Source organism: Ambystoma mexicanum, chromosome 3p, assembly GCF_040938575.1.
Source record: "Ambystoma mexicanum isolate Mex_15411 chromosome 3p, UKY_AmexF1_1, whole genome shotgun sequence".
NCBI lineage: Eukaryota > Metazoa > Chordata > Amphibia > Caudata > Ambystomatidae > Ambystoma > Ambystoma mexicanum.
The window spans coordinates 280,335,654-281,489,086 of NC_090925.1; the positions used below are offsets into that span (position 1 = coordinate 280,335,654).

Genomic DNA, 1,153,433 nt, shown 5'->3' on the forward strand with positions numbered 1-1,153,433 from the left:
CTCACACACCACTATAGCCATTACATTGAAGGCCCTAGCAGGACTCGGGAACCTCCAGGAAGCCCAATCCAGGGCTTCTGCTCCCAGGGAAGCTTTGGTCAAAATTCCACCCAACGTTAAAGGTGCCCATATTGCCTTCCAACTTTCCCATCTATAAAACCTGGCTGCTCATAGAGAAAGTAGAAGGGCTCTGCACACTTCATTTTCTTGGGCATGGTTTCTTCACCGCGATACTGAGGGAAGCTCAAAGGCTGATCACTCCTGAGCCAAAGACAGGCTTTGTGTCCTTAAGCACTTTGCAGAGAAGCACAAACCCAGGGGTTTGGTCTAAAAATCAGTTTGGTAACCAAGAAACACACACACAAAAATCAAGGTTGTTTTTCCATGCTTTTCAGGGAGCTTTGTTTAAACTTGGCAAATTCGGATGTCTGACATGCTACCCATCTGAAATGCTGTTTAGGGCCTAGGTAAGTAAGTAGAAGGGCTTTGCTCTCTGTGCTTTCTTGGGCCTGGCCTCAACATACCCTGGCCCAGGCATGAGATGAGTACATTCCAGACATGCGCCCTTGGCGCAGCAAACACCTCTCTCCAGTTGTCTCTCCTTTCGACGCTGTGCTCCATAAAATACAGTTGAGTCCCATGATCAATTCAGTCCAATTGTACGCATAGCTCCTCCCACCTTTTCCTTCAAATGCCTTTCTGAGCCTTTTAATTATCCCCCCTCATCCCAATGACCTACCTGACTTTGCTCCTCCCTACCACTACTGCATGTTCTATCATACTCCTCGTTTGTCTCTCTGACTACAAAGCACTTTGAGGACATAACCCATGGCAGAAGGCACTCAAATGCAAGATAACCTAACATAACTTGCTGACTATGGGTGCACTGAGAAGCTAGCTGCACCCTCTCTACTGTTCTATGTTTGTTCATTGACTGTTGTTTTTACAGTGTTTTTTTGACAATTGGATTTTTCTCGAGACAACCCATCAAATGGTATTCTTTATTTTTGGGGGGTTCCCCCAAACGCTGTTGCTTATTATTTTTACTCAATTTCTACCCCCCCCCCGACACCCTTACATAGCCTTACCTCCCGCCCCATATATTTTTTGATGGTGTTTTTCCAGGGGGGTGGAGGGGTATCAGCAAATAACCCATCGAAAAAACAACTGTTGATGAATAAACCTTGTACCCTCTTTACTAACCACATAAGGCACTGCTGCCTTGTTACTTGGGACAGATGAAATAGATGTGAAAGTTTTATAACAGGAATCTGCAACCTTTGGCTCGCCGATGTTTTGGACTGCAACTCCTGCATAGCAGGAATAATCAACAGTGTGGGATTATGTGTATTGTAGTTAAAATCCTCTGTAGAGCTTCAGGTTGCAGATCACTCTTATGGAGTAGGCTCATTAGGGCTCTGTATGATACTCTGGCTGCACGGCTCTGTTTGGGTGCCTCCATCTCTCATAGCCCAGGTGCTCCACGGCAGATTCTGAACCGGCCTAGGCAGGGAGGCCTGGGTTGGGGAATATGCGTGCTAGGCGTATCTGTGGTGTACTGTGCTATACAGTTCAATGCATGCAAGGAGTAGAGGTCTTTTTCATGAGGCATTATTGGTCAGTCACCAGTGAATGGGATTATTGATCTATTCTAGACTCAGAAAGCACTCAGCTAAAGCTGAGGTCAAATCAGACTGGCGTGAGTGTGACTCAGAGGGAGCAATGGCTGCGAGAGGAGAGGACCACTCTTGCTCTCTGTTTTAGAGCAGGTTGAGTGCACATCTACTCTTGCAATTTGATTGGCAGGCGAAATTAAATAACCAATCCAGTACAGTAAATAATCAATGTCCAGACAATTACATTAAAGCAAAGTTCAAAGCATCATTACACTAACATATAAAGAAATATTGTGTTCTACCAGCATGCAGGCTGCGGCACCCCAAAGACAAACGACACAAAAAAATACTATTGTGTTCCCACATAGCACTTCATGCCAGCCTCGTCCAGCGTCTAAACTCTGCGATGCCCAGTCTTATTTGTACCCCTCGTTGAATGGTACTTGATGTATTGTCCTCAGAAGGACTCAAGGCTACGTTGCCCCTGCCATGGCATGCAGACTTGCGAAATGCAGGCTGCTCTTACCGCAGAGACCAATGCTTCACTCATGGAACCAAGATCAAGCCAGAGTATTTTACTTATTGTATTTCTTTTATATGGTTGCATATCATTCTACTCCACCTCTGAGGTATTAGAGGGATTTTCAGGGAACTCACGTGGACAGCATTATCTTTACGGTACCTTTATAGATGTGTGAGGCGGCTTCCCCGGTGGAGAAATGTATGCTGGGCTTATTCACTAAAGAACTCATTTTGCAGAAACCTTGCTATGGAGGCTTGACACTTCTGCTCCTCTTCTTCTAAGAAACCCTTGAAGACAGTCCTTCAATTGGAACTTCTTGATCCCTATTCAGGGACCTGTTCAGCATTTATTGGTGGGCGGGGGTTAGATTCCCAGAAGTCTGTGAAGACTCCATTCACAGTCACGTGCCCTATAGAACAGCCACAAATTACAAAACCGGAAATGACATCACTGATGTCAAAACATCTTAAATAGGCATACTAAAGTACACAAAAGACTACTTAAGTTAGCAACCAACTCTTATTCCAATTATAGCCTCACATGTCAGATACAGCCATTAGACATAAGGAACAGAGTAATATACCCAGATGCTGCCATCATATGTAAAGTGCAGCCTCCAATTCCCCAGCAACACAAGTTTATGCCCACTAAAGAAACATATATCTTGTATACTCACAATACGCATAATACAACCCCGCATCTAAGGGTGGTACCATAATATGCCAAGTGCATCCTCAAATGCCTCAGGTATGCCAGTCAGTCTCGCCTCCAATGGCCAGATACTGCCACATTCAGCCTCATTGATGCCAGGTCATGCCTCATGTGCCTGGTGGAGTTGCCAAATCTAAGGTAAATCCTCAGATATCCAGGAGCTGCCATCATATGCCAAGTCCAGCCTGAAATGCCTAGTTAATGACTCTCATGCCTTGTATATCCACAACATCTATTGTTACCTGCCTCGGATACCAGGTGTTGCCATCACATACTAAGTACATAATCATGATCCCAGAAGAGGCCTTTAATGCAAGTTACTAATTTATATGCCTGGTATTGTGAACATATTTAATGCTCTGCCTCATGTGTGTATGTGCTGTAATCTTATGCCAACTGCAACCCCAAAACCCTCAGCAATGTCATGCAGTCACAGTTAATTAGGCACCCTATGCCTTCCACAGCCAATATATGTAAGGCACAGCCTTGCAGGAAGCTTCACAGCATTTCTATACCATTAATCGCTACATCATCTATATTCATAAAGCATAGGGCGTTTGTTAAGTTTTAACAGTGATTAAACTGTCATTTCATCAGCTTTTCCAGTTTCACTGCTTTGGTCAACTTGACACTGATCTAAGCGCTCATTGACACAACCTCTGAATCAATCCTTTCATCAGAACCTCTCACATCTAAGGTTATTAGGACTGCTATGTGTGCTGGAATTAAAATCATACCAGCGCGCCCTACCCTCTTATCGTCCCCCTTCATTTACCTTACATACAGTCTGTTGTTCACTGGTTCCCACTTGGCCCCTTGGCTTAGCTTTTCCAGAATTACTTTTCCAGAGTTGCCATATGAAAAAAAATGTATAGGTAATCTCAGGCAAAAAGCCACCAAAAGATAAGGTTCTGCTTGAGCACATCTTCAGCCCATTTTTCAGCCAATCACTATTGGTTATTTAATTATTAATTGCTAACGAAGCTGCCTCACTTAGACTGCGCGGTTGAGGTGAAACATGTTAGAATATACCCCCTAACGTTCGGAGCTTTATAGCACTGCAATGGGCTACTCACATGACTCAAAGAGACCAAGCCGCCTTCAAGCGCAACTGGGAGGGCATACTGGGTTACCTTCAAAGTGACTATATCCTGCAATGATGCCCTCACAAAATACGGATTTTGGATATTATGCGACCGCTTACAGAGTATAAGAATTGAACCAACAGAGGAACTCCCGCTGGGTTGAGGAGGAGGACGGAGGGCGGGGTTGAAATGTTAAAGTTTATTTTTTCTCTGATGTGCACATTTATGGAACAATTGTTAAAAAATAAAAATAAAAAAAAAGAATATGCTCCCTTTCAGCAAACCTGATCTATGGTCCACTTACTTCAACTGTACCTACATGCACCCAAGCTGTCACGGAACACGCCTTCCCCATATGCATTCTCCCTTCTCCCCAGGGGAAGAAGCCTAAGTGTTAGACTGCAATATGTAGGTACGCACGAGTTCCAGAATTACCTATGTTTGGCTATATCCAAAGTTATTTTAAAACCAGCACAGCAGATACATTGCTAGGTGTAAATATACAGAGGGTGCCTAGGAGGTAGCGGAGTCTTCTGCAGGAATTGAACTTGCTCAAGTGAACTCGTGTGTTGCTTTCTTAAGCTCCATTACTGAATTCCAATACACATCTTACCACAGTATAGATTGTGATAGAAATCTAAAATATAAGGGTAATGCTCAATGCTTACTGGAGGCATTTGGGTTTGTGCTCTTGCGGATGCCAGAAAATGCAATCTGGTCACAAAACTATTGAACGTTAAAACCTTAAATAAGTCATAACATGTATAGGTTGTGATGTTTAAGAGAGCTAACAAAGGAAGACTTAGCCACTAGTTAAACCCTGGACTACAAATGACAATATGTAAATGCCACATTTATATTATCTGGGGTTGTTGTAGGGAAGCTTTGGGGTACCTATGAATGTTCCCATGAGCCTCTCCTGTTCATCCAAGATTCAGAATTTTTGTGTTTTTAAAAAAACATACAATTCCCCCTTAACCAAGAGAACGGTTGGGGATAGATCGACAATGAAAGGTGCTACCAGAGAGTGGTCTTTTTGGCCTATTGTGTACTCTACAATTAGGTTCAGAAATAGAATGTCAAGAAGCCGTCAATGTTATAGCTTCATAGTACATGCTAAGGACTTCACTAAGAGGCCTACAGGAGTTTCTACTACAGACCATTATGCACATGTTTCTAACATACACCCTAGTTGCTGGGAAATAAATTATTATATTCAACATGTACATTCAACAAACACAGGGCTCCTATAGCCACGAAGATTACATGCCACAACGTCCAATTTTAATGTACGCTGTGTGAGGGGTCAGTAATGCAAGGCAGACAACTGCTTGTATTTTTCTCACAATTAAACACGTTATTAAAGAAAAAGGTTTCAAATAAATACCTGCTAATCCTACTCTATCAGTGAATTCCGTACCTAGTCTAAAGGATAAGGGAATTACTCCTAGCATAAACAAACTGGCCCTCACACTGTTCAAAAAGAAAATAAAGTCTTGAGCTAGTTCTTGTAAGTTCCAAGTAAAACCAAAAGTTCATCAAACAAAAATCCACTGGTAACAGTTCTCTAGCTTTCAGTTGAAAAGACCCCCTTCCAATTCCAGCCAAGAAAATAGCACCAATGTTAATACTGGGTATGCTCTTCCGAAGATTGTTTGGCCACAACTCAAAGAATAGATAAACAACTTCTTCTACAAATGTACAAGTGGTAATGACTTATGCAGTGTACTTGGTATCGTTGTCAGGATGCTTCTTCTTGGGTTGTTGCTTTCCTCTTGACAACCACCCTTACACTGCTGTTACTTTGGGAACAGATTACCTTGTTCCACAGTATGCCACTTCAACCAACTTCAATGTAACAACCACAGTTCAGGTATTTCTGCTTCAACTTTATATTTCCGGATTGTTAGGAATATAAAGACAAGACTCTTTGACATCTACAGGTAGGCAAGGCACTCTTGTTTCCTATGCTCCGAGAAAAGGGAAGCCTCTTAGCCCCTTCTGTCTGTCTGAATGCCACAAGTATAACGTGCCTCTGCTTGAAGACTGACTTTCACCTTCAGCATTACAGATATGTGCTCAATCTTCTTACAATCACCCAGCTCTCTTCCCCAGCTTTATTCACACCTTCCTGGTTCCAGTAGCTACCCTGAAGCTGTATTGCTACATTTCCAACTTTGGGTAACAATCTCACAGTTGTATCAGAGGACACTGGATCTTTAACAACTCCACAGATCAAGTGGATAGGTCTAAACTGGGCTTGTTTTACCATAGAAAGGGTTGATTTCTTGGCTTGGGTAATGCTTGTTATCATTAATATAACAACTTCTAAGTTTAAAGAATATTTGTTCTTAATGTTACATGGTTCCGTCTTCAAAGGAAAAACAGATTTGGGCACATGTGACCACTTTTTAAGGTAGATCTTTAACCTTAAATAACTGCAAGTGCTTGCATTCCTACATAATATCAAAGAGATACTTCCTAACTTCTGTTGGGAATCGTAATTGGCCAAATGTGACCTTCCTTTGATGCTCTTTGTACTTGTAACAATTGTGAAAGTCAACATTGGGGTTTTTGGAATGCTTTCACTTGAGTTCCTTCTTTAATTAGGGACATGCGACCACTCCGGCAACAGTAATAGTATAATAATGGAAAATTATGCTTTTCTTCTTATGCAAGCACTACTGTTTTCACTAGACATGCGTGTGATACATTTCCATTGTTAATAATACTTTTCACAATGACGAGCAGTTTATACTCGCTTCTACTCTTACGCAAGTCATTTTAGAGGTGGTGACAGTTACCGGCAAGGTTTTCGGAGTGAACCTGAACACTGAGCTTCACTCACTAGCTCCAGGATCATTGTGGTCTGCTTCACCTTCTCGACTTCTTTCACTTCTACTACGGCTTTGGGCACACTTGGGACCCACGGCCCTCTGTAGCCAGGGTGTCTCAGGTCCAGCCAGGCCAACTGGGAGTCTCCTTCAATCCTGTGTCCCTCTGCTTGCTTTCTGCTACGGGGCTCAGGATTCAGCATGGTAACGGCACTGCAATTACAGCCACTAGGTGCACCTGGGAAAATCTTCACTCTCAGCATGTTTTTCTCACTGCAGCCATGGCAAAGCAGGGTTTGTGAACACGGGACCTCTCAGAACTTGCCGATGAAATCTGCTGTCTCCACGTCCCAACGTTCCTTCTGTGAGCACACTTCCTCGTAAATTGCCAGCCTTGTGCTTTTCTACTTCTGCTACTACTGACAGCTTACTAGCTCCTGCTCCAGCTCCCACCTTCTTCCCTCTTCCGCTTCTGTCTTTTATGCCTCATAGATGGGGCAATTGGAGTCAGGTGTGAGCCATTGGTTCCAATTACCTATCCCTTGCAAAGGCTGTTAGGCCTAATTGCCTATCCTCTACATCTACATGCTTCTTCAGGCCTCTTCTTCATCTCAATCCCTATCGGATTCTGGAACATGTAGTTTAGTTTCTCAAAGTCAGGTTTTTCTACTTCTTGTGTATTTCTAGGGGTAGATTTAATTCCCTTAACACTTTTAACAGAGGAGCTGTAGGTTTTAGCTTTGTTAGAGAATGTTGGTGTAGAGAAGACAACACTTTCGCTATTTCTTGTAGTGTACCCTTGGTATTTAGGAAGACATTTGCTTTTAGGGACCAACAGATTTCTTTCTTTTAGAGCAATATGTTTGGGTGTTACAACATTAGGTTTTACTACCTGAGATTTTACAGGAGGTAGATAATAAAGTGACAATAAGCTAGAACCTCCTCTGACATAGTGGTAAGAATCTCCCTGTCAGAGGAAAAATACTGTGGGTCTAATTCAGAGAGCGCTTTCCGATGGGTTTGCACTATTAGAAAACGCTTCTGTGAATCGGGCCCTGTGTCTCATCCCATGGAATCTCCTCACTTTCCTGGGCCTTGGCACCTCCCAGGTGATCCTCCTGCAGTACACCACCCCCAGGGTTGGGATCAGGAAGCATCTGCCTTCCCCTGTCCACCTGGGAGGAGACTTTAAGCAGGGTTTCACTGAGGGATCCGCAGGATTCTTCAGAGCTGACAACACTCAACAAAATATAATATCACATGAAGAGCTATTCAACCAAAAACATCAAGTACAAGCAAGGAAGCCCCATTGCAAACTGCCTAAACTCAGGGATGTAATTTCGCCAAAATGTCACGGGTAGCGGAAGTGTCATCACACGACCCTTATGCTCTGATGACATCACGTTAAGTGACGTAATTTGACACCACGCCGGTTAAACTGTATTTGTATAATACCGCCTTGTTATGAATATCGGCCTAAGCCCATTCGCTTTGCACAGAAAACCGCATCTGAAAAATTCTGATTTCTGATCAACTTCGCCGCCATTTTAAGAATCATCCGCCATTTTGATTTCAACTCTTGCTTGTGTCCTAAAATGGGGGACTATGTTTTCAACTACAGCCGAGCCGAAAGACCTTTGAGTTGTGTCAACATTTAGGCTGACAGAGAGCAGACTGTTTGTTCTATGCAAAGAAACCTTGTGACTCGAATGAACTGCAATCCAAGTGTTCTCTGCGCTCACAAACCTCATCCTCATCTAAACAGCAGAACAATGTAGAGCAAACTCAAACTGTGTGCTTTGGTTGTAATATATTGTGTTCTTTCTTGAAACTAGGCTTACTATGAGCCGGAGACCCAATTCTGCCATTGAATCTTCATGGACATGCCAACTTGTTAAATCCGTTGAACAGTATTGTAATATTTGTCATGTGAACTGGGCACGAACCCTAGCATGTAAATTATTAGTTTGGAGAGGGGTTGGGCAATGATTGGAGAAATATATAAAAAAGCCTGTGTTAAGATGTCCAGCACTCTCACCGCTCACTGTGTCTGCTGGTACACACTGCGAGGTGTTGGGAGCCAGATAGCTATCTGTTTGCTTTGAATTCTGTACAGAAAATATAGATACTTGTATCTTTCGACCCATGATTGGCGTATTTCATTTTTTGGTACTAACCCTCAATATTTCTTTGGTCTTTCACCCCGAAGTCACATCACGGGAAGTGACGGAACACAACCTTTCACCCCTTGACCAAACAGGAAGTGGTACCACATAGCATTGTTCTTAAGTACACTACGGAAAATAGGGTTATGATATCACTCTGATGTGATATACATTAATACAAGAATGGAAAACCATATTTATCATTAATATCAGTGTGTATAGGCCCATATAACCAAATTGCTGGGAATGCAAGCAGGCGTCCAATGTCAAATGATAAGTTATTATATATCACTTACGCTTAAGAGCTTTATATAAAACAAATATACAAACAATATTACACTTCCTGTGTTGGTTCTCATTTATCAACCTCAAAAAGAATGAAAAGCTGAGTTGGCCTTCCTGCGAATCGCAGTCTTCCATGAATCACCATGTAAATGCTTGGTAGGCCTCAAGCCTGTACCATCTGTGTAAGAGATACTGAAATAATTTAGTTGAATGAATCCAATAATTGCATTTATCTTTCTTGGACTATATTCTAAAATACAAGTCATTGGTATGCTTTAAAAAATACCTTTGAGTAAAGTACTGACAGTACAACTGTTTTCAAGTAAGGGTGATATAGAAATGTAAATGCCCTTTTGAGCAATAAAAGTTTGGAAAATAGGGAAATCATTTTTTAGCTTTAAAGTAAAAGTCATTCTATTGTGAGGTTGTTAAATAGAATGTTGAATACTTTGGCTTCAGGTAATAACTATACATTTTTTCAAATATAAGAAAATGTATATCGTCAGTGAACCATCGAAGTTACAATTTAGTAGGACAACAACATAAATGGCTAGCATTCTAGGTTGTCACAAATACAATGTATAACCAGGTAACATACTCATTACGTGGATTACGAGGGTTAATTGCTGCTCTAAGTTCGTGCATCAGGACCATCATGATTCTCAACACAGATTTTGTAAGGTAGGCTGCCCTGAAGTTATGCAGCTGGGTAACGCATGGTGGTGGAGGCTCTCCTTTGGAAATATAGTCCAAGCAGCCAGAGTTTTCTCTGCAACAGCAGTTCTCCATCAAGGTTGGCATGACCTCACATTGATGGCAGGTACATCATGTGGAAACATCTTCCAAGTGACTAGGATCGGGATCCGGTGATTGATCGTCACAACTTTCATTAGATTCCCCATCATTTCAGCTTCTTTCTCTCTCAGCCATTTCCTCTTCTTTATACCCCGGCTCGTACAGGTAGGGCTACATTGTTGCCAAAATTCTTGAGTATTGAAGAAGTATAAAATCAACTTTGGGAGAAAAATAAATAAAGTTGTTGTTTGCATAAAGAAAAAAAATTAGGCTTTATTTCAAAATGCAATATAAAGGAAAATTAAGAGAAGAAACAGACATGTTACAAAAACCCATAGTGCAAAGACAAAAGGAATAGGCCCAAACTTTGAAATTTTGCATTGGCACATGCAAAACAGAAGTCATGTGAATATAAAATGTTAATATGGTTTGTTAAAGTCATTTGTAAAGTAGATAAAAAACTGTTTATACAAAAAGCGCTTGCACAGTTAAATAATTTGGGGTAGTGTAAGTAGCTGTTCTCAGTTTGTCGTACTTGGTAGATGGCTGAACAAAGCAAAAAGAAGACGTGGAGTTTTGAAATTAAATATACTGACACTTAGGAAGTAGAACCTCTAATGTTGTCTGATCAGAATGGGTTCATTGATAGTTATCGAGGAAAGAAGCGCCTTGACATTTCCATGGAGACACGTCAAAAGAATGCTCACGGAGGACACTGACATGAGACATGCACTGGCGTTGTGATAAGGGGCGTAAGCGTCTAATGATGTCAGCTTGAGGGGCAGGTGTTCAGATGCACTGCCTCAAGGGCACTTGAATTTAGGGCGATGGATCAACAAATATGATTGGCACAAGTTGGTGGTTTCCGACCCGTGTGTTTCGCATGTGTAAATGTGAAAAAACCAAAGGTAAGCTGCATTGGAACAACAATTGTGATCAATCGATGCATGCTAAAAAATACATGCCCGATCCATTGTGCCAATACAATTCCTGAGAGACCTGACCCTTTAACCAAATGTTTAGTTCACTGTATCAGTAAATCATGTATTTCAATGCACACAGGGACAATAACATTGGTCCAAACCACCAGCTGCATGGCACGGTCCATGCACCAACTTATCAAACTGTCCCACACCAGTTGGTTGGGCTGGCCCATCCTGCATAGCCTTATTTTTTTCTTAAGGCTATTTGGTGTAGCGCTACATGAATGACATTTGCTACAGGGTGCACGAGGATGTAGAGTGTAAAGTATGGAGAAGAACATATTGGCTGGGGTAAATTTGTTTCTGCGGGTGTGACAAGAGAGGAAAGGTAGCAGTGGTATTCTGCATTTCACTACAATCAAGTGGTGCCCATCAGAGACTGTGTCCAAGGAATGCCCAATGTGAAAATCTAGCTGGAGGAGATATTATAATTGTTTTGTTTTAAACAATTTGGATTAAGAGTTACCATTGGCCAATCTGAATTTGGTGGTCCTCCCCACTTGTCATTCGGTCTGTGCTTTACCTAACTAAAACCTTGGATAAACCTTCAACCTTGCCATGCCAGACCTCTTGGCATTTTGTCTTCCAAATGACCTATTTGTTGTGATTTAAGGCCCCTCCCAAGGCTCATGCAATGTCACATGCTGGGCACACACTTTACACCACGTGTCAGTGCCGGTAATAGGGGTGCGCAGCTTCCTGTGCGCAAGTTATCAATTTATTTATTTTGTATTTTTTTATATATGTTTATATAGCGTGGAAAGCCCGCAGGCTTCAGGGCGCATAACAAAATATACATATCACATACAAAACAAATATAAAACATCGAAGAACAACACAAGTGCTTTACAATCATCAGCAATGACAAGAAGTACAAAGAATGGCACAATATAGCCAATGCTTAGAGTATGAGGCTATGGTGTAATGAAGAATGCTACAAAAATTAGCTAATTCATTCAAAGGAGGAAAAAGAAACATTTCTAAAAGTAAGAGTGGAAGTACATATACTTCAAAGATTCAAATGTTGATCAAGTACAGAAAGCCCACTGCATAGCCCATAACCCTTGGTAATATAATCCGATGGATAATTTAAGGAGGCAAGCAATAGTCAGCGGAGACGGGCAAAACTTATACCTAGAACATTTTAGTTCATAACAATGTTCAACCTAGACGATGGTGGTACGTGTCCCAGATTGGCTATTCTATGCAGCAACAGGGGGAAACTACTGGAACCACAGCCTATGACAACACAATCTGTGTTGTCTGAGCTGCACCAGTTCTCAATCTTAGTTCAGGAGTACCTTCAAGTCCTGTGATCTGATGCAATTAGGCGCCACCTTCATGTTGAACCAAGCTAGGATTTTATTTTTGAGGGCCTCCCTAGACTCGAACTGGCCAGGTTTCTCCACATTCGTGATAATGATATTACGGGGGTCCAGCTCAAAGCTCCTTAGATTGAGATCGGAAATAGTCGGCATAGCTGATTTCTAGAGGCGTAAGTCTTTGTATAGTGTAGAGGCTGATAAAGGAACATACTTAAATGGAGGCCCTTTAAAAGACCTTCGACCTCAGTTTTATGGACAGAAACAACTGCTTTCACCTGCAGAGCCACATCCGGCTGGACAAAGTCAACAGGCTCTGTTTGGCATTCCTGGATAAATCCGCGACAGCAAGGCGAGGTGTGAAAGAGTGTATCCATTTTAGTTGGTTCAGGTTTCAATAACTTTTGCGGTGTTGGAGAGGGTAGTACAGGAAGAGTGTGGCTGATGGACGTCAACCAGGACCATAAATCCTCAAAATGTTGGCAAGCTGCTAGGTCCTGCATCAACTTATCCTTATATGGCAACCAATTGTCGGGTGCCTTAAGTGTACCCAGCTCCTCAATAAGGTGATCTGAAATCTTGGTTCCCAAATGCTCCCCCGTTTTTATTAGCTGAGTTGTAGCTGTTCGAACCCCCATTCGATCAAGTTCTTTCACACCATCTTCTACCCTAATCTCTGGTGAATGAAGCTGTTCGTTTATAGGTGAAGGGAAGTAAGAGCATACAACCCTTGCACCCTTCTCTATATCACAATTGATATTTTTATTTTTGCCCAGAAGTTCAGAAATTAGGCGCTGTTCTGCCTGTAATTTCTCCTTTTTGAATTTAGGGCTAACACCTCAGAGAGGCGACAACCTTTCCCATGATAATCTGGTTGAGGCGAGTGTGATAATTGAGCCAGGGAAACCTCCCTGCCGCCCCCTTCTTTCTGGGCAGGGGGCACTGGAGTAGAGACCAAATCTGCTTCAAGGGACCGGACAATGTCCATATCCAGGCCAAGTAGAGCTTGTAGCCTTGAAGTGGACATGATTACTTTAAGCACTGTGAGCACACGCACAGAGCGTGTTCCCAGGGCCTCTCTCTATGCTAGACCTCAGACCGTCATCCACAAGCAGGTGGCGTCGGATGGTGGGTGTACGGCGGAAGAGTCAGGGGCTAAAGGCTCCGAAATAGCTTAATGAGTTGTGAGGCGCTGCACTCCTCATGGCCGGCAGCTCGAAAAACGTGGTCGAGATTGCATGGCTCACCGGCACCAGCTACTCTGTCGCTGAGGAGTTAGAGGAAAGCACCCTACACCGGAATCCAAAGTCAGGCCGCACCACCTAACACGGTCGCCTCAGACGTTCCCTCTTGGTTTTTTGAGTCCGTAATGAAAATAATTGATGAGATGATGTGTGAATGGGAGAAATATGCAACTAAAAGGCTCCTGTCATCACTTCCAAGAATGCATGCAGTGGGGGTGCTGGCCTTACATGCCCCCATAACAACTAGTGATGAGTAATTGACAACACGCGCAGCCCCGCAATGCCGGAGAATGCTGTTGGGAGTATCCACCATGTGGAGTTGTTGCATCCTGCATTGGATCTGTTCTGACGACTGTCAGCACCGCTGACGAGGTCACGTGGTGCACGGGCACCCACACTGGAGTCCCCATTGCGGGCTACAGAAGGACGAGCTGCAGCCTGAGGCAGCATCCTGGTGTGTCCTTCGCATGCTGCTGGAGAACCCGGAGCATGTGTGCAGCTACATGAAGAAAAATATAATTGAAAAACCCTGCCTCGGGGGAGAAGCACTGCACAGCAAGGACAGCCACCACTTTGACTTTTGCGACTCCCGCCCAGGGGTAAGCGTGGCACGGCAAGGACCTCTGCCGCATTGACTTTGATATCTCCCACCCGGGGGAAAGGGACAGTGCAGCAAGGACCACCGCATCACAGGATTATTTTGCTTCCCGCCTTGTGAAGAGAGATGTGGCGCGGCATTTGCCTCTGGGAGGAATACAAAAAATGGCTCCCACCGGTGGGAGAGGAAGAGGAGTGGTAAGCCTCTGCATCGAAAGCTGCAGAACTACCACCCAGGGGAGAGAAGAGGCGGCCTGTGGTGCGGCTTGGTCTGACGCTGCATCAAACTAATTCTCTCCCGCTGGGGGGAGGGGAGAAGGGGCAGTATGACATCTGCTGCAATGATGAAACGCAGCATGCATTGGAGCCTGCAACACTCCTGCATGCAGGAACAGAGTGGCGCGGCCTCTGCTGCTGCCACACTGAAAACAATGAAAGATCTCCTGACGGGGTGAGAATGGAAGTGGCATGCTGCCGGGTTAAGCGAAGTAACTCCCGCCTGCGGGATTGCTTAGGTGGCACGGTGCAGAGATCTTGCGACCAGTGTATCACTGTGTCCTGCCCCACCAGCAGGATTGCAGCCGATGTGGCCCTCGACATCTCAGGTGTGGCTTTGTCGGCTAAGTAAATTAGATCTCAACTATCCTGGACTAATAAAAGTGTGTGGTCTCCCAACCCCATGACTCGGCCTATCCTTGTAGCCATGCTATCCCCAAAGTGTGTGCCATGAGCCGGTCATTCCCCTGCTCCCACACAGACGATGGTGGGTGATGTTAAACTGGTTGCCTCCATCTCCACAATTGCCTAAAGAGGATTTAGGAAAGATATACATTTGATGCTATGAGCCCACATGTCATTGATGTTCTTAAAGTGGTCCTAGTAATTATGTGTGTGTGAAGCTGTGATCCCGCAGATTGTCAGCATGCTCAAATGGGTTCCAGTTACTGACCATGGGGTCATCCATCGGTTTGAGTTCCCTCTGCCCCTGTTTAATAAAGTTTCCCTTACGATGTATTTAAAACCATGAAAGGCCCTTTTAAATCAGTAACACATCATACAAGGATGGGGATGCAGAATAACTCTGCCACCAAATAAGAAGACCGACTCTGCAAGGTGGCAAAATGTCTCACCCTACTGTTTCATTTTCAATTGTCTAAAACAGGGAGTTACAACAGACATCAACGGACATCGCACAGCATAAGTCTTGAATTATTTAATAAAAATTTCTTTTATAGCAAAAACTCATCATTCGTGACGTCATAATACGTGGCAAACTAAGAAAACCTACAGGAAATTGTGATTGGCTTAAAGGAAACATCTAAGTATACTTTCTATAGAGGGACTGTTGTGATTTTCTTTACAGTCAGGTGAACAACTTATGACCACCCCTAGTGCAAGTCATCTTCAACAGTTATTAAGTACACAGTACATCATTGGCTCTCAAACTATAAGGCCCTTCGTTATATGGCATTCTACAATTGGTTGGCCCTCTTGTAGTATGTCTGGAACATTTGGCTCACTAGCAGCACATAAGATGGTACCCCAGTTGTCAATGAGTGGACTTGACCGTGTCTCCCCACCCAATTAGCCCAATATCTCTCATCACTCATGCCTTCTGCCATTCATATTGTCTTTGAACTTGGCCTTGCAAAGTATCATTGATCCTGAGAATAAAAGGGAGTATAGGCACATTCTTATCACAGCTCAGGCCTGCAAATCCAACTCCTATTTCCATCCTGGACTCATATGACAGGAGACAGTATTTTGGCTTGTTTTGCAGTATTTCATTGTTTTGAATTAATAAACCTGACACTCATGGTGTTCTTTCTTGCACCTTAACAAGGGCTGATTCAGCTTCTCACATCCAATGTTCTGCAAGGCTAGATAACTGGTTCTTAGCTGTTCCATCCTTTGATACCAGGCCAGACAGCTATTTCAGGCCTCTCCTCGATCTTCTGCTGTTTTCTTACTGCAACACACAGCCCTCCAATCCTTCTTACTTCACGCATCTGAGCTTACTAAATATGTGACAACGATGTCAGAATTTTATATGATGGTGGCACCCCCCGCAGTCTATTCACTACGTATAGCCAGTCTTTACAATTACTTAGTCTATTTGTGTTACAGCATCTGTACAGTTATAAAATGGCTTGCATTTTCTGCAGTGCTCTTCACACGTGCAATCTTCATTCCGCATATGAAAGTTCACTCAATTTTTTTACTTCTTCATGAGGTTCTATAAGGTCTATGCATTCTCTTCTTCAGCTACTCTTCTCAGTGTGTCACACTTGCTTCTTGTGACATCACCAGCCTCTTTCTTTTGTCTTCATAATCCTTCTGGGATCTCCCCTGAGAGACTGCCATCTCTAGGGGGATACATCATACATCTTCTGAACGGATACCTTGTCTTAAAGGCTCTTCGTGGAATAGGCACCATCACTGGTGTTGTGCATGTTGCAAATGCCCATCTTCCAATATATAGACAGAATGGGGGCGGGACTTCCTGCAGAGGCAAACAGCTGGTCCTCTACACTCCCCCCACTGGTTGATTCATCAACCACTCCCCCATCAGTCTTCCCATCTTGGTATCCTATCTTAAAGAAGTGCTTCATCGGAGTCCAGATCTATACTATTCTCCAGCATTGGATCTTTCATGGATTCACATGCTTAGAATATTCCCCGTCGTCAGACTGGGAACCCTCGGTACACATATATATAGTCATTTCCAATAGGAAAAACTTCTGCCCTATCCCCGTCTGCGTCCTCTACGGGGCCGCCCACGTACGCCCCGTTGGACGTGATGGTATATAAGCCCCGCCCCCGCGGGTCCCTTCAGATTTCAACCGTCTCCAAAGATAGTGGGATCTCCTCGTGTATTTTCTTCAAATACTTATCGATTGTTTCTAACTCCTGCGAGTTTGTCTGTTTGGTCCGCTTCCAACTCCTACGAGTTTTGTTAGTTGGTCTGGCAATAATGTCGGGTAAGCCTCTTTTCCGCCCGTGTGCCACGTGCGGTCTAAAGAAGGTTTATGAAGGGGATGGCCATCTTGACTGCATCTACTGCCTTCACCCCCACCACTCGGCGGACCAATGTGATATCTGCAAGGGGTTTTCCCAAAAAACCCTGAAGGACCGGAATCGGCGACTGGTCTCGTGGCTGAACGACGGCGCTGGAGCGTACCCTCAGTCGGAGGTAGGATCGGTGCGCAGTATCGCCTCAGCGAAAACATCAGAAGCCTCCCGACGCTCACATCCGTCGGAACCTCCGGCCAAAAAATCACGACCTACGGAGAAGGACGTGCCTCGAAGTCATTCCTCTAAGGCCTCATCGAAAGAATCGACGAAGAAATCATCTTCCTCTTCTTCTTCGTCGAAGAAAGATAAGGACAGGCCAAAATCCTCCTCGAGCGATCAGAAAAGATCAGCTACGAGTAGAGAGGCGGATAAACGCAGGGAGAGCTCCGCGAAGGCGGGACCGCCTAAGCCACCTGCAGGCCCTCCGTCGACGACGACGACGGCGACGATCCAAGTGCCCACTCCGTCACAGTCCCCCGCCTTTCAAACGGGCTCATCGTCGACGACGATTCCCTCGTCGACGGAGTTCCAGGCCTGGAGGCCAGAAACGTTCGACATGGGGCTACCCGACACACTGCTACAAGAACAGGCAGTTTCGATCGCCTCCAAAGAAGACGACGGCTTCAGAATAGTGAGCCCGGAAGACCTGGGGCTACGGCCCAGATTTCCTTCTGGTGCAACCTGCTCTCAAGTTTTCACCCAGCCTCCAAACGCCCAGGCTACTCTCTCCATGGAGGTACTTTCCTCCTTACACTCGCTCTTGAAGTCCCTGGACGAAAGGCTCCCGCCTGTTCCGACGACTCCCCTCGTCGACGAGCCCGGACCTTCACACCGCCCGACTAGATCGGTCGTGGGCCCAACTGCTCCAACAGTCCAGGAAGAAGGTGAGCTCTCGGACTCCCTCTCTGAACAGGGGTCAGCTTCTGATATCTCCCTCTCGCCGTCGAGAGACCCGTCATGGGTTTCGGATGTGGAGGTGGATCCTCCGAAAAGTCCCATTCACCCATCTCCACCGGATGACATAGGGGCCTTCCATTCCATGATGGAAAAAGCCTGCAAGGAGTTCGGTTTGACCCAACAAGAAGAAAAGAAGGACTGCTTCCTCTTTGACCACATGGGCAAGAATAGGCGTTCCGTTTTTTCGATACCGATACTGGACCACGTATGGAAAGAGGGCGTCCAAACCATGCGGCATCCATTCTCGGAACCTGCAGTCAAAGGCCGCGTAGAGAAAAAATTTAAAGTTCCAGATTCGACGCCAAAATGCCTCTCTGCGCAACCCACGCCTGACTCGGTGGTATCAGCGGCGGCGACGAGAAAGGCAAAGGCCCAGCATAAGTGCTCTACCCCGCCGGACTCCGAAGCTAGACGCCAAGACGCTTTCGGTAAGAAGATCCTGTCAGTGGGAGCGTCAACAGTGAAGGCAGCGAACTCCCTGGCAATCATGGCCAGGTATGACAGGGAGATGTGGCACAGACTGGCACCCATTTTGGACCACCTCCCAGAAGAACACAGAAAATCAGCCATGTCCCTGGTTCGTGAAGGAGAAGAAGCCTCGAACCACGCTATCAATATAGCGGTGGACCTGGCAGACTCGGGGTTCAAACAAATTAACAACGGAGTGGTTCTACGACGCCAGGCCTGGCTCAAGTGCACCAACTTCAGACCCGAGGTGCAATATAAGGTCGTCGACATGCCTTTCGAAGGTGACCACCTGTTTGGCGAAAAGGTGGATGAGGCCTTGAAAGGAATGAAGGAGGACTCTGAGACGGCGCGCTCGCTGGGCTCTCTCCAAAGCGGTAAGCCCTTTCGTTCCTTTCGCCCCTTTAGAGGAGCTACGGGAAACGCACGATTTGCGGGATCCAGGGATAGAGCATTCGGGAGGTCTTCATATCCGTCCCAAGGCTATAGACGCGCCTCACAGTCCTCGACCCGACGCAGAAATTTCCAGGCCTCTAAGAGACGTCCCACTTACTCGTCGTCGACGGGAAAACAAAAAGATCAACAATGACGTTCTAGGAGGGAGAGTGTCAAGTTGCGTCGAGGAATGGGAGTCAATTACGACAGATCGGTGGGTTCTGGACACGGTGAGACTGGGACATTCCCTAAGATTCAAATCCAGACCTCCAAGACGTCCACCGATACGCCTGTCTCAACCACACCTAAGCGTCTTGCGTCGAGAGGTTGCGCTCATGCTAAAAAAAGGCGCCATCGAGTTAGTCCCTGCTTCACAGAGAGGCTTAGGGGTTTACTCACGCTGCTTCGTAGTAAAGAAACCAAACGGGAAGTGGCGCCCCATCCTCGACCTACGGGACCTCAACAAAACCCTGCTGAGTCAAAAGTTCAAGATGCTTACTCTACAGGAGGTAATCAGATCGGTCCAAAAGAACGATTTCCTGGCGTCTCTGGACCTCCAAGATGCGTATTTTCACATTCCGGTGCGCACTCACCACAGGAGGTTCCTGAGGTTCCTAGTCGGCCAAACACACTACCAATTTACTGTGCTCCCTTTCGGCCTGAAGTCCTCCCCAAGAACCTTTACAAAGTGCCTAGCACCCGTAGCAGCCTGGCTGCGGAAGGAAGGGCATCACGTTTACCCGTACCTCGACGACTGGCTCGTGAGGGGATCCTCCCCAGCGTCGACCAACGACAGCCTATTGACCACCTTGCGACTGCTACAGCGTCTGGGATTTGCAGTGAACTACGAAAAGTCTTCACTAAAGCCCTCGAAGAGCTTGAAGTTCCTAGGTGCTCAATTCGACACCCACACGGGACTAGTGAAACCATCCCTGGAAAGGTTGTTGAAGATCAAACACCTGACAAGCCAACTTCGTTTACAGAGAAGGTTGTCAGTAAGAAAATATGCGGCTCTCCTCGGCTCCATGGCATCGTGCATCCACCTAGTCGCGAACTGCCGGTTGTTCATGAGACCTCTACAGGAGTTCCTATCAGACAGATGGAAGCAGGCCACAGGCCGCTGGTCGGACAAGATAATAGTCGACGACGAACGAGTTATCAAAGCCATCCGATGGTGGAAAGTGGCGCGCAACCTGGACAGAGGGGTCCCCCTGCAGGAGCCGGAATTTCAGAACACCATCATTACAGACGCCTCTCTGTCGGGCTGGGGAGCACACATGTCACGCCACCAAACCCAAGGCAGGTGGTCGTCGACCGAATCTCGCCTACATATCAACGTCCTGGAGCTAAGGGCGGTGAGATGGGCCCTGAAATCTTTCCTCCCACACATCAAGGGGTCAAAAGTAAGAGTGCTCACGGACAATACGACAGCTATGTTCTACCTGATAAAGCAGGGTGGCACCAGATCCAGGACCCTCTCGAAGGAAGCTCAAAAGATCTGGCATTGGGCTTTAAAACACCACATCTCCCTAGTGGCATACCACCTACCGGGAGCGAAGAACTTACAGGCGGATTCCCTGAGCAGGACTATGTCACAAATACACGAGTGGGAGCTGGACTCCACTCAACTCGGGGAAATCTTCGAAAGATGGGGGACCCCGTCGATCGATCTCTTCGCCACGGAAAGAAACCGAAAATGTGCTCAGTTCGCGAGCAGATGGCCCCAAACAGGCTCCCTGGGGGAAGCGTTCTCGTTTCCGTGGACAGGCAAGTTCCTCTACGCCTTCCCTCCATTTCCCCTCATACGGAGGACGATCCAGGGGATCCACAGGTACAATTGCCGGGTCATCCTAGTGGCCCCGCGCTGGCCGAGGCAACCATGGTTCTCAGACCTCCTTCATCTGTCGCTGGAACAGCCGATACCATTCAGGAAAGTACCGAACCTCCTGTCCAGGGACGAGGGGACCGTGTGGCACCACAATCCGGACAGCCTGAACTTAACTGCATGGCTCCTGACTTCTCGGAGTTCGGGAACCTAAAAGTCTCGACTGATTGCCGAAGGATTCTGCAGGCGGCCAGAGCCCCGTCCACTAACAAATCATATGTAAGCAAATGGAAAAGGTTCTGTATATGGTGTCAAACACAACAAAATATACAACCTTTGGAAGTAACTCCGGAGCAAATCCTCCCGTATCTTCTTCATCTTGCGGAAAGCGGACTGTCATCATCGTCAATCAAAGAACACCTGGCGGCTGTTTCGAGATTTACCAGAAGAAGACAGTCCCCTCCACTATTCAGTGACAGGCTAGTGAAGCATTTCATGAAGGGTCTGTTTAGAACCTTCCCTCCGGAAAAACGGTTCCCACCGTCGTGGAGTCTGAACACGGTTCTAGCTGCCTTAATGAAGCCTCCCTTTGAGCCAATGTCCTCCTCATCTCTACAATTTCTATCTTGGAAACTCGCGTTCCTAGTTGCCATCACTTCGGCTAGAAGAATGTCGGAACTACAGGCACTGGTCATAGACCCTCCATATCTGAGGTTCTTTAAGGACAAAGTTATTTTATCAACTAACCCTTCATTCATCCCAAAAGTACCGTCGGTCTATCATAAGCACTCGACCCTGGTACTCCCTACTTTCTTTGCATCTCCTTCGTCGACGGCGGAGAAGGCTCTTCACACTCTGGACGTCAAAAGGGCGCTAAAATTTTACCTGCAAAAAACGCAAGATATCAGAGCCACCAGACAGCTATTCGTCGCCTACGGCCCCTCGGCTAGGGGTAAGGCTATCTCCAAACAAGGTCTGGCTCGCTGGGTCTCCTCGGCGATTACCCTGTGTCATTCCAAGGCCGGGAGACCTCTACTACATCGTCCCAGAGCCCATTCCACGAGATCGACATCTTCCTCCGTGGCTCTATGGGCAGGAATTCCGCTGACGGACATCTGCCAGGCGGCGGCATGGTCTGTTCCGCACACGTTTACGCGCCACTACTGCCTGGAAAAGCAGCACGCGGATGAGGTACAAATGGGAAGGGCAGTGCTTCGCCACCTTTTTCAATGAGGTAAGCCAAAGTTTCAAGAAGAATGCTGCCTATTATTATTTGGCCTCAGCTGGTTTTTCAGAGTGTATACATGAATGTGCATAGTTATTGACCTAAACATAAGTGGTTGGGTAGATATGTGCGCAAGGGGTGCATACTGAGTCATATGACATAGCATTGTATGGCGGAAATCCGTTTCGTATCAGTATAATAAGTTGTTGCTTACATACATGGTGTAAACGGTAGTGTTTGGGGGTGTCTCTACGAATGTAAGTTACATTGCACTCTCACCTCCTTCTTAATGTTACTGCTTTACAATCTATTCTAAGCATGTGAATCCATGAAAGATCCAATGCTGGAGAAGGGAGTAGTTTCTTACCTGTAACTCCATTTCTCCAGCATTGGTATCTTTCATGGATTCACATGCGCCCTCCGGCCTCCCCGGACTGCAATGTGGAAGATTGGTATGTAAGCAAGTTTTCCCCCCGTTATCTTGGAGGGGTCGAAATCTGAAGGGACCCGCGGGGGCGGGGCTTATATACCATCACGTCCAACGGGGCGTACGTGGGCGGCCCCGTAGAGGACGCAGACGGGGATAGGGCAGAAGTTTTTCCTATTGGAAATGACTATATATATGTGTACCGAGGGTTCCCAGTCTGACGACGGGGAATATTCTAAGCATGTGAATCCATGAAAGATACCAATGCTGGAGAAATGGAGTTACAGGTAAGAAACTACTCCCTTCTCTTCAGAGATCCTGCTGATTTTACATGTTCATCAACACTCCAAGTCATGTGACTGCACTGTCGCTTTGGATTACAGTATATCCATCATGCCACCTACTTCCTGTGATGCCTTGGATGCAGGAACTTCGTTCCCTCAGGAGTAAGATGCTGGCCTCTACATATTTTCTGATTTCTTCATCCGTCAGCTCCTTGGGTCCAAACCCTGATTCGACATTGATCATAATCTTCATTCCTACTGCATTTATTGCTGTCTTCTAGCACTGTGTGATTATTATCCTGATCACACAGAATCCAAACATCTCCATCACCAATATTGCCCCCAGGAACTTGAAGGTATTCGCCATCCATTGTGGAACCCATGGGAAGATAAACGCAAACCAACTGTCATGTGCAATGTCTTCTGTCTCATCTTCCATCTTATCGTGCAGCTTCGTCAGCAATGTTAGGGCCTCTGTTGAGGTCCCATTCTCATTGTTATGGCTCAGAGGTCGACTATGCTTCGCAGGGTGCATACAGGCGCACATGCTGCTATCCGACTTAAAAACAAAGGGTCACGATATTCCTTCCAATGTGGATTGCAGGTCTTTTTATCCCAGTTCCTTAGGCATTGGAAATTGCCATGGAGATGGGCTATTGAGGCTGTCACCCATATCAACTTGTACTACAATTCCCATCATGCCCGGGTCAAGTGCCTGGAGAAGCCAATGGATGTCTAGAGCATTGTTTCCTTCATGTCAAAAACGTATGCGTAATGCAGAATGCTGATTCCATTTGATGTTGTTTTCGGCGTTCTGAAGTCTCGCCTTCAATCCTTCCTACTAATTCTGAATATTCTAGTGTACCGAAATTCTGCAATTGTTTCACTGACTGCTTTGGAATTATGTTCTGCTTCTGGTGAACTCCTGTGTATCGACTCATTTCCTGCTTTCCCGGACTGCCTTAAGGTTATGCTCTGCTTCTTGTGAACTCCTGTGTATCCACTCATTTCCTGTTTTACGGACCACCTACAGCTTACGTTCTGCTTCTTGTGAACTCCTGTGTACCGACTCATTGCCTGATTTACGGGCTGCCTACAGATCACATTCTGCTTTCTCTTCAGTCGCTGTTCAACAATCCTTTCCTCTGAGACACGGTTGCCTGCAAGAAATCTTTTGTTAACCTCCTATTTATAGCCCAACACTCAATCCCCATACCAAGATTACCTAAACTGATCCACAGCCCTTCTCTGGTGATTATTACGGACACTTCAAGACAACTGCAACCTTCTACCTCAAGCCTTTTTTCTGCACTACTGGAGGATTATTGGACTCCTGTGCACATTCGAACGTTCTGCTGCATGTGCACCTCCCCGGCACTAGTGTGATCCTCGTGCCGCCCGGGTCTAGTTTCCCTACTAACTTCCCTTGTTTATTATTTTGTCCTTTAGTTGTTGGGATTGTCCAAACACCTCAATACTTTAACTCCAGTGGACAAAACGGTAAGAACCCCTGTGCTTATTCTTGTTTATCTGATTCCTGTGTGCAGTTAGCTACATCTCTTCTTTCTTTTTTTTATAGAGAGAACCAAAGGGCTGTTTCTCCATATAGGGAATTGATGGCACAGGCATATCTCAATCCTATCCTTTGGTAAAAGTAATCTCACACACTTCCAGATATTAACCTGTTGATCATTTCTTTTCAGCTGGTTTCGTGGCAATGTGTGTGCCCTGCTCTTTTAGGTGATAGGCCCCTTTGTCTGTCTAAATTGGTCAGCAAAGGCACACATCATAGAAAATAGTCTGTCCTCGCAGAGAGGAGGCTCGGGTTTAGGCCTTAACCCGGGCTCTACAATCAAGTCAGGACAAAAGTACAATATGATTCCTGCAACACCATTCATCTTTCCGGTGAGTGACAGTATTGGAAGCCATGGAAAACACAGTCTCATTGGGTGCCCTGACGTTGGTGGCTGATCTCAGATCCAATATGATTGCGGCAAATGATGCCATGTGCAATAGGATGGATAGACTGCAGGAAATGTCGCGCGCCCGCTCCTTGGGGACTGACACTTCTGGGGGTACGGCCTCTAGTTCCGGCTTTTCATGTCCAAGTCAGGATTCGACACAAGTCCTTATGGCCACTCAATTCCCATTAGCCCCGCCGGAATGGTTTTCCAGTGACCCCAAACATACACTTCCTGTGTCGCCGACGGCTTTCCCTAATTGAACCACAAAGGTGGCATTTGTTCTCTCGCATCTGGGTGGCACCTCCGCAGCTTGGGCCAGCTATATGCTGTACGACTGTGAAGCACTTATCACAGCCATGAATAGGTTATTTGATACCCATTACAAGTCTCACGCGACAGATCTGGAATTTCTGAGTCTCCAACAGGGTACCTCTTTTTATTTACCTATCTGACTCGCTTTAACCAACTCGCAGCTGAGACAGACTGGCCTGAAGAAAATAAATCAGCTGTTTGTTACAAAGGGCTTTCAGATGAACTGAAGGACACACTTGCACTGTCACTGTGGTCCCCAGTGTTATGGATAACTACTGGATCTGGTTTCACAGATTGACGCCCGTAGAGCCGAACGCAAGGGGAAACGGAAGTACATACAACCGGCTCCTCCTATGCTTGATTCTTCAGGTCCTCTGTCTTCGGCACTGGAACCCATGCAGGTGGGGGCCATTTGTGGGACTTTGACACCCGCTCAACGTGAACATCATAGGTCGCACAATTTGTGCGGTTCAGCTGAGAAACAACTTAAGGATTGTCCTAAAAAAACCTGTGAAAAAGGTTGGAAACGCAAGAGCCCGGTAGTAGACGTAGTGCCTACGCCGGGTGTGTTTTCTTTGGACTCGTTGAACACCCAAGGTATATCTCCATCTGTGCCCATCAGTCTTATGGTGGTTCTTTCCCCTACTCCTGATGCGTCCTTCGCTGTATTGGCTATCATTGATTCTGGTGTCACTGGTAATTACATGGACTATGATTATGCTATTAGTAACAGAATACCGGTGTTGTCCAAAGACCAGCCAAGGCAGTTCATGCTGTGGATGGCACTTTCTTGGTTTCGGGTTTGGTTACAGAGCACAATTCTCTTCTTCACATGCAGACAGAAGAAAGGTATGCGGAAAAACTCTCCTTTGACCTGATCAAAGCACCCTAATTCAGGGATTCAGGGTTATTCTTGGCATACCCTGGTTACAACACCATAATCCGGCTATTGATTCATCAAAAGGGCAGTGCAATTCCCGTCACTGGTTTGTAACAAAACATGTTTCCATAATATGAGTGTGTGCCCTGATTCCTCCTTGCGTGCCATGGTGGCTTGCATGGCTTTCATTGGTGCCAGCACCTCCAACTTGGAGCATGGCATCCCTATGGAGTATTCCACATTCCAGGATGTATTTGACAAAGGAGTCGATGAGCACCTGCCTCCTCATAGGCCTTATGATTGCCCAATCAATTTGGTTCCTGGTGCCAAGATTCCGTCGGGAAGGGCATACTCTCTCACTATACCGGAAGATAAGGTATTGAAGGAATACATCGATAAGGCATTGACCATGGGGTTCATCAGACCATCCAAATCTCCTGTAGCTTCACCCATCTTCTGTGTACCTAAGAAGGAGGGTGACCTTCGTCCTTGTATTGATTATAGGGCATTGAACGCGGTCACTGTTAAAAACTAGTATCCTTTGCCACTTATTTCTGTCTTACTTGTCGAATTAGGATCTTCTGCTATCTATACTAAATTGGATCTACGCAGAGCTTACAACCTGGTGTACATGAGAAGTGAGGATGAGTGGAAGACCGCCTTTAAAACCCGAAATGGTCATTTCGAATACCAGGTCATGCCCTTTGGGTTGTGCACTGCCCCTGCCACCTTCCAGGCATTCATGAATGACGTGTTGCATGATTATCTGGATCAGTTTATGGTGGTCTACCTAGATGACATTCTTTTCTACTCTCCCTCGAGGGAGATGCACACAGAACACGTCTGTATGGTACTCCAAAGGTTGAGAGACAATCATCTTTTTTGCTAAAGCTGAAAAATGTGTATTTAATTCCACACAAGTGGAATTCCTGGGATATGATCTGACCAACCAAGGCATACGAATGAGCCATTTGAAAGTCAAGGCTATCCTCGAGTGGCCCATCCCACCTCGATCAAGACTCTCCAGTCTTTTCTGGGCTTTTCTAATTTCTATAGGCGCTTTATACATTCTTTTTCTTCCATTTCAGCTCCTCTTAATGGCTTTGTCTTGTTTCAAATGTCCCTATCTTTGGAACCTTGAGTCTCAGAGGGCCGTTGACACCTAGAAGGAGGCTTTTTGTTTGGCACCAGTGTTGCAGCATCCTAATCCTCTCTTGCCTTACCTGGTGGAGGCTGATGCTTCTGGTTCTGAGCTCGGGGCGGTATTATCTCAGCGCTGTCCTGATTCCAGATCGATACACCCCGTAGCTTTCTATTCGAGAAAATTAACCCCGCAAAAGAAAAACTATCCCATCACGGAGCGATAAATGATGCTGAGTGGCAGCATCATTTATTGGGTGCACATCATCCTGTGACTGTGTTTTCGGATCACTGCAGCCTCCTGGCATTTAAGTCGATGAAGTGCTTTACTGCTCGGCAAGCACACTGGGATCTTTTTTTCTCCCAGTTCAATTTCACAATCACATACCGTCTGGCTCGTCTCAACACTTATGCTGATGCATTGTCGCGCCTACCTTTGGAACCTTGCAACTCTGTGGAAGATCATTCCCTCCTGCTGCTGTGTCGGGTGGTGTGCGGGTGTACCCCGCAGTCTGCCCTACGATCAGTTATTTCCAAATGGGTTTCTGCACACGCTGATGAATGTGCGTCCCTTAATCTCGATGTTGAGCAGGGTGTGCCGTATATCCAAGGGCACTTGTTTGTTCCTCCTGGTGGCGCGTGTCTGAGCTCTTGCATGGTCTCATGATTCCCTGTTTGCTGCACATCCTGGGCAGCAGAAGACCTTGAACTCACTGCACTGTTGGCCTTCCATGTCCAAAGATGTCGTTGACTATCTGGCATCCTGTTCCATATGTGCTCAGTGCAAGTCTTCTCGTTGGATTTTATCATGGATCTTCCTCCTGTAGGTGAATTTGACACTGTTTGAGTAGTGGTTGACTACTTTACTAAAATGACCATCTTTGCACCCTGTGCTGGTCTCCCGCCTGCTTCTTCCCTGGCAGACTTTTTCCATAGGAACATGTTCCGATTCTTTGGACTACCGTCTATCATCGTATCTAACTGTGGCACGCAATTCACGGCACACTTCTGGAAAGCCTTGACTTCTGCTCTCCGTATTAATGACAGATACAGTTCAGCACATCATTTGCAGACCGATGGGCAGACTGAGAGGGTTAATGCCACCCTTGAACAGTTTCTAAGATACCTCTACCTGAAATAGTCTCTCCTTCATCCTGCGGAATTCACTTATAATAATTCAGTTAATTCTGCCGGGGTTTCCCTGTTTTTTGCCATGTCTGGTCAACATCCACATTCCCTGCCATTAGATCCTACTATTCCTATATACAATCCGGCTGCTTGTACATGTCTTTATGACATGGATTCCGTCCATCGGGATGTGCAGCTGCACTTGCTCCATGCCCAGAAAAACACTAAACTCTATGCCGACCGGCATCGTACTCTGACACCGGATTACAATGTGGGGTCTAAAGTCAGGCTCTCTACTCAGAATCTCAGGATACCGGGTAAGCGTTCCCTTCTCCCTTGATTTGTTGGCCCATTTTCTCACCCTAAATTACTAGGGGAATCCAGACGTGGACCCTTTGCTCACTATTCTTAGAGAGGCACAGCTCCTCCCTAATGATGAGGTCCAACCAGACCGAACCACGTGTCTGGGGATGCTGTTGGTACTCTTGTTCAGAGGAGAATTGCCTAGCATTTCGGTGCTGGACTGCCCCAGGGTAGGACAAAGACTGATATGTTTGGGATATTTCTTCTCTGTGAAAGATAGTGAGCTAAAGACTCTGGGTAAGTCTTTTGTAACCAGGACTAATGTCTGGCAGAGAGACTCCCAGGACCCCCCCTTGGCAATTTGCATATATAAGTAACTTAGGGTCTCACCCTAAGTTACTAGGGGAATCCAGACGTGGACCCCTTACTCACTGTTCTTAGAGAGGCACAGCTCCTCCCTACTGATGAGGTCCAACCAGACCGAAACACGTGTCTGGGGATGCTGTTGGTATTCTTGTTCAGAGGAGAATTGCCTAGCATCTTGGTGCTGGACTGCCCCAGGGTAGGACAAAGACTGATATGTTTGTGATATTTCTTCTCTGTGAAAGATAGTGAGCTAAAGACTCTGGGTAAGTCTCTTGTAACCAGGACTAAAGTCTGGCAGAGAGACTCCCAGGACCCCCCTTGTCAATTTGCATATATAAGTAACTTTGGGTCTCACCCTAAATTACTAGGGGAATCCAAACGTGGACCCCTTGCTCACTATTCTTAGAGAGGCACAGCTCCTCCTTACTGATGAGGTCCAACCAGACCGAAACACGTATCTGGGGATGCTGTAGGTAGTCTTGTTCAGAGGAGAATTGCCTAGCATTTCGGTGCTGGACTGCCCCAGGGTAGGACAAAGACTGATATGTTTGGGATATTTCTTCTCTGTGAAAGATAGTGAGCTAAAGACTCTGGGTAAGTGTCTTGTAACCAGGACTAATGTCTGGCAGAGAGACTCCCAGCACCCCCCTTGTCAATTTGCATATATAAGTAACTTTGGGTCTCACCCTAAATTACTAGGGGAATCCAGACATGGACCCCTTGCTCACTATTCTTTGAGAGGCACAGCTCCTCCCTACTGATGAGGTCCAACCAAACCGAAACACGTGTCTGGGGATGCTGTTGGTACTCTTGTTCAGAGGAGAATTGCCTAGCATTTCGGTGCTGGACTGCCCCAGGGTAGGACAAAGACTGATATGTTTGGGATATTTCTTCTCTGTGAAAGATAGTGAGCTAAAGACTCTGGGTAAGTCTCTTGTAACCAGGATTAATGTCTGGCAGAGAGACTCCCAGGACCCCCCTTGTCAATTTGCATATATAAGTAACTTAGGGTCTCACCCTAAGTTATTAGGGGAATCCAGACGTGGACCCCTTACTCACTGTTCTTAGAGAGGCACAGCTCCTCCCTACTGATGAGGTCCAACCAGACCGAAACACGTGTCTGGGGATGCTGTTGGTACTCTTGTTCAGAGGAGAATTGCCTAGCATCTCGGTGCTGGACTGCCCCAGGGTAGGACAAAGACTGATATGTTTGTGATATTTCTTCTCTGTGAAAGATAGTGAGCTAAAGACTCTGGGTAAGTCTCTTGTAACCAGGACTAATGTCTGGCAGAGAGACTCCCAGGACCCCCCTTGTCAATTTGCATATATAAGTAACTTTGGGTCTCACCCTAAATTACTAGGGGAATCCAGACGTGGACCCCTTGCTCACTATTCTTAGAGAGGCACAGCTCCTCCTTACTGATGAGGTCCAACCAGACCGAAACACGTATCTGGGGATGCTGTAGGTAGTCTTGTTCAGAGGAGAATTGCCTAGCATTTTGGTGCTGGACTGCCCCAGGGTAGGACAAAGACTGATATGTTTGGGATATTTCTTCTCTGTGAAAGATAGTGAGCTAAAGACTCTGGGTAAGTGTCTTGTAACCAGGACTAATGTCTGGCAGAGAGACCCCCAGCACCCCCCTTGTCAATTTGCATATATAAGTAACTTTGGGTCTCACCCTAAATTACTAGGGGAATCCAGACATGGACCCCTTGCTCACTATTCTTTGAGAGGCACAGCTCCTCCCTACTGATGAGGTCCAACCAGACCGAAACACGTGTCTGGGGATGCTGTTGGTACTCTTGTTCAGAGGAGAATTGCCTAGCATTTCGGTGTTGGACTGCCCCAGGGTAGGACAAAGACTGATATGTTTGGGATATTTCTTCTCTGTGAAAGATAGGGAGCTAAAGACTCTGGGTAAGTCTCTTGTAACCAGGACTAATGTCTGGCAGAGAGACTCCCAGGACCCCCCTTGTCAATTTGCAGAGTGTGAGATGCGTCAGGCAATGAGCTCTTTGTACTGGTACTTCATTAGCTATGAATATCTTAGAGGTTCCCATACCATACGGTAAGAGAGCGCAGACATAGAAACTCTCCTTAAACATTCTCTCTCTCACCTTTTTAATGTGTTGATACCACATGTTATTACCCAGGTGTGCTGTAATATCTAGATATGTGTTAATCCCATTATAGTCTTCCTCTGTATTTCTCATGTGTCTCTTTAACAAAATGTTTGCAGCCCATGGAAATAATTCTAAAGCAGCTCTATGCTGGGGAGACAACACAAGGGGCATTGGCTCACTGGTAATGGGCAAACCTACATGAGTTCCTGGAGTTGGGAGACTCAAATGGACTTCTGCTTTCTTTGGATCAATAAATTAAAAAATCAGTAGAAACAAAAAGGTGCACAGTATAATGGTACATATGTATATCGCAAATCAACATATTATTCACCACCACTTTTGCCATTCTGTTATGTCTTGGACTTGCGCATTCTCTGAAATTGTACCAGCTTCAACATTCCTCATTTTTACTTCAATTTAAGGATGGAAAAACACTTTGCTCAGGTAACTGTAGTAGAGTGGGCAATTGCAGTAACTCCACTAATATTGCTAAAAGTCGCCTCTTGATTATAGGGCCATTCTTAGGATCCTGTAAAAAAGTATGTATGTCCATGTCTCTCCAAACAAGAGCCGGATAAGCTTGAAGAATTAACACAAAAAAAGCAAGCACGGGACAATGTACATCAATTTCTGGTTGGGTGATAAATTCAGCCAAACAAATATTCAGTAAGGCACGAATCAGGGTACTGTTCACATTTCCAATTCTTTACCAAGTGTTGTTGTTCAGGCATAATAATGACATATTGGCAATTCTCTAAAGTTCATTTTCAAAGATTCATGTGACTCAAGCAAGAGATTATACAATATCTATAAGAAGTGTCCGAGGAAAGCCACAGTCCAACTGTAATTCTGCGTTTATTAGTTTGTTGGTTAATCCTCCTTCTTCTTTGTCATCGATCGAGTCTGCACATGCTGAAATTCTTCTTCTTGTCTTGCTTCTGGATCGATGGCTTGGGGCGCTGCATCTTGCTGGTGTATAGTTTGATGTTGTTCAGGTGGATCCACGCTCGTCTGACTTGAATTTCCATTGCTGAGGGGGTAATGTCGTCTACTACAAACGTGCTATTAAACCTTGACTCGTCCCACTTCCTAGTGAATTATTTAATCAACACAGTATCACCAGTAAAAGAGTTTTGGAGCAGATAGTAGTTCAGAAGATCCGGTTGCTGAATGGTTTTCATCTGTGTTCTGAGACCTACCCATCTGACACTTGAGTTCATCTGAAATGAGAGATACTAGCGGTCATACATGTCAAATAATCATATAATTAATATCCTAACATTTTTGCTGTACTCTGGGCATCACTTCTACTCCTTGATGGAGGAGTAAAAGGCGTTCTCATTCGTCTCACTGTCACTAGTTCATGAGGTGTGAGGTGGTGGTCCGAGCCAGGCTGATTCCTTAGAGCATATAAAGCTAAGGACACACAATTTAGCCATCCCTTTTTCACATTCATTTAAGATTGGCAATCCTTTCTATAAGGAGGCTGTTGAGTCTTTCACATATCCCCTTAACTTGCGGGTGATAAGCAGAAGAAAACTTGTGCTTAATGCTCAACAATAATACTATCTGTTTAAATACATCATTAACACAATGTGGCCCATTATCGGATCTCAGCACTTCACACACTCCCCATCTTGGAAAGACTCCTCGTACTAAAAACTTCGCTGAACAAGTGGCGTCAGGGTGTGTACATGGACATGATTTGATCCACCTGGAGAAGGGACACACTAGCTCTATCAGATACCTGAATCCACCACATACTTGCAGCATATCAACATAATCAATATTTAAATGCTGAAATTGCCCATTTGGTTGAGGAATTACTCCTCTAATCATTTGCAGTGTATGCCCAGCAGTAAACCTTTGACATACGATGCAGTTTACTTCATAAAATGCAACATGTTCTAAGAAATTTGGAATGAACCAGTCTTCCGCAATAGTTGGAGCAAGACTTTCCCTAGTTACATGCGCAGGGTAGTGCAGCTGTTGAAGCGCTACCCTTAACAAGGCCACTGGCATCCCCGGCTTTCCAGTGCTGTCCAGTCACCATAATGCTTCAGTGGGGGATAAAGAACACCCTCTTCGTTTCCATAATTCCTGCTCTTCCTGTGGTGCACTTCCTTGAATCTCTATTAATTGCATTTTCGGCAAATGATTAAATCCTTCTTTCACTACCATAATTGTGACCACTTTCTCTTTGACCTCTGGAGTATCACAACTTGAAATATCTGGTGAATATGCAACCCGTTTGGCTTCTGCGTCTGCGTTCCTGCAAGAAATAAAGTCAGTTTGCTTAGTATGCGCTGCACATATATACTATTGCTATGGCTACTGGGAGTTGCAGTGCCTTAATAAGCCTGTCCACTAAGGATGCGTGCTGCACTGGAGTGCCGTCCACCTGGAGGTAGCCCCTCCTTTTCCAATGTGCTAGCCGTGTTGATGTCACATAGTCGGAGTCACCGTACACCATCACTTCCTGCCCTGCATGACTCTCGAGCGCGACATTGAGCGCTACCAATTCTTCCACTTGTGCTGAAAAGTGAGATGGTGGTCTTGCATTTGCTACAACCTCAAACTCACCATTTGCTCTATGCCTCACTACAGCTAATAATAATAATAATGCACCAGAATGCCTTTCTCCACTTGGTTGATCAATTTTTGAAGACCCATCAATAAAGAGAATTTCCCCTCCTGACAGCACATTTTACTTTATGTGGTATTTCATCATAAAATTCTATATAATTTGCACAATCATGCACATGCTCGCCCTCTGCCACTGGCTCAGCTACAAATGTGGCAGGATTCACTATTTTACATCTGACAATTTTAATCGCTGGGTATGAGATCATTACTTCGTATGCCGAAGCTCTGTGGTATGTCAATGTACCCTTGGATTTCTCTAAAATGGCAAACAAAGAATGCTCCACAAAAAGCGTCATAGGGCAGCCCATTACAATACGTGTAGGTTTCTCAATTGCAAACGCAGTGGCTGCCAATGACTGTTCACAAGGAAAGTGCCTTTTCATTACTGGATCTAAAAATCCCACTTTAATATGCCAGAGGTCTGTACCCTAATGTAGTCCTCTGTGTAAACACTGCTGTCATAACTGTCCCCTTTGTGTGCCAAATCAAGAAAAACTCCTCAGCATGGTTGGTAGTTCTTAAAACAATAGTTGTACAAATTTCTTTCTTCAGCTCTTCAAATCCTCCCTCCATTTCCTCAGTCCATTCTATTTTCTCCTTGTTCACCTATGCTTTATTTAAGGCCTGCAAAAGGGGTCTTGTGTATGAACTATAGTGAAACACCCATGCTCTTACATAATTACATAGCCCCGAAAACTGTTGCATCTCCTTTACCGTGTGTGGTTTTGCAGTCTTCATGGTCACCTCAGCTCTTTCAGGTGTTACCCTCTTTCCCTCATGTGAAATCAACTGGCTTATGTACAACACCTCTTCTTGACAATACTGTAGCTTCTCCTTGTCTACTTTATATTCCCTGTCTGCTAGAATAGTCATCAATTGAATCGAATTTTGTCTGCACTCATCTTCTGTGGTGCTACAAATTAAAATGTCATCACAGGGCTCTTCAAATCAATATTGTCTAGCTCTATCTGTTGGACTCTGTTAAAGATTGATGGGGACTAACAGCACCCTTGAGGCAAACAAGTGTGTTTCAGACAATTTTGGCATAACTTAAATGAAGTCAAGTCTTGTGAGACTTTGTGCAACGGGATTGAGAAAAACGCATTTTTCAAATTGATCACCGTTAAATATGGAGCATCTAATGGGATACTGCATAGGTCGCTGGATTAGGAACTAAAGGAAACTTTGCCTCTACAATCTGGTTAATCTGCCTCATATCTTGTATAAATCTCCACAACCCTCCCTTGCATTTTTTCACAGGGTACACTGCAGTGTTGCACAATGATTCTGATGGCATCAGGATACCTTGTTCCATCAGTGCAGAAATAGTCTTAAAAATACCCTCATCCGCCTCTTGAGACATTGGGTACTGTCTTGCTCGAGATAAAATTTCTCCTGGCTTCAACGTTCTTTTAACTTCCCCTATCCCCTTCAATAGGCCTACATCATAAGAGCCTGTAGTCCATAAGGCTCTTGGCACCTTCTTTAAGTCTTCGTCACAAAATGCTGGACGATGCCACATTATCGCCAATTGCTGTGGGATTTCCCTTTTCTCTATTCTAATCCAATATGTAATGCTCATAAAGAACACTACTTCATCATCTGATGGATCAGCTTTAAACATGTCATTGTCAGTGACATCAGTCAACTTGTACCCTTCTCCAATAGCTATCACTGTTCTCCATGGCCTACCCTCATCATCTGTTCCTTCGAGCATTGCCATTTCCCCTTGTACTATGGCTGCATCTAATTCTATAGGGATTGTCTGTCCCCCCTCTTCGTCCATAGGTAGCTGTGGTCTAGACACACATTTATCAGGTAATCTCATAGTCCTCCCCACTAAGCCAGGTAGCCATGCCAACAGAATGCTCACCCCATAAAGTAAAACGTTGGGCTCCATTGGAACGCCTCGCAGAGCCATGTGCCCTGTGAATGCTAATATAAATTCACCCACATTCATTCATGTAATGTATTCCAGGAGTGGAACACAAGACCCCTTTGTCAGTAAAAGAAATCGCCATGTTAAGTTTTGTCATCAAGTCTCTTCCCAAAATGTCAACTAGTGTCTGCCATGAATATGGTGGAACAGACATGTCACACTCTCCTATAGAGTCTGGTAATTCAACAGTAAAAGGTACTCGACTCGTAGCTCCAGAGAACCCTTGAGCATTCATGGCAGTTCCACACATTGGAAATGTTCCCTCTCATATACATGAACGAGTAGCCCCAGTGACTACTAAAAACAAAAAATATTTGCCTCCTATTGTCACATCAACCCTCGGTTCCTCTTGTGGGTCTTGTGTCACTGATAGTACTGAACACCTCAAGTCGCCCTGTGAGCTGTCCTATTGTAGATACATACATACCTCTGTACTCATGAAAGGATTTCCTCCCACCACAGTGACACCCCCTGTTCTAGGTATCAATATTTGTCACGTGTTTGCATTCTGCTGTATCTGCATAGGGGCATGCTGTGATTGCCCTTGTGTTGAATTCATTTGTGCTTGCCGTGGCTGTTGTGCCTGTTGTATTTGCGGTGTCTGTGTCTGATACACTGTCTGATCTTGGGCGAACCCTTCCCTAGCCTGTGAGCTATATGCTGGAGGATAAGCTATCCCTCCTCTTGAGAATTAGCTATCATGTACATACCCTTGTCTTCCAGATACACGTGCAATGTGCGCTGTCATCCCAGAAGTCCAACATACAGGAGTAGCCCTTCTAATTAGTCCTCCTTGCACATCTTGATCCTCATTGTGTTTATTCTGAAACCCACCTTGATTGTTTTGGAATCCACTCCTTCCTCTATAGCCCATGCCTCAACCTCGTGGTGCAAACCCATTCCCTCCTTGGTCCATCGGGCATTGATTATTCGCCTGCGCTCTACCCACTGCTTGCTGTGCTCCCAGCCCTTCTCTACTTGTCAATACCGTCCCTTCTATGGAATACTTTGACAATTTCTTCTGAACTAATTTAGCTTCCTCAGGTTTCCTAGCCTCGTCTCTCTTCTTGTTTTTCACCTGTAACAGCTGACAATGATGCACTATTGTCAACTGTATTTCTGCCCATTGCTTTGCTTCCATTCCCACTTGCTTATTCATCTGCCGCTGTACTGGCTCGGGCAACACTTGACATAGAATGTGGTGAAATAATGCCACTGTTGTTTCCCACAGCTCGCGTATTTCATGTGTTCAGTGCACTTGAATGTCCTGAATATAAGTAAGAGGTTCCTCGTCTTCTTTCGTTTTACATGTCATGATTGCACACATGTCTGATGTGTCAGGATACTGTACCCTGAGAGCCCTCCAGACATCTGCTCTGCAATTATTAAACAGCACTCCATCGTGTGCTGTGTTCTGTGCTGTCACACTTGAATAGCATGCTCTCTTCCATATGTCATCGGCTCTTTCCCCAAGGATTGCTGCTAGGAGACCCTTAATGTCCACTATTGCCAAGGTATTTATTACTGTAATTTTTTTCTAATTCATAAATCCTTTTTACCGCACCTGATGTTAAACTTGGGAGTTTGCATCTTAAATTATCCTTATTCATCTGCGGCCATGGAATATACTGTGGTCTTGCTTGCCCTTTTTCCAGAAAGGAAAACTGAGTAAATCTTAACCCACAATTAGCTCCAAACCTCTGCATATACATGGTTGGGACAATGGTTCCTGACCGCCTCCTCCCTGGCAACGATCTTAACCTGCTCACATATAGCGGTGATTCTCCCTTCTCGCTATACGATCATCCTATGAGACGCTCTGGATATGCTATGGGATCTGGCATCTTATCCTTGGGTTGCTCCAGATCACACCATCTTACTTCATTGTATGCCTGCGGGCTTCCCTTGGGGGCACAGGCACCTCCTCCCTCTTCCCCAAGGAAGGGTTCCCTTTCCTCATCTGACATATCTAGTTCCCAACTAGTGTGACTCAAGTCCCTTTCACCCTTATGTAAGGTCAGTCTGCTTAAGGGTAAGGTTCTATGCTCGAAGCGCAATGGATTATTCTCTTCACTTCATGATTGGAAGACCAGTGTTTGATCTCCCTTTCCTCGGCTTCCAGATTTACTACCTTCTTGGCTTTATCGATCCTATCTCCGATGCTTCCTATATCAAAGTTCTCTTCTATGGCTACTCTAGATAACCCTAACGTTGCTCCCTGTAACGGGAGGAACTCCTCTATACTGCCCCATTGTATTGCTGGACTTGGCTCCCTTAACTCCTTTTGAATTATGTTAATATCGCGTTCCTCCTGTCTTTTCTTACATTCTAGTTCATCTAATTCTTGTTGCTTTCTCGCTCCCCATCTAACTCTTTCTTCTCCCTGTCTAATTTCTTCTCTCCTTTCTTCCTCTTCTTTTTGTCTCTGTATTCTTTTGTCCCTTAATTTCTGCACTTCCTCCTATACTCTTTTCTTTTCTTGCCTATCCCATACTCCTATGGCTCTCTTCCTATGGTCGTACTGTCTTTGCTCCTCAGCCCTTTCTTCTTTATTTTGTTGCTCCTCCTGATACATCTGTTCTTTCCACTGTTTGCTCTTTATTTTATGCTCATCTTCCTTCAGTCTTTTTTCACGTTCCCTGACCTTTCTCTCTTGTTTGCCCTGATCTTCCCTTTGCCTTACTTCCTTAATGCTTTCCCCATCTAGTTTGAGCAATATCTGTCCTCCCATCCATTTGTTCTGTACGAGTGTTACCTTTTGCGTTATCCTTCTCTCCTTTCCATCTCTTAATCTCTCGTTCTATGTCTGTTGGTGCATTTGATCACTCACTTTTCTCTTCCTTGTCCTGTAAGATCTTAAAGATCTCCTCTTTTCTCTTACTCTCTATGGACTATCGTCACTGCTATAAGCTTGCGGTTTGTATATGGTATTACTATATCCTGTCACCGCTTTCTGTTCCTTTAATGGATACAATCCTACGCCTTCGATAATATCACCTTTTCCTTCAGGCAGGGTAAGAAGGGTACATTGGTTAAGCATCTACTCTTCGGGTGGCGGATCTGCCCTCTCTTCTTGGTACATCTTCTAAAGCTCTGAAATAGCTAACTTCTTATCTAATTTCTTTCCGTGTATGCAGCGTGCAAGTATGTGGTCATGTGTTTCAATATCGCTTTTGACAGTGATCCCCTTGTGGCCATGGCATGAACATCTTATCTGCTGTTCCTTTGACCCATTCCGCACTATACACTTTGAGCTTGGGCATGTGCTTTGGCAATATCTTACATAAATGCACCAGAGGAATAATGTCACCCATTGTGATGAGTCTCAATTGACTGTCAATACTAACCAGCGTTTACAAAATACTTTTATGAAAACAACAAATATGAGCGCGCTCCAACAATCACTGCTCAAAAAACTCTATTTCTCCAACAATTTCTGCCTACCTCTGGATTGGTACTAACCACTTCCTAAAATAGACAGCACAGCTTCTTAGCTTTGTTTCAATTCTCACACAACAGTTTGTGTCACTCCTCGACACCTTTATTCAACACACATAAATAACAGATAAATCAGTCAACTCATTACATGAAAACCTTGGTGATCACCCTTACTCCTGCCCCTAATAATACTCTGATTTACAGAGTGTCACTTTATGCGGACCTGACAGCACATAGCCTAAATTACTCCCATTGGAATGTGAGACAATCTCTTCTAAAACCCCTTGGGTGAGGACTCTTGGGCAATATATCCCTCTCTTCACACAAAAGAAATCTCTCGTTACTCCCATTTGTCATGGTTTTATTACAAGGCACACGCCCACCAGGGAACTCCTTCCCCTACAATGAGTGTGGTGTACAATAAAATGCTTTTTATTTTGAATCTACTACGGATTCTTTTGAGTAGGGCTCCAACCCATCTCACGCCCAAACTCCACAAACACCCTATGTCACAATGGACTAGGAACCAGGCTAGTGTGTATCAATAAGATATTTATTAATTTATTATTTAATTATTTAATTTTAAAAAAGGAAGATCAAATAATTTCACAGCCCCCAATGTGGTGGCAACACAAAATGCAAACGTCTCTACAAAACAACCAGGTTAAGATATCCTATTACAGTTAATTCACGTTTTTAATGGCAAAACAGAAAAAGAATAATTTACCACAAAGTGATGGCTCCTACAGTTAAACATTCCCCCCTGCAACACTCACCCCCAAACATTAATTTGTACTTGATTCCTTTGAATGGAAGCCAGTGGCAAGGAGTAGGAATATAGAGGGAAAATTGGTTTTGGGGTGAAGTGAGTGATCTCCAGCCCTTTAAGATGAGTAGCAATACCAATGAGATGGATGGTGATGGAGACTTTATTCATACATCAATAATCGAAACGACTGAGGTAGTTGGCAAAAAGGATAACTGTTTTAATATCAATTATCTAAAACAGGGAGTACAACGGACATCAATGGACGTCTCATTGCAAATTCTCAAAATGCATTACAAAAAACCCTTTCTTTTATAGTAAAAAATTGTCATTGATGACGTTAACCTACATATTACTAACGTCATCCTATGTGGCAAACTACCAAAACCTATTGAAGAAAGTGATAGGGTCTAAGGGAATATCTAAGAATATGTTCTATACTAGTATGGGACAGTGAGTGAAAGTAATTGGTTTCTTAACATCAGGTTGGGCAACTAAGCCCTCCCTTCAAAATGGCCAATATGAACATCTCTAAATACACGACTTCCCATTGGTTCTACAAACTATAGGACCCTTAATTACGTGGTGCCCTACAATTGGTTGGCACTCTAACCTCCGTCAGTACTTTTCCACCTACGTCTAGCAGCATGCAGACTGGACTTCCAGGTGCTGGTGAGCTTGTCTCAAACAGAGCTTCCCACCAATTACGATATTCATCTATCATCACCTCGGAGGTCTGCTGGCAATTAAAACTTTGAACTTGTCCTTGGGAGTGTTCTTAGCTCTGGAGAATTCAGCGAAGTGAAGGCACACGCTGCCCTCAAGCGTAGGTGTGATAGTCATGTTCGTCCAACTTCATCCCTCCATCTGACTGAAGACCATGTTTTCCAGCTTCTGGTGTATTAAAAATACTATTTTCTAATAAGCCTCTGACGTCTTCCTTGTTTTGTTCATGCCTTCTGAACAGGAGTTTGTTCTTTCACGCGATTTTGTATCCAATGCCATCTCACCCCAGCCTGATAAGACCTTGGCTTCTTGGCTTGGCTTCATGGATCATCCAGCCTTGCCTTTGTGAGATTCATTTTGTAATTCATTTGTCCTCTTACTGCGACACACTGGAAAAGAGACATTTCCTTCTTAGTCTAGTGCAGCCTTTCCTTCTTAGTCCAGTTCTGCTATAACGGATAGTGGAAACATCCATCTTTTACTCACTTACGCATATATGTATATGGTGGCGCATGCCACAATCTAGTCACTGTAAAGCTAGCCTTAAGAATACTTTGTCTGCTTGTGTTTCTTTGCATCTGTACACGTGTAAACTGACTTGAGATGTTCATCCATTCTGTGGCATAAGTTTCCTCACCTTGATCACAAGATGTCACTTCTCCTTGATACTGTCTCTTGATGCCTTATAGAATTTCTCCATTCTCTTGTCTCTACATCCTTTCTATACCTGTCAGCTCGACTCTGTATGACGTCACCATTCATCTTGGCTATCCATTTGCTCTGCTTGTTCTGGAATTTCCTTCAAATGGCCATAATATTTTCTCGTATGAAGGTATGTTTTTCTCAATGGGAACCTTGCTTCCAGGATTCACTTTGGTATCAGTATTTCTACTGATAGCACACGTGTCTCACGTGGCTCCCAACATATAGGCAATATGGGTGACGTGGTAGAGGTGGAGGTACTTGGCTCCTTCTCTACACTCCCCACTCTGGGTGATTCATCAACAACTCTCCCATCATCCTTCACATCTAGACATCCTTGTCTCAAGAAATGATTCCATTGGATCCATATCTTTATGACTCCCTTCAGGCATCCAGCTGATTTCACATGCTCATCCTTGTTCCATGTCATGAGCATGCACTGTCCACTTGGGCTGCAATTGATCCATCTTCCCACATACTTCTTATGGTTATTTAGATACAGGAATTTCGTTCCCTCAGGTGCATGGATACTGGCCTTCACAAAGTCTCTGATTTCCTCATCTGTCAAGTCTCTGGCCTTCCATCCTGATTTGACTTAAATCATAATTTTCATCCCTATGGCTTTCGTTGCTGTCTTCTTGCATTGTGTAATTATTATCTTGATTACACAGAATCCAAGCAACACCAACACGATCAGGGCTCCAAGAAACTTGAACATATCTGCCATCCATTGTGGAACCCATGAAAAGAGCGATCCAAACCAGCTGTCACCAGCAATATCTTCTACTTCGTCTATCATCTGGACATGTAGCTTTTTTAGCATCTCCATGGCCTCTGTCAAGGTTCCATTCTCATCATCATGAGCAGGTATAATGTGCAGCATGATTCTCTGATTTCTGCACAAACACCTCCATCCATAATTGTGATCATGTCCAAGACGTATCTGTTCTGTAGAGTCATCAGTCGTATGGCTCTCATCTCCTCTCTGATTGAATCCCTTTATGGTTGTGTTGATCGTTTACAGCAATTCCCAGCTGGTAATCTGCAGTCATTTGGTATTTGCTCCAACCTGGATTCTCGGCATGAAGTTCAATGTGAATACTGACTAAGTCTGGCTGAACAGTCTGTGTTCATACGGGATAGAGACAAAAGTTTCTATTGACTTAGCAGAGAAATCATTTTCACTCTTCATTCAATTGATCAGCTCCACCGATCTCTTCTTCCTCAGGTGTGCATCTGCCTTTGGGAAACTGTCAAGACTCAGGTCAATGTTAGTAATCACCAACGCTGGAACATGAACATTCACAAGTGAACATCGTCCTCCCCAATCCGTGGGTAACCTGATTATGCTCTGGATCCACAAGCTCAATAGTGATCCATGATCACTGTTGTTCCAAGTTTCATTCCTGGTACATCAAAGATTCAACCACAGTTCTGGTTCTCTCAAACTTTTCTTGTTCCATTATTTCTGAAGCACAGCTTTGCACACTCCAAAGGCACTATTTGCAAGGGTCCTCCGCTATCTTCGATCCTGGTCAGTAGTTTAACAAGTCTTGGCCATAATGGCTTGCATCCATTTTGCACTATGTCAATGGTTGGTTGATAACAACCAATGACAACCCAGGCTGTGCAGATAACCACTCATTCTTCCCATCCATGAGGTGATAGCACTGATCCCCAAAACTGCACTGGCCTCTGGTTTTCCTTCTACAAATTTCTTCTTCAGATTTTCCTGGACTCTCAAGTCTTCTGCTTACTTCCCATCTGATTCCAGCTCCTTTCACTGCAGGTTTTTCATATCTGATCACATGATTCTTTGTATGCCCTATTTCTTGTCTTTGTGTCCTGGACATGGTCATCTACATCTGGATCTGTTCATTCAGTTGCCCATTTGAGAAAGGCATCTCGACCCATGAACTGGCTTTTAGTGCGGCAAAATGCTATGTGTGATAGACAATGTGCTGTCTGGAAGTCTATTTCAATAGCTATGAAGATTTTAGACTTCCCCATGCTATAAGGCAGGAGTGCACATACACATAATTCCTCCTTTGAGGTCCTTCTTCCCACTTCTTTCTTATGCTGATACCATATGTTATTCCCCAAATGTGCCTTACTGTCCAGGTAGTCATTTAGCTCATTCTCATCCTCCCCAGCACTTCTCTGAGGTCTGGTTCTCTTCTTACAAGCTTCTTTAACCATCTCATGTAACATGTCAGATTAGTTCTTCTTTAATAGACCAATTATCAACACATTCATCAGTGGAATGGGTGTGTTTACATGTGCTACCTGTGTAGGAGTAAGCTCCAGAAGTTTCATCCTATCAACATAAGATTTAGGCATAAAAATGTCTTGCATAATCTCCATATGTGACCCCTTCCTAAAAGATACCCCAGGTCTATTTATCACAGGACCAGGTGCTCTCGTGTGTACCTCTTAAGTAAGAATGATCACATAAGGTTTTGCTGCCTTGTAGTTGTCACATTGGTTTCCTTCTCTTGTACAGGAGGAGTGAGCTGGGTGTTCCCAAACAGCCGTTTACGATGAGTAGCGGTACCCTGGAGATAGATGGGGATGCAGATTTTATTCATACATCAATAATCAAGACGACACAAGTAGTTTGGAAAAGTTTGTCTGTTTTAATGTCCAGTATCTAAAACAGGGAGTACAATGAACATCAGCAATCGCTCGATACTCTGACTCTACTTACTTCATAAAAAAGATGGGTTCTTGTTCCCATAACTGGTCATTGCTGACATTTTGACCTGCGTAATTAACAAAGTCATCCTACGTGGCAAACTACAAAAACCTAACAGGAGGTGGGATTGGTCCTAAGTGAATAACTAAGCATAGGTTCCATATCTGTATTGAGTAACGGAAAGAGGTAATTGGCAACTAAGCCCTCCCTTCATAAGGCCACTATGAACGTCACTAAAAGTATGACGTCCCATTGGCTACACAAACTATAGGACCCCCCAACTACTTGGTCCTCTACAATTGCTTGGCTTCTAACCCCTGTCAGTATTTTTCCACCTACGTTAGCAGCACGCAGACTGAACAACCGGGTGTAGGTGAGCTTGTCTTAACACCAGCTTCCCACCAATTAGTCATGTCATCCGTCATCACCTCAATTGTCTAGTGTCAATTAGTGCTTTGAAGTTGGCCTTGAGTTTGTACTGTTCTCTGAGAATTTTTTAAGGCGTATGGGTGATTATCTTGTTCGTCCAACGTCCTTCTATCACGTGGCTGGACACCATGAAAGTGAGCCTTTTTGTGTATTTGATTTTATTCTTCAATAGTCCTCTGACGTCTTTTGTTTTGCTTGACCTCTCTGAACAGGAGCTTCTGTTCTTTCATGTTAATTGTATCCAATGTCTGCCAATTCCAGTTTGATAATACCTTGGCTTTCTTGGCTCAGTAATCTTCTTAGCTGAACTTTTATTCTGTTTAATTCAATTGCTTTTCTTAACTGCGACACTGAAATGAGGCCTTCTTGCTTTGTTCAGTACTGCTTATATACGTAGTGGAAACATTCTTCCTTTACTTGTCCATATGTATCGATAGAGGTATAAATGTGTATATATTTGGTGCTTGCTGCGGTCTGATCTATTTAAAAGCATGTGGCTAGCTTCATGATTACTTTGCTGCTTGTGTTTCATTGCATCTGTACACGTTTAAACTAACTAAGTATCTTCATCAAGTTTGTGGCATAAATCACTTCATCTTGATCCCAAGATGTCATTATCCTTGGTACTTCTTCATGGTTTATAAACACTCTGCCTCTCTGGTCCGGTTATCTTTCTATATAGGTGTTGATTCAACTTTGTATGACATCACCATTCATCTTTGTCATTTAGTTTCTCTTCTTCTTCAGGAATCTCATTTAAATGGCCATCATATTGTCTTGTATGCAAGTATGGTATCCTCAATGGGTACTTAACCTCCCATATTCTCTTAGGTATAGGTATTCTTATGGGTACTGCACAGAGCCCGTGCTCTTCTCTTTGCTGGTTTGACTGTTCAGTATACGTCGAATACTTTGGTTCATACTTCTCAGGTAATGTAGGCGGGGCAGTTGGAGTGGGGGTACTTGGCTGCTCCGCTACACTCCGCCTTCTGGGTGATTTATCGACCACTCTGACATCATCTTTTACATCTAGACATCCTGGTCTGAAGAAATGCTTCTTGGTGATCCATATTTTTATGACTCCCTTCAAGCATCCAGCTGATATCACATGCGTATCCTTGTTTCATGTCTTGAGCATACACTGTCCACTTGGACTGCAATTGATCTATCTTCCCACATACCTCTTATGGTCCTTTGGATACAGGAACTTTGTTCCCTCAGGTGCATGGATACTGGCCTTTACAAAGTCTCTGATTTCTTCATCAGTCAGATCTTAAGGCTTCCATCCTGGTTCAATATCACTCATAATTGTCATCCCTATGGCTTTCTTTGCTGTCTTCTTGCACTGTGAGATTATTATCTTATTCACACAGAATCCAAGCATCACTAATAATAACAAAGCTCCAAGATATGTGAACATATCTGCTATCCATTGTGGAACCCACGAGAAGAGTGATCCAAACCAGCAGTCATCAGCAATGTCTTCGACCTCTTCAATCATCTGGCCATGGAGTTTCGTAAGCATGTCTATTGCCTCTGTCAAGGTTCCATTCTCGTCATCATAAGAAGGCCTAAATGTGCAACATGATTCTCTGATTTTGGCACAAACACCTCCATCCATAGCTGTGATCATGTCCAGGACTTATCTGTTCTGGAGAGTCATCAGTCGTATGGCTCTCATCTCTTCTCTGATTGCATTGAATCCCTATATGGTAGTATTAATCATCTGCAGCAATTCCCATCTGGTGATATGAAGCCACTTGGTATTTGCTCCAACCTGGATCCTTGGCATGAAGATCAACGTAATCACTGAAGAAGTCTGGCTGAACAGTCTGTGTTCATATGGAATAGCATCAAAGGCTTCTATTGATTTGGCAGAGAAGTAGTTCTCCCTCTTCATTTGATTTATCAGCTCAACAGATCTCTTCTTCCTTAGATGAGCATCTGCTTTCGGGAAACTATTAATGTTCAGGTCACCTTTAGGAATCACCAATGCAGGAACATGGACATTCACCAATGTGCAGATCATTGTTCCCTCTAATTATTTTTCTCTAAGGGCGGAAATGATTTTTCTTAGAGCGCACATTATTTTCCCTGTGTCCAACTGAATAATGATGTAAGCCACTTTTTTGAGCATGCGTAGTTAGTGAGATAGCTGAAGAGTTTTGAAGGCAATTTCCCTTTCCCAACCACCAAAATTCTTTGCAAATCAGTGTAAAAGGAGCATCTTAAAACTCTTTTTCTGAAAATATGGGCTAAATAAAAATTATTTTATATGTGATTAAAAGGAGACCTTATCAACCGGTCCAAAACTTCAAGATATGCCATAGTACCTAACAAAAGTGCGCAGAGAGAAAAATGTGTATGCACAAAAAAAGCTTTGCATGCTCAGGATAAACAATAGGTTTAGTTGGGGCTATTCAATTGTCAACACTGCTCAGAGACAATACAGAAAGCGCTTAATGCCATTGGGAAACAACTCATGTTTATAACAAAAACAAGTATCGCTAATCACTAATCTATCAAAAAATCAGACATTATGCAATTTTTACAAATTGAATAATTGTAACTGAAAGAAATGTGTCCGAAAACATGCCAAAAAGAGTTCATGTGCCACTTTAATGGAGTAATTCAAGCGCTGTGAGAAAATGCCTTTCATAATTTGTGTAAGGACAATAATTGCATCAGAATTACTGCACCACAGAATATGATGATCAGAATTCCTCGACCTCTGCTCACTTTCCACATTATGTTGCTCTGTGAGTTGCGACAACATTTACTCAAAACCGGCTAGGAGGTACATACCCCATCTATTTTACTCCCTAAAAACAGGGCAATATGCCCAACAAAAAACAGGAAGCCATGAACATATAGGAATCTACCCCTGCTTCTACCCACAAAGTTCCACTGACATCTTTTGCAAATCAATGTCCAGCAGAGCAGTGGCATTGGTAGAAACTCAAATAATATTACTGCCCGATCTCAAGAGGAATTTTAAGGGGAAAGAACATATTTTAATAAGCATTAAATATCCCTACTGGAAAAGCCAACTACTTTCTTACTCCCTGAAAAATCTTTTGATTCCAAGTCTGGAGTAAAATGGTTTCCAAACCCTGCTTGTAGCCCTGATATAGGAAGTGCAGTTACAGGGCACATAATGCAGCTGAAGTTTTGCCCAACTTTGTTCACCACAGCCTAGACAAAAATCAACAAGGGCCTTACTGAGGTTTCTTCTGGCGCCCCATTGAAGAACATAACATATATTTGCCCTTTAAGTCAACAGTAGCAATGCTCACAGGTACAATATATTGAGTACATTCTTCTTTAACTAGGGACTCCTCCTCTGAAATGCACTGTTATCAGTTGAACAAGATGCATGGGGATGCTAGAGACAATAAATGCAAACCCATGATTATATTGAACATCCCTCAGTAGCTGAGCATAGACAGAAAGAGAAGGTGCAGTTTCCTAGTCTATTATTATAGTTTCCTATTCTTTAGCAAACAAACATTTCCTTCACTGTACTGTACTGCCAAAACATATGACTTTGTTCTTGAAAGTTGCTGATTTGTTCTTCACCCCAAGGGAGTGTTATCCTGTTCCCTTCCACCCTTTCCCCTCCCCGGCTCCTGTACTAGCCTCCAATATTAGTTGACAGTGAGGGATTGTAGCAGTAAAACACTAAAAGGGATATTTGCATACCTACAATACAATACAATGCAAGCAAACCCAATGTAAAGCCTCACAATAATATTATGTGGAGTTTAAGAAAATGTCATAAGTCTGCATGTGCACAATTACTATGAAGTACATACAACATTGTTTGCAACATACCCCACCTTTAAATTGTTGGGTAGGATTATACAAGTGCTCGGTGAAACCATTCTTGTATAGCAGCGAGTAAACATATTATTTGTTAAGGTCTATGGCTCCATGGAATTAATATTTGAGTTTTATAATGTGTTAACTTGCAAGGGGGGGCTTTTTAAAGGGCTTGTGTGACATATGTGCAATGAATAGGAAGCATGGGGTGAGGTTACACATCCTAGAAGCCTACTTACTTACAGTGAGTATCCAATATTTAAGTTGAAACTTGGGTTACATAGTGTGGGTAATGCTTTTGCTAAGGCATCATGAGTAACAGAAATTCTTGTGCTCGAACGTCATTCATATTATAACAAACATTAAACAAGACAAGTATCTAAGTCTGTTAACCTTTTGCAGAGCTAAGGTAGGCAGAGTCAAGGTTGTCTGGTAATATCTGAATGTGGCCGTGGTCGGAGTTCGAGTCATGTGGTAGAATCAAGTATAGGATTCATCAATGGGAAGGGACGATGATTTGGTTAATGTGTGCAGGCATATCTTAGTTATATGTTCTGTTCATGGAACCACTTTTTCATATTTGTTTTTAACCTCTTGTCAGTGTATTCTGTTTTTAGGGTTTTTAGGTTTTTAAGGTCAAGCTTGTATAGTAGGGTAATGTAAAAAGGTTAGACCAGAATATCAAGAACAGTTAGTATAATTTATCTTAATTTTGAGAAAAGCAAATGTTAGGTAGCTGCTGTGGCTTGTCCCTTATTACGTCTTTTTGAATAGGTGGGAATTGTCTGTGTGCGCTGCTGAAATTCTTCTGAGTGGCACCCAGAAGGAAGCTGGGAAAGTGCACATGCACACAGCTTAGAGGGAACATTGGTGCAGGTTCCTCCCCAATCTATAGGCAGTCTGATGTAGGCCTTGGATCCACAAGCCCAATAATGATCCATGATTACTGCTGTTCCGATATTCCTTCCTGGTGCATCAGCGATTCATCCACAGTTCTGATTCTCCCTCATTTTTCTTGTATAATTGTTCCTGAAGCAGAATTTAGAACTTTCCAATGGTATTATCTGCAGGTGTCCTCCTCTGTCTTCGACCCATGTCAGTAGTTTAGCAAGTTTTGGCCATAATGGTTTACACAACATTTATGCATTCCCGATTTCCCGATAGTTTTTTGGTATTGGCCCATTATTACCCAGTCTCTGCAGATTACTACTCCTTCTTCCCAGCCATCTGGTGATAGGACAGTTCCCCAAATCTGCATCTGGCCTCTGATTTTGCTTCTACGGATGTCTTCTGCAGATTTTCCTGGAACTTTCAGTTTTTTCTTTTAATTCTCTTCTTATTCCAGTTCCTTTTACTCCAGGTTTCTCGTATCTGATCACAATATTCTTTGTCTTGGCGTTGTTTCTTGTCTTTATATCTTGAACATAGTCATCTTCATTTGGATCTGTTCATTCAGTTGCCCATTTGAGAGAGGCTGTTCGACCCATGAACTGGCCTCTTACACTACAGAAAGCTAGGTGCACTATGCAGGATGCAGTTAGGACATCTACTTCAATATCTATGAAGATCTTTGACTTCGCCATGCTGTATGGCAGGAGTGCACATACGAAGCATCCTTCATCTAATGTCCTTCTTCCAACTTCTTTCATGTGTTGGTACCATATATTGTTTCCCAAATGTGCTGTGCTGTCCAGATACTCATTCAGCTCATAACTATCTTCTTGGGTGCTTCTTTTAGTTCTCAAACTCTTCATGTAGTTTTCTATGACTACATCTCTAAATGTATCCACATAGCTTCTTCTGGCTGGTTTGTTTGCTGGAACATCTGTCTGGGTTCCCTGTGTAGAAGAAAATTCAAAAGGTTTGTCTCTACCCATCTGTCTTTTTCTAGTGACAGCTAAAAACAGCCATAAAGATTCTGCTATAATCTCTGCACGTGACTTTTCTGTGGCACTTGTGCTTGGGCCTCTTGTCACTAGACCACGTGTGTCTGCATGCATCATCTGTGTAGGCCCAACCTTTATTAACCCCTTGCTTTGTCTGATCCGCTGGCCCTGTCTCTGGCATTTAAAAGCATTTTCTGAAACAAGTGCTGTGTGTGAATGATTACTAACAACATCCATTTCAAGATCGGGTATCTTCCCATCCTTTCGTGGCACAGGAATAACTATGTAGGGTGTAGGCTGCCTTGTAGTTGCCACGCTCACTTTTTCCTTCTGCTCAGAAACATATACAGGAGTCTTGGCCCCATGTGCTCCTATATAAAATGCAGTTCTCACTGTTAGTGAAAGCAATATGAGTATCAATACAATATATGTATAGATGACACAAACGTAGGTTACCTTGCAACATTAGCTTCTTGGACAATGTGTATGTCAGGTTCTCATGGGGCAACAAAATGTTGCTATTGAAATTACCCATCTCCATCATTTGATGCTAAGGAAGGAAAAACAAATTTTAATGGCTCTGCCTTTTAGATTGCTTTCTGGAAGCTGCAGTCTTCTTTCAGCATTCGTCCTCGATCAACTATCTGCTTTCTGGATAGAAATAACTTTATCTTTCTCTCTGGAACCAGTTTTTTCACCAGTCGGGATGCAAATGTTCCTTTATCGTGAAGAAAAATGACCTCTGAAGTCTGCTTCATATATCAGCTCCCAATCGATGCCTCAAATCTGCTTCAGTCCAGATGAAATGTAGCTTCCCTGTCAGCATGAACAAAATGTTTTGTCTTTTATTCACTTCCTCGATCTGTCCCTCGGAGGAACGGTTTCTAGACCGCTCCGTGATTTCTTTCAGAATAGATGCTCAACTGGATAATGATACCCTCCAGGGTTACATTCAAGTTTGCAGTGTTTATTAGATCTCTCAGAAAAGTTACCACATCTGTGTGTCTTCCAACAAGATGCAGATATTTTTCAATTAGATGAAAGAACACCACACTGACTAGTCTATGTGCTGCGTCGGCTGATAGGGGCATTTGTGTTTTCTTCACTGTACTCAGGTAACTTCAAGAATTCTTCAGTGATGATTATAAGCAATCTTCTTATGAGTTTCTCATTGTCAGGATCTCGAATGAAAGCTGGGATGTAACAAGTTCTCCCCACCAGTAACGGGTAAGAACGTAACACCAACGCAAAATACGTAAGTGTTTGCCTAGAAAAGTAATCACTGGGTAACACCATGAGTGGAACCAAAAAAGAACTCTGTCTGGAAAGAATCACGGTATTGAACCTGCTTCCAATTGCTGTATCCACGTTCAGAATCTGGCATATTCTTATTCTTATCAAGGCTTTAAGTATGCCTCAATCCAAAGTCAATAAGCTACTGTGGCTTTAAGAATGCAGATCTTCCCTTAATCTGCAACTAAGATGCACAGAGTGTTCAAATGTGTCCTTTTACCCTTTTATTTATAGCTCAAAAGAGAGTGTCCAAAATAAAGCCACAGTCCAACTAAGGGGTTCTTCATGCTTTCCACTTGTCAGGTTATGTGTCCTTTTTCTTCGCCATAGATCTCGTCTGCACGTGATGTGGTTCTTCCCCAATGATTGTAGATTCTTCGCAGAGGGGTGTAGGCAGAGGGGTTTCTCGAGAGAAAATTTCAATATCTCCCAAGAAGATCCAAGAGTGCCTACCCTGCAATTTGACAGCAGATGGCGTTAAGTCCTCAACGACAAAAGGACCGTTGAACGTGGGCTCGTCCTACCTTTTCCTTGTCTGGTTACAAACTAGGACTGCATCTCTGGGGTAAAGTTAGGGAAGTGGAAATTCCGGAGCTTGGTTTGTTGAAGCATCTCCTTCTGTGTTCTGTACTGCCCTACACCCTCGTCTCTGCAACTGTCCTGAAATTACAGAAAAACTGGAAGTCATACAGTTCAAATAGTTTTGCAATTCCAGTTGTAACATTTCTGACGTCGGCTGAGCATCACTTCTAACTCGAGATGAGGTATTAAGGGTGTTCTAATTTGCCTTCCTGTCACGATTTCATGAAGCGTAAGATGGTGGTCAGAACGTGGTTGGTTCCTCGATGCATATGCCAGTGGTACGCAATGCAACCACCCTTTCTTCAGAGTAAGCTTCAACTTGGCTATTCTTTCTTTTAACAGGCCGTTGAGCTTTTCACAGATCCCATTTCCTTGCAGATGATACGCCGAAGAAACCTTGTGCTTTATACCAAGTAACAAGCTGATTTGCTTGAAAACTGTATTAACAAAGTGAGGTCCTTTATTCGATCTCATTACCTCGCACACTCCCCATATAGGAAACACTTCTCGCACTAAAAATGTGGCTGCAGAGGTAGAGTCTGGGTGTGTGCATGGACCTGCCTCTATCCGTCTAGAAAAAGGACACACTACAACAAGCAAGTATCTATATCCGTTGCATACTTGTATCATGTCGACATAGTCAATATGCAAGTGCTGAAAAGGGCCATTGGGTCTTGGGATGACTCCCCTCACTATGTGCAGTGAATGCCCATCCATGAATTGTTGGCAAACAATACAATTCACCATAAAAATGCAACATGCTCCATTAGGTTTGGCATGAACCAATCCTTAGCAATAGTTACAGCATGTTTCTCCCTAGTTGTATGGGCTGGGAAGTGTAGCTGTTCCAGTGCCACCCTTAATAAGGCTATAGGCATCACTGGTTTACCAGTGCTGTCTTGTCACCACAATGCTTCAGAGGGGTTTAAAGAACACCTTCCACAAATTCTTTTACTCTTGCTGTGCCTCACCTTGAAGTTCCGCTATCTGTGTTTTAGGTATATGATGATATCCCTCACCCACAATCATCATCACATTCATCCTTTCATTCACATCAATGCTCTCAATATTCATCATCCCTGTATCTGTATTTGCTATGCGCTTGGCTTCAGTGTCTGCTGCTAGATTTCCGTGCGAGATAAAATCTGTCCCTTTTGTGTGAGCTGCGCATTTAATGACTACTATGCCCACTGGGAGTTGTAGTACCTTAATAAACCTGTCCAATAAGGCTTGCTTGCCATAGCGTGCCATCCACTTGGAGGAAGCCCCTCCTTTTCCAGCGCGCTAGTCTTGCGTGCACCGTCAATATCACAAAGGCGGAGTCGCTGTACACTGTTACTTCCTGGTCTGTGTGATTCTCGATCGCGAGTATCAACGCCAATAATTATGCAGCTTGTGCTTAATGATGAGGTGGCAATCGGGTACTCAAGACCACCCGAAATTCTTCATTTGCCAGATGTTTCACCACAGCGGCGCCTCTGTATCTTTGTCCATAATTTTGATTGATTCTAGAAGACCCATCAATGAAAACAATCTCTCCCCCTGCGAGTGCATTCTCTTTTATTCTAGGGATCTCATCACAGAACTCTTCATAGTTTGCACAATTGTGCATGGGCTCTCCTTCTGTGATTGGCTCAGCTACAAACATATCTGAGTTCACTATTTTACATTAAGCTATTTTAATCGCTGGATTTGATATGACTACCTCATAGGCAGAAGCCCTTTGAGAAGTAAACGTGCCTTTCGGTTTTTCCAAAATGGCAAAAAGTGCGTGTTCAACAATTAACATCATAGAACATCCCATTACTATGCTGGTAGCCTTTTCTATGGCAAACGCGGCAGCTGCCAAACTTTGTTCACATGGAAAGTGACCTCTCATTAACGGGTCCAAGATTCCACTGTAATATGCAAGGGGCTTGTACCACATTTTGGTTCTCTGTGTGAGTACTGTTGTCATAAAAGTACCATCTGTGTGCGAGAATAAAAATAATTCCACTGCGTAATTGGGATCCCTAAAACTGGGGCTGTACAGATCGCTTTTTTCAATTCATCAAACCCTTCTTCCATTGCCTCAGTCCACACAATTGTTTCTCGCATTGCCTGTGCTTTCTTCAAGGCCGTGTATATGAGCTATAGTCAAAGACCCATGCTTTGACGTAATTACAAAGTCCTAGAAAACTCTGCATCTGTTTTATAGTGTGTGGCTTAGCTGTTTTCAAACTCCTCAGCTCTTTCAGGGTTGACCTTCTTCCGTCATGTGAAATTAATTGGCCTATGTACAATACTTCATGTTGACAATATTGTTACTTTTCTTTGTCAACCATATATCCTTTGTCAGCAAGTATAATCATCAGCTGAACAGAACCGCGTCTGCACTCTTTATCTGTGGTGCTGCAAACTAAAATGTCATCTAGGTATTGCAGCACAACGCTTTCTAAAGCAATATTGCTCAAGTCCATCTGGAGGACTCTGTTGAAAATTGATGGGGACTCACAGTACCTTTGGGGCAGCCTTGTGCTTTTTAATTGCACTTGTCTTAAAGCAAACAATGTCAAATCTTGTGAGTGTGCAATGGGATTGAGAAAAACGCATTTTTCAAGTCAATCACTGTGAAATATCGTGCATCAACAGGTATATTACATAGAATTATAGACTGGTTTGAGACTAGAGAGAACTCACCCTCTACAATTTGGTTTATTGGGCAAAGGTCTTGGATTAGTCCCCACACACCCCCCTTACTTTTTTTCACATGGTACACAGACATAGTACATGGTGACTCTGACGTCACTAAGATACCCTGCTCCATCATGGCGGAAATCATCTTCAAAATGCCTTCATCTGCCTCTCGAGACATGGGATATTGTCGTGCTCAAGGTAAAATTGCTCCTGGTTTCATTTTAATCTTTACTTCCCCCACCCCTTTCAGTAAGCCTATGTCATAGGGGCCAGTGGTCCATAATGAAACTGGCACTTTCACCATATCTTCATCAAAATATTCAGGACACTTCTGTGCTATCATCATTCTCTGCAGAACTCCTCTCTTGAAAGCCTTTACCCAATAAGTAATGCACATTTCAAATATCACAAAATCATCAGCTAGGTCATCACCAAACAATTCCTCATCAGTGACATCTGTCACTCTGTAGCCTTCCTCAATGGCAATTATTGTGCTCCATAGTCTACCCTTATCATCAGTTGCATCACGTAAAGCCATATTTCCTCGGACTATAGCTGCTTCTGTGTCTAAGGGAAAAATGTGCCCCTCCTCTTCATCCATGGCTATCTGAGACCCAAATAGGTATTCATCTGGTATCCTCATGGTTCTACCTACTAGACCTGGTAGCCATGTTAACAGAATGCATATCCCATAAGGGAACACCTCGGGTACAAGCGGTATTGCCCTAGGGGCTATTTGTCCCGCGAATGCCATAATCATTCTGCACGCATTTAAATAATGCATTATGTTGAGCATATTATGCCTTTGTCTGTAAATGAAATGGTCATATTCATTTTTTTCATCAAATCTTGTCCTAATGTATTAACAGGTGTTTGCCTTGAATAAAGCAGTTATGTGCTTGAATAAAGCAGTTGCACCTTCATTTTGCATTCTCCTATGGCGACTGGTAATTCTTCTGCAAAAGGAAGTCGACTTGTTGCTCCTGTAAATACCTGAGTATTTATCACATTTCCAGACATAAAAAAGTGCCCTCCCGTATACACGAGCATGTTGCACCCTTATCCACTTAGAAGGAAAATGTTTTTCCGCCTATATTTACGTCTATCCTCGGTTCCTCATGAGGATTCGGCATTATAGATAGGACTGAACACATCAGGTCTCACAGTGAGCAGTTCTATTGCGGTTACAGTCTCATTCCATCACTCATGAATGGATTTCCTCCCTCAACAGTGACAGCTCCTGTTCTACGAGTCATTGGCGGTTCTGTGTTTGTGTTCTGCTGAAGTTGCATAGGAGATTGCTGCAATTGTCCTTGCAGTTGGTTACCTGCCATTTGCTGTGATTGCAAGCCTTGCTGCACTCTCAGCGCTTGCTGCTGCACTGTTTGATTTCGCGCAAATCCATTTCCGCTCTGCTGCGAATATGCAGGTGGATTTGGTATTCCCTGTCTCCAAAACTGATCATTCTGCACCACCCCTTGGCTTCTACACATACGAGCCATGTGCCCTGTCATTCCACATGTCCCACATATAGGCAGTGGTCTCCCCATAGTGCATATTCTGATTACTGTTTTGCATATTCTGAAAACCTCCCTGATTATTCTTCCTCGTGGAGCATATCCATTATTTGCCTGCTCAAAATGCCTTTGGTTATTTACTTGTGGCATGTTCACTGCCTGCTGCGAATTTGATCCACCTATGCTAGTTAACATTGCCCTTCAATGGTGTACTTGGCCAATTTTTACTGAACCAATTTTGCTTCCTCACCTTTTTGTGTATCGTCTTTTTTGCAATTTTTTTTTTTGCAAGAGTCTGCAGTAATGTGCAATGGTCAACTGGATTTCCGACCACGGTTTAGCTTCTATACCCACTAATTTCTTGAGCTGCTTCTGTACCTGTTCTGGTAGTCCTTGGCATAATATATGATAAAATACAGGTATAGATTTCCCCCAAGCCTCCCTAGTCTCGAGCGTCCAGGCGTCTTGGAAATTTTGAATGCAAACAAACGGATCATCTCCTTCATCCATTTTTTTTGTCATTATAGCTCCCATATCGGATGTATCCGGATATAGTAATCGTAGCGCTCTTCCAATTTCTGCTCTGCAGTTATTAAATGGCACTCCATCATGGGCAGTATTGACTGTAGTCACACCAGGGTAACCTGCCCGTGTTCATACGTCATCAGCTCTCTCACCAAGTATAGCGATTAGAAGACCTTTAATATATCCCCTATTGCTAATGAATTCCCTCCCGTCATTTTTTCCAATTCATGTATCCATTTTCCAGCACCGGAATTAAACTCAGGAGTTTGCACTTTAAATTATCTCTGTCCATCTGGGGCCACTGAATATAGTGCGGCCTGGCCCCTCCCTTTTCTAACAAGGGGAATTGTGACGCTCCAAACTCATTCTCATCTCTCATCATTTGTCTATCTACCGCCAGGGTAATATTCCCACATAGCCGTCTTCCTGTCAATGATCTTTACCTGCTTACATAAAGCGGGGACTCCCCCCTGTGACCGTGGGGTTGTCCCTTATGTCGGTCTGACTGTGCCAGTGGCTCTGGTGCCTTAGACATAGGTATTTTTAAATCAGACCATCTTACTCCCTTATCCATAGGTGAATAGCCCTCTGGATCACATACATCACTTCTCTCTTTCCTCTGGAAGGTTTCCCTTTCTTCGTCTGCTACTTCTTGTAACCAACTTGTGCGACTTCTCTCATCATCATCTCTATTCAATGTTAGTCTGTCTAAAGACAGCTCCTTGTGTCTCGCACTAAAGGAGGCTTTTTCCGTGTCATACAACTGAGTGCTTGCATTTCATGGTATACTTTGTTGATCGTTTTCCCAATACTCCGCGAGTCAAACTCGTCATCTAGATTTACTCCAGATGCACCTGGTAATTCCTCTATGTCTTCCCATGCTACCTGTGGATTGCGATTTCTTACTTCTCTTTCCAAATACTCAAGAACGCGTGCTCTCTGCCTTCTTTTGCGTTCCATGACGTCATCGATTTCTCTGTGCTTTCTTGCTTCCTCTCTTACTCTGTCTTCCTATTTCTTTTTCATATCATTTCATTCATATACCCTTTGTATCTCCTCATCCCTTCGCCTCTGTATTCTTTTCTCTCTTATCCTTCCCTGTTCATCTTCTTTTATTCTTTGTCTTTCTAGTCTTTCCTGTTCATTGGCTTTTCTTTGCCTATTGTCACGTTTTCTTTGCTCTTCTGCTCTCTCCTGTTTTTAACTTGATATAACTGTTCTCATCTTTGTCTATCTTTTCTTTTCACTCCCTCATCTTTCAATCATTCCTCCCTTTCTTTGCCTTTTCTGTCTTGTTCGTCTTGATCTCCCCTTTGTCTTACATCCTTGATAGCTTTACCATCGGTTTTAAGTAGAATCTGACCTCTCATCCATTCGTTCTGTAAAAGTGCTATCTCATCAGTTTTATCCTTGTCTCATTTCCATCTCTTTATTTCTCTCCTTATATCTAGAGATGTACTTGTTTTGCGTAGGTGACTCATATGACTGATTGCTATATCCTATTATTGCTTTAAGTTCCCTTAATGGGTGTAACCCTTCGTCATTCTTAGTTTCGTCTCTTATTTAAGATGGGGCGGGTGGAGCAGAAGGCTCTTCACCCCCCTCTTTGCATACATTGAATATCCAATCTAAAGGAGGCTCCTCCTCCTTTTCTTGTTCATACATTTTCCAAAGTTCTAGACTCGCTAGGCGCTTTTCTAACTTTTTTCATGCGTTCGTGGCATGCAAATATGTCGTCATATGCTGCAGAACTGCTTTTGATAATGATCCACCTTGTGGCCATGGCGTATACATCTTATCTGCGTTTCCTTGAACCCATTTTGCACTGTATTGTTTCAGTTTAAGCGCGTGCATCAGTAGCTTTTTGCAGAGAAGCACTAATGGAGTAACTTCTTCCATTTATAACCTTCACTTTTCTCTTTGCTAACACTCGCTTATGCTTGGATTACAGTTTCAAAATTACATCTCAATCAAAATACACTTATGAGCGAGCACCTATCATCGCAAGCTCCAATCCCGTCAAAACACATTTTTACTTTAATCTTGCTAAAAAACAATCATCAAAGTTCAATTTTAAAAGGATCAATTTTCGTGTCTCAACTTCACGCTTCTCTATTACATAAAAAATGTTCTTTCAACTCTGACGTCATCACACCTTTCAATCACATAAAACAAACAAACTTGACCGACCACATGTACTGCTCACGATCTTCCTCTTAAGACTCGTCTTGCCCTCTAAGATTGCTCCGATTGGAACATAAACCTATCTCTTTCTGGATCGCCTTTAATCGATCCCGTCTCCTACGTCATCCACTTTATGGGACTCTAGATAAAGGTTTCTGCTAGCACTCATTAAAGTCTAGGAATAAGGCGTACTCTCTTATCGTGGCCTCACTCACGACTATTCTTCTTTATATATTTCTCGGCCACACTCAAGTCAATATCTCTTTTCCAATATAGATATATATTACACTCTTACTCTAACTTGTGTTAAATGTTATCCTGCCTTCTCCGTTACTCTCTGTTATATACTATGCATGCATCCCTTTGCCACACTCTTCGGTCTATTTACTCACCGTTCACATATTTTTCTTCTTCGGACCCTCGGGATCACCGCCTTCGTTACCACTTCTTCGAGCCACTATTCGATCCACTTTGCGTGGGAGGGGTTTCTATCTGAAAATAGGGGTCCTGTCAAACCGTCCCTTGCAAAGAGTTGTCTATTCTAACCACTTCTATGGGGAGCTTCACGTCCTGTCAGCCGAATAGCAAAGTTTGTGCGATATTGCTGAGACTCTTAAGATACTTATGTCGATGGCCGATGGTAATTTTATTTAACCATTTTATCTCTGCTACCAAGTGAGCTGGGTGTTCCCAAAAAGCCCTTTAAGATGAGTAGCGCTATCCTGGAGATAGATGTTATTCCCCAAATGTGCCTTACTGTCCAGGTAGTCATTTAGCTCATTCTCATCCTCCCCAGCACTTCTCTTAGGTCTGGTTCTCTTCTTACAAGCTTCTTTAACCATCTCATGTAACATGTCAGCTTAGTTCTTCTTTAATAGACCAATTATCAACACATTCATCAGTGGAATGGGTGTGTTTACATGTGCTACCTGTGTAGGAGTAAGCCCCAGAAGTTTCATCCTATCAACATAAGATTTAGGCATAAAAATGTCTTGCATAATCTCCATATGTGACCCCTTCCTAAAAGATACCCCAGGTCTATTTATCACAGGACCAGGTGCTCTCGTGTGTACCTCTTAAGTAGGAATAATCACATAAGGTTTTGCTGCCTTGTATTTGTCACATTGGTTTCCTTCTCTTGTACAGGAGGAGTGAGCTGGGTGTTCCCAAACAGCCGTTTACGATGAGTAGCGGTACCCTGGAGATAGATGGGGATGCAGATTTTATTCATACATCAATAATCAAGACGACACAAGTAGTTTGGCAAAGTTTGTCTGTTTTAATGTCAAGTATCTAAAACAGGGAGTACAACGAACATCAGCAATCGCTCGATACACTGACTCTACTTACTTCATAAAAAAGCTGGGTTCTTATACCCATAACTGGTCATTGCTGGCGTGTTGACCTGCGTCATTACTTACGTCATCCAAAGTGGCAAACTACAAAAACCTAACAGGAGGTGGTATTGGTCCTAAGTGAATAACTAAGCATAGGTTCCATATCTGTATAGAGTAACAGAAAGAGGTAATTGGATAGTTAACATCAGGTGGGGCAACTAAGCCCTCCCTTCACAGTGGCCACTCTGAATGTCACTAAAAGTACGACATCCCATTGGCTACACAAACTATAGGGCTCCAACTACGTGGTCTCCTACAATTGGTTGGCTTCTAACCCTGTCAGTATTTTTCCACCTAAGTTAGCAGCATGCAGACTGAACAACTAGGTGCGGGTGAGCTCGTCTTAACACCAGCTTCCCACCAATTAGTCATATCATCCATCATCACCTCAATGGTCCAGTGTCAATTAGTGCTTTGAAGTTGGCCTTGAGTTTCTACTGTTCTCTGAGAATTTTTAACGAGTATGGGCACCAGCCGGCCTCTGTGCGTAGGTGTGATCATCTCCTTCATCCAACTTCCTTCTATCATGTGACTGGACACCATGAAATTGAGCCCTTTCGTGTATTTGATTTTATTCTTCAATAGTCGTCTGATGTCTTTTGTTTTGCTTGACCTCTCTGAATAGGAGCTTCTGTTATTTCTCGTTAATTGTATCCAATGTCAGCCAATTCCAATTTGATAAGACCTTGGATTTCTTGGCTCAGTAAACTCCTTAGCTGAACTTTTATTCTGTTTAATTCAATTGCTTTTCTTAACTGCGACACTGAAATGAGGCCTTCTTGCTTTATTCAGTACTGCTTATAAATGTAGTTGAAAAATGCATCCTTTACTTGTCCATATGTATCTATTGAGGTATATATGTATATATATTTGGCGCTTGCCAAGGTCTAATCTATTTAAAAACTTGTGGCTAGCTTCATGATTACTTTGCTGCTTGCATTTCATTGTATCTGTACACAGTAAGTGATTTCAATCAGGCACACACCCAAGTCTCACCCAGCATGTAGTGCGCAAATGAAACCCTTATTTATTTTTGTCTATAAATTCAATATTCTGAATGATATACCACTCATATCACGCCCTTCTCACAATACCCCCAGGTTACACTGAACCAGGAATCAGGCTAGTTGTCAAGGTAATTATTTGTTTATTTACTTAGAATTAAAAAAGCACAATATATTTTTAATAGGTACCAACGGGTGACAAGAACAATATCTTTAATGCACTGGGAATCAGGTAATGAACACAAAAAAGAATGCAGCACAGAAAATAATAGTTTTGGGTTAGTTTGGAACAGATAGCACTATGGTTAGGGGTTCCCCCTGCAACACCCCATAAGCCACCAATAGGCAATTTAAATAGATGTGAGGAGAGAGCAGGTATTCAGGAATAATGCAGACCAAACAGAATATCACTCCCACCTTCCCCCCTTAAACACAAGAAAAAAACGTATTTGACTTTTCAACTGTCAGAATGGCTTTGAAATTGGCTGAGCAAAAACACTAAGGGGCCGATTCATGGAACAAACGTGCGCCGAAAATCCCAGCGCAAGCAGGCGCAAGGTGGCGCAAGCGTGAGAAAGCAAGCGCATGCGCACGCTTGCGATTCAAGGAAGACGCTGCGCGTGTTTTCCACTGGTTGTGCGCCAAATCCGTGCATTGCGCACGCGAGCACACACCTCATCAAACGGCGTGCACTACGCGCACAGAGAAAGCGCACAGAGAAAGCGCACATAGCGCGGCGCACACAACAAAAGTGGGCATAACAGCGGGCGTAACACGCAGAATGGGGAATAACGCATGAAAAAGAAGGCGTAACTGGGGAAGTACTGCAGGGAACTACACGGAACGCCCACACGCACGCAAACAACCCGTATTCATGGATTCGAATACGGGAAACCCGCGCACGGCAAAAGACGCACATAGGCGTCAACGCGTCCACCACACGAAGGCAGGCGGAAGCGTCCCCGCGCACAGTATAAAAGTGCGTGCAAACAACAAACACGTATATACAGCTATGATGAATTCCCCATTTGTCGCAGCACTGATCGTGGGACACCGCACGAGGAGGAGAATAGCCAGGGCCCGCATTTTTTCACCCCGGACAAGCCTTTTTGGGATGCCTGACGACCAGGTCTACGGCAGGTATAGGTTTCCACCTCGTATCATCCTAGACCTGGTCAGGGAGTGGGAAGATGACCTTACATCCCCCACCCTCTGCTCCCAAGCATTGAGCCCCTTGGAGAAGGTGCTCAATGTCCTGCATTTTTTGGCCACTGGGTCATTTCAGCGGACTACTGCCATAGTGGGGGGGTCCCACAGGCCACGCAGTCACGCTGCCTACACCAGGTCTTCAAAATCATGACAGCGCGCCCCTCAGTCCGCAGGCACATATACATGCCCAGAACACCCACAGAAAGGCAAGCCGTTGTCCAGGACTTTTACAGGGTGGCACACTTCCCCAAAGTGCTTGGTGCCATAGATTGCACCCATGTGGCCCTACGTCCACCTAGGGCCACTGAGCACATCTACCGAAACCGCAAGCACTGGCATTCCATCAACGTGCAGGTGGTATGCGATGCAAAGGGAATCATCACCTCTGTCTATGCAAACTACCCTGGCTCCACCCATGACAGTTTCATATACAGAATGTCTGCCCTGAGCCGGGCCCTGGAAGCTGGGCAGCATGGTGACACATGGCTCCTAGGTGAGTACAAATGCCCGTGCACATGCATGCATGTCACACACACACAAATACACAAACCCCAATAATCACAACCATCATCACCTCTTCAGGGAACAGTGCCTACCCTCTGAGCAACCACATGATGACGCCAATCCGGAACCCCACCACACCACCCCAGGTAAGAAACAATGCGGCCCATATTGCAACCAGGGCCATAGTGGAGCACACATTCGGAGTGCTCAAGTCACGCTTCCGCTCCCTTGACCGCTCTGGCAGGCAGCTACTCTATGCACCCCCAGTAGTGTGCAGGATCATTGTGACAGCATGTGTTGCAACACGGCAGGGCGTACCTGGTGGTGCCCCCACATCCCCAACCACAGGCACAGGCACTGCCCATGGGAGGGGATAGGGCACGTGGCGACGAAGCCCGGACCCACATTTTTCACCTAAACTCCCACCCCTGCGGAGTGCACACAGGCCTGGCACATACCAGGTGACAATCGATGATGACAAAGAGACAGTCAACTGTCACAACCGTACCACCCGGAGGATGTTTCTCATGGAAGTGATACATTGTGTGCATCCCTAGCTACTTAAACATAAGAAATCCTGTTTGACCAAGGCACACATGCAAGGTGTGAATCACACAGACCTGCAAAACAGGCCATGACTATCACTGGTATGTCACCCAAACCCTCCCAAACCACAACAGGACATGGCAAGCAATAGCTATACACCAACACAGTACCAATAAGGTACACATGGACATGTGAAAAATATAAAGTGGCATCAGACAATGATGCCTGACATGGAATCAGATGAAATGACTGACCAACAACCTTCCACCCAAAAGAAGTCATACCCAAATGCATTCCAACAGTTGTAGTTGTAACATAACAATGAATGCCTGCCTACATGCACATTGTGCATTGCAAAATCAACACTACAGCTTCTGTGTGCTGTGTCCACCTCCTGCAACACACTGCTCAGCGCACATCATAGTGAACAGCCATTGTGTGTGACGAAGACCCTGAGCATAACATCTAAGCGACAAACCACATCAAACCACATCAAAAAGCAAAATACGCATGTACAGGATCCACAATTGGTCATAGATCATGTGCTGCAGGGACACAGTGGGCACCAGAAGGCAAACAGAGTGTACATGTGGACATGAAAGGGTGGTTGTACATGTAGTGGATCATAGTGCGAGTGTGTGGGTCAGTAGGGACATGCACTCAATATATGCATGTGCAATCAAGTGACCATCAGTTTCCTCTACACATCACATGTGAAGATTCACCATGTGTACACCCCAGCATGTCAAACCACAACTATTCCCTCACACCTGAAAGGTAAACACAACACATGAACAGGCATTGATCAGCAGAATACATCATGTACATAGGATACCGCAATTACAATGTCAGGGTGCGCATCACACTGTAGGGCAAGGCAACTGTCAACAACAAAACACCCCCCTCCCTCACAAATCACCATGACCCACTGAACAACTGCACCTGGGTTATGTAGCCTTCATCCTTGAAGTTCACCTGGCCACAGGATCACTCTTCCCCTTTGTCACCATCTCCCACCTTGTGTGAAAAAAGTGTCCAGCACCCTCAGAGGCCACCTTGACTTGCAAAAACACCAACTCAAAGAGAACTCAAAGCAGACCAACACAGAAGCCAAGCAAAAAGCCTGCAGTCAGCAAAACAAACCAGAAGAGCTTCCAGTAGATGACTTGAAGTAGCAGCACATCACAAAGCCCAAGTACTACCACAATGACGTAACAATCAAGGTAGCACAGTAAAACAATGTCACAACAGAATGTGTACCATGTGTGGTACATAACTCAGAATAATGCACCACAAACTGATGTGTACTGTCACAGCTCCCGTGTACAGGTGCAGGAGTGGCACGAACCAACCACCCCCACCATTGTCTGGGTGTCTGCAAGGTCAAACTCACACAGGCCTCTGGGACCTTGGTGGGGAAGGAGGGTCAGGGATATGCAGTTGGGACAGGCATTGCTATAATGGATAACCGGAATGAGGGGCAGGAGAGGGGAGTAGGATTGACACAGGAAAGTAGGAAATGCACAAAACTGTACTACTCACATTAACACATACACAAGTACACCAAACTTGATCATCATGCACATAGTAACAAATTACTCAAATGGAAGACAAAGAGAAACTTATCTCTGGGGTGAGTGCTGGCCTCCTGCCTGCGCACTCTAGGGTCTGGTAACAGGAGCAGATCAATGCTGCAAAGAGACAACTTTCCCAACAACTAGCCATTAGTCCACCAACGTATCTCAGCTGTATTGTGCGCTTCAACACCAATATTTGTCCAAGTTCAACATCAGTGCTGCTACTAAGCATGCATGTGCAACTGGCCTGGTGGGAGGTCTGCTGCGTTGTGGCCCCCCTGTGCTGCTCACCTTGCCTGGAGTCCCTTGAAACATGTCAGCTGTTTTCGGATGTATGAGCGCAATCCCGGTGCCTCTGCTTGCGCACACATGCGCATGTCGGTGCCACCAAACGTGTCCAGCTTCCAGACATCCAATGGCCCATGTCTGCTGGCAAAGGTGGTCTGGAGGCTCATCCCCTGCAGAAAGGGCATGAAACACATGATTAATGCTTTAAATTCGTCTGTGTGTGTCTCTTCAGGCATTTCATGACTGGACCATGTCAGAGACGTAAATCAGAAATCACACCATCAGTCCGTCTTTCACAGGCAAACTGTTGAACACACTATCTACAGCATGAATTGCAAGAAGCACATGTACAGTAAAGATAAGAAACATACTACACAATGCATAGCAATGAATGTACACATCAATCATGAAACACCCTTCTAGCAAATGAAGAAGAGTGGTCAATAACACCCCTATCACCCCCACTAGGGGTGTTAACACAAGTTTCACAGCAGCAGACATGCCACAGATATGACAGTCCAAAGCCCTTGTGTAATCGGCTGTTACACCGAACCATCCTTGCGAGCCCATGGATAAGGGAAGCAGGAGTGGCATATGTGAGTCAAGGACCCCAAGCTGCAAACACATACACAAGACAAGCTTGAAGGGCCCAGCTGGAACAGACAGTGGATGCTTTCAAAAGCCACAAAGCACCACACCGTCACATGAAAGCATAATAGACAAGCAATTTTAAACTATATTAACTAATTACACTAACTATGAAAAACCTATATTACCTATTTAAACTAACTATCAAATTGAAACTAAACTAACTAAACTAAAAGAAAAATCAAAGATGGCCACATACGACCCGGGGGGGGAGACACCCAGGAGGGGGGAGGTACAGGGTGCTGCTCAACACCCACATGCGATGATGTTGAGGAAAAAAGAAACCTCCATGGGCTCAACGCCTGCACAGCCCGACCTATGTGGGAGATACATTGTCGTCTGAGTCTGGCTCTTCCTGGAAAGGAGGACGTGACACAGGAGCCTGACCACGCCTAGCCGCAGCTTGCCCCTCATCGGCAGCAAGTCTGTCGGACGGGTGAGCCTGGTTCTGTGTGCCGATGACACGTAGGTCTGCATGCAGAACCTCCCATGATACACGTGCTTCCTCTTGCAAGGTAGCACGTGTAACACGGAGTTCCTCCTGCAAGGCCTGGGTGGACAACTGCTGCACCTCTCTGCAAAGCATGTAGCTCAGCCGGGATGGTACGCTCAAGCTGCGTAAACCTCTCCTCTGCTCGCTCCCTCTGGGACATCATAAGGACACCAAGAGTGGATCTGAGGGAAGCATACTCCTGCCTCAGGGCCTCCATGTGTGCCTCTGCGTGAGCAGCAATTGCTTTACGCAGAGACAACATTTCAGCCTGGCGTGCCCTGTCTGAGGCCGCCATGCCCAGCCTGAGCGAGTGGGCCGTGGACCCTGCCGCCTGCTGCTGGAGAAGCACCTGCCTAGTAGGGGGGAGCACGGATTGGGCCACACGCTCCATGCTCTCAGCGATGTTCTCCATTGCTGCCCCCTGCCATTCAGAATGGGCAGTTATGTCTTGCTCCCACTCAGTATACTGCAGATGCGTGCGGCGACCGCGTTGCTGGGCTTGACCCCTGCGGGACCCAAGGACCGGGTGTCCTCGTTGTGTTGGCACCGCCCGTGTCTGCACAACTAGATGCCCCCGTCGACGTGATGTCCCAAGCACATCGGTGACTGGTGTTGAGGGTGACCCTGTGTCCCGATCCACCACAGACGGAGGTTCCAACACTGTCTGACCCCTCAGTGCAGGTGTCGCGGACAGAGGAGTGCCCACATCAGAATCACTCACCCCTGACATATGGACCTGATGCTCATCCAACTCGACATGGTCGTCAGAGTGTTCATCATGGCTGGACTCATAGGCAGCCAGAGACAAGATGGACTGTAGCACATCTGGGTTTTCGTGGCCTAATACCCCACGACCCCCACTTGTGCCGGGTTGATGTAGTCATAACAACCCTGTGCCTGGCATGACAACACCATCCTCTGGCTCCATTGCGTCATCATCTGAAAAGTAGAGAGAATAAAGGTCACTACACATGTTAGAAGCACACAACACACACACACACAGACATCACACAGACACCAAACACATCAAGCAGACATGTCACACACAAAAGAGAACCTGCCATGCATGCTGGGTCAACTTGACACTGCTTATGTGATTAGGCATGTTGAATAGTGTAATTTTGCACAGAAGTGGGTCGATGCAGTGCAGCAATTTTGTACATTACTCACTGTCTACATGTACAGGTACTTCATGATGTGTATCTGAAAATGTGAAGGCAGTGCAAGGTCAACTTCAGCCATCACGTGCAATGTGCATTCAATGGCTGGCATGACTACAAGCAAACTACCCCTCCCCCCAGGTGCAAATGCAGAGATGCCTAGCATGGTATCAAAAGGCTGACCATAGACCTGTGTATCGACAGACAGTATAGACTAGCATCAACTGCATCATGTGAGTCAAGTGGCAACACAGCAAATGATGATGGGACAGTAAGCAGGACACATGATGAAACCTCCGGAGTACACCCACGTATGAGGAAGACACTACACCAGTTGGACAGAGTCATTGGCCATTAAACAGGCTGAGGCCTGTGACCCACACAGACTGTCACACCCTAAACATGTGTGCGACGCAGGACTGTGCCACAGTGGACATGGCAAGGCTGATGAAATGCCATGCAATGTAGGTCCCCCTGGACTCATACTACGATGATCATCCAGTCAAGTACACATAGGGGCATGAGTGGAATACACATGGAGCATGAATGGGCACTCATGTCCCTGCGGGGCATCTGACCTCTGCACAGTCCAAGGGAGACACCCTTCATCAAGTACAAAGGATGTACCACACAGCATATGTCTGGCAGATTGGCTGCTGGAAGTTAGCATGTACACAGGACGCATGAACAGGGAAGTATTCAACGGCAAAATTGAAGCATATCAGTGCTAAGGTGGAATTGGGGTGCAGAGGGGGGGTGGAGGGGCAAGGCAGCATGCCTACATGGAGTACCCGTATGCAGGCAGAGGACACATGCATGTCAGTCATGCTATGACATAGTCCCTGGGCTGAGAGGAAGGTCACCCCACACTACATGCAGAAGGGCCAGTGAGCTGTAACATGGACTTGAGGGGCATCCTGGTGACCAGCATGTGCGTAGGGTGCAATAGTGGTGATGCGGACGGTCCCCGTCCGCTCCACATGTCCACCATCCAGCAGAACAGACATGCATCAGGGAAGCATTGCATTACTTGCACATCAGAACCATGTACACGTGACATGTAGTGGCAATCATGCACAACACATCACACAAGTAAAACACACATGTCCACAACAAACACGCAGCAACACTCACTGGACTGGGCATCAAAGTCTGGCATCTCTCCCACTCCTTCAACCGATTAAGATGGTATGAACTCCACAACAAGTGGCTCATGCTGAGTGAGGTCTTCCTCCTCAGGTGCAGGCCAACTGTCAGTCACCAGAATCAAGTTGTAATTTGAGGCACGCTTAGCCTTAGGGCTGCGTTTGAGGTCATTCCAATGCTTTTTGCACTCTTGCGCCATGTGCACCTCATGGCCGAATGCACTCACATGTTCTGCAACTTGCTTCCAGTGGGTATCACGGTGGGCAGCCGTAGTCTGACAATTAGGACCGACTAGCATGTCACGGCTATGGCCCAGCACGTAGTCCACGAGGTAGTCCAGTTCCTGGTTGCAGAAAGACTTCTTCTTCAACGTGCTGGAGGCCGTGGCTGTGTGTGGGGTCCCAGCCTGTGCTGCAGGTGCAACCTTCCTCCTCTTGGATTGTGGCGCAGACCCTGGCTGGCAAATGCCGCCCTGATCACTATGGCCAGTAGCACCGGTGGATTGAGCCAAGGGAGTGGCAGGTTGAGGGACGACCAAAGGCCTGACTTTTGTCAGTGGCAGCTGGGTGCCCTCTAATGGACCCTGCGCAGCAACATCCACTGTGGCAGGGTCCTTGACCGCGACTGTCCTGGTTGGCAGACTCACAACCGGGGTGTTGTTGCCTGCATTTGCCCCTGCACTTGCCAACACCCGGCTGTTAGGGGCAGCAGATGACATTACTGCCCCAGGGACACGTGTCTTGGTCAGGGCAGCCCTGCGTTCACCTACGGTTTCCCTCCTGGCCTGTTGGAAATCTTCCAAGGGCTCTTCAAGCGCCAACGCAGCCTGCGCTGGCAGACCCTGAGCCTGGGTGGTGGTGTCCACAGCTGCACCTGCAGCTACCACTACCCTTGAGCCCATGGGAGTCGATGAAACAGACTGCCGGGTCACACGGGTGCCAGTGCCAGATGCAGAAGCTGCATCTCCCGGAACCACAGGGGGTGGTGGCGTGACTGCACCAACACATGGCACAACATCGTTCTCAAGTGGCGCACCCCTGCCTCTTCCTCCTCTACGGCCACCCTGGACACCCTGGAGTCCCCTTACTCCCTGGTCACCCCGGTCACGTCCCTGACCACGCCCACCACGAGGAGGAGGCCCAGCTGAGGCACCCCTCACCTTTGGTGGCCTCCCAACCATGGCACAGATGGAGTATTGCCGGCACAGATGGAGGAGTGCCAATGGGAGGTGTACACCACAATTGTCCTGGGCAATTGGGGTCAGGGGGGTGGGATGCAAGCTGTTAACAGCCCCCTGCACCTGCAAGGCTGTATGTGACCCCAGTGATGTAGTGACGGGTCACGCAACGCTCAGGCACCCCAACACTGCAGCAAAACCGTGCACGCAACCCTGCAGCCTATGTGCGTGGAATCAACCTCCAGCAGTACGCGGTGGCACCCAGTAACACAAAAAACACATATGCGTGGGACACGCAGGATACTATGACCTCGTAAACGGGTGCGATACATAGGGGCAGTGGGAAAAATAGCGTGCGCGACTCACTGTCTGACTAGCGTGATAATGAAAAACATGCGTAGCCAATACCCCCGCCAAAAGAAGAGATACGTCCTTGATCCGCTGTGAAGTTGTGATGGCGCACGAAACAACACGAAGTAGCAACACACGTCGGTCTCCACGAAAGGCTGGCCCCGCTCACCTTTAACCCTTGCTGAGGTAAACGCCTGCACGCGTCGCGTCACTTACACGAGTAGGCCCTTTCCTCGGATTACACGCATTCACAGGCGGATGTGCAGTTTTTTCACGTGCGCGCTGAACCACTATGGCCACGTTACGAGGGAACGCCCGCACGCGTTGCGTCACAGACGCGCTTACACGCTAAGGGCCTTTCCTCGAATTACACGCTGACATGCAATTTTTTCACGTGCCAAATCACTCCGCATCAAGCTGGCCACGCAACAACACACGGAAGACCACGCTCCTGCCCAGAAGGCCGAATTACTGCCCCCAGATCCCCGAGCACGCTCCCACCTGCCATCTGCTGCTGCCTGCCTGCCTGCTGCCCACGTGCCCTGCTATTTGGTGCCTGCACGTCAGCCAGGGGTGCAGTTGCTGTGACCACCCCTGCTGGAACTGAAGACTCCCGACTGGGATACCATCGCACCACAGCCCAGCAACCAGGACCCAGTTGCCCACCCACACCTGCCTCTGGGATTGCCATGTCAGGCACAACACCATATGGCACCACTGGCAACCCCCAGCCAGAGAGGCAGAGGGACACCAGCTTCAGTGCCAGGGAAGTTGGTGTCCTGGTGGAGCAAGTCCTGGGGCAGTATGATGCCCTCTTTGGAAGTTCACGCGCCGACAATGAAGGATGGACCAGGATCTGGATGGACATCATGACTGCCATCAACGAGGAGGGGGTGGCAGTCCGCGACATGAAACATGTCCGGAAGCGCTGGGAGGACTTCAGGTCCAGGACCCTCAACAAGGCCCGGCACCTCTTGAAGGCAGCAGATGCAGAGGGGCGCCGGGGCCACCTGTCGGACCACCAAATGAGGGTCCTGGAACGCATACGCCCAGCGCTCCACGTCCAGGTCCTTGAGAGGCAGACCCGTCTGGAGTCGAGCGGTAAGTGTACATGCATGCTGATTGGACGCTGTGCGTGTTGTGGTGTGCCAGTAGTGTGCATGATTCCACTGGTGCTAGTGGTGCAGTGCAGGGGCAGGGACAGGAGGCAGCACAGGCCGCCGCGGAGGTTCCTGTGTGTAATCGTGTCCCCGATCCTGTGACTGCATCATCCTGCACCAGCAGGGATGCCTACGTCCAGGCCCGTTTTTAGGGAGGGGATGAGCGCACAATAACTGGCCTTCCTCTCCCTGCGGACGTGGCAATCCAGGACCGGGTTGAGCCTGTCCTGACTGGGATAGCGTTGCTTCAACGGGGCATGCGAGGTGAACTGCAGTGTTTTCGTGAAGACACTGCACGTCATCTCGGATGCCTTGTTGACCGTGTTGGCCTACTGGGACGGGTCACCAGGGCTGGATTCCTCCGTATGCTGGACCTTGTTCCGACCCCCTCCTCACCTGAACCCCCTATGCGCCAGTCGTTCTACATGCCATCTTCCCACCCATGTATCACCTGGGTACCCTGTGGAGCTGCCTCTGACCCTGCAGCCAGGCTGGTGGAGGACACATCCCTGCCACAGTCGGGAGTCGGACGTCCATCAGGGGTGGCCACCTCAACAACTGCACCCCAGCCAGAGGAGGACGTGCAGGCAGCAAGAGCCAGGGCACAGGCACAGCAGCAGCAGCAACAAGGTGGGAGCCATGATGGCTCGGAGCCTTCAACATTGGAGGAGCAGGCATTGGCCATAGGGCAGGAGGACCCAGGATTGGAAGTGTCTTCCGTGTGGCAGCGGTTGGGCCAGGCCATAGGTGCGGAGTGGCGGCGTGCGGAAGAGGCACGGCTCACAATGGTCAGGGCGGAGAACTCCATGTGGAGGGCACTGAGGCGAGCCGAGTGCCTCGAGGCAATTCGCAGAGAGTTGGAGGTCAACATGTCATCGTCCCTGCGAACCCTCAGGGCCATGGAAGAGGACCACCTCCGGTACATTGAGCAGGAGTTCGATGATGCCCTGGCCCGGGAAATCGGGAAGTGAGCCGTCGGACTAGCCAGCCGCCATTGTATATAGTTTGTAGTTTTAGGTTTCCTTTATCTTTTTCATTCATTTGGGGCGCTTGGACTATGCCCTGCCTTTTTGTATATAGTTCTTTAGTAGGCCGTTTTTTTTCTAGGTTTCATTTCATTCGTTGGGCTCATCGACCCTGGATTACTTCTTTGTGCATAGTTGAACAGTGGATTTATCTATTATTTATTTTCTCACCATGGAGCAATGGATTTTACTGTTTCCGTTTCCTTTGGATTTGATTTGATGGCCGGAGACTTTGGACACATTTTCATTTTGATTTATTTGGATTCAGACTTTTTATTTTTGTGTTTTGGACATGCTGCATTTCATCTTTATTTCAAACATTTTTTTCATGTTTTCATTTGATTACATTCTATTTTAGTTCAATACATTTTGGTTTATTACTTTGTTGTGTGGTATTCTCTCATTGGTTTCATGCATGTCACGGTGTAGGTTTTCACAATCACCAGCACCCATTGTGTGTGTGTGACAGACATGTGTTGATGTACATTCTTGCCATTTGGGTTGTATAATGTAATGGGCATTTCAATGTGGGGTGGATGGGATACTTGGTTGGGTCTTTGCACAGGGGTGGCGTGCGGTGGGATTTGGGAGGCCATGAGGTGGGGGTGCTGGGGGGCAAGAGTCAGGGCCTGCTGGCAGGTGCCCGTCAATGCTGGGTGGGTGGGGGTGCTGGGGGACGTGAGTCGGGGCCTGCTGGCAGGTGCCCGTCAATGCTGGGGGGTGGGGGTGCTGGGGGACATGAGTCAGGGCCTGTGGCTCACTGCCAGGTGGATGGGGGTGCTGGGGGACATGAGTCGGGGCCTGCTGGCAGGTGCCCGTCAATGCTGGGTGGGTGGGGGTGTGGGGTCATGAGTCGGGGCCTGCTGGCAGGTGCCCGTCACTGCCGGGTGGGTGGGGGTGCTGGGGGACATGAGTCGGGGCCTGAGCCTCACTGGTGGGGGGTGGGGGTGCAGGGGGACATGAGTTGGTGATCACTAGTGCAAGGTGACATGTGGGCTGGCTGGGGGGCATGCCCATGGTGGATGGCCTGCGTGCGGGACATGACCAGGGGTGCTGGGTAGTCCCCTGTGGTGTGGGCTGTCTGCAGGGACCATGGAGGGGGTAGAGGACACACCTGGGAGGACCCACACTGCCAATTCACGTGTGGGACTCCCCGCACACAACTAACTTAGAGAGACCAGAGGTAATATTTTCAACGACCACTTGTGAACAGCCCTCTACCAAAACTTTTGTTTAACAATACACTATGTTCACAGAGTCACTTGCTTCCCCAAATCCATTCGTGGTTATTCCTTTTTATATATATGATTAGTAATCATTAAATTCTCATATACTACAGCGCTTTGTATCAAAAATAATTATTTTTTAATAGCATATCTTCAGTAAAAAAAAAAATTCTCTTTTCACATCTACAATTGTAGGGAATTTTTGCATAATTTATCAAACAATTTGTAAACAACAAACATTTTTTCAATAATTTTCAATTTATCTGTGCACATTCAATATCCTGTAGTACTCCATTATTTAACAATTTTAAGAATAGTAATTTCATAAGGATCTGCTGCTTGCTCTCCTCTTTCATAGAGAAGTACATACCAGTCCATAAAACATTTCACTTTGTGTTCATATCACCCATGCTTACTTTCATATTGCATTCATACCATACCCGACATGTTTCATTCCTTTCACACTTTCGTACTACTAACAATGAAATTCTTCAGGGGTAAAATTATACCACATTCCATTGACATGTACAATTATGTTTGTCTTCTTTTAGGGTTTTTCTAGGGATCGGCTTTCAATGGGGTCCCATTACTCTTTTCTTAAGGTCCAACCATCAGACGGATAGCTGTGGGAAGCAAGTGTGGGATAGTTGAATTTTAGTACTCAAAGACATCCCAGTTGACATTTTTATTTATTGTCTTAACACATTACCTTTATTATGTACAACCTGCTGCATCTAGTAGCAGCAGAAAGGAGTAATTATTTCTACTAGCTCCTTCTTCACATCTGTTTTGACATCATCTCTCTATCTTGCTAAGTGCAGGTTTCACATGAGTAGTTAATTCTTGGTAGATCTTATATCGCCCTTCATAAAATCAATCAAAATGCTGTGGCACTCACTATACTTGTATCTTGCTCCGTACAGGTTTCACATTAAAAATTCATTCTTGGTAGATCTTATATTACCCTTCATAAAATCAGTCAAACTGCTGTGACACTCACTATACATATATCATGCATTGTTGGATGTCTAAAATTTGTCTTAACGCATTACCTTTATTTCGCTCATTTCTTATTTCTTTTCGTCTTAGTGTAGCCCCTCTACTTCTGTGTCCACTTTTCCAGATTGCTCTGATGTCTCGAAGGGGATGCTCACCACTTTATGTTGTCTAAGGGACCATTTAGATCCGCCCCTAATAAGGAAACATTGATTATTTGCCATAGGTTTTTCTTGCCCATTTTTATCTTGTTAGTTACTGCCACCATGGATCAAGCCATTTCAACACTTATCATACTGACCTAGTAATTTTGTATATCCGGTCCCTGGTCTTGGTAATAATTGGCGGTGTGTATTTTTGCTGGCTGGACCGGGTCAAGTCTTCTAACAATATCTATGATGGAGGCCATCCACATATATTTTTCTAAAACAGAAAAACACAGTGGGCACAGCACTTTAATCTTTTGAGCATTCGAGCAATTTGGTAAAATTCTGGTTGCTCTATTAATTGAGCCACTCTTACCTTTGAATTCTCATTCTAATCCTGCTCTTTCCAATACTCGAAATTCGGTTTTCCCCGCTCTCTCTTCGGAACGTCCACCGTCTGCTCCGCCGGTAGCGTCTCTTTCTATCTTCGTTTTTCACCTGCTTTCTTTTGTGTTGTCCATTGTCACTTTTCATTGTGTCTAGCCAGCCATGTGACCTTCTTGTCACGTGATTCTAAGACGCAATTCCGGTTACTTGCTTTTTTATTTATTCCTGATTTGTCATTTCCTGCCTTCGGCCCCCTATTGCTTTCACTCGATGGCTCCGTTACACGGCCAGACCAACGCAGCGCGACCTCTTGCACCATTCGGGCGAAAAAACACCCGCGTTTGCTGGGGTCTCTTCAGAGGTTTCTCATGACTATACATTGGTTCATGTTTTGTTTGTCCATATGCGGAGATGTAAATAATTCTGGATTCTAGTCTAAAAATAGACAATCCATTTCCACGTGGTTTTTACATATTGACAGATTAGCACATCCATATCGGAATTATTTTAAATAACTAATTTCTGCCAATTTTAAAAGGTCATCAACATCATGTTGTTTAATCGCGGTTGCCAACACTATATGAGCTGGGCTATAAAAAACATTTTTTAACCCTAAATGTGGGTTTTCTTACCTACCTAATATTCGTCAAACTCACATCACTTGGGTCCCAATCTAAAGTGCCTACGTGCATATCTCCAATTGTGTTTAGTGTATCTAGTCTTAACGGCTGTTCTTCTATTCGACTTTGGGACACCTTTAAGTGATGGAATGCAGTCATGCCCAACTTAGTCTTGTTAGATAAACTGGTCCCTATTTTATTCCGGTTAGTTTCTTATGCCCTTCATACCGTTGTCATCTATGCCTCTTAACACGTGCTGATACCTTTTCTCCCCTTTGTCTCATTTATACCTCAAACTACTTAGCTGATCCTGAGTCTCGGTAGGGAAGAAGGTAACTTGTCATTCTGTTTTCTCATTCAGACCTAATTCTGTACTTTTAGTTAGAAAAATCAGTTCTTTCTCTTTCTGAGCTAGCTTTCTTCTGTCAAGACTTATATCATTCGTTGGCCTCACCAAATACACAATCGACCATCTCAAATCTTCCACTTTGTGTAACATCTCTATAAAGTGTCCAACTAAAGGGGCAGAATGCACTCTATTTTTTATGCAACTTTTATGTTCTGTGATACGCATTTTAATTTTTCTTTCCGTCTTCCCTATATATATCTTTTTACAGGGGCACCAGATCACGTAGACTACAAAACAAGAGTTGCAGTTCGTCAGAACTTTTTGTTTCCATGGACTTTTAAGACCTAGGTCTATTTCCGTTGTTTTTTCGGTTTGTTGACAACAAACACAGGATCCACACGGATAGTGTCCCTCTGGTGCCCGCATCCCCCATGTTTCTGTTAGGGTCAGTTGTGGTCTAATCTATTTAGTAATGTCATTTCGCATGATCTGATCTTTTATTGACCTACTCCTTCGAAATGCCATCAGAGGTCTCTGTAATGGTACTTTCCCTTTCTCAAGGATTCCCCAATTCCGATGGATAAGTTTTTGAATTCTATTTGAGAGATTGCTGTAATTATTAACAAACACTAGGTTATCTTTATTTTTCTCTCTGGGATTTTGTTTGAGAATTGCCTCTCTGTTATTGTTATCAGCTCTCTTCATGGCCTTTTTGGTCAGCTTTGTTGGATACCTCTTTTATGTAAATTGGTTCTCAGTTTCTGGGCTCCCTCTTTATAGTCTACATTGTTGGTACTGTTCTTTTTTAGCCGTAGGAACTGGCCAAAAGGTAAATTATTGCGTGTGTGGATCGGGTGAAAGCTTGTATAGTGTAACAAGGCATTGCGGTCAGTGGGTTTTTTATAAGGTTTTACATAAAGTTCTCCCTTCTGTGGGTCCACTTTGATGGTGACATCGAGATAATTGATCTCTACCTTATTTGAGTTCTCCGTGAATTTTAGATGTTGGTTTTGTTGATTAATCCAATCGAAAAACATGCTTGCGATATTTTCTTCTCCTCTCCAAATGATCAGCATGTCATCTATATACCTTTTCCATAACAGTATGTTCTTTTTATATGGATTGGTTTTCACTGTAGATGCAGTGTTTTTCAAAGGCCTCCATGTAGAGATTTGCAATGCTCGGAGCCAAAGTAGCACCCATGGCTGTGCCCTGTATTTGCTTGTAGAAAATACCATTAAAATGAAAATAGCTTTCCGTCAGTGCCATTTCGGCACACCACATAATGAAGGACACTGGGGTGTTGGTGATTATTGTTTCCGTAAGTAATCTTTCTTCCAACACTTCAAGTGATGCTCTCTGTGGTATATTCGGGTAGAGGGCTATTACGTCTAGACTGATCAAAATTTCGGTAGTATTGTCAAATGGTCTGCCTTCAATTTCTTTTATGATCTGCGTGGTATCTTTTACAAAAGAAGCCATTTCCCTGACCATCGGTTGCATAAAGTGGTCTGCGAATTTGGATAATGGCTCCAAAATTGAATCGCACCCAGACACTATTGGTCTTCCTGGTGGTCTACTAAGGGACTTATGTATTTTTGGAAGTATGTAGAATTGTGGAATCCTTGGTTTATCCACTATTGGGAAGGGACTCCCTGCACACCCCACTGGATACACGTACAGCGAAATCGCGTGCGAAACTCCCCATGAACCCCAGTAATACACGTACCCCGTTCGCACAGTGCCAATCGCGTGTGAAACTTCCTGCAAACCCCCGAAATACACGTATCCTGCTCCCACAGGGCCAATCGCGTGTGAAACTCCCTGCGAACCCCAGTAATACACGTACCCTGCTCGCACAGGCCCAATCGCGTGTGAAACTTCCTGCGAACCCCCGAAATACACGTACCCCGCTCGCAGAGGGCCAATTGCGTGTGAAACTCCCCGTGAACCCCAGTAATACACGTACCCCGCTCGCACAGGGCCAATCGCGTGTGAAACTTCCTGTGCACCCCAGAAATACACGTACCCTGCTCGCACAGGGCCAATCGCGTGTGAAACTTCCTGCGAACCCCCGAAATACATGTACCCCACTCGCACAGGGGCAATCGCGTGTGAAACTTCCCGCGAACCCCCGAAATACACGTCCCCCGCTCACACAAGGCCAATCGCATGTGAAACTTCCCGCGAACCCCCCGAAATACACATACCCCGCTAGCACAGGGCCAATCGCGTGTGAAACTCCACTCGAACCCCAGTAATACATGTACCCCGCTCGCACAGACCCAATTGCGTGTGAAAATCCCCACGCAGGGGTGTACATGTATTCGGATGGGTGCGCGGGGAGTTTTACAGGCGTTTTCGTCGTTGGGGGGCTGTATGCTGGTCCAATGGCCTGTGCGCCATGTACGGGATTTGTGTGCTGTGCATGGCACACGGAGAGGGGTTGGGGGCGTAACTGGCGCTGCTGCAGGGTCGCTGCGCCACTCTGCACCACGGCTGGTTTTGGATGTTAAAATCCATGAATACGGTGTGCGCGGAAATGGATTTTGGCACACACGGCTGGTGCAGACTGTCGCACGCGCACACACTTGTGCGCTGAATTCTATGAATTGCCCCTAAATATGTTAAAAAATGCTTACATTCTTATAAATTCCTACGGGAGCTGCTTTGAACAGATGCAGGCAAGCAACAGCAATGATTTAATCAAAAGAAAACAATTGGAATCTCAAAGTCAAAGCGGGAAATAATTTAAAGCTATTCACACATGTAAAACTTTTGCTAACTGTAAATTCATGGCAAACTTTTACTTATGCGATTTTTGATATAACGGATTTGCATAGCTGAGGATAGCTGAGGATGTTAGGTACAAGTGGGAGTTGAAATTTTGTTTCTATCTTAAAAACTGAGGGAGTTATGGAGGTTTTAGTGAACAGTCTTTTTCGAAAATAAAGACACGAATTTGGACAAGGACTTCAGTTTCAGTTTAGAATCAGAAAATATGGAGAATGCTTTCACTCAAGGCTAGTGCGTTCAGGCTAGGTAACCAAGTCGGGACGAAGTAAGCTCTGAGACTGATTCATGACTTCAATAACAGATCCCCATCACCTTCCCCGGCGGCACCAGTCCAAAGACTCAAAGTGGGATTTATGGATCAGAGTTACACAAATAAAGATGACTATACAAATGGCGCTTTAGGAACTAGACAGAATAAGATAGCACTAAAGATTTTGACACTGTTACTGGTTATGAAAGTAGGATAGTTCAGAGATTACAGAGGAACAAGATAATGCAAGGTATACAATAGTTCTCTATCATCCGATTAATACTCACAATCCACTGGGATTTAAGATTTTTGGACAGTCACAGTTCTGGTCAATGGATTGGTTCTATCAAGGAAAGACAGCATATCAGGAGAGGGAATGGATCAGGAAGGCTGGTCACCGGAACTGCACAGGGTCTGCCCTTCTTGTTTCTGGGTATTTCAAATCAGCGGGATGGTGAGTTCCTCAGGCAGGCATTGTGGTAGCAAGCCAGATAGTTTCAGGATGCTAGTTTCAGGATGCTTTCTCAGACCACAGCGCTACACTGGGTTGTGAGGATAAGTTTGAGGATTGAGGCCTTGCTAAAAATGGTTCTGCTACTGCTTGGCCTGGTCCTTGGCATCTGGATCTGGAAGGATGTTAAATGCTGGATGTTGAATACTGGATCGGAGTGCTTCGCTGGAATCAGAAGAGTGAGTGAGTGATTGTGTTGTCAGCTGTCTCTATTTATGCTTTTAAATGATATCACAAAAATGGGTGTATGGGCCAGCTTACTAAACTCGCCCCTGTGTAATGGGATTGGATCAGAGTCTCATCTCTGCCCTGCACACGAGTGATCGGATCCAAGACAGATGATGTCACATTTTTGGTGTGGTTTTTACCATCCTTAGAAACCTCCCCTAGCCACTAGTATCAAAATCGAATGTTGTCCTAAATACATATTTATACATTTGTAACCTCTGCAAAAATCACCTACAGGGATTACATATGTTATGGAGTATCTGTTCCTCAAATCCCTGCAGCGGTGAGATTTTGTTTTGCCTTTCTGCAGCATTTTGTCCATTTCATCATGAAAACATTATCCAAATGTTCTCAAAATTTCCACAATTATGTGTGTTTACCATAGGAATGTGTGTGCAAAGTTTAACAATTCTAGCATAAATACAGTTCACATAAAACAACATATATTGCCATTCCTGTTCCGAATATGCTCCACAGCTCCATCACATCTTGAAATGTAGCGCCAGAAATTAGACTAAATAATCTGCCCTTTTTATATTTTTCACCATTCCTGATAACAAGTTATGAGTCTCTAAAGATTGTTCATTATATGTTCTTAGCAGCAAATGGTGTGCCTTTTGTCTCTCCCTGGAGCTCAAGGAGTAGTCCCCACCTTTGGGAACCTTCTGCAAACCAAGTTTATGACCTCTTCACAACTCTTCACACATCCATTTCCTGGCCTGGAGAATCTGCCACTGTTCAGTCTCTGGCTGCAGACAAAAGTCTGTCCTACCCCAAAATTATCATATGTCAGTGAGTATCTGCTGAGAGGAAGGCCCTCCTCTTGGGTTGAAAAACCCGTTTGTCAACTTCTGGAAGGCCTAGCCAGCCAGGCTAATTTATTTATTCTTAGTTTCTTGACTTAAAATCCAGCAGAAAACAAACTTGTTGCATCAGATGACTTAGGTAAATTACATTCTTAGATTTAAACCTGTGGAATCAAAAATAACTGACATCTGTGTTTCTTTCATCAACAATCCTTTTATATTTGCTAATCCAGCAGGCTTTTAGTTTAGATAACTTTTAAGTCTACTCAGGGGAGCCCAGTGTGCTGCACTCAGATTTTTGACAGGAACTGTCATTCACAGGTAGCCCAGGGTAATGCACACAGATTTTTGACAGGAACTGTAATTCACAGGCAATCCAGTTTTGCTGGAAAATGTTTTGCTTTTAACCTTTCAGGACTTTGTACATTCACAATGCTTCCTTAGGTTAAATGAATTTTAGCGCCAAGCCAGATTTTGAGTGTTGAGAAGTGTTATGTACAGGCATTTTGGACTTTTAGCAGCAAAGTAAATGTCATGATAGGCATATTTTGGAGTTTCACATGCAAAGTGCTACTGCTCCCTCTGCACGCTATGTTTGTTTGTCATGGAGCCCACTGGCACTTTCTCTGCAGCATGTGCTCTCTTCCACCACACATGCACCATGGGTGGCAGGTTGTGCAGCCATCTTTTGTGTGTTGAAAACACAGTTTTGGAGGTTTTGGTGTGCACAAAGGTTTTGCCGCCATTTTTGCTGTTTCTTGCACCATAGATAGCAGAGTGATGCCGCATAGTATAGCAGAGTGGATCAATACATCCCACAACACGTTTAAAATAACTAAGAATCTTCATCAGGTTTGTTACATAAGTCTCTTCATCTTGATCCCAAGATATCATTTATCCTTGGTACTTCTTGATGGTTTATAAATCGTCTGCCTTTCTGGTCCAGTTATCTTTCTATATGAGTGTCGATTCAACTTTGTATGATGTCACCATTCATCTTTGCCATTTAGTTTCTCTGCTTCTTCAGGAATCTCGTTTAAATGGCCATCATATTGTCTTGCATGCATGTATGGTTTCCTCAATGGGTACTTTACCTCACAAATTCTCTTCAGTATAGGTATTCTTATGGGTACTGCACAGAGCCTGCGCTCTTCTCTTTGCTGGTTTAACTGTTCAGTATACGTCACATACTTTGGTTCATACTTCTCAGGTAATGTAGGCGGGGCAGTTGGAGTGGGGGTACTTGGCTCCTCCTCTACAGGATACACAGGAGTCTTTGCTCCACTTACATCTGTGTAATAAGACATTCACACTGTAAGTGAGAGCAATATCACTATGAAAAAAAGGCTAACATAAATCATACAAAGATATGTCCACTTGCAGCAATGGCTTTTTATACATCACGGATGTCTCTCAGGATCTGGCATGACGATATTGCTAACAATGCTGCCCATTTTTCTTTTAAAGGAAGGAAAAACATTTTTTAATGGGACAACATTATGCACTACTTCTGGAAGCTGTTGAATCGGCTCTGTAAATCTCCTCGATCAGCAGACTGCTTACTGGATGAGGAATACGAATTCCCAATGACTTGGCCATTCACCAGACAACATGATGATCCTTTTTCAGCATGAAACAAAAGTTCTTTAACTAGTAGACCTCGGATCTGTGCCTCGAAAGAAAGTCTCATTCAGTTCTTAATGTTCTCACAGAGTACCCGTTTACTTGTATGATAATGTCTTTCAAAATTTCATTACGCGCTGTATTGTTTCTCGGGTCTCTCAGGAACGTTCAGACGTTGGTTTGTCTTCCAACAAGATGCGGGCACTCCTCAATCAGGTAGTAGAATACTAAGCTGACCAGTCTGTGTGCATTATCCGGTGACAGGGGCATTTGCGTTCTCCCCACTGAACTCAGGAAGCTGGAGAATCTGCTCAACAATGGCTATGAGCAATCTCCTCACGATTGGACCATTCTTAGGATCGTGCAAGAAAACATGAACACTAGTAGTTCTCCCCACGAGTGCAGGGTAAGCGTGCACTATGAACACAAAAACTGCAAGAATGATCCAAGAAATGTTGTCATTGGGCACCACCATGCGTACCTCTGAACAGGAACTCAGTGAGAAATTAAGCTGGGTACTGCTCCCTCTTCCAGTTGTCAAATGGAACTCCGGATTTGGCATATCTTTTTCTTTTCTATTAAGGCTTAAGCATGCCTCAGTCCAATGTCAACAAACTCCTGTGGCTCAAGAAGACAATAACTTCGCTTAACTCATTTTTTAAATGACTGAAAAGAGTGTTCCAAAATAAGCCACAGTCCAATTAACTCTTTATCTTTATTCAACAGCTTCTGCATCCTTCTTCCTCACCATAGATCTAGTCGGCATGTGCTGTGGTTCTTCCCTGATGCTTGCTTCCGATGAGTGTGGTGGTGAAGGGGGTTCTCCAGCATAAACTTTTATGTCACCAAGGAAATTCCAAGCGCATCTGCCTTGCACTTTGACTGCAGACAGCTTGACGTCCTCCACTATGAAAGGGCCGGTGAATCGAGGTTCGCGCCACCTTCTAGTGAAATTACATATTAGGACTGCATCTCTGGGAAAAGTTTGGGAAGACATAACTCTTTAATTCCACTTGTTGAAGTATCTTCTGTGTTCTGCGCGGCCACACACCCTTTTTGCTTGAGCTGATCTGAAATGACAGAGATACTTGAAGTCATACAAATAAGTTAATCATGTAGCTCCTTTCCTAACAATTCTGCAGTTGACTGGACATCCCTTCTAACCCTAGCCGGAGGTGTGAGAGGTGTCGTCATTTGCTTCCCTGTCACTATTTTGTGTGGGGTAAGATGGTGGTCTGACCCTGGCTGATTTCTCAACAGGTACAATGCCAGTGGAAGGCAATGCAACCATCCTTTTTTCAAGGTAAGCTTCAATTTGGCTATTCTTTCGTTAAGCAAGCTGATAAGTCTCTCACAGACACCGTTCGCTATCGGGTGATAAGCCAATGAAATCTTGTGCTTTATGCCAAGCAACAAGCTTATTTGCTCAAAGACTCTGTTAACAAAATGCGGGTCATTATCTGATCGCAATATTTCACATACTCACCATCTGGGAAAGACTTCTTGTACTAGAAAGTTTGCTGCACAGGCGGAGTCTGGGTGTGTACACGGTCCAGCCTCAATCCACCTTGAAAAAGGATATATCACTACGATAATATATTTATATCCATTACATACTTACAGCATGTCGACATAGTCAATATGCAAGTGCTGACAGGGGGCAATAGGTCTAGGAATAACTCCCCTAATTGTGCACAATGTGTGCCAAGCAGTAAACTTTTGACATACAATACAATTTACTACATAAAATGCAACGTGTTCTACCAAATTTGGCACAAACCAATCCTCTGCAATAGTTGCAGCAATGTTCTCTCTAGTTGTGTGCACAGGGTAGTGTAGCTGGTCCAACGCCACCCTTAATAAGGCTACAGGCATCACTGGTTTACCAGTACTGTCTTGTCTCCACATCACTTCAGAGGGGTTTAAAGAACACCCTCTCCACGTCCATAAGTCCTTCTCATCTTGGGGTGCTTCCCTACGGCTCTCTATCAATTGAGTTCTAGACAGGTTATTATAACAGTCAGACACACTCATCATCACCACCATGCTTTCATTCACATTCGGTGTGTCAAATGACACAATGTCATCTGAACATGCAACAAGTTCATCTTCCTCGTCTTCTTTATGATTCCCACGTGAAATAAAATCTGCCCTTTTAGTGTGAACTGCCCATTTAATGACTGGGATGGCTACTGGGAATTGTAGTGTTTAATAAGCCTGTCCAATAGGGATGCATGCTGTACTGGGGTGCCGTCTGCTCAGAGGTAGCCCCTCCTTTTCCAACATGCTAGCCCTGCGTGCACCATCAATGTCACATAGGCAGAGTCACTGTACACCATTACTTCCTGGTCTGCGTGATTCTCAAGCGCGACAATCAGCGCCACTAATTCTGCAGCCTGTGCTGAAAAGTGAGATGGTAGTCGTGCACTTATCAGTACCTGAAACTCCCCATTGGCCATGCGCTTTTCCACAGCGGCACCTGTATATCTTTGTCTATCATTTTGATCGATTCTCGAAAAACCGTCAATAAAAAGGATCTCCCTAGCTGCTGCCAATGCATTTTTTTTACCCTCAGGATTTCATCATAGAACTCTTCATAGTTCAAGCAATAATGTGCATGTTCATCCTCTGCCAATGGTTCAGCTATAAACATGGCAGGACTGTTCTGCATCAGACAATTTTATCGCCAGATTTGATATGGCTACTTCATAGGCAGAAGCCCTTTGAGCTGTCAATGTGCCCTTAGGTTTCTCCAAAATGGCAAATAATGCATGTTCAACAAATAACGTCATGGATCATCCCATCACTATACTGGCAGCCTTCTCAATGGCAAACACACGCGGTTGCCAAAGACTGTTCGCAAAGAAAGTGACACCTCATCACTGGGTCTAGAATCCCACTGTAATATACAAGGGGCTTGTACCCCAAAGTAGTTATCTGCGTGAGGACTGCTGTCATAGCTGGAAAGATAGCTCAGCGAGTTGAGTGCTCACGTCTGCGATCTGAGCGTGATCTGCATGTCGCAGGTTTGAATCCCGGCAAGGCCAACTCAGCCTTTCATCCTTCTGAGGTCAATAAATGAGTAGCAATTTCAGTTGGGTGATATTGTATGTAAATATGTGCTCTGTACAGCGCTTTGGATTAAGGAGCTATATAAATAACACATCATTATCATTATAACAGTGCCATCTGTGTGCGAAAACAAAAATAATTCCTCAGCATAATTAGGAATCCCTAAAACTGGAGCTGTGCAAATTGCCCTTTTCAATTCATCAAACCCTTCTTCCATTTCCTCAGTCCAAAAATGTTCTCTTAAGTTGCCTGGGCTTTCTTCAGAGCTTGCAACGAGTGCCTTATCTATGAACTGTAATCAAAGACCCATGCTCGCACATAGTTACATAGCCCCAAAAATCTCTGCATATGCTTTATCGTCTGTGGCTTTACTTTTTTTCAAAAAAGCCTCAGCTCTCTCAGGATTAACCTTCTTTCCTTCATGCGAAATAAACTGCCCAAGTTACAACACTTCTTGATGACAATACAGTAACTTCTCTCTGTCGACTTTATATCCTTTGTCAACAAGAATAATCATTAGCTGAACAGAATTGTGTCTGCACCTTTCCTCTGAGAAGCTAAAGACAAATATATCATCTACGTATTGTAACACAACACTTTCTAAATTGATATTGCTTAAGTATATCTGCAGGACCCAGTTAAAAATCGGTGGAGACTCATAGTACCCCTGGGGTAGACGAGTGCTTTTCAGGCAGGTTTGTCTGAACGTAAATGACGTCAGATCTTGCGAGTCTTTATGCAATCGGATTGAGAAAAATGCATTTTTCAAGTCAATCACAGTGAAATATTGTGCCTTAACAGGTATACTATACAGGATTGTTGCAGGATTAGGGACTATAGGGAATTCGGCCTCTAAAATCTGGTTAATCAGGCAAAGATCTTGAATTAACGCCACAACCCCCTTTCCCTTTTTTCACAGGATAAATCACAGTATTACATGGTGACTCTGACGTCATTAGGATGCCTTGTTCTATCATAGCTGATATTGTCTTAAAAATACCTTAATCTGCCTCTTGAGACATAGGTTACTATCGTGCTCGAGGTAAAATTACTTCTCGTTTTAATTTAATCTTCATTTCTCCAACCCCCTTCAATAGGCTTACGTCATAGGGCCCTGTCGTCCATAATGTAGCTGGCACTTTCGCCATGTCTTTCACAAAATACTCAGGTTGTTTTTGTGCTACCATCATTTTCTGAGGAACCTCACATTTAATTGCTCTCCCCCAATAAGTAATACTCATCTCAAATATCACTTCGTCATCCGATGGGTGATCTCTAAACAGATCTTCATCGGTGATGGTGATGTTAGTCAATCTGTAACCTTCCCCAATGGCAGTTACTGTGCACCATTGTCTGCCCTCATGATCATTTCCATCAAGCAAAGCCATTTCTCCTCGCACTATGGCTGCTTGCAATTCCAAGAGAATGATTTGCCCTTCCTCTTCATCCATAGGTATATTTGGCCTAAATAAGAATTCATCAGGTATTCTCATAGTTCTGCCCACTAAGCCTGGCAGCCATGTTAACAAACTTCATACCCCATAGTGAAACACTTCTGGTTCTAACGGCATTCCTCATATGGCCACTTGGCCTGCAAATGCCATACTAAATTCACTCACATTTAAATAATGCATTCCTGGTGTTGAACACACTATGCCTTCATCAGTGAATGAAATTGTCATGTTTAACTTGGTCATTACATATAAACCCAATATATTAACAGGTGTCTGCTTTGAATATAGCAATGGCACCAACATGTCAAATTCTCCTCTAGAGACTGGTAGATATTTAGTAAAAGGAACTCTGCTTGTACCTCCTGTGAAACCTTGAGTATTCATGGCATTTCCAGACATTGAAAATTTCCCCTCTCATATACATGAGCGTGTTGCACCCATGTCTACTAAAAATGAAATATTCCTGCCTCCTATACTGATGTCAACTCTCAGTTCCTCTTGAGGATTGGGCGTCACTGATAGTATCGAACACATCAAGTCACCCAGTGAGATGTCCTATTGTGGATACAGTCTCATCCCTGTACCTGTGAACGGATTCCCTCCATCAACAGTGATACCCCCTATCCTAGGAATCATTAACTGTCCCATGCTCGTGTTTTGCTGTATCTGCATAGGCAAATGCTGTGACTGCCCTTGTGGCAGATTAATTGTTGTTGGTTGTGTCTATAAATCTTGCTGCACCCTCGGCACTTGTGTCTGATGCATGGTTAGATTCTAAGCAAACCCATCTCCATTTTGCTGAGAATATGCAGGTGGGTTTGAAGTCCCCCCTCTAGAAAATTGATTATTCTGTATGAATCCTTGACTTCTACATGTGAGAGCAAAATGACCTGTCATATCAGATGTCCAACATATAAGGCAGAGGTCTTCCCACCTGTCCTTCCTGCATGCCTTGATTATCATTCTGCATGTTCTGAAACCCACCTTGATTATTCTGGTAATTCCCTTGATTATTCTGAAAACCTCTTCCTCAAAAACCTCCCCTTCCCCGTGGTATAAACCCATTATTACCTTGGTCAAACTGCCTTTGGTTATTCATCTGTGGCATGTTTGCTGTTTGCTGCAAGCTCGATCCATCTCCACTAGTTAACATTGCCTCTTCAATGGCGTACTTGGAGAGCTTTTTCTGCACTAACTTTGCCTCTTCGCCTTTCCTAATATTGTCTTTTTTGCAATTCTTTTCTTGCAAGAGCCTGCAATAACGTGTGATGGTCAGCTGTATCTCGACCATGGTTTGGCTTCCATACCCACTAACTTCTTAAACTGCTTCTGTACTGGGTCTGGCAACCCCTGACATAATATTGATAAAATACAGGTATAGATTTCCCCCAAGCTTTGCGTGTCTCCAAGCTCCACTGCTCTTGGAAATTCTGAATGTAAACAAACGGATCGTCCCCTTCCTGCATCTTTTTCATCATTATAGCTCCCATATCTGACGTGTCCTGATACAGCACTCTAAGAGCTTTCCAAACTGCTGCTCTGCAATTATTGAATGGTGCTCCATCATGAGCAGTGTTCACCGTGGTAACACCAGAATATCCTACTCTTGACCAAACATTATCAGCCGTCTCCCTAAGGATAGCAATTAGGAGACCCTTAATGTCCCCTATAGCTAACGTGTTACCTCCTGTCATTTTCTCTAATTTGTGTATCCATTTCCCAGCACCAGAGTTGAACTCGGAAGTTTGCACCTCAAATTATCCTTGTCCATCTGCGGCCAAAGTATATGCTGTGGTCTGGCCCCTCGCCTTCTCTAACAAACAAAACTGTGAAACCCCAAACTCACTCGCCTCTCCCATTGTTTGTCTATCCAGAGCAGGGACAATGGTTTTGCGCCACCTTGTTCCTGGCAGTGACCTTAATCCCCCCTCTGACCATGGGACCGCCCTTTAGGTGGATCTAGCCGCATCAATGATTCTGACACCTGAGATATAGGTAGGTCTAAAACCGAACATCTTACTTCCTTATCCATTGTAAAACATCCCTCGGGTCCATATGAGATACCTCCCACCTCCCCACAGAAGGTTTCTCTGTCTTCATCTGACATCTCCTGTGTGCAACTCGTGTGACCTCTCTCCTCTTCGTCTCTATCCAGAGTCAGTCGATCTACAGACAGCTCTTTGGGCTCGACTACATGAGGCTCTCTCTTTCTCGTACAACTGTGTGCTTCTAGAGTCAAACTCATCCTCCAGATGTGCCTTAGATGGACCTGGTATTGGCTTGTGTTCTGGGAAGAACTCTTCTAAATCTTCCCATGGCACTACTGGATCAGGATCCATTACCTCCTACTCCAAGCGATCAAGATCGAGTGCTCTCTGCCTTCTCTTTCATTCTACTTCATCGTCAAACTCTCTTCCTTTCGTACCCTGTCTTCCTCTCTTCTTTTAATATCTCTTCTCTCATTTGGCCTTTGTATTTATTCATCTCTACGCCTATGCATTCTTTTATCCCTTAAATTCTGTTCTTATTCTTCTATTCTTTTCCTTTTTAGTCTTTCCTGCTCTTCAATTGATCTCTTTCTATTGTCATATTTTCTTTGCTCCTCTGCTCTCTCCTGTTTCTTTAATTGTTCATCTTGATACAATTGTTCCCATCTTTGTCTATCCTTTCCTTTTGCCCCATCGTCTTTCAATCTTTCTTCCCTTTCTTTCTTCCTTTTTATCCTGCTCATCTTGATGTTATCATTGCCTTACGTCCTCGATGCCTTTACCATCGAGTTTGAGAAAAATCTGACCACCCATCCATTCATTCTGTATAAGTGCTAACTCATCAGTCTTATCCGTTTCTCCTTTCCATCTCTTTATTTCTCGTCCTATGTCTAAATATGTACTTGGTCGATCGCTTTTCTCCTTATCACCTCTCTCTTTGTCCCTCAGGACCTTAGAGATGACATCTCTCTCTGTATTTTTCTCTGGGCCCTCGTCGCTGCTTTGCGCAGGCGACTCATATATCGGGTTGCTATACCGTGTTGCTGTCTTAAGCTCCCTCAATGGGTACAGCCCATCATCTTTCTTATTCTCGCCATCTGCTTCAGGCATAGCGGGTAGAGCAGAAGGCTCCTCACCCCCCTCTCTGCATACATTAAGTATCCAGTCTACAGGAGGTAGTTCATTTCTCTCCTCCTGGGATATTTTCCAGAGCTCTAGGCTCGCTAGTCGCTTATCTAGCTTTTTTCCCATATATGCAGCATGCAAATATGTCATCATATGCTGCAGAACTACCTTCGACAGTGGCCATGGCATGAACATTTTATCTGCGGTTCCTGTAACCCATTCTGCACTATACTGTCTAAGCTTAGGTGTGTGTTTCGGCAGCTGCTTGCAAAGGTGTATAAGCGGAGTAATATCCTCCATTTTGACATGTCACTCTTTGACCATCAAAACTCACTGAATACTCTTTGCAAATTTCAATAATACTTTTCAAGAAAACAAAACAATATGAGCATGCACCAATCGTCGCAGGCTCCAAACCCTCTATATCTTGTTTTTTACTTTAATGTGCTAAAAATATCATCAATTCAAGTTCATTAAATACACGCTTAATTCTTTAACTCTCGCGTTTCACCCCTTTATGTTTATCGGTCTCGTCTCTTATTTTGTCATCATTACACAATCACATAAAACAAAACAGACAGACAAACATACTCGGCCAACCTCATGTATCTTAGCCTTTTCCCTCAAGACTTCTCCTGCCTCTAAAAAAATTCTCCTACGGAGTTTGAACTGCCCTCTTTAAACCCGTCTTCAACCGGGTTTGTCTGCTATGTCATCCACTACTGGACTCTAGGTGCTGTTCCTTCTGTTCCGTTCTTTAAAAGGCAGGTAAACTAGGCATAATCTTTATTGTGGACTCTCCTCATGATACATCATAATTGCTTGGCCTCTCCTCTAGTAAATTGACTCAGTAACTCAACACTCATTGTTCTTAAATTCCTTTACCCCAACATCCTTCCATTACTCGTTTTCCCCTTATCACTTTCTTCATTTACTGCCCATACACAATTTTGCCGCCTTACTCAGTTTAACTCACCATTCGTATGTTCAGCTTTCAACTCTCGGGATCGTTATCGCCTCTTCAACTTTTCATTCATTCAGCTTCCTGTAGATGCCGGGAGGGGATTCTGTGGAAACCGGGTGACCCGTCACACCCTAGCTTGCAAGCTTAAAGTTTTTAACTAATACAGCTATCTACAGGGAGCTTCAAGTCCTTTCAGCCAAATGGCAGAGATCATGCGATTTTGCAGGGACCCCAAAGCTCACTTATCTCGATAGGTATCTAACCATCCTCTCTCTGTTAGCACGTGAACTGGGTGATCTCCAGCCCTTTAAGATGAGTAGCAATACCCTTGAGATGGGTCGGGATGCAGACTTTATTCATACATCAATAATCAAAATGACTGAGGTAGTTGGCAAAAGGGATAACTTTTAATATCAATTATCTAAAACAGGGAGTACAACAGACATCAACAGACGTCTCAGCGCAAATTCTTTCAATGCATTACAAAAAACCCTTTCTTTTATAGTTGAAAATCGTCATTGATGACATTAACGTACATAATACTAACATCACCCTATGTGCCAAACTACAAAAACCTATTGAAGAAAGTGATAGGGTCTAAGGTAATATCTAAGTATATGTTCTATACTAGTATGTAACAGTGAGTGAAAGTAATTGGTTTCTTAACATCAGGTGGGGCAACTAAGGCCTCCCTTCAAAATGGCCACTATGAATGTCACTAAATACACAACGTCCCATTGGTTCTACACACTATAGGACCCTTAATTACATGGTGCCCTACAATTGGTTGGTACTCTAACCTCCGTCAGTACTTTTCCACCTATGTCTAGCAGCACGCAGACTGGACTTCCAGGTGCTGGTGAGCTTGTCTCAAACAGAGCTTCTCACCAATTTGCATATACATCTATCATCACCTCAGTGGTCTGCTGGCAATTAAGACTTTGAACTTGTCCTTGGGAGTGTTCTTAGCTCTGGAGAATTCAGGGGAGTGAAGGCACACTCTGCCCTCATGCGTAGGTGTGATAGTCCTGTTCGTCCAACTTCATCCCTCCATGTGACTGAAACCCATGATTTCCAGCTTCTGGTGTATTAAAAATACAATTTTCTAATAAGCCTTTCATGTCTTCCTTGTTTTGTTCATGCCTTCTGAACAGGAGTTTGTTATTTCACACGACTTTGTATCCAATGTCAGCTACCCCAGCCTGATAAGACCTTGGCTTCTTGGCTTGGCTTCATGGCTTATCCAACCTCACCTTTCTGGGATTCACTTTGTAATGTATTTGTTTTCTTACTGCGACACACTGGACAAGAGGCCTTTCCTTCTTAGTCCAGTTCTGCTATAGCACGTAGTGGAAACATCCATCCTTTACTCACTTATGCATATATGTATATGTTGGTGCATGCCACAATCTATTCACTATAAAGCTAGCCTCAAGAATACTTCATCTGCTTGTGTTTTTTTGCACCTGTAAACGTGTAAACTGCCTTGATATCTTCATCCATTATGTGGCATAAATTTCCTCACCATGATCCCATGATGTCACTTATCCTTATAATATGATATGATAGTTTATTTATATAGCACCTATATACATTGTGTTTCAAAGCGCTTCAAGGCAAGGGAGGGAACAAGGTAAAATACAACAACATTCTTACAGGCCATGAACAGTAAGGATGTGAAATTAACTATTGTACTCGGCCTGACGACATTTCAGATAGTGAAAGTGCTAAGACATAGATAAGGAAGGGAGGAGGAGAGTGGGAAAGAAATGGAAATAGACAGGCGACTACCGTACTAGGACTGATGACATTTTTGGTAGAGCCGGAGGAAAACGAAAGGTAAGGGTGAGGGGTGCAGAAAGGGAGGGGAAGAACAAAACAAGCGACTATCGTACTAGGCCTGACAATGTTTCACATAGTGCTGGAGGGAGGGGGGGCAGTAAGGGGAAGAGGAAGCAACAGACAAAATTGCTATCATATTAGGTCCAGGGACAATTCTGATTGAATAAGTGCATAGAAGAAAGTAAGGGGAGGATGGGCGGAGATAGGAAAATGGGGAGGGGAGGAGAGAACAGAGAGTAAGCAGTCAAAAAGAGTGGAGAAGCAAGAGGGGAGGGCAATTACAATTGCAGACATCAGTAGTAACACATATTGTTGCAAGCCAGGATACAAGATGAAGATGGGAACAGCATGATTCAGGACCACCATGAGTACAAGATGCAAAGGAAGTCCAGCATGAGAGTTGGGAAAGGGTGATGCACCGTGAATCAATGAAGTCCATAAAAGTAAAATCCAGCATTGGCCACCTGTGTGCAGGAAGGGGGTGCATAAAGGAACAACACGGGGGGACCAGAGAGGGTGGGGATGGCCTTTGGGGACAGAGGGTGTAAACACATGTTGGTGCAATCTTACCTACTGTCTTAGCAGGGGGTCGGACTCTGGATCCTCCTGGTCCGAAAAGGTCCAAACAGGAATTGCCCTTTTCTTTGACTGCCCTTCACTTTAGACACCCTTCATTTAAGAGTTAAGAGTTGGAAGGAAGAGGCAGGGCTAAGAAGGTGGGCGGGGCTTAGGCCAGGTGACCTAGTTCCACTTACACCTGTTCCCCAGCTGAAAAGGAAAAGAGGCTGGAGGGATCCTTAAGTAGGGAAAAGAGCGGCAAGCAGGAAGGCACCCTGTGGGTGGGGCTTAGGCCAGGTGACCTATATCCACTTACACCTGCTCCCCAGCTGCAAAGGAAAAGAGGCTGGAGCGCTCCTTAGGTAGGGAAAAGAGCGGCAAGCAGGAAGGCACCAAGTGGTCATGGTTTAGGCCAGCTCCTCAGCTGCAAATGAAAAGAGGTTGGAGGGCTCCTTAAGTAGGGAAAAGAGCAGCAAGCAGGAAGGCACCGGGTGGGCGGGGCTTTCTAAGTGGTGGAAAAAGAGCAGCAACCAGGAAGGCACCAGGTAGGCCGGGCTTAGGCCAGGTGACCTAGATCCACTTACACCTGCTCCCCAGCTGCAAAGGAAAAGAGGCTGCAGGGCTCCTTAAATTGGGAAAAGAGCAGCAAGTAGGAAGGCACCAGGTGGGCGGGGCTTGCTAAGTGGTGAAAAAGAGCGGCAACCAGGAAGGCACCAGGTCGGCAGGGCTTAGGCCAGGTGACCTAGATCCACTTACACCTGCTCTCCAGCTCCTTCATACTCTCGCTTGATTCCTTATAGAATTTCTCACTTCTCTTGTCTCTGCATCATTTCTATGCCTGTCAGTTCAACTCTGTATGACCTCACCATTCATCTTGGCCATCCATGTGCTCTGCTTCTTCTGGGATTTAATTCAAATGGCCATCATATTTTCTCGTATGCAGGCATTGTTTTTTCGATGGGAACCTTGCTTCCAGGATTCTCTTTGGTATCAGTGTTTTTACTGGTACCGCACGTGTCACACAGTATGGCTCCCAACATATAGACAATATGGGTGAAGTGGTTGAGGTGGGGGTAGTTGGCTCCTTCTCTACAGGGGTAAAGCCCACCTCCACAAAATGGGGGGCCAGCAAAGAAAGGGAAACCCGTTTTTGGAGCAAAATGGAAGAATGGGATTTTGATTATTACTCACAACTGCTAGGGGACAGAATAGAAGGAAATTCGCATTGCTTACAGTTAGGAGATAGGGACTGTTTTAGAGAATACTCATCAGCACATTAGGACAAAATAGAAATGAAGTGGGAAAATCAGTTTTGGGAGAAAGCAAATACAAAGGGAAAATAGAGTGGCAAATGGAAATTCGTTTATACTGGGACTTACAATTATAGGCAGCTCAGGGAAGGGGTTTAGCTTACAATAGGAAAATCGGTTTTCAGTGACAAGGACAGAGGCACATAACAGGTAGACTTCTAGACAAAGGGATTGCTCACAATGGGAACAACGGTTTGGGTTTAATAGGACAGATGCAAATAGGAATTTGTTTGGTAATGCACACAATACACTGACAAATAGTTAGGAGAATAATTCTTTTGAGCCAACACTTTAATGACTATAACAATTACATAAAAATACCAGGAACAAGATGGTTGATTTTGAATTGCAACAATCTTGAACCCGTGAATTTCAATGGGGGAATTAATTGCTTTCCTAAAAAAAAATACTGAGGATTTACACAGACAACTGAGAGGTTTTTTCAAAGGAGATATTTTAATATACACAGGCAAACAAGAGATTCTTCTATGGGGAGATGACTGAATTGCACTGGCAATTTGGGGTTTTCAATGGGAAATATTGGCTGTGCTACTGCATAAATGAAGGGCTTATGCAATTTAGGGCTGGGGTTATATGCTACTTATGAAGCAAGCCATGGTTAAGGATTCAGGAAAGCCAGCTGGATCTCAGGACACTCTGGACAGATAGGGCAAGGGGTCTGGTCACTCCACTCTCAAATATGGTAAGGTTTCAGCACCCTTCTCTCCATCCTCCTTCTCCTGTGTGTAGAGTCCTAGTACAGTCCCCCTTCCACAGCAGAAATGACATCACTAATTTTACAATCTGGGGGGCGTACCCTGTAATTATTCCTGATGCTCGGATAGGACAGTTACCACCACCCTCTCCGACCCCTGTCAGGATTGGTTCAGAGGAGGAGAGCACCATCTGTCTGTTTCCATTTATTACCCTCCTTTGTTCTCATTACAACTTTTTGGAAAAAAACTAGTTGTGTATCATAACTTCATAATTATACTAGCCATTGCCATTTGAAACATATTTGGTTTTAGCTGGTCATAGGGAATTAGAGAAGCAGATCGCCAAATCTGTACGATGTAGCATGGCCATGTGGCACATTTTTGTTATTTTCATAAAATCTACAACAGTTATCAATCTGCAAATGATCAGAAATGTTCCTAATTTCATTTTACATCTTTTTGCCAACTATCACATTTGTTGCATGCTCAGATCAGCCAGAAAATGAGTCTAACTGGCCATTACAGTACCCAGAGTCCCAGGTTAATGCAATTTATATCCTTAAAACCACCTGGAAATCACATGAAAAATGGCATGAAAATGGAAATAAATCATTAGTCTGATGTCTGTACAAAATGCCTAAGAATGAAATTGGGCCTCATTACAAGTCTGCCGGTCCGGAATCAATGGTGCCAGTAGAACCCTACAGGCACCGTTTTCCGGACAGGCACATTCTGACCTGCAATGGTGAAAACAACATCTCCACAAAGCAACACCCACGTTGCTACTACACCTGGTAGTACAGTGACCGGAAACAGTTCATTGACTTGGCCGAGCTCTCCCAATTACCGGCAAGGCACAATACCGGGTACATTACGAGTACCACTTACATGGAAACACCACCACAAATATGACTGTAATACTGTGAACACCATGCTTGTAACACTGGCACCACATGCTAGGCATTAAACAGTGGCAGGTGAGCTGCAACAAGCCCCAGGTGTGCACAATTAGGTCAGCTGCACATCATAGGCCACTGGGAGCCTACGAAAGGGCCACACCCACACCCAAGCCACCTTCCAACACAACCATGCTGTCAGTCACCCTAGCAGCAATTGGGATTGGGAACCTGCAAGCAGCAGTGGAGATAGAAGCAGCACTGAGGCAGAGGAGGAGGCCGTGTAGGTGCAGGAGGCAAGTGAGGAACCCGGTGGCCATCCCAAACATCACTGTACAACAGTTACCACCCCACAGGCAGCCAGCAATACCCTGCATCAGAGCCTCATCCTGGAACCTGAGCCCAAGTCAAATACATACATTATACTGGCTTGACAGGGCCACAACATTATCAATTGTCACCCTCATTGAAGCAGACATCAGCAGCCTCATCAAAATCCGGACTGTAATCCCAACCCTGCTGAAGGTAGTCTCAGTATGGCACTTTCTTGGCACTGGAACCTATTAACACACTTTTCGGCAGCTGCACGGGCTGTCACAACCCTGTTTTTCCAGGATACTGTTCCAGGTACTGGATGCGCTGCTGCGCCATGTGTCAGACCACATTGCCCTACCCCGTACCCAAGCCCAGGTCTATGCCACCAAAGTGGCCTTCCATGCCTTTACCGGCATGCCCAATTGCATAGGCGCATTAGACTGTACACATTTGGAGTTGACTGTCAGAAATGTAAATGAGGCGGTGTATCGCAATTGCAAGCAATTTCACTCACTCAATGTGCAGATGGCCTGTGATGTCCAACAGATCATCACACATTACTGTGCACATTTCCTGGGGTCCACACATAACTCGATGGTATTGCAGAACTGCATGTTGCCAGGGTACGTGGCACGTTATGCGGGAAAAAGGACCTGGCTGTTGGGTGAGTACAACTGCCAATGCATGACCCCTGTGTAGTTGGGGGGATTAAGAAGCACCACAGTGTCCCAGGCTGTTGGGTGAGCAGAACTGCCAATGCATGACCCCTGTGTAGTTGGGTGGAGGGGATTAACAAGCACCACAGTGTCCCAGGCTGTTGGGTGAGCAGAAGTGCCAATGCAGAACCCCTGAGTAGTGAGGGGGGATTAACAAGCACCAAAGTGTCCAAGGCTGTTGGGTGAGAGGAACTGCCAATGCATGACCCCTGTGTAGTTGTGGGGGGGATAGACAAGCACCACAGGCTACCTAGCTTACTGCTGCAACTGTCAAATAGCAGTATGCCATGTCACCAGAACACATTCCCTGATTATCATTCAGAATACCATAGCCATGGAGTGGCACAACATGCAATGCAAGCATGTGGTTGCGAGTATCTCCCCCGGTGAATAAATAGTAGCTACAACCATGTGCACGATGGGTACACCTCATGCTGTGCACATAAGTCACCTCATTGGTGTGGTTTGCGCCTACCTGATGCAGATCTGCCCAGCACCTTACAATACATGAGCCAACTACCATATCTGAACACATTAACATTGCAATGATTGAGACATGTAGTTGCCTACCATCACTTCACGAATAGAGCCATCAGACAAAACTGTCTCTGTAGGAATGTGTGACCCAAGTGTGCAGAATAGAAATGTCCAACATAGGAATACCAGATAGGACATCTGTGGGTTGTAGTGATCACTGTGCTGATTTCATACAGAAAGTCAAGACATGCAATCTTATACAAACAGTAATACCACAAACACTAACTTGTCTCTTTACTGTTACACCCATGCAGGTGATGCTGGATATGCCCTCACGCCATGGCTCATGACGCCAATCTGACGGTCACGGAACAGGCATGAGGCGGCCTACAAACGGGCACATATTCGGACACATGGTGTGATAGAGCGGATGTTTGGACTGCTGAAGGCCAGGTTCTGCTGCATTGCAGTACAGCCCGCTGAAGGTAGGAAAAATTGTCCTGGCATGTGCCATCCTGCACAATCTGTGCATACGCAGGAACATTGCACTGCCCCCGGACATTGAGCAAGTAGATGAGGATGAAGATGATGATGATGATGGGATGGGATGGGTGTACAACCAGGTCAGGGTGCCATTGATGGCCTACATGTACGGGGAGCACTCATAGAAATCTTTTTCTGATCGACTTCCCATCCACATTAATTAACATATGGAACAGGTGTGATTAGGTATAATGTCCACACGTGACCTCCCACCTCCCCAACTTACCCACCCACCGACCAGGCCCCAACTAACAAACACCACTATGGACCACCCCCACCTCCCCAACGTACCCACCCACCGACCAGGCCCCAACTAACAAACCCCACTTTGGACCACCCCCGCCTCCCCAACGTACCCACCCACCTACAAGGACCACATCACGAAATGTGTGTAACGCTCACCTGACTGGTGCCAAGAAGATAATGCCGCCAAGCCTTAAAGGCAGACTTAATGGCTAATAATTCCTTGTCTGTGATTGCATAATTTACCTCAGGCGGCGAGAACTTTCTGGACCAAAATGCTACGGGGTGCAGTTGGTTGGTTTCAGGGTCTCTCTGAGACAGGACAGCTCCCATGGCTAAGCTGGACGCGTCGGTTTTGACTATATATGGGAGATCGGGATGCGGGTGCTTCAAAATAGGTGCGGACGTGAATTTAGCTTTCAATTCCTGAAAGGCCTGTTCGGCTTCCTCGGTCCATTCGAAGCGTTTATTTTTCCGCAAGAGTGCAGTGATGGGTTGTACCACACGTGAAAATTCCGGGATAAATCTGCGATAAAAATTGGCAAAACCAAGCATGCTTTGGACACCTTTCACCGAACTAGGTGATGGCCATTTGAGGATGGCATCCACTTTTCGTGAGTCCATTCGGACCCGTTTAGGTGTCAGGATGAATCCAAGAAACTCAACCTCGGTGGTATGGAAAACGCACTTTTCCAGCTTTGCAAACAGTTTGTGCTGGCGCAATTTCTCAAGGACGGCCCTGACATGCTTTTTGTGATCAGATTCCGAAGAGGAGTACACAAGAATGTCATCGATATATACGACAACACAAATATCGATGAGTTCCCGAAGGACATCGTTCATGAAGAATTGGAAGGCAGCAGGCGCGTTGCACAACCCGAAAGGCATCACCTGGTATTCGAATAATCCATATTTTGTACGGAAGGCCGTTTTCCATTCGTCGCCTTCTTTTACTCGCACCAGATGATAAGTCCCCCGGAGATCTAACTTGGTGTATACGCAAGCGTCCTTCAGCTGGTCAAGGAGTTCAGGGATCAGAGGCAGAGGGTAACGGTTTTTAACAGTTATCTGGTTCAATGCGCGGTAGTCGATACAAGTTCTAAGGTTGCCTTCTTTTTTGGGCACGAAGAACAAAGCCGAGGATGCCGGAGACTTTGACGGGCGAATGAAACCATTGGCTAGGTATTGATGTAAATATTGTCTCAAATGCAGATTCTCAGGTTCAGTAAGGGCATAAATCCTGCTACAAGGGGGTTGTGCAACGGGCACCAGATCGATTGGGCAATCGTACGATCTGTGGGGTGGTAACGTGTTGGCCTGTTCCTTTTGGAAGACGTCCTGAAAGTCTTGGTATTCCGGAGGTAGTTGCATGGAGACAGAGGTTACAGACGCTAGACTAATCTTCAGATTTTCTGGGTAGCAGGTTTGTGCACAATCCGGGAAGGTTATTCTCTTCGCTCGCCAATCAATTCGAGGATTATGTGTCTCTAACCAAGGGATTCCGAGAATAACCTGAAACTGTGGAGCCTTGATTACATCAAACACAACTGCCTCCCGATGGCCGTCCGGACCTATAAGTGTCACCTCAGCAGTGGAATGTGTTACCGGTCCTGAGGCAATTTCGGTTCCATCGACTGTGGTGATGACATCTTTGCTGGTTTTAGGACGCAGAGGGAGGTTAATCCTAGAGACCAATTCACGATCCACATAATTTCCTATAGCCCCACTATCAATGTATGCCTTTATTGCATGCAACCGCTTAGGCTGTTCCGGATCTACGAGGACCATTGGCACAATGAAATGCGAGGTCTGAGAGTTAGTTTTCAAGCTCGGCAAGCGGACCCCTACGCTTGTCGGGCGTGGTCGTTTCCCGAAACAGAGTCTTCATGGTTTTTATCAGCGGCTCCTACCACCTTCTTGGACGGTTCTGCCGGGCAATCTCGTAGAAAGTGTCCAGAGGACCCACAATAAAGACATAATTGCATCTGCCGTCTTCTTTCACGTTCTTTTTGAGTTAAAGGTCCTTTAACCCCTCCGATTTGCATAGGCACAGAGACATCAGCACCCTTGGGGTTAGCGTGGGTCTTGACCAACACCCAGGTCTCAAACTTGGACCGATCTGCTTTTCTGTTTTGAAGTCTGTGATCCAATTGGACCACTAAGTCTATATATTCTGTGCATTCTTGGGGCAGATTTACAACTTGGGCCAGGACATCTTTAAGTTCTCCGCGTAGACCTCGATAAAATAACGTGATTCTTTTATCCTCAGGCCACCCAGTTTCCACAATTAGTCTATTAAAGGATGCAATGTAGGATAGGAGGTCCTGATTGCCCTGTCGCAGGGATAGGAGTTCGTCATCCAGAGCCTGTCCCTGAGAGTGTCGAGCAAATAACCTTTCCATGCTTGCTTGAAATCCTTGAAAATCACGGAGAATCGGGTCATCTTGAGTAACCAGTGGAACTGACCAATCGGCAGCACAGCCGCTGAGATATGACAATACAAAGGCTACCTTAGTCTGGTCATTAGGGAAGGCCCCAGGTCTGCATAGGAAGTGCAAACAACACTGATTCATGAATACGGCGAATCGTTTGGGGTCCCCAGCAAAGCGTTCGGGTGGGGCCAGCGGCATGTTTCCAGGTAGATTAATCTGCATAGGGTTACTGGGAACCACAGGAGTGGGGTTCCCCCCGGAACCGGGTAGAGGAGTGTGTCCAGCTTGACCTTGCAAAAACTGTCTAGCCAGGTCATCAGTTCTTTCCTTTGATACAATCACTTCCCTCCTGAGAGCATTAGTCTCTTGACGAGCGGCGTGTACTTTGGCCCGTAATTCCCCCAGTAGTTGGGCCAACTGATCAGTCTCAGAAGTTTCCATAGCGCCTGGGTGGGAATTTGTAGGAAGGCTTCGCGTTCTGTAACGCTCACCTGACTCCCACGGAGGCGCTGGTCTAGTCTGGGTTGCTGTGGCCTCTTCGAGCGTGATGCGCAAAACTCGGAACACCGACTGAACAGGACCCTTAAATCTTGCTTGTCTGGTCCGTAGGAATATCCTTCTCATGGTTTGAAAGGATGAACTCTCCTCCTGCTTCTGGTGCAGGGGCGCGTGTTTGTCCAGTTACTTCACTGGTTTTCAGAATGGCACTGGCAAAATCCACTTGACTTTTCGGAGCGGAATGCCGTAAGTAAGAAGATTACAAAAGTTCAAGTGTTGAGCCTCCTTTTATGTTGCCTTCCTAACCTGTGATCCGTCCTTTATTTCAGGTGCAGAATGAAGGCGATGCGTTGAGGGATTGACTTGCCAATGGTAAACTCAGGTGAGTTAGCGATGGGGGCGATCCCTCTTAATGTCTTTATATTCCTCCAGTAATGTCTTTTGTCCTTTCCCCATAGGGGCCGGGGTGCGGTACCTGCCAACCTAGCGGCGCTGACCCGAAATGAGGAATGATCCACCAACAGTAGACCGGTAAGTGTTATGGCGGAAAATTAGGCTTTCCTCATATGTTCCTTCTGCTCACCTTTTGTCTCTTCTTCTCTCCCCTAGGCGCAGAGATGTGTCGACCAGTGCAGACAGTCGCGGTGGAGCCAGAAGAACTCCCGAGGACAGGTGAGTGAAGCGCGGCGCTGCAGCGAGCAACACAGTGCTTTTAAATGAAAGTCTTTTCTCAGGAACGCTGGCGTGAAGGTTCCGGATGCAGGTAAGAAGTTTGATAAAATTCTTGGTTTTCACCTTTCTCTTCTCTTCTTTCCTTACAGGTTTTCCAGGATCGAGGGGGGCGTGGCTGGAGACCAGATGCAGGAGCAGACACGGTGAGCGTTCAGCTGCTTGGATGCAGAACAACGCGAAGTGTGAGCTACTGTCTGGGCGTGGCTTAAATAGCCCCCAAAGTAGTTCCAGGTAAGTATCCTTCCCTGGCCACGCCCGAGTGGCAAAATAGTCCCAATGAAAAAATAGTCCCTTTCAGGTCTCAGGAAGTCCTGAATCTTGCAGCATGGTGTGCATCAGGAAGTGCACAAAACACCTTCCCTTATGAGCCTGGCGCCTATGGCGCCAGGACTGATGTCCAACACGAGCCTGGCGCCAACGGCGCCAGGACAGAGTCCAAAGAGCCCCTATAAGGGGCCGCTGGGCTTTTACCCGGGGGCATGATGCCTGCTCCCGGGGGTGCTGGGCCTGGCCTGGTGCTCCAGGGGTAGGCATCATGACAATGTGTGACTTCTGTGTCACACCGTACGCCCTATTTTTTCCCATGCTTGGGCCCATGATTGTCCTTTCCAGGTGCACCAGCTAGCTGCGATGACCTCCTCCTGGGGCTGCTGGTCACAAAGTTCATAGGAGTGCTTCTGGCGTAGGGCAAAGCGGGATTTAGTGGGTAAGGTGGCCCATGATGGCCTGCAGGGCCAGCGACTTCATCTCCACAATGTTGGATTGGATGTTGTTGCCCTTTCTGACCCTTCTCGACAACACCATGTTGGTAGTGGCAAAACGCCCTATTGCGCGTGATAGGTGTCACAAGGAGGTCACGTTGCTCTCCCGTTGCATACGAGCCTCGTCACGTTGGAGCCTTGACTCCTGAAGCTGTTGCTCCACGAGTCCATGAGTCCCGTCAGCATGTCCTGACACTCTTCAATGTGCTGCAACCGAATGGTATGTTCCTGAAGGGATGGTGTGGGTGAGCGCATTGGACTGTGCAGTTCATTTGGGCTGAATGTGCAGAGCTGCTCAGGTGTGGAGGTGCCCCCCTCATTCCCTGACTCTGGTGCTTCAGTGGCCTGTTGGTCATGCACACTTTCCATGTCAAAAGACTCTTCTTGGATTGGTGGTGCTGCAGCACTTGCAGGTGAAGTTGAAATTGCAGCAGGGGGATTTCCCTGTGTTGCATGCTGATCTACAGGTGGTGCTGGGATGGGGGTCTCCAGAGGGTGGTGCACCGGCACCGTAGTTGCAGCACGGGTGCCGGAGGTGCTAGCAGTGGCTTGCTATTGTGGTCTCTGACGACGGCCATGTGCAGTCCCCCTTGGCATCGACTGTTGACCCCTGTCATTGTCGGATGATGATCCTCGGGGGGATTGTAAGGCATGCCGTTAGTGGTGTCACAGGGTCTGTATGGAGCAATCACATGCAACACACTCCTCATGCTTCATCTAGTTGCAGGTACATGCATTGATGGGTGCTGTGCTCAGGTGTGTGATTCAGGGGTTGCACTCGGTTGCACGCCATCTGGCTGTCCGGGTGGTGGTGTCCAAGGGGGGTGCTGAGTGTGGTAGGGTTGATGGGGGCTGTGCTATGTGGCTCTGTGTGCCTTGCTGGGGGGTGTCATGGGGGTGCTGGATGTGGTAGGGTTGATGGGGACTATGCTGTGTGGCTCTGTGTGCCGTGCTGGGGGTCCATGGGGGTGCTGGGTGTGATAGAGTTGATGGGGACTGTGCTATGTGGCTCTGTGTGCCTTGCTGGGGGGGTCATTGGGGTGCTGGGTGTGGTAGGGTTGATGGGGACTGTGCTATGCGCTATGTGACTCTGGGCTCTGCTAGGGGGGAGATACACCTTCATTCACATTCATGTCTTTGCACTCTATGTACTTACCTGCCTCAACAGGTGTATCTGCTCCAGCCTTGGCTTCGCCTACCCCCTCAATTCCTTCAAGGTGCAGCACGCTGCTGCACCTCTCCTCCCACTGTTACAGCTTCAGTGGGGAATGTGGTCCCCCTACTGTGGCAAAGCTTTGCTGTCTGTGGGCTGACAGTAGGTTTCTGACCCACAGCCGCAGGTCGTCCCACCTCTTATGGCAGTCCTTTACTGTCCACCCAGTCACCCCCACAGCTGAGACCTTCTGGGCAGCCTCAGGCCATATGGACTTCCTTGTCTGCTGCGTGGAGTGCCTCTGGTCTGCGCTGAATAGTTCTGCAGCATTCTCCACTATGTACCCAACGAGCACTGTGAGTTCAGGCTCACTGAACCGGGGTTTCCGCTGCCAGCTGGCTGGGATCCTTGATGTCATCTTCCTGAAGGATTTTAGGCAGTCACAGGAACTGTGTGCCTTGTGGCTCCAGAGGATTGCAATGGATTGTGATTTATGTAATGGCCGCCACTCTCTTCCCGGTTTTCGCGATCACATTATTTCCGGTTCTGGTGCTTCCGCCTCCACTGATACCGGCATGGCTGTGGCGGATACGGATGGACCACTGGAATTTCTACCGGTGCATCCATCTCCGTGGGTGTTAAAGTCATGGCGGTGGCACCAATTCTACACTGTGATAGGTGGCGCAGGCTACCAACCCCGTAATTCTCCCTTGTTTCCACATGCATTCGGTTACGGAACCCGTGTCACTGCTATCACATTAAGACTGGATTCCGGACCGGCAAACTTGTAATGAGGGCCGTAGTCTTTTATATGAATGAGTGTGTCTGTCAGCAAATTGGCTGTCCGCTTCATTCCCCACAGCCATCTATTCCCCTGGGTCAGCCTGTGACCAGCGGGGTTTTTATGAGTCCCTTTGAAATTAACAGTTTGATCTTTGAAGTGGGTGCTACACTGACTCACACCTTCTTTTCATGCTTCAGCCACATTTTGCTTTCTTTGAATTCTTTGGGCACCTGCCATCATGTCTGCAGAATAGGGAATTTTGACACCCTCAGCACCATCACATTTTATTGCGTGATTATTAGAGGCTAGGTGTGATATCCAGCAGGATGTGGGGCTTGTCAGGGTGAAGATCCTGCCTTATCCCATTACGGTATTTCCTGAAGTGTCTCTTCAAAGGTGACTGGAGTTGTGTGGGTGAAACATAATAGACATTTGCTTTGGTCCTCCCCCACCTTCTGTTCTGCTTCCCTGCCATTTTCGGTGAGAGCAGTGATATCTTTCTCCATTGTGGCTTTTAAAGCCGTTTTCATTTGCAACTACATGTGCAGGACATTTTTGCTTTTAATGTTTAAAATCATGTCTTGCAGGTCACAGGATTCTTTTATTTCTCATTCTTGGGGGAATTTACCTTGCTGCGGATCCATTGATATTGATGGGTAGGTCCCCTTTGACCACGGTTCTTTAATTTGACATGAACAAAAAGAAAAAGCCAAGCCGTTTTTGGTTGCAGTGTTTAAATTCTTGCCACTCATGTGAACTAAAAGCAAAGCCAGGCCGTTTTTGGTTGCAGTATATAACTTCTTTCCATTCATGTGACAGGTAAAGTAAATCAAGGCCGTTTTTGGTTGCAGTGTTGAAATTCTTGCCACTCATGTGACAGGGAAAGCAAAGCCAGGCCGTTTTTGTTTGCAGTGTTTAAAAGCTGCTCTTTAGGTGAAAGGGACTTCTGTTTGGGGCCTTTAAATGCACCCCACATGTTACTTTTCCTTACTTTGTGTTACTTTTCCGTTACTTTACCATTACTTTCTAAATTACCACAACCCTGTAGCCTTAGTTTGCCATTCCCCTTAGTCTACTCATAATTTGCTTGTTTCGCTCGAAGCCTTTTGTATCGCTGTCCTCCTCCAATCGAACACGTTTGCCTTCCGTCTGCAAAGCACCTGTGAAAACCAGGAGGGATTTCATCAAAGAGGGACCCTTCCCACCATCTTGATTTTCTTGCAAGATTTCCATTTGCCCGCTCTCCACAGGGAGCCCTGCAATCTTCTGGCCAGATGGCGGAGGATGTTCGATCGTCTGAAATTTTTGAGTCAACAGGTCAATGGTTCTTCTGTGAAACCACCCAACATGCTACCACGTGAACCCACGAAGGGGCCCTTTTAAATCAGTAACACTTCATACAAGGATGGGGATGCAGAATAACTCTGAGACCAAATAATAAGACTGACTCAGGAAGTTGCCAAATTCTCTCCCGACTGTTTTATTTTTAATTGTCTAAAACAGGGAGTCACAACTGACATCAACAGATGTTGCACAGCATAAGTCTTGTAGCATTTCATAAAAACCATTTATTTTATAGCAAAACTCATCATTCATCACATCATAATACATGGCAAACTAGGATAACCTATGGGAGATTGTTGTTAGCTTAAAGGGAACATCTAAGTATAAATTCTATATAGGGACGGGTTGTGATTGGGTCTCTACAGTCAGGTGGACAACTTCTGCCCACCCCTAGTGCAAGTCACCTTTAACAGTTATTAAGTACACTGTACATCATTGGCTCTCAAACTATAAAGCCCTTCGCTATATGGCTTCTACAATTGGTTGGCACGCTTGTACCATGTCTGGAACATTCGGCTCACTAGCAGCACGTAAACTGGTACCCCAGGTGTCAATGGGTGGACTTGACCTTGTCTTCCACCCAATTAGCCCAACATCTTTCACCGCTCATGACTTCTGACATTCAGATTGTCTTTGAAGTTGGCCTTGCAAAGTATCTTTGACCTTCAAGGATAACCAGTTCTTGGCTGCTCCATCCTTTGATACCAGGCCAGACAGCTGTTCCAGGCCCCTCCTCGATCTTCAACTGTTTTCTTACTGTTACAATCTTTATTTCACTGGTCTGAGCTTACTAAATATGTGACACTGATGTCCAGAATCCTATATAATGGCGGCACCACCTACAGTCTATTCACTACGTATATCGTATATACTGGAGGGCTGCTTCCCTACTTTGTGCGGGGCTGGGAAAAAAATGGCAAAAAACAAGATATGTCCCTACAGGTAACAGTCTATGGGTAATGCGGTATATAAATTACCTGCACACACCACGTTTTCTCTGAACAAAAGAATTTGCATGTAAATGCAGAGCCAAGGATCATTCTTTTCTGAGTGCACTCATCAGTGGTCCCAGACGGTGTCCTAATGTTCTCTATGCGTTCAAAGATACATCACATGTGTATACGGAGCCAGAATTTATACCATTATCTGGGCCATTTCACTCAATTTTGTCTCTTGATTGAACATAAGATCTAACTAGAAACTGCAAAATACTGTTCATCATTTAATACAAAACATAAATCAATCTTCTATACAAAACCTCAGCAACATTTTGCAAAGAATGTAGCAATATTCTTTTAAAACAAGCTCAACTTCAAACATATTGCATAAAACAACCAAGCAAGAATCATCTAAATTAAACACAAACCATAAATAGCAATAGTGGTTAAATGTCAACAAACAAAGCAGAAAAAACAGCAAATGAAAAAAAGAGAGAAAAATAATAAAACGAAACAAAAGGCTTTCCATTAAGCAATTTCACCAAATATCACAAATGTTGGATGCATATCCTATAATGAGAAATATTGTTAAATAACTACATTTTAACTCGACTTCAATTTTAAGAGTCCAAAAATGTATGTTCCAAGAATGTCAAAGGGATATTCAATTGTTCTTTGTAGTAAGACTTGAGGTTAGTGGCTAGTGTGAGTTGGTTCATGTATGAACACTAGCCCACTATTTCTTACAATTCTGCTAGGGTCTACGTATAGTGCCTGTCCTTCCAAGCATATGCACATCGCCCACACCTTGGTGCTGCAAAAGTCAGCCAGGCGTGGTGAAAATACGTTTCGGCGTGTTGGTCTAAACCCGCCTTCCTCAGGACCTGAGGTCAGATATGTAAGAATACTGCCCCTGAGTTGGGGCTGAATGTAAGGCAAAGGACTGATGTTTCAACCAGAACCCATCAATCAATAGCTACGCTGGGGTCTAAGTGTGCTGAAAAAATGCAGAAATATACTGCAAAGAATGCAGCCAGCAACAAGCCACAGTAACTTATACTGCCGTAGTCTGCGGCACCATGTACAAATCCCTGCCGCCGTCTGTCCTAGCCTCCCGGTCACGTGTACATGGTGCCGCAGACTATAAAAGTATATGAACAGTAAAACATAATTTTAAAAAGTGGAGGAGCACCACTCCCAACCGCTCTCGCCCACTTCCATTTATCAATGCAACTCCAAGGCTCCTGGCATCACTTCCATGAATGCATGCAGGGGGTGTGCTGGACTGACCCGGCCCCATAACACTAGTGACATTTTCAAACGACCGACGCACTTCCCATCAGAATGTCTGCACAACCCACATTAACTTTCCACCGACCAGAAATATAATTTCCATAAGCAGGCTTTGGGGTTCTGGATAACTGGTTCGAGGAGGTGGACATTCCTAAATCTAGCTGATTGCTTTGAATTTTTGCTCCGATTCATCGCGATAACAAACGTGATGTCTGACCCCAAGCTCTGGAATTCCAGAATTCCTTCCCCAGTTTCCCTGGCGCGAGTCTACAGGTGAAGCGTTCTTTATCGCCCATCCGTCAGGCCCGCTCCCATCTGCCTCCTGTCCCCGCCATCCTCCTCCCCGCGCATTTCTATGGGTAATTATTGAGGTGAAATATTTCCAGGACTCCCACCCCCTAGAGGGTGGGGTCTGGAAACAGAGCACATCTCTCCCAGCCAGGATGTCAAACCGCGACTGGCGCTCCCAGGAGTTACAGCGGGAGAGATTTCCGGCCCGGCTAAGCAGAGCTCACTGAAACTTTCTAGAATCCCAGGAGCTTCCCGGGTCTTTGTAGAATCCTCAAAACAAGGTGGAACTTAGCCGGCTTTCCCCACGACAACGCAGAGCTCCTAGGACTTGCAAACGCGTATCGGAGCTTTCCACAGTTTCCCCGGAAATTCAAGAACTCCTCGGAACTTCCCAGGGCGCCAGAACTTTCTAGACATTTCTGGAGAACCCACCAGCTTCCAATACTTCCCGGATGAGTAACACCGGAGGACTCCTCGCTTTTTCCTGTTAGAATCCACCTGAGAGGGCCGCCCGAGTGGGCAGGTATGTGCATGGACGCCTTGTGAGGGGCAATGTCACGCCGTATGATGTTTGTATAGCGCTTACATAGCTCACAGCACTCTGAGCTTTGAACGGCACTCACATATTCGTTGTCGTAGTGCTGAGATGTGTTCTTCTAAAATACTTCTGGTGTAAGGTACTGGTCTGCATAGTGAGTCTCGGTCGGTTCCCAATGTCCCAGTCCAAAAAAGAGCTCAGCAGTTCCCAGGGACAGGGGCGGTTTAATATGCGGTGCGCGGCATAAATCAACATAACGTAACATGTCACATTGTCTGTACACCGAGAGCACATTCTTATAATCCTAGCTCCCACGACCCAAACTGTGCAGTGTGTGATCTTTGGGAAATCAAAGTTCTTCTTCAGTTTGCTTATTGTTCGAAACTGATAGTGCTTAAAATCTTTACTGTTAAGGGCTACAAAACTTAATAGGACGCAAGAAAATGGCGAGGGGCGCACTTTCCTCTTGGCCATCCTTTTCCAAAGCATCGAACGTGTGAATGGCAATCCGGCCTGCCTTTGCAATGCTGTATGAATAAGGCCATGTCCGCATCCATGTAGTCTGCTTTTACGCAACCACATGCTGCCCGCATGGGAACTGTCTGTTCGGGGATTGTCTGGACGGTGGAAACGGCAATAAATGGCAGGGTTCATTATCATAAAAGCTTTTACCAGAGCGCAGTCGGCAGCAGTGCTCGCTTCTCTCCGACCTACAGAACAGAGACCGCAGCATTGCACCTCTACAATAGAGACAGCAGGAGTGCGCGATCCTCCGGGTAGCAGAGACAGCAGCAGTGCACGGCTGCACGCTCCCCTCACACCCGCAGACCGCTGAGAGAGCACCTGGATAGCAGTGCAAGCTTGCCTCAGACACAGCATAGGTCTAGTACAGGAATCGGGAGTAAAAGCTTGCATAACACCCGAATAACACACTCAGCACGGCCAGCAGCAGAGCAAGCTTCCCTGTACCTTACACCCATCTGCAAGGTACAGAGGCATCAGCAGTCCAAGCTTCCTTCAGGCGGGGGACAGGTGGAAGCAAAGCAAGTTTAGCCCACACCCATGTCCAAGCTACAGCAGACGCGCCAGCAGTGCAAGCTTCCCGCGTACCCACGGGAATGGTATAATATGGCAATCAGCAGTGCAAGCTTCGCTCACACTGAACAGGTACAGCACAGGTGCAAGCAGTGTACGCTTCCCTTACACCAGTGTACTAGCTAGCTGCCTAACAGGCAGCCGCAGACAGCGTAAGCATCTCTCGCAGGCAGAACAGATACAGCGCGAGTGCGGACAGTAGGAGTGCAAGCTTCCCTCACACTGAACAGGTACAGCAAAGGTGCAAGTAGTATACGCTTCCCTTACACCAGTGTACTAGCTAGCTGCCTAACAAGCAGCCGCAGACAGCGTAAGCATCTCCTGCAGGCAGAACAGATACAGCGCGAGTGCGGACAGTAGGAGTGCAAGCTTCGCTCACACTGAACAGGTACAGCACAGGTGCAAGCAGTGTACGCTTCCCTTACACCAGTGTACCAGCTAGCTGCCTAACAAGCAGCCGCAGACAGCGTAAGCATCTCCTGCAGGCAGAACAGATACAGCGCGAGTGCGGACAGTAGGAGTGCAAGCTTCGCTCACACTGAACAGGTACAGCACAGGTGCAAGCAGTGTACGCTTCCCTTACACCAGTGTACTAGCTAGCTGCCTAACAGGCAGCCGCAGACAGCGTAAGCATCTCTCGCAGGCAGAACAGATACAGCGCGAGTGCGGACAGTAGGAGTGCAAGCTTCCCTCACACTGACCAGGTACAGCAAAGGTGCAAACAGTATACGCTTCCCTTACACCAGTGTACTAGCTAGCTGCGAACAGGCAGCCACAGACAGGTATTTCTCGCTCACATGCAGAACAGATACAGCACTCGTGCAGACAGTAGGAGTGCAAGCTTCCCTCACACTGAACAGGTACAGCACAGGTGCAAGCAGTAAACACTTCCCTTACACCAGTGTACTAGCTAGCTCCCTAATAGGCAGCCGCAGACAGCGTAAGCACCTCTCGCAGGCAGAACAGATACAGCATGAGTGTGGACAGTAGGAGTGCAAGCCTCCCTCACACTGAACAGGTACAGTACAGGTGCAAGCAGTATACACTTCCTTTACACCAGTGTACTAGCTAGCTGCCTAACAGGCAGCCGCAGACAGCGTAAGCATCTCTCGCAGGCAGAACAGATACAGCGCGAGTGCGGACAGTAGGAGTGCAAGCCTCCCTCACACTGAACAGGTACAGCACAGGTGCAAGCAGTATACGCCAGTGTACTAGCTAGCTGCGAACAGGTAGCCGCAGACAGTACGTGTCGCTTGCAGGCAGAACAGATACAGCGCAAGTGCAGAGAATAGGAGTGCAAGCCTCCCTCAGACTGAACAGGGACAGGACAGGTGCAAGCAGTCTGTGCTTCCCTTACTCCAGTGTACTAGCTAGCTGCCTAACAGGCAGCCGCAAACAGCGTAAGTGTCTCTCGCAGGCGGAACAGATACAGAGCGAGTGTGGACAGTAGGAGTGCAAGCCACCCTCACACTGAACAGGTACAGCACAGGTACAAGCAGAATACCCTTCCCGTACACCAGTGTACTAGCTAGCTGCGAACAGGCAGCCGCAGACAGGTATGTCTCGCTCGCAGGCAGAACAGATACAGCGCAAGTGTAGACAGTAGGAGTGCAAGCTTCCCTCATACTGAACAGGTACAGCACAGGTGCAAGCAGTAAACACTTCCCTTACACCAGTGTACTAGCTAGCTCCCTAATAGGCAGCCGCAGACACCGTAAGCATCTCCTGCAGGCAGAACAGATACATTGCGAGTGCGGACAGTAGGAGTGCAAGCCTCCTCACACTGAACAGGTACAGCACAGGTGCAAGCAGTATACGCATCCCTAACACCAGTGTACTAGCTAGCTGCCTAACAGGCAGCCGCAGACAGCGTAAGCACCTCTCGCAGGCAGAACAGATACAGCGTGAATGTGGACAGTAGGAGTGCAAGCCTCCCTCACACTGAACAGGTACAGTACAGGTGCAAGCAGTATACACTTCCCTTACACCAGTGTACTAGCTAGCTGCCTAACAGGCAGCCGCAGACAGCGTAAGCATCTCTCGCAGGCAGAACAGATACAGCGCGAGTGCGGACAGTACGAGTGCAAGCCTCCCTCACACTGAACAGGTACAGTACAGGTGCAAGCAGTATACACTTCCCTTACACCAGTGTACTAGCTAGCTGCCTAACAGGCAGCCGCAGACAGCGTAAGCGTCTCTCGCAGGCAGAACAGATACAGAGCGAGTGTGGACAGTAGGAGTGCAAGCCACCCTCACACTGAACAGGTACAGCACAGGTACAAGCAGAATACCCTTCCCGTACACCAGTCTACTAGCTAGCTGCGAACAGGCAGCCGCAGACAGGTATTTCTCGCTCGCAGGCAGAACAGATACAGCGCAAGTGTAGACAGTAGGAGTGCAAGCTTCCCTCATACTGAACAGGTACAGCACAGGTGCAAGCAGTAAACACTTCCCTTACACCAGTGTACTAGCTAGCTGCCTAACAGGCAGCCGCAGACAGCATAAGCACCTCTCGCAGGCAGAACAGATTCAGCGTGAGTGTGGACAGTAGGAGTGCTAGCCTCCCTCACACTGAACAGGTACACTACAGGTGCAAGCAGTATACACTTCCCTTACACCAGTGTAGTAGCTAGCTGCCTAACAGGCGGCAGCAGACAGCGTAAGTGTCTCTCGCAGGCAGAACAGATACAGAGCGAGTGTGGACAGTAGGACTGCAAGCCACCCTCACACTGAACAGGTACAGCACAGGGGCAAGCAGTACACGCTTCCCTTACACTAGTATACTAGCTAGCTGCGAAAAGGTAGTCGCAGACAGGTACGCATCACTCACAGGCAGAACAGATACAGCGCAAGTGCAGACAGTAGGAGTGCAAGCCTCCCTCACACTGAACAGGTACAGCACAGGTGCAAGCAGTATACGCTTCCCTTACACCAGTGTACTAGCTAGCTGCCTAACAGGCAGCTGCAGACAGCGTAAGCGTCTCTCGCAGGCCGAACAGATACAGCGTGAGTGCAGACAGTAGGAGTGCAAGCCTCCCTCACATTGAACAGGTAAAGCACAGGTGCAAGCTGTATACGCTTCCCTTACACCAGTGTACTAGCTAGCTGCGAAAAGGTAGCCGCAGACAGGTACACGTTGCTCGCAGGCAGAACAGAAACAGTGCAAGTGCAGACAATAGGAGTGCAAGCCTCCCTCAGACTGAACAGGTACAGCACAGGTGCAAGCAGTCTATGCTTCCCTTACTCCAGTGTACTAGCTAGCTGCCTAACAGGCAGCCGCAAACAGCGTAAGCGTCTCTCGCAGGCAGAACAGATACAGCGCGAGTGTGGACAGTAGGAGTGCAAGCCTCCCTCCCACTGAACAGGTGCAAGCATTATACGCTTCCCTTACACTAGTGTACTAGCTACCTGCCTAACAGACAGCTGCAGACAGCGTAAGCATCTCTCGCAGGCAGAACAGATACAGCGCGAGTGCGGACAGTAGGAGTGCAAGGGTTCCTCACACTGAGCAGGTACGGCACAGGTGCAAGCAGTATACGCTTCCCTTACACCAGTGCACTAGCTAGCTGCCTAACAGGCAGCGGCAGACAGGTACGCGTCGCTCGCAGGCAGAACAGATACAGCGCAAGTGCAGACAGTAGGAGTGCAAGCCTCCCTCACACTGAACAGGTACAGCACAGGTGCAAGCAGTATATGCTTCCCTTACACCAGTGTACTAGCTAGCTGCGAACAGGCAGCCGCAAGCAGCGTAAGCGTCTCTCGCAGGCAGAACAGATACAGCGCGAGTGTGGACAGTAGGAGTGCAAGCCTCCCTCCCACTGAACAGGTACAGCACAGGGGCAAGCAGTACACGCTTCCCTTACACCAGTGTACTAGCTAGCTGCCTAACAGGCAGCGGCAGACAGCTACGCGTCGCTCGCAGGCAGAACAGATACAGCGCAAGTGCAGACAGTAGGAGTGCAAGCCTCCCTCACACTGAACAGGTACAGCACAGGTGCAAGCAGTATATGCTTCCCTTACACCAGTGTACTAGCTAGCTGCGAACAGGCAGCCACAGACAGGTACACGTCTCTCGCAGGCAGCTGCACAGGTAGCAGCAGTGAAATCTTCCCCAACACCCATAGAACGTATATTGCAAAGGCATGACTAGTTTGGTATGTTTCTATCATGCACCGAGGGCCGGGTACACAAATGGGAAGCAGGAGCGCGTGCTTATCTCACCCACACCGGGTAGATAAGAGCAGGGCAAGCTCCATGCCACACGCAGGCTTTTCACTCACTCACCTCACTCTTTCTTCCCGCGTAGGAAACAGTAGTGCAAGCTTCCATACAAACATAGCAATGGCAGGGGTAGCATCTTTCACTCAAAGGTGCCTGGCAGGAGCAGTCTTCCCTACATATGAGTGAACACTCTCTTTCACTCTATATGGGCAATTCCTGGGTCCGATAGAAACAGAACAGACAGATTTAACGGTTAATTGAGAAGCCACCCTCAACACGGGGAGTTCCTTTCCTCCACACTCAAGTGGTTATGCAACAAAGTATTTAACAGATTTTTTTTTTTTAGCCCTTTCTCAGACACATATCATGCCCCATGGATCCCTTCCCATGGGCTAACAAAGAGCCAAGAACCAGGCTGGTGAACAAGAAATATATTGGTATTTATATAAATTAAAAGTAATAGAAATGAGCACACAAATATCAAAAACACTTTATCTGTGGCACAACACAATCAACCTCTCTCAGCTGGATAAAAAGGTTGGACTAATTTAAGAACAATAAATAAGGCAGCGTCAGATAGACAAGGATTTACCAATTACATGATAGGCTATAGTTTTCAGTGCACACTGGGAGGTGAGCTTTGTTAATTTCGAATTTTAACAAAATTCACCCCATAGTGTTCGGCGAAATGGAGAATTAATTAAATGAATATTTTTGGTTAAATAGGCTAAGGATCTATACAGTTTTGACCCCTCCCCCGCTCCCACACCCACTATAAAGGAAAGGGATTCAAAGCAAGCAGACTCCCCCATTTTTTGCTTTCCCAAGCATCCAAATTCCTATAAGCATCCCTTCCCACCCCCCCCCCCCGCACCCCTGAAAAAATGTTATGTTTTAGCAATGCCTTACTCCTCACTTGACTTTTTAGAATCAAAACACTCTCACGGTGTCACATCGAAAGATCTCACAGGGTGAAACGTGCCTGTGAATGTTGAACAATTCTGAGAGATGTGTATCTTTGACTAATGTGTCAGAGATGTTGCTTGAAACATAATGAAACTAAAGTGTTGGCGCTTCCCCTGTAGAGCATCACGAGAGAAGGGGGTCTTGGTGGGGATAAAACCAGGGTACTCATTTGACTAGCCCTCATTACTTGGGGCCCAGGTTTTTGAAGAATATCCTCTTTAAATCAAGAGAGAGAGGGCAATCAGTGAGCGGCCTCTGCGCCCAGCTATGCAGTAACTCACTAATGCTTTGAAGGGGGGAGGGAAGGGGCAGGGTGCGGGCGCTCCTTCTGTTGGAGTTGAATGACTGTTCTGGGAAATCACCCTGATTAGTACTTTTGCGAGGCAGTTCTGGATGGGGCAGTCTGTCTCTGCCCCATATTAGGATATTAGCCCAGTCCTAGCAGGGGTGTCTGACTGTAACAGCGTCGGATTTGAGAGTGATGATTAAGGCCAGGGGATGTCGCCTTTGAGGGCCTATAAAAGGCTGGGTCCAGCAAAGTTTGGTGCAATGCAGAACTGTGCGGTCACCAGAGGGTTGGCAGCCGCCAGCAGTTTTGGGGGTGCCTCCATAGCTAGGATGGTAACAATGCAATGGTGCTCATCATTTAGGGTGATAGGCAGCGGTCGAAGTGTACGAAAAGAAGGAGTGGAACTATGTTGCCTACTGGCCTGCCCCCGCACCCCACACACCACATCGCCACACCCCCTCCCACACACAATACAAACCCCCAAACATATGCACCTGCTGTTTAAGGGAACGTTCAGTGCAGTGCGCAGAAAGTGCAAGTTTCAACTTCTTCCTACACTTTTATTTTAAAATGAAACCATTCCGGAGCGGTTTATTTTTTTAATAAGAGTAAAACTTAATTAAACGAAGTAGAGGAGCACCGCTCCCGCCCACTTCGAGCACTGGTGATAAGGTATCTGAGTCTGGGAGGACATGCGGGTCGAGGGCTTACAGGGTTCTGGGGGAATGTAAACATTGACTGCCCCCAATGGACCGGAGGGGGAATAGGGTAAGCAGCTGAGACGGGTGGCCATCTGAGGTTTAGGGTCATGGGTGGTATGCAGGTTTGGGGTGCTGAGAAGGGGCTTGCAGGTGAAAGGAGGGAGCTTTAGAGACTGAGGACAGGCAGGGCTGGTTGTCGATGTAGGGTGAGGCAGCATACAGGGTTGGGGGAGTTTCAAGCTGACTGGCACCTAGGTATTGGGGCACGCATGGCTGTGGTAGGGATGTGTATGCAGAGGAGGGGGGCATTCGAGGAGGGAGTTTCTGGGCATTGGTAGCATTCAGGGTTGGAGGTCGTATGAAAGGCTGGGTGGGTCATGCAGGGATAGCGACCATTCAGGATGACATGTCATTGAGCCTGGGAGGGGTTTCTGGGCTTGGGGTCCTGCGGGGCATTAGGGTATTTCATTATTGGAGGCAGTCTGGAGAGAGGAGGGTCTGAGGCTGAGGGTACATCCAGGGGCATTTGAGACAGTACTGTTGTAAATGAGGGGTGGGCGGGCAACAGAAAATGCTTGTGGACATTGCTACTAGATTAACCCACCCCAACTGAACCCAGATTTCAGCCAGCAGGCCCCCATATTGTTAGATGTATTTAAATAAACACCAAATCATGTCAGCTTCGCAAACACACTCCCTTTCCGGTTGGACTCCAGTTTTTTGACTCGTTATTCAATCTGTAAGATTGTAAAAGCTGTTAGTCAATATCACTTTATTTGGAGTATCATTTTAGGCCACATTAAAGCAACCTAGTAACCCAATCATATATTATACAAACACACACAAAAATAGATACACATAAAATAATACCCTTCAGGGGATACCCAGCTTCATTTATTAAATCGTTAAACATTTCATCAGTAAGCTTCTTGCTGTAATGCAGGGCTCATCTTAAATACGACTGAAGTGCTCCATGTGCCTATTAAAGTATTTTCAGATAATTAAACCAATAAGGCATGCCAACAAGGTCTAAACCGATATACTTTCATGCCAGGCGTCAGGGAAGTCATTCGAACAGCACTGTATTTATGACAAAAGAAACATGCAAACTGCTTAACAGTTTCCAATTCCATCTTAGAAACAGAGCTACATGCAGCATTTGGCTGTGACAGTGTTAATCTGCACACAATTAAAACACATGTCCATGCTTCCTAGATTTTATTCTTTTACACAAGACGGCACAAAAATGCATCCTCGCCAACACCTCCTTCAATGTAATGTAATGTAAAGTTGTCTTGTGTAACGCACTTCTGCCATTTTGGCGACCTTGATGCCTGTGACCACACAAGAAAGTGTATGTGTGTGTGTGTGGGGGTGGGGGTTGTTAATGGGATAAATGGACAGGCAGCTGCAATTCCTGTGTTGTTGATGCTTGCAGCAAAACAAAGTAGGTGGCTGACTCCTGGAAGGTTTAGAATTCATCTTAACCACTGGCCTTTCTCTGGGTGATGTTCCAGACCATTGCACTCACCCAACAAGCCATTACAGGGAAGAAAGACTATATGCAAATCAGGGTTAGACACACCCCAAAAGTGACAGTCCAGCCAAAACTGCTGCTCACATCCCTTCTTCATGAGACCACAAGCAAACCCAGACATGTTTCGGCCTCACTAGGTGCCATCAGTGAGGAGTAGCTTGGGTCCAGACGGCCGCAGGCACGGGACCCCCACGTCTGGGCATACCAGTCCCAATCGGGTTGACAGCAGCAAAACAAAGACGGTGATTGCTGGAAGGTTTCGAATGAAATATTGTGTCTTGCATTCTGAAGGGAGACCCTACGATTGATCATTTGAAGTTTTCTAGGCACTTGGGCGGGCAAAGGGGTGTGATGGGGCCACAGATGTGAGTAGTGATGCTGCTACGTTGATGCAGGTTTTGTAGGCTGCTTGCTGCCCTGGCCAGGGGCTGGTTGTGTGAGTAGTGTCAGGTGTAGAGAGGTGGGCATGGGAGTCAGTTAGAGGGGGGGAAGAGGAATGTTTAAGTGAGGGTTCAATGTTGCTTCTCCAGTGTACTGGTGTATTTGGTTATCATATTTGTTGAGTAGGGTTCTTGCTGTTCCAATTTACTTTACAGGGCACGGGGAGACCGATCTAATGAGTCTGATCGTTTGGCTCCTGGTTGACACGCTATTTACATTTTCACAAGAGTATTGGTCCAATTCCATTTAAAGGTTGTGGGCGACTCACCTGAATGAGTCCAATCTCCTGTAGGTCTGTGCTAATGAGTTGTCTATAGGTATGTGACTTATTCATGTAAATAGGCAGAGGAGTTTCCGTCTTGCCGATGTTTCCATGAGTGAATGTCTGTTGGTTGAGGTTTCTGCGCAGTCTTGAGGAAGTGTCAGTTTAATAGCCAGGTTTTCAGGGATTTGCTGAAGGCCGAGTGGTTTTCCATTTGCCACAGATGGCTTTATCCTTTGGTGCAAGTATGAGGTCGCTGTCAGTCAAGATTGTGAGGTTTCTGAGCATTGTCATGGCCATGGCATTGGGCTGGGCCTCTGTAACGTGGTGCCTCAAATCATGAGTTCGGGTTTGGTTTGGCTGAGTTTCCATCTATTTGCCCTCATGTTGGAGTCAACGTGTGCGAGACCTACGCTAAGATCTGGCGCATTTGATGGGGAGTTTTTTGGGAACTTGTATATGGCTTGGGTATCATCTACGCAGTTGACACATGGCCTCATTTATTTATCATTTGCAGGAGTGGGATGATGTAGAGGGGATTTCATATGTTTTGTTTCTGTCCTGCTGGTGAGAGATTAAATGATCCTCGTCGTGTTCATTTTAATTCATTTTCCTCTGTTTTTAGCAGTGTCTCGTGGCTGGTATTCTCGAAAGCGCTGGTGATGTCCAGTGAGACAGAAGAGTGTGTTAGATGACTTTAGATCTGCATTGTTTTTTAGAATGTCCAATATAGACCATGGTGTGGATTCTGTTCCACTTGTCAGCCAGGATCCGTGTTGTTTTCAACCTGCTCCCGATGCTGTTGGTAAATAAAGTTCTGAAAGATTTTAGCAGTGAATGTTGCATTGGACATTGGTTGGTAGTTTTCTGGGTCGTTGGGACCAGCTGTGGGTTTTTTGAAGAGAGGTTGAAGGAAGGAAGCTGTTTTGAAGGTGCGAGGGATGATAGCTTTTCAGTGGAAGCCTCATCGAGCGCTAGTCTTGGTTGCTTTCTAGATGGTGGGACTGCACAGTTCTTCTGTTGAACATCCTTGATTCCTAGCGTTGACCATGGCTTGGAATTATTGAATGAGAATGGACAAAAGCCCATCAGTGCTGAAATGGGTGGCTCCCTTGTTTCTATTTATGATGATGTTGATGTTGCTCCTTAACTAACTATCTAGGAGGTACAGGATTTGTGGGATTATGTTTCTGAAATGGACTGCAATATCACTCTCATCCACGCAGAACATGGAGAGTGTGCGGATCATCCCTCGAGCTAAGTCTGAATACAACAAGTTAAAGGTAAATGGTAGGCAGGTTCATCTGTAAATTCTTCATAGAACCTAAAATGTCTCTCTGTGCCTCCTTGTGTGTCATTCTTACTAATCAGTCAATGTTGATAATTGACAGGGCATAAGACGGATAGACTGGGGGAGTAAGTTCCTGTGCAACTCCCTGAACCACATGTGCCATCTGAGGAGTGGGATCAACAATGGCGAGCACAGGGAAGAATCAGGAATTGGCGGCATTTAAGGGAAAGCGGTAACTGAGGATTGGTGCATTCAGGGGTGGGGATGCATGCAGAGTGTAGGGTATGCAGGTTTGGGTGCATTCGCGGCTGTTGGCTACCTGAGAATTGTAGACATACCGGGCTGGGGTTGTTGTACACTTTGGGGCTTCTAGGGCTTGAGTCCTGCAGTTTGGTGCATCTGATGTTCAGGGTTTACAAGCCTGTGGGTAATGGAAGCCAAGGTTTATGCAAGGTTGAAAGTCATGCAAGGCTCCACCTCGCCTGGCGCGTCCATCACTTCATATTGTTTCAGATTGCTTCCTAATGCACCCATCTCTGCTCGCTTAAGCAATCATAGCTGTCCCGTACTTTAAAATTAAATATATCCTGGGGGAGTGATGTGGCACTCCCATATTGGCCCCTTCTGAGCCAGAAACTGATCACTATGGGGATGCCGGGCCATTCCCCCTTGTTAGTGTCCATGCCGCGTGGGCTCTCTGTGCGGGAGCACCTCTGATCACAGAAGCACTGGTTTGGTTTGAGAACCTTGCTGTCATCGCCATTCCTCTCAGAACTCCAGGCGCTCTCTCACAAGAGCGCCATGCTGAGAGCCCTGCTGCCAGCTCTGTCACCCACCCAGAGCTCTTGGTACGGGACTCCCGTGATCAGGGGGAGCGCCGCGCTGTGAACCCTGAGAGGAGTGGTGCTCCTCCCCCAACCACACCCACAGACATGACCTGGGCACCAAGCCTCCCCACCCCCTTCTCCTTACTTTACAGAGGTGAAGAATGCCCCCCCCCGACAAGCCACGCCCCTCACTGGAAATCAATCTTTGGTGGGCCATAAATTGCAGATACTGCCCGCCACCTTGCCCATGACCCCCACCATCCACTCCAATACATTGCTGGGTGGCCCAGCTCCTTCGTAAGTCCTGCCCCTTGCCTCCTCATCACATTGGGTATGTCCCAGAAACCACTCCTAGCAGGTTTCTTTTTTTAAACACTCCTCTCACCCATTTGTGGACATAGTAGCTTTATAGACCACACCCTCGGGCCGTATTGGGAGTTCCGGGTCCCGAAGAACGAGTTAAAAGTCCTTGTGTGTGGCTTAATTGATTATTCTGATTGTGCTGTCCTCTGAGGAGGGGGGAGAGGGCTTAGGGGAGCGCAAGCGTGATAGCCTGTTTGTGACCTATGGAAAAGGCAGTGAAGAGAGGAAGGCCTCTGCGGCTACAGTGACTAAATGGATACATATCGGAAGGCTTGGAGGAGTTTGCAGGAGTGCCGCTCCCTCTGATTGTGCAGTAACCGATCGATCAGAAGTGGGGCAGCCTAATGGGCAGAGGCTCTTGGGGTTCCACTTGACATCTGCGAGCAGTGACGTGGGCTTTGCCCTCTGCCCTCATGTCTCTTATAAACTGCAACTGGGCGTGTTGCCAGAAAGAAATGTGGGTTCAGTGATCCTTGCAGATCAAAACCTTCCCTCTTAAATTATTCTTATTGGTAAAGTTAATGGGTGTTGCATTATTCTGATTTGTAATTCCATGTTATTGAGCTCTGGCGCCTGATAGATAGTATGTCATTCTTATTATAATATGTTTATTGGGCGTGGACCTAGCTTCGGGAAGCGAGGGATCACTTTACCAATCATAGAGGGAAGGACACAGTGAGAGAAGCAGAGATACAAGGGAGCAGGGAGGGGCAGGTTGGGTGATTTGGCAGCAAGGGATCTACAAGCAACCAGGGGAGGAGACAGTGGGGAGAACATCACCCAGTCAAAGGTGGGGTGGGGATCTGAGGTTGTGGATCTAGGTGTTAGGGAGGAGCCACTTCCTGAATGTAGATGAGGGAGGGCCAGTGTGGTGTTGATGGGAGGAGGTTCCAGAGACTTGGTGTGCTGTCAGAGAAGGCCTGATTTCTGGTTCTTTCCTTCCTGCACCAGCGGAGTACCAGGCTGAACATGTCCTTACTTCTGGTGGATCGTAGGCCAACGGAAACGCTCAGTGAGGCCGCTTTGAGACTTTTGGACGATAGCCTTGTAGATGATGCATCAGGATTTGAAGAGGAAACGTTCTTGCAGCGGGAGCAAGGGCAATTTGATGAGGATCGGGGAGATGTGGTCAAATTTGGGGAATCATGAGAAAGCAAGGAGACTATGAGGGTGTAAGGGGTAGTGGGGATGACCATACGTATGCTAGGCAACACCAGAGACCAAGCCTGCACCATATAGGCCACGGCTTGCACTAAGCACCCCACAGTTTACTGCAGCAACAATCTCGCAGAGCCTTGAACCTGTGAGCCACTACATACAGGAAAGACACCTTTTAGGAAACCATTCACCAGACCTAAACCGAGATCTATCAGGAGGCACCTGAGCGGTGCTGTGAATGCAACTTTCAGACAAAGAGACAGTGCTGCAAAGCCATACCAAGAGCAGTGGTGCGTTGCAAAGACGCTCGTGGCTTTTGACATATATAAACGTAAATGGAGATCTCTCACATACAAATAATAACCCGTTGGGGGCACAGCTAGGTCAGGAGGTACCTCCCCACAACAACATTTTACCAACACCCTTCAGCAAACACGCGACTGCTCGGTTCTCTCTCTCCTAACGTGGGCATCCCCCCAAATGATGCCTGTGCTTTGACTTTTAGGGGACGTCTGCTGCTCCTGCTGTACAAATAAAATTCCTCTCTTGCGTCACTAAGAGTACCGCGCTACCATATATATTGCCCTGCCCAATTCTAGCACACCCCCAAATGTAAAGCGTCCTCCTGCTCTTGAGCTATGTTTGCACTATAAGCAATGAAATAAAAATAAAATATAGTGCTACATGCGGGAGGTGAGTCGCGCAGAAGGTCGCGCAGCACGTTCCCACTGGTTATCTTGGCTTGTTAAGTGAAGTTGAAAACAGTAGAAAACAGAGCTCAGCTAATCCAGGGCATTATCAGTGGCTGCCAAAGCCACTGTTCTCAGATAGGTTGAGCAAAACACATAGAGTAAACGTGGAGTATGGATGAATTTGAGCGACTGGAAAAATACTGCAGAGCTGGGAGAGAGTCAGCCGAAACACAGCAGCTGAGGACACAGCATCAACTCTGCAAAGCCGAAAGAGCTGTACCGCCGCTAGTCACAGGCCGTGCATGCACCTGAAACAGCACGTGGGTAGCATCTAGTCAGCACAAAGTTAGGTAGGCCGTCAAAAGGTTGGTAGTGCCGGGGCAGGGTCTGTCACTTACTTGGCACACCGCACACCTCTGAAAGACTGCCAGGGGTTTTTGATTATTTCTTAACCTTCCAGCCATTATCTCTTTTGTTTTGCTGTACTCACCCTAAGTGGGACCGGTATGCCAAGACGTGAGTCCTGTGACTGCTGGTCCGAAAGACCCGAGCTGCTCCTCACTGATGGTGCCCAATGACGCTGAAACATGTTTGAGGGTGCTTGTGGTCTCGTACAAAAGGGATGTGGCGAAGCAGTTCGGGCTGGACTGCCCCTCTTGGGGTGGGTCCAAGCTTGGTTTGCATATTGTCTTCCACTTTTGTAATGGTTTGTCAGACGAAGAACGATGGTCTGGAGGGTGGCCCAGAGCAATGCCAGAAATTAAGAATAATTCTAAATCTTCCATCCATTACCTCTTTAGTTTTGTTGTAGTCACTCAGTGCTGGGATAGTGCCAGTCACAGGACAAGCGCTGAACTGAAAGGCCGGTCCACTAGTGTAGTGTCTAATCCATCCAATGCTGGATTTATGCCTCAGAGAAAATCGGTATTGTATAGGTGAGGGTCTGTGAGGGGCGTATATTTGAAAGGCCAGTAGGCAATAGCTTAAGTGGGATGAGAAATCGAAGGGGGGGCTCTAAAACTTCACAGCATTTCAACTGAGGGTGTGGCTAAATAATAATGGCCATGGCCTAGCAAATACCCTTGAATTAAAAATAAAATCCCAAAAATAGATGGTTCAAGATTACCTGCTATTTACATCAATGTATAAATATAACTAGAAAACGTTTTTGGTTTTGCTTGCACCTTTCTTTGCGCCAGTATTTCGTGCCTTCACTTATATGACTTTTTTATTTTTGTGATACTTCTAGGCCCTTTTGGACATCCAAAACGGCCTAGAATTATCACAAAAATAAAAAATCTACACACAGACGGACTTGAATGCTTTCATTTATTCGTTGGGAATAGCATAAGTCATATATGTGAAGACAGGAAATACTGGCGCAAAGAAAGGTGCAAGCAAAACCAAAAAGGTTTTCTATTTTTACTAATGGAGTTGAGGAGCTCATGGTCTCTGTGTATGCATACACCTGTGCCACAAACTGAAGGTTAACAAAACAGAATCTCTAATTCAAAAATTCCAATTTCCAAATAGATTTGGAGAAAAACTATCAGTCGCGAGAGTACAAATCTAAGGGTATTACCAAAAAGCACCTCAAATTGAACCACTATAAATGTAACTATCTAATCTAGCTGCCTAAAAAACACATTTTCCTGATATTTTTCAGACAGCGTTACAAATAACATGCATTTCTTTCCACTCACACCCCAACAGCAAAAAAAATACTTTTTACCTTACTAGTAGCTAGGGATTCAAACCCAGGCCCTGCTGGTGACCAGCAAGCATCACATTGCACTGTGCTAGTCAGTAGGTGTTGGCTTTCTTTTGTTTCATTCAATGAAGAAGTCTATTGAATGAACCAAAATAAATCCAGCACCTACGAAATGGCACAGCACTGTGATATTTAGTAGGATTGGCCGAGTGGATTCCTTTTGTTTCATTCGATAGCCTACTTGAAACATAAAGCCTGTAATGGGCTTTCAAGCAGTCTATTGAATGAAACAACCAAAGTCCAGCACCTACCAAATAGCACAGTGGATGTGACACTTGCTTCTCAGGGGCAGGGCTTGCTTTTGAATCCCGGCACTGAAGGGACCTGGCCCAGTAGATGGGACTGAGCCCAGGCCCATTTGAAGCCCTGCTAGTAGGTCGGGGAAACGCACACCTGAAAGGCCACTAAAACCGGGTTTAGTCCAATATTAGGTCTTTTGATCTGAGAGATCAGTAGTACGAGAAAGCACATATGGCATACGAGGCGCGCATCTGAAAGGCCAGTAGAACTGGCTCATTGTCAGTCATAAGGCATGCACCAAACACAGACTTGAGAAGGCAGTAGGCCCAGGAGTGTCAAGCAAGTCCTATCTGGGATTGCCCAGTGGCAATTGGATTGATGGACAATCATGCAGATGCCTTTGGAAGGCAAAGGTGTTGTGAGTCATCAGGACAGGAAGGCTGTCCAATCAAATTGTTATTGGGACAGGACCAGGGACTTGCTGGATTCGAATCTGAAATTCCGGTATGTCTGTACACAGCCAATCAGGTCGGATTTTTAGGAAACTATGAATCCTCGAAACACACGATTTCCGCTCAGGCTGGTCTGCCCATACAGCAGAGGCAGAACCGTTTGCAGAAGTCCCCGCTCTTCGTAGTATCAAAGAAAGAACAAAGGGTAGCCATCTCAAGAGGGACACACCTCTTCCAGGTATGCGAGACCCTCCAGTCCGATGGAACATTCCAGCAAGTTGGGGCGGGATGACCTCGCTCCAGGAGCTGCGCGCCCGAACATGCCCAAGATATCCCCACATAGCCAGCATAGCTGTCATGGCAGGAGGAATGCATACCTGGTAGTAAAACTGGAAGGAGAGGAGACGGGGAGGTGAAGACCCCGGGCGGCTTCCGTCCGAGACGGTGGTGATGTCATTGGCCAAAGAGTTACAACTGTGTGGGTTTAGGCCTCTGCTGCCGCTATGAATAGCGCACTCTCGGGAGGCCACATCAGTCATTCATTTCTGAGAAGCCGAGCTCCATTCGGTTGTGGTAGGAATCCCACCTGCCTGTTACAGTGTTTAGATGCTGCAGGCTAGGGAATTAAGCGCTAGATAGTACACTGAGAATGGTTATGTGAGCTTTGCCGTGGCAATGTCACAGGTAGTGGGTGGCAGCTGCATTTTGAAGAACAATTGGAAGGCCTGGCGGTTGTCGATGAGCCGGGTTTTAAATAAGAGACTGTGTTGGCGTGGAAGAGGCTTCCCTGTCACTGGCGGATTTATTGAGCTTCAGACATGGCCCAGTCAGGCATTGATTGAGCAGAGGGTTCTCGGTCTGGTGTTTCTCTGGATGAAAGTTGGTGACAGGGCCTGTCAACATGAAATGGGCCTCCATGCTGGGAGTCTTATCATAAAGCTTTAATTCAGTTTAGTACATCACATGTATGGTTTTCAGTGTGCACGCTGTGGGCTGCCTTTTCTCATCACTGAAGGCCTTCACCTCTCCCAGGCCTCATGCTATTCACAGCAGCGTTTGTATCATCTTGTCGACTTTTTGCTCAGATTTTGACTATATTATCATCTTTCAGTCTGATTCATTGACATTTTTGCACTGTGCAAAGAGGCTTTTCACTGGTGCAAAGTAACTTTGCACTGCCAACACAGAACTTTATAGCTTTGCAGAGGACATTTAGGGCCCGATTCAGGGAATTTCTTGCATGGTTCAAAATGACTTTGCACTGCTATAAAGTGACTTTGCACTGCCGACACTAACCCTGATTCATGGAACTGTGCAAAATGTATTTTTACAGTGCAAAGTCAGTGCAAAATCTTTTTGTACTCCAGAAATGACCACTTCCACCGACTTTGCTCTGCAAAAATAAACTTTGCACAGTACCATGAATCAGGGTTTGTGTCGGCTGTGCAAAGTCACTTTTCAGCAGTGCAAAGTCACTTTGAACCGTGCAAAAGATGTCATGAATCGGGCCCTTAGTCTTCCAGCTCCACACTGGTTGCCTGTTGCATGAAAATCTGCACTTAGAGACTGGTCTCCGGTATTAAGCATGTTACAAAAGATTCATTCAATTAAATTAAGTTAACCTGCAGCTATTTACCTCCTCCCTGCATTCCTTCATCTCGCCGTTATACATTGTTCAGCCCACAGGTGCCTCAGACTGTTGTGTCCCAGCTGTAGGGAGGGAAGGGCCGGCACGAAACATACATTTTAAAAAGGCACCCAGGAGTCCTGACCTATCCTGAGCCACCCACGTGAAAGGTGATGGTGCAATGAAGGGAGGGAGAGAGCTGGACTATGTATGGTCCTCCATGTGCAGTTAGTGCCAGGGGGTGCTTGTCCTCATCCATCCTGCTCTGTGTTATCTTAAAACAATTTTCCACTTCCTGCCACTCCTCATGAACAAAGTGGGTAGGGAGTAGGGCCTGATTTTGAGTGTTCGTGGCTTCCAGAGGCCTTCATAACGTTTCCACCCCATGCAACGTCATTCCCTTTGCTGGACAATTTAAGGTTGTAATATTTGTATCCATGCAATCAATACCTCACTACACATCCCTTTCCCTACATGCTCCCTTGCATAGTGTCTTCCTCCTGTATTGCCCGAAGGAAGCCTTTGCACTCCGTCAGGTAGCCATGCCTAAAATTGCTATGCATGGGCTGGATTTCACATAGCCGAAGCCAAGCTGTGAAGCAGCAGATCCCTGCTCAGCAAGAGGAAACAGTTTCAGGGATCAGAAGGATAAACTATTTAGGGTACACTAGAAAAGGCCATGGGGCGATGTGATGCAGTGGTTACAGGCCGGGGGCACAGATCAGGCAGAGGTTTTTGACACACCTTTTGTTAAGTACATAGCTGTGCTCCCATTGAAGCTATATTCTTCTGAGGTTCACATGATCTGACCTTCCTCAGGTCTGATTCCCTCCTTTGCCTCAGTGCTTAATTTGCAAGAAAATAAGTGCCAGGTCCCAAATATTATATTGATACTACAGACGGGCATTTCCCCACCATTGCTGCCACCCCCGACACTTCCTCCCTGCAGTGTCGACACATTTGGGGATAAACCTGCTCATTTGGGTTCTTGGATGCTCTGGCTATCATTACTTCATAATCAATCTCAGTCTGAGAAATAAGTGCTGGGGCTGAGCCCTGGCAAACACCCCTACACATTAAGCACTGCTTTGCCTTCTTCTGCTATGAAAGAGAACGCTAAGGGTGTTTCCTTGTAATCCCCCAAAGACCCCCGGGCGGCAAGTCATTAAGCACCTCCTCCCACATTACTTTTGCCTTTTTCATGCTAATCCCTCCGAAATAACCCCCCCGAAGGCCATGCCGTGCAGCAACACAGCTCACATTCTTCTCTTCCAGGGTTTACCAGCCTCAGAAAGCAGCTCTGAATGCATTTGAGTTTCTCTGCAGTTTTCCACACTTCTCTGATTGTAATTCATACATTCGATTTTTAATACAATTAGGTAGGATAGCACAGGGGCAACATGCCGGTCTTGGAATCAAGACCACGTAGAGCAACAGCAGTTCGAATCCCGGATCTGCACTTAGAAACCGAACTCAGGTATGGTATAAGGCGTGCTATAAAAAAAACAACTAAATACATAAATAAATATAGTGTACAATAAAATATACACCAAAAGGATAGGTTCCCAGTTGCAGTGCTAAAATGGTCCCTAGGAGCCTTACACGGCTGATTGGGTGGACGATACATTGAACTAAGAAGGCAATTCAAGGGGTGGACAAGAGGGAGGAGGAGGACAATGTGTAGACTTCAGGTGGGTATAGGATCTTAGTGTTGGGGTCTTCCACTGGGTTATGAAAGGGAAGATTCCCTCACATCTCAGGAAAGGTCTCAACCATGCCAGCACGGGCCTCAACAGTTGTGGTAATATGCAACACAAAGCCCAGCCAGTACAATCTCTCTAGACAGGCCTCGTAACATATATAAAGGCCCCCTGGAACAGGGCAGGCCACAACAGCAGTAGCACATGTCTCACAGTCGTGCAAAAGAGGGCGGGGCTTCATCCCCCATTTCCTAGTGCCAGGCAGCTACTTATGATGGGATTTCAGTGGTGGGGCCCCCATAGAATTTCATACAGCCCAGACATGAGAATTCTTGTCCCAATACCCGAGACTATCAGCCCCTCATACACAGTGACTACGCTCGTGGCTGCCTCCTTAACTGAAGGGTGCATGGCCTACTGGCATTTTGTAGATAATGCAGCCTGTTCCTTTCCCCAAAGCGTGCATTACCTGTCCACACGATATGATTTCCTAATAGCAAACACATGTGCTACAAAGTCACCGCCTCCGCCCAGTTTCAGAACCTCCCCCAGAGCAGCTAGGGAAACTTGCGTGAAGTTTTCAGTAAAGAGTGCAAGGGGATGGGAATGAGGTCAACTGGCACCACACTGCACCCAACTGCCACAGCATTCACACGAACATAGGAGTCCATAGAGACAGAATGCCATCTGCCAGGGTGTGCAGTCCTGAGATTATTGTTGCTTCTGCTAAGCAACATGATGTTGGTTTCCTCTCTAAGAAAGCAGGCCATGCTAAACAGGCCTCGCTTTCAAAATGCACCATGGTGTAAAGTATAGTGCACACATGTGTACTGTGCTGGGCTTGTCTACTGACACACCAGCAGCTGCAATGTGTTTGACAAGAGCCTGCTTTGCACGCATGTGTACTCTGCTAGCAGTTTCAGTGTTCATTGGCAATGTGGAATCTACAAAGTACCATGTGACTTCCTGAAACAGCATCCTGCAATCAAAGGTAATTCCAACAGCCAGAGGCTGCATTTAAAAGGGCTGGCACCCATGTTCAAAATCACTAGCTGCATACATAGCCTCATTTGTCTGGTGTCAGTATTTTGGTTAATTATGACTTTGTAGCTATATCTGGTTAGATATAGTGGTATTTGAAGAAGTTCTGTTAAAATTGCCAAAAACAATCCAATGTCATTACATTATCCAATTGGCTTCAAACGAGATCAGCCGCTGCAGAAATATGTGTGCATTGCTCCTGCCCTGGGAGTTCCACCCACAACAGATTGTGGCTTGCCCCTGAAGCAGTTTGTTCTTTGCTGGGACAGCTTTGACACCTTACCAGGAGAAGACAACATGGCGCCTCTAGTGTGGGGTGGGAGATGGGAGCTTCAAAAAAGCCTCTGCAACCTAATGAGGAAGGCACACGAGAGAAGACACGAGAACACTATTGAGGGCTTTTGACCTGAGGCAGGCAGGAGAGCGGTGATGGACAGTGTAGCTGGGAGAGGACGTTTACACTGGGGAAGGGGCTAGCCATCTTGAATTTGCGAGGCACCCACTTCCTTCCTGAGACCCCTCCCCATAGCCCCCTCCAGATAAGGCCCTCTTGAAGCTGACATTGCAAATAATAACCTTTGTAAAAACAGCAGGAAATGGCAGCTTGCAGAAGGCCTGCAATGGACCAGTCTGATTTGCCAAAGGGACTATGTAAGCGAGTGAGAATCCCTCTGGAATTGAGCCATCTTTGGGACCCCTTTGGGGGAGGATCTTTAAAGATCATCTACCTTGGAACCATCTTGGAACAATTGAAAAAGGATTTCACTGGAAACATTTGGGGGTAGAGGCTGCCCAATGTTCCCATCCATCGGGTGAGGACAAGGACCTACAAGAAGGGGGCAGACCCTCTCCCTAACTAACTCAGGGGGGATTTAAAGTTACCTGCTGCAGGAAAAGCCTGATTGATGCTGGATACAGGTACCCAGGAATCTGCCTCCTGAAGTGGCCAGACTTGCAAGTGTCCCTGCCAACCTTCTTGGGTGGGAAGGGCAAAAGACAGACTCACCTTTTCTAAGGGACCTGTTGAAGGGCTCCACAGCACCCCAAGGTACAACAGAAGCTGCCTTTGGTCCCCTATGCAATTTTGAAGCACTTCAAAACACTTTAAGAGTTCTGAAATCCATTGAACTGTTGCAGAGACCCGACAGAGCTGCCTTTGACACTCTCTAAACTTGGAGACTCTTTGAGCTACACTGCCCAGAAAACATTTGCCACCTGTATCAAGCTTCCTCGAGCCATGAGCCATTGCTGCTTGTCGAACCATGCAGCTTTGTTGGAGCCAGTTGATACCGAAGCTGAATACACCCTTTTCCTATATCAAGACCCACTCAAGCCTTCGATCTATGCCCTCTTGACATTGCCTTCCTGTCCTATGCTTTATTGAACCACAAACCATTGCCAATTGTCAAACCGCATCGCTTTGTTGAGTCCCGACGAGCCAGCTCGCCTAATTCAACCCATCTTGAATCACCAGAAAGCCTCCAGAAACCCATCTCGATGCTGTTGATGTCCTCAAAGAAGATACAAAAGGTATACATCAGTGATAATGTCCCCTTGCCCTTATTCTATGGGCCCTACAAACATTTAAGACCCCATGTTCTGCCTTAAAGACATATTATTTAACTTGTTTGACTATTCTGTAAGACTCTTTCCCTGCAGACCGCTGTTCCTCAATATCCAGAAGGGCACTTTTCTCAGAAAATCTGTATTCTTTGTGTATCTCATCACAGGGGTAGGCTGTCCTTTTAGTTTAATTAAAGATATATGTTTATAGAACCTGGATTGAACATTTCATTTATTTTTGCACCTACAATGATATTGATGTTTTGGAGGCTTCCTTGCTGGCTCAAACCCTCCAGAATAATGGAGCCTTCCCTAGGCTCATTCTACCTTAAAGTGGAGAAGGTGGTGTTCCTTACATGTTGTGCCAGTTTCACCTTTCTGATTGAGAGCACTGCTGTTCTACTATGGGGGCTGAGTAGGAGTTTAGAAGCCCTGCTTATGCCTGTAGTCCCGTGGGCCAGTCTCATCCGTTTAGCCAGGTTTTGAGATACCGTCAGTGGCCTCTCACACTTAGGGTGCCGCACTCATCTACATAGAGCAGTCACTGCTATGCCATTGTCATCCTAACACCATTTGCTCAAGATGTTTGGGTTCACTCATTCCCTGAGAGTCCGCATTTGAGGTGCCTCGTCATGTCGAACCAGGTTTGAGCAACTCTGGCCACCTTGTCATTTGGTGTTTGAAAACTTCTTCCTTCTTTCCTACCTCCAAATATATTGAATCAGATCTTTAGCAATACCCTTCCCTGATAAATGTGAAACTTTCACGGGCTGCATATGATAATGCTATATAATGCCCTATTATTAAAATGATATATAAGCAAGGAAGACTCATCCTCTAATAAAGGCTCTTGTACCAAACCAGGAGATCCGATCCCAACTGTTGAGTGATTTTCCGATGTCTTGAAAAGAACAGGGATCTTTAGCTTAATGAAATGTGCTGTTAACGCCCTTGACATGTACCCCAATATTCTGAAGGATGTATCCCACTGTTTCTTTTATTAGTATAAATTGTTCATATTTAAACATTGATACTTACAATTCATATACAAAATAAAAACAAATGTATACAAAATGTACACGTATCCCATTATTTAAATGGATAGAGCCGCTTAAGCAGAGCTACTGCTGCACTGTCTGATGTAGTATTGAGTGCATCCAATATGTCTGCATTAATTGTGAACTAGAGACCTCCCAGAATGTATCCAGTTCATTTGACAGGCACAGTATGCCTGCTTTTGGGTTGAGCATGATAATTGGGATGTCGCCATGAAGAAGAAGAGATGATATTCCGTATCCGCATATGTTTGTAATGCCATTGTTTGCCCCAATCTTGGCAATCAGAGCCTCCTGCCCTATCTTGTACTTCCACACAACTGTTCCCCAGCTTCCAAATATCTGTTGATCCTAATGTTCTATCCATGGAGTTGATAGTTAGCTATGTAATGTAATGTAATGTAATAGAATTTGTAAAGTGCAGCAACTACTGACTACTTTACTAACCTGGAGGGATATCGACTTATGCATCATAATTGCCACCCCCCGGGACTCTGTGGTAACCCGTGTGTTCCATCACTTCATATTGACCTCGCCCAAGGAATTTACATACTAAGCCCAGCAAGTGCGTTTCTTGAAGCAGGAGAATATCCGCCTTCTGTTCCCTCCCTTATGTGGCGCATTACCAGGCTTCTCTTTATCTTGTCTAGCATGCCATTGACATTCCACGTCAGGCATCGAAGCATTTACTGGCCATTCCCACTACCTGTAGTACCTTGGGACCCCAGGCTCACCAATACACTCTTCCTGATCCATGGGCATTCCAGATTGTGTTGTAAACTTAGAGCTCATCCGCCCCCCCTATCCCAACACCCCCCACTCCCTCCTCTCCAAAACCCAAACCAATTCCCATCCCACCCATACTTCTCCCAACTTGTAAGCATCTGTAGACCCACCAAATAAACACACTGAACAGTCCCTCTCCCAACCTTTGGAGATGGGATTCAGTTTGGGGGGGCCATGCGGAAGAGTTTCCCTGCCCCTTCTCCCACCCCCGGTCACAGTGGTTTCTGAAGGGCATTAACAATTATAAATTGAGTCCAGCCCTGCGATTGTACTTGTAGCCACGTTACTTGCCGTATGGCAGTTCAGTCTCCAGCCCTGAAGGAAATCATTGTTAACGCCACCTGTCATACGTACATGGCACGCAGCGCTCTCTATTTACAATGCAGACTGCAAATAGATAAGTTAAAGAGGCTTCCACCATCTCTTTACTCTCCCCAGTGCAAATCATGAAAATTGCCCAGAGGGGACCGGTTTGCACAGAAGTGCAAACGTAAGGCCTCCCTTCTGGGCAATTTATGGTTTTAACAACATGAGCTCCTATGTGGTTATCCGCATCCTTGAGAGCTGCCTGAACTGGAGGTGAAATTCCAGGGATTGCTATTGGGTGGTGCAGTGTCATACATGGTATGTTGGCTGAAATTGCCTTTTCTACTCATACATTTCAGGTACAAGTTTGTTTCATGCTTTTATGAACCCACCAAAACATTGATTGTGGTTGCTGGATAAAAAATACATTGGTTTTGCCATGTTGAGCATTGCATGTGGATAATTCACAATCATATTTGTTAATGTCGCAAGTGTCAGCTCAGTGGGCTCATGGGAGTGTGAAGGCATCACCCATTCTGGTAGCACTGATGTCACAACATATACCTCAGGTGTGGCACGCCACAACGTGGCAGCCACTTTAAACACAGGACAATTGCTCTGTGCTGCTCGTCAGACATGCCAGGATAGATTGAGATATTCTCAATTTCCTTTGAATGTTACAGCACCCTAAAGACTCGTAAGACACATCCCTGTTGACTGATGTTGTAATGCCATCAAGTTTTCGGCAGCCTATTCTTGGGGCACGTTCTTGAGGACACACTATCTACACTGAAGATTTGCTGTGTGAATCCACGTGGAGCACCAATCTGAGGGAAACACTCAGGACCTCATAAATAATGATAGCATCCTGATGAAGGCTCATTCTTGAATTAACACCCAGTGAGAGCCGAAACTGAAGTTCTTAAGTAGACGCAACAATATACATTCTTTTGGAAACTTTCACACTGTAAATTGAATACATTGTATTGTTCCCATTTCATGACTTATTGTTGAATTGTGCAATATGTAAAAACTGTGATAGCCTGTATCGCTCTTTGGGCCAGGGTCTGTTTTTGTCACATATCCCACATTAAAATGTTCAATGCACCATACATGTTTTTTAATGTGCTCCTGTGTTGTTGTTTTGATGCTTTTTAGCTCAGAATGCAAAACTCACAATGATATTGTCCTTTAACAAATGATCTGTAAATCATTTATGACTTTAACATTTAACTTTCCACAAAAATATTTTACAGTAACTGCATCAATGGTAAAGCAAACATAAGTGTTATTAGCTGATTAAACTGGTATGCACTCAATGTAGGCCAGTCTAGCCAGGTAATAACACTATTCGTGTTTGCTTTATCCTTGATACGCATTCACTGTAAAAGCAAATATGGCATGTGTTATTACCTCGCTGGACTGTCCTACATTGAATGTAGGCCAGTGTAGCTAGGTAATAGCACGTATGTTTACTTTACCCTTGATGCAACTGCATCAAGGCTAAAGCAAACTTGAGAAGTGTTATTATGTGTTTAGATAATTCTACATTAGTGGTGCCAGTATTTAAATACTTTCTTATTGTGGCATTGCATTTTTACTTAGTGTCAAGGGTAATGCAAACATGATAAGTGCTATTACCTCTCTATACTGGCCTATATTGAATGTTGGTCAGTCTAAACAAGTACTAACACTTATGTTTGTTTTACCTTTGATGCCAAGGAATGAAATCCATTCCACATTAAGAATGTATATGCAGACTGGCACTCATAGTGCCAGTCTGCATATACTTTCTTAATGTGGCATGGTATCTTTTTTACTTGGAATCAAGGGAAAAGCAAACATAAGTGTTATAATGTGGCTTCACTGAGCTAGATTAGTAACGCTTGTCTGAATTTACTTTATTAATGTGATAAGAAATGTTTTACTTGGTGTCAAGGATTAAGCTAATAATGTAAGTGATATTACATGTCTAGCTTGGCCTATGGTGTCAGTGTGCATTTACTTTCTTACTGTGGCTTGGCAATTGTTACTTTTTTGGGCATTAAGTGTAGTTTTGCATGTGGCTAGACTGGCTTCCATTGGTGGCTCCAGTCTAGCCATATATTCTTTGTGTGTCATGGCATTTTCGTACTTTGCATTAGGGGAAAAGCAAACATAAGTGTGATTACTTGGTACACTGGCCTATCTTAGTATACCAGTCTGAATATAGTTTCTTTCTGTGGCATGGCATTTTTTATGGGCTAGGAGTCCTTCAATGGTAATACTGACCAAAAACTGATGCAGCAAGTATGAAGATGTATGAGCATAGCCAAAATGGAAATGTTTCATACTGGTATATATTCTGGGCAAAGGAACAATGAAAAAATGAATTGGAAAATGGTCCTGTGCACTTTTGGTGACATATCTATTGCATTACGTGCCTTCCTATGTGCAACCATACAAAATTGATTGCAAACTGACTGTTATTTACCCAGCTTTTCACAGAAAGTGCTGTAAAGTGAACCATTTTAACCCACTATTTAAATGTTCTCTGGGGAGAACCCCCTCTGAAATAAATCTTGTTTGATTTGGGCTGGCTCGCTGCGCTCGGTTGCTCCTGCATGTTCGACACATACATTGATGCCACACCTGTTCAAACATTTACCAGCCAGCACTGTCTGATACTGTTGATCTTTTTGATTTTGTTCAATTAAACTAATTTTACATTTGATCAGTCGGATATATACTGGGTTTTTAAGAGGGGTTTTCTTTTAATGCTGAATTGATTTCCGTTTCTTTTTACCTATCTATTATATTCTCTTTCTTTAATGCATTGATTTTATGAAAGGTGCTGTTTTATGGATTTAGTAAATCCAAAATAAATAGAAGCGACTTGATTTATAATTGCATAATATTTTAGACAGTGTGAGTTGTTTACATTAAATGAAAAGGCATTCATTGCATGGAAATTTGGAAACATCTATGTGACACTAATACAAATTCATGATAATTACTTTTTTCATAGTATTTTGGACCTGTTTTAACCAACCTGTATTTAGCCAAACCTGTCAGACTAAATTCAAAGTGACCCCCTTGCAGAGAGGCAGATGTACACATTATCTATAGTGCCCACCCCCTCAACCTCCATCATATTGGAAGAACAGCAAGAAAGCACTGTGTTTGACACCTGGTATCATCCCAATACCACAGCGAAGGTATGAGAGACGTTATGCACTAAAACAACAGTATCAGATGTACCCTTGAACTGAGGTGGTAGACATGAGTCTGCAGATACCACCAGACATAGAAGAACTATAAGTAAAGTCTGACAGGTGCGAAGTGATGTCATGAAGAAGAGAAGATACGTGTATGCACTAAACCTGATGCATGGATATCTGGAGAATGAAGATGTGACTAAAGTAAACATTTGTGCGAATATGAAGGAAACCATATACACTTAGAAGATGAGTAACAAGAGATGCATGCTGTACATGTATATACGCAGAAACGCAAGGTGAATGAGACTGTAGAAGCTTGCTAAAGTAGGAAATATAGCGCGAGTAAAGCAGCCGCATTGGGGAAATTGATGTCAGCATCTTATAATAGTAAACGAGAAGCCAAGGCTGCAGAGCTGACAGGTGCTGAAATACAGATCTGTGCAAGAACAAAGGATATTTGCTTGGCTCAGAATCAAGGATGCTGTAGCGAGAAGCAAGGCACAAAAGGAGTCGAAGTGGATAAGCTACATACACAGGACATATTTCTGTTAGATTTAGTAAAGGAGGGAATAATTGTGAGTGCCAAGTATTGAACAATCAAAGATGCAGAAAGCACATACAGGACGGAGCAACAAAGTATCCAGCGGCCGAGAAGAGAAATAACATCCAATACAATTAAATCAAATAGCACTAAATAAAAGGACAGCATGGACAAAATCATGGTCTTCTCACATGTGGTACAAGAACAGAAGACAAGGCCTATTCATAAAGCTCCAGACAAAGATAGCAATATACCTTTAATCCCTTTAACATTCTGAGGAAGAGAACAGCCAGCGAGGTCAACTACAGAGAAGAAGCCTTGACTAAGGGCCTAACTGATGAGAGATGGTAGGCTTAATAGCTAAGGAGGGCAGTGTTCTGACATTGTTCCCTTGCACCCGGTTTTGTTGCATACATGCTGCTAACGAGCCGAATGTCCAAGGTTGGAAGAGAGTTCCAACCAATCATGAGGGCCTATGCGATGGTGGATGATACATTGTTGCAGAAGACTATGCTGTTGTTATGCTATTATCAGCATTTTACGTAGTTAGAGGTTGTTTAAGGCATGCCTACCAGATAAGGGGCAGCCAATGATGATACAAACACTTATATAAACTATAGGCATATATGTTTCCGTAACCAATCCCTCCACCCGATAGGATTTTACTCTTTGCTACATAGGGTGACAACATCTGTTAACACTATAAACATGTCCGGCCAATTGTATCCAGTATTTCCATTGGCATTCAAGTAGACATTCCCCATGCACTTCAGAGTGGTCAAGTTCTTTGAGAGAATGACATTGAAGTCCTAGCCCATAATTAATTCCCCCCACACCGCTCAAAGTCTGCATTTGCTGGTAAGGGTTTTTTGAAGAATGCCCTTGTCCCCTATTGGGGCCATATACATAGACAATCTAATTGGGGTCCCACATTCAATACCATGACCATGCAAATTTGCCTTGTGTGCATTCCATTTGGTCATTCGGTGTAATATGGGCATATTTGCCCACTACAATCCACTTCCCGCTGTTGTTCATTTGTATTAGATGCAAACAATCGTTTGCTGGAAGTGGTTAGAGGAGATTCTGCAAAGTTCTGAATTTTGAGACCATATCAACTTCATCCTCCCCTGCTCTTTTCCCAACGCCTCTCTGCTGGATATCACTCCATGCATCAAAGGTTCTACAAATCTATCCATTGGCAATGTAGCAGTGTACCTATATTATATTTTGTATATGCTTGCTGCACATTTCATAGATATCGAATAAAAGCTAAGATAGACTACTGCAACACGCTATTCCTAGGATCCTCTGAACAGAATCTCAACAGACTTCAGGTCCTACAAAACAACTCCTTAAGATCAGCACTAAACATTCCTAGATCCAGCCACATCTCGAGCCTTAGACAGAAATTTTACTGGCTCCCAGTGAGCGATAGAATAACACTACACGCTCTGACAATCACCCACAAATGTCTTTCAAATTCTGCTCCTAAATACTTGTCAACACAAGTTCTCCGAATACCAACCAGCCCAACCCATCAGATCTTCCCAAACTCACTTCCTCTCAGTTCCTAGGTTTGACCTAAAAACTGCAGGAGGAGCCCGCTTCTCTGTCCAAGCTGCCAAGTATTGGAACTGCTTGCCTCCCACCATTAGAACAGAACCTTCCTTCAGTGCTTTCAGAACCAGAGTAAAGATCTGGCTCACTGATAAGTCTAACAACTGAAACCTCAGGCTGTACTACTACTACAGCTGCTTCCAGTGGATCTGTATTTTTGCCTTCACCATCTGATTGCTATGCTCTTATCTGTATTTATTGACTGCCAGATCTACTTGTAACCTTGGTCGACCCACTTGTTGATGTCCTATGTATTTTTTGCCTGTAATATGCTTACATTTTCCAGCGCCCTGTTACCTCAGGGTTAGGTGCGCGATACAAATAATAAACAAATACAAAATACAAATACAAAAGCTGTCATTAACATCAAGCCTAAATAAGTGGTTTACCTTCTTTGTGGAAACATAGAAATAGACAAAATACTACTGTTTGCTAACAGTCCTACATAAGATGAAATGATTATCATTACCATAATTGTAGTGCATAGCTGTCATATTACATGTTTCATGTACTTACAAGAATGATGGTAATGTTTTGATTCTACAACCATTCATTATTTCATTAATAATTAGTTAATATAGATATTGACGAGTTACCAATGAATACACTGATAGCCCATTATTCCTATAGTGCCTGGGTTTATAACTACAGATGTCTTATAAAAAATATGTTTGATGTTTGTGTTCGTTATTCCGCCTTTTTTAATCAATACATATGAGTGATTTATTAACAAATACGTTAAGAGTCTGTATCTTGAACGTCACATGTTTCTTCGACAGCAGAGAGCTACTAAAAACGTTTGTAAATATGTAATCAAAGGTGTCTGGATTACTACAGGATAAATATGTCCTAAACATGATGAGCGGAAGTACTTGTTTCACATCCAACTGTTTTTTCAGTGTAGCCGTTATTCAATCAATGTTTAAAATGTTGTTTCTTGACGTTACTGACAACAGAGTGGTCGAATCAGTGTATTTAGCTGAATTTCAAATCAAAATTGCAATTATATGTTAATTTGTTCTACCTTGTTGTAATTAATGTCTGTATTGTTTTTGTAAAAAGTCGATAATTTGACTAGAACACAATAAAATAATATGTTAATTTGAATGGTTTGTCATATAAATAATCACAACATAAACAGAAAAAGAAAATTAATTTCCAAATGACATAATATGCACAGTGAAATCTGATTCTTCCATGTAAGCACTCCATAAAAGAAAAAAAAATATATGAATTCAATGACTGGTTCAGTATTATCACAATATACTCATTGCAAATGAAAAATATCATAATGATAGAATCTTAGTAATACAAGTATCAATAGTCAACATCTGTATTGAATGTTAACCAACAATGACGATATGTGATTGTTAAAGTTAATGTAACTCTTCCGACATTCTGTTGGGGAAGTACATTACATTAAATGTCCATTATCTGGTCCAAATTTCCTACACAACGTGCTTCTTTTTCATAAGTTCTGAAGTTCTAGCCCCTCCTCGTTTCTGAGTTAGTAGTAATTCCAGTCCACAGAATTGTATCTCCATGCCAACACAGGTTCGAACCCGGGTCCATGCTTAGAAACCTCTGGGTATTAAGCGCATTATAAATAACCAATTACAGTATCAGTGTAGATCCATCATGTAACATAAACACATAATTTTGCCTCTGGGGTTATTACACCACTCTACATTGGGTTCACCTACTCTCAGACAAGGTTCAAGGGTTTTTATTATAATTTTAAAGGGGTTCCATCTAAGGACAGTGGCTTTACCTCGTGTCTTTCTGTGGGCTTCCTCCACCATAGCACAGATGCCTCTTATCCCCAAGATGGTCACTAGAGATCGGTAACCCCTACTATCAAAAGTGTGCTTGGTTAGCGTTAAGGGCCTAAAGACACCAGCATTATCTATCTGACTCCTTTCGTGGTCATCTATGCGGATCCTAATCTTGGGTCTCACAGGAACTGTAATGGTTTCTTCCAACCTCCCAGGTCTCACTTATTTGTATCCTTCTCATGTCCTTGATTTCATCACCCTGATGTTCCTTCCTTTCCTTCTTTCTACTCGCCATTTTCTCTTCCCTCTACTCTATTCTCTTTCCCTCGCTCTTTCCCCCTCACTTAGTCCAATATCAGTCTGTCTCACCCTTACCCCTTACCTGTACTCTCTCCTACTCTCCTCTCCCACTACTCTCTTGTACTCTACCGTCTTACTACTCTCTACTGCTCCCCCATTGTAATACTCTCTACTACTCTCCCCTCTTTACACTACACCGCACCCCTCCTTCTCTCACAGTCACTCTCTTTCACGCTCCCAATGTGCTTGCTCACTTAATTTAACTTACTCTTCTACTCCCTCACTTAAATTACCCACCAAACATGCACTCTCAAATGCCAGTACACTTTCTCCCACCAACCAACACCTCACCTGTGCATCACCATCCTTCCACAACCTCGTTTCTTGGTCCACCCCCCCACCCCTTGACCTCACCCAAGCATCCCACACGCCGTCATCCTGTTTGTTCCTTTTTATCCTCCTCCTCCCCATCCATTGTTCTCGTTCTCACCTGGTTCACTGGGCAAATCTCTACATTGCTGTCCCCAGGTTTCGTGTTACAAAGGTGTGAACCCATAAAGCACCATCTAACCTCTGCCCGCTTTTTGAGCATAGGTCCTCTGGTGCTTGGCAATGGCAGCCCGGTATAGTAAATGTCAATGTCAGAGTTCGTAGTTTGTATGAAAATACACCTTCATTGCTGGTTCACAGCGAGCAAGGATCCGGTGGCTCTGTGCTCGCCGCATTATCTCTTGCCTGTGGGCAGCGTGTTTCATCCTATATGGCAAGGGCTATTGGGATTGGGAGTTCTGCAATAGAAGAGAGGAACCACTGACGAGCTTGTTGTGCAGCAGATCTGAGATGATAAAAAGTAGTATTTCCCACTTGCAATACAACAGATGATGGGGCAAAAGAGTCTTTGGCCCAACTCCCTCATTCCACCATTGGGGCAGAACGAGCTCTAGCAAACACCCATGAATGCATCCTGCAGGTTAAGAGGAGTCCCCATGCCCCTTTGACAATGCCAGGTCCCTGGTCCCCGACTCTGTCACAACAGCGCTTTATTTTGAATATTGCTTTTTCAGATCCTGTAAGAATTGTCTTCAATATATTCACCATCAATGTTTTTTTTTTATCTTGGTTAGGATTCCCTGTTCCATGTTTGCACTCCTGTCAGTATGCCCTGATATCCTCTTGAGTTACCTGCTTCTTGTAAGTTTGGATCTTCTTCTAGTGTTCACATAGCTGAGTCTGATTCCAAAGGATCTGCGAATGATACTTGCCTTGTTGTTGCACTCCTTTGACTCCTCCTATATAGTTTGAGTTAATGCTAAAGAACAATGTATTGGTTCCATTGTTACCACTTTCTTGAAATGTTCTATATCAGAGGTTGTAGGTGAGGAGCCTGGATTTTATTTTACTCCAGAAGGGCGTTGCAGGGTATTGTACTTTTTTAGGAAGGCATACACTATATTTTCCTTATTCTCCCTCTCATCTGTTTTGGATTTCTTTCGTTTTCTTTATTTGATGCATCAACACTTTTGGTTCCAATTTCATGTAACCTTTGATCATTTAAAAGAATTGACCGTGGGCCTTAAATCTCAGCTATTTGTTTAAAAAAAAATGTTTTTCAGCATGAATGACACATTTACCATGCTCTTCTTTGGCATAGTCCATTAGCCTCCTGGTGCCTATTAGCCAATGCCATGCCAAAATATAATTCCAATGCTTTCAGTATACCTTTATCAGTGACCTCAAATGCAGGGAACACACAAAACATAGACCTCTGGCTCCATTACCTGCTTTAATGTAGTTCTCTAATGTGGCCACTCCCACCATTTGGCAGTTTTACTTCTTGACAATCCTTCAAGCTTTATACATTATGGAGATTACTATTTTGTTGAGTGGAATTGTAGGTGGTCCCTTTTTGAGATGAAGATCCAGTTCTGAATACGGCAACTGCTTCCGACCATCTCACATCATTCATGTCAGACATTTGTCCAAACTGTATAAATAATACTTTCTTATCTGTGGACTGCAGTGGCAAAGGCACTGGGACACAAATAACAGAACGATTACAGTTCACAGCATGCGCTACAGCAACTTGCTGGTCACTCGTATTCTGCAAGCAGAAGGTATATGCCATGGTGCCACAAGCTCTTAGTCAAGTGACTTTCTGCAGTAGCAGCCAGACATTCAAGGCAGGTTCTTATTAATGTTTATCAAAACCTTGGTTCTCTTCCCAATAGATCACACACAGTACCATTTCCAGGTACAAACAGGTGAATTCACTAATTCAACACGTACTTCTGGCTTCTCCCTCCTTTTAAGACTTCTAAGAGTTAACAAATAGAAAATAAACAATACATGTCAATAGGGGGAAAAAACGTTCCAACTGTGGTCATTAGCTCTCAAGAAAGATGAGTGAGACAGTGAGAGCAACTAGTTAAAATAAATAACCTTTCCCTGCATGATTACTCTATATCACTAGGGTCCAGCATTCAAACTAAAACCTCATCAATTAGAAAAGTTAATTACAAAGTATAATATAGATCTAGACAATAAAAAACTGTCTTTAATATCGAATCACTCTTAAAAGTATTGTTACCCTTTTCAGAGATTCATAGAAATAGAAAGGATACTACACTTTTCTTTCAGTTTTCCTTTAAATACAGCATAGCAATGCTCCTCTTTTGACAGTCGGTTTACCATGTTCATAAATTCATATCATATATTCATGTCCTGGGAGGATAGCTCAGCGGTACGTGCTCACACAAGTTCGATCCCCGGATTCGCGCTTAGAAACCTCTGGGTATTAAGTGCGTTATAAATATGCAACTTACAGACATATTCCTGTACCAGTGCCTTGATGGACCCCGGGCTGTGTGAGTGCTTTAAAAATACAAAGTAATAAATAAACAAATAAAAATAGCTAAAATACTATTATTCGCTATGGTTTTCCATTAGAGCAGGTGCCGGGGTAAAGGATCGGCAGAAATAAGGTGGGTGGGAGGATGAGAAAAAACTATAAACAAGGGACAGAAGGTGGGGGGGAAGATGGCAGCGGGGGAAGCCGGATGTCAGGTGGAAGGTAGCGTGGGCTTTCACCGGCAGTTCAAGCCCACGTTCCTAGCCACATGATTCACTGGCTCCCCCCACCAGGGTGCTGATATGTTAATAAAGCCCTCTTTAAGCCAGCATTCTACTATCTCACTGACAGTAAAAGACTGAAAAGGGATATTTTGTTTTGATTTGCTCTAGTGCTAAAATTCCCTAATCCTCATCAAGTCATACAGAGCTGACAGGAGGCTGTAGGTCATCAGAAGCACCTTTATCCAGTCCTGACATTTTAATTAATGACACCTTTGCTGATGTTGATGTGGATTGAAAGCTCAACTACAAGTTCCAGCTTGCTAAGTGCAGACTACAAAGGCAGGATTGGATACATGTGACTCTAATACCACAGTGCATGTGTCATATCTGATTTAGGAAATCAAAGTGATAATGCAGTAGGTGTGCTGCACCAGGATTCTGTTTGGTGTGTGGCATTTGGAATAATTAAACATTGGAGAATGTACACCTAATTTGAATTGGGCAAAGGTGCACATTAGTTGGAAACCAATTTACGTGTCCTCGCTGTCTCGACAGACGATGTTGCAGGCCAGAGGAAAGCTTGCAAGTTGTTCTGTGGCATGTGATAGTAGGTCATCCAGTTCTGGTTTTATACTTTTCATCCTGGTTCTTTTACCAATGGTGTATGTTATATCTCCTGGTGCAGCATATACAATTGGTGTAATTATATCTCTTGGCAAAATATATAAAACTGGTGTAATTTCTTTTGGCATTTGATGTGTGATTGGCATGTTTCCCAGTGTGGTAGTGATACACAGTACCAGGTAGTGGTCTATTAGGCGGCACTACAAACCGAAACTATTTCATTAGAGTTGCAGGGGTGCAGAAGGAGACTGGCACATGGGTGGCATGATGTTAGTCATAGACTTGTGTTTTGTCAAACGTAAATGGTCCACCGTCGTGTTAGTCTCTTGGCTGTTTGCAGAGTGTTCACAACACACTAGGGGGTATGACTCACTTCTCCTGGTTTCAGAACTCTTAATGGGCCAACAGATTGACTTCCTTCTCTTGGCTGTTTGCAGAGTGTTCACAACACACAAGGGGGTATGACTCGGTTCCCCTGGTTTTAGACTTCCTATGCTGCCAAGAGATTGACCTCCTTCTCTTGGCTGCTTGCAGAGTGTTCACAACACACCAGGGGGTATGACTGGGTTCCTCTGGTTTTAGACTTCGTATGCTGCCACGAGAATTACTTCATTCTCTTGGCCTTGGCTGTTTTCAGAGTGTTTAAGAGGTATGACTGCCTTCCCCTGGTTTTAGGATTCTTATAGTGCCAATAGGTGACTCCCTTCTCTTGGCTGGTGCAGAGTGTTCACAAAATGGCAGGGGGTATGCCTCCTTTCCCCTGCTTTCAGGCTGTGTTTCACTACCAACCTTGTTTTTCACTTGGCCAAGTGTTACTATTTCAATGCTCCCAAAACTGTGTCACGGGTAACTCGTCCTTTCCCTTGCTTTGCTTCTGGACTCACAGTCAGCCTGACTCCCTTCCCTGTCAGGCACTGTGACTATTCAGATTGATGAGGATACTTCAGTGGGTGCAGGTCCCAGTCTTGCATGCACAATCCACCTGGTATACTCTCCTGCCAGGTACAATTATTATGAGGATCAACAAAGATTCTCTGTTGGGTAAGGGTCCCAGACTTGCATATACAGTCCAATCGCTATACACGCCTGCCAGGTACTGTGAATATGATGATTAACTTGGAGGCCTTGATCCCTCTATTGGTGTGTGTTTCTTCTTTCCACTTTCAGTACACCTGGTTCACTAGCCTGGCAGGTACTGAGACTATGATGATTATTCTGGAGGCCTGAATCGCCTTCACAACTTCTTATATTCTCAGGGTTGGGGTCCCAGACCCTGACTCTTGTTTCCCTGCAGGTTCCAAGCTTCTACACCATTGCTTTAGGCCCTTTAACCTCCCATCACGTACCGGTGCTCCCAGCGCTTCTGGGATAATTCTGGACCACCACTGTGTTTCCTCGCCAGTCAGCGATTCCCTGTTGCTTGCGGCAGCTCTGCGAGGAAAATTCCTTCCAGCGATCATGCTTCCTGCTCCAAAATGTTCGCCGTTCGAACTGTGAACCAGGAGCTGCTTCTTCCTCCTTCGTGGAGCGGTCCTTCCACATCGGATCCTCCTTGTGGTAGCATGCTCCCTTTGAGGTGTCCCGGTCTGCCTTCTCTCCAGTGCTTCCTTCTCTGGACAAAACTATGCTGCAAAATGTACCATATCAAACATTTGTTGTGGCAGGGCAGGGAGTACCTCCCCAATCCTACCTGGGTTCGTTGGGTTTTCTTTAGTGGTGCAGAAAATGTTTTGGGGGCTACCCTGTGAGCCATGTGGAGGAGCCCACCCCAAGTTCCTTAGCAAAACACTGGGCATGCAACACTCCGGGCTGGCCTGGACAACCACATGTGCACAATGCCCATGATGATCATGCCGCCACAGGGGACGCACTTCTCCAGATGAAAGATGTAAGTATGCTTTTGTAATCAAAGCTTAAATGTTTCACCTAGTATAGAAAGAAAGGGGCGGTGCCTAGCCGTCATATATACCAGTCAGCAGTTTTATAGAGGGTGTAAATATTTGCCATAAGTATTCAACAGGTTCGGGAGGATGCCCCCTATCTTTCCCCAAGACAATGTTTTGAATAACAGGTTAAAATGGAACATTATACAGCACACTTTCTGTGTATAATTGGGTAAAAGGCCAGACAGCTTGCAATCGGTTTTGTTGGGCAACTCATGAAAATATCCAGTAGATGCAAGTCACCAAAACAGCACAGGAGCATTTTCCAATGTCTTTCCATGCCTTTCACTGTAATATATGCCAGTATAAAAAACATCATGCTGGCTATGTCCATACATTTCCATACTGACTCCACCAATATATGCCAGTATTCCCATATAAAAGCATCCTCATGTTCACTTAGCATATAATGCCAGTAATGATCCTATTAAAATAACACATCAAGCTGTCTCTGCCAATATATACCCGTGCCCCTATGCAAGAACATACTCCTGTTGGATTGGCCATTAGAATAGCCATGACATAATAAGAAAATATGTCCAAACTGGTTCCAATGTAGGCCAGTCTAGACATGTAAGAACACGTATCACGCTTGCTTTATAATAAATGCTCAGTAAAAAAAAGTCATGCCACAGTAAGACATAGCTAGCTAGGCTGGCCTCCCCAAAATGCTAGTTTAGCAATGTAATACTACTTATCATGCTTGCTTTACCATAGATGCCCAGAAAAAAAATGTTCATGCTACTGTAAGCAATGGCTAGACTGGCTGCACCAAAGTGCCAGTCTAGCCATGTAATAACACACATATATTTGGCTTTGCACGTAAATGCCAATAAAACATGACATGTCACTTACGAAAATGTCAAATATGCTCCAGTGATCCCTGGCCTCTCAGAGCCTTGCAAATGCATATACTCACATTCATCCCCTTTCAGCCACCAGTCACTCACCCATACATCTTCTCTCACATTTACCCACGCTACATTTTCCACACAGGCACCCACCCACCAAGAACATTCACACTCACACACATACATTTATACCCATTCACTCACACATAACACCTTCTCTAACGCCCACTCACTGCATCCTCCACACAGACACCCACCCCCCAGAACCTTCACACACGCACACACACAATCACCTTCATGATCATTCACCCACCAGTCACTCAACCATATACATCCACTCACATTCACTTACATTGCATTCTCCATACAGGCACCTACCCACCCAGAACAGTAAAACACCCACATAATCACATTCATACTCATTCATCCACCAGTTACTGACGCATACCATCTACTTACATCTAACATGCACCCCACCCATGCAAAATACACATATCAGACTTTACACATACACACATTCAAAAAAGAAACACACTTTCTTACCTGTTTCCACTGTGCCGCTCCGGAAATCCAGTTCCTCTGGACTGCACACAGACAGGAAACAGGAAGCTGTGAGAGCTTCATGGTTTCTGTACGACACGACAAAAGGAAGCCAGCGGTGGAGCACCTCATTCCTGCTTCGAGAGCTGCTTTTGGCCCGGTCCCCCCTAGCCCTGCTATGGGGAGAACCCGCAGGTCCAAGCTACGCCATTGGCTTTCTTACTGTCCAGGTGGCAATTTAGAGCTGGAAAATCTGAAATTCAAACAGCTGGCACTGATGGGAACACTTTTTTTGTAACAATAAATGAAATGAGTGGGATCCAAAAAAATGCCTTTAGTAGGCTTTGTTAAGACAGATTTCTGAACTCTGTCGTGGTGGCGCAGAAGTTCAGAAGGCCAACCTAATTACTTGGAACAGGGTAACCTCTGGACGAGCCAGACCAATCAAGGTAGCGATTGCGGCGGTCAAGACTAGGTCTCAAGAGGGGTGAGGGTGACTGAAAGCCCGCAATGAGCACACAAAGCAAGAACACTTACAAACTACTCCAAACAGTTGTTATATTAAAAATATATACACATTTATTTCAAGGCCTTTAAAACAATGACCGTAGCGAGAAAATCACAATATAACGATAGTAAACCAACACATACCATATCAACACAATATATATACAAATACAACAAGTCTCAAGCGTTATATGCACAAAATGTGTAGTCCACCTAAAAGGGAGGGAAAACAGGCAGTGCGCAATAATGCTTAGACCCAGTTCGCCTTCAGAGGCACCTAACTAGATGGAAGTCCGAGCCCTGCGAAGAGTGGAGCCTTGTGCTAAAAAGTACTTGCACGCGCTGGTGCCAACGGGCAAAAGGAGAAGCTCTTCGAGGGAAATCAAGCAGTTCAGTTTAGTGCACAAAAGAAGAAGAACAAGTTCCGCGACTCAAGCGCAGCCTCCACAGTGGGCAGAAGCAGAGCGCGAGTACGGAAAAGGGTGCTGTTTGACACAGCGGGGAAAAGCAATGGGCTCCTGCAGGAGGGCAACCAGATCCTAGCTATGCTACTCACCGGTCCCCGATGCAAGCAGACCCAGGCTTCTCCGCGTCAGTTTCAGCAGCTGGCAGGTTCAGAAGAGCATGGAACGCCTCGTCGTAGTGTTGAGTAAAAAGACGTCCCAATCGAAGAAACCCGCACAGTTTGTTACCACAGCAGGGCAACGGAGTGGCCGTGTGTATCTGAGCCAAATGTACACTACTCACTTCAGACCTGGGAATGCCAAGTGTACGAAGCATGTGAGAGTGACAAGGACTCGAAAGATCGACCTGGTAGTGGTGTTTCCAGCCCCCTCTTATCCACGGTTCCCTTCGCGCCAAAACAGAGGGGACCCAATGGGAGATCCGCTCATCAACACTCACACCATTCGTGGACCAATCACGGACCACTGTGGTCCCAGGCATTCACACCACCCTAGAATCTCTGGCACCCAGGATGTGTATTGGGACCAGACACCCCAGCCCAGATCCTGGAGGCACACACAAGACATGTAGAAGCCCGCGAAAGCATCCGTGTTTCGCGGGAAAGTACATGCCCAAATAAGGAAGGCCCCGGGTCGGCTCGACCTGGGGAAGGTGAAGGGAGCAAGACGGTCAGCGGACAGGACAAAGGAGCCTTGTGGTCTGGCCATTTTGGGAGCCAGGCCACCATTTTGGGTTAAGCGCGAGAAACGCGCTTAGAACGCCAAAAGGAGCTCAGAACACAAGAAATGATCGCTGCCACCATTCCACCACCATTCCTGTCCCTGAATCACTTGCACCGATCAGATACAATCCTAAACGAGTATCTAGGGCCTGTAGAAGGCTAGAGACCCCAGAGAGCTGTAACTTAGCTTACAGTGCCCTCTTGTGTCATGTTGCACGAAAGCCGCAACATGATAAAAGAAACTAAGGGAAACAGCGTTCCCTGGTACTGACTGTCTTAAGGGCATGTCAGTTTCCCCGTAAGAAAGGAGCGAAAGCCCAGAGGAGTGCGGCAGAAGGCTGCACTTCTCTGGCAAAGTCGAGAACAAGGTGAAAAACAACAGCAACAAGTTTAGGGGTTGCCACATGGAAGGAACATTACCTACAATTACGAAATCTTTCCTAACACTCGCCCCTCCCAGACTATGGACAGGGGGAACTAATCCACCCCTGGATGAGTCTCTTGTTCAGGTCGGTTAAACATTCTGGACAACCCATCAGCATTGCTATGTTGGACACCTGGCCTATGCTCAATAGTGAAGTCGAAGCCTTGTAGACTTATGGACCACCTAAGCAACTTTGGATTCTCCCCCTTCATGTTCATTAGCCACTTTAAGGGCTTATAGTCAGTTTGCACAGTGAAGTGGGTCCCATAGAGGTAGGGCCTCAGCTTCCTTAGGGCCCACACAACAGAGAAACATTATTTCTCTACCGTGGACCATCTGAGCTCTCTGTCCTTAAGCTGGCGGCTAATAAAACCAATAGGGTGTTCCTTACCCTTCTCATCTACTTGTGATAGTACAGCTCCTATCCCAGTGTCAGAGGCGTCCGTCTGCACGATAAAAGGTCTTTGATAATCAGGGGCCCTGAGGACAGGGGCCTGGCACAAGGAGTCTTTTAAGCCATTGAAGGCCTTCTCACGCTCGTCGGTCCAAGTTACCTTCTTGGGTTTCTTCGGAGTTGTGAGGGCAGTCAGAGGGGCAGCTATGGTGCCATAATCTGCCTCGATCTTAATATAAGACCGTACTTTGTCTGACATCCTGTATCCCCTACTTTTGGTAGGTACACTGTCTCCTGTGTCTATGTTATGTTTGCACCAAGGTGTCAAACCAGGCGACTGTGAAAACAGGGGGGAAAACTGCCTAAGCAAACTTTTCACCTCAGCCTGCTGATCAGAAGTCAGGTGAGGGGCCACTCGGACACCCTCAAAGGAGCTATCTGAAGGACCGCTTTGGAACAGGTCGGGGAGAGGTTCAGACTCCTCTTCCTCAACATCTGAAGCCAGTAGCAGTGCTGCGATTTCGACTCTTGGGACGAAAGCCTTCAGCCTATTCACGTGAAACACTTTTGGAGCCTGTCCAGGCCTTCCAAGGTCCACTAAATAGTTAACCTCACCCAGGGGCTCCACCACTGTGTAAGGGCCTGACCATTTGTCCTGTAAAGCTCGAGGCCTTATGGGATTCATGATCAGGACTTGCTGACCAGGTGTAAAATTGATGAGGGAAGCTTTCTGGTCGTACCAATGTTTCACCAGCGCTTGTCCTGCCTTCAATTTATCACTAGCCAAGCCCATCAGATGTACCATCCGTTTTCTGATCCCTAGCACATAATCAACTACGTTGGTAGTAACAGGGGGAGTGGGCATCTCCCATCCCTCTTTGACGATGGCTAAGGGTCCCCGTACGGGATGACCGAACAGAAGTTCGAAGGGGCTGAAGCCAACACCCTCCTGTGGTACCTCTCGGTAGGCTAACAGTAAGCATGGTAAAAGAAGATCCCATTTTCTTCTCTGAGGTTCCTCCGGAGCCCCAATCATGCTCTTTAACGTTCTGTTGAAACGTTCCACCAGACCATTGGTCTGGGGGTGGTATGCAGAAGAGAACTTGTAGGTGACCCCACATTCTTTCCACATAGCCTGCATATACTTCGACATAAAGTTGCTGCCACGATCCGACACAACTTCTTTAGGGAAGCCAACCCTAGTAAATATGCCAAGTACAGCTTTTGCAACTGACTTGGCAGTTACAGTTTTCAATGGGATGGCCTCAGGATATCTGGTTGCATGGTCGACCAGCACCAGGATAAACCTATTTCCCGAGGATGTTTGCGGGTCAAGGGGACCAACAATGTCGATCCCTACCCTTTCAAATGGTACCCCCACAACTGGGAGCGGTACCAACGGAGCTTGGATTGTCGCGCCAACCTTACCAAGCATCTGGCAGGAGGCACAACTCCTGCAGTGACTTTCTACTTGCACCCCCATCTTGGGCCAGTAGAAGTGCATGGATAACCTTTGCTTGGTCCTCTTCATACCAAGGTGACCAGCAAGGGGCACTTCATGCGCCAACTGCAGGAGGAAGGGCCTAACAGCAAGGGGAACCACCAACCTCCTATGGTCTCATTCTGTAGACTCTGTGGGATCACTATACAGGAGTCCACCTTCCCAATAAATCCTATGCGTCCCAGGAGGTTCACCCTCAAGCTGGGAGCAGGCCTGTCTCCTTAGGCCTTCCAGAGATGGGCACTCACGTTGGCCTTTACTGAATTCGTCCCTATCAGGACCTCCTTCAACTAACAAGTCTTTTAGTTCAGGATGATCGTTGGGGTCAAATACTTCAGGCATCGCCACCTCCTCGTCAGGCCTGGGTGATTGACCAACTTCCTCCACCGCAGTGGTAGGCGAGCTCGGGGGAATATTCTCTTTCCCTCGTCTTGACTTGTCGACTCCTTTCGCCTTGGGTTTCCCCTTCGGCTGGGGCAGCGTATTGGTCTTGGCCAATGCTGCCCGTGCTTGAGACCGTGTGTAGGGTCTTTCGGCAGTGTCTCCAACGAGCCCTAAAGCTCTGAGATCATTACCTAACAAGACCTTTCCCGGGACGTTTCTCTGAATGCTCACTGGAATCCTGACTGCTGTACCATTTAAAGTAAGATTTACAGGTATTACTGGGAACATACGGAGTGGGCTGTCAGCCAACTTAGTGGGCATCAGAGTAGCTCTGGCAACTTCCTCTGAGTCTACCAACGTAGAATCCACTACAGTGCGACTGCACCCACTATCCCTAAGAGCTGGAGTATCTACTCCATTGATCAGCACACTGTCTTTAAAGTAGTGCTTGGTATTATCCGGAATCCTAGCATAAGCCTCTGCGACTTTAGGCTCCCAGGAACCCAGGGACACTAAAACTACCTCAGCCTCTATCCCGCTGGGAAATGAGTCTGAGGAGAAGGATGCTCCTGTAATCTCTTCTTCCTCGTAGGAGGAGAAGGCCAGATTAGCGGAGTGGACCCCCAAAGGTCTAACCTTACACCGGGGATCCCCCTTCACGTGGTCAGTTGCTCCACAAGCAAAACAAGATCCATTGGGTCTGTTTACATAGGGAGGCTTATTGTAACCAGAGTTCTGTTTCGGAGGCTGACCTCCACTACCCTGTGAGTTCTCTTGTGTCTTACCCTTATTTTTCTTTTTGTGGCCCTTATGAGAAGAAGATTTATCAGATTCTCCACCCTCCTTATCGTTGGACTTTTTCCCTTCCTCCTGCTTACCAGGATGAGTTTTGTCCTTATGGGACACTCGATGTGACACCCATAAGTCGGCTGCAATGGCCAGCTTCTTAGGATCTATCTCCTTCGAATCGGCCAAATGCTGCTTAAGCTCCGGGGAAGAAGATGCAAAAATGTGTTCCAGCATGACAAGATTTATCATGCCTTCGAAGGTAGAAACCTTATAACCTTCGACCCAGCCAGTTAAGTTTTTCAAGGATTCAGTGACATAAGATACCCAAGTACCACCTTCTTTTTTCTTATACTCTCTGAAACGTTTCAAATATTGGGCCGGAGTCTTCCCAAACTTTAAAATGAGAGTTTGCTTTAACATTGCGAAATCAGCTCGCTCAGCCTTCGACATTTCCATAATGGCACTACAGCCAGAATGGGGAAGTCTGCTGAGTAACCAGGCAATCTTATCAGCATTGTCAACTTGTTGAACTTCGCATGCATACTCAAACGCATTCAGCCAGTCCATAATGTCATTCCTTTCCTCATACACACTGAGCAGATCTTTCGGAAACCGTGGATGAGAGGAGGCCCCAGACTCATGTCCAGGACCCTTGGACCCATTTGCAACCTGAAGCTTGGCCAGTTCCAACAGGTGATCCCTGTCTTTTTGTTTTTCTGCCTGGTCGATTTTTAGTTTGGCTATGCTGAATTCAAGCTCCTGCTGCCTAACCCGCAGCTATTGCTTCTTGAATTCAAGCATAGCCTCTTCATCAGCACTGGCAGAGGAAACATTAGACATCTCGTCCTCCCTGTCCTCGTGGTCGCGATGGATCAGTGCAGCGGCAAAACCGTCGGTTCTACCAGTGAGAGCAGCCCCACCTCCTTCCGCACTGTCCTCAGAAGTTATAGCGTCAAGCTGCGCTTCTTGCCACGCCACGATTCTTTGGATCATTTCCAATTTCGTGCCTTGAGAGGAAACACCTCTCTCCGCACACATCTTTTTCAATGTTTCTGATTTGGAAGCATTTAAAGTTAACAAGGTATTTGTTTCCATACTGTTAGATAGGACTATGGCCTTTTTAAAGTTATACTACAACAATTCACTATGTGTCCTGGTTGGAATAACCTGAAATGCCTTAGTTCGTGCGCAACACTGGATACCTTCAGTCGTATCCCACCGCTGCCACCAATTTGTTAAAACGGATTTCTGAACTCTGTCCTGGTGGCGCAGAAGTTCAGAAGGCCAACCTAATTACTTGGAACAGGGTAACCTCTGGACGAGCCAGACCAATCAAGGTAGCGATCGCGGCGGTCAAGACTAGGTCTCAAGAGGGGTGAGGGTGACTGAAAGCCCGCAATGAGCACACAAAGCAAGAACACTTACAAACTACTCCAAACAGTTGTTATATTAAAAATATATACACATTTATTTCAAGGCCTTTAAAACAATGACCGTAGCGAGAAAATCACAATATAACGATAGTAAACCAACACATACCATATCAACACAATATATATACAAATACAACAAGTCTCAAGCGTTATATGCACGAAATGTGTAGTCCACCTAAAAGGGAGGGAAAACAGGCAGTGCGCAATAATGCTTAGACCCAGTTCGCCTTCAGAGGCACCTAACTAGATGGAAGTCCGAGCCCTGCGAAGAGTGGAGCCTTGTGCTCAAAAGTACCTGCACGCGCTGGTGCCAACGGGCAAAAGGAGAAGCTCTTCGAGGGAAATCAGGCAGTTCAGTTTAGTGCACAAAAGAAGAAGAACAAGTTCCGCGACTCAAGCGCAGCCTCCACAGTGGGCAGAAGCAGAGCGCGATTACGGAAAAGGGTGCTGTTTGACACAGCGGGGAAAAGCAATGGGCTCCTGCAGGAGGGCGACCAGATCCTAGCTATGCTACTCACCGGTCCCCGATGCAAGCAGACCCAGGCTTCTCCGCGTCAGTTTCAGCAGCTGGCAGGTTCAGAAGAGCAGGGAACGCCTCGTCGTCGTGTTGAGTAAAAAGACGTCCCAATCGAAGAAACCCGCACAGTTTGTTACCACAGCAGGGCAACGGAGCGGCCGTGTGTATCTGAGCCAAATGTACACTACTCACTTCAGACCTGGGAACGCCAAGTGTACGAAGCGTATGAGAGGGACAAGGACTCGAAATACTACACAACCTGGCGGCGGTTACAGAGCAAGACTCCCGTGTAAGCTGGTCAGTCAGCTGGATGGCCCAGAGACGCTTCCAAAGGCTTACTGGCAGGAGATGGTGAAGATGCCGAGAATAGCTGTTCCCGCTATTCCAAGGGCCGAAGTACCAGTACAGGCCTTCTGGTTCGATCAAAGGTGAAAAGGGTTTCACAAGGCGACAGCAGTGCAGAGGAGAAGTCCTTCAGCGGGTCACCAGCGATTCCTCGGTCCAGCCTCTTGGTTGCAGGATACTTGGCTCCTGTATTCCTTCCTTCGTGAGAACTCAGGAGATCGACCTGGTAGTGGTGTTTCCAGCCCCCTCTTATCCACGGTTCCCTTCGCGCCAAATCGGAGGGGACCCAAAGGGAGATCCGCTCATCAACACTCACACCATTCGTGGACCAATCACGGACCACGGTGGTCCCAGGCATTCACACCACCCTAGACTCTCTGGCACCCAGGATGTGTATTGGGACCAGACATCCCAGCCCACATCCTGGAGGCACACACAAGACATGTAGAAGCCCGCGAAAGCATCCGTGTTTTGCGGGAAAATACATGCCCAAATAAGGAAGGCCCCGGGTCGGCTCGACCTGGGGAAGGTGAAGGGAGCAAGACGGTCAGCGGACAGGACAAAGGAGCCTCGTGGTCTGGCCATTTTGGGAGCTAGGCCACCATTTTGGGTTAAGCGCGAGAAACGCGCTTAGAACACCAAAAGGAGCTCAGAACACAAGAAACGATCGCTGCCACCATTCCTGTCCCTGAATCACTTGCACCGATCAGATACAATCCTAAACGAGTATCTAGGGCCTGTAGAAGGCTAGAGACCCCAGAGAGCTGTAACTTAGCTTACAGTGCCCTCTTGTGTCATGTTGCACGAAAGCCGCAACATGATAAAAGAAACTACGGGAAACAGCGTTCCCTGGTACTGACTGTCTTAAGGGCATGTCAGTTTCCCCGTAAGAAAGGAGCGAAAGCCCAGAGGAGTGCGGCAGAAGGCTGCACTTCTCTGGCAAAGTCGAGAACAAGGTAAAAACAACAGCAAAAAGTTTAGGGGTTGCCACATGGAAGGAAAATTACCTACAATAACGAAATCTTTCCTAACAGGCTATTTCTCATAGTTCAATTTTTATTACAAACAAATTATTTTCTTTAAAAAACATATATTTCATGATGTCTATATTTCATATAATCAGACTTCAAAAACGGATGTGACACATCCTCACATACAATTAATGTCTCGTAAAACTCATCGCATAAACCAACATTTTCAAACAAATCTAATACTGCATGAAAATGTACAAAAGAACACCTCCTTAAAATACCACAAAGCATACATGAGTAGATGGTAGCAAAGAATACTTATATTGTTAAAATGTCATTCATTAAAATATTATATTACCACACTGCATTAGACAAGCGCCTCAATCACTTTTCCTATTCAAATTGTCAACATGTTTCGGTCATCTCTAATTTAATATTAACGTTCTTCAGGGACAAACTCACAAACTGTTGTATTTTTCTAAACCTGTATTTTTCAAAATCCTGTTTTTTCCTTTTTTGTCACATCATATATTTTACAGTCTATTTATAAAAATCCATAGAGGTACATCTTGCATCCTTCTCTATCTTGGAATAAAAACAAAGAGGCTGCCTGGACTTTACACACATTTGCATGGCCCTAGAAACAATAAAAAGAAGGTCTGGTTTAGTACCATGAAGAGCAAGCTTCTGCTTTGTAACATAAAGCAAATCTTAAAGGTTCTGCATTCATGTTGACAAACTCTATGCCTGGCACAGCTTCATAAATATGCTTTATCCTTGTAGTTTAGTTGACGTTGCCACTTCCTTTCACCGACCTGCCTGTAAACAAACAAAAACATCATTAGTTAAATGGTGATGTTCATTAATCCAGTGTAATTCTTAATAGTACACATTTGGCCAAATACGAAAGATTTGACTCACATTTATACATATATCTTCCTGTGTAGCCATCATTCTGCACTGATCTTGGCTCATTTATGCCTGTTAAAGAATGTAAATGGTGAGTTCTAACACATAATGCTATTTTACTGTGTGATGTGTTTAAAAATATCTGTGTTTTCCAACGCTTACTTGTTGGTGTATGTCATGAGGATAACTTTGACTTGACTTTCACCCCTGCACCGTGAATACACAGACAGCAAAACATGTGCTGTTAAAAAAGATATCAATCTCTTAGTCCAGGGTTATATACAACTTAAAGGGCCTAATGCAAAAGTACAGAACTGTCAGCTAGTTGTTAACAATAATGGAGACTACAGGTATCACATTCGCTCACCTCGATATTAAAGCTCCAACCACTAATTCCTCTGGACGGTAACATGTAGCATTTACTGCTATGGGAATCAGCATAGTATGTATTACTCCAGGTGCTCGCTTGTATTTCTAGCAACTGCACCGGAGCTCTCCTTCGCGTTATGCGTTCACTTGATTCCAAGAACGCTCCAAGAACGCTGTTGTCTTGTGAAGTCCCTACGGTGCTGGTATGGCATCGTAGCCTTGGCGGCCATTTTAAAGGGTGTAAAGTTTGAACGTATTCTAATTGTGCACGTTCGCACCTTCCACTATACTCCTTAATTGAAAGGGGTTTTAGATTACTATATACCCACCACATTTTTTATTAACAAATGTCATTTATTGTATATGGTCGCTCCTCATCCCAAAGTGTTAAATGTTTAACATAGTCCCTAATTTACTTTGGTCATGCGACTATTGAACTCCACATTGGAACATTCTGTTGACAGCTGTAGTTATCTGTGAGTGGTCACATAGTCGACCCTCTCCACCAATAAAGCTTATGCATTTTGTTACACTATTTTACCGAGATCCCCAGGCTTCACACTAGTAGAAATAAAAAAGAATGTATATAACTGATGCCATTCGATATTATCATTAAGGCCCTTTATATGACTACTACTATGGAAGATAAAACTTTGTTCTATTTGACTAGGTTTCTTCTCAATCTCCCTTTGGCTGTTGCCGCGTGCTTTATGAATGACCTTCCACTTCACTTAAGTTCATGAGAGTTTTCTACACAGTGTTTCACCAATGGTGCAGTCATGACATTATTTTTGATGCAGCTTCTGTGCTCAATAATTCTTGTTTTAACCTTACGTGTGGTCTTCCCGAAGTATTGGAGTCCACACAGACACAAGATTAGCTAAAGGTAAGATAAATCAAGTTCTTTGATTCACAATTCGTGAACTCCTTTCGTATCCACAGTTTTTTGTAATCTTGAAAACTATCTTTGTTACCCAGAGGCCACAGAAGGTCTCAATCCAACAAAGGCCCCAGAAGGAGACAAATAGGCTCCTTTATGCCCTGTTCCTTTAAAGCATGGGTGCACAACATACGGCCCGCGGGCCAGTTGCGGCCAGCCATGCCATTTTGTCCGGCCCGCTAGGCACAAAGTCTTTCCTAATGGAGGGCGGCTCGCAAGCAGCATCGGCCGCCCTCCATTAGGAAAGTCTTTGTTGTCTTCCAGGCCGGACAAAACACTGGCCTTCATTGGCTCAGCACAATCGCACCGCGCAGCTGCTACGAGCCACGTAATGCATGTGTGCTGCACCAATGTAGGGCCAGCATTACGGCTGGCATGGCCAGTAAGGCTTGATGTCGGAAGGCATTTCAGCCTTGCTTGCCACGCCAGCCGTAATACCACTCCACACGTCCGGTAAGTGGTCTGTTTGTTTGCGTTTATGTGTCGGGTCTGTTATGCTGTATGTTTGTGCTGTGTTTGGGAAGGGGGGTGTCGGGTGTGCATGAATGTTTGTTTTTGTATGTTTGTGTTGTGTTTGTTACAATGCGGGGGTAGGGGGGGTGTCGGGTGTACATTAATTTTTGTTTCTGTATGTTTGTGTTGTGTATGTTGAGATGCGGGGGTGGGGGGTTTCGGGTGTGCATGAATGTATTTTTTGTATGTTTGTGTTGTGTTTGTTGGATGCGGGGGTGGGGGGTTGTTGGGTGTGCATGAATTGTTTTTTTGTATGTTTGTGTTGTGTTTGTTGTGATGCGGGGGTGTGTCGGGTCTGTCGGGTCTGTATGGGTGTTTATATTTGTATGTCTGCTCAGTGTATGTTGAGATGCGGAGGTGGGGGGGTGTCAGGTCTGTATGGGTGTTTGTATGTCTGCGCAGTGTATGTTGAGATGTGGAGCTGGGGTGTGTGCATGTTTTTGGGCACCTGTGGGTGGCCTGCAGAGCAGGGTATGGGCTGGTGGCAGCTCCATGCTGAATTTGACAGGTGCACTGAGTATCCTCCATTTTGGGATACCCCGGCCCTGCCATTGGAGTCAGTTGATTCCTGATGGAAAACAAGATTGCCCCTGTGGCCTCTTGCTTTCTATTACCTGTTACCTTGTTTTCCCAAAGTCCTGGGAAACCCTGTCTCTCTCCCTTCCCCCTGACTGGCTGTTGGGTGGAAGTTCCATATATGGTGTTGTTGTGAAGTCCAGTCCAGACTGACTGGAGCCTTCCCAGTGACTGTATGTTGTGGGTACGCCCTGTGGGTGGGACTTGGGTGAATGGAGTGTGTGACCAATATGCACTTCTTGTTGTGGCTGTCTGGTTTCTGGTATGAGAGACAAAGACTGAGACAGCCCTGCCCGAAACTGGCCTGAATGCAGTGTCTAGTGTTGAATGGCTGGGTACTTGTCCCAATCCACATTCCTTGTTGTGAGTGTCTGAGAGGGAGGAGGATGGCCTGAATGCACTGTGAGCCTGATTGGCTGACTGACTGCATGAATGCCCTTCTGTATGATTGGCTGCTGAGTGTGACCCAGCAGTGTGGATGACAGACAAGATAGTGTATCTGGGGACCTCTCACCACTGGAAATTGTTCAGAAGCTGTGTCTGCACTTGAAGAGTAACTGGAACTGCTGATTCTCGACACCCAGCTGGAAGAAGAAGACTTGCTGTTGCATTTGTTTCGACCTGATCTGAAAGCTGCCAAATTCATCGAAGACTGATCCAAGAGAGGACCTGGTAAGGCGCCCTCTTCCCGTGCTCCGAGGGACCATTGAGCACCGCTAACCTTCGCCGAAGCTCCCTGGAAGTCAGACCCTCGAAAGGCTGCCGACCCGAGACGGGACGGCTGAGGAGAACGAAGCAAAGCACCCGGACTTCGCCGCTGTCGAAGTCTATTGCCGTCGACCAGGGTTCGCAGGTTTGTGTAACGGCTTGAGGCCCGTCGAAGTTATGTTGCCCAGCCGTGGGGACCACTTGACGCCGTGCCGCCGACGACTGGAGCCACCCGCTCCTTTGCCTAAGAACATTAGAATCCAAGGACTCCCTTGTCCGCAACGTCAACCGCTTTGTCCCGCCGGAGAAAGTCGAGGACGACCAACGCGCCGAAGAGAATCCGCCGGTGGGTTTCCCGCCACCTGAAGGCCACAAAGACTTCGACGACTTGACACCCTTGTTGGGCCACAGTTCTTCTGAAACTCTTTGCGGTCCTGGGCAATCCATCTGACGAGCACCGCCTGGATCAACATCGGGGTCTCGGCACCCTTGAACTTCTCATCGCCGCCGTCGACGACAAGTTCACCACCTTCGACGCCTCTCGACGATCCGTGGCTCCTGCTTTAAAGGGAGTCACTCAAGAAGGATCCTTCGACGCGTCTTCGAAGAACTCTACTCCACCAGGTACATTGGGGGGGTAAAACCTTGATAGGAGGAAATAAGGCTATTGAACAATATATGGACTGGGCTTGTGCTATATATCTTTATTTTACAGGTTGCCCAGGTGGGGGGATCTTCACACAGAACTGTACCTAGTGGTAGGGGCCAGTAGTCTGCCTACCGTGTCAACCATCTTGCTTTCCATCCTATCTCTATTGCTGGTTTCCACGTTATTGATCTGTGTGACATTTTAACCGTACAGTTGATGCCCTTTAATGAGATTCGATAACATTGATTGGTGGTACCACTTTAGAATTGTATATATTTATCATTGTTGATTTCCGAGTACAAAGTGCGTTATTGTGATCGTGTACATACCTTTAAATATTAATTATATAAAGACTGTGTTTTCAGTAATACAGTGTGTGGACATTCCTTTGTGGGGGTTCAGGGACTACACTGTACTTAAGAAGCAGCCTGCATCACCTCCTGAGAAGCTAGGCCTTGATTGCTCGACTACGTTACCAATAATAGAGAATCTTGGCTGGGGTCCTCTGTGCCTCTCCTCTACCATATAGAGAGCGAAAGTACAGACACCCCCTCCAGTCTTTACAGTCTGTGCAGTGCATGTTAAGATGGGGGGTGGGGTTGTATCGGGTCTGTATGGGTGTTTGTATTTGTATGTCTGTGCAGTATATGTTGAGATGGGGGTGGGGTGTTTATCGGGACTGTATGGGTGTTTGTATTTGTATGTCTGCACAGTGTATGTTGAGATGGAGGGGTGGGGGGTGTCAAGTCTGTATGGGTGTTTGTATTTGTATGTCTGTGCAGTGCATGTTGAGATGGGGGGTGGGGGTGTATCAGGTCTGTATGTTTGTTTGTATTTGTATGTTTGCGCAGTGTATGTTGAGATGGGGGGTGGGAGAGTCAGATCTGTATGGGTGTTTGTATGTCTGTGCAGTGCCTGTTGGGGTGGGGAGTGTATCGGGTCTGTATGGGTGTTTGTATTTGTATGTCTGTGCAGTGCATGTTGAGATGGGGGGTGGGGGTGTATCAGGTCTGTATGTTTGTTTGTATTTGTATGTTTGCGCAGTGTATGTTGAGATGGGGGGTGGGAGAGTCAGATCTGTATGGGTGTTTGTATGTCTGTGCAGTGCCTGTTGGGGTGGGGAGTGTATCGGGTCTGTATGGGTGTTTGTATTTGTATGTCTGTGCAGTGCATGTTGAGATGGGGGTTGGGGGGTGTATCAGGTCTGTATGGGTGTTTGTATTTGTATGTCTGCACAGTGTATGTTGAGATGGGGGTGTAGGGGTGTCAGGTCAGTATGGGTGTTTGTATTTGTATGTCTGTGCAGTGCAATTTGAGATGCAGGGCTGGGGGGTGTGTCAGGTCTGTATGGGTGTTTGTATTTGTATGTCCGTGCAGTGCAGTGCATGTTGAGATGGGGGTGGAGGGGTTGTGTCTGTATGGGTGCATAGTGTATTGGTGTATGCTTGTGAGTTTGTGTGCTGAGTTGGGGGATGGGGGTTCGGGTCGGTATGGGTGCATAGTGTATTGGTGTATGCTTGTGAGTTTGTGTGCTGAGTTGGGGGATGGGGGGTTCGGGTCGGTATGGGTGCATAGTGTATTGGTGTATGCTTGTGAGTTTGTGTGCTGAGTTGGGGTAGGGGTTCGGGTCGGTATGGGTGCATATTGTATTGGTGTATGCTTGTGAGTTTGTGTGCTGAGTTGGGGGATGGGGTTTGGGTCTGTATGGGTGCATGGGATGGGGGCCATGGGGCATAGTGTTTGGTTGGGGGTGGGAGCCATGGGGGCATAGTGTTTGGTTGGGGGCCATGGGGCATAGTGTTTGGCTGGGTGGTGGGGGCCATGGGGCATAGTGTTTGGTTGGTGAGTGGGGGCCATGGGGGATAGTGTTTGCTTGAGGGGTGGGGGCCATGGGGCTTAGTGTTTGGTTGGGGGTGGGAGCGATGGGGCATAGTGGTTGCTTGAGGGGTGGGTGCCATGGGGCATAGTGTTTGCTTGAGGGGTGGGGGCCATGGGGCATAGTGTTTGCTTGAGGGGTTGGGGCCATGGGGCATAGTGTTTGGTTGATGAGTGGGGGCCATGGGGAATAGTGTTTGGTTGAGGGGTGGGTGCCATGGGGCATAGTGTTTGCTTGAGGGGTGGGGGCCATGGGGCATAGTGTTTGCTTGAGGGGTTGGGGCCATGGGGCATAGTGTTTGGTTGGGGGTGGGAGCCATGGGGCATAGTGTTTGCTTGAGGGGTGGGGGTCATGGGGCATAGTGTTTTCTTGGGGGTTGGCGCCATGGGACATATTGATTTGGTGTATGCTTGTGAGTTTGTGTGCTGAGTTGGGGGGTGGGGGTTCGGTCGGTATGGGTGCATATTGTATTGGTGTATGCTTGTGAGTTTGTGTGCTGAGTTGGGGGATGGGGTTCGAGTCTGTATGGGTGCATGGGGTGGGGGCCATGGGGCATAGTGTTTGGTTGGGGGCTATGGGCATAGTGTTTGGTTGGGTGGTGGGGGCCATGGGGCATCGTGTTTGGTTGGTTAGTGGGGGCTATGGGTGATAGTGTTTGCTTGAGGGGTGGGGGCCATGGGGCATAGTGTTTGGTTGGGGTGGGAGCCATGGGGCATAGTAGTTGCTTGAAGGGTGGGTGCCATGGGGCATAGTGTTTGCTTGAGGGGTGGGGGCCATGGGGCATAGTGTTTGTTTTGTGGGTGGGGGCCATGGGGCATAGTGTTTGGTTGGTGAGTGGGGGCCATGGGGGATAGTGCTTGGTTGAGGGGTGGGTGCCATGGGGCATAATGTTTGCTTGAGGGTTGGGGGCCATGGGGCATAGTGTTTGGTTGGGGGTGGGAGCCATGGGGCATAGTGTCTGGCCTCAAGCGAGAACCCAATAATAAAGCTAAAACAGGCACAGTTAGGAGATGTACATCCTTTGCTTTTTGTGGTAACCTGACTCGACGAAGGCCATACTCCTCTCGGGCAACCCAAGCAGCAAAGTATAGCAGTCCAAAATAACGGAATGTCCAATCAAGGGTCAATAAAATATATATAATTAAACAGACGATATGCAATAACTAAATAGAAATAAATGACAACAATTGAAAATGTGTAGTACAAAATGTAAGTTTGAAATACAAATAAAAATCGTTACACCTCAAAAACCAATTCTTTTTCCATGTGTTTAATATAAATTGGGGGTTGAAAAAGCCTCCTGTCGTGCCACGCCCCGCCGCGCCTACCGCCCCACCCACATTTACTTTTCAGCCCACTATAGCCATCATGTAAGGTACTTTCGGCCCTCTGTCAAAATCAGTTTTGCACCTCTGCTTTAAAGCATTTCAATTCATTGTGAGTTTGGACACTGTACAGACTCTGCAGTTTCTCGCCGCCCTAATACCTGGAGTATCCTACCATTTCATTGCAGCCCATTTCTGCAAATTCGATTTCATCAAAACATTGTTTGCACATTTTGCTGCAGTATAGAGGGGTGGTGGGTTTGGGTATTTATTAAGTTGTGGGTGTGTGGAGGGTAGGCTGCTGGGGGTCTGCACCCGTATTTCTTTGCGATGAAATGCGCAAAAAACCTATTCCATGAAATCAAATTTGAAGTAATGGTTTCGATGTAATCACATAGATCCATAACTGCCACCCAATTCTCTTTCAAGCATACACACTGAATAATTACGCCCCCCTCCCCTGAACAATAATAGGTTGCACTAAGCAGGGACAAAATAAAACAGGGTATCTCAAAATACCCTCACATACAACCTCACCAGAAATAAGGTACATGGGGAGTCTTTAAGAATTAAAACTAAATCAGATTAACCAGATAAACAAAACATAAGACTCCTGAAATACCTGTCAAAGGATCTGGCTGAAATGACACAACATTCAGAACAAACAATCATTGCGGTAAAACACGCTAGCTGGGCCTATCCCAAGAACCAATCAATCAGCACACTACCAAAGACAACCACGAGACACTCACCAGTGGGAGCAGCCAAACGATCAGTGCCCAGCAGCACATCTCACGAACTCCCCTAGCCAGGATCCTACACAAAGCCCCACCATTATACACACAATGATTACCAACTGCTCCTCGCTACCATACCAAAAGGAAAAGTAAATCAGGCAGCGGCCCACAAGCCAAAGCAGGACACTCCATCTCAAAACGCAGCCCGGGGCCCATGAAATTCACAACTGTAGTTCCAAATGCACCACAAGCCCCTGATGCAATTCCGGAAGTATCTCATTCACATCTACTCACCTGTAATTTAGAAGCAATTAATAGACATACGCCCAGTCCGTCCACAGTAATGACAGCTAGGGAGAAAAGATATTACATACTTGGAGAGTACACCTTTAGAGTTAGTCGCAAAAAGGCAGCCATGAAATGACATGCAAATACAACAATGGCGATATCGCTGTTCTCGGTGCCACTGCATCTGGATGTTGCATTTTGATTGGCTGATGAGTCACTGTTTCTTACATACTTTCATAGTTGAAGTGTGCAATGCGGCACTACTTTCCCCCATGCATATCGTCAAGCAGGGACGTCATTTCATGAAAATGCCAGGGGTAGCGAAAGTGACATCACATGACCCTTGACCTCTGATGACATCACCGGAAGTGATGTGATTTGACCCCACCCAGAAGTGACATCACGGGAAGCTATGGAACACGACCTTTCACCCCTCGAAAAAACAGGAAGTGGCATCACATGGTGCAGGGGCAGAGAACAAGGGGATAGTGATGCTTGGGAGGGCGAGGGACAGCGCTGGTATTTTGGGAATGGCACAGGGGAGGGGGACAGGGAAAAGAGGATTGGCTCTTGGGAGGAGCTATTTTTAGAATGGGGGCGGAAAGGCTGGGGATACTCAAGATGCAAGGGGAACGAGCCAGAAGTCCGGTCCTAAAAGAACAAGTGGGGGGACTCATTAATATACCAAATGAATGTGGCGTCACCAGAAATTAGCATATCAAGATGCGGTCGGAAAAAAGTGCGGGGACTCCCACGTTTACCCTCGACTTGAGCCCTGGAACGAGCAGTGTAGCAACATAAAGAGGTGAGCGGCAGGCCCTTGACTTACCTTCAAACTTGCTGCCTGACACTGCACCACAAAGTACCAAGGTCCTGTCCCAGCCAATCAATTAGCTGGGACAGAACAGCAAGTCAGGCGACTGCGCGCCTCTACGTGCTGCCAGTACACCAGGAGCTTTATTTAAAAATGAAACCTTTTCTATTCTGGGTTACAGGGGCAACAGGTGGGACTTGTGGTCAGCCCCTGCTATGTGAAGGCACTGACTGAGAGGAGGGTCAGTCTACTGCCCCATTTTTGACCCGGACTGACTTGAGCCTCACCCGGCTCGCCCAGCTCTAATGATCACTGCGGACACTGCAGTGATCAGCTTTTGTTTTCTGCAATTAATTGATTGTTGTTCCCAGAGGAGTCTCTTGTGGCCTTCAGCTAGAGAGTGGGCCAACTCAAAACACATTAGTGCTCTGAAACTAAAATTAAAGGTTGTCCAAGTCTCTATAATAATTAAAAGTCCTTGCTGGTTGGGAAATCCAGCTCAAAGGACTTATTTTGCCCCTAAAGGCCCTGACCAGGATCCCTTAGCAAACCAAGAACCAAGGAACTGACAACTGCCTCAGCATTACCGAACTGCTTTGCCGGTTTTTCCATTTTCCGCGGCATCCAATCTGATGCAAGGAAACCAACAATCATTTTTGACCTTACACTTGACCGCCTCATGCATCTCGGCGTCTCATTCAACACTGAGGCCAAAGCTCTGCTGTCTCCATTTCCGAGACCCGCCTAGTCTTTTAGCGCCCCCAATTTGACACAGCGTGCCTGGTTCCCAGCTTCTTCAGGCCCCAAGCCATTGCTGATGTAGTACCATGATGCTATGCGGAGCCAGTTGAGCTGTTCATCACTGAAGGCAAGTCTTCAATTCTCCACATCCGAGGCCGCTGAGTCTTTCAGTACTGCTAACCCGATACCTGCTGTTCCCCAGTATCTTGGACCTGAAAGCCATCGCCACTGATGAAGCAAGCAGCGTTGTGAATCCCATTGACGCTGCTCCCTGACTCTACCCTGGCTGGATTCCCAAAGCACCAAGACTCCTGGTTTGATGCCAAGATGTCTGCAAAGCAAGAATAAAGATACCCCTTAAAGGGCTCTAGTGACATTTAATACCCTGCTTCTTTCCCTTTTTGGACAATACTGTGAACTGGAACATTTGCTGCAGAAACATTTTGCTGGGTTACCCTTTCCTTCAAACACAGACTGCTCCTTTATTTCAGTCTGCATGTTCTGTGTTTTCACTTACAGGGGTGAGTCACTAGGGTTTTGATTAGTTGTGTCTATTTTTAGTTCTAATTAAATATCCTATTTTTATAGAACCTTGGTTGGAGATTCTTTCATGTTGGTACCACATTACATTTGTTGTTTGATCTGTTTCTGTGCCATCTCACAGCTCTCCTGAAGAGTATACCCTGCCCTTGGCCCATGCCACCTTAAAGAGCTGAAGGTGCAATACCTGCTGGGCTGTGCCCGATTCATCCACATGATGGGAACCAATGCTGATTTAGTAGTAGAGTGAGGATGAGTGGGAATTGTATTCACTTCTGGCGGGATATGGAAGGTGGGAGAAGGTAGTTGCCACAAGACAGGTAGCGTTATGTCTCTAACATTCTACTAAGTGCATCCTGGGCAACTCATTCCCTGCTCCTGAGGTGAAGATGGTGGTTTCCAAACCACAGGCCCCATCTCAGGGTAGGCCTTAGGGGTCAGATCCTAACACTGTGAGCTGTGTGGACCACCAAACCAAGACGAAAAGGGGCAGTGGCGGCTGCTGAATTTTATAATGGGTGGGGGGGGGCAATTATTTATCCCATGTTAGCGCAAGCCCAAACCTTCCAAGTAGAGTTCCACTGGGAACATATTTTAAAATGATGGGTCAAAAATGAGCCTTTTACTGCACAATTTTTCAGGATAAGATGGTTAAAAAAACACACATGATTTACAGGCATTACTCCAAGTGGGACATGCAAGATAGTCCAATGCTTCAGATACCAGGTCACCAATCATACACGCAAACCTTTAGGAGAGGTGCATCATGCATGTGCCCAGCAGAACATTGTGCACCCGATATTTAATGCATCAAGCTAATACGTGGAGCCACTATCACACCTTCCAAAAAGCCAATCACATGCTAGTAGACATTACATTAGTTTTAAATATTTTGTACGGCGTATTAATGCATATCACTATAAGTGGCACACACATTAGCAACAAGAAGCAAGTGCCAACATGATTTACCAATCATACACATGAAAATAATGTAGTCAGGCAAAAACAGACAGTCACTCAATCAGGACTCCACTAGTGAGTTTAAAATCCATTATAGTCCTAATTCAGAGGCCATTTTACAGGATTCCACTGCTTTGAATTTTGGTATTTCTAATCTTTCATTCAACATAGGGAAAATAAAGTAAAAACCCTACTCTTTTTTTTTACATACTTATATGTTTGTTAGATTAGTTCGTTATGATATGCGATTCTATTCAAGTCATCGATATTAAATTACTTGAATACTTTAAAGTCACAAACAACACATACATTTGCCGAACAACTGGTCTCAAATAACTCATTTTAAACTTCACTGATTGACTTTAGTGTGTGATCCTGGGCAAATCATTTTATCTCACCGTGCTTTCTCTGTCAAATTAGATGTTCCTAGACGTGTTTAGATTCACACTCTCTGCTATTTGAAAAACTCACTTGTGTTATTGCTCCACATATAAAGTTCTACAGCTTATAGTGTACATAAGAGCATTTATTCGCCTCACTTGTGGCTACTCCTTGTAGTTTAACTTCCCATTATCTGCCTGAGTACCAGTGAATGATGTCATGTCCATCCCCAGCTGTGATGTCATTTTCTGCCATATGTCATAGTGGTGTCCTGAAGCAGGAGGTGAAGCCCGTCACTATTAATTAACCTGAACAAACACCCTTGCAGGACCCAGCTTATTAAAGGGAACCTCAACCAGTAATGATAATGGACACCTTTACTGCAGCAGTCTTTAAGTAGGCATGGCACTTAGAGCATGCTTGCATGATTGCCACTGCTGCCCTAGCTCACATGTATTATCTATTCTGCTAATCAAACATGTTTGCAAGGTTCTGGTGGACCTGAGACCCCCCAGCTTGGCTGTTGGACCGTGTTTGGCACTGGTCTGCCGTTTGTATCTAGCTCCAACACACCCACGGTGTCAGCAGCAGGCATGGGCGAGGTGCATGCCTTTCCCGGCAGTGGAGCCTCGTGGTGATTACAAACGAAAAGACACTGCGGAATCAGCTTCACCTTCAAACTCAATGCCTGCACCTAGCAGAGTATCTTGGTCACATTAAAAGACACAATCCAGTAGTCAATGTCCGGGGTCAGAAAGGGTGGACAATGGACCGAAGCTGCTCAGTTAGAAATAATGTAATAGTTAGGTGCCTTATGGCAAAATACCTGGTCGTGGAAACACTTGAATGGCAGTGTCTAGCATGCCAGCTTGTTGGGCCTCTGCACTCCCCCAATAAGAGACAGTAAAATAAGGGAACTTGCCAATTTCCTTGAGGGTTTGGGGTCATAATATCCAATAACAGTGACTGAACCTGCTGAGCTACCTTTTCAGCTTGGTGGCTCGTAACTTATCAACTCAATTTTCACATAATGCAAATTCGGATTTCGATCCCTTAATGCTCTCGGCAATGCTGGCAATCACAGTGCATTACCGATAGTAAAGCTACTGTAACTAGTTTCTCACCTTCAACAACATCAAAGGAGTGCAATGAGGACAAAAGTCGCAACCAAAAATGGCCAACATATTAATGTGGCAAACTGAGGTTCCAACGCCCCCCCCCCCCACTTTACCAAGCAATGAAGGTGACAGTTGGGTGCCACCTTTGCACCACCTAAAGGGCTGAACTTAAAAATGGTTGAAGGGAGCATGCATGCCCAGGACAATGCCTGCAAACCCAGCACATTCCCCCTCGACAGCCCCAGTTCCACTGCACAAAATGATTTATTAATCTCATTTTCATAAGAATTGCTTTGGAGCAATTACCCCAATTACACAAGCACAACATCTGACATCGCTATATTCTCTTTGAATGCAAACACATGTACAGAACTACTGTTTAACACTACTAATACCAAGATACGAGCAGAATACTTTAATTTGAACACGGATGCTGCACCACCCCTGCCAATCTCTGGAGCCCTTATGCTTTCATCTCCCAAGGAAGTCATGCATTCTATGACTGTCTAATTTTTGCAAAGCACCTGTTATCATGGAGGCCCATTTCCACCGGGCTCTGTGTGTGTGTTTTGCTTCTTTGATGATTCGAGGATTGCTGTAGCAGGCTCATGAAAACTTGGGCTAGAGCCCAGTATGTTCACTTGCTAGGGGATGGCGAGTTCCTGGTCCATGTAAACGTCCGTGTGTGTGTATGTGTGTGTCGGGTATTTGTGTGAGCCATTGCATAGGGTAATCAGTGACTCAAAGGCAATTAAAAAAAATCGAATGAAAACATGAACCAACTGTACACAAGTGTTTCTAGGCCCTACAAGTCATGGGTGGGAAGACAGAAAAACGTTCTAACTAGCCCTTGTCTCATTCAGATTGTTAAAGTGCGAGGTGCAAAGTGCAGGGAGAGGGGAAGTGGAAGGGGGAAGTGCAATCAGGGCAGCAATGCTTTGAGTAAGTGCAGATAGGGCAAGGGAAGCAGGGGATTGTAGGGTTCCAGATACAGACCCTAAGTGCACGGTAGGCCTGGAGGCAGTGCAGGGGCTACTGGTTAAGGTGGGGCCTGGTACCTGTGAGACTCTGAGGGTAGCCAGGCAGCACAGCAAACAGGTTGGACAGCAGGGGGGAGAGAGAGAGAGCGAGAGAGAAAGCAGAAACGAAGAGGAAGGTGTTGAGCTGCTTCCGGAACTTCAAGTTGTCTGGTTCAAGTTTGAGAGGGGCAGGGAGGCCATTCCAGAGGGAGGCACCTACAGAAGAGAGCAATCTACCCCCCCCCCATTCTCTGCCTGGCGAAGCGTTTGACCCTCAGAGAGTTGGTGGTGACTGAGTGAAGGTCTCAAGGAGGAAGGTGTTTAGGAAGAGAGAGTTGGATGTAGTGCAGGCCCCAGCCCCAGAAAGCCTTGCTGACAATGCAGAGGATCTTAAACTTGATCTTTGCAGTCACCAGGAGCCAGTGGAGAGATATGATCCCTGGGATTAAGGCCCCTCAGTATGCAAGACTGGATGCAGAAGCAGCCAAAGCCTCATAGCCTATTCACAAACTGTCCACATTGGTATATATTGCTTGCAATTTACAGACATGTTTTTGTTAGGGTGAATATTGTGACTAATGAAAAGAGCAGACTCAAATTTCCATTGCTCTCTTAAGAGTTTCCTGTTGAATCACAGACATGTTCCAAATTTAAAATTGTGACAATTCTTATGTTCCCATCAATGCTCTTTGCTTTTATGCCAATCGCCAGGCTTGGCTTCCATGAAGCGATACTGTGTTGCGTGACCTGGCCTGGAAACATGCACCTTGGCCCCACCCTCCGAGGAGGAGGGTGGCCCCAGAGTAAATCTTTTCCATTTCCAGCACTGCGCTTAGCTCAACATGAGCCCCATTGTGTTTGAGGGTGAAGAGGTGCCCTTCTGCAAAAGCAGTTCTTTCATGAAAAATTGGGGTTTCTTTCTTGAATGGCATGTCTTGGTTCTGAAATGGTTTGAGATTTGTGGGCTCTACCGGAACAAAGGGCCGTCCTTCCAAATTAATGACTCTCCCTTCCAGGAAGCCTATTCTTCCTGGGGAATGCTATGTCTCCCTGCAGAATGCCATATCTCCTTGCAGAATGCCACGTCTCCCTGCAGAATTCCACGTCTCCCTGCAGAATTCCATGTCTCCCTGCAGAATGCTATGTCTTCCTGCAGAATTCCATGTCTCCCTGCAGAATGTTGAACCTCCCTGGTGCAGGGGTGTGTCCTGGCAGAATAGCAAGCGACACGACAGTTTCTCAGTTGAGTCCAGAGATCTTTGTCAATGGGGTGCTTCCTCTCGGTATGTAATCTCCCTGTTTTTCTTTTGGCTCTAGGATGCTGCGTGCTCCCATGGCGGTGTACCGATATTTCCTCTTTGCCTGGATTGCTCTGGGAAGCCACACCTTGCATCAGGTCCATGGCCAAGGTAAGAAGTAGGAGTGGAGATGAGAGAAAGTTTGGCAGACAGTCAGTATGGGCATTGGCCCAGGTAGAGACTTCTACTTGCCTCATTTGATGTGTTACCAGTGTTCTTTGTTGACTCCTCAGCCTCAACAAAACGTGCCCTCTTTCTCCTCTGCACCATGGTATGATATGGAATTTATAACATGTATGTACAAAAGTATTTTTAGACATGAAATGTTCACTACATCAGCATTTTCCCTACAACGGCACCATTGCAATTGTCCTAGAAATGGTCTTCCCAATGGAAGCTTCTTAAGGCATGCCAATAATGGAACACTCATGGGGTTTGGATCCTCCTCTTCCTGTCCATTGTGTCTTCTAGGCAGGCGTATGGAGAGCCGGCGCGCAGCGTGAGGAGCACCCCAATGACACTGGTCGGCACTGGGCAGTGCGACAGGCTGGCACTGGGGGGGATTTGTCTTCTTTAGTACATTTTAGAACCCACACGCCTGGATCTGCCTTCTCTCCCTCTTCACCATTCCCGACCCGCCGCCGCACCACCCCCCGGTGGTATCAGAATGTGCTGCGCTCTTCCCGGTGCCTAGAGGCGAGTTAGTTTGCAAAATGTGCTGTTCAAAGGGAATAACCCGGAGTCATTAGGGATGCAGGAAACGTCTCATCTCACATATGAGTCTTGTACGGAGAGAAATTGTGTTTTCCCGCCTCGGGCACATACCTTAGCGCTTACATCGCAAACCCTGTCTACCCTGTCAGATAGATCCCTTATAAAGAACGCCTGGCTGTCTGCTCCCACTCACATTGGATCTAGGCCAACACACACGCACAATGCCTTGGCATCATTACGAGTGTGGCAGTAAAGGTAAACGGTGCCAGTAATGGATTTAGCGTCATGTTTACCGGTGCATCATATTCAATGTTCAGAGGGAAATCGGATAAATACCTGCAGCCAGGGGTCAAGTCCTAAAAATTAAAGTGGGGGGGCACATTAACATACACAATGCGATCTGACGTCACCAGAAATTAGCATATTAAGGTGAAATATGCACAGTTCGTTAAATTGGGTTTGCATAACTACCCAAATTCCTCAGGACGAACAGCATTTGCCTTTTATAAAATCAACACACACATAAAACTAAGTGAGGATATTTAATTCTAATAGGGTATTTTAAAAGGTTAAAAGGTGTGCATGTTTTAAACTCTGAGAACCAATACAAATGTTTTCCCTGGGACTTGCAGTACCAAAATGGGACACTTCGCCTTTAGTTGTTTGTTATTTTTCATCAGGTTTTATAGTGCAGTGGTGAAGTGTCCATTCTACAAACCTGACGACTGTGATTTGGGCTTTAATTCATAAATTCAAAAAGGACATTCAATGTTTCTCATTTTAGCTTGGGGGGGGGGCGGAGTACACCATCTGAATAAAGTGGGTGTACTCCGTCCCCCCCGTGTACCCTCGACTTGAGCCCTGCCTCCAGCGTTTCTTGAGTTGGGGGTATTTCCTCCAGAAAAATTGAGGGATTATCTATCGCTGGTGGGTAGACTGCCAGCTGTACGTCCACCAAAACCCAATGGATTTGTATGGGACTCTGCATAGTGCTGATGGAAACCGCAATCCAGTCACTCGTACACTGGCAGATTTTCCCGCGAAAATAAGTGGGGGGAACAGTGCATGGGTAATTCCAGCAAACTCGTAGTGAAGACCCTGAACTCGCAGAACGAGGAGTTGCGCGTGCAGTTCACTGCGCACACGTGCCTGCAGACATGCTAAAAAAAGGCTCAGAAAGGTGCAAACCATTTATTGTTGAACAATGAATACGTTTATTCAGTATAAAAAATGTGATCGTGAAACAAGGGTGCAATATTACAGAGCAGTGAATGGTAAAGGAGGGCATGATGGTAGGTACTGTGAGCCTTGGTTAGGCAGGGCATGGACATATGCAAAGGGTTAGGCCGTCCCTATCTGGAGGTCAGGCTGAAACAGGCGGTATTTAAAAAAAAAAAAAAAAAAACTCCTGCATCAGCTCCCACCTCATTGATATATAAGGCGCTATATAAATGCCAAGTAACATAATATAACATAACATTATAGATATGGCAGCAAACTCCATCGGAAATGCCACCTTGAACATCTTACCTCCACACGATGGTGGATTTAAGGATTGTAACCCCAACCCCTCCAGCCCCCCTGAACATTTTAAAAGAGTTTCCCTGTGCAGAATGGAAGCACACGTGCTTCTCTTCTAGAGAGGGGAAAACATGGCCATGGGTATTGGGGAAGGGGATGAAAGAATGGGTATATCCAATGACCACCTTCTCAGCCTCTTCATCATGTAATGTATTAAGGAGTGCATGGAGATAACCGTGTTTTAAAAAAATGTTACTTCACGTTGTACAGCATGTATATACTGCGTCCCACACCAGCGGGGTGGTCTTACACCTAGACCTGGACGACATTGAAGCGAATTGTGGCTGCAGAGGGGCGTTGCCAGACCTTTCACATAAGGGGTAGGGAAGGGTGGGTTACAGTAAACTGGGGGAGGGGCTAGGAGTAAGTGTGATTGGGTAAAAGGCGGTAGGAATGAGCATGAGAAGATTCAGGGCCTGATTTGCAAACATGTTGTAACATGGGAAAGTCCCATTGAGAACATGTGTGTAAATCCGGCGCTGAAACACAGGGACTCGGCTGGTGGGGCGGGGTGTGGTTTTGTGGGTGCTGAATGCATGCGCATTTACTGGAACTAATCCGCCACCGTTCCCACCTTAATGGTGGTAACGATGTAATGAGGGGCTGGCCCTCCGACTCCACCACCTGGCGGAAATCCTTACAAACAGTCCGCAGGCTCGTAATAGGGCTGCGCATGCCTCCAATCTAGAGGACTGGCGTTGCCCTGTCTGCCACCCTCGCTGCCATGGGCCGCGCAGCGCCTTAGCTTCCCGTTTGCAAGAGGTCAAGGGCGCCTCGGCCTCAGCAGCGCCTGGGGACAGGCCGGCCTTTGTGCGGCGAGCGCTCGCATTACCATGCGGATCTAAAAGTGTCTGTGCGGCACAAGGCGAGCCTCTGTCCCCTGCTCCGGTGGCTCGAGGGGGATCCGGGCCCGGTGCCAAGTACATGGGCAGGAAGACGCACCACATTCCAGCCTTTAACTCCTGGGAGCCTAGGGTGACATGGCCGGAGCGCGCGCCACGCGAGCTGTGGGCACAGCCCATTGCTTCATGTCGCACTGAATCTCCCCATTGTGTGGAGTGTGTATGCCAATCCTTCTCAGTGCATCCCCGGGGCTTGCCGAGCACAGCTGTGCCCTCGACATGCCCACCTGGTCCATCTTACTGGATGCGTCTGTTTAGCCATTTTAATATTCTTTCAGTACCCAGAGGAAGTCTCAATTACAGAAGGGCAAAGTTCAACTTTGGCCGCTATTGAGAGCCAAGAGGCAATCCTTATTTGGAAATCAGACACAAGCTTATCCATTGGACAATTCTTCATTGAACCAGGAAATGCATATTGTAAAATCAAACGAAAGTCAATGGTGATTTTTTAAAATTCTGTGTATTTTAATAATTCCATCCAATTTGAGTTTATGACCCTTGGGACGTGCATCTAAAGTCCAAATAACCAGACAAACTCCAGAAGAGGACAATTTGTTGTTTTATTAGCAATTATCTGAAACAGGGAGTTTACAACGAACATATTGTCTTTCTCTCAGTGATTTCCACAAACAATACAATTATATACTTCTTTATGCATCAGAATGATGTCATGCTACGTGGCAATAGTGAAAACCCTATCAAGGGTTGGGATTGTTTAAGGCACAAATCTAGATATACAATCATATAGGAGAAAGGTTTGTTATTGGCTGTCAGATATCAGGTGGACATCTCATGACTATGTATTCAGTCAGGTAATTTAAAGAAAAATCAGTTACACAGTATTTCATTGGTTCCTCAAGCTATCAGGTCCTTTGTTATACAGACTAATACAATTGATTTGGCATGCTTGTACCTTGTCTGGAACATTTGGTTCAATTAGCAGCACATAAACCAAAACCCAGATGCAAGTAGATAGGACATGAAGCTGCCCAACTACCCAACTAGCCTAACATATAATCACCCATGCCATCTGCCATGAAATTCTCTTTGTAGTTGGCCTTGCAGAGTATTCTTGTCCTAAGAATGCAACAGGAGTGAGTGCACTCGCTATCGTGTTTGGAACTCCAAGTGCAAGCCCTATTTTCAACCTCGACTCACGATGCACAAAACCACGATTCTGCTCATTCTGCAAGCTTTTAAATGTTTTAAATGAATTAAGATTTGGCAACTTCTGTGTTCTTTCTTGCACCTTAACGTGAGAGGATTCATTCTCCGCGCACATTTTGCTCTTCCGTGTAGATAGCTGACCTCGACTTCTCAGTTCTTGACTTCAGGCCAGACAGCCTCACAGCGCAGCTCCAATAACCTGCTATTCTAAAGCAAGACACAACCTTTCATTCTTTCTTCATGATTCTTTGGCTTATCATTCCATGATACCAATGTCCGGTTTCTGTACAATGGCGGCTCCACCTGCATTCTATTCACTACTTGTAGCTAGCCTATACAATGACGTGTTCTATGTTGCGTTTCAGCGTATGTACATTCATTATATTTCTGATTTCTGCAGCACATTTTACGGTCTAATGTTCTTCTTTTACATGTTTAAGGATCACACTTTAATCGTAATTTCTCCTGTAGTATTTATTCATTGTATTCATTCAGTATTTCAGGACTTTCGTATGATGTTATCAGTAAATGTTGTTAGCTCTTTCTCATATTCCTTCAGGGAGTTCCTCCTGCAGGCTGTCATCAACTCAAGGGTAAATTCAATATGGTTGGCTTAATGGATACCATCTTCCAAATACTCGCTGCAGTATTGGTACAATAGTTGGTGTTAGACCGTGCACAGTCTCATGTCTCCAATACAGGGGAGGCGGGGGTAGGATCTCCTGCAGATGTGCATGTCTGATCCTTTACAAATTAGTGAAGACTACCAAGCGTAGTGAGTGAGCCAAACCACATTGGGGAGTTTGGAGGCAATAGGGGTTCTCTTCACAATATTTATTTTTTAAACTATAGTTTGAATGTGTGCATTTTACAATAGATTTTATTTACAAGAAACTGGCATAAAACGTACAATTTACAATTGGTTGAGTAGGCTAAACCATGAACTAATCCAGTAGATGGGTTTCAGGTCGCAGAAATTAAACTGGAACATTGTCTTACATGTTCATATTGCCTGTGCCCAACGTCAGCATTGCCATTGTAAAACAATTCCTTTAAAGTGTTTATAATATTTGCCAGCACTCTCACTGTAAGGCACATGTTAAGGGTTCCAGTGTGAACAATATAGGGCAGCATTTGCCCTCTAAAATACTTTTTCGTGCTACTTGTGCCAAAAATGGTCACTTTAAAATACTTTCATGATGGTAGCCACTATATATGCAAGCACTTTCGCTGTAAGACACATGCTCGTAAGGCCACAGTCATAATATATGCCAACATGTTTTTCAAACAATTCGTCATGGTGGATGTGCCCACATATATGACAGTATTGCCCTGTAAAACACGCTTGTGATTGCCCCAAATGTTATGCCACCACTACTAAAGTAAAGCAACATGATGTCAGTGTCTAAAATACTTGGCAATGTGGCTCTGCAAAACACTTGGTTGTGTCCAAATGTATGCCATTATTGACATTGTAAAACATTTATGACGGTAACCGCATTATATACAGATAATATACGGCAGCATGGCTCTGTAACACTTGTTCATGCTGCCTATTATTAAATATATCCAGGTTGCCACTGTAAAACAGTTTCATGTTGATGTCCACATCATATGCCAGCATATACCCGTAGAACACATGTTCATAATGTCTTGCTCCACAATATAGGCCAGCACAATAGGGTAAAAACAAAAACGTTCATGCTTCGGCTGTATTCTTACCTCCCTGCAAAACGTAATCACACGAGACAGACACACACACAAAGACACACAGAGCTGAATGATTTCAACTCCCCTCCCCCACACACACACATAAACACATGCATATGTAGAGACATGGCCTCACACTTGTACACACTCATTTAAACTCCTACTCACATGCACAAACACTTGTTCAGACTCCACAAACCTACACACACACTACATAACATTAAAAAATACATGCAGGTATACAAACACATTTTATTGTAAACATGTACCTTTTAACTTCTTATATTCTCCTGATGTCTTTCACCAAGCTGGAGATCCATGCAGGTTTCAGAAAGAAGTAATGATAGAGAATATGTGCTGGGCCCAGGGATCCCACATTTTTAGCCAAGCAACCAGTGTGGCCTACCTCTAGTGCCATCTGCATCCCGATGCCACCCAGCTTATTCAATGAAGTCAATCAGTCAATTTAAAAGGCTACCTGCAGGCAAGCAGGTGCCAGGGGGCCTTCACCAGGATGAGACAGAGTTTTCGAAGGGGCTGGGGGGTGAACCCTAATCCTTTTTGGCTCTGCCACTGGTGTTGTGGTTTCAACCTAATAGAGCAACATTTTCATATATTACACCACATGTTAAACTTTCAGCATCTAGTCTTCCTACAAACTCCCATGCCACGTCCACCACAACCAGCACCACACGACCAGTAAGAGGAAGGGAAAGAGATTGAGAAAGAGAAAGAGAGCGAGCAGGAGAGAGACCGAGAAAGAGAAAGTGTGAGAGAAAGAGAGACATATGGTGGTGAAAAGAAGAAAAGATAGATGAAGTGGTACCAAGGAGGATGGGAGAGAGGGATACCGAGATTGACTGAGCGACTTTGTCTGGAAGACAATCTTATTAAGACAAATGGCTAGCACAAAGGAGAAGGATTAGATGAAGTTGAAAGACAAAGATAAAGGCAAACTACTAGGACTAAGACAACGGAATAAGACTAAAAGGAACAACTAGAACTAATGGCTAGGTTGATGGAGAAGGAATAGCATGAAGAAGGGCAAAGGTGAAAGACTAGGATGAAGAAGAAGCATTTGGAGAAAGGAGAAGGACTAGCATGAAGTAGAGGGACAGAGGAATAGGGGAAGGATAAAGAAGGATGAAGGGCTATGGCTAGCATGAAGAACTACTTTGAAAGACTAGGATGGAAGAGAAGGATTGGCATGATGACATACTAGGTTGATGTAGGATCAGAGTGAAAGACTAGGATGAAGTACTAGGATGAAGAGCATGGATAACAGAGTAGGGCACCTTTGTAGCACTTGGATGAAGGATTAGGATGAAGTGGGAGAACTAGTGTAAAGGTAAGGGTCTAGGGTGAAAGAGACAAACTAGGAATAATGACTAGGATGAAGGAGGACAGGGACAAAGGCCTAGGAATAAAGACTAGGATGACAAACTAAGATAATGGAAAACTAGGACAAAAGAAGGACTAGGTTGATGTATTACAGTGAAGTACGAAGGACATCGAACTGGGGCAAATTACTAGAATAAAGGAGAAGGGTGTGGATGAAGGGGAAGGACTAGGATAAATGATTAGGACAAAGGAAAAAGACTAAGATAAACCAGATCAATGGAGAAGAACTATGATGAGATAGACTGGGATGAAGGGGAGGTTCAGGACAAAGGGGAACAACTAGGAGAAAGGACTAGGGAAAGGACAAAGCGGAAGGACATGGATGAAGGAGAAATACAGGGATGAAGGACCAGGGTAAATGAATAGGTTAAAGAAGGACTAGGATGGAAGTGAAGGAGAAGGACTAGGTGGACGGAACAATACCAGGGCAAAGGAAAAGGATGACAAATGAAATATAGTGGCTAGGATGAAGGAGCAGAACCAGGACAATAACAGAGAAAGACTACCTTTAAGGAGAAGGACTAGGATGAAAAAAGCTCTAGCCGTAGGAGAAGGACTATAATGAAGGATTAGGACAAAGGAAAAGGACTAGGTTGAAGAAGTAGAACAAAGGAGAATGACTTGGCAGAAGGACAAAAGACTAGGCTTAAGGATAAGGACCAGGATGAAGGGAAACAACTAGGATAAAGAATTAGTGATAGGATGAAGGGGAATGGTTGGGATGAAGGAGAGGGACTAATGTGAATGAATAGGATATAATTGAAGGTCTAGGATAAAGGAGAAGGAGCTGAATGAAGGATGAGCAATGAAGGAGAGTGACTAAGATGAAGAACTAGTATGTAGGGGGAGGATTAAAATAAAGATGTACTAGGATGAAGTTGGAGGATTTAAATGACAGAAGATAAGGACTGCAATGATGGAGAAAGAATAGAATGATGGAAAAGGACTAGAATGAGACAGTGAGGCTAAAGTGAAAGACTGTGAAGAATGATGTCAAAGAGAATCTATGATGAAGCTCTATGCTGAATAATCTATTGGAGGAGAAGGAATAGGTGTAAGGGCTATGACGGATCAAGATTGGGAGGAAGGATTATGACAGAGAAGGACTAGGATGTAGGACTATGATTAAGAGGAAGGACAATGATAAGGGATTATGATGAATGACTATGACAAAGGAGAAAGAATAACATGAAGGACTAGGGTGAAGCAGAAGGATAATTAAGGACTATGACTGATGCCTATAATGAAGGACTAAGTGTAAGGACTATGATGAAGTAGAATGACTGGAGTGAACTATGATGAAGGAGGAGGATTTGGACAAAGCACCACAATGAAGGAATAGGACTAGTGCATAGGGCTATGATAAAGGTGAATGACCATAACTAAGGACTACAGCAAAGCAGAAGGACTATGAATCATACACATAGGGGAACAGCTATGAAGCAGGACTGTGAAGCTAGACTATGTTGAAGGAGTATGGTGAATGCCTATAATGAAGGAGTTCGATAAAGGAGAAGGAGTAAGACAAAATACTATCATGAAGGGGAAGGATTAGGATGAAGGGCTAAAATGAAGGAAAATGACAGATACACGGGAAGCAGTCTAAGAGAAGGACTAGGACCATTATGAAGGAGTATAAGAAAAGATTATGGCAAAGGACTATGAAGAAGGAAAAACACTATGACAAATAACTATGACTAAGGCGAAGGACTTTGATAGAGTATGATGAAGGACCATGAAAAGCATGAACGCAGCTTTATGACAAAAGACTTTTTGAAAGGAGAAGGATTATCAAAAGATGGACTATGATGATGGATTATTCTGCAGTAGGGCCTGGACAATGGAGGCTGGCTATGGCAAATGAATAAGGAAAAAGACTATGGTGAAAAGGGTCCAAACAAAGGAAAGGGACTATGAAGAAGGTTTTGATGATGGAGAAACGCTATGTTGAAGGACTATGATGAAGAAGGATTATGATGGACAAGGACTTGGACAAAGGACTATGATGAAGGACTCTGATGAAAGAATATAATGAAGGAGAAGGACTTGGACAAAGGAGAGAGTATGACAAAGGATTATGCTGAAGGAGAATGGCTATGATGAAGGTCTATGGCGATGACTAGGAGAAAGTCATTGAAGACAGAATGCTGAGTGGAAGGACACAAAAATACCAATCTGTGATGCTGCCAATGCATGCCACTAATATTGGCAGTTGCCATGCCAACTGCACATGCTGTTTATCAACACCCTCCCTCATATCTAGACTCGCTGTAGCAATACTTTCTGTCACAAATTGTTGCTAAGTGATACCATATTTAAAAAAAATAAAAAGATACTGCAGTCATCTTTAAACGGAAATAGAAAAGGGACTTCAGAGAATGTCTAGCACATAAGGAAGAAAGCCTAATGCTAAAAGATAATGAATGTTTACCTTAGGCTTTCCACAGAATGAAACTTCCTTTATTGAAGAACTGACAGTATTATTTACTCCTTAATTGTACCAGCAACACCCCTCTTCTAAGAAGCATGCAAACACAAAAGTAAAAACATACAAAATTTTATTTTGGATGTTCCAAAGTGCAATCGTCACCACAGGAGGCCTTGAAGACAGACCAAATGGCACTAACATCAAATCTAGTAGAAAAACCTACCTGAATCTCATGAAGATGAGAACGAGTTTTAGACCGTACAATTGGAGCTGTTCCATGAAACAGCTACAGAAAGCGATTCCAGGTTTTATGGGAAATAATCAGAAATGATGGGCCAGGTACTGAGGCAATGCTTTCGGTAGAGGGAGACACTATGTGAAAATCTTCAATTCAGAAGCTGAACAAAAAGCTGCACAGTAGAGTACCCTGCCGACATTAAATGCCAAAATAAAATAGACTGATGCCCCGATTTCCATCTTGGCTGATGCTGGGAACAGCACATTCAAAGATCTTGATCTTTTTCCAAGGCCTTCCGCCTGTTCTCTCAGGGGCCTCCACTCTGCATGCACCCTTCTGCCCACACATGCTGGAACACCCCATTCCCGTCCGCACAACACAGGTACCTAATGATTCCGGTGGGAATGGAATCACTGGACGTCCTGCTAAGCCTGACAAATGGTCATGTCAGGTTTCTGGACAGTGTTGATGTGGGCCATTGCTTCTTGATATGGCTTTTCAGCAGGCATTGTCTCAATGGATCGCTGTTCTGGGAGACAGCCAATACTTGTCAACTGCGGTCAAACATTCAAGAAAGGACCTCCTCGCACCAGATTCTCTTTGGCCTCTGCAAGCCTCCCCCTCACGGTCTTTGAAGAGAAGGGGCGTGGAGAATCACAGAGAAGGGTGGGCAGTAGAGGGCTCTGTTTGTGTTGCAATGAGAAAAAAACACAGTTGTGGGTTGGTGGGGCTGGCATTGTAGTCATTGTCAGACCTTTTGCATTGGCCTCCCAAGCTCTGTTATTACTATGATTGGGTCATTTATTTTCAGTAGGAAGCAGCAGAGCAATTTACAAGTCATAAGGGGAAGTTCACAGCAAGGGAAGCAGAGGTACAAGGGAGCGTGGATCTAACAGGGGACGGGGAGGATGGGCAATTTGGCAGCAAGAAATCTACAACCAATCAGGGGAGGAAACAGAGGGGAGCAGATCAATCAGTCTCAGATTCGGCGGGGAGTGTGTGTGGACGTAGGTGTTTTGGAGGAACTATTCCTTGAAAAGCAGGGTATTGAGTTCCTTCTGGAAATGTAGAAGCAAAGGGGAGAGTCTCCTGTTGACAGGGAGGAGGATCCATATTCCGAGGGCATAGACTGAGAAGGCCTGTCTTCTAGTTTGTTCCTCTTGCACCAGTAGAGTTCTATTCTGCACGTCTCTAAGGTGCTGTGCAGTGCCAGGAAGTAGCAACACAATGCAGAGGTGGGAGAAAGAGGCTGTTACATCGGCACTACATTGCTGGCCTTTCTGCCTTTATGTGTGGGGGCTTGGGGCAGAGTGTGAACACGAGGTAGCATAAAGAATGAGCCTGCCTCACTGCCAGAGGGGGAGCTGGGTAGACGAGCAGCACACACCACTCGCTTCCTGGGCACGACTGCCTTAAAGTTTGGGGAAACAGATATCACTGCTACCTATTCTACCTGCAAGGGGTTTCAGGCTATGGCTCCATATCTGGTGCGCCATCCTTACTACATAAAGGGCATGTTGGCTGTCCGCCCTGTCCCTGATTTGCCTATCACCTGACTGCTGTGAGTCCTCCTCTTGACCTGCCCTCGCCCAATCCACACCTTTACCCATGGTAGGTCCTCAGACCAACTGCTACCAATTTTCAGTTCTAGGTTTGGTTGTGACGTGGCACACAAAGTGGTGGAAGTGGGTTGACTGGAAGACTCCACAGCATTATCCATTGTTTAATTGCTTCTCTCTGCGATCTGCATGCCCTTCGCATCATGTACAAAGGGGAGGCTACAAGGGTTCTCCACATGTATCCTGTTTCCCTCAGGGATCTGCCATTTCTAGGGTACATTCTGCAAGTCTTTCCATGCATGCAGGGAATCCCAGATCTGTATCCACAGAGAGTGGATTCAAAGGTGAGTGCCCCGGAAATGGCCTGACTCAGGGATTCTGAAGCAGCCATTCTATTCTTGATCTCTTTTTTCTCATTCCAATGTTCTCTTTCTCTGTTGAACAGAAACCTGAATCACCCCTGATAATTCTGTAACTCCCACTTTTCTAACTTCCATTTCTAATACCCCGCCCACTTAGCCATGGGCAGGGCACTAGAATCCTCTTCAATTCCTTATGGACTCTTCAATCTTTCTGCCCTGATCTTCCACGTTTTTCCTCTTTTGAATACCATTTCCCTTCTTTTTCTAATCCTTTTCCTGTTTCGTTTCATGTTGTTTATTATCTCCCTGGCACATCTAGTGATTTTTTTGAACATCTTGATCTCCGTTTATCTCATCTCCTCCCGTATTTATCCCATTTTTTCCTTCTCAGAGATTTTAATCTTCCTGTCACTACTTCTTCATTCCCTCTTCTGCTCTGTTTTGCTGATTCTTATCATCTCCATTTCCTTCATTCTCCTTCTTCTCATCAGTCTGGCTCTTGCCTTGACTTCATTTTTTGTTCTTTTTCTCCTCTTTCTACTTCTCCCTTTTATGCTTCTGATCATTAACTTCTCACTTTTTCTCTCTCTCTCTCTTCTGCCCCCTCTCCGACTACTTTTCTGCATCTTCATTTTTCTTCCTTTGATTTCTCTTCCTTTCTTTCGTTATTAAGTTCTTGTTTCCCACGCATTTTGTTTTTTTCCTCTCTTTCCTCTGACTCAGCTGCTACTACATTACATTGTTCTGTACAATCTGTTTTTGACTCTACTTTCCCTCTACATTCCTTCTCTCCTACTAATAGAATTTCACAGCCTTGGCTCACTCCTAGTTTGTTTCCTGAGCAGCTTTGGAAACATTCTCCCTCTCACTCCCACCTTGCTATGCTTTCAATGTTGCATTCTTCATTTGACTCTGCCTTACTTACTGCTAAGAAATCTAAATTTTTCTGAACTGACTATTTCTCTATCTCATCATCTTTGTTGTCTTTTCATTATCTACACCAGTTTCTTTCTCCAAAAGCTCCTGATCCTCTGCCTTTTCATCTCTGTCGCCTTCTGACTTCGCAAACTACTTTACCTCTAAATTAGCTAAGCTCTGTCTTGCTTTCATTCCCTCTATGTCTCCTTCTGCCCCTCTTTTTTCCATTACCCTACTCTTTTTTATCGTTTTCTCCCCATAAGGACCTTGATACTTCTGCTCTCTTAATTCACGCTCATCCTACAGCTTCTCCTTCTGACCCTCTTCCTTCTTCTGTGATCCCCAGGTATATCCCTATTTTCCCTCTCTTATTAATTCTTCTCTTCCACAATATGGTTTTCCTGCAGCTTCTTAAGCATGTGCTTATTCTTCCTATTCTTAAAAAACCTTCTCTTGATCTGTCTTCCCCAGCTAACTTCCGTTTTATTTCCCTTCTACCATTTCTCTCTAAAAATCTTGAACAGGCCACCTATATTCAGGTACCCCGTTACCTGACTCTTTGTTCTCTTCTTCCCCCTTTGCAGTCTGGTTTCCACCTGTCTCATTCTACTGAAACTGCACTTCGTCATGTCTCTAATTCCTTACTCATAGCACGTCACTCTAAGCTGTCTTCTATTCTCATTCTTCGCATTCTTCTCGACATATCTGCAGAGTTTGACACTGTGGACCGCTCTCTTCTCATTTCTTCTCTTTCCACTTTGGGTATTTCAGGGTCTGCTCCATTTGGTTCCGCTCCTATCTTTCACAAAGGACTTATTCTGTCACTTGGGCTATAGACACTCTTCTTCCTCGCTCTCTCTTCTTTACAGTGTTCCCCAAGGCTCTGTACTTAGCCCTCATACGTTTTCCCTTTGTACTGCTCTTCTTTCTGCTCTTATCTCTTCCTTTGATCTTTCCTTTCACCTTTACGTTGATAACACCCAGATATTTTTTTCCTTTTCTTCCTTTGATTCCGTTTTGCATTGTACTGTTTCAAATTGTCTATTAGCTGTCCAGGCCTGGATGTCTTCTCACTTTCTTCGTTTTCATCCCTCAAAAACTGAGATCCTGTTTTTCTCTTCTACCATTTCTCCCAATCCACCCACGCACTGTCTCTCTTTTTTCCTCCATCTTTTCTTTCCTTCTCTCTAGCAGTGCATAATTTGGATGTTATCTTTGATCTTTCGCTCTCTTTTCCTCTCCATATTTCTTCTATTGCCCGTTCATGCCGTTATGCTTTGTTAAACATTCGTCGTGCTCGTGCTTATCTTTCCTTTCATGCTACTAAATCTCTTCTCTTTTTCCCTTATTTATTCCCACATCGACTACTGTTCATCTTTATTGCTTGGTCTCCCTGCCTGTCATCTCTTCCCTCTTTGTTCTATTTATAACTCTCCTGTTTGCCTTTTTTTACCCCGTCATGCCTCTAGCACATCTTTGCTACTTTCAATTTTATTACTTCCTTTAGAATCTCGTCTTTTGTATCACTTTCTTTCAGTTGTTTTCAAATGCACTCATGGCGTGGCCCCTCTTTACTTTTCCTCTTTACTCTTGTTCTATGTCCCGTCACGCTCTTTGCGATCTCAGAATGTATTTCTCGTAACTGTTCCTAAGCCCCCTTTTGCCTCATCTGGTTTCCGTTCCTTTTCTCATTTGGCCCCCAAACACTGGAACACTCTTCCTCTTTCAATTAGCTCCTCCTCATCTGTTCGTATTTTCCAGACTAATCTTAAACTGTATCTCCTTTCTTCCATACCTTATTAACACTGGGCTCGGCTGCTCTCGAACTAGGTCCATACTTTAAATAATACAATAAAAAAAAGGCAGAATGTTTGTTAAGCCGTCAATGTCAGACTGCATTCCGAGTATTCTGATTGGCCGAGAGGATGTCAATATTTCCATCTGTTAATATAAGCTATGCTATTAGAACATGTGGTGTGCATTGAGAAATTCAAATGGCACTTGGCACACTGGGTGAGGCAAGCAGCATTCATCTTCCGTGAGGCTGGATTAAGCCACTACACTTTTCTTAATTTTTTCCAATTTGGGGACAACATTCTGATACTTTGTTGATTCAACATGTTTTTATTTTGAATGTTAGAAAGTGCACAGATGCATTTGGGCTTGGAGCGCTATATAAGCAACAAAATAAATAAATAAATGCTCTGTTTCAAATATGTGCACGATATATCTTGTCAGTAGACAAGTCAATCTTGTCAAAACGCCTTAATGGGCTGAAAGCAGTTATTCAGAAGATGAGATACGATTTGTATACTAAATCAAAACATGTTGGAACTGACATGCTGGAACGCCTCACTGACACAATTGGGCTCGAATGGGAATGGGGAGCATTTTCTTCCGGCGCCCGGGAATGGCCAATTACCAGGTCCGCTGGGGCTGTAATGCCCCGGTAATTGCCCATTCCTGAGCGCTTGAGAAATAATTACTCCGGCGGCAGCCATGCCGGTTTTACCGGCACAGCTACCGCCAGAGTCATAATGAGGCCCATTGAATAAGCTCCCATCAAACCACACCAAAACAGAGCAATGGAAAACCAGAGAGGATCCAGTGAGCCTACAGTATTTGGGACATGCAATACCTGTCAAAGCACCCAGGGCATTTCTGCAGCTGAGATCTCAACCACATGAAAACAAGCAATTGTTGGCACTGAGTCCATGTAAGGTTCAACAAACTCCAATAAACAGAATTGTTAGGAACATTTTGAATGCAGTATCCTCTGGGAACACTACAAGCAACTCTGAACACAGGTATAGGCAACCCAACCTTTGGTATAAGCTTGTACAACACAGTTATGGTAGCATGTTGAACAGCCAGGCTGATCTCAAGAGGTGAAATGTGAGCAGTAGTGTTGTTACACAAAGATTCACAGTTACAGGTATTCAAATTAACTCTTACACTCAAGGTTTCTTGCATAAACAATTATTAATTTATTTATCAGTCAGTTATAAAGCCTTCTTTAAAAGGGAGCAATATAATAGTAACCGAGAATACACTTCAGTACTGTACACTCTGAGTTTCTGAATCAGACAAGACCCTATTGGGATGGCCCACAGACACAACCTACACCCACAGGTGACTTCAGTAACAAGGGTGCTGGGAACATTAATATCCTACTGTTGGCATTCAGAACACTCTTAACAGTTGGTAAAAGGCAAAGGTTATTAGAACAAAAGAGATCACCAATATTCTTAAGCAGGGCACTTTCAGATCCTTTTAGAAGAGTCATAGAATTAAATCCCACAGACACAACCTACACCCACAGGTGACTTCAGTAACAAGGGTGCTGGGGACATTAATATCTTACTGTTGGCATTCAGAACACTCTTAACAGTTGGTAAAAGGCAAAGGTTATTAGAACACAAGAGATCACCGATATTCTTAAGCAGGGCATATACTTTCAGATCCTCTTAGAAGAGTTATACAATTCAATAGGCTAAGCCAAAGTCAATAGGCAAAAGTCTTGTATAGGATGAAGCACTTCTGGGAAGTAAATGGAAAAGTATTTGCACAAGTTCTAAGGAGTCTTTGATAAAAAGAAGAATCAAATGTAGGGCCACAAGCTGATTAGACTTGCGAGTTGCAGAAGTTACAAGCACTTCCACAGTAAGAGGTAAGTTCTCTTAAACTTGTTTTACAGTACCTTAGCAATGAAGAAAAGATGCAGCTGATGACTTCTGTTCCTGTGCAGCACTGCAGATCTCGCTGTTCCAGGGCCTCATTCGTGGGGTCAATAGGGAGGAAGTCGGGGGACACCTGCACTGCACTGGGACGGTCAAAACCTGCAATCGGCAAACTTCAGTTTCAGTGGCTGTTTCACGTTTTAGCTTCTTGTGGCTACCGCAAATAGCAACAACGCGGTTCCTGGCTGTTGAGGTGGGCTTCCCTTCCTTTTGGGGTCCCACACTCTGTTGAGGGGGCTCAGGTTTGGTCAGTCCTTCTTCTTGGGAGTCCGGAGGGTCTTCCAAAAGCTCTAGGCCAGCTTAAAAGCAACGCACACAATCTGGCGTTCTTCTCCCTGGCTCTACGGTTTCCAGCAGAAACTCTGTGGAAATTCAACCAGCTCCGAGATGGATGTCCAGGTGGCTTACTTTGGAGTTGATTGGTCCCACCAACTCAAAGGGAGAAATCATTCTTGCAGGGGCTTCTCTGTCGATGTGAAATTGGCGATTCGGCACAGCAGCAGGTCTTCACCGGGCAAACCAAGGGTCCAGGAGTTGCAGCAGGTGTTCTCTTCAAGCTCTTCTTCAGTTCCTTTGTCCAGTGGTCTATTCTTCATTCCAAGCCAAAAGACTCACCTTTTATACAGTTCTCTCCCATTCATTCCAGCCTAGCTGTCACTCACCCAGCAGGGTGGCTGTCCTTGCCGGACAGTCAGCCAGCCAATTTCCACAGAGTGCATTTCGGTCTCCTAGGAGACTAAGCCCAGGGAGTTTCGGGCCGTTCCCTGACTTCCTGCCTACTGCAGACACTCTGGAGCCCGAGGAGGGCTTCACTCCTGAATCCTGCCAAAGGCGAAATGAACATAGAGACCAAACCTGGTTTGGCGTGCCGAGAAAATCTCTAGAACAACCTTTCCACAAAGACATGGCGAAAAAAGAAGACCAGGTACCGTTTTGTCAAAGATGGTTCTGCGCCATTTTGAAAAGGATGGCTCCCGCGGTTGCTTTACCAGAGCTGCGAACAGCCACAGTAAATGTAAGCCATGGCAGTTCAAAAATGAAACCACTGCCTCCAGCCATTCAGTGAGGAAAGGGTAACATAAAACATGTTACATAAGAAGCTAGAGAAAGGGGATATTAAGTAACCCTCCAGCACTCTATTGGAAGATAGGGTGTGCTGGGTCCAGACAGTTTCAATTGTAAGTAATGTCAATTTCACTTTACTGCTCTGGGAAATAGTAGTTTATCCCAGAGAAAGTTATTTAAACCTTGGGAAAATCTGGAAGACTTCCCTTTCACACTGCACTCAGTGTGACACAATGTAAAAGATGATGCCTATGAAGTTTGTGAGACACCATAACCAAAAGAAACACAGAGGTAAAATTCACCTTACAATACATGCGAGAGAGGGAAAAATGGTCTCACTCCCTCCAAGTCCTCGAAATCTAGCAAAGTTGCTGGGGGTCTCTAAGGTGGAGGGAATTGGCACATTCTCTCTAACACTCGTCCCACCCAGACTAAGGGACAGGAGGATTTAATCCACTCCTGGATGAATCTCCTTATTCCAGTCGGTCATACTTTGTGGAGAGACCATCAGCATTTTGGTGATTACACCCTGACCTGTGCTCAATGGTGAAATCAAACCCCTGTAGACTGATTGACCATCTTAACAATTTACGATTCTCCCCCTTCATCTGCATTAACCATTTCAAGGGTTGGTGGTCTGTTTGAATTACAAAAGTAGATCCATACAAGTATAGTCTAAACTTCTTCAAAGACCGCACAATGGCAAAACGTTCACGTTCTATGGTTGCCCACCTTCTCTCAGGTTCCTTCAGCTTCCTACTGATGAAGCAGATGGGGTGTTCCCTGCCTTTCTCATCCAGCTGGCTCAGAACTGCACCAATACTTGTATTGGAAGCATCTGTCTGTACAATAAAGGATTGGCTGTAGTCAGTGACTCCTAAGACTGGAGCTTTACAAAGGGCTTGCTTAAGTCCTTCAAATGCATTAGTGCACTCCTCATTCCACCTAAACTTCTTGGGGAATTTGAGTGAGGAGATAACATTCAAGGGAGAAGCTATGGACCCATAGTTCTCAATGAAGTTCCTATAGTAACTTGTGAGACCTAGAAAGGCTCTCACTTGGCTTTGAGTAGTAGTGGTCACCCAGTCTTGTACATCCTGTACTTTGCTAGGCAATGGCCTTATTTCACCTCCTCCTACCTCATGTCCAATGTAGACCACTTTACTCTGACCAATTTGACATTTACTTGCCTTTATGGTCAGATTGGCCCGCTCAGGAGCCTGCAATACATATCCTATGTGGTCAACATGCTCTTTCCAAGTAGGGCTGAACACGGCAATGTCATCTAAGGATGCCATGCAGAAGTCCTCCATCCCATTCAAAACATGATTCACCATCCTTTGGAATGTAGCAGGTGCATTCTTGAATCCAAAAGGCATTACCTTAAACTGGTCGAGGCCTCCATGGGTTGAAAATGCAGTTTTCTCCTTGACATGGTCTATCAGAGCTATTTGCCAATAGCCTGAGGTTAGGTCAAATGTACTGAGGTACTTGGGTGAACCAAGTTTGTCCACCAGCTCATCTTTCCTAGGTAAAGGATGGGCATCAGTCGTGGTGACTGCATTAAGGGCTCTATAGTCCACACAGAATCTCAACTCCTTGGATCCTGCCTTTGGTACTAGCACAACTGGACTAGACCAAGTACTTGTCCATGGCTCTATTATCCTGAGATCAAGCATCTTGTTGACCTCTTCCTTTATGTGGGTTCTTACATGGTCTGACATTCTGTAACCTCTGCTTTTAACAGGTAAACAGTCACCAGTGGGAATCTCATGCTGGCCCCAAGGGGTCAAGCCTGGTGAGAGTGAAAACAGAGGGGCAAACTGATTTAACAGAGCTTTGCACTCTTCTTGTTGTTCCAGTGTCAGATCAGAAGAGAGATGAACTCCTTCTATCTTTCCATCTAAAGGTTGTCCCCTGAAGAGTTCAGGTAGAGGTCCACTCTCCTACTCCTCCTGATCAGAGGCTAGAAGCAAAGCTCCCAAGTCTGGTCTAGAGACATAGGCCTTTAGGCGATTGGTGTGAAAGACCCTGGGGGCCTCCTTAGGATTGCCTAAGTCCACCAAATAATTGACCTCTTAAAGTTTTCCCACGACCTTGAAGGTTCCAATCCATTTGTCCTGTAAGGCCCTCTGCCTTGTAGGTACCATAACTAGAACTGGCTGGTCTTGAGTAAACTCAACCATGTTGACCTTCTGATCATGTCAATGCTTCACCAGAGCCTGGCCTGCTTTCACGTTTTCTGAAGCTTCTGTCATCAAGTGTGTCATTCTCCTTCAGGGACCTAACACATAGTCAGTGACCCTCACTGGCTTGTGGGAAGGAGCACTCTCCGACCCCTCCTTGATTAGGGCCAATGGACCTCTAACCGGATGACCATAGAAAAGGTCAAAGGGACTGAATCCAACCCCTTCCTGAGGGACCTCTCTATAAGCAAAAAGAAGGCATAGCACTAGAAGGTCCCACTTTCTTCTAAGGGGTTCTTCTAAAGCACATATCATGCTATTCATAGTTTATTGAACCTCTCTACCAACCCATTGGTCTGGCGATAGTAGGCTGTTGAGAATTTGTAGGACACTCCACAGTTTTTCCACATGGCCTGCATGTAGTGGGACATAAAATGTGATCCCCTGTCATAGATGACCTCCTTAGGAAAACCTACTCTGGTAAAAATACCAAGTAGGGCCTTGGCTACGGCCTGGGCTGTGACAGTCCTAGTAGGTATTGCTTCAGGATACCTGGTAGCATGGTCTACCACAACCAATATAAATCGATTGCCTGAAGATGTTGGAGGGTCTAAGGGAGCAACAATGTCAATTCCTACCGTCTCAAAAGGGACTCCTACCACTGGGAGAGGCACCAAAGGTGCCACATTCTTGGCTCCACTCTTGCCAGATGTCTGACAAGTGTGACAGCTTCTACAGAATTTATCTACATCAGACCCCATTTTAAGCCGGTAGAAATAAAGAGAAATCCTTTCCTTAGTCTTCTTAAACTTAAGTGACCAGCCAAATGAATCTCATGGGATAACTTCAGAAACTGAGGTCTTACCTCCTGGGGCACTACATGTTTCCTGTAGTCTCCTGGGATAGACTCAATAGGTTCACTGTCGAAGAGGCCATCTTCCCAGTATAACCCGTGCTTCCCTGGCTCTTGCCCTTCCAGCTGGGAAGCTGCCTGTTGGTGAAGTCCTTCAAAAGTAGGACACTCTTTGACCTCTGCTGAAGTCTACCCTACAAGGGACACCTTCTTCCAGTAAAGACTGGAGTTCAGGATGGTCTCTAGGATTCAGATCTCCAACAGGGGGAAGGTCTTCTTCCAGCAGCTCTGTGTACTCAGTAGCTGACTCAACCTCATCTGGTTGGATCTCACACTCAGCCTCAGCTGGTGGAGTAGTCACAGGTGTGACTTTGGACTGTCCTCTCTGGGATGCCCTGGTTTGATGCACAGGAGTGCTATCTTTCTTGTTTCCTGAGACCTTGGGTTTCCCCTTTGTCTATTTCTTCTTGGAAATAGATGTTGGCTCTTCCTATGGTCTGGGTGTTATAGGATCCTCTGTAACAACCCACTGAGAGTCATTTAAAGTGAGCTCTCTGGCCTTCCTAGTCTGCTCCTGCTTCCTTTTACTGGGAGGCCTGGCGGTGCTTGAAACAGCTCCACATGTTTTTTAAGTCATTCCCCACCCAACAGGACTCTCCCAGGCACCTCACTATGTACACTGACAGGTATTCTTACAGCCATATTGTTGCACTGGATGAGAGCTGGTAGTATTGGAACCATCTGGATAGGGCCTCCAGCAAGCTTAGTGGGACCTTTGGGTGCCATAGCAACATCCTCAGGTTTGAAAAAGGTTTCATCCACCACTGTGATGCTGGCCCCAGTGTCTCTAATGGAAGGGGTCACCTAATCATATACATGTAAACTGTCCTTGTAGTATTCATTTGTGTTATCTGGTATAGAGTTAATACACATCTACATTCTGCTGTTCCCACAGACCCAGGGACACTAAAGAAACACTGGCAGAGACTCCAATGGGGTCTTCAGCCAATAGGTGAAAGTTTCCACTTGCCGTATGTACTTCTCCGTCAGGGATGAAGGCTAAGGAGGCAGTGTGGACCCATGAAGGTTTACTCTTGCATCTGGGATCCCCTTTCACATGGTCAGTAGACCCACAAACATAACATTTTCCAATTGTTTCGACAAATGGGGGGCTTCTGCTGACCTCCCTCTGGTTTGGCACTAGAGGTTTCACTAGACTGACATGGTTTCCCATGTGGCTTACCCTTCTTATGTTGTGGCCCTCTTTTGGATTGGAGGTTTTAGAATTCTCTTTGTCATCTTTCTTGTGCTGCTTCCCCTCATCCTTTTTATGAGTGGCCCCAGAACCCTTGTGAGTAGCCCTGTTGGCAACCCACAAGTCAGCAGCTTGTGTTAGCTTCTTGGGATCAATCTCTTTAGAGTCAGCTAAGTGCTGTCTCAGCTCAGGAGAGCTGGCATCTAAAATAGATTCAAACAAAAATAGATGTCTCATTCCTTCAAAAGAGTTCACTCTGTAACCCTTAACACAGCCATCTAAGTTGTTCAAACATTCACACACCCAGGTAGCACAAGGGGTACCATCAGTCTTTTTGAGGGTCCTAAACCACTTAAGGTAGTGGGAAGGACTTTCCCAAATCTAGCTATCAAAGCTAGCTTCACGTTTCCATACTCCAATCTTTCAAGTTCCCCCACCTCCATTACAGCATCAGTTGCAACATGGGGGAGCCTAGACAAAAGCCAAGGAATCAACTGATTCCCTGTGAAACCCTGAATCCCATAGTTATATTCAAAAGCACCCAACCAATCCAAAATATCAAGTTTCACCTCATACATACTCACAGCTCCTTTAGGCATGCAAGGTCTCTTAGGACTGGAAGACCTAGAAGACTCTGGGATAGAAACATTTTCAAGAGACAATTTCTTCATTTCAAGAGCATGTTGTAATTCCATTTCCTTAGTATGAGATCCTGATGTTTGTTTTCACATTGGACTTGTAATCTTTTAAACTCTAACTAAAGTCTCATTTTTTCAAGAGAGACACATTTTGGACTCAGTACTGGACCTGGTAGGGTCCCTGTAGCTAAAGGTCGAGGCATAATGGCCTGTTGAGGTAAAGAGGGGCCCTCTTCCTGAGACTCCTCTAACTCTTCTGACTCTTCAACAATATTAGAGTTAGACTCTGAACTATCATCCTCATTATCATTTTCCACATTTCCTGGGATAGTAGGTGTGACAGGCCTACGACCCAGACTTTGATTATTCAAGAATCTTGCAAGTAGTTCATTTTTCTTTCCTTTAACAGAGAGATTCCTGACCTTACACATTTCTTTCAGTTGATCCACTGTTAAAATGATCAGGGCTTCCTGCCTGAAGTGATCCATATCTGGCATGTTACAATTGCTTTTCTAGTGGAGCTTAGACTTGTGAAGGTTTTTAGTTGAACAAAAGTAAAACAAAGTCTCAATGTAACAACTCTACAATATATCCTCACCGCCTGTCACCAGTGTTAGGCAAAGTTTGAATGCAGTACCCTCTGAGAACACTACAAAGTAACTCTGACTACAGGTATAGGCAACCCACCCTTTGGCATAAGCTTGCACTACACAGTTTTGGTAGCGTGTTGAGCATCCAGGCTCAAGAGGGGAAATGTGAGCAGAGGAGGAGTTACACACAGGTTCACAGTTACAGGTATTCAAATAAACTCTTTCACTCAAGGTTTCTTGCATAAACAATTATTAATTTATTTGTCAGTCAGTTATAGAGCCTTCTTTAGAAGGGAGTAATATGAAAGTAACACATAAATACACTTCAATACCGTACACTCTTCTGAATCAGACAAGATCCTTTTGGGATGGCCCACAGACACAACCTGCACCCACAGGTGACTTCAGTAACAATGGTGCTGGGGATATTAATATCTTACTGTTGGCGTTCAGAACACTCTTAAAAGTTGGTAAAAGGCAAAGGTTATTAGAACACAAGAGATCACCAATATTCGTAAGCAGGGCAAATACTTAGAAGAGTCATACAATTCCATAGGCTAAGCCAAAGTCAATGGGCAAAAGTCTTGTATAGGATGGAGCACTTCTGGTAAGTAAATGGAAAAGTCTTTGCACAAGTTCTAAGGAGTCTTTGATAAAAAGAAGAATCAAATGTAGGGCCACAAGCTGATTAGACTTGTGAGTTGCAGAAGATACAAGCACTTCCATGGTAAGAGGTAAGTTCTCTTAGACTTGTTTTACAGTACCTTAGCAATGAAGAAAAGAGGCAGCGGATGACTTCTGTTCCTGTGCAGCTCTGCAGATCTCACTGTTCCTGGGCCTTAGTCGTGGGGACAAGAGGGAGGACGTCGGGGGACTCGTGCACTGGGACGGTCAAAACTTGCAACCGGTAAACTTCACTTTCAGTGGCTGTTTCGTGTTTTAGCTTCTTGCGGCTACTGCAAATAGCCACAACATGGTTCCTGGTTGTTGTGGTGGGCTTTCCTTGCTTCTGGGGTCCCACACTCAGTTGAGGGGGCTCAGACCTGGTCAGTCCTGCTTTTTGAGAGTCCAGAGGGTCTTCCAAAAGCTCTAGGCCAGCTTAAAAGCAGCGTACACAATCTGGTGTTCCTCTCCCTGGCTCTACGTTTTCCAGCAGCAACTCTGTGGAAATTCAACCAGCTCCGAGATGGATGTCCAGATGGCTTACTTTGGAGTTGATTGGTCCCGCCAACTCAAAGGGAGAAGTCGTCCTTGCAGGGGCTTCTCTGTCGATGTGAAATTGGCATTTCGGCACTGCAGCAGGACTTCACCAGGCCAACCAAAAGTCCAGGAGTTGCAGCAGGCATCCTCTTCAAGCTCTTCTTCGGTTACTTCGTCCAGTGGTCGAGTCTGCCTTCAAGCCAAAAGACTCGCCTTTTATTCAGTTCCATCCCATTCATTCCAGCCTAGCTGTCACTCACCCAGCAGGGTGGCTGTCCTTGCCGGACAGTCAGCCAGCCAATCACCACAGAGTGCATTTGGGTCTCCTAAGAGACTAAGCACAGGGAGTTTCGTGCCCCTCCCTCACTTCCTGCCTACCCCAGACACTCTTGAGCCAGAGACGGGCTTCACTCCTGAATCCCGACACCGGTGAAATGAACAAAGAGACCAAACCTGGTTTGGCGCGCAGAGGAAATCTCTAGAAGGACCTTTCCACAAAGACATGGCGAAAAAAGAAGACCAGGGACCATTTTGTCAAAGATGGCTCTGGGCCATTTTGAAAAAGATGGCTCCCGTGGTTGCTTTACCAGAGCTGCGAACAGCCGTGGTAAATGCAAACAATGGTAGTTCAAAAACGAAACCGCTGCCACCAGCCATTCAGTGAGGAAAGGGTAACATAAAACATGTTACATAAGAAGCTAGGCAAAGGGGATACGAAGTAACCCCTGCAGCACTCTATTGGAAGATAGTGTGTGCTGGGTCTAGAAAGTTTTAATGATAAGTAAAGTCAGTTTCACTTTACTGCTCTGGGAAACAGTAGTTTATCTCAGAGAAAGGTATTTAAACCGTGGGGAAATCTAACAGACTTCCCTGTGCCACTGCAATGAAGGTGCTGTGTGATTTAATGTAAAAGATTATGCCTATGGCGTTTGTCAGACTCCATAACCAAAAGAAACACAGAGGTAAAATTCACCTTAAAATGCAAGAGAGAGTGGGAAAAAGGGTCTCACTCGCTCCAGGTTAAAAAAAATCAAGTCCTGAAAATCCAGCAAAGTTGCTGGGTTTCTCTACATTCGAGGGAATTGGCACATTTCTGAGAATTCTTCCTAACAAGAATCTTCCCTCTTATCGACCTGAGATGACCTAAAGATCAGTACCAACAAGACGTGCCTGATCACCCTACTCGATGGCATTCAACCCAATCTGGTGCGGTATCCTAAGAGAAAGACTGAAGGAATCTATTGAGACCCATGAAGAGCAAATTTGGACAATGGCCCTCATTAGGACCCTGGCGGAGTGGGTTTCCGCCAGCGCTAATCGCGGCGGACCCGTCCGCCGTACTACGAGTTCCCTTAGCGCCATGGAGGTTTTCTCCGCCTGGTTTTACCGGGCGGAGAAAACCATGGCGCTAAGGGACCTCGTTGTTAATTACGCCGCCGTACTTTACGGCGGCGTAATTAACTCCTTCCCCACTCCCATTATACCCTATGGGGCAAGAATGGGAATGGGGAAGGGTAAAATGGGGATTGGGGATTTACCGCTCCGCCAAGGTCGGCATGGGGTGGTAAATCCGCCAACCCCCATGGCGCTATCGGCGGCTTTCCGCCATGCTCCGCGGTGCATTTAGCACCGCGGATTCCGCCAGGGTCGTAATGAGGGCCAATGCCATTCTGCACCGAGAAAGAAGAAAGACCACATTCCAACCTGCTTTTTTCAATCGAACTTGTGTAATATTGCACAAGGCGCATTTCAGGGATCTACCATCTTGCTCCTCCATTTCAGAATTTCCATGACACCTATCATGAGAGAACATGGCTTTGCCTTGTACAGCTAAAGAAGGCACACACACATTTCTCAAACTCTGCATGGATGACTGCACAATTCACAAGATGTCACCAGGTGTCTGATCCTGGGGCACTCCTGGATGACCAAGTGGAGACCTGAACGTGATCCTAGCACATCAGAAGTCTTTGTGTGTCCCATTCAAGGAAGGAGCATTGCAAGAATTCACTCGCCAGAGGAGATGGGACCGTGCCCACACATGACAAAAGTGGGGAGCTCAGAGTCCTTATGGACATACCACAAATCAATGGCTAGGAAATGTCTCTTTTTGCTGAGATGCAACAGGCAAGGCACACCTTTCTGCTGTTTCACACAAAAAAAAAACAATGACACCTTTTAATTAAAAAAAAATATGAGTGATTTAAAGTAAAACCTTAGACAAAGGACATATTATGAAAATATTTTAAATCCTATTATATTTTATACACAAATATAAAAGGGGAGAAAAAGTAAAATCCAATTTCTAGAACATATTAAAAAAAGCATTATTTTTTTAACACTGTTCAAATGGAATATGAGTCTGTAATAATTCATACAATTCTTTTTAAAAGCAATGAATTGCAATTATCAAGGATATATGTTCTCCGTCCTCATTCTTATCCAGAATCACTCTCCTGCGTGGATGAAAATAGATTCGAAGAATCGTTCAACACACTTCTTTCTCAGTGTTATAGTTTGAGGGCAATATATGACTAAGGACCCAATTCATGGGACTTTTAGCGCGGAACAAAGTAACTGCACTGGTGCAAAGAGGCTTTGCACTGCCAACAAACACCCTGATTCACAAAGTGGTGTAAAGTGTATTTTTGCAGTGCAGTGTGACTTTGCACCACTTTTGCACTGGTGCAAAGCCACTTTGCACTGCAAAAATACACTTTGCACCCCTCTGTGAAGCAGGGTGTACGTTGGCAGTGCAAAACGTTGCACCAGTGCAAAGTCACTTTGCACCGTGCTAAAAGTTGCATGAATTGGGCCCTGCGTGTTTTATTGTCTCGTATTCCGCAGCTCCCCCACATAACCTGCACATTCTATCTTCCCTGCTTGAGCCCATTCTTGGCCCAAGACATTCAAGTGTAGGAGGAACCTGATTCAACTTGAATCCCATGTAATAAGCCCTCGCAAAATTACATGGAAATAGATGGATTTATTTCAATAGTTGTGTCCTCTTCCTAGGGAATTTTGAATATTCCGGATGCGGGCAGTAGGAGCTCAAATGCTCAACTGTGAGTCTCCAGTCTCTCTCATATAATTTCTTCTTGGTTTTGGTAGGGTTGTTGATCAACTCCCCCACAAACACTCACAGTCAATTCCCTGGTTCCGTGAAGCCAGGTCTGACGTAACCGCACCAACTCAGGCCCTCCAGATCGCGTCCTAAAGGCTCCAGACAGTGTGATATTCCGCTGTGACTAACCCTGAGAGAACACACAGAGCTGCAATTGCAAGTGTCGCTACACAGGCTGCCAGTAAGCCGCAGGCCTCAAGTTAGGGCACGCTGCATCACCCACCAGGCCTGGGCGTGAGCCACAATTCATCCACAGGGAAATCATGGCCGATAAGCCTAGAAAGATGGCAAGATCTGGTAACGCTACCATCCTGGTGGTGCCAGAAGACAGACACATGTCAGCGAGGCAGCCCACTCTCCATTCTGACCTCAACGTTGTGGAACTGCTTGTAGAAAGGAATCCAGGCATTGGTGCACAACCTTGTATCCAGAAAGCGTGCAAGACCTGACTTTTCACAAGGTGGTCAGAAAACCGGTGATTTTGTCACCTGCTCACTATGGCCAGGAGTTGCGCTGAAGCCTGTCTCAATTAAGTAAACCCACTCCCGGTCTCTCAGCGCTGCATGAGGACACAGCAGCATGTGGTGACATCGAAGGATGGACATGGAAAGAACCTTCTAGGTATCCTAGGATGGTAGAGGCCCGTCATGATCCATGATCCAAGGGGCCAGCGTGAATCACAGGTGGGGTCTTGGCTGAGGAGGATGGGCTCCGTAGATATGCCAAGCGGATGGAGCATGGCAGTGAATCATCTGATCAAAGCTCAGGTGGACTGAGTGCCCTCCACCATCCAGTGAACCTGGAGGGGCGGCTCGGCTATAGGTCACCGATCGGCGAGTCTGCTTGCAGCAGTGTTATAGTCTGTAAGGACGGTGATGACGGACTACTTCAGAAAGGAGTCATTAAATCCTGCTGAGATGTCTGGAGTGCCACACACTAGGACAAGGACACGCGCACAGGCTGGTGAATGTGTGCATTGGCAATGAAAGCAATCCCATCCCGCGGTGAGTTTGAGAGCTTGGTCCTTAGTGGTAGCATCGTCAATATAATGAGGCAGTGCCTTGGCCCGCTGGCCATGTTTTGAGAATAACCTTAAAACCAAGTTGATGAGGTCAGCGATAAATAGTTGGGAGATGTAACTCAATGTTACTGCTGTCAGGTAGGTCAGGGAGGCCAGATCTGTGCTGAGAAGTGATCCATCATGTGGAATTAGCAGCAGCACTGGGTGGGAAGGTGGGCCTTCAATGAGGCCATCTCTTGCAAGTGGCTGACAACTCCTGGTGGGATTACAGCCCTGCAGCTGCACACACTCCAGTCCCTCAAGGAACCCCGGCTCCGCTCCCAGCATGCACCAGTCAGGTGCCAGCATAAAAGAGCTCAAAGGAAGCCAGAACAATTTTATAGCAATCTGAAAAGCGTACTATACCGTTTAATGAAACACAATTATCCGAATAGTTCAGCAGTGTGCTTCTTTAACATGTCACAAACAGTCATCTGCTAGTGTGGGAATACAACCAGTTGCCCGTGTCAGCAGGTGGATAGCTCAGAGGTTAAGTGCTCATCTCAGACATGGGGCCAGCCTACACTTCAAAAGTTCGAAACCATGGCAGTATTGACTCACCTTTCACCCTTCTGCAATCACCGTTTAGAGAGCCATTACATTGGATAACCACAATGTCTATTATTTCAGTGCTCAGAACCAAGAGACCAACATAAAGCGCTATGTAACAACCTGATATTTTTGTCAGTGTATGTCGGAATGCCCATTCTATCATTGGTGCCCATCGATGAAATTCACATGTTAATTAGACTTTTTCTTCCATGGGCCCATTAAAAAAAAAAATCCAGTATGCTTTTGCAAACTAATGTGTACATCTCTTTATAATCATATAAGTACACTTCCCGTAAAACGTATACTTCTTATTTAGCACCATACACCAGTGCCGAAGCCTTGCAGGAAAACAAACCTCAATGATTTTAACTGCAATTCAATTTGGCCAGATGTAAATAATTATTATGGTTGGCAGTACATAAAATTGTTTTCCTTGTATGTAATCTTTGTATTAATTGGTTGGATCATTATTGTTTTTGGTAAGGTTGAAAATGTTTTTAACTTTTTGCACTTAAACAATATGTAGGCTTCAGTTCTCGTGGTTGCATATTGTGTGCATACAGGCTCAAACTGGCCTATAGGGCAATGCCCAATGTGCCAGCCCATGTTTCTAGTATGGCCCGGTCGGTTTGGCCAGAATGGACCACTTGTTTGCCAGAATGGACCACTTGTTTGCCAGAGTGGGCCATTTTTATAAGTTACTACACTAGTTTGAACCAATGTTACTGAGCAAATATATTTTCAAATGCATTATTTGGGATATATTTGACCAAAATACCTCCTTGGGTGGTACACGCAGTCTGTTCTGGATAGTAAGTATTTGTAATGTGTGATTTTGGGCCACTTATTTATTGGTGCTGAGTGATTGTATGTCCCAGGCCGACCCTGTGCGCTTATACACACCCTAGGGCACTTGTGTAATCAAATGCAGGAAGTGACCATCTCTGCTATCAAATGGGACCTGTTTTAATCAATCTTATTTATTGACTCTTCTTATTTTCAAAGAAACACTTAGGCCATCATCATAGCCCTCATTATAGCCTTGGAGTTCATGATAAAAACATGCAGTATTTCATCAACCCTTTTGTCTATTTGTCACACGCATGAATTTTAGAGTACCCGCACGCAGTCTGTCTGGAAATCTGCATGAGTGGTAAAGTTAAAGTTCGGTCGGGATGTCAATTCACCAAAATGCCAGGGGTAGCGGAAGTGACATCATACAACCCATGAGGTCTGGTGACATCACAGGACGTGATGTCATGTGGCCCCACCCCCAAGTTACATCAGAGGAACTGATGGAACACAACCTGTCACTCCTTGACAAAACAGGAAGTGGCATCACGTAGCAGTGTTCCTTAGTACACTAAGAAAAATATGGTTACGATATCACTGTAATATGATATACTTTTCATACTAGGATGGATCACCATATGTAGCATTAATATCAGTGTGTATAGTCCCACATTTCTTTAAATGTAAGCAAACATCCAAGGGCAAATGGTGCCATGCATTAGAAAGAAAATACATGTGGCAGTTGCATGAAATGAAAGAAGGTGTGTCAACAAATTCAAACCTTAGAAACCGAGCGAGAACCTAGCAAATCTACCGTCATCCCCTGTGGGGATATGAAGAAAGAAAAATAGATGACAGCAGGCTATATGTATTTAAAGGTGTTGGAAGTATTCTGAAGCATTTTCATTTGTTACACAGTTCTCACATATTGAGTGTTTCAAGGAACGCAGAGAGAGAGAGAGAGAGACCCTCATTTGTTTCCTCCCCATAGGCTCCAGGCCACATGGAGACTGAGCCAACCTAATGAGCCAAGGCCTGCCAGAAGCCCACATTCCTCGCTAGCAGTTGTGTGTGGGCCAGGGTGGCTGCAGGAATATGTGCCGTGTTCCATATAAGAACAAACTCATCTTGGCTTTTATGCAGCACTAACCTGTCAGTGATATCCATTCTTCATTTGCAATCACTTCAAGATAAATTCCATCAAGAACTGCAATATCCAAGATAATACTCTGATATTCCATTAGTGGGCGCAGAATCTGCTACTAACTGCCAACACAAAGGCTTTCTAACAGACACATGAATGCACGTTCTATTATGTTACAACAGTACCACGCTGTGTAGACAGACTGTGGGGGAAAAGAATGAAACCTTGTCAATACTCTAGACCAAACACGAATGCACGTTGATATGATATGATATGATAGGTTATTTATAACACGCTTAATACCCAGAGGTTTCTAAGCTCGGACCCGGGGATCCAACCTGTGTTGCTCCGTGTCGGAGCAGAAAAGACATGCGAGGAGGAATCAGACCCTGTCAGCCAACAAGTCAATACTTTTAACCAAACATAAGTTAACATTCCCACGTGTTATTAAATCAACCACTGGGTGGTTGGTCTGAAATAAAAATGCATCATCACAAGTATCTGTGTACAGGTCTTGCTGTGATCCCATGTCTTCAGCTGTAGCAATTAAGCTCCGAGACAGTTCAGACATGTACTGGGCGGATGACAGACGCCCTTGTGGGAATTTCGCAGTTTGAGCAACAAAATAAAAAAAGGACTCATTCCAACAAGCCATAGTGGTCCCTGCTCCGACCATAAGTGCCATCTTAGAAGCATGCGCCTTTACAACCATAGCGTTCGGTGTGTGTTGAAGCAGGATCCCCACAAAATAATTGCTGACCCCTCGCCGAGGGAGATAAAAACAACTTCCCTACCTGCGCATACAATAACGTGCTGAGATGTTTTGGGAGGTTTTGTTTTTGAAGAGATTTTTTGAAGATTTCTGGGATCCGTGTGAGGCTTTCGTTCAACAGAACAGGCTCAAATAGGATTGGGAACTGATTGTCTACCACAGCTGGCTCAAACTGCTTCCACCTCACCCTCCCATACCTACTTTTATCTGTGATCCAGCTACAGGGTGTTGCCACTGCCACTGGACAGAGAACAGTGAGACGTCTCGATACACAGTGGTGCTGCGCCCGCGCCCTGCCAGGCTTGTGCTTTTTAAAAATAGTTTGTTGTTCTCAACCGGGTCCAGTCCCCTGTTGAAAACAACAAACTATTTTTTAAAAAGCGCAAGCTCGAGGCAGGGATCGCAGAGGCCCTGCCAGGGGTTGCTGGGGACACAACAGGGGTAGCAGCAGCGACCCCTAGGACCCCACAAATGACGTCCCTGTTCAGTGGGGGAAATCAGATTTCATGCATTAATGATAAACCAAAGGAGAAATTCACAACATTCAAAATAAGGGCTTTACAATTGGTTATTCAGCCAAAGAATAATGCGTTTCCGGTCCCAGATTCAGCCCCCTGGTCCATACAGTTCAATCTAATTATTCATTTTGCCGCAGTCGGTTGTATCAGTGTTTTCCATACACCACTTCTGCTGTAAGATCAGTTTAAAGGATGATGTTCTGAAAGTGTTTGGTCATTAAATAAAACCTGTTTTTGACGTGTTTATTCTGCTGAAAAAGTTCTTGAATGCTTTAATGTGCAGATGTTACAGTGCAGGGGCGTAGGAGACACATAAAATCTGGAGGGGACACTTGGGGGACTTTGCTACAGACACAAACCACGGAGTAAAATGAACTGTCAATTTATTTATAGTGAGTGATGATCACGCAAAAAAACAAATTTTTTTGCGCTCTCTGTGCGCATGTTAAATTATGTTGCTATTGTTTGTATGTCAACCAGATCCATGATATCTTTGTGTAAATTGCGCACACAAACATGAATGAGTCTAATGTGTAATGTAAATATTGGCGAGGTGGCTCAAGACAGACACCCAGCTCATCTCTGCAATTTCGGATGCAAGCGATACAAAAGACAGACAAATGAGAGTTTTAACATGATAATACCCACAGCAGAAACACAGGTGTTTCGAGTGCCAAAGGTTGATCACGTTTGCAACAGTGATGTGTTTTTAATCAGAGCACATGTGAATTGCACATGGGATAAAGTATATTGCAGTCACCAACCGAGGAGAGCCATGACTACATACAGGAACAAAGCAGAAGCTCGAATCAAGGTCAAGAAATATACATTATACTATATTTTGTGTGTTGTAGCAGAGTAACGGCCGCTTAAAATGCATGGTCACCCCACTATCTGCTTTAATATTTGCAAGCAAATTGGAATGGTGGCAGAGAATCTGGCAGAGAGAGCCAGAGCACATTCGGGGGGGGGGGGGGATAAGGGCAGATCTGTCCTGCCTTGTTTAGTCCAGTCTACATGAACACCCAAAACTGTGAGAGGTAATATAGGAAGACAAAGGGAGAGCCTCAACAGCAATGCAGGGTAATCCACAGAGAGTGAATGTTACACAGCATGAGAACCTACCTATGTAGCCCCCAGAGGCAACTTCCCCACATCAAGGCACTCAGGTGAAAACTGTGCTTGTGGAAAAGGCTACAATGAGAGCACCCGAAGGTGCTTCATGTCATTACAGGAAATAGGAGCGTGTAATTAATGAACTATTGCGTTCAAGCAAAAACATATTCTTTCAGCAGAGGTGACAAACCCAGCACATGCTGAACCCCAAAAGCAGAGGAATGCCAGCGTTCTAAGGATTGGCTCAGTCTGGGCTGGATGTGGGTAGCATTGCCAGGGCACTCCTAGAATCTTCCATTCAGGCAAGGCATGGTTTAGTGCCACTGTCAGGGATTATTCCACGGAGCAATTCTTTACTACTGTCGAGAAAGTGTGGCATAGCCTGAGAAAGCTTCCATGCTACAGTGAAACATTGTCCTGTGTAGCGCGGTAAGCTTCGGATTAAGGGTGGCAGTTCTGCCAGGTTCCAGAACACACGTGCCTCTGCTCAATTTCCCCATTTAAGATTAAAAAGACCTAAGTCCTAGTCCTAAAACGTATTCTTTTCAACATCCCTCCAGCTAGAAGTTCCCTTCCACCAATGTGCTTTGATTACAAAGGTAGGTAACCTCCAATTCTCTCCCAAATTTCCATTGCCGATTCCCGTTGTTGACCATTAATGGTTAGAACAAGAGACATGGGCGGTTCTGATCCTTCGAATCCTAGACATTTTCTAGGCCCCCTTTATGCACGCACATCAGTAAGGGGCTGGCGGCAGCCTTTTGACAGGTGGTGCATGTGCACACCACAGAATGTAAGGGGTGCAAACCAGTTGGCTGCTGTAAGATTACCGGCAGGCCTCTTTGCCTTGGCAGTTTCACGGATGTTCAAAAGAGACACAGAGCACCTCTTAAACCAGTGGCCAGTGCTAAGCTTTTCAGTAATCATCTGAATACCACACCACCTCTAATGCCCGCACTGTGCTGCAGTTTCCCTATTGCGTTTCAGGGTAGCTACAGGGTGACCGGGTGACCGTGACCCAGTCCCTGATGTGGCATGGGGGCAGGGTGGGTTACGATACGAGTATGGCTGTTCTCCTTTCAGGCAGCCAACCCGACCCATAAGCAGAGGGGCATGAGAACAAGAGGCAGGATAGAAGAAAACTGGGACAGAGAAGGCCGGGAGACACATAAACAAACGTGGAAGAAATAAAAAGCAGTTTCTATATTTTTAAAGGTGGATCCAAATTAAACACTTGTCCACCTATGCAATGAACAACCACTGACCTCTGTCCACACTCAAATCCCTGCTACAGGCATACCTCTGCCCACACCAGAACTCCTGCTGGAGGGATACCTCTGTCCACACCAGAATCCCTGCTGCAGGGCTACCCCCGTCCACATCAGACAGCCCAGCAAGTGAAACTGCAACCACTTGAATTTCGCTGGTCGCTGCTGCAAAAGCAAATAGGATGTGACCGTCCCTGCCCAGCCTGAGACTCAACACACGGCATTGCTGCCTCAGACAGCCTGCTCAGTCATGGTACATGCTCGCTTCGACGGCACTAGTCAGCAGCACTGTGACTGGACTCCAGAGGCTGCACAGCAGTGCACTGCGCAGGGGGACGTGCAGTTTGTTTCTCACCCGGGATGTGCCTGGAGTCATGTGCGCAGGCGTGTGGCTGGGGCTGTGGCAAGCCACAAGCAGAACTTTCATCTTTGCATGCAAGTGAAGTTGCAAACAACTACCCGGCCAGGGCTGTCACAAGGTGTGGTGAGGCCCGGAGCAAAGAAATGGGTGAGGCCCGCTTACCATTTTTTGCTATGGGCCAGCGGCGGCACCGCCGGAGGAACCCAAATATGGGTAATTGTTACAACCGATAATCATCTACAGCAGTTAGATTTCTGTACTGAAGAAAGGTTTATGCCAGACTAACTTTTGTATCGTATGCATAAAGATATATAGGATGGTATGCCGGCGTGTGGTGCGTCATACCAGCATTATGGAGCATCCTGCCCCTGTGTGCACATTAAAACACACATCATAAACAATGACAGATAGATGAGGTCAAGTGGGGGCTGGTGAATTTCTGAACTAAAGAAGCTTAAATGTTTGCATCAATTATGCAGGATCGACAAAGCACAGTGAGGTAGACCAAACCAAACAAGGGGAGTTTGAGGGGTGTCTCACTCCCAAGAAAATGTTTGAAACATTAAAATGATGCATTTTACGGAACTTTCTTTGCAAAATTGGGTAGAAATCCATGCAGTTTGCAATTGGTTTTGTACGGAAGCACATGAAAAAACCCAATAGCTGCAAGTCACCAACCATGCACAGGAACATTTTCCAATACATGTCATGCTGTTTTTGCACACAACCTATGCTAATATAAAATATTTTCATGCTTGTTGTTCCCATGTATGTCCATTCAGGCTGCACCAATATATGCATTATTACCATATAAGGACTCCCAGCCAGTAAAATAAAGTATGTTCAGGCTGACTATGCACGATAAATGTTTTTACTAACTAGACCGGCCTATATTCAATGTGGTTCAGATTAGCCAAGTAGTATATTTGCTTTACCCTTGATGCATGGTCCTGTAAATCAAGGCAGTGCAAAACAAGCATTGGCAATGCTAACAGTTTGGGTGTTTGTGTAAGCATGGGAAAGGCACTGCTGTATTGGTTTTAACTGGCCGTTGATGGTAGCAGGTGCAAAATGGTTTGAGTACCTGAGCATCTAATAGAAGTGCCTGACAAATGCCTAATACTTATGCACAAGCCAAAACTGTTGGCTTTGCCATTGCTTGTTTTTAACAGGACTTCAGTGAAAGACACGTGGTGCTTTAAAATCAAGTGGCTGAAGGCAGACCTGATTGAGACATTTTTATTACGCCAGTAGCATGTTTACAACTTCAATTAGTAATTATCTCTCAGAGGACTTGTTTGAGAAACCACTTGCACACACTTTGAGGGCAAAGTTTGATGGTAAGCCTATATTGAAGTTAGCTCTAAGAGTTCCAATGAGAAGGTGTTTTGGGTGGGGGAAGGCAAGAACTGGGTGGGAATTGCCATAGCGATTAATAATGGCCATGTGAAGTTTTCTGCACTGTAGACCCCAGTGTGGGGGCAAGATGGCTCCCCCACTACTGGGCACATTAGGGCATTTCTCAAAGGGTCTGTGCTTCTGAGAGGTCAGCAGGGTTGGGATAGACTCTGCCAGTCTCACATCAGGCTCTGATTAACCACTGACAGACTCTGCAACAGCCTTATAAGTCTTTCAGAGGTATTGGGCTGTCAATATATTTATTCTTAGGCCAGTACATGTTTGATTGTTCTCAGAGTGGATCACTGGGTGAGATGCCTGGGAGGTTTGAAGTAGGCACTTTTTACATTTTCAGATTTGCTGCAAAGGAGGAAGGCTATAGATAATTTCAATATCTGGGTTCTTAATGCAATATGTGGATTCTTCCCTCTGTTTCAGAGTGGTAGGAGACACCCCTTATTAGTTTTGGTTATTAGGTGGTGCCTAAGCGCCACCTATGACCCAAAACTATTACAATGGATTACATATAGGAGAGATATAGGATATCAGGAGAGGCACACAGCTTGTGGGTGTTGTTTGTTTATTGACTCGCCCAATTGACTACCCCATACTAAAAATCCCTATCGCCATACCAACCCACTACCTGCATCTTCCCAACCAAAATATATCCTCATGAGAGCTCTTTGAGCAATCTCCATCAAACAGTAACACTAAACTTTATGCAGTAGAGGGCCTTACAGTGTTATTTCTGAGCAGTCTTCTGAGAGTTATTGGCTCAACTCTCCACCTATCCTGAGACTGGGGGATCTGCGCCCTCCTTTTTCAACCCCTGTTTGCTTGCATATCCATTTCTGCCAAACTGCCTAACCTCCCCTGCCCCCATTCTTCGCTCCCCGGTTCGTTGAATCTCTGCTTTCCTCAGTGTGTACTTTCTCCTAAGACTTGTAAAGTGCTTTGTTGCTTGCCGAAGCACGGTCTGAGCTCAATAAATACCCTAATAATAACAATAGAAATACAAATAATAATTGCAGCTGTAATTGTGCTACTTGTGTAATAGAACGTGCCTTGACCAAGTGTGCCGTCAGCCACTTGATTTATAAGTAGTGTGTGTGTGTCCTTGCATCTCTTCCTTGCACTGAAGTCATATGAAAAACAAGCATTCTCAAAGACAACAGTTTTTGATGGATTGTGTATAGGCATCATAGGCGTTTGCCTAGCACTGGTATCATTTGCCCAGGTGTTCACGCCATTTTGCAGCCTTTGTCGTATCATGGTCAAGTATCACCATTCAGGCAGTGCATGCCGAATGCCTATCACATGGCTACACAAAAGCCAAATCTGTTGGCTTTATCAATGCTTGTTTGTAGTGGTTTCATGCAGTACATATCATTCTTCCATGTTATTGTGGGTTCATGCAGAGCATATAATTCGTCCTTGTTGTAATGCATTCGAAGATGGAAAGTTTATATTTTATTTTAGTGTGCTTTATAAGAGGAGAAATGTGCCTTAAACTTGAGGGTGGTTTGGAAGGTTGGCAAGAGTACATGCCACCGTGTTAGAGTTTTGGAAGTTGTCAACACTCATTCTGAGCGTGGTGTGGAAGGCCAGCAGCAGTTATGTTTTTTTCTGGTTCTTTAGCTTAATAGGAGACGCTGTTCCTTCTGAAATTGATGTTCCGTAATCGATTAGTAAAATCTACGCCATCCTGCGGGTCTAACTCCCACAGCGTGTGTGTGTTTATGTGTGTGTGTTTTTGTGTGCGTTATGTGTCACCTCAGTCACAGTATACCAGCACTCAGAGTCTTTGACTTGCTACCACCTTAGTTATCATGGATATAAAGCAGTCAAGCCAAAAGATGGGTCACTGACCAATAGCGGCTAAGCCCGCTCAGCAGTGCCAGAGCTCCATGGGACCGTGTTCCCTGAGCCTCTATAGGCGTGAAATGACACTCTGTCGTTGAAAGCACAGCGATGACCCCCCCAAGTGCGAGGCCTGGGCAGTTTGCCCCTCCTGCACCCCCCTCATGACAGCCCTGTGCCCGGCACTGGCATCCATTCCTGGTTGAGCCAGGAATTATGTGCAGAAGCAAGAGATTCTGGGGGGACATATGCCATTATTTCCCCCCCACTTAACAATGTGGGGGGATTTGTCCACCCTGTCCTCCCCATGTCCTACGCCCATGTTAGAGTGGCTGCCACAAGGGTAGACTAAAGCAAAGAGCACCAACTATGTGTCACTATTTATAACATTTCTAAAAGTGAACACCTTAGTTCCCACTTTATTGTGAAAGGAGTGGTGTTTGTTCAAATAATAAAAGCAAAAGGGGCACTCAAAATGAAAACTGACATTGTTATTAAGACTTTCCGCCGGGTTCAAAACTCCAAATGAATATGCTCCAGGTTTCATTAATACATCCTTTCAGTGTGTCATTGGATACGTGAATTTCTTTGCATGTGCTGCAGACATTAGACCATGGCAATTGCTTATGTGCTTGCCAAGCGGGTGTGTACCTGCCACAGTGGCAGACCTCTTCCCTGTCACTTTACCTTTGAGTTCCCTATTGAGTGTATTTTTAATTTACTCTTGCGTGTCCACGTCTCATTTTATCATGAATCATGTTGTCTCTTGGTCCTGTGATGGTGGTGGGTTCAGGAACTTGGGGTAAAAAAGTGGTGGCTTGGTTTGGTACATACAGATGCTAATGGACACCTCCTGTAGAGCTGTTGCTGTGGGGAACCAGCGCTCGATATCACCGATAGTAATTGAATCATTGCAGGTGGAGTGGTGCAGACTTATTTGTGCAGGGAGAGCAACACTGGTCAATCTATGGAAATCGGTGTCCACAGAGCTGAACACTTAGTACAGTGTATCTAGGCAGCAGTGTTGGTGTTGTGAATTAGCGCAGAAGGCACACGCTCCTACTTGTGATCTGGGACCAGTCTTGTAGAGGTTGGCCCCACTCGGCTGGTGCCAGATACTGCAGGTTCTCTCTCTATATATATAGATAGGGTGTGGGTGTTAGGGAATACAAAAATCTTAAAAGGGATGGGTGCTTGGGTTGGAACGCCCCATAAAACAAAATTTGAGATTTCTGCTGAGAAAAACCCACCAAGGGTTAATCCCACATTGGGATGACATGGAACCCATGCATAGAATAATCCACCTGATTGAGAAAAATGGGGTAAAGCAAATTCCAGCAATATTAGTCTCGCTGGCTGCAAAAAAAGCATTTGACCAGGTAGAATGGCCTCTTCTGTTCCGCACTTTAGGACACATGGGATTTGGTGAACATTTTATTCACATGGTGCGAGCTAACTACAAAACACTAGGAATACGCATTGCCCTGAATAGAATTGTAATGGATAGGGTAACATTGGGATGGGGTATAAAACAAGGATGCCCCATATCGCTGTTGCTTTATGCAATCTATTTAGAACCCCTACTAATTAAAATTCGAGACTAAGAGCATTAGGATATTTGCCTTAGTTCTCCTCTAAACCGTTAGTAGAAATTCTGTATGTAATTACCAAAGATGGCAGGAGACTAATTTCCCATGTTGAGATCAGTGCAAATGGCTATTTCCTTGTAGGAGCTGCTCTAGCAGATACTCAAACGCTAACCCGCCATAAATCAACTCCTCTGCTCTCGTCTTTCACTGTTGTTTTACACTCATTATCAATATTGTGAGCGTCGAGAAAAACAGGAGACAAAAGCATGCAGATAAGAATACATTCTGACACTACAGCTTATTTGCTAGGGTAGGATTTGTCAGACTGAGTGAGGCCCAATGTTCCTGCCACTTGTGGACCTGATTCAGCCTTTATTCCCTATTGTACTTTCCTTCCAAACCTTCTGCGACAGTGCGGTGGTGATTTGGGAGTGCTAAATCCTTATTTTCCATGTTACTTTCCTTCTGGGTCCATTCTAGGTTTTTGTCAGCCAGTATTCTGCTTTAATGAAAAGACTATGCTTTCCCAGAATGCCTGGACCACTGCTTCACCCCCACCCTTGCAGGACAAGGTTGGGTGGAGGATAAGCAGCATCTGTGGCTGGCAGGTTCTAGCAAACAGCACACCTAAGGCGTGTGCTTGTTAGTCAGCTTGAAAAGCCTCCGTTTGGTTCAGTCCTGTACCGGTCATTGCTGCAGTGCTCCTGTTTGTGTCGGGTCCCTTTTTCCTGGTTCTTAGCTCAGTGCCTAGTTCCTAGTTTCTTATTTCATTTTCCTTGGAATTCGAATTTAGTGTGCTTGTTAGTATTTTCTGCTTCCTGGATTCCCTTTCTGTCTTCCTCTGTTTTTGCAGTCAGCACTGTCCAGAGCGTTCCTTTTCCTGTGCAGGCTAGTTTGTCTGTGTTCTTTATTCCTGATATTTTGCCCTATTCTCCAATGTAACCTTGATCCTTTAGTCACCCCTCATTTATAGATTTGGTATTGGTACCATTTGCCTTTCCTTCCCTGGGTGGTCGGGAGGGGTGTTAGGGGAGGGGGATACACTGTGTGATCTTGTGCAATTTTCCCTTGCCATATCCACCGCCTTTGTCCTCTCACGACAGGTAGGCCCATTGATCCAGATGCTTTGAGTGAGGTCCATTGAGCGAAGCCTATTGAGAAAAGCCCCGCGAGCAAAGCTATCAGGAATTGTTCCCTACTCACATTGGTGTTTCCTTTCTCTTTGCAGGAACCAATCGCCTGAAACTGACGGTTCTCTCGGAGGACAGACTACAGATGAAATGGAAGGAAACAGAAGGCATCACCAATGGCTACAAAGTCCGGGTTAAGCCAATGGCAGGTATGTTCCACAGCTAGAAGTCAGAAATGCATGCTGCAGCGCGCATGAACGGGGGAGAACATGCAGCGAGGGAGGGTGCATGCAGTTATGGAGACAGCGGTAGGAGAATGCATGCAAACTGGAAAGTATCTGCAGGGAGAAAGAAAGCAGGATGTACAGGTTGGCTAGTGGAGGCATAAGGGAAGGGTATGTGTGTACGTGCAGGGCTAGAAAGTGCATGCACAATGAAGAGTACATGCCGGATGGGGAGTACATGGAAGCGAGAGAGTACGTGTAAGCATGGGGCATCAAAGTACATGCTCAATGGCAGAGTGCATGCTGGGAGGAACCTCAAGTAATAAAGGCATTTACTTATTACCATATCTTGCTGTTGTCCTTTTGAAAGGAGAGTGCTGGCAATCAGCCCAATTTCATTTGTAAACAGGACTAGCGCCTTATCCAGTTTACCTATCAAACTCATGCTTACTATTTTAAGGTTTTGGGTAAACCTTTTTGGTCCCTGGGCTGCCAAAGTCCAATGATCACCAACAGTCACTCATAGACATAACAACCCAGACCACCGATAGGCGCAGAGTGAGCAGAATGCCCCAGAACGTTTATTTCGGCATGCTGGGAGTTAGGGTATATGCAGAGGGGAGAGAACATGGAAGGTGGGAGAGTGGGGGCAGCCATGGGATAAGCTCACAAGGGGAGAACAGCAAGTGTGGCAGAGTACATGTGCAGGGGAGGCTACACCTGGAGCAGTATAGAACATGCAGGGCGTGCGATTAAAGTCACAAAGGGCAGGGGGTAAAAGGATGCATGAAGAGGAGTGGCCGGGACTACCTGCAGTGTACCTGGTGCCACAGCGGCTGGGAGTGTGCGGTTCAGAATGTACATACAGCAGAGCAAATGCTATCACTGGCGGTGTATGAGAAAAACGAATGACACAGCAACATTTTCAAATAAACCAGACTGGCATAGGCAATAAACGCCCGTCAACTGAGCCCTAGCTCACAACATCACACAAAGACTCTCCGAGAATGGTACTCTCCTTTTGAAGTTGTGTAACCCGGTTTATGGTTAAAATCTTGAAAAAATAAATCTCGAAAAAATAAATCTCGAAAAAAAGGCCGAAAAAAAAGTCGCATTTTTTTTATGACGTTTTTTATTCAAAATGGGGGGGTTCCTTGGGGGTTTTTAATCCCGGACCACAAAATAAATATATAATTAAAAAAAGAGAAATTCGACTTTTTTTTTGTTCAACCTTATTGTTAGTCGAGATTTTTTTTTCAATATTTTGACTGACCACCGTGTAACCATTCCAACACGATGTTTAGACTAGTTTTCCAGATTAAACCGCTGCCCAATTTAAGTCGACAAACTTAATGAGATATCTTGGATTTTTCTCTTACTATTATGAGAAGAAAATGAGCTTGTGAGAAAGCCCATTCCCCTCCTTTGACCATAGTGCTGGAAAAAGGGGAAAAGCTAAGATCACCCCAAAAAGCAGCAAGGCTTTGTGAGTAGGACCTGTTGGGTGCCACTTGCAAACAGGGTCGGACTGGGACAAAACATCCGTCCAGGTACCAATGAAAAAGTGGCCCAGAATTGCACATTACAAGTCGTTACTTTTCAGATCAGACTGTCAGAGTGCTAACCACGGGGGTGTTTTTGATAAACATATCTTGCAAATAATGCATTTGAAAGAGTATTTGCAGAGTGGCATTGATTATTACTAGTGTAGTAACGTATGATACTAGCCCACTTTGGCCAAAAAAAGAGGCCCATTCTGGGCAAAATGAATGGCCCCTTCCAGAATCATGGGCAGGCATTGCCCTATTCGTCAATCCGAGCCTTCCTGCAGGACACTGACACTTCAAAGAAGTCAGCAGTGGTAGGTCCCGCCACTGACCTTAATATGAACCGACCTTGCTGGGGCGTGGGGGTCAGGACCCCTGGAGTTGCCTAAGATTTCACAATATTTGGTCACGGTTTCTAAGAAAGGTGCTTCATTACAGAATGACTACTGTCTGCCTACTTGTTTCTGCTAGGCTATATTGGGGAAGCAGGCATTTCTGCAGGAGGACCCCATTTCAACATGATGTTTGGGGGCTCCCCTTGCATTACAGCTGGAAAAAAAAAGTCAGAGGCACTGTAAGGTGCTTACATTATAATAACATAAAAAGAATGCAGTGAGGTCGTGAACAGCTGCAGATTATCACGTGACAAGCAGCCATCAGGGGGATGAACCCCTAAGGGCCCGATTCATGGAATATTTGCCCGGTTCAGTGAATTTGCACTGCTGAAAAGCTATTAATCCCTCTTTGACATCAGAGTGCTAATGTCACAGAAAGAGGAATGAAAAGGCAGCAAGGCGCTAAGAATGGTACTTGAGACTGCAAGGGGGAGTTGATGGTCCGAGGGCGCCAGCAAAGGCACCATTTAACGAGCTCTCTGAATGTGGCAGCTGCTAGGGGTCCCCCAGAGACCACGGCCCATTTCAACTAGAAAAAGTGGAAAGACCCTGACACCGTCCCTTTGGCTTTCGGTCTTAAGGTTACTTCTCAGCAGGGCAATACCCAACTTTCAGAGACTTTGTTCCATTATTTACCAACATTAGAGTGCTCAGGAAACAGGATAACCCATATTTGCTGCAATATATAAAGAGTTACAGCCCAATTCACCAAAAATGAAAAGTGCTGTGGATACACTGTTTTGAATTACTTCTAAGAAATGTACTCATGAAGGTGACTTTTTTTTTTTCCCAGAGCACAAATAAAGAAGTTGAAAGTACCCCGGCTCTGGTGATTATTACAATGACCTACTTATGAGTCAGAAGCGTTTTGCCAGTGCAAATGATCCATTGCCGGCTCGCCTTGTATACATTAGTGTCCGGCTCAGGCCCAACACGAATGTGCCACTGGCTCCAGGCACCCTCATGGGTGCTGGGAGCGATGTCATTGTGATTTGTTAAAAAAAGAAAAGGCATTCCTATCTGAGTTTCCGGGATAGAAATGACAATAGAGCTGCTGTCCCACTTATGAATAAATACACAGAAGGTTCTGAAATGACCCTTGCGTGCATTTCTGCCCTGCCCTCCCCTTTGTGCCTGTTGCAAACCCTAGTGAGGGCAACAATGTAAGTGCAATTGAATGCTGTTCTGATCTGCCCTTAGTGTTCATCTGCTAGTTCCTGTAGTGTGGCATCGTGCTGGTGCTCTGAAGATGGCAGCGGGACAGTCAGTTCCAGAGATTGAGTTCATGGGTAGAAGTGTCTCAATAGTCAGCATGTGCATTCGCCTTTTACTTGTTTTCCTGTAAATTAATTACCCCATTGTTTCAGCTGGGGGTTGGACGTGTGTTGTCAATTTCCAGGTTATAGTAATGTAGTCTAGGTGCCAACTTCACACATTTATTTGCGAAGACCTGGCAGTGACATGAAATCACAAAAATGGAAGGGAGTGCCAGGAGACCACATTTTATCCAAGCACTGCATGAACACAAGCCTTTTTTCCACATACGTAAGCCACATTTAAATCTCCTGTCCAGGGCATGGTGCCCGGTGCCCCATTTGTGGGCCTGCCCCCAGATCTCACCACCTCTTTCCCGCTCCTTCCCACCTGCCCTCTGCCCCCGCACCTCATCATTATCTACTCCCATGCCACACTCCGCAGGCCACACCTTCAATGTTTGGCCCTCGGCCTCTGCCTACTTCTGGACATTCATGCCATGGAAATGGAGAAGGGACTTTTGCTCTGATCTCGACTTCTATATTTATGCTGGTAATGTGTTTTTGTTTTGCTTTTTAATAAACCAAAAGCTTGCTTCGGCCCCGGTTGTATCCCTATTACCTCCACGTTAGCGCCCCAGGCATTTCCCTGTGGCACCAATAGTCATAATGCCCTTTTCTTCGGGCTATACCAGTTGGTAAGAGCCTGCGTATCATCTTAGGCGATAGATCACCCCGGTGAGGCCTTAGAACGCAACTTAAATAGACCACTTCCCCTCCTCCCTCACTCACGCTAGCCTTTTTCCAAGGCAATTTACAGATAATATGCCGCAGAGGGTGCCCCCTAGAGCAAACCCTGTTCTGCAACCCCACCCTAAAAGTATAAAATCGTTGCAGTATAAACATAAGCTACTTTTAATTGAAGTACCTACACGTGATATGTTGACACAGCGGAGTAGACTATCGTAGAATTTATTTTAAAAAGTAATTCACGTTAATAATCTGATGTACATTTTCATTGACTAAATCGCACTCTGCCAGATCTTGCAGGTGCAACATGTTTTGCTGCTGCTGCATTATCTCTTTTTTTCTATCATGTTACTCTAAATTGAAAGTACAGCTACAGCCAGTAACCTCCTTTTTAATGTATTGAAACACCTATCAACTATCAGCAGCAGCAACTGTAAACGAGACCCTACGGGCAACCTACATATTTGAAAACAACAAAATTACTTTGTATTTGAATACATGCAATAATTGTCCCTGTCGACTGGCCATCATTTTTGCCAATGCTACATTGTAGGTTTAATAAACAAGAATGTTTTTTTAATACCATAGTGATTTTTTTAATACCATAGTGAACTGAATAATTTCTAGGAAGTCAGTTATGTCAGATAGGGTACACTGAGATTAAATGATTGTCCAGGATCACACAGTTTGGTTAAGTGGGGCACATAACCATAAATCTGATTCCAGTTGGTACTGATATGTTTTAATGTTTGGCTTCCCAGGGTCAAGACAGTATTTCACTTTTTACAGATTACTTTAAAAGTATACCAATCACATAATAAACATACCTGTCAACATATAAATTGGTAGAGAGGCATGGTAACGAAAAGGTGTATGATTGTAACTTGATTCTCTCCATGCATAAAGGAAAGGCCAGACATCTGTGAATGGAGGGCAAGTAAAGTCAGGGATTGGGCCTGGAGCAAGTAGGCAGGTGTCCTTCGCGATATCCTGAGCAAGTTATCAGAGCAGCTGCAATCATAATTCGGGTGCCATGGTGCTGATATTTCACTCTGGCCTTTCAGTGTCTGGGGCAGGGGGGAACACTCAAGTAAGGGGCAGGTGACAGCCTGATAGTGTGAGGCACCCGCACCTTATACAAAATGAGATACCCACAGCCAACACCATGTAGCCAGCATAGGAAAGACTCTTCCTGAGGAGAACTTGCTTCTGCGGCTTTAAGGTAGTAGCAATCCTTCTAGCGTGGTTTCGTCCCATGTTCGTCCACATTTTCTTTTTCAAACAACCCTTTTCTGGTTTATGACGTTCATTCTACCCCCTTTCCCACGCCACACATATCAAAAACCGAGGAGTTGCTTCAGACCTCCACTACACCACCCATCTGCTTGAAAATGTAAAATGCAACAATTAATTATTTAAGATTCCTTCTTATTTCTAATGACAAGTTTGGCCATGGGTATAGCGTGCATGCTTTCTTTCATTGGAAATGAATCTTTGTGCTGCCCCCCCCCCGGGTCTGTTCTCTCACCCTTTCTGCACCATAGACTCTGGGCATGAGATATTCCATGGGAGCTAACAAGGTTGAACGGGGTCCTTGCCACGATCCTCCTAAAAACTTCTAAAGCTAGAAATACAGAAATCCCACTGCACACTTTTCTCACCTAATATAATGATTTCAGTCACACTCTTATTTCTCATATGTGCAGAAGCAGATCCCTTAAATCCTGCACTGTATGTCCTAGCCATCCCTGTGCATTTGCCCTTTTGCACATTGGAAAGTGGAGCATTAAAGTACCAGAGTGTGCAATCCCGCAAAAACCGGTTGCTTTCTTGTCAGCCAAGCAGACCCAGCACTGTACAGTCTGCATTTTTAGGTGTGAAACTGAGGGTTATGTCCTGAAGGTGTTTACTTTCCAGAAGCAGATTGAGAGGCTTTGAAATGTTAATTGATGCATCCAGTCAGCTGTGACTCGACCTAGCAGGGCTATCCCACTCCATGTTTCACACTTCCGACTAATGACCCGCAGCTTGTGAAGCCCCGCGAGCCCAGGGACATGACCGCAACCCTTAATTAGGAAATAACAGAGCAGACCTCTGTGGTCTACACTCAAACAAGAGGTGTTTTCAGTGTGTTCGCAGGCGCAAATGGATCCCACGCAGTAAAGCAATTGCCAGCCCATGGGAGTCGCGGCTGGCTGCCGCCGCCACACACGCCCCATAGCATTTGTTTTTAGTTTGGGCTATTAGGTGGCGCCACCTATAAGCCAAAACTATTGCATTGTAGTACAGGTAGGAGGGAGCAGGCATATGAGGAGGGATACACAGCTTGTGGGTTACCATGCTAATCCTTCTTGTACCCAAAGTGAGAAGATGTGAAGCCGGAGACTCTGGCTTCCCCTACCGTGCCGCTAAACTCTGGAATGAACCCCCCCCCCCCCTACCTCCCACTTCATCCTTGAGGGCTGAGAAATCCTACTAGTTCTTTTGGAAAGCCCTTAAAACCCAGCTTTTCTCCTAACGCTCCCCCACACTTACCACCAAGTCAGCCTCTTCAACACCTTATCTCACTATATATACAGCTCGACAGATATGTATGACAACACTCTGTGTCTATGTATCATAATACTCTGTCTATGTATGACGACATTCTGTGTCTATGTATGACGACACTCTGTCTCTATGTAACCAATGTAATCTTTACCTCTTTCCACCAAAATCTTTCTGTATGCCTAAGCGTGCCTACCTGACTTTTGTACCTGTGGCAGTGCCTCAATGCCTCCGGTTGTATGCACGCTTTATAAATGAAATAAATAAATAAATGGCCTTTACCATCAGCTCCTTGCCCAAAACACCCCCCCCCATCTATTTGAGCTCATGCTCTCAAGTAGTAAAATCACGCTTTAGCCTTCCAGTGCTTTTCTAAGCCATCTGCTGAGAGTTAGTGGCTTAATTGAAGCTGCTAATAGCTCCTGGTGCACTAAAAAAAGTCTTAATCAAGTGTTCCTTTAGTCACTTGATTTAATTCTGCGCTTTGCTAAAAACAAGCAGTGGCAAAGCCAGCAGTTGTGGCTTGAGATGTTAGCTAGGCATTTACCAGGGACTGAAATCATAAGCCCAGGTCATCACTCCGTTTTCGAGCAGTTGGGGATTTTATGGGCAGGTACTGCCTTTATATCAGTGCTTAGCAAATGCCTAGCCCACGCCTAGGCAAAAGCCCAAACTGTTGGCTTTTCCAATGCTTCTTTGTGGTACTTCAGGCCCAAGAGCTCATATAACCCTGTGCCTAGGGAGGCCACGCCAGAGGGTAAGACTGGCCTTACTGTTGGGTGTGGTCTATAGTGCATGTATGGGCAGAGGCATAGCCAGGAGTGCGGGCCTGAAGCTGATGTAGTTGGGCCCATCGCTGTGACATTCACTTCTGCAAAAGCTCACACAGTGCTGCAGAGTGGGCATTTACAGATTTTGGGTGGGCCATGCCTGCTCAGGTTCTACCTACCCTCTCTACGCCTCTGCGTATAGGGCTCGGAACCGCGGGGGCAAATCACAATAACTTTTTTAAATGTTTCTAAAACTGAAGTAAAAAGAGTAAATGGAACACGCTGGAGGTGTGTTAGTCTTGTCCTCCTAGATACTGGAGGAGGTGATTATTTACTTGTCCAGCTCCAGCCCTAGAACATTTGGGCACTGTTTTAGATTTTTATTCCAGTGGGTGGAGCAGCACAAAGTCCCAATTTTTTTTTAAGCGACTATTTGCGGCTATTAGGTGGTGTTTCTGCATATCCCAAATTCACAAACAGGATGCGCCTTTACATGCAGGTAAATGAGGGCCGCCATCCCCTGGTGCCTGTTGGGAACAGGCGCAGAGGGAGGCGCACATCGTGGCACGGTCTTTTCTGACCCTGTCATGATTTTTTATTTAAGTGTGACAGCCGCGATTTAATCCGCTATCACACTTGCATTTCCACCCCCCAAACGGGGATAGAATTGCTCCAAGCAAGTTGTTGCTGGGAGCCGATCATACATTAGTGTCAGGAGCGCATTCCCAGCACTAATGCATGCAATGGGGCTGGACAGCGCGCATTTGCTGTGCTGTCGAGCACCTCGGGACATGCCCAGGTCACCTTTGGGAATAAGGCCACCTGTGCATTTCAGCAATAAGAACATCTTCTGCCCTTTCTAATTTGACAATCTGGCCCTACATCTGCATGCATTTTGCCCCACATGGACACATGCAACATATATGAGAACACTGCAAGGTTCCACTTCAAGTTCTTTTGTTGCATGTTTAGTTGCACGGGGAAGCGTTGTTTCAGCAACATATGGGCCAGATTTGCAACAGCCTTTTCCATTGGCGCAATCATGACGTTGATCTCCTTAGTTGCCCAATACATGCGTGGGCTGCAGATCCAGATGGATTCGGGGGGATCTGTTCAAAATCGATTCTGATTTTTGTAAACCGGTTCATATGTCTTTAATACACACTGCAAACGAACTGAAATGTGCGAGGAGCCGAGCAAGCACCATTGCATACTTAGAGTCAATGTTGACATCAGAGCCACTTACCTTAGCAATATCATAGCGCACGGCAGAAAGCATCCTTGCTAGCGGGCAGAAGTCCTTTAGCATGCAAGTTGAGCTGCAGCACACACCCCGATCCCCAGACTAGCAGCCGGGCATCAGCACCTTTTATATGCCAGTACGCCAATATCACCCCCCCCATTCCTACCTAGGTATTCTGCCATTACATTGCAGATTATTTCAACAAAGCCCATTTTTCATAACACACATTTCGCCACAATATAGATGTGGGGTTGGGTTAGGGTATTAATTAAGGTGGGGTGGATCTAGTGTGGGGGGGGGTGCTGGTGGTTTCCCCTCACAAAGTGTTGCGGTACAATGTGTGATGGGCTTCGAGGAATTATTATCTAATGAATCATGTAGATCCCCATTCCTATGAACACAACCGCGCATGCCCAACAGAAGGTCAGGCAGGCAGGAGATCACAAGGAAAGTGCAATGGGCCAAGGCGTGTGTGCCAGACTGGGGGCCTCCTACTGACAGTGACGTCATCAAGAGCTTGTGGAGGCAGCAGACCTTTTCTTCGAGTGCTTCATCCGTAAGTCTAATTTAGGAGTTTGAGGAGTTCTCCAAATCTTAGCAATTACCCTTTTCCCTAACGCGAGATCCAGCAACATTAATTTGCGTCTGTCTTTGCTCCTTTTACTTTTAGCCGCTCGCCCCAATAGACACGTTTTGGGGTTGACAATGAGTGAGCAACTAGCGTGCCTCTTCAGATCCCCACCTACAAAATTTAGCAATCAGAGCACAACTTCGCCACATGTGGTATTCGCATCCTTCCCGCCTGCATCGCGGATATGCATCGTTCACTGCGGGATTTATCATGCCAAGTACATGCAGTGCAACATTTTACACTGTATACATCCGAAACCGAAATTTCAGACCACGTGCCATCTCCCATTGGGCCCCCCAAGTCTGCCTCCCATTTCCCCCTCACCTTGTCAACAGCTTTAGAGTGTTTGGGAAGGCATGCCCCATAGTGGACCTCATTAGGTCTTCCTCCAGGCCAAGCTGTCCAATACCAGACTGACTGCATGCAGGTGTGGGCTCTGAGAGAAACCTGACAAGGCCTCACTAGCTGATAGCAGCTTATTCAAGAAAGGTAAGTATCCCATTTCTGGCATATCTCATCAAAGCTCCAGTCTCTCGTTGCCGTCTAGTTGGCCTTCAGTGTCTCGGAGGATAGCTCAGCAACAACGTGCTTGCCTTGGAAGCAAGATGTCATGGAGCAACACAGGTTCGATCCCCAGGTCCGTGTTTAGTAACCTCTGGGTATTAAGCGCGTTATAAATAACCTATCATATATCAGTGGTGACTGTGAACTCGAAGCCCCAAACACCCAATTACCCCAAAGTGATAGCTTAGGGGAGTACACATCTCTGTAGCCCATTATTCTGGTAGATGTATGCCACAGATTCCACAGGACAAGTAAGGAAACAGGGAGGGGTCTACCGGACACCACCGGGACCGACATCAGCAGTGTCCGTAAACCAGGGTACCATATACTGCAGGTGCACCAACAGGGCACCCTTATGTGGCAGTGCTAATCTGGCTGTCTTGCTATCCAACAGAAGATGCTTGAGAAGTGTCTCCAAATGTGCACATTTTCTGGGATCCAAACAGCCATGACATGGAACACTTGCAAAAATCTGGCCAGTTCCATATTTTAAATGAGTTCTGCTCTTCCCATACCTGACATAGGGAACATAGCCAAACGCCCACGTTCCCACCAAGCGGCATCAAGTGTCTCCCCACATTAGCATTGTAAACCTCAGCCCACTTACCACTGAGCTGTAGACTCAAGATTCTAAAAGATACTGCACTGATGTAAGAGGAATATAGTGCAGCTGATGTGCATCCCTTACAAAAGAGCAAACTGCTCCATCACCTGCAGATGCTGTGGGAATACTACCAATGTGTCAGACATGTAGAGACATATGTCGCCTGCATAGAGCAAGACAGCATGGTGAATCAGGTATTCCTCGAGCTGCAGAGCCTCTGTGCATTAACTTCGCAAGTGCCTCCACAAGCGGGGCAGTAAAAGAGCTGGGAAAGCTGGTAGCCTTCTGTGTATGATATGATAGGTTATTTATGACGCGCGCAGACCCGGGGATCGAACCTGTGTTGCTCTGTGTCGCCTTGCTTCCAAAGCAAGCAGGTTGCCCCTGTGCTATCCTCACGGGCACCCTCTTGCACCCGTCTCCCATTAGACACAATCCTGCTCGTTTTCACAATAGGCAGAGGAGCTAAGTACATCAAATACACTCATCGACATGATTCCCGGAATCCAGTTTGTTAAGGCCAGCTAGCATTTGTGCCCAATGAATGCTATCAAAATCTGGGTGGGCATCTAGGCTGGCCAAGACCAGGCTTACATCAATGCCCTTCGAACAAAGCTGGCCATGGCCGGGACAATGCACTGTGAGCACTTGAAATCGAGAACAGTCTCAAATTCATGCCAGAATTGCCGAATAAACCCATATCAGCGAATACACACGAACCTGGAGAGAACCCTTGCCAGCCTTCCAGCAGGGCAGTCAGGAGGGGGCACATTGCCCCAGGCTTCGTGCTCAGGAGGGGTCTCCTGGCACCACCTGTGTGGCAGGCAGCACAGTTCACCTGTGGGGACAGCGCTGCCTGCCTCTGAGCATGGCCGCATCCACTGCTAAGTGTTTTTCGGTTTGTAGGCAGGGCCTTTTGTCTTTTTGCCCTGCAACAAATGTAGTGTGAGATAACGAGAGACAGCAGGGCACGGGAGTCTGGGCCTGCCACCCGCATTATTGCGGTTCATAGTGATAACATCGAAAACAAAAAAGTCGAAAGTCATAATTTCGAGAAAAAAAAGTCGAAAAATAAAAAGTCGAATTTCTTTTTTAATACGTTTTTTATTCGAAATGGGGGGTTCCCCCAACCCCCCCTTTTTTTTTGTTTTGACCTTTTTTTTATATACTAGAGCCAAAAAATAAACATAAATAAAAAAAAAAATAATTCGACTTTTTATTTTTTGACATTTTGTTTTCGACATTATTGTCTTTCGACATTTTGTTTTCGATATTTTGACTGACCGCCCATTATTGCACTAACCGTAAGGGCACGCTGACTGACTGACAGTGGAGGTGTATTCTCCTGTCTGTCAGCATGTTCACGTTACGGAATCGAGGGCCTTTCGATTCTCCTTGGTGTTACAGTGCCGTACGTGTGGAGGGTGTAATCGGGCAAGGGAAGTGTTTTATTAATGAATGTGTAGGTATGTGTGCGTGCATGTTGGTGTGTTTCTTTTTGTGTATGCCTGTTGTTTGAATGATGTGTGAATGCATGGGTGAGAGTGTTGTATGTGTGAGCATGTGTGTGCTAGAACCCACTCTTAAATTGAGCGGTGCCGCTGAGGGTGGGGGTGCTGGGGGCATGGCATTCTTTGCACAGTACTGTGCATCAAGGGTGAAGCAAACATAAGTGTTATTTTGTGGCTAGACTGGCCTGCATTGACACTGGTCCTGGTCCATTAAATCTGACCAGCATGGGACTGTAAAAAAGAGACTGATTGAGCTCATATAACCACCTCCTCATTTAACTGAGGGAAGTGAAAGAAGACATCTTCTCTTTCACATTCACTCAATTGTGCAGGCATGCATTTCTACCTTTCATTGCAAATAGGTCTCCCTCTCGTTTTTTACAAACATTTTATTTTGTGACTATCCCCTTGGGGGGATAGCTCAGGGGCAACGCAAGACAACGCAGCGTAACACAGGTTCAAATCCCGATCCCGGGCTCAGGAACCACTCCTGGTATTAACCGCATTATAAATGAACAATTACAATTATGATCTACAGGTTTGGGTCATGTACACACCACATATACATGCTGGCCCCTGAATAAGACCCCACAATAGCCATGGGATTGAAACATATCAGGCTTGGCTTTGGTGTCCCAAGAAATTATTGTACAATGTGAACTCTATACAGTGATGTGTCACTTGGCCAATTTGTGAACATTTAATGATGTCAGTGCAATATTGCTTTATGGTGTGACTTTGGATTTTATCACTATTGTTTATGACCTTGAAGCATTTTTTGAGTATGATGTGACTTTGTAATTTGTACTGTTGTTTTTTTTTTTAAATCGAATACTTGTCATTTTATGATCGCTACGTTTTGTGTCGGGAGAGTTATTTCGAATCAGTTAGAATAGTCCCACTTTGTGATGATTCATGAAAAAGCATGTATTCACAGATCCCACAGGCATGCTTTGTCTTTTTTTGTCTCTGATGTTCATGTTGGTTCATTTGAAATTCCTATCTTCATTGGACTCCCCTCTATTTGGTAAATTGTGACAGGTGGGGCTCCACCATGTGTACATATGGGCCCTATTAAGCAGCTTCATATCATTTGAAAATACCGCTCTAGTTGTACGTTTTGTTCAGCATTTACAGATATGTCCCTGATGAAGCATATTTTCTGAAATGCATCGGTCACGTGATTGCGCCTGTTCCTTATATTAAAGGACTTATGTGTCATACACGCCCTTGCATCATTTTTCAAGAACAAGTGTGCTCTTTTGAGGGAAGGGATGAAACAGAACATATGTTGCACTGTGAGCAACATGTTTTCAATTTGTCATGTATGTGTTTCCCGGGTTTTCTGCCAAGGTGTTACCAGGAAGGGTGTTCTAGGTGCGGTGGAGTTGTTGATGTGAACCATATACCTTATAGAAACGTGTGATATTTAACTATTGAAGTGGTGCAAGCTTTATTTTTTGTCCTGTTCAACACTATTCAGATGTCACCTTGATTACTGGGTGGCATCTGTTTCTGTGGAAAGAGACGGCAATGGCCAAAACTGAAACCCAAAGGACTCGTTTGGGACTTCAATCTTCTGATACGTTTCCAATAAGACATCTAGGATCTAATTTTTATTTAAAACAAAGTCTAATTTGGTGGCGGGGAGGCGTTATGCTTGGACAGCAACGTAAACGGCTCCCTGTCGGCAAATTGTCATTTGCACAGCGAGGTGCAAAAGTGCAGGGCAAAAAGGGGTGCATATTTGTGTGCGCTGCCCTTTTCCCTGCACTTTTGTACACCGCCGTGCAAAGTGAGTAAACACTGTCTGGTATGCTCGCATTTCAGGCTGCGTTTACTTTTCATTGCGAGTTTTACTTGCCATGCGAGCATGGTAAGCGGTGCTCATAATTACAATTAAACTCTCCCCGAAATGTTTGTACGTCAGAAAGAGTTTAAATGGGAAAGCTTTCCCAATTGAAATGTCAAATGTCGGCAGTGGTCGAAGTGGGCGGGAGCGGTGCTCCTCTTCTTCTTTTAATTAAGTTTGACTGTTCCAATACCTTTATTTTAAAAAGAAACCGTTCCGGAACGGTTTCGTTTTAAAACAAAAGTGTAGGAAGAAATGAAAACTTTCACTTTCAGCGCACTGCACTGAGCGTTCTCCTAAACAGCAGGAGAATGTTTTTTGGGGTTTGTATTGTGCGTGGCGATGGGGTTTGTGGGTAGTGGTACAGGCCAGCAGGGAACCTAATTCTACTACTTCTTTTTGTGCACTTCGACCACTGAATGTCGGGAAGGGTTTAATTGTAAATGCACATTCTGCGATGTCATGCAAGCATGGCAGGCAGTGTGCAGAGTGGATCCGTATGGGGTCAAGCTGGCGAAACCCATTGGGAGCTCCAGCATTTGCGCCGGCATGAAAATGGAGAGTATGGCCGAAAGTAAAGGGAGGTGGCGGAAACGCAAGTTGAGTTCTGCCCCTTCCCTCCGCCATCACATGTTTGAAAATGAGCCGTGGCGTGAATGGAAGGCGTTAAAGCCTTACTCAAGGCTTTAACATCTTCCATAGACGCAGGGTTACGTTGGGAGGACTGGAGGCACGCCATACCAATTACGAACAGACTGACCATTGGTAAATCCTTCCACCTTCATCTCAACTCTTGTCCTTCTGATATGGAAGTGAACTCCCATGCTGCAAAACTTGTGGGAAAGGGGGATACTCACCCCTTTATCATACCGTGCAGATGACGTGACGTAGAATCTCAAATGTCAATTGGCGGGCACCATCTATGGCCCATCCTTTGCGGCATTGCCACGAGAATAATATTGTGTAGCCTTCTTCGCAAAGGAGGTATTAGACCTGACACCTCGGATTGAGAAGCTGGTCACTCCATAATCAAGCCTAACTTACTCTGATATTTCTGCCTCACAGGTGACACCGAGCAGGAGGTAATGCTGAAGACCAAGACCCCAAAAGCAACTGTGGGGGGCCTCAGCCCCAGCAAGGAGTACACGCTGCAGATCTATGTCCTCAATGGCTCTCAGGAAGCGCTCTTTGCCAAGAGGAGGTTTGTGAGTAAGTATGCAGTCTTCAGGTCACACATGGAATGAGCGGGGACAGCAGTCAGTACACATTCCAGGGACACATGCTTTAGCTCAGGGGGGGCATCATGTATCAAGGGGCAGTGGTGCACTCCCTTTTATGAAACCCAACTCTGCACTTAATTCATTTGTAAACTTGTACTGGGCTCCTGGTTTGTGGATTCCTGCAGGAATGCCACGCATCTTCATGATGAGATTGTCTCCTGCACTGTGGAATCCTGCAGAAATGCCGCACAGCTGCATCAGATTGTGGTCTCCTGCAGTGGGGTCCTGCAGGAAGTCCCCCACCCACCTGATGACATTTTCTCCTGCACTGTGGAAACCTCCCGAAATGCCACCCACGTGCCTGACAGTGTGGTCTCATGCACCGGCGAATCCTGCATGACGTCTCCATATCCACATGATGCCATTGTCTCCTGCACTCTGGAATCCTGCAGAAATGCCACCCATCTGTGTTAGAGTGTCGTTTCCTGCACCTAGTCCTGCAGGAAGCCCCCATAGCTCCATGGTGACATTGTCTTCTGCTCTTGCACTGTGGAATCCATATGCATGAGAATGCAGCCTCCTGCAATGTGGATTCCTGCAAGAATGCCACGCATTTGTTAATTTATTTAGTAGTTGAAGATTTCTATTGTTAAAGCGTAACAGTCACTTCAGAGTGCAAGGCGACAAAAGGGAAGACAGACACAGGAACTATAGGATCGATATTGGAAGCTCTTAAAGCTACGGCAAGAAGTTTGCATTCCATTCCCATTCCTAAATTAGTCATGAAGGGGGTGGTCTAAGATGGTCTAAAAAAACATTCTCTTTATTTTGGTTATGGGGCTGCTTCAAGGAAGGTCCGGCGTGTTGAGGGCCTTCCTAAACTTCCAGTTGTCCTTTAGGAATCCGTGATCCTGTGGTAAATTGTTCCATGGCTTGAGAACAAGTGCTTCCAGACCTTTTCTCCATACTATTCTTTCCTGTGGAATGGGTGACATAACTGGCCTGCTGTGGGTGGCGTAGGGATTCTGGGGGGATGGCGTATTTAATGTGATGTATTTAGGGACAGTTCCCCCATATGAATTGGGCATGAGGCAGAACATTGAAACATTCTCTGTTGGACAGGCAGCCATTGGAGAGAGATCAACGCTGGGGTTATGCAATCTTGTCCTTCTAGGCCCCAATCATCCCAGATGCTCGGTGCTGACCCAGTGGTAGTTGTTTTATTATTACTATTATTATTATTACAGTATTTATTAAGCGTGGACCTAGCTTCGAGAAGCAACAGAGCGTTTTACAGAGGTTTACACCAATGCAGATACATAACACAACGCTTTACAGAGGTATACAACATTACAGATGCATAACGGAGTGCTTTTCAGTGGTAACAACCGAATAGATATACAGCCAGAGTTAGGATACAGAGGGGCACAGAGGAGGGGTACTGCTGTACCAGGTGGCGGGGAGGAGAGGTGCAGTCTTGCGAGCCAGGTGACATGAGGGGCGATGTGATGGCCTAGGTGTTGAGGAGGAGAGACTCCTTGAAGAGGTGGGTCCTGGTTTTTTTTATGAATTGAAGGAACGTGGGGGTGAGTCTGATGCCAACTCGGAGGAGTTTCCATAGTCTTGGGGCATAGGCAGAGAAGGCTTGTTTTCTGGTCCTTTACTTTTTGCAGTGGCAGATTTCAAGTCTGCACGTATCCTGGCTTCTGGTGGTGCACTGTGCACTGGATATGCAGAGTTTCTCCGCGAGGTAGCTGGGTGACTTGAGGGTGATTGCCTTAAAGATAATGCAGCAAGACTTGAAGGCGATTTGTATGTGCAGTAGGAGCCAGTGAAGGTCGATGAGGTTCTGTGGTGATGTGACCGTATTTATGTAGACCCTTGATGAAGTATGCAGCCCTCTGTAGGACACTTCTCAGGGGCACAAGGGAGGACAACAGGAGGCCTTCCAGGGGTGCATTGCCCCCATCCAGATGGGATAGGCCAGTGCTTGAACGGTGGATCTAAAGCTGTCCGTATGGAGAAAATGCTTGACTTTTTGCAGGAGGGAGAGCTGATACCAAGCTGCTCTGAGTTTTCTTAGCTATGTGTGTCTTGAAGGGGAGGTGTTTGTCGATGTGGACCCCGAGAGGCTTTTCACAGGAGGTAGGCTTGGGTGTGAAGCCCTCAGAGTTCATGGTTGATATCCAGGTCTGTCTGGGTGTTCTGTGTTGTTGGTGAGGAGTAGGAACTCGGTCTTGGATGGGTTGAGCTTCAAGTATGCACTGGGCATCCAAGACTGGATCAACGAGAGGCAGGTTTTGAGCCTATCGATGTCCTTGATGGAGTCAATCTTGAGGCATAGCCAGTGTTCAAGTCGAGGGTGCACACAGGTGGATGGACTCCACCCACTTTTTTCAGAGGTTGGACTCCACCCCCCCACCCCCCATAGCTAAAATGAGAAACATTGTATGTTCTCTTTGAATGTGTGAATTAAAGCCGACTGCGGGATCGAACCGCAGTAGTCAGGTTTGCAGGTCAGACACTTCATGACTGCACTAAATAAGCTGATGAAAAATAACAAATAACTAAAGGCGAAATGTCCCATTCTGGTATTGTAAGTTCCAGAGAAAACATTTGTATTTTCTCTTGGAATTTAAAACAGGAACATCTTTTAACGTTTTCAAAAACACTATTAGAAGAAAGTATCCTTGCTTGTTTGTGTGTGTGTTGATTTTATGAAAGGCAAATGCCATTCATCCTGTGCAATTTGGGTGGTTATGCAAAGCCAGTTGAATTTGTCTCTGCATATTTCACCCTGATATGCTAATTTCTGGGAACGCCACATCCCATTGCGTTTGTTGATGAGTCCCCCCACTTTTATTTTTAGGACTTGACCCCTCGGTATAGCTGTGTGTTGTTGTCGTATTGGAGGATATAGCTGTTGCATGTGGCTAGGAGGGCTCTCAGTGACTCCATGTATAGATTGAAGATCACTGGGGAGAGGGTGGAACCTTGCGGAACTCCACAGGTGATGGGTAGCATTGGCAATCTAGAGGAGTCCCTCTGAGCAAACTGCTTGTGGTTGGCGAGTTAGGACTTTAACAGGCATAGGACAAGGTTGCTGTGTAGAGCAGGTCCCAAATAAAACCTGCACTCCAATCATCCATTTTGAAGTTCCAGGAACGTTCACACCGAGATATGTGACGTATGATGAGCATATAAACCAGCAGAGAGCCGCAGAGGTTGCAGCTATCTCATCCTAAAGTACTCCTGAGCAAACGTCAGCTCTCTGGGCCGGCTGGGGGTCTCGGAGTACAGCTGATCCCCATTCACTGATGTAGGGTGTCCGCAACACCTGGTGGTCTAATGTGTCGAAAGGGGCCGAGAGGATGAGTAGAACCAGGAGGCAGGGGTGGCCACCATCAAGAATGCTGAGGATGTCGTTGACCAGCTGAATGTTTGCTGTCTCCGTGCTGCATCTGGTCCTGAATCCGGATTGGTAGGTTTGGAGGAGATTGTGGTGTCAATGTGTTGATGCCGTTGTGCTGCTTCTGCTTTCTCAATGATCTTACCTAGGAGGGGAATATGGGTGATGGGGCAATCGTTACCTAGGTTGTCGGGAGCCACTGTGGGTTTGTTTAGTAGAGAGAAGATTTGTCCTCTTTTTATGATCGATGGGAAGCTGCATTGAGTTAGGGAGCTGTTGATGATCTCCAGGTAGGGAGACCTTCTTTGGAAAGTCTCCATAATGGATGTTGTAGGAATCCGGTTCCATGGTGATTCGGACTCTAACCACCTCCACCTTATGTTATGCTATTTGTACAGCACAGGTACTGCCAGTTTAATTGTCTCGTGGCACTTTGAGATCTGCACAAGTAAAACGAGGTAGGGTATGGGTTAGTCAGAGCAGACAGAGCAGGGCAAGTTTCCTTTGCTGCTCTGTTAATGTTTGCAGATCAGAAGGAACCTTGCTCTGTGTGCAGCATGGCCTGCTAGATGTTTTGCACACTGTCCGGTGAGCCTTATTCTCTGTGTGTCTCAAGCTGGGAACACCAGTTGCTTTTTAGGCTGTCTGCAGTGCCTGGAATAGACTGATTGTTACAGAGTCTAGAGTGTAAGTTGGTGACTAATATAGGTGTGTGTGCTATTTCAGGAAATGTTTATTTGTGGTATCTATCTTGGTTGTGGTGGTCATGCTGGCATAGGTTAGCTGAGGGTTAGAGTTGTGTGTTGAGATGTGGTATAGGGTGGGAAGTTGGAGAATTACTAGAGGTTAGTATCTTTAGATGAGGTGCTATCGCTTGGGGTCCTCTAGTCATCCCTTATGATTCCTATGTAGTGATGGGTATATTTTTTCTACAGTGAGAGGCTGCTTTTGTCTGTGGCAGTGTTTTAAGTGAGGTAAGAAATTGAGGGGAAGGCTCATTTGGGTGTGTGGCTTGCATGATGAACGTGGTCTAAGACTTGATGGGTGTGGCCTAACAGCGAACATGTAAAAATTGTTTCACCTACATAACTAAGTGCATATCGCAACACAGTCTGCTTGCTACAGTCCTTAAACTACAACAAATCATACTCAAGGCCATAATGGCCGGCATGTGATGAGAAGAAGCTGGGATCAGCAGAGGACAGCTACGACCAACGTAAGGAAGGGAAAAGGCTGGGGGGCATGGGTGGGCAGTAAGGTTTTCGAGTCTAAAGATACTGGCCGGGGGAAGCCAGACAGGGAAACATGGGTGGGTGCGGGAGTGCACAGCACATTCGGAATGCGAGCTTGCAGTGTTAGCACCCGTCTGTGAACTGAACATGCTACCCCTCCCCCAAGGGTCCTCTGCCATCCCATAGAACTGGCAACAAAAATAACTTGTCCATATTCACCATCAACAACTCCCTGACGAACTGTGCTGGAAATGGAAACTATTTAATGGGAATCTGACGCCATCACCGGGCAGGGGTGTGCGGGTGTATTGCTCTTCCTACACCCCCACTCCCCACAATACACATTTGCCTCTGAGGAGATTAATCATTACCAGCTGGAAAATAGCCCAAGGTAGATCAGTTTCCCCTAATGGTTCTGCACACCTTTTAAACCTTCAAAGCTGTATTTCAATATTTCCTGCAGAGTAAAATCCTAATGAGTGATTTCACAGGCATAGTGATTAAACCTTAACGTTGTCTTGTGGGTAAGTGCATTGCCTCTGTATCTAACAACCTAGCTTGGAATTGCTGTTTAAAGCAATCCAAGCACTAAACCAATGGAAAGGGTGTACATGGATTTTTCTGGATCTTGGATCAGGGAAGACATTTTTTGCCAGATCCCGAATCCGGGAAAATCAGTCCATATTACAGAACTGCTTATGGATCAAACTGGGAAAAGCACTGGCTATCAAAACACTGCAAATAAAACACGAGTAGGAACAGAGCATTGAAGAGAGAGCAAAGGTCAGCGAGGGCCACGAGGAGAAGTGTCTATGCATTCTTCCACCCATACAGGCATATATATGCTATTGTTGTATCTGTCTGTATGCTGCTAGTCTTTCTGAGTCTGCAGTTCTGGTTCTCTCGCCCTCTGTTTCTTTAGTTCTGTTGACCGCTCTGCTTTCCCTCCCTCTTCTTGTAGTTTGTTGTTGGTCTCTCTCTGTCTACCCTCCTCATCTACTCCCCTTTTTCTTTGAAGTTCTGTCTGCTGGCCAATTTTCCTCCCTTTTGTTCTCTCTTTCGTCCTCTCTCTCTCCCTGCCCCCTTCCCTCAATCTGTAGTTCTCTCTGCTAGTCTTTTCTCTCTCTCTCTCTCTCTCTCTCTCTCTCTCTCTCTCTCTCTCTCTCTCTCTCTCTCTCTCTCTCTCTCTCTCTCCCTCCCTGTAGTTCCGACTGCTACTCTCACTGTCTCCCGCTTTCCATCTCGTCTTCTTTGGCCTTCTCTCTGAAGTTTTAGTCCCGCTTGCTCGCTTTCTCTCTCCCTCTTTCCTTCTCTTTGTAATTCTCTCTGGCAGCCTTCTTTCTCCCTTACTTCTCTCTCTCTCTTTCTTTGTATTTTGTCTCCTAGTCTCTCTCTTTTCATTTCATACATTTCTCCCGCTTTCTATCTTGTCTTCTTTGGCTTTCTGTCTGAGGTTTCAGGCCCTCTCTCTGTCTCTTGCTCGCTCTCTCTCTCCCTCTTTCCTTCTCTTTGTATTTCTGTCTGCGAGCCTCCTCCTCTCCACCCCTCTCTCTCTTTCTATTTTGTCTCCTAGTCACTCTCTTTTCCTTTCATACATTTTTAGGATGACTGTAGTCTGTTTCTCTCTTTCTCTGCCTCCCTTCCTCCTTCTTTCCTTTCCTCCAAGTCTGGTTCTTTGTCTTGCTGTCTGCAAACTGACCCTTCTCTCCTTTTAAAATAGTTTGCTTCCCCTTTCTCACAGCACCCTCTCTCTCTCTCCCTCTCATGTGGTCCTGTCTATTAGCCCCTATATCTCTTTCTATGTCTCCCTCCCCAAAGGCCTTTAGCTGCTTCATGTAAAGTAAACTTCTCACAGAGGGATCATCTTGGGCCGAATTACTCCAAAATTGTAGCGCACAAATGCATTTTGCCACTCGCAAAAATAGTGTGTGTGCATGTCGTTTGCGTTTGTGCAAACGTGCATTTGTGCTCCATGATTATCGAGTTATTTGGCCCAGATTCTTAGCGTGCCAATCAGAAAGTAGGATGTTTATTTAGCTGTGTGCACGCCAATGCAGAATATCATGATTTCATTGGAACATTCCTAAAGAAAGTGCCTGGCGGTTTCATTTGACTGGCCGGTGATGTTCTCCCATTATCGTCTGTGTTCCAGTGGCGTTTCTTTGTTTTCAGTGAGAATCGAAGGACGTTGGTTCCCTACCTTCAACTTAATGCAAATTGTCTTTTTCCCCTGTTGGAAACTCGCCTCATTATTCAAACTCCTGGGTAGCGATGATTGGAATATGAATGCGGGATTCAATACAAATTACCTATCTAATTGCTGCACTCTAGGCATTAATGTGGCCACGTGACTTTAATTAACACAATATATATATATATATATATATATATATATATATATATATATATATATATATATAGCGCCAAAACCCGCAGGCATAAGGCACACAAAAACACACAGGGAAATCAGAAGACAGGACAACAAAAAGCTCAGAAGGAAATCAACCAAGTCCAGTGTCCGGAGAACCAAGGGATCAGAATAGGAATGAGGAGTTATTCAAACAAAACAGGAATGTTTTTAATTGTTTTCTTAAGCGAAGATGGTGTTTTTCCAGTTGTAAATCAGTGGGGAGAATATTCCATACCTGTTCAGTGATACCGGGGAAGGAGCATCTGTAGCCTCACATTTGTTTGTATTTGGGTTGATCAGGAGTCCAATTGTACTAGAACAGAGCGCTCTGGAGGGAGCTTAACGTTTCAAGTGCTCTATGCGGAAACTGGGCAGTCTTAGTACAGACATTTATGATCTACTGAGAGGGCCTTAAATGACAGTAGAGGTTTGATGTTTCCTAATACTTTTAAATGTTAAGTCCGCCTGTGCCTCTGAATGCATAGATGCCTCCAGGTAGATCCCCAGAGTCTTGACTTTGTCCATGACTCCTATGCAATTCCCTTCGATGTTCATCTGTTTATAGTAAGAACTTAGTTTAGCTCTAGCTTGAGGAGAGCCGAAGAATAGTTAACTTTTTTTTTACTGTTCAGAAACATCCAACTGTTTGACATCCAATTTTTTATGGGTCATAGATATGCTCGAGTCTGGCTGAGTCAGTGTTATAACAACCACTCAGGTCCAGCAGAGCTGAGTGTCATCTGCGTAGTTGGTGAAGTGAATATTCATAGATGTTAGAATGTCACATAAGGGTCTAATGTACAGATTGAACAAGGTTGTCAACAGGCAAGATCCATGTGGAACTCTCCAGTGTATTGACTCCACTGTCGAACTGGCGGCTCCCCAGCCTACTGTGGCACTACAAAGCACCTGTGGTCCAACACGTCAAAGGTGGCCGATAAGTCCAGGAGAATCAGCAACCCCGACCTGCCTGTCTCCATGACTCCTAGCATAAGCATGTGAGTCTGGAGGTCCAGTAGTGCACTTTCTGTTCCATGATGAGTTCTGAAACCTAATTGTTTTGGATGAAAGACCCCTTTGTTTTCCAGATGTTGCTGAAGGTCTACGGTGGCTGTCTTCTCTACGATATTCAGGAGGAATGGAGTGTTGGTAATGGGGCCCCGGTTACCTAAGTCTCTTGGATTCAGGCTAGGCTTTTTCACAAAGGTGTCACAACCACATATTTGATGGACTCAGGTACAGAACTGGAAGTAAAAGATGTGTTTACAACGTGAACTAAGAAAGGAGTGAATAATTCTGGATTTTAAAAAATGAGTTTAGTTGGGACTATATCACCTAGACCGAGGTAGGGTACATACTCTTGAGAAGGCATCTCGAGCAACATTTTTGTTTGGTTTCCTGCTAATTCAATTTGGTTAGTGTAAAAATCCTTTTTAGCTCGGACGGTTTGATTTTTGTAGTGTTTTTGCCGTATTCTCCATAGTGCCTTATTCTCGTTGATTTGTTTTTTTTCTTCCCCAGACACGTTCTGCTCGCCTCTTTTTCTGTTTCTAACGGGAGAGGACGGAGTTAAAACAAGGTTGATGGCTTGTTTTGTCTCTCACTGTCTTAGACTTCAGAGTTGTGGACTTCCACCAGTACTTCAGGAGTATCATGATGAGAGGTGTCCTTCATAATCGAGTCTAAGCATAGCTCTAACTCTTCAGTTCTTATCTTGAGCAGATTCCTGCTGACTGTCCCTTTATGGAAGATTGTGCACTTTCCATGGACTTGCCACCTCGCCGCCTTACTGTATGTCAGCGTGAGAACAGGGGCTGTTTTAAGGGTTGAATTCCTTGTTCGGAGGACTTCTGCACTCACAACGGAGCCGTTACCAGGTTTATTCTTCAGAGCAGAAAGAGAACGCACATGATGTCCTCACACTTCCATTTTTTTCATCCGAAAACACAGCAAAAAATGTGTAAAGTGCTGATAGAAGACGGATGTTTCTACGCGTCTAGAAACAAAGGCCTCTTTAGAGGGTGAGTCAGTGAGTTGGGCAGTATTGGACCAGCATTTCACCCTGAAACACATTAGGCGAGACGAAGTTTGTTTGCCGACCGACACATTTCCGGCTCCAGCTCTGACTGAAAGAAGTGCCAGCCAGCCGCAGCGTTGCGCATACTGCTGTGGCTGACTGGCACTTCAGTCAGTTACAGCTGCCTGACTTGATAATGGCGGGTGCATCTCCCGCCGCGACTGCGGCCGTGGCAGGTGAATGTGTCCCGCTGTGGAGTGGTGGGACTGGGTGGGGGGGCAGAGCGCCCCGGCTGAGCCCCAGTTTTTGGAGACAGACAGGGCCCGGCCCTGGCCCACTGAAAGCACTGGTCTGAGGCATATTCACTCAGACAGGTTGAAAAAGGCCAGAACAAGGCCTCAAGGGTATCTTTTTCCATAGAAAACCAGATACTGTGTCAGTAATCACCAAACCTGAAGGGAATGCCGGAAGACATCATGTGTTGTAAGTACCTGTTAGGTTCCAGCCCTCGGCGTGCGTGCACGAGGGCTGGAGGAGTTAGGCAAGGCCGCGCGGCCTGTGGCGCAGCTCCGGCGGGAGCTCCAATAAGCGACACGCACACGGGTGGATGGTATGCCCCGGAGCTGCATCCCGAGCGCGGGGGCGGGGCTTTTATTCAGCGTGCCCTGCGTCACCGCGTAGCGGGACGCAGGGCGGAACATAACATTCCTCCTTTATTATAAAACAAACAAACATAACACTAACTTGTATAAACTGTGAGTGCAAGTATCTGCTCACGCTCCTAACCAATAAGTGCCAGGCCATAATGTCCGTGGTCCAGGTACTTTACACTACCACACATAGTCATTTAACTTGGCCGGCGGTCTCGTGGCCGCTCTCAGACCGTACCGCCCTTCTCAGGGCCTGCACCCCCCCGGCTCCTGATCTGGCTCACCTTCACTGGTCAAGTCCTCGAGGCCGGGGGCCTCAAGCGGTTCCCAGGTTCCATCCGACGCTCCTGTCTCATCCGGGATGGACCTGGGCTCGTCTTCGCTGGGCTGAGCGTCCTCCTCTTCCAGATGGCACTCACTGTCAGTCCACAGGTTGCGAGGCACTGCCTTGAACCACGACGAGTTCCTCGTCACTTGACGGTGTCCTCGGGTCACAGTCAACATGGTTCCGTGCCGATCGCTGACGATCCATGGCAGTTCCTCGTATCTGGTGTCGAGTTTTGATTTGGTGGGGTTTCGTAGCATGACGACTTGGTCCCCCACCTGGTGATCGGACTGCCTCGCTCTCCTCTTGCCACTCATGTGGGCATTGGCACTCCTTCTCCTCATTTCCGTGCGTCCTTCATTGACCTCGTCCGGGGTCCTGCTTGGATGATGCGGAATCGAGGATCGGATGATGGTGCCGAACATGAGATCCGCCGGCGGTATGCGGGTTGTGCTGTGGGGGGGTAACCCGATAGTTCCTGAGGAATCGGTAGAGGTCGACCTTCCATGGGCTGGCGTTCGCCTTGGATACCCTTAGCACCTTGTTAATGGTTCCCATGAGGAGTTCGGCGTCCCCGTTGGCCTGGGGCCACCTCGGCATGATGTGGTGATACTTTATATTAAGGTCCTGTAGATATTTTTGAATTCCTCCCCGGTGAACGGTGGCCCATTGTCACTTTTGATGGAGGTTGGTAGTCCGTGAGTTGCGAACATTTTTTCTATGGCTGGAATGACCACTTCCGCTGCTGTGGATTCGACTATTTCAACTTCCGGATATCGGGAGTGGTCATCAACGGCTACCAAGAGGTGGAGGCCTTCCCGTATCTTGTAGAAGTCAATACTGATGGCCTCCCACCGAGAGCGGCCGCGTGCCACCGATAGAATTGGTTCTGGTTCTGGCGGGGCTCCTGTTATCTGACAGGCTAGGCATGTACTGATGAGTGTCTCGACCCGTTCCTCGATCTGGGGAAACCATACCCTGTGCTGTATGTGGGCCTTTGTCCTTGCCAGCCCTTGTTGTCCTTCATGCGCTAGGGCCACTATCCTGTCTTGTATTCTGAGAGGGATTACGATGCGGTTACCCCTTAGTATCACTCCGCCTTCTGTGATTGACAAGTCTTGCCGGACGGTGAACATGCCGGACAGAAATCCTTTTGCCTCTGCTGTTCTGTTGTGTGTGTGTCTCATGAAGGTTTTCCAGTCCCCTGAGATTATGGCATCTTTCTCTAGATTGCAGCAGGGATCCTTGTTGGTTTCTGCCTCGATGTCTTCGATGCTCACCGCCTTTGGTCTCATTGCGCAAACCACTTGGCATATATGTTCCTCTGTCTCTTCGGCCACTTGGATCTCTTGTTGGGTTGCCGCTCGCGGGTGCCTCGAGAGGAAGTCCGCGGGGTTTCCACTGCCTGGTTGGTAGATGAGATCAAAGTCGTATTGCTGGAGATGTAGTAGCCATTTGGTGATCCGTGCCGGAGGGTGTGATGACGTTCCCATGAAGATGGGTAGTAGGGGTTTGTGGTCGGTGACTGCCGTGAATCGCCGCCCATATAGGTACAGATGAAAATGCCTGCACCCCCACAGCACTGCGATGGCCTCTTTCTCAATGTGGGAGTACCTCTGTTCGGTTTCCGTGAGGGCTCTCGAGGCGTATGCTATCGGTCTTTTCTCCCCTTCTCTCGTCACCTGCATTAGGATGGCACCGAGCCCAACGGGGCTTGCATCCATGAACAGTTCTGTGGGCAGTTCGGTGTTATAATACGCCATCTTGGTGTCGATGGACAAGGATTCTTTAATACTTTCAAACGAGTCTTGGCACTTCTGCCCCCAGTCCCACTTGACGTTTGCCTTCGTCAGTTCCCGTAGTGGCTCAGATAGGGTGGCCAGGTTTCGTATGAACCTCCCGCAGTAGGTTGCCATCCCTAGGAAACTGCGTACTTCTGTGGGGGTCATCGGTGGGCTTGCCGCCTGGATGTCTGCGACCTTCTGGGGATCAGGGGAGATGCCCGTGCTGCCAAACTTGTAGCCAAAAAAAGTGATTTCCGATCTGAGGAACTCACACTTCTCCCTGTGTATGGTCAGTCCAGCCTCTTGTAGTCTGCCCAGTAGGGTATGAAGCCTCTTGAGGTGCTCCTTCTTGTCGGGGGCGTGAATCAGAATGTCGTCGCTCACTTTGAGGACCCCAGGGATGCCCCTGATGACCTCCTGGATAGCTTGCTGGAACACTTCAGCATCAGACGAGATCCCGAAGCTCAGGCGTTTGTATCTCCTTAACCCCAAATGCGTCGAGAATGTTGTGATGTAGCGCGAGTCTCTGTGGAGTTTGAGTTGATGATACCCCGCTTTGAAGTCAACTTTCGAGAAAACACAAGAAGTGAGGTCTGCCACGATTTCGTCGATCGTTGGGGTGATGTGGCGTTCTCGTTTGATGCCAGTGTTAGGTAGACGCATATCAATGCAAATCCGGACCTTTCCGGGCTGTTTAGGCTTCCGCGTGACGACCATCGGGGAGACCCATGGTGTGGGCCCTGTCACCGCCTCTATGATGCCAGCTTCCTCCAGAGCCTTGAGTTCCTGCTCCACTTGTTCTCTCATGTGGAAAGGTGTCCTCCGATGCCGTACGGCCTTCGGCTGTACTGTTTCGTCAATGTGCAGCCGGATGGTTTTGCCCTTCAAGCAGCCTATTCCATCTTGCAGCTTAGGGTAATGACTTAGCATTTTCTCCACCTCTTCGGCCTCATCAATGTGGCAGATGAATTTGACCACTCCCAGATCTTCTGTGGCGTCCCCACTCAGGAGGCTTTCGATTCCTGCCTTCACGACATAGACTTTCGACCACAGTCTGTTTTCGCCGTACTCCAGCGTGGTGCGGAACCTGCCCATGACTGGTAGGGGCTTCCGGCTTCCGTAGGCATACAACAGCGTGTCTGTGCTTTTCAGGACTGGTTGAGGCTTTAGAGTCTGGAATATGCTTGTGGGCATCAAATTCGCCGAAGCGCCGGTGTCCATGGTCATGAGAATGCGCTGGTCTTGGACAGTGACCATGCACTTGCGCCTTCGGACAGATTTTCTTTGTGTTTCTTGACCTTGGCTTAATGCGGAGACCAGGTATATCTTTCTTCCTTTCCTTTCGTTGTCCTTGCCGGGATCCTGCTGACCTGTCGAGATATCATCCCCTTCTTCCTCCGTGGAAGAGTTGGCCACTGCGACTCTCCTTGCACTGGCCTGCTTCTTTTTCTTGGTCGCGTTTTTGTCTGAAATGTTCTGTGGGGGCTGCATGGAGGCGCCCGATGATCTGCACACCTTTGCATAATGATCCTTCCTGCCGCAGGCGCCGCAGGTGGTGCCTTGCGCTGGGCAGTTGCGGCGGCCATGTCGTGGGCCACCACACCAGCCACACTCTGTGGGCCCAGGAATGCGCGGTTGCCACCTGTTCTGGCCATAGCCCCCACTGTATTCATCCCTCGAGGATTGTTTGTTGGTGATCTGGGCGACCATGGCTGTGTTGAGGACAGGTTGCAGTCTGTGCAGAGCACACGGGTGGATGGTATGCCCCGGAACTGCCTCCAAAGGCGCGGGGGTGGGGCTTTTATTCAGCGCTCCCTGCGTCACCGCGTAGCGGGACGCAGGGCGGAACATAACAGTACCCAGTAAATCTGTCCCAGCCAATCACTTTGCTTGAATGGACACTTTAATTACAGATGGAAGAAGCTTCTTGCTGAGGCCTCGTCTCCCAGTGCCCCATTCGTAGGCCTGTCCCCTTCCCCACTCCCCTCCTACTTTCCCCCCGACCCCTCCCTGTACTTCCTAGTCCGTTCTCAACCCCACACTCAACAGGCCCTGTATGCAATGCCGAGCTCCCGGCCTCTTGTCGGCACCTCGACACCCATAATGCCCTGCTCTTCAGGCCATAATGGATGGATACGACCTGCGTTAAAGACCTGAGATAAACATGGGCTGTGGGACATTAACACCCTTTATGGCCTGAGGAACACAGCTTAAATACAACTCTTTCCCCTCCCCCTCGCTCACTCTCACCCTCTTTCCAGGGCAACCTCTAGATAACATAGCGCCATTGGTGAAACTCCAGAAGGCCAAGCTGTAATCTACTGAAGGTTGCATCTGAATAATAATGTATTGCTGCTGCATTATCCATTTCTTCTGTTATATTGTTCTCAATTGAAAGCATAGCTAGAGCCCAATAGCCTAATGTTTGATTTACTGAAACATCTATCAACTGCTGTCTAAATGTTCTATATCCTTTATATAACCAGCGCCTAGATGCCTGAGGGTTTGTTGCACTTAATACATGTAAAAATAAATAAATAAGCTACTGCAACTGTAACCAGTATCGTTAGGGCAACACACACATTTGGAAACAACAAATAGTTATTTTTATGATAAATACGTTTCAACAACAAAACACATTGTCCACAAGAGATAACATGTGACTTTGCCAATGTGACTCTGTAGTCTAACAAGTCATGAGTGAAGTTTTTGGAGTACACTGTAAATTGAATTACCTCTGTGGACTCCCAATGTTGTCACATAAGGCATAATAATAATACATGACTGGCCAAGATCACACAATTTGTGGATATGGCGAAGACAGGATTGTATACAGTCTGAAATGAAGGCACTCGGCCATATAGCTGACTGGCTCTTCTTCGACCAGTATACGTTAGCATTTGGCTTCCCATGGCTAAAATTTTTTTTTGCATTTTAGAGATTATTTTAAAATTATACAATATGCATAAAAAAGCTATCTGACAAAACACACATCATAAATGAAACATTAAGCAAAAGAAGTGTGATTGTAGGTTAATGTTCTTCATCTGTACATGAAAGGGAGCAGACAGGCCAGGCAGCAGCACATGGACGTCTGGTAAGGTCATGGTTTGAGGTTGTAGCAGGTAGGCAGGTGTCCTCTGTGTTCTCCGGAGCAAATTATCGAATTATGGTGATCCTTATGCTGGCCGCCCTCGAGCTGAGATTTCCCACTCTGCAAGTGGAGCGGGCAGCCTGATGATGTTATGTGCTGGCCGAGTGGCCCCATGTAGCACACAACACTGTTAGAAAACAGAGCACACAGCACTATGCTCCTCTGCTTGAGGAGAACTGGCTTCTGTGGCTTCAAGTCTGTGATGACCCTCGCAGTCTAAAGTGGTATCCATGTGCATGATCCTTTTGTGCAGCTCCGCCTGTCCTTGTTTCTGGCAATCCTTTCCTCTTTCCCTTAAATCCAAACCAAGGAGTTGTTAAAGCCCATCACACAACCCATATGCAGTTATCAGGAATCTGTGATCACTGCGCTGCCCATAATGTCGACAATGAAATTGCTGACTCTCATTATGGCGCGGTGCTCACATAGATCACTGTGCCCTGCATTCCCATAACCACCTCCCCCATTACCCACTTACCTGTCCATCTCTCCTCCGACCCTGCAGCGTCAGTTCTCACCCACTAACGTGGGTCTGAACTGGCATTGCAGGGGCCTTTTTTATTCTTTCTTTTTTTATGGTCCCCCGCTCCATCTAATGCAAGCGGGGGACACCCCTGCAACCACCAACCCCCACTACGCTGACTAATGGGAGTAGGGGGACACCCACGCAATGCCTGATTCCATTTGTCGGTGTAGTGGGGGGTCAGCATTTTATCACAGCACAATAAATCCAGTCAGGATATTCCACATTGGACATCCAGGTGATTATTGTAAAAAGTTTTTTCTCAAGAGTTAAATGACAGTTATACGTGAGAACCTAAAAATCTGATTACTGTATCATAAACCAAAGATTAACGGTAAAGAAGAGGGCTAACAAATCCTGAAGAAGGGGACACCCCGAAAAGTGTCGAGAAAACATTTATTATCACTTCCTATGGATATTACATGTGAAAAGTTAATTTTGTAGAAAGTGTGATGAACACATTGTATGCCCTTGAATTATATTATTGAATGTGACTTCAAAATGAATACGTTTATGTTATCATGTTCACTAAAACCGGATGATGAATGAATTGAAATTCATATCTATAACAGATAATTTAAAACTAAATTAAAATTGATGGTCTCCATCACTCTGTTTTACACTAACAGTGTTGAAAATTGGTTTTTCTCACAAATTTCTCTTTTCTTAAAGAAACTTACTACTACCATTGTGTAAAAATTTCGACTGTCTATACAGTTTAAAAGGGTGTGCAGGGGACGGGAGAGTTCCACAAGCTTGTGGACAATCTGTTGGTTTTAAAAGCTGGATGAATGGCAGCAGGCTGGCCTACACAGCAGCTCAGGGTCAGGAATCAGTGGTTCTGAAGCACTGGTCAAGATGTCTTGGATGTCTTTAATCGATGGAAGCTTGACAACGGTTAGCGTTGACATTGGTTGAGGATGGAGGAACTGGACTGGTTAAAAAATGTCCTTTAAGGCAGATGTTTGTAGATGCTCGTCGAGGCACGTCTCCCAGCTTCTTTAATGGGTTTGTGTCGTTCTTTACAGTGGACGTCCCACAGCTGTGGAGTGTGTTGCAAGCAGTTACCCCGTCCTTGGTTGTCGGTTCAGAGACCTTTTGGCAGTTCCTATTCAGGAAGCTTTCTAAAGAGCCTAGCAGGGCACGGTGTGAGCTGGCTGGGTACCGGTTCTGGAGCAGCTGCAGGGTTCTCTGAGTTCTTTATCTCCCTCTGTTCCCTGTAAGATGTTTAGGCGAGGGACTTTACTTCCCTCGTTGGATATCCTGGTCTTTTTTCACTGACGGAAGCTGTCAGGCAGACTGTACCTTCAGCCAGGGTCCAAGTATAAGTGTCACACCTTTGTTCCACCAGCGCTCCGTTTGGCACAGGTGGCGGAACATTAATGGTACTTTCATTTCCCTTCCGAAGACTGTGCCGCTTGTGCCATGCACAGCTCTAGTATACCCTTTGGTATTTCAAACGCCCAGCCATTTTTCAATGGTTCATGGAGTACCTTTTCTCTGATTTCCTGTTACACTCAGCCATTGTGTACCAGGATGTTATTTTGATATTCCCTCATGATCCGGCAGATCACGTTTTCCATGTCCAGACCATATTATCCAGGTTGAAGGAACATCATCTGTTTTGTAAACTCGAAAAGTGTGTATCTAACCAAACCTGTGTCACCTACCCTGGATATGTCCTGTTGGCTAAGGTTACGGCCATACATCCAGGGAAAGTGTCTGCCGTGTTGGACTGGCCATCATCTTCCACAGTCAAAGAACTACAACGGTTCCTGGGGTTTGGTCATTTTTACCATAAATGTATACTCAATTATTCACATGTGATACTTCCTTTGACTATGCGGTTGAGGAAAGGGGTGTCTTTTTTGTGGTCTGTCGAAATCCAACAAGCCTGTGTGTACCTTAAATCCCGGTTTTCTTCTGCCCCTATACTGAAGTCACCCAATCAAAATAAAGGTTTTATTGTTGAAACAGATGCCTCCCTTTATGCTTTGGGAGCTGCTTTGTTGCAAAACTTGCAGGACGGTCATGAAAGTTTGGTGGTTTACCTGTCCATGACCTTTTCTCCCTCTGAACTGAAATGTACTCTCTTGGAAAAGGAACTGTTGGCTGTTAAAAGGGCAATTCAGGCGTAGAGACATCTTTTGTTGGGTGAAAGATTTCCGGTGGTGGTCAGGACTGATCATCAGAATTTTAGGAGCCTTCAATATGCAAGACACGAAGTAGTCGTCAAGCCAAATGGGCTCACTTCTTTGCCCCCTATAATGTCACTTTCACTTTCATCCTGGGCACGGTTAATCTTCAGGCTGAAGCCTTGTCTAGAAAGGATACTCGCTCTTCTCCTCATTTCCAGTCTGAACGTCTTTTTCCTAAGGCTTTGTTTATCCATACAGTCTTGGCTTTCCTTGAAGTTGTGTCCATTGAAACAGCAGCCAAATGCAGCGTTGTTGCCCTCGATGGCCTTTTTACATGGTCTGGTCCAGGAAGAGGCATAATTCTTACATAGTGCTCAGGTCTTTCTTCTCACTCCAACTCTACACCATGATGCCCTGCGTATGTGCCATGACCCGACTGTAACTGGTCATTGGGGTGTTGCTGGAACCCTGGATCTTTTACAGAGATATTTCTGGTGGCCCACGATGGGCCAAGATGTACTACTTGTTTACATGCCAAGACTCCAAGGAACGCTCTTCTGGGACTTCTGGTGAACATCCTGATACCCACCAGACCTTGGCAGATAATTTCCATGGATTTTGTGGTGGACTTGCCCACTTCGGAGGGTGCTACTGCAATCATGGTGACCCTAGATTACTTCACAATGTTGCCTTACTTTCATTCTCTAACTAAGGTTCCATCCGTGCCTCAGATGGCAAGGATTTTAATTGATTCAATTTTTCCCTGTCATGGTTTACCTGATGTCATTGGTTCTGATCGCGGGACACAGTACACATCACGCTATCGGCAACATGTCTGCTCCATTCTTCAGATCGAGAGGGCCTTGAGCTCCGGTTTCCATCCTCAAACCAATGGCCAGATGAAACATCTAAATCAGAGGTTGGAGGGGTACTTGCATTGTTTTGTTTACACCACTCAGGACAACTGGTTGGAGCTGTTGTCTATCGCCGAATTCACCTACAACAACACAAGGCATTCTGCCCTAGGATCCAGTCCCTTTCTATGTACCTATGTTTATCATCCCTCCTATTTTTCAACTGTAACTCCATCTTCCACTTGCATCCCGGAGGTTGACTGGCATCGCTGTGAAGGAAGCACAGGACCGGGTAAAAGATCTGTTGATAGACACCGCACACCAGCTCCTGTTATCGCGATGGGCAATATGGTTTGGCTCGCCTCTACATTTGGTTCCCTCTAAATTGTCACCCAGGTACTTTGGTCCATTTAAGGTTATGGCTGCCAAGGGTCCAGCGGCTTATGCACTACAGCTTCCACCCTCTTGGTCCTGGATTCATCCGTGTTTCATGTGTCCCAACTGAAACCAGATGTTCCTGATTGATTCTGCCGGAATGATGCTTCTCGTCCCCCTCCAGTGGACATGGTATCAGGTCCCGAGTACTGTCCGGCATCTGTGACTCACGCTACCGACATGGTCGCCTTCAGTACTTGGCGGATTGTAAGGGGCACTACCCTGCCGACCGGAATTGGGAACCTGCCGCTTCTGTCCATGCTCTCAGGCTGGTTTGCCGGTTTCATAGGCGCCATCCGGGCAAACCAGGCCATTCTTCAATTGGAGGGGGGCATACTGTCACACCTTGGTTCAACCAGGGCTCCGTTTGGCACAGGTGGTGGAACATTAATGGTACTTTCATTTCCCTATACAAGATGGTACCCATTGTGCTCTAGTGTTGTGTTGTGCTTCTGATGGTATCAGTGACAGAACATGTTTTAATCAGTCTACATGAAATCTTCTGTGCAATGCTACTCTCCTTTCAGACGCTGTTAAGTATGTACCTTCTCTTACTATCAATCTACTAACACATCTTGTTCTATCTAACTCTGTTCTCTCTTTGACTCTCTTCAGATCCAATACGGAACTTATCCCTGAACCCTGCCTACCCCGTGCATGCAAGCTATTACTCTAGCTCTACCCAGTATATGCGGTTTCCTTGAGTTCTGAGCACTCGCTACTGCTTGCCGTATTTTACCCTTGTCACTCTCTCTCATAGTGTGGCATCAATAGGCAGCCTGCACTGAATTCCGCACTGCTGTCACTCCAGGAAAGGCTTAGAGGTCTTCACTATTGCACACATCATTTTTTTTTTTAAGTTTTTTATTGGCATTTATATGAATACAACACAACCATCAAACGGTAACACAACAAACAGACTAAAACAAATTAACTAACTAACTACCACAGTCTTCATAGGTGAATATATTGTTCGTGATTGTGGCGGCGGGCGAGGGGCTGGTGTGCGGCACACCCAAGTTCACGGGGGCTTGATCATCAGGTTGACCATTCTTGGGGTAAGTCACAAGCAAGTCTCTAGTGAGGGTGAAAGCTCAGGGGGGTTTGTGGTCGGAGGCAAATTGGATGTCACGCACCAGGGCCTTCCATGAGTCTAGGGTGTCGTTGGAGTCATCATCGTTTGAGCGGGTTCCATCCTGCCAGGCCCTAGTTTCTGCCTCCGTCCACTTTTCCAGGTCCATAAGCCAACGTCCGTGCCTTGGGCCCCTTGGGGATTTCCATGCCATTGCAATGGAACGTTTTGCAAGGATGCAGGCTAGGTCCATCAGTTTGACCAGGTGTTTGTATTTGCTAGGCCTGGGATGGGCTCCCAATAGGCATTCCTTTGGGTTCCACTCATATCTCGTGAGTCCCGCTGCGGTGCAGGTACGTTCCACCATGGACCAGAAATTTGCTGTTTTGGTGCAAGTCCAAAACATATGGACCATGTCCGCTTTGTCATTTCCGCACCAGGGGCAGTTCGGCGGTGCATGTTTGTTGAAAGTTGCAACTCTGAGTGGGGTCATGTATGTCCTGTACAGTACGTTCAATTGAACCTGTTTAAATCTAATGTTCCTCGACACCTCCTTGGGATATAGTAGTATTCGCTCCCAATCACTGTCGGTTAGCGCGATCCCTAGTTCGGATTCCCATTTCTGTCTCAGGGACGCGCTTTTCGGGTTGGGTCTATCGTTTAGTTTGGTGTACAAGCGGGAGACCGGTTTCCAACCATCTGCTAGATCGTACATCTCCTGGAGGAGGGGGTCCGGCGGGGGTTCTTCTGGCCAGTCAGGCCACTGTGCCTTTGCTGTCCGCTTGAGGCGGTGGTACCACAGGAACTGGGTGTTCGAGATGCCTTCGTTGGCCTGTAGCGATTCGAGCTCTCTGAACATGCCGTCTTCAAACAGATCTCCCCATGTATAGATTCCAGCTCTCTCCCACCTCCTGGCTGTCGCCAAGTCCGCCTGAGTTTTGCACACATCCACCAGGATGGGAGTATTGGGATTATAGGGGTGTTGCAGTTGTCGAAGGAAGCCGATTCTGGCCCATACCTGCCTGCCCAGGTTGACAATCATGGGGACTCCAGAAGTTTGTTTCGTCGGGTTCCAAAGCATTTCTTTAGGGAACAGTTTGGGAGTCGGATGTCGCAGGAGCCCTACTTCTGCTGAGAGGTCGTCGGAGAGCCATTTCGTTGTGTGGCTAAGCTGCGCGGCTAGGTAATACCTTTGCAAATCGGGTAGTTGTATCCCACCTTCTTTGTATGGAAGCGTGAGTGTGGGTAGGGAGATCTTGTGTCTAGACGACCCCCATATAAAGTCCTTGATCAAAGAGTCCAATTTTTTGAAGAAAGGAGGTCTGATGTAGAAGCATACGTTCGTGAAGTGGTATAAGAGACGGGGGAGAACTATCATCTTGACTATTGCCGCTCTACCCATAACTGCCAGTGGTAACTTCGACCAGAAGTTCATAGATTTACGGAGGGCTCTTACTGTTTTTTCGGTGTTGTGATCGTGCGTGAGCGCTGGGGTATGGCGCACCTCAATTCCCAGGTATTTGAACTGCTCTGGTTGCCATTGTATCCCGACACCTGGGAGGTCGGGCGCATCTAGACCCCTGAGTCTGGCCAGTGGAAACGCACACAACTTTAGTTTGCTGAATGTTATTCCAGAGTATCGAGCATAGTTGTCGAGGATGTCCAATGCGACTTGTGCATTGAGCTGGGGATTGTTCAGATATAGGAGGACGTCGTCTGCATACATGGATATTATGGCATAATCGCTGCCCAGTTCAATGCCCGCGTCGAAGTGTTGTGTCCTGAAATAAGCAGCCACTGGCTCCAGGCCCAGTATGTATAACATTGGGGATAGCGGGCATCCCTGCCGCGTGCCCCGCTGTATCGGCCAGGCTTCGGACAATATCTTACCAGTCTTCACTCTCGCTGTCGGTGTGTTATACAGTACCTCGACCCACTTTACAAAGCTCTCGCCAAAGCCGAATTCTTTTAGCACTTCGATCAGCCACTCCCAGTAGATTGAATCGAAGGCCTTCATGGCATCCAAGGAGAGCACCGCTAGGTCCTCGTCCCGATCATAGGTCTATTGCACACATCATGACTAACATCGAGACTACTGAACTTGCCCACTCAGGTTTTCTTCCCGAGAGGGTTTCCCTATGAATTTGGCTCCTCCCCTTTTTGTTTACTTTCGGAAGGACGGAGTGGTTGAGATTATTTGGCTGACTTTTCGCTACTACTCAGTGCAGCTTCTCTCCAGGTTAGTCGCTCCTTGCAATTGTTTCATATTTGAATCCTGCAACCTCTCACTAGCTCTAGAAAGCATAACAATAAGTTATTCTTGCTGCTTCTTGCAGAGTCTTCAGATAATCCCCTTAAAAAGGATCTCCAGCCCTCTTTTAAAGCAAAGCGGGACAAAGTAATTGGTGTAGGCTAAGCCTACCTTAATGAACCAATCCTGGGGCCCCTACCAACAATCTCATATATGTGTGAGGTCATAAACTGATTGCTTTGCAACAAGAAAGGTAAAGGGGTGAAAACAAGAACCAGGTGTGCCCCAGAACTAAAATGGCAGAACTCTTCTTTCAACAGAAAGAGCTCTGGCCATACTCCATTGTGATACTAAGTCCCACCCATTTTCCTTTCTGTTGTTTATCAAAGAGTCTCTCTGGTTAATGGATCTCTCTGTGATTACTGATTTAAGTGGCAGGTCTCCTTCAAAGCTGCAGTGAGACCAGACTCTCAGGCTCCTACAAACCACATTTTCATACCTTATGAATGGGCTCTCCCCTAATGGGGTGGCCTACTGTAAACACACAGTCCCAGACATGACAGCTCCCTATCATTGATACTGAGGGCAGGAGCTTGCTTAAGGTTGACACAGTTACATAAGAAAGGTTGGGTTTCCTGTCTACTTTGTTAACCTTTGCAGCCAAGCACAATGTGGGCCTGTTTGAAGTACCCACTATTGGTATTTTTTTTTTAAACTTAATTTTATTGGAGTTTATATCAAACAGATTACAGCTTATACAACCAAAGTTAACAATCATAACAAGAAAGCAGGTATTACAGTCAAATAGAGAGCGCGGTTGAGATTTAGTTTCATATATCAGCAAAATTCTTGCATTTCGTTCCATCAACAGTTAACTCCCCTTTACAATGTCAATAAGCATTGGTCGCTCTTCTCCCATTCCCCCCCCTCCACCCCACAAGAGTGTATAAGCTGCCGCCATGGGATGTATTTTCTAGCGTTTGGCGGATTGGTTGATAGGTTTGTCAGACCTTGAGGCCTACCTTGTTCGGGTGGTTATCATGATGTTTCACTACTCATGGCATTGGTCATTCGCTAGGCGTTAGTGGGCTGTTCCGGGCATATATTTGTTGACAAACTCTAACCATAAAATGTCGCATTGTGTGGCTTTCCCGTGTATAGATGGCATGATTTTTTCCATAATACACATATTGGAGGTCACATTAACCCATTCTTTTTCTGTGGGGGTTACAGGGGATTTCCATTTCGAGGTCAATAGAGCTCCCGCGGCTGGTAACCTTGGTGCAGCTATGTCTGTGACCCTTCTCAATTCATCCTCGATCCTCTCGAGACCAAATAAGATCAAGTAGGGGTCCGCTGTTCGTTGGATCCCATCTAGATCCTTAATCCAACCTAGGACTTCATTCCAGTATATTTTGACCTGAGGACAACCCCCCCACATGTGCCAGTAATCTGCCGCAGACCCACATCCCCGCCAGCACATTGGACTAGATGACTGATATATCTTGGAGAGCCTGTGCGGGTCATATTGCCACCTATTCAATAATTTAATCAAGTACAACTTATGTTGGCATGATATCGAGGCCTTGGGTGCTGTCCTACATATCTTATCCCATATATCTGGGTCGATGTCTTCGCCCATGTCCCTTTCCCATTTTAACCTAAGCGGTTCAGTTGAGCCCTTTCCCGCTTCCATTAGTGTTTTATACAAGGCAGATATTAACCCTTTCGTTTCCATCCTGGAGTCGAGTATGGTTTCAAACGGGGTAAGTTCCCTGCTCAGCTTTTCCCTCAATTCTGGTTTTGATAATACACACTTGATCTGCAGAAAGTGGAATGCAGACAGTGTGCCTATTCCGAGTGCCTCCTCAAGTTCCGGGAGTGCAATGAAGGAGTCCTTCTTTAGAAGTTGTCCCACCCTCTCCAGGCCTGCCTCATACCAAGCTTGAAACCTTTCCACATTGGGGATCTGGTCATTCATGCCCGGTGACCAGAGGTGACTTAATGGTGATGGCTATGTGGTAATCTTTTCCATATCCCTACTCTCTCGCCATATATCCCATATGGTTACAAACATCGGGTGTGTCTTAGATCTTTTCAGTACCCTCTTCCTAGGGGACCATAGCCATTCAGAGATTGTTGCCGGGGACAGATAGTGATTGTCCATAGCAATCCACTGGGGTGTTTTTTGGTTACGAAGATGGGGAATAAGAATACGTAATTGGGCTGCCTTGTAATATTTTTGGATGTCTGGGAGACCCACTCCACCCTTGTCTTTTGGTAATGTCGAATTGGAGTACGCAATTCTGGGCTTTTTCCCTTGCCATAGGAATTTTAATATCGCCTTCTTGACTTCTGCAAAGAATTGACGTGGCATCTGAATGGGGAGCATTTGAAAGGGGTATGAAAATCACGGGACACAGGTCATTTTTATTGCATTTAAACGCCCCAACCAGGATATGGTTAGGTTATCCCATCGGGCAAGGTCTGCATGAAATTTTTGGAGGAGCGCAGGGAAATTGGCTTCATATAAATCTTTTAGTGATCTTGTGACATGTATGCCTAAGTACTTCATTTTTTCGTGTTCAATCATGAGGCCCAGGGACTGGTATCTTTCCGTGTTTGTATCCATTGATCCCTGTAAGGGGAAAAGGATGGGCTTAGATTTGTTAACCTTGAACCCGGATACTTGGCCGTATTCGTCTAAGAGCCCTGGGAATCGATGTAGTGGGGTTCGTCACATGAAGGAGTAGGTCATCAGCTCCCTATTCCTCGTCCCCTAGACGCATGCCTGTTGGGTATCCTGTCGCATTTTTTGGGCCAGGGGTTCTACGGAGAGGGTGAAGAGGATGGCCGATAGGGGGCATCGCTGCCGGGTACCACGTTTCAGCTCGAACCATCTCGATTATTCCCCATTGACAGACACTGAGGCTTTTGGAGCGGTGTAGACTGCTTTTACCCCCCTTCTAAATTTCGGCCCTATTCCCATAGCACGGAGGACTGCAGCAAGGAAGCCCCATTCCACTCGATCGAAGGCTTTTTCAGCATCAATGGAGAATAAGGCGGGATCGTTGCACATAGTTTGGGAGGCTTCAACCAAATGGAGAGTCTTTCTCATGGTGTCTGCACCCTGTCGTCCAATTATGAACCCTACCTGGTCGGGATGGACGAGATGGGGCATATGTACCTCTAGCCTGGCTGCCAGGATTCTTGTGTAAAGTTTGGCATCAAGGTTGAGCAAGGATATGGGGCGGTATGATCCGCAACATTTGAGGTCTCTGCCTTCCTTGGGAATGACTGATATGAGTGCTCGGGCGAATGAGTCAGGGACAATCCCTGTGTCAAGGATTTCATTAAATAGAGTGGTCAGGAATGGAGCCAGGAGGGTACAAAAGGTTTTATAGAAGCCGGCAGTGAATCCGTCTTCACCAGGGGATTTGCCCAGTGTAAGTCGTTTGATTGCCTCGTGTAATTCGTCTTCAGTTATGGGGATTCAAGATGGGCCGAGTCAGCGCTTGCAACTTTCCGGAGAGCAATGCTAGCGAGGTAGTTGTCTATCTCTTGTGAGTGTGGGTCTACTTCTGAAGTGTATAGGGACTCGTAGAAATTTGCGAACAATTCTGGGATGGGGGCATAGGTTGTGCCTGGTCAGGGGTTGGGTCTGTAATCTCTTTCACCCTACGGTCTGCCCGCTGCATCCTGAGTCTAGCTGCTAGCAGTGCATCAGCCTTATCTCCCTTTTCATAACATTTCTGCTTCAGTAGGTGTAGCCTACATGCTATCTGACCATGTTCTAGGTGGCAGAGTTTGTCCCGTTTTTTCCTGGCCTCTTCGATCTTATCAGGGACCGTGGTGTCCCCCACCCTAGCATCTCCATCAAGATGACATATTTCACTCCGGAGCTTATTCTCAATAAGGGTTCTTTCCCTTTTCTTCCGAGCCCCCTCCCGTATGAGGATCCCTCTCCAGGTTACCTGGGCCGCCTCCCACACACTCTGTTTAGAGACCTCCCCGGTTTCGTTGGCTTTAAAGTATTCTTTGATCTCTGTTTCGAGTTCCTCTTTGAAGACGGGGTCTCTCCATAGGGCCTCATTACATCGCCACTTCCCGCCCTTAACTGGTAGATGTTCCTACTGTATATCGACTGTGACCATGTCGTGGTCGGACCACACTTTCGGGGTAATCCGTGAGTGTGAGGTGGTGTTGTTCAGTTCTCGTGAAAGGTAGATGTAATCTATTTGGGTGAAAGTACTGTGTGGAGGTGAATAAAATGTATGCCCTCTTTCATCAGGATGCATCATCCTCCATGCGTCTACTAGCGCATAGACCTGCATCATGTTTGCAAAATCATTGCATTCTCCTCTCCCAGAAACATTGACGTCTGGGCATCCTGCTTTCCGGTCTAAGTCGTGATCTGCCCATAGGTTGAAGTCTCCGCCTAGTATAATATGGCCGGTGGCTTCCAACATTATTTTGGGGACAGTTTTAGAGAGGAATCGGAGCTGTCCTACATTGGGAGAGTAGATTGTGGCAATCGTTACGTCCACCCTCCCAATAGTCCCCACAACTAGCAAAGCTCGCCCTTCCGCATCTGACCAGGTTTTGGAGAGATGGAAATCAAGTCCCTTTCTGATAAGGATTACCACTCCCCCTCTTCGCAATGCTCCCGAGCCCCAAAACTCCATGCCGAAACGTTTCCCCAGAATAGACCTCTCCTCCCCTTCATATACTTTGTTTCTTCTAAGAGTAGGATATCAATGTTAGCCCTTCGGAATTCCCGCAGGACTAACAACCTCTTAGTAGGTGAGTTAAGGCCTTTGACATTAAGCGTCCCAACTTTCAAGGGGCCTCGTATGCTTGCATCATAAGTGGCCATCAGTATATGACAATGCGATATTCACAACAATGGCTCGCCATATCTTGTGTTCCGTACCCACCAATCTTAGTGTCTTTCCCATCCCAGCAGCGAGTAAAAGTTCTGTAATAGTTGTACCCTGTCCCTTGTCTTATAGATCCCTCCCTCTCCCTCCCACGCACCCCCACCATACGTCGGCATCCGAGCAGGTCCAGTTGGATTCACTGAACTAGCAGCGAACCACCAATAGGGACCATCGTCGCGCGGTCCTTTAATTAACAATAAACACCACATAAATCTGAGCCCCCCTCCCAACTCCCCTCTCACCTCAACTTACAACTATTGAAAATAACTTTAGTGTTGGGCCGAAAGCGGCCTTTATCTCAAACATACTCATAGTGTCAAGGTAGCTGTCGCTGATCTTGCTCACTTGTCCCCCTCCGGGGTGTTGTTACCTCTCCGAAACTTTCTTAACCCTTTGACTCTCTGCCTCTTAGGTCTCCGGAGTTTCCAATCTCGCCCTTCGTTTCTTGGCGTGTTTTCATCCTCCCTTTGTTCACGGGGATCGACAAGATCAGAGATGCAGGCCTTTATTTCCCTCTTCGACTGTAATCTGATTCTCGTTCCATCATGTTCAAAAGAGAGCGAGAAGGGGTATCCCCACCGATATCGGGTATCCCGCTCTTTCAACCATTTTGTCAGGGGGCCACACATCCTTCTCAGCGCCAATGTCATGGCAGATAGGTCTTGATATATGGTGACCTGGGCACTGTTGAGATTGATCACGCCTCCACGCCTTGGCTTCTCGAGAATCTTTGCTTTGTCCTGGTATCTGTGGAGGCGGGCGAGGACCGATCTCGGGCCTCCAGGTGGGCCACCGCCTCTATTGATCCGTTCTGTTCTTGGTTCATCAATCTCATCATCCTGTTCCGGGATCCCAAAAAAGCGTAAATTGTTCCTCCTCTCCCGATTTTCCAGATCATCCATCTTAAGTCTGTATTCCTCTTCCCGCTGTTCGAGATCCGTGATCCTGTGTTCAAGTTGTGTTTCCAAAGTATCTATGGAGGCTTGATTGTTTTCTACCCCCTCCAACCTGTCCTCAATCTTATCTATGCGTCGGGTGATTTTGTCAATCTTGCCGCCCATGTTGGCCCCCATATTCTTTATCTCCGTCAGGAGGGCCTCTATGTCACCTTTCGTGGCTGCTGTCTCTCCGTGTGTCACGGGTTCCATTGCCATCTTGGGGGTGATGAGTGTGTGGGTGGAGGGAGCGTAAGCGTAACTAGCCAGTTTTATTTTGGCCTGCATATACTTGGGTGCCTCACCTCAAAGTCTCGGGTTCGGACAGGCGAGGGTATGAAGTGAGGGCTTACCCCTCAGACTGTGCTGCGACCCCACACAGTTCTTAGTCGTCTGTTAGCGGTGCTGTGCTCACCCTGCAGGAGGGACAAGTTGGCGACACGCTCCAGCAGATAACCTTCGTAATATGCAGGGTCCCTGGCGTAGGGGCAAGGTTGGAAGATGTCTCCTTGGTCTCAATTCCAATCAATACCAGGGATCCGAGGAGGCACACGCCCCTGCTCCGGGGCCCTACCCTCAGTCCGAAGGATCCTTGCCCTATGCATTAGGAAGAGCAGATGATCTGCGGGGCCGGGAGGCTATGTGTCCATAAGGAGGGGGGGCGGTAGAAGACTGTACGTTGTTGGGATTCACCTCGCCCCGTGCTTCTCCATTTTGCATGTGGTAACGTGTGTTGTAGGTGTTCAAAGAAGTTATGGTAGCCCTAGAGCGCGCCTCCCATTTAGTCCCTTTGAGGACCGGGGCCCTGCACGTAGGCCGCGGTGTTCGGATGTACCGCGGTCGCAGCGGACAGTGTGGGCTGCGTATAGTGGAAGGCGCAGCTAACCTCTCGGCGGGGCCTTCCTTATTTTCCGATGATCCGCGGGCCAGAGGGCGTGACTGGGTGGTCCACGCCGTGGATCGTTCGGGGGCACCTCAGGGGGGTAGCTCTGAGGGCCGAGGGGAGGCTCGCTGGTCAGCGTCTCACAGGGTGCGCGTCGCTCTCCCGCTGGGCCCGCTCGCTGGTCCGGCCAGTTTTCTTTCGATTTCATGCCGTCTCCGGCGAGGGACTTCACTTGAAGTTTACTTGGGCTTCACGGGTCCGATTTCGATTGGTTTTTCTCCAGGATGGTGCAGGTGTATTCTGATGCACGATTCTCTGCTGTTTTCGACGTGGGGGGGTCGCAGGGTGGGGGCTCAGGTCACCTCGCAGACCTACAGGGACAGAGCTCACACGGAGGAGGACACCATCCGTGCGCCCCCTGGTGGCCGATCCACTATTGGTATTTTAATCACTGCCTCCAGCTGCAGTACCTCAAAAAAGAGCAGGGTGGATCCATGGAGCCTTTGTTAGTTAATCAGGCTGGCCATGGCAGGGGGAAGCCTCATCTTCCTGGAGATGAATGAGTGCACACCTGACTGTCAAATTCCAAATAAATATGACAGCGTCTAGAAATAAATATGACAGCCTCTATACTGTGTCCACCTAGAGTAGAAGGGTCTATGCGTTTGTCATGATGTGAGCATAGGAAAATGTGTGTGGATTAGTCCCACACATTTTCCCCAAGTTGATCTATTATCATTTAATTTAATTAAAAATGTCAAGAAGCCCAGGCGCGTGCATGCCCACCATGCTCACGGTCGAATTCGACACAAAGTCCTATTTTCAGTTTTCCGGGTAAGTTTGCATTCTTGTATTTTTGCTGTTTTCGCCATTTTATGTGGGTTCTACAAGGACCAGACTGTTCAATCCCAGAAAAATGGTGCACCCTTTGTTTTCATGTCAACCAACATAGGCACTGCACAGAGTAGTGTTCATTGTTATGTGTAAAAGTGAGGTTTGTAATCTGAAGGTATTTACTTTGGAGTAGGTTGAGCATATGCCCTTTTGGATATCGTGCATGCAATGGATGGGGATGCAGAAAAACTCCAAGACCAAATAATCCAACCAACTCAGGAAGATGGCAAAAGTTGCTGTTTTAATAACAATTATATAAAACAGGGAGTTACAACGGACATCAATAGACGTTCGCTGGAGCTCTCAGTGAATTTCACATAAAAACAACCTTATATACAATAAATATGTCAAACGTGACATCATATTACATGGCAAATGAGAAAAACCTATGAGGGTTTGTGATAGGCTCAAGGGGAACACCTAAGTATACTTTCTATATGGGCTGGGATTGTGATTGGATATCTACTGTCAGGTGGACAAATTATGCCTACCTCTATAACATGTCGTCTTCACCCCTATTAAGTACACAGTATATCACTGGTCTTCAAACTATAAGGCCCTTCATTATACAGCCCTCTATAATTGCTTGGCATGCTCGTACCATGTCTCAGACATTCGGTTCACTTAGCAGCACGTAAACTCAGACCCAGGTGCCAGGAGGTGGACTTGACTTTACCTCCCCACCCAATTAGCCCATCATCCCTCATCACCTATGCCTTCTGCCATGAAGATTGTCTTTGAATTTGGCCTTGCAGTGTATTCTTGTCTCTGGGAATATAAGGGAGTGCATGCACGCACTATTGCTGTTCTAGGACTCCAAGCTTAACTCTATTTCTATCCTTAGCTCACGTGACAGGAGACCACGATTTGGACCTTTTTGCAGCATTTAAATGACTTAAATGAATAAAACTTAGCACGTATGGTGTTCTTTCTTTGCACCTTAACAAGGGATTTTTCAGCTTTGCATGTTCACTGCTTTTTAACCAGCCTTGGCTGCCTCAGCTTTGACACCAGGCTAGACACCCTCGCCACGATCTCAGCTTATTCTTGCTGCGACACAGTTCTCGGCCTTTCCTCTCCATGGGTCAGGGCTTACTAAATTCATGCCACTGATGTCCAGTTTCTATACAATGGCGGCTTTGCCTACAGTCTATTCACTACATATAGCCAGCTCCTATGATCACTTAGTCTACTTGCGTTACAGCATCTGTACAGTTATTGAATGGCTTGTATTTTCTCCAGTGCTTCGCACATGTGCAATCTTCATTTGTCATTTGAAAGCTTACTTAATTCTTAACATCATCATCAGTTTCTGCAAGATCCATACATTCTCTTCAGCCAGTATCCTCAGGGTATCACATTCATCTCTTGTGATGTCACTGGCTCTTCTTTCATTTTTTATCATATTCCTTCAGGGAGTTCCTCCCTCAGATTGTTACCTAGGTCTACTGTTTCCAGGAGTGTTCCTCTTGGAAACAGCAGAAGTAGCCAGACGAACAAAAGGTAGAACTCAAAGGAGTAGTGAGGATGGAATGATAGCAATAGATATAGTCAAATCATTTATACCATTCTTGTCCCAAATAGAATAATCCTACAATATAAAAAAACTGTCTAGAATATTAAAAAATACAATAGATTCAACAACGGATATTTTATTGAATATGACGTTAGAAGAAAAAGGAATAAGACTAATGGCACTACAAAACAGGATGGCTCTCGATATAATATTAGTTGATCGTGGGGGAGTTTGCAAACTCATAAAAACTGCATGCTGTGTGTATATAGATGATTACTCCCCTACGATATTTAAAGCAATCCGGAAATTACATGTCCTAAATTCCACACTCTCTACTGAAGAGGGGGTTTGGGGGATAGGATCCTGTTTGTGGGGACTGTTGCGGTCCTGGGGATGGAAGTTAATTTCGATACTAATGGTGGTACTTGGTATATTCATAACATGTTGCTGTTGCATACAATGCTTACCAATAGTTTGCACTGAAATAACTGATGGATGTACTAAGGGATGTATGCACATGGTGTCGAGAGGAAAACAAAAGCATGGCCAAAATAACAGAGACACTGATGAAACAAAAACAGTAAAACAATTCATGGCTATAGACATTGATGATGAAGATGATGCTCATGATAGCATGACAGGTTCAGACATAGATACCCCAGACTTATCCTCATCGGAGGGGGATGCAATGAATGAATAAGACGTTTGGCATACGGCCAAAAGGAGTGTTTGTCAATCTGGAAAAATGAATACCCTTCATTTGAATGACAGACGTAACTTGATGGCCGAAGGCCAACCGTCTTATGCACCGACTTATAGAAATACGGACTGCTATGCTTGACCAACAAGCGGCCATTTTAAACGTAGCAAGAATCGACATTTTGCTTGTTAACCATTGCTCAGTGCTTTCTGTCTAAAACTGCTTTGCAGCTTGCAATTCTTGCGGATTCTGCTTACTCTGCTCAACTGTTAAAGATTGTTGTCTGAATATGAAAGGACAAGATCGCGGGACTGAGGAGTTCGTTGAAACTCCTCATGAGTAGCCCAGAAAGGAATGCCCACGCTCCCTCTCTGTAGCCTTGAGGGAGAGCTGCAAGGCATTTAATCATTTCACAGCTGCCAGCCATTCTCATACTGTCGAAGAATATTTTAGAATAAAACAGCTAAAGGCTTGAATTATGCTCTTCTTACGGCCCCCCTTTGCAAAATCCTTTAGAGCGTGTCGGCTCCCAGGACACGAATAGTACCTCATAGATAGCAAAGCTTGGAATGTGGCACTTCCCCCGTGTGCAGCTTGCTTCCAAGAACAGAACCACTGTGTTCTGTTCAACAACTAATAGATGCCTCCGCACTTTCTAAATTGCACATTGTTACTAGAATAGACATTGAAAGTGTCATAATTGTCATACCCTTCGGAAATGTCCATCGTTATCCCGAGTTCAAAGAAGCTAACCAAAGGGGGGTGTTAAACATGACATTGCTGATTGTATGATATGCATTTTGTATATATGTAACTGATGTACGTAATTCTCTCTCTTGCGTCCCTCGAGGTCTAGGAAACTCACGTCGCAGGGCGTGATACCAGAATTGGCCAATTGGGACTATTTTTGCTTGCAATAAACCCTAGCATTGGGAATTTGAACCTCGTGTCTGGCGCATCTTTTCGTGTATGGTTATTGCCTTGTTTCCATTTCGCGAGGGACCCCTAGGGGCCCCTTTCAATCTCTTTGGGGTTGCAGTTGATAGGGTTTTCTCAGTGGGTATCTTCTTTCTAATATTCGCCGTGGTATTGTCTCAACAGCTGGTGTCAAGCATGGGATGATATCAGGCTTGCAACATATAGGAGGTAGGAGTTGGGATTTCCTGCAGAGGTGTGTAACTGCTCCTCTACAAGGTGCAGATTGGGGACTTTTGAAATGCCAATGAACCAATTAATTGAGCTGTGACTTGACAGAAACATGGATTATTCCCACTGCAAGTTTCACGCTTGTTTCTGCTGCAGCCTGTAATAAAATATATGCCAAATGTGCTACTTAAAAGAAATAATAGCTGAGGGGAAAACATACCTGCATTCTGTGAACCCTGCTGGGACATGACCATAAACATTTTTTAAAGTGCTTGACAAGTGCTACCTTGCAGCCCCTTAATTTGTAAGTCACAGAAGCAGACCACCACGATTCACACTTTTGAGAAACATTGTTTTCCATGTTTTCAGGGAAATGGATGGGTAGCACAGAATAGTAATTTCCACAAAAGTGCCATGAGGCAGGTGCCCCAAGGCAATCAACTGTGTTGCTCAAGCCCCAATCGGCCATATAAGCTGGCACCTAAGCTCATAAACTGTCTTCCCAGTCCCTGCCAGGTGTAGCCCCTCAACCTAGTTTCCATCTCTCCGTGTACTGGTAATCTTCTGGTGGTACCAATTTACCAACATGTACGGATTGGAGGGTGAGCCTTCTCCATAGCAGCTGCCATGCTGTGGAATGAGCTTCTGCTGGCCATTAAGAAATTACCTAACTATCTGACCTTTAGAAAAGCTGTTAAAACTATTTTATTTTAGGCTGAGTTATGCTTTGGTTCTGGCTGTGTGCCCCACCCTCTAGCGCCATGATACCTTGGGGTGACCGTGCGCTTTAGAAATGTGCTTAACATAACATGTCTACCTGAACAGTGTCTCTAAAGGGAAGAAAGTGATGAAGAATTGTAGGAACATCGATATTGAGGCTAACCAATGTCCCCCTTGTGCACCATTTTCACACTTTCCTTTGGTTATATCAAAGGATTTGCTTAGTCTCTATCTCTTTATTTTCACCACCCTTGTAAAAATAGTGATTAGGCCGGCCCTTCATCTTCTTGTTTTCACTTTTTCACTGACCTTTTTTGCTCTGACATGCCACAGATGACTCAAATAACACTCTGTAGACTACTAGAGAAGGTTCAAGGGTTTTTATTGATTTCTGTGGCAGGGTGCTCTGGCGCCGCATAACATTCATCTCGATATAGTATTTCCCACTCTAAACCAGGCATTTGTCCTCCCTGGGTTAATAGAGACTATTAAACCCAACTATCTCGCCCCTAGATGACTGCTAGTGATAACTTATAGGCATTTGCCTTCATTTTTCTAAGATCCCTCCTGGACTTTGTAAACTTGCCCTACACAATTGATGTTGTTAGTTCCTAAAATAGGTTAGAGAATGGGCCTTCCATATGCTCTGTCTGACTCAGTGTCCTTCCTCTCACACCCTGATGTTCCTCTCCCCGTCTCTGAAAGTGTTTCTTCCCTCGCTACTCCCCATCATCCAACTCCACACACCTCTTTCTCTTCTAAACATGAGTAGTATAGCTCAGAAGCAAGACGACACAGAGCAACAGAGGTTACGAAGCCCGGGTCCACGCTTAAGCATGTTTTAACTAACCAGTCATAAATTACCTATGTCTTCGCCCTCTATCCCTATGATGTCTCCTACTACCTGCCTCCACCCTTTCATGTAATAACTCCCTCCTCCATACTAGTACTTCCTCCTCCACACTGCTATTCCCTTCTGGATTTTCCACTACTCTGGTGCTGTGGTGAGGCTCGGTGCTGTGAGCACCGTAAGTATGTTTTTATAAAAGTACATTTTGGCCGCGCCATAGTCCGTTTGTTCCCCCTAAAGTTGAATCTGAGTGTTTTGCATTGTGCAGTGTTAAAACTGTGGGGAAGGTTGAATCTCAGAGTTTTGCATTCTGGTAACTGTTGCACTGCCACTGGGTTTCTTTAGGCTACCTCTCATTCTAGATCCCCCCGCAAGGCGTGCCGCTTACTGTTGTGTGTTACTTGTTCTCCCCATGTGTCTTCCTTTGTTGTGACCCCTCTGCCCCCACTGCACATCCCATCTCCTGTCCTACCCCTCTCACTACGCCTGGTAGAAAGAGGTTCAAAAGGGACATCCTGGTCTCCAACCCAGGCCTCCCTATCAGTGATACCTACACCAGCGCTTCCTCCAGACAGACCCTTACTGACATCCTCTTTGTCTTTCCCTCTCCAGGCCTGTGGACCCCTCATATGATTTCTGTTCTCTCCTCATTTTCCCTCTCTCCCATTAATGCCAGCACTCTGTGGGAGGTTCTCCTGGCCCCCTTCCACTCCTCCAAGACCATCATTAATGACTGAAACAATGGGTAATAGCAAGAGGCTTGGCAGGGAACAGGGTACACAGAGTACTACCTAAGGAAATACAATGCATTGGAAGAGCCATGGATAAGAACGGAAGGACAAAGCCAGGGCAGCCAGGGAAAAACAAGGAGAGAGAAAAGTGTTGGTGCAATCGGAGGGAGTAGATTGCGATGCACCGCTTACCTAATCTGGGTGTCCTTTGTAGTCCCAGTATCCTCGGGCTCGTAACGGCCATCGCAATCTTTAAGTCGTGATGTCAGGGCGACGTTGTGAATAGCACATCCCCTTCATCTTAGAATGGGCTGAAGGTCCTTCCATCACCGCCATAAGGATGCAGACGTGGAAGCTGCCAAGCCTGTCCGCGGCAGTGAGTATTCCTGACATCTAAGCCAAGTTTCAAGTGGCGCCAGAGCGACGGAAAGGTGATGATCAGGCCTGAATGCAGATTTTCCACATTGCAGTCTAAGAAAATCATGACAGTATAAAAGACATAGAGGATAACGTTATGAATGTCTTCCTTCTTTAGTCACTCACTCCCATCAGCATGAGGAGCATATATTATTATATTATATTTCAAAGGTCAGAGCTTTCAAAACATTGCTTTGAAATCCATGCAACCCTCTCTCTGTTTTGGAATCTTCAGCATTTTCCTTTCTCCTTTGGAACCCTTTTATCCATAAGATCTGAATCTCTGGCTTGTTATGGAATCTGCAAAAGTGATCTCCTCGCCTCCCCAGCTACACTTCTCTGGTTCCTCATCGTCCTTGAGCTAAAAATCACAAACCCAAAAGCACCGTGAGAAGGAGGGCAGACCATGGGCTGGATGATGTTGCTTCCTATGTCTTTTTTATAAAATCATGATTGGTGCTGTGCAGAATCTGCATGTTATGGCAAGCCACGTAGACCAGCAGTATGCAAGTTCACAGCCTTGGAATCGCATCATTTTCTATCGGCTTAAAGGAGTATCTTTTGAATGCAATGTATCTGCAGGTCTCGGGAGGACCTCTGCTCCCTGCTGATCCCCCACTGTGAATGCCTTGATGGTGCGGCCGCTCTCACTGAATGTGCAGCTAACACTTTCACATCAGTGCTGTATCTTTCAGAGCCACCGCAGTGCAGATCCGCATAATTAGAAGGTGGTGTTGGGGTCTGGGTGTCTACCATAGTTATCAAACTGTCCATCTTGCTATGGAAGACAAGGTTAGTGGTTTTTGGGGTGGTCTGACGGGATCAAAAACTGACCTTCGCTAATTCTGCCCAAGGGCAACATGCCTGGTCTAATACTCCCTGTAACATTTGACTATGCATGACTTCTCACGTTTCCGCAAGCCTGGCTAAAGAATTATAGCGGACATCTCCTACTAGCGTGAAAGCACACACCTCCCGACCAGGGTTCAAGTCGTGGGAACCTGCGGATGGACGGAGGCCCCCACTTTTTTTTAGGGGGCAACTTGAAATGCTAATTTCTGGTGATGCCACATTCAATTGGTATGTTAATGAGTCCCCCCACTTTTATTTTTAGGGCTTGACCCCTGCTCCCGACCTATCCACTTATGTATCCACATTCAACACTCCTAAAGACAAGAGCATGACAAGCTTTTAAATAAAACTCCTCATTATATGTCCACGGCATGTTCACAGCACTTCATCTTCCGGTAATGGAGAATATGTATGTTTTGCTCGTCTCCGGATTCTAATATCGACCACAAGCCTGCAAACTAAGCCAACTACCGCGAGTCCACTGATATTGCCGAGCAGGACACACTAATGGCAGTCATAAGCAGCTGGTGCTTTCCACTGCAGATACAATGGCTGTTTTATTATGGGCACATTTCCACACTGTGTCCACACAGGCTCTCTTTCTCTGAACATTGGAATCCCATAGTGGTTTCTTCTTAAAGGAGGTAACGACTAATGAACTGGAAGACTCCAGCCCTTTAAGATGAGGTAGCAATACCCTTGAGATGGATGGGGATGCAGAAGTTACTCAAACATCAATAATCGAAACGACTCAGGTAGTTGGCAAAAAGATAACTGTTATAATATCAATTATCTAAAACAGGGAGTAAAACAGACATCAATGGACGTCTCAGCGTATGATCTCTCAATGCATCTTAAAAAAAAAAGCATTCTTTTATTGCAAAAAATCGTCATTGATGATGTCAACCTACGTATTTACTATTGTCATCCTACGTGGCAAACTACAAAAACCTAGTGGCTATTGTGGTAGGTTCTTAAGGAACATCTAAGCATACAATCCATACTAGTCTAAGAGAGTGAAGAAAAGTAACATCAGATGGGGCAACTAACCCCTCCACTTAAACAGGTCACTATGAACATTACTAAATACACAACCTCCCATTTGTTACACAAACTATAGGACCCTTAATCATGCTGGCCCCTACAAGTGGTTGGCACTCTAACCTCCGTCAGTACTTTTCCACCTACGTTAGCAGCATGCAGGCTTGTCTTCCAGGTGCTCCTGAGCTAGTCTTAACCCTAGCTTGCCACCAATTAGATATTCATCTATCATTCATCTATCATCTTCTCAGTGGCCTGCTGTCAATTAAGGCTTTGAATTTGTCCTTGGGAGTGTTCTTTTGCTCTGGAAGATTCAGGGGAGAGAAGGCACGCTCTGCCCTCAGGCATAGGTGTGGTCATCATTTTCGTTCAACTTCATCCTTCCACATGACTGACGACCACAAAATCGAGCTCCAGTGCATTTAAAATACTATTTTCTAATAGACCTCTGACGTCTTCCTTGTTTTTGTCCATGTCTTCTGAACAGGAGTTTCGTTCTTTCACACGATTTGTATCCAATGTCTGCTCATCTCAGCCTGATAAGACCTTGGCTTCTTGGGGCTCGTCCAGCCTTGCCTCTCTGAGATTTGCTTCTGTAATTCAATTGCTTTTTCAACTGCGACACACTGGAAAAGAGGCCTTCCTTTTTCAGTCCTGCTCTGCTATAATACATAGTGGAAACATCCATTCTTTACTCACTTCAATGTATGTATTTGTTGGCGCATGCCACAATCGATTCACTAAAAAGATAGCCTCAAGAATACATTGTCTGCTCGCGTTTCATTGCATCTGTACACGTGTAAAATAACTTGATATCTTCATCGTTTCTGCAGCATAAGTTTCTTCATCTTGATCCCAAGATGTCACTCATCTTTGACCCTTTCTTGATGCCTTATAGAATATATTCACTTCTCTTGTCTCTGCATCTCTTCCATGTATGTCAGTCTGGCTTCACGGTGACGTCACCATTCTTCCCTTCCATTCATTGGTCCTGCTTCTTCTGGGATTTCATTCAAATGGCCATCATACTGTTGTGTATGCAGGTATGGCTTTCTCAATGGGAACCTTGCTTCAGGGATTCTCTACGGTATCATGATTTTCACTGGTACCACATGTGTCTCACATTCTGGTTCCCCACATATAGGCAATATGGGCGAAGTGGTTGAGGTGGGGGTACTTGGCTCCTTCTCTACACTAAAGTCATGTGTGCTTCCTAAGAAAACTGGCCCCGCTGACACTATGCATCATGTGTGACCTCCTAAAATTTAGGAAACACCCAAAAGCTCCCTAGCTACTAACTTACATATTCTCTGGTTGTTTTTTCCTGGTTTTCTTAGTCCCAAGATGACTACGCGAGTCAACGAACTGCATTGTAAGATGGTTATTTAATATTATGCAATACGTCAGACATCTGTAACATTTGGCTGATTAGATGTTTTGGACGCCAGCTCACATCAACCTAGGCAACATTGCCAATGGTGAGGAGTCGTGGGGGGGCGTAGTACAAAACATCTGGATAGCCTCATTTTGCAGACCCTTGAAATACAGTTTGACCCATAACATTGTCCTTGGCAGCATGTACACTGTTCTCAACCCTAGGGAACAAGTGCTGATAGGACACCTGTTGAAACTCCCACGCACGCACACACTCACACACGCACACACACACACACACGAGATGATACACAAGGCCAAATACAAAGGAACAGCTTTTTAATTGGAATTAGTGCAGACCATGGACTTCTCTCCCCTTACCCTATGTCTCGCTCATTTCTTGATGTACCCTCAAAGTGTCCAAGGTTGGTGAGCTAAGTGCCAACCAATAGAGATTCCCCTTGCCGCACCACCTATGATAAACAGTTCCCACCAATCATCAGTCACTGTAATGATGTATTGAGAATATTATTCATAATGGGATATGGGTCCAGGAGGACAATTCTTAGGGCAACCCATTGTCTTCTGTGATAAGGTGATAGGAAAATTACTAGAGTTGGCTGCTGTGTATTGTGGTGTTCAAGATGAAATGCCCTAACCTCTTAAGGAACCAATGTTCTTTTATTAGAATGTAATATTCAAGTGTCAATACAGTTCTCCAGTGCTACCAAAATCATGAAGTATCATGACTAAGCCAACACGTGTTTCAAACATATGGTCTTTTTTAAGGCTAATTGGTATCTTGTAAAAGTGCCAGGCATGTTTGAGCTGTCCTGAATTTGCTCCGTTTGGGTGTTAATTGGCAGCACATTGTGTTTAGTGCTAAGTAAGCATTTTGCAGAATAAAATGTAAAGCAGTATTCAGGATGTATTAGTTTTCCAATGATTGTAGGAAGTTTTTCAAATCTCTTAATTGAACAATCAGGGTGCCCTGTGTGTTGCATCCGGCCGTGTTCAGTGACTCTCAGTGAAGTCGAAATTCTGAAAAAGAACCTTAAGCTCAGCGCAGTATGATTGGGGTTCACACTAACCTTACACTGGGTCCAGGAGGAGCCATGAGATAGATATTGACGACCGAAGTAAATAGCCCCTATGCAATCCATATGTAGCTTAAAGTATGAACCAACCCCAATTCCCTGTAGGTTTTGTAAACTGATATTGCATTATGAAGTCATTGTGTATGTAAGTTTGGTACAAACCCTACATGCAATCATTGTAACAATAGAGAGCTACGGGAGTGAGATGCTTGTATGCTGTCGCAGCTGGGAATCATTGATGTGAATACAGCTGGGTTTTGCTGTGCACCTTGAGCACTCCATCATTGAGTATTGATTTGATTACGTGAGGTCCTGGGGCTACCTTTACACTATTATATGCTATCAGGGGCTGGCAGGATGTCCTTGAATGCGCATGCCACATATGCCTGGTGTGGCAAAGAGTTTGAGGCCCTTATAGGACAAACAGAAGACTCAGGCCACATGAGCGGGGCAGCCCGGGTGAAGCTGAATCCGCAGTCGTGTAAGGGAGACAGCCTGGGTGACCATCAGGAGTGCTGGGCCACCACCATTGAAGTCAGGAGTTGGGCAATGGTTGCGAGTAGCTGTGGTGTTCGGCCTGGCTAAGGTAACACAGCTCTGCCACCTGAGAGAAACCGGAAGCAGTGGTCGCTTGTGGGACGCTCCTCTGTCTCAAGGAGTGCTGCATTGAGGTTATTACCGGCAGGATTAACCAGGTGTTTGTGGGCAGACCAAACGGGCCTCCTTTTCTGTTTGTAGCACCAGCAGCACAGCCCTCTAGGACAGAGGGTCAGGAGCAAACAGATATAACGGTACTAGGTTCAAGAGCACTTTGTAAAGCACTAGTTTGTTTATTTTTGAAAAGGGATAATCTAGGTGGGTGCAGCCCAGGGGAGCCAGTATCTGTAAAAATATAAGTGCCGGGGCCCAAATATGTTCTAGCACACCTGGTACACATGGGGCGGGCAATTCTCAGCTCACTGTTGCCACCACCCATGGCTGCTCCCCACAGTGTCGGCTTGTGTAGGGTTTACGCTACAGCTTCCACTGGCTGTTGTGCCTGATGGATGCACTACCTATGTTAAGAGTTAAAATATTAAAATTGGCAAAACATCACATGATAATCAGACTGAGTCTGGGAAAATACGTACTGGAGCTCCTAAATAAGTGTCAGGGCTGAGCCCTGGCAAACACCCCCACACATTAGGCAGTGGCATTACAATTTAATAACCATGTGCTTGCTGCATTGTTATCATTTGCATACATGTGTGCTCAATATAAGTAACCACCATGGTTGGGAATGGGGGTTGCACGTGTGCGCCCGCGCCATTCTCTCCACGGATCTGTATGTCTGCGTACTGCCACTAATGGCAAACCACCAAAAAGGTTCCCACAGGAGCACCACAGTTTACCGCTCCTAAAAGTACAACCAGTGCAGTACCAACCCAGAAGGCCTTACTGTGGCAGAGCACAACGTGCATGCCAATAATTCTTGATGGGCACCACACGTGCACACACACACACACACACTCGCCCACATGCACACACAGAGGCACACACACGTCCACTGCCACCCAAGTGACCACCACACACCACTACAAGTCCCCCATTACTCGTTAAATTCTTTCATTCTCCTCTAAATCTCCCAACACCACATAAGCCCCCTTTCCCCTTCCAAAGAAGAGTGAAACTCTTGTCTCTGCCGGATCACCAAGAAAATAGGCTTTCGATTACAGGACAGAGGTTTGGCTCAAAAGAATGTTCTGGAAGTTGTCATTTCTTAAATACTGTTGTATTCTCGCTTCTGTGAGTGATTTAAAATAAGAAGGAAGATTTGCTGGATGCAAGCCTTCGTGGCGAGCTATACAATCAAATTTACGGCAGTAAAAGAGGGCCGCCAGACCCTTTCATTCTGTCTCTGTTCCCCTCCGCTGTCACAGCTGACCTCCTAGTCTTCAACTTTGTCATTACGCTCGCACTACTCAGTCTCGTGCGGTGATGACGTGTGATCTCAGTACCTCTGCCTCCCCGTGAGCTCGGGGTTGCTGTCTACCATATGGAAATAATGGCTCCCGCAGGAAGGCCCAGGGCACGTAATGTGCGTTCCCACGCAGCAAACAGCTGCACTATCGATGTGTGCTGCTGTGAAACCTCGGCCTGAGCAGGTCTCGTGAGAGCTCATCAAAGGATGGCCGTAATGCACACCTGACTCTCTTCCTGGACACTTTACCTAAACATACACATCATGATCCGGTCATATGTGCAAGTCTAGACAGAAGTCTGGCACTGGAGCATGCCAGTGTAATCGCGGGGTAAATTCCTGGAGCCTGAGAGTGAGTAGCTCTCCTTCCCTAGAACCCCTTCAGACGGGGACCTGCAGTCCTTTCAGAGGCAGAGCTGGAAGTGGCTGACCCTGTCCAGTCCTGCAATACCTTTAGAAGCCAAGCTGACATGTCCCTGACTCTTTCCAGCTCTGCAATACCTTTAGAAGCGAAGCTGACAAGTGCCTGAATCTGTCCAGCCATGCAATACCTTTACATGCAAAGCTGACATGTGCCTGAATCTGTCCAGCCCTGCTATAACTTTACATGCAAAGCTGACATGTGCCTGAATCTGTCCAGCCCTGCTATAACTTTACATGCAAAGCTGACATGTGCCTGACTCTGTCCTGCCCTGCAATACCTTTACAAGCGAAGCGGACATTTGCCTCATTCTAGCCACACTTCAATACCTTTAGAAGCGAATCTGACATTTGCCTCATTCTAGCCACACTTCAATACCTTTATAAGCGAAGCTGACATGTGCCTGACTCTGTCCAGTCCTGCATTACCTTTAGAAGCAAAGCTGACATGTGCCTGACTCTGTCCAGCTCTGCTATACTTTTAGAGCGAAGCTGACATGTGCCTGACTCTGTCCAGCCCTGCAATAACTTTACATGCAAAGCTGACATGTGCCTGACTCTTTCCAGCCCTGCTATAACTTTAGAAGCGAAGCTTACATGTGGCTGACTCTTTCCAGCCCTACAATACCGTTAGAAGCGAAGAGGACATGTGCTTGACTCTTTCCAGCCCTACAATACCTATAGAAGCGAAGCTGACATTTTCCTCATTCTAGCCACACTTCAATACCGTTAGAAGCGAAGCTGACATGTGCCTGACTCTGTCCAGACCTGCTATAACTTTAGAAGCGAAGCTTACATGTGGCTGACTCTTTCCAGCCCTACAATACCGTTAGAAGCGAAGAGGACATGTGCTTGACTCTTTCCAGCCCTACAATACCTATAGAAGCGAAGCTGACATTTTCCTCATTCTAGCCACACTTCAATACCATTAGAAGCGAAGCTGACATGTGCCTGACTCTGTCCAGCCCTGCAGTACCTTTAGAAGAAAAGCCGAAATTTACCTGACTCTGTCCAGCCCTGCAATACCTTTAGAAGCGAATCTGACATGTGCCTGACTCTGTCCAGCCCTGCAATACCTTTAGAAGCGAATCTGACATGTGCCTGACTCTGTCCAGCTCTGCTATACCTTTAGAAGCGAATCTGACATGTGCCTGACTCTGTCCAGCTCTGCTATACTTTTAGAGTGAAGCTGACATGTGCCTGACTCCGTCCAGCCCTGCAATACCTTTACATGCAAAGCTGACATGTGCCTGACTCTGTCCAGCCCTGCAATAACTTTACATGCAAAGCTGACATGCGCCTGACTCTTTCCAGCCCTGCTATAACTTTAGAAGCAAAGCTTACATGTGGCTGACTCTTTCCAGCCCTACAATACCTTTAGAAGCAAAGAGGATATGTGCTTGACTCTTTCCAGCCCTACAATACCTATAGAAGCGAAGCTGACATTTTCCTCATTCTAGCCACACTTCAATACCGTTAGAAGCGAAGCTGACATGTACCTGACTCTGTCCAGCCCTGCATTACCTTTAGAAGCGAATCTGACATGTGCCTGACTCTGTCCAGCATTGCAATACCTTTAGAAGCGAATCTGACATGTGCCTGACTCTTTCCAGCCCTACAATACCTATAGAAACGAAGCTGACATTTTCCTCATTCTAGCCACACTTCAATACCGTTAGAAGCGAAGCTGACATGTGCCTGACTCTGTCCAGCCCTGCAGTACCTTTAGAAGCAAAGCCTACATTTACCTGACTCTGTCCAGCCCTGCAATACCTTTAGATGCGAATCTGACATGTGCCTGACTCTGTCCAGCCCTGCAATACCTTTAGAAGCGAATCTGACATGTGCCTGACTCTGTCCAGCATTGCAATACCTTTAGAAGCGAATCTGACATGTGCCTGACTCTTTCCAGCCCTACAATACCTATAGAAACGAAGCTGACATTTTCCTCATTCTAGCCACACTTCAATACCGTTAGAAGCGAAGCTGACATGTGCCTGACTCTGTCCAGCCCTGTATTACCTTTAGAAGCAAAGATGACATGTGCCTTACTCTGTCCAGCCCTGCAGTACCTTTAGAAGCAAAGCCTACATTTACCTGACTCTGTCCAGCCCTGCAATACCTTTAGATGCGAATCTGACATGTGCCTGACTCTGTCCAGCCATGCAATACCTTTAGAAGCGAATCTGACATGTGCCTGACTCTGTCCAGCCATGCAATACCTTTAGAAGCGAATCTGACATGTGCCTGACTCTCTCCAGCCCTGCTATAGTTTTAAAAGCGAAGCTGACCTGTGGCAGACCTTTAGAAGCTGACCTGCTGACCTGTGGCAGACTCTGTCCAGCCTGCAGTACCTTTAGAGGTGAAACTGACATTTGCCTGATTCTAGCCGCCTGACTCTGTCCAGCCCTACAGTCCTTTTGGAGGAGGACAGAGCACGTGGCTGACTATTCCATAGCATTATGGCCTTTGAATGGCTCATGGTTAATGTGTGACTGCCCGTCCCAGCCCTACCAGCCTTTAATGCCTCTACCTCATTGTGTGATTGTCTCTGACACTACCAGCCGCTCAAAAGTGAGCTATACATGTAATTGGCTCTTCGCCTCGACTGACCTATTGGGCATTAGGCCAGTCACCTTGAGTCGGGGCCAACCGTACAGTTTGGGCTGGTGTCTGAGTTTGATGATGTATGAACTTTGTATAGGGTAGTTTCGACCAATGTCATTGTTTTAATGTGCAGTCAATCTCACAACCTGCCACACATTTCAGTCATAAGGTGCTTAAAGGTATTAGCCAAACACTTTGTAATGGAAAGCCATGACCTGCTATTCACGATGGGGGCATGGACGTCATTTAGGGGTTGCGATGGGTCGCAACTGCGACCTCTGAGGTCTCCCTTGCTTCCCCTGTTAAAACAAATCGAAAAATAAGTTTTGGTCTTTTTTTTTCATCTTTTTTTTTAAAAATTGAGGCTCATGGGCTGTGGCCAGCAGCATGTGGCTCTTTTTTTTTTGGAGTGGCCGGTTTTTGTGATAGCTATAGCCGGTAAGATAGCTCAGTGGGTTTAGCGTCGGCTGCTGCAATGTGTGTGTGATCTGCAGTTGCAGGTTTGACTCCCAGCAAGGTCAATTTAGCCTTTCATCCTACTGAGGTTGATAAATGAGTACCAGCACAGGTTGAGTGATATTATATGTGTATTTGTTCTATATGACGGCTTAAGCGTAAATGCTATATAATAACACATCATTATCTTTTGGCCTTGGACGTCTGCTTGCATTCACAGTGATTTGGTAATATGAGCCTATACGCACTGATATTAATGATGCATATGGTGATCCATTCTTGTATGAAATGTATATCACTTTACAGTGATAGCATAACCATATTTTTCGTAGTGTACTTAGAAACAATGCTATGTGATGCCACTTCCTGTTTTGTTGAGGGGTGAAAGGTCGTGTTCCATTGCTTCCCGTGATGTCACTTCTGGGTGGGGTCAAATTACATCACTTCCTGTGATGTCATCAGAGGTCAAGGGTCATGTGACATCACGTCCGCTACACCAGGCATTTTCATGAAATGACGTCCCTGATGGGGGAGAATTTTCTTTTTGTGCTCAGTCCTATTTTTCCTCATTGGCTCTTCCCAGACGGCCAATGCTCTGATGGAACAATGCCTCGGATGCCCCTAGACCAGCCTGCCTCAGTTTGGCCGCCTGATTTTTTCAGGAGGACGGATGCACACAGGCAACACAATCTACTGTTTCTCTTGTCCCACCTGGAGAAACGATTAGCATTTGCATCGGTGACTCTAAAGACCCAGGGGGAAAAGAGAAAACACTGCGAGCTGCAAAGGGGCTCATGAAAATAAGAAATCCCAGGTCTTGTTACCTAAGGCGTCAACATTAGCACCGTGGGCGAGTGCTTACTCAATCGGGTGTGAGAGAATGTGGTCTGTGTTCAGCAACACAAGCCCGCATTCTTTTGCCACTGTTTCACTCCCCACGTCACGTGTGTGGAGTCTGACGTATCTTTACCCGACTCCTCCCCTCAGCCAACTGTTTGTACACATTACCTCAGCATTTACCTGTCCTTCCAGCCCAACTACCAATCACCTCACTCATCAGGTTCAAATCCTGGTCCTGTGCTTAGAGACTGGTCTAGGGTAATATAGCGCCTTATAAAAGATCAATTAATTAATGAACTCACATTTCTAGCTACCTGAAGGCAATCTTATTTGTATTTTATTTTCTTTTTCTGTGGGACAATATTGCATGCAGCCAATGCCAAGCTGTGTATCCTGAAAGAAAAGGTACTCAGAGGGATGAAAGAAGTTAGCCCAGGGTGCTAACAGCAAGAATGCCAGGTTCTGTAGACCATACCCTCGGTAATGGCCCTTAACCATTCTAGCAAACCATCCTGTGCTGGTGCCTTCATTAGAAAATACACTTATTGCTTGAATAAACCTATATCATTATTTTTGTACAGATATCTATGCATCCTGTCTCTCCTCTCAGGTCCTTCTCTTCTAAAATGGTGGCTCACTTGGGTGCTCTGTGCCGCAAAGGAGTACTGAGTCTTCTTGTCTGGGGTTCATCGTTTCATTCAGAAATGGTAGATCGTCACTTTCGGAATCACCCACTTTATTCAGCAGTCTTAAGAATCGTCAAGACAACATGTGTACAACCTTTTTACTTACTCAACATTACTTACTCATCCTCGTCTTTCTGCCGACAGGATGCAGACAATCTTTCTTTCTTCCCCACCACTTGGTGGTTCCTGGAAGAGAAAAACTTCACAGGTTTTCCAAGTGTACATTACTCACTCATGCTCTTCGCTGTCGTCATCTGACCCGTCAATCTCGTAGTCCCTCAGGAGACTGTGGATCATCCGCCGACACGATTCGGGTTTCTGTCTTCCCCACCACTAGGTGGTTCCTGGAAAAGAGAAGCACATCTTTAAAACAGCACAGTTTTCTCCAGCAGGGCTGGATATCTTGCTGTGTGTGGGACCCCAGGACCAAACCATACAACACTGCCTTGGTGGTGATGTTCGTTGTAGGGATCAGGCTCACCAGGTCTGTGGACAGGTCCCTCATCAGGTCTCTGGCATAGGTGCAGTACCTGAAGAGGTGGTACTCTGTCTCATCTGCAGTGCATCCGCTCTGGCAGTTACTGAATTGGTTCAGTCCTCTGGCGCTCGTGAAGGCTCTCACGGGCAGACCCCCCCGGACAGCCATCCAGGTGAGGTTTTTGTGCTTGTTCGTCAGCCGCTCCAGTCTGTTGAAATGTTCTCCCACACATGCTCTGCCGTTGATGAGGGTAAGGCATATATCGGCTTGCAGACATCCCTCTCATGGATGCATGCATAGATTACATCTGTCTTCCACTGGTCCTGGTGTCACTGCCTCCAGCTGGAATACCTCACAAATCCCCCTGCTTTTGCGTAGTACCATGGCGCCATCCAGTTGTATGAGATCTTGGTGTTACACTCTTCCCACCCCAGTCTACGCCAGACTGGCAGGAGGAAGAAGCGGGCCATCAGGAATCCCACGTGCTTTTCGTCACTACTCTTCAGTGTGGTCCTTACACAGTTGCAGGTGAAGACGCTTTTCAGGATGGTGGGGATGTCTGGCACCCCTTCCCTCTTCTCACATGCTCCTTTTTCATTGTGTTCCTCTTCACTAGGTCCATCCTGTAGTTCCAGATGAAGTAGAACAGCATTCCGTGTGAGGGTTCTTGCTGTCCTCTTCTGTACACGCCAAACGTTGTTCCTCAGGGCCAGTGTCTTCCTTTAGATGGGCAGTTGCAATAGACTACAGATGTCACAGCTATTTTACATTCAAATATGAAAAATGGTTGTCCCAATGACTATATATGGATCATGACTGCAAACATTTTAATGTTAGGATGAGTATAATGAAAAATGAAATTTTCCACCAAACTAAGTGTGCATTATGCATTTAGTGATTCAACCATACATCACTTTTGTCAGAGACATATTTGTCAAATATAAAGGTTTGTGGTCATTCATATTTTCCCAAAATGCTCTTTGATTTTATACAAAAGTGCCAGCAAATAGTCATTGATGAGATATCCCCCCTTCTCCTTTCTCATTGGGGTATTTGCGTGTACTAGACTGTCCATCTTGGAATTATAACATTCTATCAAAAAATACTTTACATTGCTATTCTTGGTTTTGATAATGTGCTTTGCTCAGTTAGACAACTGTAACATTTTTATTATTACTACAAAATATAGTGAAGTGATCATTAGAAATTAACTTTGTGACGTTAACAAAACAATTTATAGTGTTAGTACAGTTATTATTTTTACTGGCTTCTTTTTCTGATATTAACACACTGCTTTGTTTCTCAAAATGTCTTTCCTTCTAGGTAAGACTGGTGCTCAGATTAAAACCAATGATCTGTTTCTCTGTCGAGCCGCACAGCATTTCTACATTTTGTGTGCTGGCCACTGATCTAGCATTTACACACCTGACAATGCAACTCTTGCCGCGAGAGAGGGAGAGAGACATAGAGACATACAGGGAGACAGTGAGGGAACTGTCTCCCTGTAGTCAACTTTTCCTTCAGGCTCCCCTCAGCCTCCTCTCCTCTCGTGCACATTCCTGACTATTTATCTGCAATTCAGGATTGGTGCGCCTCCAACGATCTCTGCCTTAATGCCAGTAAGACAGAGATCCTTCTCACTGAGACCCCTACCCCTGCTTTCCCTCTCTTGCCGCCCGCCTTGGGCCCTCTTCCTTCCACTTCCTGCGAGGCAAAACACATTGGTGTTATCTTCGACTCCACTCTCTCTTTCTCTCCTCACATCTCGGCCAGTGCCAAGAAGTCCCACTACCAGTTGCTCCTCCTCAAAGGGACTCTTCCCTTTCCCACTTTCTTTCTACCAGAAGTTCACTGTCTCCAGAGCCCTGGTTCTTTCTAGGCTGGACTACTGCAACAGCCTTTTTCTCAATCTGCCTCCCTTTACTCTTTGCCCTCTGCAACTAATCCAGAACAAAGCTGCGAGACTTATCCTTGGCATCACCCAGGGACTGTATCTTGCCAGCCCTGAAATCTGTCCACTGGCTCCTGGTGGCTGCAAGGATCAATTTCAAGACCCTTTGTGTTGTTCACAAGGCTTCCTGGGACCCATTGCTCTCTTTCACAATACCTTCCTTCTCGAGCCCTTCGCTGAGCTACCGGCAACTCTCTATGGGTTAAATGCTTCTCCAGGCGAGTGAGGGTTGAATCTCTCTCCTCTGAGGGTGCCTGCCTCTGGAATAGCCACCCTGCCCCTCTCAATCTTGAGCCAGACTACCTGAAGTTCCAGAAGCAGTTCAAAACGTTTCACTTCTCTGCTTTCTCTCTCTCTCTCCCCTGCTGACCTACCTAAACTACCTGTCTGCTGTACTAACTGGTTGCTTGGCTACCCTCAGAGTCTCACTGAGTCCAGGCTCTTTCTTGATCAATCACCCTTGCACTGCCTCCAGGGCTACCACACTCTTAGGGGCTGTAACTGTAACTCCACAGTCCCTTGTTCTCCTTGCACTACCCAGAGCCGCACTGCCCTGACTGCACTTACTCAGAGCATTGCTGCTCTGCTTTCCACTCCCCTCTCCCTTGCACTTCCCCCTCCCTTTCTCCTTGCACTTGTCGTTCTCGCGCTTGCACGATCTGAATGACACAAGGCCTAGTAAGATCGTTTGTCTTGTCCTCCCTCTGTCTTCCCTCCCTTGTCTTGTCGCGCCTAGAAACACTTGTGTACAGGTGAGTTATAAATGACTGATCATATCACATCATATCATATCATTTTTATCACAGATGCCCAGAAAAATATACAATGCAGCAGTAAGAAAGGGCTAGACTGGCAGCACCCAAATGCCAGTCTAGCTAGGCAAATACACTTCGCAGGACTGCTTTATCAGAAATGCCCAGTTGAAAAAAAGTCATACCAAACTGAGGAATGACTAGACTGGCTGCACAAAAATGCCTCTCTTGCCGCTAATCCTACATATCATGCCTGTTTAATCTTTACACGGATGGCCATTATGATTTATTGCACAATCCCGCCACCTCACTCATCCCCTCTCCCTTCCACACCTTACCCCAACCTCCAAAATCAGCTCATTGGGCCAGAATTACCTCCACGTCCCTCTTCCTTGTCCCAGAGTTTACGTATGAGGCTCCTTGCTTCATAAGTAAGTACTGGGATGAGGAGAACAGGAGTAATGAAGATTACAGGTAGTTAAGTCAGGCATTACCTCCATGTACCTCTACCTCATCCCAGTAATTGTGTATGAGGCAAGCTGCCTCATACACAATTCCTGCCTCATACACAAGTACTAGGACGAGGAATAATAGTGCTAGGAGTAATGAATATTACCAATAAGTACTCAAGGCATTGAACACAAGTAGTGGTGCAGCACCATTGAGATGACTGGGCTTCAGAACCCCCCACCCCCTGGAAATATTGGGCTATGTTGACTCGACCTGGCTGACCTTCAGAGTAGATGCCAGACGGAACATGACACAGATGTTAACGGCACCTGGGTGTCGCTGTTAACAAGGGCCCAGCAATTACTAATGTAAAGCATGTCACTGTTAGTACCTGCATTCAAATGCCACATTTTTTAGGCAACTGAAATCATGATGTGGGTTTAGTACTTGCATGCGAGGGGAGTGACTGGGTAGAGAGGTAACAGGAGACCGCTCATTCTCACAGCAGTCCATAAGTAGGTGCTTTCAGACTTAAAGGAGAGAGTTAACTGCGTGTAACATTGAAGTTGCACTAGAATAGTCTCATTAAAATGCGTAAATAAGTTAGATGCCCCCACACAAATAGGTCTACCCATCCCCCACCACCTGTGAATTTATTGCCTCTCTCAACATTTGAAGGGTTATCCCCCCAAAATGTAGGCTGTGTTCAGTCACCATTGACCATATACACATAATTGCGCACCCAGCCATCCATACATTTAAGTGTGCACCTTTTCACCATACAGGCACACTCTTTCACCATACAGGCACACCCTTTCAACATACAGGGCCACCCAGGAAGCCACCCATACATTTAATTGTGCACCCTTTCGCTGTGCACGCACTCTGCCACCCATACATTTGTGTGCACCCTTTCACCATACACTCATACAGGCAGCCACCTATGATAATAAGCAAATGTGCACACTTTCCCCATACACACACACACATCATGGGGTTGAGAGGAGCCTTATTACTTCAAAAAGAAATTGTTTCTTTTTGAAGTCACTCTGACTTCATCAAGAAATTATTTCCGTTAAGGACCGAACCATAACGGAAATAATTTCTTTATGAAGTCAGAGTAACTTAAAAAATAAACTATTTTGGCTTCCCCACACCCCATGACATGGAGGCCTCCATCCTAGGGTCTTCCACGTCATGCGGTGCGGAGAGCCCTCGGACTTCAGAAAGAAAGATTCTTTTTGTAGTCACTCTGCCTTCTTAAAGAAATTATTTCTGTTACAGAAATAATTTCTTTATGAATGCAGAGTGAATTCAAAAATGATTCTTTTTGTTGATTATTTTTTTGGGGGATTTTTTTTTTTGCATTTTCTTTACTCCAAGTCGAGACCCCTCCCAGGACATGTGGTGGCGGGCCCCCCACACCACAGGTGCTGTGGTGGTCCCCGTTATGCTGGTCAGAGGCCCTGACCAGCATCAGCAGTGGCGATTGGGCATATGCAGGAAATAAGCAAATGCACAGTGAAGGCCACAGCAGCACAAAACGTGCACGGGAGCTTAGAGGAGCAGCATATGAGAGAGTGCTTTTTGGGTTTGGGTGGCCATGAGGGTGTGCACGTCGCATATTTTGAAGGCTTAGTGTTGTCTAATCCAACCCCCATTCACTTTGTCGAACACTGCAGTAGCCTGGGGCGAGGGGGTAACTTTCGGAAGTTCCGGCCACGCCTTTCAGTCAGGCACGCTCCAGTGACTCAAACATTGTCTGGCGCAGTGGCGTCTATGATTCTTTCATAGACATGATACTAATCTGCGGAGGGTTCACAATGCAGCTGGTGTGACGTCATAGGCCTCTCAAGGAGACACCGGGATTAATTGGAGTATAATAAATACCTGGAGAAATGGGTAGCTCCAGGCAAGTTCATTTTTCTCATTTGTCAGTGATGGGAGTTCAAGTCCAGTAGTTCAGAACCACTATAGTTCCTCGAAGGAGTGTAACAGCAGATGACAGAGCTGGTTTTAGGAGGACCAGACTAAGGGACTCATGTAGACGTCGACTGAACGCAAATTCTACCGTTTTTGTCTTGTACTGAAAATTCAGTAACATTTAGAAAGATGGTCATGGGTAAAAGCAGTGGTCGAAGTGAGCGGGAACGGTTGGGAGCAGTGTTTCACTACTTTTTTTTATACTGTTCACAGCTCCACTTTTTGCAACCAGTTTCACCATTCCAGAGCTGTTCTTTATGAACTTAAAGCCTTCTCCACTTTACCACCGGATAGCAGTTACAGCTAAACAAATCTGTTGGAACTCAATTGGCTGTCAAAGCGCTTTGGTTTAAGGCGCTATAAAAGAACACATCATTAACCAGCATTACTGCAACCCTTGAAAAATGTGTTGCATGTTTCTCCCTTCCTTCCTACTCTGTCCCCTGCTGGATTCACAGTTCCACTACCTTTCTGGCACACTTCTGTACTGGGTGAAAGGCGTTTTAGTGAAAGGCTCAGCTCCGAGGGGTGTGTAAGCGAGCTAATAGCATCTCTGACATTAAAGGGTTACGGTGCTGAATGCATGCCTCGCATAACTAAGGTTAACTTGTCATAAACTCATGAACACGCCTAGTACAGAACACATGTTGCTAACTATGTCACGAAATGGCCGTATATGTAAGCAAGGTCTTAACGTGTTGCAGGACCTACTTTTATGTACGCATGCTACTAGATTGCAAAGCGAGGTCTTCTGGGTCCTCGTGCGCGCCGCATTAGCCACTGACCTTGCACTGCTGCTCAAGTTCTGCATCACGTTTTATTTCTGTCTGCAGTTGATGACCTGAAAGCCAGTGCCAATGAAAGGAAACAGCAAAGCAACGCCGCGAGTCATGTGACGGAATCCAGTCTCGGAAGGGGCCTCGTGCCAGAGGAGCAGACCATGCAGATCGAAGCCACTTCTGCCCTCCAAAGAGGAGATACCCCGCAGCCAGGTAAGGAATGGTGTAATGCACTGCACTACGTGCGATATTCCGCAGCCAGGTACTGTACTTTGGAACTAGGTGCCATGCTCCATGACCAGGCCTGACACAGTGCAGCCATCTTTGATAAATCCTAGCCATGCACGATACACCACAGAAGGTATGATACACCACAGCCAGGTAAGGGATTTTTCAATGCACTGCAGCAAGTATGTAAGGCCGCGGCCAGGTATGATACACCTTGTCATGGAGGTTGGTATCTCATAGGTAAGTAGTGGGATGAGGATTGGTGACATTGAGGTAATACCTCTTACCTGTCTGGGATATCACACTTATTGTGGATCTCAACGCTATTAGCATTGATTGCGTGCTCCTTGATGACATCACGGAGTCACTTAACAGAATCATGACCACTTGCACCACAACCTTAGTTTATCAACAGCGTATGCACTCAAACATAAACAGTTCTTTCAAACAAAAACACTGGTCAGTTTTGGTTACATGTATTTTTTTTTACTGGTTTGTCTCCACGTGTTTCAACCTTAAACCTAAGCTCTTCTTCAGGGCCTTTTTTAAAGATTGTACGTTATGGTTGACTGTCAACCAGAACAAACATAATTGTCTCTTGCTTCACTAATATACTTCAAAAAGCAAAGGTGGTTGGTGTTTTGCTCAAGCCCCTTTAATTCAGTGCCAAGAAGAATGCACCAATGCTATCTATTATAGTTGTTATTACAAGTTTCACCCTTCTAGATTCAATACCAGCTTGCAAGGTATCTTCTAACTGCAAGTTCTAGTCCAAATCTTGCATTTAACATATATGTTCCGCTACCAAATCAATTCTCAAAGGTCATTCTCAGTTCAAATAATCCATTACACAGGGTTTCTTAGGCCCATAAACCTGAATACGAACAAGCGCGGCTTTCCGCGTGGCGATATCGATATCCAATGCTAGCCAATTACCTACAACTATAATAAATCATCCTGGATTATAAGAGATTTACTCTCTAACCAAATGGTTGATAGCTCAATTGAGTATTAGCCCATAGCAGAAATACTTATCATCTGAGTCACGTTCATCCATGCAGAGTCTTCGGCAGCTTCCAAGCCCCACTGGCACACTTCTGTCTGACCTGGCGGCATTCAGAGCACTCTGACTGACATCCTGTGCCTGGGTGAACATGGACGCACCTTGGACTCTTCAGCAGGTTTGGGCGTCCAGTCCCATCCAAACCCTTTGATCCTTGGCGCAGATAAAAGAACAGTCTGATTGGCTTCTGACTGTTCACGTTAGACGTAAGGCGGGCGGATCCGAAGCTCATGAATCCGGTTGTTCAATGATCTTCGGATCACTAACTTTAGCTAAGCGCCGAAGCCAGGATTTGAGACCACTCTGCAAGGATCTTGATCAGATATCTTCTCAGGTCAAGTTAGTAGAAACATGTCTTAATGTCTGGCTTTAACACAATCACAACATTAAAGCTGATAGGTGGTATGCAATTGGACTCTATTTGGGCTTCTTTTCATTTACTGTTGGTGTATAAGTAGGCTTCTGTTTCTGGCAACCCTGGTCACAGGGGATGGGCTTTGGGCTAAAAAGAACTTGAAAAAGCTCTGGAGGCAAGTCAAACAACCCTCAACTGTGAGGCCTCTAACAAGAGTTCCAGAAGTAGGGGTAATGACACGACACGGCCAGGTGTGGCACACAGCAACAGCGTACAATCCGCCATTGCCAGATAAAACGCACATCAGCCATGTTAGTTACACCACACAGCAAGGTCTGACATGATGCAACCTTACAGGCTAGAACAAACTAGACCAGGCAGCCATGTATACTACAATGGGGCCGGGCACTGTACACGACAGCTAGCACGACAGACAACAGCCATTATGACATAAGCCAGGCAGGCATGATACGCCTGAAGTAGGCGCAACACACTACTGCCAGATATGACACACTACAGCCAGACGCAACACACGCCAGGCAGGTATGATGCAGCACAGCTAGGTATTTTATAACTAAGGCTTCCAGTGTTCCCTTTTTACTGATTTTACACATAAATACAGAGGGAAATCAATCTGTTGTCTTTCTATTTATTTATAAAAATGGAAAAACATGTCTTCTCTCCGGTTCTCTATGATGTCACTCACACATCGCAGACCAATCGCACTGCAGATTGGCAGCATGGAGAGTGTAAAAGTTGTACAAATATAGTATTGATGTTCCTTAAATTGCTGACAGCATATATCTTAAGGCAGTTGCAGTCACAGGAGCAAGAGTGTGTTGTTAATAGAGCTAGAATTTCTTTCCTGCATGGCTGCATGTGTGCTTTAATAAATGCATTTTTCCATTAGAATAAATGCAGAAAAATACTGGTTGCAAATTATTTTTTATATGACAAAAAATAAATGTGGATAAATACAGAAAAAAAGGCCCAACAATAAATATGGATACACACAGATGGAAATGGCAGAAAAATAAATAGCATAAAACCGGAAGCCTTAGTTATAACCAACGAGGTATGGCACAGAGCAACAAAGTTCAACAAACAGCTACCCAGGGAATACCATGCCAGGCCTGCGCCTCCACAGGCACAATACATCTTTATATGGTTATGCTTTGTATGTTTTATGTAATGTGCTTTGATGGTGCAAACACCGACTACAGCTTAATCAATCAATCAATCACAATATTTCTCAATGAGGCTCAACCAACCTTAAGCAAGTATGCCACCCCACGTGTGACCACCAGAGCCAGGTGCTGCCAGTCCATGGTAGGCCTCATGTTTCTTCCTTTTGCATTATAAATGGGCAGCGACTTTCACCAGCATGCAGAGGCGGATACGGGGCAGGGTGAGCCGACCTGGGACCGCTTGAGAGCCTTGCATAATGTGCACAGCTGATGCTAGTCCTGTCTTCTGGCTTTCGGTCAACTTCACTATTTGTACTAATACATTATGTGCACAGAACCCTTGCATACTTATTTTTTATTTTTTTTTATTTTTGCATTTATATACAGCGCACATAACCCATAGGTATAAGGCGCTAGTTTCATTGTGGAAGGGCAGGTTATTTATAGCACGCTTTTTTATTTTTTTAACAGACGGAATATTAGCATAGCCTGTGTACTCTGATTGTCCATGTAGTACACATTAATAACTAGTAATCAAGCATGGCCAAATAAACAAAGCCCGGAGCCCCTTAACTCCCCCCATTGTACAGACGACTTTACACTTATGAACCCAGCATTGGACAGTTACTGCGGTTTCTATTTCAAGCGCCTGGTGGGCAGAACAATTCACTTAAAAAGTACAATTAATGTGCAAGCACACGCTATGTTTCTTTATATTTCCGTGGTAACTGAATGTATTAATAGTTTTGTTTTGATTAAACTCATCTATACATATCTTTATTGTAAGTAGCCCAAGCTGGCCGCTCCACCTGCCCTTGTTAGTGAACCCTTCCAGGTGGCTTTGTATACGTTCAGGATGAAACATGTCTCTCCACCCGGAACAAAAGGAAATCCCTTTGCCACGCGGAAAGATACACATGTTCTCAACCAGCTCATTTTTCATTGGTTTAAAACGAGCCACGCCCGTGAAAGGGCGCGTCCTGGAAAATATCCATGCTATAATAAAACTGATAGAGGCTTGAGAGGTGACACTGGTTCGCTGCTGCAGATTCCAACCAGTGGCATTCCATCATTTTTAGTTTCATAAGGGGGGTGAAAGGAGTATGGTGTGCTGAGGTGTGGTGGGTCACACCTCGGCCATGAGGCCTTCCAGGACCGGGACATGTCAGGGGATGCCTGTGTTTCCATGCAGAAGGGGCGTGGCCTGTCAATCGGCCTGTTCTCTTTGGGGCAGGACCAAGAGCAGTTTGCCCTTGGGGGTTCCCCGTTTGTAATGACGCATATGACGCACACAAGCTAAGAATGCTGGAACTGAAGGCTGCCTGGGGACAATCCCAATGGTCATACTGTCTGGCCCAAGCATTTCAGTCTTGGCTTTTTACGTCTCCAAAGCCTTTGTGACATCCTATCAAAGATGGGCAGTTCTGGGGCATTGTTAAAATGGGGTCCTCACTATAGCATCAGTGAATGTACGGAATCTTTTTTTCACTTCCATATTTTATTCTTCTAAAGAGATACATGGTACAACAATATACGAGCAGAAATGAAAAACAGTGCCCCCGATATCGCCCCCTCCCCACCCCCATCCCATCTAATTACAGAGTTGCAGGCCAAGCAACAAGAAATGTACAAAACAACTTCAAAGAAATTAATTTTTTTACCAGATATGCAAACCACTCTCTCTATCAATGACATCCTTCTTAATTCCTGTGCCCACTACAATCTAGCTGGTGGTTTCACCGTTGTCCACCCTGTTAAAATAATTTTTTTGGCCACCCCAGTTGCTCTAAACAAGAAACAATTCTGAGTGAAGAACCAATCCCCCAGTTGTGCGTTCCCTCCTAGTATAACTGCATCAAAAGTGAAATTCTGGTCTGCGCGTAACACTGTATTGATTGACTCGGTTACCCCCTGCCAAAAATTGCTGATCCGGGAGCACTCCCAAAGCATGTGTTCTAATGCGCCTTTTGGATGTTTACAACCCCAGCACAATTCAGAGTCACACATAACCCCTTTCAAACATTCTTGCAGGTGTCCGAAAGACTCTTAAGAATGTTAATCTTGCAAACTCTATCCCCCAAATTCAAAGAGCTTAGTGCAGTATTCTCACGGAATTCAGACCTGTCACCCACGGTCATTTAACGACCCACCGCCTGAGACCATCGAGACAAAAATCCCATATTCCAGAGCTCTGGAAACTGGAGCAAAGTGTACACCATTGATGCAGTGTGACCTCCTGGACAAGTCTGTACAAGCGACCACACTTCCTGGATATAGCATTTTTTAACATTCTATACTGACCGAATGCACACTCATCCAGGCCTCTCAATTTCTTTAATGTCACAAAAAGAATCCACTTCCCATTCAAATTTAAATCTTCTCTCTGGCCAACTCCTGCTACTTGCCAGCATGGCCAGTGCAGAACGTTACCTTTATCAGATATTTTTGGATGAACCATAGAAACACCTTCCCTACTAGAACTGTGTCTATACCTAGTTTCCGTGACAAAGCTCCATCTCTGAAATTCTACTGCTTCAAAGGTATGTTATGTAATTTTATGTTACTTGGCATTTATATGGCGCTCTATATATCATTGGTATGACCTCAAAGCGCTGGTAGGTTGAACGCCCTTGGGAACCGTAGTTCTGGTCAGTCGAGAGACATGGTGTTGTAGGGTGCGTGGGTGCACCAGATATATGTGCAGCTGATGTAATTGCCGGGTCCTAGCTGCATCCTAGTGTTAGGTGTGGTGCTGGAGATATCAGTTGGATGTGTGCAGTCTCGTGGGTGGACACCCAGACTGGGCTTCTGGCTGCGTTATTCCTGAAGGACGCTTATGTGAGCAACATGGCCGGAATGTGCTCGGCTAGCTGCATTTTATTAGGGTGATGAGGTGTTCATGGGGTTGTATTCGTATGTGAACAGCTAGGCCGAATTAATCTGTGGTATAGCTGTGTTCTAGTTGAATGATGGTGTATAGTAGAGAGTAAGCATAGTGATGTGATATGATGGTTATCTTTAGAGCGCCCGAGACCAGGAACGTGAACAGGATGGCAGGGAACATCGCGACACACGGAAACATAGAGACAGGGGCTGGGCTTACAGCGATGAGGGGGATACAGATATATAGCAACAGCATGGGGAACAGGAAGGCAGGGTACACAGTGATACATGAGTGGGGCATGTTAGCATCAACATTTGTGTTTCTATCCAGATGCGAGTCAGGCTAATGATCACAACTCCACCCAAGTGTGGAGCATGCCAAAATTTGCATTTCTACAAGCGACTCTAGCTAACGTTCACAATCCTGTCAGGGTCTGGCGCAGGCTAATGTTCACAGTTCTACTTGAGTACTCCATTAATTCCATCTATTTTCATCAATTTCATCCAGTCAATCCTTTTCTTCCATTCCATCCATTCCATCCATTACATTCAGTCTATCCATTTCATCCATTCCATCCACTCAGTCCATTCCATCCCCCACTACATCCATCAATTCCATCCATCCATTCCATCCACCCATTCCACCCATTCCATCCATTTCATCCATTCTATCAATGTCATCCATACTATCCATTTCATCAATTCCATCCACCCCATTCACTCCATCCAGCCCATCACCCTATCGACTTCATCAATTCCATCCATTTAATCAATCCCATCCATTCCATCTGCCCCATTCATTCCGTCCACTCTGTCCATTCCATCCACTCCATCCATTTGATCTATTATGTCTATTCCATCTATCTCACCCATTCCATCCATCCACTCTATCCATTTTATCTATTCCGTCCATTCCATCTATCTCATCCATTCCATCCATCCACTCCATCCATTTGATCTATTCCGTCCATTGCATCCGTCCACTCTGTCCATTCCATCCATTCCAACCATTCCAACCATTCTATGCACCCCATCCACTCCATCTCTATCCATCTCATCCATTCCATCCACTCCACCTGGTTCATAAACTCCATCCATTCCATTTACTCCATCCACTACATTTATTCCATCCATTCTGTCCATTTCACCCACCCCATCCATTCCATCCACTCCACTCGACCCATTTACTCCACTCGGCCCACTCCATCCACCTCCACTCGGCCCACTCCATCCACCTCATCCACTACACCTATTCCATCCATTTAATTCATTCCATCCTTTTTATCCGTTCCATCCATCTGCCCCATCCATCCATTCCATCCACTCAGTCCACTCGTTCTACTCCATCCGTTCCATCAATCAATCGATCTCATATCCATATATTCCCTCCATTCTATCCACCCATCCATTTAATTCTTCTCTTCAATCCATTCCCTCTACTCCAACTGTTTCATCCATCCATTCTATCCACTCCGTCCACTCTGTCCGTTACATCAATCGATCGATTCCGCTCCATCCGCTCGATCTACTACAGCCGCTCAGTCTGTTCTACCCATTTCATTCGTTCCATCCATCCATCCGTATCATCCATCCATCCATTACATCTAATTCCACACACATCATCCAATTCCATCCCATCTATAAATTCCATATACACATATTCCGACCATTCCATCCATTGCATTCATCAATTCTCCCTACATAACTTCCAATCATTCCACATGCATCCACCCCATTCATTCCATCCTCTCATCCTACATGCGTCCATCCACTCCATATGTCATCCATCCCTTCTATCCGTCCGACTTTTTATTTGCGTCCATCCATTCATTCCAGCATCCATTCCATCGATCCCCTCCAACCATCTATCCATCCGCCCACTCCATCCACTCATTCCCCTCCATCCATTCCATCTATACATTCATCCACCGTTCCACTCGTCTGATCCATCCATCTACTCCATCCACCCATCCACTCAATCCATCATTTCTATTCATTTTGTCTATTCTCTCTAGTTCGTCCATTCTATCCACTCTATATACACACCCTCCATTCATTCCACAGGTATCCGTGCCATACATTCAATCCCTTCATTTCACATGCATCTATCTGTTCCATTCATTGGATCCTTTCCAGCTACTCCATCCGTTCGCTCCTTCCGTCACTAAATACATGCATCCACACCATCCATTCCCTCCATCATTCCATCCATCTATTCCCTCAATCCATTCCCTTCCATATCACTAACCTTTGCCACCGTTGTCCATTGGCACCACTTTATTGGACTCAGAGATTACCCATTCTTCAGGTGGATCATTCAGGAATGGCAATATATGAATTACGGAAAATGCCGAGTGATACAGTTCAGAGTTGTGGGCCTTCCGTCCTATACAAATTCCATCCTTTATTGCAGAAGAGAGGGATCATTGACAGCACACAACTAACTCTAGGGGAAGACGTAATTTTGATTGCGTTCTTCTTACACCATAAATATAGCTTCGGAACTGGCCACCACCCCAATCATCCGTAAACCTAGATAAACCCAGAGCCATATTAACCTTCATCATTTCCCTTAGATTCTGCGTGAGCCAAACCCCCAGATATTGTATCTTATTCGTACACCAACAGAACGCAAATTGTAGTACATCCTCTCCATGGCAGTATTCTGTAATCGGCATTGCATCGTTTTTTGTCCGATTAATCATCCTATACACAGAGTCCCGCTCAAGGCTGCCAATGTGTCCATTAGCGCTGATAATGAAACCTCCAGGTCCTGTAGCACTAACAGCAGGTCATCTGCATATAACACAAGATTTTGTTTGGATCCGCCAAAGGTAACTCCTTGGATACTCTTATCACCTCTAATACATTCTGCTAAAGGCTCAAGGTCAATCACAAAAAGCGATGGGGAAAGCGGAGAGCCCTGTCTGGTGCCTCATCCCAGGTGAAACGAGTTAGATTTAAGATTATTCATTGAAACAGATGCCGTGGGGATTCTGTACAGCAATTGCACCCATTTCAAGAAGTCTTGAGCAAAACAAAATGATTCCATTGTTCTTAAAAGAAAGCTCCAATCTATCCACTCAAATGCTTTTTCAGCTTCCAAAGGGAACACAGAGACCGCCGTCTTTATATTTTTTCCTCTCCGATAATGATAGTATTTACCTTTGCATTTTGTTGCTGAGTGTCTGTCTTTTACAAACCTTGCTTGGTTGTCGTTCATAATTCTCAGCAACATTCCTTCCAATCTTCTTGCTGGTTGTTTTGACAGCATTTTGCAAACTGTATTCATTAAACTGATAGGCCTTGAAATCCCCGGTGCAACAGCACCTTTTCCCTTTTTAGGGATCAGATTAATGTCGGCATGTCTCAGAGTAGCTGGCAGGTCATTCTTTTAGAGATATTTCCAGCATCTCTTTAAGTGCATCGAGCACCACTATAGGCTTCATTTTGTAAAATTCCAGAGGGAGGCCATCAGGGCCAGGTGATGTGCCCACAATCAAGCTGTTTATTGCTTTAATCAGTTCTTCAGTTGTGAGCTCCTTATTCAATTCCTCATTCGCCTTCTTCATTAGCTTAGGTTAGTTCAGGCCTTTAAAGAAATCATTCATACTGCTGTGCCCGACAAATACTCCACTGAATATAGCTCAAAGTAGGAAAACAATTCAGAATTGATGCTTTCTGGATTGTAGGTCATTTCCCCAGACTCCCTCCAGATTGCATCTTGTGTCACTTTTAAGAGTATAGGGTCAATGTCCTTGGAGTTCGGGATCTCATTCTCCAACATGTCTGGCTCTGATCCGTATTGCTTAGGCTTTTTAGGAATCGGCTTAGCTGCAGAATCAATCTTCATTTTGCTGTTCATTGAATTCATCTTATCTTTGTCTCATCTCATATAGGGAGAGCGGGAGCTCCTAGTTTAAGCTGCTGTATCTAATATAGGGAGAGCGGGAGCTCGTAGCTTAAGCTGCTGTATCTCATATAGGGAGAGCGGGAGCTCGTAGCTTAAGCTGCTGTATCTCATAAAGGGAGAGCGGGAGCTCCTAGTTTAAGCTGCTGTATCTCATATAGGGGGAGCGGGGGCTCGTAGGCTAAGCTGCTGTATCTCATATAGGGAGAGCGGGAGGTCCTAGCTTAAGCTGCTGCATCTCATATAGGGAGAGCTGGAGCTCGTAGCTTAAGCTGCTGTATCTCATATAGGGAGAGCGGGAGCTCCTAGCTTAAGCTGCTGTATCTCATATAGGGAGAGCGGGAGCTCGTAGCTTAAGCTGCTGTATCTCATATAGGGAGAGCGGGAGCTCGTAGCTTAAGCTGCTGTATCTCATATAGGGAGAGCGGGAGCTCCTAGCTTAAGCTGCTGTATCTCATATAGGGAGAGCGGGAGCTCCTAGCTTAAGCTGCTGTATCTCATATAGGGAGAGCGGGAGCTCGTAGCTTAAACTGCTGTTCTGCTTGCTACCATTCCTGGCATACAAACCTACATCACTTGTGTGCGATTCCCTGCCACCACCAATATGTTCACTTTTCGTGTCCCATGACATGAACTGAGAAGCTAACAGTTTGTTAATGTTTTAGTTGAAAAGTAACAACGTGTAGGTCACTACAGCGAGACAAAGTAAAGAGTTGTAGATAAGTGACTATCTACAACTGGGATATATTCCACCAAGGTGTTCCGAGCGACATTGGTCAGACAAAAGCAGCAACGCTCAAGTTGCTCCGATGTCACCAGGTATCCAAATTTCAATGAGTTCGGTTTTTGATAGGTCACTCCAAAAATTGTATATTGAGTATGGCCCACTTAAACTGAACTACAAAGGAAGTCCTTAGACAAAACAAGAACACATGGAAATACATTTTCTGTAATGAATTGTATGAAAGAGCACGGATTAAAAGTTTTATTGTTACAAACACGCCAATGCTAAACACCTTTCACGAGAAACATAAGGCAGCCATAAATTAGGCACAAAAGACTAAAACAATATACATAAATGAAACATGTACAGTAAACAATTCTAGACACCAAATAAATGTACACAGATTGCACAAATGTGTCAAAACCATTCATAACTAAACACAATGAGACCTGACACAAAATCTAAGAACAATCAAAAAACCTCAACTAAATGAAGAACAAGCAAAATATATCAACACCAAATAAAAAACTACCAACCCACACATGTGGGTTTCATCTGTATGGGCCTTGCCTTTTTCAGGACTGACTAAGATGTCACTATATGAAAGTCGTGAAACAATCTTTTTGGTCTTCAAGGTTCAAGCTGGTCCCAAAGGGGTACCCTGATGAAATGAGCAAACAATCACTATCCACAATGTGTCCTCTCACCCATCTACTGAAAGGCAAGTGTTCAGACGTTGTTGATGAAAACGGAGATATGGGCGAATAGTGAGTGGTCTGTCTCCCCTTTGAGTAATGAAACTCGGTGTACGCCTGGACATGAGTGACTAGCAGTGCTGCTCATTTAAATTCCACACCTCTGCGTTGAGGAGAAAAAGAACCTGCTGTACCTCTGACTTGATTCAGATCACGGTCGTGTTCACTTGTTTGTGCTAACTACAGTAGAGAGAGTCCTTATTCAACAAGTCATGATGCACAAGTCCAGCATATATTGGACCGCTGTTACCTTTGTTGATGTAACCTCAATGGAAAGGTTCACACTGTGCACCGTTCGGTTCTCTGTGAAAATAGAAGACAGACTTGGCATTCCTTTTCGCCCTTGCGCAAGCCTACTGGACCAGCAGTATATGTGGAGGGATGTGGAGGCGGAGTGGATGCATAGACAAATTGGGCCTAAAAAAATGTGTTGCCCTGAAATCCGCCCTCATTTCCCTTCATTGTTACTGTCCGTCCCACTCCACATCACCACAGGGCCAAGGAGGAGTAGAATATGCTCTTTACCCCGGTTATGAGGTCACGCCAGTCGAACATGACCTCCATATTCCACTGGCGAGAAGTCACAGCAGAGAAGACAACATACTTAGAAACCTCTTTATACGCTATAAGATCCCTATGTAAGCCATACACAACAAAACAAGTATTCAATTACTAATTTAAGAAATGTAAACGTCAGTTACTGAACAGTGGGGTGTACAACAGACCACCAAGGTAGTAGTAGTGTGTGAAATATCTAATAAAAAAACCTGATTTGATTGTTCATTTGAGTTCATACAGATGCAGCACAGGAGAAAGAGGAGAAGAAAGAAAAAGAGCAGATTAAGGAAAAAGAGGGGCGCAAAGAAAAGCATGGCAGCACCTCCAGGGAAGGTAGACGGAAGAAGAGTAAAACCAACTCAACGCTAACGCAGGTGCAGGGGACGACGACTCAGAGACCAAAAAGGCCACCTCCGACACAGACATCCAATGCAGGTCCCAAACCTACACCCAAACCAAGTCTTAAATCTACACCGAAACCCAGCCCAAAACCTGTACCAAAACCGAAACCTAAAGAGCCCACATCTTCTGCACCAGACCAGGAAGACCAGGACAACGCGGAAGAGACTCAGAAAGCTTCACGGAAAGGTGAGGGGACTCTCTTTGCTATTCAGTTCTGTTCTGAAATGTGTATCCTTGATGGTTTTGATGATTGTGTACAGTGGACGTAGTTGGGAAGGCATCCAGCCTGGGCTGTCACTCCTGCCCAGTGCAAACCCTGACTCAGTTCAGAAACACACACAATAAAGTGGACATCAAAATAACTGCATGTAAGGTCAAAGAAGATATTGAAACTTCTAAATTCTCACACCTACGTTCCCAGAGGCTTATGAGCGCAAAACAAAACAAAACAAAACAAAACAAAACAAAACGCAGCCTAAATATATCCGATATACATATAGCGAGTCAATTCAGAGTTCAGAGGTCAGGAATAAAGAGAGGCTTATCTGAAGAGCATTCTTCAGCTTCTTTTGAAAGATTTCTGTGACCTTAAACTCTCTAAGATCTGGAGGAATGGCATTCCACGATTTAGGAGCAGAAGGGAAAAAAGCACACTCAGTATCTTGTGTAAGTCTGCATCTAGGCTCCTTCCGCTGATGTGTTATTGGACCTAAGTGTTCTAGTATTCACTTTATCAAACAGTGCCTCACTCAGTTAGGTAGGACTGTAGGGTATTTTGTGGAGATTTGGGGCCTGACGGTATTTTATTACCGCCGAAAAATAACTTAGCAATAATCACTCTTTGTATTCAGATTTGGCCATGTGCAACAATAATACAATGGACATGCATTATTTCAGCACCCAGACCTGCATATTTGGTATACGTGGTTGGTGGTATTTTGGTGAGCATAATTCCCTTGTTTTATTTGTGGCCCCAATGTCCAGAATCCCTTATCTTTGCTTAGATTTTTCGTGTGATCACTAGAGAGACCTCAGACCTGCATTCTAGGAATACCACATTTCCAGTGATAGTGTTGGTGTGCCACCATGGGCGAACTCACTGACTTATTTACGACAGAGAGCTATATGTGGTAGTCTTGTGGTAATTTCCACTACCTTATATACGGTAGGGAGCTATGTTCAGAGAGTCTCTCTTCCCGTTGGCTCATGTACCTCCAACAAGCTATGCTACAGTCACTCACAATTATTCATACTGATTCTGACATGCACACATCTGTCTTAAAATGACCATTGCACTGTTTAAAAATCTCCCCACATCATCGGCATTGTAATGGTAAATAGAAAATAAAACACCCGTCTGTTTTCAAATATTTTCTGTATTATAAAAGCTGCATTTAGACACGATCTCATTCTTTACAGAAATAAATAAAATGGTACAGTCAAAGCATTGTCTATGACACACTGCAAAGAGCGTGGCGGAGAACAGAATTCAAATTGCAACATTGGTATTTGATTAAGACACGCACAGGAATCCTACACTGACTGCATATTACCGTACACACTCAGCTCCCACACTTCTCATTACCTTATCTTTTTAGTTGTTCTCTTTGTGAATGTGGCTCTCTTGGATTAACTCCAGCAAAAAGGAACGCTTGCCTTCTCAAGCCGGGTCATTGCCTGGAATTCTCAGCCAGTGGAAAGGTTTTTCTTTCAGCTCTCCCCAATCTCGACTGCAGCAGGACACAGGAATCTGCATTCAGTCAGGACCCCACAGCCAGGTCTTCTCCCCAGTAGTGCAGAAAGATGTCTGCCTGTCTTTTTCCCTGATACTGGCCACTAAAACTTTCCTCTCAGCCCTCTGTATGACGTGTCCCAATGAAATCCATCATCTCTCATCCTCCTACTCTTCAACAATAGCTTCGCTTATACATTTGCAATTGTTGCAAATCTGACTTCCTTCTTCCTGCAGTTACTGTGCACAAAAACACGGAGAATCAGGCAGAGAAGAGAAGAAAAAATCTGCACACGCATTTAAATGGTTTTCAGAGTATGCCTAATTCTGCAGTGGAGAACACATTTTATTAGTGGGTTATGTTAAATAAGGTTTTATTAGTCAGGTTAATTGTTAATAGGTTAGCTGTTCATTTTCAAATGTGTCTCTAGCAATATAGGCATTTCAGGTGAAAAATAGTGTGCATTTTTAAATGACCACGTGTGCTTTTAACTGTAAAAATAGATTTGCATCTTATATGTTAAAATCGTTTTTGACTGAATAGCCTGTCTTTCCTTGTTAATCTGGTAACCCATATAGCAATGCACCGCACCCTTGTGGTGGTGCTGCAAAAAAAAAATGTGCTACTTGTGCAGTATTACTGTACTCTGTAATGTAACACGCCAAATATCCTTACATATACCCTCCTTTTGTTTTTAGAACTTGGCTATAATCCAAGCCAATTCCTAAAAACAACTTGTTCTATTTTTTTTACAATATAGCAATCCAACAAAATGAATATTCATGTGCATCAATGAAAATTTGCAATCAACATTTCATCTGAGTCCATCAGTTCATAAAATGTTCCCCATTTGCCTTCTCAGTGGAAGTGGCATTACTTTAAGTTTAAATTTTCCAAGTCAATTAAAAACAATGAAATAAAACAACTAACTAAAACAAATAAGTAATATAACAAGTTAAAATAAATAATTAAAATAATAAATATGTGGAACTTCATATGCCGGAACTTTTGTTTTGTCTCTTTTGGTATGTCCCGACCAGCGATGTTATTCGGTTCATTCGAGTACTCTTTCATCTTGGCAATCTTGAATCCACAGTAGTCATCTCTTTTGGCATTCCGGTTATTTTGTCTTCACCTCCACCTGGAGGCAGGCATCTTTTGGTCTTCATCCAGGGGACTCCAGGACTCCATCGTCTCCCGTGGCCTCTGATCCCGGAACCTCCGACCAAATAATGTTAATTGTCTAAATCAAAATAGAAAATAAACAGATTAAGTACATAGCACAATACTAACTTCATCCTTTTGCCAAAAATAAAACATGCTTGGTAAAAATATTTCGTTTTTTTTTTTTCTTTCTTCTGAAATTAAACACAAGTTAAAAGAAAACAAACACATATAAAACAGCATTCAATATTTAATACACTTTCTCTCTGCACACCAACCATGAGCTTCCATTATATGTGCATTTATTTATTTATTTATTTATTTATTTATTTATTTATTTTATATTATATTTTACATATACTACAGTGTTTATGTGCCATCATAACAATCAACTTTTTAACTTCTTTGTCACTGCCTCCTGATTGTACCCATTTATTTTCTCTTTTTGTGTTCAAGTGATTTTATCTGTTTCTACATGCTCAAGCCGCCTGATCTCATGTCTGGGATGGCATGGTTTGATTTGATTTACATGGACAAACTGCTCTATTGCTGTTTCACCTTCATTTTTCAAAATTTTATACACTACAGGAGAAACCTTATCTATAATTCGAAATGGCCCCTGCCAGGCTGTTAGAAATTTAGAATTTTTCTGTTTACTTTTTCCAAAATGAAACTTGTACACCTGATCCCCTACATTGTATTCCTTTACTGATGTCTTTTTGTCATAATATGACTTAGCACTGTCAGCAGCTCTTTCCAGATTTCTCTGCACAAAAGCAAATGCATGTTGCAAATGTCTCCTCAGTTCATCAATATATTCATGAACTGTGGATGCACTCACTAGAGTTTGCTCATGTGTTCTGTATAGTAGGTGTTGTGGTAACACCATTTTCCTACCTGTTAAGACCTCATGGGGGCTAACACCTGTTGCTTTGGCAGGAGTCGACCTGATTGCCATCAAAACCAATGGTAAACGCAAATCCCAGCTGGAACCTGCTTCTGCCACAAATTTCTTTAAAATATCCACAACAGACCTATTGCTTCTTTCAACTGTACCTGAAGACGCCGCCCGATATGCGATATGTAGTTTCCTTTTCACACCTAGTATTTGCCATACCTTGCTCATTAGAGTACTTGTGAAATGACTTCCTCTGTCTGACTCAATTCTTTGCGGCAACCCAAACCTTGAGAACACATGGTTCACCAGCAATGTGGCTGCCGTTTGCGCACTACAATCTGGTGCAGGAATGCACTCAATCCACTTTGACATCAAACATACCACACTCAAAATATAACGGTGTCCCCTGCTCGACCTTTTTAAAGGACCTACATAGTCTATTTGCAAATCTGACCATGGGAGAGTTAGGCCTCTTTTCATCAATGGTGCTCTATGCATTGGTGAAGCAGGTTTAAATTGGGCGCATACTAGACATCCTCTAGTATATAATTCCACATCTTGGGACATATGAGGCCAGTAAGCATAATCTTTTAGTATTTCTAATGTTTTTTGTGAACCTCTATGGCCTGCAGTTATGGCATCATGTGCATGGTGTAGCATTAGTCCTCTGAATGAAAGGGGTACTACCCACTGTATTTGCCCTGTTATGGACTCTCTAATCATGAGCCCATCCTGTAATCTAATTCGTGTTTTGTTCTTTAATAACACCCTCAACTCTTCTTTTCCCATACAATCTTTTTCTGTTACAGGATTTTGTTCAGGATCTATCAAATGATTATAATAGATTCCCAAAATTTGATCATTCTTTTGTGCCTCAATCAAATCTTGGTCTGGCGTGTCATGACTCCACTGCACCACCGGTTGATCTACCTCCTTTGGTGCTTTAGAACGTGTGACTGCATCAATTTGTATTTCACCCATTAAATAATCAATAGGTAGCAATTCTCCCATCACAGCCCCAATCTTAGCCAGATGGTCTGCCTTATCATTTCCCTCCTTATCCTCTCCTGGTGTTTTTAAATGCCCACTAATCTTTCTCCAGTATATTGTTAAATTATTTTCTGACACCAATTTGTCTATGGCTTGTATCATTTTTCCATGTTTAAGTGGCTTTTTGTTGTATGTAACCATGCCTCTTGCTTTCCAACCAGGCAAATACTCCACAAAGCTATTCCGTGCATAGTCAGAATCAGTCACCAGGACAATTTCACTGAACTTTTTATCAACTGCAGTAGCAATTGCTTTATAGATGGCTGCCAATTCCGCCACCTGACTGCTCCTATCTCCAATCCTCATCCCTATACTAGGAACGCCTTCACATTTCAACCAGACATTTCCTATTCCTGCCACTAATTGTTTATTACTGTCATTTTCAATGTGAAAAGCACAACCATCCACATATACAGTTGGCAAATCCTTGCATGTTTTTTCATCAAAAGCTTTGTGTGGTGATTGTTCAAATTCCTGTAAACTAGCTTCCACTTCCATTTCATTTGGTATTTGTTCAGCTGCACAGTCATGTAAGTCAGCTAACCCTTGAGCAATTGGGCTCTTTTTATTTTGTCCATATCTCACTTCTACGGGAAAACCTTGTAATGCCAGCGTCCATGAAGTGATTCTGGATTGCGCTAGATTGCCTGATCTAATTCTTTTACTCTCTAAAAATTGCAACGGTTGATGATTTGTTTCAATAATCACCTTTTCTCCCTGAACAATGGGGCGGAAATGTTGTAGCGCCCACACAGTGGTTAATAGGGCCTTCTCACATTCATTAAATTTCATTTCAACTTGGGAAAATGCCTTACTTGCATATGCAATGGTTTTGTGATTCAAATCGTGTTTTTGTGATAACACTGCTGACATACAATGTTCAGAAAAGCCTATTTCTATAAAGAAATCCCTGTCCTTTATGGGGTATGCTAAACATGGTGCCTTTACAAGATATTCCTTCAATCTATCCACTGCATCAGACTGCTCTCTTTCCCATCTCCAGGGAGTATTTAGTTTAAGCAGTTTAGTTAATGGTTGAGTGATTTCTGCATAATTCTCAATGAACTTTCTGTTATAGCCTGTCATCCCTAATAAACTTTTTACTCCTTTCACATTTTTAGGATCTTTTAATCTTTGAATGGCCTCTATTTTCTTCCTTTGTGGATTTAGCCCATGTTCAGTCACTTCATGCCATAGAAAGTTCACTTTTTTCTTGCACCATTGTGCTTTTTGCAAAGATACTTTGGCGCCTGCTTTCTGCAATTGGCCAAGTATATGTCTTATTTCATCAAAATGGCTTTTAAGGCTTTCATTTTTTATCAGGACATCATCCACATAAACTATTGTTCCTCTTTCCGCTGCATCCGGCATGGCCTTTCTCAAAAATATGCCAAATTCACTCCCACTATTGATGTACCCGAACGGAGCTCTAAGCCAGGCATATTGAGTCCTGTCAAATGTAAAGGAAAATAAGTGTTGTATCTCCTCTGCCAATGGCACACACCAATATCCAGAGGTGAGATCTAATGTGGTAAATACCTTTGAACCATGTATCTGAGCTAGGCCCTGATCAATGAATGGTAGTGGCCATCTAGATACTGGTACTCTTTTATTTAACTCTCTTAAGTCTGCACACAGCCGCCATTGACCATTTGGCTTTAACACACCTAAAATAGGCGTATTGGATGTGCTATGAATGGGCCTGATTATTCCCCGTGATTCCAAATTTTTAATAATCTCTGCCAATGATTCTAAACATGCCAGCGGTAGTCTATACTGGCGTACAAACACTGGATTTCTGCTACAACCTTCTGGTAGTGTGGCCACATGTAAATCAGTTAAACCACAATCATAAGCATCTTTTGCAAATACATCCTTAAACTCCATAAATATTTCCCTCAGGTCGTCTCGATCCTCATCGCTGTCACATGCATCCGCTAAGGAGATCTGCTCTTCTACCATTCTGGAAAATTCTGGAAACTCTTCTGGTAAAGGAATCTCAGCGCTTTCCTCTAACTGTGTGGCTGTGTCTTTTTGTAGAGCTGCCACTTTTAAATATTTTGGCATATCAGCTTCCACTTCAATGGGCCCATTTCCTGTTTCATTTTCATTTAAATTAAATATTATGCAATCCTCTTGATGGCAGCACACTGTCTCATTTGAATCATAAGGATACACAGAATGAATTTTAAATATTCCTTTGGGCTGAGAGTCCAGGTGTTCTGGCAACTCGCCCTTGGCATCTACATATTTTTCAGGAATATTCCCAATCACCATGTTATTTAAATCTGCCGTATAATGTGATTTTTGTATGGCCATTCCTAATGGGGAGTTTTCCTCTAAATGAATATCCTGACAACCTTTATTATTTACCATGATTTTTACAGATCCCTCACCAATGTCTACCAATGGAATGTATTCATAATCCAGGCCTTGCTGTTTTATGGATTCATTCAGGCATACAAATGCATCAGAGCCTTTCATCTGCTGTCCATTTTTGCATTTCAGTGTTATTGCAAACTGTTTTGTAAATGCAGGAACAATAGTATTTTTCCTCATTTGTAATTCGACTGCATAAGGAACTAGTTGTGCACAATGATAAGCCCTTCTTTTGTCTTCAAATTCAGGTGCCGGACCACCTAGGCGTGACCATATTTTTTGATTAAGGAAATCTAACACCATACACATTCTGTGCATGATGTCATTGCCCATGTAAAATTAATTTTGTGCTCCACTCACTATCCATACATTATGGTAAATTATTTTCTGCCCAATGCTAATTTTAAGCATGCATCTGCCTGCAATTCGGTTTTCAAAGTCTGGACTGTCCAACCCAGAAACATATTGGTTTTTAATCCTAAATTTCGGGATTTCTTCCCTCTCCATAATTTTTTGCAACAATTTCTCATTAATGAAACTCCTTTCATGTTCAAGCGCTAAAGTGGCTTTTATTGTTTTAAGATAATCATTTATACCAACGTGAACCCATGGTTGCTCATCTTCCATGTGTATTTCTGCCAGAGTGGTAATGTGTTTTTCTGAATCTGTTTTAGGAACAATATTCTGTTTGCATGTATTCTCTTTTAAGTAAAAACGTAATGTGTGCTCATCTATAGCAGTCTGCCAATCTTTCCTTGGGTCCAAGTATATTTGTACAGGTAGTTTTTCATTGTCGCTCTGATCTTTGTCTTGACACATTAATATAACAGTGACACTAGGTATGCAGCTATTCTGGAGATATACCTCCACAGCATCATTTGTTTTGGCAACGGTGTGACATTCTTTTATATTGCTGTTTTGTGATTTTAGTTTCTTAGGCCTCAATGGTTTTTTGGTTAAGGACCACAGCACTCCATTCACCCCATCTATGAGAGGAGACAATCTTTTCAGGCAATCTGTCCCCATCAGAAATGGAATTTCACAAATAGATGTGATCAATACCTCTTGTTTCATTCTGTGCTTTCCTATTTTTATGTCAACCTCAGTTACACCTATGATGGGCACCTCCTCCCCATTAAAGTTATGCACTGGGCCTTGATTTTCCTTCACTGTGATCTGACTCTGTGGAGGCCTCCCTTCATTGATACTCTTTACCAGCTCCTTGGACATAATTGTGGCCTGTGCGCCAGTGTCAATCATAGCAAAGGTGTGGCACTTTTCTTCTACAGTGATGGGTGCATAATATCTGTCCTCAACTTCCTCTAATACACATAAGAAATGTGAATTCTTACTGATTTCAGGGCTCACCTTTCTCAGGTCTTTTTCACTTTTGGCTAAGCACATTGGTAAATGAAAAGACATTTTTCCCTCCTTTTTACCCATTTCTGTGCGAGATATTTTATTCATTTCTCCATGTTCAGAGGTTTTTTGGAGTGTGGCCACTGTTCGCCCATCCATCTGGGTAACATCAGAGACCACATTACAACCTTCCAACTGAACATGTGTAACAACATCATTCAGCAATTTGTCATTTTTTAATTCTGTGCATTTGTGATCATTTAGTGTAATACCAGCCCTTTCAGCCTCTTCAAGAATATGTGGCTCAAAGAATTCTTCAGGTGATTGACTTGTACCCTCCTTGTGAGTATTTCCTTTTTCTGTCTGTGTTTGGTCATTGTTTTGCTTGCCCAGGGAAGGAGCTATGGCATCCCCACTTACTCCCTGTTCACTGGTATTCCCCATGCATGAGTCATTTTTCTTAAATCTGTCCCTTTGTTCTTTTGGAATTCCTAATGTTTCTTTTTCATTTGTGCAAATCTTTACTGTTTTATTTAGCTCTAAGTTAAACCGTACCTCTTTGCACTTTCTATCACAATTTCATTTACTGGTACTTTCATTTTTAATCCATTAGTCACCTCAGAGTTGTCATGCAAAATTATATCAGAGCAATCTGTCATTTTGGCACTGCGATTATCATGAGTACTTAGTCACTTTTTTCGGAAGCCCCCCGGTCATTGCTATGGCCATCAGCCCCCTCTTTGGAAGGTTGTTTTTGCGCTGTATAGAGCTTTCCTATTTGCTCAGCTAACATTTTCACTTGGGCCTCAAGGCACTGGAACCTTTCCATCTCTCTAGGATCCTCTTTCTGTGGCCTAGGTCGATATTGGTTGTTTTCCCCCTGATTGGATCTATTCTGATACCTCTCAGGTGATTGATACCGGTTGGGATGGTTTCTGAACTCTTGATTCATTTGTGGAGGGGAGCGGGTTGCACCCATCCTTTGATTATAGTCCCCTGGTGGGGAATCATTGTACTGGCGTGGATTGTAGTTCACATTTTGCCTCATGTCCTGTCTCTCAGATTGTGGGTACTGGCCCCTATGTTGATTTCCATTATCAGTAAATCGATCCACATATCGGGGCCTATCCTGATTACCATATATCATGGTGTTGGGATCAAACCTACTCTGTGTCCCCAATGACTGGTAGGGACCATCATTTCTTTGATCTTGATTTTGTCTCTGGTTATTGTTCATACCTGCCATATCAGGCCGATATCTTACCCGGGGTCTATCCCCTAAATATCTAGGGCTGATGTAGCTCTCTCTATTACTAGGATCATGTGTTTGGAACATTGGTACAGATAATGGCGATCTTTGGTGATTACCCCTTTGTTCAGGTGTCACATTATTTTTACCTTGGCTTTGAGCAGACTCAAGGGACATTTTGGCTGACCTGATTTCCATTACTGTGGCTGAGGGTTCTTTAGATTTAGGCCTAGTATCTTTCATTTTATCACTTTCTCTACCCTGACAATAGAGTACCTCATATAGCTTGGTGCTTTGATGTACAATCCATTCAAGGGACTTGTCACGGTCAAATTCACGGACCAATTGGGATATGATGTCTTTCTGTAGCCCATAGAAGTATGCGGTTTTAAACTCATTGGAATTTGAGTCAAAAGATACATCAAAGCGAGAGAATGCTCTTTTTAAGTCTTGTAAAAATTGGCGAGGGGATGTATTAGGTCCAGCAGTAATAGTGTACGCGACTTTCTTTGCCTCCTGCAATGACTGAAAAGGAGAAAAATGACGCCTAATTTCTTTTTCAAACTCCAGCCATGTCATATTCTGCTGTTCATTTAATCCCCTTATGATGCTGGCCGTCGGGGCATCTAAAGTTAAATGAAAATATTGTCTGTACTGTTCCTTAGGTATCTGGAGTGCTTTAAAAATGTCATGTACCGCTTCTAAGTGATCCTCAATGCAGCATTCACCTCCCTTTTTAAATGGTTTGATCAGGGCTTTAATGGATTTCATTATTTTTATGGGGCTACTTGTTGCAATGCATGGAATTGCACTATTTTGTGATTCAATCCTGTTTTCAGGTGTATGAGATTGGTGGCTGCCCCCAATGGGAGTATCAAATCCCCCAAGGGCGCTGCAACCAAGTTCAGTCACCGGCCCAGTCACTGGGGCACTAGCTCTTTGGGCAGAGCTAGAATTCACCTCCACTCCATTGAATGTGGTACCCTGCCGCCTCTCCTGGGACCTGGGAATGCACATTTGCTGTTCTAAGTCCTTACACTTTTTAAGGAGTCTAGTTGCTTCATTCTGCAAATAATTATTTTCATCGCTCATTTTATTAATCGCCTCCTGCATGTCGCACATTTGCATTTGGCATTCATTGAACTCTTTATTTCTTTTGTCTCTTTCTTGAATCATTTTAATCATTTCTTGTTCTGCACTCTGGAGATCACCTTCTTTTTCACAATGTTCTTTTTGTAAAATCTGCATTTCTGAAACAACCTCATCTTTATCCTGCCTAATGTGATCCACTAAGGCTTTTAAGTGTGTCAATTCTTGCTCACTATCTTCAAATTGTTTCTTGCTTTTGGATAACTGAGAATCAAAGTCTCTGCATTTTAATTGCATGTCTTTTTGGCATACATCCAATTCTGCTCTCAACATTTCCTGATTTTTACTTGCCCCATCTAATTCAGTCTTTAACCTGTTAATTAGCTGAGTATCATTCTCTTGCATTCGCAGGGATTTGTTTAAAATAAACCATATTTTGCCGCATAGCCGTATTAAACAGTCTTTCTCTGCACTTTTATCGGCTGCATTCAATAATCTTGTAAGGCAGACCTGGATTATGCTGCCTTCTGCAAAAATATTGTCTAGTTTTTCTTTCTGCACCTCACCCTGAATGCGGTTACTCCATTCTAACGTGCTATTCGAAGACCAATTCCCATGTGCAAATAACTTTGCCTCTAAATATTGCACTAGATCTGAGAATGTGGTTTCCCTTTGTGACATTCTGAAATTCGTTTTTAGTGGCACACTGCTATTATAAAATGGGTTCCCTTTAATGTGCAAATGGCAGTGTGAGACACACTTGCCACGCCCAGTAGGTACTCTATGATCACTTTCCCGGCCTGCAACGCACCATAAATATGTAGGGTATTTTGTGGAGATTTGGGGCCTGACGGTATTTTATTACCGCCGAAAAATAACTTAGCAATAATCACTCTTTGTATTCAGATTTGGCCATGTGCAACAATAATACAATGGACATGCATTATTTCAGCACCCAGACCTGCATATTTGGTATACGTGGTTGGTGGTATTTTGGTGAGCATAATTCCCTTGTTTTATTTGTGGCCCCAATGTCCAGAATCCCTTATCTTTGCTTAGATTTTTCGTGTGATCACTAGAGAGACCTCAGAACTGCATTCTAGGAATACCACATTTCCAGTGATAGTGTTGGTGTGCCACCATGGGCGAACTCACTGACTTATTTACGACAGAGAGCTATATGTGGTAGTCTTGTGGTAATTTCCACTACCTTATATACGGTAGGGAGCTATGTTCAGAGAGTCTCTCTTCCCGTTGGCTCATGTACCTCCAACAAGCTATGCTACAGTCACTCACAATTATTCATACTGATTCTGACATGCACACATCTGTCTTAAAATGACCATTGCACTGTTTAAAAATCTCCCCACATCATCGGCATTGTAATGGTAAATAGAAAATAAAACACCCGTCTGTTTTCAAATATTTTCTGTATTATAAAAGCTGCATTTAGACACGATCTCATTCTTTACAGAAATAAATAAAATGGTACAGTCAAAGCATTGTCTATGACACACTGCAAAGAGCGTGGCGGAGAACAGAATTCAAATTGCAACATTGGTATTTGATTAAGACACGCACAGGAATCCTACACTGACTGCATATTACCGTACACACTCAGCTCCCACACTTCTCATTACCTTATCTTTTTAGTTGTTCTCTTTGTGAATGTGGCTCTCTTGGATTAACTCCAGCAAAAAGGAACGCTTGCCTTCTCAAGCCGGGGTCATTGCCTGGAATTCTCAGCTTTTTCAGATAGGAATGCCTCAGCCAGTGGAAAGGTTTTTCTTTCAGCTCTCCCCAATCTCGACTGCAGCAGGACACAGGAATCTGCATTCATTCAGGACCCCACAGCCAGGTCTTCTCCCCAGTAGTGCAGAAAGATGTCTGCCTGTCTTTTTCCCTGATACTGCCCACTAAAACTTTCCTCTCAGCCCTCTGTATGACGTGTCCCAATGAAATCCATCATCTCTCATCCTCCTACTCTTCAACAATAGCTTCGCTTATACATTTGCAATTGTTGCAAATCTGACTTCCTTCTTCCTGCAGTTACTGTGCACAAAAACACGGAGAATCAGGCAGAGAAGAGAAGAAAAAATCTGCACACGCATTTAAATGGTTTTCAGAGTATGCCTAATTCTGCAGTGGAGAACACATTTTATTAGTGGGTTATGTTAAATAAGGTTTTATTAGTCAGGTTAATTGTTAATAGGTTAGCTGTTAATTTTCAAATGTGTCTCTAGCAATATAGGCATTTCAGGTGAAAAATAGTGTGCATTTTTAAATGAGCACGTGTGCTTTTAACTGTAAAAATAGATTTGCATCTTATATGTTAAAATCGTTTTTGACTGAATAGCCTGTCTTTCCTTGTTAATCTGGTAACCCATATAGCAATGCACCGCACCCTTGTGGTGGTGCTGCAAAAAAAAAATGTGCTACTTGTGCAGTATTACTGTACTCTGTACTGTAACACGCCAAATATCCTTACAGGACCCTTACCAATTTGGCATTTGTGCGTGATTACGAGTAGACGAAACTCAATCTTGGCTTTAATGGACAACCAATGCAGTTCCCGCCTTGCTTTGGTTACATGATCTCTTCTTCCAAGTCCCACAATCATCCTTACAGCACCATTTTGAATCACCCAAATATTCCGTTTTATTAATGCCCACTAGCAGGCTACTACAATAGTCAATCTTAGACCCTATGATAGCTCTAGCCACTGTCTCACAATGCCCTTTAGATATGTATGGACGCATTTGAGCTAACAACTTAATGTAATAAGCAGAACTGGAAACCAGGCAATTCACTCAGGCATTTATATTTAAAATCTGGTCCAAGTGATTTCCCAAGGTCTTGACTTTCTTTTTTGTTTCTATGTCACAACCTGCCACCTGAAAAGACGTATAGTTAGATCAGAGTTTTGTTATATTCTGAGCAGTTCCTACAACCATCAGTTCAGTTTTTCCTAATTCAAGGCTAGGCCATTCTCCATCATCCATACTTGAATTATATCATAGACTTTATTCACCTTCTTTGTATCCTGCTCATACTCGCCAGATAGAGGGATGGCACATTGAGTATCATCAGCATAATTTGTGAATCCAATACCATTTTCCTCCAACAAATTAGAAAGTGGAATGGAAACGATATTGTACAGGGACAAACAAGCTCCTTGCAGAACTCCATATTGTAGAAGTGTTAGTGCTGCTTCAGCAATGTCACTACAAACTCCACAAAGTCTATTCTTGAGAAAATACCCTACCCACACAGCAGCCGCATTTGAAAAAGCAGCCACTTCCTTCAACCTAGTGATCAGCAACGCATGATCCACCAGGTCGAGGCCACGGACAGGCCCAATAGCAGAAGAAGGGCTGTTAGTCCATTATCAATGATACGTAGGAGACTAGACTTTAAATCCAACAGTGCAGTCTCAGTGCAATGTCCCTGTCTAAAACCAGATTGCCTTTTATGTCAAATGGTACGATTATTAGGAATTCTAAAATCTGTACGTATGCCATTCGTGATAGGTCTGTAATTCATTGGTTCAAAAGGCTGAGACTTACTTTTTTCAACAAGTGTGGTTTTCCACAAATGAAGCATTCATGAGTTTCGATAAATCCCCAATCAATATAGGCAAACAAGTTTTAATAACTTTTGCTGGACACAAATCCCCTTTACAACTAGTCGGCTTCAATTTTTTAATAATGCCAAGCAGTTCTACATCTGTTACTGCATGAACATCAAATTGAGACTCTAGGTGCATTTGTTTAATGCTTTAAACCACTGGCTTAACAGAGTCCCCCCCCCCCATTATCCTCTTAACTTCTATGTTCTGTTTAATTTTCAACACCTTATTCACCATGGCCTTGTGAATTGATGAACACCACTCTGCATCTTGGATGGGAACATCACGATTGCCTGGACACAGGTCTTCAAGTTCTTTCAGAATTTTAAAGAGTTCTGTAACGTCCTGCCGAGCTTCTAAAATTCTGACGCCAAACATCATTTTCTTAGCCTCAATGACGGCCTGTTTAAAGATTTTGGAGGCATTGGTATAAGCCTCCTTATGCTTATCATCCCTAGATGTTTTCCAAGCATACAAATATTCATTTTGACCAATTTGAGCTTCTGTGAATCCTGTGTAAACCACCTATTCAACTTTTTATACGTACCATCTTAGTTCTAAGTGACACTAAAGCATTTGTTGCCTTTTGCAGCGTCCTGTGAACACTTTTAACGATATCATCCACTGAAACTAGACTCTCCACCTCAAATAATGGCTGTGGATTTTAGTCTGGGCCCTATTACTGCAACCAGTCATCTATGAGACCTTCACCATTCCACGGTCCTTGTTTACTGGTGCCCTTAAGTTGGTACGTTATATCTGGAGAGCCAGCGCGTCTATTTCTTGATTGATATGAATGAACCTACAGGAATTCTTGGAAAATGGTGTTACCAGGTGTCTCAAAAGGATCTTCCTCAACTTACTGGCAGGGGACAACTGCATCAGCCAAAGGGCAATGGCTACAAGAGTAAAGTGTTGGTCTCTTGAAATTAAGACATCTGCACTTAGCAATTTTGAATCCCCCTATCATAATGCTCCATCCACAATAACATAGGGCAAATTGTGAGGAATTACCATCTGTCAAACGTGTAAAGCCCTGGCTTTCTTGATTTATTATAAACAAATAGAATGATGAGGGTAATGCAGTCGCAATTAGGGGTAATCATTCAACCAGATTCCCCTATCCCGTCAACTCCGTGCCAAAAGCATAGTACACCCGTGCCCTGACACATCAGTAGTTTGATGCGCAGCACCTGCTCTCCTCATGGCACAGAGCAGGTTTGAAGGTCACTTGATGGCCACTTGACAGCCACAGAGATGGCCAAGTCCCTGTGGCACAGAGGCAGCATTTAAGATATTCCCCCCTTTTTCCCAAAACTATGATGATCATGAGTCACCCATGCTGGTGGCAGGATAAACTCTAAATAAAAACATAACATGGTGCTACTTATTATCACAACCACCACATTCCAATTGATATTGAACATGTCAGTTCCTGTGAGTCAGCTCCACTATGGAAGGTGATGTTTATCCTGGTCAGCCAGGTGTAGATCACCAAATGGCAGGATGAGAATCTGAAGGGCCGGGCCTCCTCTTTGATCTTGTTGTGAGGGCAGGCAGCTGTCATGTGCTGTTTTTTGTAAAGATGGTGCTGACTGCCTGGAACAATCTGAAAGGTCCAAAAGATAGAACTGACCAGGACAGGGGCTGATAGGCCTCAAGACAGGGAAAGGGGTACCCTGGTACAAACATGACTCTGTAAATATCAGGGTGCCAGGGAGAGAGTCCCTCTGAACTCTGCCACACCACCTCTCGGGTACATCTGGCACAGGTAATGTCCTGGTAGGCTCCCTACCACAGGTTGAGGGGAATCCTTGGCTCCCCTTGTAAAGGTCAAACAAATATCCCTGCCACATACCTCCACCTTCCTTTTTGGCCCCCCTTCTCCTTGCATAACTTCCACTTCTACTTTTATCTTGACAGAAAAATCTACATTTGCCTGCCAATTTCCTTCCTGATGGTCTGATTAAATGTAAAATGGTTGTAGGCACAAAAACAAACACTTGATTAAGGGGTTGCTATCTTTATTACAGGAATTTACGGGGCATGATCAGTTAGCATCTTATCTGGTCTCCTGGATAATGTACTTTAGGCTGCCCTAGGCCCATTTGATAGCTAAACACTCCAATTCCACAATGGAATAGTTATGCTCTCTATTGAACCATTTCTGACTGATGAAACCAACAGCCTTTTCCTCCCCATCTTTCACCTGTTCTAACACTGTTCCAAGCCCTAACAGGCAAGCATCTATATGTAACACAAACTCTTTTCAACATTGAACTTGCTCAGGAATGGGGAATTACATAACTTAGTTTTCAGTGTGTCGAATCCATGGGACAGTTATGCAGAAGAAGCTTTCTCGAAGTCAAGCTTGATTAGGAATGGGGAATTATATCACAGATTTTCAGTATGTCAAAAACTGCTTGTGCACAGCTGTCCCATGAATTCACATTTGGTTGTTCCTTGGATAATTTATCTGCGAGAGGGACAGCAATCGTTGAAAAACTCAGGATAAACCTCCTGTAGTAACACTCTAATCCCAATGAGGTTTGAATATCTGTCTTAGTTTTTGGTCTCTGGAGCTTTTCTATGGCCTGTATTTGTTTTTCTTGGGACAGGACACACATTCCTAACTTGGAAACCCAATTACTTTACTGTCGATTGGCCTTCGTGGCACTTTGCTGGATTGACCATTTGTCACACCTCTCTTAGACGCTTTCAGACCAGGTACAGATGTCTCATATGTTCCTCCCAGGTTTTACTGAATACGACAATAACATTCAGATAAATCCTAGTAAAGATTTGTAACAGCTGTAGGAGCATATCCATCAGGAGTTGAAAGATAGTCGGGGCACCATATAATTCAAACTGGAGGACCATGAAATGGAAGAGGCTTTACGGCAAGGAAAATGCAGTCTTCTCATTTGAATCAGGTGTAAGGGGAACTGCCAATATTCATTCGTCAAAACGAGCATGGAGATTAACTTGGTAGTTCCAAGGGTTTTCATTAACTCATCAAGGTATGGCATCAGATTCACATCGAACACCTGGTAGGGATTTGTGTTGGGTAGGCATACGTGTATATAGTTAACTGTGCAACCATGAGTGCACAGCTCTGTACAAACAGGATGGCAACTATATAACGTAAACTCCATGTTAGTGTTCGATTTCTATCAGATGAGAGGCCAACCTATGTGTGAACACTGCAGTGTGCAAATGGCACAGCCCACGTCATAGTGTGCAGAGAGAGGGACACCAGGGTCTGCAGCGTGTCCCTCACTGCAGCGCTAAGGAACCAACAGGCTCCGCTTGGAGTGTGAAGGGTAGAAAACTGCAGTGAAAAAACAGGTGGTTGCTCAGCAACATCTCTTGATTTACGAAGTTGGCCATCTGAGGGACAGGCAGCTGAGAGACACTGTAAGTAAGCAAACAGGGGCGGACATTGCTGGGTCAGACACACCAATATACCCACAAAAATGAACATCCCAGGGCCGTTAATGTTCTCACCTCACCCTGGGCAACCAAGTATGAAATGAGATGACTGAAAAGAAGGTTTCACAAGATATATACATGGTGTATATGGTAGCAATTTTGCAAGCGATAGGAAAGACTCCCTATAACACCATTGGTTAGGGCAGTAAGGCCAGACTATGTTAACAAAATTACCGGAACTATCAGCACACAAAGAGGAAGGCTTAACCAGTTTTGAACAAAGCATAGGAAAATTAAACAAACATTTTATTGTGAAAGAAAATAGGTTCTTGGCAAGATACCTCTTCAAGATAAAAGGTCAAAAGACTGATGAAATCATTGAGGTGTTTGTGGCAGCGCTTCGGGGGTTGGCGATGAGATGCAAATATGATCACTGCAGAGATTAACATATCAGGGACCAACTAATGATAAGGTGCAGTGATCAAAAAGTTAGAGAAGCTCTGTGGCGTGAAGGAGGATGCGTTACAGTTATAACTCTATAAAGAGCTATTGAAATAGCAAAAGTAGTTGAACACATGGAAAAGTCGATTAGGGCACTGTATGTAGAAGCTGGAAAAAGAGCTCCCGGTATAAATGTATTGGAGAAGAAGCAACAAAGAAGTCTGCAAATGAAAAAAGATTAAGGGAAAACGGTGTCAATGAAAAGGATGGATGTAAAACAAACGTTTGAGGGAAAGACATTTAGCAAAAGATGTTATAGGTGCGGCAACCCGGACCATATTGCAAGTGATAGGCAGTGCTTTGCCCATCACATGGTATGCAGGGAGTGTGGGAGAAAGGGGCATGTCCCTCGATGTTGCAAACATTGGAGCAAGCCGGCAGGCATCGAACTGTTGAAGACAGTATGAGCTATTGGCAACATGGCGGTACCAGCGATAAGGATGAAATGTGCTTAGTGAATGCCATTGATGCAAGGCCAAGAAGAGTAAAACCCCATGGCAAAATTAGAGTAAATGATGTTCCCATTGAGTTGCTGATAGATAGCGGAGCAGACTACATGTTGGTGAATTTAGACAACCGGAAGGAGAAGTTTAATCTATGTGAACTGCATGAAGTGACTGTAAAAGCACATGCTTATGGAGGGGTGCCCATAAACATTGTGGGAGAATTGTTGGCACAATTAAAGCATGGGGAAAGCTGTGCCCAGGGAATAGTGAGAGAGACCACCAAGGGTGGAAACTTTCTATCATGGTATGCACAGGCGGATTTGGGTCTGAGATTGGATCCTAATAACCCAACCCAGGTGATGGTTATACAGAAGAATTCAAGGAAAGTGGAGTCAATAGAAGAGAAGATGAGTAACATTACTGATTGGTATCCCAAATTATTCGGAAAGGAAACAGGATGCTTGAAGGGATTCGTGCATCTGATATAACTGAAACCAGGTGCCTTGCCGGTGAGGTCCAAAGCATGCAGCATACCCTTAGCTCTGCGTGCTGATGTTGAAAAGGATTTCGAACAGATGATGGGCAAAGGAATTATCGAAGAAGCAGAGGCTGCAGAGTGGATAAGTCCAACAGTGGAAGTGCGCAAACCCAATGGTAGTTTGAGGCTATGTATGGAGCAAAAGGGGATTTAATAAAAGTGTGATGCCGGATAGATATCCCCTACCTAAAACTGACAGTCTGTTATCAGAAATTGAAGGAGGGAAGATATTCTCACTTTTAGACTTAAAGGCAGCTTATCATCAGGTGAAGTAACACCCATCCTCCATGGATTTGATGGCATCTATAACACAGTTCGGTTTGTATTGGTGCAAAAGGATGCTGTTTGGCTTAATTTCCACATCTAGCATGCTCCAGAGAGTCATGAACAAGCATCTTAAGAACATACAAGGGGTGGGCTGTTAACAAGACGATATCCTGGTTTGGGGGAAGGATGTGGGAGAGCATGATGAGCGGTTAAAAAGTGTTTTGAAGAGGATAAATGCAGCTAATTTAATGATTTCAGTAGAACATTGCAAGTTTAGAGTGAAGAGTGTACAATATCTTGAACAAGAATTGACTGCTGAAGGGATGAAGCCTAAGTTATCCACATTAGAAGCGATAAGGAAATAAATGACCCGAGAGATTAGAAAGAATTATCTTCTATCTGGGTCCATTGGAATGTTATAGTAAATGTGTAAAGAACCTGGCTGAAAGGACACAATCAATGAAGATTTTAATCAAGAAAGGGGTGAGCTTCAACTGGAGTCAAGAATGTGAGAAAGAGTTTGAGGGTGTGAGGGATTGTTTGGTAGGTGCCCCCATTTTGAAGGGATTCAAGGAAGATAGGGATGTGAATTTATTCACTGATGCCAGCGAGAATGGTTTAGGATGTGTTTTAATTCAGCAGAAGGGAAACAGATTAGAAACAGTGGCTTTTGCTTCAAGGGTGTTGAGGGATGCCATACGCTGGTATTCCGTGGTAGAAAAAGAGGCGTTGGTGTGTGTGTGTGAGGTGTGGAAAAGTTCAAGCAATTTTTGTGGGGGAGAAAATCTGAAATTGTTACGGACCATAAACCTTCGGTGAGTGTGTTTAACAAGAGGGCTTTGATGGCATTTCCAGGGGGATTGCAAGGTGGATCGGTTGGATGCAAGGATTGGATATGGAGGTGACACATGTGAAAGGAGGATTAAATGTATTAGTGGATGCGCTATCTCGCATTCCCATGGTAGGAGATGATTGGAAAGGATGTGATGAGGAAGGTGAAGTGTTTGTGAATTATAAAGTAGTGGAAGAGAAGGAGTGGCGGGACATTGTGGACAGTATATTCTGTATAACAGGTATGTACAGGAAGGATGGCCAGCAGATTCTGTCCATGAGATATTGGTAGTGTATGGAAGGATGAAAAATGAATTGAGTGTAGAAAGTGACATTTTAACTCAAAGAGAATGCATGATAGTGCCGGTAGGAATGAGGGAAGGTATAACTGGAATTGCCCATGAAGGACATCTTGGTGTGTGCAAGACAAAAGGTCTCATTCAGCAAGAAATTTGGTGGCCAGGGTTAGATGATGAGGTTGTGAAGTACTTGAAAGAATGTGACAGTTGTAGGAACAGCGATAACGTTCTTGTTGCCAGGGCACCTCCCATGAACGTGATTGAAATACCCAATTCGGTTTGGGATGTGGTTGCGGTGGACATATTGGGACTGATATCAGTGAGAGGACACCAAAGTGCCTATGTGATTGTGGCAGTGTTGTCCAAGTGGCCAGAGGTGTGTGTGGTAAAGGACATAAGTGCGCTCAAGGTGGTGAATTTTGTGTAGGCTTTGTTATGGAGGGAAGACTTTCCCAGAAAGTTGGTGTCAGATAACAGTGCCCAGTTTGTGTCTAGGGAAATGGAAGAATTCTTGAGGCAGAATCGGGTGGAACATATCACAACAGCATTGTATAACTCAAAAAGAAATGCTACAGTGGAGCGATTCAACAGGGCTTTGATGGAGGTTATATGCATTGCAATTGCAACAGGTAGGGATTGGACACGGGCAGTGATGGAGCAGTTAATCCAATATAGGATTGCTCTGCATCAGTTGATGGGCATTTTTCCATGTGAGGCTTTGAGAAGAAGATTGCCAAATTGAATGTTGAGACCAGGTTGGATGAGTACATTCGGTGGTGTTCGGGATATAGTAATGCAATAGATGATACGGGAATGGATCATGTGTGGACAAGTAAAATCCAAAGTGAGATATGATAGGAAGAATTGTGTGAAAGAGCGGGTGATGCAAGAATGGTTGGAAGTAAAGGTGAAAAGCGGAAAAAGAGTACAAACATGTCGTGAAAGATTTTGGGAATACGGTGCTGCTTAGAAATGGGGAAAAGTGGAGTAAGGAAAGGCTGGCGATATGCAGTCCACAACAGTAGGATTGCTTGGATTCATATGAGGTCCAACAGATACAAATAGTAATGTGTTAAAACATATATGCGAAGTGCTTATTTTGTTAATGTTCACAAAAGGGAAGGAGGTGTGTTGTATAGGCATGAGTGTATATACTTAGCTGTGCAACCATGGGTGCACAGCTCTGTACAAACAGGATGGCAGATATATAACATGGAGTAGAAAAAAGATTTGAGCAAATGAGATAATCCTCTTTTTTTTGTAAATGGGGGCTGTAATGTTAGAGGAATGAACGTTTAAAGGAGCTACCCACCTCTACCACACTATAGTTGTAGGGTTACCTACTCAAGCAGAAATAATTGATATCATCCAATTGCATGTTCAGCCAAAGCATAGTATCAAAAAAGCATATTTTAATTAAATATCACAAACAGTTTATATTCATCAAATATAAAAAACATACAAAACAACCAATGCGTACAAAAGTAATTCCAAAAGTGATACAGAGGACAAAGGAGGTGGAATACAATCCACCCTTTTAGCTGTTTCTGTAACAATTGCAAATATAGTTCCATGACCAGGTATTAAAGGAACATGGAGTAACAGCATCTACACTCTGGTGTGTTTCTGGGAAAAAGGAACAACACTATTATGATCTAAATTTCCTTAGTGGAGTGTCAAGACCCAGATGGTTTAGACAGAAAAATGGTCAGTAACACTCGATGCATGGAACCTGTGCATCAGTGTCGGAACTACAAATAAAAAATAAAATATCTTAAAAAGCTTTGTTGGCGGTCACATGTATAAGGTGAATTAGAGAGTAGGAGTCCTACTAACCTTTTTCTAATTTCTTTTGGGTGTGGAGGGCAAAGTACTTTTGGACATTCAATGGAGCCTATCAATAGATTAGGCATCTGGATAAATCCGCAGCTGTAAACAAAAATTGAGTACACTCGTGTAAGTATGGATGGTAAATATTCCATCTCTGTAAACAGCCTGGGCCTCATTACGAGGTGGGTGCAAAGGGATACCGGGCACCGTTAAGGACATTGGTGCCGGTAATCCCTTTGCGCCCTATTCCGAGGTCCCTTAGCAGGTCACTTCCTTAACACCTAGTTTTACCAGGTGAATTTGTCCCTCAAAAAACTGGAACAGAAATGGATATACGATCTAAAAACTGCCCATACCGGTTTAAATATATCAGTTGAATGGAATCTGTTTCTCCACTAAATTTCTGCTCTGTCCTTTCCATATATTCGGCATATTACGCAGAAGGTGGGACCATGCTATATGTTCTTACATACGTCATTGATGGGACACTGTAATAGTTGACACATGGCTGTAAATCACGGTGATATTCCAAGATGGCACATATTTGTTGGCTCATAATACCATTCAGTACATGAGCGCGATTGTGCGCCAGTCCGTTTTCTCTGTTCATTGCTCTGTGGTCACACACGGAAGCGAATGATCGTAATAGCCTGATCTGCAATATTTAGGCAGTCCATCATCGCTTTCCACACCTCGTTTGAAACGCGAGAATTACGATCGGTGTGTGAAGGTAAGCGTTTGATTTGTCCAGACTTGCACGTTTGACATTTTTCATCAGCATACACTGCCGATCGCTAATTTTAATCAAACAACGCTGTGAATCTTCATCTGATTGCACAGGTTTGACCAAAACATCGACTAGAGCAGGAGTGGTATAACGCCACAGAACCCAATTTACTTATTAAGAACACGCCGGCACGAAGCCCACACTGATTGAAGTAAGTGCACGCTGTCGTGATTTTTTTCAGTATGTTATTAGCCTGTGCAATACAAAATAGGATATGGTGCGAAATCGCAATACATACATTTTTACTGTGTCTCTGCTAGGACACTGTGATGTTGGGTGGGATACGTAGTCCATGGTCTGCTGCCCAGGCGAGATCTTTCAACGCAAGTCAGCACTCCCCTGCTTTTTTCATCTTTTGAAACAGTAATTAATTTAAGTTATCTGTTGATACACACCCTAATTGTATATACATGGTGTTTAAGATGGAATATTTACCATCCATACTTACACGAGTGTACTCAATTTTTGTTTACAGCTGCGGATTTATCCAGATGCCTAATCTATTGATAGGCTCCATTGAATGCCCAAAATTACTTTGCCCTCCACACCCAAAAGAAATTTAAAAAAGGTTAGTAGGACTCCTACTCTCTAATTCACCTTATACATGTGACCGCCAACAAAGCTTTTTATGATATTTTATTTTTTGTTTGTAGGTCCGACACTGATGCACAGGTTCCATGCATCGAGTGTTACTGACTATTTTTCTGTCTAAACCATCTGCGTCCTGAAGACGGGTCTTGGCACTGCACTAAAGAAATTTAGATCATAATAGTGTTGTTCCTTTTTCCCAGAAACACACCAGAGTGTAGACGCTGTTACTCCATGTTCCTTTAATACCTGGTCATGGTTGTATTCACTGTTACTAACATCACGTAACCAAACAATTCACATGAACTATATTTGCAATTGTTATAGAAACAGCTAAAAGGGTGGATTTTATTACACCTCCTTTGTCCTCTCTATCACTTTTGGAATTACTTTTGTACGCATTGGTTGTTTTGTATGTTTTTTATATTTGATGAATATAAACTGTTTGTGATATTTAATTAAAATATGCTTTTTTGACACTATGCTTTGGCTGAACATGCAATTGGATGATATAAATTATTTCTGCTTGAGTTGGTAACCCTACAACTATAGTGTGGTAGAGGTGGGTAGCTAGTGGTGATCTCCTGTTGCTTTAAAGACATATAACATGACAATGGATTATACAACCTAGCAATGATTTATTATAAAATGAGGCCAGCCAGGGAGTTGAAAAGAGAAGGTTGTTGTATGAAATAGTGGCGGTTGCTGGTTAGGAGAGCGGTTAGGGGCTACTGCATATGATTAGTCTGGAAGATGAAATGATAGCTGAAATAAACAAGCTTTGCTGTACTCAGTGTCCTGGTCCTTGATTATTAAAATCGATGTAGATCCGCTACGTATTATCAGGCTTAGTGTCACAAGCTTCTTTCTTTCCCACCTGTTTTTCCCTGCTTGTGGTCTTCTTGGAAGCGATTTCCTTCTTCCTCACTGTCCGAGACTTGTACAGGTTGGAGCGCGAGTCTTTGGGTTCCAGCGTGAGGTAGCCGGCTGCTTAAGCCGGAAAGCGTTCAGTATCCAGGAATGTTTAGCGATGGATCCAGGAAGGAGGAGGAGCAAGTATCCTATGCTCGGAGAGTGCCCGGGGGACTGCAGCACCGAGCACAAAACGGGATCTGGGATGAGGGGATATAGGCTAGCGGGTAAAATACAGGAATCAGGAGAGGGTTTCAGGAAGGAATAAAAAAGGGGTAAGGAACTGGAGATGGTACGGTATACGGACTCTAAACACACGCCTAACAACTCCAAGCAGTTGCGTTGAGACGCGCAGAGCTGCGGGGGCGTGCCTGTTTTCTAGGAAGCAGAGTGTTGCGTGCAAAGAATAGAGCACAGCCTTTCTGTGACGTCGGCCATGTTGGAAGAATCAGTGACCTCATGCCGCGGTGCATCATGGACCACGAAGTCCAGAAGGGCCGAAATCGGTGGTTCATGACAGTATGCCTCCTCTTAAACCCAGAACCACCACGTTTGCCTGGGTGGACTCGGTGAAACCTTTGTATTAGACGGGAGGCATTCATGTTTGAGACTGGTTCCCAGGTGCGCTCGCTGGGGGTATCCCTTCCATTCTACCAAATACTGGAGCTGACTCTGTCTGTATCTGGAATCACATATCCTGGAGACCTCAAACTCAATCTGGTCATTGATGAGCACAGGGTTAGGTCTAGGGGTAGTTCTGGTGGACCGAAGATATGGTTTCAATAAAGAAGTGTGCAAGACCGGATGTATCCTCTTCCATGATTCTGGAAGCTGGAGCCGGAAGGCCACTGGATTAATGATTTCCTTAATGGAGAAAGGTCCATAATACTTGGGAGCCAGTTTATTAGGCCGTAGATGTCGAGGAAGAAGTTTTGAAGATAGCCAAACCTTATCCCCGACTGCATATGAAGGGCTAGATCTCCGCTTGGTATCTGCATATCGTTTGACTTCTATCCTGGCTTTCTCCAGGCATTCCTTCACGTCCCTATGTACGTTTACCAGTGTTTCAATCCAGGAATCAACTGCAGGAACAGGGGTAGGATGTGGTAGGACAGATGGTAGAAACGAAGGATGAAATCCTTGACTGCAGAAGAATGGACTTGTCTTGATGGCCGAATGGTCAGAATTTTTGTAAGCGAATTCAGCTACGGGAATCAAAAGTGACCAATCATCCTGGACCTTGGTTTCAAAACAGCAGAGGTACTGTTCTAGGGTCTGATTTACTCGTTCTGTTACCCCATTAGTCTGAGGATGATATCCTGAAGATAATGCACGCTGGATGCCTAATATTTGGCATAGTTTTTTCCAGAACTGCGATATATACTGAGGTCCGCTGTCAGAGATGATCTTGGAAGGTAATCCATGAAGTCTAAATATGTGTTTTTAGGTAGATTCCAGCCAATTCAAATGAGGATGGTAGTTTGAACAAAGGTGTGAAGTGAGCCATATAGGTAAACAGATCGATGGTAACCATTATGGTTGTATATCCGCTGGATGGGGGTAATTCCACGATGAAGACTGTGGTGATGATTTCCCAAGGACGTGTTGGTAATGCGGGTTGATGTAAGAGACCTGCAGGTTTTCTGTTATCATGTTTGTTCTGGTTGCACTCTTCGCAAGATTGGATGTAGGTTCTTACGTCAGCAATCATCTTCGGCCACCAGAATTGTCTCTGTATGAGGCGGAGAGTGGTAGTGATGCCTCAGTGCCCCGAATGGAAGGTGTCATGGCAGAGATTCATGATTCTATCTCTCAGCTCTGGTGTGGGTATTGCTAGCCATTTGTCCTTGAAGAGATAACCATCTTTAGTTACTAAGTTCCATTGATTATTCCTGATGTATTCCTTCCAGAGATCGGAAGAAGGTGTTCTTGCTCGGACGTCTTCCAGGAGGGAATTTGCCTGTGCCACAAACACGGTATTAGGGAACATCTTCGGAAAGGCCAAAGCTTTGACAGACTCGTAGTCAGGACGCCTTGATAAGGCATCTGCGATAATGTTATTAGTTCCAGGAAAGTGATGAATATGGAATCGGTACTGGGCAAAAAAAAAGTCCCAACAATCTTGGCGACTGTTTCTGCATTCCAGGGACTGTAGGACTTGCAAGTTTCGATGATCTGTTCGTACTTGCACTGGATGTTTAGCACCCAAGAGTAGATGGCGCCAGTCGGTAAAGGCTTGTCGGATGTTCCATCTTGTCTTCGAATTCTTGTTTTAAGACCGCACCAATGGCATAGTCAGATGCGTCTATTTCCACCAGAAAGGGCTGATCTATGTCGGGTTGGGCCAGAATTGGACCTTGAGTAAATTGTTGTTTCAGTTGCTGAAAAAACGTCTCTTGAGCAGTATACCATTTAAATGGTGTATCCTTCTTTAGGAGTGCTACTATGGGATGCACTATGTCTGAAAATGTGGGAATGAGTTTTCTGTAGAAATGTGCAAGTCCCAGGAAGGACTGAATCTGTTTTACAGTGGTGGGTGCTGGCCAAGAAAGTATGGAGTTGACCTTGGCAGGATCCATTCCAATTCCCTTGGACCTTAGCACAAATCCAAGATAATGAATGGTTTGGACATGGAAGAGACATTTTGTCTGGATTGGCCAGAAGTTTGTGTTCACATAAATGTTGTAAGACTGCTTTTACATGTTCTTGATGGATCTGGGGGTCATTGGAGTAAATCAGTATATCATCTAGTCTTGATGGATCTGGGGGTCATTGGAGTAAATCAGTATATCATCTAGGTACACAATGACAAAATGGAACAGCATATCAGAGAAAACTCTATCCATGAACCGTTGAAAGACCGCAGGGGCGTTGGCGAGACCGAAGGGCATTACCAGATATTCAAAATGGCCAAAGGGAGTTCTGAAGGCCATCTTCCATTCATCACCTTTCTTTATTCGAATGAGATGATATGCACCCCTAAGATCGAGTTTAGTGAAGATGACAGCACATCGAACTGCCTCCAGGATGTCAGAAATGAGTGGTAGCGGATAGCGATCTTTGAGAGTACATTGGTTGAGACCACAATAGTCCAAACAGGGCCGAAGTTCTTTAGTGTCTTTCTTTGGAACGATGAATAGGGAAGCACCGGCTGGAGATTTTGAAGGACGGATGATCCCATTTGCCAGGTTGGTATCCAGGTATTCTCGTAGGGCCCTTTTTTCGGGTTCGGATAATATGAACATTCTCGTGAATGGAATTACTGCTCAAGGATCTGTGTCAATGGCGCAATCCTCAGGTCTGTGGGGTGGAAGAGCCTGAACAATGGCTGTTGAAAACACATCTGAGTATGTTTGATAGGTCTCAGGTACTTGGACAATGTTAGATACACTTAAGGATGATTGTTTGTGGTTCTGGGAGTTCACCGGAGGGTTTTGCAATGTGTCTTTTGACAAGCAATGGGACATACAAAATTAGCAACCTAGAAATAAGGATCTGGCTGCCCAGTTGATGTAAGGATTGTGTTTCTGAAGCCCGGGCATGCCTAGAACGATGGGATAGTGAGCGGCCTTTATGATGTCAAATCAGAGCCTTTCCTGATGGTTGTTTATCAAGAGCAGTTATTCCTTGGTTTGGTGAGTAATGGGTGCAGAAGACAATGGTCTGCCGTCAATTCCTTCAACGGGTTGTATTACCTCTTTGGGTTCTCGAGGGTTGTTGTGACTGACAGCCCATTCGTGGTCTATGAAAACACCCATGGCACCGCAGTCCACTAGAGCCAGGATGGGGAAAGATTCTTTCTCAGTAGATGACAAGAATGTCTGGATAATCACTAAGGTGTTCTGTCCTGGAGTATTCAAGGAATTAATGGGTGCGGAGCAGGCATCTTTCTCCCGAAGCTGTGCTCAACTTAGGATCGGGAGCTTGCATTTCCGAACGCCGGGGTGGCGCTATTGGGCATTCTCTCACAAGATCTTTATCAGAGGCACAGTACATACAAAGTCCGGTATTGATCCTACGGATCCTTTCTTGTGGTGAAATTGGTCCACGGAAGGCACCCAATTGCATAGGTTCTGGATCTGAGGCACGTGGAGTGGATGCTTCTTTGGGACAAGGATAATCTGCGGTTGTTCTTGGGATGTTGTCTTCGTCTTTATTTTCTCTGCCTTTCTCTCCTGGATTCTTCCCATAAGACCCAACACACCAGCACGAATACTTATCATATATGTTGTAATATACGTCCCAATGCAATATCTGTAACAACAGTATGATATCTTGTAGTATTCATAATGTGTTATCAATCGCTTTCATGCCTGTACCATGTAACTAAGTTATTGCAAGTAACAGCGCCTCAATGCCCCTGGGCTTCTTGCGCGCTATATAAATATAAATAAATAAATAAATAAATTCTGAAGTCTATCTGTAGGGAAAGGCCATCAGGGCCTGGAAGGAACGCGGACGGGCTACTCTGGCTAGCTCGTCCTTTACTTCATCATTCATTCCCCTTTGGAATAGTGAAACTGGCTTCTTGAGACCAATCAGCTTCTTTAGCCAGCTGTTTGAAGCGAGTCACATAAGTAAGCATATCCTGACTCCCTTGCTGGAATTCAAGAAGTCTTTCTTGTGCACTGTAGACAAATTCTGGCCAATCAAACATAGCCTTAAGGGCTTCGACAAACCCATCGTAATTATCCAAGAGTGGGTCTCCCGAATTGACTAGGGGAGTTGCCCATGTTAAGGCATTGCCCGTGAGGTGTGATATCATGAATCCAACCTTCGCTCGAGGCGTGAAGAAATAGTAGGGTTTGAAAGTGAAGTGCACTAGGCAGGAATCAAGGAAGGTACGCAGGGACTTAGAAGATCCATCATATTTGTCCACTACACCCCCTACCAGGGCGCTTTCTTTGACGGCGGAATCCCGGGACAAGACAAGCTGTTTTAATGCCGCATTTTTGGCCTTGAGGTTTTGAACCACTGTGGTTAATTCTTGCATACCTCTCATGAGGCTTCCATATCTACTTCTATATTAGGCTTTTGGCGTCTCAATCTGTCACAAGCTTCTTTCTTTCTCACCTCTTTTTCCTTGCTTGTGGTCTTCTTGGAAGCGCTTTCCTTCTTCCTCACTGTCCGAGACTTGTACATGTTGGAGCGCGAGTCTTCGGGTTCCAGCGCGAGGTAGCCGGCTGCTTAAGCCGGAGAGCATTCAGTATCCAGGAATGTTTAGCGATGAATCCAGGAAGGAGGAGGAGCAAGTGTCCTATGCTTGGAGAGTGCCCGGGGGACCGTGGCACCGAGCACAAAACGGGATCCGGGATGAGGGGATATAGGCTAGCGGGTAAAATACAGGAATCAGGAGAGGGTTTCAGGAAGGAAGAAAAAAAGGGGTAAGGAACTGGAGATGGTACGGTATACGGACTCGAAACACGCACCTAACAACTCCAAGCAGTTGCGTTGAGGCACGCAGAGCCACAGGGGCGTGCCTGTTTTCTAAGAAGCATAGTGTTGCATGCAAAGACTAGAGCACAGCATTTCTGGGCCGTCGGCCATGTTGGAAGAATCACTGACCTCATGCCGTGGTTCATCATGGACCACAAAGTCCAGAAGGGCCGAAATCGGTTGTTCATGACACTTAGGCACTAAGACGTTTTGAGCATGACTGTTCACTGTAGGATTTCTTGATTACCCCTAGTTCCAGTATCTTTCTTAGTTTTTCCTTCAACATGTTCTGGTAAGCCTCTAGGAGTTGGTATTGAGGAAATACGCCTTTTACCTTCCCAGTCTCAGTGGAAAAACACCAGGGAAGACATTCACAAAGTTCTCCAGATCTTTATGTTGTTCTGGGTTTAGTCCAGGTTGTATCATGATCCCACAAATCTCTAATTGGGAGAGTCTTCCATGTCCGGTTCTAATACAAGGATAGAAACAGGGGTTTACTGTTTTCCTTCCAGTCCTTCAGTTTGTTAAGATGGTAAACCTGGGGCATTTCTTTCCCAGTTATCTGCTATTCTGTTTATCTGTTTATGTCAGCAGTGAGAACATTTTAAGGACCACATAGGGACCATATCAGTGGACCAGGAGTTGTCATAGGTGATTGCTAACAACATCAACTTATCTCTGACAGAGAGTGATCTCAGCTGGCCCTTCCAGTTATAGCTCTTCCTTTGTCAGGCTTGGGTAGCTTACAAATAGGTAGCTTTCTGACCCGTTCCATTCTTTCTTTATTGTTCTGTATGAATGGGGGGCATGGGCCTGGGTATTCTCCTGGTCTTCCCAGCCCTCATTTAGGATATCTACCACATACCTGGGATTCCTGCTGTAGACTAGTTTGAACAGTGAAAACCGTGTGAATGGCTGAGGGGCATTCTGAACTGCGAACAGGTGCCAGGGAATAAGCTCACCCAAGTTTTGAATTTGTTCATCCACCAGCTTTTGGAACAACTGCTTCAGGGATTGATTAAAATGTTCTACCAATCCGTCTGTCAGAGGGTGGTAAACGGAGGTGTGCAGCATCTTAATGCCATGCATTCTCCTGCATCTTTGTTCTCTGGTTCTCTTTTATCCTCAGTAAGTCACTTTTCAGACAGGGTTTGAGGAAGGTTCCTTGGTCTCCCCCTTTTCCTGTGCGGTCTCTTGCTAGTTCCACTTCTGCTGCTGCTGCCTCTCTGCTCTCCTATTGCCAGTCTATGGTCAATGTGGTAAGTTTTGGGTCTCTCTTTTGGATGTTACACCATTTCCGTTAGAGCAACCAGTTCTGTCCTCCTGTTCTGGGCTGGGTCTTGGCCTTAAGGCCCAGGTGCACTGTGGTACTGTTGGTCATTTGTCTTTGGATGGCGCTGCTCCTGGGAACCACTTGATCGATCAGAAAGATAGACCTGGCTAGGGCAGAGGCTGTTAGGCACTGGAACATGGAAAGTGGTTACCAAGGTACATACATGACGCCATGTATACTGGGGAACCAGGGGCCGGGGTCCTTCTCAACTCACTCACAACACTTCTGGGGTTAGTCTGTTTCTGGCATTCCCCTTGCACACCGTCTACCCCAGGTTGTGAGGGGTCCATTGCTCCCCCTTCACAGGGGTGGTACCCATGATCCTGTCAGATACTACCCTGGAGAACTGCACATTAGTGGGGACCTGCAGCACCTCAAATGCAGGCTGCACGCCCCGGGCACTCAGAGAGAAATTGGATGGTTAAAATTCATAATAGTGAATTCCCCAGATGCAGGAAAAGCACATAGGTTCAGAGAAATGTTGGACTCTAGGCACTTGTTGGTGCTCATACTTTAATCCCTAGACTCGTCTGCTCCTTTCATTCATAACTCGCAAATTAGCCCACAATTACGGGCTTCAACCGCATTGGACACATTCTCACCCTCCCAACGCATTGCCTGTCTTCCTTAGATTTCAATGGATTCACTTGCACATTAAAACCTTTACCAACGGACAAAAATGCAATAGTTCTCAGTGCCTTCAATAGGGTCACTGACGAAGCACACCTGATTTCACCGCCTTGGAGAGACAATCCGTTGAGAGGTATGTTCATTGATGCTTCCAATGCTCTGATGACAGTGAGGGGCTCTTGTTCTTCAAATGCGTAATTTGACGGCGGGAAGCCATTACGTTTACACTGTTATGTAATTTGTGTCATTTGCAGTGCCGGGTGCAAATGTAAAGTTTAAAAGGTGGCCTGCATGCATGCTCACAAGGCAAAGAGAGTGTACAATGGATTCCTATGGGGACTGCCTACTTAATGGGGATCTCCAGCATTTGTGCTGTCATAAAAATCCATGCCGCACACATGCTGGAGCATTTGTATGGCAGAGAGGAAGGAGGTGTCTGAAATGCAAGTTTTGTTCTAGCCCTCCTCGCCACCATACAAATGCTTAAAAATGAGCTGCGGCGTGATTAGAAGGCGCTAAAGCCTTACTCAAGGCTTTTAAGCCTTTGAATCACACTACAGCTCTGATGAACATGAGATCCTGAGTGCATTGGAACAAGCCCCCCATGTCAATCGTGCAGCTATCTGCGGTCAGGGGCAGCTTGTCCATAATGGGCAAGGGGGCGTCAACTCACTGGGTCTTAGCCCCTCTTGCCCATTATGGAGAAGCCAGCCCAGTGAAACACTCATCGCCCCCTCGGCTGCTTTTTCCAACTGAGGGAGTGCTCCTGTGCTCTCGGAACTGTTTCCCTTTGACAGTTACAGTTCCCCAGCCGCGCAGCCTCAATGGAAATACTGGCTGGGGAACCGCATGTTTGGATGTGCAAGGGGGCACTCCTGTGCCACCTGGCACATTCAGACAGAGCAGGCTGAAGTGTGTTGTCTTTCTCACCCACGCTCAGGTCCCGGCACGCATGTGCAGGAACCAGTCTGGAAGCTTCCTGTTCATGCAAACAGGGGCAGTAGTGCTGGATAGGAAACTTCAGGACCTGTGGCAGAAGTACGTTTTTATTTAAATTATGTGTAGGGATGCGTGCATGCTTGTGTTGTTATGTGAATGTATGATGATGGGTGCTTGTGTGAATGAGAGTGCTAGCTGTGTGTATGGTGTGTAAATGTGTGTGTGTGTGTGTGCTTGTGCTAATCCGTGGAGCTGATTTTGGTGGTTGGGGGGAAACAGTCTAGTCATTTCTTATTGTGGTATGACATTTTGCATTGGTTATCTTTGGTAAAGCAAGCATGATAAGTGTTATTATGAAGCAAGACTGGCATTTTTTTATGCACCTAGTCTAGCCATTTCTTAATGACGCATGGCATTTTGTATTGGGCATCTTTGATAAAGCAATCAGGATCAGTGGTATTATTCTTATTGTGGCATGACATTTTGTATTGTTCATCGTTCATCTTGGATAAAACAAGCATAAGTGTTGTTATGTAGTTTGATGGACATTTCAATGCAATCAGTCTAGTCAGTTCTTATTGTGGTATGACATTTTTTATTGGGCATCTTTGCTAAAGCAAGCATGATGTGTGTTATTATGTAGCTCGAATGGCATTTTAGTGCAGCCAGTTTGGACATGTTTTAATACTTTGGCAAGCATGTTTTATGATAAAGTCAAATGGAGTATGTTCTTACGTGGGGATACTGCCAAATAGTAGCAGAAAAAAACATGGGCATGTTTTCTTATAGTATCATTACCTATATTATGCGCAAAGCAAGGGTATAATGGTGCCACCAGCATGGGAATGTATGTGCACAGCCAGTGTGAAAATGTTTTATACTGGCACATATTGTGGGAAAATGCCTCATGAAAATGTGTTTAAATGCTTCTGTTCGCTGTTGGTGACTAGCATCTAATGGACTTTTTCATGGGTTACCCTACAAAACCAATTGCAAACTGTTGGGCCTTTTATCCAATTTTTCTAAAAAGTGTGTTCTAAAATGCACCATTTTAACCCATTATTTAAAAAAAGTCTTGGGATAGAACACCGCCTAGCACCTTCCTTGATTGGTGCAGACTCCCTCACTATGCTCCGGTCGCTGTGGCATATCTGGGACCAATATTTGCACCCCTCCAGTTAAAAGATTCACCAGCCTCCACCGACCGGGGTATTGGCAGGGCGAGACCACAGGCTGGCCGGTTGGGCTGCGACTGGGAGGGGATTCCGTGCCAATGTCCTCGGCGAGGAACCGATCCAAAGGATGGAACACGCGCCAAGAAATGTGGAGCCTGTGGGCTGCCGAGCAGAAGGCACGCGCTCTACTGATATTAGCCCAGACTTGAAGAGCACCGGAATTCCCGCCCTCTGATGCCGTTGCTGGGCAACTCGAGCGTCATTTTATATTTTATTTTGATATGATCTCCCTCACTACCTCTTTACAGAAGCCAACAGCCCGAGGAAATAGGGTTGGGTTTGGGGTCAGCATTCTCCTCTCGCCCCCCCTACCGACGCCATGCCTACTTACATGAAATAGATCTTCTGCCCTCAGTACAGTGCAGTGCATTCGAGACATCCGCACATATCAGGCTCCAGTGAGGGCCGGCCTAAAAGCACATTCGATTTCACAGCAACCCACTGCCTAATAGAGGTTGGATGGCCTGGGGTAGAGTCAGTCCCACCGCAGGCATAATCCTGACACATGGCTGACGGACGAAGCCCTAACCCCATTTCAGAGACTGATCTGATCTTTCCCAGGCCTACCTCCTTTCCATAGGGAATATTATCATAACGAAAGCATTTGAATGACTCTACCCCAGCCACACTGGCCTTTCAGAGGTGAGCCTGGAATGTGAGTGGCCCTAACTCAGCCCTACCAGCTTTTCAATAGAATAGGTCCCCAGAGGCAGGTTCGACTGAGGTTGGCGTTCTTGTACCCTCCCCTCACATTTTACAGAGTATCTTGAAGAGGCATGGCAGAAAATGCTCCAGGGCTCCAGATGGTACGTCCCTGCAGATGGTACGTCCCAGCCAAGAGTCATCTAGTACTCAAGGCACGCACTGTGCGTAGTGCGTAGTTAGAGGGAAGCGGGCGCTGCTGTCAGTGGGAGGAGGCCTCGCTGGGCTTACAGAATGGAAACAAACACGACTCTGTCGTGATGACATCACGCGCATGGCTGCCAAGGGAGTTGTGAAATATGTGGGCCCCCCACCCACCCATCGCTTACATTTGCGTTGCCCGACGAGTCTTGTCCTGCATGAGCCATGACAAACTCCTTTTGAAATGCCAGCACCACACCGTCTCCAGAAATGCACATTTCTGTTCATTCTGCTCTCAAACAACAGAAACGAAATCCAAATATGCAAGATTCCAGCACAAAATAACTCAACGCACATCTTTTACGACTCCCCTTATTGTCATGGAGGCCTCTCTTATTTTCACCACTTAATTTTTTTCAATTTTTTGATCTATTTATGGACATAATTCCAACGCCAAATCGCCATGTTTGTAGTCGCCAGGTTGTTTGTTCACTACAGTTGCCAAGCTGCGCGCTATGGCAACAGGGCGAGTAATGGCAGAGCCTACGGCTTACCACTAAAGCCATGCTGGAGACAGTTTGGCTATCATTTTCTCCCTGCATTGGAGTGCACGTGTCACAGTCAGCATCGTAGATTGCTACTCCGATTGCAGACCAGCAATCTTCATTTCTCTGAGTCTTAATCTTCCTCGTCTGAGTCCTCATCAAAAAGGTGAGTGCACCTGTGATACAGAACGTGGTTGTCCACATAGGTTTTACAAACAAACTTTCCAACAGCAAGTACCCCCAAGAGCATAAAGCTTGATGTTACCCATACTCCTTTGGGTTCCATCTGCATGAGTAGGGTTTACTATTGGGTTTTACTTATTCTGGTCATCCCCTGATAGTGTGTGGGCTTGGAGTGTTGAATATGGAGTGTTGGCTGTGGAATGTTATTGTGTGAAGCTGCTCTGATTCCACAGGGAGTCAGTTGAGAACTGAAGCCTAAGAGAAGGGGGGCCGGTGGATGCTTCTATCCTATGAACTTATCCTGTATTATTCCTAATGTACTTACCTGTGTTCCTACAAACTCACTAAAGCTACCTAAACTAAACAAGGCTCCCGAGTGGTTATTTCAACCCTAAACCTACAACCTAACATTTACCATAAAAGTCTGTACAGAGAGGAGGCAGGGGAGCTGAGGACTGTGACGAGGAAGAGTATGGCCGAATACTGATGATTACTGGCATGTGGGGCATTCACTGATTGTCCCTCTGCTTTGTGTCCGTTTTCTTATCAATGAGGACATTGCTAGCTTGTTGGCACACATACCCTTATTGGGGTAACCAGAAAAAGCACTAACCTGGGTATTGGTGGAACAAGATTAATTTAAAAGCACCATATCATTGTGGCCCACAAAGAGTTCCCTGTAAACCTGCTGTTCCCAAAGACTCCACAGAATTCCCAGGAGCTTGTAGGGTTGGACAATATCCGACTGTGAAGCTCAAGTTGCGGCATACCGTTGAAAGAGAAACACAGTTGTGGGGTCCTTCTATAAACCCTCATACTGTAAAGTGAGGTGTAAATGCAAGGCGTACATTGTTTATGTCTTGTTTTGGCGCTCTGAGGGATGTTAATGCTGTTTGGAGGCGGAGTGGGGGCACGGAAAAGTGTGTATATTTCCTTTGAGCATTCACTGTCCACCATCAAAGAGCATCATGGTTTTCAACAGCACACATTTTCCTGCTAGCAGAAGAGGAATCTAGCCTTATGGAATTCTCCTGATTTTACCACCTAGGAGAAACAGGCGGATTCCATCGAACTGCATTGTAAATACCGACTGTAAAGCTTAGTTTGCAGGCACCATTTACACCTTTTTATGGAACAGATTAGAAAACTGAAAAGTAAAGACATGTTCACCTGTGTTTTACTCTTTGCACTTACACTCTGATTTGAAAATAAGTGACATGTCACAGATGGGCTTTTTTCTTCTTAAATGCAAGTGGACATGGTTCTCTCCATTACATTTTAGGAGTTGGGCCAATAAACTGCAATTCTTCTGGTCCCAGAACAGGAGCTATACAGGAAAACCTATTGAAACTCAAAAGTAAGGGTTATGAGATTTCTCAAATCCTTATGTTAACAGTAGGAGTTGAATGTTTTTTCCTGCCACAATTCGGGCCAAAGGACATACAAGGGCATTCCGTTTCACAGAATAAAGCAGTTTTATCAGGGCACATGCCATGGCCACATCCAGGAGGCGAAGAGCAGAATCCTCACGGGCAAAGGAAGGAGTGGCTCAGGTCTATGTTGAGATGAGAGAAGAAAAGATCTTGGGATAAAGTAAGAGTTACAGTGAATCGGAAAACCCTGAGGCACACATGCAAACCCACAACAAAGAATATTAGAGGGGTCCCTATTCAACCAGGTGAAGAGTGGTGGTCGAGGTAATTGCCACAAGCCACACTACTTTAAAGATTCAATGAAGCTCAGGTAGACTTGCAAAGGATGGATCCTGTAAAACTCGCAGAAGAATTGAAGATCCCACTGAGGAATGAGTGGAATGAGCAGGGGGGACCTCCCACCTGAAAGTGAAGAAGACTTCTGGTTCAATCCTTCTTAACCCTTTTAACATCTGGGCGCGTCCTTCTTAACCCTTTTAACATCTGGGCGCGAGGGATGTCGTGAATCACCTGGCACGGAGAGTCGGCACAGACGCGGTGCGAGAGCTCTCGTTCTTTCTGTGCTTTTGCTTGTGCGTCTTATGTTGCTGGGCTCGGGGGAAATGTGTCTTTTCGTGAGCTCTATTCTTCATGGGTGTTCCTGAATGACACAGCAGCAGCAAAAATGCATGACACAAAAACAGGAAGCACAGTATATATGGTGTAGCGTGCAGCGTGCCAATATATATCTGCTGCAAGCCTACTGTAACAGCACCACAATGCCTAAGGGTCGATTTGTGCGCTTGATAAATGTAAATAAATAACTAAGTATGGCCTCTGGCTAGCCAGAGATCACGTGCCGTGCATCTCAGGCCGAAAATCTGGTGCTCATTCGTTTGATGAATCTGTTGATGCTGCTGGTTCTCAGGCAAACCTTCGCTGGACATGGCATGGTGCCCGCTCCCACCGGATCTACTGTAGCTGTTACAATGCGGCAGGAAGTGGGCACCTTGCCAAATCCAGAGCAGGTGTGCCTGAGAACAGCCAGCATCCACAGGCAAACCAGGCAGTGGCATGGGTGGCCATGGTCCCCATGCTCCCTTCCCCATAGTGGGAAGGGCCTCTAAAGTTTCTAAACCTAGTTATAGACAACCAGGGGCCGTCTCATAAGTGGACTCAAATCATCGATAATGGCTCGGTCAAGGAAGAGGGACGATGAGTTAATGGCACGGGAAATCACTTGTCAGCTATCTTTACAAATCTGAAGTCCTTAACACCTTTCCAAGTGTAAGATGCCTGTCCAGTGCCATAGGGGTGCCCATGCATCACTTATCAAATGTGTTGGCATTTCAACAGATGCAATGGGCTGTGATGGCTTGATTTCATGTGTTTGTGTTGCTAAAGGTGGAATTCCTGTTTCCTGTTCTGAGCACTCATTTCACAGACTAAAGCATTCTGGGAGTTGTAGTCTTGGTACACTTCAACACAACCAATCAAATACAAGTACCAGAAAGATGGTTTGCAAAAGGAGATTCCAGGACTGCAAGAACGGTCTCCAAATGATATGAGGGTGCCTTGCAATCAAGAGTAGCTAGCTTGCGTCAGTGATGACAGATGACCCAACCTTACTCTGCTTTTGTCTTCTATCTCCTTTGTGCATCCAGGTAGCCAGATCCAGTGCGATGCTTCCACCAAGACGGACGTGGTCCTCCTTGTGGACGGCTCGTGGAGCATCGGGCGCAGCAACTTCAAGCTGGTGCGAGAGTTCCTGGCGGGCATCCTGACACCGCTTCCCATTGCACAGGACAAAATCAGGATAGGTATGTATACAATGTATTTGGTTCCTCTGCGCCTTCTTGTGCTGTCCTTTATCTCCCAGCCAGATCTCAGAATAGGTATTGACCACTGAGCTGGTGGGACCATGGGCTATTCATGGGTTGGTGATGTGCATGAAGTTGTTGCCTCCTCACACCACTTTCCATCGAGCAGATAAGAATATGGCTATGTGCCAACCACTGAGAGGGTAGGACCTTCTAAACATTGGTGGGTGTTGGGAATGTCTTATGAAATTGGCTGCCTGTGGGTTTATGTCACTAACCTCCAAGGAGAGATTCAGGGCAGGTAGAGAGTTTGTTCATCGAGCGTGTGACACATTGATGTCCATGGGTGGAAGGGGGCGACCTTGGAAGATGGGAGGGGCTCTTGCTGAACCTTCACAGAATCTCAGTGCATACCACAAGATCATTACCCTGACCGAGTGCAGGATTTCAGTTTAGAGAACAGGGTATTGCCAAGGTTTCTAGTGGCTCATAGAGGTGTAGGTCGATTATGGGCTCATTGTACAGTACAGCAGCGGGCACAATATAGGTTTGCAATTTAGGATTGGATAATGGCAGTGGACGTGGCCCAAGCTAGCATGCTGACAGTGAGCTGACCATGGGGGCTATACGACTGGAAGGGATAGGAGCCGGAGACAGGGCAAGGTTGGACACTACCAGTGTGCAATGCCATGTGGGAATGGAATACCTGCTGTAGACAGCGTCTTCAGTGTGGGTCTGCATTTCTGATGTGTAGAGAGTGCTAAAAACTATGACATAACATGTATACATTCATTTAATTGTTTGGATTGAAATCTGCCTGCTTGTTGTCGTATGGTTACTCCATATAAGGGCCATTGGAAAGTTGTATCGGTTGGACGAGACTGGGCTCCTACTGGGCTGACAGGGTCATTGTTTATCTGGTTTGTGCCTCCTTGTGAGTCTCCTCCATTCGCCCAGACCTTCCATGGGTCACATGGTGTGTGCCTAGATCTGCTATGGATTGGGTGTTACTGGCAATAGTTGACAGGGTATCAAAGGCCTTCTTAATCAAATTTGTTAAGGCCCTTCTTCTTGGAAAATCAGATAAGGGACTGCAAAGCAGCATTGTATTTCAATTGGACTTGCCCGATCAACTCAGCACTGCTTGATCTAGGATATCACCACACAATGTCAGGTGGTACAAGATGAATCAGATATTCCAAGCCAATAACTGGAAGAGTCTTTGTAGACGGAGCCCAGGGGCCTGAGCAACACAGCCTTGTCATCAACATGAGCATATCATTGGGTGCTGACAGTGATCCGAGTAAAAGACGATGGATTGACTGCTCGCAAGGAAGGACCACCTTGGATTATAACTGCATGGTCAAGCACTAGACCCATCGTTGGATGCCGATAGGATGCTTGCTCTACACGCAGCTATGTGATGTGGTAGTAATGAATTGACCCATGCCTGAGTCTACTGTGGCATGCTGGGATGGGCAGAGAACTATAAGAGAACTCTTTAGAGAGAACAGACTTGCATGCCACAGAACCATGAGGTCACAGTGGCTAGCACTTGGGTATGAAGAGGAGGCTCACAGCATTATATGCTTAACTCTTCTTTTGCCGCACTCCGTGAAGATATAAAGCCTCTTTCAGTTGCTACTATACTGTGGTTACCATGACGATTCGTAAACTCTTCTTCTTTTCTCCACAGCCTTGTCACAGTACAGTGGGGATCCACAGACAGTGTGGGACCTGAACACACACTCCACGAAGGATGAGGTGCTGGAGGCTGTGCGGAACCTACGCTATAAAGGGGGCAATACTTTCACGGGTAGGTTCTCTAAATCACTACCATGCAACTGGATCCCTCACAGGATGCTGGTACAGCACCCTGTCAGAGCATTGAGGCGTAGGCACCCCAAATGCTCTGCTGATCACCCCCTAGTATTCAGAGGTTGTTGCGATAAATCTATGCAGCACTATCAGCACATTAATGCAAAGATAGTCAACATAGTTACTGCCCGACCAACACTTTCATACAGTCCCCAGTGATTTTATTGCAGAATATTCAACAAACACATTGGTCATTGCAGAATTTCTATGGGCAAGTAATTCACCCACGACATATAAGTTACAGATAATACATTCAGGGAAGTGGATAATGTTTTTTAGGGATGGAGGTGGGCTTTGGGGTTATTGGGTGTTTTAAGGGGTGGGCATGGGGTTCCTCCACATTTTGCTGCTGCACTGAATTTAAAAATGGGAAAAATGCAAAAATGAAACATTTGGGGGTGAAAAAATGGGGGGGGGGGGTTAAAAAACACAGAACCCTTTCATGCTTGCCATCTCTACCACCATCTTCATGTGAAACAGAACTACAATATGTACAGCCCTGTTAGCCCTTTGGTACCCCACATTACACACAAAGTTGAAAGGTCTGGCGTGGCCATGTTGCACACGCAGAGTCAGCCATTTGGTTAAGTCAAGGTCTTGAGCACTGCAGTGGTGCAAGTGAGATGTAACCAGTGTTGCACACAATCAGAAGACTGGGGAAGAGCACATGGGCACGTCAATCAAGGATAGTCTGCAGGCTTTACGGTGGAAAGTGGAGGAGAATGCACAGGGTGTATGACTTCCAGTATGAAAACCTGCATTCCATTGGTGGGGGACAGCACATGTGGGAATCATTAGAGTTCAGTGCAGAGAAAGACATACATCTCCTCATAGTTCCTCCTTGCACAGCGCATAGCTTCTCTGATTTACGGGTGTGGACTTGTCACTTGCTGAACATGGCGTGTGCAGAACATGCTTTGAGGTACTCATTTTCCAGTGTACTTTGACCCATATGGAATTATGCGAGAGAATGCTGGAATGCTCTTGGGTTTTATATAGCTCACTGATGCCTCTGCACATGGTCTCTTGGCACTTCGTGACCTGCAGGGAAATAGGATGTTAGGTTGTTAGGAGCAGAATGAGGGGCTAGCTATGCAAGGGGCACAGCTGCATTGCTCTGCCTACTGCACCTACACATACATATGTAGTAAGCATGATGGGTATAATGAAGAATCCCATTGGATAAATTAGCAAACTTGCCAAACCAATTCTCTGAGAACGAATATGAGGTATTGACAATTGTGCCATGCACTATTTGCAGACCACACGTAAAAGCAACACACAAAAAACACAAAAGAATGCCCTAAAATGCAAACGGGCTGGACAATGCGTTCTTTTGTAATCACAGCCTGACAGACCAGTGTGAGAGAATGGATGATTTTGGCATCTACAATCTTTTAAGGTTCAAAAGAAAACATTTGCTCTAATGGGTTCAATAGCAAAAGAAATCCTTTTGTTGACATGTGCAGTTTCAGACTGTGGCGTAAAGCCCGGGTGCTTTGCTCTGCAGTGACAAAGCATCTTGGTGACTTAAAGCATCTCTGGTTTCAGTCTAGCAGGCACAGTGTGCAGTGACGCAAGCATTCTGTATCTTGTGAAGTAGGTGATGTAGTTCAGCGAGTTATGCACGCTATTTGGAAATCTGTGTGGAACCTACAGACAGGGGTTTGAACCCAGGCAGGGCTGACTCAGTCCTTCAGCCTTAAGAGGTGGTAACTTGTAGTACCAATGCAATGGGCAATATTGTGACTAAACACCTGGGGAAGGCACAGAATGCTATCCGCTTGCTCCAAACATAGACCGAAACTACTGTTCACAGCCTGCATTGGTGCGAGCTGTGAGCTCGCAGGCACCTACTCCCAAACATGATCCTCCATCCAGAACTCTCCCGCACCCGTCCTCTGCCCACAGCTGAGAAGTCAGTGGAACCAGAACTGAGGCAACATGTCACATATGTTTATTGGTATTCGGCTACCTGTAGGCACTGGCCCAATTTGGACTCAGTCAGGTAGGGCTACATGTTTGTCCCCTGAGGGAAATAAATAAATAAAGACATGGACACCAGGGTGGAGGAACACATATTTTATATAGTTTTTCTGTTTGGGTGTGTGTATTTAACAATACTCACTTGCCTCGGTTTTGGTGGACTGCACCATGGTGCAGGACGGAGCGCAGAAAAGAAAGAACGATAGACCAAGTTTCCATACCCAGGAGTGGGCTGGGCAGGGGAGAGAATGTGGAGAACGTTGGAAAAAACATCCATTAAAGGGGATGGTTGTGAGAGAGGAGGAAGGAGATACTGGCAGCTTTCTGGTGGCTCTGTGGTGGGATTGGGGGTACAAAGTGGTGCTAAGAACGACAACGAACACGGGACCAAGCAGTGGTGAGGAAATGTATTTCATGTATAACTAATACGAGTAGGTAAAGCATTCCTCTCCAATGACAGCTGCATTACCCTTGCCAGAGCACTTATTCTATCTAAGCTTGACTATTGTAATGCTATGTACATAGGAGCTAACATGCAAATAACCAAGAAAATCCAATTTTTGCAAAATAACGCTCTCAGGACCGCACTAGGAATTGCTAGGCGAGAACACATTTCTGAGTTGAGAAGAGTCAACAATTGGCTGTCCACAGCTGACAAAATCAAACTGAAGGTTGCCTCGATTGCTCATAAATGTATAAACAAGGCAGCTCCACTCTACCTTTCGGACAGAATTAGCACGAAAACCACAACAAGAACAACCAGACTCTCCAATACGAACTGCCTTCTGACTCCCAGATTTAAATTGTCCAGAGTGGGAGGCAGCAGCTTCCAGGTTAAGGCAGCCCAACTTTGGAACTCACTCCCCTCCTCCCTCAGACTGGAGCAGTCTTACCAAAAATTCCGACATGGTATAATAAAGTGGCTTAAAGACACTGACTGTTAGTGGTCCTGCTACACCTTGACTAGCTGGCCTACCCTGTCACCGCTCTATGTATACACTATCCTTACTACACTAATCTTTGCTTCCCTCTATAGACTACACATGCCTGCTATCACCCCAATCTGAATTTTTCTCCCTGTAAATTTACTGTATATTTGTAACCGTATTACTTCGATGTGTAACTACACTGTATGTATATCTTCTTTTTAGTTGTAACTAAGCTTCGAGTGATCTTGTGCAATGCGCCCTTATACCCTTTGGCCTGGTGGGCTATACAAATAATGAAACAAACAAACAAACACTATTCTAGGAGAAATATGTAAATATGTGTTTTAATGCAATATACAGCACACTTTCGGAGAAAATTTGGCTAAAAAGCCAGAGTGTTTGCAATTGTTTTGTAGGGTGACACCAATTCAACACATGCAAGTCACCAACAGTGCACAGGAACATTAACGTTTTGCTATTAGAAATGCCATGCCACATTGAAAACGTGTCCCACTGGCTGCACAATGTAGACCAGTGTAGACACATAATAACATTACAGTAAAGCATGTCAGGCCACATTTAGACATACCTAGACTGGTTGCACCAAAATGCCAGTCGAAGCAATAAGACTCATCAAGAAGAGAGCACACATTCAAGCCCGGGTCTCTTCTGCCTTTAACAACACGGCCAAACTCTTGAAACTCTGCAAGGAACTGGTCAATCCCTTTGCAGTCTCTACCTCTCCTGTTCCCTCACACACCCTCTGTATGGCTGTGGCCTCTCACTTCTCCGCTAAAACTCAGGACATCCTGTCCTCTATCTCCTCTTCTTCTCCCTCTTCCTCTCTCGGCCCCCCTTTGGCCATCTCTACCTCTCCTCCTCCTTTCTCCTCTTTCTCTCTGACAACACCTGACAAGGTTTCTAGACAAGTCTGATCAATGAATGTTTCGTCCAAACAGGTGCTCCCCTGCTCCTCCAGAACCATCAAGGACCATATTGACACCCTCACTCCAGCATTGGCTGATTACTGTAATCACTATTTTGCCACTGGAATGTTCCCCTCTCCCCTTAAGCACCCCCTTGTGCACCCACTCCTCAAGAAGCCACCTGCCGATCCTACCTGCCTGGCAAACTATTACCCAATCTCCATTACTCCTTTCCTGTGTAAACACTTGAAAATGCTTGCCATCTCCTAGCTTACTCTCCACACTGAATCTGTTGGTTGTCTCCATGACCGTCAGTCTGGCATCAAAGCTGCCAGAGGCATGGAAACTGCTCTCCTGAACACCTGTGAAGATCTGCTCTCTAACCTTCATTCGAGCATTCGTTCTGTCCTAATCCTCCTTGATCTTTCCTCTACTTTCGACACGTTCAAACATTCCATCCTGATCAATCGACTATGTGAGAACCTGGGCATCACAGATCAGGCCCTGGAGTGGTTGATCTCCTTCCTCTTGGACTGCCCCTCCCAGGTCAACTTGGTCCCTTTCTCTCTTCCCCCTCTCCCTCTACCTGTGCATTCCCCAGGGCTCTGTCCTCTATCCCTGGTTTTTCAACCTCTACTTGGCCTTTTTGGCCCACCTGATCTCTACCTTCTCCTTTAACTTTCAGTGTTATGCAGATGACACACAGTTTTCTTTCAGGCTCCTCTCTTCTCTCGCACATTCCTGACTGTCTATCCGTGATTCAGGTTTGGTGCACCTCCAACGATCTCTGCCTTAACGCCAGAAAGACAGAGATCCTTCTCATTGGGACCCCTGTCCCCGCTTTCCCTCTCTCACTCTGGCCACCCACCTTGGGCACTCTTCCTTCGCATTCTTTCGAGGCAATAAACCTTGGTGTCATCTTCCACTCCACTCTCTCTTTCTTACCTCACATCTCGGATGTCACCAAGAAGTCCCACTACCAGCTGGTCCTCCTCAAAGGGACTCTTCCCTTTCTCACTTTTCCCCCTGAAGCTCATTGTCTCCAGAGCCCTGTTTTTCTTTCGGCTGGACAAGTGCAACAACCTCTTTCTCAATTTGCCTTCCTCTACTCTCCGCCCTCTGCAACTAATTCAGAACAGGACTGCAAGATTTATCCTTGGCCTCAAGCCCAGGGAATCATATCTCTCCAGCCCTGAAATCTCTCCACTGGCTCCCGGTGACTGCAAGGATCAAGTTCAAGACCCTTTGCATTGTCCACAAGGCTTTCTGGGGTCGGGCCCACACTACATCCAATACTCTCTTCCAAAATACCTTCCTTCTCGAGCCCTTCCCCCCGCTACCGCCACCTTTCTATGGGTTAGATGCTTCTCCAGGCAGAGTGTCGGGGGTAGATCTCCATCCTCTGCAGATGCCTCCCTCTGGAATGGCCTCCCTGCCCCTCTCAAACTAGAGCGGACCACCTGAAGTTCTGGAAGCAGCTCAAAACTTTCCTCTTCTCCTCTGATTTCTCTCTCTCCCTCACCTGCTGACCTACCTGACCTACCTGTCTGCTGTACCGACTGGTTTCTTGGCTACCCTCAGAGTCTCACTGAGTCCAGGCTCTTTCTTGATCATTCACCTTTGCACTGCCTCCGGGCCTACCACGCACTTAGGGGCTATAACTGTAACCCTACAATCCCTTGTTCTCCTTGCACTACCCAGAGCCGTGCTGCTCTGGCTGCACTTACTCAGAGCATTACTGTCCTGTTTTCCCCTCCCCTCTTCCTTGCACTTCCCCCCTCCCTTTCCCCTTACATTTCTCATTCTCGCACTTGCACGATCTGAATGACACAAGACCTAGTAAGATAGTTTGTATTGTCCTCCCTCTATCTTCCCTCCCTTGTCTTGTCGTGCCTAGTAACACTTGATACCGGGCGTGTTAAAAATGACTTATATCATATATCATATCATTTTATCACAGATGCCCAGAAATGTATACAATGCCGCAGTAACAAATGGCTAGACTTGCAGCACCCAAATGCCAGTCTAGCCAGGTAATGACACTTAAGTCATACCAAACTGAGGAATGACTAGACTGGCTGCACCAAAATGTCTTCCTAGCCACTAATGCCACATATCATGCCTGCCTAGCATGGACATGGACAACAATTATGATTTATTTCACAATCCCGCCCCCACACATCCCCTCTCCAGAGTGCCTCATACACAAGTACTGCCTCATACACAAGTACAGGGACGAGGAAGAATAGGGCTGGGAGTAATGGCGATTACCAATAAGAAATCAAGGCTTTAAACACAAGTTGTGGTGTAACACCATTGAGTTGACTGGGCTTCAACACTCCCCCCCCCTGGAATTGTGGGCTATGTTGACTCAACCTGGCTGACCTTCAGAGCAGTTGCCGGACAGCACAGGACACAGATGTTAAACGGCACCTGAGTTTCGCTGTTAAAAAGGTCCAAGAAAGTACTAACGTGAAGCATTTAAATGTTAGTACTTGCATTCAAATGCCACATTTTTTTGGCAATTTAAATCGTGATGTGGGTTTAGTACTTGCATGCCAGGGGAGTGATTGGAAGTGTAGAGAGGGAACAGGAGACCACTAATTCTCACAGCAGTCCATAAGTGGGTGCTTTCAGACTTAAAGGAGAGAGTTAAATGCTTGTAACATTGAAGCTGCACTAGAATAGTCGAATTAAAATTCGCAAAGAAGTTAGATGCCCCTACAAAAATAAGTTTGCTCCTCCCCCACCACCTGTGAAGTTAATACCTTTCCCAACATTTGAAGGATTAGCCCCCCGAAATGTAGGTATTGTTGCGCCCCTGAACACAAGCAGACATACCATTCACCATATACACACACACACTCCCAGCCATCCATACATTTAAGTGTGCATTCTTTCACCATACAGGCACACCCAGGCAGCCATCCATACATTTAAATGTGCAGCCTTTCACCATAGAGGCACACAGACCCAGGCACCTACCAATACATAAGTGTGCACCCTTTCACCATACACTCACACAGGCAGCCACTTACACATTTAACTATGCACCCTTTCACCATGCAGGCACACTCAGGCAGCTCCCCATACATTTAAGTGTTCACCCTTTTAATGTACACACACACACATGCACATCCAGCGACCCATTCATTTGTGTGCACCCTTTCACCATACACTCACACAGGCAGCCATCTACACATTTAAGTGTACACCCTTTCAAAATACACTCACACACGCACACGTCATGGGGCTGAGGGGAGCCCTATTACTTCAAAAAGAAATTGTTTCTTTTTGAAGTCACTCTGACTTCATAAAGACATTATTGCTGTTAAGGACCAAACCATAACAGAAATAATTCATTTATGAAGGCAGAGTGAATTAAAAAAGACATTATTTCTTTTTGCAGTCATACGGCTCTCCTCACCCCATGATATGGAGGCCTCCAGGCTGGGGTCTTCCATGTTATGGGGTGGGGGGAGCCCTCAGACTTCAAAAAGAAAGTTTATCTTTGTAGTCACTCTGCCTTCATAAAGAAATGGTTTCTGTTACAGAAATAATTTCTTTATGAATGCAGAGTGAATTCGAAAAGAAACTTAAAAAGAAAAAGAAATGTAAAAACATATTTTTTCTTTTTTTTCTCCAAGTGGGACCCACCCTCAGAGCACATGCTAGCGGGGTCCCCCGCAACGTGAGGGCCACGGGGGGCCCCCATTACGCCAGTGGGTGGTGCCAGGTAGGGAAAGGGGTCTGGTCCATCAGTTCCACCCCAAGGGTTTACCTTCATCTCCTCTCAGAGAGGGTGAACTGATGGAGCAGAACCCTCAGACAGAAACGACACCAGGGTTATCGAGAAAAGAAGCGTTGTAAGGTTTTTAGAGTTAGTTGTTTATATTAAAGGTGTCCCTTTTGGGATCCCTTAAAAAAATCACCCTGGTGTCTGATTTGCATTGTGCAGACTAAGGTAAGAACTCAGGGCCAAACCCATCTCCTGTTTGATCAAGTATCTTTATTTTGCAAGTTGCATAGTGTCCCTTCCTGTCTCCCTGATCTGGGGCTGAGGCTGGTTCCAGTGGGGTCTAGCCTTCTCCTGGGATAAGGAATGCATGCTCTTGCCCGAGGCCAAGGCCTGAAAAAGCTATCTCCATTGTTTCCTATGGAGTGGATGGTACGATTTAACTGTTGCTAGTGCAATTTAAATGTTCATGTGTCACCCAATGTCTTTGACTGGTCGGGGTGCCCCCTTGATGGGCACTAGCAACTATTTCATACACACTGGATGGCAATCTGCTGGTCATGCCACAGCTGAGGGAGAATGTGCCATCCCATTTCAGTTCAGGCTGCTTAGCTGTGTGAGCTGCCTTCCTCTCACCAGAGGCTCATCACTGAACCACAAAGCTTCTCTCAGTAGACCTCTCATCCTTCAGCCTACACAGTTAGCAATTCCCTGCCTGTCTCTATAAGCCCTGCGCTAGGCAAAACAACAGGACGATGACTGGACGGTTTAGAAATAATCTTAAACCTCAGGCAATTGCTGTGGGCAACCCTCCAGACCATTTTTCTTCACCTGCCAAGCCAATAAATATATTGGAAGCACTGTATGCAAATCAGGTTTAGTCCCACCCCCTTCCACCCAGGCAGTGAACTACACAGCCTTAATTGCCATCAACACCAACACCAAGCTAGACATTTTCCCCTACCACCACAACCTCACACACTGTGTACACTTATCCACCACCCTCACTGCACCTAACCCTCTCATCCCTTGCATAGGCTCAGCCTCTCTACTTAGACTCCACTCCAGAACCCACAACCCCCCATCCACAATCCCAAACCACATCAGCATCCATCCTCCAAGAAGTACTTTATCAACCCCCTTCCAACATTCCTACTAGCCTCCCCATCCCCTAATATTCCCCTCTTCCAACATTCCTACTAGCCTCCCCATCCCCTATTATTCCCCCACTATTCCCCCTTCCCCACCCAACATGCTTCGCTGTGCCCTAATCAATGCGTGTTCTATCTGTGCCCTAATCAATGCGTGTTCTATCTGTGCCCATGCCCCTGATATTCATGACCGTCTTTTAGAACTCAACCTGGCCCAGCTGTAACAGAACCCTGGCTTCATGATGCAGCAAGCCCCCTCCTATCCCTCGCTATACTCACTGAATATTCCATCCTCTGTGTCGATCGTCTTGACCACACCTAGGAGGGGGTGTAGCCCTCATACACAAATCCTCCATCCCCATCAGAGCCTCACCTTTGAAGCCACTACCCAGTTGCAAAATCCTCCTGCCCAAACTTCTTACCTCCCCCATAACCACCATCAACCTTCTGCTCCTCTATCGCCAACCTTCCCACTCTGGCAATCCAGAGAATGACACTCCCCTCCTTATCTCCCCAAACCTTAAGCCCACTACCAAATTTATTCTCCTAGTAGACTTCATCCTGGGCTACAACGATCCCTCTGATTTCAAGGCTTCCACTCTCGTATCCACCATTGAAGAGATTAATTTCTCTCAACTAATCAACTCTCCAACCAGATTGGATTCTCCCATGTAACATCTCCCTCTAAGTATCCTCCTCTCTACCCCTCCCCTGGTCTGATCACTTATTGATCCCTTTCGCCCTCACCACCACCTCTAACAGCACCCCTGTCTCCAGTGAAACCAGTCTCATTTCCGGCAGGCATACCCGGAAGCTCACAGCCGAGCTGTTGGCCCCATCCATCCTGCCCTCCCACAAATCAGCCCCTAGCAACCCTGACCCGGAGACCATCCTCCCATCCTACAATTCCGCTTTGCTATCTGCACTTGATGTACATGTACTCTTCAAAACTACCTCCCGCAAAAAACCTAAAACCCATAATTGGTATACCGATGTCCTTGCCTCGCTCCGGAATATGAAATGTGCCTTGGAACATCTCTGGAGAAAAAACCCTACCCCCGCTAACAAAGCAACTTTCCAGCGCTCTGCCAACATCTATAAACTAGCCATCACTGACACTAAAGCCAACATCTTCAACACCAGAATCTCAAATGCAAGCTCCGACACCAAAGAACTCTTCAAAAATTCTCAGGGAGCGTGAATCCCCAGCACCCCCAGTGGACAATTTCACAAAAGATAAAGCCTGGTGCACCCTTATCCAATCCTCCTTGGACACTAAAACTAGGATGCTAGGGGATAAAGCCATTATCAAAAATCGCTTCTAACACCTCTGCTACTTCCACCCCCAGCCAGCAACCCCTCATCTACCAGCCCTATTGCCCCTTTTCAATTCTCAACGTCTCCCCTTCTGACGTCTTCACTACCATTCAGCACTTGAAAGCATCTAATTGTGCTCAAGACACTTGCCCAGCCCACATCGTCAAAATGTGCACAAAATCCCTGGCCCCTGTCATAGCTACCTTCATCAACTCCTCCTTCAAGTCCAATTCCATTCCCACTGCCATCAAAGCGGCATGGGTTACACCTCTCCTGAAGAAACCCACTTTAGATCCTAGCATCCTTACCAACTACTGTCCCATCACCACTGTGCCTTACCTCCTCAAGATCCTCGACCACACTGCTTACTCGCAATTGCAACTACATTGTGAAAGTTACAATCTACTAGGCACCCATCAATCAGGCTTCTGATCTAGACACAGCACCGAATCTGCCTTCCTCGACCTCAAGATCCAGCTCGATGACATTAGCGACAAGGGCGAGCTTGCCATCCTCCTACTGCTAGACCTATCTGCAGTTTTCAAACTGGTGGATCAGGAAATCCTCTGTAAACACCTTACCACCACCTTCCACCTTGCCCCAGAAGCCACCCTATGGATCCAATCCTTCCTATCCGGCAGATCCACTATGGTCTTTGCAGCCAGGAATCTGACCACCCCATACCTGTCTCCTATGGTCTCCCACTGGGTTCCTACCTCTCTCCCACCCTCTACAACATGTACACAAAACCCATCTTTGACCACCTAGACAGCCTTAACATCCCATGTACCAACTTCGATGATTATGCGCAGGTCCTCCTCAAAACCTGTACCAGAGGATTGCGTAGGGGTCTGCTTCAGGCCTTAAGGTTGGTGACTGGGACCAGGGCTGGCAGAGGTGATGTGTGGAGGGTCGATGAGGAATGGGCCCGCTATGGAGCATCGCGAGAGGAAAGGTCAATCCCTGGTTCAGTAAGGAGGACGGGTCACGGGAGAGTAAGTACTCAGCCTGTGCCTGGTGGAGGGGAAGTGTGATGAGCTGCCAAAGTCATGGAGATGCTGGCCCGTGGCGTATTCAGGACGGATAGAGGACTGTGGTGCTGGTAATCGGTGAGGGAGGTGCAGAGGGTGAAGATCGGGTGCTGTGCGAGGGGTCAGGTGTTTGGAGGTGGACTGTATCCGCAGAGGCAGAGAGAACTCCTGTGTCAAGAACTGAGGAAGATTGAGGGTTGCCGAGCAAAACGAAAGAGGTAGGGGGGATCTTCAGTGGGGATGTGGAATCAGAAAATACAATATTAAGGCTTTTACACCATGCAAATAGAAATACGCCGACACAGGCTTGTAAAGATTCCCAGAATCTTTATTGCAATTCTGTACAGTTTACAAACAAAGTACACAAATAGCTATTTGGCCGTCAGTACATCACAGAGGCCACCAGCAGGGTTCAATGTGAGCAGTGAACAGGATCTTACAAGTTAATCATGTACTGGGCTAGGGTCACGCCAGGTTCATTCCTAATTTACATATCTCGTGCATGCGGTTTACTTTTTAATACATTTACTAACAAACACTATTATTCTCTGAGTTTGACTTCACAAACTTTACACATTGCTTTAATACAGACCAAACAAATGTTTCGCATGTCGTGTTTAGATAGCGTTATTGTTCTTGTATACTTGTAGGTTAACATCGGCAATTCAAGTAATCCCCTGATCCGGAGGTCAACAAAGGACAAGGTCTACATGACCCTAACATATAGCCTGAAGGCAGGTTGGACATTAACTCTCCTCCAGAGGTTGAAGAGGTTAAAACAAGAACAAGAGAACACAAGATGGCAATTTTAAGCCACAGGGTGACTTTGTACAATAAACTAAAATGGCGGCTCTAACCTAAAATGGAGGCTTGATTCACTTAAGGTCACGACCTTGTAATACGGATTTCCTTGCAAAGCGACTGGGAATAGGCCAACATATACAATGAGGACGAAACAGTATTATATCATTTCAAACAGGGAGACCCGCATAGCCCCCACTGCACATACAACGGGGACAGCCTTGAATACGATCTGGATTGTGTGATTTTCCTCCACCCTCTATTGTGTCCCCGTAGTGGTACCTACATTGTCTGGAACACCGAGGACAAGCAGGGGCACTATCTCATCATAAAGAGTACTGGCCCGCATGGCAGAATGGACCGTTACCATCCGGGCATTCCCTTGCAGAGCGGGAGGCCCCTATTAAGGCCGATATCCTCACAATCCTACACGAGATAAAGGCAATTCGTACATACCCTCAGACGTCTCTCACTGATATCAGAAGTTCTATGGATAAGATGGAAGACCACCTGGAAGCTGTAGAGAATAATCAACTGTCCCTGGATGTCTTGGAGGTGCGCTTTGACTCTCGGATCAAGGAACTGGAGGTGAGAGATACGGTCTTGGTGAGGAGGGCGGAGGACATGCAAGATTGTGAGAGGTGCTATCACATAACGGTGTGGTGAATCTCACACTCGGATGGCGAGACACCATAGATCTTGGAGAGGAAATTGAGAGAAGTGCTGCAGCTTTTTCACGAGACAGCTGGAGGGAATGAAGTACTATTCAGCCGTGTCCACAGGGCGGGGGGGCTCTCCTACTAGTGCTAGCTAGAAGTCACTACTACTCTGACAAGATGGATATTCTCAGTAAAGCAAGGGCAAAGGCGGACCTGGTGTACAAGGGCTCAGAAATCGCAGTGTTTCAAGACTTGTCCGGCAGCACGCTGGTAAGACGTAAGCAGTGAAAGCCCCTAACACCCTGGCTGAATGAAACAGAAGTCTGATATAGATGGGGCTTCCCTTTTTCCCTGACCTTTAAATACAAGGATGTGGATTATAGACTGATTGACACGGATGATATTCCATCGTTGATGTCGGAACTGCAGGGAAAGGCGGACCTGGACACGATATTGGAGAACAAAGCACAGAGGGAGAAGATCTTGAAGGCATTTTCTGGGTGTGGGATGAGGAAAAAGATGACCGGCACAAGAAACTACAGGAAGGTTTCATCTCCAAAACATCTAAAGGGACATAGTTAGCTGAATGATTGTTTATGATGGATGATGGGCAAAGGGCCCATGAGGGGTCCGTGTTGGTTGAGCTTGGAGGGGTTCTAGACGTTTTGTTAATGGTGCACACATTTCTTATGAATTTCAACCAGAGGCAAACATAAGGGGGGAGGGAGGGGCGAAAATATTGGCCTGGAAATCGCCAGGTGTCTCATAAAGTACTCAAGCCTTGAACACGGACCTATGATTCTAGATCTTGTTTTGATTAGCTTAAGGGTTTCTATAATTCAAGGGGGGAACCAAGCTTGCAGTCTCTTTATGAAAATAATCTGGAATCCCCAAAAATGAAGGGGTCAATGTGGGTCCTCAATATGGTGATGCTTGCCGGCCAGTAGAAATATTTTCTCTCTGAGATGACGCGTAAGCTATGAATAGCCACCCTCAATTTTCAAGGCATTACCTCCCGACTAAGAGGTCTATGTTGGGTAGAAAAATGCGGCAGACAAATCTGTCGGTTCTATTTGTTCAAGAAACCCACTATAGGAAATGGGGGTGAATAAAATCCATAGTAGATGAGTGGGGAGCCAGTTCTGGTCCTCTTGTCACCTGAAAAAACGGGTGTGGGCATGATATTAGCATCTGAGATTCAGTTGGAAGACCTGGAAATAAGTCAGGTCGCTGTGTGTGAGGGGGAAGTTACGTGGAAGGACATATTACCTTGGTGGCAGTCTAAGCCCCGAATGCCACCACGCTTGTCTATCTTAAGGAAGCCTTCAAGTGGGCAGACGACTAGTCGGTGGGCACACTGGTATTGGGTGGAGATTTTAACATGGTGATGAACTGAATGCTTGGACAGGAAAAACTGGTCAGGATGGGAAGAATGTTTCATCTAAATTAACACGGCTTGCATCGTTTCGAGTCATAATTGCAAAACAGGACGTTCTGTTCGATACTGTAAGGGCATGATGAAAATACTGTTTGCCGAACTAGTCCCTAAAGCTGTAATGAATACATACAACATTACGAACATGCTATTGCATGAACTGTTTGCGAGTTGTATTTAAACAGCTGGCTGAAAGAACAGAGGCAGGCTGCAGCAAGAGACGATGTGTGCCATGTTGTTGCCTTGGCGATGCTAACAAATGCGATGACGTCATCTCTTACCCAGGATAACGCGTCTCCCTTGATGCTTTGACTGGTTTTATGTGTATGTGGCGCAGATAACAAGCAGGTTCCTTCATGAAGTACCATGCATTAATACCTGCAATCTGGTCCCAGGTCCAGTTTCTAATGCCTACCCTCTCTCCACCATCCTTTCCTCTACACAGAACACATTTTGTTCACTTAGGGACCACATGGACAATATAAATGCATTTATTATTATATCCCTGAGAACGTTGATGAAGTGCAGCCATTGGTCAAACCTGGAGCTGTACTACCTAATATGGCCCGAGACTGACAAGAGTGAATGACTCCCTCAACGTACTCCCCTGCAGTCAGCGCCAGGGCTACTAGAGGCTGGTGTGGCCCTGGACTTCCTTCAGGGCCAGCCCCCAACCTCAGGCCCGGCCCAATTTTTACCCAGGCCAACCCTAACAGATGCACCAAGGACTCTGTCTTGGCCGCTGCTCCTTTCCTCCACCCCGGGATGCTCCTATCAGATGTGGCCCTTGGCTTTGTCTTCATCTCTGCCCGACCGCTGCTATAGTCACACCTGGCAGAGGAGGCTCGGCCTCTTCTATAAAGCCCATATGTTCCTCAGGCGTTTTCACGTCAGGACACACCTTGGGTGTTCTGAAGACGATTCCCTGCAAATCCCCCAGGCAATTACCCCTTTCCATCGGTCTGTGTTTGCCTCTTTTTTTTTCAATGATCTCAAATTCAGGATATAAATGATTTATACACCACACTATCAGCCAAATCCTGGAGTTATATGCCTATAAACCTTGTTAAATGCCCTCACTATGCTTGGGCTTTTAACTCAGTTTTCAGGGCCCATAATTCACAGTACGGCTCTATTGCTAGGTCTGTAAAGCTTATAACTCGTGGTACGTTTGTTAAATGTTCTCATTGGACAATCTGTGAGCTGTCCAAACTGTTATAGTCCACATAATTATTCCTATCATCTGCAGATTGTTTAAAATGCTTATCATTAACCCTCCCATACTACCCCAAACACTGACCCTCAGTCCTCCCGCACTGCCCCCACTAACCACTAAACCTCAGACGGCCTCATACACTTGGCCTCAAAACTTGTACACTTTTTTAAGCACTGTTACTGAAACACCTCCCACTGCCCCACTCTTTCATGCTAAGACTTCACACACTGCCTCTCCCACTGACCTTAGGACTTGTACTCTGCTTCCCCCACTCACCCTCAAATCTCATACACTGACTCACACACACTACATCACAAGCTAAGATATTGCAGGCTACCTCGCCCTCTCAATTCTTACCTCACACTATATTCTCAGACATTATACAGTGCATCACCCACCTATGCCTAGAAATTGCACTCTGCTTCACCCACATGCTCTAAGACCTCTCACACTGCCTCACACCTCACCTTCACCTTGCATGTGGCCTTACTCTTTAGGACTCACACACTCACCCTCAAGATTTGCACACTGCCTTGCATACTCATGCGTAGATGGAGCTCACACACTGCATCAACCATTTACCCTAAGATCTTGCTCCCTGTTTCATTCACTTGCCTTCAGACCTCTCACACTGCCTTACCACACACTCAACAACAGACTCCACATATTGTCCTATCGCTTCACTCACCAATCTCTCACACTCATCCTCAGACCTCAAATACTGCCAATGGCTTACACCTGACCCTCTGATCTCACACAATAACCCTCCGTCCTTGCACACTGCATCATCCACTGACTGTCAGAGGTCAAACACTGATCCACTGACCTCACACATTGACACCCAGAACTCACACACTGCCTCACACTTCACACACTAACATAAACATTTTTTTGAACACTGAGCCCCAACCTCACACAGTGCCTCATAATGGACCTCTATCTGTCTTCAAGGCACTGCGTTCTGTTTTCCAGTACATCACATCAGCACCTGAGGCAAATAGTCAACAACATTAGAGAAGTTTGGATTAGAGAATCCTAGACCTTCCTAGGCCAATGCCAGTCACCAAAAATTGCTTTCCCCCTCCCTTGCAAGATGGCATCCCTGCCAACCATCTAGGTTGCCTGTTGCAAACACCGGCCTTGCTTGCACCCCTTTATTTCCCCCTATTTTCTCTCTTAATTCTCAGAAGTCACTGCTGTCCTTATTTTTCTAGTGTGTGGCATCTACCTCTTGTTTGACCAGGGAATTCCACTCTGGATTAACGCATTCCCAATTCTCTCAGCCAAATACATAGAATCAGAGCTGCATGGGGATCCAAGTACTTTCAACCAGCAGCCATCAACACCACAGCTTGTCATATCTGCCTCTTCGTGTATCCCACTAACCACCCACACGTCCCTCACCCGCATGCAGGGCCACGTGCAGTGGGGCCAACAAAGTGACAGGAGGGAACTAAACTACACCATTTTCCATTACATTACTTAGCAACTTTTCTAATTTAAGACTCATCTTTTCCTCTGATATACTATGTGGATATGGATTTGTGTTTTTAATGCCAAGGATGTGCAGCAAATGAGTGAAATGCGGAGCAGATTTCTTCTGCGCGCTGGACACAGGCTAGCAATCTGATGTGGGAGTGAAGATTCAGACAGTAAGGGCCTCATCACGAGTTGGGCGGTAGCCCTTAAATGTGGCGGCATTTACCTCCACCTTTAAGCTGGGGTAAATGCACCAGCATAACGGCCATTTTCGGGGCGCAATTAGCCCGGCGCTATTAGCGCACGCTAATTGCACCAAAAATGCCCCATTGGGTCCAATGGGGAATGGGCAATACCCATTACCGGCCAAGCCTTAATCTGGCGCTAATAGCGCAAGACCGGATGGCGGTAATGCTGTTAGCCTGGGCGGTATCCCAGCAGTAATACCGCTGGGATACCGCCCAACTTGTGATGAGGACCTAAATCTTTCTAGGTCCTCAAAGGATCCAGGACATAGGGGGTAATCACGAGTTGTGCTGCAGCCACATAAATGCGGCGGTAATGGTATTACTGCCACATTTAAGGGCTGGTCCTATCACGAGTTGCGCGCTAAATGTGTTTTTTCCTGGAGGTGAAAATCCCATTTAAGGCCCTGTTTTCAGTGGTTTTCAGCGGTATATGGGCATTTTCTCAGCGTGTTTACCCCCAGCTAGCAGCTGGGGGTAAACACGCTTGATAGGGTCAGCCCTTAAATGCAGCGGTAATACCTTTATCGCTGCATTTAAGGGCTACCGCCCAACTTGTGATATGGCCCTGACTATCTTACGAGGAATTTTAAAATGCTGCTTGCTAATGGGTGGTTGCCATTGGTCCCAAATCACCCAAAGAGGTTCTCTTACACACTCTACCTAAGCTTAAAGTGATTTATCTGATTTCAGATCCTTCCCGTGGCCCCTCTACCCCTCCAGAAATGGAAATCGTGCACTTTTTACCAAAAATTGAAAACACGTTTTCATTTTCAGGCCATGCCTGAATTGCCCTTTGGTAACTGCTCTAACCTATTTTTAAAGGAGGACATACGTTTTTTAAGTTGTTGTTGCTTTTAGTTCATGTTTTATCTACTGTCAATTTCCAAAGCAAAACCTCTCCCCAGCTATCTCATTTTATAACATTTTTAGACGCATTTGGCTTACTTTGTGTGTCTTCCATTTTCTGAACTGCTGCCATTCACTGAAAGCGGAAGTGACATCAATAGCACCGGAAGAACTGCCTGCAGTTCAATTATAAGTGAAAGGCTTCATTTGGTTTACTTTTCACAAAACGAACATATGTAGTGAATATGTAACATTAGCAGCACTATTAGAAATACCCAGAGTGGTACTAGTACCACCTGTAGTGGTCGTTCTACTAGTACTACAAACATTAGTAGTATCGATGCTATTCGGTGGTACTAACCCTACTACTATAATTATTGGTACTACTACACTACCACTACTACTACTAGAAATAGTCCATGTCATACTGTTAGTAATACTAGTACTGGTAGAAGTAGTACTGTTCCAACACCTAGTATCATTGGTAATACTAGTACTTTTACTACGAATGCCTTGATTTGTACTACTACTACTAGGATGGCTATTACTACTTCTGCTAGCGAGATTACTAGATATTTAAAAATTGGAGCACCTAAATAAAAATTCAGCCTTTTACTTTGCAATCTTGCTGCTAGCAACGATCGGTAAACTCCCCTTCCACTCTTCCTCTCGTCTCACTTCCTGTTTCACAGATTCAAGTATGTTTGGAAAATGGTGGACAACCTAAATAAAGATGCTTAGGAAAATGTTTCAAATGAGATGGATGTGAAGAAGATTTGGTTGGGAAATCCGCAAACGACAACACACTAACAATAAGGAACCACATTATATTTTTGTAACATTTTATCATCCCTTTAATATTACTGTTTATGATGATGTAGTGGCATGGCTGAATTTAATGTGTGGTCTTTATTGCTGATGATCAATACTGTGTGAGATATGACACCATTGGCCAAATAAGTTAGCTGATTAAATACATACAGTATATCTTTAAAAGATCTCAGAGTGCATAAGCATCGAACCCCGGATCACTTACTGTCTCTTCTATTTTTGAAGGTCTTGCCTTGACTCATGTGATGGAGGAAAATTTGAGGTCGCAAGCTGGAGCGCGGTCAGACGCGGAGAAAATTGTGATTCTGCTGACCGACGGGAAATCACAAGACGACGCCAACACCTCTGCGCAAATCTTGAAAAATACAGGCATTGATATCTTCGCTATCGGTGAGAAATATGTTATGTTATGTTATGTTACTCTGCTTGTGTGCAGCCCAAAATCACCTCCGCAGTTTCAGAGCACCTGATCCCTGGCCATGATGTACTGTGACCCTGCCCGTGTGCTCGAGAACTTAATCTGCTTGAGGAATTGTGAGCAAAATTTGAAATGCAAGAGTAAGAGTGGTTAGAGGAAAAGGACATTTGGGCAACTGGGCAAAGGGCAGTGCTTTATGTAAGGAAGGATGTGTGTCAGTCCATCTTAAATGAATTGTATTCTGGAGAAAGTTAGGGAATAGTCGGATGAATATTTGCATCACACCTGGGCAAGAGCGCTCAACCAAGCAGGTGAGAAAACACTGTGTACAGCCCCCATTTTCCTGCCACCCGAGGCCCTTCCCTGGGTGGTGCAATCTTGATTGTGGGGAGGCAACAGGGTGTTCTGCCTGTTGCCTCCCCATGTCACCACCCTCCTGCCCACACCCAAAAACATCCTGCAAACATTCCCTGCTCTGCCTTCCCACTTACCTGCCGGACCATTGATTTGTCCTACGGCCCGGCACTCCTCCTGCCCTCAGTCACCATGGACATAGAAAAGGGACTACGTCCCTTTTCCCATGACGGCGAACATCTTGTTTTTTTTTTAAAATTAAAAATAAACAATTTGCACCACAGACGAACCCCAGGATATGAATAGCAATCAACTCCTTGTTGGGGGGGCAACATGACCGGTAACAGCCCACAGACCTCGCTCAGGCCCTTGCGACCTATGCACGGGCTTGCAGGCCTTTACGGACATGTACACCAGGCTGACGCAGGAGTGATAGTTACATTGTTGTTGAGGGTGGCATAATGCAGAACTCATGGGAAGTTGACATGATGAATTTGAGAATGAGGCTGGAGCACAACAGCTCATTGGGAGACAAGGGGAGACAGTGGGTCTGTGTCTGTGTCTCCTAAAGGCAGTGAAAGAGTCAGGCATGCGACTGAAATGCACTGGACTGCCCACTGTAGTGCTTCTTAAACACACAGGGGTTGCTACTTAGCAAATCAAGTAATACACTATTTCAAGAGGTGATGACTTTTGTAAAGTCTTGGACTTCTGCGTCTGTCCCATGAAGCTAAAGAAATGAGTGGCCTTTTTATCCATTTGCGATAGTAAATGCTTACACACAGTTCACCAATGTGTGTTGAAGGTCACTCCAAGCTTGACTTTTCAATAGTCTATTTGACCCCCTCAACAGAGATTACAGACTCCAAAATTACCATATGGGGATATGTAACTGACATTTCCCGTATCCTGTGTGTTTTTGCAACCTCTGAATGACCTCCCAAGCATGTCTGAGGTGTTCTACCTATGAACCTGATAACACAACTGTAATTGAAAAACACACTTTTAGGTGTCTACAATAGCTGTGACAGGCTGTAAAACCAGGATTAGGTAGAACGAGTGGGTCGTCCACCATACGCCACACCCTTGCACCCGGCGAGACACAGCTGTCTTGTGACTGGGTGATTATGATTCGATCCTGCTTCTCAAGAAGAGCAGGAATTGCAACTGAATTCTGATGAAACTAAAACACGTCCTGCCCTGAAGATGGATTTTCACTAATCCGAAACGCGTAGGCATTGATTACCCAATAGGAGTGTCTTTAGGAACCCTGAGCAGAGTGAATGTAACTGCTCAGCAGCGGGGCAACACCAAAGTGGTGATTACCCTGCATATAAACTACCCTACCATCCTGTAAATGTATACTACATATGTGTGTTCTTTCCTTGACCAAACAGGTTTTGTTTGAGTATTTTGTCCAGCTCAAATTGAATTTTGTCCTTTGTTTTTTGAACTATTGACCGGTACAAACTTACCTGTGAATGCGATTAGTATTAACACACTCCAATGGAGTTGTATGTTATCAATTAAATTGATTATGTTCTGTTATATTGCCTACTGGGTCTACTTTATATCTGTCCACCCTCAGCTTGATGGTTTCTTGTCTGTAGATTGTCAGATTGACAGAGCCCCAGATATACTGTTAGTCTTTTTGAATATTAGACAAAACCAATTATAATTCTGTAACAATTTGATTTCCGTCCCTGTATAGTATATCTAACACTCCATACTTGGAGCCTTAAGTATATACAAGGTATAACTTTCACTTGGGACCAGTTCCCACTAGGAGTGCAGCAGAGGGTTACCGACTAGCAACAGTCGGTGTGTGTTTTCTGCTTTAATAATAGATATTATCACATGCAGGCTTTTATTGTCCTCCTCTCAGACAACCAGAATGTTACGTTGGAAGTCAATAACTACTGGAACTGACTGCATTCAAAGCATTTTCACTTTAGAAGAAACCAGAAAAACAACACAATGGGCCTCATTACGACCCTGGTGGTACAGGTTTAACGGTGCCGTAACAGGTGCCGGCGCTGTCAACCCCGTACCGCCTCATTACGAGTTCCCCTCGCGGGACACGGTAAGCACACCTGGGAAAACCAGGCGTTCTTATCGGGTCCCGCGAGGGGAAGCGGGAGCAAACAACGGGCCAACTCGTAATGGCCTGTTGTTTGCTCCTCTCCCATTCCCATTCAGCCCTACGGGGGCTGAAATGGGAATGGGGAAGGACCATGTCCGGGTCCTTGGAGGGAGAAATTACCGGACCTTCCGAACTGGGAATGGCCTGGTAATTCCTCATTCCGAGGACCCGGACCCGGACGCAATTTCGGCGGTAGCCATGCCGCCAGTAGCGGCATGGCTACCGCCAAACTCGTAATGAGGCCCAAGATCTTTTGCTACATTCAAGAGACAGCAATGCAATTTTCGAACAAGTTTTCTTTGAACAATACACTTCAATTGAACACACCAAAGTGAAAGCTAAATGATGGAACAATGTTTTCACTTTCATTTAGAGATATCATTCATTGTACATTACAACTAATGCATCCGCAGGCTGCAACTGTTCACAGTAGTCTGCCGCTCTCCAGATGTTTTGGACTACAACTCCAATGATCCTTAGGGATCATTGGAGTTGTAGTCCAAAACATCTGGAGAGGCACTAGTTGTAGACCCCCAAAAGGTAACTTTGTTATTTAAATATGAAATAATAAAACCACATTTAATTTACTAACAGATTTTGTGCGTTTACCTTACTCACTATCAAACTCATGTTTTTACTTCACCACTACTCCAAAACCTGTATTGCTATTACCATTATGTACTAATAGCTTAATAGACATCGAGTAGGGGTCATTATTGGTTGTAATAATGACCCTTCCCCAATTTATAGCCTGTGGCGAAGCAGTGTGGATCATTATCTCAGAGTTGATCTGATGGAAAATAAGAAAATAAATAAAAAGTAGCATGCAAGAACCCTTTACAGTGATGCTATTTTATTTCGTTGTAGTTGTATTTATTTTTTGAGAGATACAGACGATTTGGTCATAAACACGTACAAAAAAAAAACGGACATCGTAATAATCCTAAATCAGCTGTAGTTCAATACAATAGATTGATGAATGGACACCTCCCAGTCTGGCTTCCGTCTGAAGCATGGTACAGAAACTCATGGTGACCTTCTCGACTGGGCAGCTAAGGAGGAACTTGTCCTCTTGGTGATGCTGGACCTCTCCGCAGCATTTGATACAATACACTGCAGTATATTACTCTCCCATGTAAGGACATTAGGATGAGTTTCAGGGAAGGCCCTGGCACGGTTTAACTCTTTTCTGTCTAACCGATATCAACAAGTTAAATGCGATGGATACGTATCCGATTGCCTCCCATTGAGCTGTGGTGTGCCCCAGGGCTTGTATCTCTCTCTCATATTTAATTATTTATTTATTTATTTTACATTTATAAAGCGCTCACACAGCCCGCAGGCATCGAGGCGCTGTTCCAGGAATTGTTTGTTTTTCTTAGTTGCGTAATTGTGGTTTTTTTTTTGTCTTAGTTACGTATTTATAACGCGCTTAAACACCCAGAGGTTTCTAAGCGCGGACCCGGGGATCGAACCTGTTGTTGGTTCGTGTCGTCTTGCTTACAAGACGCGAACGCTGCCGCTGAGCTATCCTCCCGGGATATGCTTTTTAACTTGTATATGAAACCTCTGTCGAGCATCTTCAGGAAATGTAATTTAAGTTTCCACTCATGCTGATGATGTGCAGATATTTGAGAAGATCGCCAACAGTGAGGATTAATTTCAGAGATTAGACTGAATGAAGTCAATCTTTGGATGTCCTACAATATACTGCAATTGACGGCCAATAAAATGTAAGTGGCCCTGTTTGGCCCCCCCAAACATCCATTTAAGGACACTTCCAAACTCCCCCTGCCTCCTTGCCTTATGGGCTAGAGTCTGGTCTATGAGCCCAAAATAAAACACTCGGGTTGCAATTGGCTAGCAAGCCTTGGGAGTGAAAACTAGGTTGCTGCCAAGGTGCAGTAAGTTTTCTACTCTCTTTGACTCTTGCAGCTTTCCATCCTTTACATACCGCAAAAAGACCCTGCTACGGCAGTGGGTGCATGTGGTAACTGCAAAACCAAAAGTTGATGGGCAACCCTCCAGGCCATCATTTATTTCAGCCTGGGGAAGACCATATACAATTCAGGCTTTGTTCCACCCCAAAATGGGCAGTCCAGCCCGAACTGCTAGGTTACATCCCTTCTGCACGAGACCACAAACATCCCCAGACATGTTTTGGCGTTGTTGGGTGTCATCCGTGATGAGTTGCTTGGGTCTCTAGGTCCAGCAGGCTCATGACCCACATTTGGGCATACCTGTTCCACTCGGGGTGACTAAAGCAAAACCAAAAGTTGATGGCTGGAAGGTTTGAACAAATAATAACCACAAGCATAGCTCTGGACAACCCTCCGGAAAATCGTTTTTCAGCCTGGCAAGCCATTATAGAAGGTGAAAGACTATATACAAATCAGGCTTGGTCCTACCCCAAAAGGGGCAGTCCAGCCCGAACTGCCATGTCACATCCCTTCTGAACGAGACCACAAACATCCACAGACATGTTTCGGCCTTGTTGGGCGTCATCAGTGAGGAGTAGCTTGGGCCTCTAGGCCCAGCAGGCTCGGAACACATGTCTGGGCAAACCCGGGGTGACTAAAGCAAAACCAAACGTTGATGGCGGGAAGGTTTTGAACAAATCATAACCACAGGCACAGCTCTGGGCAACCCTCCAGGCCATGTCATCAACAGGGAGCACATCAAGCAGGGAGAATAGCGAAGAAGACAGGGTGATGAGGCTCAAGGTGTAAGTTGCATAGCAGGTCTTCTGGAGGCAAAGTGAAGGACACTGAGTCCTATGAGGAAAGGTGGAAAACTTGGAGGGCAAGATGAGTGGGATAAGCACAGGACATAGGTTCTAAGAAGGATGGAATTATCAGTAGGGTAGGGTGGAAAGCATGGTAAGAGGTGATGATAGCAAACAGATGTAACCAAGAAAGAGAACCGATCTTCGGTGACCAAAAAGCAGACCTAGATACATAACAGTCAGCATGGAGCATTCCAAGTAGGGGCCTAGGATTTTAGGCGACAAAAATACAAACATATAGGACACAACAAGCAATATATATAAATAACATGGCCTGCGGTAGCGGCCCTTTAGTTATGGTTAAGTTGCTCAACCCATAGGAAGAGCACTTTTTGGGCTGCTTATAACTTTGCCCCCGCCTCCCCCCCACCCCCCTGGACAAATCCTTATCAACTTTGCAGAAAAAGTATATGGCCCCATCAGATTGATTCTGCAAAGTTTGTTGAGGTTTCAACAAGGGTTGGGCAAAGTTATGGGGGGATCCCTAAATGTCTGTTCTTTCCATAGACACATTGGAACAAAATGTTTGCTCACGTCTACAGCCCAAACTGCTGGACGGATTTTCACTAAATTTCTGTCAGGAGCGGTGGCTGGATCCTGAAAGCGTGCTTTTGTAAATTCGGTGTAAATCTGTCCAGTAGTTCTTTTTTAAACTGCCCAATAGTAGGTCAAAATCAATTGGGGATATCTGCGTTCGGTCCCCGGACAGGCATTCAATTGGCTTAGGGGGCTAAGTTGTATGACTATTGTATGTAGATATATTTTGACAATTTTGGAAAAAATAAAACACGGGATGATTTCCAGCAAACTTGTGTAAGGAGCATTGGCAAGGACCTTAAACCATAGTTTTACAAATGTGCCTGTGTTTTATTTTTTGACAAGTGTTATAATGTAGGTACACAAAATAGTGATATACCTTTGGTAACTGAGGTATATATAGCCTGTGGCCATGGGCAGTGGCCAGATTGTCTGGGTCATGGCATAAGGTCATGACCCGGACAATCTGGTTACTGGCCATGACCACGAGAGACGACCAAAGTGGCCATGTCCATCTGGAACCGGCTATGTGATAAAGTTATTTGGAAGTGGGATAGGTTTGAAAGGGAAAAAAAAAATTGCTTGTGGTAATATGGCCATGGGGTTCTCCATTTGCCTTCTGCAGGCTGCCATGGAAAAAGTAAGAGGGGCTCTGTACGGAGTCCCGCCTTCCCTTTCCATGGTGGCCATCCTGAAAAATGATTTTAATTCCTACAGCGGGATGCCGCTCGGGTCCCGGTGTAGGAAGAAAATCAATGTTTTAGCACCCTGAGTTACCGCTTTGGGAGCCTGGGGTGCTAATGACCCTCATCCCCCATTGTAGGGGCTGGCATGGGGTATAATGGTCCAGAGCCCTTGTTATCTGCCCTCGCTTCGCTTGGGCCAATAACTTGGGCTGCCGTGCCCTTATCCCCCGTTTCAGTCCCTGGAATGGGGGATGAACGCCACAGTATTTATATTAGCATAACAGAAAATGCTAATGGAATGTTGGAAAATCTTATTAAGCCAATGTACTTTACTGAGAAATGTAACATTTGTATTTAGTTCTATTTGTTAACTGTGAAAGGTGGTTCCTAAAGGAACCTTTCTTTTGTTGTTTTTTTATTTTTTTTGCCAGATAGCCCATAAGCTGGTGAGGGAAATGAGGGAAGAGGCACCAAGCACTAATGTGGAGGGGCAGGTGGACAGGGGAAATATGTTGCGCGTGTGTTACTTCAAAGGTAGCGGGCAGTGTTTCTCATGCTCCTTGATAACAGCTTCAAAAGCACTTGGAAATTGCTCCCTCTGCACAGTGGTGTCTTGCAGTTTATACAGAGGACTGTTGTCTTCGAAATATGGATCAACATCCTCTTGTATTGCTTGCAAAGTAGCTGGTGGGATTTTGTGTCCCACAGAAGCAGGCTGTGTTATGTTATTTTATTTGTAGAGCGCCAAAGCCCTGGGGCGTCCAGGCGCTGAGCAGATAGGCAGAGAAGGTTAAGAAGCATCCGGCGGGTCCGGGCGATTGCATGAATAGTCTTGTTTTTAAGAATTTCCTGAAGGCAAGGTGGTTTTCCTCTTTTCTGAGTGATTCGGGCAGCTCGTTCCAAGCCTGTGCTGCCAGGATCGTGAAAAAACAGCCTCTTTCCCGTGCTCTTTTAACACGATCCACGCTAAGGAGAATCGCCTTAGCTGATCCGAGGTCTCTAGTAGGTTTGTAGATAACCAACCTATATTTGAGGTACTGGGGGCGGTCCCAAATACACATTTATGGCCAAGTGTCAGTATCTTAAACAAAACTCTGGCTGATACTGGTAGCCAGTGCAACTCTTTCCGAGCTGAGGACACTGGTTCTTTCCACGCCAATTTGTGGACAATGCACATGGCTGCATTCTGAATTTTCTGTAGTTTTTGGATGGCATCTTTACTGGCCCCGCCCAGGAGAGAATTACAATCGTCCAGTCGAGGAAGAATAACAGCCTGTGCAAGCTTTGTGCGGTTCCCCTTGGAGATCATGGGGCTGACTAGTCTTAAAACTCTAAGGTAGTAGTTTGTGTTTTTTACAATCAAATTCACATGGGCATCAGCATTTAAATTGACCTCCATGTAAACGCCAAGGGTCTTAACCTTAGTCACTACTACCATATGACTGTCCTCAATTAAGAAGCTAGGAAAAGCCTGATCCAACCCTGGGATGTTTGGAGCCATAGATCATTTGCTCGATCTTCCCAGCATTCAAACACAACCAGTTTAAGGACATCCAGTTATTTATAACCAGATGGATGTTTTTAAGCTTCTTTTGGTCCTCTGCATAGTTCCCACTGATTCCATAGACAACTGAAATATTTATAAACACAACCCCTTGTGGGGACTTTTTATCAAAATTAATTTCCCATGTGATGTCATCAATGACATTTGTGATGTCATCTTTGATGTCCTGGGAGTTAGTCTTAGCAGTGCACGGTGGTGGCGCGAGTTATGGTTGCTTAGTTTATCACAACTGGCTAATATCTGAGTTTTTTTGGTTTTATTTGTAACCATAACATCCCTTCAACAAAACAACGTTTTTTCAGTGAATTGTATAGGTTTTTATTAGTGCAACATCCCTTTAACAATGTTTTTTTTCAGTGACCACAGGAGTAGAAAAACTCTAAAAAAAATGATTGCCAATTTCAAGTAGCACTTCCTGCAGATGTAAGCACCACCTGCTGGAGACCTCTATTGGTGTGGAGGGTTCCACACTGGGGCAGCAGTCAGCACTTCCATCTTCGGCGCCAGATGAAGTTGATGGTAGTGGTCCAGCAGATGACACAGCTGGCGATAATTGTTCTGCTTCCTCCTGTGGTGCTGCAGGTCCGACGGTGGGTTGCAGGGCATTACAACCAAGGTGGATTGCCTGTTGCCGTAACCTGCTCCTGAAATGTTCATCCACTTGCTGCCAATGGTAACAGATCAGGTGGTTGACGAATGCTGTGATGCATAGGCTTTGTGCAGAAACCGTGGAAAATCCTCTTTCTGAACCTCCCAAAATGTGCACTGTCCCTTCTTTGTCTGATAGTGGAGTGTCTTTAGGCACCTTAAAGTACTGCCAGCACAGGAAAGGTGAGAAGCTTCTTGGGTGGAGCTGGCTGCTCTACCCACTCAACATCATCCGGTTCTTCTGAGAAGTCGATCTCTTCATTGCTGGAGGGTGCTTTGGGATGTTGTCGCCCTCTCCAGAAAATAATAAAAAAAAGAAAAACAAAATTTAGAAAAAAGCATGATAAAATCCTTAAAAAGGGAATAAAAAAACCGAATATAAAACCAAAAAAACAGACGGAAAACAATGTATAACAAAGAAAAAACACACAGGGAAAAGATTGGGTTAGAAAATGATGCCAATGAGCACATTTGGTAGACACACTGTTTAATGTGTCTATCTGAGTTTATTTCCAAAGCCATGAGGCCATTTAAGGAAATGTAAGGATTTCTGCAGTATATGTGATTTGCGATCTGTGTGTCTATGAACCAATCCGCTTTCGAATTTCATACAGTGCACGTGTCCTTAGGCCAATCCGTTGGCAGAATCTTTGAACCGCAAATCGGGGAGAAAGTAGTCTGTTATTTTCTCTGTTTTTATTGAACTCTTTCCAAAAGAGAGTGCAATGATCAATGTTTTGTAGTGTTTACATTCTCCCTTCACATAAATTAAAGTTATTGGAATGTTAAGATGCTGCTTTTATATCATTGGGTTTATACGTGGGTTGATGTATATGTGGTTCTCGATCTGCGTTGTTCAATGTACTGTTCCTCGTCTCAATATTGTCTGAATAATTTGTAACATTTTGACTTCTCGCTCCACGTAGTGTCTTCATATCTTTCCTTTTTTGTTAATTCTCTATCTCAATAGTCAAAGACATAGATATTGTTCATGAATCTAGATCTCATATCAATACGCATCTCTTCCTCGTATTATTTTTGATCGCTTTTTTTCATATTTATAGGTAGTCTTTAAAAGGTGTTATGTGTTTATATTGTCTATGTTATATTTGTGCACCAACTCAGTCTTCCTCGTGACAGCCCCCCTCTAATTGTGCCTTGCTATTCCTCATCACAGTGCCCAATTACCCCACCTTACTCTTCCTTATCACAGTTCCTAACTACCCACCTCACTATTCTTTGTCACAGTACCCAAATACACAACTTCAGTCTTCCACATCACAGTTCCCCACTAACCCCAGCTCGCTCTTCCTCATAACAGTACAACATTAATAATCCCATCTTATCTAGTGGACACAAAAAACATGAAATACTTGATGAACCAGATGTTGCATAGCTCAAGAATAGATATTGATAACCAGTGATATGACATAAGGTAGGCTTTCAGAATTACAGGTGGCACGAGGTATAACATAACAGAACCCATGAAATTCAATGAAAAAACTTTAGTTAGGGGACAGTTAAGGTGAATAAGTTCATTCCAATAAAACCATTTGCCTTGTAATTCAGTGAAAATCTTTAGTTGAAGTGATATTAAGGGAAAGAATCTGATGCAACGAAAGCCTTGAAATTCAGTGAAAAACCTTTCGTTGAAGTGACGTTAAGGCACTGATTTAACGCCAAAAAAAACCTGTAATTGGGCAGGTGCTGAAGCGTCACCACCTTAACTATGACACCCCCATTGCGTGACCCCTAAACACTGATGACATCACAAATGATATCACTGATGATATCTCATATGACATCATATTATGGCATAATGGGAGACATCACTGGTACAGTAGGTTACGTATGCAAAAAAGAGAGGTGCAACATTTGAAAAGCGTGTTCCTGCATATAAGGGTGGATTAAGCTTAGTTGGTTGGTTACCAGGGCCATGATGAGGCTCCAAACTAGCGCAAGCTCCCAAGTGGCTGTATCGAGTGGAACCATGCTCCTTCAAGTTCCAGGACCCGAATGAGAGATCCTAAAGGCACAGGCAGCAAAGGAGGATACACTTTTCTTGTAAAGGAGGAGGTAAGGACCTTCTGTTCAGCTCTCATTTGTTCTTACTCATTCCCCCATCCACTTCTCTTTCTCTTCTTTTGAATATCACTTTGCTCAATTTATTTCTCCATTCTCTTATTGTCTATTGCCCTGCTCGTCTTGTCTCTCTTCTCACTTCACTTCTTCCCCTTGACTATCCATTCTTTCTCCTGGGAGATTTCAATCTACATCTTTCTTCTACTCATCCAGCCTCACCTTTTCTCCCTCTACTTCACTCCTACCACCTTTTTCAATATTCATCTTTCATGTTTCAGGGTCTTTGCTTGATCTCATCTTCTCCTCTCACTCTTCTCAATCTTCTATTATTATTACGTCCTTCCTTTCCTCGGACCATTCACTTCTATATTTTACTTTTAGTCCTCCATCCATACCTTGCCCTCCAACACAGTCTGACTCAGTCCCCCACTTGTCCCCTGACTTTGTCCACTCAGTCATTTGCTCCCTCCCTTCCCTTACACATTTCTCCTAACTCTCTTTTGATTCCACCTTGACATTTCACATATTTGCTTTAACCTCCACTTTAGATCTAGTACATCCATCTCAACCTTTTCATCCTTTGCATAAACCTCCTCAACGCTGGCTCTGACCTGATCTTTTGTCTCGTCATAACTCACTTTGTCAGGCTGAAAGACTGGATAAAATCATCCCACTCTATTGCTGATCTTTGCTCACTTTCTGCTCTACACTCTGCCTATGTCTCTTCCCTGCCAGCTGCTAAAAACAGTACTATTCCAAACTAATTATTTCTCTTTCCTCTCATCCTTGCTATCTATTCCATATTATTAATCACATTCTTTCCCCCCCACCCCTGAGCCCTCCCTTCAAGTCCCCCTCCCTCCTGCAAATTTTGCTAATTTCTTTACTGAAAAAGTCTGTCTTTTTGTACGCTCTTGCTCATACCTTCCCACCTCTTTCTTCCACAGTTACTTCTTCTCTGTCCTCATTCTTCCTTCTTTCTGATTCAGACACTGCCCTCTTTATTGCCCACGCCAATTCCACTGCTTCCCCACTTAATCCACTCCCCCTAATACTGAAAGTCTGTCCTTCTCTTCTTCCTTTTCTCACCACTATTCTTAATCTTTCTTCCTGCTTTCCATCTTCTCTTAAGCATTCAGTTGTTCTATCCATTCTTAAAACTCCTTCCTCGACCCCTCTAGTCCTGCTAATTATTGACCCATAGCTCTTCTTCCTAGAATTCTTAAATGTGGGCTATATACCCAGCTCTATGCCCAGAGAAATTGCCAAAGAGCAGGAGCTGGGATGGAGATGATAGAAAGTAAATAGGTTGTAAAGAGTAAGTACAGGGTTTGGATGATCAAAAGGAGTGAAGTGGTTGGAGTGATAGCCAAACGAGTGGTCATAGGAGGAAGGACTACATAGGAGACTGACATTTTCAGAGAAGAGCGTGAGAATATTATGAAGGCAGCTGGAGGTGACACAAAGAGAGAGGCTAATGAGAGTGTTCAGTAGGAGGTGACCCAAAAGAGAAAAAGAGCTGAATGGTGTTAACAAGTATATTAGGGGGGATTTTGGCAAGAGAGTTAAGGAGGAGGAGTGTTTTCTAGAGAAGGTTGGAGGAGATGTTGGGGGGAGACAGAGGCGTAGGCAGGGTAGGGCCTGAGGGGCAAGGCCCACCCAAAATCTGTAAATGCCCACTCAGCAGCTCTGTGTGGGCATTTACAGATAACTGTCAGTGCAGTGGGCCCAACTACATTAGCTTCAGGCCCCATTTGCTAGACAATCCTGGCTACGCCTCTGGGTGGAGAAAGAGGATTGTGATAAGGAGGAGGTTGGAAGAAGAGTTAATGTGGAGGGGATTAGAGGATGCAGCTTAGAGGTCAAGTTCAGAGAAGTCTAGTGAGAGCATCACAGAGCAAATGTGGGGTGTCAAAAGGTTTGGTGATGGAACTCGCATGTGGCCCAGCATCAAGATGGTGCATAGGAGAAAGAGAGTTGAGGAGAGTCAAGAAATAGAAGAGGAGGACCCCATAGGCACAAGACCATTATGACTCTGCAAGGAGATACATGGGGTGGGGTGTTGCGGACTAGAGCCAGGACTCTAAAGCATGGAGGTGGAAAGTAGGAGCAGACCCAACCTGTAGAGCAGATGCTTATAGCTAACACCCTTCAATAAGATACTGTCCACTATCTGCTCCTGCTATTGACAAGACCTATCATGCAAGTGCATGAATGCCAGAGACACAGGTGAGGTGGTGCCCCAAGAGATCAGAAGTCAATGAGCTGACCGAGGAGCCAAGAAGGCAGAGTGTAAAGTGACTAATGGATAAGGAAGTATACTCAGGGAAGGGATCCTTAACTGAGAACTATACATGGCAGAAACTTTAAACCTTTGTTTGAGACCCATAGACTTCTGGTTGGAACTCAGAGATTTGTTGTGAACCCCAGCAACTTTTCTCTAACCCAGATACTTTTTGCTGGAAACCAAGAGACTATTGATTGTACCTGGGGAATTTGAATCAAGGGAAACTATTCTGTGCAATGTTGAAGAGGACACTGAAACCCCTACCCCATCTTGACATCTTGAACAAAGTATATGAAAATGACTTGGAGTTGTATGTCATCTGTAACATCTATTGAGCATACTCTAAACACGCGACACATTCTTCGTGCAGCAGCAGCAGCTATTTAACGGTGATACTTTTTTTTAAGGAGAGCTAAAATCTGGTTTTGATTTGGACAGTAAATAGAGTCAAATCATCTGTGTTTTGTTTTGTAAGTAATTTAATTCTGCTGGCTGTATTTATTCCACCAGCAGTAAATACTACTGGCGGTATTTACCACTGGAGGTAACACAAATGGAGTGGGCAGTTATTTTCACTGCTGTAATTGCAATATTGTTGCATCTGCCCAATATTCCCCTCTTCTTTAATCAGTTCATTGTTATGGCTTTACTTACCTGTGCCGTGTATTGATCCATGGAACTTTTATTTCCCCTATGTCCAGGTGTGAAGAATGCAGATGAAGCAGAGCTCCGGCAGATTGCCTCAGACCCCCTGGAGCTGACCGTATATAATGTTCTTGATTTTCCCCTGCTGAGTTCTCTGCTCGAGCGACTCAACCAGGTCCTGTGTTCAAGAATCAAAGAGAAGGGAAAACACGACGGCACAGGTCAGCTTATTTTACTGTCTCTAGACCCTCAATATGAGTTTTGCAGATTTTCCCAAATAATGACTACATGTGATTTTGGGAATTGTCCTCATTGTGAAACATCTGCTAGTACAAATGGGATTTTCAGAAATGCTGCAAGCAGTATTTTTGAAAATATTTATATATATATATATATTTCTGAGGCTTGCAGATTTGCTTAGAATCACATGCTGTGCATTGGCCGACATCTAGTGGAGTAAATTAATGACTTGTTTTCAGAATTCGAAAAGAGACGTTGACTGGGCACGTTTAAAATACTATCTCTTGTGTGATGTCTATTGTACTCATGGTTCTTCATGTGTCGAGGTCCCAAAGATTGTTTTTTTCCGCCATCATAGTTGGTCGTGTATTGCAGAGAATCCTGGTTAGCGCCATTATTACTATAACTTAATACTATTATAATAGCGTTCCAATATTTGTTCGCTCATCCCTTCTTCAACCAACCTTTGGCAATGTTCAATGGATGGCTCCAGTTACTATCTTCAACAGGAGATCCTCGACTCTCGACGAATGCTGACTTTGGCCTACACCTGCCCCTCACCAGTGGGGGGAGGCCATTTACTCTTATACTCAGAGGTTGCTTATTACTTTTACACCATGTCCCATTATTTATCATAATGCCTTTAATATTAAACATGGAAAATACTTCATTTAAATGTTGCCTGTCCTGCAACTGCAAATTACCCTGGAAAGACAAGCACCGGGTGGGCAATCACTGTCTTCCTCGAGACCATGCAGAAAAACAACATAAGTCTTGCAAACTCCGCAAACCTAAAATGTTAAAAGATCGCTGCCCTAAGGTTTTGGGCCGCACACCCCATGCAAGGCGAAGCATCTATCCAGGTAGCAGGTGCTGAAGAGTCTGACGAAGATAGCTATGGTGCACATAGTGACGCCGAAGATAGTAAAGTTTACACAGGTTCCCATGTGCTAGTCCCCGGCTCTGGCAAACAGGTCAGCGGCCCTGTGATGGAGACTACTCCCGGTGACAAAAGCACCCATAGCCATTACGACATAAAGCACACCACACAACTCGAGCCGTTCACCAACCATGTTGTAGGAGAAACATGGCCATGCAGTGTCGATAGAGAAAGAAAAAAGCAAGTGTCAATTGTGCTCTGAGTCGTCACATTCTCGATCACTGCACAACAACATTCCCAAACTGATGCTGAGGAAGCCCCTTAACGTCACCACTCCTAAAAAGCCCCTTCTTTTGAATGCAGAAGAACAAACACCAAAACCTAAACCCTTGGCTCAAAGGTCCCAGCATGTCAAGAATACAGCAATTCAGATTAAAAGACGTCCCGAAAATACTTCTTAAAAGCAAAACTTCGAAATCTTTAGGTATTTCGAGAAGCAGGTGACTGGAGAAACATTACACACCCTCCCAAGACACCTTAACAGGCACTTTACATAATTGAAAACATGCCTATTACCCAGAGCCCTCTCCCTCAGGGTCACCACACCTATTTCCAAAATTGACTGAGCGGACCACAGAAAAGTTTGAAATGTCATGACACAAATTTCATGCGTTGTGGATTTTATGGCTAGGCACTCAGAAGAATTCTTACAAGGGTAGTGGAGAACCACAGGGTAGTTGGGAACCACCTACTAAAGTACAAAGGCTGCACAACTCTCAACCAAGTAATTCCTCAAGTCAACCTATATTGGTCATAGTCAAGACACTTCAGATGACATATACATTATCGACCCCATAGAACAGGGTGATCAGTACTCACAGGATGACCAATACATCCAAGACCAATGTTATGATGATAGTGATGACCTATATATATATATATGTATATTTCTGAGGCTTGTGGAATCTGCTTAGATCACATGCTGTGCATAGGCCGACATCTAGTGGAAGCTGCGGAGTATTACAGTTTGTTTTTCGAAACTCGAAAATGGGCGTCGACACTGGGCGTGCCAGTAATACTATCCTTAGTGTGACGTCCACTGTACCCAAGATCCTTCACGCGTCTAGGATCCTCAGATTGTTTTTTTCCGCCATACTGGTCGGAAGCATTTTGCGGAGTCCCCTGGCCTTAGCCATACTTTTGCTAGAATTTAAAATAATAATCTATTGACATCCTTTCCCACCCCAACGTCGAACTTCGACACTCGACGCCGGCTGGAGAAGAAATCGACCGTTGGCTGCTGCACGACGGATTTGGGCCTCGGAAGGCCGCTGGCCTCGGCCCGGGCCTGGTAGGCCGCTGGCCTCGGCCCTGCAAGTAGGGAGAGTGGGGGGTGGTACATACTCTACACTCTTGGTATATAGGTACACCTTATACATTTCCTACACTTAACAGCCCGCTGCCTCAAGGTGCGTATGGAGGGTACCCCTTTTCAATTCTGCCCCAAGTGCAATCACAAATACCCTTGGGTCGACAGGCACGCCACGTGCAATCTCTGCTTGCCGAGGGACCACCCCGAAGCGAACTGCAGAGCGTGTAGTAGGTTTAAACCTAAGACACTTAAGGACCGTTTGACGAAGCGTTGGGCCCACCACGCCAGGCAGGCGGCCATGGCAGCGGAGGGCGCCTTCAGCGATGGCAGCGACGCCGTACTTTCGGAAGGCGAGGGCATTACGGTGTCGAAAGACAGCCGAGCGCAGGTCCCCGACCTCGGAAGGTCGTCCGGCCGGGCGGCTATGGGGAAGACCCCCAGCGACACAAGCGCTTCACATACTACACACACTAAACACACTAAGTCCAACCGAGACTCGACGACGTCGAGTTCTCGGAAAGAGGCACAGACAGAACGGTCCGATTCGGTGTCCTCTGGGCGCTCTCGATCAAGATCGCCGCATGACTACAGGCAATCATCCACTCTTGCCAAGAGTGCCTCGCTCCCTAGGCTAACAGAAGTTCGATCGTCGGAAGACGAAGAGGACTTCCACCCCCAGGCAGCGCTCCAGGAGTCGAAGCCCGCAATTAAAGCCAGCAAGGCCCCACGCTCGAAGGACAGGGACACCTCTACCGATCCTCGACACCAGGCGTCGAAAAACTTCGGAGCCACTAAGGGACAGGGAAAACATTTTTCTACGCACGGGGAGGGGGGAAAACAGCAGAAGAAACTACCTGTACATTCTTCCACACCTGTGAAACACTCCACCCCCCCTAAACAGACAGACAAGCCCAGGTCTGCTGATAGGTCCACAACCAGCAAAGCTACTCAAGATAAATCCCATAGACTTGCTGAGAGAGTCATTCCCAGTTCCAAAAAATGGTCCAGTGAAGACATAGATAGGGTCATGTCAAGAATGTCTTCTTTGGCTGATTTTTATGATAAAAATCCAGAACATTTCCTCTCGTATGATCCACAAGGGGCCACACCCTCAGGCTCTACTGATCCTATCCCCCCCGAGTAAGAAGGCCCGGTTTGAAACTCCAATGAGGTCCGAACCCTTCGAGGTACAACCTTACGCAAGACCATACTCACGGTATCAAGGAGAGGATTCCTTTTGTGAAGACCATGATTTTGGGTTGATAGAAGAGCAAACCGGGACAGCCTACTATGGGGATGATGAGGACCAGGAGGAAGAAGAGGATGAACCGGAAACATACAGAGTAGATTCCCCGGTAGAGAACGAAGCCCCGGTTTCCGACTCCCCGGTCGATAACCAACCCCTCCTAAATGAGGTTCTCGCTCGCGCAGCAGAACATTTCCACATTGACACCCACGGTGTACAGGAGGAAAGGGACTTCGCAGAAGAGTTAGTGGGAGAAAGGAGGCCTGTTGCCCAGACCATCCCTATCCTTAAATCCATTCAACGGAGAATAGATCCGTCCCTGGTGAACCCAAACCTCACCAGAGCAGTCAATCCCAGGGTTGAAAAACTTTTCAGGGCAGCTCAGTCTGACCCTCTCCATATAAGAGGACATCTGAAGCCAGACTCCCTAGTTGTCACCAACACTCGTAAGAGGGCTGGGACACCCTTGTCTTCGTCAGAAGCTCCTCCCGACAAGGAGAGCAAAAAACTATACGGTTTCGGCAGGAAGGTAGCCTCAACATCCGCCTATCAAGCAAGGATTGCTAACTCCACCACCCTGTTGGCCAGCTACAACTGCCATCAGTGGGAAGAAGTCGCGGCTCTCATAGCCTCTGCTCCTGAACCGTTAAAGGGCCAATTAGCTCGGATTTCCGCAGAGGGTAGAGCCGTGTCTGGTTGCATTTTGAAAGCAACCTTCGACGCCACGGACAACGCAGGCAGATTGATAGCAGAAGGTACTGTTATCAAGAGACATGCGTGGTTACGGCAGTCTGGTTTTAAGGCAGAAACACAGGCATCATTGTTAGACAAACCGGTGGAAGCCGATCTGTTGTTTGGTAAGGTGGTCGAAGACACACTGAAATATGCCAAGGACGAATACGAGACACTCAAATCCCTTGGTCAGTTAACCAATAAACCCCCTAACCAGAGAGGGAATAGTAATGTTCGTCGCCCACGCGGCCAAAATTCCCAGAGAGGATCTAACTATTCCCAGGGGCAGGGTACACAGTGGAACAACAACCAACAGTCTACCCAGGGTTACGGCAGAGGTAATAGGAGAGGTCGTGGTAAAGGCAGAGGCAGCCCCAGCAAGGGAGGCGGCACGCCTCCACCAAAGCAGTGACGCTCAGTTCAGGGTCCCTTCTCACGCAACCCCAGTAGGGGGACGCATTTCAAACTTCCCCAAGGCTTGGGAAGGGATCACATCAGAAAGATGGGTGCTGTCAACAGTATCCACGGGATATTGTATAGAGCTACTGCAGCGTCCCCAGAACTATCCTCCACGACAAAGAGTACACTCCTTAGAACATCAGAAGATTCTCCTCGAGGAGATCGCCATTCTTCTACAAAAGGACGCGATAGAACTCGTCCCGGGACACCAGGTAAACAAGGGTATTTATTCAACTTACTTCCTTGTGCCAAAGAAAGACTTGACAATGCGCCCAGTATTGGATTTACGGCCTGCCAACAAGTATGTCAAGCCCCAAAAATTTCGTATGACCACGCTACAAGAGGTAATCCCCCTCCTAAAAAAGGGGATTACATGGCAACCTTGGATATGAGAGATGCTTATTTTCATATTTCCATGTTCCCAGCGGACAGAAAGTACTTGCGCTTCAAGGTGGACAGTCGGCACTACCAATTCAAGGTACTGCCCTTCGGGATAGCTTCAGCACCAAGGGTATTCACCAAGGTACTGGCGGTGGCGGCTGCACACCTACGCAGGGAGGCAATCCCAGTGTACCCTTATCTGGACGACTGGCTCATAACAGGGGAAACCCCAGGAATTTGCAGGACAAACATTCAAAGGACTATCGACCTCCTCCACGAGTTAGGCTTCTCAATCAACGAGAAGAAGTCAAGCCTGGTGCCAAGCACCTCAAAACAATTCCTAGGAGCAATCCTGGATACCCAGGAGGTGTTGACCTTTCCTTCAGAAGAAAGCATTCGGAATATACTACTGCAAATTCCGCATTATCAGTCCGGTCAACAAATAACGGTACGCAAAGCAATGCGTTTACTGGGCATGATGGCGTCATGCATTTACCTGGTCCCCCACGCGCGCCTACGCATGCGTCCCATGCAGGAATGGTTGGCGAAACAGTGGTCTCAGGCATGTGGTCAGTGGGACGATCAAGTGGTCATTTCGCCAACACTGGTACAAAGCCTTCAGTGGTGGACAAGAGAAAATATCGCACAGGGGAAACCCTTTTACGATCCCGAAGTACAGGCAGTAGTCACTACAGATGCATGTCTGACGGGGTGGGGAGCTCACCATCTCCACCACACAGCTCAGGGTCTCTGGTCTCACTCAGTGGCCAAGAACCACATCAACCTACTAGAGCTTCTGGCAGTATTCAGAGCGCTTCAGGCGTTCGAGCCCCACCTACTAAACCTCTCAGTGCAAATCCGGACGGACAGCACTACAGCCATGTTCTACCTGAACAAGCAAGGAGGGACTCGCTCGCCAAATCTGTCCAAGCTTGCCCAGAAAATCTGGATATGGGCACTCATACGGAACATCTTCCTGTCATCACAACATGTTCCAGGGGAGCTCCATTCCCTAGCGGATGCTCTGAGCAGAGACTCCCTTCCAGAGGAACACGAATGAGTTCTTCACAGAGAGGTCGTAGAAGATCTCTTCTCTCAGTGGGGTTTCCCCACTATAGACTTATTCGCCACAAGCGAAAACAGACAATGCCCAGGATTTGCATCCAGGTTCCCCCAACCAGACTCCCAGGGGAACGCCCTGTGGATGAACTGGTCAGGGATGTTTGCGTACGCTTTTCCACCAACTCCTCTCATCAGGAAAGTGGTGAACAAGATGAACAGGGAGTCGATGACGCTCATCCTAGTTGCTCCCATGTGGGCAAGACAACCGTGGTTCCCACACCTACTCAGGATGGCGGTGTGCGAGCCCATCAAACTTCCAGCCTGGTACAACCTACTGTCCCACCACCAAGGTCAAACAGTGCACCAGCAACCCAACTCAATGAACCTGGCAGCATGGCTCCTGAGGTCATAGAGTTTGGACACCTCAATTTACCACAGAGGTGTATGGACATCCTAAAGGAATCTAGGAAACCAAACACAAGGTACTGTTACTTTGACAAGTGGAAGAGGTTCGTTATCTGGTGCCAGAGTAGACAAATCAACCCAGTTGGTTGCACTCCTTCCACTATTGTTGCATACATGCTCCACCTGCTAGATGCAGGATTGTTTTTTAACTCACTGAAAGTACACCCGGCAGCCCTCTCGGCTTACACCACTTCCCATAGCAAGGTTTCGTGGTGGAAAGTACCAGTAGTTAAAGCCTTCATGGAAGGAGTAAAGAGACTTCACCCTCCTATTTCAAACCCACCACCAGGGTGGGACCTTAATGTGGTGCTAGCGAAGCTCATGGGCCCCCCTTTCGAACCCATGCATAAAAGCAGTCTGAAACACCTGACTTATAAAACCGCCTTCTTAGTAGCTATTACTTCTATAAGAAGGGTCAGTGAAATTCAGGCTCTGTCAGTGCAGGATCCCTTCTTTACTGTCCATAAAGACAAACTGGTTTTACGCACACACCCTAGGTTCTCGCCTAAATTAATATCAAAATTCCATGTAAACCAGTCCATCGAGCTTCCGGGTTTCTTCCAGAACCCGCAAAGCTCGGCTGAGGTGAAACTACACAACCTAGATGTGCGTAGGGCGGTCCTCTACTATGTAAATAAAACCAGACCGCTAAGGAAGACAGATCCACTGTTTGTCTCCGTAGCTACAGGCAGAGAGGGGGATCGCGTCTCTAAAGGTGCCATCTCGAAGTGGATTATTAACTGTATCCAGCTGTGTTACTCACTCTCTGAAAAGACTCTGCCTTTTATGCCAGGGGCCCACTCTACTAGATGCATTGGGGCCACTCTGGCTTTCATTGCAAATGTACCCCTTGACACCATTTGCAAAGCAGCTACTTGGAGCTCTATTCACACTTTTACTCAGCATTACTGCATTGACACCCATTCCAAGGCAGATACACAAGTGGGACAAGCGGTTCTAAGACACTTATTTGCTCATGACCCTTCTCACATCCCACCTCCTTCTTCTGGTACTGCTCGCTAATCTATGCACAGCATGTGATCTAAGCAGATTCCACAAGCCTCAGAAGGGATACATAACTCACCGTAATCGTATTTCTGATGCTTGTATCTGCTTAGATTCACATGCGACCCACCCTTCCTCCCGTCCGAGAGAAGGCGCATGATTGCTTGTAGTCTTACCTTTCTGTCTATCTGCTTGGATTATCTGTACTCACGCTACTCCTCATGCTACCTCATGTCAGAAAAAATACAATCTGAGGATCCTAGACGCGTGAGGGATCTTGGGTACAGTGGACGTCACACTAGGGATAGTATTACTGGCACGCCCTGTGTCGACGCCCATTTTCGAGTTTCGAAAAACAAACTGTAATACTCCGCAGCTTCCACTAGATGTCGGCCTATGCACAGCATGTGAATCTAAGCAGATACAAGCATCAGAAATACGATTACGGTGAGTAATGTATCCCATATATATATATATATTTATATATATTGGTGAATCAGCAATTGGCTGGTGTTGGACCTCTGATGAAGGTATATGCTACCATCGACAGAGGTCCAACACCAGCCAATTGCTGTTTCACCAATAGATAATCAAATGCATTACTATTAACTGCTAATTAAGGCATCCCGACACATTACAATTGATACACAAGAAGCCCTGCAAGATATGGACTTTGTAGATGACATTTTGGGAGATAAAAAAGCGGTAGCACCGTTTTTTCCTTTACTCCAATCTGTGCAGAGACGAATCCAGCCATCTCTAATTAAACCAACATTAACCAGGGCAATTAATCTTCGAATTTAATTTTTTTTCAAACCTACTCCAACTCTAGAACATCACATTTTAACTACATCAGATGTTAAAACCAGACTCCTCAGTGTTAACAACCACAATATAAAGGTCAGGCGCCCCATTAGGGTCCTCGTAGGTGCCACCTGACAAGTAAAGTAAGAACATATATACAATGGACAGGAAAGGGGCAACATCGGCAGTGTACCAAACACGCATTGCCAATAAGATGACCCAACTAACCACTTGCAACTGTCATGTCGGCGACACTGTACAACAACATCTTGATACTGTTCCCGAGCCCCTGAAATCACAAATATTGAAAACAATGTCAGAGGGTTAATAGGTTGCCTGCTGCATCTTAAAGAATAACTTAGACACAGCAGATAATGCCGGACGCATTATAGTCAAAGGGACACTCATGGCTGCGTCAGTCAGGCTTCAAATTAGAAACCCTGGCTGCCGCTGTTAAATATGCCAATCAAACCCAATGGTCTCTTTGGTAAAGTGGTCAGTGATGCACTAAGGACTGCAAAAGAGGAACATGAGACATTGAAATCCTTGTGTCAGATCACCAACAAACAGTTTATACAACAGGGGTGTTTAACACACACTGCTCCTTTCACGGACAAGGATACCCACGATCGATGGGATACAGTCAGGGACAATTCTCTTCCTGGGGTAATCCACAAGGCCAATCCACCCTTTACCGATCCACATTTCTAAAAGGATATAAAAGATCTAGAGGTAGATCCTCCACTTCTGGAGGCTCCTCTGTCTCTAAACAATGACATCCCAATACAGGTTCCCTCCCATGCAACTCCAGTCGGAGTTCGCATTTTCCAATTCACCCATGAATGGGAGGGAGTCACATCCGATCAGTGGGTGTTATCCACAGTGGCAGGGTGATACTCCATCAAATTTTTAGAAAAGCCCCAGCATCATCAACCAAAAAACCAGAAGATGTCACCACAACACAAGAAGATTCTACTAGAAGAAATACATCAAATCTCTTCTCCATGTACTAACTAAAGAAGACTAAACCGCTAAGGAAAAGTAGAAAAAAAGACGTGTAATGCTGCACGCCAACCACCAGTGCACTCCAAGGGGAAATAGATCCCAATTATGTCAATGTGGCAGGTTAACAGTGTCTTACGCGTATCGTATTTCTTTTTGATCTCTTTTCAAGAGATAGTTGTATTTAGCTCGGGGAGGTCAAAGTGTACTCCCGGGCCTGGTTGTTCATTTGCTGGATGTTTTCCAGGATAACTGATTCTCATTAGATACATTCACAGTTTCAGGCGTTTTCACATTGGCGTGCAGCAATACACGTCTTTTTTTCTAGTTTTCCTACCAGTCCTGAGGGGCCTCGTGTCACTTGCCCCGGTGCACCTGAAGATTAATTTAGATTTATCATTTACAAATTTATTTCGATTATTCAAAGTGCTAAACAGTACAAATTGAAATTGTCAGTGCCTCCCTCTCTTCCCTCATATTTGTTGTTCTAACCTGCTAAGGAAAACAGATCAACTCTTTGTTTCGATAGCAGTTTGTAGAGAAGGTGGTCATGTCTCTAAGAATGCTGTCTCAAGGTGGATAGTCAAATGCATCCAGCTTTGCTACTCACTGTCATAAAAGACATGACCTTTTAGACCGAGAGCCTCCTCTTCTCGAGGCACAGGGGCTACTTTAGCATTCATTGCAAATGTTCCTTTAGATGCAATTTGCAAAGCGTCTACTTGGAGTTCCATTCATTCCTTTACTCAGCATTACTGCCTAGACACACACTCTATAGCAGATTTACAGGTGGGACAAGTGATATTAAAACATCTATTTGCCGCTGTATTTTTACACAACCCACCTCCTTCTCCAGGCACTGTTTGCTAATCTATGCATATCATGTGATTCAGAGCAAATACACAAGTCTCACAAGCCATAAATTACTCACCGTAGTCATATTTCTGATGCTTGTATGCTTAGATTCACGTGCAGCCACCCTTCCTCCCCCCATGGAGTTGAAGGTGTATAATTGTTTCTTTACCTTTCTATTTTATCTTTCGTGTACTCATGCAAACACTTCATGCACCCTCATGTCAGAAACAAAACAGTCTGAGGGGCCTTGAAGCATGGAGGACAATGTGTACAATAGACGTTGCACAAGGGATAGTATTACAAACATGCTCAGTCAGCGTTCCTTTTCGAATTTCGAAAACAAGTGATGCAATACTCCACAACAACCCCTGGATGTCAGCCTATACATAGCATGTGACTCTAAGCAGATATAAGCATCAGAAATACGATTACGGTGAGTAATGTATGGCATATATGCATACATAAAGTTCCAGCAACCGCATACTTTCAATTTGAAGTTGCCATTGTTTAAAACGAACCAAAATGACCCGGGCACTCATTGGTATAAACAAATCTATATGTGTGATTTACACACTATTTATTTATTAAATAGTTCAAAAACATTCTGACTAAAACCATGTAAGTTAAGTCATAGGCGGAAAGAACAAGAAGATCACCCATGTGGGTGTAAATATGTCACGCATTACCTCAGGCTAGTATGAAATGTTCTAAATTGCTTTGGTCCTATATCAGCATTTACGTTACTTCACTTACTGTTTATAATCCAAGCCAACCCAGGCTGTGTCGTCTTATATGTTTAGACTCACTGTGTCTATGTTAGTGCCCCAATGCCTGCGGGCTGCCAGTGCTTTATAAATACATAAATAAATGTGACTATGATATGTTTCTGTTTACAACCACCACCATATTGGAGTGGATATAGCAGCATAATCTTAAATTAAAAAACATGCAAAGCTATATGATAAATGCTATGAAAACGTAAGCAAATTACAAGTAGTGATGAATCTTAATACAGTACTTACAAATGCTAAAGCTAAAGTGCATTAAACTCTACAATATGTTGGGTAAATATAAATACATATTGTCAAATCCAGTAACAATAACCCACAGGTTTATTTGCAAAAATATAGAGAGGGGCTGCTACGCACTCAGCAAGTACCTGTGGCCAAACATTCAAGTTCCGCTTCCTAGTTCATCCGGTCAATTCTAAAGTGCTTTAATGTCAATTCTAGCAACTAGGTGGGAATGGATTCTGTAGTGCATAATAGAAAATCATGCTACTTGCCTGCATACAATTTTGAATAATTCGCAGAAAGGTCAGTATTGGTCTTCTCATCATGACATTGCTTAAAGGGTGAGAAGGTAAACATCTCAGATGCCCAATTTGTCACAATTCTCCTTTTGGGGCTCTCCTAAAAATTATTTTTTCATGAAATTACATTTGTAAACTTTTGGAGAAATAAAAGTCCGAAACTCCCAAGGGTGGGGAAGAGGAACTTATCATTTGTATACCCACCTCCTTGGTGGTGGTAAACAATGGAAAATGTTTGAGATATTTAATCTCATAGTTGGGTGGTGTTTACTGTGTGCATTATCCCTAATATTGAATGTGGTACACAGTATCGGGCAAATATTCAGGCAGGCAAAACACATTTTTATCATCACTGCCATCCTTAACATGAGTCTCTATGTTTTTCATTTCTGATTGCCTCACAACCGCCCTAATAGCCTACAGTTCCCCATCCTACTCACACCCACTTGTCTAATGCTTTGATGCATAGAGCACATAACGGTGCTTTACAAACTTGAAATCTTCCATGAGTGGCCAATGGCACCGGTTAGATCATATGATGGAGAATCCCTTTGCTACGTAAACCTCCCCGAGCAGACTGCTGCCATCCTGGTGGACTGCAAGCAATCTCTGGGGCAGGATCAGTGAAGAGTAATGTGATTACAATAGAGTCTGCTAAATCCCCTCAAGAATTGCAAATCTGATTACATAATTGCAGAGTGGATTAGGGACACTGAGGGCCTCTGAGAATTCCAGGTGTATTAACCAAATTCCCTTTCTCCCATTGGGATTCCCTGGAATCCCCTCTTATGGAGCCTATCCTTCATTCTGTCAGCTCCCGTGGCATTCCCAGATCAAATGCCTGGAAAAACGACACTATCATTGATAAAACCACACAAGCTCAACAAAACCACAAAATCCTTTGAAGGTTAGCGGTAGAGAATAGAGTGAAACACCCCTCTTACATAAGCACAAAAGATGGAACTGATTATCTTCAAGGAGAATGTGTATAATAATACTCCTAGTCGGGTGGGTATAGAGCTCCAATCTACAGTTCATGACAACGCCTAAGGATGCCAAAATCCGTCTTGGCTTGCTCGATGTCACAGGTAGAAGGGGTTCAATAGCCCGTTTTAGGCTGAGACAAAGCCTGATTTTCACCATGTCGTTCTCCTTCTATACTAGCCCAGGAGGTTTAAAAATGATGGTCTAGTGGCAGGGGCTTTGCCAGACCAATGCCAGTGGTTATTATTAATTGAACACCTTCTATCCATCAACCTGAAGTTTTGCTAATGGAACCCCTTTGGTAGCAGAGATGCTGCGAAGCTCCAGGGCACAGGAAGGTTTTGAGGGACCTGGGAAAATGTTACCAGACCACCTTATACTGTCAGTCCGGACTCATGGGGTTCAGCAAGTCAACACAGTCTAATGCCTCCCTCATAAGTGTTTTCAACTTTGGGATAGGAGGTAATATATCCTGGAAAAGATCTTTAATTATAAATAATGGGCCATATTACCTTTCTATGGGCCTCATTACGACCCTGGCGGAAATCGAAAAACGATGGCGGAAATGCAATACCGCCATCGAATAGCGCTCGGTGCGATTATGACCCGTCACCGCAAAGTACGATGCCATTAGCGACACCGTAGTGAACGCCAACGCTAACTGCACCAAGTACGCGCGCGCGCGCCATGCCAAACCGTAATTACCACCATGGCGCAACGGTACGCGAATTCTGACCCTAGCGGACATGCACCTAACGCCATCAAGCACGGCGGAAAGTACCATTCCGCCATGGTGAGAAGTACGGCATCGCGAACCAACCGTAAACGGCCCTACTGGGTGCCTGTACACCGCTCCCTGGCCACATCGTACAACTCCCCGTAGGTGCAATGAAGTCACACAATGCAACCAGTGAAATGTTCCAGTCATCCATGCCTGCCAACGAACAAATGAATCTCAAGAGGGGCCAATGGGAGCTGCAGGGCACAGATGGCACGAATACAGAAGCTATACAAATGGACATGACCTCAGTCTCCCACCAAGAAACGCACGCAAACACAGGCACCTGTGACCAGCCATATTCCGATAATCACATCATTCCACCAATCCAACTGGCTGACCGGCATCTGTTACACTAAAGCCAATCCCCCGCCCCTGAGCATGTCATCATCAAAACAGACATATTGGCAGCCCTTACCCCTGACCTCACTGGGCTTCGTAGGCAAACGCGCCCAGCACAGTACCACGCAACTATACTCCGAAGCTGGAACCCAATGCAGATCTCCACACAATACATCTCTCCCCAAATAGGAATATGCCACATCACTTGCAAAGAAGAACGCTACACGGTTCATATCAGAATAGAAATTTAATGCACAACAAATTCACCAAGCCCATACAGCCATTAGGCCATGAACTCCAAAATACATTTCACCATTGGGGGCTGCATCCGCAATAAATGACCAGCTTCTTCTTGTGTGACGCCCTGTTCCTTCATGGTACACAGGGGCTACATTCTCGTACGAAAAGGCAACATGGAAGCGCCTAGAACCGCAGGGCCGTCCCAATAGGGAGGCACTAGTCCAGCTGAAAGTCCGAAATGTTGCTCCTAGCCACTAGTACTGCGTAAGGGCATGTGGCCCATTGGCGATCGTCCCATAAGATCGTAATGCTGCTCCACTGATTAACACGAAGCAGCAGGTGTCGGGAGTAAAAGCCATCTGCAGGAGTGGCATACAGATGGCAGTGGCAAAAGGGGAGGAGATACCTGTCACCCAAATGAAATGAAAAAGAATAGTATGGCCATCAGAACTACATTTGAATTACTCACTTCAATGATCACACCAAATCCACAGCCATATGCATGCTAGCCCACTCCAAAGAATCATCATCACCCAAAAACCACTTGCGAATCATAACTATCTATATCGAGGTGAAAACACTATCACAAACGAGTGTACCTGTGCATGCGTCTGTTAAAACAGAATCCATCAGATGGGATTGGTAACGTGCATAGACACAAGTGTCTGAAGGCGCGCCGAGACAGGGAGGGCTCAACAAGGCCAGATAGACGATGGTCCCACTATGGCAGCCCTGCATCACATAGCGCAGGGGAGGCGGATAGATTCCAAGAAGCCCTGTACATGGCAAACTCTGTATCAAATCATCCGTCCATGCATCCATACATCATTCCCTCATCCCGTAATGAAATCGCCTGTTTCCATACTCACATAACATGTGAAATTTCCATTGAGTCTGTGCGTTATGCAGCCTGCAAAATCCACTGTGCCCCAGCCCGTAATTCCAGTGTTGTGCAGTAACATGTATTTGGGAACGTCCGGCCTTATCGCCCACTTCGCTATTGCGCATCCCAAACTATTCATATCAATCATTGCATCCTCGCCATGGCCCCTGTCCCAAGGACATTGAACAATAGAACGTTATATTTGCACTCAGACCTGTGGGCATCTCCTCGCCGCTAGCTGAAAACCGAAAGCGCCGACCTTCGAATTCCTCATTTGCAACATCACGTCGAAAAGGCATCTGTGGCCGCTTGAAATCACAAATTAATCCATCTAGTGCGGCTGTGCGTGAAAATGGCAACTGCCTTCACTCACAAATGGGACGCCACGCCCGTCGGTGAACCTCGGTACAGTGTTGCATGAGGGTCCACCGTTACTCGAGTACTACGTTCCACTGACCCTTCACAAGTCTGTTCGCGACTGCAAAGAAAGTATGTGAAACAATGGGACCATAGCAGAATGTACATATCAACCAATGTTACACTGCCATCGGGTACAAATACATGATTGCAATAGCAAGATGCCATTCGTCGAATTGCAGCGTTGTGTGCGGGACGTGCTCGCCCAAAGGGGAGAGCAGCTTGCACAGGTGGAATGAATCACCACAGGTGGAGGCCATACAGCCTGAAAACACATAAATTGCACACCCAGCCTCCTCCAACAACCACACCCACTCCGAAATGCTACCGGCAGGACTAGCTATGTTGGCCCTGGGGGACCTGATAGCACTGCAAGTACTCCAACTTCTAGAAGAAGACGACGAACACCAACTACATCCGGCCGCACAGAGGAGACGCAGGAGGAGGAGGAGGGCAAGGCAGGGCCAGCAAGGGCCGCCAGCACAGCCACTACCACCACGCAGGCAGCCCGCAATCCCACGCCTCCGAGCACATCCGTTCAACCTCACTGATGAGCAGATCCACACCCTCTACCGTTTGGACCGGGACACCATAACCGCCATTGTGGACATGACACAGGCTGACCTTGTCAGCATGATAGATAGCCCAACCGCCATCCCACCCCTACTGAAGGTGGTGTCTGTACTCCACTTCCTGGCCACAGGCACCTACCAGCACACAGTCGGACAGTTGCATGGCATATCACAGCCACTGTTCTCACGGACACTATTGCAAGTGCTCGATGCCCTCCTGCAGCACGCAGACGACTACATCTCCCTACCACGCTCGGAGCAGGAAATTACCAACACAAAAGTGGGATTCCATGCACTTGCCGGCATACCGGGTTGCATTGGTGCCATCGACTGCACCCATGTGGAATTGGTCGTCCCACATGCCATGGAGGCCCAGTACCGCAACCGAAAACAATTTCATTCTCTGAATGTACAAATGGTGTGTGACTCCAACAGGATCATTACACATTGTTGTGCCCGATTCCCTGGATCAACCCATGATTCTATGGTCTTGAGGAACTCTACAATACCACGCTACATGGAGCGACACGCAGGGAACAGATCCTGGCTACTCGGTGAGTCTCATTTCAAGCATGATGATGTGGGGTATGTGATGCGGCAATGACCTGGCAGGAAGGGGGGGGGTGCGTACGTAGCAATGGCATTCCTCAAAATCCCTTTATTGTCCACATACAGGTGATGCCGGGTATCCACTGAAGAGATGGCTCCTCACACCAGTCCGGAACCCACGGGACCAGCATGAGGAGGACTACAACCATGCCCACTCACGTACCCGTGTAGTCATAGAACAGGCATTCGGCCTACTGAAGACTCGTTTCCGCTGCCTCAGCAGGTCTGGCGGGGCACTCCTGTACCGCCATGTGAAGGTTGCAAAGATGGTCATGCTCCACAACATGTGCGTACGTAGAAATGTGCCCATGCCCCCTGACGCAGAACTGCAAGCACCTGAAGATGGTCATGATGAGGGTGGGGATGTGGCAGCACCTCAAGGAGTCTGCGAGGCACAGGAGGGCCGTGACATTCGTCAGCATCTCATAGATGCATGCTTCTAGCACTCACGCCTGGTGGCTGATACATGGACACGGGACTCGTGGCACTGTGTGTGTCTGGAACATGCACAATATGGACTGTACGCCTATAATGGCCTCGTACACAAAGATCAATGTCCACACATCTCATTGGATGATCGTGCATTGTTTATGGCATATGTGATATCATGTTAAACACCCTATCGACCCGCCACCCAAGTGAGCCCAACACACCCCCTCCACCCTCCTACCTCCCCCCCGAACACCAGTGTCCAAAGATGCTCATTGTCAGTGGGCAGTCGCTATTGCAAGCCCCCTCTCCGGGTATCAGGGGCACCCCTGCCTGTGGAGCGCAGGTTCCTCCCAGATCTACGTTGGGGGCTGCCCTGGACGGAACTTGCAACGGATGATGTCTCTGCCTGCTCACGTCCATGCATGTCCCTAAGGGTTTGTGAGAGCTCAGTGAGCACACGGCGCACTGCGGCAAGTTCGGCACATACGTCTTTGGACGTCGCATGCAGTTCCCCCCTCAGGCTCTCGGTGCTTCTCTCCATTTGTACTCTCAGGCTCTCGGTGCTTCTCTCCATTTCTGCTCTCAGGCTCTCGGTGCTACTCTCCATTTGTGCCCTTAGTGTCTCTGTACTTCTCTCCATTTCTGCCCTAAGTGTCTCAGTTGATGTTTCTATATCTGCCTTAGTGCCCCCACATTCATCGGCATGGTCCTTGAGGAGCGTGGCCAGTTGCTGCTGTTGCACGATTACCTGGTCGAGGGACTGTTGCCTCTGCTGGGCCATGGCCATTTGCGGTGGTGTCACAGAGTGGCTGGTCACCTCATGTTGCCTTGCCACAGGGCTTGTGGGGGATGGCCAGTCGTCGTCTTGTGGGTGCCCCTGCGTGGTATCCTCATGGTGTACGGGATGGAACAGACAAGGGGATTGAGACAGGTCATGGATGGATCTAACTTCGACATCCCCGTTTTCTGTGTCGGAGCATGCTGCCATTAATGCAGTGTCACCTATGGTGCTGCTGCCACCAGAAGCAGTGCCTACTGTGGCATCCATTGGGGGGACCTGTGGTGGTGCTGTTGTGGGCATGCTGGCTGCTGGGGTGCCTGTTGGAGTTCCCTCCTCTGTGCTGCCACTTGATTTGTGCTGCTTCCGTGTCTTGATGCGTGCAGCTGAGGTGGAGGGTCTTTGGCCGTTGGTCTTGGCCCTCTTTGCAGGTGTGCTGGTAGGGGTGTCCTGGAGCTCGTCGTTTGAATCAGACCCTGTGGTGGGGTAAAGGAGGGCGAGCGTTATTAATGGGTCTGTGGAAATTGGAATGGCAATGTATCACATGCATTTGGGTGGTACCTGAGGGTGATTTGGGTCGGGGCCTTGAAGGTGGTTTCATTTGTGTGTGGAGTGAGGGTGCAGTTGTTTTGCAGCCTGCAGTTAGGGTGTGCCTGCTGCACGTGTAGAGGGTGTTTTTAGGATTTTTAATTATTTATGTATTTGATGTGAGTTTTAAAGTGTGCTATCAGGCCTATGTATGTGGACGTTCTCCTGGACATGTGTTACTGTTGCACTATGTGGACACGTGGTACTTCACATGATTGGACATTGTGGTTTTAGCATTGTTTTATTTGGCCCACCTACCTGATTCTTCGGATGTCTGCACTCCTTTCTCCATCCCTCCGACTCCCTCTATACTCTCCATTCCAATGGTGGAGGCACAGATTTCTTCCCAGGGGGTCAACTTGATGGGTGATTCCGATCCTCCCCCGGTAGCTGTGGCAATGTTGCGGTTGGCAGAAAGTATGCTCCGGACGCGTATCCGCAGGTCGTCCCATCGCTTTCTGCATTGCTGTGGGTTGCGGGGTGCGGTCCCCACCGCACTTACCCGCTGTGCCACCAGGGCCCATATGGCCTTCTTGTTCGCAAGTGCCGTCCTGGTCATTTGCGTGGAGAAGACGACGGCAGCATTCTCCTGGAGGGTCTCTGTGAGCACGGTGAGTTCCTCACGGGAGAAGTGGACCTGCCGCTTGCGGTCGCACGCTTTCTTCGCTACTTTTCCCATTTTACTTGGTTTCACTAGGGTGTATGACGGGTTGGGATGTGTCTCAGGGTAGTATTTTTAATGGTTGTGTGGAATTTGTGGTTTTATAGGTGTACGGCGTGATGTTTCCCGTTCCGGGACCATGCTTTTACTTCCGTTTCCGTATATTTCCGGTCACCGTACTTTCCGGTTGGCGCTCACTGCGGTGTCCGCTAAGATGGGTGGCGGTATTGCACCTAGGGCGCCGTACGGCGGCGGTGTGGGCCGTTTTGGGGTCATTTCCGCCATCGCGGACTTTGCACTTCCGCCATGGCGTGGTGCTCGTGCCCGATGGGTCGGAATGAGCCGCACTTTGCTCCGTCGTGCAATGGCGGAAACGCTATTTACGCTATGGCGGTCCGGTCAGTCATGAGGGCCTATGTGAATTGGAAGAATATTCAGGCCCTTCTTTGATGGGACCAGGGCAGTCCTGTTCTGGACAATCAGGAATTTGTGCCTATTGGCTGATAACCCGTTGCTCTATCTAAGGTGCACCTGGATCTTTTCATGAATTATTGTCTACATGGGAAAATGGCCTAGGCAATCAGTGTAGATTAAGGTGTTATAAACTAAAGTGAATCTGTTTTTGGCGTATTATAGGAAAACAATGTGAGTATACACAGACATTTTAGAAAAAAGTACAATAGTTTTATTCTCTGTATTTGTAGAAATCGCTCGTTTCGGGTGACCAGCTTTTAAAAATCCAAAACCTGAACAGACCATCAACCTAGAATTAGGACTATCTTGCCAGTTTCTGGTGAATCAAAAGTAGGACTAAACTTTAGCAATCATAAACATAAATAAAGGACTACAATAACAGACAGTGAGATCGGGATGCAGGGGTTTATTTTGCAGCTAAGCATGACATGGAGAACTTCAAGTGGTCACTCAGTTCGCCACTATGCAGACCAGCACACTGGCTGTCTCGTGCTTTGCTGACCATGTGCTTCGCAGAAAAGTCTGTAGGGGAGAATGCACGACTGCTCTTGCTGCCAGTGACTGGCTGCTGTGCAAGGTCGTAGGACTCGCTCAGCTTCTCTGGGCAGAGCAATGAAGTCCAAGGAGATTGCAGAGCTGCTTCGGACAAGGCAAACACAGCCATCGACTGAGGATATAAGAGCCGGGAGGACTTCGAGCTTTGGTTCTCTAGCTATGCCCAGGGCTCTGAGATCATGCTCCCCTGCGTGGAAGAAAAGAGGGATTATTAACGGAAATACAGCAGCAGCAGGATGGCGCTCTGTTCTCATGTCACACCCCATTGTTACATGAGGGAAAGTCGAGTAGAAGTGTGAGTATAATACCTCTACTCACCTGACCCTTGTTTCATCCTCTCACCAAAACCCAGGACATGCTCTACAAAAGAATTGTTGGGAATCCGGGCCTTGCCATAACACGCCATAAACGTCTGGTCAAAACTGGGATATCTGATCAGGCGACCCATAACAGCAAAGTACATTGTGCCCAATTCTGCAAATATCATGCATCTAAAAATAGCACAGCGCACGCGCAGAGGATGTTCTTTTTTTCAGATATCCTGTGTTTGGAAATTAGCAAGTCATCTTCTTCACAAAGACTGTGTATCAGGGGAAAGGATGCACTGGACATTACCCTTGCATCCATTAGTGCCAAGACTGTGCTCTTGGCACTAATGTATGGCAGGCTCTGAGAAGCCATCTGGGAGCGTAATTCACAATGATCCTTAAAGGGCGGGTAATTGTGACATGTCCAATCAAGAAATGATTAAAGATTCCATACTTGAGTGATCGTGGAGCAAGCCGGCGGAGCTCTGGTCAAATAAATCCTTGATGGGATTAGAAATGACCCACTGATGCATTGCACACACCCCTGCACCTGTTCTGAACAGGCACAAGGGAATACTTTTCTATTCATTTTAAAGCACATCACATTTCTGAATTCAGGGTGCTCTTGGAAAAATACAGACATGTGCCATTCTCCCTTTGCTTTGGCAATTGAGCACTAGTGAAGAACAAGGGTATGTGTGCATCTATGATGCTCTTGATGAATTGGCCCAAAAATAATTCCGCGCAAGAATCCGGCCCAATCTGTGTACTGCATTCTGGGATAGTTTAGAAAAAGGAAGCGTTTTTTTAGGTAGGCATTATAGAAAAGGCAACATCCTTATAATGCAGCCTTATGGAAAGAAACAGTGCAGGCTAAAGAAGATATTTTTGAAACTTATAGTATCACTTTTTTATCTAGAATTTAAGTCACTGAGAAATCTTGCCTACTATCATATGGGACATTGTACACATCTGTATTCTCTACTGGAATTGTTGAACTGCATAATACATATTGGGCAATAGAGAGTTGGAGTGGGGCAGATTCTGGCATTGGGGTATATGAGTGCTATGTGTGTTTGGTGAGACTAACATGCTCTCTCAGTCTGGGCCAATAACAGACTAAGAGTGGGCTTATTGCGTGCTGGTAAGAGCAACACACAGGCACGGGCCAATATGCACTGATGTGGGGCACTGCTCTTTTGACTGATAACAGAGATCACTGGAGAATTGGCACCGATTGGTCATTATGGAACCCACTGTGGGTTGAGCCCATGCAACTATGCACCAGTTGAATATATTATCTGTCGATTAGGTTCAAGTCTACATTTGACAACAATATGTTGGCTTACAGCCAATGCCCCTCTGTAATTTGATTTTAATATGCAGTCATATTTTGTCCAGCTTTACTGAATCTATGCACTTTGAAATGCGACCTTTGGCTCTTCATTTACCGAAATGCCATTGGGATGAAACCCTGCCCATGTGCCTAGTGTTCATAAACGTCCAGGTCTTGGACAATGTTTCTGGCCATGTGTCCTTAAATCACACTATTTGCTATAGAATGTTCCCAAAAATCCCTTGGAGTAGAACCATAAACACCCTAAAGAGAACTTTGAGGCATATCAGACAATGATCAAAGCTTTTGACGAAAATCACTTCATGATGCATTGTTTGCTGTTCAGTTTCAAAATAATTCCATGCAGCAGACCCCAGAACTCCCATATAATATGACCTTTAAAGGTGCTCAGTTGGGCCCTTTGCTACTGATACAACGTTATTTAAAATGCACCATTTGACAATGTACTTTCCACATCCCCGAGGAAAAACCCACATTGTTGGTCCTTACTAAAATCATCACACTGCATTGAAATTCAAAACTTGGAACCCATGCCTGTAGGCCCTTAAAGCAGTGATTCTTGCTTATTGGTCAAGCCCTCTCTAAGAGTGGGTAACTATGGAGACCATGTGTCAAATAACCAATGGGAAGAATGCTGTGAGGGTAATAAAAAAACAAATAAACAGACAAGAGACAGGGAGAACACAGTCTGTCACATTATCTGTTTGCTGCATGCTATTTCACACCTTCTCTAGTGGCTAGCAGATGTTTGCTAAATACCTACTTTCCGATTCTGATGTAAGGTATGATCTGTGCCAAAGATTTATTTATTTACTTAAGGGTCATGTTGATCATAATTCAGGCCAATTCAGGCAATAAGAAGTCTTTAACCCCATCGGGCAATACTTTGGCAGATAAACCCCCTGCTCCCCTTGTTTTCCTTTCTCTCCCTTCTCTGGCTTCCTTGCCTCCCCCTTCTACCTCCTTCTTGGCTACCTTGCACTCTCCTCCTTCCTCTTCTGCCCCCCCTCTGCTCCTTCTACACCTCCGCAGGGCATACCGCTGATTTTTAACCCTCCCAGAAGACTTTCAAGGTTGGCAACCTTCTCCATTTTGCCACTCTCAACACTTGCTCAGCTGTCAAACACTCCTCTGACATCTGCCGCCTCCTGGAAGGACTTGATCTCGATGTCCTTGGTTCACAGCCAGCTCCGTCATGAGTTTTGACACTCTCCTCCTTGATGGCTACAAGATCCTCTCCCTGCAGAGATCGATCCGTTCCGGAAGGGGTGTAGCCTTCATCTTCCCAGAGTGGATTCCTGCCTCTGTCATTCCTATGCAGAACTACTCCTATTTCTAATGCCTTGTCTGCATGCTCTCTCTCTCCTGGCCACTCTCTTACCTTGGCTAATATCTATCGGTCACCTGGTCAGATCTCCTTCTTCCTCTCTGAGTGGGCGGACCACTCATCCTCTCTCCTGGCCTCGACCTCTCAACTCCGCCTTCTTGGAGTATTTACCATCCACCTGGATGTTTCCTGTTCCTCCTATGGACTTTTTCGCGACCTCTGAGACCCTCTTGCTCTTTCTATTCTCCCCTCTGGTCCGACTCACTCTGCAGGGCGCACTCCGGATATTCTGATCTCCTCAGACCTCCCCCTTACTATCCCCCTCACCACTCCTATCTCCTGGAGTGATCACTTTCTCCTTTCCTCCCATCTCTCCCTCTCTACTCCTCAGGCCAAGCCAACTCTAGCACTGCCACCTACCTTCTTGGTCATCCGACCCATGAAGCGTGTGTCAGTTGAGTCTTTCGCCGCCACTTTCTCCCCCCCCCTCTGGCTGACTAACATCCTGACACAGCACTTTCCATGCTCCACTCTGCTATCTCTGATGCTCTTGATGTTCTTGCCCCTGTCATGAGGATCTGCTTGAAGTCCTAAGCCAAGAGCAACTCCTGGTTTGACTTTGACCTCGTTACCCTTAAACGCAAGTGCAGGGTGGCTGAGAGGAAATGGCTAGCTTCTTGTGCATAGTCTGACAAACTGGCCTGCCGCCTGCTCCAAAAGGGAAAACTGGCTCTGTCCGCACTAAGAAGAGAGCCCACACCCAAGCCTGCATCTCTGTGGCGCCTAACAACTCAGCCAAACTCTTTAAAATCTGCAAGGAGCTGGCCAATCCTGCTGCAGTCTCTACCTCTCCTGTCCCCTCCCAGGCCCTCTGCATGGCCCTGGCTTCTCATTTCATCTCTAAAACCGAGGACATCCTGTCCACCCTCTTGTCCTCTGCTCCTCCCACTATTCTCTCCTCTACTTTGGCCCCCCTGTGGCAACATATCCTCCCTCTTTCTCTTCCTTTCTTTTGTTCTCCCCTGACAAGGTTTCTAGACATGTCCGATCTATGAAAGTCTCATCAATCAAGTTCTTCCCTGTTCTTCCAAAACCATCAAGCACCACATTGACACCCTCTCTCTTGCCCTGTCTGACTTATGCAACCACTCCTTTGCCACTGCAGCCTTCCCTTCCCCCCTGAAGCACTCTCTTGTGCACCCTCTTCTCAAGAAACCCTCAGCCAACCCCTCCTTCCCTGCTAACTCCTGGAAATTATGGCCATCTCCCAACTCAATCTTCACACTGAATCTGTCTGCATGACCACGCGTCTGGTTTCAGAGCAGCCCGAAGCACCAAAACTGCTCTCCCGAACATCCATGAAGACCTGCTCTCTAACCTTGATTCTAATCTCTGTCCTCATCTTACTCAATCTCTCTTCTGTTTTTGACATAGTCAACCATGCCACCCTGCTCAAACGTCTCTGTGATAACCTGGGTATCACTGATCAGGCCCTTGCCTGGCTGACCTTGTTCCTCTCTGATCGCCAGACCTGGGTATCACCCTCCCAGTCCAACTTGGGTCCTTCCTTTCCTCTATCTCACTCTCGACCTTTGGTGTTCCCCATGGGTCTAACCTCTCTCCCTGGCTGTTCAACCAATACCTGCCACTTCTCACCCACTGCATTGCTACTCTCTGCTCAAACTTTCCGTGCTATACGGATGACACTCAGCTCATTTTCAGGCACTTGCGCCATCTCAATGTCACTTGGCCTAGTAAGATCATTGTCTCTGTGCTCCCTCTGTTCTCCCTTCCTTGCCTTGTCTCGTCTTGAAACACTTGTGTATAGGCTCATTACAAATGCCATATTATATCATATCATATCACATGAAGATTCCAGAATTATGGCCCAGCCCTGGTAATCTCACACCTTAATAGAAGGAACACCCTCCTCATGGATGTCTCAGCAACATTCCTGACCATTCAACACACCACTGCACGCCTCATCACAGAAACCTAGACATTTCACCACATTACCCCATCTACTCCACGGAGAACAACATTGGCCATCCATATCAGCCAGGAAACTCCTCAAAACTGTCTGCTTGACACATAAGGCAATTACTGGACAAACACCAACCAACGAGTGGCAAACTTTACTGTTTAGGTGGGACGTGCATCTCTAGGAATCAGCCAAATGCTAGGCTCGAGATAAAACTGGTCTGCAAAGAGAAAACCAGGAAACAAGTCTTCTCTTCCTATACCAAGCGCACTGGAACACCGTCTGATTGCAATCAGGATTGTTCCAACACTCCTAGGATCTCAAGACCAAACTATTCAGAGACTACATAGGGGTCACTGACGACCTGCTACTCCTAGGCATATGTCACTCCTGTAAAGTGGGGGATCCAAGCTATGATAGCCTGCAACCTTCTCCTTCCATGACCTCTGTCCATCCCAAATTATTTGTACATCCCTCTGTTTTTTTCTTTGCTAGTTTTTTTCTGTGTAAACCCATAATGAAGTACGTGCACTGCATTGTGTAACAGGTGGTGTCCAGACATTTGGTCGACCGAAAACTGGTCGAAAGACATTTGGTCGACGCAATTTTGTCGAAAACCAAATGGTCGATTTTTTTATTTTTATTATATATTTATTTTTCGGGTTTTCGTTTTTTAAAAAAAAGGGTTTTTTTAGAAAAAAAAGGGGGTTGGAGGGACCCCCCCCCAAAAAAAGGGTGAAAATAAAAAAATACAATAATTCTACCATTTGGTTTTCGACCAAATTGGTTCGACCATTTGTCTGGTCAACCAATGTTTTTCGACCAAATGTCTGGTAACCGTAACAGGTGGGCTCCATTACAGGGAACAGAACATAGAGAAGTGATGCAGGATCCTAATAATGGTGGGTATACATTATCTATATGGAGCCCTGTGCAGTGGTAGATGGATACTATGCAGTCAGTTTAGCAAATATTATATTATATTATATTATATTATATTATATTATATTATATATTATATTATATTATATTGAGCTTAAATAATTTGGTTGACTCTATGCACTACATTCCCTTGCATTATGTATACTGTGCACAGAGATATACACTTACTAATATCAGTTAGAGAATTGCCTTTCTTCTTCTTGTTAACCTTAAATTGCAAATACAGTTTGAAAATCTGGAAAATGTGCTATTTTGCCTTCAACAGTTTTCCATTGAACTAAGCTAAAATGTTATCTTATGTTCAAAAATCAATTCGGTTTAGTCATCAATTGATTATTTTCTTTTTATAATTGATTTTTGTTCTTGAAACTTGTTTTAATCAAATTGATCAATTTGTGTAGGACTTAGATTGTTTTGTCTTTTACTTAAGCAGAACATGTTAGGTGACATATAAGTGATTTGCATTCACCTAAAAACTTATTTGATTCCAAACCAACCCAGTCTGCTTATGAGTGAATTAAATCCATCAATCCCTGCTTACAAATGTGCTATTATTTGTGTTAGTGAGGTGTAATTGTAAGCAAATACTGAATAGTACTATGCTGAATATTCATACTTTTTCAATTAAAAAGTATTATTGATTCTGGGCTGCATGTTACAGAATATCTTCACATTGTCAATAAAGATAGCAGCCGGCATTGTTTTGTCTTCAGTGTTCCACGAACCAATACCTTAATTAGCGCGCATTGCTGAAATTTGACTTCATTTTACACATGACTGATTTTATTCATTGTTAATCTGATTTTCTGTTATGATTGTATGGGTCATAGAAATTTCCAAAACAAATGTTTCAAGAATCTAAATGTGTTTACTTGACCTATCTAATGTTTGACTAGTCACTGGCTCTGATCCCACCATCATATTCCTGGTTCCCTGTAATCCAGTCCGCCTCTATCCTCAAGGGCAACAAAAAGCTTTTAGTGTTCGGCCGCATGGGGCCAGGGATGCAGAAGCTATCAGGTGACACCTCAATGCTTCTTTGCAAGGAGACTCACAGAGATCTCAAGTGTTGCCATTAGTGTTGTAAGCCAAAAACAGGAAAGCACTGCGGCCCCCAGAGATTTTACAGCCCCATGCAAAAATGCGCAAGTACACCCCATGAGGATCCACTATCTTTACTCCAAAGTGATGGGCGGTGGTGGAGTAACAGTGATTACCTAGAGGACCCAGAACAGGGCCAGTGGGAACCTTTTCCTTTCTATCTTTCCATACATCCACCCAAATTTATCTCCATTCCCTTCCTATCCTCATTTCCTGACGTGTCTCATAGTCTTCCACCTTCTTGCTCCTTCACTGTTTACCTTTGCCATTCATGCCTTTTCCATTTGTCTAGTTGGTACTTTTTCTTTAATTCTCTCTCTCGCGCTTTTCTCTCTTTGTCTCTTTTACTCGTTTTACTCTTGCATAGTCACCCCCATGCATCACACCCTGGCTGTAGTAGGCCACTTTTATATTACCCAAATGGTGGCCCGTAAAGCTGAGGTCAAATATTAGGGACTCAGAACATAGTTCAGAAGTTCAGTCAAGGTGTTGTGCAGTATTCTGGAGGGGCTTACACACCTACACATTTGCTGAGAACATTCTTCCAACCCCTTGCACCCACTCCCCTCTCTGCCTCCCGATCTGGTACCCCAGGTGAAGGTCTGAGTGTGCCTGGTGTCAGTGCTGGATCTGCAAGGCAAGAGATTAATTGAGAGGAATTAGAAGGAGCAGCATCGTCTAGGGTCCTTTCCATTGGTCTCTCCCTTTTGCATGAACACAATGTCTGCTATCTGTGGCTCAGTGAATTAATGCATCCACTACAGGGGCTTGTGTTTGACTTCATGGTCACAGGTTCAAATCCTGACAGGTCTACTCAGTCCTTCATCCTTCCGAGGTCGATAAAATGAGTACCATTAGGTTGGGTCACTAAATGCATCTGTTATCTGTCAATAGTGCCAAGATGACACTCTGGGGGTGAAAACAAACTCTACAAATACACCTGTTATGTTATGTTGATGCCATCTGAGTGAGTTACTGTGTCTCCTCCACAGGTGGACTTTTCAAAACGTCCTTAGCAGGTAGCGTACCCCAGACGAGCCCAGCCAACTTACTTGTCTCAGAGGTGAGCGCGAGGAGTATGAGGTTGACCTGGACACCACCTCCACAGGAAGTGAAGAAATACAGAATTGTTTACTATCCGTCCAAGGGAGGGACCCCAAAGGAGGTGAGGAACCCTTACTTCTAAAAACTGATATGGTGAGGCTACCTCGTTGGTTGACTAGGATAACAGCACTTCTGGCACAGTTAGAAATAGACAGGGAAGATATGTGACCATCGGAAAGAGCTGATGTCCATGGGACGAGGTGTGGTCTATCAAAGGGGATGGTCTTTGGGGAGGCGTGGTTTGCGATGGCTAGCACAGCGTTCGATAAGTGTGTGGTCTGCAGAAGGAGAGAGCTTACCTCCCAACACACAAGACTTTGCCGGGTGCAACCAGCGCTGGAGTCAGTTTATAAACAAACTCATACCTGTCCATAGATTTCAATGGGCAAGACTCTGGACAAAAATGATTTCACCCACCAGGGTGACTTAAAAGGTTGAGAGGTATGTGCAAAGTTGTGCATGTGTAGGGATGCACGAATGGGATGACAGCTCAGGGGCAATGCGCTTGTCTTGAAAACAAGAGAAAGCCGACCAGCACAGGTTTGAACCCTGGTCCCAAAGGCTGGACTATGGCATTGAGCATGTTATAAGAGCCCAGTGACATGCAGTGAACCTAGATAGCAAGCAATGGAGCTGCGAACAGGGTTAAACTGTAGGGTGGAGGGAAGTGAGCTGCAGACGTCACCTCCCAAAGAGGTGTCCAGTTTTCGACTAGATGTTGTGTGGAATGTGAGTGCTCTGGAAACAGTGGTGTGGCGTGTTGAATGGGGCTTGCCATGGTCGGTGTGAACCAGAGACAACTAATACATTTTTGTGGAGGGGCGCAAGTATTTTCCATGAATTGGTTTGAGCAAGTGAGCACAGTGAGTGAGATGGAATCACCCCCCAGAGAAGTTGTTTTAAATGATGGTTTGAAATGATGCATTTTGCAGCATGATTTTCAGAAAAAGAACAAGCCTAACAATGTACAAGTAACTCTGTAGGAGAACACACTAGAACTCTGGAGGCCAGGTCACCAGAGTAGATAACGATTTGCATTTAGGGGTGCAGTGATTAAGGAACAGGCCAAATTTGCGGGCCAAATACAGACTAGGGGACTGATTCACAGAGGGTTTTTCAATTGGATTGCACTATTATAAAACACTTCTGTGAATCAGGCGCTATGTGAGGTCTAACTTGAACGCAAACTCCAGGGAAGGAATGTGTGCTTACCTGTGTAAAGTAATCTGAGTAGGCGTGCCCAGTGTTGCGCTCATGCCTGAAAAATAAGGACTGCCATATGTGCAATGATGGGGGCATTAAATGCCAAGAGCATTTTGGGAACAACATAATGTCGACAATTTTAAATGGTACTTTAAGAAACCCTTTTAAGCGAATAATGGACTCTTCTGTTTTGATTGGACACAATAATCACCCATATAAAGAGATGTTTGTAAAATGCAGGACATATATGATATGATATGATATGATATGATATGGCATTTATAACGCGCCTATACACAAGTGTTTCAAGGCGCAACGAGGCCAGGGAGGGGGAACAGAGGGAAGACAGACACAACGATCTTACTAGGCCAGGTGACATTGAGATCACGCAAGTGGAAGGAAGAGGGAGGCGGAAAGTGCAGGGGGGGAGGGGTAGTGCAGTACATAGGAAAACAGTAAAGGATAAATAAACAATAAATAAAAATTGTGGCCAGCTGGTGACAAAAGTGCAAAGGTAAGTGCAGACATCGGGTGTCAAGTGTTGGTAGGGGCTGTAGGGATACAGAAAAACAGCCCTTGAGTGAATGGTTGCCAGGGGGGCAGTGCAGGTGTGCAGCTGGCGGGGAGGGGACCTGGGCCCGAGATCAGGGGGTGGCCAGGTAACCAATGCAGTTACAGTTTCAGCCAGGTGAGAGGAGGAGAGAAAGCAGAAGCAAAGAGGAAGGTCTTGAGGTGCTTCCGGAACCGGAGATGGTTCTCCTCAAGTTTCAGAGTGGCAGGGAGGCTGATCCAGAGGGAGGCCCCAGCCGAAGAAAGAGATCTACCACCAACTCGCTGCTTGGAGAAGCGACTATCCATGAGGGAGTTGGAGGCGGATGAGCAAAGAACTCAAGAAGGAAGATATTTAGAAAGAGAGATTTGAAGATATTGAGGCCCCAAGCCCCAAAAGGCCTTGTGGACAATGCAGAGGGTTTTGACCTTCATCCTCACAGCCGCAGGGAGCCAGTGCCGACTATGCCAGTTGAACAGGTGCAAATCTGCATGTGAGGCTTCAGCAGTTTCTGTAGGCAGACTACAGTTCTGCATGTTCTGAAAGCGCGTTGAGGAATGGTTTGGGAAGCAGGGAGCAGCCTGCACAGCAACGAACAAACTGCTTTTAGAAGACTCGGCACGAGCGCCAAGTCTTCTGAAAACACTCTGCTCTATGAAGCACAGGATTTGCGAGAGTCATGTGTGGGACCCCCTGGGTCTGGAGGACGGAGATGGGCTCTGGCAAGACATGTCTTGCCGGTGCTCCGCTACGTCCTGTCGGGCCTGTTTCCTGCACTGGATTGGAGACTTGAATAGCAAAGACAGGAACCACATTCAGGTTTGGTTAGTCATAGAAAAGGAAAGCCACGCAGAGCGCATGGTTTACCTTCTAGAAACATATGACATATTTGCAAACATAGAACCATGTTTTTCACAGTACAGCTGAAACAAAATAATGGGGTATTTACGCATGGAAGTTGGATCTGGTCAGCTACAAAGGATGTATGGAGTAATAATTTGGGAATCGCACCATGCAAGCCGGACTCCTGCATACATCGACCATGTGTGTGTTTCCTCCGTTACAGCTTTTAACAAATCCTTTCCATGAGCTGAATTCATGTTGCCACCCCCTTACTGGTTTCAAAGGTAATGCTCAGAAAAAAGAAATCAGAAAACAAAGAGGCTGAAACGATCCTGTTTTTTTTTTAGTAGAAATGTTGCTGATTTTTGCACATTTTTAATAAAAAAATGGATGGGGTGGAGTAGTTAGGGGAAAATGGGGGGGTATGAGGGGGGGGTGGAGGGTCCCCCTTCCACATTATAAAAAAAAAAAGTACAAAATACGCCAAAAACATTTTTGCAATTTGAACCCAAAAATCGGTCTTTACGCCCTTGTTATTTTTTTTCCCTTTTTTTCTTGTGGATCCGTTTCAAAGACCAACTCTAACTCAAAATGTTATTTTCCCTATTTCTCATTTAGTTTAGTTTAGTTTCGTTTATTCATTTATAAAGCACACCAAACCCTCAGGAATCTAAGCACATTAGGTTACAGGTGCTTTCAAACAGTTAACAGGGTACAGAACATACAAATAGGTACAGTAAAAGGTGCAATAATGGTACAGTAATGGTAATAGTATATACAATATACAATATATACAAGCTGGGTACAAATACAAAGGTACCGTAATGGTGAATATACAGTATGCACAAGATGGGAGCATAGGGGAGAGCTTTGTGTCATTTCCTAAGTTTAACACCAACGGGCTGAGTGCTGTGCCCTGGGACTTCTCATTCCATGTAATGTAGCCCTGTGCCCGAGGCATTGAATAAGACCCCAGGGTGCCGTACTACAACCCCATCACTGTCCTCCAGGGCTTGAAGAAAGCAGCTGGTCACGTGCTGGTCACGTGCTAGCACCAGCCACTTTCGTAGGACAAACAGGAGAGAGCAGGACTCTATTGAACGTGCACATATCCTCTGGTCGAAGCAATGAGGATTTGTTTAGCAAGGTTTGAAATGTAAATTAAAAAAGGCTATTTTTAAATGCAAAGGGCATCCAGCTTTGTGCCTCGGTTCGTCACGCAGAAGCTATGAACTTTGTTGGTTATGCTTTGCATTTAACACGTATCCCTGTCTGAAAGGCTTGCCTTGATTACTTCGGCTAAGCCTCATTGCTTTTCAACAACACACATCGTTATTTCCAATTCCAGGACGTGCTGAGATGCTGAAGTCTCTACGCCGAGGTGATGTCCGCCGGTACTTGCCTCCCAGTCCACTCGCTCCATTCCCTTTACTCCTCTTCCCGCACACACAGGCCCTGACACCCACAACTCCTCAACATGCGAGCCCACGCACACAGCCACACACGCACAAACATCTTACACACACTAGCTCTCTCTCGCTCACGAATACATGCCCACAACCAACTCAACTGACCATCTATCCCACACACGCACAATCACCAAGTAATGCATGTATGCACTTATCCGAAATGCGCCTTACCAGGGCCGCAACTGTGATATCTCCTCGCCTGCACTGCACAGATTCCAGGTGCAAGCACTGCTCCCACACAGCAAGCCAGGGGTTGGGATCCGCTCTTCACCCCGCCCTCTAGCTCCCCTAGAACCAGTCCAACGATCCATTCAGCATTCTGACCCCGCCCCGACCTGAGACAGCCAGGGAGAGGAAGGGGTGAGGGGGTTTGTCCCCCTAGGGCAGAGCTTCCAGCAGCCGAGGAGCAGAAACCAAGCTGCGATGCCCCACAGATCTTCCTAATGCCTCGCACAGCACTGTGCATGAGTGAGAACCTGGCCACTGATATCTTCCAACCTTACCCCATGCACGCGGCGCTCTCTGCCAAACATGAGGAACACCACACACTCTTTGTGTTCTCAAATAATCCAAATATCTTTAGATTCTTTGCAAATCCAAAGATCACATTTGCATTATGGAGTGAGCCAAAGGCTTCATAATGCAAAGGATGTTTGTGTGTGATTTTGGCGCAGCCATGTGATATGATATGATGTGGTGTGGCATTTATAACGCACCTGTAGACAAGTGTTTCTAGGAGCGACAAAAGAAGGAGGGGGAAACAAGGGAGGACAAAATAATGATCTTACTAGGCCTCGTGCCATTCAGATTGCGCAAGTGCAGGCAAGAGGCAAGGGGAAAAGTGCCAGGGGGGAGCGGAAGGTGGAAGTGCGGTTAACTCACAAGTGCAGCCAGCCGGTGTCTCATAAGTGCATAGAGAAGGTACTGTAGGGTTGCAAATACAGACCCTTAAGTGCTGGGGAGTCCGGAGGCAGTGCGAGGGAAACTGGACATGCAGGAGCTTGGGCCCGAGTTCAGCGGTTGACCAGATGACCAGTGCGCAGAGCAGTCGGGTGCATCAGCAGGGGAGAGGAAGAGAGAAAGCCGAAGCGAAAAGGAAGGTCTTGTGTTGCTTCTGGAACCAGAGGTGGTTCTGCTCAAGTTTGTGAAAGTCAGAGAGGCTGTTCCAGAGGGAGGCCCTAGGTGAGGAGATAGATCACCCCCAACTCTCTGCTTCGAGAAGTGTCTCGCCCTCAGAGAGTTGGAGGTGGATAAGCGGAGAGCTCGAGAAGGAAGATGTTTTAGAAGAGAAAGCTGAAGGTGGAGTGGTCCCAGGCCCAGAAAGCCTTGTGTGCGATGCAGAGGGTCTTGAACTTGATCCTTGATGCTACAGGGAGCCAGTGAATAGATTACAGAGCTGGAGAGATACGAAACTTGGCTTCAAGCCAAGGACATGTCTTGCGGTCCTGTTCTGTATAAGTTGTAAAGGTTAAAAAGTAGAGACAGGAAGATTTAGAAAGAGGCTGTTACAATAGTCCAGTCTAGTGAGGACCATAGCTCCGGAGACAGTGAGCTTCTAGGGGAAAGTGAGAAAAGGAATAATACCTCTGAGGAGGTGCAGCTGATAGTTTGACTTCTTAGAGACATCAGAGATGTGAGGAGAGAAGGAGAGGCTGGAGAAGAATATGACACCAAAGTCCTTAGCCTCACAAGAAGGAGCAGGAAGAGGGCCCAGAGTGGGCGGCTAGAGAGAGAGAGGAGAGGAGGGAGCAGGTGTCCAAATGAGGGGGATCTCAGTCTTACTGGCATTAAAGGCAGCGATCATTGGCGGCACACCATTCCTGAATTGCAGCCAGAGAGTCTGGTATGAGAGAAGAAGCAGAGATGGCTGAGCGGAGCCTGAAAGAGAGCTGAGTGTCATCTGCATAACATTGAAATTTGGAGCAGAAAGTAGCGATGCGGTGGGAAAGAGGTGCAAGGTAGTGGTTGAAGAGCTAGGGAGAGAGGATAGACCCCTGGGGAACACCACAAGTAGAGAGAGAGATAGAAGAGAGGAGAGATCCCAGTTGGACCTGAGAGGGTCAGTCAGTGAGTAAAGAAGTAAAGCAGGACAGGGCCTGATCAATAATACCAAGCTTGTCCCTGAGATGATTGAGCAGGATGGCATGGTTGACCGTGTCAAAAGCAGAGGAAAGATCAAGGATAATGAGGACAGAAGGGATGTGACACTCTTTGTATCCTAGGGAGCTCTGAATATATGAAGGAAGCGTTCAAGTAGCCCCCATTGACCTTCCACAACTGGTGGGAGCAGTCGTGGTGGGTAGAGCCTGTAAGAGTTGGTCTGATCAGAGATAGGAGGTCTGATCACACCTCACGTCCACTCAATCAAATGTGAACTGACATTTCCGGGGAAATCCACACGGAAAGGTGATCATGGACACTTCCCAAAGTTATCCAGAAACAAAACAAGTGCCAGACAGTATAGGGATCACACCAGATATGCTATCATAAGATTTCAAATATACTCACTGCCTCGCTTCTGAGGGGCTACATTCGGGGCATATGATGGCTTGCAGTAGAAGTGGTCTGGGGGGGACTAAATAATTGCAAAGTCTTGTTATCACTTCACAGTCCTAGCAAAGTGTGTCTTAGGCCACACTGGCGAATAAGACACATGTTGAGTATATATGAGACAATCACCTATCCCAGACATACAGTACATATAAAACACCCAGGACCCTTAGGAATGCAAGCAACACTAGAATGCTCACTATAGCTTCAGGGTTTCATGGATGGACCACACATGGCCGCGGTGCGGTGTGCAGTGACAGTGCCGGCAAAATGAAGCAACTTGAAGACCTGTGATGCCAATGCAAGCCGGGCCATAATGTCATAGCAAAGGCAAGCCCCTCCAAGGCACTGATCATTGCCACCTGGGCAGCAGTCTATGATCACCTACAACGCTTAAGGTCCAGTCACTGTTGTCTATAGCACAGTGTAGGGTGCGGCAATGGAGCTGTAGTATGTTAGAGGAGGTATGGACAGTGGAAGAGTTGTGCATTTATAGAAGAGAATTTGTCTATAAAAAATCTTTGGTTTCTAGTAGAAGGTGTGGGTTTGTAACTAGGTGACGTTTCTTGAAGGAGATGTGACTTTCCAAGAGAGGTGTGGTGTGTGCATGTAAGAAGGAATAGTTTGTGAAAAAGGTGTGTGTCATTTAAAGAGTTGTGGTTTGTGAAAGAAGGTGTTATTTTCGTCTGCATGTTGTGGATTCCTTAAGTGTTTGTGCTTTACAGAAAGCGGCAGTTAGCTGAAGGAGGTAGTTTGCAGAAAGAGGTGGTTTGCAGAGGGAGGTGGTTTGCAGAGGGAGGTGGTTTCCAGAGGGAGGTGGTTTGCAGAGGGAGGTTGTTTGCAGGGGGGGGTGGTTTGCTGACGGAGGTGGTTTGCTGACGGAGGTGGTTTGCAGAAAGAGGTGGTTTGCAGAAAGAGGTGGTTTGCAGAAGGAGGTGGTTTGCAGAAGGAGGTGGTTTGCAGAAAGAGGTGGTTTGCAGAAAGAAGTGGTTTGCAGAAGAAGGTGGTTTGTAGAAAAAGGTCGTTTGTTGAAGGAGGTGAAACTTATAGGGCGGGCAATTGTTTGGGGATGGGGTGGGGGGCTCTATCCTTCTTAAGTATTGCTAACCCCACTCTTTGCCTTCCATCAGGTAGTCTTGGATGGGACTGCATCCTCAACGCTCCTGCAGAACCTGACATCACATACAGAATACCTTGTTTCTGTGTTTCCTGTGTACATCAACGCTGTGGGGGATGGTCTCCGTGGCATCATTTCCACACGTATGTATTGATCAGCTGACTCTTGAATTCTCCTGCGAGTACATGTTTACCAGCCCAGTTAACGATCGCTGGCCCTAAAGCCAGACTATGGATTGGTTGGAATTCATATCATAGCGACCAGAGACTGTATGGAAAATGTAAAGGTCAAGGGTTACAACGTAGTGGCTCATTATGCTGACCACTGATGCGGAACAAGCTACTGGTGTCTGCAGCCTTTAGTTGAGTGCGCAGAGTCTGCTAATTGCTAACGAACATTCTGTGAGCTGCAGGTGGGGAAAGCACAGCTACACAGGCAAGCATGCAGTGCACATTCGCTTCTCCACATCTGCAAGGCATTGTGGGTCTCGTTCGAGAGAAGTAGTAATTATTTACAATCATGTGTGATAACTAGGGCTGGGCAAAGTTTTGAAACATTTCTTTTCTGAGTTAAAAATTTGGCCGAAAATGGGAAAATCTGCCGGTTCAACAGACAGCGAATTGTGGGAGAGTTGTCAGGCAGATTTTGGTGCCAGAATTGTGACTCAGTTCTTTTTTTAACTACTTTGTTTTTGGAACAACTATTTTCTTTTGACCATTTTTCATCAAAAATCTATTTTGTCTCCCAATATTTTTTTTTTAAAGAATTGTAAACTCAGAGACTAACAACAACAGACTCCAAATCTCCTCGACTATCAAACAGCATGGAAGTGGCTTAGAGGCAAAATTACTATGGTGGATTAGATCTGTCATCTTCCGATGGTGTAAAATGTTGATGTAATGAATTTATAGGCAATCAAGTCTGCCATCCACCACATAGTTTAAAACAGAAAGACCTAATTTTCCACAAAGACCATCCCTACCACATGGCGCTCTGTGAAAATGGAAGGAATTTGCTATCCTCCCATTTATTTGAAACCATTTCATCGCATTTGGATGCGTGGCATTTTACCACATTTTTCCCTGGTGTTTTTATGGAGTAGAAGAGCTGGGGTAGTAAAATAGGGAGTAACGGGGGCAGTTGAACGAGGTTGTGGGGCTGGCCATGGCATAGATAACTCGGGAGGATAGCTCAGGGACAACGTGCTTGCCTGTGAAGCAATAACACAGGTTCGATCCGCGAGTCCACGCTTAGAAACCTCTGGATATTAAGCGTGTTTATAAATAAACAATTACAATTACAATGCGCATGTGAAAAGTACTGGAGACATTTATTTTGCCCATACCGACCTGGGTGGATATAGCCAAAATGTTGCTTTGCTGTGAATGGGAAATCTCCCTGTACAGTTCACATAAAATGCTCGCCCTGAAAAAGGGCTAACACAAATCGATTTGTAACAAATAGAAATTGACTAGTGAAAAAAAGAGTGTTTGCGTTTGTTGACCACCTGTGTTTCTTTAGTCTATGTATTTGCTGAGACTCTGTGTGTGTTGGTGTTCATTAGTTGTTGTGGAGTGCTTTGTTGTGCTTTGTTGTGTATGTTGGGCAAATGCAAAGGGGGGAGATGTGTTGTGTATGGCTTGCCTGGGCAAGTAGGAATGTTGTGATGTCATGTGGAGTGTTGATGCTTGAGTGTTGGAATGCATGGGTGAAGGTTCTAGCCAGGTCAGTTGGTTAGCCCTCTGCCTGGGTGATGGGCCACCCACCAGTGTGTATTGTCCTATATTTATCTATCTTGTATGTAACCTAAGTAACTACTTGTATTGGTAGCTAAGAAGCATGTAATAAACCCACAAGTGTACCTAAGAAGGATGAAGGGTACTTTCATTTCATTAGTCTATGCATTTGTCGAGTACTTGCATTTGTTGAGTCTCCGTGTTTGTTTAATATCTGTGTTTGTTGAATCAGTGTGTTTGCTGAGTGAATGTATTTGTGCTCTTTATGTTTAAATTGCTGTGTTTATGTAGTCATTATATTTGTTCAGTTTCTGTGTTTGTTTATTCCAAATACAGGTTAAATTTGTATGTTTGTTGAGTGTACATCTTTGCGTTCTTTATATTTGTTGAGTTACTGATTTTGTTTAGTATTTATATTGTTTCAGTTTCTTTGTTGAGTAGCTGTATTTACTTTGACGCTGCAGAATTTCAGTTTTTGTCTTTGTTGAGTCTGATTGCTGGGCATCTGTTTTTTATTCTCTGTATATGTTGAGTCACTGTTTCTTGAGAGTTTGTGATTTTTGTGTTTGTGTAGTCTTTTTTTTAGTGTCTGCGTTTGTTGAGTTTCTTATTTAGTCACTGTATTTGCTGCTTTTCTGTGTTTTCTAAGCCTCTGTGTTTGTTAGTTCTCTTTATGCTACTTTAATGTATGCATTTTTTATGTGCTTTTATTTCCTGGGTCTCTGTGTTTGTTTAATGTCTGTATTTGTTGAAGTTGTGTGTTTGTTATGTGTTTTTGTAGTCTTTATTTTGTTGAGTCTCTCTGTTCCTGTATATTTTCATGTTATGTGTTCCTTGAATCTCTGTTTGCTGAGTCTGTGTTTGTTCTCTGTTTATGTTGACTCTGTGTGTTTGTTGAGTGTCTGTATTTGTTACCTTTGTGTTTCTTTATTCGCTGTGCTTGTTAAGTCTGTCTGTGTGCCATTTCTCTCTGTTTGTTTAGACTATTTCTTTGTCAAATCTATGTGCTGTTAATGCATCTGTTTGAATTTGCCCATGTTTGTTTTCAGTCTCATGTCCTGAACACACATTTTTTACAGCTTGAAGTACATCACTTCACATTGAAGATATTTTGTATAATGATTCTTAAAGTTTGCGTATTCTTGAATTGCTCAGATGATTCTTCTTTTTTCCTCCTCTTTCTGTTCACAGTGCCTCTTTCCCCACCGCGTGGTCTCAGAATCTATGATGTCACCCATCGCTCCTTGCGGGTGAACTGGCAACCCGATGATGGCGCCTCCCAGTACCTAGTTTTGTGCTCGCCAACGTCAGATGGTGTGGATGAAGATCCCAAGGAGGTAAGACTGCCCATCAGCAGACCCAAGACTATGAACTGGTTTATGCAAAGAAACATCCACAAATGTATGTGTTCAGACACAGAGTGGGGGCAACCGAGAACCTATGATGCAGATCATAGTGGTATTCTAATATGATGTAATACTGAAAGCTTACTCCTTCTGGAAGACCATGCAGATGTCATCATTATAAGTGCTCATCCCCATAACACTTGGTACTTGCTTCTTCGTCACAGTACTCCCTGATTGAGGCCTGTCAGACCCAACAACAGAGACGCATTCCACAAGACCAGAACCGTATCATAGAGCCCACCCCCGGGCCCCCTTCTGTAATCCCACTCATTTCCAGGGGACTTCTAGTGCCTAAGGAACCATGTTGCTCTTCATAATCACTTATTCTAAGTTGTTATAGTCATAACTTCAACTATAGGAAGACTTAGAGGGATGAGCTTACTGTGACGAGGAGGAAAATATTGAGTAAATTAGTGATAAGCATCCGTAAACATGACCTTATCCCAGTGTCTTTCTTTTTTTGTCACAGTCCTTAAAGAAGAGAAATTACAAAGGTTTCAGAACTGGCGGTGGCCCTAATAGTGACCCTAATACGTAAAACAAATCTAATCTCTGACTTTTCAGGAATATTTGTAAATAAACACCTGTGTTACATCAGGTCCCCACCCTGCTGTACCTCTAGATGGAATGGTTTGTTCATCTGTTGTCCTATTAGTCTATAGTGCGGAGATACCTTTGGGTGTGCTTTACAACCCCCTCCCCCGAATCCCCCATTCAATACAATATAGCACAGCAATGAACCACAGGAATACCAATGCCTGTTAGCATACATGCAGCAATCATGAAATGTCACAGAATGCAGAATAGAGGTGCCCCTAAAGTGCCTTAGGATACCTCTACTTGACCCTGACAAGGGAACTGGTGGAGGAGAATACTGTCAGACACACCACCTAAAGTACAGCCCAAAGGGCTATTATTCCTGAGTGGATCAGCCCTGAGCCAGTGGTGATATGGAGGTTCAAGCCTATGAAACAGTATTGTATAACCAATATCTAGCATTACAATCAATGGCTGCATTTTAATTGCTTTGTCCCTGTTTAGAAATTGAAACATAATTCAGAGATTCCCAGACACAAACCAACTCATAATACTGTCATTAAGAGTACAATTTCCTACTCATTACTAACATCTAGGTTTGCTTACCCTAAGCTTTACAGAGGAGTAAAATACAAAAAGAAAACACCTCTTGAGCCATCAAACCAATGCAGACAACCACAGACACCTGAAGCAAAACCAACACAGAGGGACTCGTATCTGCCCACAGCCCCCAACACCTGAAATCCCCAATCTGCAAATAGAAAGTATTGCCTCTAGCAAGGAAAGAAGAGAACATACTAGAATTTGCTTATTGTCAGTTCAAGACACCTATCTCTGGGCTGACCAGACAAGTCTATACCTCCAAAAGATCATACGTACAGAGAAACAAGTTATACGGAAGGAACCAACACAGAGAAAACACTTCAAAGTGTTATTGCAAAAATCTGTGGGTTACTATAAGGATCCTAGACTACTAAGAGTAGTAACAATGAAGTCCTTCAGCACCATAAGAGATTCACAAGTGAAAGCAACAACACCTTCCCAACGCAACTACCCTAAAACAATACATAAAGACCAATAACCCTGGAAAATGTGTTGGCCAGTGCCTGGGAACCTTGCCTTGCAACGCCCAAGCTGATGACCTGAGCTTAGAGAATTCTGAACCTGCCATTACTAAAGCCCAGAGGAGAAAGAAGGCCAAACCACAAACCCGTGCCACAGTTTTATCACCTCTGCCCAATCAACCTGTCCACATGCAGAGATCTTGGGATCAGTCCAAGAAGAAAAGACAAACAGCCGACCTGTTAGTCATGAAAATGGGAACACTAATGCAAACTCCCTAAAGATGAGCAATGTGCTCTCAGGCCTAATTGTCCACAGATCCCTATTCTGGATGTGCACTGCACCCGAAGACACTTCAGCCTCTGTCTTTCTGCTGGGGAAAAGCAACTGTTCAATAATCATCCAGGAAAACAGTCTGACAAAGACCAGACTACAAGTAGGCCCCTCCAAAAGCATCTTTGAAGAATATTAGAGAATGAGTCTTAAAGGCTCACATCCACTGGAATTTCCACTCTTAAGAGAGATCAAATATACGATCCAAGGATTCACAGTGTTGGGTTCTAGTCAGAGCTCGTGCTGGAACCCATAAGCCTGATTTTCAGAGCTGTATGTTCCAGCCATCAAACTACTCAGGCTCTTGCAACAGAAGAGGCTGAGACGGATGTTACTCATGATCGTCTAAAAAGGGTAAGAGCAAAAAAAAATCCATATTAAGGCGGCATGCCCCTGGATCCCTTGAATGTTCCAGCTTTGGTGACGAAGCTCAAACTGCAAAAGTAGATACGTCAGGAGAGCTGGATGAGAGAATGTAAAGGAGAACTGTATACAACGGTATCCAGTTAAATTGTCGAAAACTTTTTTTCAAATGCCATTTAGTCTAAAAAATGTTGCCGAAAATAAAATTTTGAATGTATTTTTTTATTTTATATATTGTTTTTGTTTAGCTAGTAAAAAAAGTGTAAATAAAAAAAAGAACAGGGGGTAGGGAGCACCCCCCATTAAAAAAAAAAAAAAAAAAATTCACATTTTTTTTTCTGGCATTTTTGGTTTGCCAAAATGGCATTAGGAAAAGTGACATTCGAAATAGTCACTATAAACCGTATACAACATGTGTTCACTGAAAAGGACAGGATGATGGTCAGTTGGTCAATAGCTCTATGCACAGTAGACTCTATCCAATGGCCTTTGCTAGACTCACCCATTGGGCCAGAAGAACCTCACACCTCAGGTGATATGATATGATATGGCATTGATAACGCGGCTATACACAAGTGTTTCAAGGCGTGACGAGGCAAGGGAGGGGGAACAGGGGAAGACAGACAACGTTCTTACTAAGCCAAGTGTCATTCAGATCGCGCAAGTGCCTGGGAAGGGGGAAAGGGAAAAGTGCGAGGGGGAAGGGAGAGGGAAAAGCGCAGTACATGAGATAGTGGAATAATAAGATCGTAAATGTATAGATGGTGCCAAGTGCAAGGTAAGTGCAGACAAAGTGCTGGTAGGGGGACTGTAGGGATACAGAAAATAGTCCCCAGGTGCAAGGGTTGCCAGGGAGGCAGTGCAGGTGTGCTACTGGCGGGGCCTGGGCCCGAGATCAGAAGGGTGGCCAGGTAACCAGTGCAGTATCAACCAGGAATTCAGCAGGGGAGAGGGGGAGAGAAAGCAGAAGCAAAGAGGAAGGTTTTGAGGTGCTTCCGGAACCAGAGATGGTTCTCCTCGAGTTTAAGGGAGGCAGGAAGGCTGTTCCAGAGGGAGGCCCCTGCTGACGACAGAGATCTACCACCAACTCGTTGCTTGGAGAAGCGACTGACCCTGAGGGAGTTGGAGGCGGATGAGCGAAGAGCTCGAGAAGGAAGATATTTAGGAAGACAGAGTTGAAGGTATTGCAGCCCCACGCCCCAGAAGGCCTTGTGGACAATGTAGAGGGTTTTGAACTTAATCCTCGCAGCCACTTGGAGCCAGTGCAGAGATTTCAGTGCTGGAGAGATATGATCCCTGGGCTTGAGGCCAAGGACAAGTCTCACAGCCCTGTTTTGGATAAGTTGCAGAGGGCAGGGAGTAGAGGCAGGCAGTTTTAGATAGAGGCTTTTACAGTAGTCCAGCCTAGAGAGAACCAGGGCTCTGGAGACAGTGAGCTTCTGTGGGAAGGAGAGGAAAGGAAGAATACCTCTGAGGAGGGGCAGCTGGTAGTGTGACTTAATAGAGACGACAGAGATGTGTGGAGAGAAGGCGAGTGTTGAGTCGAAGATGACCCCGAGGTTTTTAGCCTGGCAGGTGGCAGCAGGAGGAGGGCCAAGAGAGGCCGGCCAGAGAGCTGCAGGGAAGGAGGGAGTGGGTGTGCCGATGAGTAGAATCTCAGTCTTACTGGCATTAAGGCAGAGGTCATTGGTGGCACACCACTCCTGGATAGCAGACAGACATTCAAAGATGAGAGAGGGAGAGGAGGAGGCCGAGGGTAGCCTGAAAATGAGCTGGGTATCATCCGCATAGCACTGAACATTGGGACAGAGAGCGGTGATGCGGTGGGCAAGGAGTGCCAGGTATTGGTTGAAAAGCCGGGGGGACACTACAGGTAGAGAAAAAGATATCAGAGAGGAAGGACCCAAGTTGGACCTGGGAGGGTCGGTCGGAGAGGAAAGAAGTCAGCCATTCCAGAGCCTGACCAGTGATACCCAGGTTAAAACGGAGACGGTTGAGCAGGATGGCATGGTTGACAGTGTCAAAGGCAGAAGAGAGATCAAGCAGGATGAGGACGCAGGGGGTGTTAGAGTCAAGGTTGGAGAGCAGGTCTTCACAGATGTTCAGGAGAGAAGCTTCTGTGCTTCTGGCAGCTCTGAAGCCAGACAGATGGTCATGAAGACAACCAACAGATTCAGTGTGGAGATTAAGCTGAGAGATGGCTAGTTTCTCCAGGAGCTTGCCCAGAAAAGGAGTGACGGAGATTGGGCGTTAGTTAGTCGGGCAGGAGGGGTCGGCAGAGGGTTTCTTAAGCAGGGGGTGTACAAGGGAGTGCTTCATGGGGGAGGGGAAGACTCCAGTGGCGAAGGAGTGAGTGCAGAAATCGGCCAGGGAAGGAGCCAGGGAGTCAATGAGGTCCTTGATAGTTTTGGAGGAACAGGGGTGAACCTGTTTTGATGAGACTTTCATAGATCAGACTTGTCTAGAAACCTCGTCTGCGGAGAACAGGGGAAAGGCAGAGAAGGAGGGAGGAGGGGCGGCTGCAGGAAGGCCTGAGGAAAAGCAGGGAGTGGGGGGAGGGAGGGGATAGGAAGAGAGAGAGGACAGGATTTCCTGTGTTTTAGAGATGAAGTGAGAAGCCAGTGACGTGCAGAGGGCCTGGGAGGTAACAGGAGAGGTAGAGACTGCAGCACGATTGGCCAGTTCCTTACAGATTTTAAAGAGTTCAGACGAGTTGTTAGATGCCGCAGAGATGCAGGCTTGGATGTGAGCTCTCTTCTTGGTAAGGACAGAGAGCCGGTATTGCCTTTGCAGCAGGCAGCAGGCCAGTTTGTCAGAGGATGTAAATGAAGCACGACATTTCCTCTCGGCCACCCTACACTTGCGTTTTAGGGTGGCGAGGTCTGAGTCGTGGCTGAGAAATGTGACCCTTCAAATCACTTGATCCTGATAGAAAGATGGATTGGCTTCCCTATGGCTGGTCCAAGTCTACTGAAATCCGAGAAGAGATCCTGCAGTATGTAGAACTAAGGTTTGAAGAAATAATGATGCAACAAGACGGGTGGTCACATTATCTTCCACGATTGAAGACAGTTCTGCGCTTTGAAAAAGGAGAAGCAACTGTCATGTGAAGGGGTCTAGACCTCCCCTCAAGAAGGCATGGAAAAGGGAACCCAGCTTGGTTACATGGAGCAAAGCAGCTCATATTCAGGACTGCCCATCACAGCACTAGAGGAGAACCAGGGGCTGGGAAACAAACCTCTTTAATGTGGGACTCGGCCCACAGTCAAGAACCTCCTCCTCAGCTATGCACCATCTCTGCTGGACTGGACTTTAAAGATCATACCATTGCACAGTCCATGAAACCTCTGAACGACGAATGGACAAGACTGCCTGGCTGGGGCCTAAATCCATATCCCGTGATCAGAACCCAGGTGTCTGGAGCAGGCACCCACCCGCCTATCTGGGCTGACTTCTCTTAGCAGACACATTGCTGTACCTGAGAGCCACTTGAGTGAAAGGAAGCTTCCAACAAGAGATTACTTGTTATTGTTCCCTCTTTCTCCATTTAGGGATTGATTGCATGACATTAGGAATTATAGATTTGTGTTTCAGCATGGCTGGGCACTTGAACCCAGAGCTCTGTGGTTCAGATCACAATGCTCTACCAACTGAGTTAGAAAGAGACCATTTAATGCACACAATCATGATTCACACTCTTAAGTGACTGTGGAGTACCCTAAGGACAGAAGCTGTGCCACCAAGAAAAGAAAGCACAGCCCAACCCCCAGCCCTCTGGCCCCCAGAGCCCCTTGGTAACAACTTCAGCTCACATGAGAAATAGCGTCTTTTAGATGAGGGGCTTCACGCTAGGACAGAAACTGTTTCCCGTAGGCTGGATCTGTTTCCCATCTAGTACAAGAGACACTGCCACCTAGACGAGATATAGGGCCTCATTATGAGAACAGCGATGCAGAAGAATGTTGGTAAAGTGGCAGTAATTCTGTTACTGCTACTTTAGCTTCACATTAAGGCACCACCGTACTACGTATTTTGGCTGTAAAATGGAAGATATACCTCTTTGACAAAAGCAGTGATGGGCCACTCCCTCATTGGGCCAGTTGGGGATGGAAAGGGCCTAGAGCCAGTAACCCTGCTCCAGCCAGGACTTCAGTGAGCTCACATTTTACCTGACATCTTGTTCCACATATAGGGATCCTTTCACCCATTGACTATCCATTCATGGTGGACCATCTGTAACTTCACAGGGCCATGGAGAATTACTGTTTTTCTGCTTTTTTAACTGTCTTGATTACCTATAGACCCCTTTTAGCCCCAACTTCGAACTTACACCTCCTTCCCAGCCAACTTTCCACACCGTCCCTTTCTGCTCGTCCACTCACCCACCCTCTCTCTCTCTTGGGCTGCACCCTTTCTTCACTTGCCTATTCTCTTTTCTGCATCTTTATTTCATGCCATTCCTCCTTCTACTCACTCTTCTCCTTGCCTTCTCTCATAGATTTCAGCCTCTGCCCCATTTCCCTCCTTCCCCCTCCACCCGCACCCCTCAAACAAGACGCTCCATTCATCCAGGATCTTCAATCTCATCTGCCCTCTCAAGTACTGCATAACACCTGCTTCTCTCCACCACCTCTTATCCCTCTTCCACCTGGATCTCTCCTCATGACTCTGCTACACTAGTAGCTCTCCACACTGATTCTGCTACCTACTTTCACTCTCCCAAGCCTGTTGGGAAGGGTGGCGCTGTGGGGTTCCATTTCAATAAAGCCAACACTGCCTCCATCTCCCATCTGACATTACCAATTCCTTTTTTTAATATACCACTGTTACACTACTCCCTTCTTCTCTGGTTCTGTATTGACCACCTGGCCATTTCGCCTCCTCCTTCCTTGATCTAAGCCTTCACCTTGAGCCACTTACTACTGACAGCCCCATTGTCATGATGGAGTACTTTAGCCTTGGCAAGCCCTCTGCAGCCACCTGCCTTGAACTTAACTCCGTCCTATCCAACCAATCCCCTAGTCCCTCATGACCAGCCAACCCACTCTGGTGGGAACTCTCATGACCTTGTCTTTCTCTATTATTCACTCTCAGCCTCTGGCCTCTCCATTGACGCCTCTCCCTCTGATCTCTCCATTGTTCACTTTAAGATCTTGGTCCTTCCACCCTCCAATCCTCCTCTCCCCCCTTCAATGTCTGAGTGGAAATTCAGGCAGGACTCTCTTACCTTTTATCTTCATGATGTGAGGACCTCACCTCGGTCTCTGTCACCTATTCACGTGCTCTCTATTGACCAGGCTTTTCCAGACTTTCACTATCCCTCCTGAACTCTCCTTCTATCCACCATCTCTCCCATTTAGCTCCTTTACATTCAACCGCTTCTACGTCAACTCCCCTATTTATTTGGCACCCATCCTTTGCACTGCCAACACATCTTGCTCTCCCATTGACCCCTTTGATCTGCAAATGGTTAAAGATTTAAAGGGCCAGAGTCTCAAAAAGCAATGCAAATGAAAGGAGCATATGCACAGAATGTGCTTGTTTTATTTGGTCTGCTTTCAGAATTATTCACATCACCTTATTGTTCTGGATGACCTAAGTATTTCATGATGGGCTGGACAATAGAGCTAAGATGCGCTGCCCAACCCCCTTTTATATATTAGTTTTGAGAGTGCTCTCCCGCAATTAACGTATGACAAGCGAATTTCACTGAGACAGGGCATTAAAGGGCCGTCTCGGTGAAATGCCACAGAAAGAAAATGCATCTCCATCCCAGTTTGGGGGGGTGAAATTCAAGAGTCACCCTAAGTTTCTGAGGGTCATCCAGACATGGACCCCTAGCTCACTGTACTCAGAGAGGCGAACAGCTCCACCTCACCAACAAGGCTGAAACACGTGTATGGGGTTGCAGTTGGTAGTCTTGTTCAGAAGAGAATTGCCATAGCATTTCGGTGCTGGACTGCCCATGTAGGCGGGACAAAGACTGATATGCAAATGGACATTTCCCCTCTGTCAAAGGTATAGTGAGCTAAAGTGTGGCTGTGCATTCTCGAATGGGTACCTTCCCAAAGAACAGGTAATTTAGCCATGTTTATTCTCGCAGAGGGTCGCCTATGGACTATTTTTTGATTGTTTAAGGGACTTAGGTTTAGTCACCCTAAGTTTCCTAGGGTCATCCAGACATGGACCCTTTGCTCACGGTACTCAGAGAGGCACACCTCCACCTCACTGATGAGGCCCAACAAGGCTGAAACATGTGTATGAGGTTGCTGTTGGTACTCTTGTTCAGAAGAGAATTGCCATAGCATTTTGGTGCTGGACTGCCCATGTTGGCGGGACAAGGATTGATATGCAAATGGATATTTCCCTTATTTGAAAGGTACAGTGAGCTAAAGTGTGGCTGCAGAATCTCGAGTGGGTACCTTCCCAAAGAACAGGTCATTTAGCCGTGTTCGTTCTCACAGAGGGAAGCCTATGGACTATTTTTCATATTGAAAATGTACATTCATTCCATCACCTAAAACTCACATTAAAGACAGCTGACACTTGCCTTTAGTGTGAGTTTTCAGGAGATGTTAATTGTTTAATGTATGTATTGTGAATCTCATATGCTCTATGGACAGTTCATATTGAAGGAATACATTTATTCCATAAACTTAAAACTGGCATTAATGTCATCTCTGACTTGCCTTTGATATGAGTTTTTAGAAGATGTTAATTTTGTAATACACCAATGGTAAAACTCATACGCTCTGCGTATGTGATTGCAGCACATGTTGTAGGTTCCTCTGTGGTAGGAGTATGTGTTGTAAGAGTGTGTGTTGTAGGACCACGTGTTGTAGTTTATGCATGTTGTAGGATTGCATGTCATAGGAGTGCATGTCATAAGAACATATGTCATAGAAGTGTGTGTAGTAGGAGCATGTATAGTAGCTGCATGTGTCATAGGAGCATGTGCTTTAGGAGCGCATGTTGTAGGAGTGATTGTTTTAAGATTGTGTGGTAAGTGTGCATCATAAGAGTTTGTGTCATAAAAAGTGTGTGTGGTTGGAACATGTGTCATAAGAGCATATGTCATATGTCCACATGCTATATGTAGTAGATGCATGTGTAGTGTCATGTTATGGGAACATGTAACATAGGAGTGTGTATTGTAGTAACACGTATTATGGCAGCGCGTGTCATAGGAGCATGTGTCGTAGGAGTGTGTGTCATTAGATTGTGGGTTGTAGGAGTGTGTCATTTGAGTGTAGCATAAGATTGTGTGTTGTAGGATTATGTGTGGTATGTCCATGTATTGTAGGTAAATGTATCGTAGGTGCACGTGAGAGCATGTGACATACATCCACATGTTATCTGCAGTAGGCATATGTGTAGTAGATGTGCGTGTCACAGGAACACGTATTATAGGATTATGTGTTGTAGGAGCACATGTTATAGTAGTGTGTCATTAGTGTCTGTTGTAAGAGTGAGCAGTAATTGTGTGTTATAAGGGTGTGTGTGGTAGGAGCATGCAACATACGAACATGTGTCGTAGGTGCATGTGCCATAGGTGTACACTGTGTGTACAGTTCGTATGAAAGTGTAATAATAATAATAATTTGGCATTTATATAGCGCTACGAACCCTCAGGTATCTGAGCGCTGCTTATTATTACCCACGGTGTGTAGTGCTCATTTATCGACCTCGGAAGGATGAAAGGCTGAGTTTGGCCCTGCCAGGATTCGAACCTGCGTCAGAAGGCTCTGCACGGATGTCAAAGCGAGCACTTTACTCGCTGTGCCACTTGACCAGCTATGTACATTTATGCCATCAACTTAAAACTGGCATCAAAGTCAATTCATACACTCAGTGAACAGTTTGTATTGAAAGTGTACATTTATTCCATAACCTTAAAACTCAAATCAAAGTCAGCTGAGATGTATCTTTAATGTTAGTGTTTTGGAGATGTTAATAGTGTAATGTATGTGTTGTGAAACTAATACATTCTGTGGACAGTTCATATTGAAAATGTACATTTATTCCATTGCCTTAAAAATCACATTAAAGTCATCTGAGACTTGTAATTAATGTGAGTTTTTAGGAGATGTTAATTTTGTGTGTGTGGTTGGAGTGTGTGTGTGGTTGGTGCATGTGTCGTAGGTGCATGTTAGAGCATGTGCCTTATATCCACATGTTATGTGCAGTAGATGGCCGTGTCGTAGGAACGTGTATCATAGGAGTTTGTTACAGGAGCGCTTGTTATAAAAGCGTGTGTTGTAAAAGCATTTGTTGTATGTGCATGCTATGAATACAGTTTGTAGGAAAAGTGTACATTAATTCCATCTCCTTAAAACTGACATCAAAATTAATTGGCTCTGAGACCAGTTCGTATTGAAAGTGTACATTCATTCCATCACCTTAAAACTCACATTAAAGTCAGCGGAGACTTTCCTTTAATGTGAGTTTTTAGGCGATGTTAATTGTGTAATATGCATATTGTAAAACTCATATGCTATGAAGACACTTCACATTGAAAGTGTACATTTATTTCCATATGCTCTGTGTGTACAGTTTGCATGAAAAATGCACATTTATTCTGTGCATGCAGCATATAAATATACATTTCAAATGTTAATATCTCAAAATTGGCAAAGGGAATTTTCAAAATGTTCTTTCAGTGCACCAATTCCAGATACAATCTCCGTGCCTGCACTATATTAGAAAAATTGAATGTTAAAATCTGTTCACAATGCAATCAAAGTAAGCATTTTTTTAAACTATGAAGTCGCTAATGTAGAAAACTGACATTTAGCATTTACAGGCAGATGCCTCGAAATATTTTCAGACTTTTTCATGCAAGCATTCATAACTTATTAAGAAAAGTCATTTTCTGAAAAGCCATGGAGACCTCGTCTTAACCTTAACTATGCCTTGCTCTAGCGCAAAGGCGTAGTATCTATATATATATATATATGAGCTGCGTGAACAAGCACCAAGCATTTCGAAACACGTTGCTGCTCATTTTCTTGCTGCCTTCCTGAGGCTAGTCATTCATAATAAAGGATTTACTTTTTTCAATTTGGACTGTTTGCACGCATTTTATCTGAGATCCAGGAGTGCGGTCCTCCGACCTAGTGCAGGATTCTCTCTCTCTCTATGCAGTATATACAGAGTATTGTGTTTTCGAAAAGTTATGGATCAACAGTCTCTTTTATTGCCTGCAAGGTAGCTGGCAGGATTGTGTGTCCCACAGAAGTAGGCTTTGTGGTTACAGCACTGGTTGAGGAAGATGAGGTGGAGGAAGACAGCCTACTACTTCCTAAGAAAGGAACAGGATTTCTGAGAGCATTGCAGTGGTTGGATTTAGTGTGGCGGCGCATGGAGGTGGTGCAGTAGGAGTACTGCGTTGCACTCAGTGCATTTCACTTTGGTAGCTTTAGCCTTTGGTCCATTTCCAACAGTGGTAAAAAACTGTCACACCCTCTCTGGGTGCTAGAGAGGGGCACTTCTTCTACCTCATCTCCCTGGTTTTCTTGATTGTCTTTTGAAGTACTGCGCTTCTTTTGTTTTGTAGGTCCTCCAGCTGGTGGTGGCTCTTGAGAAGGAGGGATGGCAATAGCTCATGCCATTTTTAAGATAAATAGCAGTTTTCCTAATATTCTTCCAAGTATGTGCTGTGTGTTAGATTGTTAGTGGATAATGAGTAAGAGTAGGTGTAGGAGCTGTGCAAGGGTACATTTTGAGCTTTAAGGTTTCTAGACGAGTTGGAAAATGCATTTTCGAATGGTTCGAGAAGCATGGTCCCATTTGCGAAGTGCGGATGCGTTTGCGGACACCTTATAATGGCACGCGCGAGCACATGGTCACGTGACACTGTCCGGATAGTCTGCAATGACGTCAGACGTTCGTGAACATCGGCGAACACAAAAACGGTGGGAAAAATTGCAAAAAGTGTATAGAAGGGTTAGAATTAATGCTAGAGGGTGGGGAATGGTAGAGGTTTAAGGTGAAACTTTTTAAATTGGACAAAAAATGTTGCTATACTGGGGTAAGTATGATATTAGTAAGTTGTAGAAATGTTGGGTGCACTAATAAAAAACCATGAAATTCTACATTGGTTGGTAATATATATATATTCAGCGAAAAACTAAACTTTGTTAAAGGGACGTTATGGTTAAGTTGCACTAATAAAAACCTATGAAATTCTATGAAAACCCTTTGCTAAAGGGACGTTATGGTTACAAGTAAAACCGAAAACCCCCAGAAATTCACCAGTTATGGTAAGCTAAGCAACCATAACTCAAGCTACCACCGTGCACTGCTGAGACAAACACCCAGTACATGAAAGATGACATCACACATGTCATTGATGACATCATTTATCTGGTCCACTTTTTTTGTTCACTGACATGTGTAGGCTAGTTTTTCTTTTTACTGATAATGATAATGAGTATTTTAGAAATTGAGGCCCTCTTTAGGTGAAGAGCTGTAGCTCTCAGAACCGGGATATATACCTCTCGTATGAGGGACCAACGAAAGGGAACATGACTGGTGGGAAGGTGAGACTAGGAAAGGTGAGACTAGAAAAGGGAACATGACTGGTGGGAAGGTGAGACTAGGAAAGGTGAGACTAGGAAAGGGAACATGACTGGCGGGAAGGTGAGACTAGGAAAGGTGAGACTAGGGAAGGGAACATGACCGGTGGGAAGGTGAGACTAGGAAAGGTGAGACTAGGAAAGGGAACATGACCGGTGGGAAGGTGAGACTAGGAAAGGTGAGACTAGAAAAGGGAACATGACTGGTGGGAAGGTGAGACTAGGAAAGGTGAGACTAGAAAAGGGAACATGACCGGTGGGAAGGTGAGACTAGGAAAGGTGAGACTAGGAAAGGGAACATGACTGGCGGGAAGGTGAGACTAGGAAAGGTGAGACTAGGGAAGGGAACATGACCGGTGGGAAGGTGAGACTAGGAAAGGTGAGACTAGGAAAGGGAACATGACCGGTGGGAAGGTGAGACTAGGAAAGGTGAGACTAGAAAAGGGAACATGACTGGTGGGAAGGTGAGACTAGGAAAGGGAACATGACTGGTCGGAAGGTGAGACTAGGATGTACACACTGATATTACTGGTTCATTAGGTAAGGGAATTCCCTGACCACCAGGAAAGGGAGTGTCCTTCATTAAAATGTTTGTCACCTGATCTGATGACTTAATTCTGTAAAGTCTGTGATGAGAAAGAAGACATAGGGGTAATGTCTGTGTTTTGGTACAGAAGTGAATATGTCTGTTAATCTGGTGTTTGTTCTATTTCCAAATGCTCCCAATTTTGGCATGATTGAGGCTCTGGGGCTTAGGGGAACAGAATATTCTGCACAGAATCGCACATAGAGGATGGGGTCGAGATGGCAAGACAAGATTAGAGCAACGGGTATTGTTCCTCCGCAGATGAAAACTTTACCAACCGACCTCCGCCCCGAAGAGAGCTCTGGACTGACATCGAGTTGCCCATGAGGACATCAGTAGACCTCCATGGAGGTCATTCACTTTGAAAGACTTGTATGATTGTGGCAAAAGAAACTGGGAGACAAACACACTGAGCAAAATGATAGCTCGGAAATCAATTGGTCAAGAGCAGCCGTTTAAGTTTGTTCCTTTATCTGGACACGATGTGTCATCCTACAGAATGTACAACAGTAAGCTACTGCTTTTTCTCTGCCAATCTTAGAATTGAGCAGCAGGTAGCGGTGTTGGCTCAGTTATAAAATAATCTATTTTAACGATTAAAAAAAAAATGAATTGTGCTGGTTTAATAAATAATGGATTGAACATGTTTTCCCCAAATGATATTATCAAAACATGTTTTCACTAGAACAAAACGAAGCAGTCTAGTTTCGTTACTATGTTTGCTCCATAACATAAAATAAATGCACGAAAAACACTTCTTGTTAGTGTATTCAAAACACTCTGATTATGTTTTGTCCTATTGGAAAAGGTTTTAGATAATATGGGCTGAGAAAGAAAAAAAAACGTCTTTGCTCCTTTCTGTAATGCCTAAGCACCGCAACTGGTGCTAAGAACATTTGCACAGTTTTTAGCACTGGTGCAAATATCATATTTCCTGACACATGAAGTTAGAGGTTGGATGCGTTTATACATTAGCTCACCCATTAGCTCACCCATTAGCTCACCCATTTCTGTTTTGTGTGGAAAAAAGAAGAAAGCAAAAGGTACCAGCATGCGAGGAAAAAACACACACACGCGGAGTGTCAACCTGCGAGCACTGCAGGAAAGACACACGGAGGCCTCTGTGGCCTTTTATCAAGGACTTCCCTCCCGCATTGATCCCTCGAATGCTGCATCATGAAAAGCCCAAAGGACATTGCTCTGTTTTTCCGCCCTGCACAAGACTTCTTCCACAGCCTGGCCCACAGGGCTTGGTTCCCTCAGCCCACAGATAGTAAGTAGTAGTGCGGCTGCCAGCACCATTGCTGGCACCTTTGTCTGTTTGGAAATCCTGTTGAATAGACAGAGGTCACCTCACCGTGTTTCCAGAAATGTCTTCCATGCACTTCATGGGGTCCAAAAACTCAGATGCTACAGTGCCACTGCTGAAAGTGGCAGCTGGCGGCATTTTTCAGTGGAGTGACGTACATCTTTTCCATGGATTAGTGGGAGCCCAAACCAATTAAAAGAGAAGGGGTGTTCTCACCTAGGACATTTTTTTAAAATAATGGATTGAAACGGTGCAATGTTAGGAAATATACGAAAATGTCGCCAAAATAACTGTGACCAGGCAGTTACAGCGACTTTCACTCTACATATTATTCCGACTCCCAATATTACTGTGCCCAAGCAGAGAGGGAATTGCCGGGGTGTGCCCCGCTCTCCTTGGTCGCAGTAACGGGAGTCGGGTGTTGCTGGGTGTCGCCCGCTTACCATTATGGTGAGCGGCGGATACGAAATAAAAGAAATTTGAAAAACCAGCGGCTTAAGGACCGCCCCCCCCCCTAAGTGGGAGGAATTGACGCTGCAGGGGTACAAGGCAGTCGGCGGCGTACACGCAGTTAAGGTAATTGGGGGTGGATGCAGGTTGGAAGATTGCAGGCCGGGGCATGCAGGCAAAAGTGATCTGTAGTTATGGTGAAGACAGAGCTAAAGTGTAGATGCCACACATTTACAGGACTCCCAGAATCGGGAGACCACACAAGGACCAGTCGTTATTAAAAAGAGATAAACATCAAATTTAATAGGTTCAGAGTCTAAAAAGTGATTAAATAATGTGGTCCACAATACATACAATTCATAAACAGAGTAACAGAAAAACAAACAGGCGTTACGTGACAGGCTAAAATTTAGCTGATTTACAATGTATCAAACTTTAGACACATTCAATGTCTGTAGGTACATTTTAACAAATAGTGTACCATACCCTACACTGGTTAGGTTTAGTTAAGACAAACAATTAGTAACTCTGGTGAGAAATACAGAGTATTAGCTCGACATGTTTCAGTTCCTACAATTATTATGGAACATTCATCAGGAGGTATATGATTAACCACGTAACCAGGACAACAGTCAGTAGACAACTAATAACATTCGCGGAATTCGTAGCATCTATAAGATAAAAGACAAAACGCAAAACATAAACTTAAAATTAGCAATTCATGTTGCAAGTTCAAAATTCATGAACTACGGAATCAAAAAAGAGGGGAATAGATACCTCCATTGATGCCGAGTGGGTGCTCTCTACTCGAGAAGTAGTAGGCGGTATGGGACCGAAAATCGTTCCTACCTAGAGTAAGAAAACATACACATGAGCGCTAAAAAGTAGCTCATTAACAAAAGCAGGAAACGTGCTAAAGCTTAGCAGCTAATGAGATAAGTGTAAAGTGTGAACCATGTAGAGAAGGAAGTATAGACAGAGAGAGTCTAGTGTGGTAAGATGAACAAACATGTCCACAGGGTGCCTCCTACGTAGCTCCGAGCTGTAGTGCATTGGGTAGCTCTAATCAAAGAAGATTCATCAAAGCGTGACACGGTGTCTCATGCTACACCGTTAATAGGCCCTGAAGTAAGGGAATTGGGAGACTAGAGTGGCAGAAAAGTAGTAAATGCCGCCATTAGAAACCAAGCAAGTCATATATCAACGGCGGTCCCCAAACAGGGAACCAGTGTGCATCTAGCCTTACCTACGAAATGTAAATAGCAGTGCCGGGCGAGAACGGATCTGGCAAACGGCTCCAGGAATAGACGCTGCAACCAGCGATAAGTGCTGCAAGGTTAGTACAGCGAGCACCGTGTTCTGGGGAGATAACAGGGTCATTAGGCTGGATGACCGGTGCTTGGACGGTAGTCATGGAGACACAGTGGTCCTACAACTATGTCTGGCCAGAAAGAGAGCAAGCAGACCAACGTAGTTCTGAACGGCCGCCATCTTGGAGTGGCAAGAGCCGGTCGCAGAGCGAAAACAGAACTCCTGAGTGCTAAAAAGATAGACATACGGGGAAGCTGTTGGGGATAGTACCAAAACTATAACAGTTCTTTAGGAGCTACTCCAAGAGCAAGCGGACCGTATAGAGATAATAGAATAAATTATCTGTAAATATACTCATTAGGGAGAATACAGCTAGTATGTAGAGAGATAAGGGTAAACAATTATCCTTATAGGTGTACAGTGCATGGTAAACAGTGTAACAAATAATACAGCTACCAATATCAGTCCTGAGAACTCTGAGGTACCTCGTACACACAATACAGAGATAGCAGAAAAAAAGATCAAAGAAATGGTCAAAAAAACAGGCAATTAGATATTGTACCATTCGACAGAGTCATTGAGACCCCTGATATCACTCTGCAAAGTATAAATCATCTTTTGTTCCATAGTAAACAGTTTTTTCTCACGGGTGGCATAATTAGAACCTTTGAGTGATAACAGTATTGTCCATTTAAAGTCTTCATAGTGATGTTTCAGAAGATTGAAATGCTTCACCATTGGGGCATTTTCAGTCATGTTTTTAAGACAGCTCCGGTGTTCCATGATCCGAACTTTGGCCTTGCGAGTTGTTTTCCCCACATAATGCAGTCCGCATTTACAAGTGATCAGATATACCACAAATTCTGTGTTACAGTTAGTTAAATTTTTCTGTGTCCAGAGCTTTGAGAGTCCAACATCAATATTTTTAGTTACAGAGGTCAATTTGCAGACCCCGCATGAACCACAAGGGTAATGACCGGTGGGTTCAGGTAGACCCCATAGAGTGGTCAATCTGGGTTCCTGGATAGGGATGGATTTAAGTTTGCTATTACTAACTCTGTTGCCTATCGTTGTGCTTTTTTTATAAGCAAAAATTGGCATGTTCATAGTTGGAGAGGAGGATTGAAAGATTTTCCAATTCTTCTTAATGATGTTGGTAATATCAAAGCTCTGGTTAGAAAAGGTACTCACACAAACAATCCGGTCATCTTTAGGTTTGACTGGTTTAGGTTCTAATAATGCCTCTCGATTGTTATTGAAAGCCCTTTTGGCTGATTTTTGCACCAGTTTTTTAGGGTACCCTCTCTGTCTCAGTTTTTTTGCAAGGGTGTCGGCCTCTGCCTCATAAGTTTCTTTAGTAGAGCTATTCCTTTTAAGGCGTAGAAACTGCCCAAAGGGGAGGTTGTCACGAAGATGTTTAATGTGGTGACTGGAGTAATCTAGAAGGGAGTTTTTATCGGTAGGTTTATGATAGGGCTTAATTTTCAGGACTCCATTCGAAGCAAAAATGGTTAGATCCAGAAAGTTAGTGAGCTCGTTGCTAGACGTCATAGTAAACTGGAGGTGAGGGTTACGGTTATTAAGCCAGTTGAAAAAGTTGTTAGCTTCAGTCAAAGTGCCTCTCCATATGACCAGGATATCATCAATGTACCGACTCCATTTCACAATGTTATTATTGTAGGGATTAAGATTACTATAGATGTTACTTTTCTCGAAAGTCTCTACATATAAGTTCGCAACACTCGGGGCCATGGTAGCCCCCATGGCAGTCCCTTCCGTTTGTTGAAAAATCCTACCGTTGAACTCAAAATAGTTGCGTTTCAACGCCAGTTCGACACACCACAAGATAAAGGACGTGGGAACCGGATCCTTGTCAGTACGGCCCAGAAGTATTTCTTCAATCGCCTCTAAAGATGCTTGCTGAGGAATATTGGTGTAAAGAGATATGATGTCAAAGCCGAGTAGCAACTGGGTATTGGGGTCGAAGGCCAGGTTTTCGTGACTGTTGATAACATCTCGAGAGTCTTTAAGGTAAGATGACATTTTTTGCACAAATCCCTTCAGATAGTGGTCTGCAAAAGTGGAAAGGGGTTCGAGAACCGAGTTAATCCCTGCCACAATGGGTCGTCCTGGAGGATTGACCAACGTTTTGTGTACCTTAGGTAAGATGTAGAACGTAGGGATGCTTGGTTTTTTGTTAATGAGAAAATCCGCCTCTTGCTTCGAGATCCATTCTCGGTCTTTAGCTTTGGACACTTTATCAGAAACAAGTCCTATGAGTTCTGGGGTAGGGTCCATAGTAAGGGGACGATAATAATGAATATCACTCAGTTGTCTTTCGCATTCCGTGATGTAATCAGTGCGATTAAGGACCACGATGCCTCCACCTTTATCCGCCTTCTTGATGACAATTTGAGAATTTTTAGACAAGGAGTCAAGTGCTTGGAGTTCTAGATTAGAAAGATTATGGAACAGTTTCGAAGGTTTACTTTCCAAGGCTTTTATTTCCGCGATCACTTTCTTTTCAAAAACCAGTGATTCAGGCGAGAAACTCTGTGAAGGAGGATAGAAGGTAGAGGGTTTACGGAGTCCCGTACAATTCGTAGGTCCTTCAGCGGTGCTCGCGGTGTCTGAGGCGAAGAATTCTTTCAGATGAATTTTCCTCATGAATTTTTTGAAATCAATTAGGAATTCAAAGGGGTCATGTGCTTTAGTCATCACGTAGCCCAGACCTTTGTTAAGCACTTGTTGTTCAGTATTCGTAAGGGTGTAATCAGACAGATTGATCAAAAGCGATTCCCGCTTCTGGTTTGTTTTGGGTCGTCCCAACTGCTTCTGTTTGGGGCCTGGTATAAAAAAACGGCCCTGATTACCTCTTCTTCCTCCGTTGTTTTGTCGTCGAGATGGTTGACCTCTTTCTCTTCGGTTGGGAGTTCTATTTCCAGAGGACGTTCCTTCGCCTGCATCATCAGGATCACTACTATCGTGACTGGTACTGTATGAGGTATTACGAAATCTGACTCGTCTATTGTGTCTAGTGGGACCATTGGTTTGTAAAGATTTGTTGATGTGGTCTTCTTTCACGTATGGAAAAGCCCTCTCATGTGAGAAACGAGCTAAATCTTTTTTCAGACGTTGGATTCTTTCGTTGGTATTAATGCTTTTAAATTCCTTCATCTCTTTCTCTATTTCTTCAAGGCGTTTCTTATAATTGTCCAGAGGTAGTAGTTTCTTTATGTTGTCTTCAATTTTCAGAAGTTCAATTTCGATTTTGGTAGATGTTTCTTTGGCTGTATCTATAATCAAAATCAGCCAGTCACGACCACAGCGATTAGCTATGTAACTCCATTGTACTCTGAATTTCTCGTTATCAAGAAACAATCTAGGTTCGTTCTGGACTGTCAGTCCTTGTGGTAGTGCTTTATTCTTCAGGTATTCAAGCATAATTGCTCCATGAAGTTCTGTCCTCGTGAGTCTTTTCCTTAGCTGTATGAGTTCGTTCCATTCATCTTTGTCTTTCATCATATCCACCGTATCTTCGTGGTTCAGGATAGAAATCGCTTTCATAAGGGCTGCAGCATAATCATCGCTGTAAGCTAGTGTCCTGTCATCTGCCATAACGTTGGTGGCTAGAAGTATGGAGTTAGGAAACTTGTTAGAAGTGAAAAAATAAAATGAGGAAAAAAAGAGGGGGTAACTCAAAAGGGTGCTAAGCAAGGGCACGTTCTCCACCCCACTTAGAGGGAGTTTCCTGTGACCAATCAGCCACTGTGAACAACTTAAATATGGAGGAAGCCCGGTATACAGTTGACTGACATAAGTTAGCAACGTATACTCTGTCTGTGTCCGGGGGGACAAAGATCTGTAGTTATGGTGAAGACAGAGCTAAAGTGTAGATGCCACACATTTACAGGACTCCCAGAATCGGGAGACCACACAAGGACCAGTCGTTATTAAAAAGAGATAAACATCAAATTTAATAGGTTCAGAGTCTAAAAAGTGATTAAATAATGTGGTCCACAATACATACAATTCATAAACAGAGTAACAGAAAAACAAACAGGCGTTACGTGACAGGCTAAAATTTAGCTGATTTACAATGTATCAAACTGTAGACACATTCAATGTCTGTAGGTACATTTTAACAAATAGTGTACCATACCCTACACTGGTTAGGTTTAGTTAAGACAAACAATTAGTAACTCTGGTGAGAAATACAGAGTATTAGCTCGACATGTTTCAGTTCCTACAATTATTATGGAACATTCATCAGGAGGTATATGATTAACCACGTAACCAGGACAACAGTCAGTAGACAACTAATAACATTCGCGGAATTCGTAGCATCTATAAGATAAAAGACAAAACGCAAAACATAAACTTAAAATTAGCAATTCATGTTGCAAGTTCAAAATTCATGAACTACGGAATCAAAAAAGAGGGGAATAGATACCTCCATTGATGCCGAGTGGGTGCTCTCTACTCGAGAAGTAGTAGGCGGTATGGGACCGAAAATCGTTCCTACCTAGAGTAAGAAAACATACACATGAGCGCTAAAAAGTAGCTCATTAACAAAAGCAGGAAACGTGCTAAAGCTTAGCAGCTAATGAGATAAGTGTAAAGTGTGAACCATGTAGAGAAGGAAGTATAGACAGAGAGAGTCTAGTGTGGTAAGATGAACAAACATGTCCACAGGGTGCCTCCTACGTAGCTCCGAGCTGTAGTGCATTGGGTAGCTCTAATCAAAGAAGATTCATCAAAGCGTGACACGGTGTCTCATGCTACACCGTTAATAGGCCCTGAAGTAAGGGAATTGGGAGACGAGTGGCAGAAAAGTAGTAAATGCCGCCATTAGAAACCAAGCAAGTCATATATCAACGGCGGTCCCCAAACAGGGAACCAGTGTGCATCTAGCCTTACCTACGAAATGTAAATAGCAGTGCCGGGCGAGAACGGATCTGGCAAACGGCTCCAGGAATAGACGCTGCAACCAGCGATAAGTGCTGCAAGGTTAGTACAGCGAGCACCGTGTTCTGGGGAGATAACAGGGTCATTAGGCTGGATGACCGGTGCTTGGACGGTAGTCATGGAGACACAGTGGTCCTACAACTATGTCTGGCCAGAAAGAGAGCAAGCAGACCAACGTAGTTCTGAACGGCCGCCATCTTGGAGTGGCAAGAGCCGGTCGCAGAGCGAAAACAGAACTCCTGAGTGCTAAAAAGATAGACATACGGGGAAGCTGTTGGGGATAGTACCAAAACTATAACAGTTCTTTAGGAGCTACTCCAAGAGCAAGCGGACCGTATAGAGATAATAGAATAAATTATCTGTAAATATACTCATTAGGGAGAATACAGCTAGTATCTAGAGAGATAAGGGTAAACAATTATCCTTATAGGTGTACAGTGCATGGTAAACAGTGTAACAAATAATACAGCTACCAATATCAGTCCTGAGAACTCTGAGGTACCTCGTACACACAATACAGAGATAGCAGAAAAAAAGATCAAAGAAATGGTCAAAAAAACAGGCAATTAGATATTGTACCATTCGACAGAGTCATTGAGACCCCTGATATCACTCTGCAAAGTATAAATCATCTTTTGTTCCATAGTAAACAGTTTTTTCTCACGGGTGGCATAATTAGAACCTTTGAGTGATAACAGTATTGTCCATTTAAAGTCTTCATAGTGATGTTTCAGAAGATTGAAATGCTTCACCATTGGGGCATTTTCAGTCATGTTTTTAAGACAGCTCCGGTGTTCCATGATCCGAACTTTGGCCTTGCGAGTTGTTTTCCCCACATAATGCAGTCCGCATTTACAAGTGATCAGATATACCACAAATTCTGTGTTACAGTTAGTTAAATTTTTCTGTGCCCAGAGCTTTGAGAGTCCAACATCAATATTTTTAGTTACAGAGGTCAATTTGCAGACCCCGCATGAACCACAAGGGTAATGACCGGTGGGTTCAGGTAGACCCCATAGAGTGGTCAATCTGGGTTCCTGGATAGGGATGGATTTAAGTTTGCTATTACTAACTCTGTTGCCTATCGTTGTGCTTTTTTTATAAGCAAAAATTGGCATGTTCATAGTTGGAGAGGAGGATTGAAAGATTTTCCAATTCTTCTTAATGATGTTGGTAATATCAAAGCTCTGGTTAGAAAAGGTACTCACACAAACAATCCGGTCATCTTTAGGTTTGACTGGTTTAGGTTCTAATAATGCCTCTCGATTGTTATTGAAAGCCCTTTTGGCTGATTTTTGCACCAGTTTTTTAGGGTACCCTCTCTGTCTCAGTTTTTTTGCAAGGGTGTCGGCCTCTGCCTCATAAGTTTCTTTAGTAGAGCTATTCCTTTTAAGGCGTAGAAACTGCCCAAAGGGGAGGTTGTCACGAAGATGTTTAATGTGGTGACTGGAGTAATATAGAAGGGAGTTTTTATCGGTAGGTTTATGATAGGGCTTAATTTTCAGGACTCCATTTGAAGCAAAAATGGTTAGATCCAGAAAGTTAGTGAGCTCGTTGCTAGACGTCATAGTAAACTGGAGGTGAGGGTTACGGTTATTAAGCCAGTTGAAAAAGTTGTTAGCTTCAGTCAAAGTGCCTCTCCATATGACCAGGATATCATCAATGTACCGACTCCATTTCACAATGTTATTATTGTAGGGATTAAGATTACTATAGATGTTACTTTTCTCGAAAGTCTCTACATATAAGTTCGCAACACTCGGGGCCATGGTAGCCCCCATGGCAGTCCCTTCCGTTTGTTGAAAAATCCTACCGTTGAACTCAAAATAGTTGCGTTTCAACGCCAGTTCGACACACCACAAGATAAAGGACGTGGGAACCGGATCCTTGTCAGTACGGCCCAGAAGTATTTCTTCAATCGCCTCTAAAGATGCTTGCTGAGGAATATTGGTGTAAAGAGATATAATGTCAAAGCCGAGTAGCAACTGGGTATTGGGGTCGAAGGCCAGGTTTTCGTGACTGTTGATAACATCTCGAGAGTCTTTAAGGTAAGATGACATTTTTTGCACAAATCCCTTCAGATAGTGGTCTGCAAAAGTGGAAAGGGGTTCGAGAACCGAGTTAATCCCTGCCACAATGGGTCATCCTGGAGGATTGACCAACGTTTTGTGTACCTTAGGTAAGATGTAGAACGTAGGGATGCTTGGTTTTTTGTTAATGAGAAAATCCGCCTCTTGCTTCGAGATCCATTCTCGGTCTTTAGCTTTGGACACTTTATCAGAAACAAGTCCTATGAGTTCTGGGGTAGGGTCCATAGTAAGGGGACGATAATAATGAATATCACTCAGTTGTCTTTCGCATTCCGTGATGTAATCAGTGCGATTAAGGACCACGATGCCTCCACCTTTATCCGCCTTCTTGATGACAATTTGAGAATTTTTAGACAAGGAGTCAAGTGCTTGGAGTTCTAGATTAGAAAGATTATGGAACAGTTTCGAAGGTTTACTTTCCAAGGCTTTTATTTCCGCGATCACTTTCTTTTCAAAAACCAGTGATTCAGGCGAGAAACTCTGTGAAGGAGGATAGAAGGTAGAGGGTTTACGGAGTCCCGTACAATTCGTAGGTCCTTCAGCGGTGCTCGCGGTGTCTGAGGCGAAGAATTCTTTCAGATGAATTTTCCTCATGAATTTTTTGAAATCAATTAGGAATTCAAAGGGGTCATGTGCTTTAGTCATCACGTAGCCCAGACCTTTGTTAAGCACTTGTTGTTCAGTATTCGTAAGGGTGTAATCAGACAGATTGATCAAAAGCGATTCCCGCTTCTGGTTTGTTTTGGGTCGTCCCAACTGCTTCTGTTTGGGGCCTGGTATAAAAAACGGCCCTGATTACCTCTTCTTCCTCCGTTGTTTTGTCGTCGAGATGGTTGACCTCTTCCTCTTCGGTTGGGAGTTCTATTTCCAGAGGACGTTCCTTCGCCTGCATCATCAGGTACACTACTATCGTGACTGGTACTGTATGAGGTATTACGAAATCTGACTCGTCTATTGTGTCTAGTGGGACCATTGGTTTCTAAAGATTTGTTGATGTGGTCTTCTTTCACGTATGGAAAAGCCCTCTCATGTGAGAAACGAGCTAAATCTTTTTTCAGACGTTGGATTCTTTCGTTGGTATTAATGCTTTTAAATTCCTTCATCTCTTTCTCTATTTCTTCAAGGCGTTTCTTATAATTGTCCAGAGGTAGTAGTTTCTTTATGTTGTCTTCAATTTTCAGAAGTTCAATTTCGATTTTGGTAGATGTTTCTTTGGCTGTATCTATAATCAAAATCAGCCAGTCACGACCACAGCGATTAGCTATGTAACTCCATTGTACTCTGAATTTCTCGTTATCAAGAAACAATCTAGGTTCGTTCTGGACTGTCAGTCCTTGTGGTAGTGCTTTATTCTTCAGGTATTCAAGCATAATTGCTCCATGAAGTTCTGTCCTCGTGAGTCTTTTCCTTAGCTGTATGAGTTCGTTCCATTCATCTTTGTCTTTCATCATATCCACCGTATCTTCGTGGTTCAGGATAGAAATCGCTTTCATAAGGGCTGCAGCATAATCATCGCTGTAAGCTAGTGTCCTGTCATCTGCCATAACGTTGGTGGCTAGAAGTATGGAGTTAGGAAACTTGTTAGAAGTGAAAAAATAAAATGAGGAAAAAAAGAGGGGGTAACTCAAAAGGGTGCTAAGCAAGGGCACGTTCTCCACCCCACTTAGAGGGAGTTTCCTGTGACCAATCAGCCACTGTGAACAACTTAAATATGGAGGAAGCCCGGTATACAGTTGACTGACATAAGTTAGCAACGTATACTCTGTCTGTGTCCGGGGGGACAAAGATCTGTAGTTATGGTGAAGACAGAGCTAAAGTGTAGATGCCACACATTTACAGGACTCCCAGAATCGGGAGACCACACAAGGACCAGTCGTTATTAAAAAGAGATAAACATCAAATTTAATAGGTTCAGAGTCTAAAAAGTGATTAAATAATGTGGTCCACAATACATACAATTCATAAACAGAGTAACAGAAAAACAAACAGGTGTTACGTGACAGGCTAAAATTTAGCTGATTTACAATGTATCAAACTGTAGACACATTCAATGTCTGTAGGTACATTTTAACAAATAGTGTACCATACCCTACACTGGTTAGGTTTAGTTAAGACAAACAATTAGTAACTCTGGTGAGAAATACAGAGTATTAGCTCGACATGTTTCAGTTCCTACAATTATTATGGAACATTCATCAGGAGGTATATGATTAACCACGTAACCAGGACAACAGTCAGTAGACAACTAATGACATTCGCGGAATTCGTAGCATCTATAAGATAAAAGACAAAACGCAAAACATAAACTTAAAATTAGCAATTCATGTTGCAAGTTCAAAATTCATGAACTACGGAATCAAAAAAGAGGGGAATAGATACCTCCATTGATGCCGAGTGGGTGCTCTCTACTCGAGAAGTAGTAGGCGGTATGGGACCGAAAATCGTTCCTACCTAGAGTAAGAAAACATACACATGAGCGCTAAAAAGTAGCTCATTAACAAAAGCAGGAAACGTGCTAAAGCTTAGCAGCTAATGAGATAAGTGTAAAGTGTGAACCATGTAGAGAAGGAAGTATAGACAGAGAGAGTCTAGTGTGGTAAGATGAACAAACATGTCCACAGGGTGCCTCCTACGTAGCTCCGAGCTGTAGTGCATTGGGTAGCTCTAATCAAAGAAGATTCATCAAAGCGTGACACGGTGTCTCATGCTACACCGTTAATAGGCCCTGAAGTAAGGGAATTGGGAGACTAGAGTGGCAGAAAAGTAGTAAATGCCGCCATTAGAAACCAAGCAAGTCATATATCAACGGCGGTCCCCAAACAGGGAACCAGTGTGCATCTAGCCTTACCTACGAAATGTAAATAGCAGTGCCGGGCGAGAACGGATCTGGCAAACGGCTCCAGGAATAGACGCTGCAACCAGCGATAAGTGCTGCAAGGTTAGTACAGCGAGCACCGTGTTCTGGGGAGATAACAGGGTCATTAGGCTGGATGACCGGTGCTTGGACGGTAGTCATGGAGACACAGTGGTCCTACAACTATGTCTGGCCAGAAAGAGAGCAAGCAGACCAACGTAGTTCTGAACGGCCTGAATTGCCTGTTTTTTTGACCATTTCTTTGATCTTTTTTTCTGCTATCTCTGTATTGTGTGTACGAGGTACCTCAGAGTTCTCAGGACTGATATTGGTAGCTGTATTATTTGTTACACTGTTTACCATGCACTGTACACCTATAAGGATAATTGTTTACCCTTATCTCTCTACATACTAGCTGTATTCTCCCTAATGAGTATATTTACAGATAATTTATTCTATTATCTCTATACGGTCCGCTTGCTCTTGGAGTAGCTCCTAAAGAACTGTTATAGTTTTGGTACTATCCCCAACAGCTTCCCCGTATGTCTATCTTTTTAGCACTCAGGAGTTCTGTTTTCGCTCTGCGACCGGCTCTTGCCACTCCAAGATGGCGGCCGTTCAGAACTACGTTGGTCTGCTTGCTCTCTTTCTGGCCAGACATAGTTGTAGGACCACTGTGTCTCCATGACTACCGTCCAAGCACCGGTCATCCAGCCTAATGACCCTGTTATCTCCCCAGAACACGGTGCTCGCTGTACTAACCTTGCAGCACTTATCGCTGGTTGCAGCGTCTATTCCTGGAGCCGTTTGCCAGATCCGTTCTCGCCCGGCACTGCTATTTACATTTCGTAGGTAAGGCTAGATGCACACTGGTTCCCTGTTTGGGGACCGCCGTTGATATATGACTTGCTTGGTTTCTAATGGCGGCATTTACTACTTTTCTGCCACTCTAGTCTCCCAATTCCCTTACTTCAGGGCCTATTAACGGTGTAGCATGAGACACCGTGTCACGCTTTGATGAATCTTCTTTGATTAGAGCTACCCAATGCACTACAGCTCGGAGCTACGTAGGAGGCACCCTGTGGACATGTTTGTTCATCTTACCACACTAGACTCTCTCTGTCTATACTTCCTTCTCTACATGGTTCACACTTTACACTTATCTCATTAGCTGCTAAGCTTTAGCACGTTTCCTGCTTTTGTTAATGAGCTACTTTTTAGCGCTCATGTGTATGTTTTCTTACTCTAGGTAGGAACGATTTTCGGTCCCATACCGCCTACTACTTCTCGAGTAGAGAGCACCCACTCGGCATCAATGGAGGTATCTATTCCCCTCTTTTTTGATTCCGTAGTTCATGAATTTTGAACTTGCAACATGAATTGCTAATTTTAAGTTTATGTTTTGCGTTTTGTCTTTTATCTTATAGATGCTACGAATTCCGCAAATGTTATTAGTTGTCTACTGACTGTTGTCCTGGTTACGTGGTTAATCATATACCTCCTGATGAATGTTCCATAATAATTGTAGGAACTGAAACATGTCGAGCTAATACTCTGTATTTCTCACCAGAGCTACTAATTGTTTGTCTTAACTAAACCTAACCAGTGTAGGGTATGGTACACTATTTGTTAAAATGTACCTACAGACATTGAATGTGTCTACAGTTTGATACATTGTAAATCAGCTAAATTTTAGCCTGTCACGTAACGCCTGTTTGTTTTTCTGTTACTCTGTTTATGAATTGTATGTATTGTGGACCACATTATTTAATCACTTTTTAGACTCTGAACCTATTAAATTTGATGTTTATCTCTTTTTAATAACGACTGGTCCTTGTGTGGTCTCCCGATTCTGGGAGTCCTGTAAATGTGTGGCATCTACACTTTAGCTCTGTCTTCACCATAACTACAGATCTTTGTCCCCCCGGACACAGACAGAGTATACGTTGCTAACTTATGTCAGTCAACTGTATACCGGGCTTCCTCCATATTTAAGTTGTTCACAGTGGCTGATTGGTCACAGGAAACTCCCTCTAAGTGGGGTGGAGAACGTGCCCTTGCTTAGCACCCTTTTGAGTTACCCCCTCTTTTTTTCCTCATTTTATTTTTTCACTTCTAACAAGTTTCCTAACTCCATACTTCTAGCCACCAACGTTATGGCAGATGACAGGACACTAGCTTACAGCGATGATTATGCTGCAGCCCTTATGAAAGCGATTTCTATCCTGAACCACGAAGATACGGTGGATATGATGAAAGACAAAGATGAATGGAACGAACTCATACAGCTAAGGAAAAGACTCACGAGGACAGAACTTTATGGAGCAATTATGCTTGATTACCTGAAGAATAAAGCACTACCACAAGGACTGACAGTCCAGAACGAACCTAGATTGTTTCTTGATAACGAGAAATTCAGAGTACAATGGAGTTACATAGCTAATCGCTGTGGTCGTGACTGGCTGATTTTGATTATAGATACAGCCAAAGAAACATCTACCAAAATCGAAATTGAACTTCTGAAAATTGAAGACAACATAAAGAAACTACTACCTCTGGACAATTATAAGAAACGCCTTGAAGAAATAGAGAAAGAGATGAAGGAATTTAAAAGCATTAATACCAACGAAAGAATCCAACGTCTGAAAAAAGATTTAGCTCGTTTCTCACATGAGAGGGCTTTTCCATACGTGAAAGAAGACCACATCAACAAATCTTTACAAACCAATGGTCCCACTAGACACAATAGACGAGTCAGATTTCGTAATACCTCATACAGTACCAGTCACGATAGTAGTGATCCTGATGATGCAGGCGAAGGAACGTCCTCTGGAAATAGAACTCCCAACCGAAGAGGAAGAGGTCAACCATCTCGACGACAAAACAACGGAGGAAGAAGAGGTAATCAGGGCCGTTTTTTATACCAGGCCCCAAACAGAAGCAGTTGGGACGACCCAAAACAAACCAGAAGCGGGAATCGCTTTTGATCAATCTGTCTGATTACACCCTTACGAATACTGAACAACAAGTGCTTAACAAAGGTCTGGGCTACGTGATGACTAAAGCACATGACCCCTTTGAATTCCTAATTGATTTCAAAAAATTCATGAGGAAAATTCATCTGAAAGAATTCTTCGCCTCAGACACCGCGAGCACCGCTGAAGGACCTACGAATTGTACGGGACTCCGTAAACCCTCTACCTTCTATCCTCCTTCACAGAGTTTCTCGCCTGAATCACTGGTTTTTGAAAAGAAAGTGATCGCGGAAATAAAAGCCTTGGAAAGTAAAACTTCGAAACTGTTCCATAATCTTTCTAATCTAGAACTCCAAGCACTTGACTCCTTGTCTAAAAATTCTCAAATTGTCATCAAGAAGGCGGATAAAGGTGGAGGCATCGTGGTCCTTAATCGCACTGATTACATCACGGAATGCGAAAGACAACTGAGTGATATTCATTATTATCGTCCCCTTACTATGGACCCTACCCCAGAACTCATAGGACTTGTTTCTGATAAAGTGTCCAAAGCTAAAGACCGAGAATGGATCTCGAAGCAAGAGGCGGATTTTCTCATTAACAAAAAACCAAGCATCCCTACGTTCTACATCTTACCTAAGGTACACAAAACGTTGGTCAATCCTCCAGGATGACCCATTGTGGCAGGGATTAACTCGGTTCTCGAACCCCTTTCCACTTTTGCAGACCACTATCTGAAGGGATTTGTGCAAAAAATGTCATCTTACCTTAAAGACTCTCGAGATGTTATCAACAGTCACGAAAACCTGGCCTTCGACCCCAATACCCAGTTGCTACTCGGCTTTGACATTATATCTCTTTACACCAATATTCCTCAGCAAGCATCTTTAGAGGCGATTGAAGAAATACTTCTGGGCCGTACTGACAAGGATCCGGTTCCCACGTCCTTTATCTTGTGGTGTGTCGAACTGGCGTTGAAACGCAACTATTTTGAGTTCAACGGTAGGATTTTTCAACAAACGGAAGGGACTGCCATGGGGGCTACCATGGCCCCGAGTGTTGCGAACTTATATGTAGAGACTTTCGAGAAAAGTAACATCTATAGTAATCTTAATCCCTACAATAATAACATTGTGAAATGGAGTCGGTACATTGATGATATCCTGGTCATATGGAGAGGCACTTTGACTGAAGCTAACAACTTTTTCAACTGGCTTAATAACCGTAACCCTCACCTCCAGTTTACTATGACGTCTAGCAACGAGCTCACTAACTTTCTGGATCTAACCATTTTTGCTTCGAATGGAGTCCTGAAAATTAAGCCCTATCATAAACCTACCGATAAAAACTCCCTTCTATATTACTCCAGTCACCACATTAAACATCTTCGTGACAACCTCCCCTTTGGGCAGTTTCTACGCCTTAAAAGAAATAGCTCTACTAAAGAAACTTATGAGGCAGAGGCCGACACCCTTGCAAAAAAACTGAGACAGAGAGGGTACCCTAAAAAACTGGTGCAAAAATCAGCCAAAAGGGCTTTCAATAACAATCGAGAGGCATTATTAGAACCTAAACCATTCAAACCTAAAGATGACCGGATTGTTTGTGTGAGTACCTTTTCTAACCAGAGCTTTGATATTACCAACATCATTAAGAAGAATTGGAAAATCTTTCAATCCTCCTCTCCAACTATGAACATGCCAATTTTTGCTTATAAAAAAAGCACAACGATAGGCAACAGAGTTAGTAATAGCAAACTTAAATCCATCCCTATCCAGGAACCCAGATTGACCACTCTATGGGGTCTACCTGAACCCACCGGTCATTACCCTTGTGGTTCATGCGGGGTCTGCAAATTGACCTCTGTAACTAAAAATATTGATGTTGGACTCTCAAAGCTCTGGACACAGAAAAATTTAACTAACTGTAACACAGAATTTGTGGTATATCTGATCACTTGTAAATGCGGACTGCATTATGTGGGGAAAACAACTCGCAAGGCCAAAGTTCGGATCATGGAACACCGGAGCTGTCTTAAAAACATGACTGAAAATGCCCCAATGGTGAAGCATTTCAATCTTCTGAAACATCACTATGAAGACTTTAAATGGACAATACTGTTATCACTCAAAGGTTCTAATTATGCCACCCGTGAGAAAAAACTGTTTACTATGGAACAAAAGATGATTTATACTTTGCAGAGTGATATCAGGGGTCTCAATGACTCTGTCGAATGGTACAATATCTAATTGCCTGTTTTTTTGACCATTTCTTTGATCTTTTTTTCTGCTATCTCTGTATTGTGTGTACGAGGTACCTCAGAGTTCTCAGGACTGATATTGGTAGCTGTATTATTTGTTACACTGTTTACCATGCACTGTACACCTATAAGGATAATTGTTTACCCTTATCTCTCTAGATACTAGCTGTATTCTCCCTAATGAGTATATTTACAGATAATTTATTCTATTATCTCTATACGGTCCGCTTGCTCTTGGAGTAGCTCCTAAAGAACTGTTATAGTTTTGGTACTATCCCCAACAGCTTCCCCGTATGTCTATCTTTTTAGCACTCAGGAGTTCTGTTTTCGCTCTGCGACCGGCTCTTGCCACTCCAAGATGGCGGCCGTTCAGAACTAAGTTGGTCTGCTTGCTCTCTTTCTGGCCAGACATAGTTGTAGGACCACTGTGTCTCCATGACTACCGTCCAAGCACCGGTCATCCAGCCTAATGACCCTGTTATCTCCCCAGAACACGGTGCTCGCTGTACTAACCTTGCAGCACTTATCGCTGGTTGCAGCGTCTATTCCTGGAGCCGTTTGCCAGATCCGTTCTCGCCCGGCACTGCTATTTACATTTCGTAGGTAAGGCTAGATGCACACTGGTTCCCTGTTTGGGGACCGCCGTTTATATATGACTTGCTTGGTTTCTAATGGCGGCATTTACTACTTTTCTGCCACTCTAGTCTCCCAATTCCCTTACTTCAGGGCCTATTAACGGTGTAGCATGAGACACCGTGTCACGCTTTGATGAATCTTCTTTGATTAGAGCTACCCAATGCACTACAGCTCGGAGCTACGTAGGAGGCACCCTGTGGACATGTTTGTTCATCTTACCACACTAGACTCTCTCTGTCTATACTTCCTTCTCTACATGGTTCACACTTTACACTTATCTCATTAGCTGCTAAGCTTTAGCACGTTTCCTGCTTTTGTTAATGAGCTACTTTTTAGCGCTCATGTGTATGTTTTCTTACTCTAGGTAGGAACGATTTTCGGTCCCATACCGCCTACTACTTCTCGAGTAGAGAGCACCCACTCGGCATCAATGGAGGTATCTATTCCCCTCTTTTTTGATTCCGTAGTTCATGAATTTTGAACTTGCAACATGAATTGCTAATTTTAAGTTTATGTTTTGCGTTTTGTCTTTTATCTTATAGATGCTACGAATTCCGCGAATGTTATTAGTTGTCTACTGACTGTTGTCCTGGTTACGTGGTTAATCATATACCTCCTGATGAATGTTCCATAATAATTGTAGGAACTGAAACATGTCGAGCTAATACTCTGTATTTCTCACCAGAGTTACTAATTGTTTGTCTTAACTAAACCTAACCAGTGTAGGGTATGGTACACTATTTGTTAAAATGTACCTACAGACATTGAATGTGTCTACAGTTTGATACATTGTAAATCAGCTAAATTTTAGCCTGTCACGTAACGCCTGTTTGTTTTTCTGTTACTCTGTTTATGAATTGTATGTATTGTGGACCACATTATTTAATCACTTTTTAGACTCTGAACCTATTAAATTTGATGTTTATCTCTTTTTAATAACGACTGGTCCTTGTGTGGTCTCCCGATTCTGGGAGTCCTGTAAATGTGTGGCATCTACACTTTAGCTCTGTCTTCACCATAACTACAGATCTTTGTCCCCCCGGACACAGACAGAGTATACGTTGCTAACTTATGTCAGTCAACTGTATACCGGGCTTCCTCCATATTTAAGTTGTTGGCAAAAGTGATCTACCTGATCACTGTGCCGTAATTGTAGTCAACAGTTCTGTCGGTGGAATTACGGGGGCGCAGTGATCACATGGATTCTAATTTTACATCACATTTGTTTGCTAAAAATTGGGCCAATGCCGTACAATTTGCAGTCCCGTCTGTAAGGTATTATTATTATTAATATGGTATTTATTGAAAATTCACCTAGCTCCGGGAAGCAACAGAGCGCCTGACACTCATCGGGGGAAGAGGGGGGACTAATGGGATTGGATGTCGATTACTTTTATTTTTCACTGTTAAGAAGTCCTCTGCTTTTTACAGCCATTTAACAGTGACCTTTGAAATAGACTGCGTCCTTTGACTTGAATGCACTTCGAAGCTATCCCCTTAATTTTGGCACCTACTGATCTACCAACCAATACAAGAATGAGGAATAACTACTTAGGTGCAGAAAAAACCCTGAACACAAAACCCTAGAAAAACAACCCTGGAGAACCCTCTCCTTCATCGCACCCACTTAGCCATCCCCCCTCCGCAAGTCCCTGAATCCCTTATTACATGTGTAGTTCGATGCTAGCAACCTACAGATCCAATTCCATCGGGGTCAAGATCCACTACTTTTTTTATTGCACTTTTACTGCTGGCTGCACGCGCTAGCGAAGCCTGGCCCATGTGTCATGCACTATTTCTTAGGATTCCTGCAGGGGGATAGAGAGTGCCCCTGTGCCCTACCCTCACGTTGCTTTTTCCAGCTCCTTCGTAAAGGCCGAATAGGTGGCAGGTCACCACCCAGCCTTCGATTATGGGAAGCAACGCCTCCATCACGGCCAGGAAAGTACACTACAGTAAGCCCAGCGGAGCCACACAGGAAGGAGTACACTAACACAGGAAGCAGTACACTAAGCCCAGCGGAGCCACATTCCCAGCAATGGCGAACAGCACTGCTACTCTGTAGAGAATATTACAATCTGCAGCACACAAACAGTGAATATTTCAGTACCAATTCACCCCTTCAGTGGCCAGGGAATGCCGAGATCAATCTCGAATTAACTGGGACTGCAGGTCAGATGAATACATTTACTGAGAGGATAGCTCATGGGCATTGTGCTTGTCTTGGAAGCAACCTTACCGTGTCAGTAATCGTGAAAACAGGCGCGTCACTCACCTGAAGGCGAGACCATTACCTCCACCACACATCACATGGCCTGTGGCCACAAATCAGAATCATATAAACCTTTTGGAGCTGCTAGCAGTGCTCAAAACCCTACACATCTTCCAAGTGCATCTAACAGGTCTAACAGTACAAGTCCTCACAGACAGCAAAACTGCCATGTTTTACCTAAACAAGCTGGTATGCACACACTCTCCACGTCTGTACAGGCTAGACCAAAACATTTGGAAGTGTGCACTCAAGCGGAACATGTTCCTAGTGTCTTAACACATTCCAGGAGAATGCAATTCTCTAGCAGAGTCGCTAAACACAGATGCTCTACCCGAAGAGCACGAGTGGCAGCTCAACAGAAACATTTTAGACAATATCTTTTCCCTCTGGGGCTATCCTCCATTAGACTTGTTCGCCCAAGCCTAAACATACAATACCCAGTCTTCGCATCCAGGTTTCCCCAACCCAGATCCAAGGGGAACACCCTGTGGGTGAGCTGGTCAGGGACATTTTCTTACTCTTTTCCCCCCAACACCACTCCTGAGCAGGATCGTGCACAAGATGCACCATGAGCAAGTAACTCTAATCCTGGTCTGGTTGCTGCAATGTGGGCGAGAGAACCTTGGTTTCCGCATCTGCGCAAACTGGTGATGTGTGAACAAATCAAGCTCCCATGCCCCTTCAACATGCTCACCCACCATGTGGGCACAACGTTACATTCACATCCTCAATCTATTAACTTGATGGCCTGGCTCCTGATGTCATAGAGTTTGACCATTTGAAACTACCTCAAGGGTGTATGGAAACCCTCAAGGAGGCACATAAACCTAACACTAGACACTGCTACTTTAACAAATGGAAAATATTTGTAATAAGGTGCCAGTCAAAAGACATAAACCTTATTGAATGTACCCCATCACATATTCTTTAATACATGCTCCACTTACTAGACTCTGGTCAGGGATTCAACTCCATCAAGGTTCACCTAGTGGCTCTATCCACGTACACCACTTCACAAAACAAGGTGTCCTGGTGGAAAGTCGCTGTTGTTAAGGCCTTCATGGAGGGAATAAAGAGGCTTTACCTCCCCATTTCCAACCCACCTCCAGGGTGGGATCTCAATGTGGTACTCTCACAGCTCATAGGTCCTCCCTTTGAGCCTATGCACAAATCCAGCCTTAAACACCTAACTTACAAAACAGATTTTCTGGTGGCCATCACCTCCATAAGAAGGGCCAGTGAGCTACAAGCTTTGTCAGTGAAAGACCCTGTCTTTGTTATCCACCAAGCCAAGTTGGTACTAAGAATACACTCTAGGTTTTCACCTAAGTACATATCCAAGTTCCATATTAACTAGTCCATTGAACTACCCACTTTCTTTCAAAACCCTTCAAACTCAGCGGAGAAAAACCTCATACACTAGATGTAAGGAGTGTGGTTATTTACTATGTAAAGAAGACAAAACTGCTAAGACAAACAGACCAACTGTTTGGCTCCATAGCACCTGGCAGGGAAGGTGATCACGTTTAAAGAAACACCATCTCTAGATGTATAGTGAAAAGTATACAGCTCTGCTACTCCTATCAAACAAAACTCTGCCTTTCACGCCAAGAGCTCACTCTATCAGGGGTACAAGAGCTACTTTGGCCTTTAATGCAAACGTCCCGCTGGATGCCATTTCCAAAGCAGCTACATGGAGTTCCGTACATACCTTTACTCAGCATTACTGCATTGACACACATTCTAAAGCAGATTCACAGGTGGGACAAGTGGTGCTAAACTATCTATTTGCCGCTGTACCTTCTCAAAACCCACCACCTTCTCCAGACACTGCTTGATAATCTATGCATAGTATGTGATTTAAGCATATCCACAAGCCTCAGAAGGGATACATTACTGACCGTAATCATATTTCTGATGCTTGTAAATGCTTAGATTCACATGCACCCACCCTTCCTCCTCTGTGGAGTAGAATGTGCATAGATGTTTTCTGGTTTTATCTACTCTTATCTGCTTTATTACATCTGTACTCGCGCTACACTTCATGCTACCTCATGTCACTACATTTCAGTAGTGTGGAGGGACAGGTTTGGAAATAGGATGTTTTCTACTATGTAATGTCATCATTTTAGCAGCAATCACATAACTAATAATTTTAATTTGTATGGTGGCTGGACAAGCAGGTGAAAATACACTCTATACCGCCAGCTCTTTCCAGCCACCCTAGTCCTCCCGTAGCTGGCACCATGTTGATTGTTGGGATGCAACAAGGAGCCTCTTCATATTGCCTTCCCACCTCCTCCCCCTCCCCCCAAAAACGGAACCTACCCTTTCTCCTCCCCGACCCCCTCCCTCACTCCCCACTTACCTGCTGGACCAGACCTTTGTGCTCTTGGATCAGTGTTTCTTCCACCCACTAACACCATAGAAATGCAAATCCCTTTCTTATGGTGGTGGCCATCTTTTTTTTTTCCTCAGAAGTTTGGCATCATGAAATACGCGCAGCCCATCTCCCGAAAAAGAAACATTTAACTATTTGCACCCTGGGCAAACCCTCGGGTGTGAATAGCTATCACCCCCTTGTCATGGATGCCTATATGGCCGGTAACTGCCCACAGCCCTCACTGAGGCCCTTGCGCTGGCGGGCCTTCACCGGCCATGTACGCTCCATGACTCGTGGTTGATTGCTATATTAGAGTTATCTGAATTAAAAAAGAAAAAGGTTCCCATTCGCAATACATGTCATTGTCATTGAATTGCATTTACAGGTGGCAGCTCTTATCCGGTCTCCATGTGGGGGAAGAATGGTTTCTACAAAGCTTTTGCACCTGTCTCTCTATCACCTTAAACACATTGGTTCCTACTAGTTTGCTGGAGTCACTCCAGTAGTTGTGAACAGCAGCACGGCAACAGAAAAACCCAGGTATTTTTAAAGGGTGTGCTCTGTTTTTCATCGTAAAAGTGGAATTAGAGGCAGAACGATCGAGTCAGCCTCAAGATGGGGTCCAGCAATGGTATTTGGAGACATAGATTGTCAGTGCTTGTGTCAAGTAGGTATGTTGGCATCAAACTGATTGCACATTGTCCAGGCGGGGGGAGCGCCGATGGGTATGCATAGACTTTATGGAGGTTGCTGGGGCTCTGACAGACCTTGTAAGGGACCATAGGATCAGCCTGCAGGGTCGAAATCTGACTGTGCTACTTTCAATTTTTGCTCATAATTAGTATTTGTGCCTGCTGTAACCAATGCGTAGGTTCAGCTGTGCTACCAACCAATAACTAGTCAGTACATCTTAAATATTGCCTTAGTTATCACAAAAGAAGTGCATCATTGGTTAAAATCTAAGCACAACCTTTTCAAAGAAGGAAGGACAATTTGAGAAACAAAATGGTAGGTGTTCTGGGCAAAAGTAGCCATTATACAACATTATACTAACATTGTAAACTGGTTCTTTTCATTTTACAATGTTAATTTTGAGTGATTACTTCCAGTGTGTATTGTAGTCATAATACGAATGTTACACTTGTCTAACTTAGCAAAGCCCAGTATGAAAACCAAGAAAAGACATGTAAACTATTTTCTGACAGAGTATTAGTTGGTAAACCGTCCTTTCATCGACAGTAGTTATTTCGATAGAAGTTTTGCTGAAAAAATTCCATCCGAAAAAAAGATCGAAATATATATGAGGCGTGGGTAAGGGGATAAAATGGGCGGGTAATTGGGGTGGTGTTAATAGTAACAGGGGAGGAGTATAGGGGGGTACCCCCTCATTTTTTTTTAAAAAATGTCGATTTGTTTGATGGATTTTCGTTTGGAAAATAATCCTTCTAAAAACTACTGTTGATGAAGGGCCTAGGACCGCATTAGTCTTATTTATTTTATTTGGTTTTCGTAAGAAGCTTTGTTTAAGAAATGAGGAAGGCCATCATTCTATGAAGGGCAATCTGGTACACTCCTGCTGAACTCTTTCCAAAGACCCGCATAAGATAGGTAGACAGACAAGATAGCCTCATGAAAATGACCACCTATTAGGCAAATATGGGTGTGATGATATGGGGCATGCACACGTCACTAAGTACATAGAGAACACTTGTCCTGGTGGCCATTTCATGTTTCACAGCACACATCCTTAAAGTGTATGTAACCATGAAGCACATCTACTAATTTGGACACAGGATTAGGATGTAGGGGTTAAATGGCTATGACATCTGTCACTCCATTGGGGTCAGAGGGCCAACCTCGATGGGTTTGAGAGCCCGTCTCAACATTAGAAGAGGAGGGGCTGAGAGGTTCATGGCAGTGCTTATGGCATAGGCTGGGTGTGTGTGCAGATGCCTCCTCCCCATCCTGAGACTTCATTTGCGAGCAGTGTACAGGAAAGACCTATTGGTTCCTTCACCTGCATGTTTCATTTGACTTCACACCACCGCCAATTACAGTGAGCTATTTTTCCCGCCATTTTATTATTCACGAGATATCATTACTTAGCAGAGTAATTCACTGTCCTCCCTTCCTTCCCAGGTGAAGGTGACGGACACAGATGTGCCCATCGATGGCCTGGCGCCCAGCACCGAGTATGCGATTACCGTGTACGCGCTGTATGGAGAGGAAGCCAGTGACCCTGCAGCTGCCCAGCAGACCACCCGTGAGTACCCTTTCCCTTCCCTTTCTCTCTGAGGTCTCCTTCCATTCGTACTTCTCACTATACCTCAGGACTGTAACCTGTGTAACCACGCGCACCTAGTGTGTAGGCTCTCTCTGTATCCCTTGTAATAGACACGTTTCTCAAACTGACCGTGATTTGTTTGATAACCTCATGTACCATAGGTCGTTTCTGTAACTTCAGGCACTTCCTGTAACCGACTTCTTAAGCTATAATTGCCTAGATGCCTCCGGGCATGGTGCGCTATATGAATGGCAAAATAAATAAATAAATAAATCCATAAAATAAATCAAACCCACTCATGTATGCAAGTGAATGGTGCCAGATGCACCCAGACCCAGCTATTACCGTGCTGTATTCTCTCCTCCCTGAAGGTTCTGTGCTATGCTTGCTCTGGGCCTGAGCTGTGCTGCCCCTGCAAGCTGCAATCCCAGAAAAGTATAAGCTGCGCTCCTTTTCCACTCTTTGCAATGCTCCCAGCGAAATGGGTGATATGTGAGCTCGTAGAGGCATACTTGCCAGTATGACCCATTCCATTCTGAAGATGCAAGCCCAGTCCTGGTTTTAACTTTTAATCGTCTATTGCACGAACTTGAAATACTTTACATAGATGGTGCAGTGCATTCGCTTTCGAAGTCCCACAGACATTTTCAGCAGATTGTGGAAATTAATCATAAATTAATGCACACTGGTCGGTTCTATCTCACAGAGAAATCATGAAGGCAATGCCATTGTTAGGCAGCAAATGATTTCATGATTACATAGTTTAGTTTCTTAATTGCTGTCTTAATTTTTGCATGATTTCATCTGTTCAATCAACATCTAGCATATTGCCATACTCAGGGCTTTAAGTGGGCTGGGGCTAGCCGGAGAGGAGCTCTGCCCGTCTCCAAAAACGTCCCCATAAAAGGGGCTCTGCCTAGGCTCCCGTAAGTCCCCCATTAGCACTAGTCAGTAATACAGCGGACCTGGAGTCTCCCGTGCACACACTGCGCTTCAGGGGACTACCACAAACACAACTCTGGCCCTTGTCATCTGTTGGCATGGGAGGGGCAGAGAGGGAGGTGATCACTGTGAAAAGGCAGCATGGCAGGGGTCAGCACAGCAGCTAGGGAACAAGAGGAGAGGTGGGCGTACAAAAGGAAGGCTAGGAAATCGCCCACCTCTCCAGTAGAGATCCCTAAATGACCTCGTAAGCAAAGAGATTGTAGCATGGTTGGATTAGAAAAGCTGTACTCTGCCCGGAAGGTCACTGCAAAAGAGAACTGCACGGACTCAATCAGGTGTGAAAGTGGACTGTCCCGCTATATCTGATAAACAAGTATGATATAGGAGGGTGCAATGAAGGCAACAAATAGGGGAACGTATAGGCCCATTCCAGATTTATTACAACTGAATACAATCTTTTGTTATTCAAGCACCCTTCTGCCAGTACCGCCACTCATCACTACTGGTCAGAAGCATGAATGGGTGAGGTCACCGGCCGTCGACAATGGCAATCTTGAGTGTCTGAGCTCAAATGGTTGGCCCCTATTAGAAAGCATAAGGCACACTGAGAAAATCGAAAATGCTGCACCATTGACAAACGGGTAACGCCTTTTTTATTGGCCACATTGCTTGCAAGTCAGGAAGCCTCAAGTAACATTGGACATTGCACCATATTTTGATCTTGAGAACTTCTTTTGTAGTGTCCAGGTTGCATGCAAGCCAGTACATCTAAGGAGCTGTTTCGAGATCACTGCACAGTTCTGACAATGCACAGAGCCTGCAAACCACATATTTAGACTCTGTCTGACGTAAATGCACAACAACACGTCCTGCACTCCAATTGTACATTTTGAACTCTTTGATTTCAGTATGTATCTAAAACAACCTGAATAATTGTTCAGACTAGCTGGCCCACGTTGACTGCTTGTGGCTAATTCCTAGATCAAATTGCACTGAACAGTTTTGTGTGGATAAGATGCCCTTTCGCAAAATTCATTTCTCAGCACTGCTAGATATGTTTATTTTTATGTTTATGTATTTATACCGTGCTCAAATGACCTGAAGGCTTATGACAATTTCAAGTGTAACCAAAAAACAGTCTAATGAAAGATAAGTGTTTTCAATTTCTTTTTAAAGATTTCAACTGAGTTTATTTCCCTCAGATCTGCCGCAAGGGCATTCCAAGCACTAGGGGCGGCATTAGCAAAGGAACCCGTAAGGGATTTGGTAGTTTTACAGTGTGGGATCTTTAATTGATTGGTGTTGTTAGATCTAAAGGCGCTCACATTATGTTTTGCAGCAAGACGTTCTGTTAAGTAGGAGGGCATGAGTTCCAGGTGACATTTTTGGGTAATCAGGAGAAGCCAAATCTGAATTCTGGCCCTCACTGGAAGCCAATGAATGTGTTGCCTTGCGTCCAAGACATGGTCTCTCCAGTTAAGTCTGTTGACTACCCTAACCGCGCTATTTTGTATCACCTGGAGGTGATCACAATCAGTTTGCGAGCTGCCAATAAGCAGACTCCAAAAAATCTAGTTTAGACCCGATAATAGCATGTGCAATTGTCTCTGCATTCCTCTGTGAAATGAGGGGTCTAAGTGATGTCATAAGTTTAATGTAGTAGGAGGAGGAAGAGACAAGCCCGCAAATCTGTGCCCTCATATTGAGGTTCTGGTCAATTCTCGGGAGGATAGCTCCGCGGCAACATGCTCACCTTGGAAGCAAGACTACACGCAGCAATACAGGTTCGATCCGCGCTTAGAAACCTCTTGGTATTAAACACGTTATGAATAACCCATCATATCATATCATATCAAGGATAATGCCCCGGGTTTTAACTTTCCTCTGTACCTCAATTTTTGAATCTGTGATAGAAAAGCTTTTATAGCGTGGTCCTAAATTGTGGAATTTCTTCGAAGAACCAACCACCATAAGCTCTGTTTTCTCTTTGTTGAGAGCCAAGCCATTTTGAATCATCCATTACTGGATGATGTCATAGATCATGTTAACTTTGCGCTCATCCTCCTCGTCGATTCCAGTGAGCGGGATGACACATTTCGTATCAATGGCGTAATTCGTGAATGTGATTCCATAACTAGCCAACATGTCAAAAAAGGAGACCATGAACAAATTATACAGCGAGGGGGGAACAAAGGCTCCTTGCGTTACACCATAAAGTGGAGTGAAAGGTTTCGGCTCTGCATCTCCACTCACAACTCTGCATTGCCTATTACTTAGGAAAGAGTCTATCCATAGTGTTGCACCACAGGAGAAATGAGCCACTTCCCTCAACCTGGTGGACAATAATGAATGATCCACCAGGTCGAAGGCAGTAGAAAGATCTAAAATCATAAGGAGGGATGCTTGTCCCTTATCCATAGAGTCCAGTAGTTTAGCCTTCAAATCGAGAAGGGCGGTTTCCGTCCGTGATGCCGCCTGAAGCCGGATTGCAGGTTGTTTTAAAATTTGATGTTGGTTGAGGTATAGAGAGATTTGCTCATAGGCGACCCTATCCAACATTTTTAACAAAAAAGGAGTGTTCATGATGGGTCTATAATTATTCTCAGTCAAGGGGCATAGACCAGGTTTCTTCATCAGTAATAGAATCCATGGCTTTTTTAGAGTGTCAGGAACAGAATATTCAGCCAATCAAGTGTTAACAAATTTACAAATGGCCGTTAAGAGTGGTGTAGGGCAGGTTTTGATGATCATAGATGATCCGGTGTCGCTGCTACATCTAGAGCTTTTGAGCTTAGTAATGACCTTCTGATTCTGAGATAGAGGAGAATCTAAATGGTGTAAAGCCTGAACTGCTCTGTATCTGCCTTACCGAAGGGTCAGGTAACGGATTGCATGTGGCTTTCTGATCCTCAATCGCCTGTTTAATTCGCGATAGCTTCTCTACCATGGCATCCTGAATGTTATTGCACCAGATGTCCTCTTTACAAATAATTTCTTTCTCTGGCCCTTCAGGTATTTCTTGCTCTCTCAGGATCTTAAATAGCTCCTTACTCTCTGAGCTGGCATTAGCAATGCATTCATTAAACATTTCCTTTTTAGCAGAGATCAAGGCATTTTTATAATCCTTGGCTGATGATCTATATCTAATCAGACTAGGGGTATCCTGTTTTTTTCCCCAGTCATAGAACAGTTTTGATTTAGCTGATTTCAGTTTATGGAGGTCTACGGTAAACCATTTGTTTCCTTTATGAGCGTAAGGGACAGATTTTTTCTAAAGAGGAGCCAGAGTGTCCAGCGTCTCCTGAAATGTACTAAGAATTTGGGTGGTCATGTCTTGTAATTCACTTGATGTCATTTCCGGAACCGCAGCCGAGAGTAGGGGCATTAGTGAGTCAGATGTGATTTTTTTCCAATTTCTCACCATAAGAAAGTCCCTACTTATACACGGGTTCCTAAAAAGGCTTGTAGATTTTAAAATGAATAAAAGAGTGATCTGACCAAGGGCAAGGTAGAATAACTAAATCCAAAGCCTCTTAACTCATAGGTGGGTACCCAATCCAAGATATGACCCTTATCATGTGTGGGCTTTCTGACCTGTAGCTGAAAGCCAAGAAGACCCAGCGTGTCTTCCAAGGCACCTGCCGTATGATCCTCTTCAGAACCTAGCCAGAAATTAAAATCACCCATCAAGATAAACTTGGAATTGGGTTTGAGGATTGGGAGTAGGAGATTACTCAGCAGACATGGGAATTCCTTCCCAGCTCCTGGAGCTCTATAGCACAAAAGAAGATTCAAGGTTGTTTCTGTGTTAATACCTATTTTAACCATTAATAGTTCAGTATCAGGAAGGTCTATGGTCTTTACCTCCCAGATTTTGAGCTCGGGTTTAAACATAAGTGCTACACCACCTCCTCTGCCTTCTCGCCATAAAATTCCATAGCCCTCGGGAATTGCCAGCCCCAACTGTGGGCCTGCTTGCTGCACTATGTCCCCAAGTCTCGGTCAATGTGCAGACATCAATATTATTCTCCCCAATATAAATGGCCACTTCAGAGGCCTGTCTAATAAGGGATCTAGTGTTCAGCAGGAAGCACTTTAAAAAATCACCCGATAGTGTTTCCGTCGAAACAGTATCCTTCACCTTAGTTCCCTGAGGATCCAGACCAATCCGGTTTAGATCATCGAAGGGGGCTTATTATCGAGAAGGTTAACTGAATGGAACTGTTGCTCTCAGTGTCTATATGTTCCAGACACGTGTGCATGCCCATCACCCTCCCATCCGCCTCAAACCCCCCTCTTGCCCCTTGTCCTGGGAAGCAAGCAAGTGCGCATGAGCTGATGGTCATATCTATGGGGGTGCGCTCCATACTAGATTGTGTAGCAGCGAGGCTCTCCTTACTCAGCTCTAACTCTTTAGGTATTATTGCAACATGTTGCTGGTCCGACAACAAAATATTCCTGCTAAGCACGGCATGGGAAGAATTAGTGTCGAGCTTCGACCTGGCGAGCTCAATGGCACGTAAAACCTCCTGAATTCCCATAGTCACTTAAAAAACTTGAAACCTCAGAGACAAACAATGAGTAAAGTTAAGAAGTACCATGCCTCCACTGACCTTCCACGGACCGCCACAAACCGCTTGGGTTCTCGCGCCAGCGCTCTCGCACCTGATTTACAAAATGTGTACGATGCGAGAACACCAAGCAGTCTGGGGACTGTAGCCAGAAGGAAATCAGATGATAGAAAGAAACGCTCAGCAGCAATTAAGCACAGCTGCCGTGTAGCGTTTGCTCTACGCTACCACAGCGTTTGCTCTACGCTACCACAGCGTTCGAGCAAACACCAGTTACAATTGGCGGCAAAGAAGTTTAACAAACAGAAATAAAACAGTAGTTTGCACACAATAATAATATCAGAGCTGAATAAGAGCTCAATTTAAGATCACGCTAAAAATAACAGTATTAAAACACACTAAAAGCACTCTATTAAAATAATCAGGTGTCAATCTATCACGCAGTGGGCTAAAATTAATATAAAGAAAGGCTACATATGCATTGTTTTCAGTGAAGACTGTTATGTCTTTTCCTGCTTTCAGATGTATGGTCCTCTAGAAAAGGGGGCCAGGCAGGCCTACATTCCTATTCTTATGTGTTCCCTCAATTCGGTTTAACCTGACCGTTAGCTTTTTTTTTCTGTGACAAAGAACTGTCAGTCTCTGTGACCACCATCTGATGAAAAAGTCTATGGGAATTCAAAAGCTGACGCATTGTCCTATCTCTTCGTAGTATTTCCAGATTATTCAATCCATGGTCTACAAATGTGAAATTTTGTGCAAAACGCATCTCGGAAATGTACAGTAGTTACTAGCTGAGTTGTCTCCAGTGATTCAAATACACGTTTCCGATAGCTCACTAGCTCACTCGTCTCCGGGGCTTTGAATGCACTGTCTCTATAGGTCAGCCACTCATTCCTCTTTCTGCTGTTTTGATAGCACACTTTCTATTGGCCACTAGCTCGCTCCTCTCTGGGGCTTTGAATGCACTGTCACTATAGGTCAGACACTCATTCCTATCTCTGCTGATTTGATAGCACACTTTTTACTGAACACTTGCTCACTCCTCTTTGGTGCTTTTCTTGCAGTGCCCATGGAGCCCCCAAAGAACTTACGCTTTTCAGAGGTCACTCATAGTAAGGCCCAGGTGCAATGGGACAGCCCCTCCCAGGATGGGACAGTGCACCGCCTGACGTACATCGCCACTGGAGGGAGTGACAGTGCTGGAGAGGTAAGAGACACCAGTGCAAATGTGAAAGATGAGAAAAAAAGTCCCATGAGACCTGACTAAGAGCCGTTGCCTGGACAAAGGATAAATAACACAGCTAGGTAAGGGAGTTTAAGATAATGAGAGAAAGGCAGAGCCGTGAGAGGCACCATCATAAAATGGAGTGCGCATCAGACACTTCAGAGAGCACAGCTGGTCAGATAGCACAGCGAGTTAAGCGCTTGCCCCTGATATCAGTGTGCATCTGCTGTGGCGGGTTCCAATCCCGGCAAGGTCATCTCAGTCTTTCATCATTCCGAGGTTGATAAATTGAGTACCACTCTGTGGGATAATAATGTGATCTGTTATTTCAGTGCTCTGAGACTCATGGGTGTGTAGCGCTATGTAAGAAATAGATGTTATTATTACTTATCTGGTGGAGAGTGCACGACGCCCCTAGATAGAAATGAGATGCACTCAGAGAAAGCCTAAGGAGAGCCATAGATGGGAGTGAGAGGCACCCACTCGGGGGTTGAGGGGAGTGAGTAAAACACAAGTGGAGTTAGTCAGCGTCAATCCGTGTCCATGATCAGTGCAATATACATGACCTTGCTCCCACACTCACACTCAGAGAGATTGGGGTGAGATGTGGAAGTGATTAAGCAACAGACATTTAGGGACATGATTGACACCTGTACTGGGGGAATTATAGAGAGGCACACATTGAGTGCAGAGTACAAAACCAGTAAAGAGCACACCAACTACATACACACACACGCACACTCATTGTCACTAGTAAGAGGCACCCATAGTGAGAGAAAAAGAGACACATATACAGCGTGTGGATTGACACCCATGATGATGGCCGAGAGTCACCCACAGAGTAAAGTAAGAGACGATCCGAGAGTTACCACAAGACAACAAGAGAGGGTGGCCAGCGAGACACCTGTAAAAAAGAGAGTTCAAGGCAGTGGTAGAAGTGTACTGAAAAAAGTAGTGGGCTGTGGTCTCGGCAGGAGAGAGGGTAGGTGAAAGCACAGTGCAACATGCAACAAGGTGTTGCGGCCGGGGAGTTGCAATAGTCTAAGTGGCTAGTAACTAAGGCTCCTATTACAACTTTACACTTGCCCAGGGACGTCAATGGACACATCCTCTGTATAGAATAGTTAAAGGCAGCCATAATGTGTAGCAAGAGGCACATCACAGAGGTGCCTAGAGCAAGCCATAGAGATGGAAGTTGGAGTCACTCAAAGAGGGGAGTGACAGCCAGATTGGGGGCTCAGATGCTGGTGGGGATCTGAGTGTAAAGCACGCGTAGAGAGTAGAGAGTAAACAATATCCTTAAATCTGCAGAGAAGAGGGAGAAATGCAGCTTTGATGAAGAGCCACTCCTGAGGCGAGTGCGGGGGAGATTCTGGGCCCGGATGATCATGCTTTTCTCCTCTTGTTGCAGGTGGAAGTTCCTGGCACTCTCTCATCTGTTGTACTCGCTTCCCTCGCTTCACTGACAGAGTACCTCGTCTCCGTCACCTCCGTCTACAATGATATCCACTCCTCACCTCCCGTGACTGGGAATGTCACTACACGTAAGAGCAATGCACTAGACGGGTGCTCAATGGGGGGAAGGATGTCGGGGAGCTCTGTAAGTGGTAAAGGAGTGTAGGATTTGATAGGTGTGGTGTGTTTTAAAGAAAACAGCATAAAAAGCAGTGGTGAGCACATGGAAGAAGTGTGTCATCTGGTCATATAGTGCCAGGAAGGTATGGATGAAAAAACACAGGCACTCTTTTATGTTTAAAAGGGTACTGCGTCCTTTCATCGCGGGATGGTTTTTTACAGTGTTTTTTACCGTGAATTTTTTTTCGAAAAAAGCCATCAAATTTTTAAGAAAACGGGTGGAGGGGGTCCCACCCAAAAATAATAGTAAAAAAAAATGATGGGTTTTATTGTTAAAAAAATCGCGGTAAAAAAACATGCAAAAAACATCCCTTGATTAACTGCCATGGATCCGTTTAAAAGGCCTATTTAACATTGCCAGCACCTGCCACTTTTGCCTCAAAATACCCTTCAAACAGTACCAGGGATGCTATTTCACCAGCATGTCAGGGGTCATGGATGTAACATCACATGACCTTTGAACTCAATCAGATCACAGGAAGTGATGCCACATGACGTTTGACCTTGATGACGCCATAGGAAGTAAAAAATCCTTGAAGTAAAAAACCCACTGTTAGGATTTTGTTGTGAGACCAAGGTGGCAATTAGCAATTACCAGGGATGTTTTTTGCCATTATGTCAGGGGTAGCGGAAGTAACATCACTCACCCAATGACAACACAGGAAGTGACATAACGTGGCCTTTGACCTCAATCAGATCACAGGAAGGGCGGCCACCTGCCGTTTGACCATGATTGAAGTGGCATCCTTGAAGTATAAAACACACAAGCGTGAATTAATAAAATGAATCATTTGTAAAGCATAGGGTTATTTTGGTTACCAACACTATTTTAACTAGAACACTGTCATGATATGCCAAAAATATACCCACCAGAACCATAGCTGAAGGGCACTGCCAACTTTTGCGAGTTAGGTGCAATTTATAGCCACACAATAGAGTTATATATTCATCATATGCATGGTACCACCTCCCAAAAGTGCTAATTTATGAAATGTAAACATCTTTTGCACAGCTAGAGCCTGACCTGCACCTCAATTACCTCTTACTTAAGAGGCTATGCCTCAGTGTGAGTACGCTGAGAGAACTCGTCATTCAGCGTGCAGACTCAGCTCCTCTCCCATAGGGTGAATGCCGGACCCAAGCGCGTATGCCACATACGTATGCTACATACGTATGCTACATATAAATGATGCTACACTAAAGGACCCATGGCAAAGACGCTCAATGGAACTCAGAGCATAGATAAGTCACACAATACATGAAAAGTATAAAAGAGGTTATGCAATATAAAAATATAAAGGAGAAACCTGTGGCCATTCATCAAACATAAGAGCTGGCACAAGACTCTGATCCCCGAATGTTGGAACATACCAATGAAGTCAATAGTTATCCCCAAAAATAGTAGACATTAGGACCAGCAAGACTGTGCAATAGTAAATACAAAAGGTTAACACAAGCAGGCTATCTTCCAATTATAAAAGGTCTGGATGCAGTTATTTGGTCCTCCGCCTAGGGGGCAATTTGTATCCGGCTGTAAGTAGAGTCTTTAAACCCATTTAAAGCTCATATAACCTCTTAACGCATTGTGGGTGTTCTTCCGCATTTCCAGGTCATCAGGATTGAATACAATGAACTCTTTAAAGAAATACATTCTAAATATATACGGCTCAAATAAAGTAACATACAGTTTAAAGACGGCAGGCCAGTCAAAGAACAATTGAATCTTTGTGTTCTTCATAATGCTGTGTGCTTCTGTATCTTTTCGAACCGTTTTGGTAGACATGTTGCTATCATGTCATGCTATGCAATCTTGTACCGCACACTGTTGCCTTTTGTGTGGTCTCTTGGCATTCTGGCCAGGGACGTCATTTCACCAAAATGCCAGGGGTAGCGGAAGTGACATCATGCGACCCTTGACCCCCCAGATGACATCACAGGAAGTGATGTCATTTGACCCCACCCTGAAGTGATATCGTGGGTAGCGATGGAACATGACCTTTCACCCGTTGACAAAACAGGAAGCGGCATCACATTGCATAGTATACTATGAAAAATATGGTTATGATTACGATATCAGTATAATGTGATGTACATTTCATACAAGAATGGATCGCCATATGTATCGTTAAGATCAGTGTGTATAGGCCCATATTACCAAATTACTGTGAATGCAGCAGACCTCCATGACCAAATGATAATGATGTGTTATTATACAGCACTTACGCTTAAGCGATTCATATAGAAAATATTTGCACCAAATATCACCCAACCTGTGTTGGTACTCTTTTATCGACATCAGAAGGATGAAAGGCTGAGCAGAGGCATTTAAGAACAGACTAAATCAGTGACTCACCCCCTGAAGTGTGCCTGAAATAAACCTTTAATGAGTCTAGCAATTATTGTATAGAATTCCAGAAAGACACATTATTTGGTACTCCTATAGTTTCTTATTTAGGGTCAGTGCTGAAAGTGTTAGACTTGCGGCACTCCTGTTCTTACGTTTCTTCTCTTTTCTAAGGGGCCTGAACAAGAAAGCCAGGCACTCCAGATGTAAAGAGCCACACGGTGCTGGCCACAGCCCAGGAGCTTGCAATACAAAAACAAGAAAAAAGAAACTTTTTTTTTTTTTTAGATGTCGCAAGGTAGACCACAGAGGTCACAAGGGTGACCTAACAGGTCGCAGTTGCGAACTCTGGTGACCCCTAACTGATGTTCCTGGCTCTGGCAGATCTGCAATGGAAGGAGGGTTGGGGGGTTGTTAGTGGGGTTCAGAGGGAGAAGCGCAAGAGAGTTTTGATGAGCTGTTGCCAGGTTCAGTTCAGAAAAAACAGTCACTGAGCATTGGTACCTTTTTGGTTGGTAGTCGTCATGATGCGTTTTGATTCGGTTAACCTTTAGCCTGTCGTTTTGAGTATAGTGGAGACCCTCCAGACCCCATCCAGTTCAGAAATCATATTTATTGGGTAAAAGGCAGGCGCAAGGACATTGTGCAGGAGACAATCCATGTTCATGGCCTGCAGTTGCATTGGTGAGGTCAAGGCAGACAAACAGAGAAAGTGACAGAAAGTAAGAATAGAGGGGGAGGAAATTGGAAGAAAGCAAAACGTGAGTGCTCAGAAAATGTCCATGTTCCTGCTGTGCCCTGAAGTCTGGAACATTAAAGACTCCCAATTTGACTGGCCCTCGCACTCATGCCCCTCAGAAAGAAGATGAAGTGTGCTAGCTTTTCACACAACACCTGACCCATTATGGTTGACAACACTACATCCCCATGCAGACCCTCCCCCCTGCACACTCCACAAACCGTTGCAACAAAAAAGAAAACACAAAGAAGACAAGGTAGGTGCTTTATATCAGGCTGTGTTGGAAGCTCTATTGCTTAGAACTGGTTGGAAGGCACACCTGTTTAAGACATTTTAATTATACCAGGATTAATTGAATGTTGGCAATTAACCCATTACCTTCCAGACAGCTCTGTTTGCAGTCAGAAGAAGCTGTTCTAAATCACCTTAATGTGATAGGAATTTCGACGAGTCATGTCCTGCTACTGGTCTATATATATATATATATATATCCCTCCAAAAATGCCACAAATGCTCGTATACAACTGGAAGACCCTTATATATGTTTACACCATTCATGTTTTCTCATAGAATTGACTAGTGCCATGTTAGTAGTCAAACTAAACACTGAACCACCCTGTTGTAATGTACCAACCACACAAAATTGCATCAGGTTGCGCCTGCCATCCTTTTATCCCATGCCCCCTTTGACCCTTCTCAGGATATGTGGTGCCCCTTCAATCACATCACTAGAACCCACTCAGAAAAGTGCCAGTTTCACTGACGCAGTTTTATCAGTGATGCCTATTTGGGCCCCATGGGCATGCTGGAGTTCATTCATGCAGCATTTTGATCCTTGCATGGGACTGGGCCTGCTCTCAGAGAGAAGGGAGATTACATCTTTACTAGAGCAGATGAGTAAGATCTTGTGATGTAAGTACTGTTGGACCTCTCCTTAGCCTTTGACAAGGTCGCAGGATGACCTCAGTGTATTTCATGATTTAGATCCTTTTTGGATGGCTATGTGTTGGTAGTCACCATTGGGGGACCTCTACTCCAGCTGGTTCAACTGAAGGTGTGGAGTGCCCGAGAGCTTTCCACTGTCCCCAAACTATTCAATGTTGTATCCTCCTTCTGCTCCTCGTGATATACTCCTATGGATTTATAACACACATGGGTGGACCAATGATATTGCTTTAACACACTATAACAATTCTACTAAACTACCAATAACCCTGTAAAAAGCACCCACCTATTCATCCACCAAGCTCTGCTTCGGGATCGGTGGTGGGCTGGCAGGTTTTCAGACAGCGCATTCGGATGACAGCTATCAAAACGTAATAGAGAATTGCAGTCAATGGGTTTGTGAAAGACCATCGCTACTAATCACCATTCTCTTGAAAAAAAATCCAGGTCCAGAAAACGTACTCTGTCATTACTTGCCTCTGATGTAAATTTCGAATAAGGGTTTCTTTCATTGATCCAGCAGATCTTGGTGACTGAGAAAATCATGAAAATGTCATCAATATTTCCAGTCTGGTCTGCATAAGGGTTGTTCTCTGGAGAAATGTGGGTTGTTTCGAAGTTGACCACATAAATGCCAAACTGGGAGCAAAAGTCGTACCCATTGCCGTGCCAGAGAATTGCTAGTAAAATTCCTCCTCATAGATGAAATAATTCCTAGGGAGGGCTATTTCTGCCCACTGCAAAATGAAGATACCTGCTTAATAGCCAGAGGGGCAACAAGGGGGTTTAGACTGGACACTCTAGTGAAGGGAGGAATACAATTGGTATGGAGACCCATTAAAATGCAGTAGAATACCATTTATCGATTGCGCAACAGTATGTTTTGCTGGCTTGGACGACGTTTTTAAATGTGTCAATCCACTCTAGATTGGGGTATCTGGAAGGTGAAGTAGTTTCTTTCAATTGGCTTCTTAGCATTAGTTTACTGGAGGGATGGATCTCTTGCTATCTCTTTTAGATAGGCGGCCTGGCACCGATCCCTAAGGAGAGCTTGGTGGAGGGATAGGTGTCTGCCTCTTAGAGGGACATTGGTAGTTTAGTAGGAGAATTGTTAAACAGTGTTAAAGCAATATCATTGGTCCACCCTTGTGTGTTATACATTCAGTACTGGTGGGAGATGACCCATCTTTGATTACCTGTGGGTTTGTATCCCTGGTGGGTGTAATACTCCTATGGCTGCCAATCCTACACTGACAATACCCAGCTTCATAACCTGATGGGGGTGCCAAAGACCAAAGGGATTTGTTAGGGGACTGATTCAGGGCAGTCAAACAAAAGGATGAGGTCCAACTGGCTTTTGCTAAATGCAGAAAGAATGATGTCCTATTCCTGGGCAGTCTTCGATATTGTCTGGTTAGGCCAGGATGTATCTAACTCCCTAGTCTCTTCATGCCTCCAATCACTAGTGAGTCTATTGTTAAAAGTTTGGGATGCTGGTGGTATGCTGACCTTTCTCTGCCCTTACTAGTTTAGCCTTATTTTCTAGTTCCACAAACTAAGGGGAGTTGTGTAATATATTGCAAAGGTGGCTAGAGTTGAGCTTCCTGGCAGGAGACCCCAAAAAGCTAATTTACTTGGTGCAACTTGCAAAATAATGTATAAAGCACGAAGGTGTAAATATATCTGTCCTCTTGGAAGAGCACATCAATGGCTGCCAATCAATGCCAGAAGCAATTTCAGAACCGCATGTCGTGTTAAGGTTCTTACAGGTCTGGCACCAGTTTATTAAACTATGGAAATGTGGAAGTATTGCCCAGAGGTCTTTTTGTTTAGCCAATGCTAATTTACTGGTTGTGCCAGCATCAAATGATCTTTCTCTGAGCCTCAAGCGACTTTGTGTTGAAGTACCCATTCTGTGTAACATGCTTCTGGTGCCCTCTCACCCGCAAGGTGCTAGTTTGATCTCTTCCTGGAGTGTCGTAAAGAGTTAGGCAAAATAGCCAGCAATGTAGTGGCAGAATAATGGGCATGATTGTCTGGCACCACAAAAAGTTTAATTGCTTATTCGAGTGCCCTACCCATTTAGTTATTCATTCATGCATAGCTCTGCCGATAGATCCCAACCATATCTGCAGCCCCCAACATTCCACTACCCCAGCTCATGCAGAGCTCATGCGCAGCTCATGCACAGCTCATTCAGCGCTCATGCGCAGCTCATGCACAGCTCTTCCAGATCACTTCTGTCACGATCAAAAGCCCTTTGGACCTGGCCTACAATGACCTGCACCATAGCTTTGCTGGTACAATGCAATTGTGACTCCTTGAAACACTATTTTGTTGTACAGGCGCCTAACAAATGCTCAATAATTAAATTCAATCCTGATCTCTTGTAATGCCCCAGAAACTAGAAGGAACCATGGTACTGCTAGTGGCCATCATTCCTGACCTTCAAACTCTTCCAATGCAATATTGATTGATTGGCCACCTGTGCTGACATGCAGAATTCCCAGTTCCTACACCTCTGAGCTCAGCTGATGTGCTCCTACCTGACCAAGACCCCTTCATCAATAATTTGACTGGAGCTTTTCTGTTAAAATGTTAACAATACCTTGTAGCATTACACCCAACAATTCCTAGGTGCTGCTTCCTTTCGTCTGGGGACCGGAACAAACCTTATCAAGAACCCCATCTTAGGCCAGTGTGTGTGATCCCCGTCCTGGGGCTCAGGATGGGTGGGTGATACACATACGGTCAATGTTAGGCCCCTGATATTTGCTTTATTCTATCCTGTTTCAGTGAAGGTGCCCCCCCCATTACAAGTGAAGGTGACCCAGCTATCCAAGGACAGTGCCAGGGCCAGCTGGCTCTCTGCAGCCGACGATGTCACCTCCTATCACATTAAATGGATCCCGCTCAGCGGGGGAGCTCTGAGTGAGGTAAGAAGCACTAAAGCACTGCCGCTACAGGCAAGAATCATTTTGGACACATTTCATTGTGTCTTTTAAAATGCATTCTACTTCACAGATTCGATTTAACATTTCTCCCCATTGTTTTATTTCTTTTAGTAGGAAGGGTTCACCCTGTTCCTCTCATACCATTTTCCTTGCTGCCCCATCTTTGTATGCTTAATAACCCTTTATGTGTCTACTATCATTCCTTCAGTAATCCTAACTCATCTCTCAATCTAGACCTTCTCCTTGAATCCCGCCCCTCCTACTAACGTTGCCTTTCTTTAACTTCCCATGCCTCCCTGTTGCAATATGACCAACGGCTCAAGCTTTAACCTTCATTGCTTACTTTCATTTTTCTTAATTGAAGATTTCCTATAACTAAACTGTATAGGAATCAATTGTTTTTATTCACAACAGTTTTCAAAATGTTAAAGCTAACATAATTGTAACTTCTAATAAAGTGCAAACCTAGTTAGAGAGCATCACATCTGAGTTTGTCATTTGGGTCCCTCTTCAGATAAGTATGCAATTATGTAATAGACCCTCAGCTCAAGAATACAGACCTTAATGAGCATTAGTACCCAGCGAGGGTCAATGAGCTTGTAAAAAAGCAAGCACATTGGCTCTCTCCCGGGCCTTACCTGCCCGAGAAGGCTCTGAGCACCGCCGTGTTCCGGAGTTCTTTCCCTGAATTGCCACCATGGAAAGGCAGAAGGGCCTACATGTAGTCCCTAATGGCGGCCATTTTGTTTGTTTACTTTTTTTTACATTCATTTTAATGGCCGCCATGGAACGAGAGAAGGGACTATGTGTATTCCCTTCTCCCCGATCCCTGGTGGCCATTTTTTGCTTTTTTTTCTCAAGTCGAGAAACAGTTGCAATGCTGTTTCTCAACTCTAGAAAAACTGCTATTATTACCCTGGTACGACATGCCGGGGCACTTATAGCAATATAAACCTCGTAGTGGGGGCATTACTAGTAAGGTAATGCCCCCATGGCTATGTTAAAGCCCTTGCTTCACTAGAGCTTCCAACTATGGCCCCGGGGGCATTACCCTACCAGTAATGCCTCCCCTCTCTGGATATATTGGCTAACTATTTGAAAAAAAGGAACTTTGGCATTATTGTCAATTTTTGTATATCTATCTCTTCAAAGCTATCTTTGTATGCATTTTAAATTCGGGTTATTTTTATACAGGTTATTGCATGAATCCAAAAAAGTGCCATGAAACTTGAATTTGTAAACAAGTAAACAGTCTATACCCAGAGGAGGACATTGAAACGGAGCACATCCCCTCTTACCCTGGACCTAGTTTCCTCTTCCCACATCTCTCTCCACTGCATCAGTATTTCACATACTTTTTGAAGATACAGAGAGCGCTGCAAAGCTTTTTGTCATTTGCTTTGCTTTTGTTTGGATTAGACAGCTAGTTCCAATCTCGAGTGGCAATATATATTGCTGCTCGTATCATACATTTCCCGTATTTTGTCAAGTGTATGTTTCTTTAAAATGCTAATTTAAGGATGCATGAAGGTGTCAAGGCAATGGAATATATACTATTTTTAGTGAAAGAACTGGAACCAGTTCTAATAGAAAATGTACAATTCCGAGCAGCTCTAGAACATTGTAGGTTCTGCATCAATAATAATTTGGAATAGCATTGACATCAAAAGAAATGGAATGATTAATATTGTACTATGTTAAACTATTTCTTTATCATATTTATGAAGTGTGAATCTAGGCCAAACTGGCTGTGCTACACAGCGAAAAGGGATGCAGATATGAGTGGATGTTTACAACATGCAGTCGATCTAATGCAATTGAATGGCATGGAAATGGGTATTGTATAGCGTCACAGCTTCTTGGCGCTGGGTCCTGTAACGGGTAGGAAGGGGTTGGAGTTAATGGAGCGGCAAGATGTAAAACCTGATGTGTACATGTGAACCCCTTCTCTGTGTGCTAGTAAGATTCTAAGCGAGTTGGGATAGGGCACGTGGAGTGCTTGTTGCCATTCGGGAACCCCAGGTGAACTGAGCATGTACATTGCTATATAGCTCTAGCGATTTTATCAGGATATGTGATGCAGAGTCTAGAAGTATTTGGGGTGTATCTCTGACAGGCAGCAACTCAGTTGGGGTCCCCATTCCAATGTTGATAACTTTGAATGGCTGCACTGTGCATATCTTTGATTGGCTGTGAGGTGTGTGCTGCACTGTGCATAACTTTGATTGGCTGTGAGGTGTGTGCTGCACTGTGCATACATCTGCTGCTCCTGATGGTGCCTGACCTCCATTTCCCACCACACAGCTCTCCGTTGATGGCAACCTGGACAGTGTTGTTTTGCCAGGGCTGAGGATGGGCACGCAGTACCAAATATCTATCTCGGCACGCTACCAAGACGGGGCCCAGAGTGACGCAGTCTCAGTCCGCTTCAGCACAGGTAAGTCTCTGCCCGCTAGTTTGTCAGCTGTTCCATTTCTGGAGGATTTGTTGGCACATGGAGTGGCAGCGTCAGATCTTTGGTTAGATCCAGTGGGCCTGTTCTTCACCTTTATCAAGTCTGCGGTGGACGACACTCTGACTGACTGACTGCCTCCAAGATTGAGATCACCAACAGAGGGCGGGGTGGGGCTGGGCTTCTCCTTCCAATGTCACATTGACTTTTCTTACCCTATGGGATGCCACTTCCCACATGAATTGAGGCCCACTGTGGTGAATCACTTCATTGTCCAATACATTTGAATGACTTTCCTGCACCTGCTCTCTGGCTTCCCCAAGCCAAAGGGTTGGTCATGGGAATTGCAGAACCTTACTGTTAATGATTTGATCCAATGGACCATGCCACTTTCAAGAACAGGGCATTGACCGTGTGGATTTTGGTTACTGACCGAGGAATTTGTGAAGCCAGTATGTAATCTTACTTTGGCTTGTCACTAATTGCAGTGGGTGTGAACAGGTATATGTTTCCTGCATGGATTCCTCTACAGGAGTCTGTGATGCTCTTAGGAGGGTGTGGACTGCTTAAAGGCCCATGCAAACTGTGATTCTCATGTTGTCTGCCCTGTACAGAATATAGGACATAATCCCCATAGTAACATCCCAGAGAGAGTGGGGCCCCCTTTAGTTAGGTAGGTGCCAGTGTAAACGAGAGTTTTCACGAAGTTTCGGTATGGTGGCTCAGCAGATTAGAGGTCCATGAGAATGCGGGCCTTTACTTTGGAAAGCGGAAGGGGGAAAGGCGGGAACTGTGAGAGGTTGTTATGCAACTGGTCTCCCCATCCTGACCATCGGATCTGCATACCACAGAGATTCAGGGGATCCTAAAGGCTGGTTATAAGTGTGCCCTTCATGTGATGAATGTTCTACTAGTCTCAATTAGTATATGTTTTAAGGAGAGAGAATGCCAGCATAATGTACAGTAAACCACACACAGAAAACCAGAGCTTTAAGAGAACATCATGTGTGACAACTGAGCTTCTCACGATATAATTGTAAGGGTGAGAGTCCTTTATGAGCTGAAGTGTAAACATGTGTATGCACTCCACCTGCATAAGGCACTAGTAAAGTCTAGATGGCTGCCTGCCCACACTCCCTGGACAGGTGATAATAGCGCTGAAAGAAAACCGTTGACCACGCACCCGGGCGAACCCCAAAGATCTGCACGCTCATTGGTGCACGCAATCACTAGCTCACTATTCCCTCACTTACAGCACAATCCGTCACTCTTGCTGATTCACTCATTACTTGATTATTCACATGCTTGGTCATCCACCTGCTCACACTTTTTCTACCTCTAACCCAGTAACGCATGCATTCATATACTCACTCACTCCCTTTCCCTCGTTCACTCACTCTCTACAGAGCCAAGGCTCATTTACCCCTTTTTCCATTCCCACTCATTCACATACTTTGTCATTTTCTTGGTCACATACTCTCTTTTCTTCTAATTCATGCAATCACACTATCATCTTGGCTAGAGTGACCATGGACCTGGACGTCCTACTTTCACTCCTGATCTTCCATTTTGAATGCCACCTTGAGCTGATAACCTCATACTTCTTTCCGTATTGACTATATCTGCCCTAATAATTGGATGAAGGGATCATCTTGTCATCCATATGTTAGCTCTACCAACAGGGCAAAGCCGTCGGTGCTTCCCGAGCAGTGTCGATGAGCAGAACCTCTCTGCACCGCAGGCGGATCCTGTGTTGACCATTGTTGCTGCATGGCTTGAACCAATCAACTCACCGTCTGAGCGATAGTTTCTGAGATATACAAGGATTACCCACACCATATCGAGTGTTACTAGAGAATCACATTACATTGCGGGTTTACGTGCCTCATGAAACTGGGGTCAGGGGAGTGTGCCTAATGAGGGTGACATGTGTCTTTCCATGTTTCACAGCAAGTCGTGTGTTGTAGCTCAAAGGTGGTGGTTCACATGTGTAGGCCAACACGTTATTTATATATACACAGGTTCTAGTTGCATGCCAGTAATTGACAAGGAGAGACCACCCATCAGCCAATCCCCTCTTCTCCCAGCTCAGGCCCAACTGACTTTCTCATAACACTCATTCAGTCCCTGCACCAAGGAAGCAAACCACCTAACATAATGATTTAAGTTGCATCTAACCTACCGGTGCAAAGCCAAGGAGATTGCAACCTAAGCAGCCCTCCACAGTGACACCACAGTCTGCTGCAATTAGTTATCCTGTACCCATGCAAAGGGTTTCAAAACCAAAGACAAGCTGACCTAGGCAGCCGTTCACTCAATCCCCACGCCAGTGCAACCATTCCAACCATAGGTAAGCAGCATAACACCACTATGACCCCTGATGCCTAACAAAGTAACCAATGCCAACATGCACACTACACCACCATGCATGCACCAAAACACTGGATTTTTAAATAGTTACCCGTGCCAACAAGCCACAAGAGCAAAGAAGCTGACATGTAGCAACCACTCACCAGCCATCCTGAACCTCTCCCAGCTCAGACACAACTAACACGTTCCGAACACACATTCAGTCCATGCACCCAACATTCTCCTGAGGTAAGTTTCACTCTGCATGCAAGTAACTTTCTGCCTGACACAAGAAATTGTGGATTGACACTAGGATTGTGGTAAATAGAGACTTATCACTGAGTGCCTTCCTATGGAAATCTGCATCCATTGCAAGCATGATGAGACTTTATTGCTCACATGCGTTAGCATACATATCTGGATCAGACCGATGCAAAGGGCCTGTTTTTTTGATCAGTGGCAGTGCATGTTTTCCGAGTATCCTTATGTGTGTGATAATATTGCGCTATTCATGCTCACTGAACAAAGTCAGGATGTCAAGGATCACTGTTTCTGGAACAGTTGCAGGAGTGCTTCATCAGGACCCTTGTATTTTATTAGCACTTACTTCCTGTGCCTCTCGTTCATTTCACCCAGGTGCTCCACCTTCCCCTGAGCTCGTCACTAGGGCTCCACCTACACATGTAGCCATTGACTCTGAGACAGCGAGCAGCCTGAGGGTCCACTGGAGGCCGCCGAAAGGCCATATTCAGCACTACAAAGTAACCTGCTCCCAAGGATCCAGCAGTCTCCCTGTCCATACAGTAAGTGCACGCATGCCTCTTTTGGGAAGCAATGCATGGAACCCAAGATGTTCCAGGGAGCGAGGGCTTGATATAGTGGTCATGGGATAACAGGAAGTCTGGTGTGGTCTATGGATCATGTGACAAAAGTGAATGAGGTGATATTTTGTGATCATTGAATAATAGGAAGTGATGCATGATCTATATATCAATAGATTAAGGAAATGAGGTACAGAATTTAGGGCTGCAAATTAAAGTGACAGTTGTGTGGTCATAGGAAAATAAATTACACACGTTTAGGCTTTTTGGAGCCCTAAACAGTAGCGTGTGACCTTGAGGTTGTGTGCAACGTGAGTTTATTGAGCAAGGGGATGTATGAAGGGTTCTACAAGCTAGAGTTGATCACTAAACAAAAGTGCCCCTTGGCTATCACAAAGGTAAACATGGCCTTAGGGTAATCGGGCAATAGCATGTAAGGCATAATGCGTAACCATCCAATAAAAGTGTCTTTAAGGCATGAACAGAGGTCATCGTGGGGCGCGAGGTGTGGCGGGTTCTCAAGGGGATGTAAGCCCTGATCTGTGATCAAGGGAAACACTGTGGATCTAAATGGACCTACGACAGAATGAGATGTCTTGTTAGATGATGCCGGAACCGCAGAATCATCTGAGTGTGAGGGGAGGGGAGTGTGAGAGTTCGCCACTAATGCCGGATTCTGGACCATCAATGCAGCTGGTACAGCATCTAAACCCTTTGACGGATCAGCTGAGGTAGTCTAACAGGGACCCGCAGCAATGCCACCATGGTCACAGTCGCCAATTCATGTATTTCCTGATTTTCGAGTCCTACTGCCACAGCACCACTGGTAAACACCTTTTAGAACATGTTTTTTACAAAACTTGCAAGATGCATCTTCATCCTGGCGTGCAGTGTCCCTTCCGAGCAGAGTCAATGCATTAGCAATGGGTGAGATTTAAGGTGCTCTACTCGAATGTCGGTTTCAACCTGTGAAGAAAGGATTTGTCGGCTCGAGCCATTCGAGCTGCCATAGAGCTGGCACACGAGTCGATTTGCGCCGAGTCACAAAATGCCTGGCTACACTCGACGCAAATCAAGGCATAGATTATCACTAAGGTTCCAATTGGGTTAAAAAAAACTTTTTAAATCCTTGAGGATTTTAAGAAAGGATGGGAGGGATACTCAAACCATGTGCATCTCATGACTTGCACGAGAAAAGTGCACCCTATTCTCAAAGGGAGGGTGAATGTACGCATCCGAGGTGCACACATTCAGATGCACATTTCCGTGTTTCAGTCTTTCCATCGAACCAATTTCCATTGAAACATTTTCCATCGAATATTCTATTATAAGGAGCATTTCATTTGTGTGGGGTAAAGGGTTAATTGTGCTTGGGGTGGGTGTTTAAGGGTTCAAAACGAGGTATGGGAAGGGGACGCGCCAAAAATGTAAAAAAAAAATTTAAAAATGCATACGATGAAATTTATTTTGTTGGAAAATATTCGATGGAAAAGTGTAGATGGAACTTTTTCGACGGAAAGATGTGTAACCCACATTTCCACCTCCTTTATGCATTTCTGTAAATAAGGGGTTGTTTCTGTGCATTTCAAAGTGCATCCCTAATCCACAAATAAAATGCTCCTTGAAATGCACAGAAAATATTGACATTCCCATAAACAAGGGGCAAGGCGATTACCGAATCCATCATGCATAAACCACGGCTGTCCCACTTTCATTTCTATCCCTCAAACAGGGGGAGAATTTTCTTTTTTTTAACATTTCACAATGATGTGTCCTTCAGGCCCTGTCATTATGAAATGCGCTCCCAGCACCCATGTGAGTGCTGGGACCCTGCCATACGTTAGTGTCGGGAGTGCATTCCTGACACTGATGTATGTAAGACTACTGGCCAGCACACCATTACCACACAGGCTGCTTGGAAGGGTCACCTTTGGGGAAAGGGTGATCTGTGCATTTCTAGAGTGAATGCGAATGAAAACAAGCACTTCCTGTGAACTTCTTTCATTTACGTAAATTTTTATGCTCCAAATAATTTCCTTAGCCACCTGTTATGCTGAATTCTAGGATACTTACGCGCGGAGTCGAGCAGCAGAGTCTTGTGGCTGCAGTACCTGCAAGACACTTTGGGCTGCTTGCAACGAGGACTCCTAGTCCTCTTTCTTTGTTTGTGCTACAAAAGTAGACATACACCAAGGAGTGGGTCGCGGAGTCGAGCAGCAGAGTCTTGTGGCTGCAGTACCTGCAAGACACTTTGGGCGGCGTGCAACGAGGACTCCTAGTCCCCTTTCTTTGTTTGTGCTACAAAAAGAGACACACACCGCGGACCGGGCCGCTGAGTTGAGCAGCAGAGTCTTGTGGTCTTTGGGTCTGTGGGGCTGCGGTAGCACGGACGAACCCTCTATCTTCTGACCCAACCACAGGGCAGCGCCCAAATACTGTGATCTGGTGAACTACCTATATCCAAGACCAGCGGCACGGTGCCGCCGTCGGTTGAACTTGCGGTAGGTGACCTTTTTTTTTTTTCTCCCCTCGAACTCTTAATTTTTCACGACCATCTTTCCGGGAGATTACCGCCACCAGGAAACTGCAGGGGTGCGCCCCTTTGATCCTGGTACACACCTTTTAAAAACCCGGCTACATAATAATTCTTCAGTGTGCTCTTCCACATGTAACCCAAGCTATTGGAACCACACCGCTCCGCTATCACAGAAGACTAACAGTTTAATATCAATTATCATTTTGTCTGGATAACCCCCTCGTCCAATTGACTTTTTCCAAATTAACAGTCAGAACTTGTATACTGTGTTTGGAACATGGCAGGATCTGTAGGTCTGTCATTGGCACCAGCAAACAAACACAGAGATATTATTGGCCACAATCTGATAATTCTAATAGAGAGCTTTTGTTAAAAAACCTTGGAAATTACTTCAAGAATAAACATGTCCTTTGTGGCAGTAGACCAATCATCGACAATTAAATCTGGTCCACAGACGAGGCTACTACGAAAGCGTGATAAGAACCAACAGACAAATACTTTAAATGATTCCGTCCAACCCTCAATAAAAGAAGCATTTCGGAAACACGAAATAACAAAAAGAAGGACCCCCACACGCTCATACCAGATCCCAAGTAGAGACACACATGAGGGAGCTATTCACCCTGCCTGCCCAAATCTGACATCAGACATCATACAAGAACCAGAAGTTCATATCCTGACTTCACCTCGACGCAAAGCCTTGCTATTATCAGAAAATAACCTGCAAGCAGCGCCAAGATCTCTGGACCCTCAACCAACTGCAGGAGAGCCGCCCAGGCCCTCCTCCCTACGAGATACTAACTCCCCCATCCTGACCTCGAAGAATCCCCTTGATCCAGCCACTGAGATCGAAGCCTCACTAGACGAGAATCCGCGACCTCAAACAAAACTTCCCCAACCTATAACACCTGTGGAACATACCCCCCAGTCATCTGCGAAAGCCAGTAAAGATGGCAGAGAAATTATAACAGATTCAGCTACTATGCTCATTCAAGGAACTTGTAAAACAGATAAAGCCATTGAGACTAATCTGGCCCTTTTATCAAAGACAATTACAGCCCCTCCTGGCATCCCTACAAAAGAGCAGCTACAGAACCAGGAAATGCCTGAATCATCGAAAAAAGAAAAAGCTAGACAAGCCAAACTGAGATGGCTCCAATCCTACACTGCTCAGAGCCACTCGAACGCTGCACACTCTAAAGATATTCAGCAATCCAGAGCAAAAGCAGCTTGGTTGTCCTTAGATATTACTGAAATTGAGTCACTGATAACCAATATTGAAAAAAGAAAAGAAGTCTTTGGAGCCACACGTTCTAACCGTTTAAACGACTTACCTACTACATCAACTCCGACTCTGAGGATAACATCTCGGCCAGTGATCCTGCTACCAAAAAAATCTTCAAATCAAAATGAGCGAATGGTAAAGAACCTTAAACTCGAATGCGACGAAATAGATGCCTTCCCCCCCTTTGGATCTTCCACTCAGAAGAAAATCAACAGCCCTCTCACTTATGCAGGAGGCCAAGATGTATCTAGCAAATCCCTTCCGCGGACTCCTGAAGAACAGCTACTTCAAAGGATCCCGACCACAATTCTCGATTTACAAAATATGTTGACAGCGATCACAACGCAAGCCATGATCCCGTTCTGTAAGCTATATGAAACGATCAATGAAAGCACTAAAGACCAAGCCACGCTCTTGGCGCTAATCCATACAAAGCAATTACACCTAGAAGCTTTCATTACCAATGTAGAACAACGATTAGATAGAGAAGCGGAGCTCTCCCATCAATGGCAAACAAGACTGTTCGAAATTGCTGCAGCAGGTTGAGCAGAAAAAGCCATGCTATCCACCACTATGATCACCTTGTTGAAGGCTCATTCGTTGCCTACTCCTAAAGCTCCCCAAGATTGTCAGACTGCCCTCGCAACCACCCAGGTACCACCTGTTATTTCGCAGAATACTGTCATGAATGTCAGGCTGGTCACTCGATTCGTCGGAACCAGAATCGTCTTTATGCAGAACCCACTCCTCCTCACCTGATTCTTCAGTAGGCTCCTCGCGTCTTCGCCCCTTTTTTCTTGTGGATTTCTTTTTTGAGAAGAGAAATGGTCTTCCGCGGTTAGAAGCCACCCTGTTCCCCCTAGTGAACCAGGGAAGCAAGGGACACCCTTTCCGCAGAAGCCTTAGGAGAGGAAAAAAGCGTTTGCTAAAAAACCCCTCTCTCTTGTATTTCGGTCTTGATGAGGAGCCAGGTAAACCAGACAAGCTGTTTTTCCAGGTATCCGAAGGAGAGGAAGTTCCGGGTTGGAGAGGATAGCAGAGACCGCAGAGGATCACGTGAATGCCTAACTGGAAGGGAAAAAGGTACGAGAGGTATGCCGGAAGTGCGGCGGTAGACCGGGAAGCGGAAGAATGAAAGCGGAGACCGAAAAGGAAGAAGGAGAGAAAAAGTAAGAGGTCAGAACGGAGGAAGATAAATAGACCCGTAAAGAAAAGGTAAGGAAACAGGTAAGCTCGGAAGAAGGAAAGTACAAAAAGGGGAGGACCGAGGCACCGGGGGAAAGAAAGCAGGACAAGGAGAGAGGGAAACGGGAGAGGAGGCAAAGAGCAGAAAGACGAAGGAAATAGCGACGAACCAAGGAGGGAAAGGGCACCAGAAAGAGAAAAGCTAAGAAGGAAGGCAGAAAGGGACTATAACCGGCAAAAAACCCGGTCAAGCAGCGGGCAAGGAACTGGAGAGAGAGCGCTAGCGAAACGTAGCGTGAAAGCTTCAGTTGCAACGCGCCGGGCAAAACAAAGAGGCGTGGTTAAGAGTGAAACCAGGAAGAGGCCGGAAAAAGACTAGAGCGTAGCAACAGGAAATGGGGGAAAAAATGGAACAATCAATGGCGGCGGAGTTGCCATTGGCTTCTCAGACTCCAAGGGGATCTCTTAGCAAACGGCATGACAGTATGCCCCCTTCCATGGGACACCCCCCCTGGCTTGCCGGGTGAAGTCTGTGAAACAACCGCACCAGACGAGGTGAATGGATATGGGAAATAGGTTCCCAAGAATCATCTGAATGCGGGTAGCCCTTCCAATGAATGAGATATTCCAGTCTGCTTCCCTTGTATCTGGAGTCCCGGATGGCTGCTACTTCATATTCGTCAGGTGGTAAGTCTATGGGTTTCTGACCTTTCGGTATTCTTCGCTTGTAGGGGTCTTCCCGATATTCTTTCAAAAGGGAGGAATGAAAGACCGGATGAATACGTTTCATGTAGTTGGGCAACAGAAGTCGATAGGCCACTGGGTTTATCCTTTCCAAGATGGCATAAGGACCTAGATAGCGCGGTGTTAGTTTGGAAGAGTGCAACCAGCGCGGAAGGTACTTTGTAGATAACCAAACTTGGGTCCCTTTTTGCCAATGGGGAGAAGGAAGACGCTGTGGATTGCTGGAAGAGCTATAGCGGATCTTGCTGGCTTGCAGACTAGTATAAGCAGCCTTATGTGCCTCAGAAATACTGGCAAGCAAGGCATCAACGGAAGGTATATCCCCAGGAGGAAAGGGTCTGATTGGCAAGAAACGGGGATGAAAGCCATAGGTACAAAAAAAAGGACTTAGTTTGGTGGCACTATGAGTGGAGTTGTTGTAAGCAAACTCGGCTGTAGGTAACAGACCCACTCAATCATCTTGTTGAGAATTAGTAAAACAACGAAGATACTGCTCTAACAGAGCGTTTATCCGTTCTGTCTGACCATTAGTTTGCGGATGGAACCCTGAGGACATAGCTCTTTCAATACCAAGCCTCTTACAGAGCTCTTTCCAAAAGCGGGAGGTATACTGAGCACCTCTGTCAGATAGAATCTTGTCTGGAATTCCATGTAACCGGAATATTTCCTTGGAAAAAATAGAAGCCATTTCGGCTGCTGTTGGTAGTCCTGCCAAGGGGGTAAAATGTGCCATCTTAGAAAAACAGTCCACGGTTACCATGATGCAGGAGCAACCATCCGAAGGAGGTAAGTCGACTAAAAATCGGTGGAAATTACTCTCCATGGACTCCTAGGTGGTTCTTCTAGTTGTAGATATCCAACCGGTTTCTGAGTGCTGTACTTAGATCTGGAGCAGATGGGACAGGTCGAAACGTACTTATCTACTGTCTTTCCCATTCCTGACCACCAAAAATGACGTCTGAGTAAATCCAGAGTGTTCTTAATACCTCGATGTCCAGCTACTTGGTCGTCGTGACACCATTTTAAAACCTGTAGACGGGAGGTGGAGTCTGGAAGAAATAGACGTCCTTTGCAAAGATATACACCATCCTGGAGGAAGAGATCCTCTGAAGCCCTTACCAAAGGGGTTTTGTCCAGGTTGGCAGTGGCCGTGCGTACCCCTTCTAGAAAGGCATTAACAGTACATATCACCCTTTTCTGGGGCAACATGAGGTTTAGATGTTGATCAGGCAAACATTCGGGAGAGGGTCTTCTGGATAATGCATCGGCAAGCACATTTTGGGTTCCAGGTAAGTAAGCGAGCACAAAGTCATATTGGGAAAAAAAATGGGCCCATCGGGCTTGTCGTGAATTTATACACTCCATATTTTGTATGACCTTTAGATTTTTATGGTCCGTGCGCAGTTCAAAGGGGAAAGCAGCCCCTTGTAAAAGATGTCGCCACTCTTCACATGCCACCTTCATCGCGAGTAGCTCCTTCTCTATCACGGAATAGTTCCGTTGGCTAGGGGTTAGAGTCTTTGACACATAGGCTACCGGAAATTCAACGCCATCATGTTCTTGTAGCAATGCTGCTCCCAAAGCTGCAGACGAGGCGTCAGTTTCTATTATAAATGGAAGGTCTTGATCAGGTTGACGTAGAACTGGGGCCGAACAAAAGGCAGTTTTAAGTTGGTGAAAGGCGTCCTCTGCTTCATCGGACCAAAGAAAGGGAGAAGTAGATTTCTTCAACAAACAGGTAATGGGCAATACCTTATGGGAGAAATCAGAGATGAATTTGCAATAAAAATTCGCTAGCCCGAGGAATCTTTGGATTTCCTTTACAGAAGTCGGACTTGGCCACTGTAAGACGGCTTCTACCTTCCGAGGGTCCATCTGAATCCCCTCGGCAGACAAGATAAACCCAAGATAAGGAACCTTAGCTACCTGGAAAACACACTTGTCTGGATTAGCCTTTAAATGGGCTTCCTTAAGTCTTTGGACGACTTGATGAAGATGTTGTGCATGTAATTCCGGGGATTTAGAAAACACTAGAATGTCGTCCAAGTAGATGATGGTACAGTTATACAACAAGTCAGAAAAGGTGCGGTCCATAAATCGCTGGAAAACCGATGGAGCGTTGACCAGACCGAATGGCATCACCCTATACTCAAAGTGGCCGAAGGGGGTCCTAAAAGCAGTCTTCCATTCATCGCCGGATCGAATGCGTAGCAAATGGTAGGCTCTTCGAAGGTCGATCTTGGAGAACACAGTGGCCCCTTGTACGGCTTCTAATATATCCTTAATCAACGGCATCGGGTACCGATCTCTAATGGTGATGCGGTTCAGACCTCGGTAGTCGATGCAGGGTCTTAGTTCCACAGAATCTTTTTTGGGCACAAAAAACAAGGATGCCCCAGCAGGAGAACGTGAAGGTTGAATGAGACCGTTTTGGAGATTGGCGTCAAGGTATTTCTTGAGGACTTCTTTTTCCTTCAGAGAAAGGGAGAACATTCGCCCAAACGGAACTAGGGCCTCTGGGACCAGATCAATGGCGCAGTCCTCAGGTCTATGTGGAGGTAATTCTTGGACTTCTTGGTCTTGGAAAACTTCACTATACTGAGCCAGGCCGATGGGAATGGTATGTATTCCCAAGGTATCAGTTGTTGGACAGAATTCAGATATGGCTTGGACAGTAGCATAGTTGGTCTCCGGGAGACATTTCTTCAAACAATAATCAGAAGAAAAAGACATCTGATTGGTACTCCAGTTTATGGTAGGATTGTGTTTGCGTAGCCATGATACCCCTAGTATGACCGGGAAATGGGCAGCTCTTATTAGGTCAAACTGGATAGTCTCTGTATGCTGAAGCAACTTCATAGTCATGGGCGGAGTGGTATGGGTAATCAGACCAGAACTTAAGGGCTTGCCATCAACTCCTTCCACCTTCTGGTCTTCATCTTTCTCTAGTCGTTCTATGCCGGATTGGTTAGCCCACATGATGTCCATGAAACACCCTGCTGCTCCGCAGTCCAGTAAAGCTAGGACTTCATAAGATCTTTGATGAAGGGTGAGCTGAACTGCCAGAACCATAAGACGGGTGTCTTCTGTGGATGAGATGGATGTTATCGACATTGAAACGTAGGGACCAGGAAATCCCCCTCGGTAAGTTGTCCCCACTAGTTCCGAAGTGGGGCGTTTCCCGACCGTCGTGGAGGTACTTCTGGACAGTCACGTAACAGGTGCTGGTTAGAACCACAATACACGCACAAATTATTGTCCTTTCTTCTCCTTCGTTCATCAGACGAAAGGGGCCCCCGGGTAGTACCTATCTGCATGGGTTCATCCTTGGTTTGATGGGTGGAGGAGGCAGTGGGTAGACAAGGCTCGGAGAGTACAGGCGTGAATCGACCTCTTCGTTTTTCTGAACGTCTCTCGGAAAGGCGGAAATCCAATTGGAGAACGGTAGACCACAATTCCGACAAGGTTGCAGGTCTGGGCATGCGTGCCAGTTCATCTTTCAGTTCTTCTCTGAGGCCACGACGGAAAACGGTGTATTGAGCCGCCTCTTGCCACCCGGTATCAGCGGCGACCCTCTTAAAACGGGAAATGTAGGATAGCAAATCTGAGCTACCCTGACGGATGTCAAGCAACTGCTCGCTGGCTATCAAGGCTGTTTCTTGTCTCTCAAAGGCTTCTTTGAATTGTGCCGTAAAACCACTATAGTCTTGCAGCAGTGGGCTAGCACTGGTTACTAATGGGGTAGCCCATGCCAGTGCATTTCCAGTAAGGTTGGAAATGAGAAACCCTATGCGGGCATTATCAGAGGCATATGTCTGGGGTCTGAAAGTAAAATGTATTATACATACCTCCATGAATTCTTTGAATTTCTGTGGAGAGCCGTCGTATTTACCCGTTGCCAGGGGCATAGGGGGTAATTCTGCACATGCTCTTTCTTGGTTATCAATACGTTGCTTTAGGGCCGCATTCTCTACCTTGACGGTTTGCAGTTCCTGTGTGAGGTTATGTACCGCAGCAAGCAACTCCTGTATCTGTTCAGCTGTAGCCATTGTAGGATCATTTAGGCGTTGCAATCTGTCATGAATGTCAGGCTGGTCACTCGATTCGTCAGAACCAGAATCGTCTTTATGCAGAACCCACTCCTCCTCACCTGATTCTTCAGTAGGCTCCTCGCGTCTTCGCCCTTTTTTTCTTGTGGATTTCTTTTTTGAGAAGAGATATGGTCTTCCGCGGTTAGAAGCCACCCTGTTCCACCTAGTGAACCAGGGAAGCAAGGGACACCCTTTCCGCAGAAGCCGTAGGAGAGGAAAAAAGCGTTTGCTAAAAAAAACCTCTCTCTTGTATTTCAGTCTTGATGAGGAGCCAGGTAAACCAGACAAGCTGTTTTTCCAGGTATCCGAAGGAGAGGAAGTTCCGGGTTGGAGAGGATAGCAGAGACCGCAGAGGATCACGTGAATGCCTAACTGGAAGGGAAAAAGGTACGAGAGGTATGCCGGAAGTGCGGCGGTAGACCGGGAAGCGGAAGAATGAAAGCGGAGACCGAAAAGGAAGAAGGAGAGAAAAAGTAAGCGGTCAGAACGGAGGAAGATAAATAGACCCGTAAAGAAAAGGTAAAGAAACAGGTAAGCACGGAAGAAGGAAAGTACAAAAAGGGGAGGACTGAGGCACCGAGGGAAAGAAAGCAGGACAAGGAGAGAGGGAAACGGGAGAGGAGGCAAAGAGCAGAAAGACGAAGGAAATAGCGACGAACCAAGGAGGGAAAGGGCACCAGAAAGAGAAAAGCTAAGAAGGAAGGCAGAAAGGGACTATAACCGGCAAAAAACCCGGTCAAGCAGCGGGCAAGGAACTGGAGAGAGAGCGCTAGCGAAACGGAGCGTGAAAGCTTCAGTTGCAACGTGCCGGGCAAAACAAAGAGGCGTGTTAAGAGTGAAACCAGGAAGAGGCCGGAAAAAGACTAGAGCGTAGCAACAGGAAATGGGGGAAAAAATGGAACAATCAATCGCGGCGGAGTTGCCATTGGCTTCTCAGACTCCAAGGGGATCTCTTAGCAAACGGCATGACAAATACACAGCTTCCAACTGCCCTCATGGCAATCTCCTCAGCTTGTCCACAGTCGGATAACATGAATCCGACAGATAACTTAAAGCTAATGAAACCACTTGAAACCTTTCAAATATTCTCAAAAACAAATCTTCCTAAGGATTTGCCTCTGGCAAAACAGACCCATACTAATCAAACCAAGGGGAAAAAACAAACTGGCTCCCGAGCCTTTTTGAGGAATATTTCAAGCGCACCTGAATCAAATAAACAGACGAAACATTTCAGTAGAAACTGTAAGAAAAATACAGCAACAAAACCAGATCAAAAGGGCGAGCCCATGCCACGACCCATACAAATCCTTTCTAACACCCCTGATGTCGAAACAGATGGTATCCTTAATCTCACTAGGCACTCAGCTTGCCCTGAGGTTAACCATCAGACATCAACTATCAACAAATAAATACTCTTAATATTAGATGAGTATGCCATCAACTCAATCGAAGGTTGTAATGACTCACACTTGTCCTGCAAAACTATCTCAGATGCAACCACCTGTAACAATGACTCGAATCTATCTTTCGTAACCATTTCAGATGTTTCCTTGCACCACACGGGAGACCTGGAGGATATATCAAATGCTCCATCAACCTATTCGAATGACACAAGCTATTCGACTGATAATTCAATCTCTACAAAGGTGTCATCAACAGCCTCAGCAATTGACTCCCCAGAAACTCACCCAAAAGACACAAGGAGCCCTCAAAATGCTAATAGCTATACTCTTCCACAATTCACTGATCCTTGGAAGAAAAAAGACAAATACATTCTTCGAATAGCCTGTATCAACGAGTCATGCACATCAGTTACACTAAACCGGGCTAATTTATTAAGACTATTTCATGCACTTCCACAACTCAGATCAATCAACTCACAGGATATAAAACAGTGAGCTTCGAAGATGACCATTATCTAGATAAAGTTCAGATCGCATTGTATACTCCTGAGACCATGAATCGAGTACTAGACAGGGCCACCCCCCTGCTCACATTAGGATTTGCACTCACGCCAATTTCGGATGAACCAAGAGATGCTGACGAATCAAAGTCCTGCTGCAAACATCAAGTGTATTCATCTTACAACTATAACAAGCAACGAGATGATAGGCCAGAAAGACATACGAATCCTCACCTTAACCCGTCCAGAAATCTCACTCCGTTACCGGTTAATCAAACTGACGCTGATAGTCAATTTCAAGATAATCAACCTTTTTGGAGAGATTATGAGGAAGACGCATCACAATTGATGATAGAGTCAGAAACTCGATCATAACCACCAACCATTCCAGAGCAATAGATGGAAACTGTGCTCTTGGAATACGAGAGGATCATCCCATCTCTTCAACCCTTCGGACCTCGCACTAGAATCTTGCCACATTATATGCCTCCAAGAGACTTGGATGACCAATACGCCAGCTTGAGACCCGTTTATCACTGTCCTCAATCCGCCTGTAAAAGGGACCAGGGGCCGGGCAGCTGCAGGCCTTTTGACGCTGATAAAGATATCTCCATTTTTGAACTTCGTCGAAACAGAAAATATAAATTCCTGGACTCAACTGATTATCATCAAAATAAAGAGCGAGACGATCCAGGAATTTCTACTGGAATCACAGGATTCCTTATCGGAATCACAACTTAAGCCAAGGAATATGATTGCAATCTTCAATACATATTGGAACCCAGTGGTAATCAACGATAATAACTTCTTGGACGGCGCATTTTTAACAATGGACAGAATTAGTGCCAAATATCATGATATAAATTTCATTATTTGTGGAGATCTCAATATTCACCTATATGACAAAACGGTCTCCTTAATCATCCAAATGACCTTTCCATCTGAGCCCTGCGCTGGTCGAAGGAGATCTCTGTGAGAAACTTGAAATTATTAAATCAACCTCTGGATGATCAGAAACTGCCGATCCCGACATGGTCATGCCGTAACTCTTCTACCATCATTGATTATATATACTTATCACCAGCCATAATCAATATGCTACTGGACTTCCAAATAAAACCTACAACCGAAAGCGATCATTCGATGCTTACGATCTCTGTTGCGGGAGCTGGAGATCTTACACCCTTAGCGTCCCCCGCGCGGCTTGATATCGTTGGAGGTAACACCAGATTAAGAATTAGCAAAATCCGCTAGCTACTATTCCACAGATTTTCCAACAAACACTGCTGTCAAATGAACAGAAAATAAACTATGATTGGGTCTTACTCCCTTTTAAAAAAAACAAGCCTGCTACAGAGAAACTGATTCATCAACATTACTATAACCAGGAAATAGTTAAAAAAAGAAAACTGCTGCGGCACAAACTGTGAAAAAATGGAGAAAAGATCCATCTCCAGTAAATTTGGAAAATATCCGAAAAGCAAAACAAGGATATAGAAATTGGAACAAATCAAATGAGATGGAAGTGCAGCAAACGGATGCGAAGCAATACTAAACACGCTTGGAAACAAGAACCTGAGATCTCTATGGGATCTACTAAATAACAATGCCCAGCAGCAACAATTGATGGTATCCAACATCACCCAAGACCATTGGGTCACACATTTCTCTAATCTTTACAAACCACGGTACAGCGACAAAAAAATTGAGATATTACCAACTTCAAATCAATGGTCCATCACCTGGCAGAAGCACATCTTTGTAGAAATGATTCGCAACCTAAACTCCTCTAGAGCCCCAAGGCCGGATGGACTATCGAATGCTGCCCTGAAAGGTGACCCAGAAACATGGGCGACTCTCATGGACCATTTACTAACTTAAATTAACTCACTGAAGGTACTACCAACAACATGGACCAAAGCGGTATTGATCCCAATTTACAAACAGGGCGATAGAGATAACCCTGCCAACTTTAGACCAATCGCCCTGCTAGATCCATTGGGAAAACTATTTGCCTCATACCTGCTCCAAAAATTGACCATATGGGCCAAAGCCTCAAATCCTTTTGATACTCGGCAAACTGGCTTTACCAAGAATGTAGGAACCAACGTAAATCTCCTAATTCTAAACCTGATTAAACATGAAGCCATACGAAACAATGTGCCCGTCTATGCAGTGTTTATAGACCTACATAGATCGATCCTGTGGGAAAAAATTGCCAAATGGAACTGCCCTGCACAAATTAGGGAACCAATCAGACTCCTATATACCAACACGACAGTGGCGATCAGGCTTTCAAAAGAAGGAACAACAACGGAACCCATAAGAACTTGAAATGGCTTAAAACAGGGATGCCCACTAGCAGCGACCCTGTATAATTTGTATACTGCTGATTATTCCATGAACATCGATCCTGCAAACCTCAATCCACCGAAGATAAATTCACTTAAGGTTCCATACCTCATGTATGCCGATTGTACTTCAAGATAAAACGCCATCTGGATTACAGGAGAATTTACGCATCACAGAATCATATATGAACAAGAACGAACTTCAGATTAACAACAAAAAAATCAAAATTAATTATGGGATTAACAAACCATCACAAGGCTTTTAAGCCATACAAACCAACAAATTTCATTTTATACAAAAAAACGCTGGATGAAGTTGCCTCCTTCAAATACCTTGGTGTATTATTAAATCAACAAAAAGAAGTAACAGCCTGGGTGACCAGGCTGGAAGGTAAAATCCAAATGCTGGCCCGACAAGGCGTGATGCTACACAGACGTTATGGAAAATTTTCAATGAAACCGATCATAGCATTTTACCGCCAAAAGGTAATTCCCATCATTACTTATGGAAGTGACGCAATGATTATTGCAACCAACATAAACTGGCAAAAGCTTGAAGCACAATTCTGGTGGAAAATCTTGCAGCTCCCAAAGAGCTTTCCTATGCCCAGAATTCGTTTTGAGCTAGCCTAATAAATCACTAGCCTCAATAGTGCGGTGGAAGCAGTTGGACCTCCTGCGTAAGGTCATAATCCCGCCATGCAAGTCCTTAAAATAAGGCCACATACAATGCATAATACCATCTTGAAAACATGGAGAATTGAACTGCTGAATCTAATGGCAAAGGAACACATTACGGAAGAAATGCTCATAAATCGCCCACAACGGGCCAAGATCAAGCTACAGCAGAATGATTGGTCCAAAACAATCACGGAGAAAGCATCCTACTCAATGAACCTACAATGACCGAAGGACATACGAGCATTGAATGAACTTCCACCACATTATCTGGAACTTTTTCCGGACCCAAGTATGCGAAGAATCTTTTTGAAAATTCGGCTGAATATTTTACCCACCAAACAAAGACTCTCTCAAATTCGATCCATACCAAAAGAGGAAAATATTTGCCGTTTTTGCAATAACAAAGAAACACCGGAGTCTCTCAACCATTTCATCATGATTTGCCCTGCACTAATTGACAAAAGACTCCTCTTTGGAGCCTTATTTAAGATCTCTCAAAATCAAGAACATGGTGACTCCAGATGGCTAAAACTTCTACATGGTCAAATAATAAGTTGATATATACAGTCGCACACTTTCTAGATAATATTTTGGAACTTATCCAAGCTACTTAAAGTGCGCCTTTTTTTTTTTCTCTCTTTTCTCTTTATTCTTTCTGTCACTTATTGCTTTGCGGCGCTATGTATTTTGGAATTTGTAAATAACGAGAAATGTTAATCAAAAAATGAAAAGTTTATATAAAAACTATATCATTGTAAATAAAAAAATTAAAAATATAAAAAAAGGATACTTACGCAGTATCATAGAATTAAGTACTGCCAAAGCGCCTATTCAAGCCGAGTCGAACCATCACATTCCTGTGTATATATTAGCGACTTGGTTAGAAAGTGGTGACCCATTTTAACCTCTGCTGCAAATGGTCTGTAGCTTCTCAGCTGGGTCTAGCTCCTTCATCGGATGCGCTTGAATCTTTTTCAGCAGGATGCGCTTGAATCTTTTTCAGCCGGTTCACCCATCCCTACAATACACCTGAATCATGGTTACAACTGTCTGCAGAAAGCTTTGGCGATGCACACCTGCTCTAAGCATCTACTAGCCACCACATTTAGGCTCAGGCATGCCCCTCTGAGTTTCCCCAGAGCCTCTTGGTTGAGTTTCATTCCTGCATCATGAAACCTCAACTATTTCACATGTCTTGATGGTTGCCCTGCAACCTTTACCTGAACAGTCACCATGCTTGTCTGTTGCGGCCTGAATGGCCACGACATGCATTCTTGTGATTTTTCAGTTTGTGTCTTTAGTTAAGATTATGGGCGTGATTCACAAAGGCTTGCACTGACGCCAATGAGGAGGCGGTTGTGAGCTTCTTAGATCTGCACCTGCTGCCGTATGCCTGATACCTTCAGAAAGCCTGACACTGGAGGGAATCTGGAGATGCCTGGATGATCTCTGTGGGTCAATATGTGTGAATCGAATTTGCACATGAGCATCCCAGGGAGGCTCCATAATCCCCCCGATTTTCTCCAGTTTCAGACTTTGGGAATCAGAGCTGCTCCTGGGCATCTGATTTGCTCCAGTACATATCTTTGTGAATCAGGTCCCATGTGCTCTCTGTTCCTTGGGTACAACCAACTCCATGGAACATCACATAGCCTGATGAAAGGGGGATCTCATCCTCTTATTGTCTGCTGCTTCCCAGTGGCATTCTGGCTTTGTCTTGACACTTATTGTGCAATCCACAGAGCCATCCCACGTGTAGGCCTCAGGGTTGTCTCATGTGCAGGCTTCAGAGCTGCCTTGCGGATTGACCTCAGAGCCACCCATGTGAATCTGTCAGAGACACAATATGTGAAGATCTTAAATGGCGGTTTATTTATTTATTTATTTTTGCATTTGTAGCAGCGCACTGAACCCTCAGGTGTCTAGGCGCTAGTTACAGTATGCAAAGGGGGCGTATGGTTAAAGGCAAACAGGAAAGGCAGGAGGCGTACGTTGCACAGTAGGTCTCAAAGCCATCTAATCTGTACTTTTAAGAGCCATCCCATTAATAGTCCCTAGTGCTGTCCCTTAAGTGGACCTGACCGGGGCCATTTCTCCACCACAGGTGACCGTCTCTGGAAGGAGCAGCAGTGTGATTGTGCAGCCCCTGACTCCGGACACAGTGTACCAAGTGACCGTATCCGCCATCTACAATACTGGAGAGAGTGAGGCCGTGTCAACCTCTGGGCGGACGGGTAAGCAATTGCAATGTTGTCAGAATGCTCTTGTACTAATATACACAATAACCCACACATGAGAAAAGGACTGAGAGATCTCCTGGTCTTCCTTGGGAGATAATGGCTGCCCTCACCAGAGAGGACCGTCAACACCATGTACTTTGAGAGATGTAGATTTGGAAATCTGACTGGTCATTGAAACTGTATTGGCCAGTGGGGATTCCTAATGAAGAATTGCTTGCAGAACACTGTCTTGGCCCTTCAGAATTCTGATTGACCAATTGGAATTCCGCATGTCCAAACAAAGTCTTTGAGTGGCCATTAATCTAAGCCAGTTGGTATTCAAAATTCCAATGCGCTGATTGGAAATCTTAATGAGTGTACATGCAAGTGTTGGCAATGCAAATGAATCCAGCACAGTGCACTTGTGCGATGCAATGCAGGAGATCAATGCAGTGCACGTGAATGTGACGCATGTTAACGATACAATGCAAGTTTATTATGCAACACAAATGAATAGAATGCATGTAAATGAACTAATAAACATCACTGATGCACTGTAAGTCAATGAAATGCAGGTAAAAGTTGCAATCGCAGGGGAAACAAAGCATGCAATTAAGTGATGAAGTGCAAATGAATGATGCAATGCAAGTGGATGTAATGCAGCTAAAGGATTCAAAGAAAGTAAATGGTGCAATGCAAGGCAACACAGAACAAGACATTGATGCAAGGTAATGATACCGTGCAAATGAATGATGCAATGCAAGTGAATGTGATGTAGCTAAATGACGCATTGCATGTGCATTAGATGCAAGTGAATAGTTGTGTGCAAATAAACCATGCAATTCAAGTGAATGTGATGCAGCTAGATGACGCATTGCAAGTGCATTTGATGTAAATGAATGGTGGTCTGCCAATGCACCATACAATGCAAGTGAGTATGATGAAGCTAAATGACGCATTCAAGTGCATTAGATGCAAGTGAATGGTTGTGTGCAAATAAACCATCTAATTCAAGTGAATGTGATGTAGCTAGATGACGCATTGCAAGTGCATTTGATGTAAATGAATGGTGGTCTGCCAATGCACCATACAATGCAAGTGAATATGATGAAGCTAAATGACGCAATTTGAGTGCATTTGATGCAATTGTATGATGGTGTGAAAATAAACAATTCAATACAAGCGAATGTGATGCAGGTGGACACAATAAAAGCTAATGGATACATTAAGAAAGCACTTTGAGTTGCTTATTTATGAAAGCAACGTTGAAATGATTTAAAAATATGATATTAGTGCTGACAATTACAGATAATGTTAGATGGAGGTCCTTATTAGGAAGATTGGCAGTGTTTAAGGGGCTTGCACAGTTTAATACAACAGAGGAAAGTAGCTCTGTGACGAAGAATGTAAACACAAATGCCCCGCTCCAACTGGATGCAGGAGCGTAAACACAAATGCCCCGCTCCAACCGGACGCAGGAGCGTAAACAAAAATGCCCTGCTCCAACCGGACGCAGGAGCGTAAACAAAAATACCATGCTCCGACCAGACCCAGGAGCATCAACAAGGAGCGTCAACAAAAATGCCCCGCTCCAACCGGACGCAGGAGCATATGTCAGTTGTCAGAAGCAATGAGGAAAACAGTTGAAGGGAACACCTGTGATTTAGTAAAAGGATCCCAGATGTGGCCATCAGCCTGGAAGTGGCTGGAACCGCCTTTCATGTTGAAGAGGTCATTGGACACTGATAGACAGGAAATGATAGTCTGAACTTGACAGGAGACGAGCAGCAGTCTTAGGTGTCTAGAAACGAATGGGAGGAGATATAGGAGTTCTACAAACATCCGTTCCTGTCCTTCTTCTGATGGGTAAACTGAGGAGAAAATATTGGACTAGAGTGCTGAGAATTATCGATTTCTTGAAGAAAACAGAGACACCAATTTGATCAGACACTATGGCGCCTGGCGCGAGAGACTGATAGGAGGGCTTTACAGGAGTAGCGGGAAACAATGCAGAAGAAGCCTCGAGGGGGAACTCAAACCAGGTATTCAACCATACCTTTTAGTGTCTTTCTACCTCAGAAAAAGAAAAGAGGACCTTAAAATGAGATTCTTGCATGTGCCCGCTTTGAGAATGACATCAGAGAGCATTGAAAGGGTGCACTGCATTTTACTCTATAAGGACCAACCTAGGTCCCATCTGTGCAGTACAGTAGAGTAGGAAAAGTGGATTTCAGCGTCAATGCAAATAGTTGATCATACGCCTGTGAGCAGCAATAGATCTAGGTTGCTAGAATGTATTGCCAATATGTTGCAGAACAGGCAGCGATTTATGAGGCGAGCAAGAATGTAATAAAAGGCAGGCCTGGGGGAAAAAGGAAATCCATCCACATATTAACCTGCTCGGATATTGGAGACTGTCTCAAAGGTAGTTCAAAATTGCTTCCTGGACAGCGGCAGGTGCCCAGTGGCTTTCCATGCTGCCGCCTTCCCATGGTGCCAAGGACTCGGTTATTGTATGGTTGGATAGAGACCCTTGCCATAGTATGACGGTGCAGTGCTGAATGGGACTCAACTTGGTTATCACATCTTTGTTAGTGTTTCGCAGATTCTTCATGATATCCAGTTGGCAAAGTTTCTTTTATAAACTGAACTATTAATGGCTATTGCTACTGTAGAACGATAGGCAGAAATAAAGATCCTTTGTTTTATTGAATAGCATTGAACATTCTAATTGGGGATTTGGAACTTGAATTGATCAATTGGAAATCTGAATGGTATTCTAGGATTGCAAGCACCTTTGAGTGCATATGGGAATCCAGACTTCTCACGGGTAATTTCAAGATTCGGGTAGGTCGATCTGAATTCCAATTGGAGATTAGACTATTAGACCCCAGACTACTGAGCCCAAGCGCAGTGCAGCAGAAAAGCATTGTGCTAAGGCCAACGCACAGTACGTCATGCTTGGACTTAGTGGGGCAGACAAGACAAGCTCCAGTAGGCCACAAGAAAATAGGGGATCGAGCGCGGGATTGCAGTAAGAGGGGCCTGTGCAAGGGGACATGGTGGGGGGAGGGAGGAGGGAAAATAAAGAGCAACCTTGTGAAAGAGCACATTCACCCAACGGACTCCCGCAACATCACTCTTTGAGTGCTGTCCTTGGACCCAGGACATCTTTGCAAGTCAATGAGTCTTCTAAATTACCTATCCAAGCTCCCTTGTGACTTTCAGGATTTTTCCTACAAATCATAGGGGTTGCAGGAGTCCATTTCAGAATGGTGCTAATTATTTATGGTCCTAGCACTTGCGTGTCCATATTATTGAGTAGCTGACAATTCTGTATACATTTTATTGGCCCAGAAATACTTTGTAGGCCATTTGTAGAAGTATACTTTGGGCCTCATTATAAGACCGGCGGTAGCCGTGCCCATAAAACTGGCAGGCTGTCGCCGGACCCATTAATTTGTCAGGTGCCTGGCTTCACGGAAACACCGGGGGATTACACCCTTGTATTCCTGGAAGTCAGGCTCTGGAAAACCGTTAATCCCCGTTCCCATTGAGTCTAATAGGACTCAATGGGAATGGGGATGACGGAAGCACCGGCACCGTAAATAACGGTGCCGGTGCTTCCATGAAAGTCTGCGGACGGATGCTGTTCCGCACACGAGGTCAGATCTGGCGGGCAGGACGGCCACCGCCCGCAGACTCGGAGTGTGCCGTCAAGCAACAACCGTTGTAACCGGACCGGCACACTCCTAATGAGGCCCTTTATTTCTTATATTTATCATTTTCAAAGCTAGTGTGAGAAAAAGAGGCGGACTAGTCCGTCAGCAAATATCAGACGAGAGACACTAGAATGCACGCATGGCTTGAGCATGGTCTGTCTCTTCCAGTTTTCTTCCTGTGGGACTGGCTTGTTGGGAGAAGCCCAGATTTCACTGTCGGCATTTGTTGAGGGCCTGATGGCTATTGGGTTGATCATACATGATGGGCTGGCCTTGCAGCTTGCATTGACCATGACCACACTGTCCTATGTTTTTGTTCAGCCACCCTGCAGGTTGTGGACTTGACAGTGTCCGAGGCCCAGCCATCTGCATTGTGTGTAACATGGAAGCCTAACCGGAGAGTTACATCCTATCGCATCGTGGCCCAAGCTATGAAAGGTACAGTAAGTGCAGCTGCCTTTATATCACAAGAACTTCCCATAATATGGAAGCACAGTCTGACAAGGAAATTGATAGGAACATTTTCATCTTTTTATTCCAAAACAAGATTACACTATTCTGAAGCTAATTCTGGCCAACTGAGCTCCCTCTATCTTCTGTGTGCCCTTCGTTAACATTAACCTCCTCAGCCCTTCTTTGTCCCCTTACTCCAGACACAGCTCCTCTGTCCTTATTTCTATTTAAGCCTAACTTTGCATGAAACTCTTGAGAGTGACTCAGGATTTTGTACAAAGTTCCTGAGATTGGCTGCTGTTGGTTCCTTATCTTCTGAAAAGCTGCTAAGCCTTTCCCTTGCTTGTCGCCTTACACCAAGCCCAGTTCATGAGCTACTCAGTCTTTTTTCCAGCCTGTGTGTACCCACTTCCTCCGCTATTGTACAACCTTTCACTTTACACAATGCTCCTCAACTCTGCCTTTTGATTTTACACCAGTCTTCTGAGCCACTTTCCGCCTCCTCACTTCACACCTATTTGAGATACTGGGAGTTGGTCTTCTAGACCAGGACATTATGGGGACTCTAGGCTCTCGTTGTTAACCTCCTGTGCCCTCAGTATACACAACCCTTAATGCAGAGTCTACAAAGGATGTGAAAGAACACTTGCTTAACCTGTGCTAGAGATCTAGAATGCCCAGGTTCTATGCTACCATTAAGAATGGGCATGCTCAGAATACTGCATGTACACCCATTCAGTCTCAATAAATAAAAATGGGCCTTAGCGGCTTATTAAAAATGTACACATTTGTGCTTTTGCAAAGGTAAGGATGTTAAAAGACATCGTGACACAATAGAATTTCATTTGATTTTACCTGGTTTTTAGTAAGTGCAACCCGGCAAACCAAATTACGTCTAGGCGCAGACAGTGGAGATTTTGCAGAGCTATATGGATGACACTTGATGTGAGGAAAAATTTGGTTTTAGCTGTTTTCCTAATAACAAGAAATTAGGAATCTGACGCATTGTAAGTGGGAGGGAATTCCAGAGGCTAGGGCCCTGAACAGCAATCATCTTCTCTCTAGCTCTGTATCTGGCGGGCGGAACGACCAATAAGAGTTGTACTGCTGACCTGAGCTGTCTAGCGGTTTGATACAAGGGAAGTTTGTCTGTTATGTAGGATGGTGCTAGACCATGGAGGCATCGGATCACCAAGCAGAGAACTAAAGTCCATCTGTTGGTGAACTGGGGGCCAATGAAGAGATGTGCCAAGTGGAGAGATGGCATCCATCTCCTTCCACCCAAGAAACAGCTTAACAGTGACCTTTGGACACACTGCAAACAGCAAAGTTCTACATATATATATATATATATATATATATATATATATATATATATATATATATATATATCATATATATATATATATACAGAGCGGGTATCGTCTAATTTGCCACTAATAAGGGGGCAACTACCATAGGAATGTGTTCTGAGTAGATACATGGGAGGGCTCTACATAGTTGAGGGAGTTTAAAGAATCCGTCCTTTACTGCTGGGTTTACTGAACTAGAATGTTTGGAAGGGTGTGTAAACTAATAAAGCTCGCTCATATCACAGGCTGAAACTAGTTAACTAAACCTTTGTTCTGAGCTTACCATCAAGCTGGCTTTTAGCACAGGTTGAAAATAGTGATCCTAGCCCATGTTCTGAGCATGGCATCAAGCACGCTCATATCGCAGGCTGAAACGAGCGATCTAAACCCATGTTCTGAGCCCACCATCAAGCTTGCTCATATCACAGGCTGAAACTAGTGAACCAAACCTGTGTTCTGAGCTTGCCATCAAGCTGGCCTTTAGCACAGGCTGAAATTAGTGATCCAAGCCCATGTTCTGAGCATGGCATCAAGCACGCTCATATCGCAGGCGGAAACGAGCAATCTAAACCCATGTTCTGAGCCCACCATCAAGCTCACTCATATCACAGGCTGAAACTAGTGAACTAAACCTGTGTTCTGAGCTTGCCATCAAGCTTGCGTTTAGCACAGGCTAAAATTTGTGATCTGAGCCCATGTTCTGAACGCGCCATTAAGCTCTTCCATATCGCACGCTGAAACAAGTGATCTAAGCCCATGTTCTGAGCCCTCCATCAAGCTCGCTCATATCGCAGGCTGAAACTAGTGATCTAAACCTGTGTTCCGAGCTTGCCATCAAGCTGGCTTTCAGCACAGACTGAAATTAGTGATCCAAGCCCATGTTCTGAGCATGGCATCAAGCACGCTCATATCGCAGGCTGAAACGAGCGATCTAAACCCATGTTCTGAGCCCACCATCAAGCTTGCTCATATCACAGGCTGAAACTAGTGAACTAAACCTGTGTTCTGAGCTTGCCATCAAGCTGGCTTTTAGCACAGGCTGAAATTAGTGATCCAAGCCCATGTTCTGAGCATGGCATCAAGCACGCTCATATCGCAGGCGGAAATGAGCAATCTAAACCCATGTTCTGAGCCCACCATCAAGCTCACTCATATCACAGGCTGAAACTAGTGATCTAAACCTGTGTTCTGAGCTTGCCATCAAGCTTGCGTTTAGCACAGGCTAAAATTTGTGATCTGAGCCCATGTTCTGAACGCGCCATTAAGCTCTTCCATATCGCACGCTGAAACAAGTGATCTAAGCCCATGTTCTGAGCATGGCATCAAGCACGCTCATATCGCAGGCTGAAACGAGCGATCTAAGCCCATGTTCTGAGCCCACCATCAAGCTTGCTCATATCACAGGCTGAAACTAGTGAACTAAACCTGTGTTCTGAGCTTGCCATCAAGCTGGCTTTTAGCACAGGCTGAAATTAGTGATCCAAGCCCATGTTCTGAGCATGGCATCAAGCACGCTCATATCGCAGGCGGAAATGAGCAATCTAAACCCATGTTCTGAGCCCACCATCAAGCTCACTCATATCACGGGCTGAAACTAGTGATCTAAACCTGTGTTCTGAGCTTGCCATCAAGCTTGCGTTTAGCACAGGCTAAAATTTGTGATCTGAGCCCATGTTCTGAACGCGCCATTAAGCTCTTCCATATCGCAGGCTGAAACGAGCGATCTAAACCCATGTTCTGAGCCCACCATCAAGCTTGCTCATATCACAGGCTGAAACTAGTGAACTAAACCTGTGTTCTGAGCTTGCCATCAAGCTGGCTTTTAGCACAGGCTGAAATTAGTGATCCAAGCCCATGTTCTGAGCATGGCATCAAGCACGCTCATATCGCAGGCGGAAATGAGCAATCTAAACCCATGTTCTGAGCCCACCATCAAGCTCACTCATATCACAGGCTGAAACTAGTGATCTAAACCTGTGTTCTGAGCTTGCCATCAAGCTTGCGTTTAGCACAGGCTAAAATTTGTGATCTGAGCCCATGTTCTGAACGCGCCATTAAGCTCTTCCATATCGCACGCTGAAACAAGTGATCTAAGCCCATGTTCTGAGCATGGCATCAAGCACGCTCATATCGCAGGCTGAAACGAGCGATCTAAGCCCATGTTCTGAGCCCACCATCAAGCTTGCTCATATCACAGGCTGAAACTAGTGAACTAAACCTGTGTTCTGAGCTTGCCATCAAGCTGGCTTTTAGCACAGGCTGAAATTAGTGATCCAAGCCCATGTTCTGAGCATGGCATCAAGCACGCTCATATCGCAGGCGGAAATGAGCAATCTAAACCCATGTTCTGAGCCCACCATCAAGCTCACTCATATCACGGGCTGAAACTAGTGATCTAAACCTGTGTTCTGAGCTTGCCATCAAGCTTGCGTTTAGCACAGGCTAAAATTTGTGATCTGAGCCCATGTTCTGAACGCGCCATTAAGCTCTTCCATATCGCAGGCTGAAACGAGCGATCTAAACCCATGTTCTGAGCCCACCATCAAGCTCACTCATATCACAGGCTGAAACTAGTGATCTAAACCTGTGTTCTGAGCTTGCCATCAAGCTTGCGTTTAGCACAGGCTAAAATTAGTGATCTGAGCCCATGTTCTGAACGCGCCATTAAGCTCTTCCATATCGCACGCTGAAACAAGTGATCTAAGCCCATGTTCTGAGCCCTCCATCAAGCTCGCTCATATCGCAGGCTGAAACTAGTGATCTAAACCTGTGTTCCGAGCTTGCCATCAAGCTGGCTTTCAGCACAGACTGAAATTAGTGATCCAAGCCCATGTTCTGAGCATGGCATCAAGCACGCTCATATCGCAGGCTGAAACGAGCGATCTAAGCCCATGTTCTGAGCCCACCATCAAGCTTGCTCATATCGCAGGCTGAAACTAGTGATCTAAACCTGTGTTCCGAGCTTGCCATCAAGCTGGCTTTTAGTACAGGTTGCAATTAGTGATCCAAGCCCATGTTCTGAGCATGGCATCAAGCACGCTCATATTACACGCTGAAACGAGTGATCAAAACCCATGTTCTAAGCCCACCATCAAGCTCGCTCATATCGCAGGCTGAAACTAGTGATCTAAACCTGTGTTCCGAGCTTGCCATCAAGCTTGCTTTCAGCCCAGTGTGAAACTGGTGATCTAAACCTGTGTTCTGAGCCTGCCATCAATCTTGCTTTCAGCGCAGGATGAAACTAGGGATCTAAACCTGTGTTCTGAGCCCACCATCAAGCTCGATCATATCGCAGGCTGACACTAGCGATCTAAACCTGTGTTCTGAGCTTGCCATCAAGCTTGCGTTTAGCACAGGCTTAAATTAATGATCCGAGCCCATGTTCTGAGCGCACCATCAAACTCGCTCATATTACATGCTGAAACTAGTGATCTAAACCCATGTTCTGAGCCCACCATCAAACTCGTTCATATCGCAGGCTGAAACTAGTGATCTAATCCTGTTTTCCGAGCTTGCCATCAAGCTTGCTTTCAGTTCAGTGTGAAACTAGTGATCTAAACCTGTGTTCTGAGCCTGCCATCAAGCTTACTCTTAGCGCAGGCTGAAACTGGTAATCTAAACCTGTGTTCCGAGCTTGCCATCAAGCTTGCTTTCAGCGCAGGGTGAAACTAGTGATCTAAATCTGTGTTCTGAGCCTGCAATCAAATGTACTCTCAGTGCAGGCTGAAACTAGTGATCGAAACCTATGTTGTGAGCATGGTCAGCATTCATTGAAGCCACCCTGTTTCTTGTGCCAGAGTTGCTTGCTGCTGCCCCGTTCCTCACACCCCCACCTAAATCTACCCTACATCATCTACCCACTGAGGCTCATTATTTTACACAAAATATTGCTCTTAGAACTTGGGTCCACGTTCCTTGGGTGCTAATAGAAATATAATTCCCTGTTCCATGGATGGTACTGGCTGGTGTTGTTCTGGGGACCTTTGCTGCTCACTCAGGCCCTGCCCCGTTACCAGCCTATTCACACACCATGGAGCAGAGAAGTATTGCTTAAGGAAGAGAATAATACCCCTGTCATCCTCCTTAAAGCAGTAGGACCAATGGCCTTAGAATACAAAGCATGGGAGTATCCCATGCCTGCATTCTGCTCAAGCACTGGCTGCTGAGAATATCTCCCACTGAACACCTTAAGCAACAATAAGTCTCTGACTAGTCTCCAGTTGACCGGGAGTCTAAGAATTCATGATGGCAGCCTTGTGTCAATGACGGGCATTGCCACAGAGATCCCGCATGTTACTGTACTAAGTGTGGGCAACTTGCCATCCAGAATCCAAGGCCCTACAAAGTGACAGAGCCAAATCCAGGCCTTCACTTAGACACACTGGGGCACCTCTCTGGGACTAAACGCTCTTACTGAAACACCTTAATCAATGGGTGCACAATGCTGTCCACAAGAAGGGGGCATCACAAAAACTGCCCATGTGTCTGGCATTCCCATCTCCAAGGGTGCAGAGAGTTCCATAGAACTTAATGGCCCAATCGAGTGGGGGTGTGTTGCAGGTCTTTGTTCACTGAGGGAGCATACATGCACAATTAGAGGCTCTAGGGAAGTCACTAATGTAAGGCATTCTTTTCACCTTGGACTTTATTCCGGCAAAGAGGGCTTTCTCATAACAAGGGCTTCTTCCGGTGCTGCAGGGACATAGGAGACTACACTTTAGGCAGCAGTCGGCACCGAAAGGCTCTGATCGTTACGCTATAAAGAAGCTATGGCTCAAACATCTGAACACAGAGGGTTGTTCCTCTCTTTGCAGAGAAGGGAGTTTCACTGGCTTACCCTTATCAGGGGCTCCCACAGGACAGACGAAGTTGCACTGAAGGTTTAAGGTCGGGGGAGCAGGCAGAGGAGTCTCCTCACTGGTAGATGCCCACGAGTACAGGGCCAGTGCTATCTCTAAAGTCAACCTTCCGGAAATCCAGCACTGGAAGAAGGAACATACCCCACTCCCAGTGAAGCAGAGATGAGCAGCTCAACGCCGCCCTGGAAATGTTCAGGCAAGAATGTGCTTCATTTATCGTGTGAAGCAAATGTTGGAGGCTTGGAATCGCCCGCAGATGAAGCTGGTGGGAGTTTGCTTCCATCCCGGCATTTCTCACTGTACCAACCGCTCGTCCTTTGGCCTTACCAGTGTGCGCAAGGGAACTCCCTTCCTTGGATATATTCCGTTCACAACACTTCATTTATGAAGAAAGCACTAGGTCAAGATTTTCAAAGCGAAAGAAAAGGCAGTTCTGAGTTTTGCTGTGACACTTTATTAAAAAGGATGCCACAGATATCAAATGATATTCCTTAATAAGACAAATTGAACATATAGATCCATTCTTTATATCGATGGTATCTTCAGGCACTTCTGATATCAAACATCAGAATGAATTACTCTCTCAGCATACAAGATATTTTTACATCTCTGGCAATGCCAAAATTAACGCATCTCACCTCACATCTTGATGATTTGACATACAATGTTGTGGTCACTGATCAGTAGGGCCAGTATTTCATTAAATGCACACAAAATGTTTTATAATTCTTGGAAACACAGCTGGGCTACATCCAGCCTCACGCCACCCGCTCAACTCTTTTTCTTTCCCTTTCATATATCTTTACTTTACACCCATCTTCCTAGAACCCTATATCACCCTCATCTTTCTTCCAGCTTCTGTGCGCTTATTTTTCTCCTCACTTTACATCCTGATCTGAATCCCTTATGTATCTCCTCGATTGCACACAGCATTTTCACTGGTGTCCCTGAATGCCCCTTAAATCATACTCAGCTCTTTAGAGATATACATGTTTCCCCTGAACTTGCGTCCTTCTGGGCATCTTCCTAGCTGCAAAAGATCCTCTTCACATCCCCTGTCAGTCCACCTCTCTAGTTTTTCTACTGCATAGCCTAATCAGATCCCCTTCACAGCCCCCGTCAGTCCACCTCTCTAGTCATCTGCTGCATAGCCTAATCAGATCCCCTTCACAGCCCCCGTCAGTCCACCTCTCTAGTCATCTGCTGCATAGCCTAATCAGATCCCCTTCACAGCCCCCGTCAGTCCACCTCTCTAGTCTTTCTGCTGCATAGCCTAATCAGATCCCCTTCACAGCCCCCGTCAGTCCACCTCTCTAGTCATCTGCTGCATAGCCTAATCAGATCCCCTTCACAGCCCCTGTCAGTCCACCTCTCTAGTCATCTGCTGCATAGCCTAATCAGATCCCCTTCACAGCCCGTCAGTCCATCTCTCTAGTCTTTCTGCTGCATAGCCTAATCAGATCCTATTCAGAGCCCGTGTCAGTCCACCTGTCTAGTCTTTCTGCTGCATAGCCTAATCAGATCCCCTTCACAGCCCCCGTCAGTCCACCTCTCTAGTCATCTGCTGCATAGCCTAATCAGATCCCCTTCACAGCCCCTGTCAGTCCACCTGTGTAGTCTTTCTGCCGCATAGCCTAATCAGATCCCCTTCACAGCCCCCGTCAGTCCACCTCTCTAGTCATCTGCTGCATAGCCTAATCAGATCCCCTTCACAGCCCCCGTCAGTCCACCTCTCTAGTCTTTCTGCTGCATAGCCTAATCAGATCCCCTTCACAGCCCCCGTCAGTCCACCTCTCTAGTCATCTGCTGCATAGCCTAATCAGATCCCCTTCACAGCCCCTGTCAGTCCACCTCTCTAGTCATCTGCTGCATAGCCTAATCAGATCCCCTTCACAGCCCGTCAGTCCACCTCTCTAGTCTTTCTGCTGCATAGCCTAATCAGATCCTATTCAGAGCCCGTGTCAGTCCACCTGTCTAGTCTTTCTGCTGCATAGCCTAATCAGATCCCCTTCACAGCCCCTGTCAGTCCACCTGTGTAGTCTTTCTGCCGCATAGCCTAATCAGATCCCCTTCACAGCCCCTGTCAGTCCACCTCTCTAGTCATCTGCCGCATACCTAATCAGATCCCCTTCACAGCCCCTGTCAGTCCACCTGTGTAGTCTTTCTGCCGCATAGCCTAATCAGATCCCCTTCACAGCCCCTGTCAGTCCACCTCTCTAGTCATCTGCTGCATAGCCTAATCAGATCCCCTTCACAGCCCGTAAGTCCACCTCTATAGTCTTTCTGCTGCATAGCCTAATCAGATCCTATTCAGAGCCCGTGTCAGTCCACCTGTCTAGTCTTTCTGCTGCATAGCCTAATGAGAAACCACATTTTACATTCCCCACAGGGATATCATAAAACAACGGAGGGAAACCAGGCCTGTCAACTCTCCCTCTTTTTTCTCACACCAATTTAATAATGTACAGCCTTGACGTTTCTTTATTTTTAGTTAATTTTAGTTAAGAACAAATCATCACAACTTCCCTGATTGCAAAGAGCTATCACCATGCACCCCTAATTCTCTGTCACCTTCCTTCCAGTGTGGCACACCAGATGTCCCCATTTGTGAGCTAATCTTAGTTGAGGGTGGGATAGAGCCCTAGGTGGCAGGGTGGGGAGTGTGAAATGGAAACATGGGGGTGGATGCATTTTTCAAGGTCATGATTTATGTGTTTAGATTCTCCAGTTATGAACATGATCCTCACCATGGTTGTTATTTTGAATTATTTTACCACCTAGGTGGAAGCACTCGGGAGGAGAAGCTCGGTTCTACCTCCAGCCATCACTGCTTCCAGAACTTGGAGTCGCAAAGCGCCTACCGGATCAGCGTGTATGCCAAGCTACAGACAGCCGAGGGCCCACCCAGCACAGTTGTACACTCAACCGGTAATTCCCTGTCCAGACCAATGTTCCCATCACCTCATTTCTGAGAAAAGAGTTTCATCGAGGCCGCCTCAACATTTCCCAAAACCCACTTGCCACACAATTTGCCCATTATGCGGCCATATTTCACTTCCGTCTCAGAACAATTCTGCTCTGATGGGTTTGTGGAGGGCTTAAGAGAGAGATGGGACAATTCTGCAATGAGAAACTGTATTGATTCTGACTTTAAGTGAAGTTCATACAACTTGAAAGTTGGGTGAAAAGCCAGAAGGATACCAACATTTTCATGACAAATTTACTTTCGACAGGCAGGAATGTAGCCTTTTTATAGCAGGAATTGTCATAAATTCATAAATAGCTGGGAAGGCTAGAAAAAAAGCTGTTTATGAGTTCTGTAAACAAATAGTTATCATAATTTGCCATGCTGGAGAAGGAACAAGTTACTTACCTGTAACTGTTGTTCTCCAGCATGGGTCTGGCATGGATTCACATGCAAATCCTCCCACCTACCCCTCTGCGGCTCTTCACTTGGTCATACTGCCACTTGGCGTGCTACCAAATCTGAGGATGGCTGCCAGGGGCTGGGCTTAGGGAGAGGGCAGTCATTGGCTGGGGCAGTATGACCCAGAGATCAGTGATTGGTTACTACTAAGAAAGACAGATCAGAAACGAAACTGATACTGATTTTTTCTTTACCGAGGATTCCCAGCCTAACGACGGGGAATATTCATGAGCATGTGAATCCATGCCAGACCCATGCTGGAGAACAACAGTTACAGGTAAGTAACTTGTTCCTTACTTAGCTGCTCCTATGCTGAGTAGACTATGTGGAGGGCTTCTCTCGTGTGGCCAACGTGCAATTGTTTGCAGCCAGTGTCTTCTGTTCCACTTCCATTTGCATCATTGTTTTCTGTTTGTTGTGTCTATTATGTTTAACCTGAGTGGGATTGCACGTGGCGGCAGAAGCCAGAGCATGTGTCTTTGGTGAGATCACACCAGCATAGTAAATAGCAATGACTTGTGGATGACTCTTCCTCAGTCTTAGTAGCCGCTCAGAACCCTCCTCAATTCCACATACAGGCCATCTGCCTTTGACAGAGGACATCTGATGTCTACTGTTGTGTTTTCAGATTAGTGAAAAAACAAAAGAAATGTCTATGTCTTATACAACTGGTTTCCCAAACAAGACCATCTTCCCAAGATCATGATTCCTGAGGTCTGCTGACAGTGCCCAAGGTGGTGGTATAACATTAGCAATTCTGCCAAACACACACCCACTAGGGACTCTCCAAAGACTACACATGTCGTCTTCTTGCCCACAGTGCCTACACTCCAACACAGGAGGGAGCTCATTATCACTGTATGACATTATCATTGGTTTGTTTCCCACCACAGCTGCTGCCACAGTGAAGGTACCTGCCGCTCGTGGATTTGTTCCAGGCAGGTTGGCAGGTAAGAGTCCCAGAACCCCTAATGATGATTGCCATCTGCATGCAGATGTCTCAATTTTTCTGGCTGAAATTATAAGCTAAGACTTCCAGGTTTTGGAGAGATCACAAATGCCTATGAGACTATGGAGACTGGGAATGGGATAGTGAGAGGAGAGTGAAGCGTACGAGGACACTATATGTTGTAAAAAGGTTTTAGAAATGTATAAGATGTTGGGAGTACAATAACAGTGCATATACATTGAAGCAGCATTGTCCCGCATGGTCTGGTAAAGTCCATTAAATTATAAAAGACGGCCATATTTGCGCCGATATTTTTGTTGGGGATATCAATATCTGATACCAAACATTCTGGGAATATCTTGAATCATGTATATGACAGAATATTCTCCTCTTCCTTTTCCAAATCTCACGATCTACCATGTGATGAGGCCATGCAGTATTCCAACACTCTATTCTTTACCATTGCACCATTAAAGCTCTACCATCACGTCTGTGTTAAAAAATCACAACTTGCATTTTTTAGATGTGTTAAGGGCTTGATGAACAGTATTCACATAAAAGAGGTCTTGGTGAATGTTCACATTGTCAGTGAACTCTTTCCGTTTACCAGACGTCTTGGTCTTACAAAATGTATATCAGACCATGACGTCTGGTCAATACTGGGACCATATAGTCTCGAAATTAGTGAGAGGTCATTGAAATGTGTGATTCCATAGAGAGACCATTGAGGTCTATGAGACTATGGAGTCTGGTAAATGGAGACAGCCAGTTATGGTGCATTAGAGACATGTTTGGAATCTCATGTGGTATGCCCAGAAACCCTGGCAAGACTCCAGACATCGGTTTTGACAAGGGGTGTACGAGCCTGAGACATTTGTAGACCAGAGTATTGTTCAGGAACATTTATTGCATCTGAGAATTAAACTCATGGACTGAGCTATAATGGTGAGACAATTCTGTTATGTTATGTCAGTGACTTCACTATCCCCTTACACCACTGTCTGGCTTTCCTGCACTGAAAGTGAAGATGGCCGAGGCAAAGGGAAGTATGTGTTGCAGTTCATGCCTCCTGCTGGCCTCTGGGGTACACAGACTCTTCGTGCACTAGATGTGACTGGAGTCAGGTTTGCGTGCTTTTGTTATCCTATCCCTTTTTACTACACAAATGTTCGCTGGTGAAACTGATTAGCATCTCTTTATATTCTAGTAACATGTCCACTGATGAACCAATCAGAAGGAGCAACTGTTTTGCGAGGTAACGTGACCTTGAGATGTTATTCTGTGTGTGTCCACTTGCATGCCTGCACTTTTATGTTTGGATACATACCTATGTGAATATGTGCATGCTTGTGGTGTATGTCTATGCATGTGTCTGTATGGCTGTTCTTGCATTTGAGTTTGTTTCCCTATATGTACGTGTGCATGTGTATTACCGGGGGTGGGCTTGAGTTGTGTGGGTAGGTGCTTGCTTGAGTGCATTCATGTGTGTCTAAGTCTGTGGTCTTGAAACATTTTTTACACTGAGACCCACCTTAAGTAAAAGTATCGTTCCCGGGCCCCCCACGAGCTATAGATGCTTTTATTTTCTATTAAAAACAGTCACCATAATCCCTTTTTAAAGCACCTCACGCCCCGCCTGGGTATGCCTCAGGCCCCCCTTGGGAGGCCGGCCCTACAGTTTGACGACCACTGGAATGCATGTGTGTGTGTGTGTTCGTGGAACTGTGCAACTGTGCAAGGCTTCATTTTTATCATCAATAGGTGCTGCCATCTTGTGCCATTATGATAGTTTTGAACCTAACTCCTTTCTGTACTGATCTGTTGTGGGGAGTTGGGGACTACGTTAACCCTGGCTTGACACCGTCATTACGCATTGTGGTCCTGATGTGTCTCGCATGTGATGTTAGACAGGCATTTAGAGCCATTCACTGTCATGATACTACAAGGGGATTGCTGGACTACATGGGTGATGTTTTCTAATTAATATCACTCACGCTTCTCTGTTACAAGGTGCACGATTATGATTTATTGTCAATTGACTTTGCCACTTCACTTAATCATGTTTATTGTTAAGTGACTACACTTTGGTGCATCATGTTGAAAATGTCAGCACGGCTGTTTATTGTTGTGGTGAAATGTGTTGATCATTTTCACTGTTCAGTCGATAAATTGCCAAGCAGGATTTGGTGAACTCTCTACACGATTTGATTCTGCACCTCTTTTAAATTTGAACTAAGATTGGCCAAATTCCACCTTCTGTGGATCTTTTTTTTTTATTTTAACTATTTGTGGTCACTCTAAAGAGGGTTTTCTCTGGATCCTTGGTTGGAGAATCCTCCACTGGGATGGGCTGTAGACTGTTTACATATGATTGTAACACAATGCTTTTTTAATATCATTGTGAATGGACTCATCTACAAGCTTAACTTGGTGGAAGGCAGAAGGCAAATTAATCATACTGTATATGGTTGACTTATCCAAATTGGAGAATGCTTCTGATCTTAATGGCAAGGGATACCGATCAACTGAAATATTCCTCTTTAGCTTTCTTAAGCTGACACACAGTTGCATTTATCCAGACAACTTGGTAGCGAGAACGACTGGTGCCAAATATCTCCACTTTGATTCCTACCTTTAACAAGCAATCTAACAGATGTAACTATGCATGTTTTGTTTCTACATTAAACTGTTGACAGTGTGCACATGCTAGTGGGTGAACACAGTAACCCAGCAGCACCCACATCCCCAAAGTATCCCGCATAGGCACCCTGCGCTAATGCACCAATCGCAGAATGCGCACCTGATAGTTTAACCTTCTGTTCTCTACTCGTGTAATCCTCCCCAGAGGTAACCCAGATCAGAAGGGCTCCGAGCCATGGGGCCACCCGACGAATCGAATGTTAGGGTTGATTCTGAGTAGATCTCCCCTTGACCTGATGATCAATTTGGAGGCTCTGAGTGTGGGGGTACACGTTATACCTTATAAGTGCATTGACCTATTGAATTGCAGGTCATTGTGCCAAAACACCTATTTATCTGAGCTACTGCCAGCAGAAAGGGACATGAACTTACTCAACTCGCTAAACTCAAAGATACTTAAATGATCTTAAGAGTCTCGCACTTATTTAGTCAGGACACCAGCTTCTACGTATCACACACCTGGCACCTGTTAACATCACTATGGATCTATTAATTACCTATTGTATGTATGAACTTTGAAACTGGTACCTCTAGGGCCACCTTGTCCCATGCCGTTAACCACCCTTGGGAATTAATCCTTATGATAAGACGAGGGTAAAGGAGAGATCCATATAATTATCAGGACTGATGCCTTTGGGGAACTCTCATTTTATTGATCCTAAGGGCACATGTGAACGCATTGCTAGATTGAATGGCCTGCGACCACTGCTCCCATAATTACTAACCTCAGCTGTCGTTCCGAGTTAGGATTAAATATGCTGTCACTAAAGATAAAATTGGGGTGCAGAGTTGCTACCTTAACCCCTTCCACTCCTGCTCCCTATCCATATTGTCTACTACATGTTGGTCAGTCAGTGGATGTGTCATCAAAGCACATTGATGTTGGTTTCTTTCTTGGGTGCCTCACCCATGACATCAAATCAGGAACCAGTGAGCTGAGAGCGTAACCCCTGCAGACACTGACATCATGGATTGTCTATTTCCTGTCCAGCAAAATAGAACAACACATTCTGAGTCTGAGAAATGACATGGAGGTAACAAATGCACCCAGCAGCCAAAAGCACCAGGCGGAGGCACCCACTTGCCCTTAAAACCTGGCAGGAGCATCTGTACCAAAGTCACCCCAGAAGCACTCTAAAGAGGCCCCTACAATTATCTCACAAATTCAGGAAATGTGGCAGTGGCTAACTAGTTATTCTTACATTTCAGACCTCATCAAACTAGGTATTGATCAGGCCTTGTGAGTTTCAGGCTTGGGTACATTTCCGGAACACAATTTCATGTTGAAATTACTTTATAAATCAAATGCTTATTGGAAAAGAAACATCACTTAACTCACCAGCTCACGTGTCCTGAACATTCACAACCATCGCAGAGTGTTCAGCATTCAGGGCAATTCTGATCGCCAGAACTTTTTGATATCCACATTTTCCACATTCATTTATTCAATTTTTTAATGTGATGTTGGTGTCCAATATTCCTATGTAGTTTACCTTCATGTCACCTTAAGCATACAGGTCCATGTCAGGTTTATCCATGTCCTCAATGTCTCCAGCCAAAGCCATTCCTGACACAGTAGTCTGGGTTTGAAATTCCAAGGCCCTGTTGGACCGACACCAGCTTCCCTCACTGCACTTCTTGCTCTCAAGCACGTCTATTCCTTCCTCGACCTTTACTTTACTTTACATTGCTGGGACCACTACAGTGTCTGCCATCAATACCTGTGAAGTTATTTTCATGTCTCCTAGTGGCAACTTCTTCACTGTTCTTTGGTAATCCGTTGTTCTGTATGTTTCTTTGGTTCTTCTTTGTCTCAGTCTTATCTGATCCTACAGATGAGATAGTAGAGACGTCGCAATAGCACACAGTAGTACTTGCAGGTTGGGAGGGAGGAGTTAATAAGGCCATGGCTTCTGGGGAGAAGGGTTTAGGGAGGTCTTTCATGGGACGGGAGTCCTCATCCCCAAGAGGGGAGTCTCTCTGTATGAGGTCCTCCTGCTTTTTACTGCAGTTTACCGCTTTTTACTGTTGGGTAGCGACCTCACATCCCTGGCCTCATAGTGAATGGCTCCCAGCTGGGAAGAAGTGACAAGATCCTCTGAATCATCACAGTAGGGAAATCCCCTATAGAAATGGTGAGAGGCAGGTTCTTTTCTTTTTTTTGAGTAAACATCTGTAGCCATAATGATACCACTTCACCGGCCTCCTTACTCTGTCATACCACAATACCTAGCAACCTCTTGGGAGCCCCTCTACTGAGAATCAACACAGCCAAATAACCTGACCTCTGGTAGGTGCCTACTCAGGCAGTCTACAACCACGTTTTAGCTCACTGTACCTTTCACAGAGGAGAAATAATCATTTGCATATTCGTCAGTTTCCACCCACCTGGGCAGTCCTGAATCAAAATGCTTCACAATTCTTCTCTAAAAAGAGTAACCAACCCCAACTCCAGGCATTTGTTGTGGCATCAGTGAGAGTACCAGTGCCTCTGTTTGCCGAAACACATGTCTGGGTTGCTGCGGGGTGGCCATATTCATATTATATGTTTTCAAGTTACTGTTAAGGAGCAATGAGACGAAATTTAAAAACAGTCTGTGCATTAAATGAAAGATTATAATAAAAAACGAAAATGAGCACCCAGGCTCAGGAGCCAACCAATTAGGTTGTTCAGATCACGGGTTGAATCACACAATCCAAACCAAAATTCGGAGCAGCCTGAAGGCTGCTCCCCTGCCCTGCTATCTTCATGCCACCCTCCCCTGCCCCACTTACCTTAATCTTTAGGTAGCAGTGCAACCGCTGCCACCGATCCAGCCTCCATGGAAATGGAAGAGGAGCTCTGACTGGAGCTGGAGTCCCGACTTCTGTCTCCACGGCGGCCATCTTAAGTCAGTATTATGTTTGAGTGAAAGGGGTGCCAAGAGGTGTCCCATTCATTCAAACAGAACTCAGTGCTGTCGGCAGCCGGGTATCGGATTGAAAGCACAGGGTGCTAATAGCAATACCAACTGATCCGGCCTGCCTGATCAGGTGGAACCTGCGCCAGAGCCCATTGTTAAGACCCTTGCGGCTCTTGGGCCTGTAATTGGGCCGTTACCACCTGATCCGGGTCATATTGCTATATTAAAGAATAGATTGAATTTAATGTATTCATTTATGTTTTTACTTCTGCAGGTGATCATTTTACTTACTTTTGTTTATATTCGGCCATCTGAATTGTTTGTTGGCTGAAGTTTCTTTAATATGTAAAGAATGCTGACAGCGTGCTTCTTTACTTTTAATTAATTTAAACGGATGCTTCTTTATGTTAATTGCATCTTGTAATCCATCTGTTATTCTGGCGGGCCTTCAGCTTATTTTCCAAGCTTTTCCTATTTCAGGGTCTGCTTGTTTTTTGGCATCTTTTGAATGGTCATCAGCATTTATTCTTTTCCCCAACCTGGCAACTGTGGACATTTTTGCCAGGATACCAAGCATATTTCTGATGCATTGTACTTGCGAGGCCCTCAATGAATGGCAATGGAAACCCACTTTGAACCCCGGTGGAGGTATGCTGTTTGTCTGATGGTATATGAAGGCATGCACCTCAGATCATTTGGTGGCGTCAAACTGATACATCTCTATCACTGATTCACAAATGCAATGTACATTTCTTTCTTGGACTCTAATGAGTCACAATATTTGTCTTGGTCATCTTTCATTTTGTCAAAATCGTCGTTATTGGCTTACTCATCAGTCGATGGGGCTGCAGAAATAGAGACATGGGTGTTTTCAAACTCCTCCGGCTAATCAACATAAGCATGTGTTTTTCTTCGCTGCTCTCCGATAGATAAGATTTGCACACCCCCTACTGCCTCTGAAATAATGGATACAAATTGATGTGTATCATTCATTATCGTGGCATGTGCCTCGTTCACTCACTTCAAGAGTCAGACATTGTCTGAAGTGTCCTCCCCAAATCACTGATGGTCCTTCACTACCAAAATCAGGTGATCTTGACTCTCCTGAAAGTTGCCCTCAGACAGTCTCTGCTCTTTCCACTTCTCGTGAATCATTCACCTCCCTGAATCTCTCCTACTATAGCCCAACTAAATCAGCTGAGCGTAGCTCTCCCACAATCTGTCCTCAGGGATTTCTTGCTCTGCCCAAACCTTTTCAGTGGTATCACTGGATGCCATATGTCTCATGTAATTCCCTGAGGAGATTAACACTGAGTGGTGCATCACCTGCCTCCTCGCCGCTCTGGTGATGGTGCTTGTGTCGTTCACCCACTTTAAATTCCTGCATCACAAGCACTCTGTAGGCAAAACCAACCTAAATCTAACTCTTCCAATGGGTCCTCAATCACTCAATACCTCTCCCATCCATTCATTTTCTCAACTACTATAATAGCTTATTAACCCTTCACTAAATGTCCTAGGTCTGCCTCTAGAATGGACCATCTAACTATCTAAGAGCTGCCTGAGACTGAGGAAGAGCTCCGGCCTCTGGTCCCCCTTTACACCATATGGTCAAACGTCAAATAAACCTTTGTCTGAAGTTCGACCTGGTCGAATCACCTACATTTGTGTGATTTGAGATTCATGCTTGTTCAAGTGCTACCCTCAGGATAGCAGGGTGCATGTGTCTATGTCTCACTCTTATTTTGCAAGGTGGATGCATTGAACTGCAAGCTTGCCATTTATTCTGGTGCCAACAGCTAACAAAAACACCAGCTGGTACGTAGCTCTGCAGCCTCATTTGCTGGCAGGGCCTTCAACATTGACGTGCCACATACAATAGTGCACAATATGTCATGTTGGGGTGACTGTTCCCAGTCTTTAAACTGCAGAGCGATCCTAAACCAGCAATGGGAGAAAGGAGAAAGGAACAGTGTCCTACTTATGAGTGAATTTAGGGAGACCCTCAAGCACAGTCTCCTTTGGGCTTCACTGTTTTGAGATCTGGTATCTGCATATCTGCTTTTCAAAGTCAAAAACCCACTCCGCCCTCAGGCGGCTTCTCATTATTTACCAGCATTCAAATAAAGAAAAACTGAACATAGATAATACATGTCTCTGAGCTGCCTATTAATGACCATGAAGAGTGTTTATTCCATGGACAAAAACTCATTTGTTCTGCTGAACTTCAGATTTAGGGGGTCTTTACAAAGTGGGCGGTAAGGGATACCGGGCACCGGTAAGGAGACTGGTGCTGGTAATCCCTTACCGCACTATTCCAAGGTCCCTTGGCGGGGACCGTAAGGAACGTGTGGTCTGAACACACATCCCTTACGGGTCCCGCTAAGGGACCAGGGCGCTAATAATGGGCTTGCAAGTCGTGAGCCCTTTATTAGCGCCCTCCCCATTCCCATTGAGCCCTATGGGGGCTCAAATGGGACTGGGGAATGGCATGTTCAATGGGGATTTACCCTTCCCGCCAGGGTCAGACTACACCGGTAAATCCCCATTAAACGAGACCAGACACGGGCATGGTATGGGAGGCAGCCATGGAGCTAAAAGCTCCATGGCTACCACCCATCTCGTAATGAGGCCCTTAATCTCATCAAGCCTAACAGCAAGCTCCAAGGCTTTTTCAAAGAATGACTACAAGCAGGTGACTACATCACAGTCTCTCTTGAAATGTCTCTTTAAGCCAGTCCCGGCTTTTATATTTAACATCGCTTCTGGTCAGTGGCGGCTGCTTTCATAGGGCGGGGGCACCGCCCCCCCCAAACCAGGGCCCTGCAGCTACATGCAGAACAGATTCAGAAATTCTGAATCTATTCTGCATGAATGATGCATCATTGGCCTAGTGGCAGCCCGTTGCAAGTGCAATGTAGGACTGGTACAAGAAGCCTGAAGAAGGTATTTTGTTTAAATAAATAATTATGTGCCGGGCCTGTTTTGTGATCTCGGCAATGTTGGTTTCCAGCACAGGGGTGTGTCCCTTTTTACGCTATTTTGTGCAGTAAAAATGCATGGAGCTCGTAGCTCCGCGCAATCTACGTAAGCACCATCGAATTTAAGATGCTGGCGGGGTGCTAGAGAGGTGGCCCCGCCAGTATTGATCTGTGCGCAAACAGCACACCAGCAGTAGCAGGCTGAGGCATAGCAACAATTATTAATGAATGCCATTGGCTGTTTGCCAGCCAATGGCATTTGAGTGTGTGGGTGGGGTCATTGACGCACGGGTGTGTTCTGCACGCCAGAGCAGTTTGTCACACTGTGCGTGCCATGGACTGCCGCAAGCTCCCCAGAAAGAAAACCAGCAGACCGAGGCCAGTGTGCACACCACGTGCACTGGCCTGACCCGCGGCTGTTGCTGCCTGCCCCGCCGCTGGTATGTAAATGCTATTTACTTTGTGTGTAGTGTATGCCTTCATTCCCCAGGACAGGACTGTGCTCCTAAACCATTCGGGAGCCCTGCCTTGGGGAATGCAGGCAGGGCCTAGTTGACGATGCCTACCCTAGGCTAGGCCGAGGCGCACCAGCCCATGTGGCCACCGGGCTGCACATTGATGCTCGGCTCAGGAGAGAGCATGAGCCATGAACCTACTTGAAGTAGGCTGAGGCGGGTCAGGCGGTCCTGTATCAACGCTCGGCTCAGGCTCTCACGGAATTGCTACTAGCACTTGGGTGAGAGCCTGAGCCGAGCTACAACACCAAACGTTACTACGGATCGCCACTGCTCTATGACTTAGTCCGAGTATCCATCCATGAATCCGACGCCGCAGGTCACTCTCTGATCGTGTAATGTCCTTGAATGCCAGACACAGCAATATGCATGGCTAGTAGCAGAACGGCTGAAAAGCCTACAAACGATTGTAATGTTGACAAAACAGTTAAGCACATTTAAAATTGCATTTTTGCATAATAAAAATGCAGGACTACAAGTACCACAGCGCCCAAAATCGAAGGTACAATCCCCCCACCATTCCCGGTTGTTTGAGGCAACAATAAAAACAAGTGATCTTGTTTCCGTTAATTCGTGTTCTCGAACAGTACTGATATGATTAATTGTCAGATGACCAGGCACTTCACGAACCAGCCCAGATGAAAGGTTAAGCATGACTGGGTCCCTGATTTCGGTACTGGCATACAGGGAATATTTTGGTACTACAGATTATTGTGTTTAAAAAGTGTTCATGTTTTTTACTTACAAAAGTGACAAAATATTCATGTGCGTGTTGATTTTCTGAAAATACTCTCAGTTCATTCATACCGTGCACAGTGAGGTGACGGACGGTCACTGAGCACAGAGAGCCGCGCTGCGCGACCAAGTGAAATCCCCCAGCTTGGCACTGTGGTCACTGTCAAGTCGCTGACTCTGACCACAGTGCCGGTGCCAAGCTGGGGGATTTCGCTTGGTCACAATGAGGCTAATCTAGGGCATATTAGTGAGTGTTGGGATGCTGCAGCCTATTGTACCATCAAAGGGTTTAAGTTACGCTGTTAGCCAGGCTATGAATTGGTGCATATGCAGAAGATCATTTAAAAAAATAGGCCCTAGCCCCTAGTCTAAAACTCTCCTGCCCCTCCCTCTCCTCTTTGTAATAATAAAAGGCACATGACAGCATGTAAATCCTTATAGCAACATGTTGCCGAAAGAATATCATTGTGGATTTCATTTTCACATCTAAATCGTAAACTATAAGTCCCAGAATGCAACATAATGCCAACCTGAAAAATCTAGTTAATCCCACAGTACTTTCACTGATTTAATTACGACATATTATGCAATAAAAAGTTGTGTAATAAACAAAGATAGATATGCAGATTGCTTGTCACAAACTTCCAGCACGTTATTCATGATGTTGAAAACATTTGACCAGTGACTTAAGCAACTGAAGATGTCAAGATAGCAGACACCAATGATGGATATGAGCAAATCTTTCAATGGGTGCTTTGTATTGCTCACTTTAACTAGCACAGATTTGCAAGGTAGCTGGTGGTTTGTGGGCTCTTTGAGTTGGAAATGTTCCATGCATATGAAAGGCTCTGCCACTGATACAAGACATGCTTTTGCAAGCACCTTAATGACTTGCAGAGCCACAGACGCAGTGTCTTTAGGTCGAACTTGAGGGTGTTGTCTAGATATCACAGAGGATAGTTTCATTTCTCGGGTGTAAGAACACAACCATTTCCCCTCTGCTCCTGCAATTGGCCATAGGTGATTTGGTACGGTGTGGTCAGCTGTGTTGTAGGCAGCAGAGAGGTTAACTAGGATCAATAAATATGCATGTCTTTTACTTTTTGGAGGTGAATGTGTCCAAGACATTGAGTGCCATAATGGCAGTAGCTCCAACCTCCAATGCAAATGTGCAAACTTCGACATCCTGCAGTGTTACTTAGTCCCTACTCCTCTCAATTTTAGTTTTTGGTTGTATTAGTTTTACTTGTCCTCATTAAGCATAGCCTCAAGCACCATGATTACTCCTTTGGCACAGTGTAATGTACCACCATTAGTATGTAAAAGCTAATGCTTTTTATGTCATATTTCGGTGGGTTTGGAAAGTAAATTGCACCTTTTGGAAGCCATTTTTGAATGATGTGGGGTCGCTCCCAAATTCGACCGGAGAAATTTGCACCCCACCCCCTATCAAAGTCACCAGCCGCCACTGCTTCTGGTACTTATTTTCATTTATAAAGGGGACCATAACCCTACAGATACATTATAGGAATTCACAGTGACGTGAGCTAAAATGAAGCATTTGCAGAGCATGATATCTGGGGCTCTGCATATTTCTTTCATTAGATGAGAAACGTTGAGAGCAGTTTGAGGGCTTAGTAGGTTAATTGTATTTCAGCATTCCCTCGTCAGCATTTTTTTTGTTTTAATGCAGATTACTAGTGTGTGGTGGAAGAGAACATATGTTCTGCTTCCAATCAATCATTTTCACCCCATTTACTAGAAGGGCCTTGCATTGCCTGGCTGCAAGCCCCCCCCCCACCCTCTAACGTCACTTTGCATTGCGCATTGCATGCTCTAAGTAGTGCGCCACCTATTGTTTAGGTCTCGTGCTGCGGTGCAACATGCACCAGGAGTAATACTGGGCAAGGGATTCACCTCTCCGGCTGCCCTAGTAGTTGGAGGGGGCCCAGAACAATCTGTATAACTCAAGAAGCCATGGCATCCAATGTGTTCTGGAACAAATGGTGGAAGAAGTTGAAAAAGACCACAGCACTTCTCAAACCTCTATAAAGCTACAGACGAAAGAGCCTCATGCTAGGAGACAATAGATGTCCAAGCACAGTAAGTGCAACAAAAGGATTAGTTGATGTCTACACTGCTATTTTTTGCACCATACTCATTTATTTTATTTATTTATTTGTTTGCATTGTGCCGAAAGCCCACGGGCGCAGGGAACATTAACACAATGGATACGAACGTGGAAGACGGGACAGATGGGCACAACAGAAAGAAGACACAGTTGATCAGAAAACTCTCTAAAAGAGAAGTTGACTAATTACTTCAAAAGCAGGGTTTTAAGGGATGCTCCATATGATTCATGTCAACGCCAAAAGGTTTCTTCATGCCAACTGCGTGATCCAATGTATTAATTACAGCATATGCATGGCACGCAGTAAGACATTCCACATCTAATGATACATCAGCAACATCAAACTACTTTCAGCAATAATGAAGCTGTCCAGTTTAGCACCCACACCAGGGCATGTCCCACAAATGTGGGCAGAACATCTGATCACCCCAACAGACAAGAACATCAACCAACTAGATCTAAATAACCTCTGTGGGCATCTATGGGAGCGGCACCTGAAGAAAACCCCTGAACACGAGCATCCCGAATCACGCCAGGCGACAACATCCTGCACTGGAGCCCGATAGAATGCATCACAGGGCACATGCCCATTGGCCACACACACACACGCGTGCGTGCGTGCGTGCGCGCGCACACAGACACACACTGATAGAGTAAAATACCTGTGGCCTAGAGAGGACACATAGGTGCAAATATGTGCATGCTTCAGTGACTTTCGAAAAAGATTTAGATCGAATATGGCCCAGAGGACTCCAAACAGAATGCAGCATACAAATAAATAACACGGGGACAGACCTCTTCAAACAAGAGCAGAGAGTAAGAGAATGTGTTTGCCTCAGCACAATTCTATTCAATATCTAGGTGAAGGGTTTGCCAATGACTTTGGACAAGTCACTGGCTGCCGGACTCACGCGAGAGCACACGCAGATCAGTTGTCCGCTGAACGCTGACGACCTTGTTCTTTTTTCACAGACAGAACATGAAAGTGGCATTAGCCTAATTCTGTTCAACATATACACGAATGCCTTGCCAATCACTTTTGACATGTCACGAATGCCTTGCCAATCACTTTTGTCATGTCACTGGCACCTGGACAATCACTAGAGGACACAAAAGAGCAGTTTCCTTCTGAACGCTCATGACCTAGTTCTTTTGTTGCAGACAGAACAACTTTTCTGCTTTTGTCCAATTCTATTGGACACATACATGCATTTCTTGACAATAACTTTTGACAGGCCACTGGCACTCGGACTAACACTAGAGGACACAAAGAAGAGCTGCCGACCGAATTCTCTTGACCTGATTCTTTTGTTGCAAAGTGAAAAAGGACTACAGCTACGCCTTTTCAGACTGGGACATTACTGCAAAGTGTGGGGCCTGAACAGTCACAATGCTGACATCAAAGTGGTGGTCTCCAGGGAAAATCCCGAACAAGGACCAACCAGGGGCGCAGGGTACACAGGTGATGCTCGCTCTGGCCACCCGTCAGGAAAGACCGCCTCTTCTGATAGTCCCTATACTTTCAATGGGATGTCTGAAAATGTTGTCCACTGGCCCTCCCGGGAAAATCAAAAGTCTACTTCCTTGGGACCAACCAATAGCAGTCAAAGTTAGCCAGGGAGAGCATTGAACACACTTCCAAATATACATAATATTCAAGACATCCAGGAGCGCTGAGCAATCTGCGGGAGAGGCCATGTAAGCATCCCACAGCATGCACTCGAAACTCCAAGTGTGAAGCACTTAGTGAAATTCACACTTAAGTTATCTGACTGTGTAATCAAGTTTATCATCCTAACTGACTGATGTCTGGGGCATGAAATACTTTCAAGACTATGTTAAATGGGACTTCATCCCAAGCAAAGGATAGCACCTCCTGCTCTGCAATTAAGCAATCAGGGTCCACACCAACACTCCCACCAATGCTTGCTGAACAGAACTAGGGCAGCACACATCACTGACTGAAAAAGAGAAACGTACCGCCACGAAGGCGATACATCGCAAAAAAAATCAACAACACATCCTTTCAGGCCAAATCTGAAGAAGAGCAACAACCCCAAAAAATACAGAAGAAACTGCACTCAGTCAAGAATCAGAGACTCGGTCAAATGAAGGGGACCTCACTCCAACTAGACCAACTCAGAGATTAAACAAAGCAGAGATATGTTCATCGCTGGGAAGCCCAGACACAAAATAAAATGCAATGCTGCACTCTGATAAAAGCAGACTATGTGAAAGGAGTAAAAACACTACAGCAAAGGCCGGTAATGGCCACATACAGGTTTAATGATGAGAGTCTACAAAGTAAGAGGGACCGGCACAGGCAGTCTTGCAAAGCAGAGCGTGCGCAGATCTGCCAACGATGTGACCTAGGGCTGGTGGGAAACAAGCCATCTTCCTCTTGGACTACCCTAAAGAATCTCAAGACAAGGACAAGGTGCTATGAACAATTCTCCAAAAAGAGAAACAGTTTCACAATGCTCAAAAAAAATAAAAATCTGATAGGAGACAACACGGTGGGAGCAGAAAAAGCAGCAGAATTCCTGAAATACCAACAGAAGCTCCAAATCACACATCTAATGATTTGTACAGTAGGTTAGTTCATCTTAATGCTTTGGCAGCACTTGGCATGCCAATATTGCATTATTCAATTGAATATGTCCCCATATGTTACTGACATTAATGTGCGTGAGAACTGCAAAATAATATTGTCTCTGCAGAGAAGAGAGATAGAATGTGAAACATTGACTTCTGCCCTGCACGAGTACACGGATGAGAAGAAGACAAAGCACCTACTATGCCCTCACACTTCTACAGACCAAGAGCCAACACAGTCGTAAAGGTGAAACAGGCACAGCATGGGATATGCCTCCTTCACCTTTTGTGGTAACGTGGGCCGAAGCTAGACTCTCAAGAGGGGTGTGAAAATGATTCAGCAGCAACCCAAACAGTGAAGTAGAACAGTCTAAATAAAGTAATGTTCAATCAAGGTTATATCAAAAAATATATACTTTGAGGGGTGGGCTATTAGAGGCAATGGAAATACGTTTTAAAGTGCCCCATATTAGACATTTTGAGCAAGCCCACCCATTTTCTGTGAGAAAATGTGGAAATAAAATAGGTGCCTCGGGTGCAGAGGCCCACAGGGAATTCTCCAGAGTTCCCTATAGGTCAGTCAAGCTCTGTATACTTTAATTAAACACACCATAGGCAAAAATAACTAAATAGAAAACATGACACAAACCCCACGCCTGAGGAAAGATCACATAATCAGCAATGGTAGCGAGATGCAGCACTCTTGGTCAGGGGTGAACGGCAACGAAAAGTCACAATGTTCTTTAAAAGGATATGTTCTAGGGTGCAAAAGGGATGAAATTGACCTAACCAGTCTCTAAGGCCCCAAAATGGACCAAGGGGGCAGTTAGCAGTCAATGATACTTTGTTGCTGTTCTTGGTGGTTCAGCAGCATCTAACCAGGCTTTGACCTGTCGTGCGAGCACTTCCAGAAGTATGCTGGCATCAAGCAGGAGCGAATACGAGAACCCAGAGCAGTTTGAAAACGGCAATCGAATGATGCCAGTTTGAGCACTCACCAAGATTGGTTTGGGGTCGAGCTGGTTCAAGTCGTAATGTAACCTCTAACTATGGTTGGCGAGTGACACTTCCGTGGTTCGAGTTGAGCATCAGTGACAGTTCAAAGAGGTTATCCTAATGCTCCATTCTGCGGTTTGACGTGGTGGCTGTCCGCAGGCAAGCTGGGGTGAGTCGTTTGGCTAACTGCTGCTTCGAGTCAAGTGACACTACAGTAAATCGAGTCAGGGTCCGGCGATGAGCAGTTGATTTGAGCCGAGCAGATGAATGGGTCTGGTAGGTGAAATGTTGTGTGCAGCTGGTTTGAAATGTAAGCACACTGGTTCAAAGAGTTCAGTTGAGTGTCAAAAACAGCATTGGCAGGTTCCGTGGTTCGAGATGCAGTGAGCCCAATTTTTAAGCACCTGATGACAACAGGGTTCCAGACTCTCAAGGTGATGTGAATCCCAATGCAGGCATTGAAGGGGCACATTGTTCTTGGACTCCCAAAGAAGGAGGAGGCTGGCAGACAATGACAGGGGTCCTTCAACACAGTGAAGTCTTGGGCCCCACTGTAGCTGGCAGAGAGGCAGATCTTGTCTCAGCAACAGTTCACACCCACTGATCCCTGGGCTGTTTTAGGGGACAGAGATTCCCTCTGCGTTTGGACACTCAGTCTTTACCTGACCTGCAGAGGACATTGGAAGGATCATCTCTCCCAAGAGAGGTCCAATTAATTTTTACTCAGGTTTTTGTTCAAGTGTGAGTCAAAGAAGGAGAGGAAGACTCCTTCTTTTAAATGCACCCTTGTGTGACGCTAAGCCTTTTGTGAATGGGTGTGCCCTGGGATTCCGGTTTCCAGGAATATATCCTGTGGCATGTCTGTCTCTCTGGGGAGGGTGTTACCTGCCCTCATAAAGGGACACAGATAGGCAGCCTCCAAAGCTATAGTCTTACTAGTAGGAGAAGGACAACTTGTCTTGGGGAGACTACACAAAAACCTTCCACAGCTGAACTGGGCTCACAGGGCTGGCACATGTGTGATATCAAATCGATGTGACTTGGATAACGATGAGAGATGCTGGCCAACACACCTTAAACTTAGATATGGCTTATATTTAAAGTTATACGTGCCACCAGGACAGCATACTGAAAGGTGTGTAGGTTTTGGAACAGGGGTGCATATCTTAATTGTAGCCCCTGTACTGCAGATACCTGGCTGTCACTGAAGCTGCCAAATCGACACCTGTGACCTCTTAACCTGCTCAGTGCCGCTGGAGGGCAGGTGCTGCAGATCAGGCTAATAATGCAGCAGGTCACACGTGTACGCTATGCTTTTGGCATGGCTCTTATAAAAGGGGAATATGATTAGCAGATTCCCAGAGATGGAATTACCTGCATTATTTTGTATACATTAATAAAAAATCAAAGAAGCCAGGGCTCCTACACCCTTGCCAGATGGCAACTCCTCACAGAGAGAGACAGAGAGCGAGCAAGAGATAGAGACAGAGAGACAGAGACAGACAGAGAGAGAGATGAAAGAGAAGGAGAAAGCGAGAGAGCAGAATCCATACCACCACACTTCCCCCTTTTTGATGAAGAAAGGATTTGTGAAATATTTCTCTTCTCCAAAATGTCATGTAAACCTAAGTCCCTATGAAGCCCAAGGCCTGTGGATTTATCTTGACATTGTCAAGACTAGTCTAGTTGCATCGGATTAAGACTAGCACTTGAACTTCTGTCAGCCTGTCTTGCAGTCACCACATCTTGAAGCCTGTCATTGTGCTGATTTGGGGTGTTACTGAAAGGGAGAGCCAATTAGGCAGTTTCAAGGGTCAGAAAGAGGCCTGCCGACAGAGCTTCAGAAGTCTGTCAGATCTATGGAGGTTAGGCAGAATGTCATATGCCAGGTGGAGCTTCGGATGCCAATTAAAGCTTCAGATGTCTGGCGGAAATACAGAGGGCAGGCAGGTCTTTAAAAGGTTGAAGTAAATATTCAGACACTGGGTAGAGTTTTAGTATTCAGGCAGAGCTTCAGAAGTCAGGTCGTGCTTCGGAATCTGGCAAAACTTCAGAAGCTATGTAGAAGTCAGGTAGAACTAGAGACATCAGGCAGAGCTTTGTAAGCCAGGTAGCAATGCAGAAGCCAGCAAGAGTTTAAGAAGTGAGGCAGAGCTTTAGGTGTCAGTCAGAGCTATGGAAGTCCGGCAGAATGTCACATGGCAGGTTGCGCTTTAGACATGAGATAGCTTTTCAGAAGTCAGGCAGAAATGTGGAGGTCAGCAGAACTTCAAGGGTCAGGTTGTGATTCAGACACCAGATACACCATCGGAATTTGGGCAGGGCATCAGAATCAGGCAGTGGTTCGACATCAGGCAGAACCTCAGATGGCAGACAGAGCTTCAGCAGTCAGGTCGAAACGCAGAAGCCAGGTAGAAATGCAGATGTCATGTACCGCTTCAGAAGCCATGAAGAATTAGGCTGAACCTCATAATCCAGGCACAGTTCTGGAAGCCAGGTAGAGCCCTGAAAGCCATGTAGAACTTAAGAAGTCAGGTCAGCTTCAGAATGCAAGCACAGCTTTGGAAGTGAGGCAGAATCTCAGAAGTCATTCAGAGTTCTATCATAGGCCCTGTTTTCGTTGCAGCCACTTTGCACGTTTGCATTTGAAACATGCAGATTTCACTGCTGTCGTTTTTGCCATTTAAACAAAAAAAATCTATATATATATATATATATATATATATGCATATATATATATATGTGTTTGGGGTAGGAGATTGGTGGTTGGTGGGTAGCAGGATGAGGTGGAGGGGGTTGGTTAGATGAGAAGTTAAGGGCGAACCCGCCAAATAACCGTCTGGTTAAAGTGCAAATGGGTTAAGTGGCTGCGGCGAAAAAACGTGGAACCATTTTTATGAGCCAGGGAGAACCTCAGAAGCCAGACAGGACCTCTGAAACAATACTGAGTTTCAGAAGCCAGACCGTGCTTAAAAAATCAGGCAGAGATTCGGAAGCTGGACAGAGCTGCAAAACCAAAGCAGAGTTTCAGAAGACAACCTGAACTTCAGAAGTCAGAATCCTAGATGAATGTTCCTGATCTGGGCAAAATTGAAACATTATTGTCCTTTGCTGTGCATGTTTTATATTGCATGTTGTTTCAGCCAACTCCCTAGATATCTGATGTTATGGTAAAAAAGTATGTATCCAGCCTGGCAGATCCTCCTCCTTGATATGTGATGTTGATCAATGTCCAGCAATCTGCTCTCCCGGTGCGGATAAAAGGGGGCTGCTTGCTTATTTAGGATTCTAGGAAGGAGGAACCCATTCAGGTGAGACTCAAGCAATATAAGTAGCTTAATTTGAGCCTTATGCTGAAGGTTCTGAAATGGCCCTTGTAAATAACGGACCCAATACTACATCTGTCTTCCGGGTTATTCCCAGGCTATTACAGACATACCTAACATTTAAAGAAATAATGCAGAGCATCTGTCTTGTCTCTGGCAGACTTTCTTCTTAGGCCACAATAATGTGCTTCCAATTCCCACGAGAGACGACTTCCTCTCTGGTGGGATTCTGTACACCCAGGCTGAATCAAGTGCAGCAAACAAACTTGGCATGAACGCCCGGCAGGAGACCGGCTTGGTCCATGAACTTGTTTTTTTACCAACGCTACTAACTATTGAAGCAAAACCTTGAGAAGATTTTGTGTGACGGGTGCAGCAGTTGGTACAATATGTAGGCTGGTTAGTCTTATGCTGACCGGATCTTGAGAAAAATGAAAAATATGATATTAGAGCAACACATGGTTATATACACCACTTCCATGTTACATTATCTTTACATTCTCTATGTACAACTACACTGACCTACCATTTAGATTTGATAGCTGCTTCTTGGAACATGTCCAATCACTTGACATGGGTAGGGCAAAATAGCAGAGGCTTCAATTGTTTGTAGCATAAAACAAGATCTAGTTTTTAGTTAAGAGGAGACAGATTGAAGATCATCTGTGCCGTTTCCAGTTGAAGATTGGCACCGTTACTAAGGTATCATTTCTGGATCGACACGCTGTCAATGGCTGGTAGTGGGTTCGTTTCCTTGCGATGAATCCATAGCCATGGTGGGTGATGAATGGAGTCTTGAAGTGAATCCTTAATTTGATCTTGATCCAGTATAGTGTGGGTGGTTGTGGAGTCATATATTCGTATGTTTTAAATATTATATGCTGAGCATCCAGAAGCACAGAAACTGCTCTTCTGAACACCTGTGAAGAACTGCTTGCATCTATTGATTCCAACTCTTCAGCTGGCTTCATTATACTTGATCTCTCCTCTGCCTTTGACACAGTCAACCACTTCATCCTCATAAAACGGCTCATGATACCCTGGGTTTCTCGGAGTGGGCACTGGACTGGCTGACCTCCTTCCCAAGTGACTGTCAGTCCCAGGTTATTCTGGTTACTTTCTCCTCCCCTACCTCTTTCTCCACCTGTGGTGTCCCCAAGGGCTCAAACCTCTCTCCTTGGCTCTTTAACACTTAAATTGCTCCACTGGCACTTCTCATTTCTACCTTCCCCCAACTTCCAGTGTCATGCAGATGACACACAGCTCTTTTTTAAGCTTCTCTCTGACCCCCTTACTTCTTCCATCATTCTGTACTGCCTATCTGCCATCCTGTCCTGGTGCACCTCCAACAATCTCTGCTTCAATACCAACAAGACTGAGATCCTTCCTATTGTGACTCCTGCTCCCTCTTAGCGGTATACTCGAAGATCAGACACTGTCAGTTTCATAGGGAAGCCGGCCTTCTTGCCCATTGCAGCTGTTACTTATCAGTGGTTAGCCTACACTCAACGCACCTACTTTGCTTTAATGGGCAGTAGTTCTGGCCCCCCGTGGAGAGGGATGTGAAAATCTTATAGACCATCTACACTGAGTCTCTCTAGGTCAGCCCATTCCCGGGCATGTGATCTGGCTTCATACAAAACAAAACTACACCCGTCTGGATTTATTTTTGCTCTATGGTATCTTATATTTTTAAAGCGCCTCCTGTCATATGTAATGGCATCAAAACGCTGTACGAAGCATGACCCTTCGGCAAACCGTGGTCTTAAAAGACGAGAAAAAGGAGCAATGCAATTCATGCAACGGAAATTGTAGGTTAGGCACTGTACGGAATAGCAGCAATGTCTAGTGTGGAGACTTCCGCCGCCAAAGAGCAGAGAGGTAAAGACTGAATTGAAGGTGATAGAGACTATGTGACATGAGGACTGACTTTCTTTGGGACTCAGCTGTGTAGCTATGGAGCACAGCGTTAAGAGAAAAGTAGTGGGAATGACAAGTGTATGAACCCATAGGGCGTTGCTCTGCTAAACATAACATGCATGTTGCATGCATACGGTGGAGACGGTATCAGGTAATATTTTCGCCACCAAAAATATCACTGTACATATGGTCGTCGGGAAAGGCCATAGGCAATATTTTTGGTGTCAAAAATATTAGGTGCGGGGGTGTCCCCCGCACATAAAGAAATTATGCAGGGGTTGCGGGGGTGTCCCCCGCAGGGTCCATGTGTTATTTTCGCTGGAAAAATATGGTGAAATCTTTGTGTGGCGATATTTTTGCGGCGAAAATATCACATGGAACCATGGAGACTATGTGGTAGCTGGAACACATTTTTCAGGGGATTCAGCTGTGTGCCATGTGGCTCAGTGCTACATGCAGAGGGCATGCATAGTGAATTATATGCATTCACATGCAATAGATATTGAGCAAACCTCTTACCTTGACTCAGCCATGCCTCTGCACCACACCTTACCTGAGACGTCTTTCCACTTCAAGCTCCTGTATCTGTCTCCTATCACTAGGCATCCCATACTCAGAGATATGGGAGTCCATCCTTCTGCTACAATTATCAGGGACTCTACTGCTCTCGCAAACACCAACCTCTGTCCCAGAGAGCCGGAGCACACTGGGGATAGGCTGGTGCAAGGCTTGAGCTCCCACCATAACGTCTTATTGATTTCCACCCGGTATAAGCCTGCTTTCTCTGACATCCTGAGCAGCAGATGCACCACACACTTATCAGAAGGGTACCCACGTAGCTCATCTCCTCTTCCGCCTCTATCAATACAGAAGAGTCCAAGATCTGATAGACTACAATGCTAGGCCTGTGGTGGCCCTCTGTGAGGCGTCTGTGTGCGTAGTGTAAGGCAGTAGGAGATCGTACAACGAAATCAGTTAGTCGGGTAAAAAGGGAGTAGGCCTTACAACGCAAAACAACTTTCAATCCTGCCCTCCCAACCCTGGCCATTTGCAGACAGGTTCCATTTCTCAAGCACTCAATAGGAAAGAGGCAGTGTGGAAACTTTGATATTACCAGGTGCAACCTTCTGAGGGTTATGGGAGGAAAGATCTTTACGTGCAGAGTAGGGCTGTTTGAAATTAGAGGGCCACAGTCACACATTTCACCATCTTTATTGTTAGAAAGAAGGCTGAGAGATGTGGCAAACTTCACTCTAACATGCTCAGGTGCAATGCTCAGTGGCCTGCTGGGATGTTTCTCCATTGAGGGCAGGGCCAGGCAAGGCACTGTTCACATGTTCGTCAGGCATTATTCGGGACAGGGCCAGAAACCTAGCTCATTTCACCCAGAGGTATAGCCGCTGTCTCCCACAAGCAAAAAACTATTTCCCACAATCCAAAATGAAACCTCCCTACCCCACCAACAGCCACAACTCACCAGGATGCAGCACCAGGCCTGCGGTATCAGAGTATTGATGCAACCACGCAGTGGGTTCTTCACGATGAAACGAGTAGCACAAGAGATTGAAAGTAGGGTGTAAATTCCTCAAAAAATATGCAGCAGCTTGGCCTAATTATGGGGGCAGGGATACGATGGTTGAATGATGGCGCAGTGTGTTGCTATGGAAAGGTAGCGGTTTTGGGGGAATATTATGGACTTTCAAATAAGACTGCAATCTCGAGTTTGCAGTCTCTATGGCCATTTACCCGTTAAGGGTTTTATGGGGATATCCTTACTTGTGCCACAGCTAAATGATCTCTATACTCGGTTTCTCTTTTAGTTTAGGCTACTTCCTTTCCCGATGTGAAAACACTGTCTTCTTAACTTTGACAACGATAACCACCAAGTAGCTTGTTCGTTGGTGTAGAGTGAAAAGCTATCATACCATCACTGGACAGCCCATTACTGCACATACAAAAATGCTGAATTTTGACAGCCCCATTTCACCGCATATATATGTGAGTGGGTATGGGGGGTAAAGTTAATAATAAATGTGGGTAGGTATGGGGGGGGCTTCAGTGATCTGTATATGTAGCAACATGGGGTAAATAAAAGTTAGCATTTTCGTATGCAAAGTGATCACACAGATCAGAGTGAAAATCACTCTTTATTTTCAACAACAACAAAAAAAAGATTTGGAAAGATTGCTCTGAGACTGCTCTGAGCGTTCTTTCTAAATCCAACTGTCACGTCCCTGTCACACACAAGTACACGCAGGGGCTGACAGGCTTGGCGGGGACGGACAGGGGAACACGGAGGTTGGCGGTGATGTAAGTGATTGTCTATTTGAGTGTCTGTGTGTATGTTGTGGGGTAGTGAGGCAGGGAGGGTGATGGGGAGAAAGCCTGTATGTTATTGTGTATATTTATATGAGTGGGGGTGTGGTAGGGATTGTTAGTGTGGGGAAAGGGTGCAGGATTAAATGGCGGAATGGTGGGTACAACCCCCTTTTTTCAGTGGTGGGTAAAGTGATATTTTACGAATATTATAGGCCACACCATCGGCTGAAAAATAAAAACCTTTTTCTGTGTGTGGCCTTTAATATTCGAGAATATCGCATGAAACCCACTCTTTAGATCCACATAGCTGGGGCAGCCACCGCCCATACTGTAGTGCACAGCTGGTCTGTTGGGTAACAGGGAGGATCCCTGAATGCAGGTGCAGTCTGTAAGGAACTCATGGTGGCAACAGTAAAGACAGACACAAGTGATCACAGTTCAAGGGTGTTACCTAAATCTAAGATGGGATCAAGCTTTGACCATCAAATAAAAATAAGGCAGTCCTTGGCATTGTGTCAAATAAAAGGACTTATACAAAGAAAACCTATTGCCAATCCGTACGCTAATTACAAAAAGAGTGTGGGATAGGATTCATAAGAAAGAAAGAAGTGTGTGCAAATGATGTGTCAGTGCAGTAGTCAGGGTTTCCCTTCCCCACGTAGCAGGGGATAAACTGGAACCTCTGAACACAGCACACCTCTCTGGCTTTCGGAGCATGAGACAACAGTTCAGCTCTCAATCTTCAAGAACCTCGATGGGAAATCTCTTTTCCTGCAAAAAGTCTGTTGCCTTCGAGGTTCGGAAAATAACAAACCAAAAAGTTCCTTTTATACGGTAGTTAGAGTGATAATGGCTCACCCCTGGGTCTCCCTCGTTCGGGCTCGGATCCCTTTTAGACGTTAGCCTCCCTCTGCCGGGTTCACTATGGCTTTTCCTTGGACCACAAATCTTAACGTCTTTTTAAATAATTCTTCAGGCTTCGTCCCTTTCTGTCGGCATCTATCTGCTGAGTTCATTCTTGCCAACATTTGCTAAATAGTACACTGTGGACATCCCTCGGTCGGGGTCACTTCTGTTAACACACTGTCAATAGGGACTTTAGACTTCGCCTCTTTTTAATCGGCATCCCTCCTTCGGGTTCACTGTTGCCAATCTTCATAATTCAAACAGTTCACTGTGGACATGCCTCGATCAGGTTCACTTCTATCAACACATTGTTCATAGGGACTTCTGGCTTGGTCCCTTTTTGTTAGCATCCCTCCACCGTGTTCACTGTTACCAACTTTATCAATCGTACCTTTCTCAATTTGTCAATCTTCTGTTGGTCAAAGACCTCTGAATATACAGAGGATTTTGCAAGACCCCTGTATGACCATTTTAACCGATCCTTTGCGGCCTTCCCGAAGCCTTCTGGTAGTTGCAGTTTCAAGAAACATGGGACTGACCAGAGTCTCTCGAGTAAGCACCCACGTGGTGCCGGATCCCTCTGCAGCTGGTCTCCCCTTTATTCTAACAGTTCTTTTAACTTCCTTAAATTGCTACTTTACAGCTTTCGTCAACACAGGTCAGTTCTTATTGGTTCTCCCCCGACTCACCGGCTGTGATGAACCACTTGGCTTTTCAACATATCAAGGCCGGTACGATGGTACCAGGTGTCGCCCCTGGTCCTGCTTATCAGCCTAGTCACACTCCGTGTACCGTTGACATCTGCTGCAACATGCTTGAGCTATTGTCCATGGTCTTACGATTCCTTCTGCAGATGTTTCGCAGGTCTGGTTCGGAGAGGTCTCGTCTCACCTTGTCAGTCTCTCGAAATTCGCTGCCTTTCTCCTCCTCTTGGACTGCCATGCCTGGATAGCTGTCTCATCGTGCGGTCTGCCTTGCTCGTATAGTGCTCTCTTGCACCACCTTTTAACCCTATGGGGAAAAGAAACAGCGGCCAGGTGTGTGTGATTCTGGTCAATTACCTGACTCTGCCGGATCGGGGTTGAAAGCCTGCAATCTAAATGTTCGAGGGAGAAAATACTGAAGATTATTTTTCAGAAATAATTTTTGGTCTTTTCTTCCCTAAACATTTAAAACTTGGCCCCTGCCCCCACCCACACTCCCACCACACCCACATCCCCACCACACCCCCACGCGCTTACTTACCTTGCATCCCTGCAACGCCTGTTCCCATTCACTTCCGTGACCGGCGCTGGTTCCTTTTTTTTCTCTTTTTTTAGGATGGATGCAAAGGTCACCCCCGAAACCTCCTCTTACTATATAGGGAGCCTCCAGCACCAAATGTGTGATCTGGTCAAACTGTTTGAACTGCCGAAATTCAGCCAATCACGCATTCAATCTTTTTTTTTCAAACCTTTTGGGTGATTCCACTCTGCCCTTGGGTTAGGACATGGCAGGTAAACAGCTTTGGAATTAGTCTGTTGTTTTCCGTGATGTAGAAAAGTGTTTGTGTCGGAAGGGGTGTGGGAGTAGTGTGTCAGAGAATCCTAAGGGATATAGAGAGGAGGAGGTGTTGTATGGGATTATAACCCTTGTTCTAGAGAGGTTTATGTGATCTTGGAAGGGTGGTTTTTGTACGGTTTGTGAAATGAGTGAGAGGGTTTATGGGAACTGTAGTTGTTGGTTACATTCGACAAGGAGTTCGAAAAATGATAATTAGAGGGACAGGATGGGTAGGGTTTATGAAGCAAATGGGGGTAGCCAGGATCATGAAATGAACAGAGTTGATTGTGGGAATGGTAGTGTTTTGTCAAGGTAGATTGGGTGTTTGGGAATGATTTATCAGAGGGATGTGAAGAAGAGTGATTTGGAATATCCGGGTAGGAGACAGGATAGCAGGGATTCTGGGAGTTGTGGTTTTTGATGGGTTTATCAGATGCAGAGGGGTTGTTGGATTTTAGTAAGGGAGATTCATTGGGCAGAAGGGAGGTAGATGTAGCGCAGCCTATAAAATCCACAGGGACTTCATCCTCGCCTTCTTCCGCGGTATAAAACCGCGTCTCACCTTGGATATTCCCCCAAGTATAACCCCAGACTCCCCCACCCACGTGATCTTCCCCCACTGGTCCACCCCAAGGAACTGGATCCAACAGTGATGGCCATGTCCTGCCCACCTGGATAAGGGATTCCTGTGCTCTACTTGGGAGAACAGCCCTAGGTTTTTCACAAGTCCGTCTCATTCAAACTTCATCTCAGTGCAAATGGCCCCTCTCATCACACCACTCCTTATGAAACTGAATGCATAAATGCCCATAGAAGAAATGACATCATGTGCCCCAAACAACAGGTTTAGATGAGTATTTATAAGTTTGTGCTAACGTCATTGTAACAGTGTGAGATGTAGCTAGGACTCGCCCTGCTTGTGGGTTGCAAGAAAGCATCTCAGGCTCCAGGGACTGCTTTATTCTTCTACATTGGTTGATAAAATAGCTGAGTGGCCTATTGCACTGACCTGATGAAGAGTATGTCCTCACGCTACACTTCATGCAACCTTATGTCAGAAACAAAACAATCTGATGGACTTCGACGCGTGAAGCACCCCGGGTACAGTAGACTTCACACTAGGGATAGTATTACTGTCATGCCCTGTCGACGTCCCTTTTCGAGTTTCGAAAACAACTGTTATACACTGCAGCTTCCACTAGATGTTGGCCTATGCATAGAATGGGAATCTAAGCAGATACATGCATCAGAAATACGATTACGGTGAGTAATGTATCCCATATATAACTTGCTTGTTGCATGTGTTCATCTTGATGTTGCTGATGGAGCCTTTGGTCCTTCTGAGGTTAGTATGCACACCACTAAGTGAATGATTGAGAAAATGAGAATACTTCTAGGAGAGTAAGGGAGATTTGCAAAGTGACTATTGGTGAGCATGGCGATTTCCAGCTAGATTTGTAGGATAACTGGGACATAGCCAGTCAGTTGCATGTCATAGTGTACGCCTGGGGGAGAATCAGTATTAAGCTAATCTTAAATCGGCCTAAGGCTGACACTTTCCCACCCCAAGTAAAGCAAGTATGGCTTTACTTGCATTTCAGATGTTCATACCTGCCAAGAACTCATCTAATATCCCTCTAACAAAGTACACCAGTGCAGGGGCCACTAGCTCTTAGGGTGCTGTGCAGAAGGCTTTTTAACTATAGGGTGGGGGTAATAAGATCATGTTAATGACCACTACATGGCAGGGTAGAAACATGATCATGTATTGATCATGCCACATAACAGAAGATTACTTGGGAATAGACATTATGTTACTGTTCAAAGTAAGGAATCATGTCAACTGCAGAGTAACATTTTTAATATGTCATTTTCTCACTGAATTGTCTTATATACTCTTTCTGTTGCTTTTTCTTTCCTTGTTCATTTTGAGTTCATGTTATTGAGGCAACCCACTGATATTGTTTTCTCTGGTTGCCCTGCTTATTTCAAAAAAATGTGTCATTGTAATTTTTTTCATGTGAATATATGTTTTATCACAATTAAATGCTCAGAGAAACTTCAGACGTATCTTTTGGTATTTCTTACCTGTGACTTTACCCGTGAGCACAGAACATTTCTTGATGAATCAGAATAAATGAGGGCTGTAATTTAGACTGATTACAGTGTGGATCTCTCCCCTTGTTTTGTTTAATATAATGGCAACTACATGTACTCACAGGCTTACATGACATTTAAAGGCCCTCTAGCATTCACCCAGCCCTTTAACAAAATCTTAGTGTCATGTTTGTAAGCTCCTCCTCCCGTTGCAGCGATTAACACTATTGGCAACTGGCATCAGTCTTTGATAGTAATAGTGCATTGGTGAAGAAGTAAAAAACAGGTTCCTTTTGAAGAAAGGCTGCCTGCGGTCGTGCACCTCATTATTAAAGGAAGCAACATAAAGTAGACCCTGTTAAAACACGAGATGGGTGCTTGGGTACGACTACGAGACACCTTTTGCTTTTCAGATCAGTACCACACCTTCGAGCCAGAGGGGACATGGGTCAGAGATGTAGTACGGGCTGGCAGGGGTGTGAGCGAGAGTGAGAGCTGAGATGCAGTGGATGGGAGGCGGGCCAAGGAGTGACAGGGCTGTGGTGTGGAACATGTGGGGGGAGATGTCTTCAGCTTCCCAGAATGCTGGACTTCTCATCCGATTCAGTTTATCATCCACATGAGGTAATTGGCAAGCTCTCGCCGCTGGGCGCTAATAGTGATAAACATTTAAGATTGAGCAACAACCTCCAAATAGAAACAAGACACTACGCGAAAAGGACAGTCCGAACAACCACATTCTCCTATGTGATAGCCAAACTATGGAACTCAGTACCGAAGGAAATAAGAACGACAGAAGGCCACCTAACTCACAGAAAACAACTAAAACCCTGGTTATTCAACTCACTCAAAGAAGCATACAAACTTGTACCTCCACAAACCATACTCTGAGACAAAAGCAAACATGAGACAATACAAAGTAAAGAACCAACAATAAAACAACCACACACCCAGAGCCAAACAGAGACCAATTAACCACCCCCGCTCCTCTTTTCCACACTTTTACACTCACCGAAAAGGGCCAGTAAATCTACATACACAAACCACACACCCGCCGCTAACCATGCCACAAGACCAAACAGTTGCAAACAACAAACGACTCAGACACTGTATGCTACCCCTCTGGACACAACAAGCCCACTGCACACCACAAAACACACTCAGAAAGCTGACACGCACGAATGCGAGTTTCTGCTGGTTCTGCAAGCATTAACATACAAGCACAACGTCTGTCCTATCCCTCTTCCCTCCCTAACCAACCCCACCCACTTTTCTTACCAATCTATGTGAGCGCCTGGAGACCATGCAAATGGTAGCAGTGAGTGGTATAAATCATCATAACATAAGATAACAAAACACTTATTTCAGCGGCAATAGACTGTCACATGTTTGGTGCTCTTGGATTAAATGTTCATTATTATTACCTCAATCACCAGAGACATTCAGGGCAAAGAAAGGCCAGTTTCAGAGGGACTCTAATGAAGGTGCTGGAAGGCAGCAATGCAGCCCCAGAGGAGCCGATAGTGTGCTGGGGGCCACGCAGTGAAATGTGTGTGGGCCACGCTGTCTGGCTGACCTCTGCCAGGGGCCAATGGAAAATGGAAGAACAGAACAGAGGCAAAAGCAGAAAGCAATTTATTTCTGAAATCACTGCTTTCAAAAGCCATTCTTCCGTCTCAAAGCAACCTTGTGGAGCACGAGGACGCCTCATTTGAGCACAAAGGCAAAGGAAATCCTTTCCTGTCAAAAAACAGTAATTTGGCGACAGTTCTTTTGTCACTGATGAGGTTTTAAAAGAGACCTCATCTTTCAGCGCCAGCTCGCTCCCTCGTGACTTCAGGAAGCCTTTATACGAAGCAGCTAATCTAATGAGAGAGAAGCAGCCTTCCTTGCAGTCCTGTGACTCTGAAGCACCATCTGACTGGGGGGGATCAGGCACTTGCAAGGCTAAAACTTTTAAAAGGGAAGTAGGGGTGGGGAAGAGTAGGTTGGGGCAGGGGAAGAGTTAGTTGAGCATATGGCAATACCTCTGAACAGTGGGGGAGGAAACGTTTCATGGCAGGGTGCATGGCTCGCTCCTGAGGGGGAACTGGGATCCTAAATGTTTTATGGTCAGACATGGCTAGTGCATATTTTCAGCAGAGTGGCCTAATTGTATCCCCAAACTAGTACGAGTGACTCATTGATGTGAGGGAGGCATACATAATTAAAGTAGGCTCCCAGGGTGTGTAGGGAGATCTCCCCCTGAGTACATTTTTAAAATAATATGTTAAAAAGGTAACTTTTGCAGCACGATTTTTGAGAACAATTGTGTAAAAAGCAATAACCTTTGGTTCTCTAGAGTAACACCTGAACAATGGAGTAAATGCCATGATTCGTGGTCACTCACAGTGAGGGAGAGAACAATAATGCATGGTGATTTGGGAGCATGGTTACCCCGATAATATTTTTTAAATAATGTGTTGAAACAGAACATTTTACAGCACAATATTTGAGAAAAATAGACGAACGTTACATAAAATGTACTAGTGCTTCTACAGGGCAACACATTAAAATATGCAGTAGATACCATACCACCAGCATTATAGAGGAGCATTTTACAACATACTCAGGAGGCTGCAGCAACCATCTATCTGTGTCAGTAATGGACACCACTGTAAATCACTTGCACAACGTTGTGGCCACAATATTTTCCAATAATGGTCACTGTAAATCCCTTTCACGTGGCTGCGGCCACAATCTATATAGTCCAGTGATGATGGTCATTGTAAATCACTTCAATGAGGGTGTGGCCACAATCTATGCAAGTGATACTCACTGTAAATCACTTGCAGGAGGCTATGGCCTCAATAAAGCTATACCATTAATGGTCACTGTAAAGCTCTTGCATGAGGCTACATCAACAATCTGTCTATGCATGTAAGGGTCAGTGGAAATCACTGTCATGAAGCTGCAGCAATCTATGCCATCTATGCCAGTAATGCTCAAATTAAATATTTTGTATGGTGCTGCAGTCCAATCTATGCCAATAATTGTCACTGTAAGGCACTTGCATGAGGCTGCAACCACAATTTATCTATGGCAGTAATGGTCACTATAAATCACTTGCATGAAGCTATCGCTATAATCAATATGTTCCAGTAATGGCACTGTAAATCACTTGCATGAATCTGCCACTACAAACTATGCAGTAATCTACATTGTAAATCACTTGCATGAGGCTGCGGCCAAACTTAATCTGTCAGTTAACTTCAATATATATATCACCTGCATGAATCTACAACCAAAATCTTTATATGCCAGGGATGGTAACTGGAAATCATTTTCATGAAGATGAGCGCACAGTAAACCTCAACATTAATACTCTGACCCAAATAAACACACGCACACAGTACACTCATGCAAATCTTCATACCCAGAAATCCATAGACATATACACACACACACACACACTCATTATAACAATACCATACATGTACTACTGACTCAACATAACTCTTGCTTATCCATGCACACATACAACACACACACACACACACACACACACACTGCATGCATTACATTCAAACACACAAATATGCATAAATGCATTACAGAACTACAAACTTAAAAAATCAAATCTTCTTACCTTATATCTTCTGTCTGCAATGCTGTGTAAAGAGTGGGTGGGAACAAATTGAAGCAGCGCTGGCAGGCCCCAAAAAGACGCTTACCATGTGGGGCATGCTGGGCCCTGGGTGATCTCCTTCAACATGGTTGATCAGCAACCTGAGCATCATATGTGTGTCATGCCGCACACTCTAGTCTAGGCACTTTTGTAACTCAACTTCAATTCATTCAGGAAAGTATGGCAGCCTTGCTGGAGTGAGGTGAGTGCACTGTACTGTGAGGAGGTTCCGAGGGGTGCCAACCACCCTTCTGTCCAGTGACCTGGCTCTGTCATAGCCTCTGAATGGACAGTAGAGGCAGTACTGTACATGCAGCTTATTCTGGCCCACTCTTAAAGTCCTTTCAGAGGCCCCGGCCTGTGAGGGCATCTCGTGAATTACCTTTCACCTTTTATTTCTGACCCATCTGTTCACGGCCATGAAGGCATCACATTGATTTTCTTTATACTTCAGTATAATGTTTAATGACCTGTGAATCATGCACGAAGCAAAGTGGGCAAAGGCCTGGGCTGCTCCAGGTCCACGAACCACTCTATGTGTGCTCCAGAAATCTAATATCTAGCACATGGGTTTGCAACTTGAGGCTCGCAAGAAGCTTTTGATTACAATTGCCAATATCCTCAGGAGGATAGCTCATGGGCAACGTGCTCGCCTTGGAAGCACAGCGACACGGAGCAACACAGGTTCGATCCCCGGGTCCGCGATTAGAAACCTCTGGGTATCAAGCCCGTTATAAATAACCTATCATATCATATCATTATCACTCACCATTGCCTATGCTGGCTAGCCTTTATGGTAGGTATGGTCCAAAGCATCTGGTGGGTCAAAGGTTGCAGACCCCTCCTCTAGCCACTTGTGGTCCATCTAAACATACACGTTTTACTGGGTCAAATGCAGAGTTAAATGCAATAAAGCCTATCCGAGCAAATGAGGCAGACAAACATAACAGCATGCTCAAAATCTGAAAATTGAGGAACCAGTGATAACGCCCAACAAGATCATACAATATAAACCTTAGGAGAGGTGCTTCTGAATTGTAATTCATTTTACTCACAAATATTTTGAGACATCATGCAAATGTATGTATTCAAGGCATTCAGGCTCATTATAGGGTTGCCGGTATCCCACCAGTAGTTCCGGCGGGATACCGGCAAACCTGCCTTACCGTCTCCACCGCCCGATATCCCAGTATTACCAGGATATTACTGGGGGTGGAGTGTGGTAAGTTCCCATTCCCATGTAGTCCCATAGGACTCCATGGAATGGGATTTACTGAATAACGGTGCTGGTGATTCAGGCATTTGTGTGCCATTAGGGGCGTGAACTCCGGGCAGGTCAGGCCTGCCGGGATATCCGTGCCCCCACTGTCAAATTTCAACTTTGCCAGCACAGTAAAAATGCCAGAGCTGGAATTACCAGCATTTTTACCCGACCGGCCGACTTGTAATGAGGTCCATTATGTTCATTTATGTTGATTTGAAGTTTTGATTTGACCTTTCATTGAATAATATTGTATTTTGTGGCAGCAAGCTCTTCTGTGAATCTTGTCGAAGCCAGTATCCCTGAAGGAGCACTAAGCACGAAACACATGCAGACATAATGGTGGTGATTAGGAATGACAGTGGTTACTAGAGGTCCATTGCAGCCATAGTTATAATTGGGATGTTATGGCATACTAGTGGTCATTAGGCAGGTCAGTAAGGGTCCATTGTATCTATCGTTTGCAATTAAATAATGTATAGATTTTGAAAGATTGAAAATAATTGTGAAGTCGATGATGAATGATGTGATTCAAAGCAAAGTAATTATTTGTCTATTGCTGACACGATACGCACATGTAGAGCATTACATATGAGCTGTGGAACTATAACATTATACTGCTATCATAATCATCAGGTTGACATATAAAATGAGATGAAGTTAAACTTTTTGTAATCACTAGCTGGGCTAGCTAAGACTATCTCAAGAACATCCCGGGGGGTGCTGTTGCGCGGCGACATGAGATAGTTGCATTTTGCCCTCGCTCTACTCCGACTGGGCTGTTGCAGGACCAAATTGACCCCATACCTCGTTCAAGCACACCAAAATACTGTGTGCGGACAGCAGATCACCCATTGGACATGACGGGGGTGTCCAAAGCAGAGTGAGGGAGAAACGGATGGTGGCGGAGCCTCAGCAGACACTGCTGCGCGGCATCCAAGATGGTGACATGCTCACACCCAGAGCAGAAAGCAGCCATCATGGACCACTTCCCCACGATACAGAGATGAGTGCCCTATTAGGGATCTCGGAGCAGTTGTAGAGCCACGGCGAGCTGCCACAGCACTGGTGGGAGAGTGAGGACAGAAAAGGGAGGTCACACGGGCCGCCGGCCCCGGCAGCAGACATTACAGCACGGATCACTCACACTGCCGAACCTCTCCACCAATTCTCCCCCAATACCCCTGCCGACTGCAAAGAGTGCGAGCCGAGCAGACAATGGCAAAGCATGGAACATAATATTTGTAGTCTCACGAAAGATTTAATTTGGATAATTAATGCAGCGACAGGCCTAGGGACCCTCTAAGCTTCACAGATATACCACTGGGGACGATTCCATAGGGGGCAGATAAATACTCATTGCCCCAGCTGAGGGCGAACAGTCACCCAGAAACGACGCGCATTTCAGACCTTGGCGGTAGGCTGTGAAAAGTGAGAACAGCGAGAGGGTGGCTGGATTAAGGGGAATGTCAAAGGATAAAAGCAAAAAGGCAGACTTACAGGCCAATGTGGACTACTATATGACCCCTGCTGTCAAAAGAAACACCTCAGCCAAAAAGAGGGGCTGCCTACCCCATCCATACCGGAAATACTGCACACAGCCCAAGATGCCAAAACTTTGTTGGAACGGAAAAAAGACGCTATTGGTGCAGATGTGGGGCTTCTATGGCAAGACTTGCATAAGGTCTCAACAAGAGTAGGGGAAGCATAAGCGATCACTACACGGGTGCTAATGGTGTGATATTTTTTTATTTTATTTAAAAAAAAAAGAAAAATGTACCTTTATCTCCCTGCACGGCACCAAACCGTGCCTTCTGCCAGGTAGTCTCTTCTTGAATGTTGATGACGTCAGTCATCTGCTGTCATCAACAGTGAAGAGGAGACTGCCTGGCTGAAGGCACTGTGCAGTGTTGGGCGCGCGATAAAGGTAAGTTTTTCTTTCATTTTTACAACAACAAACAAACATTAGCACTCGTGTAGTAATCTACACGGCTGCTAATGGTGATATGTCCCTCAGTGGCTGGGCCCACCCTGTAGGTAATGGCTCACCACCCTCGATGTTTGGAAGGCATCAACATGCACAGTGGGTTGTGGTGGGATTGTAACATTGGAATCGCCTATATGGTAAAACGTGGACCTACCGAAGTCTCAGAACCTGCGGGTCCAACTGAGATGGTACACACAAGGAATCAGGAAGATTTGGAATATAATTGATCAAAAACAACTAGCACCCTCTAGACTACTACTCGACACTTATGACCTGACGGACAGAGATCAATTCACCTACATACGCTTGAAACATGCAATAGTGCACAAGGTTAATCTTCTGGAAGGAGAAATCACAGGGAAAGCTATTATGCAACTTTATCAGGTGATAAACACCGTCACATCCTGCCCCTGAATAACCTAAAGGCCAAATGGGAAAGAAACCTGGGGCATTGGAAGAGGAGGAAAGGATGGAAGCGCTATGTTCACCCAAAGAAGCAAATCAATCGCCTAATTCAACACAGACATCCTAGACGTGATCTATTATACAAGGTAAGGGCTACATTAACTGAAAAAATCCATAGGAGAGCTTTGCAATCCAACAATAAGGAGCTATTGTCTATTTCCAGAGTAGGAGGTGAAGGCTTCTAAGGGAGCTTTTCACCTTGAAGCCTATAAGGCTTGGAACGAATTACCAGTGGAGCTCAGATGTCTGAAATCTACTGAGCTCTTTAAAAGGAAACTCAAGACCCTCCTGTTCACTTGAAGCCCATTCTACTGGTTTTCGACCTGGGGAATGCTCCTGGCTCTTGTAGCTTGGTGTTTTTATGTTTGTTGCGCCCTTAAGCCCACGGGTCCATGGCCGCGCATTACAAATATTTAAATTAAAGTAAACCGTATGGGGAAGACAACCGACCCATACTGTCCGAAGTATACAACTGCAGCGGGCACCTTCATGCACACGATTTGGGAGCACCCCAAGGTGCACCCATTCTGCAGCTCAATACGAGCCACTATGTCAGGGTAATAGGATCACAAATACCGGAGTGCCCCAAATTCGGGTTGCTACACATATGGGGCAGTATGTATTTTAGCACAAAACAAAAGAAGCTGCTTACAACTGCGTTCAAAGTGGGAAAAAGGGACCTGGCGCGGGGTTGGGGAAGCCCGTCAACGCCAAGTGTGGGCGGATGGGAAGAGGGTGTGGAACCCTGCTGTGAATTGGAGTGAAGCACATACAGAGGAAGAGGCTGCCCCCAAAAACACCACAACATTTCGGGAAACTGGAGATCTATGGCGTGAGCTGCCACACCACAGGGTCATCTGGGTCAAGATGTAGGGTACTGGTGACAGGGTAAAGGGACCTCTGGGAGAGATGGCACTTGGAAGGGGGAAGGTAGGAGAGGATTGGGGGTAATAGAGTTATCGGGAGCCACGAGGCTAGGATCGCAAGGCGAGCGGTACCATGAAAAGTGAAGTTTGTTGTTCACATTTCCAAAACCTACTCAAACTGAAAGAACATTCTAAACACATTCCAATAATTTCTGCTACACCAGGCACAAGGTCGCGCTCCTTCATTCCTTCACGTGAGTTGAGCTATACAGCAGTAGTCCACACAGCCAAATTATCAAAGGATACCACATGGAGATTATTTATCTGAATTCATTTTGCTATTTGTTTGAAATATACACACCACTCTTTTTTAGACTTGCACTTTCTTTTCTCGGCCATTTTACATGTCTTTCTCTTTTTGATTTCAAGCCTACACCACCCCCAACCTAATCTACTGTTGCTGTGTAGCTCTGCCACTGCTGCTTTCATGCTGTTGTTTTTTTTTTTTTTTTACCATGGCTCTCTTCTTTTGCCATTCGCTCCCACTCCTTGTCCCTGTATTTGAGTGATTTCCATTGCTCTTTTTACCTGCTTCTTCCATGCTCTGCTGTTACACTCCCTTTCCCTGCCTGCTTGAGTCGTCCATGGTGAACACAGAGAAATAACCATGGGAGCAGAGTGAAGTCCCTGCAATGGGAGGATAGCGTTATAAATATCATATCATATCAATGCTTTATTAGCAGTAGGCCCGGGAAGAGGTCCCTTGCTTTGGAGCAGACCAATGGGCAGCACTGCTTAGGCCAGGTGGAGAGCTACTCACTGGCAGCAACTAGCTTCCGCGATATATTTTGGTGGTGAGTGGCCTAGAGAAGCCTTTAGCAAACCATGACAGTAAGAACTTTTTTTCCAAGGCCTGTACCACTCCACTAGGATCCGACAAATGTGTGTCTTACTGTGTAGTCCACAGTACTGCACCTTAACATTACACCTAACTGAGAGATAAATATGGATCGGAACCCACCGGTGCACAACTGCTGACATGTTTTGCTCCACCTGCATGCAAACGGCCACAGACACATTGCTGTAGTTCTCTATCTTCTTTGTATAGTGTGAGCCAAAGGCAGACTGCCCTATAGGAAACTCGAAGGTTGTCGAGAACATGAAAGTAATCCTGGACATAGAGAGGTCACTGCCTGAGGTCACTGCCTGAAAGGAGCTCTGTGTTACAAAGTGCAGTGCCGTGCATGCCATTGGGGGGTCCAGGCCCCTCCTTTGCTACGCCTGGAGCAGTCCTGCAGATAAGCAGGCCAGCAGCCACTTGTACTCCCTTAATACAGACACATACCTCCAACAAAGCAACAGGGAATAAAATACTCCCAGAAAATAGGAAACAAGAGATAAAAGTCTGACCTCCTGCTTCCACCCAAACCACTCCACGGACATGCTTGGGTCAATGGTATCAGGACAGCAATGACAAGGCAAGGAGGTATTGCATTATTACTGTCTTATGTGAATAGAAATGTTATGGTAAAAGTGCATCTTTTAAGTCACTATGTGCAGAGAAGTACGGATTACAAAACGATACCTGTTATGATATGGCATTTATAACGCGCCTGTACACAAGTGTTCCTAGATGCATGGGAAAGGCATTATCAGGCACTGCCGTAGTGGTATCAATAGGCCATCGATAGAAGCAGCTCCAAAATAGTGCTAGTACCTGGGCATAGAATAGCAGCGCCTGGCAAATCTATATAAATAAAAATGTAAATGTTAGTTTGTTCAAAATCTTAAATCTCTGAAAGTTCTTCACCGATGGCTTTGACATTTTGACACAACATTGCATTCGAATATGCGTGTGTTTTTATATACCTGCTATACATAGATGTCACACCTGTGACAGGTAAAACATGCTTTTTCTGAAAAACAGCGCCATCTGTTGGACGTAAAATCAACACACGCTATACTAAACATTTTACTGCAAACCAGCGCCATCTGTTGGATGTAAAAGCAACAAACGCTGGCTCAAATACGTGCCGAGGTAGCAGGAGAGCGACGTGCAGCCAGGCTTCAGGATGCACGGTTGCGAGCACAACGATAGCGTTTTGCAGCTTCAGATCTGCTTCGAACGCAACAGGCTGAGAGTGGCTGAAATACGTCAACGAGAAACAGCAGATCAGTGTCAAACACTACTCCGTGCTCAGCAATCACACAATTACAATCACCTTGCATTCCGGTACAACCCAGCTGATGATTATAGTTTGAGCCGGCATGTTCTCATCGGCGCCATGACTGAAGTGTCCTTATTGGAAGGCTCTGAAATTTAATGGAGAAACTAAAGGAATGTGTTGCGCCACCGGGAAAATTAAACTGCCTCAACTAGAAGAACTGCCAGACCCATTAAAAACTAGCCACAAGCATTGTCAAATTAAACATATTAGAAACGTGCACTTTCTCTTTTCTTTCTTTTCCATTTAACCGGACTGAGCCACAGCAACGCATGGCCAGGGACAGCTAGTGCTTAATACTTACACACAAACCAAAACTGTTGGCTTGGCCAATGCTTGTTTTTGACAGGACTTCAGTGAAGAACACGCGTAGTGCTTACAAATAGAGTGCTGAAGGAAGACCTGGTTAAGGCATTTTTATTACAGCAGTAGCAGGTTTACAGCTCCAATTTAGTCATTAACTCTTAGAAGACTGCTTTGAAAAAACATTGGCAGGAACTTCAAACACAATGATGATACGGTTTGATAAAGCTAGATCAAAGAGATCCCAGGAGGATGTATTTTGGGCAGAGAGGGCCAGGAAGTGGGTGGGAATGGCCATAGTGATTAGTATGGCCATGGGCAGTTAATGGATGGGTAAATAACCAAACAACACCTACAATCGTTTTGTCCCTCCTGATATGCCATTTCTCACTAGCTGTACTTCAATGCAATAGTTTCAGGCTTAAGGGTGGTGCTTCCACCTAAAAGGCAAAACTAAAAATAGGAAGCAACATACTCTGGCTTCAGAATATTATCTGCATCCCTGCCTGCAGGCCCTCTTGCAACCCACCACAGCAGGAACATGTTGTTGCTTTTTTACTAAATAAAAAACAAGTTATGATGGTCTGACATTCGAAAGAAAGGTCTCTTGGTCGCTACATTAATATGGTCTACTTAGCAACACTCATTTAACTCTATTTTCTGGGTCGGTGTCTTTTAATAGATAATAGACCATTGCTATATATCTAGTGCCTCAATAGAACTTGGGAAGCCTGAACTTGACCGGTCCATGCGGTGCAAGATGCACAAAGAATTGAATAAATAAATAGGTAAACATTTATATTTGTCAAGTCTAATACACCTGCAATTGTGGTGGAAGGCATAAGAATGAAATATAAACTGCACACTTGGGGCATGGGCAGTTAGTGTGGGAGTGCCAACATGGTAAAATAATCCATGCACGTGGCATAGGATGGGGGCCCTTAGGCATGTGTGGCCGTTCCTTTCCTATGAGAGCCATATTTGGCTTGTGCAGCTTTATCTGCCATAAGCTGTCAGTACAAGGACATTTGCAGCTTCATATTAAAAGCTGAAATAACTTAGAGGTTTGCAAACTTTCCTCTACCTCCCTCTACCCTTGACTCATTTTTTGACAAATCTTTTATGAATGGTAGTGTTAGCTGTCTACTTCTATGCCTACCTGTTAAGAATTAGGGTCAGGTCAACAGTGCGCAATTAAGTTATTTATTTAGCTTGACATATGGTGACAGCAGGCACTGCCTCAAGCAGCAGGCACCAACTGACTCTATATGGAATGCTCTCAAAGAGCAACACTCTGAACAGAATACATTACCTCACAGTAGAACAGAATAGGAATGAATCAATGTACAAAATATTACATGTACAGATGCATGTTAGACCATAAAGAACTGATGCTTAATACAAGTAATGAAAGTATTATCCCAACACTACCCCTATGTTTTTAGTCCTGTGTTCACTTAGTTTTCACAATTGATTGCTCTTATGTTTCATGTATCCAATTCTGAATTTTACTTTTGGTATTTTCTATTTTATTTTTACTATCTATTTTATATGATTAAGTTTGTGTAAAGTTCAATTCTGAACTAAATCACAATGAACGTATCATTATTATAAAGTGTTGTGTGTATGTATGTACTGGATTTGTAATGTGCAGAATATTAAATCACATCCAGCATACTGCTAAATATTAAGCCGACCAGGATCGATTATCTGCCGAAAAGCAAAGTTTTCAATGTTTTCCTAAAGGCCAAATGATCTTCCAGGAAACGATCAGGTGGAGGCAGATTATTCCACAGTATAGCAGCTTGAACGGAAAAGGCCCGTCCACCCCGCTTCTGGAGTTTAAAATCAGTAACTGTCAGAAACCCTGCAGAGAATGATCTGAGATCGTGGTTGGGGACATAGTGACTTGAACCGCCTCAGCAAAAGGGAGGGTCGTTTGTGATAGACGGATGGGGATGGGGAGCAGGTGCGAGTGGATCTAGGTCACCTGGCCTAAGCCCCGCCCACCTGGTGCCTTCCTGTTTGCCGCTCTTTTTCACCACTTAGCAAGCCCTGCCCACCTGGTGCCTTCCTGTTTGCCGCTCTTTTTCACCACTTAGAAAGCCCCGCCCACCTGGTGCCTTCCTGTTTGCCGCTCTTTTTCACCACTTAGCAAGCCCCGCCCACCTGGTGCCTTCCTGTTTGCCGCTCCTTTTCCCTACTTAAGGAGCCCTCCAGCCTCTTTTCCTTTGCAGATGGGGAGCAGGTGCAAGTGGATCTAGGTCACCTGGCCTAAGCCCCGCCCACTTGGTGTCTTCCTGCCTGCCGCTCTTTTTCTCCACTTAGCAAGCCCCGCCCACCTGGTGCCTTCCTGTTTGCCGCTCTTTTTGCTTACTTAAGGAGCCCTCCAGCCTCTTTTCCTTTGCAGATGGGGAGCAGGTGCAAGTGGATCTAGGTCACCTGGCCTAAACCCCGCCCACCTTGGGCCTTCCTGTTTGCTGCTCTTTTTCACCACTTAGCAAGCCACGCCCACCTGGTGCCTTCCTGTTTGCCGCTCTTTTTCACCACTTAGCAAGCACCACCCACCTTCTTAGCCCTGCCTCTTCCTTCCTGCTCCTAACTATTAGATCAAGGGCGTGTCTCGCCCGGGCGTCCTAAGCGAAGGGCAGACGAAGAAAAGGGGCATTCCTGTTTGGACCAGGAGGACCCAGGGCCCGACCCCCTGCTCAGACAGCAGATAGGCATACACCAACATGTGTTACTCCCTCTGGTCCTCCCGTGATGTTCCCTTGTGCCCCCCATTCTCTCACACAGGTGTTGCCTGTTTTGCTTGATTCTTCTACCCTGTTCCCCCCTCACCCCACTCAAGCTTATTTCTGCAGGAGTCTGTCCTGATACATTCTGGTTTCACCATCACCGTCTTGTGGACAATGCTGGATTTGACTTTTATGGACTACATTCATTCCTGGTGCGTCACCCTTTCTCAACTCTCATGCTGAACTTCTTTTGCATCTTGTACTCATGTGGCCCTGAATCATGCTGTTCCCATCTTCATCTTGTATCCTGGCTTGCAACATTATGTGTTACTACTGACTTCTGCAATTGTATTCACTCTCCCCTCTTGCTTCTCCACTCTTTTGACTGCTATCTCGCTGTTCTCTCCTCCTTTCCCTTCTCCCTTTTCCTATCTCCTCCCAAGGCGGACAAGGTAAAATACCGGCGGCAACCATGGCGCTACTAGCGCCATGGTTACCGCCTACTGTGTAATGAGGCCCATAGTGTCCTCCACTCCCGCCCCACCTGTAGCCTGATGCTATTTAATCGTTTTTCCTCCTTCAAATGGCATTTTTCTGCCTTTTTGTTTTCGTGTAGCCGCGGGTATAACCACAGTGATCTCTCTCATCGAAAAAAAAGGCAGCTTTTTTATTTCTGAAAAGCCTCTCTGCTGCAAAGCACCATGGGTGATATACCTATAACTTTGGGAGAAGGGGGCACCCCCTTTTCCATCAATTATTTTAAAAAGTACTGGATGCCATAACCCCAGACACCCGCCCAGATTTCGAGTCAACTCTTCATGCCCAAGTTGTTTTGTACCTGTTCCAATTTTGCTGTAATTTTCTGATTGTGTAATAATTTATATGTGCTGTTCTTTGATGGATATTTGTATTTGTATACAAATAAAGCTAATTAATATTATAAGAAATATTATATTATGTTCAAAGAGAGTGATGGGAAGACTAGAAAATCTTGCATAATCCACAAATTGACCAATACGAGGATGCTCTGTCAGCCCCCTCTGTGCCTGCTACAGGCAAGGCTCTCAGTGGAGGCCTCCCTCTCATCATGGGAGCATTGCATGAAGCCCTAGTGATGGTACAGCACCCCTTCTTGCCAGGGCGACACTTTCCAGACACAACCTGGGCACTCCAAAATCCACAACCCGTCCCCTTTTCCTTATCTTAAACCTGGGCCGCTCCTGGCATATGCGACCGAGGTTCATGGGTCTGAAACGCAAATGACACACTCAATCCTTGCTGTGCTATCCTGGCAAATACGGCCCAGCCTTGACTCTGCCCCCTCCCCACCATCTGGGTGGCACTCTATTTCTTTGGCAGCCAACATCCATCAAACCCGGCTCTCCCACATTCTCAGCACATTGCTTCATGGTCACTGGCAACCCAGGCAGCTCCCTGCAACAGTTGTAGTGATTTTAGATCTTGTTGGAACTGTGGGTCTTGCGCTAGTATATACGTTGCTTCCTCTTCTTGTTGCCTGCGGCCTGTTGGTGGATCTCAGGGGCACAAAGCTCCTAATGCCACAGTGTTTGCAAATGTTGTTCTGGGTTACTGAGATCCAATAATTTGTAAATAGGCGCTGGCCAGTGGTTCCTTAGTATCCAATGAGTGTCAATTTCCACACACGTTAGGTGTTTGCAACACTTGTTGCTTTATTGTTTCTCCAGTAATTTAAACATGGGTTGTCACTCTTGTGACAAACATATCCTCTGCTCAATATTTTCATATGGTACAAAGTATGTGATATACTTCTATTACATTAGTGCCGACACGTGTTTAAACCTTAAAGAGACCAGAGAGAACGAGGACACCCAACCGGGAAAGGGTACTATCCAGTACACTGGACTAAAAGAGAGACTCACCTATGGCTATCTAGGACCATGCTTACATTTTTCACGCCTTGAGAAAGACCTTCAAGGTTGAAACGCGCGTCGGCACTAATGTAATAGAAGTATATCACATACTTTGTACCATATTCACGTTTTGGTGAATTGACCTCCCTGGCTGTGGCAGCTTTGTTTTTGACTGCTTTTGTCTGCTCATGTTCATTGTACTTTCAAGGCTTTCTCAACATTCATCCTGCCCACATCTACTGCTTTCTTTGTAAGTTAGCAGAATTAGACATCAACCTTTTGTTTAGCATCATTTTTAAGGTTAAAGCATTTCTTTGCCAAAAATGTGCTCCTTTATTTGTATGGATTGGGTCAGCGTAAACCGAGTGGCAGGCGCAAGTTTGAGTACACTTTCAAGCCACTGACTAGCCAAAACCCAAAGGCACGCATATGTAGCAAAATCTGTGAGGGCGTTTGAAAACACAAGTCTTACTAATAAATCCAAGCAGCTAGAACACAATTAACAGCATCATGTTTTGTATAGTGCTTGCAGTTGATTTTACGGTCTGTTTGCTACGATCTAAATAGCAAATGTTTCTGTTTACCAACTCAAGTGAACTGGGAGAGCAAGGGAATTCATGAGTAGGGCTGAGCCAGGGGCAAGCCTGGGGGTCTGGCCAGGCTCTTGGGGCCAAACACAGGCCAAACCAGGGAAATGACTGCACAAAATGGGGAGGGCCCTGTGTTAGGGGCTGGGGGACAAGAAAAGGCACTAAGATTAGATTATGGGCAACAAAAGGGGTTGAGGGCAAGAAAGGGAGGTAAAGGGGCCAAGAAAACGGACTAAACAGGACTGTGGGGCAGGAAAAGGGCATGGGCTAACACAATAGGCCAAAGGAGTTGGGGCAAGAAAAGAAACTAAGGGGAGCTGGGGACTAAAAGGGAGTAGGAGCAGGAAAAGGGGCTGAAGAGCAAGGGAAGGGTCTAAAATGAGCTGGGTCAAGAGAAAAGGTCAAAGGGGACAAGACAAGGGGCTAAAAGGGTCTGAGGAAAACAAGGGGATGGCGGTAACTAAAGGGGCTATAGCGGTTGAGAGGACAATAAAATGATCTAAATGGGACTGGGGCAAGAAAAGGGGCTAAAGGCATTGGGGACAGGAAAAGAGACTAACGTAGGTCAGTAAATGGGGCTATATGGGGCAACAAAAGGGTCTGAGACGAGAAAAGCGAGTTGTGCTACTTGGATGGGGTTGTCACCAGTATTTAGTGGAAGGTGGCGCAGGGAAGAGTGGAGAATGGGAACTTGCAACACTCCGGGCAAGTTGGGGGTAATTGTGGATGGTGGCCTGGGGAAGAGAAGGGGAAGGCACCACCACTCGGGACACTGATTTGGAATGGCATCAGTATGTTTTTTGTTTGGAAATGGAGATTGAGACACTGGGGAGATGATAAGGACAGAGCTAATGTTTTCTTTAATGGGGTGAGGGTGCCTAGGGCACAGATCAAGGGAAAGTTGATGGTGGCTGAGTGATGGGTAGGGACAATGCTGGTGTTTTGGGGATGGCACGGGGCAGGTGGGCTGGGACAGAGAAAAGGGTTGGTGACATTTGGGGTGTTGGGAAGTGTTAAGGATGGACACACACCATCAGGTAATACAGAGTAAATGTCTTTATTAGGAATCTTCTGTAAGATTCTGCTCCATGTTGCTCTCCTCCAACTGTCTATTACCACATTCCAGAACTCTCCCCTCAGGTCTTCCCTTATCATTCTGAGTATCCATGGAGCAGGCAATGGATTATACTGCTATGACATACAGAAGATTTAACACATCAGAGGAGATATAACACATCTCCCTTTCTTACACTAAAATATTATACATTTTACACTCATACTTCTTACAGTCTAACTTGGTACATTCCTCTTGGTAATCTCACTCAACAAGTACACCTTTGCAACGCTTCTCAAATTACAAACTTGTCCATTTTCTAACTTCATAGCACCGCTCAATGCATCCTTCACCCTTACATGAGGATCATACTTTACACCCTTCATGTACTCCAACCTCTTCACTCTCACAATATGTCCTTCCTTAATCACAAGTCCTTTGACACATTTTATTTTATCATACCTTTCCTTGGCCCTCCCCTTCATCCACCCATCTCCTGTTCCAATCTCGTTTTCATTTTTTCTCTTTGCTCTTCTTTAACCACAGCAGACACACCTTTGTGTTAGACTTCCTTCACCTCATCACTTTAAAAGGGACAACACCCGTGGTGGCATGCAATGCATATCGCAAAGTCTTAATCCTTTCCTGTACCTCATTCTTTCACCTGTTCCCTCTACTCTCGGTAATGCACATACCTTCTATCAAGCAGCTATTCACCCTTTCCACAGCACCATTCGTTTGCAGATGATACAGGGATGTTTCGTTGAGCCTTATAACATGTCTCTCATTCTTTTTCGCATGAATTGGGGTCCATTGTCCACTAAGATGCTACTAGGGATCTCCTCCCTGGAAAATATGTCATCAAGAAACTTTTCCACACTCACAGTATTGATCTCACTCACTACTTTCACCTCTACCCACTTTGAAAAGAAATCCTCCAACACCAATGCATACATTTGCTCTGCGTCCCCTTCCTTAGAAGACCTAGGATGTCCATTGGAAGATCTTCCCAAACCCACCTAGGCCACTCAAGCACAACTAGAGTTTGCTCTCTCCCTCTCATTCTCCTCTCCACTTCACAACTGACACATGCTTTTAGTTTGTTTTCCACAAACCTGTTGAGTACAGAGCACCAGTGATCCACCCTCAACACATCCTTCGTTTTAGTTACTCCTATGTGCACCTCCTGGGCAATCTCAACCAGCTTACCATGTAGTCCATTTGAAGCTACCACCCTTCCTGATCGATAAATTATTCTCTACAATGAATTTGCTCCTTACCTCGCAGAATTTCTTCAGCTCTTCTCGCAACAAAGTTTTCTTTTGGGCAATTCCCCTTCACATACTCCTTCATGTCTTTGACACATGCACTTTCACATTCTGCTTCCCACTGTCTCCTCCAAATTATCTCATTGTGAGTGACATAAACTTGTTCATTCAACACCACTGCTTCACTTCCCGTTTCTCTTCATCGCATACTCACAAGTTATCTGCAACATATTTCTTCGACCTGACAACACTTTTACTACAAAGTCATGACATTGCATGCGTGTTATCCAACTCGCAAATTTTCTTGATACTTATTTTCAAACACAGCTTTGAGCAGTTTGTGATCTTTTCTTAATTTAGACTTTGGCCCCATCCATAGCTTTGAAACCTCTCTACATGCCAGACACATTCTAACGCCTCTTTCTCTATGACTGAGTACCTTCGCTCAGCTCCCTTGAGAACTCTTGATGCATGTGCAATGATCACTTCTTCCCCATTACTCCTTATTTTGGATAACATTGGTCCTAAGCCGGTATAGCCCATATCTGTAGTTACTATGGTGTTATCTCTGGTGTTAAACTGACGCAGCAGTTTTGCCAAATTAATATCATCTTTTATGACTTTGAGCTCCCTTTCACATTGATCATTCCACTGAAATTAAGCCCTCCTCCTCAACATTTTACTCATCCCTTTCTCTTTCTTTGAGAAGTTTTATTAGATACTTTTGATAGAATTCAACAGGGCCAAGAAATGACCTCACTTTTGAACTTAGGTACTTTCACCTCCTTTATGGTGTTAACCAACTCTTCCTTTGGCTTAACACCCCCTTTAGATATCACATGCCCTAAATATTCTACTTCTTCTTTCTTGAACAAACATTTGTCTTTCTTTACAGTGAGTCCCTTCTCACTCAACATACTCAGAAATCTTTCAAAAGTAATTTCATGTTCCAATGCATCTCTCTCACAAAACAATTTGTCATCCTGAAAACAGAACACATTTTCCACATCCCTGAACTTGTACATCACTTTCTGGAATACAGACGATGATGACACTAAGTCATGTTATATGAATGCTGTGTACTTCATGGATTTGGGATGTAATTCAATTTTATGGTATGCAGAAGCTAAATCTATTTTCGTAAAAACACTATTCTCTCCAGTAAGACTGAGCAGTTCTCCCATATTAGGCAACAGATGTCCCTCCACTAGTATGCAGTCACACAATGTACGCACATCTACACACAATCTCCCATCTCCATTCACTTTCTTGGCTACAACAAGTAGAGGAGACAGCAACTCTACCTCTTCTGCTTGTTATATTATCCCGGCATTGCATCATTTCTTCAATTCCTTTTTCTCAATGTCCCTCAGAGCTAAAGATACTGACTGCAATTTAGCTACAACAGGAGTTGCTTTTTCCTTCAGAATTATCTTATGTACTATTCCCTTAAATTTTCATATTTTGTGAGAAAAAACTTTGGGGAACTTCAATACTTCCAGATTTGCATTTCAACTCTCTGTAGTTGCCAACACTTGCTCATATGTCTTAGGGTCTAATCTTATCTTTAGTTTCTTCCCAATCACTGTCCTCCCCTTAAACTCTAATTTGTCCATGAAATAACCAAAGGCATCACTTTGTCCTCACCCCCATGTAATACCTTTTCCCACACATCCCTCAAAAGTAGGGCAACCTTTGCTTCCAAATCAGCCACCGTGCTGTGCCATTTACAAGTACTTCTTCAATGGGACTTTCATCTTCACTCTCACACCCCCCCCCCACCAAACTTATGGGACAAATGTCTGCTCCTGCAACTTCATCAGTATTTTTAGAATCTGCTTAACTTTTCTGCATAATGTCCCCATTTTTTACACTTCTTACATATCACTTTCCTCCTCAGACACTTCAGCCAACGAGAGAGGTGTACTCTGCTCCCACATCTATGACACATTTTTTCATGTGAGAAACTCACCCATCCTCTCCAACCATTTTCTTTGTGATTTTCTTTCTTATCCTTCCTTCCCCCATGTATTTTTTTGGAGCGTACATTTGTCTTGGCCCTCCAGAATATTTTCAACTCCTCCTTCTCAGGTACCTTTGCAAGTGTCTCTAAACAGCTTAAATAGTTTTCTACCTTCTTTGCTATCACAAGCACTACATCCAGTGAACAGTCATCCTTAAGCCACAGTTCCTCCCTTATCTTGTCCTGATTTCACTTTACCATAAATTAATCTCGTATGTGTTCAGTAAACTTGTTTCCAAAATTGCATGTCCCTGCAACCTCTCTGAGAGCTGTCACATATTCTTCAACACACTCTCCTTGTAGTTGCTCACACATGGCAATGTTACACCGCTCTCCAATGGTGCTGACTTTGGGGTTGAAGTGCTTATCCAATTTATTTGGCGCACACTCTAGCTCGTTGGCATTTTCACTCACACATTCACCATCATCCAGTTCAGCTAAGGTATCGTAAATCCTCTGTACTTCATACCCAAGAAAGTGCATGAGCAAGGACACCTTCCTGTCCATTCCCACATTTCCTCTGCATGTTGCTCTTGAATAATGAAGAAAGCCCTTCATCCCTGTTCCCCACTTTATGTTGGGGCACCTGGATGTGCCATGAACATCGTTGGCCCTGTACATTCTGCATGATGCTGTGCATGTATGTTTCACAGTCCTCCCACCGTGTGTTGTGCCTCCTTCAGGTAATTATTCACCGTTAACAAGAGTTAATGCTAAAATCCACGAACCAGTGTTCTAATACTGGGCTAAGTAGGTCACTATGGACTTGCTCGTTATTCGCAGTTGGATTGTGGCATTATGGCAATCACTGTGACGAGTGGATCCACCTCGCTATCTGACTATGCACACATGTTTACCAGTCATGTTGTAGGGTTATTTCCTTTTTTCTTTGCCCCGCAGCACCCTGAGGAGAAGAAAGGGATGAGGCCCTTGCTTTCCCTGTGGGCTTCGAGCTCAATGGCACAAATGTCTTGTCACGTTGCTCCGGCCATGTGACCTTTGTGTGCAATGATACAACTTTCACCTCGTGTCGCTTGTCCCTTCTGCAATACCGAACAGTGGTTGAGCGTGGACTCACACTGCCCACGTAGAAGCATGCAGGGACTTGATGCCAATGCTGGGTAGGAAGCCTTTTCTCCAGTCATTCTCCGTATGGCCTTTCACCAGTCTCCGTGCCGCAGGCAGAACATGCATTGCGAGTGCACAATGGTTGGTGAAGCTGCTTCACACAGTCCTGGCAGCAGGGTCTCAATGTGTCGAAGACCAACTCGTTGCCATCATGTTCAAGGTGGACCTGCACATCCAGGTAATATAAAGTAAACTTCTTTACTAGTAAACCTCTGAACGCTCCTGCTCCATGTTGCTCTCCCTTCTGCTCTCTCTCCAACTGTCTCTCACCGCACTCCAGAACTCTCCCCTCAGGTCTTCCCTAAACATTCTGAGTATCCATGAGGCAGGTAATGGATTATACTGCTATAAGATACAGGCGATTCAACACCTCACAGGAGATACTAAAGGGAGCACCTGCGTGCTTGGGATGGGGAGGGGAGCTAGGGCAGGGGAAAGAAGGTAATGCCATTGGGGGGTGCGGAGTAGGGGCAGTGCCAGGGTGGGGGCCTGGGAGATGACAAGGGGACCTAGCACACCTCTTTGTGCTCACATACATTTGCATTTGTGGCCAGCCGCTGCACTGTCACACCAGGAAGCACTCCTGTCTGGTCTAAGCCAATCAGTAAGTAGCTGGGACGGTACAGAAAGTCAGGCCATCGGGACAGGAAGTCAGGCAGGCATGCTCCTGTAAGTGCTGTCAGCACATCAATTAAACACCTTTTTTCTTCTGTTGTGGGTGGGGGCAGCGGACGAGGCTCCTGGTCAATCCTGGCTTTGGCCATGCCCTGACCCGAGAGAGGGGTCAGGGCGGAGCCGCAGCTTTGCCCCGGAACACCCTGAGGAGCCCCGCCGGTCTCGCCCAGCTCTACAACTCAATGGTACTGAATCAACCTGAGTCAGATGAATGGCTGCATTGGTTCCCTCAAAATGTAAACCACTGACCTGCAGATTGTAGAAACAAGCCCAGAACTCACTGATCTAACTTAATGCCCTTTGGCAGCTTTGTAGCGTTCAACACAAAGCTAAATCAGCTCCAGCGTGTCATTGTAGTTCACACCATTGCATAGCGCCCAGAATGAGAGCAGTGCCCTGATCTAGTCAGGTGCTGACACTGTGAGTGCATGTACAAGGCTAACTTCCTCACAAAAATGCCATACGTTTTGCGTTGCTATCCAGTAATATTTGCCTTCGTTTTCCACTCAAAATAAAAAAAAGTGTACTTTTTACCAAAGCACTAGTGTAATTGTGCACACTTGATGACATCATAACTTCCTGCCCCAGCCTGTTTGTTCAGCACCTCGAATCTGAGAATATTGGGCTGATGGTCTGTTCTGTGTGTAGGGGTGGGCACACGCACAGGTTTCCGCCATTGTTTCTGGACATCAAGGATCTACAACACATAGGCGATGCCAGCAATGAGCGTCTCGCTTTGCATAGAACGTGCCTGCTAGAACCTTGCCCTATTACTGGACCGTGCTGCACACTTCTGGAGGAGCCAATGCCCCCAAAATGAAACCGGAGGGCACACGACAAAACAGATGCTTTAACGATGGGGTGAGGGAGACCCGAGAACAGTAGATCTGGTGTTGTTACATGACATGCCATTTTTAGTTTTGTTTTAATTCATGTCGGTGGCGCAAAGCACCACAATATGGTCAAAATCGATGACACAATGATACAGAGAACACAGGGTGCTGGCATCAAAATATCTGGTTGGCATGGCGACTGACAACACTTGTGGCATCAATTTGCAGGACCACTGATTGTTATGTCTTGCCCAATGCCCACTAATTAGGGCTTGTTTAACAATATTTGAGCCAATAAGATGATAATTTCCATGAAAATGCACACCTGGGCTATCACAGCCCAAGTGGCACAATGCTTGTTGCCATCAGGAACTGCATGGCATAAGGCAACTCAATGTGATAGGGCAAGGCAGACGCTTGCCATTGTAGACATAGACACTACAAACTGCCTGCGCTGTGTGGGAAAGAGGGTTCCCTGCCATTAACAAATTAAGCAGTTCACCTGTGTCCTCATGCGGAAATGAGGAGGACTGTGGTCTTGCAGAAATCAGTGCTGGACCTGTGCTCCTATGAGCAAGTACTCTTCACTTCAGGAGATTACGCGCCAGGGAAATGAGACGTCCTCAGGCAGCCTGCATGATTTCCCTATATGCTTTGGGAGGAGGGAAAAGACTGAACGATTGAACAAAATCTTTGAAGATTTAGGGAAATCAGACATCCTCCTGGGGTTAACCGTAACAGTCAAAACCTCGAATGGGCATATTTGCCATTTAGTGTGCAGCCATTTTACTGTTAGGTTGAGTGCTGTGACCAATGAAAAGAGCAGAGATCCCAGTGTGCATTAGGTGCTCAGAAGTCTTCCCTGATTGAAGCCCTTTCAGAGACATATTGCATATATAGAATTCTGTGGTCATTCTCATGTTACAAAAATGCTCTTTGATTCTATGCTAATTACTACTAAACCACATTGTGATGTTTATCCCCCCTCCCTTTTCTCGCAGGTGATTTATCCACCCACCAATTCCACGGTTTATGTACTGAGAATTGGATTTGTCTCGAAGATTCACTTATCACTGTTTGATTGGGGGGATATCCTTTCACTGATGTGAGTTCATGAGATAGTGAGAGGATATCCTTTCACTGATGCAAGTTCATGAGATAATGAGAGGATATCCTTTCACTGATGTGAGTTCATGAGACAATGAGAGGATATCCTTTCACTGATGTGAGTTCATGAGATAATGAGAGGATATCCTTTCACTGATGTGAGTTCATGAGATAATGAGAGGATATCCTTTGGCCATAAGTAGAATGTTAGACTTTCTGCCATAAGGGATTAATAACATGGAGAAGAAACAGTGTAGTATCACTGACAACATACAGATGTCCTCACAATAAGTCACCTGGCAGTCAACACTCCACTCCCATACAGGAGAATAACAACCATTGTGCTCATATATTTTAGCCATCACAAGAATAAAGAACTTTCCACAGTACAAAGTTGTTTCCCAGTTAGCCTCTCTCATTTGGCAAATTTTGTTAGCCATATGGGCCTACATTTCTGTCACCTGAATCGTCAACATCCTTTGTATCTTCAATTGAAACTACGCCAAATGGAGGCCAAACTTATTTGTCTATTACGGTGCACCACGCGGGGTCTCAATACCGATAATGAGATGTCTGTCTTTTTATAACATTTTATTGTTTATTTCATATTGAGCTCTATGTCCCAAACTGGTGAATGGGGTTGCACTACGCCGGAGCCACTAAACATTGCATGACGGCACCTTTACCATATATCTCTAGCTTGTGTTGTTTTTCTTCCATATTGACTAATATGTCTTACTTTTGTACAACAACAGCTCTACCAGTCAGTAAACACCGAGTACGCTAGCACACATTATGTGTTTACATCTGACGTCATTCACGCGACGCCCGATCCTTGCGACGCAGCCGACGTCACCGCCGTGACGTCGGCTGCGTTCTCGTATTTCTTGCCCTTCTTTCCCCCGGATAGCTGCTTTCGGGGATTTCCGTGTTATCTGTTCGCTCGATTTACGAGTAAGTACTTTGTTAGCCACGCACCAGCATTATTGCATTTTTGCTTTACAATCAGTATCCTTACGGTTCTGTTAATTTTTGTTTCGAAGGTAATATACATGTGCGGCCATTACGGCAGGGATTGTCTTCTGTATGTGATGTTCCATTGAGTTTCACATCGCCTCCTTCTTTCGAGGTATGGCAATCTGTTATTTTTCACCTGCAGTGTTGGTTCTTTGCACAATTATTGGTTTCGCCTACTGAGTGTTCCCTTCATATTTACCCATGGTTATTTTGGTTTAGGGATCACCCCATCCTGATTTATCAACATATTCATTCTTCGTACGGTAAGTCTAGATTGTTTACTAATGTATTCAGTTTGGACTCTAGTCTTATTCTATCAGAATTTTCTTCTGATCTTTCAAGGGCCATTGATGACCTTTTTGTTACCTCAAGGCATTTTCTCTATACAATTATTGAGTGATTGGTGTTTTCAGTGCATGGTTGGTGGCTCCGGTGTCTCTGCGCACTATCCAAGGGAACTGTCCCGTTTTATATGCATATTTTTTATACTCTGACTGCTATATACCTTAAATAGGATCACCATTTCAGTATTGTACTCACAGGCTTAACATTTTCAAAAATGATTATACTCATCATATAATTTCTGATCTGTTTTTAATTCTTGCAACTGCTTCCACCTCGTGTACTCCACTCTTCAACCCTGGTTCACGGTATGCCAACAAAAATATTTTTTCTTTTTGTATTATACAAAATGTTGTGATATATCTGTCTCGTTCTAAATTCAATTGCTAATTTTTCTGTGTATGCGATGATATTGTTAATGTCTGTATCAATTCTGATTTGTAATTCCTTCTTTTTTCTTCTTTTTTGTTGTTGTTATATTATGTTCTACAAACTACTCAGCCTTGAGAACGACCAGCGTGTCGAAACACGTGTCGGCTGTTTCTGTTCTATTAAAGCATCAATTCTATTATTTGAGTGTATTACTGTTGCAATATCTAGCGCATCTCCACCTCACCCCATCTTCTACCAATTTTCGTTTCCAGCCAGGGTGGTCTGGCTGCGTGGGTGGTAATGCTGCTGATATTCTAGAAACAATTCCTTGATGGAACTCTTATTCTAATCAGTGATAACTAGCGCACAGACTGTTTTTGCGAACCCACAGCTTGTCTTTAACTATCCTTTGTATCAGTATGTGTAAGTTGTAAAGGTAGTAATGTCTTCATTTTCTTTCAATTAATGTTGCCTAGTTCATATTTATGTGGTCTGGTTTCTAATCAGTTTCTACCACTGTGTGGCTTGTTTTGTTGCTTTTTTTCCGTTGTAAGCAGGTTATTTTGGACTTCATTTAAAGATGTGTTGGGTTTTTAACCACTCCACATCACAACCTTACACCACCCCTACTCCACACACCACACCGCTCCATACTTCACTTCACCTCACCACCCCATCAAACCTCACCCGTTGTTATGATAAGTCATTTATAAGATGCCTGTACACAAGGGTTTCTAGGCGCAACAAGACAAGGGAGGGAAAACAGATGGAGGACAAGACAAATGTTCTTACTAGGCCTTGTGTCATTCAGATTGTGCACGTGCGAGAGTCAGAAGTGCAAGGAGAAGGGTAAGGGGGGAGTGAGTGGGGAGGGGAATAAAGGGCAACAATGCTCTGAGTAAATGCAGCCAGGGCAGCACGTCTCTGGGTAGTGCAAGGAGACAGGGACTATAGGGTTACAGTTAGAGCCTCTAAGTGCATGGTAGGCCCGGAGCCAGTGCAAGGGTGACTGATCATGAAAGAGTCTGGCACCCAGTGCGACTCTGATGCGAGCCAAACAACCAGTTGGAACAGCGGGCAGATAGGTCATGTAGGCCAGCAGGGGAGGTAGAGAGAAAGCAGAGGGAAAGAGGAACGTTTTGAGCTGCTTCTGGAACTTCAGGTGGTCAGACTCAAGTTTGAGGTGGGCAGGGGGGCCATTCCAGAGGGAGGCACCTGCAGAGGAGAGAGACCCCACTCTCTGCAGACCCCGCTCTGAACCAAACCGCAACCCTGCACCAACACTTCACACCTACACTCCATCCCACACCACCATAATATTCCATCCCATCCCTTTTCCATATCACCACTTCATACGACCACCGCACCCCATGCCACACCTCACTACACACCAATACTCTACACATCCACACTGCCCCTCCATAGCCCACTGCACCCGACAACTGCACACCTCCACACCCACACTCCCACTCCACCACTCTACACAACCACAACCGACTTCCGCACCACCTTACTCAACATCAGCATTCTTTTCCACCATCACCCATGCCAGCGCACCACTCCACACCAACACACCACCCCACACCACTACTTCATACACCAGACTACCCCATTATTCCACACTACCACTCCACCATCTCCACACCACCATGCTATATCTCAACACCACACTCCACACCCCCACTAGCCAACAACCCCAATCCACATCATACATCCACAATGCCCATTTAAACCACTAATTTGATCAACTCCCTCAAACACAATGCAGTCCACTCAACCTACCCAACCTCACTGCCCACACCTACCTCCTTTACCCCCACTTTATGCAACCCCCACTCTATCCTTGCATCTGTTCACCCCTACCCCACCAACCGCCCCTCACCCATCTCTATCCCTACTCACCCTCCCTAACTCCCCCTACTCCAACCCTTCCTTGCTCCTCTATTCCAGAATCATCGCTACCCCAGAGCCTCCCACTCTACGGACACCCACCCCACCTTCCACCACTGTATCCACACAATCTTTGCTTTATCCCTGCCCACACTACCTCACACTTGCCTATTTCCAACACTCCCCCACCTTAGCCCACTTCTGCTTAACCACAACCCCATTCTATCAAACCCCACTTTACCTCCACTTCTTTTACCCCATCACTGTCCACACACTCAGCCATACTCACCACTCGACTACCCATCCTACCTCACCCCTACTTATCTCCACCAATTCACCCTTGCTAGGTCACCTCTGCCACCCTCCACTAATACTAGATCATCCATGCCTACAATGCTCATCCTTGCCTACTACCTCCCATTTTAGCTCAACCCCTTCTCCCTACCACCTTAGCGGACCTGCGCTCCTGCCACCATGCTTACCATCCAATTTCCAAGCCTAGCATTTGCTGACAAGTTACATTAGTAATACACATACTGAAGAACATGTCTGTACAGTGCAGTGAAGAGAAGATTTTTTCTATGTCTATTACCAATGTAATTTTTCTGCAAACCATAATTTGCGGCCAAGTTCGGAAGTACTGGCTAAGTAGACGCCAAGTATTTACTGCATTCTTACCAATAAATGTAAAATACAATAAAAAAACTAAAACAGCCCAAACTATCGCCTTTGCCACGGCTTGTTGTCAGGTACTGTAATGGTATCCAGTGATAATAACAAATATAAAATAACAAATAACTTTTTTAATGAATAGAAAATACCGATTTTGTTTGAAATGAAAAATATATATGGGGTAGGGTACGGGATTGAAACGGATGGGGAGGGGATTAGGGTGGGGTTATAATCATAGGGAAACAGGGAGTTTGAGGGGTTGGACATTCAGTCTTTTTTGGGTATTTTCTTTTTGTTGAAAATGTTTTTGATATTACATTTTTCGTTAAGAACACATAGATCCACTGTAATAGTCTCTGGTGGAATATGATACATGCTGCCCCATCTATGTACATCTAAACAATGAAGAAGTAATGTAAGTTAATTGTCATTCATACTGTGGCGGCTGCAACCATTGGGGTGTCCTTGTGAGGCATGCCTGGTCTATCTTGTGCTCACTCCATCGACAGTAAGCAGCTCCTTCGGCACCATTTTCTGGTTTAAACTACTCTATCATGCCCCTCCATGTGGATGCTTCAGCAAACAATATACTTGTACAGCAGGAGTGCTGGGCAAGCCAGATGTCCTCAGGTCGGTTAAGGCCATGTGTTGAGAGGTCGGGTGAGAGAGGGAGTTGGGGTGGCAGGATGGCTGATATTGTTTTGTACTGTACGTGTGGGGTAGGGTGTACCCGGGTTTGAGTTTTGTGTAGTGAGTATAGGCAGGCCGGATTCCAGGTTTGGGATTTATTTTGTGGGTTTGGTAGGCAGAAAGCCAGGTATGGGTTTTGTGTTGTGGGTATAGGGGCAGTAAGCCAGGTATGGGTTTTGTGTTGTAGGTCTGGAGAGACATGACGTCAGGTTTGGGTTTTGTGTTCTGCCGGTTTGGCTCATGTTTGTCTTTGAATCAAGCCAAATGACTTGGTACAACTCTGTCTGTGCTCTACCTATGCATACTCAGGCTACACCTCCTACACTGATTGTGGGTTTAAGTGCCATTCTTTCAAAAATGCCTTTTCAACCTGTTCGCAATGCTCTGATCAGGGCATCATTATGTGTCTCATATGGTAATATGTGGCCTGCCATATGTTTGCACTACAACTCCCATGGTCCTTCCACAATTCCTATGCTAGTTAGGAATAATAGGAGTTGAAGTCCAAGATATCTGGAGGTCCATCTAATGAGTAACTCCACAGGATCTGTCCGATCCCCCACTCCTCCACTGTGGATCCTGCTTCTGGCATAGTTTTCAGCTGCAAACCCCAAGAAGAATAATGTTTGCAACTATGAACACGGGCACAGTCAATCACAGCACTTGGTATCATGTTACTCAATGGTGGCACCGTATTCTATGTGCCCTGTTCTCGTTTATCACAAAATGTATATTTAAAATGTACTCCCCAAAGAAAAACATCTTGTATGATGTTCTCAATGTGGAATTAAATAAAGAAACATCCTATTTATTGATCACCATGAAAGGACGTATATTGCGTTTGCTTGATCACTGTGGGCAGGGATGGTAAGATTTAGTGGACAATCCAGTTGGAGTAAAAAAGACTGTGAAGGAAATGGATTGGATTGACACGATTGCGTTAACTAGATCATATAAAGTCCTTTCCTTGTTCACAAAAATAGATCAACCTCTGGGTTCTTTACCTAAATATCTTATCCAATTTTCCTGCTCCACTGGCAGGCAACAATGTCTGCGTTTCCGTTTACATTGATTGGCAACTGAGGAAATTCTATAGATCCGCTCTAAAAATAGGAATGGGAGCGATAATATTTGCTCTTTGTGATGCCGGTGCTATCCAAACTTTGAAACACATTTTAGTGGAATGTCCAATGCTGATTAGGATCAGAACAAAATATTTAGGGTGCTTTTTTATAATGTGTTCCGATGCTACTAAAGAAGAAATTTGGGACTGTATGAATGCAGGGCAGGAACTTTTCTTAACCACTGAGAAAGTTTGGATGCTACGTTTACTGGGTATTACTAAAGTGGATTGATTTTATGTTAATGAAATAATCTGTTTAATCTGTTGCAATTCTATTATCTATAGAGGATTAATTTTTTGATAGTAGTAGTAGATCTGAATGAATTTCGAAAAATGAATACCATATTTTAGTATTGGTATATGCTTGAATTGATTTTACAATAATGTTTTTTAGGATTTGCATAAGGAATTTAAGGATCTGTATTTTGTTTACTTCTTCATCTCTTTTAAGTATACATGTGACTGGAAAATTGTACTGTGTTTATTATGTTCGTTTTCAATTTTGTGAATGATCATGGTTTTGATCAAAACACAATAATCAATACACAATAAAAAAATATATATTTCTCCCCATTTTTTGTCTCCTCTCTGTGTTCACTCCTCGCTCTTCTCCTAGGATATGACATGATGGAGGCCTTTGGGCTAGTAGATAAGGCGTACGCTGCAATCGATGGGGTAGCGGTGGACCCCTTCATCTTCAGTGGGAAGCGGACCTACACCCTCTTTCAAGATGCACAAGTCACCCGTCCCACCAGGTGAGTGGTGTCCCTGCCCCGCAAAGCTGGAATGCCCTCAGTGCTGTACGTGGGGTATGGAATCAGGGGAGACTCTAAAGTGTTTTGATGCAATATTTGGGAGCAGAGCCTAAAAAGAGCCTGATGCAGCCTCAAATCTCAGGCAGCAAATAAACCATTAAAAGAGGTGGGGCGTGCAACAAAAGGTAGAGGTATTAAATATAATTCATATGCTGTACAAATATTGACGAAAATAAATATGTGCAAATATAAACCAGAACTCCAAAGCAAAATAGGTAAATGCACCATGCATTCCATCAATTCATTTGAAGGAAATCCATGATTATTATGTACTAATTAAAATCATGGTAGTGACACTACTTTAATACAGTGGGCCTCATTACACGGTAGGCGGTGAGCCATGGCGCTATTAGCGCCATGGCTCATGCCGGTAAAATACCGGCACCGCCTTGGCGGAAAGGGGATTTACCGCCCCATTCCAAGGTTGGAGGGGCGGTAAATCCCCCTTCCACCATTGCCCTTCCCCATTCCCATTTCTGCCCCATAGGGCTCTATGGAAATGGGGAAGGTGCTAATTACGGCACCGCAATTTTGCGGTGCCGTAATTAGCTCCGAGGTCCCTTAGCGGGTTGGATTTTAACGCCTGCAAGAAGCAGGCGTTAAATCCTCCAACCCGCAAAGGGACCTCGTAGTACGGCGGTAAGGGTTAACGGTCACCGTTGCCATTAACAGTGACCGTTAACCCTTACCGCCGTCCGTGTAATGAGGCCCAATGTATTGCAAAAATCAAACAATGTTCCAAATGGCTTTAACCGATTGTTTGAATGTAAACATTGCTTTGAGTGACATCTGCTGGTAAAGAGCAGTATTGACAATTATCTTTTTATATACATTATTGTGGGGAAAACATCTGTGGCCAGTTCTGAGAGCCCCGAATGAGCCCAGTCTCGAGGGCAATATTTGAAGAATGCTAGGGCTGAGTCCTGGCAATCCTTGGCCCACTTAAATCCATGTCTGTACCTTCCTTCCTTCCTTCCTTCCTTCCTTCCTTCCTTCCTTCCTTCCTTCCTTCCTTCCTTCCTTCCTTCCTTCCTTCCTTCCTTCCTTCCTTCCTTCCTTCCTTCCTTCCTTCCTTCCTTCCTTCCTTCCTTCCTTCCTTCCTTCCTTCCTTCCTTCCTCCCTCCCTCCCTCCCTCCCTCCCTCCCTCCCTCCCTCCCTCCCTCCCTCCCTCCCTCCCTCCCTCCCTCCCTCCCTTCCTTCCTTCCTTCCTTCCTTCCTTCCTTCCTTCCTTCCTTCCTTCCTTCCTTCCTTCCTTCCTTCCTTCCTTCCTTCCTTCCTTCCTTCCTTCCTTCCTTCCTTCCTTCCTTCCTTCCTTCCTTCCTTCCTTCCTTCCTTCCTCTTTCCCTTTCACACTCATTCTTTCCCTTCCTTCTATTCTTGCTCTAAGAGAATAACGAGATCCAGTGACTCGATTCGCTTGGCCATCCCTAAGAGAAAACTGGTGAAGGGCCTTGGCAGGTCGTTTCAAGTGCAAGTAGCACGACTATGGAATAGACTTCTGAAGGATCTGTGTGGATACAGAAATCCCATGATGTTCAGGAAACGATTGAAAACAGTGCTCTTTGAATGACTCTCTGGCCTGACCCTCTGTGTATGAGTTGATCCCTCTGCTCCATTGCGCCCTGGTGCCCGCGGGCTCCGGTGCACTATAAGTAAATAAATAAATACATTCCTCCCTTGCTTTCTCCTTCTCATCTTTCCTCCATCTTCACTAATTTTCCTCTCCCTTTTCTCTTGCTGGTTCATTCCCGTTGACCTTCCTTTATCTCCTCCCCTCTCTCGCTACGTTCCTTCCATCCTTCTTCTTTCTTTGTGTCCACTCTATATGTCCACTCTTTCTTTATGTCCACTCTTGCTCCCTCCCCTTGCAATAGTTCCTACACTTTATTACTGATTCTTACTCTCTGGTTCTCTTTCTTACTACCATTATTACATTCTATTTATTTTTCTTTATCTCCATGTCCCCTTCTTGCTTTCCCTCCCTCTCATTTGCAAGGAAAATTAGAAATATGTTTGACTTCCCTATAAAGATTAGAAGAGCAACATAACCGTCCCCAGGGACTTTGATCTGAAATCTATTTATTAAACAATGACTGCAGCCAAGATTGCAAACATACCTGTTGAACAGGCTCTACAGCACTACATTGCACACAGGATAGTTCATATAGAGAATGGGAGAACAGAAGGACCAAGCCGGTGCCTGGCATGGGCTGGCCGGTGCGCTGGCACAGCGCCTATTTCTGATCTGAGCCTCGCAGCCCCGGCTCACCACTGAATTCTTAATGAGGAGACCTGTGACAGACCAGTCACACTTGACACCACTCCCGAGCAAACTCAGCAGGGTCTCCCAGTGAATACTTACAAATCATTTTAGAACTCTATTTCTTATCATGGAATCATTCAAATAGATCGTTCTTTATTTGTGTTGAATAATCTGTGTGAGCATTGTTAATGGCATGGCCCTAATACATGTTATTTATTGTGTGGGTGATACAAACTGAGGGGCGTCTGAAAGCCCACACAAAGCCTCAGTTAGTTTCCCATATATCTGACTTTCATGACAAGTTAACTGAGTCGCAAAATGACTGCCTTTTTAGTTTGGGCTGTTAGGTGGAGCTAAAGAGCCACCTGAAGCCACAATTGTTTCCTCAGAGTACAGATAGTGAGACATGGCATATGAAGAGGGGGAGACAGCCTGTAGGTGTTGTTTGGTTATTTTCACACCCATTAACTGGTCATGGCCATGCAAAAACCTATGGTCATTCCCACTCGGTTCCTGGCCCTCCCCGCACAAAACACCTCCTCATGTGAACTCTTTGAACTTGCTTTAATTAAACCTTGCCATCAAACTTTGCGCTCAAAATGCCTGCAAGGGTTTTTTTAGAACAGTCTCCAGTGGACAGAGATAATTACTTATTTGGAGCAGTAAACACAGCTACTGGTGTAATAAAAATATCTTCACCAGGTCTACATTCAGGCCTTCAATTTATAAGCACTATCTGTGTCCTTCACTGAATTTCTGTTTAAAAGAAGCATTAGAAAAGCTAGCGTTTTTTGCTTATGAATAAGTGGTAGGCATTTTCCAGGCACTGCTATTAGATGCTTAGGTAATTGAACCAATTTGCTCCACCTACCATCAATGGCCAGTTAATATCACTACAGCAGTCCCTGGCAAGTGCCTTTCCCATGACTACACAAAAGCCAAACTATTAGCATTGCCAATGCTTCTGTATATCTGACTTCCCTATTTTCATAATGTTTGCTTATCTAACAGATATGCAGAGGTATATGTGTGAAACTTTTGCTTCACATGATATATCTAACAAGCAGGATGATGTGTCGAACATTGGCTACAAGCAGCTGACCTTATCAGACATTGTTTTAGTATTCTGCGTCTTTAGTCTGAAAATACACTAGAAACTGTATTTGAAAAAATAGATGATTGCTTTAGACTCATATTACTTTGTGTTCCGGTGCTTATCTTCAAGATGTGGAAATTAACACTGTAATCATACACTTTTTGCTTAACGTGTTTCTATAAATATTTATTTGGCAGCTTAGTTTGTTATGTAATGTGTGCAATTTTTAGGTTATCTCGACATAACATAGCATTATTCAAAGCAAAACCGACCAGATATTTCTACCAACTGGAGCTGAAGATATGTGATCAAGTGGCAAGTTCCTGGCTGGATTCAAATCTCAGCTTCATCACTTAAAACGCGTGTGATCTCGGGTCAATAATTGTATCTAATTGTGCCTTTGCTTCAAAAATTGGAAGCCCCCTAAACTATTATAATAAATATATTGAAAAAAGAGCCTTGTGTTCTTTGTCTTTATACTAAAATAACAACATTGATGAGTAATATACGCAGACTAAAGGAAGAAATATTAATGCAGATGCAGGGGAAATGTGGAGACCATGAAGGGGAAAGGGTAATGCTGGAGACATCAGGCCGGTGTGTCAAGAGAAGCAGGGAATGTGCAGGTGAGATGGGGCACTATAGGCTGGCAAAAGCAAAGACCATTAAGGGCCTACCTGTCATAAGAAAGCAGAGCATGTAGAGATAAAACAAAGAAATGGTACTGAAGAAGCCACGGTAAAGCTCAAGACAATTTCGGGCAAGGAATATGTGGACAGGATGGTCCAAAAATAGGCACTGGATGGCAAGCTGTGGCCCATGGTGGGCCTGCATGTTATAGGAAGGCAAAACATGGCCTGGCAACCAAAAGGAGCCCACATGGCCAACACCAATGGCTTTTAATAGCTTATGGAACTAGCTCTCAATATATGCTTAGACAACATTTACACTCATCCCAGAAATCTTACCAAATTGTGTAGAAATGTACATATTTGCGTACAAATCAGTCAATCCTATCTTGATACAGAAAGGCAGCCCGACTCCCCCCTGTGTAGTGCAAGTTGCTGCTGATGATTATGAGCTGGTTGAGGGGGTTCCTTCCTTGCTCCAGGAGACCCTCTAAGGAGACTGATCCCTGAAGCAGATGTTTTGGAGTGTTTGAGTGAGTGGAGTATACAGGCTGCCCATTCGCCTCATCTGCCAAGTCCCAGATCCTATGCATTAATTTGCTAGACACACGTACGCACGCACGCACGCACGCACGCACACGCACGCAAACACACACTTTTCCATTACTTTCATGCCTTTTATATGCCTGTTATGCCATGGTATGATCTTCTGTATGTGGTTTTCAGGGTAATCTGGGTTCTCACAAAATTGACCAGGGCATTAGCTCCCCTCACTAACACCGTCAGATTCTGGTTCAACACACAATACTAGTACCAACTAAGCTATCCACACACACACAGCAGATGTAGAACCCTCTAAAGATACATCAAACATCAGAACACTACTCCTCTACAAACACCTTACATACCCCACCCCGAGCCAATGCATTCTAGCACCAAGTGCAAATGAGGTTTGGCACTTCCGGTCTACACACCTCAATACAAGAGCACCCTGCCCCTCTCATTCAGGTCTGCCACATCATCTAGGGGCCATAGAAATGGCAGCAGAGCACTGTATAGCTTCCCTTGAAGTCTCTGAGTATCAAAGACTATGACGTTATTTTCTGTGATGTCACTTCCGCACATGTCAATACATTTGAAAATGAAAGGTCCTCAAGTCTGGTACCTCACAGGGCCTTTCAGATTGTATATCCGGCGATTGAGATAGAATAAGAACACCAAATGCACAGAAGAACAGTATGTTCTCAGAGTGATGGAGCAACGCAGAGCAGCAGGGAGAGCCTAATTAAATCTTGGATACGAGGTAGTGGATCAAGGTACCTTTATTCACATCAAAGCTTGCGCTTTGCTGGCTTCATCCGGAGCACACCTCTTTCTTCCAAGAACAGCCTGCACTGAAATCTTAATATTCAGGGCAGCTCTTTATCAGCGTGTAGGGAGATTCAGGGATTCTGGATATTAAGGGGAGGTGGTGGGAGGGGTGAGAAGGGGAAGCAGCAATGAGGCCTAGGACAAACTGTACTTTAATGGGTCTAACTAGTCCCTTGTTTACATACCCTTGAAAACCCAGAGACCAAACTCCGAAGGATGCAGCCTGGGCCTGTCTCTCATTGCACAAGTGGGGTCCTGCTGGACATATTCTCTCTTTCTCAAGAGAGGTCATTGGATATTTATTGATGCCATGTAAATATCCTTCTAAGTTCAATGTTAACCTGGAAGTGCATCTCGGTGCCAGACCTGAGCTTATGGCCCTTTTGGAACATGCGTAATGGAAGGGATTACACCAGAATAATTCTGAGTCCAAATACCCAGACAAACTAAAGAAGATGGCAAGTCACTGTTGTACTAACAATGATCTAAAACAGGGAGGCTACAATGAACATCAACGGCTGGACGCTCAGTCTCTCAATGATCTCCACAAAAAATACAATTCTTATACTTCTTTATGCATCAGAATGACATCATACTATGTGGCACTAGTGAAAAACTATCATGGGTTGGTATTGGTTAAGAGAAACATCTAGCTATACAATCATATAGAAGCTAGGATTATTATTGGCTGTCATTTATCAGGTGCACAACTTATACCTACCTCTTCAAGCATGTCATTTCAGAAACATCAGATGCACAGTTTCTCATTGGTCTTACAAGCTATAATGTCCTTCGTTATATGAACTAATACAATTGATTGGCACGTTTGTTCCTTGTCTGGAACATTAGGTTCATTTAGCAGCACGTAAGCCCAGACCCAGGTGCAGGGAGATAGGACATAAAGTTACCTCACCACCCAATTAGCCAAACATCTCTCATCACCCATGCCTTCTGCGATGAAATTGTCTTTGTACTTGGACTTGAACAGAATTCTTATATTGGGAATTCACAGTAGTGTGGACACTTGCTATCGTTTTTGGAACTCCAAGTTCAGGCTCTATTTCCATCATTGTCTCACGTGACAAGAGACCACAATCTGATCCGTTTTGTAGTCTTTAAATTATCTAAATCAGGGTTGTCCAACTGCAGGCCTCGAGGGCCGGAAACATGTTGGATTTTCAGGATACCCCTCATTAGTATTCATGAGATAAGAATTTTATATAATAAATCTAATTGTATGCACATTTTTGTCATCAATATTAATAAGCGATATCCTGAAAAGCAGTCAGGATTCCGGAACTCAAAGCCCAAAGTTAGACAACCCTGCTATGAATGAATTAAAACTTATCATCCTTTGTGTTCCTTCTTGCACCTTAACGTGAGAGGGTTCATCCTCCGCAAACTTGTTCTTCTTAAGAGTAGATAGCTGACCTTGATTTCTAGGATCTTGACTTCAGGCCAGGCAGCCTCGCCACGCAGCTCCACAAGCCTGCTATTCTGATGCGACACAGCTTTTCATTCCCCCTTCATGGTTTTGGACTTATTTATTTCATGATACCAATGTCCAGTTTCTGTACAATGGCGGCTTCACCTGCATTTTATTCACTGCTCATAGCTAGCCTATACGATGACTTGATCTACCTTGCATTTCAGCATCTGTACATTTATTGAAATTCTGTTTTCTGCAGCACTTTGTTAACATGTAATTTACTTCTTTTCCACGTTGATAGTTCACTCGATTCTTTACTTCATCATTTGTCCTCTCAGATCCATACATCATCTTCATGAAGTATCTTGGGACATCCTGCACACTTTCTTATGATGTCATCAGTTCATTTACTTGGTTTATAGTGATAATATCGAATACAAAAATGTTGAAAGTCATTATTTCGAAAAAATAATATAAAAAAAAAAATCGAATTTTTTTTTCACTACGTTTTTGATTCGAAATGGGGGGGCTCCCCCTCAACCCTACCCTTTTTTTACCTTTTTTTTTACTTGCGAACCCCCCAAAAAAATATATAAATAAAAAATAAAGAATTCAATATTTTTTTTTTCGACATTATTTTTTCGAAATTATTGTCTTTCGACATTTTTTTTCTCGATATTATGACTGACCACCCATTTACTTAGCTCCTTCTCATATTCCTTCAGGGAGTTCCTCCTGTAGACTGTCATCACTTCAGAAGTACATTTGATAGGGTTGTCTCAATGGGTATCTCCATCTAAATACTCGCTACAGTATTGGTATGATAGCTGGTGTCAGGCAACGGACAGTCTCATGTCCCGAATACAGGGGTGGTGGTGTCGGGATCTTCTGCAGATGTGTACAGCTGCTCCTCTACAGACCCACTGTCGCTCACAGAAGGTGATAAAAATCAAATACGATCTGCATGATTTGTTAGCATTGACTAGTCCCCAGGAGGGCTCTGATACCAACCGGCAGTGAGTTCCATTGGGTGGGGTCAGAAGTGAAAACGCTTTACAGTGCTTCAAATGGTCTCTCAAGCCCGAGCCCTGCCTTTGCTTCCTGATCAGAAGTTCACAACCCAATTTCCAGAGGGTTAAAAATGGAACATAAAGATGAGTGCCAATTCTGCTTTTATCCATTAGATGGCAGTATAACCACATATTTAGAATCCCATCATCCGTTTCATACAATTGGAGTTAGATTATTTGTCTTGTGCACTCTAAAGTAAACATTTTGTTTTCTTCCTAAAATGATTATGCTATAATCTTACCATTGGAATAATTGCATACTATTAACTAAATTGAATAATATTAACTAATACATGCAGTTTATCAATGTCCTCCAAAAGAACAGAAGGATTGGAACCAGCATTGAAATATTTGTATCTGATTTTATCTTTATATTTGAAATCAGTTTTTTGATGGGGTATAATTATATTATATTTTAATTAGTGTTTTAAAATACCTTTTGCTTCCGTTCATGCCACGTATGGAAACTCCAGTGCGTCTCTTAGACCATGCCTTTAGTGGCATAGGTCCCATGTCTTTTAAAGGCCCCTTAGTCACGTGCACTTCTTAGTCAATTCCAGGTCTGACATACTGTTCACTGACTCACAAGAGCCCGCCTCGATTTCTGATCACCAAGATGTAGAGACGGATGATACTCAGAAATGTGGTGCCAACAGGGGAAACGCTATCGTGTGCTAAGTACGGGACCTCATGACATTAGGCATTTATATAGCGCTACGAACCCCCTCAGGTATCTGAGCGCTGCTTATTCTTACCCACGGTGTGTGGTGGGATTCGAACCTGCGTTAACAGGCTCTGCACAGATGTCAAAGCGAGCGCTCTACTCGCTGTGCCACATGACATATTGGCAACCAGTGCAGAGAACGAGGAGCTGGAGTGGCCCGTTGCCAAGGGCTCAACCCGCGGAACACCTGCGCTAACACTTTTTAGACTGTAGTGTTTGGATGTCTTCGGAGCCCAAAAAGCATCATTTTAATAATTCATTTGGGCTGAAACAAATTCATTCAGCACAAGCACTTTGACTGGACTAGAAAGAGAGGGACCAGAATGGGTCAAAGCTTTACTTGGACGCAGCACTAATTAGTAAGTCTGTCAATGGGCTATATGTTATGCTATCATGTGATGTATGCTTGCAAAGCACTTCACACCACTGCCAGGCCATCTCAGGGCACGGGGGGTGAAGCGAGAGAGAGGAGAACACGGTAGAAAGACGCGGTACCAGAGGGAAGGAAAACTCATGTTGGCCCGCACCAAATCCCTTGGGATGAAGAATAGAGCGGGCTAGGGAGCAGTGAGAGAGTTCCAAATGCTCTGTGCATATCTCTTTCTTCAGAGACTCCCACCCACCCAGATCTCCCCCAGTCCCTGTGCAGTCTCTATGGGCTCCCTCAGTGAATATGTCTCTGCACAATGTATGTCCACCCTGAGTGTAAATGACTCTACGCATGTGCGTCCCTCCTTAGTTATGTTCTATTCCTCAGTGTGCCTGTGCCATTCAATGTATATGTCCCTTCTCAGTCTCTATCTCCCATTCTTTTTCCATGCGCCTCCTCAATGTCCCACCCTTTGCAGGGTGTGCCTCTTCCACATTGTGTATGTCCTTTCTCGTGTCCATACCCACACGTGCTATACATTCCACTTCTTGTGCACGTGCTTCCTTATTGGGGTACTCCCTCAACCGTGGATGTGCTTCCACTTAAACGGAACATGGTATTGCTTGATGTGTGTTTAATGAGTAAGCCAAACATTCGGGCTCCATCCAGTAGTCCAGAAATCCGCAACATGCAGTTCGTACTACTACTCTCATGATCCCTCACTATTGACCATATGGGTGTGCACTGCTGGGAGTTGTAGTCCAGAAGATCTTGAGAGCCAGAGGTTGCAGACGCCCTCCTGAAAAGTGGCACCTCAGATTTTGAGTGATTTCTCTTCAGCTTACTTGGTCCCTTAAAGGCAAAATGAGTTAAATGAGGTATCCACAGAAAAAAACGAATCCAATAAAATAGAGGAAGAAATTGCTGCATTTTTTTGGCTGATTTCTTTCGAAACGTTTGCACTTTACAAAAAAAAAATAGTTGGGGAGTGTGTTAACAGTATATCTTGAGGCAGCGGTGGTGGGTGGAAGGAATGGGGGTCTCCCCCGCATTCTTTTTTTTTTCAAGTGCACAAAATCCCCCCAAAATATTTTGGTAATTTGTCCCCAAAAAATGGGGTCTTTTCTTCTTCGATTTATTTTTCTTCGTTTTTTTCATGGACAACCCCGGTCTAGTCCTTACAGGGGAGACACAGAGAATCCACTTCAGGGAGTATAATCCTCTTGTCCACCCATTACAGGTGCAGCATAGCTACAGTAGGCCGATCCCAGGTCTAAATCACACCAGTACTCGACATCTTCCAGAGAGCAACATGAGATGGGCCTACCCACCAAAGGCCCATGAACGGTCATCGGAGGCCCATGCATGGTGAAGAGGGAGAGGATGGGAGGGTTCTAGCGTGGATGTAGTGGGAGGTAGAGCGCTATGGTTGGTAGGAGTGAAAGGTGTGAAGGGTGCACTTTGGGAGTAATGAGTGAGGTTGAGGAGGAGGGGAGGTTGAGCCTACCTGTGAGGTCGTCTCGAGGGAGTGGCACGTCCGTGGATGGTGAGGAAGAGGAGGGACTGGGAGATGCCTGCACTAGCCTACTAAGAAAAGGAAAGGCGAGCCTGGTGATGTTCGTGAATACCAACTTTATTTTGAGCTGTCTTTGAATGGGGGCGGTGGGGCAGAGGGAACAGTTAAAATCATAGCGTCTTTGCTTGCACTGTAAGAAGTAATGCGTCCTCTTCCACAGAGTGCAGCGAAGACCTTCGTTTTATCTCACATACTCCATTGCCTACCACACAGTGGCGCAACACTGTTGAGCTGACCGTCCTTCAGCCGAAATCCGAAATCTTGGGCTATGTTGAACAGTGGCAGATTTAACGCAAAGGGCACAGTGGGCAGCACCTGACAAAGGGCCCTAGGTTGGCGGGTCATGGAGGCAGAGCTTAGGGTGGGCTAAGTTAATTTTGGTTACAAGTGCACAATGGCGAACTTTCCAGGCAAAAGCCTTTTTAATTAAAGTTGACTTTATTACAGTTACCTGTGTTTATGGGTCTGACTAACTGGAAAAAAACGGAGCCTCCTCAGCAGGCTTTCCTATCAATGTTAATATTAGATGATCAAGCCTGAAACTAATAGAGAATTACTTACAGCTTATCAAGACCCACAATTTCCTAGAAAAATGGCTCGAAGAAGGTTAGTTGGATCCAGTGTTTGATGACTAACGCAGATGGGTACGTGGCAGGGCAAGTCTTAAAAAGAAGAAAAATGGGGGCCTTATTAACATGGGCAATGGGAAGACATCCTAGGATGTGACATAATTTCTACAGCATCCAGATCCATTTTTCTGCATGTCCCCAGTGTACTTACCCCACACATGTGAAATATCATTAAACATCACAGATGCAATTAAAAGAGTGAGCCTAAACTATAGTGTTGGTACATATTAATAATAAAGTGTCCATTCATATATTACACACCACAACATTCTCTTGGTTTACACAGGAAAACCTGGCATCCAGGATGGGCAAAATAAATGCATAATCACATTCTTTTGCTTGACCTGTTTCTATAACAATGTTATAACAATGTTCTGTCATGTTATTGTATTATGTGATTTGTGTACTTTTCAAGGCATCGCTAGAAAACAAAGTATTTAACCTCTTGACTCCCAAACATTAGCAAATACGGATATGAAGTATACCCGGGTAGATATGTGGTCAACGTCTTACATCTCTGCCTGGGACAACATCCTGGCTTTGCTACTTAAACAAAGTGTGTAATCCTGGGCAAATCATGCAATCTCATCATGCCTGATCGACCAACATTGGGAGCCCATAAAAGCAATTCAGTTTCCAACTTTTGCTATGAAATAAAATCTACTCAAGAGTCACTGAACTCTAGTTAATGATAATTATTGGTTATTTAAATAGTGTTTTCGCCAAACCACTATACATAGAACATATTCACATACACTTATCACCCAACCAATGTTGGTACTGATTTATCGACCTCGGAAGGATGACAGGCTGAGTTGGCCATGGCAGTATTAGAGTCTTTGACCTGAAGATCACACACAAATCACAGAAGTAAGCACTCAACCCACTCAGCCAACTTGTTACATATTAATAATATACTGTTCATTCATATAGTGCACAGCATAAATTTCTCTTGGCTTACACATGAAAACCTTGCATTCAGGTTGGGAAAAATGAATATATCACATTCTTTTTGCTTGACCCACTTCCATGATGTACACATATTGTGAGGTTAAATTACTATGTGATTTGTGTACTTTTCAGGGCGTCGCTAGACAAGTGATTATTTAACCCTTTGATTACCAAACCTTAGCAAATACTGATATGAAGTATAACTTTTAAGATATGTGGTCAAGTTCTTACATCTCTGCCTGGGACAAAATCCTGGTTTCGCTATTTAAACAAAGTGTGTAATCCTGGGCAAATCATGCAATCTCATCATGCCTGATCTATCAACATTGGTAGCCCATAAAAGCAATTCAGTTTTCAACCTTTGTTATGCACTCTCAAGAGTCACTAAACTCGAGTTAATGATAATTATTGGTTATTTAAATATTTAAATAGCTCTTTCACCAAACCACTATACATAGAACCTATTCACATACAATTATCACCCAACCAAAGTTGGTACTGGTTTATTGACCTCAGAAGGATGAAAAGCTCAGTTGGCCTTGCCAGTTTTAGTGTCTTCGACCTGCCGATCACACACACATCTCAAAAGCGACTGCTCAACCTACTGAGCTACATTGTTACACATTAATAATATACTGTATATTCATACAGTGTACAACAAACTCCTCTTGGCTTACACATGAACACCTCTTAATGTTAATACCAATGATGCCATAGAGTAGCAAAGGTCAATGTCACTTTTATAATGTTATTTTACGTAATGTTTCTCATGTCAAACCATACCATTGGAATGAGGGAGTCGGTAGGTCTTTTGCTGTACAGGGCCTTTAAAATCCCAGGCAGGCCACAAAGAAAAGTCTAACAGTCAGCGCCTCGGACTCTAAAGAGTCCTAACGTGTTATTTCAATGTGAAGTGTATAAGTTATTGTTATGGAGCTTAAAGTGGCTTGCAAAATCATTTTGCCAAGGGAAGGTGGCCACCCCCTATGTGGTGGAGGGGCAGGAGGAGGATGGTTGACAGCGTGGGGCACAAAGGCTGGGAATGGAAGCCCCCAAGGCATGGGAAAAGATAGCCAAGGAGTGCAGCTTGGATGGAAAAATCTGGGAAATCTGGGAAGGGCTCTAGAGGACTGGAGTTGTGGGTGGCAGCCAATCCCTTCTCCTAAACGGCTCTGTCAAACTCCTTGATTTATGTATTACAGTTTTACAGATAACTATATGAGAGATAATGGAAGCAGGCGGGCCCTCTGCATCCTCGCTTCTGTAGCACTAAGGTGGCCCTGTTAACCAGGCTTGGCTCATGTGACCCCTAAGGTAGACAAAAATGGTTCAGTCCACAACCTCCGCCATGACAATTGCACAGCCGGTCAAGCTAACTGGCAGTGTAAGAGAAAGCAGCCAGGGAATGTGGTGACACAGTGCTGCAGCCTTTGTAGGACTTGGGCTCGTGAAAAAGCCCTGCTGGGTCGGTGGGCATACTGAAACCAAGCCAAAAAATGGAAATCCCAAAAAGAACAGTCTGCAGTGGCCATACACAATACAGTGCAGGCTGGTCACACAGATCCTAAACTGGGCAATACAGAACCAGGTCCAGGCTGTCATACACACAGAACCCAGTCCAGACTGGGCATACAGACACAGGGCCAGAGTGGGCATAAGTGGCCAGGGAGCGCATGGAGAACCCAAGCAAGGCTGGGCATACACAAATGAGTCCAGAGTGGTCATACCCCAGAAGCTAAACTAGGCTGATCCCAGTCCAGGCTGGGCATACACCCATAGCCCATACAGAGCCCAGGTAGAAGACACTGCAGGTTGAGCCCACACAAGGCTGGGAAAAAAGAGTGGGGTCCAGGCTGGGCACAGGGAGCCCCAGCAAGACTAGGCACATAGAACACCTTCCAGGATGGGCATATAGAACCCAGGCTGCTACTTACATGGTCTGAGTAACACACCCTTATAGGAGGCAGTAGAACGGTTGGGGGGATGCATAACGCACAGGTGCTGCCACAAACCTTTTATGTGTGGTCTTTATATGAATATCCAAGTTGCATTGTAAACTGCAACAACACACACGTGTTAATGAAAGTAGCAAAAAAGCGAAAGCATGGGTATACTGGTTTCGTGCCCAGCTCCCCTGATTTTGAACTGTGGCATGCTGTCCCTGACATTGCAGGGACTTCATTTTCATCTAAATAATTGTATAGCAAAATCTAGAGGTTAAGCAGTACTACAAAATATTTTTGTTTCTATATTTTAACTGGATGATGCATATTAGTGGTGTTGGTTGTGCCCACTGAGCTAATGCATGTTATTGACCTGCGTCGGTTGTTCACCCAGAGGCTTACTGACTGCCTCAGTAGTACACCTGTGCCCCGGTCGCCCGCACGCCTCAGCTGTGGTGGTGCATCGGGAACTCGAGGGGCTCTGGAGCACATCATCTTCCTGTTTTGAGAGACGTGGCTCCAGGCTGGATGCTGGCATCTGGCAGGAATAGGATAAGAAAGATATACTCTGCCAAAGTCAGTTTGGCTGGGAAGGGGTGAGGTAGGGCGGCCAGGCCGGCACAGGGGCCCACTCGCCGTTTGTCTGCCTGGTGAGTGTTAAAATCCGCCTCTGATGTTGACTCAACCTGGCTAACCTACAGAGCCATTGCCGGACAGGACAGGACACGGATGTTAAACGGAGAGTGGGCTTAGCTGTTAGCACCTGTATTCATATGCATACATTTTTAGCCAATTGAAATCGTGATGTGGGGTTAGTACTTGCATGCCATAGGAGCGATTGGAAGGGTAGAGAGGGGACAGGGGACCGCTCATTCTCACAGTAGTCCTTAAGTGGGTGATTTCAGACTTAAAGGAGAGTGAAACTGCACTAGAATAGTCTCATTAGAAAGTGTAAAGAAGTTAGATGCCCCCCACACAAATACGTTTGCCCCTACCCCACTCTCTGTGAAGTTAGCACCTCTCCCAACATTTGAAGGGTTAGCTCCCCAATCCGAAATATGTTTTGTTGCGCCCCCACTTCCACATAGCATCTTCAGACATCTCTTGTCTTTTTTTTTACCGACTCGTCGTTCTCTTTGTTCTTCCTTTCTTTGTCTCTTCCTTTTATCTTTTGGCTCTTCCTTTTATCTCTTTGCTCTTTGTCCCTTCTCTCGCCCATTACATTGTCTTTTTTCACACCATTATCACTGTTCCCCCATGCCCAGATCTATCACATTTTCTCTACCTCCATGTTTACTTTCTTTATTCCTCCCCATAACTCCCCACCTTCCCCTTTTCCCCACCCCCACTTAGTTTCTGTTATTCTTTTTATTTCCATTTCCCTCTAGTCGTTTTTTGTCTTTCTCGCGTTCTTTGCACCTTCCATTCTCTTGTGTCCTGCCCTACCCTCTCTCTTTATTTCCTCTTATTCCTACACTATGTTCTGTCCCGCCCCACGGCTTGTCAGTAATCTGTGCGTTTGCTTTGCAGGGAGGTGCACCCGGACGGACTTCCGCAGGAACACACCATCAGCTTCCTTCTGCGTCTCCTCCCAGACAACGCCCCCGAGCCCTTTGCTGTTTGGCAGGTGGTCGATGACGATTTCCAGCCGCTCGCAGGCATCGTCCTGGACCGTAAGTGCTCACAAACTCCTCAAATGCACTCATAGTAGACAGCATATCGGTGCAAGGCACAGGTCCGGAAACAAGTGACGGGACTCATTAACAGACGCAATGGGAAATGACATCACAGGAAGTAATCATACCTTACAGGGAAATAAGAAAAGTTAATTGAATTGATCTTCCTGTTCGAAGAAAGTGTACATGTGTGAAATGAGCAGTTGTCTTTCATAAAATGTATCATCAGTACCCAAAAAATAACGCAGGAGCAGAGATTCAACTTTTAACGTTGCTAGCTAGTTGTAAAATGTGTGCCTCTATCATGCCCAAGACTTAGTATTATAATATGAGACATTTCCCACAGGTTCTCATCACTCTGACCTGGTCGCAGCCTTGCCACTAAAGTACTATTAGCACAACTAGAGGGAGTTCAGTAGCTTATTTCTGACTATCAAATCCTCAAGCGGTGGGCACCGACCACCTGCGTGCCCTGAAAAGCTGCTCTGCATCCATACCTCTACACCTGCTGAGTGGCCAGGGTGGGTGAAATCAGGAAAAAGAAGAAAAGAAAAACAGATTTTTCCCTGTGGACATTTTCACATAGAACCAAAAAATCTATTTGAAGGCAAGTTAAAAACAATACACAGGAACATTTGCTAACACATTTTCATATACCTTTGCCCATAATATGCCAATGTAAAAAAGGTCATGCTGATTGTGCCCATAATATGTCCATGCTGGTGATCCTATTTATGCTGGTATTGCCACATAAGAACATACTTATGTTTGCATTGCCCATAATGGAAGTAGATACTATAACAACAGCTGTTCATGCTGGCTCTGCCAATATATACTAGAATCCCCAAATAAGAACATACGCCTGTTGGCTTTGCCTTAATGCCAGTATAAAAAAGGCCAAGCCACAGTAAAAAACAGGCCCTTGCAGGCTACACAAATGCGTCCAGCCCATATATGAACACTCATCATGTTTTATTTGCCCCTAATGCAAGTAAGAAATGCTAAGCCACTGAAAGTAATCATTGCATGGTGGCCTGCACAAATGCCCAATGTAGGAAAACTCATGGGGCCTCATCACGAGTTTGGCCTGGGCCCTTAAATGTGGTGGTAACGGTATTAATGCTGCACTTAAGGGCTGGCCAAATCACGAGTTGGGCAGAAAATGCGCTTTTTACCACCAGCTTTTTGCAGGAGATAAAAATGTAAATTTCTGGACAGTTTTTGGCCGTTTTCGGTGCTATTACCGCTGGCTGTAATGGCGCTTCTGAACGCTGTTGGGTCCCCATGGGGATTTTCTGCCACCCACAACTCGTAATCCCGTGCAAATTGTGCCGGACCGAGTTGCGGCAGCGCTATTAGCATTAGGCAGTATCCCGGCAGATTTACCACTGGGATACTGCTCAACTTGTGATGAGACCCATAATGTTTCCTTTGCCCTTTATGCTAGTACAACATGCCATACCACAGTAAGAAAACATGCCCTCCTGTGTCCCACATGAGAACATTCATGTTGGCTTGGCCCTTCATGCCAGTACAAAATTCCATGCCACAATATAAAAAGACACAGGCTGACAGCCCCATTGTAGTACCCTCCCACCACAGCAACCGCTCCTCCATGTAACAACACTCATCAAGATGGCTTTGCGTAAAACTGCCTGTAAAAATGACATGCCTTTGACGAAAATTGTTAATGCTCTAATGCCCCCATGGGCCCCACACAAGCACACACTATTGCCCTGGTCAGACACACACACACACACCTACCAGCCACGCACTCATACAGCTTCTCTTTCATTCACATGAGCACCCAGAACATTCACTGTGCATTCTCACTCACACGCACACTCACACACGCTTAACACTGCATTAATTCATATGCATGAATTTACAAACAATCCCTCACATGTATACATTCATTCATATAAACATACAATCCTTAAGCACACAGAGACACAGATAAAAATGCTTTCTTTTCCTTTCGTGTTTCCATCCCGGCTTAACAAGACAATGCCTACTTAGCTGCTTGCTATGACGTTGGCACCCATGCTCCACACTGACCGGAACCAGGAACCAGGAAGTAGGGAGAGATTCCTGGTTCCTGACATGTGCAGAGTAGTCGGAGAGCAACCCCTGTTAGCTTGTACTTAAACACATTCTAGTTTATCGAATGTGCTTTGAAATAAACTTTTTGCCTATTAGATTTGCAAATGTGTTTAGGGGAAGGAAAAGCATTATTAATATTCTGAAGAAATCAACAAATGTACTGGGTGTTTTCTTTCACCATACTGCACAGTATTTAACAGCAATCTCACCTCATATCTCACATGTTTGCTTTCTTTTTTTTATCTACAATCCTAAGCCCCAAAACATACATTTCTGGATATGGGCCTGAGTTTAAAGCTATAAAACTGAGTTCATATCCCGAATAAAAGCTTGATGCAGGATTGCAATGTATACATACAGCTGATTGGAAACCCTGCTCACATATTGCGTAAATGCACACCATCTATTCCTGACGTCCTGTGTAGACAGATGCCTGCCTTCAAAGATTGTGTTGGAGGACCTTCCACATTGACATCTGTAAATGCTCACTCAGCACTGCTGAATAGGCATTTAATTATTTATTTATTTACATACACAGTCAGTCAATAAAGACTTTGCATATCATAACACATCAAATCTAAAAACGTACACAGTTTAAAACAGCTGACTGTTCAGAACTACACAATTAAAAAGAGTAGGCATTTACATATTTTGGATGGGCCTTGCCCGCTCAGGCCCTATCCTGTCTACACCCCTGGGGGGTGACCCGTCACCAAATTGTGGCAGAGTGAGAGGCGTGGCTGGTTTTCCATAGCGGGGTATCCCAGATCAATCCCATGTGATATGATATGTTATTTATAACGTGCTTAATACCCAGAGGTTTCTGAACACGGACCCAGGGATTGAACCTGTGTTACTCCATGGTGTCTTGCTTCCAACGCAAACGCGTTACCCCTGAGCTATCCTCCCGAGACTAGCAGTTGCCAGCCTGCCAAGAGCCGGGAACAACCGCACCAAGTTTTTGTGCACCAGTGGAAAGAGTTTCCATACAAACCACGCCTTGATTTATGAAACAGAGGCCTTGCACTCAATGCAGATTGGGGGAATTTTGCTGAAACAATTGCCTCATGGATAGCAATCGCCATTCTTATGGTGAACCTTTTTGACAGTCAAAAATGTTTTTTTAAAAGATTAACTAATTATTTAAGCATATTTTTTTTTCTTCACGAAAAAGTAAACTAATTTGCTAAACTGTCTGTGTTTCGAAATCATTGTGTCTTTCCACAGAACATGCCAGATTCATGGGGAATAACCCTTAAAAACCTGATTCGTCTCTGCTCCACTAAATGAAAGAAAAAACACATGAAAATCGCAGACCCCAATGCTATGGCTATAGTTGGCTATCTAGGCGTCCGCTAGGGGGCAGCATTGCACCGCGTCCGGTATTAATGTGGACACTGTTGACAGTACACCCCGTTTCAACACCGCCAGTTCGGCGCGGCCAGTTCGGCGACAGGATGTTTCGGCGCTGGGATGTTTTGGCGCGCCGCACACCAGTGCACATCGCCTGCTGTTTAGGGAAACGTTCAGTGCAGTTCACTGAAAGTGCGAGTGTCAACTTTTGCACTGCACTGAACGTTTCCCTAAACAGCAGGCGATGTGCACTGGTGTGCTGCGCACAGGGCAGATTAGATCTGCCGGGCTCACGAAGGTGGGGGCTGTGCTGCTCGGAGCAGACTGCTCCGAGCAGCTAAGCCCCAACCTTCGCAGGCCGGGCTGTGTAGTCTGCGCAGCTGTAGTGCCTGCATGAAGAACTCGCAGGTTCCGAGCCGAGCGGCCGGCTCGGCTCCTGCGCCGGCCACGCCGAACCGGCTCCTGCACCGAACCGGCCGCGCCAAATCATCCCGTGCCGAACCGGCCGCGCCGAAATGTCCTGCTCCGCACTATTGAACAGCAATTTCTAGAAAGTAAATAACACTTAATTTACCCTGATGTCGCTTAAAATATTTCTGAATATATTGGGGCCTTTATCCACAGGGAGCCACTGTGGTTTCCGTGGAGTGAACGGGTGGCGTGGGGCTGACACAAGTGTGCTGTACTGCATATATCATGCATTGTATCTAAAACTAAGGGAATGTGTATAACTTTCTGCAATGTATTGGTTACGCATTAAGGGTTTACACTGGATGGAGTTTAACCTGTACAGAGCGGTAAAAGATGGCCTAAACGCAAGGTGTAACTTGATTACACCTTGCTTTACCTCTGCATCCTATTTTACTCCTCTTCCAAAGCGGAGAAAAGGCATGCAGCATTTGCATCTCCGCCGTACTTTCCTCCTCCGATTTAGAAGAGCACAGCATTTTATGCCTGCATAAGATTTTTACGCATGAAAGCAACTACTATGGAATCCACTCCCATTGGCAGCTGTTAATCAGCAGGCAGATTGCATAGAAATCAATTAGTAAACACTGCCTTCAAATTGTAACTGTCGGACACTATTTAATTTTTTGCAAATTGGTGGGTAGAAGTAAAGAGTAAAGGCATGCTCACCTTGTTTTAGTCTATACTTTGTACTCCGCCTTGCAAAAGTTGAAAATTGCAAACAGGCGACCGAACAGCATGCAAGTGCAAATGTTGGTGGGCTGCTACGTGCAGTTTGCATTTTGTTTAAATGGCCCTGTTCCAGTGCTGTTAACGACACATAGAAGTGCTTTGCCTGGCATTTCTTTGTCTAACACATTTCCTATTATAATACTCTATCAAATTGGCAAGTGTCATCATATGTTAAGATTAAGCTGTTCAATGTCTTACTTGACGCCGCCTAATAATCAACCAGTCTTGTAGCAGGAAGTTAGCATTTAATTAATCTTTTATGATGCGCTTAATACTGGAGACAGTCTCTAAGCGTGGGACCAGGATTCAAACCGGAGCTGCTCTTCATTGTCTTGCTTCCGAGACAAATGCGTTGATCTTTGCTATCATTCCCACCCAAATCATGAGGAAAGCTCGAGTACTTCTTTCACAGCGCATTCAAGCTTTTTGCTTGTCCTGTCCTGGCTTCACTTACTTTTTTTGATTAGTGGTTCCCTATCCATGGCTAAGTGATTACTGAGCTCAGGAAGCCTGAAGAGATAACAGCCGAAGCAAGGTGTGGTGATCATTTAAATAAAATGTTTGGATCCAAGGATGAAGCAATCTGTGTGTTTGTAAAGAATCCCAGGAAAATTTGCCTGTAGTGACCTCTGATGATTGCTTGGCATCCAAATGTTTCCTTAGAAGGCAAAATTGTGATTGTGTGTTTCCAATATTCCTAGAAGAGAGGACAACCTGCACCCTAAACCTTGGTGAAGCCTAGACAAATCCCAATACCCCAACCCCCGGTGATTGCTGCATATTGAACTCGACAGCTTGAACTCTTGTAGGGATAGTCCACCAAGGGCTTGCTTCGTTTGCACCCCTCACATTGGGGAATTGGAAGGTTAGACAGTATACCAGCAATGCTGGAGAAATGTGGGATGGAATGACAGCAGACCCATATCTTTAGGGCATTCAATGACCCCAATTCAAAGTGTTATGGTACAGTCACTTAACACTTACAAAAGTTCATCACACATCTTCATCAGGTAATGTCAGTTAAAAAACTTCAAACGCCTTAGGAATTGTAGATATGGACAGTATACCATCAAAGTCGGATGCATGTGCAATGTAATGCCGCCAGACTCATATGATATGATAGGTTATTTATAACGCGCTTAACAGCCAGAGGTTTCTAAGCGAGGGATCGAAGCTGCTCCATATCATCTTGCTTCCAAGGCGAGCACATTGCCCCTGAGCTATCCTCCCAAGACATGAAACGTTACACAAAATGATCACTCATACACAACTTTATCAGTGAATGAACTACAGTGAATGGACTTCAAATGCCTTAGGAATTGCAGTTTGGACATCATACCATTAAAGTGGGCTATATGTGGCACGGAATGGCACCAGCCCCATGTCTGTAGGACATACGATGACACTAATTTCAAATGTTACAAAAATCATTACATAGAAAACATTACACAAAATCGTCACTTGTGAGTTTACATTATAAATTGGATGATGTTGAGACTATCTTAACTCTAACTTGGCCAACCTTCGGGCGCAGAAGCCGCAGATAACCCAAACTCTCCCAGTGAACCTAACTTGGCAGAGTCACAACCTAAAGAGCTGACCTTTCCCATTTATAAAGGTACTCTCCATTTGTTCTGCATTTCCTTCTTCCTGTAAGGCAAAGATGAAGAGATATTTGGAGAAATAAATTGTTTGGATATTCCCTCATTGTATGTTATAAAGTGTTTATTGCACCTTTACACAGGAGCACTTGCACATTGGGGCCAAGTACTCAAGTGGTTTTGACTTAGTCTTGGAACACTGTATTGACTAACTGAAACTCAGTGAATTCCTTTCAGTGCCCCCTGCTCTGCAAGGTGGCCTACCCCAAGGTTTTGCAAATATCTGCAGGACCTTATGACCCCCCCCTAGCACCTTCAATTCTATTTGGACAATGTCCATATCTTTATTCACCTGGATCCAAACTGATGAGCACCTGATCGGGTTTGGCACCTTCTTCCACCACCTTAGTGATGAGGCTGGAGGAGCCTGCCTGCTCCTTTCCCCTCTCTGGATAAATATGTTTGAAACATGATGGCGCCATTTCCTCTTTACAGCCATGGGCACAGACTGTCATACTCTAAGTTGGCCACCAAGGAAGTGCCAGCATGAAGACATCAGCACAGTCACCGGCAGGTTAGATTTGTGGTGCCTTCTCAGGATTCAAAGGAGGCAGTATATTATATTTCTGATTTGCTAGCCTTACTAGTGTTTTATGGTGTCAGATAACCCCAGTGAGAAGAGCTTCAAGAAGTCATGACCTCAGAACATGGCAGCCTTTTTGCATCATCCTTTTTACTGCAAGATCAACATGAGAGTAGGAGGAAGATTTCTTAGATTGAAGCACCTGCATCGAAGAGCTTCACCCAAGAATCTGTTGCTTAGTCTGGTGTGAGAACCAGGCCTGTCATGCCCACCAGATGAAAGGATCCCCTCCTTCAAAGAAGGTGAGTGGAAAAGGCATCTTTCATCATCCGCTAGGCAAGGTCTACAGGTTTCTGCAGTATCTCTCCTTCCGCTGACCTCTGTTAACCCCAAATAATGTGTACAGTACTCTCTTACTTCCTAGCTAGGCTCCTGCTGGATGCACCCAAATACACATGTCTAAAAGGATATACATTTGTACGGATATGCCCGATGGATATTCCTGAAGCATGTCAGAAATAACTTGCTCTGCCAGATACAGGTCCAGGTGAAAGGAAAGACCATATCAAGCAATGCCATCAGCCCCTTGCATTATTGTTTCCTTTCCATAGTATCACCAAGAGGCTGTTCTTAAGGAGTGGAATGATCTGGATATGATCTGTTTTCCAACATCTGGATTCAATAGCGTAGTCACCGGCCAATCACATCCAGCACTTTTAAAGCATCAAAAATAACGTTTGTCCTTTTATTATGGATGGAAGGGTTCTAGTGCTTTCGGAATGTATTATGTAGCTATAGCATTCTCTCTGAGGTGGCTTTGTGTCGGTTGATCTATGCTGCCTTTCTGTCACAGGCCATCCTGAAAAACAGTTGCCATCCTTCTAAGCAAATGAGGGGGGCCCAAAAATGACTGAGCTTTAAAGAAAATATAGGTAGGCAAACACAGTGGCTTTCCAATATTGCATTTAATCAGTGAAATGGGTTTGCCTTGGCTTCAGTTGCTATGCGGTATGGACTGCTTGCTTCTCAATCAGGCAATCTTGACAAAGCCCAGTGAGGTTGGCAATCATGCCCTGCAATTCAAATTCCAGCCCATCCATCTTCTTGAAGTTTCCCGTCAACGTAGACTGTGTTTTCCAGACCTGTGCAATACCCCATAAAAGACTGATTTCATCTCTGGGTAAGTGGGCCGCATATGCAAATCAACTTCAGGTACTTCCCTCTGGTTCAAGGACCTGGGTAACAAGACCAAAAGGAAACATGAAGCCTACTTCCTTAAGACATTAGGGGAGATGAAGCTGAACGGTGTGGCCAAAAAGAGGTGTGGTTTGCAACCTCATGCACCGAAGGAGAGTATCAAACAACTTGTGCGTAGGTTCGTTAAGCCTTCTTATGGATGCGCCCTAAATTGAGGCTGTGTACAAGTGATGTTTGCCAATGGAACCTGTGCAATGTGGTGGTGTGGTCATGCGGACTAGTGAGCAGTGATATTTCTTTTAAGCAGCTTCCTGTCATGTGTGAGGGTTGATTTTGCATGTAGTTTAGAGTGGTAAAAGATAGAGATGTGAGCGTGGGAGAAAGAGATGGTGTTGGTTGGAACCAATGAGATATAGGAGATAGAGGTGTTTGCCATTTTGGGGGAGACTCTTTGCCATTGGCAAATGCATTTTGTAAACCGAGCAATTGTTATTTGGCTATTACTTGAGCTCAACCATATTTTTAAGACTTCTGTGCTCAGTTGTGGGACACTCAAGTCAGGGGGAAAACACTTTTTCCAACATAAAAGGCACTCAAATTGTGAGGTATCCAAGAACAATTTCACCATGGACAATGTTGACAGGGGATGGAATTTACTCAAATGTGCTTCCTGGCAACAATGAAGCACTTTCCTCAAATATATTAGAATAGTAAATAACACACACCCTAGAATATGTGGGAGGGATTTTTGGAGTAAGATAACATAACCCACGTTTGTGATTGCATATGTAGCTCACTTGATACATTTCCTGGATAATGTCTATTGCACAGAAGAGGCCCAGCAAGCAGTGCCTCGTGCTGTGTTTATTGAAGAACTTAAAGCTATTATAGCCATACCCTTACCTGCAAAATTGGAAAAGGGGATTGGATTGGAACTGCAGGTCGATCAACCACTACTAGTCCATGAAATGTTCTGCAAGTGAAGAGAAGTGCATAGAAGTGCAGCCAGTAATGAGGAACATATTGAAGCAAAGGAGCCTGATGAGGTGTACTCAGTGCCTGTAGGAAGCATCAATAGACCACTATTTGACATTCTGTAAATACATAATCCTAGACTGGAAGCATGAGCTTTATATCTCAACCCCAAGGTAGATTGATTTGATGAACCTATAAGTAACACTAATCGCGTCTTGTTAAGCTATTTGCCACTGACCAAGACAAAACTTCATTGAGAGTCAGTTGAGTATGTTTGTTCCTTTAAAGACAATATTTAATTAAGGAGTAGGTGACATAGAGATAGTAGATGCTAATAACCATCCGACTGCAAGAAAACGTTTTCTATGCTTGTAGAAGCATTGGATATTTTTCCTCATCACATACCTGCGTTCAAATTGATCTTGGGAAGGCATGGAGCTCAGATCCACTTTGAAATCCTTTGATCTCCTTCCTCGGTACCTTCGCTGATGTCGCATGCCCCACATATTCATTGAAAGGACTGTGCAATACATTGGGGCGTTCATAGCAATGCTGTGTGAAGGGGTTAGAAGGACAAAGAGTGCTTTGTGTGCTTCAGAAGTATTTTAGGAAAAGGAACCATCTAACAGTAAAATATGTCCTGACAGCCGAATCTTACCATGATTATCTTAATGTGTTTAGTCCAAAAGCAGCAAAGAAATCCCCCATGAACTGACAATACGCCTGTGTAATAGATTTAATACATGGAGTGCCAATATGATCTCGCATAGTAAGATAAATGCATTGCCTGCTAAAAAACAAGGCCACCTAAAGTAGTAGATTGAGGTAGAATAGTTTAATTTTGGCTTTAAATTCAATCTTTATTTACATTTAGAAAGGAGTGGCTAATCTGTACCACTGCATTGATGACAGAGGAGTGAGGTGCATACCTACACATGAATGAGATCAAATATCATTGATTGGAGATTCATTAAATCAAGTGCAATATACAAGGAAGTTATCCAAGTTCTATTTATAGGGCGCCTTCTGTATTGAATGTGATGCATGAAAGGGTGCATGCAAGACAGGCATGGGCAGAGACAAAGCAATGAAAGTGATGGAGTGAGCACCACCAAGTATAATCAGAATGTACTGCTGATAGCAGACCAGTATTTGGTGCACACCGGTCTACCACATTTGTGGAATCATAGAATGCAAGAGAAGACCAAAAAGTCTCTCCTCCCAACTGGTTGCTCCCAAGTAGCATAACTACTAGAGCTCTTAGTTTGTTGATACAAAACTACTATTGGCAGGAAATACAAAATACCTAAAACGGATTGCAACAGTATTTAATATATATAACAGCACCCTAGTCTTGGATTTTATGAAAGCAGACGATATTGGCTAATGCATGTCGAACCTTCTGGGTTCGGGATTCGGGCTGCATCTGGAAATAGCATAACAATATACGTAAGAGTGATCCCTAAAACAGGTTTTACATCCACATATCTGTACCCATCCATGGGGTTGCTAATTCAACAGAGTAAAGGGAAACCCATCTTCAGGGTGTCTTACGCCAGAGGTCTACGTCTGTGCGTCAGTATGTGCATCCATTGGAATTAGTGCTTGGCCAGGTGTTGTTGAAAGAGCTATGTTTTGAGAATTTTGCAAAATTGGAAAATTGTGGGGGCATTCCGAGCCGACACTGGGATCGAGTTCCAGAGGGTGGGTGCATGACATGAGAAGGATATTTTGCTGGTCCTCTCTTTACGGATGAGTTGTGATTCAAGCCAATTGCTGCGTGAGGAGCATGTGCCACCAGATATGTGGAGCTCAGCCACCAGGTAGGCTGGTGTGCTACTCGTGACTTCTTTGTAGATGATACATGCAGTCTTGAACACTATCCTGGGTTGGAGTGGAAGCCAATGTAGTTTGCCTAAAATGGGGTAGTTCGGTCAAATTTCCGAGCTCCTGTGATAAGATGTGCTGCAGCATTATGGACTGCTTTTAGAGGAGCTAAGTGAGCAGCTGGGAGCCCTGTTAGGAGAGCATTTCCTCCATCGATGTGCTAGACCACAAGGGCCTGCACTACACTCTGGAAGTCCTGCTGCGGGATGAAGGGTTTGATTGTTCAAAGGGTAGAGATTCTGAGCCAGGCTATAGGGGTCTTCCTTGCTATGTGTTTCTGGAAGGATAGATTGCTGTCAATGGTGTAGCCTAAAGATTTTGCTGATGTCTGAGAGTTGTGGAACAAATCCTTTGAGTCGCATTTCATTGAGCCATTGTTGTCAAGTGTTTTTTTTAACAGGCGGACCGATGAGGATGAATTCAGTCTTGGATGGGTTTAGTTTGAGGCAGGTAGTACATTTCCAGGACTGGATGATGGCTAGGTAATCACCGAGATGAATGATGTCCTGCATGCTATTTACTCTCATGTAAAACTGAGAATCTACCGCGTATTGGTAGATGGCTATGTTGGGATCTTTGAGGAGAGTTTCCAAAGGCTCTGTGTAAAGGTTAACAGGGATTGGTGAGAGGATGCAGCCTTGGGGTACTCTGCAGGAGCAGGAGAATGCAACAAGTTCATCGGGACAGCCTGGTGTCTGCCTGAGAGGCAGGAGGTAAACCAATTCAGGACAGTGCCAGAGAATCCATCCTGTCAGCAAGGAGGAAGAGGAGGATGCAGTGGTCAACGATGTTGAATGTAGCTGAGAGGTCAGAGAGGATGAGGAGGCATGAGACACTCTTGCCTATGATTTGGAGTGCCGTTTCTACCACCTGGATGGTGACTATCTCGATGCTACACTTGGGGCGGAACCCTGACTGAAAGTCATTTAGGAGGTGGAGTTATTTGATTCTGGCGAGTAGTTGTGTAGCAAATATTTTTTCCAAGATTTTGCCAATAAATGGGAGGGTCGCAATGGGCCAGTAGTTGGCTAGGTCATCAGGATCTAGGGTTTGTTTTTTCAAAAGAGTTTGTATGAGACCAGTTTTGAGGTTGTTCAGGAATTATCCTTCTGTGAGGGAGGCATTGATGACGCTGAGGAGCGCATTGAACGCTGGGCCCATCAATTGTTTAATGATTTAGGCCGGAAGTAGGTTTGATGGTGGAAATCATTTTTTGGAGATCCGGGGAAAGAGAGGAGAGTATTCAGTCCAAAGGGTCAGTGTCTGTGCTGGGGTGCAGGGGATGCTAATGCTGTGAGAGGTTGAATGGATGGTGTCTCGTATTTCTTTCAATAATACATCTGTTGATTCCAGTTGCTGGTACCTCTGGGTCGAGTGAGGTGTTGGTACAATGCTTTACTACTTCAAAGAGGTCTGTCTCCTGTTAGAGGCCTCCACAATGGCGGTGGAGTAGTAAGAAGCTTTGGCTTCATTAATCAGAATCCTATGGCTGGCCCAGAGAGATATGAGGTTGGTGAGGTCACCTGAGTTATGGTTTTGCGCGTCCACTTCTCTAGGGCTCTGATTGAGCATTTGTTGGAGGCTAGCTCAAGGTGATACCATGGGCAGATGGTTTGGTCTTTGGTCAACTGGGACAATGTGCTTCTGGATAGAGTCACCACAGGTGATGCAGGGAGATGATGTGACGACTAAGTCTAGGGGGTTGGCTTTGTTGTGCATGGGGGAGAGTCAGTGCAAAAATCGTGCTTCGAGTGCGCCTGTCAGCCTGTGACCATAACGTGCTCATTTGTTGACTTTGTTGTGCATGGGGGAGAGTCAGTGCAAAAATCGTGCTTCGAGTGCGCCTGTCAGCCTGTGACTATAACGTGCTCATTTGACAGAGGAGAATACGTTGGAAATGCCTGCAATGAAAGAGGCACTCCCATGAGGTGGTCTGCATCTGAGGTGGAAGGATATGGATTCCTTGTGTGATAGAGGGAACCGGAAAGCGAGTGATTCAAATGAGATTGTTCTGGGAGAGGGGATGATGGAGCATGGCCAGTCGCTCTTGTGCATGATTGCCATTCCACCTCCAGTCCTTCTTGGCCCTTCGGCATGTTGAATGCAGTAGCCTTGGGGTAGGAGGATATCAAAAATATGTGTGGAGGATGGGGTAAACCATGCTTCAGTGATGAGCAGGGCATCACGTTTGCTGTATGAGATGAGGTCAGCGATCTCTGCAGCATGAGCGACTGCTGAGCGAGCATTGATCAACATGAGAGGGCTTGTGCATGGGTGTTGGATGGGGGCAAGGGCAGTATTGATGAGGTTCACTGGGGTAATTTGCCAGGCCTGGCCAGGGCACTTAGTCATTCGAACCCTAGTGAGAGTGAGCATTGGCTGTGGAGGGAGGAGACACATTGTGATGTCTTTTGGTGAGTAGCAGGAGTAGCGATTAGTTTGTAGTGGAAAGGCCGTTTAGCGGGCCTGCCCCTTTGCCTTCAGGACCGAACAGGCACCAACAGGTGAAGTCCTTGTCTTCACCCGTCCGTTGCCGAGGATGCTGGCGATGAGGACGCCTAAGGAGGACTGATTAAATAGGTGGTGGGCGGAGCAACTGAGTGGCAGGGACTGGTCACGTAGCATAGTAGGCAATGATTATGTTATAAATACATGTATTGACAAATCATCTTACAAACAGTAGCATAGTATGCAATGATTATCCCTAGAATAAATGTATTAACTATGTCTCTTACCAAGAGTAGGATAGTATGCAATGCTTATATTATAAATGAATGCATTAAGTACTCTTACCAACAGTAGCATAGTCTCCAATGATTATGTTATACATAAATGTATAAACTACTCCTCTTACCAAAAGCAGCATGCAATGTCAATATCGGCCAATATCAACATTGGCCAATGTCATCTGACTTGATGGACCAGTATGTCTAATTCAAAAGGCTATGCGATTCAAAGCAGGCATTGTTGCCTCTTGTTCAGGGGAGGGTCACTGTGTGTATGTCAGCCTCCTAGAAGAAGCTTCATGTGGTTGACACTTGTCAGTTTGAAACCTGGAACTCCCTGAATATGGCTTTCTCAGCACATAGTTTGCAGTTGGTGGATGACACTCCCTCTATTTTTGGACTTTCAGTTCTCTGCACAACACTGCATTGAGTGAGATGTCGTCTTTTGAGCTAATAGGCCAGGGGTGTCACGTTATCCGGAAGTCTGTGGTCTTTATTTTATGATCCACGTTGGTTTCTGCTATGTCTCCAAATAATTAAGACCTTATAAAAGAAAGACATGTGTGCACTGTAAACATATTTGGGTGTAGGAATGTATCTAGTGGTGTATACGGGTTGTAAGCCTAAACATATGTATTAGGCAGTTTCACACATTGTCATTGTTATGTAATATGTGAATGGTCATTGTATGTATGTTTATAATCTTGTACTCGGAGATCAACTGAGAGTTAATCTTGTGCTCGGAGATCAACTGAGAGTGATGGATCGCTTTGTGATTTGATTTGTTGCAGCACACACAGTGCGTGATGTCTAATATGTGTTAAGATGGAGAACGTGATGGTTCGTTGATAGTTTTAAGATTTAATTGAAAAATATTTTTTGTAATAAAAAAGTATTTTTTTAAAGAATGTTAATGCAATTGTAGAATTTGATACAGGTAGTCTGTCATACATGATAGCTCTCGTTCACTTTTTTGTTATATCCAAATAATTAAGAACCAGGTGTAATACCCATATCACTCATGGAAAATTCCTACGTATACAGAATCCCGCTATTCTTACCTTTGTCGGCACAATGTCGGGTACCACATTTACCACTAGGACCAGCTCGTTCACTGTACAGCAGATGAAGAACCTGAAACCCTGTTGCAGAACCTCGGGAGAAGTCAAAGTTCTAATTGGTTTATGGCTCCCGCCACCAAGGTGTCTGTAACAGGGAGGAAAATCATGTTAATGCAATTTCCTGCTCATTAATCTTGCTACTTGCAGTTTCTTGGAATATTTGTATGTGCTCACCTCGTATATTTATGACCTATCTTTGATGTAAGGTCCAGTCTAACATAATGTGCCATTCTTTTCACTCTAGCCACAACAAAATCCCTCAAGTACTTCAGTCATCATTACAAGGCGGATATACAGGAAGTCTCTTTTGAGCAACCGGAAGTGGAGCCTATATTCTATGGAAGCTTTCACAAGGTTAGTGATTGAAGAGAATGCAGCTTCAGTACTCTATATTACGAGGGGTGGGTGTGGGCCTTTTCCCTGCGCTGCTCGAACGTCGCCTCACTCACAGTCCCTCTAGAGGTGGACGTTCTCCTGGAACCAGAACTGTTTTTATTCTCTTTTCCTGCAGATATTTGCCCTTGATGGTCGGTGCATGTTCAACATCCCAGCATCCTCCACTTTTCTGTTTTGCAACAGTCACCATGAGTGGGATGGGTATGCCCCGGGGTGGGTTCCGACTGTAGGCTTCATAGAGACCCAAGCTACACCTCACTGAAGGTGCCCAATTAGGCCAAAACAGGTTTCGGGCTGCTTGCCATTTCATGCACACGCACCAAGCAATTTGGGTTGCACTGCCACATTTAATGGGACCAAGCCTGTTATGCATATGATCGGTCCCTTTCTCTAATGGCATGGCAAGCTGAAACACAGTCTGTTGGGTTGCCCAGAGCATTGCCAGTGGTTTAAACGAATTAAAAACCTTCCAGCCTCCACTTTACTAATTTGCAAAAGTCACCTTGAGTGGGACGGGAATGCCCAGACATGGGTCCTGAGATTGCTGTGAGTATAGACCCAAGTTGCATATCAATGATGCCACCCTGTGAATCTAAAACCTGCCAGGGTTTGCTTGTGGCCTCATTCAGGGAGGGATGTGGCCTAGTGGGTTGAGTTTGACTGCCCTATTGGGGTGGATAAAGCCAGATTTGCATATAGCCTTTAACCCTCTGTAATGGCATGGCAGGCAGAACAATTGATGGTCTGGAAGGTTACCCAGAGCAATGCCAAAAGATATGTGGATCAATACAGTCTAGCCTTCACATTTCTGTTTTGAAAAAACTGAGATGTGGCCAGCATAAAGCAAGGCATGGCTGGAGGGGTAAATAACTATGAAAATGGAGAAGTACATCAATAAAAGTGTGTGACTCAAAACAAGGATAATGAATGTGTGAAGAAGTGATCATTTTAATTAGCAAATTTCTAGATTATCAATTGATCAATGGACACATGGACACAGAAGTGCATATGTGGATGTGTGTGTGTGTGTGTGTGTGTGTGTGTGTGTGTGTGTGTGTGTGTGTGTGTGAATGAACACATTCATTAGATGAGTGAGTGAGTGGGTGGTTGAATGTTATTGACTGTGATGTTGAAATTGATTGAATGTCCGAGTAGTGGTGTTGTTCCATTGCTGTATTGCATTCAGGTTAGAAGGTGCCTGTAGAAGTGTGGGCTCCCTATGTCTGTCTTAAATGTGACGGCTGAAAGAGATGGCATGCATGAATTCATTAACAAGTGAGATGCAGACGTGTGACTGCAAGATAATCGACTAGGACATGAATGAGGTGGTGAATGGTTGGATACGTGTGGTGACCCACAAGGGAGATCATGGGTGAAGGAGTACGCCAATGAATGGACCAGAAAGTGAATTGATTCACGAATGAAATGATGATCAATTGGAGAGAAGTTAATGTGGGTGAATGAACGTGATACTGAATAGCTTGATGAGTGGCTGAGAGATTGAAGATTGAACGAATGGTTGACTGAGAAATTGAATGCATGAAGGAGTTAATGGAAGGACCTTTGAGCAATGTAATGACTGAATGAGTAAATGCACACAGTACTGGGATTCAATGGTGCGGTTGAATGCTCAATAAGAGGTCAGGACACCCCCACTCGGGGAAACTGTACACATCACATTTAACATCTTCTTACCAAAACACTAGCCACATAGTTGCGAATTGCAGGGCCCACTCTGGTAGCTTGTATGATGCTGTAGACTCTTCTTACAGGGGAGCTTTAATAAGAGTGTTAATTGGAGCGGATGTGGGGAATTCAACACAAATAAAATGTCTGCCGGTTTCGCTGTATCCACAACATTTAGCAAGTGGTTCACTGCACGCAGATTCGTGCAGGGAATGTGAATGCTTATCCGACCGCATCAGTGCTGTGATGCCGGCAGAGGGCAGGAGTCCCTGTAGACTCTGCCTTATTTTGAGTGTGTGCACATAGCAGGTGGAGCCAACATGCATGCGGTGTAACAGTTATTAAAATGTTCTTTCATGGCGGTTGACGTATCACTGCTGCGTTCGCATGCACCCATGACAGAGATTCAGTCAGGCTTTTTAGAATAGGGGTTAAACAGGTATGGGAACCCTGAGTCTTCCTGGATTCCCATCCTGTTGACTACCCAATGGAGAGAATCCAGCAGAGAGACCTGCGCCATGGAAGTGGTGGCAGTAGGGAACTCTCTGCACGCCACTCGAGGTTGGAGGCTGTTAATTTTCAGCTCTGTCTTTGCACTGGCTCTATGACTGCTCTGGCTCTCTGATTGCTCTGGCTCTGTGACGACTCTGGCTCTATAATTGCTCCGGCTCTATGACTGCTCTGGCTGTATGACTGCTCCGGTCCTATGACTGCTCTGGCTTTATGACTGCTCTGGCTCTATGACTCCTCCGGCTCTATGACTCCTCTGGCTCTATGACTCCTCTGGCTCTATGACTTCTCTATCTCTATGACCCCTCTGGCTCTATGACTCCTCTGGCTCTATGACTCCTCCGGCTCTGTGATTGCTCCGGCTCTGTGGTTGCTCCGGCTCTGTGATTGCTCCGGCTCTATGACTGCTCTGGCTCTGTGATTGCTCCGGTCTTATGACTGCCCCTGCTCTATGACTGCTCCAGCTCTATGATTTCTCTGACTCAATGATTTCTCTGGCTCTATGATTGCTATGGCTCTATGATTGCTCTGCCTCTATGTTTGTTCCGGCTCTATGATTGCTCTGCCTCTATGATTGCTTTGGCTCTATGATGAATCCGGCTCTATAATTGCTCCGGCTCTATGATTGCTCCGGCTCTGTGACTGCTCCGGCCCTATGACGACTTTGACTCTGTGATTGCTCCGGCTCTATCACTGCTCTGGCTCTATGACTGCTCCGGCTCTATGATTGCTCCAGCTCTATGACACTCCTCCAGCTCCATGACTTCTCCTGCTCTATGACTGCTCCGGCTTTATGACTGCTCCGGCTCTATGACTCCTCCGGCGTTGTGACTGCTCCGGCTCTATGACTGCTCCGGCTCTATAACTGCTCTGGCTCTGATTGCTCCGACTCTATGACTCCTCCGGCTCTATGACTCCTCCAGCTCTATGACTCCTCCAGCTCCATGACTGCTCCTGCTCTATGACTGCTCCGGCTCTATGACTCCTCCGGCTCTATGACTCCTCCGGCTCTATGACTGCTCCGCCTCTGACTGCTCCGGCTCTATGACTGCTCCGGCTCTATGACTCTTCCGGCTTTGTGACTGCTCCGGCTCTGTGACTGCTCCGGCTCTGTGACTGCTCCGGCTCTGTGACTGCTCCGGCTCTGTGACTGCTCCGGCTCTATGACTGCTCTGGCTCTGATTGCTCTGGCTCTATGACTCCTCCGACTCTATGACGACTCTGGCTCTATGACTGCCCCTGCTCTATGACTGCTCCGGCTCTATGATTCCTCTGGCTCTATGACTGCTCCGGCTCTATGACTGCCCATGCTCTATGACTGCTCTGGCTTTATGTCTGCTCCTTTATGAGCAGATACACATTCCAAGTTACTCCAAGGGCACACGTCCCGTTTTCCTTTCTCCCAGACTGCCACAATTAAGTCTGTATCCCTGGAGCACATGAGTCCTTATTGTGGAAGCGGACATCCCGGCGGATGTAGATTGTGATTGGCTCCCGAGAAGAACTGCGTTCAAAGATGCCCAAGAGACTGTACATTCTAGAACCTTGCTTGCCATCAGGATAAGGAGACATCCCACCCACGATCCTTACTCCACGTGGCCCCTGCATGAGGTAGGGAGACAAAGACAATGGCAGCAGTATTTGATTGGAGGTGAAGTGTTCTGATTGGTCTAAGAGGTAGAGGTATCACAGATGTTGATTCGGTTCCTTGTGTCACCCACAAATCCTTCCTTCCCCTGTTGCTCTCCAGGTGCAGGTGGCCGTGAACCAGTACAGCGTGGAGCTATACATCGACTGTCAGAAAATCGACAAGAAGCCGATTGAAAGGGCAGCAAAATTCTCCACTGAAGGCTTTGAGATGCTGGGCAAGCTGACGGGAACCCGAGGACCACGCAGCGGGTCTGCCGGGGTGAGCTGGGCTTCTCCTGTTTTTCTATAAGGTTTTCTTTATCCTCCTTCTCTTTTTGAGTCTGCCAGCTTTACACTTCGCTGAACCCAGGTGCTTTTTCTCAAACACATCACTGCTACCCAAAGTCAACCTGATGAGGCCGTGCAGGGAAATTGGCTGGTCCATTTAGTCATTGTGTTTCCTTTGCAGAGGCAGATTCTCAAGGGAGACCGTCTTGCCAAATGTATTTTCCTGCTTCACTCCCAATACCATACCCTGGCTGGCCTCTAGGTGTCACCTCTGAGCTAGTCACTTCCTGCTTCTCTGCCAGGGCAATGCTCTACTGCCCTCTTGTGGTCCCTTGTTGCAGCTGACTTGTGTATCAATGCGCCTGAGTCAATGCAATTCTGTAAAGAGGTGGCGGTCCTGCATCAATATATAGGTAGGGTGACCAGACGTTCCGGTTTTCACGGGACAGTCTGGGGAAATCACCCTCCCTCCCGGGGTCCCGGGAGTTTTTTCATTTTAGAAACCCCATCCGGGGTTTGCAGGGTTGGGTGGCTAAGGTAATTAATATTGTAATATTTTTTCACAACACTTTCAGAATTTTGAAGTTGGAGGATTGGCTCAAACCTCCAACCTTTCAGGTACAAGTCACAACACTTACTGACTCTGCCACAGGGACTGGCTTGGAAATGAGTGCACAGCAAGCCATGTTATATCAATTAGAGCAAACGCCTGCTTTAAATTAACATGCCAAGATTCACAGACAAAACTGCACAAATGAGATCATATACAGTTTATAGAAAGGAGAAGTGCTGGAAATATGATTAGGTGGTAGTTGTGGGGGCGTGTTGGGGGAGGGGCAGAAATTGGTGGGCTGCGATGGGGTAGTCCCGCTTTTATGTTGTTGGCCGTCCCGGTTTTTCGTTTTGGAAATCTGGTCACCTTATATATAGGGAAAGGGCAGTGCAACCCGATTACCCTAGATCCCTTCCATACTAAAGGGGGCTTCGTTTCCAGTCTGATCTTTTCTATCCACTCCAGCTTTCTATTGATGTGCTTTGTTACCAGACTCTTTCTCTGTATTTGGTCACTCACATTCTAACCTGTTTTCCTTTTCCCCTCTATAAGCTATAGACTTTATCTACTGTTATCCTCCTCTTTCTTCACGTGTTTTCTTTCTTCTCATTGCTACTTGTTAACCCCACCCCCACACCCAGGGTCGGACTGCGAATAGAAATAGACCCGGACACCCAAAAAAAAGTGGCCCACCCCTCGCCTCAAAAAAGTGGCCCACCCCTCGCCTCACGACCCTTGACCTCTGATGACATCACCAGAAGTGATGTCATTGGACCCCATCCCAAAGTGACATCCTGGGAAGCGATAAAACCCGACCTTTCACCCCTTGACTTGACAAAACAGGAAGTGGCATCAAATAGCATTGTTCCTAAGTACACTATGATATGATATGATATGGCATTTGTAACGCGCCTGTACACAAGTGTATGAAAAATATGGTTATGATTTCACTAATGGGATATACATTTCATACAAGAATGGATCACCATATGTATCATTCATATCTGTGTGTATAGATCCATATTGCACCCGTCTCTTCACAATACAGTTGCCGCTGTCTCCTAGGATGCCTCTTCCCAGTTGCCTCCCCAGTCTCTCCCTCTTTCCCCACTTCGCAGTCTAAACTCACAACCGGTCTCCCCACCTGCAGACACCCGTCGTGTCTCTTCTCTCATCTTTGTGTCCTCTTGGTACCCCCTCCCCTGCCTTTCTACCCAGTCCTCCTTTCTTTCTCCTCAATGGTCACATTTCCTTCTCAAGGCCTTGCGTTATGTTTCTGTGCTCACGGTACCCCTTTCTCTAGACCCCTCTGGCTTCTCCTCCTCAACCCCTTCCTTTGGTCTTCCTTTCTCTCCTCTCACTCTGTTCCTCCCCCCAACACCATCGCCCAATCGGCTCTCTCCATCCCCTCCTTCTTGTGGTCTCCTGCCTCTGTCTCACCTTCTCCCCTTGCTCCCCCTTCAGTTCTCAGCCCCCCCATTCCAGCCTCGCAGTTGCCCCCCCTTCCCGCTGCCCACTATCTCATTATCCTCCATCACTGGGCTTTGTCTAACTCCTGACACCTTAAACGTCCTTTGATCAATGACTTTCATTTTAGATACTTTCTGCAGAGCCACTTTGGCGAAATCAACTCATTCTTTGTTAAGCAGAGAAATCCGATTTTTCACTGAATGCTGCGCCTTTAGATATATTTCTGGCCTTGTGGCAGCCAGAGGGAAGCGGTATTTGCATTGAGGAGTGCGGATTCCTGCCCAGGACACGGTGCACCTGTTTTCAGAAAGCTATTCATTTACAGGCTGCGAAATATCAGACCTTGGAAGGAGAGTATCTTATGTGATTACTCGCACAACCATGCAAAAATCCCCGAAGTTGTACAGTTGGTGAAGTCCAAAAACACTGTGATAGCATAGTACACCGTGTTGTCCATTAGGGTCTAGAAACCAGGGTGCCATGTTATCATGAGATGGCGCCACGGTTCATGCTTGGCCGTCCTCTCTGGAATTGGATTGCCATTCCTGTTATGGTGCTGCCCTTCTGATTTCAGTGGAACTGTTGTGGGAGCCCCTTGAGCTGAGTCTGTGATCTGAGTGTCCCCTTCACCCCTTCAGAATTGATCTGGCTTGGCCTGAATCTGATACCCTCAGACCTCACACTGATACCGCGAGTGGGGGAATTATGAATGTGTCTGCCATAGGAGCTCCACCCTCACAATACGGTTGTGTGAACTCCTGCCTCACTGTATGGGTGTGCATCACCCGTGTAGCCTGAGGCCATTGGGTTAGTCCATTGGTGCTGCAGTGGCCCTTCAGCTGTGATCCCCAGGTTTGTGGCAAGTGACTTTTGGGGGGTTGGCAGAATCTGAGTTGGTCCTGAGCTTTTCCTGGGGTGTCAACTTGTGGCATTGGCTATTGGAGTTCCAGAGTCGTAGCACTTAGTCTGATCTGGTCCATCAGCCCTACCCTTGCTATCCCTCCTCAATGCATTTCTCTGATTGTCTTGGCTGGGAACAAACCCAATATTATGACTGAAAGCTCACTTCCAAGTGCATCTGACTCAATTGCGCCTGTCCTGCTACTTGGCCGCCTTGATCAGCTGGAAGTCCCTGCGGCCTCTGACTCTGGACACTTTACATCTCCCTCACCATCAAGAGTCAATGCAGATCACTCCACCCTCATGCTTGGCCCTGGGGCTACCCCCCCTGTCTCATTGGTGGAGAAGCACAACACCTGTTTTCAGTGACCTGGGACATCTCTTGTACCTGACTCGTCTGCACCTGTCTTGCTGATAGGCCGCCTTGTTGCACATTGTGCAGTTTCTCCATCTCTATCTCTCCCCATTTCCGTCTTTCTGCTCTCTCCTTCCATGGTCCTCTCCATCTCCCCTAATTACTTGAACTGCTACTCTATCACCTTTCCTACCTCTCTTTTAAAGCCTGGAAGGATAAAGTTTAAAAAACATCTCCTGGTCTCCAATCATTGCCTGGCCATTGCTGACACCTATGTCAATGCTTATTATAGGCAGGCTGTCACTAATATCCTCTTTGTTGCTCCCTCTCCGGACCTATGGACTCCCCACATGGTCTCAGTCCTCTCCCCTTTCTCTTCTTCGCCCATTAATGGTGGTTCCAATGGGAAATACTCTTGGCATGCTTTCCTTCATCTAGGTGCATCATTAATGTCTGTCAGAAAAGCACTGTCATGGTCCAGGGCTCTCAGCACAACCTCCTCCATCTTTGTAGGTGTCTTCTGTCTCTCATCAGCTTCCCCCCCTCTCCTGCCATCTGTCTGTCTGCTACCCCTCTTGCCCCTTCTCCAACAATGATGGGTATACCACATCCCTGTACCCCTCCTCGGAAGGCCTTCAAAGGTGGCAACCACTTTCGCCTAGCTACCCCCAACTCTTGTTCTGCTGTTAGATGCTCCCCTGATAGCTGTCTCTTTCTTGAAGACTTTGACCTTGACATTCTCCTTCTCACTGAGATGTGCTTCACTGGCAGCTCTGTAACTGCCATTGACACACTCCTCCTTGAGGGATACAAGAGCCTCTCTAAGACCAGGCCTAACCGTTCTGGAGGCGGAGTAGCCTTGTCCTTCCCTGAGTGGGTCCCTGCTACTATCAATCCCACTCAGACCTACTCTTCCATTGTATGCCTCATCTTCAGGCTTGGTGTCTCTTCAACCCTTTCTATGACTCTCGCGGCCATCTACAGGACCCTTGGTCCAGTCTCTGTCTTCATCTTGGAGTGGTCTGACCTCACTTCTTCTCTTCTTGTCTCCACCTCCAAGCTTCTCCTCCGCAGTGACTTCAATATTCACCTTGACTCTCCTGGTGTGGCCACTGGACTCTTCTGCAACCTCTGAAACTTAATTCCCCTCACCATTCTTCCCTTCAGGCCAACACACTCAGCCGGACACACCTTGGATACTCTCATCTCAGCAGACATCCCCATTACCAACCCTCTGACTACACCTCTCTCCTGGTCTGACCATGCTCTCCTGTCCTCTCACCTGAATCTCTCAGGTTCTCTTGCTAAGTCTTTGCCTACACTGCCCGTCTCCTTCTCTGTTATTCAACCGATGAAGCGGGTGTCAGTTGTTGCCACCACTTTTATTCCCCTCCCACTCCTGCCACAAACTCCCACACTGACACTGCCCTTGGTAATCTTCACCTCTCTATCACCAACACCGTGGACATCCTTGCCCCTGTCATGAGGATCCGCTTGAAACCTGCCTCCAAGCGCAACACATGGTATGACTCCTACCTAGCCCCTCTGAAGTGCAAGTGCAGAATTGCTGAGCAGAAGGGGCGGGCTTCAGACACCTTCTCTGACGAGACTGGCCTTCCGCCTACTCCAAAGGCAATGCAGACTCTCCCTCCACTCGATGAAGAGGGCTCATATCCAAGCCCATATCTCTGAGACCACTAATGACATGGGGGAACTGTTTAAAAGCTGTAAGGAACTCACCAATCCTACTGCAGTCTCGGTATTACCCAAATTGTTCGAACACAATTGTTCGAATTACCTAATTGACCGAAAGTCAAGGGTCCGAATTGACCTTTGCACAACTGACCGGATATATATATATATATATATAGGTTTGGATATATATATATATAGGTTTGGATATATATATATATATATATATATATATATATATATATATATATATATATATATATATATATATATATATATATATATAAATTTATATATATAATGGGGGTTGCAGGGGTTTTCCCCTGCATATATGTAATAATTGACCTTCACAATTCGGTCAATTGTGCAAAGGTCAATTGTAATTCGAACAATTGTAGTTCAAACAATTCGTATACAACCGCAGTCTCCACTTCTCCCCTGCCACCCCTGACCCTCTGTACTTCGCTGGCCAAAACTCAGGACATCCTGTCCTCACTCTCCTCTACACCCCTCCCTTACAGCTCTCTGGCCTCCCTTGTCACCCTCTCTGCTTCCCACCTACACTCCTCTTTCTCGTCCATAGCATCGAATGAGGTCTCTAGACAAGTCCTCTCTATGAAAGTCTCCTCTAAACATGTGCTCCTCGGCTCCTCCAGAAACATCAAGGACAACATTGCCTCCCTTGTGCCAGCCTTGGCTGATTTCTCTAATCACTCCATGCCACTGGTTCCTTCCCACTACCCCTCAAGCACTCCCTTGTGCATCCCCTCCTCAAAAAGCCCTTTTCCAACCCATCATGCTCGGGTAACTACTGCCCTATCTCCATTACCCACTTCGTGGGCAAACTCCTGGAGAAGCTGGTCATCTTGCAACTGATCCAATACACTGAATCTGTTGGTTGTCTCCAAGACCACCAGTTTGGCTTCAGAGCAGCCAGAGGCACGGAAACCATTCCCTTGAGCACCCGTGATAACTTGCTCTCAAATCTCGATTCCAACTCCGACTCCCCATCTATTCTTATCCTTCTCGATCTTTCCTCTTCCTTAGACACGGTCAATCATGCCACCCTGACAAATCGGCTATGTGACACCCTTGGTTGACCTCATTCCTCTCCAATTCCTCTCTCAATTGGGCCATTTTCTCTCCCCTATCACACTCTGCACCTGCATCATCCCTCAAGGCTCTATCCTCTCGTTGTGGCTCTTCAACATCTACCTTGCCCCTCTGGCCCACTTGATCTACTCCTTCTCACTTCCAGTGTTATGCAGATAACACACAGCTCTCCTTCAAATGTCCCTCCACTGCCTCCTCTTCGTCCTCTCTCATCCCTGACTGTCTTGCTATTCAGGCATGCTGTGCTGCCAAAGATCTCTGCCTTAATGCCAGTAAGGCGAAGAGGCATAGCCCGGATTATCTGATGAGTGGGGCCTGAAGCTAATGCAGTTGGGCACACTGCAGTGACATTAACATCTGTAAATGCCCAAACATTACTGCTGAGTGGACATTTACAGATTTTGGGTGGGCCTTGCCCGCTCAAGCCCTAACCTCTCTACGCCTCCGGTAAGGTGGAGATCCTTCGAATTGGGAAACCAACTCCCTATTACCCTCTGGCGGCCCTCTGTGGGTCCCCTCCCCTCACCCTCTTGTGAGGCAAAAAACCTTGGTGTCATCTTTGACCTCTCTCTCTCCTTCTCTGCTCACATCTCAGACCATGCCAAGAACGCCCACTATCATTCTCGCTGTCCTCACCTTGCCCCAGAAAGTCAATGTCTCCAGAGCGCTGGTCCTCTCTAGACTGGACTACTGCAACAGCATCTTCCTCAATCTTCTTAATCCTACCTTCAACCCCTTCAACTAATCCAGAATAAGACTTATCCTTGGCCTCAAGCCCATGGACTGCATCTCTCCAGCCCTAAAATCTCTTCACTGGCTCCCGCTTGCGGCTAGGATCAAGTTCAAGACCCTCTGCATAATCCACAAGGATATCTGGGGCCTGGGACCATCTACATCCAACTCTCTCTCCCTAAGTATCTCCCTGCTAGAGTCCTTCGGTGTTCTAGCTCCAACTCTCTGCAGATCAGATGCTTCTCTAAGCAGAGAGTGGGGGGTTAGATCTCTCTCCTCTGCAGCAGCCCCCATCTGGAATGGTCTCCCTGCCCCTCTCAGGCTTGAGCCGGATCTCCTTAAGTTGCGGAAGCTCCTCAAGACCCCCCTTTCTCTTCTTCCTTCCCACTCCCCCTCCCCTACTAACACCCCCATCTGCCAGAGTGACTAGCTGCCTGGTATCCCTCTGAGTTCTATAGGGCACCAGACCTCCCTGCCCAGTCCACCCCCTTCTTCGCACTTATCATCTGGACCCTCACCCCCTGCATCCCCATGCAATTCCATGGTACTTGCCCACCTGGTCTCCCCTCAGCCCTTGCCTAGCTCTGGTTGCCCTCTTCACCCCACCTCCATCCCCCTTTTCACATGCACTCCCTCCTCTTTGCCCTGCACTCTCCTTCCCACCCTAGCACTTTGCATTTCACGTAAACCAGCATACTCCCCTCACACGTCTTGTTACTCCACTTGCATGATCCGAATGTCACAAGGCGTAGTAGGACCGTTATGATTATCTTTCTCCCTTGTCCCCCGGGTCCCCCTTTTCTTGTCTTGTGATGCCTTGAAACACCATTTGCTGTATAGGCGCCTTACACATAACCAATAAATAAATAAAATAAATAAAATCATAGAGGCTGGCTCTATAGAGAGAAGGGATATCCCTTAAGTGACATCTCTCTCATAGGTTCAGTGTTCAAACATTGGAACGGTTTCTCTACTTATGAAGCTCTTATCCGCTCAACCTTTAATTCAGAAGGTCTATACTAAAGGTTTGTAGATCGGACCACTGTCTTAGACAGCAGAGCTATGCACAAGGTTTTTGCAGCATAAATGTTGAGACTGTAGATTAGAAAATATTATCATACATTGATCATTAATTCCGAATATTTGAATAAATCAGGAATACATAAATAAGGATCCTGAGACCCTTCCATAGTAGGAACAAATCTACTGTCTAGGATCACTTATGAATATTTGATTTAAATTCATGTGTTCATTTGGTTAATGAAAGGTCTTGATTTCCTTTCTTTCTACACAACCTTTCTCTCTATTTACTCTTTCACTCATGATTGGTGTTTCTTTGTAATCATTTACCTGTATGCAATTATATGAACGATTTAGAATGTGTCACTAAGATTTGTACTTGTCATGATTTACTGTTTTATTTATAAATGTTGATAAACTTTAGACACTTTTTTTTATTTTTCCTAAAAGTGAGTCTTTGAGCACACAAGAATTCTAATTTGAACTCAATTGGATATTGTAAGATAATTATGCTGTTCCGAATGTGGATGTCGTATTTTTCGTTAAATATTGAGACGGTAGACAGCACCGCTAATCTCTCCTCCCACAGCACCTGCAGAATCTGGTCTTCAATATGATATGATATGATATGTCATTTATAACTGCCTTTATACAAGTGTTTCTAGGTGCAAAGCTCTACCTAATTGTGTGGTTCCTGATCATCCCTTAATAAGGTGGAGATTCAGGAGAGGCACCGACAGCATGAGGTCAACAAAGTGTGCCTCAGTGGTTCAAAAATTTGCATTTTAACATTTTACCAACTTTTGAGCATGTAGGCGCTTGGCAGGGTGTTCCTCTTGAAAGCGGATCATGTCGTCTTTGTGGTCAGGGGATTGAGACCAGTAGACACCTATTATTGGGATTCTATACAGGCAACAGCATCGCAGGGATTACCAAAATGTAATCTCTAACTCATATCGGCTATATTCGGAACAATTTTGCAGCACACTATATTGCTGCTCAGTCGTTGGTAATTAGTGCAGCAGCACATGTATGTGGAAGGAGATACCATTGAAGTTAAAGCCATAATGATATGATATGACAGTCATAACGCACCTGCACACAATTGTTTCTAGGCTGGAAGATATTGACAATGTTATCCTGGTTTGGACCTAACCTTGTATTTTAATTATCTGATTTTAGTATTCTGATATTAGAAGGAGAATTTTATATTGTTGGATTTTAATGTTTTGGATCTATATTTATTGTAATAGTGAAATCATGTACTGGTTATATTAAGTGTATCCATTAGAGATGATGGTCAAAGTACAAAGGTAGTATAATGAAGCCAGTGGCACTTACACTAAGAAAAGATTCAACAATGTAATTGAGGCAGCCAGAGGCAGAGGGCACAGCTCCTCTTTGAAGATGCTCTGCGGGCACCATTAAGGGAGTAATGCCGCCAAACACAGTAGGCAGACCAGACTCTATGGATAGGCAACTAAGCAAAGAGTAACTGGGAAAGCAGTGGCATTGGTGGCCTTGGATTTGCAAGCTGGATTTTAGGTCATTGACCCTAAGGCTCTGCCTGATCATTTAGAGCCTCTGGATGAGCTGGCACTGTGTTGGGAGCTTCTTCTTTGAATAGATATAGGGGTTTAGGCCTGGAATGCACTGGTGGGAAGTATCCCCACTCATCTGTGGGGTGACAGAGGGGTGAATGGCTCTCCACTCTCCTCGTCTATGTCCAAATTCCCCCGTGTAAGTGACTTCAATCCAACAATCCAACTAAGTCAATGCCTAGTCTGGGATGCCCAATGGAAGCCCTTATTAATATATTTGTATGTCAAATTCTTTGAATCTGGATGATGAACCCTTATATAATGCCCCTCACTTTGAATCCCCCTGACCTCACTGAGCCAAGAAGTAGGTTTGTTTTGCAAATTAAAAGGTTTATTGGAAAAATTAAACAATATATCTATATCACACTTTTATGAACAAAATAATATCTGATAGCACACCTATGAATATAATAGTGGTCAACATTGGGTAATATTACAATAACACACTCTCTTTAATCAATGAGGAGTTGGCGTAGAAAGGATAAGGTAGCAGAGAATACTTTTATGATTTCAAGGAAATGCAAGGTGGGAAAGAATGCAATACAGAAATAAACTCGATATGGTTTCAACAAGAGATGATATGATCACTTTTTCCCCTGTAACTACTCACTCCCCCCTTATGCAATATGAAGAGATGGAAAGGAGAGCACACAGGTTTCCAGAATACAATCAAAAGCAGTTCAGTTCCAGTTCCCCCCAGCAAGCTTAGAGAAACAGGGATGATTTTAAAACACAGGCAAAATGTTTTTAAATGTGGTTGCAATGGATGTGAAAATATGCCAAAATGCTTTTTCATTCACTAAAGGAGATTCAGGATAAGTGATAGCTACTTTGGATTAGTTCAGGTCAACACTAGCAATTATACATGAATGATTATCAGATTGAAAATGAATTTCAGCAGTGGAAAGCAAGAAGGAGCTATTTTTACAAGTGGTGAAATGAAGCTATCGTTTTGGGTTTGTTGGACAGCTTAGGATCTTAGCTTTAAAATGACAGTTAAATCTCGCTTCTAGGACGTGCGGTTCAAAAGATACGGACGTTTTTGTGGAGGTAGATTTCAGAATGACAGATGGCGCTTTTACAGATTTGACATCACAGAATGGACACACGATTTCTATGCAGTTCTGGTCAGGTTGAAATGGTTTAAATAAGATTATTTTAAACTAAGAGATTGGTTCTGTACAGTTCTAGGCTGGATACTCACTCCTAGTTTTGGACTGGAAGGGAAATGGACTGCACTCTCGCCAATCTGGTCAGGTTTGGACTTCACTCACCACCGGACGGTCCCAGGCACTCTAGGTTTTGCTCACAGCACGCTCTCTGGTCTGCTATCGGCACTGCACAGCGGTCTGGTCTGGGACTGACGGGTTCTGGATACAGCTCTGCTTTCTGAGTCTGGATCTGGTTCTGGCCCAGGGTTCAAGCAAGAAGCAAAACAGCTCACCCGGCTGTTGAATACTTTAGTTAGGTTGCTGGATTCTGAGGCCTGCTGAGAAGAGTTCAGCTTGTGGATTAGGCCTCTGCTTCTCCAAGGTTCTAGAGTTTGGGTTCTAGAGTTTTGGTTCTGGAGTCTGCCTGGAATCTGGAGCCTCAGGAGTCTTTGTCTGGATGTGGTCGGGCAGCGTGCTGCGCAGGAATCAATGAGTAGTGGAAAAATGAGTGTGTCTATCTGGGTCTCAGCAGTCTCTTTTTATGTGTTCTGAAAGGGGGTGTGGAGGCTGACTTTCTATGCCCAACTCTCTGAGGATCCTGATCGGTTAAAGGATTTAAAGTCCTCTGACTGGAGAAGGGAGTACTGAGTCAGAATGAGTCATCAGGTATCATCTTTATGGCTGAAGGAAAGAACACTCTCCTTTGGTTTCTCAAGAAAATCAATTTTTCATAATCAAACATGCTTCCCAGATGCACAAGTTGTTGAGAATACATGTACATACACATATTAATTAAGATAGGTCTCTGTTTAACCCTGATCTTTCTAAGAGCTTGGGTTCAGAAATGACAACTTATCCGCGATTTTAGTGGGTTTCACAATATTGGTTTTGCACCGAATCTTACACGGATGTACACACCCTCTCTGGTCATATTACAGTACGTTTTCATTTTTCTAGTACAAACATAGTGTCTACAATATTAATAAATCTTGGGGTTTGGCCTCAGAACATCACACGCCGTCCAGCTTAGTCTTAAACCGTGAGTGAAGATGTCATTTTAAGAATCTCAAAATTGTACATTTCTGTCAGCTTGATACAATATTTTAGAAGCATTTTCCTTAAACATATATATGGTGCAATATGAAATCCACAACCCAGTATGGCCCGCCCCTAGAAGCTTGGTGAGTCAGATGGTCACATGTCTTGCTTCTTCCAGAGCAGTGTTGACAGTTACACCTCAAATCAGCATATTCTATTCATCCCAAAGCCCCCATTGTTCCTTCCTCCAGGCTGCAGGGAACATCACCTCCCTCTTAATCAACAGGACCATGTGATATCCTGCCTTCTGGTGTGCAGTCCCCAGATGTGAAGGATTCCCGGGGACAGCAAGCGTTTTGAAGTTTTAGCTACATCAGGTTACTGTTCTGATCAATTGCAATAGAGTTCCTTATGGAAAAAATATAACATTATAAACTGAAAATAAGCAACATATCTTTAATCAAGTCTCTTTCCACATTAAATCAATGTGTGGCACTCTATATGGCATTCTGATGGAATTGTCTTGCTTGGCATATCTAGCCTCTGAAACACAGGTCTCCTGTCAGAATTTAGATCGCCAGCGCCGGTCGGTGGCGAGCACCGGTACTACACCTATTTTTGACAGCTGTCTTACCAGTAAGCAATCCTCAAAATATACTTTGTTCAAATATAGATACACTTATGTGGACCTCAGATTCATGTAGATTCTTGCGGGAGAATGATGTTGACCCCCCAACAAGGTGGTGGGACCTTTTTAGTGGTTTTGGTGAGCCATGATTTTAGCAATTTTTGACATCAAATAAAACGGATTTTGAACAGCTCTATATTCCTTTGCACTGATTTTGCTCTGTGTGCAGCCGAAGGATGGGGTCTGGCAATGGTCTCCTGTATTAACACTGACAGAGGCAAAAGAAGATGGCAACCTATCTTTCAGATTCTCACTGCGCATTTTGGGATGATTTCTGGTGTGCAGCATGCTTTTCGGCGGCCATTATGATGTTTCCGCTGCCAGTAATGCATGGTGATGTTGCAGGGCTTGGATGCGTGGGTTGAAACATCCCACACCCCTCACCTGTAAAGATTCGGCAGCACTGCCTTGCTCTTCATATGTATGCAAATGACCTCGGCAATGAGCCAGGGCACCGCCAGGATTAGGGTGTTTATGCTGAGTGTCCAGGCCTGGATACATGACCTTTGGATCTGCCTCAATACCAGCACACGCCTTGCACCCAGGCTGTGGTCCAAGCCCTAGTTCAGCATCTGCAACCTTCGGCTTCTTCAGTTGTTTTGGATAGGTCTTGCCTCAGCCCTAGCCGGTATATGCAGTGGAATGGGGTCATGTGGTTTGTTGGCCAAAACATCTGGAGAGCCACAGGTTGCAGAACCCACTCCCAGGTTTCTTCCCTTTATTGCGTCCAATGATTTGGGATCTGCCCCCTCCCCTGTCGAGGCTGTTGACAGTTTTTTAGATTCCACCTTATCAATGCAGGTGTACAAACTGCGCACTACCATGCTTTATCGCTGAGGTTATGATATCCTCAGCCAACGTCTTGCGTCACCCCGGTGGTAGGACTATAATGCTGCTTGTAACTACTAGTTTTGCATTACTGCTGAGGGTACTGCATCCTGAGTCAGTGTCTGGTGCTCTCCCAGTGCTAGCACTGCAATGGTGCTTGCAGGCACCGGTTTTGCATTATTGCTGAGGTTATTGAATACTCAGGTAGCGTCTGTGGCTTTCTCGGCCCTAGAACTGTAATGGTGCTTCCAACTGCCAGCTCTGTCTCATTGCTGGGGTTATTACATCCTCAACCAGGATCGGGCATGATCCTGGTGCTAAGACTGTAATGCGCTTTGCAACTACTAGTTCTGCATTATTGCTGGGGTAATTGAATCCTCAGGTAGCGTCTGGGGCTCTCCTGGCCCTAGAACTCTAATGTTGCTTCCAACTGGTTATTATATCATCGGCCAGGATGTGCATAGAAATTGCAAGGTTTAATTCATTGTGCCATAACCATGACACTTTCTCACGTGGCTAATAAAAGGTTGGAAGCAAAATAGACAATTCAAATACATCGACTGGGCGGGATAGATGGAATTCACACAGCAGAGTCGGAGAAAACATAAACAATCATTTAATCAACATTAGCACCCTGGAAGGGGGCGCTGGCCAATCCGGATGCTTGGAACGCGGGCTGTATTCTATGGCTTCGCTTAGGCCCTTAACTTCGGCAGTGGGCTGTTACCGACATGGTTGGCCCTCCACCTCAGGGTATATTGCCTCATTAGAATTGGCCATCAGACTACACAGTTCTAGAATGCACATGCCTCATAGTCAAATAGCACAGCGAGTAGAGCGCTCCCTTTGACATCCGTGCAGAGCCTTCTGACGCAGATTTGAATCCAAGCAGGGCCAAACTCAGCCTTTCATCCTTCTGAGTTCGATAAATGAGCACCACACACCGTGCGTAATAATAAGCAGCGTTCAGATACCTGAGGGTTTGTAGCGCTAAATAAATGCAAATAAATAAAGAGCAATCATAATGATAATAATCATTATAATAAGTGCTCTTATATGAATACACAGAGCATTTGATCAGTTGCACAAATCTCCGACACTCACGCTTGGTGCAGCAGAGCTGTCTCTACAGTTTTTTAAATTGTATAAACACTCAGATACTGAAGCTTTAGATAGCGAAACTACCTTGTGAGTTCCTTGTGAGTTGTTAAACCAGGCATACTTTGGCCTTCAGTCGCAGAGATGTCGCTCAGTACAGGCCTTCAAAGGACATAACTTAAAGATTAGTGCTCGCCTCAAGTTTGGATCCATGCTGAGGCCTCCTCGAGCAGAGATATCCCTCAAGTTTGGATCCATGCTGAGGCCTCCTCGAGAAGAGATATCCCTCAAGTTTGGATCCATGCTGAGGCCTCCTCGAGCAGAGATATCCCTCAAGTTTGGATCCATGCTGAGGCCTCCTCGAGCAGAGATATCCCTCAAGTTTGGATCCATGCTGAGGCCTCCTCGAGCAGAGATATCCCTCAGTCGAAAAGGTGCTGTAGAATCACATCATGAAGAGTACAGCTAGGCCAAGGTTTGCAGCGCCGACATACTGAGAGCTTGGACAGCAGAGATATCCATCAGTTGCACAGGTCCTGAAAGGTCAAATCTTAAAGATTAGAGATATCTCCAAGGCTGGATCTCAAGCATACCTTGGCCATAGACAGATGAGATATCCCTCAGTTGCATAGCTCTAATAGTGTGACATCCTGAAGAGTGGACCCGTCACAAGATTTGCAGCATAGCCATACCAAAGCCCTGTATAGCCCTCAGTTAGATATCTCTTGAAAAGTCAGTTCTTAAGGAATGGAGCTATGCCAAATGTCTGGGCTCGGGCATACTGAAGCCTAGGGCAGCAGAGTAGTGCCTTTGCTGTCAGAGTTTTTCCAGACACAGTGGGCCTTTGCCTCTGAAGGTGACAATTTCATAGACTCTCACATTGCTCAAAAGAGCTCTCTCTCTCTCTCTCTCTCTCTGCATGTAAATCAGGCTGGCTAATTTAAGTAAAGTGACTGATGCCTGCGATGCTTAGGGATGGAGGCGGGGGGATCTGTGCATGCGCAGCAGTACCCGCTGCCTCTTCCACCTTTCTCCCTGGAGAACCCACCTCATTATCTTTACCTAGAGAGCAAGGTGACCTGCTCGAGAACTTTAAAAGCAAGTTTGTCCTGCCAGCCCTAGAGTGCCTGGGCCAGGCAGGGAATAGTATTAATGTCGCTGCTCACAAAGACCACCTTGAGGAAGGGCAGTGCTGAGCCAGCACTGCCAGAGAGGATGCTGGGACTGTTACCTGAGCGGCTGTCTCCTACCTCTGGGGCACTTTGCAAATAGCACCAGATAGAGAATAATTGCGTTGTACGGACCCTGCAACTGTGTGTAACCCCTGGCATTGAGTGGCTGTGTCATTGAGTGAGAGAAGATGTGTCTATAGTGGTTATTGGCATTAACCACTGCTAGCTTTTAGCTGCCCTGTGGATGAGTTGCTATATTCAACACAGTGCCACACTGCCCTGCGATCCTTCTAGGTCGTTTAGTCCTGCATTTCTCATAGGATGGTAGACTTGACGTTTTCAAACTAGACGCCAGATGGGAATTTGAACTCAGATGTTCCTGATCTTGACTGACCACTTGATGCCATATGACCAGAAAGGTGGTGTCAATGCCACTCCCTTTGGGTGAGCAGCGTGCTCATGGCATGCCCAGAGCAAAGACATGAGGCATAAAAGGGAGCAAAATCATGTATATTAGCTGCAAATCATAAATGTGCATTCCAGTGTGTACAAATAGACATATCAGGACATCTTTCACTACCATCTTTGTCTGGCCAGACCATGGTCTCAGGTATTTGACGTTGGCCAGTTTTGATCTCTTGATCTGGGGAGATCCTGGGAAGATCCATAATCACTCCCAGACCTCAATCAGGAAGGGTCCAGGCCCACCTTGAACTCAACTCACCACAGACTCTGGGGAGTGATGGTGTGGCTTGCTCCAGAGGAGATGACATTCCTTCTGGTGCAATGAAAGGTTTGCACATGTGCTAATTCAGTGCTACTTAGGCCATTTTATGCCACAGTAAAATTAGCAGATGCCACACTCGGGATGTATTCTTCTGGCTGCCTGACATTGTGCAGCAACCAGAAGAATCGCCCTGATATGTCTGGAGATTGGGGTACATGTTTAATTCCTGTTTTATGGCAGTTGGCTCTGACAGGATTTGAACATGTAAGCCCTCCCACCTGGAGATTGAGCGCCGCACTTCCAGGGTCTGAGGGGAGGGGAGGAGCGGTGAGGGTGCAATCTTAAATTTTGGGTCTGAAAAAGATCCAGGTCTCCGCTAATGTCGGGACTGTTGGGATTCGGGGCTAGCCAGCCTTTTGGTTGTAGCCCCAGAGCTTCTATATGGGGCTACAACCAAAAGACCAGGGGCAATAGCTCCCTCAGCGCCCCTCGCAACACCTCTCTGCATCTGTAATGGAAGCAAGTAGACACATAAAGGGGAGCTCCTTCGACTACATGGTCAGAACAACGGAAGCCCCATGGAACACTCGTTTGAGCATGCGTGGGTGCTGCGTTAGCACTTGCACATTTCATATAATCCGCTAAGAGTAAGGTTTTCACTCCCTATATTACATCGTAAGAATATGCCATCCAGCTTTTACTGCTAAGGGCCCTTTGGCGACATGGTCCTGGAAAACCTTTATGGAAGCAGCCCATTTTAGGTCATTGCTGTGCACTGCAACTGTATTGCTCTGTATTTGCTCAAATACTATCTTGTTTAACCATTGTCTTTTTTTACAAAGTGATTTTGTAATTTAATTTAAAAAAAATAAAATGTAATTGCTTTAATGGAAACGTTTTTATATTCCAAAATGTTGAAATCAAAACTAAATCGACATTCCATATTGGGCATCATTCCGAGTGGTAAAAATAAGTGGTGGTAGTTCCATAATCCTGAATTACCACCATTTTTACTGCTCCGCCAAATCCTGAGTTTGGTGTAGGAGTGGAGGATTGGTAAATCCTTCACTTTCATTCCAACAATCGGCAGAATTACTACATCAGAGTTACCACTCGTAGTAATTTCAACAAATTCTGCATGGAGTGCTATTGCCTCGAAAAATGAGGACTAGAACCGCTTTACCACCAATTGTAATCCTGTGGTAATCCTGTTGGGCCAAGTGGCAATAACAGTAACCAATTTCAGCGGTATTTCAACAGAAGTACCTCCAATTTACTGCCAAACTCGGAATGAGGCGCATCATGTGTTACAGAAAGGGCCACACAATCAGCCATTCAAGTTTCTTTAAGTCCGAAACTGGACAGGAAACTTAAGAAGCAGTGTTGGGCTGTCTTACAGAGAACTCTGGAGATTCCCTCGTGAGCCGCGGCACCATGGGCCTCTTTGGATGTATGTGATTTCACCGAATCCACTTCACCTAAAGGTGAAATCTTTGAACTGTTTTTTCATCGATTATTTTTTTTATTATGAGGGGGTCCTCCCGTCCCTCCAACTGCCCCCCACTTCTTCCTATTCCCTTACCCCATCCCCATCTATGATTTAAGAATTACTCACTTACCCAACCATTTTCTTCAGGGCTCAAGTCGAGGGTACACGCGGGTGGACGGAGTTCCCCAACTTTTTTTAGAGGGTGGACTCAGTCCCCCTTAGCTAAAATGAGAAACATTGAATGCCATCTTTGTATTTATGAATTAAAGCCGACCTCGGATCGAACCACAGTCATCAGGTGTGCAGGCCAGATACTTCACCACTACACTATATAACATGATAAAAAATAGCAAACAACTAAAGGTGAAATGTCCCATTTCGGTACTGCATGTTCCAGGGAAAACATTTGTATTGGTTCTTGGAGTTTAAAACATGCACACCTTTTAACGTTTTCAAAAACACTATTAGAAGAAAATATCGAAAGGCAAATCCAATTCGTCCTGTTCAATTTGGGTGGTTATACAGAGCCAATTTTAATGTAAAGAGCATATTTCACCTTGATTTGCTAATTTCTGGCTTTGAAGATTTCACATTAGGTGCACACGGATCTGGTGGAATGCAGTGATACAGGCTTCTTTGGTGTGGGTACTCTGGCTTTCTGCCCTTCTCACCCTCTTTCCCAGTCACCAAACCCCTTCCTTCCATCTCTGCGTATCCCCACATCCCTTGGAAGCAAAGAATGTGTTATAAATCTTCCTGTAGGTTATTTCTCGCTGTTAACACATGTACAAGGCCAGCTTTTTATTTGTAACTACTTTGAATTATCTATATACAGACAAATATGCTTTAAAATAAACCATTTGGACCCGTCTTTCCAAATTTCATTGGGTGAAGAACCAATCAAACTCTGTTTAGAGGAATTCAGCTTGCTCGCTACATTTGCTAGCATGAGTAAATAGGGGGGCATTTTTGAAAAATAATTTAAGGGCCCCTTTTAGTTTCCAGTCTGTTCCTTGGCTCAAGCACATGTCCATCACCTTGCAGAACCATTTCAGTATTATGGCCTCGGGTCTGTTCTCTACATCATGGTATCGTCCGACCGGACGCGGTAATGTTTGGTCACTGCCAGGGCTTTCTCCCTTAGACATGGGCAATGCGCTTTTCTTTTCCAAGACTCCCACACACATTTATTTCAGAAACTCCGCTTTTCACATGAGGGAGTCTGAGCACTCGGGTCTGGTCTCCTAATGCAGCTTCTGCGGCTCGCCCATTAGTCTGTGCCTCTCGCTCTAGCCTGTTTTTCATTGACCTTCCAAAGGATCCTCCTAGGTCTTTGTGTCATACTTTACTGAATCTCTTTTGCCTCAATTGCTCCTTCTCAGCCCTTCTCATCTAGTAGTCCACCTTCTCTCAGAGCATGTCTTGACCCTTGCAGGGAGATGGTTGCTGCTTCGCCCAGATTCAGCCCTTCGTCCAATCCTTCACCTTCTTCATTACAGCCACGACAATCCTCACTCATGGCTGCACACCAGCTCACCTGCTTGTCTGGACTCTGGCCACTTTTGATCTTGTAAGAACAAACAACACCGATGGGAAAGATGTAACTAAAGCAATTATTATATATCTATATGGTGCCTAATTGCTGGACTCAAGTGGTATATTGGACAGCTGGCTTATTTAATAGAACAAGTTAAAAGTTCAAATTGCATAGCTCAAACTTCTTTAGAACCTAGATTGCAATTCCCAATGTGTGTATAATGTGACCACCACCATGTCAATTACAATTTTTATACAATAATAACAAAATAAAAATAGCTGCCTGTGAACATCCAGGCTTAATTCAAGGTGGACATCAATGAAGATCAATTAGCTTCGACGCAGTGCCTCAAAGTATGGCTGCCTTCATCAGGGTCAATCTATTCTTTATGCCTGATCAAAACATAAATATGAACAGTCAGTTGATATATACTGAATCATATTGAATATTCGGCCTGTCATAAACCACCTGAAAATATATCATGGCACCAAAAGGGTGCTCACTCAAGGACACAATCATATTAGGAGGACTGAGTGTTCTCCACATTTGTGAATTATTACACTGTACCAGTATTGAAAGCCCTCCATACAAGCACAAAATACAACTGTTATAATGCTAGAACAACATGTAGCACTCAATTGAAGGCACACATCTGTGTACTCAAAGTCATTATCATTGCAAATGGAAAAGCCTTCAGGCTCCTAGGTCCCCCAGCCATGGCATATGCCCATAGGAAAATCAACTCTATACGGGATGTACGAAGTCCACTAAAGGTATAGAGAGACACGCTTATAACCATGTCTCACGTAAAAAGGGAGTGATCCAGTCAGCCTTTCCAATGTGGTATACTTTTTCTCTTAACATAAGAAACACAGCTATAGTCGCCAGCAAACAGTAGCACTCCCACAGTAGAATTACCAATGCGGCTTCGGAAGCGGATGCAAGACGATATACATTATTGGCTATATGCATCCTCACAATGTAAACTCAGCGCCATCTTAGAGTGGCAAAACTGTGTTTATATAAGGTGTGTTTGTAAGGCTCGAGGGACACTACTAGAGGTCAGAGCTATGAAATAATGAAACTCTGTAACTTTGTAATGTCATCTACTAAGAAAAACAGATACAACATCTTTATTCCCACAGATGAGTTTGTAGTGTTGACCTTCTCCAAGTACATGTTATTTTATAACTAATTGGAACATCCTTTTAGTCCAGGAGTCAGCCATTTGAAATATTCCTTGTTCCTGGCCAGGCCATGTTTCTAGCCAACCAATTCTCTGGTATTTCCTAAATAGAAAAGCATCTGCAGGCCCCATCTTCACACCTAAAGTGATATTGTAGATTACCATTGATGCAGAAGCAACCTCTGTAAGATAGTTCAAGGGTGCCCATGGTGCTTAGTCCTGTGGAATATAAAAACACGCAAAGGAACATGATGGGAAAGCCATGCAGGCGGTTTAATTAAGGGTGCGTATTAGCGGGCACCGTTTTAGCATGGGATTAACAAATGGTGGCCACATTTAAGTACCTATTTACTTTTAGGGACAAGACACATGAATTCACTTTTATGTCACTGTGGCAGCTATAACTGTTAAGGCAGCACTATCTATTTCACTCTCAGGGATTTTTGCGGAGTGTGCCCAATGTCTGAGTGTCAAGCCCCTGCCAATAATGAATGCCCCACAGAGACATTGGTGTGCTCTCCTTTTCCTACTTGATGGAACAAAGGAGTACCCAAGGTGTGAGTGAGGACACTTTTCTTTGTCTTTCACTGATTTTCATAGAAGGTGAGGGGATGGTGGAGGGTGCATGTTCTTGTCCTTGAAATGCAGGAATAACCATGCGTGCATTAGCCAAAGCCACCTCCTGCTTCAGCTGTTATTTCAGTCTGTGTAGCAATTGCTTACCTAAGGCCACCAGGGTCAGATAATGGAGATTGGGCTTTCAGGAGATCCATCCTCACATTTGAAGATGCTCCAAGAAATCAATGATCTATTGAGCCCCTCAATAGAGGCATTCTCCCCTTCACATGGGCCTTTATCAGGCAGGAGTTGCATCTTCTTCTAGTGCCACTTTTGTGAGAGTCAGGCTTGTTTAAGTTTAGTCCCCACTACAGCCCATTCAGAGTACAAAGTTATGACTACAAGAGATGTATTGTAATTGAAGGACCTGGAACACAAAGGCACTGTTTCATGAGTCATCCTTCAGGACATGGGTAAAATACTTAATGGCTTAATGGGTCTCCTCCCACTCCATCCTCCTTTCACCTGCTCCTAGTCAATGGTTGGACTATTGAGTGGAAACCATTCTAGTGCAAATTTGCAAAGGTTGTGGTGGTGGTTTGGGGGAGTGGCAGAGGTGCATCTTCTCCTAGGGAAGTCAGGAGCTCAGATGACAGAGGGAATCTCTGAAAGGAGTATGATGGTTGAAGGAACCCATCCTGCAACCCAGGAGATGGCTGACCCACTGTGCTGGAATGATTCACACTGTATGTGAAGCTGTAGCACATCAATTAAGCCAACTAACGGAACACTATTGTGGTTGTGTTGGAAAAGCTGCAGAGATGTACTAGTCACAAGGATAGCAAGCCATTGGATGATATGCCTCAGTCCCTGAAAGACCTGGGGTTTCGGAACATAATTCATTGCAGGATAGCATTTGCTGGGCATTGATCACTGAGGAGTATGTCAAAAATATTAAAGGTAAGTGGAACGTACGTTCGCTAAACAAAATATATTGTGTATTACTGTTAACCTCTATAAAATGCATTTCTAGCCTTGTTACACAAATGACACAAACCCTCTGTTTTAAGATGCACTGTCATCTCCATAATGTACCATATCATAGAAATTGCCTTTAAGCAAACATTATGTATAAATAATGTTTGTTTTGTGCAGTGATGTTGAACACATAATTCAAAATGTATATTTCACAGTACATTGAAGACAGAATGTTTGCATTCAAATTCACTAGCCATTATACATGTTGACCTAATTTATATTAAAAATCACTGAATTCAGAGTAAAATGCATCATTGCCTAGTGTTCTACGTTACATGCCACTTAAATGGATACCTGTAAATACAGCTGTGCATGAATACCTTTGAAGCTTAGTTCCAAAAGCAAGGAGGTTCAAAGTTCAGCTTTCTGGTGCAATAAAGGCTGGTAATCAATTATTAACTAAATCCATTAAACTAATTTCCGACACACATATGGACATTCAAAGCATGTGATCATTCTGAAATAGCAACAACAAATACAGCTTTGGTATTCCATAAATGTCAGATTTACAGTTTAGTAATAGTTTTTATGAGCTTAGCCCGGTCTCACAGAAGTTTCATAGATGAGACCCAGCTTTCACAATACAATACATCACAGGCATTAATTTCGATTTAGCTTGACCTTTTTGACTTGTATTTCAGCAATAAAGTACCATTTGTGCATGTCTGTTTTCATGCCAAGGGTCTTAGGTCAGCCTCTTAAAGTTAATACATAGCTCAGAAGGGAATTTCAAATGCACAGAAATGAAAAAACAGCATTTGCTAATGTTTTATTTAACAGGTCACAATTAATGAAATCATCTTTTTTGGTCAAAACTTCACAACACATTGTTTTGAAAAGTTAAAACAGATTGAGACTTGTTGGACTATTGCTGATAGTATAAATCTAAACATGATATATTATTATATGTCAATTATTAATGCACTTACATAGTTTAATAATGTTTTTGTATTTAAGGCTATGGAGGCATGTCATATTTCTCGAAACCAGGATTCCCATACGGTTTTAAAAATACTTATTTCATTAATGGGATACATTCATGACATGCATTATGGAGGAAAAATGGATTTGAATCCAAATCTTATCAAAACTCCAGAAGGGAGGGGGTTGAATCTTCCATTGCACATGACAAAATACATTGGACCTATCACAGTAAAGGGAAGGCTAATTGGAAGTATCAGTATCTGAAGAGAATCCATGACAATACCCAACCAATGAGAAATTGTTTCATGAAATGATGCTGCATGGGTGCAATGTATCAGGTATTTAAGCACACACACACAAAGACAACAGAGAGTTCTGTCATTCTTGGCAAATTTGCAAAAGGGGCACAAAGTTCAAATGGAGAAGTGATGATGGGGGATTATACCTTGGACATAGCTGGACAGTCCCCTTCAGAAGGCCTATTTCTGGAGGAAGCCCAATGCAGAAACCTTGCTCAAAAAAAACCCATACATTGTGAGAGGATTTCTGAAAGAGCGAATAGACTGAGACTGCAGCTTAACTGGCAGAAATTGTCTGGCACCGTGGATGTCTTACCACTCTTGAGCCTTTAAAAGATGAATCAAAAGTGAGTACAACAATCCATGTGTAATTAGATATATGTCCCAAGAACTAGTTAAACCCGTAATAGCAATTGAAAGTACTTTCAGGGAAACCTTTACCAGCTAGGCAACTGATGGAGTACTTGACTGTGAGGGAAAAAATCAGGATGTGTATTTAAAAATATAATGCCATAGAATTCTGAGCACAAAATACATGTATATATTATTCTCGGACAATAACCAAATAAATAAATTCCTGTGGTTTCACAAGCACATTTTAAGACTGGATCTGTGAAATAGTGTACAACATATTCAGAGATTTGCCGGAAACTATTCATATGTTGTCCTGTGGAAACCATACTATATAAAGAGACAAGGGAAGCAATAGCCTTAAACTGAAGTGGAAGGAGATTAATTTGTCCACTTAATTTCCAATTTACGTCAATTTAAATGACCATTGTCATTTTTCAAAATAACATTGTAAAGAAAAGAAGGGCTCTGCTTTAAGCAGACCTCTAACGTCAACTAGGATTGGAGGATTCCTTTCTGTTCCACCAGAACATTATATTTTCGTGCTTGTGAGACACTTTAAAATAACCAATATTATGTCCTTTCCAAGAATGAAAACTTCTATTCTATGCCCATGCCTACAGACGACTTGGTTCAATACACCACACATTGTATTTTCCATGGTTGCCTACATTAGAAATCAACCAAACCCTTTATTTTGACTAGAATTACTCAGTGCATAAGAAAGTTATCCCTGTATCCTGGGATCTTGAGAGGATAGCCCAGGGGCAATGCTTTCATCTTGGAAGCAAGATGACACAGATCACCACAGGTTCGATCCCTGGGACCGCACTTAGAAACCTCTGGGTATTAAGCGCGTTATAAATAACCCATTACAATTACAATGCATGTGATGAAGATTTTCTCGGATGCCTATATTTATAAATGGTATTGAAGAAAATTAAGTGGTGTCCATTCTAAAGTTTTTTTTGTGAATAATTTAAATGCTGATTACATATTGCTTTCTCCAATAGTTATTCAGACTTGATTTTTTTTTTATAAAAAATGGATGTTTGTGTGCATTGTTATTGAGTGAGATAAAAGCAGGCAGGCTATTATTTTTCTTCTTTTGGAGTAAGCTGACTGTATTGCATAAAATATTGGGGGCAATTTCCCCAGTATAAAAGTAGGGGACTACCTTTGGCTTTGAATATACTATTTGCAATAAAACAGAACATCAAGATAACAAATGTCCTACTTCTGCCCAGAATTTTGGCACCATTAACAGCTAAATTGATCAGAACCAATAATATACACCAAAAATGGTCCAACTCAGATCTAGCGATACTATAAAAGGAAAAGAGAAAAAGAGAAAGGAGCTGGCTTAAAGAACCCTTCGCAATGAAGAAAGATAGCTGGAAAGAATCTGAAAGGGCCTACAGGAAAGGCCTTCTCTTGGCAAAGAAAAACATTTTCAATGATCAAATTTAATCAACAACTAATATGGCTAGTAAACTGTTTGATATTTTAAAATCATTTGAAAGCGTACAGTCATAAACACCACTTTCATTCCTTAACATGAAGATTGTAATAATGCCCAGACTGCTTTCTTTAATAAGATTAAAAATGCTTGTGAGCAGATCACAAGTGCCCAAACATCAGAGTCAATCTTTGCCCTGCCACCTAACATGTTATATTTAACCATTCTAAAACCTTTGACTTTCAAGAGATCACCGTGGATGATATCCTGAAAACTCTTGCTACAGTGAAACCATCAGCTTGTGCAGAGAATATCATACCTCCAAAGATGATATTGGACAATGCAGATATCTCCGCACCATAGCTCATGCAAATAATAAATGCTTCATTACATTGAGGTCCCTTCTAGTATTAAGACTCTTACTGTCACCCCTCTGGTGAAAAAACCTAATTAAGAACATAGGGACCCGGGTAATTTAAGACCAATAACCAACTGCAACTTTGTCCTCAAGGTAATGGACAAGGTGGCCACCGGCCAATTAGAGTCCCATGTATAGAAGAGAGATACTGCATCACCAAAAATCTGGTTTCAGAGTGGTCACATTACGGAAACAGCACTGTTAGATCTCCAGACACATATGCTCAATATAGTAGATAGAGGGAAGACAGGACTCCTCATTCTCCTTGACCTAAACGTGGCCTTTGACCTTATTGATGATGGTCTGATCCAATACGCCTTTGAAAAAGTTGCAAACTGTTCAGAGGAGGCAACCGCATTGCTTATGTCTTTTCTCACCAAACAGAAATCCAAGGTACACTGGGGTGACAAGTTCTCCCATATAATGGACATACTGTGTGGAGTTCGTCAAGGAGCTAGTATTTTCCCCCTCCTTTTTAACCTATATCTATGTCTTCTATGCAAAATCAACATCTAGTTTGCCAATTATGCCGACAACACTCAGCTGGTAATGGAGCTGAATGGAGACTATGGGAAGGACAGCGCCTCCATTAACGGAATCACAATCATATTGAATCTTGGATGCACCATAACTGGCTCTGCCTTAACGGCAATAAAACCAAGCTTATGGTATTTGGATCCACGCAAGCACGAGCTAAACTGACTTCTCAATACAAATCTTTCCTCATTAAAGATATCCCAATCTCAGTAAAGAGCAAGGTCAAGACCCTAGGAGTGTTTATTGAGGCCTCTATAAGCATTGAAGCTCAGGCATTGTACATGAGTAAGAATTGCTCATTTTATCTAAGACTAAAAATTGCGCCACCCTAGCCAGAACAATCATCCTCTCACGTCTCGACTACGGAAATGCTCTAACGCTCGGCGCAAGTAAGCAAAGTATCTCTAAACTCCAACACATTCAAAATGATGCGGTTAGAATTATTAAGCAGACAACAAAAACAGAACACATTAGCAATGCAAGAAAACAACTGCACTGGCTCAAGGTGGAAGACGGGGTCCAGTTTAAAGCAATGCCTCTAGTTCCTAAGTGTCTCTATGGGAAAGCCCCTGCTTATCTTAAATCCCAAATCTCCTGATATGTGCCAAGCAGATCTCTTAGATCAGAAAATCCCAGCCAAATTGTGGTACCCTCATATAAGAGAAAGAACGGGCTAGGTAGAGCCTTTCCTACTGTCTCCACTGTCAAGTGGAACAATTTACCACCAAATTTGAGATTAGAGTCCAACCTCATGAGCTTCTGAAAAAAAAACTGAAAACCCTCCTTTTCAGGTAAATGAGACATAGACATTATCTCATATAATTGCCTTGCTCACTCTGGCCCACCAGCTGTCCTGTCTTTATATGTCCCACTGCCTAGCATCTATTTGTTGTGCGCTGATGTCTGCGGGTGACCAGCGTGATACAAACAAATAGAAATAGAAATGTAGGAGCTCCTTTCAAGAACCTATTCTGGTGACCTTTCTAAAGAGCATACACATATGTGGTGGAGCTGAAAGGTAGATATAGTTCAGACAAAATAAGAAAAAGGAAACCAGTTAAGCAGAGAAATGTAAAAGTAAGCGGAGGACAGTGGATAGGCACAAAGACCTTCTATTTAGAAAAAAAGCAAAACAAGTCTTAAAAATAGGACACTTTGCTCATTTTCAGGGAACCACAAACTTTACCAGGTCACATAATTGACATAGAGCCCAAAGATCTGTTACACATTATCAAGGCCAACATGAAGAACTGCAAAGACACCTGAACCATCTCTACTAAGATAAAGCCCCTCTAGGTCCTGTGCCTGCTGGGCCTAGAGACCAAAGCTACTCCTCACTGATGAGACCCAATGAGGCAAGCCTCATTTCCATATGATCTTTCCCCTTTTTTAATGGCTTAGCAGGCAAAGAACGATGGTCCCGCAGGGTTGCCCAGAGCAATGGCAGACGTTAAGAATAATTCCAAACCTTCCAGCCATCACCTGTTTTGTTTTGCTATGGTCACCCCGAGTGGGACGGGTACGCCCAGATGTTGGCCACATGCCTGCTGGGCCTAGAGACCAAAGGTACTCCTCAATGATGGTGTACAATGAGGCGAAACATGTCTGGAAATGCTTGTGGTCTCGTGCAGAAGGGATGTGACCAAGTAGTTTGGGGGAACTGCCCATTTTGGGGGTGGGACCAAACATGTTTTTCATATGGTCTTTCCCCTTTTGCAATGGTTTAGCAGGTGCAGATCGAGGTTCTGGAGGGTTACCCAGAGCAATGCCAGAGGTTAAGATAAATTCTAAACCTTCCAGCCATCACCTCTTTTGTTTTCATACCCTCCAATACTATGCCAGATCCTCAAACCATGGTGATATATAATCTGAATAGCACACACGTCAATCTGAAAGGCAACCTGGCAGGTCCTAGGCATATTGAAACCCCATGTGAAACAGTTTTTTGCATTTTTACAAAGCACACAAAGAATCAAAGTGATCAAGGGAGGGGTTATAGCAGGTTATTGTGTCTTCCTCAGCATATAGGCACTAACCTGAACACACCTGTGCATAAGAAAAAATGATCTGACCTTATGCCTCCTCATCTGTGCTGGCACAAAAACACCCAGCCTGTTTCGTTACAATTTTTATGTGGCACACCAAATCTTGTCTGACCCTTTTCTTCATCATCACTCATGCTGGGCTCACTTCACCAGCCCACAGCCTCAGGACCGCATGAAGGGGCTCTGCTGGGTCCAGCGAGGCCTTTTCCATCATGGCCGCCATTGCCTGACTCTGTCCTGCCTCACCCTGCCTGGAGCTAGATCTGATTGGTTCAGCATTCAAACAAAGCCAGTTGCCAATGGAGCTGGAACGTCAATGCCAGCCTGGCTGCACTCTCTCCTGATTAATTCAATCACCTGTTAATGCTCGTTACCCTGTTCTCCACTACACACCTGGCTATTTACCATGTACCCTCACCGCCACCACACAAGGGTTATCACTCTCTGCTGCTTTTGTTTGCTGAACTGACTTATTTTGCCTCTTTACACCTGCCCGATTAGCATTTAAAGGCACCTGAAAATATGCTGCCAAGCTTATCGTTTCCTTATAATGGTGCAAAGTCACATCTATGCGTGCCAGACAACTGCAACTTCTATTATGCTGCATGTAGCGCACCTTTTGGAACTTGAACTGAGGTGTGCCCTACAATATTTACCCTCCTTCCTGGACTAATGTAGTGCATCTTGACCCATTTGCTGCCAATTGTAACCCACTGTACAATGTAATGAAGCTTTGCCTATCTGGGCAACCATTCCACTTTGACTATTATGTTGACAGATGTAGCCCCTGCAACACGATTTGAGGCTTTGCCTGTCTGTGTAACCACTCCACTTTGACTACTATGCTGCCAGATGTAGCCCCCTGCAACAAGAGGTGAGGATTTGCCTGTCTGTATAACCACTCCACTTTGACTATTATGCTGCCAGATGTAGCCCCCGCAACAAGAGGTGAGGCTTTGCCTGTCTGGGTATCCACTCCACTTTGACTATTATGCTGCCAGATGTAGCCCCTGCAACAAGAGGTGAGGCTTTGCCTTTCTGGGTATCCACTCCACTTTGTTATGCTGCCAGACGTAGCCTCCCGCAACAAGAGGTGAGGCTTTGCCTGTCTGTGTAACCACTCCACTTTGACTACTATGCTGCCAGATGTAGCCCCCCGCAACAAGAGGTGAGGCTTTGCCTGTCTGTGTAACCACTCCACTTTTACTATTATTCTGCCAGATGTAGCCCCCCGCAACAAGAGGTGAGGCTTTGTCTGTCTGTGTAACCACTCCACTTTGACTGTTATGCTGCCAGATGTAGCCCCCCGCAACAAGAGGTGTGGCTTTGCCTATCGGTGTAACCACTCCACTTTGACAACTATGCTGCCAGATGTAGCCCCCCCACAACCAGAGACGAGGCTTTGCCTGTCTGTGTAACCACTCTGCTTTGACTATTATGCTGCCAGATGTAGGCCCCTGCCTGTTTGTGTACCTATCGCAACATATAAATGAAACCTTACGCAATGTCTTAACCAATGTACCATGCAGTTCTTTAACTAGGGCCTATATACCTCAGGGTTTTGTGAGCTGAAATAAATGAAAAATAAATAAATAAAACACATGAATAAATAACATTCTCATGGCCTATAGTCACTCATGATAGATGCCAGAATATAGTTCACCACCTGCTGCTACCAGTGCTATGCTGGTCATGGCGTGATGTGGCCGTTTGGCAATACATTGTTTATATAGACGTATGCAAAGAGCCAGAAGCAGGCAGGTAAATTATCTTTGTGCCTATCTGTCCACACCAACACAGATGCATATGGTGCCACACACATGCCATACATGTTCCCAGAGGTGTCACTGGAAACCACATGGAGGCTTTTACGAAGGCTGCTGATGACACCACTTTACTTCACGGTTGATGACTCGCATAACACCCCCCCTCCGCCCCCAAACAGGGAACAGAGAGGGCTAATCATAGGGCTTACTTAGTAAGAGAGGTAACAGCGTCCTCAAGCCGCACGCACATTATCTTGTAAAAACAGGATGGTGGCAACCTCTGGGGACCTCCGTGATCCTGCTTAGCTGCCTGCAAGGTGAGCTGAAAGTTATGTCTGTGCTGCAAAACCTCTCGACGTTCTTGCTGTTTGCTGCAGGGCCCTCCACACGCTGCACGTGGATTGGCGCTTCGTCTTTCATGCTGTGTGTTATCCTTCTCTTTGCTGTTTCTCACCTTTGGTTGCTGTCTTTTGTTACACGTCCGTTGGTGTCTCTGTCACAGTAAGTCTCTTAGTTGCCCAGTGTGGGCCTCATTGGGCGTTTGGCGCCGATTAAAACCACAGTAAAGTGGCAGTCATTCCTTTACCGCCACTACTCCACAAACATTGGCTGGATTTTGAGTGGCGGATTTGCCGGCCACGGTAGATCTGCCAAAATCCCTGTGGAGTCTTATGGAATCCAAAAAACAGGAACTAGCTCTGCCAGTAGCCCACTCATCACCACATAGTATAGGTTTGGGACCCAGTGGTGGTAAACTTACATGAGTTTAGTTATATGATCTCTGGTGAAGATGTTAGACCCAGCTGCCCTTCATCTGGAATTCAATGTATGGATCCTGGATCAGATTATGGCAATGTATGGTTTGTGGAACTTGTGCCATAGTACTTTATGCACCAATTGCAAAGGGTTTACCAATTGCAAAACGGTTTAAGCTTATAATTAAATATTCATCTGTAGGCAAACTTGGCGGGAGCAATGCATGATGGGAGACAAGATAGCTGGAATGTTTTCCCCACATACCATAAAAAAGTGAATTTCTTGTTTCTTGGCTTGCAGCCAGATTTTCTAGGAGGCACTGGGTGATAGCTAGAAACAAATCTCACTGCAGGGTTGCTGGCCAGCTGAAGGGTTATGCTGGCAGCCTTGTGACACTGGCAGGGTAATTCATAGAATTTCGCAGAAAAGTGTCGCAAGCGGCTGGTGCAGAGTGTCCGCGTGCGATTGTCTGCGCCAGGCACGTGCGCTAAAACCGATTTCCGCGCACAGCGTATTCATGGATTTTAGGCTCCCAAACCAGCCGTGGCGCAGAGTATCGCAGCGACCCTGCAGCAGCGCCAGTAACGCCCCCAAGAACGCCCTCGCGCAAGGAAAAGCCATCAAAATCGCTAAATCATCGCAAAGGGCTGCGCTAACCCTGGACCAGTTTACAGGGCTGCCAAACAAGGAACGCAAAGCGGGTAACATGCATATCAGGGGTACGCGTGAAGTTATACACGCGATTAGCCAGGGTACGTGTATTACAGGGGTACGCGGGAAGTTCTACACGCGATTGGCCAGGGTACGTGTATTACAGGGGTACGCGTGAAGTTTTACACGCGATTAGCCAGGGCACGTGTATCACAGGGGTACGCGGGAATTATCACACGCGATTTGGCTGGGTACGTGTATTACAGGGGTACACGGGAAGTTTTACACGCGATTCGGCTGGGTACGTGTATTACAGGGGTGCATGGGAATTCTCACATGCGATTTGGCCAGGTACGTGTATTACAGGGGTGCGCAGGAATTATCACAGGTGATTTGGCTTGGTACGTGTATTACAGGGGTGCGTGGGAAGCTACACACGCGATTAGGCTGGGTGGGTCCTCACAGGTGTTCCCTGTACACCCTCGACGGCCCCTGCAGGCAGCTCACAAAACAGGGGACTACCCTGCACACCTGCTCATGTCCCCCTGCACCCCCACCCCCCAGCAGTGCAGGGGCAGCCTCCACTAGGCCCCCACTCATGTCCCCTATCACCCCCACCCCCCTGCCACCAGGGGAAGCCTCCACCAGGCCCCCACTCATGTCTACCACCACCCCCACCCCCCAGCCACCAGGGGCACCCTCCACCAGGCCCCCACCCATGTCTGACACCACCCCCACCCCCCAGCCACCATGGGCACCCTCCACCAGGCCCCCACCCATGTCTCCCACCACCCCCACCCCCCAGCAGTGCAGGGGCAGCCTCCACCAGGCCCCCACTCATGTCCCCTATCACCCCCACCCCCCCACCACCAGGGGCAGCCTCCACCAGGCCCTCACCCATGTCTCCCACCACCCCCACCCCCCAGCCACCAGGGGCAGCCTCCACCAGGCCCCCACCCATGTCTCCCACCACCCCCACCCCCCAGCAGTGCAGGGGCACCCTCCACCAGGCCCCCACTCATGTCTCCCACCACCCCCACCCCCCAGCATCCAGGGGCACTCTCCACCAGGCCCCCACTCATGTCTCCCACCACCCACACCCCCCAGCAGTGCAGGGGCACCCTCCACCAGGCCCCCACTCATGTCTCCCACCACCCCCACCCCCCAGCCACCATGGGCACCCTCCACCAGGCCCCCACCCATGTCTCCCACCACCCCCACCCCCCAGCAGTGCAGGGGCAGCCTCCACCAGGCCCCCACTCATGTCCCCTATCACCCCCACCCCCCCGCCACCAGGGGCAGCCTCCACCAGGCCCCCACTCATATCTACCACCACCCCCACCCCCCAGCCACCAGGGGCACCCTCCACCAGGCCCCCACCCATGTCTCCCACCACCCCCACCCCCCAGCCACCATGGGCACCCTCCACCAGGCCCCCACCCATGTCTCCCACCACCCCCACCCCCCAGCAGTGCAGGGGCAGCCTCCACCAGGCCCCCACTCATGTCCCCTATCACCCCCACCCCCCGCCACCAGGGGCAGCCTCCACCAGGCCCCCACCCATGTCTCCCACCACCCCCAGCCCCCAGCCACCAGGGGCAGCCTCCACCAGGCCCCCACCCATGTCTCCCACCACCCCCACCCCCCAGCAGTGCAGGGGCACCCTCCACCAGGCCCCCACTCATGTCTCCCACCACCCCCACCCCCCAGCATCCAGGGGCACTCTCCACCAGGCCCCCACTCATGTCTCCCACCACCCCCACCCCCCAGCAGTGCAGGGGCACCCTCCACCAGGCCCCCACTCATGTCTCCCACCACCCCCACCCCCCAGCATCCAGGGGCACTCTCCACCAGGCCCCCACCCATGTCTCCCACCACGCTCCACCCCCCAGCCACCATGGGCACCCTCCACCAGGCCCCCACCCATGTCTCCCACCACCCCCATCCCCCAGCACTGTGGGGCACCTGCCAGCAGGCCCCCACCCATGTCCAACTCATGTCCCCCACCACCCCCACCCCCCAGCACTGTGGGGCACCTGCCAGCAGGTCCCCACCCATGTCCAACTCATGTCCCCCACCACCCCCACCCCCCAGCACTGTGGGGCACCTGCCAGCAGGCCCTCGCCCATGTCCCATCCATGCCCCCCTGCACCTGGGTCCCAACAATCCCCAATCATGTCCGTAATGGCCATCCTCCCCTGCCAAAAGGCCCAACCAACTATCACATCCACCCACATATCAAAGGCAATTACATGTTACACACCCAATGTAAATAATGCAAATTAACACATGTCTGTCACACACAATGGATGCAAGTGAATGTTAAAACACCCAACATGACATGCATGAAAGCAATGAGATGATACGACACATTGAAGGATGAAAATAAAAATGTATTGAAAATCAACTAGAATGGAAATGAAATTAGAAAAACCACAAAGCAAAACAACAAAAAGAAGATGAATGTCCATGAAAAAAATCAGAGAAGTCAAAAAATCCATAGAATAACTATTTACAAGACAATCCCGGGTCCATGAGCCCAACCAAATGAAACCTAACTATGTCAACTAACTAAAAACTGAACTATATACAAAAAAGTGGCGCATTGTCCAATCGCAACCAAATAAAAATAAAATAATTTAAAGGAAACCTACCACTAACTATATAACTATATACAATGGCAGCGGGCAAGTCCTGCGGCTCACTCTGTGATGTTGCCGGCCAGGGCATCATCGAACTCCATGTCGATGTCCTGGAGGCGGGACTCTGTCCTGGCCCCGAGGTCTCGCAGGGATAACCCCATGTTCACCTCAAACTCCCTGCGAGCTTCCTCGAGGCACTCAGCCCGCCTCAACGCCCGACGCATGGAGAACTCCGCCCTGACCATGGTGAGCCGCTCCTCTTCCGCCCGCTGCCGCTCCGCACCTATCCGCTGGACCAACTGCTCCCACACGGAAGACACTACCATCCCAGGGTTCTCCTGCCCTCTGGCCGATGCCTGCCCCTCTGATCTTGATGGCCCCGAGCCATGATGCCTCCCACGTCGAGCCTGCTGCTGCCTCCGACGCCACTGCCTCTGCCAGCACGACGGCATCCAGGATGATGGAAACCACCGACGCCGTCGTGCACGTGCCCTGCCCGATGATGCCGTCACATCCTCCATCTGCTGGGGTCCAGTTGCTATGTTGTCCACCCCTGCTGGACCTCTGACTCCCGACTGTGGCAGGGATGGGATCCCCACCGAGCTGGCTGCATTGGTCAGGGCAGGTCCACAGGGGGCCCTGGTGGCATCTGGGCCGGAAGACGGCAAGGAGAACGACTGGCGTATAGTCTCCACAGAGGAGGAGAGGGCCGCCAGATTGGCCGACACATGCAGGAAACACCCGAACATGGCCGATCCCAATTGGGCCACGTCGGCACGGTGCTCTTCGTGATGACGTGCGTGCTCCTCCTGGGAAGCACGCACGGCATCACGAATCACAGCCGTGCGCATCGCGACCCCAATCAGGACCTTCTCCACACGGCCAAGGGGTCCCGTCGTCCGGAGGTGGAGGGGAGTCAGATGACATGGACATCTCCTCTACCTGCGGACGGGCCTGGGACGGGGCATCCCTGCTGGTGCAAGGTGGTGCACCCACAGGTTCAGGGACAGCAACATGCACAGGCCCCTCCACGGTGACCTGTGCTGCCTCCTGCCCCTGCCCCTGGACTGCACCACTTGCACCAGCAGGGATGCCCCCACCAGGCCCCATGTGCGCCTCAGTGGCGGCCTCCTCCTCCTCTGTGGAAACCACCAACCTGGATGGCTCCTCGCCGTCTACCGCCGTAGCAGGCCCCTGTGGGGGCTCACCCACCCCTTCCGCTGCAGCCGTGGGGGCATCCCTGCCGCCTTGCTCCACAGCGCCGTCTCCGCCCTCTCCTTCACTAGCCGCTGCGTAGAGGGAGACATAGAACACAAGCATCAGGGTACTGTACAATGGTCCCATAGACAGGAAGCAATAGCAGATGAGTGCCACTGTCAAAGTACACTTCCATCATGTCACACCACAACACATGTGTCAGTCCAGGCAAAACACACACAGTGACAGTCATGGTGCGTGCCATGGACATTTCAATGCATGTCCAATGGACTCTCGAATCATACAATGTAATGGGACTCACATGCATCATGGGTCATGCCTATCACATGCACACACTTCACCTCAGTCACATCCATCTGGCCCCGTACACCCCAATCACAGTGCATACAAGGATGACTAGGCTGCATCAGTGAATCTGTACATTGTCACAGACATGTGTCATGCATCCATGGCACTCACAAGTCACAGACACGCAGGTCAGGCACACAGACATGGATACCACATATGTATCTGGCATCAGCACCCATCCCTCGCCCCCACCCATGTCCAGGAACAGAGACTGCCGTGCTCTCATGTGTGCAATCTGCACAGGGCTCCCCATGTCGCATTCAAACACATGCAACAACCGTGCGGTTCACACATTACAGGTCGCACATGCATTCCCATGATGTCCCTGCACACATACATGCGTACATGGCCTATGTCACACATGCAGGCAAGTATCAGACAACCAGCACACTGCAACATGCCCTGTCTCACACAGCAATGCTTGGCCACTTACCGCTCAACTCCAGATGGGTCTCCCTCTCAAGGACCTGGGCGTGGAGCGCTGCGTGTGCGCGTTCCAGAACCCTCAACTGGATGGAACTCATGCGGCCCCGCCCCCCCTCCACGAGGCGCCGGGCCTTCATGAGGGTCCTGGACCTCAAGTCTTCCCAGCGCTTCTTGACCTTCTGGATGGTGCGGGTTGCCACCCCCTCCGCGTTGATGGCAACCACACAGTCAGCCCAGATCCTGTCCCGTCCTTCCTCGATGGCGCGGGACGATCCGAAGAGGGCATCATACTGCCCCAGGACTCCACCAGGACACCAACTTCGGTGGCAGTGAAGCTGGTGCCCCTCTGCCCCTCTGGCTGGGGGTTGCCACTGGTGCCAGATGTTGATGTGCCCGACATGGCAACCCCAGGGGCAGGAGTGGGTGGCCAACTGGGTCCTGGGGCTGGGCTGTGGAGCGATGTTATCCGAGTCGGGAGTCTTCTGTTCCAGCAGGGGTGGACACAGCAACTGGACACCTGCAGATGGCTGATGTGCAGGCACCAAATGGCAGGGCACGGTGGCAGCAGGCAGGCAGGCAGGCAGGCAGCAGCAGATGGCACGTGGGAGGATGCTTGGGGCACTGGGGGGCAGTAATTTGGCCTTCTGGGCAGGAGCGTGGTCTTCCGTGTGTTTTCGCGTGGCCAGCTTGATAAGGAGTGATTTGGCACGTGAAAATCCTGCACGTCAGCATGAAAATCGAGGAAAGGCCCTTAGCACGTAAGCGCGTCAGCACGCGTATGCGATTTCATTGGACCAAAGGCCCTTACAGCGTAAGCGCGTCTGTGACGTTTTGCGCACGGGCGTTGCCCTGGCAGGGCTTGGTGATCCCGCGTGCCTTTATGTTCTGTACGTGCTTTTCATGCGGTGCGTGTGTTTTCCATCCGTTGGGGTTCACACGCTATTACTTCACAGCGGGTTTTGGCTACGCGTTCTTCTAGACGCAAGGCAGACGGTGAGTGGTACCCCGCTCCCCCAGGCCCGATCGCGTGAATAACTTCACGCGAACCCCTGAAATACACGTAGCCCGCTCCCCCAGGCCCGATCGTGTGAAAAACTTCACGCGAACCCCTGTAATACACGTAGCCCGCTCCCCCAGGCCCAATCGCGTGAAAAACTTCACGCGAACCCCTGAAATACACATAGCCCGCTCCCCCAGGCCCGATCGCGTGAATAACTTCACGCGAACCCCTGTAATACACGTAGCCCGCTCTCCCAGGCCCGATCGCGTGAAAAACTTCACGCGAACCCCTGAAATACACGTAGCCCGCTCCCCCAGGCCCGATCGCGTGAAAAACTTCACGCGAACCCCTGTAATACACGTACCCTGCTGAAATCGCGTGTGAGACTTCCCGCGCACCCCGGTATACACGCACACCTATTTTTTGTCAGCGGGTGTCCGTGTTTGTGGGTACCCCTTTGCACGTCATTTGTCCTGGAGGGCCACAGTATAGGACATTCATCATGGCAGTATATAGGTGCTATTTGTTGGCGCACATTTTGGCGCACATTTCTTACAGCCGCAGAGACGCTACCGCCTGCTTTCTTGTGGCGGTCGTGTTTGTGCCTGTGCGCTGGTTTGAGCGTGTGCTTTTTTCCCCTATTCTATTCCATGAATACGTGTTGTAGGCGAGCGTGTGGGCGTTCCGCGCACTTGTGCCCTGTACTTTCCCCCGTGACGCCCACGTTTTGGCAAGTTGTTCCCCATTCCGAGTGTTACGCCCGTGTTCCGCCTGCTTTTGTTGCGTGCGCCGCGCTATGTGCGAATTTCGCTGTGGCCTGTGCGATTTTCGCTGTGACCTGGCGCACGCTGTTAGATGGCCTGTGCGCCAACGTGCGCCGCGCACTTTTTTGTCGCACATCCGCTGGTTTTCTTGCGCACGGACTTCCATGAATCGATGTGCTCTGCTTTTCGTGCGATTTTCGCACTTGCACCGCGATTTTCGCTATTCCACTGCGATTCGCACGTTTTTGCCCACTTGCGCCGCGCTAATTATTCCATGAATCGGCCTGTAAAGGTTTACATGGTCTAGACGCGGCGGTACAGGTCTTCCTAGGAGCGGTATAACACATCCCCAAATAGCCCAGCAGTGCAGGAGGAGACCCCACTTTCAGTGCCTCTCAGATCGGCTGAATGGATGTATACATTTCTGGGGGTTGAGGGACCCCTCACCACATTTCTCATGGATGGGTCTTCATTATGTGTTACACCGCTGCTTCTCATTGGTCACGCTGTCTCCCCTAGAGGTGGTAATCCAATCATTTGACATTCTTCCTTTCAGCTTCTTCATAACATGCCCAATCTTTCTCGATTTATCCTTACAATAAAAAAATGAAATGTGGTCATTGCATGTATAATCTTAGCTGTTTGCAAAACCCAAAGCGTAATTAAACAGTTTTTGAGGGCAGCTGCCATCATTAACCATTTTTTTAAAAAACTATGGGGGTTAGGGGGTTTGTTAATAATATATTGTAACTTTTGAGGATTTCCACATTTACCATTTACCCAAATAATATCTATCTATCTATCTATCTATCTATCTATCTATCTATCTATCTATCTATCTATCTATCTATCTATCTATCTATCTATCTGTATTTCTTTTCAATCTTTCTCTGTCCTCATAGAAAGTAGATTTCATTTACTTTCTAACCTTTATTCATTGAAAAGGGACTCCATGAGACATTTGCTCCTCCCAGTTATTGAACATCCGTCTAAAAACTGGAATGTACCCTTGCACAACTCCTACAACCATTTTTACTCATTATCCACTAACAATCTTGCACACAGCACATCCTTGGAAGAATATTAGCAAAACCTATTTATCTTAAAAATGGCATCATCGTCTGCAATCCCTCATCTGCAAGAGCCACCATCACCGCTACCAGCTGCAGGACAAGCACAACAAAAAAAACTCTGCACTTCCAAAGATAAAAAAGAGGACCAAGAAAATTAAGTAGAGGAAGTGCCTACCTCGACCATGAAGAGAGAACCATGGGTGTGGCAGTTCTTTACCACTGTTGGGAATGTACCAAAGGCTAAAGCTACCAAAGTGAAATGCACTCAGTACAACGTTGTTCTTAGTTGCAGTCACTCCTATAGGACCACATCTGTGCATTGCCACACCCAATCCAACCACCGCTATGCTCTCAGGAAAGCTCTTCCTTTCTTAGCAAGTAATAGCCTGTCTTCCTCCACCTCATCTTTGTCAACCAGGATTATAACCACAGAGCCTAGTTCTGCGGGACACACAATTCCACCAGCTACCTTGCAAGCAATAAGAGAGGCTGATGATCCATATCTTTGGAAAACAACAGTCCTCCGTATTTACTGGAACAAACCACTCTGCAGGGGGGCGCAATTACAAAGTGCTTTTCAAGATGTAATCAAAGAGCATGAAAAACACTGCCCCCTACTTTACATATAACACATGTGCTACATCTTCCCCTGTCCACCTGCACCTCCGTATTAGTGCTTGGTGCCTATTCCCTAAATTACTGCCCATCTTACATAGCCACCTTTCGGGAAAAGAAAAACAAACAAAACAAAAAAACGTTCCGGTAGGAACCACATATTACAGTGAAAAAATAAAACAAAACAAAATAATCTTATAGATTTCATCTACTTTGCATGTTGAATAAAGTATACAAACTCAATAAGATTCTATCGGCCAAACTTCAAAGAGCTGTGCAGTACTGATTACATTCACAAGCCTCTAACGCAAACATCACTATACGCTCGAAATGAGCTCCACCTACGTCAATGAAGTTAGTGGGCACCGTAGCCAAACGTACAAAGTCATCAACAATGTCATAAACGTGGCACAACACAGAAGTTAAATACAAGCATCCACAACCAATGCAAAACCTTGATCTTTTTTACTGAAATGATAGAAACTTTTCATTTTGAATAAAACAACAGTAGTGGGGACCGTAAAAAATGCATTTAATTTTGACAGAGCAATGAAAACATTCACTTAAGTCCACAAAAGTCTTAACTTTTTCAGACCCATTTCACAGTTACTGAACGTCGCAGCATTTACATTTTTGCTGAAACACATAACTGCAATATTCTACTGCCAAATCCAAACATCGATCCATCCATGCAAGTGTTTGCATTCTTTAATTAGATTGTTTTTCATATGCAACAAATCTGTTCACATGCTGCTCCATTGCGCAGGACAAAGAAATGCTTTCCAAAGTACATAAATGCAATACTTTCACATTCACACATTTCTAGAACGTATATGCAACCATGTTGCTTTTTGTGTCTGCAACAGCAAAAAGACTAATTGTTGTCTGGTGATCATCCCGCACAATGATGATGATATAGCCGTTGTTGATAATTATTCTCCAAACACTTTTGAAAAAAACATTGGCTGGTAGACTGAACCCATGACACGCACACAGCGGAAGTATATAACTATGTGAAATAGAGGACAAAAAACTTATTTCAGTAAAGACTTTACAATTCAATATACAAGTACATTCATATTTTGGCTATAATTTAAGATTTCTTGTACCATGCACTACGTATACTCTTTGCAGCAAATTCAACATTCATGCATCATAGCGTTCATCATATGGCAGACAGTTACTTTCCACACTTTAATAGCTGCAATGTAAAATGTTGCTGACGTTGCATTTTGTGAATCCTTTTTGCCAATGTTGTTCACAACATACCGCTTCACAACACTGTTTTCTAAAATACAAACGTTACTTTCCAATGTCTGCTTTTAAAACAGGGAATCTTATCATTTCTTTGCGGACTGTCAACACATTTACTCCCACAAATTCTTATTGCACTGTTTTGAAGGCCGCATAACAATGCCACCCTTCATGTACTTAACTCAACCAAGGCCGCCGGCGCAGTACCGTGCTCTGCACACGTTCAGCTTCTAGATAAAAGTTAGAAGAGAACTATAACAACCTGTTCCTGCCACAAGTTTCCATTTTCTTCTGTTCAAATCCCCTAACCTTTGGACACAATACAAAATGAGGACCACTGGGGGAATCAAAAGGCAAGTTAGGATCACACACCATGGTGCCAAAAGGGCCCAGGTGTCACTTTGCAGAACAACAAAGGAAGGGAAGCAAGTGAGGCATAGGAGGATGGTGGAGGGGTGACACACGCACATGCAACATTTTTTTGGATAGTGCCAACCGGGTGGCAAAGGCAGCAACGCCACCACCAAACCAATGGCTAAGGCCACAAAAAGCATATAAAAGGAGCCTTTCCAGCAACAGACTCCAATCCTCAGATCACTCCGAACGGAGCACAAAGGAGCCATTCTATGACCTCAGAACACTTCAAATTTTTCACCCAATCCACCCACCCAGAAAAATAAGAATTAAAAAAATGAAAAAAAAGAATGACAGTACAATGAACGTTGTCACACAGTCATGGTAAAATAAAGCGGCACAGACCAAGGGTTACACCCACTGCCCTTGTTCTCCCAATGAATTGTTCATGTTTTTAATGCAACATGTTATCAATGAAATGTTACTATCATCTATGTAAATGTGTAGTAAAATCCACACCCTTTTATTGCCAACATTACCTACAATGTGTCAGTAGTCGCTGGAAAAACAACCAAACAAGCTTTGGAGTTAGGGGTAATAACTCATAAGTACCACGGTTGCATCGCTGCGCCTCAGTTTATAGGTTAAGCGCAATAGGCCCGGGACAATATTCAATGGACTCATACATATGTTCATTGCAGAAATAAATTCTACAAAAGAGAGTCTGCACACACCAGCACTGCAGTGTCCATTTCCACAATAGTCACTGTGCATAAAATACCTTTCTGGTGCACATGGTGCACCACACCTTCAGCGTCCCCATCAACCCTGCCCCCTTCCCAACACACCATCACAGCTGCCAACTGTCATTTATACTAGACGGGGCGGTATGTATGGGTTAAGCGACTGCCATACACCAATGCATGTGTTATTGAACACCACTATCCAACAATACTCTTATATGTTTGGATGTGTACTGCACTTACAAAGTGTCTCACAACTGTTTACCTGCAACTATTTGTAATATTTGTATTTATGCTTTTTATTTTTTATCCAGTACCGTTTTTTTCCCAATGACTCAATTTCATAATAGCTCATATTACAAACATGTTATACTCCCAGTACATTACAAACGATTACGTTACACATATTGCTACTATGATCATTCTAGTCTTACTCATACTACATTACCTTTGATTACAATACATACTACTACTGTAGTCATTGTGCCCAATGCAAATATACTAGGGGCCATGCCGTGCGGCCAGGCCCCCAGAATCTAGCCACTGACCACAACACAATTTACTGCATACCAAGTACGTATCATATACAGTGAACTAATGAAACTCACCCCACTTGTCTACAATCCAAATGAGATCCGTGTCATGTTCGCGGACATAGAAGAAAAAAACACGCCCTTTTTTGGACTTTTTAAGGCCATATCCTATCTCATCCTCATCACCCCTCAACTCCCCAGATATTGTTTCATTAGTTTGACAAGTGCAATTCCCATTAGAACTACATTGGGGAGCTTAGTTATAACTCTGTACTATTGTTGTATTGGCCAGGCCTGTGGCGGATGTGTATGTAGTGCAAGGTGGTATGATATTTTAGAGGGGAGTCAATTTGAGGGGAGTAGGCATTGAAGGAGTCAGGTAGAATTGTGCCTACTGTGAAAGGGAGAAAGTGGTTTGTCACATGTTTGCAGTAATAATCATTTAATTCAATTTTCGGTTCCATGGGGTGTGATCCAGCAAGCCTGTTTTCTGATAGGTTATTCATTGAGATGCAAATGAGACCCTGGTCATGTAGATAGTTTAAAAAGTGTCTTCTGTGGGGCAAAGCTAAGGCCTTCAGATATATGGCTGAATGGAGTTATCTTGCTTTTCCCTTCAATAACGTCCCACTTTCTCTTTTTACTTTTAAGATATTCACATAGAACCTTTTAAAGACTTCTGATATCTTTAGAAACACATTCTCTAGGCAGGTTTTAAAGTTTTCAAGTTTCCCTTGTTTGCAGAGCTTTGTCAGTATTGTGTGGAGCCAGGAATGAGACACAGACACAGAGGACTCATGATTCTGGTTACAAACATTTAGTAAAGATAAATAGGGGTGGAAAATGCCTCACTATGCCTAATCTAGGAGGTGTTTCCCTACCTCAACCAAAAATAATAAATCTGTCCTTTGTCAAGATGCCCCCAAGTAAGAGTACATCCTGTGTCCGAAATCCTATTCTGGCCCTCACGCTCTAAAACTAACTCTAACGTGCAAATGATATTGCCTCTTGTTTTCAAAAGTGTGCAAATGTCCCAATCCAACACAAAAGGTATAAATCCAAACCTAAACGTTCGAAATGGCCAATGTTCACAGTTACAGGGATGGCTCCCATCCCCAGTTTCCTTTATCAACACCAACAAGTTCAAACTGAGAATAATCTAGTCCCTCAATGTTCAAAATTATAACTTTCTCCTTTAGATACTGTATTCACTCCCGGGGAAATGGTTCCCTTCCCCAAGATTCTCTTCACAATAAAAAGCAGGTTACAGTCCTAAGGGTATGAGTCCTCCTTACAATTCTCCTTTTACTGTTTCACAAATTAGGTGCAGGACCCAGACTCACTTTCTTTCTTCAACAGCTTATTACACATATTGGAATATGCCTGGTGTGGTTCCATGTTTTTATAACAAATACATAAATAACGAAAACCTTTTCAGTGAAAGAAAAATAACAAAAAAATGTCCTGATTAATGGGTGGATAAATAATAAATAAATAATAATAATAATTAGGCATTTATATAGCGCTACGAACCCTATTATTACCCACGGTGTGTGGTGCTCATTTATCGACCTGGGAAGGATGAAAGGCTGAGTTTGGCCCCGCCGGGATTCGAACCTGCGGTAACAGGCTCTGCACAGATGTCAAAGCGAGCGCTCTACTCGCTGTGCCACTTGACCGGCTAATGGATCTTAATCACATCGGGCAGTTTAGTTTGTTAAGGATTTCAATCGGGCAACGCACACCTTGGTCTCAGCCTAGTATGTAGCGCACTGAGATGCCTTTTTCTTTATTCTATGCAAATTCAATTTGAGTTGGTACACAACTCGTATCACACCCCCTTTTTCATATACCCCGGGTCACAATGGACTAGGAACCAGGCCGGTTGGTGAAAATACAAGACTTATTTATTTTTAAATTCAAAGTAAATCATAAAATGTTTAATGTGGGGCAGCAATCAGCAATGGGGGTGATAATTACAATGAACATGAAATCAATACACTTGATTAACCTTCTAGTAAATCATATACAACGCACAAAACTACGGGCTGACCAAGGATGGACGGGCATTATACGGGGTGCTGAGGAGCATTGGGTATCGCTATATGCAGCCGATCTATTAATATAAATTGCTAAATATAAGACCTTGCTACAGAGGCTCTGTCAGTTGCTGCAGGAGATAGGTCCATTGGCCGGCTACGTAATTAATTGGACAATGTCAGAGATCCTCCCCCTGAGACCTGGCATCCATTGGGATCGAGGAGGAAGGATCTGGATATATTGGAATATAGTTCTTTGAACATTTGCTTTGGCCGAAGGAAGCAGATGAGGGACAGAGGTAGCGAGTCCCATCGGAGGAGGTCAGATTTAATTTTCTGCAGAACCATGGGATAATTTAACCTTAACATCTCCTCCAGAATGGGGCAGATTTTCATGCCTAGATATGTGATACAGTTCAGTTGAAGTTTAAATGGGGTTATCCCTCCTCGATCCCAATGGATGCCAGGTCTCAGGGGGAGGATCTATGACATTGTCCAATTAATTACGTAGCCAGCCAATGGACCTATCACCTGCAGCAACTGACAGGGCCTCTATAGCAAGGTCTTATATTTACCAATTTATATTAATAGATCGGCTGCATATAGGGATACCCAATGCTCCTCAGCGCCCCGTATAATGCCCGTCCATCCTTGGTCAGCCCGTAGTTTTGCCACCAGGAGTTGTGTGGTTAGGGCATACAGGAGGGGGGATAGAGGGCATCCATTTTATGTACCTGAATGTAGGAAGAAGGGAGTCGATGTGATGCTGTTAGCGACCACTGAGGACATCGGGTCAGTATATAGGAGTTTCACCATCTTAGTATATGTGGTCGGGAAACCATAGGTGTCTATCACTCAAAACCCATTGGACCTTGTCGAATGCCTTCTCGGCGTCTAGCATTAAGAGTCGTTCTTCTGAATCGGACCCTCCAGCTATAAAATGCAGCATTCGACAGAAATTGTCAGTGGAGGGCCTGCCATGAATGAAGCCTGTTTGGTTTCTATGGATGAGAAGTGGGATCAGTCTATCGATGTGCTACGCTAGGCACTTTGCCAGGATTTTCGCATCAGCATTAATGATGGAGATGAAGCGATAGGACCCACAGTCTCTAGGGTTGCGTCTCTTCTTGTGAAATATGATGGTGGCCACCAGCATGGAGCGTGGTAGGAGTCCACCGGCCCCTGCTACGGCAAACACTGACTCAAGAATGGGTGCAAGGCGTTCGCTCAGTGCTTTATAGAAGTCGATGGGAAGCCCATCTGGGCCGGCGGCCTTCCCCGCTGACAAAGATTGCATTGATTGGATGCAGTAATTGGGTGTGGAAAGACTCTCAGCCTGGGTTAACGCTAATGTGGGTAGTTTGATGGTTGCCAGGAAATCACTATATGTTTGCGACTTTTCACCCATTCATTCAGCTTGTTTTACAACTAGTCAGTAGTCCTTGTGTTGTATCTGTGAGTGTGTTGTTGTGTGTATGCAGAAGTAGGTCTCATGGAATGTTATGAGGTAGGCTGGAATGAAGGGGACTGTGAGCTTCCATGAATGTCAGTTAAAGGACTTGGAGCTGAATGAGGAACCTGAATGGATGCATTAGCCCCACCCTCCCACAGCTAACCTCTATTGCTGTAAACCAAGATGAAGTAAAACATTTGGTTCTTTTGTACTTACCTAGGTCTTGTTCCTGCTCCATGTTCGTTATCAGGACCCAGACACATCATTTGGCGACGAGTATTACCAAAAGCGAGCACAGAAAAGAGGGGGAGAGTGCAGGAGACACAAGGAGATGATGGAGATAGGCCTAATGCTATATAATTCAGTCCAAGAAGGTGCATTTTGGGACTTCAAGTAAGTCCAGTGTCCCGTCCGAAAGATGCGTGTCGAGTTGAGGGACAGTTTCAGGTGGGTGTCCAGAGTGTTTTGGGGCCGCAGGACAATTTCCTGGGGGCCGTTGGTAGCGCGCGCCCAGCAAGCCCTCACCTGCGTTCCAGAGTTGCTGTTAAGCTGGAAGCAATGAAACGCCCGGTGCCATTATCCCTCATGCTGGGAGCCCAGCGAAAAGAACATTCGAGGAGAGGCCCTTTGGACCTCTGCGAACGTCGTGACGTACACGGAAGGAATGTGCATTTGTTTCAGTGAATGCAGGCAGAAATGTAATTACACACGGTGATCAAAGGACCGTCCAGAGAGGCCGTTATAAATCTTTTCGAGGGATATATCGAGGCATTTTTAGATCTGGTAAATCCAGCGGCGCAGTAGCAAGGATTCCATAGTTATGTTGCTGACATTTGTCACAACTTTATGTGCGACGGCACTGCGAGATAGTTCAGTGAGGAAGTAAAGCGTTCCAATTGTGTACAGTTACAATTATGTGATCAGCAGGGGTTTCCGACCAGGCAGAATATTGGAACGTGAAAAGTGTTTTAAGTATGTGCTACGATACCAGAAACACAATCTGGTGTGGCCTGCAGCCTGCCTACAGTTTGTTGCTAGTGATTTATTGTGCAAATTGCTGCAGTTTATGGTGGATCTAAGTTAAAGATAACCAGTGACATGTTTTTAAATGAAGCAATTTAACGTGCTTTGAAAGTTGTTTCTGTGAGTTAGTGTTTTAATTCCGTTAATTGCAGTACGTCTTAGTGAAACTCCAAAGAATGCAATTGTGCGCACCTATTAAGTGCAGTGTGTGTTATGATGAGGAGTGAGGCAAATTATAAATGTAATTAAGTGCTAAAGGGTAGCAAATGATATTTTAGAAGTGTGCAATGATAAGTTGCTATTTCTCCATGCTAAAGGGACAGGATCAGGAAATGTAATTTAATTGCACAGTATTTAGGAACATATTCTACATGCACTGACATTGGGAAATAAGATTTTGCACCAGTGTGGGATGAAGTATTTAATAACTCTGGGTGAGATGCTTCTTTAATGCATATTGATGTACAGTGACGGAGCAGTGCCTGATCAAAACTCCTCTGTCCAGTGCTGTATGCCATTCCCAAAATGGAGAGAATGTTCAATATAAAATTCATTTGTATTGAGTTAGAGTAAATATTTAAGTTTTGGTGCATGTGTAAAGAAATATATGCATACGTGTGTGAGTGAATGGTGCATTGTTAAGAGGAGAGTGTGCATGTGTTTGAAGTAATGTGCATGAAATATAGAGTTTGCAGCCCACATTCTGGCCAGTTCTGGTGCCTTTAGTGCAACCGGATTTAGTCATTGTTAAAGTGTCGTTTGTTGCATCAGAGCGAGTGATGAATGTGTCGCCTGTTGAGTGAATGATTGGCAGAGTTGGTTGTTTGTTAGATGTGTCGCCTGTTGATTCAGAGCGAGTGAATCATTTTACAGAGTCAGTTGTTGATAAAGGTGTCGTATGTTGAATCAGAGCGGCTAGAGCTGTAGTTTTATTGGCTGTTCGTGTGTCGCATGTTAAGTTAGAGCGCCCAGAGGCGAAGTTATACATTTGTTATAAATTTGAAATGAAGTTATACATTTATGTCATATGTTTTATCAGAGCGGTCATATTTGGTGTCATTTTTAGGAGCTGAAGTATATTGCGGATTGGTAACATGGAGTTGCATTTCCAGATTTATTTTGGAACATGGAGCTTTAAGTTTAGGAGTTTTAGGACTTGAGTTCCTACCCTGAAGAAATAGGTTTACAGTTCCTATTTGGCACACACATGTTTACCTGTGTTTCATGTATTCAAGTGAGGTTTTATGGGAGATGTGTTATGTTACTCCCTCAGGGTTTTTAAGACACTGGTAAAATAATATTTTTTTCTTCTTCACATAATTTGTTTAATATAAGCAAAATGCTTTCTTTCCATTCTGGCATTTTTTGCAAGCACGAGTTTCATCTTGTTTTTGTGTTTGCATGAAGCTTTACACTGTACACTTGTGGGTTAGTCTCACAGGGTTTGTGTATTTTTACTCGCCATCCCATTGTGGTCGTCTTCGAGTTTTGTGTGTGTTCTTAATGATGTTAGTTACTTTTCTATTCTCTTTAATTTCTTTTGAGTGTTTTCTTTGTGGGAGAAGGGATGGTGTTCAGTTGTCGCTTGTGTAGTTTGTTTCTGAATGTATTAAAGTTTGGTGGGTGCCTGCGACGTTTGGTTGTTTGTTTGCTTTGTTAGTATTGTCCTCTTGTGGACATAGGTATTGTGCACAGGTGTGGCAGAACTGGTGCCAAGGAGTGGCAGTCTGTGGTGGAAGGGGATCCAGTTTCTTTGAGGGTTTGCCTTGTGTGACAAAGGATGTGCTCGAGGCGGCAATCAAGTGAACCAGGGGTGGCAGGCCAGGGTAGAAGGTGTTCGATTTAATTTTTGGTTCTTGTCCCGGCATGCAGAAGGCTTTGTCCTTCTGAAATATTTAGTGTTTAGTGTTTTTGCAGAGGGAGATGTTTGGTATCTGTGAGTGTGTTGTTGTGTGTATGCAGAAGTATGCAGAAGTAGGCCTCATGCAATGTTATGAGGTAGGCTGGGATTAAGGAGACCCTGAACTTCCATGAATGTAACTTCTAGGCTTAGAGCTGAGAAAGAAACCTGAATGGATACATTGGCCCAACTCGCCCACTGCTAACCTCTATTGCTGTAATTAAGATGAAATAAAGCATCCTGCTCTTTTGTACTTACCTGGGTCTGGTCTGGTTCCTGCTCCATGTTCTTTATCTGGACCCAAACACATCACTTTTTCATCATGATTCAACATATAATGTCTCTCTCTGGTTTTCTCTCCTTGGTCTTCCCCAAGTTTCTGTTGAGTGTCTAGGGTCTTTGTGACACTGCTGGACAGTGCATCGGTGTCCCAACCCTTTCCCTGGGATTACCCTTTCCATGGGATCATTGGCTTTCTGTTTATGGCTTCTCGACATTCCCCACTCCATGTCAGGTGTTTCTCTGTCCCCCGCTGTTCTCCCTGTTTCTGTTGGTATCTTTGATAAGCATCTGCACCCTGGACGGTGTCCCAGCCTCTTCAACCTTCGGGAAGCACGAGTTGCTTCCTCGCGCTCCGCTCCATGTCCTGCGAGCCTCTCCAAAGCACGTTGATCACCGGGCTGCCCTCTCGCACCTCATTGCTGTCTCGACTCCTGCACCACTGCTGGTACCTTTCTCTGTCATGAGCTGAAGAGCTCCATGCTCCCCTTATTTTAAACCATGTCGGGACGATGGTCTTTTCCCTGTGTCTAGACCATTGCTCATGGTTCTTGTGGGGAGTGATCATCATTACTCCTCGCCTCTTTCTCATCTCAGTTGTATTTATTCTGTTGTGATGTTCGGAAAGGTGACATTGAACTTCATTGGGAGTAATCATTGTCGCTCGCTTTTTCTTCCTCGTCTCAGTTGTTAATAACCTAGTCTTTAGGGGGAATTGTAGAAGACTTGAAGTAGTCTTGGTTAGAGTTTCAGAGAGAGTGCCACAATATGCCATCAAGGAATGAGGAAGAGAAGGAACCTCCCTAAAAGGGAATGGGGTATGTGACTGGCTCTGGTGACGCCAGGTTAACCCCCTGGGGGTCGCCTCTCTGCGTGGTCCTCCCTCATATAGCAGCCCTCAGGGTCAGGATCATGTAGCGGTTGCCCCCCCCAACCCCTGACCACATGAGAAGAGGCTATCCCGGGAAAACGAGTAATGACATCATCAGATTCATCACAGTTTCTTACAATCATTTCAGACAAATAAATAACCATTTCCTGCTGTCGCTCTACAAAATATTCCTTCCCAATGCTTTTTAACGGTATGTTCAAGGTGAACCAGCGTTTGGAAGTCAGGGGATCATCTTTTAACATTTGGAACGTTAAGAGCTATGTGTTGAAGTCATAAATTAGATATAGAAATATCTGTGTTTCATTGGGGTTTATCCATTCTGTGGGAATAAGATTTGAAGATAGAGTAGTGTCCTTCATTATTTGTATTGTTTTGAGTAGATGTTTAAATGATATGTTCTATTGAATTGGAGGTTTTGATTACCATGAGATAAATCCATATTGAATATGCTTTTCTTATTTTCTGTATCATTTTGAAACCCCATAAGCAATACTGAACTTGGCTTATTATTTTTAAACAAAAGAGTCGTGGTAGGGGCATGAATTTGCCACAATGTTCATATACGTTTTTAGACCAGTGGAGGGTCATTTGCAGGTCGGTCATTATCCCGTGATAGTCATGCCCAAGGTAAGTGACAATGACCTCTCTTGAGATCTACAGTTCTCTTAGCACATATGGGGAACCCAATGTAGCTTTTAGAGCTGTAATGCTGGAGAAAAAATCAATAAACAAAACACACTAGTGATGTAAATGTATTTTTATGTTCTAATTTTTAAACAAGATTCTCTTTATGAAGTACGGATTTTAATTATAAACCTGGTTACACTAGGCACGTTTTTTGCACGATCTCCCATTAGATGTAAAAGTGAACATTTTCTCTATACACAAGTAGATACGGTGTTGCATAGTTTAGCATCCATTTTGGTACGCTAAATTGGATGTTGAGAGCCCCATTGAAGGAGCAGTCAATAATTAGTGTCTTGATAAAAACAATCTTGCTGGGAAATAACATTGCTGTATCTTGAGTGCACAGAAATGCTATGTTGCTTGATTGCCCGCGTTTGCGGACAGAATGCTTGCAGTGCAGTCAATACCTGTAGTTAATGACTACATTCAGATGATTCTGATTGGCTGTGATTTCCATGTGCTAATATTTCTTATTGAACATTAAATAATACATGTACTACATTTACTTCCATCACCCTCCAAATCTTGCTTTTAACGCAAATCTGAATTCTGAAAAAGACGCATATTATTTCAAGTGCCTCAGAAAATCACTTGGAGTGGGGTAAACATTAAATAGCTGGACAAACAACATAACATGTATATTAGTAAAGTGCACGTTCACCCTGAAGGGGCACCTTGGCGTTAATAACAGATGTTTATTTTTACCCTACTTAATGGTACTCATTTTATCGACCTCGGAAAGATGAAGGGCTGAGTACACCTGCCGGGATTCAAACTTGTGACCATGAGGTCAAACACAGGTCCTTGTAGTGATTGCATTAGTCCACTAAGCCGCAGATCCGGCTTCATGTGAGGAACACCATTTCTGATAGTTCAGGAAGTTAATCGGGCTATGAAAGGTGAAGCTTTAATATTCTTTTGATATTATCACTGCATCCCTTTCACTTAATAAATAATCGTTTTTATAAAAACAGTGATTGAGCAAAACAGACATTAATTACTTCTGACAAGCCCACATCCTCACCATACATTCAGTGTACATGTTAGTTGACTATAATAATCTAGCAGCAGTCACTTCAATTGAATACAATGGACTGAGGTAACACTAAGATAAAAGCAAAGCCCTGGAATGGACTAGCATGTCCATCGTGACATGGAGCCATCGTGCAACCCTATTTCCTGGTGAGATGCTCTTCTGGTCTGTTGCACCTTTAATGCTTGGTTCCCTGCTGGGTCACTCTCCTTGTGCCAGTTTCCCAGCTGGCCCTTGGCTGTTCTGGTCAGTCACCCCTCTCTTCCTTGGCTCCCTTTTGAGTCACTGTGCTCTGGTCCTTCGGTGCTCTGGTCAGTCACCCTTCTGTTCCTTGGATGCTCTTTAGAGGCACTCTCCTCCGGTCCTTAACTCCCTTGTGATTTCCTCCTCTGGTCCATTGTTCCTATGGTCCTTGTCTCCCTGGTGGGTTGCTGGAAAATAAACCTAAAAAACAGAGGTAACATATGTCCCTTCTTCTGTGTGCTGCTGATGCCTATAATGTAAATTGCATAGTAATGCAAATCCTTACTGACACATGTTAAGCCATACCAAGGTAAGTGTTCATTTATTTTCCACATCCTGAATGGAAAACTAGAAATCCCAGATATAAAAATATGTAGTGTTTATCACCTCTGCATTTTCACCACTTTGAGGCACACACTAAAACAAGTTGTGTGATAAAGTCACTTAGGTAGAGAGATTCTTAGTCGCAAACTTCTAACTCGCTGTCATGGATGATGTTAAGGACATTGAACTATTGACATAACATCGATCCTTGTTTGCATGTGAAAGCTAGTAGTACCTTGAATTGTGAGCTGTATTGTGCTACTTGCCTGATAGATGGAGCAGTGTGGGTTCTCTCAGATGGTCATACCCCACCATGCATAACAAAGGCTCTGCTAAGAACTACAGGCATGCGTTTGTGTGGTCATTAGTGTGCTGGCCATTGCTTGATTATCCCAGCTGAGCTAATGCTACATTTGGCAGACACTTTTGGTGAGGCTTTGAATAAAAGGTAAGCACCTTAAAACATGGAACTAGTGGTGCAGCACACCAGTGACTTACATTACACTTTCTCCTCTGTCATCTCTGTGAACACACATCCAGGTGGTCCAGGGTGCCTGCAGTCTGAGTGTGTGCCTGTGCAATTATAGTGACGGCGCTCCTTTCTCCTTCCTATAGTTCCAGCTCCAGTCGTTCCTGATTGTCTGCAGTGCGGACTGGCCAGAAGACGAGGGCTGCTGCGACGTGCCTGCAGTGGTATGCCTGCACCTTTCTCTTTCCGCATTTACACATGCGTGCTGTTGATGAGTTTAAGAGATGCGTGTGCCAAAGAGAGAGAGGAAGCCAGCGAGCCAGATATAGAGAGAGCAAGAGACAGACAGAAACAGAGTGGGCTACAGAGAGAAAGACAGATAGAGAAGAGACAGAGAACAGAGAGATGGAGGGAAAGAGAACTGACTGGGGACACAGCCACGCCAGTGACCCGTGCCTGTCGCCTAGACGTGTCAATAGATGGTAATGTAGCATACGCGCGTCAAACAAACACACCCACACAGCTCTGACAACATCCCTTATTGCTGACACGTGGGACCACCTTGCTCAGTCAGTGACGAACCGCACGGCAGCACCAACATGCGCCATCACATAATTGGCAGGTGTTTCTCTTGATTGATTGCATTTTATTGAGTTTTTGTAGAGCACTTGCAAAGGGCAGGTTGGTGCTGAGAGGAATGTAGAAACAGAAGTCATGATTACATGGCAATTAAGTAATTAGGCCCAGATAAATAAAGGTCAGGAGAGCAGAGTGTCTATGGTGGAAAGATGAGATAATACAGGTGAACTGGTGCATAGCAAGAACGGCGGCAGCAAGAAACTGCCTACACGATATAGGGTCAGAGGGCACCACATGTGAAAGGGCCATCAGACATCCATGATGTAACCTGAGTGCCTAACAGTGCAAGCAGGGTGCGAAATCCAGGAGGGTCTCCAACAGGGGCTTGCAGCTTAAATGTTGGGCATGACCTATATAGTAGTGGGCAGGACCTAAAGCGGGCACCGCTTGACCCATGCAATAAACCAGGAGACCTTGCCAGCATGGGCCACTCAGCACGGTCTCTGATGGGATTCTTTGCATGCAGCCTGCTCATTGTAAATCTATGTCTCTGTGGTTTGTAAATGACTCATTCTCTCACTATATAAACAAATCACCCAGTGAGTAAAACACTCATTCTATTAAGAAATCACCTATGAGCAAGGGGAGAGTGGAAAATGATACTAATATAGTTTCCGGGCAATTATCAAAGAGCATTTTGGGAACATATGAATGACCACACAGTTGTATATTTGAAGTATGTCTGTGAGTCAAGCATGACGCCCTTCTGAGCATGTAATACACACCAAACTCATTTGTCACAACACTCACCCTAACAGTAAAATGTCTACAATCCCCAAGCAGTGTACACTTATTTGGACTGTGTTTGCTTACGGGTGTTAGGCTGCAGCTGCTCTGTCTGAGCACAGGTTGACAAGGTTTTCCTGAATGCTTCACAGATAATATAAATCCCCCACACAGCACCCACTGCTTACTGTGAGCCCTCTGAAGTGCACCGAGGACACTGCTTGGCCGATTCTAGTTGCTAGATGGAGCCCTGACTCTGTAGCTGTTTTAGTAGACTGCTGGACCCGGCCTCAGCTGGCCCCTGGCCACTTAAAGCCCTGGTGACAAACATATATTCTGCAGAGGCTGCAGGCCAGAGCAAATATGCACCAGACAATCAGAAACCTTATTGGCATGGCGGAAAAGGATCCTGTGTGTCTCTGTTACAAGGTGGAAAACGCAGGGAGCGAATGAGAGCAGGCCACAGTATTGCAGGCTAACTGCTCAACCACTCCTGGCTGATGCTGCCGCCAGTACAGTGTCCACGAGCCACCACCCCAAAAGCCCAGTAAGGAGCCCGTTCTCGCTCTGCCTAGAAAATTGTAACGGCATCCTTCCATTGTTCCTATACCGCTCCATCTCACACCGGGCTAGCATCTGCAGGGGCGATGTATCGGCCTGCCACCGGTCCCTCTTACCCGGCATTGAGGCTATAGCCATAGGGAGGCTTCAAGGCAGCCTTCAAGGCAGCCTTCAAGCAGCAGGGACTCTGGATCCTACTGCCAAGAAACTACAACTAAGAAGCGCACGGAGAGGAGTGACGTGCACATCCTGCACACTGTACTAGATCCTCTTCCTCCATCTTCTCGTCATTAAGTATTCTTGTTATGCTGTGCGCCCAGTTACCTAAGGGTTTGGTGCGCCTTACAAATCAATAAACAAACAAACATTATTCTACTCGGACCATGCACACAACTCTGCTGAAGTACCTCAAACTGGACCTACAGCTCACCCTGGTGACCCAGAGCTGTGAGCACTCTTCAAGCACCTGCATTCTCTCATTTCCTTGGCGGGTTGCATCCATGCCCATCACCCAGTGTTGGCACCTCCACACTGAGCTGCACAGATAACTGGCATCTGTGCCTCTCTCACCCGAGCATTCCCTCGAGCTCTTCTAGTATTGGACCCCCACCCACGGCTTGTTTCACTCCTCCCCAATCCAGATACGCAGAGCCCCCTGCATTCTCCAGCAGGGGGCATGATCCAGCACGGGGCTGTGTCAATAGCTCCAAGTCTGGACCTGCGGCAGCCGCATGTCACAAATATCCAATCAGGTGTCTGTGCCCTGGTTTGCAATATCGCTATTGCATGTCTCTGGAAATGGTGTTACCCTGAGGTGGCACGAGCCGGGTGCCCTCAGCTGCAAGTCATTCCAATTACTCAGGAGTAGGAAGCCAGAGATAGGGAAAGGCAGCAAACACCTCAGCCCTTCAGTGTGTGTTTTCTGAGGCAGGCGATCTCAGGATGGCCCGTTCTAAGGCAGTGCAATGTTCAGAAAGTTGAACTCCACGCCTATCTGTAGGCACTCCTTTGTGATCTGGAGCATGTATGTTTCATGGCACGTGCATTAAACAGTGGCCTTTCATGAGGCAACATTTTCAGTAGATTATAGAATCGGATTGTTCTATAGGTAAGTCAGTCTATTACCGTTGGAAGCCATGTTTGAAGGCAACTGTATATTTCTTCTTCTTCTTCTTCATCTCCTTCTCCTCCTTCTTCTTCTTCTCCTTCTTCTTATCTTCTCCTCTTTTCCATCTTCTTTTCTTCTCCTTTTTTCCATCTTCTTTTCTTCTCCTTTTTTCCATCTTCTTTTCTTCCCTTCTTCTTCTCCTCTCTGCTTTTGTTCCTGTTCTTCTTCCTGTTCTTGTTCTTTTCCTCTTCCATCGCTAGACTAATATGGTTGTTTTTGTTTTTGTTTGTAGCGTGATGAGGAGACATGCCCTGCTGTAGTCCCTCCCTGCACTTGCAGCACAGAGGTCCCTGGACCACCAGGGCCACCGGGACCTTCAGTAAGTACATTGCCTTAGGTTTCTTGGAAAAATGCTTAATGAAAGACTGGGGAAGTTTTCAAGGATAGAATAATTCTTTTCTAGAGGGGAAACCTGTTCCATTTGTTTACTGACCCAGTTTTCTACAGGTGGTCCTGGGTGTGGAAGGGCACTATATCTAATCACTGGTGCATTGCATACTCCACAAGTAAAACTCACTCATCCACTCACTCATTCAAATGTCTACCCGCGCATTCACTCACATTCCTCAAACTACCCTTTCTCTGGCTTGCTTAATAGGTCTCTCACTCAACCTACACCCATCCAGTCTCCCATTTTAGCTAACACCCACTCCAATCACTCAAACTGTATCACTACTTACCCACTTTCATTTACACAGCCCGATACCCTGGGACGAGAAACCCCTGGGTCACCTGTGGCCTATTACAACAGCCTACATGGCGTGGGACTTGCATTATTTGCTGAACCATTTCATTCAGATTCCACCCTCTAGATGTGTCTTTATAACATAGTAAATATTAGTCCCACACATTCATACTAAGGGCTGAAAAGACCACTGTTCTGATCGCATTACACAGGATGTGACTCCTATGTACATTCCATTTGTTGAACCTAAATGACTCTATTCTGGCAAAGTCTTTAAGCATTTTAATTACTGAAATCCAGAAATGTACATAAGCTTTTAGCAAACCAGGCAAGGTGCTTTAGCGTCTGGTTTTGTAAAGGATCACTCAAGTTCACTTAAAATAAGGTATAAGTAGGGCTGGAAGACCCTCCTGGACATTCCCTGGCAGGCCTCGGGGCATAGGACCTCTTAGGGTAGTGGCAGGATACATACATCAGGAAATCGAATGAAAACGAACATCCAGCCAACCTGGGTGGTTTGCATTAAATTGGCTACTATTACTGCACATTTCTTTTCTTCGGGCTCACACCACCAGGGCTCGTGCCTGCGCATTTTCAGGGGCACCACCTGGGGAACCGCACATGCCCTGCAGCTTACTGTCTGGTGGTCTGTGCTCACCACCTCTGGGTCCCAGTCCACCCTGGGTAGAAGCAACTCCTGATGTCTGTTTTCTTCTAGGTAGAGCTCCCTTAGAGGGGAGTGGCTTGATCCAGACACAAGCAGGGTGCACAGAAGCATTGAATATCTGTAGAACCTTATACTGGGGTTAAGAGGAAGTACCAAGTATCAACCATACCCCAGCCACCCCCTTCGAAGTGCCAGGAACTTGTGGATTGGGACAAGTACTCAGCCATTGAACACTACACACTGCATTCAGGCCAGTTTCGGGCAGGGCTGTCTCAGTCTTTGTCTCTCATCCCAGAAACCAGACAGCCACAACAAGAAGTGCATATTGGTCTCACACTCCATCCACCCAGGTCCCACCCACAGGGCGTACCCACAACATACAGTCACTGGGAAGGCTCCAGTCAGTCTGGACTGGAAACAAGAAGTGCATATTGGTCACACACTCCATTCACCCAGGTCCCACCCACAGGGCGTACCCACAACATACAGTCACTGGGAAGGCTCCAGTCAGTCTGGACTGGACTTCACAACAACACCATATATGGAACTTCCACCCAACAGCCAGTCAAGGGGAAGGGACAGAGTCAGGGCTTCCCAGGACTTTGGGAAAACAAGGTGATAGGGAATAGAAAGCAAGAGGCCACAGGGGCCATCTTGTTTTCCATCAGGAATCAACAGATTCCAATGGCAGGGCCTGGGGATCCCAAAATGGAGGATACTCAGCGCACCTGTCAAAGTCAGCACAGAGCTGCCACCAGCCCATACCCTGCTCTGCGGGGCAGCCACAGGTGCCCAAAAACATACACTACGGCCACAGGGTGGTACCCCCCACACATGGGTGCCGTAAGGGTATCCCACGGGTCTTTTCATCAAACCAAAAGAGAGAGAGCTGCACCGCCAGGAGTCCCACATGAACTCCTGCGCGGAAAATATGACAGAACACAAGATAAAAAGGCAGTAAAGGAGAAGGATACGGAGGCCCTGTCCCTCCGATGCATTTCCAGCATCACACTCTGCCCAGTGCCTATCGGAAGAACAGCACCTATTGAAGTACCGGCACCTAAGCATACCTGGACAGCAAGGTACCCACTGAGAAATCCATACCTACAGAAATGACAAAGGGACGTTTGTCAGAATGGAATACCCAAAGAAGCCAAGAAGATGCTAAAAGAAGATGACTGGTGACGTCACAAGAGATCAGACTGACAAACAGAGAGGGTATATGATGACCCAAGAATGCTGATAAAGAGACGAAATGCCAGGGATAAGTGACATCTTTGACTTAAGGCGAAACAGGTGATTTAAAGATAAAGAAACTTATGCCATATGCACGATTAAGACATTAAGCCAGTTTAAACGTGTACATACGCAGGGAACCGCAAGAAGCAAAGAAATCATAAAGGCTTGCTTATGCTTAATAGTAAAATAGATTGCGGCTAGCACCAACTACACATATCTACCTCAAAGCACTTTATAGATGAGCGAAAATCCACTACGCACATGAGCAGAATCGAATCTAGGTTACTAAAGGTCTCAAGAGGAGAGGGCCTCAGCTAACAATTCAAGAATTAAAGATGGAGAGAAATCATGCTGAAAGTAATCATGCAAGGAAGCCAAGGGTGTGTCAGAGTGGAATAGACTAGCAATGCCTACGATTTAAGAGAAGAATATTAAGAGTCTCCTGTTCAGCAAGGTGGAGATAAGCCGCAGATGGTAAATGACTAACAGAAGTAAATCAAATACAAAAATTGCACGAAGAAGAGGCCTATTTCACGGTGTCCTAGTCACGTGGCAAGGCAGGCCGAAAGAAATGCATAGAGCCTTATCGTACTCCTCCTCCTTAACCTTCTCAGACCAAGAGGCAGACTCAAGGCCAAACTACAAGGCAGTAATTGACACACGGCCATCGCGGTGATGAATGGCTCTAACATAAATTGGAGGGAAGCTGGGGTACAGAATTACTCCCTGCACCTGGCCTCATTCTTCTGCATGCTGCTAAGCGCAAGTGGAAAATTATGTGTCGGCTCAATGCCAACCCAATCGTAGTGGACCATGTAATCTAGGGTCCTATAGAGAGTAGAGCCAATAGGACGTCATACTTTTTGTGATGTTTACAGTGGCCAGTTTGAAAGGAAGGGCTTAGTTGCCCCACCTGACATTATTATCCAATCCCCTCTCCCCGTTACCATATACAGATATAGTACCTATATTAAAGTTACCTTCCTATAACCAATTTAGTTGCATGTTAGGTTTTTAAGATTACACATCAATGATGATGAGTTTTTGGTATAAATGATGCTGTTTTTCTGAAATTAGTTGGAGTTTAAGCGAGAAGGAAGATCGAGCGGTTGCTGATGTTCATTGAACTCCCCGTTTTCTGTACTTGTCATTAAACAGACACCCTTTGCCAAACTATTGAGTTGTCATTATTATTTGATGCAAGAGTACGAATCTGCATCCCCATCTATCTCGAGGGTGCTGATACTCATCTTAATGGGCTGTTTGGAGGCCCCCAGCCTTGTGGGCCGGCTGGGGTCCATCCAGTTCTGGGGCATGCCATGCTAGCAACTATATCCTAGAAACGAATGAACCAAAAAAGGTTGCTCGCATCAATAGGGACATACATTCTGCAAAACACAAAAGGAACTTGGGGTGAGATTCCATTTTAGATGGAGAGCATTCCAAGTGAAACTCATCAGTCACATAAGCTTTGACTTTATACCATCAGCGTGAAGTGATGTGATCAATGCCATTTATGGAGTGGCTTCGACCGATAGGAGAAGACTGTGCAAGGTCCATGTTGACCGCTGAGGACTGTTCCGACCAATAGAATAGATTGGTGCAAAGCATGTCTTTGTAGGATTGGGCAGTTTCCACCACATAGAGATGCTACTGTGGTGCACATCCTGAAGTCTGAGGATCGTTTCCACTAAACAGAGATGCCAGCGCCAGTCACCTGTTGATGCTTGAGGACAATTACCGCCGATAAGAGTTGTCAGCGTGAATGCATTTTGATGGTTTAGGGCTGTCCCCACAGTTGGATATGTGAGTGTATTACATCACTTGATGGTTAAGTATATCATCTCTTTGAAAATAAACTGTTATGAGGCATATGTTGATGGCCACCAATAGGAGAAAGCACTGTGAGGCACATGTTCACGGTTGAGAGGTACCACCAAGAGAAGGTGATGATTTGAGGCATGTATCAGTGGTTGCAGATTAGTTTCACAACCAAGAGTTGCCCCTATGAAGCAGGTGTTGATGGTTATGGATTTCTTTCACCAAAAGGATCAATCTATGTGATTAAAGTGTTGATAGTTTAGGATCATAGCCATTAATAGGAGGAATCATTGCGAGTCATGTTCATGCATGATGCTTAGGGTATTTCAACCTTTTGACGTGTTGAGAGGAGACACAGGTTGGAGGAGGGGATCTGTGCTACAGGAAGAAGGCCATGTGGAGAGTTAGAAATTATGTTGCGAATATTTATTTTTTTGTTCTCTGTTAGATGAATGAACATATGAGTCATGTTTTTCTGCCTCTTCCCTTTGCAGGGCAGCCCCGGACCAAGAGGCCCACGGGGAGAACAGGGTGATCCAGGACCCAAGGTAGGCCTCTCTCTTGCAATATTGTACGTACTTTACAACAGAGCCTCATCTCATAAACACTGCCTGAGACTTTTGGTGACATGAATATGCTGTGTGCTCATGGGCCCATGTGTACATTATTACCATATGTTCTTCTAGGTGCCCACAAGATTTGTTTGTTTTTAGAAACATAGAATGACATGTTATGTCATGTAACGTTATGTTATGTTATGTTGATTCATACCGTGCAGCGCTGCCATTTGCATGGTCTCCAGGCACCGACGTGGCTCTAAGAGAAGTGGGTGGGGTTGGTTAGTCAGGGAGAGAGGGATAGGGTAGAGGTTGTGCTCATCTGTTGATGTGTGCAGAACCAGGATCAACTGGCGTCTGTGCATTGAGCTTTTTAGCTGTGCCTTGTTGTGTGCACTGGGCTTGTTGTGTCCAGTAGGGTGGCGTCCAGTGTCTGAGTTGATAGTTATCTGCAGATATTGGGTTAGTAGCACGATTAGAGAGGTGTGTGGTTTGTGTGTTTTTGGTGGGCTGTTGCAGTAGATCTCTGGGTGTGTGTAATATGTGTGAGTTGAGGGAATGTGGAAAAGTGAAGAGGGCTGGTTCGTTGGCTTCTAAGGGAAATCTATTTGTGACACAGAGCATGCTGGGGTCATAGTCTGTATTTCCCATCTCTTAAATTGGCTGCACGTGAGTGATATTTTAATTCCCAACATCATTGAATATTCTTATTCACTATTTTCAAAGATTGATATAAGTTTGCTGTATGTACTGCATAGTGCCTACTTTTGTTTCTGTTGCATTTTCCTCCGATTTGTGAAAGAAAAGCCTGGTCCTAATGGCATTCCTCCTGAAATGGTCCCATGCATTCCTGCATGGTGGGTATTAAGTTAACTGCTGGGAGGTAGAGTTGAGTATCAGTGTACATCACTCCTCAGGCAGTTATCCGGGGTCAATGATAAAACATGCTTTGATTGTATTTTCTGATTCTTGAATTTGCTCGACTATTGACATAATAACAATTATTAATAATGATAATAATAATAATAATAATAATAATAATAATAATAAGCCAGTCAGATAGCACAGCGAGTACAGCACTCGCTTTGACATCCGTGCAGAGCCTGCCGATGCAGGTTCGAATCCCAGCAGGGCCAAACTCAGCCTTTCATCCTTCCGAGATCAGATAAATGAGAACCACACACCGTTGCTAATAATAAGCAGCGCTCAGATGCCTGAGGATTCGTAGCGCTATATAAATGCAAAGTATTATTATCATTAATAATAAATATTGCTACATGCAATATTTTGAGTGGAAGATAACCATTCTGGAAATGAGGCAATGTCATTGGGATGCTCAGGTGACAAACAATGTGGGATCTTTCTTGTCACTGTTTGTGAAGACAGAGAACACTTGATTTATGCTGCCTCCCCTTAATGAATGTTAGGTTTGGTGCATTTGCTAATTGATTTCTGTAGACAGTTTGCTGTTAACGATGGTGAATGCAAGGTCATTGCATTTTTGTACGCATGTTATGAACTCTCTTTGTTTAGGGAACTCAATGGTACACAATTAGTGTAATTAATATATAAATGTGCTTTGAACTCTCCTCCATTATGAGAATGTTTTTTTAAGATTTAAATTTAATTATTAGTGTTATGTCCTATGCTATGTCCTATGCTTGGAACTGTTCTTGCAAGTAACCATGTCTATACAAAAGGGTTTTGTGCCTGAAAGTATTAATAAAATAAAATAAAATCATCCCAGCTGTGGCAATATGCCAATTCCAGTGCGCATTCTAGCATAAACGAGTGCCATGCCTTCTCTGCCTTAATTTGAAACATTGGTGATCCTGCTTTCTTTCACAGCCACATTTAAACGTATTTACTTGCCTCATGAATCAGACTTCATTGATTATTGGTTTAGCTGATTTCATTCTTATTAGCCAAGTGCGCCACAGTGATTGGTGTAGGCTGAGCCTACCTTAGTGAACCAATCTTGGGGTCCCTACCCACAATTGTCTGTGTGTGTGATGGCATAACCAGAGTGCTTTGCAACAGGAAAAGGTAAGGTGGTTCTACAGGAACAAGGGGTGTCATACAACCAATATGTCTGAACCCTTCTCTCAACAGAAAGAGTTGTAGGCTCACTCCCCTGTGATTCTAGTTCCCATCCACCTTCTCGGCAGATCTCCCTTGAAGTTGCTGAGAGACCAGACTCTCTGGCTTCTGCAAACTACATTTTTGTATCTAATGAACGGGGTCCCTCGAGCTGGGGTGGTCTACTGCAACAATACACTCAGAAATGTCAGTTCACTGTCATTGATTTTGAGGGATGGGAGCTGGCTTCAGGCTAACACAGTTACATATGAAAGGTTTGTTGGGTTTCCTGTCTCCTTTGTTATCCTCTGCAGCCAAGCCCCATGGGGGCCTGTTTAAAGTATCCTGTATCGGTATGTTACTCGCTGCCACCAGCTGCAGTGATGACAAAGGGAGCAGGGTGGTTCCATGGAGCCCTTGTCAGTTAATCAGGTTGTCCATGGCAGAGGGAAGCTCCCGCCCCCCTCCTTGGTATGACATTGTGCTCTCCTCTCCTGTCATATTCCACTAAATATGACAGGTGTGGGCTGTACCTGTAGGCTGTGTCCATGCCAGAGTAAATGGGTCTATGAATTTGTTGTGGTGTAAGTATTGGAAAATGTGTGTGGATTAGCCCAACACATTTTCCTGAGGCAGGTCTACCATCATCCATTTACTTAAACATTTTTAAACATTTTTTAAAAAAAGCCCAGGCGAGCCCACATCCACCATGCAGATGGTCGAATTCCTCACATGCAGCAACATGGAAAGAACAAGACTGTAAAATGAGATGGTTGGGGGAAAACTACCCAGAGATCGTCCCGGCACAGAAGACCCAGCTGACAAAGAGGGCCAAAAAGAGGATTAGGATGGCACAGGAAGGATGTTCAGCAGCTTAAAGCCCAAACCAGAGCTAAAATACAGAAACATAAGCCGACCCAGGTTGTAATTGTACTTGGTTATTTATAACGCGCTTCATACCCAGAAGTTTCCAATCGCGGACCCGGGGATCGAACCTGTGTTGCTTGGTGTCGTCTTGTTTCCATGGCAAGCGCATTGCCCCTGATCTATCCTCCCGAGACAAGGTTTGCAAAGCTTGGTCTCAAAATTCAGCAGCAGCTTTTCGGCACCAAAGTGTTTCATTAGGATAGTAAACCTGAAGCATTTCAAGGACAATCTGAGTAAACTGAACAAGTAAACCAGTGCCTCTAGATAAACCTGCACGTACATGGGTTGGTCTAAGCCGACCCTCCATTCACATATAAGGGAATCTAACAAATGTTTTTTGGGCTCTCCAGTCAGGCTGTCTCTAAACATGACAAACATTCAGGTCCACACCACGCGACGAGTATGGGCCATTTCCTGGCTGGGGATTGATCTAAACCAGCGGAAACCACTATAGAGGGTGTGGAAATGGGCCCCGTGAGAGCCCATGTGTGCAAGACATTCATTTTAAGCCTATCTCGTGCAATCTCTATTGAAAGAAAGGTTCCAACAATAAAATGGCCAAGAGCCAACAAAATACCTTAGTACACCAATGGTACGACTAAAAAGGTACATTGGGCAGCTAATGCAATACATCAACGTGTACCCCTGTTGAACTAAATTACAACTGTGACCAGTTTACACCCTAAAACCATTGTGCAGTGACATAATCATCTTAGGTCAAAAATGGAAATTGTGGTGCTTAAGAAGCATCGTTGTCCTAGGAGCTGGATGTGCTACCATTAGACCATGTACCAAAAAAAGGTTGCAGGGGCTCCTCTGTCCACAAAAAGAGGCCCCAGAATAGATCCTAACAAAGGGCTGAATTGCAAAAAGGTTTGGGGTCCCCAAAAAGGGATGGCAGAATCTCCAAAAATGCCACAGGAATAAGGAGAGCAAAGCATCCTGATATTTCTGATTTGCGCGGCCCATGTAGCAGCATCGATCTGGTATTTTGAAAGCACTGTAATTGAATTGCAGGCACCAGTCTCACTCCTAAGAAAGAGAACGCACCTGCGGTCCCTTTATGCTACTTATTTAGCAGAAGCATATTTTCACTGCACTGGAAACATGAAATTCCAAATGGAAGTTGACAACACTTGCGGGGGGCAGAGCGCGTTCCCTGTGTGGCATGGGGCGAGCACGCAGGGCTAGAAAGATCTCCGGAATGCTCTGTGTCTGAAATTCATATTTTTATTTTTTTTTTATTTTATTTGACTTACATTCAGGTAAAGCCTGTAATTTTGTCAAAAGGTGCATTAAATTCTCTGTTAAAAAATTCAAGACTTTCATCTCAGGTTTCTCCGGAAAATTCATATTTTCACGATGCAACTCGGGAAAGTTCTGCAATATCCATTTGCTGATTTGAGTCAATCGTTTATAAGTCTACTTGCTTACCCTAGATATCTTCGTCGCCTGCAAATTTAGAGAGAGGGGTCAAGAGCCGGTCATACCTAGACACTGACCTAAGATTTTGGAGGGAAGAGGAACTCCCTTCTCTTTTCTGAAGCCGCTCTGCTTGACAGTGAGGATGGGACAGTCAAAACAAGCGCTAACAGAAATTGACAACTAGAGGACAACCATTTTAGTGGAACGCCTCCAGCCAGAGAATGGTTCATTAGAGTCCACACTGGTTCTGGAGTATGCAGCAGGTGGTAGGCAAGAAAGATTGTAATATGTCAGAAGCAAAGCTGGGGTCAAGAGCAGAAGAGAGTTTGATAACTTACTGGAGCAAGGCCGCAGACTGTGAAGGAGCAGGCAAGGGCGTGGAAGACAGGAGGAAGAAGGAAGTGTAGGGCTGAAGCGGGGTGAGCCAGCAGAAAAACAACTAGCAGGCACAAGGAAGAACGTGCTACAAGTAAATATTGACATCGTAATGACATGAGCATTGTGTTGCAGTCCTTTTTATAATGAGGGCCCAGGCTGCTCTACCTGTTTTAGCATAGAAACAGGACAATGCCATCTTGGCTTGGGTTGGACATCTTGTTTTATTCATGCAGTATGGTGGACAAAGACATCTTGGATTGGGCACCCTGGCATCACCTGATCTGCAGCGTCTTTTTCTCATTCTGCAAAGCATTAATGCGTCAGCACGCCAAGAAAAGAAGAATTCGATTGCATGTATCAGCGCTATCATTAGCTAATAATGACGATTACATGGGGCAAGTGTTCAAGGCTGCTGATTGGTCTCTGAGACTGCTTTCCTCCATTTCTGACCTTATTTCTTCGGAGCTCTGCATAGTGAACAGTTCTGTACTGCGCCCTTGGTGAAATACAGATGTATCCTGTGCACAGGCCTGCAGCGGTGTTCCCCTGTTGTTGCAAGTAGTTTATCTAGGTACAGAATCAAACATACGGGGCAGGACTAGGTGGATATCCACATCCAGCGCCACATTTTCTGAGTAGCAGTTTTACAACCACTTGAATGAATAGTGTGGGAAGAATGACAGTAGATAATCAAGAATTAAGACCAGCATGTGCTGGGCTATTGATGGAACATATATTTTAAAGAATGGTGAGTGTTTGGGTCATTCAGTGAGTCTGAGCAGCTGTTACTAGCAATCCATTTTTCTATAATTTCACATCCTTACTGTTCATGGCCTGTAAGAATGTCATTGTATTTTCCCTTGATCTCTCCTTTGCCTTGAAGTGCTTTGTGTAAAGGCACTATATAAATAGACTATCATATCATATCAGTATCTATATGCAAATAGTCAGAATTCTGGTGCTTTGTTTAGTTTTGCCAGAACTGATGTCAGTGAGTCTTTATCAGCGCCACATTTATTGTGATTTTTCCAGTTGTTCGCAAAAACAAATAGTCTTGATTAGGAGAGCAAATCATTGAAGCAAAGGCTGTAATTTCCCAATCCAATGCTTCTCACAAAAGTGACTGATGCAAGCAGCATTTATTTATTTAATTTGTTTTTTATAACACGCCTAACACCGTACCTGATTTCAGCATCTTAGTGCGGATCCGGGACTCAAACCTCTGTTGCTTACAAGACCAGCGCGTTGGCCCTGAGCTATCCTCTTTTCACAAAGTTATGAGGCTTTCTTAAGATAGTAGGTTCTTTTCGTACATTGATTCTGCAATACTTCATATATCAAAATGTTTGCCCTTGGGCTTTGAATGTAAAAGTAAAACAAATTCAAACCATCTTAGATTGGGACTTTAACTTAATGTAACTGCAGCAAATCCATTTGATCGGCTTTAAATAGAAACTTCAACACCTTGCACCACCATCAGCCCATTGCAAAGATTTGACGAGGAAGTTATTTAAACTGTCAGGACAACAGACAATTGTATATCTCTGAACTGTAGCATATAAATGAACACTGAGTCCTCACATCAAGTTGAATCAAAATAATAATGCAGGTTCTACAGTTCCAATATCCCCTCTCCCCTGTTACAAACCCCTCCTGTATGTCTGCACCCCCACTTGTTCTGTCTTTCTTCTTGTTCCCCTATTGGCACACACCCTGAAAAGGCTAGCACAGAAGAGTGTGGTTCTCAGGAAATCGCTGAGGAAACACAATCTCATCAAACTACAGAAAAAGAAACACAACGCCTTCATACTCTGGTTTTCAAACCAACCACCTTTCATCTCTACCTTTCTTATGTAGTGCTTTAAAACATCACAATGTTAAGCACTGTGCATGCAACCTACATAAATACATACCAACTGAGACTATTACTGGTTTTTCACTTAAAGGCAGGACGGATCAGGTGCCACTTTGGAAATTACCATTTGGCACCATCCTGGCTTCTGGGGTGTGTGCCACCCTAATAGCTTCAGCCCCCGGCCCCTACTCTACACTTCTGAAATGCATGGGCTCCCTCCTCCCTTAATTCCTTGATCCCTGCAGCAAGCATTGTTCCTGTCAAATTCTGGTGGTCCACTGCATTTGCCATTTGGAACTCGGAAAGACTTTTAGTTGAAGCCTTTCGGGGACACTACGTTTTCTTATCGCTTCTCATCCACCTCTAGTCTGCACACATGCAACAAAAAATAAATAAATACGAAAAGCAATCTACCACCACAAAAGATTTGTTTGGTCGAAAGCTTAATCCGAGCACAAATGCTGCTCCATTACCACTGCACGAAATCCCATCTTACTGTACTCAGCAGGCCCATTAGTTCATATAAATAGTATTTTCCCTCAGCCAGTTATTTACATTTCTCGGTTCTTTTTTTTTACTGCAATTAATGACCAGAGGCAGATGGTTAATTGCCCGCGGTTTACATCTCCTGCCCGCCCTCCAAGCTGCTGGTAATGGTCGGAGCTGCTGGCCACCCGCGGTGCATTGAGGGATTGGCCTAATACGGTCGCCTGTGCCTCATTAGGACTGGCGGAGTGTGGCAGGGGAGGTCATCGGGCCTCTGTTTACAGCATGCTCGGCTTGCATTACTCCAGGGGAGGCCCCGACCTGGGACCCCAACGTTCCCTTCCTAATAGACATGGACTGCGCTTGTGTGGCTGCTGTTGTGCTGCCATCGGTTTGGTACGAGAATACTCGGCATATACACACTGGAACAGAACAGGTTGGGCAGTTCCATCCTCTCCCGTATTTTTTTGGAATGTTGGAGCTATAGTAGGCTGCAAAACAAAACTGAATAAAGTAAAGTGACACACGTGTCCATTTTGTTGGCCCTGCACAGTGCCTACTTATTGTGTCGACCCAGAAAACAGAGCTGTTCTGGGCAATGCTGTAGGGCGTCCAAAGCGAGGCAGGGTAACTGCTGGTACCATCCAGCAGGCCCAGGAGAGGGCCAGCTCCCCTCCTCCAAAACTGGCTCCTCTTCTCCACTTAGACAAGAGACAGCAGTCTCCTCCTTTACAAAGCAAGGGAAGGGTGGGGTGAGAAAATAACCTCATTCTACCACAAAGCAGCAGGGTGCTAAGCACCCAGAGGAAACTAACAGGCAGGCAGGGAGAGCAATTGACATGCCCCCCCTTTCCTGGGGGGCCAGACAGTCGGCTACTGCCGGCCTGGGGCTGGGCTTCAGCCCCCACAGACACACTTCAAAGACCCAGGGCTTGCCCTGCGTTTTATAAAAAGAGCTGCACAGCTCAACAGAAACACAAACTGTTTGTCGACCCTGAACGGGGAACCAAACAGTCAGGAGGTTCACTGTTAACTCAGTGTCCTCCACCTTTCCTCCTTTTCCACAAAACCCTCCCACCCTAAAAAAGAAGGGAGAAGAACAAAGGAAGAGAGGAACAGGGCACTGTACGGTGACCACAACAAGTCGTGGGACAATCAAGGGGGCACGAGCCAGAGGGGGTTACTTCTGGACCCTGTGCCCAAAAGTATGATATCAGGTGGATATGTGATTATTGTTATTGTTTTCATAACCATATCTCTGACAATAAAATCCTATGGTCTTCTATTGCCAACACTTGCAAACTGTGTGGTCCAACACTTCTTCTTCCAGGATGGGTGGGTCGGATGTGGAACTTGCATGTATATTGGTCCAGCAGTTACCACGTGTGTCCTGGATTCACCCTACTGCCATCTGCAATATGAGTAGGCAACTGGAGCAAAGCCAGGAAGAACAGATAGAGTAAAGATGGTAAAAATGTCGATCATTCTGAGAGAGACTTGCAATGGTTTAGTTGAGTCCATGGGTCTGCTGAGCTACTCAAACCCAATTGGTGGCCAGTTCGGCCGTATGATTGCATGGGCAAGAGACTCTTGGCTATATTCTCACTAAAGAGGCTACACATTTATGGTGACTCTCAAATGACAGTCACCCCAGTCATTCCTCCAACAGTGCTGGACGTCAGTGCTTTAAATGGGCTGGTCCTACCCAGTCCTCGGTACCTACACTTCTTATTTTTAACAACATGAGTACCTACACTTCTCAAAGCCAAAGGGGAGTGCCGGTAATGAACTTTGTGACAAGGTGAAAGGGAAAGCATTTCATGCTACTGCACAGGCAATGAAGGACTAAGTTCCTGCAGCCTTTGCTGTGGAAAGCTCTGCCCTCTCCCCTCCTCCGTTCTCCCCCACCCAAAGTGTCCATAATGTCTCCTTCAGGGCTCACACTGGCAGAACAAAAGGAGAGCGGAACATGCAGCTCCAGAGCTGCCTGCACAGAACACTCATTTGCTAATTGGGCTTCACCTGTTGCCAATAGGGTCCTGTATTCCCTCTAACCTGTCCAGGTGGGCGCTTGCAAACCACTCAGGGAAATTAGTAATTTTCTACGTACAATACACCTCATATGGGGATACTGAGCTTCCTGTTAAATCTGCATCGCAATATCACACAAAACAGGACTATTTACATGGTCATTTGTTCTAAAATTATTTTCAAAAATCTATGACTGTGTTCCCTAAACGTTACCCTCACCAGAAAAACACCCTATCACTCCGGGTTGTGCTCACCCTAGGTTATGGTGGTGCACCACCTGCTAACCCTATCACTACAATGAAAGACACATTCCTACTAAAAAACACAATCTGGGAACCAGTCCCATGACTGGAAATGGTGGAAGAGCAGTTTGCCTGGGATTATTCAGTAAATGGTACACTGCCATATATTTCATTCACCCTCCGCGAGGTGTGCTCAACCGACCCATAAAAGTTGCTAAAAAACACAAGAGATAGTGAACACACTCTCTCGACAAAAATTGTCCTTCGTATTTACTACAATGGCTGCTTAGTTTACTTGAGCGCAATATTCATCCCAATACCCATTATTGCATTTTAAAAAAGCAATTAGAAAGACAAGACGAATAAGAATAAGACCCATCTCGTGTCATCTAGGCACTGGTCGTTGATGATTGTTCTTTTCAAGCATGTATCTCCCATGACTTAGATATCTGTATGGTATCTGGTCGACCGGTTTCAATTACATATTTTTGAAGTAATCTTTTTCAGGACCGATTTCTTTATCTCTTATGCGATCAGTCATTCACCCATCACATACGACGGGGCACCCAGCCCAACCTTGTTGACGCCTTGTCCATGTTTGTTATGCTCATTATTTTTCAAACAAGACCTATATGTATATCCATTTGATTGGCATAGGGTCCAGTTATATCAACGATGGGAACATATCCGTGGCCGTGTATATGAGTAATTTGCAGAGAGGCTCCAAGAGGAATCTCGTGAGCGGATCCTTTCACCCAGCTTCCCAAAGGAGCTTCAGCTGCGCACACAGACATTTACCTCCTACATAAGCATTCATAACGAACGAACCACAGCAGTTACCGGCCATTGGTTTTAGCTGTTAAATAGTAAATGAACAGGTATGGCCCTTTTTACATTAGAACTATTATATGAGGGTGACAGTGCAAACCTATTTTATTTGCCCTCTTAGTATTTTCTGTAGACAAATTTCACCCTCATTCTCTCCTAATTTAATAATACTAATAGTACCAAATAAGAGGAGAGCAACATTGAAACAATATTTGACTTTCCTGCAGAGGATTATGGGTATTGGAATCTGCCTGGCACTACGTATAGCCATAGGGCAATCGAACCTCAGAATTGTAAATTGCTTCTTAGACAATATGTACATTTCTCAAGTTTTCAGAGTTGCACTTGGCCTATATGCTAATGCATGCTGTATTTCTTTTGTATTGCATTTATTTGTAAAGCGCACCAAGATCTGAGGCATCTGGGCAATTTTCTTGCATATGGATAAGTTACACAGTTACATACAAGTTTATGAGGTACAGCAAGTTCAGTAAAGTGCAGAGCAGAAGTGCAGTCAAGTAGCAAGAGGAGGGAACAGGTTTTCTAATTCTCTTGTGTGGATAGCCCCATTTCAGCACTTTTCCTGAAAATATGGAAGGAAGGTTTCACATCTTAGCTGCTAGTACCGGAAAGCTATTACCTCCTACCTTCTGTAGTTTGAATCTCGGGATCTTAAGACAACGGGCCTCGTTATAAGTTTGCCGGTCTGGTAACACCTGTACTGGTAAGCTACCGGTACAGTTGTTACCAGACCTGCAAACTACGAATTCTGCTCGAGGGTGCCTTTCCGCCCGCCTGGTCTGACCTGGTGGGCGTACCAGCACCCGCGAGCAGAGTATGTCGGATGCACCAGCACCATCCTGAATGGTGCCGGTGCAGCCGACCTCCCCATTCCCATTTGAGCCTTATATGGCTCAAATGGGAATGGGGAGGATTTTTCTCCGGTGACTGCAAATGGTCAATTACCGGGTCTGGCAAGGCCATAATGACCCGGTAATTGCCCATTCGCCGGCACCGGAAAAAAATGATACCGCCGGCAGCCGTTCCTGTTTTGCCAGCATGGCTACCGCCAGTATCGTAATGAGGCCCAATGTGACTGTGCAGATCTGGTGGGGCGATCTGAGATGTTGCGAGAGAAGTTGTTGGTCAAGTATCTGGGTGCTTGGTTCGCAAGACACTTATGTGTTAAGGATATGGTTTTGAGGGCAATCCTTTTATTGACGATAGCCAGTTCAGGTTGCGTCTCGATTTGGAGATGTGATGTGATCTGGGAATGTTTATCACTGATCTAATAGCGTTATTTAGTAGTACCTGCATCTTTTTTATGTTTCGTTGGTTGGTTCCCATGCATAGCACATTACAATAGTCTAATTAAATAGGACTAATGCTCTGGCTAAGGTGGTGCAGTTGACTGTCGTGAGGAATGGTTTGCAAGCAGTAATTAATTTGCAGGTGCAAGCTGTGGAGGAGGCTATGGCATTGATTTGTCTAGATAATGTTAGTGCAGAGTCAATATATATGCCTAATTTTTTCACATCCTTGGAGACCTTGATGTTGTTGCTATCAATGTTGAAGGAGTTAAACTGTCCATCTAAACTATTAAGTTTCAATTGAGATCCTAGGAGGAGCAGCTCTGTTTTATCATCATTTAGACAAAGTCCATGCTCAGACATCCAGGCTTGGATGATAAGGTAGATGCCATTGAGCGCTTTCGCATCAGTTGCCTAGTCTCCGGTGATAGGGATGAGTATTTGGGTATCATCAGCATAATTGGTGTAGGTGACACCCACATAATCAAGGTCATCAAACAGAGGCTTTGTGTACCCATTGTATACGGTGGGGGAAATGCAAGATCCTTGGGGACTCCCCGCTAGACTGGTGCTGGTTCAGCAGAAACCAAGGGTGTGAAGACCCTCATTGATCGGTTATCAAGGAAGGGCTGGATCCAACCATTAGCCATATCAGAGAAATGTGCTGCTGAGGTGAGACAATTACAAAGGACTTTGATTTACTAAGTCAAATGCAGCCGACAGGTGTGATAGTAAAAGAAGGGCAAGTTTTCCTTTGTCTTTTAGATTTTCAATTTGTGTCTTGAGGTCAATCAGGGCGGTTTCAATGCCATGTTTGAGTCTGAAGCCAGATTGCCTAAGGCCAAGGAGGTTATTTACTTCTGGGTGTTCTTGAATCTGCAGGTAGGCTGCTCTATCCAAAATTTTTAATAGAAATAGGACCATAGTGATAGGTCTATAGTTTGTGGGGATATTAGGGTCCAGGGTCATTTTCTCTAGAATAAGGAGGACCCAAGTCTCATTTAAATTGTTCTGGACTATGCTAGTTTCAAATGAGGCCTTGCTTAGGGACGTGATGAATGGTGCCAGTTCCTTGGCTGCCTCTTTGATGATTGATGCAGGGCAGATGTCTCCCAGACAACTTTAAGGTTTTAATTTAGAGATTATGTCCTCAACCTCTTTAGTAGAAAGTGGAGAAAAGTTAAATAGTTTGTGAGCGTTCATAGGTGGTGCTGAGGGTGTCGGCTGAAAAGTGTCAGGAGAGAGACTAAGTTTCTTAGCTTCTATTTTGTCTTGTAACATTGTAATTTTGCCCAGTAGAGCTTTCTGAATATTGGTGCACCACTTAATATCTTTAGTGCATGTGTCCGGTGGTGAGGCTTGGGATTCCAACTCTATCAGTATATTAAAAAGTTCTTTAGGACTGGATTTGACATTTATGATGCAGTCATTGTAGGTGTCTTTTTTTGTCCGGAGAATTGTCTCTTTGTAATTAAGGGAGGCTATTATGAAGTTGTCTTTGTTGGTAGCTGAGGGAGGACTCTTCCAAACAGCTTCTGCATTTATTTTGATTTTGCGTAGAGATCTGAGGTGCGGGGTGAACCACAAGTTCAGGTGGACCCAGGGTTTGGCTTTACACAATTCTAGCGGTGCTATTGTGTTAATGGCCTTGAGTAAGGTGTCATTGTATATGTCAACTAAGACAGTGGACTCAGTGTGCGTGGTAGCAGCGTTAACGATAGGCTATAATAATAGAATTCATTTCTCAACTGTTATGTTACTATTATTCCTCGTACATAAATGTGGAGAGGGGTTCTGAAGGTTGGGCTGATTGCTTTCTTTTATAGTGAATGTGATAAGATGATGGTGCGACCAGGCACAAGGTGTGTTGGCTAGGATATTTGTGTCGCAGTTGATATCGACCAGCCAATCTACTGTCCTTCCTTTGTTATGTGTTGGTTCGGTCATGCACTGTTTATAGCCTAGTTCTGAGATCGAATTAGCAATGACTAGTGCCTTATGATCTTTAGGGTCCTGGAAGCCCATGTTTAGACCATTAGGATAATTTGAGATCCTGGCTTCGTGTTGGCAGTGAGGAGAAGAGTGATGTCCTCTTCGAAGGTGGAAAGGGGCACAGGTGGTCTATAAATTAGGTGAATAGTAATTGTGCATGACGCTGAGATGGGAAATTTAATGGATAGTAATTTTGCTGACCAAATAGGATGGCTGGATATGTGCCTAATGCCTAGAGTGATTTTGGCAATAAATGCAACGCCTCCTCCTTTCGCTTCGTTGGATTTTCTGTCAAGGCGGATGATGGAGTACTCATCTGGGATGGCGAGAGAGAGTGAATGCCCTGCCGCGGTATGGAGCCGGGTCTCTGTAATTGCTAGAAAATCAAGGTCATTAGATGTTATAAGTCGGCAATATCTAAGACATGGGCTGGCAAAGATCTAGCATTAATGTGTGCGCCCTTGATAATGGAGGCAGTATTGTTCGGATTACTTTTTCTGTGAAAGGTGTTTTCCCTGGGTCAGGTAGCATTGTCTGCTAGGTTCATTATGCTGTCCACAGCTGTGGTGGTGTTTTTGGCAATTAGTATCTAATGAATTGGCATACATCTGGAGCCTAGTCTTAAGTTCCTGCTTTGTAGTGTACATGGTTGGTTGGGAGTGGGTCTGGAGGCAAATTGTTGGATCCATTGGGCCGAAGTGAGATTATAGGAGTTGCTTAACGTGGGTGGTGTATTGTGTGTAGGTTTGGACACTGGTAGAAGGCAGTATGGTAGGAATTCTAATGGTGTTATACTGTCAGGTGGGGGTAGACTCTTAGACATGGATAGACGGATGCTGGGAGTCCTAGGCATACCGTTAGCAGGCATGATGTTATTCCTAGCCTCATAGGCGGTCAAGATAGACAGACGTGTGGAGATGAGCAAAGTTGGAAGGAGCGATAAAATTAGGCACAAGAATATGACTTAACACTGTAGGTGCTGCACTAGGGTTGGTTGAATGACTTATCTCTCGATGGATACCGTTTGGCAGCCAACATTCCAGGGGGCTGTTCATTAGCAACTGTGGGAGATGGTCTAGGGTGGCAAGGCTAACAGATAGAATAGGTTCATGGAGCAGTCTCACAGCAGTGGCTAGAGTGAGAGTACAGTTGGGTAGCTCAGATGCAGTGATGCACGATCATTGTCAATGTGTATATGCATACAAGAAGTTTACCGTACATATGAGGTAAGAAGAATAAGTGCCAGATATGTGTAAGTCTAGGCACTTAAGGCTCTGAGCAGGCTAGGATATATGTCACGTCAGGAACAGTGAGTAATTAGAATGTGTAAAATATCAAGATGCTTATATGAGCAAAGTGTACACCATGCAGGAGTGCATATGAATACCGAGTATACAGTAGATCGACATAGAATGCAGCACAGGTTAATAACAGCAATTGCAGAAAAATGATGCAGGGGGTGAGCCAATTTACAGTAGTCAGATAGCCGCAGTGTGGCAACAAAAAACTATGCTGCAAATTTAAATTTCACTGGGCACTTGTATAATCCTACTCAAGAATATTAGGGACATGGGATCTTGCAATGTTGCTTGCCCTGCTTTTGCAATGTTGTGAAGTATTCAGATTTGTGACATTTTCTGCCTCTTCTTAAACTGCCCCATAATATCATGGTGAGCATTTAAATATGTGTTTGCATGCGTGCATGCAAATCTTCTAGGGAATGTCTTACTGTTACAATTTCCAGATGAACCCTGGCAACTAATATTGGTGACCAATACATGAGATGTGGGGATAATGGAGGTGGGGGTGGCTATTCAGCCCAGAAGCACATTTCTTGGAGGTGAAGGACACACTAAACACTTTCAGTCAGATGTTTAAGCAATACAGTGAACGAAATGTGTTTGCTTGTTTTGAAGGTCAGTGACCTTTAGTAAAAGTCTAGGAAACTTCACATTCGGGTTCAATTCTGTACTTATCTGCAGAGGCTTTTCAATATAACCACTTTTTTCTATGTTTAGGGACACGTTGTGTTTAACTGGAAACAGTGAATATCAGAGCTAGGACACCTAGTTACAGGAGAAGGTACTGCATCAGTAATACATTTGAGAAGTGTAGCTATTTGTTTATGAGGCAATAATATATGATTTTTATTTAAGGGGCACTCTTCGGGACATCAGCGAGGCACTTACATGTTTGGGCAGGAGAAGGGTGGATACATATCTATATGCCAGATTCAGTGACCAGTCATTTCTCTTCCTATCACAGGAGTGATACAATTTTGAAATGGGGTACATTATAGTTGAGTGGAAATATATTCTTCTCTAGAACTGTTGCCAATTAAGAGATTCGTTTTAGTCTTAAAGTTCCTCTTCAGATAAGGCTGTGCTATTACTCAAGCTTATTCCTTAGCCTTTTCTCTGCTGGTTCCACTGATCTGAAAATATCAGTGGAACCTTGTGGACAGAAGCAGGCAGTAGGCAATCAAATCCATTGTTTCCTGGGTATGAGGGGTCAGAAATGAGAATCGGACACAAAGTGGTAGTGTTTTCAACATTAGACATTTTTATTAAAATAAAAAGGTTTGATAAAGGCCTCTCTGTCCCAATCATAAAGAGAGTTTTCCTACCAAGGAAACAAAAACTAAAGATCAGTCTGTGTCTCGTCGTCAAAATAATATACACTGTCCTTGTGTCCAAAACATATGAAACTGACCGTCACACTAGAAATGAACACCTAAGGTTGTAAGGAAATGTCTCTGACTTAAGTAAAACACCTTCATAATTAAAATCAGTAGATACATTCAATAGAAATAGTGTTTTCCAAGGAGAAATCATTGGATACAGAAGATGATTCCTTTCCCTTGTAGGATGGCAAAATTGTCTTTTCCAAACAACAGTTTCTAAGGATGGCAAAAGTGTCTATCTCTCTAAAAACAGTTTCTTTGATTCCTTATACCTGGTTCAGGAAGTTTCTATGCAAACAATATATCCCACACCATTTAGCTCTTTCTGAGTTTCTTTGTACGGAGTTCACAAATCAAAAAGGGGTCTTATTCATAAGGACATGTTGCACATAGAATTCCCTTCAACTTCTTTGATGTGTTAGTGAACTGCCTGATGTACTTGTCCATCTGCAATCTTCCTGTGAGCTTTTCAGGTCTTTGTTTATACCCTTCCAACAGGTATTTGGATTTAAACAGGAAAAGGTCTTTATTCAATTTCACAACATTCACTTCTGTGACTTCTTTGAGTGTTTGGCACATGTGTTTTGTCATATGCTTTGCAAAAGTAGATACATACATGTTTTAAATGTTAGTGAACTTACTGGTATATTCCCTAACCAAGAATCCTTTAGTAGGTTGATCAGATCCCCTGGTATACTCTCCTGCCAGGTATCTTCCCACAATTCGAATATGCTTATTCAACTTCAAAGTGTCTGGTATTTTGACTGACAGGGCTTCCTTTCATTTGGTTGTTAGTCTGGTTCTTGATCCCCTGGTATATTCCCTTGCCAAGTATCTTTTCACAATGTCTAATTCATCTGTATATTTCAAATGGATTGCCTGGTGTACTCTCCTGCCAGGAATCCCCTTCTTGGGTCTTGCAGATCCCCTGGTATGCTGCCCTGCCAGGTATCTTTCCCCCAACGGCTCACTGTCTGCTGTGCTTCTTTCACCTGGATTTCTTTCAATGTTCTTAATGTCTTTCCATACACCAACATTGTATTCCTTCACTGTCCACATTACATTGGCTTGAGGTACTACGTGTACCAACTTTCCCCACATTGATATCTGAAATATGGAGACTTGTTCAAGTTTTGTCTTTTAACTTCTTCATTAACATTCATCCGCTTGTGATAACACTTGCTCCAACTTTCCCCATATTGACATCTCATACCTGAGGGTTTGTGCACATTTTGTCTTTGTATTTTGCTTGTTAGGTATTCAAAATAGTTTCTGAATTCCCCACATGCCTGTCGTACACTCCAGGGTCCCCAATGACTCTGGGCAGACTGCTTGTCGCGACCACATTTCCGGTAGCTTTGCTGTTGCTTCCCATTTCCCACCGGTTCACCCATGGTGCCTGCAGTGTCTCCTGTGACCTTGCGCCACGCCGGTAGGTAATGCTTACTAGCGGTAGATGGGGAGCACCTGCCTTCTCCAGCAGAGTCCTTTCCTGTGCTCTTGCCTTCTCCCTTGGTTCTGCTTCACGCTTCTCCCGTTCTGCTTCTCCCGTTCGGCTTTTCTCTTCTCTGACTCCTGTTTGAATGAGTATGACATTTTTAAATGTTCTGTGTACCTGAGCTTGATTACAACAACTAGTCCGAATGTTCCGCTTGTTGTTTCCTTCAAAATACATTGACTCCTTTTTCCTCTTCTTTGTCTCAATACTTGAGGATTCCTGGGACTTCTAAAGTAACATTGTTTGTATTTTTGTTTGGAACATAAATATCAGAATCAGGAGATTTTAGGTGTGTGTTATGTGTATGTGAGGCTTGAATGGTATTCTGCCTAGAGTGTTCTGCAGGGAGAATGTTTGCAGTTTTACAACAGGAGCAGTGTTTATAGTGACAACAAGCCATCAAGAACACAGGAATTATGAGGGTTTCTTCCTCAGAAATGGAGGAACATGTGTCTCTCCTGATGGGATCACCACCTTCACCCGACAGGCGTCTCATCCCACATGATCCTCCCGCATAATTCCACTCTCAGGACCAGGATCAGGTAGAAGCTTCCATCCCCTGGTATTGTTGGAGGAGATCTTTGATGGGGAATCGTGATGACTCCACAGGATACATGACATAGTTTTTGTTGGGTGCATATTTAATGCCATTTTTTATGTTTGGAATATGGATGAAAGCCGGGGATTGGTGTCTCTGTCCATTGTTTCCTAGTTTTTGTTGGATATATTTGTAATGCCATGTTTTATGATGGGAATATGCAGTGCTTAATTTATAAATAAATAAGTGCCAGGGCCAAATAATTTCTAGCCCTTCCGTGGCACTGTGGGTGGGCACCACTGCTGCCAACGCCCATAGTTGCTCCCCACAGTGTCGACATATTTGGGGATACACTCCAGCTCACACCTGCTCATTGTTTTTGATGGATATAGTGACTATCACCACTTCATAATTATAGTGGGTCTGAGATAATAAGTGTCAGGGCTATACAATAAGTACCCCCACAAAAGAAGCACTGGAAATGTGGATGAACGCATGGGATAGGTGTCTGGGTCCATTGCTTCCTTGTTTTTGTTGGGTGTATTTGTAACACTTTTTGTTTTTATGTTGAGAATACTTGCCTGTTTTTAGGGAGTAAAGTGTAGGGCTAGTTATGAGTAAGTGCTGTCTCTGTCCAGTTCTCGCAGCAATGTAATGTTGATGGTAATCATAGGCACAGGAATTCTGATTACCACACTCTGTGGCCCAGCAATAATGATGCATTCATTCTCCTGGCACATAGATTGTGAGAGTCCTGTTCCCCTGGCCTTGAATTACTCATTCTTGTGTCGCATGCACTTTCTTTGACATGCTTTCTGGCACACTCCTTTTGGTTACACAAAACCATAAAGGAGAAGAAGCATACCCTTTCTTTGGATAACTATGTTAGAACACTGAATGTAATTCTTAATGTTAACTGCGGAACCCATATGCATGCATTAGTAATGGCCAAACCCCAAACCCTCTCCCATAATGATAGGCTCACAACTTGTATCAAGTGTTGGCAATAAAAGGCCGTAGGATTTTATTGTACAGATATGGGTTATGGCAATAACAATATCACATATCATGATGGTATCATACTTTTGGGCACCGAGTCCTGAGGTTACCCCCTCGGACCCGTGCTGCCTTCTTGTGTCCCACGACTTGTTGTGGGCACCGTACAGTGCCTTGTACTTCTTTTTGTTCTTCTCCACTTTTTGTAGGGTGGGCGGGTTCTGTGGTAAAGAAGCAAGAAGATTTGGAAGACACTGAGTAAACAGTGAACCTCCTGTTTGCTTGGGTCCCCGTTCAGGGTCCACAAACAGATTGTGTTTACTCTGAGCATGCTGCTCTCATTTATAGGACCATGGGAGGCCCTGGGTCTTTGTTGTGTATGTGGTGGGGGCTGCTGTTGTCGCAGCCCCCGGCCGGAGAGCCGACTGTTTGACCCCTGGTGGGGCAGATCTTTTGAACCTGGGCCCTGCCTGACGGTTGTTTTCCTTAGGGCGCTTATCACCTTGCTCTTCGGAGGAAGGGTGAGATGACTGTTCGCACCTTACCCTTCCGTGGCTTTTGTGCTGCCGAGACTGCGTGTCTCCGTAGCTGGGGGGAGGAGAGGAGCAGGCGCGGGGAGGTTGGGGCTGCCCCTCTCCCAGCTGCCGATGGTAACAGCAGTTACCCTGCCTCGCTTGTGGGATGCCCATGCAGCATTGCCCATTCAGAGCTGCTGTAGCTCATAATATTGTCATAACTCCTTTTGGTTGCCATTTTTCTTTGTGGCAAATAATGCATCAAGTCATGTGAGTTATAAGCTATATTTGTTCTTTGAGATTAGTGTTTTGTTTCTTCCAGTGGCATTAAACATGCATCTCCTCTCGCCAATTGTTAATACTATAGAAATAAATAACCACAAATAAACCCACTGTTCATATCAGAGGCATCACTAGGGGTTATTCGGGGGGCTATAGCCCTGGGTCTTTTGTGGCAGCCCCGGATAGAAGCTCAGGGGCCACAACTATAAGGCTAGCTAACCTCGAGTCCCGACAGTCCCGACGTTAGCGTAAACCGAGATCTTTTCCAGGCCTAGCAACACCCCTGGTTCATATGGAACCTACTGTGGTTTCCTTTGGCACATGCATGTGTTTCTCTCCCCACAGGAGTATGCATGTTACTTGCTGTGGCTGATCTTGAGGTGTTGGTTTGTTTGATGAGCTCTCTTAGAAATACCTGTGACAACATTTGTTTTTAAGCCAATCTATGAGGGAAAAGTGCTGTAAATTCCAGTGTTAATACACATTTGTGAAGAATGTCAGAGGTTGGGGAGGGGGAAATTTCCTACCACGCCCCTTTCACAGATGGTAGCCCACTAACTAAGCAAGCCCACAAAGTAGCTTTCCATGGTAGTCAGTTGCACACTTGGAAAATCACCTCTTCATACAAGCAAACCATTTCCACACATAGAGAAAAATAGAGGGGATATTGGGGTCCCTTGAAAGTTTTCATAAAGAGCACAGATTCATTTGGAAAGCCTGGGCAATTACGTTGTAGCACATTTCTTCGTTATTATCATTGCCTTTTCTAATCTGGAAATGGTTAAGTATTTGTAATTGGGATGGGACTTTGCGAACTATAAACTCACACACAGCTCCAGTTCCCAACTTCCCTTCCAAATGTCTTAATATTAGACCTTGAAAGTGAGCAATAATAAAACTCCCCTTTTAAAGCTTAGTTTACATCTCTGATGTCTGCTCCGTTGACACACGAAAGATAGAGTCTCTCATTGTATATAGATATTCAAACATTCCTAACATAATGCAAAACAAAAACAAAGTGGAAGCTTGTGTTAAGGAATCCCAGATTCACTGCTTAACCGAAGTGTGTGGTCCTTGGCAAATGATTTAAACTCTCTACAAAAGTTGGGATTTCTCAACGTCTAGCATCTTTTTTACATAACAGCATTGGTGTCGAAACAGGTCAAAATCAGTCTATGATTGATGAGGGATGGTGTATTAGGTTTAAATAATTACATTTATAGTTAATGACTTAACAGTAAACAATTATAATGACGTTTTAGTTGGAATGGCTGAGAACGTTCAGCTCAGCATGATCCCAAGGCTAGGCTCAGAAATACAATGTGGGTTTACAAAGACATTTAAGGATGGTGTGAGAACATGACTGGAGTGGGAGTGTGGGGAGAGAAAATTAGAAATGAACACAAATAGAGAATGAGGATCAAACAGTGAGACACACGTACAAAGTGAGGCAAATGGATTGGGAGACAAAATGTAGATTAATTGAAATGAGTCTCGTCCGGGGCCTCACGTGAGAACGATTTTAATACCCTTCCTTGCTGAGCGCCTGCCCACTTAAAGCCTAGATTGCTGAGTTCTTGCACTTTTTTCCCCCCATTTAAAGCACTGCTGGACGTTGATGCTTGTTCCGTGTGAAGGGGACAGGGATTCCCAAATCAATAAGGGTGAAGAGTTGAGAAGGACGGCAGGATGTGCAGTGGAAGCTGCAGCATGGAGCAAGTGCCAGTGTGCCAATAATTTTTTGCTTGGGTACAGGGGCACCAAGTACACAGGCAGCCCCCGCGAAAAGCGATCTGTGCTTACAGATAGCGCTAAAAGTCCCTATACTTTCAATGGGCCTTCCTAAAAGTCCATCCACCCGCAACCACCGGGACCATCTTAAAAGTCACCTCTATCCTGAATGGGGATGAAAACTATTGACAAACTGGCACTAGCTCTGATATGGTATTTACAATACGCTTCATACCCAGAGGTTTCTAAGTGCGGACCCCAGGATCGAACCTGCATTGCTCCATGTCGTCTTGCTTCCAAGGTGAGCACGATGCTCCCGAGCTATCCTCCCGATACTGTGCTGCAGACTCCACTGCATCTCCTTCTTTCCCTCTCTCCTCTTCACCCTCAGTGATTTTGGAATGCCTGGCTCTGCAAAACGATTTACATACAACTTAGAATGCATGGATTTGGATGCATTACATAAGAAACTGAGGGCACACAGCCAAGGTAGCTGCAGTGCACACTTCTTCTATGTCCCCACACAGTTGGGTGCAGTGCCGATAACAGTCCCGATAACAGCATGGACAGCGTCAGCAATCCTACCCACCTGCACAGGGAAGGTATAGTCTGCAGGAGAAAAGCAGTGTAAAAATACCTCACGCACTGTCGCACACACACACACACCTCACAGGTACAGTGCAAGCCTCCCATACACATAGAACAACAACAGGTCAGTTACAGCACAGTTTGCAACAGAGCATGTTTTCTTCGCATGCGCAAATATCCGGTGTAGCAACAGGTAGTAGCAGTGCAAGCTATCCTTGCAATACAGAGGTGTAGTCCACACAGCAGGAGTGTAGACTTTAAATACACACACACACACGCACACGCACAATGAAAATGATGCCTAGATACTTTAATGTGGCAGTAGTAGGGGTGAAATAACTGATGTTTCCATATTTAATTCATCCTACCAGCACGCCTTCTCCTTCCTGAACTGTGCGTAGTGCAAGGAATATGTAGGCATTGATTTTTGCATTTGAAAATGTGCAATCGTACTATCCACACCTGCACTCTGTGCCGCAAGCAGAACTGCGTGCTAATCTGGTTCGCACATCCATCCAACCACTCTTTGCCATAAGTCTGCACAACCGTGCTACAAGCCTATGCCACACGGATCTGGGTCTATGGTTCCCGTCTGCCCATCACCCGTTCCAAGTTGCGCAACAGGTACTGTGTGTTCTGGTACTACCCAGGATCAGACTGGCCTGTAGAACTATGCCCGAAACAAAAACGCCAAATACTATTGTCGGCCAGTTTTTGGGGTCAAAGTGGGCCACTTTTTTCACCCATGTGGTCCAGTTTGATAAGTTACTTCACCATTCAGCTAGTAGTTTTCAGCACTCTTACTGAATACAATTTGCATCACATTTTATTGAAAACCTCCCCCTACGGTGCTTCTGAAACAGTCTGGCGCAAAAGGAATTAATTGCAATTTGAAAGGAATGAATTGCCATTTGCAACTGTGTGCCACATTTTCAATTTTTTTTCCCAGTCCGACCCAGGTCCTACCTCAAGAACCCCCTTATGCACGCATGCATGATCTGCATATTTGGCACACCAACCCCTGCCACAAGAACGACTAGTCTGCATATCCCTTATTCCACCCTGTTACACAAGAACATATCCAATCTGCTTATCCATCCTACTGTCCTGTTGCACAAGGACCTCAGCGTGCTAGTTCTGATGTAAATATGTATCCAATAGTCCTGTGACACAAGGAACATTGTGTGTTGTTCCAGGCTGCCACACCGCCCTATCAATCTGGGTAACAACATCCACTATGTGCTCTTTCTGCATGTCCATCCAGTCTACTGCCATGTGCCACAAAGAACACCATGCGCTTGTCCAGTATGCATATCCACACTATGCCATATTCTAAAAGAATCATTATGTGCTGTCCACTCTTTACATCCATCCTGATACCACAAGAACCATTGTGTGCTGATCCAGTCTATTTAATCATCCTGCCACCGTGGGCATTGTGCCGTTATTTCTGAAGCATAAAGACACATCCTTCAAGGGTAGTAACTGCGATGGTCCTCCCTCATCATCAACCCATGTCAACAATCTAGCAATCTTAGGCCATTCGTTTTTGCATTCCTTTTCTGCATTTGCTACAACTACTTCCCATTGTCCTGTTAATGCATTGATTTAAACACAACCAATCCATCAGCTCTTCCTTCAGGTGTAAGCACTGTTCCTTTAATATGTAGTTGACCTCTTTCCCAGCATTCTCGTATTTCCTTCCCATTCGTATCCATGCATTGTAGCATCTTATTTTCTTCAATCTTGATTCCTGCTCCATTTATTTCAGGCTGTTTGTATTTTATTATTTGATGCATTGTTTCTGGCTTTTCTCTTGACTTTATGTCTTGTACTTAATTGTCTTCTCTTTGAGATGTTGCTTTATTAATCCACACTATTGATGCTGTTCTGCCTTGGAACTGTCCTCTGGTTAGGCAAAGTGCAAGGTGTGCCAGACAATGTGCCCTTTTCACTAATACTTCTGTTGCAACAAATATTTTAGAGGTTCCTAAAGCATAAGGTATAAGGGAACACAACAGCTTTCATCTGACGTTCTTCTTCCCAACTTTTTCATGTGCTGATACCACAGTTTGTTCTTTAAATGAGACAAAATATCAAGATATTTATTTATATTGTCATGATCTTCCCCAACATCCCTTTTAAATCATAATAAATGACTAATAAGATTATAAAAAATGCTATTCGTGATTTCATCAGGGACAATAGTAAATGTTTAGTTGTCAGCCACCATATCTATATCGTTTCTTACAACATGTCTAAATGTCATAATGCTCAGGAGGAAAACACAAATCATAATGCAGAAGGAGACCACAATTATGATTCCATGGAAACGTATTGATTTTCTTGATGGCAATGAGCCTCTTATATTCTGAAACCTCCTCATTCTTGCTCAGACTTTTAACATGTAACTCTGTACATCTCTATGAATCAGACCTTTATTTCAAGAACTGCAATATGATTGCAATAATTATTCTAAAAATAATATGATTGTTCTTAGGATTTCCAAAGAACATTATGATGTTGACATATCTTATTAGAGCTGGACATGACTGTAATATGTAGGCAAAAATAGAATACAAGAATGTGTGTAATGTTATTGCAATAGGTCACATAAAGATGAAGTGCACTTTTCTTCTTTCAGCTACAGTACTTCAATGCATTATCTGTTGAGCCTTTCTATAAACAAAAAAGTTACACGATAACTGCAAGTCTGTTTACTTCTTGCCAAATGTTAAGATATTGGTGAGTTTATAGCCCTTGGAACGTGCATCTGTATTGGATGGGATTACACCAGAATAATTCTGAATCCAAATAACAGGACAATCTCAAGAAGATGGCCAGTTGCTGTTTTATTAGCAATTATTTAAAACAGGGAGTTTACAACGAACATTAACAGACGTATGCTCATTCTCTCAGCAAATTCTGCATGAAATACAATGATATACACTTTTTGTGCATCAGAAGGACGTCATGCTACGTGGCAATAGTGAAAAACCTATCAAGGGTTGGGAATGGTTAAGGGACACACCTAGATATACAATCATACAGCAGCTATGTTTGATATTGGTTGCCTGATATCAAGTGCACCACTCATGACTATCTCTTCAAACGTGTCATATTAAGACAAATCAGTTAGAGTGTTTCATTGGTTTCTCAAGCTATAAAGTCCTCCGTTATATGGACTAATACAATTGGTTGTCATGCTTGTGCCATGTCTGGAACATTCATTTCAATTAGCAGCACATAAGCCAAGACCAAGGTACAAGTAGATAGGACCTGAGGCTACCCTACCACCCAATTAGCCCAACATCTCTCATCACCCATGCCTTCTACCATGAAATTCTCTTTGTAGTTGGCCTTGCATAGTATTCTTGTCCTCGGAATGCAATGGGAGTGAGGACACTCTCTATCGTGTCTGGAACTCCATGTTCAAGCCCTATTTCCATCCTTGACTCACGTGACAGCAGACAATGATTCTGTTAATTCTGCAAGCTTTTAAATGTTTTGAATGAATCAAGACTTTGCATCCTTTGTGTTCTTCCTTGCACCTTGACACAAGAAGATTCATCCTTTGCACACATGTTCCTCCTAATTGTAGATGGCTGACCTCTACTTTTCAGTTCTTGACGTCAGCCCAGACATCCTCCCAATGCAGCTCCAGCAGCCTGTTATTCTAATGCGACACAACCATTCATTCTTTCTTCATGATTTCTTGGCTTATTATTTCATGATACCAACGTCCAGTTTCTGTATAATGGCGGCTCCACCTGCATTCTATTCACTACTTGTAGCTAGCCTATACGATGACTTAATCTATCTTGTGTTTCAGCATATGTTCGTTCTTTTTACTTTGGTTTTCTGCAGCACTGTTTACTGTGTAATGTTCTCGTTTTACACTTCAAGGTTCACTTGATTCTTTACTTCATCATTTCCCCTCCAGGAGCCATACATTGTCTTCATCTAGTATTTCAAGACGTTGTGCACACTTTCTTATGATGTCATCAGTTTCTTTTCGTAGCCCTTTCTCATATTCTCCTTCAAGCTGTCATCAACTTGATGGTACATGCAATATGGTTGTCTTAATAGATACCGTCTTCTGTATGCTCGCTATTGGTACAGTAGCTGGTCTTAGACAGGACACTGTCCCATAGCTCCAGTACAGGGGAGGCATGGGGTAGGGTCTCCTGCGGATATATATGTCTGCTACTCTACATTGGCCTTTAGTACAAGGTGCTGCTGTGTTCTCCACTTTCCTTGTCTTTACTCTTGGCCTTAGAACAAGTCTGCATATGCAGAACCTCTTCTCTTGCTTCACTGTGGGTAGTTACAGGAAGGATCGGGGTTCCACCTTTATGTAGCTTGATGTTCTGCAAATGAAGGCAGGCTCTTCGTCCTTTTAACTTGGCTGCTGTGGGTATGACTTCTTCATCCTTGTATGGACCTTCAAAGTGGGGAGCACTCCAAATGCATACACACTTTCGGACTAGCACCTGGTCTTCTCGGTATAAAATTAGTTGTTTTAACAAATCCTCAGCTTCAATTGGTTGATTATCTTTATCGCTTCTCTTTGACCTCTCCCTTCGATTCTTCACCTGTTGGGGCATGAAAGAAACACTTGCAGTTTTTGTTGTTAGGTAATCATGCGTCTCATCACCGCGTGTTTTCGCTAAACTATGGGCATCCATTTGTAACCTAGTTGGAGGACCTAATGGGTTCTCATGCTTTGTCCAGTCACCAACTCATGAGGAGTTAGATGGTGATCTTCTCCAGGCGGGTTTCTTAGAGCTAGGGGTAGGAAATGTAGCCATCCCTTCTTTAGGGTCATCTTGATATCTTGATCTTTGCAATCCTTTCCTTCAATATACCATTTAATCTCTCACAGACGTTATGCACCTGTGGGTGATATGCAGAACACAATGCATGCTTAATGCCTAATAGAAGAACTATTTGTTCGAACAACTCTGTTGCAACATGCGGTCCATTGCCAGACAGCAAAACCTCACACACACCTCATCTTGGCAACAATTTGAGAGCAAGGCCCTTTGGGTATCATGCATGCAATGAATGGGATGCAGAATAACTCAGACACCAAATAATCAAACCAAATCAGGAAGATGGCGAAGGTGCTGTTTTAATAACAATGATCTAAAACAGGGAGTTACAATGGACTTCAACAGACGTTTGCTCGAGCTCTCAGTGAATTTCTCATAAACACACATTTGTATACTGAACATTCATCATAGGTCATGTCATACAATGTGGCAAATAAGAAAAACCTACAATAGATTATGATACCTTTAAGGGGAACATCTAAGTATAATTTCTATACGGGGTGGGATTGTGATTGGATATCAACTAACAAGTGGAAAATGTATGCCTACCTCTAATACATGTCATCTTTAACACTATCAAGTACACAGTATATCATTGGTCTTCAAACTAAAAGGCCCTCCATTATACGGCCATCTATAATTGGTTAGTATGCTGGTGCCATATCTGGAACATTCGGTTATCATAGCAGCATGTAAGCTCAGACCCAGTTGCCAGGAGGTGGACACGACTTTACCTCCCCACCTAATAAGCCCAACACTTCTCATCACCCATGCTTTCTGCCATGAAGATTGTGTTTGAACTTGGCCCTACAAAGTATTCTTGTCTCTTGGAATATATGGGAGTGCAAACAGACACTATCACTGTTCTAGGACTCCATGATCAACTCTATTTCCATTCTTGGCTCACGGGACAGGAAACCACGATTTGGTCTATTTTGCAGCAGCATTTAAATGTCTTAAATGACTAAAACTTGGCATGCTTGGTGTTCTCTCTTTGCACCTTAACAAGGGATGATTCAGCTTCACATGCTCGCTGCCTTCGAGAATAGATAACCGGCCTCGGCTGCCTCTGTTTTGACAGCAGGCCAGACTGCCTCGCCATTCATTTCCACAATCTCAGTTTATTCTTGCTGCAAAACAGTTCTCACCTTTTCTCTCCTTGGGTCCTGACTTACTAAATTAATGACACTGATGTCCAGTTTCTATACAATGGCGGTTTCGCCTTCAGTCTATTCACTACATATAGCCAGTTTCTATCATCACTTAGTCTACTTGCGTTGCAGCATCTGTGCAGTTACTGAACGGCTTGCATTTTCTGCATTGCTTCACACACGTGCAATCTTTCTTTTCGCATATGAAAGTTTACTCGATTCTTAACTTCACCATCAGTTTCTGTATGATCCATACATTCTCTTCAGCCAGTATCCTCAGGGTGTCATGCTCATATTTTGTGACGTCACCAGCTTCTCTTTCACTCTTTTTCATATTCCTACAGGGAGTTCCTCCTTCAGATTATCGTCTCTTCTGGAATACATTTGATAGGGTTTTCTCAGTGGGTACCTTATTTCAAATACTCGCCGTGGTATGGTCACAACTGCTGGTGTTAAGCATGGCACAATCTCAGGCTTCCAACATATAGGAGGTAGTGGCGAGATTTCCTACAGAGGCAATTAACTGCTCCCCTACAAATTCACACATAAGGATCTTGGCAGCACACATGCCATCAGGGTGTGCATGGACTTGACTCGATCCATCTAGAAAAAGGACATACCACAACCAGCATATATCTGTGACCATTGCATGTCTGCAGTATAACTACATAGTCTATATGTAGGTGCTGAAATGGGCCATTGGATCTAGGCATTGCTCCTCTAACTGTTTGCAAAGTGTGCCCTGCAGCAAATTTCAGGCACACAATGCACTTTACAATAAACTGTGCCACATTCTCTAACAGATTTGGTGAAAACTACTGTTCTGCTATTGTAGCAGCCAGACTCTCTCAAGCCACATGCACAGGGTAGTGGAGCTGCTCCAGCACTTCCCTTAATAGTGCTAGAGGCATAAATGGATTTCCAGTGCTAACCTATCTCCAAATTGCCTCAGTGGGATATAAAGAACACCACTGCTTCTTCCATACTTCCTTCTCTTCTTGTGCTGCCCTCCTTTACCAACATACATCATCCTATCATCTGTTTAATCGTCTGTTTAACACTTTCCATTTCAAAATTAGAAATGGTTGGAAAATCCCTGCATGGAGAAATAATGGAAGTGGCATCTCTCTGGGCCTGCCCAGCAGCAATAGAGTCTCCCACATGCAAGCAACCAATTGAAAACTACAGTAACAGATGTGTAAACATAAACTGAATTAAACGCAGGCATCCAAAACCCTAATGCTGCCAGTGTACACTTCCACTGTGTGGGAGAGGAAAGTGTGCACTCCTGCTGCCAGTGCTGCACTTGTTCTGTGTGTGGCAGGGAAGCCTGCCCTAATGCTACCAGCGTGCATTTCTACTGTGTGGGAGAGGGACGTGTGCACTCCTGCTGCCAGTGCTGCACGTGTTCTGTGTGTGGAAGGGAAGCTTGCCCTAATGCTACCAGTGTGCACTTCTAGTGTGGGGAGAGGGACGTGTTCAATACTGCTGCAGAGTGCTGCATTTGTTTTGTGTTAGTGTGTCAGGGAAGCTTGCCCTAATACTGCCAGTGTGCACTTCTACTATGTGGGAGAGGTACATGTGAACGCCTGCTGCAAGTGCTGCACTTGTGTTGTGTTTGTGTGTCAGGGAAGCCTGCCCTGATACTGCCTGTGTGCACTTCTACTATGTGGGAGTGCTGCACTTGTTTTGTGTTTGTGTGTCAGGGAAGCTTACCCTAATGCTGCCATTGTGCACTTCTACTGTGTGGGAGAGGAACGTGTGCACGCCTGCCGAGAGTGATGCACTTGTTTTGTGGTTGTGTGTCAGGGAAGCTTGCTTTAATGCTGCCAGTGTGCACTTCCATTGTGTGGGAGAGGGACGTGTGCACTCCTGCTGCCAGTGCTGCACTTGTTTTGTGTTTGTGTGTCAGGGAAGCTTGCTCTAACGCTGTCAGTGGTGTGTATGTGAGTGAAGCATGTACTGCATCTGCCTGCACTGACCCAAGCCTGCTTGCGAGAGAGGAGAAGATTTAACTGCACTTGGCTAGGCTGTCCCTGTCCTGTTTCTATGTCCAGAGACCTTTTACTGATACTGCCTGGTTGTGGGGGAAGCATGCACTACTACCTGTTCTGTGTGAGAAGGACTGTCTGTTGGTGCAGATGAAAGGATACGGTCGTGGTATAGCGGGGGAAAGAAGGCCCGAGCAGCTTCTTCAGCCGGCTGTAATGAGGTCGTTAAAAGGCCAAAGTCCGTATTACCTGGCAAAGGGAAGTGGTGCTTGATTGGCAGGTGGGGGCTATTAAAGGGCATCCCCTCCACCGCCGCATTCACAATCTCCCACGCGGATCCTGCCAGAGAGGCAGCGGGATGGATGCGGGCAAGGTCACCCTGCTGCCTCTCCCTGGGGTCCGCCATTGTTTGGCCTGGATTGACCTGCACTCTGCCTGATGTCCTAGGGCACCCCATCCCGGGGCCCGCAGCTGCTCTCTGGCGAGTCTTCCGAACTCAAGCAACTCACAAGACACCCCCTCAGCCTCGGAGTTGGATAAATGTCGCACCCTGACCTTTTTCCCCATCACCTCAATCAGAGCCCCTCTGATCGAAGCGGCGATAAGCAAATGAGCGATCAATACCGCGGGCTTCACGGCGGCAGGCGCACATGATTGGGGTCGGCAGTGTTTGGAATTGGGAGTTTTATAACATTTCTAGAAACAATACAATGATACACTAGAAAATACTTTATTGACATGACAAGCTACACAAATATTGCCAAAGTAAATGAATGCTGTAGACAGATGCAACATTTATTTAGTTATGTAATCGTTTTTGTGCTTAGTTGCGTATTTATAACGTGCTTAAATACCCAGAGGTTTCTAAGCACGGACTCGGGAATCGAACCTGCGTTGCTTCATGTCCAAGGCGAGCATGCTGCCACTGAGCTATCCTCCCGGGAACATGCTCGTCAGTGTTGGTCAGTTTTGTGTTCAGCTGTTTTCTCAGCATCTGGATTGCTTTTTGCTCTTTCTCTTTTCTGCCGGCATGCATAGGCATATTCTGCTGTTCTCTCTGCTCTCTCTTTTCTGCTGGCATGCATAGGCATATTCTGCTTTTCTCTCTGCTCTCTCTTTTCTGCTGGCATGCATAGGCATATTCTGCTGTACCCATTGCTCTCTCTCATTTCTGCTGGCATGCATAGGCATATTCTGCTGTTCTCTCTGCTCTCTCTTTTCTGCTGGCATGCATAGGTATATTCTGCTCTTCTCTTTGCTCTTTCTCGTTTCTGCTGGCATGCATAGTCATATTCTGCTGTACCCATTGCTCTCTCTCTTTTCTGCTGGCATGCATAGGCATATTCTGATGTTCTCTCTGCTCTCTCTCTTTTCTGCTGGCATGCATAGGCATATTCTGCTGTTCTCTCTGCTCTCTCTTTTCTGCTGGCATGCATAGGCATATTGTGCTGTTCTCTTTGGTCTTTCTCGTTTCTGCTGGCATGCATAGGCATATTGTGCTGTACCATTGCTCTCTCTCTTTTCTGCTGGCATGCATAGGCATATTCTGCTGTTCTCTCTGCTCTCTCTCTTTTCTGCTGGCATGCATACGCTATTCTGCTGTTCTCTCTGCTCTCTCTTTTCTGCTGGCATGCATAGGCATATTCTGCTGTTCTCTCTGCTCTCTCTCTTTTCTGCTGGCATGCATACCCTATTCTTCTGTTCTCTCTGCTCTCTCTTTTCTGCTGGCATGCATAGGCATATTCTGCTGTACCCATTGCTCTCTCTCTTTTCTGCTGGCATGCATAGGCATATTCTGCTGTTCTCTCTGCTCTCTCTCTTTTCTGCTGGCATGCATACGCTATTCTGCTGTTCTCTCTGCTCTCTCTTTTCTGCTGGCATGCATAGGCATATTCTGCTGTTCTCTCTGCTCTCTCCTTTCTGCTGGCATGCATAAGCATATTGTGCTGTTCTCTTTGCTCTTTCTCGTTTCTGCTGGCATGCATAGGCATATTCTGCTGTACCCACTGCTCTCTCTCTTTTCTGCTGGCATGGATAGGCATATTCTGATGTTCTCTCTGCTCTCTCTCTTTTTTGCTGGCATGCATAGGCATATTCTGCTGTACCCATTGCTCTCTCTCTTTTCTGCTGGCATGGATAGGCATATTCTGATGTTCTCTTTGCTCTTTCTCTTTTCTGCTGGCATGCATAGGCATATTCTGCTGTTCTCTCTGCTCTCTCTCTTTTCTGCTGGCATGCATAGGAATATTGTGCTGTTCTCTTTGCTCTTTCTCGTTTCTGCTGGCATGCATAGGCATATTCTGCTGTACCCATTGCTCTCTCTCTTTTATGCTGGCATGGATAGGCATATTCTGATGTTCTCTCTGCTCTCTCTCTTTTTTGCTGGCATGCATACACTATTCTGCTGTTCTCTCCTCTCTCTTTTCTGCTGGCATGCATAGGCATATTCTGCTGTTCTCTCTGCTCCCTGTCTTTTCTGCTGGCATGCATAGGCATATTCTGCTGTTCTCTCTGCTCTCTCTCTTTTCTGCTGGCATGCATATGCATATTCTGCTGTTCTCTCTGCTCTCTCTCTTTTCTGCTGGCATGCATAGGCATATTCTGCTGTTCTCTCTGCTCTCTCTCTTTTCTGCTGGCATGCATAGGCATGTTGTGCTGTTCTCTTTGCTCTTTCTCGTTTCTGCTGGCATGCATAGGCATATTCTGCTGTACCCATTGCTCTCTCTCTTTTCTTCTGGCATGCATAGGCATATTCTGATGTTCTCTCTGCTCTCTCTCTTTTCTGCTGGCATGCATACGCTATTCTGCTGTTCTCTCTGCTCTCTCCTTTCTGCTGGCATGCATAGGCATATTCTGCCATTCTCTCCGCTCTCTCTCTTTTATGCTGGCATGCATAGGCATATTCTGCTGTTCTCTCTGCTCTCTCTCTTTTCTGCTGGCATGCATAGGCATATTCTGCTGTTCTCTTTGCTCTCTCTCGTTTCTGCTGGCATGCATAGGCATATTCTGCTGTTCTCTCTAATCTCTCTTTTCTGATGGCATGCATAGGCATATTCTGCTGTTCTCTCTAATCTCTCTTTTCTGCTGGCATGCATAGGCATATTCTGCTTTTCTCTCTGCTCTCTTTCTTTTCTGCTGGCATGCATACACTATTCTGCTGTTCTCTCTGCTCTCTCTTTTATGCTGGCATGCATAGGCATATTCTGCTGTTCTCTTTGCTCTCTCTCGTTTCTGCTGGCATGCATAGGCATATTCTGCTGTTCTCTCTGCTCTCTCTCTTTTCTGCTGGCATGCATAGGCATATTCTGCTGTTCTCTCTGATCTCTCTTTTCTGATGGCCTGCATAGGCATATTCTGCTGTTCTCTCTGCTCTCTCTCCTTTCTGCTGCCATGCATAGGCATATTCAGCGGTTCTCTCTGCTCATTCTGGGGGTTATCCAAGGATGATGAGGAGCTGCTCATGTCCAGTTTTACTTGCAAGGACTTCCTTATTCGCAAACTTTGGGAAAATAAGTATCCCAAATGTGTTTGATTCCGGAGGATAAAGTGGCCCTCATTACGAGGTTACCGTTCTGAAAAAAAAGTGTTGCTAACAATGGTTACCGGCACCTTTTCCAGACCGGTATACTCTGAGTCTGCCGGTAGGGGCAGTGAACTACCGGCAGGCATGACCTGTTGGTAGTTCAGGCCCTCGACTAGAAGAAAAATGACTGAAGCACTGGCACAGTTAGCAGCGGTGCCGGTGCGTCTGTGATCCCATTTCCGTAGAGGCCTATGTGACTCCACGGAAATGGCAATTTACCGTTCCTCCACCGCTCGTAATATCCCAGTGTTACCAGGATATTAAGATGCAGAAATGGCAGTAGGCAGCCTACCGGCAATCTTGTATTGAGGGCCAGTCTCTCCCAGTAATACCGGTGCCGAATACCTTCACCCGAAGCTGATCCCTTAAAGGCCTGCCAGAACTCTTTGATCCTACTCACAAGTTTTGTTGAGAGTTCTGAGATACCACAAGGCTCTGGCTGGTGGACGTCTTTCTTAGTTCTGGCCCCACCTCTATGGAACTCTCTTCCTGTGTACCTCTGAGACAGTGCTGGTCGTTTTTAGTGTTGCAATATTCGGAAAACTTATGTTTTCTAATCTTTTGCTGTCTTCGGTCAGTTTTTGCACCCCCTATCTGTTTTTAGTGTCCAGATGCCTTTTGGCCTCAGCCCGCGCTCTGCAAGTCCCTATTCCATACCATCTGTATCTCAAAAAAGTCAGAATGTTGTCCGAGTCTCTCCTCCTGGGGCATCAGCTTTCATCTTTGTCACCAGTCACTGTTTCCACCATGTGTCCACTCAGGCTGTATTATGGTGTGTTTTCCTATGGTTCAGGTGTTTAACCATTAATAGGTCATCTGAAAGTTTGAAGTGTTTCCCCAATGACCTGTAACATTCTAGCTTGCTGTGCTGGGCTGTGCCAGTGTTACTGTCCAGTACATTGTGTATTGCTTTTCTAGGACGTTTTGTAAGTCCCTAGACAATTTCTCCTCCGTCTATGGTTTGCTATGATTTTAAACTGTGTGGCATTTGTGCCAAACAGGCACCATTATTTGGGTTACTGCTCTTGTATAGCACAATAATTTATAAAGGTGCTTTTGGGTGCGTTGAGCAGCACGGTAGCTCTGTTATGCACCCATGGTTTGGGCAGTTTATATGAACATGAAGTACCTGTTTGCAGAGCTGGAGGTGCATAATTTCTCTGGATAATGTGCCCCACTCTTCACAGCCTTTTTATAGTGTTGACCTCACCCCTGTAAAGTAAGATAGTGGTATGGTCCTGACAAAGAGCTTTTGCATTGATTTTTACAACAAGGGTAGATGCTGGAAGACTTAGTGCAGTGATATTAACATGTACCTATAGCATGTGCATAACAAAAAAGGTGAAGGCTGAAAGGTTTGGAATTCATGTTAACCTCTGGCATTGCTCGGGGCAACCCTCCAGACCATTGCTCTTCGCCTGCCAAGCCATTACAGAAGGGGGTAAGACCATTTGCAAATCAGGCTTGGTACCACCCCACTAGGGGCAGACCAGCCCGCGCTGCTAGGCCACATCCCTTCTGCACAAGCCCAAAATCATCTCATGGGAAAAGGGGTTTTGTGGTCCCTACCCTCTTGCTCTCATAACATTTTCCCATGGGATTTTCTCGTGAGAATGTAATATTTTACTGTAATCATGAGGATTCTTCCTGGAGAGATAAGGACCACTGCAAATATGGCAGACTGTTTGCTCAGAACATGTCATTGATACACCACGTGAGAAGATGGAAACACATACAAATATATATATATATATATATATATATATCCCAAGCCCGGCCACAAACTCTGACACTTCCCTATTGCTACTGTATCACCCTCTGCCTAATAAAATAAATAAATAAATAAATAAATAAATAAATAAATAAATAAAAAACTACTGGACGTGGATTCCCACCAAACCAACAAAAGTCACGACTCCACTGCTTTGCACCACTCTAGAAACCTGTTTAAAGCAAATCTATCCAGTGGTTTAGCGTTGCAAAAAGTAAAAACAACACTTTTTTTCACATTTGATAACTTTTGCAGCTGGTCCAAAAAAGTTTGGGAAAATGCCACACTAGTGTGCCAAACAAGTCAAAGGTTACTAGCCACAGAATTTTAATAAAGTCAATGGGCCTCATTAGGACCCTGGCGGTATGGCGTTAACGGCGCCGGTAGAGCTGCGGGCGCCGTTAACCCCATGCTGCCTCATTACGAGCTCCGCTCGCGGGACCTGCTCAGGATGCCCGGTTTTACCAGACGTCCTTAATGGGTCCCGCGAGCTGCCCAGCATGCTACCAACGGGCCCGTCATTAACGGGCCCGTTGTTAGCATGCTCCCCATTCCCATTGAGCCCTCAAGTGGGAATGGGGATACATTTTTACATGGTACAAGAAAAGGGCAATTACCGGGTCCACCAAGTTCGGCATGACATGGTTATTGCCCTTTTCTTGGACCCAGTAAAAATTAATTACCTGCGGCAGCCGTGCCCTTAATAAGGGCGCAGTTACCGCCAGGGTCGTAATGAGGCCCAATGGCTCGTAGGTTTAACCTTCACCTTAGTTTGGCAACCATCACCCTGTGATACAAATGGATATTTACCTGCAGACATGTGAACTACACCTCAATCATTGTTCTTGGGGATATCCTGTGGCTGCAGCCAAGAGGCCGCCAGTCCTCTTTTTGGAACGGGTCTCACTCTTCTTTAGCCGTCATCATCCTTGCCTTTTTGTAGTAAAATCGCAAGCTAATTGCTGCAGCTATTAAGCAGCAGTGTGTCGAGGGCCTATGCCGGTTTTGCGGATTACACAGCATTGGGGAAATGCTCCAGTTTAAGTGCTGATCTGCACAGCCCCTTTAGGGTAATGCTTTAGGACAAAGCAGCATGGAATGTTGCAGTGGGGCGAGTACACTGGTCAGGCCTTGCTCACTCCCATGGTTCAATCTGCTAACCTTCTGCCCTCTTATTTTGCCCACCAGGGAGAACCAGGCCCACCAGGGCATTCTGGTCTAGATGGACCGGGAGGACAGACGGGGTCTCCAGGCCTTCATGGCAATACAGTGCAGGGCCCTACGGTAAGTGATTGTGTTGTCTTCTGTGTTCATGCAGTGTGATAATCTTGGAAGTAGCAATGCTCAGCATGTGACACAGCAGTGTGTGTGGATCCGCCTTTCACAGAGGTCATATCCACACACTGCCCTATGTCCACATAGGAGGCCTAGTTGACCTGTGCCTTGGAAAGCTTCTTAGATTCACAGCTTTTTTTTTCTTTCTTGTATTGCCCTAGTCCTCAAATGTACTCTTTCCTTTAACCAACGTGTAAAATCACCCACATAAGCAATGGTAGCGGATGCAGTGTCCTAGACAGTTCTGCTTATTTGTGCTATTTACATTGTCTCACACTGAGTCACCCAACATTCACCTCATGCACCAACCCGCGTTCTCCTAATGAGACGTATGGTCAACCTCAATCCTTCTCTACTTTTGCATGATTACTGTAAGTGACATAAACCTGTGCCGTGGTAACGCGCTGTATCCTCCTGGCACGCTACACATCGATTTGTTGCAACACTGTACAATTTACCAAAATGTGTCTCTATATATCCACACTGCAGGAGGGTACTAGACCTAATAGACAAGATATTAATATTACAGCCAACTCCATTGATGAATTCAATTATTCATCTGTTTCAATGTTGAATTAGCCACCATTGTGAATCCCTAAAGGTTCATCACACTGACATTATCAAACTCATCATTGATAATCTCATTATCATTACAAGCAAGTAACATCATCCACTGGTTGGACTTTTACAGCAAGAAAATAATACTAGAACAAGCATCTGATAAATGCAGTGCACACATTTGCACCTGTGAAACTCAGAGTGCTCAAAGCAGAAAGAGACGAGCAAAGGCCCAGCAGGACACAAACTGTCAATTTTTACCTCAAGCCCCAGTGGCACCAGTACAATTGTGTGATTTTATTTTATTTATATTTTTTTTATTAAGCAATTGGTTAAAAAGAATTAAACCTTAGCTTTACAACACCATGCAAAACAACAAAAATGTAAAACCAAAATACATGTACATCAAATAAAATCGGATCAAATGAGGTCAAACCAAATCAAAACAGGTCAAATCAAAACAAAACAGATCGGATCTCCATCAGCCGAGTTTGAGCTGCAACTACGAAGCCAAGTCCACTTATTACGGGAAGCCACTTCCCCTTTAGCGTCCAACCCATCCTACGGTGGCTTAATCAAAGGAGGATCAATTTGCTCAAAAAAGTTCCTTCAAAAGGCCAGCAAGGCTAAAGTTGATGAGGTTTGAGTGCTCTTCATTAGTCTCCTCCACCAGTCCTCATCCAACATGGTTGAATATATGTTAAAGTGCTTTGCCAGCCATTTCGAGTGGAGAACTTTTGCACCTGGACACTTAATTATCAAACGTCTTCATGTCTCTTGCTCAGAGTCACACAGTCTACAATTCTAGACTCTTTGATCCAGTGGCTTCCTAACCTCATTGATTTCCTTGGTAGGGTATAAGTTCATCCTAACTCTTGGAAAGTTCTGTGTGATTCTTCACCTGGAAACTAAACAGTACATCAGCAAGCTGCAGAATGAAAGGTGGTTCAAAGCAGAGTTTGGCCATTGTAACCATTATTGTACCTATTGCATGGCATTATACTCGATAAGTCTGCAAGGCTATTGGTAAGCGGCAAGCGCACTCTTAGTGTGTATGGCGAACCCATTTGAGTATGGCAGTTCTTCAGTGTCATCCATGGCAAAGGGAGTTCAGTCTCTGGTACCAGGCTCATGAGTGCACTGAACTACTGTAAATCCTGCGCTGGTTGTTGATAATGAATATGGAAGGGTCTTGCCGTGGCAAAGCAAGAGGAAGTCATAGTAAAGCGATGCTCATATTACCGCACAGAAGTAGTGTGTGGATCACACCCAGGATGTGCTACTGTGCCATTTTTATTGCTGGTTTATAAACACTACAGTAATTATTTGTTTGAAGGATTTAGTTTCTTAAGAGCAAGAAGGGCGGAAACAAAGCATACACTAGTCCTTCCAAAGGAGACTTCCACTTTGATCTTCCAGCCAGGGAGAAAGGACTCAGCTAAGGGCACCTAAAATATATAAGGATATGGATCTACTCACATCTGGCAGGGAGACGTCTCTGGAGACTTGCTGCCATTCTAGAGCCTCGTGTGGCCCGTATTGTCAATGGGCAGAGAATTCAATTGCAGTCCTCAAGATCACGGTGACACCGAAAGACCAAAAGAGCTTTTAGAAAGTGCCTTCAGATTTATTGTTTAAAAACACCTGCAGCAAGAACTAAAGGTGGATGTAACTGTGCATGCACCCTGATTGTGAAATGAATTTGCAGTGTGTTTGCCCCTTTTGGACACACTACGGTAGAGGTATATAAAATGCACACTTCCATTCTCTAAGGGATTGACCACAATATGTATAATGAACTGATCAGCTCTAGGCTGGTGTGTTTAATACTTATCAAACGCTGGTTATGCCTATAAGCTGAAGAGAAGAACTTGGATCATGTGTTGAGACCTGTGGTGTCCTTCAAATGAGATCAGTCTCTCTGGATGTTCTCCCTTTCAATACCAAAGCTTTTCAACTTTGCTTGGGAAGGATGCCAAAGATGTCTTTAGGCAAGGATGCCTGCACCAGACAGAGCTTGTTGGTGTTGTGTGGGTGCAAGAAAATGCAATGGGAGGGCTTCACTAGCAGACACCACCCCTATGTGTATGTTGCCAGTTCCTGTTTTGTGCAGGTTTCCACAGAATCCTTCATCTGCCTGATTTGGAAAAAAAAGAAACCTGGGAACATGACCCATCAGCCCTGTTTATCAGACACAAGGGATAGCTGAACAATGCATTGGATCTGATTGGTTGCAGGTCAGTGTCATACTCTCCTGCTTTAGGATATAGATACTTGGTTCTGAGACAGAACTTTACATTCCTCCAGCACTAGCAGAGCATTGCTACTCACAGTTCTCTAATGGACTGTGAGAGGCATTCTGTCCACTTCTGCAGGACATCAAGCATGCCCTCTCCTTGATGGCAGCTGCAGGTTCTTAGATCTATCCCTTGCCCAAGTCTGATCTTTGCTCCTGTGGTGTCCCACGAATGGGATGTCCATTGAGCGCCACCTTTTGCCCCCTTCATCCTGCAAACACTTGCTAGAAGTGGGAATCGTCTCCTTCAATTGTCTGACTGCATGTGCCAGCACCCCGGACGAGAAGCATTACCAGCAGGAGACTCTGCCGCGTGCCCACTGAGTAGCATCCAGTGCAGAACATCCTATCGATGGATGCCATCCTTGCTTACAAGAGTCCACTGGTCCTCGGATCTCTCTGTGCCTGCCCTAGAGGAAAAACACCTGGCCTTATGCCATCCTCTTTGACCTGCCATTCTGTAGGATACCCTCCAAGAGCAGTCAGCATGGGAAACCACCTCTGTGCCAGAATGTCTTTGAAGAGCACCCTCCGTTGCACATTATTTGGACATGAGTGCCTCTTTGTGGCATCTTGGGGCAGACATGATTTCAGCATGTCTGCTGCCTAGAGCGTGTTTTCAAAAGATGCAGTCGCCTGCACATTTGGTTAAAATCTGTGTGGTCCCAGAGCCTGCTGTGAAAATGTACCATCCCCATCAGTAAGAAGCCGCAACATCCCCTATTGTCCTGAAACAGGAGGTCCTACAGCACTGAGAACACTTGCCATGTCATGAGGTCCACTGCCTAGTGTTCCAGACAACCTGTGTGCTGTCCCCCGGTCAAACCATTGGATTTCGTCTCATTGACCAAAGTAATGTGGTGAACGTCAAAGTAATGCGGAATCCTGGAGTGCATGTGGACCAATGCCCGGCCTGTTCATTGACTAAGTCACATTTCGCCAGGACCATTCTTTCCCACCGGATCTACCAATCCAACTTGCAATGCGAGTGCCACCTGCTGAACCGAAGCTGTGGCAGGCATTTTACCTCTCAGGCTCGACGGCAGGATATTCTAAGATCTCTCACCGGCCAATCTTTTTTAGGGGTGGGGAGGGGACATATGCCTGCCCCCTGATTGAGTGAGATGCTCCCTATACTTTGCAATTGAAAGCTACATGTGCCTTTATTTTTAGAAGGGTTGAAGCTATGCAACCGTGGATGACTATGATTTCAATTCTCATAAAGGATAAGTGTGATTTTTCTTTTGTGGCTAGAAGGCTACCGTTTTTTCTGAGCCTTTTTATATATTCAGGCTGCGTCTATGGGCCATTCCGTAATTTCAACCCACTTAACCTAATCTAACGAGAATAGTCAGGGCTTTCAGCCTCGATAACAAAAGGTGAATCAGGTGCTCCTGAAACCCAATTATGTGACTTTTGATTACGGTTTAAGGGTGTTTAAAGGCACCGCATATGAACCGCGGAAGACTCCCTGGGGCCCATAGACCAACCTTCCTCTATCACTCTGAAACATGAAGATCAGACCATTTTCCCTTAATTAAGTCCCACTTATCAAGCTGGCAAAGGGCCACAATACAGCCTTGGAGGTAGTGTAAACAGATGATTTTTGCAAAATAACTTCTGTTTTATCACTCACCTCAATTACAAGCAGAAATGGTATATATTTCCCACAAGTGTTTTTTAAAAACCTTTTTCCTGTACTGGTGCTTAGCACTGGGGCTTACCTTAATTACATGTAACACACATTTTTTTAATAAACCTTTATTTAAGCAGACAGGTAGACAGGCCGGCCTCGGGCGCACGATCCCAACATTACACACAATGGTGATAAATGATGTGATGGTTTACTTTGCACATCGGCATTTACAATGAAATTGCATCTTCATCCAATCCCACTTGTTAGAGTTCTTAAGTATTCACGGGACAGTCCCCATATATCCCAAGGTCTACACATCCCAATTACCGTCATTACATACCCCTCTTCTCTTTCATTTACATACGTTTATTCCTTAAGCCATTCATCACATGAGGGTGCAATTTTCGATTTCCTTTTGAGTAAAATTGATTTTTTCACCACTATACAATAAACATTAAACAATTTATGTTTTTCAATGGAAACCTTTCTAACGTCACCCAATAAGTATTTGAGAGGAAGGAGTGTAGGAGGAATCACAACCATGTAATTGAACACTTAGGAACCTTCAGCCAAAATCGTGATACCATAAGACAATATGGATCGAGTCAGCACCTTCCCACCCACATTTCATGCATTTATCTTCTGCATTTAGATTTTTTTTTGCCACTTTAGCAGGTGTATAATGTAACTGATTTAAAACTTTAAATTGGATGAGTCGTAATCTTACATTAAGTGCAACTTCCTTCGTTAAAAGACAGTGGGCCTCATGCCGAGTTTACCGGACCAGACATGGGGTGCCAGTAAGCTCACTGGCACCCTTGTTTCCGGACCAGTATATTATGGGTTTGCCTGCCAGAGCCGCTGTGCACGTCAGGTTTGACCATGCCAGGCACAACGGTCATGGTAGGCAAAGCCGTCACGGAAGCACCGGGACCGTTAACAACGGTGCCCGTGCTTCCGTGTCCCCATGGGAATGGGGATTTACAAAATCAGTAATTCTTTAGAGGTCCAGCGGCAACCCGCCGGTAATGAGGCCCAGTATCTACACCATTTAGACTCATCTATACTCATGTTCAGATCCCTCTCCCATTTAGACCTTACTGTGTTTCCGGTGGATCTAAGCACCCTGAACGGCCCTATAGAGCCTCGACACTTGCCCCCGCAGTATATCGTTCGATTCTATCACATCATTACATTCACATGATTTCGGCTCCTGTGGGAACAAGGGGCATCTTTGGTGCTCCTCAGCCCTAATTCAGAAGCATTGTAATAGCTTAACAGTGTTTGTGCCCAGTTTTGTTCTAAATTCTTCTTGTGTTACGAACCTTCCCCCTGGAAATAGATCACACCATTTCTTTGCTCGGGTCCCAGGACATATGTATGTCAGTGTCATAGGTGGGAAGAAAAGAAGGGCAGGTCCAGAGACCGACCTTGCTATTATAGGGAGTTGATATTTCTAGGCATTTAAATACTCGGGCCCAGGCATTCACTGTTGTATGCACCTGGTCAAATATGCACAAATGCATGTACCAGTCATCCAAAATGACTACCCTGAGGTCTGTTGGGGTTGCACCATATCGCTCTGAATTGCTATGTACCTGCCCGGGGTCAGTTAAATACCAGTATCCTGCGTATTGTGCTTGGGTGACCAGATAATATACTTCAAAGTCAGGGGCCGCCAGGCCACCTCATTCATAGGTCTCTGTAAGTCCCTCCCAGTTTATATGAGGTGTTCCGTCTTCCCAAACAAACTGCACTGCCATAGAGAAGAGCTTTGCAAAAAACATTCTACCGAGTCATATTGGTATAGTTGTGAAATAATATAGGAGCTTGGGTACCACCACCATTTTAAACAGGGATAGCCTACCATACAGGGATATCAGGAATCTACCCCATAACTCTAACTTGACTGCCAGAGCGTTAAGATACGGCTTGTGTTTATTTTCGTATATTTCTGCTGTGTACTGGATATCATCACTCCCAGATATTTAAAGCTCATCAGGACCCATCTAAATCCCTTAAGATCAACTGGTACCCTAGTACCATGCGATAGTGGGAACAGTTCAGATTTAGTAGCGTTGATTTTGTAACCTGAATAATTAGTAAACCTAGCCACTTCTTCCATAACTGGTCCTAGGTGCACGTCTGGATTCCCTATATACAGTAGAGTATCATCTGCATATATGGAAATAATCTGAGGTGTCCCCTGTATGTGTGTGTCGTTCCCTCATCTATTGTGCCAGTGGTTCTATTGTGAGCACAAACAACAGAGAAAATGGGCATCCCCGTCATGTTCCTCGTGCAAGTGTAAATGCTTGAGATAAAGCCTCAGTCCATATTCTAGCTGTGGGGTTTGTATATAACACAGAGTCAAAAGCCTTCTCTGCATCAAGAGATGCTGCCACTGCCTGAGTTTGTTAATCAATCTGTAATATTATTCCAACAAGGTGCCAGAGGTTAAAGGCTGTTCATTTGTTGGGACAAAGCCCGACTGGTCCAGGTGTACTAGATATGTCATGTGTGGGAGGAGTCTATTTGCAAATACGTTAGCATACATGTTAGCGTCAGTATTCATTAAAGACAATGGACAATAGGAAGAAACTTCATTTGTTGGTCTACCTGGTTTTGGTAACACTGAGATAACTGCCTCTGTGAGTGTGGGTGGGAGTTTCCCCATCACCAATGCCTCTTCTCAAACCCTAAGCAATAGTGGTGCTAGGATGTCACAGTATGTCTTATATAGTTCTATACCCAGTCCATCAGATCCGGCAGCCTTACCGGAAGACAGCATAGTTATTGCATTAGTTATTTCTTCAGCAGTAATAGGACCATCCAGTGTTGCCCTGATCTCCATGGGGAGACCCGGGCGAGCAATTTCTTTTAAATATAGTTCTATTTCCTCCTCTGTACAAGCATCTGCATTAGCATGCAGCTTACTATAGTATCATAGGAACTCATCGTTGATCGCCTCAGTGGTTGTCATTAAATCCCCAGCTGTTCCCTCAGTTCCTGTGATGGGCACCACCCCCTTCTCACCTTTCACTATTCCTGCCAATAAGAGTCCGGGCCTATCCTCCTCACCATAATGCCGTGCCTGGGCAGGTTTGGCCATATAGCATATCTCTTGGTCTGCCAGATCTAGGAGTTTCAACAGGATACCTTTAATCACCTTAAGGAGCGCCCTATTTGTTCTTATGCCATATTCGTTCTCCAATCTGCATAATTTATTTATTTATTGTTTGCTTGTTAGGTGCTTATACAATAGGAACATACTGTTTCAAAGCACCCACAGGGAGGGAGGCAGAGTGGGAAATAAATGACAACAATGCAGCACAATATTTAAGAGCAGAGGCGGAAGAGGGAGGGGGACAAACCTACTATGCCTTGTGAGTATTCAGAATGTGCAAGTGCAGAAAGGAAGAGTGAAGAGGGGGTAAGTGCTGGGGCGTCCGAGCCTGTGGGTGAACCAAGGACAACGTGCTAGGAATGAAGAGTGCTACACAGCTTGGGCAGTGGCAGGTGTAAGCGTGAGTTTCCAGAGCGGAAGGTGTGCAGATGCAAAGTACTGTGGAAAGACAGGAGCTGGTATGAATTGGTGTGGGAGGTCAAGGCCCTGAAGACGCATATGGACCAAGGACACTGATTCACCAACTGTGGGATTAGCAGAGGAGAGAAGGAGGGAAGGAGGAGGAAAAGAGGAAAGTCTTAAGGAATAACGTGCATTCCACCTCCATGAGCTTCCGGCCGGTAGTCCTAAATGCCCTGTCATGACCGAAATCATTGTGCCCCCTCAGCCAAGCTTTAAAGGTCTTCCATATAATGGCATAAATTCGGAACTGACCCCTCATTTGTCTCAAAGAATCCTACAACTTTCGCCTGCATATCCTCTGCCAGCGCCCTATCCGTGAACATGGACCTTGGCATCCTCCAGAAGGGCCAGGGTCGTGGCATATTAGCAAGCTCCAGTGATATCACCACTGGGGACTAATGTGACAGGGTACGAGGTAAAATTCTGCCGTCATGCAAGTGTGGCCCCCACACTGCCGAGAACAGCTAGAAATCGATCCATGACATAGCATACCCAAACCCATCCATTGAGCTACCCTATCGATCTCCCCTCCCTAAACATCCACCCCAACTTGATGATGTTGTCCCTGTGTAACCATGGACATTTCCCGAGGTACACCTTGAGCAGCCCCAACTTCAGCAGGCTACCAAAGTAACCGCCTCCCCGGCTATATTTCAACAGCTTTGCCTGCCTGCACATGCTATAAGAACTCACAACATTAAAGCAACACATCTCGATCAATCGCCCAGGCTGTCCTGTCTTGCATTTTTTCATGGGTCCTGATTAGGATCTCTCCCACAATCTGGTATAGGGAGCATGATCGCCGCCTCAATATAGGCTGTGGCGTCTGCAGGATTTTCCTAAAAATGTGCTGTTCCGCCGTGCTGAATGCATAATTTGGTGGGAAACATTAGAGCATATGGGACACGTCTAGCTCTCAGTAATCTCTTCACTGAGTCACATGATCTTCTTTGGGCTTGGGTGCAAAGTCGGGATACATATGAATGTTAATGTCCTCTGTGATGAATCAACTTCTGGGGTACCAGTGGTCCAGGGATGAATATCGGTTTCTAAACCATAAATCAACACCACACCTCTGGTACACCAGAAGGGATCCAAACAGATTGGAATGCAAGTCAATTATAAGAGCTCCTTGTCCAATGTTGGTAACGTGGACGGAATGCAGGATTATCTCCTCAAGGTTGTGGATAGTTGGTTATTTGCAACACAGCGAAAATACAATTATTACCCAATGATAAAAGGAACTGGCCAGTACAAGTTGTATAAAAATATCTACTTTATTATTACTACAACAGACAGTTCTAGCACACTACAATTACAACCCACACTGTAAAGGAATAGAGAGGACAGCCAGTTTCACAAAGGAAAGAATGCATTCTGGATACTGACAGGAGGGCAGTTGTTAAAGTAATCAGTCATATAGTTCAAGATTATTTGGTTTCACACCAAAGGGTTGTAACTGGGCCTCATTATAAGTATGGCGGTAAGGCAACAAAGGTGCCGGTAGCGCTACTGGCACTGTTGCTACTGTACCACCATACTACGAGCTGTGCTCACGGGTGCCTGTCAGCCCACCAGGTCTGACCTGGCGGGCAGTGCGGCACCCGCGAGCCCAGCATGTTGGATGCACCGGCACCTTTGTAAACGGTGTCGGTGCATCCAACGTCCCCATTCCCATAGAGACCTACGGGGCTCGAATGGGGATGTACCGGGCCCGCCACCTGCAAACGGGCAATTACCAGGGTCGGGCTGGGCCGGAAAGGCCTGGTAATTGCCCATTTGCGGGTGCCGGACCCGGTTTTACCAGCAAGGCTATCTGCAACCTCGTAATGAGGCCCACTGTCTCTAGGGGCCTTCAGAGAACGACCAGGGGGAGCAAACCACAATGTACCTTGTGCTGAAGAAGTTCTTGGTGCTCGACAGCATCAAGGTGGTTACAGGGCGCTTCACACCCTGTGAGACAGAGTTAGTGGCGAGAGAAAGATGCGGGTACCAGGCGGCAGGCAGTTCGGCAAGCGGGGCTGGTGGGACATCAACAGGCTGTCCAGCGTGGCCGCTAGGGGCCAAGAATCATTGTCTCTGTGCTGGTTGGTGGATCTGGAATGCTGGTCAAGGTGTCTCGGACGGCTCTGGTGACTATGGCGTGACAACAGTCAGTGGTGCAGCCGGATGCGGTTCAAGATGATGCTTGTGTGGCACTCTTCCTAGCCTCTTCACAGGGCTTGTGTCCTTTTAAGGCAGACGGCCCAAACCTCAGGAGAGTGCTAGCAGGCAACTGCCTTGTCCTTTGTCCAGAGACTCTTCAGCACTTCCCACTTAGGAAGCTTGCTGTCAGAACCTAGCGGGGCCCGATATGTGCTGTCTGGGTACCGATTCTGGAACTACTGGGCAGATCCTCTGAGTCCGGTATCTCCCTCTGTTCACTGGGAGATGTTTAGGGTAGGGATCTTTCTTCCCTCTTAGAACTCCTGGCTTTCTTTCACTAGCGGAAGATGTAAGGTAGACTGTACCTTCAGCCCGGGTCCAAATGAGTCTGTCTTCTTACTCCTTGCAAAGTCTTCAGATGATCTGATCAGTGAGGGGTTCAGCCCACTTTTAAAGCCAAACAGGCCCCAGTGATTGGTGCAGGCTAGGCCCACCTTAATGAACCAATCCTGGGTCCACACCAACAATCTTCATTGATGCTTCAGGTCATAATCAGAGCGCTCGGCAACAGACAGGGTAAGGATGACAACATATAATTCTAAGTCCCACCCATCTTCCTCTCTGCTGTACATCAAAGTGTCTTCCTAATTAACTGAGCCCTATTCAGCGCTTGGTCACAACATGGGCCTCCTTTGAAGTAGGGTGTTGCAGGCAGACTTTTGTCTCCTGCAATTCACATACTTCCCTGCTCTGAAAGGAGTGGTTCCAGACAGGACATTCACTGTCCTTTCATACCAAGGAGGGTTGTTAGTACCAAGTTGACACATTGCATTACAAAGAGGTGTTGGTCTCTGGTCTCCATTGTGACTTCCTGCACCCAGGCCTCCCTGAGGCCTGCTAATTAACATTCTTCAGTATTTGCCATCACCAGCAAGGGGGAACAATGGAAATGCAAATCCATGGGGCCTTGAAATGCTAATCAGGCTGCCCACTGCCAGAGGCTTTTGATGTAGACACAGCTGTCAGGTGTCAGCTACACATGACAGGGTAGGGTGGCACTGGTAAGCTATGTTCTCCTAGAGTATATGACTATTTTTCTGCTGTACGCTGAGCGTGGAAAATATGTGCAGAAATATTTTCTGGAGGTTGATCTCCCATCATTCATTCTTTTAAATAAACAAAAAATCAAAACACCCAGGTGAGCGCACTCTCCCTGTGCTGATGGTCGAATTCTGCACAGCCTCGCAGTGGAGCGTCCCTCGTTCTTTTCAACAGCCTTGGGATGAGGTCTCTGTCCCTATAATTAAGCATTTTAGTAATAATGTGCATGGAGGGGCTTGTGGTCTTGGAACTGGGGGCAGCGCACGGCGTGTACGCTCAACCAAAAAAGAACTGATCTGTGCTGAAAAGCGTTTTCAGGAAGTCTTCAAAAAATGGTTCCATAGGACTGTTGCATTCGGCCTCTGGCACTCTGACAATACGTGCATTGTTCCTTCTCGATCATGATTCAAGATCGCACTTCCCTCGCGTCTTGATGACTTCAGCCTGTAGTAGTGTGATATCGCGGTCATGTTGGCTCACTGTGTCCTCCACCGCACCTATTCTGACATCTGCCTCATTGATACAACCACTTACTTTTTCAAGGCCCAATGGCTGCTACAATGTCATCTAATTTGACGTTACGGGCATAAATCCGCTTTGCATCAGTGTTAATAGTTGGTCATCTTGTGTCCCACTGTTCGAGGTGCTAGAGATTCCCGCCTGCTCTGGAGTCACCGGCCTGGAGCCTGCTGCACAATTGCTGGTAAATGAGTCCATTGGGCCTTGCTTCTTCCCGCGTCCTTTAGTCATGTTGGTCCACCAGTCTCTTCCCAGTCACCACTGTTCAGTCAGAGGGAGTAAGCACCGGCTGTCTCTCCCGCAGCAGAATGTACTAGAGTGCCCAGCGTCACCCCAGAACAGTTGGTGGGGCGCATTGCCGCTCCTCTGATGTGGATATAGGTCTCTCGGTCACTAACAGGGTGTCACCAACACTTCCACACCACCCCACTGATTTCAGGTCCCTACCACATCAGCATTCACAAGCAGCCGCCATCAGATCTACAGCAGCAGGGTACTGACCACTACAGCTGCAGTGCCTAGGTACAACAAAGCAATGACCTCAGTCTTGCCCACTCCCCTTCAAGGTGTTTCAGTGGTTGTGAGTACAAGATCTCGCCCCTTACTGGTGTCCCCAGTTATATCCTAGTCTCGAGTTCCGATGTGTCTTTGTGGCCACTCTATACTCCTCAACAATACTTCGATCCTCTCACACCACCAGTTGGGTGCCCTTCCTGGGCACTAATTTTTCAGGATCAGTCTGTGCCCTGACTTCGCAGGGAGATTCGTGCTGGACCCCTTGGCTCAGCTCTTTCCCAGTGTTGTAAGTGCCCCGTTGGGCCCTCCAATCACTTGTCTTACAGTGCTCCCAGCCCGACATGAGGACCCAACTAGTACCTCCACAAACGCCCGCTCCTCAGCACTCAGGTCTTTCTGTCAACGAGGCCCGGCAGTGGTCCCAGCACACCTTCCTCTGAGGTACATTCTTCAGGTGGCGCAGCACGATTTCTTGTTTCCTCCCCACACTGTGCTGTTGGTGGGGGAGGGGGTGCGTTTTGGTAGAGTTTTTGCGACGGAATGGGGTGCAGGACCGGATCATAAAGTGTCTATGGGGTCGTTGTGTACTTTGTTGATGGCTGCATTGCATCAGGTATATCTCATCACGTATCTCCGAGCATCGGACCAACAATGCTGTTTATATTTCTTTATCGAAGGCTACTCGAGTCGCGCCGCAATCACCCCCGGTCGTCCTTGTGTCTCGCCATGGATGCTCCGCCTGGGTTGAAGCATCCAGCTCTGTTTTTCCTCCCCCGTGCAGGCCTCTCCTCACCGGGCTCAAGTTGCGATTGCCTCACGACTCCTGGACGCCTCCACCAGCGTCCGTTAGTGTATTGTGCCGTCAGCTCTGTCAGTCTGGAACTACGGCACTTTCGGCTCCCTGCAAGTCTCCAAACTTGGCCGTTTGTCGCCCCAAGCCAGCCTTCACCTTCTCAGTGGACGAGAGTTGATATAGCAGGCACTTTACATTTTATTCAGGATTATTGCATGGCCGGAGCTCTCAACTAAGCGGCCATTCCTGTTGCTGCTCAACAGCAGCCCCCCCCATGTAACACACATTTTGACTGGGGACCGTTTACATATATGGGCCTCATTCCAATTTCAGAGGTATCCCCTGCAGAAAGTGGCATGATAGAAGAACTACCACCGGTTGTAATCTGAATATTAAAACCCCATTACAGCATTACCACTAGTATAATGGAAACTTTACTAGATTTCCTGAAATAGTACATAAGTACTCCAAGGAATCCACTGGGTTTTTCTTTTGCTTTTCTTTCTTTCCATTTCCCCCTCATTTTGAGGGTGTAAATAAGTAGCACAAAGGAGTGGACTATGCCACTAATGCCCATTTTTGTAAGGCACACAAGAGTCAGTTCTGATCCTACTCTGTAGTACCTGTGAAAGTTAGAGAACGGGTGGGCCCCAGAGAAGTCCCCATGTTCTACTGCTTCCAATGTCCGCATTCCAGGGGTGTTTTCCTCTCGTTGAAGGGACGTGTTCGTGCTTCCCTCCTGTACCGGGAAAACAACTTTAAGAAAAACAACTCTTGGAACTTTTTTAAATGTTTGCTTCCGCCTCTGAGTAAGGGTAAATAGACATAGGTGGAATTTTCAATGGGAAATGGTACCTTGCAATACAGCTATATTTACCTTCATGGTATTTAGCACATACTTCCATTCATGTGATGAGCCAGGTGCTAAAATCTGGGGATTTTTGCGAACACGGCATGTTTTAGCATTACCTCCAATGCATTCATGGAACCCTAATGGATAAAAAGGTCAACGTTTCCACTTTTTGCATTACAAAAATGTACAGTAGTGGTGTAACTCACTACTGTCGATTATGCAAATTAATGAAAAAGTGGTTTGGTTTACATACCACCAGCGGTAGTCAAGGAACACCACTAAATTACCACTGCAGGTTTCACTCCTCAGTTTAGCACCAGTGATAATGCTATGGACCTCCAGATGATTTTCTGCTGGGAATACCTCGAGAGCTGTAATGAGCCTGTTGAGCTTTCAGAGCGCCCTGCCAATTACGCGGGAACAGGAGCCTGCTCTCAAGCACTCCCCAAATAGCTTCACATCAAACATTCAAGCCTTTGGATATACCATGGACCTTTCCTCATTGGCATATACGTATTGTTTTAACTCTTCTCCGACTACTACTACTCTCAGTGCTAATATAAGCATAGCATGATATGATTCCCTGTTTGTTTATGTCGTGTGATGAGCTACTCTGCATGCAGTCCACTCTTAAAATAGGTTTTTGTGTTAGTGAAAGTGATCCCCCTAAAATCTGTGACTCTCCAGGCTGCATGCCATGACGAGTTCTTGTTGAATAAGTCAGAAATCGTATGTTTATATTTCTATTGCAAGCAGGGGACCAACATCCTTAGAACCATGTTGACTAAATGGGCATCTAATTGACATTATATCACATTAAGTGAACTGAACAAGTTTCCTCCAAGTCACTTCCCAGTATCACTGCCCTCAATTAGGTACACGACCCTTCTCCCAATCCCTTTTGCATTGGTTATGGTCCAACACAGGCCTTCATCAATAACATTTCTATAACTGTCTTCTGCTTTTGCCAAAATCCTTTAACTCTATCGGGGACGGCATTATCTGATGTTTAGAGATGCTGTAAAGTTAATTATATGGAGTCCTTTGTTAACTTTGTGACCTAATGTTCATTTTTGGTTCGTTAACTGATGTAAGTTTGACATTTTCTCTCGGGTGATGCACAGTAATCTTTCTTTTCCAAGATGATTCAAAAAAAGGGTTATTTATAGATTTCTTAAATCAAACCATAGGATGTATTTCTTTCCCGAATCACCCAGTCAATGCTAAAACGAATGCATTGTACATAATGCATTGCCGAATTAAATCAGTTTATCTGGGTGACAAACCAATCCCCCTTAGCAAAGAATACATCACAATCCTTACAGCTAGACCCACGTATAGAGGCATTCTGCTTTAAAAGCAGCTTCTTCGTAGCCTTCATTGGGCCAGTAGGATAGCTCAGGGGCAATGAGTTTGTCTTGGAAGCAAGACAACACAGAGCAACACAAGTTCAAATCCTGGTCCTGCACTTAGCGATTGGTCTTCATCATTAAGCATGTTACAAAAGATGAATAACTTAGTCATTAACACCACCCAGATTGCTCTCTGAGACCATCCAGAATGTCAGACTATCCAGGCTGTGGAACTCTCTCAGACCCTCCAGACTGTGGAACTCAATCCGACAGTCCAGACGGTCAAACTCATTCAGATCATCCAGAATGTCGAACTCACTCAGACAACCCATAGAGTAGAACTCCATCCAGATACTTAACTCTCTCCCACAGCAGAGACTGCTGAGGTGGGTCTCACAACCCAGAGAGTGTAATTTACTCCAATCACCCAGTGTGAGAATCTCTTTGCCCCTATTCCTCAGAGCCCCAAACCGCATGATCACATTTATGGAAATCCTGAGAATACTGCTTGTAAAACTCGAATTATGCCACAAGGCTTTGCATTATAAAGTGCCTGCCGACATCTGAGGACTCATCACCACCCAACTCACATAAAATGCATGTGACACCCCACTCTGGTGAGGAGACGAAACGCAAGATTATAAAACCTGACCCTCCAAATATCCATGAGACCCCCGGTTGAGGACACAGCACGAAACCTGATGATGTACATGAGACAATTTCTGAGGCTACAGCACTTCACCCGTGTGATGTAGAGGAGACTCCACCTGAGGCTATAACACCCTTCCATGTGATGCACATGAGACCCCCACATGATCCTTTAACACCCCACACTAATGAAGTACAGCAGGCCCCCACTGAGGCCACGTTAACTTACACACAGGCCATATATGAGATTTAAAACTGAGGGTACACCGCCTAGCACTCATGGTGTTGGTGAGAACCCATCTGAGGCCCTGGCTTCCACCTCTTGTGTTTTATGATGGACACAGAACAACATTTGCAGCCACAACGCCCACACCAGATGATGTTCAGGAGATTCCAACTGTGGACACACTATCCCTCTCCTCATTTGCTGAAATGCCCAACCCTCGTTATGTACAACGCATATCCTCTGAGCCTACACCACTCAACCCTCATGACACATTGGGCTTCCCTCCATGACATGTCTGAAGCATGGTGCTGCACTTTGTAGCCATTAGTGACATGTGCACCCTGTCTATGCTTGTGTATTCATCCTTGAATACTGTAGAAACCGTAACAGCACAAGCTTGTTTTGCTTCTAACAAGGTGCATTTCTTTTTCAGGGCTCTCCTGGTGCTAAAGGAGACAGAGGTGAGAGTGGAAGCCCCGGTCTACAGGTAAGTGTCCGGGCCTGCCTATGCTGTGCTATGAGAGAGGGCAGGAGAGGGTCCCTTCACCAGAGACCCCTCTACAGGCAGGGCATCCTTCAAACCTGCTCTGGAAACAGTGTGAATGGTTTATTCCCATTGCTCGCCTGTGTGGGATGTACCTGATGTACCTGGCTATAAACAAATCGACTTTCGTCCAGTTTATAGTAATGATCTGGTGGTTACATCCATGATGGATCCTATCAGGAAGCGGGTAGATGGTGGTGCAGGAGTAGCACTCCCAACACGTGGATCAATAACAGCTTTCAAAATAGCAAGCGGAAGAACCGACAAAAAACTGCTTTGATCGTGAATTATAACAACCTTTATTTAGTTGCTGCAGTTTAAAAACACAATCTTGGTTCCCCAGTTATATCGGCGCCAGAGAGGCAGCCAACAAGTTTCACCACATACTTGTGGCTTGATCACAGTGGCTTCTCCCAAAAGAGGAAGCCTATTTCAGCACACCAAAGTGATAAACAGTGAAAAGGTGACACTTAATTGGCATATTGCACAACGTTCGACCATGTTGGTAGGGACTTAATCATGTGTATAACACTTTTGTATCTCTGCTTCTTACTGGACAGCATTCAGGATTTCCGAGGTAGCAGAACCCAGTTGCTGGTGATCTAATTCTTTGAACCCTACACTACCCAAGTAACTTGTTGTGTCCGACAGAGTACATCCATCTCCCCATTACCTTTCAATCTAGAATCCTTGTGCAGGGTCTCGTTTAGCTTTCTCGCTGTCAGTAATTTACCAACATTTGTTACAAGGCAACGCTGACCTGTCGATCTATTTTTGCAGGGCCCACCTGGACCAGAGGGCTCACCGGGTCAAGATGGTCAACAAGGCCCACAGGTAATGTCTCTAGAAGTTAAGCATTTGTGTGTTGCGCTCTCAATACAATCAATTACGTGTTTGCATTCTCCATCCACTCTCCAGTACTTTCATTCCATTGCTGTTTCTAGTCACTCTTTGTCAGTTTTGTGTTCCTTCATTCTTTGTCCTTCTTGGCTCTTTCCTCTCATTGTTTCTCTTATTGTGTGTCACATGTTGCCAGGGGTGATACCAAAGCAATCATGGTCAGAAACGTGACACTGTCTGGTTAAATTCTAACCAGTCATTGTTGCTAGGCCACAAATGAAATGGTGAATAGATTCCCAATGGCAAACCTAGAATTATCCTTGATATCTTCATCAAACTACGCCCTGCAGCTCCACACAATGGGCCTCATTACGACCCAGGCGCTAAACCATGGTCCCTTCCCCATTCCCATTTTTGGCCCTCAGGGCTCAATGGGAATGGGGAAGGCGCTAATTACGGCACCGTAAATTACAGTGCCGTAATTAGCTCCTCGGCCCCTTTGCGGGTTGGTTTTTTAACGCCTGCTAAAAGCAGGCGTTAAAGTGCAACCCGCAAAGGGACCTCGTAATCAGGCGTTAAGGGTTTAACGGCGCCGACACCTTTTACGGCGGCGTTAACCCCTTAACGCCTGGGTTGTGATGAGGCCCAATGATACCATAGATATTGTGACACTGAACTGCACAGAAAGATACAACAATGCCCTCTCCCGCCGAAGAGAATTCAAGTGTTTTTATCGATATAGCTTTGAACACAGCAATCAAATTCACAAGTACATGTCTATTTGGATCTAGAAAGCAATTTAATTTTTTAATGTTTTATTGAGAGGCCACACTCTACACAGGGAGTTCCGTATCTCCCCACTCAAGGTGTCATGCAACAAACTTTTTATTCAGCCGTATCTCCAATTCATTTTACACCCCTTCGATCCCTGCCCCTGAGCTACCAATGAGACAAGAACCAGGCTGGTGTACAGGGAATATGTTTAGGTTTATTTTGATTAAATGTTACGAAACTCGCATGGAAATGTCAAACACCACTTTATTCGTGGCACAACACGATAAACTTCTAACAGCATAAATAAATCACACATGTGGGTTGAAAATAACACAAATCACAATTCTTTACTTTCTACCAATTACAATTCAAGAAATAATTAGCGCTGGTCAGTGAACACATTGATAGCGGTAATGCTGTGCAATTTTGATTTTTCTGCGTGCTTTAACGGCTAGCAGTTTATTTTTACACATTTTACACATTTGCACAAATGCATATGGCAATTATTATTTCACACACACTTTCACTTTAAAATAAACAAAAGCTGATTTAGTGGTTTGTTTTTCAGAACCCCCACCCCCTACTATGGTCTTGGTTGGCGAACTCTGACCAAAAAATTGGAATAATCTGGGAATTTTGGATTTTTGACCCCCCTCCACTGAAAGATCTGTGTTGGAGAAGCTGGATGATAACATTGGGATGATTTGAGAAGGCCGGTGTTAGGGAAAAGTTGGACAAAAAGATTGGACTGATTTAATTGTTCTTAAAGTTCAGCAGTTCATTAAAACTTCAGCAGTTCATTGTTCCAAACTTTCCACACTATAAGTATTCTAGCTGACATAAGCAGCACTCACTTTTGAAGTCACGTGGGTGACACAAAACAGTGCTTTTTCAGTAATGCGGGTGACAGGAAATGGTGCATGTCTCTTCAATAGTATCTGCAATGATGTTGTCTGTCACATTGTGGCACATCTCTCATGATAATTACAGGAACTTCATTTCCCACGGAAGTTAATGAATGTATGCCATCTCAGAAGTAAAAAGCGTACACGTGTCAGCACTACACATACAGCACTAATGTTGAGGTCGCTGCTGCCTCCACTGTAGATCAGGATACCAATAATGTTGCTGCGCATTCTCAATGCTATGACTCAGAGTCGCTGGAATCAATTTACGGGATTCATGCTTTTCTCATGGTCAGCTTTATGTGGCTTGCTCCAGAGTTGGAAACAAAGACGATGGGCCTCATTTCGGGTCTGGCGGTAACTGTGCCAGTGATACCGGTGGGTTGCTGCCGGACCCGTAAATATTTACTGGCAGCTGACTTCCCAGTAACACCACAGGATTACAACACCTGTGGCCCTAAAGTCAGGCGCCAGCAAATTGTAAGTCCCAATTCCCACAGAGTCTGATAGGTTTCTATGGGAGTGGGGACACGGAAGAACCGGCACCGTTCTTAATGGTGCCGGTGCTTCTGTGATGGCTTTGCCTGCCGAGATCACAGTACCCGGCAGGGTCAGGCCTGTCGGGCACAGCGGCTCTGCCAGGCAAACCCATAGTCCTGGTAAGCTTACCGGCACTGCTGTTTCTGGACTGGCAAACCTAGAATGAGGCTCAATTCGTTCAATCTGTCTTCTACAGGAAACACTAGCAATATGCTCTACACAGAAGCATTGGTTTAATTCATGAGATAAACTTCAAACTAGGACTGAAGTTGGAATTACTGTGCGGAGCACAGGTACACCTGCTAGTTCTAAATAAAGGAAACTCAGATTCACGAAAAACAATACTTTTATGCTGAATAACATCTTTCTTACCACATCAATATAAATCCCTCTCACACACCCATCAAAACCAAATTATTGGTGGGGTGGCTTTTATTTCTAAGGACAATCTAACAACTTTCAACATCCCTGCGCCAAATCATGGTGATGCTGACATGCTTAACATGAATTGCAAATGCTCTATATCATATTAATCTACAGACCTCCTACTATGATAACATTGAATTCATTACTAAGCTGATTATTTAAGATATCTTCTAACTATGAGTGCTCACATCTACATGTCCTGAGACTATAAGTTCTGGTTATCTAAGACAGATATCTATAAAAAACAAACAAGTAATTGAAGCACTCGATTAATTGGGAATATCACAACTAATCAAAAAGCACATTCATAGCATAGGGTTTTTTTGATTTATTGTGTCATTTACTGTAGACAATTTGATACCATTCACTTGGGCAGACGATTTAAGCATCCTTTTTCCAATATATTGATGAAATTAAAACCACAATGCAAGGATCCCTTAAAGAGAAATAAATTAAAATGTCGATCAAAGCCACACCTAGTTCAGTAGCTCTATTAAGTCACCCATTAAAAACAATCTCAAAGTAAAAGATCTAGAACCTCACACCACTCTACAAAACACGAATGAGCAGATGGTATCAGTATTTCAGTCTGTAGCACCATCTAATTTAGTTACCCTAGAAAAAGAGGAAATAAACCAATATTGGTTCCCAAAGCTCTTAATGTCCAACTATCAAAATTACAGGAAGCTGAAACAAAATGGCTATCATCAAAACTTAAGTCAGATCACATGTTCATAAAACATATTGAGCATTCTATAAGAGACATATTCTGAAAGTAAAACATTCTATTTGACCAATAGGATATTTATGGCTAATGCATGTAAAGAGCTGTTTAAAACCTTTGATGAACCTTTGCCTTCTTTGGTCCGAAATTCACACCTTTCAAACAGCTCTGTGAAAATATAGCTATATATTTCTCAGACAACATAAGAAAGGAAGACACATTTAAGGAAACTTGTTAACTTGCCCACGCCTCCATCAAGATGCCCTGATGAACATTTGAGATAAAACGTCTTACCCTGTAAATTGTAATTCTTTTTCACCAGTAACATCCGCTGAACTGAACAAATGTACAGTCAAAATAAAAACCTCAATGTCACCCACCGATCCGTGCCCTGCCAACAAGACAAACAATTTTATACCTTTGATTGCAATATCCCTAGAGGCCCTCAGAAATACCTTATTAAACATAGGGACATTTCCAAAGCATGCCATGGTGCTCGCCCTCTCGAAAAAGAGATGGGCACTCGTCCACTAGATCTGACCAACTCACCCCATACCTAGACTCCCGTTTTCGGAAAAGATATTATAATCTGTAATTGGTCACCAGGTAACAAATCTTGTAGACTTCTTGGATATACCTGACTTTAAACAAATCGACTTTCATCCAGGTTATAGTAATGATCTGGTGGTTACATCCATGACGGATCCTATCAGAAGGGTAGATGGCCGGTGGTGCTGGAGTTCTGTTATATATAAGCTCCATCAGCTGCCTTCAACAGTGTTGATCCTACCCTCCCCCTGGGCAGGTTACAACACTTTAGTATCTCTGATTCTTACTGGACTGGATTCAGGATTTCCTAGGCAGCAGATCCCCCTTTCTGGTGGTCTAATCCTTTGAACCCTTCCCTACCCAGTAACTTGTTGTGTTCGACACAGTACATCCATCTCCCCATTACCTTTCAATGTGTATCACCAGCTGCTCACTAAACCTCTACCTTCATTGAATGTAGAAGTTTATTGAGCAGCTGTTGCTACAGATTGAAAACTATTGGGGAGATGGAAGCAATCGCTGAAACACCATGTTACATCAAGTCCATTTACATCTAGACGGCAAGTGCACATCTGTCTCCAATTTCAAACTGGTTATGACAGCTGAAGTGAAGAGTGATCCATCAACCATGTGTGCTGTGCCTCAATGAATATGCACTATCTATAGCCAGTTAATCCCAAAATGTTTTGCCACAACTTTTAATAAGTTTTTCAAAAAATGTCTTATTATTCAGGTACTCTGCTGACACGTGTTTCGACCCTTCAACACAGGTCGTCTTCAGGGCTTTGCTATACCATACATTAAGACTTACAATTTTTAACAACATCATAATAAATCATACAGAATAGGCTGTTTCAGTAGTCCAGCCTAGAGAGAACCATGGCTCCAGAAACAGTGGGCCTCATTACGGGTCCAGCAGTAATCCTGCCAGTGCTAACGGCGTGATGCCGTCGGACCTGTAGAAAATGACCGCACCTGACTTCCCGTTGCCACTGGGCTATTACAAGTCCATCGCCGGGCAGTCAGGCACCGGTAATTTTGTTAATCCCCATTCCAATATGGGAGTGGGGACATGGAAGCAATGGCACCGTTGTTAATGTTCGGGTGCTTCCGTGATGGCTTTGCCTACCGTGACCTCTGTGCCAGGTAGGGTCAGACCTGTTGGGCACAGCGGCTCTGGCAGGCGAATCCTTAGTAAGCTCACCGGCACCCTTATTTCCGGACTGGAAAACTCGACATGACGCCCAGTGAGTTTCTGTGGGAAGGTGAGAAAGCTGAGAATATCTCTGAGGTATTTGCAAGGCTAATTGCAATAACTTAGGACATTTCTGTAGTTCTTTACTTTTAGTCATCAAGTAGAGTTAACAAATGCCTTTGTATCAGAGAGGTTCGATTTTTGTAAGTCTCCCAAGTATTTACTGACCAGACTCCTGTGAGTCCAGAATATCACAGCTGGAACTCTTTTTAGACTTCCTTTTTTTGTTCCACTTTCACAAGCTCTGCAGCACTTACATTGGCTTCTTGAATGCAAAAGAATACAATTTAAGACATCATGTATTCCTCACAAAATATACTTTACAAATTAACCTACCATTCTAAGCTAAAATAAATAAGAAACAGACTCCAAATTGGACTATACTCTCTGAAGAACTGAACCTGCTATTTGTTTCCAGGGCAGATGGGGTAGCTGTTCATTTTTAAATCAAGCCCCACTTCCCTGGAATTATTTTCCAGCAATGATCAGGAAAGAACCAATTTAAAGTTTAGAAAACCTCATAAAATCTGTCGGATCTCTGAAAGGAATCTTTCCATTGCCATACAACCACCAATAGTCGAAAAGTTTGCTTTCAAATAAACTCTCTGCAGTATGGTACCCTCACAGATGAAAGCTAATTTATTTTTATTTATTCATCATTTGTAAGGTGCTTTATACAAAGGGGTTGTGTTTCAAAGCGCCACACGGCTCAATTGATAGGGAACAGGGGAGATAATAACAGTGGCAAGAAACAAAAAGCAACAATAACATATATATACTGCCGTGGTCCTACTAGGCCTTGTGGCATTCAGCCGTGCAAGTGCATTCATGAGATGTGCAGGGGAGGGGGATGGAAGGAGGTAACAGAGGAGGGGACAAGTGCTGGGGAGGGTCCAAGAGGGAAGTTCTAAGGGGAGCCAGGAGGAGCAGCTCAGGCTAAGTGTTTGTATTTCTTACACTCAAGAAATAAATACATAGATAAACATGTGTTGATTTCAAGGCCTATAAGTGGGCATTGCTTCTCGAGGACCTGTACAAGATCTTCTCGAGGACCTGTAAAAGATCGGAATTTCAATCCCACAAATGGCATGGACGGGGGTTGATGGCCAATCCATGTGTGAGATTCTACGCAAGAAAAGTTGCCTACCTTTGTGGTTCTTGTGTGGTGGAGCAAAGTAGTATGGTGGGAAATGTGACCTGAGGCGTCATTCAGGTCCTCCACGGATCTGCTGTAATCAAAAAAGGCTGGTGAACTTGGAAGGTAAGGGGTTGGGTTGGCAAGGGAACTTGGGTTCTCCTTTATGATGGGTAAGCAGGGTAGACGTGAGGTACAGAGTGGGGCATCTGGTCTATTATTGAGGCTGTTCGACAGGTTGTAATTCTCCTGGCAGGGGCATTCACAGGCCAGGCACACCAATGCATGGTTCAGCCTGGGAAGCTTCGATGCTGGCACAACACTATTTGCGGTTCAGTGGCAGGGGAATTCATGGACCCCCAACAAGAGCTCAGCTCTCGAATGCTCAAAGTCTCATCAGACTCCATATTTAAAATTGTCCTTTTTTTAACTTTGCCACCTCTGCAGGAGTTCTTAGGTGGTGAGGCATGGACAAGCATGTCATGTGGGACAGAATGAGCCATTACTCTTGCTAGAAGCTTCAAGTAACGACCCTGTTCTCAATCTCCTGTCCCTAAAAAGCAACACGTTCTTGGTTTCAGACCAGAGTTTTTAATCACACCTCCTCACAGTTAACAGATGGGCTGAAAGTGAAAATGTGTGCCAATTAGGTGGAGTTTGGCACCACCCACACCACCTGCATTGAAGCGTATCTTGTTGGCCTTTTGCAAAAGTCCTGAAATGACTCAGGTTGTCCATATAGGGCACTCCTTTCTGAGAGCTCTATTGGGTGTTGGTTACTTCAAAATGGTTCCTCTCTGATTATCCCCAGCTCATCTCTCATTCTCACCACAGAAGTCATGTTGTTGTTAGTTACCTTTTATTTGCTTTCTGTGTGAACAGATAGATTTGTCTTAAAGGTAGATGATATTTCAGGGAATGGGCAAGCTGCGTTTGGGTTGACATTTCATGTGTTACAGTCACTGAAATAAAGCTTTATCCTGGTATCTGTTGTCTTTTCACAAATACACAATTAGGCTATTGTCTACACATTGTACACACTCATCTTTAGATGAGATGGGCACCATCCCCGAATCTTATGCACACAAATGTACTTGTCAGAAAGGACCGGTAAGTGAATGCTCTCTACCAGCATGCTGGGGTCTCTGTCATGACATATTACCCCTAAGGGTAAGTACTGCAGGTATGGTAAAGTTGTTCACTTAGACCTAACTGCTCACCGTTTATGCATCACGAAGACTCTCTGTCTTCTTTCCTTCTTTCCTTCTTCCTCCTTTTCTTCCTCTCCCCCACCAATTATTTCCTTTCTCTCTAATCTTATGCATTTTGCTTCCCTCCACTTCATGCTTTGCTTTTCTATTTCTCACTGTATTTACATCCTGCTTGTTTGTGAAGTATTTTTATTTTCAAACCGTCTTCCTCCTGGAATTTCAAAATCTCATTCTCTGCTATCTAAATAATTTACACAATATTCTCTTAGAAGGAGAAAGCATGCTCCATCAGTACCTGGAATGTCACACCTTCTGTGGGCTGCAAGTGCTGCCCCCAGGCCAATGCTACTCTCAGAAGAAGCTTAGTGAAAGGTTCTTCAGGGGCGTAATCTCATCTGGAGGGTAGCTTGTTATGTGCAGAATCCCAGTCCCTGCCTCATCCCAGCTTGCTGTTCAGAGGTGAATGTGACATGCTACTGACTCGCAGATGATCAATTACCTTTAGCACCTTGGCACGAGGTGCCAGCCAATCAGGTGACTAGTAACACAAGTTTGAACCACTGGTGAAAGCCTGCGTTCCATGCTGCCTGATGGCCAGCTCCCCCACCACCATCTTTCCCCCAACCTCCGTCCCCTTTTTTACCTCCTATCCCCTACTTAAATTATTTTCACTGCAGCGAATGCCGCTGCTGCATCCGCTCCTTCCCCTTGCCTCCCACAGGCCACCATCGAAAGGGAAAAGGGGCTCTGTACGGAGCCCGTCTTCCCTTTCCATGGCGGCCATCTTAGTAAAGGATTTTCCTTTGTTCAACGGGACACACGCAGCGTCCCGTTTGAACGAAGGAGCATCTTTTTTTTTAGCACTACGGGTCACCGCTTTGGTAGACCAGATGGCTAATGCCCTTAAGGTCCTGTTCTAAGGCCTGGAATGGGTTAACGGGCCAGAGCCCTCGTTAATGGCCTTTGCTTCGCTTGGGCCATTAAATGGGGCTGGCAGCTGGCTTAATGCCACATTAAAGGAAAGGAAGCTGTAATATTTAGTGCCCAAAAATGTGGAACACATTCCATTTTTTTCATAGACAAAATGCTTCCAGGTCGAATATTTTGAGAGTTAATGACTTTTGTGACAGACAATGGAAGCTGTTAGTTATGCAGAAAGACAGTTTTACAGTTATAATTCTACTGCTTTCTGTTTTTTTTTTGTCTGAGCAAAATACAAAACCGTGTACCAATTGAGTTTGTAAGCTTCCCAATCTTGCCAAGGGGAATTGAAAGAGGGACATTGTGAGGGAAATAAAATACCATTAACATATCAGAGAATACGTGTGAGGCTCCATAAATGGAGGACCTGCTTTGAAGTTATTGGGCCTCATTATGAGTCCGGTGGTAGGAGTGCCGGTAAATATTGGCATGCCTGCTGCTGGAGTTATTTTTTCCCGGCGCCGGCCAATCGGGACCTATCGGGGCATTACAGCTCTGTAATTCCATATTGCCGGGCGCCAGAAAATATTACTCGCCATTCCCATTTGAGTCCCATTGGACTCAATGGGAATGGGGAGGACGGATGCACCTGCACCGTTAATAATGGTGCCGGTGCATCCGTCAAGGTCTGCGAGCGGGTCCCACCTGGTGGGTGGAAAGCCTCCCACTCGCAGACCTGAGTGTGCCAGTCTGGTTACCGTTGTTACCAGACCGGCACACTCGTAATGAGGCTACAAGGCTACAAGGGATAGGTGAACTGCCTTCAGTCAGATTCAAGCTGATCTAAACATTGAGGGTTCAAAACACTTCAACGATTTAAACCATTTGGATCTGAAGCACAAAATGTTTTGAAACTTTCGTGTAGATAGAGGTATTTGATGGTTTGAATCGGATTGGATAACACTCTATGGTAAAACTGAATTTGGGGATGCAGGTAGTTTAGGGAATGATGCAATATGGCCATTGGTTCCTGCCTGGAGCCACTCTCTTGCAGGGGGAGCAGTTTAAGAAAAACTGCTTATTTTGGATTATTGTTGGTTTTACTTGTATTTAAATATGAAGATGGGGAATCAACCTGTATAACTGAGCCAGTGTCCAGTCAGCAAAATTCCATCAATGCTATTTTTCTGACATAGTACATTTTTTATGCTTTCTATTCCATTTTTTTTATCTCATGCAAAACTAAATTGCATTTTATTTAATTTTCTGCTATCCTTTAACTGTTTCCTACAAATATTTTTTTATTTTTCCATTTAATTCATACTAGTTGTTTCTTTCGTTATCTTTTTCATTTATTATTTTATTTTCTAAAAAGGATTAGAATTTGTCCAAACCATTGTTTTGTGATTGGTACCCTCCAGCTGCAGAGTAGATTTGAATTTTAAATTTTTTTTTTAATTTTTTTTATTTTTTATTTTATTTTTATGAATCAAAAGAAATAGATTTTTACAAAAACTTTTCAAAACCTTTTTACAGTTGCGTGAATGTTCTTTAAGATGAGGTAAATACAAATTTAAAAATCAGTTTAGCTGGTTATTTCAGCCCTTTTGTGGCCTTTTTGGACTGTTAAACTCGGTAGAAGTATAGGAAGAAGCTGTGAGTATCCTGGCGTCAGAGAGAATAAAGATGTCAAAGACTTGACTCTTTATATTTCTGGTACAATTTGGAATTAGGTCAGGATATCCAACGTGGACATTACTTGTTGTAGAATTTTTGATGTTGCCATAAGCCATGTAGGTTTGTCTCCACTGATCATTCTCGACCACCAGCAAGATTCACTGTACAGCGAGGGGTCGGACGATAAATGCTGCATGTATGCTGACCTGATTGATTTCGTTTCTGGGCAGCCTAGTAGGAGATGGCGAACTGACTCTTTTTCGTTTGTGTTTCGGCAGAGTCTACAATGGGCTGTATTTGAGAGACCTCTGATGGCTTTGATTTCATTTGTTGGTAGGAGATTAAGTCTCGCTCTTAGAAGACAATTTCTGGCTTGCCTATTTGGGAATTGTTTAATATATCCCTGAAGTTCATTTCATTTCTTTATGTTCGAAGGCAAGTGGACGTTAGCTTGTTTTCTGTGGCTTTTGCCAGGGTCGAGATCCAATCTTTTTCCTTGATTTTTTTCAGGACCTTTGTCGGGTTTTGGGCCAGTTCATCCTCATCGCTCTCAATAGAATTCAGAAGCATAGAAATGTATAGCCTCCAGGACTGTAAGGTCTTGTTTGTTTCGACTGCCAGTTCTGATTTTATTACTCTGTACGGTAGTGGACATTTAGGAAGCAAAATGTTTCTGTATAACCTCAGCGAATTACAGTTTAAAGTCCCTTGTAAAGATAAGAGACTCAGTTCTCTTCGAATTGACGCTACAGGAGTTGAAGAAGGGAGGCAGAGGACTGTTCTCCAGTAGTATGCTTCTAGTTTCGGCCAAATTTCTCTCAGAAGTAGTAACATTGCCTCTGAACCATAAGTTATTGGAGGAACTACTTTCATTTTGTAGAAGTCAATTGCTGGTATTGTTGAAAAGCAACCAAGTTTTTGGTCAATTGCTTTTCCTTGCGCTGCCAATTTTCTGATTTTTGATCTTAGGTGTTCTTGCATAGCTGATTCTTTCTTGGAGTTGTCCAATATGATGCCCAGGTATTTGAAGCCTTTTACTTTTTCAATGTCGGCCGATTGGAAGAACCATTCTGTCTTCTCTGATTTCTTTATTGATTTTTCAAGAATGTCTATTTTGTTTTTTTCTTTGTTTACTTCGAAGTTGTTGGTGGTTGCGTATACCAAGAAGTTATCAAGTTGGTGCTGTAATCCTATGGGCGTCTGATCAATTAGAATAAGATCATCAGCATAGAGTAGCCTGGTGATTTTGTGTTGCCCCAGCTTCGGTGGAAATTATCTGACAGAGGTTTGAGATGTTTGGAAGTCTCCAAGATAGGCAAGGAAAAGTGAGGGGGCCAACGGGCACCCCTGTTTGACTCCCCTTTGGATCACAATGGTTGATGATAGGGACCCTTTACAGTTTAATCTGACTCGCACGGTTGTATTGGTATGGAGTGTTCTAATAGGATCGAGGATTTCTTGAGGACAGGACCAACTTTTCAGTTTGTTCCATAAGAGGGTCCTGTCGACCCTGTCAAATGCTTGAGAGAAATCAATGAAGGCCATGTATAGGACCCCCTTCTATCATTTTGCTTTTCAAGGCGCTTATTATGAGGATGTTGGCCGAGGTTCCCATGTTTTTCTTAAATCCTGATTGGAATGGGTCATTGCACGGGGCGTTGTTGGCCCAGGCTTGGAACCTTTTCAAAAGGAGGGAGCCGAATAACTTTCCTATCGGATCAAGCAGCGCGATGGGACGGTAGTTAGAAAGATTTTTGGTGCCGCCTTTCTTATATATTGGAATTATGGTGGCAGTAGTCCAAGAAGCTGGTATTGATTCGGATTGTGAGCATCTTAAAAAAAACTTGACTGATGAAAATTAATTTTTTACACATTTTCTTGTTTTCCTGGGAAAAGGATTTCTTTTTGCAAATTTTTAAATAAACATTGAATTCTTTTTTATGCATTCTGTTTACCTTATGGTCCTTTTTGTCTGAATGTGTATGGTGGAGACAAGGGGCAGAAAAAAAAACAGTGTTTCCACTTCTGCCTTCCTCCCTGCCATAAAAATACCCCAAGTTTTTGCGCCAGCATGGATTTTCATGCGCGCGCAAACGGTTGTGGATCCCGGGCAAAAGTCGTGATACACACCTAAGGGTCATCTTTGACCCTGCACCTTTACACGCTGCTGTGCAAAGGACCAACATCCGGTGCTGGGGACTTGTGCATGCCAAAGTGATAGTGTACAGGTCCCCACAACGGGACTCTCAATGAGCCCCATAGGGATTTCCCAGGCCTGGAACACCTAAATTATCTGGAAACCTAGACACACACGGCACCATGTTCCAGGCTCACGCACTAAACCTTCAACATCCATTGTTTGGAGACACTTTCAAATATTACTACAGCTATTAGTATTGTATGTAACTGGAAATTGAGCAGTGGATAACAGGCAGGCAGATTCAGCACAGCTTGGCTCCATCTTGAACAATGCCATCCAATGGCTCTTTCTAACCATTAGACAAAACAAAGTGTGGCTAGATGACAAATGTGGTTGAGAATGCAAAGAATGAGGACAATACTTTCAGAAAGGCTGCATCGTCAGAATGTGCAAGACTGCCCAACTCCAGGCCTCGAGGGCCGGATCCTTGTCAGGTTTTCAGGATACCCCTCATTAATATGCATTGAGATACATTTTCATACAATGATTCTAAATGCATGCACTTTTTTCCTCATGAATATTAATGAGGGTTATCCTGAAAACCTGTCAGGATCCTGGCCCTCGAGGCCTGGAGTTAATTTTTACTTCACTAGCAAACTTTACGAGGCACGTTAGAAAAGAGAACACCCTACGCCACAACCCGCAAGAGTAACTCTGGAAATCAGCCACATGTTTGGAGAGTTTATAGCCAAAGACATGCAGCCAGGCAGTGTTGTTAAACACAATGCTTTCAAAGTCCTCATTCATTACTTTGCATCGTGCCACACCGTGCCAAGCTGGGAGTTCTTTGCACTGTTCTAATTCTGCAGTTGTGTGAAAACATGTGAAAAACTGTAAATTTTTCCCCGAGGATCAGGGAAAGCCAAACTTCTAAGCCCTTGGCTCCGAAAATCTCCTCCACTGGCAACACACACAGAGGTATGCAGACAAGGCCTATGCTCTGCAGCCATTCATTTATAAAAGAAGACCCACTGCAAATAATATTTCACAAGAGCTGCACAATGGTGGATCAGAGTGGCTCCAGCAGCTCAATCTACCTGTCACTTGTGTGGTATCTGTCAGTGGGGCAGACCTAATGTCTGCAGTGCAAAGGGGCAGATTCACGATACACCATGCCTTGCCCATTGCCTGAATCTCCTTCGCCATGACTGTTTGAAGGAGAACAACAGCATTAATACCTTGGAGGGAGTTGCAAAGAAAACAGATGGCAAAGTTTGCCTCTCTTTACTTTACTTTTACTTTATTGCATTTATCTTGCGCAACCATAAACCCACAGGTGTGAGGGCGCGGACAGGTACAGAAAACAGAAAAAAAGGAGACAGAGAGAACCGGCAACCGAGAGGTGGTCTAAGAGTAGTAAACTACTTCTTGAAGAGGAAGGTTTCTAGTTCCTTCTTGGAGTTGCTAAGTGATGCAGAGTTTCTCAGCTGACCAGGTAGGGTGTTCCAAATAGCTGGTGCTGCAATGGCAAAGGCACCACATTGTGCTTTTTTGGTCTTGAAGGCACATGCAGCATCGGCACACCTTCAGGCAAAGCACAACTTGCCTTGTCAGCTACTTGTGGAAGATGTGCCCACAATGTGAATCTACACTTGTATATGTGTCCACAATTGTTAGAGCAAGTGAAGGCAGTGTGGACATGCTCATTGCACCATGTGGCGGCTGATGCTGGCAGGCTTAATTCTGCTCAGTGGTTCGTTGTAGAGCTTCTAACACACGTTCTGAGACCTTTTGAAGAGGTTTCTCATCACCTGTGCAGGGAGGCTGCCACTCAATGCGAAATGATCAAAATAATGCATCTATTAAAGCAGCAAGGTGAGGTGCATCATAGTACCTTTCGAAGCAACAGAGAGATCCCTGGCACTCCTCTTGCTGACCGCCTGCTCCAGTCCTTTCACAATGAGGAATGATTTAACAAACTGATGGACAGAACACCATAAACTAGCAACCCTACTGGACCCTCTGTTAACAATGGCACATTACCAAAGTGACTGGAAGGTTTATCTTATAAAGAGATGTTTTTTCTACTGCACTAGAAGACATTGAAGGTTTGACAGAGGAGTTTAAACAGCCCACTGGTGGCCAAGCCACCGCATCCACTCAGCATCACCAGTCAACTAGTAGGGGCAGCATCCCAGATACAGCACATGCTAGAGGAAAGTACAGAACACCAGACATAAAAAGAAGTACGTGTTAAGAAACCCTTTCGGGGCAAGTTAGTCTTGCACACAATGGACAACACTATGGTGTTCTTACAGTACACTGTTGAGAGCGATCTCAGGGAAGGCGTCACACCAATTTCCACAGATCCGTCCCAGTTCTGCAGAGAAAAGAAGCCACTCTGGCCTGGTCCTTCCAGATTAGCTGGTAAAATGGGGAGCTGCCCGTCCACCACTGTTTTCTATGAGCTGATTTCTAGCATAGTTGGAGATATCGTGTCTGAAACATGTACTCAACACAGTGCCGAAAATGGTGGTCTTTCTCTCATGAATATCAATGTAATGTATTGCCACCAAACATTGCTGCGCAAGGAAATGGATGACAGGGATTCAGTGTCAGAAAACCTGGGTCCACATATGTATATATTTATTTTTTTATTTTCATTTATAAAGCGCGCAGACGGCCGTGGGGCATCGTGGCGCTGTTACATCAGATTCACTTAGATACAATGATAAAAGTACAGTACAACAGCTGAGAAGACATTTAACAATATGAGTAAGCAGGTGCACACACTGCCTATATTTCAGCAAGTGGAGGATCAAGAATAGATACTCCCACCCTGTACTCTCCAGGTGGGCCCATCTTGTGGCAGCGTGGAACTGCCACAGAGGTGCCACTCTAGCATCTCCCCTCCCATGTGGCATGGAACCACTGCTTCCAGAAACCACAGCTTGACAGATACTGCACCCACCTGGGGAAGGAAACCCCAGGTCACGTAGTGGGACCTGTTGCTGCCTGCAGTCCTGGTGCTTAGTGGCTCTCCTAAAGGCTCCCATCTCCTCTTGCTGACGATCGACCCACATGATGTCCCTGCAGCAGAATTACCTGAGGAGAAATCAATGGTGTGTTTTCTCTCCAGGTGCCTCAGTATGCCCGTTGTCATGAAGCCGGGCCTCTGCCTTGGGCAACAATGTTTCAACAAATAGTGCGCTTCACCTAGGAAGTCACTTATTTTATCTGCAGACTCCCCTGGCAAAGCAGAAGAATGTTGCCAGGCCTCAACTTCTTTTTTCCTGGGCCCGCTGGACTCTCTTGCACGGGAGTGGAATGGGTCAGCGACTGCAGTAGAGCCTGGAGTGGTGGTAATTGTGGGGGTTGTTGCCCATCCACATTGGGCTGCAACATGTGCGCATCCTGTGTTGCTACTCTTCTCCCTGGGGCTGCTCTGGCGTTTGCGGCACAAACGTTTTCCCCTCCTAATTTTAAATCACTTTCCCCATCTTCCACCCTCCTTACTTCCCTTCCCTACCTTTTCCATTTCCCCACTTAAGCTAACCCTGTCTCTCCCTGCCTTTACCAGCCAGTGCATGCGCTCTCTTCCTCAGGGACGTCATTTAACCAAAATGCCTGGGGTAACGGATGTGGCATCACACGACCATTGAGCTCTGATGACATCACAAGAAGTGATGTCATTTGACCCCACCCCAAGTGACATCACTGGATTATTATTTTTTGGCTAGGGGTAGCAAGGGAGAACCCTAGCGACCCCCATATGACATCCCTGCAGGAAGATCCAGAATGTATACAACACATCTCGCTGTTCTCAGAGCAGGTTCGCCCTTTTGGGACGTTCTGTGTGTTGTTTTCTCTTTCTCACTCATTTCTATAGGATTTTGCATGTCGTTCCTGTTCTTTTTTCTACTTTAAGGAAATATTTGCACATAGTGCTAATTGCTTAGCGCTAATTGAGCACTGGTCCATGACATTAGGCACTGCGCACACGTGCTGAAGTCATAATTGAAAAATGGTTAATAATCATGAATTTGACTATTAGCATGTAAATAATTCTTATAGAATTTTTAGTTGTTAGTGGTGTATATTTGTTAATTGTGGGCTGCAATGACTGTTGGTTTTGATCTTTTTTTGTGTGTGTGAATGCATTTAGTAACCATACCTTTGCATTATGTGAAAATGAACTCATTTCATTGCAGTCTTTCTCATGACATGGGACTAAATTCCTTTAAGCGGGTGCCCTGTAATTCCATGGGCAAGGACTCGTCTGAAACACGGTCAGTTGGAGTGCCACCCATCATTCCAAGGACATGCTTGCACAGTAGATGACTCTGCTAGCAAAGCAAAACTGACAGCACTTTGTGCTGGCGTTATTCTGCCAGCAGTCAAAACAGCTTCAGCAGCTGGTAATGGTGATTAACGCCTGGTAAGTCAGGTCATGGAGGCACTTGAAGCAGACGCATTGGACGATTCAGGGAGCGAAGGGGAGGCAGAGCACCTGGGTCGAGGAGGGAACCCCAGAAGAGATAACAGAATAGAGGAGATGAAGGTGAGAACACTGGCTGCCAAAAAGACAGTGGGCCTCATTCCGAGATTGGAGGTAGTCATGGAGCAATTTGCACCACGACTGCCACCAATAACGGGTCTGGCACCGGTATGGTTCAATGGGGACTTATCGGTGTAGTCCGACCTTTGCTGGACCGGTAAGTCCCCATTCAAAAAGCCATTCCCCATTCCCATTGAGCCCCCATAGGCCTCAACTATGGTCAGACCAGGCGTTAAAGGAGGGACCCGCTAAGGGAACTCGTAGTAGGACGGTAAGGGATTACCGGCATCACTCTCCTTACCGGTGCCAGAATGGAGCCCAGTGGTGGACTAACTGGGGGCCAAAAGAGACCCTGGAAAAGGTCCCAAAACAGGCCAGACCACCTTTGCACACAGACCCGCTGGCATTCTCACAGAGGAGGCAGACAACGGAATCAGGCTGATGGCGGATTTTCACCAAAGCCTATTTTCACCTGCACAAAAAAGGTGGCTGTAAAGATGTTAAAATAACATAAAAACCTTTTTCTTTTTTTTACCCTACAGAAGGCATGCACATGTGTTTCCCTTTTAATCCAGTAAACAGAGTATTTTTTGGAGCCTAGTAAATACTTAGAGGTGCCCTTCAGGCTTTGCTCTGCCCCAGTGGTATTTGACCATTTCGTGAAGAACACGTTTTCAGACATAATAGATGTACTTTAGTGAATGGCTGGGTGACATTCATTCAGGCACTGGCTCTTCATCTCTCAAGCTCTTCATCTTTTACACGTTGGCACTGTCCTCCATCAGTTACATTTCCAGAGATGATATGCTAAGGTGAATCCCGTAAGCGATATTCAATCAACACTAAAGCCAAGTCAATGCCTAGTCTGGGATGCTGAGGAAAACCCTTATTGATGTATTTTTATATCCAGTTCAGTACTCTGGATGACAACCATTGTATAACACCCCCCTCTTAGAATCCCCCTGACCCCACTGAGCCAAGAAGTGGGTTTGTTTTGCAAATTAAAAGGTTTATTTGAAAATTTAAACAATATATATATATATCACACTTCTATAAATAAATTGATAATGGATATTACACTTGTGAATATGAGCAGTAGTCAGCAAGAGGTAACTTATGAATAGGAACAGAAGAATAAGGTGGGAAAGAATGCTTTATATGGTTCAAGGAAACGCAAGGTGGAATAAAATGCAGTACAGAAATAACTTGATATGGCTTCAACAAAAGACAATGTAATCACTTTTCCTTGACAATTCACTCCCCCCCTATGCAATGTAAGAAATGGAAGGAGAGCACACAGTCTTCAAGAATCCCAACAAATCACACTTTATAATGCAATACACAGTTCCAGTTCTCCCAGCAAGCTTAGGGAAAACAGGGATGAGTTTTAAACACAGGCGAATTACTTTAATGTAGTTTGCAAGGAAGTGAAAAGGTGCTAAAATTGCTTTTTTCAGGGTAGGTGATGGCTACTTTATATTAGTTCAGGCTCACTTTAACAATACTCTATGAATGATTAGCAGATTGCAAACGAATTTTAGCAAAGAGAAGCAAAAAGCTGCTGATTTCTACAGATGAAGAAATCGGGCCAAATCGCAAATCGTGGTAAATTTCACGAGTGCGTGTCTCGCGATTACGGTTCTAGGTTTGTTGGAAAGCCTAGATTCTAAGCTTTCAGATGAAAGTTAAATCTCGTTCCTAGCACAAATGGTTCCTGTTCTGGTGGATACTCACTGCTAATTTTGAAATGAATGGGCCTCGTCACGGATCTGGTCAACTGGACTGGACTTCGGTTCTCTCTGCTCGGCAGGTCAATCAGGCACCGGTTCTGCTCACAGCGATCCGGATCCCTGGTTCTGCTCACATCGGTCTGGGTCTGGTCTGGATACAGCGGCCTGTGGTTCTCCGGTTCTCTGGTCTTGTCTCTGGCAATTGTTCTTGGCAAAGAATTCAAACAGCTCGCCCGGCTGTGGAATAGTTTGCAAATGATTTTAAGGATGCTGAGGCCTGCTGAGAAGAGTTCTCAGTTTGTGGGTTTAGGCCCTTGCTTTAAGTTCTGAAGTAAAGTTCTGGTCTTTGGAGATTGATGGATGTGAAGTCTGGAGTCTCCCGGCAGAGCGTCCCGCAGAAAATGGAATTGCCTGTCTCTACCTGTCCCAGCAGTCTCTTTTTATGTGTTTTGGAAGTGGGTGTGTGCATGGCATAACTGAGCCTGCACCTCTCTACTTGTCATTGACCCAATTCTCCCCTCTCCCATGATTGGGGGAATTGGGTTGTGAGTCAGAGTGATGAGGTCTGTTTATGGGTCAGAGGATCCTCCCCTGGTCAATTTGCCCACAAATCTATTTCTGATCCAAATACATATTTATCTATGTACCATTTCTCTCATATTATAGGTCTAGTTAACATATTTTCTGTAGCACCAAACCATCCGATCCCTGTCTTTGTACGATGTTGTGTCCACTGATGACAGAATTCTCCCCTTTTCATCCAGATAACGACCTCTAAACCTTTGCAGATTTTACACAAATGTGCACCAGGGATATGGGTTTCAGATGATAAAGTGTCAGATTTTTAACATGCAGACATTTGGAGTAACAACCTTTTTTCTGCTACTATCCCCAGCAACATACCACAGGGTCCTAACACCTCTTAAAATGTGCACCGAAAAATCACAAGAATAATGGTATTATTTATATAAGTTTGACCAGTCCGCACTATGAGTTATCTATCTTTTTAAAATTATGCTCTGGTCAAAAAGGGGTGTGGCTTCCCACATCACAGGGTGGAATAACTGGTTTATCCACTTCCCCCAAGCTCAGCTGCTAGCAGGGGCACTGCCCCTCCCAGTTTCCCCCAAGAGGAAGCCACTTTACGGCCCCCCCAATATAACATTTGCCTGAGCCAAAGAAGGCCCATTGTTCAGTTTCCTGCAGTCCCCAGCTGCCACTCCCCTTTCAATCAACAGGGCCATGTGACCTCCTTTTTGTGGGGCAGCAGAATGCAGCCAGGCCTGGGAACACATCTGTTGATCCAGTTTCAACTCCTGTCGGGGGTAGTTGTCAGGCAGAATCCAGTTTCATTAAGCCAGGTTTCAGCTAAATGTCACTTTTTGTTCCCAGTTTTCTACATTCAAATCAAACTGACAATTTTTACACATGCAGCTAGAGTGCTGATTCTAAGTTCACAACTATGACATTTCAACAGTTACAAACTATGTGACACTCAAAAGTAAGTCCCTCATTTAATTTAAACATTTCGATTTTAGTGGTTTTCAGTTCAGTTTAACTTAAGCTGCTGACCTCCACAGCTCAGCCAGTTTTGTTATGAACATGGTTTTGGGCTCTTTTTCTTTCCAGATTTTGTATGTACACAAAACTTCATTCTGCCAAATGTCTGCTGGTGTTCAGTGAGATTTTTGAATATCCTGCAATGTTTGAAAACAGGCATTTTGAGCTTGCATTCAGAGAAACCAAGGTGATTTCAAAGGGCTTTTTAAGCTAACAGGTACTGCTGTTTTTCCTTTGGCACACATTCCACTCATGGCATCCCTGGCCCATCACGCTCGCACTGGTGGGTGGAAGGTTAGGCGACCATTTTGGTGTGCGCACAAACTGCGCGGTTCTCCTATTCTGGCGTGAATGTGGGTGGCGATAGCTCATCCCCACATCCACCCAGTCTATTGATTTAGTTTGTTCTGGGATAGAATAATGGGCGGCGACAGCTCATCCCCACATCTACCCAGTCTATTGATTCAACATGGGTCAAAACCCTTGACAATCCAACTTTGTAAACATTGGGAACGTCTTGGCTTATGTTCTCATGCCCCAGGGGTCCTTCTGGGCACAGAAAAAGAACACCACAGTTATGCTATAGCCCCTACGCACATTGTAAAACAAATCCAAAACCGTATAGCCTTTTCCAATGTCTTCAGACACTTCATACGTGCCCTATTGTCTTTCACAGCTCCTCTCACACCCTTCACACAGAAAGTGGTCCCTTATGTCTGCTCTGCCAAACAATAATGATCATTTAACAAATTAAAAGCTGCATTTCCCGTTGCTCGAGTAATACCTGATCCTGTTCCTGCATGGCTTTTTGTGTTAGAAGTTAATGCAAACCTTGTGATCTTAGGAGCAGTGATAGCACTGCACACTGCAGTGCAAAGATATTTCCACACTGCAGCCAGTGGCCTATTTTTCTAAACATTTGATATCAGCAGAACTGATAACAGTATGCTGCAGGGGGAAAAGAGCCGTTTGCAATTAAATCATCACAACTCGTTTTTTTGTTTTTTTAAACCAAAAAAAAATTTTTTTTGGCGAGGGGTGGCAAGGGAGACAGCAGGGGTTGCAGCTCAGACAGCAGGTCTCGCAGCTGTGACCCCCAAATGAAGTCGCCTTCTCTGCTCTCAGCCACACCCAGTTTCCAAACGCTAAACAGGACGTGTGTCATCCAGTAGCTTTAAAACCATGTGACGATTTGACACGCTTCAAGGCAATAGGCACCTTAATCACGTGACTTCCACTGGAGCCAAAAATAGAAAAGCAAACTTTGTGGGCTCGAGTCAGCTTGACATGGTTCTGGCCTATTCATGCCTATTGGCTCGAAGCGCGTGTCGAATGGAGCTGAGTTAGCATTATGGGATGAAGCACTTTATTAACTCAAGCTGATTGGACACTCTTTCCTTTAATAGGTGCCTATTGGCTCGAAGAGTGCTGAATCTGCTCAGCTAGAATACTCACTGTTTGGATTATCCTGTTCGTTTTTTTCATTTGAGAGCCGATTCCAGCAATGTAGAAATCAGGTATTGTGTGACTCAGCTTGAATCGGCTCATGGACTGGGAACCAAAAGAGGCCCTGCAAATAATGTTCAAAGTTGCCCCATATTACACATTTTCAACCAGGCCAACCCTTTTCCTATGGGGAAATATGGAAATACCACACAAAAGAGGCCCATGGTGCAGAGGCCTACCGGGAAATCTCCAGAGTTCCCTAAAGGCCACATCCAGCCCTGATCGTGTCTCTACTGAGGCACACTGATTCAAACAATTTTTTTGAACAGTCGAGCACTTTAAGGTTCACCCATCCCTACATTTAACTTTTAGGCTACTATTTTGTGAATCCTTTTTCTGGACTTCATTTTGGATTTTCTAAAAAAAAAAAGGCTTAACTGCAGCACTTTCTACTCTGCTTCTGTCTTTCTGGCTTGCCAGATGTGAGTCCGACAGAAGTCAACCATTGACTGAGAGCTGCTCTCATTTGCTACCGAGTGTTGTCAGAATTTCAGAGGTGACTTTGCGTACACTTGAGTCTTCACAAGACCTGTCAGCTCACGCAAACAAACCTGACATCTAACTGCCACATTACTACCCGATTCTGCCACATAATTACCAGCTTTGTCTGAGCCGAGCTTGAGCTATAATAGACTGCTGTCTTTTACAGCTGAGCCTGCTAAGTGACTAATTCTGACCCACCGGTACTAGCATTTCAGAAGTGACATGGCACACACTCGAGTCTCTCCTAGCCCTGTCAGCTTTCGGAAGTGAGACTGACATGTAATGGACTCCTCCACAACATTACCAGCTTTCTCTGGGTTCATCCTGAGGTATTATAGACTCTCAACCAGTCTTACCTGACTTTCAGTGGAAAGCCTGACACGTGACTGACACTGAGCCCGCCTTACAAGCCTCTCAGAGGTGTGCCTTGAAAGTGACCCACTGGCCTTATCTCTGACAAGTTACTCCCTCCGACGCAGCACTGCAGGTGTCTCAGTCCATCTCTCTGACCTTTCACAGACACCGGCCTGTGGACAAAACAGGGAATTTTCTTAAAGACCCGTCTTCTTCTCCACAGTGCCAGGGAGCAGAGCAGGAATTCTGTGGAACTACCCAGAATATGCAGATGGAGGGGAGCTTCAATTGAGGACCATGTTTTGGACTGGGCGGGTGGTGGAAAGAGTGCGAGCGGTGGTGTTACACTGATTTGTATAATCTGCAAGCGTTGTTTGCTCTGTCCAGGACTCTGTGTGGCTGATTCACAAAGAATCAAGAGTAAGCAAGAGTAACTCTGAGTTACTCCTAGGGATAGATGAGATGGACACTCTTTCCAGTCTTCAATAAGTTTGCACATGCCATGGATGACACTATGCCACCCATGTATGTGTTGGTGAGCATCCAGCATTTTTTCGTCCTCTTCCCTACTTGCATATCTTTTTCAGTGTCACGGTTATATCGTTCACACAGCAGTGCCTAGGGGTAACATGGCACTTTGTGAAGGAACCGCAAACCAGAGGCGCGCCCCAAACAGATAAGGAATTCCAGAGGCAAATGCTTAAGATATTCTGTTTTTCCAAGAGCTTTCTTCTTTCTGCACCTGATGAAGTGATTTCAAGATTATGAAACTTTATGAACACATGACTTTGTTAGCCTTACTAAGGTATCAACCCGTTGTCTTTTGTGGATCAATGCATTTTATATTAGCCCTGCTTGAGTAACAGTGTGGAAGCAAATTGAAATATATATTACAGAGTCTGTAATAGTGCCTGTGTACTTATGGTTAAGTGGCTTTCCCTGAGGCAGGGCACTTTTTGGACAGCCTATAACGTTGGCACTGAATTTCTCCAAAACAAAATCTATTAAACATTAAATGATTTTAGAAACATTGGTGTGGTTTTGTCAAGAGGGTAACGTTGTAGGAGGTGTTACAACATTTTAGAAATCTGGATAGACTTGAATGAGAGCAAAATTGCTTGCAGCTACCGCCCATACTGCTGGATGGATTTGCACCAGATTTACATTATGAGTTGTGGCCTCATCCTGAAAACGTGCTTTTGCAAATTTGATGTTAATCCTCCAGCTGATTTCTTTTTAAAAAGTGCAAAATGTAGGCACAAATATTAGTGATACCTCGGTCCGGTTCGTGGATATACTTCCTGATTTGGTGTCAGTGGACGCCTCTGGTCCAATCAGGGAGGTTGCCCAACATTAACATTTGCAGACATTGAGTAAAGGTGATGACTGGCCAATTGATACATTTTAGGTTCATCAAACATTTTGAAAATGAAGCCATGTTGGATTGGGGAAATGCATTCCAGGAACGGTGTGGTCAGAAAATAATAAAAAACAGAACAATAAACTTGTTTTACAATTGAAACAACCTCTGGGGAGGTAATATGTTGGGGGATTATGTCTAGAAAAGGGTAAACAATGTATGCTGTTTATTTTTGGGATGTTCTTGAACATGCCAGATGTTCAAGGACATCTGTGCATATGCATGCATATATACATTTATGGTTCAATTTAATTCCCCATAGAAAGACACTATTTGAGTGTCTTAGAACTTTTGTGCCAATTAACGAATCTGCTCAAAACATTCCCAAAAATATAGAAACTTATTGAAAAATTTGGTGCAGTTTCGTCAAGAGGGAGCAACGTTGTATGCAAGGTTCCTAAGTTTTCAAAATTCACATTGACTTAAAAAGGATAGACATGTATGTCATATCTACAGCCCGAATTGTGAAATGGATTTTCACCAAACCTGTGCGATGTGCTTCAGCCAGATCACGTGAGCGTGCTTTTGTAAATTTGATGTTAATCTGTGCAGTGTTTTGTTTTCAAAAGTGCAAAATGTATGCACAAATAAATAGTGATACAAATAGTGATGTTACTTTGGTGACTGAGTCATGGCCTGTGTTGATGCCCCAGACAATCTAGCCACTGACCACAGCCACAACGGACCAGCTGTGGGGTAAAAGAGGGCACTGGTGCTGACCTCCGGCAAGGCCAAATGTCTACTCTAAGACGTTTAGCTGCACCTGCAACATGGCTGAAGCTCATGCTCCATGTATTGTGGCCACTGGCCATGGCTGCAAGCCATGGACAGTGACCCATAGACCCACAGTTGAAGCATTGGAGCTACTGGTCTCCACTGTGGGTTGTTTCACACAGCCGGCAAAATGGTGTAAAGCCCATGCCACAGGGTTTGTGGCCATGATATGATATGGTGTGGCATTTATAACGTGCCGGAACACAAATGATTCTAAGCGCAACAAGACAAGGAGGGGGAAACAAAGGGAGGACAAAATAGCAATCTTACTAGGCCTTGTGTCTTTCAGATCGTGCAATTGCAGTGAATAGGGAAGGAGAGAAGTGCCAGGGGGGAGGGGAAAGGGGAAGTACAGTTAACTCACAAGCACAGCCAGTGGGTGGCTCATAAGTGCTGAGAGAAGGGACTGTAGGGTTGCAGATACAGACCCTTAAATGCTGGGGAGCCCGGAGGAAGTGCAGGGGCGATTGGACATGCAGGATCTTGGGCCAGAGTTCAGAGGGTGACCAGTGCATGGAGCACTGAGGTGCATCAGCCGTGGAGAGGAAGAGAGAAAGCGGAAGCAAAAAGGAAGGTCTTGCATTGCTTCCAGAACCAGAGGTGGTTCTGCTCAAGTTTGAGAGAGGCAGGTAGGCTGTTCCAGAGGGAGGCCCCAGCCGAGGAGATAGATCTGCCCCCAAATCTCTGCTTGGACATGCATCTGACCCTCAGAGAGTTGGAGGTTGGACGGTCCCAGGCCCAAGAAAGCCTTGTGGATGATGCAGATGGTCTTCAACTTGATCCTTGCAGCCACGGGGAGGCAGTGAAGAGATTTCAGAGCTGTAGAGATACGATCCCTGGGCTTGAGGCCAAGGACAAGTCTCTCTGTCCTGTTCTGGATGAGTTGTAAAGATTTAGAAGGAGGCAGCTGCAACAGTCCAGTCTAGAGAGGGCCAGAGCTCTGGAGACAGTGAGCTTCTGGGAGACAGTGAGAAAAGGAAGAATACCTCTCAGAAGGTGCAGCTGATAGTTTGACTTCTTAGAGACATCAGAGATGTGAGGAGATAAGGAGAGGGTGGAGTTGAAGATGACACCAACATTCTTAGCCTTACAGGAAGGAGCGGAAGAGGGCCCAGAATGGGCAGCCAGAGAGGGAGAGTCTCCCAATGAGGAGGTTCTCATTCTTACTGTCATTAAGGCAGAGATTGTTGGCAGCACACTGTAAGTGATTTCAATCCAGCACTCCAACTAAGTCAATGCCTAGTATGGGATGCCCAATTGAAACCCTTATTTCTATATTTTTATGTCAAAAGTTTGTTTGATTCTGGATGATGTACCCTTATTTTACACCCCTCTCTTTGAATTCCCCCCGTCTCACTGAACCAAGAAATAGGTTTGTTTTGCAAATTAAAAGATTTATTTGAAGAATTGAACAATATATAGATTACACTTTTATGAATATGAATAATATCTGAATATAATACTTATGAATATGAACAATGATCGGCAATGGGTAATATGACAATATCAACAATCTCTTTAATCAATTAGGAGTAGGAATAGGAAGAATAATGTAGCAGAGAATACTTTGTGTGGTTCAAGGAAATGCAGTGATATGAAAGAATGCAACACAGAAATAAACTTGATATGAATTTAACCAAAGACAATGTAATCACTCTTTCCCCCTGTTGTTACTCACTCCCCCCAACATGCAATATGAAGATATGGAATGAGGGCACACAGGTATCAGGAATAAAAATCAATAATGCAGTTCAATCCCAATTCCCCTCAGCAAGCTTAGAGAGAACAGGAATGATTTTAAACAGGTCAATTGCTTTTGAATGTGGTTTGAATGGAATGGGAAAAATGCTAAAATGACTTTGATTCACTAAATGGGATTCAGAACTAGTGACAGTTACTTTGGATGGGTTCAGGTAGACACTAACAATGATTGTAGATTGATTAGCAGATGGAAAACGTAATTCAGAAGTTGAAAGCAAGAAATAGCTATTTTTGCTTGTGGTGAAATTGAGCCAAATGCAAATTCGCGGCAACTTTTCTGCATGCACGAAACGCGATTACGTAAAAACTATAAGGAATTGGAATGTCGTTTTGGGTTTGTTTGAAAGCTGAGGATGTTAGCTTCAAAATGACGGGGTTCTTAGCTAGAACAGCAAAACAGCTCAGCCAGGCTGTTGGATTTTGTGGTGCCCCTTGGAAGTTTAGGGGTTAGAATCAGGTTGCTTAAGATTCTGAAGGCCAGCTGAGAAGAGTTCAGCTTTTGGGTTGGGCCTTTCTGCTTCAAAGTTCTAGAGTCTGGATTCTGGATCTATGTCTGGAGCCTCGATCTTCCTGCAGGGTGCTTCGCCAAGGAATCAGTTGATGAGTGGAAAGTGTCTGTCTTGTCTGTCTTCATAGGTCAGAGAATTTCCCCTCTCCTGATTTGAGACAGGAGCAGTGTGTCATATGTGTCAGAGTGACACTGTGTTTATGGTCCAAAGGAAATCCCTCCCCTTTGCTTTTACTTAGAAAATCTATTTTCCCCAAAAAACATATTTCCAAGATGCACAACTTGTTAATAATACATAATTACATGACAGATTGCTTAAGGTACATTGCTGTCCAACTCTCATCTTCCTGCAAGCTTTAGTTCATAAATGACAACTTTTTCGCACTTTTGGTGGGTTTCTCAATGTCAGTTCTGCACCATTTTTTATACATGCATACACATCCCATCTGGGCATATTCCTGTAATTTTTTATGTTCCTAACATAAACACAATGGCTGGAATATGAATCATTTCCGGGGTTCAGTCTCAGAACATCACACAGATTCCAGATTAGTCTTAAACTGTGAGCACATTTTTCATTTGAACAATCTCTAAGTTTCATATTTTTGTCAGTTCAGTACAATTTGCTAAACATACATTTACTTCCACTTCAATCCACATTTTCAGTCTGGCCCGCCTCCAAAGCAGGGCTGAGTCAGAGGGTCAGATGGCTTGCCTTCCTGCCAGAGCAAGTGTTGTCAGTCACACCCGAATTAGCATTTTCTATTCAGTTCAAGGAACCCATTGTTTCTTGCTCAGGGCAGCAGAGGAAATCTCCTCCCCTCTGATTAACATGCCAATGCGAAATCCTCTCCTTTTGGTGGGAATGAACAAGGTGCGAGGTTCTCAGGGAAAGAAAGCCTTTTGGAAGTTTTAGCTAAATCAGGTTACCTTATGGTCAATTGTAACATAGTTCCTTGTGAAAACATTACATTTAGGAATTTAAAATAAGCAAACATATCTTCAATTCCAGTCTTTTTCCACATGAAATCAATGCCTGGCACTCTGGATGGCATTTTAGTGGAAATCCCTTCTTTGGCATGTTTAGGTTTGAAAACACAAGTTTCTCCTGTCCAATTTTGAGATCACCAGCGCCTGTCGGAGGCGAGTAACGGTACTGCACCCATTTTTGACAAATTTCTTTCCATCAAGTATCTTTAAAAGTAGATTTTGTTCTGATAACATATGATTCTTGCTGACATTGTATTTATGTGGATTCTTGCAGTAGAATATTGTGGAACACCCAACAAGGAGGTTGGATCTTTTAGGTGGTTTGTGAGCCATAATTGTTGCAAATTTGACAACCAAGAAAATGGATTTCCAAACAACTCTGTTTCTTTTGGCAATCAGCATTGCTTTTTCAAGTGGTTTCAGGCTACTTGTAGGTAGCCCAATGGTGGGTTTTGGCAGTGGTCTCCTGTGCTCACTAGGGTAGGCAAAAGTGGATGGCAGCCTATTTTTCAGATTTTTACTGTGCAATTTTGGGTGATTTTTAGCGAGCAGCATGCTTTCCAGTGGCCATTTCTGAGGTTTCTGCTGCCAGCAATGCACAGTAATGTTGCAGGGACTGGACCAGTGGGTTGAAACATCTCACAACACCATTCCTGAATTGGGGCCAGACAGTCTGTTATAAGAGAAGAAGCAAAGATGGCTAAGGGGAGCCTGAAAGAGATCTGAGTGTCATCTGCATAACATTGAAAATTGGAGCAGAAAGCAGCAATGCAGTGGGCAAGAGGTGCCAGGAAGTGATTGAAGAGCCAGGGAGAGAGGTTAGACCCCTGAGGAACACCATAAGTCAAGAGAGAGATAGAAAAGAGGAAAAACCCCAGTTGGACCTGAGATGGTCGGTCTGTGAGAAAGGAGGTCAACCAGACCTGTGCCTGATCAGTAATACAAAGGTTGTCGTGGAGGCAATTGAACAGGATTTCATGGATGACCGTGTCAAAGCAGAGGATAGATTGAGGAGAATGAGGATAGAACATAGATTAGAGTCAAGATTGGAGAGCACGTCTTCACGGGTGTTCAGGAGAGCAGTTTCCGTGCTTCTGGCAGCTCTGAAGCCAGACTGGTGGTCATGGTGGCAACCAACAGATTCAGTATGTAGATTAATCTGGGAGATGGCCAACTTTTCCAAAAGTCTGCCTGGGAAAGGAGTGATGGAGATTGGGCGATAGTTAGCCGGAGAGGGAGGATCGGCCGAGGGCTACTTTAGAAGGGGGTGCACAAGGGAGTGCTTAAGGGGGAGGGGAAGTTCTAGTGGCAAAGGTGTGATTGCTGAAATCGAGCAAGGGTGTCAATGTGGTCCTTGATGGCTCTAAATTAACAGGAGAGAACCTACTTGAGCCTTTCATAGAATGGACTTGTCCAGAAACATCACCAGGGGAAAGGAGGAGGTGAGACTGCCTCCGACGGGCCAGGAGTGGTAGAGGAGGAGGAAGAGGAGGTAGAGGAAGAGAGGGTGGCCAGGATGTCATGAGTTGCAGTGGTGAAATGAGAGGCCAGTGCCATGCATAGGGCCTGGGAGAGAACAGGAGAGGTGGAGACTGCAGCAGGATTGCCTAGATTTTGAAAAGTTCAGCTGATTTGTTATATGCCACTGACATAGATGCAGGCTTGGATGTAGGCTATCTTCTTAGAGAGGACAGAGAGTCTGTACTGCCTTTGAAGCAGTCAGCAGGCCAGTTTGTCAAGGCTTGCGCCCAATGCCCACCACTTCCTCTCCACTGCCCTACACTTGCGTTTAAGGGCTGCAAGGTCAGAATCGTATCAAGAGTTGCACTTGGATTGGGGCTTCAAGCAGATCTTTATGACAGGAGGAAGGACGTCCAAGCACTCTGATTCTGACCTGAAGCATCACTGAAGATTGTTGGTGGAGACCCAAGATTGGTTCATTAAGGTGGGTTTAGCCTACACCAATCACTGGTGCCCATTTGGCTTTAAACGAGGGCTGAGCCCCTCACTGATCAGATCATCTGAAAACTTTCAAAGGATTAAGAAGAAGGAATCAGTTGGACCTGAGCTGAAGATACAGTCTACCTTATATCTTACGCCAGTGAAGGAAGGCCAGGAGTTCCAAGAGGGAAGCAAGATCCGTCCCCTAAACATCTCCCATGGAACAGAGGGAGATGCTAGGCTCAGAGGACCCATCCAGCAGCTCCAGAACCGGTACCCAGCCAGCACACAGCGTGCCCTGCTACATTCTGACAGCAAGCTTCCTAGGTTGGAAGTGCTAGAGAGTCTCTGGACAAAGGACTAGGCTGTTGCCTGCTAACACCCTCCTGAGCTTTGGGCCATCCGCCTTGAAAGGACACAAGCCCTGTGAAGAAGCTAGGAGTGCCACACAAGCATCATCCATGGTCCATCTTTTTGAGGACATTTTTGAGAAATCGAATCCTTGAACCGCATCCGGCTCCGCAGCTGAATGTTGTCATGCCGCAGTCTCCAGAGCCGTCCGAGGCTCCTCGACCAGCATTACAGATACGCCAACCAGCACTGAAATAACAATTTGTGGTCCGAGCCACCACGCCGGACAGCCTGCAGATGTCCGTCCAGCTTCACTTACCAAACTGCCTGCCGCCTGGTACCCACAGCTGTTTACTGCCAATAACCCTGTCATATGGGCTGCAAAGCACCTTGGAACCACCTCGAACCTGTGGAGCACCGAGAACTTCTTCAGCATCAGGTACATTGTGGTTATGCCCCATGGTCCTTCTCTGAAGGCCCCTTGAGACAGTTAAGACCCTTTGCCCCTTTGGTGTTGAAACCAAATAATCTTGAACTATAAGGCTAATTACTTTACCAACTACCCTCCTGTCACTATCCAGATTGCATCCCTTTCCTTCGTGAAACTGTCTGTTCTCTGTGTTCCTTTACAGTGTGGGTTGTAATTGTAGTGTGCTAGAACTGTCTTTTCTATTAATAATAAAGTAGATATGTTTATACTACCTTGACTGGACAGTCCTTTTTATCATTGGGTAATAGTTGTATTTTCGCTGTGTTGCAACTAACCAACCATCCACAGCCTTGCGGACATAAGCCTGCCGGTCCGTCCATGTTAGAAAAATTGGACAAGGAGGTCATATAATTTACTTGTATTCCAATCTGTTCAGATCCCTTCTGGTGTACTAGAGGTGTGGGGTTGATTGATGGTTTAAAAAACGATATTGATCCCTGGTGCCCCGGAAGTTGATTTGTCACAGAGAGAGAATCACAGAGGTTGTGAAAGAGTCCTGAAGAAGCGCTGGTAGCATCCAGGTTTATGTTCAAGTTTCTGAGGAGGAGAAGTTGTGAGGTAGAGTCAAGGAGCGAGGAGGAGAGGTCAGTTCACCCAGAGAGGAAGAGGGTGACCTGGCCAGGTGGCCTGTAGATAATGGCTACAGTGAGAGAGAGTCCAGGAATGAAAGAGAGCCTGCAGACCAGACATTTAAGGAGGAGTAGTCCTGCAATGGAATGACAGAAGCAGGGATCCACTCCGGGAAAATCAAGGCTACACCCCCACCAGGACGGTTGGTTCTGGATTCAGAGAGGATCTTGTAGCCATTGGCAAGGGGAGTGTAAAAACCCTTGACAGAGCTGTCCGTGAACCAAGTCTCTGTGAGACATAGTACATCCAAAACAAGCTCTTCCAGGAGACAGCAGATGTCAGAGGAGTGTTTGACAGTTAGACGAGAGTTGAGAATAGCAATGTGGAGCTATGGGAGGATGAGCAGAGGAGGAAGGAAGAGAAGGCAGGGTAGTCAGAGAGGGAGAAGAGAGTGCCAGAAGGATGGTGAAGGAGGGAGGCAACAGGGTGGATATAGAAGTAGCAGGGGGTGCCAAAGAGGTGACAGAGGAAGGAGGCAGCAGAAGAGCCAGAGGGGTAAGAAGGTATGGCAGGAAAGGAAAGGAAGTTGATAGGGCGTGGGAAGCATCTATCAAAGAGGAGGAGATTGGCCTGCGGTCATTGGACTAAGACAGTGCCATTTAAATAGAAATTAATGGTCTTAGAGGAGTGGAAGGGGGCTAGGAGGGCCTGATCTCTCTCCTTTTTCCCCTTTTTCAAAGAGGAAAAAGGAGAGAGATCAGAGACCATATTGGGGGTCAATAGGCCTGGAGAGGGAACAACAAAGAGTATGTCAGTAAGGGTCTATCTGGATTAATCACTGGTGTAGATATCAGCGATAGGGAGGCCTGGGTTGAAGACCAGGATGTCCCTTTTGAGCTTCTTCCTGCCAGACTTAGTGAGAGGAATAGGATAGTCGATAGAAAGCAGTTAGAGAAGATAGGTGAGACAGAGAGCACCATAATGGGTGCAGGGAGGAAAGAGGGGGTAGGGAGATGGGAGCCCCGGCAGGGGATGGTGGATGAGAGGTCACACAGGCTGGGGAGGCAGACAGGAGGGAGGCACAGGGGAAATATGAAAGAGATGGGGGCACAAAAAAGAACAAGAACAATGAACCTACAAATCAGATGCAGTACAGAACTATCAGCAAAGAACAGAGAAAAACAGGAAACCTAGAAGTAGAGAATGCAGAGGTAGTACGAACCAAGGCAAAGCACAAAGCACAACATGGAACCTGGAAGTAAAGTATGCAGATGCAATATACAGGACCAAAAGAAAAACACAAAGGTCAGCAGGGAACCTAGACGTGAAGAATGCAGGCAAATGCGATGCCACAAACCATGGATAACAACACAATATCAAGAACCGTAGAGAGCAAACACAAAGTCAATACTGTCAACAAGGCACATAACACAACAGGAACATAGAAGAAGAATGCAGACAATGCTAAGTAATTCCAGAAAAACAGTGGCACACGAGACAGTGTCATCATAGTACACAATAGACCGAAGAGCGAAGGGCTGAGATGCGAGAGGAAGGAAGGAAAATCCAGGGGGGGCGGAACAGGATGTAGGAACCTACAATGCAAGGGAGCGCACGTGGCTAGGGAAGCAAGGGAGCACACGTGGCCAAGTTGCGTGGGACTGCACTCACGTGAACAGAATGAGGGGACCTGCAATTCAAGGGAGCGCACGTGGCTAGGGAAACAAGGGAGCACGTGGGGGTTGGAGGATCGGTTGCAGGGGGAGCAACGCGTATGCAACAGAGGGAAGGGGTGTAAGGTCAGGGGGGCTGCATGGAGTGAATCGAAGCTATCACTCCCCAAACATTCTTACGTTGCGGCAGCAGACAGGAGGGTGAGGTTGTCTACGCTCACAGTCTGCGCCGCCATGGGCTATGTCCGCAAGAATTTCACAGCGGCTAACTGTCCCATTATGTTGATTTTATGTCGGCACTGAATCAGACCATAGGCTAGGTTAAATGACTGTTGTGGGTGATCAAACCTCATGACACAGGCACTCCAACCATAACTTGCATTCCCAGCATGAGTTGCTGAAAGTGACACAGGACAAGGTGTGCTGCAAAATATTTGTTAATGTAACTTTATAGTTGTTTCATATATTTTAAAGAGGGATTTTTAATAGCCTATCAATAGTCCTTAAATGTAATGAAACATCTTCATTTATACAAGAATTGAAATTCACTGAAAAAAGTGCCAAAGGCACGTTATGTTTAGTTTGGCCGGCCCAATATTTCTACAGTAGAGTGGTTAGCAGGGCTTGCGAAATGTCTGAAAACATTTCCCTAGGGCCTAAGCCCACAATGTTCTATAGTCCCATTATGGTGCTATAGTCGACACTGGACGAGTCACAGGCTTGGTTCAGTAGATATTGAGGGTAGTTTGGGGTGGAGGTCATGGTCAAGCCTCATGCCCTAGGCAGTTCAGCCAAAAGCTGCATCGCAAGCATGTGCTCCTGCAACCGACACGGATCAGAATGCAAAGCAAAAAATATGTTTGTTAAAGTCGCATTATAGTTATATCATATATGCTAAAAAATGGAAATAGTAGTAACTTGCATACAGTACTGAAATATCATGAAATATCTTCAGTTATAAAAACTGGTCACATTCGTCGAAGCAACTTTGTTAGAGGGACGTTGGGGTTAAGTTGCTCTAATAAAAACGGTGAAATTCAGAGATTACACTTTCTTAAAGGGATGTTTTGGCTGAAGGGCAAAATCAATGAAATGTGTTCCCCTAAGGTGAGGTGAAACCTATGAGGCATTGACTGCAAACATTCTATTGCTAATAGCTTTTGACTTATTGGAAATATCTGCCAAATGCTTTCTGGGCCCAGGCCCCCCAAATTTGGAAAATGATGTGCAAATTCATTCAACAGGTTTAAAATGATAACGTATGGAAAAGAAAGGGGATATGCTTTTCAATGTTTGAATGTTTTCATGGAAAGGGTAAATTCTCTATTGCCTGTAGATCAACTCCTGCAAAGTTGCCCTCATACTGGCTACATGAGTGTAATTATAGGGGGGGGGCGAGTGTGTTTGTCCCTCTCAACTTTCGTGTCACACCATTCTGTCCCTCTCATTTGGCTGGGGCCCCTTTATTTTAGATGTCATGTCCCCCACAACATTTTCCACAAAGTTAAACCACTTAGAGTGAGAGTTTATTTTCGCCCCATTCCCACACGTTTGAGGTCTTTGCTTTGCAGCTTTTCTGGTTGATTGTGTGATGGACTCACTTCATACACTCACTGTTGTGTTTCCACCCTCAGGGCGTCCAAGGATTTGATGGGGTAACCGGGGCTCCTGGACCTCCAGGCCCAAGGGTAAGAGCGAGCTGATCTCATGTAATGTAAGATGATGTGATTAATACATGATACAGATAGCATGCACCACATCACATGCAAAGCTCAAACCACGGAGGACACACACATTTGGTATTGCATGTTCACTACACACCACTAACCGCCCACAACATACATCTCGACCAGTTAGCAACCCCCCAATATATCTCTCTCTCACACACACACACATACATAACACACAGCATATAAATGATACTTCTAGACCACACCACACAGGCCCACCATTGCACAAGGAAAGTGAAAGGCAGCTGGGGCACAGAGATAATACAATTATAATTATAATTCGTTATTTATAACACTCTTCATACCCAGAGGTTTCTAAGCGTGGACCGAGGGATCGAACCTGTGTTGCTCTGCGTCATCAATACTGCAGAAATGAGAGATGGGAGAAATAAAGAAGAGAGTGAATTATGAAGGAAAGAAAGAAAGCAGAAGTGGGACAAGTGAGAGGAATGGAGATGGCAGAGGTGGAGAGTAATAGGAAAGGGCTGTGGAAAATATATGTAAGCCCCACGGGTGGGACACGACCAAGGGTGGGGGACCTAAACTGTTCGTTAGACCTCCTATCACCAGGTTTTCCTGGAAGAACATGAATTCCAGCATCTCACCTTTCACGAGGAAACAGCAAGAAGTGATAGATTTATAAAGCGGAAACCATAACATTTATCTAAAGAAATTAAGACATCACATGCAGACGCTACTATGTATGTACTACCTGATAGGATGCGATTTCAAAACTAAAAGGCCACACATGTCCTTTCCACCAGGTGGCGAATGATTGCCCAAAAGTTTAAAAGCCCAATTTCCAGACACTTAATGATCTGGGTATACATTTCAGAGACTTAAAATGTTGATTCTCAAGAGAACCGACTGCCTGCCACCTTCTCATCTACACTGGTGGTGCTTTCATAGGTAATAGACGACACTCGTCCAACTTAGTCTGATTGTTCTTCTAAAGGCCCCAGGTGAGAGGACTTAACCCTGACTCCGCCTAGAACTTCCATGTAAGTGGGAGAACACTTTGCAGCTATTTGGCATTTGCGGGCACTTTGGCTCGGGTATTTTACCACCTTCGATGGAAACTGGCATTTAAGGCAGTCACTGGCAGCTGCATGTTCTTTACCACATTATTGGCAGCTGCTCAATCCCACCGCACCCATCTGCTTCCAGCCACAGACGCGGCTGCAGCTAATCATGCCCAGGGGTGCTCCTTTCTGCAGTGAAGTTGCATCTCTCCACTGTACATCTGGAAAGTGCTTATTCAACAGTAGTTCAGACTGTGAATCCAAATGTTTACCTGCCATGGCATCCCTATAATATCCAGATCTGCATCCACTGTTGGAATCCGGTGCTTGGTAGGAAACTGATCTGCTTAGCTGTCACTTCATTTGACATTGTTGTTTGTTGTGTGGTGTGGCTCAGCTCAGAGAGACATCTAGGCCTTCATTATAACTTTGGCAGTCCAGAAATAATGTCAGTAATTCCGGCACCAGCATTTTTTCCAGACCGGCATAACACAAGTTTGCTGGTGGGGGCCATGGATCTCCTGACATGCCTCACCTGCCGGTAGATCAGGCCCCTATCGGCAAAGAAAATGCCTGAATCATCGGCACCGGCAATAAAGATGCCGGTGATTCAGGCAATCCCATCCAATGGGGCCCCGTAGGACTCCATGGAATGGGAATTTACCGTCATCTCCACCGCCTGTAATATCCCGGTAATATTGGGCGGTACTCCACCAGAATTATCCACAGTGTACCGGCAAACACGTAATGAGGGCCCTAGTTTCATATGGCCTGCTATCAAATGCACTCATACATTGACTAACTGAATATGCCGAAACTCCCTCACTGCACTTTCCGAACCTCCAAGTCCTCTTAATGTGTTACGATTCATGTTTCCGCAGGGTCTGCAAGGGCTTCCGGGAATGAGAGGGAGTGCTGGAGAGAGAGGCCATATTGGCGGTGTTGGACCAACGGCAAGTACCTGACGAATCAATGTTGGGTTGCTACAAAGTGTTAAGTAGAAGCCACACTGAATTATAAAGAGACTTCAGCCAATTTGGGAGGAGCTGGGGGTAGCTCAAATAGCTGAAGACCTAGGAAGAGGAGGGACCAGGCCCTGAGCACAGGACTTGCTGGCCCTGTGCAGAGAAGGTGCTGCCCTGTGAAAGATGGTTCATGTTTTGTTCTATGCAGGTGTTGTGAGCCTGGTTGTGTCTCGAAGCGCAAAGGTACCCCTGAACGGTGCTGCTTCTGAGGAGAGTGGTTGGATCAGAAAGCTCTGTGTGGGGGTTTTTGCTCCAGGCTGTGGACTCTGCTTCAATAGTTTATGTTTGTACCGAACCATTGTAATGGGGTTGACAATAAAGTAGTTGAATCCTTGGGTAGGGAGAGCGTGAAAGAGTATCTTTGGTGGTGGGGAAGGGTTTAGTACCTACTGATCTCCAACATTGCATCTTTCGCAGATTCGCATGATATGATATATGGCATTTATAACGCGCCTATACACAAGTGTTTCAAGCATACTGTTGAACATACCCTGTCATCCGGCGTTCTCTTGCTCCATGTGAAAAAGGATTGCAGAAAGGCAGAGTGTTAAGCCACAGCGGACCCATTCTCACAGCGACTTGGGCACCACTCTGTGTCACTGAGAATGCAATCACGCGTCAGCCCTCACCTGCAGGAGAACATGGGCAGCTACACAGACAGACACTTAAGACTGCAACTTTAGGAGGGTATCAGGCTGCCCATACGAATCATGGGGGGAGTGGTGAACATTATGTCAGAACGCATAGCAATAGAGGGGATTGGGGTGCCTATGAGGCTGTGGAACAGGCGCTAGAGGTAATTTAGTCTTTCTTCTACTCAATGCGCTCAGCACTGCCATTGACCAGTGAACTGGGATGTAGGATATTCTGAAGGTTTTCTGATAGGCACGTTTCTCTCTGCTCTCAAGTCTGTTTTCCGACACAACGGCGACCAGCGAGATTGGCCAGCGATGGGGATGCTTTCTTCCCACAGAGTTACCTGATTGGAGGGAGAAGATCTCTTCGATCGCCGTCCTCCTCTGTGTACTTAACTATGCATGTCTTATTTTATCTTCCAGGGTCTGCCAGGCAAGAGAGGGGAGAAAGGTGACAAGGTGAGTGGATTTGATTTCATTAAGATATTTAGACTGGGTGAAAGGATGCTGCATTATGCTGAATGGATGGCGCACCACCTCCTCCCCTTTGCCACATACACCTCACCAGCCCACCAACAGCCCTCTTTCCCAGTCTCTTTCTTTCCTTTCCACTCTAATGCTACTTTCCTGGGTAATGTTTCCTGCTCAGTTGCTCAAGTGTTCTTTCTATTGTCTTCAAGATGAAGCGAATGGAAATAGATACCCGAAAATGAGTCTATTTGTTCAGCCAGGAATATGCTGACCTAGAAATGCACAGTGTTGAACGATGCTTGATTGGAACGACATGGGGAATGGGCTTGCTTGTAAAATGATCTTCATTACTCTGTTCATGTATGAGCCTCCATCTTAAGAAGCGTCAGTGAGCATCCATTTTAAGAAGATGGGAAAGCAAACTGCAAGCAGCAGCAAGTGCGGAGGAGGAGGATGCTCAACCTGGCCTTTTTTTCGAAGCCAGCCTCTCGTGCCCGAGAATGAACACCGGCCTATCGGTAGCCCCAGGGCAGGGAAACTGAGACACATCCCTCCATGCTGAAATGAGGGCAGACCTGTGTTTTGGGTGGGCATTTCCTAGCAGTGGGGGCCGGTGTCACTGAAATTCTTGCCCCAAGCATTACTTAAAACTCATGTGCTGCCATCTCCTGCCTCTGGATAACTTGCTCATCCAAATGATTAAATATGTTTTGTTAAATTATGTTAGAAATAATTTATACTGCACAAAATCACCACGTTATTGGTCTCAAATTGCTGATAGCTTTATAGAGTGGGCCATGTTCGTCCCCCCCCCCCCGCACACCCTGAGGCATCCATACCTTGGTCTGCGGAGGGAAAAACAAAAAAGTAAGGGGGCAGAGGAAGGCGAAAGTGGCGATAGATTTAAATGAACAGGTTTTGGGAAAGAGAGAAGAGAGAATAAGGGGGGCAGATGGTGTTTTTGATCGTTAGGGTGCTTCTGGATCTGTCTCAGATACTTTTGAGGGGAAGAAAAGTTTTGGAGAGTAATTCTTTGGTGCCTGTAATAGAAAACAGCCCCAGGGCAGGGGCACAGGTTTTACAGCGAAACTGGCACATGACCCACATGAGGGCAATTTATGGTAACCAATAGGTAGTACTAATAGCAGAACTTTTCAATGACTTAGATCGGCGAGACATAGCCTACACCAACTATGCCGTTGATACCCAAGTTCTACTCCCCCTCACAGGCATCTATGAACAAGACGCAGCGGCACTAACCAAGATCTAGACTGCCATCCAAACCTGGATGGCAGTTAATGGCCTATGCCTAAACAGAGACAAAAACAGAGATCCTTATAGCTGACACCAAAGAAACCTTAAACAAACTCCCACCACAATACAAAACCTTCAAAATCAAAAACTCCACCATCACAGTCGCATCAGCTGTTAAAAGCCCTAGGAGTATAGCTGGATTCAACACTATCCATGTCACCATAGAGTCTTCCGCTGCACTCACCACCAAAGTAATTAATGCAGTGAAACCTTTTCCTCTCAACAAAAAACTGCCTGTCAATAGCCAGAGCCACAGTAGGCTCTAAATTGGACTATTGCAATGCCCTCTTCCTGGGCACCTCGACAAAAAACATTTAAACAATGCAAGTCACTCAGAACAACGCCTTAAGAGCAGCCCTCAGTATTCCAAAAAGGGAACACATCTCCCATGCTAGAAAAGATGGCCACTGGTTACCTATAAAAGTATGTATCCTCTTCAAATCCATGGCTATTACTCACAGATGCCTCTCCGCTGACGCCCCACCATATTTATCCGAAAGGATCACCCACATCACATCCTCCAGACCCACCAGATCACACTTATCTAACCAGACCTATGTACCCACTTTAAAAAAAAGTAAAGCATGGGGATCCAGCTTCCAGCACTTAGCCCAAAAAACTGGAACGCCCTTTCTACGACACTCAGGAATGAAAAATCATACCAAGCCTTCCGCAAACTGCTAAAAACCACCCTCTTCAACTAACTTCGATCTGCTGTCTCCATATTGATTGCATGTGACACCTGTGTACAACAACGTTCATATTGTTTTTCCTGACAACAATATGTATCAATTGCACGTGTAACTATTGTATGTAACCCGCTCGAACCACATACCTGCTGTAAAGTATGCATCTTGAAATGACATGTACTGAGTGAGCCTACCTGACCAGTGCCACGATGCCCCTGGGCAGATGTGCGCTAGACAAATCCAAATAAATAAATCAAATTAAAATGTGCCCTGGGATGGACTCGAGATGTGCCCATGTGGACTCTTGAATAGTGGAGGCTTAAAGTGGGAGAATGACCTTTTACTGACCGAAGAGAACCCCAAAAATAATAATTCTGAGAGCTGCCAATCCAGGCTGCCAGGGACCAAAAAGACCAAGGGCCCCGTGTCTGCCACATGCCCAGAGATTATACTCACATGAAGCTGCCATGTCAGCTGATAGAGTGATGTAATGCGTGTGGCTGGCCACACTGGCCCAATCACCAACTATGCATGATCCCATTCGGGTTACACATAGCTTTCAAAATACTTCCACTAATGAGGTTTGATCGCCTCATGAACTGCAGAAAATAATGATCCTCAGTCTGACATACCAGGTGTATCTGCATGTGCTCTCCTGACGCTATACATAGATGATAGATGTTTATTTTTACCCGACTCGGCGGTACTCATTATAAAGAAAGTGGTTGACGTGGCAAAATGATCATGTTTGCCTTCCACCAAGAACCTTTGGTGCCCTACCCCCCCCCCCCCCCCCCGCCCCCTACTGCATCTCCTTGAATGGCAGGCAACTCGTTATATTCAACACTGTATATTTAATCGCACAACAATGACATCAATAACAAATCAATGCATTTGACATAATATACCTCCCAACATAAATGATCCTATGTCAATAACCACCGCAATAAATCCTATCAGTGACTGACAACCGTTTTGTATACACATACAGATGCCTGTCACACACACAAGTGCATCTGTACTAGACACATTTTTGTTGACAAACATAAACACCAATGTCCCAATTGAGACCCTGTTGGAAGGATGTCCTTCCAATCTGCTTACGGCACGTGGCACACCCAGACATGTTTCAGTTCCGACTTATTGAGCGCTTTCTTCAGGGTGACTTTGGAAAGTACTAGGGCGGATACTTAATGCCTGTATTGCCTTGTTTTCTTGTTGATGAATGAATAATGTTTCCAATTAGAAACTTTCGAAGGTCATTTATTGAGTACTTGCTGCCTCTACTTCATTGCTTTTTTTTTCATTCTGATTGATTCTTGAAATTATTTCAGGGCCTCAATTCAAACAATGGGGTGCATTTACATTTGTTTGTTGGTTGTTTTCAAGTGCTTATGGCACCACAAGAACTTCTCAAGGCAATAAGATAAAACTAGAGACAAGAACAATAAAGCAGAACATTGGGAAGCTGGAATATGGGGCGGATGGGTTTACATGAGGCTCTTCTGGCGGCAGCACTCTGTAGACTGCATCCACGAGGCTGTTGGGGTGCTGCCTGAGGTCCTTCGGATGATGTGAGCATCTGTTTGGAACACCATGAGGGTCTGTGATGTTATGTTACATGCCTGTTACATGAATGCAACAGGTTGGACAATCTATAGATGCAGGTGGTCTCATTTGGGTACCCTGGCAGTGCAGGATGAGGACAGAAGAAAAATCCAATGGGACAGAGGGAAGTTTTGAGAATGAGAGAGATTTTAGAAGTGAAACACTGCATGGCAGAGGGAGACTGTCCACAAGTATTATAGTTGCCAGTGTGCAAGGGGTGTTCACTTTCCTCTGAATCTCTCTGTGTAATCTATACATCTTCATCTGGATTTTAGGGAGAGTCTCAATCAGTTGCAGCGATTTATCAGATGGTTTCCCAAGCGTGCGAACAGCTGATCCAGGGTGAGTATCGGCCTGACCCAATGATCACCTCCCTCTCTCTGAGGACCTTTCTCTCCCCTCCGCATGTGAGTTAGCACCAGAATTTACTTCTTAAATTCTGTGGCCAGGTGTTTTGTTGACAGGGCAAAGGCTTAACATACAAGAAACCAAGGCACTGTGGATTTAATTAAACCTCAAACATTACTGGTAATTTGGAGGCGAGGTTCACCTCCTTTGTTGAGAATTTCAATGATTTCCTTTGTACATTGGGAGACATATGTATACCTTCAGCACTTGAGGTGTGGCTGAGACTCTGGGACCCTCTAAATTGTTCTCCATTGGCCTCATGGCTCCCTTCGCCATCTCAAGATTGTACCCACGTAAGCCTCATGTCAAAGTCAAGTGGCAAAGTTTATCACCCTGACTATTTCCTCTGGCACTGCTGCCTCACCTCTGTCTTTTACCCCATTTCATTATTTATTTTAATTTTATTTTTTACATTTATTTAGCGCCTAGACAGCCCTGGGGAATTGTGGCGCTGTTACTTGCAGCAGGCTTAGTTACATTATGCATATGTTACAACATTGGGGTGCGGAGATGTAATACATGTTATGCATAAAACGTACACAGTTCAAATATCCATATAGGGGATGGACGTCATGAAGGGGTAAGGTGATTAGGCGAATAAGGTGGTTTTCATGGTTTTACGGAAGGCGGTGAGTGAAGGTTTAGCTCGCAGGGCAGTGGGGAGGGCATTCCAGTGCAGGGCAGTTAGGTAGGGGAAGCTGGCACCACCTGCTCTTGCTCTTTTTACCATTGGTACGGTGAGTAGGTTAGAATAGGGGGTCCTAGTTGGTCTTGAGGAAGAGGCAGGGTGGATCCTTTGCGATAGGTATGCTGGTGCGGTGAGGTGAATGCATTTGTGGGTGAGGGTCAGGGCTTTGAAGATGATCCTCTCTTTTATGGGGAGCCAGTGGGAGGCTCTTCTGGCAGTAGAAATGTGCTCTCTTTTGGAAATGCCTTGTGCTGCGCGTAAGGCATTGTTTTGAATAACTTGCAATTTCTCAAGATTTTTTGTGGAGGTCCCTAGGAAGAGAATGTTGCAGTAGTCCAACCGTGATCCAGTGATAGCTCTAGCTATGTTAGTGCAGGTGTCGTTGAAGAGGTAGGGTCTGACTGCATTGAGGAGTTTAGCATGATAGGCAGGCGAGGAGGCAATGGCATTCACTTGTCTGGTCATGGACAGACTTGAGTCCAGGTAGACGCCTAAGGTTTTTACTGACTCGGATACTGTCTGCTTCTTTACCCCCTGTTTCTCCGCAGCTCATGTCTTGAAGCTGGACACTTTCCTAGAAGAGCGTAACAGGCAGCCAGTTCCCATCCGAAAAGAGGACCTGACCCCGGGTCCCCCTGGAGTCACCGGCCTGCCTGGACGGCCGGGTGCCAGAGGGGAGGTCGGAGATGATGGAAACCCTGGGCCACAGGGCAAGAGTGGATATCCAGGAGAAAGAGGTAATGTCACAAAACAGTTGTGTGGGTCTGGCCCAAGAAGTGTCTGGTGCAAAGTTGGAAACACAAAGAGCTAAGGTACCTTTAATAGCAGTGCAACCTATCTAACTAAATAAGCGGCATACCAAACATGGTCGAGTACGTATCTGGCACAGAAGGGAGTACAACCTATTTTAAGAGGATTGTTAGTAGAAGAATTTAATTGAGCCAAGTCACACATGCCACAGCGCCACCAGGTAACCATCACTGAAAGTTCACTTCAAGTACAGAGCCACATGAGCAAGGCATTGTGGTTATGCAAATTAGCCCAAATGCAAGCCCTTTGCTCCAGAAAATTGTCTTTGTCAAAACTTTTTTGAAAAGTAATAGAATTAATATCTGGGAATAAAATCACCTTTAATAAAAAATATTCCAATGTAAGCACTTCATATTTTATGTGAGGCAGAGCGGTAAATTAAGCAGCAAAGCTAGGCGTAATGCGTCAATCGCTTTGTTTACCTCTCCAGTCAATTTCAATTCCTTTCATAGTGGAGAAGGTGCGCAAAGTGATTAGCATCTCTGAAGTGATTTCCTCCATCGCCTTAAAAAGTGCATTTGCTTTATATCTGCGTAAACTTTCCATGCAGGCGTTAAACACAAATGGATTCCTGTAAAATCCACCTCCATTTAGCACCTGCTAAAAAAAAAGCGTGTTTCCATAGGAATCCATTGGTAAATGCTGTCAGCAAAGAGTCATTTTCTGCAGCATTTGCTTTTTTTTACAAGTCGGCTCGTAAAATTAACGAGCATATTTTTGCACTCCGCCATGCAAGCATTCTAAATTGTTTGCAGGGGTCCCAACAGCTGATAAGTGCTAACACTCTGCAAGCAATACAACTAGCATTTAATGCAAAACAACCCCATAATGCAGTTCAAAGGAGGTCACTTTACATTAAATGCCGATTGCGTGCAAGAACTCGACGACATCATCACGTGCGTGTTGTTGGGACGCCCACATTCAATTTTCAACTTTTGCAAGGCAGAGTGTAACCAGAGAGGTAAATTAAGATATTAAAGTATTATACCTTGCTTTCATGCCTTCATCTACCTCTCCCCCTTATAAAAATGACACCTAAAATGTCTGAAAACAATGAAGTAGTTCTAAACATGGGTGACACTGACATCTACTGGGGAAGAGCAGTATTGTCACTCATCTATTTATTGACTTTTCATATGGGGAAATCTGGTCATGATGGCGTGGCAGAGCTAGTGCTTCAGAATAATTTGTAGACCCTGCCAGGGAGGAACCCCCGCCAGCCCTGTACCACTTAAAGCCATGATCTCTGTTAACTCTCTAACACATTATTGAAAATTTGTGCTTAGTAAAAATAGGGTTTCTTAAGGGATGATAGAGAGATCAAGGATTGTATAATGCCGGAAGCTGTAGGTTTGTAAGCACTTTTATGCAGGTGATATGATTTTAATGCAAGAATGAGCATAGACAGAGGTCATGGGTAGGTTTTCGTTCAACCAATCTCCTGAGGGCACAGTTCTGTAGCTAAGTGGGCAGCACAAAGAAACTCCTGTCTCCTGTTATAATCCTGCACAAATCCCTAAATTATATCTTTAGCAAAAGCAGCCACACCGGACAATATTTTAAATACTGCCTGTTTACAACCATCTGCCAAATGAGGAAGTATGGTGTATTTTCCACTCGTTAGGAATACCACATGTGGTAAATACCGCCTGATTATGAACGCAAAGAGGATTAACTCTGATTTATATCTCAGCCCAAGAGGTTGAGGTCAAAACTGTAAAAATTAAGGGGTTTTTTCCCATTATCAAGTGAACGTGAGTGTTGGGCTACATCTCTTCACATGCATGTACACATATTGAAGGGCCCCCAAATGGGGCTACTGTGGTGCCATCTCAGATGCTCACCTTCTCACGCGCTTTGCATATAATGGCGAGGATTGTCAATACTGACTGCATTCTAAACATGGTACAGCACAGGGGTCAAGTCCTAAAAAATGTACATACTAATTGAATGTGGTGTCACCAGAGATTAGCATATCAAGGAGCCTTCTGAAAAAAGTGGGGGACTCCTGAAAAAAGTGGGGGGGGGGGACTACGTCCACCTGCGTGTACCCTCAACTTGAGCCCTGGTACAGCAGTGCTATGATCCGCTGCTGTACAGAATCCATTTTCATAGTCAATACGAAGGTGGAAACGGATCAGAATAAATAATGCAGGTCGCTTTCACAAAATGCCACATGAGTTACTTCTGATTATCTGCCCCCGTGACTACTGAACCAGCAGTATTACCATACTGATGCAGAGAGCCATTATTATGCAATGGCCGATAATAGATCATCCATCAAGACCTGTGCTTTTATTATGCACCCTTTCCTGGGCCTGGGCGATGGACTGGTCTTTATTCTTGCCTACTCTGTGGAATCAGGTTGGGGGCTATGTTATGTTATTCTGTGTTATGTGCTGTGATTTTATATTTTGCTATGCTACTATGTTAAGGTACACTGTATTGGGTGGTATTTGTAAAGCACAACCATTACTATGTGCATGCCCTCTGTTGCTAGGTCTGGAAAAGATCAGGGGCTACGCTAATGTCAGGACTGGTGGGATTCGGGGCTATCTGTAGCCTTTTGGTTGTAGTCCCTCAGCTTCTATCCCAGGCTACAACCAAAAGACCCGGGGTCCATGGCCCTCTGAGCCCCCACCTAGCAACGCCTCTGCCTCTGAGCCCTGACCGCTGCAAGCGTGAGCGAGATTATAATCTGCATTATTATTTGTAGTAGTAGTAGTTTATATTCGATTTTTTCATTATTATTATTAATATCAGGAATAATAATAATTATTATATATTTGTATAGTACAATCCTATCTTGGAGGCAACCAAACTATGTACAGACCATAGAGAAAAGCATTGGTAGCAAAGAATTTAACATCTCATGAAGTAAACAGTTGTAATACTTATCACAGTGCAATATATGCAGGCATGGGTGCAAAGGATTTCGGGAATGTACTGTGTGGCACTTTGACATGTGCAGGATTCGTGTGGCATTCAGTTTCCTCAGGTGGATCCAGGCTTGCATTCTTCTGCAGCACTGAAGTTTGTTTTGGCATCTTGGGCCTGTTCATTCTGGGGGGGGGGGGTCAAAATACCACAGGAGCCTGCTATCTCAGTGTTATGCGGTTCTGCAGCTTTCTGTTATGAGCGAGTTAAGTGCGCTTTATAAATGTCAAAGAAATAAATATCTCAAATCAGGGCTGAGTGATAGAGGTGGTAGAAGGACTCAGGTGGGCATTGTGTGGGGATTTGTGATCAGAGGCTCTTGAAGTCCCCTTTTTCACTTTTAATGGTTCTTGATGTGCTCCCTCTTTCGCAAACTTGATGGGTAGGAGTTTGTTTAGACATATGAGGTAATAACATACACTGTTATATGGGCTTCCAAGTTGATAATATATATTTTTATTATTTGTGTTTTTCATTTCCAAAAGTACATTTACACAAAAAGAAGTAAAAGAAAACAAGCCAAAAACGACCCCTTAGACATCATCTACACCAGCCAAATTCCTGATGCCTTGTTCTGATTCCTTGGTCAACTCTAGCAAGATGGCCATTAGTATCCTGACCAAAGCAACAATTCTGCAAGTGCTCATTTCATTAGGAATATCAGGCTTAGGGCCAATGAACTCCAGAGTGGGGAGTTATTTGAGTCTAAACTTTAAGTACCAATATTGGAATTTTGAGCATGGAAATTTAACTAAGTATAGCATTGGATCAGAGATGGGCAGAAACAAATGCTCCTTGCCAGCAGAGAGCTTCAGTGTGCCCAAATCATGCAGATCCAGAGCTCTATTCCTGCATTCAATCTTTCTCTTCAATACTTCCTCCGGCTCTGTACCATTAAAATCCACAGCCTCGCTCATCCTATTACATTTACTCTAGAATTTCTTTAGATAGGGATTGGAATCTGTGGATAATAGCTGCATTACATAGAACACAAGAGCAGATGTGACTGAATGCTCCAGGCTATCCATCAGAGAAAGGCTACTCCTGGTGTATACTGTGACCACCAGGAGGTCAGTCCCAGTTCCAGTCTGATGACACTCACTGAAACTGCGACTGGAAGACCCAATACTAGCTTTAAAATCTTGGACGCAACATCACCAAAGATTGTCCTATCACTAATATTTAGCAATACAACATGATTGGTGGGACTTTGACTTCATATAACTCAATGAACGTAATTAAAGTGTATGTGCACAATTTGGCTTTTATGGCCATCAACAGTGATAAACATGAGCACATGTTTTCCCCCATTCGTATTCTAAAATATCCATGATGTTTTTTTATTGAAATTGTGAGACCCAGATAACAAATTGATTTGACTCTCTGAATTGGTGTATTATTCAGTTTCCAGATTAAAGTTCTTACTTTTCCTACGGGTTGTACTAACCACAACAAAGGATTTCTTGGGGTTGATCTGCAGATGATTAGCTTTCAAATATGTTTCTATACCTTCCAGCTGCCGCTGTAAACCTAGCTGTGTATAGTCCATTAATACTAGATAATCTGCATACGCCATGCACCTGACCTTCAGACTAGGCCACTTGGGAACGTACGCCCCACCCTCTATTTGCCCACAAATCTGCTGCATATAAATTAAATATGGTGGGGGCTAGCATGCACCCTTGGTGTATCCCTCTGTTCAGCGGAATCTTCCTTGATAGTTCACCCAACATATTTAGTCTGATTTTGGTGGAATTGTCAGAATATAGCAATTGGATCAGCTGCAGCAAGCCTGGATCTATCTCCCAGCTGGATAGCTTTACCCAGAGCACAGAGATGTTAACTTTGACGAAGGTAGCGGCCAGATCATTTGTAGCGGCATAAAGTAATCAACCCATAGGAGGTCCAATATCAGACTGGCATGCTGTTAGGGCAGTCCCACTCACTACTGTGCCGATACCTCTCCTAAAGCCAGTTTGGAGAGGGCTCAAAATGATGGCCCCTTTAGCCAAAGTGGTCAATTCTCTAAGAAGAAGTGTTGCAAAGATTTCTGATGTTGTATCAAACAAAGAAATTGGTTGATAACAAGAGGGGTTATCTCTATCACCTCTTTTGAAAATAGGAACAAGTATCAAAGAGGTCCAAGATGTAGGGCAGATGCCATCCTTTACCATCTGAGTTAAGAGGTGATGGAGAATGTCTACCCAAAGTACAGGGTTGCTTTTAATAATACTATTTGTCACACCATCAGGACTAGAAGCTTGAGAAGACTTGTTTCATTTACTGATGGTGAGCTCAATATCCAATTGATCAAAGAATGAGAATGAGGGGAGAAAGGGTGTTTGAGAAATATTTGGGGCATTCAAGATCTTCCCAACATTACCCTTTGCCACAAATTTGTCAGTAAAGTGTTCTACCCATGCCTCCTCCAAGACTCCAGAGGACTGGTAGTGTGACTGGTTATTACCTCTATTATTCAGCACCTCCCATATAGCACGTGCATCCTTAGTAACAATTTTACTCAGTATGTTTTGATTTTTTGCTATAAATTTCCCACAGTGATGAGATTTACACCAGTTTCTAAACTGTTGTTCAACACCTTTTTACCCCTTTCTTTCGCCTCCCAGGTTTTAGATAAACATCTTAGCAAATTCCTGACCCCCCTCCTCATTTGACATTTTCTCCATTAGAAATTCCCCTGTAGCTGAATGTAAGCACGTGTTTGCTTTAGTCAGAGTGTTCCACCAATCAAACAAGTCCACATTAACTTGGTTTGAGTTGTTACTATATTGGGGAACCCTAGTGCCCGCACCCGAGACCGCCAGAGAGCCCCTCAGCACTACATGGACCATACAACTAAGAGCTAATTGTAACATTGCGTGGTCGCTGAGACTTGTTTTCACTATTTTAAGTTCAACCACCTCTTCTACTTCTAAATTCTTTAGAAAAATATAATCAATAACGAGTTTGAAAAAACGTTTGATCATGTTGAATCCTTGGAGAGAGTCCCTACAAAGAGTTCATTTGTTTGCACAAACTTCCATCTATAGAGGAATTTCGACCACATTTTACCACAATTCTCCCTTTTAAACAAATGAATGGATAGAGAGTTGCCAACATATAATCTAGACCATCCCACCCCCTGTCCATTATCAAGCATCTACATTTAAATTCTCCAGCCAAGACTACAGGGCCATTAGGATGATCAGAAAGCCAACCTGTTAAAACATTCTCAATGTCATCTATGACCACCCCACATCCATACTCAAAGGGTTAAAATAGATATTAATCATCAGGACAGCAGGTTGTTTGTTTTTTTCGCTCATATCACATATCATTATTGGTAAAATGGCTTCAGTGTTTGTGGGTATTTTCTTGGTATGGAAAAACTTTTTAATGTTCACAGCTGTTGGACGCCCTCCCATCAGCCTCCCCCTCCATTGGTTTGCTAGTGTGGAGTGGATTGAGTACCCATCCCATGTAGGAGTTGACCTAAGCCATGTCTCTTGAAGAAGGATAATGTCATATTTGTCCAAGACCCATCGATTAGCCCTACTCAAAAAAGTTATGACCCTGTGAGTTCAAACTTAATAGTTGACACAAATCCTGCGGGGGCTGGGGTAGCAGTAGCAAGCGAGACCCAAATCGGACCTTTAGACTCATAGGGAACATACTTCCTTTGATCTTGATCGAAGTAGCATTTTACCGTAGTGTTAGGGCACTGATGATCTGTAAATATAACCTTTCCATGGTGAGCCTGATCACACTCAAATCCCTTCAAAGGAAATTCCTCTTGTTGTCTGTGAACCATTCTGTCTATCATTTTAGAGTGGAAATGAACAGCGCATTTCCCCAGGCAGGTGCAGTCAAATAGATGAACAAACTTTAAGGCTGCTGATGAAATTGAACTGAGCTCTGGGATAGTTGATAGCAAGGGCAGCAATGTTAGTCGATTTAAGGGTATATTCCACTCATCCTCAAAACACAGATTCAAAGATCAGAATCAGGCCTTCGTTCGTACTGGTTAGATCGATATGAGAAGTCGGGAGGTAAATATTTGAAACCACCTCTGACTGGGCATAAAGATGACCGCCCGCTGGGCTGACTAGATTTGCATTGCGGAACTTGGTTAATTGTTTGCTTTTTCAGTTGTTCACCCACATCTGTATGTGGCTTCTGATTGCTTCGTGCCCTTTGCGATCTAACCACCACATCATTTATCTTAGGACCTGACGACTTGCCAACACCTCCTCTCAGCACTTTATTGCTCTTCCTTAATTTGGGGGCAAGAACAGTCCTTCTAGAAGACGAGAGAAGTGTCGTGGCAGAGTGATTATGCCCAAGAGAGCCACCTTCTGCAGTTGCCTTTAATGACGGGACATCACCTGTCACTGACATACTATCATACTTTTTTAATGGACACCGATTTCTTTGCAGCAGAGATAATTTTCAGCAGAAATGTCCTTGACCCTTTCCTCGTAGATTTTGATTCAAGTTTCCTGTTCTTAGTTTTCTTTTTCATTGGTAAAATCGGGCTTGAGTCATTATTAGTAAAATTGTCCACCAGGATTGCATCATCTGGCTGTCCAACCTTCTTGGCGTAAATTCCATTGAGAACTTGGGTTTGATTTAAAGAGTTTTCACTGATTTTTATAATCGGCAAATTGCATACGGAGAGCTCACTGGGGTTTGCATGCAGCTTCAATCCATTCTGAAGAAGTGCCCTTATCTCAGTTAGTAGCCCCGGGTTCATTCTTACTCCATACGCCACTATATCATAGAGGCGGATGAGGGTTGCAGCACAATGTTGAGTGCTGCGAGTGGGCTCTCACCTATTTCTGAGATATCATGAAGAGTAGGTTCATTGCCAAGAGCTAGTTGAGAATTGCGGTCCCTTGTCGCCGGCATGTCATTGGAATTGCACGTTTCCGGTACAAATCTCCAATTGCTTCAGCCGGATTTGTTAAAGTTCGGAAGAGATCAGGGGAGGCACTCAAGCGATCCTTTAGACTTTCAACTGCTTGGATTTCATTTTCAAAGCTCACACAAGCTTCCAACATGGATATTTTCACATCCTGTTCTACTTGGGATAAAACTGGTCCTGAGATATCGCAGTCAGTGGTGTCTGTGTTCGTCTTATCAGGCATTGTCCCCCCTGCTTGAGTGGCATGTGAATAAGTTGCCCATTGCATCGTGGGAAAAAAAGAGGACATTTTTTGACTTGTCCATAACAACCACTTTAGGGTCAAGATGTGTTGGAGGAAGGTTGCCAACCTAATTCCACTGGAGTGATGTTTTCACTCCTCACGGGATATCTCTTATTTTTCCCCGACATATCCAGTAGTATGCGCAGCTAACACGGATCAAAGGGCTTCTCCCCGCAGTCTCCAGCATGTTGGGCAAACTTAGCAAATAGATTTATCAATCAGGAATAAGCCGATCTCCAAAAAAGAACACTTGTGTCCGACAAAGTCAGTAAATTAGCCAGAGAGCGGAGAGTCAGAGCTGGCGCACACTCACCGTGCAGATGCAGCGCTGTCGTAAGAATCAATCCGCTGGGCACTGGATCTGTAAAGACTTTCTCTCAAAAACATTGGCAATCCCAGTTTTGATTCAAATTATTTGGAGTCACAGCTCCTCACACGTACTGTACAGACTGCGATGACTGCACCACTTTGCAACTACTCCACTGTGCTTTGTTAACTTCTATGGTTTATGAAAACAAAGTCAGCCTCCTCCAAGCAGCCAGGGAAAACAGATCAACATAGATCAGGAAACATTAGGTTACTCCACGACTGTGATGACTGCACCACTCTGTAACCACTCCACTCTGTTTTGCGGACGTCTGTGGTTTATTAAAAGAAAGTCTGCCTCCTCCTAGCAGCCAGGGAAAACAGACGAACATAGAGCAGGAAACACCAGGTACAGAATGACTGCGGTGACTGTACCACTCTGAAACCACTCCGCCAAGTTGATAACGCAGTATGAGTAAATCACAGGAGATTTCACAATATCTATTGTATATTCTTATATATGTGTGTGTTTTAAATATGCCACTTTAGACAGGTCACACATGCCACAGTCCTGCTAAGAATCCATCAATGGAATTTCACCTCTAGCTCAGAGCCACATGAGCAATGCATTGTGGGTATGCACATTAGCTTAAGTGCAAGCCTTTTGCTCCAGAAAATGGTCTCATGAGGCTATACTATTTTACACACTGCATTTTCTATCCAAAACAAGCAACTTTCAAACATGCATACAACGCATATTTCATCCTTAATAGGGATCATCAGTGCAGTATAATCTAGAAAATGTGTGGTTGGAGCATTGGGGTATGTTTAACAACCACTACCAAAGTTATAAAGGGTTTATAAAGATTTGGGTGAAAAAAAAACATTTCACCTGAAATATGAAATTAGAATAAGCCATTTCAGCTAAGGCCCACAAACCACAGTGCTACCCGGTGGTCATCATTAAGTGTTCACCTCCAGTTGAGATGCCCATGAGCAATGCATTGTGGATATGTAAATTAGCTCACATGCAAGCCTCTTGGTCCCCGAAAAATTGTGTTTGTCTTAGAGAGCTGTGCTTATTTATACATACCATTATAACCCAAGACACAGGTCCCAAGGATGCAAACAACTGCATATGTGTTCCACCATCGGTATCATCTGTACAAAACAGTCTGCCATCCTTGTGGTTGGAGCATCGGGATTGTTTATAAAACACTAACACGGTTATAGTGCGTTTATAAAGTCTTGAAAATAAAACAATCCACCTGCAACATGAAAGAATCATTTTGTGTGACTCAGCTGAAATAGCTTATTCTTCTTTCATGTTTCAGGTGGAAGTCTTTTTTTCAAGCCTTTATAAACCCACCACAACTTTGCTTGTATATTTATTGCACCTCATTATATACCACAAGAAATAAACACCTGAAACACACAACATAACATTACAATAGTAAGCTGACCCTAGAGGGCGGGGTTATTCTAGAAAATGGCAGATTGGCAGAGATGTGTGGACTATGGGGGATTAGGGGCAAAGTCATTGCTCTCTTTGGGAAGATCAGAGGAGGTAATGGGGTGATGCCATTTCACAATCCTTTATGGACAGGAAGCCTGCACATTGTTGGAACTGGGCCTGTGCACAATCATCCTTACACTAAGACCCTACTAATATCCTGCATGGTAAAGGACCTCAGGATGGCCTTGGGACCCCAGTGGGGTGACTCATGACACATATACTACAAACAATAAGAGGTACACTAACTATGATCGACAGTGGCATTCACTCCACACATTTGCCAGGGATGGGGGTAGCCAAGATCATCATACTGAGAATATCAAAGTAAGCAAGAGACAACTATCTCTTTCATCCCATAAAGTAAGAACCCGCAAAACATGGGACAAATTGAAATCCCCCAAAGCAACAGTTAAAATGTATTGTTTGTGGAAAAACTCGGCCGTACTTTCATAACTGCCGTACTTTGTCTCCCGTTGGCCCTTTGACTTTCTTTTAGTCTTGATATTAATTAGATAGCTCAGTGGTACTCTGTGCACGCTATTAGTGCCTGAGAACTACAACACCCAGCGGTATTGTAGTCTGTATTTTATTAGTTCATGGGCTTGTTAGTGCCTGGCGCGTTTTGAGCCCAGCCGGTAAGTGCCGCTATGTGTCCGGGGTGCTAGCACCTCTTTTAGCTGCTCCGGTACGCGCTGCCGTCCAGGTACATGTAATCTGCTCAGTTCTGAAACACAGTAATTCTTGGAAACACTCAGATTTTCTCTGAAATCGCTCTCTCCAATGAAAGCTGCATACTGATTTCCTGGTAATACAACTTCTTGCCAGCTGTTTCCTTGACTCTTTCTGCTCCTGAATCTATTGCACTTTCTGCCTATATTGCATATGCCTGGTAAAGAGTTCGCCCCCGCCACCCTTGTGATATGGGGGCTAACCTTGCTTATAAAAATGTATCATCCAACCCGTTAAAAAAAGCTGCTGTCCAACATACGACGGCCTCTCTTAACAGTCGCACACCATCTTCTAAGTTGACTGAGAGTGTTCTCACAAGCATGGACAAGAGGACACCTGTTGCTCATTTGCCATCTAGGGAGTTCACTTCGTTAAACATCTCTTCTCCTGACATTGCATCCACAAAACCTAAAACTAACCATCAGACCCATCCTAAAAAACGGCCTTGCATTTCTCCCTATGAAACACTCGTTCATTAGTCAAACATGATGTCGAATTTCACGACTACCTTACTGAGACATCTTATGACCTTAGACCTATTACAGAATCATGGCTCACAGATTCTACCCCCGCCTTGGTTACTTTGGCAGTACCACCACATTGCTTTTAAAGCAGGTCCTACCATCAACAGAGGCGGTGGGGTTGCTATTATTGTTAGAAATTGCATAGACATACATCTAAATCCACATACCCCCTTAATGGCATGAAAGTCTAGTTGCAAAAATTAAACTCAATGAAAACAGCTCTCTCACTGTTATCATTTATCAGCCACCATCGGATGCTCCCCTTTTTGAGCAACAACTCATAGGCTTATTAAAAAGTGTCACCAGGGAAAACACTCCTGTGATTGTCCTTGGAGACATTAACCTATAGGCCAATGACCCTAAGGATAAGCAAGCAATTTCTCTTATCCATGTGTTGAAGGCTATTGGCTTTATTCAGAAGCTAGTGGTGCCTACAGACAGAGACAAACACAGCCTTGATTGGGTTTTGATTTACCACATAGCGGCCTTAGATACTACAGTTACATCATGTCAATGGTACGATCATTTTTTTGTTAACAGCATTCTCTCACTGCCAGTTCTTCACTTGTATGTGAACTGTAGCCCAAAAAATGTGTCACAGCGAGGAATATGAAAAAGGTGACTCCATATGTGCTATGCTCACAACTTTGAGCCAACCTTCTTCCAAGACTTTAACAGACCCAAATCAACTTGCTGGTCACATTATGTACACTCTTATTACCATCATGGACACCCTTGCACCAAACTAGGTAAAGTCAAATCTAGTAAGAGTGCCTGTTTAGGAGACACCATTGTCACCCTCAGTTGCTTAAAACGGAAAGCTGAGAGACGCTGGTGGAAGAACCCTTCGCCCTCGTCGCTAATTTTCTATAAACAATCGGTAAGCAGTTTAAAACTGGCCATTATTGATGCTAAATCAAAGAGCATTAATGATAGAATAGCATCCATCAATTCTAATTCACGCTAGCTCTTTCTAATTTTGAAAGAGTTTGAGGGTTGGCACCGTACAGACATGACCTGCCAGAAAGAGTCTCATTGGTGTCAATTGATACATGATGAGTTTAACCAAAAAATTGTAGGTCACCAACATGCCATAGCAGCTTGGCAAAATCATAGCCTTAGTAAGGCCATTTGTCCATCCAGCCGTACCAATATCTTAGTATGCAATGCCAACAGCATGCAGGCACAACCTGTATTTGTGTTTAGTCCATGTACCGAAGGTCAAATTATTATAATTGTTGCAGGTATGAAGCTAACCTCATGCCTCGTGGATAGCTGCCCCTCAAGCATTTTCAAGGCCTGCATGGATACCCTTGCCCCGTAGGTGACTGAACTAATGTATCTTTCCTTTGCTGAAGCCACGGTCCTTATGGTCCAAAAAGAAGTGTGGATTTCTCCACTCTTGAAGAAAAGTAACCTTGACCCTAACATTGCTAAACACTATAGGCCATTTACCAATTTCCCTTTTTTAATAACATTCTGCACTGTGTTGCTTATGCACAACTGAGGGAATTCATAGAAAGTGACAAAGTACTCAACCCAAGACAGTCAGGTTTTAGATCCAGGTATGGATTGCTGGATCTGAAATCTAACATCTCCACATTCAACCTGGTGGATCATTCCCTGCTAATCCCTAGGCTGAGTACACATGCACATTATTCCAACAAGGCCTCCCAGTGGATTTCCTCCTTCCTTGAAAGGAGAAACGCAAGAGTGGGTTCGGAAAATGCCAGCTCGTTCCCCACACTTCTTACCACTGGGGTTCCTCAGGGATCATTTATTTCGCCCATCCTGTTTAATGTGTATTCCATGCCCTTTCTTACCCTCCTTGATGACCTGGGTGTTCAGTACACCAACTACGCAGATGATACCCAGGTTGTTCTGAAACTATCAGGCTGCTACAGTAAAGATCTAGACGCTATTAATTCAGTCTATGAATCCATCCAAGAATGGATGTTCATCAACTCTTTGGCAATAAATGCAGATAAAACAGTACTCCTGATTATCTTGGAGGTCTCGGGAGGATAGCTCAAGGGCAATGTGCTTGCTTTGGATGCAAGACTACACGGAGCACCACAGGTTTGATTCCCGGGTCCGCACTAAGAAACCTCTGGGTATTAAGCGCGTTATAAATAACCTTTCATATCATATCATGTATAGCCTCTGGACAAAAACTTAGCAAACTTGCCTCAGACTATGAAAGCTTGTTCATAGCAGCTAACAAAATCAAGGTGTCCAAGATTGTGAAAACCTTGGGCATTATTCTAGATGCCAAACTTTTGATGAAACCCCATGTTGCATTTGTTCGAGCGTCCTGCAGTTATGCTTCAAAACTATTGCATCATATTCATCCATACATCTTGATAAAAAACAACTCCCTACTGGCTACAGCCCTAATTTATTTGCACGTGGACCATTGCAATAGCCTGTTATCAGTGAAAGCAACTCATGGTTGCAACAGTAAAGACAGACACAAGTGATCACAGTTCAAGGGTGTTTATTAAACTGTATAAATGGGTTGGAAAAACACCCAATCTAAACATAAAGCTAACATGGGAGAAAGCTATGACCATCAAATAATAATAAGGCAGTCCTAGTGGCCTCTTTTCAAAATAAAAGGGCCTATACTAAAAAAAAAATAAACCTATTGCCAATCCTTAAACCCAAATACAGAGAAGTATGGGTTAAGGTTCTTGAGAAAAAGAAGTGTTCAAAAATGATAGGTCAAGATGTAGTAGCCGGGTGTCTCCTTTCCCCACGTTTTCATCATGGTACATGGTGGGACTCCGGAGCACAGTACACATTCAAGCTTTTCTCAGCACAAGCATACAGTTCCATTCTCAGGTACCAGGACCTCTAGCTATTAAGTCTCTTTTTCTACAGAAAGTCTCTTGTCTTTCTGTTTATACGTTGGGTGACGACCTTACACCCCTGGAGTTTCTAACAATATCAGGGCCTTCGATGGTTACTTATCTTGTGGTTCTGAGGGCCTGATGTGTCCAAAATAACAAAACAAAAGTTCCTTCTTGAATACACTTGGACAACCCTGGAGCCCCCTCTTCCATTCTCAGACACTTTTTGAATGTTTGCTTCATTCTTTCGTTGATGCTCCTACACCCCTGTGTCCCCCTCTATTTGACACAATCGTCTCTATTACATTCATGATTCTTCATGTCCTTTTGAACAGGTCACTGTGAACCTCTCTTTCTCGTGTTCACTCTTGTCAGCACAACTGTTCATTGAGGCATCAGACTTTGCCCTTTATTATTGGCCTCCCTCCTTCGGGTTCACTCTTGACAATCTTTTCTCTCACATGCAGGATTTGTTTCTCTTAGCTTTCTATTATTGGCTGGTCAAAGACTTTCGACTGTACAGCGGATTTTTATAGACCTCTGTATGACCACTTTGACACTCTTCACACGGCTCTCGCATGGCCTCTGGTATTGGTAGTTTCAACAAAAATGGGGGACCAACTACACTCTCTTGCCACACACCCACATGGTGGTGGACCTTTTCATCTTTCCTTCCCCTACGACCTTCACAGTTCTTTGAACTTTTTTCAACTCATAACTCTCTTGTAACTTTCATTCAACACAGTTCATTTTTGTATCAGTTCTCCCCTCGACTCACCGGCTCTGTTGAACCGCTTGGCTTTCCTTATATTTGGACGGGACCACGGTAGCAAGCGCCTTCTGTTCTACTTATCAGCATAGGTGCACTTCGTGTACAGTTGACATCTGCTGCAACCCACGTTAGCTTTTGTTCGTGGTCTTACAAATTCTTCTACAGAGCAATCATGTGTCTGGGTCAAAAAGGGCATGGTCGCTTCCCTCTTTGTCACCCCCTCAGTTCTCACCACCTTTCTCCTCTTGAACTGCCGCCCTGGTATAGCTCTCTCGTCGTGCTGTCTGCCTTGCTCATAGTATGCTTTCCTGCTCCACATTTGATCCCTGTAGGGAAAAGGACGGGTTGTCAGGTGTGTGTGGTTTTGATTAATTGCCTGAGTCTGCCTGTCCCTTGTGACTGGACATGTCAGGTGAACAGTTCTAACATTAGTTTGTTGATTTTCACAATGTAAGAAAGTGTTTATGTTGGAAAAAGAGGATGTGTTTAGAAAACTCAAAAGGGTGAGATCAGTAGGATTTATGAAACAAACAGGAATGACCAGGATTATTATCGTGAAAGGAACAGGAGGGATTGTGGGAACAGTAGTGTTTTGTCAAAGTAGTCTGGGAGTTCAAGAAAGAATCATCAGAGGGATGTGAAGAAGAAAAATGGGAGTATTTGGATAAAGACCAGGAAAACAAGGATTCTGGGATTTGTGGTTTTCAAGTGTAACAGGGGTTGGGCTCCTAGTTGGTTTACCAGAGGTGGAGTGGTGGTTGGATTTTATTATGGGAGCTTCTTTGGGTGGAAGGGAGGTAGAAGTGTAATAACCAAAAAAGGCCTCAGGGACTTCCTCCCTGGTAGAATACTGCGTCTCTCCTGGGGCATTCCTCCAAGCATAACCCTGGCCTCCCCTACCCAGGTGATCCTCCCTCACTCGTCCAACCGCAGAGTTGGGATCTGAGCGCGCCAGCACTTCCTGTGCCACGTGAATAAGGGATTCCCAAAGTCTATCTGGTAGAATACCCTCCGGTTTCTCACATTAGGTACATCTAAGTCTAATCTTCAGGTGTTGCAGGTTGTTCAAAACAGGGCAGTTAGAGCTGTTTACGGCCTTTCCAGAAGCGAGCATGTCACAGAAGCCAGAAGAGATCTACGCTGGCTCCCGAACAAACATCGGATCACACACAAGGCACTGTCCATTACTTACAAATGTCGTAATCATAAGGCGCTGCAAGATCTGGAAAATCGCCTTGCTACCCTCCTGCCGTTTTCTGCTTACACTCCTTTGATCCCTCAAAATTGGCACAACCCAGGTTTAAACTGAAGACTTTTGGATGCTCTTTGTTTGATGTTCAGGATCCATCACTCTGGAACAAACTCCACCCTGAGCTCAGGCAAGCAAACTCTTCCTCCAAATTCAAAAAAAGGTGTCAAGACTTTTCTATTTAACCATAAACCAGATTAACCTGTTAGCTCTCTGCTCTACTCAGGTTCCTGACATTGTTATATGTATGATTCATGTCTTGTTTTGTTTTCTTTTATGCACTCTGAGGCCAATTGGAGATTTAGCGCCTCACAAGTATGAAATAATAATAATAACAAGACAAAAACATGTGGAAAGGAAAATGCATGCCTACAGCATCCTAACAGAAATGTGAGGTTTGCTTGATAAAAAAAAGTGAGATGGACGCCTCATTGATGATTTGAAAATGTCTTATTTGAACAAATTTGCATACAATTGTGAGTACCCATGAAGGATATCCAAGGCAGTAATAGCACTTGGGACTGCAACATGTCATAGAGCTTTAGGGAGATATCTGTATATATGTCTACATATGCAGGAGATATCAATATACGGTAATACTTAGGAAATGTTAGTCTATTTGTGAGCCAAGGGTTTTAAGCATACAAAATTCTTCACATACATTCATTGAGTAGTTTATGTAGAATGAATAAAATAACCTGATGCAGTGAGTGTATAATTGTCCCAGGGGTCAAGTACTTAAAAAATGTGTGGTTCTCATTAACATATGCAATGGGGCGTGACATCCCAAAACACCCAAATTGATTGTATAAAATGCTTATATGGCCGATTTGACCGATGTTAGCCAGTACAAAAAATGTAAAGCACCAAAATACCAAACATGTGGAGCGGGGGCTGTGGGAGAGACCCCCACTCCGCATGTTCGGTATGTTTTGGGCTTTTGGGAGTGCAAAGGTGTCCCCCACTTACTTGACAATGGAAGCAGGGGACCCAAAAAGCAAAGAAGAAAAAGCAACCCTGCCGCATCAGATCCGACCTGCGTTAAAGGGATGGATCTGACCCCGCAGTCGTGCAGGAGAAGCGGCGGCTTGAGCAAAAAATTATGTAGGGGAAATGGGGGTTTGGTGTACGTCAACATTTGATTTGTTTTGCTGAAGTAAAAACCGATTTGTGGTGAAATTGACTACAGTGAAATCTGTCACAAATCTTTTTACTTCTATCAAACAACTCAAATCTGTGACATCTCCAGAAATTAACATATGACGTTGAAATATGCAAATTGCATTCAATTGGCTTTGCATAACCATACAAACTGCACAGGACGAATGGGCATTTGCATTTCATAAAATCAACATTCATAAAACGAGCGAGTGTATTTTCTTCTGATAGTGTTTTATAAGGTAAACACGCGCACACGTTTTAAACCCCATGAATCAATGCCATTGTTTTCCGGGTGAGTGCACTCCCGAAAGGTGGCATTTTACCTTTAGTTGTTCATAATTTTTTACCAGTTTTATGGAGCAGTGGTGAAGTGCCCTTGAACATGGCGACGGTGGTTCGAATCCCCAAGTTACACTTAAAATAATACATGTGAAAACAACAGTCAAAGTGTACTGCTTTACACACTGCTTCTAAAATACCAGGGGCATATCCACCCTCTGAAAAAGGTTGGTGGATGCCGTTCACCCGCGTGTACCCTCGACTTGAGCCCTGAATTGTCCACTGAGCAGCCAAGAGAGTAAGGTCCCCGCTTCCTGTTTGTAATACAGGTTTTCGGTACCCATAATGTGGTGACTTGGGGAGGGGGGGTTAATATAAATGATCTGGATTATCCCACATTTGATAATTAGGTAACTCATGCCACAGCCATTATATCCTCAGATCATATCGTGGCGCTGTCTGCATAAGTATATATGCCTCAATTTTACAAAATAATTAATGTTCGGGCGGGTGTTGTGAAAAATGCAAAGAGCACCAAGCCTGGTGTTCTTTATGTAGTTAATGATTAAGGCAAATAATCCTTTTATTAGTTCATTCTTATGTTCCCAAAATGCTATTTGATCTTATGTAAAGCAGTCTGAACCCTCATTGGGGGTCATTGCCCCCTTGTCTATCTCATAGGGGTATTTTGCAAGAGTACAATAGGAGTGTAACAAACTGTACATCTTGGAATGATAACCTTATGTCAACAACACATTTTTGTGGTTATTCTAGGTTTTGGTAATGTGTTTTGTTCAATAATAGAACTTAAACTTTATTATAAATAAGTAAATACTGTTAGCACCCGGGTCAGGGTAAGCAACCAATCATGTTGGCTGCTTCCCCGCCATCTTCCCTCCACCCTCCCTTCCCTTCTTCTTTTAATTCTCCACCCTGCTGCTGCCTCCTCCCATTGTCCATGATGGCTGCCATTGAAAACGAACAGCGGCTCCATATGGGGCCCTATCGTCCAGCTCTGTGGTGGCCATCTTACTAAAGTATTTTGTTTGAATGAACAGGACGCTGTGAGGCGTCCCGTTCATTCAATCAAAATACAATGATCTCAGCACCCAGGGTTACCGGATTCACACCTGGGGTGCTATTAGTGTTCAAACCTTCTCTGGCTTACTGGGTCAGTTGTTATCGGCCCAGGGATCCTCGTGAAACAATCTTACTACGCTCAGGCCTTTAACTCAGGCCCCAGGCTGATAACACCCGATCTGGCCGACCAGATCAGGTATGAACGCTTAAGAATAGATGATTTGAAATGAACATTGTAAAATTAAAAAATAACTACTTTACAAGGTTAGTACAATTATATAATTGCCTTGAGGAAGAAAGAGTGACGGAGTGCATGATGTGTACAGATAGTGCTATGCAATTCTCGATACATTTTACAAATAGTTGTGAGAAGCCTATCTCTTTTTTTCACATCACACATCAGAAAAGTGGTGCACAAGACACAAAAACAGGCCCTTAATCTAAGCACCTTTCAGCTCTTCTGCGTACATGTGTGTAGTGCACAGTGTTGGCTGCAGTGTCGGGCCATGAGTCTTCTATGCTAATTCTCATTTTCATTTCAATAGGACGGGCAGGACAGAAGGGCGAGAAGGGCAGTCCTGGACCACGAGGTGAAGGACAAGAGGGCCCAGCCGGGAAGCCTGGTGAGTTTAGTACTGCTGGGACACTGAAGCACAGGCATGTGATCAGTGACTCTCTCTGAGTCAGATACATGGAGAACTTTCTGGGGCTGCAAAGGCTGCAGAGACTGTGGTGAGGTGTCTGCGGCTGCAGAGGTTGTAGAGAGTATCGTGTGCTTTCTTGGGTGCAGAGAGCATGGTGCTGTGTCTTTGGCTGCAGAGGTTGTAGAGAGCATGGCGTGCTGTCCTGGGCTGCAGAGAGCATGGTGCAGTGTATGAGCCTGCAGAGGTTGTAGAGAGCATGGCGTGCTGTCTTGGGCTGCAGAGAGCATGGTGTGGTGTGGTGCAGAGAGCTTGGTGCGGTGTCTGAGGCTGCAGAGGTTGTACAGTGCATGGTGTGCTGTCTTGGAATACAGAGAGCAGGGTGCAGTATCTGAGGCAACCGAAGTTGTATAGACCATGGCGTGCTGTCTTGGGCTGCAGAGAACATTGTTCGGTGCCTGAGGCTGCAGAGGTTGTAGAGAGTTTGGTGTGCTGTCTTGAGCTGCAGAGAGCATGGCGTGCTGTCTTGGGCTGCAGAGAGCATGGTGCAGTGTGGTGCAGAGAGTATGGTGCGGTGTCTGAGGCTGCAGAGGTGGTAGAGAACATGGTTAGCTGTCTTTGGTTCCATTGGCAGAAGAGTGCTTTTTGTTATGTTTGAGGTCACACAGGCGGCAGAGAGCATGGTGAGATGTTTGAAGCTGCAGAGAGCCTATTGAGCAGCCTGAAGCTGCAGAAGCAGAGGCTGCTGAGAGCATAATCAGAAGTGCGAAGCTGCAGAAAGCACAGTGTGATGTTTGGGGCTGCAGAGACCCTATTGCCTTGTCCGAAGCTTCTACAGAGGCTGCAGAGGGCATGGTGAGATGTTTGAGGCTGTAGAGAGCACAGTGTGGTATTTGGGGCTGCAGAGAGCCTACTGCACTGCCTGAAGCTGCTTCATAGGCTGCCGAGAGCACAGTGTGATGTTTGGGGCTGCAGAGACCCTATTGAGCTGTCTGGATCTGCAGAGGCTATAGAGAGCACAGTGTGGTGTGTGGGGCTGCAGAGGCCCTATAGCCTTGTCAGAAGCTGCTACAGAGGCTGCTGGGAGTATATGATGTTTGATTCTACAGAGAGCCTTTGAGCTATCTGGAGCTGCAGAGGCTGCGAGAGCATGGTGAGATGTTTGAGGCTGCAGAGAGCATGGCGTGATATTTGGGACTGCAGAGAGCCAACTGCACTGCCTGAAACTGCTACAGAGGCTGCAGATAGCATGGCGGGATGCTTGAGGCTGCAGAGAGTATGGTGAGCTATTTGGAGCTGCACAGACTGTGAGAGCACGGTGAGATGTTTGAGGCTGCAGAGAGCCAGTTGAGCTTTCTGAAGCTGCGGAGGCAGAGGCTGCAGAGAGCACAGTGTGATGTTTGGGGCTGCAGATACACTATTGCCTTGTCCAAAGCTGCTACAGAGGGCATGGTGAGATGTTTGAGACTGCAGAGAGTATGGTGAGCTATTTGAGGCTGCAGAGCCTATTGAGCTGTCTGAAGGTGCGGAGGCAGAGGCTGCTGAGAGCATGGTGAGATGTTTGAGACTGTAGATAGCACGGTGTGGTATGTGGGGCTGCAGAGAGCCTACTGCACTGCCTGAAGCTGCTTCAGAGGCTGCGAGAGCATGGTGAGATGTTTGAGGCTGCAGAGAGCAAGTTGAGCTTTCTGAAGCTGCGGAGGCAGAGGCTGCAGAGAGCACAGTGTGATGTTTGGGGCTGCAGATACACTATTGCCTTGTCCAAAGCTGCTACAGAGGCTACAGAGGGCATGGTGAGATGTTTGAGACTGCAGAGGGCATGGTGAGCTATTTGAGGCTGCAGCGCCTATTGAGCTGTCTGAAGGTGCGGAGGCAGAGGCTGCTGAGAGCATGGTGAGATGTTTGAGACTGCAGATAGCACGGTGTGGTATGTGGGGCTGCAGAGAGCCTACTGCACTGCCTGAAGCTGCTTCAGAGGCTGCGAGAGCACAGTGTGATGTTTGAGGCTGCAGAGCGTCAGTTGAGCTTTCTGAAGCTGCGGAGGCAGAGGCTGCAGAGAGCACAGTGTGATGTTTGGGGCTGCAGATACACTATTGCCTTGTCCAAAGCTGCTACAGAGGCTACAGAGGGCATGGTGAGATGTTTGAGACTGCAGAGAGTATGGTGAGCTATTTGAGGCTGCAGCGCCTATTGAGCTGTCTGAAGGTGCGGAGTCAGAGGCTGCTGAGAGCATGGTGAGATGTTTGAGACTGCAGAGAGCACGGTGTGGTATGTGGGGCTGCAGAGAGCCTACTGCACTGCCTGAAGCTGCTTCAGAGGCTGCGAGAGCATGGTGAGATGTTTGAGGCTGCAGAGAGCCAGTTGAGCTGTCTGAAGCTGCAGAGGCAGAGGCTGCAGAGAGCACAGTGTGATATTTAGGGCCGCAGAGAGCCTATTGCACTGTCTGAAGCTGCTACAGAGGCTGCGAGAGCATGGTGAGATGTGCGGCTGCAGAGAACATGTTGAGCTGTTTGAGGCTGCAGGAATCACTATTTGTATTGTTCACTTCCTTTGGAGGCAGAATATTCTGACTGATTCTGTAGGTGAGTCATACAGGTAGTAAACTAGTATGCAAGTGACGTAATGATTAATTAGATGGCAGCTTGAGGGATCCACAAATGACTGAAAGCTAAAGTAAACCCGATTGTGAGGGCCTAAGTGACAGCGTTCATGTTCGTCTGGGCGAGCCTGACCGTGAGTGACAGAGTGTCAAGGGATGCGCAAGAACAGGACGGAATGCATGCATTGTTCATGCAGTCAAGAAGTGCCATTACATGTCAGAGTATCACCTCAATTCTGCCTGAATAGGGGAGAAAAGCAAACATTCTCTTCAACTTCTAGGATTAAAGAAGCCTTAACAATGTTCGTGATCTGGGTAGCATTGAGAGTGCTTTATGAAACAGTGCACCCAATGTCTTCATCACCTGGGTGGGACTTGAGCAGGACTTGCTGGACGTTTTGGACTATGACTCCCATGATTCCTCACTGTTCATCATGCTGGACAATTCTGATGGGAGCTGTAGCCCAAAGCAGCCTCAGAGCCAAAGGTTGCAGAATTCTCGAATAGAGCATCCTACTTTAGCATAGTAGGTTAATGTCTCATGGACTTCAGGCACCTACTAAAGGGATTTGTCTTTCAGTCAGATTCATTTTTAGACCTTTTTGTCAAATCCAGTTGTCTATGGCCAAAAGCCAGTCTGCAGAATTGTGAATTGGGACTGGAGTGTTTGGTTTAGGCTTGAAAATAAACTGGGTGTTAAAGGTAGCAAGTGTGAATGTGAGTCAGTGAGTTAGTGATGAACTGTTTACGTTGATAGCAATCAACCTATGAGGGTTTTAGTGACTATGAAAGAATGACCCAGACTGTGAGCGAGTGACCAATTGTTCCAGTAAATCCCAGGATAGTGCTTTACTCCTGATCATCCATACAGTCTTGAGTGCAAGATGGACAACATTGTGTACAATGACTCACCCAGTTTAAGGGAAACATGCATGACCATAAGTATGGGCCACATTACAGGCCCTAATTGGAAGGATAATGAACATAGCATTAGCATGGAATGGTAGTAAAGACAAAGCCACGAGTGGGGCACAGATTTTTAATCCTACCATTAGCTCATGCTGAGCCCTTCCTATCAATTAAACCATGACCCGGCAATGCACTTTGAGGCCACCAACCACATCACTAATCACTGACCCACTTACTTTACAGGACTCACAGCTGTCGCTTTAGTAGAGATACAAGATGCCCAGCAACTATCTCGGGGATATCCTTCGAATTAACTAATGATTCTCACAAACACGAGCCATTCAGCCATATTACCCGCCAAGGTCTTCGAACGCCTTATCATATTATGCCTTACAGATGTACTTTCTGCAGAAACCTTAACATATTCGCTCAGCATGAATACAGCTATGCATCTAGAGCCTGACTAAGTCTTCCTTCTTAATAAGGCACGTCAAACACCAACCAACCACAGTCCCATTTCTATTTATCAATATCGCTAGTGTGAACCCCAGACCTCCTGCTTGGACACTTCATGAGGCAATTCATGAGGTACTCAGCCACGTGCTTACCCTCACCATTACTCTCATGCATAAACAGAATGCATCTTGTCACCTATATGGAAGTAGATAACACTCACAACAGACAATAACATCCATAGTCCAATACACATGAATAACTGGTCTTCGTATCCATGGCTGAATAGTATTCCCACATGATTATGCTTCTGTAGTACACAAGAGGATCCTATCAGGATAAAGTATTTGAAGTTAAACATCGCCCAAAAAATGACTTGGCCCAGTAGAAATTCCACATACCAATCAATCCTGGTTGGACCACATATTCATTCCGTTTACAATCGGAGTGGCTCCTGTAGCTACGGTATTGCTGCTTTCCTGTCCTCCATCCCGTCTCTGGAATAATGTCAGCAGGGTTGCTATCGTCAGGAACATTTCTGATCATCTTCCCACAGATACTCCTGTTGATTTCGCTACCCTTGCGGCTTTGTTTACAAACTACAGCCAACTCCCTTGCTCCTCTTCAAGCATCTCGGCCTCAGGGCCGCCTCTCTCATCGGTGGCTTTCTGCGGTGCTTGCAGAGCTGTGCCTGCTTTGACGGCAGGCTGAACGTAGATGGAGAAGCGAATATTCACCCTCAGCTCACATTCCGTAGAGCAACAGCTACATACCAGTTAGCCATTATAGAGGAAAAACGTGCCTCTTTTTAAGTCTTCTATTCAATCTCCCTGTAATGCCCCTATCGCTCTTTTTAAAATAGTTCAATCGCAGCTCACCCTCCCAAGTGCCAATCGGATCATTTCCTCTCTTTCTCTCTCGCTGTCGTCTTTCTTTCAGGAAAACATTTATCTCATTCGACTGAAGATGATCACTTCTCAGGGCTCTGCTCCCATGCTTGCTTCTGTCTGCCCCGCTTACCTTCCACTGGCTCCTTGGTCCCAATTCCCTGATTTTTTGGAGGCTGACATCACCTCGGCCACTTTGCGTCTCAAATCTGCTTCCCCGTCTGCCCCTATTATGCTTCGGGTCTTTAAAGAGTACATCCCTCAGATTGCTGGTGTCATCAGCAGTTCACCATTCTTTGGCTAATGGTCTTATTCCTTCTTCTCTTACACACACACTGGTGATCCCCCTTTTGAAAAACCTCACCTTGATCAGGCTCTTCTGGCTAATTTCCGTCCTATTTCTCTTCTACGTTTTTTTCTATGAAACTTTTAGACTCTCTTGTTACCCCCCGCTCTGGTTGCCTTGACCCATTTCAGTCTGGCTTTAGACCCAGTCAGGGCAGCAAGTGAGTTTTGGTGTCAGTGGTGGAGGATTTGGTGCCGATTGTAGACCGGGAAGAGGAGTGGGTGCTCTCCTGCACCTGGATCTCTCTGCCACGTTCGACACCATAGACCACGCCATCCTGATCCAGAGGCTCTCTCATCTGGGTATCTCTGGCAAAAGTTCTGGAATAGTCAACTTCTTTTCTCAGTGATCAATCCCAGTGTCTCCTTCTGTCCCCGTTCACGTCATCTGCTCTTTTCTCTCCTTTGCATGATCCCTCAGGGCACTGCGCTCTTGCCTCTGCTCTTTAATGTCTATATTTGTCCTCTTATTTCTCGTATTCACTCTTTTGGTTTTTGCTGTTATTCTTATGCCAATGACACCCAGATACTGATGCGGCTGGACCTTGCTCGTCCTGATACAGCCACTTAGTGCAGCTCTTGTCTCTCAGCCATTCATGCCTGGATGGTCCTCAATTGGCTCCATCTCAATGGCAACACAACTGAGGTTCTTTTAGTCGGCTCTCATCCCAACGCCTCTCTCTGGTTCATTGCATTCTGGCCTCCCGAGCTTGGGCTCTGCCCTTGCCCTTTGCTGCTGTAAAAAACCTATGTGTTAAATTATCTTCTTTGCTCTCTCTACTCCCTCATGTGAGTGCCGTTTGTCAAACTGTTCATTTCAAGCTTTGTGTCCTGCGTAAGGTCCTTCCTTTCCTCCCTATGTCCGATTGTCATCTCCCCTCTTATCTCTGGTTCTTTTGATTATTGTAACTCTCTTTATTTCGCCCAACCTAATTATTTGTTGCACGGTCTTCAGATCCTTCAGAACTCCACGGCCCACCTGGCTTTGGGGGCTCCTCTGCTATCTTTGGCCACTGCTGCTCTTGACGCTCTTCACTGGCTTCCAATTATTAGTTGGGTTCATTTTAATGCCCTGTGCATTGTTCATCAGGCTTTTCATAATGGTGGTCCAGCCTACCTGCAGGATAAATTTGCTCAGCATGTTCCCTCGCCCTCCGTGCGATCTGCTTCTGCACTCTCCATTTTTGTTCCTCCTGTCTGGCGCTCACGTGTCGGTGCCCGTTCCTTTTCGGTCTGTGCAGCTCGGTTGTGGAAGCCTCTTCCTTTACACTTAGTACAAGACCATCTCACCTTTAGAAGCAGGCTAAAAACTCTAATTTTCTCTTCTGAATCTGCTTTGTTCCTATTGTAGCTGTTTTCAGTTTCTCTGCCTAGCGCCCTGATGCCCTTGCTGGTGTATGTTGCACTTCACAAATTTCCTTAACATAACATAACGTAACATAACATAACAAATAGATGCAGAGTACCTGTAGGGTATTTTGTGGAGATTTGGGGCCTGACGGTATTTTATTACCGCCGAAAAATAACTTAGCAATAATCACTCTTTGTATTCAGATTTGGCCATGTGCAACAATAATACAATGGACATGCATTATTTCAGCACCCAGACCTGCATATTTGGTATACGTGGTTGGTGGTATTTTGGTGAGCATAATTCCCTTGTTTTATTTGTGGCCCCAATGTCCAGAATCCCTTATCTTTGCTTAGATTTTTCGTGTGATCACTAGAGAGACCTCAGACCTGCATTCTAGGAATACCACATTTTCCAGTGATAGTGTTGGTGTGCCACCATGGGCGAACTCACTGACTTATTTACGACAGAGAGCTATATGTGGTAGTCTTGTGGTCATTTCCACTACCTTATATACGGTAGGGAGCTATGTTCAGAGAGTCTCTCTTCCCGTTGGCTCATGTACCTCCAACAAGCTATGCTACAGTCACTCACAATTATTCATACTGATTCTGACATGCACACATCTGTCTTAAAATGACCATTGCACTGTTTAAAAATCTCCCCACATCGTCGGCATTGTAATGGTAAATAGAAAATACACCACCCGTCTGTTTTCAAATATTTTTCTGTATTATAAAAGTTGCATTTAAACACGATCTCATTCTTTACAGAAATAAATAAAATGGTACAGTAAAAGCATTGTCTATGACACACTGCAAAGAGCGTGGCGGAGAACAGAACTCAAATTGCAACATTGGTATTTGATTAAGACACGCACAGGAATCCTACACTGACTGCATATTACCGTACACACTCAGCTCCCACACTTCTCATTACCTTATCTTTTTAGTTGTTCTCTTTGGCTGTTCTCTTTGTGAATGTGACTCCCTTGAAGATTAACTCCAGCAAAAAGGAACGCTTGCCTTCTCAAACCGGGGTCATTGCCTGGAATTCTCAGCTTTTGCAGATAGGAATGCCTCAGCCAGTGGAAAGGTCCTTCTTTCAGCTCTCCCCAATCTCGACTGCAGCAGGACACAGGAATCTGCATTCAGTCAGGAGCCCCACAGCCAGGTCTTCTCCCCAGTAGTGCAGAAAAATGTCTCCTCTTTTTTTTTCCCCGTTACTGCCCACTAAAACTTTCCTCTCAGCCCTCTGTATGACGTGTCCCAATGAAATCCATCATCTCTCATCCTCCTACTCTTCAACAATAGCTTCGCTTATACATTTGCAATTGTTGCAAATCTGACTTCCTTCTTCCTGCAGTTACTGTGCACAAAAACACGGAGAATCAGACAGAGAAGAGAAGAAAAAAAATCTGCACACACATTTAAATGGTTTTCAGAGTATGCCTAATTCTGCAGTGGAGAACACATTTTATTAGTGGGTTATGTTAAATAAGGTTTTATTAGTCATGTTAATGGTTAATAGGTTAGCTGTTAATTTTCAAATGTGTCTCTCGCACCATAGGCATTTCAGGTGAAAAATAGTGTGCATTTTTAAATGAGCACGTGTGCCTTTAACTGTAAAAATAGATTTGCATCTTATATGTTAAAATCGTTTTTGACTGAATAGCCTGTCTTTCCTTGTTAATCTGCTAACCCATATAGCAATGCACCGCACCCTTGTGGTGGTGGTGCTGCAAAAAAAATGTGCTACTTGTGCAGTAGTGCTGTACTCTGTGCTGTTTGCTACCTGTGTAGTAGTGCTGTACTCTGTGCTGTTTGCTACCTGTGCAGTAGTGCTGTACTCTGTACTGTTTGCTAAATATTCTTACATATACCCTCCTATTGTTTTTAGAACTTGGCTATAATCCAAGCCAATTCCTAAAAACAACTTGTTCTTTTTTTTTTTTTTTTTTTACAATATAGCAATCCAGCAAAATGAATATTCATGTGCATCAATGAAAAATTTGCAATCAACATTTCATCTGAGTCCATCAGTTCATAAAATGTTCCACATTTGCCTTCTCAGTTGAAGTGGCATTACTTTAAGTTTAGATTTTCCAAGTCAATTAAAAACAAAGAAATAAAACAACTAACTAAAACAAATAATTAATATAACAAATTAAAATAAATAATTAAAATAATAAATACGTGGAACTCCATATGTCAGTACTCTTGTCCGCTTCTGACACGTCCCGACCAGCGATGTTATTCGGTTCATTCAAGTACGCTTTCATCTTGGCAATCTTGAATCCACAGTAGGCATCTCTTTTGGCATCCCGGTTATTTTGTCTTCACCTCCACCTGGAGGCAGGCATCTTTTGGTCTTCAAATTCAGGTGCCGGCCCACCTAGGCGTGACCATATTTTTTGATTAAGGAAATCTAACACCATACACATTCTGTGCATGATGTCATTGCCCATGTAAAATTCATTTTGTGTTCCACTCACTATCCATACATTATGGTAAATTGTTTTCTGCCCAATGCTAATTTTAAGCATGCATCTGCCTGCAATTCGGTTTTCAAAGTCTGGATTGTCCAACCCAGAAACATATTGGTTTTTAATCCTAAATTTCGGGATTTCTTCCCTCTCCATAATTTTTTACAACAATTTCTCATTAATGAAACTCCTTTCATGTCCAAGCGCTAAAGTGGCTTTTATTGTTTTAAGATAATCATTTATACCAACATGAACCCATGGTTGCTCATCTTCCATGTGTATTTCTGCCAGAGTGGTAATGTGTTTTTCTGAATCTGTTTTAGTAACAATATTCTGTTTGCATGTTTTCTCTTTTAAATAGAAACATAATGTGTGCTCATCTATGGCAGTCTGCCAATCTTTCCTTGGGTCCAAGTATATTTGTACAGGTAGTTTTTCATTGTCGCTCTGATCTTTGTCTTGACACATTAATATAACAGTGACACTAGGTATGCAGCTATTCTGGAGATATACCTCCACAGCATTATTTGTTTTGGCAACGGTGTGACATTCTTTTATATTGCTGTTTTGTGATTTTAGTTTCTTAGGCCTCAATGGTTTTTTGGTTAAGGACCACAGCACTCCATTCACCCCATCTATGAGAGGAGACAATCTTTTCAGGCAATCTGTCCCCATCAGAAATGGAATTTCACAAATAGATGTGATCAATACCTCTTGTTTCATTCTGTGCTTTCCTATTTTTATGTCAACCTCAGTTACACCTATGATGGGCACCTCCTCCCCATTAAAGTTATGCACTGGGCCTTGATTTGCCTTCACTGTGATCTGACTCTGTGGAGGCCTCCCTTCATTGATACTCTTTACCAGCTCCTTGGACATAATTGTGGCCTGTGCGCCAGTGTCAATCATAGCAAAGGTGTGGCATTTTTCTTCTACAGTGATGGGTGCATAATATCTGTCCTCAACTTCCTCTAATACACATAAGAAATGTGAATTCTTACTGATTTCAGGGCTCACCTTTCTCAGATCTTTTTCACTTTTGGCTAAGCACATTGGTAAATGAAAAGACATTTTTCCCTCCTTTTTACCCCTTTCTGTGCGAGATATTTTATTCATTTCTCCATGTTCAGAGGTTTTTTGGAGTGTGGCCACTGTTCGCCCATCCATCTGGGTAACATCAGAGACCACATTACAACCTTCCAACTGAACATGTGTAACAACATCATTCAGCAATTTGTCATTTTTTAATTCTGTGCATTTGTGATCATTTAGTGTAATACCAGCCCTTTCAGCCTCTTCAAAAATATGTGGCTCAAAGAATTCTTCAGGTGATTGACTTGTACCCTCCTTGTGAGTATTTCCTTTTTCTGTCTGTGTTTGGTCATTGTTTTGCTTGCCCAGGGAAGGAGCTATGGCATCCCCACTTACTCCCTGTTCACTGGTATTCCCCATGCATGAGTCATTTTTCTTAAATCTGTTCCTTTGTTCTTTTGGAATTCCTAATGTTTCTTTTTCATTTGTGCAAATCTTTACTGTTTTATTTAGCTCTAAGTTAAACCGTACCTCTTTTTTAGAAGTATTTGCACTTTCTATCACAATTTCATTTACTGGTACTTTCATTTTTAATCCATTAGGCATCTCAGAGTCGTTATGCAAAATTATATCAGAGCAATCTGTCATTTTGGCACTGCAGTTATCATGAGTACTTAGTCACTTTTCGGAAGCCCCCCGGTCATTGCTATGGCCATCAGCCCCCTCTTTGGAAGGTTGTTTTTGCGCTGTATAGAGCTTTCCTATTTGCTCAGCTAACATTTTCACTTGGGCCTCAAGGCACTGGAACCTTTCCATCTCTCTAGGATCCTCTTTCTGTGGCCTTGGTCGATATTGGTTGTTTTCCCCCTGATTGGATCTATTCTGATACCTCTCAGGTGATTGATGTCGGTTGGGATGGTTTCTGAACTCTTGATTCATTTGTGGAGGGGAGCGGGTTGCACCCATCCTTTGATTATAGTCCCCTGGTGGGGAATCATTGTACTGGCGTGGACTGTAGTTCACGTTTTGCCTCATGTCCTGTCTCTCAGATTGTGGGTACTGGCCCCTATGTTGATTTCCATTATCAGTAAATCGATCCACATATCGGGGCCTATCCTGATTACCATATATCATGGTGCTGGGATCAAATCTGCTCTGTGTCCCCAATGACTGGTAGGGACCATCATTTCTTTTATCTTGATTTTGTCTCTGGTTATTGTTCATACCTGCCATATCAGGCCGATATCCTACCCGGGGTCTATCCCCTTGATACCTAGGGCTGATGTAGCTCTCTCTATTACTAGGATCATGTGATTGGAACATTGGTACAGGAAATGGCGATCTTTGTTGATTACCCCTTTGTTCAGGTGTCACATTATTTTTACCTTGGCTTTGAGCAGACTCAAGGGACATTTTGGCTGACCTGATTTCCATTACTGTGGCTGAGGGTTCTTTAGATTTAGGCCTGGTATCTTTCATTTTATCACTTTCTCTACCCTGACAATAGAGTACCTCATATAGCTTTGTGCTTTGATGTACAATCCATTCAAGGGACTTGTCACGGTCAAATTCACGGACCAATTGGGATATGATGTCTTTCTGTAGCCCATAGAAGTATGCGGTTTTAAACTCATTGGAATTTGAGTCAAAAGATACATCAAAGCGAGAGAATGCTCTTTTTAAGTCTTGTAAAAATTGGCGAGGGGATGTATTAGGTCCAGCAGTAATTGTGTACGCGACTTTCTTTGCCTCCTGCAATGACTGAAAAGGAGAAAAATGACGCCTAATTTCTTTTTCAAACTCCAGCCATGTCATATTCTGCTGTTCATTTAATCCCCTTATGATGCTAGCCGTCGGGGCATCTAAAGTTAAATGAAAATATTGACTGTACTGTTCCCTAGGTATCTGGAGTGCTTTAAAAATGTCATGCACCGCTTCTAAGTGATCCTCAATGCAGCATTCACCTCCCTTTTTAAATGGTTTGATCAGGGCTTTAATGGATTTCATTATTTTTATGGGGCTACTTGTTGCAATGCATGGAATTGCACTATTTTGTGAGTCAATCCTGTTTTCAGGTGTATGAGATTGGTGACTGCCCCCAATGGGAGTATCAAATCCCCCAAGGGCGCTGCAACCAAGTTCAGTCACCGGCCCAGTCACTGGGGCACTAGCTCTTTGGGCAGAGCTAGAATTCACCTCCACTCCATTGAATGTGGTACCCTGCCGCCTCTCCTGGGACCTGGGAATGCACATTTGCTGTTCTAAGTCCTTACACTTTTTAAGGAGTCTGTTGGCTTCATCATGCAAATAATTATTTTCATCACTCATTTTATTAATCACCTCCTGCATTTCGCACATTTGCATTTGGCATTCATTGAACTCTTTATTTCTCTTGTCTCTTTCTTGGATCATTTTAATCATTTCTTGTTCTGCACTCTGGAGATCACCTTCTTTTTCACAATGTTCTTTTTGTAAAATCTGCATTTCTGAAACAACCTCATCTTTATCCTGCCTAATGTGATCCACTAAGGCTTTTAAGTGTGCCAATTCTTGCTCACTATCTTCAAATTGTTTCTTGCTTTTGGATAACTGAGTATCAAAGTCTCTGCATTTTAATTGCATGTCTTTTTGGCATACATCCAATTCTGCTCTCAACATTTCCTGATTTTTACTTGCCCCTCTAATTCAGTCTTTAACCTGTTAATTAGCTGAGTATCATTCTCTTGCATTCGCAGGGACTTGTTTAAAATAAACCATATTTTGCCGCATAGCCGTATTAAACAGTCTTTCTCTGCACTTTTATCGGCTGCATTCAATAATCTTGTAAGGCAGACCTGAATTATGCTGCCTTCTGCAAAAATACTGTCTAGTTTTTCTTTCTGCACCTCACCCTGAATGCGGTTACTCCATTCTAACGTGCTATTCGAAGACCAATTCCCATGTGCAAATAACTTTGCCTCTAAATATTGCACTAGATCTGAGAATGTGGTTTCCCTTTGTGACATTCTGAAATTCGTTTTTAGTGGCACACTGCTATTATAAAATGGGTTCCCTTTAATGTGCAAATGGCAGTGTGAGACACGCTTGCCACGCCCAGTAGGTACTCTATGATCACTTTCCCGGCCTGCAACGCACCATAAATATGTAGGGTATTTTGTGGAGATTTGGGGCCTGACGGTATTTTATTACCGCCGAAAAATAACTTAGCAATAATCACTCTTTGTATTCAGATTTGGCCATGTGCATCAATAATACAATGGACATGCATTATTTCAGCACCCAGACCTGCATATTTGGTATACGTGGTTGGTGGTATTTTGGTGAGCATAATTCCCTTGTTTTATTTGTGGCCCCAATGTCCAGAATCCCTTATCTTTGCTTAGATTTTTCGTGTGATCACTAGAGAGACCTCAGACCTGCATTCTAGGAATACCACATTTTCCAGTGATAGTGTTGGTGTGCCACCATGGGCGAACTCACTGACTTATTTACGACAGAGAGCTATATGTGGTAGTCTTGTGGTAATTTCCACTACCTTATATACGGTAGGGAGCTATGTTCAGAGAGTCTCTCTTCCCGTTGGCTCATGTACCTCCAACAAGCTATGCTACAGTCACTCACAATTATTCATACTGATTCTGACATGCACACATCTGTCTTAAAATGACCATTGCACTGTTTAAAAATCTCCCCACATCGTCGGCATTGTAATGGTAAATAGAAAATACACCACCCGTCTGTTTTCAAATATTTTTCTGTATTATAAAAGTTGCATTTAAACACGATCTCATTCTTTACAGAAATAAATAAAATGGTACAGTAAAAGCATTGTCTATGACACACTGCAAAGAGCGTGGCGGAGAACAGAACTCAAATTGCAACATTGGTATTTGATTAAGACACGCACAGGAATCCTACACTGACTGCATATTACCGTACACACTCAGCTCCCACACTTCTCATTACCTTATCTTTTTAGTTGTTCTCTTTGGCTGTTCTCTTTGTGAATGTGACTCCCTTGAAGATTAACTCCAGCAAAAAGGAACGCTTGCCTTCTCAAACCGGGGTCATTGCCTGGAATTCTCAGCTTTTGCAGATAGGAATGCCTCAGCCAGTGGAAAGGTCCTTCTTTCAGCTCTCCCCAATCTCGACTGCAGCAGGACACAGGAATCTGCATTCAGTCAGGAGCCCCACAGCCAGGTCTTCTCCCCAGTAGTGCAGAAAAATGTCTCCTCTTTTTTTTTCCCCGTTACTGCCCACTAAAACTTTCCTCTCAGCCCTCTGTATGACGTGTCCCAATGAAATCCATCATCTCTCATCCTCCTACTCTTCAACAATAGCTTCGCTTATACATTTGCAATTGTTGCAAATCTGACTTCCTTCTTCCTGCAGTTACTGTGCACAAAAACACGGAGAATCAGGCAGAGAAGAGAAGAAAAAAAATCTGCACACACATTTAAATGGTTTTCAGAGTATGCCTAATTCTGCAGTGGAGAACACATTTTATTAGTGGGTTATGTTAAATAAGGTTTTATTAGTCATGTTAATGGTTAATAGGTTAGCTGTTAATTTTCAAATGTGTCTCTCGCACCATAGGCATTTCAGGTGAAAAATAGTGTGCATTTTTAAATGAGCACGTGTGCTTTTAACTGTAAAAATAGATTTGCATCTTATATGTTAAAATCGTTTTTGACTGAATAGCCTGTCTTTCCTTGTTAATCTGCTAACCCATATAGCAATGCACCGCACCCTTGTGGTGGTGGTGCTGCAAAAAAAATGTGCTACTTGTGCAGTAGTGCTGTACTCTGTGCTGTTTGCTACCTGTGTAGTAGTGCTGTACTCTGTGCTGTTTGCTACCTGTGCAGTAGTGCTGTACTCTGTACTGTTTGCTAAATATTCTTACATACCGCATATATCTACTAAACCAGTGCAACCTCCCAACACCACTACTTTCTCCGCACCTGCAGATCTCAAAACCCAAATCAGGATTTGCAAAAGTTTCAGAGATTAGCTTTTCACCATAATCCCATTACTACCCCTATCTCACCGCTCGGGGGGGGGGAGGAATTCAATATCTGAATTGACTGGCCGGACACAACTTTAATCCAATGTTGAGAGCCTATCCTACATTTTACAACTCACTCTACTTTATTACCTAAAAAAGCCATCTCATCAACACACCTCAACTATTTTGGCCCCAATTCTCATAGGATCCACTGCCGATACAGCTGTGTGAGTCACTGGGCCTCATTACGACCCAGGCGGTAAGTTACCGCCTGGGTCGTACCTTTACCACCATGGCGTAAACTACGTTTACGCCATGGTGGTTGGCGGACTTACCGCCCCATTCCGAGGTTGGCGGGGCGGTAAGTCCCCAATCCCCATTTACCCTTCCCCATTCCCATTTTTGCCCCATAGGGCATAATGGGAGTGGGGAAGGCGTTAATTACGCCACCGTAAATTACGGTGGCGTAATTAACATCAAGGTCCCTTAGCGCCATGGATTTTAACACCTGCTAAAAGCAGGTGTTAAAACCTCCATGGCGCTGAGGGACCTCGGAATCAGGCGTTAAGGGTCGGCGCTGTTTACGCCGCCGTAAACCCCTTACCGCCTGAATCGTAATGAGGCCCACTGACTATAATCCTTCCTTTATGTTTCTCCTTGTCCTTCAGCAGGGGTGGCAGCATGTGAGTGTGCCTGCCCTGACCTCATACATGCTTATGTGTGCATCATTCCCATTGTGTTGGTGTAACAACTAGCATGGGATCTTGTAGCTGTTGGTCCAATCCTATACACCAGTCTTTGTTCTAAATATAAGCACTACCGAAACACAACAAAATAGCACACAGTGAGGGAGCACTCCCTGATCACTGTGCGTGAAATACATTTTGTGATGCATATATTTGTTTCTAACATAATTCATTCAATATCTGTAAATAAAACATACATTAATCAGTGGTAGTGGTTGTGTGTGTGTGATTGTGTTTCTGTCTTATGTCTGTGCTGAAGGTCAGCCCCAGCTTTTGGCTGGATAAAAGATTAAATTACCAAAATCCACACATCCCTCTTTCACTCTGTAATCTGTTATAAATTGCAAGGGGCAAGGGTGCACATGTTAAATGAGAGCCGCATCCCCCAGTTTAGAAATAGCCCCAACTGGACGTTTCTTGCTATAAGATGATTGGAGCTGCAGGGTAAAACATCTGGAGAACTGCAGGTCATTTACAACTGCAGAGCACAACAGCTGAATGACTACACATGGAAAGATACAGGCCAGTGCAGCCATATCCCCCCTGCATCATGCTTCCAAGACCCCAAAGAGGCTGTTTCCTGATCTAGAGTGATCTGGTTGTCGAACAGCAGCTGAATGTAAACCAAGCTCTATTATTTTGTGAGAACCAAACACTCGTCTCTCCAATACTCAGCATTGTGAAATCCAACAGTATGAACCCCTTTAGTTTTGTCAAATGTCACGTAGCATATCAACGTAGAAATTAATTAAATTCATGGTCCGAGTTTAGACCAATTGTGGTGGCTCTGAATGGAAAGATAACTCGAGCCTCTTCTTGTCTCAAAGGTTTTACCAGATCACTACCTCTCTCATTCTGCACCAGCCATTTTAGGCCATACAATCTGATAATGGACAAGTCCTCCTTGGTTCGTAGATGTTCATATATCTTCATTTTAGCTGTAGTTTAGTGCTGCCAATATACATCTTGCCACATATACATTTGATGGCATATATCACGAAAGTACTCTTGCAAATAATTAACTCTTATCACCAAGATAGTGTTATATACATCTGAGAATACATTTTCAGTGAATTAGCAATAATTACAATTGCCACATTTATACAATCCTGTTGGTTTGGTGGTTAGCCATTGTGTCCCCCTAAATTGTTTAGTATATTTATGTGGACAGTTGAGGGCAATGTTATTGCCTATCGTGGGAAGCTTTCTCTATACTTTTATTTTATTTTTGCATTTATTTTTAAAGCGCTCACACAGCCTGCAGGCATCGAGGCGCTGTTACAGGAATTGTTTGTTTTAGTTGTGTAGTTGTTTTTTGTCTTAGTTGCGTATTTATAACGCACTTAAATACCCAGAGGTTTCTAAGCACGGACCCAGGGATCGAACCTGTGTTGCTTCATGTCGCCTTGTTTCCAAGGCAAGTACATTGCTGTGTCGCCATGTTTCCAAGGCAAGTACATTGCAGCTGAGCTATCTTGCCGGGACTCAGAATGTTCCAATGTTTTTTCACCAAGTTATATATCAAGTGACTGTGTTGTGATGAATCTACATTTGTCTTGACTGTTATCTGGGTGTTCTTTAGAAACCAATAATGCCTGTCTCAGTCTTTGTGTTGCTTTGTTCAGAGCTTGTGAAATCACAGAAATGGTCCATTGAACTGCAATTGCTTAGTTTGAAATGCATCACACATTATCTCCCTTATAGAGAATTCATAAGGGCTAAAAGAAATTGCAGTTCAGTGGACTCTTTCCAAAAACAAAGTGATATTCTTGTTAATCGAACCCGAGAAAGAGGGTACTATGAAATTGTGATCTCACACGCTCCAGAGTTGTCAGACGGCATAACTATTCCTATAGTTCCTCTTGGAGAGGTTTGCACCCAGCTCTGAAAATGGCCCCCTTTGACAAGTCAACTGATCAACTGGTAAATTCTCTACATTCCCAATTCTGTGAAAAGACAAATAGTTGAATTCTTTCATAGAGTACCACGATTGGCCCCTATGAAATGTTATAAAAAAGGTAATTTCTGATACTTTTATTTACTTTATAATTATTGTACTGCCACAGTACAATGCCAAAAACACAGTTCCCATTGTTAATTATTTATCATTGGTGGTCAACGTTGCACCTCCATTAAAGTGCGCCCCTACAGTCCATCCTTGTATCTTTGTCTTATTTTGTATTTTTCCCTTGTGTTTACAAAAAAGCACAACTCTGTCATTCCTTGGCCAGTTTTGCACAATCGTCCATGGGCTCCGTAGTGGAAGCACAACAGCAGCCTGGGCTATCAAAAAACCATGTATTGATTGTCTACGGTTTAAACAACCTGGGAAAAACCTGCAGTTAGCCACCATAGCGGTGGTGGCATATCCATTTTACTACTAAAACCATCAGACTGGCCGAAGTGTATGAAAAGAAGTAGAGGAACTATATTGCCTACTGGCCTGCACCCCGCTCCCTACAAACCCCATCAACACACACCAAAAAACATGTGCATGCTGTTTAATGGAACATTCAGTTCAGTGCACTGGAAGTGCAAGTTTCAACTTCTTCCTACACTTTTATTTTAAAACGAAACCATTCCAGAACGGTTTCTTTTTCCAATAAAGTATAGAAACAGTAACACTTAATTAAAAAAATAACGTAGAGGAGTACCGCTCCCAAACGCTCCCGCCCACTTCCACCACTGGAGGCTGATTGCCTCCCCAAAACAAAACATAAAAGAAAACGATTTCAGGCTCATCAGTGTCTCATGGCAGTAGTATGCTCTGATGCTCTGATATATCTTGATGCATGTTATTCTAGTTTCTAGCTAGACGCCATTTTGTTTAAGATGGAAACCAATACTTTTTAGAAATAATCAGATTGTTATTAGTATTTTATTTTAATTGCAGGTCATAATAGGCCACGTTAGGTCATTAAAAAAGGCATTGAAAAAGATATTCAAACTAAGCACCCCATCTGATCACTTCTTCAAGTGGAGTTTACAACCTTATAAACTACAAATGCAATGACCATGAAGTCTCTACCTACCAGCGTATATAAGATTAAGCACATCATGGTACGTCACCGTAGGTCACCATGCTCTTGGTGCCAATTTATGGATGGCATTCAAGGCCAGCTCTGCATGATAGTAGATAAGGCACCATACGTGGTTTTTCCAAAACCTTGGAGGACAGAGTGGTTTACGTCTAACTCCACAACACAGGGAGAGTTTCACTTGATGGCCATCACTGATGGTGGAACACAATGGACATAAATGCAATGGAGTCTGCTCGCTGAGACAATGGTGTGGTGCATTGCATGGTGGCTGATATAGCACATGTTGATTGAATTGTATACAAGTGTGAAACTCACTCTCTTCCCTCAGCCTGCGGCTCTACTATTTTGGCTCAGAGTGGGGGAAATCTTTGACATAATCGCCTCTGGTGCACACCAATTACAATCAGCACACAGCCAGATCTTGGTTCTGACACCTCCCTCCCTGAGCTCAGCATTGTTAGTTCCTTTGAGTTCTCCACATGAGGACATTACTTATGATTATCTGATTTTAAGCCCCCATGCCTCATATGAACTCTTCAGCATATTCCTCTATGGCACACACGATTCATACATTCTGTGTGACCTCTATCCAAACAATTTACTTCAAAGTTAACAAACACATAGACACATTTTGCCACTGAATTGACACATGAGACCTCTCAATAAACCTTAACAACCAAATCTAAGCCACCCTTGATATTCCACGTACCCATCAGTAGTTAAAGGGGGCCCTTTTTTTCCAATGTAACTTTTTGCCTCCTGGTTGTCCTTATCCCACCCCTCTTTTGATATGGGTTTGATTTCTTTTTACCATGCAATTTGATATCAATTAATTTTTGATAACATGTTTCCCCTTAACTACTCCCATCCACAACAACAAAGGTTAGATCTATTCTCCCAGTCACACAGTGACACATGCAGCACATAGAATGCCACATCAAGGCTACAAACTCCCCAGCTGACGAGTCTTTACACAAAGGAAATGACTGCTTAACATTTCAAAAGAAGGTATCGAACACTAGAAAAGTTCAAATAACAGTTCCCAAATGTTCTCTTCTACAAGCAGTACATTTTACTTTGTACGCATTGAGTAAACCATCTTGAAAATGTTCAGTACCTGTTTATTTACCTAATTTACATTTTCTGTTCCCTGTACATGCCTGGGTGGAGTTCAACACATGAGTTAATAAGGTATTTTGGAAGAACTTTGCTTATTCTTCTCACTGCTTAAGAAATGGCTTTCATTTTGACCAGGGATGGCTTCGATTCCTGTCGGAATGTTTCTTACTCTGAAAACAATTTCTACACCATACCCGTATATTCTAAGAGCCTCAGGCATGTATTGCATCATGAAATTATTATATTAAAATTAATCCTACCCCGATATCCATAACCGGTATAGACCCATATCACATACCCCTGTTCCCAGCTTATTGTTGGAAAGATTGTTCTGTAATGACAGATTCATTGAATCCAAGAATCTCCTTGACCAAACCCAGGCTGGAATAAAACCATTCTAAATTGTATAATTTGTAATATCTGTTTAGGAGAAAAGCAAGAAACATGCAAAATTGTTGGTATAAATGTACTCCGCCCTTTGGCCCTTTTGGCTACCTTTAACACCGTTGACCATAGCACACTAACCCTCCACTGTGAGTTCAAAGCACACCACTTACTGTAGTAGCAATTTGTTATTCTCAAACTTCGCTATCCTGAATCACCGCAAAATGATTTGTTTGTGTTCATTTCATCTCAAGCCATCTCACCGAATTACCTTCTTTTCCGCTAAAAAAACACATGCGCGATATTCTTCCCTTCTTTATTGCACCTGAGGGGACATCCCTATTTATCTCCTTGCCCCAACTGACCTCTTCTACCCCTTTAATTTCTACTTCTGCATTGTTATTTTTGCATTCCTTCTGGTTTTACACATTGACACAACCCCTTCCCGCTGATTAATATTTGAATACATGCATTTTTTAATTTTACAGTGTTTTGTGTGCTTCAGCTTTGATGTGTTGATCATTTAAATGAATGTGGGAATTTCTGCTGAGATGGACTTGCATTGGAATGGGTAATCGTTGAGGCGGGTTCCAATCAAATGACCCTCAGTGAATTGGCTTCCTTTGGGTTGGCTTTCATTGAATCAGGTGGGATGAGTGGGAGTGCACAATCTTTCCCTAGAGGGTAAAATGGAAACACATGAACATCTAGAAGGCGTCTGGAATCCCTACAATGGTGGTTGCCCCAGAGCTAGTTATCGCAGAATAAAAATCAAACAAAATATCTTCTTCTGGGTGCACCGGATAAGCCTTCGAACCAGGGCCTTCATCCCCCTGCCACCTATATTTAGTAAACACCCCTGTATCATTTATCTTTGAGACCCTTATATCAGCTAACCCTCAAATTAAGGCTTCTGTCATGATTTCTTTAATCAAAATACAGGAATTAGAGAATTTGCTGCAACTTATCCCAGTGAATCTACAGCTCAAAGCAGAAAACACAAGTTATCCTTTGACTATAGTAATACAACTCTCTTCATAAAAGGCTCAAAAAGGCTGTACACAGTCTGCACAAAGGTCAGAAATGCAGCCATTTGGCGTGCAGGGTCACCAAAAAAATATAACTACATTTCCACCTCTAGGGAGAAATGACTTTGACTGATGGTGACCAATATAATGAAAGCAAGATTTGATCCTCTTTTGTGCATTCAGTTGTGGGCCCTGGGATATGCAGGGATCATGTTTAATATTCCTCTGGCCAATCCTATTGATCAGCAGCCAGATAAGGGTCTTTTGCAGATTGCAACAGTTTGTAGACCCGAGATTCCCAGGACCAGTGTCATTAAGCTAATCGTTTGCCCATTCCTTACCACCTTTGTTCATGGTGGAAATGGAGCAGGGCATGTGTGTGTCTATTCCTAGGTTGTCTACCTGGCCCATGAACACATGCATGCAGCCAATCTTGTTAGATCTCCACGCAGTGTGTGGCAGAGATTTGAAATTGTGGGTGCCATGGTTGCAATAATTGATTGACTGAATGATAATTACAGTTAGTGATATGTATTGCCCCATGAGTGTGTGATAGCTCAAGAGCTCAAGGGATTGAGGGAAGTCGTTTGTAATTGAGTTAGTGATTGCCTGAATGTTAACATTAGTGACAAGGTACTGCGGGTTGAGAATATGCAATTGGCTTGCAAAGTTGAGTTGTGACTGAATGCATGATTGAGTAAAAAGTAAACTTGCCGAGTTAGTGAGTATGCATGTGTAACCCCAAAGTATGGAGTAGCCCAGTTCCTTATTTGCCTGCAAGGTAGATCTACAATACTATTCCCACCCATCTCCCCTCTTATCTGGCACCTTCTGCGAGGATTTGTCAATATTTTTAATATGTACTGTGTTCAGAAAAGCAACTGGAGCTAATGAGACAAGCTTCCTGTATTATCACATTATTGTAAGGTGAACACTTTTTTCCATGACTTTCCTCACCCTGTCCTGTCTCCCCTCCTTTCCCTTATTAGGACCCAGAGGGGAAGAAATTGAAGGCAAGCCGGGCCCCAAGGGCTCCCCAGGATTCCCTGGACCACCCGGTGCTCCTGGACCCTCAGGTCAGCGTGGAGAGCTGGGCCCGCCGGGAGCATGTGACTCTTCAGGATGCCGCGTGACAAGGACAGAAGGTACGTCTGAGGCAATGGGCATGGGAGAGCAGGGTTATTGGACATTTTAGGGATTATTTGGGATGCGTCAGTGCTTCTAAAAGACTGTTCGGCAAGACTGAGATGCAAGTAAGAGTCACATTTGGCTGGCAATGGCCCTGACCTACTGGATCAAAGGCATGAGGCTATCTGGACAATTCCAGATTATGTTAACATCCATTCAATTTCTGGTTGGAGCGCTGAAACATTTTTGTTGTGGGAAGGGAAGCGTGCAATGTCCCCTATGGGTGGCAAAGAGAAAAAGGAACCTCACGCCTAGCGCTGCCATAAGTCACGGGCTTGGCTAACAACATGTGTTGACATGTACCATCATGAACAGAATTTGGAGAACTTTGGAAAATCAGAATTAGGGAAGGTCATTTCTACTCAGGGGAAGATGAGGTCACTGCTGGCCATGATACAAAGACATCAGAGACCTAAACCTGGTTCTCATTAACATCAGCAATAGCTTTATCTAAAGTGGATATTTCCTTTTCCATCTGTGCAAGCTCTGTATACTTTCTATTGGCAATCTGGGAGACAGAATCACCAGCTCCACAGAGATTTATGAAATCCTAGATGTCTGTGGCCTGGTACTCACTTCTTCACAGTCACAGGACTTGATGTAATTAGGCTATCTGTGTCCAACACATCTTTTTTTTTTGTCTGTCTGCTTTTAATCTTTTTTCCACACTTAACAAGTCCTTCCTCTTTCCTTCAGATGACCCAGAGGATGACTATGACCCATAATTGCTGTATTCTGGCTCAATGATCAGCTTCTGATAGCTCTCGTGGCTCTCTGGTATCATCTGAAGCGACATTCGTACCCATGCAAGAAAAGCATCTCCCGCTGCGTACAATCTGGAACCATGCAGAACCTAATCAAAGGACAGGCTGTGCTCTTTTCCAGGGTAACTGCAATGTGACACTGTGAGGAGGGCTTTCGAATGAGCTTTCTCGTACACCTGCCATGCAGACACAATAGAGTGCAGCAAAGAGTCATATCATCTGCCACGAGATTCTGGGAGAAAGTAACAGATCAAGCTTTTAAGGGACTGTGCATGGGCACAGGACTGAACTTTGATGGCCAAGCCTTTTTTTTCAGGTACAGATCTCTTCGGAAATGATTAAGTATCATTATCAAATATATCCAGATTGAGAAACGCGTTGAAGATCCATACCAGTTTGTTTATTACGGAAAGCTGAATCGCACAGCCTTGGGTTGTGGTCTAGCTGCCACTTTGAGATGGAATCGCATTAATGGGGTGTATGTCCTGGATGGGCATGGAGACCTCTTGCACACCACCAGGCATGAGAGCACGGCTCCGACACACTGGCAGTGTTCAGAGTATGTGCTAGTGCTGCTGCTTCCGCTGCGGCCATTCTATGGAGAAAAATAGAGGACCTTGGTATCTGGTGCAGTCCATCCAGCACCACAACCTACCATCGGCTATCATCTGGCTCTGGGAAGGCTACGGAAGGCAGATTCATGAATGCTTCAGCCATCGAAGGAATATTCCAAGAGAAGGCTCCCGTTGGGAGGAGCCGCCCAAAGACCCGTGGATTTCCCCCCTTTTTGTATGGGACCATGCTGTATACACCAAAAACTCTTATAAGGAGGATTTCATGATATGATGCAGTCCCCCCTTGCATAACCCAGCACGTAGTATACTAGAGTACACTCTTCACCAATATTGTATAAGGACTATTCATGCACTGAGTGAAATTGTATATTACCATACTGTACATAAATGATTGTAGACCTATATGGTGCTCACGGCTGATCTCTTATATCCCAGGATATGACCTTTGCTAGAAGTTATGGAATGTCTGAATGGCATTTACATATTGGGAGGCGCTGCAGTATCCTCAGGAGGCCAAAGGTGCCTCAGATTTGGTGTTTACTCTTTTAACTGCCATGCCCCCCCCCGTGCCAAGGCCTTTTTTGGTGATTTTGGTATTTCACCATTCAATGTCTTCTAATATGTTCTGTTTCATTAACCACTTAAGTGCCAGGGACAAGGTATATCATCCTTGGCAACAGGAAGGTAATCCCAAGGACGAGATACCTCGAGCTGTTTATGTGCCAACCGCAGAAAGGGTAACATTGATCCATTCAGTGGTTCTTATTGTCATCAGCACACATTTGTTTATATTGGTGAAATGTCTCTATTGTGAATGCAATTCCGTGACATTTGCTTCTGATTATGATGAGCCTTGCAGTGACAATTCACTCATGCGGATGCTCTGCACCATTTTGATAGCAGTTGTCCTTTTCCCATTCAATGAAAACAGTGGCCTCAGCTGTACTTCTGGCAGCCGGTGGCAGCCGGTGGGCTTCAGCGGCCATTTTTCTTAAGGGCTGGTGGGAGTGCGCATGCTCTACTTTCCCTGCTGGTTGTTTTTTTCCAACGCTTGTTCTCTATCCACATTGCCTGATTTCGGGGTAATTCATGCTGGCAGTTCATACTGGCTACAAAGCACACTTTCAAAGATACACAGAATAAATTTAAACCTCAAAGAAAATAAGAGTGATTCACTATTTTCCTCTAGGTTTAGATTTAAAAAAATATGGCGCACTTCTCTTAATGCTCTTTGTGCAGGAAGGAGAACTCGAATTCAAGTTCAAACCGCAATAATAGAGAATCTTATTGAAGAATGGCAAATACCAATTGAACCGCTTCCACACATGACTGTATTGTTCAAAGGTGATTTATTTACATACAGATAACTCTCCAAATTAAATTTCAAAGAGTAGTACAAATAAACTCTTCTTTTTCAAAAGAACGGGCATTATTTTTGAATGGGCGCTTTAATCTCGTGTCAAAACAAGTGCATACGTTCATTCAATTGTGAAAGTCTCAAAAACATACTGCCAGCAATAGTATGGAAATGCGTTACCATTGCTGAACATATGTGTCTGTGCATTCAATGTAAACTTGCTGATCAAATGATAATTGATTGTCAGAGATGAAGCCTTGCAGGGCACTCTCACTTCCTCAGAATAATATCCACCTGTAGGGAAACATATATTTCCAAAGGCATTCCGCACAAAAATCTCTTTGATGGACTGCCACTTTAAACTTGCAAGCTCTGATGCCAGATTCCAGATGGCCAGTCTCTTCTTAGCATACAGAGTAGTGCTTTCCTCATTTCTCCTCCCACCCTCTTAAGGTTCATCTCACAAAATGTTAAAACCTATAAAGAGTAGGAATAACAGAGTTAGGGTACAATCACTCATTGTATACCACTACAAAATCAACCATGAATCTCGAAAGTATAGCCTCTCACTCCATACCACTACCAATCCACCCATACCTACCTCCACTACTAATCTCACTCATTACCACCACTAATCTTACACATGCACAATAAATAAATAAATAAACCAAAACTCTCACTTCCACTGTGGTATATTAATCAATCCTGCCCTTATGTGCTGGCCCCACGGCATATGAGGTTGTACCTGGGCATAAAATGCATGCACCATGGCATGCGACTGTATCAGAGCATATTACCCTCTAGTCACAGTGAGAAATACAATATGTGTACCTTGATAAACAGATATACTTGTAATTTAAGGTTCTACGAGAGTATAGAAAGTCATACCCGGGCGTGATATTTCTAAACTTTGGCATATGAGGCTGTGCCATTTAAGTGACATAAGGGAAACGGATGCATACGCCCTTGCATGATGCTGTCCCTGGGAATTTTATGCTGTTCCAGGGCACCAAGCATGAATACTTCAGTATATGAGAACTTATCAGGGCGTATTATGCTGGAGCATGACATATGATGGTCGTACCTTGTCATGAGGCTGTACTTGTACCGATAGGTCTGTGGCAGGAACTAGGCCTGCATCTTTTGCCAAACGAAAAACATAACAAAAACTATGGATCATTGTGAACTATTGGGGTCGATGAACACACAAGCCTAAACATGTTAAGGCATCTTGGTGTGCTTCTCTGCACTTTATGCAAAATGAGACATTCCGTGGCATTGGCCAAGACAATCCGCACAACTAAACATAAAATTGACATATATCCATTACAATGTCTTTCTGACGATTGTACTAGTGAAACGGCTCAGAGAACCCTTTTTGAAACTAAGATGGGGAATAGGAGAAGGATTAAGGCGAGGGCCTAGGACAAGAGGCTGGCATGAAAGATTTACTGGGATTAGAGACTAGGATTAAGTATTAAGATGTTAGGGCTAAATGACAGACTTGAATGGAAGATTAGGGCTAGGATGAGGCACTAGAAATAGGATGAGATACTAGGTTACAAGATCATGTGAGGGAGCTAGGACTAGGATGAAAGACTGACTCCATGAACTTCAGCACTCTGTTCTGTTTCTTTTATTCACTTGTGACTAAGCCTGGGGCGAATTATTCATCCGAAACCTAAATCACCAGAGTTTTTACCATATTCAGGATCTGCTGAACTTCGGATCTTATTAAAGCTTTGGGTGAATAAGCTCTGAGCGGGCAGATTCACCTGGCTATATGTAAGGACGTTGCTGGTGCTCTTCAGCAGTCCCTGGACATTTATCAGAGAGAGGATTGCGGTGTGGAGTAGTGTATGTTGCTGCTTGTAAGCTGGAACATTGACCTTTCATTTGGTTTGTAGTGTTGTTTGGACTTTGAAGCAAAATACCATTGCTTGCTGTGTAATTGATGTTATAGGAGAGTACATGGGTTGGGTGAATTTGGTCGCGCGCAACAGATTTTAGTTTTGAAATAGCACTTCAAAAACCAATCAGGATTTTACTGAAAGGCAGGCTAGCCTTTGGCATTCTTCTTTAGAGATTTCACTTACTCTGCCAGGCAACTCAACAATGTTCTTTGGATACATGCTCTGGGGGTGCTTGATTAATAATGATAATAATTTAGCATTATATAGCGCTACGAACCCTCGGGTATCTGAGCACTGCTTATTATTACCCACGGTGTGTGGTGCTCCTTTATCGACCTCAGAAGGATGAAAAGCTGAGTTTGGCCCTGCCGGGATTCAAACCTGCGTCAACAGTCTCTGCACAGACATCAAAGCAGGCACTCTACTTGCTGTGCTATCAGACCGGCTACGATTGAGCACACACTCATCACAATCCCAGTTGAATCGAATTGATTTGCAACTGCTTTGGGGGAAGAGAAAAACATATGGGGGTGCTGATTTTTTTGTGAGGTGCTTGAATTGAATTTATTTGTTAGGGAAAGAGAAACAAAGTTCGGGTGCTGATGAAATTGGTGAAGGTAGTACCAGACTATTAATGGCAAGTTTATTGGTTGTGTGAGGCAGTTCACCACCTGTTTGAGCACACTGAGCAGTCGGTTATAGGAATTTGTACTAGGCCTATTTGCTTGAACGTGTGCACCAACACACACACAAAGCAAGCACTTTGAATTTTTGTTGGGGAAGGAGAACATGTCCGATTGACTGAGCATTTGTTGGGGGTAGTAGGCGACAATTAATGATGGGTTGATTGGCCCTGTGACTTAACACTACTTGCTAGAGCACACTGTGAGTAGTAGGCCAGGGGAGGAATGTGTGCTGGGCCAGAGCTTTTTGAATGGGTGCACTCACACTCACTCACAAAACAAGCAGTTTCATTGTTTTTGGGGAAGAGAAATCTTTGGGATTGCCAGAAAAATTGTTGGAGGTGGTGGGAAATTAGAGGCAAGTTGATTGGATGTGAGATGCAACTGCAGGAGCGGCGAGGATCACTTCTACAAGCGCCGATAGGCGCAATTAACAATTTTTAAAAGCCAAAATGGATCGGTGTGTCCTAGTGTTTAGAGACGACTTATCTCTGCCTCTTCGAGCCTCAGATGGCTTCATGCACATCTAGGTTCTGCAGTGGCCTAGAGCAGTGGAAAATACAAAGAGGCCAGAGGCCCAATCAGATGGATGGTGGGCGGGGTGGGACTGGCGGCCGGGTTTAGGCACCAGGAAGCTACATGTAGGGGCAGCGAGGATCGCTTCTACGAGCACGGATGTGTGCAATTAACCATTTATAAAACCCAAAATGGGTCAGTGGGTACCCGTGAGTAGGGAAGGCTTACCCCTGCGTGCCTCAGATGACTTCACTCATGGTACTGCAGCAGCCTAGTGGCGTGGAAAACACAAAGAGTGCTGAGGCCCCAATTACATGGATGGGGGTGGGTTGCGAGGATTGATTCTACAAGCGCGGATGTGTGTGATTAAAACATTTTAAAACCCAAAATGGGTCGGTGGGTCCCCGTGTTTAGTAAGACTTACCCCTGCCTCTGCATGCCTCCGATCAGACACCTTCCGATCTACTGGAGACCAATAAAAGTATTCTGAGCATGTGCATGCTGTCCACCAACAAGCCATGTTGCATATACAAGGTTTTGATGGTAGGAAACACACAGGAGCAGACAGCTGGGATAAAGTGAAGAGGGTGATGGCAGAGTGGCTAACCTCTCAGCAACTGGCATTGGGATTTGCAGCAGCAGACAATGGCTTCTATATCATTGTTACACATAGCCCCGAGAACACAATGCAGGTGTCATGCTTTGCACATGTTCTCTGCATTGTGGTGATATGTTTTGTCAGCTATTGTTCCCTTGTCAGTGATATGCTTGTTGTAGTATGGATGATCTGCTCTCATTTCAGATAGAACAGTTGCAAACTCACGCCACCAGCTAAACATGTCTTTTCCAGCTCACTGGAATTCAACATTGCATGTGCTCGACTAGCAGTTTGAGCAAGGCAATGCTGTGACTAACTAAAACTACTGTCAGACGAGCATTGAATGGGCATCTATATTCAAATTAAATGTCAGTTCATATGCAATGTCTTCTGTCTGCTACATCATGACCCTTTGTGGAAGCTATACAGCACATGAGCCAAAGCTCTGTTTCACTGACTGAGGTACTTCCATTGATGAACCTGTCCATAAAAGCACCATAACATGATAATACAGGCAAGTCAGACATTGGCCCATGTATAAAACACATGAAAGGAAACATTAAATATCTCTTGGCACTATTCATTGATGCACGTTTTAACGTTACAGTGGCTGCATTCCAGACTGTGGACAGTGGGACAACACATACAGACTACAGTTGTGAGGTGTTTACAAGATCACTTGCATGTACAGCAGAGGCATGAAGGACAGGCAACAAAAACAACAATTACAACAGCTGAGCAGTGCCATCTTAACTGCAACTGTGGCAGGTGCAGGGACCCCACATGTAGGGTGTGTAACTCTCACATGTACACCCTCTGACACTCGTTTCCAGATTCGGCATTCTTCAATGTGCCTGAGCTTCTGAGTGGTAGTGGACCTACAGCTGGCGGATGAATATTTGAGCAACACATGCCAGCTTGGCAAGTGTAATGACCCACTACTGTATTGGTTCTCCAAGCACTCTCTGTGACCAGCAGCACTTGTCTGTGTAACCATTGCGATCCTTAGCTGATGCCCAGCAAGTGTACAGTCAGAGCACCTTTTTTGTGCTACTGGTGCTATTGTCTCTGACCACTCGAGAAGCCTCTCTGTATCTTAGGTAGAACAATTGACATTCCTTAAAATGAATGAGCACAATATTGCAGTCAACTCTGTCAATACACTTATGCTTTGTAAGCACAGCAACACAATCCCCAAAGACAACACCAGATTATAACTAAGAAAGAGTATGACCTGCTGTGTCCCAGTGAAAACGGCATCCTGAGCAGAGGAAGCTTTTGTGTTTTTTATTGTCACTCTTAGCTTGGATTTGATCATCAAATTGCATTATGTTGGTAATGGACAGTGGTTACCGAGTTGGTGATGATCAACAATTTGCATGATGCACCCACCTCAGTGTAAATTACCAGGTGTTTTGCATGTGTGTGCCTTCTATCAGAGCATAACACAGTTGTGCATGATCAATTAACCCTAGATGTCCAAATGATTGAACAGGGACATTAACACACTCAATTGGCATATCTCTCTTGTATCCCAAGGCTGGGGGCACAGCCTGAATTATTTTCTCTCCTGTCTCAAAGGGATGGGGTGCACATTCAATTTGTATATCTTTCCTTTCATGCAGGGGTAAGTCAAACACCCAGTTTTTACATCTCTCCAATTATGCAATGTTGCTTCTCAAAATGACGCAGTCCACTGGTCATTAAAGCGTTGTGTGCCAATTCTCCCCAGCTGAAGATGTGCCCACGCACTAGCACTTTGTCTAACGCATTTTCTGTGTATTTCTTTGATCAATTATTGCCAATGAAAGAGAAAAATGTACCTTAGCTCTAAAATGGCAGCTGAAAAAGAAAATGTAATACAAGAGTTCAACATGGAAATAGACATCACATTAGCATTTTAAAACTGAGAAAGCCATACTGTGTGCTTTTCTTGGGGTTTTCTCTGTCTTATTCATTTTGCCCCTGGGCAAACGGAGTACAAATGGAGTAAATTACATTTTATTAAGACATTGTTATAGCCCCAGGTCGTCTTCATGCTGACCGTACCCAGTGAATGAGTAACAGAGCTCTTCCCCCTCGTAACGGTTTTAGACCCCAGGCACAAGGCGCATTTCATGACTCAGGCTCTAATGCTGAAACCTATCAGGCACCTTAAAGTAATCCCAGGCACAAAAAGATGTTGGCAAAGGGTGGGCTGTCATCCTGCCCTCCCTGACCTTTTGGAGAATCTCCTGAGCATTCCTTGAACTGTTACTCGGCTTTGCGCCTCTTCCTGATCCTGTGGTACTGACTCTCCTCCTGACCTCAGTAGTGATGGTTATCATCGTTCTGAACCCTGAAGCACTGCTTCTCCTCCTGACCCCTGCATTACTGGCTGCACCACTGACTCAAGCTTCTTAAGCACCTCTGAGTCAGTGTCACCACTGTTTCCACCATCACTCCCATCACCCCCCAGTAGCATTCTCATCAACACCGATTCCCCCAACTACTTTTGCAGCAGCAACATCTGTTGGAAGAGGCAGGTTATCTGTGTGCCTGACCCTGAGAATGCTCCCCCTTCAGATCGAAATTAGAGGATAAGAGATCCACATCCAGTGGATCCAGATTACTGTTCTTCTCCTGCACACACAGCACTACACCTGACACCTCAGCCTGACATTATTCCCAACATAAAAACATGGTTTCTTAACTAGAATATCAAAGGATTCCCTAAATAAATTAAAAATAAAAATACATCTGGCTCCCTAAAGGAACAGGCTTCTAAAGTAATAACAAGCAAGACAAACGGCCTGCCAAATAAGCTGCCTGAGTTCATGGACACAAAGTAAGAAAACAAAATAAAGGTTTCCCAGCTGAAAACAAAACGTTTTTAATTCACAAAAAACATCTCAAATGAAAACAAGAAGTTGCTCTCACTTTATATAGGCTTTAGAACTTGATTTCCGCCTAAGACTTGGCTCAAATGCCCATGAGAATACCCAAATCTGACGTCATTGTGCCACTCATTGCCAAATCCTTGCTTGATATCCCAATCCAAGGATGATATGACAAGTATGACACTGACACAAGAGGTACAGGTTTCAAAACCTTTATTCAATTTTCGGGGTTTGGAAAAACTCCTGCTTTGCCCTATAGCTATGATGGGAGTAGTCTCTACCATCAAATAATAAAGAAAAACAGTCCTAGTCAGTCTTTGTCAAATCAAAATGGCCTATACTAACAAAACCTAATGCCTGCCCTTTCTCTTATACAAGCAGTGTGTAAAGAGTAATATGTATGCAAAGGAAAATTAGTGTTTTAACATAAAGGATCAAGATGGCTGAGTCAGCTCTCCACCCCACGTTGGACAGCACAGATTAAGGCGGCCCCCGTAAACAGGTTCACACACTCTAGCTCAGGTTCTCCAAAACAAGGCAGTTCAAAGTGTGGGTCGAGGCCCGCTTGGCCTTCCGGATTAAAGCCACTTACTCCAGTTCACAAAAAGTTATTTCACAGTTCAACAAAAAGTTCACTTAGGTCTCCCTCTGTCGGGTCTCGGACCTCTCAATCAACACGTACCTGATTCAGTGCAGATCCCCCTCAGCTGGGCTCAGACCTCGCAATCACAGCACTTGCAGGGGTTTCCTTCCCCAAGCTTTATTCACATTTGTTAGGGGTTCCCTTCCCCTAACTTATTCCACTTCCGGTCTCCCTTGGTTGGGCTCTGAACTTTTACTGATGTCGAAGACTTTCGAATGTGCAAGGCTTTTAGCATAGACCTCCGCAGGACCACTTCGACTTTCTCTTCAGCTCACATTCATATGCTATTTTCCCCAGTGTCTCTTGGTCTTGGTAGTTCAGTACCAAAAGCACAAAAGTTCAAAGAAATCTTCTCTTGAAGCAATCACCTTTTCATTTCTCCTTTTGCCGGTGTTAATCTTGGCCATTACACATTTCAGAGCTCATTCACTTTTCCACTTTCTAACAAAACATCACATATTTCACAGAGACTTTTCGAGAGGGGGGTTTCTTGTGGGCGTAACACTCCGCTATTCTGTATCACTGGCTTCAAAGTTAACAGTGATTTAAAGTTCACCACAGGTGTGTCTTACTTTGCGTCACATCAGCACGCATGCAGCCTTCAATTGTGAGATATACTGTTGCAACTTCAATCTTTCCTTAACACACACCAGCCTTTCATGTCATTCACTAACTAGACTGTGTGCATTCCGTTCTTGTCTTTGTGGCTTTAATTCACGAGTGAAGGTTAACACCTTAGGCTTGGCCTCGCCACCACAAATCTGTCGTTCACCCGGGAGAGTCGCTGGCGTCCTTGAAACACAATGCAGTCTTCTTGTCTGGGATTTGGCTTTCTCTGCGTATCTTTCACGGCTCTTTGGTGGCAATGACCTCCTGCAGGGATCTCCTGGGTTTTCCTACCCTTTTCTATCGTCCTTCGATCGGTCGTTCTGCTCCAGTAGGTTCGCCTTCGCCCCGGAAGATCTGCTCCTTCTCGTTATCCACCTTGCTCAGAGTGTGTCTCTATGTTCCACCTTTTATCTGTGTGTGGAGAGATAATGGGTATCAGATGTATGTGATTATAGTCAAGTACTTGACTTTGCCTGACTCGATTAGCGGGACATGTCCAATGAGATATTTAAGGGTTAGCCTATTTACTCTGTCGCCATCTTCCTCAGCCCAGTGTTTGTGCAGAAAGGGGGGGGAGTTTGGACATTGGAGAATCTTATACAATAGTATAGGGCATGGCTATGGGAAAGGGGGGAATACCGTGACTCACCATCGGCTGTCTGACCCCGACTCGCTGAAGACCCATCACCCAGGTGATCCTCCTGCACTGGTCCACCCCAGGGTCTGGTTCAAAGCTGATGCCGTGCCCTGCTCACCTGAGAGAGAGATCCCCGGGGACTAATACGTGGGACACCCTTTGGTTTCTCACACTTCCCAATCTTTTCCAAACTTGCAAAAGAGATTTGGACATTGCAATTATTTGGCAGGTTCCTGTGGAGCCACCCAATTCTGGCTATTTAGTCCATGGGGATATGTGCAGGAGGATGGAGAGATTTGCCCATGCTTATGTATGACTGTGTTGAGACATTCTGACAAAAGGAAGCCTGGCCAGGGACCACAACAGAGAACATTCCTACATCCTAATTCCTAGCTGGCACCTAATGGATTAAACAGCACCTCATTGGTGTATATGGTTGAAAACACAAACCATTACAATGGGTGATGTATCCAATCTATTCTACACCATTGCCTGTTTCCATGCCAACAACATATTCTGCTTCTCAACACCCCTCACTATCCTCTTTGTAGCATTGGCCAGGTCACAAGGTGACACTAAAGTGCCACACTATGTGTCAGCATCCAAAGTAATAACAGTTCTAACTCTGTGGGATGGGGTGAAGGTGGCAACAGTTCAGAGTAGGGTAGCAGTATGGATTGGCTTTGGCATGTGTTGCATATGGACAAAGTAGGGCCAACAAAGAGGGTGTAAAGGTTAATCTGATGGCAGAGGTGGGATAAACCTAGCACTGTTTGATTGCAGGTGTGCAAGATGTGAATGTATATGGCACCATTGGATGGACATGAGGGGCGCTGTTGCAACAGTTGGGTGTGTTGCATGAGGAAAGAGCAACTACAGGACTAGCTTCAGACAGTGACTGTGATAAAAGCCAATGGTACCATAGTCAGCAATGGGTGTAGGTTGTGCAAGAAGAAGGAATAACCACAGCATCAGCAGCAAAAAGTGGATGGTAGGCCCACAGAATAACTGTCCCCAACCTCAGACACAGAGGCTTATAGTAGTACTTCCTTGAGGGATGAGAGGTGAGTGAACAACTGTGGCATTGGGTGTACATGGTGCCATTGTACCTGTTGCAGGCTAGGGATAGACCATCTTCTTGTCAGCAAAATCTGCATGCGTGGATTATGCAAACCCTCCTTGAACATCATTTAAGCAGGAACACCAAGACTGACCTAGACTGACCTAGGCAAACCTCTCAAGGATCTTCAAACGTACACAGCTACATTGTTCGGGATGCAAGAATACAGAGACCAAAAGAAACATGTCTCAAGGATTGTGTAAATATGTATGTGCACACCAAGACATCTGGAGGGTGATAATTAGAAGGTGCATCAATGGGCAGGCATAAAGTACTTAAACAGTGACTACATTATAGAGTCAGAAAGGCGTAACAAGAGACTCCTGCCCTGGTCTGTTTGAGATAATACACGATGGAGAGTTGAGGAGAAGAAGGGATCACTACGATGTTTTTATTATGTTATTGAAAGACTGGATAGAAACATGTGAACAAGGGTGACAGAAAACTTGAAGCTTTCAATACATATTCAGTTATGTTGTTTTCCATTTGGACCAGACTAATTCCAGCTTGGCATTGGCAACCATGGAGCAAAAGTGACGTTGCTCCCCTAAAATGATAGCGACAAGCTGGATCTGCCAGTAAAACAGAGCACGTGAAGTCCTAAAGGGTCTAAGAATGAAACATACATACATTCAGTGGCATTAGGATACATATAGAGAATACAGGCGATTAATGTATAGAGATCCAATAACATTAGACATGGATTCACATACATGGAATTAATCTTATGCCAACATGCATGTCAAATTATTAGATAATAGACTGTGAAAGAGCATTGCTGTATTGATACAGGGTAGATTTTCTCTCCTGCCTGCCAGGCTACACTCCTTTACCATTGCAGTTGATAGAGGCTTTGGAGGTCCTTGCTGGGTGAGGAAGTTGATGAATTCCTCATCCATTGACATTTCTGTGGAACGATCAGGGAGAGGATGCTGTGACATGAAATCAGGCAGATTGTATTCTTTCCCTGGTTTATGCATGATAGTGAAATTAAAATCTTGTCATCTTAAACCCCATCTCTCAATCCTTATCGGCATCTTACACTGAGGATTTCCGTATATGGTCACCAGGACTTGATGCTCCATCACTATTGTGAAGGGATTTCATATGTGAAACATCTGAAAGTGCTTGCACGCCCATACAACTGCAAGTCCTTCCTTTTCAGGTCGGGAACATCTCTTCTCTACTTCAGATAAGCTTTTGCTGGCGTAGGCAACAAGTGTCCTGGGGGAAAAGTGCCCTGGATGGTGTTGCGCCATTATGGCTTTGAGTCCCACTGGACTGGCATCCACGGTTAGCTTTATGCATTTGTCTGGGTCAAAATATGCCATGTGATCTGCCGATGCGATGCCCGTCTTGATTTTTGTGAAAGCGTCTTCGCATTCTGAAGACCGCTGAAACTGTATGGGCCTCATTACGAGTCATGGCTGCCTCCAAACTCGGGTCCGGGTCCGTGGTCCCTGAATGGGGAAATACCGGGCCATTCCGACTTTGGAGGGCCTGGTATTTCCCCATTCAGGGAACCCAGACCCGGGCCATCCCCATTCACATTTGAGCCCCCATGGGGCTCAATGGGAATGGGGAGCATGTTAACAACGGGCCCGTTAATGACAGGCCCGTTGTTAACATGCTAGTCCCCTTACGGAACCCACAAAGGATGTCTGGTCTGACCAGACGTCCAGAGTGTGTCCCGCAAGGGGACATCGTAATAGGGCGGAATGGGTTTAACGGCGCCGACATCTTTACCAGCGCCGTTAAACCCATTCCGCCAGGGTCGTAATGAAGCCATGTCTTGTTTGGTGAGTTCTCTGAGTGGATCACTGTGGGTGGCGAAATCCTTGAGGGTAATGGCTGCAATAAGAATGATCTGACTTAAACTGATGTCTTGTGGGGCTGCAATTTTGGAGATCGTGGAAACGTTCCCTGGATCAGGACTCATCCCTTTGTGAAAGAAGATGCACCTAATAAACTTGAGGTGCCATCGTTAGCAAAGCATTTCTCTGAGGAATCTGATATTTATGGGTCTGGTATGGGGTTTGTGCTGCGTTTTACTTTTATAAAGAGGTCCTTGCTCTTATTAGAAGCTGCCACAATTGTCAAGTGGAATAAGAGGCGGCTGGTTTCAATAATCAGGGCCTGGCATGTTGAGCGTAAGGCCTTCATGGTGAAACAGTCCTCAGGTCTGCATATTTTTCTCAAACGTTATTACGTGTGCTTTGATGGTATATTCGTCCTCAGCTAATTCCTGGGTCTACCGTGAGGTGGAGAGTTTGACTCTGACCCGAAGTATTTTAAAAGGGCGCGCGCGCGTGCGTGCATGCGTGCGTGCGTGCGTGCGTGCGTGTGTGTGTGTGTGTTTTTTTTTTTTTTGAAGGTTTCTATTAGGGAAATTATGTTGGTGGTCACAGGGAGGTTGGTCAAGCAGGCTTTCAATGTTTCCACCAGCAGGTTTTTGAAGGAGTAATGTGTTAACATGACTGGTTTGCCCTGCACTTTAAGGGAAGGCAGGGTGTGTGATACGCAGAATGGGATTGGGGTGCCGTCTGTCCAGTTGAGTGTATTTGGCCTGAGGTATTTGATAGGGGGAGAGGAGAGAATGAAGTCAAGAATGTTTCCCTGAGGTGAATTGGGGGTTTCACACATGTGTTGTGCGAAGGGATGCTGCTAGGCTAAAGAGAGCATCTCTGGTGTTTTAGTCACTTGGGTTCCAGGTAGGTTGAAGTCCCAGAATAAGGTGTTGGTAGAGTGGGTGACCAAAGCAGACGAGAGTAGGTCGTTGATTTCATTCATGAAGCACCACCTCTAAGAGATGGTTGATATATGAAGGTGTTATGTCTTTATAACAAACACATACATAACGAAGATATTTTCAGTGAAAGAAAAATAATGAAAACATTTCAAATTATTTTCTCTTTTTTAATTTGGGGGAGGTTCCCCCCAAACCTCCTGTTTCCCTGAACCCTTTTAAATCCCTTACCCTACCCTCCATATATACTTTTACCAAATATTTGACATTTCTTTCGTTATTTATGTTTCACCGAAAAGGCTATTTGTTATTTTTTTTTTTGGTTTTCGTTATAAACACTGTATACCATAAATGAAGTGAAAGGTGGTAGACTCCTGATGTGATAGCAGGAAGTTGCATGTAAGGAGCTCCATAGATTGTGATGTTGTTTGGGCGAACACCTGCTGGGCCACTTGATCTTTTGGGTGAAGGCTGCACCTCCTCCAATCTTCCCTGATCAATCAGCAGGTTGGATTTCTGTAATTTAATGGGATGATGATGTTGAAAACAATGGAGGAGGTGATGAAGAGTGTGTTTGTTTATTGGTTAGTGATGAGATTGGTGATGGCAGCTGAGTGAGTATAATAAGCACCAGAATGCCATTCTTACCATGTGGTGAAATGTGGTGAAATAATTATACTGTTACAATTTAATTAGTTGTTCTGATCAATAACTTTACAAATACTGGTCAATTTAGCTTATCCATTTGATCATAAATCTAACCACCCATGGTGCTTCACTTTCTTAAACTACTCCGCTGGTAGAAGCCTGATACCTCCACAAATGCCATGTGTCCTTCTGGGGTGCACTAGGTAGATGAGGCTTCAAATGAGATGTCCTATTGCCCAGTCAGTGCTTAATTTTGTATGGGGGATACAGCATGAACAATATTAGTCATAATTCAAAATCCCCAAATTCTACAAAGAGGTCATCCTCAAAGCCCTTTAGCCAATGCACAAGATTTGAGATGAAATCACACAATGTTTATGACCTCCTGATGTGGTAAGCTTGCCTTAGTGTGAGACAGCGTGACCTTCCCTGGGATCCCTAGGGATTCAGGATGTACACATTGGAAGTGGTGAAGTTGCAAACACTGAGGAAATTGTTATTTATGAATGATAAGCAGACATATTTGCATAAACTGAAAGTTGAATTTAAAGTAGCCAAAGTAGGCTTTGTTAAATATATGCAAATTCGTGAATTTTTGATAAGAGCAAAGCTAAGCCTTGAAATTTTGGCTGCTTCTTCACTGCTGAAAATGTATGTGCGGGCACAAAGTAATTGTTTCCTGAGCCTTTATGCTAAATTAATTGTATCCAGAATAGGAAAACAAGCATTGTATAAGAAGGTAGCCTCGGAATCTGAGGCTCAAGCCCTGCAAGATCTTGTCCTAGACGTATCAGGATGATGCATGCAATGATAAAGTTTGTGAAATATACATTTCTGCATTATCATACATTATTTGCCTTGCTTTATAACATAGTGCGTCTATTTTGTGGGCACCTCTGGTGTACCTCACATCATGGATGCTGTCAGTACAAGGATGCACTGAAAGAGCATGTGTTTGTAACCTGTCCCATTTACCAGGATTTTGGGTAGATATCTTCTCGACATTGGCTCTTCAGTGGAAATACTATCAACGATTATTTTGGTTTTGATGGTGGGATGCATGATATGATATGATATGGCATTTATAACGCGCCTATACACAAGTGTTTCAAGGCGCGATGAGGCAAGGGGAAACAGAGGGAAGATAGACAGCGATCCTACTCGGCCAGGTGATAATGAGATTGCGTAAGTGCAGGGGGAGGGGAAAGGGAAAAGTGCAGGGGGGAAAGGGGAGGGGGCAGTGCGGTACATAGGATAACAGTAAATAAATAAGACAATAAATAAAAGTGCAGCCAACTGGTGGCAAGTGCAAGCGTAAGAACAGACATCAGGGGTCAAGTGCTAGTAGGGGCTGCAGGGATAGAGAAAATACCCCCGAGTGCAAGGGTTGCCAGGGAGGCAGTGCAGGTGTACAACTGGTGGGGAGGGGACATAGGCCTGAGATCAGAGGGTAGCCAGGTAAACAGTGCAGTTTCAGATTCAGCCAGGAGATCAGCAGGGGAGAGGAGGAGAGAAAGCAGAAGCAAAGAGGAAGGTCTTGAGGTGCTTCCGGAACTGGAGATGGTTCTCTTCAAGTTTCAGAGAGGCTGGGTGGCTGGGAGGCTGTTCCAGAGGGAGGCCCCAGCAGAAGAGCAAGATCTACCACTAACTCACAGCTTGGAGAAGCAACTAACCCTGAGGGAGTTGGGCCTCATTACAAGTATGGCAGTGCAGCAAAAACCCACGGTAACGTGGCGGTAGTTCCAATACACCGCACATGTTTGGAGGTGAGGTGGCAGATTTAACCGGCCACTTTACCACAAAAAATTGGCAAAATCAGCAGAATTACTCCGGTGGTAATTACACCGAAATCCCAATGGAGCGTTATGGACTCCAAAAATCGGGACTTAGACTGCCTACCACCACTTGTAATCCTGCAGTAAATTCCCAGGACCAAGTGGCAGCAATTTCATTTGTCAGTATTCCGCTGGATTTACTGCAGGAATACCGCCAAACTCGTAATGAGGGCCCAGGTGTGTATACAGAACATCTATCACAGGGTGCTGATTACAGGGATGTTCTATTCTTTAATGGAGAATAGTGGACTGGCCGGAAGTGGTAGAGAGAGAGGTTATTATACATTTCCCACTTGACAGATTTGTTTCTTTCTGTATTATCTTCTGACTCTTTTTCCGAGGAGTTCATCATCTCTTTCTTATTGAACCTGCAAAGCTGCGTGATCATTCCCAGGACAGATTCCTGCACCCGGTAGCACATATGGTCTAAGCTGATAGTGATAACGGTTTGTGCATACACCAGCATGGCTGGACCATTGGCACTTTGCAGCACAAATACAAACAACTGAAGGGTGTCAATGCTGCCCCGTATAAAGATCTTACCTGGCGCAGGGGTTGTGCTGCTCAGAATTCAGATTAAAATGCATGTACCCTACCTGCACCCCTGCATCAGGACTGGTGCAGCCATTCCCTATCCACCTTTATTTGGGGGTGGTCAGGTGTAGGGACATGGATTCCGAGCTGCGTGAATAGGGTCCCCCAATGTGTGCAGAGTTTGGATCGAAACTCATCATTTTGGCAGTAGTGGAGGGCAGTAGTAATGAGGTACTCTAGGGCATTCTGCATGAAGCAGGGATAATTTGGCACTAATGTTCGATCTTTTAGCAGGTGACAAAGCTCATTGTATTTTGTTTGCCATATTAAGGAGAACAAATGAGCGGGTCTTTGTCATCAGGAGACCCCTTTTATTTATTTATTTGCATTTATAAAGTGCTCACACAGCGCAGGGGTATCGAGGCGCTGTTGCAGGAATATGTCTTAGTTGCATCACACAGGTGGGTGGTTGGTTACATTAGCCCGCATACATGCATTTACAATATATAGGTGATAAACTAGGTTCCAATCGCCCTTCATTTGGTAGGCATGCGAGAGAGGTTCTCTCTTGGTACAGTGTGCAGGCGTGTTACATGTTCACGCCAGTGTCTGAGGCAGCAGGTTTACATCAGAGCTGCAGTCATACAAAGTCCAGTTTTAGGCAGTCTGGTTTTGATGGCCTTGCGGAAGCCAAGGTCAGAGGGTTCACTTCTGATGGATTGAGGCAGTGAGTTCCAATGTCTCGCGGCAATGACCGGGAATCTAGCACCACCACCTCTTGCACGTTTGATTCTGGCGACCGGCAATAGGTTGGTATATGGAGTTCTGATGGGTCTAGCGGCCGGGGACAGGAGGACTCTGTGTGAGTGGTAGGGGGGTGTAGTGTGGTGCATGCATCGATGCGTGATGGCAAGCGTCTTTTACAAGCCTGGAGTTTCTTTTGAATGGACAACTTCTGGTACCTCATTCATTCAAAATGGACCCAGATTGACTCCAGCTGCCCGAGTGCATTGATTTGCTGAATGAAAGCTCATATCTCAAAGCCAGGGGCCCTGGTGACATGTAGTCAGATGGCCACCGTGTGCTGTTTACAGGAAAATAAACAACTGCACAAGTAGGGAAAAACATGTTTACCTATTATCTTTGTTTCTGCTCTTCGGGTTTTAGGCAAAAGAGCCAAAGGATATGAAATGGAAGGTGATGGATAAGAAAAATTACGATTGGAAGACCAAGGAGGTCCTGTTTAAGTGATAAGTGCCATGGTGTCTAGGTGTTTGAACTCAATATCCTGTGTTTCAAAAACAAGCATTAACACGTTTTGTCTTGTGTATATTTGAAATAATTTCTTTATTGATATGTATTGACATTGCATGCCCGGATACTCACACGATCTGCCAGGTGTAACACATGCATGTCCAATTTGCCACCTTTTGTCATATGACCCCATACTTGCATCATATTTCCTACAGGTATTCCCAAATGATGGGATGGTACTGACATCATTGCCAGGTAATCGTCCAACCTGCCAGCTTGTGTCTTGAGAGAGCAGCAACTTGTGCAACTCGCTCAGTTGGATTGGTGTGCTGATACTTGCCCTATGCACTTCCACTTCAGGCCAGCGATTGCCACTGTTTTTGAGATGTGGGCATTACATGCAGGGGTCAAGTCCTAAAAATTAAAGTGTGGGAACTCATCAACAAATGCAATGGAATGTGACGTTGCCAGATATTAGCATATGAAGGTGAAATATGCAAATTTCATTAAATTGGCTTTGCATAACCACCCAAACTGAACAGGACGAATCGCATTTGCATTTCATAAAATCAACAAACACACAAAACCAAGAGCGGATATTTTTTTCCAAGGTTGTGCATGTTTTAAACTCCAACAACCAATACAAATGTTTTCCCTGGGACTTGCAGTTCCGAAATGGGACATTTCACCTTTAGTTGGTTATTTGTCATCAGGTTATATAGTGTAGTGATGAAGTGTCTGGCCTGCACACCTGATGACTGTGGTTCGATCCCTAAGGTTGGCTTTAATTCATAAATTCAAAGAGGACATTCAATGTTCATCATTTTAGCTGGGGGGACTGAGTCCACCCTCGGAATAAAGTGGGGGGGGCTCTGTCCCCCTGCGTGTACCCTCAACTTGAGCCCTGATTATATGTCCTGCTTGTTACTTCATTAGACTGTCATTGCCATTACATGCCCAGGTAGTCATGCCATTTCCAGATATAGGCATCACATCCACTGGCACTATCAGCATATACCACAATTATGTCCTTAAAGGATAGTTCCTGGACTTTTTTTTTTATTGTCCCTACGGTTCGGCCATGTGTTTTTAAGCATAAATCGGTAGATCATAGAAAACTTTCCTATGGACCTTACCCGACTTTTCGTCCATTAACGCACTCGAAATCAGCCGCCATTTTGTGATAATCCTATCATTTCCCCCCATCGACCTGGCTCACCTGCGTTTGCGGCACTAAATCAAATCCCCCGCCCCTGAGCCTGACATCAGCAGACGCGTACCGCCCATTTCCCAACGCCAAAGCACGTTTCGTGTCAACAATCGCTGCGCCTCAGCTAATGAAGTGTCGCCATGGAAATGGCAGGACGCCTCTTTCCTCAATAAGTATAAACACACCGTTTCACAACACACAGCAGCAGATTTTCGATTCCATTACTCTCTCTGTGTTACTTTGAGTATTCTGTGACTCGTTTCTGTGCTCTGGTCAGCTACCTTCGCCGCTTCTAGGCCTTGTGAACACCTGTACCATCTCTGTAAATTATTTTACTTTCTTTACCACACAATGGCTACAATAATGCCGTATATGTACGAGCCCGAGTACACCGAGGAGGAACTACTGGAAAGGCAAGCACGCGAAAACGATGGGGATTCGGACGGCAGTTGGGAGGACCAGTCAACGGATGAAGAGCCTGGACCATGTCGCATGGACGGCGTCTCCACCTGGTGCACGTGCAATCGGTGCGAGCTAATGCCAACTGAGGAGGAGAACTGCTGCTGCCGTGAAAATTCCGGGTGCTTGGCCTACATTTCGGAAGGCGAGCCAAGTCCGCAATGCATCACCGAGCTGCCAGAGTTCAGGGAAGCCTGCCTCTCACGGACCGTGCTGAGGATGATGATGGTGCTTATGCACGAACTTCGCGGCACTGTTCGTCCGCGTAATCCGAGTAACGAGTAAGTATACTCTGGTTGTGATGTCAGTGATGCCACTACTATTTCATGGTCGTCTCCCACATATAAAATTACATCTACATATCATTCGAACGCATGTAAATTGGTTCCATATTGTGCATTTTCTAGATAGAATTTTTTTCAAAGCAGAATGACATTTTTTACCTGAATCGACATTGATAAGAAAGTTTTGTCATTTTAATACAGTTTGCATATTTCTTTTTCACAGGTGGTACAGGCTGGTGGCCTATCGTTGCTTCACTTGGTGGCTTCACGGGAGGCTCGGACACCGCGTTCGGAAAGTAATACCTGCCTGTGCGGTACTTGCCATTAGACAACATTTCCCCAGCGACAGTGGACAATACCGCGGATTTTCCCTGGATGTGCTGCATCCGGAACTTTACAATGTGTAATGTTTATTATTTATGTTCAATTGAAATTAAGATCTAAAATAAAACCCAACATATATTTTAACAATGGTTGTTTTGATTTTTTAAATGAATCTAGTGTGTCTCCATTGAATAGTCTTCCTGTGCCTTGTCTTGTCACACCACATGTCTCCGGCCAGCATCCTCCCTCACGCTGGCCGCCCACCTTCAATCCACATAAACGTTGAACCCATATGCAGCAGACATACATATGTTATTTTGCGGGTTGGCATCAAGCCTCCCGGCCTTGCCTCTTCCCCCAGAAATACTTACCACACCACTTTGTTCAAGCGTTGGCAATAAAAGGCCGTTGGATTTTATTGATACAAAACATGGTTATAGGTAAATAATCAATATGGTTGATCATAATAAATCATCCTTTTGGGCACCGGGTACAGAGATGACCCCCTCTGGCCCGTGCCACCTTGCCACCACAGGCCAGCCTGCTGCTGACTAACTGCCTAGGCATCCAGGGTCTCCAGGGTGAACTGCACCCATATATTCTCCTGGGAGGGTGAGGCATTTATAAACTCACCCCCCTGCCTTCCATGTACTAGATCCTGCAGCCTGCCTCTTACATGCAGTTAGATGGCCTCTCCTTGGTGAGGCCCTGCGGCAAACAAGTCTTGTCTGTACGACCACCGCCCCAATACACCCCCCGCCCTATCAAAGGCAGTTCGCACCGGGGTACTTGCGCTGGCAAGTGGAGCTGTCAGGGAGCGATAAAGGCCAAGAGGTGCCAAAGACCATGTACACTTCAAAGTGGTCTATAGAGCATGGGTTGTTGTTCCCATGTCTACCTCCAGACCCCGTGTCTCCTGCCAAGCATCCCCCCTCACGCTGGACGCCCCCCTGCAAACCGCATAATGCCACGACATATACACGTCATTCATTCACAAACACAACCCTGTTTCGAATTCTTTATAACCCACTTCATATTTCTAATGAGAACTTCTTTGCGCTTTGCTAGTCAACCCGTGAAGGTGCTGGTTATCTGCTCTTCGTCTCTGTGAACTTCCGTGACCACTTCGAGCAAACTCGTCAGTTTGCAACCTGTGAACTGCTCCCTGTTGTACGACAAGAAACTACTCTGATCCCTGCATCTAACTGTTTGTTCGTCAAGGTAAGGCCATGTACCATAATCATTTTGCGTCCAATTTTTTAATTTATATCTATTTGCTAGTAGTCATCAAATTGCATCCATGTTTTCTTTTCGTTCAAGACAGTACATGCAAGGAACTAGTCACATGTTCTGAGTTTAGTCAAATTATTTTTCTATTTTTTTAAAGTTATTCAAATACTTATCCGCATGTGAATAACGTGTATAGTTCCAAGAACCAAAACGAACCTTGCATTGAACCTTTTATGTGTCATTTAATTTTTTAACACATTGGTATTCATAGAGAATTGTTGATCTTTACTTTTCAGAACTTTCCACAATGCCTGCCAGTTCCATTGGCGGTTGCCCTTCGAAGACCCATAATAAATCTGAAGGTACTATAATGCATGTTTTCCCTAAGACAATAGATCAGATAAGAGAATGGGTCCGATATTGCGGATATCCACCGTCTGAGCTTGAAAGTAGAGTCCTAGAAGTCTTTGCGGACAAGAGGGGTGATCGATACCGCATCTGCAGCAGGCACTTTAGCTCAGACATGTACTCCACATCATTGCTAATAAAGAAGAAAACACCGCGAGCGACGTGAAAATTGCTCTCAACCGCTATTCCCACTCTATTCGTCCACATCCCTCCACTGGTGAGTCAAGTTTACGGATTTAGCTCTCGGCCTTGCGGTAGTGTGTAGCATTAGCTAACAATAATTTCCCCATTTATGTATCCACTCAATATGAAGGTGGAAGATTCTCCATCCGTGTCGTTATTGCAGTCATCAGCCACTTCAAGCGCCTATCGGGTAATCTTACTTAGCTATTCTGCCACTGACTTGTTTTAGGCATGTAAATCAATAGTTTTAATTTATCGTGTAATTATTTTACCTAATGGTACACCCTAGTACTCGTCCTCTAGTCTTTGTTTTCAGTTATAATTATTGTTATCCAAAATAATGCAAGTACTGTCTTTCAGGGAGATGCTGAGCAGTCCAACGCATTGACGACAACCGTTGATGTCACTCAGATGCTCGAGGTACGTTTCCGGACAGTTCCATCTATGGAGATCATCAGATCTTGCATTCTTGTAGCGTGATTGTTACACACAATGTTTCTTTCATTTTTAGCCATTGATATGTCCTTCTGTCGTCGCCCTCCTATGTGTCTTCTTTTTTCAATATTGTGTTCATTACTAATGAAAGTCCTATGTTTCAGGGAGTCGATGGAGCATTAGTCCATGAAGAAGGGGGAGCATGCAGTTACGGGTCGGCGCAACAGCTTGCAGAAGTGTGCACCGCAGTTACAGCGTCCCTTGATGTTCTTATGCATTTCGAGGTATGGATACTGACAGTTCGATCAAGCGAGATCATATGACGTGATTACATCCGCTATACTTCCTTCTTTATTAACGCAAGTACTATGTTTCAGGGAGATGACGGAGCTTCTTCTACAAGAACATCACCCCTAGTAGTTGATGCAGATCTCTGGGTGGTGACACTTCCAACGATCGAGTAAATCGAATCATATTTAGATAGCCATTATTTATTTTAGACAACTGATCATTTGTGCAGGTCTATTTAGATGAGCCGTTGACGCCTGCACAAAGTTTATGTTCTTTTTAACAAAATAGAAAACCATACTAATGCAATTACTGTGTTTCAGGGAGTTGCTGAAGCGTCATCTTCAATAATATCATCAATGGAAGTCTATGCGGAGCCCGAGGTATGGATCTTGACAGTTCCATCTAACTAGATCAACAATGCGTGAATAATTGTCGTTTGAATGTTCTACACAATGCGTTCATTCGTGTTTTGCTATTGAGATGTACGTGGGTATTGGTCCCCAAGTACATTTTGTGTTTTCAATATTATTATACATACTAATGAAAGTTCTATGTTTCAGGGAGTCGATGGAGCGTCAGTGCGTGATGGATGTGCTTATCATGAAAATATAGTCGTTGCAGCGCAAGAGGAAGTGGAGACATGCACACACGAGTCGGAGCAACAGCGTCCAGATGTTGAAGTTCGAGGCAAGAAAGTTTCAAAGAAAAGAAAGCAAAAGAAGGTTAGTGTCCTGGTCACTATATTATGTTGTTTTTCACTGTTAATAGTTCAATACTGTAAGTTGTGTTTAAACTGAACATCCCTTTTCCAATCTGTCCTCTAGTTGCGAGTGGGTGTACGAACTAGATCTACACAGACAGTGAAGCGAACAAGAGATGTTGCTTGTCAAACCTTTTGGCAGGGACTTGAGACTGGAGATGCATCGTGCCAATGGGAAGAATACGAAGTGATTGACAACGGAGCTATACCACCACCAGCCATTGATAGTGAATGTCCTCCTGGTAGTTCGGATGCAGTCGGATATCAATTCACAGAATCCACACCCGCAAAAACTAGGACCGCGAGAAAGTTGAAGAAATTGTTTTATTCTCCCATCGCCGGAGAAGGAACAGATGTTGCAATGGAAGAGAATGAAATGGACGACAATGAAACACCATCAATATCACTGAACATAGCGGAAGACGATATCAGAGATTGTACCTTTAATGTGAGTGACATGTCCTCAACTTTACAGGCCGAACCAGATGGGATGCAGAGTGACAGTATAAGGAAAGAGGCCAAATTCATTGTATTCGATAGTTGTTTGATTGATATTATTATTATGATGAAATGTGGGCATTCGGTTGGTGGGGAAGTATGTGGGGAGCCATTGATTAATGTGACTCGTGCAATTCGAGGCACTAACCTTAAAATACATGCCACCTGTACACAATATCATCCGTTCTCATGGTCTGCACAACCCATGCTGGGGCAACTGCCAGCAGGCAATCTACTTTGTGCAGCGGCCGCACTTTTTAGTGGTTCAAGTTTTAAAAAGTTAGAGTATTTCTTTCAGTTTGTGGGAATCCATTTCATTGCGAAAACTCAGTTCTACAAATACCAAACCGATTATCTATTTCCAGCCATTAGCGAAGCTTGGAGAATGGAAAAAATGTCTATTGAAAGTACATTCGCGGGCAAACGGTTCAGGCTAGCCGGTGATGGACAGTGCGACAGTCCAGGATTTTCAGCCAAGTACTGCACCTACCACTTTCAGGACATGGAAAGTAAGAAAATTGTGAGTTCGGTGGTCGTGCAGGTGTCACAAAGTACATCCTCAGTGGCCATGGAGAAAGTTGGCTTTGTAGCATCATTGCAAGAACTACAATCGCGGGGAATGGTGATCGACCTGATAGCCACGGACAGACACGTTTCAATTGCCAAGACAATGAGAGAAGAGTACAAAAATATAAATCACCAATTTGACGTATGGCATCTTGCAAAAACAATCAATAAAAAAATGTCGACTGCAGGTAAAAAAAAAGATATGCAAGGTATTTCACAGTGGTCCAAGTCAATCAGCAACCATCTTTGGTGGAGCTCAAAAACATGTGAAGGGTCGTTGGAAATTCTACTGGAAAAATGGCGGTCAGTAATGCTACACTGTAGCAACGTTCACCGCTGGACCACAAACCAACATTTCCACAATTGTGAACATGGCCATTTGTCCACAGAGGAGGCACGGAAGAAGAAGTGGTTGATTCCTTCATCACCCACTCACAAAGCCATTGAAAAGATTGTATTTGATAAAACTATAACAAGAGATTTGAGGGGACTCACGGAATTCTGCCACACAGGAGATTTGGAGGTGTTCCACAATATGTGCCTAAAGTACAGGCCAAAACGATTGCATTTTGGCATGGAGGGCATGATAAATCGGACTCTTCTAGCGGTCTTGGCACATAACCATAATGTTGGCCGTCAACAAAGTAGGACGACCGGAACTTTAGGGACGCTTCGCTACAATAAGGCCTTCACTAAAAGAAGTAAACAATGGGTGATCAAACCAGTGTTTGAGGATATGCAATATGAGTTTATTGAGAGACTTATTGTTGATGTCCTAGATAGGCATATACATGGAGTTGTGAACGAACCTGTGCAGGGGACAACTGCATTGCCACCCAACATTGCCTCTGTTCCATGTCCACCTAAAGCAGAGCTTATTGAGAAATACACATCACGGTTTAAATGATTGTAATTTGATTGTCTGTTCTCTCGAGTCTCCTCATGTTGCAGGCTCATTGAATATGTGTATCTATGTAATGTGTAAATAAAAGTGATTGCTCAGTGTACATGCAATGTGTCTCTCCACCCTTGCCCCTCCCTTCACCGTGCAGTAGTGCGAACCACCCGGGTGTCACCTGTGACTTTGCTCTGGAGTCTCCTCATGTCGCAGGCCCATTGAATATGTGTAGCTATGTATTGTGTAAATAAAAGTGATTGCTCAGTGTACATGCCATGTGTCTATCCAACCTTGTTCATTTGCGCATTAAATTAAACCAAACAGTAATATAAATCATTTTTCAAAAAATATAGAATGTCTCCGTATTTATGGTTCTCTGGGGCTGCAAAGCACGCAGCCAAAATGCAAAGATGGAGTGTAAATTTCAAGTCCTGTGAGATGGCCTTACACTGAATGTAGCTAACTAGGAATGTGTGCTCGTTCAAAGTGAAGGTCAGCTGCTTTGATTTTTTGCTCGGGTGCCGGAATGGCCCACGACTCAGTATAAGGTTCTATTGTTATTGGACCTTGACAGGCCGGGACCATCCCGAAAGACTTCTTTTTGGGGGTGTGGTGCAATAACGTAAGAAACGATAATGAATAAAATTTCAGAAACGATAGCCATTTAATGTTCGTTCATTAGAAGAAATAACGTCGGCATAGAAGGAGTGGTATTTCGGGGCTGCCCTACGCACAGACACAATGGAAAATGCAAATATAATGTAAGTAACTCTTTAGATGAGTTTATACCGCATTTTAATTACTATACAGTAGCTTTAAAGACGGGTTAAGTTGTACTTGTTCGTTCTATGTGGCATATTGTTTTGTACCGCGCACTATCTTGAGGAGAACCATCTCCTTTTACGGAAGCACCTCAAAACCTTCCTCTTTGCTTCTGCTTTCTCTCTCCCCTGCTACAACTGGTCCACTGTCTGCGACCTCGGTCCTGGGCCCTTCCACGCTCCACCTGCACTGCCTCCCTGTCAACCCCTGCACTGGGGGACTGTCTCAGTATCCTACAGCCCCCCCTTCCCAGCACTTGTTCTGCACTTACCTTGCACTCGCCACCAGCTGGCCCTATGTATTTATTATTTTATGCTACTTACCTTGTACTCCACTTCCCCCCTCCCCTTCCCCTTGCACTTTTACCTTCCCCCTACCCCTGCACTTGCGCGATCTGAATGAAACCTGGCCTAGTAGGATCGTTGTCTGTCTTCTCCTTGTTCCCCCCCCCCTCCCTGCCTCGCCACGCCTTGAAACACTTGTGTATAGGCGCGTTGCAAATGCCATATTATATCATATCAGTGATGAAGTGGTCCACTGGCGCTCAGGCGGCTCTGAAAAAGGCGGAGGAGAGGGGGTGGGTTACTGGAAATGACGTATAATACCCAGTTGCACTGTCCTAGCTATGAAATAATTTCCCGACCTAATATATAAAATGAATAATTTTAATAAAGATCTGATGGTGAGACTAATTTCATTTTTTATGTTTTTAAAACAGGTACATCCTTCATTATTGTCTGTGTCACGAGTACCAGACACCGGCGGATGGCTTTTACAACCGCCAGTTGCTTCTCCGCGTGAACAACGTTACCACCCTGACCATTTTATGGGACGATCGCCAAGTACAAGTATGCCCTTACGCGGTACTAATGGCTAGATGCAACATACATACCGTTGTGGTGGCCTAGTGCCTCGTTGTTGGAACAGCCATGCAATTATCAGTGCGACCGAAGAGCTTATTTTATCGTAAACCAACACCCTGTGTACTGCACACGAACATCGCTTGCCTCAAGACGAACTATTTTGGATCGAGAGCAAAGAAAAATGCAAATCGCTGAATATTCTCTAAACATTTGATGTCCAATAAATGTACTTTACCAAATTTACAATCTTGCGGTTTGATTTAAAAGTACAGTTTCATATTCCGAATTGTGGCGCGCTGTGTTGTGAGCTGATCTGTGTTGGTTTCCGGGTTCTGTGTGGAGTCGCGTAGAAGACGCCTGGGCGCATTTGCCTACGCAGCACAGTCACGTCACGGATAGAGGCGGGGAATATGAATGTTTTGATAAAGTCTGTTTCAGGGGCGGGGGATATGATTTAGTGCTGCAAACGCAGGTGAGCCAGGTCGATGGGGGGAAATGATAGGATTATCACAAAATGGCGGCTGATTTCGAGTGCGTTAATGGACGAAAAGTCGGGTAAGGTCAGGGACGTCATTTGGGGGTCGCCAGAGGTCGCAGCTGCGACCTCTGAGGTCTCCCTTGCGACCTCTGTGGTCTCCCTTGCGACCTCTGTTAAAAAAAAAAGAAATAAAAATAAAACATTTCGGGTTTTTTTTTTTTTTCCGTTTTTTGTAATGCAAGGTCCTGGAGTGGCTGGCTCTCATGTTCAGGCCCTTTAAAAAAATAATAATAATAAGACAAATAAGAACAGGAGTGCCACAAGTCTAACACTTTCAGCACTGACCCTAAATAAGAAAGAATAGGAAACCAAATAATGTGTCTTTCTGGAATTCTGTACAATAATTGCTAAACTCATTAAAGGTTTATTTCAGGCACACTTCAGGGGGTGAGTCACTGATTTAGTCTGTTATTAAACGCCTCAACTCAGCCTTTAATCCTTCTGAGGTCGATAAATGAGTACCAAGACAGGTTGGGTGATATTGGGTGTATATTTTTTCTATATAAAGCGCTTAAGTGTAAGTGCTATATAGTAACACATCATTATCATTTGGTCATGGACGTCTGCTTGCATTCACAGTAATTTGGTAATATGGGCCTATACACACTGACCTTAACGCTACATATGGCAATCCATTCTTGCATGAAATGTACATCACATTATAGTGATATCGTAACCATATTTTTCGTACTGTACAATGCTGTGATGTCACTTCCTGTTTTGGCAACGGGTGAAAGGTTCGTGTTCCATCGCTTCCCGCGATATCACTTCGGGGTGGGGTCAAATGATATCAGTTCCTGTGATGTCATCAGGGGTCAAGTGTCGTGTGATGTCACTTCCGCTACCCCTGGCATTTTGGTGAAATGACGTCCCTGGGTAAGGTCCATAGGAAAGTTTTCTACGATCTACCGATTTATGCTTAAAAACACATGGCCGAACCGTAGGGACAATAAAAAAAAAGTCCCGGAACTATCCTTTAAATGAACATGTGCTCACACCATTTGACAAGTAATGTTATCATTTGTCCAAGTAATCACATCAAATGACAAGACTGGATCACCTCATACCCAACATACGTCTCTCTCCTCTGAACCTATAGTGCTTTGAAGTAGCTTCAAGGTGCTCTTTGGCGCCACCAATTCGCCCTAGCTTTACGTCTTTGGACGTCTGTCATTTCCTCATCTCCCAACCCCTTCCCTTCCTTCCACACCCATTCTTCTCCTGGAACATTGGCAGTAGCATCTGGGCAGTATGTTAAGTGCTTTGTTGGTAGCCTGACATCACATATGTAGTTGAAAGACACTTTTCTCAGCTGGATTACGTTTCCAATTGTTGTTTCCAATAGATGGGGAAATAGATTACACAACATCAATAGACGCCTCCATTGCAGCAACATCTACAAAAGTGTATTTCATTTAGACAATGACATGGACATTGAGAATACATTCCTTGTTTGTAACATCGTGGTCTATGTTATCGTCTACGGATTACTTCCAAGTCAATAAATGATTGAAACCTCGGGAATTACATTAGGTTGGAGAAGGATTGGGGTGTAGGATCTGCGTACACTTGCAAACAGACCCCATTCCATTTAGGAGATGATAATCCAGTCCTAGTATTGACTTTGCATTTTTGAACTTGTGGCCCAGGATTTCGCCATCATAAGCCCAGGACTACAATCGCAGATTGCAACGAAAAGCAGGCATGGACAAACATTTCCTGCACTGAAGCGGTCACTTTTTATGATGGCATGCATATTTGTGGGAGAAGGCGCCTTCTGAAATATTGTTGTCTAAAATCTGGCCTGCACACACACACGTAGCCCTGAGCCTTGAAAGGTTTAAAGACCAGGCTGACATCAGATTGCTGGAGCTGCTTGAACTTTGCGTTGCACAGTTGGAAGAGTGTGGGGGTTCTCAAAAGAACAAAGTTCATTTTGGGAGTTTGCATGAGTGACACATGCTGTCATGAACCTCAGCCTGCGGATTGCTGCAGGCTTATGCTCGTCCTTTTTGCAGAGACTTGCATAATAGCCTGGCACTTAAGGGGTTAAAGGAAAGTGTGTTCAGTGTGCATTGAATGTGCATCAGCCAAATAAACGTATATACCCCATATCAAAAGCAGTAGCCCCCCCTGTCAGAAAATAGGTTATTTTTCAGGGGCAAACAGGCAGAAAGATGGCTCGGTTAGGGAAAACTAGCACACTAACGTTCATGGGAGCCCCTCATTTGATTGTATCCTGTTTGAACTAATTTGCCAGTCCTATAACACGAGCAGTGGCCCTGCACCATCGTGGAGTTGCGCGTGCTCCACCACCAAGGGTTCCCATTGTGAGACTAGCCAAATCTGTTGACAAGCACAGTGTGACTTAAGTTTGTGTTCCCACTGTCAAGTATTCATTTTTCACAGGCGCATCAATAATAGGGTACATATATATACATGGTAGTGAGGTGTGTCACCACTATGTGGCCTGTCTTTCAGGAAAACAACCCCATTGTCTAACTGGTTGGTGATGACCACTGCAATATCGTTAAATTAGACTTCTCCATCACCCATAAGAGAATCTACACCCATCCGGCTGTGGGAGGCTCTCTGTGACTGACCCAAGCTCTTGTAAACCTTCCCAGCCCAGCTTGCCTTAGTAATTCAGCCTCAGAAACAATCTCCATCGCCACCCCCACAAGCACCCCTTGCTTTAACTATTGTTCTTTATTTCCCACCCACCAAACCTTTATTTGCCCTTTACCCCACCCCCCAAAAAAAGATTCAGATGGAGTTTTTCGGGTGTCGTCGAAAGTACGCTATACCCTCCAAAAGAATGGTAGGGCCAGACATGTCAGGTGAGTTTCTTCCGCAGCACAACAGGCCTTTCACTGGCACCAACTCAATGAAGTTAAAGGAGAGTTCCGGGACTTTTTTTTTATTGTCCCTACGGGTCGGCCATGTGTTTGTAAGCATAAATCGGTAGATCGTAGGAAACTTTCCTATGGACCTTACCCGACTTTTCGCCCCTTATCGCACTCGAAATCAGCCTCCATTTTGTGATAATCCTATCATTCCGCCGCATCGACCTGGCTCACCTGCCTTTGCGGCACTAAATCAAATCCCCCGCCCCTGAGCCTGACATCAGCAGACGCGTACTGCCCATTTCAAGCACGTCTCGTGTCAACAATCGCTGCGCCTCAGCTATTGACGTGTTGCCATGGAAATGGCAGGACGCCTCTTTCCCCAATAAGTATAAACAGACCGTTTCACAACATACAGCAGCAGATTTTCGATTCCATTCCTCTCTCTGTGTTACTTTGAGTATTCTGTGACTCGTTTCAGTGCTCTGGTCAGCTACCTTCGCCGCTTGTAGCCCGTGTGAACAGATACCAGTACCACCGCTATAAATTATTTTACTATCTTTACCGCACAATGGCCACAATAATGCCGTATATGTACGAGCCCGAGTACACCGAGGAAGAACTACTGGAAAGGCAAGCACGCGAAAACGATGGGGATTCGGACGGCAGTTGGGAGGACCAGTCAACGGATGAAGAGCCTGGACCATGTCGCATGGACGGCGTCTCCACCTGGTGCACGTGCAATCGGTGCGAGCTAATGCCAACTGAGGAGGAGAACTGCTGCTGCCGTGAAAATTCCGGGTGCTTGGCCTACATTTCGGAAAGCGAGCAAAGTCAGCAGGAAGGCGAGCAAAGTCCGCAATGCATCACCGAGCTGCCAGAGTTCAGGGAAGCCTGCCTCTCACGGACAGTGTTGAGGATGATGATGGTGCTTATGCACGAACTTCGTGGCACTGTTCGTCCGCGTAATCCGAGTAACGAGTAAGTATACTCTGTTTGTGATGTCAGTGATGCCACCACTATTTCATGGTCGTCTCCCACATATAAAATTACATTTACATATCATTGGAACGCATGTAAATTGGTTCCATATAGTGCATTTTCTAGATATAATTTTTTTCTAAGGAAAATGACATGTGTTACCTGAATCGACATTGATAAGAAAGTTTGGTCAGTTTAATACAGTTTGCATCTTTTTTTTTCACAGGTGGTACAGGCTGGTGGCCTATCGTTGCTTCACTTGGTGGCTTCACGGGAGGCTCGGACACCGCGTTCGGAGAGTAATACCTGCCTGTGCGGTACTTGCCATTAGACAACATTTCCCCAGTGACAGTGGACAATACCGCGGATTTTCCCTCGATGTGCTGCAACCTCAACTTTACAATGTGTAATGTTTATTATTTATGTTTAATTAAAATCTAAAATAAAGCCCAACATATATTTTAACAATGGTTGTTTTGATTTTTTAAATGAATCTAGTGTATATTCTCCTGGGAGGGTGAGGTATTTATAAACTCACCCCCCTGCCTTCCATGTAGTAGATCCTGCAGCCATCCTCTTACATTCAGTTAGATGGCCTCTCCTTGGTGAGGCCCTGCGGCAAACGGGTCTTGTCTGCACGACCACCGCCCCGATCCACCCCCCGCCTTATCAAAGGCAGTTCGCACCGGGGTACTTGAGCTGCTGGCAAGTGGAGCTGTCAGGGAGCGATAAAGGCCAAGAGGTGCCAAAGACCATGTACACTTCAAAGTGGTCTATAGAGCATGGGTTTGTTGTTCCCATGTCTACCTCCAGACCCCGTGTCTCCTGCCAAGCATCCCCCTCACGCTGGACGGCCCCCTGCAATCCACATAAGTGTGTCTCCATTCACGAGTCTTCCTGTGTCTTGTCTGCACGACCACCGCCCCGATCCACCCCCCGCCCTATCAAAGGCAGTTCGCACCGGGGTACTTGAGCTGCTGGCAAGTGGAGCTGTCAGGGAGCGATAAAGGCCAAGAGGTGCCAAAGACCATGTACACTTCAAAGTGGTCTATAGAGCATGGGTTTGTTGTTCCCATGTCTACCTCCAGACCCCGTGTCTCCTGCCAAGCATCCCCCTCACGCTGGACGGCCCCCTGCAATCCACATAATGCCACGACATATACACGTCATTCATTCACAAACACACCCCTGGTTCGAATTCTTTATAACCCACCTCATATTTCTAATGAGAACTTCTTTGCGCTTTGCTAGTCAACCCGTGAAGGTGCTGGTTATCTGCTCTTCGTCTCTGTGAACTTCCGTGACCACTTTGAGCAAACTCGTCAGTTTGCAACCTGTGAACTGCTCCCTGTTCTACGACAAGAAACTACTCTGATCCCTGCATCTAACTGTTTGTTCGTCAAGGTAAGTCCATGTACCATAATCATTTTGCGTCCAATTTTTTAATTTATATCTATTTGCTAGTAGTCATCAAATTGCATCCATGTTTTCTTTTCGTTCACGACAGTACATGCAAGGAACTAGTCACATGTTCTGAGTTTAGTCAAATTACTTTTTCTATTTTTTGAAAGTTATTGAAATACTTATCCGCATGTGAATAACGTGTATAGTTCCAAGAACCAAAACGGACCTTGCATTGAACCTTTTATGTGTCATTTACTGTTTTAACACATTGGTATTCATAGAGAATTGTTGATCTTTACTTTTCAGAACTTTCCATAATGCCTGCCTGTTCCATTGGCGGTTGCCCTTCGAAGACCCATAACAAATCTGAAGGTACTATAATGCATGTTTTCCCTAAGACAATAGATCAGATAAGAGAATGGGTCCGATATTGCGGATATCCAGCCTCTGAGCTAGAAAGTAGAGTCCTAGAAGTCTTTGCGGACAAGAGGGGTGATCGATACCGCATCTGCAGCAGGCACTTTAGCCCAGACATGTACTCCACATCATTGCTAATAAAGAAGAAAACACCGCGAGCGAGGCGAAAATTGCTCTCAACCGCTATTCCCACTCTATTCGTCCACATCCCTCCACTGGTGAGTCAAGTTTACGTATTTATCTCTCGGCCTTGCGGTAGTGTGTAGCATTAGCTAACAATAATTTCCCCATTTATGTATCCACTCAATATGAAGGCGGAATATTCTCCATCCGTGTCGTTATTGCAGTCATCAGCCACTTCAAGCGCCTATCGGGTAATCTTACTTAGCTATTCTGACACTGACTTGTTTTAGGCATGTAAATCAATAGTTTTAATTGATCGTGTAATTATTTTACCTAATGGTACACCCTTGTACTCGTCCTCTAGTCTTTGTTTTCAGTTATAATTATTGTTATCCAAAATAATGCAAGTACTGTCTTTCAGGGAGATGCTGAGGAGTCCAACGCATTGACGACAACCGTAGATGTCACTCAGATGCTCGAGGTACGTTTCCGGACAGTTCCATCGATGGAGATCATCAGATCTTGCATTCTTGTAGCGTGATTGTTACACACAATGTTTCTTTCGTTTTTAGCCATTGATATGTCCTTCTGTCGTCGCCCTCCTATTTGTCTTCTTTTTTCAATATTGTGTTCATTACTAATGAAAGTCCTATGTTTCAGGGAGTCGATGGAGCATTAGTCCAAGTAGAAGGGGGAGCATGCAGTTACGGGTCGGCGCAACAGCTTGCAGAAGTGTGCACCGCAGTTACATCGTCCCTTGATGTTCTTATGCATTTCGAGGTATGGATACTGACAGTTCGATCAAGCGAAATCATATGACGTGATTACATCCGCTATACTTCCTTCTTTATTAACGCAAGTACTATGTTTCAGGGAGATGACGGAGCTTCTTCTACAAGAACATCACCCCTAGTAGTTGATGCAGATCTCTGGGTGGTGACACTTCCAACGATCGAGCAAATCGAATCATATTTACATATCCATTATTTATTTTAGACAACTGATCATTTGTGCAGGTCTATTTAGATGAGCCGTTGACGCCTGCTCAAAGTTTATGTTCTTTTTAACAAAATAGAAAAGCATACTAATGCAATTACTGTGTTTCAGGGAGTTGCTGAAGCGTCATCTTCAATAATATCATCAATGGAAGTCTATGCGGAGCCCGAGGTATGGATCTTGACAGTTCAATCTAACTAGATCAACAATGCGTGAACTATTGTCGTTTGAATGTTCTACACAATGCGTTCATTCGTGTTTTGCTATTGAGATGTACGTATGGGTATTGGTCCCCAAGTACATTTTGTGTTTTCAATATTATTATACATACTAATGAAAGTTCTATGTTTCAGGGAGTCGATGGAGCCTCAGTGAGTGATGGATGTGCTTATCATGAAAATATAGTCGTTGCAGCGCGAGAGGAAGTGGAGACATGCACACACGAGTCGGAGCAACAGCGTCCAGATGTTGAAGTTCGAGGCAAGAAAGTTTCAAAGAAAAGAAAGCAAAAGAAGGTTAGTGTCCTGTTCACTATATTATGTTGTCTTTCACTGTCAATAGTTCAATACTGTAAGTTGTGTTTAAACTGAACATCCCTTTTCTAATCTGTCCTCTAGTTGCGAGTGGGTGTAAGAACTAAATCTACACAGACAGTGAAGCGAACGAGAGATGTTGCTTGTCAAACCTTTTGGCAGGGACTTGAGACTGGAGATGCATCGTGCCAATGGGAAGAATATGAAGTGATTGACAACGGAGCTATACCACCACCAGCCATTGATAGTGAATGTCCTCCTGGTAGTTTGGATGCAGTCGGAGATCAATTCACAGAATCCACACCCGCAAAAAATAAGAGCGCGCGAAAGTTGAAGACATTGTTTTTTTCTCCCATCTCCGGACAAGGAACAGATGTTGCAATGGAAGAGAATGACGTGGACGACAATGAAACACCATCAATATCACTCAGCATAGCGGAAGACGATATCAGAGATTGTACCTTTCATGCGAGTGACATGTCCTCAACGTTACAGGCCGAACCAGCTGGGATGCAGAGTGACAGTATAAGGAAAGAGGCCAAATTCATTGTATTCGATAGCTGTTTGATGGATATTATTATGATGATGAAATGTGGGCATTCGGTTGGTGGGGAAGTATGTGGGGAGCCATTGATTAATGTGACTCGTGCAATTCGAGGCACTAACCTTAAAATACATGCCACCTGTACACAATATCATCCGTTCGCATGGTCTGCACAACCCATGCTGGGGCAACTGCCAGCAGGCAATCTACTTTGTGCAGCGGCCGCACTTTTTAGTGGTTCAAGTTTTAAAAAGTTACAGTATTTCTTTCAGTTTGTGGGAATCCATTTCATTGCGAAAAGTCAGTTCTACAAATACCAAACCGATTATCTATTTCCAGCCATCAGCGAAGCTTGGAGAATGGAAAAAATGTCAATGGAAAGTACATTCGCGGGCAAACGCTTCAGGCTAGCCGGTGATGGACAGTGCGACAGCCCAGGATTTTCAGCCAAGTACTGCACCTACCACTTTCAGGACATGGAAAGTAAGAAAATTGTGAGTTCGGTGGTCGTGCAGGTGTCACAAAGTACATCCTCAGTGGCCATGGAGAAAGTTGGCTTTGTAGCATCATTGCAAGAACTACAATCGCGGGGAATGGTGATCGACCTGATAGCCACGGACAGACACGTTTCAATTGCCAAGACAATGAGAGAAGAGTACAAAAATATAAATCACCAATTTGACGTATGGCATCTTGCAAAAACAATCAATAAAAAATTGTCGGCTGCAGGAAAAAAAAAAGATATGCAAGGTATTTCACAGTGGTCCAAGTCAATCAGCAACCATCTTTGGTGGAGCTCAAAAACATGTGAAGGGTCGTTGGAAATTCTACTGGAAAAATGGCGGTCAGTAATGTTGCACTGTAGCAACGTACATCGATGGTCGACAAATGAGCATTTCCACAAATGTGAACATGGCCATTTGTCCACAGAGGAGGCACGGAAGAAGAAGTGGTTGATTCCTTCATCACCCACTCACAAGGCCATTGAAAAGATTGTATTTGATAAAACTATAACAAGAGATTTGAGGGGACTCACGGAATTCTGCCACACAGGAGATTTGGAGGTGTTCCACAATATGTGCCTAAAGTACAGGCCCAAAAGATTGCATTTTGGCATGGAAGGCATGAAAAATCGGACTCTTCTAGCGGTCTTGGCACATAACCATAATGTTGGCCGTCAACAAAGTAGGACGACCGGAACTTTAGGGACGCTTCGCTACAATAAGGCCTTCACTAAAAGAAGTAAACAATGGGTGATCAAACCAGTGTTTGAGGATATGCAATATGAGTTTATTGAGAGACTTATCGTAGATGTCCTCGATAGGCACATACATGGAGTGGTGAACGAACCTATGCAGGGGACAACTGCATTGCCACCCAACATTGCCTCTGTTCCATGTCCACCTAAAGCAGAGCTCATTGAGAAATACACATCACGGTTTAAATGATTGTAATTTGATTGTCTGTTCTCTCGAGTCTCCTCATGTTGCAGGCCCATTGCAATTAAACCAAACAGTAATATAAATCATTTTTACAAAAATTATAGAATGTTTCCGTATTGCAAAAACATGGCCGACCCATAGGGACAATAAAAAAAAAGGCACGCAGACAAGATGTCCCTAAAACTAACTGCAGCTAACTAGAAATGTGTGCTCGCTCAAAGTGAAGGTCAGCTGCTTTGATGTTTTGCTCGGGTGGCGGAACGGCCCACGACCCAATATAAGGTTCTATTGTGATTTGACCTTGACAGGCCGGGACCATCCTGAAAGACTAAGAAAAGATAATGAATAAAATTTCAGAAACGAAACGATGAGCCACGTTCATTAGAAGAAGTAACGTCGGCAAAGAAGGAGTGGTGTTTCGGGTCTGCCCTACACAGAGACACAATGGAAAATGCAAATATAATGTAAGTAACTTTTGATGAGTTTATACCGCAATTTCATTACTATACAGTGGCTTTAAAGACGGGTTCAGTTGTACTTGTTCGTTCTATGTGGCATATTGTTTTCTACCGCGCACTATCTTGAGGAGAAACATCTGCTTTTACTGAAGCACCTCAAAACCTTCCTCTTTGCTTCTGCTTTCTCTCTCCCTCTCCCCTGCTACAACTGGTCCACTGTCTGCGACCTCAGTCCTGGGCCCTTCCACTCTCCACCTGCACTCCCCCCCCCCTCCATGCCTCGCCACGCCTTTAAACACTTGTGTACACCCAGTAGCGCTGTCCTCGCTATGAAATGAATAATTTTAATAAGGATCTGATGGTGAGACTAATTTCATTTTTTATGTTTTTAGGTACATCATTCACTACTGTCTGTGTCACGAGTACCAGACACCGGCGGACGGCTTCTACAGCCGCCAGTTGCTTCTCCGCGTGAACAACGTTACCACCCTGACCATTTTATGGGACGATCGCCAAGTACAAGTATGCCCTTATGCGGTACTAACGGTTAGATGCAACATACCTACCGTTGTGGTGGCCTAGTGCCTCGTTGTTGGAACAGCCATGCGATTATCAGTGCGACCGAAGAGCTTATTTTTATCGTAAACCAACACCCTGTGTACTGCACACGAACATCGCTTCCCTCAAGACGAACTAATTTGGATCGAGAGCAAAGAAAAATGCAAATCGCTGAATATTCTCTAAACATTTGATGTCCAATAAACGTACTTTGCCAAATGTACAATCTTGCCGTTTGCTTTTAAACCACGGTTTCACATTCCGAATTGTGGCGCTGTATTGTGAGATGCTCTAAGACCCTGTGTACAGCAAAGGACCATCGCGTTCCTCAATACGAACTTTTTGGAACGTGAGCAAATAAAAATGCAAATCGCTGAATATTCTCTAAACATTTGATGTCCAATAAACGTACTTTGCCAAATGTACAATCTTGCGGTTTGATTTCAAAGTACAGTTTCATATTCCGAATTGTGGCGCGCTGTATTGTGAGCTGATCTGTGTTGATTTCCGGGGTCTGTGTGGAGTCGCGTAGAAGACGCCTGGGCGCGTTTGCCTACGCAGCACAGTCACGTCACGGATAGAGGCGGGGAATATGAATGTTTTGATAAAGTCTGTTTCAGGGGCGGGGGATTTGATTTAGTGCCGCAAAGGCAGGTGAGCCAGGTCGATGCGGCGGAATGATAGGATTATCACAAAATGGAGGCTGATTTCGAGTGCGATAAGGGGCGAAAAGTCGGGTAAGGTCCATAGGAAAGTTTCCTACGATCTACCGATTTATGCTTACAAACACATGGCCGACCCGTAGGGACAATAAAAAAAAAGTCCCGGAACTCTCCTTTAATTTCCCAAAATCCCAGTCCCACTTTGGTGTGATGGTCAAGGATGCTGCACCTGAAAAAACTGTTTCACGTGTTTACATCGACAGGAGGTTTTTCAATAACTTTTTTGGGACATAATTCCATTGTGAAAACTCATTGAAATATAGACGGGGCAGGTAAGGGGATAGAAATGGTAGGGATGGGTCTGAGGTCGGTTATAAAATATAGGGAAGGGGGTTGGGTGAGGAACCCCCCTCAAATAAAGCAAATATTTCGATGAGTTTTTGGGATGGAATTTTTTCAGTAAAAAATTCATTCAAATAACTCCTGTCAGCAAAACGACATAGAACTGAAAAAATTACTTTTGACACTTAGGGATGTAGTTTACGATTGGCCCTGGGCTCCTCCAGCATCCATCCACTGCCCAACAAATGGGACTCTGTAGGAGATTGGGAGATCTGAATGGAGCTGTCTGTTTCCTGGTGATCTACAGGGGACTGGCCTGCTTTGCTGGGATCCCTAGGGATCAGATCTGTCCATACGAGTCTGGAACTGAGAAGGGGGTGGGGGGGACACCACCTACCCGGGGAGGGTCTCCCACCTACCACCCAGGGTTCTAAAAGTGAATGATCTTCTTCCCAGGGCTGTAAATGGACGTCATGTGCTTCTTGGTGCTTCTCAGGGGGATGTTTGCTTTAGGCAGATCAATAGCTCTCCTTCAAGTCTTGCGTTTCTTTCTTTGATACTAGCATCTTTTTATTCTTTCTTTCTCCCCCTTGTCTTTCCTGACCTCGCCCTAATGCATGCACCCCATTATTATTGCTCCTCTGTGATTAGTTCCTTCTTGTTGCTCTCTCCCAACCTTCTGCCGCTGTATTAAATCTTCTTTCCCTTTTGAAATTCAATGTTGTCCTTATTTTTTCGGTCTCGTCTGTCTAAATGTCCTTTTCCTTGTCAGCTCTTTCTCTATATTGCTTCCATGTTCTCCTTCCTCCTTCCTGTTCTCACATCTCCCTATTCATTCATTCCCATCGTCTCTTAATGGATCACGATTTCTTCTCCGCCCCCCCACCCCCGTGATGTTCATTGGTAACGATAATGATACCGTGCTGTGTCATCTGATGCACAAAGCCTCTCTCTGGTGGTTCCAAGCTTCTGCAAAAGCAACACAAGTCATCGCCTAGCAATCTCATTTCTGTTAACTTACGTCTGGAATTTACTCACACCTGCACTGTGGCTGCTGGAAAGCTATTCCAGTCTAGACAGCCCAGAATTGGCATGCTGGTACAACATGCAATTCCAAAGCATGTTTGCCCATCCTGCATGTTTGCACATCCTGCATCTTGCCTCTTCATGTCTTTATAAAATCATACTTTTTTATTAGGTTTTCACAGATACAAAGCTTTATAAATAAAGCTGAATGTATGCATGTGTGTATGTTTGTCCAGCTATACAAATCCACACCGTTGAGCCCACGTCTACCAAATTTTGCATGTATTCCTCTTTTCTCTGGGGCAAGATCTTAGTCTATGTTTGGAAGCAAACATCTTATATGCAAAAGAAATGTCGGATGTGTGTATGTTTGGCGGCTATACAAATCCACACTGTTGAACCCACTACTACCAAATTTTGCATGGATTCCTCATTTGTCTGGGGCAAGATTGTGGTCTGTTTGGATGCTCACCCCAATTCACTACAGTAGGTAGTAGAAGGAGGAACAATTTGTAAAAGTGTCTGAAGCCAAATGTTCAATGTGTTGGGTATTCATTTGAAATGTATTACTACTGTATACAGTTTGAAAGTGTTTATTAAAGCATTATTAAAGGAAATAAAAAGAAAAATATCACGCCATTCCAAATATGGGAAATGGCAAGGTTATTTTACTTACCTTCATTCACAAGAAGAGAGAACAATCAATCAATCTTCCTTAGACACTTTCTCAAATGTGCTGAAGCCATTGAGTGACTGAAACATGCCGCACAAAAAACGAACATCACTTGGAAAATCCCCATCTGATGCAAAGTGAAAATCAATATCAAGAGCTTTTGAAACACAACAAACAGCAGCACGACTTGCCGACCAGAGGACAAGAACAACTTTCTCCAGGGCAAATGAGATGCCAGAGCAAAACTGAAGCAAGACTTGCTGACAAGGGGACAAGAGCAACATCCTCCAGGGCACATAAAACACCACTCGATCAGGACACAGGCAACACAGGGTGCCCCAGCTAGTCTTCATATACAATGTCCTCATACAGAATAGTCTCCGTTTATAGCAGTGCATTCTCAATTTACCAGTCACATGTATTACACAACACAGATCACTGGTACAAATGGTACATATTTCAGTGCCCTATTTACCCTCCCTTCAGCAGTGTACATACAAGCCATTCCATTCTCTGCTTGCACTTATTCCCCCTACATAATAATCCACATGGTCTTATGACCAGTAACAGAACCAGAAAAGAAAGGAATGGAAGGAAAAGAGAGAGAGAAGAAGAAAAGAAAGGAGAAAGAGATAGAAAAGAGGGGGAAGAGGAGGCAGAGGAGAATGTGAGAAATGGGGAGAAAAAGATAGAAAGCAAAGAGGTTTCCTTGCCTTCTTGGCACCTACATCATAGATTCTGATCTGCAACCTGGCTATAAATAGACATCATACAAACAAAACAAAGAGCCCTGTATAGTCAAATAGCATTGTGAAACAAAACAAAAACCCAAGGTTGCATAAACTGAACTAACTAAACTCAGAGATAGACTGTAACTATTTGCATCTGAAGGGATTATCTCCCTGTTCCCATCGCAGCCAACGGCTTATGATTATTGCATTACTCTCTTGATCAATTCGTTAAATTCATCAAGGATCTGTTACCTAGGTGGGGGTATGTCTTTGTGTGTTTGTGGGGGTGGATATTACCAAAGCTAAGCCATTGCGAGAAATGGTCCTTCCCAGCCTAACAATTCAATGCCATTGATGTGTTTGTTTGGAGGAGGTGTGGCTATTGCATGCTGCATGCTACGGCATTCAAATACTGCCTGGAGCTGCAGAACACGGAGCGGAAGGTGGGCAGAAGGTGATCTGTGAGATAAGCTACACTGAGAAGTCTGTTTCCTCGTTTGTTTGGAGGAGGTGTGGCTACTGCGTGCTGCGTGCTACGGAATTCAAATACTGCCTGGAGCCACGGAACGCAGAGTGGAAGGTGGGCAGAAGGTGATCTGTGGGAAAAGCTACACTGGGAAGTCTGTTTCCTCGTTTGTTTGGAGGAGGTGTGGCTATTGCATGCTGCGTGCTACGACATTCAAATACTGCCTGGAGCCACGGAACGCGGAGCGAAAGGTGGGCCCAAGGTGATCTGCAGTGATCTGCGAGAAGACGCGGTCCACGATCACGCCCAAGCTTAAAACCTGTTCTGTAAACCTGCCTGATTCCATCATACATCCACGTGCCCACACGGTTTATTCACACGTGTGTACAGAAGAGAAATCTGCTGCCAGTATCGGGGGCTCGAGCAGTAAGCAGGTACCAGGGAATAGGGAGCTCCTCGTGGTCTGGAGGCGGTGACTGCGGGATTTAGAATCCTTTGAACCGCTAGGACGGCCTGCTTCACCCCTGAGCAGCTTTTGAAAACCACGTGTTGACAAGGATTAACAGCCCAATAAAGTGGATGGAGTAGGATGGGAACAATGCAAGAAGAACAAATAGATCAAATGGAACAAACAACTCTTACTGGGAGTTCAACTGAAGTGTCCAAAGACATTGTGGGATTAACAGATAACTTGGATATTTCAGAAAGTAGAGACACGTTGGGCTGCATAACAATGAAGAATCTGAAATTAAACTTAAGAGAACCTCAAGCTGATACAGACCGGTCCAAGGTAAGATCTGTTAAAGTGATAAGTAATGTTGTCCTGCTGGCTGACATGTTTAACATAATAATTAATACAACTGATCTCAAAGTAGACACCCAAGAAGACGTGGAGGGGGAATCACGTAAACAACTAAAGACAAACGTGCATAAAGACCAAGGGAAATCCCTATGTAACACAGGTTTGGCTGAGCAGAGGACAGAGCCCTTGGTGTCAATAGGACCAGCAAAGTTGGTGGAGACCCCAATAGCAGTCAATGCGGCAGTCACGATCGTGGCACACACTGAATAACATATTAACATTTTACAAGTTACAGCAACCAAAAAGGGGGGCGAAAAGGATTGGGAGTCTTTAGAGTCCTCGAGCAATAGTACAAGGGAGAAGCCAAGCCCTGACATTCATTCACCAACTGTGAAAGACACTTCTGTGCCTTTAAAAGACATCAATTTGACAGAATGAGAGGAAATTAACATTGGGACAAGGAGGAGTTAGAGGAAGTGGTGAGGCAGCTGCCTACCAGTAAGACCCCAGGGTCAGACGGGTTCTCGAGTGAATTTTATAATGTATATAAGCAGGAAGTGCTCCCCCCAATGCTAGAAATGTTAAATGAAGAGTTTGAGGTGGGACGGCTGCCGGAGTCACTCAGAGAGGCGATCATAATACCACTACCCAAACCCAACAAGCCTGGGCATAGTTGCGGCTCTTACAGACCTTTGTCAATGTTGAACCAGGACAGCAAGATACTGACGGCTGTCCTGGCGAATAGACTGCGCAGAGTTATTGGTAAACTGATACACCCCGACCAGACGGGCTATGTCCCGAATAGAAATATAACTCATAATCATAGTCGACTGTGGTTGAGTGGGGGAGCGAGAACGAGGGCGAAATGGCGATTGTGTCCTTAGACATGGTTAAGGCATTTGATTCAGTCAAATGCCATGGCTGCTTGCCGCCTTAGCAAGCTTCGGAATGGGGCCTGGGTACATAAGGTGGGCAAAGATGCTATACAGTGAACCGTTGGCTAGGGACAGAACAGGATCGGTGATATCTGAAAGATGGCAATTAATTAGGGGCACTAGACAAGGGTGCCCATGGTCCCCAATGCTCTATATACTAGCCTTAGAGCCCTTAGCAATATACCTTAGGCAACAATATGACACTATAGGTATCGAGGTGGGTGGATCTCCTTGTATGCAGATGACTTGCTGCTGTACTTGAGGTATCCGGAGGAAAACCTCCAGTACATACTAGAAGTGATGGATGAATATGCACAGCTGTCTGGCATAGCGGTGAATCCTCAAAAATTTAGTATCTTCCCGCTGGGTAGTTATAAGGGAATCCCTGAGGGAGGATTACCGGTGTTACAAACACCATGGGCGCTTGGCACATTTAGGCATCTTGGGATAGATGTGTACCGCACGGTGGAAGAGGAGCACAGCTACAATACTGAGATAGCCATCAAGAGGATCGAGAAATGTATGAAATTCTGGGAGAAGTTGCCTCTAGCAATGATGGGACGAGGGGCAATGCTTAAGATGGTGGTCCTACCCAGGCTCCTGCACTATTTTGGAAATATTCCATATCTGATACCCAAGACATTTTTCACGAAACTGAATAGCATGTGCAGGGATTTCCTTTGCCATGGTACCCGGAACAGAGTGGCATTGTGGAAGCTGCAGAACTTTAACGAAAATAAAACTGCCCAATTATGAGGTCTATTATGTAGCGAGCCAACTGCAATATGTAGTTAAATGGCTCTCAGATGAACTTACCCCTGAATCCAGGTTGTTTGGACATGATTGTGCTCCATTTTATCTGAAAGAATTGATCTGGCTGCCCAAGACAGAAATGGAGGGGCGCCCCAAGATGATGAAGCTCGGGTGGGAGATGTGGCGCCGAGCGTGCCAGATGATGGAAAACCCATTCCCATGCTCCCCGCAGGTACCACTAGTCGCGCTGGCGGGGGGAGATAAGCAGTTGAGGATGACACTTAGGAATCATTGGAAGGCGGTTGGGGTGGTGACAATGGCGGGAGGGGACCATCACAGACTTTGAAGTCCTGGGGGAGGAGACGGGGTTACACACAGGCCATTTTATTACATATCACAGGATGGTCCAGAGAATTAGGGGAACATGGCCCGAAACGGTACTGGAGGAAGAACCAGATGCTACTGTAGACATGATATATGATATGACAGAGGGGGTGCATGAGATCTCCAGGCTGTATGAGATGATAATGTCCAAGGTTGGGAAGGAGTTAACACAATTGAGACTAGACTGGGAAGCGGAAGTGGGTGCCCCGCTAGAGGATGGGATGTGGGAGCATGCTTTGGGATACCACAAGAAGGTGTCAAGGAATGCAAGACTGAAACAGATACAGCTGTATATTACGCATAGAGCATACATGACACCAGAAAGGATATCCAGGTTCAAGGATGCGGGGAGACAATCATGTCCCAAATGCGATGAAGAGAAGGCTGGCATGGTTCACATGTTCTGGGCATGCCCAGTAATTGAGCGCTTTTGGGGTGAAGTGGCACAGAAACTGGAGGAAAAGGGGGTCACGATGGTTGTAAATACAGCTTGGCCTTGCTTGCTGGGGGGGTTCCCCAGATCGCAGAAACTTAGGCATGTTAGTAAATTGAGGGATTTAGAATATGTGCTCGCAAAAAGAAGGATTGCCATGGGAAGGAAGACATGTCATAAGCCACGGGTGGAGTTGTGGTGGAAGGATTTGCAGAAGTGGGCGGAGGCAGAGACCATGGTATGGCAAGGGGCGAATAATGTAGGGGGAGAAGAGGAGGCGGGAAGCTTGATGGCATTTAGATCATTAATAGCGGAATTGTTTGGGACGGCACAAGACCTGACAGGATCCACAGAGTGTGAGACCCCACCACGCGAGGCATATACAGAATATGTGGAACAAATAGGCTCATAAGGGGGGTGGGATGGGGGAAGCAATGACCAGAACAAATCGATGAACATTTGTATTGTTGATGCACGTACTGCGTGTGTGGTTTGAATTGTTTTTGTTTGAATATATCAATAAAATCTTTTTAAAAAAACAAAAAAAAAACATTGGGACAAAACCAGCATGTGAGCGCCCAGTTGCCATGAGCATTGAAAGTGGTACTAAGAAAATGAGCCCCGATGCACAACCATCTGAAGAGGCGGAAGCTGTGAATAAACAGACTCCAAGAGCGATGTCAAAATGTGATGCGAGTGGAGTCGACCAACGGCTCAGAGAACAACAGAAAAGAAAATACAAGATGCTCAGTCAAGAGGGGAATGGTGTAGCTGAAAACAGCAAACAAAACAACAAATTGACCCCTATGAGCCTAAGATCGCAGTTCATGACCGTAGAAAATACAATAAGGCATAATCCAGGCAGAGGAAATCCAACACACCTGCTAAGAGAGAAGTCATGTAATACATTTGCATGGAGACCCTCGATTCACATGGTTAATGACACTATAAACCTGTCGGAAATATCAGATGAACTACTATTGGAAACATCAAGATCTCAGGAAGTAGAAAGACCAACACAATCACAGAAAGAGCAGGGTGAGCAAGAAAAAGCTACTGCAAAAATTGTGAAATGGAATTGGACAGGCTCTCCGCATTCCATGCTGAAAAGAATAAAAGTGACAGATGAGACAGAACGATATAACCAGAGCGTGCAATGCACGATGGAGTCAAAGACAACAAACACAACAGAAAAGAATATGTTACAACAGAAACACAAACGGATCGGGATAAAAAAAAACAATCAGATTTAAGCCTGCAATGCATTGTAAAAAATGACAAAAACGTTACAGTAATAACAACACTGACTAAACACTGTTTATGAAATTATATGAGGATATTGGAGAACGGATGAGAGACAATACAGCAGTTTTAGCACTACTACATTCAAACGTCTTGCACGTAGAAGGATTTGTGACAGGCATACAAAAGGATTTGAAAAATAGTTCTGCTAATGTAGCTACATTATTACAAGAAATATTCGAACCAATAATAAAAGAAAAGGAGCTAAGAAGACAATCAAGGATGATTGAAACAGCGGACATAAATTCCCAACTCTCGAATCCCGGCCAGAATGCCGCCGAATTAAAACAGGCACAAAGTGAACCAAATAAGGAAAACTCTAGAGCTGATGAAGAGAGGCCAGAGATGTGGGGAGAGAAGGCTCCTAACAACAAAAACCTGACAACAAATGTACATGAAGAGACACATTTGCACAAAAAAACATTGGTTAAAGATGTAAAAACGAAAATCCTGAGCAGGTCATTGTTACCAATAAATAGTAGAGAACATAATCAACAGTTATTGGACGATGACGATCTTACACCGCATAGCCAAGGAAGAGATCAAAAAAGTGAATTAAAAAACATGCCTAAAGAATCGCTCGAGATGGACCAGGAAGAGTTGGAGAGAAAAATGTGCCCAATATTAGATAAACAAACAAGGAGGGTAAAAGATCAAATGAAGGATGATAACGATATGGGACAGAACACAATAATGTTACACAAAAAACAAAAGAAGTAAATAAAGGAACTGAACTGCCTAGAAATAAAACCAAAAACATGGCAGGTGAGCGAAAGGCAAAAACAAAGAGAAGCAAAAGCTTCATTAAGAACATTGGGTGGCCAGAATGGACTGGTAGACTCATTGGGCCTCATTACGAGTTTGGAGGTAGCCATGCCGTTCTTAGCGGCATGGCTACCTCCAAACTCAAGTCCGGGTCTGGGTCCCACAAAAGGGGTCTTATCAGGCCATTCCCACCTTGGAGGGCCCGGTAATTCCCTTTCGTGGGACCTAGACCAGTACATCCCCATTCCCATTTGAACTCCTATAGGGCTCAATGAGAATGGGGAGGATGCTAACAACGGGCCTGTTAATGACGGGCCCGTTATTAGCATCCTGGTCTGTTAGCAGGTCCCGCTCTGCACGTCTGGTCTGACCAGGCGTGCAGAGCAGGACCCGCTGCAGACCTCATAATGTGGCAGCCCGGAATGAACGGTGCCGGTCCCTTAACCGCACCGTTTATTCCGTGGCCGCCTACCTCGTAATGAGGCCCATTGAGTTACAAGATGTTAGGATGAAATTGAAAGAGAAGAGATCTGTGACGAGAGTCGAAGCAACTCGAGGAAATAAAAATAAGACCCTAACACAAAGTCCTCAGCAGACAAAAGAAAAGGTGAAGGTGAATACAAATAAGGTTCAAAAATTGCAAATAAATATAATCGAATTAGAACAAAAAAAGCCAGCATTATCAAAGGGACAGAATAAATAAAATTAATCTTATTGCAAAAATAAAAGACATATAGATAGATCAAAAGATCAAGGGAATAATAATCCACCAGAAAAAGAAAGTTACAAGATCTCTCCACAGAGAATAATAAAGAAAAAGGCGATAACTGGTCAGCACGAGAGGGCCCAAGCTGAGCACTTCGAAGAAATAGATGTGGGTGATCCGCACCTTTCGCTCGAAAGATGCATGACTTCGGACGACGGACTAATAATGAATAGGGCCAATGTCCTCACCACATTCCAGAATGGAGACTCCTGACAACCAATGATTTGCTTACAATAGAATTTCCAGAAGAAGATCGAATGGATAAAGTAATTATTCGCGTGATAAGCCCAATGATAAAACAGCTGTTGCTTAAATCAGCAAATAGATTGAGACCGCTGGGCTTTTATTAACAACACATGAAAAAAGAGAACGTGCAGACAGATTAGACACAAGATGGGACAGGAGAAGAAAAACTATGATTGGGAGGTAAATGATAAAGTTAAAAAAATGAAGAGAAGCATTAAAGAAGGGCACGAGAAAAAACACTCATGAATACAAAAAACCAACAAATGCAGAAGAAGAGGGTATGGAAGATCAATGGAAATGGTTGATGGGACTATTTGCGACAAAGATGAAGAAAACATAGATTTGACTAACTACAGAAAATGATGTGTTGACATTGGGAAGTTGGAACCCCCGGGGGTTCATCCACCTGTTTCATATAGGGGCAGGGTTAGATATGGCATATGACTTCATATGCTTTCAAGAAACTTGGAGAAGAGAAGCTGCAGTGATTGAAGGTTATACAACACATCTGAATCAAGCAATAAAAGGACTCAAAGGCAGACCCATGTCGGGCTTGCTGACTGCAATCCAAAACACGGTCCAGTTTGAGACGTTAAAAATACAGAATCCCAACACCCACATTCAAATGATAATAGGAAAAATAACAACCAAAGAAGGAAATTATGCAACTAACAGACTCAATTATAAACCTGTACTGGAATCCAGTGAAAAAAGACCTAGAAAATTTTCCAGAACAAGTTACAGAATTGATATATCAACAGAGAGTGAAGTGGGTGAACCCACAGTTTATCATATGTGGAGATCTAAATGCCAATTGCTGGCCGGAAGATGGTTACGAAACAGAAGATGAGACCACCCAGATGAATAGTATGAGGCAAAGAGGTATGAATTGGAAAAGAATAATGAAATCAAGGAACTTTACCTAGTAAATGACAACATAAGACAACAAACCCAGTAAACCAACATGGAGAGGAAAAAAAACAGGAACAATCTTAGATTATGTCTATGCATTGGAAAACACACTTAAGCATCATATGAGAATGGAAGTGATAGAGAAAACACAAAGTGATTCCAATTTATTGAAAATAATGTGGTGGTGTAAGGAAGAACAAAGGAGACAGTTGAAAGCACCGAAAAGTGACCCCAGGGAGAAATCGTCTAAGAATAAATAAAAATCAAATGAGCAAATTGAAAGGAAACCAGGAGGCTCTAATACAAGGAAAAAACGGTAATGTTGTAAAAACTGTGGATTACACTGCATTTTTAATGGTGTTCGAAGTAAAGAAAGGGCCAAATAAATCCACAATTCAACATAAACATAGATTCGACTCTAAAGTATTGGAAAAGAAGAAAGAGAAAAGACAAGCGCTGAAAAGGCTAAAAAAACTGCAACCTGAGAATGTACTAAAAAAGCCCAAATCGATAAAGCAAAAATATCGAAATTGGTTAAATAACCATCAAAAAATGGCTACACAAAATGACTACGAAAGCATGCTATATATGTTATGTTATGTTAAAGGTACTCATATAGCGCACCGTCACCAACGGAAATGGTCCCCAGGCGCTCTGGCGGATCTGTAAACGAGAAGGTGGGATGGGTTAATAAGATGAAGAGGGAGCAGGATAGTGAGAGGGGTGGTGTTCTGTTGGCAGCTTCAACTCGGTGTACACCGGGTGCTGAGCTTAGGTGCGAGTATTGGATCGGTGTCAGTCCTCGTGTGCTGTTAGTGTGGTTTATGTGTTGTTGCGGTGTGGTGAAGTGTGTGCGGTTTGTTGTGTGAGAAGTGATTGTGTGCATTTTTCAGTGAGTTGGGTATGCTGAACGTTTGAGCTTTTTTGGTTAGTGGGTTATATGACAATGAGCAAGTTAACTTTCACAGTTCTGTCTAAGTGTGGCACTTGGTCATCTTCATAATTTTATCTACTTGTGCACTTGCCAAGCTTCACAATCCCATCCAGGTGCGGCCCGGGATAATGTTCACCTTTCTGTTTAAGCATGGCACTTGCTAATCTTCATAGTTCCATCTAAGTGTGGCACATGCCAACATTCACAATTGCATTTAATGTGGCACTTGCTAACCTTCACCATCCCATCTAGAAGCGACTTAGGCTAATGTGTACAATCCTAAGTGTGGGACATGATAACATTCCTAGTTCCATTTAAATGTTGCACATGGTAATCTTCACAATTCCATGTCAAAATGTATGCCACATCAGAAATAAAAACTCGGCTAAGATATCAACATATATGAACAACTTGGAGGCTAGTAAAGAAGGAATCATGACTAATCCAATATCTGCTGAGAAGTGGGTGAAATACTGTTGCAAATGTTCAGAACATGAGGCAGAAGAGAGAGTCAAATACAAAGCCCTAAAAGTACGAGCTGGGAAATGTTAAAAATTAACAAAGACAAAGTGTGCGACGCTATCACAAAGCTAAACAATTCAAGAGCACCCGGCCCAGATGGGCTTACGAATGTTCAACTGAAGCAAAACCTGGAGCAATGGGCGGAAATATTGGTACTTTTGTTCAATCATATAATCCAGGAAAAAGAAGTATCCGAGAGCTGGAAAACAGCAATGATAGTGCCTAATTATAAAAAAGGCCTTAGAACGGAACCTAAACATTATAGGCCAATTGCACTCCTGGAAGTGGTGGGTAAGATTTTTGCCGCGTCAGTAGCAAAGAAATTGAACTTGTGGTCTGAATACACCAAGCAATTGGACATATGGCAGAGTGGCTTTGTGAAGGGAATCGGTATGTCACTCACTATACTGCTCATAAATTTATTGAAGGCACAAACCGAAAGAATAAAGGGTAAAAAATGATATATAGCATTCATAGATTTAAGTTAAGCTTCAATCGATCGTACTAAACTATGGGCGAAGCTCAAGAACTGGAAATACCCAGCATACATTCTTGAGGAAATCCAAGTACTTTACTCAGAAACATCAATTCAAATCAAGTTAGATTACAGTGGAACACTAAGAGAATGTATTAAAACAAATAAGGGGCTAAAACAAGCTGTCCACTGACAGTGGGTCTCTTCAATATGTTCATATCTGGGATCGAATATGCATTTGAAGAAACAAGATGCTTTCCTCCAAACTTAGGTGGAATACGGATACCAAGATTACTTTATGCAGATGACATTGTCATACTAGACCAGACACCTGTTGGCCTTCAAAGGCAGCCAGAGGCTCTTCATAAATACACTGTCATTAATGGTCTAAAGATGAACCCCCAGAAATCATGCCTAATGGTCTTCGGTGAAAATAATGTCAAGGAGAAAGAAAGCAGCAACACATGGCAGCTTGAAGGGAGTAAGATTCCCCAAGTGCAAGAGTTCACGTACATGGGAGTGGTTATAAATACATCACGAACAGATGAACAACGCCTTACATCCCTGAAAGCTAAGGCAAAATATAGCTTAAAAAAGATTGTGGATTCACATTAAAAACTCAGATTGAGTTTTACAGACTAAAAGTAGTACCAATTCTGACATATGGGGCAGAGCGGTACTTACGTTTAAACATGGCAATTAGTAATTGAGGTAGCATTCTGGAAGAATGTGCTGAGGGTTCCACTAAGCACACCTATACAAGCCTTGAGGATGGAACTGGGTTTGACAGCATTACAATTCACTGTTGTATGGAAAACGCTTGCACTCTACAGAAAATGCATCATTAGCCAAAAACAAAGAGCGTTTGAAACAATATATAATGCAATGAGTAAGAATGGTGAAGAGACTCTTAAAGAATGGAAACAGATATGTATAGACCTACTTTCCGAAGAAACCTTAATGGGAAACCCAGACAAAATGAAGATCAAATTATATCGAGTTGATTGGGATGCCACACAAGTGTCAAGATACTCCTTGAAGGGCTATGGTAAACACTTTGTAGACAGTCGAAAACTTAACACACTGCCAAGATATTTGGAGCAATTCCCCAACTGGTCTTATAGAGATCAATTCCTCTGTTTTCTATTGAACTTGTTCCCAACGGGAACAATAAAAAAAGCAGGGGGGGGGAATTATCATAGGCTGTAGCTGGTGTAAGGAGCTGGATGTTGAAGAAGATCTGAAACATCTTGTAATGTTCTGCCAAAATTGAAAAGAGAAAAGAAGGCTACTGCTGGGAGAAATTACTAAGATCTAGACCAACAGAACATATGAGGAATGGTGGCTTGAACTGTTGAGAGGTGAACGAATTAGCCTGACAATCACACCAGTAAAGCTCCTGATGGCAATCTTTGAGAGTCCTGATGAACTGTAGGAGTCCTGATGAATTTTAAAGGAACATTGATGGTTTCCCAATAAGGACATCTTATGGAAACATACTGTGTTATTTTTATGTGCATTTTATTTTATTTTTTGTACTTGTTTTAGATGACAAATGTAAGAAGGACATTAAGAAATTGGTAAAAGGTTTTATTTGTAAAAACCATAAAGAACCAATAAAAAAAAGAAATGATGTGTTCCATAGTCCTGGTATACATCTTCAAATAGTTGCAGCTAGATACCACGGCATATGGGATCGTATGCACAAGAACTCCTCTTCTCTATCTTGTAGTCTGTGTATTAGCCTGTTATATGCTGCCATCTTTAGCATCTCTGCCTCACAGGGTTTCACCAATGGGTTTGTCTGTTTGCCCCAGAGCCTCACAACACCCTGTTTAGCAACCAAAAGGGTTGTGGTGAGCCATCTCACTTCTTGGCTGGTGAGACCATATTCCTGCAACAAATCACCTAGCAAGCACAGCACCAGAGTCCATGTCAATCCTCTGCCCAGAGCATCCTGCAGCCTGCTTTTGTATGGTGTTCCAGTATACTGTCAGTCTTGTTAGATAAACTAAACCAAAATTTCAGGCTGAGAGGTCAAAAACAATTCCAAACTAATGCAGGAAAAACAGTTAGTCATACTGCAATCCTTTTTTCACAAAATGCATTTTAATAACATCTGGATAGTATTAGTGGGGATAGAGCACCCAGGGGGTATTAAGACACAACAATACAAATGAGTATGGTCCAGTGAAAACAACTGGATCTCAATGTGATACAACAAACGGTGCACTGCTATTTTTGGTAAACCATAACAGTCATGCAGTCACAATAATAGAACATAAACCCATATTCATGGACATGTATACAAAAGACACATAAACAATGCTTCCAATGTGCATTGTTCGAATGGTGATTTTGACCTCTCACCCTGAAATTTTGGTTTAGTTTATCTAACAATTCCCTCCTGGGTTTTTCAGGGCTCTGCCAGGTGCTCTCTATTGAATTTACTGTCAGTCTACAGGACCACAAGATATATAAGATATCTGCCTCTGCCTCATCGCACCTCCAGCATCTGTCTTGTTGCCTTAGGCCCACATTTTGCAGTCTTACAGGAGTCCAGAACCAACCATGCATAATTCTAAATTGTGTGAGCTTAAGCCTTACTTCTCTGCATCCTCTAGCATAAATCTCTAGAATGCTGTTGATCAAGTCCTCACCTAGCTGCATGTTTAGTGTCACTTGCAACCTGCTCACAAAGCTTTCCTTTGTATTTTCCACATACAGCTAATCTCTGAGTGCATTATACATGGCGCCTGTCCAAGCCTTTCCACCTTTCCAAGTCTCCAGCAGTTTTGACACTGGTGAGCTTTTAAACCCTTTGCCCTGGCCGCAAAGCGTCTGCGTGAGACAGTGCGCGAGCTGAAGATATCTCCAACTCTCTATCTGACTCAACTGGAGTTTCGTAGATAAGACTTTAAAGCATTCTCTCTCCTTCCCATATGTCTCCAACTAGTTTTATCTCTCTAGCTTCCATCCTGCCCATGCTACCCTTTCCCCCCTATCTTAATGTGCCTGTTATGCTAGATGGGAGCCTCCTCCTGCCTATCCTTCTCCAAGTCCATCACTTCGAAATTATCCTAGTTGATCTTGCATCCCGAAAAACTGGGGAAGGCTTGGACGACTTTCACCAGTGCTGCTATTGAGGAGCATGATTTGGCCAGGGCTAAGACTATATCATTGCCATACAACCAGGGATTTCTTTTCCCCTATCAGTGTCTGTATTCCTTCTATGCCACCATGCAACCTGATCACCAGCACCAGCATAAACAGCAGCGATGATATTGGGAATCCTTCTGAACAGATATCCCCACTCCACCCTGTCAAACACTTTTTATGTGTCCAGTAAATAGTGCTACCCATGGCTTTCCCTCCCTCTCCTGCCACAATACGCGTAATAGCACTCTCATATTATCCCTCACCATGTGTCCTGGCATGTACCCCACCTGAGAGCTGTGGACTAGTTTTGCTTATCACTTTCCACAGTCTGGTCCGTAAAACCTTGGCCATAATCTTGACATTTACATATATCAGGGAGACGGGCTGATTACTGCTACAACTGGTTAAGTTTCATCCTGGTTTAGGTAGGACTGTGATTAATGCCTTGTCAAATTCTGGATCTAGCACCCCTTTCTCTGCTGCTTCATTAAAGAGTTTAGTTAATGGTACTACAATTTTGCACCCCCTCGCCCCTACTTTATAGATTTCAATGGGGAGCCCATCTTCCCCATGTGATTTTTTGCCTTCATCTCTTTGATGGCCCACTGACTTCTGCCACTAAAAAAGGCCCTTCTATCAGAAGCCTGTTGTCTCTGCTTAAAGTGGGTGGGGCGATGGTATGCATGAAGTTATTTTCATTACTTTGGTCCTGAGTTGCTTCTGCTGTGTGCAGGCTGCTATAAACGGTAGAGAACGATGTTATTATATCTTTGGGGTTCGTGATACTTTCCCCTGTATCCACATTCTTAATCACAGCTATATCTGTTTGTTCCTCTCTGCTTCAACTGGCTCGCTAACAAACAGCCTGCCTTCTCCCCCTGCTCAAAGGTAGTTACTTTTATCCGAAACAGCACATACTCGGCTTTCTTTGTAAAAAGTGTGTTTAATCCATATTTCGCCCCCCGGACCTCTAAGAGATTTTTCTGCAATGGCGTTCCATCAAATAAGCACATTAGAGGAGTTACATCCTTGTCAAGCATTGCCTGTCTAAGATTATCCTCATTTTTCTTCCTCATACTTTTCTGCATCATGATTGCCCTAACATATGCCTTACACACCGCCCATAAGCTGCTCACCTTCCTAACTGAGCCTTCATTTAAGGAGAAATATTCATCTACCACACTTTTCAGGGCCTGCTTGTCTTGTGGGTGTTTGATCATGCTTGTGTTCCTTCTCCACCTTTTTACCCTCTGCCTTATCAATGATGTGTCCAGTAGAATACTCACTGCTTCATGGTCTGAGACACCCCCTGGTAGAATGTCACATTTCACCGCGTATTTATTATCCGTATTGAGAGAAAATAGTAAATGCGTGATTTTGTGCCATGCACACAAGATGTAAATGTATATTCTCTTCCTGAGGGATATAATATCCTCCAGCATTCACAGAGATGATGGGTTGCTAATACTTGCTGTAGATGCTCTCTATCTTTAGTATTATCTTCCGTAGGGTTGCCATATTTGTTAATGAAGGGATCTAACGTCAAGTTCCGGTCTCCCCCTATAAGTATCCGGCTATTGCCTACTTTTGCCAACGAGCTGTGGAGATTTAGAATATACTTGTGCCTGTCAGCTGTTGGGTCATATGTCGAACCAATGATTAGCTTATCATTGCCTATATGTGCTTTGATCGCAGTGAACTTGCCCTCCTCATCCGCCCAGGTTCTCGAAAGGCGAACCAGTAAAGACTTTCTTATAAGGATAGCAACTCCACATTTCTTCCCATTTTCCAAGCTACTGTGATGCACTTTACCAATCCAATCTCTATGTAGTTTTTCCGATTCCCGCCATCCAGGTTCCATTTCTTGCAGAAGCGTGATGGTCACTTTCTTGCTGCTAAGTACTGTAAAGTACTTTTTATGCTTTATGTAGTGCTTCATCCCATTGGCATTCAATAATATTATCTTCAAGCTTTCACCACTATTACAGACATCCCTGTTCTTACTGAAAATAGTCTGATAACCCTTGAAACCTACCTCCTTACCCCAAGCCTGGTATATGACTGATGGCAGCTCTATATAAAAACTTCAAACTGTTTAAATTAACATTCCGCAAACGTACAACCTCTAGCAAGAAGACCTAATAATACTTACTTCTCACCTCCTCCATCATTGTATAAACCCCTCCTCCATTCCCACTCATGATGGTTGACATTGGATTCAAAGAGAAGAAAACCTTGCAACTACTACTTCTCCTTTCCCCGGTACAGGGGCCAGCCCTGTTCGCCTGACCTCCCCCAACTCAAACCCTTCCTCCCCCTTTGCTATTAGTTCATTACATCAGATCATCCCATCTGTGAGCAAGCAATCATCCAATATTAGGAGAAAATAACCATGGTATTCGCCAGAGTGTGCTTGAAGCTTCTGACCCATGTTACTGCGACCTGACTCCCTACTGATATATGTTCGCCTCCATCATCCAAGTCAGGCATACTATTCCCTTGCCGTGGTCCATCCTTTTCTGTTTCAGTTCTTCAATGGGGATTGTGACTTCTTGCGCAGTGTGTCTATATTTGAGCCATCCCTTGCCATTTGTTTATCACTCTGTAGCTTGCGGTGAGTCCCTAGACCCCTCTTTGTTACTCCATCTCTCCATATAACCTGTTTTCCTCTTGTTGGTTTCCATCTTTATCTTGTCTTTCAATGTCTCTCGGTCATGAGTTATCCATAGCCTGTGTGTCTAGATCTTACAGATAATCCCACAGTGCAGGTGGTTCTGTAAAGATAACCAACTTCTGGTCTTTTGTGACAAGCATCCTGGCAGTATCTAGTAGACCATAGCGCAGGTCTTATTTCCTCATAATTGGTCTCATGCCCAGACATCTTTTCTGGGATTTCTCTAATGTTTCTCTAGAAACGTCTGGCGTAATTAATATTTTTTGGCCTTCCCACATTATCGGGCCCTTGACAGCTGCTAGAATCTGGCAGACATGCGGGTGACATAAGAGGCAGGCGATCATTGGCCTTGGTGTCTGAGTGCTGCTCCCATTCCGTTTCCACACCCTGTGTGCTCTTTGTATCTGAAGCATCTTTGTGAAAGTAACATGCATGGTAACCGGAATCCATTTCTCTAGGAAGCCTATTGGGTCTTTCCCCTCAACCGCCTCCGGAAAGCCAAAGAAGTGTTTGATACTTTTTCTGCTTCTGTCTTCCAATTCACAGTTCGCTCCTCGCAGCTCATCTACGCGCGCTTGCAGGGCAAAGACTTTGCCAGCCACCTCTTCCACCTTCCCCACTCTTTCCTCTAGCTCTCCTAGCCTGTCTGTGAACTTGTACATTTCAGCTTTTACCTGCCATGGGGGTTTCCCCCACAGTGCCAAGGCTTTTTTTTGTAATGTCGGTATTTCACCATTCAATGCCTTCTAACGTTTTCTCCTTCATTAACCCCTTAAGTGCCAAGGACAGAGTATCTCGTCCTTGGCATCAGGGAGGTAATCCCAAGGACGAGATACCTCGTCCTTGGCACTTTGAGACTTCTCTGTGTGTTTCTTTTGTTCTCGCATCCATTGTAGCTACTACTTCATTCAGCTTGGGGAATTGCAGCAGGATAAGTTCTAGGTCAATGCTTCCAATGATGAGCTGCCCCTTTCCAGCTCTTTACAGGCCATGTTGCCACCAAGATCCAGTGACCTTCCTTACTTTCCCCCTGGCTGCTTCTGTATCATACTCTCCACTCACTTGGCTGAGCTTATGTTTCTTGTAGCGGCCTTCTCCTCCTCGTCTCTTCCTGAGCCCAGCCTGCTCCTTTCATCCTGTCATTTACTTCATCTCATGTTGTTGTATTAGTTCAGCTTGCCAGGCACTTTCCAGTGTGGCTCATGCATTGGCTGCCTTCACTCGGCTGAGCTCTTTCCTTTCACACACACGTTGCTTAATCATCGAGATCATTGATAGGTCCAGCTCTCGGCTATTTTGTTGCACCTAGTTAAAGCAGTCTGAGTAGCTGCAGATCTCGTATGTCGGTACAGCTCGTGAGATCCTGCATGCCATTGTGTCATGCCATCTGCCTAGGGGATCTCCCGCCCCTCCAGTCTCGGGAGGATAGCTCAGGGGCAACGTGCTCACTGGAAGCAAGACGACACGGAGCAACACAGGTTTGATCCCCGGGTCCGCGCTTAGAAACCTCTGGGTGTTAAGCGCGTTATAAATAACCAATCGTATCATATCCAGACCGTTACTGCGTGCAGTACTTTGTCTGTGTCAGCGCCTCTGAGTCACACTGGCCTTGTCCGCTCCAGCAGTCCCGGACATTTTCTCCTTCCACTGCTGCAATGCCCATTCGGCAGACCTTGGTGAGGACGCTGCGGCGCCTGTTACTCCATCACACCACCTCAGACTTCTGTTGCTGCAGCACCACTGCTGTGGGGCTCTGACAGTTTTCTCCCCAACTCCGTACTCCACCATGCTGCCCACACTGCCCCTCAAGCATGCAGCCTGCTCCGCCACTGCTCAGCTAACACCAGGTAAGTGCACTCCTGTGGTCATTTCCATCGGAGCTTGCCGGCCAGCCCTCATCAACGCCTTGCCCGAATTCGCTGATTCTGGTCAACTTTCACAATAAAGGAGCACCATTATGCACCACCCCTCTTCCGCCGCTAAATTCTCCATTATTGGTGGCCAGATCTCCTTGCTTGCTCACTCGCATAGCTAGGTAGACATATTGTGTGGGGAGCACCAGGTCCGAGCCTATGTGGCCATCTCCTCAGGCAGTTTGCCACGCCCACCACCTTCTCATGTGTTGCTCACTCTCTCAATGAACGTATCTTAGATGCACTCATTCACACGCTAGCACATCGTTGCGCCACTGGCCGGCCCCTCCTGAGATGCCCAGCTCACCTATGAGAATGAGGTGACCTGCACATTTCAGCAATGAGCAAACATGAAAAAAGCACTGCTGATTTTTGGGACTCGAGCCCCAAGTCCTCTTGTCAGGAAATACTATATTTTCTATTCAGTGATACTCCTGTTTGTTGTCCCAGCAAGGCAACGCGATCAAACTTGCAACCTCTGCCTGTGTCCTTTCTTTTAATAGCACACTTGTTCATTTTCTACTATATCTCCTTTCTTGCACGTTCCTGCACCTCCCGCCTCTTTCTAAACTTTTGTTTTATCTGTTTGTAAGTCAGTATGGGACCCCGTCTCTTTGTTTCTCTCTTCACGGCTCAACCCTCCCGCTGTTTTTGTCTCCATCTCTCATTCTCTCATGCAAATGTGATCTTCTTCGTCTACACAGAAGCCCCTCCTCTCTTCCCTTTCTGCTTTCCATATATAATTGGTTGGTAGATTCTGTTTCCCTCTTGACTTCACTCCTCCCCTTCCACTCCTCCCCTCTTTCCATCGGCTTTCCTCTTCTCCGCACCATTCTCTCTGATATTCCCAGCCGAACCCACTCGCATTTACGACCGCCGCATAATTCAAAAATGTCTTTTCATCGCTGCGCTGGTGCTATGAACCCGATCTAATCCCCCTTCAATATGTGCGGTGTTGATTAATGAAGATCGCGTGCCTCTCAGAAGAGAGCAGAGGAGCTCAACTCTGGCGCCGTTCTCCCCAATATTGCCCCGACTCTCATTAAAAACCCCGCTTTCACCGGCCCTCCAGAGGTGCTCCGAATCCTTCAACCAACCTCTTTAATCAATGGTGTTCCCACTGGTCAAAATAAAGAAAAGAGAGTCAAATTCGATGCGTTGTGCTCACATTTGCTAGTCGGCTCCTTGGGGGGCGCCAGTTCCAATATCTGGGCGCAGTGCTGTGTGTTGGGGAGGTGATGAAAGCGCCGCGTGCACCTGGCTGACCTCCTCGTTACTCACAAACAGCTGGCTGTAAAAACACGGCGCGGGCTTCACGCCAGCGCTGCCTTCATCTTTCATCGAGAGCCTGCATCGATTCATCGAGGAACTTCTGCCTGCTGCGGGTGTTTTTTTGTTTTTGGCTCTATTAAATGTGATTCATTACGACAGCCGCAGTTGCGTAGACGCCGCTGCTTCCCCCGTGATCCAGTGACAGGGGGATGTGAAGTAAAGAGGGAATAACTAGTGCACATTAATGAAATCATGGGACGAGTAAGGATTGACGAATGCGCCGAGCACAGATACACTACAATGGCCGCGAAGAAAGCAAACAGCATTGAATTAAGAGGTGCTGGGATTCTGTTTTGAGTTAACTGTTAGAGTGTCCAGGAATGCATGTGTATGACCACAGGTGCATCGATTTATTCAGAGGCTGAAGTCGTTATGTTATGAATTGTTTTGTATTACTTTGGTCACAGCAAACAAAAGAGGTAAACACTACATTTTCCAAGGATGCTCACATCTTAGTGACGCCACCAAATATTAGAGGTAAAAACCATTGTACTCATGCCATCAAGGTGTTTGAGTTTCTACCACCATGTTGCACAAAAGCAGGTATGCAGCGGCCATGTCCTCAATACTTCCGCGCCCCACAGAGACTCGTGTGTATGGAATGGGTGCTACTCTCCCACCAAGGATATTTTTACAACAGATTTGAGATCTTTGAGTCGACATGCATCGACATTCATTCAAAAAATGCTATCTTCAGCCAAGGTTAAGACTCCACACGTTCTGAGAACTGTGAGGCCCTGGGTGTTGGCTGGATGCCACAGGAATAATTGGGAGGTCCAAAGGTGGCCCTCAGCCCATTTCCTAATGCCACAGCCAATACAATCCTTAATTTTTTTAATTTAAAAACAGTTTTTTTTCTTCTCAAGAACACCTAGTTCACCTTTTATCAGTGAGCCTGAGCGCTCAGGACGTACTCTCTAGAAGGCAGTTAGGCAAGCTGAAATGACTGCATAGTGAACAGATGTAATTACCAAAAAATACGAATCTCCTTAGCTGGTTGTTGTAAACATAAACAAATGCATTACAATCCATTTAGATCTGCAGACGCCGGCACTCACACACTCAGTAACTCACACACTCAATCCTTGTAGTCTGTGATAGACATAGACTCTGTTACGCTCAACTATCAATTCTGCAAATGTAATATATTTTTAAGTTAATCACATAAAAATATTTTAATTGGTGAGCAATGTAGTTGCTAATTTCTGGGAGGATTTTTTCTGACAGGATAAGCCCTTTCTAACAAAGTCTGCAGCAAATTAAGAAAATGTGTTGCTAGCTGCCGTTTCGGACCGTGCAGCATAATTGGTCTCCAGAGTAGACCACGCTGCATAGAGACGCACTTTAAGAGCAGAGTATCGATGCATCATATTGAAATGGAATTCATATTGACAGTGAGATGCAGCTACAATCTCTAAGGAGACCGAAAATACAGCATATCTGCTGAAGAGTTTACAGCATTATCTCCTGGACCATCACACGGCTATTCAAGCAAGCTACATCCCTGGACCTTGAACAGCGACAGCCAACCAGAATTAAGGCTCTCTAAAAGCAGTGGACGGATAAGAATAGACCAGGCTTCCTTGGGGTATACTTTTGCATGTCACATTATGCCCTGTCTCAATACTTATCACTTTACATCATTTAAAGATATGACACAGTAGTCCCGTTCCTGCTGCATTCATGCAGAACAGGATGAAAATGGAGACATATGCACCCCTTCCACTTTACCAGGTTAGGTCAGGAGAGCCCCAGATAACCCCATCATGGCCATATTAAACTTAGTAGCCAGTCCTTTTTCATTAAAAGTTGACTACCTGTTTATGTGCTTAATAACCAATGATGCAGTGGAAGAGTTGAGTGGAGATGGTTCTCCTTAAGTTCCCCTCAAGTTTCAGAGAGGCAGGGAGGCTGTTCCAGAGGGAGGCCCCACCGAAGAAAGAAATCATCCACCAACTCGTTGCTTGGAGAAGCGACTGACCCTGAGGGAGTTGGAGGTGGAGGAGCAAAGAGCTTGAGTAGGAAGCTATTTACGAAGAGAGAGTTGGAGGCATTGAGGACCCAGTCCCCTGAAGGCCCTGTGGACAATGCAGAGGGTCTTGAACTTAATCCTTGAAGCCACTGGGAGCCAATGCAGAGATTTCAGTGCTGGAGAAATACGATCCCTGGGCTTGAGGCCAAGGACACATTTTGCAGTCCTGTTCTGGATGAGTTGCAGACGGCGGATAGTAGAAGCAGGCAGATTTAGAAAGAGGCTGTTGCAGTAGTCCAGCCTAGAGGGAACCAGAGCTCTAGAGAAAGTGAGCTTCTGGGGGAAGGAGAGGAATGGAAGTATTCCTCTGAGGAGGTGCAGTTGGTAGTTTGACTTCTTAGAGACGTCAGAGATGTGAGGAGAAAAGGAAAGTGTGGAGTACAAGATGACCCAGAGGTTCTCAGCCTCACAGGTGGGAGCAGGATGAGGGATAAGGGAGGCCGGCCAGAGAGTGACAGGAAAGGAGGGTGCAGGTGAGCCGATGAGGATAATCTCTGTCTTACTGGCATTAAGGCAGAGATCGTTGGCAGCTCACCACTCCTGGATAGCAGACAGTCATAGATGAGAGAAGAAGAAGAGGTGGCAGAGGGGAGCCTGAAAACGAGCTGAGTGTCATCCTCATAGCACTGATGTTGGAGCAGAGAGTAGCAATGCAGTGGATGAGAGGTGCCAGGTATTGGATGAACTGCCAGGGAGAGAGGTTAGACCCCTGGGGAACACCACAAGTAGAGAGTGAGTTAGTGGAAAGGAAGGACCAAAGTCAATCGGAGAGGTACAAGGTCAGCCAAGCCAGGGCCTGATCGGTGATACCAGGTCATCACCGAGACGATTGAGCAGGATGGCATGGTTGACCGCGTCAAAGGCAGAAGAGAGATAGAGTAAGATGAGGACAAAGGGGAGATTAGAATCCAAGTTAGAGAGCAGGTCTTCACGGATGTTCAGGAGAGCAGTTTCCGTGCTTCTGGCTGCTCTGAAGCCAGACTGATGGTCACGGAGACAACCAACAGATTCAGTGTGAAGATTAAGTTGGGAGATGGGCAGCTTTTTTAGGAGTTTGCCCAGGAAAGGAGTAATGGAGATCGGGCGATAGTTAGCCGGGCAGGAGGGGCCGGCTGAGGTTTTCTTGATAAGAGGGTGAACAAGAGAGTGCTTCTGGGGGAAGGGAAGGCTCCAGTGGCAAAGGAGTGGTTGCAGAAGTCAGCCAGGTCAGGAGCAAGGGTGTCAATGTGGTCCTTGATGGTTTTGGAAAAACAGAAGAACCTGTTTTGATGAGAATTTCACAGATCATACTTGTCTAGAAACCTTGTCAGGGGAGGACAGAGGAAAGGAAGATAAAGAGGGAGTAGAGGTGGCCACAGGGGGGCCAGAGGTAGAGGAGAGAGTAGAGGGATGAGGAGGAGAGGACAAGATGGTGGACAGGATGACCTGGGTTTTAGAGATGAAATCAGAAGCCAGGGCCGTGCTGAGAACCTGGTAGGGAACAGGAGAGGTAGAGACTGCAGCAGGATTGGCCAGCTCCCTTGCAACAGGTCCCTTTTGTAATTTAATTAGCTGCACAGTGACACCAATGGAGCATGTCTGTCCCCTTCCCAACCATGGGGCCTATTAGGTAAGGCCCTTCTAGCATCAACCACCACACAGGTCTCACATTTCAATTTACACCTTAGCGAGGCCACCGAGGCGTGATATTATCCAAATGTGCATCCCTCACCAGCCTGCCTTCTGATTATGATGTCATAAAAAGGAAACCTGGGCGGGGACAACAAGAGGAGCAACACATTGGGGGGAAGTTAATCTTCTCAAAACATCATCAGATTCTGCAATGTGTGTGTTCTGAGTTACGGTGCACTAGGAGCAGTACTTATTGTGTGGGGGTGTTTGCCAGGGCTCACTTCTTTTTGAGCCCCGGCACTTATTGTCTCAGATTCACTGTAATTATGAAGTGGTGATAGTCAGTACATCCATCAACCACAATGAGCAGATGCAAGCTGTAGTGTAACCCCAAATATGTCAACACTGTGGGGAGCAGCTATGGGAGTTGGCAGCAGTGGTGCCCACCAGCAGTGTTACAGCAGTGAAGAAAGAGATGACACAGATGTATTTTTCCTTTGCAGTACTCAAGAATATTAGCATAAGTGTAGACATCACGCATCCGATGACTGTAGCTCTGTAGAAGGCACCACCCTTGATGAAGCATCCAACAAGGGATCGGTCACACTGTCCGAACCACTGATGAGCCTCAAAAGAGGTGTAGGACATGGGCTACAGACCGGCCCGTCTAGAGGCACCAAGAGGATCTTGCCCCAGGAGCCGCAAACAGACAGCCTGACGCAATCTGTCCCGACAGTAGCTGAGCTGGACTATCAAGGTATCAGGAAGAGCTGGCAACTGAGGTAATATTTCAAAGAGGGGTCCCTGGACTCAAGGAGATTTTAGGAAGATGGGGTGGATGGGCAGATCCATTATTCTAGTTGGAGTCTCACTTGGAGGCTGGATCAAGGCTCTACATGATGATGTAGTTGTGCCAATATCACAGCGTGTGTACAAGAGAAGATACCCATTGAGACAACCCTACTGAATGCTTCAGAAAATCAACCGTACAATAATTTTTCAGACACTGAAATGCAAGATAGGCCAAATCATCATAGAAGCTGGCTATATGTGGTGATTAAAATGCAGGTGAAGCCGCCATTGTATAGAAGCTAGACATCGGTATAATGAATTTAGTAAGCTAGGACCCAGGAAGCGGGAAGGCAAAGCTGTGTCGCAGCAAGAAGAAGCAGAATCGTGGAGCTGCAAGACAAAGTTGGCTAGCCTGGAGTCAAAACTGAAGCAGCTAAGGTCAGCTATCTATTCTGGAAAGAAGCGAACGTGCAAAGGATGAATCATCCCTTGTTAAGGTGCAAAGAAAGAACACCAAGAGTGCAAAGTTTAATTCATTTAGAGCATTTAAAACCTGCAAAATGGACCAAATCGTGGTCTCCTGTTACGTGAGCCAAGGATGAATATAGAGTATGAACTTGGAGTCCCAGAACACGATAGCGAGTGCTCTCACTCCCATGTATTCTAAAAGACAAGGATACTTTTCAAGGCCACGTTCAAAGACAATCTTCATAGAAGAAGGTATGGGCGATGAGAGATGCTGGGCTAATTGGATGGGGATGTCGTGTCATGCCTGATCTCCTTGCACCTTAGTCTGGGCTTATGTGCTGCTAAGTGAAACGAATGTTCCAGACCTGGCAAAAGCATGCCAACCAATTCAAGTGGTTCATATAACAAAGGACCTTATAGTTTGAAAATCAATGAGAAACTGTGCATGTAATGTTTCTGGAGATTACATGTTTTAGAGGTAGGCATATGTTGTCCATCTGATAGTGGGCAGCCAATTACAATCCTAGTTCCTATAGAAAGTAAACTCAAATGCTCCCCGTTAGCCAATCCCGACCCTTAGTAGGTTTTTCATTATTGCCACGTAGTATGACATCCCCTCTGACATATTTTGATATAAAAGCTGTGTTTTGAGTGAAGATCGCAGAGAGAAATCAAGCGTACATTTGTTGATGTCCACTGTAAACTGCCTGTTTTAGATGATTGTTAATAAAATAGTACTTTGCCATCTTCCTGAGTTGGTTCGTTTATTTGGACCCAGAATTTATCTGTGTGATCCTATCCATTACATATGCACGTTCCTAAAGGTCCCTACATGGTAGCGGTGCAGATGGTTCAAAGATCCAAACTAGTTCAGCTCCAGATATTTGGACGATCGGGCATCCTCTGCCATTAGCTGGAAAAACACAGTTTCCTGTGGAGAGCAAGTGATAGAAATAAACTTGCAAGAAGAACCGAGACAGTGGGCAGGTCCCCTTTGAAGAAATCCTGGCCTGGTTTTCCACGGGCGATCTGCGGGCACAAGGCGAAGTGGTCCGATTGGAGAAGGAGTCGGTATCAAAGACGTCGAGTCGATTAACGAATGGTGAGTAGACTAAGGGGAATGGCATATAAAGGGAAGGGATTGTAATTATTTTGAGAAATGGGAAATAATTGTAGAGACGTGTAAGTGTCCTAATTCAAGGGAATTAGAAGGAGAAATTTCAAACTCCAACGGGTGTAGAGAGAAATATAAAACACACAGGTCAGGGCCATGTAAGGTAATGTCTCAAACCCTCTATGGCATAAAAAGTAAAGGCGAGAGAAGAGGTGGCACAGTGTTTATAATGTGTAAATGTCTGACTAGTCTAAATGTTGTTTGTTGAATAAACTATTGAAGAGCAATAGAATTAAGAAGAAGTAACAGTAGATAAAGATACGTGTAGCGAAACGATTGCCGCCAATCAAAGAATAGACAGTGCAGTGAAATAAGAGGGTTGAGAAGCGATTGATGTTGCTTGCTTATAATTGTTGTGTTAAAATGTTAAAAGTGGTGATTTAAGCCAAGGTAAAAAGGGTTATTTAATAAGCTGGTAAGTGTTGACAGTCAATTGATACTTGTCAGTAGGGGGAATACTCCTCTCATGCACATATGCCCAAGCTCAAACAGCACAGTGCAGAATGGTTAAAGGGCAAAGCAGATACAATGTTAATGCCATGGCCACATGGGGGATCATTGTCAAGAGAGGTATTGCAACACATCATTACATACTTGCACACTGTGTATACAGGAAAGAAATTAGAGAAAAGATTAGCAATTTTAAAGCTTTGGAAGATGTTCAAGGAGAAAGGGAAGACCCGACAACTGAGGAGTGGATGCTCAATCAGAAGAAGGATGAAGGCGTTGAGCCCACAGCTTACCTTGCCTGAAGCAAAGAGTGTTTCTACAGAAGGGATATATGAACCCCCCGATTATAGTAATGACGATAGTCTGGAAGAGAATAAAAGAAAGGAAGATATTTTTAAGCTCATACAAAACAAGTAAGGTAGATGTGAGCGGTCAAATTTGTTGACAGAAATAGACAGGGAAATCAAGAGATGGAAAGGAGAAAAAGATAAGGCAGACGAGGCCGCACTCGTACAAAACAAATGCTTTAGAGGACAGATATTACTCAAGATAGATGGGAAAGGTATCGAGGAAGTTAGGCAAAAAGAAGATAAGGACCAACAAGAAAGGAAGGATAAGGAATGAGAGAAAAGATTGAAAGAGGTTGAGCAGACAAGGAAAACTAGGGAGCGACGAGAACAGGTATATCAGGAGAAACAAGAGAACATTGAAGAACAGGCAGAGGAAAAAAGAAAGCACGACAATAGACAGAGAGCGATAGAAGAGAGAGACAGAAAGGAAAGAAAGAGAGAAGTGGAAGAAGTACAAAGATGAAGGAACAAAAGATTACAGAGATGCAGGGAAGAAGAGGAAAGAAGTGAAGGAGTGGAGTAAGGACTGAAGAATGAAGGCAAGAGGGAGAAAGGGTAAGAAGGGATGCAAGAAAGCAAAGGGAAGTAGATGAAGAAATAGAGTGAAAGAGGAGACAGCGAAGTTCGGATACTAGTCTTATTCGAGAGGAATAAATGAGGCTGAGCTCAGAAATACGATGGGATAGAGTGGAAGAGATTCTCCAGATAAAGGAAGCAATGCCAGCAGCATCTAGAGTAGAGGTAGAAGAAGAAAGGTTTGACACAGAGAGCATCAGAGAAAGGATTAAGAAGGTCTATCAACAGTTAAGACGAGATAGCAAGAGTGGAACTCGAGGGAACGATGATGGATCCCCAGTAACTCAGTCACAAAGTGAGGAGGGAAACTTGTTTAGTGATGAATGTCGAGCATTGTCTTTGAGCAGAATGAACCTAGACAAAGCGAGAAGAATGATAGTCACACTAGACATATTAGATGAGGAAAGAGAGTCCGGCCTTGGGGCAGAAGGAGAAAGCACGTGCACCCCTGAAGGAAGCTGGCAAATGGATACGGAAGTGAGATGGTCAGACTTAGAACAGCCTAAAGATAGAACGCCAGATCCTATAGCATATCCAGAGCGTCCATGAGGATGATCACATAGTGAGAAGGGAGAGTCTCCACCATATGTAAACAGGTTAAGGTCATTGCCGACAAGAAGACAGACAGGGTCGATTATTCCTGCCATGGATAGGCTAATAGTGGGATCCGACTATGGGATGGGGTTAGCGCAGTTTCCCTTGTTAGAAAAAGGGGGTGCAAGACCGCAATATATCCCATGGCCAAAGATGGATTAGGGTAACTTAAAGTTTAAGCTCCCTAGTTTCAATTTGGTGGCTGGGAAATGGATATATGAATAAGAGAAAATGACAGGAGGAAATACGCTGGCCATAGGAGACATAAAAGGTATCCTGGCAGCCATTCTTGGAGAGATGACTGATGACATTTGGAGAAGAGTAGGATATTCAAGTGTAACTGCACAGAGCACAGCGCATGATGGAGCGCCATTCAATAATTGTAGGGCAGATGTTTGAGGCTCTCAGGGTACCGTATCCTAACACATCGGATATGGGTGCAATTATGACACGGAAAATGAAGGAAGATGAAGACCCTATTGCTTACATTGAGGATATTTAGGAGAAATGGCAGCTTGAAACTAGCGAGCCGTGGGAAAAGACACTGGTATTATTTTACCACATTTTATGTCAGGGGTTGCCTGAACCAGTACAGAGACATATGAAAAAACAAGTGGGGATGGAAGTGAAGCCATGGGCTAAGATACAGTTGATAATAGTACACCATTACCAGTTATTACAAGAAAAGAACAAGAAGAAAGATGAGAATAGAAATATTGAGAAAGCCAAGTTAGTTCAGAAAAAGTTGCCAGAATTTGCCATAGAAGGTGCGGTATTCAGAAGCAGAGAATTAATGGGAATGCAGGAAACAATGGGTACATCACAGGCAAATAATCCACACCCAATGGACCAAGGTGGGTACGGGTTTACACCACGAGGCAGAGGTATGGGGTAGAGGGGAAGAGGAGGCGGATTTCAGAATAAACAAGGTGGGTTTCAAAACACACAGAATCAGAACCAGAGTGCTCTGGGAGGATATAACCAAGGAGGAATTAACAGAAGGCTTCCTCCAGTATGTTGGAATTGTGGAATGACAGGACACATTGCACATGTGTTCAGGAGTCAAGGGAATGTACAAAATGGCAAATTTTCCAGAGGGGGGCAGCTTATCCTCTGCCATACAGCACAGAGACCAGAGATGGCTTTGCCCAAGATCACGCATTTTAGCAGACAGAACTGCAAGTACAGCAGGTGCCACGGCAGGGACAAGCACAAATGAATCCACCACAGGGGCAGTCACAACTAGCCCCTATGCAGACACAGCAGTATGCACGTAGAGGAGAAGTATTGACAAGTATTGACACCAAGAATAGGAGATGCCACTGTAGTGTTGAGGAAATCCTTTCACAATATGACAGGTCACCGGGTGACTTCATGTGTTCAGTACTATGTGTGACACCAGACCCCCAAGAGGAACCAAGGGTCGATGTGACGATAGGAGCCAAATCCTGTTCTTTTCTTGTAGACACTGGAGCAACTCGTGAAAATATCCAATGCCAGGTATTGCCATGAATGCTCAAGGGTTCTCTGTAGCTAAGAGTCAAGTTCCTTTACTGATAAATTACCAGTCTCCATAGGAGAATGTGACATGCCCATTGCTCTGTTATATTCATGACAAACACTGGTTAACATTTTAGGAAGAGATTTAATGACAAAACTTGATATGACAATTTCATTTACTGATCAAGGAATAGTGTGTTCCACACCAGGAATACACCATTTTAAAGTTGGAGAGTTCATACTGGCACTCACAGAGCAAGTGGCTCTGTGAGACATTCCAGTAGATCCAGAGATGTTTCAATATGGAGTAAGCATTTTGCTGACATGTCTACCTGATCTGGTAGGAAAGATTGTGAGAATACCTGATGCGTTTTTATTTAGACCACAAATACCTATGGATGAGGAGGGTGGACAGAGTATTCTTTTAGAGTTGGAAGCAGCTATAGTACGAAAAGAAATGGTAATGCTCGAAGCAATAGACGATGAGGGCAGACCATGGAGAACAGCGATAGCTCTTGAGGAGGGGTACAGACTGACTGACATAACCAATCATAATATGTTCAGGGAAGATCAAAGCGATGAGGAAGTGGTCTTCTTCATGAGCATTACATACTGGATAAGGATTGAGAAAAGGGAAGTCCCACAAAGAATGTCGCAATGCAGCAACAACCAGCATTTTTTCTGGAGGATCTTGAAAAGGTGCCGAGTGCACTATGGACCACAGGCCCCTATGATGTAGGTTTATTGAAGGGGATAGGAGAGGTTAACATAAAGCTTAAGACAGGAGAAATTTTACCTTGAGCAAAACAGTACCTCATGTCTCGAGAAGCTTATGAAGGTATATTTCAGACTATTTCAGCACTGATAAATCAGGAGATTCTGGTGCCATCATAGTCATCGTGCAATACTGCGTTTTATCAGATTAAAAAATCCAAGCGATGAAGTGCGCATGCTCAGAGTCAGCGGTAAAGCCTGTTGGAGCTGGATGCTCCTGTGCGCTCTGTCCTCGAGGCCGAAATGATGCACCCATGAAACATCGGAGATGGACGAGGTAATCCTTGACTAGGGCGTTGTGCAAGCCCAGTTCAGCTGTGTAAAGAAAATGCAAATAAGGAAAATACATCCAGGAAAGGGTTAATTTACGCGCATCCGAAGTGCTCCGGAAGTGTGGCTGTTGGGCTGGGAGCTTTCGAACTTTTTGGGAAAACTGGTGATTCTGGCGGTTGGACTTCACGGCGTCGGCAAGAGGAAGCTTGCACTGCCGCGTAACGAGTGACTGGAATTCACTCAGGTGACTGCTGCTAACTTGCAAAACCGTCGGTTTTGCTGCGGTTTTGCTGCGAGTTTTGCTGTGTCCTGCTGAACTATCTACGAGGGTGTAACCAATTCCCTATTCTCTTTCCACTCCCTTAGCCCCTCCTTGATTGCCCCGCCTCCTGCCAGCCCTCCCCCCACAGCCTCTTCCTCAAAAGCACTGGTGCACGCGCATCTCGCGCGCGCATCCGAAGTGCTCCGGAAGTGTGGCTGTTGGGCTGTTCGGCGGAGCGGTGGAGGTAAGGAGCCCCCTTTCTTTCCCATTTAATAAATAAAACCCGTGTGCATTTTGCTACGGGCTCATTAATATCTTCATATTAAAGCACATGACTAATTTGCGAGGTTGCTAAAAATATTGCCTTTTAATTTATGGTCATCGTATACATGTCCTAATTGCATATAAGCAATATATCATTATCTTTATGCTTGCTTAGAAATGGTGAATGGTTTAAGAAGTGGTAGGAAATTGAACGACCTTCAAACCAGAGCAATGACCAGCAATACTGAGACCAAGCTTGCACCAATTGTTGTACCATTACTTGAGACCCCCACCACGCCTTCAATGGTTATGAGACAGGATGTTGAAGAACAGATAGGTGTTACCTTAGCTATTCCATCTATAGATACAAGACCGGGGATCCTGGAAGAAATGGGTATTAGTTCTAAATGTCACATGCCCATCCCGACACACTGTCCCAATCAAGCTGGTACTTCAACAAACAAGAAATTCAAGCTAAAGGACCTAAATAATAGTGACCAAATGGGCACCCTACAATCTACTCTGCCACAAACTTGCGAAAATAATATGCATAGTCATGTTAATGCAATTATTAATGAAGATATAGTTGATTGCTCACTGATGGGCCCAATAATTGAGGCAGAACTAGGTAAACGTATACGACTCTCACTTGGCCCTTCCACGCCAGCCAACCAACGGTTGGTCGGACGGGAGGACGTATTTATGTTGACCACTTCTGCCAAAAAAAAAGAAAAAAAAAAAAACATTAACAAGAGTCTACCAAATTATAATAGTGAAGTTTTGGATGTTGAAAAGTCCAAATTGGTATGGGAAACTGATTACATCTCAGATGCATCACTCAATAAACCCATGGTAAGTTCTCCAAATACAACGAGTGCCCAAATTGCACTCAATGAACGTATGATCATAGACATTCAAGAATTCCAATCAAGCATGAATGATAGAGATAAGGAAATCTCTGATAACGAGGCTCGCCCAGAGAATATTACTCTAAATGCTCCATCACTAAGTCCTGATTTCCCGGTATTGGCGAGAATTTTAGATCTACTTGACAAAGGGCATGAGCGCTCGCATTATGAGATAGGCATCATGAGAACAGCAATTGAAGAACTCACTAACAAAACTAACAGAATTGAGGGTCTCCTGTTTGCATGTGATACTATTGCCAATCTATCAGAAAGACATAATACTAGGAAGATCATGATTGATAGTGCTAACCAATTTGACGGGATTCATGGTATTCCACAAAAACAAACACGATCCTATGCAAGTGTGGTGACTTCAACTACACAACACTCCACTCATACACAGACTGATGGGAATGATGAAGAGATATTTAAAGTATTAAATTCTGTTCAAAGGATTGAATGTCATCTGGAGCAATTGAAGGTTAATTCTAACATTATATCTTCATCAAGACAGATCTCTATCTGTGCAGAGGAGGAGAGTGACAATGTTATCGAACTAAATAGTCCCTCCCCTCTGACTGATCTGAGTAGTCCTTCTCCTTTGACTGATCTGATTGATCTTTCCGAAGAGTGCTTAGACAATAATTCGTCGATTCAAACCATTATAAAAGAAAATGATGCCCTACCTAAGCATAAGATCGTTTTAACCCGCAAAGAAAAACGAGCAGCCGGGAGGGCAACGAAAAGGAGGGCCAAAGCACTGGCACTGACAAAAAAACATGCAAGGGCAACGTCAATTTCGCCTGATCTACTAGAGAACGAGGTGATTATTGACCTCTCTCAGTTGGATGACGAATCAAAGACTCCACTGGATCTAAATCGCCCTAACACTAATCAGGAATTGGATAAGATAACCAACGAAATAGGACCCAAAAAGAATGATAGTAACATCATCAATGGAAAAGGAGGGAAAAAGGCCTGCATAAATTTAACATCTAATAATTCGATCCAACCCGATATTCTGGCTAGGGGGTCGCAGCTGTCCCTTTCTCAGTTTTACCCCATTTCTCATAAACAAACTTCCAACAATAAAAGTAAAAAGTCTAAACTACAAACAAGTGAAACTGAATTGAAGACAGTGGAAGCAGATACAATCATCACATCTTTAGATGATGAGCCATGGATGATGGGTGTGTTGGGAAATGATCCAGCAAAATCAAAACGGCTAATGCATAATATGAATGCATTACCCATCATCAATGAAGTATCATCTACCAATACTGTGAAACATAATGTTCATATCTCTGGATTATCTACAAATATACAGGTCCCGCCAATAGATAATGCAACAACTGACTTAAATGACAAACAAAATGACATCAGTCAAAACTTCGATCTTATTAAAGATCCACCCTTTATAATGGGTTGGGAAAACGATCCAAAAATAAACACCAGACCTAACTTGAATCGCTCTTCTCTTCTGAAAGCCTTCCACACTATCCCTTGTCTGAGAACAATTTGTTCAGGGGATATTGACTGGGTTAGATTGCCTACTATCCAGAGTGATAGAATGACCTGCGGCTTCTACTCTAGGTTGATTATGAAGCTGGTCTGGGAGCAAAGAGAAAATTTTGCATATGTAGGTTTAACTCCCTCCCTTCTACATTCTGAATCAGAGGCAAAAAGCTTTCTGGAAAAACCGGCCGCCATCACTACAATAAATCAAAACATGGAGCAGAAACAATCAGCGTACATTAATGAAGAGTTGGTAAAACAGATATTGGCTATGGCTGCAACCCTGTCGGGGTACAATAACCAGAGCACAATGATGACTGCACCCGCTTTGACTGCACCTTCCTAGCTCTACGCAGCATGACCAACCTTTTGTATGCTTTTCCTGGAATAGTTGTGGATTAGCCAACTTTAATAGATGGTGGGGTACAGTGGACGCTAAAGCTTATCCTGCTGTTATACTACTCCAGGAAACCATGCACGTGAACCATTTTAACTTGGAAGGATATGACTGCTATACTCACCCTGCGATAAGAGGGGAGAAGGGCCGACCATCAGGAGGACTGGCAATCCTTGTTCACAATGCTTGTAGATTTATTACGAAATGTACATACAGGGATGACTCTGTATTAGCCGTTGAATTAACCCTAGACACATTAAGCAAAAACTCTTTTTTAATTATGTGTCTATACTGGAACAGGAGTAAGACAACGTTTATTGCAGCTTGCGAGAAACTTAATGCAATTCTAGTAGATGCATTTTCTCGCCATACACATTTGGGAGTTGTGGTTGGTGGTGACTTTAATTCTTCCTGTCTGTATGATGATAAGTACAAGGGGCAGAATCTATTAAATACTGATCAAACTATAAAGAATGGTAAACAATGGGTTGACTTCTTCCAAAATTGGGACATTCAGGTAGTCCCCACTGATGAAAAAGGTCCTGTTCATACATGGTCAAGAGGAGATCTGGGTTCACACATTGATCATTTTTTTCAATCCTCGTCCCTACAGAATTCCCATGACCGAGTTAATATAAAAAAATTGGGCTTCAGTGATCATTATGCAATTTCTCTGAAAGTGAATATAGATAGTTGGTTCCTTGAAGCCAGTAAGATATTGACGTTAGTTGAAAATGATCGTGTGGGCCTTTCTGTAAGATGGAATCCATCTATATGTCATCAGTTGACAATGAGAATGAAAACCGACCCGGTGATGAACAGGGTTGTGAATGACTTATGTTATGATCCAAGCAGTGTTGACACATTATTGGCTAAAAGGATTGAATATCATCTTTCTTCCATGTTACCGAAAAAAAATGTGATCGTGCATCAAAAACATCATTTACATGTCTTCAATATTGAAATGTTTCGTTTAAAGAAGGATAAGAATTATAAGATTCGACAACTTGCGAAATTGGTACTTGAACCGCACGATTATTATTATTTAAAAAATAATATTCTTTATAAATATAAAACTGCGGTGAAAAATTTAAAAATAAAATTATATCTAGAAGACAACCGGAATATGATGCATAATCTGCTCAAGAGTGACACACGGAAAATATGGTCAATATTGAGGACATTGAATGCCTGCAATGATGGCCCATTGGAAAATGGTATATCAGCAGATGCATGGATTTATTTCATTCGAACTAAATATGATATGCCAAATCAATTCTTACCCTATTCCACACTGGACATGGTTAAGGATATACCCACAACTTCACCATGGAGACACGATGACATATCCAGGGCTATCATGAAACTAAATCCCTCACGGGCTACTGGCCCTGATGGCATTCCTGCATGTCTTTATAGATCTGATAATGACCTATGGGCAACAATATTAAAGTATAGATTCGATGCCATTTTCCTTTTACAAAAAATCCCAAAATCATGGTGTTCGGCCATTATCATTCCTATTCATAAAAAAGGTCCTATTGATGACCCTCTTAATTTCAGACCTATTGCCTTAACGGATTCTTCTTCTAAGGTCTTCTGTTTGCTAATTCTTGAAGAACTTCAGGAATTCATGATTAAGAACTCCATATTGTCAAAATATCAAACCGGGTTTAGATGTCGTATGGGTTGTTCACTAAATGCCACACTATTATCCCATATTCAATTGAACTCAAAACACCAACATTCAGGAGCTGTTTATATTGCAGCGTTAGATTTAAGCTCTGCATTTGACACAGTATTGCGTGATATACTATGGGTTAAGATGCTAGCGATGGGTTTTCCACGTCATTTGGTAGCGCTCATTATCTTACTACATTCACATACCAGTTACAGAGTACGATTAAATAAGGAGGGTGCTCTTACTGAACCTATCCCATCTAAAATTGGGTTGAAACAGGGCTGCACATTGGCGGCTGTCTTATTTAACCTATATATATGTGATGTAGAGGATTGTTGGGCTAATGAAATTATCTACCCGATTAAGCTAGGATGTCTTAAAATCAATTATATTGGCTTTGCGGATGATATCTTAATTTTGGATAAAACCCCCTTTGGTCTACAAAATAAGATTAATGCGTTTAATAACTTTGCTGTCTCTCATAATTTAAGAATAAATCATTCTAAATCATCGATTATTGTATTATGTGATGGGAGAAAAAAACAGTGCTCTTATAATTGGTCGATTGATGGAAAACATATCGAAATAGCATCTGAGATCAAATATCTGGGTTATCCTTTGACAGATGATTTTTCCAAATCCTGGTGGCGGGAAAAAATACACACTAGAACCAAACCATTGATATCTCAAATGCGTATAATTATGGCAAAATATTGTGAATTTTCACTCTTGCCTATTATACAGTTTTATCTCCTAAAAATTGAACCAATAATTATTTACCTAACTGACATATGTCTATATGAGATCGATGATATATTGGATACAGTTCAAGGGACAATATGGAAAAAGGTACTTGGCCTGCCTCTTGCTGTACCGAATGACATTGTCCGACATGAATTAGGCCTCTTACCACTATCTGCCAAAAGAAACCTGCGATTGTTGAACAATTATGCTAAAATACTTGACCCGCCAAGTAATTCTCTTTATGAAGATCTAAAAAATCTGCTGGAAATAGGGAATGTGAGATCAATAAATGATTATGTGGAAAAAATGAATGATTTAATGTCAATACTGGGAATTCTAAAAGAAGATTTAATATTGGGTCTACCAAGTTGTAAACGAAAATTGCACTTGTTTTATTGGTGCTGTCAAGCAGACAGAATAGGGTGTTATAGTTCTTATTATGAATATGCCCAGTATAGAAGAAAGTGGGGGGAGAGGTTGAAATATATTGCACAGTTTCCATCCTCTGTTGCTCGAAGGTTCTATCTTCGTTTCAAACTTAACTTGTATCATACTAATGAAAAGTTATATCAATGGGGGAAATGTGATGTAAAGTTCATGTCTGGCTCATGTCGATTCTGCAATAATTCAAAGGTTTTGGAGACTCTAAAACATCTAGTAATATATTGTACATTTTTTGAAGATTTACGTCAAGACAGGTTTGCTAATTTTTTGGATTCTGGTATAATCTTATCTCGTGAAGTACTATGGCAAAAATGTATGAATGGCAATAGTGACAAACTTATTATTAGACTAACACAGATCTTAACAAATATTGATATTAAATTAAATGAACTAAATTGTGATATGTAAAAAGAGAAGGGGAGCAGAATGCATATAAGCTTTAAAGGATATTAATTGTTTTAAATTATTGTTATATATGTATAACAGTAATTGCATGAAACTTGCTGATTACTGTTTAATGTGTGACTCTTTTCAAACTGTTTTTACTATATGATAAATTATGTACTAAATTTGTAAAGGTTTTTTTACCATATACAAATAAAATAAAAAAAAAAAAAAAAAAAAAAAAATCCAAAGGTTGATCGTGGAGATTTATCCAGAATTTGAGACCTCTTAACCAGATTGTAGATGTGATTTTCCTTTAGTTCCTAATTCTGGCGACAATATTGTATAGTATCCCAGTAGAAGCTCGATACTTCACGTGATCGATTTGAAAATGCATTTTTCTCAATCCCTTTGCATAAGGATTCCCAATATTTGACTTCATTTACATTTTGCCAAAAAAGACTAAAACACACTTGTTTGCCTCAAGGGTACTGTGCGCCTCCATCGATCTTGTAACAAATTTCTACAGATGGATCTAGGCAATATCGATCTCAAATGTGTGGTGATACAATACGTAAATGACCTATTGACTTGCAGTAAAACAGAGGATGAGTGTAGACAGACTCTATCCAACTAATGACTATTTTAGCAAGTAAAGGATATAAGGCGGACAAGGAGAAGTTACAGTACTGTCAATACATGGTGTTATGCATAGGTCAGTTAATTTCGCATGAAGGAAAGAAAGAGACACATGAGAGTGCTGAGGCAATCATGAAAACATCAAAACCGAACACAGTAAGACAGATGCAACAGTTTCTGGGTTTGTGCAATTACATTAGGGCCTGGTGTTTGATTATAGCACATACACAAGGCCACTTCTACAAGCATTAAAGAAAGCACAAGTTGGTAAAACAAAACTAGAATGGTCCGAAGAAATGTAAGAAGGATTTGAGGAATTGAAAAAAAGCAATTTGTGCAGTCCCAGTTTCAGGGATTCCCAATTATGGCGAGGAATTCTATTTGTTTTCACACACGAATGGGTCAGTAATAACCGCAGTGCTTACACAAAGAACCACATTGGCGTACAAACCTTTGGCATATTACTATGGGATATTAGACCCAGTTATGAGAGGACACTTCCCTTGGGAATAATCTTTGGCAGCTGCCTTGTTTGCAATTGAGAAGTTCACAAGTATTGTCATGGGCTTCTCTATGGCCCTTTACGTGGAGCATGCTCAATTTGCCATCCTAGAGAAACCCAAGAGACACATTCCCATCCCAAAGAGATTCAGCTTATGAGGTAAGTATTTCTAATCCAACGATTAAAATTGTGAAATGTAAAATAGTGAACCTATCCACAGTCATAGCTGAGTCAGTAGAAGAAGGTGATCATGTGCATGACTGTGCTAATTATGTTGAATTTTATGATGATATACCCCATGTGAAGGAGAATGCTTCAGCGGGAGGGGAGATTCTTTTTATTGATGGTTCTTTGAAAATTGATCAGATTAGTGGGCAAAGGCATTCTGGTGCTGCAGTAGTGAGACATAGAGAAATGGAGAATTTGAAGTAGTGGCGAGTGCAAGACAGGGGGCCTCATTACGAGTCCGGCGGTAACCGCAGCGGTAAAACCGCCTGGTTACCGCCAGACTCGTATTACCATTCCGCCTCCATGATTCCCGGAATTATCAGGGCCTTACAACCCGGTTTCCCGGGAATCACGGAGGCGGAATGGTGTTAATCCCCATTCCCATTGAGTCCTATGGGACTCAATGGGAATGGGGATCATGGAAACACCGGCAGCATCTCGTAATGCTGCCGGTGTTTCCTCGTCCGCCTGCAGGCGGGTGGTGTTAAACCCAACAGGTCAGACCTGGCGGGAACATCACCTCCCGCCTGCAGGAGTTGTGATCGCCCGGCATGGAAACAACGGTGGCGGCGGGTTTACCGCCACTGTTGTTTCCATACCGGGCGATTTGTAATGATTTGTAATGATTTCTAATGATTTGTAGGATTTGTAATGAGGCCCATTTGCAATGAGGCCCAACGTCTCACTTTTCAGAGCAAGCAGCAGAATAAATAGTGCTTATTGTCACACTTGAAAAACATGAAAGACAGAAAGTGACAGTGTACAATGACGCTTATGTGACGCTAAATGTACACGCAGGGTTGGCGTTAGAAAAGTAGGGGCTACCTCCACGCAGACGGCTCTGCAGTGCAGCATGTGTCCTTATTGGATAGGCTCATTAAGGCACAACAAATCCCAGTAGCCATAGCGGTGGTAAAATGCACAGCTCATACTAAACGAACAGACGTTATTCTTGCGGAACGAAGCCGCAGACATAGAAGTCAAAAGGGTTGCATATTCTCCAGACATTTTGAGTTTTGATATTGAAGATATCAAAGAGAATATGGGTACAACCATGTTAGTACAGGAGGGGTTTACTATGCTGTCGATAACTCAATTAATAGAGATTCAGCTAAGTGTTCCACAGGAAGAGCAAGAACTGTGGAAACAAAGGGGGTGTTCTTTATCCCCTACGGAAGCATTATGGTGACAGGACAGCACTAGAAAGCCAGGGATGCAAGTAACTTTATTGGAAGTCCCGCTTGAACAGCTGCATTACCCTACACATGTAACTGGAGGAAGTCTTGCTGCCAATATTGCAGAAGACTTGTTAATTTCTAATTTATTGGAACAAATTGCACTATTTATGGTGAATTGCATCGTGTGTCAAATGTTTACTGCTGGGCATAGACTGAGAATGATTAGAGGAGTAATACCTTGAGCAAATGGTCAGTTTCAACATCTACATATCGACTATGTCGATATGCTGCAGACATGATATGATAATTTATTTATATCGCCCTCTTACACAAGTGTTTCAGAGCGTGACAAGGCAAGGGAACAGGGGAGAACAAAACGATCTTACTAGGCCCAGTGACATTGAGAACACGCAAGTGCATGGGAAAGGGGAAAAGTGCATGCAATGGGGAGAGTGGAAAGTACGGAGCAGAGAAGAACATATAAATAATAATAAATACAAATAATAGTAGAGGCAATAAACAGTGGTAGTGCAGTCAGAAAGTGCTGTGTTTAACCCAGCAGACTTGGTAAGTCTGATAAGTGCAGAAAAAAGAAGAAAAAGGGTGTGGGGGGAACTGTATGGGTACAGATGCAGTCCACCAGTGCAAGGGGTGGTCAGGAGGCAGTGCAGGAGGGTGGCAGGGTGAGCAGGTACTCTTTGAAAAACGACTGACCCTGAGGTAATTAGAAGTAGATGAGCGAAGAGCTCGAGAGGAGAGGTATTTGCGCAGGGATAGCTGAATGTACTTTGGACCCAGGCACCAGAAAGCCTTGTGGACAATGCAGAGGGTTTTGAATGTAATCCTAGTGTCCACTGGGAGCCAATGGAGAGATTTCAGAGCTGGAGAGATACGATCCCAGGGCTTGAGGCCAAGGACAAGTCTTGCAGTCCTGTTCTGGATTAGTTGCAGAGGGTGGAGAGTAGAGGCAGGTAGATTTAGAAAGAGGATGTTACAATAGTCCAGCCTGGAGAGAACCAGAGTTTAGGAGACAGTGCGCTTTTGGGGGAAGGAGAGGAAAGGCAGAGTACCTCTGAGGAGGTGCAGTAGGTAATTCGATTTTTTAGAGACCTCAGAGATGTGGGCGGAGAAGGAAAGTTTGGAGTCAAAAATGACCGTGAGGTTCTTAGCCTTGCAGGTGGGGGAAGGAGGCGGGCCAGGGGAGGTGTAATGGATATAGGTATCAGTGGTGGTGTGTCCCTTCTCTATTTGGATTCATTTGGGTATGTGTACACACACCAATGCAACCTGCACAGTGAAGTTTATAGTGCACAAAGTATTTTTGAGGTGGGGTATGTGTGAAATACTAAGATCCGATTGTGGGCCACACTTTGTCAATGAGCTATTTGAACAAATAGGGCTTTTATTAAGTATAAAGCATAAGTTTTCTTCTGCGTTTCACCCGGAAGCGAACAGGTTAGGTGAGAGACTCAACGGCCTCCTCAAAGAGAGGATTGCTAAGATTAAATTGACTTTGAAAAATGGATGGCTGGATAGGCTACCTCTGGCCCTATGTGTCCTTCTGAATCCGCCAGGGTCAGACTACCACCTCACTCTGCATGAGCTAGTAACAGGGCATCAAATGTGAACACCCCTTACACCTCCGTCTAGGATAAGGATGTTTGCCCAGAGCGTAGCAAAAAACTTCAGGTGATGAGATGCATGACTATTTGACATGTATGACTGCCAGTATTTCTTTCATTTCAGATTAAGTCAAGCATCGGGGCATGGTCTATGAACACAGAAAAAGATCTTTTGGCAACCAATCCAAGTGACCTATTACCACCACCTAAGTTATATGTTGGGGACCTGATCCTGATGAAGAAATGTACCCGCCAGTGGCATGAGCCTCGCTTTAATGGCCCATTCTGTCTTGAAGAAGTGTCCCCTTCAACAGTTAGGTTCAGAAAAGAAGAGCTTGGCTGCATTTGAATGACTTGAAGATTTATAAAGGTGAGACCCTCCCTCCCAGCGTTGTTGATTCAGAAGCAAGAAAAGAAGAAGAATTTCCACGTGTGCAGACCCTATCAATGACTAAGAAGAAGGACGATAAAGCCACGTGTGATTAACGTAATACTTTATGTGAACTGGAATTCAATAGACACTCATTATATATATTCTAGCAGAGAGTGCAATGACTTGCAGAGAATTTCAGACATTTTAAATGAACTTTTAGAAATAAATTGAAGCAGTGAATAATGCATCAGAATTATGCCTAAATGTCAGTTCTTGATCAGAAATTGGAAAAGAGCTCAATATCCAGATTCATTTTTTGGAGAATATTTGTTTTAGGTGATAAAAACACATGATACCTGCCGACAGTCATGTTCATCAGCTTGTGGTTGCTGTCTTTGTGTTTATACTTCAAACTTATCCTGCTCTTATCAGAAGAGACGTTAATATTCATGCCTGTTCACAGGATCCTAAAAACGGTCCATTGATAAGAAGACTCCTTTTTGCCATAATTGAGCAAATTGTACAGTTGCAGGCATAAAAGAAGCTTGATGATTTTATTAGAAATGATTAATGATGAAGACAATACGATTATAGAAAGAACACAAGTTCAGCAAACAGTAGGATGCACAAAAAATGGCTGCCAAGATTTCAATGCATAATTTATATTTGCATGATTTTTCTGCTTGTCTTTTTGTTCCTTATCTTTCACAGTCTCTATCATCTGATTGTTTCTAGCGAAGAAAGTGCTCCTATGATTCTCCCCACTATGAAAACAAATAATGATACATTCCTTGATCTCTATAAGTATATTGGGAGACATAGAAGAGATGTAGAGGAAGATAATGAAGGGCTACATACTTATAGATAATTCAGTCCAGCTGGGGAGTAACATGTAGTATCAGCACATGAAAAAGGTGGGGGAAAGAGCATCTGATGAGAGTTGCTATATCTGCTTTCTCATCCCCTATGCCATGAGTACAGTAAGGACTTTCATTTCGAAGGAGGTACCAGCACAAAATGCAAAGTGCCTCAGCCATCTTGCAGCATGTACTACTTGAGGACAGTTTCAAGGAAGTTGGACGACCTTGCGATGGACATCAAGATGGTTGTTTCAATACTAAGATGACTATATAAAAACCACACAAATTGAGAAGGAACCTGGCTGGAAAAGCAAAATGCTTGTATATCCTGCTGCAGGACAGGGTGAGGTAATCACTGAAGAAATGAAGAGAATGAATTTTCCTGATATGACAGAAATAGCAGGATCACCTGAATATTGGGAACAAACTAAAATGTTGATCTATGGACGAGTGCATACCAGAAAGGGATGGGAAGAAGTAATGGTCTCTTGTGCAGCTCATCTGCTGAAGACGGACTACGTACAAGAAGTGCTGTAAGTGAATGATGGATGCTTAAAGTCATGGGCCAAGCACAAAGAATGCAAAGCCACCATTGATGTTCCTGGGACGAGAGGAGGCACAGCCATCCTTATGGATCGATATGGGGCTTGTGGATCTAGAGCCTATATGAAGCAGCCCAAGGATTGGGGCGGAGTGTGTTCCCTGGTGCTCATCCATGTTCCAGCATTAGTGATTCCTCAGAGTGATCTAAACATTGATTAATTGCCAAAGGTGGATGACCATTTGAGAAAAAGAAGATCACTTGAACTCCTCCGACGATTACAACGTATGATACCATTCCTGAAGAGAACAAGTTGTTCAGCAAGACTGCTATGTTAATGACAGCTATATTCATGCCTGGAATCCAAACAGTGGGGAATGCCAAGTGGTTGCAAATTACCAGATGGGAGCTTTTGCAGACAATCAATGCTAACATAAAGGGATTCAATGCCATTAAAGAAGAGCTGAAGGCCATACAACTGATGACCCTCTGGAATAGGTATGTCCTTGATATGATCAAATCGATGGAAGGAGGAGTTTGTGCCAAAATTGGGCCATCATGTTGCACATTTTATACCTTCTCTCGATGACCAGAATGGAAACTTGACAGAGGCCATAATGTTGTTGACATACCTGCATGCCAAGATGGAAGATGGGACAGAAGACATTCAAGATGACAGCTGGTTTGCCTCTTTGTTTTCATGGATTCCACAGTGGTTGGCGAATATATTGAAGGTTATTTGAGTAATACTGGTGCTAGTAATGTTTGGATTCTGTTATTGCCCAATGTAAGAAAATGGCAAAGAAGGTGGTAGGGATGAAGATCATAATTGATGTTAAACCTGAACCAAAAGCCAATGAGCTGACTGATGGCGCTGTTAGAAAATACATAGAGGCTAGCATCGTAGCACCTGAAGGAACCACGTTTCTGTATCCAAAGAATCATAAGAAGTACGTGGGACGATGGGTCTATTGTACCCCGAATGGACAATGTAACTACATGACCTGGAGTGTTGATTAACATGTCAAATCAGAAGGCCCCTTGAGAGGGGTGATGAAGATATGGACAGCATATTCTTCAAAAAAAAACACCAGGATGTGCAAACAAATGAGGAGGTGGTTGAGGGCCCCAGAGGGGGAATGTAGAGGAGCAACTGCATGCCTCTGCAGGAAACCCTGGCCCCTAACTCCCATATGTTGGAGACCGGAGATTGTGCCGTGTTTGACACCTGCAATTGTGCCAATATCACAGCGTGTGTTCAAGAGAAGCTACCTGTGAGACAACCATACCGATTGTATCCCCGAAGTGATGACAACCTAAGGGAGGAACTCCCTGAAGGAATATGAGAAGGAGCAGAGAAATGAAGAAACTGACGTCACAAAAAGTATGCACAAAGTCTCGGGATATTGGCTAAAGAGAATGTATGGACCCTAAAGAAAAGAAGTAAGGAATCAATTGAACTCTCAAATATAAAGGAAGAAGATTATAACGTGCAAAAAGTGCTGCAGAAAATCAACCTTTCAATAACTGTACAGATGCTGAAACGCAAGATAGACCAAGTCATCATAGAAGCAGGCTATATGTAGTGATTAAAATGCAGGCAAAGCCGCCATTGTATAGAAGATGGACATCGGTATCATGAATTTAATAAGCCAGGACCCATGAAGCGTGTGCACTAGGACCCCAACCGGCCCATAGAGCTGGGGGTTTCCCAATAGCACTTAAAGAGGAAGCAGCAGCACCCGTGAGATGGATGGGGATGCAGATTAATACTCTTGCATCAAATCAATAATGACAACTCAATGGTTTGGCAAAGGGAGTCTGTTTCATGACAAGTACACATAACAGGGAGTTCATGAATATCAGCAATCGCTCGATCTTCCTTCTCACTTCAACAACTCCAATGAATTTCATAAAAAACACATCATTTATACTAAAAACTCATCATCACTGACGTGTAACGCTTAAAATCTGGCATGCAATTCTATTGGTTCTAGGGAGGTAACTTTAATATAGATATTATATCTGTATATGGTAACGGAGTGAGGGGATTGGACAAACACTGTCAGGTGGGGCATCTAGCCCTACCTTCAAAATGGCTACTGTAAATGTCACTAAAAGTATGACGTCTCATTGGTTTTACTAACTATAGGACCCTAGATTACTTGGTCCACTATGATTGGGTTGGCAACAGCCCCACTCATACTTTTCCACTTGCCTAGCAGTGTGCAGAATAGCCGGCCAGGTGCAGGGAGCTCGTCTGCACCCCCAGCTTCCCTCCAATTATTGCTACAATCAATCATCACCTTTGTGGTCTTGTGTCAATTATTTCTTTGTGGTTGGCCTCAAAACTGCTTCTTGGTCTGGAAAAATTAAGATATCTGTGCATGGCACAAGGCCATGCGTAGGTGTAAAAGTTTCATCCCGTCTCGCTTGGCTGGTCACGTGATTCCAACACCGTGAAATCGTCTTATTCTTCATTTAATTTGTGTATTTGATTTAATTCTGCCAGCCATCTGCCTTCTGTGGCTTATCTTGACCTTTCTGAACAGGATACTCTGTTCTTCTTTCCTAAATTGTATCTACTGTTAGTCTATTTCAGCCGATATGACAATCTTCATTCTCTTTCATTTGTCGATATGGCTTTCTCAATGGGTACCTTACTGTCCAGGTTTTCATAGGTGGCGGTACTTTAACAGCTGCTGTTCTTCTGATAGGTACTGGATAGGTACTGGACAGAGCCCAACTGTGGCTCTCTGCTGGTTTATTTGCTCATCATACGTCACATATTTCAACGTAAACGTTCCAGGTACTTCGAAATGGACAGCTGGAGTGTGGGTCGTGCTTGGGACCGTCTCTACAAGCGGGAAGGGAAAGCTGTGTCACAGCAAAAATTAGCGGAATCTTGGAGCTGCAAGATGAGGTTGTCTGGCCTGGAGTCAAAACTGAAGCAGCAACGGTCAGCTATCTATTCTGGAAAGAAGCAAACGTGCGAAGGATGAATAATCACTTGTTAAGGTGCAAAGAAAGAACACCAAGAGTGCCAAGTTAAATTAATTTAGAGCATTTAAAACCTGCAAAATGGACCAAATCATGGTCTCCTGTCACGTGAGCCAAGGATGAAAATCGAGTTCGAACATGGAGTCCCAGAACACGATAGCGAGTGCTCTCACTCCTATAAATTCTAAAAGACAATGATACTTTGCAAGGCCAAGTTCAAAGACAATCTTAATGGAAAAAGGCATTGGCGATGAGAGATGCTGGGCTAATTGGGTGGGGAGGTAGTCTGGGTTTACGTGCTGGTAAGTGAACCGAATGTTCCAGATCTGGCACAAGCATGCCAACCAATGGAACAGGTCCTATAATGAAGGACCTCATAGTTTGAAAACCAATTAGAAACTGTGTATCTAATGTTTCAGAAGATGACATGTTTTAGAGGTGGGCAGCCAATTACAATCCTATTTCCTACAGAAAGTATACTTAGATGTTCCCCTTAACCCAATCCTGACCCTTAGTAGGTTTTTCATTATTGCCATGTAGTATGACGTCACCTCTGATGTATTTTTGATAAACAAGCTATGTTTTTTGTGAAGATCGCTGAGAGAAATCGGGCATACGTCCGTTAAGGTTTGTTGTAACTCCCTGTTTGAGATAATTGTTAATAAAAAATTGTTAATAAAACAGTACTTTGCCTTCTTCCTAAATTGGTTCGGTTATTTATCTATCTAATAAATCAATTTTTTTCTACAGTAGTGTCAAAGTTGATTGCTGAGTTGATTGCTGAGTGTGTCCATTGCTATCCCAAAGTCGATTCTTAGGGCCTCATTACACGGTAGGCGGTAAACCATGGTGCTTTTGGCACCATGGTTGCCGCCGGTACCATACCGGTACCACCATGGAGGAAAGGGAAACCTCGTGACCGTTAACCCTTACCGCCTTCCGTGTAATGAGGCCCTTAGTGTTTTTCTTTGCTGTTGCCAAAGCTAGATTTAGGCCTTTTCCCCCACTTTACCACAGTCAAATCTATGTGTTTCTTTTGCAGGGCCATATTTGAAGCTGGACGGTCTCAACTGCTTTCCACCCAGCCGAAGCTGAGAGTCCTTCCATTGCAGAACAAAATGTAAATCACTGCCTTAATTGCTCTACCATAAGTCGAATCTAGGTGACTTTCTACTCCTCAGACCTAGCTGAATCCGAGAGCTCTCCCACATTGTGTCAAAGTCACATTTGAATGTGTTCCACTACTGTGCCAAAGCTGACTCTAGACAGTTTATCATCACAGTGCCAAAGTTAAATCAGAGTGTTTGCCATCACTCTGCCAAAGTTACACTAGGTGTTTCCCCTTGCTGTGCCTAAGTTGAACCTGTGTGTCTCTCCAGTACAGTGCCAAAGTATATTCTAGGTGACTCTAGCTTTCTCTCCTTACCTGGTCATGCCGATCCTGGACCTACTACTCACAGCCACTCTTCCCCCTTTCCCCACCACAATGTCCTCCTCTCCCTCAGGAGCCCCACCTATGCAGCCAACATTTCCCCACCCTAAAGGTGACCCAGGCAGCCAGCTGGCACGCCTCTCAACAGAATCCCTTAATACTCACCAGGCAACCCCCTCAAACATTGCTCACCGCCTGTCTAAACCCACCTGCCACCACTCCTGCCCACTCCCCTCTCACGCACAGGAATAAGGCAGCTGGAGCAGCTCGCTGGTGGGCAAGCACCCCAAACCCCATCTTTACAGCCCAGTGTGTATCTCGCTCTATAAACCACCCACACCATACTGAATCCCCCTTCAGCCCCACCTGTGACAATTCTGAAGTGCCACTCAGCTATCATCTCACTGCCCTCCTCCCCACCCCCTCAGACAACTAATTCACGCTTCCCCTCCCTCAGTGCAGCACAAGCTACCCTGGCCAACACAGCCCAGTGTGGAAACTCTCCTACCCTCTTACACACACCTGTGCTCTTCAGACGCCCCTCAAACCACTCAGGCCATACTGTGGGCAGACTGCTACCTAGACATTGCTCTACCCTGCTCCTCTCCAGGTCACCTCCTGCTCACCAACAGTACTGCCCGCAGCCTTCCCCGCACACTCCCAACCCTGTCCTAGCCCTTTTCACGTCCCCTCCAAAACACCCTTTCCTGATCAATATCCCACTATTCCCCCTTCCCCCTGAAATACCCACAATGCACTCAAACACCCATAAACTCCCACCCCCCAAGCCCAACCCGCTACCACTCCCCAAAGCTGACCTCACAGCAGAATCATATTTCTCTATCCTCCATACTCATCAACGCCAGATCAGTAGCCAAAAATAAACACATTTTTTACTTCATATCGACTGAAAACGCAGACTTCCTTTTCTTCACTGAAACCTGGTTGACTGTTGATGTCCACCTTTTTGCACACAAGGCCTTCCCTCCCGGCTACTCCCTGCTCATACATAACAGGCCTAGCAGAGCAGGTGGTGTAGCCATGCTCCACAGACAACCCCTTTCAGTAATATCCACCAAGAGTCTACCTTATGACATCAAATGCAAATACATTCTCGCTAAATTTCTCCTCAGCCCTTCCATCACCTACAGCTTCCTTCTCTCACATACGCCACCCGGCTATGACCAACATGTTAGTGACTCTCTCTGTGACTCCCTCTCACCCACGCTGAATCAGCCCCCCACGCTTGCCTTGTTAGGAGAGTTCAACATCTGGTTTGATGTCCCTGCCAACCCCATGACCAGCTCCCTCACTGACAATCTGGAAGCTCTTGTCCTGACACCACTGATCTCACACCTGACCCACACTGTAGGACACACCCTAGATGCACTTTTCTGCACATCTGGCCAAGTCTCCCCACTCCCACCCTGACCACTCATCTGGACTGATCACCAAGCTATACCTTTCTCACTTCAATACATCCCCCACCCCCACCACTTCCTTCAAACATTCACACAACTACACCAGCCACCCTCCCTCTTTGGAATAAAATCACCATCAACCCAGACCTAGATAATTCCCTACTCCATACACTACCGGATCTCTCAGGCAAGGAATAGCACCCGTCCATCAACCTCTTCGACCAATGGCTCTGCGAATCAATGCCCTCCCTCACATCCTCCCGACACTCATCCTAACATTCAAACCCACATCAAAAGGGGACGCCCCTTCCCTCAAAGGTTTCAAAACCCTGAAGCATTGCTTAGAATGAGCCGGTAGGACTACCCCCACTTCTCTTAACCAAAAGGTATTGAAAGACTGAACAGGGCATCATTTTTACGAAATCAACAAAGCAAAAAAAACATTATGGAAACATAATTTCCAACTCCAGAAATTCATGCAGGGAACTCTACAAAGTCCTAGGGGAAATAATTTGTCCTAGTTGCCTAGCCCCCACTCCCCGAACTCACAAGCTCTATGGGATGAACTTTCCAACCACTTTCATAATGTTGCGCTTGAAAGACACCATACCATCACCACTTAACTAGCTTGGATCCCGCCATTGACATCCAAACTCCTCCCAAAGCCAAACTCTACTCGCCCTCCCGACCTACTTTCTCTTCTTTCACTCCTCTTTGCCAGGCCAACTTCTGCAACCTACTAGCACTCACCTGACCCTCAGCTCGCCTGAAGATCCCTGCCCACCACCCCTTCTAAAAAAGATTCTTACCTCTACCTGCGCAGGCAGTGTAGCGCGTGCCATTGTAAATAATTTGGCCTTCAAAACCTCTCATGTTAAACCGCTTCTCAAATAACCCAGCCTGGACCCTCTCTCTCTATCAAGCTACAACCCAATCTCAAATACCCACTTCATTGCTAAACTAATCGGCAATGCGGCATATAAGCAACTTGGCCTTTTCACAGAAGCCAACAAACTCCTCGACCCAGCCCAATCAGTCTTCCAACCCCTCTGTGGAACGGAATCCTCTCTGGTCTCCATCTGGGATGATATACAAACTGCGGATTCAAAGGAGTGTGCTGCACTCATCCTCCTGGATCTATCTGTAGCCTTTGATACCATTGACCACACAATACTCAGGAGCAGGCTCCTCACCCTAGGCATCAAAAACTCCACCCTTAATTTGATCGTCAATTTCATTTCCAATCGCTCACAAATTGTTCTCCTCCCTCCTTTCTCCTCTGCCCCTCGCCCAGTCACAATCTCACCTCTCCTCTTCAACCTCTACCTAAGCCCACTACCAGCTCTCATCCGTACGCTCAAGCTTACCCGCTACAACCACACAGACAACACCCAGATCATTTTCAAAATCCCCAAGATTCCAGCCTCCCCACCTCCTGACCTCGCCTCTTGTCTTTCGGACATCGACCATTGGATGACCAACAACCAGATAATCCTCAACCAGGGCAAATCAGAGATCCTAATATGTGGCAAAACTGCTCTGAACCCTCAATCTTTACCATGGCCAGTTGCCCTTGGTGATCCACCTGCCGTTTCCACATCTGTTAAAACTCTTGGATGCACCATGGACGCAGACCTGTCTCTCTCCGAACATATCAATTGTGTATCCAGAACATCCCACTTCCACTTGCGCATCCTAAAATGAATCTTCCCCTATCTCTGATACCCTCAAAGAGTCTATGCAATACTGGCCATCATCGTCTCCTGCGTAGACTACGCCAACTCCCTTATTTTGTCGTCCCTGCATGTGAGCTCAGGAAACTTCAACATATCCAAAAACACAGCAGCCAGGCTGCTCCTGGCCCTCTCACCCAGAGAACACTTCACCCCCACACTCATAATTTTGCCCTGGCTCTCTATTAGCCTAAGAGCAATTTTCACAGCCATGTGCATCACATACCGGTACAAGGTACTTTCATCGACTGCATGTTCATCCTCAGGCATTTTAACGTGCACATTCCATCGATTGTGCTCTTCGAACTTTTTAGGGGGGGTGGGAAAGGGCAGATAAGGGTTTGGGTGGGTAGGCAATAGCAAAAATAAGTGTGGGGAGGGGTAGGGGGAACCCCCAAAATAAAAAAATATAAATTAAAAAAAGATGAGCATTTTCGATGGAATGTGCACGTTAAAATGACAGTGGATGAAATGACAGGCGATGAAATGACATAGAACCCACGTACCAAGCTCTCCATAATACAGGACTTGAGTACCTTCAAAACAAAATCATCTACTACCAGCCCCCAGACACCTCAGATTGGGCTCAGCTCTCCTCTTCAAAATCACACCACACCACTCCACCAGAGTTAGTGGTTCACCTTTTTCTATCTTAGCTTCCACCATCTGGAACACTCTTCCTCTGCACATCTAAACACTGAAAACTACCTCTCCTTCAAAAAAGCCCTCAAAACCTGGCTATTTACCGCACTATCTTGAAACCCTCCCTAACATCTCAAATCCCCACCCGAGCATATGAAGAGTCACCTCAGGCAGCACTGGATGCGTTCGCGGCAAAACAGACCTCCAAGCACCTGGCGGTGTTGGATGGTTTTAAGGTGGCCCGGACAACACCCACTATCATAAACCTATCAGGGCACTCTTCCCCTCAAGCACCACTAGCCGAATCGCAACCCTCATATATGAAATGTCCCAGGATTCTTTGAATAACTGCACCTAGCATGTACGGGAAATACAGGCAAATTGTAAACATAGTGGTTGAAGCACAGTGGTGTAATAGAATTATCATAATCGGACAGATTGGGGAACTGCAGGGAATTGTCATGGGAGGTCATGCCACCATGACCTCGTCCCGAACCAGCAGGCCAGGTGGGGGTCTCCCCTTGCAATACTACAGGGGGGAAATCAAGAACCATCCAAGCATCACTCTAGAAGGAATGGGGGGATGGGCAGGTTTTGCACATGTATGAACCATAGTATGGGTCTGAAAGGTACGTTCTTAAAATGTTCAGTAAACGTTCCATATCTAGGTAGACTTACCACCCTGACCGCCTGGAAGAATCTGGAAATATAACCCGTTCGTCGTTGTGATAAATAGTTGGAGCATAGACTGTCGCTGTGGCTATCCATTTTATCACAGCTGCAAGAATTGACAGAAGAAGCCAAATACCTGAGCTGGCAGCCAAACAATAGAGCACCATTGATTCCAGCAAGCTACGCATAACACACCACTGGCCGCAGGCATGGCTATCCATACACATCAGGATAAAGCAAGGACTATGACAAAATTTGATTGTGCTCTTCACATAATTATGCGCCTACTTACACCAGACTACGCTTCAACACCTCTGACAGCAGAATGCAGTGCAGACCTATGACAAATTTGGGCATGCTGAACACATAGCTAGGCCCTTAGCACTCACGCCATCTCCCGACTCCCGACTCCCGACTCCTCTCAGGACCCATCCCCATGCCTGACTACATGGGTTGCTCTCTATCGGAGCCTGGACAGCCCCGCTAAGTCTTTTTTTGGCCAATTGCACACACACATCCTATTCGTACTCCATGACCTCCAACACTCTGGACTTCGGTCTTCCAAGGGCGTTCCCACTAACAACGCATTGAAACTACAATAATGGTAAAAGGCGCTTTGTAAAAATGACACATGCAATTCGGGTAGTGGCTGATGGCTCTGATATTTTTAGTACTACAGAGTGGCATGTCAAGAAGATGAGTCAATTAGCGCCAAAGATTTGAGGCGTATAGCAGCGTTGGCCCTAAATGTAACATGTGGGGTACAGAACAAAAAGTGCATGCAACTACTTTTGACTTTTTAAGACTAGGCCTAGTTTGGGCCAAAGCTTAATCATTCATTGGAACAGCTCTTTTATGATCGCCAATGTGCCATCCCCCTAAATGGGGCACTCTTGTCTGCATAGTGGAGGTCGCAGTGATGTCATCCTTCAAGAAAAGATTCAGAGGGGAATATAAAACTGTCTGAATCTTCTTGACATCATCTATCCTAGAATGCTGACAAACCTCTGCAGCAGCCTAGACTGTTCTGCGGCGTGTCACAGTGGATGTTCCACAAGGTGAAAGGCTTTCTCAGTCTCAACTGTGGTAGATTCCATGTGTGACAGATTAATGGCGATTAAAAGTTTTATGATATGGCCATCAAGAAGAGTTTGTAACTGTATCATCGCAGGGACATCATTTCACCAAAATGGCAGCGGAAGTGACATCACATGACCCTTGACCCACTGATGACATCACAGGAAGTGATGCAATTTGACCCCACCCCAGGTAACATCACAGGAAGTGGCAAACAACCTTCAGATTTTTTAGACACAGCTAGCACCTGTGTTTCCAGTCGCTCTCATTTCAGCCAGTTATAAGAACCGAGGCACAGAGGGAGGCATGATTTGTCCACGATTACACATTTGGGGAATGCTATTTTCCAGATTTGATGTGGGGTCTATATGTAAAACATACATAATGCAGTATTTCAGGGTAACCAAAATCTGTAACGCAAGCTACAGCTAGTGAATGAAACATCTATAAATCAATGGACACAGAAGTACGTGTTATTTGTGGTGTTGCTGAGTTAAACAAGCCAAAAAGGCACCGACTTGGGGAGACGTGTGCTGCTGTTTAACCAGGAGAAAAATGCTGCACGAGCGAGGCCTGAAAATTAAATAATTGACCAGGATTTAGTATCAACACAATTCCCTGGTTATAAATGTATATATGATTCAGCTGCCACTACGATAGAAGAAACCTATTGGACTGGTCTGTGTGCACAGATGGGAGTGCACCTGATAATGTTATCTTTGCTGGAATATAATACCTGTGAAAGTGTCTTTCAATATACCCAAGAACCCCCCATAGTTTTTATTATCTAAGCGTAATACTGGGTGCCAGATGACTTAAAAAAAAAAAAACACAGAGGACTTTAAAAATAAAAACACCATTTAATGTAATTTCATTGCTGCACACATAAATTCCTAGCACCACACAGATATTTAAAATTGAAAACACCCACGAGTTGCTTCTCACTCGGGACTCACTGGCAGACTTCAAGCCGTGCACTGCACACTACCCATTTGTCAGATCCAGAGGGCTCAATGGCATAGCACAAACGTTGGCAGCTCCCCTCCGAGCCATGCTGTGGGCCCCTCTCCCCCAAGCTCCGTAGCACAGCAAATGGCATGCCACACCCCGGTCCGGTTCTGGACCACCACGTGTGTTGAATGTCCATGATGATTATGCCACTACAGGGGCATGCACTACTGCAAGTGAAAGAAGTAAATATGTTTTTCAATCAAAGCTTAAATCTTTAACGTAACATAGAGAGAAGGGGTGGTGCCTGGTCCACAAATATACCAGCCACCAGTGGTGGCTGGTGAGTTGTTTTTTTGGAGGGTGTAAATATTTGCTATAAGTATGTGATTGTGACTGAGCATAGCCAGGGAGCCCGAACTAACTAAAATGGGTTTGGAGGTGCCAGGGGGGGATTCTTCTCCCCCCAGAGTAAATGTTTTGAATAATGGGTTAAAATGATGCATTACACAGTACACTTTCTGGGAAAATGTGGGTAAAATGCCAACAATGTGGGTAAAAGCCCCGCAATTGGTTTTGTGGGGTGTAGGGTAAATCATGAAAAAAGTACAATAGATGCAAGTCACCAAAAGTGCACAGGGCATTTCCCAATTCATTATCATGCCGGTCCCTGCAATATAGGCTTGTTTAAAAAAACATGTGTATTCTTGCTGTGCCCGTACATTTTTATGCTGGTTCCACAAACATATGCTAGCATTCCCATATAAGACCATATTTATGTTCGCTTTAAGACGTTTTTATATACTATCATTACTGGCACTGGACACAGTACTGGCTCTGTCAACATATGCCAGTACTCCTATGTAAGGACATACTCCCGTTGGTTTGGACATTGAAAGTGGCATGTCACAATAGAAAAACCTGTCTAAACTGGTTCCAATGTAAGCCAGTCTAGACCCATAAGAACACTTATCTTGCTTGATTCAACATAGATGCTCAGTTAATAAAAAAACCATGATACAGTGAAGAATATACAGGCCGCTACGCCAAAACATCAGTCTAGCGAGGTAGCACTTCTTATCATGCTTGCTTTTTTAAAGATGTCGACTAATAAATGTCATGCCACAGTAAGCATTGGTTAGACTGACTGCACCAAAATTCCATTCTAGCCAGGGAATGGCATACATGAACTTGCCTTTGCCCAGAAATACCAGTAAAACATGCAAAGTCAATAAAGGATGTGGCAAAAATGCTCCAGTGTTCCCAAGTCTTCTAGGGCCTTAAAGACACATGCAACCCCTTTCACCCACCGGTCACTCACCCATACATCTCCTCTCGCACTCGCTCACACTGGATTCACCACGCAGGCACACACCAAACCCCACCCAGTACATTCAAACATACACTACCACATGTATGCTCATTCACCCAACAGTTACTCACTCACACCTTCTCTTACATGCACGCATTGCATTCTTTACACAGGCACACACCCACCCTCCCAGAAAATTCTAAAACACACATCCCATCACTTCTCATTCACCCACCAGTCACTCACGTTTACTCTTACATCTACTCATTGCATTCTCTACACAGGAACACAAACACCCACCCACACGCCAAGAACATTAAAAAACACACATAACATCACTTCTCATTCACCCACCTATCACTCACACCTTCTCTTATATCCTCTCATTGCATTCTCTACACAGGCTCACACCCACCCACCCACCAACCCAGAACACTCAAAAACACACATCACATCACATCACTTCTCATTCACCCACCAGTCACTCACACCTTCTCTTATGTCCTCTCATTACATTGTCTACACAGGCACACACCCACCCACCCAGAATATTCAAAAACACACATCACATCACTTCGCATTCACCCACCAGTCACTCACACCTTCTCTTACATCCCCTCATTGCATTCTCTACACAGGCACACACCCACCCACCCAGAACATTCAAAAACACACATCACATCACTTCTCATTCACCCACCATTCACATCCATACATCTGACATGCACTTCACACATGCAAAACACACCTCAAATTACAAAAAAAAAAAGTCTTCTTACCCTTTTCTTGCAGCTACGGTCCCTCCTTCCAGGCCCCCTCGACTCCTCCCTGCTGCTCTCAAACAGGAACCAGGAAGCTGCGAGAACTTCCTGGTTCCTGTATGTGAGCTGCAAGAAAGCCGAGGGAGAAGGGGTTGGAGCTGAACGTGGCTGCTCCAACCTCTACTGAGTGCCTCCCGGCACAGCCTTCGACCTGATGGTTGAGGACTGGGCCAGGGACCCACCAGACCTGAAGGACCCGTTAACCCAGGAGCACCCATTTGTTTTTGGCAAAAAAAAAAGATATTTTCTTCCAACTTTAAAATATATATATATGTATATATATATATTTATATTTAATTTGGGGTCACAAGGGAGTCCCAGGGGTTACAATTGTGGCCGCTGGCGACCCCCAAATGACATCCCTGTATCATCAGAATCCTGATTTTCTTTTTTTTTGTATTTACATATTTATTGACATATTTGCAAGAAAATGGATCGACGAATGCACAGACGAGCATCGTTTTCTGGGAAGGGCTTGGACAGCGCAGTGCATTTTTAGAGAGCAAGCAGTGATGGATTTGGTTACAGCTTGTGTTAACCAAGTTTGAAATGACCGGAGGTCACATTGTTTCTCTTGATATAGACTTCCTTACAATTTGCTGACTGTTTGAAGTTGTGGATTGTTTTTGGATGACATTAGGCAGCATGAGTGCATGAAACTGGCTATTACCAATGGAGGTATCTCGCGCTATACCGTAATTTCACGTAAGGAGGGCGGTGCTTGGAGCACACTATTTGCTTTCCTCCTTTGCACTTTTTATCTTTCTTGATGCAGAAATGAAGGGCATGATCATTGCCTCCTCATCAAACCAGAGAAGATTTTAAATGGCCAATAACCCTAAGGCCATGATTTTGGTAAGACTCCAGATAGTGTTTGTACCTTGATCCTATTATATATTTTTCTGCATTTTTGGCGCCCCCAACAATTTAAAAACCTGTTATGAATTTTTCACATGTATTTCAATCTTAGTTGACTGAGAAACCATTCGTAACGATTGCTATGACTTTGATTAAAAATGAGGACTGAGGATAAGGTATAAATATATAGTGATTGGAAAAATACCACCAAATGTTTATAAAGAAATGTTCATTTCTTTATATTTAATACCAGTCGAGGGACATTTTGCTGATAACTGCTGCAGAACATCTGTTCAAGAATCCAAAATATACTGATGTTATCTTTGCTGTCTCTACCTATTTATTTTGTGAATGGGAGAATGGAGATTCTCTCCTAAGGAAAGAGCAATAATTAATTAACCATGGGAGTAATTCCATGTTATCTTGAATGACGCTTTGCCACATTCATGCTTACTTCTTTTTCTTTTATACATATTTGTATTAGATGTTTCCACTTTCTCTATGCAACTCACAATGAGAAATATTGGCAAGCAAAAGAAAATACACATTGAGAAACACAATTAAGCCCCTCAAACCTTTCCCCTCACTCCCAACAATCTTCTTTACAAATACATGTCAGATGAGTATAAACAGAATGAGAGGCAGATGTAAGTAGTTATGGGTCTAGCACATTCCGATCTTTGGCTTATTTCTCCTCGTGTCTAATCACACTATGATGACATTGGGGCCTCCCATCCCTCTTCGAAAGATCTCGCCATTGGAAACCTCCTTCCCAGATGGGTGGTGGTGCATTCGGAGAACTCTAGAACTCTAACCTCCATCAAGGTAATTCTGTGTCAACCAGTAGCTCTCCCATACGGTGTCAGTTTCTGTTGGTCCCCCATTTACTCATAAACACTCCCCAATTTTTATTGAAGGTACCCAGGTCATCATGAACTAGATAGGTCAGTTTTTCCATAGTATATATGTCCCAGATCTTTTGTAACAATTCCTCCTTGACCCGAACCCCTTGATTCTTCCATTTTTGAGCCAATGCTATTACCTCTGAATGCTCTCCACATCCTGCGGAATCAGGATTCCTCTCTGTCCCTTGTAGGTATTCCCAATATAATTATTAAGGGGTCCTTCTCCAACCCTACTCCTGTTATCTCCTTGATCGAGCTCAGCAATTCAGACCAGTAGACCTGAATTCTACAGCAAATCCACCACATGTGGATTGACAAGCCTATTTTCCCACAGCCCCGAGGACACAAAGGAGAACCCGACTATACATTTTGGAGAGTTTCAGGGAATCTCTATGCCAACCATGCAAGATCTTAAAGTTGTGCTCCATTGCCACCATGGAGAGGTTCCAGTGAAAGGTGAACTTGTAAATCTTACCCCAGGTAGATTCTGGGATTACTTCCCCTGCTAACCTATCCCAATACTGTCTGAATCCTTGTTTGTCCAGCATGTCTGTCGTCACTAGCGTTTTGTATAGTTTTGATAATATGCCTTTTTCTGGAAACTGAAACGCCGAGGGATTTTTCAAAGGATGTAAGAGTTCTTAATAAAAGGTTAATCCATCTGGGGTCCATTATTCGTCTTTTTACTCTTAAGTACTCAAACACATTTATGGCCTCCTTGCCTAAAATCTCCCTTCCTGAAACAGTTGTCGCACTCACTTGACCCCACTATCCGAAAAAGCCAGGGCTTTTCTCAAACCCATTTTATTCACCTGGAAGGGTTCACCCCACAGCAAGCACATCAGGGTTATGGGAGAGCAAGTAGTGAGGTCCACCTCACTTCGACCTTTCCGCCAAACTAACAATAAGACCATCACAATCGGGTGAGATCATAGGGAGATCGCAATCTTATTTGTTGGTCCCCACAGGTAATCCCACACCATTCTACGGTGTGCCACTCAATCCTCCAAATAAGTCTAGTATGTTCCCAAGTTATCCCTCATATGTCCTAAAATAACTCTTAGTTGTGCTGCTTTGTAATATTTATGGAAGTCTGGAAACCTGAATCCTCCTTGGTCCTTCGGAAGAGTTAAGGTCAATAGCTTGATTCGGGTCTCTTACCCTCCCAAATGAATTTACACACTCTATGTTCTAAAACCATCAGGGGTGAAGGGATATATATAAATAGATAAGAGGCACCTCAGAATATTCATTTTAATCGCCGTCCTCCTTCGAACCATGATAGAATTAGAGAACTACATCTTTTAAGGTCTGCCTGTATGTTGAGTAAGAGTTGGTCGTAATTCAGGGAGACCATGTCTGATATAACATTGGAGATTCTGATTCCAAGAAGGACTAGTTCTTCTCTTTCCACTTTCATACCTAGTACTTCTTTCACCTATTCGAGGCAAGACCCCACCAGTCTAACTGGTAGCCCTTTGAATTTAGACATATTCATCTTCTGACCTGAAAAGACCCCAAACCTCCCAATTGAAATCCTCAGATCCCTTATCGTTTCAGTCCCACCTCCCATGTAGCCGAGAATATCGTCAGCAAACAGGGAAAGTATAAAGTCGACCTCCCTGCATCGGATACCTTTGATATCAGGGATCCCTTTTATTGCTACCGTTAGTGGCTCTGTGACCAATGATTAAAGCAACGGGGTTAAGGCACATCCCTCTCTACTACATAGAAACAAGCTGAAGGGATCAGAGAGAGTACCATGTATCTGAATCCTGGCTCTGGGAGCCCTATATAGCGCTGCTACCCATCTCTGAGAATTTGGGCCTAGCCGGCTATCCTCCAGAACCTTTCACAAGCATATCCTGTGAGGAACCAGGAATGAGATGCAGACATAATAAACTCATAGTTATGGCTATAAACCTTTATTCAAAAGAAAAGGGGTTTGGAAAAGGCAGTGTCAAGATGTCCAAAGCAAAATGTCCTGTGTCTGAAATCCTATACTTGCCCTCACAGTCTACAAAACCACTCTAATATGTGAAGGGTAATGACTGTGGCCTTGTAAATGCCCAAACGTGCAAGTTCAAAATAAATGTACATCTCCAGCACAAATTTTCCCAATGGATAAAGGTCACAGTTCTAGGCGACAACTCACTTCCCCAGGTTGCTTTTAAGGATAAAGTTCACAGTTCATGGGTTCAACTCCTTTTCCCTAGGTTTCTTTTCAAGATATTTCACATTCCTAAGGGCATGCATCTTCTTTAGGGCTCTTTTTTCAACAAAATACTTTTATGCAAAACACAACTTGGATGTAAGTACCAACCTCATAGGATACCTGGTGTACTCACTTGCCAGGTTCGTTTCCACTTTCTTAAACTTTGCTTTCAGACTTGACTTTTCCTGGTGTATTCCCCATGTCAGGACTGATTTATGTGATTGGTTTTGCACACTTGCAATAGAGGGTGAAGGGGTAAAGGAAACAATTGCAGTGACATAATTTTTGCAAAATATTGACCTCAGAAAAACGTGAAGAACGAAAAGCATGAGGAAGGAAACAGGAAGCAACATTTTGTGAAACATTTTTTAAATCAAAATAAAAAAATAAAAAAATAAAACCTTGTTCTTGACCTAGTATGATTCCCTGTATGAGCTTTTCATATGATTTACTTCATAGATTTGCGAACTTGACTTTGCCTGGTACACTTTCCTGCCAGGGATTTTTGTGTGATTTACTCCACGCACTTCTAGAATTGCTTTTGCCTGGTTTACTTTCCGTCCAGGGCTTTTACCATTGTACTTAATAGAATTGCAAACTTGTTTTATGCCTGGTTTCTATTCTGCCATGGCTTTTCATCTGATTTTACTTTACTTGCTTTCACCTTGTTTATTCTCCTGCAAGGGCTTTCATCGGGTTGTACTTTATACAATTGCAAACTTTACTTTATACAACTGAAAGATTGATTTTGCCGAGTTTACTCTTTTTCCAGGGATTTTCATCTGATTGACCTTATACATTATACAATTGCAAACTTGATTTTGCCTGGTTTACTCTCCTGCCAGGGCTTTTCATCTGATTTATTTGATACAATTTCAAACTTGCCATAATACAATTGAAAACGTGCTTTCACTTGGTTTACTCTCTTTCCAGGGCTTTCATCTGATTTACTTTATACAATTGCAAACTTTTTTCCCCTCACATTCATCTGTAAAGCTTTTTAGGGTAATTTTGGATTTCATACTCCTTCTCATTTCCTTCCAGGGCTTTTACCGTTGTACTGAATACAATTGCAAACTTGCTTTCGTCTGGTTTTCTATTCTGCCAGGGCTTTTCATCTGATGTACTTTATACAATTGCAAACTTCACTTTATACAACTGAAAGCTTGATTTTGCCTGGTTTACTCTTTTGCCAGGGATTTTCATCTGATTGACCTTATACATTATACAATTGCAAACTTGCTTTTGCCTGGTTTACTCTCCTGCCATGGCTTTTCATCTGATTTATTTTATACAATTGCAAACTTGGCTTAATACGATTGAAAACGTGCTTTCGCCTGGTTAACTCTCTTGCCAGTGCTTTTCATCTGATTTACTTTATACAATTGCAAACTTTTTTCCCCTCACATTCATCTGTAAAGCTTTCTTGGGTAATTTTGGATTTCATACTCCTTCTCATTCGCGTCATACACTTTTGTCTTTCTTTGGCAGCGTTGCCAAAGCACTCTGTTGTCCTATTCTCTCTCTACTCACTGGTTTCTTGTGGCATCCTTCGGTTGCAGTAGATGCTCCAGCTCATGGGCTCTCTGTCTGCACAGAGAACAGCTTCCACGTCCTTCGCAGCTCCCGCTTTCCTCTGGGCTCTCGCACCATGTTCGGGTGGTAGTGTGGCTGTTTCCAGGTTCCTGTGGCTGGTAGGAAGTTTCTTTATCCTTTCCTCTCGCATTTGCCGCACGGTGAACCAGCCTCTGCAGTTCTCTGTCTCCTACCTTCCCCCCTGAGCCTGGCAGCTCCATGGTTGTTTTGACATCCTTATAGTCCCTAGGTCAGCACTGAGACGGCTCTGTTTTTCCAGGTATCATTCTTCCACTTCGTGCTGGGTAAAGCGTTTTAATGTCCCAGTACCTATCATATGCTCACAACCACTAGTGCGTATCTGGTGCTTCTCGTTCCTGGTGATCTGCATTATTCCATTCAGCCTCCTCATCCCCGTATTTCTAGATACATAGGTGTTTTAGGCATTTTTTGCTGTTTTATGTGTTGTAAGGGAGGCATGTAATCACAAGTATGACAATGACACAAGAGATACAAGTTTCAAAACATTTATTCAATTTTGAGGGTTTGGAAAAACTCCTGCTTTGCCCTATAACTATGATGGGTGTAGTCCCTACCACCAAATAATAAAGAAAAACAGTCCTCGTCCATCTTTGTACTAACAAACCTAACACCTGCCTTATCTCTTATACAAAAAAGTGTGTAAAGTGGAATATTTATGAATAGGAAAATCAGTGTTATAACATAAAGGATCAAGATCGCTGAGTCAGCTCTCCACCCCACGTTAGACAGCACAGAGTTAGGCGGCCCCTGTAAACAGGATGACACACTCTTGCTCAGGCTCTCAAAACAAAGGCAGTTCAAAATGTGGGTAAAGGCCCACCTGACCCTCCCTGTTAAAGTTACCTATTCCAGCACTCCAAAAGTTCTTTCACAGTGCAACAAAAAGTTCACAGTTCAACATAAAGTTTGCGTAGGTATCCCTCCATCGAGCTTGGACCTCTCAAAGCTTTAACAGTTCACATAGGTCTCCCTCTGCCGGGCTCAGACCTCTTAACCAACAAGTACCTGATTCAACGCAGATCTCCCTCAGCCGAGCTCTGACCTCGCTATCACAGCAACTGCAGGGGTTCCCTTTCGCATGCATAAGTCACATTCATTTAGGGGTTCTCTTCCCCTAATTTAACACACTTCCAGTCTCCCTCAGTCGGGCTCTGACCTTTCACTGATGTCAAAGAGTTTCGAGTGTGCAAGGCTTTTCCATAAACCTCTGCAGGACCACTTTGACTTTCCCTTCTGCTCACACCCTTTGTGTTATTTGCCCCAGTGTCTCTTGGTCTTAGTAGTTCAGCACCATAATCAAAACATGTTCATAGAAATCTTTGTCTCAAAGTAATCACCTTTTAACTTCCCCTTTTGCTGGGGTTAATCTTGATCATTGAGCATTTCAGAGTTTGTTCACTTTGCTTTTTTATTAAGATATCACATACTTCGCAGACACTTTTCAGTGGGCTGCTTCCTTTCGGCGGACCACTCCACTACTCTGTATCACTGGCTTAACAGTTATCGGTAATTTAAAGTTCACCACATGTCAGCCTTCCTTCGCGTCTCATCCAGACGTGTGCAGTCTTCAATTGTGAGATATACTTTTGCAACTTCAATCTTTCCTTAACACACACCAGCCTTTCAGGTCGCTTGCCATCTCACCGGCTGTGCGCATTCCTTTCTTGTTGTGTCGGTTTTAATTCACGAGTCAAGGTTAATACCACAGGCTTGGCCACACCTCCACAATTCTGTCGTTCACCCGGGAGCGTTGCTGGAGTCCTTGAAACACAATGCAGTTTTCTTGTTTAGGATTTGGCCTTCTCCACGTAACTTTCACAGCTCTTTAGAGGCAACGACCTCCTGCCGGGATCTCCTGGGTTTCTCTACCCTTTGCTCTCATCCCTCTGGCAGTCGTTCTGCTGCTTTAGGTTCACCTTCACGCTGGAAGCTCTGCTCCTTCTCATGTTCCACCTTGCTAAGAGTGTGTCTCTATGTTCTGCCTTTTATCTGTGTGGGGAGAGCTAATGGGTATCAGATGTATGTGATTAAAGTAAAGTGCCTGACTTTGCCTGACACGATTAGTGGGACATGTCCAATGAGATGTGTAAAATCTTTACTCTCTTTAGCCTCTTTACTCTCAGTCTCCCTCTTCCTCGGCCCAGTGTTTGTGTAGAAGGGGGGGAGTTGGGATGTTGGAGAATCCTATGAAATAGGACGGTGCATGGGTACGGGAAAGGGGGAAACCGCGTCTCACCATCAGTTGCCTTACTCCCACTCCCGAAAGACTCCTCACCCAGGTGATCCTCCCCCACTGGTACACCACCAGGGTCTGGACCCAAAGGCGATGGCCGGGCCCTGGCCACCTGAGAGAGAGAGAGAGATCTCTGGGGACCAGTAGGTGAGACACCCTTTGGTTTCTCACATTATAGAATATTGGAAGGTGTTACCAGTGGGTCTTATGGATGCTTGAAGGGAATCAGCACAATATGCCACTAAGGTGTGGGAAATGGAGGGGGTATCCCTAAAAGGGAAAGGGGGATGCCATGCCTCATCCAATGATGTATCACCCCTCTGAGGGTTGCCTCCCCCATGTAACCCTCCATCATATAACCAACCCCAGGGTCAGGATCAGGTAGTGGCTGCCATCCCCATGTCACATGGGGAGAGGTTTCCCCCACAGAAGGATCGATGACATTAACAGATTCATCACAGCCCACTCGACTCTATTGAAAGCTTTCTCCGAATCTAATGATATCAAGCACGCGTCTTGGTCTTGTTTTTGGGCTATCTGGACATTTTTTTCTAATATTATCAGGTCCCTGTCCCCATGAACAAGCAAGGAGAGAATCCTTTCTAGTCTGTTTCCTTGGGTTTTAGCTAGTATTTTCTAATACGTATTAAGGAGGGATATCACACAAATACAGGTATTTTCACCGCTATTATCGTCCCCATTATAATGACTGGCAGCTCACACACCCCCAAGGATGCTGTTAAAATGTTTTACCATGTAAGGGGCTAGGGTCAATCTGTACTTTTTGTAAAAGCGAATGGAAAACCCATCATCTTCCTGGGTCGTACATCCCTTCATGTTCGTAATAGTAGCGACTATTCCATTCTCCATTATGGGGTTATCTAGCTGGTCTGCAGACTATGTCAGGAGATTCTGCATCTTGAGGGGATTCATAAAATCCTCTATTATGTTGTCTTCCCCATAATGATCTGACATATATAATTTCTCAAAGTAACACTGAAATGTTGCAAGCCTCATGGAACATCGGAGTCTTTGGAGTGGATTTTATTCACCATTTTGGAATATCTAAGTTTCCCTCAACTTCCAGGCCAAGAAATGATCTGCCTTCTCCCCCTTTTCAAAATATTTATGTTTCCAAAAATGGAGTTTCATTTCCGTTTCGTGAGCTACAAGGGTCTGCAATTGTGCTTTATAAATGCAAAGTTGTTTCAACGTTGTCGTGTTGATATAGGTCTTCCCCATACCACCCAGTTGAAGATCCTCTATTTTACCACTCAACCTAGTGTCCTTCTGTTGCTGTTCTTTTTTTCTTCTGGAACCCTATCTTAATTAGCTCACACCGCAATGTTGCTTTAAACCCTTCTCTTAACGTAGAGGGGCTTAATTCCCCCATATCGTTGAATTAAACATATTCCTTAATGCTCATCAGGAGTTTTGTGCAACTTCTCTATCATTTAGAAGAAAGTAATTGAACATCCACCTGCCCCTTTTAACTCCCCCTGACCACTCACCCATCCTGGCTATTACTAACTCATGGTCCGACCAGTGAATCAGTGACATGATCACTTCCTTGACTTTTGCTTTCACCCCCGAATCAACTAGTATCAAATCAATTCTTGAGTACGAGTTGTACACCACTGAGTAAAACGTACATGGAGGGTCTACCACAAGCAGCATTGTCAGAGCATCCTCAATCCCCAATTCCTGATTTATTTCCTGAAACTCTTTGGGGTCATCATGAGTTTGGCGGTAACCCTTAAATGAGGCAGTAATGCTATTAACGCTGCATTCAAGGGTCTGCCAAATCACAGGTTTGGCAGGATTTACTCCTAGCTCTAAGATGGGGGCAAATCGGCCATGATTTCGCTGATTTTCAGCACTATTACCGCGTGCTAATACCGCCAGTGGTAGTAGCGCCGATAATTCCCCATTGGGCCCAAAGGGGAATTTGTGAATCGGCCCAATGGGGATTTACCGTTCCGCCAAACCCGTGATCTGGCAGTAATAGCGCCGGGGGGTTTGGCAGTAACACTAATAGCCCCGGCTATAAAACAGCCAGGGATACTTCCCAACTCATGGTTAGGCCCCTTGACTTGTTACCATGATACAGGGGTGCTCTTGGGGTTTTATCATTTTCCTATCTCTTTATGGGTTCAGGACCATGTTAAAGTTGCTATCCACTATTAGGGCCCCATCGACAAAAAGTTAATTTTGGTTGACATTCTCTGCCAGAATAGAATCTGTGCAAGGTTCAGGCAATAGACCACCTCTAACATAACCTTGCTTGTCAGGATAGTACCCTTTAGGAACAAATACCTATCATGAGCGTCTTTGAGAACTTTCTCGACCACCATGCAGCGGTTGTCTCCCACCACCATTACCATCGCTATCTTCTTTGTGGGTCCCGAGGTCATGGAATTCCTTTCCCTTCCCCCAATGTGTCTCCCGGAGAAAAAACACATCCAATTTTGTGTGTTTAAATACTCTGTATGTCAGTGATCTCTTGGAGGGGGAATTAAGACCTCAGATGTTTAACGACCAATGTAGATCTCTCGGTTATAGTCAACCATTATCCAGTATTCCTTGCTTTTTTTCATCTAACTCAACACAACCCGTTACAGCTCTCCATTTTCCTCTCAGCGCTCCTTTTTGATTACCTCAGACTCTGCTCAAGCGCCGATCCATAATAATGCAACATTTAATCTTCCCCATCAACAACATATTAAAACCAAACCCCAATACCCTCTCCCTCTGCCCCTTCCACTTGGTGTCCAGCCCAAGACCATACCTCCCAAAGCGCTCAGGCTGGACCAACAGCTTTATCCTTCCCCGCCCCTCCTCTCATGCTCCTAAATTACCTCTCTGAGCCCCCAACAATTATAAACAAGAATCCCCATACCCTCCCTATATGAGCATCCCCTCTGGGAATCCTCCTTTATCTCTCCAGTGTCCTTCCACTCTTGTCCACCCCATCACTAGTTAGTTTACCTTCCACTCTGGCATCTGCCGCTAAGGATTCTCATCCCCATGGGGAGGAATGCAACTGTGCAACTCCTCCTGCATGTCTTCCAGATTCTCAAATGGAGATTATCCTGTAATCATTTCCCACTCTCAATCCTCGTTTGACAAACTGCCCCGAACCACTTGCCCCACATACCCTTCACCCTCCCAATTCCCCTTCAAGATCAGCCACACGCAATATTTATGTAAAATTGGCAAGTACTTTGCTGACTGGAGGCCATCCATACTGTATCCATTCCAGACTGCCCCGGAGGGTGGTTTTCCCTCATTTATTTTTTTGATGGAGTGTTTGTTCAGCTTTTTAAACTTTCTGGATCCCAGAACTTTCCTCTTTTTCCTTGGGTCTCAAATCTCCAGTGATGGGGGTATGCTGCAAGCCCTCCACTTGAGATGATGGAAGCCTCTCCTCAAAGAGTTCTCCTGTGACTGTCTGGATGTCGTCTTCTGTCACAAGGTTAGATTTAGATCCACCATGTTCAAATGTGATCGAGAAAGGGAACACACTCCTTTTTCCTTGAGCCATCAGGTTAAAGGACCACAGTGGCATCTTCTAGACAGGGTGAATGCAGATAAGTCTTGAATCATTGAAATCTTGGTGGGACCATGATCAATTGGACTTGCCTGCCTGGCCTTGTCCAACACCCTAGTTTTCTCGGTCTAGTAGTGGAATCTTACCAGTACTGATCTTGGTCCCCAGTCTCTACCTCCAGCTTGATGGGCTCTGTCGATGGTCAGCTCCCCAACGTCTTCTTCTCAAAACAGAATTTGTATAACCTCCTGGGCGGATGTCCTAATATCTGATTCGTTTTCCCCGTCTTTTTTGAGGAAGCCGAAAAACCGATTATTTCTTCTCTCTTGGTTCTCAAAATCATCCACCTTTAGTTGTGCCTCTTCCTCCCGTCACTCGAGTTTGGATATTCTCATATCTGATGGAGTGTCTAGAATGACCATCAATTCTATGTCTGATTTCTGTTCTTATCCCTCTGATTTCTTCAATGAAAGTCGCTATATCGTTTTTCGCAGCCAATGTCATGATGCCTACCCCCGGGGATCCAGATCAAGTCCAGCAACCCCGGAAGCAGGCATCAAGTTATTCCAAGCAAGCCCAACAACCCCTGCTAGGGGCTATTTGGGTGCAGTCCTGGTGTCTATGGCGCCAGGCTCATATGGAGAGTCAGTCCTGGCGCCATAGGCGCCAGGATCATAGATTAAAACTTACCTGATGCAGACCATGCTGCAAACTTACCTGATGCAGACCATGCTGCAAGAGCTCCAAGCCAAAAGAGGCTTGGAAGGGACTACTTTACCTAGGGACTATTTTTTACTCGGGAGGGGTCGAGGAGGAATACTTACCTGGGACTACTTTGGAGGCTATTTAAACCACGCCCGAAGAGCAGCACACGCTTCGCGTTATTCTGCATCCAGCAGCGTAACGCTCACCGTGCCTGCAAGTCTGCATCCAGTCTTCTGCCACGCCCGCTTCGAGTTTGGAGCTCCTAGAAAGAGGGAGAAAGAAGAAGAAAAGGTTAGAACAAGAGCAACACCTTTAATCCTTACCGGAATTCCCGATCCACTGCGCCTTCGAGCTGGAAGAAAGAAGTTATTTTATGCGCGTTGCCTCGCCTGCTGCAGCGCCGCGCTGAACTCACCGGCCTTCGCAGCATCTTCACTATCCACTGCATCCTTCTGCATGTTCCCGCCGCACTCCGGCACCTAAGGGGAACACAAGAACAGCATTATTTTATTGAACTGTGTTGGATAATACAAATCCTTCCCTGAATGTTACCGGTTGCCACGAGGAACTCTTCGCTAGGGTCAAGCTGCAACCTGCAAGGAATCGGACAAGAGTGTTAGTCAGACATTTGAACTCTTATGAACTATATACTTACGGCGGCTCGCCGGAAATCTCAGAGTCAATATTGTTCTGGAACTCACCAATTCCTTCGAACCAGTGAAGCAACTGGTTATCTACGCGCCCCTGCGCTCAATGCAGGATGGAGAGCTCATCTTTCCAAACCATCAGGTGAGACTATAAGAGGGGACATTAAAGGTGATCAGTGGGGAGAAAAGCGGCGGTGGGGGTTAACACTCAACTCCACGGGTGGTTAATTCCCTTTCTCCATTTGGAGAAGAATACTCCTACGGGCCAAGCAAACGAAGCTAGGTGGGCCAGTCCAGTCTGTCATCTCGGCACTACGCGTTACATTGGTGGAGACCGCAGCTGTCCAGTTCAGATCGACGCCCCTGTGGGAGCCAGGTGAGCGTAACAGCCAATTGCTTCCCCATTCCAACTGCTATGCTCTCACCTTCTTCTTCGACTTGAGTGTCAGAGGTTGTGCTTTATTTCAATTTCTGCAGTCACCCTTTAGCTCATGAAGCACCTCAGACCCCGAAGTAGAGATGCCTTTTGTGTAGTTCGGGTGTGCCTCTTCTTGCCCCACTGCTACTTGTAACTTTTCTGGATTCCGAGCCTGTCTGAGTCCGATAGCACAGCGTAGACTGCTTGCTTTGACATCTGTTTAGAGCCTGCTGACGCAGGTTCGAATCCCAGCAGAGCTAAACTCAGCCTTTCATCCTTCTGAGGTCAATAAATGAGCACCACACACTGTGGGTAATATTAAGCAGTGCTCAGATATCTCAGGGTTTGTAGTGCTATATAAATGCTAAATTATTATTATTCTGCTACATTTCCATGAGGTTTCAAACAGCAATGGTGATGCCTTACTTTTGGGGCACCCGTCGTAAGGCCTGGGTGACCTCAGGCGGGGCTGGACCTGAGGCCTCCAGAGTTATAGGAACACTGGCACCCGCTTGCTTAAACTCTTCCTGGGAGGAAACGTGTGAGGAGATTCACCCTGCTGAGGCTGACTTTCTAAAAATGGCGGACGGGGGTTGGTGCAACTCCTCTGCCATTGTCGAGGCACTCGTACGTGCAGGTCAGGTCTGAGCACTGCACTCCTCCACTTGGGCACTGGTGCCCCCCAGAGCTGGGAACCTCCTCTTCACGATTTACACCTTATCTTTCTTGTCATATTGCTTCCCCCGTCTTATTTTTGTATTTGCCGTCTTGGGTGCTCCCATTTTCCTACAATTCACTGCCCACTTGTGTCATGGAGCCAAGTGCAAGTATGTGGGCCGAACCGCTCCTCTGTGTAAGAATGACTGGCCCTGCTGGTGTTAGCTCCTCGGGAGGAGCCAGAGTGACTGAGTCTCCCTCTGGGCCTTGATATGTATGAGCCCTGTCTCTCGCTAGTGCAACAGCTGGAAAGAGGCTACCACGGACACCCCCCTCCCGGTGGCTCCTCTCTTGCTGGGATGGGGAGCTCACCTTGAATCTGGCTGCTATTGCAATCGTGGTCGGCGGATGGGTCTCTGTGGAGCTCTCCACTGCAAGTGTTCTGATTACTGTTCTGCCATTCTATCCGGCCCGACCCTCATTGCATTTGCTGCTACCCCACTGTGCTGTTAGGCTTGCAGGGGCAACCAGGCTCACGGACCGGGAATCGGGTCGGGTGTTCTCCACTGCAGTGTCTGCATCTCCCGATCCAGAGATCATATCTTCTCGAAATGTGCTCCACAAGTGACTTGTACCTTCAAGGGGCTGTATAATGATTCAAAGCTCACTCTGGGGGCCTTCGGTGGGGCTTGTGATCCTCAATAGGCCAGTGGGTGAGAAGCGCACAATTCAAGCTGCCATTGATCAAGCGCCCCCTGGTGGCCTATCTTAATCCTTTCTTTTAATCTATTTGATTTGTTTTTGATATGGTGTGTTGTATATTTCTCATGGAATTTTTATTTCTGAATAAACTTTATTCAAAGTTTATTATTATTGATTGAAAAAGCATTTGTCCGGCACTGCCACAATTGCCAAGCAAGGAGGTTGGAGGCAACAAGGCCCCCTAATTTCCACTACCCATGGCTGCACAGCCTTTCAAGCAAATAGGTATGGACATTGCGGGTCCTTTGGATCCACAAACCTCCTCCAGAAACCAGTACAGTTTGGTTGTGGTCGATCACGCTAGCCGGTACCCCAAGGCTATCCCCCCGAGGAGCATCAAGGCTACTATGGTCATGCAGGCTCTCATCAGGATATTCACTCGTGTAAGATTCCCAATAATTTCTGAGTTTATGTAGGCAATGTGGGATGAATGTGGAGTAACCTACAAGTTCTCCACGGCCCTTCACATACAAACTAACAGGCTTATTGAGCGGTTCATCAAGACTCTAAAGGGAAAGATACCTACTGGGAGGTGTAACAGAGCGGTGTCAGGTTCAGTCCATTCAGGCTCCTGTTTGGCCATCCCGATAGGGGTCCGCTCAGTCTGGTGCGAGAAGGATGGGAGGGCAAACCCTGAGCTCCATCCCATGACATTGTGGACTAAATGCTCAGCCTCCAATCTCGGATGGCCAAGTACAGGGAACAGAGCACCCCGAACCTGAAGCCCAGTCAGGAGTTCATGAAGGACTAGCATGACCAGAATGCGAGAGTGACGTAGTTCATGTTAGACCAGATTGTCTGGATCATGGAACCCGTAAAGCCTAATTCCTTGCACGACAAGTGGACTGGGCCCTACATGCTAGAGAAGATCTTCTGAAGTTAACTACGTCATTGATGCAAAGATACCAAGGCAGACGCATCGGGCATTTCACATCAACTGGCTAAAACCTCATTATAGTCGGGATGACTTGGTGTTGGCTCAGGTCACAGATGATGAGATGGAGGAGGCGACAGATCCCCTCCCTGACTTGCCTTTCGAGGGAGTTCAACACTCGCCAGACCTCACGGCACAGCAGAGACAGGACTGCAAGTGGTTGTTGAACCAGTACACCACTCTGTTCTCCCAGACTCCTGGGAAGATGGATTGGTGCGTGCATGAGGAGGTCTCCAAGATGTTGGTCTTGGGAGTGATCAAGCCTTCCTGCAGCACCTAGCCTAGTGGTACTGGTGCCAAAAAGTCCAGTGGTGGGAAGACCAAGGTCCTCTTTTGTGGCCTACTAGGGGCTCAACTCCTTCATGAAAACAGATGCACACTCCATCCCTAGGGCAGATAACCAGACCCCCCTTTGTCGCAACTCTATGTCAAAAACATAGCGCCCTTGTGTCCTGCTGCATGAGTAGCCTGATCCGCAGCACCCGCTCTGCTTTTGGTGCAGAGCAGGTTCAAAGGTCAACAACAGCAGAGTCACTACCACACTGGGGCGACATTTCAACATATGCCCCAGATTCCCAAATCAAGATGATCATGAGTACCCCATGCTAGTGACAGTTAAGTCTCTAAGAATAATCTATGCCTGGGCTTATGCCTAGCGCATGGCCTTACTTATGATCATGGCCGCAACATCCAAATTGATATTGCACATATGCAAGCTCCTGTGAGCCAGCCCTACTGCGGGAGGGATTGTGTATTCGGGTCAGATGGGCCAATACTGCCACACGGCAGGACAGAAACTCAGAGAACCCGGCCTTGCTTTGATTCTCTAGCAAGGGCTGGTATCACCCTCCACTGGAGACAGATGCACAGTTATCAAAGGGGCATACCCATTCAGGAGGATTAGCCTCACAAGAGGGTGTTGCAAATTCAACAGTTTGAAGGGGGCAGGAGGTGGGAGTAGGATAGACAGGAGTGCAAGGGGAAGTGGTACAGCCTTCCACCATTTTTTCTCTCGCTGTCTCTCTTTCCCTTTCCTGTCTCCCCCACATTCTTTGGAGCAAAGCACTCTGGGTGCAAGATGAAGAGGGCAGAGTCCACTCCAGCCAAAACAGGGTTTGGTCCCCTAAAGCAGGCTAGCTTTAGACCAATCACCTGGAGACATGGGACCTTAAAAGAGGGGGTCTCGCACCCCTTCACCAGAACACATTCAGTTCCTTGAGGATCCTTTAAGGCTCAGGAGACGTTCTGAAGACTCTCACCTAGGCATATTTTGGAGCAGTTCCCCTGGTCAAAGTCCTCCACCAGAGGTGAACAAAGAACCATCCAAGACAGAAGAAAGCTCTGTTCCCAAACCACTCCCACGGAATATATGGAGCGACCAGTGCTGTGGATAAGGACCAACAATCTGCAACAGATCTTTTGTGTCAAAATTGTTGAAAACTTTTCCCATTGACCAGAGCCCTTCTGCCCATCAAAATCCCGCCCCTTCCCTTCTTTCTTCGAACAAAGGCCCTTAGAGAGGCAGCACCCTCATGTGAGGTTACTCCTTTCTAATGGGTGTGCTCGGGAAAGCTGCCTGCTACGTTGCTGTTTCTGGTGGAGGGTGTTACTGGCCCTCACATAGAGATCAAAGAGGAGGCCCAGCCTTCCAGGTGCTTGTTCTGCCATTTGGCTTGGCTAACTGGCTGACCAGAGTACACATTACCTTCCATAGTGTGGCTGGCTCATAGGAGCTAACATATGTGTGATATCAATTGGAATGTGGCAGTTGTGATCATCAGTAGCACCTTGCACTATGTACTATGCCTACACGTAGGCATAGCTTTTATTTAGAGTTTACCCTGCCACCAGCATGGGTGACTCATGATCATCATACATTTAGGTACAGTGGGGCATTTTGTAAATGCCCGCCTCTGTGCTGCAGGGACTTGGCTGGCTCTGTGGCTGTCAAGTGGGCACATTGTGACCTTTGAACCAACTCTTTACAACAAGTAGAGTGGGTTTTGTGGTTTTTGGTCAACAGGGCATGCATGCACTATGCTTTTGGCTTTTGGCATGGAGTCGATGGGAAAGGTGGAATTTGGTTGGCAGAGTACCCTTTTGGAGGCAGAGTTACCCCCATTATTCTATTGGTTAAGAAAAATCAAAAAAGCCAGGATATTTCAGCCTTGCCAGATGGCAATTCCTCACATGCCCCCCAGCCACAAAGGTTGAGACTCATCCTTAGAAGGGTCTGGTTCATTCTCCTGGTGAAAGTTCCAACTGAGGCCATCTGCATTGGAGTACTGCAACCCAGGTTTATGTTGAATGCCATGTCTAATCCCTTTAGGGATATGGCCCAACGTAGTTAATTGGTGTTCTCTCCCTGCATTGCCATAAACTGCTGCAGAGGTCTGTGGTAGGTTTGGACAGTGAAGTAAGGTCCAACTATGTAGGGTTTCAACTTGCATACTGCCAAAACTACCGTAAATGCCTCCTTCTTGATGGTAGCCCATTATGCTGTAGCTTGGTCAAGCACCTACTGAGATAGACACAATGTTGTTCAACCCTCTCCAGAGTTCAGTTCTGCTAATACTCTACCAATGTCAAATTCACAAGTGTCTGTCTGAATGATAAAATCTTGCACAGGATGTGGAATCTTTAGAACTGGGGCCTGGCACAGGCCACCCTTAAAGCTCTGGAAGTCTGACTAAAAGGCAGAGGACCAGGTGACCTGTTTCAGCAGTTTCTATGATGTGATATCATTTAAGGAAGGGGCAAGATTCCCATACCCCTTAATATAAGACTGATAATATCCTGTGAGGCCAAGGAAGGCCCTCAATGCAACTGGGTGGCAAGGATGTCCCAATCTTTCACCACCTTCTCTTTGGTTTGGAGAGGCTGTTTCTTACTGCTACCTAGTTTGTAATCTAGGTAAATCACAATGCCATGCGCTATCTGGCACTTGGACGCCTTGATAGCAAACCAGCCTTCCGCAGAGCTTGAAGCACCTGTTCCAGGTGGGATGCTTGGTCTTCTGAGGTGTAGCTGAACAACGCCATGTCATCTAAGTAGGTGACACTGAAGTGTTCCAACGTTATTAGGAGGACCTGGTTCACCATCGTCTGGAAGGTAGCAGGGTGCATTCTTTAATCTGAAAGGCATACCCGTGAATGGGTAGTGCCGCCCAGGGTGGAGAATGCATACCTCTCTTTTGCATGATTTTTCAGGCCAACCAGCCAGTACCTTGCCATGATGTCAAAGGTACTCATGAATTTGGCAGCTCTTAACCGGACAATGAGTTAATCTGCCGGAGGAATAGGGTGAGCGTCTGTCTTTGTGACAGAGTTGAGCCCCCAATAATCCACACGAAATCTGGCTCTGGTTTTCCTGCTACTGGACATTTTATGGACCAGTACTACTGGGCTAGCCAAGGGGCTGTGGGATGGCTCAGTCACCCCCAAGATCAACTTCTTGGACACATGTGCCTTGATAGCATCTTTGACCTTGTCGGACATCCAGTGATCCCCACTCTTCACCCGTTTACTGCCTCCGGTGTCGATATCATTTACACACCAATCAATCTTCCTGGGAGAGAGCGAGAACAATCCGTCATACTGTTGCAGCAACTGCTGGCAGTCCTACCTTTGCTGTTCTGTGAGGTCTGGGGAGATTTGAACTCCCTCGAGAGACTCGCCTGTGTGCTCTCTGCGCAACAAGCCGCTGAGGGGATCTGTTTCCTCCCTGGTCTCTTCATCTGTAATCAGAGCCATCACTAAGTCGTCCCAGCTGTAATGGGGTTTAAGCTGTTTGAAATGGAAGTTCCTGATGTGGTTTCCTAGGGGTCTTTGTATTAATGAGATAATTTACCTCAATGTTCTTTTCCACCACCACATAGAAACCAGCCCACTTGTCATGCAAGGCACTGGGTTTGATTGGTTCCATGATCGAGACCATTTGGCCCGGTGTGTACTCCATCATAGTGGCCTTCTGGACATGCCAGTGTGTCATGAGCTCCTGGCTTGCCTTCAGGTTCTTGGTGTTTTGTTCCCTGTACTTAGCCATCTCTGATTTAAGACCAAGCACATCATCCACTATGTTGTGGGAAGAAGTTCAGGGATTGCCCTCCCATCCTTCCCGTGCCAGCCTTAGTGGACCCCTAATGGGATGGCCAAACAGGAGCTGAAAGGGAATGACCCCAACACTGTACTGTGGCATCTCCCTGAAGGGCTCTTCAAAGCCAACTATCATGCCCGTGAGGGTCTTGTTGAACCGTTCAACAAGCCTGTTGGTTGTGGGTGAAAGGTTGTGGAGAACCTGTAGGTTATTCCACATTCATCCCACATTTCCTTCATATTCGACTAAATGAAGTTGGATTCCCTGTCAGAAATTACTTCTTTAGGGAATCCCACATCAGAGAATATCCCAGTGAGAGCCTTCACTATCACAGGGGCTTTGATGCTCCTCAGTGGGACAGTGTCGGGGTGCCATTTGGCATGATCAACTGCAACCAAGATGTACCGGTTTCCCGAGGAGGTTTGCAGATCCAACGGTACCACAATGTCCACACTTATCCTCTCGAAAAGCCATCCCACCATGGGTAATGGAATTAAGGGGGCCTCGATGGCGAGGCCAGCCTTTCCAGAGGCATGGAGAGTGTGGCAGAATCAGACAAATCTTTTTATCGTTGATCCCATCTGGGTCCAATAGAAGTGGTTATCTTTGTCCTTCTGAGATGACCTGCCAATGGGATGTCGTGAGGCAAGTCCAGAAGGTATCTTCTGTGGCATGGTGGAACCACCATACACCAGCTGGCCCCCACCTTAGAAGTCATTGGCTCACTGTACATGAGAATGGTCTCCTAGTAAACCCTGAACCTCCTTGGAGCTTCCCCCTGGGCCTGCTTCTGTGCCTGTTCACGCAGACCTGCCAAAGTCAGGTAGTCACACTGTGGCTGAAAAAAGTCAGCCTGCCTCTGGCCACCAGTTAAGGACAAGCCACTTAGATCAGGGAGACCCATGAGGTCTGAAGATTCCATATCCTCCAACTCAGGTTTGTGTTCTATGCCTCTAGGCAACCCTAAGGTCACTGAGTCGTGTGCCGCTGCAGCAGGCACTTCTGTGGCCATAGACTCTCTTTCCGGCAGGAGCAGGTGTTTCTGTGAACTCTGGAACCAGACTCGGTAGTACCGGCAGAGCCGATCCTATGTCATCATCAGCTGGCCCATTGCCACAACTGCTTCCTGGGTGCCTTTTGTGCCCTAGATCGTGTGACCGTAGCAATGATTTCAGAGTTGGGTTTATCATTTCCCAGCAGACAGTGTACTGTGATGAATCGCGGCATTCAGTCACTTTTCCCAAGGGGCGCCTTTCCCTGTAAGGCTAGGGAGGTGAGCCAGCTATGTAATACCCTCCCTAGGAACCTCACCAGGAGAGACTCCCCTTTTGGGGAAAGGAACTCCTGTTCTGATGAGGAACTCCCTAAACAGTTCTCCTATAGCCCAACGCTCATAAATCCTGCTGAAAGAAAATATGACCGACAAGTTAAAAAATGTTTTATTGTGACATAGAATCCTTGAGAAAACCTGTAAAGAAATACTTAGGTTGTACTAAGACAAAGAAAACCACTGGAATAATAATGACGGCAAACAGAACAGAGAAGAATAACTCTGAGGCTACGCTGGGGAAGTACCAGCACAGAATTATACATCTGGGAGGAGGAAACATAAGAGAGAGAGAAGCCCCAGAATTCCATCTTTATGAGCAGTGCTGAAGGAAACGGAAGTACAGCTTCCGATGATAGGTTATGCTCCAGGAGACCGAGCTGCGAGAAGCTGAAGCATTGGAGCAGTGTCCCAGAAAGGACCAAATCTGAAGTGCTGGCATGCCCGAGAATACAAGGGTCTGCCTCAAAGACGGCAAAAGCACCTACCTAAAGGCACCGTGGAGTGTGTTGAAAGAAGACATGAGCAGAAATACTGTTCTGAAAATAAGAGAGGAGAGCCCCATCGGAACTGCAGTCCCGGTGACACGATCCCTGACTCAGAGCAGGAGACCCACAGAGGGCACTGAATATAACAAATGGGATAATCATACTTCTCCCAGTAAAGAACAATTTTGGAACAAGAGTGAATACAATTACTGTGCTACTCTTACTCATTCCAGTAAAGAACAAGTGTGGAAAAAGAGTGAGAACCATTGCTGGGCTACTCAGTTTTATCCCAGTAAAGAGCCAGTGTGGAATAAGAGTGAGAACCATTACTAGGATTCTCTATTCATCAGAGTAAAGAATCAGTGTGCAACAAGAGTAAGAACTGTTACTGGGCTACTCATACTCATCCCAGTAAAGAACCAGTGTGGAGCAAAAGTGAGAATCGTTACTGGGCTACTCATACTCATCCCAGTAAAGAACAAGTGTGGGATAAGAATGCTAATCATTACTGGGTTACTCCTACTCGAGAAAATGAAGAACAAGTCTTAGAGTAGAGTGAAAATCATAACTGAAGTTCTCGTACGCGTGCCAGTACCACCAAGTGTTGGAAGCAGATAAGAAGGGTGAGAATTATGATTGTAACAGTATTGTTGGTCCTAATCAAGAAAAGGATTGGACATTGAACCAATAGATTCTTGGGTTAATCTAATCAGATAAGAGGAAAAGAGCCCCAAAAGAGAAGAGGAAACAGAACCAACAAGATTTCAAAACAATAAAATGAGAGGGGGAGGGAGGGTTGGAAAAGCCCAATATCTGAACTTTACAATTTGATAAATGTAGTTGCAAATAACTACCTATGTATACTGCACTAAAGTCACACTTGCTGAGAAAGCAGCCCTCAGGAGAAGGGTGTAATTCTCCTGTGACGTAGGTGTTTTGATAATGGAAGTGTCAGCCTAGGTTCGTTTTTGGAGTGCAGACAGATCTTTATTTGGACTCACTGACAATTGAGGATCACACTAGTTGATTTTGGTTGGGTAGGGAAACCCCATAGTTTAGGGAAAGTCTGACATTTTCTGCATTATTCTTTTAATAAAGAACCCGTCTAAATGGAAGAACAGGAGGATCAAAGAGAGAGAAATGGAGATAGCACAAAAAAGGCTGGCAGACGAGGAGAAGCTGGTACAGAACAAATTAGTGAAGGTTGCCACCGTCAACACCAGCGCAACCACAGACCGAGAAAACGAGGGGGACGAAGGAGCAGGAAACAGACCAGCAACAATAGCAGCGCTGCGGGCCACAGGAGGACAAGGGCAGTGGAATGGAGAAGAGCAATACAGTGGGCAACAGTGGCAAGAAAGACCAGCAAGAGGAAGAGGTGGGTACCGTGGCCAGAGAGGGGGGTTTGGAGGCATGGGAAATAGGGGATTTGGTGGCCAAGGAATGAGAGGCGGACCACAAGGGTCATGTTGGAACTGTGGGAGATGGAGACACTACTCTAGAGATTGTAGAATGCGGCCTTCAGGGTATTTCCAGGGGCAACAGCCCGTGGAGAATGAACAAGGTTGGGGGTGTCCACACCTAGGTAGCCCCTATGGACTACCGATGGGAAGAGGGAGACAGCAAGACCAATGCTATAACGAACCTCAGGTACAAGACAAAATTCAGTGGGAAGCTCAACCAATAATTGTTACGCAACATCTGCAAACGGGGCGCCCACACCGTACCGTGGCTTGGCCGTGATTGGAGACAATGTCTTCTCAGTGCCAGGGCAAGAAAGACATTCAGATTAGGACAGCCCACAGGGAACACTTGCGTGTCCAGTCCTATCCACCACCCTATGTGCAGAAGAGGAAACACTAGTGGGAGAAGAGATAGGAAATAAGAGTTTGGGCCCAGCTCGATAATGGAATTGAGCAATGTGCCATTCACCCAAGACTATTATCCTTCGGCTGGGAAAATTACCCCTTTACTCCCATATCAGTGACCATTTTAGGAGAAACGTTATGGCTAGAGGCCTCCGTTATCTCAAACCTACCTGAAACTTAATTCTAGGCAATGGTGTCCCACATGTACATTAATGGCTCATGGAGATCACTGAAAAGGAGTTTGAAGCTGGTGCCCTAGTTTTAAATGAGGAAATAAGATCTCAGTCTAATAGGGTAAAATCAGTGGTAGAAAGAGGTTTCACAGAAGATCTGAAACTAGATGCTAATTCTCCTACTTTTGGTGAAAGACTATTCAAAAATACCATCTCAAGAGTCTTCAATTCTCCCCTACCTTTCTGGGAACCACCGATCAGTAACCCGGAAGGACCATCTGGAACAGGGAAATAAGAGAAACTAGAACACCAGGAAAAATAACTACATGAGTTGACTGGTGAAAAACCAAGAGAAAAGAATCAGAGGAAAAAGATGAAGCCATTAAAAGAAGGGATAGGGTATGTGGTGTATCACAGGATTCAGTCACTTCTCCCCATGTGGAGCCATTCTCTGTGAGGCTAGGGAGGAGGGACCCCTACGCAATGCCCTCAATAAGCGTAGAGGCAAGGGGGCCCTCACCAAGAGAGACTCCCCTCTTGGGGACAAGGACTCCCATTCCAACGAGGAACTCCCTAACCATTCCTCCCATAGCCCAATGCTAATAAAACCAGCTGGAAAAAAACAAATAGGACAATTTAGTATTTGTAATTGTGGCATATAATCCTTGAGAAAACCTGAAAAGGACTACTTAGGTGATACTGAGATGAAGGAAAGCTCTGGGGCAATAATGAATGCAAGGAGAGCAGAGAAGAAGGGTTTTGAGGCTATGCTAGGGAAGTCCCAGTTCAGCGTCATAAAGCTGGGAGGAGGAAACATGAAAGTGAGAGAAGCCCGGGACCTGTAAATCAACTCTTTTAGCGGAGCTGAAGAAAATGGGGAGCATGGCTTCTGATGCTGGAAGGAAGTTGGCAGCACAACATAACGGGTTATGCTCCAGGTGACCCGAGCTGCAAGAAGCTGAAGAGTTGGGGCAGTGTATGAGGAGGGACCAAATCAGAATTGCTGTCATGCCCGAGCATTTGAGGGACTGCCTCAAGGATGGCAAAAGCTCTTACCTGAAAGCACTGCAGAGTGTGCCGAAAGAAGAGAAGGCCACAAGCAGAGACGCCACCCTGAAAATAAAGTATCAGGTAATATTGTCCCCATATACAATGTCGCCATACATATAGTCACCGCAAAACGGCATAGTCAACATTATATATGGGGACAATATATGGGGTAAATGGGTGCAGGGGTTATGGGGGTGTCCCCCTTTCCCTTAAAAAAAAGTCCCATTTCCCTTTAACCCAAAAAAAAAGGGGGTGGTTGCAGGGGTGTCCCCTGCAGGTTCCCTATTATAATGTTGCAGCAAACTGAAAATAAGAGAGCCAAGTCCGTACTGCAGGCCTAGTGAAGTGATTGTAGAGAAGCAGTTACATGCCTGTGCAGGAAATCCCACCCCCTATCTCCTATATGTTGGAAGCCTGAGACTGTGCCATGCTTGATACCAGCAGTTCTGACCATACCACAGCGAGCCTTCGAAAGAAGGTGCCCACTGAGAATGCCTTATTAAATGTATTCCTGAAGAGACAACAATCTGAGAGAGGAACTCTCTGAAGGAATATGAAAAAAAGTGAAAGAGAAGCTGGTGACGCACAAGAGATGAGCATGACGCCTCGAGAATATCACCTGAAGAAAATGCATGGAATTTACAGAAACCGATGACGAAGTTAAGAATCAAGTACACTTTCATATGCAGAAAAGAAGATTGCATGTGTGCAAAGCACTGCAGAAAACGCAAGCCGTTCAATAACTGTACAGATGCTGAAACGCAAGAAGACTAAGTCATCATAGAAGCTGGATATACATAGTGAATAGACTGCAGGTGAAGCCGCCATTGTATAGAAGCTTGACATTGTTGTCATGAATTTAGTAAGCCCGGATCCATGGAGAGGAAGGGCCGAGAACTGTTTCGCAGCTAGGAATAGCTGAGATCGATGATACGAATGGCGAGGCTGTCTGGCCTGGTACCAAAGCTGAAGCAAGTCAAGGCCAGTTATCTATTCTTGATGGCAGCAAATGTGAGAAGCTGAATCATTCCTTGTTACGGTGCAAAGAAAGAACACCAAGCGTGCCAAGTTTATTAATTTAAGACATTTAAATGCTGCAAAATGGACCAAATTATGGTCTCCTGTCACGTGAGCCAAGGATTGAAATAGAGTTGAGCTTGGAGTCCTAGAACAATGATACAGTAGTGTGTGCTCGCACTCCCTTACATTCCCAGAGATAAGAATATTCTGCAAGGCCATGCTCAAAGACAATCTTCATGGCAGAAGGCATGGGTGATGAGAGACGATGGGCTAATTCAGTGGGGGGGTAAAGTCAAGTCCACTTCCTGGCACCTGGGTCTGAGCTTACATGCTGCTTAATGAACCTCATGTTCCAGACATGGCATGAGTGTGCCTACCAATTATAGAGGGCCGTATAACGAAGGGCCTTATAGTTTGAAGGCCAAAGATATACCACGCACTTAATATTGTTGAAGATGACATGTTTTAGAGGTGGGCATAAAATGTCCACCTGACAGTAGATATACAATCACAATACCACCCCTTATAGAAAGTATACTTAGATGTTGCCCTTGAGACTATCACAATCCCTCATAGGTTTTTCTAATTTGCCACATAATATGACGTCACAACTGACATATTTTTTGTATAAAAGGATGTTTTTATGTGAAATGCATTGAGAGCTCGAGCAAACATCCGATGATGACCGTTCTAACTCCATATTTTAGATAATTGATATTAAAACAGAAACCTTTGCCATCTTCCTGAGTTGGTTCGATTATTTGGTGTCAGAGTTATTCTGCATCCCCATCCATTGCATGCACGATACCCAAAGTGCTCTACGCTCATGATCCCTGATTCAGAAATGTAATGGGGAGAGTGGGAGAGGCGGGGAGGGCACCGAAACTAGTGAATGCAATACTCTTACTCCTCCCGTAAAGAACAAGACTGGGACAAGAGTGAGAACCGTTACTGGGCTACTCATACCCGTCCCAGTATATAACCAGTGTGGAACAAGAGCGATAACCTTTACCAGGCTAATTATACTCATCCCAGTAAAGAACCAGTGTGGCACAAGAGTGAGCACCGTTACTGGGCTACTCATCCTAGTAAAGAACCAATGTGGAACAAGAGTGAGAATCGTTACTTACGGCTAGTCATACTCATCACAGTGAAGAAAAATCATGGGATAAGAATGATAATCATTACTGGTCAACTCATATTCGCCCCAGTAAAGAACACATTTTGAAGAAGAGTGAAAATCATGACTGGGGTACTCATACAATTCCCAGAGAAGAACAACATTTTAGAAAAGAGTGAGAATAATTACTGGAGCACTCATATCTGTGCCAGTATTGACCAAGTGTTAGAAGCAGATAAGAAGAGTGAGAATTATGATTGCAACAGTATTGTTGGTCCTAAGCAAGAAAACAATTGGACTTTGAACCAAGCAAGACTCTTAGGTTTATCTAATCAGATAAGAGAAAAAGAGCCCCAAAAGGGAAGAGGAATCAGAACCAGCAAGATTTCAAGAGAACGAAATGAGAGGGAGAGGGAGGATTGGAAAAGCCCAATATCTTAACTTTATGATTTGATACAAGTAGTTGCAATGAAGTCAAACTTGCTGTGAGTGAAACCCACGGGAGAACACAGTAATTCTTCAGTGGCTCTGTTGTTTTGATAGTGGTAGGGTCAGCTTAGATTCATTTTTAGACTGCAGACAGATCTGTGTTTGGACTCACTGACAATTGACGAGCATCCTTGTTAGTTTTGGTTAGGTAGGGAAAACCCATAGTTTAGGCAAAGTCGGGCATTTTCTTCATTATTCTTTTAATAAAAACTCAGTCTAAATAGGAGATCAGAATCCGTATCTTTCTTCTGAGCCACCACACTACCAGAATCAAATAATTCACAGCATCATCGAGCAGAGAGGTTCTCCCTTCCAGCTAAACTCCATGATAGCCAGTGGGCATCTGGTGAGACCAATGAATCCCCAGACAAGTCTGGGAGGGCCAGGTATGGTCTGGGCCTTTTGTGCCCACTATTGAACACATGGCCCAAAAAGATCTCTATATTCACAGGAACTAGGGTCTCAGTGGTAGACCCAGTACCTTTCCTGCTCAGGGTTACAAGTGTGCATTCAGCTAACCCCAGGATGAGTGAGAATTCATCATCTAAGATGCCTACATTGACTATGTCTACCTCTTCCTCCATGAGCGCAGTGCTAGCTATGACTGGCTTGGGTCTACTCTTGCAGGTGGGATCTTAATTCTAATTCCTCTAATCTCTGCAGACATGGAAGCCATGAGAAGCTGTGAATGTAGGTGACTCAGTGCTAGGGGTGCCCTCATTTCTCTTGCCTGGCAGAGTGTATGGTGCAGGTGACTGGAACATCCAATCTGGTTTTTGGGGCCCTTTCTTAGCAAGAGGGTGCAGACATCTATCCTTACCCTCTTTGAATTTAATCTTCTCAACCCCATTGTCTTCTGGTTTCGATGCAACAGCCACAGCCTTTTTCCTGACACAAGTAGCCACAAACCTGTCGGTCGCATTGGCAAGCTCCCTCGGGTCTGTGATACTCCTGTCCACTAGATGCTGTGGTAACGCCATGTTATATTCTTTAAGAATGCTCTCACATGCATTCAGATTCAACATGCCCATAAATGATACCTGTGACCCAATCACTCAGATATTCAGACATTTCAATGATTTATGTGTAAACGCTTCAAAGGTTTGACTCCCCTTTTTGGTGAGCAATGTAAAGCTCTTGAGGTATTGTTCTGGGATCTTGCAGAACTTCCTGATTATGGCGGCCTTCATATTGGAATAAATCTGCCATTTTTCAGAGACGACTTAATATTTATATCAATTCCAACTGTCGGTAGACGGCTCATAAGAGTTGAAACCAACAACTCATCTTCCACCTCCTGGAGGTGGAAAGCTAACTTCAGTTGAAAATATCCTTCCCCTCCTCATAGGGCTGGACTACGTCCTTGGGGAGGTGGTGCCTAGGCTTTCTTTGGGAGCCACCGCTGGAGACATTTCCTTCCCCATTCACAGTCTTAGTGGCCACCTTCTGAGCCTCATGCTCCACCTCGCACAGTATCACAAAGTGCCTGTGCCTCTTCTACTCCAGAGCCACTCTCCTTTCTTCCAAGAGGTAGAGCTTGTCAAGATTGAGCACAGCGAGATACCCTAGTTGCCTGGCCGAGGCGCGAGAATCCCTGGATGCATGCAACTGGCAGGGGGTTAGCAACCTTTAGGAGACCACAGTGCCTGCCAGCTGGGAGAAATGCTGAGAAGTGCTATCGCTTTCGCTCTCCTCAGCAGTTTCCAAAACCCCCAGGTGAATGGCCAGTAGGGCTAGTGGATCCAGCTTGCTACTGGTCCCTGGGTAGCCCTCCGCCCCCCAGCTTCCTCGAAAGCCAGGCTGCTCTTTAGAAGTTTGGCTTTCTTTAACTTACTGTCATGAGGGAGACACTTCTCTTGACAGAGGTTGTGCAAGGTACTTGGTGTCAAGATCTGCAACATGCGTATGTCGAGTTTTATGGTTGTAAAAATACCTTGGAAGTGAAAACTAAAACTAATGTTAACTGCGCACTTTTGTTTGGCTGGCTGAGCTGTAGGCATGGTCTGTTTCAAATACCACTGCTGCCACCAGTGTGACAAATTGGATTTTGCTTCGGAGGAGTACTTGGTTGAGTAGGGGTGAAATAGCCCACTCAGCCCTCACACGTCTACAAACCAAAACACACTGCAATCATAAAGGTAAAACAGGGACAGTTAAGAGGTAAACCTCCTACACCATTTTCTGGTTACATCAGCAGAGGGAAGGCTATGGTTTTAAGAGGGGGTGAAGGCAAACCAGCAGTGACCAAAACAACACAGTATCACAGTCCAAAATAAAGAGAATGTCCTACCAAAGGTCCATAAAAATATAAACACTTCAATTGGAACACAACATATGCACGTAGAATGAATAGAAACTCTTCATAAAAACCCACCCCAAAAGAAGAACAGAGAAGATATGACAGACTGGGGAAAGTAGCACTCTGAGCGGAGTTCAAGGGATGGAAGGTAAGGTACTACCATAAAAAGGATATCTTGGTAAAAAAAAAAACAGGAGTGATCGCATCTTAACTAGTCTCTAGTGTCCACGTGGACTGAGTGGGCAGTTTAGTAGCTGGATTCAGGTCTTGTTGTGCTGACACAGTCAGACCCAGGATCGAATGTTGATGCGAGCTGAACAGGTTCAGCTTAGTCTCATAGGATTGTGGAGACCCCAGCAGCAAGCATGTGTCAAGTATGGGCAAATGCAGGTGCTCTGTGCAGTAGAACAGTGGCTCTTCAAGGATGCAGTTTATAATGGTCCCGGGAATGCTTAGCAGTTGTCTGGGCTGAGTCAGGCTTAGCTGCTGGGAGTGTTGATGAATGACACTCCAGTGGTTTGAATCAGTGGGCGACGGTTGTTGAAGTGGTATTTCTCTATTCTTAATTTTCAACCAATTAGTGAGACTTATGAAAAATACTAATTCATCGTCTGGATATTCATATCTGAACAAGTCATCACCTGTCAAATATGTCAGTCTGTATCCTTCGTTAAGGGCTATTACTGTTCTCCAGGCTCTTCCCTCATCAACTGTCCCATGAACAACCACCCCTTCTTGATTTACTGCTGCTCCCACTAACTCTATGGGAATGACATGTCCCTCCTCATCATCCATAGGTATTTCTGTTCTAAACAAAATACATCAGTTATTCTCAATATTTTCCCTGTCATTCCAAGAAGCCATGTCAACAAAATGTTGACTCCCCAAAAAATATTTCTGGATCTAAAGGGACCCCTCATAATGCTTTTTGGCCTGTAAAAGCGAGTATAAACTCCCTCACATTTAGATAACATATCCCTGGAGTTGAACACACTATCCCTCTGTCAGTAAAAGATCTTGTCATCTTTAATTTTGTCATCAAGTCAGGCCCTAATATTTTAACTGGGGTCTGCAGAGAGTACAATAGTGTCATTGAGACGTCATGTTCACCTATAGAAAGTGGTAATTTGTCAGTAAAAGGAACCAGACTTGTGGCCCCAGAGAATCCTTGCACATTAGGCGTGTCACGGTATGGATTTTTGGACAGTATGGTAACCTTCTTGCCAAGTAACGGTATACCACGGTTATCGTGGTATAGCACACATATTAAAGTAACCTTAAATAATACTTTGACACAATGTTTTACTTTTCTTAACAGACTTACACTACAAACAAGAAGTCTTTGTATATAAATGTGTTTTAGTAGAAGTGACAAAAGTGGGCACTTTGACGTTCCCAATTAACAGTCCTAAAAGACAAACTCCCTTCTTCATTTACTGAGAACACTTTGGCCGCACTGAGTACATAGCGTACACTGACTACATATCTCCAGGGAAAAGAAGCCCTGTGCCCACGCTGGACAAATGTCTGGGGGAGGGTATAGGTAGGCCGGAACGTCATCCCTTTCTATTGAAGTAGATCCCCCCACCCAAGTCTTTGGGAGCCCCGTTAATCTTTAAAAGAAAGCTCATAGCATTGTTTAAGTGGTCATTTAGGGTTTCAGCTCCACAACTAGGCTACTTTTCTTTGTTCAGAAATGCAGAGGACAGGACATCCCTTGATAATCTACACACCACAGAATAAGGCACAGCTTAGGTTGTGTCACTTCAAATGTATATTTGGTGGGCAAACATAAATCGCTCCAAAAGGTGATCAATATTCACAGACATGTTTACCCTGCTTTCAGCTAGTGGGTGTGGTGGGGCAGTGATACATTTTGGATTATTATTCAAATTCACTGATAAAACCATGGACTTCACCCGTTGTAGTATGCATTAGAAAACACATTCTCCATTATAATCAGTTACATTCTAAAATGCAATTCATATAATCCATAATAATTTACATAACACACATACCTCATGAACTAGTTCCTTCTTATTCCTTACAATTTATTGATTTTGAGATCAGGTATGTGCTTCAAAGGTACAAACGGCACCACCTGAAACAGTGTGTACCCAAAACATATTGTTAACATATGCAGCTGCTTTTTCCAGATGTAGGAATGGGGCTCCCCAAATAACATTTTGAAATGGGCAATCATGCATCTTCAACCAGATCTGCAGGTGCCCAAGTCAAAACATCGGTTAAATGGATATTTCCTGGTAAGTATTCGGTCTTCTCAAAAGTGGGGCCAGAGAAAGTGTAAATGCGTACAAACATTTAAAATCTTTGGTGCATGCTCCGTCACCCCCTCAGCCCCTGTAAAAACTGGGAAATACTCGACTTACTAAAATTGTTCTAGAGGGACCTCGTGCAATCGCATACTTCTCTTTTACAATGGTCTGCATGCCACAAAAAGTAGGCTGTAGGCTTAGCAGCACTTCAGAAATTTCAGAGAAATGCAGACGGTTGCCATTTAAAAGAAACACAACGTAACTCATGATCGCTTATAAAGAAGCCTTTTTCAGTATGATTTTATTTATTTAATTGGTATTTATAATGCGCCAATACAGCAAATGGTATTCCATTGGACTTTTTTGATGGGTGTAAGTAAACGGATAGAGCGCATGTCTGAGCCCCCCACCCCCACATACCTTCATGCACATCAAGTCTACTCTAATGTAGACAAGAATGCTAGTTGGGCAACAGAGGCAAAGAACTATCCTTAGGTTTGTCACCCAAAGGACCATTATTCGAACTCCAGGATATCCAACCCATCGATCGGGAGCCACCGATAGCTCGCCTCGTGCTTCCCAGTAGCTCTCTCAGCTGTGCTGCCTTTTCTGGCCCTTACGCCAGGTCAGGGGAGGAGGGGCTGCTTGACTCCAGCTCGGGGTTGAGCCATTGCTGCTGCCACTTTGCAAGGCAGTAATTCTGTGTGCCTTATGTGTTTCCAAGTCTCTGAAGAGAGAAATAAATTAATTTAGGCATATAATGGATTGTTATTTTGTGCCCCGGTTTTTGTGAATCCCGCTGGAAGCAGAGTACATATCAGTGGCATACACTGAACAGCTCAGAGTGCAGAGTCTACTATGGTGAATCTTGCAGAAACTCATGTTTACTCTCCAAGCATTGAGTAACGAAAAGGGTTTTCAGGTGAGGATATACAGGCAATGTTCTAATTATTTTTATACTGACCGCGGCCTAACATTACAGAACATCCACAGTTAAGACCTGTGTATGTTTCAGAACATTTAAAATTATGGGACGGGATCACAATCAGTGCAGGCAGTGCCTTTTTTCTGCATCTGGAGAAGAAAGTAACCAGTGTAAAAAGATATTACGTTATTTGCTTCTTGTATTTTCCGATTCACTGTACTTTGCTTAAGAGTTGTTGGTATGACCGTCCCCAAGTATATAGGGAAGTGTGAGATCAATCAACTACTTTATGTGCCCAAGATCACACATTCATCATGTTTGAAAGCCCCACTAATAGCTTTCACCTGTAGCTTAGTGCTCTGTCCCCTCCAGCCTACATCTGCAGGAGTCTGTCCTGATACATTCTGGTTTCACCATCACTTCTTGTGGCCAATGCTGGATTTTACTTTTATGGACTTCATTGATTCACAGTGTGTCACCCATTCTCAACTCTCATGCTGGACTTCCTTTGCATCTTGTACTCATGGTGGCCCTGAATCATGTTGTTCCCATCTTCATCTTGTATCCTGTCTTGCAACATTATTTGTTACTACTGACTTCTGCAATTGTATTCACTCTCCCTTCATGCTTCTCCACTCTTTAACTGCTTACTCTCTGTTCGCTCCTCCTCTCCCTATTTCCCTTTTCCTATCTCCTCCCTTCCTCCCCTCACTTTCTTCTATGCACTTACTCTATCAGAATTGTCCCTGGACCTAGTATGATAGCAACATCATCTGTCTTCTCCACCCCTCCCCTTAATTCCCCACCCCAACACTATCTGAAATGTCATCAGGCCAAGGATGATAGTCGCTTGTTTTGTTCCTCCCCTCCCTTTCTGCACCCCTCTCCCTCACCTTTTATTTTTCTCTGCCTCTACCAGAAATTTCATCGGGCCTAGTACGGTAGTCACCTGTCTGTTTCCATTTCCTTCCCACTCTCCCCCTCCCTTCCTTATCTATGTCTTAGCTCTTGCACTGGAATGTCGTCAGGCAGGGTACGATAGTTAATTTCACATACTTACTGTTCATGGCCTGTAAGAATGTCCTTTTATTGTCCCTTGTTCCCTCCCTTGATTTGAAGCGCTTTGAAACACTTTGTGTACAGGTGCTATATAAATAAACTATCATATCATTCAAATTTTGCAATAGCAGCATATGTTTTTCAAATGCATTTCAAGAAGGAATTTACAAAGATTGTTTAAACAGGAAGAGCTGTGTTGGGGAAAAATGCTTGAATGAGGGACTAAAAGCTGAGTAAGAACATGTATTTGTTTTGCATTGGCAAATATATGCCAAAAGGCTCCATGTTAATTTGAGAGCTACTTATCGATTCCTGTTTTTTCTTTGCATTATGGAGTTATTCGCCCAGTATTTATAATGGAAAAAGCACATTTCCCAGAATGTAAAAAAAGGACTTAATGAGCATCTCCCAAATTACATGGGCTTGTCAGGCTGCATTCTGATGTTGTCTACTAATGACAGGCATTGACAAAGCCAACAGTTTTGGCTTTTGTGTAGACATGATCTCTGTATGTTTCAGGCATTGCCATAATATTACTACCTGGCCATAAAAAAACATCTGAAAATGATGCTAGTACTTGGGCACATATATCGGAGGTACCTTGCAAGTGCTTATTTAATGCAAGAGCCACAACCTTTGGGTTTTTGAATGTTTGTTGGGACAGGAATTAAGTGCAAGGGGCAGCTGCAAGGACACACATACTGCTTACACATCAAGTGGCTGATGGTACACTTGGTTAAGACAGTTTTATTACATGAAGGGCTAGGCTAGGCTTTGGGCAGGGAGGGGAAGATAGTCTGTGGGAATGGCCAGAGGGACTACCATGGCCATGGTTTTCTTAATATTCAAGTAATACCCACAGAATGTGTGTTCCTCCTTGCATCCCATCTCTCCTGTCTGCGCTTCCTGTGTCAATAGTTTTGGCTTATAAGCAGCACTTTTAGTGCCACCTAACAGCCAAAAACTAAAAATGACCTATTTATTTAGCAAGTCCATTATCCACCATGTCAGCTCTACAGTGCTTTGCCACAATACGTTTTAACACACTGAAAAAGGATTGCAGAACAAAATATATGTATGTAACATTCAACTTCTCAAGTACCTACTGTATCCTTATAATGTGCAGAGGTAGTTGTAAACTTGCAGTTTATGTAGTTTGAAATTAATTGCAGTATTGAAATGCCACAGTGAATGCATACATGTTTATTCCGGAGTAAAAATAAAATTCCAATTAAACCAATCTTGGTGCAAATCCCCATGCTCATCACTGCTCCAGTAGCTCTCGCACATAGTCTCTGAACTGGAAGTACCCCCTGTTCTAACCTATATGCAGCACTTTACTCTGCAATGTTCACGTTTCAAATCTTGGCAACAGTGGCGAGACTGACTCAGAGCTTTTGCACTGAAGTGCTTTTGCAAAGTTTGCTGCAGGACAGGAGCTAATGTGTTATTGTATGGCGTGTACAAAGGGTCTGGACCAAATTGAAAACTTTATGATCCTACTGGCAGAGCGGTTGCTGTGCAATGGGCCTGGCTCTTCTGTCTCTTTCACTGAAAGCTCCGAAAGAAAAACAAAATGGGAAAAAAATAAAGCTTTCTTGACACATACAGGCTCTGAACATGACAATTTGGGATCCCCTGAGGCCCACTCCTGGGAAAACAACCCTTTCCGCATTGCACATGGGAGGCTTTTTATTCAGGCATAATGTGTTTATTTTTGTATGGAAGATAACAGCACATTACTAGAGGGCCCAAGCAATACAGCTTTCACTGGAGCTTTCAATGCATTTTCACTAGAGCCTCATGACTGCAGCTTCACGACTTAAACACCAGCTTATCTGCTTTGCTCAGTGGGGGTGCTAGCTTACTGGACGGTACCAGGCAGCTGCAGGCAATGTGAACAAAATAATAAAGTGCTCAAAACTTCCACTGTCTGTGTGTACAGATCTGCTTTGCCGCTTTGCCTCTGTCTCCCACATGTTAAATTGAGCAAACTGAAACCACTTTAAACAAACAAAACTGTGCTTTGATGCTGAACACATGGTAAACCGGTATTGACAAGGTGGCGGTTATTGTGATTAAATGAGGAGATTCATGGTAATTATACCTGTATACCAGTGTACCGTTACACTCCTATTGCACATTCATGACAATGCCAGACATTGTGTATTTCCCTCTCGAACACAGGAATGAGTTGCTCCTGTATCCACGAGGAATGAAAAAGTCTTGCCTCCTATCGTTACCCTGACTCTTGGTTCCTCTTTGGGGTCCAGTCTCACTGATGGTATTGAACGCATCATGTTGCCCTGTGGGCTGTCCTGTTGTGGATATTAATTGTACATTAAATCATCCTCCCCCTTGAGGGTTTTGAAATCCGCCTCATCCTCTAGATCCAGTCCCTTTACTTTGTGCCCAAAAGTTGTACCCACTCATCCATAGCGTGCACTACTACATTGATTTGCTTTTTTGCCTATACCTTTTGTGTGGCCACGCCTTCACCACTCATCAATACTGCTCCTTCCATATCAAACTTCAACAATTTCTTCTGGACTAACTTTGCTTCCTCCTGCTTTCTATTTTTAGCGTCTTCTAATTTTTCTTGTAACAATTGACAATGATGTACAATAGTCAACTGTATTTCTGGCCATGGCTTTGCTTCCATCCCTACCTGTTTCTTCATCTGCCGTTGCACTGGTTTGGGCAGGTGCTGACATAAATTATGATAAAATAATGCCCATGTTCTATCCCACGGTTCTCTCGACTCGAGATGACAATGCTCCTGAATCTCTTGAAGAAAAGCAACATGATCTTCATCCTCTCCGATTTTCCTAGTCATAATCACACTCATGTCTGATGTCTCAAGATACTGTACTCTAAGCGCCCTCCATATGTCGGACCTGCAATTATTAAATGGTGCTCCATCATGTGTCGTGTTCTGTGCTGTTATACTTCCATAACCTGCTCATTTCCAAATGTCGTTAGCTCTCTCCCCTAAAATAACTGCCAGTTGGCCGTTTATGTCACCCACTGCTAGCGTCATTCCCGCTGTCATTCTTTCTAACTCATAATTCCCTTTTCCCGCACCTGCAGTCAAACTAGGCAATTCACATTTCAAATTTTCTTTGTCCATTTGTGGCCACAAAATATATTGTGGTCATCCTCCCCTTTTCTCTAATAATGTGAATTGTGCTAATCCTTACCCAAAATAATATCCCCCTACAATTTGCATCTTCATTTGGGGCTAGTTTCACCCGTTCATCTCCTTCATGGCAGTGACCTTACCCTGCTTACATAAGGCAGGGACATATTCCCTGCACTACGCGACCATGCTGGTGGTCATTCAGAACATGGTATAGGTTCTGTTTGTTTTTCTTTCGGGTCTTCTAAATATGACCATTTTACCCCTCTCTCTATGTTTAGATCTATTGAAAATCTGCATGCGCCTTCCCTCTGCACTTTCTCATTCTCCCATCTCTCTTCCCATTATACCCCAACTGGTATGACTATTATCCCTTTCCTCATCATCAAGATCTAGTTTGCTTAGGGACAGCATTCTATGCTTGTCCATTAATGCATTATGCTCTCTATCTCCTGTTTTTCTCATTGGAGATCCTGTGATGCTCCTTGTTGCCTCATAACCACTCTTCTCTCTCATATGTCTAAATAGATCCCCAATTCTTTTCCCTATGTCTGCTGCCTCATGCTCATCAACCCATGTCTGTATTCTCGGTATTGCTTACAGCTCCCTGCAGGGCTGTTGTGAACCTCTCTCTTCTTCCCATTGCTCTTGTGCTGCAATGGGTATCATATTTCTATTAACATTATGGTCTGTATCATCATCTTTTTGTCCCCTACTCCTTCTCATTTCTTCTTCCCTTCTTCACATCTCTCTTTTCTCTTCTTCCTCTCCCCTTTTTTTGCAACCTCAATTCTTTCAATCTTTGGGTTTCTATTTCTTCACGTTTCTTCACTTCTATTCTCTTTCTCTTTTTTCTGTTCAAACCTTCTCCGTTCTTCCTTTCATTTCCTATCACTTTCTTTCTCTTCCTTGTATGCCTTTTCACAGTCCATTTTCTTATTTTCTCTGTTCTCTCTTTCTATTCTCTCTTTTGACATCAATGCCCTTTCCATCTAATTTCAGTAGTATCTATCCTCCCATCTACTCGTTTTGTACTATTGTTATTACACTTACTTTGTCTTTCTTTCTTTCTTTCTTGTCTTCTGACTTTCTCCTTTATTTCTATCTGCCTGTCTTTTCTCTCATCACAGTCTTTATCTTCATCACGTGTGGACATATATTTACATTCTTTATTCTTACTTTCTTCCATGCTATCTTCACTATTATTATTGAGAGGTGCGTATGTTGGACTAAAATACCCTGCCACTGCTTTTAGTTCCTTTAGGGGATAGATTCCGTGCTTAGCTTCCATTGTGCTCTCATTTTTAGGAGGAGAAAGCGGAGCTGAGGATGTTACATCCTCCTCTTTATGCTGATTAAGCATCCACTCTTTCTTAGGAGGGTCTTCCCTCTTACTCTCATACATCTTCCATAGTTCTAAAACAGCTAACCTTTTCTGTAGCTTCTTCCCTGTATATGTAGCATGCAAGTATGTTGTCATTTGTCGCTTTACTGTTTTTGATAATGAGCCTTCTTGAGGCAATGGTATTCGTCGTGCCTTTTATCCATTCCTCTGGTACTTTATAATCTTTGGTGTGTATCTTGGTAATGTCATGCATTGATGTTAAAGGGGAGTGTCCCCCATAATGACAAGTCATTTTTAACTGTCAATACTTACTGGGATTGTTCGTTTATTATTAATCACACTAAAGCAACCACTTAAATTTCCAAGCCTATACAACACTCAACACCATCCATTTTATCTCTTCATTTTTAATTTTTATCAATTTGTTTTATCCTATTATTTTTGATAACATTTAAAAATCTTATTTTACTTTATTTTTCCTCAAATACTACCTTCCAAAGTTTGATTGGAGCAATCGCTTACTTGTCTAGTGCCTAATACATTTGTCAGATTTTATTGCTATCATTCTTATAGTTTTTAGTCTTTCAACCTACTAAAAACACATCAATATATTTTTTACACTGATATTTATTCTAACCTCAAACACGTGTGCAAATTTTTTCTATGATTGTCTTGTCTTATTCCTCTGATAGACATATCTCATCTCTATTTTAATCCATTTTGGAGTGTGTTGCGCACCCGTCTTTCGCTGTAGTGCGACAAATCTCTTCATTAATACTCCGTTCCAGGATTCTGTGTGGTCCCTTCTTCCTTCTTGAGGAAAGGTATCGAGGTCTTCTACTCTTCCCTAAAAAGTCCTGTTACATTCACCCTCTATATATATATGTACATAAAATACGGGCTCTCCCTTTTTATTTGACACTTTTCGATGCTTCTACTTACATCCGTTATTCAGTTCGAGCCCTTCAGTATCAACTCTTACCCAATCGACCACTTCGCCTTCCATCCACGGGGCGCCTGCGGGGACTGGACAGGAATTTCTTCAAAGGGGTACCTTCTAACCGTCTCATGTCATATGTGTTGTACTACCGCTCTCCACAGGAAACTCTGCGGTCTTCCGGCTAACGATGGAAGATGTTGCGCATACAAGGGTCTGGATTTGAACCATCCGCCCCGCTACCAAAATGGGAATTCTTGTGCGCAGAATGGGATTACCATAATAAATGATCTTGGACCCAAATAACTGGACAGACTCAAAGAACATGGCAAAATACTACTTTATTAGCAGCTCAATAAAGTAGGGAAACCTGACGAACAAAGAATCATAGTCCAAGCACTCTCAGTTACATCTTAGTTACACAAAGGCTTTATACCTCGATGTGCGCCAGCTATGACGTCATCCTACATGGCAAATTATAACACCTCTCCGACAGAGGGATTGGTTAGGGGAATATATCAATGTATAGTTTGCATAAGTCTTAGCTTCATCATTGGATGCCCCTTATCTAATAGGCACGTCTTGAACAACCTCTAACTAAGTGAAATACAAATAATAATGTAATAATAGCAGCAGGTGGGCCCCTGCAATTATGTATGGTCTGCACCATTAAATAGGCCCTCTGATTGGTTGGCATTCTCTCCCAACCTTGGACATTTGGCTCGTTAGCAGCAGGGAAGCAAAACGAAACACAGGTTGAGAGAACAACGTCAGACTACTGCCCACTTTGCCCAATTAGTCTACCATCTATTATCAGCCAAGCCTTCAGCCAAGTCTTCTTTGTACTTGACCTTGCTGAATGTTCTCTTCCCTGGAACTTTAATGTGAGTTAAGGTACATCATTATCTGTGTCCGATGCTTATGAATGTGTCTTGTCTTCTGATCTTGCACCATGTGTGAAGTTGTCTGAGCGCCTAATGTCTCTCATACATTCGATGCGGTATTGGAATAATACCTCGTGTCATGCACAGTGTCTTCTTGTCCTTCATCCAATATGTCGGAGGTGAGGGGGCAGGTTCTACTAATGACGTACATGTCTGCTTCTCTACAATATAAATATATCCAAAGTCAATTAAATAACTCCCTCCCATGAGCGTAATTAACGAGGTCCATTGATAGTAGGGCAAAAGAAGACACACAATGCAAATAAGTGCATCAATTATTGGACTTCTGTTAAATACATTTTCTAAAGGTCCTGTAAAACTGATCTTGAAAGAACGTTTGATAATCTCTTTTTGCATTGAAAAGACTGCCACATATCAAAGTGCTGTACTCTGATAGACAATGCATTAACAATGCTTTCGACAACCCTAATCAAGCTTCTTAAGTTTGGAATAATGTCTGCTTAAAGCTAATGTTAGGGAGACTTTGCCACGCAAGGATGTTCACCTTTTGTACACAAGTAAGGATGCATTTCTGTTATTTCTTGTATTGTCGCTTCTGTTGTGTTTAATGATATGAATTATTAATGTTGTGTTAAGATCACGCACAATTATAGCTTTCAACTTGAGATTTACAGCCAAAAATAACACCCAGAGATTTGCTATTCAATCATGCTTCTTTGTCAGAAGCAAGATGTGGTCTGCCTGTTTTCTATTGCATATTTTGTTATACAAATTAACATCTGCAAGTCTTTCACATTCATTGCAGGATTTTAACTACTTTTTCCCGACAAATATCATGTGACACACATTTCGAATGTTCCTCAGCGTAACACTGCCTCCGTTGTCTCAAGAGTTTGAATCCTGCACCAGTGCGGGTTCAAAAACCGGAGTTAAGATGTGGATTTCTTCAGGAAACTAAATCCAAAGCAACGGACCCTATATAATATATGCAAAGTATACTGAAAGTCTACGCATCGGGGTGCTTGTCCACCTTTATTTCTACCTTGTCCTGTACCTAGGAGCCAAACAAAGGGAGTAGGTGTCCCCAGGAGCTATGTGGTCCTGTGCTGAAGGGCCATTGGGGTCCTAAGGAACACCATGCCAGGTATGCACATATATGCAGACCCCTTGAAGTACGGAAAACCCTACCAGTAGGAAGCAAGTAAAACCGTAACATGAAGGCATAGTAATTACTCTTGCATAGGGCTTAGAATCCTTTGGCACCTTGTCTCTCTATATACAAATTCACCTGTAACAATGTTGGAGAACTCCTGGGCATCCTTAAAGGAAAGCAATGAGGATACTGCCATTTAAATAATTGAGGAAATGTTACTGCCACTTTGCCTGTTTAAAAAATCTATGAGTGTCCACAGTGACATGATGTGCTTGACAGTATGCACCATGCAGTTGGTTCCCTTGGAGGAATCCTGTTTGTTTTCCTTCTCAGGCACTTTGTTCCTATGTTTTTTCTTTAAATTAAATGTTATTGCCATCTTTCAAACATCAATCTTTTCACCATCATGAACAACATTTAGTTCCGAAAATGCTTCCCCACCCAACCTCCTGCATACTTTGTCAATATTCCTCACTCCTCCTCCATCACAACTGGTGGTATTCTCCATCTTCCCCTCTATTCCCCCAGAACAGGTAATCCACAATATTTGTTAAAGAAAGGAAACGACAGCCCTTCAATGTCCATCCGTGTTTCAGCCAGAAGGTGTGCCATGCATTCCATATCATTAATGGATTTCGTCTTCTGTACCCATTCCCTCTCATCAGGCACATTCCCCCTTTTCCAGTGCAGTGCTGCACAGCTGCTTGCTGCAACCAACAGGGATCGAATCATATGTCCCTCCTCCCCCTATCCCGCTCCCTCTCAGTCACCCCAAACAAAAGCAAGCTTTGTTCCATTGGCCTGTTAACCCCATCCAAGCCCTTTCCCCATCCCAACATATCCTTCCAGTACTGCTGTATACAGGAGCAGCTCCACCACATGTGATAATAATCACAGTTGGCCTGTCTGCATCGCCAACAGCGTGAGTCCACTCCAGAGTCACTACTCACTAGAGTTGCCGGTGCATGATGCTACGTATGCACTAATTTGAATCCATGCATTTGATATTGCAGGGACAGTATGGATGTCTTTACCCTCCGTCATATTGTGCCCCATAATTGATCAGTCAGGTCAATCCCCAGGTTGTTGGCCCATTTTACCCGTGTTGCTAGTATCCCAACTGGCTCACCCCTTACCAATTCCCCATATATCTGGGATATCTGCCCCTTCGTATCCCTAGCCTGCAACAGCACCTTCTCAAAGGGAGTGAGATCTCTGCGTAAGCTTTCTCCCAAGTTTGGTCTTAGCAGAACCCCTTCAGCTGCAAGTACCTGAAGGGTGATAAGCCACTCATCCCCAAGCAGTCCTCCAGACGGGTTAAGGTCATGAACTTGCCTTCCTCCCATAAATGCCCTGCCCTTGACAGCCCTGCCTCATACCACAACTGAAACCGCTGAGGCTCTACAATATAATTCTGCAATGGTGGTGCCCAGATGCAGCTGAGGGTTGAGGGCCATGTTGACAGCCAGCGGGTGGGTCCACCCTCCTTCCAAATTGTCCAGAAAACTGTCAGAACAGGATGCTCCAACATTCCCCTAGGTATCTCCCTCTGCAGGACCAACATCCATTCACTCAGTAGTACCGGCTCTAAGACCGTGTTATTAAATTGGCCCCACTGTTTCTTCATATTCAGATCTAAATGATCGACCATTATTCTCAGCTGAGCCGTCATGTAATATCCCCCAGATCTTGAAATCCCACGCCTCACCAATTCCTTCAGCAGCACCAATGTTCTGTATGCTACCCTGGGCCTGGCTCCCACCCACAGTAATCACAAAAGGAACTTCTGCCCATTCACCAAGAAATAGGCCAGGACAAGAACGGGGATCATTCGGAAAAGAAGCAAAAGCTTGGAGAGGATTGTCATCTTTATGCAGTTTAATCGTGCCATCCATGAAATCCCAAAGATGCACCCATTGCTGTAAATGTCCCCTTATTCAACCCCACAGTGGGAGATAGTTCTTCCCAAACAGGTCTTCAGGCCGCTTCGTAATGCTCACCCCAAGATATCGAAATCCCTCCTGTTGCTTCACCAACACCCACTTGCTTATACACTCCTTGTCTTCCTGACTGCAATTCCCCACTAGAAACGTCACTGAATTGTCCAGGTTGACCCTGAATCCCAATAGGTCCCCATACTCCCTCAACCCCTGTAACAGGGCTGGCACTGAGGTCTGCAGCTTTGTAAGATAGAGCAGTGCATCATCTCTTGCCAACATCCTTGCCTTAGGAGAAAAGTACAAGGCTGTGATCCACTCCATCCATCTTTCCCCCCATGACAATCCCTTCTAGCACCTCTTTTATAAAGGCCCAATTAACCCTGTCAAAGGCCTTCTCAGCATCCAGGGAAAGGACCTTGCCACCCCTCCTCACCCCTGGGGCATTCGAAATGTGTTTTCCTCAGATTGTCAGAGCCTTGCCTCTTTTGGATGAATCCATTCTGATCAGGATGTACCAGACGTGGTAGATATATCTCCAAACGGGACGCTAAGATTCTCGTAAATATGTTCACATCTATGTTCAGCAATGATATGGGCCTGTACGAGGCACAGCTCACTTGGTCCCTACCCTTGTTCGGGAAAAATTGGATATGAGCGCTTACAGTAATGTATTGGGGATGTCTTCTGCCCCTCAGATGGAGTTAAAGACCCTTGCCAGGGGTCCTGCCAGGACTGTTTGAAACTGTTTTTCAAACCCTGCAGTGTACCCTTATTTCCCCAACACCTTTCCCAGTTTTAGATAGTTTATTGCCCGGCAGACTTCTTCCCCCATTATGTCAGCCTCAAGCAGTGTTCTTTCCCCACTCTTCAGCCTCGGAATAGCTAGCCTCCCCAAGTATTTGTCAACCTCCCCCTCTCCAGGTGCATCCATCTGGGAGCCTAATTGTTCATAATATTCTTGCAAACCGATCAGGGATGCTCCCTGTGGGGCCAGTCACCTTCCCCTGCTCATCCTTTAGACGGCGAACCCTCCTCTCCACCCTGCATTCCCTGATTCTGTTTGCCAACAGCGTCCCCACATTGTCCCCTCTCTCATGGAACTGCTGTTTAGCATACCTCATTCTTTTCCCCACCTCGCCTATTAGGACTGAATGTACTTCCTGCCTTTTGTCTCACATTGCCCCAATAGCCCCCCTCTGTCTACTCCAGCCCTAGTTAATTTCGTTCTCATATCCCTCTTATCCTCCCTGATCCTTCCCTCTATCAATATCCTCTACCTCTTCTTGCGGGACCCTTCTGCAATTACCAGGCCTCGCACCACTGCGTTTGCCACCTCCCACACCATCTTCCCGTGTACTTCACCCGTGTCATTGATTTCAAAATATTGTATGTTCCCTTTTCTCAGGAAGTCACAAAATATAGGGTCTCGAAGGAGACGATTGTTATATCTCCATCATGGGGTGCCCTTCCTTCCTTCCTCTATCCACCATTTCGCCAAGACCATCTCGTGTTCTGACCACATCACCACCTCTACCTTTGGCCCTGCTACCATGACCTCCTGTTCCCCCGTGACTAAATAGAGATTGATTCTGGTGTATGCCTGGTGTGGGGGCAAGAAGAAAGTATACCCTACCGCTTTTGGGAACCTGGCCCTACACACATCTATCCAAAAGTGGTCCTTCTGCAGCTGGGCAAATGCGTCATGTTCCCTCTCCCTCAGATTTACTTTTCCACCCTTCACTGACCACCAGTCCACTGCTGGATCTAGAATCAAATTAAAGTTCCCCCCTACCATTATAACACCCTCTCCTCACTCCTCTAGCACTAAAAACACCTTCAGAATGAAGGCCAACTGATTCACGTTCGGCACATATATAGATGCAATGGTGAGCAGTGTTCCCTTCCAAGCGACCCTTCACTGCCACAAACCTACCACCAAAACCACACTGCACCTTGTCCTCCCGAAGTTGCATGTCTGCCCAACCCCCGGCCCTTTCAGGGCGCGCTCCATCCCCTGTCTGAAATGCATTTCCTGTAAGCATAGTGCCACTAGTCAACCCTTACAGAGCATATTAACCATTAGGGACTCTTTGGTCGGGTAATTCAACCCTTTCACATTGAGAATTGCTACCTTCCAGCTAGCCATCTCCCCACCATCATAACCTCCATCTTCCCTTGTTCTTGGTCTGGCCAATTACAATATTCAGTTGCGATGGTATAAAGCAAGCAATCCTCTTCGCCCGCCCCCCTTTCACCTCCTCTCCCCTCCCCATACTCAGCAGTATAAGCATTTTATTTCTGCCCCTGTATCTGCTCACTGACCTTCCTTCCCTTCTCTCTCCCCTAACCCTTCCCTATGCCTCCTCCCTCCCATTCCCTTCCGTGGCACTCAGCCACCCACAACGAGAAACTCTGGCAACTTGGCCGAACCACCAGGGTAATGGCCCCTGCCCATATCCCCCTAAGTCTCCTTCCCCTACCTACCTGCCGTAAGTGTCCCGGATACGCCCCTCTGCTCCTTCATCCTCGCCGGTCCCCCTCTCTGTCCCCCCTCCCTTATTCATCAGGTCTCCCACCCTTCGCAAATTCAAACTTTTAAAATTGGAACTGCAACAACTAGGGATATTTTCCCTTCAAATTCAACCACTCCTTCTGCCCCACCAGCATCTTATTCTCCCTCCAACAAACTAACAGGCCTGCCCAATCGTCTCACAGGCATGGAGTTTCACAACCCCTGTAACACTCTTAACTTATGACAGTCAGCTTTGCCCTCTTCAAGTGGTCTACCTTCCAGGTGGTGGGGTGCTGAGTTTCTGGAATTTCCTGGCCCCTTGCATTTTGCCCTTTCCAAAGTCTGTTTTTGTGCCACTATGTTTCTGTCTCCCAGATGCCCCTTCCTCCGTTTCTGCACCTTTGCCATCTGGCTGGAATCCTGTGAGGTCCTACTTGGCTCATGCAATATCCTCCTCCGATATCAGGTTGTATCTCCCTCCTTCCCATTCGAATGCAAGCAAAAAGGGGATATCCTCACCAGTATCTCACCCCCTTTTCTTGAAGCCACCGAGTGGGGGGCTGCAATTGTTGCGCTTCATAAGAGTCTGGGCTGAGAGGTCCTGGAATATCACCACTTTAGAGTCCTCATATTCAAGAGTTCCCATCCGCCTTGCCTTTTCCAGGATGTCTGCCTTGTCTCAGTAATAGTTCAGCCTTGTCAGCACTGAGCAGGGGCCTCTATTTCTTCCTCCTGCATGGTGTACCCGGTACAAGGCTACTCGCGTCCCCTCCTTTGGACTTAGGACCATCCCTATTATTTCTTGAATTTTCCTCTCAAGTCCAGCCATCGACTCTCCCTCCTTTTTTTCAGACCAGAAAAACAGAGGTTATTATGCTGTTCTCTATTCTCAATATCATCCACCTTGAGCCCCAATTCCACCTCCTTGCTCTCAATGTCCCAGAGCGAATCTTCATCTGTGATTCCAGCACCCTGTAGAGGCTTGATTTGCCTCCACCCCATCCATTCACCACTTTTGACGTTAAGTCTGCCACTTTGGCTCCTACGTCTGTGACCATTCCACAAATTTCCCCCAGGATCATCTGAATGTCATTTTGTATGGCCCCTTTCTCAGTGGGAAAGGACCCTCCATCGGCCTTTGTTTTTTCCATTTCCCCACCGTCGAGGTTTTGATATTTTTCAAGTGCCTTTCTCCAACTCATCCACCCGGCTCCGTCTCTCTGTTGTGCTATTACTCCACTCCTTGCTGCTCGCACTTCATTTGGGGGGCCTTCCTCCTCACCTCCCCCTTTAAGCAACTTGGGCTCACTTTCCTTCTCCTACAGCCGTGGGGGGGGGGGCTTTCATCTCTGCTTTGCCTGCAGGGTCATGAGCCCCTGGACTGACTCTTCCCAGCCCCCTACCCGTTTCACCATCCCATAATGCTATCAGCGTCACTGGCATTCTCCGCTGGCCTCCACACTGTCTGCACTTATCCACTCTCCTCGTGCTCCCAGGGGCCTGGATGCACATCTCCACTTTTCTCTCTTTTGACTAGTAGTTCCTGCGGGGCTCCCACTGCCTGGAATGGCTGGTTATGCTACGAGTCCCTTGGCTCCTGGGTCTGCTGGTGCTCCCCTATTAACTCCCCCTCCTCTCAGGGATTCACAGGCGAGCCTCTTCTCTCCTCCCTGTCCCTCTTCTCCTCTGGCAGCCCTACCTCACTCACTGGGGGCCCTCAGTTAGCCCCCCCACTGATCTTGGGCCTCACCTCCTTGTTCCTCACTTGGGGGTCTTTCCACCCGTCTCCATTGGCCTTTTTGGACCGTCTCCTGCAACACCTCGGTAGGGGCTCTGCTCTACCTAAATTCCTCTTCCCCTCCACTCAGGTGTTCCTGGTAGCTATGCAGAGCCCCCAGTCCTCTATTCCCTCCAGACCATCTTCCTTGCTGCCTCTAAAAGGGCACTGCTCCAATCCGCCCACACTCCTCCTCACCTCCACTCTGGGGCTCTGGGCTGTCCAACAGTTCCCAGTATACCGGGAGGGGGGAGAGCCCAAGAGTCTGCCTCCTCAGAGGCGAAGTGCAGCTCCAGCTCCTTATCTCTTCATCCCCGGGTCCCCGGCCTCAGTGTCGCCTTCCTCCTTCACTGTCTCCTCACCAGGGATGGGGGAGGAGAGGGAGGGCTGTTCCGCTGTCCCTCCTTTCGCCGCCCTGCTCACCCGGGCCCGGCTTAGGTTCTCGGGCCCAGCTGCACCTTCGGCTCTCCAGGCAGATTCTCACTTTGTTGACTTCTTGCAGCACGCCATCTATGTATGGGCCGCCTCTCGTTTCGGAGCTTGGTCCTCCGTCACCTCAGGCCGTGGGTATTTCTCAGTCGCCCCACCACTCTCTGCTCAGGGACCTCGTTTACATGGTTCCTGAGTCTCCAACTCCATCAAGACTCTTTGTTACTTCTGGGCAATGGCGGGAAAATCGCAATCAGGCTGCCATCTTGCCTGCCCCCCCTGGTGGCCTCCTTGTTCATGTTTTAATAAATGTACCTATTGATGGATAGAATGGATGGGCACATATCTTTTGACACCACCTCAGCTCCATACAGTTATTAACACAGTATCATATAATCAGGTGGATTATTTCTCCCCAATTGTTTTTACATCGATGTATTCCTGCTTTGGCAATCATTGTTTAACAATAGTTCTGCTAACAAAGTCAGGCAGCGCCGTTGCCTTTGAATAATTAGGAGGAGCCAGCAATATGTAAACAACTTCATTTTTATTTCCAGGTACATTATAAACCATCTGTTCTAGGGAGGGACATAGCACGCCACTCCACCTTTGAAAGATGATTACATGCCCCGAAGAAGAGCAGAGCACACATATAAATCTAAGACTATAGGGTGAAGAGTAATTATCATGAGATACGTAGATGGAGATTAAATCAGGGCTACATTTAGGTGAAATATAAAAGAATGCCCAGACATAAAAAAAAAAAAAATTGCCCTGAAAGTAAGTTTCACTTTTGATGCTTCTATCCAATAGTCAACTGCTTACAGAATGTTCATGGAATATTTGGAATAAACGATTGTATTTATTGTGTATGACTGGAGGTGAGGACGTTTGGAATGGGAATGTTGGTACATAAATGAAAAAGGTATTGAGGTTGGGAGTGAAGCAATGTAAGAATGTATCTCGATGTGAAATGGTTCTTACAATATAATGAAAGGTTGACTCCCTATAATAGATACTGAAAAAGTAGAAGAATATTAGCAATCATTTATGTTGTGACTAAACTGAAAAATGCATTTTTTTGGTTTTTGCATATACACAGTGGTGTGAGCTATGTTTGTGTGAAATGACAGTAGACGTGGCTCGTGTAGGAAACTTGTGTTAGATTTATGGAAAGTTGTTTCAGCTATTCAAGAGAAGCAGGGGTGACGGTGAAAGTGAAATTGTGTGGAGGATGCAATGAACATTTATGTTTGTCAAATGCATAACTAGAACTGGGGAAAACATGAAATTGAGTGAGAAAGTTGAGTTGTGCCAGCTATCAAATGTTACTTACTATTTCAATTGTGGTTGGTCTGGCTTTAGAAATAGAGAAACAATATTCCTAGCTTGGTGGGCCTCGCATTAGAGCGAGTAAAAAAACATATCTGTAGAACACACATGTGCTGAATATGAAAAAAAGGTGTCCAGAGAGAGATTTCTGGTGTGCAGCCCAACCACATAAGAGATGAGAACAAATGTATGTATATTTCTAGCAGGGTCCCCAGCCGGGTTAGTGAATGGGATTATGTGTGTAATAGACTGATTTTCCAGGGGTATAGCTGCATTCTAAAGACTGTTGTGGTGATCATGGTGGTGTGTAAGTATGTGTGCAGCTAGACCGAGTTAATTGAGGGGTAAAGCTGTGTTCTCTTGTTTGTTGGTGCAGAGGGAAGAGTTAGCATATTGTTGTGATTTAGTGTCTGTGTGGATTCGAGGGGGACCCTGTTCCTGGCGAGTTTCCAGTGCCTGTCGAGGCAATGGTATCTCCCTTAGGGTTGGGGCTATTAGGCTAAGGTCCTCCCTGCGTCTTGTTGGGTCTGTAATTGCTGCATTCTGGGCCTACACCTTTCATGCACCATGATGTGCACCTAACATCCCCTTTCCAGATCTATCAGGTTTATTGGATGAGTGACTCATAACCTGTTTATGTATCAGACTTCCAATACGTTTTCCATGCTTAGGGCAATAGAATAACATGAAGGCTTACTTTTGTGAAGAACCTCATTGTGCAAGCGCTGATGACTCTTCCATGGACCACGGACTGCCAGTTAGGGTGTCACCACACCTGGCACCCCACACTGCCAAGCTGGCATCACTCTCAATGAGGACTCTGTGGGATAAATCAAACTTTGTTTTGTCAATCCAAGCTTCCATGAGGGACAGCCACCAATGTATATCCATCCTGGCTTCTTGTTAAAGGGGAACACAGTCTGTGCAGGTCATGCCATGTGATTTCAGTCTCTGTAGCCCCTTGTAGTTTAGGGGCCCTAGATATGTGGCATGATTTGAGGATAATAGTAGATCTATGCTAGAAGGTGAACCAAAAGAGCTGGGAAACTGAAGACAAAATGTAACTCTCTTTTGAAGCTTTTTTCATGGACTGTGGCAAGTGAAAGGAGGAAGGAACCACATGTATTCAGAACCATGGGAAGGTCATTTGTTGAGAAGGCACCATGTCAGATTTTTGGGAATTTACCATCAATCTTAGTTGGAGTACGAGGTTCAGGGTTGTCCGAAAAGGCGAATTCAAGCCCACGTTTGGAGCATTACATGACTAGTATGTTGTCCAAATAAATCACCTTCCAAACCCCCTCATTTCACAAACCTGGTTTCATGAGCTTCATGAGTCGCCATGGTGTGAATGACAGACCAAAAGGAAGGAAGGTGAACTAGAAGACACTTGTTGAACGATAGGCATCTGTGCAGTTGAGGCAGCCTATCCGATTCCCTGACCAGTACATTGCCTGCAGAATTAGTGAATTGCCTGTAAAGGAGAACATTGTTGCATTCCGATAGGTTAATGACCAGATGAACATCTTTTTCATTTGTTTTTTAATGAACAGATTACTTAAGAGCCTGAAGTAAAATATTAGAGACTCTATAGCCTCCTTTGATAGTAGACTTTTATCTCCTGAGAAACGGCTCATAGAATTGAACTCACAAAACAAAATCTCCTGTTATGTAACACCTGAAAGTGAGGGTAAGACAAACTCTATTTGAAATGCCCATTCTGTCTGTGGAACCGACATGTCCCTTGTTATATTTAACCAGTTCTTAGGTACCACCGAACTTGCCGCCATATTCTGGTTGGAAAGAATGGAACGGTATACTCACCAATAAATCATTTTCAAGATGCTCTACTTCTGGGGACATCTCCCCTGTAGATTTGCCCTTGCTGTGAAAAAGCCTGTTGCTGCTCAAGAGGTGGAAAATGACCTCTGACACTTTACTGAACAGCAGAACCTGACGCTCTACAGGGTTGACCAGCGGATCAGCTCCTACCTCTGTTTGGTCTTGATAATATCGTAGTAAAATAAAACAATGATTTAGGGGGGTTTGGCCATCGTACAGTGAAGAAAACAGAGTTTCATGTTCAGCCACCTATTTTACATGCTGCTCCTATGTATTACGAGGTCGAGAATCTGTAATGTTCCAAATGCATGTTCATTTTCAATAGTAAATCGTTGTGATGTCCATGCTAATGAAATAATTAGCATTGCACCAGAAGCATTCGGCTCTCTGAGCCCAACTTTTAAGAAAATCTGGACCCACAGGGAACTATTTTATGGTTTTGCCAAATCCAAAACATTCACTGGTGGGCGTGGCTTTCCAGGAGTATGCCACGGCACGTAAACCATGCCCGGTCCATATCTTTTTGGGTTCTTTGCCGTATTCGGTTATTGTGGGATCTACCGCAGGAGTGGAAGCAGACTTGATCCAGGGGATTGCTCTAGGGCACTGGGAGTTAATACTATCCCTGCCTGCGTATCCTTCCTGGAAGTAATGTGAGTAGAGGCATTCTGGCTCACACATGAAAGGGGATGCCAGTTCATTGAAATTGGATGACTGAAGGACTGAGGTTCGAACATGAGGTTCCCAGTGCAATCTTGTATCCTACTGAGCTCTGTTAATTCTCTCTCAATCAATACTGCCACCCCAAAGGATTAGCAATGCAATCATCACCTCAACAGATATACTCCACAGAAGAAAAATGCAAATCCACTCCAAACAATGGGAGGAGACAGAGTCGGAAGCATCCAATCTCTCTCTACCAATATTTATAACTCCTCCCACTTGGAGATGAGAACACAGCATCCATCCAGAGTGCTTTCAAGGCTCTGCTCATTTTGGTTGTCTCTGATATGCGCCCATTGCCTCCTGTAACAACGTTAGGGTCTTTGACCAAAGAAGACATTGCAGCCAAAAAGTTGAGCCTCTGCCACGGAGACAGCTTTGGAGGCTCACTTTCCAAACTTTGGGGCAAATGATTTGAAAGTGGCACTCATTGCTTTGCCCAAATTATCAGAAAATTAACCAATCAATAAATGTGGACAGGTTATTCGAGAAATGTGTTTTGGTCTCCATTGTATTCTAGAGTGTCAAAATAATCTTCCGCAGAGAAATGTTCATCCCCTTGCCCTTCAATCAATTAACGGGCAGTGCTGCAGCAGTCTAAGTACAACTAAATGTATTATTATTACATGTTATGCTACCAATGCGTCACCTCCTTCTACCTTCACCAGTGTTAATATGGCTCGCTATCTTCAATATCCCTGGACCAAACACGTGTGTGGAAGGACAGGAAATACGGGCGTTGGGGTTGACAGTGCTACCCCACCGCTGGTCCAGGATGCCCTCAGTGCAGCGCGCCACATGATTGAGTGCGTGCCGCCGCTGCCACATAGTGGATCAGCCTAAACTGAGTTTTCTGCGATCTCAGTGGAGCAGAATTATGCGTTGCCTACAACATAGGCATTCAACAAACATGAAATAAATACGTGAATAAATGGGATTACGGGAAAGAGAACCAACTTCTAAGGCTTTCATGGTGGCAGCATCAAGAAGTGCGTGGATGGAGCCTTCTGGAGAGCTGTTATGCTAATGTAATATTCCCTCTCTACAGATGATGTCCCTCGTGAAAGAAATCTGATTGTTGCTGTCAGCAAATAATAGAGAAATAATGCATAATTGCAGGCCGCATGCCCTGCCATTAAATCATCTTATGTATATTCTCCTACATATGATTGCCCCGTGCTGGGGTTCAATGAGAGGTATGGTGGTTTCTCAGGGACAGGAGTTGATTTACATACCCTCCTCATTGTGTCATTTTGTGAAACAGGTAACAAAAGATCAGACATCACTGCGATTTATTGAATCGTGTAATAATTCATGCAGTAAAAAAACCCGTATCACCATGCTGGTCTCTGATGATGGCCAGTCCTAATGCCTACATCAAAAGGTAATCCTCATTACCCTACTGGTCCTCACTTGTCACTTTCCTTATGTGCAACTCTTTCTTTGAGACAATATACAAGACTTCTTTAACTAAGTGCCCCTCCTCTCTCCAATAGTGCCCAGTACTGGACCGATAAGAGAAGTAGGGCACACCCCTTCCTCCTGTAACTGCATCCAAGTTCTTCTCAATGTGTCATTCCCAGGTGGGTCTGGGAAGAAGGTGATGGGGAAGGAGGACCACTATGGTCATGAAGAGTACCACACGTACTATAATCATTCCTCTAAGTAGCCCTCCCTCTTCTTTATGTACACGTGGGGACATCCTTAAGATCAAATACCACAGTGGTCACAGTACACCCATGAGTAAACACAAACACATGATCATAAATATGCATCAACTATCAAGTCTAGTTCCCGCCCTCAGGTGAACCTTATAATGCTTCAAGAAATTCTAGGAACATGCCCACATCACCACAAAACAAATATCCTTAAGAGGATCCCCTTGATACACCACCCAAACAGAAACTGCCTCAGGCCTTCTAGACCTCCCTTGTATGATAGGCGCTATTGTTCCCGGGCATTTTAAATTTCATAATCTTATGTGGTGGTCCTCCTGGAGCAATCACTCAAAGATGAAACGGAGGGCATGAATCCAAGTTTACCGTTCTCAAATATTTTCGAATCAATCAGAACTGCTCTTATAAAATCCAAAGACTGCAACCTCAATTCCTCTTTGGAGGAAGGTTTCAATAACACTGACGGGGATGCGCCATTCAGATCAGATGAAACGGTATGAACAGACGTTAAGCAAAAATACGCCCAGGTCTCAACACCAGTAAGTCTGGGAAAATTCCCAGGCATGGGGCTTGGCTTCAAAGAGCAGGTAAGTCGCCAACTCTCATAATGGACAAAGTTGCTACTAGCAAAAGCACAACTAAATATTCCAAGCTATGTTAAGACCTACAACTCCACAATTTCATACAATACCAAATTATTGCAACTTCATTAATATTAATAATGTTAAAATTAGTAAGCCACATTGGTCATTCTATTAACATAAATTAAAATAAACACCTGCCACTTCTGCATATGCATAGGTCTAAACAATGTTATGCACATATATGATTTAAGGAAGTCTTTGCACTTGCTTATCAGATGACAATCAATCAAACAATTATTTCATGTTGGAAGAAACCAATTTAATTATGCACAGCATATTGCACTAATACATTAGTTATACATTTAACATATATTTCATTATGGTTTTTTTCTGCAATTTACTCGTTAAGCATCAATTCAAAGAGTATGTCTGGGTAATGCCTTCAAAATATATATTGTTCTATTTGGTATATGCAATTTATATAATTGGCATCACTTCAATGTGTATGACTCATCAAGCGCTTTGAAACACATTGTGTATAGGCGCTATATAAATAAACGATCATATATCATATTATATAATATCATATGTCTATCCGTCTCTTCATGTACATGTTTCTGTCCTATAGGATCATTTTTGTGGACATTCATCAGGGCACTTCTCAATTGAATTATTTTAATTCAGAGATTTCTAGTTGTGGCTTTTCTTATTCTCCTTAAGTCTTGATGGTAGAAATACCTACACAGTTATACATCTAGTTTAATGTATTAATACTCCACCATTGTGATTTACCATTAGTGGTATGTGTCATACTAATTGCAACCTAATTTAAGATTTCCATCTTTAGAATCTTCCCTTATGGTTTGGTAAATCCTGACTGGTTGTGAATTTTTATATAAGGATGCAAACTGTTGCTTCTATTCTGGATTCATAACATTTCCCCCAGCGTATGCTCTCTCACTCCATCTTTTGTGTTATTGTCTTAAGGGATAAATTAACTTAATGTCATACCTGTCACTGATTACTTTATTAATATTATGAAATAAATCACTTATTGCTTACTGATGCTCACTTTATCAATTTACCGCGATATCCAGAGTATGCTCTTCTGTTTTTCTATTCATGCCACAATGTTAATACATTTAGGCCCTGATTCATGAAATTATTTGCATGAAAGATCTGGGTGTTGCGTGCCAATCTGCGAGCAAATCCTTGTTCTGTGATTCATGGAAATGAATGAGCAGGACTTTTCTGGGACTTGCAAGGATTCCGGGTTTGCCTGGCACGTCTCTACGAGTGTGCGAGCGCCTTGCATTTGACTCCATGCAGAGTGTGGTCCGGGCCTATGCAGTGACCCAAACAGTAGGCGGAACACGCAGAATGAGGAAGAACATGCAAAAATGTGGACGTGTTGAGGTACGGTCCATGGCCAAGAAATCGCTGGACCCACACGCCACATGACAGCAGGCATAAACGTCAATGAGCATACAAACAAGTGACTATAAAGAACAGAATACACATCAAATGAACGTCTACAGCCATGATGAATCCAGAAATAGTCTGAACTATCGTGCAGGGACACCGCAGGAGGAGGAGGATGTCCAGGACCTGGATATTCACAATAGACGCTACTCTTTTTTGAAGGCCGGATGACCAGGTATATGCCAGGCACCGGTTCCCCCCATATAATCCTAGACCTAGATTTGTAAGGAGCTTGTCTCACTTTCTTGAGCTGCATTGGTCACTCGGTATGGATCCCTGCCGCGTCCCTCTGTTGGAGCTCAGTGTTTGAGGATGTTGCTCCTTCGAATTAGCAGCCTGCAGCCCGGCAATCCTGCATACTGCTCCTTAGGAGCCTCCAACGCATTAATAATGGGCCCTAAGGTCACGGAATGGCTGCCCGATCCTGGGCTTTGTATCACAGAGAATGATACCTTCACTCAACTCGATGGTCCTGAAGATGATGACCTCAACCACTTAAATCGTCAAAATCGGTCGACCCCTTTCTGGCTCAATATCCTTGAAGGAACAGGGATACGCCTTTTAAAGATCTAATGCCTGCCCAGTGGCCGGAATATCAAAGCATTACACTTACTGCTCTTTTCTTGCGGTGGACACAAGATTTTAGACAACAGATAGCACCCATCACACATCCATTGAACACACTACTTTGTAGGTTAATAAAATGATTCTACATCCATGAAATTCCCCTCTGGAATGTTCAGAAGGTGTAAAAACTAGACAATTACTGTCATCCCCCCGTTGGGATGGGCTATCATATTTATTTTTAGCCCTACACCCTAATAATATTGGGTTTTGATTATCAGCACAGTCTCCTATCTCTTTCCTTTTAGATGGGCGGCACACCATTGCCGATATAGGGACAGTGCTCCCTGATAAGGACAGGTTGTGCTTCTACCTAGGGACAGTGTTATTTTCCCTTGAGATTATTTCTGATCTCAAATAGGTTTGTATTGGAGTGTGCTCCAGATCGTTCCTGTGTGTTGAAACATGTTCTAGATGTAATGGTGGAGTTGAATATGATATATATTTTTTTTATAATTTTTTTTATAATTGCTTAGCTGTCCCTGACTGTCAGTGTGCTCAATTAGTAGAAACTTCTAGAATGAAGGACATCTTGCCAATGGCTCAAGTGTGACAAGTGCTGCCCAATCACTTCCATGAATTGAGTCAATTGCGTAAGTGCTGTCGAAATAGAAAGTATACCGTGCCCCCTATTGTAATGAATATATTTAATATTGGCTTACGCCAAGCTGCTCGAAAGTCGCTTGCGAAAGAAATCTGTGCTGCAAGGTCCTGACCTTAAATCCATGTAGGCCTCCATTTTAGGTCAAGCCGCCATTTTAGGATTCGTTGTGTAAAAGTCACCCTGTGAGCTAAAATGGTGGACGATGTCATTCCAGAATACAATATGGCCGTCTTGACGTCTGTACATATCTAATATGTAATATGCCTGCAGGCCACTTGTTGAGGTCATGAACTGAGACCTTGTCCTTCACTGACCTATGTGTAGAAGGATTACTCGTACAATGAAAACTAATCCACAAGCATATGTTGAGATAATGTATTCAAATACTGAACGAAGAACATCTGTTTAACTACATTGTATTAATGTTTAAGAAAGCCTGCATGGAAAACTTTAGAATACACAGTTATTGCATACGCTTGTTGATACATGTATTAAAGGCAAACCAGTTATATGCGGTTATTTGAGACTTGGCACAAACCCTAGATCGGTGATGTATTAAAAGGAATATTAACCCGAAGTGGGGCTGGGCATTGCGCCCACTAAAATGTATAAAAAGCGAATGCATTCTAATGTACAGGGTCTCTCACTGAACACACTGAACCACGCTGGAGTTCGTTGTTTTGTACTGAGGGCCGATAGCTATCTGATTTTGCTCTGTTTTTGTAACTGGATTCAGTATAAAATAAAGTACTTTGTATGTTCCTTTGTAACCCGTGTTCGGTGCATTTCCTTTTGGGGTACTCAGCCTCGATATTCTTTTTCTGTTTTCACAGTTGGCGCCCGAATAGGGACCCTCAAGATTGATGCCGGATTGGTGAAGGTTGACACATGCTATCGGACCGGGATCGGACAGTGTGACATAAGGGGCCCCCTGAACGAGACGCAACACCTCAACAGTGCTGCACGACCCGATCCTTGGACGATAAGCGTGTGGTCTGAGACAGCATCTTGACAAGGGTCCATTTATCGAGGCGGGCAGATTTGCCGAAATCACCATACACGAGGTAAGATTAGTTAGGTAAGATTCTTAGAAGTACCGATTGGTCCTCCTTAGGTTTGGTCAGGTGAGTCGTGACCCGATTCTTAATTTAACCCTGACAATTTGAATTTTGGCACATTGTATCTGCAGACACAATTATTGACCAGGTAATACCAAAAATTTGAGATATGCATGGGAAATTGTCTACCTGCTTTAGGGCATTATTCCGCAGTGATAGACAATCTTTGGAATTTAGCCGCCCCGCACCACAGGAGGGGTCGCCGGCATGTACTATGTACTGTAAGTATGGCATTGGAAGTATAGTATTTAATGATATTTGGCACAGACAAACCAGACATGCCTCCGAACTTCAGTGGCCAATCAATGGTAGTTTTGAGATCCCTCGTATTGAATATTTGGAGTCAGTCTTGTTAAAGAAAAAGGCTAGGCCTGCAGCATTTGATGTTTTGCAGAATTGGAAAAAAGAAGCATTGCAACAACCTAAAGGTAGAGAGAAACATGCACGTCGTCATAAAACGAACGCTGAAAAAGCATTGCTATATGACCAAAACAAACAGTCTGAGGCGACACAAAATATGGATAGGGCTTTCTCACTTGGAATTCAGAAAATCTATCCTTCTAAAGATCTTCATATTTCTGATGAGTTTATTGACAAAATATTAAATGAACGAAGGTCTGGTGCCTCTGTGCCACCTCTGTATGTTCATCTTCCCACTGCTGTACCTCATCCTACTGTTATTCCTGCTCTTCCTGCTCAACCTGTTGTTCCTATTCCTCCGGTTTTTGTCAATCCACCTGCTCCTCCGCCTCTTTCTATCGCACCAGTTATAGTACCTCCATCAAATTTGCCTGCTTCCTCTCTTCCAAGTGGTCCTGAGCCGCTTGTAATCGATCGAGGTACAGGAACAAAAGTTGTCACTCGCAATACTGTACCGCCGGAGAAGAAACGTGAGTTAATTGCATGGGCTAAGCATTGTATGGAGAAGGATGATTAAGCTAGCGTCTTTGCCACACTTTGTAATACGGATAATGTTCCTGAGAAAAATGTTTTTATTGAAGGTTTAGGGATTCAGTTATGTATAATGTGGGGAAGATTAAATAATGCGGATGTTCCGCAAGGGTTAAGGGATCTAAATACTCTAGCGCTTTCTAGAGACACTGTGGAGAAGGTAAATGAGCATGTCGAGAGGTTATTTGGGTATAGAAAGGAGTTAGAAAAGTAACAGAATGAGGATGATGAAGAGGAGAATATGTATGTACAGAAACGGTTCCTTCCATGTCGTAAACCGATATCGGAGGAAATGCGAATTTGTAAGAAAGACGCGATTAGATGGATTTCAGACGGTTTATAGTCAAAATATCGAAAACAAAATATCAAACTACAAAAATCTCGAAAAAAAAATATCGAAAATGAAAATATCGAAAACTTATACATAGAATTAAAAGGGTCAATATCTCGAAAATGTAAATATTGAAAAAAAAAATGACGAATATGAATAGGTAGAAATAAAGAAAAAAACAAGAGCATCATTTACTATAATGGGGGGGGTTCCGCCCCCCTCCAACAACCCCCTCACCCGGCACCCCGCAGCCAACGGCACCCCCCCACCCTACTCTTAGCCCACGTAATCGACACAAGAGTATAGAAAGGGTTAAACTCATAGGTGAAAACCAAGAGTAAAGAACCTTGTTTAGGTACCAAGATAGCAATAACGGTTGTGGCAAACCGTCATTACCTGACAGGACGTCACTTGACACGGTACTGCAGGCAATCGCTTGGATTTACTTCACAAGACAACAGGTACTATTTATAGAACAAACATGTACATAGACAGTAAGTAATCATACGACATAGAAATATATGACAGGAAACATTTCTTTCTTTTGTTTTAGACTACGAAATGGAAAGCAAAATGGAATTTGTGACAAAATCAAAAGGGAGGAAAGCAGTTGATTTTAAATTGATACTTTTTCCATAAGGAGTATGAGAAAAATGACCGAGTTTACTGGAAATGCACTGAATACAAAAAAAATAAATGCAGCGCTCAAGCTATTACAGAGGGAACAAATGTGAAAAGTAAAACGATCATAACCATCTGCCTGACCAAACAAATATTATTATAAAGAAAACACTATCAGAGCTAAAAAGAAAAGCCGAAGAAAGTCTCGGCGAACCAAGTGGATCGGTACTGGCAAAAGTTTGTGACCAATTACCAAGACATATAACGGCACAGTTACCAGCTGAGAAGTTGATGCAACGTACAATAAACAGAACAAGAAATCAAAAGGAAATCTGCCACCCGCTCCAGTGTTATTTCAAGACATTACAATCCCGGATGTTTTAAAAATAACAAAAAACTGAGAAATTTTTCACCATTCAACACTTGATATGAACAATGAGAAAATATTAATATTCTCCACTGCTAGTAATTTTCACCATCTAACTCAAAATGACAAATGGCAAAGTGACGCAACTTTCAAGGTGTGCCCGCAACCATTCCTCCAGTTTTACACAATACATGGCACAATAAACGATAAAATCATTCCACTTGTGTATATATTAATGCCAAACAAAACTGAAGAACCGTACAGAATCGCGTTTAATAAAATTAAGCAAACTACGCCTGAATCAAACCCTACAACAATAATCATGGATTACGAATCAGCACAAATCAAAGGATTTTCATCAGTATACAAAGAATCATGAATAAAAAGGATGTTTTTTTCATTTCACGCAGAGCATATGGGGCAAATTGCAAAAAATAGGACTAATCACAAAATACACAGATGACAGTTGCTACCAGTTTACCATAAAGAAACTTTTTGCATTAGCATTTGTACAGATAGATTATGTTATTGATTCTTATGAACATTTAATTGACAGTGCCTATTATAAAAATCATGAAGAGGAAAATAGTGATTTATTGGACTACTTTGAAAATACCTGGATTGGACAATTAACCAGAAATGGCACACGACGAAGGCCAAAATACCCAGTGAATTTATGGAATTGTTATCAGGCAACATTAGAAAATACACCAAGAACAAATAACGCCCTGGAGGGATGGCACAGCAGGTTGAATAAAAACTTCAACATCCATAACGCCACATTATGGCATTTTTTAAAAGACTTACAAAATGAAGAACAACACCAGCAATTTAAAATAGCACAAACAGTTTCATTAGCTAACCAAGCACAACCAAGAAAGAAATACAGGGACTATGAGGGAAAACTGGTACAGTTAATACAAAATTTTGACCCACAAAATAAGGAAACATTTTTAGACTCGGTGGCATTTAACTTAAAATGTTAAAATATCACTTACGTTTCGGGAACATATCCAATCCAGTGTGCCATGGCAAAAATGAATCCAAAAAGGACATCCTGGAGGTCCAAAATACGGAAACTGGAACAGAAATCCATGGAAACAAACCCAAAAAAAACATCCAAAAAAACATTGGCATCGCCAACAAGGAAAAAATACGCAAAGAATCCAAATCCACATGGGAAATAAAGTGCACATCCAGGAAAAACACGTATGCAAAAAAAAACCAAGCAGCTCCATAAAAAAACCAAGAAAAATCCCAATGAAGGCAGAAAGGAAAGTGCAACTCCAAAAAAAAATCCCATTGCGAAAAATAACACGATGCTCCATGATCCAAAGGCGGGGAAAATACAAATCCATCGAAACAATGAAAATCCGCTGCAAAAAAGCAATCCATGAAAAAAAAACAAGAAAAATCCATAAAATCCACGAGCAAAATGATGGAGACGCGACCGCTGCAGAACCGGATAAAGAATGAACTTTAAAAATGGCGCTTACGCCTACGTAGGCCAACATAACGTGCATTTACATATGTAAACAACAACACTGATTAAATGTATACTAGTGTTGTGAAGCAGCACACAGACGCTGGTGAGTTGGTTTTGCATTTATTTAAGATAAATGAAAGCAAGAAAGACCCCCGAACATACGAGATCCTTCCCCATCAAAGCCTCCATCAACTGACAACTTTAGAACGTAAAACAACACATGCAAGTGAATGTTCCAATGACATCATAGAGGACCTTGCTCTGCCTATGTCATCAACACTAGCTCTCTCTGCTCCCAAAGAGAAACATCATTACAACACATCTTCCTTTATTTCATTTTTTTTTCAAACAACTACATTTAACAACTCTTTTCCCAAGTGTCTGTTATACTAAAACGTACTCCTTTCACACACGACCTCTCCTCACGGTAGCTATCCGACTCTTGTTCCACACCTGCCCACCGGACACACGTACTGCACCCTTCATGACTGCCACCACTCTGACTGGGTCCGAATAGAGGGAATCCCCTTTCTTTTTGATAAACCCTTTCCTTATCCTGACCCAATCTCCACATTCCACACGCAATTCTTTCTTTCCTCTTCTCATATTTCCACGCATGACCCAATCTGACTTACTTTTTACCAGAGACTTCCTCACCTGATCTACCACCAGGTCGGACTCCCTACTTCTACCCAGCCAAGGTGGGCACGTTATAGAAAACGGCTTCCTGCCCCTCATAAGTTCAAACGGGCATAATCCGGTAGTCGCATGTGGTGCCATTCTAAGAGCCCACATCCTATTTTGTATCATGGCTAACTTGTCCAAACCACATTCTTCTCCCATCCTCACACTCTCCATTACACATCTATTCATCCTCTCAACAACACCATTTGATTCAGGATGATATAATGAAGTTCTCTTGTGTCTAATTCCACATCTCCTCAAATAGTTGGTGAAACTTCCTCCTATAAATTGGGGACCATTGTCTGTCAAAACAGTTTCTGGTAAACCTTCATTGGCAACAATTTCTTGTAAAACCCTTATCATGCTCTCTCCCGTGGTGTCTCTGACAACTTTAAAGTCTGTCCACCTGGAAAACAAATCCACAACCAACACAACATATTTTCCGCGACCATAGCCTAATTCTACAGGACCCAGAATGTCCATAGCAATATCACTCCATATCCTAGAGGGTATGCCAACATCCACCAATGGCTGTTTCCTGGCTACAATGCCCTTACCACTCTTGATACAAAACTGACAATTTGCCAGCACTGTCTCTATTTCTTTGTCAAATCCTGGCCACCAATAATCTTCTCTCAAAACACCTTTTGTTTTGGTAACTCCAATGTGACCGCTGTGTGCTAATTCGATAACCTTCTTCCTCAAACCAATGGGGACAACAGCCCTACCCCACCTAAACAGAATATCCTCATTTACAGATAACTCGTCCTTCACTTCCCAATATGGTTTTGTATCTTCCTCCAATGACTGCTTATTCGGCCATGATCCAGACACAACATATGGAATTACTAGTTGATCACATGGTCTTCTTTCATACCCTCCAACCACTCTGGTTTGGAGACTATACCATCAGTATTAACAAATACTAATTCTGAATCCTCCTTCTTCATATTCTCAGAGTTTGCAACTCTTACCCTGGACAGGCTGTCCACTAGAATATTTCCCTTTCCTGGGATAACTTCTATTTTAAAACAGTGCGTCTGCATCCTGGTGACCCATCCTGCCACTCGGCGCGAAACTTTGTCAAGACCCTTATTCTCAAATATTGCTTTTAGAGGCTTATGATCAGTGCGAATTGTAAATTCCACTCCCCACACAAAACTCTTGAAACGTTCAATAGCCCAGAAACAAGCTAAAGCCTCTTTCTCAATGACCGAATATCTCATCTCTGCACCTCTGAGACCTCTTGACGCATGAGCTATAATGTTTTCAGAACCATCAACTTGTTTCTGAGACAATACAGCTCCCAAACCACCCTCACTGGCATCAACCGTAATAATGGTAGACTTCCTAGTATCAAAACATCCTAACGGACGAGCCATATCTATATCTTCTTTGATGCTATTGAACTCTTTTTCACATCGATCATTCCACTCAAAGTCAGCACCCTTTCTCAAAATTTTCCTTAGTTCCTGAACCTTATCAGCATAGTTCGTAACAAATTTCTGGTAGAATTCTGTCATTCCTAGAAATGAACGCAGCTCACTTTTATTACTAGGCGTTTCTATGTTTCTTATAGAATTCACCATATCTTCTTTGGGTCTTATCCCATCTCCTGACACTTCATGACCCAGATATTCCACTTTCGTCACAGCAAACTTACATTTCTCCCCTTTCACTGTGATACCCCTCTCCTCAAACATCTTCAACACCTTGCACAGATTTTTGTCATGTTCTTGTAAAGACTCTCCTCTCACCAATACATCATCCTGCAAGCAAAAAACACCCTTCATCCCTCTCAACAAACGATCCATGATCTTCTGGAAAACTGAAGAGGCAGATGCTAATCCAAAAGGCATCCTTCTAAATTGGAACACACCTTCATGTGTAATAAATGCAGTGACTTTCCTTCAGGTCTCCTCCAACTCCACTTGGTGATAAGCTGATGCCATATCCAGTTTAGAAAAATACTTTCCCCCACCCACCCTGGTCAATAACTCTCCCATGTTGGGCAGGGGATGCCTGTCCACCAACACACATTTGTTTAGCTCACGCATATCAACGCATAGTCTCATATCCCCTGAACTCTTCTTCACTATTACACTCTCTCAATTACGCCTGACGCCAACAACTTTTGTAATTCCCTTTTTACACTGCCTCGTAAAGCAAACGGCACAGGTCTGAGCTTAGCCACTACAGGTACGCTATCCTTCTTCAAAATTATCTGGTGCTGAAACCCTTTTATTCTTCCCAAGGACTCATCAAACACTTTCTTATACTCTGACATATACTTCCCATGACTCACGGGTTCTTCGGAAACTTGTAAGACTTGGTCTGGATGGTTGGGATCCAGTCTTATTCCCAAATTCTTTTGTTCTCCCCATCCTATTAGAGATTGTCCTTTCTTAGTGATATACACCTTTCCATCACAACATCGATCTTTACATTCAAACTTACACCTCACGTACCCTAACAACTCAATTCGATCTTGATTGTAACTTCCTGGATTTATGTCCGGTATCGACAATGCTGATACATTCCCTCTCATCTCTGCTTCAAATATACTTCTAGAAATAAGTGTAACATCCACAACAGCATATGGACACTCACAATCATCCTCTTCATCCCCCTTACCAACAACATTAACTGTATTGACAATAACACTCTGAGGGGGCACGACAACAACATCGTCATCTGACGATTTCCTATCCTCCTCTTCATTCACATAAAATACTTTTCTTTGATTATCTTGCCCAAATTGAAAATTCTTGCAACAGGACATAAAATGTCCTCTCCTCCTGCACTTAGTGCAAATGGTCCTTCGACCTGGGCAGACTACGGAGGATGCAAAATGGGTTGCACTAGCGCAACGATAACACAGTCTATCATCTTTCCTCTCCTCTCTTTTCTCATCTTTCTGACAAATGTTCTGACTCTTTCTTTCCTCCGGAGTGTTCCTGCTTGACTGTCTATTTCTTCCTCTTCTTTTGTTCTTTCCTTCCGCTATGTTCATTACCTCTGGTTTTACTTCCTTATTATCTTCTCCTTCATTTTTAGATAACTTAGCCACACATGCTAAGGAATGCTCTACTCTCTTGGCTAAATCCAATACTTCATCTAAACTTGGTTCATCTTTTAGCCATAACTCTTCCCGTATTTTGTTAGATCTACAATGTGTCATGAATTGATCTCGAATGTGTTCATCAAAATTATCTTGAAATTTACATGTTAAGGCCAGATGCCGCAAAGCAGTGACGTAATCTTCAACATACTCCCCCTGTGCTTGAACTCGCATGTGAAAATTGTAACGCTCCAAGATTGTGCTCCTTTTTGGATTAAAATGCTTGTCAAGTTTCAACAATGCGCTTTCAAATTCATTCAAATTATCTCCACTACCTTCTCCTTCTAGTTGTGGTAAAGTGTCAAAAATTCTCTGGCCTTCAAAGCCCAAAAAATGTAACAATAAAGCCAGCTTCCTTTCTCCAGAATATGACATACCACCAGCCGCCCTCATATAGTGCATGAAACCTTTGCGCCATTGCTGCCAAACAATCTTTGCCATTCCTGGAGTCGGCATAAAAATAGGAGGACCTGATATGCCTGGTAGACCTGCCATGACTACCTGAATGACGAAATGTACAGCTGGTGTGATATAGGATGGCTGTGTCCTCAAATATCTGCCTTTTTCTTAATCACCCAGTTACTATAAGATATTCGGTATGTGGAAGCACAGTCTCATTCGATTTGCCTAACCACCTGTTATGTACATTACGGTAGTCACTCGTGGAGCAATTCGAATATACAAACACAGGGGAATGGAGGCGGGCACTTCACCCCCCCTTCCACGGACTGCTCAACGCGTCTGCGGAGCTTCTCTTTCTTTTTCTTCCGCTCGACGCCGCAGCTGGGCGGAGCAAACCCCCTCCTTTCCAGTGGCTCCCAGAAGAGTGTGACTTCTCTCCACGGCAGCGCAGACAGGGCAGGCACTCCCTCCGCAGCTGCTGCGGAGCTTCGCTTCCCCTTTTCTTTTTCTTCCGCTCGACGCCCCAACTGGGCGGAACAATCCCCCCTTTTCCAGGGGATCCAGGAGAAACGAGTTTCTCTCCACGGCAGCACCGGGCACGTGGACACAGGGGCGAGTTCCTCGCAGGCTGCTCAACGCTTTAGCGGAGTGACCCAGACAACCCGCACATCCTGCGATATGTGCCGTGAGGGACGTAGACAGCAGCTATGTGGCCTGGAGAGTCTCTCGATTCGGAAGGCTCCACCGGTGCGGACGTTGCTCCGTGCTGGTGTGGATGGTGGATACTTCAACTTCACGGGGGTCTGGGTCTGCTTTCACTTCGCCTGCCTTCTTATCCCATCCTCGTCGCCATTGTTGTGAAGCAGCACACAGACGCTGGTGAGTTGGTTTCGCATTTATTTAAGATAAATGAAAGCAAGAAAGACCCCCAAACATACGAGATCCTTCCCCATCAAAGCCTCCATCAACTGACAACTTTAGAACGTAAAACAACACATGCAAGTGAATGTTCCAATGACATCATAGAGGACCTTGCTCTGCCTATGTCATCAACACTAGCTCTCTCTGCTCCCAAAGAGAAACATCATTACAACAATAGTAGTTATTATTGATGCAATATCACCATCTAGTGAAAAATAGATATATTACAAGTTAGAAAACAGTTAAATGGACATATATATATATATATATATTTAACATTAAATAAATTGCATTTTCTTAATTTATTAATTTAAAAAAGTTGCTGAAAAATATAACAAGAATACAAGTTATAACACAAATAAAACAGAAACACTTAAGAAAATATAAGGTTGTTTGTTTCATTTAATATAATGTGTTTGTTTCAATAAATGTAATGTATTTAAAGATTTCGAGATCATAGTGCAAAATTCGAGATTATGACTTTCGAGATTTTTTTTTTTCGGTCAAAAAAATTTGAGATTTTAATTTTCGAGGTTTGTAAATTCGAGATTATGACTGACCACCATTTCAGACATAACGATAACTCCAGTTGAGGTATATGACACATATGGTCAATATACATTGGAAATGCAGGGAAAGTGATACATTTAATGGTAGAATACCTGCAGGATGAATGTCTAAAAAGGAAGATTAGTTGTCCCACAGAGTTATTGAGCATTTATAAGAGAGCTTTTTCACTTGACACTTCTTCGGCTGCTTTAGCGCTCGACTTGGCTCTGTTGCTTAGTAAGCGTTCAGAGTCGCCTATTTCTCAGTTGCCTATGAGAGAGGTTCCTCCGACATTTGTCCTGAAGGTTGAGGTTGCGGCCGATGCTTTAAATAATATAGTCGCTGTGAACATTCCTGCACATTATGTATCACAGTTTGTTCACGTCCCGTTCTCAAGACAGGAAGTGAATACTATTAGGCAATCTATCCCCGATATTAGGAAAAATCAGACAGGGTTCTATAAAGAGATTGAATCCGTTTTGCAGTCCTCAGTGTTCACCTTAGGTGGCATTGATTTGTTGTTTCCTGTACTCCTGCCCGTAGATTTATGGAAACAAGTTAGAACTATTGACGATGTACCCGGGTTGGGAGATACATGGGCGAATATAACCGGACTCGAGGGGAAAGGCCAGCTGGCGAAAGACCGCAACAGGTGATATTAACTCTGCCTGATAGAATCATTGCTAAATTAAAAACCATAATTCCCGAAAAGAGAATTATTTGGGACCAGCTTACGGCCTGTGTCCAAGGAAAGTCTGAGGTGCTACCGAGTTCTTCAATTGGTTCGAACAGGTATTCTCAGATTTCAGTGGACAAGACTTAGGAACAGAGTCTGGGAAAAGATTATTTGTGGACAAATTTGTACGTGGATTGCTGCCTGACATCCAGTCACAAATTATGTCTTCTGAGAGCGCTTGGCAGGCGAAATCACAATCAGAAGTACTGCACATGGCTCAGTACTATGAGAACCGTGTCAATAATGAAAAAGATAGGATTGAAAAACGGAAAGGCGATTTAAAAACTAAAGTGCTTTTGCAGCAAATTGTTAGGGGCCCGAGAGGGGGTAGTTATCAGGTTAGAGGTCAGTATGTCCCGCAGTGGAATGTGCCCTTGGGTCCTGTGAATATTAACCAGTGTGCTTATTGTCGTCGAGAGGGTCATTGGGGAGCACAATGCCCCGCCCTTCAACAAAGGTCGAATAATACATTTGGTAATATGGGTAGGTGATCCAGAGGTCGCCCGGCGTAGGAGGCCCTGGTAGAGGTCAGTTTACACAGGACCCTCAACAACCTTTTTCGCAGGACAATCAGACTCTGAGTGCGGACACTAGGAATATATTTGATCATCCTTCCGCTGCAAATTTTCTGAAGAGTTTCCTTTTGATGATATTCGGTTTCGGTAGGATTGCCCGAAGCAGGGTTTGGAACCTACACCTAATCCCATCAATCAGAAAGGTCCCTACGTTGAAATGGTGGGGGGAAATAGGAAACATCAGTTTTTGATAGACACTGGAGCACAGAAGTGTTCCATTGATCATTCGTGAGTTCCAAACATTCCACTGTCAGGGCAAACCAATGTTTCTGTAGGGTTTTCTGGTACACCAGTTGTTTGTCCGGTTTCTGTGCCGGTACCTATTTCTTTTGGTCCCTTTACAGACCAGTGTCCATTTCTGTTGACTTTGGATTGCGGAGAGAACGTGCTGGGGTTGAATTTTTTAAAAGAAAAGTGATTTACTGTTCTTCTGATGGAGTGCGCTTGACGATTTCACCACAGCAATTTTCTGCCTCGCAATTTTTGACTAGACCTTTGCCTCCAGAATTCATTGATGTACCAGAGAGGATGTTGACGACAATGATGTCAGCATTTTACAGATTGAGTCTGTTAAGATAGTTTTGAAACATGGAATTGAGCTGCCACGCATTCCCCAGAGTAACATTTCAGTTGAGGGCGAGCAAGCTTTGAAATGTATTGTTTTCCGATTGTGTGCATCGCGGTGTGATTGAAGAAAATTCAGGAGGTTTGTGTATTAGTCCGATTTTATTCCGTTTTATAATTGATTCACGTGCCATTAATAAAGTTGTGGCACCACAATTTCTAATTGTGCCTGATGTAACGACAATCCTAACCATGAATCCAGCTACAGCTACTTAATTTAGTGTTGTGGACTTAAAGAATGCGTTCTTTAGTATTCCTATACACAAGGATAGTAGATATTTGTTCGCGTTCACCTTAGGGGGACGCTCGTTTACATTTACTCGTGCACCTCAAGGGTACACAGAGAGTCCTAGTATTTATAGTAGGGCTTTGAAAGAACAACTTGATACCCTTGAATTGCCCTCTACCTGTACTTTGCTTCAGTACATTGACGATTTGCTTCTAGCTGCTGACTCTGAGAGTGCCTGTAAGGAGGGCACTGTGTTATTACTTATTCAACTAGCTAAGCATGGTCACAAAGCTTCGCTTAAAAAAAATCAATATTGTTGTCAGGGGGTCGCCTATTTAGGCTATCTCCTGTCAAAGGAGGGAAGAAGATTGACAGCTGAAAGAATAAAACACATTTCTGGCATGTCTGTCCCAAATACACAGAAGGAAGTTAGGGCCTTCATAGGTATGGCTTCTTACTGTAGGTTGGGGATCTCGAATTTCTCACTAGTGATCAAACCGATGGTGACTTTAACGAAGAAGGGCATTTCTTCGCCATTGCCATGGAACGCGGTACACCAGCTGTCATTTGACTTGCTTAAGACTGCATTATGCTCTGCACCAGTTTTGGGCACACCAAACTATGAAAATGTCTTTGTGTTGTTTGTGTATGAATGTGATGGATGTGCTTTGGCTGTATCAACGCAGGAACATGGAGGGAGGAATAGGCCGTGCGGTTACTATTCTTCCGCCCTTGATCCTGTAGCATGCGCTTTGCCAAGATGTTTGCGCGCTGTCACTGCTGCTGCCGCGTCTGTAAAACAGAGTGAGGGAATCGTCCTAGGCCATGATCTAACCCTGATGGTGCCTCACTCTGTAGATGTTCTATTGAACCGAACTCAAACGCAACACCTCACTTCTGCATGGTTGACAAGATATGAATTGATCTTGTTTGCTCCTCTCATTCAAATTAAGAGGTGTTGTGTCCTTAATCCGGCTGAACTCCTACCTTTTCCACAAAATACTACTTGCGGCGATAAAGAGTCACATGATTGTTTGTATACGACCAAACAAGAAACAATGGGTAGAATTGATTTGAAAGATACTCCTTTGGATAATCCGCAAGGAGAGCTGTTTTGTGACGGCTCCTGCATTAAACCTCCGGATGGTACATCCACAGCCGCTTATGCAATCACTACATTGAGCACGGTTGTGGAAACTAAGAGAATTATGCATAATTCTGCACAGGCCGCAGAGATTATAGCATTGACCCGAGCTTGTGAACTTTCCGAAGGGCTTGCAGTAGATATATATACTGATAGTCAGTATGCCTTTGGGGTGGTTCACAACTTTGGGAGGCTTTGGTCAGAAAGAGGGTTCCTAACTTCGCATGGCACCAAGATTCAACATGGCTCCCTAATAGTGCAACTACTCCCAGCGCTTGCGCTCCCTACTCAGTTAGCAGTTATGAAATGTGCAGCACATCGAAAGATTGTAGATGATATTGGAAAGGGGAATGCTTTCGCTGATCAAATAGCTAGACAAACTGCCACAGATCTCTTCACAGAGATGTATGTTTCAAGGGAGACTGTAGATGCCTATGTAATGGATGTAATGGGTCTGTACGGGATATCAAAGTTGATGCCACAATGGAAGAGTCTAAGAGGTGATGGCTATCATGGCACACGGCCCTACACATGTTTGTGCCCAACAGGTTACGAAAATGTTAGAAAAAGTTTGGGCAAATGACAAGATTTCGAAAATTGCCCAGCGCTATGTCCAGAACTGCATGATTTGCCTACAACACAATGTGGGAAAGGGGACATCAACTCCAAGGGGAAGTTTTGGCCCACCTTCTGTCCCCTTCGAAGTTATTCACTTTGATTTCATTGAAATGGAATTATGCAACAATTTAAAGTATGTCCTTGTGGTCATTTGTGCCTTTAGTAAATGGGTTGAGGCTTTCCCTATTAAAGATGCTACAGCCACGACCACTGTGAAAACCATGTTAAAGGAGTACTTCCCCCGGTTCGGTTTGCCAAGAGTTATCTGGTCGGACAATGGTCCACATTTTGTCGCCGCTGTAATTCTACAGATATGTACAGCGTTACGAATCGACAAACGGTTACATTCGGCCAGACATCCTCAGAGTGCCGGACTAGTAGAAAGACACAACGGTATCATCAAGAACAAGCTCGCTAAGACGTGTGCCGGCACCAAACTAAAATAGCCGGACGCCTTACCGATCGTGTTACTAGCCATGCATACAACCCCTCAAACTAAGACTGGGCTCTCTCCATTTGAGGTGGTAATGGGGAGACCTGCCAATATCTGTAATCTTCCAAAATGTCAAACTTTAAAGAATGTTGAAAATGTACTACTTTCAGATTATTGTAGCCAATTGACTAAAAACCTGTATTTGATTTATCACCAGGTACGAGAAGCTTTACCTGTATGATACGATGGCCCGGGCCACGGCATACGGTCTGGGAATTGGGTGCTTGTCAAATCATTTGAGCGCACCTCCTGCCTCGCGCCTCGCTGGCGTGGGCCATTCTAGGTCCTGTTGGTCACCCAGACAGCGGTGCGGGTAGCGGGATGAAAGAACTGGAGCGACGCGTCACACATCAAGAAACTTCCTCGCCCTGTGCCACACGCTACAGAAGAAACAGAACCCCTCGCTGATACTGCAACCAATGATCCCAAAGCAGTAAGCAGCACTGAGAGTGTGTTGGAGAATATCTCTGAGCCTGGGATGCTTGGGGAAGCTGCCATTTTGTTTCCACACCATCCACAAATTTTGCATCCGGAAACAGCTGTTTCAGATTCAGCCTCTTCACTTGCTTCCGACACGTTGCTTCCAGCAGGAAGTGACAACATATTGTTTCCGGATCAATCAGTACCAGGAAAAGTACGATATAATTTGCGACCACGAAGATAGACTTACGGCACGGTTCAGCTGTGCATTCGGAGAAGGAAAAGAGTCATTGAGGGCTTGCTTTTGCCCAAATTTGAGGAAAAAAAATGGATTCTGTTGGCTAGGGTTGTGGAAGGACTAAGAAATCGCGCGACCGGGGGGTCGCCAGCAACGAACATTGGGGTTTCCATCCGAAGACTACAATTCCTGCTACCGCCACCGCTCATATTGTACTTATAAATAAGGGGGTGACCAACTGGGACAATGGACAAAATGCCTGGGCCCCGAAAACTTATTGCTGTATTCTTATAATGATATTTGGGTTTTTAATAGTCGCTGCCTTGGGATTATGGTACCTCGAGTAAACTCACTCTTTAGAACTTTTGTTGCCTACTGAAAGTGCACCCATTGTTCCTACTTCCTTTGTACATTTGCACACTTTATCCCCTCGGGATTCCCAGCACAGACAAAGGTACCACAATAACACTCTACTACTTATCATGAATGCTACACATGCCATTTTTAATAAATCCAACTGCTGGGTCTGCTCACATTTACCACAACACGGGGATAAGGGGCTAGGTTGGTATATTCATCCTTTACCGTTGACAACTGCCTGCAATGCTTCTCTTAGAGCACTGTTCTTGGCCGATGGAATGATATCATCTCAGGGAACTTTGATGGCACCAATTTGAATAGTTTTAAGAAAAGTGTCTTGACTGCCCTGGGATGCTCGCTTTTTGCAAACAGGAGTAAACCGAATGTTGCTTCTATTAGGCCTTCTGACAAACTGTCTCGTCCTTTCCAATCTTTGATTTCCTTTAAAATGGCTCCGATAGGCAATAAGGATGCCATGCCTCCTTCTTACACTGTTAACCATAGCCCCAATTCAGTTTCTTTTTGCATACAGAGGAATGGAACTCAGTCAATGGGAACATTTTTAGGTTGTGCCAACGTTGCACATTTGACTGGGGAGAACAGACCTTTGTATGTAGGCGAACCTCTACTTTGTCTGCGGTAATGTAGCATTCCCATGGTTGCCTAGGGATTGGCAGGGAACCTGTTATTTAGGGATCCTGTTACCTGGGGTGTTTATAGCTATTGCAAAAGAAGTTTCGAAGCTCGTCCACGGTGGGATGGGAATGGTGACACCCCAGCACAAATCTTGGGAGATATAGCTAAATCAGTTGTGCCATTTTGGGGGCAGATAGCAAATTCAGCAGATATCAGAAAACTAGCGAGAGTACTGGAGAGAACCATCAACCGGACCAAGGACATACTCTATAACATGACGTTAGAACAAAAGGCAATAAGATTAGTAGCACTTCAAAATCGAATGGCATTAGATGTCATTCTAGCTGAGCATGGTGGAGTATGAAAATTAGTGGGGTCCGCTTGCTGTGTTTTCGTACCAGATTCCTCCCCAACTATCTTCAAGGCCATACAGAATCTGCACGTCCTTAGTTCCGAAGTGCATGTTCCCGAGGGAAACTGGAAACGGAGCGCTTGGTTCTGGGACTTCTTGCGATCTTGGGGTTGGAAGGTGCTTTCGGTCTTATTGATTATTTTGGGAATACTGTTGTTTCTTCTTTGCTGTATTCAGTGTCTGCCTGGTATGTGTTTGATACTAGGGGGATGTTGCGCACAAGCGATAGACTCGATAGGATATAAAGTATATGCCCCAGATAAGACTTCCAAAGAATACGTATTGAAGGATATTTTAGCAAAAGACTTAATGGCAATAGATATTTCTGATAGTGATTCAGGGTCCATGGACAATGATGCATGGAGTTATTTGCAAGAAGATCCAAAGTAGTTTCAGCACTTGGCATAGGCCAAAAGGAGGGTTTGTCAAAATAGAAAGTATACCGTGCCCCTTATTGTAATAAATATATTTAATATTGGCCTACGCCAAGCTGCTCGAAAGTCGCTTGGAAAAGAAATCTGTGTTGCAAGGTCCTGACCTTAAATCCATGCAGGCCGCCATTTTAGGTCAAGCCGCCATTTTAGGATTCGTTGTGTAAAAGTCACCCTGTGAGCTAAAATGGTGGACGATGTCATTCCAGAAGACAATATGGCCGTCTTGACCTCTCTACATAGCTAATATGTAATTTGCCTGCAGGCCACTTGTTGAGGTCATGAACTGAGACCTTGTCCTTCACTGACCTATGTGTAGAAGGATTACTCGTACAATGAAAACTAATCCACAAACATATGTTGAGATAATGTATTCAAATACTGAACGAAGAACATCTGTTTAACTACATTGTATTAATGTTTAAGAAAGCCTGCATGGAAAACTTTAGAATACACAGTTATTGCATACGCTTGTTGATACATGTATTAAAGGCAAACCAGTTATATGCGGTTATTTGAGACTTGGCACAAACCCTAGATCAGTGATTTATTAAAAGGAATATTAACCCGAAGTGGGGCTGGGCATCGCACCCACTAAAATGTATAAAAAGTGAATGCATCCTAATGTACAGGGTCTCTCACTGAACACACTGAACCACGCTGGAGTTCGTTGTGTTGTACTGAGGGCCGATAGCTATCTGATTTTGCTCTGTTTTTGTAACTGGATTCAGTATAAAATAAAGTACTTTGTATGTTCCTTTGTAACCCGTGTTCGGTGCATTTCCTTTTGGGGTACTCAGCCTCGATATTCTTTTTCTGTTTTCACAGTGCCTCAAACAAAACAATGCACCTGCATCGAAGTGTAACTGTACATACACACACATGCATGGGGACAGGCACACATCTGGACCGACATTCACTGTGACCCAAGGTCCTCCCCCCAACCTAGTAAAAATGTGACATGCATGCAAAGACCACGGTGACCAATAATACTGACAAAACAGGAGAGGCAGTGCACATTATCACCTGCAGACAGAGCTGGCATGATCTGATTCCCTCCTCACCTCCACTGGGAACTGAATCTCCAAACGTGAAAGGAGGGCCAGTGCCTGGCAGAGGGCATGGGGACTAGGGATGTAAAAGGGTGCAGGGTGGACCTCCCATGGAGTGCTGTCATGGGATGAATCAGGATCACTCTAACAACATGGGACACTGCATTTAAACAGCCATAGTTCTCAATCATAGATTCAGCACATATGTGTCAAGATTACAAATACCTATTGTTACCTGCACATCCCATCAGCATGTGGCATTCCTAGGAGGGAGCACATATCGGAGATAAGGAGACAGAACAAATGGCTTTCCACTAATGTCAAAATCACGCTCAAAACTGTCTCCCTAACTTACAAGTGCCTAAATGGTTTTGTCCCACAATACCTTTCAGAAAGAATTGTCAGAAAATCTACCTTACGTCCCACCAGGACAGCAAATTAATTCTGTCTGGTCGTCCCTAGACTTAAACTAAAAAAGGCAGGGGGCACAGTTTACCTGTCAGGGCGGAAAAGCTCTGGAACACCCTCCCTACATCATTGAGAGCAGATCATCCCTTCCCTCACTTCATGCGTAACACCATGAACTGGCTTATATCTAGGGACATCTGACATACCAGGATTGACGCTGCTTTTTCAACTACATTTATCTGACTCATTGGCACTGTAACCGTTGCCTCTGACCTGTATGCTATTACTCTGCACATGTATTGCTTTAACTATTGTATTATTTTGTAAATACGTCTCCACATATCCATTGTTATTATGTAAATACTATTTGGTCTTATTATGTGTAAATTAATTGTAACCTCTGTAACTCATTCCACTGCAACGATTGTAATTCACGCCTAAAGTATACTTGTATTCCTGTGCAAATGCGCCCAGATACCCTTGCGTTTGGCGCGCAACACAAATCAACAAACAAACAAACATATCAGTTGACAACACTGTGCATGGCTGCATGTCCACAACTGCATTCATAATGCCATTGAAAGGTCAACTGCACATCACAATGGAAATATAAAATTGAATAAACAAAGAATTTCTTATTGGAAAGGGCAAAACAAAAACACATGCCACCATCTAGACCAGGGGGGCTGAAAAACCAAATAAAATGTCCATGCTGAATCAAGAGGCCAGTACAAACATAAAAAAGGCCGCACCGGTCATGTACAAAAGAAAAGAAAAAAGTCCATTCTGTACTGGGGAGGGGAGCAGGGTCCACGGTAGCCTGATGCAAGGGACCATGGCTGTTGCTGTGGTGGCCCTGTCGCTGGCTGCAGGTCTGCACCCCTCCCTTGGACATCACCCCAAGGACCTGATGCAAATTCATGGGAGGGTGGCCTTGCAGCAGTAACCACTGCAGACGGCAAGACCACCACTGACTGGCCATGTGAAGACAGCCGCACCATCACAGACCCATGGGCCCCATCTGATCCGCCCATTGGGGAACTCATCCTCACCCTCTTTGAGGCATAAACATGCAGTTCAGCATCAAAGCCAGCTGAGTCCAAAGAATATGAAGAGTCTGCAGCATGACTGAGGGTGGTCTGGAGCACCAATGGGTTTTCATGGTGGACAACACCACATCCTCCAGTGGTGGTCCGATGCACCACTGACTTTTCTTCCTCATCCTCCTCCTCCTCTGCATCTGGTACATCCTCAACTGCACATGGAGAGGGAATAACATATTGATCCATGTGCAACGACACACAAATGTTAATTTGCATCAAGGTGAACTCACACAACAAATTACAGTACACGCATGCATCACACATTGTGTATTCACACACTTTGAGCTGCAAGCAACTTATGCATGGCATTTGCTGACCAGTGTGCCCCCTCTCCCAGTCATGTCCATGCCGTCAGTGTAGATGTTTACATACAAAAGTGGTGTAAATGCACAATGATGGCCCATGCAGCTGTCATGTCAGCACACATACCATGGAAAAGAATACCACATGTGAGATTGTAATGCTGAAGTACATCACATGGCAACAGTCATCCACCCATATCCACAGACACCACCACAGTCAACACATGACACAAAAATCAGTATTGGGACAGAAAACTGGACACATTGAGGTCGAGGGAGAAGTTGAGGGGAGTGAAAATGCCTCTGAGTAGGTGCAGCTGAAGGTGGGCCTTGTAGACCACGGCTGTGAAGCGAAGAGATAAGGAGAAAGCAATCAAAGATGACAACAAGGTACATTGATCCACAAGAGGGTGAGGGGGTGGGCCCATGGTGTGGGGCCAGGGTATGGGAGGGAAATAGGGAGCAGGGGTCACAATGATTGGGCTCGCAGTGTCAATGGCATTGAGGCAGAGACTGGTACCAGTACACCATGCCTGTTTCGCAGCCATTGTTTTCCATACAGTGGATGGAGTCACCCCTTACTAGATCAATTTGTACACGCAACTAAATCATGCCTGTAATTGGGGGCTGTGGTTTGTGGGCACTCATGCACCTTCACTTATGGCACACCACAAGGCGTAGTGACAGACAGCTCAGATATGCATAATGACAAGGCATCACATAGGAGCAGGTGAGAAATGTAACATACAACTCAGAATGACATGATGTGATAGTTCTACATTGATCACATGCACCTGTCTAGCAGTGCATAGTGACACGTCACATGAATGTAGCACACAAAAGTACATGTGGGTGTCTCATGGTGCACATGTACTAGGGGAGTACACTGTGGGTGATGTGTAATGTCACACAGACATGTGCCACACATGGCCGCCACACTGTGTGCTCCCAGGCAATGTGACATGGGTCTGTCTGTCAGAAAACATGCATTACCCATTGATGTCTTACAACTGCAGCCTGATGTGGCACTGCCCAAAAAGCTGGCTCATGCATGACAGGCAAAACATACGTTGCACAATGACAGCCACTCACCAGATCTGTTCTCATAATTCTCCAGGCCCCCCACACGTTGCACCTGCTCAAGGAGTATAAATTGGCTTGTGGCCTCTTCATGCAGTGTCAGCTGCTCCTCCTCTGGTGGCCCCCCTCCAGTTTCCATTACAGAGTCCAAGTGACACTCAGCGTGTGCTTCGTGCGATGGGTGAGATCATTCCAGCACTTCTGAATCTGTTCAGGAGTGTGCATATCCAACCCAATTGCATTGATCTGGTCCGTGACATGCTTCCAATGCACCATAAGTTGTGCGGTTGTATGTGTGCTCCCTGCAAACAGGCACACATCACAATGCAGATGGGGTGATGTAGACAATGAGGCTCTGGTGCTCCTCATCAGTGAAGCTCTTCTTCCTCTGTGGGCCAATGGCTTGTGCCGTGTCTTGGGGTTGAGCCTCTTCCTGCTGTGCAGGGTGCCCCTTCCTGCCCTGAGTGGCACGGGGTGTTGGTGTTGCCCCTGTCTGGCTCGGACCATATTGGCATCCATGTGCCGGTCCACCTGTGATCTGGGGCCTGCCATGTCCACCTGGGGCTGGAGCAGATGTCCACACCACATCCTTGACTCCCTGGGGCTGGGGTAGATGTCTCCACACCACGTCCCACACCACGACCCCGTCTGCTCCCTTTCCCTCATGCAGCCTTTCCATTCATGTCACAGGTGTAAGGGATGAATGGTAGGCACAAACAGTTATTGTCCTTGGCAATATGAGTGAGGGAACAGTCTGCGTGATGTGCAATGTAGATTTGTGGTCCAGCTAGACTCAAATGGAAAAAATACCAGGGACCATAACATTCCATACGTGATACTAGGAAACCTTCTGGAAAGTCAGAAAAGCGGCATGTAATACGCAGAGGCACCCCAAAACTCAAACATTGCATACATGATACCCGGAAACCTTCCGGAAAGTCAAAAGAAGTGGTACACAATACACAGAGGCACCCAGAGATGGACAAATTGTATACACGACACACCGTAGGCCTGAAAAAAGCACAACAACATACGCGTATGCGCAGTGGTAAACCCTCCTCCCCAAAAAAAGATACATAGTACCTGAAGGGATGGACTGCGTAGCATAACAATAAACATCTGTGAAACTCTTCAGGTTCGTAACCTTCAGGCGCACTACTAGTGATGCGTGTCGCGTGACTTATATCACCACGTCATTGCCGTGAGCCACTCAGGTGTGCCGGGTAGGTGAGCAGCATCACCACACAAAGGACATAACTTACGCGTTAAGGGCCTTTACTCTGCTATTGGCTGCTGCGGATGCAAGACACACACCACTGTTCCTCCTACCAACCTACCTCTGAATTTGTCTCCTCTGGCCCTGCTTTGCCTCGCTCACTCCTATAGTGCTGCTGCCTGCTCAAGAGTGTGTGCATTTCTGCAACCAGCACTGTCTTGCTGTGCCAACTGCCCCCCCCACCCCCCTTTGCCTGAGACCACCTCTGTACTTGCCAGGACTTCCACCTCTGCCAACAAGACCAAAGCTCCACAGCACCTACCCAGGAAGCCCATACCTGCCTCAGTGGTGCCATGTCTGCCCCATCCATGTCATCTGGGGAGGGGAGCACCCTCAAATTGAAGCAGAGGGCTGCCAACTTCACGAGCACCAAAGTTGGCTTCCAGGTGGATCGGGTCCTGGGCGCCTATGATGCCCTCTTTAACCCAGGTATGCAGCTGGGCACTGATGCAAGACTGAGGATCTGGGACACCATCAAGGCCTGCCACAGAACATGTTCCGGAAACATTTGGATGACCTCAAGACCCGTAGCCATACCAAGGTGGTGGCAGCCCTTGACACAGAACCCATTGTGAAGGTGTACTGTGATGGCTGCCACTGGTTCACCCAGATACAGTTGCAGGTACTTGAGAGGTTCTTTTCAGACCTCCACTCCGAGTACTTGGCCTGGAAAAGTCATCTGAATTCTGCTGGTGAGGACCCATGTGGAACAATGTTCTATGGAGTATGCGTGGCATGCATGTTATGTTATGTTACTTTGCATTTGTATAGCGCCTTATGTACCGTTGGTATGGTCTGAAGGCGCTGGTAGGTTGAACGCCCTCGGGAACCAAAGTTCAAGTCAGTGGAGAGAGTAGAGAGAGTCAAAGGTGCTTGTGAGCACCGGATATGTGTGCAGCTGGTGTGGCATTCGTGTAATAGCTGCTTCATAGCGGTAGGTGTGGTGGTTGCGAGATCAGGAGTATGTGTTCGTTCTGGCAGGTTTTATCTAGACCGGTTCTGGCTGTGTTAGGCCTGAGGAGAACGCCTGGCTGGGGGGTGTGAAACCAGCAGTGATTAGTTAGAGTGATGTGGAGTATGAGGCAGATGTTGGTATGAGAACAGCTATACCGAATGGTGTCATAGTATCTCTGTGTTCTAGTTGAATGATGGTGTAAAGAGGAGAGTAAGCATGGTGATGTGATAAGATGGTTTACAAGATCTTTCAACGGTACATGCATTCCAAACCATTCATGTATGTCGCATACTTCTAAGCGCTCCAGTCAGTTCCATGGGCTCTAGTCCGTTCCATGCATTCCAGTTCGCTCCATGCGCTCCCAGTCTGCTCCATGCGCTCCCGGTCCGCTCCATGCACTCCCAGTCTGCTCCATGTGCTCCCAGTCCGCTCCATGCATTCCAGTCCGCTCCATGCATTCCAGTCCGCTCCATGTGCTCCCAATCCGCTCCATGCGCTCCCAGTCCGCTAAATGCATTCCAGACCGCTCCATGCATTCCAGTCCGCTCCATGCATTCTAGTCCGCTCCACGCACTCCAAATCATTCCACGCACTCCAAACCATTCCACGCACTCCGAAACCATTCCACGCACTCTGAAACCATTTCACGCATTCTGAACCATTCCACGCACTCCAAACCCTTCCATGCACTCCAAACTGTTCCATGCACTCCGAACGGTTACACGCACTCTCAACTGTTACTCGGACTCCGAACTGTTACATGCACTCTGAACCATTACACGCACTCCAGTCCGTTCTACGCACTCCAGTCCATTTCATGCACTCGGATCTGTTCCATGCACTCGGATCTGTTCATGTAATCCACTAATTTCTGTGAAGTCATTCGCTCTTACACACTCGTCTGCTCTATACACTCGTCCGCTCTACCCACTAGTCTGTTCTGCGCACTCTTCCACAATGCGCACTCTTCTGCTCTGCACACTCTTAAGCGCTGCACACTCTGATGCTCTGCGCGCTCTTACACTCTGCACACACTTCTGCACTGCGCACTCTTCCACTCTGAGCGCTCTGTGCACTCTTCCGCTCTGTGCACCCATCCATTCTGTGCACCCATCCGCTCTGCACACCCATCCGCTCTGAGCACCCATCTGCTCTGCGGGCCCATCGGCTCTGCACACTCATCCACTCCACGCAGTCCTCCATTCTATGTAATTGTTCTTTCCACGCACTCATCTGCTACATGCACTCATCAGTTCTACAAAGTCGTTCGAATATACGCACTCATCCACACCATACACTCATCCGCTCTATGCACTCATCCACACAATACACTCATCCGCTCATCACATTCATCCCCTCCTGAGTTCTACACACTCTTCCGCACCTTTGCACTCATCCGCCACATACGCACTACACACACATCTGGTCTACACTCATTCACTCTGCACATTCAACTGCTCTGTGCCCTGCTGCATTCTATACACTCTTCCACACTTACGCACTCATCTGCTCTACACAATTGTCTGCTCTACACACTCATCTGGTCTACACACTTATACGCTCTATACACTCATCTGCTCTATACACTCATCCACTCAACACACTCATCCGCTCCACGCACTTATCCACTCCACGCAGTCATCCGTTCTATGCAATCATTCTTTCCATGCACTCATCTGCTATATGCACTCATCAGTTCTACAAAGTCGTTCGCATATACGCACTCATCCGCACCATACACTCATCCGCTCTATGCACTCATCCACTCTATACACTCATCCGCTCAGCACATTCATCCGCTCCTGAGTTCTACACACTCTTCCGCACCACTGCATTCATCCGCCACGTCCGCTCTACACACTAATCTGGTCTACACTCATCCGCTCTGCACATTCAACTGCTCTATGCCCTCCTGCGTTCTATAAACTCTTCCACACTTACGCACTCATCTGCTCTACACAATTGTCTGCTCTACACACTCATCTGGTATACACACTTATCCGCTCTATACACTCATCTGCTCTATACACTCATCCACTCAACACACTCATCCGCTCAGCATGCTCGTCCGTTCTATACACTCATCCGTTCTATACACTCATCCGATCTACATACTCATCCGTTCAACGCATTCGTCCACACAGCGCGCTCCTCCGTTCCACTCACTTCAATCATTCTAACGGTTTCATCTGCTCCATTCACTTCATTCATTCATCATGCATTATCGATTGAGGCCATGTTACTTGTCATACGCACTGGGTCCGTTCCGTGTTCTCTGTCTATTTCATGCACTGCTCTCGTCTCATGTACTTGAATCTTCTATTCTGTACTTTCCATTTATGCCATGCACACATACAGTCGGAGACATCTACATCAGTCTCTCATAATCATATTTCCATCCTCTTCTCTTTCTTCAATTTGCCCGTTTTTGTTCATTTTGTCCATTGCACTCATTACATCCATTTCATTAATTTAAACTTCATTACTGTTTCCGTGCAATTTATTCTTTTTACCCACTTCACTGCTTTGGACTACTTTACTCGTTCTATTTTGTTTGTCCTTTTAGTTTACATCAGCGGTTAGTAGTTGTTGATTTCTCACATGGATCTTGATGTTGTAATGTTATTTGTCTTATTGTTATCCAGGATCTAGTAGTTTGTTGGTTTGGGGTCATTGAGCTGCTGTTATTCTGTTTGGGTTAGTTTGCGTACGGGTTGGTTTTAGGGGAAGAGCCAGGTTTTCAGTAGTTTGTGGAAGGACATTAGATCTTGAGTTAGGCGGATGTGGGGTGGGAGTGCGTTCCACAGCGTGGCGGCCAAGGCAGAGAATGATGATCTGCCTAACCTGAATGAGTTTGTTTTAGGTATGACTAGGAGGCCGGCTGAGCTTGATCTTAGGGGACCTGGAGGGTGATAGGGTTTTAGCTTGTCTTGAAGATATTGAGGTCCGGATTTATGCAATGCTCAATGAGAAATGCATATGGTTTTGAAAGTCACCCTTCGGGCCACTGGAAGCCAGTGTAGAGTCTTAAGGGCTGGGGAGATGTGGTCTCTCGGGCCAAGCGCAAGTAGTAGTTTGGCTGCGGCATTTTGGGCCCTTTGAAGTTTATTCAGTTGGTAAGCATGGATTCCTAGGTAGAGGGGGTTTGCGTAGTCCAGTCTTGATATAACAATTGATTGGACAGCGGAGAGTCTGTTGGGAAAGGAGAGATATGGAAAGATGCGCCTAAGAGTTTTAAGGTGGTAGTGGCAGGCCTTTGAGACGTTGTTGACTTGGTGCGAAAGTGTTAGATCAGAGTCAAGGGTGCATCCGAGGTTTTTTACTGAGTTAGAGGGAGTCCGTGAGTTGCCCATGGCGGATGGCCAGGGTAGCGGGTGTGGAAGAAGTTTGGAGTTGCCACATACCATGATTTCAGTTTTGGAGGGATTTAACAAGAGGTGGCTTTGGGTCACCCAGAACTCTATGTCAAGGAGGCAGGAAGCGAGGTCAGGTCGGCAGTTGGGTTTTGAATTCAGGAGTTTTAGAATTAGTTGAGTGTCATCCACGTAGTTGTAACATAGGATGTTGTGTGAACGAATTATTGGTGTGAAGGTGGTTAAGTAGAGATTGAACAGGAGGGCAGATAGGCATGCTCCTTGTGGGACTCCTGTGTCGACTGGTCGGGCTTCGGAGGAATAGGTGGAGAGTGTCATTATTTGGTGTCTATCTTTGAGGAATGATGCTATCCATTTGAGAGCGGTACCACGAATTCCTAGGGAGTGGAGGCGGTCAAGGTGAATTGAGTGATTGATAGTGTCAAAGGCGGCGGATAGGTCAAGAAGGATTAATGCGGCGCATCCTGCGGAGTCTGCCGTGATTTTAAGGTCATCCCAGATTGAAGTTAGGGTGGTTTCAGTTCTGTGACGGGCTCTGAAACCTGATTGCACGGGGTCTAGGAGATTGTTGGCTTCAACAAAGCCATTTAGTTGGGAGTAGGCGGTTTGGTCAATGAGTTTGGCAAGGAATCTGGTGTTTGAGATGGGGCAGTAGTTTTTGGGCTTGAGAGGGTTGAGGAAGTTTTTTTTTAATAAAGGTTTGACATGAACCGTTTTGAATGCGTCAGGAAAAATACCTGAGGAAAGGGAGTCATTTATGATGGATCTTGCTTGTTCTCCTACGCAGGTAGAAGCGAAAATGTCCTTGAGGGTTGTGGCGGGGCAAGGGTCTAGCGGAGAGCCGGATGGTTTGCGGGCCGAGAGAAGTTTGAGAAATTGGTCGGATGATATTGGACTAAAGGAATCGAAAGTTGGTTGCGTAGTGGTCGCAGGCGGGGGGTTGGCCGGTATGGGGGAGGGTTGCCTGGTGGATGTAAGAGAGCCAGTTTGGTGGATAGTGCATTTGTTCTTTCGAGAGCCGTGGCGTAAAAGTGGAGAGAGAGTGAGTTGCACAGTGATTGTGAGGGGGTCGGGACGGTGGTAGTGCATGCTGATTTGGTGAATTCGGAGATGATTTTGTGAAGTTCTTTTCTGGGGTTTTTGCAGTTTAGGATTCGGGAGTTGTAGTGGGCTTTTTTTGCTTTCTGGATTTTGGCCTTGTATTGATGAAGGTGTCGGGCCAAGGTGGCTCTGCTCTCTTGGGTTTTGTTCTTCTGCCATTTGCGTTCTAGGTATTTATATAGTTGTTTAGTGGTCTTCAAGTCAGGTATGAACCATCTAGGGAACAGGCCACGGCGGGCTGATGGTTTGCAGGAGGGTGTGAGGCACATTAGTGAGGTCATGAGCCATGAGTCAAAGGCGTCGGGGGTTAGTTGTTTATTGAGTTGGCAGGTAGGTGGAGGAGACTGGAGGAGTGCGTTGGCTAGGTAAGGAAGGATTATTCGTTTTTTCCAGCATTTGCGTAGATTCGGGGGTTCAGATTCAAGTACGGGAAGCGGGTCGGGTGAGTAAATGGCAAAAGAAACAATGAAGTTATCGGACCAGATGATACGGGTGGGGGGTTTTAGATGTATCCGGTTGTGGGAGCTAAAGATGGCATCAAGAGTGTGTCCTTTATAGTGAGTCAGGCCGTTTATGTGGAAGTTAATCGCGTCTAGACCGTCAACCAGAGAGTATGTCATAGGGTTGGTGAGGATGTCGAGCCATATGTTGAAATCTCCAAGAAGGGTGAAGTTGGGATGGTTTAGTTGAAGGGTGGCAATAGGGTCGCAGAGGTGGTTTGAGAATTGTCTATCGTAGCCAGGTGGTCTGTAGATTATTAGGAAGCTGTGTGAGAACGACGGGGAGAGGGATAGTTTAACGAGGAGTGTTTCGCAGGAAGGAATGGATGGTTGCTTGTCGATGATTGAGAACCAAGTTTCGGTGATTAACACCAGGTTTGGTTTGTCAGGGGCGAGGAGGTCAAAGATGCTGTGTCTGTTTTTTGCTATGGATTGGGCATTAAATAGGATGCAATTCACTTCGGTAGGCGAGGTTGGTGCTGGAGCTGCAGCGCGAGGGAGTGGAGGGGGAGTGGGTGGAAACTGGAGAGGAAGAGCGGTGGGGTGATTGATGATAGATGGGAAAAGTGGGCGAGAAGAAAAGTTGGCTGGTTTCGGGTGGGAGTGGTTGGATGTGTGTGTTAGGGTGATTGGGTTTGGCACAGGGGATTTGAAGGTGGGGTGTGGGTGGTTAGGAGTTTCAGTTGCAGTCGGTGAGAAATTGAGGGTGAGAGGTTTCAGGAAGGGTGAAGCGAGGGGGGATGGTGGTGATTGGGGGAATGAGGTGGTGGGTCGAGACAGTGAAGGCGCTGAGTGTTGAGAGGTTGAGGGGGACCAGGTACGTTTCCTCTTTAGTGTCTTTGTTGCGATTGGTGTGTGAGAGAGGGTAGGGGGTTCGGAATGGGGAGAGGGATGAGGCTTCAGTTCTTGCTAGGCAAGCAATTTTTGGGGAGGGGAAGGGGTATGGTCGATGGGGGATAATGGTGGGGGTTAGTGGGAAGAGCGTAGGGTGCATGGTTGCAGGCAGGGGTGTGTCCAGTATGATAGTGAGGGGAACGGGGATGGTCAGAGTAGGCTGGTCGGAGGTGGGGTTTGGGGGAGCAGTGGTCTTAGGGCGGTATGCTAGCCACCGTGCCCCACTGTCTTGGTGTTTGGAAAGGGGAAGGGTAGGGGATGTGAAGGAGGGTGGGATGATTTGGGAAGGGGGGACGGGAGGCAAGGCAGGCCGGAGATTGGAGGCGGACCACGGTGGTTGTTTCCGGTAGACCCTGGTGGATTGGGTGCACTCATGGTTAGTGAAAGGCTATTGGGCACAACTTTCACAGAGAGGCTATTGGGCACACTTCTAAAAACAACTTTCACAGAGAGGCTATTGGGCACACTTCTAAAAACAACTTTCACAGAGAGGCTATTGGGCACACTTCTAACTGCAGTTAAGCACAGAGATGTTATTGGGTACACTTATAAAAACAACTTTCACAGAGAGGCTATTGGGCACGCTCCTAAAAACAACTTGCACAGAGAGGTTATTGGGCACACTTCTAAATTCAAACTTTCACAGAGAGGCTATTGGGCACACTTCTAAATGCAGTTTAGCACAGAGAGGCTATTGGGCACACTTCAAAATTCAACTTTCACAGAGCGGTTATTGGGCACACTTTAAAAATGGGTTTGGCACAGAGGGGCTATTGGGAACACTTCTAAATGCAGTTTAGCACAGAGATGTTATTGGGTACACTTATAAAAACAACTTTCACGGAGAGGCTATTGGGCACGCTTCTAAAAATAACTTTCACAGAGAGGCTATTGGTCACACTTTAAGAACAATTTTCACAGAGGGGTTATTGGGCACACATCTAAATTCAAACTTTCACAGAGAGGCTATTGGGCACACTTCTAAATGCAGTTTAGCACAGAGGGGTTATTGGGCACACATCTAAATTCAAACTTTCACAGAGGGGCTATTGGGCACACTTCTAAATGCAGTTTAGCACAGAGAGGCTATTGGGCACACTTCAAAATTCAACTTTCACAGAGGGGTTATTGGGCACACATCTAAATTCAAACTTTCACAGAGAGGCTATTAGGCCCAATTCAAGAACAACTTTCACAGAGGGGCTATTGGGCAGACTTCTAAATTCAGCTTTCACAGAGAGGCTATTGGGCACACTTCAAGAACAACTTTCAACAGCGGGGCTATTGGGCACACTTCTAAATGCCGTTTAGCACAGAGCTGTTATTGGACACACTTCTAAAAACAACTTTCATAGAGGGGCTATTGGGCACACTTCAAAATGCAGTTTAGCACAGAGAGGCTATTGGGCACACTTCTAGATTCTAACTTTCATAGAGAGGCTATTGGGCACACTTCTAAATGCAGTTTAGCACAGAGAGGCTATTGGGCACACTTCAAGAACACCTTACAACAGAGGGGCTATTGGGCACACTTCTAAATGCAGTTTAGCACAGAGAGGCTATTGGGAACACTTCTAAATGCAGTTTAGCACAGAGAGGCTATTGGGCACACTTCAAAATTCAGCTTTCACAGAGGGGCTAAGGGGCATTTTCAAAATTCAAGTTTCACAGAGGGGTTATTGGGCACATTTCTAAATTCAGACTTTCACAGAGGCTATTGGGCACACTTCTAAATGCCGTTAAGCACAGAGCTGTTATTGGGCACACTTCTAAACACAACTTTCACAGAGAGGCTATTGGGCACATTTCAAGAACAACTCTCACAGAGAGGCTATTGGGGACACTTCAAAATTTTAACTTTCAAAGAGGGGCTATTGGGCCCACTTCTAAATGCAGTTTAGCACAGAGAGGCTATTGGGAACACTTAAAAATGCAGTTTAGCACAGAGAGGCTATTGGGCATACATCTAAATTCAAACTTTCACAGAGAGGCTATTGGGCACACCTCTAAATGTAGGTTAGCACAGAGATGTTATTGGGTACATATAAAGACAACTTTCACAGAGAGGCTATTGGGCACACTTCAAGAACAATTTTCACAGAGGGGTTATTGGGCACACTTCTAAATTCAAACTTTCACAGAGAGGCTATTGGGCACACTTCTAAATTCAGTTTAGCACAGTGAGGCTATTGGGCACACTTCAAAATTAAACTTTCACGAGGGGCTATTGGGCACACTTCAAAATTCGGTTTGGCACAGAGAGGCTATTGGGCATACTTCTAAATTCAAACTTTCACAGAGAGGCTATTGGGCCCACTTCAAGAACAACTTTCACAGAGGGGCTATTGGGCACACTTCTAAATTAAGCTTTCAAAGAGAGGCTATTGGGACCACTTCAAGAACAACTTTCAACAGCGGGGCTATTGGGCACACTTTTAAATGCCGTTTAGCACAGAGCTGTTATTGGGCACACTTCTAAAAACAACTTCCATAGAGAGGCTATTGTGCACACTTCAAGAACAACTTTCACAGAGGGGTTATTGGGCACACTTCTAGATTCAAACTTTCATAGAGAGGCTATTGGGCACACTTCTAAATGCAGTTTAGCACAGAGAGGCTATTGGTCACACTTCAAGAACAACTTACAACAGAAGGGCTATTGGGCACACTTCTAAATGCAGTTTAGCACAGAGAGGCTACTGGGCACACTTCAAAATTCAACTTTCACAGAGGGGTTATTGGGCACACATCTAAATTCAAACTTTCACAGAGAGGCTATTAGGCCCAATTCAAGAACAACTTTCACAGAGGGGCTATTGGGCAGACTTCTAAATTCAGCTTTCACAGAGAGGCTATTGGGCACACTTCAAGAACAACTTTCAACAGCGGGGCTATTGGGCACACTTCTAAATGCCGTTTAGCACAGAGCTGTTATTGGGCACACTTCTAAAAACAACTTTCATAGAGGGGCTATTGGGCACACTTCAAAATGCAGTTTAGCACAGAGAGGCTATTGGGCACACTTCTAGATTCTAACTTTCATAGAGAGGCTATTGGGCACACTTCTAAATGCAGTTTAGCACAGAGAGGCTATTGGGCACACTTCAAGAACACCTTACAACAGAGGGGCTATTGGGCACACTTCTAAATGCAGTTTAGCACAGAGAGGCTATTGGGAACACTTCTAAATGCAGTTTAGCACAGAGAGGCTATTGGGCACACTTCAAAATTCAGCTTTCACAGAGGGGCTAAGGGGCATTTTCAAAATTCAAGTTTCACAGAGGGGTTATTGGGCACATTTCTAAATTCAGACTTTCACAGAGGCTATTGGGCACACTTCTAAATGCCGTTAAGCACAGAGCTGTTATTGGGCACACTTCTAAACACAACTTTCACAGAGAGGCTATTGGGCACATTTCAAGAACAACTCTCACAGAGAGGCTATTGGGGACACTTCAAAATTTTAACTTTCAAAGAGGGGCTATTGGGCCCACTTCTAAATGCAGTTTAGCACAGAGAGGCTATTGGGAACACTTAAAATGCAGTTTAGCACAGAGAGGCTATTGGGCATACATCTAAATTCAAACTTTCACAGAGAGGCTATTGGGCACACCTCTAAATGTAGGTTAGCACAGAGATGTTATTGGGTACATATAAAGACAACTTTCACAGAGAGGCTATTGGGCACACTTCAAGAACAATTTTCACAGAGGGGTTATTGGGCACACTTCTAAATTCAAACTTTCACAGAGAGGCTTTTGGGCACACTTCTAAATTCAGTTTAGCACAGTGAGGCTATTGGGCACACTTCAAAATTAAACTTTCACGAGGGGCTATTGGGCACACTTCAAAATTCGGTTTGGCACAAAGAGGCTATTGGGCATACTTCTAAATTCAAACTTTCACAGAGAGGCTATTGGGCCCACTTCAAGAACAACGTTCACAGAGGGGCTATTGGGCACACTTCTAAATTAAGCTTTCAAAGAGAGGCTATTGGGACCACTTCAAGAACAACTTTCAACAGCGGGGCTATTGGGCACACTTTTAAATGCCGTTTAGCACAGAGCTGTTATTGGGCACACTTCTAAAAACAACTTCCATAGAGAGGCTATTGTGCACACTTCAAGAACAACTTTCACAGAGGGGTTATTGGGCACACTTCTAGATTCAAACTTTCATAGAGAGGCTATTGGGCACACTTCTAAATGCAGTTTAGCACAGAGAGGCTATTGGTCACACTTCAAGAACAACTTACAACAGAGGGGCTATTGGGCACACTTCTAAATGCAGTTTAGCACAGAGAGGCTACTGGGCACACTTCAAAATTCAGCTTTCACAGAGGGGCTATTGGGCATACTCCAAAATTCAGCTTTCACAGAGGGGTTATTGGGCACATTTCTAAATTCAGACTTTCACAGAGAGGCTATTGGGCACACTTCTAAATGCTGTTAAGCACAGAGCTGTTATTGGGCACACTTCTAAACACAACTTTCACAGAGAGGCTATTGGGCACATTTCAAGAACAACTTTCACAGAGAGGCTATTGGGCACACTTCAAAATTCAGCTTTCACAGAGGGGCTATTGGGCACACTTCTAAATTCAAACTTTCACATAGAGGCTATTGGGCACACTTCTAAATGCCGTTTAGCACAAAACTGTTATTGGGCACACTTCAGAATTCATCTTTCACAGTGGGGCTATTGGGCACACTTCTAAATTCAAACTTTCACAGAGAGGCTATTGGGCACACTTCAAAATTCAGTTTTCACAGAGAGGCTATTGGGAACACGTCTAAATGCAGTTTAGCACAGAGAGGCTATTGGGCACACTCCAAAATTCAGCTTTCACAGAGGGGCTATTGGGCACACTTCAGAATTCATATTTCACAGAGGGGCTATTGGGCACACTTCTAAATTCAAACTTTCACAGAGAGGCTATTCGGCACACTTCTAAATGCCGTTTAGCACAGAGTGGCTATTGGGCACACTTCAAAATTCAGCTTTCACAGAGGGGCTATTGAGCCCACTTCTAAATTCAAACTTTCACAGAGAGGCTATTCGGCACACTTCTAAATGCCGTTTAGCACAGAGCTGTTATTGGGCACACTTCTAAAAACACCTTTCACAGAGGGGCTATTGGGCCCACTTCTAAATTCAAACTTTCACTTAGGGGCTATTGGGCACACTTCTAAATGCAGTTTAGAACAGAGAGGCTATTGGGAACACTTCTAAATGCAGTTTAGCACAGAGAGGCTATTGGGCACACTTCAAAATTCAATTTTCATAGAGGGGCTATTGGGCCCACTTCTTTTTTTAAAACCTTTATTTTTGGTATTTAAGACAAAAAAGTAAAACAAAATCATAACATAAACAAACATGGAAGTAACTCGTGCTTCTTCTTCCCGTCTCCATTTCCCGCTTTCCATCACCTCTCGGTCACACCCTAGCTTGAGTTAATAGCAGTTCTCGGTTATTTGTATTGTTGGTGATGGGGCCTGTGTCTGTAGTTTCCTGTGGGGGTGCTGGAGTTGTATCTCGAGGGGAGTCTCTGTTTTTGGTAGATAGTAAGCAGGCAATGTAAGGGCTCCAGATGTCGGGGGGGTCTTGCGTGTAGAGGTAGTAGCTTTATGAAGTTAGTTTCAGTGTCTTGACTGTACGTTACGTCTTTCATCCTCTGTTTTATGGTCGGGGTGGGACCTTTTCCCCAAGTCATTGCGATTCTTCTGCGAGCCAGCAGCAGTAGCAGCCCTCCCAGTTTGCGAGTCACAGGGGGAAAGTGTTTGGTGTATCCCAGTAACGTGATCTTGGGGTCGGGTTCGATAGGTGTGTCCGTTATTGCAGCTGTCTTTTCCAGTACCGATGTCCAAAAAAGTTGTGCTGTTGGACAGGCCCATGCGAGGTGTAGGAAGTCAGCCTGTGGTGCATTACAACGGCTGCATTGTGGGGGGGTTGAGGGGTGGTAATGGTGAAATCTGGCGGGAGTGTGATATGTCTGGTGTATGCATTTCAGGTGTATTAGTTTATATCTTGTATTTAGTTATCTTTTGTGTTTGTGCTAGGACATAGTCCCATTCTTCATCTGGGATTGTGATCCGAAGAGCCCTCTTCCACCTCGCCTTAGGTGCTGTCGGGTTTGGGGCTGTGTCCGTTAGTAGGGATTTGTATAACATCAAGACCAGTTTTCCCTCTCCTTGTGATTGGATGACCCCATGGAGTAACTGCCATGTCTCAGGTTTTCGCAGGAATGCTGGAAGAAGCTTTTGTAGGGCGCCTCTGAGGCGGAAATATAGGAACGTATCTAGTGCGGTGGAGGCTCCGCGGTCTTTGGCTTGTTGGGGGGTAAGGAAGTGCCCCTCGATAAAGAGGTCCTCCATATTTATAATTTTTAGTTTGTCAACCTAATCCAGATACACTCTCTTGGTGGTTAGTGGGACACCAGGTATGACTTTTACAGGCAGTAAGGGGGAGAACCTGGTCTGTATCTCGTATTTTAGCGCTATTTTTTTCCATATTGCTATGGTGGAGAGAACAGGATTCAGGGTTTGGTGCGGGGTGTGTGTCTGCCTAAGATGGCTGCCCTGAGTAGATTGGGAGATGCTAGGGCTCGCTCCAGTTGGACATGGGGGCGGATGAATAGTGTGGCGTACCAATGTCCCAGGAACTGGGCTTGTGCAGCCCAGTAGTATCGTTCTACGTCGGGGAGGGCCATTCTGCCTTTGTTTACTGGTTGGATCAGTGAGTTATAGGCTATTCTGGCTGGCTTGCCTGCCCAGAGGAGTTCCAGGATCATGCTTCTCAGGGTTGGAGCTGTTTTTGGGGTACTAGAAGGGGGAGGTTTACAAATAAATACAGGAGTTTGGGGAGTATTACCATTTTTACCAATGATACGCGACCCCACAGGGTAAGTGGAAGTGATTTCCATCTTTCTACTTTCTCTTGTAGTGATTGGATTACCTTCCGATAGTTGTTGTGGAATAGTGTTTGGTGGTCACGGGCTAGTTGGATGCCTAGGTATTGCACGTTGGAATGTTCCCATTTGAACCCATAGTCATCTTGGAATTTTAGGGTCTCCGGAGTGAGTGGGAATATGATGGACTTACTGTGATTGATCTTCAGCCCGGAGAAGTTGCCAAATTTTATTATGTCATGAATTACTGGGTTTAGTTTGGATGTCGGGTCTCGTATGTAAAGGGCGATGTCATCTGCGTATAGGGATATTATTAGTTTATGGGAACCGAAGGACAGGCCTCTTTGTATATGTTTAGCTGGATGTCTGAGGCGAGGGGTTCCATCACTAGTGCAAAGAGTAGGGCGGAAAGCAGACACCCTTGCCTTGTTCCTCTCTGGAGATCGATTGCTGTCGATCTGGTTTTTCCTAATATAATGTGGGAACGGGGATAGTCGTACAGTAGGGCTATTAATTGAAGGAATCTCTTGCCGAGGCCCATCCTCTGAAGGATTTCAAAGAGAAAAGGCCATTCAATGGAGTCGAAAGCCTTTTCGGGGTCTAATAGGACTGCTACTGCTTGCTGGGAGGAGTCTAGTGCTTCCATGACCCCAAACATGCGTCTTATGCCGAATGTGGTGTTACGGCCAGGTACAAATCCGGCTTGGTCTGCCAGCACCAGCGCGGGCATCATGGGAATGAGTCTAGTGGCCAGGATCTTGGCTAGTATTTTATTATCTAGGTTGATGAGCGAAATTGGCCGGGCCCACTTCTAAATTCAAACTTTCACAGAGGGGCTATTGGGCACACTTCTAAATGCAGTTTAGCACAGAGAGGCTATTGGGAACACTTCTAATGCAGTTTAGCACAGAGAGGCTATTGGGCACACTTCAAAATTCAGCTTTCACTGATGGGCTATTGGGCCCACTTCTAAATTCAGACTTTCACAGAGAGGCTATTGGGCACACTTCTAAATGCCGTTAAGCACAGGGCTGTTATTGGGCACACTTCTAAAAACAAATTTCACAGAGGGGCTATTGGGCACATTTCAAGAACAACTTTCACAGAGAGGCTATTGGGCACACTTCAAAATTCAGCTTCCATAGAGAGGCTATTGTGCACACTTCAAGAACAACTTTCACAGAGGGGCTATTGGGCCCACCTCTAAATTCAAACTTTCACAGACGGGCTATTGAGCACACTTCAAAATTCACCTTTCACAGAGGGGCTATTGGGCCCACCTCTAAATTCAAACTTTCACAGACGGGCTATTGAGCACACTTCAAAATTCACCTTTCACAGAGGGGCTATTGAGCCCACTTCTAAATTCAAACTTTCACAGAGGGGCTATTGGGTAGACTTGTAAATGCAGTTTAGCACAGAGAGGCTATTGGGCACACTTCTAAATTCAAACTTCCACAGAGGGGCTATTGGGCACAATTCAAAATGCCGTTTAGCACATTTAGGACAATATAGGACAGAGTCCCTTAGCTGAGTGGTAGGGTAGTATGGCGTGACGTAATTGCTTCTGGCTCGCCCTTCCCACACTTACTTATTGTTGGTTTCTTGCTTCACCTGCTGATACCTGCAGATACCATCTGGAGCTGTCTCTATAGGAGCTGTCCTTTGCCTCAGGTCCTTAGCTGCAAGGGCTGCACGGGCAGAGGGCTGCCCTGGGAGGACTAGCAAAGAAGGGGGGGCCTTCTGGGGAGCCAATCGGTGGAGGGGGCAGGTATCAGGGACCTTGAAGCAGAGAGCAGATGAGGGCTGTGGGGCTACGGAGGGCGAAATAGGCTGGATTTACACTTTTAGGTGGCAGGAAAATACACAGGAGGGCCTGGGGGCTGGTTACTCGCCGGGTGAAGCTGCAGTCAAGTGACCATTGCATTAAGGGAGCAGGATACTAGGTTTAAACACACGGGTCTGGGGCACCAATCAGGGCAGGTGGTGGGTACCAGGGACCAGGAAGGGGAGAGCAGCCCATCTCGCCCTCCGTAGCCCCACAGCCCTCGCCTGCTCTCCACTTCCTTGTCCCTGGTACACACCCCCTGCCCTGATTGGCTCCCCAGCCCCGTGTGTGTAAACCTAGTATCCAAACCAACCCTTGACTGCAACCCTTGACTATGTTTGCAGATGCCTCATCCTGTTGGTAGATTATGTGTGTTGTGAGTTGAAGCTGATTGCTACCTCATGCCAATGCAAGCCATTTGTGGTATCAGACATTGTATACTGGCATTTGCGTGACTATTGGCAGATTGTGCAGTCATGGCTTGTACTTGGCCACATGCGGTGTGTGAGCGTGGAGCGAGTGCTGGACATGAGAGATGCGGACATGCTATGTTGTGGGCATGTGAGTGACATGCATGATGTCCAAATCCATATGCGGCACATCTGACAAGTGCATCCATGCAGGCACATCTGCTGTTAGTGGCACATGCACATTTATGCCTGTGTATGTGGAGTTCATGCATTGACGACTCCAAACCTGGGATGTGACCTATCATCCCACTGCATTTGTAACACAAGTGTTTGTGTGTACTGTGAGAAACCAGAAGGTGTCTCACCCACTAGTCCCTGGGGATCTGTCATTCAGGTGGCCAGGATATGGCCATCGCTTTTCGATCCAGTTCCTGGGAGCAGACCAGTGCGGGAGGATCACCTGGGTGAGGGGTCTTCGGGGAATGGGAGTGGGACACTGGATGGTGAGATGCGGTATCCACTTCCCTATAACACCTTTACCCCATCACACCTAGTAGGATATTTAGGAACTCAGACCACCCCCCTTTTACAACACAAACACTTCCTCACGGACAGCCCGCTATGAGAAAAAATGGACTAACACCCTGGCAGTATACTTAACGTGTCCCAATACAATGGTCAGGCAAGGTCAGTCAATTAGTGACCATCACACACACCTGACTTCCATTAGACTTCCCCACACGGATAAATGGCGGAGCACGAGAGCACACTCTAAGGGAGGCAAAACACATGAGGAAACAGCAGTTCCACAATGGCAGTTTAACGGGAGAAGAAAGAAGGCTAAGCAGAAGGGAATCGCAAGGAGGGAAGTTACCTTGACCTATTTGACAAGGAACCATTGCTTTCACGAACCCTCGAGATTGGAAAGCGTAAGACCAGGAAAACAGGTTGAACATTCCGACATTGTGTGTTGGAGATACCCGGGGCCCTGCCGGGTGAATAATCAAGGTGAGGAGAATCACCAGCCGTCGTAGTACTGTCATTGGCTCCCCGAACAAAGCAGCGTCAGTGAAATAAACACAGTCAGTGAGTTGGGGACACCGATACAAGACCAGTCTGTGTTGAAGCCAAGGTTGCAAACGCCAACATTGTATGGCAAGCGCTGGAATGAACATTGTTTGAAATATGCGTAATAAAAGATACAAGTAAAGTTGAACTGTCGATGAGTGATTGAACTTTGAATCCAAGTGGTGATACCTTTGACAACGTGGTCTGGCACCATGTGCATGCTCAACTGAAGACCTCTTAAAGGCATCCAGCTGAAAAGTTAAAGAGTTGTAGAGAATTGTGAATCAAAGTTGTCCTGCGATGGGTCAAGCTAAATCCCATGCACAGTCGAAAGTCTTCGATGTTAATACAGTAAACAAAGTTTTTGGCAAAGTAGATAAAGTTGGTCCGAGCCCGGCGGACTGGGACCCGGGATCAACAGAAAATCACCTCAGAATTTGTACATGTGAAATCCTAAGAAAACAGGAACTTTGATATTTGTCGTGTTGCATCTGGCCCTCTGAAAAAGAGACTTTAAATGGCAAAGAGACTTTGGCACAGAAGGCCATGATGTTGAAATTTTGAACTGTACCCTTGTGCTAAAGAAGCAAGAGACTGTGCTAATCTTGTGTGTGCCGCCTTGTCCCGTGCTGAAAACGTGAGGAAGGTAAGCCAACGGCTTGAATATCCTAGCATATCATTTCTTGAACACTTTTCTTTTGCATAACATTGTTTGTATTTAGAAGTAAGGATTGGCAATAGGTTTATTATTATAGGTCCTTTTATTTTGACAAGACACCAATAAGACTGTGCTTTTATTATTTGATGGTTTTAGCTTGTTCCCTTCTATATATTTAGGATTAGATAGGCGTTTTCCAAACCCAGTTGAAGTTCAATGAACACCTTGAACTCTGATCCCTTGCGTCTGTCTTACTGTTTGATACTATGCCTTCCCTACAGTACATACAATATTTGTATTGATGGCCAACTGACAGCCAGCTGGGGGTGCATCCTTTACTTACATGGGACCTCACGCAGAGTAGCTGGGGTGCAAGCATTACTTATATAGGAGTAGGACCTCGCGCAGAGTAGCTGGGGTGCAGCCGTTACTTATGTGGGACCTCGGGCAGCATAGCTGGGGTGCAGCCGTTACTTATGTGGAACCTCAAGCAGAGTAGCTGGAGTGCAGCCGTTACTTACGTGGAACCTCGAGCAGAGTAGCTGGGGGTGCTGGATGCTGTGTCAGAGGTGGACACGGACATGTGCAATTTGTTACCAGATAGGTGTGGCCATACATGTTGCTTGCTTGCAGGTCATGTTGTCGCATGTGCACATTGGTGACTGTGTTTGTGTGGGCAGGTGCCCTGTTGCTGCCCCCATGACTATGGCTGCATGTAATTCTTGTATTGGTTGGTCATTGGTATGATGGTGTTGCCTGTTTTTGGTGATGTGTCGTTGGACACTGTACAACGTGCTTTGTTCACATGTGCCTGGGTCATGACTGTGATTGTGCCTTCACACTACAATTGTGGAACATTTGCATTGCAATTTGCCAGGGCACATACATGTGTGTGTGCATTGGGTGTGTCAGTTCATGGTTCAAACATGATGCAACATTTGCCATGTTTATATTGTGTATGCCAGACTTCTGTTGACAACTTTTACTGTTGTAAATATCTTTTTATAAATGTTCAACAGTTGCTGCACCTTGTGAAGAGGGCAGAGGCATCGTTGTGGAGCAGAGGGGCGGGGAAAATCCACCAGACAAAAGTGCACACCCAGCCAACAACACTTGAGGCAACTTCATCTGACGGCGAGATGGCTGTGGGAGCACAAGTTGCATTGGGTGGAGCTGCAGGGATACGTCCCAGGAGATTGTGGTGGTGGGGGACTCCTCGGTGGCTGTGGGCCAGGGTGCAGAGATGGAGGGACCATCCAGGGAGGAAGGCTCTCTGGAGTCATCCAGGGAAATGGAGGTGGAGGTGGAGGAGGAGGCTCATGAAGGCCAGTGCACAAGGTTGGGTGGGGGCACCTAGAAGGGTATTCAGGCTGCATCCCCGGGCTAGGGACAGGAGGATGTGCAGTGCACCATGGAAGTTTCTGACCAACCTCCTGTCCCTGCTCCATTTGATGCAGCAGTGACCGCCGTCATGGATAACTCCACCCAATCCGGGTCCTCATTTGGGGCCACAGAGATCACTCCTGAAATATCGCACGCCCTGCTGGATTAGTGATGAGGTGAGAGAGATTTGTGCAATGCTCTCACATCATCACGACTCAATGTGTGTCTACCTGGGCTAGCTGGCGCATGCGCTGCTCTCAGGTGGTCTGTGTGCGCCTGCACATTCACCTGCTCCCTTCTCCACTGCCTCATCTGTGCCCCAGTCATCCTCCGGGGCATCCTTGCCAGCTTCCATCAGGGCCCCCTCTACTCCTGTCCTACTCTGGTGGTCAGTATGTCTCAGGTGGAAGTCCCAGAAAGTACAGTAGAGGTGGTTGCTGTGCCTGCCCAGGAACCTACAAAGGAACAGGAATCAGTGGGGCAGCTGGCACATCAGGACAGTGCTGGTACTGTACCCCCGCCATTGTACAACATCAAGATGGCGGGGGTGCATGCGCAGGGTATGCTTGGCCAGGCAGCAGCACTATAGGAGTGCCCAGAGGCAATTGTTGCAGGGCCCTAAAACATCAGGGAGGCAAGCAGCACAGCGAGGTTTGTACACTTGGCAGGAGGAGCACTGCCGCTTTAGGCAATTGGTGTCCGTCCGGATGGAGCTGAGGACGCAGCTGATGGTGAAGAGACAGTCGGATAGAATGGCACAGGTTGCCAGCGCCAGGGCAGAGGTGGTAGAGAGAAGGACACAGAGGTGGGTTGCCATCCTGGAGGAGGATTGCAGGGATGCGGGGGATGAGAGTAGGATGAGGGACAGTCTGCAAGCCATCCAGGACTGAACTGTGGCCCGCCTCCGAATGGAGGACGAGGAATGCGACTCTACCCTGGAGGACATCACGGCAGACTATTTACGCCCACTGTCTATGTATATAGTAAATTGTGTATTTTTGTATTTTTGTTCATTTTTTCCCTTGGACATTTCCCCCTTTCCACATAGTATCTTTCTGGTTATTCATCACACAGTTGTTGTCTCTTTAGTCATGTTCTGCACCGAGTATACTTTGATTTTGCTATGCATTTGTTATGTGACTCTCACATGGTTTGGGGGCCAAACTGTGGATGTGTGTCATACTTATTTATTTATTATATCTTTTTCTATTTATTTGCTTGTACCGCACCGAAAGCCCACAGGAATCAACATGGAGACAGGAAACAGGAACTTACATGGTAACAGGACACAACATGTAACATAAAGGAGCAGTCAGGAAAAGGATATTCTTACTCTAGGACTGGTATTACTTAAACAGGTGAGTTATAAGTTTCTTGCAGAAAATGGTGTATGAGGACTCTAATCTCAACTGTAGAGGTAAGTTGTTCCATTTAGTTGTAACCTTTATATGGAAGGCTTTACCCAATCCGTTTGTTCTCTTGTGCGTTGCCACCATGATTTGTCCCTGTGCTTCTAATCTGAGTGCTCTACCTTGTACATAGCGGGCGATCTTTTCTTTAAGGTATGCTGGTGCTTTCCCATGTATACACCTATGTACCAAGGTCAGAGCCTTGAACTGGATTCTGTCTTCCACAGATAACCAATGCAGGTCTCTTCTGTGATTCACTAATATGTGCCTCCTTTGTTTTCTTTTTTATGATTCTTACTGTATTATTCTGAATCATTTGGCATTTTGCTGTGCACCATTTGTTTGCCCCTAGCAATAGTGCATTAGCATAATCCAGCCGTGACAGAATGGTTGCTCTGGCGATGTATGCACCATTTTCCTTGCTCAGGTAAGGTCGAATTGCCCTGAGGAGCCATAAATAATAAGAGCAGTTCTTTCTCATTTGCATGACCTGAGACTCAGCACTCAATGATGCTACATGAACATCACAAGTGTTTTCACTTTGCTAACTACTTTTATAGGGGAGTCATTGTCAAGAAAGGACTCATACTGATGATTTAGCTTGCCCGAGCTTGGTTTGTTCTGAAGACCATCAGCTCTGTTTTCTTGCTATTTAGGCACATCCAATAGTTGTCCATCCAGATTTCAATTATCTTATAAAGTGTATTAACTTTGGCACTATCTTGTGAGTAGTTACCACTCAGCTCTACCACCAGCTGAGTATCGTCTGCGTAGTTGGTGAAGTATGCACCAATTTTGTCTAACACTACACAGAGGAACCTGATGTAAATGTTGAAAAGGAGCGGTGATAGGCTTGCTCCTTGTAGAACCCACAGAATGTAGCCGTCTCATAGGAGAATGTGTGCCCTCAATGGACCTTAGATTTCCTGTCTGAGAGGAAAGTTGATAACCAGGTGATTGCTTCTTTAGAACAATTTGCCCCCTTATCAAGTGCCTGTTTGAGCTGTTCATGATCTAGTAAATCAAAAGCTCTGCTCAGATCAAGAAGTATGAGTAACCCTGTGCTCCCTTTTTCAATTATGTTCAGCATATGCATCTGTAAATCAAGCATTGCTGTTTCTGTGATATGAGCCGCTCGGAAGCCTGATTGCTGGTTGTGCAAGATCTCATTTGCTTATACATATGCCTGTAATTGAGACGTGGCGATCCTATCTAGTACTTTAAGAATTCAATTGCAATTCCTAATGGGCCTCAGATTTCCCGGGTCCCTTTGATCTAACTCTGGTTTCTTCACCAAAGGTGTGATGGTTACCATTTTGATGTTTGTTGGGACAATGCCATCACAGAAGGATGCATTGACAATTTTTGTGAGTAGTGGAGCAAAGATATTAATGTTCTCCAGAATTACTTTTGGAGGGAGAACGTTTTCGGCGCATGTAGTTTGTTTCATCGAGGCTAGTGTTTTGATCATACCTCTGTAGTAACATTGTGAAAATTGAAAGATTCCTGGTGTCTCTCTCTCTGTAGACAGGTCTACTGGGTCTGAAGATGTTTTTGGGCTTCTTTTATCAAGTCCCTGGCCTTTTCAATTTTACCTGTGAAGGCTGTTTGAACTTTATTGCAGTCTTCCTGGGATGGTGAGAAAGTGGGAGCTAATGATTTTGTCTTTTCAATTCATTTAAGGATTTTAAACAGCCTACTGGTGGAATTTTCTGCTGACTTAATTTGTTCATTGAAGAATTGTTTTTTTGCCTCACTGATACCCATTCTATAGGTTTTCTCACTTTCTTTCCAACGTTCCTTGTTGCTAAATGATGGGTTCTTCTGCCATCTGTCCTCTCATTTCATCTTATCTTTTTCAGCTCAACTAATGTGGAGTTAAACCATTTCTGATGGTTTTTATTTGGTCTGACCAGCTTAGTTTTTAATGGTGCTTTCTGATCCACCAATTCTCTAGCATGATATAGAAAGTTTGAGGTGAGTTCATCACATGAGTCTTCCTCTTTGGAATCCTTCAATACATTCTCTATGCACTGCTAAAATTGTACTGGCTCTATTTTTTTGAAATTCCTGCTGCACAGCCTCTTTGGCTCATTACCCTTGTTGTTCTGATAGGGGTCCTTTATGAACAGCATGTAGACCACTTTAAAATGGGTTCAGATGCAAGGCGTTATTTTATCTCCAATGGTCTCTAGATTGTGTGTTACAATCCAGTCCATTTGGTTCCCGTTTTCCACAGTGGGGTCCTTATTCGTGATACTAAAGTCTATGTTATTTAATGCTTTCTCCAGGTAAGTGGCCTCTTTATCTTTTGGATTGCCATGCCATCTATTGAAGTCACCAAGCACCAGGGTTGCAGTGTTAGTGCCCTTCAAGATATGAAGTTGCTGTGTAATTTCGTAGTAGAAATCTGATATAAGAGATGGCGGTCTATATAGCAGGATAATGTTAATGCAGCTATTTTCTGTGGGGGTGTGTTTAAGATGTAAAATTTCACATCCCATGCTTGTTATTATGGATGGGAACATATGTATGGAGTCTTTAACAGTCATGGTGATCCCCCCCACCGATCCTGTCTCTCTGTTTTTATGGTAAGTCACATATCCGACTGGGACCGCAATGGTGCATATAGGCTCTATGGGTTCCTGCAGCCATGTTTCGGTGTTACATGCAATGTCCAGATCTTCCCCTATTATTAATTCATGCATATCCATATGCTCATCAATTATGCTGGGGGTGTGTGCCTCGCAATGCATGGACACACACCCACCAACACTCATCAGCTACCAAGCAATGGGTGTTCTCATGTCATGCAGCACATCTGCCACTGTAATGCTTCTTCATCAGATGAGAGTTTGTTTATATATGGCTGGATCCATCATCCATCTGCTTGGCTCACACACTCCCAGACATCCATTGCATCACCCCAAAACATGCCTGATGAACTTATGTTACTTGCATGGGAGTTGAATGCTATGCTTTCCTACATGAGTCCCTTCATTCATTGATCGATGTTTACTACTATGCACTGATATTACATGTGACTCTGTTCTGTCAGTGGTGTCTTGGACTAGTGCCCTCCTATGTCATTCACCTACAGCAGTTTGAGGCAATTGAAATGGCACATGGGCACAATGATAGGTCAAATTGCACCACATTTCTTTACTGTGTGATATGTGCATGGTGCTTTCTCTGTGCAGTTGCTGCTAAATTCTGCTGTCCTGATGCTGTGCCACTGGTTGTGATGTACAAGGGAGTACAGTGATGAGCTACAGACATGGATTCTGCATTAGTGCACCCAGTTGTTGGGCATATGGGTGGGTATGTGGCCTGTGTGTTTCATGTTGGTGTCAAGCCTGTGGAGTTGAAGTAAGTTGTTCAACATTGCAGTAGTAGGAGGGTGATGTGGCAGGGCCAGGCTTGGTTGGTGGTGGAGATAAGGGGGGCTGGTGGGTGGTATCTGGCCTTGAGTGGGCAGCCTGGGATAGTGGCAGAGGTGAGGTGGGCTAGTGGGTGCTGTCGGGACTTGAGGGTGCTGCCTGAGGTAGTGGTGGAGGTGAGGGGTGCTGGTGGGTGGTGTCTGGAACAGAAGGGGATGCATGGGGTGGTGCTGGAAGTGAGGGGGGCTGGTAGGTTGTGTCTGGACCTGAGAAGGATGTCTGGGAGTGGATATGTGGGGGGCTGGTGGGTGATGTCAGGACTTGAAGGGGCTGCCTGAGGTAGTGGCAGAGGTGAGGGGGCTGGTGGGTGATGTCAGGACTTGCGGGGGCTGCCTGAGGTAGTGGCAGATGTGAGGGGGGCTGGTAGGTGGTGTCTGGACCTGAGGGGGATAACTGGGGGTGATGGCAGAGGTGAGGGGGGGCTGGTGGGTTGTGTCCAGACTTAAGTGGGCTGCTTGGGGTAGTGGCAGAGGTGAGGGAGACTGGTGGGAATTGTCTGGACATGAGGGGGCTGAATTGCAGTCGTGGTATGTGCCAGGAGTTTGTGTACATTGGGATTAGGGGGGGGCAGTTTGCAGGGGCGCAGCCGAGATTACTTATGTGGGACCTTGTGCAGAGTAGCCTGGGTGCAACGTTAGTTACGTTTGACCTCGCGCAGAGTAGCTGGGGTTCAGCCATTACTTACATGGAACCTCATGCAGAGTAGCTGGGCGTGCAGCCATTACTTACATGGAACCTCATGCAGAGTAGCTGGGCGTGCAGCCATTACTTACGTGGGACCTTGTGCAGAGTAGCTGGGGTGCAGCAGTTACTTACGTGGCACCTTGCGCAGAGTAGCTGGGGGTGCATCCTTTACTTACATGGGACCTCACGCAGAGTAGCTGGGGTGCAAGCATTACTTATGTAGGAGTAGGACCTCGCGCAGAGTAGCTGGAGTGCAGCCGTTACTTACGTGGAACCTCGAGCAGAGTAGCTGGGGGTGCTGGATGCTGTGTCAGAGGTGGACACAGAGCTTTGCGGAAAGGTGGTCAACGACTATGTTTTTGGTTTGCGTGGGGGTGTGTTGTGGGCTTTCCTCGCGCAGCTCAATTCCCTTCGCTGATCAACTATAAATGCGCGTTTGGATCCATAAATACGTGGATGCGCAGATTTACTTATGCATGCAGTGTCCTTCTCCGAGCGAGCACTTGCGGGATTAATGTGCTCTCTTCCATGAATCAGATCCATAAAGTATACGTTTGGCCATGAGTACAGTTTGTTAATAATGCATTGCACACTTGTACATTTTATTCACTAGGCTTGTGTGAAGCGATGACTTCTGTATTGGAAAGATAATAAGGCAGTAGACAGAGCTGTCTGGGTGCCTCTTGGAAGGCAAGACATGCTCAAGCATAATTGTTTTACAAACTCCTTGATTTCGGGAATGAGGGCGTTTAAAAAGAATGCTGAAAACAAGCAAAGGGGGTGTTTAAAAAAAATGCTTCCGAGCATGCCACTTTAGACAGAGAGCGGCACCACTGGGCCCGCTGGGCAGCGGCAAAAGCTTCCAGCAACTGCTCCGGCCATTATTTCTGCTTAATGAGGTTCCGCGTGTGCACCAGCCCTGCTGCAGACATGCCCCTGCATATTCGAGGGGCCATGATATCCGACGCAAGTGTCCATATGCACTGCTCGGGGGGGGGCACAGCTGGTGGAGAGCGCATTTTCAAGCAGAACCAGCCACGAGGGCTGGCAAATCCATCATCCCTTTCACCGGTGAAAGAGCGCCGAGTCCTTCTTACGGGCTGGCCGCGCTCGCCTAAGAGGCCCCGGAAGATGCAGAGCGAGGACGCGAGATGTCAAGAGAGGGCCCCTGTGCTCCCGGGCGGGCAAGGGCTCGTCCCCAGCTGCTTCCAGGATCACTTGATGTGCGCGAGGCGGCCCGAGATAGGCTGCACTGGCAAATGGATGGATGACAGCCACGTCTAATGAGATGCCCGGCCACGGCATTGCCTGTGTTTGATGTGTAAGTGCCCAACCAATCAAGATCCGCACACATGTATTTCCCATTCCCTGCATCCGCAGACATGCACTGCAACAGGGGGGCGAGATTAATGGGGGGGTCTTCCAGTTGTTCAATTTTACAAATATGATATAAAACGGCTGGACTATTGTAATGTTTAACGAAAATTAAGGGAGGTGCTTGGAGGAACTAGTTGTAACGCCCCAGCAAACACTTTTTGGAAAATGCAGGATCAAATGTTTTCTGCTGCTGTGAAAACATCTGCCAGCAGCCCTGTCGGGATGCTCAAAAGGCTGCTTTTACAAAGTAAGTTTAATAAATCCCTTCTTGCAACACCACGACCAGCCAATGATGTGTCTCCAATTTACGCACGAACGAAATCAGAGTCCACTTGACAGTAACCAGGGATGCTAACAAGCATCACCAGGCTTAAAACAGCCAGACGCTCATTTTTCTTTTGTACTAATGCAAAAAGAATGTCTAAAACCTTCACTCATGCTTTTCACGTTATCTCAGAATTTCATTTATTTGTATGTCCGAGCGGTCCATGGAATGGAATCAGCCCTTCTGCTAGTCCCACTCGCTTCTGACCCACCCTACACAACTGCATGCATTACAGCCAGCATCTGATTTTGCATCTAGTGGTAAAGCGTTGGATTTCCATCAAATCCACGTGCTTTTCACATCCGCTGAAAACAGCAGGATTCCATAGGAATCCATTGTAAATGTTGCCTGACACTAGACCTGGGAGAGCCTGCTAATTCTGGGGTAGGGCCGAGTTAAGGGGTGTGGCCAAAGATGAACTGAGGAAAAGGCCATGCAAAATGGGGGAGGGCCCTGTGTCAGGGGCTGGGGCAAGAAAAGTAGCTGGGATCAAGAAAGGGGTTTAAAAGGGTCTAGGGGAAACACACGGGTCTAATAGAGGCAGGATTGGGTGAATAAAGGGGCCAGAGGGGTCAAGAAAAGAGGCGAAAAGGGTCTGGGGCAAGAAAAGGGTCTAAAAGGGGCAAGAAAAGGGATTGTGTGAAAAAAGGAACTAGAAGGGCCAAGAAAAGAGTCTAGAAGGGTATGGGGTAACACAAGGGTCTACAAGGGACACGAACAGGGGATACAATGGAAAGGGGCAAACAAGGGACTAAAGGAGGCAAAAAAGGGGCAAAGGGGTAGCGGACAAGAAAAGGGCTAAAAAGGGTTGGGGCAAGACAAGGGGGAATAAAAGAGGCTAAAAGGGGTTGGGGAAAGAAAAGTGGGAATAAAAAGGGCTAAGAGGGGTTGGGGCAAGAAAAGGGTGAAGAAAAGGGGCGCAAAGGGATTGGGACAAACAAGTGGGCTAAACAGGACTGGGGACAAGAAAATGGACTGAAGGATTCTGGGCAAAGAAAAGAGGCTGGGGACTAGTATGTAGGGACAATTCTGGTGTTTTGAGGAGGGGGCAGGAAAGAGGGGATGGTGGCTTTTGGGGGTAGAGGTGGAACGCACTTGGGAAGAGGAACGAGCGCCAGAGGAGCACAAAGAATGCCAGGTCCGACGACACAGAGCCAGGCGAATTGGAGGAGGCACCCCCGATAACCCGGGCGGCGTCCTTTTCGGTTCCCAGCCCCCTCTCCCCCTCATAAGGGGGGGGGGGTGCTGGGTCAGGGCGGCAAAGTGGAGAGCCCGCGAAAGAAGAGGCGCGGCAAAAACAGGACTTGCCCGCGAAAAGGTAGCGCAGCAAAAAGCAGGGAAAGCCCGCGAAGGGCAACAAAGGGTGGGGGCGTGGTTCCCTCTTCATAAGGAGCGGGGCTTTCAACGGCAGCACACAAACAACTGCAGCCGAGGGACACCCGTGCTCGGCGCACAGGTCTGCAGTGGAGGGTTTTTCGTTTTGTGACTGCGTTGGGCTGGAGCCCAAGTTCGTGGAACGCAGCTGAGCCGTGTCGCCGGGACCAGCTGAAGAGCCGTGTCGCTGCCGGTGCGGATTGGAGGCGGTACTGGAGCCCGGGCTCAGAGAGCACAGAGACCCATTCAAGGCGGGGCTGCGTCGCTGCCGGGGAAGAACAGCTGTGAGCCGCAGGGCTGCTTACGCGGAGTGGAGAAGGAAGGCGGGGCTGCGTCGCCGAAGTCCATGGAACGCAGCTGAGCGGTGAGCGACCGAGCTGAGGAACAACTGAGAGCTGGGGCACTGCGGATCACAGTGAAACGGGGAGGCTCACAGCGGGAGGAGCGCTCGGGCAGTGGTGAACGGCTCCGCACAGGAAGAGGCATCATCCAGGAAAGTGCCAGCAACGTGGACTGGGTAAACAAAGTCCATCAGCAGCCGGCGCAACCGACAGTTTCTTTGCTGGTAGGCTCACGGCAAGCTTGCAGGCTCATGGCAAGCTTCCGCTACAAAGAGCACCGAGGGATCATTGTGTAGTACGCAAGCGGCGGGGAGCATGGACATGGAGGCTTTCATGGCGATGGCCAAACTGGTCACAGCGCACCATGGCACAAACTGGATGGAGGCGCTGACCAGTCAGGCAGGAGGAAACCACACGGGTGTCGGGGAGAGAGCTCATTCGCCTCTAATGTTTCAAGAGGACGAGGAGAACCTCATGGAGGAGCAGGAAGAAGCATTGGAGGAAGAAGAGGAACCTACAAGGAAAAGAAAAAGAGTGCTGACAGAAAAAGCCAAAGCTATCAGAGAACAGGTCACGAACAGCAAGAAAGGGAAAACAGGCAACAGCAAGGGTAAAGGACGGTCACAACAGGTTGAAGCCGTACCGGCACCTGCACCTGCTCCTGTGCCCGGGACCCAAGGGGCATCCAACACACCTGAAGCCAGACCGGCGGCAGTGAAGGAGATGAAATCACCTTCCATGGAGGTGATGAAAGGTATAGTTTTACAATGCTTGCAAGCCTTGGGTAGCGGGGGTAATGGTCCACTCTTGAGTGGTAATGTGAATGCTTTTAATCAATTGGGGCAGGGGGCCAATGTAGTACAAGGGGAAGTACCGCCGTTTCCAATGGGAGGAGCCATGGGTCGATCAATTGGAGGCTCTCTGACGAACGGGGGGTCGAACACAGGGGTGAAAAGCCCAAGTGGATGGTTTAACGCACTGTCGGGGAATGGGGGGACTCAGCCGACAGTGGGTCAAGGGTCTGTCTTGGCTAATTATGGGAGCTACGTAGGGAATCCTGCGGCTTTACAGGTCTCTTTATGTCAGCAAGCCACGGCAGGGAATTCGGGAAGCCCGGTAGGGGGGCCAGGTCTGGGAGGTAGTGGCTCATTGGGGGAGACAACAGCAAGTGTGGGGCCACATGCGTCACCATGGTGGGCTCAAGGGGTGGCTAATTTGGGGATACCTCAGGTCACCGACAATGGACAAGGTAGTTTAAGGGGTACTATGACTCCATATGGAAGGACCATGCCTGGTTTCGCTCCAGCAAGGGTGTCAGTAAATTCTTTATCCTGGCACATACCCCTCACAGTTAAGGAAAGGGTGTGGAGAAAGGAATTTGTGGAGATTTTGGAATTTATACACATGGAGCCAATGGGGAATGGTTTAAAAGAGTTATCAGAGAAAGAGAAGGAGAAGAAAGAGAGGGAGACACCTAAACCTGAGGCGACTATACACAATTGGATTAAAGCCTTTTTAATTTATACCTCCGTAATGATTGAGAAACACCCACAGGATGCCTCATCAATGTTAGCATATTGCCACTACATCCAAGATATCTACTTGAAAAGAGGGGGGGGTGGCTGGCTTAAATATGACAGGGCGTTTCGTCTAAAGATGCAAGTGTGGCCAGCGTTAGCCTGGGATGAGATGGATGTAGGGGGAGTGGTGGACAAACTGGTACTTATCAAGGAGGGGGGTGAACAGGCCACCGGGGAAAAATCCCAAGTTGTATGGAGGGGCAGAGGTGGTTTTACGCGTAGGGGAAGGGCGTCCTTTCGCGGGCACTCCTCCTGGAGTAACAGAACCAGCTACCAGGGGGAGCAGGCAGAATGCTGGAGGGTCAACTCTGAAGAAGGTTGCCCGTTTGGCAAGTCCTGCAGATTCAAACATCCAAGGGGAGGGAACTACAGGGAGCATAGCACCTCCGCCAGCGAAAGCAAACACAAGCCCAGTCCCAAGGAAAAGAGTAAGGGCAAAAAGGAATGAAATACATGTCTTCATGCCAAAAATTGCGCCACGCAAATTTTGTAAGGCATCTATTACATGTGGGCTACCTACCCCAGTTAACATCCAGGCTATGACTCCATGGTTAAATATTTATCACAACGTTGAGCATGCTAAACTGCTGTGGGAGGGGTTTAGGCGGGGTTTTAAGATCCCATGTACAGAAAGAAAAAAGGGCAGTGAGGTGCGCAATTTGCGGTCTGCTTTACAGATGCCAGAAGTGGTGAGCCAGAAGGTCGCTAAAGAGGTGGCTCTGGGCAGGGTAGCGGGTCCTTTCACACAACCCCCATTCCCGAATTTGGTCGTATCGCCGCTGGGGCTGGTCCCCAAGAAGGAGCCGGGCCAATACCGCTTGATTCATCATTTATCCTTCCCAGAAGGGGAGTCAGTGAATGATGGGATCCAGGAGGACAAATGCAGGGTTCAGTATGTCTCCTTTGACGATACAGTTGACATGGTAAGGGCGGCAGGTTAAAAGGCCCTCCTAGGAAAAGCAGACATTGAATCAGCATTCAGGCTGCTGCCCATTCATCAAGAAAGTCAGCATCTGTTGGGTTTCAAGGTCCAAGGAGGATACTATTTTGACAAATGCTTACCAATGGGGTGTGCCATTTCCTGTTCTTATTTTGAAGCCTTTAGCTCATTTTTAGAGTTTGCGGTCAGAAAGGAATGTCACAAAGGGGCACTGTTGCATTATTTGGATGATTTTCTATTCATGGGGAGAGATGGAACAGATGAATGTCAAGAAATCATGCGGGTCTTTCAGGAATTGATGGGTTTGATGGGGGTACCATTGGCTAAAGACAAGACGGTGGGTCCTGTGACTTGCCTAACGCCCTTGGGGATTGAGATTGATTCAGTTCAAGGGCTGTGCAGGCTTCCTCAGGACAAGGTGCACAAGATGAAAACAGCTATTACGAGCTTGAGGTCCAAGAAGAAGGCAACGTTGAGGGAGCTCCAGGTCATGGCAGGCAATCTGAATTTTGCGGGCAAGGTCATTCCAGTGGGGAGGACATTTGCTAGGGGCATTGAGTTGAAAATGATTGGTTTGAAACATGCTGGTCAACATGTCAGGTTGGGGTCTGATATACAGGAGCATTTGGCTATGTGGGATGAGTTTTTGGATAGCTTTAACGGGGTCTGCTTGTGGAGATCTGCCTACAACAGCAAAGCAAAGCGTAAATTGTTCACAGATGCAGCAGGGGGTTTCGGGTTTGGTGCGATTCTTGGTACACAATGGTGTGGAGCGGCATGGCCGGCCGAATGGCATGACCAAGGGGTCACCAAAGACATCACCCTGTTGGAACTCTTCCCAATTGTGGTAGCATTCAAGCTATGGGGGGAGCAGCTGGGAAACAGCAAAGTCACGTTGTGGTCAGACAACCTAGCGGTGGTGCAGATAATTAATCACGGTGCGACTAGGGGCCCCAGGGTGTTGCGACTATTAAGGGAGCTCAACAGGTGCATGCTAAAGTGGAATATTGAAGTGCGCGCTAGACACATCCCAGGGGAACATAACACAGCTGCTGATGCTCTCTCTCGTTTACAGTGGGGGAAATTCCGAGAGTGTTGCCCGGGAGCAGAAAGAGGGATGACACCGTTCGATGCAAAGTGGTGGGACATGATTTGGGGGATCTAAGTGCCCTGATTCAGACGGCTTTAGCTCCAGGCACGAACACAAAGTATCAGGCATGCTGGAAACAGTATCTAAGCTTCAAGCAAGAGGAGCTGGGGAATACCATGTCGGAAAAGCCTGTAAGGGCATTTGTGGGTTGGGGATGGCAAGCAGGCAAGTCCAGGTCATGGATGGCACATCACCTGGCAGCCATCGCCCATTTTTCAAAATTGCAAGGGGAGCCCGACCCTTCTAAGGAGCATTATATTTGTATGGCCATGAAAGGATGGGCCAGACAGGTAATACCAAAAGGAGATGAGAGGCGCCCCATAGATTATGTCAAGTTACAAAGGGTGGTGGCCAGTCTAAGGTTGACCTGTCACGGGGATTTCGAGGTAACATTGTTCAAAGCTGCTTTCTCGTTGGCCTTCTTTGGGGCCTTTAGGGTAAGCGAGTTAATCCCAGAGAACAAAGGCGCAAAGGGTTCGAGATATTTTCAGATGCAGGATGTTCAGGTCTCTGAGGGTGGACTATCGTTATGGCTGAAAAAATCTAAAACAGATCAAGAAGGTAAGGGGTGTACGGTGGCGCTACAACCCATTGCAGGGTGCACGGTGTGCCCAGTCCGGGCCGTGGTTGCATTTCTCGGAGAAAGGCCTCCTTCCGAGAAAGGAGCACCGTTTCTGATACACGAGGATGGCTCCGCGCTAAGTCGATTTCAGTTTAAGAGGGTGATGGAGATGGCATTGGCGAAAATTGGGGAGAAAGAGGGAGTGTTTGGTACACATTCATTCAGGATAGGGGCTGCAACATCAGCAGCGGCAATGGGGATGAGTGAGGTTACAATCAAGCAGATAGGTAGATGGAAGTCAGGGTGCTTTAAGAATTACATTAGGCCCGAAAAATTGTAAAGGTGACACGCCTTCTTCTTTCTCTCCCCCACCTCTTTTAGCATCCGCCCGGAAGAAGAAGACATCCGTATGGGTAGTAGGACACTCTTTTGAGTCCAGGGCGGGGGCCAGCTGGTCAGAGGAGCAGGAAGCGCTGACAGCGGGGGAGTTCAGGATTGGGTGGCACGGGGTGCCTGGCATGAAGTGGGCACAATTGCAAGGTCATCTAAGCAAGCTCTTAATCAGCAGAAGGAAACCTGACATCTTGATCGTTCACTTGGGGGGGAACGATTTAACAAGTCTAGGGAGAGGGGCTCTCATGAGGGAGATGATGTATTCACTGCAGGAAATTGCAGGACAGCGAGGGGAAGCAGAAATATTATGGTCAGAAATCATCCCAAGAAAGGAATGGAGGGGTGCGGATAACCATGCCGCAGTAGAAAAATCTAGGTGGAAGCTGAATTGTGCGATGGCTAAATTCTGCAAGGGTAGGGGTTTTGGGCAGATTAGGCACGGACTCATTAACTTAAAATCTCCAGAGTATTTTTTAAACGACGGGGTGCACCTATCAACATTGGGGATGGAATTATTTTTCTGGAACATATGCACAAAGGTCCTAGAGATATGAAAGAGGAGCAAAGGGGGGAGCCACGTCGGGCGGAAACCCAGACGTGGCGTGGCGGTGTTCGGCCAGACAAACACAGGAGACAGACTCCGGAAGAGCCAGGAGAATGCGGGAAGGATCCTCGCTCTTCCCAGACCCAACGCCCCTTGGGAGCCTAAGCGGCAGGGGCGGCGGGGAAGGACTATTACGGCTCAGCTTCCCCCAAGGAAACGGCACTCTCCCCGCTCAGGAGCACCGGCAGGGGCAGGACAGGCTCGGATACTACCAAAGCAGGGAGAGTTGGGCCTACTGATGGACTCTTGGGAAAGGAAAAGGGGGAAGCAGGTCCTTGGGACACGGAGTAGTTGCCGCACCTGGCAGACAAAGTTTTTCCACAAGTTATGTACAGTTTGGGTTTTGTATTGTGGAATAAAATCTGCGGCCTTCTTATGCCAACAAACAAACAAGTCTCTTTCTGCACTTTCTGGGGGGGAAAGGGCAAAGAGTGATGGTGTTATGCTATATGTTGGTCATAGGTGGACGGATGCCGGAGTTATGCCAGGTCCGAAGACACAGAGCCAGGCGAATTGGAGGAGGCACCCCCGATAACCCGGGAGGCGTCCTTTTCGGTTCCCAGCCCCCTCTCCCCTTCGTAAGGGGGGGGTGTGGGGGGGTGCTGGGTCAGGGCGGCAAAGTGAAGAGCCCGCAAAAGAAGAGGCGCGGCAAAAACAGGAATTGCCCGCGAAAAGGTAGCGCGGCAAAAAGCAGGGAAAGCCCGCGAAGGGCAACAAAGGGTGGGGGCGTGGTTCCCTCTTCATAAGGAGCAGGGCTTTCAACGGCAGCACACAAACAACTGCAGCCGAGGGACACCCGTGCTCGGCGCACAGGTCTGCAGTGGAGGGTTTTCGTTTTCCCTCCCACCAACCCTACGAACAGATCACTCAGGAAACGCCTGGTCGTCAGCGTCGCAAGACGACTAGGCGGTGTGGCGGTGTTCGGCCAGACAAACACAGGAGACAGACTCCGGAAGAGCCAGGAGAATGCGGGAAGGGTCCTCGCTCTTCCCAGACCCAACGCCCCTTGGGAGCCTAAGCGGCAGGGGCGGCGGGGAAGGACTATTACGGCTCAGCTTCCCCCAAGGAAACGGCACTCTCCCCGCTCAGGAGCACCTGCAGGGGCAGGACAGGCTCGGATACTACCAAAGCAGGGAGAGTTGGGCCTACTGATGGACTCTTGGGAAAGGAAAAGGGGGAAGCAGGTCCTTGGGACACGGAGTAGTCGCCGCACCTGGCAGACAAAGTTTTTCCACAAGTTATGTACAGTTTGGGTTTTGTATTGCGGAATAAAATCTGCGGCCTTCTTATGCCAACAAACAAACAAGTCTCTTTCTGCACTTTCTGGGGGGGAAAGGGCAAAGAGTGATGGTGTTATGCTATATGTTGGTCATAGGTGGACGGATGCCGGAGTTATTGGTAGGCACTGCCGACCAACTCTTTGCGCTCACTTACCTTTTGAAATCGCTGCCAGCTGCTGCACGGTCATGTCAGGAACCAGTCTTGTCCTGTCCCAGCCAATCAATGAGTGGCTAGGGTGGGACAGGAAGTCAGGCGGCAGAAAACGGAAGTCAGGCATGATCGCAATTTCTTTTAATATAATATTTTCCCAGATGGGGGCAGCCTACAGGGCTCAGGGCTGGCCCCTGCTTTGGGCAGGCACTGACCCAAGAGGAGGGTCAGGCCAGAGCCCAAGCTGTGACCCGGACCGGCCCAAGGCCAGTCGGCCTCACCCTGCGCCACCTGACATGCATAACCGGCTGGCAGGCACTATTTACACAAAGATGTGAAAAAATAACAAGCAAAGATTTGACTCCTTTTGCACGATGATAAACATCATGAAAACTGCATGTCGGCACATACACGTAAACAAAGCAGGGCCCTCTATGCATTATGAACATGTGTGAAATGAGCCCTGCTGAAATCCAAATCCACTTCAAGGATCGTTTCTGGGAACATTTTGGTTTTCGAGGAGTCAGAACATGTGTTCAATACATACCTCCATTTTATAGGGGTTGCTGCGGATAGTCATAATTTTCAATATCTAAAAACACATTCCTGCTACAATCAGATGTTGATTCCCCAAACTGGCTCCTGAACTCTTACAAATGTAATGGCAGCATCAAAATAGGGTGCACAATGCGACTGTGAAGTACATGTCAAAGTGGAACAACAACAATCGTCACAATGTTGCAGACAAACATGAGAATCAGTCCTTGGATGGCAGACATTTTGAATGAAGTACCAATATGCACTTCTATGGTATTTTGATCAGGTGGTGCTAGATTGTGCAGGGAACTATTTCACTGGGAAAATTTCCTGTTCAGGAAACAGGAAAAAAATAACTAGAGAAAATAGATTATGAGTGGCTTTTCGAACCACATTACCAACGGCAAAAAGAGCGTAAAAAACAACAATTGCCTCATACTCACACCTACGATCCGTTGATTGCAAAGAAAAAAAGGGAGCCGCAAAAACTATGCAGAGTCCTAAATAAGTTAAGAACTAAAGAATCGCACCTTGGAATCAACACTGCCAAACAAAAATACCGGAATTGGTTAAAATCACATAAAGGTGCCATGTTGCAACAAGATTCAGAGCAAATGCTAGCTTGCCTTAACAACCGTAACACTCGAGAACTATGGAGTTTGTTAAATTCAATACAAAGTGTCCAACATCGAAGGATACAAAATGTCACCAAAGCCTGTTGGATGGAACATTTTGCTGCCCTATACAAGAAGAAGGATACTCCTGAACTTTTAGTTCAACAGAATATGAACAAATGGCAAATCACAATTACTAAACAACAAATTCTCCACATAATCATGAAACTGAATAATTCATGAGCACCTGGGCCTGACGGGCTTACAAATGCTCAAATCAAAGCTTCTCCAGAGATATGGGCGGATATGTTATTACAAATGATCATATTGATTAATCAATTGAACCAAATACCCTCAACTTGGGAGCTAGTGGTCCTGATTCCTATCTTCAAACAAGGAGACAAAGAGAGTCCAACAAACTACAGACCCATCGCATTATTAGATCCTTTGGGAAAAATATTTGCTACCATCTTATTGAGGTCACTAACAGCATGGGCCACAAAAAATAAACGGATTGCTACCCGACAAACTGGTTTTGTTTGTGCAGTTGGTACAAACATAAACCTATTTCTTCTGAACCTTGTAAAACATGAAGCAAAGTGCTCAAACCAACAGGTCTGGATAGCCCTAGTTGACCTACATCTTGCTTTCGATTGTGTGAACCGACAACTGTTATGAAACAAATTAGAAAAGTGGAACTGCCCTCCTCATATATTGCAACTAAAAAAGCTACTCTACTCCACAACAAAAATACGAGTAAGGTTTACTGAGGATGGGCAAATGAGCGCTTATATTGAGACCTGGAACAGGCTGAAACAGGGGTGCCCGCTCGCAGCCACCCTTTTCAATCTGTTTACATCAGATCTTCCATGTGAAATGAAGTCAGACAGAATATACCCCCCAAAAATAAACTCAGTAAAGTTACCGATAATGATGTACGCAGACGACATTGTAATTACTTGACAAAACATTGAAAGGTCTACAGGAGAGTCTTCGAATGTTGGCAGACTACATGGAAAGAAACGACTTAAAAATAAATATGGCAAAAAGTAAAATCATGGCTATTACGAAACCGAAACTAAATGAAAAGAAACCGGTGATACACATTAACAACTCTCCAATTAACATTGTATCATCGTACAAGTATCTGGGAATTGTGATTAGTCAAACAATGGAAGAAAAAGAATGGGAGATACATCTAAAAAAAAAGTAATGGTTTTGGCGAGACAAGGACACATACTTCATGAAAAATTTGGTAAATTCTCATTCCGACATATTATTACATTCTACAGGAGTAAGGTCATTCCAATCCTTATATACGGAAGTGAAACATTGATAAATCTGTCTGAGAAAATATGGCCAATTCTGGAATCCACCTTTTGGCAGAAAATAATGAGGCTCCCCAAATCTTTCCCAACAGCCCGAATTCGAGCTGAAATCGCAGTTCAATCACTGACATCTGTGGTATGCTGGAAAAAATTTGATCTTTAGCGAAATATAACATGGGAACAAAAAATACCAGCGCTAGAAATGTTCCTATCAAAATCTGATCCTATAAATGCTAGGGCCTTGTTAAAATGGAAACAACAAATACTATTAGCATTAAGAAATGAAGACATAACAGAAGAAATGCTACAAATGAGGCCCCAACATGCCAAGAAACAAGTAATGTATAATGACTGGATAAATACCAATGAATTCATAACCCGATATAAAGAAAATCTGACAAGCAAAATAGAAACCAGAGCCATTAATGAAGTGCCACCGTACTTGTTTATATTCCCTGATAAAGATATAAGAATGTTTTTTCTGAAATTTCGGTTGAGCACATTACCCACAAGAGAAAGATTAGTAAGAACTAAACAGCAAGATAACGAAGAAATCTCTTGTCGGATATGTAAAAATCAGGTGGAAAGAGAAAGTCTGTATCATCTTACGATGTTATGTCCTGCCCTTGTCCAAGAAAGAAATGTATGTCGATCTAACTTTGAGTGCACACATAAGACAATGAGCTCAGAGCAAAGATGGGCTTGGATATTGTCAGGGACTGAGAAACAAATGATTTACACAATCTTTCATTTTTGGAAGAAGATCATGGCAAGAATTGAAAATGTGAATTGATGAAATGTATTACTTAAATGTAACAAGTTTGATAAGATAAAATGAAAAGTTTATTTTTAAACTGAAACATTTTTAAATTAAAAAAAAACAAGTAACACAGAATTGCCATTTAGCACTATGTACTATCCCTCTCTCCCTCACTAACCAAACCCACCCTACTTTACTTTACATGGCCACAGGGCGCCTGGAGACCATGGAAATGGCAGCGAGGCACGGTATGAAACACCTTAACTATATACTTAATTTGCACCACTGGGCAGTTAATGCTATGTACCTCACAACATGTAGAGTTTTGAGGGCAGACAATGTCCCATTGAGGGGACAGGGAAGAGCGGGTTGTGACATGTCACTTCTTTACACTTAACCTCACATTTACAGACATCAGAATCCAAGGTTGTGGGGGTGCAAGTGAAGAGCATCACAGCTCCCTGGCAAGGGACCTTGTGCCCCAAATCATCGTACCCCCTCCCTGATGGACACAGGGCTGCCAACCTATGTTGCATTCTCTCTGTTGATTGATCACGGTAGAATTTAGCTGAGGCCTTTTTATGCTGCCAAGAAAAGGGAATTAGCTCCTTGACCTCAAATTATAATTAGACCTTCAAGCTCTCTTGCAAGATGTATGGATCCAACCACTTACTTCCTGTCCTTTTTAACACCCAGAATATGACAAGGGCACAGATACCAGAAGGAAGGATGTGGAAGTTCAGCCCCTGTTGACAGTTTTTATGTATTACTTTCTTCATCATGTGAATCTGCCAGATCATTCACAAATCACAAGACTATTTTGCTCCCTATAGCATTTACAATATTTTTTGTGCACAGCTTTCAAGGTGCTATTTACCAATTCACCAGAAGGTGGCTCCTTGCCATACAATGGAGATGGAAGCAGGTGTACCCTTTTGTAATGTCCTGGTCTAGGCATGTGACATAGCTGGCCTGTCAAACCGATATGAGTTCAGGCACTCATCGCTCTCCATGGCCACAGTCGTTGTGAAGTTGAACGCGCACCTGGTACACCCATGATAGAGTGGGGATGAGGGGTCAAACCGAGAGTGAGATTTATCAACTGGATATGTGCCTTATCAATTGACTGACCCCCCCTTAGTCAGCTGTGTCCCAGGATTCAATCTGCTCCACCATCATCACTTTTAGGTGTGTCCTGTAAAACTGTTGATTTTATCAATTTGGCATGTATTTAGTGTTTGTTTATTGTTTTGGTTTTCATTCATCCACTGCATGTTTATATACTGTGGACACTGGGGAAAAGCACCATAAATAAGTGCCATTGGATATGTGCATTATTATTTATTATGATTGCTTATCCCCTCCTTCTTTTCCAGCGCCTGATGAAAGCATCATGTTCAAAAGTAGTGTTCTATTCAATCTTCCTTCCCTCTTTCAGTTTTCCTCACTTAGATGTTTCCACCTGACATCAACATGAGAACATTTTGCAATAGACCAGATAATTTCTTAGCACCCACGGCAGGGGAGCCAGCCAATCAGGTTACTTGGATTACGGGCTGAATCCCACAGTACAAGCCCATGTTCCAAGCAACCTGATAGTTGCTCCCCCAAAATCTCCCCCACCATATTCCCCCCACCCCTCACCCCTCCAGTCACTGTTTCCTTTCCTCCATACCACACTACCCAAATATGTGGGGTGCATTTAAGGCCCTGAAACAGAAATCCCTGTCACCTGAAAAATTGCATAAAACAGTGCCACCAAAAACAGCTGTGCTTTGCTTTCCCTGGCACATGTTTGGCAAGCATTTGAACACTGCAACCAAAAGAATGGCTCTGCGTTTGCTTCTATTCCATTGAATGACAAAAGTTAAAAACATTTCACCAAGGATGTCCCTGCGCAATTGCTTTTGTTGCATGTTCAATGACCAAAAGTTAAAAAACATTTCACCAAGGACTGCCCTGCGCAATTGGTTTTATTCGATTTTGAATGACCACAAGTTAAACATTTCTCAAAAACAGCTCTGCGTTTGCTTCTCTTTCATCTGAATAACAAGAAGTTATGCACTGCATTGAAAAATGGCCCTGCGTTTGCTTCTCTTTCATCTGAATAACAAGAAGTTATGCACTGCATTGAAGAACGGCCCTGCGTTTGCTTTATTCCATCTGAATGCCAAAATGTTATGCACTACATCAAAAAAATGGCCTTGTCTTACTGTTAATTCACAAGAGGGGCAAGGATTTCGACATTGCAACCCGACACGGCTTTTGTTTTTCCTTTCATGTGAATAGCAGCGCTCTAAACATTGCAAACGAAAAACAGCTTGGCTTTTTCTTTTTATCCCGTATCAAATCAAAAGAACCCTGTGCAGGTGGCCTACCCCTCCATGTCTATGGACCAACATTACATGCAAACCCACTCAAAGGACAAATAAAAAAACAAATCCCATGACCTAAAGAACCCCATTTCAAACATTAGATGAAATACGGCTTGCACACAGGTGAAAGAAAATAAGAAAAATGCCTTTTAAAAGCCACTGTGGAAGGATAGATTTGCTCGCACAAAAATGTCAGTGAAATATCTTCATCACCGTGGAAGAGGCACAGAGGACTGGAAAAATTCAGGCAGGACATTTCTCAATTGAAAACCTTGCCTCCCACTGGAAGTCGCACCATTAAGTGAACCATTCCGAAATGACATGTGATGAGGATGAGGGTGTTATAATTCTGTGATCTGCCAGACTGGAAGGCAGTACTAGCAGAGAGGACAAAGAAGGCAAGAGTGGCTAGAGTTTGACTAAGACGTGTGAGTTCCTTCTGCACCCACTACCAAGGGCAAACTGACAAACTTCAAAGGGTGTAGTAAAAGTATTTTGTTGAAAGCTGAGCCAGGGGTAGACATTTTGCTGTTGGGGATGAAGCACCACCCTCCCATATGTGACAGATCCTCCAAATTGACATTAAAGGATTGATTCATTTTCGTTTTTTTTCCCAGCACTCAGAATAAGAAATAATGTCGTTTTCTACTATTTTTCAATGTGATTTTCAGGGGGTTGTTAAGAGACTAAGTGCATGTTCCTAGGACTTTGTGGACTGAAATAGCCAGTAAAGACTTGTTTCTGTCTGATTTAAAACACATATGGAAATTGGTAGAAAGATGGAAAATGAGATTATGAACATGCTTAATCATTTGCAGAGTTATTACAGTTATGCATTTCATGAAAAGGACAAGAACGTGCCAAAGAGCCATGCTACCTCGCACAGAGTTGGCGCTCAGCTTACCTAATTTCCTATGACCCACTGAAACCGCATATCTATTTCTTATGGCGGTGGCTAGTAAAAGTTTGAAGTTATGGTACATAACTCAGTTTTGCTAAAAGGTGGACCTGGTAACAAAGACCTGTAATAAATGGCAAAAAGACAGATGATGCTCTCTCCTCTTGAACCAATAAGGCCAGGGGGCGAATGGGGGAATGGTAAACTGTCCTATCCCAGGGTATGAGTAATTCTAGATTATTCCCCTAGATTGTAAAGTGAGTGATGTAATTTGGGCTATATAAGGGGGGATTGTACTAGACAGAGGGACACACAGACATAAGAATCCAGGGACACAGGAGGAAGAGGACAGAGGGAAAGCAGAAGCTTACCATTGTGGAGAGTGCAGAGTCCAGACCCTTTGCCTAGCTGTCCAGACTATCCTGAGATCCAGCTGGCTGTCTGAAATCCCACCCAGGCGAGTGCAGAGACCAGACCCCTTGCCTAGCTGTCCAGAGAGTCATGAGATCCAGCTGGCTGCCCAGAATCTCTAACCAAGGCTTACTTTGTAAGTAGGAAATAACCCCAGCCCTAAATTGCATAAACCTTTCTCCTTTTGTAACATTGCATCCAGAATTTCTGCACACTGAAACACCATTGTAAATCCCATTGAACCCCCATTGAAATCGCATTGAAAGTCCCAAATTGCCAGTATAATTCACTCACCTTCCTGTCTGTATCTGTATTAGCCTGTGTATGTTAGCATATTTCTTGGATAAATCTCTCAGTTGTATGCATAAATCCAAGCATTATATTGAAGTAAATCAATTAATTCCCCATTGAAATTCACAGAACGAGTTGGTAAAAATGTGAAATTAACCCCCTTCTGTCTAGTGTCTTTCTTTAATAACTATAGTCATTAAAGTATAGCCTCACAGAATTAGTCTCTGTGGAACTGAAAATCAAACCGTAGTCCAATTGAGAGCAACCTCTTTTTTTCTAGAATCATATTTGTTATGTGCCTCTGTCCTTGTCCTTGAAAACCAATTTCCGATTTTGAAAGCTAAAACCCTTACCTTAGCTGCCTGTTATTGCAAATCCTGTGTAAAACAAATTTCCATTTTCCGTTTGTATTTTTTCCTTTTGCATTTGCTTTCTCCACGAAATCGATTTTCCTACCTCATCTCCATGTTATCTCCTCAAGCAAAGTAACAGAAATTTCCTTTCTAGCTGTCCCTAGCAGTTGTGAGTAGCCGTGCTAGTAATAAGAAAAATCTGATTCTGCCATTTTTCCCAAAAACAGGTTTTCACTTTCTTTTCTGGCCTCCCAACTTGGTGTGGTGGACTTTATTCAAAATCCGACTTTTCTCTGTCTATACTTGCTCCTTGACACTGCCTTCCATTCAAAGGAATTAGGTTAGCTGATGTTTGGGGGTGGGTGTTGCAGGGGGAGTGCTTAACGTTAGCGCTGTCACTTGATTTAAAACTGTTTTTTTCTGTTTTGTCATTAAAGATCCGTGTGAACTGTGTTAGGATTTCTGAACCAATTGCTCTGTAGGAAGCATTGCATTTGTGGTGCCACATACTAGTGGCTGTTGTATTTTGAATATTTCTTTTTCATTAAATCATAAATTAATAAATATCTTATTGATAGACACTGGCCTGGTTCCTAGTCCATTGTGACACAGGGTGTGTGTGAAGGTTGGGTGCGAGACGGGTTAGGGGCCTACTCAAATAAAATAACCTGTGGTTTATTAAAGATAAAAAGCATTTTTATTGTGCGCCACATTCATTGTCAGGGGAAGGAGTCCCTGGCGGGAGTGTGCTGTGTTATAAAACCGTGACAAGTCACCTTATTCTTTTGGTTGTGGCGCAAATGCCGCTGCCACCACCACTCCAGCTTCCAGGGCCACCATGGAAATGGAAGAGGGGTTCTGCATGGAGCCCCATCTTCCAGCTCCACAGTGGCCCTTTTGGTATGTTTTTTGTATGAATGAACGGGACACCACAAGCACGTCCCGTTCATTCATATCTAATGCATTGCTGTCAGCACCCCGGGTTTCAGAATTGGAAACCAAGGGTGCTAATAGCAATAACACTGGATGCGGCTCGCCAAATCTGATGGTAGTGGTGCCGGGGCCCATCATTAAGTAACTTGGGCGCCGGGCCGTATCGGGTGTTATTGCTTAATTGTTGCCTTCAGTATCTTATTTTGATCTCTTTGAAATTATTTTATTTAATGTATATGTGATCAAGCCTGGTTGCACAGAGGGATTTTTTCTATTGTCTTACCAAAAAAGGCCATTGACAGAGCTGAAGATAATCAGCATGAAACTAGTGCTGGAAGAAGATCACCAAACAAACAGCATGATTTTGATTACTAACATACATTGTGAGCTACTAGTTTGCAGATAGCATGATAACCTATCTCTGAAAAATTACTATAAAATGTCCTTAAAAAAAGAAAAGGATATTTTTGATGGAAATATAGAGAAGGAGAGGGTGGAAATAGTTTTTTGGAGTTACCAAATTCAAGTGAGGAGCAGTGGTAGAGTTATTCGAATGACTGCAAGTTAACTTTCATTTCTGATCAGAAACGATTCTGGATGAGGGATGGATTGGAAATGTGGGTGCTGAGTATAATATGATGGTCTGACCATGGAAAAGGTAAGGACAGTGGGCCTCAATACCTGGCTGGCGATAGCCATGCCTGTAGTACATGGTTACAAAAGGGATAGCTCCTAATGTGGAAGGATGAAGGGCTATTCTACAGTGGAGAACAAAAATGGGGGCTCCAACCACATATACAATTCTTGACATTACATTTCTGTTGGAATGCCTAAGTTTTTTTGGTTGATTCTCTTTCAATAAACTGCTTCAAGTATCCTTGTAGGTGAAAAATGTAACTACAAAATAAAATAAATCTGGTATCTTAAATAACCGCTTTATTGTATTAGCAGTTGTTTTATTCATTTTTTTGTTTTTTCTACATACAAGCCATAAACTCCAACAATAATCATACAGAACATAAATACAGTACAAATAATATGAACAAATATATATCACAACCAATTTCAAAGTCATTGGTGGGTTAGTACTGTCCATGTGCTCCAAAAGTCACATCACAACATGCAGGAAAAAATTACATTTAGAAGTTTTTATTATATACAAATGGATTTCAACAACCAAAGAACCACCATATGCTTGGTAAAATCAAGTAGACAACCCAAATCATTGTTAGTTCTATGCTTACTTCCTCGTATATTTCAGAGAAAGAGAAAGTGTCTTGAAGTTTTTTTTATATTATCGGAGGCTGCAGTACCAAATGTGTAGGTCCACTAGTTTAGAAAACAGAATGAATTGGTTGCTTTAGTGTACTAGAAGGAGCAAAAACAAAGGGGGAAAGGTGAAGTAAATTCAACAGAGGACCAAAAACTATTGGTCTACGCCAGGAGGAGGAGCCCCCTTTGGAGTTGGTATGGACAGTCAAGCAAACTCGGGGCTTTGTCCAAGGGCGTTTCGGCTGCTTGTTGGTAAGCCTTCGTCTGGGCCTCTGGATTTTGACTCTCTGGAAGGGTCAGGTAGAGAGGAGTAACAAAAGAAAGACAAAAAAAGAAGGGAAAAATTAGGTGAGACCTATAAGGAGTCTCAAAACCCTAGTGTTAAAAACCAATGCTATATACAATAAAAGACTGCTGCCTGGCGCAAGGCCATGGCAGAGGATACTTGCATTTTGACACAGTTAAAGTATAAAATCAGCCGTAGTCTGATTTGTTTGTAAGGAACTGAACAGAGGCTAACCTGTGGGATGAGTCCTGGAGGGCTCAGCTGGGGTGGGAGAGGTGTCCTGGTGTCACATTCTTCAGGTATTTCGAAACAGGAGAGGGCTGCTTCTGTTTGGATGTAAAACGGCTGGGATGTAACTGAGCACTTAGAACGGTGCTCTCAGCCGTGCAGCAGGGCTAGAGGGAAACAAAAAGGACAGACAGATACACTCATAGTGAGTGGTTATGCAGCTAACCTGTGTAGTCCAAAGAAGGGGGTGGTAAAGTTTAAGTACATCCCTGCACTGCAGGTAGCAAGAGTCAAGCCTAAGTAATGAGAAAAACTGGGATCACACAACGTCCTCTGGGACTCATCTCGATGATGTGGAGCTACAGCGATTAAATTTGTGGCTGGTAGAGGGAAAGGGGGGAGGAGGAGGTAGGTGCGGTGGAAAGCGAGAGAGGAAAGAGGAGAGAAAAGTTGGAGTCTTAATTAGGACTCGGTTGTTTGGATAGCATAAAGCACATATGGGCACAGGGCTTGCCAAGGAGGCAGCTGTACAAACGCTTGCTACTTACCTAAATTCAATTCAAGCCCAAATTAGTGAGCAAATCGTTCGGGGCTGGGTCCTGCAGAGATGGCAGGGCCATGGTACCCTCGGATTTCCTTAATGGAGCTGTGCCGAAAGGAAATGCTATGCGCATGTGTGTGGAGCTAGTTGTGGCACCTCCACGCATGCGTAGAGCAGTAGAGTCCAGCCGGTTGCTGTGGTTACTCGGGCTGGGTCATTTCCAATACCCTTGATACAGGGAAGCCCAACAGTGCTGCGCAGATGGCTGAAAATACCGGGCCACCATGTATGTGAATTTGAAAGATGGAGGCAGGCCTGGCAGGTTAGTGAAAAAAAGCTTACTCGACCCTGACAAGATAAACTGGTAGAGGTGCCGTGGCAGGGTGTGCACATGAAAAGCAGATGATCTGCAATCAGTGCTGGTGGCGAAATACCTGGTCTGGCTAGAGTCACAGTCGCGGGCAGACAGAGTTGGTTGATGTGGGGGTGAATGTAGTGCCCCAACACAACGTCGTAGGACATGTGTGTAGTGCATGTTGATAATTGTAGATCTAATGCCCCCACCTAGGTGAAGTGTGTCGTCTGTGGTAGGGGCCCCTTGAACAAGTGGAACACAGAAGGCAGCTAGGTGGGTTGCTGATGGAGGGAGACTGCAGATATATAGTCAGGGCTAAGTATTAGTCGTTGGTGATAGTGTGCATTTACTCCCATGTGACTTTGGCCTCATTAAGGCCGTGAGTTATTGTCTGGAGTTTAAAAATCCACCAGGCTTCTTTGTGTTTCAAAGCGTTCCTGATGTTAGCATTGCTCTCCACCTTATCAATCACCCACCAAGTAAAATCATCTGGGCCATGTCGGAGTTCCAGGAAGTGTGATACCATTGGGGCATTGTGTGTCTTGCAACGGATTCGGGAGCGGTGCTCCCTTATCCTCTTGTTGACAGGTCTTTGGGTCTGTCCGATGTATCTAAGACTGCATGGGCATTCAACGAGATAAATCACATTACTGGTCTTACAATTCGAGAAGTGTTTAAGCACCCAGTCCTTGTTTCCAATCTTAAAGGTTTTCATTTTCTTTGTGAGTTTACATGCTACGCATTGGCCACATGGTTGGTGGCCTGAAAGTTCCCTCAAGTTCCAGAGTCTAGTACAGGATGTTTTCTTCAGGGGTGCATGAGTGAGTTGTTCCTTGAGGTTTCTGGCACGTTTGAGTGCCATTCCTGGTGGTAATTCATTGGGCAGGCTGAGTTGTATTAAAGGCCAACATTTCTTGATTATCTGTTGTATTCTGGTGGTGTTGGGCCCAAATGTAGTAACACATGTTATTCTGTCATTATCCATGGTCCTTGTTTTTGGAGTAAGTAGTGAATCTCGTGGGGTATACAGCTCTTTTGTTGGTATTTCTCACCAGTTTTTTGGTGGTATCCCCTTGCTCTGAATCTCTGTTCTAGCTCTGCTGTGTGTACTTTGTACTGGCTGGTTACTGTGCATTTGCGGTGCAGGCTCAGAAATTGGCCGTAGGGTGAGTTATTCCATACATTTCTGTGGTGGTTACTGTTGTAGTGCAGTAGGGTATTGCAGTCTGTCTCCTTTCTGAATAGATTGCAGGAAAGTGTGTCTTCTCTTGCCTCTATGCGAAGGTCTAGGAAGTTAATGCTCTCCATGCTGTAGTTCATGGTAAATTGGTTTTTCCGTAGTTAGGAGGTTAAAGGAATGGTTCGGTCAAAAAATGTTATTGTCCCTACGGGTCGGCCATGTTTTTTTAAGCCTAAATCGCTCGATTTTAGAAAAATTTCCTATGGACCTTACCTGAGGTTTCGCCCATTAAACGCATGTGAAAACAGGCATCAGGGATCTGCCATTTTGTGATAATCCGATCACTTGCCCCATCGCCCTGGCTGACCTGCTTTTGTGGCACTAAATCATATCCCCCGCCTCTGAGCCTGCCATCAGCAGACGCGTACCGCCCATTTCACAACGCCAAAGCACGTCTCGTGTCAACAATCGCTGCGCCTCAGCTAATGACGTGTCGCCATGGAAATGGCAGGACGCTTCTTTCCTCAATAAGTATAAACAGACCGCTTCACAACATACAGCAGCAGATTTTCGATTCCATTCCTCTCTCTGTGTTACTTTGAGTATTCTGTGACTCGTTTCTGTGCTCTGGTCAGCTACCTTCTCCGCTTGTAGCCCTTGTGAACACCTGTAACCATCATTATATATTTTTTAGTTTGTTTACCACACAATGGCTACAATAATGCCCTACATGTACGAGCCCGAGTATACCGAGGAGGAACTACTGGAAAGGGAAACATGCGAAAACGATGGGGCTTCAGACAGCAGTTGGCAGGACGAATATACGGATGAAGACACTGGACCTAGTCGCATGGACGGTGTTTCCACCTGGTGCAAGCTAATGCCAACCGAGGACGAGAACTGCTGCTGCTGTGAAAACTCAGGATGCGTGGCCTACATTTCGGAAGGTGATCCACGGCCACAATGCATCACCAAGCTGCCAGACTTCAGGGCAGCCTGCCTCACACGGTCCGTGTTGAGGATAATGATGGTGCTTATGCACGAACTTCGCGCAACTGTTCGTCCTCGTAATCCGAGTAACGAGTATGTATACTCTGCTTGTGATGCCACTACTATTTCATGGTCGTCTCCTATATTCAAAATTACATCTACAGATCATTGTAACACATGAAAGTCGTTCAATAGTGTGCAGTGTCTAGACAGAATTTGTCAGTTACAAGAATTGTCATTGACAACAAACGTTTAATAAACTTATCATGGTCATTAAAAACAAATATTCTTTTTCACAGGTGGTACCGGCTGGTGGCCTATCGTTCCTTTACATGGTGGCTTCACGGAGGCTTAGACACCGCGTTCGAAGAGTAATACCCACCTGTGCTGTTCGTGCCATAGGAGAAACTTTCCTGAGTGACAGCGGTCAGTACAGGGGATTTTCCCTCGCTGTGCTGCAACCTGACCTGTGCAATGTGTAAAGTTTTATATTTTTGTGCCATCAAAAAAAGAAACAAAATAAAACACCACATATATTTTAACAACAGTTGTTTCGATTTTTTAAATGAATCAAGTGTATCTCCATTCAGCAGTCTTCCTGTGCCTTGTCTGCACGCTCACCGGCCCATCCAGCCATCCACCCCCCAACAAAGGCAGTTCGCACCCGGGGATGAGCGCTGCCATTGGGGGCTGTCAGGGGCGCAAACGGCAAAGGTGCCAAACACCATGTACACTTCAAAAGGTATCCCACGCCCAGGGGCCATCGCTCACATGGCCTCCTCAGACCCCGTGTCTCCAGGCAGGGCTCCCCTGAAGCAGGCCGCCCCCTGCAATCCACATAAGTGTGTCTCCATTCAGCAGTCTTCCTGTGCCTTTTCTGCATGCCCACCGGCCCATCCATCCATCCACCCCGCATCAAAGGAAGTTCGCACCTGGGGATGAGCGCTGCCATTGGGGGCTATCAGGGCCGCAAACGGCCAAGGTGCCAAACACCATGTACACTTCAAAAGGTATCCCACGGCCAGGGGCCATCGCTCACATGGCCTCCTCAGACCCTGTGTCACCAGGCAGGTCCCGCCACCCTCACGCTGGCCGGCCCCCGGCAAACCACATAATATCACGACATACGCACGTCATTCATTCACAAACACACCCCTGTTTCTAATACTTTATAAACCACTTGATATGTCTCATGAGAACATCTTTGTGCTTTGCAAGTCGACTCCTGAACGTGCTACCTGAGAACCACTAAGATCTATGCTAATCTGCTCGTCGTCATGCTATCCGTGAACTTCTGTGACAGCTTCAAGCAGTCAGTGTGCTACCTGTGGCCATCTACCTGTTCTCCTGCAACATACTGCTCGGCTTGCTGAATCCAACTGTTTGTTGATCAAGGTAAGGCCATGTATCCTAGTCATAGTTCGTTGATTTTTAAATTTCTATCTATTTGCGAGTAGAGTACTCAATAGTGCTATGTTCATTGGTCTAATTGCTATTGACTTGAGTTTCAATTGTTATGCTATCAATAGATCTATTTATTTTCATCTGTGTCAATTGTCATCGAATTGCATCCTTCGGGGGTCCAGTCTATAATGTAAGCATGTTTCCTTCTCGTGCAAGAAAGAACATCCTAAGGGACGAGTCACATGTTCAGAGTTTAGTCACATCATTTATAAATTTCTGCAATTTATGAAAATACTAAGACGCACATGATGAACTGGTATAGTTCCGACGACCAAAACAAACCTTGCATTGAACATTGTATGGTTCATTTACTTTTGTATCCCATTTTTATTCATCAAGATTGTATAATAATGTCGATATTTACTTTTCAGAATTTTCAACAATGCCTGCCTGTTCGATTAGTGGTTGCCCTTTGAAGACCCATGCTAAATCTGAAGGCACTACAATGGATGTATTCCCGAAAACTGTTGATCGAATAAGAGAATGGGTCAGAAATTGGAGATATCCACTGGTTGAGCTGGAAAGTAGAGTCCAACAAGTCTTAGAGGACAAGAGGGGTGATCGATACCGCATCTGCAGCCGGCACTTTTCCTCGAACATGTACGCCACATCTTGGGTAACAAAGAAGAATAAACGGCGAACGACACGAAAATTGCTCGATAACGCTATTCCCACTCTATTCGTCCACATTTCCCCACTGGTGAGTCAAGTGTCCGGATTTAGCTTTAGGCCTTGCGGTAGTGTGTAGGTAGCCGAATGGATTAATTGATATTTTAGGTGTTGTGTCTCTTGTAATAGTTTCAACATTGATATGAGTGTATAGCTTTTTGAATAATGACATTTATCAATATATTCTTTTTAGATTTCATAACCCACAAACAAAATCTATATATGGGCACAGGAAACTGTGCTATATTGCGCATTTTCAATAGCATTACTCTCAAGTATTCTGTCTCCTTATATGGCAATTTTTAATATTGGCATTTCATTATCAAACAATAATTTACCTTTACAACTGCCTGACTATCCCTTGAATCTGAAGCAAGAATATTCAACATCAGTGACGTGCTCGCAGTTATCAACCACTTCTAGCGCGTATCAGGTAATCTTACTTGGCTATTCCGCTACAGACTTGTTTTATGCTTGTCAAGTAATAGTTTTTATGTATCGTGTATTTATTTTACCAAATGTTTGGTTAGTGCTTTCCAATTGATATACACCTTAGTTGTCGTCCCCTGGTGTTTGTTTTCAGTTATAATTAGTGTAATCCATACTAATGCAAGTACTGTCTTTCAGAGAGATGCTGAAGCGTCCACCACATTTACAACATCCTTAGATGTTCTTCAGCAGCACGAGGTATGGATACTGACAGCTCCATCGAACTAGATCATCAGAGCCGGAATACTTGTCGTTTGATTGTTATACACAATGTTTCATTCGTGGTTAGCCATTGATATGTACCTGTGCGGTCGACCCCAAGTGTGTGTTATGTTTTCAATATTCTAATCCTTACTAATGCAAGTACTATGTTTCAGGAAGTAGATGGAGCGTCAACCCCTGCACTTCGTTCGGAGCCTGACATTCAAGTAATTCCAGGGGAAGTGGAAGCAGGACCTTGCGTATACGAATCGGCGCAACCGCTTTCGGAAGTGCGCACTACATTTACAACATCCCTAGATATTCTTCAGCAGCACGAGGTATGGATACTGACAGCTCCATCGAGTGTGATCATATAACGTGATTCCATTTGCTATACGTTCTTCCTTATTAACGCAAGTACTGTGTTTCAGGGAGACGACGGAGCTTCCTCTACAATCACAACATCCCATTTAGATGATGCAGATGTAAATAAATCAGAGAAATAAGTCAATGAAATGTGATCATATTTAGATATTCCTTGATTCTTTTAGACAATGCATCATTTGTGGTTATCTCTATATATGTACCTGTGCCGTAGACCCCAAGTGTGTGTTATGTTTACAATATTGAACACCATACTAATGCAAGTACTGTGTTTCAGGGAGACGACAGAGCTTTCTCTACAATGACAACATTCCTTGTAGGTGATGCAGATGTAAAGAAATCGGAGAAATAAGTCGCTGAAATCTCATCATATTTAGACAATGCATCATTTGTGGTTATCTCTTTATATGTACCTGTGCCAGTGTGTGTTATGTTTACAATATTGAAAACCATACTAATTCAAGTGCTGTGTTTCAGGGAGTTGCTGATGCCTCCTCTCCAATACAATCATTCATGGAAGTCCATGAGGAACCAGAGGTATGGATACTGACAGTTCCATCGAACTAGATCATCAGAGCTGGAATACTTGTCGTTTGATTGTTCTACACAATGTTTAATTCGCGTTTAGCTATTGAGATGTACCTGTGTGTTCGTCCTCACGTGTGTTTTATGTTTTCAATATTGTGATACATAGTAATGAAAGTACTTTGTTTCAGGGAGTCGATGGAGCGTCATTCCGTGCTGTCTATGCGGATCCAGAAAATATAGTCGTTGCATCGCAAGAGGAAATGAAGACATGCGGAAACGAATCAGAGCAACAGCGTGCAGATCTTGAAGTTCGAGTCAAGAAAGTTGCAAAGGAAAAAACAAAAATAAGGTTAGTTACAAACAGTTCATGATTTTAGAAATTGGTTTGTGCTGGGGACTGTATTATGTTTTTTTCCTGTCAATTGTTCTATACTTTATCTTGTGTTTAAACTGAACATCCCTTTTCCAATCTGTCCTCTAGTTACCCGTGGGTGTACAAACTATACATACACAGACAGTGAAGCAAATGAGAGATGTTGCTTGCCAGACCATTTACACCATGGAGGAACTATTAATTCAGACGTGGCGTGTTCAGACTCGAGATGCTCATGTCCAATGGCCAAGATTAATTGAATGTGTCCGGAGAATCCAGTAAAGGTTTATTGGACCATTGTTACAGTGCGACCGCACCCCCAAAACAAGATGATACTGAATGTATTGAAGATAGCTCTGAAGTATTCGCAGATGAATTCACAGTCTACACCAGCAAAAAAAATGTGACCCAAAAAGCTGTCGACATTGTTGTGTTCTCCCATCAATGTTGAAGTATCAGATGTTGAAATGACAGAGAATGAAGCAGCAGCAGCATTGACCGACGCATCAGAACTTAGAAAGTAAGAGTATTTCTTTCAGTTTGTGGCACTCCATTTCATTTCTAAAACGCAGTACTACAAATACCAACATGATTATCTGTTTCCGGCCATTAGTGATGCTTGGAAAATTGAACAATTGTCTCTAGCAAGTACATTTGAAGGCAAATGATTCAGGCTAGCCGGCGATGGACAGTGCGACAGCCCTGGATTTTCTGCCAAGTACTGCACCTACCACTTTCAGGACATGGATAGTAAAACAATTGTGAGTTCAGTGGTCGTGCAGGTGTCCCAATGTACATCCTCAGTGGCCATGGAGAAACTAGGATTTATAAAATCATTGGAATATCTACAATCGAGGGGAATGGACATCGACCTCATAGCCACGGACAGACACGTTTCAATGGCCAAGACAATGAGAGAGCAGTTCCCACATATTAAACCTCAATTTGACGTATGGCATCTTGCTTAATCGATCAATAAGAAAATCTTGGCTGCAGGGGAAAAAAAGGTTTGGAAAGTATTTTACAGTGGTCCCAGTCTATCAGCAACCATCTTTGGTGGAGCTCCAAAACTTGTGAGGGGTCAGTGGAAATCCTACTTGAAAAATGGCGGTCACTGATGCGCCACTGTACCAACGTTCACTGCTGGACAGAAAACCAACATTTCCACCAATGTGAACATGGCCTTTGTACACAGAGGAGGCACGGAAGAAGAAGTGGTTGATTGCATCTTCACCTACACACAAAGCCATTAAGAAGATTGTTTTCGATAAAACTCTATGAAGAGATTTGAGGGGACTGACTGAATTCTGTCACACAGGAGGATTGGAGTGTTCCACAATATGTGCCTAAAGTACAGGCCAAAGCGATTGCATTTCGGCATGCAGGGCATGAAACATACGACTCTAGTAGCGGTCTTGGCCCATAACGAGAATGTGTGCCGTGAACAGTCTAGGACTACGGGAAATGTGGGGATGCCTCGCTACACTACGGCCTTTGAAAAAAGAAGTAAGAAATGGGTGGTGAAACCAGTATATGAGGAAATGGAGTTCGACTTTGTTAAAGGCCTTATTGTTACTGTACTAGAGAAGCACACACATGGAATTTTGAGCTTTTCTGTGCAGAGCACTGATGCATTGCCACAAAACATTGCCACTGTGCCATGTCCACCCAAAGCAGAGCTGGTTGAGAAGTACAAATCCCGGTTTAAATCATTGTAATCTGATTGTCTTTTTGTAAAAAAATGTTGTTGTACAGTGTACATACTAACCCAAACCACTCCCTTCACCATCCTAAATGGCGAACAACATGGGTGTCATCTTTGACTTCTCTCTCTATAGACCTCATATTGCTGACCTTGTGAATATGTGTATGTATATATTTTTGTTGCTGTAACTAAATTTCGCAATCTCATGTAAATGCTGCGCACTGTTAACTGAGGGGAGGCTTGCGTATTGCAAATAATAAAACAAACAAACAATAAATCTCCCTTTCAACTCTACTCCCCGGCTACTTTATACTTTCCCTGACCTTCCCCCAAAAAGTCAATGTCTCCATAGGTATGGTTCTCTAGGGCTGCAAAGCTCGCGGACAACAAGTACAAAATTGGGAGCTTTAGAACGTGCCAAGCAAGGCGTTGCAGATGGGAGAGAAGCCAGTTTGCATTTGCACATTGAGGCCTAGTACAAAGATGGAGTCGAAAATTCAAGTTCTCACAGATGGCTTTACACGGGATGTTGCAAAGTAAGAACGTATGCTCATGCAGAGTGAAGGTCAGCGGCTTTGATTTTTTGCTCACGGGCTGAAGAGGCCCGCGACTCACACTGGCAGTATAAGGTTCTATTGTTTTTTGACCTTGAGAGACAGGGACCATGCCGAAAGGACTTCATTTGAAGGAGGGGGGCAATAACGTAAGAGACGATAAGGCTGAAAATTCAGAAACTAGACCGAGTTTCATGTTAGTTCAGTACATGGAAAAATTGTTGGCATGAACACAGTGGGATTTACGGACTGCATTACGCTGAGACACAATGGAAATGGCAAATATAATGTAAGTAACTCTTTAGACGCTTTTATACCGGAATGAAGAATGAATGAATGAATGAAGATCAATTACAACATTTGTGGGATCGTCTTTCTATCGGGCACATGGGCATGCATGTGCCCATTCGACACACATGTAGACAAACAGTCGTTTCTCAGTGGTTAAACGCTAAAAAATCATTAGATCGATTTATTTCGTTAGTTTTCGCATTGCTTTTAGAGCCGAACATACTCCATTGTACTATCCTCGCAAGCAAATACTTTCAGCTCGGCCGTAAAAATTAAAATGAAGAATAGTAATAAAGATCGGCTGGTGAGACTAATTTCTATTTTTATGTTTTCTAAACAGGTACATCCTACCGTACTGCTACTGCTGCCAATTCCAGACCCCGGCAGACGTTTTTTTCAATCGCCAGCTGCAGCTTCTTGTAAACAACTGCACAACATTGACCACTTTATGGGACGATCGCCAAGGGCCCATATGCCCTTACGCAGTACTGGCGGCTAGAAGCAACATATCAACCTTTACGGTGACCTAGTGCCTAGTTGATGGAACAGCCTTGCGGATCGCCGTGTGTCCAGAGTGCTTCTTTTAACGAAAACCAACACCCTGTGCACCATAAAGGAACAGCGCGTGACTCACGATGAACTTTTGCGGATTTGCGGATCGAGAGCAAAGAAAAAATGTCCATTCCGATTTAATATGCCAATTGCTGAATATTCTCTAAACATTTAATGTAAAATAAATGTACTTTACCCAATGTACAATCTTGCTGTTTGATTTTAAACTACTGATTCATATTCCGAATTGTGGCTCGCTGTGTTGTGAGTTGATCTGTGTTGCTTTCCGGGTTCTGTGTGAAGTCGCGTAGAAGATAACTGAGCGCGTTTGCCTACGCAGCACAGTAACGTCACGGAGAGAGTCGGGGAATATGAATGTTTTGATAATGTCAGGCTCAGGGGCGGGGGATATGATTTAGTGCCGCAAAAGCAGGTCAGCCAGGGCGATGGGGCAAGTGATCGGATTATCACAAAATGGCAGATCCCTAATGCATGATTTCGCATGCGTTTAATGGGCGAAAACTCGGGTAAGGTCCATAGGAAATTTTACTAAAATTGAGCGACTTAGGCTTAAAAAAATATGACCGACCCGTAGAGACAAAAACATTTTTTGACCGAACCATTCCTTTAAGCCATTCGTGAAAGTCATTGAGTGTTGCCAACTCACCATGCCAAATAAAGATGATGACATCTATGTATCGGAACCAGTTCGTAATGTGGCTCAGGAAAGGGTTATGGTGTGATAGTATATATTTTTTTTCAAAGGCAGCCATAAAGATGACTGCAAGACTCGGGGCAAATGCAGCTCCCATGGCCGTGCCGTTTATCTGTATGAAAAAGTCTTCATCGAAAGAGAAGTAGTTTCTGGTAAGTGCCAATTCAAGCAATTCAGTGATAAAGTTCACTGGGACTCGCTTATCTGTCAAGTGCTGGGTCACATGGTTCCTTATACATTCCACAGCTGCTTCCTGAGGGATGTTGGAGTAAAGGGCTGCAATGTCCATGGTAACCAGCAGGTCTTTGGCTCTGTCAAACGGAAGGTTCTTGAATCTGGTGATGGTAGACATGGTATCCTTGAGGTAGGTCCTAGTAGCTTGGCTCAATGGCTTCAGGAAGAAATCTATAAACTTGCAGGTGGGTTCCAGAAGAGATCCGCATCCAGAGACAATTGGTCTTCCTGGAGGTCTGGTTACATTTTTATGAATTTTGGGGAGGGCATAAAAAGTACAGGCACAGCTGCTGCTGTTATTCATTTTTTTCCGGCACCCGCGAATGGGCAATTACTGGGGTATTCCGGCCCCGCCGGACCTGGTGATTGCCCTCTCGTGGGTGCCAGAATCGGGTGATCCCGATTCCCATTTGAGCTCCATAGGGCTCAATGGGAATGTGGATGCCTGTAGCACCAACACGGTTCATTACCGTGCCGGTGCTACAGGCAAGCTGTGCTTGCAGGGGCCTTTCATTCCGCCAGGTCAGACCTGGTGGTTTGAAAGTCACCCGCGAGCACAGTTCAGAGTTTGCTGGTCCAGATACAACAGTACCGGCAAGCTTACTGGTACCGTTGTACCTGGACCGGCAACCCTGTAATGAGGCCCAGTATGTTTAAACATAGAGCAGTTTGGGCAAGGATGAACCTCTAGAGTGGAATTGTCGGTGAACAGGACCTTGAGTAACTTGCTGGAATTCCGGGAGCTCATGTTTCCTAGGAGGTCTGATGCTGTGTTTCTTTGTAGATCATCAGCTGACTACCACGCAATATCTCTCTTAGACAATTTAGGAAAAGCCAATGTTGAAAGCTCCTGAACAGTCTTGATGAGTGTGTAGAGAAAATGATATATTCTAATAAGGATATGTTATCACACCTTCAGACAAGGTTTCAGCAGGGCGTCAGTACTATCGATGACATATTCAGGCTTATCTTACAACAAACAAATACATTGACGTGATATCCACGTACTTGAAGAGAGCTTTCGCTTGTGGTATTTGGCATACTCAGATCGAATTCAAAGCCTTGGGGCCATTTCTGATTGCTAAAAAGTGTCTTTATACAGTAAGATGGAGTTTAGCGGAAGAGAAAACCCTGTCAAAAAAGGAGCAGGAAAGGGATGTTCTGGACATGCTCGCCTTCCCTTTATTCATGCATGCTCCAGCCCGTGAAATCAGGCCACTGGACCCTGGTGCACTGAGACAGAATTGAAATAACATGAACATTCTTTAATTTGCAGATGATTCTGTTTTATTATTTAAAACTCAACTCCACTGCAAAAGCAGCTCAATGGATTTGATGAAGTTTGCAGAAGTAAGGAGAAAATGGCCTCGGCAATGATATGTCACCCACGGAAATGCCGGCAATGTAACTTACATATTGTAGGGGATGGTATGTCAGTTGCAAAGGTCTTTGTTGACCTAGTAGCCATATTCACCAACACATTCACATGGGTTCACCACCACCATGGTGTTCTGTAAGTGTTTTGTAGGTCGGACAATTATCCCTACCTGGAAGTCGATGAGAAAAGGCAGAATTTTCTGAAATGTATAGACCCAAGGTCTGGGGACATGCCCATCCAGAAGTCATATGAGTTAGTGAAAAGGGTTTTTTAAAAAGCACATTGGTTTTGCTTATAAGTTCTTCAATGCTTACATTATGCCTTGAGTTGGGTTTATTTGGGATTGATCAAGAGATGTAAGCTAAAACTTTAATGTATTGATACAGGCTCTAGAGTACCACAGATATGACATAACACAGGAATGCTGTGAAGGACATCATGGCTATAATTGGAGCATCCGTCCTAAGTGAAAAGATCTTATTAAAAAGATCTTTTCACTAAAAGACCGATTTAGCAAGACCGCTCCATGACCGCACGGATCAGTCTTTCTAAATCAAACTGCCAGGCCCCTGCCGCACATGAGTGCGCACAGGAGCTGACAGGCAGGTCAGGACCCTGCAGCGCAGGAACGGGAGAATTGGTAACTCTGTGGGTGCATGTGTGTTGTGTGTGGTTTGGGGAACTGGGGGGGGGTGGAGCGGGCCGGGGCTGAGAGATGGGGGTTAGTGGCTCGTGTGTGTTGATGTGTGTGTTGTGTGTATGTATGTGTTTTGGTTTGGGGAAGTCGGGATTCGGGGTGGTGGAAAGTAGGCCAGTGCGGAGGAAAAATGGGGAGCTCGTGGGGTGAAAACCCCTGAATAAAAAAAAAAAGGAAAACCGCATTTTAAAGGTCTCAAGAGAAAAAGATCTTTACAATGCCGGTTCTCTGATCCAAAGAAAATCGGTCAATGTAAATTGGTCTTTTTCTCTTGAGACCTTTAAAAAGAGATCTATTCACATGGAACTGGAGCTTCGCGTGGCCATTTTTAAAAAGTGTAAAGCTTTTGGCCAGGAAACATGGTCTATATTATTGATGGGACAGTCTGATGCAGATTACTGGCAGATCCAAAATGGAGATTACATTTACTTTTATAGACTGACCAGTCAATGCCATTGTTCAGGATGTGTTTTAGAATCTATTCCCCGACTATATTTAGAGAATAAAAGATTTGAAAGTTATCTTGAAACAATGGGTCCCTTCTATTTGTACAACTTGCATCTAGAATTCTGGTAATGTTTTTTGCTTTTGGTTCACGTGACTTGCCACTGGAAACCTAAGGCTAATGATACTTGTTGAATGGACCAACTCAGAAGGAATATATGCCTCATTATTTGCTTACTCATTCCCAGGCAGCAACCCATTTTAATTGCGAGCTGAGTGAGATCCCTAGAAGAAGTCAAATCTATTGACCATGCAGATATTCAGGGCGATTCATGGAATGAATGTGCGGCGAAAATCTCAGCGCAAGCGTGCGAAAGCGTGCCAATCTCAGCGCAAGTGCGAAAAATCGCCGTGCAAGTGTGCGAAAGCCACCCACATCGAATCATGGAAGTCCGTGCGCATGTAAATACTGGGATGTGCGCTAAAATCCTGCGTGGCGCACGCACACGTCATCAAACGGCGTGCGCTATGTGCACCGCGAAAGCGCACATAGCGCGGCGCACACAACAAAAGTAGGCGGAACATGGGGCGTAACATGCTGAATGGGGAACAACGCGTGAAAATGTGGGCGTTACGGGGAAGTACAGGAGGCAAATGGGCTGAACACCCACACCTGCGCCTACAACACGTATTCATGGAATCGAACAGGGGAAACGCGTGCGCCAAAAAAGACGCGCTAATCCGAAAACACGTACGCCAGCAGGAAGCAGGCGTACGCGGACCCGCGCAGCAGAAAAGTGCGCGCAAACAACAAACAAGCTCAGACGCTACGATGAATATACCGTTCCTCGCAGAAGTGGTCGTGGGACACCGCAGGAGGAGGAGGATAGTCAGGGCCAGAATTTCTACACCCAGGACCAGCCTTTTTGGAAAGCCTGATGACCAGGTGTATGGGAGGTACAGGTTTCCACCTCACATAATACTCAACCCGGTGAGTGAGTGGGAGGATGACCTCACATCACCCACCCTGTGCTCCCAAGCACTGAGCCCCTTGGAAAAGGTGCTCAATGTACTGCACTTCTTGGCCACTGGTTCATTTCAGCAGACAAGTGTCATAGTGGGGGGAGTGTCACAGGCCATGCAATCATGCTGCCTACACCAGGTGTTGGCCATCATGACTGCACGCCCATCAGTCCGCAGGCACATATACCGGCCCAGAACACCTGCAGAAAGACAGGCTGCCGTCCAGGATTTTTACGGGGTGGCACACTTCCCCAAAGTGCTACGTGCCATTGATTGCACCCATGTGGCTCTACGTCCTCCCAGGGTAACTGAGCACATCTATAGAAACCACAAGCACTGGCATTCCATCAACGTGAAGGTAGTATGTGATGCCAAGGGAATCATCACCTCAGTATATGCCACCCATGACAGTTTCATTTACAGAATGTCAACCCCAAACCAGGACCTAGAAGCTGGGCGGCATGGCGATACATGGCTGCTTGGTGAGTATAAATGCCTCTGCACATGCATGCATGCCAGATACTGAGTAATGTCACAACCCCACTAATGATACCCATCATCACCCCCCCAGGGGACAATGCCTACCCTCTGAGCACCCACCTGATGACGCCAATTCTGAACCCCACCACACCACCCGAGATAAGATACAACACAGCCCATATTGCAACCCGGGGCATAGTGGAGCGCACATTCGTAGTGCTCAAGTCACGCTTTCGCTCCCTTGATCGTTCTGGTGGGCAACTGCTATACGTGCCCCCAGTAGTGTACAGGATCATAGTGGCAGCATGTGTCCTGCACAACGTTGCAACCCGCCGGGGCCTGCCGGTGGACATGGTGGTGCCCCCACATCCTCAACCACATGCACGCTGCTGCGCATGGGAGGGGAAAGGGCACGTGGTGAGGCAGGCCGTACGCAGCTTGTGGCTAATTACTTCACCTAAAATCACACCCCTGTGGAGTGCACACAGCCCTGGTACATACCAGCTGACAATCAATGATGATGACATAAGGGACAGTCAACTGTCACAACCATACCAGCCTGAGATTGGTCACCTGGAAGTGTTACATTGTGTGCATCCCTACCTACCTAAAGACAACCAATGCTGTGTCACAGAAAGACACACATTTATCTGCATGAATGACTACCCCCTTGCAAAATAGAACATGAAAACTCCTCCCCATCTCCGCTACCCAACACACCATGGAATGTCATGCAATGTGAAAGCAAACAAAGGAATGCACAACACATGACACAAGTGTCACAAAGTGCACTGTCCCAAATGGAAACAGGCCACAGACAATATGCTCCCAGTAATCAATAACAAACAGCACACATGACCAAATACTTACCAGCAACACAATACAGCAACACAGGATGAAACATTGTCAAAATATGACAGTACCAAATCAAAGTAGTGCAAGTTTTACAACCTGAATAAGCCAGCACATCCACCCCTTCCAACTGCAGAGTGTTGACTCAGGCAAATTTGTCAGTGTACTGCATACAACATGAACTGCATCCGCAAAGGAGATGGCCTTGTGAAGACACGAAGAAGGTACCTGTGAATAAGGAGGAAGACATGGATGTACAAGCACATATCAATACACCATGCAGTGTTCAATACAACAACAATCCCCACTAGGGATGTACACACAGTTTTGACTACAGACTGCCCACACAGCTCATGGGAGCCCAATGTCACTGTGTATGTCACTGTCACTTGGTCACACCCTATGCAAGTACATGGAAAGGGAAGCAGGAGGGGTGTGTGTGTCAGGAACCCAAGCATCTAACCCAAACACAGGACAAACCTGCATGTGCCCAGCTGGAATACACAGTGGATGCCCACGGGAGCCACACAAGGCAACACACTGTAAAAAAAATAAAAAAATACATCAAAAATGGCCATGTGGGGGCCTGGGGGGAGGCCACCCAGGAGGTTCGAGGACAGGGTGCACACCAACACCCACCTTCATGGATGTTGCAAGAAAAAAAAAAATACCTCCATGGGCTCATGGCCTGCACGGCTACGCTATTGTGGGAGAACTGCTGCTGTCGCTCTCTTCACCCTCTGCTTCTGCATCAGGAGGTGGTGGTGCTATGGGAGGCAGCCCATGCAAAGCCCTGGTATGGTTCTCCATGGCAGCAAGCATGCGGGTGTTGAAGGTCTGATTCTGGAAGATGATAGTGCAGAGATCCCCATGCAGCACCTCACGGGTTGCCTGCATTTCTGCACGCATGGCCTCGCCTGATGCCCGGATCTCCTCCCGAGTTGCCTGCAGCTCTGCTGAGAGGGAACGTGTGAGCTGCTCCAGCTGCTGTTCTGTCCTTAAATTTCAGGAATCTTCAAGTTCACTTAGAGTCTGCCTGAAGAACTGGAGTTCTAACCTCAGGGCTTCCCTGTGGCCCTGTGACTCTACAGAAAATGTTTCCTGCAGAGTCTCCAGTGCCGCCTGTCGGTCCCTGTTGGACGCCAACATGTCTTCCCTGTGTGATTGGCAAATGGAGTCTGTTGCCTGCTGTTGTTGCTCCATCTTCCTTTCAGGGGGGAGAATGGAAGTGGCCACCATCTCCATTGCCTGAGCCATCATTTCAACTGATGCTCCCTGTTGTGCTGCTATAACGTACATGGAGTTTTCCGATACAGTATTGCCTGGTGGCGCACGGCCACCGTGTCGGCGGGCACCACACCTGTTTGGGCAAGGCGATCTGCACCTTGCTGTGCCGGCACTGCCTGAGGCTGCAGGACTGCATTCCCCCTTCTGATCTGCTGGCCCAGGAACAGGATCAGATGTTGTGGAGTGTGACCCTGCATCCGTAACCACCAAAGGCGTAGTTAGCAACACTGACATCCCCATAGAGGGTTCTACCCCTGGTGCAGGTGGGTTGGACAGAACAGAATCCCTGCCAGAAACACTTACCTGCGACAGCACATAAGTCTCATCATCAGATTCAGCACCTGACATACAGGTCTGGGGAGGTGCAACCAGAGACACCCCTGGACAGTATGGTCTGCAATAAGATTGGGTTTTCACCCACCACCACACCACATCCTCCACTGGTGCCTGGTCGTGCCTGAGATTCCTCCTGGGTCTGCACCATCTCGTCAACCTCAACAGCATCAAGTGCGTCATCACCTGCAAAAACAAGACAACAAATGGAAACAGGCATGAGCACCACAGCACACACATAGGCCTGACAAGCCAGAGACCTAGTACATGATTTACACATGTCCCACATGACAATAACCCTGGCATGCAGGCACTGTCAATGAGTTGGAAGGGGAGGCAAAAAGCAGACACTGAGGACACCAAGATGGAAAAGCAACACATTTGCTGCATGCTGGGTAGCACAGGCATCACACATTAGCCTGTGAGTGGCATGTCCAATACACATGCATGACACATGCCAGCACACAGATGGCATGCAGCCTAGCCATGGTACATTTGACAAGTACAGCCACATGTCAGTAAATGAGTACTGTCACCCATCCATGTGAGATGGACATGATGAGATGAAAAATGCTAAATAGTGTGACAAAATACGCATGTGCCACACACTGCAACACATCCATTGTACAATAATACAGTATTCACAGGCAGATGTACACATCGATGGTTGGTCACTTCAACATGACAGGAAACAACAATCATGTTCCACATTCAAACAGGTCCCAAAAATTAATGTGAGCAGGCCAATACTCAATCAGCCTGAATGCTCTAATCATTCACATAACAAGGCAACAAATATGGGCCAATGTGGGGTGTAATCAATGACAGAAGCATGTCACATATGAGGCATTAGGGCAAAAAATGTGTTGCAAAAATGGGAAAATTGAAACAATCAGCCTGAATGAACACTGAAAAATTCAGAACAATGTTGTAGAAAGATGACAGTTCAAGGGCAACTGAAGTAATGTGGTGCTAATTGGCTACTGTGGGCAGAAGGGATACTGTCATACCCAAATCCAAGGCAGGTGAATGTTTTGGAGGAAGCACATGGGTGACCCATACCACTCAGGAGTACACACCCTCACCTGGCACTCAATCAGAACCCGTCACCCAAACAACATACACATGGATTACACACACATGCATGGGTACTCACCGGTCAATGCGTCGTAATCTGGTAGGTCTCCCACGCCTTGGATCTGTTCCTCTGTGACGAAGGTTCCAGCAACAGACTCATATTCAGTGAGTTGGTTGTCTTCTGGTGGAGACCCACCACCAGTTACCAGAGTAGAGGCATGATTTGAGGCCAACTTATTCTTTGCTCTACGTTTCAGGTCATTCTACCGCTTGTAGCAATCATCAGCTGTGCGCCTCACAAATCCAAGGGCACTAATGTGGTTTGTGATGGTCTGCCAGTGTGCCCTACGTTGACCAGGTGTGGTCTTGCACCCTGCAGTCACCACCATTTCGTGGCTATGTTCCGACATATAGGCCACAAGTGCATCAAGTTCGACGTCATTAAAGCTAGGCTTCCTTGACGTGCCGGAGTGTGTAGCCGTGTCGGGGGTCTTAGCCTGTAGTGCCAGAGCAACCTTCTTCTTCATTTTCAAAATGGTGTGGATACTGAGTGGCTTATGCCGCTCTGGTCAGTAGGGGCAGAAGCGCAGGTGGACTGGGTACTAGAAGTGTGCGAATGCACAATGACCATATGTCTTGGGACAGGCATTGGCTGCAGGGTGACGTTGGCAGGGCCAACGTTGTTTTGATGGACCTGGACCGACACTGTCCCGGCTGGGAGACTCAGATCTGGGGTGGATAGAGCTGCAGCTGCCCCTGCAGCCCCCCCACCCTGCCTACTTGGGGCAACAGATGACATTGCTGCCCCAGATCCACGTGGCCTGGTGACAGCAACTTGCACCGCCACATGTGGCTTAGACTTGCTGACCTGGAAGTCAGCCTGGGAGCCATGCTGTGCTGGTTCAGGTGCCAAAATGGGCCGGTCCAACAAGGGCTGAGCTGGGATGGTGTCAGCTACGTTCCCCACAACCATGGGGGGGGGCATGGGTGTCCCTGATTGGTCCTCCACACACGGGGGTCTAGGGGCACCCTGCAAATCCTGACCACGTCCCCTACCGAGCCCACCACGCCCACCTTTTGGAGGTGGCCACCTTTGCCTCCCTTACTGCTTGGTCGCCTCCCAACCATGGCACTGATGTTGTTGTGCATATGGGAGTTGAAGTAAACAATTGTCCTGGGCAATTGGGGTGAAAGGGGTAGGGTACTAGATGGAATTCGTACTCTAGTGCTCTAGCAAGGCTGTATGTGAACCCTGGGGGAAGATGACAGGTCACGCAGCGCATAGGCACCCCAAAAACAAAAGCACACATGCACGCAACCCCTGATAGACCACGTGCGTGGAAAAAAAAACCCGCACTATGCTGTGGCACCCAGAAACACAAAAATAAGCGTATGCGTGCTACACGCAGCCTACAATGACCTCTGAAGGGGTACACGACACACGGGAAACCACAGTTGGAAAATACGTGCGCGACTCACCGTCTGCCTTGAAAAAGAACGTGAAAAAGACGTGCGTGTGTGCGTAGGCAACACCCCCGCCAAAAGAAGATAAGAACGCAGTCTGAGGAAACATGGAGTACGAACTGGAAACGTTGTGAAGTAATTGTGTGTGAACCGACAAGAAGTACAAGATACACCCGCTCGCTCTCCACAAAAAGCACGTAAAAGGAAATAGCGTGATACTCGTACCTTTTAAGGCAACCCACATGTGAAACGTCACTTACACGCTAAGGCTATTTCCTCCAATAGCACGGTGACATGCAGTTTTCTCACGTGCTGATTCACTATGCACCCATGTTGTGGGCAACGCCTGCGCACCTAACGTCACTGACCCGCTTACGCGCTAAGGGCCTTTCCTCGATTTACACTCTGACGTGCAATTTTTTCACGTGCCAAATCACTCCGTATCAAGCTGGCCACGTGAATACACACGGAAGACCACGCTCCTGCCCAAAAGTCCATTTTCCGGCCCCCCAGGGCCCCGAGCATGCTCCCACCTGCCATCTGCTGCTGCCTGACTGCCTGCTGCCCACGAGCCCTGCTATTTGCTGTCTGCACGTCAGCCAGGGGTGCAGTTGCTGTGACCACCCCTGCTGGAACTGAAGATTCCCGACTGGGATACCATCGCTCCACAGCCCAGCCCCAGGACCCAGTTGCCCACCCACACCTGCCTCTGGGGTTGCCATGTCGGGCACAACACCATCTGACACCACTGGCAACCCCCAGCCAGAGAGGCAGAGAGCCACCAGCTTCAGTGCCAGTGAAGTTGGTGTCCTGGTGGAGCAAGTCCTGGGGCAGTATGATGCCCTCTTTGGAAGTTTGCACGCCGACAATGAAGGACGGACCAGGATCTGGATGGACATTGTGACTGCTATCAATGAGGAGGGGGTGGCAGTCCGCGAAATCAAACATGTCCGGAAGCGCTGGGAGGACTTCAGGTCCAGGACCCTCGACAAGGCCCAGTACCTCTTGAAGACAGCGGATGCCAAGGGGCGCCGGGGCCACCTGTCAGACCACCAAATGAGGGTCCTGGAACGCACACGCCCAGCGCTCCACGTCCAGCTCCTTGAGAGGCAGACACGTCTGGAGTCGAGCGGTAAGTGTACATGCATACTGATTGGACACTGTGCGTATTGTGGTGTGCCAGTAGTGTGCAGGTTGCACATGTGTTTTTATAGGGCCATGTATGGATGTGTATGTACAGGGGTGTGAGGCTGACACATGTGAGTCCTCTCATGTGTGAGACACATGGATGGTGTATGTGTTGGTAAGCATTCAGGCCAAATGCAGGTGTGGGAGCATACATGTTTGAATTACTGTGTATGTATGTTGGCATGGTTGTGGTGTCACACATGGATGGTGGTTCCAGCTGCATGTATCTGCACTGTGTACATGTGCATGTGTGTGTATTTGACAAGTGTGCAACCGTGATGCAAACTGGATGCATGTGACACTGACATGTAGAAGGCTGAATGGCAGATGTGACATGGATGGCGATCTCATCACTGCAACAGTTGGTGGAGATGTACACATGCATATACGTGTGGTGGGCTGTGTGCATGTGTTTTGCACTCCCCGTGTTTCATGTGACATCAGGCTCACCTTCGGCTGCTCGTGCTGTTGTTTGTGTATGGATGGTGCTGCCTGGTGGAATAATGCTGTTGAATTGCTCATGTGTGTGAGTTGAAATGACATGTGTTTTGGGGAGTGTGATGCCATGTCTGAAGTTTGACACTGACACTCATGTACAACTGTCATGTGTGTATCAGTCCATTGTCCAGTGCCCTGATGCCTGTGTTCTTTCTCTCCCTGTATGCAGCGTCAACTCATGAAGAGGGCGGAGAGGGTGCTGTAGAGCAGAGCGGTAGGGATTGCACCACCAGCCGGAGACGCATGGCCCGGCTCCCCTCCCAGGTTGCCATCTTGTCAGGGAGTGAGGAGTCTGGTGCCGCATCCCAGGCCGCAGCTGCCGAGGGTAGGTCCAAGAGGTGGAGGTTGGAGGTAGACTCCTCGGCAGCAGAAGGGGCAGCTGAGACCCCACAGGGTCCGACGGAGGAAGATGGCACGGAGTCATCCAGGTTGGTGGGGGGTTTGGTGGAGGAGGAGCTGTGGAAGGGACACACACAGGGTCTAGAGGTGGGGATTCCACTGGTGCTAGTGGTGCAGTGCAGGGGCAGGGACAGGAGGCAGCACAGGCCACCGTGGAGGTGCCTGTGTGTAATCCTGTCCCCGATCCTGTGACTGCATCATCCCGCACCAGCAGGGATGCCTACGTCCAGACCTGTTTTCAGGGAGGGGATCCGCTTACAACAACTGGCCTTCCTCTCCCTGCGCACGTGGCTATCCGGGACCGGGTTGAGCCTGTCCTGAGTGGGATGGCCTTGTGTCAACAGGGCATGCGAGGTGACCTGCAGTGTTTTCGTGAAGACACTGCACGTCATCTCGAATGCCTCATTGACCGCGTTGACCTACTGAGACTGGTCACCAGGGCTGTATTCCTCCGTTTGCTGGACCTTGTTCCGACCCCCTCCTCACCTGAACACCTGGGTACCCTGTGCAGCTGCCTCTGACCCAGTGGCCAGGCTGGTGGGGGACACATCCCTGCAACAGTCGGGAGTCGGACGTCCAGCAGGGGTGGCCACCACGACAACTGCACCCCTGCCAGAGGAGGACGTGCAGGCAGCAAGAGCAGGGGCACAGGCAGAGGCACAGGCACAGCAGCAACAAGGTGGGAGCCATGATGGCTCGGGGCCATCGACATCGGACATCGGAGGGGCAGGCATTGGCCGAGGGCAGGAGGACCCAGGATTACAAGTGTCTTCTGTGTGGCAGCGGTTGGGTCACGCCATAGATGCGGAGCGGCAGCGGGCAGAAGAGGCACGGCTCACAATGGTCAGGGCGGGGAACTCCATGCGGAGGGCACTGAGGTAGACCGAGTGCCTCGAGGCAATTCGCAGGGAGTTGGAGGTGAACATGTCATCGTCCCTGCGAACCCTCGGGCCATGGAAGAGGACCGCCTCCAGGACATTGAGCGGGAGTTCGATGATGCCCTGGCCCGGGACATCGAAAAGTGAGCCGTTGGACTAGCCCGCTGCCATTGTAAATAGTTTTTAGTGTTAGGTTTCCTTTTCATTTTCCTTTGATTTGGGGTGATTGGACTATACCCCACACATTTGTATATATTTTTCTTCTTAGGTAGTTTCTTAGGTAGGTTTAATTTCTTTCGTTGGGCTCATGGACCCTTGACAATGGATTGTACATAGTTGGACAATGGATTTATTTGAACTTTTCATTTGGATTTGAACATGGATTAATGGATTTTTCTTTTTGACAATGGATTGTACATAGTTGGACAATGGAATAATTTGAACTTTTTCTTTGGATTTCACCATGGATTAATGGATTTTTCTTTTTACACTTCCTTTGGATTTGCTTTGGTGGAGGGAGAGTTTGGACTATTTTTCTGTTGGATTTCTTTGGATTGGTTATACTTTTCATTTACTCATCTTTTGGACATGCTTTTCATTTCATGTTTGCTATTTTTTTATGCTTTCATTTCATTTCTTTATTTTTGTCCATAATACATTTTGATATTTTACTTCCATGTGTGTGATTCGCAGATTGGGTTCATGCATGTGAAAATGTGGGTTTACGCAATCAATGCCAACCAGTGTGTGTGTGTGACGGACATGTGTTGATGTACATAGCTCACTTTTGGTTTGTGTCTTGAGATAGGCATGTCAGTGTGTGGTGGATTGGGAAATCATTGTGTCTCAAGATTGGGGTGGAGTGCTGTGGTATTTTGGTGTAGAAGTGGGCCATGATTGTGCATCTTTATGTCATGTAGGGGAGGGGACATGAGTGAGGGCCTGCTGGAAGGTGCCCCTCACTGCTGGGGGTGTGGGTGCAGGGGGACATGAATGGGGGCCTTCTGGCAGGTGCCCTTCACTGCTGGGGGGTGGGGGTGCAGGGGGACATGAGTGGGGGCCTGCTGGCAGGTGTCCCTCACTGCTGGGGGGTGGGTGTGCAGGGGAACATGAATGGGGGCCTGCTGGCAGGTGCCCCTCAATGCTGGGGGGTGGGAGTGCAGGGGGACATGAATGGGGGCCTGCTGGCAGGTGCCCCTCACTGCTGGGGGTGAGGGTGCAGAGGGACATGAGTGGGACATGAGTGCTGGCAGGTGCCCCTCACTGCTGGGGGGTTGGGGTGCAGGGGGACATGAATCGGGGTCTGCTGGCAGGTGCCCCTCACTGCTGGGGGGTGGGGGTGCCGGGGGACATGAGTGGGGGCCTGCTGGCAGGTGCATCTCACTGCTGGGGGGGTGGGGGTGCAGGGGGACATGAATGGGGGCCTGCTGGCAGGTGCCCCTCATTGCTGGGGGGTGGGTGTGCAGGGGGACATGAATGGGGACCAGCTGGCAGGTGCCCCTCACTGCTGGGGGGTGTGGGTGCAGGGGGACATGAGTGGGACATGAGTGGGGGCCTGCTGACAGGTGCCCCTCACTGCTGGTGGTTGTGGTTGCAGGTGGACATGAGTGGGGGCCTGCTGGCAGGTGCCCCTCACTGCTGGGGGGTGGGGTGCAGGGGGATATGAATGGGGGCCTGCTGGCAGGTGCCCCTCACTGTTGAGGGGCGGGGGTGCAGGGGGACATGAGTTGGTGATCACTAGTGCAAGGTGACATGTGGCCTGGCTGGGGGGCATGCCCATGGTGGATGGGCTGTCTGCGGGACATGACCAGGGGTTCAGGGTAGTCCCCTGTGGTGTGGGCTGCCTGCAGGGCCCATGGAGGGGGTAGAGGGCAAACCTGGGAGACCCACACTGCCAATTCACGTGTGGGACTCCCCGCGCACCCCACTGGATAAACGTACCCCGCTCTGACAGCGTAATTGCGTGTGAAACTTCCCGTGCACCCCCGAAATACACGTACCCCGCTCGCCCAGGGCCAATCGCATGTAAAACTTCCCGGGCACCCCCGAAATACACATGCCCCGCTCGCACAGAGCCAATCGCGTGTGAAACTTCCCACGCACCCCCGAAATCCATGTACCCCGCTTGCACAGGGCCTACCGCGTGTGAAACTCCCTGCATACCCCCCAAATACACGTAGCCTGCTCACACAGGCCCAATCGCATGTGAAACTCCCCGCAAACCCCAGTAATACACGTACCCCACTCGCACAGGGCCAATCGCATGTGAAACTTCCTGCGCACCCCCGAAATTCACGTACCCCGCTCGCACAGGCCCTACTGCATGTGAAACTCCCCGCGAACCCCAGTAATACACGTACCCTGCTCGCACAGGCCCTACCACGTGTGATAATTGCAGCGCACCCCAGGAATACACGTTCCCCGCTCAGCGTTTGCTGTGTAGCGGCCCTGTAAGCTGGTCCAGGGTTAGCGCAGCCCTTTGCGCTGGATATGGGATTTTGATGGCTTTTACTTGCGCGAGGGGCGTTCTTGGGGGTGTAACTGGCGCTGCGGGATGTTCTCTGCGCCAGGGCTCTTTTTGCCTTGGGAATTCCATGAATACGCGGTGCGCCAGAATGCTGTTTAGCGCACACGGCTGGCGCACGCTGGCACACAATCCCTCTCTGCGCGGATCGCGTGCGCTGCCTCTGCGCTGAAATCTATGAATTACCCCCATTATGTGGGCGTAGCTAAGTTTTTGAAACAAGCTTGGGTTTCAAGTACTAGACATTGGAATTCTGCAAGCTGGAGAATGCTGAACAGTCTTTTGGCGGTATCACTACATATTATCCCCACCAAAAATATCGCTGTATATATGGTCGTCTGGAAAGGCCATAGGCGATATTTTTGGGTGTGATCATTTTTGGGGTATTTGGGAGCGAGGATTGCAAGGGTGTTCCCCGCTCCATTAAAAATAATGCAGGGGTTGCGGGGGTTTCCCCCGCAGGTTCCATGCCTTAATATCGCAGCAAAAATATGGCGATATTTTTGTATGGCGATATTTTTGCAGGGATATTAACATATGGAACCCATTTGGCGAGTCATGTGTTTCTTTAATCCCCAACAAATCCATTGGTTTTGGCTGTTCTTTCATTTGTTTTTGTTTTTGCTTGAACATATAAGTAATTTATTATTTAGTCTGTGGTTTCATGGGCTTTTTCCAGAAATAAACTGGAACTCAACTGAACCTATATCATTCCAGATGCTTAAGCTGTCCAATTCAATATCTTTGTTTGCATTATAAGGTACTGAAGAGATGAGATCTAACCAGTCCATCAGGATGGATGCATAATCAGAGGGTGGTTGGCCCGAACCTCAGTCACCGAGGTGGCTGTATTTTCCTGATACTTAATAACAAGGGCCCTTAATACCAGTGAGCAGGTCTGGGAACAAGGTGCCGGAAAGGTTACCGGCACCTTTTCTGGACTGACTCACTCCATGTTTGCCTGTAGGGGCTGTGAACCACCGGCAGGCCTGACCTGCCAGTAGTTCAGGTCCCTACCGGTAGTAAATTCACCAAAGCACCGGCACCATTCATAACGGTCTCGGTTCTTCAATGCTCCCATTCCCATGGTGTTCTATATGACACCATGGGAATGAGAATTTACCATTCCGCCGCCACCCGCAATATCCCAGTGTTACTGGGATATCGGGCAGCAGAAACGGTAAGCCGAGGTTGACGGTAGGCCACTGGTAATACCGGCGGCCTGCCGGCAATCTTGTAATAAACCCCAAGATGTTAGAATTTCGGGTATTGAGTACAACCAAATTCTTGCATTTATGATTTTCGTAGGAGATCCAAAGTCTGTCAACTCCAAATGTATTAAGGTGGTTTAACATTAGGGTTTTGTATTTGGCCGGTAACACATTGTTAAGGATAACGGGGTAGCTTAGGACAAACCATGATTCTGTAATTCACAAGCAGAGAAGATTTGTTTCCTCAGTGATACACGCCAAACACCTCTCCTCCACCGCCTCCACCGCCATTGCCACCAGAGATATCGGACGCATCAGCAGCCACGGCCGCTGACTGCTTGAAGGAGACACCCGGTGTGGATCATGGCGGTGCCGGTCTCCAACTCCACAATGAAGGAGATCGCCGTCGGACTGGCCTGCAACGTTAGCAGGTCGGAACAAAGCCGTCCTGAGGACAAGAGGCCGCTCACCTGCTGGCGACGCCCCCCACGCCCGCAGATTCTGTGTGCCTGCTACCCTGCTCCTCGCGGTCATCGCGGGAATTGGACTGGAGCTCGGGCCGGAGTCCCGCTTCGGTGAGAGTGACTACCTCTGAGGCCGTCGGAGGACGACCTGGGAGGGCCCTTTCTCCAGCCCTTTCTTCAGACCTCCAGTCGGGATATTCTCTCGAAACGAGAACGGAAACACTAACAAATATGTTAGCCATAATGTAACCGACTATTCATTAAAAGACTGTGGAACCTCTTATGAGGGTTTGTCTGATCAGCATCTAGATAAAATCAAGGCAATGGCAAAGATACACGCCGAATCCACTATGGAAGATGTCTTTCCCCCCATGGGTAACAATAGTGACAGAGTGATAGACTCTTTTTCAATGAACTTAGATCACCGACAATAGCCATCATATGTTTACACTATCTACGCAGGGTGCGACAATCACTTCAACAAGCACAATCCTGGGCTCTATCCCAAACAGGGGACTAGAAGACCAAGGACAAAAAACACATCTTTCTTCTACCCTGCCTTCAAGGAAAATCCCCTACAATAAAAATCAAACTGGCAAAAAAAGGGGGCTAAGCCAAATGAAACTTTACAACTGAGAGCAGAGTCTGGAATGAAAGCTAAAAGAAAAAAAAATCTTCATCACCAGATATGAGAAATTCAAACCAAAATCCAGCAAAAATAAAATGATACTGCAAACCAAAATCTCTCTAAGCCATCCATTTCAAAGGGCCTCTTCAACCTTTTTAAAAACAACAATGCAAACGCAAACTTAATGCAGAAGTGGAACGTGGAAATTCTGGAGGTCTTATAAAAATCCTTTCAGGCCCCAGAGTCAAGAAAAACAACTGTCACTGACACGGGAACATTATTGAAATCTCTGATGCAATCACCTGTAGCTCACATCAAGAGCCCACAAGCAAGCAATTTGTCTTGCCCTACCCAGCCCCTATAGCATGCAATCTGGGTTCAGGGGACCAACAGCAAGAAACTCAAAGCTCGGGGACATTGACAGAAACCATCTCTTTGGAACAGGACAAGACTTTTGAGCAGCCCAAAAATCTCCAGCATCCAGTCCATCAGGAACAACAAACAAATGAACAAATCTCGCTACTGTGTCCAGCTACCGCCAAAGAACCAACTATCATCAACATCATAAGACCCCCTAGGGGTTTAGATGCCGAGACGCCAGCTATCTCGGCCCAGAGCTCTTTGGACAAACGGCATTACGATGAGAGACCAATTCCCCAAATGAACTCACAACCATGGGCTAATATCCATCTGGATAGACGCAATTCAGGCAGGCAGTCACTACCAGCGTACTCTTATTCTGGTTCCTTCAACTCAAACTGCGACAACCAGTTAATGTCATCGAGAGTTAAAAATTCACTACGTTGTTATACTCTTCCATCAGAAAACACACCTGATTTCCAATCTCAACTGAGTGATCCAAGAGACGCAGCATCAAAAAAAAGATTATCGTTCGAGACATCAGGAGACTCAGGCAAAGGGTCGCCCACAAAGAAGCCTGACTTGACCACAATAATGTCGGCAATTACCATTGCCCTATTGCTTTTTTGTAAACTTTACGAAGCCATAAATGACACCGCCAAAGACAACACCTTAATTTTGGCAACAATCCAGTCAAAAATGATCTTTCTGGAAGGGTACATAACTGCAGTCGAAGCCAAAGAGGCGGCGAAGCAAGCAATCCTGGAAGAAAAGTTATCCTGGATAGAGATTCAGCAAACAAAAGGCACGCCTGCTAATCAGGCAAAACCATCAACGTCAGAAAAGGCATCCCAGACAAGAGAATTTGGTAATCATGGAAAAGTGGCACCAATCTTTAACAAACATCCAAGTAGAGATCTGAGTGATATTCTAACAGCTCCGTCAAGTTCGATGGAATCAAAAACAGTTACTGGTCCTTCAAGAAAACTAAATCTGGCATTTCAACTGGCAAACACGAAGCCAACATCTCCTGTGAAACCAAAGTCAACAGGGTGCAGCAAACAGGCCGGTAAAGAGAATTCAGCAGCGTTCAAAAATCAAGAAGCAAAACCCCTGCAATCAGGCGATCCTACAGAATCCCAAGTATTCATTGACCTAAGCAATACACCAAAGTCAACAGCTGAATCTCAGGCTTCAAGTAGTCTCATGGATCTAACTCAACACTTAGATGCAGAAGATTCCCCCACGAGCAACATGATACAGAGAAGTCCAAAGACACCTTCAAGAGCAAACAGGGAAAACCACCAAGAATTGAGGCCCTTACCTAGCAGGAATAAAACCTAAAGCCCCAGAGGATCCATCGATGAGGGACGGATAAACATTGTGGCAGATAAAGCACAAGATCACAAGCGCCCAACAGCCGAAGTTCATCAAACACACATGTCAAATGGAACATTGAAGAAAAAGCAGCGGAAATTTCATGCAGAGGCAAACTCACCAAAAGAACCAGGTGTTCCCCGCCAAAGCAATTCAGAGAATGTTTCCAAAGGCACCAGAATTTTCAAGCTGGAACAAGCTTCACACAAATCTGGATGCATGATCCTGAATAGAAAAATGGTGTTAAAAATCTTGAGCAAAACAAAATCATTAAGATCGTTAAGTACGAGAGACTTCCGGCTAATTGAGCCATATCATAGAAAACAGAGGGCAAAGGCATTTTTACATGTAAAAGCTTGGGCGTTGCAAACAGGCATGGAAGAAGCATACAAAGAGCTCAGTCAAACTGGCCTCATACTAACGGAACTGGAAAGCCCCCTGTCCGAACCTGAGAACCTCAGGCCCTACAAGCTACTTTTCCTTTCGAAAGCCAAAGACTTGCACAACAAAAAAAACATTAGAAAGAAATCAATTAGCGAAAGCAATCATCTAAGATCGTACAGAGACCACCCTGAGGGGTATACATCATCTACCAACTCGAACCTTCCAAGGAAAGTCTCTGAAGGATCTCGAACTCTCAGCGGCCAAAAGAGGTTTATTTGGGCGTCCGTCATCCGGCCTCTTGCTTGCAGTGAGAATCGGGTCAGGCATCAAGATCTTGAAAAAATTGACAGAGACTTACGGAATGCTGGCAGTCCTGACATCATGGTCATTCCATGACCCCGGGTCCAAAAAAACCAATACAGTTGAAATGGCGATAGTAAACTTGTATTGGAATCCCCAACAATCATCAATCACAACCTTTTGTAATCAAGTGACAGAGGCGATCGACAACATCAGAATTGATTCAAACACAGATCACATAATCATTTGTGGGGACCTAAATGCAAAATGGACACAGGAAAACGCCAGCCAGACCAAAAATAAACCCAAATTGTCACCAGAAGAGAGAGGCATAGCTTGGATGACCGTTATGAACTCAAGAAACTTCCATAACCTGGCATGGCTAAAACCTTGGGAAAACATTGTACCAACGTGGGAACGAGAAAACTCACGGGCTACACTCGATTACATCTTTGGATCCAAAAACGTGCTACCTCTGGTCAAATCATTCAAAGTCACACGGACAAAAGAAAGTGATCACAATCTACTTGCAATAACTTGGTCATCAATACACCATGAGAGCAAGCTTTTTCTCCCGTTACTGGAAGCTAACTCCCAACGAACCAGACTTCGTCTAACTGCCATGAACATCAAGACAATCACAGATAAATACGGAAAAACCATATCACGCAATTCAAAGGATTACGATCGACCAGATTACCTCCCTTTCCTACTGCAGTTCAGGTCAGATTCTAAGAATTGTAAGGGCCCAAGCCGAAAGCACTTGCATGAGTTCGACCAAGCACTAGTGGAAAGAAGAAAAATCCTGAGAAAAGCTAAAAGAAGAGCAACAACTGAACAATCTGACTCGGCCAAGGCTGACTGCTTAGCAGAAGTTAACAGCTACAAATCCTGGCTACACAGTCGCAGGAGGTTAATGTACCAAAATGATGCGGAAAAGATGCTTAGGACATTAAGCACTAAAAAATCTAGCGACTTCTAGGCACTTATTAAGATTGCAACAAACAGACAGGAAACAGAACTTGCAAACTCTGTTACGGAGGAAAAATTGACCACATTTTTCAAAGCTATGTTTGCTCCACCTATTGGCCAGCTCGAAACACCATCAGAAAAGACAGGTGACCCATGGATCAATCTATCAGATGAAGAAGACATCATCAACGTCATTAAACACCTAAAAACCTCGAGAGCTCCTGGTCCTGACGGTCTCAGCAACATCGACCTGAAGCAACACCCGGAAGCCAGGGCCAGATTAATAAGCACTATATTCCAGCATTGAGAATCACTAAGAGCCATACCAACATCAAGGACTCACTCGATAATTGTCCCGCTGTTCAAACGCGGTAACAGGGAAGAACCGCAGAATTACAGGCCAATAGCCCTGTTGGACATCATTGGCAAAATATTTGCACGTTATTGCTCAAACATTTCCAAGCCTGGGCAAAGGCTTCACCAGCAAACAACCCATTTCAGATGGGCTTCCTAAAAATCGGCGGAATATTCGTAAACATCTTGTTGCTAAATTTAATCAAAGCAAAATTCAAGCAGGGCTCACCACCAGTGTTCCTGGCCTTCATAGACCACTCGCAGGCCTTTGATAGAGTGGACAGGCGCCTGCTCTGGTCCAAACTACACAAATGTAAATGCCCAAATGAAATATTGAATCCAATTAAAGCACTCCACACAGCTACCAAACTGCGAGTTCGACTTAACAACTAAGGAGCACTGTCTGAGGAGATTCGGGCAGAGGATTGGGTGAAACAGGGCTGTCCTTTAGCCCCGGCCCTCTTTATCAGCTTCCTTGGCGATTTAAAGGACACAGAAGCCTCAGTCCGAGCATTTCCTCCGAACATAGGAAACATCAATACGTCTCGCCTCCTATATGCAGATTATCTAATTTTGTTAGACCAGACGGAGTTTGGATCACAGCGTCAATTGACTAATTTGGCATACTACATAAATGCAAATAATCTGGAAATCAACAAATCCAAAACAAAAGTCATGATCCTATCAAAAAATCACTCCTACAACAGACACAATAGAGGTTGGTTCCTGGAAAACACCAAGATTGAAATAGTTGAGTACTACAAATATCTGGGTATAACGATCGACAGCTCATCACAGGAAACAAACATGCAAACCATTCTATGGGGCAAAACCAGGAACCTAGCCGCACAGATGAGATCCATTGATAAACAATATGGAAAATTCTCGCTGGAGCCTGTAATCCAATTCTACAGAGGCAAAGTTGTCCCGGCTTTAACTTATGGAATGGGTGCGACCCTGTCCATGCCAACTTGGGCTAAACTTGAAGGTCTACTATGGCGCTCAGTCCTGTGCTTACCAAACTCAGCTGCAATTGCAAATATTAGGCGTGACCTAGGACTTCAGTCCTTACTCGCATCTGTCCAACAGAACTCCATCCAAATCTATAGAAAAGTCCTTCTTCCTGACACTCTCCCGATATACAAATCGATTGCTGCAGAGCTCTCAACCGGCCATATTAACATCTCAAAAAAATGGTTGCTAAAGCAGAAAACAAAACTCGAAGAAATAGCCTGCACCGAAGAAGAACTGGTTGGGAACCCTCGGAGAATAAAACGCAAAATGGAACTCATGGACTGGATCCGTACGATCGATAAAGCCCAAGCAAATAAACTGACACACACCTGCCTCCAACTTTTAACAAACCAAAAGTTGCCCTGCTATACTGTTCCAAATTCCCAGACAAAAAGTTAATGAAGATCTTCTTGAGAGCACGTTTGAACTTAATGCCCACATGTGAAATCCTCTGTATTAGGCTTCAGTCCCCGTCCAAAGAATGTAGACTATGCAGGTCAGCTGAGGAACCGGAAAACCTGAAGCATCTACTGTTGCATTGCAAAGCGCTAAATCAAGAAAGAAGAGCCTACCTTTCGCCTCTTGGGATGCCTGCCTCAGTTCTAAAAGAAGATGTGCGGTGGAACAGATTACTGTCGGGAGAAAACACCAAATGGACCATTAAAACAGCAAAACTTCTGACTATCGCTTTTGATAAAATGAAAGCACAAGAAACATAGAGGAGGGCAGGTTGTAGAGCACAGAAACTCTCATTTTTACTTTTACTTTAACAAAGAAAACCCCTAAATTCAACTTGTCCTTGTAAATATCACGAGTTGATTATATACAAGTAATAAAAAAAAACAATACAAAAATACAAAAAAAATATTCTGGGTATGTTATTTCAGAGGCCTCAAAGCAAAGTCATTAAGGTATGCCATTAGGTAGAAGAATAGGTGGAACACAGTCCACCTTTGCTTTAGGAAGGTGGGGTAACTAGAGGGAAACGGCTGTCATGAAAGGCCTCCTTGTATACAGCTGACCAGATCTACCTAAAATTGAGGAAACAATGGCAAGTGCGCAAGAGGGCATCAGAATAAAATCCTCTAGTTATTTGCAAGTTCCATGTACAGATGTAGGTCAGTATGATGGCAATCGGGAGAAATATGTACTTTTGACAGGGGATCTGTTTGGATAGACGGCAGTGAGTGAGGATGGCAGAGTGATGGGAAGAGGCAGACAGGTGGGCGCACATTGTAGGTGGGTGGTACTGTGAGCAAGGGAGATGTGACATGATTGAGGAGCTGTGGGTGTAGCGCGACCCCGGTCAATAGGCGCAGTTGATCGTTTTTTATAACTCCCTTAATTGCACCACTATGGCGAAGCTGCCCTGCCCTCAGTTATTTTGAGGATTTAAGGTCTGGTCACTTGCGTGCCAGGTCTCCAATAAGTGGCTCCATTGTGCCTCGTGAAGGATGCTGAAAACCTCTTGCTTGTTGTTCAACAGCTCGAGTGGGAGCCTGCAAGGCCAAGGTGTGTGCTGGCTGCCATCTTAGAATGGTGTGCCATTAATGTGCAAGGGTCACTTCTGGATCCTCGGAGCACTGTCCACTTTAGAGGGAATGGGCCAATGCATACTTGCCAACCCTACAGATTTAGGCAGTAGGCTACTGCTTTTTAAGCAGTCCTGCCACCTAGAGATTTCAGTGACAGATCCTACTGCTTTCTACAGTAGCAGGTAATTTATGTGACCCTAAGGCAGGCTCCAGGACAAAGCACGCAACACATAGTCCGTCTGTACAGTGGGCTGGTAGGTGATTACTTTGACTGCACTCAGACCAATCCACTGACCTGACAGCTACTTGACTCTGTCCTGCACTTTTGCCGGGACCACCCTTCGGTGAACCACCAGTGAAGGCAACTGGCAGAGTATAACACCATCACACAGCCTCTGCCTATCAGACTGAGGGGGGTGGTATCAGTCGCCATGCCATTCAGTGTTCAACTTGCCATAACTATAGGTGCTGCTACCATTCAGAATTGTACATTTTTAACATTTGAACATCTTTCCATGTTGTGCTGTTTGATGGGTTGTGTATTTTAGAATGCTTCAATGGTGCCAACAATGTATGTTTTGTATTTTCCTGTGATGTCATTGTTATGGGAATAATTATTTTTGAAACGTGAAAAATCCTACATCTTTTTGGTCACAGAATGTTGGCAAGTATGCCAATGGGAAATGCCGTGACTGCTCATTTACATGTTGCACTTTCTCCATCAATAAGCTGCCATTTCTTTTTGGTCACTTTACCCGCAAAGTGGGCTGGAAGTCCTTTTCGCTCCTGATCTATGACGTATAGGGAATGGGTCCCTTTCTCTTTCTGTAGTGGTGAAATGTCTTGTAAGTCATCACTTGTGAGAGAAGAGTATCCACTGCTTGAATGAGTCTGCTCAGGAGTGCTGACTTTTTCCCAGTGCCCACTATAGGTGGACCTTTACATTTTAACCAAAATCCATCTCTGAAAACGACGGGACTCCCTCATGGTGAATGGGTTTTACTTCGATCACCTGGGGGTTTCTGCATGCTATTTCCCTTCTGAAGTTCACTCGCTGGAAGGTTGGACATTTACATCGATCAAAATGATGCTTGGAATAAATGTACGCACATAAAACAAATTCAGAATAAAAGTAAGCACAATACGCATGTGACAAATAGCCATGTGAAAAATGAGCAAGACGTCTAAGCACAGCATGCTGGCTGCACTGCACCTACATGATATGATAGGTTATTTATAACGTGTTTAATACCACAGGTTTCTTAGCGCAGACCAGGGGATCGAACCTGTGTTGCTCCATGTCTTATTGCTCCCAAGGACAGCACGTTGCCGCTGAGCTATCCGCCCGAGACATAAAAAGAGCAGTGAGTTACTTGGGTTGAAGATATATTCCAAGCCTTGAGAAAGCACCTGAAGGTGTGGAACACGGGCCACTTTTCAGGTCACAAGATATTTGTCATTTAAGCATGCATTCATAACTAGATGTACAGAACCATACTGTGTTTGTCAAAGGAAAATGACCTTCAATGTGCAGGGAATCCAAGTGCACACACATTTAATACACCAACATGTATGTAAGAACAGTGAACATGGATACACAACGAACAAATATGCTTTAAGTAACTGTGCATGGACACACACACAACACACTGAAAAATATTACTTATAAACACGGAAATACACACAAACACACACGCATGCACGCTTACGTACACACACACGCACACACAACACTATAAATGCTGCCTACGAATATTGGGAAATAAACACACACAAACACAAACACACAATGAGCGACACATACAGACATGCACACCCTCAAAGTAACAGACACACACTCACATAAAAGGCACCCATAGTCAAGCACACAGAAACACGAGAAGAAATAATGATTGGAAAAAAAGATTTACGGTTACTAAGAATAAAAAGGTTAAGTCTACCACCCCATCACAACAATCTGTTTAACTATAGCCTTGGTGTAAGCTACCTAATATTGAAAGCACATGTTGTAAAGTATTGGTGCCATGTGGGTTTTGCTTTCATTGGCAGTGTGATTGACTTTGTTTTTGTACCTTAACCTTGGCACTCCAATTTGTGGCTTTGAACGTTTACTCAGTAGTAACCTTTACTCTTTATTTGGAAATATTGATGGCAGTTTAGATAGATTGTCTGTGGAGCATGAGGGGGCCATAGTGAGTTTTTAATCTGTGACCGAAGGCTACATGTCCATAGTGACCGCCATGAGGGGTCCATAGTACACCGACTAAAACTGCGTCATTTTGAAACCACTTTACTTCTTAATCAAGAAAACACTACACATTTAAGGAATTAAAAAAAACATTTTTAAACAATTTTTATTATTTTTATAAACAACACACCAAACATTTCGAACAATGAGGACATTCGTATCATGTCGTTAAATTCACAGATGCTGCGTCACAGTCCTCCCCCCTCCCACCCCTGTTAACTTGAGCCCCAGATTCAATGCCAACTGCTTGCATGTCTCCGGGTTTATCTTCCTCACCACTCTCCCTCATGTCGTCCTCACTAAGTTCGGCTTGGGAGGCACCCGCCATCATGGCCACTAGTTGTCTCCACGCCATGAGGGGTCCCACCTCCTCCTCCCCTCCCCTACTGATTGCCTCATACCAGACTGCCTTTTCCGTATCTACCCACTTTAGGAGGTCAGCCCACCACGTCTCTATTCTAGATCATTGGGCTGCTTTCCAGCCCATTGCAATTCTTTGTTTGGCCAGGATGTAGGCCAGGTCCTTTATTTTACTAATGTGCTTAAGGTTGCGTGGTCTGGCAAAATCCCACAGCATGCATGCCCACGTTGACTCCACTTCCAGGGTGATCCCTTTTCCAGCCAGGCTTAGCTTAACCTCTATCCAGAATCTACCCACCTGCGGGCAAGCCCAAAACATGTGTAACATCCCAGCTTCCTCCTCCCCGCACCTTGGGCATTTCTGTATCACTGAACTACCAAATCTGGCGATTTTGCTAGGGGTCATATATGCCCTGTGGGTGACATACAACTGGATCTGCTGCAGCCTTGCGTTTCGAGACACCTTCTTGTGGTACCTTTGTGCCCTAGCCCATTGTCCATCCTGCATAGGTTCTCCCATCTCCTCCTCCAAATCCCGCCTCAGTTGGAGTAGCTCATTGCCCACCCTAGTCATCAATAGCTCATATATGCGGGAAATTTCGTGCCCACCCTCCGATACATCATACATAATCTCAACGGCCATGTCGGGCTGCTCCGCCAGCACTGCCCCAGGCCACCTCTCTCGCACTCATTTGACAATTCTTGTGTGGGTGATATGTTGGCCTGTGTGCACCCTGGTATCCTCCATTAATCTCTGGAAATCCAGTGCCTCCCCCTCTTGCCATACATCTCCAAGGGTGACGAGGCCCATCGGCTCCCAGTATCTGCGAACCCTTTTTATCATTTGCGGGTCCTCCCCACATAGTGCCACTAGCGGCACCTGCAGGGAGCATGGGGTCAGGTTTCCCACTCTATGCCATGTTTTACTCCATATTTCCCAGCCCAGTGTCAGCAGTCTCGCCCATCCCTGCAGCATTAGTTTGGGCAACCACACCACCTCCCTAAGGAGGAAGGGGGCGGTATCCTTGCACAAAAGTCTGGATTCGGTCGTCTCTTCTCCGGACAGCCACCTGGCCACAACCTGGAGCTGTCCCGCCAGGTAGTATATCTCAAAGTTAGGTAAGTTTATTCCCCCCCTATCACATGAGTTTAGCAACTTCCAAAGGGCCACACTGTTCCTGGAGTTATGCCATATGAAGACCCTACATAAGCTATGGAGTTTCACAACAAAGTGTTTGGGGGGCATATGCGGGATGTTCATAAAGTAGTGTAACAATCTCGGTAGGACCACCATCTTGATCAAGGCCGCCCTACCCACCATGGCTAGAGGTAGTTTGGACCAAAACCCCATGCTGTTCTTGATGCCTTCCATTGCCCTCTCCGTATTGTGTTTGTGCTCCTCCTGGGCCGTGTGATATATGTCGATTCTCAAGTATCGGAATGTCCTGGTCTGCCAAGGTATCGGCAAGACCAGTAGGTTCCTATGCAAAGCCCCCCTGTATCTGCCCAAGGGGAACATGCTCGATTTCTTGGGGTTTACAGCTATACCAGAGAGGGTGGGGTAGCGTTCCATCACCTCCAGGACATATTGCAGGTTTTCATCTGGGAAGCACAAGTATAGCAACATGTCATCAGCGTACAATGATATGAGGTGCGATCCTCCATTCGTTGGGATCACTATCTCCCCATATTGTTGTCTGAGGCAGATTGCCAGTGGTTCCAGAGCAAGGATGTAAAGCATGGGCGACCCGGGGCAGCCCTGTCTAGTGCCCCTACTAAGTAGCCACTTGTCAGAGATTGTTGCGCCAGTTTTAACCCTGGCGATCGGGGAGCTGTATACCATTTTAACCCACCTCAGATACCCTGGACCCATCCCGTATTCTTTCAGCGCTGCTAACAGCCACGGCCATCTCACAGAGTCGAAGGCTTTAATGGCGTCCAGCGAGAATATTGCCATTTCGCCGGCGTACTTCTCTGTCTGTTCGATAATATGGTGGAGTCTCCTATGATTGTCAGTTATATTCCTACCCGGAACATAGCCTGTTTGATCGGGGTGTATCAGTTTGCCTATGACTCGTTTCAGCCTGTTTGCCAGCGTAGCTGTAAGGATTTTGCTATCTTGGTTCAGCATCAATAGGGGTCTGTATGACCCACAGTCCGTGCAAGGCTTGCCTGGTTTCAAGAGCGGGATGACCGCCGTCTCCCTCAGGGACTCTGGCAGTCTCCCTCTTTCAAACGACTCATTTAGCATGGCAAGCAGTGGGGGGAGCACCTCCTGCCTGTATGTTTTGGAGAATTTGCTTGGGAGCCCGTCCGGCCCCGGAGCCTTACACGTGGGTAGGTGCTGTATCACTGTTTCTAATTCTTCTAGTGTGATTGGGGCATCAAGGTCCTCCCGTTCCTCATCGTTTAGTTTAGGCAAACCTATGTCTTCCAGTGTTTCCTGAATCTCCCGGCTCATCTCCTCCCCTGTATCCTCATAGAGGTGTTTATAGAATCCAAAGAACCCCTTGTTAACTCCCTCCTGGGTATCCCATGTCTGGCCATCTTCCCCTTTTAACTCCCTGACCACTGGTCTTGGTGTTTCATTTTTATATAGCCATGCTAGCAGCCTTCCCGGTTTGTCACCCATTGCGTGTTGCCTTTCAATATATTTTTTGTAGTTCAAGTTACATAGTCTGTCCCAGTGGTCCCTGCTAGTTTATTGTAACAAATTCACCCGTTCGGCATCCTCCTGCGAGGTGCTCCCCCTTTTCATTATTTCTTCCAACTCCTTCTCTGTCTCCTGCAGCTCACGCTGTATGCCCCCTTGAAGCCCTCTGGATTTGGATATGGCTGCACCAGGTACTACCACTTTGAACGCCTCCCATAAGGTTCCTTCTGACTGCACACTCCCTGTGTTGAGGTTGAAGTATTTGACAATCGCCTCCCTCAACTCCTCGCAGAATCCCGAGTCTTGCAGGGCCTCGGCTCTGAGCTTCCAAGTCAGGATTCTCGCTCTAGGGGGCTGGTGCTTCCATTCCAGGACCAGGGGAGAATGGCCCAAAAGCACCCAGTTCCTGTATTCCGAGCCTATCATTTCTCCTACCAGCTCCGAAGCAACAAACATATAGTCCATTCTCGTGTGCAGGTCGTGTGGGGTCGCATAATGTGAGTACTGCCTGTCCTCTGGGTGTGGCCATCTCCAGACATCCGCCAGCTCAAAGTCTCCCAGCAGGGCCTTTAATGCTCTCGCTGCGGGGTTAGGCCTACTTAGCTTGCTATCCGACCTGCCCATTTCGGGGTGTAACGCACAGTTAAAGTCCCCGCCCCATATAATCGCTCCGCCCAGTAGGGGTCTAATTTTGCCATGTAGGGCCTTAAAGTAGGTCGCTGTGTCTTGGTTAGGGGCGTATGAGTTTATAATGCTCACTTCTCTGTTCTCCAGCATCCAGCACACCACTATCATTCTACCATCTGGGTCCCCCGTGGACTGAAGCAACTGAAACGGTACATGAGGTGCCACCCACGTGACCACCCCCCCTTGCATAACATGTATATGTGGCTCCCGTGGTAATCCCTCTCCACTTTCTCTTGACCACTTCTAATTTCTCCTTAGTAGGGTGGGTTTCCTGTAACAGCGCTATATATCCACTTTCATCCTTCTCAAGTACATCATTACTTTATTCCTCTTCAGGTAACTGTTGAGGCCCCTCACGTTCCAGGTTACGATTCTAAGGCTACCCATCGTCATGCTTGGTTCGTCCCCATCCTCCCCTCCCGGTTTCTCTCTCCCGTCTACTTTGACATGATCTTGGGCTTGTTTCCCTCCCACAACCAACATAAGTTCCAACATTAACTCCCCAACTAGCCCCCCACCCCCTACTTCCCCAAATATATTCACTGCGCACATTCCCACCCCTCCCTCCTCCCTACCCTTCCCCAACTGATGCCCAGCTCCATCCCTGGATCTCAGGCTCCCCCGCATTTGGTCCTATCTCAGAATGCCGAGATCAGGAACCCAGCAGGGTGTCACCGGTCTACCGGTAACCTAACTAGTCTATACGTGGGGGTGTGAGAGCTGGTTCCGGTAGGCTCCTGCTTCTTGCGCCACCTTTCCGTGCTTAAAGAATCATATTTATATTTATTTTTACGTAGCCCTTTTAACGTCTGCCCCATCTGTCTCTGCCCTGTCTTATATTCTAGTCCCAGTGTCTGAGACTGCGGCACCATAAATACTGCAGGCTTCATTTCACTTATCTGCTCTGTCTTCCTTCTGGATACCCGATTCCGGTGGGCAACTCTGTGCGTCAAGCCAATCTGTCGCATCCTCTGTAGTCTCAAAGAACAATACTCTGTATCGATGGTACACCTTCAGTTTCGCGGGATAGGGAATTTTAAAGTTAGTGCTTTATCTCTGTGGACCAATAGTGTTGCATACTAATAGTTACCTTCCTTTGCAGGGGTTTGTTATGTATTTTGCCCTACCCCAGTGATTGTATATATGTATATTGTATTTACTATTGTGTGATAACATTATATGCTAGTAGTCATTTTTCATAGAGTTGTATTGGCATAAATAAATAGGAATTCTTATAACTGTTTGGCCCTCATTACGACCCAGGCGTTGGACCATGGTGCTAATAGCACCATGGTCCATGCCGGTAACTTACCGACTCCACCATGGCAGAATGGGGAATTTACCGCCCCATTCCGAGGTTGGCGGGGTGGTAATTCCCCATGCCACCATGGCCCTTCCTCTTTCCCATTTTTGCCCCATAGGGCTCAATGGGAGTGGGGAAGGCGCTAAGTATGGTGCCGCACCATACTTAGCACCAAGGTCCCTTTGCGAGTTGGTTTTTTAACGCCTGCTAAAAGCAGGCATTAAAGTGCCACCCGCAAAGGGACCTCGTAATCAGGCGTTAAGGGTTTAACGGCGCCGCCACCTTTTACGGCACCGTTAACCCCTTAACGCCTGGGTTGTAATGAGGGCCTTTGTCTAAGTGTGTTCCTTGATTTTCACTGTGTGTATTCATTGAGGACCCCTTACCAGGTTCACCCCTCCTGAGACTTAGCCTTGACCACTCGTCTCGCTACCTTGAACTTGTTTGGCTGCAGCTCCCAGAGATGTCCCTGTCACTAAACTACGTTGTCGTTCCATACATCTGTTCACCAAGTCAGAGTATAGAAAATCAGTCTAACATTTATCAACCCGGATGTTTTAGAATGTTCTAAATGTACCAATTCCAGGATTTCATTTGATTATACCTGGACTGCTAGTATAGGTAGAGTTAAACACTCATATTCTTTTCATAGTTTCATTTCTTTTGAAAACTTTAATTTGAAAATGTAATAATCAATCAATAAAAACCGTTTGCACCCTTCAGTTCTCATAAAGATATAGTTACATATAAACAAGACACAATTATATACAACAGTACATTTAAAACGCATATAGTAATACCAATATTTTACATGGAAATAATTCCTTGAATCTGGGCCAAAGTGTGATGTGCCAAAGTGGCACCATGCTAAATACTACCAATTATAAAACACCTGCAACTTGTGCAAATCTAGCAATTACTCTTCAGATCCTGTTGGAGATCTGTTGTCCTGTAGTGTGCCCAACATGTTTTGTTTCTCTATTTTTACAAATCAATCTGTGGAACTTCTTCAGGAGCTTTTAGACTTTCTAAAACCTTCAGTACTCTTCAATTTACTAGGCTGATACGTAACAATGGCATGCCTCTTTATTAAGGCAAGTTCTTTTAGCTCTATACTACAGCAAGCTGTACAATCTCAAGTCCCCTCCCTTAAGCAGGGTGTTAGGGGGTTAAACTCACTTTCCTATACACAACGGGGGTACAATATCCCTTTACATCATTTTATTATTTGATTATTAGTCAGCCTAATCTTGTTAGTGACATGACTGAATAGGCTTTTTTTTATTTATTTTTTTTACTTCTGAATAGACTTTTATAGTTAGTCCAGCTACACATCACGTCGTCTACCTTCTGGCCTTTTGTTGTATATGACTTTTCTGTGGATAAATCATGTACAATATACATTAGCTGCTGCTCTGTGCAAGTTCTTAAAATTGAGACTCTGTTTGTAATTGATTATATACTTACAGTTTGTTAAAGCTCTTCTTGAAGACTTAGCTAGGGATAATAATCTGCATCTGTAATCATAGACACATAAATCCCCAATACCACTGTCTATTCTGTACAATATTACTGAGGTACAGGAATTAAGAGACTGTTAATTGCCATGGCTGCTCTCTTACTTCTATTATGGCGACAAAGACCCTAACTGCTAGAGTACCTCTGACTGTGTGTTTCTGCTTGTTCTCTGTAGTGAAAAAAGCAAGCATTTAGAAGTGCTGCTTTCAAATATTTAGATGTCTGACTTCACCATTTCTCTAATGTCTTGGTTGTACCATAAAATGTGTTTGTCACCTACTTATTAATGGCTTAGCCACAGCGTTACAAGGAGGCTAGGCTCTGTCTCTCTGGGTTGGTGTGGGATTCTTAGCTGTAGCGTTCTGTAATACAAAACCAAAGCCACTGCTCCGTTTTTTCTGCTTATAACCTTGTGTAGAGTTTCATACATAAGGTTGTGCCGTGGGGGAGGTATAACTTCCCCTACCGAATGTTAGTGGTCTTCTTTATATTACAATGCTGTGTTTCTGAGTCTCATCAGTGGCCGCGTGGATTCATCTGATTGTATAGGCGGGTTGCCCTGGGTAAGGCGGTCACCTGAGATGCGATTGTGTATGGGTACCTCTAGTGGTAATACCGGGCGCCATCTTGGATCAGACTCATCCTCTCTCCTATACGATTGTAAACCATGAGGGCTGCATGTGATAGCTTGTGCCTTTATTATCACTACATGTTATACTTCAGTATTATGCAATTACTTTATTCCGTAATGTGCACCGTAACTAAAGGCAAAGACAGCAATGCAGATAAGGATCGACTTTTTAAAAAAGAACAAGAGCTTATTTTTATGACAAAGAGTGATGAATTTGGGCTAAATGAAAGTATTGAATGGTACAAGATCAAACAATAACTATAGATATTACAACTAGAAGCTATAGCATATCTACAGCAGGCACATACCACAGAGATGTAACAAGGTTTACTCCAAAATATCGAGAGATAAAAGACTGAATGCACAATTCCACTAGTTTGGTATTATGGCCTGCAGGGGTTGCAAGGGTGTACTCTGCATACTTTAGAAGTCCAGCACGGGACAAACAACTGAAATGCAAAAAGCTTGAATAACAAAATGTGAACAAGTGGCCTTTGCAATTTTGTAATTCAAGCTTTTTGTATACGCTTTTATAACGTTGATCCGATGTAACACACTTCTCCGCATGATATTAGGACATAAGACACTGGGAACTCCCCACAGGTTAAAGGAATATGTAATAATCAGCAAGTATATACTAGTACCAGCTCTGGTTGATAATAATATTCAGCACAGTGACACTTTGGCAAATCACACTTTATATTGGTTTTATTGTGAATGTTTTAAATGTACTGTTGTATATAATTGTGTCTTGTTTATATGTAACTATATATATTTTTTTTTTATTGATTGATTCAAGTTTTCCAAAGAAATGTAATTGAAGAGAATGGGCCTCATTACGACCCTGGCGGGAAGGGGTTAACGCCAGCGTTAGCTGCGCCGACCCCTTACCGCCAACTACGAGGTCCCTTAGCGCCATGGCGCTTTTAACACCTGCTTTTAGCAGGTGTTAAAGTCCATGGCGCTAAGGGACCATGGAGTTAATTACGCCACCGTAATTTACGGTGGCGTAATTAACGCCTTCCCCACTCCCATTATGCCCTATGGGGCAAAAATGGGAATGGGGAAGGGTAAATGGGGATTGGGGACTTACCGCCCCGCCGACCTCGGAATGGGGCGGTAAGTCCGCCAACCACCATGGCGTAAACGTAGTTTACGCCATGGTGGTAAAGTCACGGCCCAGGCGGTAACTTACCGCCTGGGTCGTAATGAGGCCCAATATGCGTGTTTAACTCTCCCTGCACTAGCAGTGCAGGTTGCTTTCGTGTTCATAGAAACTTGTATTGCCAGGGATAACCTGCCTGCTGCTATATCAAAAACCCTGGGAGCTCCCATAGTTGAATTAAGTTTCATTTGATTATAACCATTTCATCTTTCCTCTCGAGCTCTGTGGTTTTGAATTGGCCAAATACGTGGCCACACTCCCGCACGCATCTGTTTTCACATACAACTCGAATGACACTTTGCACAACACATCTGCCATAAGAATGTAGCTACATTACAGGACAAAAAATTCAAACTGTTGCTAGACACATAACTGGCCATCCTCTTACACACACCCCTAGCTTATTTCCCTAGTGTACCTCTCTCCACCCAGACACATGCCGGTTAGACATGGGTGGCTAGCAGGGATCCTGCCAAACCCTCATAACTTTTAATGGTCATTATGCACACCCGCAAACTAGAACCTCCTAACTTTCCCACACTTCAGACTTCGGTCCATGTAAGGGCGTTCAACCGACAGCGCGTTGGGACCATACCCATGGTGAAAGGTGCTAAACAAATGACGAAATTAAATGAAATGAAATTCATTTGTGTGACATTCTTATGCAAGATATTTGTAAGCAACATGATGAATTGAATGTTAACAAATACTAAGCATTCCTGCATTAAAATGGATGTTCTGATAAATATAAGTATATTACCAGGTACATCATATATAAAACCAAGCATAACATAATTGGCATGCTAGTTACAGTTGCAAATAATCTTTTAATACTTGGCAGCCTGCAATATTTGTATACAAGCCGGGGCATCACTTTCTTATTACAGGTTAGTTGTTGCAACACAGCTGACCTGTAATAAGAAAATGACATCACAACAGCTTTGTAATCAGTTATTACACATGTGATGTCACAGTGTTTCCTGTTTGAGCCAGAAGAGAGCATTTCAGCTCTCACTGCAGCATATATTTAAAGCCGAGAGAAGCTATACAAATTCCTTGTTTGCAGAGTATTTTTTCTGAGACACATTGCAGCTGGTAATTGACAAGGGCATGTTCATGGTAGAATGTTTATTTTGTGCACTGCTGGAGTTTAACTCAATTGAGTAAAAATCTGCATGTTATTACTTACTACCTGGGGTACCCTGCATTCGAGTGGTGTCTCATGCGCCCTAGAGGATGTTGCCCTTGTCCTCTTGTCTTCAAGTCTTGCTTCAGTTTGCTCTGGGTTCTAATTTTCCCTGGAGAACATTGCTCTTGTCCTCTATTGGCAAGTCTTGTTCTTGTTTGTTGTTGTGTTTCAGAGGTTCTTGACATTGATTTTCACTTTGCATCACATGGAGCTTTTCCAAGTGATGTTCGTTTTTTGTGCGGCATGTTTCAATCACTTAATGGCTTCAGCACATTTGATAAAATGACCAAGAAGAATTGATTGATTTAGCTCTCTTCTTAGGAATGAACTTAAGTAAACTGTAACCTTGCCATTTCCTGTATTTGGAGTGGCATGATTAAAAAAAAAGATTTAAATTTTTTTTTTTATTCCCTTTAAAAATGCTTTAATAAACAGTTTCAAACTGTATACAGTAGTAATATATTTTAAAGGAATAACCAACATATTGAATATTTTGGTTCAGACACTTTCCCATTTTGCCTCCTTCTAGTAGCTGCTGTAGTGAATCAGGTGAGCATCAGTAAATGCGGGTGTCTACAGAGTCCATTTTTGCATCCAAACATAGATATACAATCTTGCCCCAGACAAATGAGGAATCGATGCAAAATTTGGTAGCAGTGGGTTCAACTGTGTGGATTTGTATACCCGGACAAACATACACGCACACATGCATACATTCAGCTTTATATATAAAGATTTTAAAGCAAAGAAGTAATGTTTTTTTCAATACATTTTAGTAAACTGCATGAAGTCGTTTTATTTTGCAACACACTAGGAGCTAAATTGTTGCTTTTTTAAATTTAAACAGATTCTATATCAATTATATCGATCTGCAAAATGGAAGATCTCTTACATTATATTAAGCAAGAGATGATGTTTTTAATGGAATGGATCCTCATCTTTGGGACAGCAGCTCCCTCCTTTCCTCTCTCTCTCTCTGGCCGCCGACTCTGGGCCCTCGTCCTGCTCCTTCCTGTGAGGCTAAGAACCTTGGTGTCATCTTTGACTCCATCCTCTCCTTCTCTCCTCACATCTCTGACATCTCTAAGAAGTCAAACTATCAGCTGCACCTCCTCAGGAGTATTCTTCCTTTTCTCACTTTCCCCCAGAAGCTCACTGTCTTCAGAGCTCTGGTCCTCCCTAGGCTGGGCTATTGCAACAATCTCTTTCTACTCTTCAACCTTTACAACTTATCCAGAACAGGACTGTAAGACTTGTCATTGGCCTCAAGTCCAGGGATTGTATCTCTCCAGCTCTGAAATCACTGGCTCCCTGTGGCTGCAAGGATCAACTTCACAACCCTCAGCATTGTCCACAAGGCTTTCTGGGGCCTGGGACTGCTCTACCTCCAACTTTCTCTTCCTAAACATCTTCCATCTTGAGTTCTCCTCTCTACCACCTCCAACTCTCTGACGGTCAGACGCTTCTCCAAGCAGAGAGTTGGGGGCAGATCTAGCTCCTCGGCTGGGGCCTCCCTCTGGAACAGCCTCCTTGCCTCTCTCAAACTTGAGCAGAACCACCTCTGGTTCCGGAAGCAACTCAAGACCTTCCTGTTTACTTCTGCTTTCTCTCTTACTCTCCCCTGCTGATGCACCTGACTGCTCTGCACACTGGTCACCTGGTCTCCCTCTGAACTCGGGCCCAGGCTCCTGCATGTCCTGTTGCCCTCGAACTGCCTCCGGGCTTCCCAGCACTTAAGGGTCTGTATCTGCAACCCTACAGTCCCTTCTCAATGCACTTATGAGACACCGGCTGACTGCACTTGTGAGTTAACTGTACTTCCTCCTTCCCCTCCCCCCTGACACTTCTCACCTTCTCTCTTCCCCGCACTTGCGCGATATGAATGACACAAGGGCTGGTAAGATCGTTATTTTGTCCTCCCTTGTTTCCCCCTTCTTCTCTTGTTGCGCCTAAAAATACTTGTGTACAGGCGCGTTATAAATGTCACATCATATCATATCATATCAATGCCAGTGTGTGGCCATGTATTATAAGGAATACAATACCCTGTACCATACATAAAAAGGATATTGCAAGTCACCTTGGAGTTCCGTGACCTTGTAACGGAACTTTGTCTTTGGCCTTGCTCCACTATTTGGCCACAAAACTCCTCTGTGGCTTGCAATAGCCTTATAACATACAGTAGGGGGTACATTAACCCATATATAATCAAGTACTAATAACATCACCATAAACCAATTATAAATTAATATAACATTCTAGTTCTGAGATGAGACCAATGTGTATGTGGCTCATTCTACAAGTCCCTGAGAGTTACAAAAGGTGCTGAAGAAAGTCATACATGCTTACGCCTTCACAGTTTTTGTTTATTCTTTGGAGGCATTTCTTTGTTTTTGCAAGCAAAGTGGGGGCTCAAACCGGTTATACTTTTGCCCCATGCACCCCCACTTCATGTGCAAAACCTTTGGCTTTATGCCAGCATGGCATTTTCCTGCTGGCTTAAAATTCATGAATTCTTGTGGAATAAGCCTGTTGTTTGCACCTCGTAAATGCAGGTTGATTCTATGAGAATTCATAGAAAATATTGTGATCCATGCAAACATAAAATGCAAAATGTACAATTTGTGCAAAATGTTCAAAATAAATGTGTACATGTGATTTCTCCTGTTTTAACACTTGTAACAGTCCTATTGTATTGTAGGATAGTTATTAAGCGCAACGTTTGCCCAAAGGCATCCTGGCTCTCCTTGCAGGATAGAGAGCAAAGAATAGTCTAAAAAATAAACTTTTTCAAAGCTTTGCGAAACGGCAGGTGAGCAGTCATTGCTCTGAGGGACAGTGGAAGGGAGTTCAAAAGAACCACTGCTGCCACTGAGAAAGAGCTGCCGCTTATGTGGCTATATCTGGCTAGAGGGACAGTAATCAGGCGTTAGCTGACCACAGAGCTCGGCTTGTGTTATATGGCTGCAATTTGGCCACAAGGTATTCACCTCCCTGGACATAAAATGCCCGGTGAACCAGGCAGAGCACTTTGAAATGAACGCGTTTGACCACTGGCAGCCAACAAAGTTTAGGAAGAACAGGGGAAATGTGACAGCAGCAGGGGGTATAAGTAGCCAGTCGGGCCGCATAGTTCTGAAGAACTTGCAGGCGATGAAGAACATAGTCGTGCTGGTCTGCGTAGAGAAAGTTACAGAAGTCCAGCGAGGACGTGACCAAAGCAGAGATAACTGAGGCACGGAGATGCTCAGGAATGTAAGGAATAACCTGTCAGAGGAGCTTAAGCTGAAGTAGTCCCGCTGACAGACTGTACTCACCTATGGCTCCATGAACAAGGATGAAGTGAACTTCACCCCGAAGTCCTTAACCGTAGAAACTGGCTGGGGAAAAGGACCCAGAGAGGCCGTCCAGAAATCAGCCGTCCAGAGAGAAGAAGGCGAGGGAGGGCCCACCACCAACACCTCTCAGTCTTGTCAACATTCAACTTGAGCCAGTTGTTAAGCATCCATTCCCCCACAGCCTCCAGACAGGCAACACATGTGGTCACTGACTCAGGAATAGAAAGGTCCAGGCGTAACAAGATTTGCGTGTCGTCAGCATAAGAATAGTAGAGGAAGCTGTGTAAGAATATCAATTTGGCCAGAGGTTGAACATAGGTGTTGAATATGACTGGTGAGACGGCGGACCCTTGAGGGACACCATATGTGGAAAAAAAGGAGGAAGAGCAAGAATTTGGTGATAGTCAGAGAGAAAAGAAGAGAACCAAGCCAGGAAGGTGCTTGAGAGGCTGGCCCTGGCCAGGTGGCCTAGCAGAACTCCATGATCAATGGTGTCAAAGGCGGTGGTGAGGGCTAGCAAAATCGGAGCACTGACGCCAACCCCATTATGGGTCTGCACTAGGTCGTCCAGGACCGAGACCAAAAAACTCCCGGTCTCACACCCTGGACGCAAACCAGACTGAGAAGAGTGAAAAAAGAAGAATCCTCAATAAGATTAGTGATTAGTGGACAGACCAGAGATTTGAGAAGTTTCATAGTCCTATGATGACTTTGATGACATGTGTGCATGATGACTACAATGTATGCTGAATGTGATCAGTAGAAATGAAAATGGTAAGATTGGAAAAAGAGACAGTTTACAATGTTAGCAGAATTAAATAATTGTCTTTTTAATTTCATTTTTTTGCTGAGAATAAACACAATAATGTCTCTCAAAAAGTCTTCCTTGGGAAGGATAACACGAAGATTTTAACGAATGATATGTTTCTGCTGTGAGCAACAAGTGGATGTTTAGTTGTGTGTGATGGTCACTGATTGTTTGGCAATGCTACTAAACCTGCCATTTGTTACAGAATATAACAATAATAATTAACTCAAAATAGAAAATTAAAATTGCAGTTGTGATGATGTGTCCTGGTCCTCTGGTCCATTTTGCGGCCTGTCAAAACTCCAGCACCCCATAGAGGCTGCATGCATCCCCCTCACCTCTGCCAACATGGGAAAATGAGCCCTCATGTGTGCAGGACACCCACAATGGCAACATAAGTTTCCAAATACCAGGCTGCTACCCATATTTTAGATGCATCTGTTGCGGTTGTTCTCATTCTACTTTAAACATAAAAAGACAGCACCCACCCACCTTCAAATCCCACTTTCATAAATATCTCTGTTTTTTCCTCTGGTTGTGTTGCTGTTAGCAACAGCTTGGGCGACTATGGAAAACAGGGAGGAAGTAATGTGTTAAGTGAGGAAGGGGCGTGTGTACCTAATTACTGCTCCGAATGACTGTCTGCATTGCACATTTCATCAAATAACAGAGTGCATGACTCATGCATGGGACTTTTTTTACATGTCTTTCAATGCAATTCTGCTATAATAACATGATCTGCATTTGGCAAATTGTTTTTCAAATGCATTTCCCCTCCATTAGCAATAGAAAGTTATACAATCACTGTTATACCATTGCACACTAGACAACATCCGAAGCCCAACCCTTGCCCCCACACTACTGTAGGCAGATCTGCTGTAATATTGGCAGCCACGGCTAGATTGGAGCTGTAAATTTATAACGATGGATTGACCTTGTTTTTTATTTTGGAAATCTGGTTACCCTACATACACAGGTCCAACACCACCTCTCATTCTGTCTATTCCAAATGTCAGCAGGGCTCCTTACCTTTCACCCAACGCCATACACGATTACTAAAAGGCAGAGAGGCTTTCTAAACAGCTACCACCCTGCTGTTTGTTGCTCCCTTTCTCCCCTCACCCCACATGACACCTTCAGTTAGAGGAGCAGGGGGTGCTCAGTGAGGCTCCCACACTCAGGTACAGGCAGATGGAGAGGAAGCGATAAGGAGAGAGAGAGTGAGAGGGGGGATAGAGCCAGAGAAAGAATGTGTGTGTGAGAGAGAGAGAGAGAGAGAGAGAGAGAGAGAGAGAGAGAGAGAGAGTTCTCGCTACACAAGTAACGCATTGGTCTCTGGCTTGCAGGTAGCATGCACTTTATAAGCTCGAATTCCATGGCACTGCCAACTTAGCCCTTCATTCTTCCGAAGTTGGTAAATCAAGTACCATTCAAAAGGGGATAATACTATCAAAGGGTATGCAATCAATTAGAAACTGGGGAAGTCTGTCAGGAACGGCTATGCAAGAACACACATGCATTAGTATGATTATTATGAAACACAGGGTACAGTGATCTTTATTTAAACTCTCTTCACAAGTTAACCATATAAACCTGTAGACCTGTAGTCACCCTAACTTTAAACGCTCACGCTACAGTGTCATTTCATACGCTGTTACTGATTAGAATGCAGAATTCCCTCCAGATTTACCTTGTATGTGGCCTGCGCTCTCTGCCGATTCTTCAGCATAACCATAGCATTCTTGCAGAAATGGCCTCATTACGAGTGTGGCAGTCCAGAATTATGGGTGCCAGTCCCACTGTACTGGCACCCATTTCAGGGCCGCCACACTACAACTCTGCGGGCGGTGGACGTTGCTCCCGGCAGTCATTTCACTGAAGCATCAGCACCGTTAGCAACAGTGCAGGTGCTTCCATGTCCCCATTCCCATGGGGTCCTATGGGGCTCCATGGGAATGGGGACTAACATTTTCTGTCGCCTGACTTCCCGATCCGCCGGGACTTGTAATGTCGAGGTGGCACCGGGAAGTCAGGTGCCGTAAAAGTGTTGAGTCTGGCAGAAACCCGCCGGAAGTACCAGTAGGGTTACCACCAGACTCATAATGAGGCCCAAGCCTACTTACAGTAAATGTGCAAATATGTGTTTGTTTTTGCGGTATTCATTTACTTGAAACCATTATGACAGCTAAGCATTCTTCATGGCCGGTGCCTTTTTTAGCCTGACTCATGTATTTGCTTCTGGTGGCCATCTGTCAGGACCACACTGATCCCTGCGTCAGGCTGCCATGAATCTCTGACTAGGGATGGGCCCTTGACCTACCGGCTGCCTGGCACTAACAACATGTGCTTTCCAATACGCTGGTGTCTGTCCTCTTGGCAAGAATGGACTATGCTTCTTCATGCAAATCCTGTGTTTTCCATCTGGGTAATGGGGCTTCATCGTGAAACCAAAGTAAACTCCTTCCTTGAGTGAAAACCTTCCAACACACCTCCATTGATTGGTATGTTTAGTTGCATGAAAAGCAGAAGTATGAGATGTCTCAATGACTAAAGCTTCCTGCATTCTTTTTCTTGCTTGTATTATTTTTATAATTAGTAATGTTAGTAGCAGAACTGTAATTATTACTATTATTATTATGATTAGTTTTATTATTATCTTTCTCACTATAAGCCGTTACATATATACCACGGAATATACCGGCTACATGTTGCAGCAATCCCTTTGCATTCTCCATTAATTTAATACTATCATTCATCAAAGTCAGCAAAGAGATTTTACTACCAACATGAAGTTAAAGTATCAATTAGCTAATTAGTCTGTGTTTGTCCCTGTCATAAAACATCTTAATTATGATTAAAACAGTCATATCCATTGAAAGTAGGTTGATGTGATGATTATTAATGAATGAAAGAAGGAAAGTAGGTCAAAGGCTTTGGAACTCTACAGCACTGCCTGTGTTGCAGTCTCTTTGCAAAATGATCTTTATCCATAACATCATTGCGAGCTAGTTGCTTACAATAAATGGAATAACCATGTACCAAAGCTACAGATTATACATTGTTCATGTCAGAACAATTCCAGAGACAGCTTGTATAAAACAATGTGCTCTTCTCTTCATTTCAAGTTTTCTTCTTTTTCGTCTTACACATCTTTGTCATGTTCATCTCCTTTTTCCTATTATTATTATTATTACTATTATTATTATTATTATTATTATTATTACTAATAATAATATTATTAGTAGTCGTAGTATTGATATTATTAGTATTTGTTACTATCCTTGTTATTGGTATTAGTATTAGTGTTAGTAGTTTTGTTTGTTAAGTGTCAGCCTTAAAATCATGTCCATCCTTTCAAATATTAATCTTTGATGTTTGCTAGTATAATATAGTTGATCATTAATAAGTGTTATGCAACATTTATAGGGCCTTTTTCACAAATCAATTTCGAAAGATGAGCAAAGAGATTCATGTGGAAATTGTTCCTGCAGCTGGTAGTAAAATACCACCTGAGCAAAATATGTGGAACACCATTGATATTTGGGAAAAATGTCACTGGCACCAAAATGTGACTTGCCTTTTGTGCATGCATTTTGGCTTGTTCACAAATGGACAGTCTCAACCGCAAACAGTGTATTAGAAACACATGAAATCCAACATCTATGTTCTGTTAGACATTTTTTGGTACGGTTCCAAACCGCCACCATTGTGGTCTCCAAAATTGCTGCAAGTTGACATATTGGTACCCTGCCTCTGATAGCGAGACCATAATCTACAATGGAAAAAAAGGGACGTGATCAAGCAGTGGGTGGACAGATGGTACAAACACAACACACCTGGAGGTGGGAGTGGTTAATGGATGAAGGATAGTTTTCGTGATACTTTGGGAGCATGTGGATCCAGCCAAAGTAGATCAAAGATCAGGATTCCTGACATTGGAAGGACACATTCCTCGGTGTCTGAAGGAGAAAGATATTTTTCCAGGGAGCCGTTTCAGAGAAGTAACTATTATTACAAAAAAGAAGTGTGAGATTGTGTGATAACCTCGAGATGTGCTTTGGCCTGTCAGCTTTTATTGCCTGGCAGCAAGATTAATTTCAGTCCTAAATGAAAAGATCTTTTTATAAAGATCTTTTCACTAAAACAACGATTTAGAAAGACCGCTCCATGACCGCACGGAGCAGTCTTTCTAATTCCAACTTTCACACCCCTGCCACACACGAGTGTGTGCAGGGGCTGACAGCCTCCGTGGGACCTGGAAGCGAACAATGGGGGCCCAAAGGGTTAAACCCGCTGAATATGAAAAAAAGGAAAACCACATTCTGAAAGGTCACGAAAGAGAAAAATACTTTTACAATGCCGGTTTTCTGATCAAAAGAAAATTGGTTAATGTAAATACGTCTTTTTCTCTTCAGACCTTTAAAAAAAAGGTCTTTTCACATAGATCCCTAATTTCTATAACAAATCACGTTCCAAAATAGTACTTCTGAGACTACCAAGCCTAGTGGGCGGGCTTAGCCCAGTCATGAATAGACCGTGTTGAATGTGAACATGGACGGACACAAACAGGGTAAGTAAAGAGGGACAGACCACATGCCTGTGTTGATGAATTCAGTGTAAGTCGGGCACCCTCTTGTCTGAAATGTTCTATTGATGTCTTTGGCTCAGGAGTGGCCAGGTCTAAGACCGTCCGCAACACATGGGAGTGATTATTAACATGGGTGTGTTGAATCAATGCTCAAGGGAACAGAGAGCAAATACATACCCTCTTCTCCCTAATCCCCGATCAACCATGTATGGCCATGTTGTACAGGCTAGAAAGCTGGAGGGTTGAGGGGGAATTAAGGGCACTCTTAAATGAAGGCGGACTTTGAATTGTGATCCATTTATACTTATATTTGTTTACATTAATTTATTAGGCTCTTTTTACTAAGCCCTGTACAAAGGGGATTGGTACTATTAATGCATGTGTAGCTTAATAACCAAACAAAGAGAAACCTCAAGACATATTAGAAAGCAGGTGCTTTTAAGTGAACGGAGGATAGCACAGGGGCAACACACACACTGTTCTTAGAAGCAGAGCCGCAGAGGTCCGAATCTCGGATCTGCGCTTAGAAACCAAGCTCAAGTAGGTATTAGGTGCATTCTAAAAAATAAATAAATAAAACGATGTTGGCAAAACAAAGGCAGTAGGGACAAATCTAATATAGAGGTAGTAATCAGCATTTTAGTAGCTTGAAAAACGAGGCACGGGAGACCTTTCAGATGTTATAGAGTTGTAAGCGACATGAACAAACAGTATTAGAGATATGTACAGAGAGAGAAAGAGAAGGTTCAAAACAGACACCCAGGTGTTCAGTGGATGATCAGAAGGGAAGGGAGAGGGACAAGGGGTGGGATGGTACCGTAAAGCATTATCACATCAACACGAATGTGATACTAAAGAAACTGCATGAGCAGACACATGTAACATGGAATGAAAATGTGAAATCCTTGCATGTCTGCAAGGCAACATCATCACACACAAACTAATGCGGTCATTTTTTGTTTAGCAGCGTTTGGTTGTATTCAGAAATATAGCCAAAGTTCATCTGCCGGTGTTATTTTTGCAAATCAGCTCCATTCAAAATTAACCACAGTGTTAGTAGCATTTCTGGAATACTACTGGCTGTTTTACAGAAATAACACTGCCACCAGCGGTAACCTCTTAATTCCTTTTTTGTAGTTATTTGTAATGTCCATTTTCACATTCAATGTGGTGGTAGAAAAGGACAATGGGCCTCAGTCCAACACTGCCGGTTGTCCTGGCGGTAAACCCACCTGGATACCAGCAAATGCTGTTACTGTTTCCGTCTTCGGTCTGGCGGCATTGCCGCTGGATTACGAGTTCCAATAGGGAAAGAGTTAATACCCATTCATGGAGTCCCACAGGACTCCACGAGGGGATTTGCCGTCATTACTGGCACTGGTAATGAAGAGGTTTTTTTTTCGTAGGGCGCCTGCCTTACCTCCAGCTGGAGGTAACCCAGATGCCCCACCTGCAAACCCAGAGTCGGCCGGTCCGGTAAATTGCTGGTATCCATGAATACCAACACTTTTTTACCGGATTGGCCGACTCGGAATGAGGACCAATGTACAGTAATGGAACATTTTTTCAGGCAGAACATTGTCAATAATTACAATGTTTTACATCGCATAGGCAGGGTGATGCGAGGGGGGAATCATACATGTTTTGCTGTATTGAAGGGAAGTGACTGCTGTACAATTAAAAAAAAAGGAAATATTTTGGGGGCCATTTTTAAATGTATACCTCGACCGCTAGGGTGGAAGTAAATATTGATTGCTGCAAATCTATCCAAAAAGTTCATGTTATAAAGTGGCATAGGGAAGGATTTGCGATTTTGGCTCAGGTGCACAGCCCAAACCTCTGGATGTATGTTTAAAAAAGTACATTTGGGGATGGGGGGAAGAGAGGGGACATGTGCTTTTATTGGTTTGACGGGAATCCGCCTCGAAGTTGATTATCTTCAAAATAAGCATAGAACAGGTTGCCATGCTCTCCCTGCCTTTCCCGACATGCCCCTGGGCATGAAATAGAAAAGGAGCAGTGTGGGGTTTCTAGAGAGTACACTTGCGAAGGCCGTTTATGGTGCTGGCAGTATGCTGCCAACCTTCCTTAGGACCCCCTTTGGTTGCCGAAATATCTGTACCTTTGTTTCTGTATTTACTAGCAGGCCGATTCATGGAATAATTAGCGCGGCGCAAGTGGGCAAAAACGTGCGAATCGCAGTGGAATAGCGAAAATCGCAGTGCAATTGCGAAAATCGCACGAAAAGCAGCGCACGTCGATTCATGGAAGGCCGTGCGCGAGAAAACCAGCGCATGTGCGATAAAAAAGTGCGCGGCGCACGTTGGCGCACAGGCCATCTAACAGCGTGCGCCAGGTCACAGCGAAAATCGCACAGGCCACAGCGAAATTCGCACATAGCGCGGCGCACGCAACAAAAGTAGGCGGAACACGGGCGTAACACTCGGAATGGGGAACAACTTGCCAAAACGTGGGCGTCACGGGGGAAGTACAGGGCACAAGTGCGCGGAACGCCCACACGCTCGCCTACAACACGTATTCATGGAATAGAATAGGGGAAAAAAGCGCACGCTCAAACCAGCGCACAGGCACAAACACGACCGCCACAAGAAAGCAGGCCCCCACTCATGTCACCCACCACCCCCACCCCCCAGCACTGTGGGGCACCTGCCAGCAGGCCCCCACCCATGTCCAACTCATGTCTCCCACCACCCCCACACCCCAGCCACCAGGGGCACCCTCCACCAGGCCCCCACTCATGTCTCGCGCCACCCCCACACCCCAGCAGTGCAGGGGCACCGTCCATCAGGCCCCCACTCATGTCTCCCACCACCCCCACACCCCAGCCACCAGGGGCACCCTCCACCAGGCCCCCACTCATGTCTCCCACCACCCCCACACCCCAGCAGTGCAGGGGCACCGTCCACCAGGCCCCCACTCATGTCTCCCACCACCCCCACACCCCAGCAGTGCAGGGTCACCCTCCACCAGGCCCCCACTCATGTCTCCCACCACCCCCACCCCCCAGCACTGTGGGGCACCTGCCAGCAGGCCCCCACACATGTCCAACTCATGTCTCCCACCACCCCCACACCCCAGCAGTGCAGGGGCAGCCTCCACCAGGCCCCCACTCATGTCACCCACCACCCCCACCCCCCAGCCACCAGGGGCACCCTCCACCAGGCCCCCACTCATGTCTCCCACCACCCCCACACCCCAGCCACCAGGGGCACCCTCCACCAGGCCCCCACTCATGTCTCCCACCACCCCCACACCCCAGCCACCAGGGGCACCCTCCACCAGGCCCCCACTCATGTCTCCCACCACCCCCACACCCCAGCAGTGCAGGGGCACCGTCCACCAGGCCCCCACTCATGTCTCCCACCACCCCCACACCCCAGCAGTGCAGGGTCACCCTCCACCAGGCCCCCACTCATGTCTCCCACCACCCCCACCCCCCAGCACTGTGGGGCACCTGCCAGCAGGCCCCCACACATGTCCAACTCATGTCTCCCACCACCCCCACACCCCAGCAGTGCAGGGGCAGCCTCCACCAGGCCCCCACTCATGTCACCCACCACCCCCACCCCCCAGCCACCAGGGGCACCCTCCACCAGGCCCCCACTCATGTCTCCCACCACCCCCACACCCCAGCCACCAGGGGCACCCTCCACCAGGCCCCCACTCATGTCTCCCACCACCCCCACACCCCAGCCACCAGGGGCACCCTCCACCAGGCCCCCACTCATGTCTCCCACCACCCCCACACCCCAGCAGTGCAGGGGCACCGTCCAACAGGCCCCCACTCATGTCTCCCACCACCCCCACACTCCAGCAGTGCAGGGTCACCCTCCACCAGGCCCCCACTCATGTCTCCCACCACCCCCACACCCCAGCAGTGCAGGGTCACCCTCCACCAGGCCCCCACTCAAGTCTCCCACCACCCCCACACCCCAGCAGTGCAGGGGCAGCCTCCACCAGGCCCCCACTCATGTCACCCACCACCCCCACCCCCCAGCACTGTGGGGCACCTGCCAGCAGGCCCACACCCATGTCCAACTCATGTCTCCCACCACCCCCACACCCCAGCAGTGCAGGGGCACCCTCCACCAGGCCCCCACTCATGTCTCCCACCACCCCCACACCCCAGCAGTGCAGGGGCACCCTCCACCAGGCCCCCACTCATGTCACCCACCACCCCCACCCCCCAGCCACCAGGGGCACCCTCCACCAGGCCCCCACTCATGTCTCCCACCACCCCCACACCCCAGCAGTGCAGGGTCACCCTCCACCAGGCCCCCACTCATGTCTCCCACCACCCCCACACCCCAGCAGTGCAGGGGCAGCCTCCACCAGGCCCCCACTCATGTCACCCACCACCCCCACCCCCCAGCACTGTGGGGCACCTGCCAGCAGGCCCCCACCCATGTCCAACTCATGTCTCCCACCACCCCCACACCCCAGCAGTGCAGGGGCAGCCTCCACCAGGCCCCCACTCATGTCACCCACCACCCCCACCCCCCAGCACTGTGGGGCACCTGCCAGCAGGCCCCCACACATGTCCAACTCATGTCTCCCACCACCCCCACACCCCAGCAGTGCAGGGGCAGCCTCCACCAGGCCCCCACTCATGTCACCCACCACCCCCACCCCCCAGCACTGTGGGGCACCTGCCAGCAGGCCCCCACCCATGTCCAACTCATGTCTCCCACCACCCCCACACCCCAGCCACCAGGGGCACCCTCCACCAGGCCCCCACTCATGTCTCCCACCACCCCCACACCCCAGCAGTGCAGGGGCACCGTCCACCAGGCCCCCACTCATGTCCCCCACCACCCCCACACCCCAGCCACCAGGGGCACCCTCCACCAGGCCCCCACTCATGTCTCCCACCACCCCCACACCCCAGCAGTGCAGGGGCACCGTCCACCAGGCCCCCACTCATGTCTCCCACCACCCCCACACCCCAGCAGTGCAGGGTCACCCTCCACCAGGCCCCCACTCATGTCTCCCACCACCCCCACCCCCCAGCACTGTGGGGCACCTGCCAGCAGGCCCCCACACATGTCCAACTCATGTCTCCCACCACCCCCACACCCCAGTAGTGCAGGGGCAGCCTCCACCAGGCCCCCACTCATGTCACCCACCACCCCCACCCCCCAGCCACCAGGGGCACCCTCCACCAGGCCCCCACTCATGTCTCCCACCACCCCCACACCCCAGCCACCAGGGGCACCCTCCACCAGGCCCCCACTCATGTCTCCCACCACCCCCACACCCCAGCCACCAGGGGCACCCTCCACCAGGCCCCCACTCATGTCTCCCACCACCCCCACACCCCAGCAGTGCAGGGGCACCGTCCACCAGGCCCCCACTCATGTCTCCCACCACCCCCACACCCCAGCAGTGCAGGGTCACCCTCCACCAGGCCCCCACTCATGTCTCCCACCACCCCCACACCCCAGCAGTGCAGGGTCACCCTCCGCCAGGCCCCCACTCATGTCTCCCACCACCCCCACACCCCAGCAGTGCAGGGGCAGCCTCCACCAGGCCCCCACTCATGTCACCCACCACCCCCACCCCCCAGCACTGTGGGGCACCTGCCAGCAGGCCCACACCCATGTCCAACTCATGTCTCCCACCACCCCAACACCCCAGCAGTGCAGGGTCACCCTCCACCAGGCCCCCACCCATGTCCCCCTGCCCCCAGGTCCTGACGATACACAATCATGGCAGTAATGGGCAGCATACCCAGCACAAACACCCAGGCAAGGATTGCATCCACCCACATAGTGAATGCAATTACATGACACAACCCCAATGGCAAGTATGTAAATGAACACATGTCCGTCACACACACATACACAATGGCTGCAAGTGAATGTCAAAACCCATATCATGACATGTATGAAACCAAAGACAAAATAAGACAAGTGGAAGTAAAAATAAAAAATGTATTAAAGATTAAAAATAAGTAAACAAATCAAACATACAACTATGTGGATTACAAAATAAATGGTCCATGTTGGAGAACAAAAGTAAAAATCAAAAAACGAAAAAGGAATAAAAAAACAAATGTTGACCAAAGCTATATCAAGTAGAAGCAAAAGAATGAAAAACCATTTCCACATGGTGAACACAATAATGAAAAAAAGAAAAATTTCCTTCAAAAAACAAACTAAATACAGGAATGTACCAGGGTCCATGAGCCCAACACCATAAAGGAAACCTACTACTACCTAATGAAAAAAATATATACAAAAAAGTGGCCATTGTCCGAGCGGTCCAAAATAATAAAAACAAATAAAGGAAACCTAACACTAACTAACTATATAACTATATACAAAGGCAGCGGGCAAGTCCTGCGGCTCACTTGTTGATGTTGCTGGCCAGGGCATCATCGAACTCCATGTCGATGTCCTGGAGGCGGGACTCTGTCCTGGCCCCGAGGTCTCGCAGGGATAACCCCATGTTCAACTCAAACTCCCTGCGAGCTTCCTCGAGGCACTCAGCCCGCCTCAACGCCCGACGCATGGAGAACTCCGCCCTGACCATGGCGAGCCGCTCCTCTTCCGCCCGCTGCCTCTCCGCACCTATCCGCTGGACCAACTGCTCCCACACGGAAGACACCACCATCCCAGGGTTGCCCTGCCCTCCGGCCGATGCCTGCCCCTCTGATCTTGATGGCCCCGAGCCATGATGCCTCCCACGTCGAGCCCGCTGCTGCCTCCGACGCCACTGCCTCTGCCAGCACAACGGCATCCAGGCTGATGGAAACCACCGACGCCGTCGTGCATGTGCCCTGCCTGATGATGCTGTCACATCTTCCATCTGCTGGGGTCCAGTTGCTGTGTTGTCCACCCCTGCTGGACCTCCGACTCCCAACTGTGGCAGGGATGGGATCCCCACCGAGCTGGCTGCATTGGTCGGGGCAGGTCCACAGGGGGCCCTGGTGGCATCTGGGCTGGAAGACGGCAAGGGGAACGACTGGTGGATAGCCTGCACAGAGGAGGAGAGGGCCGCCACATTGGCCAACACATGCAGGAAACCCCCGAACATGGCCGATCCCAATTGGGCCACGTCGGCACGGTGCACTTCGTGATGACGTGCGTGCTCCTCCCGGGAAGCACGCACGGCATCACGAATCACAGCCATGCGCATCGCGACCCCAATCAGGACCTTCTCCGCACGGCCAGGGGTTCCCACGTCCGCAGGTGGAGGGGAGTCAGGTGACATGGACTTCCCCTCTACCTGCGGACAGGCCTGGGACGGGGCATCCCTGCTGGTGCATGGTGGTGCACTCACAGGGTCAGGGACAGCGACATGCACAGGCCCCTCCACGGTGACCTGTGCTGCCTCCTGCCCCTGGCCCTGGACTGCACCACTTGCACCAGCAGGGATGCCCCCACCAGGCCCCATGTGTGCCCCAGTGGCGGCCTCCTCCTCCTCTGTGCAAACCACCAACCTGGATGGCTCCTCACCGTCTCCCACCGTAGCAGGCCCCTGTGGGGGCTCACCCACCCCTTCCGCTGCAGCCGTGGGGGCATCCCCGCCGCCTTGCTCCACAGCACCGTCTCCGCCCTCTTCTTCACTAGCCGCTGCGTAGAGGGAGACAAACAACACAAGCATCAGGGCACTGTACAATGGTCCCCTAGACAGGAAGCAATAGCAGATGAGCACCACTGTCAAAGTACACTTCCATCATGTCCCTCCACAACACATGGGTCAGTCCAGGCAAAACACACACAGTAACAGGCATGGTGCATGCCATGGACATTTCCATGCATGTCCAATGGACTCTTGAAACATTCAATGATATGTAACTCACATGCATCATGGCTCATGCCTATCACATGCACACACTTCACCTCAGTCACATCCATCTGGCCCCAAACACACCAAACACAGCGGATACAAGGGTAATTTGGCTGCTTCACTGAATCTGTGCATTGTCACACACATGTGTCATGCATCCATGGCATGCACAAGTCACAGACACGCAGGTCAGGCACACAGACATGGCTACCATATATGTACCTGGCATCAGCACCCATCCCTCACCCCCACCCATGTCCAGGTACAGAGACTGGCATGCTCTCATGTTCAAAATCTGCATAGGGCTCCCCATGCGGCATTTCAACACATGCAACAACCATGTGGATCACACATCACTGGTCGCACATGCATTACCATGATGTCCCTGCACACATACATGCATACATGGCCTATGGCACACATACAGGCAAGTATCATAGAACCAGCACACCGCAACATGCCCTGTCTCACACAGTAATGCTTGGACACTTACCGCTCAACTCCAGACGGGCCTCCCTCTCAAGGATCTGGGCGTGGAGCGCTGGGCGTACGCGTTCCAGGACCCTCATCTGGATGGAACTCATGCGGCCCCGGCCCCCCTCCACGAGGCGCCGGGCCTTCACAAGGGTCCTGGACCTCAAGTCCTCCCAGCGCTTCTTGATCTTCAGGACGTCGCGGGTTGCCACCCCCTCCGCGTTGATGGCAACCACACAGTCGGCCCAGATCCTCTGCCGTCCTTCCTTGCTGGCGCGGGACGATCCAAAGAGGGCATCATACTGCCCCAGGACATGCTCTACCAGGACACCAACTTCGGTGACAGTGAAGCTGGTGCCCCTCTGCCCCTCTGGCCTGGGGTTGCCACTGGTGCCAGATGTGGAAGTGCCCGACATGACAACCCCAGAGGCAGGTGTGGGTGGGCAACTGGGTCCTGGGGCTGGGCTGTGGAGCGATGTAATCCCAGTCGGGAGTCTTCAGTTCCAGCAGGGGTGGACACAGCAACTGGACCCCTGCAGATGGCTGATGTGCAGGCACCAAATGGCAGGGCACGGTGGCAGCAGGCAGGCAGGCAGGCAGGCAGCAGCAGATGGCACGTGGGAGGCTGCTCGGGGCACGGGGGGGCAGTAACTCGGCCTTCTGGGCAGGAGCGTGGTCTTCCGTGTGTTTTCGCGTGGCCAGCTTGATACGGAGTGATTTGGCATGTGAAAATCCTGCACGTCAGCGTGAAATCCGAGGAAAGGCCCTTAGCGCGTAAGCGCGTCAGCACGCATACGCGATTCTATTGGACCAGAGTCACTCAGCGCATAAGCGCGTCTGTGACGTGACCCGCACGGGTGTTCCCCACTCAGCACGTGATGACGGGGCACACGTGGAAATACTGCACGTCAGAGTGTCATCGCGTGTAATTGGACAAAAGTGCGCGTACACGCGATTGGCCTATGTACGTGTATTTAATGGGTGCGTGGGCACTTACACACGCAAGTACGTCAGCGAACCTGTATCCCGTGGTGCGTGTGAATTTCCACATGCTATTGGACTGGGAACTGGATTCCAGGGGTGCGCGGGTCACACGCTGTATCCCGTGGTGCGTGTGAATTTCCACACGCTATTGGACTGGGAACTGGATTCCAGGGGTGCGCGGGTCACACGCTCGCCTAGAACACGCGCAAAGCATAAATTTGCGGACTTTAACAATAACAAGCTCAGACGCCAGGATGAACATACCGTTCCTAGCAGCAGTGGCAGTGGGCTACCAAAGGAGGAGGAGGAGGATAGTCAGGGCCAGAATATTCACACCCAGAACCAGCCTTTTCGGGATGCCTGATGACCAGGTGTATGGGAGGTACAGGTTTCCACCACACATTATACTGGACCTGGTGAGTGAGTGGGAGGATGACCTCACATCACCCACCCTGTGCTCCCAAGCACTCAGCCCCCTGGAGAAGGTCCTCAATGTACTGCACTTCTTAGCCACTGGATCATTTCAGCGGACAAGTGCCATAGTGGGTGGGGTGTCACAGGCCACCCAGTCACGCTGCCTACACCAGGTCTTGAACATCATCACTGCACGCCCATCAGTCCGCAGGCACATATACCTGCCCAGAACACCTGCAGAAAGGCATGCTGCCGCCCTGGATTTTTACGCTGTGGCACGATTCCCCAAAGTGCTAGGTGCCATCGACTGCACCCATGTGGCTCTACGTCCCCCCAGGGCATCTGAGCACATCTATAGGAACCGCAAGCACTGGCATTCCATCAACGTGCAGGTAGCATGTAATGCCAAGGGAATCATCACCTCAGTATATGCCAACTATCCCGGCTCCACCCACGACAGCTTCATTTACCGAATGTCCACCCTAAGCCGGGACCTAGAAGCTGGGCGGCATGGCGATACATGGCTGCTTGGTGAGTATGTATGCCACTGCACATGCATGCATGTTGGATACTGAGCAAGGTCACAACCCCACCAATGATACCAATCACCACCTCCACAGGGGACAGTGCCTACCCTCTCAGCCCACACATGATGACACCAATTCGGAACCCCACCACGCCACCCCAGGTAAGATATAACATAGCCCACATTACAACCAGGGGCATAGTGGAGCGCACATTCGGAGTGCTAAAGTCACGCTTTCGCTCCCTTGACCGTTCTGGCGGGCAGCTGTTATACGCTCCCCCAGTAGTGTGCAGGATCATAGTGGCAGCATGTGTCCTGCACAACGTTGCAACACGCCGGGGCCTGGCCGTGGACATGGTGGTGGCCCCACATCCCCAACCACATTCACAGCCGCTGCGCATGGGAGGGGAAAGGGCACGGGGGGAGGCAGCCCGTACACAGCTAGTGGCTAATTACTTCACATAGAAATCACACCCCTGTGGAGTGCACACTGCCCTGGCACATTCCATCTGACAATCAATGATGACTCAACCTGACACTGATCCTGAATGTCTGGAGAATGAACCGCGAATACCATGTCAGCCTGAGATTGTTCACCTGTAAGTGTCACAATGTGTGCATCCCTACCCACACAGACACCACCAATGCAGTTTTGTGAAGTTACACATTGAAGCAGCTAAAATGAATACCCACTTGCAAAATGCAACAAGAGGACAGTGCCATGTCAGCCAACCCAACCCCAGCACCGCCACACGACACACCGTGCCATGGCATGCTAATTGCAGGTAAACAAAGTAATCCCCACAACATGACATCAGTCTCACTATGTACAGTGTCCCTATTAGAAACCTGCAACACCTGAAATGCTCACAGCAATGCCGGTCCAACAACATACTTGAGCACGTACTACCATTAACATGACATCACAAATGTTACATATTAGTAGTCTCACCACCTGGAAATGCCTGCACTCCCACCACTACCAACTGTGCAGTGTTGTCGCCATGTAGAGTTGTAGGTGCACTGCTGCCAACATGGACCCCATCTCCAGACTAGAGGTCCTTGTGTGGACATGAGGAAGGGACCTGCAAATTGGGAGGTAGACACAGAAGAAGAGTTACACATCAATGCAACATGCAGTGTACAACACAACAGCAATATGCACTAGGAATGTATACACAGTATTGACTACAGACTGGCCACACAGCTCATGGGAGTTCAACGTCACTGTGTAATTCACTGTCACTTGGGCACACCCTTTGCAAGCCCATGGAAACGGGAAGCAGGAGGGGTGTGTGTGACTCAAACCCAAGCATCTGAACCAAATACATTACAAGCCTGCATGTGCCCAGCCACAATGCAGCGTATGCCCACAGGAACCACGGAAGCCAACAGATCGTCCCAAAAAAATTGGGAATAAAAGAAATCAAAATAAAAATAAGAATAAGAAACAATCAAAAATGGCCATTGATGGGCCCGGGGGGATTGGGGAGGCCACCCAGGAGGTCCGAGGACAGGATGCACACCAGAACCCACCTGCGTGGATCCTGGGAAGATAAAACACCTCCATGGGCTCATGGCCCACACGGCTACCCTATTGTGGGAGTATCACTGCTGTCGCTATTATCACCCTGTGCAGCTGCATCCGGAGGTGGTTGCACTATGGGAGGCAGCCCACGCAAGGCCCTAGTCTGCTCCTCCATGGCTGCAAGCATGCGGGTGTGGTAGGTCTGGTTCTGGAGGATGAGTGTGCGGAGGTCCCCATGCAACAACTCACGGGATGCCCGGACCTCCGCCCTCGTTGCCTGCATCTCAGCTGAGAGCGTACGGGTGAGACGCTCCAGCTGCTGTTCTGTCCTTTGGTGTGTTGAAGCCTCAAGCTCAACAAGAGTCGTCCTGAGGTGAAGGAGCTCCTGCCTCAGGGCTTCCCTGTGGCCCTGGGACTCAATGGAGATGGCCTCCTGCAGAGTCGCCAGTGCCGCCCGCCTGTCCCTGTTGGACCCCAACATGTCCTCCCTGTGTGACTGGCAGATGGAGTCGGTTGCCTGCTCTAGTCGCTCCATCAGCCTTTCTGGGGGGACAATGGAAGTGGCCACCCTATCCATGGCCTGAGCCATCATCTCGGATGATGCAGCCTGTTGGGTTGCCATACCGTAAATGGATTGCTCCCATGCGGTATTGCCGGGTGGCGTACGGCCACCACGTCGGCGGGCACCACACCTGTCTGGGGCAAGGCGAACTGCGCCTTGCTGTGCCGGCACTGCCTGAGGCTGCAGGACTGCATTCCCCCTCTGATCTGCTGGCCCAGGAACAGGATCAGATGTCGCGGAGTGTGACCCTGCATCCGTAACCACCGAAGGCATAGCTGCCAACACTGACATCCCCATGGAGGGTTCTGACCCTGGTGCAGGTGGGTGAGACAGAACAGAATCCCTCCCTGGAACACTCACCTGCGACGGCACGTAGGTCTCATCCGAATCAACACCTGAGTACAGCTCGGGGGAGGTGCAGCCAGAGACACCCCTTGAGAGCACGACCTGCAGCACTTGTGGGTTCTCCCCCACCACCACACCACGTCCCTCACTGGTGGTTGGTCGGCCCTCGGACCCCTCCTGGGTCTGCACCATCTCCACAACCCCAGCAGTATCAGGTGCGTCTTCCCCTGCAAAGACATGAAAACAAAGAAATGGAAACAGGCATTAGCACCATGGCACACAATGAGGGCTGAGAAGCAAGAGAACCAGTACTTGATTGACACATGTCCCACATGACTAAAACCCTCCCATGCATGCACCCTCACTGCGTATGAAGTGCAGGCAAATGGCACACACTGATGACACCAAGATGGAAGATGAACACATTTTCTGCATGCTGCCTGGCAGTGGCATCACACATTGGCCTGTGATTGCCAGGTGAAACACACATGCCATCACACAGATGGCATGTACCATTGCTATTGAGTGAAGATGGAGAGGAGGGCAGCACCTATTCATTCAGTCCAGTTCCCGCATGTAATTGCTTTTCTAATTCTAACAGGTCAGATTTTTCACCTGGAGCTGCCAGTCTGAAATGGTCCAATTGCACAGGGACATGTGTGTACAAATGATATCCAGGTAACAAAGTCACTCCACTTTACCATACCCATGTCAGACATGTGACTAGTGGACAGCGACATGCCTAGTGAAAGTGGTGGAATGCAAACAAACTGACTGAATGAACAGTGAAAAATAAGCAAATATGTTGTGGCAAGGTGACACTTCAAGGGCAACTGGCGTGCAGTTGGGCTAGATGTCTACTGTTGGCAGAAGGGATACTGCTATGGCCAAATGCAGCTGCGCAGGAAGTATTGCATGAAGCACATGGCTGACCCATACGACTCAGGCGCACACACTCTCACCTGGCACACAAACAGAAGCCCTCACACACACACCATGCACATGGATGACACACATGCATGTGCACTCACCGGACAATGCCTCGTAATCAGCCAGATCTCCCACACCTTGGATCTGTTCCTCCGTGACGTAGGTCCCAGCGACTGACTCATGTGGAGTGAGTTCCATGTCTACTACTGGAGACCCACCTCCAGTCACTAGAGTTGCGGCATGACTTGAGGCCAGCTTACTCTTTGCCCTGCGCTTTAGGTCATTCCAGCGCTTATAGCAATCATTGGCTGTGCGCCTCACAATTCCAAGGGCACTTACGATGTCCGCAACGGTCTGCCAGTGTGCCTGGCGTTGTGCAGGTGTGGTCTTGGATCCTGCAACAATGACCATCTCGTTGTCATGTCCGGACACATACTCGACAAGTGCATTCAGTTCGTCATCCGTGAAGCTGGGCTTCCTGGACGGGCCGGACTGTGTAGCCGTGTCTGGGGCATCAGCCTGTGCCGGACGAGCACTCTTCCTCTTCCGCTTGGAAGGAGGTGGTGATCCTGAGTGTCCTGCGCCGCTCTGGACACTAGGGGCAGGAGCCCTGGTGGACTCTGTATCAGGAGTGTGGGATTGCACACTCAGCATGGGAGTTGGTGCAGGCATTGGCTCTAGTGTGATGGTGTCAGGGGGAATGTCAGCAGCATGGACTAGGACCGACACTGTCCTGGCTGGGTGTGTGAGGGCTGGGGTGGATGGAGCCGCAGCTGCCCCTGCAGCCTCTCCGCCCTGCCTCCTTGGTGCAGCAGATGACCTTGCTGCCCCAGATCCACGTGGCATGATGGCATCAACGTGCACCAGCGCACGTGTCGTAGCCCTGCTGACCTGGAAGTCAGCCATGGAGTCAGCCAGGTCTGGTGCCACAATGGGCTGGTCCAACAAGGGCTGAGCATGGATGGTGTCAGCCACATCAGCCTCAATGGGAGGGGGGGGGGATTATGGGTGCCCGTGACTGGTCCTCCACACATGGGGGGACAGGCTCACCCTGCAAGTTACGACCACGTCCCCTACCGGATCCACCACGGCCACCACTTGTGGCTCTTCCACCTTTGCCACCCTTACGGAATCCTCGCCTCCCAGCCATGGCACTGATGTTAATGTGCGTATGGGAGTGGATGTAGACTATTGTCCTGGGCAATTGGGGGTCAAAGGGGTTGGGTACCAGATGGTAATTGTACCCTAGTGCTCTAGCAAGGCTGAATGTAACCCCTGGGGAAAGATGACGGGTCACGCAACGCACAGGAGGCCCAAAAAAGGGAGATGACGTGCACGCAACCCCTCCTAGACCACGTGTGCAGAAAGAAAAACCTGCACTACGCTGTGGCACCCAGAAACACAAGAATGAACGTATGCGTGTCACACGCAGCCTAGAATGACCTCTGAAGGGGTAGGCTACACACGGGGCAAGCACATATGTTAGATACGTGCGTGACTCACCGTCTGCCTGGTAAACGAGCGTGTAAAAGGAGCACGTTTGGTTGGCAACACCCCCGCCAAAAGAAGATTTGTACGCTGTCTGAGGAGACAGGACAACAGTAGAAGGGAACACTGTTTGAGGGAACAGGCCCAGGTAAACCAGTAAAAGCGAAAGAAGAGAAAAAGCTGTCAGAGGTAACAGGGAATACGAACTTGAAACGCCGTGAAGTAAATCGCGTGTGAAACGACAAGAAGTACAGAATTCACCCACTCGCTCTCCACGAAAAGCACGTACAAGGAAGTGGTGTTCTACGCGTACCTTTTATACAGGCCCACACGTCCAGCGTCACTTACGCGGCGTGTACGCGCTAGGGCCATTTCCACCAATTACACGCTTTGTCACTTCTGCGTGTAGGGACATTTCCTCCAATTACACGCTTTGTCACTTCTGCGTGTAGGGCCATTTCCACCAATTACACGCTTTGTCACTTCTGCGTGTAGGGCCATTTCCACCAATCACACGCGATGAGACTCTGACGTGCAGTCTTTCCACGTGTGCTCTGTCATCACGTGCTGTGTGGGAAACACCCGTGCGGGTCACGTCACAGACGCGCTTACGCGCTGAGGGCCTTTGGTCCAATAGAATCGCGTATGCGTGCTGACGCGCTTATGCGCTAAGGGCCTTTCCTCGATTTTCACGCTGACGTGCAGGATTTTCACGTGCCAAATCACTCCGTACCAAGCTGGCCACGCGTAAGCACACGGAAGACCACGCTCCTGCCCAGAAGGCCGAACTACTGCCCCCCAGAGCCCCGAGCACGCTCCCACCTACCATCTGCTGCTGCCTGACTGCCTGCTGCCCATGTGCACTGCCATTTGCTGCCTGCACATCAGCCAGGGGTGCTGTTGCTGTGACCACCCCTGCTGGTACCGAAGACTCCCGACTGGAATTCCATCGCTCCACAGCCCAGCCCCAGGACCCAGTTGCCCACCCACTCCTGCCTCTAGGGTTGTCATGTCGGGGCAAACACCATCTGTGACCACTGACAACCCCCGGCCAGAGAGGCAGAGGGGCACCAGCTTCAGTGCCACCGAAGTTGGTGTCCTGGTGGAGCAAGTCCTGGGGCAGTATGATGCCCTCTTCGGAAGTTCCCGCGTCGACAAGGAAGGACGGACTCGGATCTGGACTGACATCGTGACTGCCATCAACGCGGAGGGGGTGGCAGTCCGGGACTTACAACATGTCAGGAAGCGCTGGGAGGACTTCAGGTCCAGGACCCTGAACAAGGCCCGGCGCCTCTTGAAGGCAGCGGATGCCAAGGGGCGCCGGGGCCACTTGTCGGAAGAACAGATGTGGGTCCTGGAACGCATATCCCCAGCGCTCCACGTCCAGGTCCTGGAGAAGCAGACCCGTCTGGAGTCGAGCGGTGAGTGTACATGCATCCTGATTGTGAGCAGTGCGTGTGGTGATTATTCAGTAGTGTGCAGGTTGCACATCTGTTTGTATGGGGTCGAGTATGGGTGGGGGTGTACATGGCCGTGGGGCTGACACATGCGAGGGCTGTAATGTGTGAGACATGGATGGTGCTTGTGTGTGTAGGCTTGCATGGCAAATGCAGTTGTGCATGCACACATGTTTGTATGTATGTGTATGTAAGTAGACATGTCCGTGATGTCACGCATGTATGTTGTATTGGGCTGCATGTATGAGCACTGTGTACATGTGCATGTGTGTGTATTTGACAAGGGTGCAACAGTGATGCAACATGGATGCATGTGACTGCGGTATGTGTAAGCCTGATTGGCAGATGTGACATGGATGCCCGTCTGAACAGTGCGACACTTGGCAGAGGTGTACACATGCATGCAAGTGTGGTGGTGTGTGTACATGTGTGGTGCACTTCCTGTGTTGCATGTGATGTCTGGGTCACCTTTGGCTGCTCATGCTGTTTTATGTGTATGGATGGTGGTGGCAGTTGCGATATGGCTGTGGTATGGCTCATGTGTGCGAGTTGCAATGACATGTGTGTTGGGGATTGTGATGACATGTCTGAGGTTTGCCAATGCCACTCATGTGCAACTGTCATGTGTGTATGTGTCCATTGTACAGTGCCCTGATGCCTGTGTTTTGTTTCTCCCTGTCTGCAGCGTCAACTGATGAAGAGGGCGGAGAAGGTGCTGTGGAGCACAGCGGCGGGGATCCGACCGCCAGCCGGAGACGCAAGGCCCGGCTCCCCTCCCGTGTTGTCATCTCGTCGGGGAGTGAGGAGTCCGGTGCCGCGTCCCAGGCCGCAGCTGCCGGGGGGAGGTCCAAGAGGCGGAGGTTGGAGTTGGACTCCTCGGCAGCAGAAGGGGCAGCTGGGACCCCACAGGGCCCAACAGGGGAAGATGGCACGGAGTCATCCAGGTTGGTGGGGGGTCTGGTGGAGGAGGAGGCCGTGCAAGCACCAGAGACGGGGTCTGGAGGTGGGGATCCCACTGGTGCTAGTGGTGCAGTCCAGGACCAGGGACAGGAGGCAGCACAGGCCGCCGCAGAGGTGCCTGTGTGCAATCCTGTCCCCGATCCTGTCCCTGCATCATCTTGCACCAGCAGGGATGCCTACGTCCAGACCCGTTTCCAGGCAGGGGATGAGCTGACGTCAACTGGCCTTCCTCTGCCTGCGGACGTGGCTATCCAGGTCCGGGTTGAGCCTGTCCTGGCTGGTGTGGCGTTGCGTCAACGGGCCATGCGAGGTGACCTGCAGTCTTTTCATGGAGAGACTGCACGTCATCTCGAATGGCTCGTTGACCACGTCAGCCTGCTGGGACAGGTCACCCAGACCGGATTCCTCCGTCTGATGGGGCTTGTTCCGACCCCCTCCTCAACTGGACCCCCTACGCGCCAGTCGTCCTCTGTGCCATCTTCCCACCCATCAGTCACCTGGGTGCCCTGTGGAGCTGCCTCTGACAGTGCGGCCAGGCTGGTGGAGGAGGCATCCCTGCCACAGTCGGGAGTCGGACGTCCAGCAGGGGTGGCCACATCAACAACTGCACCCCAGCCGGCGGAGGATGTGCAGGCAGCAGGAGGCAGTGCACGGGCAGAGGCAGAGCAGCAGCAGCAACATGGTGGGAGCCATGAAGGCTCGGGGCCTTCGACATCAGAGGGGCAGGCATCGGCCGGAGGGCAGGAGGACCCAGGACAGAGAGTGTCTTCCGTGTGGCAGCGGTTGGGCCACGCCATAGGTGCGGAGCGGCGGCGGGCGGAAGAGGCGCGGCTCACAATGGTCAGGGCGGAGAACTCCATGCGGAGGGCCCTGAGGCGGGCCGAGTGCCTCGAGGCAATCCGCAGGGGGTTGGAGGAGGACACAGCGTCGTCCCTGCGGACCCTCGGGGCCATGGAACTGGACCGCCTCCGGGACATCGAACAGGAGTTCGATGATGCCCTGGCCCGGAACACCACGGAGTGAGCCGCTGGACTTGCCCGCCGCCTTTGTATATAGTTCTTTAGTTTTAGGTTTCCTTTGTTTTTTCTTATGATTTGGAGTCGACGGACACTGCTCCACTTTTTGTATATAGTTGATATTTAGGTAGGTTTTTTAGGAGGTTTCCTTAGTTCAGTTGTGATGATGGACCCTTGTTATTTTTGTACATAGTTCTTTGTTGCATGGAGAGTTTTTACATTTCACTTTGGACAAAATTTTTTGGATTTGATTTTCTACTTTTGTGTTTTTATGCGGACATGCAGCTTATTTTTTCACATTTACATTGTAGTTATTTTTCTTTCTTTACCATTCGTATTTTTGTCCAATACATTTTTTTTCCATTGTTCACTGTGTGGTTTCATCTCATTGGTTTCATGCATGTCATGTTGTGTGTTTTCCCATTCAATTTGAAAATCTGTGTGTGACGGACATGGGTTAATTTGCTTCATGAACATTGGGGGTGTAACATGTGTTTTCATTTCCATGTGGGTGAATGGGTTACTTGGTAGGGCTTTTTGGCTGTGGAGGCTGACCATTACGCACATGATTGGGGATTGTGAGGACCTGGTGGGGGCTGCACATGGTGGCAGGGGGGTGGGGGTGCAGGGGGACATGAGTGGGGGCCTGGTGGAGGGTGACCCTGCACTGCTGGGGGGTGGGGGTGCAGGGGGACATGAGTGGGGGCCTGGTGGAGGGTGACCCTGCACTGCTGGGGGGTGGGGGTGCAGGGGGACATGAGTGGGGGCCTGGTGGAGGGTGACCCTGCACTGCTGGGGGGTGGGGGTGGTGGGAGACATGAGTGGGGGCCTGGTGGAGGGTGCCCCTGCACTGCTGGGGGGTGGGGGTGGTGGGAGACATGAGTGGGGGCCTGGTGGAGGGTGACCCTGCACTGCTGGGGGGTGGGGGTGGTGGGAGACATGAGTGGGGGCCTGGTGGGGGCTGCCCATGGTGGCAGGGGGGTGGGGGTGCAGGGGGACATGAGTGGGGGCCTGGTGGAGGGTGACCCTGCACTGCTGGGGGGTGGGGGTGGTGGGAGACATGAGTGGGGGCCTGGTGGAGGGTGACCCTGCACTGCTGGGGGGTGGGGGTGGTGGGAGACATGAGTGGGGGCCTGGTGGAGGGTGACCCTGCACTGCTGGGGGGTGGGGGTGGTGGGAGACATGAGTGGGGGCCTGGTGGGGGCTGCCCATGGTGGCAGGGGGGTGGGGGTGCAGGGGGACATGAGTGGGGGCCTGGTGGAGGGTGACCCTGCACTGCTGGGGGGTGGGGGTGCAGGGGGACATGAGTGGGGGCCTGGTGGAGGGTGACCCTGCACTGCTGGGGGGTGGGGGTGCAGGGGGACATGAGTGGGGGCCTGGTGGAGGGTGACCCTGCACTGCTGGGGGGTGGGGGTGGTGGGAGACATGAGTGGGGGCCTGGTGGAGGGTGCCCCTGCACTGCTGGGGGGTGGGGGTGGTGGGAGACATGAGTGGGGGCCTGGTGGAGGGTGACCCTGCACTGCTGGGGGGTGGGGGTGGTGGGAGACATGAGTGGGGGCCTGGTGGGGGCTGCCCATGGTGGCAGGGGGGTGGGGGTGCAGGGGGACATGAGTGGGGGCCTGGTGGAGGGTTACCCTGCACTGCTGGGGGGTGGGGGTGGTGGGAGACATGAGTGGGGGCATGGTGGAGGGTGACCCTGCACTGCTGGGGGGTGGGGGTGGTGGGAGACATGAGTGGGGGCCTGGTGGGGGCTGCCCATGGTGGCAGGGGGGTGGGGGTGCAGGGGGACATGAGTGGGGGCCTGGTGGAGGGTGACCCTGCACTGCTGGGGGGTGGGGGTGGTGGGAGACATGAGTGGGGGCCTGGTGGAGGGTGACCCTGCACTGCTGGGGGGTGGGGGTGGTGGGAGACATGAGTGGGGGCCTGGTGGAGGGTGACCCTGCACTGCTCGGGGGTGGGGGTGCAGGGGGACATGAGTGGGGGCCTGGTGGAGGGTGACCCTGCACTGCTGGGGGGTGGGGGTGCAGGGGGACATGAGTGGGGGCCTGGTGGAGGGTGACCCTGCACTGCTGGGGGGTGGGGGTGCAGGGGGACATGAGTGGGGGCCTGGTGGAGGTTGACCCTGCACTGCTGGGGGGTGGGGGTGGTGGGAGACATGAGTGGGGGCCTGGTGGATGGTGACCCTGCACTGCTGGGGGTGGGGGTGCAGGGGGACATGAGTGGGGGCCTGGTGGTGGTTGACCCTGCACTGCTGGGGGGTGGGGGTGCAGGGGGACATGAGTGGGGGCCTGGTGGAGGGTGACCCTGCACTGCTGGGGGGTGGGGTGCAGGGGGACATGAGTGGGGGCCTGGTGGAGGGTGACCCTGCACTGCTGGGGGGTGGGGGTGCAGGGGGACATGAGTGGGGGCCTGGTGGAGGTTGACCCTGCACTGCTGGGGGGTGGGGGTGGTGGGAGACATGAGTGGGGGCCTGGTGGAGGGTGACCCTGCACTGCTGGGGGGTGGGGGTGCAGGGGGACATGAGTGGGGGCCTGGTGGAGGTTGACCCTGCACTGCTGGGGGGTGGGGGTGGTGGGAGACATGAGTGGGGGCCTGGTGGGGGCTGCCCATGGTGTCAGGGGGGTGGGGGTGGTGGGAGACATGAGTGGGGGCCTGGTGGGGGCTGCCCATGGTGGCAGGGGGGTGGGGGTGGTGGGAGACATGAGTGGGGGCCTGGTGGAGGGTGCCCCTCCACTGCTGGGGGGTGGGGGTGGTGGGAGACATGAGTGGGGGCCTGGTGGAGGGTGCCCCTGCACTGCTGGGGGGTGGGGGTGGTGGGAGACATGAGTGGGGGCCTGGTGGAGGGTGACCCTGCACTGCTGGGGGCTGGGGGCGCAGGGGGACATGAGCAGGTGTGCAGGGTAGTCCCCTGTTTTGTGGGCTGCCTGCTGGGGCCGTGGAGGGTGTACAGGGAACACCTGTGAGGACCCACCCAGCCTAATTGCGTGTGATAATTCCCACACACCCCTGTAATACACGTACCTGGCCAAATCGCATGTGAGTATTCCCGCGCACCCCTGTAATACACGTACCCAGCCGAATCGCGTGTAGAACTTCCCGTGTACCCCTGTAATACACGTACCCAGCCAAATCGCGTGTGATAATTCCCACGTACCCCTGTAATACACGTACCCTGGCCAATCGCGTGTAGAACTTCCCACGCACCCCTGTAATACACGTACCAAGCCAAATCGCGTCTGATCATTACCACGCACCCCTGTAATACACGTACCAAGCCAAATCGCGTGTGATCATTCCCGCGCACCCCTGTAATACACGTACCCAGCCGATTCGCGTGTAGAACTTCCCGTGTACCCCTGTAATACACGTACCCAGCCAAATCGCGTGTGATAATTCCCACGTACCCCTGTAATACACGTACCCTGGCTAATCGCGTGTATAACTTCACGCGTACCCCTGTATTACACGTGCCCTGGCTAATCGCATGTAAGACTTCCCGCGTACCCCTGTAATACACGTTCCCTGGACAATCGCGTGTTGAACTTCCCGCGTACCCCTGTAATACACGTTCCCTGGACTATCGCGTGTTGAACTTCCCGCGCACCCCTGAAATACACGTACCCTGGCAGCCTGGCTAATCGCGTGTATAACTTCACGCGTAGCCCTGATATGCACGTTACCCGCTTTGCGTTCCTTGTTTGGCAGCACTGTAAACTGGTCCAGGGTTAGCGCAGCCCTTTGCGATGATTTAGCGATTTTGATGGCTTTTCCTTGCGCGAGGGCGTTCTTGGGGGCGTTACTGGCGCTGCTGCAGGGTCGCTGCGATACTCTGCGCCACGGCTGGTTTGGGAGCCTAAAATCCATGAATACGCTGTGCGCGGAAATCGGTTTTAGCGCACGTGCCTGGCGCAGACAATCGCACGCGGACACTCTGCGCCAGCCGCTTGCAACACTTTTCTGCGAAATTCTATGAATTACCCAGGTCTCTTAATTTCCCTTGGGATGAGACGCCCAGCATGTGGGGGGCCTAGCCACCTCGGCTGCCTTTTGCACCACTCGCTTTGCCCTCTGCCAGCTGTGCCACACCCATAGATGTCCTGCAGTGCCCCTGGGCTGTCCCACTTGCTCCTGGCCCTTCTGTGCCCAGACTCGCCAGTACATCATTGAGGCGTGTAGTGTCAGAAGTGACACGTCCCAGAATCCCATGCAGTATCAACGGGGAATGAAAGAGGACTGCTCCTACATCCCCACCGTTGCACACCCCAGAGTACCCCACAGCCATGGACGGGAAAGGGATCCAACCACTTCAGTGTCCCCACTGTGTGTGCACCTAGAGTGCCTCAGAGGAGAACCAGCTCAGAGGAGAAGCAGATGAAAAGCAGAACACAGTCTCTCCATTTTTTTCAGAAGTCCAGAAGGACATCATTTGGGTTTGCCAGGGGTTGCATCTGGGGTTCAAATGACATCACTTCCTGTGATGTCATCAGAGATCAAGGGTCGTGTGATGTCACTTTGTAGAGAAGGAGCCAAGTACCCCTACCTTGATCGACCTGTCCCTTTTACCTGTGTGCTGGAAACCAAAGTATGAGACATTTACAGATCAGCTGTATCGACAAAGAACAGAATATGGACTCAGTCCAGTCCCAGTGAAAGGATCAATACCTAAGAGAATCTGGGAGCCAAGGTACCCATTTAGGAAACCATATGTACATACAAAGACATATGATGGTCATTTGAATGAAATCCCTGAAGAAACAGAACCAATATACAGCAAGGATGAATGGAAGGGGTACCAGCCACAGCCAAAATATATGTAATATGAAGCTGAAGATTAAGTACTTAACAAGAGGCAGTGATCTGAGAATGCGGATATTCTATAAGGCATCAAGAAAGCAATAAGGATAAGTGACATCTTGAGCTCAAGGTGTAGAAACGTATGCCACAAAAACGGATGAAGATATTAAATCATTGTACACGTGTACAGATGCAGAAGAAACGCAAGAAGCAAAGTAATCGTGAAGCTAGCTCTAAGCTTATAGTAAAGTAAATTGCGGCAAGCGCCAACGTATACATACATAGGAACAAGAAGAGTATGGATGTTTCCACTAAACGTATTAAAGCAGGTTGGACATTAGCAAAAGGCCTCAGTTCAGTGTGTCGCAGTTTTAAAAGCAGACATTGAATTACAGAAGCAGAACTCAGAAAAGCGAGGTTGGATGAGCCCCAGGATGCCAAGGTCTTGTCAATCTGGAGTAAACTGACTTTGGATACAAATCATGTGAAAGAACAAACCTTCTGTTACAAGGAAGACATAGAGGACTATTGGAATAAAACATTAAATACATGAAAAGGCTTAATTTTATGGTGTCTTGTCACATGGAAGCATGAAGTAGACGAACAAGATGATCGCATCTACGCATGGAGGAGGACTGTGCTGCTCAATCCCTAATTTTCTCAGAGCTAAGAACCCTCTCAAGGACGAAGTTCAAAGGCCTAATTGACAGTATACCACTGAGATGATGATGGATTGATATGCTAATTGGTGGGAAGCTAAAGTTAAGGCAACCTCACCAGCATCTGGACGGCCAGCCTGCAAGCTGCTAACGTAAAATGCTGAAGATAGACAGAGTGCCAACCAATTGTAGAGGACCTCCATATGTAGGAGTCCTAGATTGTGAAAACCAATAGAACGTCATGTATTTAGTGACATTCATAATGGTCATTTTTAGGGGAGGGCTTAGTTGCCCACATGATGTTAAATACCCAATCACATAGCTACACTTTTTTAGACTAGTATGGATCATATACTTAGATGTTCATGCAGATCCAATCACCTCCTCCTTTAGATTTCTGTAGTTTGCCACATAGGATGATGTTGCTAACACGTAGGTTATATGTTTGTTTGTCCCTGGGTTCTTCTCTTGAATGTTCTGGTCTGTGGCAATAAGAAGTGGGGTAAAGTATATCCCCCATACTAATGCTCGTGATAGAAGGCTGTCCTGAAGAAAGTGGTCAAATCCACACCTGTACCACTGAAATCGGTAGACAGGGATTTTGAGACGGTGGAGGAAAAAATAAACCTACCTTCACTCTGAACAACTTTTTTTACTCTCCCATTCTGTCTTGCACTTAGCAATTTAGGACGGAAAGTGTGGGTTTGTGTTTTGTCTTCTTTCTAAATGTCTGTCCAAACAGACAGTGCCACTCTTTCTGGCATAACCTTCTTTTGTTTGGACCATATGATCTTAACCTAAGTTACCCTAGGACTACTCAGCCTGTCTATGAGATATTAACTTGCTAATTATCCAGAGTAGAAGGTTGAGATTTTGCACAGGTGTTACATTTTTAACACTCTTTTCCATACCTTCACCCTGTATGGTGCTGGTGACTTGGGACAGAGAAGGTTAGAACAATCACAAGATTGTGAGTTTATTCAAAAATTATTTCTCTTTACCTTCTTTTCCTGTTCCTATTAGATAACCGGCTCATCATTGCATTCTAGTAACAGTTTGGGACCAGGTGGGGACAGTGAGAAAATTGACCTATCCTTCTGTCTTCAACAATAGCCTTTTAACTCCCAAGCAACTTTTTGGTGTGTGGAAGATGCACTGCACCGTATAAGAATCATACACAGTTGTGTTTTACTTCCTCTTTGTGATAAAACATTTACCTGTTAGGGAATCACCCTGTACACTGTTACCTCAGTGCCCCCCAGTCTGTGACTATATGTCAGTGATGACACATTTTGCTGATAAAAATACATTTTTTTCTTAATATGTTGAGCGTTGAAGATCGAGCGTTCGCATTGATGTTCGTTATGCTCCCTGTTTTAGATACTTGATATTAAAACAGTTTACCTTTTGTCAACTTCCTGAGTCGGCTCTATTATTTGGTGTATGAGTAAGATCTGCATCCGCATCCATCTCAAAAGTAAGTGCTGCTCATCAAAGGAGCTGCACAGTCCGGTTCACTTGGTAGCAGAGGATGGTTTAAGAACCATAAGACCTGAGTAAACTTTACAGTCCAGGTAATATCGAACAACCTTTGCCATTCGGCTGAAAGAACATGAAGCTCCATGTATATGGTGGTTAGAATAACCAAACACTTTTCTTTGCAAGAACAGGTGTTATGGGTCCCCTATTTTCAGATAGAATCCCCTCCCACGTCTTTGCGAAGCTGATCGATGGTAAGGTCGAAGTGGTGGTAAAAAAGGCGGACGATCCTGAGGTTCGGAAGAAGAAAAGATGATATAGGTGAGTAAAAAACTAAGCGAGCTGACAAAAGCATGGGTGAAGAGTGAAGAAAAAAGAGAGTAACAGAGGGAGGTGGGACAAAATATAATGTGAGAGTAAGTGTATTATATATGTAGGGAATGAGATATTGACTCGAGTGTGGCCGAGCAATAAGATAAAATCGGGAGAGTGGCCACAATAAGAGATTATGCCCTGGCCTGCGTCTTTATGACATAACAGAAGAAGTTTGAACCCAAAATTCCATAGTGTAATCATAGGATACAGTCCCAATTTAAGATGGGACCAAACGGGTAACTTAAATTCCAATCAGAGTGTTTGTAGAGGGTTAATAAGTATTAAGAGGAGAATTAGAAGACATTGATGTAACCGGTTGAGTTTATTTGTTTTGTGCGGTGTTATGAAGCAATGATGTCATAACCGCAGATAAAATGTTTATGCCATGGCCACAAGGAAGTTCGCTATCAAAAACAGTCCTGCAGGATATGATGACCTATCTGCATGCGGAATACACAACAAAGAAGCTAGAAAAGCGATTAGCTAGTTTAGAACTTTGGAAGATTTACCAACAGGAGAGAAAGGAAGAAACCCCTATAGATTGGATACTTAATATATGCAAAGATGGGGATGAGGAGCCTTCTGCTCTTCCCGCCCCGGCTGAAACAGGAGACAAAAGTAAAAAAGACGATGGGTTATATCCATTGAGAGAGCTTAAAGCGGCAACAGGATATAGTAACCCAGCATATGAGTCACCTGTGCAAAGCAGTGATGAAGGCGTAGAGCAGGATACTGAGAAAGATTTAATTTCTAAGGTCCCAAGGGACAAGGAGAGATGTGATAAGGAAAGAAGTGATTGATCAAGTACATCTCTATATATAGGAAGAGAAGTAAAACGATGGAAAGGAGAAAGAGACAAGGCTGATGAGTTAGCGCTTTTACAGAATGAGTGGATGGGTGGCCAGATTTTATTAAAACTCAATGGTAAAAGCATTGAGGATGTAAGACAACAGGAAGATCAAGAGAAACAAGACAAAAGAGATAAGGACAGAGAAGAACAATTGAAAGATGAAGGGGTAAAAAGAAAGGATAGGCAGAGACGAGAGTAGTTATATCAAGAAGAACAATCGAGAAAACAGGAGAGAGCAGAGGATCAAAGAAAACGCGATAATAGGCAGAGAGCAATTGATGAGCAGGAAAAGCTAGAAGAAAAAAGAGATCCTGAGTCAGAAGTAGCATGGGACGATATAGAGGGATGTATTCCAGAATATGAGTCATTACCAGGCCCGTCTGGAGTAAATCTAGAAGACGAGTTTGACTCATGGAGCATTGGAGAAACAATCAATAAAGTATATCATGAAGTGAGAAACCAGAAAGAGTTAAAGGGGAAAAGAAAACATGATCAACTCGAGAGCACTCAGTTATATGATCCAGAGGGAGCCTCATGTAGTGTGAGGCCAAAGGAGCTGACTCTGAGCAGAGAGGACGATAAGAAAAGTCACACGAGGTGGGCACAAGAAATGTCAGATGAAGACAGAGACACCTCCCAAGGGGAAGGAAGAAGGGCCGTATGTGGCCCTGAGGTATGTTTTTCAATAGAGTAAGTATTCAGATGGTCAGATTTAAATGTACCTGTACTCAGGGTGCCAGAGGCACTGACACAGTCAGACCAAACCAAGGGACAATTTCACAGCGAAAGGGGAGAATTGCCATCTTATGTGAGCAGACTAAGATCACTACCAGGTAGAAGGGAATGTGGTAATGTCGTTACTGCATTGGACAGACAAATGATGAGAGATGAGAACGAGTTTGAGGCATCACAGTTTCCCTTATTGGAAAAAGGAGGGGCCAACCACAATATATACTGTGGCCCCAGATGGACAAAGATAACTTAAGATGTAAACTCCCCATGTTAACCTCGGGCTCTGGGAAATGGATACATGAGCTAGAGAAAATGACATGAGGAAACACATTAGCCATATGGGACATTACAGGTCTCCTTATCGCCATACCTGGTGAGAGAGTTGATGATGTATGGACGAGGGTGGGGTATCCTAGTGTAACTATAGTTAACACTGCTCATGATGGAGAACCATTCAATAACTGTAGGGCAGCAGTTTGGAAAGCGCTACGAGTATTATATCCGGACACGTCCAATATGGGAGCTATAATGACGAAAAAGATGAAGGACGGAAATGATCCATTGCTTTACATTCAAAATGTTCAGGAATCTTGGGCTTTGGAAATGCGCAAATTTTGGGCAGAATATATACCAGTATTCTATCATATATTAAGTCAAGGGTTACCAGAACCTGTACAGAAGCAGCTCAAGAAATTAGTGGGTATTGAAGCCAAACCGTGGTCTGAGATTGACCTGACCATTGCGCACTATTGAAGGCTCCTGCAGGAGAAGAATCACAAAAAAGATGATGCCCAGAAAGGCGAGCAAGCAAAGTTAGTGCAGAAGAAGCTGTCTAAATATGCCATTGAAGGGGCAATGCTAACAAGTGTAGATGGACCGAATCCACAGCAGAAGTAATAATGGGTTTACAGCGCGGGGAAGGGGTGGATTTCGAGGAAGAAGTTTTCGGAATAATCAAGGAAATTGGCAGAATAATCAAGGAGGTTTTCAGAACAACCAAGGAGGGATTCAATGCATGCAGAATGATGGTCAGAATATGCAGGATGTGCAGGTTAGGAGGCCACCCCTATGCTGCACATGTGAAATGACAGGGCATTTTGCTTGAATGTGTGGAAGTCAAGGGTTTGTGCAGAACGACCACTTCTCAAGAGGCGGGATGTGAAACCCGCCTGCACATTCGCATCAGTTTAATGATGGGTTTGCTCAGAATCAAACGGTGCAACAGCAGCAAGCACCGATAGTGCAGCAAGGCGTACAGACACAACAGGTAGCAGTGGTTCCACCACAAGGGCAGTTGCAGCACATGCCCATGCAAATTCAGCAGAGTACAAGTACGGGACAGCTAACTATACCTGGGGTAGGGAGTGTCACAGTTGGTGGAGGGAATCCATTTTCAAGCAACGGGATGAGTCTGTACCCACAATAGGACAGTTCACTGGGAGACTTGATGTGTTTAGTTTTATCCGTGATGCCAAATCCTTATGAGGAACCAAGGGTTGATGTCACTATAGGGGGCAAAGATTTTTCATTTCTAGTAGATACGGGTGCAACAAGCTCGTGTATATGTGAAGGGAAGTTTTTAATGTCTGGCATCGCCATGAATACTCAGCTCCTTTCAGGAGCTACCAGTCGAGATCCTTTTTCTGAAGAGTTATTAGCCTCTATAGGGGAATGCGATATGAAGGTGCCTCTGCTATATTCCAGGCAGGCACCTGTCAATATATTGGGTCGAGATTTGGTGACAAAGCTCAATATGACAATCTCGTTTACTGACAAAGGCATAGTGTGCTCAACTCCAGTGATGCATTATTTGAATGTGTGCAAGATTATTAGGGCATTGCAGCACAGGTAGCCATAACAGCGATACCCTTGGAGCCAGGAGTCTTTTATTATGGAGCGCGTGTTCTACTGACTTGTTTACCAGGCCTAGCTGGTAGGGCAATGAGGATACCTGATGAATTTCTGTTTAGACCAAAGATTCCTATGCGCGAAGAGGAAGGGCAAGTATTTCCCTTGAAACTACGAGAATCCATAGTGCGAGATGAAATGGCTTTGCTTGATGGCAACGATGGCAAAGGCAGACAATGGTGTACGGTGATCGGCAGCGGAGAGGGTAACAGATTAACTGACATCACCGATGAGGACATATTTGACGATCACCTATCTGTTGACTATTAATCATGGGGTAAGAGCAATAAAACGAGAGGTACCTCAAAAAATGATGATAACACTGCAACGTCCTCCTGAGTATTTTGAAGAAGATATGGCAACAGTACCAGCTGCATTATGGACCACAGGCACCTATGACATAGACTTATTGAAGGGGGTTGGAGAAGTGAAGATTAAACTGAAACCAGGAGCAATTTTACCTCGAGCATGACAGTATCCCATGTCTTCAGAGGGAAATGAAGGTATTTTCAAAACAATTTCTGCCATGATGGAGCAGGGCATCTTAGTGACATCAGCATCACTGTGTAATACCACAATTTACCCAGTGAAAAAAGGGAAGGGGAATAGAGACCAATAAACCAAATTGTAGAGGCCTAGTTCCCTCCAGTCTCAAACCCGTCTACAATTCTATGTAATATACCTGTTGGAGCAAGATATTTCACTATGATTGATTTGAAAAAACATTTTTTCTCAATCCCATTGAATAAAGACTCACAGGATTTGACATTGTTTACTTTTAGACAAACTAGATTAAAAAGCACACACTTGCTTCAGGGGTATTGTGAGTCTCCATCAATTTTCAATACAGTCCTACAAATGGACTTAATATCAATTTGGAAAGTGTAGTTCTGCAATACGTAGATGACCTATTAGTTTGCAGTACTACAGAGGAAGAATGCATACACGATTCTGTCCAGCTGATGATAAAACTTGCTGACAAAGGATATAAGGTTGACAAAGAAAAGTTACAGTATTGTCAACACGAAGTGTTATACATTGGCCAATTGATTTCACATGAAGGAAAGAAGGTTACTCCAGAGAGGGCTGAGGCTATTTTGAAAACCGCAAAACCACACACGACAAAGCACATGCAGAGGTGTTTGGGACTATGCAATTATGTCAGAGCATGGGTCTTTGATTAGAGTTCATACATAAGGCCTTTACTTCAAGTTTTCAAGAAAGCACAGGCAACACAGGAAAAAAATGCATGGACTGAGAAAATGGAGGAAGCATTTGAAGAGCTGAAAAACTCCAGGTTTAGGGATTCCCAATTATGCTGAGGATTTTTTTTCTATTCTCACACACAGATGGTACTGTTATGATAGCAATCCTCACACAGAGAACCACGTTGGGATACAAACCCCTTGCATATTACAGTGGTATTTTAGACCCAGTGATGAGAGGTGACTTCCCGTGCAAACAGTCTTTGGCTGCCGCCGTGTTCACAATAGAGAAAACTGCGAGCATAGTCATGGGATGTCCCATGCCACTATTAGTAGAGCATGCACTATTTTGCTATCCTACAGAAACCTAAGGGTACATTGACCTCTCAACGGGATTCTGCCTATGAGGTAGTTTTATCAAATCCAGTGATCAAAATAGTTTGATGCAGAGTAGTAAATCCTGCCATGTTTGTAGCGGAATCATTGGTAGAGGATGCACATGACTGTGCAAACTATGAAGAGTTCTATGATGAAATCCCAAGAGTAAAAGAAAATGCCTTGCAGGTGGAGAAACCATTTTTATTGACGGTTCTTAAAGAAGTGATCAAAATGATGTAAAAAGATATACAGGTTCCGCTGTGGTAAAATACACAGCCAATGGAGAGTTTCAGACATTGGTAAGTGCACGACTCCCGTCTCACTATTCAGCACAAGCTTCAGAATTAGTGGCGCTGATTGTCGCACTCGAGAATCATGCAGACCAGGAAGTAACAGAGTACAGCGACTCCGCCTATGTGACATCAACAGTGCACTCAGGATTAGCACATTGGAAAAGGAGGGGGTACCTCTGAGCAGATGGTACGCCAGTACAGCACGCAGCTTTATTGGACAGGCTTATTAAGGCACTACAACTCCCAGTGGCCATCGCAGTCATTAAATGCGCAGCTCATAATAAAAAGACAGACCTTATCTCACTTGGAAACCAGCAGCAGACGATGAAGTGAAAATCGCTGCATGCTCAGAGAATATAATGCCCTTTGAAGCACCCAATGTAAAAGAAAAAATTGTGTTAATGAATGTGGTTGAAAAGTATGGTGAATTATCAAAAGCACATCTTATGGAGGTTCAGGTGGAAGCACCGCAAGATGAGAGAGATTTGTGGAAGCATGAAGCAGATGAACAAGATGATTGCATCTACGCCTGGAGGAGGACTGTGCGGCTCACTCCCTAATTTTCTCAGAGCTAAGAACACTCTCAAGGACGAAGTTCAAAGGCCTAATTGACAGTAGAACACTGAGGTGATGATGGATTGATATGCTAAGTGGTGGGAAGCTGAAAGTAAGGCAACCTCATCAGCATCTGGACGGCCAGCCTGCAAGCTGCTAACGTAGGTGGAAAGATACTGAAGATAGAGTGCCAATCAATTGTAGAGGACCTGCGTATGAAGGGGTCCTAGAGTGTGAAAACGAATAGAACGTTGTGTATTTAGTGACGTTCATAGTGGTCATTTTTAGAGGAGGTGTTAGTTGCCCACATGATGTTATATACCCAATCACATAGTTACACTTTTTTAGACTAGTATGGATCATATACTTAGATGTTCATGCTGACCCAATCACCTCCTCATTAGGTTTCTGTAGTTTGGCATGTAGCATGACGTTGGTAACAAGAATGTTTGCTTATAAAAATACAGTTTTTTCTTAATATGTGGAGAGTTGAAGATCAAGCGTTCGCGTTGATGTTCGTTAAGCTCCCTGTTTTAGTGACTTGATATTAAAACAGTTTACATTTTGTCAACTTCCTGAGTCGGTTCTATTATTTGGTGTATGAGTAAAATCTGCATCCCCATCCATCTCAAAAGTAAGTGCTGCTCATCAAAGGAGCTGGACAGTCCAGTTCAACTTCCTCTAGCCCAGGCATTTTGGTGAAATGACATCCGTGCAAGTCTCCTACTTTTTCAGAGTGCACCTTGGTATGCTAATTTCTGGGGATGCAACATTCAATTGATATGTTAACGAGTCACACCATTTTCTTTTTTTTAGGACTTGACCTCTGCCCACAGACCCAACAGAGAAGCCGCAGCATCTGGGACCCACATGCCCTAATCCTAAACAACGCAGAACAGAAAAGGGTGTGAAGAGCATAAGCAGTCGGCTGTACATAGCCTCCCCTTTTTCCCGAAGCAACCTCCTTTGACAAGAAGCAGCACCTGCAGTGCTGATCTCCCAAAAAGACTTTAAGTTTATTATGTTAACTTAACAGCAATTTTTTTTAACTTGTGTTGACTTATTCGATTAGTCATCTATTTTTGCATGTTGTGTTAGCTAGGTGTTTCGACCAAGCCCCCATGACGGAGGCAATGCTGCAAGCCCGACTTGTCTTTAATCGTGTTAAGCAGAACATTTTTTGGGTGCCCATTCTCAGGATGTTCCATCCCTGTGACAGTATGATGTACACCATAAATGTGAGCAATGTGGGACTTGCTTCTGCCTTAAAACAGTTGCAAAAGGGAAAGAGGTTGTTGTGGCATTCACTTCTCGTAGCCTTCGATAAGCACATGTAAATTTCTCCACTCTCAAAATATAAGTTCTCGCTTTTTTGCTTGGCCATAGAATACTTCAAATTCTTCTTGCGTGGTATACCCTTCATGATATGATATGAAATGGCATTTATCACGTGCCTATACACAAGTGTTTCAGGCAGGATGAGGCAAAGGACGGGGAACAGAGGGAAGACAGACAGCGATCCTACTAGGCCAGGTGTCATTCAGATCACACAAGTGCATGAGAAAGGGGACGGGGGAGACTGCGGGTGGAAGGGTAGGGGGCAGTGCAGTACATGGGATAAGAATAAATAACAAGTAGAATTACGGCCAGCAGGTGGCAAGGGGGAGTGCAGACATCATCTGTCAAGTGCTGGTAGTAGGACTGTAGGGATACAGAAACCGCCCTCATCCATCAAGGAGGAGCCACGCCAGCCTGGGGACCCTCCCTCAGCTGCAACAAGCAAGCTGATATGCAAATGAATATTTCTCCTCTGTGAAGGGTGCAGTGAGCTAAAACGTGCTTGTAAAACCTCCTGAGTTGAAGAAATTCAATAGAACCGGGTATTTGAACCATATTCTTTCTTAGTAGAGGGGCTTCCACACTCCTTTTTACATTCAAAAGGAGCAGATGCCAAATCAGTAAAGTTTTAAAAAAAGTAGTTTTCATTAAATAAGTACAGTTGTAGTGTGGCTACATTTAAATGCTGCTTTAACTAATTGAGTACAATTCTAGTGTGGTTAAATGAAAAAGCAGCAGGTTACAATTCTAGTGTGGCTAGATTCAAACTTATAAATAATTAACTAAATAATTATAATGCTATTGTGGCTAAATTTAAAAGCAGTCTTGAGTAATTCAAAAGAAGTGTTAACTAACTCAGTATATTTCTATTGTTGCTAAATTCAAAAGCAGTGTTAACTAACTCAGTATAATTGTAGTGTCGCTAAATTCAAAAACAGAATTAACCAACATCAATTCTAGTGTCGCTAAATTCAAAAACAGAATTAACCAACATCAATTCTAGTGTCGCTAAATTCAAAAGCAGTGAGTGGCAATTCTAGGGTGACTGAATTCAGAAGCAGCGGGTTGCAATTCTAGTGTGTCTGAATTCAAAATCAGTGTTAACTAACTCAGTTCAATTCTAGTGTGGCAAAATTAGAAAGCAGTGTTAACTAAATAAGTACAGTTCTGTTGTGGCTTAACACAAAAGCAGCATTAACTAACAGTACAATTCAAAACAGCAGGTTACGATTCTAGTGTGGTTAAATTCAAAAGCAACATTAACTAACTCAGTACAATTTATATTGTAGGTAATTACAAAAGCAGTGGGTTGCCATTAGGTAATTACAAAAGCAGTGGGTTGCCATTAGGTAATTACAAAAGCAGTGGGTTGCCATTCTAGTCAAAATCATTGTAAACCAACTCAGTACAATTCCAGTGTGGCTAAATTCAAAAGCACTGTTAACTAGCTCAGTACAGTTCTAGGTGTGGCTAAATTCACAAGTAGCAGGAACAAAATTGGTCGTAGTCCTGTGGATAGGCAGGACTGCAGGGCTCCAGGCGAACCGGCTAAAAGGAATTGCCCTTATCTGCTGCCCTTTGACGACTGCTCTGGCAAGACTGACCTGGGAGGGTCCAGTAAAAGTGCTAGTTGAGTCATGTGACACCCCACCCCACCCATCCAGCAGCACCAATCAGGGGTTTTGGGGATGTTTGGGGGAAGGTCTCTGGAAGGTGCTGGGAGGTGGGAGAGGGTATTTTTTTTTTCCTTTTTCTCTTTTTTCTTTTAATTTAAGGTTGAAGTTCAATAAAGTTATGGGATAATGGTTAATTTATGAAACTTAAGTGTATGACTCAGTATTAATTCATCACATTAAGGGCAGGGGGTCAAATGTAATTAATTAAATTAAGGGCAGGGGGTTGTATTTAATTAATAACATTAATGGAAGGGGATCAGATTTAATTAATAAGGCCCTCATTAGGACCCTGGCGGATTTTTTCCGCCATCGGCGGACTTTTCCGCCATGGCGTAAAGTCCGTTTACGCCATGGCGGATGGCGGACTTACCGCCCCATTCCGAGGTTGGCGGGGCGGTAAGTCCCCATTGACCCATTTACCCTTCCCCATTCCCATTTCGGCCCCATAGGGCTCAATGGGAGTGGGGAAGGCGTTAATTACGCCACCGTACATTACGGTGGCGTAATTAACACCAAGGTCCCATAGCGCCATGGATTTCTCCGCCCGCAAAAAGCGGGCGGAAAAATGACCATGGCGCTTTGGGAACTCGTAGTTGGCGGTAAGGGGTCGGCGCAGCTAACGCTGGCGTAGACCCCTTACCGCCAGGGTCCTAATGAGGCCCTAAGTATTAATGGCAGGGACAGCTTAAAATAATTAAATTAAGGGCTGGGGGTCACGATAAATTGATTAAAATTAAGGGCAGGGTAGTAATATGTAATTAATTAAATAAGGGGAAGAACAGTGGTGATTAAATAATTAAAATAAAGGGCTGGAGTTGTGATTAGTTGATTACAAGTAAGGGACTGGGGTTGGGGTTAAGTCAACTTTGAAGGAAGGGGGCTTTTCACAGAGATCCAGGCCTAATAATCTGTACTTACCAGTTGCTCGGGGTGCTAGGGTCTAGCTGGTAAGGAGTCAGGAAGCAAAAATGGCTTCCTCTTGCCTGGTTTGCTTCTTCTTCTTCTTGGTGTTGCCAGTAGGGTCGCGTGACCCAGAGCAGCACCAATCCAGTGGCGTGGGGGTGGAGGGGTTGGGGGAAGGACTCTGCAAGGGGGCAGCAAGCAGGAATGGGTATTGTTTCCATTTCCTCTTTTTTATGTAAGGGTAAAGGTCAATAAAGTAATGGGATAAAGGTAATTTATCAAAATTAAGGATAGGGGTCAGTATTAATTACATTAACGGAAGGGGGTTTGGATTTTATTAATTAAAATGAAGGGCAGGGAGGTTGAATTTAATTCATTAAAAATAAGGGCAGGGGGTAAGATTTAATTAATGAAAAGGAAGGGCAGAGTGGTTGGATTTAATTAATTTAATGAAGTGAAGGGGTCAGATTTTATTAATAATTAAGGACCGGAAGCGTCAGGATGCATTGATTACAATTAAGGGTAGAGGTGACAGATTTCATTAATTAAATTAAGGGCAGAGGGGTGGGGATTACATAATTACAATGAGGTCTGGGGTCAGGATACATTGAATAAAATTAAGGGCAAGGTGTCAGGGTAAAGTTAACTTTAAAACGGAGGGGTATTTTGGCCTGAAAGTTTGCACTTCCCTGTGGCTGGGGGGGGGGGGCTTGGCTCCAGCTGGCAAGGCGACAGGAAGCGAAAATCATGGCCATTTATGGTGGAGCATGACCAATCACACCAAGTGAGAATGGTATTGGTGCCCTAGCATGGATGGAGTGTTGGAACACAAAGTGAAGTTTTGCCTTCTGCGTGCTCAAAGTGCCAACTCTCACTGCAATGAATCACCTCCCTGCTTGGTTACCATTCTGGAGGTCCCTTAGCAGAAGCTAGCTACGGATATCACAGGGCCATTTTCAGGTTTGGACGCTGACCTGTGGTAAATCTTTGTGTTAATGGCTTCCCACTCCAAGTGACTGGCAGTTCAGTGGTCCTGCGATGCCACAGCATTCAGTGTGTTGAGTTTCGTGGAGCATGTGTCTCAAGAAGAGTGGTTGCCTAATGTCATGTTGACCGACAACAGTGTACAATTCAAGTCCAGTTCAATCCAAGATTTCTTGCCCAAGGACGGAATGCCCATGAGACCACAGCTCTGTACTGCCTTAGGCAAAGTGGTCTGATGCAAAGATGTAAAAGAGTGGTCAAGAAAACCCTTCAGTTGGCCATTCCTCAAGCATGAGACATGATGTGGATTTAGCACACTGTTCCCTATTCATCCAGTGGTATCTCTCTGATGATAGCTCTAAATGCATGCAAGCCAGTACGTGTACTGGCATCTAAATGGTTGAGCCTGTCTGGCCCTGTGCAAGATAATAGGTATAAGGTAATGAGGTGTGCTGAGGTGTGCCAGGCATGGCGTGTGTGAGGTCCTGTTGTGTTTGGGGGATTGGGTTAGGGTGAAGACCCCAAGGCCAGTTAGAAAATGTACACCTAGATTGTCTGCAAAGCTGAAGATGTGTCATTTTTGGGGTTTGGCGGCAGAGGGGAAGGATGGGTCCATCGGGACTCTGCACCATGAGAAGAGCGTGTAAGGGAATTTTGCAAAGAGGCCTGTGAATTGGTCTCCATTTGGCCCTTGGGTGGAAAGGCTGATATATCTGTTGGCCGCAGTCAAGAAACCCACCTGAGTTTTTACTGTATTTAGGTGACCTGGGCTCGACTGAACTTTTTAGGGGGTTTGTTGACAGATTCCGGTTAAGAAGTCAGACCTTTTCCTGCAGCATATGTTCAAAACAAACAACGCATGAAGTCAATGGAATAGGGCAGAATTACAGAACCTTTCCCGCCAGGGATGCTCAAGAAAAGAAATGTGTCTGAATGCCTAATGCCTTGCGCTGGGCTGTTTCTTTAATAAATAAACCAAAATGAACTCTTTGTTTGCAGCTGACAAAAAAAATAGTAATCTTTTAAAAAGAAAAACATAGAGTAAAATTCACAAATATTCATGCAAATAAAAAATGTTCTGTGGATACAGTTATGTCGGGAGCGTGCATGGTGCTCTCTGCACCCATCTGCCTCTTACATTAGATTGATGCTATGGGCCCGAATCATGGAATTATTTGTGCAGAAAACGGGGATTTGCATGCCATTCTTCCTGCAAATCCATGTTTGACGAATGGGGATTTGCAGGCAGGATGAATCAGGCCCTATGTGTTTTTTTCCCAGGTAGGAAGCTCATAGCATTGCAATCCTAGCTGACTCACCGGCATTACTTTGAGGAATGTAAGAGTCTACACCATGAATGCTTGCCATTTCTAAGGTAATTGAACTGCGCAAGTTAGCTCTCTGTATTATTTAATAAATAACCTCAGTAAAACTGATGGAAGCAAACCCGGCAGGATGAATCTTCATGTTCCCCTAATGCATGACTGACTCTTCCCCAGCCATACCGGCTTTTGGTCTTTTATGAATTCCCTTTATGGTAACATTATAAATCCAAATAATACATAATGAATCAACCTCTGAATGATGAAAAGCAGACCAGACATGCCTGGCATGGCACAGACTGTGCCGGTATTACATGCATTCTCTTACAATTCCCCATTTCAACTTTACTAATTTCATCAACTTCAGACAGATGAAAGGTGGAGTTCTTCTTACCCACATGATTGAAACCTGTGACCTGCCGGTTCCACGTAGATCTCCAGAGTAAAATCATAAATCTACTGAGATGTCTTACTGCAGAATGTAATGTGCTGTCCTACTTGAATAACATTTGCAGATGCACAGGACCCCGCTTCCTATTGATAACCCCTCACCCCTACCCATCCTCACAGAATCCCTCCCTTCCCCCAACCTTTCTCTCCCTTCCCAAAGCCTTTTACGTTGATAGGTGTATGTTTTTTTCTACACAAATAACAGCCAAACCTGTCGAATTTCCTTGAAGATGTATGACTCATACAGGAGATTCAGGCAGATTCGGGCTGGAGGGAAAGTCCACAGAAAGTCGCAACGCTATTTGATTTTGATTTTGAATATTTATTACGCTCACCAAGCAGAATAAACCGCATTCGGGCGCAGATGTTAACTATGCTTTGTACCTTAATCAACATGTAGCGACTGTGATATAGATCACCCAGGTTCACTTAAATAGAAAGGTTTTTAGTGCTTTTCTAAAGCTTTTCAATGATGGACAAGAGCGGATAGTCAATGGTAGTTGGTTCCATACCTTTGGGCCAAATCTCCCTTTGAGATCCGTTTAGTCTGGGGTATAGTCAACAACATTTTATCTCCTGATCAGAGATCTCTTATTGGTTGGAGATGATGGATCCCACTGGGACTATCTGTATCTCACTGGGAGATTCACAAGATAACGCAAATCGCTTTTGCGAACATTCGCTCTCTGCTTAGTGGGATATTGCTAGGGCCGGCTGGCTATTCTGAATCTGGCTCGGTACCCACAACTGTTTTTTTTTTCGCCACAGCCAGCAGGACAGGCAGCTCCTGGAGGTGTTGCAGGATCCTCTGCTGAGTTGGTCGCACCAGTGCCGAACCACGTCATCGCGTCTTGTTGTTCGCAGTCTCATCGTCTTTTTTCACATTTCAAGGACTTCGATAGGGACTGCATGTGAAGGAGAGCCGTATGTGGTGGCGGGCTTCCCCTCTGAGCCCACGCTCTGCCGGCTGTGTCCCATGTGCCCTTGAGCACAGAGTCGAACAGGGAGGGTGGGGGCGGCTATTGGTGGTGCTGTTGTTGTCTGGATGCGAGGGGGCACATTTTGTTCTGCATAATAAACTTTCCTTTGTTCATGTCTGCCGTCTCCTCGTTTTCAGTGCCCCCTGGCCCTTAAACATTTTATATATTGCCAATTATGGTTTGCAGTATAGGAACGTTTTCAACACTTGAAATGTATCATTTTACTTCTCAACACGTGTCTTTGATGGGATCTATGTGATCACTGCGCCGCCCGCAACTGCGACGCCAAAAATGCTGACAGCAGTTACGGCGCGGCGCAGTGATCATATGGATCACTGTGCCCGCTTCCCCTGGCCTGCATTAGCCCTCCCAACCCCCCACCCCACTTACTTTTAGGGCGGCACACTTCTGCGTGTGCCGCCCGCACTCTGTGATCCCTGCGGTGTCAGCTCTTCCCACTAACGTGGGTTGGAGGTGACGCCGTAGGGTGCTTTTGGTTTTTCTTTGTTTTAAGTGTCCCCTGCCTTGTCTGAAATGTGGTCAACCAGACCTTGGTCTCCAGAAAGGAGAGAGTAAGGTTGTGAGAGAGGAGGTAGCAACGATTCTAATGGGAAGAGTCTTGGGAAGAGGGTGATAGGAATGTGAGTGTGATAGCAGGGACGTGTGTTTCTTAAATGTGATTTGTTGTTGGTAAGCTTGAGAGAGAATCTCAAGAGTGTACAGCTCGGTTTAGACTACATCATAACTGTGATAAATAGACCTGCTGATGCAAGGTATTGGATATAGTTGGTGAGTGGTTGCATGATGGACGTAAGAGGTGCTCCAGTGGGCTCTAGTAGTAAGGAGGTTTTCCTAGTTGGTAAGAAACAATCCATGCATCAGGGGAGAGCACTGGGTTTGCCAAGCGAGCTGGCAGCAGTGTTGGGGCCCAGAGCTGGCATGTTTGGATGACTGCATGGTGAAAACGTGGAGAAAGCATCCCATACTATGTGCTTGTATGAGATATTCATAAATCACTATATCCTTAAAAAATATAAAACTATATAGAAAGTTTGTTATTTCTGGGTAAGGCTTGACTGTGATAGGGCAGGAAAGTCTATTTAGCTTCACGTGAGTGAGGGAGTAACTTTGAAAACAAGTTGAAGTGTCCATGGGCAGCTCTGGAAGAAGTAAGACGTAATGCACATATTCAAATAGAACGGTTTTTAGTCACATTCGATGGGGCGGCAGACTCTTCTCCTGTCGCAGAATCAACGATAATGAGCTCCAGGCAGAAGCTTCTAGAAAAGGGAAGGACCTGCCTTTCCCATTAACTCATCGTGGTCTGACACATGAGAGCAGATGATTGTTTCTTGATCGCAATAGTCTTATTCGTTAATAGCTAACAAGCTTTTCTTTTAGATAAACTGGGGCCTTCCATTAAACGCACTTGTGAGTCGGAGTAAGGATTTAAAATTGCACTCTGGCAGTTACAGGCAACCAGTGGAGATAGGCCCTTGATTCTTAGATATGCTTTCCATGAGGAACGCTTTAGACTATTGACTTTTGACAGCATCATTTTGAATTACTTGACATTTTTGGAGATTATAGTTGGCCATGCACACCAGTAGGGCATTACAGTAGTCGATTCTAGGTAAGATCAATACTCTGGCCAAAGTCTTACTGTTTTTTTCGGAGACAAACGGCAGACATTAGAGACATTTGTCTAAGTAATTTCAGGTGGTATTGTGTACTCTTGGCAAGCTTGTTAACATGAACATCAGAGAACCGGGACGATTCCAGGTAAATACATATGGTCTTTTCTTGTTTTGAACTGCAATATTACAGTTTTCAATGGTAAAACTTGAGAACTATAAGTCTAATTTAGACCGGGTTTGTGGTAATCCAAAAAAGGATAAGGTTGGAATTTGAATTACTGAGGCACATCCAATGTGTAGTCATTCGCTGTTTTATGCTTTTAACTACAAAATGTTGTTTCTTAGCATTCAAATCATAGTCACCATCAAGCTCAAACAGAGGTTGCGTATCGTCTGCATAGTTTGTGAATTCGATACCCATTTGGGATAAGATTGCAAAGAGGCTTGCTATAGATGTTGAAAGGGGCAAGGGACAAACATGTCCTCTGGGGTACTCCACAGCAAATGGGTGCTGGTTTGGAACATGTATCACCCCAATGCACAGTGGAATTCCAGTTGGTTAAAAAGGAACTCATTAATTCTATGGCTCTTCCAGAACATTTCCCAATCTTGTTAAGGGCGAGTAAAAGAAGATCATGGTCCAGGAGATCGGACACCACCGATAGATCAAGTAGAACCAAGAGTCTACATATTAGCCAGCAGATCAAGCAGGGTTCTCTCTGTACCATTGTTTGGTATTAAACGGAATTGTCCGACACGTAAAATGGTAGTTTGATCCAGATATTCCTGAATTTGCCTAATGGCTATTTCATCCACTTTCTTGAGAAGAAAATATGAATTTGTGATGGGCCTAAAATTGGAGACCTCATCCGGGATGAGACTGGCTTTTTTGATTAATGGGGTAACTGCAACTTCCTTAATACTGTCTGGGACAATGTTGTACTTAAATGAGGTAGTAACAAATCAAATAGATTAGATCAGATTAGATCAGGGATTTGTAATGCGCATATCCCTTCAGAACCAAGCGGTAAACTGCATCTAGGCGCAGATGTTAAAATCCTTTGCTCACATCAGGACACAGTCACAGGACCCATCAATCACTGGAGCAGGTATGTTTTTCCAAAAGGGAATAGTAGATGATATATTCTGCAGTTCTGCTGGAAGTGAACTCCAGAGTTGGGACCCCTGATGGAGACCCCAGGAGAGGCTTTTAGACAAACAGACAGCCAAGGGATTTTTCCCAGTGGAGCGCATGATACGCATTGGCTGGTAGATCTTAATCTTTGAAATCAGATATCTAGGTGCAGTTTCGTGGATGCACCTGAAAATCAGGCATAGTAGTCGGAATTCAATACTTTGCTGCACGGGCAACCAGTCAAATCTTTGACGGTACTTGGAGATGGAAACTCTTTTTGGCACACTAATCGAACAGCAGCGTTTTGAGCTACCTGGAGTCGTTGCAGTTGAAAATCCGGGGCTACAAGTAGCAGTGTGCCGCAGTAGTCCAATTTTGAGTTTACCATTGTACCTTCAATCGTTGCATGATCTGATTCAGAGACCAGAGGTAAAATAGGTTTCAAGAGTCAAATTTGAAAATAGACAGATTTAATTACCTTAGAGACATAGGCATTACTTCCCAAGGAGTCTTGACAAATACTGCCCAAGTTCTTAACCTTATGATAGAAGAATGTGACTGAGCCAAAAATGGCTGGACAAGGGTTGGAGGCATGGTATTGGCCAAGAAGATGCTTTGGTCCAAACACTATACCCTCTGTTTTGGTGGGGTTTATCTGGAGCTTGCTTTCCACCATCCAGTCTTTTATAGTTTCAGCACAAGCCAGGACACGCTTGGGTGCTTATGGTGCTAATTTTAGTCTGACATATATTTGCGTGTCATCTGCATATGAATGGCATTTTGGGTTAAACCTAGAGAAGATGTCCATCACTGTCCTGAGATAGATATTAAGCAAAATTGGTGATAGTGATGATCCCTGTGGAACTCCACACAATACTGGAAGAGCTTCCGAGTAGTAACCTCCCAACTTGGCTACTTGGGTCCGATTTTTCAAAAATAAGAGAATCATTTCAAGGCAGCCTGTGACACCTGCGCGACTTCGAGAAGTCTGGTCAATAATAAATCGAAGTCGACCGTGTCAAAGGCTGCTAACAAATCCAGGATGATCAACATATTAAGATCCCCTTCATCTGCTGCCCACAGGATGTCATCCCAAACAGCCAGTAGTGCTGTTTCAGTCCTGTGACTGGGCCTGAAACCAGACTGGAAGGTGTCAAGGATGGAATGTTCCTCTAAGTGGCTGTGCAGCTGCGTGGTAACAATCTTTTCCAGGACCTTAGCGTTCTACGGTAGACCTGCAATTGGGCGATAATTTCCCGAGTCCTGGTGATTCAAAGTAGATTTTTTTAAACAGTGGTGTCAGCACAGATTTCTTTAGTTCTTGAGGTACAAATCCCTGGACTAGGAATATGTTCACAAATTCTGTCATGAAACCGCTAAAATGGGAGGCATGTTTCATGGCCCGATATGCTGGGATCAAATCATAATCATGATTTGTGGGTTTAAGTTGTAAAATCAAATCTTAAATCGTTTTAGAATTAACTGGGAGGAGAAAGAGGGGATTTGGGAAATACCCCTCATTTGAGGGTCTTGAATTTGATTTGAGGCCACAGCAATGTTAATTTGAGAGTCTAATCACCTACCTATGGGGTTTATTTTTTCATTAAAAAACTCATTAAATTAATTCGCCAGAGCATGAGAAAAGCAGAGCCCGATAATACACAGGTTGGTGATGTGAGGCTCCTGATCAAGGCAAATAGATCTTTCAACCTATTCTTAAAAGAATTGATCGGGTCTTGAAAGAACTGAGATTTTGCTGAGATATTTCCCAGTTTATAGGAACAAACAAGGGGCTTCCTGGGAGTGTTTCTCTACCTGCCTATATACCGGATTAGAGTCTCAACAAAATTCTTTATCTGACCATCCTTTCACAGAAGAGAAATGTCCACTACATATCAGTCTTTGTCCTGCTAAGGGCAGTCCAGCACCGAAATGCCACGCAATTCTCTTCTGGACAAGAGTACCAACAGCAACCTCACTCAGACACGTGTTTCGGCCTGGTTGGGCCTCGTCAGTGAGGTGGAGCTTTGCCTCTCTAAGAACATTGAGCAAGGGTTCCATGTCTGGATTACCCTAGTACAGATCGCCATTGCCACTTTAATTTTCAATCATATTTTTTCTTTCTTTCGGTAATTCTTTTTTAGTTCCTTTAAGGAGTTTGAAACTAGGTGTTGTTTTTATTCTTTTTTTGCTTCTTTACTTTCAACGGTGCTCTTGCATCACAGCATTTCCTTAACATTGATAAATTAAGATGGTCAAATATGTCAAAGTTGTTTACCAAGGACAATGGCAGTTATTCGGCAGCTAAATGTGATCCTGTTATAGCATCTTGCACCTTCTTGCTGCGCGATAGGACAGAGTTAGATAATGGGCCTGACAGTGGGCCTGCTAAATCGAACAGGATGTAGAAAGTCACCATAAAATGGTCTGGCCAGGTAACTGCTTTGTTTTCCCTGTGGGAGATATTCAGACTCCTGGATAAGACAATATCCAGACAATGACCCTGGTCTTGTGAGGCAGATGAGCTGAGTAGCGATAGGTCATGGGCTATTGACATTTCCCTCAATCATAGCCAGTCTATATTAGTGGAATCATTGCACCATACATTAAAATCACCCAAGATCAGCAGTTTGGAGCATTGTACGGTCTCAGAAGCCAGATATTGTACCAGGTTATCAAAAAATGTACCAATGGGACATGGAGGTCGGTAGCATAAAAGTACCCATATGGAGGTATTAGCTGAGGTAGAGAAAGTGCAAGCAAGTGCCTGATCATAATTATCCCATTACAAACGCTGAAAATTGCTTATATTAAAAGTCAATTTAAAAAACAATTGCAACCCCACCACCTCTCTTGGTATCCTTGTTTTCGAATTTTATTGAGAAGCCAGGTGGGACCAGTAAGTGAAACTGGGATACAGAATTAGCCTCAGACCAGGTTTCTGTGTTAAAAAGGCAGTCTAAGCTGCATGAGGTAATTAAATATTACAGGACCACAGCATTTTTTACTGCAGACCTAGCATTGATCAAGGCACCCTGCAATTTGTAGGACGAGGTGTGTACCATATCTTTTTTTAGATGATGTGGGTCCTTCTCAAGTTTAGCAATGCCCAGCCTTCTGAGTTTGTAAACCGAGGAATCCCGTGATATCCCTCAGTTGTAACAGGGTATCACGTGAGTACATTTTGGTCATATGCTAACAGGTTAGGTGTATAGATAATATTTCCAATTCTACCTTGCATCAAATTGGGATGAGAGGGAAGATATTTGCGACTCTGACCGCCATGCCAGCAGGAGTGGCTTGCAACTAATTAAGGAGTGGAATGGGCCAACGGTTGCGCCGACCGTCGATCACCCCGAAAACGCCAAACAGGCTTTGCGTCAGCACTTTGCGCTGACGCATGCCAGTTATAGCCTGTGTCACCCTACAAATGCGTCAGCCAAAGGTGCGAGTAGTCTCCAGCAGCGAAGCAGCGAAACAGCGAAACAAACTACCGACCCAGATAAACGTATTTGCTTATTTGTTTCAAGGGTAAAATTGCCTTAAATGACAGTTAAAATATTTATACACATTTATACACATTACATAAAAAAAAGTTAAAACGCTTCAAGTTCAGCAGAAATAATAGTGGGAGGCTTTGCAGAACAGTCAGAACGAAGCTCAGGTAGCTTCAACAGCATGTCCGGTTTCAAAGAAAATCGGACTGCATGTTACCGCGAGTAAGGATGGGCGCAAACAATTTCTTATTATCAAGAATCAATTTGGAAGGAAGGACATCACCTTGGCAGAAGGTAGGGTGCATTCCATTCAGCGCTTCCTCCAATTCTCACACACTTACGGTCCTAAATGAACACTTATGTGTCATCTGCAACAGGAGTGCCCTTTAGTTTCCAGTGATGTCATCACTCATGAAGTAATGGCAAATGTAATGTCATCAGTTATGACATCCATGTGCTCATGAGCTATGCAATGATGGCCACAGAACAAAAAAACTTCTACCTGTAGTGTGAGAGTAAAATAGGCTATTTCAGATAAGCCCCTGTGCCACTGGGCAATGCATTGTGGGTATGCAAACCACATAAATGGTTAAAAGCAACTAAAAAACTTGATATTAACCATTTAAGTAATTTAATAGGCACCACTCACGCATTTGTACATTTACTGCCACTCACAATTCACCGATAGTATCATAAGCCTATATTTTACACATGCTTGATTATTTGCCCAATTTGACATTGCTGGAGAGAAGTAACCTGACCAAAGGAAGATTAGGTGTGTGACGAATCAACTTCCAGGGTACCAGTGGTCCAGGGGTGAATATCGGTTTCTAAAGCATCAATCAACCCCACACCTCTACTACGCCAGAAGGGATCTGAACAGATTGGAATAACAAGCAAATTGTAAACCACATTGTCCAATTGTGTTAACGTGGAGGGAACGGCAGGCTTATATTCGAAAGGTCGTGGATTGTTGGTTAGTTGCAACGTGGCAAAAATATATAATTATTACACAATGATAAAAGGGACTGTGCAGTCAAGGTTGTATCAAACAATCTACTTTATATCACAAAAGTCAGTCTGACAACACTACGAAAACAACCCACCCTGTGAAGGAATGCAGAGGACAGTTTCAAGAAGGGAAAGGGATGCACTCTGGATACTGACAGTAGTTGTGGTTAATCACCACAACAGTTTAAGTTTACTTGGCTTCAGCAGAACGGGAACAATGAATCTTAATATGTCTCTTCTGGGCCTTCTGGAAAGGATCAGGGGGCAGAACCACAATGTGCCTTGTGCTGTAGGTGTTCTTGGTGCTGGACAGGGTCAAGTCAGCTTCAAGGTGCTTTCTACACAGGCTTTTGTAACAGAGTTCAAAATGGGAGTCAGCTGCAGGTATCTGGTCAGTTCGGCGAGCAAAGCTGGACGAATGGTTGCAGGCTGGACTACACAGTGGCTCGGGGTCAGGAATCGTAGGTCTCAGTGCTGATCGGCGGTTCTGAAGTACTGGTCGATATTTCTCAGAGGTCTTTAAGTGACTGCAGCTTGACAACAGTCACCGTTGCAGTCAGCTGCAGCTCGAGGAACTCAACTGGATCTAAAATATCCTTTAAGGAAGATGTTGGTAGATGCGCGAGGCACTTCACCCAGCTTCTGCAATGGGCTCATGTCGTCCTTTAAAGCAGACAGCCGACAGATATGGAGTGTGTTGCAGGCAGCTTCCTTGTCATGGGTTGTAGGTTCAGACACCTTGTGGCACTTCCTATCCAGGTAGCTTGCTGCAGAGCCTAACAGGGAACAGAGTGTGCTGACTGGCTACCGCTTCTGGAGCAGCTGGAGGGTCCTCTGAGTTCAGTATCTCCCTCTTTTCCCTGGGAGATGTTTAGGAGAGGGATCTTGCTTCCCTCTTTGTATAACCTGGCATTCTTCTTGCTACTTTGTGCAAAGTCGTCATATGATCTGCCGAAAGAGAGAGGGGCTAAGCCCTCTTTTAAAGCCAAGTGAGCCAAAGTGTTTGGTGTAGGCTAAGCCTACTTTAATGAACCAAACCTTGGGTTCCTACTAAAAATCTCTTGTATGCATGAGGTGATAACCAGAGTGCCTTGCAACATGAAAGGTAAGGGGATGAAAACAGGAACACAGTGTGTACCAGAACTAAAATGGCAGAAAACCTCTCTCAGCAGAAAGATCTCTAATCACACTCCTTTGTGATATTAAGCCCCACTCATCTTCCTGTCTGTTGTCTCCCTGGTTAATGGTCCTCTCTACATGGTCCAAGTTAAAGTGGCAGGTCTCCCTTAAGACTGTATCAAGACCAGACTCTCTGGCTCCTGGAAATCACATTCTCGTCCCTCATGAATTGGGTCCCTCTGTCGAAGTGGCTTACCCTAAACAGCAGTCTCAGACATGACAGCTCACTTTCATGATACGGAGTACCCTCTATTTGTATGTTAATGCAACCCCCAGCTGCAGGGCCTCACAAAAGAGCAGGGTGAATCTATGGAGCCTTTGTTAGTTAATCAGGCTGGCCATGGCAGGGGGAAGCTTTGTCCACCCCTTTCCTGGAGATGACATGGTGCACTCCCGACTGTCACATTCCAACTAAATATGACAGGGCAGACTGTGCCTGTAGGCTGTGTCCACCCAGAGTACCTGGGTCTATGCGTTTGTTGTGGTGTGAGCAAAGGAAACTATGGGCTTCATTACGATCGGGCGGTAACCCTGCTTGGGCTACCGGCGGGTTGTCGCCAGACTCGTAATAATTTACTGGTGCCTGACTTCCCGGTGCCACCAGTTCATTCCAAGTCTGGTGGCCCGGGAGGTCCCTCACCGGCAAATTGTAAGTCCCCATTCCCACAGAGTCCAAAAGGACTCTATGGGAGTGGGCACACAGAAGCACCAGCATGGTTGCTAATGGTGCCAGCGCATCCATGAAGTGTTTGCCTACCATGGGCATTAAACCCAGCAGGGTCAGACCTGTCAAGCACAGCGGTCATGGCAGGCAAACACGTAGTTTGCCGGTGAGCTTTCGGCACCTTTGTTTTAGGGCCGGCAAACTTAGAATGAGGCCGTATGTGTGGATAAGCCCCACACATGTGGTTGGTCTACCATTATTCCATTTAATCACAGATTTTAAAAAGCCCAGGCGAGTACACACCCACCATCAGATGGTCGAATTCCTCACAAGGTGATTTCCTTTGGTCCTCTCACTTAACATGCTAACCATGTAAGTAATTATGCAGTATTTGCCAATCTCCCATCACTTCAGATATAACCATGATGACCTCCAAACCATAAGATTGCCATGTTGCAAGACCTCCCTCTCAACTGTAAATTGTGTAACACAGCAAAGTTGTGCCATGTGTTGCCAAGTTAGCAGTGTGTTCGTGTGTGTGTGTGTTGTAAGGAAGGCATGGTATCAAACAGTAAAACAGACAAAAGTGTTCACAGTTAAAGGATGTTTATTGAACTTCAATCGGGTTTGAAAAATGCCTATTTAATCCTAAATCTACAGATGGGAGCAAGCTACGTTCATCAAATAATAATAACGCAGTTCTAATTGAGTCTGTAAAAATAAAAGGGTCTATACTAATAAACCTATTGCCAATTGTTACTTCTAAATACAAATAGTGTGGGAAACAATGATAAAGAAAAGTGTTCAATAGTGAATGCGTAGTGCATGGGGCAGACAATAATGCATGCGTGGGGCAGACAGGAGTGCATGCGTGGGGCAGACAAGAGTGCATGCGTAGGGCAGACAAGAGTGTTCACGTGGGGCAGACAAGAGTACATGCGTGGAGCAGACAAGAGTGCATGCGTAGGGCAGACTGGAGAATGCAGGACAGACTGGAGTACGCAGGGCGGACTGGAGCGCACGGGGCGGACTGGAGCGCGCGGGACGCACTGGAGCATGCAGGGCAGGCTGGAATCCATGAGTGCGTGGAGCAGACCGGAGTGTATCGAGCAGACTGGGGTGCATGGAGTGGATAGGAGTGCATGGAACGGACTGGAGCACATAGAGTTGCGTGACATATATAGTATGGTTTGGAATTCAGAGAATGTTTGAAAGAGCATACAACTCATCCTATCACACCACCATGCTTACTCTCTCCTTTACATCACCACTCAAATGGAACACAGAGATACTATGACACCATTCGGTATAACTGTTCTCATACCAACATCCGCCGCTCACTCCACATCATTCTAAGTAAACACTGCTGGTTACACACACCCCAGCCAGGCGTTCTCCTCAGGCCTAACACAGCCACATCCGGTTGTAACGCTCACCTGACTCCCACGGAGGCGCTGGCCTGGTTTGGATTGCTGTGGCCTCTTCTAGGGTGATGCTCAGGACTCGGAAGATGGAATGGACCGGACCCCCAAATCTGGCTTGTCTGGCTCGTAGAAATATCCTTCTGTGTGTGAAAAGGAAGTACTAACAATCTGCGGGATAATGCGTAGGCCTCCCACTTCCCTTCTCACCCTCCACGAAACCCTTCTGCGATTCCCCGTGAAGTCTCACCTTAGGGTCTGAAAGGACGAGCTCTCCATCCTGCTTCTGATGCAGGGGCGCGTTGTTATCCAGTTACTTCACTGGATCTCGGATTGGTGAGAGTTCAAGTTCGCTTGACTTTTCTGGTAAGGTACCGTAAGAATTCTGTTGCAAGTTCAAGCTTTAAATAGCCATTGTCCGTTTTCTCTATTTCAGGTGCTGAATAAAGATTCCGAGTTAGGAAATGGAACCGTCGAGGGAAAACTCTGGTGAGTTTTTGATGAGTGGTTCCTCTAGTGTTCTTGCATTAATGCACTAATGCTTGTGTCTTTTTCCCCTTAGGGGCCGGGGGTTCGGAAATGCCGAAGATACGGCGCCGACCCGAAGTGAGAAGAGATGTCCCAATAGATATCAGGTAAGTCTTTGATGAGTGTTCCGCTAATGTCCTTGCATTCGCTCACTAATGCTAATGTCTTTTTCCCCTTAGGGGCCGGGGTGCGGAAATGCCGAAGAAACGGCGCCGACCCGAAGTGAAGAGGGATTGACCCAACAGGTAAGTCTTATGGTGGAAATTAAGCCTTTCTTATTCTCTTCCCTAGCTCACCTTTGTTCTTGTCTTTTTCTCCTTTAGGCGCTGAAATGCGGCGGAAGATCCAGATGATCGCTGATGGGCAAGAAGGCGCCTAGTAAAGGTGAGTGGAATGCTGCGCTGCAGTGAGCAATGCGATGTGCTTTTAAAAATGAATGTCTTCCCTTTAGGATCGTCGGCGAGATGACTCTGGAATGCGGTTTAAGCAGGTAATGTCTCTTCTTTCTCCTTTTCTCCTCTCTTTTCCCTTTAAAGGTGTTCCAGGATGCTGTCGGGCGTGGCTGGAGTCCGGATGCAGGAGCAGACACGGTGAGCGTCCAGCTGCTAGGTGCAGAACAACGCGAAGCGTGAGTTGTTGCTTGGGCGTGGCTTAAATAGCCTTCAAAGTCGTTCCCGGTACGTATTCTTCCTCTAAGGTATGTATTCTTCCTCCGGCCACACCCGTGCGGTAAAGTAGTCCCATAGGTAAAATAGTCCCATTCAGGCCTCTAGGTGGCCTGGATGTTGCAGCACGGTCTGCATCAGGCAAGTTCACACAAAGCACTTCTTCACACAAAGTCATCTTTTATGAGCCTGGCGCCTATGGCGCCAGGACTGTTGTCCAACATGAGCCTGGCGCCAAAGGCGCCAGGACTGAGTCCAAAGGGCCCCTACCTGGGGCCGCTGGGACTTCCCTCGGGAACATGATGTCTGCCTCTGGGGTTGCTGGGCCCGGTCTGGCTCCTTGGGGGTAGGCATCATGACACCGGTCTGGATAAATCCTGCCAGAGCAGACACAAACTCCTGATCTCTCAACTACCACACCTACCGCTATGAAGCAGCTATTACACGAGCTGCACACATACCCGGTGCTCACACGCACCTTTTGACTCCTTCTACTCTCTCTACTGACCTAACTTCGGTTCCCAAGGGCGTTCAACCTACCAGCGCCTTCAGACCATACCAATGGTATAGAAGGCGCTATATAAATGCAAAATAACATAACATAACAATAAACTATATGTCTGTTTGTTTGTTTGTTTGTTTGTTTATTTATTTATTTATTTGATATAGTGCAAACCAAAACCCTTGGGTAGCTGGGTGCAAGCATTACAAGGAAACTTAAGAAGCTTGGTAACAGAGGTAGGTGGTACATACATGAGTGAAAACAGGTTATAGGAAATGATAATATCGATACTAGAATACATTTGCAGTTATCAATAGTCCCAATGGATGTAGCCAGGATACATACAGACAAGTGATAAAAGAGAACATATACAGTTGATATAATCAGGCAAAACAAACCTTAAGGAGAACAGTCATGGCTGTGGAATGGGGATCAGTTAGGTAGTGAGGAGGTCAAGTTAGGTATCATTGGTCCGTAGCCAGGTGAGGACATTCCGTCTAAATCTAAGGTTTGGTTGTTCAGTTCGGAGCTCTAGAGGGAGTCCGTTCCAAGATTGGGCGGCTATCACCGGGAAACTAGATCCACCAGCTGTAGTCTGTTTGTATCTGGGAACCTCTAGGGTGTAGGCGTAGGACAATCTCGTGGGTCGGTCAGTGGTTATCTTATTTATTCTTTCTACGAGGTATTGTGGTGCTATGTTAAGGCATTTGGACGTGAGAGAAAGTGTTTTGAGGGAAATCCTGTCTTTTATCTTAAGCCAATGAGCATCTCTTCAAAATACAGAGATATGCTCTCTGTTCGGGATACTTAAGGCTGCTCTAAGGGCATTATTTTGGAGTCTTTGCAATTTATCAATGATGTATTTATTAAATCCCACGTATAATGCGTTGCAGTAATCCAATCTAGATAGTATGAGGGCATTAGCTAGTGTGATGCAATTGGCATCAGAAAGGAAAGGTCTACAGGATCGGATCAATTTGCAAGTATATGCTGTAGAAGATGCTAGAGAGTTAACTTGTTTTTTGAAGGTCAGTGCAGAATCAAGATAGAAGCCAAGGGTTTTAACTGCAGGCATTACTTTGATGATGTTGTTATCGATGTTGAATGAGGTGTAACTGGGGTTACGTTTTTTAATGGCTGTCTCTGAGCCTAGGATCAGTAACTCCATTTTTTCCTCATTCAGACATAGGCCGTGGGATGCCATCCATGCCTGAATGAGGAGGTATATCTTGTTTACTAAGGCCAAGTCTTCCAAAAAAAGTTGCCCGAAAGGGGGATGAGAATCTGGGTGTCATCTGCGTAGTTAGTATAGGTGACACCAAATCTGTACAACTTATCAAATAAGGGTTTAGTACAGATGTTATACATGGTAGGAGATACACATGATCCCTGAGGAACTCCACAGGAGACTTGTATGGGGTCAGCGGCTGCCAAAGGGGAGAAGACTCTCATTTTACGGTTAGCGAGGAAAGATTGTGCCCAGGCTATGGCATTGCTTGAGAAGTGGCCAGCTGACCTAAGATGGTTGCATAAGACTGCCTTGATCCACCAAGTCAAAGGCTGCTGATAGGTCAAGGAGGAGTAGCATAGCTGATTTCCCATTGTCCTTCAACTCGTCAATTTGGGTCTTGAGGTCAATCAATGCTGTTTCTGTGCCATGAAGGGGGCGGAAGCCGGACTGGTGTGAGCCTAATAAGTTGTTAGCTTCTAAGTAGTCCTGTATCTGTAAGTGGGCTACTCTGTCAATGATTTTAAGTAAGAAGGGGACTGTGGTGATGGGTCTATAATTGGCCGGTCTAAATGGGTCTAGTGTTTGTTTTTTGAGCAATGGAAGCAGCCAGGATTGTTTAAGATTATTGGGCACAAGGTTTGTCTTGAAGGAGGCGTTGATGAGCTTAGAGATGAAAGGGGCTAGGTCTATGGCTATATAATTCGGGCTGGGCAGTTGTCTCCTTTTCAGTTGGAGGGTTTAAGTGAAAGCATGATTTTTTCTGTTTCGGGAATGGAAAATTTCTTGAAGCTGCAGGGTCGGGGGGTTACTATTATGTGAGTTTATTTGCTGCTGAGGTAGGGACTCAGCTGGAAAGAGCAGGGAGGCTTTTTTTTTAGCAATTTTAGTTTGGGGGGAGGTGATTTTATCTGACAGGGCATTTTGTATATTGGTACACCAAGGCTTATCCTTCAAGGTGTTATCAGCCTGGGGTATTGGTGATCCCATTTCACAAAGGATGGAGAATAATTCCTTAGTGTCTGATTTAGCCTTCGAGATTCTGTCATTAAATGTATTCTTTTTTGTGCTAATTATTTCCTTTTTGTACAGTTTAGAGTGGTTAGTTAACTTAAGTTTGTTTTCGTCGGTAGGCGAGTGCCGCCAAATTGATTGCAACTTTCTTTTTTGAATCCTTAGTTGTTTCAAATGTGGAGTGAACCAATTATTAAGGTGAGATATCTTTTTTACTCCTGGTAGGGAGTGGCGGTGCCATGGCTATTGTTTTATGGCGGATAAGGTCAAGCGAGGCAGAGAAGGTGATTAAATAGTAGTCAGACCACAATTGAGGTGTTGTATTGGTGATAGTATCGTTGCAGTTCAGGTCGGGAACCCAATTTAAGGTCCTTCCTTTAGTGTGTGTAGGGGTAGTGACTTTTTGTGTCAGTCCGTAGTCCTTCAGTAGTGAGGCTGCGGATAAGGCATGTTTATTATTATTTGAAACACTTGTGTATAGGCGCGTTACAAATACCATATCATATCATATCATATCATTGAAGCCAAGATTAAAATCTCCCAGCAACAAGATTTGAGCATGGTCCTTGGTATTGTTGGTCAGGATACAATTTAAGTCATCCTCAAAGGAACCTAAGGGTCCAGGTTGTCTCTAGATAACGTGTATAGTTAGGGTGTGGTTATTGGAAAAGGAAAGTTTAGCTGTGAAAATCTCCAAGGATTGGACTGATGGGGTAGTAGTGAGTCTGATGGGTAGGTTAGATTTATGGATAATAGCGAGACCACCACCTCTGGTGTTTGGTCTACCAGCTCTCAGTAATTGGTAACCATCTGGTACAGCTAACATAATGGCAGGGCCTGCCGCTTGTCAGGATAAAATGTGTCAAGATGAATATGTCAGGATATTCGAACCATTGGCTTCCCTTCCCCATGTTTTCAGCCTGGGACAAGGTGGCAAACTCAAGCTTAGCACACTCTCTGGCTTCTCTAGCACAAGGGTGCAGTTCCAAACTTCCACATCATGGCCTTCTGTGTCAAAATCTCTTTTCCATACAAAGTCTCTTCTTTTAGAGGGCCTGATGCAACACGACAAAACATTAAAGTTCCTTTCTTTTTCAGGATTTTCACTTATACAAATTCTGAGGAGTTTTACTGATCACCCCTGGTCCCCCTCCACCGGATTTAGACCCACTTAAACACAAATCCTTCAATTGATCTCCCTCTGCCGGGCTCAGACCAAATTCATATCCTTTTCCAAACTTTCTCTACTTCATCAAAATCAAAGACTTTCGACTGTGCACAGGATTTAGTTTGACCCGTTGCAGGATCACTTCGATTCACATTCGTTCTCTTTCAATTGATCTTCCTCCATCAGGCTTCGACCAAATGTATCTACTTTTCTCGCTTCTCAGCTGGGTACCTTCCAGAGACCTTCAAATGAGCACCCACACGGTGCCAGATCACTCTGTCAAATGTATTGCAGCTTGCTTTAAAGTTCAATCACTCATCAACAGTTCAACTTCACATGCGCCTCTATCACACGTGGTTTAACAATGTTTGTTTCAGCACTCACTATACAATGTTGCTGCTTGCAACCTTGGCTTCAACACAGACCGGTCTTGTATCGCTCTCCCCAACTCATCGGCTGTGTTGATTTTACTGAGGCTGCTTTGTTCTTGGAGCTACGGTCAGAACCACAGCGGCTGGTGATTCTCCCCACCTTGATTATTGGCACGGGAGTGCCCCGGGTATCTCTGACACACACTGAAGAATTTTTCATCCCGTTTCCTAGTCTTACACTTTCTCTTCTCAAGGGCTCTGGAAAGTAACTGTTCCTTGTCGAAAAGGTCAAGTGAATTTCCCTCCTTGTGATCCCTTTGGGTTGTGTCGCCTTTCTCCTCTAGCTCAGTTGCCATCTCGAAACAGCTGTTTCCTCGTGTGCTTTGCCTCACTCAGAGTATGCTCTCGTGCTCTGCCTCTTATCTGTGTGGGGAAGCTTAATGGAAGTCAGGTGTGTGTGTTGGTCAGTATTTGCCTGACCTCGCCTGACCATTGCACTGGGACACATCAGGAATATGGCTCGGGTGTTAGTCTGTTTTCCCTCATTGGGGGTGTCCATGAGAAAGTGTTTGTGTTATAAAAGGCAGAGGTGGGGTAAAGTTCCTATGTATCCTATCTGGTATGATGGGGTAAATTTGTTACAGGGAAGGGGATACCACGTCACACCATCCAGTGTCCCACTCCCACTTCACAAAGAGCCTTCACCCAGGTGATCCTCCCACACTGGTCCACCCCCAGGAACTGGATCCAAAATCGATGGCCATGTCCTTGCCACGTGGATGACAGATCCCCATGGACTAGTGGGTGAAACACCTTCTGGTTTCTTATTTGTATGTAGTTCCCTAAAGAAGAGGAAAAACAATGTTGCCACTCCAGGCATATGTCTGTCATGCCAAAGAGGCACACACCCATTGAACCATTCATGCATTGCACATTAAAACTCCGGACTACTACATTCGATTGCTTGCTCCTAACAGCATATCAAATGCAAACACACACACATCGACTAACATCAGCTATGAAAAACAAATGTAAGCCACATTACACCCTCCATGTGCATTGCTATCTTTGTCCATATGTGGGCATAGTACATAGCTAATACATCACAGCACAACCCAGCATCATGCCATTAATGCTCACATATTTCTACAACTTGGAGAGAAGAAATATGTCTAGAACAAATCCCACATAAACTGTGATTGGTTATTGTCTACTTTCACAGGTCACTAGCACAACTGACCTCTGTGACTGTGATATTTGCTCCGACCCGTAAGGCAAATTACTTATTGGGAGTGCTGAACACATGGCTGCACACACCTCCGCACTGTGCGGACTCAGCACACAAACTGCTTCAAGGGCATGAGCCCAGGTGATGTTGTACCAGAAACACATCAAGGACATTGTCAAAAAGGTTTTTTTTTTCCTGCGCCGTGTATTATCATAAAAATGCAATGTAACATTCATGGGTTAACCTATAGAGTGTACAGTCATTCCACTACTTTGGAGCCATCACAAAATCAGACACCCATTTTTTTTATCAAGATGGCAACAGAGGATCTGATATATAACAGAAAAAAGGCAACAACCAAATACTTTTGGAGAGGTAAGACAATAGAACAACACAGACGAGAACATTGAATTGGGTGCAGTGAATTCAAAAGGGACAGTAAAAAAGGAGTATGTACAAAAATTAATCATGAACGCCCAGGGCCAGGTCAGCCATTCATCCGCCATAATGTCAATCCGTGCCATACAGAAAAGAAGTCCTTTGGCTCCCCATAAAACCTATATACAATAACATACTATCAAAATAATACCAGCCTTATTAATATCCCTCAGCATTACCTCTCGCCTGCTCCCCTCTGTCACACCAATACCCCACATTCTTCCACCTCAATCTCCTACAACCCTTCCTCACATACAGACTGCCAACACACCTGACCTCTTGCATTCCTGCATAAAGTTAGTGTTTGTGCAAAATCGATTCTGGGTATCATGGTCTGACCACATGTCCACCCCCTTCACACTCTCCCACATAACATCCCCCATCCGTCGCACATCTCCCACTCCCCAGACAGGCAAATCACATGTATTGCAAACACAGCTCCAGCACCCCTCATATCGTCCCCTCTCCTCTTGCACCGACCACACCTTATGCCTCAACAAATACAACACCACTATAACCCAAGCACTCAACCAAATAGATGCCCCAAACAGAAACCCAATTTCACAAACCACAAGCCATGGTTCAATGCGTCGATAAAACACAAAGCCAGGTGTGTAGAATGAGCCTGGCAAAAGAACACAGGCTCCTCATCAGGAAACTCGGCAAAGACTGCTGATCGAAATGCAAAATGGCCATGTGCAAATGCAAAGCCCACCAGTACCTCCAAGAACTTCAATCTGCCCCTGATCAAACACACAGAAGCTTTTCAACATCAAAGTCCTTTCTAAACCACCATCCACCACAGTATGCAACTCCCTCAAAGACTATTTTAATTCCAAAATAAACAACTACAGACCAGCCATTCCCTTTACAGACCCACTCCCACCCCTTCAAACATATGGAACACATTCCATCGCATTGACCAAGACACACTCATCGCTGTCAAAACAAAACCTGTTCACCTGGTCAAGGCATGTCCAACTCAGGCAGCATCAAACTGTAACATTGCCCTACCCCTACACTGGGTCAGCATTATGATCTCCTGTCTCTTACATGGCACCCTCCCCCTGCACTCAAAACAGGGCAAACCTCCCTTTCCTGAAGAAACTATCACTCCTCCCTACATTCTCCTAACAGTACCTTTTCATCACAATCCTGCCATACCTCACTGAATACAGGAACGCTTTGTTACAAGCTAGCTCCATTCTCACATCGCAACAAACAACCTTTTCAACTCATTCAAATCACTTTCCTGCCCTGTCCACAGCACTGAAATTGCAACACTTCACATCCTGGATGACTTCCACAACATCACTAACAAGGAACAGACAGATCTTCTAGTTCTGTCATTTTCAACACCATTGACCGCACCCTCCTCTTAAACATCTTAGCCCACAGGATGGAACTCACAGGCACTGTCCTCAACTGGTTTGCCACCTTATTCACTGCTAGTACACACTTTGTCCAATGCCGCCTTAACGATCAACTGCCAAACCTGTCAAATACGGTGTTCCATAAGGATCTGATTTATTGTGATTTGAGACAGTTATATCGCTCACGACTTAGCAGCAACATCTTCATATGGTTGCAGAATGGTACTAGTCAAAGAACACAACAACAAATGGTGCAGTTTATTTAAAAAGGTGAGTTTTTAGACTTTTCTGAAAAAGAGTCAAAGACTCTATACTTCTTAGATTGATGGGAAGAGAATTAGATTGATGGGAAAAGAGATGCCAGAACAGCAAAACCTCAGTCCACTCAGGATACATAGCATGAAATAGAAACCGTTAACCCATCATTTGGTGCAGACCAAAGATTATGTGTCTGGCCATAAGATTGCATCTGGTCAGATAAATAATGTGGTGCCAGGTCATGTAAGCATTTAAAGAGAAGGCAAAGAACTTTAACCACTATCCTCTTTTTGACAAGCAGCCAACGGAGGATTCTTCGTTAGTGAGAGATTGGTGGAGATTTTGGCACATGGTGCGCAAGTGTAAAAACTGCATTTTTGTAGCCTGCATGCGAGACTAATGCTTTTGTGGGATACCTTCTAAAATAACATTGGCAAAGGCCAATTTAGAGTAAACCACAGGGTGATCTGCAACTGGAGAAAGGAGAACAGAAAGTTGTAACAGTTGAAGCCTAAAGAAGATGGACCTGAGGATCTCTCTAACCTGGTTATCACACTCCAAGATGGACTGCCAATAAGAACCCAGACTTTTCACTGCATAGTTAAAGGAAGGCATATATTAAAATAGAGAGGGAGATGATTTCATCCAGATGGGTTTGCAACCAAATGTTCAGGTCCAAACAGAATAATGTCTGTTTTAGACAGATTCATGCAATAAACAATATTATGAAAGGAAACTGTGGGGTTGTTCACTCACAGATAAATGTGTGTGTCATCTGCATAGGTAAAATATTGAAGATTGAAAATGGTGAAAATAGACATCAAAGTGTTAAAAATCGGTAGGGCATCGGTGAGCCGTGGGGGACCCCACAAGAAATCCAGTTTGAATTTGATAGGTAGTTTCCAAGTTTCACATGTTGGGTACTTTTTGTCTGCAATCTATGAAAACTTAGGCAAGAGGATATCATGATGCATGTAAAAGGCTGGTGAGAGATCCAACATGATCAGCATGTTACAAGCACCACCATTGGCACATGTCTATATATTGTCCCATACAGCTACCAAGGCCGTTTCTGTTCCATGGGATGACAGAAGCATGATTGAAATGTGTCTACAATTTGGTGTTTTTGAACATGCTCTTGGAGTGTGATGTGACAACATTCTCCAACTGATTTGCTTGCCTGGGAAGTGTTCCTATTGTTCAAGAATTGTGTAAACAACTGGGTCAAGAGATGGTTGCTTTAAGACTGGGATGACCTTAGAGGATTTCATGGCCCCTAAAACAACCCCTTGTTTGAGTGAAAGATAAAATAAATATAATTATGAAGTAAATGTGCTTGTGTCTGGGATAAACATGCTGGTATAGGGTCATGGTTAGGATTAGTAGCTTTTAAAGCAGAAAGATATTATGGAATTGACTCCAGTGAATTTGGGGAAAAGTTGAACATAGCTTTAGGCTCAAGAATCATCTTAGGAAAAAAAGAGCATCATGCGCTGACTAGCTTTCATAATATTTGACTTAATTTTAATAATGTTGCCTACAAAGAAATTATAAAAGTTTTTTGCCTGTTTGATCATAGGCAAGCCTCTTTCCATGATACTAGAAAGATGACAAAACTTACTGTGGGGAATTCAAACATCCGCATGGCGGGTGTGCACTTGCCTGGACTTTTTTGAAATGTTTGATTAAATTGAAAGATGGTAGATCAACCTCAGGAAAATGTGTGGGGCTAGTCCACACACATTTTCCTATGTTAAAACCAAGACCTCTGTACTCAAGGATGGACACCGCCGAGAGGCACCAACCACCCCTGTCATATTTAGTTGGAATGTTACAGCTGAGGAGTGCACAATGTCATCTCCAGAAAAGGGGGAGACAAAACCTTCCTCCTGCCATGGTCAGCTTGATTAACTGACAAAGGCTCCATGGATCCGTCCTGCTCTTTTAATAGGTCCTGCAGCTGGTGGCGTGATTATCATACCCATAGGGGATACTTTACACAGGCCCACACAGGCCTGGCTGCTGAGTATAACAAAGGAGGCAGGAAACCTAACAACCTTTCATATGCAACTGTGTCAACCTGAAGCCATCTCCCACCTCTCAGTAGTGATAGCAATGAACTGGCATGTCGGAATAGGCCAAAATGACTGCACCGAAAGTTCAGACCTATACAAAAAGGTTGTAAATGCATGCCACCAAAGGTTCGAACACCAAAAGTTCAAACCTTTGGTGCCATGCATTTTAGGTAGGTAGAAAAAAAAAGACTGCGGGGGCTGTGGGGGGCACCCCGGCAGCACGCCTGAGAAAAATAAAAAAATACAAAAAATGGGGGTCCCCCGCAACACCACACTCACTACACTGTACAGTATAGTGATCGGGATTACGGTGGACACCCCTGCAGCACCCACAAGAAAAAAAAAATGGGGGCTGCAGGGGTGTCCCCCGCAACACCCGCTCACTATACTGCAAAGTATAGTGAGCGGGTGTTGCGGGGGGAAACCCCTGCAGCTGTCAGAAAAAAAAAAGGAAAGAAGAGGACCCTGCGGCATCAGTTTCCGATCACGGAAGTGAAAGGGAACCAGCGCTGCAGGGACGCAGAGCGTCTTGAAAGGTAAGTAGGGTGTGCCTCGGGGTATGTTGGGGGTGTGGGTAGAGGTGTGTTGGGGGTGTGTTGTGGGTGTGGGTGGGGGTGTGGGTTTGTAGGGGTTTTAAATGTATGTTTGCATGTGAAATGCATGAACCTTTTGTGGTGCGTACATTTCTCATGCAGACTTTTCCGTCGCTGACTTTTTCGCGACGGCAAAATCATGCAGATCCCTCATGTCTGGGTCTGTTGTTTACAGTGGGTCAACCCGCTAGCGGGAACCCATTCATAAGGTACGAGAATGTGGTTTGCAGGAGCCAGAGAGTCTGAGTCTCACCACAGCTTCAAGGGAGACCTGCCGCTTTAACAGGAACCCCATAGGGAGGCCCATTAACTAGAGAGACAATTTCAACACAAGAGACAAGAAGATGGGTGGGATTTAGAAGCACATGGGAGTGAGCTCAGAGACTTTTTGTTAGGAGACGCGTTCAGCCATTTTAGTTCTAGGGCACACCTTGCTCTTTCTAACCCCTTTACTTTTCCTGTTGCAAAACACTCTGGTTATGACCTCACTCAGAGAGAACATTGTTGTAAGGGACCAAAGAACTGGTCCATTAAGGTAGGTTTAGCCTACACCAAACACTGGGGCCCACCTGGTTTAAAAGAAGACTTCACCAGAGGTAACAGAGAAGAACTTGACCTTAGACCCTGGCTGAAGGTACAGTCTGCCTTACATCTTATGCCAGTGAAGGAATGACAGGATAGCCAACGAGGGAAGCAAGATCCCTCCCCTAAATGTCGCCCAGGGAACAGATGGAGATAAATAACTCAGAGGACCTTCCAGCTACTCCAGAACCAGTACCCAGCCAGCACATAGTCTGCCCTGCTAGGCGTTGCAGCAAGCTCCCTGGACAGGAAGTGTCAGAAGGTTTCTAAATCTACAACCAAGGACAAGGCAGCTGTCTGCAAAACACTCCTCAGCTTTGGACCGTCCACCTTAAAGGACAACGCATGCCCATAGAAGATACTGGGAGAATTGCCTCAACAAACCTCTACCACCGTCTGCCTTAAAGGACATTTTCGAACCAGTCGAGTTGATTGATCCGTACTCCACTGCAACGCTGACTGTTGTCAAGTTGCAGTCGCTTAAAGGAACCTGAGATGTCTCGACCAGTGCTTCAGAACCGCTTATCAGCTCTGAGACAATGATTCCCGACCCTGAGCCGCTGTGTAGGACAGTCTACAGTCATTCGTCCAGCTTTGCTCGATGAACCCGTCTTGTCGCCTGATACTCGCAGCTCACTACCGTCTTGAACTCTGTCACAGAAGCGCCCTGAAGCCGACTCAAACCTGTAGAGCACCAAGAACATCTACAGCCAAAGGTACATTGTGGTTCTGTCCCTGTGGTACTTGCCAAAAGGCCCATAGAGACAGTGTAAGACCCCTTTGTGCTGAAGCCAAGAAATCACAAGAATCTATGGTGGTTTGACAACATAGCAACTACCCTCATATCAGTATCCAGAGTGGACCCCGTTTCCTTCTTTGAAACTGTCTGTCCTCGGCATTCCTCTACAGGGTGTGTTGTATTTCGTAGTGTTGCTAGAACTGTCTGTTGTGATATATATAAAGTAGATCTTTTTGATATATCCTTGACTGGACAGTCGCTTTTATCATTGGATAATAATTGTATTTTTGCTGTGTTGCAACTAACGAACGATCTATGAACTTTCAGAGATAAGCCTGCCGTCCGGTCCACGATACCACAAATGGAAAAGGAGGTTTATAATTTGCCTGTTATTCCAATCGGTTCTGATCCCTTCTGGTGTTTTAAAGGTTTGGGGCTGATTGATGGTTTAGAAACCAATATTCACCCCTGGATCAATGGCATCCCGAAGTTGATTCGTCACACATTTTATTCTTATCTGACTCCTGTTCTGGGGCAGGCTCTCCTGTTGGGCTGGTCCCTTCCTACACATGGATCTCTCTAACTGATTGCCATTTAATGGCTCAAGAATTGGAGAGGAGTTGCTCTGAAATCACTGTCTCTTACTGAATACGCTTCAGGACATTAGCGACAGCAATGGACTGCTTAGCATCAGACAATAGAGAAGTGGCTCTATACTGGGTGCATTTAGGAAGCCTAAAATACATGATCTCAAGTTAAAAACAAATCTTAAATCCTTGTTTCTTAATTAAACCTTTTTACTGTAACCAAAACATTCTACATTTCCTAGCGCAACATGCTTTGACTTTTCTGAAATTCAAGTTGGCCTGTGAGTAAAAATAAACTCTACTAAGTTTTAACCGAAAATACAATCAATAACATGTATCTAAACTTTGTCACTGTAACTGGTGATCATATTTTTGTTTATCAGGAAAGGCCCCTTCTGTGACTGTGTACTGTGACTGTATACTGAACCATCCTTCTTTTTCATTTCCCTCTCCCCTTCAGGTTCCTCACCCTCGACCCAATACATCTCTGGGCTGATTCCATGTTTGCTGGTATCCCTCTTGTGTTACCGCTGGAATACTGACAAACTTGCTTTACCTTCTCTGCATCCCGATATCCATGTATTACCGTGGGACTCCATAGGAGGGGATTTCCTGAATCGCTGGCACCGTTAGTAACAGTGCCGGTCATTCAAGCATTTGTTTGCTGATAGGGGCCTGAACTCCCGGCAGGTCAGGCCTTCCGCGAGATCTGTGCCCCCACTAGCAAACGTGAAGTGTGCCAGTCTCTAAAAAATGCCAGAGCTGGAATTACCAGCATTTTTTCCAGACTGGCACAATTGTAATGTGGCCCCCTGTCTTTCTCTCCTCTCGCTCATACAGTCTGCCCCCTCTTCCGACGACCCTGATTTTTCCAAAGCAATTTGAACCAAGATATGATCTTGTCCTTAGCCATGAGTTAAAGTCCTTGGAAAGGTGAGATATTTATAAGGGCGTGTCCATTTTGTTTTCCCTGATTCTTCATATCCAAATTCAAACGTCTCCGCGGATAAAAAGATCTCTTTGGAGAATCCACAACACCCTCTCTGTATGGCCCAGACATTCTCCCAAACGCATTTTCCGTTATTTCTATAAGGATTGTGATCAGTGACGGTGTCCAGACATTTGGTCGACTGAAAACTGGTCGAAAGACATTTGGTCGACGCAATTTGGTCGAAAACCAAATGGTCGAATTTTTTATTTTATTTATATATATATTTTTCGGGTTTTCGTTTTAAAAAAAAAGGTGGTTTTAGAAAAGTAAGGGGGTTGGGGAGGGAACCCCCAAAAAAAACAAAAAAGGGGTGAAAATAAAAAAATAAAAAAATTCGACCATTTGGTTTTCGACCAAATTGGTTCGACCATTTGTCTGGTCGACCAATTTTTTTCGACCAAATGTCTGGTAACCATCAGTGACACTGAGCATCCGTACCTCATAACTACCAGTAGATGGCAAACATTCTGGGGGCATGGATGCCACCCATCGTGTTTAGTGCAGTGATGATGATGAATGTATTTTAATTCCACGCCCTCTCACACTGTGGGAAGGTGGCGGACGCATGTTGCGTGGTATCTAAAAAATCTGCACTTGTATTGGCTGGAATTCCTAACATTCCAGCAAATTAGAGAGTGCATAACATTCCGGCTTCCTGATTGGATTAAATGTTTGCATTCGTTGTCCGTCCCTCATTTCTTGATTGGGCAGATTTTGGTCATTATGAGGACTGAATAATAGTTTTGCCATGGTTCAGGAAAGAAGTAAGACAACTAATCATGTACGCATACGTCGTAAAACTTAACAAAAAGAGGCGGGTGAAGACTGTGGCCTTTATTGGGTGTTGGAGCATTCACACCTGCACCTGAGCTGATAGAAAAGCATATAAACCCAATAAGGGAAGCATTATTGCTTTACACTTTTGGACCAACTCGAAATAACAAGAACCAGTTGTGCAGAATCATACCCTGATCAGTAGTTATTTGTCACGGTATAGTTCTACATAACTATGTGTTGTTATTAAGAAAGTGTGGCACATGCCAACTGCTACTTTGTAAAAGTGTCATGGATGGGTATTCAGAGCTCACTCCTTTGGGGTTCATTACAGTTAAGGAAGGTATGCCAGGGGCTGGTTAAAGCAGCACAGCACCATGTATAGTGTAACACACCAGCCCTGAATAAGGATAGTTAGTGCGTGTGTGCAGAGTTGGAATTCAGAAGAAACATGGTGGCATAATGGGCCCCATATAGCTACGAAGCAGGGCTAGGCATAGGCTGGCAAGAGGTGTGGGTATGTGGACGGGCAAAGCCCAAGTCCTCGTAGCAAGGGCAGAAGCCTGTGATGCTGCCAGAACATGCTCCAAAAGCAACTACTAACCGCTAGCATGCTTTGCGCTGCTGACCTGCATCATGTGAAGTGCTGGAGAGCGGAAGCTCAATGCTTTGCAGCATGGAAAGGTCATGTTGCTCAGCTCATGCAGCCTTCCCTGGGAAGTGTCTGCTGACGCTCGCCTTGTTACATATTACATGACTCTTGCTTTGGGAGAAACGTTTAAAGCTCCCTTTATTAGTTGGTGCCTGCTCAAGGGCGTTATCGACTGGTGTCTGCTATTTTTTTTTTTATTATTATTTGGTTGGCTGAATAATTCAACCTTTCAAATACTTAATTTTCTTACACTTCAGATTCAAAACTGTGCATTTCATAGTTACGATTACATTCCAAAATTTGAAAATTAACATATTTTACAATTTTCATTCACAATAGATAACTAAAATGTATGCATATTAACATTGCATTTCAGACAATTTTTTCATGTCTCAATTGCTCCATTAACTCTAATGGGGCTCAGATTGTATAGCAATGTGAACAAACTGGACCATTGCAACAATCTGTAAAGTCGTTTTTGTTGAACATAATAGCAATTTACATATTTCATCCTCACAGTAGTAACATACAAATGTACAATGTTTACGGAAATACACATTCCTAAGGGAAATTAACGCTGCACAGTGAATACCAAGATGAGCCAGAGTTTCAGTTTGAGCATTACAATGATGACATATAATCTGCTGTTCGGGGATCATCTTTCTTCTTACCATGACCTGCCTTGTTAGACACAGATTTAATCGAATGTGAAGCATTTGTGATCTCACATACCTTGAAGGCCATGTTACTAAATAAGACTGCATCTGCTATTAGCTCGATGGTATTCTCCGGTCAGATTAGAGGTACTGTTTTCGCTTTTATTCCTAAATACAGATTTGAGGGTATATTTTTAGTATAAAATATGGGATGGTAAAAGCCAAAACAGGGGGCCATCTGAAACACAAAGCTTGAGTCCAACATCCCTAGGCCGTCCTCCACTGCTGGGTGATGCTGTTTGGCTTGCTAAGGTTTCCATAGGATATGCTTTTTGCAGCTCTTGGGACTTGTATGCATTTGTTTATTTATTTATTTACAAAATATAGGGAGAACAAATGCACTTTTGATCACAAAGGAATGTACAGTAGATATCAGATTTGGAGGAAGTGAGCTTCTTAGAGTTGGGTAAGTTTGAGTGACTTTCTGGACCGGTTGTGGAGTTGTGGAGCGGAGTAAAAGGAACAGTCACTGGGAACAATACATTAGTGGATATACATGTATTAATAAGAATCAACATTAGACATTTTAAGTGCAGGTATGTGGTATGTGTTAGGGATGTGACCATGATTGATGAAGTGCTAGAGTGGAGGCAGAGAAAGTGAGGGACAAAGGCAGGTTAGTGGCAATGGAAAAATGTTAGCTAGACGGCAGGTGAGAGATACGTTAAGAGGGTAACTCAGAGGTGAGGGGGTAGGTTTTTAGTTTGGTTTCGAACACATCAGTGTGGATAGTTTGTCAGCTGTCTGGGGCAAGAGAATTCCATGCAAGTGGAGCAAGAAGAGGGAAAGAGTAAAAGTGAGAGTAGGAACCGGGAGGGCGAGGATCCACATGGGTAGTCAAAGAGGTAGAGCAGAGACCACGAGAGGGCTTGTAGAGCTGGAAAAAGGAGGATAGTTACAGCAGTGGATTACCGGGGATAGATTTATGAACCCGGGAGAAGATATTTAAATCTGGCCCTGTTTTGCCAGTAAGAGGAAGTAGGTGTGAAGTGATTGACTTCAAAGAGAGTCCCGGTTGCAAAGTTAATCTTGTCTAGAGGACAGAAAGCACAGTTGGGGAGACAAAGGAGGATGCTGGCACAGTCGTGCAGTGTAGAGAAGCAAACAGTGGTTAAGGGATGGCAGTGTTGAAAGGAAGGCACTGCCTGATTGCCCTAATATTTGGGAGGCTCAGGGAGCATCCATTACAGTTTTGGAGAGGAAAGTAGAGAAGCTGTGAGAAGGGTCAGAGATGATGCTGAAGAGGAACAGGGGAGAGTGTCAGCTGAGAACTGGAGAGGCAGGGGAAGAGATGAGAGAGAGCATTTGGCTGCTCAGCTATTTGTCGTTTTTGAAGGTTATCTCTGGGGGCTTTTGCATCAATCAGAGACGTTTGGACAATATGGTCTGAACCTTCACAGGAAACACAATCAGGTGAGTTAGTGGTGTAGTGGAAATGCCTGAGAAGACAGTAATCAATAGCTAACTGCTCTGTGGTGCAGGTTTGCTGGAAGGTGAGGGGCCTGTAAATTCATATATTTTTCCTCAACAGCACGGTCGTCATTTATCAACACAGCAGTTTCCTGGGCTATTAGGTAGGTTATCATGTAATCAATTCGCTGGCCAATAACAGAGGTGTTCTCATCTCTACTAGTGTAAAGACCTCCCTGCTAACCACAGCTCCAGCTGGCACACAAGCCACCAGCGCATGTGGGCAAGGCAGCATCCCATGGTGGAGAATACCCTAGTTTGGACATTCGTTCAGGCGCAGACAGGCAGATGGAGAAGCAGGCTGTCTAGATCCTTGAAAGCAGGCTTTGATCCAGGTTTTACCACATCTGTGCTGAGATGTCCATGGCGAATGCAGTGCTCCATTGTTGCTATTTCCAATTATTTTCTAGTGCGCACTGGCACTCTGTGCACGTACAAAGGGCTGTTTCCATGGCTTTATGGTTTCTCACCAGAAGCATCATTTCAGAATAAATATTAGTTAGTAAGAGGGCTTTTCTTTGTAGAGGCCTTCTTTGGCTGGTCCCACTATTGTTGCAAGTTGCCCTAACTTCCATGGGTATGGCCTGACGCTGGTCCCAATCTGCAACGCTAACCTACACCTCAATCATTACCCCCAGTGAGGACACAACATCTCTGCAGTTACTTGTGGTCTTGAGCAGAAGGGATGTGACTTAGCAGTTTGCACTGGACACCCCATTTTGATGTGTAAAAGATTTGATTTGTATACAGTTTTCCCCTACTGTTCTGATGAAGCAAGCTTTCACATTTTGGAATATTAGATCATGCAGAGCAGTTGACAGTGTTTATGATTAATTTTAAGTATTTCCATCCATCACTCTTGAGCATGCATTGTCCCTTCTAGGGACCAGATTACCCAGCGCCATTAAGCTTACAGGCTTTAGGCCCATCTTTCTACTGTATTATGGCAGGGTGGATAACTTAAGTGTTACATACTTGTCTTGGGCACAAGATGCTAGCATGCAACAAGGGTATAAAACCCCTGGACAGGGCTGACTCAGCCCCTCATCCTTCCACCGTCCATACATTGAGTGTCATGAGTAGGTAACAATAACATTGATTTTTACAGTGCCAAGAAGCGGTCCATCTAAAAGAAGCAACATATAATCCAAATAAATTATTATTATTAATATTATATAGAAACTATTTCAGGCCAGTGCCATCATGCTTCTGAAAGATTTCTGGTTCGGAAGAGTACTATACGCTTTGCTCTGTGCCTAATTGTTTGCATGGCGCCTCTTCTTATTGGACAGCACAGATGAGGTGCCCTGCGCCTGTTGGGTCTCTCATGACTGACAGTTCTAGGGCATAATAGGAAAGTGGTAAGAGGCACCTGTTAATGTTCCCAGCCAGAGATCACAGTTACCAAGTGCACAGTGCATGTGGATGTGCCATTGCCCCTGGGCAAAAGGACAATCATTCATCATGGCATGCAGGTGCCATCAGTGTTCCTTGCACCGGTTGCAATGGTCATCCTGATGGGGCTGAGGCAGGCTGGCATGGAACCTCTGTGATATAGGAACCATTGCTTACACAGGTTGAGAATTGTGATAATACATTTGGCATCTGAACTGGTGCAGGGAATGTGGTTGGTGCCTTTTAAGGCATCAGCTCTCCATGCTGGAGTCACAAGCATGCTCTAAAGTGTCGGGCACATTTTGGGCAGTGCCATAAGTCAGTGTATTAGTCACCACAACTGCAGTGTCAATGATAGATGTAACCCTAGGCATTGTGCTTCTTGTTGTTGATGGCCATACCACATACACTAAGGGGCCACTTCATGGAATTTTCGGCACTGTGCAAAGAGACTTTTCACTGGTGCAAGGTGACTTTGCACTGCCAACAAACACCCTGATTCATGGAGCAGTGCAAACTGTATTTTTGCATTGAAAAAGCTGTTTTACATCACACAAGCAGTCAGGCCCATGCCACAGCCGAGTCTTGTGGTCTCTCGACTGCTGTGCCTCTCGGAGTGATATGTGGATACTCTTTTGAAGTCCTGTAATATCATACACTGTCAAAAGATCTTGAGAAATATGGCCTAAAAGTCTTTTCGGATTTCCCATTAGAGACCAAAATAAGCAAGGATCAAAAAACGGGACAGGTTGGAAGTATCCTACTCAGGGGAAAGACTGAATCCGGAGATAACTGACTCAGACACCGAGTAGCCTGCTATTGGAGGACCTGTTCTTGAAAATGTCCTGGCACTTCTCCCAGAACTACTTTTGCACATTTTGCAGAAACTGGGGGTGGGAACACAGTCACTTTAGTGAGAACACCCTTAGAGTGGTAAATTGGCACATGCGGGGTCCCAGTATCTTTAAATCTAGACCCATGAGAGAGAGTCTGTTTACGCTAAATGATATCATTTTGTTCCAGGAAACGTGGTTGGTTAATCCTGCGGAAATTGAGGGTTATACGTCACTCTGCCATTCTGCATCACAAAAAGTGATGTGCAGACCATCAGGGGGTTTACTGATGGCTTTCAAAAATCTCTCAATTAAGGATATAGTCCCTATCTTTAACAACGCAATAGGAATTCAGGCGTGCAAAGTTTGCCTAAATTGTGTCATGGTAAACCCTCCACTAATTCCTATTAACATCTACTGGAACCCCGCCTGCTCTGGACTTCCGGCCTTTTTGACAATTTATCCTCACTAGTGAAACTAATTAAGCTGGACCATGCTGACGCCAACATAATTTTTGCAGGAGACTTCAACACTGATTGCTACCATAAAGCTAGGGGCGTAGAGTAGCAACCCCCGAAAAGGTTAACAAAGAAGGGTTGAATTTGGCTTGATTTTCTGGACTCCTGGGGGTTGAAAATGCTAAACATGTCATCAGAGGGAGACTTAGATGCCATTGCTATGTGGCATTGCGGTCAGTCCTCATCCACTTTGAACTACATCTTTGTTTCCCCGGGCCTCTTCTCCCGGCGGTCTTCTCTTGTTATTAAGCAGGACGATATTAGCAACCATTCGCGCTTAGTGTTGCTTTTTCCTGATCTGTCATTATTAGCTGCAGAACATTATCTATAAAAAATAATAGACATCTACTCAGGCAAAATACATCTGGATAAATATAAGCAAGAAGTAAAAAATAAATAAATAATAGGTTAAAAGAAATACCTGAATACACCCTATTAGACTACTGTTCTCCAGAAAACTTTGTCAAATCAATATGGACAGTACTTCCCCCAACCAAACCTGGGAGAAGCAAACAATATAGTCAGGTACATTGTTTTGACGAAGAAACCCAGGACAGAAAGAGGGCCCTTAGACTCAAAATCAGAAACCTAAAAACTTTGCACCTCAGCGTGTGTCACTACAAGTTTGAAGTAGAAAAGGCACGGCAAACCTATAAAAACTGGTCCAAAAATCAAAGAATGCTTGGATGCACCAAGATGGAGAACACCTGCTGCGGTTGCTTAGTGAAAGCAGCAACAGAAATGTCTGGTCTGTGATTGGACAGCTGGAGAAAAATCACAGTAGCACCCTCAGCAATCTAGTTCCAGAATATACATGGGTGGACCATTTAAACAAAATATTAAATACCCAGGCCCAATGCTGGATACTGTCCAACCCAACATCACATGGCATTTGTCATTTGAAGAAGATGATATCGTGGACATTATAGCTAAGTCCTCAGTTTCTAGAGCGGCCGGCCCGAATGGCCTGGCTTAGCAGGTACTTAAAAATGAACCAGAATTATGGTCCAGACTTTTGTACCACCTTTTCCAGGAAATACTTAGCCAGCTGCAACTTCCCCCCTCATGGAAGGCCGCAGTAATCATACCTTTCTTCAAGGGAGGCGATAGACTAGATCCGGCGAATTATTGCCCCATCGCCCTCCTTGACATAGAATGTAAAATCTTTATGAAATTGCTACTGAGGGATCTTACCAAATGAGTAGACACTGCACACATGCTTTCCTGCCACCAGACAGTCTTCAGACGAGGCGTCTCTACCACCTTGAACGACCTTATCCTGAATCTGGTAAGCGAACGAACAATGGTCAAGGGAGAACTGCCACTCTATGGTGCCTGGGTAGATCTATCGAAAGCTAATTGAATTTCACAGGGACACCTGATTAAGAGTGCACTTGGATGAACAAGGTCATCGCTCGACCCCATTCAAAGTGGAGAGAGGAATACTGCAAGGCTGTCTCTGTGCACCCAATGAAAGAATGATCCATTGGCTGGCCTACGCAGACAACATAGTACTGCTGGATAGGACGGCAATAGGCTTGCAGGGGCTGTTGACAGGTTTGAGAGAAAATGCCAGAAAAAATGGTCTGTCTATCAACCCACTGAAATCTAAAATCATGACCTTTAAACACACTCAAATAAATACCCTATTTTCCAACTGGGTCCTAGAAACTGATACAATTCCAAGAGTAGAAGATCTGATGTATTTGGGTTATAGAATATATGCCTCTCTGGCAACCCACAAGGGGGAGACAGAAGTGGAGATGAAGATTCTTCAGCTCATTCCCCAGATGAAGAAGATCTATAATAAATACTGTAGGTTCTCAATTCTTCCCCTAATTAGATATTTTAGGGCAAAGGTGACTGCAATCATTCTGTGCGGCTTGCAGAGACATAGACAGGGTAGGGCCTGAGCGGGCACGGGCCACCCAAAATCTGTAAATGCCCACTCAGCATTTACAGATATTAACGTCACTGCGGTGAGCCCAACTACATTAGCTTCAGGCCCCACCCACTCAGAACCCCCTGGCTACACCTCTGGCGGCCTAGAGGCCAAGCCGTTACTTTGGAACACCAACTCAAACAAATGGGAATCACTTGTCTGGAAGACAGTTTTTGTGTCTGCCACCAAGTACACCATCCTGGAATTTGAGGTTTGAACTGGGCTTCAACTCCTTAGATTTTTTGGCAAGTTGGAAGTTGGCATCACTTTATCGCCAGATAATTACAGCAGATCGTAACCCATTGTATGGGGATGTCAAAGCTCATTTGGAATGCCCGAGATCCGAACATCTAATCCATCTGGAAAGAAAAGTCAAAGACTTTCTGTTAGAATATGACGCAAAACTCGAGACCTTGATTAACAAACCCCAGAAAGTGAAAGCTGCTGGTGAAAGAGGTGACTGGATTAAAACAATTGCAACGGTCAGAAACGCGAATAGGCCAAATGTCTTCCAATCTGTGGACAAAAAGTTGCGGTTCCTGGCGAAATACATGCTAAAATTCCCAGATAGGCAGGCGAGAAATAACTTTCTAACAGTAAGGCTAAACCTTTTACCAGTTGGGGAAATGCTGGCACAGAGGAGACAAGAGGAAGACTCTCATAATCTATGTAAAGAGTGTGAAAATCCCTCAAACCAGTCTCTGAGGCACTTGTTAATGGAATGTGAAGGAACCTGGAACCTTTGATACTTGCTATTTAGGAAACATGTAAGAAATGAAGAAGGGTCGATCTCCTTTTTCTTTTGGAACAGAATCATCTGAGGCCATGAGGCTCTTTTGATGTTATCTGTAGTTGAATTGCTAAAACATTTTGGATTTTTACATTAGGCCTTTCAATCTCCAGGTTAAAGGATCTTGAAATTAAGACCGTGAGTAAATACTGGAAAGACAGGTTACTTGGAAACCAAAAACAGCATAAACTATGATTAAGGTCTCCAAAAATGTCTATGAAAAAATTGACTACAGATTTTGTTTTGCTTTGCTGTTAGTGTATAGGTTAGAACTATTGTTGTAAATTGTTTTATTGTTATGATTTGAATTTTTATGTTTTAATTTCTTGGGCCTATTTTGTAAAGCTTTTGTAAAACCAACACAAATAAAAAAAAAATTAAAAAAAATATCACACAGCATATTCTCCCGGCCTGTGCCCACTGTTTGCAAACAGTAGTTATAACTGGGCTGAACTACTTTCCAGTATCAGTGCTTGTATCAGGGCCCAACAGGCCCAGTGTCCACCTGGGAGAACAGATTAAAAGGTACACATCTTCTGAACCATTGTCAGACTTATATTAAAACGTCAAAATGGAGCCCACAATTGTTTGGCAAGATGGCAGGGGTTTGGGAGGTTTTGGGGGACCCAGAACACCTAGCACGAGGGATGTTATGGAAAAGCGCCACAAGCATAATACACAACGTGCCTTCTTTTCGCGATTGTTTTGGAGTTAATGTTAAGTTGGAGCAACGAAACGACATGTCTTGCCTATGCTCATTTTATCTTCTGGTTGCCGTGGAGACTATTTCGAGAGGCCGCTGAAGCCGTTATCCTGTAAACTGCCCAATCCAAATGCCCCATCATTGCCCTGGAGTATCACATCTTCTGCTGGTCTAGTTTGCCTTCACTCGATCAAGAAGAAGCGAATCCAGGGGCATCGCCGTCGCATTAGATACAGCGCCTCTCATTAGCGTGAACATTAATCATTGCCACTGTCATTACATTCCATAATACGTGAAGATGTCTATTTAACAGCAGCACAGTGGCACGTTCCATTACGAGCATCCGAGGCACCCCTCCATCTCGAGGGGATCCTTGCATTGTTACAGAGAATTGCATTCTGACAGATTGACAAGGGCGCGAAAGTGCAATTAACCCCGTTCTGGACATTATCCAGAAGCCTGGGGGAGCCTGCTTTGTCCCGCCTCCCTGTCACAGCGATGCTGTGTTTTCGGAGGCCTGGGAGACGTTCCAACCGTTTAGAGCCGTCGTGCGTCAATCATCACCGAAGCAGAATGATTAATTGGACCTGAAGGGCTACCGCAAAGCGGAGCTGCAACGTGTCCTTTTGTGAGCTGGCATCATCAGCAAACGGCTTGTCCTTGTGCGACTGTGGTAATTGTACTACCTGATAATGTTGAAGCCAGAAAGAAAGTATTGTCAGAACATACAATGCAACTGCATCATCGTGACGTCATCAGCTTATCTCAACTTTCCGATGAGAATGATGTAGGCCGAAATGACGTCCAGCTCTGGATTCTCCAATGCAACCCCATGCTGTCATTAGCTTACGCCATTTCTTCATCAAGTGATTGTCAATATCTCACGGCAGTTAAACTGTAATCAAGCACGCAATGACACAATAGGGCAAGCTCATAACATTAGCAGCAATCCAATTCCATCATTCTGTGATATCAGGACATAACCACGCATCTTCTGTCATAATTTAGCAATCCCTATGTTGTCAAAAGAGGTTGTCATGTCAACATCACATACCTTATTCCACAATTGGCCAATGCTACAACATCACAAGGAATTGTACATTCTCGTCACATGAAAAGTCCTCCCATCTTCTGTCATAGGTCGTATTCCTAGAAGTCTGTGGCGTCCTTATATGCGACAAGTCTACCTAAAACCATGGGATATTGCCATACTGCCCTCAAGGGATGTGAGACTGAAGGCCCGAGTGGCAGCTAGCTTGGGGAATGCTTCGCTGCATGAAAGACCAGCTCCTCAAAAGATCAAATGCTCCATCCTCACAGTCCTACTGGGGGAACCAGCAACAGACAAAGAGAGGCTGGGGAACTAAGGCCAACCTTGGATGAGCTCTGTGCAGTCAAAGTGGTTGAAATGTGGTAGGCAAGCGCATCTCAACAGACCTGGAACATAAGAAGCAGCACTAGTCAAGGATGAAGTTAGACACTGAAACTGCTCTTCTGAACATACAAATAGGTTATAATTACCAGAGACCAGCATCCCTCAAGATCTTGGCTCGTAGCTGGGTTCAATATAATAGACAAACAAGCCTGCATTTTGCACCATCACGATGGATTAGTTCACAGGGGCATAGTAGACAACTGGCCTCGACCTTTCTGATTCCCTGCGCACACCAGATGCAACTGTCCATCCAACCGATCTGAAGCCTTTGGAATGACCTATAGTGTAAGCCTGAGTCAATTAACTTGGCAATAACTCAGACAATTCCAATTATGGAATTTCGCCCATTGCTTATATTTTCCATGAGTAAGGTGATCCCAGCACTGCTTTAGGGCCCAGAAATAGGGGTGCACAACAAAAGGCTGGAGTTGAACAAACTAGAGGGATTGATATGGGGGAGAGCTTTTCGCGTCCCGAATTGTGTTCCGGTTCCCATATTGCATTTAGAATTATGCCTGTGTGCTCTTCGAAAAATACAGTACACATAAAGAAAACACTGCTATATCGAAGGTTACTGGCCAGTGAGCCATATTCAATATATGCCTTAATGGGCAAAAATGTGCAAATGCACAAGGGGCTTAAAATCCCCTTAGGAATGATTGTGAAAATATAATGGTTTCATATGGGATTAGCTTTCAGGCCCTGATGGAGAATCCTGATAAAGCAAGAAAAGAAAAAGGATGGAAACGGATTGGATAAACACGCGAGGAAAGAATGAAGTATACGTCCTTCACTGACATACAACGGGAGCAGAAGATAAGGGGCCACCTGTTGAAATATTTTAGACAATCTGGATAGCCGATTTAGAGACACCTTCATGAGAATGAGACTCCAACTCCTCCCGTATATCCCAAAAGAGATAGAGTATGAGACACACGCAAGAAGCAAGGTGATTCTGCTGTTTATTAGACAAAACGGCAGGGATGGGTCAAGGATCGTACGCGTCCGTCCTGACACACACACAATCGTGGGGCTCACAGGCCCTTTTTACCTTAGTATGATGCGCTACTTGCGTCACCTTAGAAAGTTTAGCAAAAAACCTATTTCCACTCTGGATTGGTTACTCGAGTGGTAGGGTTAGTATAGCATACATATAGAGAACGGTGTTAGTGGTTGAGGGTTAGTCAGGTGATATACTTGGGCTGTCCCTTCAATTTGATACATGAAAATTGTTACATGAAGACCTCTGAGGATTGGTCAATGTTAATGGCGTCAGTGATAAGAGCCGCATGTTCTGATTGGTCCGCTCGCGAGCCTCCCAGTCTGGGACTATCGCTGTTCCCAGCTCGCGGTGCACCTGTCATTTGCAACAATGTTTTACTATGGGTAGGTGTAAACAATGTGAGGATTTATTCATATGTTGGGAGGTCGACTACTCCCACTGCTGCAGATGTCCAATGAGTCTTTTAATTGTATCTGCCTGTGTCTTGAAACGTGGGATTCAGGCGTCTCCTTCCTCCTGGGCTTGGCATCCTGTCAGGTTTGGCTTTGTCACGTGAGGTGGGACCGTGTTTGAGGCAAAATTCAGCACAATTAATATTGTTTTTCCCACTGTGTGCCTGGTTTATCTTGCAGGTGCGACCTTAGCGTTGGCTTGCGGCGTGCAAGATTGCAACATCGTGCCCTTGGCTGTGTGCTTTCGCCGGGCTCATTCTGCAGGGTCAGCAACCGAGCTCTTGCTCATTCAATGTTCATGGAAGCTTTTGCTTGCGGCCTACTTGGGCCTGGTGCATAGGTGGAACCGTTTGATGCAGAGCGCTTTAGGTTACGGTATCATATTGCTCTATCCTCAGTATCGTGTCTCCGTTATATTCTTCATTATGGTACATGGTTCTTAGAAGAAGCGTGAGCAAGCCTTTTTAGATAAGTTCATTATGTGTCTTGCGTTTCTGCATTTTGAGAGCCTATGTGGACAATAATAAAGATGCACGTCCGTGGGTATGTCTGTCGCCTACGTCATAGCACTGAGTATGTTCTTCGTGTGGATTGGTGTGGGAGTGTCCGGTGTGCATGTTTGCACAGGTGTGCTGACCGTTGGCTAGGTCGTCATGGCATCTCTAACGACGTGTAGGTTTAGTCGAGTTGATCCATGCCACAGGTGTCGGCATGGGCAGGGCGGGCTGCTGGGCAGGTAGGTGGGCACATCCGTATGTTCTTGTACCAGGGTACTTGGTCGTCTGGTAGATAGGCAAACTCCTCTCGTGGCGGGTGTCTAGGCCGTGATCCTCTAGGCCAAGCGCGAGAGGGGAAGGGCGGGAGCCTGTTCTTCCATTCTCCCACTTCATGGCCTTTAGTGAACGTGTGCCCCATGCTTCAGAAGACTAGGGTGGATGTCTTTGGCCTCTTTGTATGTAACATAGTATCATAACAGGAGGACACCGACTGCTACTTTGTTTTAGAGGGGAGTTTGACCCTACTTTACATTGTGTTTCTGTCCCCATGGTGCTTCCCCAAAGGCCCGTAGAGACATTTTAAGACCCATTGCTCCCTTTGTGCTGAAGCCAAGAAACCCTAAACTGTTGTGGTTATTAACCATGTTGACGACCCTCCTGTCAGTATCCAGAGTGCATCCCTTTTCCTTCTTCTTCACTCCTTTACAGGGTGGGTTGTATTTCGTAGTGCTGCTAGAACTGTATGCTGTGATATAAATAAAGTAGATATGTTTTACAATCTTGACTAGACAGTCCCTTTTATCATTGGGTAATATTTTTTTTTTTTTTTTTTTTTCAACTTTCTTCCTCAGTCACTTCACTTTTGCAGTTTTTTAAAGAGTCAACGTCAAGGATTTGGCAACTCGTTAGTTCATAATTTGCTCCAGAAAGTTTATAGCTGCACAAGTCAAGTGAACTGAGGTCCCGCTTAAAATTCTCAGCCACAGTTCTTCCATGCAATCGGTTCGGGGGGCGAACTTAAATAGGTGGAGAGACCTTGTGTCCTTGAGCGAGTAACATTCAGTCATTATATGTTTTAGCGATTCTGGGTGATTTCCACAGAACCTACATGAAGGGTCTTTTACATTGTCGATGTGTCGGAGAAAGCACATTTGTCTGGTCTTATAAATGTTTGTTCTTAATCGCAGAAAGCTATCTCTGTGATGACGAGACGGAAATATACTCAGGTATTTCGGTAAGCAATCTAATTTATTTGGAATCATGCTCAGGTCTATGGCAGTCTTTAGTTCATTGAGTTTTCCCGTGTTCTCAATCCAGAGCTGACGTCTCAATTTTTTTTTGCGTTTTGGGGTCGTTCTATTAGCGTCTCCATGGTGACGTTTACAGCTTGCATGATTGATTTTACTTTTTCGGCCCATACTTCTTGGAAGGTATTCGAATTTGAGTTTTTTTGTAAGCTGAACAGTTTGAATGCTGGCTCAACCTTCTCTGACGACATCTTTCGTAGTAAAATCATTGATTTCCAGATGACAGCTCCATACATCGGTTCAAGTCCCAATTCATAGCGGATTGCTGATACTGACAGGTATTTAGGTAATCTTAGCACCCGACGCCAGAATAGACCCTCAAATTTAGACCAGATCTTAAAATCGATGTTCCAGTCTGTCTCTGCTCCAAACGTTAAAGATGGTATCACCTTTTGTTGGTAGAAGGTTCGTACTGGAATCAGAGAGAATTTTCCGTATTGCGAGTGTATCCTAGCACCTTGTAGGGACAGTGTTTTTATTCTTTTTTTGAGTTCGGACACCCAGCTCCATTCTCTTATTGACATGGAGAATGGAATACCCAAGTATCGAATCGAGGTCACTTCCTCAATCGGGACGTTGTTTATTTTCCATTTAAAGTTCTTATTTCTGTGACCCTCGCCATGACCTAATTTCAGAATTTTTGTTTTTTCCACATTAATTTTTAAGTCGTTGTCCATCATATAGGTGTTCAATGTATTTAGTAGCCTCTGTAGCCCTATTTGCGTTTTGTCAACTAGGACGAAGTCGTCGGCGTAGATCAAATAGCTTACAGGATTGCCGTTAACTTTGGGAGGAAAGCAGTGAGTATTTGTTAGTGTATCTGACACGTCTGCAATGTATAAGTACCGCTGCTAGAGGGGAGCCTTGCTTCACTCCCTTTTTCGTTGGAATGGCTTCAGAAAGAACACCACTTTCGTTTAACCTTATTCTTACTGATGTAGAATCATGTAAGGCTTTTATGGGATTCAGTATGTTAAGTGGACAGTTCCAGTTTTTGAGTTTTCCCCAGAGTTTTTCTCGGTTAATTCCGTCAAAAGCTTGTTGCATGTCTATAAATGCAAAAAACAATTTTCCCTTTCTTCTCAGAGCTTCCAACTTTAGCAGATTAAGTATAGCAAGGTTGTTTTCAGTACCTATTCCCTCTGTAAAACCAGTTTGTCGTACGTCGTTTAATCCGCAGCAGCGAGCCCAAGCTGAGATCTTTTCTTGTAAGAACGAGGCAAATACTTTCCCGATGGTATCCAATAACGCGATAGGGCGATAATTGGCAGGTGCATCTCTATTGCCTTTTTTGTAGATCGGGACAATAATAGCCTCCAACCAGGATGATGGAATTTTCCTGGAGGAGGCTATTGTCACGAATAGGTCAGCTATGAACTTGGCCCATACTTGAGGATGTTGTTTAAGCATGATGTTCGATATGCCATCTGGGCCAGCTGCTCGGGAGTTTTTTAACTTTGTTATAGCGCCGCTTATGTTCTCCACGGTCTCCACAGTGTCCCAGCGCACGTTTTCGCCGTTTTTTTCATCCACTGACGTATTGCTAGTGGATGAGAAAACATTTCCAAAATGTGCTACCCAAGCCGCCTCGGGTATACCATTAGCCATGATTACAGCTTGGTTTGTCTGGTCCATGTTTAGAATTCTCCAAATGTCTCTGGTGTTCTGAGATCTTATCAAGGACAGCATCTCCTCGCCGCGTTCTTGGTCACGTTGGAGGGCAAAAGCTATTGTCCAGTTTCGATATATTTGTTTACGATGTTTAATTTTTGCTACTCTATTGACGCCAATCCCAGCTCGTAGTTCCTTCAGATCTTTCCTCAGTTTCTTCTTCTCGTTGTTCTGAGACACACTCCATGTGTGTTTATGTTTGGGCACTGACGTGTTCTTTCTTGAATAGGAACTGCCCAAGGTTAGGAGAATGGCGGGATAGTCGATAAAGACTATCGGTGCTTCATTTCTTGACTGAAAATCGGCAGTGAGGTACTGTATCTGTTTTAATGACATCCGAAGTCTATTGCGACTGGCATTCGCCTCTAGTTGGGTGCATGCCGTGCCACTTAGACGCTTACAGTGAGGTTGCCAGTGCATTTTCAACGGAAAGTGGTCGCTGTTCTTCCTAGGCGTGATCTGCAGGTTGGTAATTGTCGGCATCAGGTTGTTTGAAACCCAAATGTAGTCCAGTATTTTCTTTAGTCCCATGTTCATCCACGTAATTTGCGGAGGAGTATCACCCGGCACATTGCCGTTTAACATGGTGCAATCTCTGGCTTCCATAGCCTCGTGCCATCTTGCTCTTTTGGAAGAGTCCTTGAGATCTTTATTACAGCGATGATTGGTGTCCAAGTGGTTTCCATTGAACCAAGATGTATTTAAGTCACCGCACACAATTATCCACAGATTGTAAAGATTCCTTAGGTTTGTGTCGATTATTGTTGTTATTGATTGGATAAAAACCCCTGCCGAGATCTTTGCAGGGTTCCAATATACATTGACTAGCAAAAGATGTTGAGGTGGGCTGGGATCTTTTCTGGATTCGCTGGTTTTTCTTACGAGTAATGTTGACTGTACATGACCATTAGGATTTAATGTATCCGCCACTTCCCAACCTGTTCCTATTTTTATCATTGTCAATAATCCTGAAGACGGACGACCTCTCGCATTTTTGCTTGCAGGGTTTATTAATATGTGGTAACCGTCTTTTACGGGAAGCTGGCGCATCCAGGTCTCTTGCAAGCATATTATAAAGTTGTCCTGAAGGTCCACTGGAAAGTTGTTATATAAGTGGCCGAATCCTCTGGTATTCCATGAAATCAGGGTGTTGACGACCTCTGATCCATCGTTGTCTAGTTAGTGTTTTCTCGTGTCGTATTGTGAGGGCCTGTTGGTCTTGGCAGATATCAAATTTGAATTCAGATGCCTTCGAATCTGCTCACACCGATGACTCAGGGTGGTTTTTTGTTCATATTCCTCCGATAGATTATCTCTATGCTGTTTAGCTGGTTCAAGATGTTCAAGAATTTCAAAGCCAAGCCGTAATATGTCTTCTCTTGCCCCCATCATAGATCTTCTGACTGCTTGGGAGTTGACATGTAGTAGTACGCAATCGACTCTTTCTTCGGAGTAGTATTCGACAATTTGAATGTCGTCAGATGAAATTGTCCTTAGGGAAGGGACTGAATGCAGGAGGCGCATAACATTGCCACGGTTCAGATTTACATCAGAGTCGTCAGCCAACACATTGGTCAGTTTGATTTTCTTTGATGTTATGACACAGTGTTGCCCAACAGTGGTACATTTCGTTCTTGTGTCCCTGAATTTATGATTCTGAGCAGTTGTGCACTTTGGATTTAGGACAGTGACTAGCTTTTCCTTACTAGTATTTAAGTTAAGAAGATTTCCGCCGACCATTTTGCTGTCGGACTTTCTTACATCTGGTATGCATTTCTCACTCAGTTTTGTTGGCAAACGTATTTGGTTTTCTTTTATTTTCCAAGGATTGTTGTATGGTTGAATGTGAAGCTCGAGGGGGGTTTTATCGATGGTAGACATATTGTCGTCGAGGACACGGCTACAATCCTCACTCACTTCTTGTGAGTAAGTGGACAGGTTGCAGAGTTCCTCAAGATCATTTACAGACGAGTCGCTGCCAGAATCCGAGACGACCCTCCTTCGCTTGTTTGGATTTGGTTTTGTTGGCTTAATCGCATGGTTTGGCGCATTTTTCTTCAGAGATGAAGGATTAGATGCTTTTGCCTCTTCTTTTTTATTGCCATTTTCTCTACTAGAGACCGGGGCCTGGAATAGAGATTGACTCTTTAACGATTTTCCTGACGTGTTGTCACGGACAAAGACTTTGGATTTGGAAGGCGTTGTTAAGTTTCTGATGAATTTCTTCGAAATTGGAAATTGCTTTGGGACTGTTGTATATCTTGTCTTTTCTTTCTTTTTGTTGTGTGAGTCACTGCTTTGAGATCCTCCTGG

At 45.2% G+C, this 1,153,433-nt stretch overlaps 1 protein-coding gene across 1 annotated transcript; it reads left to right on the forward strand.

Moving 5' to 3' along the window:
- Nucleotides 1-109,084: 109,084 nt before the first annotated feature.
- Nucleotides 109,085-795,467, forward strand: COL20A1 (collagen type XX alpha 1 chain). Its single transcript, XM_069650801.1, has 42 exons — nt 109,085-109,487; nt 172,584-172,675; nt 213,854-213,964; nt 228,712-228,855; nt 282,633-282,791; nt 294,482-294,829; nt 333,844-333,999; nt 335,696-335,815; nt 354,694-354,858; nt 368,674-368,838; nt 396,754-396,926; nt 404,611-404,740; nt 407,525-407,670; nt 446,845-446,968; nt 453,573-453,715; nt 455,145-455,277; nt 462,193-462,332; nt 464,655-464,787; nt 467,788-467,954; nt 484,853-484,982; nt 489,011-489,127; nt 498,135-498,281; nt 499,674-499,730; nt 500,937-500,984; nt 558,200-558,338; nt 573,980-574,122; nt 589,116-589,225; nt 593,214-593,372; nt 645,991-646,068; nt 649,171-649,257; nt 653,845-653,898; nt 690,811-690,906; nt 707,623-707,676; nt 708,514-708,567; nt 743,134-743,187; nt 745,133-745,204; nt 746,335-746,370; nt 750,269-750,335; nt 751,638-751,826; nt 771,057-771,134; nt 793,526-793,681; nt 794,421-795,467. Exons 2-42 carry the CDS (start codon nt 172,585-172,587, stop codon nt 794,447-794,449), a joined length of 4,902 nt encoding a protein of 1,633 aa, XP_069506902.1. The 5' UTR covers nt 109,085-109,487; nt 172,584; the 3' UTR covers nt 794,450-795,467.
- Nucleotides 795,468-1,153,433: the final 357,966 nt, after the last annotated feature.

Bases quoted from the DNA above. Each gene is read 5' to 3' on its own strand.
- COL20A1 (XM_069650801.1), top strand. From the start codon at position 172,585: ATGCTGCGTGCTCCCATGGCGGTGTACCGATATTTCCTCTTTGCCTGG. The intron at 446,969-453,572 runs GTGAGTACCCTT...CTTTTCTTGCAG, and splicing joins AGCTGCCCAGCAGACCACCC to TGCCCATGGAGCCCCCAAAG. The intron at 500,985-558,199 runs GTAACGTGACCT...CTCTTCTCCTAG, and splicing joins AGGAGCAACTGTTTTGCGAG to GATATGACATGATGGAGGCC.